General features: G+C 40.7%; 50 protein-coding genes and 1 pseudogene across 78 annotated transcripts; 19 read left to right on the top strand and 32 right to left on the bottom strand.

The window, feature by feature from the left end:
- Nucleotides 1-11,359: 11,359 nt before the first annotated feature.
- Nucleotides 11,360-12,207, top strand: LOC143431852 (small ribosomal subunit protein uS13). The gene is made up of 3 exons (XM_076908824.1): nucleotides 11,360-11,553; nucleotides 11,646-11,747; nucleotides 11,993-12,207. The coding sequence occupies exons 1-3, from the start codon at nucleotides 11,410-11,412 to the stop codon at nucleotides 12,158-12,160; spliced, it is 414 nt and encodes a 137-aa protein (XP_076764939.1). The 5' UTR covers nucleotides 11,360-11,409; the 3' UTR covers nucleotides 12,161-12,207.
- Nucleotides 12,208-12,658: 451 nt separating this feature from the next.
- LOC143431840 (endophilin-B1-like) lies at nucleotides 12,659-17,652 on the bottom strand. 6 transcript variants are annotated; one of them, XM_076908801.1, is made up of 9 exons: nucleotides 17,491-17,650; nucleotides 16,724-16,865; nucleotides 16,526-16,654; nucleotides 16,283-16,445; nucleotides 16,149-16,212; nucleotides 16,018-16,053; nucleotides 15,416-15,606; nucleotides 15,310-15,333; nucleotides 14,831-14,956 (listed from the first exon to the last, which is right to left on the bottom strand). In XM_076908801.1, the coding sequence occupies exons 1-8, from the start codon at nucleotides 17,551-17,553 to the stop codon at nucleotides 15,315-15,317; spliced, it is 807 nt and encodes a 268-aa protein (XP_076764916.1). In that variant the 5' UTR covers nucleotides 17,554-17,650; the 3' UTR covers nucleotides 14,831-14,956; nucleotides 15,310-15,314. The 6 variants fall into 6 exon arrangements, with proteins under 6 accessions (XP_076764917.1, XP_076764911.1, XP_076764913.1 ...); XM_076908802.1 differs by lacking the exons at nucleotides 14,831-14,956; nucleotides 15,310-15,333 and adding an exon at nucleotides 12,659-12,795; XM_076908796.1 differs by lacking the exons at nucleotides 14,831-14,956; nucleotides 15,310-15,333 and adding an exon at nucleotides 13,829-14,055 and having other exon boundaries at nucleotides 17,491-17,649.
- A 381-nt stretch (nucleotides 17,653-18,033) lies between these two features.
- On the top strand, nucleotides 18,034-21,161 carry LOC143431859 (CDP-diacylglycerol--glycerol-3-phosphate 3-phosphatidyltransferase, mitochondrial-like). 3 transcript variants are annotated; one of them, XM_076908836.1, is made up of 8 exons: nucleotides 18,034-18,128; nucleotides 18,681-18,876; nucleotides 18,953-19,075; nucleotides 19,147-19,424; nucleotides 19,860-20,131; nucleotides 20,196-20,432; nucleotides 20,517-20,726; nucleotides 20,798-21,161. In XM_076908836.1, the coding sequence occupies exons 1-8, from the start codon at nucleotides 18,097-18,099 to the stop codon at nucleotides 20,998-21,000; spliced, it is 1,551 nt and encodes a 516-aa protein (XP_076764951.1). In that variant the 5' UTR covers nucleotides 18,034-18,096; the 3' UTR covers nucleotides 21,001-21,161. The 3 variants fall into 3 exon arrangements, with proteins under 3 accessions (XP_076764951.1, XP_076764953.1, XP_076764952.1); XM_076908838.1 differs by lacking the exon at nucleotides 18,034-18,128 and adding an exon at nucleotides 18,138-18,214; XM_076908837.1 differs by lacking the exon at nucleotides 18,034-18,128 and adding an exon at nucleotides 18,300-18,391.
- Nucleotides 21,162-21,270: 109 nt separating this feature from the next.
- On the bottom strand, nucleotides 21,271-24,720 carry LOC143431892 (eukaryotic translation initiation factor 3 subunit B-like). The gene is made up of 11 exons (XM_076908869.1): nucleotides 24,526-24,720; nucleotides 24,103-24,298; nucleotides 23,707-24,019; nucleotides 23,280-23,636; nucleotides 23,069-23,211; nucleotides 22,849-22,984; nucleotides 22,576-22,771; nucleotides 22,306-22,486; nucleotides 21,984-22,224; nucleotides 21,800-21,908; nucleotides 21,271-21,710 (listed from the first exon to the last, which is right to left on the bottom strand). The coding sequence occupies exons 1-11, from the start codon at nucleotides 24,659-24,661 to the stop codon at nucleotides 21,610-21,612; spliced, it is 2,109 nt and encodes a 702-aa protein (XP_076764984.1). The 5' UTR covers nucleotides 24,662-24,720; the 3' UTR covers nucleotides 21,271-21,609.
- A 1,371-nt stretch (nucleotides 24,721-26,091) lies between these two features.
- Nucleotides 26,092-27,869, top strand: LOC143431893 (glutamyl-tRNA(Gln) amidotransferase subunit A, mitochondrial-like). The gene is made up of 2 exons (XM_076908870.1): nucleotides 26,092-26,715; nucleotides 26,786-27,869. The coding sequence occupies exons 1-2, from the start codon at nucleotides 26,187-26,189 to the stop codon at nucleotides 27,814-27,816; spliced, it is 1,560 nt and encodes a 519-aa protein (XP_076764985.1). The 5' UTR covers nucleotides 26,092-26,186; the 3' UTR covers nucleotides 27,817-27,869.
- A 13,285-nt stretch (nucleotides 27,870-41,154) lies between these two features.
- LOC143431888 (zinc transporter foi-like) lies at nucleotides 41,155-135,121 on the bottom strand. Of its 4 annotated transcripts, none has more exons than XM_076908865.1 (12): nucleotides 134,815-135,121; nucleotides 133,146-133,879; nucleotides 132,401-132,465; nucleotides 132,073-132,313; nucleotides 131,837-132,006; nucleotides 131,551-131,751; nucleotides 131,304-131,433; nucleotides 130,915-131,181; nucleotides 130,631-130,807; nucleotides 130,350-130,537; nucleotides 130,099-130,277; nucleotides 41,155-41,167 (listed from the first exon to the last, which is right to left on the bottom strand). In XM_076908865.1, exons 2-11 carry the CDS (start codon nucleotides 133,867-133,869, stop codon nucleotides 130,131-130,133), a joined length of 2,310 nt encoding a protein of 769 aa, XP_076764980.1. In that variant the 5' UTR covers nucleotides 133,870-133,879; nucleotides 134,815-135,121; the 3' UTR covers nucleotides 41,155-41,167; nucleotides 130,099-130,130. The 4 variants fall into 4 exon arrangements, with proteins under 4 accessions (XP_076764980.1, XP_076764979.1, XP_076764982.1 ...); XM_076908864.1 differs by lacking the exon at nucleotides 41,155-41,167 and adding an exon at nucleotides 129,819-129,989; XM_076908867.1 differs by lacking the exons at nucleotides 41,155-41,167; nucleotides 134,815-135,121 and adding exons at nucleotides 129,819-129,989; nucleotides 134,334-134,438.
- Nucleotides 48,996-73,437, top strand: LOC143431887 (uncharacterized). The gene is made up of 17 exons (XM_076908863.1): nucleotides 48,996-49,027; nucleotides 51,742-51,890; nucleotides 53,788-53,900; nucleotides 59,177-59,603; nucleotides 60,387-60,749; nucleotides 60,980-61,359; nucleotides 62,960-63,166; nucleotides 63,937-64,306; nucleotides 65,506-65,595; nucleotides 66,219-66,435; nucleotides 66,660-66,927; nucleotides 67,000-67,347; nucleotides 67,413-67,536; nucleotides 67,612-67,756; nucleotides 70,227-70,416; nucleotides 72,719-72,739; nucleotides 73,197-73,437. Exons 1-17 carry the CDS (start codon nucleotides 49,011-49,013, stop codon nucleotides 73,428-73,430), a joined length of 3,663 nt encoding a protein of 1,220 aa, XP_076764978.1. The 5' UTR covers nucleotides 48,996-49,010; the 3' UTR covers nucleotides 73,431-73,437.
- On the top strand, nucleotides 73,431-149,752 carry LOC143431891 (uncharacterized; the record flags this gene model as incomplete). Its single annotated transcript, XM_076908868.1, has 2 exons — nucleotides 73,431-73,752; nucleotides 149,738-149,752. A coding segment is annotated over one exon (309 nt), but the record flags the coding sequence as incomplete, so codon positions are not given.
- Nucleotides 76,496-78,575, bottom strand: LOC143431751 (uncharacterized). Its single transcript, XM_076908694.1, has 3 exons — nucleotides 78,544-78,575; nucleotides 77,768-78,479; nucleotides 76,496-77,679 (listed from the first exon to the last, which is right to left on the bottom strand). Exons 1-3 carry the CDS (start codon nucleotides 78,565-78,567, stop codon nucleotides 76,496-76,498), a joined length of 1,920 nt encoding a protein of 639 aa, XP_076764809.1. The 5' UTR covers nucleotides 78,568-78,575.
- LOC143431854 (uncharacterized) lies at nucleotides 87,689-90,668 on the bottom strand. The gene is made up of 3 exons (XM_076908830.1): nucleotides 90,521-90,668; nucleotides 89,434-89,633; nucleotides 87,689-88,441 (listed from the first exon to the last, which is right to left on the bottom strand). Exons 1-3 carry the CDS (start codon nucleotides 90,666-90,668, stop codon nucleotides 87,689-87,691), a joined length of 1,101 nt encoding a protein of 366 aa, XP_076764945.1.
- On the bottom strand, nucleotides 103,568-105,164 carry LOC143431811 (coatomer subunit zeta-1-like). Of its 3 annotated transcripts, XM_076908751.1 has the most exons (6): nucleotides 105,050-105,104; nucleotides 104,819-104,928; nucleotides 104,330-104,575; nucleotides 104,115-104,248; nucleotides 103,934-104,024; nucleotides 103,568-103,701 (listed from the first exon to the last, which is right to left on the bottom strand). In XM_076908751.1, exons 2-6 carry the CDS (start codon nucleotides 104,903-104,905, stop codon nucleotides 103,654-103,656), a joined length of 606 nt encoding a protein of 201 aa, XP_076764866.1. In that variant the 5' UTR covers nucleotides 104,906-104,928; nucleotides 105,050-105,104; the 3' UTR covers nucleotides 103,568-103,653. The 3 variants fall into 3 exon arrangements, with proteins under 3 accessions (XP_076764866.1, XP_076764867.1, XP_076764865.1); XM_076908752.1 differs by lacking the exon at nucleotides 104,819-104,928 and having other exon boundaries at nucleotides 105,050-105,164; XM_076908750.1 differs by lacking the exon at nucleotides 105,050-105,104 and having other exon boundaries at nucleotides 104,819-104,999.
- Nucleotides 105,359-107,206, bottom strand: LOC143431810 (sulfide:quinone oxidoreductase, mitochondrial-like). Its single transcript, XM_076908749.1, has 7 exons — nucleotides 107,092-107,206; nucleotides 106,883-106,991; nucleotides 106,584-106,808; nucleotides 106,100-106,510; nucleotides 105,851-106,037; nucleotides 105,536-105,782; nucleotides 105,359-105,453 (listed from the first exon to the last, which is right to left on the bottom strand). The coding sequence occupies exons 1-7, from the start codon at nucleotides 107,202-107,204 to the stop codon at nucleotides 105,387-105,389; spliced, it is 1,359 nt and encodes a 452-aa protein (XP_076764864.1). The 5' UTR covers nucleotides 107,205-107,206; the 3' UTR covers nucleotides 105,359-105,386.
- LOC143431714 (uncharacterized) lies at nucleotides 111,420-124,494 on the bottom strand. 2 transcript variants are annotated; one of them, XM_076908654.1, is made up of 8 exons: nucleotides 124,200-124,494; nucleotides 122,678-122,888; nucleotides 122,454-122,577; nucleotides 122,216-122,261; nucleotides 120,678-120,768; nucleotides 120,369-120,566; nucleotides 116,743-120,279; nucleotides 111,420-111,670 (listed from the first exon to the last, which is right to left on the bottom strand). In XM_076908654.1, exons 1-7 carry the CDS (start codon nucleotides 124,343-124,345, stop codon nucleotides 116,782-116,784), a joined length of 4,314 nt encoding a protein of 1,437 aa, XP_076764769.1. In that variant the 5' UTR covers nucleotides 124,346-124,494; the 3' UTR covers nucleotides 111,420-111,670; nucleotides 116,743-116,781. The 2 variants fall into 2 exon arrangements, with proteins under 2 accessions (XP_076764769.1, XP_076764770.1); XM_076908655.1 differs by having other exon boundaries at nucleotides 117,307-120,279; nucleotides 124,200-124,493.
- On the top strand, nucleotides 125,421-128,652 carry LOC143431860 (KAT8 regulatory NSL complex subunit 2-like). 2 transcript variants are annotated; one of them, XM_076908839.1, is made up of 8 exons: nucleotides 125,421-125,839; nucleotides 126,303-126,554; nucleotides 126,640-126,821; nucleotides 126,896-127,064; nucleotides 127,268-127,583; nucleotides 127,665-127,787; nucleotides 127,867-128,007; nucleotides 128,103-128,652. In XM_076908839.1, exons 2-8 carry the CDS (start codon nucleotides 126,310-126,312, stop codon nucleotides 128,349-128,351), a joined length of 1,425 nt encoding a protein of 474 aa, XP_076764954.1. In that variant the 5' UTR covers nucleotides 125,421-125,839; nucleotides 126,303-126,309; the 3' UTR covers nucleotides 128,352-128,652. The 2 variants fall into 2 exon arrangements, with proteins under 2 accessions (XP_076764954.1, XP_076764955.1); XM_076908840.1 differs by having other exon boundaries at nucleotides 125,425-125,839; nucleotides 127,283-127,583.
- Nucleotides 135,734-137,510, bottom strand: LOC143431847 (small ribosomal subunit protein uS4). Of its 3 annotated transcripts, XR_013102740.1 has the most exons (5): nucleotides 137,448-137,510; nucleotides 136,895-137,133; nucleotides 136,521-136,707; nucleotides 136,081-136,300; nucleotides 135,799-135,966 (listed from the first exon to the last, which is right to left on the bottom strand). XR_013102740.1 is itself a non-coding variant. In XM_076908813.1 (4 exons), the coding sequence occupies exons 2-4, from the start codon at nucleotides 137,115-137,117 to the stop codon at nucleotides 135,795-135,797; spliced, it is 582 nt and encodes a 193-aa protein (XP_076764928.1). In that variant the 5' UTR covers nucleotides 137,118-137,133; nucleotides 137,448-137,510; the 3' UTR covers nucleotides 135,734-135,794. The 3 variants fall into 3 exon arrangements, 2 of the variants coding, with proteins under 2 accessions (XP_076764928.1, XP_076764929.1); XM_076908813.1 differs by lacking the exon at nucleotides 136,081-136,300 and having other exon boundaries at nucleotides 135,734-135,966; XM_076908814.1 differs by lacking the exon at nucleotides 135,799-135,966 and having other exon boundaries at nucleotides 136,112-136,283.
- Nucleotides 138,401-140,910, top strand: LOC143431672 (mitochondrial glycine transporter-like). Of its 3 annotated transcripts, none has more exons than XM_076908591.1 (7): nucleotides 138,402-138,558; nucleotides 139,268-139,386; nucleotides 139,486-139,570; nucleotides 139,643-139,822; nucleotides 139,986-140,157; nucleotides 140,245-140,504; nucleotides 140,593-140,910. In XM_076908591.1, the coding sequence occupies exons 1-7, from the start codon at nucleotides 138,505-138,507 to the stop codon at nucleotides 140,617-140,619; spliced, it is 897 nt and encodes a 298-aa protein (XP_076764706.1). In that variant the 5' UTR covers nucleotides 138,402-138,504; the 3' UTR covers nucleotides 140,620-140,910. The 3 variants fall into 3 exon arrangements, with proteins under 3 accessions (XP_076764705.1, XP_076764706.1, XP_076764707.1); XM_076908592.1 differs by lacking the exon at nucleotides 138,402-138,558 and adding an exon at nucleotides 138,586-138,737; XM_076908590.1 differs by lacking the exon at nucleotides 140,593-140,910 and having other exon boundaries at nucleotides 138,401-138,558; nucleotides 140,245-140,543.
- LOC143431670 (luc7-like protein 3) lies at nucleotides 141,129-145,263 on the bottom strand. Of its 2 annotated transcripts, none has more exons than XM_076908588.1 (8): nucleotides 144,717-145,263; nucleotides 144,352-144,600; nucleotides 144,048-144,254; nucleotides 143,813-143,974; nucleotides 143,547-143,734; nucleotides 143,390-143,490; nucleotides 142,624-143,299; nucleotides 141,129-141,390 (listed from the first exon to the last, which is right to left on the bottom strand). In XM_076908588.1, exons 1-7 carry the CDS (start codon nucleotides 144,819-144,821, stop codon nucleotides 143,226-143,228), a joined length of 1,086 nt encoding a protein of 361 aa, XP_076764703.1. In that variant the 5' UTR covers nucleotides 144,822-145,263; the 3' UTR covers nucleotides 141,129-141,390; nucleotides 142,624-143,225. The 2 variants fall into 2 exon arrangements, with proteins under 2 accessions (XP_076764703.1, XP_076764704.1); XM_076908589.1 differs by having other exon boundaries at nucleotides 141,139-141,390; nucleotides 143,390-143,478; nucleotides 144,717-145,259.
- LOC143431889 (uncharacterized) lies at nucleotides 145,658-150,885 on the bottom strand (annotated as a pseudogene). The gene is made up of 6 exons (XR_013102743.1): nucleotides 150,663-150,885; nucleotides 147,760-147,988; nucleotides 147,333-147,425; nucleotides 146,790-146,981; nucleotides 146,141-146,377; nucleotides 145,658-146,053 (listed from the first exon to the last, which is right to left on the bottom strand). The product of XR_013102743.1 is annotated as an uncharacterized LOC143431889 (transcript).
- A 3,280-nt stretch (nucleotides 150,886-154,165) lies between these two features.
- On the bottom strand, nucleotides 154,166-156,442 carry LOC143431710 (DNA-directed RNA polymerase III subunit RPC5-like). The gene is made up of 8 exons (XM_076908649.1): nucleotides 156,324-156,442; nucleotides 155,908-156,164; nucleotides 155,655-155,848; nucleotides 155,409-155,581; nucleotides 155,132-155,336; nucleotides 154,868-155,070; nucleotides 154,635-154,798; nucleotides 154,166-154,563 (listed from the first exon to the last, which is right to left on the bottom strand). The coding sequence occupies exons 1-8, from the start codon at nucleotides 156,366-156,368 to the stop codon at nucleotides 154,296-154,298; spliced, it is 1,509 nt and encodes a 502-aa protein (XP_076764764.1). The 5' UTR covers nucleotides 156,369-156,442; the 3' UTR covers nucleotides 154,166-154,295.
- A 490-nt stretch (nucleotides 156,443-156,932) lies between these two features.
- LOC143431734 (vacuolar protein sorting-associated protein 18 homolog) lies at nucleotides 156,933-161,779 on the top strand. 2 transcript variants are annotated; one of them, XM_076908678.1, is made up of 19 exons: nucleotides 156,933-157,038; nucleotides 157,100-157,283; nucleotides 157,350-157,513; nucleotides 157,597-157,773; nucleotides 157,881-157,928; nucleotides 158,177-158,366; nucleotides 158,441-158,562; nucleotides 158,639-158,851; nucleotides 158,924-159,040; nucleotides 159,107-159,219; nucleotides 159,297-159,408; nucleotides 159,479-159,661; nucleotides 159,726-160,043; nucleotides 160,110-160,245; nucleotides 160,314-160,535; nucleotides 160,604-160,755; nucleotides 160,834-160,931; nucleotides 160,991-161,305; nucleotides 161,522-161,779. In XM_076908678.1, the coding sequence occupies exons 1-19, from the start codon at nucleotides 156,958-156,960 to the stop codon at nucleotides 161,583-161,585; spliced, it is 3,009 nt and encodes a 1,002-aa protein (XP_076764793.1). In that variant the 5' UTR covers nucleotides 156,933-156,957; the 3' UTR covers nucleotides 161,586-161,779. The 2 variants fall into 2 exon arrangements, with proteins under 2 accessions (XP_076764793.1, XP_076764794.1); XM_076908679.1 differs by lacking the exon at nucleotides 157,881-157,928.
- Nucleotides 161,780-161,876: 97 nt separating this feature from the next.
- LOC143431752 (putative 3-methyladenine DNA glycosylase) lies at nucleotides 161,877-163,743 on the bottom strand. Its single transcript, XM_076908695.1, has 5 exons — nucleotides 163,651-163,743; nucleotides 163,340-163,481; nucleotides 163,059-163,268; nucleotides 162,784-162,993; nucleotides 161,877-162,265 (listed from the first exon to the last, which is right to left on the bottom strand). The coding sequence occupies exons 1-5, from the start codon at nucleotides 163,741-163,743 to the stop codon at nucleotides 161,877-161,879; spliced, it is 1,044 nt and encodes a 347-aa protein (XP_076764810.1).
- A 607-nt stretch (nucleotides 163,744-164,350) lies between these two features.
- LOC143431753 (odorant receptor 82a-like) lies at nucleotides 164,351-171,219 on the bottom strand. The gene is made up of 6 exons (XM_076908696.1): nucleotides 171,142-171,219; nucleotides 170,646-170,949; nucleotides 170,266-170,572; nucleotides 164,969-165,229; nucleotides 164,486-164,849; nucleotides 164,351-164,401 (listed from the first exon to the last, which is right to left on the bottom strand). The coding sequence occupies exons 1-6, from the start codon at nucleotides 171,217-171,219 to the stop codon at nucleotides 164,351-164,353; spliced, it is 1,365 nt and encodes a 454-aa protein (XP_076764811.1).
- Nucleotides 171,220-171,365: 146 nt separating this feature from the next.
- Nucleotides 171,366-523,563, bottom strand: LOC143431826 (facilitated trehalose transporter Tret1-like). 2 transcript variants are annotated; one of them, XM_076908778.1, is made up of 6 exons: nucleotides 523,555-523,563; nucleotides 173,837-173,948; nucleotides 173,402-173,581; nucleotides 172,500-172,696; nucleotides 172,102-172,408; nucleotides 171,366-172,028 (listed from the first exon to the last, which is right to left on the bottom strand). In XM_076908778.1, exons 2-6 carry the CDS (start codon nucleotides 173,910-173,912, stop codon nucleotides 171,403-171,405), a joined length of 1,386 nt encoding a protein of 461 aa, XP_076764893.1. In that variant the 5' UTR covers nucleotides 173,913-173,948; nucleotides 523,555-523,563; the 3' UTR covers nucleotides 171,366-171,402. The 2 variants fall into 2 exon arrangements, with proteins under 2 accessions (XP_076764893.1, XP_076764892.1); XM_076908777.1 differs by lacking the exon at nucleotides 523,555-523,563 and having other exon boundaries at nucleotides 173,837-174,159.
- LOC143431853 (uncharacterized) lies at nucleotides 176,434-261,984 on the top strand. Of its 4 annotated transcripts, none has more exons than XM_076908826.1 (16): nucleotides 176,434-176,635; nucleotides 185,884-186,120; nucleotides 216,045-218,897; nucleotides 251,871-252,209; nucleotides 252,326-252,512; nucleotides 252,817-252,906; nucleotides 258,957-259,270; nucleotides 259,346-259,432; nucleotides 259,586-259,777; nucleotides 259,842-260,025; nucleotides 260,115-260,349; nucleotides 260,470-260,498; nucleotides 260,609-260,799; nucleotides 260,922-261,218; nucleotides 261,285-261,438; nucleotides 261,514-261,984. In XM_076908826.1, the coding sequence occupies exons 3-16, from the start codon at nucleotides 216,076-216,078 to the stop codon at nucleotides 261,943-261,945; spliced, it is 5,553 nt and encodes a 1,850-aa protein (XP_076764941.1). In that variant the 5' UTR covers nucleotides 176,434-176,635; nucleotides 185,884-186,120; nucleotides 216,045-216,075; the 3' UTR covers nucleotides 261,946-261,984. The 4 variants fall into 4 exon arrangements, with proteins under 4 accessions (XP_076764941.1, XP_076764942.1, XP_076764943.1 ...); XM_076908827.1 differs by having other exon boundaries at nucleotides 260,925-261,218; XM_076908828.1 differs by having other exon boundaries at nucleotides 259,604-259,777.
- On the top strand, nucleotides 285,402-350,509 carry Irsp53 (Insulin receptor substrate 53 kDa). The gene is made up of 13 exons (XM_076908769.1): nucleotides 285,402-285,570; nucleotides 303,883-303,958; nucleotides 319,945-320,037; nucleotides 333,146-333,207; nucleotides 343,800-343,871; nucleotides 343,939-344,142; nucleotides 344,210-344,401; nucleotides 344,479-344,713; nucleotides 345,547-345,750; nucleotides 346,194-346,296; nucleotides 346,712-346,964; nucleotides 347,156-347,334; nucleotides 348,218-350,509. Exons 1-13 carry the CDS (start codon nucleotides 285,526-285,528, stop codon nucleotides 350,400-350,402), a joined length of 3,903 nt encoding a protein of 1,300 aa, XP_076764884.1. The 5' UTR covers nucleotides 285,402-285,525; the 3' UTR covers nucleotides 350,403-350,509.
- LOC143431732 (uncharacterized) lies at nucleotides 380,146-441,904 on the top strand. Its single transcript, XM_076908676.1, has 6 exons — nucleotides 380,146-380,388; nucleotides 406,057-406,171; nucleotides 422,885-423,009; nucleotides 440,510-440,751; nucleotides 440,811-440,943; nucleotides 441,011-441,904. Exons 1-6 carry the CDS (start codon nucleotides 380,151-380,153, stop codon nucleotides 441,784-441,786), a joined length of 1,629 nt encoding a protein of 542 aa, XP_076764791.1. The 5' UTR covers nucleotides 380,146-380,150; the 3' UTR covers nucleotides 441,787-441,904.
- Nucleotides 476,402-511,932, bottom strand: LOC143431825 (uncharacterized). Its single transcript, XM_076908776.1, has 4 exons — nucleotides 511,523-511,932; nucleotides 484,189-484,361; nucleotides 477,297-477,500; nucleotides 476,402-477,121 (listed from the first exon to the last, which is right to left on the bottom strand). Exons 1-4 carry the CDS (start codon nucleotides 511,893-511,895, stop codon nucleotides 476,402-476,404), a joined length of 1,470 nt encoding a protein of 489 aa, XP_076764891.1. The 5' UTR covers nucleotides 511,896-511,932.
- A 67,945-nt stretch (nucleotides 523,564-591,508) lies between the features above and the next one.
- Nucleotides 591,509-631,895, top strand: LOC143431832 (unconventional myosin-XV-like). Its single transcript, XM_076908786.1, has 33 exons — nucleotides 591,509-593,140; nucleotides 593,241-593,351; nucleotides 596,897-596,985; nucleotides 597,066-597,129; nucleotides 597,448-597,557; nucleotides 598,124-598,408; nucleotides 598,563-598,740; nucleotides 598,990-599,268; nucleotides 599,536-599,865; nucleotides 599,934-600,221; nucleotides 600,293-600,450; nucleotides 600,612-600,989; nucleotides 601,069-601,412; nucleotides 601,808-602,479; nucleotides 602,534-602,805; nucleotides 602,965-603,141; nucleotides 603,212-603,659; nucleotides 603,725-604,506; nucleotides 605,329-605,433; nucleotides 605,821-606,293; nucleotides 606,545-606,829; nucleotides 606,902-607,113; nucleotides 607,176-607,371; nucleotides 607,453-608,440; nucleotides 608,717-608,959; nucleotides 627,527-627,897; nucleotides 629,115-629,418; nucleotides 629,791-630,186; nucleotides 630,422-630,606; nucleotides 630,690-630,822; nucleotides 630,901-631,105; nucleotides 631,165-631,301; nucleotides 631,372-631,895. The coding sequence occupies exons 1-33, from the start codon at nucleotides 591,509-591,511 to the stop codon at nucleotides 631,600-631,602; spliced, it is 11,061 nt and encodes a 3,686-aa protein (XP_076764901.1). The 3' UTR covers nucleotides 631,603-631,895.
- A 983-nt stretch (nucleotides 631,896-632,878) lies between these two features.
- Nucleotides 632,879-637,694, bottom strand: LOC143431857 (uncharacterized). The gene is made up of 6 exons (XM_076908834.1): nucleotides 637,638-637,694; nucleotides 637,106-637,232; nucleotides 635,983-636,080; nucleotides 633,885-634,104; nucleotides 633,295-633,784; nucleotides 632,879-633,188 (listed from the first exon to the last, which is right to left on the bottom strand). The coding sequence occupies exons 1-6, from the start codon at nucleotides 637,674-637,676 to the stop codon at nucleotides 632,879-632,881; spliced, it is 1,284 nt and encodes a 427-aa protein (XP_076764949.1). The 5' UTR covers nucleotides 637,677-637,694.
- A 3,072-nt stretch (nucleotides 637,695-640,766) lies between these two features.
- LOC143431754 (putative RNA-binding protein 46) lies at nucleotides 640,767-641,828 on the top strand. Its single transcript, XM_076908697.1, has 4 exons — nucleotides 640,767-641,198; nucleotides 641,275-641,325; nucleotides 641,379-641,444; nucleotides 641,583-641,828. Exons 1-4 carry the CDS (start codon nucleotides 640,767-640,769, stop codon nucleotides 641,826-641,828), a joined length of 795 nt encoding a protein of 264 aa, XP_076764812.1.
- A 1,544-nt stretch (nucleotides 641,829-643,372) lies between these two features.
- On the top strand, nucleotides 643,373-666,777 carry LOC143431835 (adenylosuccinate lyase-like). The gene is made up of 6 exons (XM_076908788.1): nucleotides 643,373-643,528; nucleotides 664,625-664,828; nucleotides 664,894-665,176; nucleotides 665,706-665,857; nucleotides 665,986-666,384; nucleotides 666,468-666,777. Exons 1-6 carry the CDS (start codon nucleotides 643,373-643,375, stop codon nucleotides 666,729-666,731), a joined length of 1,458 nt encoding a protein of 485 aa, XP_076764903.1. The 3' UTR covers nucleotides 666,732-666,777.
- On the bottom strand, nucleotides 653,477-655,672 carry LOC143431850 (uncharacterized). The gene is made up of 3 exons (XM_076908822.1): nucleotides 655,468-655,672; nucleotides 654,799-654,984; nucleotides 653,477-653,704 (listed from the first exon to the last, which is right to left on the bottom strand). Exons 1-3 carry the CDS (start codon nucleotides 655,555-655,557, stop codon nucleotides 653,477-653,479), a joined length of 504 nt encoding a protein of 167 aa, XP_076764937.1. The 5' UTR covers nucleotides 655,558-655,672.
- On the bottom strand, nucleotides 662,393-663,921 carry Ssk (smooth septate junction protein snakeskin). Its single transcript, XM_076908677.1, has 4 exons — nucleotides 663,786-663,921; nucleotides 662,862-663,068; nucleotides 662,654-662,773; nucleotides 662,393-662,503 (listed from the first exon to the last, which is right to left on the bottom strand). The coding sequence occupies exons 1-4, from the start codon at nucleotides 663,834-663,836 to the stop codon at nucleotides 662,393-662,395; spliced, it is 489 nt and encodes a 162-aa protein (XP_076764792.1). The 5' UTR covers nucleotides 663,837-663,921.
- A 1,838-nt stretch (nucleotides 666,778-668,615) lies between the features above and the next one.
- LOC143431816 (uncharacterized) lies at nucleotides 668,616-672,797 on the bottom strand. Of its 2 annotated transcripts, XM_076908757.1 has the most exons (3): nucleotides 672,722-672,797; nucleotides 669,499-669,658; nucleotides 668,617-669,102 (listed from the first exon to the last, which is right to left on the bottom strand). In XM_076908757.1, coding segments are annotated over exons 1-3 (483 nt in total). In that variant the 5' UTR covers nucleotides 672,724-672,797; the 3' UTR covers nucleotides 668,617-668,781. The 2 variants fall into 2 exon arrangements, with proteins under 2 accessions (XP_076764873.1, XP_076764872.1); XM_076908758.1 differs by lacking the exon at nucleotides 672,722-672,797 and having other exon boundaries at nucleotides 668,616-669,102; nucleotides 669,499-669,672.
- A 3,211-nt stretch (nucleotides 672,798-676,008) lies between these two features.
- Nucleotides 676,009-688,175, bottom strand: LOC143431755 (uncharacterized). The gene is made up of 14 exons (XM_076908698.1): nucleotides 688,044-688,175; nucleotides 687,970-687,985; nucleotides 687,377-687,520; nucleotides 683,577-683,722; nucleotides 683,326-683,498; nucleotides 682,418-682,688; nucleotides 682,238-682,360; nucleotides 681,994-682,164; nucleotides 681,597-681,757; nucleotides 681,281-681,534; nucleotides 678,815-681,208; nucleotides 677,280-678,748; nucleotides 677,138-677,218; nucleotides 676,009-677,064 (listed from the first exon to the last, which is right to left on the bottom strand). Exons 1-14 carry the CDS (start codon nucleotides 688,173-688,175, stop codon nucleotides 676,009-676,011), a joined length of 6,591 nt encoding a protein of 2,196 aa, XP_076764813.1.
- A 15,592-nt stretch (nucleotides 688,176-703,767) lies between these two features.
- Nucleotides 703,768-709,807, top strand: LOC143431820 (putative aconitate hydratase, mitochondrial). The gene is made up of 9 exons (XM_076908771.1): nucleotides 703,768-703,917; nucleotides 705,571-705,725; nucleotides 705,812-705,978; nucleotides 706,349-707,104; nucleotides 707,206-707,408; nucleotides 707,864-708,152; nucleotides 708,847-709,120; nucleotides 709,200-709,548; nucleotides 709,628-709,807. The coding sequence occupies exons 1-9, from the start codon at nucleotides 703,885-703,887 to the stop codon at nucleotides 709,766-709,768; spliced, it is 2,367 nt and encodes a 788-aa protein (XP_076764886.1). The 5' UTR covers nucleotides 703,768-703,884; the 3' UTR covers nucleotides 709,769-709,807.
- A 2,231-nt stretch (nucleotides 709,808-712,038) lies between these two features.
- On the top strand, nucleotides 712,039-714,005 carry LOC143431866 (B9 domain-containing protein 1). The gene is made up of 5 exons (XM_076908847.1): nucleotides 712,039-712,164; nucleotides 712,236-712,347; nucleotides 712,601-712,709; nucleotides 713,362-713,480; nucleotides 713,891-714,005. Exons 1-5 carry the CDS (start codon nucleotides 712,039-712,041, stop codon nucleotides 713,992-713,994), a joined length of 570 nt encoding a protein of 189 aa, XP_076764962.1. The 3' UTR covers nucleotides 713,995-714,005.
- Nucleotides 714,006-715,787: 1,782 nt separating this feature from the next.
- LOC143431823 (trehalase) lies at nucleotides 715,788-735,842 on the bottom strand. Its single transcript, XM_076908774.1, has 10 exons — nucleotides 735,760-735,842; nucleotides 727,287-727,403; nucleotides 726,750-727,051; nucleotides 722,527-722,705; nucleotides 720,709-720,890; nucleotides 719,909-720,155; nucleotides 719,218-719,458; nucleotides 717,423-717,622; nucleotides 716,575-716,738; nucleotides 715,788-716,378 (listed from the first exon to the last, which is right to left on the bottom strand). Coding segments are annotated over exons 1-10 (1,716 nt in total). The 3' UTR covers nucleotides 715,788-716,377.
- Nucleotides 735,843-779,524: 43,682 nt separating this feature from the next.
- On the bottom strand, nucleotides 779,525-783,495 carry LOC143431838 (allatostatin-A receptor-like). The gene is made up of 4 exons (XM_076908792.1): nucleotides 783,178-783,495; nucleotides 782,543-782,672; nucleotides 780,115-780,375; nucleotides 779,525-779,773 (listed from the first exon to the last, which is right to left on the bottom strand). Exons 1-4 carry the CDS (start codon nucleotides 783,444-783,446, stop codon nucleotides 779,525-779,527), a joined length of 909 nt encoding a protein of 302 aa, XP_076764907.1. The 5' UTR covers nucleotides 783,447-783,495.
- Nucleotides 783,496-788,294: 4,799 nt separating this feature from the next.
- LOC143431726 (uncharacterized) lies at nucleotides 788,295-796,457 on the bottom strand. The gene is made up of 5 exons (XM_076908669.1): nucleotides 796,394-796,457; nucleotides 795,505-795,589; nucleotides 794,239-794,370; nucleotides 793,714-793,806; nucleotides 788,295-789,250 (listed from the first exon to the last, which is right to left on the bottom strand). The coding sequence occupies exons 2-5, from the start codon at nucleotides 795,584-795,586 to the stop codon at nucleotides 788,310-788,312; spliced, it is 1,248 nt and encodes a 415-aa protein (XP_076764784.1). The 5' UTR covers nucleotides 795,587-795,589; nucleotides 796,394-796,457; the 3' UTR covers nucleotides 788,295-788,309.
- A 12,460-nt stretch (nucleotides 796,458-808,917) lies between these two features.
- Nucleotides 808,918-823,126, top strand: LOC143431725 (uncharacterized). Its single transcript, XM_076908668.1, has 8 exons — nucleotides 808,918-809,345; nucleotides 816,498-816,590; nucleotides 817,076-817,219; nucleotides 819,963-820,051; nucleotides 820,301-820,456; nucleotides 821,104-821,316; nucleotides 822,762-822,937; nucleotides 823,033-823,126. The coding sequence occupies exons 1-7, from the start codon at nucleotides 808,979-808,981 to the stop codon at nucleotides 822,924-822,926; spliced, it is 1,227 nt and encodes a 408-aa protein (XP_076764783.1). The 5' UTR covers nucleotides 808,918-808,978; the 3' UTR covers nucleotides 822,927-822,937; nucleotides 823,033-823,126.
- A 5,320-nt stretch (nucleotides 823,127-828,446) lies between these two features.
- On the bottom strand, nucleotides 828,447-832,557 carry LOC143431719 (uncharacterized). Its single transcript, XM_076908659.1, has 5 exons — nucleotides 832,415-832,557; nucleotides 830,869-831,118; nucleotides 829,009-829,083; nucleotides 828,797-828,934; nucleotides 828,447-828,712 (listed from the first exon to the last, which is right to left on the bottom strand). Exons 1-5 carry the CDS (start codon nucleotides 832,445-832,447, stop codon nucleotides 828,462-828,464), a joined length of 747 nt encoding a protein of 248 aa, XP_076764774.1. The 5' UTR covers nucleotides 832,448-832,557; the 3' UTR covers nucleotides 828,447-828,461.
- Nucleotides 832,558-849,144: 16,587 nt separating this feature from the next.
- LOC143431715 (multiple inositol polyphosphate phosphatase 1-like) lies at nucleotides 849,145-854,345 on the bottom strand. The gene is made up of 9 exons (XM_076908656.1): nucleotides 854,223-854,345; nucleotides 851,797-851,981; nucleotides 851,570-851,701; nucleotides 850,984-851,177; nucleotides 850,793-850,903; nucleotides 850,310-850,454; nucleotides 850,042-850,252; nucleotides 849,755-849,964; nucleotides 849,145-849,382 (listed from the first exon to the last, which is right to left on the bottom strand). Exons 2-9 carry the CDS (start codon nucleotides 851,957-851,959, stop codon nucleotides 849,145-849,147), a joined length of 1,404 nt encoding a protein of 467 aa, XP_076764771.1. The 5' UTR covers nucleotides 851,960-851,981; nucleotides 854,223-854,345.
- Nucleotides 854,346-856,754: 2,409 nt separating this feature from the next.
- On the bottom strand, nucleotides 856,755-858,803 carry LOC143431757 (multiple inositol polyphosphate phosphatase 1-like). The gene is made up of 8 exons (XM_076908699.1): nucleotides 858,629-858,803; nucleotides 858,191-858,322; nucleotides 857,933-858,126; nucleotides 857,739-857,861; nucleotides 857,531-857,666; nucleotides 857,247-857,457; nucleotides 856,968-857,177; nucleotides 856,755-856,905 (listed from the first exon to the last, which is right to left on the bottom strand). The coding sequence occupies exons 1-8, from the start codon at nucleotides 858,801-858,803 to the stop codon at nucleotides 856,755-856,757; spliced, it is 1,332 nt and encodes a 443-aa protein (XP_076764814.1).
- Nucleotides 858,804-861,919: 3,116 nt separating this feature from the next.
- LOC143431758 (dynein light chain Tctex-type 5-like) lies at nucleotides 861,920-863,510 on the bottom strand. The gene is made up of 3 exons (XM_076908700.1): nucleotides 863,364-863,510; nucleotides 863,061-863,254; nucleotides 861,920-862,085 (listed from the first exon to the last, which is right to left on the bottom strand). Exons 1-3 carry the CDS (start codon nucleotides 863,508-863,510, stop codon nucleotides 861,920-861,922), a joined length of 507 nt encoding a protein of 168 aa, XP_076764815.1.
- Nucleotides 863,511-865,554: 2,044 nt separating this feature from the next.
- LOC143431839 (uncharacterized) lies at nucleotides 865,555-866,884 on the bottom strand. 3 transcript variants are annotated; one of them, XM_076908793.1, is made up of 5 exons: nucleotides 866,838-866,884; nucleotides 866,360-866,580; nucleotides 866,202-866,289; nucleotides 865,897-866,127; nucleotides 865,555-865,706 (listed from the first exon to the last, which is right to left on the bottom strand). In XM_076908793.1, exons 2-5 carry the CDS (start codon nucleotides 866,572-866,574, stop codon nucleotides 865,593-865,595), a joined length of 648 nt encoding a protein of 215 aa, XP_076764908.1. In that variant the 5' UTR covers nucleotides 866,575-866,580; nucleotides 866,838-866,884; the 3' UTR covers nucleotides 865,555-865,592. The 3 variants fall into 3 exon arrangements, with proteins under 3 accessions (XP_076764908.1, XP_076764909.1, XP_076764910.1); XM_076908794.1 differs by having other exon boundaries at nucleotides 866,807-866,881; XM_076908795.1 differs by lacking the exon at nucleotides 866,838-866,884 and adding an exon at nucleotides 866,736-866,752.
- Nucleotides 866,885-869,042: 2,158 nt separating this feature from the next.
- On the top strand, nucleotides 869,043-872,990 carry LOC143431759 (GPI ethanolamine phosphate transferase 2, catalytic subunit-like). Its single transcript, XM_076908701.1, has 16 exons — nucleotides 869,043-869,099; nucleotides 869,163-869,320; nucleotides 869,387-869,582; nucleotides 869,650-869,859; nucleotides 869,920-870,111; nucleotides 870,195-870,537; nucleotides 870,604-870,800; nucleotides 870,870-871,109; nucleotides 871,187-871,353; nucleotides 871,427-871,611; nucleotides 871,669-871,822; nucleotides 871,887-872,181; nucleotides 872,248-872,414; nucleotides 872,476-872,668; nucleotides 872,731-872,847; nucleotides 872,892-872,990. Exons 1-16 carry the CDS (start codon nucleotides 869,043-869,045, stop codon nucleotides 872,988-872,990), a joined length of 2,970 nt encoding a protein of 989 aa, XP_076764816.1.
- A 697-nt stretch (nucleotides 872,991-873,687) lies between these two features.
- LOC143431834 (transmembrane protein 94-like) lies at nucleotides 873,688-882,060 on the bottom strand. Its single transcript, XM_076908787.1, has 27 exons — nucleotides 881,911-882,060; nucleotides 881,305-881,518; nucleotides 881,098-881,232; nucleotides 880,825-880,961; nucleotides 880,557-880,750; nucleotides 880,031-880,501; nucleotides 879,792-879,953; nucleotides 879,615-879,718; nucleotides 879,441-879,535; nucleotides 879,139-879,376; nucleotides 878,833-878,943; nucleotides 878,565-878,658; nucleotides 878,270-878,487; nucleotides 877,969-878,204; nucleotides 877,773-877,897; nucleotides 877,564-877,712; nucleotides 877,258-877,305; nucleotides 876,751-876,885; nucleotides 876,378-876,521; nucleotides 876,166-876,310; nucleotides 875,898-876,106; nucleotides 874,887-875,061; nucleotides 874,544-874,789; nucleotides 874,238-874,475; nucleotides 874,061-874,154; nucleotides 873,826-873,987; nucleotides 873,688-873,767 (listed from the first exon to the last, which is right to left on the bottom strand). The coding sequence occupies exons 2-27, from the start codon at nucleotides 881,466-881,468 to the stop codon at nucleotides 873,695-873,697; spliced, it is 4,302 nt and encodes a 1,433-aa protein (XP_076764902.1). The 5' UTR covers nucleotides 881,469-881,518; nucleotides 881,911-882,060; the 3' UTR covers nucleotides 873,688-873,694.
- A 731-nt stretch (nucleotides 882,061-882,791) lies between these two features.
- LOC143431724 (mediator of RNA polymerase II transcription subunit 16-like) lies at nucleotides 882,792-887,999 on the top strand. Its single transcript, XM_076908667.1, is given in 13 exon segments — nucleotides 882,792-882,863; nucleotides 883,082-883,228; nucleotides 883,347-883,545; nucleotides 883,604-883,850; nucleotides 883,922-884,325; nucleotides 884,390-884,717; nucleotides 884,782-884,989; nucleotides 885,061-885,235; nucleotides 885,296-885,442; nucleotides 885,507-885,720; nucleotides 887,500-887,609; nucleotides 887,667-887,812; nucleotides 887,876-887,999. Coding segments are annotated over 13 exon segments (2,511 nt in total). The 5' UTR covers nucleotides 882,792-882,801.
- Nucleotides 888,000-888,321: 322 nt separating this feature from the next.
- Nucleotides 888,322-890,033, bottom strand: LOC143431705 (thioredoxin-like protein 1). The gene is made up of 4 exons (XM_076908645.1): nucleotides 889,880-890,033; nucleotides 889,294-889,561; nucleotides 888,620-888,903; nucleotides 888,322-888,557 (listed from the first exon to the last, which is right to left on the bottom strand). Exons 1-4 carry the CDS (start codon nucleotides 889,975-889,977, stop codon nucleotides 888,344-888,346), a joined length of 864 nt encoding a protein of 287 aa, XP_076764760.1. The 5' UTR covers nucleotides 889,978-890,033; the 3' UTR covers nucleotides 888,322-888,343.
- Nucleotides 890,034-891,831: 1,798 nt separating this feature from the next.
- LOC143431760 (uncharacterized) lies at nucleotides 891,832-892,419 on the bottom strand. Its single transcript, XM_076908703.1, has 3 exons — nucleotides 892,293-892,419; nucleotides 892,045-892,174; nucleotides 891,832-891,961 (listed from the first exon to the last, which is right to left on the bottom strand). Exons 1-3 carry the CDS (start codon nucleotides 892,417-892,419, stop codon nucleotides 891,832-891,834), a joined length of 387 nt encoding a protein of 128 aa, XP_076764818.1.
- Nucleotides 892,420-925,000: the final 32,581 nt, after the last annotated feature.

The raw sequence follows: 925,000 nt of genomic DNA on the forward strand, positions 1-925,000 counted from the left end.
TAACCTAACCTAACCTAACCTAACCTAACCTAACCTAACCTAACCTAACCTAACCTAACCTAACCTAACCTAACCTAACCTAACCTAACCTAACCTAACCTAACCTAACCTAACCTAACCTAACCTAACCTAACCTAACCTAACCTAACCTAACCTAACCTAACCTAACCTAACCTAACCTAACCTAACCTAACCTAACCTAACCTAACCTAACCTAACCTAACCTAACCTAACCTAACCTAACCTAACCTAACCTAACCTAACCTAACCTAACCTAACCTAACCTAACCTAACCTAACCTAACCTAACCTAACCTAACCTAACCTAACCTAACCTAACCTAACCTAACCTAACCTAACCTAACCTAACCTAACCTAACCTAACCTAACCTAACCTAACCTAACCTAACCTAACCTAACCTAACCTAACCTAACCTAACCTAACCTAACCTAACCTAACCTAACCTAACCTAACCTAACCTAACCTAACCTAACCTAACCTAACCTAACCTAACCTAACCTAACCTAACCTAACCTAACCTAACCTAACCTAACCTAACCTAACCTAACCTAACCTAACCTAACCTAACCTAACCTAACCTAACCTAACCTAACCTAACCTAACCTAACCTAACCTAACCTAACCTAACCTAACCTAACCTAACCTAACCTAACCTAACCTAACCTAACCTAACCTAACCTAACCTAACCTAACCTAACCTAACCTAACCTAACCTAACCTAACCTAACCTAACCTAACCTAACCTAACCTAACCTAACCTAACCTAACCTAACCTAACCTAACCTAACCTAACCTAACCTAACCTAACCTAACCTAACCTAACCTAACCTAACCTAACCTAACCTAACCTAACCTAACCTAACCTAACCTAACCTAACCTAACCTAACCTAACCTAACCTAACCTAACCTAACCTAACCTAACCTAACCTAACCTAACCTAACCTAACCTAACCTAACCTAACCTAACCTAACCTAACCTAACCTAACCTAACCTAACCTAACCTAACCTAACCTAACCTAACCTAACCTAACCTAACCTAACCTAACCTAACCTAACCTAACCTAACCTAACCTAACCTAACCTAACCTAACCTAACCTAACCTAACCTAACCTAACCTAACCTAACCTAACCTAACCTAACCTAACCTAACCTAACCTAACCTAACCTAACCTAACCTAACCTAACCTAACCTAACCTAACCTAACCTAACCTAACCTAACCTAACCTAACCTAACCTAACCTAACCTAACCTAACCTAACCTAACCTAACCTAACCTAACCTAACCTAACCTAACCTAACCTAACCTAACCTAACCTAACCTAACCTAACCTAACCTAACCTAACCTAACCTAACCTAACCTAACCTAACCTAACCTAACCTAACCTAACCTAACCTAACCTAACCTAACCTAACCTAACCTAACCTAACCTAACCTAACCTAACCTAACCTAACCTAACCTAACCTAACCTAACCTAACCTAACCTAACCTAACCTAACCTAACCTAACCTAACCTAACCTAACCTAACCTAACCTAACCTAACCTAACCTAACCTAACCTAACCTAACCTAACCTAACCTAACCTAACCTAACCTAACCTAACCTAACCTAACCTAACCTAACCTAACCTAACCTAACCTAACCTAACCTAACCTAACCTAACCTAACCTAACCTAACCTAACCTAACCTAACCTAACCTAACCTAACCTAACCTAACCTAACCTAACCTAACCTAACCTAACCTAACCTAACCTAACCTAACCTAACCTAACCTAACCTAACCTAACCTAACCTAACCTAACCTAACCTAACCTAACCTAACCTAACCTAACCTAACCTAACCTAACCTAACCTAACCTAACCTAACCTAACCTAACCTAACCTAACCTAACCTAACCTAACCTAACCTAACCTAACCTAACCTAACCTAACCTAACCTAACCTAACCTAACCTAACCTAACCTAACCTAACCTAACCTAACCTAACCTAACCTAACCTAACCTAACCTAACCTAACCTAACCTAACCTAACCTAACCTAACCTAACCTAACCTAACCTAACCTAACCTAACCTAACCTAACCTAACCTAACCTAACCTAACCTAACCTAACCTAACCTAACCTAACCTAACCTAACCTAACCTAACCTAACCTAACCTAACCTAACCTAACCTAACCTAACCTAACCTAACCTAACCTAACCTAACCTAACCTAACCTAACCTAACCTAACCTAACCTAACCTAACCTAACCTAACCTAACCTAACCTAACCTAACCTAACCTAACCTAACCTAACCTAACCTAACCTAACCTAACCTAACCTAACCTAACCTAACCTAACCTAACCTAACCTAACCTAACCTAACCTAACCTAACCTAACCTAACCTAACCTAACCTAACCTAACCTAACCTAACCTAACCTAACCTAACCTAACCTAACCTAACCTAACCTAACCTAACCTAACCTAACCTAACCTAACCTAACCTAACCTAACCTAACCTAACCTAACCTAACCTAACCTAACCTAACCTAACCTAACCTAACCTAACCTAACCTAACCTAACCTAACCTAACCTAACCTAACCTAACCTAACCTAACCTAACCTAACCTAACCTAACCTAACCTAACCTAACCTAACCTAACCTAACCTAACCTAACCTAACCTAACCTAACCTAACCTAACCTAACCTAACCTAACCTAACCTAACCTAACCTAACCTAACCTAACCTAACCTAACCTAACCTAACCTAACCTAACCTAACCTAACCTAACCTAACCTAACCTAACCTAACCTAACCTAACCTAACCTAACCTAACCTAACCTAACCTAACCTAACCTAACCTAACCTAACCTAACCTAACCTAACCTAACCTAACCTAACCTAACCTAACCTAACCTAACCTAACCTAACCTAACCTAACCTAACCTAACCTAACCTAACCTAACCTAACCTAACCTAACCTAACCTAACCTAACCTAACCTAACCTAACCTAACCTAACCTAACCTAACCTAACCTAACCTAACCTAACCTAACCTAACCTAACCTAACCTAACCTAACCTAACCTAACCTAACCTAACCTAACCTAACCTAACCTAACCTAACCTAACCTAACCTAACCTAACCTAACCTAACCTAACCTAACCTAACCTAACCTAACCTAACCTAACCTAACCTAACCTAAACAAAAACAAAAAAAAAAAAAAAAAAAAAAAAAAAAAGATGACGTCACTTCCGGTGTTGCCCGAGAGGGGTGACGTCACTTCCGGTGTTGCCCGAGCGTGATGACGTCACTTCCGGTGGTCCCCGAGACGGATGACGTCACTTCCGGTGGTCCCCGAGCGTGATGACATCATTTCCGGTGTTGTCCGAGTGGGGTGACGTCACTTCCGGTGGTCCCCGAGTGAGGTGACGTCATTTCCGGTGGCCCCTAGAAGGATGACGTCACTTCCGGTTGCGCAGGCGCCGAGGGATGACGTCACTTCCGGTTGCGCAGGCGCCGAGGGATGACGTCACTTCCGGTTGCGCAGGCGCCGAGGGATGACGTCACTTCCGGCTGCGCAGGCGCCGAGGGATGACGTCACTTCCGGCTGCGCATGCGCGGGGGATGACGTCACTTCCGGTTGCGCAGGCGCGAGGAGATGCTGTCACTTCCGGCTGCGCATGCGCGGGGGATGACGTCACTTCCGGTTGCGCAGGCGCGAGGAGGTGCTGTCACTTCCGGCTGCACATGCGCGAGGGATGACGTCACTTCCAGCTACGCATGCGCGAGGGATGACGTCACTTCCGGTTTGCGCAGGCGCCGTGGAATGGCGTCACTTCCGGTTTGCGCACGCGCGAGGGGTGACGTCACTTGCGTTTTGCGCAGGCGCGAAGGGATGACGGGATGACGTCACTTCCGGTTAGGTTAGGTTAGATTGTATTAAGTTACTTACAAAAGGGTTTCGGTTAGGTTAGGATAGATTATAATACTTGCCGGAGGGTCTAGGGTTATCTAAGTTACTTCCGTAGGGGTTGGGTTAGTGTTAGGATAAGTTAGGTTAGGTTAGGAATGGTCCGAAGGGGTGAAGGTTAGGTTAGGGTAGGTTTGGTTACATCGGGGGAGGTACAGGTTGGTTTAGGATAGGTAAGGTTAGGTTAGCTTACTTCCGGTTGCGTTTGGCGAGCGGTTAAGGCACTCCTACTTGTATTTTGTGTCATTGGTAGGGCCAATTTCATTGATGGATAGATCATTTCTTACCGTGGGCGTACAACGCCTTTCTTTACTTAAGAATCATTACATAATTTCATGATTAATTAATAATTTCATAATTATAATTCAATTTTGGCGCCATTGTGGCGCCATCTCTTCGATAATTTTCGAAACAAAGTTGCGTACAGTTTAAGCAGTTTCACGAGAGATGGCGCCACCTGTCAGTCAACAGTACTTGCTTGTACATTTCGATTAAAGTTAATAATTATGAAATATGCCTTGTAATAGCTGTTAGTTACTTAAAATTTAAACAGTTCCTTCATTGTTAATGTAAAGAATATGTTATTGTGCAGTGATTCCATGTTTTATCCCGTTCCAAACAATTATTGAATGCACGTGCTTATAGTTGTAACATGTGCATTATATTTTAGATCTGTACCTCTACATTTATATTCAATTCTGCTGGTTTCTGTGTTCTGCAAGTAATCTCCGTAATGATCAACGTATTCCTAAGTAATCTGCATACGCGTTGTCCAAAGCGATTCGTTAATTTCTTTCAGAAAGTGCATTTTACAAGATGTTTCGTGTTTCAGGATTGAAATGGGTCATTCTTGGTTATTTACAAATGTTATTAACGATTAATTGGTGATAATAGAACATTTATTTCAGACGCTTGACAATTAAAGAATACAAAAAGTGTCCGTACCTGCGTACGCTTATAAATTAAATTTATAAATGCACGTATACATAGTATATTATTAAAATTTTGTTGGTAAGGCTTACCAAGTACATTTTACGCATAGTCTTTGTAAACAAGTGTAAGATACATCCCACGTGACTAAAAGCGATGCCAATTTATAATAAGAACCTGTAGATTAACAATTTCTCTTGCTTCTTCTTCGTCGTTGATCCAACAGTTGTTTGTAACTGCTTTAAGACATACAAACTCTTCTTCTAACTGTGATGAGGGGCTTACCATTAATCTCTTCTACCTGGTTATTGTAGTTCTTGCACCGTTACTCTCAGCTGAACACATGTAATTGTTAGTCGTAAGTCCTTGGAGATGCTTCGCCAGACATTTGTACAAGCAATTAAAAGCATACGCATGTGCACAATTGATTGAGATACCATACTAAACAATAGAAAAGTCATAAAAAAAAAAGGATTACAAGTGTCAGAATGTTACTAACTATCATCGTTTAATGAAACAAATCCTTTCCATTATTTATTATTCATCACTTACAACATACTCTCGTAGTAGAAAAGCATTTTTTAATGATTATACGTATTCTATTATCGTTAGAGTTCTAACATTGCTGATTAAATTATTAATTATTATCATTAATTTATTTACGATATGGTGGCGCCATCTCTAGTGGAATGGCTGAACCCTGAACGGGGAACAGTTTCAGCACTTATTGCAGAGATGGCGGTACAAGTCTTACTAAGTATCGAAATATGTGAACAAACATAAAACATTCCTTGTTGTGGCTATTAATTAATTAATACTCAGTTTCCCTCGTCACGTAATTAACGAGGAAGGAGCAGTAGCTTCATAGTTCATGTAAATAAAATGTTATTGAAAAATGATTCGTTGCTTTATTCCCTTCCAGTCATTACTCGCGTGCTTGCAGTGATTGCAACGTATCTGTGTAATATTTGTATAGATTTATACTCATTCTCGTATATCTACTTTTATTAGTTTCCCTGTCCTGTGCTTATTTTTCTGAATATATCCATTAGTAGAAAGTACAAACGATCTGCCCATACAATCGAACTCACTCCCAACTAATTTCTACACACGTGGTCGCAAGCAATTCATTTATTTGTGTTTGGTAGAGCATTATACTATTTTTTCGCCTCAGACATTAAAATAGATCATTCCAGGATCGTTGTGGAGGTGATTGAATAATTAAACCGATCATTAAAGATAACAAAACGTTTATTGCAACTTTTTGACAATTCACAGAATACAAAAGTCTTAGCTTACAAAGTACCTTAATAAATACGCATACGCATAGTATATTACTAAAATTTAAATGATAAGCTAGAGTAGATGCATTTTATAAAGGTTTTTATGAAGCCAGTGTACGACACATCCACGGTTAACACTGATGTCAATTTGTAAGGAGGTAACGTAGATCAGCCATTTCTGCAGTTTCTTCTTTATCGTTCATTAAACAGTCCATTGCTACTACTTCAGGACTTTGTGACTCTTGTCTGAATAGTTATAATAAGCCAAACGCTAGTCTTCGTTGCATGGATATTATAGTTTCTTCTCTGTCATTCTTATCCGACGTAGACGTGTAGTTGCTTGATTAATAAAGTCCTTTGGGATGCATCACCAGATATCTGTGCATAAGATCAAAAACATACACATGTTCACAATTGATTGAGGTACCATACTAAACAAGAGAAAAGTCAGAAAAAGGGATTATTATAAGTGTCAGAACATTATTAACTTTGACCGTTTAATCAAAGAAATCCATTCAATTGTTTTGAAGCCTTCACCACTTGGAACATTTTTAATTATTATAAGCATTCTATTGTCGTTATAGTTCTAATATTGCTGATTAATTTATTAATTAGAATCGTCATTAATTTATTTACGGCATGGTGGCGCCATCTCTCATAGAACGGCTGAATCCTGAACGGCGAACAGTTTCAGCACTTTTTACAGAGATGACGCTACCAGTCTTCCCGCCATGTTTTCTGACGTAGTGTCGAAAAATGTGAACAAACATAAAACATTCCTTGTTGTGGCTACTAATTAATTAACACTCAGTGTCTTTCGTCACGTAATTAACGAGGAAAGAGCAGTAGCTTCATAGTTCATTGAAATAAAATGTTATTGAAATATGATTCGTCGTTTTATTCCCTTCCAGACATTACTCTTGTGCTTGCAGTGATTACAACGTATCTGTGTAATATTTGTATATTTATGCCCATTCTCTTATAACTATTTTTATTAGTTTCTCCGTTTCTGTGGTTACTTCTCTGATTATACGCATTAACAGAAAGTATAAGCAATCTGTCCATGCAATTGAACGCATTCCTTACTAATTTCTAGACACGTGGTCGCATGCAATTCATTTATTTGTGTTTGGTACAATATTGTACTATTATTTCGCATCAGACATTGAAATAGGTTATTCCAGGATCGTTGCGAAGGTGGTTGAGTAATTAAACAGATCATTAAAGGTAGCAAAACGTTTATTGCAACTTCTTATCAATTCACAGAATACAAAAGTTTTATCTTATAAATTACCTTTACAAATTCTCATACGCATAGTATGTTACTAAAATTTAAGTGGTAAGACTTAGTAGGTGCATTTTATAAAAGATCTTAGGAAACCAGTGTACGACACATCTAAGACCAACACAGATGTCAATTTGTAAGGAGATAACATAGATTAGCCATTTATGCAGCTTCTTCTTTGTCGTTGATTAAATAATCCATTATAACTGCTTCAGGACTCTGCGATTTTTGTCTGAATAGTAATAACAGGCCAGCTATTAGTCTTTGTTGCATGGATATTATAATTTCATTTCTGTGATTCTTATCCAATGTAGACATGTAATTCCTTGAATAATAAAGTCCTTTCAGATGAATCGTCAGACATCTGTGGATAAAATTAGAAGCATACACATGTAAGCAATCGTTTGATGTAGCATGCTAAATAAAGGAAAGGTCAGGAAAAGGAATTATTACAAATGTCAGTACATTATTAACTTTGATCATTTAATCGAAGAAATCCTTTCAATTATTTTGATGCATCTACCACTTGGAACATATTCTCGTAATAGAAACGCGTTTTTAACGATTATATCTATTCTATTACCATTATAGTTTTAATATTGCTGATCAATTTATTAATTAATATCACCATTAATTTTTTACGACACAGTGGCGCCATCTCTCGTGGAACGGCTGAACCGTGAACGGCGAACAGTTTCATCATTTTTCACAGAGATGGCGCCACCAGTCTTCCCACCATGTTTTCTGACGTAGTGTCGAAAAAATGTGAACAAACATAAAACATTCCTTGTTGTGGCTACTAATTATTTAACACTCAGTGTCTTTCGTCACGTAATTAACGAGGAAAGAGTAGTGGCTTCATAGTTCGTGTAAATAAAATGTTATTGAGAAATGATTCGTTGCTTTATTCCCTTCCAGTCATTACTCTCGTGCTTGCAGTGATTACAACGTATCTGTGTAATATTTGTATATTTATGCCCATTCTCTTATAACTATGTTTATTAGTTTCTCTGTTTCTGTGCTTGTTTCTCTGATTATACGCATTAACAGACAGTATAAGCAATCTGTCCATGCAATTGAACGCATTCCCTACTAATTTCTAGACACGTGGTCGCATGCAATTCATTTATTTGTGTTTGGTACAGTATTGTACTATTATTTCGCCTCAGGCATTGAAATAGATCATTCTAGGATTGTTGCGGGGGTGGTTGAGTAATTAAATCTATCAATAAGGGTAAGGGAACGTTTATTCTACGAATATAAAAGTCTTAGATTATAAATTACCTTTATAATTGCACATACGCATAATATATTACTAGGGCTTAGATGGTAATACGCCTAAAATTGTCATTATAATACCCAACATCTTTGATTAATTAATTAATTCATATAAATTTATTTTGTGGCGTTATCGACTTCCACATCTTAGCAGACTCGTTCACTGCCACCTACTTCCGCCCCTCGGAAGATACAATTTCCTACAAACAATAAGTCTTTAACAAATAAGGTAAACTGAAGTAGAAGCTTAGAAAAATCGCATATATGCGTCCATAGAGCTCTAAGGGTTAAACACAGCTAACGTAGCCGCGCGAATCTGTTATGTCAATTGCATGTCCAGCGGCCTTGCAGTCTTCGTTACTGGCTTCGGTTATTAGCTGCGGTAACAAAAAAAAAACTTATCCGCGAACCGTACAATCACTGCCTGTCGCCGTGTACGTAATTAGTTTTGTTTCGACTTTATTGACAGAGATATTTGCACTGTTTGAACGTGGACTCGAAAGAACGTTCCTGGAACATGGTGCTGGTTCTCAGTTGATAATCGTGATACAGAATTAAACGTCGCGTAAAAAGTAACTTCTTATATTTTTATGTTTCTTATAGAAAGCTTAGAAATATAAGCTAAATATAAATCTAGATTTTGTAAAGGAAAATTATCATGTGATGTCTTTGATGGCGCAGAAATAAGTGAATAATAAATTTGAAAGACGTAGCAAACGAGAGTCTCTTTTTTTATAGATGGCACGAATTAATTTTGAAATAATTTCCTAACGAAAATGTACCTTCCGAGGGGCGGAAGTAGATGGCAGTGAACGAGTCTGCTGAGATGTGGCAGTCGATAACGTTCCTCGGAAGTAGATGGCAGCGAACGAGTTTGCTGAGGTGTGGCAGTCGATAATGCCACAATTTACGTCGTAGTGACGCCGTATCTTTAAAAACGACTGAATCTTGAACAGCGAACAGTTTCAGCACTTTCCACAGAAATGGCACCACCAGTCTTCCCGCCATATTTTGTGACGTAATATCGAAAAATGTGAATGCGCATAAAATATTCCTCGTTGCAGCTATTAATTAATTAGCACGCAATTCCTTTTGTCACGTAATGATCGAGGGAGGAGCAGTGAATTCATAGTTAATGTAAATAAGATGTTATTGAAAAATGATTCGTTGTTCTATTCCCTCCCAGTCATTACTCTCGTGCTTGCAGTGATTGCAACGTATCTGTGTAATATTTGTATAGATTTATACCCATTCTCGTATATCTACTTCTAATGGTTTCCCTGTTCTATGCTTGTTTCTCTAAATATGCGCATTAGTAGAAAGTACAAACGATCTATCCATACAATTGAACGCACTCGCAACTAATTTCTACACACGTGGTCGCAAGCAATTCATTTATTTGTGTTTAGTACAGCATTCTAACATTTCTTCGCCTCAGACATTAAAATAGATCATTCCAGGATCGTTGTGGTGGTGATTGAATAATTAAACCGATCATTAAAGATAACAAAACGTTTATTGCAAAAAGTCTTGTTTTATAAATTACCTTATAAATGCACATGATTGTTTAATCAAAGAAATCCTTTCAATCGTTTTGAAGTATCCACCATTTGGAACATAGTCTCGCTATAGAAACGCATTCTATTATCGCTGCAATCCTCGCATTGCCGATTAACTCATTAATTATTATCGTCGTTAATTTATTTACGACATACTAGCGCCATCTCTCGTGGAACGGCTGAACCCTCAACGGCGAACAGTTTCAGCATTTTCCACAGAGAGGGCGCCACAAGTCTGACAATTATTCTTTATCGTATGAAACTCGATAAAAGTGAATAATTATAAAATATTCCTTGTAACAGCTGTTATTTGCGTAATATGCAGTTAGTTTTGTCATGTTATTAATGAAGGAGATGCAATATATTTTTGAAATTAATTTAAGCAAGGTGGTGTTATTGAAGATCAATTCATTCTTTTGTTCTTTTGCAAGTAACTGTTAGTCATGTGTTTGCAGTGATTTCAACAAGTCTGTATAAAGTTTGTATATTTTAAATTTAAATGTTTCTACACAGAAAATTAGAAAGATAAAGTATCCCAGAACTTTTCTTCTTGTTTAAATTTTTTTACCTTGGTTAATCAGTCGATCATTTATGCCCTCTGTAGGAAGAAAATTGTAATTCTGATTCTGCCTCTTTGCGTGACAGACGAACGGCAAGATGGTGAGTTTTATATATCGTATTTTTAAATCTCTAATTATTTATGGAATCCTATAGAGGAAACCCTAATAATTCGTGTCAAATTGTACAACTTTTATTCTTTTAGGCGTATGTAAAAGTATTTCAGCAATGTTAGGAGAAAATTGTACAATTACATGTGGTCTGTGTATCATATGTTTTGTTCGTAATATTCTATTTCAAAGTCGTAACGAAATATTGAAGTCTAGTTTTAACTGTTTCTTAGTATTAAACTTTTTATATTTGAACATTATTTTCTGTTGAATATATAAATACCAGTTTCCGAGTAGTTAACGTTAATATATCTGTGTGGAGGTTAAACCGCGTGTTAACCTTGTTGATCTGTATATATCGATCCTTTCTGTTTCAGTCGCTTGTAATTCCGGAGAAATTTCAGCATATTCTTCGTGTCATGGGCACGAATATCGATGGTAATAGGAAAGTCATGTTTGCTATGACAGCGATCAAAGGTGTCGGTCGCCGTTATGCCAACATTGTTTTGAAAAAAGCCGACATTGATTTAGACAAACGTGCTGGAGAATGTTCGGAAGAGGAAGTAAGTATTAAACTTTTAACAATTTGTTATACGTAACATATAACATGTTAACTGTTTGTGTTAACAAATATATATGTTTTTTTTGTTGCGAGGTTGAAAAAATTGTCACAATTATGGCTAATCCCAGGCAATACAAAATCCCTGATTGGTTTTTGAACAGACAAAAGGATATTGTGGATGGGAAATATTCGCAGGTACACAAGAGATTGGTTATTTAGTTATTAGCACGACTTCACGACTTACCGTATAAACTTGATATGGATTGGTTGGTAGTTCGTGCTAGAAAAACTGCACGATAGATTGCTATTTAACGTTGTAAAGTTAAAAAGTATAATCTAATATTAATTTGAATCGTGCAACATATAATAATTTATTTTATATACCATTTTCTACGATATCTCTAAGATATAGATGTTTGAGATATTTTATCATTTTATAGCTCACTAGTTCGTACTTGGACTCGAAACTACGCGAAGACTTGGAAAGGATGAAGAAAATTCGTGCTCACAGAGGCTTGCGTCACTATTGGGGTCTCCGTGTTCGTGGACAGCACACAAAGACCACGGGTCGTCGTGGACGTACAGTGGGTGTATCGAAAAAGAAATAATTTTTACATTTCCTTGTTTATCCAATAAATTAATACGGTAAGATTTCTGAAGTTTGATTCTTAAAATGAATGACATTTTCCTTTAACTTGTATATATTTTATTTATTTATAGATAATAACATATAACGTGGTTTTAATATCTTTAGAACAGAGTTTTCTTTCTTGTTCTCTTTATGCAACAGCTGATTTACAATTACAGATAAATTATCCGAATAGTTTTTGCATTTTCAAAATTGACTTTACGCGATATACATTGTGCTGATTTCTGGTTTTTAAATTGTTTTTGTACAATATTTTGCATCAATTAGATAGAGTTGATAAAAACGAAAATGCATACTCGGAAATTGTGATTCATGGTTAATCACATTCACAATGAAGTATACATTTCTAAAATTTATTGCGCGAATTGGAAGAAATCTGTTTGGACAATATAATTTCATATAAAGTTAGGATCAGAAGGAAACATTCGTAATAAGCAATGGAATGTGCTGTGCACCAAAGAATAGTTATTGACTGAATTTTCGGTGACTGGCATCGATCAATTCTAAATACACAGCTGGTACTTTTCCTCGTCTCATCCCACTGATGCCAATTACGTAGTCTTCATCACCGGGAATCTCAATAACGGTAATTACCTAAAAGATAATTCAACTTTGTCAAATTTCGAAATATATCATTTAATCTGTTCGAAGTAATTGCGTGGACGTGACTTTGGCAAGAAAAGTCAAAGAAATTAAAAGGTTGTAAAAGCTGAAATATATTTAAGGTTGTTGAAAAATAATGAACATTTAACAGAAAGAATGACAATTTATTTAAAACATGCAAGGGTTTGAATAAATGTACATGTGTTTCTGATATGCATACACGTAACGATAACGTTTTTATATCTAAACAAATATACAAACGAAATTAGGATGGACGTGTGTATATAAAACACCAAGAATCAATTTAACAAAACTAGGAAAACTAATATACATCTATAAAACTTATGCACTATAAAAGATACAGATATGCACGATTCTAAAAAGATCAATGCCTGAAAGGTATAAAAATGTTAATTTCAAAATAGAGACTTAAGCTTATCGAGTATCATCTGTAATTCCAATCTGAATAGCACGGGAATTAGGGATGCGGATCATCAACGTAATTATAAAAATCCACCCGCCATGAAAAGAACATACATATACGTATGTCTTTATCATTTTACCAACGTAATTGTAGAAATTTATTTACACTACTTTCCGCCAGCATCCAATTACTATTTTACATATTATGGGAATGAAACGCTTTAAACTACGTATACGTATTTAAACTATATGATAATGTACCAAAAAAAAAAAAAAAACAAAAAAAATTTATACGAGTAGCATAAGATATTTTCTACGCGTATTCTATTATGTTCGTAATAGATAGAAAAGCATTACATTCCATTGAATACAAAGCCTATGAAATGCACAACAATGAATTCTTCTATGTATTTATATATACGTATGTCTAAGAAATGCATCAATCGGTACCCCTAATTACTAATGGAATTTCGTAATTTCAGAATTTGTCATATTAATTAAATTAAATTAAATTAAATTAAATTAAATTAAATTAAGTTAAATTATACAATCTCCCGTATACAAAATTGCCAAAATTTTTATATGTAATAGAACTTATAAATAAAACTCACTTTTTTAATAACGATTCATGCCATTTTGCACCATTACACTGCGAACACGATTCTTTTGATCTAAATCACAAATTTTGTTACCTCATTTTTCACGACGCTTAATTCCTCAGAATTGCTCGCAGAAAAATCACATAACACCCTTGCAAGTTGCTCATCGTCGTTCCCTGATACACTGGATGTTGGTGGGGTAGTCGGATGATAAGGACCCCCAGATAAGCTGGGTAGGATAAATTATAATTTGGATAAGTTTGGTAAATATGCCTTTTAAAGCGAGTCAACTATATTTGTGCAAAGATTGTGAAACATTTTTCGTGACATATTTCAGATTTTTACTCTATCGATCGTAATTTGGTATTTCAAGGTATCGAAAGCGTTGTAATTTTTTTACCAAAAAGCCTTAGAAAGATATGCATAAAGTCTCATTAGTTGCACTCATTAGGATAGATTTCGTACCATCTACATGCTAGATAAAAGTAAATATTAATTGAACTTATATATGAATTTGAAAATAATAATATAGTACACATATAAAGGTACAAGCAATTTAGTGGATTGGGAAAGAAACATAGCAACAGATTTGTGGATGGTGTAAAAAATTGGCAACCATGCATAAAAGACGAATGTTAATCGATCGTAGGACGTAGATATTTGAGGGTACTTTGTTATCATGTTATTCGCGTAAAAATATGATACGATCTATTCAATAATTTCTCATTTTCTACTTGATGAAACGTGTAAAAACAGCAATTAAACACTTGCACGAAGATAATTTATTCACTAATTTCTAACGGTTACAAGTATGACAGCAGCGTTCTAAATCAAGAGCTGTCCAACGTATCTTATGTATATCAGAGAGGAAATGCGTGTACCCTAAACTGTTTTTATTAGTTTAAATCACAGGTATATACGGAGTAGAATTACTGCCCTTCTTTTTAAATAGCGCCATTAACAATTCTTGTAGCTAAACTTTCGATATATCGGTATCAAAGGTAGCGGTAATGTAGGTAGAACCAGCTAATGGTGGATTTATAGAGGAATTTTGGGACTCCGAGAGGGAAGGTGTTAACTCGATCACGTCTTCGCTGTTGACTCGCAGCAAAGGACTCGGCTGACGCGCCCTGCAATCCCAATCATGCAAGCAAAGATAGAGAATAGAAAGTACACGTCGAAAGAAGAAATGAATACAAAATAAGCAAGGGGCTAAAGCGAACACGAAGACACCGCTTTCATAGTGAAGCTTATTAGAATCCAGATGAAATGCACAGTTGTTACTTGAGAAAAAGAAAATAAATAAATATCCACGTATACCACGTTTATAGAAATAAGCAGTTCTAGATAGCGAAACTTAAAATCGTCTACATAGATATGATGATCTCTGCGAATGAGTAATGATTCTATAAGCTCGTTCTAAATAGTTTTACATGTCATACATGACGACGTAGCATCCAATAATTTCTTAAACATTACTCACTCGGATCACCAGAGAGTAGGATAGCTGTACAAGGGTAGTGCAGGATAAATGAACAATAGTTGAGAACAAAAAGGAATTTTGAAAAAGAAACTCGTTAATAGCTTACCCAGCGAGTTCGCGTTGCAAATCTTGCATCGCAGCATGGCACTGAGCATAATAACGTGCTTGTGCTTCGACAAATTCATGCAAGCAACGCAGGTGTCCAGCCTGAGAGCTCGATACTCCTTCCAACAATAGTTTTACAATCTCCGCTTGACGATCGAACTCTGATTGTGCTACTCTCAACTCCCTCTCTGCCTGAGTAGAGTAATAAACAGTTGTACTCCTTCTTTCCGATTAAAAGACATAGATAATGTTTTGTTTTGTTCATTAAAAATGACTGAAAATAGGGGTAATGTATGAAGTAAACGTGTTACAATTGGAGATATTTATGATTATCATCCAAAACGTCACTGTACCAAAAATAACTGAAAAGAAGAAGAAGAAGAAAGAAAATTTTTGTTTCTTTCTTTTTGCGGGCATAAAGTATCTACGAACGTATGGCTAAATGTATGTTAAATATGTATTCACTCGATAAAATGACGTGACGTGAGTGAATAAGTTGAAAAGCCTCGTCCAAATTACGAAAATGTTAAACGCTTATTAAAACAGAATGTATAGAAGAAGCTAGAAATTTTGAACCATTAAAGGTATCGACTTCATTAATACCTGATCGAGTAACACTTCAGGTGATACTCCGGACTCCTATTAAGTGCAGCAATGTACAGGATAAACGCACATAGTAAACGTATAGAGCACGTAATAAAAAGAGAGAGAGAGTAATAAATAATAGAACTTACACTCTGCTGGCCCAACATACTTCTTGCTTTCCTTACTCTATTTTTACATGCATCCAAGTCCAATCTGAAAGTAAAAAATAATTGTACTAGCATTGGATACTTGATCTTAAATATAGGAGAAATGAAATACATACCTCTTGTTTTCCAATATTGACATCTCTTTGGTAACAGTTTTCATTTCACCTTCCAAAAATTTTCTTAACGGTTGTATGTAACAATTAGCTGCATCTTTAATGAAATTTCTTTCAATTTGTCCTAACTTTTGCTGACACTGTCCAACCTTGTTCAATGCACTGCCTGGAAGGAAAATTTAAAATTATGACGTAAAAGTAACATAATCGAGTTCCCATGATCGGGGAAAAGATTTCTGTACGAACCGTAAGCAATCCCTGGGCCGAAATCGTTTCCAGCTTCTATCATATCCATGCCTACGTATTCAAGATTGCTTAATCTGTTAGGTTTCTTCTTATCGATCTTTTCGTAAAAAAAGTCTTCGATTCTGTTGCCTATAACACAATGCATCGTATAATAAATATTTTAAATAATCATTGTATAATTAATTTTCTAAATGTTACCTGGATTCGGAGTAAGTACCGCCTCCATGTTTCTGAGGATTTTTTCCGTCCACGTTTTGGTTGCATTTGCCCTATCTGCGAGATGCTCCAAGTGTGCATCTAATTCAGTTTTTTCTGACGTTCCCAATGTTTCCTCTGTTAACTAAGGAAATATTAAGTAAAGTGAAATAAAAGACTTTCAACAGAAATTTATTTTTACTTGGATTTTAGATTCTATTTTGCAGAGCGAAAATGAAAAATAAACAACGGTCTTAGTCATCTTAGCTTATTTCATGCGTTCTGACTCATCGAATGGTTAATTATTATTTAGTTCAGGAATATTATATATTTGTATTCGACAATTGACCAAGAACGTCGAACTTTATAAATAGTGATACTAAATAGTGAACGTAAAACAAAATATGACAAATAGCACAGTATAAAGTATATAAACAATCATCGAAATTCGATATTATTTACTAACCTTAGATCTCGATAATTAAAGCTTTCGACGTACAGACGAAAGTCGTACGAGCAAAAGTTTGACGTATAAAAAAATATCTTGGACAAGAATTATTAGAAAATGTCGATGTGATTTTATGCGGTGAAAATAAAGAACTAACTGTCGACTGACAATTATTGAATTTTATTTAAACGATCTCCTTGGAGTGGAAAAAAAGTAGAAAATGTCAGAAATGACAGCGCCCGCCTTCGGTTGCAAGTGCCTTAACAAGTACAGTTTTTTGTCAACGAAAATCTGTTGAATTATTACAAGGAGTATTTCTTACCTGCACTACCCTGCTAAGTGCGGCACCGGCATCTTTTACCAATTTTTTAACATTGATATCCATTTCTACGTCTGTTTCGCGATACGAATTTTCCGCAATCACCCTCTACAGCTTTTTATTTTCTATCGACCACTAACTCCAACTTTCTCCGTACAGAGGCGCTTCGTTTATCATTGTTTGTACGTACGTAAATATTATATAGATGGGAAAGATATAAAAAATATTTAAGGAAAGGTTTTTATTAAGCCGAAAGAGTAAAACGAAATATGATATTTTTCCATGCATATTACATATATTACATTATCCTCCGAATATCCCCTCTTTACTCGTGCATTTCGTGACGACGTAAAAAGAGTTGAGGAAAAATGTTACGAAATTTGAGAAAGAAAGGAAAGTACACAGATCTACAGGAATGATGCAAATATTGTTCTTATTAAGAACAGAAGAAGTTAAGAAACAAAAAAAATGCGTACGCAGATGTTTATATGCACGGATAGTACTATGTAAACAACCCAAAAGATTACGTGCGCTGTAGTTTTCAGTCAGGTTTATAATTTAAGGTCGCATTGTTATCGCATTAATGTTTAATTATTTAAAGGTCTACTCATGCTTAGCTTCATTTTAAAAACCGCAAAGCGGTGAGTAGAGTCGAAATGATCAATGCAGTGCGCGTGTCTTGTCAAATTTAATTCTTGCTAAAGCAACTAAAGATAGATTAACCTATGTATGTACACTAATTTGACATAGAAACGTTGATCGGACAATGTATCGTGAACTTGACAACCGTTTATATATATATATTCGGCCCTTAAAAAAGTTTCGAATGAAATTTGTACTTAATAACGATAATACCACTTTTCCACAAATAAATCATGCGTATACGTACGCACGTGTTACTAATGTTTGTGAACTTTTATTTAGATTATTTGATTTGATGTTTTATGAATGAAATTAATATAATCTTGATTATTTTATTACGAATATTATATTGCCTCGTTCGTTTCTACGAATTTACCACGACTTGTCGATCAATGTTATGCAATCTCAGTATTAAACGCTGATAAAGCTAATGCATTTTACCTGCTGAACTGTTTTATATTTTTTATTTTTCTACATTTAAAACCTATATGTGCAAATATTTAAGCACCCATAGTTTGTCAATGAGGATGACGGGTTTGAAAAAATTGTAGGTTCTACACAAGGAAGACGTTAGCATCCAGCCAGACGGAATTAAAATTTTCTAGTTCGTGCGTTGCAAAAGATATTATACCGGTTACAATGACAGCCGAGGAGAAAGATTTAGATCTTGAAATAGCACATCCAGAACATCATACGTTAACATGGTTACACAAAAGTGCTCCTTGCTTTGCTACAAACGGATCTAAGGTAGACGTGGAAAACATTCGAATCAAAAGTAATATATATATACAGACGACAAACCAACAAAATTTGTTATGTTCAGATTAAAATAATTTATGAACCGAGCACATTCTATTCTACGCTTGTAGAAAAATGTAAAAACGCAAAGAAAAGGATAACATTTGCGTCGTTATATTTAGGCACAGGAAAATTAGAATCTAATTTAGTAAGTGAAATGTAAGATTTAAGCAGTTAAAGATTTGATATTATAATTAATAATATTTTCATTGTACACAGGTAAATGCTATAGACCAGGCTTTAACCGCCAGTAACGGTAGCGTCGAAGTTAAAATTTTATTAGATTTTATGAGAGGCTCCAGAGGTAAATTGAATTCTCGTAAAATGTTGGAACCATTACTTAACGGAAAGTACAGTCACTGTTGCCAAATTTTCTTATATCATACACCTAAACTTCGTGGACTCTTAAAAATGATTATACCAGATCGCTTCAATGAATTGGTAGGACTTCAGCATATGAAATTGTACATGGTAGATAACGATATAATTATTAGCGGGTAACTATCTATATTTGAGTTCGGAAGCTGAAAAACTTCAAAATTTTATACAGCTAACTCTCGTACAACGTGATTTCACTTGAATCACTTGAATCAATTCACTTGAAAAAATATATTTTTGTTTGTCGCGTGGCTGTTACGTCTATATATAGTCTAGAAAAATTCTATAAATTTCTTATACATATTTATATTATGCCACATATAACGACTTACATAATGTAACATTTTTACGAAATGGAATGTTTGCGTCGTACGAGAGTTACGTGCATCTTGTAAATTTCTCAAATTTAATATTAGATCAGTGCACAATTTTACTAGATGAACTAGATGATTAACTTCTATAGCGTTATCAATCTGGATTCTGGATGGCTTATTTCAATTTTATATAAAATTATTTCTTGAAAATGATCGTAAAATCTCTATCTTATTTTCTAGAGCTAATCTTAGTAATGATTATTTTACGAACCGACAAGATCGTTACTTTATAATCGAGGATTGTAAAGAGCTTTGTGATTTTTATGATAAATTAGTTGAAAAAGTGGGAGAATTTAGTTTTGTGCTTCGACCAGATGGAACTACAGTACTGCATTCTTCTATGAAAGTCCATCCATTTAAAGAGCCAACAAAATTCATCGAAGCAGCTGCGCGCAGCGTGAAAACTTTGTTTCAGAGGGAAATAGAAGAGCGTTCTGACCTTAAAAAAATAGGTATACATATTTTTATGAAAAATGAAGATAAACTGAAATCAAAGTGAATTGTTTATTTTTGTAGAACGAAATTCGGACATAGATACATGGATATATCCTTTGATACAAATGGGCCAACTAAACATTCATCATGATAGTCTGGTAACGTTGAAACTTTTGCGAACAGCTCCACCAGGTGCAACGCTAAAACTAGCCACTGGTTATTTTAATTTAACTTCGGAGTACAGCGAAGCAGTACTTAGACACTGCCGAGGAACCTGTCATCTTTTAACAGCGCATCCAACTGCGAACGGTTTCTTTTGTAAGTTTGTACTTTAAAAGGGAATGAAGATTATTTTGTGGCCGTAACGTACAAACGTGTGTTGTAACGTAAAATTATATTTAGCTGCAAAAGGCGTTGCCGGGGGTATTCCAGCAGCCTATACAAAAATAGAAGAATCATTTTTTAAATACTGTGACAATTTAGGACAGCAGAATAGGGTAACTTTATGGGAATTTATTAGACCAGGGTGGACGTATCACGCGAAAGGACTTTGGTATTCTTTACCGGATCAAGAAAAACCTTGTCTTACACTTATTGGATCTCCTAATTTTGGTAAAACTTGAACGTAACGTAACGTTAAAACGGTAAACAAATGGTGAACGAAACAAAAAAATTCATTACAGGTTACAGATCGGTGAAAAAAGATTTAGAAACCCAAATTGCTATTATGACTAGAAACATACAGTTACAAAATGAACTGCAAAAAGAATACGAACGGCTATTTTCGTGCGCGAAACGTGTAACGAAAAAAACATTTTCCGAACAGGATAGAATCCCTCCTGCTTGGGTATGTGCTATCGTTGTTTTATTTCGATACTATTTTTAATGTTATAATGCCTATTGAATATCTATCGTACATAATTGAAGTAATAATTTATAAATAAATAAAATTCATTCGTGCTAATTCGTGCTTCTAACGGAAATCATTGTATGAAGTAAAAGTGACAAGAAAAATTGAACGATTAACTTATAATCTCTTGATTTATCATTTATCTTAGTGAAATCTGAATAAAAAGATCCTTTTCCATTAATAAATTTTCCATTAATAATTTATTGCATAAATGAAAGCTATGTGGGTTTAATGAATAAAAAAGTATACGTTGTATGTGTTTATACTGACAATAATTATTTGTTGATTGACATACTATTCTGTATGGGACGTGGTAAAACTTTACGGTATTATGTTTGTGGCGTTTCATACGTAACGTCGGGAAGGTGGAAGAAGCAATTCCAATTAGAGTGCAGAAATAGTACAAAAGAAATTGTTCATAACCACTCGGAGTAGTCATTTCAAGTTCACTATTAGGAGCCACAATTAACGTGACTCTGGAAGATAATTACTTCGATGACACCTTTCACAAATGATTGAATCGGTTTTGCACTAGAGATTTCCAAAAATGGCAGAAAGTACAGTAATAACTTCCTCCACAAAGTTTTATTTCTCGTCGATGACAAATGTTTCTTCTTTGACGAAAAATTCTATTACTTCCTCTTCTACGTTCTTTGAATCAGAATCTAATTCGTCGGTATCGATACCTAAGGAATGATTTTCAATTGTATAATAGCGTTGAATAGTCGATTTTTAAATATCGGGAAAGGAAGATACTCATTATTAGAATACAAACCATTGCGTAATTCTAATCGCCGCTTCTTCTGATTATTCCATTCTTGTATACGTTTCGAACGATACTCTTCGAACGCTTTCATCGCTGCGCAGCGTTTCTCAATTAATTCCTACAAAATAATGGTATATTAATAGCTGCATAATTTATATAATGCGTAACGATTTAACTCGAAGCGTATGTATACCTTCGAAGCACGTGTTAATCGCATACGGTCTTTGCTTTCGAATTGTGCAGAATATTTCTTTAAATTTTTCTTAATTTCTTTGATTTGTTCTGCCGTGAGTAACGTCGGTGGCCTAGGTCGCCATAATAACTGATTAAATTGATTAAGATTGACTCTCTTTAAAATACGTCCTTGGAACGTCCATATCCAATATCCGTTATCCACGCTAGTTTTCCAACTAGAAACAGCTGTTACCACGTACCTATGATCAAATAAAGTATTTATAAACAATATCCGTGATGCGAAACATTTTGTGGATAGACGCAGAGAAAGAAATTTTTACCGTCCGGTAGGATCCCATTCTACATCGGATGTTTGATAATGGTCAGTCGAGTTCATGATGGTAAAATCATTAGTATCGATAAATTCTAAAGCTCCTGCCATGGTCGTCAACCCAGCGAGGACAATGAATTGTCCCGATGGCGACCAAAATAGATGATTGCAAGCCTTTTTTTCTAACTTCTCTGTTAGGTAAGATAAATATTTAGCACACGCGATGTTAAAATGGTATTAATACGATTGGCACGATTCGTACGTATACGTTACGACTTACTCAGAAGAGCTGGTTGATGACCATATCGTACTTCGTAAAAACTAACGTTAACACTTGGAATTTCTCCATGAATAATGGCAAACTTGCTTCCAACGGGTTCCCATGCGAATGCGTGGATTGGTTCCTTTATCTCAACGCTATCGACTGGAATTTGTTTCTCTCTCATATGAAAGATTTCAAAGTTGTACGACATACCCTGTAAACAAACATATGTATCCGATCATAGATACGAAAGGAACACATCTCAGTACGGTCGCTATTTCGTTTAAGTACCGTGTATTTCTGTTCTGTCTTCTCTTTACGCTTGGCAAAACGATCGACTTTCACACAGAGATAATCCCCCGATTTCTGCCAGTAAATTTTACAATCAGCGACGTTAAACAAATTCTTGTTACGAGTTTCATTTCGGCTGAAATCAATACGTTATAATCAGTAACGCGAGTGATTTATGAAACAACAACAATATACGTATAACATAGTGTAAGTGAATTACTTTGGAATTTCAAGAAGTGTAACCCTAGCTGGTACATCTTTATCCTCTGGCACCCAATAAGCGAGAATATTATCCGTAGGGGACCAACTAAAGTCTCTGATACCCGGAATTTTGATACTTTTCTTATCCAATAATCCAAATGACTGTAACATTGATTTCTGACGTTAGTAGATGATTACAATTTCATTTATAATATTAGAAAGAAACGTACAGGTGTTTCGTAAACGCTCAAAACATCCTCTCCCATGCGAGCAAGATATTTATCGTCATGTGACCAGCGGAAAATGGGCCAAACCGAAGAACCATCTGCATAAAATTCACGTTTTTCTTGACCAGTAAGAATGTCCCAAATTACAAGACGTTTTTGATCGGAACCAAGATCAGCTCGTGGAGTATACGTTACTAAATAACGTTCCTCCGGTGAGAAATCGATACATTCGACTCCCTTCTGGCTAAATCTAGCTTGCTGCACGAATTGTGGTCCACCCCATAATGCAACACCCAATTTGTGGAATGTCGCCAAATACGTACCTAATGGAGACCATTTAACGTACGTCTCCGTCCAGCGCTGTTGAAAATAACGAAATTTTACATTAAATAAATAATAACCACAATTTATATAATAAATGACAACGTACGGCACGTTCTTCGAGTAATGTTGGTTCAGGAGCAGAGTTTTGCCAAACTTGCACAGTGACGGAGGGACCGTTACCGGAAAGTACACAAAATTGATCGTAAGCATCCGGTTCTAAAAGATAATAGTGCAAATCGGTTGCAGCTTTAAACTCTTGCGGTTTCGGAGGTTCCCAATCATCTGGAATCTCTTCAAACTTCTTAAAGTCGGTGAATAAATTTACTTTGAAAGTATGTTGCTTGTCAATTTTGTAATTATTTACAGATTTAGCAGTTGCTAAGGCATTAAGGGGATTATTGTACTCTAGAAATATGTACCTGAAATGAAATGCAAATTCTACATGATATCTAAAATAAAAGGATACTCCGGATAGTATAATATGATTGGTAAATGTATCTACCCCTTTGTGTAACCATTTTCATTTGTGGGATAATATTGATTTACTATCGTGCCAAATCTGGCTAGAACTTTGCTAATGACCGATTGAAGTCGTTCTATTCTATGTGGTTCGACCTCGGGAACTCCATCAATGACAATTACCGATTCCACTCCATCTGTCTCTGACGGTTTTTGTTTCAAGATATCACCGAGAAGTTCTGAAAATAATAAGAAAGCCTAAGCACGTATGTTTCATTTCCGCGAGAGTTTTTCGTTTCGAACAAGTATTACAGAGCAATAGTTAATAGAAAGTTTGTTTAATACAAGTACTCGTGGGTTTCTTTAGGTTAGGTATGCATGCCACATTTGCGACTACACGTAGCCATGCTTTCACTCATCATCGGATAGGTTTTGTTGACTATCATTGAAGAAAATTTATGCTTACCTTCGTCAGTAATATCATCGACAAATCCTTCGGGATCGCTGAAATTTGGTTCCTCATCGTCGTTAATAATATCGTCGTTATTTTTAACATTATCCTCATTTTGAGGCGTTTTATCCGCTAACGTTTTCTTCGCCATCTTGGAAACCTCTGAACTAGCGCATAATGAATCACGTGAAAATGGCAGCGAGTTTTCTGCATTCAGTGTAATCTTAACGAGGTCAAAGTAATCAATAATTCTTCTGTATTTTAACGCGTTACACGTTTATTGCACCTAATAATTGTGTTTATTGAAATTTTTTAATAGATTACACACACCCACGCACGATTAAGAAATGTAGAATAATATAAAATATTTTACAGATACTTGGACAGTCTAGAGATAACAGAAATTAAAAGTGTGCAATTCGTATAATTAAGAATAAGCAAGACCTTTATGAATTGAATTGATAAACGACTTACTAACAAAGTTTCTTACCATACAATTTATAAATCGATAACGTTTATGATAACAAGGGAACATACTTACTTTTCGCAGTACGCTGAAATCCTACGTTATTAGCAACAGTTCATAGATTTTAGCTCTTTTCGGTTGGATATTCCTGTATGTTTATGTTTCAAATACCGGTTAACTTGACCATTGATTGCCGTCAGTCGTACAACTTTTTATACAGACTTCTATTTGTAGTATTCCATTTATCTACGGTAGGAATTTCTGTACGCGCGTGGTCATTCGGAAATTATAATTGATTCGCTGTAATTTTTTTACTTCGAATCGAACATTTGCAGGTTCGTCAATGTAATATTAAGAATATCTATTGTTTTGCCAATAATGCGTTTAGAGAGTTGAAAAGGTTTTCTTCGCTCAATTGAAGTTTAAATACTTAATTTTACCGTTTTAGGAGGTAAGAGAGAGAGAGAGAGAGAGAGAGAGAGAGAGAGAAAGATATATAAGAAAGCTATAAGAGAGAGAGCGGGACAGATGATGGTGATCCTACTCTAGAACCCGTGGCGCCATCTCTGTAAAAAGTGCTCAAACTGGTCGCACGGCGTTATCGACAGCGAAGTGAACTACTCAAGAACCGCTGGCGCCATCTTTCCGGATAGTACTGAAACTAATGACCGACCGGTTTCAGCGCCTCTCCAAGAGACGGCGCTAATTCTCGAGTGGTTCACTTCGCTGTTGATAATTATGTGCGACCAGTTTGAGCGCATTTCACAGAGATGGCGCCACGGGTTCGAAAGCAGAGTCTCCATCATCTGTCCCGCTCTCTCTCTTATAGCTTTCTTATATACCTTTCTCTCTCTTATCTCTAAAGCGGGAAATATACAAAAAATTGCAATGAAATCAGTGACAAGTATACAAGAAAATACAAATAAAACTATTGAAATATATAATGTGGATGGAAATATGTTTCCCTACGTCGCTGCTAACAATATTTATGAATGAAAGGCTTCGGCAGGCGTGCATATTCTGGTGCATTTCGATACGTGTAATTCTGGTGATACCTCTGTGGCGTTGCAGAATCTGGGGACGCCATCGGATGATACGCTGGTGCTTTTCGATGTGTTATGTGATTTGCTGTGTTGTCTGGGTAGTTTTCAAACAGCAATATCATGCTTCGTGTAATAATTCGGGTTAAAATACTTATTTCTTGAAAATAATGAATAAGTTATTAACTTCATCGATTAAAGAAGTTAGTGAAAGGATAAGCATCGGCAATGTGCTGCCTTCAGATATTACAAAAGCAGCTATTAAAGTAGTAGCAGCTATTAAACCCTTAAATGCTTATATCACCGTTACCGGTGAAACGGCGAAAGAACATGCTGAAAATTCAGATTCACGGTTGAAAAATTGTGGTTCACTGGGAGATCTCGATGGAATCCCCATTGCTATTAAAGATAATTATTGCACAAAGGGTCATCGAACGACATGCGGGTCAAGAATGCTTTCAAATTTTGTTCCCACCTACGATGCCACCGTGTATCAACGTTTAAAGAATGCTGGAGCAATATTAATTGGCAAAACTAACCTCGATGAATTTGCTATGGGTTCGGGTACTATTGACTCTTATTATGGGCCAACGAAAAACTTATGGAATTCGGATGTATTAAGAAAATTCTATTTTTGCAACAGTTGTAAAGGAGAACTTACCGGGCAGTCTGTAGATGCAAATTCATGGCATATAACTGGTAGATTTTGTTAAATATTTTTTCTTTTTTTTTGTTACATCTCTTTCGTTCATTTTATTATATGTTTCAGGTGGTAGCAGCGGCGGTTCTGCTATAGCTGTCGCTAGTGGTAGCTGCTATGCTGCGATAGGTTCAGACACAGGAGGTTCGACTAGAAATCCAGCATCTTATTGCGGTTTAGTGGGATTGAAGCCTACGTACGGCTTGGTGTCGCGTTACGGACTTATTCCTCTTGTAAATTCAATGGACGTACCCGGCGTTTTAACAAGGAATGTCGACGATGCTGTATTAATTTTAAATAGCATAGCTGGTCCAGATGAAATGGATTCTACTTGTACGCGAGAAGAATATGTACCAATCGATACATCGAACGTAACGGATATTAGTAATCTTAGGATTGGAATACCTAAAGAGTACAAAGAGAGAAACTTGAGTCCAGAAGTGGAAGAATGTTGGAATAGAGTTTCTCAGTATTTGGAAGAAGCTGGAGCATCAGTTTCGATAGTGTCGTTGCCGCATACTAATTATTCTATAATATGTTATGCAGTTTTAAATCGTTGCGATGTTGCTAGTAATCTTGCTTGCTACGATGGTATGCAATATGGTTATAGGGCAGAAGAATGGAATTCCGTACACGAGATGTATAAAAAGACTAGAGCCGACGGATTTGGAAAAGTAGTTAAAGAACGTATATTAGTTGGAAATTATTTTTTATTGGAAGAAAATTATGAAGAATATTATGTTAAAGCAATGAGAATAAGGCGATTAATTTCGGAAGATTTCGAGGCTGTATGGGATAATAACATCGATCTTCTGCTCACTCCTACCACTTTAACAGAAGCTCCAAGGTACAATGATTTTATTTCTATGGATAATCAGACGCAATGTTCAATCCAAGATTATTGTACTCAACCTGCTAATATGGCAGGTATACCAGCTATTAATGTGCCAATTAAGCTTTCTAAATATAATTTACCATTATCTTTACAACTTATGGCACCTCCCTTCAAGGAGCAAAATCTCCTTACTGTAGCAAAATGGATCGAACAAAGAGTACAATTTCCTAAACTAGAACTGAAAGATATGTCTCTATTAGAATAAAATATTTATATATCGGTGTTATATGATTTTCTATACTTAACGCACGCATAACGTGTCTCACTTTACTTTACTTAATCAATAAATAACTGTTTATCCACTGTTTATCGAAGAATTAACTTTCGTTTACACGTGTTTACATATCGTGATTATTGTTCCTAAGGTATTTCGAGGATACTAAGTAGCATAGACAGTCTGCAACAACGACAATGTTTTGACATTTCGAAACCTATTGTCCCCGAGAGATTTGACGGAGAGAATTAACAAAGATCTGAAATATTTCAAATAGTAAGTTTATTTTATTATTCAGAGTACGGATAGAGAAAATAAAGGCTCGGGTTCGTATCATTTGATACTGCTCTAATACGAATCGAATCGATCGCGGTGTTATCGAGAGCAGCCCTTAGATAATGATGCTGTTGGGAAATGTTTGAGAAATGAATATTATATTCATTCTTCTATGAAGAAGTCGTGGTATTATGTCGGGTTGCATTAAAAAGCTTTTCGATGTATTCAAAGAAATGGGAAGTGAAAAATTGGAGGATAGGTATTTGAAAATGTAAGGGTAACGTAAGGGTGGTCTCTGGAAAACAGGGTTGGGCACAGGGTGTAAAGAGCGCATGCGTTGACCCGGCCGAGGGCTGTCGTGTCGCTCTCTGCCGACAATTCAGTCAGTCGACGCGACGACCTCGAACCGTCAATGTCGCGGGTCATGAATTTCCTTGAATTGGTTCATCTTCGTTTTCTACGTTAGTTAATCTCTCTTTATTTTTGTTATCCGTCGGCCGGCTACTCGACGTGTCGACACTCGGTGTGTCGTGTACGTGGAACAATGCCGAAGTGGCGCGGTTTAAATCGCGGCCGAATTCGCGCCGCGATCGGCAGTGTCGTAGTTTGTACGTAAAGAAATATTCCTGTGCCATTAGTGTCGAAGATCGAGCTTCCGTATTCTTGCAATTGTCGTGTCGAATAGTGTAGGCGCGTTTTTGTTGCGCAGAACACGAACGATTGGGAATTAAAACAGGTGTGTGCGAGAGCCGGGGGTATTTCAGTCGAACGTGAAAGATTTCGAGGTAAATATTCAGCGAACAGACGAATACATTTGTTTATTTGTTATGTGTAATTATTGATTGGTGTAAAAGATGATTTCGATTGTATAATGCTAATCGAGCGAGCAAGATAATTAAACGCGAGTTTTACTATTTACGATTTCTAATGTGTAATGTATTTTGAAGATGGCGCGGGTCAATTCTTCGATTAATAATGATTAATACAAAGATTTGAGCGTAAGAGATACGTTTAGTAAGATTTGAATTATGGAAATATTTTTTCTGATTATCTGCTCGCATTGCACTCTGTTAGATACAATTAAGCTTTATTAATTTTCATATAACGTTCAATTACCGTTGCATATCTTTTTCATTTTACTTTCTGCTTTCGCTAATTCAATGCCAATACTCTCTACCGTACGTGTCGTGAACGTAAAGTTTCGAATTCTAGAAGATGCATTAGAACAATATAATAGTTATATATCTGCGTGCACAATGATGCAGCGGACATACTAATTACTGAAATGAACCAGTTCATATTTCGAGAGATTTTATTGCACAATTTAGAGGTTCAATAGAAACACCGTAATTGTACCGTATCGAATGATTTTACAATTATTACTTTAAATCATGTAACTTTGACGAGTAATTTCTGTTCATCTAAAAATAGTCTAAAATAGTGTTTGAATGTGTGGACAGCGTCGAAAATTTTGAGCAAGATATCGAGAGCTCGTGATGCGCACCCTTGTTTTCATTCGTATATTCGTGACTCGACGGAGCCAATAATGGGCTCCGTCAATATTAGGGTGTACGGAGGGTCGGAAAATGTTGCTTTTCCACACATCCACTCTCTTTCTGTTTCTCTTTGTACGACATGAAGCGTGTACTCATTCGTTCTATTTTGAGGCTATTGATCGGCTTTCATGCCATATGAGAATATAAGGTTTCGAGGGAAAGTTACATCGCGTTGCCTTTACGCTCGACCTTAATATCTTTAATCATGATCGCTATAAACTTTCCCAAGGATCTATACGTTCTCATCTCGCCTACTCGTGCATCGCCGTGTACGCGATCACCATTTTCTTTGGGTCCGTTTACCCGTCGCGGTAAAAGTCGACAAATTCGTTCGTATCGTTCGGAAAATGAGAAAGGAACGCTCGGAATGCGCGTATGTACGTTTCCCGCGGCGCAGATGATCCATTCGTGGTTCAATTGGAATACAAAAGGCACGTTTACGGACAATACGTATCGTCGTGGCTCGGAACGGGTACGCCCTTTTGATACGAGTCTCGCGACCAAGTACTTACCTAAACTCACTGTCACTGATATCTTTCTCTGGTTACAATGGACACCCTCCACTCAGCAGCTTGAATTACGACGTTGCGAATGGGTAGACCGAATAAATGCCACCCTATCTTTCATCCCCTTTTCGCGTATCCCGGTAAAAATCTTGGCGAATTCCAGAATCATGCAAGGTGATTTATTTTTGCAATATCGGTCCTTTACTTTGACCAAGAATATAAATTGCAAAGATCGCGCGATTTTTGCCAACTTCCGACAGTGTGTAACAGCGTTTTGTATTTACGCCAACTTCATGAGCTACACCAATATCTCTCTCTCTCTCTCTCTCTCTCTCTCTCTCTCTCTCTCTCCTCTCTGTTCGCTGACAATGGCAGCCCTCGAAGCGGTTTGAATTACAGTATCGCCAACCGGTTGGAGTGGATAAATGGTACCTGATCCCACTCGGTTTGGCACGTGATGCAAAGTAGGGTCAAGGAGCTCGGTATCTAGACAAAACTAAGACGTACAGAGTTAATAGTGCAACGACCCTCCTCGAGGTAACACTGGTACACATCAGTGGGAAGAGATCATCCGTCGCAGGGAGGAGAGAGATAGTTACAGATGCAGAAAGAAAGGAAATTGGAGCAGCAGTTTCTCGAGTGTTCTTCGATTGATTTACCGTGTGCTTTTTCCAATACGTATCTTTTAAGACTAATACGTAAAAAATCTGTTAAAAATTTCCAATCGTTCATAGGAGTCTCTGTTTTATAGGAACTTTACGAATAATTACAAAACTAGTCACTCGAGATATTTTTGCAGGCTTTGCATAGACCTTACAATTAATAGTAACAACTGACGATGTATCTCTTTTTCAGGAAGGAAGAAACCACTTTTGAAATCGATGGGCAGTGTAGTTGTGAATCGCAGTGTCTCGTTTCGCGGTTGTGAACTCGGCACCACGCGGAGAAATCGTCCGAAGAAGTAATCGTCGTGAGCTGTATTCTGCAAATTAGCGAGTAGGTAAGTACCACGACGACATCGTGTTTTCGACAATTTTCTCAACGACCTGTCGGAATGTCGACATTTTTACTGAGATTTTGTGCAACAAGAACCGGAAAGATGGAATTATAATGCCCGGTATTTTTGAAAGTCTCAAAAAATGATCCAAGCGGTGTTTTATATGAAATGCCAATACTGTATCGCGATAGTCACGATGGAGTGTCAGCGTGGAAACTATAAATTTGTTAAGCAAGATCTTGAGATTGGTGAAAACCGAGCTAGGACCAACCGATCTTCGGCTCAGACCACAAGTCTAGTATTACTTGTTCGCTAAATACAATTCCATCCGCTCATAAAATTCCTTCCGGCTATATCGCGTTTCGAGCATGGATTGCCGTCTTGTCGTAATCGCAAATTATATCGTACCTTCGTATAGATAGGAAGAAGGTTGTCCGAACGAAGGAAAAATAAAGTCGTCACATCGTTCGATCTTCATCATTTTCTTCTTATTATACACAGCGAAGAGGGTCGAGGTAGAAGATGGCATTCGAAACAGGTGAATCGCGAATCCGTACGTGGTGGAAAGGCCACGCAGATTGAATCCCGAGAAATTCAATGATATACAGCAACGAACTGTAATTGACTGAAGTATCCATTCTATTTGAACCGAATTCTTGTTTTAAAACGAATTAGCATTCCATTGGTGTAGACCGCCGACGCGCGTGGGTTATCGCGAAAGCGTACAGATATTCGCGATGTAAAGGACCAATCGTTTGAAAGCCGACTCCCACACACGTGAGTACACCCTCGCGTTCAAGTCGAAAATCACGGGCGTCATTGTGGCCTGTAGTTAGACGATGGACCATGTAATTGATCAACCCCTGATTCGTCGAAGGCCAACCAGGCCAATCAACTTCCATTGATTCACTTTGGACTCGTCTCTCTCGTGGCAACGATTCTCTGAAAGTTACCCTCGGATAGAAACCGGGGCTAATTTTGGCCGGCATGAATCGGTGTGTTTACAAACCACGTCAGGGAAAATATTTTCTCGTCATCGGGGTAGTCGAATGGCTTAACGGGGTTGCTCGGGTCCGTGGGATTAAAAAATCGAAATCTTCTTTTCTTCGACCCACTCTGGCAAGGGGTGCAGTGGAGTGAGACATTTTTCGTCGTTAATCGATTAAGAGTACAGGTAATACGCGTGTAATGTAAATGAACGAAATTCCATAAACGATAAACGACAATTTGTGCACCCTCGCTCGATATATCCCGTCCCACCCTTTTTAACATGGAGCTACGATAATTACTGGGTTGCCAGCAGATTGAACGGTTCCTTTGCCCCTTGAACCGCATTTACACGGATCGCGTTCATTTCACGAACGAACCCCTGAAATCGAGTCTATGCCGGCGTGCGTCGAAAATAACCACCCTCCCCGTTGGTAACTTCGCTCGATCGAGCTCTTGACTAAGGGATTTTCGCGGCTTCTATCGCTGCGAGTAATTTCGATTCCTCTCGCTCGAGTAGTCTTCGAATTGTGTCCAATTGTTTTCCTATCGTTGTAAACGTATACCTCGTCGGTGTTTCGTGCAGTCCGGTAATCGCGCGTTAAGCGTGGGCTTGTAAATCAAAAGGGCATCGGACCGTGCTCGACCCGTTTGTTTCGCGAACACCGTAGTCATTAGTAGCTGCGAATTTGGGCAATCAGTTAATTATAACGTCCAGTTGTTTGCTTTGATACGAGCTGTTCTTTTGCTGTTCTCTGTTTCCCACTTGTGTCGAGTAATCTATCGATTTTCATATTTTTTTGTACAGAATTCGATCCTTGCTGTCGTGTCTCATGATTTAGGCATAAAATGCCATTGTGTCATGTATGCCGTAATCGTTTACTTTTTAAGAACGGAAGTGAACGGGGTGAAGGGTCGCGATTACGCCCGGCAGAAACAACGCTGATAGATCGTACGTCCCAAGGGTGTAAAACACTCCCTCTCGAGAGGAGTGCCAGTATATACCTCGAACGAGTGAACAAGCATGATGCTGAAGCGAGCCTGTAGCGTTATCTAGATACACCATCCCTTTAATTATACCCTCCACGGAAGCCGGTTCAAGGTGGCCTTTTTATTATTTCCCCGTAAAGGGGGTTGGGATGTTATAGCCTAAATTTCTACATACCGATCGCGTGATTTTATTCAAGATAGATTTATATGAAATTCATCGTACAGAAGGTTGTCAATGTTGGAAATAACCGCCGGATATTGTAAAACGGAAGCTGGATCGACGAGGGGGGTTAAAGTTTATTGGTAGCGTGCTCGCATATCGAAACACGTCCCGGGGCTGACTTAATCGTGGGAAAGATGGATGGTGGATTTTTGTGTCTGGATAGAACACGCTGTAATTCCATTGACCGAGCCGGGAGATGGACGGGACGCGTTTTCGGTGGTTTTTGATCGGCGACCGTAAACCAATACGCGGGTCGATTCGTGGTCGCCGGCAAAAAAGTAATTAATTTCTTGCTCGTTGATCCGTTTCCGCTCCACGCACGCAAGATATGTGGGTGTACGTCTGTCTGGCGAATGGTAATTTCACGTCGAAACGCAACCAAGTTCTGGGGTTTGCTTCATTTATTCACTATTTATGAGTTAGATGGATTTTTTTATTTTCTCCATCACGCATTTACAGTGCTATGCATTGATGTCGCTCGCGAAGGATGCCATAAATTGCGAATAATTGAGTCTGTCGGCTCTTTTAGGAGACCTCGAGTTTTTAGACTCGCTGTCGCTTCGTCGCTGACTTTATCAACTGATTGTTCAACTGTAAAACAGTAAAAACTGAATCAGTCGATTCACGAATTAAATGAAAAAACTGGGAAAAGAATATAGAATTTTTGCGTGTATCGTAAAGCTAATTAATGAGGGTAGGATCGATAATTCTATCGTTAAATGCACACGATACAGTGGCTTTCTCCACGATCGAACTTGTCCGTAGCGGGATGTCGGAGAAAGAATGCAACTGTGTCACCATTAAAACTTCACAAGTCCGAGAAGAAGAATAACGAACACGTCCCGCTATGGAACTTTTCGTTCTCATCGCAGAACCGTATTAATAATTCAACGACGATAGGAATTCTGTCTTCTTCGTCGGTCGAAGATTCGCTGGAAAATAGTGTACCTACTAGTACCAGTTTCCCATTAACTTGGACTATCTTTCAGATTTATTCGTCAGAGTTTCTTCCTCGTTAGGGTTCTCGCGCATTAAGATTCTTCGTATCTACGTTGACACGTAACAAACACGTAACGAAAATGTAACGAAATAGTTTCTTCTTTATTAGTTTCTACAAGGTTTATGTAAAGTATTCGCATGTAAGTTTATGTAAAGTATTCTTTCCCTTTCTCGTTCGCTTTTTCATTTGTTTCGTTTTGTTACGAGAGTTTAAATAACTTTACATCCACGGGTATCGATAAAATAAATTCTCACAAAGTGCGAGCTTAATGAAATTTCTGTGCAACTTTCCTTAAAGGTTTCTTCATCAAGCATCCCCCAGATTGACACAAGCGTAATCTAGCTCGATTAAAACTTGGGAGTTCCACGTAAGACGATACGCCTTTGTGCTTATGTGAATATTCAGTTCGAGACTCGGTTCTTTCTTATTTCCCGATTCGCGTAACTCTTCTCTTCTTACTCGACGTCATCGTAATTTGTTTCTACTCACTTTGGAACCTCGAAATTTGGGTCACGTGAGAATCACGATTATGAAAATTGACTTAAGATTTAAGTACTTAATAGGAAGTAATTACTTTCTTGAGAAGGATCGACGTTAATAGACGGCGTACGCATAGAATTTGCACAAAGCCCACGTAAATCATACATTCGCCTACGCTCGACGCAAAAACGGAGCCTAAATTTTCCCTTCTTGGTTGTCATCTTTTATAACGAGTTCTCATTTGGAATATACATTTCTTAATAAACGAAACCATAAGTGTTAGATGCCTAAATAATTGAAAAGCTAAAAGGAAAAGATCATAAAAAGAAAAAAAGAAAAAATGGCGAGTGGCATGGTCGGGTGGGCCTCCATGTGCCCCGGGCCAACGAAAACTCGTTATCAGTAGCCGAATCTGTGGTCGATATCCACGATAATGCTTGCGTCGACTGGTATGACGCCGGGGAAAAGGTAAAAAGAGTAGCGGGTGGAATGAGGAATAAAAGGGAATGGAAAAGGGAGGGTGGACAAAGGGAGAGGAGTGGAAAAAAAAGGATCGCTGCGATAGTCGTATGGAGCCACAGGTATCCGAGGACCGTGCGATCCCCATTCTACCAGCACCCTACAGGTCGTTTCAGGCGTTCACCCTCCCTTCTTGTTCCATTCGAGGTGTTCCCCTTTTGGTACCGCGTTACTGTCGAATCGCGCTCGCCCTCTGTCCCGCCCGTTGCCTATCCCATTCTGTTCATCTCTGTCGGTCGGTCGTAAAGCGGCTTAGGGCTAATACCCATGGATCAGCCCGGCACCGGAGAAAGAAGCTACAACCGTAATCGTATGGCCACGATTTTATGGCCACCTGAATCGTGCTCGTGGCGTGTCGAGGCGGACGCGAGTTTTAATATTTTCTCTCCCTTCTGCCTTATTCGCGTTCGCCTTTGTTTAAGGGCGAGCAGTGGGGATGGTTCTTTCATGTTGGAGTTGTTGATTGGTTCGATGTGTACTTTAGTTATATACATATTCAGGTTGTGCGTACGCTTAATCGGTGGGTGTAAGGAACGAGACTGTGTTTCAACCGAGGGAGGGAGCTAGGGTGAAATGAAAGGTGTTTGAGAGGAAGATTCTTATAAATTCCAAGGGTGCATAATACTTATTGAAACGAGTGGGGGGACGATCGGCAAGCTTTGATCGAGAAACCTTGTTTTATTGACCGTTTTAACAGTTAAATGTATTTATCATCGCTCGTATTGTAATAGCAGGAACGTGCAGAGGTGCGATCGATCTCAAATTGAAGAGTCTGCTTTCGCGACAAGTCGCGGTACTATTTCGGTTTGATAAACAATGGGGAACGGTTGTTATTATTGTTTTGTTTGTAATGTACTTTAGAGTTGGAGGGAATTTGAGTTGGACTGTAACAAACTTTGTTATTGCGTCTGCCATAGAATGCGTATTGTTCCTGAGACATCATGGCACGTACGTCTAACAAGCTCATTCGCATTGCATTTACATTTACGAATACAAATAATAAAGGCATAGGCTAAATCGAATTTAATGTTTCATCGTTTGTTGGCGTACTTTTGTTGTGTATTAAAATTGCGGAAGTATTGTAGAATATAGCACGAGAAGGAAAATTGAGGTAAATAGAAGAAGAATGTTCCCGTTTAAAGGGAAGACGTGTCTGTTGATACTGACAAGGGTACGCCGCGCTTCTTTTTATGCCCTGCCCGGCTAAAGGGCACATGTCTCATTACACACGAACGTTCTTTTGAATGGCCTCGCCCTAACAAGAATACGCCTCGATGTTTCAGAAATTTACGTCGACAGGCACTTTTTATTTATTTTACCACTTTCGAAAAAGCGGCCGTGATGGATCATTTTCAATGTACAGTTGTTATTATATTATATTATAAGAAAATATCGTAGATACGTGTCTCCAGAATTGAAGCAAAAACGGAAAAGTTAGCAAAGTGTCAAAAAGCGTAGATCAGCGGCGTTGAACCATAACCCATAATCTGTTTTCGATAGCATTGTGGCAGTGCCAGGCACTAGCGACTTCGTAGGTGGTTTCGTTCTGCACGCGAGCGTAACCCCCATTCACTCGGTCCTTAATAAACTAGCGAAATCGCTTTAAAACCCAACAGTATTTCTAGCGAATCAACAGTTCCACTCTTGCTCGGTCCTCCTTTCTCTCTCTCTCTCTCTCTCTCTCTCCCTCTCTCTACTTAACCAGGCAACCGGTTATCGGTGTCCTCGTTACTCTGGTGGAATAGCAGCGTATGCGCGTGCCACACCACGTAGCAACCCCTGTACGCCCTGCAACCCGCCATGGTATTGATCCACGAGCAGAGTAACCCCCATCCCCCGTAGTCTATCGAGTTCCGCCCCTGCGGGAGTAGGATTGTGGCGATGGTAGGAACGGTGGTGCTGGCTGATATGGTGGTAGTGCAGCTGGAGGGACTCGAACCCGAACCAAGAGCTCAAGCTAAACTGAACTATCCCTACCTGGCTGGTTGGTTGCGAGCCAGTCTACCCCCGTCGTACTGCTGACCGTTTCGCCTCCGTTCCTCCCTTAGCTTCTCACGTTCATCCGTGCACACCCATGATGCGTATAGATGTGGAATAACGTTTACGTGGGAGTCGCTTTATGGACACGCGTTTGTCCGATGGTGGACGCCGTTGCGTGCCGGTGTTTGCTTGTATGTAATATGCAGAACCAGCCACGCAGAGCTGGCCGGAGGGAAGCTTGGTTGTAGTGGTTCAGGTCTAGATGAGTACGTGTGAATAGTTTTGTATGCGCCTCTTTTATTTTTTTCTCTTTGCGCGCGTGTCCAGCGAAAGCACCATCGTCAGCCTCGTTCCTCTGTACTCAACCGTCTCTACTTTTCCGAATGCGGTCGTACATACGCGGCGAACGGGAGATCGCCGATATGCAATATCGGCGGTTAACCGACTCGTCCAAGGGTGGAATTGTGCCTCGAATAACAAATGGCCGGTATGTTTGGAGGAATTTCACCGGGACGTGGTAATTGATTGGCATTAGTTGGGACGACTGCTCTGCTTTGATCCGGTCAATTTGTGGACTTGGTAAAACACGATATCGGCCGGGTTCCGTATCAGTTTTGTTCCAAATATGTATCTAGGTGATGGACAGCCTCTGATAGTTTGCAGCAGACAGCTCCCTGTGGTTGCTCCGAGTTTACCCCGGGCTTGTACCGGTAGTTTCCGTCACGTTAAACTCGAGCACTCGGACTTTCGTTACTCGGAGAAGAAACGTATACCTGTAGCTTCTATCCGATCTTCTATTTCGTAATGCAAAGTGTTTAGTTGATCCGCTAGCTCTCGCATACTTGTCTCGCAACAAGTACATTTGGATGCAACGATTTTCGTTTGTGCGTTTCCAATCGTCCGAACTGATCGATCGCTCGGTAAAAACCACTCGATTCGCAGTACCACCCCAGTCAAACGCCAGTGAAGAGACGCGAGAAACCATCCGATACCGAAACCGTCCATCGCTTCTCCTCTCATTTTCATTCGTTTACACGCCTTTCATTCGCGGAATGTAAAAGAGGGGTGGAAGTCAGGGCCGTGGCGCTTGAGCAAGGCTTCCTTGTCATCCCTTTATCGCGCGGTCGAATTCTCTGCGACTCTCTTCCTCCTCGTGCCATCCCCACGTTAGAGTAAACAGTACTCAAGCCTTTTGTATTACCTTTCATGCCCCCGCTCCGTTCCCCGCGTCCCTTGTTCTCTAAGAGTGGATTCACGAGGAATTTTTTTTCGGGGGTTAAACGCATGCCAGAGGACACATCCGAGCTTCTCTCCTTTCATTTTTTTCCCCCTGTCCTGCTCTCACCGGGGTCTCCCGTTCTTCCTCTTCTTCGGACAGTATGACAACGTGAAACGGTTTCCCGTAGGGCACACGAGCAACGGGTAACCGCAACGGTACTCCCTACGTGTCGGAATTATATTCATCCGTCGACTCGCCCGTGAACCCAATTAACTCCCTTGCGGCCAGATATCCGTGGTTCACGAAAAAGTGCCGGTAAAGAACGCGGCTGTTCGTACCGTTCCAGGGTACCGGGATTAGTTCTCTTTTTCACTGGACGCAAGGGTTGAAGGTACCGGTCCGTTGAGAGGTCCGCAGGTTAAACCGGGCAGCGCTATTACTCGTGTCTAATCGCGAGCACGAATGCTCGTCATAAAGGTTGTCGACATCGTCTGGCCGAACCAGTTTCAGCAATATGCCCGCGTATCGAAAGAAAAGTTAAATGGAAGCGGAGATAAAGCGAATCCGTGGTGGTGATCGAAGCGCAGTCCGGTTTCGATCGATAACTACCGGGAGTAAAATTGGAACGACGGATAACGGACGTTCGGCCTGGTTACACCGCGGATGGAGAATAACGGGTGTCCCGTAGCTAATAAATCGGCTTCTTCGTCTTCGATATGTTCCTCGCGTGGGAGATAAACCCCCGTGGATCGTGGTAATATGGATCCCAAAGTCGCCGCTTTCGAAATGTTTCGTCGCGTGTCAAAACGATTCGTCTTCCGGTCGAATTAACTAATTCTACCCTCGCCTCGTGTCGCGCTGAAAAATGTAAGAGGATTTCGCCGCGCTCGTCGCGTCCCGGGTATTTTCGTGTTTCGTTTCGACGTGCAACCTGGAAATATTTTTGGACGCTGAAACATCTTGACTCGTCGCAATAATTTAGAGGACTATGTCTGCGTGTCTGCGAGGAACAGGCGGAGGAACTCGAATAATCGATTTTTGATCTGTTATTGGATTTCCACTTGGTTGAAGCCTCGCCTGTTTTCTCACCGAGAGTGATTCGAAAAGGGAGTCCCTTAAATGCACACCGACGAAAATACTCTTGGACAGCTCGTAAAAATCTGAGGGGAGCAATTTAGATCGAACGAGAAAGATTTTAGAAGAATATTAGATGGAACATTGCGTCGGCTACATTAATCGGGAAACAGAAATGATTGATCGAGAAATGGATTAGATTTGATGAATGCATTTAAAGGATTGCAAATTATGGAACTATGGAGCATCGTTGAAATCTTCTGGAAAGTTGAATAAACGATTTGCGCCACCAGAGGTGGTAATCCGTCGATTAGGATTATCCAAGGATTATCTTCCTTTCCCATCTGCTTCTGTTCTTGCGTTCCAAGGAATAAACGTGATTGCCACTCGAGTCGTTTCGTTCTCTTCCGCTTCTCAACTGCAAATTTCGTTTTATTTCGCAGAACTCGCTACCCTAGTTTTCTTTCGACGCTCTTGCGAAGCTGCACGAATAGATGCGTTTATGATACAGGAGGAAGATGACTTGTGTTAGGAAATAAATCTGAGCTCACGTTTACCTCCTATTTTCAGATTTCATCGATGGCTAGAAGAAGTTTCGGATTCGAATTTATTTTGAGATTTCAATTTTATAAATTCCATGGAGAAGAAACACCTCCAATTATCCTTGGCGAGCTGTTCGATTCTACTTTTAGTCGATGGGAGCCGTCGTAGTCGAGGCAAAGATCGCCCAGGGAAATAATGGTGTTGAGTCAACAGAGGCGTGATCAAATTCACGGACACTATTACCGGCTGAAATGAAAATGCGTTCGTGCGCGGAAATCCATACCGCGAAGCTCTCTCAGTTGGAAGGATAAAAGAAAAAAGACAAAAATGCGAGACACGTCCGCGATATGTCAACAAAATGCGAAGCCGAATACAAATTGCATTCCTAAAATGGCTCATCGGTGAACTCTGGCTTCTCTGACGTTTCGCGTTTACACGACATTTGAATCGGTTTTAATCGGTTCTGTGCTCGAAGACTGGCAAATTTGCTGATTAAATTTGAAATGAATCGCTTGGAATCATAGAGGATTGAATGAACGCGCGACAATATTAAATAAATTGTTTCTTTTATTACATTGATTTTATATAGAATAACAGTTGGAAGGAAATAATAAACTGGCCCTGGTCTCCCCTCTGGATCATCCAAACATACGCCGTTGTCCAAATATTTTCGTTACCAGCCATATGTAACGTCAATCTTGGTATTATACCTTTGGTAAATTGAATCTCCGGCACGATCGAGCAAGTTCTCGATGGTTTCCCGACGAATTCGTCTGGAAACCGGCTCGATGTGCTCTTTCTTCTTTGCGGTAAAAGTCCATTGTTTCAAAGGGTGGAATCAGTTGGCGATATGGCGCGATCTGTCGTTTTCGTGACCGAACAGATACGCGCATTGTCGATTATTTTTATCGTTATTGCCACGTTCTTCCTTCGAGTTACACGTATCCCGATGGCTGCGACGTACTCGAATAGAAATTGAATGAAATTTTACGGTGCTCGAACGGTCCTCCGTTCGATAGGACGGTAACGTCGCGGCACTTTCCACCGGTAAATGAAAAAAGAATCTTTCGTGTGCAATTTACATCATATCCTGGTAGAAAAATAGTTAGGCGCGAAATCGAGAATGAACGCACGTTCAAGACGAATGTTAGGTACGAACGCGAAGAAAAAGATAGAAAGGACACGGACGGCGAAAGCGGTTGTCCGGAAATAAGCCTGCGAACACGTGCCATTGTGATCGTAGCAAGCTTTGTCGAATTCGTTTTCGAAAAAGCAACGAACGCGGCAGCTGAATGCGAGAAACGAGACCGACAGAATGGTTCTGTCGTAGAGTGGAGAACCTCTCTCTCTCTCTCTCTCTCTCTCTCTCTCTCGTAATACTAAATCAATATCTGACGGTGGGGTAGCTTGGCATATAGGGTGTTTCGAAAGCAACCAGCAAGCCAGATATCGAACGGTCATTGACATCCTTTTACGTACGCGGTACAAAAATTGAAATATCAAAGACGTCACGCAGTGTCTGTAAAAAAGTATTGAAATTCCCGCGTTTCTATCGCGTTACAGTTTCAGGATTGAATGAAATTTATGAGAATGGAATCTAATATTCGTCACAGTTTTGAAAAGTAGAATTTCTATGGGAAACGGGTGGCGGGGTGAGTCATGAAACTGTCGGTTGCGTCACGTTGTTAACGGTGAGGTCGATTTTTGCAAAGTAACGGAAGGAATTAACGAGGTTGCTCATCAGTTTCTGTCTAATAAATCAATTTCACCCGATCGCAAAGGGAAGAATGCGAAATGACATGCTGTAAATGATGAATATTCGTGAATATCGATCGATTAATTTTTAATTAGTTATACACGAACGTATCTCTATCGACTATATTCCGTTCGTTTTGAAAATAATCGGTGTTTCGTTTCACCGCAAACAGCTACCCGTAATTGCAACACCTAATGGATTGCTAAGAATTGTTCCGATCGCGCACGACAGGGACAACGTACGTTTCCATCAGCGTTATTAAAAAGTCCCGTATCGCATCGTCGTCGATGCGAACGCAAACATAGCTGTAGAGCGGTAATAGAATAACGGAAAGGTATCCGGAACTGGAGAGGAAACTGATAAGTTTCTGGGACGAACGAGGAGGAGGGAGCCGTCGACGAGGGTAGAGGGTAGGTAGAATGGCGTAGGTTGTAAGGGCAGTGTGTTCGTCACGTGCCGAGTGTTACGTGGCTCCATTCAGCAGCGTTGATATATACGCCCCTTATGGATCTTGCCTGAGAATCATATTGTTGGACGTTCAATCGTGATTCGTAACTGAGAAATAAATGCGCGGCAACTTACGTGGTTTGCGCATTGGGATTTTCTTAAACCGAGCTTGCAAGGAGAAGACCGAAACACGCGAGCATTAAAAATATTAGCGACGAAGGGGTGAGTTCGCGGTATTGCTAGTGGGACACCCTGTATCGGAGACACTTGGTATTCGTAGCAAGTACACTTGGCCACCCTTCTCATGCTCGTGCAGTTAGTCACCCTGTTCTACCCTCGATTTTCCAACCACCCTCGTCGCTTACTATAGGGTGACACGGAAACACGAACGAAACGAGCGCACTGCCGGAAATTCAACGGTGATTGTGTCACGATTGGGAAAACGGGTCGAGAAAATAAGAAAGCGCGATCGTACCTGTTCGTAGCCACGAATCCGATTTTTCAGCTGTCCTTTCGAATCCGTCGTTTTACGTTGCGAACATAAAGTTGGAATAAATAATCGATTTGCGCTTGATTTGTGGTGGCTCCTTCGTCTATCGCCATTGTTCTCCATCCTTCCGCGCACAGTTTCTCCTTCTGCATCGGAAGGAACGAGGTTAAACGAGTCTTAGGGAAATTCAGGAAAGCCCGATTTCACCCTTCGATCCTCTCTTCGCATGACCCACCCTTGGCGCACTTAGGCGCATTCTCCCCTAACCCCGTTTCCACTCGTGCTGTACGTACACAGGCCGTTTCAAAAGGCCGTCTCCGCGAGAGACAATGAGAAAAAGAGAAAGGGAGAAAGGTAAGGTGATACGAGAAGAGAGTTGGTGTCTGGTGTAATATATTGGTAGAAAATCTGATATCCAGGAAGTTCTCTTCGAGAATTACGCAGAACTGGCTTTTGCGCAGCTAGTAATTTTTCAAAGACATTCGCGAGCGCAAAGCGATCGCATCTTTTCATTCCGCGAGCAGTTGTGATATTTGCCAAGCAATTTTCGGCGTGCAGGTGTTCGACGCCCGAAACGAGGGTTCGGGGCAGTTTTTCACGAATCTTGGACAAGGGACCCACGTGGCTTACGTATCGGGCTCACGATGGCCCCGAAGGCAGCAGGTGATGCCTGTAGGTTCACCTGGACCTTTCGGATTTCAGGCGTTTCCGACTTCATAAATAACGAGTTTCCCCCCGCGGCCTCCCTCTCGACGCGACGTTTCCCTGCTCCTATCCAAAACGATATCGGCATTAATCCATTCGCTGTACCTACGCACTCGAATTTATCCAACTCTGTCCGATCCTTGAATCGACGGAATGAGAATTAACGATGCGTTTCTATGAGAATCAGAATTAACTACTTTCGACTCCGTTGGGATATCGTTACTTTCTCGTCGTCCGCAACGAGAACTGTTTTCCTCCACGTTCTTTTCCCTTCTCTCTATTCAGTTTCAAATCGAATCTCATGGTTTTCCACTTAATCTCTTCCAGAAGGATTTAACGAAATAGGAATCGAATGTTCCCGGTATCTTATTTCCCTCCCCGTTTCCTCCGCAATACGGAACGATTCATTTGGACAAATAACCAATTATCTACGAGGAGAAATCTTTTTTACCAGCGATTTCTATTCGATTTCTAACGATTTCTATTCAGCGTGGAATCGCTGGACGCATTCGTTCGATCGCATTTCACTTTTCAAACTGTCTTACAATACCCAGTGCCTTCGGCTCACGTTCGAGTCATACGGTTCTTAGACGTATCGCGCGTACACGAGCTCCTGTTATCTTTTAGCCAGACAAGGGTGTCGGGCGCGGGTACGTGAAACGTGTCAGGTCTCGCTAAACGGATCGGTGTTGTTCATACGTGGCGAGGTTCCTTCCATGTTGTTGCCGTTGCGTCGATACGTCGTTCGCGTATGGTCTTGCGGAGGAACGCGAGCACAGGCCCAGTCTTCTTGGCCTATGCAGATGCGCAGGAACGCTCGCGTATTGCTCGCCACCCGGTTTTTACCGTGCAACGACAGCTGCTCTTCGGGGCCGCGTTGCGTTCGCCACGGAGACGAGGGGTCCAGTTTGTTTTCCGTGGACTATGCTTAACGAGCCCATCTGGAGATCACCAGGCTACTCTCGAAGAGGAGAGAGGAGCCACGTTCCAATGCACACTGATAGCCTTTGAGAATAATATCGGTGTCCCTTTCCATTTTAAGGAAAGGTGGTGGGTGTGCGCTAATGATGGAAAATAACCACTCTTTCGTTTTCGACCATTCGAATCCCCCCACCTCCCTGCTTTCGTACAGAATTTCATCGACTTATCGGAAATGCATCATCCGCGCCGGCAGCGCGCTTTCTCGCCACTCTCCACTCGAGATAAGGGTTGAAGAGGAGGCCGAGGAGGTCGAGAGGGCTCGAGCAGCTTAAGAATTAGCAAAGAGCCTTGCGGTACCGATAACGCGAAACGTATCCGCGGTGGAATCGGTTGAAGACGTTAAGAAGAAATGACCATTCCTTTGTTGAAAATAAAAGGTTGCATTATCGGATATTTTTATGATTTCTGATAACCGTGACGAAGGACTTTATTTGCACGGAACGGCATAAAAAATGCATGTACGAGCTTTTTTTTTACATTTTCTCCTCCCTGTATTCTTTCTTCTCGTCAGCAGACATTCAACTTTGATCACGTTTTAAAACCGAAACATCTGCTCCTCAAAGAGGGAGACGAGTACGACTCGGTTTAATTAAAATCCGCGAGGATTCATTGCGGCTTTTATATTAAAGATACCTCCTAGGCTCTCTAATTGGACGCCAACGTCGTTAATCAAATATATACTTTTCTGCCCGTATAGTCGTTGACGCGAGTACACGCCGCTGTGCTTCCTGTAAATAGTGTTTCGTTGGTTCCTTTTTCCCGTCGTTAGAATGGGAAATTTAGGTCGAGATGAGAGAAAAGTGAGAGTTGGGTCGGAAGGAAAATGTTCGCACTCGTACCGATTCGATACCATTAGTGTCTTTTTAGGTGAACCGAGGAATCGAGGTCAACCGAGGTGGAGAAACATTTACCGCGTCGGCTTGGTAAACTTCGACGAGAGATAAAGAAGTCGATCACGTCAAATACCAAATGCAACAATTACCATTTATTTAGGCTACCCTTAATATCTCATTTTAATAGGAGCAGCTAAAATAAATAATATAACTTTGTGGGTCCCAGTCGTTTCTAACCCGATCTGACGTCGGCAGGCGGCAGTAACCCTGCTAGAATCGAATCCTACCTTGAGGACTCTTGAAACGAGGGGACTGCCCCCACCACAGAGGGCCCGGCGCAGGGCCCGGTCAGGTCTGCCGACATCGTTCCAGTCTCGCCTCCTCTGTTCTCAGTTGTCGGCGAACCGGTGCTGGGACTACGCGTGTTTCTTGCGTCGGTTCTGTTATTTATCAGTGAGTGTTATTTACACGTTCTAATCTCGCAGCGAGTGCATCTATCTGTGTTGGATACGAACAAAGGTGAGGTACGTGCGGCGCAATAAAGAAGAAGAACAGATCGAGACGAAAACGCAGAAACTGATGAAAGTTCGAGAGCTTTAGAAAGACCTCCGTTCGTCGCGATATAAAGCGTGTATTTTAGCAGGGAGATAGAGGATTCCAATTAATCTTTTCAACGGAACTTGGCCCGTAGTAACGATGTCGTGTTGTTGCCTACACAGGATTTTTCCATGGTTCGTTTGCTCGAATTCTTCGTCGAAATTGCCGTCCTACGTGAACGCCGCGTATCGGGCAGATACAAAATGTTGTTTGCCGTTTGTCAGTGGATTCCTCGAACCGTGTATCGCTTTAGACCGGTTCGCCGGTGTATTCCCCTGGCTTCGTTCTTTCTTCTTTTTAATTTCGCTCGGAAGTCCGTATCGCGCGCGCGCGCCCGCGCGCGCGTGTTCCTGGATTCGATTGACGCGGGTAGATAACGAGAGTGCGCTTTTGCACGCTATTTGGATACACCTCTGTTCTACATCGAACGTGGATCATTGAGATTGTCTATTAAGGAAACTTTGGAAATGACGAACTTCGAAACAGAGAATAGATTCGTTTGATGTCAGTTTTTTGAAAATGTAAGCTGTAATCGTGGTAGAATCTCATCGAAATTGGCTCGAGGATTCGGTTACGCCCGGATGCGTCCAACACCGTGCGCTCGGAGCATGTTCGCCGGTGAAACGCTATTATTCACGGTCCACTTCAAGGTAGAAATCTTCTTCTAGGAACAGCAGTCTGCATCTGCCGGATGACAAACTAAAAGATGCTAGAATCGTAGCATTTTCATCCTGTTGTTTCTTGCTTGCACGCGCACACGCACGCACATTCGCACGAATGTACCACAAGTCCGGTGTTATTCTTTCTCTCCCCTCTGTCGTTTCATCGTTATCATTTGCGTATCTCCATGACAGGATTCGTGTCTCCCCCGATTCGTTCGCTGAGAGATTCTCTCTCTCTCTCTCTCCCCCTTTCTGTTATACAGAATTATCCCAATGGGGGCACACACGAGTGGACGACACGAAACGGAAGCGAGCAAATAGCAGCGGGACATTTTCTTTTTCATTTAATATTCCCTTTTCTACGGCAATATCCGTCGTGGGATCCCTTGCTTTTTTACATTCCGACTCCAACGTAATATCCAGCTAATTGAAAATTACTGGCCGCAAGATTATCGGATCGTCGCGGATAAAAAGAAAGACAGTCATCTTGAACGAAATCAACGACAGAATCGCTAGCCGTGAATTAATAAAGAACGATCGCCTTCGCAGGCTAAACGGTTTACGGTCTAATCCGTTCCATCCCTCCATGCAGCGAACGGCCGTTCGCCGAGAACGGGGTGGACGGAAAGTGTCGCGCTTTTAAATTGTGTTTCCGCATCGGCAGTCGTGTTTCAATGAATAATTGCTAAGGAACGGACGGGCGAACGGAAGTGGAGAGGAAACACGATTGGAGAGGAGCGGCGTGCCGGCTCGGTGTTTCGAGCGGATTCGCGTACCGTGGGAACGATTCCGCTCTGGATGAGCCGAGCCTTCGCGAAGTCGAGGGCCGTGGAATGTTCACCGGCAACTTCTTCCCTCAGCCTCGTCTCTCTCGTTCTTTTAATACTCCCTTTTCTCTTGCTCCGCCCTTCTCTGTCTCTCGTTAGATCACGTCGCCAGGTCCAAGCTGATAAACGTCGCGAAACATCCTCCTTTGCTCTTTATTGGAATACTTTGCGTCACTTTCTTCGTCCGGGTGTCGTGGTTGTCGTTGTTCGTTTCTTCCTGATTACGCGTAGCCTCGTCGATTCGATATGGGAGTATCGAAACTGTCGGTTAATCGAATACGTCATCTTCGCTTCAGCGAAGGCGAGTTCGAGTGGAAGTTTAACAACGTTGACGCATCTCTTAACGTAATTTCACGATTTATCGCGGTCGATACGTGCCGTATGTGCTGCGAGACGCGAACAGGGGGTTCGAACAAGATGGTATCTACTTATTTAATCGGGAATTAAATAATCGAAACGGAGGGAGCGGATGCCGAACATACTCGACGAGACAAGTTGTCGAACGTTCGGATAACTGAGAGGAAGCTGACGCGCGTTTCGATAATCGAGATTCAGCCGCGTGTCCACGTATTTGCATGCCGCTTTATAGGGCAATAAATATTTATTAGAATTTACCGCTGCCTCAGCGATGCACCTACGTGTTCTGGGATACGCGCTACCGAAAAATCGATATGTACCCGAGTGGAATCCGGCCGAGACTTTCTGCGCAGTAAGAAGCACCATTACACTCGTTCCTTTTTTCCTCTTCTCTTCTTTTCTTTTTTACTTTGTCTTACTACTCTTGGACGTATTACCGAGTGAGGGTAGACTACGCGACTATAACAGTACCTACGAAGCTTTCACTGTTGATACTTGTACTCTTTCCGAGCAGCGAACGAATAATGTTTATTACCTAAGATACAATCCAATGTATTATATCGTTACATGTCACAATCAATCGTGATTACGATATACATGTATGACAAGGCAAGGTCTTAAATCGTGTCGCGTACGTTCGTTCACCCGGGAAGGAACTATTGGTTGGTGTGAGGGTGGTGAAGCAATCTTTAGAGTAGAACGGGAACGCGAGAAGACAAGTACCTTAAATGGCCCACGGTACTTTTGCTTCGTTTCAATGCCGCGATGAGAATGTGACGCAACCGGCGCGTTATCCATTACCCTGGTATCCTTCAATTTTAGCTCGGTAACATCGCGTTGCTTTTAGTCGTACGTCCCGACGTTTGTCCATTTGCATTTACGTCTCCCTTTCTCTCTCCACTTTGAATAGCTGAATTCCGTTAAATACCTTCTGTCCGCGTCATGGACGAACGAGAAACGTCGCGTGTGCAATTAACTTGGCTACGCGACGCTTTCGAAGGCACCGATGTTTCGAATACCGAAACGAGAAGACATTTTTAGTGAAATTTTCTGTAAATTCTGGCATATTGTATTCGAGAAGTTACTGTAAGGAAAAGAAAGAAATCGGTCCGCGGTTTTGGCCATTCGGTTTCGACGAAACGGTAAAAAAGATTGAAACTCGGATTGGTATGACAGCGTGATGAACTCGTACAACAGGTTCGTACAATATTCACATTCAGCGAAGGTAGTACCACTCGACGCGAACTATATCGCACGTCATTGTGCGTCACGTGCACCGCTTCCTGCAATCACGGTGCACGTCTGTGCAGTTTAACATCCCCCGATGGACACTAATCTTCCGTTTTGAATTTACGGTCTCCGGAAATCGTTCGTGTCACATCGTGCATCGACCGAGCCGCAGGTGACATTTAATATTAGCATCTAGGTACATCTGTTTCGATCATGTATCCGCTTAGATTGGCTGGTGATGTTAAAAGTAAGATGGTTGTAGAGAGGCTTTCGAACTATCAGTATTAGCTGCTGCGAAGAAGGAAGAGGTTTGGGCACCGTTCTCATTGTCGTGCCAGTGGTCACGGATCGTCGATCCTTCCGGTCCGGTTTTCACCGTTAAGACTCATCCTGAATGCTCTTTCGTGCGAGACAGATTGTTCAAACGCTTATTGTTCTCGTGCGACATAAATCAAGCAGGTTGATCAAGAACAACACTCTGATCGTGAATTCGATCGAGCTCGAGTCCACTCTCGAAACGAATTCGCAATAGTGTACGATAACGATTGTGTAGCAGTAGGCGTAGAAACAGTCGTCGAGATGTAACCGGATGGAGAAGGTTGAGCAAACAGTCGCTTTAACCATCGTCGACAAAACGGCGAGGTATTTTCTCCCGTTTCTTCTGCTTTCACGTTAATTAGCCTACCCAGCCGCCTAATTATTATTACGTTACGTTTGTATCTGGCGGCACCCGCGGTCGCGAGTTTCTCGCACGCCCCGCGTTCCTTTCCGGTTCATTCTCTCTGGCTGCGGCGTAACGTTTTCGCGGAGACGGGAACAGTCGCATAGAGAACTGAAAACTCTTCAGGGTGTATAAAGGAAACCCCGTCGAAAGAATCGGCACCGCTTTTTCTTCTTTCAACTGGCGGAGCTTAAGAGTTATCTTTGTGACTTTTATACATTTCTTTTAGTACGTTTCGAATTATCAAATTATTAAGCTCGTTTTCCATAGGTTCGTTTTACTTGTCACTTATAGCTGAAAAAGCAGCTGGATCTGCTTTCTATGTACTAATCCGTTTAGCAGCAAGTGGCTGCTCGTCACTCGATTAAATTACTAGACGCGTCTAAACGAGCCTTAAGTAGGGATGGACGCGCACCATCTTCCAATGACTCTAATTTATAATACTTGTGTTGTATCTATGCATTAAAATCTACATGAACGTTGTACACCTCGTCGCGCGTAATAATAATGCACCTGTAACGAAGAATAAGGAAACTCTATAAATTTTCCAGGGTATCTCGGTACACGCTACTTAATGTTAGAGTACGCGATTAGCTTCGCTGAACTTTGGCAATAAGGCAGTGGAATTTCGATGCGATCGATTTTCCTTTGCATCCGAGTATCGCAACGGGAACACTCTACATAAAAGATCGAACTTCCGTAGCTGGGTCATAAAGAGGGTGTACGGAAAGTTTCCTTTGTACGGTCTGCCCTATTTCCACGACTGTACAATGTGGAAATATACATATATAGGTCGGTAATTAATTGTTAATGGTGTACTGGGAATAAGTTGGTGAACTCGGCTATTTCCAAAGTTCGGAATGTGTTTCGTTCCTCGTTGCCGAGCTTTTGTAGGCACGTATCGGTATCGCGAAGAATCCTGGCCGCCCCGTTTCTTCGGGAGTAGCTTTGCTCTGGTGTTCGATCGATGCGTCTTTTAAGGGATGTTCGCTGTCCATCGAGTAGGATACCGTAGAATGGTCCTGCGGTGGCTCGTAAATACAAATTACACTGGCTTTATCCTCCGGTCCTATCCTGAGGTGATAGCCACCTACGAACGCAACGGGGCAATCTCGGTGCCGGTCGGTATTCTGCACACGGATTCAGCACCTCGACGTGGATGATTTCAGGATTAATGGCCTCGCGACATTCGTAATTTATCATCGTCCTCGGTAGATTCGCGTAACCGGCCGCCCTCTTAATGAATGCATTTACTCGAAGAGAACGATGCCGTAATGGTCTCGTTGTCACGATGGATTTAGAATGTCCACCGTGGTGACAAACTTATATCCACCGAAGCGTTAAATGTTTCCAATAATTACGAAGATGTAGTAATTAACAGAGCAGATATAACGCTGCGTAATTCAGAGTGCATAAAGGGAAAGCCTCCGATGCAGTGTTGCGCAGGATTTCACCCTTTGTTGTTTTTAATCTTTCGCCGTGCCACTGTACCGTGCGCGGTAATTTCGTCTTTGTCATCTCTCCTCCATAATCAGATAATCTACGGTTAATTAAAAAGTGACTCTAATTTAATCGTAGCATATTATGTATGTTTTGACGTAACGCGAGAATATCGTTGGGTGACTGGGAGGGTGATTCATTCGGAGCGATAACGAAGATCACGCGAAACGTCAGGTGTGAGAGAAAGAGTGACGCGTGTGGGAAAAAGTGTTGCAGATGTTCTTGTCGTAGATCGTACGGTTCGATGAAAATGTAGAAATCATGGAAAACTTTACTTTCTCACTGTTATCTCTACGATCTGTACGAAAACGAGAAATGAATAATTTATTATCAAGTGTACAGTTGTAGAATCGTGCGAAGAAGTAAACGGAAGGTTACAGAATCGAACACCGAACGGAGATTCCTAGTAAAGCTCTCGCGACTGTTTAAGCAAAGATGTAGAGTGTAACGTAAATTTCAGATGGTCCCTTCACTCATCCCGGCGATACAAGCTCCGTGAAGGACCACTCGGAAAAATGAGCGCGGCCGTAGAAAACGGCGTGGAGGCCTCGAAGCCGGCTGGCGTTTTCTCGAGGGCGTTCGCTAAACGGGCGCAGCCCTTCGAGGAAGGTGAGTCTTGCGGGAAACGAATGGTACGGGGATTGCCGTGGTGCACACGGGGCTTCTTTTGGTGATTGGTCGTTGGTACTTTGTAAAGCACAATAACCTAGTGGATGCGGGAGAACCGGCTTCGAAAATACCCTCCAGTCCGCTAACAAATGGCTTCTAAACACATTGGTATCGTCTCTAGTTCCCCCATACTTTTCTCTGCTTTATTCGCGTTTCATTTTAACCTTTGATGCTGAATTAACCTCCTGTCTCTAAAAATCATCTCCACCTTTTCATTTAGAAATTGTACAAAACTACTGCCTCGACTTTACTTTGTGCTCCCGACGTATCGAATAGGTTTCATTTCCCGCGGAAGATCGTAAAGAATAGTCGACTGTGTCTGTATGGCCGCGTAATATCGGACTATCCCGTATGTCAGAGTAACCCGTTCGCGGTTTCGTGCTGGTCTCATAGCGACCTCGTGCTGGAAGCGCACTCGACGCGCTCGCGTGTTTGCACATAGACCTACATACATACCAGCTGAAGGGGTCGCCGTAAGTTCACGCAAGTCCCTCGTGTGCTTTAATGCGCATACCTCGGTCGTAACCCGATCCTTTTCATGGGCACCTTACCTACGCAGAAACGAGAAATTTACGATCCTCGGATCGATCTCTTTTGCGTTGATACCAGTTTACTCTGTTTCATCTATTCAAGTCCGAACGAAACTCGATTCAATCGATTACCCCGTAACTTCCTTAATTAAAATAGATTTAATAGACGTCTCGTAAATTTTTATCCCGTGGAAATTGCCAAGTCCCTTCGAGCCAAGTTAGTCCTCGGACGCCCGGACGAACGTTCACGGTGGTTTCATTTCGCTCCTCGGTCGGCGAAACAAATAATTCACCGGGTTAATCGCGTTAAGTTCACCCTGCTCGCGTCTCGGACGACGCGCGCGTTACACCTTTCGTCGAGATGTTGCGCGCAGTCTGGCAATTAAACGACTAGATAAGAAGTTCTGATTTAATTAATTTTCAAATTCGAGCAATTACAGCGCGGAGGGGTTGGAGATGGGGGGGAAGATTGGTGATGAACGCAAACACCAGCAATTGCTGGACTAACAAAGTTGCGAGGGATCTTTGCCGCTAGTTTAGTTTTCGTTTTCGAACGGTCATAAAATCGCAGGTAGGACGATCGTTAGAAATCCATTTGAACGAGTCAATGGTTCTATATCAAAGCACACTCGAAAGTCCAAACGCGATCTATCAACGACGGAGAAGGGGGAGAAGGGTGGTGGACGTGGAACGGCGTGCTCTCGTATCTGCTCTTGTACCCGAAACGAGCTGCTCTCGCGAACTTGTCGATAACAGTTTGCCGGCACCCCTCGGGCCTTTCCACCTTCGCGCCACGAGACCCGTGCTCACAGAATTCAATTACAATCCCGTCGCAGCGACGAGTTCGACGAAGGTAATGCTAGATGAACGAGTCAGAATCCGTCGGCCATCTTGTCGACTCGGATCGAGCTGGGCATCCCATGAATCCTGACCGGGATAGTAATTTCGGGAGAGACGCGCCATCGGGGGTCGAAGTTACGAGCGTCGCGCAGCGTTGCATCACAGGTGAAAAACCAGCAGCATCCGAGAAAACGGTTGTTTTTATCCGAGGGAGTGACCGAATCTTTTGGATCGAAATGATTCGATACTTGTACACGTTACAGTACTACACAACTACTATATACTACAGAAAGGAAACATTGATTGTATATTTAGTTTAGGGTACCTACGTAATAGGTAGAAATGAACCCTACAAGTGTATTCTATGTTAAATAAAGAATTATGGATTGTGGAAGCGAAGCTTGTATTTTACATTGTATTAATATTTATTCCAACGGCTACTTCTCACCACGCGTTTTCTGTTTCAGCTCTCAACACATTAAATCGCTTGAACAAAGAAGGCGAAGCACTTGCTCTCCAGGATGACCTCACAACGCACCCCACCTTGGCTTTGATGCGACGCATCCTTGCAGATGCACAGGTGAGGCTCTATAAACTAACATAGAAACGCTGCAGAAGGGAAAGGTGAAGCTGGAAAGAACGAGAATTGAATGCGAAAATATGGGATTAAAAATTGGGATCGTCGGTCGTTATCAGTCGCATTCAGACGACACTCGGGCCGTGCGAACAGACAAAAGAATTAAACCAACGGGGTGCGATCGCGAGATTCGATTTTTCACGCACGTGAACCAACGCGCGACGCGGGTATTATGCGTGCCTCAACACCGATCATAATGGATTAATCCCCTTTTGACCACGGAGCCTTCCACAGCCAGATACGTATTCCCAGTGGGACACTCTGTCGCGCGGAAGAGAATGTCATCCATCACGAGGTCGTTCCGAGGCTGGCAGACGAACGAATTGTCAGATTCGTGTTCGACATAAGCCGATTCGAAAGGGATAAGATAAGATCTGTTAAGAAACGCGAGACTTACCGTAGCGCGTGTTCTCTTCGAAGGCAGCTCCAAGTAGTATTGAACAGTCACTGATCAGACGACGCGACGACTCTACTTTGAAAGAGAGAACGAATGATTCATCGGCAAAATATAGAAGAAAAGGGGACAGTAAGGGATGGTAGGGAAGGATCATGCCCTCCTGATGTTGCATTTTTCGTCTAACCCTCGTCCGCTTCGGTAAGTGGGCGCATGAATCAGAATGAAATCTATACAGATTTTACCAGTTCGCACAGCGAGAGAAATATTCTAAACAACAATGCAAACAGCGTTTACGCGCGTGGATATGCGTAAGCACGAGCACAGAAACCGTATACGGGAGAGTGGGCTCTTTATTCGTGGGAGCATCGTGCATTTAAATTTTTATACTCCATTTGCACTCTAGGATGCATCCTGTGCATCGCAGCCACTTCTGAACCGCTGACTCTGGCGGAAACCACTTCCCTCCTACACGGAGAACCCCTATTTTCCCTGGTTAATATTTATTACTATGTTCTACGGGTGTGTACCTAAGAAACAAGCGTCGTGCACAAGTATATGGGTTATGATGCGCTACAAGAGCATAAATTCTCGACTTTCAAAGATTAGAAAGAAATTTCACGTAGCGAAAAATGAACGGGGTAATTAAATCGGCGTTCGGCGCGCGGAAAACCAAAGCGCGCTAAAACGCGCTAATTTATCCAGTTATGGGTCCGGCCGTCGCTTCAATTGGCGTGAATCACTTTGGCTTTTTGTTCGGCGTAATGCCACTTGTAATAACGTTACACGAGCATGGTGACGAAATTAATTTCAACTAAAATTCGCGAAACGTCACCGGCCCTGTACGCGCTCGTGAAACATATCCACGACGAGTCCGCCGACGCGCGGAACACTCCGCGGAAATGAAATTTGCATTCCCTTATTTTTCCAACGGTGAAGCGAGTCGAATCAGGCCACGAAGAGAAAAAAAAACCACTCGCGGCTCTCCTACTCCCTCTATATATTCCTCCCTCGTGAATTGCTACAGGGAATCAAATGCGATACAAGCACCTCCACTTTGCGTTCCACGCTGCGCTACTAATTGTATTTCGATTGTTAGTTGCAGTTATTAGTGCAATGGTAGTCGTGACATTTATTTTTGTAAAATCTACGTTCACTTTTGACCCCCGCTGTATATGGCAGTCCTCCTATACTCGTTGCTATGTACAATGAAGAGATCACACCATAAATAGTTTCTCGCAAGTCCTCGCTCAAGCTGGATAATAACTTTCTAGCCTGCCTTTACTACCCCCACACCCAAAGTACATGCCAGCCAAGTAGGTAACCTCGCTAAAACGAGTCCACTATCAGGCCCAGGATGGAGTGTCCTTCCTTTCCTTTTTGTCTCCCTCCTCTCCGTCTCCTCTTTACTTTCCTTCAAGCCCTGTATACGCAAGATGTTTCAGGAAGTTGGCGCGTTGCACTCGTCGAAAGAAGCAAATAGTGTTTCGTTCTTTCATAAGTTCCGAGGTCTCTCAAAATCAGTTGAAAATAAAACTATTTCTCCAACGAACATTACGCCTCGCGCGAGAAGGTTCAAGCGTGCACTCAAAAGCGGACCGTTATCGGAAATTTACTACACAGTCTGCCTCCCCGGCCGCAGTTGCCCCGGAAAATTCTAGTAAAGCGTGAAATTTACGTATAGTTTGGGCTTCGCCAGTAATTTGTAGCCTGGCTTTTCTTTCCGTTCACGAGGCGCCGCGTTGCGGTCGGCCAAATTGCTTTCCCACTCTTTATCGAACGCGAAAGTTGCACAACCGCTTCCGAAAAGTGCCAACCTCGCTACCAATCGGTGGTTCTATTGCATTCAAAATACGCGGTCCTATCCAAGTATTCGATCGACTATTTTTTTTTTTTTTTTTTCCATTCATTTATATTTATCTGTTAATTAATAGTTAAATAGGAGGGAAACGTACAGCCAGCTAGGTTGCTGTCATAACTCGCCCCCGGTTAAAGGGTTGAGCGAGGAGAGGCGAGGAGATCAAAGAGGACGGCGCCGTTCGCAGGGCAAAGGCTCCGCGCGAGGAGAGTCACGACCGGCGAAACATTTAATTGCGTATTCGCGAAACGTACCGTATCAGCCGGTGCCGTAGCGTAGCCGGGTGCAGTGAACCTTTTCAGAGCGTGACAGATGAATGTAAACTCAACGCGGCCGAAATTATGCGCCCGTGTCTATAATTAACAACCGGCCGGCGGCGACCCTCGGCTTTCCACGTCGAATGCTGGTTCAGATGCGTCGCATTCCTACGAAAGTGGCACGCTCCTGTTCGCAGCTTCCACCAAACGTTCCCGAGCCCTTTGGCTCGGTGCAACCGCGGTGTAATCGGTGGATCACGCGAGAACGAGGTCAGTAGTATTTTCGGATCTAATTGGCATTGTCGCACGCGATAAACGTATAGAATATTTTATGCAACTGGATAGGGGGGAGGGTGGAGGGGATGAGAAAAGATCCCTGCGAATCGAAAAGAGGGAAGAACCGCCGAACAACCCCAACCCGGAAGAATGAGGGTAAAACGAAAGCGACGCCGAAGAGGCACGCGTGAATGGAGGTGAAGGTGAGAAAGAACGAAAGCTCGACAGAAATAACTGTAAGACAGAAGTGCAGGCGCCGCTCCGTAACCGCTATAACGTCCCAGTAATGAATGCACTCGTCGCGGCCGTTGGTTGGACGACCCCTAAAAACGTTCGCTTGAAAGAGGAGCTCGAGATTTAATTGTTTTCGCGATGCACGGCCGGGCGTCGTTTAATGCTACGCTTGCACGGAGTTACGCGCGTTAATTTGGAATCGCTTTTTAATTGCGACTCGTGAGGATTGGAAATGGCGGCGGCGACGATGGCACAGGGGTCTGGAAGCGCAAGTAATTTTCAGCATTTTTACAAGAAAGCCTTTGACGATGGCTAGCGTCAGAGATCAAGTCGGTACTAATTAATTGGATTAATCGCGACAGTCGCTATTACGCGCGTAGAGTTTTCGTTCAAGTTTTTCCTTTGTCCAACATTTCTGGATGGCATACTTGAAGCGCCGTGCAATGTTGATTGTGGGAAATGCAGTAGATGGGGTTCCTGGTCGTGTGTAATTTCAGTTTGACCTACATCGGGGCCTCCAGAAGAGACGTATGATTTAAATAGAATGGCGGTCCACGTTTCCTGTTGTTTCGTGTCACGCAGCCACGTCGCTGTTAATTCTGTGAGCTCCCTGCGGTTATGAATGGCCATAAATTCGTTCGTACTTTATATGTACAACCGTGCTCTTCGCGTGTTCTGGCTGGAATTATCGAGAAGGAAAGAACAGTGAAACGATATCGGAGAGCAACCCGAAGCGTTCCGATAACGTCGATCTCATCGACCGCACCACCGGCTCACCCCCAACTCCCGAACGCCCCTTTTATTCCCCATGAAGGATGTAATCTCTGAAACGTTGACCTATATGTCGAAGCAAACTGGCTGTGTATATACGACCGGCAGCTAGACTACACTCTACGTGCTCGTGCAACGACGCACATACGTACCTCGGATAGATAAAGCGTCCATTGTGATGAAGTTGCAGCGAGCTAAGCAAGCTAGGTTTGTCTGGTTGCTCCTCCGGTGTTTGCGCCTTGCACGGTTTTGTTTGACACCGACAGCTTGCTTAGTCGACGTCATTAGCTCCACCCTAACTTGATTAAGCAATTTTTCAGCAAACACATTTGCTTTGCCTTTAACATAAATACGTACGTAGAAGTTACGATGGAAGTTTCAGTAGCTGTTATAGCATGGAACGTGCATGCGTACGCATATAGGAGCCGTGATAAGGAGAGACAACACCATCAGCAGCAGCAGCAGCAGCAGCAGCAGCAGCAGCGTAATTCAATATGAGTGAAAAATCGCAGATGCTTCAAGTAATGCATATTTCATGGCGGGTTTCACCGCGAGATGAGAATAGTATCTCGTAAAAGTCAGATCCATCACCCCACCTGACTCCAACGCCCACGTTCTCCGATTGTAATTATTATGCTAAGGATTTTCCCGATATTCTCAAAATCGCAGAGATACCGTACAGGCCCACTCGAACAGAAATGTATCGACGATCGAGCGATCGACGGGTGTGAAAGGGGCGCGAGTAAGGGTCGTCGATGTGGTTGCGCGATGAAGGGAAAACGGAAGGCGCCTCTGGGAACGCAACAAGTTCGCGATGCCTTTATCCTCTCACCGGCTATCCTTTTGTGTCTCTGGAACTTGGCCAACGTGGTCCTCTCCCCTTTCCTCCACTTGACTCTTCGTTCATCCCTTTCTCTCCCGTGTCCTCGGTTCTCTTATCCAAGCGAAAGTGCGATCGATCGTTCCGTTGATCGGTACATCGCGATGTTTACGACTCCCCGTCTGACGCGAACAGCTTTTGAAAGAGCCATGTAGAACGGAGGGCTTACAATGAGATTCGTGTCCCGCGGCCGCCGCGGCGAGCTTATTAATATCGCACGGTTCTCGTCGGGGCGAACTTTTTATCTCCGGCCAGTGTTTGTTCGTTTTACCGCGGGCCGCATTAACGTTTGTAACTTGGCGAAACGTCGGTGCATAACTTGGCCGGAACTTTCAATACTTACCCCCTTATCCCCTTCCACGGATTCCATCAGCGGGGGAGTTTCTCGAGCAAATAAGGGGTTGCGTTCATTATTTCATTTCACCGGGATAAAAATTCGCTGGAAACTTTTGATTAACGTTCGCCAAAATTTACCCAGGAAACCTGCGATCGGTTTCACCGGCCTCTACGAAAATTTGTTCAAACGTCCACTGGCTCTTCTGTTTCCAGGCAAAATTTCGCGTGATGGTGGAGGAGAACGCAGCGACTGGCGCCCGGCTTGACGGGGAGCTAGAACGTGCCAGGGGCGAGTGTGCCACGCTTCGCGGTGAGTTAAGGGATGTACGCGGCGCATTGCCGGCGGTGTTGAACAATAACAACGGGGCGGTGGGCAGCAACAACACGGCCGTCGCTGGTAACAGTAACAACAACGCGACCGGAAGCGCGACGAGCAATGCTGGTAGCCCCGGACAAGAGTCGGCCGAGTCGCAGCAGCAACAGTCACAGGAGGAGGGAAAGAGACTCAGCGCCGGAAGCAGCCCGGTGGAGAAGAGGAGCTCCGCGAGCGACAAATCTGCCAGCCCCATCGATAAAAGGACCAGCCCCGTCGACAGGAAGGAGAGGACCAGTCCCATCGATCGGAAAGCCAGTCCCATAGGTTACTTACTTTTAAACTTGCATAGAGGTATATGGGAATGGGATATAAATTGAAGATACACGTCCAACTGTACGAACGAAAATGTTGAAAATGCTATACGTACACGTATCGATTCTGCCGCGGGCTATACGGAATGAGAGAATGTCATGTAAAAGCTTTCATTTGTTGGCGCAATATTACACGAAACTATTCGTGCGTGATGTCCAAGTTACCCCATAAATGTTAGCGACACACGTAACTCTTCGTATGAAAGTCTTACCAAGTACAAGGTAATTCAAAAGTTTGACTCGTGTATAGTTCATACTTTAAATAAGTTAAAACTTTATCTCGATTTACCGAAACATATATTTCATATGTCTCGTAGTTGTAATATCTAATCCCGCTTTTACGAGTATCCATGAGTCACCATTTTCTCTGCAACTTGTAAAACAGGTTGGGACTGCTACCGAACCATTCGCCATTATTTCTGGAAACAATACTTTTCCAACACGCTTCCATGCAATGTTTCGTGCAATGTACGAAACTAATTGATCCCAAGATCGATTATCATAAGGAAAGAAAATAATCTAAGAATTTCAAAGATCCATCTTCAGAGAAGTGGAAAATTTTAATGATCAAATTATACGTCACATTATATACACAGTTATGATCGTTATCACAACATTATCATTATTTAATGTTACTAATCAAATAATTCGAAAACACTTTCCACCGTAATTATTCGAAGCGTCGACTTTCACGCGTGGCCTCACTCTACGTCTTACACGAAACGTTCGCTTGCAGAAAAACGGAATGGCTCTCCAAGCCGCAGCCCGAGCGAGAAAGCACGACGGCCGTTCGCAGCAGCCCTCGAGAAAACACGGCTCGGCGGTTCGGGCGGTAGCGTGGACTCCCGTTCCGGAAGTGCCAGCCCCGATCGTGGTACCGGCAACAGAGGCTTCTTCCATCGCGGCGGCGCCGACCGATCCAGCGTAGAACGACTTCGCATATCGACCGCGAATTCCTTGCGATCCGGCAAGGAAATGAACGACCACGACAAGGACATCGACAAGAATCTGGTGGACGGCGAGGTGAGAGTCGACGAGGACAATGAACCACCTGGACCGGCCCCAGGCAGCAGACCCTCGTCGCCGACTAATTCCCTGGGTGGGTAACCCGGCATTTAATTATAAAAGCCCTTCCCTTTCAAACCCTTCTCTCCCTCCGCCTCACACCGGCCCTCGCCGTAAATTCAACGTTCGCGCGATTCTCCCCGATTCTCAACGACTTGGCTACATTTCTGACGATTCCACGGAACTGAACGGGGCTGAACTCGAGATAAATGCTCTCTGGTCGAGCGACGGTGTAACGCAACGTAGATTGTGTTTCCTTCGCAGGGATCGGTGATCCGTTGGTAGCGTCCAGGCTATCAAACATTCACGGTGGCACCGGATCGGTGGAGTTGGCCAGCACGCGACGACTCCGGCTGGAGAACGAACGTCTGGTGGCGGAAGTGGCGAGATTGAGACGATTGCTAGTCACCGGAGCGGCACGGGGCGAAGTTGGCTCGGAGGATGCCGCGCAAGAGGAGGAGGCGCGATTCGTTGCCCTCGAGGTGGAACTGCAACACGCCAAAGAAACTCTACAGGCCCTTAAGGCCGATCGCAAAAGGCTCAAGGCCGAAAAGTTCGATCTCCTCAATCAGATGAAGGCACTTTACGGCACCCTCGAGGATAAGGAAAAGGAGCTACGAGACTTTATTAGAAACTACGAACGGGTAATTATCTTCTTCAGGCTATTCGAACGTTTCTACAAATCTTCTCGCGGATCGAAAAGAGTTCCCTTCTTTTCCACCCCGTCCATCCTAAAAGCCAACAGGATTTAACTTTCCCCGGTAATTATGCTAAGAGATGGAATTAAATCCAACCGAAACACGTTCAACGTTTGAAACAATTCCCTCCCTTTACTCTTTCTTAAATAGATTAATGCTGGTACAACGTGGCGTTATTAGTCGAAGGGGAAATAACTCGTAAAGTCGGAGGAAAAAATTTATTTAACGAACACCGGACGAAATGCGTTTCAATTTTCTCGTTGCCTGCGTCACCTCGCGTTCGCAGACCGGGACAAGGCCCTGGTACGCGAGACAGCAATTTTCCCTGTTAAATACTTTCATTAAACTTGCTGGAATTTCTCATTTTCCCGACACCGTTATCGCTGCAACGGCGACACCGGTGCGAACGACCCGACGCAACGTTGGTCATTCCAATTCCGGTAAATGAACAACGCGCGTCGATCCCCCTTCGTAAATAATCACGGATCGCCTGGAACGGAGCCACCGTTTCCGGTACCAGTACGGTGTTTTATCGATACTGTAAGATCGTGTTAAATGAGAATCGCGTGTGCGTGTCGCGAATATTATATGCACTTGTGTAGAATGAATCGCATAACGCGCGCATTGCCTATAAAAAAAATTGCCTATAGCACGCGGTCGATAAACTGGCTAAAACTCGACGAGATTTTGGACAGAAACGCGAGGCGAAACTTTTCACGGTGCATCTTCACACGTGCACGCACACGATTTTCCACGCGACAGCGGTCCGGGCCGTGCAATCATCGATGCATCGATAGTTTTTTAACTCGAATACGTTGACCTGCCAACGGGCAACACCTGACCGACCCGTTCGAGTGGCAGTAATCGCGTTGTCCCAAAGTTTAACCGATCTGTTACATGGTCTGAACAGCAACGGCTGTTATACGTAGCGTGAACTTCCTTGCGCCCGAGGGAGAGATAAGTGGATTAAGTTCTCCGTAGCTGATATCCTACCGGCTAATAGGTGAAGGTACATGACACCTGTACGTGGAACGACAAGTTGCACACCTGTATCGCGTTACCACATTGTCGATCGGGTAACAACACGGAGTCTTAAAAGCAAAAAGAAAGGGAGTCAGAAGAAACCCTTGGGAAAATCGGTTGTTACGATTATCCAGCAGATTCTTGAGGATGTTTGCAAATATTTTTGAAGTTGTAATCGTGTCGATAAAAGAATCCCTCCTCCTCGAATAAACCTACCCACCCCGAACCACCCTTGTACCCAAATCTCCACGAAATACCAGAGAACGCAGAGAAATGGTAAACCATCCCCCCGATCAATCGAAACACTCCGTGGAACGATTCCATCGCGACCTCCCCACAGCCTAATTACGCTCTCTTCTACTTCACGTTTTAATCACCGTTCCGCGGTGGACGCGTTGCTCCCCCGGTTTCAAAGGAGGCTCTTTGACACTTTTGCGCGCGTGTGTTGCATGCATTGTTAAACGGTGGTGGTCTCGGGTGGAATTACTGCCCGGATATGGGTCTCTTTGACCGTTGATTACAGCGGATGCGAGAGAACGAGGCGAACTTGGGACGCCTTCAGCAACAAGGAGTCGGTATACCTTCGGAGGAACGCGAACGCGAGCGTGAAAGGGAACGCTGGAGTCTTTTAAGGGCTGCCAGGGACGAGGCCGATCGAAGCCTCAGCCTCGCGGCTAGTTTGGCCGACAAAGAGGCCGCTCTCTCGCACGCACACGCGACTATAAAAGAGGTGAGCCCCTTTTCTTTCTTTCTCTCTCAGTTCCACCCTCTGCTTTTCGCCCCTATCTGTCAGCGGCGCTGTCTCCAACGCGCGTACATTATCGTGCACGACGGGGAGTCGAGTTGATGAATTTAATCTCCTCACCAGGACGGAGTTGAAGTGTTTTGTCAAGAGAGTAGCGCAGTTCCCCCCCCCCCCCCCCCCCCCTCCCAAAAAAAAGGGAACAGAAGAACGCACCTCGCTTAACTTTCCGGACTAGTTTGCTCGATTCGTTGACTCGGCTTCCTGGAGAACCGGGCGGCACCGCGTATCACTTCCGTCAAAGTTTAGCCCTCGAGGCCTTGTTACCTGGATTTTTGCTCTTGATTTTGCGAGGTGATATGGGTAATAATTAAATTGCATACTTTGTCTCTACGATCAGAAATGTACAGAATTGAACTTGAAAACATCGCGCAAACAGAGTGCAACGACGTAACGTTATTACGAGCGGTTAGATAAGGAGCGCCTCTTTGCGCGCACATGCAATTACGCGGAGGGTAGGTTCGCTTTGAGCCCTGAAATTGTCCTCAGCGCCGTGCATAAACGAGCCGCTGCTAACGAGTTTAAAACTGATGGCTCGAGGGCTACCTCGATAAGTCGACCGGGAGTCACGTACGTCCCAAAATTTCCACTCCTACGTAGTTTCTCGTTGACGATCCATTAACTGATACCGCTGTGATCGTTATTCGGAATCTCCATTGCACTTGTTTGCTCATTTTCTGCCGATTTGTGATTTTCAGTTACAACGTCAATTGGCCGAAAGAGGTGGCGGTGGTGGTATCTGCTTGAGCGACCAGGAATCCTTAGTCTCGTTCCCGCGGGGTAGCGTGAACGGGGCAGCGACGCCGGGCGCCGGAAGTAGCAGCGGCGGTGGCGGCGGCGGTGGTTGCGGTATCATACCCCATATGAACTCTCAACCGCCGTTAGGCAGCACAGAGTTAGGGGTGACTGTTGGGAACGTCGGGAATGCAGCAGGTGTGGGCTCTTCCGGTGGACAGGCAGGCGATCGCGGAAGTTGCAGCGCGGACAGCGGTGTTCGAGGATCCAGCGACAGGGAGAGCGGCGGTGCCACCAGCGTGGGTGGGAATCTTTCGGATTCCACCACGGACGGTAAGAAACGCGAATATTTCAGATTGCTATTCGTCTCGTTTGTTCGCGCGCGGTACAAAAGATATAAAGTATTTGTGGTACGATCGACAAGGGGTGATTGTGCATAAAACAGTGAATCGAGAATCTCTCGTTGATTGCACCACTCGTATTATACATTCATTTGTCAATTAGCCAAGTGCTCTTCTAAAATTTTAAAAACGTCATTTACTCGAAAACAGAGCTTCCTGTGAAAACGTTTCATCGTATATTTTCGATTTATTTTTTCATGTAGAGTCATTCTCTCGTCGGGTTGTGTCCCACAGCTTTTCACGGGAAAATTTTCGATTCGCGCACTTAATTAAACGATGACACGTCACGTGTTCGACGACGCAAAGAGTACAGCGGCAAGCTCTAGTACACTGTCAAATTTACACCTGATAATGTTTTACATTATTCAACGCGATCACGGAGAAATCTTTCCATTGTGATTCACCCACGGGAAATAAAGTAGCTTCCTGGCCGCAAATTTATCTCTCGTATAATACAATCGCCATTATTATTCATCGGAGTGTCGAGTGGACAGAACGCGATGATTCTTGCGCTTAGGTGCAACGGGCGGCGAGATTAATCGGCTAGTTAAAGTACATTACAGCGCATCCGTTGGTAGGAGGGGGAAGAAAAAAGGAAAGACGAAAAGAAAACGGCACGATAAGTTCCATCAGCCAGGAATGTTAGTCGAACGTAGGCGACTCGTTAAACCGATGCCCGTGGCCGCGCATCTCGAAGCCGATTGATCGATTCGGTTTAGGGCAAACACCACGTACGTGCCAATGATCGCGATGCGTGATCACGAAACCTGAATTAGCTGTTACAGAAAATATTCAAGCTTGTTGGATACGTGCAGAATTTTGGAAACGTTCTAAACTCTATTAGAATTGCACGCATACGTATATCTGTTACCTTATGCAAAATCGGTGCGTGTATGATAATGCACTGATTGCAATTGCGATGTGCAACATAAAGAACAAACAGGTAGCTCGAGAAGCGTTACTAGCGTTTTGAAAGCGTTTTAAAGAATTCAAGCAACGTTCCCATCTACACGCATTTTCTCGTTTCTTTTCTCTCCCTCCACCCTCTACAAGTAAATACACACGAAAAAGTAAGGTCGCGCATACTTTTTTTTTTCTTTTTTTTTCTTTCACTTATATATTTCCGCGCAGGCACACCGACAATCGCAGTCGAGGGAGGCGTTCTCGACATGGACAGCATCTCCGTGGTTTCCTCCATTGCACCATCCCACATGTATCAGTGTAAGTGTCCAAACATAAGTCGTCGATCGTCGTCTCCTTTCCGTTTCGATAAGTTCTCTAAAGTAATTTTGTAATTCGTGTAATTCGTGCGTTTGTATGCATAATCGTTCCCTTATTCGGGTGGTTGCTTCGCGAATAATCAGCCGTCATTGATCGCGGGAATCGCTACTCTGCCTGTGCGTTATTCGTTTATTTGTCCATTCGACTGGACGAACAGTAATTAGTATAAAGTAAAGCTCCATTATGCCGTGATTTCGTCCCGACAATCGGTTAATTGTCTATTGTGTGGCCGATGCATGCGCATGCACGTGTTGGAGCGGTCAAAACTATTTTACATCAGGGTACAACGTCCGTGTACGCGAGACGAGCGAGAATGTACGTTCGCGGTTTGTGATCTAACATTACTAACATGGCATTGCGCGTATCATCCGATTTCTAGGTGATCCAGCAAATTCGGAAATATAGCCAACGGTACGATGTATGTTCTTTATGTTGCATCGAATGTTGCAAAGTATACCGGATGGGGTGTGTATCGGGTCGATCACCACTAATCTACCATCGAAAGGAACACAACCTGGTGAACTTGCTCAACTGACCGTCGCGTTATCATTGATATTTTTCAGCTGCGACAACGCCGAAAGACTGTAGCCCGACACTGTCACCTCTGAACGCATTCTCCAGGTCGATGGACAATTCCTCTTTGTCGAGATCGGTCGAGCAATTGTCCAGCCCGTTGGAGTCCGAGCCGAGGAGGAACAAGCAGAATCCGCCTGTCGCGGCACCAGCTGCGCATTCGCGATCCTCCGCGACACGCGGCGGCACTTGGGGTTCCATTTCTAGGTGAAGACGGCATTCGTTACGCATTGAGAATCGATCAGAGCAGTGGCTCTTAAAATCGTACCGGCGCATTGAAATTTCCTTATTTTTAGATAGATTATTTTCGATAGACGAGTAACAAGATCAACTGCTCGAAAGAAATGTTTAGTTTGGAACCTTGCTGCTTCCCCACAGCGGTGTATAACATCTTCTTAGCTCAAAGACAGTTTGTTCGCGTCGATTTACAGAGTGTTTGCCCGTACGCGGCATCGAAAGGCAGCAAACAACTCGAGCGGCGGAAGCGGAAGCAACGAGGGCTCCGACGGCTTCGATCCCTATAGGTCATGGTCGCCGCTTACGGAGGAAGGCTACGCTGAGAAGCTCCGTTTACTCAGGGAAGCCGCATCCGTGCCTATGGAACGATGGAGGGCACCGACGGTTTTAGCGTGGCTGGAGGTTGCCCTTGGCATGCCGCAGTACGGTCCACGGTGCGCTGAGAACGTAAAGTCTGGAAAAGTGAGTGACTCGGCGATGCGAATTTCGCATTTAGTTTCTCGTAGCAAAAGCATATTTACGATGCACGGTTAGGTTTTGCTGGAGCTAAGCGACGCCGAGTTGGAAGCTGGACTCGGGGTGACGCACCCTCTCCACAGGAAAAAGCTTCGTTTAGCCATCGAGGAGCATCGACATCCGAGTCTCGTTCGATATCCGTGTATCGCTCAATTGGGTCACACTTGGGTCAGCTCTGAATGGTTGCCTGATCTTGGACTCGCGCAATACTCGGAGAGTTTCGCAACCAACATGGTAGACGCGCGGATGCTCGATCATCTTAGTAAAAAGGAACTCGAGAAGCTGCTCGGCGTGACCAGGAAATTTCATCAGGCTAGCATCGTTCACGGAATTCATCTCCTGCGAATGTTAAACTACGATCGTCAGGTAAACATTTCTACAGCATATTATTATATCGTGTAGATGTACGAAACACTGAAATATTGTAATAGGCACTAGCAATTAGAAGACACCAGTGCGAACAAGTGGATACGGATCCTCTGGTTTGGACGAATCAGAGGTTTATTCGGTGGGCGAAGAATATCGATCTGACCGAATACGCGGAGAACTTGAAAGGTATTCTATTAGATCATAAAATGTTACTTATGACGCTTTGACGAGCCACAACGTTTAATCTATTGTATAATACAGATTCCGGTGTGCACGGTGCGCTGGTCGTGTTAGAGCCTTCCTTCACCGGGGACACCATGGCCACAGCTCTGGGTATACCACCAGCTAAACACATGATCAGACGGCATCTCACCGCCGAATTGGAAACACTCGTCGTTCCAGCAAGGTACTCAGTCTACTATCATCCAGAGGCACCATTGGACAACGCTCACTAATCGACACAAACGTCGTTTCCCGTTCGGCAAAACGGGATCGATGTCTATATAACACGGTTCATCCTTCGTCTTCGAGTTCTCATTTTAATAATTCTTTCCACGACCGACGCGAAAGAAACGAAAAATATTTAACTGCCGGTATTCACAGTATTCACAGATTATTAGTCGGCTCGCACTCGATTTTAAGCCGAGCAGACGTTTCGAATCAGTACAGTTTAGAGATACGCCGCTTGGTAGCGATAAACGCATCGATTTCGCTTACATAAAAAAAAGAAACGGTAGAGTATTTTCAGAAATTATCACTGAAATATTGTCAATTATCTACGCGAAGGGATACGTAACTATTACACACGTTTGCACGCATAAGAATCAAAACGCGAGTACGCGGCAAATTTCTCTAATCCTGAACAATTTTGTAGTAATTATCAGTGAAGAAACGTTCGTAAATATTTAGCTTTATAGGGACGTTGTTGTTGTTACATATTATTATACAGAATCGACTCGATGAGTCTCCCTTTTTCAGGATTTCTACCTGTCGGTCTATTCGTTGATACGCACATTCGAGAAATGATATTAGAATTTAACCGATATGATATACATACATCCGATTTCTCGAGGATTGTACATAATAACGGCAAATTTAAAAAATTAATGTGCATCGATACCATACGCTAAGGTAGATGTGAAAATTTTCCGCTTCTCTCGAACCATTTTTTAATAGGGGTTATTTATTAGGGAAATTGTAAATAGTCCAATTTACGATTCAGTCGTGGTAATAATGCGATTAACAATATATAAAGCGGGGAAAAAGTAGAAAGCATAACCAGTAAATTTCAATTTCTCGGAACGGTTGGCTACTTGTATGAATCTAAGTTTACTCGTTTCGATTACATCAAATTAACCTCTTTCTTAATCTCGATTTAAAATTAACCGCAAGTAGCAGTTCGTTTCGACAAACTCCAACACATTTGAACGTCGTACGCATCGCAAAGACCTTTACGAAATCCGAATAGGAGACGAGAACGACAGACATTACGATGCCGTGAGATAAGATGAAAGACAGAGAGAGAGAGAGAGAGAGAGAGAGAGAGAGAGAGAGAGAGAGAGAGAAAAGGGATAATACGTGCGCGTACTGGTCCGAGCAATCTCGACTGGACGAAACGACCCGTTTAAGGAACGGAGCAGGGTAGTCGAGATCGCTTACGGCTAGTGTGTACGACTAGTATGTAAGTACTCATCCGTGATACACACGCCATACTTGGATATATCGGGAATACACACACGTATATACAGTACAGTACAGTACAGTCTCGACATAATGTACATATACAAACATATGCAGTATACTCGATGGAATTATTCTTATTGATAACATTGTTCTCGGCACCGCAGCGATACGCTGGGTCTGCAGTCCACTCGATCGCGGATCCATCGGTAATGCCTCTCATAGCTGAGCCGTAGCCCACAGCTGCTGCCTGCACTGCACTGCGCTATGTACAGCACACGTTAATATTAGTAACTCTGGTGTAATCCATGACCAAAGTATATTCGCCCCTTTTATCGAATTAGATCTTCTTAAAGATTCCGTCTGGTTCAATCGAGTATCGTCTTTCGTATCATGGATTATACCAGTATGCATTATGGTTCCTTTTATCTTTTTCTGATTTGCCAACTTTGATATTTACATTTATTACTGTTCGGTGTTTATTCCAATCGACTGACCAGCCTCTGACGATGCGCCTCGGTCGATCCCCCGTGAACGACCCCTGCGCATTTTGGCGTCCAGTAAACGTATACATTCTCTCTCTATTATCGATGGTGCACAAAATGCTTGTGTATGTATATTTATGTTGTAACTAGATATTCATTATGATGATACATATATCATTCTCTATTGTCGAGCACCTGCAGCGAGCCACTGTTCAATTTGCCAAGTACTATAGTAATCGTGGTGTGCTAAAACGAGGTCGAACCAATTTCAATTGTACCCCCGAACACTCCATCCAATCGGTGTACTCTGCCGTTCAAACTTGTGTTACGATCACCTTGTGTAGAAATTACTTGTATGATTTAGCAACATTTTCAAATTCTACGATTTGCAATCAGTCCCCGATCAGTGATTAGCACCTCCTGCTCTCGAGAAAAGAATGTTAAACCAGAAACTCGCAAACAAACACATCCGCTAGCCCATAGAGAACCCCCCCATGAACTCTAGCCTCGCATCTGTTCGGTGTTGGCAGTGGAAAACGAAAATGATGAAAATTGAGAAAATTGGAGAAAGGTAAAAGCGGGAGAGAGGTTCGCTGCAATACGTGCCGAACGTGTGTGTGTCCGCGGTGTCACCAAGTCGTGTGCGTATAAGCGGGTGAGGACGCGTGTACGCGGAAAAGCGTGCATGAAGCGTGGTGTGCGTGTGCGTAGAAGTCAGCTGGAGGTGGTCCCGAGGAACAGCACCGGCGGAGGTCGTCCGATGAGCACAGTGAGCGCAGGCGGTAGCCTCGGTCGTGGAAGCAGGGCGTTGCATCTCCAGCACCACCAGAGCTCCCTGTCCGCGCTGCATATGACGGCCAATCACTCGGGCACGGTCGATAGACGCAGATCCAGCCTCAGGGTAACGTACCGTATAGATTCAAAGACACCTTGGTCTTCCATCGGTGGTCCATTCACCACCCGCACCGGGAACTCGGTGATAATTCTCTTTCTTTTCTTCCGTCCTTTGCTCCATTTTCTGAGCTTTTTCAAATTGCGATATGTTTCAAAGAGTAACAAGAGAGAGTCTTTCTTATTATTATTTATTATTTTTCCATCCTATTTCGCATCGTAATATCTCATAATCTCTCTCTAAATCTTACACGAGACCCATCTAACATTATTCGTACATAACACATTCGAAAGTATCAGTCATCGATGACGATTCTTCGACACGAAGCAATTCGAGCTTCCGCTGGCCACAAGTTTACACTGGCACATTACTAAAATATCGTCACGTGTTAATTTCTCGTTACTTCTCTTGTACATATTCGCTTTATTTTGTTTCTTTTTCTTTTTTGTTTTTTTATTTATTTCATTTCTCATTTGCACGACTGCATGGCATCGCTTGGGTAAGGACGCTCGCGCAGTATTTTCATCGAGAGAAACAGGATTCTCCATTTAAATGTATAATTATATATATACATATATATATATATATATATATATAGATATATTCCCGATAAATTTAATCCTTATCGAAAGGTAGCGTACACTTTGTAGATATAGATGAAATGTTTGAAACGACAACGAATCAAATAGGATCCAGTGGGGAAACGGATTAAACGAGGGAGGCAGAAAGTAAAGTGGTTATTCTATAACTACACAAGTGTGACTGAATCTTAACGCGATAAGGGTTAAAAGCTGTGAGCTATGCGCCCGACCTAACGTTAATCATTATCCTTGCATCCTGTGGATCGTCGCAGACCTGCAGTCTTCTTTACTTGAAAAAGGTTCGGTATATATGTATATATTTATATATACGTATAGGTATCTAGATTTGTATCGATCAACTGATCGTTTCTTCCGCCACATTTGTACACCTCTCTATCGCCGTAGGAGCCCCCGGAGACGACGAGTCTCGTCTCTCCTCCGAAATTTCCTCTATGGATCTCGTTGGAATCACGGGAATGAATTCTTGCACGCGGAGATCGTTCCGCTTGGAAACAGTCGATTCGATGTCCTCGAGGAAATTGGAGGAAATTCGAGGAACGTATAATAGTTGTCTCGAAGGAACGTGTAAAGGGAACGACGGTTGCTCTTACACGTTCTCTAAATTCAACGAGAGGAGCATATTATAGTTAGATATTCATCGCTCGGAGGCATCCTCTAGGTACTCGAACGCTCGGACGGATGTCCTCTCGTCGACCTCGGATATCTAGATTTTAGCGAAGTGCCTCGAAATAATCAAACCTATATAATATCTAACCTGTGTAATCTGTACGATTAGAAGAATCGTTTGGTGGACACTCCGCTGAAATGTAGACGATTCTCATGGATCTCGACCTCGATCGTACGGACTTCGAAAATAGGGGGGAAAAAAGAGTCGCGACAGATTTTCGTCGTCGGTCCGACGAGCACGAGAAACAACGTTATTTTTTCCACTTGGCACACGAAAATTGTCGAGAGTTTCTTGCAAAACAAACTACCGTAGGAAAGAAAAATAACAAAGACTGAGATTATAATTATACTACCATGTAGGAATTAGAGAAACAGTCACGAAATCCTCTTCCTCTGCTTGATGATCATCTACTCGTGAAACTTGATTAATTATCATTATTCGCGACGTTCGCAGAAAATGCGTATATTTTACTTTCGTAATTCATCGAACTGCGAATAAAACAAATCTGTGTCTATCGTACGTTTCGATGCTAGAGCAGCAGGTCCCTCCTTTGCTTCTTTACTCCCCTATGGCTCGCTCCCTCCCTCCATTGTATCGTTCGTTGAAAATATTCGTCGCTCGTTCAGTTTTTATTTGAAATAATTATTCCAATTTCATTCGGTGAAAAGCTCGATGAACTACGATTAAAAAATATCGCGATTCCTAAACGCTATCCTCGGCTGTCGAGCACCAAATTCCTTTCGCGAGGCCGATTGTATCGCCGTTGCACTGTAAACACTGTACATAAAAAGCATCGATCGTTTATCACGCTCTCCTTTTTTCGCGTACGTTAACTTTCGCGGATTATTCGCATAATAAAAAGTAAAAACAGAGTTGATAATAATATAAAAAGTAGAGTGTGAAAACGCTCGATTTTTAGCAACCCGGCTATATATATATTGATTATAACAGTAACGAGCCATTGTTGTAAATATAAACCGATGATTTCAATGTGGAATTCACAATGTGGGTTCTTAATCCGCCTTGTTTCATCCCTTACTAGTTGTCGTGGAAGAGCTCACAGGTATGCGATCATGTCTATTTGGGTATACTTTTGTTTCCTTGCATCACACTTTACGTAGCCACGATTATTCACTACTTTTCTGTTGGACTCCTCCTCTTAGCCATAGTTTAGGTAGTAGTTGTTCCTCCCCGTTAGCCAATCTTTCGTTTCTACCTAGTTTAGTTTCCACTGCTTTTGTTGGAAATGCGATCGCGTCGTGTAATTAGTGTGTTGCGTTGGCTAGAAACGATGTTCGAACGGAAGTGTTTCGAAAGTGTACGCGATAGAAAGTTCACAGACCCCGTTTCACCCGGCATCTTGGACACACCCCGGTAGCTAATAATTTGCTCGTAGCATCGTCCTCTCGAAGAAGTCGAGATCCACAGATTAGAAATACCGTCGAATGATACTAAAAGAGAGAGAGAGAGAGAGAGAGAGAGAGGCGATTAATCGAATAAAAAATTCCACCCCTCGACAGGGATCGTTGAGCAGAGCGTTCGGCCTACGACCGAGGAGCGAGAAGGCCTCGCCATCGTCGTCGTCGGATACCGGAAGTCTGGCCAGCCAGTACATGAGCAGCGCGCGCAGCAATTCACCGCCACCGCCGCAGTTACCTCCAAGACCCATCACCGGGAACAAGAGACACCGTAGGGTGAAAAGCATAGGCGACATCGATTACGTAACGAGCGCAGCGGTAAGCACGCCCGTTTGACAAGAGGGTAGGCCCCAACATCCGGGGCCTTATCGGAGCCTCAGCGAGCGGGGATACTCCTCGTCGTACTCTTCTTCGCAGTACGGCTCCTATTCCGGGTACAGCAACGTTCTACCGGGCGAACAGTATCAATACCAGCAAACTGGTAATTACTATCAGCTGAAGGGCGGTTATTACTCGCCGCAGAGCACCGGGCCGCCGTTTCCGGGTGTTCAGAGGTACGGTAGCCTGGCCGAGGAAGCGTGGTCGTCTACCACCAAAGACGACGCCGGCAATCCAAAGACGAGCCCTAGGACTTATCTAGCTTAATCGGTTCGAACGCGTTTCTTACGCGACTAACTATTTTCTTTGATAATAGTCGCCGCAAAAGTGGCCAGCGTAATTAGACAGACGTTACGGTACGGTATCGGAGGAAGGAACTGTGATTTAGCTTGGAACGCGAGTTGACTAGAAACGATTTTTAACCCTTTCACCGATCAATCGTCGTTTTCTATCATAAAAATATTTTCTTTCCGATATACTACTAACTTTCCACTCGGTGTTTACCTATACGAAGATTAAAATTCACGTGTCTAGTGGTACCAGTTGATGAAAGGGTTAACACGCATCGTTTCGTAGCAAAGATTACGGCCGAAATAATTCCACTACGATTGGAGAACCTGGACGAGGGAACCTGCTGTGCCTATGGGGACATATAAGAGTAGAAAGCACCTATTCCGAACGTTCACTTTGTGATATAATCAAGGAGAAATTGAATGTATCGCATGAAAATTACTTTACACCAAGTAGTCCTGGACATTGTCTGCTCGTGTTGGCGTTAAAACACTCGGTGTGTTTTAAACCCAACGACAACGAGACCGTTAATCTCGTTTCGATTCATCATTTTTAATCCCACGAAACGATCCAAAGTGAATCGCAATCGCATCATATCCAGGACCAGTTTTTTATAGCGCTTAAACGACATCGTGAACATAATAATAATAATAATAATAATAATAATAATAATAATAATAGTAAGAATAATAATAATAATAATAATAATAATAATAGTAATAATAATAATAATATTAATAATAATAAAGTTATTCTTGCGATTTCCGCCAGTAGTATCAACGGCAACAAATTTGAGAATCGTTGGAGAAGTCTATAACTTGGTTAATTGAATTGTTCCTTGATTATGAAATAAGCTTGGAGTTACAGTCCCTCGGATATAGTTAATTTTTCATCATTGTGGAAGGTATGATAATACTTGATCGCGTGTAAAAAGTACAGAATCTATATAATAGGAAAGTAATACGCGATGTATAAAGGATAAATTACACTATTCGTCAATGAGATATACACATTTGTGATTGGGAACAGTACAATCAACTCTGCTGATGATACTACTGCGAGTACAAAGCGAATCGCCTAAATTATTACGGAGACGATCCGTATAAACGAGACACTGTTTTGCCCTCGGTTCGTAAAAGAATTTGCTGCCAAACCCAAAATTTCAAAACTCTTTCTATCGTACCTCTGTCCACTGCATCGAGAATTTCGACGAAGAGAACTAAGAAAGTGAATACTTTGAACTTGATTGTAAAGACTGTTGTTCGAATTTGGAGGCTCACCGCGTGTAATCTTCCGGAAGGAGGAAATTCTTTTTTCGAGCAATGGGATACACGGTTGATTAAGTGATAATAGTAAAGGACTAGCTGATGATATCGGTATTAAATTCGAAGCTAGGGGCTTCCATCGAGTTCTACGTGCATACATTCCACTCGCTGTTTCTCGAGAGAAATCACAAGGCGCAAGATAGGTAAAGACCTATTTTATTTATCGACGAAAGAGCCGTAGTCTAGCATAGTTAGGGGAATGAAATGACGACGACCAAGATGCGGTTAGTTTCTCCATCCACCTTTGGATCCTTGATTCTATTTTCTCTGCACTTTCGTTATCATTTTCTACGTTGGCGATACTTGTATATACATTAAACGTTTGCAAAGTCGAGGAGATTGTTTTTTCGTTTCTTCCAACGCACATAGCGAAACGATGCGAATTGCGAATGGTGTTTCGATGTAAAGAAAAAAAAAAAAAAAGAAAAAAAAAAAAGAGCGAAAGCTTATCATTTATAGAAACATGCAACAACACCAGAGTTCGAGTTTGATCATCGTTAAAACAAAGTACGTGTTATGATGTAATTAATTGTATAACTGTTGAGAAAAAGAAGAAAAGAAAAGAAAAGAGAAAAGAAAAGAAAAAAAAGAAAAACCACGTGCATGTGCCGATGTTATAGTCAACGATGTATTTATGCAGCCTTGTACGCGATATTAATTATTATGACGGTTTATAATAATTAATATCAAGGAACACCGGGTGTTCCGTATCAGGTTCAAGAGCTCCAGAATTGAATTGAATCGAATCGAATCTTAATTACGCTTGCGTAACGGGACGATATATTTTGTAGATAAATATCACGATATTAATATTTATATTTATTCGTAGAATTTCTTATTGTATTTATGCTCGATGGTAAATTATTGTATACTTGAGTTGATAACTTGAGTTGCGAAAATAGCAGAAAATTCGTTAAACTCGTGGACCAGTATTATCGTCGTTTATCGTTCGATAAACGACGAGTCAATACTATTCGGATGTGATCTATTCACTCGTCGCATACCTAAGTAATTTATTCGGATAAATTAGTTTAGGTTTTTAATTTATCGTTAGGTCGCTCGGCCACACGCGCGGTTACAACAATTGTAACATTTGCTTTATGAATGTCTCTTCAAGTTAACGATAATCGCGACCAATGATCAGATGAATTGTAAATGTGCTCGGTATCATCTGTATATATTTGTGTGGGTTGTACCTAAATATTAATTGAAAGAATCGAAAATAAACGAATGCCTTCACTTCTGTGCTAAAGTAATAATAGGATCTTTATTTGTTCGCAGGTATATTCGATATTTGGAAATGTTTAGAAAAAGATGTACAAAATTTAAATACATGATTTAACTTTAAACGATAAACATAAAATTATACATACACGCGCTATACAATGGAAGATATAAATTATCCGGTTAATTATTAACAAAGTTGAGAGCTTTTGTCTGAGTATTTGTGATGTAGGTATAAAAAGCAGCGAATAGTTCGTACTCTAACTCATCGATACATTCGTACAAAAAGTTGACGATATTTGTCAACGTATCGTACATTTTCGTTTTATTAGCAGAGTTTGCATCGTACTCTTTCAAGTTTGCTTTGCAATACGTCCACAAGAAATAAATAGCTTCGAACAAAAACTGGCGAGGATCATTACAATGTTTCACTACGATCAGGGTAATCTTAAAAATTTTCGTTAATACGTCTGCTGCGTTGTTTGTATATCTTATTTCTTGGAATATATTATTCAAATAACGAACGTCGGGTAAGTTTACGTACGGAAATCCTTCTTTCGCGTAGTAATCTTTTAATAATCCTTTGAGTAAAACTTTCAACGGAACGATAACATCGTTTACTACGAGAGATGAATTTGGCTGCATTAATTTGTATCCAACCAAACCCACTGTTAACAGGTGTCCCGTAAACGTGATAGGATCCAAAAATATTCGGTTATTTATAACGATATTACCATCGGAGTATTTCATAGAAAATTGTTCGGTCCATCTAGTCGTACCGAAACCGTTCAAGAAATCTTCCTTGTTTACAACATTCACTATCTTATATACAATACCACCAGATTCATTTTGTACACTGTCACCGTTATATATTCTATTAAATTCCTTACTCAGACGATTGAAACGTAAAGTATTCTGAAATCTTTCGAATATACTACCTCTGGACGTGTTCAAAAGCTCGCCAGCTAATTTTACACTTATTACCGCGTTACCGAAGAATAAAACGTGAGAAGTGAAAATGACCAGATCGAAGATGCCAACTTCTTTTTCCGCTTGATACTTGTCGAACAAACGGTAACCCTGATAGGCTATACCAATACCGTTCACCGTCAGGTTACTTACTACCATGGAATTATAAGCTATTTTCGCCCCGGTACCTACGGAGCTACCTTCCTTGACCGCTTTGGACAAAAGTACGGTACCTCCGTTCGCTCCCAGCGCCAAAACTGTACTACCTATTCCAAGCCAGGCAGGGAGGGCGTCTTTATTTATAGGAGCAATCGATTGTTCGTGCGTGGCGAGATCTACCAATTTCTGCGTGCTTCTACCAATGATCCACGATCCGCTTACACCGCCGTACACGAGACCTATAATAAATAATAATAAATAAGCTTTTTACCGTACTATACATGTAATCGATGTACCCAAACCACATTTATGTATCGCTATTTATACCTGCTGTAAGAGCAAGCGGTCCTACGGGTGTGAAAAAGCTAGCGACGCTTAAACCAATCGTACCACAAATAGATACCGCACTCGCAGCGATATCGACTCCTCTGAGAACTTTGCTTTTAGTAGCGCAAGTAGGCGAATCCTCTACTTCTATCCATACCGTTGAACAACATTTGGTGATTTTATAGGTTGGATCGCACTGATATAAACCAGATTTTGGTAAGATCATGGTACACTCGGGCAACGTATTATTCTTTACGTAATCTTCCCAACTTTTATATATTCTACCCTCATTGTCGATGTACCATACGCCACGTTTTTTCTTCAATTTAAATATCGGTAATGTACATATATCGTTAACTTGATTGGAATCGCTGTTGTTCAATTTCTTTGGAACTCGATGAAGGAATATTACATTGAATATAATAGCGATATAGATGGAATCGTTTTGATCCTCTCTTCCGTATTTGATTATTTTTTGATATATCTTATCTATAATTTTGCACATCTTCTTGTCGTATATTACTTTATCGAATATTTCTTGCGGATTAATGTCTAACGTAGGAAGATCTTTGTCAGTTTTCGGAGGACCAAACAGGGCATATCCAATCCTGTGTCTGATAAGTTCATAATCCTTGGAACGATATTCAAACCAATCTGGCAAAAGTTCGTAATACTGTTGCTGGTATCCCCTTGCAAGTTTTATGACTTTCTCCTAATACGAATAAAAGATACATTATACTTGTATACAATAAGGTATGTAAAACTAACAGACGTACCTTTTCTTCCTTGAAATGAGCCATATTCGTTTCTAAAACCACAAGAGCGTATTCCAAACAAAGTTATGGAAACAAAGTTACCGCAATTATGTTAAATTAATAATCACTGCGTAAAGGAAACTATTTATATTACAAAATAATAGAGAAATCTAATATTTTTCAAACAGGTAACGGTTCTAATGTCGTAACGTTAGCCACGTATCGCTTTTGCTCGCACGCTGCAACGTTCATTGTTTTCATTTCGCATACTGGACGCGGTTAGATTGTGTGGTCGCGTTTCAAATATCGTAACATCGCACGGACAACCGTCAATGTCATATATAAAACGTTGTGACACTATACGTTAACCATAGTTGACGAAAGGTATAAAATAATTACTTTTCTATAAACATTTAATATAAAGCAATGTCCTCTCTAATATGAAAATAATGTATTGCTAATAAATTGATTACTCATCGATAACGCCGCTCTTTTCGCATTGACTTAAGTATCAGTTTTTTTATTATTACTAATAAAAACAGATCTAAATGTTTTCCAATTATTGACTTTTGTCGTATTTAAATTTGAAAAAAATTACCGAAAAACTGGTGGCGCCATCTCTGTGAAAAGTGCTCAAACTGGTCGCTCAGCGTTATCGACAGCGAAGTGAACTACTCAAAAACTGGCGTCATCCGATGGAGAAGAGCTGAAACTAGTCGGGCATTAGTTTCAGTACTTTCCGCAGGGATGGCGCCATCAATCTGTCGATGTTGCGTTTGCGCGATGCTAATTAAAGTGGGTGATTAATATGATAATTGGCAAGAAAATTGTGGATTTATTTATTTTATGTGCAAATTGGACAAGTTATTCTAATAACTCTCTTTCGCGATAATAGCGTACGAATGTAAAAAGTAAATTCGTTTAATTCGAATTGTCGCAGGCTCGACGCGCGGTGAAATCCCTTGTTCGATTCCCGGGTTCTTCGCGAGGGTGGAGCGAAAACGATCGTCGAGAGGGGAATCGAGAGAAGATACGTCCCGAGGTATGATACTTTTCCGATTCGTTTTACGACGGTCGTTTCCTCGAATTAGGACGGAATAAGAAAGTATCGGTGATTTCGAGCAATCTCCGTTCGAAATGAAACCGAGAAATTGGAGAGTCGGGAACGGTACGTGACACGGTGATGTTTGGGAGGAATAAATGGGCAAGGACGGTGCGCGTAGCGACATATGGGGTTTAGGGGCTTTCTCTGGGTGTCCAGCGGTCTCTTTGCGGGGGTGGTAAATGGGATGTCATCGTGTTAAATGGTCCTGATGCCCGCGAACCCATTCAAGACGCGCCCTCGCCAAGACTCGAAACCAATTCTTGCGGCTAATTTCCGCCGTTTATACGTTTAATTGCCTTGCCGAGCCACCTGGACCGTCACGAGCGAACCGATAGAAATTTCACCTTCTCCCTATCGATTTCAATTGGTCGTCGTGGACACGGCCAGATTGTTTGTCGTACGCGTAATCCGTACCGCCAAAAGAAACTATATATAAACGAACAAAATTATTTGTCAGAAATTGTGTACAAGAATGTCTATCGGCAGAACTTTCTACTCTCGATGGAAGCATGATCGGCAATAATGCAGAGTAGGATCGCGCAGAGAAACGGTGACCGTGACGAATGCCGATTCCTCAGGAGCCTCTTCGGCTTCGCCAGAGCCACCCGCAATCTTTGTCGGCAAACAGGGGCTCGTAAATTACGGTAGGAACGTCTCAATGTTGGCAGGACCCTCGCTCGGCATTGTCTACGAGGTAGCAACGCGTTAGACACGCACCCCGATGCGGACAATTTGGTAGGAAAGATTTTCTTGGTCCCCGTTTCCACCGTCTGAGCCAGACGGTGCGCGTTGCGCGCGATAACGTTCGCGTATCGCGTCTATAGATACATCTGTATAGATACGTCTATATATACACGTATACGTATCTTGAACGTAGAGGCACGTAAGTAAAGGCTGTGCCGTGCGGGGCCGCAGGTGGCGGCGTTCAAAGCCAATTATGCGAACGCGGCCCCGACGTCGGCGTTGTTCTCGCAAATCCCTATCCTCGGGTTTAAACGCGCGGCTGCCGCCGGGGGAGAGAGAAGTTTAACTTGTCTACGCTATAACGGATTAACGGGCGCGATTTATTCGCGAGTAATTGCTTCCGCCCTTTAATTAACTTGCATTTATTTCAGGTAATGGTGACCGCTTGCCAGCCGTACACGGACGTTCCCCGGCGAAAGAAACGCTATTTTCCTTTCAACTATCATCGAAGCGGAATTCGAATCCTGACTGGAGAGACTGACGGTCGCCATTTCAACAACGATAAAACATCTCTGGGGTTCGCTCTTATCTTTCCTATTATCGATAGTTGGCGCAGGGCCAATATGGCCGCAAGACGGTTGCCATGCTCGCTTCGGGAACATCATCCGTCCCATTATCGTGCTTTTCCTCTAAATAAGAGCAACCTGCTCTCCTCCTCAATCGTGTTGCTCCGCTTCCGCGAGAGTTTTTCCGACGAGAGTCCATCAGTCATGAACCGGGATAAATCTCGTTTCTACGAGGATTCGGCCATCGCTGTAGCGGATCGATCGAGGGTGCTGTTTCAGAAAATGGAAAGGCCGGAGGGCGATGATATCGCTGACGAGAGCCGCCGTATTGGCTGCCACCCAATCCAATTGGGTTGGCATACCGCTCCCTCTGAACGAGTGATAACAGTCTACGCCGCCATCTTGGCTATTACGCGACCCTTCGTTTCACCCACCCTCCTGCGAGATAAGAAACCTTTGCTGGCGTCTACTTTTTCCTTAAACGATACGCAAAGACTCTTTCTTAGTAATTTCTTATTAATTTGTTATTCATTCATTCGTTCGATTTTAGGTAGTTGCCAGTCCAGTGGAGAGGATAAACGAAGACAAATTGGCTTTCTACTTGTTCTCTGGTCGTCGCGACGCATCGTCGTTCGTGCACCACGCGTCCAGCTCGGTACACCACTCTGCGCAATGGTTCAGGTGTCCTTGACACAATATTTTCATCTCCTCACAGGATAACGAGTATCCTCGCCCAGGAGGTGGGCCGTGGCTAATCCTGAAACGAGAGAATCTTAACGGCGTGACGCTAGTCCCGGTGAAAGGTCTCCTGGGAATAGTCTACCAGCAGCTCCTTTTCACGTCTCCCGGGGAGATTGTTGTGACTTTTCCATTTCACTGTTTTGTCAACGAATATCCTCCCACTGTTGGCCAATCCACGAGGCGAACCACTTTTCGACTTTGATCGAACACTTTCCATTCCATCGGCTTCTACTTAATACATTTTTCGCAGCGCGACGAGACGAGTAAGTAGCATGAGGCGAGCAGTGCTCGTCCTTGGAACGATCTGTTACCTCGCGAAGGAAGAGCGAACTGGAGGAACTGGGTTGGTGGGTCGAGATAGCCCAGAGACGGCATAAATCTTCTTTTCGTCTGCAGATCCAGGGGACTCGGTCAATATTTCCAAAATATTTAACGGGCTCCCCGTGGCGCAGGCACGCGCCACTTTCGATCCAGCATCCACCCTTCTTTCTCTTTTGCCGGCTGGGAACAGGAATCTCAACTTTGAACGCGGCCTACGCGACGACCTTGACCGAAACCAGGAAGAAGAAAGTTTTATTGGGGCATAAATACGTCGTTGCCCAGTCCAAGGAACATTTACGACCCTTTCACGTTGCCCTTTTGTCGCGCGTTGCTCGCTACTTACCGGGCTTCCGAATTTTTATTGGACGATCTGGAAGAGGATCCGGAAGAGGAGCCGTCTGTCTGTCGATTAATTAAGCATCCGCCACCGATACGTCGAATTTCGAATCGAACTCGAATCGAACTCGAATCGAACTGGAATCTCGAATAGAGCCAGTGATGCGAAAAGGTAGGGAGTCTGAAAAATTGCAATTTCGGAGATTGATTCGTAGAGGCGAGAAATAACTTTTGCCGAACGGGTGTGACTGACTGTAAAGCATGCCTTCGAGAACGTCTGCTCGTAAATCTTGGAGTTGCACTTTCGATTTTAGTGCCGGCTCGTTCGCTCGCTGTATCCGTCGCTTTCGTGCCTCGATTTTTGACCAGTAACCAACGTTTTTTCGAATCGCGACTACAATGTGTTACTCGTGTAATGTGTATTCGTGTTTTACAATGGTAAATTTCGAATCGTTTTGCGTAAACTCGGAGCAATTTCGTCAAGGTCAAGTCTCGCCTCATCGAAAGAGTAGGACGCAAAGTAAGCGAGAGGCGAGGGTTGGTTTGCGTGAGAGCTACCGTGCGTCCAACTTTTCGATGATTTACGGAAGCTAGGCACAAAGCACAGGGTAGCCTCATAAAATAATAAACCTTCTATTAGGGCTGGCTCGTTTCCTCTGTCGAAACACCGTGGCGAGCGGTCCACTGTTACGGTTATATGCACCGTGCGCTCACTCGGATGCGAGCAATAAGCCAGCTTCACGGTTTCCTGTTATTTATAACGGCCGAAACTAATTCTTCGATCTGGTAAAACCTCGCGGTGATCTTCCTGTCGTGTACGTGTGTATATATTAGATTAGATTAGATTAGATTAGATTAGATTAGATTGGTAAACCCTCTCGCACGGGCTCTCTCGACCAAGAATTCATCGGGGACCGCAATTAGCGTCCGTAGCGAGAGATGTAAGGGCGCGAACGTACGTCGTTTCAGCGACGTATAAAAAGGTAAACTTCCATAAAGCCGCAGATCTCGTCAGGACGTAGGTCGATCGTAAAACAAGGCGAAGGGCTTCCGCGCGTTATCCCGTGGAAGCTAATAAAGGTTAGAGGAAGGAGAGAGGGCTATAGGTGAGTTAATTCCATCAAGGGAGACCTGATTCATTATCCAATATCGGACCTCGTAAATCCTGGCTAGGCCAAATAAATTATCGCCCTGAAACCGTCACGCTGACCACCTCCCTCGCTTTCCACGATTTCTCTTGTCTTTCTCTCGATCTTTGCTATTATTTCTACGAATCTTTTTAATAATCGCCAAGCACCCCGTTGGTTTCTCCAATTTTTCGGAGATACTGCGTCCCTGGCATATTCCAGACCATACGACAATGGAGCTCCCAGGGTAGGTTTTGGTAGAAATTACTGCGTTTTGCAGTCAACTAAGAAAGGCCCGCACCGGATGGCCGTAGAGTGACGAAAAGACGGCGGAGCAGTAAATCTTTGGATGGTTTTATTTTGGTTTATTATCTACCGTACCTCCTCCGTTCTCTCTTTCCTGGCGATTTCCCCGGGACTAGTGACACCGTAATGTTCCCGGTGCCTCGTAAGAGGTAAACGAAAACAAGGAGGACAGATCACAGTCGCTTTTCCCCGTTTATACGTGTTCACAACCCGCCTCTGGAAACTCGTTTTCCAAGTTTCGGTACAACTTCATCGCTTTACGACCTTCTTCTCTGTGCTCGACGAACGCTTCCTCTTTGGGGGATGATTTTCTTTTTTTTTTCGAAACGGAACATTTTAGTCGAATTAATTCCCACAGTCGGCCGCTCTGTCGGCGTCGATGATCGATCGACAAAGGGACAGCGGTTCATCGAAAAGATTCGTCGCGGTTCGCATCGAGATCAGCTCGAAACTAATATGGCGAATGTTATTTATTGGCACCCGCCACGCATCAGGATTCGGCATGCGTGCCGTTTACGAGGGAAATATTATGCCACCAGAGATCGAACCATCGATTCGAATCGAGAATCTCTCGCGTGAAATTCATCCTATCAGGCTATCGTTATTTATCGCTTTCCACGGATTCGACACAGATTCTCCGATTCCCTCGTTCGATAGATAGCAAGGGAACATCTGTTTTGTATTTTGAAATTTCAGCAGGACGTCGCGTCGCGTGGGTCTTGGCCAGAGTCCACCCTTTCCATGATTACTCGTTGCAATATTTACTCGAGGCGAGTATCGCAAAAAGGGAAACGAACTTTTTTACTAGGAAAAAACAGACTCGTAAAATCGAACGAATATCTTCCTCTGCTCCTCGAAATACTCGCGACCCGCAGCGGTACTCTTCCCCCGTTTTTTTTTTTAGGTCAAAAAACTGTGCATAGCGGCAGCTCTGTTCGAAAAAAAAAACGGTACAAAAACTGGGGCAAAAACTGGACCCCTCTGCAAAAGTATGACCACGTGGAAAAAAAATTCACGGTAGAAAGGGTTAACTTCTTCGAACGAACGCTAACTGGATGCTTCATGGGTCTCGTAAACGCGCCACGTTTTTTTCTCCTTTTCCTTTCCTCCTCCGTTGAGGAAAAACCGACGGTGCACCCAAATCGTTCGGTTTGTACCATTTATGACTAGAACCGGCAGTATAACGCGGACCATGGCTCCTGTTGCCTAACAGACTTTTGCGGGGATCTTCTCGCACCCCCAATTTCGGTAGTTTTATTTCGCGATAGCGCGGAATCTAACGCGCTCGCTGTTTAGATAATTTAACAACGTTTCTTCGGATGCGAAGCGGATGTTTGTAAGAAAAGGTGCGCGTCTCGTCATGGTTCGATCACAGTCGGAGGGCCAAACATCCCCCTTTTTGTGAGAGACGCCGCAGGACATCCCGTGGGGTGCTACGCCTCCACGCTTTCACGGCTAACAGGGTGCTCTTTTCAGCAGTTTTGACTTTTCAATTAGCCACAGGTTCGCCTTCACCCAAATATTGTGCCTAATGTCCCTTCGTCGCGTACCACCCTCTGAATTTCCAAAAGGAATTTCCTACCCGAATCGAACGAGTTTTTACGCCTCGAATGGGTGATACCCTTTTACGTGAATCTGTAAACTTGGCGAATTCCTCTTTCGGATTCCGCTGTGTAGAAACGATATTAGAGTTTACGCTAAATTAAACGCAAGTAAATGTTTTTAACAAAAGTATCTCGCATCTCTTTCGACGACACCCTCTGTTTGGCAAACAAACCAGACTGCGACGACGTTTCAGCGAACAAACTGTTTCCGAGGATTTTTTCCCCTGGCTGGGCGCGTGAAATTCGAAATTCGATTCGCAACGGATACGTTCCTTTACGTAGCTCGTGCGGACATGTAACTTTGCAGTTCGCAGCTACGGGAGGTCTATGGAGACGTGACCAAAAGCTGTCAACATTTCTTTACGCCTGCGAGATAAACTCGATCACGGTTTAAATCCGCTTTTGGCCTTCCTTTCCTTCCGGCGGGGCAAAAAAAGGATCCGACCCGTGAAAAACGCTTCTTGCGGTCGTAACAAGGCCCATCGAAGCCACTTGCGATTACGAAAAATCCTCTCGATCGCGAAAGCAAATTCTACCGTACTCGACGACTCGTCGCGATCCACCCTCCGAACGATACGGAGAAAAGATTGTTGGAAAACAGTCGTCTAAACGATATCTAATGGCTCGTCAGATAAGATAATGCAATTACACGGTCGACGGTGATTCCTCCATCGAGAGATGGCCACCATCTAAATCAAGAGGGTGACGCGACCCAGTGAATCGAGGGTTCTCCAAGGGTGGGACTCGTGTATCGAGGGGATGATTTTTCTATCGGAGGTATAAATTGGATATTAATATTTGATAAAGTTGCCTGCCGCGTTAAAACTTGAGCGGGGGAGGAGAACGGTTACCTCCGTGACTACTTGACCGTTTAAAAAGGCTAAACGCTTTACGACGATAGGTTTCCGGTCAGATAATATAACGCTTAAACATTTTATAATTCTCTGACGAGCCCTCGTACCTCGACTCGGCTGATAATCTTTTCCCGAAAATTTTTTCGATGATTTTTTTACGGGCCACCAACAAAACGGCTCGTTTTATATTTATGGCGGTAGATCAGCGTAGCGATTTTTTTCTTCCTTCCACCCTCCGTGGTGCCGGGGAAACTTTAGATTTTATGTCTTTACGAGTGTACAGGTAACTGCTATATTCCGCGCTCGTTGCAGCTGCATAACAGAATCTTCCATCGAGTCGCAATGAATTTCTATCGATTGTCCGTCTACTCGAGGACGTGTTTGCGCACCCCACCGCAGTGTCGAATAACACAGTGGCGCGTGTGGGTGGCGATAGAACTCGGAGTTAAACCTCAATGGGTTGTTAAGCCGACAGCGTTTATACGGAATTATCTCGTTTCGTTGTCAGAATCGTTCCAAGAGTTAATTGCCTGCGGCATCCCCTCGAGTAGGGGTGCGCTCGACACCCTGAGATCGGCACGATTCCTAGTTTCGGCTATTTATATCTATCGCGCGTGTGTTTAGCCTCGCGAATGGCTTGTAAGAGCCACCCTCGCTACCAGTCATTGGTCATTTTCTTACGAGAATTAGCTCCACCCTATCCGTTAATCGTGCAGGGGTCTTTCAAATTCGATATCACGACCGAGAGTTAGTTACCCTTTATTGCTAGTGGCATAATATAGAATTTCGTTACGGATAGTACTACTGATCGTAAGCTGCGACGTAAACTTTTATTTACAAAATCTGTAGAAATTATAGTATAGTATGATAGTCGACGATTGGAAGGGGAGAATAAAATTCTGATCGATCGTTTGATTTGTATCGTAAGCGGGCTGAATGTGTGGAAGATTCATCTATGATTTCATACCACGATTCGACGCCAGATTTATTGTATATATATATATATATAATATTTATTCTGTTCCTATCTTTCTTTCTCTCGTTCATCCGCGTCTCTATACGTTAACACGTACGTACTTAAGCATATTGTATATCGACAGCGCGCCGTCGTACGCTAATAAAACTGATATCCGTTGGTTTTCTCGCGTTTCCTACTAAACTCGTAGATAATGATCATAATAAATTACTTAAAACTCGATACTGTACACGCGCTACACGCTAAGTCCCTAATCACACTCAAGCACATTTTATCTCTTTTACATTACAGACTCCACTATACAAAGGTCGCACAGCGATTCATTAACGTAATTAACAGGTACAAGTTCTTTACAATCAGTCGACGTATTATTTACACGGAACGCGATCAGTCTCTCGATCCCATTGGCAGTTCGACCGATCCCCTCTAACATCTGCTATATGTATATATAATACAATGTACACGAGTTTGTACAAAAACCAGGGAGGAAATATTTCCAGTGAACACACTCGTCTCGCGGGAAAGTGGGGAGTAGTTTTGGTGGGTTTACGCTCTCTCGGAGATATCGTTCTTGTACGGTTGAAACAATTTCGGTGGTTCGATCTTGCTGGTCTGCACGCTCGGCGTGGACGCGATGCCGTTGTACGAGTTCTTCCCCTCGAACCCTGCGATCGTCTGGATGGTGGTCGGTAATCCTGCGAGGCTGATACCGGTAGGGAGCTTGATCTGCGAGGACGGGTGATTGTTGGGCGGCGGACTGGTCTTGTTGGCTGGTAGATGCGGATGATGCGGCTGCGTCCCGACGCAGTCGCAGTCGCTCGAGGCGTCCGAGTGCACCGGACTGAGCTCGGGTAGCAAGGTCGGCCTGTAGGTGGTCGCGGTGGTCGTGGGTGGGTTGTTCACCTGGAAGGCGGTATTCCCGACGGTAGGAACGCCCAGGCTGGCCAAGTGTAGGGGTGGCAGCGAAGGGTGAGGCTGAAGGAGGTGAGGATGCGCGGGGTAAGCGGCGGCGGTGCGCGGATGCGGCCGATGAAGGGAGGACGCGCTGGTGGTGGGCACCGCTCCTGGATACGGCGTGTATCTGGCCGCGTAGTAAGCCGCGGCTGCAGCTGCGGGGTAGGTTGGCGCCAGATGGGTCGGTGGTAGACCCGGAGCACCGTGGTACGGGGGTGGCGGAAGCGTGGCCGTCGCCGCGGCCAGCAGGGTGGCCGCGAGCGTCGGATCCGTGTACATCGCGTACGGCCAGGCCATCGCCATCCTCTGACGCTTGTCCTTCATGCGACGATTTTGAAACCAGACCTGCAAACGATACCGAGATTAGATTCGAGCGTTGGAACGCGGCGCGTTTTCTCGCGTTTCGTAACGCGTACGAGATAGACGGGAGGACTTCAAAGTCAAGGGACACGGACGGGAGGGATCGGTGCCTAACGTTTCTACCATTTAACACCTCGATCATTTCCATCGGTTCAAGTTTTATAGCCATTGTGCGGCCGAGCCAGCGCGAGATGAGAAATTAAGGGATCCATTAAAGTCAAAGGTAACCCGGGAAAACTGCTAATTAAAATGCTTAACACCTCGAACCGGATCGACCGGTCGTGGTCGAAAGAAATTAAGAAGTCACGGAAAAAGGATCAGGGAGATCGAAGCGAACCGAAAGAGTAAGAAGCTGCTGTTTGCCCTTCGTGATTGACTGTTTGCGCGGCCGTCGGAACCGAAGAAGAAGAAGAAGAAGAAGAGAAGGAAAAAAAAGAAAAGAATCGGCAGCGGATTCTGGCGAGCCTTCTCCTTCCCTTCTTCTTCGTCGTCTCTTACCGAGCTATAATCGCCAATCAAACATGGCGGTCCGTGTAAAAACGAGCAACGTTCTCGTTCATGGCGCGCGAGCAAAAACTCTTAATCGACTCGATTAAGCGTACGTCGTGTCGGGCCCCCTAATTCGTACGGAATATCGATCGATTTAATCGAGTTCTGTTCGGAGCGAGCCGAGAGAGAGAGAGAAATTTCGCCGTCGTAAACGAAGGTTTGTTTGATGAAATTGCGTAATGAACCGCGATCCTCAAGGCTTTTCCCTGTGTACCTTCGTGACTGTCGATTACCGACATTAATTAAACAAACCGAGGTGTTAATAGAACACTTTTCTACGCGCAGGAGGGAAGATGAGCTCATCGTTTACTGAACTTTATTGCGATACGTTTACTTATCCTCGATAAATATTCAGCCGTTAATGGTGCGAGGAGAGAGACGAAACGATTTTTCTAATTGCTCGTTTGATAATTTACGTCTTTGCACACCTTGATCGTTGATTCCGGCAGATGTAATTGTGCGGCCAGTTCGCATCTTCTCGGCCTGCTCACGTAATTCTCTCTGTGAAACTCTTTCTCTAATCGCGACAGTTGTTCCCTCGTGAAAGCCGTTCTGTATCGTCTGATGTTCGGATCCATCGAGGACAACGGTTGTTGTTGTTGTTGTTGTTGCTGCGTTGGCGACGAATCTGCAAATGAAAAATTAAATTTTCCCGTTATGTTTCATCGAGCAGTTTCACGACTTTTTAGGACGATTCGTTACGCGAGCATTGTACCTTCTTGTTTGGTATCAATGTTCAAAGTCACCACAATTTCTCCGAGGAAACACGGAGTAGTTGTAGTAAACGGCGGTTACACAGTGTCGCCTTCGAAAGCAGCGGGTGGTCGCGTTTCGAATCGTGTAAACCAGAAAGGAAGGGACGACGGTTCGAGAAGCTGAAAAGATCTCGGATGGCAACTTTCTTTGGCGACTTTTTCGACACCGGTTTTTCGCGTAATCGTTCGCGACGAGCGCGAATCTAAAAAATGAACCTTATAGGAAGAATATACCGGTGGAGGTGGCATTTGTCATCTTTTCGAAAGAGAAACAAAAGCAAGGGGTACCGAGGGGAAATTTCGCGAAGCCCTCGGCAATAAACTGATCTTCCGGAACGAGCTTTCGAGAATCAGGGAGCGACCATAAAATAATTACCGCAATAAACCGCGAGGACCGATTCCAACCAAGGACTTGGACGATCTTTGCTAAGCCTTATTTATTTTCACGGCCGTGCTATGCAGAATGGACAGTGTTCCGTTGGAGCCTCGGCAAACTAGTCCTAATGTATATTGTCCCAGCTAACAACGGACAATCAATTGGATTAACCTTTCGAGTAATTAACGCCCTAAGTAATATTCCCGCTTGTTAGTTATTGCCTGGGCATTGTGCACGAGTACGCGAGTCCGTCACGATTTTTATGTACGAGAACCCGTTCCGTTCACGATACTACGCGTACCTCATTTCTGGCGGCAAAACCCAACTTGAAATTTTCAAACAAATGGAAACTCGAATATAGCGGAAGCTTGTTTGAAAATTCACCTTTTTCCGGTGTCTTCGGCATGTTCCCCGGCGGAGGACTGTGCGGAGGGCTCAACTGATATTGCGGCGGTACAAGATCCACGACTATCGTCTCCTCCTCCCTTTGATCCCTCTGTTGATCATCGAAATTCCTCTGATAGCCCTGCATTCTGTCCACTGTCGCGTCCACTATTGGCCTGTGATTCGTTCCAGTATATATGTATAACGTTCACTCGTCCCGCAGGTTCTCGAAACAGCACTGTTCACACCGATCGTCCGAATAAATTCGTCCAGTTTGCACGACACCAGCGCATCAAGGGTTACTCCGTTTACCCTACGAACCGATCGTTGGCTTGGCTACTGGTACGCAGCGCCGACGAGAAATGCTAACGTATAACTGAAAGGACCAACCAGCGAACCAACAATTTATACAACCTTGCCAATCCACCCGGCGACCATCGTTCGCTCGCGTAGCCCGATTGGCCGCCGCCTTTTGCATCGCCGTTCCATTGGCTCTGCCCAGCCTTGGCTCTGCCTATTTCCTCCCGTTCTCCGCTCCGCTTCGCCCCACCACCACCGCGAGAGGAAGATGCATTTTTCCCGAGATGCGCCAACAGCATCAGCTTATGCACGCGAGCTCGCGGAAATTATCTCTCGTTATTTCCTCGAGAGCAAATTCACCCGAATTGGCCCTCCGTGAACTTCCGCGCACTGATGAACTTCAATTTTCCAACGGGAGCATCTTTCCGGTTAGAGTATCCCCCGCTCGAGCGGCGAATGCGTTTCATATTCGACGAACGAGTCTCCTCCGTTCAGGGATGAAAAGAGTTTGCCGACAAATATTTCGACAATTAACTCGCTAATAATGTTAGTTTCTCCAGCGGAACGGACTTAATAGGAAGAATAGACTTAATAAGAAAGGAAGAGGGGAAATATTTCTCCAGGAGACCCGCCGCGCAATAACGCCATAAAAAGTAAGGAATTCCGCTTGCTACCACTATTACGGCGTTTTCGTCAGCCGAGACTGTCGCGTCGTAAAAACTTTGCTCTATTTTAAACGACCGTGCGATTGTAAAAATTGCATCGTCCCGTTTCTTCTCTTACCTTGCGCTCTTCTTCGCCGAGACTATACAAACAATTTGAAACTTTTGTGGACCGTTCCCTTCTTTTTACCAAGTTCGAATTACTAACCGCGGGTGGATATTTCGAACGAGATCAACCGCGATGATAACAATTTTACGATATAATATTTGTGTAAACACTAGACAAAGTATATAACTGGCAATGATTCTGTCTTACTCGTTTCGACGAGCGGCAGACTGATCGCGTATTGCCAATAAATCATCGACAAAAATTCCAACCAATTCAGAGATAGCGCGGCAATTTCTACGGAACGAACGGCATGCTCAAAATTGGATCAGAGATTGCTAATTATTTTTGCACGACGCGGACCGTTCGACGTTTACGACGACACCGAAATTTTCTACTCCGCGTTAATCTTTGATCGGGTCTCTTTCACCGACGAACGGACCCCGGAAACGTGCTTTGATTCGGCTTTAATTTACCCGCGACTTGAAAAAAGAAAAAAAAAAAAAAAAAAAAATGAAAAATATGCGATCAAGTTTGAAACAATTCCAGATTAATATTCACGCGAAACGTATCTACGCTGCGCGACCACCGTGATTCCGTTTTAAATTTCTCATTCGACTATCAAAACCAGCATCGCGGCTCTAAATATCGATCGATTGATCTCCGTTAACGAGAAAAGAAAGCTGGAACGAGTGTCTATGGGTACCTGGTGGCAGGAGGAGGTGTAAAAAGTTTATTTCGTGTAATTTCGACCTCAAACCGAAACTGGAGCAACGGTACCATTCGGGACCATAATTCATCCTCTGGGACAGCCGAACTTATCGGTTTTTATTAGGCCCCATCGATAGGCAAAACGGTATCGATCTTTTTCCCAAACTTGCCTTTTTTTTTCTCCCTAAAACGAGCATCATCCCGGTGCTTCTTTTACGGGGGTGCAGTAACTCGGATTTTCCTTGAAATACAGCCAGCAGTTAAATCTGGAGCATTTTTTGTTTCGCTCGCGCCGTTCCCCTGAGAGCGCGCAGAAAGAAAACGCGTTCGGCCCTCACTTTCGCCGAAATTTAAAATGCACCAACGCCCGTTATACGCCCGTTATACGCCCGTGGAACCCAATGAGAAACGGAGCTCGCCATTACGAGGGCTTATTGCGCTCTATACCTTGCGCAATTTTTATTCATTCGCAACGATACTGCGAGGCTACTCGAAAATCAAGTTAAAAGAAAACATCGAAGCGTCGAATCGTTTACCTGCACAAACGGCGCAAACTGCATGCGTGTCCCCTCGAAAAGTCAAAGGGTTAATTCGTAAACTGAAAAGCTACGTAGCTGAGCAAGTATTCGTCTGCATAAAAATTCATTATATCGTAAACGCTCCAACTTTTGTACGAACCCTTTCGATTTTTTGTTCCATTTGTAATCCGCTTACGAGAACTGTAGAAATGAGAATTCTGACCTGAAGATTTCTTTATGACCACGAGAACGCGGCGCAAACTTTCACCCTAACCGAGATCTACAGACGATTGTCTTGCTCTTTCTTCTCGTTATTAAAATTATCGTCGAAAGGACGAAACCCTTTAAGGGTTTTGCTTCTACGCGCCATGAAAATACGGCACTGTCTTCCTTTTTTTTTTTTTCGTAGAAAAATGTTAAAAAATCGGTACAATAAAAAGTGGAAGAATCCTTGCCATTAACATTTTAAATGGTTAATCGGAGGAATGAGAAAGTAAAGGAGATTCGAATTGGGTGGAAATTGCGGAAATTCGAGAGTGACCGCTTAGGTTAGCAAATCCAAGGGACATAATTCCGCGCGAACAGCCGGTACAGATGCGGTCGCAATCATGCCGCTGATTAAACGGTTTGATTAAGCGTCTAATTTAGTCGCGTGTACGGTGTAACGTGTTGGTTTATGCGAAATCTATAAAGCCACCCCGTGCGGGCGTCACTCGCGTGAAAATTACGTCCATCGAGAGCCACCGACGGCCACCGACCAGCTCGTTTTACGTATTTTATGCTCGACCACCCCTATCGTCGATCTATTCCGATCATCGCACGCGGAATCGATAAAAGACGTCGTTTTTCCATTTCGAACGCGAGCGGAAAAACTTTGTAGCGTAATAATGACGTAACTATGTCCAAGGTTTATGTTTGTACCAATAAGCGACGTTGATGATATATGATAATTACCAGCGATTTCATCGATTTGCATTGCAAAACGACTCGTCGCGAGCATGCATAAAAGATTTTTAACTCGTAACAATTCTAAAAGAGACCAGTTTGCAAAGGTTTCACCTGCCGGCAAGGTAGGTTGTGTTCTTAGGTAAGGTCAAGGCTCGAATACTACTACAACTACTAATAATAATAAGTCGATAGCGCCAATAAAATTGGGCAAGCCATCTTTAACAGTCCGTAGGGCCTTTTGTACTGAAAATCGGATTAGCGAGCGTCCGGTTTACAAACACCGTCGAAACCAATTGAAAGGAAGCTCCACATGCGTTCCCTATTTGCTCGGGCTTTCAATGTTTAACAGGATTAGCGCGGCAATGATCATTGGATAAAAACGACCGATGACACCCTACCGATAAACGACCACGGATCGGTAGAATACTCCATTTTTCTACGCTCATTGTCTGTGGAGTTTTACGGGCCATTGATTAACGAGGGTGGTCGAAGAACGAAACGTGTTACGAGATTATTGGCGGAATACGCGGTGCAGAGTTGAATTAAACCAATTATCAGCGAATATCCGGAAATTAGTGTATCAGGCGGCGGAAAGGGTTTATTGGGCCAACAAAATGCAGCTTTATGAGCATGCTAATGGGTTTGTAACTGTCGGATGGAGGAGGTACGGAACGGGCGCAGGTCAGCTTTTTACCCGGTAAACGCTCGAATTAACAGCTTCACGCGCAATCGGCGTACATTCCACCCGGAACTCTTTTTCCCCCCCCGTTCGAATGGCCTCTCCCTATTTACGCGATCGCATAAGCGTATCTGGCTGCCTGTTGCTCTATTTAAACTGCCGCGTCTCGTTAATTCGCTTCTTTAATAAGGTGATTTACGATCGATCGACTCGCGGTTCGATCGGCGACTCGTCCGGTTCGCTCTCGTCCTGGTGTTGCGCGGTGGGCATTAGGAATTGCCCAAATTTCGGAAGTGGCCCTTTGTGCAGTTGGCCAGGATGCTTAACGATGCAACGGTTGCGTTTAATGACTTTATGGGTATATTGCGTGCCGTCGACTAACTGTAAACTAAACAACCCCCAGGGCGTAGTCCTTGGATCGTTCGAGAGATGGTAAGCGAATTCGAAAGGGATGAGGTACATTCCCAAGACGGCGCTCTTGAATCGGTCGACTCTGAATAAAGCGATGGAAAAAATTCCCGGGCCCGTTCGACAAACATTTGGGCGGCCACTTATTGGTGAGCGGCTTATCGCGTTGATAAAGGGAAAAAATCGAAAGAAATACACTCGCATATGGATATACTTGAAAAGAGTTTCGTCTTGTTCGTATTCTCGCCTCTCTCTCACGGTTCACGACTACTCGAAACTCTCGAGTCGATCGCCCCCGGGAAAAAACCGGGAGTAAAGGGTGAAAAGAGGAACGGAAAGGTACCGTTTTATACAGTTGAAGAGGCGTTGCAACACACGCGGAGCGATAACCGTGGAAGGAATCGGTTCGGTAAGAAAAATTCGCCTCGAGTCACCTTGATCTTCAAATTAGCGGAGCGAAGCTGTAACGAGAAAAAATTGTTAAAACGCGCGTACGCTCGTTCTTGGAGGAAACAAAACGGGAAAGGTGGCAGAGTGTAAGCGGCGAGATGAAAGGGACCACTCGTTCTGCGTTTTTCAGCCGCACGCTTACGAGATCTCATCTGTGACGTATACGTGTGTCACGTCCACGCGAAGGTTGGACGTATTTAGTGCATCGGCGCTAATTGGTAGACGCCACAAGAGGCTGAAACTGGAGAATATACCCGGTAGCAGAGGGGGACCAGGGCGCGTACGGATTTCGTTTTATCCGGATGTCCGCTTTTACTCGACGCTGCTCGCTGATCCTCCCGGATAGCGCGACTGACGCTCGATCGGATACAGTTTGCGATTGGATAATTGGATGTTTTTCAGAAAAAAAAAATTGAGTGGAAAACGATTCCGTGAAATGATACAGGAAGAAGAGAGGAGAGGAGACGAAATTAGAACGAAATTGGACAACCCACTTAGGCATCGGCACTCAATCGAGGAGCAGCACTTCTGGATCAAGGTGTTTCTCTTTCAAGGACCGAATATCCTGCTTCCCTACTTCCTGTTCTTCCCTTCTTTTTTTCTTCTCTATTCGTTCGAGTGCGTGAACGCGGGAAAAAAAAAGTTTCTTCTCGGCTGGGCTACGATGCGCTAGTCGAGTCGCTGTCGTCGTGTAAGCAATCTCTGTCTCGCTTATCGCGCCAAGCAGATGCATCGGAGAGTGCATCCGCGAGGCGCATCATGAGGGAAACGACCTCCTAAGATGACACGGAATCTCACTTTCGTGTCTCCTTTCGAAATGACGCTCCATTTTATTTGTCTGTGAAAAAAAGAGAAAAGAGAAAAGAGAAAGAAATTGGTCGAGCCGTCGCTCGTTCTCATTGGAAAACGTTACGTTCGAAGGGATAGCGCGCCGTATCTCCTCATGGCGGCCATCATAGTCAACCGTGGAGTGGCGGATGGAGAGGAACCAGCAAAAGGGGGAATTTATTCCCGGGCATAATACCGAGTTTATAACCGAGTTAGCGAAATCGGGTTCGCGCCCCGGAAATAACGACGGTGTAAAGATCTGGGGAGGGGAGGGCGGAGGATGAACGGGGCTTTGATTAAATTAGGGGATGATCGCGCGAAATTAGAGACATTAAATTCTATACCGGGTACGGTCGGTTGCGATCGCGTTCTACGCGGTGGTGGACCTTCCGTCGAGTTTTCATCGAACGCGAGGGGAATCGCTCGAACCGAGAACCGTTTCACACAGTTGGACGCGATGATTATGAAAATAAATCGCATCGAGGTAAAAAGTAGCACGAGTGGAGGCTGCATCTGGTCGAAAGGGATAATGCGAATCTCGAGGCTCGAGATAGTCGTCGTGTCGTCGAGGAATGAAACGGGTGAAGAGGCTGCGATCGGCTGCTAAAATCGTGAAAGGTTTACGACATACCGACAGGGAGATTGACAGACTGTTTACTGTCAGACAGAGCTACGAGATCGCAGTACAGGCTCGTTAATGGTACTTGGTCGCTTATTGCGCGTTTGCCTTTCCACTCGAACGACTTCGTTCCCCGATAACCTTATCCAATCTGCCCTGGGAACTATCTCTTCGAACATGCGAATATTTTTTGGTAAACGCATCGAATATAACGCGCCATCGAACGGGGAAATTAATAAAAGTTTTGTACGTTTGCAGCTGTTGGAAGGAACACTTTGACGAGTCCTTGGAACTACGAGGCGATATCCTTCCGCAAGCCGACCGTGTTACGCTTCCACGACGGTAAAGCCTTGCCGACTAATAAGTTTCATCCCCCGCGTAGTGAGCACCAATTATCAACTTGCTCCGGCTATAATTAAAAAATGTAATTTCACCGGCACCAGACCTCCTCGATCTTCCGCGTTAACGATCTGCTCCCTGCTATACCTCTGCTTAAAGCGGAGAGGGATTTTCGCAACGAAACGGTGTGGAAATGATTTCTCGAATCCGCGACAAAGCGTCGCGCCCGATGCCCACGTGTTTGTCCAGCGGAGAAACTGGTTTTCAAATCAAATCGTTGCTTTCCTTCTTAAATATTAAACACGCGAGGCGTTAATTTTACTGATTAACGCTAGCCGACTTAGTGGCATAGAAAAGTTCTTTGTGCGCGTTCGAGAAGTCACGAAGACAATCATTCCGATGTTAACGCTTTAAAATATTTCCTACGGCTTAAACAGTTTTATTGCCTCGCAACCACGCTGACTCGACTGCCAACGTTTCGAGTTAAACGATATTTTCGGGAAAAGCGTATCACGTTCCTGTCCCTCCTCCCTCGTACTTCGTTTACCGAGAGAGTTATAAAGGTAAAAAAGAAAAAGAAGAAATTCTTTATTCCGCGCGGTATTTCCTTTTCCTCTCTCATCTTCGCAGCCAGCGAAGGGTAAGGATGGGGTTGAGTCTCGTTACGGCGGCATCCGACGCGTGTTGGTGGCTTGGATACACGAACGAGTAAATAGACAGGTGGTACGCGTAGCACGTACACAAAGATATGGCTGGTGAGAGATTCACAGGGGTCGAAGGGGTGGTAAGGTGGTAGGTAGCAATAAGGTGCTGGGCACCGCGCTGTTACGACCCCTGATCTAGTGATATCATGTATGAGAGAACAGCTTCGCGTACTTCCACCCTGAAAATTATGTGAAACACTTGCTACCCGTTTCATCCAACGCTCTCGCGAGCTTCCTTAATACTTGAACATTTTTGTAAAATGTAAAACGCATCGCGCCAAACTGAGACTTCTTTTTTTTTTTTTTTTTTTTTTTAATCAAATTAACGATTAAAGTTTAAGCTGGTACCGCGGTTCGCGCTGCAGAGTACCGAATTTAATTATACGCACGGTAGAGGCGAAACTATCGCGTAACCCTGGTCCTAATTGCCCCGTTGCTTACTAATTAACTAGAGCTCGCAGGCCGGATCATTACGTCGGTCACCGTGCTCTAAACGCTACGTTTCTCCATCCAAGCTCCTATTTTGGACGGTACGAAACAATAGAGAATGAATATTATCCGGTGAAACGAAGAGTCGAAGAGAAAAGTTGAAGAAATTTGCAGGAAATCTCGAAAGGAGCGTCAGGTAAAAGGTAAAAGGAACAGCCGCCGGGGGCCATGATGGCTCTGACCTTTCTCGCTTATCTGCGAGGTCAGAGTGAAAAAGAGAGAGAAAGAGAGGGATAGAACGGGAGATGCGCCGGGTCAATACTTCTCGGGAGGGTTTCCACGAGGAAAGAGGGGATCGTTTTGCCACCCCTCGTTTCTCTGCTCGCCGACGATTGGCGGTGGCAGGAGACGGGGTGGTGGTTCCACGGGGGTGGAAACACAACAGACAGATATTTGATTGTGACGGAACAACTTTACTGGACGATCAGGCTACGCTTACGTTTCCATTCGACAAACTGCCGAATAATATCGTTCTTAAGCGAGTCAATTTTCAACGTTACTCTATTCCAGTGTAAAATAATTGCTATATTAGAGTCGCTGTATGGAAACGTTCGAGCCTTATGGTCGCGTGAAGATCAACCGTCAAGGGAAATTTATCACTCGAACCGAGTTCTCCTATTAAAGCTGACCAATTCGCCCCGTAAAGATGCAGCAAACCTCAAACTTACCGTTCCTCTCGTACAACGAAATATAAAGGAATATTCCAATTCGTTTAAACTGCAGCTCCGCCGGTGAATATGAAATTTAATTTCAATGATCGTGATTTATCTTTTCTCGGCTTAGCTTGTAAGAGGGAAGGAGCGAGAGAGAGAGAGAGAGAGAGAAAGGGAAGAAGAACTCACCACACCTCGTTTCAGCGCTCGACGACGATTGGTCCTGGCAGATCCCGGAGGATGGAGATGGAGAAGGTAGCGCGGAGATGAACGCGCGAGGGACCGGAAAGGGTGGCGGTGAACGAGCGACAAGGACAAAGGTTCGCCCTTGAGACCTCGAGGGGGGTGGAGGGATGAGGGCGGCTCGTGAAACGCCATCATCAACCATTCATAAGGTGTAGCGGCCTGTTTATCAAAAGAATACTTTGCAGTTGACTCCCTGGGAATAACTAACGCGCGCGAGCGAGCTGCATAAAGAATATTTTAAGATCAATCCTTTGGATGATCCTTTCGAACGGCCTTTCTATTCTTACGTCTCAGCAACAGTTGCCGTTTGCATTTCTCTCGCCAAACGCTGCAATTCTCTTCGATTTCTTCTATAAATTAGAATTTTTCCAGCGAAAGCTATTCAGCTGTTCCTGTCTATAAAATTGATGGTTCTGCGAGACGACTCTTTTATCCTCTCCTTCGGCAACTAATGATGTGGGCTGAACGGTGCTCCATCCTACGGACACGAAGAAATGATCGTCATCCATCAACATCGTATCGACACTGTGACACCCCTCGATTTTTCTCCGCGAGGGGATCTAATCCCGACGCGATTAAAAAAATATATTATTTTCGCCCATAGAAAATCCACATTGCAAATTGAATTCGCGCGTTCGCTTTACGATCATCGACGGTCCGTATTAATTTCAGTTTCGAGAATCCACGGCTCGAATTAATTGTTTCGCCACGGCGAATGGTCCTATCGATAAAGATACGGGTGTCGTTCGTTTAAAAAGCGAACAAGCGAGGAAATATCGAGCCGCTCGCGGAATGATTAATCCCAGGGACGAACGATGATTTCGATCAAGTTTAATCGCGTTTCACTTACAGCCCCGTGCCGCGATCACCTACGGGTGACGGCAATTTCGGGATCCCTGGCTCGCATAAAACTGCGCGCAGCGTCAACTGCGAACGAGGCAGCATATGTGGATGTAACTGCCACCCCATTCTACGACAGGGAGAATATGGGCACCGCCGGTAGCTGTGTGTCCGTTTTGTCATTGGAATTTGATGATCCACCATCCCGTTGGGGTCGGCTACATAAATATTTGCCCTGTAATCCCTTCGTGGATCCACTTGCCGACTCGACGGTATAATCCCCTTTGTTCCAACTTCTACACCGCACCCTTTCGCTTTATCGCGCACCTCGTCACCGATGCTTTACGATCCGCGTTTCTCCAGTTTGCTGCCCGATGCGCTTAACGAGAGGCGCGTCTTCTTTCTTCGCTAATGCTATTACAATTAGCAGTAACCATTAGACAATCGTAAATGAGTGTTCAAAGGTTTCGTCACGGATAATAAAGTCTGGAACAGGGATTCACCGATTTCACGCTCGATTAATTTCATTAACAGGGTTGAACCCTTTCCGCGCCCATGTTTCTCGGACGACAGCAGGTACGGATTACCCTTCCGACAAGTGCAATTGATCCCCGCAAAGTTACAAACAGTACCGTTACCATATGTAAAGAATTAAGATAACGTCGCGATGACAATTGAAATGATCCCTCTGCTGACAACTTTTGCCCATCGATTTGTCAATCCAATGTCCATTACAGCATCGAATTATTATATATATATATATATACTTAACTTTAATTCAGATCGATTAAATTCGTATGTATCGCTTATTTTCTATTTTACGCTATTTTATATTTTTTTTCTTCTTCTAATAATTGAGATGGTAGTAGTAGCGTAGTATGGCATAGTATAGGAAGATAACATATGTCACTGAATTCTATAAATCCCCATCTAATCCCATTTAAAGCTATGATCATGTATAATGCAGTGACTTCGTCACTGTGTCGTGTTGCGACAGAGAATCAACGAGACATGATTAATGGCTTTCGTGTTTCTAGTCTTCCGCCGTCGCTACCTACTCCTATACGAGAATTATTTCGTCCAACTCGGTGTTGCGCATCGAGTTTCGAGGGCGAAACTTTAGGCTGAACGTGCCGACCAGCATATTTTTCCTGCAACAAATCCGAAAAAGTCGCGGAATTAATTTAGTCGGGAGACCGGTGCACGGCGATGCCCCACGTCAAAGTGTCGTCGTTATCAACGTCCTGCTCACCTCTCAGCTGACGTACCATAAATCGTGGATCGACGTGCTGCCGCAAAAAAATCGCGCCAGAGCGAGAGAGACTGCGACCGTCCTCTCCTGCAATCTCCAGGAAAATGAACGCCATAAATAAGCACGGCCGGCCAATAATTCCGTCGCGATCGAGCAACAAGAGTTTTTCATCGGTGCAGGCAGAACGGGGTGGCGGCGCGGTTCAAACTAGCGATGGACACGACTGGATGCATCCTTCAGCATTCCTGCTGGGACACTTTCACGCCCCTATCAAAGCCTTACATTAAAATTGTGTACATATTTCTGCATTTACCTTGAATAACATTGCGCAAACTATTCGTTTAAATGTTTGTTACCTGTTTGCGACTGGCCCCCCCGACGTGCCCCCGAAGTATGCAGACCCGCTGTGCGAGTGTGTGCGAAGGGTTATCGGCTGTAGGCGTTACTGGCACGAGAAATCCATCAGTTCGTTGCGCTCAATTTCCTGCTCGATTTAATAGTATCGCGAGGACGAAAGACATCGCGCGATTCCATCTGGAAAACGAAAGATGATCAATGAGTTTGATGTGAAAGCAAAACACGTGTGGGTGTTGATCCCATCGCTAGAAACAAGAGCGAAAGCACAATTGTAGCGGAGGTGGAGGAGACGACGCCGATGGCAGGAGGGTAGTACGACGTGTTTTGTAATCAAATCTAAAATTCCCAGCGCGGAGGAATCCGATGAAAGAGTAACCAACGGACACAATCGAATCGTGCTACAAGCTTGTCACCTGACTTCAAATAAGCGACCACTGTCCTGCGCTCTCTACGCGCTGTTATCTGCACACCTTTAGCCTTCTTTCAGCTCCGACTCGGCCTCAGATTTCCCTCGGGACCGAAAAAACTGTCCTACCCCTTTTCCGCGTAGAAAGCCTGGGAGCAGTGCTGACCCTCTTAAAATCTGAAACTTTTACCAAAATTTCTTCCTTTAATCATTGACGAATGATATCTTTTCGAAACTGATTCAATCTATCTTTCGATCGGTTATTCGTTTACTTATTTCTTAAATTACTATTATTTTAATACATCCTATCGAATATTGTAATTTAAAACATTCAAGAACATCGATAAGTGTTATTCTTTTAATCATCTATCAGTAATTAGTACTTTTATCTGCAGTAGAACTAATAAGTGGACAGTGGTGATATCTGTTGGCATTCACTTTCTTTAGTGGCTCCTTGCTTGTCCTATGATCCTAGTATACAGCCGAACTTTTCATTAGGATTATAGGATAAGCAAAGAAGTCGTTGACTGAAGCGCTAATGGCTCTTTGCTTGTCCTATGATCCTATTAAAAAGTCTAACTCAGCATTAGGATCATAGGATAAGCAAAGAAGTCGTTGACTGAAGCGCTAATGGCTCTTTGCTTGTCCTATGATCCTATTAAAAAGTCTAACTCAGCATTAGGATCATAGGATAAGTAAAGAAGTCGTCGACTGAGGCGCTAATGGCTCTTTGCTTATCCTATGATCCTAGTAAAAGTCAAACTCAGCATTAGGATCATAGAACAAGCAAAGAAGTCGTTGATAGAGATGCTAATGGCTCCTTGCTTATCCTATGATCCTAATGCAGAATGTTACTAGGATCATAGGATAAGCAAAGAAGTCGTCGACTAAGGTGCTAATGGCTCCTTGCTTATTCTATGATCCTAATGCAGAATGTTACTAGGATCATAGGATAAGCAAAGAAGTCGTTGACTAAGGTGCTAATGGCTCCTTGCTTATTCTATGATCCTAATGCAGAATGTTACTAGGATCATAGGACAAGTAAGGAGCCTCTAGGCTTCAGTCAACGACTTCTTTGCTTGTCCTATGATCCTAATACAGAGTTAGACACTTACTAGGATCATAGGACAAGCAAAGAGCAATTAGAATTTCAGTCAACGACTTCTTTGCTTGTCCTATGATCCTAATGCTGAGTTAGACTTTTTAATAGGATCATAGAACAAGCAAAGAGCCATTAGCGCCTCAGACAACTTCTTTGCGTATCCTATGATCCTAATGCGGAGTTGGACTTTCTAATAGGATCATAGGACAAGCAAGGAGCCACTTGACATAAAATAAATATTTAATTTCATTATAATTAATGCAAATTAATCGATGTAAATATTAAACACACACAAGTAAATGCCACAATTTTTTAATTTATTATAAAACATTAAAAAATTCTCAAACAAACACAATTACTTTTGAGAACATTACAGATTATTGGGAAATATAAATCTTGTACTTAAAATTATACGAAACTTACAAAACACTTATAGTAGGTATTTGTTGCTCTTTTATATTTGAAAATATTCATTTTATACATTCGTGTACGTAATACAATTTTCAGTGTAACCGCTTATTTCAGCAAAGACCACTTCAGCTGCTCCTTTGCGGATTGCAAAACCTAGAACAAAAACAAAATATTTAATGACACAAATGAAAATCCTATGAAACGTTGTTGACAATTCTGCCGTCTAGGATCACAAAAACTTACAATCAGAGACTGTGCGAAGAATGTAGAATGATGCATGAACACAAAATAAAAAAATCGAAAATGTTTCTATATGGTAAATGGACATAAACTTTGCTATGCCATTAAGTCAATTAAATATGCTACACTTAATACTAATCATTACCTGAGCGACTGTTTGTTCACCAAGCGGAATGTCATCTGTTCTTAAAGCTACCCTCTGAACAACACTAGAAGCATCGGCATCAAGAATAATTCTAAAAAGCGTTACACAATTTTTAATCTTTCCATGTACTCTACTTTTAATTAGCATCATCATCTATATGTATTTAACTTGTTTTATTTACCCTCCATCGCAGATTTCATCCATAGCTAACATAACTATATCTAGGCTGTCCAGAACAGCTCTTTTTTCAACATTCTTCCTCAAAATTTGGCTCACAGAATCGTATAGGCAATTCAACACGCTCATCAAAATAAGCTGAAGCAAAAGAAAAAGCTTGTAATTTTCCAAGTAGAGTAAAAGTTTATTAAGTGCTCGATTAACCCAGCTAGAGCATACCTCATTTTCGTGAGAACTTCCCATAACGTAAAAGAATAAATCTACGTTACTTCTATAAACGCACGTTAAACCATCGAGCATAATAATTTCTGCGTTTGCTCTGTGAGTTTTATTGAAAAGGTTTTTCTCAAATGTTTTCTGTTCTTTGGAGGTAGGAAAAACATTTTTGTCGTAATATTTGGCCAATATTCTATTACCGTCGTTGTCCAGGATGGCCATACCTTTGACGGTATAAAGCGTTGGTTCCTACGGACATATATATTCACATTATATGCATACGTATGCAGTTAATATTAAAACATAATTGGCGTTAGAAAATTTTTCCCATATATTTCCCATGTAGCAGTCAAACACAATTTCTAATCACCAAACATGCTACACTGGTTTAAAAGAGGTTAGGAAACATTTTCGTTTGGTCATTTGTTTTAATAAACGATAATAAATGGAAATAAATATGAAAAGCAAACTTAAAATCAATGGAAATCATACGCGTTGCCGAAAATCGCGATCCTGGTCACTCTGAGGCATTGAAGAGAGGTTATGTTGGACAACTTTTGATGATCCACCACGATTCATGATTAGAATTGCACGAGACAATACTTACATCAAGAATATATTATTAAGCGCGGAACTAAACTATGAAATCTATATATATATGTATCTATATATACGTATGCATGTATAAAAAAAAAACTGAAGGCCGACAATTTGAAAACCTACCAATAGCTGACCATCCATATTTACGTCAAACTTGACGTGTCAATGTCGACTGCGATACGCGAATCGATCTCCACGCTCGACGACGATTAATTCGATTAGTCGATAGATCAAACTAGTCGCGATTCAATTTAAATTGTGTAATGTTTGCAAAGGAGGTATATTTAATAAATTCATTATTTACAACATCCAGTGTTACAAAATAATACAAAACGTATATGAATATTTCATTAAATAAATACGTTGAACAATCATATACACGTATAATGTATTTCGTGTGGATTCTGCGTCAGATATGATTAGTTTAAGCGGTCCAAGTGATCAAGCCTTGTTTGAATTGTTAAGTCTCCTTCTTTTTTATCATATTTGAATATTTTCGAAAAAATTCTGGTCCGTCCCATTTACCGCTGGAAATAATAAAAATATAAAATTCCATGTCCTTTCCCGTGCAAGAATTCGATAGCTGTTTTATAATTACAATGAATTTACCGAGTCATTAAGGTCCAGTATAACATTGGAAACGCATAAGTCTTGAGTAGAAAGGTGAAAAAGTATTCTCGACCTTGATTAACTGGAAATGTTTCCAATGGTTGTAAATTATAATCGAATTCAGCCAGAATACATGTTTTGTAGCCAGTAACCAAAGGACAAGAAGAGTAACCATTATAAGCCATGACCATTGGTTTTCCAGCCAAGTCATCCATAATGTTCTTATACAACACCTTTCCTTGAGCAGCTAAAATGGATGAATTTAAATGAAACTTTATTCGTATCTACGACGTAAATTGCTAAATCTTAATATACCTATGGCTGCCATCGTTTTAGAATTCGGAGTACTCATACAGTCTCCGATTCCATATATGTTCGAGTATTTCGTATGACGAAGAGTTTTAGGATCCACAGATAAAAATCCCACTTCGTTCGTCAACGAAGGGTGTTTTTTTAAAACATCAGGAGGACCCATCGGTGGACACACGTGAAGCAACGAATACTAAACAAAAATATATTCAAAATTATAATAAACGGAAGAATCTTCATATATATTAAGATTACCTTTTCGACGATCGTCTCGTTCGAGCCATCCAATTTCTCAAATGTAGCTTCTTGTTTAACCGGGTCTATTTTTACGAGATTAGTTTGAACATTTACAGTAATGTCTCTTCGTTTGCAAACGTCCCAAAGTGCGTCGGCATATTTTTTAACTCCAAATATAACTGGCAAAGCTGTGTTGTACACAACCTTCACGTTATCTCGTACCTTGTGCTTACGAAAGTATTCCTCCGCGATGTATGCAATTTTCTGAGGTGCCCCGGGACATTTTACAGGACTGTTTGGGAAGGTGAATATTGCTGTGCCGCTCGTAGTTCTTGCAATTTTTGGGAATACATTCACGACAGTATCAGACCCATAGATAGAACAAACTTGCGACATACCATCTTTAAGAGTTTCCACTAAACCTGGTATCTAGATGAAAGGTGGAATAACGTCAAGTCTCGTTCGTTGGATAAGAGAAATAACATATTTAGTAGAACCTCACTTTTTCCCAATACAATTGCAAACCCATTGCCACGATCATGATTTCATATTGAACAACATCTCCATTGCTCGTAGTCACTTGATTCTGAGTTGGTTCGAAGCTCATTACATTCTCTTGTAACCATTTACCATTCTTTGGTAAAGTATCTTTCATGGGCTTCTTTGAATCCTCAAAAGATCTTATACCACCGCCGATTAAGGTGAACATTGGTTGATAATAATGCATCTGAAAAGTATAATTCTAATTAGTACGACGAAAAGGCTTTGTTTATATTTAGAAAAAAAAAAAAGAATGTTTACATCATTTGGTTCTATTATAACAACTTGATTTGGATCTTTGAATGTATTGGCAAATTTTGCAGCTATGCTGCAACCTCCGGTACCACCACCCACCACTAATACTTTGCACCTGAAATGTTTTGTTTCATTAGCATTAATACTCACGTAGATGCGAAGTTCTTAACACGCGAGTTTTAATAAATTTTTTCATGTAATATAACATCACTTACGAATGATGAACATCTCTATATCCAATTTTAATTAATATATGTCTTTTAAGAGATTGCAAACTGCAAATACTCAAGCAGGACCTAGTACGACACAAACTGTTGATGTGACTCATTTCTAGAACCAATAAAGCATATATTCATCAGATTAAATATTTGAAAAGTATAAGCATAACATGTATCATTAGATTAGTTCAATTGATACAAGTACAATTGGTACTTAAATATAGCTCTCAGAGTACATGGAATAAAAAATAATTGTAATAATTGCGAGCGCAATTATATAAAGGGCGGATAAATGTTGAAAGAGTTAATTAAGGGTAATAAATTTACCTGATTACGCTTTTATAAGGTTATCACTCAAGGAGGAAATGTATTCTGAACCGGAATTTGTGTAGATAGAGGTTTCCAAAGATTTTTGATTAAATATCCGTTAATCGCAAAGATAAACGATACGTAGATGAAATCTAAACTGTGATGTTCGCGGTCGCACACCGCAAAGTGTACCTGGAACCGATATCTATGACACATTTTTAACCTTAGATCTCTGTCGAGACGCACGCGCAATTTTAGCTTCAAATAAGAATTAACCTATACCTACATACTATTTTTACAGACGAATTTGATACAATACTTTTGCATATTTTCGAATAATAATTTCCAGATTGTATATACTTTTCTGAATGGACACATGTACACTCTCCGAGAGGAGATAAAAAAGAGGTGTTGTCTTCTTCTTTTCGCAGAACTCGTACGCGTACACGTACGCATGTTTAAGTTTGAAAGAAGGCGGAAAACTTTTAAACGAAGAACATTTAATGCGAGGACAGTACACAAACTACAGAAAAGTATGCAGCTTGAGAGTAAAAAAGGTGAAATAACGAAGATTAGATGAATGGTTGTTTTAATCATTCTCTTGTTTCTCTCTTTATTGAGGATAACTTTTTTTAACTCGGCTCCTGAAAATCATCAGTCATGAGAGAGAAAATAAAAGTATTTATTTATTAAACATTCATTCCTTCGTTTCTATATATATAAGAACTAAACGCGTATTGTATTAAGAGTAATAATAAGTCTTTGTAAAGAAAAAAAAAGAAACGGTACCAACAGACTTTGATCGGAGTGTAATCTCTTTTAAAAAGAACAAAATACTTGAACGTACAGCAGTATATAAAATAAGCTTCGCAAGGTTCATCATTTGTGGCTTTTAATATAAAATTACTTATGATTTTTTACAAAGAGTATTCCCACGACTAACGACTTCCGGATCGAGCGTGTATCCACGTTACGCAGGCTTCGTGGTATACGCGTGAAATACAAATGCAAGATTTGCAAACGATAATAATAATTAATAATAATAATAATAATAATAATAATAATAATAATAATAATAATAATAATAATAATAAGTATACACTCTCCACGTATCGTCGCTTCTGTTTAAGTCCTTAAGAATAAATTTATTTACAACGCGGACACGGCATTTTTCGGCAATCTCCTGTTGGACCTTGTTTTAAAAAAAACCTGATTCCATTCTCCATCTCGATTAAACACTCGAGCTCGTTTATAATCTCCGAAGAAAGAAACGAAATCGCTCTCTAAAAGCAGAGTTTTTTTTCCAGTCTGAATCGAGAATTTCTATCTAAATTTGATCTAACGATTCGAAGCGGCGTCCCCGTTTCGACGTTGGAAGAATCGCCTCGGGGCAACAAGCTTCTATAATCGAAATATTTTCTTTGATTAATAATTTCCTCTCTTTCTTTCTCCCTCCGCGTGTCACCGAACTCGCGGTAAATGGTGAAACCTGCTGCGTTACGGTTACTTTAGGAAAATAATTAGCAATAAACGTCGTTTGTACCGCAGAGCCAAGAGAATAAATTGGAGAGGAAAAAAAGAAAAAGGTGTAAATAACACTCTCGGCTACGGGACATACGAGAAAACACGACATGATAGTGTCGACACGATAAAATAAAATAGGCTCGGCATAATTATTGTATATCGGCAATCGTAATAAGAATGAGCTGGATGATTGATATTTTATCGCGCCGAGGAGCGTCGAAACATTTATTGCTAACATACCTTTTGCTCGCATCCCCCTCCCGATTTTGTCGTTTCGTTGAACAAACCCATCAAAGGCATTAGTAGATAATTGTATACGAGAACCACGAATCTAAGTTACATTCGATCGGTTTAGAGTTAATAATCAATAAATACATGTTTGTCGCCGTACAACTCGGTAGAACGAGATCCGATATGCACAGGAAAGAAGAATTCGTTTATCAAAGTTCACAAACGATAGAGGCGTTCACCGTATTTCGTTCTTATTGTTACCATTATTTAATGTTGGTGTTATTATAATTACCGTTATTTAATGTTAATTCATATTAATATTAATATTATCAATATAGCTGCTCGGTTTAAGATAAGAGAACGCAACAAATGCTCGTACGAAATATGCGTGAAAACCAGTGTGTGTGTGTGATACAGTACGCTCGTCCATGTATATCGGTTCGAATAATTCTATTTAATCGGTTCCTCTTAAAAAATAACACCTACGGATACAATAGAATCGAGTCGAGTATTAACCGTGTTTTCCCTATCGTTCGAAACGAGTGAACATAATTAATTAATTAATTAATGTGGAATCTCTCTCGCTTATATATTTGCGCCATTGCGCGCGTACTGTAACTTAGACAATTCTCTGTTCTTTTAAATACGAACGTTCTGTGCTGTCTAACGCGATTCTGTAACCGTTGTGTATCGAGTCATTCATTTGGTTTATTTTGGCATACAAAATAATTTTATTTACAGTTTGACAATAATATTAATCGTTTATCTATAGTCCTTTATACTAAGTGGCGGTAGTGTATAACTCGAATTACTTACTATATTATGCGGTCTTTCGGCTATGTACATAACAAAACGGCACGAATAAATATCATTGGACATGGACCAAGTTTTTTTTTCCTTCATTGCTTCGCAACAAACGATTCGTTCGTTAGGGACTGTAGAATCTGTAGAAAATTCATCTCTAAACAACAATTGGTAAGGTGGCCCATTAAGATATTTGATACAACTTGTACGAGTAACAGCTATGGAGAGCTATATATTCTATACTTTGATTAAAATGGATCAATCGTTAATAAACGTACCTATTCAATTTCTGTATGATTTTCGTTTGCTTGACAAACCCGAATGAAACTTTGTTGTAAATGCATCATCGTCAGTGTCTCGACAAATAAAATGATCTAGATCTTAGTGTATAATTAAAGTGATTGTATCCTTTCGCTTCATCGGTAAGAACATCGCACGATATATTTGTACTCCTCTCAATCGCACTCTATAACATAGTAAAACTTCTCTCCTACCTACAACTTATCGGCTATTCTTCTATGCGCGACTCGTCGAACTTTCAATCCGTTTTCTAACGTCCCTCGCTAACGAACCGATCGACGATCAATTTAACAGTTGTGAAATTATCGATCTCATTGTCTCGTGCTCTTCGATTCCAAAGAAAGTTCTGGCAGTTTAATGGAATACCAAATAAAAAGACGAGAGAACAGAATATTAGCCCTCGAGACGATACCAAAAGTTCGACGTACGGTTTCATTATGGAAAGGAAGGTATCATTATTATAGTACTAACTCTTAAAAATTAAAATTATCGCATCTTCTATCGCGCTTCGACAAACGACACAGAGAGGTTTCAACGATAATCGTCGAAGAAACGAAGCTAATCGTAATAAATAACAACGTTCAAACGTTGTACTCGATATACCACTCGTTCTTGCGTAAATGGCATAGAATATCGTACAAGTAGAACTTTCAAGTTATTCTTGAGGGCCAGACCGTATCGATGCAAGGGGAATTCTTTCGATCGTTCCCACTTGGTGGAAGAAAAGAATTCTTCTTACATCTTAATCTAAGATATTTCAATAAAAAAAAAAAAAAAAAAAAAAAGAAAAAAACGGCAACTTGTACATGTCGCAGGTAGAGTGAAAGTCAGTCGCGTAATCCAATGACCAAGGACGAAGTGAATTTCCTTTCTTCTTAACTTATCGCGTATCTAATTTCACCTGAGTAAGAATATTAATTTCCTTTCTTCTCTCTCTCTCTCTCTTTACTTTTTCCCTAGTCGAAAGCATTTACTGATAATTGCTTTACGTTAAACTTTGGCTAACGTAAGGCGCCAAGCTTGCGTCTTTTTTTTTTGGAATTGTGTAATCTTCGAAGCAAGACTGTTCCTCCCGCGCCGTGAACTTTGAGGGAGCGTTACTTGCGATAAACGGCTACGAAGATTCGTTTAGTTTTCCTCTTCATCATTTAGGACGATTATGAGAAACGAGGAGAACGACGAAAGCTTGCGTTCCTTCGAGTCTCGATAAGGACGAAGAAGAAGCAAAACGAGACGAACTTCCTCCTTTCGGGTGGATCTCGATCAGGTCACTTCGGAGGGCTCCCTGAAGGCTTTTTTGTTTTTATCGATATCTTCTTTTATCGATGTCCTGATACTACGATGCGTGTGACTGCTGAGACTGCGATAACTTGCTGGAACTTTTGTGGTGGCTAGACGTGTGTTTCTCCTGAAAATACAAATACAATTGTGGGTACTCGATATTTTCAACGCCTCTCAGAAGAAGAAGAAGAAGAAGAAGTAGAAGTAGAAGTAGAAGTAGAAGAAGAAGAATATATGAAGAATCGATAAAAAGGAAATCGCTCTCTATGTAAACCATATACGGAATATTGAAACTTGTTCTCCATTTCTAACGGTGGTGTTTTCTTTTCTTCTACGGTATCTGTTATGAGAGAAACCGAAAAGGAGGAACGTTTTAGGTCGATCTGTTGTGAAATGTGACATTAATGAGATGTTAATCGGTCGTGCCAGAATCAAGTGGTGGCAAGTACACAATTGTACGAATGGATTTGCAGGTATTCAGTTGAATATATAGTAAAAAAAAAAAAAAAAAAAAAAAACGCTCTGGTGAGAGAAGAATCGCAATGGCAACTGAATAAAAGAAAGATGGAAAGAGGTTTGCTAATCGCGGTTAATTCTCCTTTAATCGTGGTCTCCCTCGAGGTCGAAGGGACGCTGGCAAAGGATGAAATGAAACGCAAATTGAAGCAGAATCCTTAAAAACTGAATACATGCATACAACAGGAAAAGCTTGCTACCGCGCGCATGCTCATGCAAAATTACACGCACACAATACACTCGTGACAAACAACAATAGCATCGACGTTTTCATAGACGATACAACATGGGCAAACTTCATGGTACCCTCCACCAAGCGAATAAAATCAAACAACAACATGTGTGCCTCCCGTACTGGAAACTGTTCGCTTCCATCTATGATGCGCGTATAAATGAAGACTTTTACACATATGATAATAATCTTATTACATACTGATAGCTATGATATATAATGTTAGTACACAAAAAGATGCGGCGAGATGGTGTGCGATATTATATCTGAAATATATGCATATATATACGTCTATACACGCACAGCTGATGATATTCGTATATGCATACATATATTTATTGTATGGTGTGTTAAGAAAGAGACAAAATAATCACTAAGGTACTTTTCGTTTCCACAGAACGTTTATTTCCGATGCTTAATTCTTTTCTTGGTCGAACACGTGACGCGTACGATCCCTGATTTAATATCTAATCAGTAACCATAACTGTGGCCTGTAACACAGTTTCATTTTAGAATAGTACGACGTAAGCACCTGCGTTTTCTAATAAATCAACAGCTCCGTTTTATCTCTTGGTGCACTTGAAACGCGTTACGCATATATATATATCTGTACAATGATAAAGATCCATCCAGTGAACAGTAGTGTATCATACAATGATAACAAAATAAGCGACAGTGATTCATAATGAATGAAAGTTTCGCAAGTTTCATCTAAGAATTCTACGTTCGACAACATCCGTAAACGCAGGTGTTTATCGTAAGTGAAAAAAAAAGAAAAAAAAAAAAAAAAAAAAACAGGTAACGTACGCGACAAGTGGGAAATATACATTGTGTACAGTATTGATGCAGTGTTCGCAATGTTACACATCTCCTGTTTCTCTTCTATATATAGCTGATCGATTCGTAAATTTTATATTATTTATGATCGCTGGTCACATGCGTGGGCTCGTGTATTATTATCACTATTATATTTAATATAAATATATATAAGTATGTATGTATATATATATATTTATATTTATATTTATATTTATGTATATATAACTCTCTTTGAATTGTTCACTATCGGAGAGTACAAAAACCTATATAATTTACCTTAGCAATTATTTTGTCTTCGTACGACTTGTACAATTGCACAATTTTAACTAGGCCGATCCTGTTGATTTCTCGTAGCCTCTTCTTTTCTTTAACGAATCACAATCCGATGCTGCTACGAATCCTGTCCTACGAATCTTCCTTCCGTTTTACAATGCCATTTTCGATTACATAATTATTATCGTTCGAATAAGGCTAGGACTAAGAGGTTCTCGTTCCGAACTGATTCAGGAAGAAGAAAGCATGCATCGAGCGATCGTTCCAATCCAATCCAAGTACAACGTAAAGACAGGTTTCTTAAAATAAAAAAAAAAGGTTAACTTTCGATAAAATCTAGATCGAAGCGCAGATTCTTCCTGAATGTTCTCTTCTTCTCGTCTCGATCTTCGGTTACGTACAAATCTTAAGGCCCACGACGAACTCGAATGATTACGCATGTGCCTTTGAAAAATAATCTCTTCTGCCGTGCAAATTTCTATGTACAATGCGCATCGTTTTATACGCGAGCTGACCTCGCGTGGAGGAATCGAACAGAGAGAGAATTTTGCACTGAGAAGCCTGAAAGGAGGCAACGGTCATAGCAATCGCACAGTACACACGTAACGGTCCAACTTGAAAATACTAGATACTAATTGCGACAATAGTTAGAACAATAACAACAATTACATCAACGCGCCGTAACGCTAGCGGCATGATTAAATTCCTGTCTTGTCACAATGGCAAATCACAATGCACGCGCGTACGCGTCCGATTTGTGGGTGTATGGGTGTGTGTGTGTGTGTGTGTGTGTCTATGTATTTTATGTAAATATATAAACGCATTCTTAATAGATCCTATACTTTGTAATATATTAATCACACTTTCTCTCGCTCTCTTTTGACACGTTCCTGAGATAATATCTATTTTATATCAATCATTACTCTTACTTTGCGTTGCATATTTACACACGTGTATATATGCATCATACAAGACGTAAATGATGTACTGATAAGAATTAAAAGAAAAGGAAAGAAAAAAAAAAAAAAGAGAAACTATGCGGGCCGCGGTATTCCAAATAAATAAAAAAACAATCTACGTACACTAAAGACAATCGAGCTCGAAGCATTGTACAAGAGAATGTAAAAAATAAAATCTTAGGTAGGAAAATCCTTAACTCTATTAATCGCCGAATCCTCCTCGATTCGACGCGCTCAATGAAAAAAAGTGATCGTCTTTTCGTCGAAATGTTAGAAACTCAACGAGTCGTCTCTTCAAAACTCGATAAAAGTTGTCTGAAATTTCCGTACGGATACGTCGAAATTCACAGAGAAAAGAACAAAAATGCCTAAAATACACTTTCCAGTGTAACAGCGTTCTAATTCGGATACGAGAGACAAATGGAACCACAAAAAAAAAAGAAGAAAAAAGATAAAAAGATAACGCAAAATTAACATGTCTACAATCATCGTATACTAACAGTGAGAGAAGATTCTATACAGTTTGTCGTTTCACGATGATCCTAATTGTAATCCGTCTCTTTCGATAGGTCGGGTTCTCTTTTGCGTCACGTTACAGGAACGTGGAGCAAACGTGTCGACATTGTTAAAGAGAAAGACGTATAAATAGGATATCACGAAACAATTAAAGACAGCCGTGGCAGAAGTAAGACCTTCCGTGTCGTCGCGCCAACAATTTTTCGTTGTTGCAAAACTATTTTACACTCTGATGCAACTTTGTTCGTTCGCGAAGAAGCCCACCGCGTTCTAATAACCCTTTGCGTTCCTTGCAGTAGTAAGTCTCGCGACAATTTAATGTTATCTCTTAACTTATCGCGTACTCCGTTTAAAGATCGCGATTTCGGTACCGGAATAAGAAAAGGGATTACAGTAGTGAACGTAAAGAAAGCGTAGTAAAAAATTGGCCAGCCTCGACTGGTTCGCATGATAGAGCGAGAAAATAAAATAGGACTGCAAAGGGTTAGTCGGAAAGAATCCTGTTAATATATTCATCCGCGTATAAAAACAATGACAATGCGATACAATGTGTTAGTTCCAACAAAATTATGTATAGTACTTTTACAAAAACGTACACTTCCAAATTCGTATTAATATTACACTTATATTCTCCGAGCCACTCTCACCACTTTTCCACTGCATACGATACATTGTTCTGTTTTTTTTTTCCTTTTTCCTTTAAGTAACTTTTTAAGTTTTCCCTAGAGCCATTTACACCCGTTTTCAAATACGACAATTTGATTACGCGAACGCAACATTCCGCATACCACCCTTTCTTCGGAACCCTTTGCCAGCAAAGGAAGTTTTCATCGACTACTCCACCCAACTTGTTCGCTCGTCAAAGTAGCTTTTTAAATATTCACTCCTCGTTATCGTGATATATATATATACGTATATTATATATATTTATAAAGGAGAGGAACAAAAAGAATAAAAAAAGAATATTCTCCTTTTCTCGATCTCTACAATTGAGCATTTGTTAATTAAAATCTATCAACCGTTTGACCCTCAACGCAAAACATAGTAGTTACCCCTTCATCTTTGATCTGGCAGTGTTTCGTCCACGAATCTTCGCGACAACGTTTTCTTCCTTCCCTTGTACCCGTTTTTTCTTTTTAGCCAAGAAACGCCGAAAGAAAATTTTGTCGTCTCAAGAAAAAGAACAACTATTTACGTTTGAAAAAAAAAAAAAAAAAAAAAATAGAGAAAAGTAGCCGCCTCGAAGTTACATTACTTTTTCAAAATCCAAGGAGACCTTACCTTGTACGTATCTCTCGAAATAGAATCGAATAAATAGTCAATTCGTTCGACAAGGAACACGAAACAAGGCTATCTACGCGTAGCGCGTGATCGACGTCTTCCCGATGCAGTTACTTGCGGTTTCTGTTCTTTTAATTCCTCGAACGAGGGGATGGGAGGCTCTCACACTCATTAACTACTGTAAGGAGATGCGCTACAGGTACAAAGGTGGAAAGATCAAAGTGGTAATTTGTAACACTAGATGGAATAGAGATCGTACGATACCATGCTGCTACTTCTACCATTCACAAACTGGAAAGGAGAAGAAGAGAGGATAGAGGCAAGGTGAAAAAAGTGTACATCTCTTCAAGATCGAAGATCGATTCTACCGGAATCTCCAGCCACTTCTTTTTCTCGTTTCCTCTTCGAGAGGGAGAGCGCAAAAGATGCTCGAGTCCGAGTGTTGAACAGCCCCCCGCGAGGCAATCGAATAGGCGAAGGGGAAAAGAGAGAAGGCTAAAAGAAAAGAAAAGAAAAGAAAAGAAAAGAAAAGAAAAGAGAAGAAAAGAAAAAAAAGAGAGAGAAAAAGTGGCTGGAGTCGGCTATCGCTACTATGAAAAGTACCTCTCAAGTCCACTACAAGACAGGATTTCCGTACGAACGTTATTCCGGAGGTGGAGGCGGAGGTGGCGAGGAACTAGGAGGAGGACCGCTCGGCAACGGTGGTGGTGTGTTGGATTCCTGCCGGGCAGACGCAACCGGGATGATGCTCTGATTTTGTCGCATGTTCGGCGGTAAGGACGGTGGCGGCACGGACGTGTCGATGGCACCGTCTGACGTCATAATGACGTTACCCGCCGGATACATTGGGTATTGTTGCTGATACTGGGAATAGTACATGACGGTATCGAAAATGTATCCGGCGTGGTTGTATATCGAGGGTGGCGGGTAATTGGGAAAGAAATAAGAATCCGGTTGCGATTGATTAACGTGGGCGGCCCTCGGGTAGCCTGGATCGCCGCGAGCGGACGGGGGATGGGAATGATGGGGATTACGGGGATTGTTACTGTAGGTGTCTTGTTGATAGTAGCCGTCGCGCTGCCCGGGAGCACTGTAATGGCCCGCCGATCCTGCTGGTGGTGGACCACGCCCGATATACTGGCGGCCGCCTCTACCGCCTCCACGTACCTTGTTATTGCTGCCCGAGTTATAGTGTCTGCCGTTCTGCCGTTCGCCTGGCCGGTGTTGTCCGTAACCCGCCGACGAAACCTGCGATTGCTTCTTCGTTGGTGGGACAGAAGTCGTTAGCCACTCCTTTATTTCGGTACGCTCGCGTTTACGGCTCTCCGCGTTGGCCGCTGCGAACTCTGGAACGATACTGCTCGAGCTGCTCGTCTGCGACGGTGCCCCCGTACTCCTCGAGATGATATCCGTGCGGATTTTTATCTTCAACGGAGCCTGGACGACGGACTGGGCCGGCGAACTCGACACACTGTTCGTCCCCTTCAGTCTCTCCTTCGCGATAATTATCTTGATGTTCTGCGGCGATTTATTCTTATCGGCTGCCACCGCGCTCCCACCGATGCTCCCTGTCGACTCTGTGCTTAGATTTAATTTATCTTTAGGAATAGTAATTCTGATAGGTACCGCGGCTACAGCCTCCTCTCCTCCCTTCTCCTTATCCTTCTCTCGATGTTTCTCTTTGTCTTTGTCTTTATGCTTGTGTTTGTGTTTGTCCTTGCTCTTCTCTCTGTCTTTGTGTTTGTGTTTGTCCTTCTTCTTCTTCTTCTCGCTCTTGTGGTGCTCCGATCGCTTCTCCTCCGCGGGCGGTACGACGGTGGTCAACGTCGTCGACGTCGGTATGGAAAGGATCGATTCTGTACTGGTTTGTATAGGACCGGAAATGGCGCTTATATCGACGGTCGAAGCGATCATAGGCTCGCTGTTAACAGACGACAGAGGCAGGCATTGAGTTTGAACAGGGTCTTGATGCGTGAGCGACATCGAATGAGATATAGGTGGCTGATGGTGGTGTTGTTGTTGTTGTTGTTGTTGTTGTTGTTGCTGTTGCGGTGGTTGCTGTTGCTGCAATTGCTGCTGCTGCTGCTGCTGCTGAAACTGCTCCTGATGGACTTGCGACGGTATTTGACTAAATTGTTGGATATTCTGAAGTAACGATGGCATCGGCGCTAAAGGTTCCTGAAGCAAAGCGCTTATGCTTTGAGCGGACTTCATTGGCGATAAATATTCACCTTTTACCTGCGAGTGCTCAGCCCTTATCGGTATGTCCGTCTTGAAGGGTTCCTTTTTGCTCTGAAACTCCTGAGGCTCTTGTTTCGTTAAACCAATATCTATACCGTTTGTCAAGCCCTGCTGATTCGACGATACCTGTTGCTGCACTGGTGCAGTTCCGTAACGCGATATCGTTGGCTCAGAGTCGAACGGTTTGATAAGTTCCGGTGGTTTCATGTCATTCGCGATTTGAGTGGCTCTGCCATTTGCCGATGGATTGTCTCTGATGGGTTGTATGAGCTCTGGTACCCTACCAAGCATTTTAGCGGCCTCGAAACTGGACGTATCCTCCATTTTTGCCTTCACCTGTTGCTGTCCACCCTCGCTGGTACTGCCGGTACGATGCCTTTTATGGGACGCCGCAGAAGCATCGCTGGCCGTTCGTTTGTTCGATTGTGTCTCGTGCTGTTGCAGGCCTGGCGGACTCGCGAAAGGTGATACTAAATTAAAGCCTATCGACGTATCCGATACGCGTTCTTGTTGTTTAGGAACTTTTGCAGCCGATGGCGGCGTCTTTTGTTTAGTCTTAGGCCTCTGCGAATGAGTTTCTCGAGGCGTTGGTACTTTTTCCGGACTGAACAGCGATTTGGGCTTGCTAGGAGGGGTTTGTAATACGCACTGTTGGGCGTCGGATGAACTTTTCTCCATGTCGTCGTGCCGTAGTCGCCTTTCAGTTTTCGGATCGTCCACGTTGTTTAAAGACGGTAAACTCGACGATTGAGAGCTACCATTTTTAATCGTATCCTTCAATATCTGGGACACACCGTGAGCCGTATGCTGGCTCGACATCGTCTTCGAAGTCAACGATTTCTGATTAAGCAATAAAGTCGAACCGGAGCTGGTCGGCGATTTTTCCTGCGCGAGCGAACTCTGGCTACTACTACTCGCAAGTTTCGCATCGGTCAGGACTGCGCCGGTGCTGGCCTGGATTTTTTCCGACTGATTGTACTTCGTATGATGCGACGGTTTCTGCGTACTCGAAGAATACGGTACGTCGAGCGTCGGCTTAGGCGGAGGTAAGGGTTTCTCGATAAGCTTCCTGACTTCTTCGCACCTCTGCTCCAACGTATCCGACTTTCTTTGTCGATCGATTCTCGTTGGATCCTGATATTTGTATGGCTTTTGGTCGTTATCTTTTCTATGCTCTACCGGCTTGTGCCTCGGATCGTACATCCTTTTGTCGTGTCCTTGGTGTTTACTTTCCGCTCCACTTGATCTGTATACACTATGATTATTATTACTAAGTTTCTCCTGGATATTCCCGTGAGACATCGGGTCCTGCAACGTTCCAACCTCCGGTCTGTGAGTAGTGGAATCCGTCAAAGAATTATCCAAAATCGGTTCCTTCGGTATCACGTGACTATGAGAATGAAGAGTGCTACTACTACTACTACTATTACTGCTGGTACTTGTACCAGTGTTCGAATTGTACTCTCTTGGTAACCTCGACCTGTTGGGATCACGATTTGGTTCCCTAGCTTGAGTACTACTCGAATGTCTTTGAGGCACCGGTTGTCCAACTTTGATATCTGGTCTGTGATGATGATTGTGATGAAGCGTCTTCTGCCCAAGAGACAACGGATGTTTGTTCAGCACGTTTGTACTAGACGTAGGTTTATGATGATGCGAATGATGCTTAATGTCTGACGCGTGACCCTGCGCGGCTATCGTCGGTGCTTTTTCTCTTTCCATACGCTCGCGTTCCTTCTTCTCTCGATATTCCCGGTAATCTACAGGAGGTCTTGCAGGTGCAGGAACATTTTGTTTCTTTTCGTCTTGTTTCTCCGTTTGATGAGGTCGATTTGTATGGAATGTCAGTCCACCATCGGCCGTCGTCGCCGGAGACTGTACCTTGCGAGGTTCCGCATCCTATCCGAGCAAAGGTTGAATAGAATTATCGAACAAAGTTTAGTTTACTACGATGCAAAGTATTTACTATCGATAAACCAAATACTTACGAAAGGTGAATTCGGTAAACTAGGATGGTTAATGCTTGGACTTTGATTAGCGGATATGCTCATTATCTTTCTTTTCAATCTTGACGGGCACTTATCGAATATATGAAGGAATTCTGCGGTAAGCTCTTGTAAAAGTTCAGACGTTACACTCCTGTCGACGTACCAGAACCAGTGTTTCCCTTCTGTACTTTGAGGTATCTAAAAATATATAATTACAGTTATATCTGCGCATAAGAAGAAAAAGATGAAAGGAATGAAACATTTCTCAACTGGTAATCTATTAAGGAATATAATATTAATGACATTCACCTCCCAATTCGACCATTTACAAGCAAGATGTATGCAGAAACAGGCAACTACAGTTGGCTTGTACTGCAGACACATGGTTGTTAAATGCAAACTGAAAATAAAAAATTATCTCATAAATTGGCGCGTGAATAACAACATTTGTTTAGTTAACACTTTTTTACAAAATATAACCCAGGGCGTGTAAAAAGAACTGTACCATAAAAACGGAAGTACTAGTTCCATGAAACATGGGTAATATCGGGATAAAACCAGGACGAATTTCTTACGATTCGTTGAAGATAATCAACTGCAATATTCCCAATTATCACTTCCATAAACGGAATTTAATTCCAAAGAGTACGTTTCCAAAACAGTTAAAAAAATAGAACATGTTAATGTAATACTTTTTCGCGATGAGCTCTAGATAAAAATTTCTATATAGACATTATTTCTATAGCTAAAATCAATATACGCGTGTAACATTTTACTGTGTATTAACAATTATAAATATAAGCCCTACAATACTCTGTTGTATCGTAACAAATTTACCAAAGTTTGCCCCAACATAATCCCATGATAGAATCAATTTTATTTTAATTAACTTTGATACTGGAAACAGACATGGAATCGAGAACTAAAACTGTAAGAAACGTTAAGATTTCATGTATTTGAGAGAGAGAGAGAGAGAGAGAGAGAGAGAGAGAGAGAGAAAGAGAGAGACGACGACGTTCAAATTACTTTGTAACACAACAGAGGTAGGCTAAGGCTTGATTTACTAATTACTAATTATTCGGTCGCGGTTATTATTTGTTCAAATATTACTCATCGCATAATACATGAACGAATTCTAACCAGAGTATGCTCGTACCACATTCATCTAATTATATGCCTCTAATCATTTAGTTTGAGTTGATTATTAAATATTTGTTAACATTCACTCGTCGTCATTGACGCTACTTCCGCATTCGTATCACTCATTCTTAATTCGTTTTGTGCATCTACCGCTTAAAAATAAGTGTATATAAATATAAAAATAAAAACTGGACAATATATACCGTAATGTAAGAGAAAACGATCAGTCCTTAAGAATATTTCATTTACCTTCAATTAAGCAATCCTCATCGTGAACTTAGTTTACGAAATAAACTTCGTTTCGCTTTGGCATACGTTCTCTTTAGAATCAGACATTACCGCGACTGCAACGCAACATTCCTCCCCAAAAGTTACTGTTGACATTTAAACATTCGCATTAGAATTCAGTGAAAGTATGAAATCAAAGTAAACTTTTCTATATACTAAACTTTCCTTATTAATTACATGCATGCTCTTAGAAATATCCAACTTAAAAACGAATCGATTCGCGCGAGCTCCAAATGCGAGACAAGTTTCAGGTGATTTTCATTTCGCGTTTACTTTGCTTTCGAAGAAGAAAATAGGTCAGAATGTTGCGCCAGTGGCTATTGCCTGACAGTCTTAGCTTGGAAATATGCTCCAGCTGGCATCTATTTGACCAGAAGACTGCTAAGAGTAAGAGATACTAGGAAATAATGTGTAGCCACCTGTTAGATGCCATGAAGTATGAAGTCTGGGCTAAGTCCTTGCTCGCTGTAAACAAATTTACAATACGTCGGTTAAATTCTTCTTTCAATTTTTATCTTGAGAAGTTTACAATTTTTTATTGTTCGTCGTTTCATTTAAAGTAATAACGATAAACTTGTGACGATATCTTCTCGAGGAAACACACGCGCGGGAGAAGGTGAAAGAAAATAAACATCCCGTCGGACGTAATTTATATACCTTTAACCAGTTGACAACATCTAACAACATGCGTGTGGGGATGATCAATGGCGACATCAAACCCCAATGTTTGTAGTAGGACATTTTCGTTAAAAACCAGATCCTGAGCTTGCTCGAGGTATTGCTGAAAGAGGAAAGAAAAGCCAAACGCGTTAAAACTATTAGAATTCATTATTTATGGGTAGAAATGTATAGTGTTTTCCCCTTAATTCCCTTAATTTTACCTCGGATCTGACATCAGGTGGGGGCTGATCTCTGTGGAGACACATGTGTGCCATTTTGATAACATGTTCTAACTTGCGCGGTTGTTCTTCGACTTTTGCTGCCAAAAATAGTGCTGCTGCTGCAATTGCATTCCTGTGGAAATGTGATAGCGAGTGGAATACGTAGAACCTGTGCATATATACTATTGCTGTGTTGATACATAATTGTGACCTATATTTCTTTAGTTAAGGAAAACGTTAAGTAAACACCAATGTATGAACTACCATGTTACATTTATCTTACTCCGGAGATATATCTTTAAATCATTTTTAGCGTTTCTAAAATTATGAATACAACTTTCTAAAATTATGCTATACAAATAAACAATAGAAACATAAAAGAAACGTTGAAGCAACAAACATAATTGAGATGCGCTACTTGTTGTTTGATTATCTTTAAATTATATGGTAAGATTAAAAAATAGAGAGCACAATAGATTATATGTAAATAATTTTATTTAATCCGTATATTACATGAATGTAAAAATATTTGATTTAAGTCAAGATCTTCTTCATTTATATTCTCTACTGTATTAATGTTCGTTTCTGAGACAATTTGTTATCTAATTAGAAGGAAAATATTTAAAAATTCAGACGTTAAAAATGAGACGTTTTTCAATGACAACATTGTACCGATAAAAAATGACACAAAGGCTAGGTTGAGGTTCTCATTTTTGGTAAGAGAGATAACTAAGACATTTATGTACGACTTTCAAATACGTATCTGAAACATAAAAATATTATAGAAAATACAAACATTTTCTACATGCTAGGCAAAGTATCGTATTTGTATTATTAACTATTGTACGAAGAATCTGAAGAAAGTTTAGCGATAAAGATTCGACGAATTACTTAGCCGAGAAGCAAGCCTGCGAGATACGAGACCGTAATCGAAGATTAGATTAGATTAATAATCTATGGTATCGAAATAAATCAAATAAACAATTAGAGATATAATTAAGAAGAATGGTAAAGTTGCATAAAGAATATGAACGGAAATTGTGATTTCAGTATTGGTAGTACTGTCAAACTTGGCAAACAATGTTGTCTTTCCATGACCCTATTTTCTTTGGCCTCGTTTTGGATAAGAAATTTCTGGATGGCGGTTCGATTAACTCACGATTATTTAGAGCTGACCGTGGATATACCGGGGACAGGAGAATAATATGAAAACTGATGGCACGCTACAGCTAACATAACGAAGTTCAATATGGAGAATCGTAATCATGACGCGTGACCTCTTCTTTCGCACGTCACTCATGTTTACAACACGTTATGCATCTGACGGGTTGGTTCGAAATTCGTACTGTTTGAGAATGGTTACGTAAAGGGAGGAGAGAAATAGGTGAACGTGGAGAGCAGTACGGGACTGTTCGAACGGGTGGTAAAAGTAAAAAGCGAGCAGAGAGAAAATGATTACAGGGACAAGGGGAAAGGGAGGTTGAGAAACACGCAAGTGAACATGCATTTGTTAAAAGGATACACCACGAGCCGCTGGCCCATATCCTGAATGAAATTTGCTGCCTGCTGCCTGTAGCTCAGTTCCTTATCCGCGTCGATGCCGCATCTTCTGCTCGGCGTGTTTGTAAGCTGTTCTTTCGTAAAGTACCATTTTTCGTCAGCCGCCATTTATATGTACACACAACTCGGTACTAACGATGCGCACTTCACGGCGAACGCAACGCACAACAGCAACACGTTGACAACTTCACGTCACTATGCTGACCGGAAACTCCACTCCAAGTTCATATTCGGTGAAATTTTCGCACTCGAACATAATCACGCGTCTCAATTGTCGTCGAATCTATTTTCGAAGAACATTTACACTTTACCAGCTTCGATAGCTGTCGCTCTTCCTCCATCGATTGGCTTCCATTTATTCTTTACTCGGCTCGCACTTTGTTCGGACGTGCCATTTCAAATTCCGGAAATGCTATTTCCTTTCTCGAGTCGCTTGGTATGCGCGTCCAACTTCACGGTGCTGCTTTGGAATCGTGGAGTAGATTAAAAAAATGAACTTTAGAAATTCCTCGAACGCTTCGTTCTACCTCCGTTCGTCATATCATGCGTATGACGTTAGATTGTCGTAGTTTACAGGTTGATACGAAACTTTACGATACCGTTAAAGTTATTTTTATGGACGTTTTATTTGTTGAATATTTTACAAAATGTTTTGCCGCATGGTAATCATAATCATAACGAATAGAGTGAACTTTTCGTTAGTACATCACAGCGACGATTGATAATTTCGATAGATAGTTTTCACAGGTTTAAATAAATGCATCGTAATTCAGAGCACGACGTTGTATGTACGTGATCGTACACCACGTTTAGAGAACTTGATTTACCAATTATTTTGGCAAGTTACGAGGTTGGTTATAAAAAGGAGTGTACCACTCTTCCATCGTTAGAATTCGGTGGGTTCGATTGCAATAATAAAATAAACAATTGTACGATATCTTATATAATGAGGTATTAAGGTTATTTGGTGTCCAACGATCGTGTATACGCCCTCCTAAAGTTTACCCCATTTCATTTGGAAATTATTTAACGATACGTGTCACAGTGTTGCACAAGAAGCAGTAATTTCCTCGACACAATTAGATACCATAAGTCTCTGCCGTTCAATTCGAAGTAACTATCAAAGTTTTTCCCCCGAGGAGCACGTTGCATCGGTGGTTAACGGAGCAAACACGCGTGCGTACGTAACGTAAATCTGACTTTGCTAATATTTTACGACCAACGTCATAACCTACCTGAACTTTTTCAGTCTACGATAGGTATGAATCACGTAGTTTATCAATTACAATTTTGAGCTTTAAAGTCCCGGAAGTGACGCAACCGACGTTGAGCTAGTTGTATGTGCACGCAGCCAATGTTACCCCTGTAGAGTACCGTCCCCCGTTATCTTGGTCCTATCGAAGGACTCGGTGTTCTCTCTCGACCATTTATTATTTATTCTGACACAACTTCAGACTTACTGCACAATCGTCAATATTTTACGTTTCACCGTTACCATCTATTTTTCCCTTCGAATATCCAACAGTGCTGCGTCGACGGTGACAAGCGTGAATCGGTTGGCACTGTCTTTCCTTCTCAGAGGATTTTATGTAAGGAATCACAGTAAGTCTCTAAATAAATTACGCTCCGCGGCTCTCTCAAGTCCCGCTTGTTTCCCTTCATTCCAATTTTCACAAAAACCAATCACATATCCGCCTCATTCTTTTCAAATACGAACATACATCAATGAGAGACTTCATTCAACATCTCACATACAAAATGGCGGCGAGCTACCACTTGTTACAAATCCACCTTACGCGTCTTACAATTTTATTTTACATGATAAATACAAATATTTTCATCTATACTATACACTACGTTTTCTCTTGAATTTTACAATTAAAATATCCTTTGATTTTCTATTTATTTCGAACCATTGAAACTAATGAATTTATTTTGATTTCCGATACAAATTATCGCGCTAAATTTGAAATTACCATTTAAACGTATTCCATGAAATGTACACAAGTCAACAACAATGTCAACAAGTTCTTCTTCTATATCGTACTTTATACTTGTTTTTTAGGCAAGTTATGTTCCGTATCCCAAAAACAACAATGCCTGTGACTACTGTCGCCACGAAGAAGCTAAAACAGACGCAAACTTGTTCGTATTCGTCTTACGAATGTACGCAAACTTGCCTCGAGGGATACAGTTATTGCGCCAAGCATATTCTTGAGGATCCGACTGCGCCTTTCAAACAGTGCAGCTTCTTGTACAATACTAACGGTAGAAAATGCCAAAATCCTGCGCCAAAGTTGGATAGAAGAGACATTTCGTGTGTAGTTGATCTAAAGTATTGTTTCGACTTTATTTATTACGATATGCCTTAAATTAATTTGAAAAATTAATTTCTTCAACAGTTATTGTACCGATCATGCCAGGAAAGCTCAAGTAGCACGCATAAAGTCCACAGCCAGACATTCTTTACCGCAAACACCCGAGATGCTGTTACTTAATTTGAGTCACTATGCTAGGAAAGCAAATTCAGGTAACGATGATGCTGAAGACGAGGAAGGGAAAGTGAGAGCGTTAGATCCTTTCGGTAAGTCTTCATAAATTGAATTAATTATTTCAAACTATGAGACAATCAATCTGTTATTACAAATATTCTTTCAGCTGAAATCGATGCGCCTAAAGTAAACGCGAGTGGATGTAGTATCTTAGACTATGCAAGTTCTTCGGATAGCGACGTTGAACCTGTAACAGTGAACGACACTTTAAGGGGAAACTATCTCGATGATAGCGATAATGAAAGTTTATACAGTGCTCAAGAAGACCCTTTAAAGTAAGAAATATCTTTACATATAAATATATGCTTAAACTACTTCAGCTTTCACTCCTTTCCGTAGAATGTCAGCTAGCTTGCTTTGGCTTGAGCAAATTTAAACGATGAAATTATTTCAAACTCCTTCCTTTGTTCTTACTTACTTGCCTTTTGGTAGTTGCTTTTCGCAAACGATGAAACAGTAATTTCTATTGAATCATTAGTATTAATTTTTTAAGGCATGCTGGAATTTTTACTGCCGAGGAAGTGATCTACATTGCAAGAGAGAAACTTATTAGGCTACAGTCACTGTACATAGATCAATTTAGAAGATTAAAATATATATTACGAGAGAAAAGACGAAAGTATCTACACGCACTTAAAAAGGAAAAGGAAACGTTATGCAGCATACACGATCAACCAAAAGAAACTGCGAAAGAAAAAAAGATTTACGAGAAATTGAAAGCCTTAAATCGTTATCATAGGCGAAGCGGTGTCGAAGGTATACTGTACAGGAAATCGTTAGAACGTAGAGCACAGGTAAACGAGTTATAAATTTTATACCAGAAATGTAACATATGATGCTAACGTCGAAACATAAAAGTCGCATATTCGTTACAGGCAACTGAAGGACCTACGCAAAAAATACCAAGCATATCAAAATGTATCTTCACAGAAGGTGGAGTAAAATGTGGGGAAAGGACCCTTCCTGCTGCAAAACATTGCCGCAAACATATCCTAAAAGTAAAATGATTTTATTATAGGTAAAATTATATCGTAATAAGCAGTGATTTTATAAAAACCGTCTTTATGATATTAACAGGATCAACATCAAGTTTTGTTTAAAGCGTGTGGAGCGGTTCGAGCAGATATCGAATGCCACGAGCCTGTACCTGTAATTTTCGATACCAATTGCGTCTTTCACATGAATCTTCCACCTGAATGCAAATTAGAATCCATGAAAGTAAGTTTTTATATTTACTTTTTGTACCAATATGCAGAGAGGGTAATCAGAGTGTTGCAACAATAGTAATTCCATTATTATTTTACGATTACTAGTTTAAAGAATCAAAACCCGAAGTTCAAGAGGTATTAGCAACGGATAATCAATCTATGGAAATTGACGTGGTAGGTGAAATTCAAGAAATTGACCCGGACGATGATATAGCGGGATTAATGAGGGAGATGCGCGATGCAGCACATATGAAGCCAGCATTTAATGAAAGTTTAAATAGCGAAGCTAGCACGGACACAGCAGTCAGTTTATCAGCGCAGATGAGTGACAGAGACGATGTCGTTTCTGTGTGACAAACTATCTTTCTGTGACTTCAGATAGTAAGATCCTAATATATTCGTTATCAATTAGCTATATAAAAATAGCACAATTCAAGAGCCATGTGATACTTAAAAATTTCCTTCGGCTACATTACATACTAATAATTGTACATTAAGTGCCTGAACGTTAAAAGAAATATGTGAACTTGAAAGTATTATTCCGCGTAACAAAGTACCGAATATACTAATGTAATTAGGTTACCCGTTTGTGTGTATATACAATCGCCAATCATCGCTTTCATTTGTAAATATATAATTTTCATTTTTCCATTGTGTAACCCTCAAAGAAATGAAAGAAAAATTCATCTTCTATATGATTCTCAATAAAGACACGTAACAATATATAAACACCAGTTTCTGGAAACTAACGTTTATACTTGGCTGTTTAATTTTTACAAAAAGCACAACTCATTTAGGCAAATACATCGATATTAATAATACAAGATATAATTTAAGAAAGTATTTTCGCTTACAAGAATAGAACGCTTTTTTCAATTTTTACATTTTCTGTAAAAAAATACATCATTATTGAACAAGACATTTAATTATTAACATACAAACAAAATGAATGTCATAAGTAACTTACAATGATAAGTAGATGAGGTTCTTTTTCGTTCGATTCTTTAAACTGTACACTCGTTAAGTAGTGAAAAGAAAACGTGCACGATACTTTTACAAATATAAAAAGGACACATATTTTAAAGAGGAATCTTTCAGTTCACCAGAGTAATCACCACGCGCTAAATGCAGCTAGTTCAAATAATATCATACAACATTGAAAAGATTTTACTTAGTATATTATTTTAGAGAATCGAAGACGTTTCAACTTTTTCATAAGTACAACTAAAAATATTTAGCTTGCAAGTTTTAATCGTGTATTATTTTACGACATGCAGATATGTACATACAATTGTAGGTTACACCAATTGAATAATTGCTGTGGCAGTATGAGGGTACTTTAACATTTCAATATATCCAATCACTATAAATTGTGATTTACCGCCTCTGTTTATCTGCATTCATACATCGTGAAATTACTTTGTGCACAAGCGTATCTATAATTACATAAAACTAGAATATGCTGTGGCATTATCAGTAATCATCTTATTTGGTAGCTTAGTTACTGAAACACAAACTTGTCATATATATATATATATATATATGTACTTTCTTTGTAGTATAATATTCAGGACACTGTGCAAATGCAGAGCAATTATTATAATATAAAACTATTTCGAGAGTAATAAGCACCAAAGTTTTAAAAATAAAAGTAATTTAACTATTTAATTAAACACAGCAATTCTCAAAAGCTGTTGAAAAGATGAAAGAATGATTAGTATGAGAGTTGTTTAATATACGAAAGTACACCACATATAGAGCAATTCTTAATGAAATGCTGTATACCATACGATGAGAACAGATTAGAATTGATTAAACGCAATAAGTATACTTCAAATATTGTCGTTGTGTTTGAATTATCTAACATCCTTCGAGTTGGCTAGCTCATCTGTTCTTGTGCACGGAATACTCTTAATATCGTAAAACATTTAGCATTTACTCCATCTTCTTAAGTTTTTAACAACAAACTATGTTGTTACACGAAATCTTACGCTAAACGTACGAAAAATATCGGGTCAGGATACGCACATCAAATTTTATTAACTCACAGATCGACTTTAAATATATATATATATCTATAGAAAGTACTGTAAAAGCTTACCATCGTTCAAAAAGTTGTCAGTCTTTGTAAGTTTAATCACTGAACATATTCTTAAGATCGTGTTCGTAGAGCGCTATAATTAACATTATTCCAAGGCCACATAATAGCCCTAACGCCTGCAAAATACACTGCCATTGGGAGCTACGCTCGACAGAGTGACTCGAGGATAACTCTGGAATCTGAGCGAAACATTTGCTAGTTCATTTATACTTTCCATTAATTATATCAATGAAAAGATATAAATTACGTACCATATCAACTAATGCTATATATATAAACATTCCTGCAGCAGCAGCAAACATCCAGCTGCTTACAGCAGGAGTACTCCCTAATAATACACCAAATATCATACCGAACAAACAAAGTACAGAGGATAACAGATTATAAAATACTGCTTGCTTTGCGCTCATCCCGGCTTTTAACAAAACTGCAAAATCTCCTATTTAAAACAAAAAAGATAATATTCAGATACAAATTGTAAACAATTTCATCGGCAGTAGCAAGGATATTCGAGGAACTATTTAATCGATACCTATTTCGTGAGGTAATTCGTGACAAAACACAGCTATTGCCGTCGAAAAACCACCCGCTATATTCGCTGAAAAAGCAGCACCTATGGCCATTCCATCTGTAAAGTTGTGCAAACCATCACCCATTACTACCATCCAAGCAACACTCGACATGGACTCGGGTGCAGAATGAACGTGACCTAAATAAAAAATGTTTAAATCGCATCATCGATTATAGTGAAATATATATATATAGATATATAGTAGAAATAAAATGATACGTATCGTATCGACAATTAAATAGTACCATGCGAATGGGTATGACCATGATGTTTTGTTTCATGCTCGCGTATAATAACGGTATAACTTTCCGATTCATTTAATGGTACATCGGCACCATCGACATTTTTCTTGGTATTTACAATTGAATCGTCTAGTCTCCAATCTTCGTTTGGTTTCTTTTCTACATCGTTCATGATTTTCGCAACAGAGTTGCAGTTCGACGTCAACGGTTTTTCCTCTTCGATCACAGGAGGCCTTTCATGATTATTATGCTGACGATTATGATGATTATCTAGACAATAAATATCCTTTTTACGACACAGTAATTATCACTTTCGATACTGCTCAAAACGTGCAATTTTAAAAGACATTAAATGGCTAATTAAAAGTTTCGATTAAACCAAAGAATTCTACCTTGAATTTCTGAGTTAATTTCTCCATAACAATATGGATAAGATGAATATTTGTGTTTACAAAGTTTTTCTCCAACAACATTACTGTTTGGTCCATCGGTTTCTCTCATTACTCTAACACGCGAAGGAAGCTAACATAATGAATACTTTTTCGTTATTTAGGAATATATATAAATATATTCCACAAATATGTCATGACTAATAAACATGGTTTTATTTGTTAATTTCTTTTTCTAAGCGTGAGTTACCTTATTACGCCGTTGTCGAATTTTCCTCCATTCTGCTACTAAGGTCAGAGCTTTTTCCGTAAAAAAAAATAGTGCGAGACCCATCATCGCAACTAGTCCTTTCCACATATTCATATTATGCTGTTCTTTATGATCTGATTCGGCATGATCGTTAACATCGACATGAATACGTTCATGAGCATGATCATGCGATACCATTGCCTGAAAGTAAAATAATTCTTTCTCATATAATAATATAATTTAATGTTTTATGTTAAAGAATTACGCTTGTAGTGTAACATCTTACGTGTGGTAACAGATGAATAAGAGCATCGCCGCACAATGTCCCTACAGCAAGAGCTACTAAAAACTGTAATAACTGATGATAATAAACTTTACCCATAAAAGGTATAACAGCTACACCAAGTAAACCACAGAGGCTGATTATTAAAATACTGATCGTTGAATAGGCCCACACTAAATGAAGAAAGTACATATGTGAAACTGTACAATTTGCATTCGCGTCACATTACGATCGTATACCTTGAATCATATTACGAGTAGTATCTTCTCTAAGATACTTATTAACCGTTATTGGCTTATAATTCTCTGGAACACGAATACATCCATTTCTCTCTGAGCTTGATTCACCTGCTAGTTGATAAACAAGAGCTGGACACACCCGTTCGAAAAGCCAACTTGGTAATGTCGAATTACTATTAGTAATCAAATTGTATGGCATATCTCTTGCAACAGTATTTAATAATTCTTTACTATTTAAGCACTGAAATCAAGTCTCAGTTATTTATTATACGAGTATGAGACTTAAATATACTATTAACAAATTTATGTACTGCACAATCTATCTTACCCGTTCTTTTTTAATTCCATTTTCATATTCCGGTAGGCCATTATTTTGCAGGCTTTTCGACTTATCTGCAACAAAAATTAGTACGTCAATACGTGTACTACATTAAAGAGAGAAGTATGCATATATTAAAAAAACAGTATTGTTGAGAGTGCATTACATCTTGATATATAATTTCATCATTCGGATATAGTTGTTTCAACTGTGTAACAAATACCGTTACTGATAAAAGGATGTTGGTTATCCACGCAAAGTATAATATTACATAAGATATCATCATATAACCGCTGTTATCTCATATAAATGAACAAAGGTAGCATCAAATTTTGTTTACTCATTGATAAAAATAGATGCCTGCTGATGTTATATATTTCTAGCAAATTTCAGCTATACCCCTTACCACTTCTTTTATGCCTTACTGTCGCTGCTTAATGAAGTCAATAATTGGAAAGGAATTTGATCTGTCGAGTTATTAAGAGAATTCTCATATTGATCCAAATCAAAATATTATCAGCTTATATGTGTACAGAGCAGATGTAGCTTCACCTTTATTATGATTGATAGGTCATAATTGGTAATTAAAATTCGTGTATGAGCATTTAACTACGCAAGATAATACTTAGGACAGCCTTGATAGACGTATTATCTCTTAAATATAAATCCTTCCATAAGTTAATTCAAATAAATAAATTTATTTAAAAAAAGAAGTTTCGAGCAATAATTAAAATCAATAAATTAAAAAACTTACCCAATGGATTTTCATGCTGACTAGTAATAATATTATGATTTTCTAATCTTGATATATCTGTTATTAATCTTAATAATCCTAATTTTTTTAACAACTTCTCAAAACCTTCCATTGTTATGCTCGTACCATCCCCGTAAGCTTCGAAAATTTTTCTCATGAAATACTTGTCATCTATAACATCTACATTTCTTTTCGATCTGATTCTATTAAGAGGATATTGATCTCTTTCTAATCTTGCTGTGTTCAATATATTATTCTGCATAATCTCGATTTGACCTAATCTTTCTAGTATTTCTATATCTCTCAAAGTTATGGAATCTTCCTTTGTTATCGGTACAAGGTTCTCTTGGATGTTTTCGTGAGCCTTTACATTTTTTGAGCTTGCCTTTTTAGTGTAGGTTTCATTTATGGCAACTGGCACCAACAAAGTAGGAATTCTGTATCCATTATTATTATCTAACGCTTTAGAAAGTTTAACAGCACCATTGTTACGAGTGCTTAGATTATTTAAATGTAATTTTCTCACATCCTTCTCCTGTGTTTCTTTGGACTTCATTAGTAACAAAGTTGGCTGTAATTGTTCATTAGAATCTGGCAGCTTTTCTGAATTAATAGAATTAGGATCTGTTTGTCCAGTTGTCGAGAAGTCAGCATGAGCTGAACACGGAGTATGTGCGGCGCATAAAACACAAACCACGCAAACTGTGACAAAATGATGCGACATATTTTAAATCCTGTGAAATGAAATAATAAATTTTAGTTCAAACAAATTAAAAAATAATTACATCAAAGGACTAGTAAGGCAATATTGCATCGTGTAGGAAGTAGTTATCATCTATGCAACATTCATAATGATAATAAATACGATTATACTTGGTCGTTAAGTTACATTCTAATTTGTATAATTATTGCAATCGATCATATAAAATGAAATCAAACATTTTACCTTTAATTCTTGTTAAACACCTACTTGCGAACCTTGTATTTAGATTTCAGATACATGTCATTAATTTTTATCACACATTTAAATTTGTAACAGCAGCAGAGTTAAAGAATACATTTAAAAATATTTATGCGTCTTGTCAACCTATCCTATCAACGGTGATAGACAAAAGATAAAAAAAGGTTTACAGCGTATCGTTTCTCATTTAAAGTATATATTAATATTCATGGTAAATTGGCTGTTACCATTTAAGTGCAAGGCAAAAGAGTCGCGAATGCATAACAACAATTATATGGATGGCTTTCGCTTGATATGGAAGTTTTGGACAGCCGATACAATCATAATAGCAGCCCGCACGATACAGCGAGAAGCTAAAGAGCGCGTATTTTATGAGAATAAGCTAGACAAATGATTTAGGATGCGCGTAGAGTGTATCGTGTCCGAAATAGTCAAGGTGTTCGATGTTGCGGCCGCTTAGTCAAAAACCGTATTTTTAGCTGTCAAAAAGAGAAGGAGATCCGTGGTTGTCGCCCTCCTTACCCTGCCCCGCCGTTACGGATCCCCGACAGAATTTAGAATTTAGGTTAGAAAGGCGGCCTCCCGCTTTAATATAAAAAAAAAGACGTGTCAGGTTTTGGCTCGGGACCCGGTTGTTTCTCGTCACCGTACGACATCCAACGATCGCCTGGTTAATTAAACTACGATAAGACGCTGTCATATAATTACCTTTATTCGATCGGTGAAACAAAATTCCCGCTAGGAAGTGGCATATGCTAATTGATCGAGACGCGCTCACCAGCTTGCGGAAAGCTCGCGAAGTCCCACGTTAACGTAAGAGAAACTCTTCGATACTCTTTTGCTGTCCCCTTTCTTCCCTCCACAGCCGACCGCCGAACACCAACACCACCGCGTGCAACAAGTATGCTCTGAACATAGCCGACTGTTCTCCTACAGGACGGACAAGCTTTAAGGAATCTCCTAATATTACGCAATAATGCCTGGAGGCAGCACTGTCGCAACTCGCTGGATCTCAAATTTCAACACGTCGTATTGTCGACACTGTTACCATGTTATACTGCATTAAAACATTTCGGATACCTCTTGCTCCTTTTCAATAATTTACAACTCTTCCAAATTTGATTCTCAGTCAATATCCACACAACTATGCTACTCTTATTTCTGTTCTTCTAATTCGTCTATTACAGTGCACGGTGTCCTGTAATTTCCTTTTCTTCCCAAGCATCCCAGTCAGCTTACTTGTAAATAAATATATCTTTAAGCACATTTCCCAAATATCTATACACACTTTGTCAACATAGCTCCAGATCGAGTACAGGTTCTGCTATATCTGTATCATACAATAAATAAAGTTGCAATTTCACAAGAACTCAACAATTAGAATTGTAAATGACTGTATCAATTTTACAAATGAATTTAATATATTACCAGTATGATTAGTACTCGTTTAGCTAGTGGTATGAATACCAAACAGATATGAAATACAAATAATTACTACGAATTAAATGATGCATCAAATGCAGTAGTTTATAACAGTAAAATGAATAATAAATTTATTTCTCCTTAAATAATACTATGTTGGAAATATATTAACTAATAGGTAACGATGGAATAAAAATCTAAAAGCTTTTAAAACACGTGTAGTAAGGTATACTTTTATTACATAAAAGTATTATAAAAAAAAATGTTTAATCTTCTTCTTCCTCTGGAGCTGCTCCTCCGCTTCCCTTACGCAGATTCTTCCTCTTGACGCGTCCTGGTCTACCACCACCAAATGGAGATTTCAGTGAGAAATCAATGTGCTTTTGTGAATCCAATCGTACGATAAAAGATGGAATATTCACGACCTGTTTGCGCACTCTGGAAAAGAACGATTCCTTCAAATTCGCAGACCTTTTCTCCCTGGTATTATATATATTGCTAACACCTCAACATAGTTACTTTAAGAGGCTACTGTATATATTAAGAATATACCGATATTTTAAGAATGAACGTATGCTCATTATTACGACAGACGTTAAGCGCCAGTCTTTTGGCGCTTAAGTGGCCTGCCTGAAAGAAAACAGTAATACGGAGTGCTGTGCGTCTTAAACATCATAGCTGCCCAGCCAAACATTTAAAGTCACATTTTTCTATCATTCGGAAGCGACAATCAATCGGGAAAACTGTTTGAATACCTGCAGTAGCCAAAAGACTATTACTTTCATATTTTATAGAACTAAGAGGTAATAAGAGTAATTGGAAAAACTAAAAAATGTCTCCAGGTATGAAGCCAGACAAACATAAAACCTTATCCGGTGATTAACCAGGAGTTACTATAGCCTTAAAGATTAGAAACAATCTGTTGTGTGTAATCAGATCTTTCTTGCCCAGTTTTCAAGGCATACACAGGTTACGTATCTCACGAAATTTACCTAATGTGACGTTGACGAATAAGCACACGAGCATGATGGATAGACTTGGCAAGTCCCAATTTAAATACTTGAGTTTGAAGTCGTCTTTCCAAGAAATCTTCTATCTTCAAACCAAGAACGTAATCGAGCTTCATACGGCTTTCGTCTAGCACTCCTATTCTTACCAATCGACGCAATAGAGCATTTCCTGATAAATAGAAATGCTCGATAAGTATAAGCTTACGTAACGTTGAAAAATACTAATCGTATAGTTTGTTCAGAGCAAATAATGTGTCTTCAAAGTTATCAGACAAGAGGTATCACTTAAATCATCATATCTATAAATCTATCGCTATCGAACAAAGATAGTATCCTCATTAAAATTAGTTTAATACCTTCAAACAAACGTTTAGGGTCCTTTTCTTCCAAAGTAAGCAACTCACGAGCCGCTTTCCGGATGTTTGCTAGAGTATACTTAACTCTCCATACTTCGCGTTTGTTACGAAGACCATATTCACCAATAATTCGTAATTCTTGATCTAAACGTGCCTTTTCGTAAGGCCTTCTCGGAGTAACATAAGTTTTCGAGAAAACTGACGGTATCCTCCCGTTCACCATCTTGTAATGTCGTTATCTACATTTATGAACAACAAATATATATTTAATTAACAAAATCTTAGCTCGTCTATTAAATATATATAATATACGCAGTTTTAAACAGATTAATTTATAATAATATCGTAACGTCGAACATTTTTATGCAAGATTATGATTCTATGTAGCATCCGTTACCACGTGTTCGAAGAGCATTGGTAAATGCAATAAATGCGAAAAGAAATTCAGTTTCATGTAATACAATTTTATGTCACGTATTTATTTGCATTCTAGAATTTGAGATTGTGTGATTTAAAATGTAACGTTAAACAAATTTTACGTTAAATATCATACCTTACTCGATCGTGTAAGAATAACGGCCTCACCGCACCGTGAAAGAGGGACAAATGGCCGAGTTTGCGTGCCAAGTTACAATTCTAAAACGGATACAGCGCTCAAACAGGAAATGCGGCGTATTATACGAGTGGTGGGCTTTTCAAAATACAGAAAATAGAATGTAGTATAGTATAATACACATATACGTAACTCATAACCCGTTTTGTAATTTATTATAACAATAAGTTGAAAGACGTTTCTTGCAAATTGAAACAGAAATGCACGACAAAACAATAATGATGAAATTCTCTTCATCTTTAGTTGTGAAATACAGAATTGGAATAAACAACACGTCATCGATTGCATACATATGTAAAATATGTAACATATGAACGCAACAACATAATAATCTCATTATGTTGTAGTTTGCGAATTTTATCATTTTTTGCCCTCTATGTATCAATTTCGAAACACAATGAATTGGCAGATAAGAATGTATTTTATCAATTTCGTGATAAAATTTTAGCTCTTATTATTACCTCTGATCTATTTGTTAATCTGCATGCATTAAACACAAAGTACGTATACGCGCGTCTGTTACATATAATGATTATAATATAATAATTCTTGTTACATAGCAAGTTATACATATATATATTACATATATGTATATGTAATAATTCTAACCTAATCACTTATTATCTTAACAGTTAACTTTGAGACTTTTATAGCTACAAATTCTTCAATAAACTATAAATACATCACACTTGATATTATGATCATCTAACACTATGATGAAGATAAAGTATTCTATTTATATGCATAAATAATTACATAAAAAAGTTTCTTACGTAATAGAGAAATGCATTTTTTAAAGAATCAAACAAAATTTTAAGTATACATGTTATAATATCAACGAAAAAATGTATGTATAGGCATGGAATATATTTTAACGTTTCTCTATCTCTTTAGATTAAGCATGCATGGAAGAAGTCACGTTTAATATTAAGTCACGTTTAATTCACGTTTCAGATTGATATTTTTATTTTTTTTCTTTACTGGAGCATACGCTGATATGCAAGGTTATTCTATTGACCCAGAACATAATCAAACAGAGATAAAGGAAGATGTAAGTAGGAGTCACGCTTTCAGCATAATTAGTATCTCTGTAACACTAAAGGAAGCATTAAGAAAACATTTCTGCTCGGTATCGCGCTATATTGAGAAATACTTTAAGTTTCTGCAATTTTTAATTTATTCATTTTTCAAGCTTTCAATCAAATTTATGTTATGGAGGTTTTGGGACCTGTAAGTACCCCAGCCTTATTATTTTGAATTATGTATATATATTTTTGCATAATCTTTCAATTAATATTATTCTTTGTTACTTTTAACTAAAGTTGCTAAAATTATTTAGAAAATATAAAAATACTGGAATAAAAGAAAAATTACCTATTAAATTATAGAAAGGAAAAGTAATATTAATACGTTTGAATAAAAAAATACCTCTACTTAGAAAAAGAGGTGCACTGCACGGGAGACGAGTTATACGGAACAGTGTCTACCACTCAATATCTCATGTGTTCATTTTCTTTATAAGTTTTCTAGTTCGACGTCCCAAATTTACAAGTATAAGCTGAAAAAGAAAATCAAATATTATCTATTCTACGATTATAATAGAAAAATTAAACAATTACATGATTAAATATGAAAAATATGCCTAGAATTACTATTATCATTTATATATTTTAAATTGTAAATATATAATAATTGATACATTATAATATTTTAAATGTTTAGTTGGGAGTATATAATTTATTTAAAACTATTTGTTTTAGTATCCTATTTTGAAGTCTTTTCTCGCGGGATCATTATCTGGCACGTTTTCAACTATTTTATTTCAACCTTTGGATCTGGTTAAAACCAGACTTCAAAGTAAAGTAAATCTACATATTGGGTAAGTATATAATATCTTTGCAAGCACTATATATTCATAAATTTTTTATATAGAATTCCTCCCTCGTTTACTCTGTTTTACAATTTATTTTTCTTTTAGTGCTTCAAAGAGTGATATCTTTGGGATAGTAGTTCATATAATTAAAAACGAAAATGTGCTTGGACTTTGGAGGGGTATGACTCCGGTAAGAATTTTACAATTATTGAGTTTTAGCACCTTAAGCACCTTGGAGATGCTAAACGATAATTTGTTTCAGTCCATTACTAGAGTTGTACCTGGCGTTGGGCTGTATTTTTCATCATTACACTGGTTAAAACATACATTGCATCTTAATGATCCACTCACACCTAAAGAAGCTTTGTTGTTAGGGATTACAGCAAGATCTATGTCTGGTGCTTTATTAATTCCAATAACGGTAGTAAAGACGCGTTTTGAGGTATGTATGTATGTACCTAATATATATATTATAAATTACCGTATCGTGTATTATTAAAAGTTATAAAATTTATTATAAAAAAAATATTTCACTTGGTACACACACATACACGCACACAGGTTCTCTAAAATTATGAAATTTAATGTTGGTTTTGTTTCAACAGAGTGAAGTTTATAAATATAACAGTGTAAGAGAAGCACTGAAATTAATATACAAACAGGAGGGAGTAAGAGGTCTTTCGAGCGGATTAGTACCAACATTATTAAGAGATGCTCCATATAGTGGTCTTTACCTTACATTTTACACTCAGCTAAAAAACATCGTTATCGAAGCAGGTAAATCTCCACGAAAATAAGAAAACAAATTGTTTCCCCTGTGTCTCCGTGATATAATTTTATCTTTCTAATGCGTATTATCTCTAGACTTGCCCTACGTCAAACCATCCGCTCCAATTCATTTTAGTTGTGGAGTGCTAGCAGGAATATTTGCTTCTATCGTAACGCAACCTGCCGATGTAATTAAGACGAAAATGCAATTATATCCTAATGAATTTAAGAGTGTATATAACGCAGTTTTTACAGTTTATAACAAATATGGTGTATTAGGATATTTTAAAGGCATTGTCCCGCGAATGTTGAGGAGAACATTAATGACTGCGATGGCTTGGACCATATACGAAGAGGTAGCAAAATTTCTTAATCATTTAACTTTTTATTATTAAGACAATTTTAGAAGAAATCACACGAATTAAGCAATGTGTTATTTTCCAGGTTACAAAAAGTATAGGGCTTAAATAGCATTGTTTCTGTTTAGTGATAAATTTTTGGTGTTTGGCGACATAAGATTAAAAAAAAATGAAATAATATACGCACAGTGGAATCAAGACCATTCAGGCAATACAGATATTTACATTTGATGTACAGTATTTTAGTTTGTACAAAGATATAATTTGATTGTTGCAGACAATTATATTATAGGAAATATTTTAGTACTATGTACAGTATTTGGATAGAATATCCTATCTCGCTCAATAATGTATTATTTAGTGTATATACTTATTTAGTAAATTTTATAATTTGTTAAAAAGATTGTACAGTATTCGTTATTTTGTTTATAATTCCAGCTATTTCAATGTTTTGCATGCTTTTTAAAATAACCCGATACTCTCATTGCAGTACTGTTTTATTATTTTTAATTAACAATCTTATGAGTATTACAATGCAAATTATAGACAATTTATCTTGATGTTTTTTCATATGTAGCTAGCCTAATGTAACATTTGCATCAAATACGATTAAAATGCTAGTAAAATCTGTTTTCAAATTTCCGACCGACTTTACAACATAATGTTGACAACGATTAATTATGTATTCAATTTAAAGAGGCTTTATTGTTTTGTATAACCAACTTTAAGGAAACACAATGCGATAAAAATGAACTCAAACGCAAGTGTATAAAATTTATGATTGGAATTTTTAGATTATGCAAAATCTTTACCTTAATATTATATTAAGCAGTGTGCAAGTGAGCCTGTTGCATCGATTACATCCCCATGGCATGTCTTCTGTCTGAAAGTAGACAATACAGTTTTTAAAAGTTGTGATTTATATCATTTTTCTTCTTGTATTTTAATTTCGATCGTTACCAAACAACAGGCTAACGTATCTGTACATTATTTGTTAACCTTGTCTTAATATGCGACATAGTTTTAAAAATATCATACTTCTGTCGGCTACATGTGTGAAAAGCATCTTACACGATTGTAACTGATCGTCTATGCTTGTGACATTGAAGATAAAATAATATCGAAAGTTGCAGACTATTTAACAATAAATATTAATCGTTCTTATACGTGTGTATGTATGTATATATATGTATATATATGTATATATATATATATATATATTTATCACGAAATTTAATAGTACTCGATAATTTAACAGCGTCTCGATACAACAATGCAAGACGATTGTTTACTTAAAGCTATTACTTTTGTGGTCTGTCTTCTTTCGCAAGACTATTTGGTTCAGAAAGCAGATTATTAAATATATGAATGATTTATCATGAGTAAATATGAGTTACACAAATGTAGTACGCGTATAAAGTATGAGTTTTCTATAAGCCGAAATGAAGGAAGGGCGCGACAAAAAGAATAAGATAAGATATGATTAAGGGGGATGTCCTCGGAGCGCGCCGTAAGACACGCATTCCTTGTGACCTGTCATTAACCTTCTAATCGCTGTATACCATAACTAGAAAATTACGACTTTCTGATTGATAGGAAAATTTGACCGAGCATTGCCATGTCCTGTCTTTCAGAACTAAAAATAACGGAGAAAAATGCATGCAAAGGGAACAATATGTATCATACAAATGTATATGACACATGTTCTCGAACTTTTTACAAATAAAGTTGGAAAGACGACGACACGATCCCAAGTTATTTACTGATCGTCAACTATAGTCGTATAGCTGTTAAGTATAATTGATATTTGCGAACTCTCTCTCCCTCTCTTTCTCTCTTTCTATACACAGAAATTCATGTTAAAATTGTCCCACTTTGGCTCCTGCTCCCCAGAGTAGAAACGTTTCCTGACTAACTGGTAAAACACACACTGTTTCACTTTAAATTGAATACGCTACGATAATTACAATCAGGAAGTAAGGAAAGTAAGAGCAGGAATTTGTTATCATAATTTTAAGCACTCAAATATCGCTCGAAAATAAAGATCACCATTTTGAAAATATCTATCTTTCCTAATAAAAGGACATGTTTGGTATTATCATTCCGATATAAATACCTCAGAAATGCGTAGTAGAAGCTAGGATTGTATAGTCACAGTCACACAGGGCACTGTTGTAGCAGGTCTACGGAAGTAGGCACTGTGTCCTCCACTAAACCACTAATTTCTTTTCGACAAAAAAGCTATGCAATCGTTGAAATTATATAATTGATTTACCCTATGAAGACATTATACCGATCAAAGCAAGCATAGGTATACCTTCTCCTATCTTGCTCTGTAGACAATATCTATAATACTACATGATAAAAATACCTTTCGTATGGGAACAACTTTACTACTCCTTGCTCGACATTACCTCGATGCACCGTTTTTCAGTAATACGTTACATAGAGCAAACTCGTCACTTTGAAAATTAAACGCTGTACAAACAGGTCCATATGAAATTTAATAAGAGTGTTTCTCCGATTAATAGGCAGGACCAGAGACTGGTACGCTGTGACTATGCCGTTCTTCAAAATTACAGATAATTATCATGTATATATTATGTGCATCTAATGAAACTCACCTGGTAAAGAACCTGTACAGTAATTGAGACGAATATGGTATATTGTTTAGTGCATACCTGGCTTACTTCTCACTCACTAACCAATCAAGAGTAGTTACTTGTGACTTCGACTTCTAGATCGATGGCGGCGTCGATTATGATGACTCGAGCTTCGATGATCACGACTCCCTAAGTTTCGTATACTCTTTTTAGTCTTTTTAGTCTTTGTAGTCTTTTTAGTAGACTAATAACTTTTACAATTACACGTTTCATACTCACCTTTATCCCGAGCATGACGTCGATGATCATCATCTCGATGTCTATCATGTTTATCTCTTGATCTGCTCCTACTTCTGTGCCCCGAGTTTCTAAACACGATACTGTACATTTATTGAATCTTCTGTCTAACGATAACGTACAAATTTCACTAATTTACCTGTGACTGCTCGAATCGTGTCTGCCTTTATCGTCGTCGCGTCTGCGGCGCTTGTCTCTCTCTCTATCCCTATCCCTATCCCTATCGTCTCTTCTTCGTCTATCAAGTTCTTCGTTAGCACGTGCTCTTTGCTTTCTATCTTCTTCCCTTCTTTGTTCTTTCTCGTCTCTAGCTTTTTCACGTTTACTCTACGGAATTACTCTTCATGTAGTAATTGTCGGTTGAAATTATTAGAGAGAAGTTTAATGCTAAAGACTAGAAATTACCATAATTTCTTGAAGCGCGCTCTTCAACCTAGCATAGCCGACGTGTTGTTTACCCATTAAATGATCGTCGATTCGTTGTTGAGCATCTCCGACGATAAGAAACGCGCCACATACGTCGCATACTTCCATTTGCTTTTCTTGTGCAGCAGCTAGTTCAGCAGTCTACAATAAATTAGAGCTTAAGTTTTAATATCCTTTTACTATCGTATTGTGTAATACGTAGAATAATATTTACTTGATTATAGTGACTATTATCATTAGATTTCCGTAGGGTTTCTCGCTCTTCCTTTAACTGATCGCATAGTCTCATTAGTCCTTGAGCCTGTTCCACGTTGCCTTGTATACCGCTTTGTTCTGCTTCTTCCACTAACTTGTTAATTTTTTCAGTTAAAAGAGCAATTTGTTCTTCGTTTCTTTGAGTTTGCGCCGGTGTCAGAGTGGGCTAAACAAACATAACGATCGATTAGTCTTTTTTATTGTCCTTTTCTCTCATAGAACTGTACATAGCTAAACTACTACAAAGTGTAAAGGCAGAGTACCGCTTCTGTTCTTCCAATAAGGGCTAACCGTTGTTTCCCCTTAATTATTTTCCTTTCGACTTCGTTCAACATGCTTTGACAAAATCTAATAAATTCATCCTCGTATTGTTGCTTTCGATACGAGTAAGGTGCCTTTTCGAATAATTCTCTAGCTTCGTCGTCGTGTACCCGCGAACACGCACCCAGATCTGCCCTCGTATTAACGAATAAATCATGAGGGCAGAATTTAACTAAATACAATTTACAGAACTGGAATGAAAATAAGAATATGCAACGGCTATTATGATGAAATAATAGTAATTCTGAATGCGATGTACTCGTCGAGATCCGTGTCGTCGAGACATTAGCATTTTGCGTGAACTCACTTCTGGATCTTCCCAATTAAGTTCTTTGGGTTTCTCATTGGGAAGTACATTCCTGTTTCTTCCCATAAGCTCGTCGAGAAGAGCAGCAGCAGCAGCAGCAGCCATATTTCGAAATTCTTGATCGAGTATCGTTTATCACGTCTATAAGAGAATACACCGCACGCAGATGGTTTTTGGATAGACACCACGGAAATTCGGTAGCTGGTAGACGTTTTACAGAAATTGTGCGATAGATGTATACATGGATCGGATATTAGATGGATAGATTTATTCCAAAACAATGTACGCACACACTGGGATCGTAAGAGACACAAACGAAGTGATAATACTTTGATTCTAACCCTGAACTTTTCTACTTCAGAAGGCGGTAGTGTAGCAAACAATATGGCGAAACTCGTCGAAAGTAAATACCTATAGATGCGAAAGAAACAAAAGAAAATCTATACTCGTACGCGTTCAATTCGATAAACAATGCATACCAAGCGAATTTCGACTTGTTTTATTTACTCGTCAGCTGTTCCTTTTCTGCGTATTGCGCCGCAATACCTTGGGAAATTAGAAAACGCACTATGCTACAACAGAACGCAACACGAATTGCGCTATGACCTTTCCTTACTACGTGATACAACATAAGATACCGTCTCTGTTTTTTAAAAGCACATATATATACATTTATCTAATTTTCTCTCTAGAAGAATGAATATGCACTCGTATTGTATAATTATATTTAATACATGTATGTACACGAACTAAACTTTTTATATATTTCATATCACACGTAACATATTCATGTAGTGAGTTGACTGTTTCTCCGCGAACAGAAATTTAAACGTTTGACACTCCAATCGTGTGTTGTTGCATCTTCTCGGGATATTTCTGACAAACGTTCCTCGTGGACTACGTACGCACGTATAGCAGGCACTTTTACGAATAACGTAATGATTTATAAAACTATAACTATATACTTTATTCGAATAAATATAGCAAGCATTCCAAAGTAATGTTTTCTCTGTAATTTCAGCGTAAGACGTATGATGACACCATTGTGATATAATTAACGACGGAAATGCGACTGTGAGCGTGACGATGAATGATTATTATCAAACGAGAGTGGACCAAACTTATTCATATTCTTCGTCATCGGGTCGTACTTGAGGGTATCTTCTCGCAGGTTGATTTTGCGGCTGTGGCCGTCTGTTTTGAAGAGGGATATTCACTTCTTCAGGGCTACGGAAGACTTGGTTCACGGGTAAACGAAACTGTGGATGACCTGTTGGTTGTGGACGAGCCGACGGAGGAATGCTATTCAGCGCAGCTGGTTGAGGGTTTGCGTATACCTGCACGCGTAATACGGAGATGCGTATCGCATTTATCTGTTCACGTTTCGCGCTTTGAAAAAGTGTTACAGTTTAATATAGTCTTACCGGTACCGTGGGACGGCGAGCAGGTGCCGAAGGAGTAATCTGATAGTCACCAACCTCGCGCTCGTCCGGGTGAATGTCTGCGGGGAAATATCTATCGCTGTATCTCAAGGTTACATTGGGTTTGGTCTCAGCTTCGTCCAAGTTCAATGGTTTGTACAGGTATTCGTTGATAAAGTGATACTGAGAGCTCTTTTTGCAGTTTATGTCCCCGCTTGGTGGCATACAAATCAAATGGACCTGCAATATAATCGCGTATCACTGCTGATGGCGAGAACGTTGACGGCCTCGAAGTTTGCGGAGAGAAAGGAGTTTCAGCTACGACAGCTATTTGCATCTCTGCTACCGAGCGAAACGAGAAGCGAGTCGAATACCCCGGAAACACGCATATTAACGTATCAGCATCGGACGACTGATCGTACGATTTACGATTGGCTTTGCTTACCTGCTTGTTAGATGTACAAAACCGGAAATGGGTGGGTGAAAACGTACGTTAAACCATGGGAGAAGTGAAATTTCGATATCAGCGGTATTCGAACTAGATTGCTTGCACGATTATCCTTTAATTACGGAACTGAGCAGGTATCGAAAGTGTTGCGTACTCTTGCGAAATGCAGAATAATTCGCTTAGAGATCTATTATTGGGCATTACCTGGTGGAATGTAAATCCTTCCGGGCAAATCCACGAATGTTTCGCATTGTCTTGACAATAATGGAAGACTTCGCAATTAAGATCCTCATCGGCGTAATAGCCCGTTTGTTTGTTCACACAATCAAATTTACTTTGGGGCAAAAGGAGGGTCAAACGATCGGGCTCTTCTTTCTCTTCCAATTCTTCAGGTTCCTTTAATTTGAAAATACGATTATAGAAAAACCGTCTTCCACTCTGAATGTTCCGTTAGAATTATCATTAGAGTCGGTCGGATATCGATATATAAATATTGGAAATCGCGCGCAAAAAGTAAAACAGTTTATTTCTTTCTTCTCGCCGTAACGATTGGCTGTTACATAAGTTTATTGTATGGGACTGCAAACAATGGATGCAAGAATTTCTTACGCTACTTTCACTTATTGTGAGATACAAAGCGTAACAATTCCAACTCCATCGATCGCAGCTCTCAAAATTGTATGAGAAGTAACCCTGTACCTTGTTCTGAATAGGTATCCAAAGATGAAGGATTTAAAAGATAGTTACCCGGCCATTCTGCGGTTGTCCACCACGAAGGATAGCGCGCGATGGTCCGTTTACCCTGATGGCTCCTTGATCGAGAGCTGGTTTACGATAAAGCTACGAAAAAAGGTAGTTGGACTTACATTCATCGAGTTCTTTTTGTACGCCCGAGATCATTCAAGGAAGTACACGCACTTTTTATACGATCACGCACGGTAATAAATACATCTGAGTCGATGCATTCAACTGACTGAAAGTAATTTATTTTTACGTAAGTTGTTACATAATATGTAACGACACACGCAATACCACATGATGCAACTGCTTTCATCGCAGCTAACAATTTAAGTGAATATATTACAGATACGAGTCTGCGTATACCTAATTAGATAAGAAGGTAACAATCGTGAGTGTAAGAAGATGGTTTATCAGGCATAATTTAATTTCTTACAGGCTGCTGACTGCTGGGATTCCTGTAGGCAGGGGTTGGAGAAGGTGTGGGCGTCACGATGTTATCCTCGTAACTGTTATCGCGAAAGCCTTGACCAGCGCTAAGGCCAGACGAGTAAAGTGGTCCCAAGCTGGACGATTTGCTCTGGAAGGGCCCTCTTGGTTCCAGATCGTAAGAACCCTGCGCCGTTGCTGTCGCAACTAATGCCACCAGACACAGCCAATACATTCTGTAAATGGAAAAACAGAGAGTTGCTCTCTAGAATGACGTGACCGACGTGATTTTCTGTATGTAGTACACGGAGAAAATTGGTTACATTTGTGTCAGACGTGTGCAAGGGAAAGTGACCTTGGTTCTTAATGCCCTTTGCGAAGCATCAGTCGTTAAGTCGGAATGCAAGGAAACATTTCGCGAAATTTACCGTAAAACGATGTTTATCCTGCATGAAATACGAGCGCTTCAAAATTAACTGACCACATTTATTATCAAGCAAACGTACTACGTGCGATCGATAGTGATCAGCAGCCAAGCACGAGGTCTTGGAGATGAGAGAGTTATAAAAACGTAAATCATCATTTAGAGAAATGATAGACGGTAATTTTTAGCGAAATCATTTGCAGCTGACTGTGTGCAAATGAACTGAAAGCGCACGTGTCGATGACCTAGAATATTCGCGAAAAAGAGGGCTGGGGAGAAATGCGGTGAAACAGCCTAATCGATATACTCGTTCAAATGAAGCAAAGCTAATTAACTCGGCCGTAAATGTACATTAGTGAAACTGCGCCTTTCTATCGAGCACACCTGCGTGCGAAAAGTTTAAAAAACCCGTCGAATTTTCGGTGACAGCTTAAGGAAAACGTCCGTTTGCACCTTTTTACTGATAATGCTCGTGGAAAGCACCCTGCTTTCTAAACGCGTAAAACACGGACGATGGTTTCACGATTCGTTGGAAACATCTCATTCGTAACGGTGATGATGATGTATCGCGAGAGATCCGGTGCTTTCGATAAATTCGAAAGGCTCGACTTACGAAAGTGAACCTCCGGCATCTCGGTGGTACAAATCTCTCGCTTGTTAAGAGAAATTTCATGCAAACGTGACAAATGTGAGAAACGTTGGGAAAGATATCGCACGAATCAACAAGCGAAGACATAAAACGAGTCTAACGTTTATCTTCCAAGTAGTGGCGGGTAAACTGTAGAGGCACGTCGCGGAAAGAAATCGTAATAAATGTTTCTTTATGCCACGACCACTTATCCCTCTTATAGATAAAAATGAATTTTTACATTTAGGTGAAAGTGATCCCAAGTTTATAAAGTTGATAAAGAAAATAAAAAAACAGAAATGATATAACCGAAAACGGTTTCCTGAACGCGTTACAAAGGTCGTGCGTAACCACTTTTATGCAACCCGTTCCATGAACGGGAGTTACTCGAGTCATCGTGTAATTCCGATGCCGATTTACCTGATTAACCAGTCCGTTTAAAGAAACAAAGTGGCGAATAAGTGGCACCGACACCAAGACGCGGAAAAAATGTAGTTAATGAGAATCCAGTCTTTACTAGGCGTAAGCCTGAAAACCGGCCGATCGTTAAGAAGTGGCAGCAAACTTGGCTCGATCGGTAGCTGGAGTGAAAGTGAGAGGGTTTGCGTATAAAAATGGTACTACCCGAGAAAAATGGGAACGTATCTGTCTCGGGTATTACAAATTAAGTTATGGTGTAAGAGTATATAGATCGTGAAATAATATCGTCCAAGGTTCGCACCTAGAAAGGACACACCGTTTCGATAGAAGTTTAGGTACCGTCAGGAATCCGATCGCCTCGACGGTATTGCTTTTTCGTGCTCTGTTTCGGTTTCAGTTTCTCCGATATCACTGGTCAACAAAAATTGTCGAAACTTTCTCTGCGAGCTACGTGCACAAGTATATATTTTAAGTACATTAACGGACGGAGCAATTTTGAGTAATTGCATGGAGCGCGAATGCGACCACTATATTTATGATTTCTAATGAAACGTAGCTTTATGGTAACTTTAATCTGTTGTAAATCGAGAGATTTTCGAAATGTACCGAAAAAGAAAGCAATTGCGTAATGAAAAAAGTGATAGTTGTCGGACCACTACAAATGAGAGGACCACGACGGTATAATATAATCAGTGGAGGGTACACGTAACTGGTCGGCCAGTTGTCAGGCTTGGACATGTTTTTATAGAAATCTGGAGCAGGCTTTATATTTGTGGTGAAACTTTTTGCTTCCATAGATCAAAGGCTGTGGTCTCTCAAGTATTAACCCTCTGCTCTCGTTTATCGGACCACTTGGGATTACATGATTCTTGGTTAATAATTTTAGAGAGAAATCTGCAAAATATAGAGTTAAAATGTGATTATCGGAGGTAACATAAACTGGAGAATTTCGTTAGAAACGCAACACTTTGGACGTTTAGATTCATAAAGTGATTTCATATGTGGTAACATCAATCTACTAGCACCAACTACTAAAATTTTTCATAAATTCCTAGCTGCAGTTCCTGATCGCCCTCGCACAACCGGTTTGCTTTCCCGTTTCTAAGGCACGTGCCATAATCCCTGCTCCACCATGCATAACGAGGATAATTTCGCAAATTTTTCATAATATTGCTTTCGACCTATCTGCTATAGCATGTACATTGGTATTCAGATTTATCGTGTCGATCGAGTTTCACCCGTATTTCTTTAAACATATTCCGAATGATTCGTTCACATATTTAAAAAGGGGAGAACACCAATGGTACACATGCGAGAAGCGAGAAGATAATCATCGAATTCCCAGGGGAAACACTTGCACTGCTCAGTTTTCATCACTAGTCCCACGTTCCTTTTTTCCTGTTTCTCTTTGTGAAAACGTACTTTTTACCCCACTTACCTGTCAATGACGGAGGTAGAGGAGTAACAGCACGATGAATGGATTGACAACACACGAGCTTTATCTTGACCGGCCGGTTCTTCATTCTCTTATATAGCGTGTCTCGCTGAAAGTTACCACTACCAAGTAATATCTGGATTTGCTTTGAGGCAGTGGGAGGCATCGACCAGTGCACATTGTAAAAGTAGGTATTCCCCGAAATTTTTGGTCCACCAACTGTGATCTGAAACAACGAAAATGTATCTGTCGTATCGCTTCAATTGGCAAAGAAGATTCCAATCGCGGGATGCTCTGCTGTTACATCGATCATATTAATCTATTTAAGCTCGAGGTGTTGCGTGCTGATAAATGTTTGATATAAGTGCGATATATGATCGAAGTCGTAGTAGTGCACACGAATAGAAAAATAAAGGAGCGAGCAATTATCGCCTATGTACGAGGAATGTCTTATCATGGATAATGAGACTTTGAGAATCGAGCGTTGGAGGGAAAAGATCGAAATTATTGCACGGTTGAATGCAATACTTACGTCACCGATAGCTGCGGCTTTTCAATACTTTTTATCTCCATACATACGAGACTTCACACCGGATCATTTCCGCAAAGTACTTTCAATACCAATGGGATCCCAACGAAATCAGGTGAAGTGGCTTTCTACCACGCACCACATGAAAATTTCCTTTTAATAGTAGGTCGGCGTATTTCGACGTCAAAGTTTACGTTGTTGCTAAGACTCTATTTGCATTGAACGAACGTGACTTTAATTTACATGCGTTTCGATGAACTTTTATTTTGATTTTAGAAACAGGAAGAACAAGAGGGAGCACAGTGACTTCTTTCTATTCATTTCTATTCGCTACGTGTTCCTAGAGCCCACTTTTTCTTTCTATTTCGCGTTTAGACGGATTCCTCGCCACATGTTACGGCTAATTTTAATTGCTTTTCATCGAAATCTTAAGATATATATTGTGCCATTGAAATGTCGAAAGTAGGTTGCTTTATCTGCGCTTAATTCAAACGCCTTTCACGCAGAATGCATACATACCTTGACTGCATCCACAACACATCTCGTATTTGTCTATTTCTCTTTACATATACTTGTATCCTACTTTATTCCTAAAAGAAGTTTCTTTCTTTTACCATTTAAAGTACAGTAGTGTAACACAATGATTGTATAAGTAAATTAAATCGACGTGGTAAGTGAATGAAATCACCTTGACAGTTTAAAATGAATGAATAGTGTCCAAATTCACCTTCGTTGTAAAACTTTCGATGTTTGTTGTTTTATTTGTTGATCTTCGGGAGCGTGAATCGTCGCTTCCCCTCGGCGAATTCAACGCACTGCTTAACGTGTAATTTATTGAAATAATATGGAAATAGATCGTCCTGTCGTAGACTTTCTTTCTTGTTCAGACGCCTATCGAAGGTCATTGTTTTCACTTGACGGAAATCGAGGAGCGATTCCTTGAGCGATCGATGCGATCAACCAAGATCCCTCCAAGATTCGGCCGTCATTCACTTTCTGTGCCTTCCTTCGAACTGTAACAGAACTTTTCCTTTTCTTGTCAACGGACCGTGTCGATCTTTGTACCGTTAGCACAACGTCTTTCGATGCCAGTCGACGATTCGACACAATTTTAGATTTCATTTAAATTATTTTTACGCAAGTGGCAATTTACATAAGTAAATCAGTCGATGAAAGTTTCGTCTTTTTCTTGGCCAAATTCTAGTGCAAGTGTCGCAACAGTTCGTTCGATCGAGCAATTAGCGTGAAAACTATCTTGCGGATGAAACGAGTTCCGTCCAGGCAAAGTACGAAACTTTGATTCATCGACTATGTATCTTAAATTCTAACGCATTCGTTGCGCGGAAAATTGACCTCGTCGAACAGAATTGACTTTTTCCAGATATCAAACCGGTTTCTACTAACTCCAATTGAATCCAGATCGCCAAGTTAAAGAATGAAATGCAGTCTTGGAAAAACTGGAGGTACACATTCCTTCGTTACAATATATCCTCGTACTTTAGTCTTTTGCATCGTTGTAATTAAAAAAAGGCTATATGGAAAATACTAATAAATGCGAGTATACCTACTTAGTAATCGTGGTACAGACCTGTGATTAATCTTAATTGGAATCTTTGCGGTAAATAATTACATCGCACACACGACGATATACGTTTAGCATTATGTCACACGATTCCTGAGAGAAAAAAATCAATCTCATCGTCTCTCGGAAGGCGTGGTTTTGATAGAGATGTCGATATTTGGGTGCTCCGGACGTACGTACCATATACACATATAAAGGTGTAAGAAATACTTTCACCAGTTGTCAGACCTATAGGAGAAAGTGCGTTCGCCCTCCGTTGCGCCCCTGTAACACGTAAATGGACCATTAAACCGGAGAACGAAGAAAAAACACGATGAAAATGGTAATTAAACGTAAAACGAACTATAACGCGACTATTAAGACTGTTAATTTCGTCGCATTCAGCGATCACGATCACTTTTTTGGACACCTAATAAAGTAATAAAGTGAAGTAAATATGACAATAATTGGTCGCAGTTCGGGTGAATGACCGTTACCTTTATCCATCGACTGAGAATTCCTTTCATTCACAAGATTGACTTACATTTACGGTGTAATCGGTACAAATGTAGAGAGCTGCAATCAATTGTGTGTTATTTTATACACGTATACTAATTAAAACACGAATAAACGTGATTTCAACGAAATAAGTAATACTGACCAACACAGTGACCGCAGGAATCAGGTTATCGCATATATTATTGTTTGTATGCATAGTATACAAAAAAACGTATTTACGATTACATCATACTCAGTCGTTACGTCATGTTCAGTTTAAATTTGAAATCGCAAAAGGAATCTTGTAAACGAGATTAGTAAGGAATGCGAGGAATTTTGTATTGTATAATTAATATGTACATATTGAATGTATAATAACAAATAGATTACATATCCGATTTGATATCTCCAGTTAATATCGATCATAAATTCATATCGTATTCTCTTTATTCGTAAAAATATTTTTAATAAGATAAAAAACATCAGTCATTTTTCAGTCGGCGCTTGAAATACATCATCGATCAACGATGTGCAGGAAGTAACTATTAGAAACAATAAATGAATGCTTTTTACAATTTTGTTAGTATACATACTGTTCATTCACCGTCGACAGTGTGACATTTGCAAATACTATTTTACAATTACAATTCTTGTATATCCTTCTATAAACAATATTGGTTAAGTTGAAGTTAACGCTAAATAATTGAAATTAAATTCATTATCCGTTATATACAAAACCTATAAATATATACATGTATAATTAATAAATAACTTAAGTAATAAAATATACAATTTCCCTATACGTGCTGTTTATATGGTCTGTTTCAGAGTCTGTATTTTCGTTTTCTCGAACTTATCACTTGAGACTAGAAGATATTTCGTTTAAATAATAAATTTAAACGTAAAAGAATGTCGTGCAAAGTGTTGGCAGTGCATCTAAACAGACACGTTATAGTAACATGATCTATGTAGATAGATTTTTTGCAACTTCTAATACATCAACAGTATATAGCAATATCATTCAGTTTTAATCACGCATCAACTTTGGTCACGTAGTCTCGGATACTTTGCGAGAACGAACCGTCTTTTTATGTTTTATTGGCTCTGCCACACTGTCGTTATCGGACATCGAAGAATCTCTTAGAGTTTTTCTTCCACGTCCCACGTTTCTTTCTTCGTTCTCAGACCCGACGGATTCTCTATTCGACTTTCGTCTTTGACGTTGCGGAATTTGATTCTGCGCTTCCATAGCTTCGCGAAGATGCTTTCGTTTCGCTTCCCAAAACATTTCTTGCCTTTGGGTAATCTCAGGATATCTATCGAATAAAATGTTTACGCTCGTTTTTATAGCAAAAGAAAGAGAGAAAGGAAAAATAAATGACACCACCTTTCCGTAAATTCTTTAGTAGACGGGATAATTAGGTGCCAGCCTTTTTTAGGTTCGTGCACTGCCAAGTTTGTGAAAATTTCTTTAATTTCATCAGGAGGCAGTTTAATAACAGACGAAACTGTTTTCCGATCCAAGTATTCGTGTTCTGTGAACGCTAGTAGCTGAAATTGTGTAACTTTAGTAAAGCAGTAATTGTCTTTCATAAATTATTTAACAAATGCAACGCTCACGACGTAATCCCTAGCTCTGCACATAAGTTCCGCAGGAATGCCGTTATGCGATGATATCGTGTCTTTCGGATATAAAAGTTCACTGTTTACGATCCAATTTCCCTGTACTAAAACTGCTACTTGTTGTAAATACTTTAGAATAGCTCCTGTTTCTTGTTCAGGTGACAATATTGATCTTAATTGTGAAAAAGATATTACCCTGGCTGAAAAGATTTGTGTAATTAGTTAAAATAATCTCGAGTTTGTACTGATCTAATCGCTCACCATCTTTCATGAGTGTTCTAACTTGATCGAGAAGAGGTAACGTTCGAATGTAATTGAGGGATGTAACGTGATTGGAAACGTCTGGTTTTAAATATTCCTCTTCTTTTACCCGCGGTGCTAACAGTTCTAAATATTGTTGATTCGATAAATTCAGTGTATTCACTGTTTCGTCTGTAGCAGAGCAAAACATCTCTAAACGCGTAAGCTGAAAACATATTTTTCCAATAACTATTAGATATGTACGTAGATATAACATGCTGAATAAAACAATGTTTACTTCTGCTGGAGTACTGTTTGCTGGGACATAGTTTGTATAAATCCATCTTTCTTCTAAACTCTTTTTAGTATGATGTTGAAACGATTGTTCTTGCATTTTTTTCATGAATTCCGGCTTTTGTCTAGCAAAGGTCACGTTAACTTGTTTCGGACCTTCTTCCTCTTCGTCGCCCTCTACGTAACACAGATTATTATTACCAAAAGACAACTTGACAATTAGCTAAATTGGCATAAATTTAGATAATACCTTCGCCCATATTTTTAGCTTCGTCTCTAACACGTTTATCAGTTTTGTCAAGATAATTGAACTGGGGACGCATTTGTATGATTCCTCTCAACGGTGTTATATGAAATTCGCCTTCTTGAAATACACCAACTGCGTAATTGGAGCAGTCTGGCAACGCTCGAGACGATTGCAAAACCGTTTTGTTCATAAGAGTACTACAATATAAAATTATTTAAATAGTTATATTAAAATTATATTTAAATCTTTTGAATACCTGTCAAACGCCCTTTCTTCGTCTTCTTGCTCAGCATTCGCATCGCCGTCCGCGTTTATGGCGATTTGTTCACCTTTACTTTGATCGTAATTGACACTGTGCGTATCTATCGCCACTTCTAAAAGAACTTCCTGGTTCTCTGGTTTTATACAACTTTTTAGGAATATTGCGTTATCATAACCTTCCCCCGAAGGACGAACAGGATATTGGAAAATAAATAACTTGTCTGCGAGTGATTTTGAAAGGAAGACTGGTATCTAAAATAAATGCAAATACTTTTCTGTACATTAAGTTTGAAAAACTTTAAAAATTATCTTATCGAGCAAAATGCGATTTAAATGCACATAACCTGTACGCGTGAAGTATTACTTAAAGCTATTATGTTAGGAATTAAATAAAATTAGGGAGTTATAAACCTCTTTAACCACTGGATCATTTTCATTTTCCATTGCATTAGACATTTGTACGGTAATTACTTCTCATCTATCGGACATTTGATGCAAACACTGACTTTTATGCACCACGTTTTGAAACAGCCAGTCGAGATGAAAATAGAGATAAAATTCGCCGGGCATCCGTTGGAAAACAAAGTCACCACCGCGACCTGTTCGTAACCTTCTTCAAAACATTACGCAGTAAAGTCACTAAGGCTCGAAATTGACCAAGTAAAAGTAAGCACGCACAGAACGTTTCCATCGAATAATTTCGCGATTCTAGAACTTAATCACTGCTGCCAATACGATTAAATTTTACTACGTTCGTAGGTGATCGCTGTCAAAATACATTGGGAACCAATTCGATATATACTTGCAGATTTAAATAAAATAACAATGAAGTAACACAGTGTCATGCAACGATGTGCAATTACGTTCACGATCGACGATACAAATGTTTAAATTAATTGATACATTGTTTCAGAAGCTTGAGTTTAACATGAAAGTCTAATGTACATGTTAATGACTATTTTGCTTCCAAACTAATTGGCTTAAGCAGAACGAATACATTTATTTTCGATCACAGCGAAGTAAAATAGTAAAATAAATTAATAAAATGACGTCGATGTTTGATCAGTACGAACAAGCATCTCAAAGATCGAAACAAGTGTACGCGCCACTGATTCGACCTGATATTGTAAGTTTATGTTTAAGCTCGTACATGTATCAGAGAAGAAAATTTCTGACTCAATTTTTAGAGTACGACTGGATTTATTCAAATGAAGTTTCAAGACGACGGGCCAATCTTTATAAAACAAAAAGTTAATTTTCTACCACCGGATAAGATCTTGCACCTTGTTGTTAACAATAATATCATTGTCATCGCTATGGCTAATAATATCCTTTTACGTATCGATATGAAACATCCAGATTCGCCAGAGGGTAATATTCGTCTGTAAAACAGTACTACGTAACAATATAAGGCATAAACCGAGATATTTATTTCAGAAATTGATATATCCAAGTATGTGGTGAATATGAAAATGTCAGGACTGTTCCTCGATCCCTTGGGCAATCATTTATTGATAGTTCTAACTCCAAAGTTCGCTTATTCGGAGAATATTCCACCAGAGGTATTTTACTTACACAAAAAAACGACGAAACTGAAACAGGTAAATGCGATGGATAGGTAGAAGAAGCTGCGCTCTATGTGTTATTTAAAAAAATAACTAATCTTCAAGATTTGTTTACGTAGGCAAGTAAGTTCAAAGGACACGAGATTACTGCCGTCGGATGGAACTTTTCGAATTCTTCTGAAACTACCACAGGTCCAATTCTCTTAGGAACTTCGAAAGGTCTTATCTTTGAGACGGAAATTGGTTTGGATGGGGACAAAATATTTAATACTAGCTTGGAGCAATACTGGCGTCAGGTATAAACGAAATATAGGAATTAGTTCTTAGTATCATTGTCAGTAAACATTATCATTCCATAATAATAGATACATGTCCCTTATATCACTATTCATTATGTCCAAAGCTTCCTAACTATTTACCTCTTTATGGTGCTAAAGAGGTAGAGGGATTGGTGAGTTAGAAATTATACTTTTTGCATGTATAACTCACTTGTACGCTAGCAAATACACGTATCAATTTCTGAACTTTCAGCAATGTAATAGGATAATACAATAATAATAATTTCCTCATTTTATGATACATATGCTTATCGATATTGCGCTGTTCTCATATCATACCTAGTCATACCATTTATCATAATCTAACGCAGTATTGTATAACATTATTATACGGCCAAGATTTAATTATCCTTTATTTTAGGTATTTGACATAGGAAAGAATAGTAAACCACCCATTACTGGCTTAGAGTTTCATAGAATACCAAATTCCGATAGATACGTGATCATCGTTACAACTTTAATGCGAATTTATCAGTACATTGGGGTAGTTCAAAATCCGGATGAGAAACCTTTGCTGCAACAAGTTTTCAATAAATATTTAAACGAACAGGGTAAAGTTTGTACTATATACATTTTTCGTTAAATCATGTTTCTGTGATAATTATCAAAGAGATATTTTTTACAGAAAGCTTTAACGAAGTCATAAGTAATTTGCCTTATTCTAAAATGCAGTTCCATTACCCAGCACTTGGTGCTTTGCCAAAATCTTTCGGTTGGTTAACCGAAACTGGCATTCAGTATGCTCAGGTATAATCAATATTTAATATATTTTCCATATACAAAGCTTACTACATTTACTTTTAAATAATGTGGGTTCGTTCAGTTTGATCCAAAGGTAGATCCAAAAAATGTGTTAATAAATCAGCAAATGTTAAATTATCCTGAAGCAAGTCTGATGGCGAGCGTCTCCAAAACAACTACTGCACCACTGTCCTTTGTTTTAACAGAATTTCATGCATTATTACTTTATACGGATCGTGTGAAAGGCATATCACTGTTGAATCAGGACTTGATATTTGAAGACATTTACAACGATGTATGTACAATAGTATCGATGTATCTTTTACACTCGAGTAACATTATTAAATAGAAATTTTTATTTTTATAGACTGTTGGGAAATTGCTTAATATTACTAAAGATTATGTAACACGTTCTATATGGGCTTACAGTGAAAGAGCAGTGTTCAAATATAAAGTTAACAAAGAAGATAGAAATGTTTGGCAGGTAATATTAATACAGTTAATGTAATTGTTCTATATATTGACGAGTACATTTATTTTATTTAAAAAGGTTTACGTTGATAAAGGAGAATTTGAACTTGCGAAACAATATTGCAATGATAATCCTGCTCATATAGATCAAGTGCTTGTAAAACAAGCAGAAATGCTTTTTAAAAATAAGGAGTAAGTTAAATGTGTACAAATTTGTAATTTACTGTTCCAAACAGTTATAGCATTCATTTTTGCATGCCACTTTATAGATATGAAAAAAGTGCTCTCATCTATGCAGACACTCATTCATCGTTTGAAGAGATTTCCTTAAAATTTCTTCAAGAATGGCAGATAGAAGCTTTAAAAACATTTTTGAAAAAGGTATTGTACCAGATACTCTAAGATATACTGTAAAATGTTTAAAACATTTTTATCTCTCTTGTCTGTTTAGAAACTTGAAGGATTAAAAATGCAAGACAAAACGCAAATAACTATGATCGTTGTATGGGTAGTCGAATTATTTATGACCCAAATGGGAGCATTACGGAGTAGAAACACATCATATTTGCACGATCCGCAATACTTAGAACTACAGAAACAATTTGATAGTTTTCTCGCGATACCAAAAGTTGAGGTACAAAAATACAGTATACTTAAACGAAACTTGTTGTGCGGTACAGAAGAGATTATAATTTTAGGAGTGCATAACAAGAAATCGTAGCACCATATACGATTTAATGGCAAGTCATGGAGATAAAGACAATCTCATTCGATTGACTATAATGCATTACAATTACGAAGAAGTGATACGCCAGCATTTATATAAAAATAATTATTTAGAAGCTCTGGAAGTCTTAAAAAGTCAAAACAATAAGGAGTTGTTTTATCAGTTTGCTGGTATCCTCTTGCAAGAGTTACCACGCCCTGCAGTGACTGCACTAATATCGCAAGGTTCTTCGTTAGCACCTTCTAAACTTCTTCCAGCTTTAGTATCTTGCAATAGTGATGAAAAACATGTAAGACGTCTGCTTTACTTCTTCTTCAGATTTTAGAGCCAATAATTTACGAATGGTTGGTTACAGGCAAAAGAAATAATCAGATACTTGGAATTTTGCATTTATAAATTAAGTTGCCAAGAACAAGCAATCCATAATTTTCTATTGTCTTTATACGCTCGTTATAAACAAGATGAAGTAATGCGGTATATTAGTTCTCAAGGTAATGTTCAAAATCTACATATTTTTATAGTTTCCCCTAATGAAATAATATTTACAATGAAAATTTAGGGCAAGATATAAATATGGTACATTACGATGTACACTATGCGTTACGATTGTGCCAAGAACTTAATTTAACAGAAGCTTGCGTACAGTTGTCAGCTTTACTCGGACTCTGGACGACAGCTGTTGATTTAGCTTTAACAATTAGCGTCGATCTTGCAAAACAAATAGCTGCGATGCCTTCGGATCATGACGATGAATTAAGGAAAAAGTTATGGTTAAAAATTGGTATTTATCGGTATAAAATAAAAATTGTACACCTTGTGCTCAGAGTAATACTTATGTTATAATTTTAGCTGAACATGTGGTCAAAGAAAAAGATGATATACAACAAGCAATGAAATTTTTAGAACACTGCGATATAATCAGAATAGAGGATATACTACCCTTCTTTTCAGATTTCGTTACGATAGATCACTTTAAAGATGCCATTTGCAATTCACTGCAGGTGAAATAATTCTACGGATAGTACATAGCTATTAAATATATATATACGCGTATTACTTACTTCAATTGTAATTGGCAGGAATATAATCAACATATCCAAGATTTAAAGGAAGAAATGCAAGAAGCAACAAAAGCAGCTGAACTTATTAGAAAAGATATACAAGAGTTCAGGACGAGGTACGCGAATAAATAAGCAATGATAAATCTTATTGTAATATTATCAAATCTTCTTTTAGATGTACATTTGTGTACGCAAAAGATACGTGCAACAGCTGTGATGTTAAACTATTACTACGTCCTTTTTACGTATTTCCTTGTGGACACAGATTTCACAGCGATTGCCTTGTAGCTGCATTGACACCAATGTTGTCAATGGATCAAAGAACGAAACTGGTTAATCTTCAGCGTCAACTCACCGCTATTTCTAATACCAGACCCGAGGATACTGCATCGGTCGCATCCGTATCTTTATCCACGAAGGATCAAATTAAGGCTGACATTGATGAATTAGTAGCCTCCGAATGTTTATATTGTGGGGAACTTATGATAGAGTTAGTTCTTTTTACATTGTTCTCTCAGATTAGACACTTATCCGCTACATCCTCATCTGGCATCCTTATCATACATGCATATTGATTCAGTATAATTTCTTGGACCCAAATGCCATTGCACTAAACTGGAAAAGGCTGTACTAACTTATACTTTAACTATAACAATTAACAGTTTCACAAAGTGAGATATATTAAAGGCTGGTAATCATATTGCAGGTCTATAGATAAACCATTTATTGAAGAAGAAGATTACGAGAGAGTAATGAAGGAATGGGCATAAGTATTGTTTGTTTTTAAAATACTCTTAAACATATGTACATTTACTCTATACACTATATATATACTTTATTACATTTATCATTTGTAACAAATAGAGAGTATACATCATATTTCCTTAAATGTGAGAAATATTTATTTTATACATGCAATGTAAGTACTTGCAGCTCTAAAAATAAAAAGCCCGTACAAATTTTAGATAGTACAAAAGGTTCAGTTCACGATTTTACATGTGTAAGTAATTTCTGCAATATTTAGAAAATGTAGATTCAATATATGTTACACCATTAATAATTTAATTCAATTTCAATTGTAGCTCAGCCTCTTTATTTCGTTTGCTCACGGCTTTATTGCCGTAAATATAATAACGTAATGGTTTATTCGTCCATTCTTCGCCATAATTGTCTATTCCTATCCTACGGCATTTGACTACGTTCAAGTCCTCTACCTCATCATCTTCGATCCATAAACCTTTCCAAGAGCACAAGGAGTATTTGCTATGGTTTTTAGTGAGTTGAAAAGCTATACATAATTTTGATGGACCATTGCACAATTCATATGTTTTTAAATTCTTCAATAGTTTTTTAGGCGCACTCGATGATCCCTTCCATGTTCGTTGACTGGTCATACATTCAGTACCTTCTAAGGGTTCAACTGCTCTTATTAAAACGGCACACCCCTCACCTAAAATCTTACCAGGTGATTTTTTAATCAGAGAATACTGTATACAAAGGATTGAAAGTTATCAAATATCATAAGCATATTCTTCAGATTTAATATCTCTATCAATAACACTAGAACTTCCTAGCACATAATATCTCCACACGTTTTTTTTGCTATTGTCATCAGAATTTACTGCTACAATAGTAGTTGATTTTATATAAGGGTCACACTCTATCCACAAATCATTACAATTGTAAATTTTTTTCTGATTGAAGCTTTCTTCTTGAATAACAAAAGCTGTACAAATTTTGGTCGGACTGTTACAAAGTTCGTATCTTTTAAAGCTTTGAATATTCTTTACAATTTTCATTTGTCTTTTTTTTTGGTCCGATTGCATGTTTCTTAATAATTCCATATAATCAAGACCGAGCATAGGTTCCACTGCTTTAATCAGTACGTATGCTCCTGATTCTAAATATTTTTTAATGAAGTACCAATACATGGGCTTTTACCATAATGTGTACTCATTTTCTACTCACCTTGGCTAGATATGTTGAAACAATGGTACATTCCGTACGTCATGTACACATATATAGTGCCTGGTGGCATGTACATGGGTATGTTACGTGGTGTGACTTTCTTCTGATATGTATGGGATGCTTTATCAATTATTCCAAGATACCCTTCTGTTTCAACGATTCTACCCTTCAGAACAGTTCCATTCTCTAAGCAACGGACCAATATCTTTCCTGAATTAGTAGTAAAGAAGTTTTAAAGATACATTTTAGTACTCTGCAGCAATGAAGAATATTACCTAATAAATTTTGTGCTAATTCTTCGCAGGGACAATCAAAAAACGAATACGGTAGTCTATTCGAGCTTATTTCTTTCTCCCATGCAGTTAACGGTGGATCTTCCAACTGTTTCAATTCCTCTTCCATCATTTTAAGATCCACCACTGCTCTGGGTTTGTTTTTTGGAGGAGGTGTGTTCGGTTCGAGTACTTCATCAATCTTTTTGTTTCCTATACATAAATAAATCAGGTAAAAATATGCCTCAAATACTATATGCTGATGTTATTTGAAACAAACTTACTGTCTCTCAAACTTTTTAAGTTAAGTTTAGGTTTTTGCTTCTGGTTGTTATTTTGAATACTTTCTGATGGCAGTTCCAATGTCTCTACTGTATCGTTTAGTTCTTGTAGATTTTTACTCTGGACCAGTGAACGTGGCTCATCCTAATAACAATTTCTCATTAGATTTATGAAGAATTTAATTAGAAGAGATGCGCGCGAAAACATTCACATTATTGAAAAACGAAGTAACATTTTATTTAACATTATTAGTTAATGAGTAAGTACAAAAACCGAATAGTCTATTTTGTAAAAACTTTTTTAATATATAAACCTTTGATTTTGTTGTGTCTTCGTTTGTATCACAGTCATCGCTCCTTCTTTTTCCAGCAGAGTGTGCCTTCGAAGTGGATCGCGTTCTCTTCATTAATGAAATACAAGTTGCGAAACGGTACAGTACAAAATTGTCAAGTATTCGTCGACCAATATTCTCTACGAGAAATACAACTGTTATCGAATTGCATAGGTTAGACTACCACACGAAAATCTAACAAACATTTCAAATGGAATGAAGTCTCCCGGCAAAAACGCAAATGTAAACTATCAGTGGAGCCACTACGTGAGAAAGCAATTCGAATAATTCTTATTCAAACTGTGTATCGCTTTTGTGGTTCGAGATGCGTTGAACGAGAGAAAAAGAAGCCGCTTGTATGGTAAATAATAAGATGAATCGCTTGTAAACGAAATTTGGCTACAGAAAATTCATTAATACGTACGATTGTTTAGCGTTCCACGATTGAGAGGTTTTAAACTGGATAGTAGTACGGGCAACATCTACGTTCGATTGAAGAACAGTGCTAGGTATAACAGAAAATCAAAATTTACTTCTTTTATCTCAACTACAATCTAATCTTCGAGCTATTTAACGAAGCTACTACGCGATTATGAATGTATATTCGACTATCTTCGATGGGAATTGTTTTTAATGCGAGCGAGATCGTAGATTGCGTTCATCGTCCCACTGAAGTTTCCTTTTATTGCATTTGTCGTAACAGAGTAAAGTACGAGGCGGCTGTATTGAATACCTGAAATCAAATTTGTATATTTCTCATCGTTTACTCTGCAAATACCACGTTGCTCGTCGCAGAAAGGAGCAACGAGTTACTTACGGTCGTTAACGTGTGAATCGACAACGTTTGGAATGTTAAAGCAGTGATACTGCAATTTCGTTGCGCTCTAACGATCATGATGCAAAGTTGCCGTCGATAAATGGGCGGTAAATTGTACCACGGTATATTAATATAGATTATGTGTCCAATTTCCAGGCTTTCCTGGACGAGAATCTCGCCTGGCCAACACCACAACAAGAGCTGCACCCCCATCGAAACTAAATACGATATAAACTTGAGTAGATCGGCGCCTGCTGTTTCGTTTTCGAGCACTGCGTACCCGCTCAGACAAAGTTCTATTCCGCTCGTCAGAATTTGCATGAAAATAATGGGTGTTAATAAATTATTCACGTCGTTCACCACGCTGTGTAACAAAAGGAGAGCAACAGAGAAGGTATATAGAGATATTGCACATAAATTCTAACGGATAGGGCGAGAAAGTAGTCGAGGGAATAACGAAAAGAGAACGGAGAGGAGAATTACTTGATCACGCGTTGGTGATGACGAATGCATTTGATCAGATCCGCCTCTAATTTCTGCAGATAATTAGGCTTGTAATTTATTTCAGTCCCGATGTTGCGAATCCATGTGTTGATCAATTTGAATTGACCAGACACGTGCAAAATCGTGGTCATAAAGGAGGCATCCAGACCAGAAATCGTAGCGGCGCAAATCATGGCTGATATCACTTGATAAATGAATGCGATCTCGAAACTAGGAGATGCTGAAACGTCTGTTCCGTACCTGGATATTGTAGGATGTAGGCAAAAGTTAAATATTTTATATATTCGCATACGGTAAAGAATAGAATGATACGATTATTGGTTTCCCTATGTTTATGCTATTATTTTAATTCTTTAGTTACGGCAGAGGCGGTAATAAATGACCAGTTTGAGCACTTTTCACAGAGATGGCACCAAGGTTGGTACCATCTGTCTCACTTTTTCTTATAGCTTTCTCATATATCTTTCTCTCTCTTACCTTTACAGCGGGAAATATACAATAAATTACAACATTACTGAAATGTACAAGAAACTACAATAAAACTAGTAAAATATACAAGAAATTACATTGAAACCTTATAATAAAATATATGAGAAATGACACTAAAATTATATATATTATATATTGACATCATATAAATAATATTCCTTTATGCAATTAATATGTAAGGTATAGGAAAATTTTATTGGTACATATTTTATTACAATATTTTATTGTTATATATATATTTTTATTACAATATTTTATTGATATACATATTACACTCCTTAATACTGGCAATACTTCTTACAACACTTCTCATAACACTTGTTGTGCTTCTTACTCACTTGTTAAATGCATGAAAACACTTTCTCTTCAACTTCAAGCACTGCACTTCACTTCTTCGCTATGATGTATCTTCCTTATGTTGATCTTCGCTATGATGTATCCCTCGATGAATTCTTCTTTCTTCACCTGTAGAATCTTCATTGTTGTCCCTAGCTGAAAGGAAAAAATTTCATTGTGTCGCCAGATTAATTATGAGCCAAGCAGGGATTTCGCAAGCGCCAGGGTAGGGTCGCCAAAGGGTTGCAAGGGTAGGCTGGGGGACACAGCCACGGTGAGGGGCAGGGCAGGGTACAAAAATTGGGTAACATTCGTCTAAGCAGGTGATTCAACCTGTCATAGACGCATATCCAAGAAGAGACGAGCAGAATCGTCTAATTTCACCCTCGAATTTTTTTCCTTATATGCAATCAGGTGTCAATTTTTCTTGCGAGAAAGATCAATTGTTTTAGCCACCTGGCGATCGCGAGATTAATTACATTAACTAGTATAATAGCTGCTATTGTATGCGCATACTATTATACGCTACTATACTATTATTTGCGCTATACGCTGGACCCCTGCAGCGTAGCTGCATCCACCCGAGTTAGGTTAAAAGATAATGAATACTAATCAGATTCTTTCATTTCGATACACAATGTCTTCATTATACATATTAAATAAAACGAGTATTTATTATGTACGAAATCATAAATTAACGTATCGAGTGCATAGTATTTCTCTTTCAATAAGTTGCATGTCTGGTTAACAGAATAAGAATAGTATGCTATTAATGAAATATATTTTCATAATTTTATTGCAATTTATTGCATATTTCAGTAATTTTATTCTAATTTCTCGTATGCTTGACGCTTAGCGTAAGAGAGAGAAAGGTATGTAAGAAAGCTATAAGAAAGAGTGAGACAGATGATTTTATTTCCATTGTAGAACCCCTGGCGCCATCTTTGAGGATAATAATGACCAATCAGTTTGAGCGCTTTTCATAAGATGGCGCCAAAGGTCGACACTATCTGTCTCACTCTTTCTCATAGCTTTTTTATATACCTTTCTCTCTCTCTCTAACCCCTAAGCGGGAAGCATACAATAAATTACAATAAAATTGCTAAAATATACAACAAATTACAATAAAACTATTGAAATATACAATAAATTACATTACTGAAATATAATAGACTTAACTTAGCCTTTCGTTTCATTTTATTATAATAAGAACTGTGTTCTCTTTCGTATTAGAATATTTTATTAATGAAAAGTGCAATATTTTATTGATAGAAATTAAAATATTTTATTAATAACATACTGTTTTTATTCTGGTAATTAATTTTCGATCTGAAATGTAATTTAGATAGACATGCAACTTATTGAAAGAGTTATACTATGCACCTGGTATGCTAATTTATGATTTCGTAAATAATAGATACACGCTTCATTTAATATGAATAATGAAGACATTCTGTATCGAAATGAAAGAATCTAATTAGTATTCATTATCTTTTAACCTAACTCGAGTGTATACAGCGCTGCAGGGGTCCAGCGTGTAGCGTAAATAATAGTATAATAGCATATAATAGTATGCGCACACAATAGCAGCTATTATACTAGTTAATATAATTAATCTCGCGATCGCCAGGTGGCTAAAACAATTGATCTTTCTCGCAAGAAAAATTGACACCAGAAGGTATATAAGAGAAAAATTTCGAGGATGAAATTAGACGATTCCCCTCGTCTCTTTTTGGAAATGCGTCTATGACGGGTTGATTTCGTTCTGTCGAAATCCCTTGATTAGACGGAAGTAACCCAATTTTATACCCTGGCCCAGCCCATACCCCATACCCTGTACCCTGGCCATGGCTGTGATCCCCAGCCTCTGATTTTTGCGACCCTTTGGCGACCCATACCTTGCGATACCCTGGCGCTTGCGATTCCCCAGCTCTACTAATAATGAAATTTCTTCCTTTCAGCTAGGAATAACAGTGAAGATTCTTCAGATCAAGAAAGAAGATTTCGTCGAGGGATACATCATAGCGAAGACCATCATAACGAAGATCAACATAACGAAGATACATCATGAAGAGAAATGCAGTGCAGTGCATTGCAATGAAGTGAAGTGAAGTGAAAATATATCATAGCGAAGAAGAGAAGTGAAATGAAAGTGGAGTGCAGTGAAAAGTGAAGTGACAGTGAAGAGTGGAGTGCAGTGCAGTGAAGAGTGGAGTGCAGTGCAGTGAAGAGTGGAGTGCAGTGCAGTGCAGTGCAGTGCAGTTCAGTGAAGAGTGAAGTGAAGTGAAAAAATACATCATAGCGAAGACACATCATATTGAAGACCATCATAGCGAAGATACATCATAGAGAAGACCATCATAGCGAAGAATTAAAGTCGAGTGTGTGAAATAAAGTGAAGTGTTTTCGTCCATTTAACAAGTGGGTAAGAAGTGCAACAGGTGTGAGAAGTGTAAGAAGTATTGCCACTGTTAAGGGGTATAGTAACTGTATCAATAAAATGTTATAATAAAAATATATGTAACAATAATAAAATGTTGTAAATAGAATATGTACCAATAAAATGTTGCAATAAATAAAATATGTATTCATAAAATGTTTCAGTAACATCAGTGAATAACACGAAGTAGATTCTACTTGATCTTCAGAGCTGAAAAGGAGTACACACAGAACAGAAACGCGCACACACATGTATTATACACATTTGAATATAAAAATGACATAGAAGAATATAATTGTAATTGAAAATATACGTACCATTTATATACAAGTAATACTTAATCATATCAATTAGTTTTATACATACATCTTCATGCAAAACACATATAATATATGTAATATTCCACTCTACACATTATTTTATTATCTATACAATGTTAATTGTGAATATTATACTACATTATATACTGAAATACTTGAATTCTTGTCATAAGAACGACATTATTGCATAAATCTCTTTCTTTCGAAGCAAAATTAAACTATCACAAGAGAGAAGTATTATTTATATGATATAATATAAATAAGATATATAATTTTAGTGTCATTTTTTCATATATATTTTATTATAAGATTTCAATGTAATTTCTTGTATATTTTACTAGTATTAATGTAATTTCTTGCATATTTTACTAGTTTTAATGTAATTTCTTGTATATTTTACTAATTTTAATGTAATTTCTTGTATATTTTGCTAGTTTTAATGTAATTTCTTGTATATTTCTCGCTGTAAAGGTAAGAGAGAGAAAGATATATACAAAAAACTATAAGAAAGAGTGAGACAGATAATACCATCTCTATTGCAGAACCCGTGGCGCCATCTCTGTGAAAAGTGCTCAAACTGTTCGCTCAGCAGTATCGACAGTGAAGTGAACTACTCAAGAACTACTGGCGCCATCTCTGTGGATAGAATAGAAACTACTTCTTGAGAAGTTTCAGCGTTTCTCCAACAGATGGCGCCAGTTTTTGCCTTGTTCACTTCGCTGTCGATATCGCTGAGCGAACAGTTTGAGCACTTTTCGCAGAGATGGCGATACGTGTTCTCGAGCAGGTGGGTAACATCTGTCTCACTCTTTCTCATAGCCTTTTTATATATCTTTCTCTCTCTTACCTCTACAATTGAAGTTATAGAATAAATTCTAATAAAACTACTGATATATTCAATAAATTAGAATGAAACTACTGAAATATAGAAGAAAGTACAATGAAATTACTAAAATATACAATAAATTACAATAAAAATACTAAAATATACAATGAATTATAGTGAAAATATTGAAATATACATTTTGAAAGCAACTTTGTCACTGTAAGTGCACTGTGGTGTTAATTGCACCGTGTGACATTATATATTTATGTTATTTATTAATAATAAGTACTACATATTCTGCAATTTTAATAGAAAAAGAGTTTTTAAACTTTTATTGTACATCATCATATTATATATTATTTTCATGACAATTTAAACAATTTTATATGTAATTGTTGGCTAGGAACAACTAAAATATCTGTCAATACTCAATATATTAAACATCTATTGAGTTCTGACGGTTTTAATTAGTACAAAAACGCAGTAATCCTGTATCACTGCTTAAAAAAATTCATAATAACTCACATATAACACAAATAGCTATGAAAAATGATGTCACAGGGTGCAAGTAACATCATAGTGCCCTTACTGCGACAAAATTGCTTTCGAGATGTATATTTCAATAGTTTTTCTGCAATTTATTGTATATTTTAGTATTTTTATTGTAATTTGCGACCAATGCGACAAAATTGCGCATCACAGCATCGTCTACGCAAAAAATTCAGCCACAGAGTACGTGTAAACGAAAAAACCGTGTACTGGCGTTAATTGAAGGCTACTGCGGTTGCTTTTGCGGTAACTAAAGGGTTAAATAATCGGACAATCCGTGGGAAAATGTGTTTAAGTAGATAAATACGAGTTTTACCAGACATCGAAAGGCAAATGTCGATTCGCGAGAGCGTTGCTAGCATTATAGTCAATTCTGAAATAATCGATAGCCGCAGCAATTGAGAAGCTGATTACATTGCACATGCAGGATATATAAAAAACAATCGTACAGATTCGCGCTTTATATGCGAGCTCCTCGTAGGACTGCCTTTCTTTAGGATCATCCGACGAGTCCCACAGGCTACGTATCTCGTTATAAAGCTTGTACGTTTCCTCCCTTCTCGCTATCAGATAAACGATTTTGAACAACAACTGTCCCAAAGTAGTCAGAACGCATCCCACTCCTGGTCAGGGACGAAAATTAACTGGTTTCGTTGATAAAAACGCGAAACTCAAAGGAATTCTGCTCGAACTTACCGGCTAGGACTCTGATGTCGCCCCAATTCGACGCTATCGCCATTATTTCCGGTACGGACACGCTATTAATCGCTGTCAATCCGAATATCAGGCGGGAGTACGCGAATGCTTTGCTGCACGTCGAACTTTCCTCGTCGATAGGCCACATCCCAGCCACGCTACAGAAAATCTTATTCGGTAGTATGTAATAATCGATCGACGACTTGTGCATCTCTCTCTCTGCTCGCGACAAAACCGGATGCGTGTCTGTAAATGAAGTCACTCCCGCCAGTGAATTCTTTATAACCGTATTATAGACTAGATACTAAAACACGAGGTTTTATTCGCGTTACCCCTTTGACAGGAACAACCTGCAATATTAATGTCATCGTACCGCGTACAGTCCTCTATATTTCATCCGTTTTTTGATTTATAGCTTGACGAATAATGATCTAAGTACAGGGAGAAAAATGCAAATTGATGGGGTAACATTGAAATTTTTATGAACCCAACATACATCGAATCGAGGCAGTATGAAAGAGTCTGTGGTCTTTATTTCTTGTTCTTCGATAAAACCAAGTTTCACGACGTTCATGTACAAAAGATACAATTGATAACAATATCGTGTGGTACAATTAGTAATTAACGTAACAAGTATCGCGTGAAGGAAAGTAAAAATTGGCCAAGAATGAACGAACCTTCGAGTGGCACTGTTGCTATTGACAAACTTACTTTTAAGACTAAAACTGTTGAGAAGTTGAAAGACTCTAAAGTGATATTACTTTTTTATAGAGTGTTGAATTTCTAAGAGGCTCTTGCCAGCCGTTTCTGGGATCAGAAAATAGACGTATGGCACGCAAAACAGTACGCCTACGCTGTAAGTCCAGTAGACAAATTTATCACCGACCAAGTCTAAGAAAGGCTGATAAGACTTAGCGCTGGCGAAAGACAATAACGCGTTGGTGGAGCTCACAAACAGCGACGCTATGTTTTTCATATTTGCAGTGAACATTTCGCCTAGAAGTGTGCTTGGGATTGGCTGCAATCCTGAGCAGGTGGACAGATTGAACATCAGTAAAGCGATAATGGGTAGCCACGTGAGACTTATGGGGTCGTACTCGAGCGAAAGAAGATGGAAATGCAGTCCCAACAGTGCTAAGGACATCGACGTCCCTGTCGCAGATATTATTAACAGACACTTCCTACCGATCTTATCAATGAGATAAACTGCAGTAGAACCAGCGACGATCATCGAAACTCCAAGTACCATCACCACCAGGCTGGGTTGCACGCTAATTTTACCTTTAGTTAGAATAATCTCCGAGTAAGAGTTCATGGCGCTGTATCCACTGACGTAGGAGAACGCGTAGACGCCAATCACGACCAGGGGTTTCTTGAAATTACCTGGAATAGAGTAAAAGGACAAATCGATGGTCTTAATTCTCGCGAGACGGTTTAGAATGGGACTCGTGAGTACTTGGCATGAGAAACTCCTTCAGTTTTAGGAAAATGTTAGTTTCAGCGCCCTCGATGAATTCCTGGAGGTCCTGCATCTCTGCTTTAACGTCAGGCTTCCGCCTGAACCACCTCAAGGACGCCTCTGCCTTCTCAATATCCCCGTGCAGGAGGTGGTGGTAGGGCGATTCGGGTATCCAACTGAAGAGGATCATGAAGAGGATATTCGGGACGAGGCTCACGTAGCCGAACATCTCGATGGACAGATAAGGACCCATTACATTGCCCAAGAACATACCAATGGAAGACGCGTTCACGTTCATGGATATCTGAGGACGTGACCACATGTACGACTTTTTGCAGGATCGAATTTCGCATTCTTCCGCAGGGTCTACGAGTGTGAGTTAACTAAAAATTTACCAGCGAGCCACGAATTCTCGGATCAGCGATCTCGCTTAGGTACAGAGACAACGAACACCAGATCATTCCAGATCCGATTCCAGAGCTGAATCTAGAGGTGTAAAGCCACGTGACCGACGTGGCGCAAATGCAGCACACCCAACTGATCACCAACGGCAGCCCACCGAGCAGAAGCACCCTCTTTCGTCCAATCCAGTCTGAAGATGACGTTGTCACATGTTAAAGTCACATTTACCTGAGAACAAGATCACCACAACTCAGGACCAATGATCGTTCTAACAAGTTCTCTCGAGGCGAGTCGTGGCTGGCTTGTTCTTATTCGATTCTCGATCGACAATTGTCGATCGTCATTGTCTCTCTGGCATGCTCGTGGCTGCATCGTGCGCTGTAAGAGAGGATCGTTCGGGTCAGTTAAACAAATTCCACGATTACGTACAGACGAATCGAGTCGAGCATTTTTAACCTTTTTTTCGCTTTGCGGACGAGGCAGTTTCGGATTAAAAGCATTCTGCGACCTGGGGTTCGCTACCAGCGGTAGTCATCGAAACGGGCAGAGCACTTTCCTGCGCATTACGCACCGAACGGAGATACCGCTTAATTATTCACTGGCTCCGGTTATGTGCCTCCTCTGCATCGAGCGCGCGCTATGCGCTTCGCCACCACGTGCGGATGTTTTAAGCAGATTTGTGGTAATGTAGCGTAACGATGATATGCGACCGCGTTGCAATTAAATCGACGCGAACGAACGCTGCTTTTTGTATAATCAAGCTGGACGATACTTTTGTTCAAACAAATCACTTTCAAACGCGAAACAGTATGTGCGTGTGTGGTTTGTTTCAGAGGGGATGCAAAATGAATGGACATGACGAGGTGAGGTCTCGATGACAAAGAAACAACTTTACCTTGACACAGTGCGCTGAGCAAAGCCCCGACGAGCCGACCGAAATTTAAAAGGGACGCCACCCAGGACGCCTCGGTGTCTGTCAGTCTCAAAGGCACGCTCGCTTCCGTTGACGTGAGTTGAGCCAAGTACGGCGATGCCCAACCATTCGCGAGACCACTTCCGATAACAGCTAAGCTGACTGTCACAAACGGCCATGAAACAGTTGTGTTAACGGACGCGAGAGTAATTTCATTAGCCCATTCATAGACATAGCTCTAGAGGCGGCTTGATATACTGGCTACGGCGCATTCTGCTGCGCCAGAGATTATATTAGAGCGTCTTGATCAAGTTTCACGTTTAACTATACAGACCGTGCACTTGAACTCTCGCGAATGCACAGGGTGTGCAACAATGCTCGTATCGAAAGTGGCATTAAAATGGCAATTGTACTCACGCGTGCAGGTGGCTAGCCACTGGGGCCAGATTTTAATCCTTTCATCTTCGTCCTTCTTCAGATTCTCCGTAGACATCTGGATCCTCAGGGTTGAACGAGATGCGATGCCTGCCTCGTCTGATCGGATGAAGTTTTCCCAACTGACTCATGTAATTCGCGAAACTTCTAGCGCGAAGACATCCGTCGAGATCGGATGATTTGCATTCCGATAAGATTCGCGATCGTGATGTATTTATGGCCCACGTGTAAGAGTTTGATCACCATGTATGTCGCGTGTGTTTGTCTTTCGAACGCGGTGGGTAAAAAGTCATTATCTCGGCGGTTTCCATCGTCTGATTTTTCTTATCATCGGCTATTCCTTCCAGGTTATAGTCAGATTGCAGTGCGAGATGTCTGAAAAACATCGGGCTTGATAAATATTCCCTTAGCCGTGATTGACACTGTTTTGCACCGTTATCGCGAAACCACGTCACAAATAGCTAATGAAGACTAGCGAGAGTTGGGTCGAAATTTATTACACTTCGCCTGGAAGATTGACGTGTTAAGGTGGAGACCCGTCGTGGTGGTAGTAGACGAGTCGAGGGCATTACTTTAATTATAATGCGATTATTTCGTGTGCAATCTCGTTCCGTGGCAAATTCGTGACAGATTCTAACTAAGTCCACGATAGTGCTAATAATATACATTCTCTGCTTTTCAGAATGGAAAGAACGGTCAGTGTCGAGCTCTACGAGCATTCCAGATCCACGTTCACGAAGACAAGAGGTAAGATACATTCAGTCCAGAGCAAAAATTCGTTAAATCGCGTTGTACATTTGTTTGATGCGAATTTTCTTGTTAGTAGGTCGCTGCATTACCATACGACCGCATTCATCCCTTAAAATGAGGGATGGTTTGGCAAAAGTTGCGAAGAACCGCTGGCAGATGTCGCGACGCTCGACGAGACGGTACAGGAAGCCGTTCTCGCGTGGTCTCGGGCATTTCCGTCGTCGGGTCGCGGCTCCCATGCGAAGCTGCGCTCAGTTCGAATCGCGCAGCCGCCCCTATAGTTTGGTGCGCGGTTAATCGAAAGCGTAGGTAGCCGCGAGTTTGCACGAAACGGAAACGGTCTCGAACGAGCGGGGCTGGTATCAATAATCTTCGATATGAGAAGGAGCGGCGAACTGGAGAATGAGGAGGCTGCTCTGTCGCGGTGCGAACGGTGCAGCTGGTCACGCGTCGCGTGCATTTCGATTGTTATTGACGCGAGGGTTGGTTGCGCGGCCATGGCGGTCGTCGGGTCAACAGCTTAGTCGCCAGATGACGTTGCGTTCGTTTCGGTCCACCCTGCCTGCGCTGGAATGCCCTCACCGAGGAGCCTGTCGACGCTGCCGTCTTTCGTGGAGCTTTTTTCCATGCCACGATCAGGTGACCGGGCCAAGGCCCTTCTCAGACCCTTAAAGCCGTTCCCTACCTTCTAACGGACTACCCTCGAGCGGACGTAGAACCGTGGGAACGGATGCGGGACCGCACCAGCCGGGTGGTCCACTTTACGCGTACGGAGGTGCTGTGTTGTGTTGTGCACCAGAAGGCGGTTCCAGTGTCGTTCTGCTCGATCGTATCTCGTCGTTCTGCCTGCTGACAGTGGAATTTCGTAGGGGAACCCGTGTTGCTGGTGCGAATTCGGTGAACCGTGCCGCGTTCGACGATCACCAGCGGTGGGACGAGGAGAAGGACGCGGCGGGCGACCGAGTTAAAGCGGAACACGGGAGTGTCGTCCACCATTTTGGCTGCGCGAGGTTATTCGATGTGTGCATCATTCTCGTCGCACGTCCGCCGTTTCCCGTGTCCCGCAACGCGGTGGATCGTTCGCGATGCGCACGGAGCTGTCGCCCGTCTCGCCGATGGACGATCGAAAACAACGCCTGGGAAGGTAAACGGATAAGATGACCCCATAGAATTCGGAGCAAGGCGAGGGCTGTTTTGCTCGTCGCGATCCGGAGTCGCTGTCAGCTGGTCGTTCTCGAGCGGCAGCGCAGCGAATTCGCTGCGTGCGTGGATTCTGTTTCGAAACCGGACGTAACCAGAGGCTCGAGGATATCGCGGAGGACGATGCCGTTGGAAAGTGGGTTACTGTAAGTGTCGTGTCCCTGGTGTTTACGAGGAACCGACGATCGCTGGTGTCTCGCCATGATTCCGTGCCATTTTCCGTGGGCAACGACGAATCTGCGAGCAATTCGCAGCTGATCGGGTACGACGTGTGCGACAGACAGCCTGTGGGGTGCATCTCGAGTACCATTAACCTCGTTTCGTGGCCACCTCGCGGCGGACCAGCCTCGTACCGCGATTTTTCCACGGACTACCGTTTTAATCGCGGTGGACGCCCGCGAAGGGGCGAGTCCGCACGCTAATTCACGCGTGAACCGTGTCCCCTGTGTCGGAACGCGGGAAACGATGAGGGCATTCGCGGAGGATCGAACTGCGCGCGTTTTATCCTAGACGGACAAGAGGAAGGACGCTCCACGTCGATGCTCGATCAGAACGGCGGTAGTATTATGCGTGGTGAACCGTTCTCCAGGCAGAGGAGGAAAGGATGAACCGAAACGGCACGCCGCGATGAAGGCCAAGTGACTCTATGCTACTCTCCTCGCCTCCTGGATGGGATCCTCCGGAGTAGTTGCTGATGTTTCGTGCGATTATTCGGCTGGTGTGAACTGGTTTGGTGTGCTCGAATCAGTGCTGCGAGTGTGTGCCGTTTTTGTCGCCGTTCCGACGAGGATTAGGCGTGCTGCGCACGTTACAACGACCCATCGAGGACATGTGAGTAACGTTATCAGCGGCTCTTTCTTTCCTCGTTCCAAACTGATACGCGATGCTAAATATAATCGCGACTATTTCAATGTCCCTTATCGCTGCGGTAAATATGCAACGCGTATCGCGACGCGTTGAGCAAATACGAATTGGTTGACAGAGAAAGAGAGAGAGAGAGAGAGAGAGAGAGAGAGAGATACAGAGCGTCTAAGGGGAAATGGTTCGTCTACGGTTAGACACATTCCAGAGCCTGTAAAAAAGTGAATCGCGTTCGAGAGTTTCTCGAAACTCGTTCAACCCCCAATTACGAGGCATCGAAACGTTCGTAGGAAAAAGTTTGGCGGCAGTGGCCGTCCATGTGGGGGCAACAACGGCTTCCATAGAGCGTTCCTCAGTTCCTCGAGAGTTGACGCAGTTGCTACTCCTTTATGGACTCGAACGGCTTTTATAGAACAACTTCCGCGTTACCGTCTTCTCCATAATGCAACGATGGACGCGCACCCTCGGATAGAAACGGCGGTTCTTCGTCGTCGCTTCGCTAAATAGTTCGCTCCTCGCGGTGGCCACCGTCGCGGGGGGCACGTTGAAAGTTTAATGCGAAATCATCGAACATGGAAAGCTGGCGGCATTCCAGTTTCGCCTGCCGTCTCTCAAATCCGTCCCCCTGCGAGCCTTTATACGATCCTGGCTCATGTAACACGTGTTCGGCTGTGTACGTGACATACGTTGCGGGCGCAGGTAGCTGCGCAACTGTTCGCGGGATTGAATTATTGGAAATGTAAATTGAAAGTCAACGTTATTTAGGAAGTTACTTGCTCGCCCTGGGGAAGATCGATGGAACAGTTTCTTAGACCAGTTACATTTGTTGCTGCATCGAAGAAGCATCCGATTTTGTTGGACGATGGCGCGGAAAGTTGGACACAAGTATCGCGAGCTTTGCATTATTGACAACGAGTCGAGGAAGGGTTCGTTACTTTAGAAGAGTAATTAGAGAAAGAGTAACATCGGGGCACTTAAATTTACATTAACGGTAGATCTCTCGACGAGGTAAATGTCTTCGTAAAACTCGCCTCAAGGTTCCTGTTATTCAGAAAGTATTAAGTGTAAGGAAGCGGTGCAGAAACTTCGCTACAGATTCGCGTTATTTTATTTCATTTTTTTCAGACTGCAGATTAAGGCTAAAGTATCAAACTTCTGGATTTAATATAAAAGTGTTGATGCGTACAACTTTCTTAAAAAATGTGTTAAAACAGCCATGAATGGAGTTAAGAAGGAATTCTCCTACAGCGTCTTTCCTTTGGGCGACGTATTTGTAGGAAGTTAATTTTAATCAATGTCCTTTTAACTGGACCTTGCTTTCTAAGGAATCTCTGTCCACTTGCAAATTTAATCACGTTCCATGATGTTGTCTAATCTTCTCGTTCGATCCGTTGCCAGAAAAAGTCAGTTAACCCCATTGGCCGACCTATTTCGCTGTCAACTACTGCGGTGCCATTTATCGCGTGGCTCGCTCGATATTAACAATCGACTCTTCGTTCGTCATCGACGATATCCATGGATTTCTCTGCCTCGAGGTGGTCGCAGAAAAATTAGCTTAGAATCGCAGGCCTCGATACAATTGGAGGCGCTTGACCCCCAATTCCCGAAGCGACGAACTTCGTACTAGAGTTATAGATCGGTGAATCGAGTCAGTTGCTGAATGGGTGGCACTTTAATTCTTGGGACGATAGACTTCAAAGAAAGTTCGCAGCTGAATTGGCTCGCTCGACTTGTTCTATTCCAGATATTGTGCTCCTCGTAGCTGCGACGATTGTCTGCCGCATTTCGAACCCCCGTGCATCGCGTCGTCGAATAAAACAAGTCCATTTGGTCCCTTTACGCGTAATTCTGCAGACGCTGTTCAATCGCGGTACAAAAAACGGGTAGTTCGGTAGCCTGGGATGTTTAATTAGCCAATAGCCAGCCGCCATCGCGTTTTTTCCCCCCTCAGCCTTTGCATGATCGCGGCAAATTGAATAGTCCTCCTTTCGTTCCGCTCGAGGCATTCGTAACGCGAGCACTCCTCGTCTTTTCGTTCATTTTCCTCTCTTTTAATCGAGCCCGCGAATCTGAACAGCCCCGCCCGGGCTATTCGAGTTCGCCCGGCAATTTCGTTTGTCTTTAAATGCAATTTCGAGCCGCCCACCCCCTCTCGCCGCCCTTTGTTTATTACTTTTTAAACTAGCTTATTCTCCGTACACGTTTCAATGCGTGGGCTATATATACACTTCTTGAGAATTTAATATCGAAGTTGGAAAATATCGACGACACTCGAGGGACGCGAGTAGTGTCTTCGACGACGGAGTCTGTTTTAATTCGAGAGACGAATAGGTTTTGCATAGACGTAATTTGTTTGTCGCAGACGTTGCTTCATGGTCGAGGCGTGTTTCGATCAATTTCAGTGACGCATCGACACGCGATGTTATTCAGGAGCATGTCGTATATCGATGATAAGGAGCGTAACACGTGCTGCTCCTGCCAGATTGATTACTTACCCAAGCAATCCCGACTTTGCGCAGTCCCTACATTTATGTACACAACCCACCAGCCCGTCCTTCGTTAGCAGCGTTTGTCTACGGATTAATAATACCCGTGTCCCAGCGAAGTCTTTGCCAGAGTTGCATTCGACTGTTTACCGATTGTAAATACACCGATATGCACCAGGGCGAAACGGATTATCCTCGACGTTTCTTTCCGTAGAAAATGAATCGTCGCCTCTCTCGTTCTTTCAGAGCACACATCCATCGATTTACGATGCAAATATCGGAGACACCATCGCGCCATAAAAGATAGAAATTTCTGCGAGCACTACGACTCGCTGGATCGAACGGGCAGGGGGCGCGTTATCCAATTTCTGAAATAATCCCTGGTCGTAAGGGGGCGCGGTGAGACAAGTTTGTCGTAAAACACGTGGAATTTTAATGAACAAGTCGAGGAATTTCCGCGTGGAATAAAGTAGGTGCACGTACGCTCGGAAGAAATGTCTGTCGCGCGCTCGTGGATGCTCTGAAATTATATAGCGCGATGGTCCCGCGAGAGGAACTCGTGGAAGCGATGCCAGATGGGAAAGACGGTATTTTACTTTATTAGGAATAGGTACAGTTTTCTCTTGTCTTCTCTGTTCTAAACAATGGTACGTCCTCCCTCCTCCTTTAATATTTCGTCCCAGCCAACTAGGTTCGAGTAAATCTTTTCCTCCTTTGGGCTTTCCTCGACTGCAGTCCCGAGAAATTTTGATTGCGAAGTTATGACTCGCTCGGTTCCGCTGCGGATCCTTCTCAGCTCCTTTGGGAATATTTTATCTGACAAAATTGAACCAGCTACGCGATCTTTCACGCGTGGTCCTCGATAATTGCGCGGTTAACGCGACGAACGTTGAATTTCTGCTGTCCGCTTTCTAAATCGGGAGTTCAGAGGATTCTTAGAATATTTAGACGCGCTAGAGTTTAATTAAGAAGCGAGAGCAGACGGGATACGCGTATCGTCGACGCAAACGACATCTCGTTTGGGGGCGGACGATTCTAAAGGAGCTAAAAATTTGAGCATCACGTTGCGAATAGTTGACAAAGTCATTAAGGAACTCCGGGCCAAGTATCTCGCGTAGTACAGAGTTATTTTTCCATCCGCCATTATTAGATTCTTCAAGTGTTTCCTTGACCTGTTTGCGCCGGCAGTTTAACAGCAGTACGAGGCACGCTCGTGGCAATGCAGCCAGGCAACACGAAACTATTTCGCACAGTTATCGCCGTACGTAGCGGTTCCTCGAACATTGCGGAACAAGCGCACAGTGTTCCATATCATTTCGCGTTCTTAAATTCACCCTCTAACGCCCGTGCGGAACTTTCTCGCGGTGGCGTTCTTGTGAAACACGCGCGCCACCGTCGTCGCCGGAACTATTCCATTGAATTCCTTCTTCAGATCGCGAACGTCCATCTGCGATAATCTCCTCTTCAACAGGTTGACAAACGTCCGCGAATTTCCTTGAATATTTCGTCGAAACCCTTGTTCCACGTTCTCATCGATGATATTGCACGATCGAGCGATGGAGCGAGAGAAGAAGCGGCGATTTTTAGGTAACCTCGCGTGTCTCGCGCGTCGCAGACGGCGCGAAATTATTTTCCATGGGTTTAACGACCCCGATGGGTGATTTCCAATTCAAATATTTGCCTGCGCCTGATCCACGGGCTTGATTGACACACGTCGGGCACGGAATATCGCACGCTTCAAATACTATTATCGGGCGAATCTAACGCATCGTTGCATCGGCTATATTCTGCGATGAGTGTCGTTCCTGCCCAGAGCGTGTCTCGGTCTCGTTAGCTTTATGTAATCACGCTCGTCCGTATTGTAATCCGACAGCAATCTGCGGCCGCGCTAGAATTACCGTACGCTTCATTATCGCTCGATAACTGATCATTCCTCGATGGGACTTGGATTATCGCGTTAGAGCAGGAAGAACTCCGTCACGAGCGACTTTTTCACCAAATGATCGCATATGGGGGTGCAGTATTCTGACAAAGTTGAACGAACTTGAATAAATACTCTTCGAGCAGTAGAAGAGAGTCGTTTGGGGAGATGAAAAGTTGTCGAAGGTCAACAGTTTTCAAGATTCTTTCGCGAATATCAAGTTAATTAGCGGGATTAAAGGAAACAAGCTTCTTAAACTGTTCAGCATCGGCTGCGATTTCGAACACCGGCTTAACTCCATCTGCAAATATACATATAAATCGCGATGGATACCGTGGTCGTCTACGGGGCGGAGTTTCGTTCGCAGTTAACTTGAAAATTTAGTTATAACTCGTCGAAAGCCTCGGTCGCGAACTAAGCCGATTCCACCGTCGACTGTAAGATTTAACCGTAATTAGAAAACTTCCGCGTAAGAGAATGTTCCCTGCCCCCCCCCCCCCTGTTTATTACTAATATCCGCGGGACCCTCTACGTTCTTCTCGAGAACTTTTAACGTCGGCGAATTATCAGGCTGGCCGCCCTTGGAGCGTGGAGAAACCGAAGCTTCTCGATTTTAGAGCTCGCGAAATGGTTCCTGCTCGAACTTTTACGCTCTCGCAGGCAGTTAAGCGGAGCGGAACCGTGGAAAGATGGCTTCGATCTTTAGAAATCGGTAAAAATTGCTTCTCCCCTTCCTCTCGCGACTGAAATTGAAATACTTTCCAAATATGAGAGCAGCGTGGAGTTAGAGAATTTCTAGATGGCCACTCTTTCCGCTTACTTTAGTCGTAACGCGAATTAGCAGGAAATAGTAGGCTTCGTGCCTAGCAGTGATGCTATTCAGTGGCATTCATGGCGGCTGGCGGATGTAGGACGCATAGTTCCGCGGTCCACGGATCCTGTTGGGCCAGGCTTGGTTGGATGGTCGCGAGAACTCGATAGGACATTAGGATATTGCGAACGAACGAACTGCAACCGTTATTCAACGGGGAATCGAACGGCGCCCGTTGCACCCCTGCGACCTTCCTCGTGGCACTCGTTCCAATAATTCATCTCGAGGGCGCGCAATGGCCGCGTGTTGCGAGGATGCTCAGAGCAAACGAGCCGGCTCTGTCTTCAATGGAACCACCGATGATTCGAGGATACACAGGGCTACCAACGTTCAGAAGCACGTTAATCATTCGAAAAAGCGAAAGAACGAAAGATGATTTCTTGTTTAAGTCACTCGTATTTATTAAATGTGAACAATTAGTCTCTTGTTTGGCTATTTGAATGCGATACTCTGCATTACAGTCTGGCTAGAATGAAAATACCCTTTTTTACCTTGCATCATGTATTTTGTAGGACTCCTGTTATCTCGAATCGGTTAATTAAGCCGAAGGAAAAATTTGAACGGCAGCGAAGCAATTTGTGGTTGGTTACTTCGCAACAATGGGGGTTCGTGGTTTTCGTAACAGGAGCATCGGCATTGTTTGTCACGTTTACGTTCCCTTAGGGAACTTAATTGAATATTCCGACGGAAATTACGTATTTTTATATGCCGTTGAATGGCTCGTTGCTAATGAATTTCCTTGCGGTGCAACTCTGTATAAACAATTTCCACGTGTTATTAAATCTTGAATTCGGTTCGAGAACCAATTTCTTCGAGCAAGTTAATTAAACAAAATTAGTGGGAATATTTTCTTCACAATTGTCAAGCCTTAGAAATTTTTTTACGGAAATTTCGCGAATCGATATCATTTCTGTTCTGGCGGCAGAACTTTTTTTACGAGAGTGATTTCTACGTACGTTTCGCGTGTACGTCGGGACGATTTCGATGTGCGCTAGGAAAGTGGTATCACTGGCCCCTTTTTCGCGAAATCGATACACGTATCGTTGCACACGTGTATTTTATACGGATCCGCTATGGGGGTGTGCCCTCGCCTAGCCGGATCGAAGAATGCTTTACTATTTCAACAATACCGCGCCATTTCGCGTTGACTTTCGTCGTTTTTCTTTCCACGATCTGCTTCTTCTTGCCCACGTATCGGTATACACGTCTACGTCCGACCTATATACCTTTCCTCCCTCGAATCGTCCCTGGATGTCAGAATTTAAAAGGCACAACAACTCGTAACCATTGCCTCGCATTTTTTAACCAAGTCTCTCCTTTTTAAGCTCGAGCGTGAGTTTTAGAAAGACAATCGCATCCTTGGTAAACACGAGAATCCCATCGAATCCTCTCTCGTTCGTAATATCCAGGACGAATGTGGGGGATGCTCGCGTAACGGGTTGGCAATTAGCGCAGGCGAACGGACGAGTGCATACCTGTCGTAATCCGAATAAAAGCCCCGAGAAATGCGATGATAAATTATTGGTCCGAGCCGGAATGGGAGATTTGAAACGGCTACGTGGCTCGCTGGTTCATAGTCCAATCCTCATCTGACATTCCGACGTCGCGGTATCTCCTCTCGTACGTCTTCGAACGGAATGACAAACTTCTCGTCGTCGATGGGGGCCAGTGATCCGCGGATCGAATCTTTTGCATCGAAGAAAACGTCCACACGGCTGGGAATTATTTCACGGGAAATGACATCCGGAGTTTTCCATCCACTTTACTTGACCTCGTCTCGAACGCGTTGCAGGAGGGGATGATTTACATCGTTGGAAGGCGTCACGGGAAAACCAGGAATATTACCGGTTCCACAGGATGTGGTCATGAATTATCCTGGCCCGCGTGAAATATCTCCAGACAGGTCTAGGACGTGCCTGTAAGACCTTAATGCCATTAGAAATTTCGCTGTGCATGTAACAGGGTTGAATTAAGCTTAAAGAAATATTTTCGTCATCCAGTCGGTTCGTTTTCTGGGATTGTTCGTCGCGTTAAGCTGGATATTATCCGTGTTCTAATTCCAGGGTGGTGAAGGCGCTTGTATAAATTTGGTTGGACGTGCTGACGATAGTTGGGCGATTCGAGAATGATTATTGAATAATATTTTCGGCGGATAAGTGGTCCGGCGACATTCGTGATAATCAAAGGGTGGCATTCGACGTAATTACAAGCGACGCGTTTCCACAATTATGAGCCGGCGCTAAATGATCTTTGAACAGCGCCGCGTTGTTGCAAACATTGAATATACGTTCGATAAAATACTAAACCTTGTTATCGCGCGTTTACCTATCACTGAATTGATCAATTTTAACGGGCCACCGCGGCTTCTCGCGCATAACGACCTATTTCACATCAATTACAGTCCGTCCCGCTCTAATTGTGCGTCTATAAAATACTATTGGTCATCCCAATGTTCACCAATTCCGCGAGCCTATTTACTCTACATTAATTCCCATGTAGTCGTCGTTGTATCTTCACGGTTCTCATCGTTGGAATCTCTCGTGCTCCAATTAAGAATAATTGACACGTAATACTTGTCCTAGAAGAATATCTTTCAGCATTGCATCCGATATTGACGACAAAAATAATTGGAATCTGATGAAAATCACTAGAAACTCTGTCAAGCGTGTGCAGTACTCGATTGCTTTCCTATTTGCATCGATATGCACTCTGCATATGGTTTAATAAGAAGTGCACACCCGACAAGAACGTCCAAGGCTGATCATCCCCTGCCAAGACACTTTCTACACCAGAAGCAATTATAATAAGGTAGCCAAAGCCAGCGCAGTTTCGTTTACACGGAGGAGAAGGCGCGTGAACGTCTCGCAGAGGGGATGAATGCATTCGAACCCTCTGCTGCCGCTTTATTTTTCCCTGGAACGACGCTGGGGGCAATTCGGTGTAAGTGGCGCCGGGCGTCAAACCCTCGTGGAAGTTTAAACGACTTCGAACCTCTCATCAGACGACGCCGTGGCGCACCCCTTGTAACAACTCGGTTCGCGAAGTCGAGCTGCTGGCCGATAAAAGTTACGCCCTTTAGCGAGCACGTTCTTGGTCGCCGCGTGTCCTGACCCGAAGATGGGACTCGATGGCTTCTCAGTCCCACGGAGAGCACGCGAGACGAGATAACGGGATGGTTTCACGATGATATTTCCTCTGACACTCTCTTTTAATCGCGCGTTTAGAGTCGCACGCACCCTCTTGGGCGTACGCAACCCCCGTCACGATTCTGCGCGGGTAACGAAACAAATCTTCCTCTCGAAACTGGCGACCGGTGTTGCTTTCGCAAGCTGCTGGTAATTACGTCCCGACACCTGACAGTTATTACAGCACAGCGCCGATGCTTGCACGGTAGAACCCGCGGTGGAATCCTTGGATATTAATGAGAAGGACATTAACGTGCGGGAGGGCTGCGAAACGGGGGACAAAGGAGGGGTTAATAATTGTTATTATGTGACGGGCTCCCTTGTTCCTGGATATGCCGATGATAAAAGGAATAATGAAGGTGTTACGGAACAGCCATTGAAGTGTCCGATGTGTCTGCTTAATTTATTCAACGTGGACGTAATTATCGAGGCAACGGAGGGTGGGGAGGGTGAAGACGTCTGCTCGTTAACGGGAACACTGGTTTTTATTGTAAATTTTAGAATACACTATGGCAGATTCGCAGACAGCTGTTATCATTAATTAATTGTAAACGGTTGTCAGAGACTGCTCTGACGAATTACGCGAACGGGAAAGAATTTATTCGGGATTTCCCATTGACTTTTACACAGTTGGGAACACGTTGCAGGGCCAGCAGCCATTCACGATTCCCGTTGAATAAATTTGTCGCGTTTCAGGGTAGACCCGCTTGGTTTCACGTTTTCACGTAACCCCGGTGTGTCTGTGGTGCTTTCAGAATTCTTGGCATGCGTAGGCCGAAGGAGGAGGCAGGGGGTGAATTGAACAGGACCGAGGAGCATGGCGTAGTGCTCGTTTCGGGGGTTGCTGGCAGATCAAAGGACGCGAAAGAGGGTCTGGCCGCTCTCGAGCGGTTCGAGGGCCGGTGAGCATCGCGACGGGGCGAGCAACCCCGTTGCCTCGGCCAACGTCTAACAACCCTCCCGTCTGTCACTGTCGACGAACAACAGAACAGGTAGGGCTGCAGTTTCCTATTCGCTCAAAAGAATTCCCTCTCGTTCGCCGCATTAGCCTTTCGTAGATAAATGAACCCGGGGAAACTGAGAGGGATCGCGTTCGCGGACGATGAGCCTTCGACAATTAACCCTCCTGCTTTTCCTTTACCCATTCGTCAACAAATTTCCACGGGGAAGCAAATTACGCGCGCATTCGTGGGATTTAAAGCGTCTCTACGAGGGACTAATTAAACGGATGATCGTTACATTTATTTGCAAGATTAAATTTTAGTGTCGTGTCTCGTTCGTGTCTCGCGTTCGCCTCGATTTCTTTGGGGGTGCGTAAGGGATCAGCGTTCGAGACAATTGCGGTGTTACGTTCTCAAGTACGGGAATCGTGGTTCAGAGAGTGAATCTTGCGGTTTAGCATGTCGACCTGACATACCGCCATGGAACGTTTGGCGACGTGGAAACCGCAATTGCGGCTGTGTCATCCTAACACCTTTGGTAAAAGCTGTGTTATCTATGCGTTAATAAGGGACCCAGGGGGAGGAAAACGTAGAGCTGCTGCTCGACGAGCTTCTAGCGAGGGTAAAAATGGTCAGAGAGAAATCAGAAGGGGTGGACGACTTAACAAACCTTAAGTCCATACATATTCAATTTTATTTCACGACTTAATTGCGCTACAACAAAGTACACGTGAGCCAATCCATTTGTTGTTATGAATTAAAATTCGTGGAAGAGGTCCACGTTGCACGGCATGTTTGAAAACGAAACTTTTCATGGAATCGAGCAATCCGTGCAAGGGTAATCGCGGTTCAAGGTGAATACGAGGCTCAGTCGTCCCTTGGACGTTTCGCGATCTCGATCGTGGTGTACTTCGAGCGAAGTTTCGTATTTAAAGAGTGGTGAATTATTAGCGTAACACGCGAGTGTGTGCGTGTGTGTGTGGCGGTGGTGTTGGTGCACGCTGGGGGATCGATACTGCGACGACGATAGCGTTCCATTTACAGTGTGACGCGAGAAAAACGAGGGAACGTGGTTGGGAGCAAATTAATTTCCGTTTCTATCGAATAATGGATGGATTATTCGATAATCGTTCCGAGGCGACGCTCCGTAATAGAAACAACGTCTTTGATACGCGCGTGTGTATGCGGCTCGTAAACACGGGTGATTGATCGAAGAATGCATCGTTGGCGCGAGAAAATGCAAATGGATTTTAATGGGAAATAAATATGAAAAATCTGTTCGTGTGTACGGTTACTTCTATGTACATTATAAAATGGGATTTAATTGTTTGCACACGGTGTTATACGCACACTCAGCGAACAATGCGGCCGATTCATTTGCATTTATAATAAGCGCGCTCCGGATTCTGCTCTGGTGAGTGATAAACACTTTATAATAAATAGAATAACATAATGGACGGCTGTAATTAGTCGTTACGTGCCAGTTTATTTACTCCTGGTTGTAACGAGATCGACGATCGTTAATCGGATGTTTGACGTCGATTTAAACGAACAAGTTTCTCTCTTTCTTCTAACAGAATTCTTCTAGCACCAGTGACAATCGACTCTTTAATGAAGTACGAAAATAACCGAACTTCCAACCTTCGAGCTTAGCGATATTCCATCGATAATTCGTTGAACCGTGATGTTTCGTACACGCTTCTTAGATTACGCCTTCGTCGATTATCCGGAAAGTTTTCGATCGAATTAAAAGGTTGGATAGGGAAAAAAAGAAGGAGTATTTAGGTTCGCCCTTTTGAACGGCTTTTATGCCAGCGACAATGGCTCGACTCACCGTGAGAGTCTTGTTTCAGCTGCTATTCTATTAAAACCCATTTACCCATGATCTTTTGTCACGCGACAACGAATGGGATGCGGGGGTTGGAGGAATTAATCTCTGCCGATTGCACAGCGCTCTGTTAATATCCGCCAGCCTTCCGCAGCCATTCGACGGGTGCTCGAGGAGCCTCTGAAGGGTGCTGGCTATTGCTATTTATTTCCTACTATCTACGATCGATGTGTTATCATTTAGCAACGCGATAGAAAACAGCAAGGCGACTCTCTATCAACGCCATCGCGTCCCACGGACGAGATATCTCGCTGGCAGAAATTCGAGCCATTTCACGCGGTGAACGAGAACGAGATATATCGCGTTCCAGTAAAAAGGGTATGCCAGGTATCTCTTTGAGAGTGTCAGCTGAATGGCATCGAGTTGCGAGACGTCTAGCGCGGAAAAGTGGGACGGCCGGGAATTTGTTTGCCGTGTAACCCTTCCGTCGATGCGAGGGGGATGAAAATACGAATGGCGTTCGATTATTCCTCGACGCGGTGGATAAACAGGATTTACAGCCTGGTTTTTAACACGGTTCAGGGGGTTTTAAAACGCGTCGAGACAGTTGCGACGGGGACGAGAAAACACGGGGGGTGTTAAAACGATCGACGTAAGATCCGACGGATTGAATCGTATCCCTCGCTGGTGCATTACACGTCGATACCAGGAAGACTTATATTCCCGGTAAATTGCATCCTAAAGGTGAAGTCCCGCGATTCACGATAGTAATTTACCAGGAAAGTGGGTACCCCCGCCCCAGCGTAATGTTCTTTCATCCGCAGAAGACAATTTAAATTGTCTGAAATCCGTAGCGGAATTACTCGCCGCCGGTAAATTGCACGAGCGTTCTGCATGGCTCATTCAATCTTCCGTGAACCCAGGGTTCGTGACGTTTTCATGTTTCGAGTCGAGGTTCGAATGGAATTTAAGGCGACCGACGAAATTGTCACACGCGCCCCTAACCTGAGCGTCGCGGATAGCTACTTAGACGGTTGTCTTCGTGGATTATATTCCTGAATATTCCCCGTGGGAGCTGAGGAACAGGCGAAGATCGTTCCAGGGAGTGGCGTTATTTTTTTCTCTCGAAACGCGAGCTATTTCGCGGGAGACTGCACCCGAATTTAACCCTTCGCTCTTGTTTATTAGCCACGTAACTCTCCTTTGGGCCAAGCAAACGCGAATGCTTCTTGGGTACGTGCTAAGCTTCCGGTTATCTGTAGCCAGTCGATTTAACAGTGGTCCCTATCGACCTGGTTCGCTCTTTCAAATGAACAGAACAGAAAGTTCCTCCTTCTTTCGCTGGCTCGCTTTTCTTAGGAGACGGCTGGAATTTCTCGCGATCCGATAGTTACAGAAGTCCACTTGTCTTTCACTCCCTTAATTGCTATTGAAGTTTCCCATCGGATATCGAGGAGGAAGCCACGCGTATCGTCCTGTCGACTGCGTTCGCTTGCTTTGAATTATCGTTTCTGAAATAATACGCGGTTGCAGCGTCTTTCGTTGCTAACGCGAACAAGTTGATTGCCTCGCGAACGCAAGGCAATGAGATTTTATGAGATCCCATCCCATCTTTCGGTGCTTTAAACCGATTAGACGCGACGGAACATTTTTGTTGCTCTTCTCGAAGAACTCTCCTTCGCAGGAACGAGAATCGAGGAAAGTTCCCGGAAACTGGATCAGCTGGTTGTTCACCAACGACTTGAAAAACTCGTTGAGGCGTCGAGATCGACGGAACCAGCTCGCGGGTCATCGCGATCGAATCTCGCGGCGTTCTTCCCCCAAGCACGCGTTCCGCGAGCCTCGCTAACGATCTTTTCCACCCTTCTCGAGAGAGCAAAGTGATTCACCGTTTCAGTGATAAAAATTCCTAGTCAACAGGGGGGACTATAAATATTTATCCGCGCTTCTTTTATTTCCGCGCATTCATTAAACGGACCTGCGAATTCCTTCAACGACTATTTTGCCTTTCATGAAATCGTTCCATCTGCAGAACGATTCGTCCTCCTCCTCGAGAGAAAGAGAGAGAGAAAGGTGCTCTCGATCAATCTATATCAATCGCAACCGCGTGATAAAACTGAACGCAATTTCTTCCTCGAGAGATAACTGCTTCCACCTTCCCCTATTTTCCGTCGTTACGTCTGATTCCACGGCAAATGGCGGCCATCCTTGCAGACGTAATACTTTTCCTGCATTATTCTCTCTATCGCGTTCCCTCGCTGTTTGTCACGAACATCTTCGCTGCTCACCTACGAGGAAGCGTCTCGTTCGATCGTGATAATTGCTAATGAAGTCGTTTAAAGTATTTAGAGAGGGTCTCTGTTGTTTATTTTAGTCGAATCGATACGGTTCGCGGTTACTCGCGGGTTTTTTGTTCGACGAACGTTGGGATATTGGGATTGTCTGGTCAAATACGCAGCCGCGGGTCGCAGGAATTAAAATCGTGCCGGATTTAATGAACTCTATAAATTTTAATGAGTTCGCCGCGCTGATCGGTCGGCCGAATATTGTTCGATCTCGAGCGGAAAAATCGCGCGGGTGATTAAAATTGATCCGCGAGCGGCGTCGAAACAGTTTTCGGACCGGCGGGATTGCTTTTAATCTTTAAAAAAATAAATAAACCTGAATATTCGATGTTTCGCTAGAAATGAATTTGTAATCTGGCGTGCCGTTTCCAAACGCGATCGAAATTCATGGAATTGGAACACGGGCATCTTGATTCAACGGGTATCCATTCAATTAGTTCGCGAAACTCCAGGTTCGCACGGTCGAAAAGTATCCACGAAAAACCAGAAAAAATATTAGTTACACTCGCGAGAGTTCCCAGCAAAATTCCCCGGAAATTGCCTGCCTAAAAGTCGATCTCCGTGGCGGTGCAGCCGTGGGGGGATGGAAAACGGAGAAGGATGAGTCCACAGGGGTGGACGAGGGTTGTTTAGTTGTCGGCGTCGTTAGACGCGATATTCCTTCCTCCATTAGGGAAATGAATTTCACTCCCACTCCTTTCGATCGTTCCCCTCGCTGAAGAAAAACTCGTCACCCACCAGACGAGCCCTTTCACCCTCCCCAACCCTTTCCTCGTTCAACGTCCACCAGCAGTGGAACGAAGCTGCTGCTTCTTCTTCGTCTCCCGCTCTTTTCGAGTCGTCTCGAATCCTTATCTCGAGGCCAGACAACCCCTAACTGTCTGCCTCGACCGGCCAGCCAATTATTTTCCGTAATTAACGAGCTTCCGCGGGACGGGGACGATTGTGTTGCGTGTTCTCTCGTGCTCGTGGATCTGATACCGAGAACCACGACCGATCGATACGTTCTCGCGGACAATGCGATAATTGTTCGCCACTCTTGCACGGGTAAATTTCAAGGGATCAGCAGCGACGCGGACACAACCGTGGAGGGTGTGTTAGTAGGGCAGGGTAATTGCGCGCGAGGGGTGAAGGTAAAAATCAGACGAGTCGCTGGGAAGCGTACGTGACTCGACTGGAATTTCCCTCGAATTTTTAGGAGCATCCCAGCCACCTGGGATCGAGTTAATTTCGATCCCTCAGCGATACGATAATCGAAACAATTTTCTTTCTCTCTACAATGGAATATCGCGTCTTGTTTTACTTAAAAAATCAATTAGTCCGCGTGGGTCTCGCGTTAAACGTTCAATTATTGCTTCCAGGAATGCGAATGCAATTTTCGAGCGCAATTTCAATCGCGTGGCCATTTCTTTCGTTCTTCGGTTGTTTCGGGAGGCGGGAACTTTTCGAGAACCGATACGAAAGTCAGAGCGAGACTAATTGGGTGTCGTAAAGTTGGAACATCCAGGTAGAGAAAGAGAGAGAGAGAGAGAGAGAGAGAGAGAGAGAGAGAGACAGAGAGGCGTCGATACGTTATAGGCCGCGACGTGCAGCAATTTTTTCTCAACTTCCTGCCAAGTTGCTTGTTCTATTAGTTTTGCCAGAAAGTTTTTATGGGTCACAATTCCGGAACGTCTGCCGTCTCTTCCTTTCGTTTTTATTTCCCTCCTCGCTGTAATCATGAGGGGCTCTTCCAAATTGCGTCCCGCGTTTATACGCTCGTAACTTACTTTCTTTTATTTTCATTAAAACGCGGACGGATGTCGGCTCTATCTCATCCGTTATCAGATAAACTGGTAATCGACGTGGAAATTTCAGTCAGAAATAGCCTTTGCAATATTTATCGAAATCGCGCAGCGCCATTCTGTGATCCTCGTCCGCGAAACGTTTCGAAAATTAATTATTAACCGTATCCCTGATTACCACGGACCGTTCAATCTCTCGTTTCGAGAGTTCGCCCCGTTCCATTTTCATATTTCGACTTCGCCAGGTTCCACTAGTTTTGAGGTCACTTCGTATCGACGTTTCAAGTCTCGTTACTTCCTCCGCGTTGGGCTTTCGAGTTCGTCGTGTTTTAGGATTCATATCGCGGTCGGATGATACGTACAATCCCGAGGACGTATAAAGTATTCGTTTCTGACAATTAAACGAATGCCATGTCCTCCATATATTCTTGTATTCCCGCCATTTATTCGGCTTCCTCGATTTTTTAGACGACGCGACAGTCAAACAGGTTAACCCGGATCATGTGTCCGTGTCACGAATAAAAATTACTCCCCCGTATCGGTCCAACATAATTGAAGTCGTTATAAATAGCGAAACGAAACAAATTCGCGCGAAATACGAGCAGATATAAATACATCCTCCAATTTGTCTTCGTGTATCTTTTGATTCGCGTATTTACTGCTCGCGAAAGGATTAATCTGAAGCAGTTATAACGTTATACAAACAAACTACCCTCCCCGCCTAGGCGATGCACTTCGCCACTAAAATAGAAAACGATCTCATTCACTTAATGGGCTTCTTTCTTAATAGTCACACGGCGATACTTGTATCGATCATCCCCTGCTCGTTCCGCTCGTAATGTCGTGCATTAACGATCGCAATTAATCCAGGAGAATTAATGCGAGCGACAGCCGTCACGGAATCGCGTTCAATGCACCAACGAGAGAAACACACAGCTCGTGTCCCGCCCACCCTTTAACGCGATATTATTTATTACCGCGGCTACTGTGTTATATTTCGCGGGGGCCACCCGTTAGACCGCCGTCGCAGGAAGTGCCTTTTGCATTTCCCGGTTTGGACGTTGCATTTAATTGCATTCCCCCGTCAGGTATGTCGCCTGCGAGGACCCTTATTTTACGCCGTTATTACGACCCTGCTACCTTCCGGTTGCGGACAGGAATTTCTCGTTTTGATATCATAATAGTCGCAAGATTCGTTCCGACCCTTCTCGTTCCCTTCTTTTTTTCTACGCTCTTTCGTTCCCTCTCGCTGAGAGGCTCGTTGATTCGCGGCACGAATCAGGCCAGGCTCGCTGATATCGGTTTGAAAAATGCAGAAGAGCGAACGCGAGTGGATCGCGTCGAGTTGAAATGTTCAATTATCGGGTTTTAATTCGACCGGCGCGCCAAGCGAAAATTGTTGTTTGACTCGAGCGAACTCCTCTCTATATTTTTCTCCCTCTTTTTTTTTGCCCCGCCGCCGTTTTGTATTTCGCTTTTGTCGTTCTGTGGCGGCTGCTGTTGTCGATCGATCGAGGGAACAACGCGCGAACGTTGATATAAACTCTGCAGGAGACGCTTGCACGCGTTCCAAGCTTCGTTCTCCGTGAGTTAAAAGCGTTTCTCTTCGCTGGCGCGTCGAGTGGAACCGGATGGACGCCTGTGTGTTCTTCGTCCGCTTGATTTGGGGCGTGGTTTCCGGCGTTTCATCGCGAGGTACTCGTAATATGCGCGACGCGTCGCGCGATACGAATTAATCTCGTCTGATCAATCCTGAAATGGCCACTCGTTACTTAAATCGACGTCGTTTCGAGCGCACACGCGTGCACGGGCATTTAAAATCGATCCTGCGCTGCCACAATTAGAAACGAATCCTCGATCGAGACATTCGCGTGATGGGACGACGACGCGGATATAGAATTTGGTTTCATTAAACGTACAAATTGGCTGGTCGTACGGCAGAGCAGAGGCGAATAATTGCGCGGAAAGAATAGAATGGCCGTGGTTATTCTGTATGAAATATCGCGTTATTATGCCTGGGATGGCTCGCTTTAAATTGAACGGAGATTTGACAGAGACGATGACAACTCCATTGTGCCCGCGCACGCGTTGCACTTCCGGTGCTGGCCAGAATAATACAGGAAACAAGAGCAAGACAAAAGCCCGTCCAGAAGGCAGTGGATGAAAGTGTCTCATAAACGCGCATCGCGTCGTGGCTTCTGCCGGAAGTCCCGGAAGGCGAGGATGCTTGTTCCTCGCTCTAAACCATCCACGACTATAACCTCGAATTTACGTGAAATTTGAAGCGATTACCAGTCGATATCTCGAAAAAAATGGCATCGAATCGCAGAGCAGAGGCATCGTCAACCCTTTTCGCAGATGTCGTATGGTTCGTTTCTACCTACGCGCGTGTTAAAAGCAAAGCTTTTAAGAACAACGTTCTCGCAGCCGACGTAAGGCGTCATTATGTTACCTTGACTAAAAGTTCGCCTTTTGTCCGGGCCGGAACTTCGGTCTGAGTAGCCGGTTAACTTTGTTACGAGCTTTTGTAAATGTACAGGAAGGTGTAAAACGAGATTTTACATGAGACGCCATCGCGCGAGGACCGCGTTACGGAAGAACGCCACGGCTAATGGGATGTAATTTAGCAAAAATGTTCGATCTCGCTACTTAATACTCATCGCATTGTTTGAGTCTCTTTTCAGACCTCCCTCGATAACAACCATCGCGATATCATATCAGTATCCACCCCAAAGGAACTTCGCGTGCAGCAAAGGGTTGATTTATGGCTGGATCGAGTAAAAAGAGTCAGTCGAGAGATTTGTCGGGGAAATAGAAATGGGAATAAATAACGACAGACGAAATGGGGATGGAACAAAGACGTTCGGTTAAAAAGGGGGCGCTGCAACGAGGGGTGGCTCGGACAAAGAGCTGGAATCGACGAGTGGTTCAATTCTTTCCGCGATCGTTCCAATACAGTCCACCAGGAGAGATACATACATACGTACACGAATCGCTCGTAAGTAACTAGGAGCCAGACAGAGCCCTTCGAAAACTACCTTCTCAGCAGGATGGCTCGAAGGTTTTTCCATCGAGTCATATACGAACGTGGAAGACGCACGGTGCCAACTATACGTCTCGAACGCGAAGGAAATCCGCCAGCTCCTTCGATCGTAAATTGTCCTTTCCGTATCTTCCCTCGACGATATGGCTGTCGTCTAACTACCGCCAGACTCCATAAGGAAATCTGCTTCCACCAGTTCCACCCTTCGGCTATTCTTTCCTTAATGGTCCGCCACGAAGACTACGTTCTGTCCTTCTTTTATTTTTTCTCTTCCTGCATCAACCAGTTGGTTCCACCGACGCGTCCACCACTTTCTCCAGCCGTCTCTCACCGGTTTCCATTATTTTCGAATCGTTAGTTCGATTGGTATGGAGGATGTTCCACCGGCTCGTGCTAATAGCTGGTATTTGTTTCTTGACTACGATTATTGGAGTTTGGATATCCGACTAATAGGATACGTAAATATCGGAATTGGTGGGCAAGAGGTCTGTTTGCGCATCCCAGATGTACCTCCGTTTGGATTACATTCGAAAGGAAATGTTATCTCGGATGCCCTGCTGTGCAGATAATATTACTTTGGGAATAAAATGGGGAATCTGATTAGGATGCGATGGTACTCTGCCTCGCGAGTCGTGTAATCCTTCAAATCAACTTTACCAGAAATTTTCTATGAAAATACTTGCAATAACTTTTGGGAATATCGATAAATCAGTATTGGGTTTGCTTTTTGTTGCAGGTACGTGTCCGAGAAAATGGTGAAACGTTGGGATATCCTCTAAATGTAAGTTGAAAGATACGCAGAACGGAGGCGAAATGTGGGCCGCCATTTATTGGCCGTAATTAAAAGGCGAATCAGCGTCGGTGGTTGAACGCGTGGAATTAATCAGCGTGGCTGCAGCGACGGTTCGCAGGACAAATTGTTCCCCGTTTGTGTTCTGATCACCGGTGAACTTTGTTTCTTCGGTCGGCCAGTTTACGCGTGGCGATTCGATTTCGTCGGTAATCGAGTTCATTCCGCGGAAATATCCCCGTGATATACGACAGTGATTTGGTTAGTAATGCAGTTGTTGCGTGTCCCGATGAATTGATATCCCGCGTGAGTCCGGACTCTATTCCTGAACTCGTAAACTCCCACAATTAGTGCGTTCTCATTACGACGCTTGTCACGAACGCGCGTATCCCTGCTCCTTACTGTTCTCCGCTTGTCTGACTCTATTTCGTCCAGAATTTTTCTACAGCTGCCAGAAACTCAATCACCCTCGCCTTTTCCGTAATTCGGCGAGCAGGTCAAATATTTGCCGCGCTAATCGATTTCATTGGAAAGTTCCGCGCGTGTGTTTGCAGTCCTTTTGTCAGGTCGACGAACCGTTTACCTCGTGGCGCGGTTGAAGGCGACTCGAACGCGATTGAAAGAGGAAGACACGAGTAGCGATATTTGCGAGGAAACGTCGAGGACAATTTGGTCGCGGTACCGTGGCGATCAGCATAATGGCGAACTCGCGGGGAAGAACAGCGTCGAATATTCATAAGCGGTCAGAGAAGGTCTGGGGAAGTTTCTCTCGAAGAGGGCACCGCAGACGTCGCGTCATTGGGAAAGTAATCCCCGTGGAATACAAAAACCGCGCGTCCACCAAGGCGAGAGGGGCCATAATAGCCATTACGGCTGGCGGAAACTCTCGTCCGTCTCGTACGAGGGATGACACAGTGAAATTTCCCGTATCTCCATCCCTCCTGGCGGCGGCGAACCGCGCTCGAGATAAAAGGCGGCGGAGAAAGAGGTACGATTCGGGTTTCATCAAACTTTTCTAACTCGTCCCATCGCGAGCGTTTCCACCGGCAACTTTTCTTGATTACACGAAATTAGAGAGAGAGAGGGACCTCTACTCTGGTCCGCGTGTCCTCTCGGCGAAATCCATTCGTCCGGAGGACCGCGACCCGCCCGGCGACGTGTCGTTCCACAGGAGCGAGAGAGAGAGAGAGGGGAAGGGTGGGAGAGAACGCTTAGCTTGATATTGATCGACCTTCTCCCTCCGAGAGGGAGGCCTCCACCCTTTTCCACGCTTCCTCGCTCTTTCTCTGTCCCGCTCTCGCGTACAGGCTGCTCCATTTCCGTCGATCAACCTGGCTGTTTCTTTTCACGCCTATTCCTTTCTGAAAATACCCCCAGCGGGCTGCAGCAGAGCTCTCTGACGTTCTCCGCCTCGGTTGTTGTTGCAGCGCCTCGGTTTTCCAACCGTGGATGCGCTCTGTGTTGCGTTTGACCAGAATTGCTGGGAGTAGGATATTTAATTATGGCCCCATTTTGTTTAATATGGAATGTACGCGAATCATGTTTGCGAGACAATTTCCTAGGCAAGTACGTCAAAGGACGGGGTTGGTCTTCCTCCTTGCGAGCTGAAATTTCCTTATCTCGAGCGCATAGAGCGTCCCGTAGAGTTTTATGACACGCCACTGTCTGGACCTTTTTCATGGCGGTACAAGCGCGCTTTCGCCCCCTTTCCAGGCTCCTTTCTCTTTATTCATGAAGTCACGGCGCCCACCTTTGTTCGACAGATAGCACGAATCGCTTCGATTCCCTTCCGCGTGGCGTGACGTACACCTTCGCCTCTATCGGATTCCGGCAAAGAAGTCTCGACGCAATAATTTAACGTCACCCCGCGCGTCCGTCTGATATCGTGTCCCTTCTCTCGCTCAGAAAGTGATTTATGCCACGAAATAGAGTCCCGCGAAATTAATTTTATTACTCGCCGCTGTAACTCTATACTCGATCGAATTTAACTCCCGCTGCACTCGAAACTTTGCATTCCCCGCGTGCACGCGATGTTGTGCGATGCGCACGATTGTACGCCGTGCGACCCCTTCCTCGAAACGATTCGCAGGCACGAACCAAACTTGCGAGAGATTGGTCCAACGAAAAGTCGAGAAGCGAACGAAAAACCCACGCTACAATTACAAGAGCAGCGTAAGGGACAATTTTCCGTGAGCAAGCATTGCCGCGCGTTGCATTAACTTCGACATTAGTCAGCAGTCGCGTCAGAGCGTCCCAATAGGGGGTTGGTCGGATACTTTCCGCGATTGTCTCGAAGCGAATTTGCATAGTGGGCCGAATTGTGATCGCGATACCGCGCATTCTCGCAGGGATATGCATTCTCGTAGGTATACACGGGCATTATAGCGCGCGGGGAGACTAATGGCTGGCACGCCGATTAATTGACAACTGTCCCGTGCACGTCAGTGGGAGCTTTTGGGGCGCATAGCGCGGGAGTAACTCGGTGTGTCGAGTATCGAAATCAATTCGATCGCCGGCAAATTAATTGGCAACAGACCGTGTCCCGGCTGTGTAGCCGTTGGAGAGATTGCCTTGCTGAGGACTGACGCGTCCCTTCTCGCAGGTACCAGCAGCTACCCTGATTATCTCGAGATCGACCAATCCACCGCGAAAATTTCGTGGCATCGTCGATCTTCCATCTTCGTAAATATCGTTTCATGTTGTTTGGAATCAGAGGTTGTCTGCAGGCCCATCGATTCTTGGCGAGTAGATGTAAATAAGCAAAAAGAGGAATTCCTGTCCCTCTTACGATGACTGCACTTTTATCTGTGAGGGTGGAGGGGGACAACAATTTCACTCGAGCCAACTTTCCCTTAGCTACGAGTCGGCGGGTTCATCGCGGACGTGGATGCACTCACGGATGCATGGAATTTTTCAGCGTACGCAGAAGAAAGTATCCCATTTACCTTTCGCCAGCGATGCCAGCTCGCATCGCGACGGTCTAGTTGCCCGCTTGGGGTTACGACGATTATGACGATATAAATTTCCTTGGCCCGCCATAATTGCGGGAGATTCCACTCGCAGCTATTCTTTACGGGATATTTTCATTTTCCTCCAACAACAGTGCAGCGTGCTTGAAATTCCTTGCAGTTTCAACTCCTGCTCGATGGTTTTTGGTACTCTTTCCTCAGCGAGAAGACGTTTCGTCAATTAACACCGCGTTCGTACCAGCGATGCATTAAAAGCGCATTGCGAGTGCGCGTCAAAATCCCGAATCCATACTTTCGCAGTTTCCAAGGCGCGCGACCCGGAGAACTGGGTCGTTTAAACCGCGTCGCGACCGTGGATCGAAACGAGGACTCGCGCGGCACCGCCATTTCCGTCGCGTCGATAATTATTAACAACGACGATCGCTGTGCCATCGTTGGCGTGTCGCGAACGAAAACCACCGCCTCTGCTTTCGAAAGAGCACCCTTTCTTAGGCTGGCGATGCCTCGAAACAGAAATTACTTATTTTCCCCTGAAAAACGAGCCGCATTGTGGTCGAAGCTGGTCTGTTTGCGCTGTTAATTCCATGTCGCTTTGTCCAGTCAGGACATCTCGCGTCCATCGTGGGCAGAGAAAATGAATTTTCCGCGCGATGGTCGGTCGCTGGGGAAAATTTCAACCCTGGCTGACGCGAGCGCCTTCGTTTCCTCTCGGATGGAAGTAATCGGAATTCGATCCTGGGCTGGATCAGAAACGAAGGGAGCTGTTATCGGGTTCTTTGGTTGGAACGCGAGGGCGGTGAACGATTGGAAACCGAGGGTGAAAGTAATTCAATTTTGCTGTTTCGAACATATTGGATGATTGGAGGGAAATTTATGTGATTCTGCTCCGCTCTCGTGCCGGAGTTCCGACTTTGTTCGACTGGGGGAGTTTAGAAACGCGGTTGGACCAAGGGGTGAAGCGAACTGAGAAATCGCATTCCCCTCCCTCGCTACCTTGTCTCGCTTCCTAATCCGTTCGTCGAGTCGAGAGAATTTCGTGGATTCGTACGTTCCTCGATATTTCTCGTCCTGACTTGACGGCTTGTTCCTCTCGCGGTGTAACATTCTTTTACGCCGATATTGGAAGTTGCAACTTGGTCCACGTTGGGACTGGTTAACGTCGAAACGGACGCGAGCATCTGGTTTAATCTTCGATCAACGATCTAGTCGCGAGATAGCAAAAGGAGACTCGTCACTCAATTTCGAAGGTGGGAAGCGAACCGTTTGCGCGAGTGCTCAAACATCGTCGAACTCGGTTGTACAAGCATAAACACGGGGACGACGTGGCTCACACTCGAGAAAGATGTCAGTGACAAGCGGATCCAGACGTGGATTTCAGGGTACAACGGCACACGCCGTGTTGTCCCTTGAGAATTCTAAATAGCACGAAAGAGAGGATGGAGCCGAGGGGGGTGGCCTGGCTAGGTTGGAAACCACCTCGTGCTGCATCGCGGCACTCGAGCACGTTTGTTAATTAACGTTAATTAATTAAGGAGCCTCGGTGTCCGACTGCAGGCACTTCCTCTCGCAATGTATAACCACCAACGGGATTACAACGTCCTTGCATAACCACTAAATCGTTTCTGAAGTTTCTGCGAGCCGCGTCGAGGCATCGAGGTAGCTGCTTCTCGAAATAAGTTCGCCTTTCGCGAGATGGCCTTAAAGATTCTCGAATATTATCCGAGATAAGATTAATCGAGCCCTTTGATCTGCCTAAATTAACCACCCCTCTTTCGGATAGTCGCACTTGGTGTATCATCAAGGGTTGTCGTTGTTTGCATTAAGCACGCTTGGGGATTATGACGGTATCTGGTGCAATCAGAGATGGTGGTACAAACGGAAGCTGAGTTTGCTCGAGACGTATCGTAATCAACGGAGTTTCATTTTTTATCAGAAATTTCCGACCTCGTCTCGAGGAATTCGGCTCGGAAGAGATACAGCGGGGGTGCACGCACGCGGAAACGCGACTGTACGTTCCCTGGTCGGATAAGAATCTCACCCGCGAGGCTAGATGAATGCGAGGCCCTTAAACCCAGCAGAAAAGGCCTGCCTTCGGGATTCTCGCGGCACGTCTGCGAAATTAGTTCGGGGCCAACAACCAACCAGCGAGTCGGAACGGATCTCTTAATTAAAGAGTCACGCGGATGAATTGGTCGACGGGGCGGCGAACATCCACTGAATTCTCCTCGAGTTCTCCTTGATATCGTTTATCGAACGATCTTGTGGTTTTATTTAACGAATTCCCTGATTTTGTCGCAAATTCTTGGCTCTCGTTCGTCTCGCAGGTCTGCCAAGGGATCGTTGTAATTGGGGTTGGAGGGGTAACGTGGATACCAGTGGGAAATTCGTAATGCGCGAGATTTAAGGGGCGCGATTGCAGGCTGATATCTCGTGGGCAGAGGGCGGATAAGACACGAGACGGAGGGCGAAGAAAAATGGGCGAAATTGGGGGTTGCCCGGCTGGTCACGCGAAGCACCCTTTAACTTGCTGGAAGACAAATCTGTAGTCGTTGGACTTTCAACGAATACCACCGCGGTGCTTTCTTTTTCAGCCGTGCGCGCACGATACGGGAGCCGTCCAATCTCGAAGGAAACGGGTGTTAAGATTAGAAAGAAATTGGGGGTGTTGTATCAAGTCGACTGTGAGACGGGTCATTTTTGTATCACCGTGGAGAATAAAAAACGAGGGGGGTTGTACGGTTTAATTTCTGTATCGTTGGATTACTTCACTGCTGAAGAGGAGAATTTAATAGAGGGTTGGAATGCAGCTCTTGGAGATTACTTTAGATTTTAATTGTATTAGAAGCAAGTGGCCAACCACCCCTGGTTTCTGCGTGTACTTTCGAACGTCGTGATTTCCTCTAAATGCGAGGTTATTAGGCGTAACAGTATCGTCACGTACCGCCTCAGAGTCCATACATTATTTCGATAAAATCGTCGCATTAGTAACAGAGTTGATGGTATAGGAAGGGCGGTGGGGAAAGAAGGGTGGCGGAGGATGGACTCGTGCGAGAGTTGTTATCGCGACTTTTCGCGATTTATAGCACAGCCGTGAGGTATACGCAAAAACCACGGACCCGTAAACTTTGCCAGGCTAGAAACGAACCGAAAAAAATGGAAACTAACAAAAAAAAGGGGGTAGTTAGAGGGTGGCGTAGATAGAATCGTCGTGTTCGATGGGAATTATTTGCGAACGCTTCGTGAATCCTTCTCAGAAAGAGAGACTTGTTTGTTAACAAGCATTTAATTTGTTCTTTACAATTAATATCTTTTTTATTTTTCCACAAAGTTAACGCGATCAGAATGTTCCTTTGTCCCATCTTATTCCACTCGCACCCCCTTCCCGTAAGAGACATTAATTTCTCTTTTCACTCTTAGTCATATTTAGGTTAATCCTCTCCGGTGAGAGGTAATTCCAGAAAAATCAAAAGTTCATTTGTTAAAGAGACACCGTGTCATCCCATTTCGAGAGCATGGTTTCGTGGTAATCGCATTAACGGTTTTACACCGCGAATGTTATCGTTCTAGTTCCGTTTAAAGGTCCGTAACTCAGCTAATTTTTCAACTACCTGATAATCCTTTCGTCGAGGGTAATCAGTGCGTTCGAAAAATCGTAAGAAGTCGCCAGAACGTAGGAATCGAGTCGTTTTCAACCCCCATCGCGGCCGACAAAGTCCGCGGCTCTTTAAATCGTCCGGCTATTGTTTGCTCGCGCAAGTGCACACAATTAACGCGGACCAATTAGCGACAATCGGTAGCTGCAATTAGTTCGACTGTTTTACATTCGTTCGTCGGCCATTGTGAATTTAATGAACCGACGCGCGAGTTTCGCGTAAAAAAAGGGGGCGAGCCGAGGGTTGGACGGAAATTGGTAGGCAGCGGTGCCATTTTCGTACCAAATAGCGTGGGATCGTTTAAACTAGAATGGCAATACGAGATATCTCCAACTTTCTAATAATAATATTAACAAATACGATGCTTGAAGCAGCGATTTCGTTGGAATTAATAACCAATGGAAAAAAGGCCCGTCTGTATAGATATCTGGCGCATTGGACGTGTTTTTAGACGAAGGGTCACTCGAGCTGCGGCACGATTGCCCTGGCAAGTCTGTATTTCGACGGCAAAGTGCTGTGTAAATTCCCGAACATCTAGATTCGTCGAGATTAATGATTGCGTAGCTGGAAATGAAAGCTTCGTTTGCACGGAGCGTGTTCCGGGACGATTGATAAAGCCAGATATCGTCGAAATGGTTAAATTTGTTGTCCAGGCATGCGTGACTGGCGTTTTCGCCCAGCCTGAGGGAAGATCGCTTCCGCCGTCCCTGGTTCGACGATCGATCGACGCGTGCACGAAAAACACGCGCGTCTTCGATGGAAATTCGCTGAGAATGCGGCGCAATAAATTTAACGAAAAATTCGACCAGAAACGCGGGTTCCATCGCGTGCAACACGCATCGGATTAAAGTTTCACGTGCATATTCTGCGCGGAAGAGTGCCCCGTCGCTTTCAGAATGTAATGAAAGAACCAGCCACTCTGTATTCCGTTTATTAGACATCCATATCCTGCCGCGTTACATATTTTAAATTCACCACCAGCCATATCCGGAAAGTCCTTTTTTCCTCTCTTTTTTCAACCAGTTTGAAGCCCGCCTTCGCGCTAGCTGCGCTCGACGAGATTGCAATCCGGGCAGAGAACGCGTAATGCGAAATTGCGTGAATTTCCGTGGCTGCGAACGCGATACGCGGTGGTTCGCGTTGTAAATCACTCGATACGCACCCATTGCAGCTGTTATTGTAGTAATGTCGACGATTGCTATCGAACTCGATTTGAGCAAGCAGCTTTTCAACGCTTTTTCGAGTAAACATCGATTCACGTAGCTGGTTGACTAAAATATTTGTTCGTAAGTGTAGAGAATTTTATGAAACGCGTAACGATTGAGTTTGGTCGAAAAATTCGAGGCACGAGGGGATATTAAAGGGAGAGGAACGGTCTCTTTGAGCTGCGCGCTTCGATGTTCGTTTGAATGTTAAACGATCGCTCGTTTACGCGCTCGACGCGACTGGTAAACAGATATTTCAACTGGCGAGGAACCAAAAGAATTGGGTGGCGAAGATCGATTAATTTCGCGGAGTCGAATTCCGATTCCATTTCGGTGAAATGATAGAGACTCTGCGTGCATCGGGCATATCAATCGGCGCTGTCACTGACCGTGATGCACCCAGGCGTCCCTTTCACGTACTTTTTTCCTGTCTCGATGGTTTTATCGATCCCATCGGCGTGGCAAAAGCATTCCGCGCGTCCTCTGAAAGTTGACACATTTTTATTTCAAAAGGGAACTCGATTTGTAGCACTTCGCCGGCTGACAATGGAATTACCAAAGATTTTTCGAAATCGAGAAAATGTGCCATTTTATCGATTCCGTTTCGCGCGTTTCCCACGAAACGAGAGAAGAGGGAGAAAAAAAAAAATAGAAGCGAGCGTCGAACACGAAAAAACGAAGTCTGCGACCGATGGACGACAACGCGAAGTCTGCTGCTAATGAAGCGTTAATAAACCCTTTCACCCAGCGGGCAGGCTGCTTTTCCAAAGAATAAAATTCCAAAGGCAACGCGCGCGTTTTCATTCTGAAATGCGTCCGCGGCTGAACGAATGGCTTCCTCTGTGCATTTTCTATTTCGTCGCATTGAAACAGCGCGGTGTGATGCGCGCTGTCGGAACTTTCGTGATAACGCGCTCGTAACGCGGAGGTGTAACTTTCAGCGTGATTGTTCGCGAACTATACGCTCGTCTGATTACCCAGCTACGTGTACAGCCCTGTTACACGTGTGTGGTCGCATAAAGGGTACGTCCTGGTGGCTCTCCGCCACGTGTGCGCCACTTCCACACCCCCTTCGCCGTCGTACGCGATGCAGCTCGCGCGTGGAAGTCGACGCTGCTGTATGGGGTGTACAATATCACGTGGCGAACGGCTAACGAGGCTGCTGCGGCTACAGGAAGCACGATCTTACCGACAGAATGCAGCTTCCGTTTTGTAATTAGAGGAAGGCGCGAGGTTCGCCCCCTCCAGGCAAGGGCGCGCCACCCACGGCTGCCTGCGCGCCGATTAATCCTGTAGATAATTAAAACGGAAGCGGCTTACGCGTTATTCCTCCGCCACCCTCTTCGCCTCCACTTTTATCGTTCGTTTGATTTACTGGGACAACGGCGTGGACCACCCACCGAACCCTTCGTTACTGCACCCTGAATCCACACCGTATACGAGTGCTTATGGCGGCTGTAGAAATTTTACGTCCTTTTTACCTTCTCACGGCAGCCGTGCGAAGCTGTTCCGCGGTCGTTCTGGAAATTTAGGATGACCAGCGACTTTAGAGCGCCTCGTTCTCCCTTTTTTTCTCTCCTCTCGACCGTTGTTGTTCCTCCTCTGCCTCTCTCTGGGGTGCTTCGCGGCTTTGATGGGCTTTGCGAACTGTCGTCGCCATTGATCGCGTAAGTTACGGTTACTCGAGCCACTATCCGGTACAAAAACTTGTCAAAAGTATGATACAGGGGCTGAGGAAATATTTCTTTTCCATCGCAGGGAGCTACGACGGCGGAGCCTGAAATTGCGAATATCAGAGACAATTTTCCACGCTCGCAAGGAACGAACGCGTGCATAAATAGTGGGTCACACGTAGAACCCAGAGTCGCGCGTTCTCCCGTCTTTCTTTCGACGATAAGGATCGTGGTCGATCTATCAATGCCGCGTTTAGACCCGGACAAACCGCGGGGACGATATTAATAGCCGTTCTAAATACCAGCGAGTGTTTATCGAGGAATTAACTGGTCCGTTCCCGCGGTATTCGAGATTTAAACGCGGGAATGAAACCTTCTGCCGTGGATTATCGACTACGGTGGGTATTCGCTGGGTAATTCCCGCGAGCTCGCTGGGGATGTTCCCGTCTCTGTATCGCGAGGATTCCCACCCCCGTCTGGCGCTGCTTCGCGTCGTTGTCGATGCGCGATCGAATTGTAACGGCGGTGGAAAGAATTCTGGATTATCATAATTCCACGTTTGAAACGCGGAACTTGGCGCGAGTTAATCCTCAGAGCTGAGAACGTGCATGGTATTATCCCTCGAACGATGACGTAATATTGTCTTAACTAACGATGAGTTATTTATTCGTACGTGCTTCGTTAAAGCCGGATGCTTCTGTTGGTTTGGCGAGAAATGATTAACGCAGTTGGAGAGGGACTCTGGACTACCCTGGGGGATGAAAAGCGTCCGGCAGCCACCGCGATGGAAGAAAAATGATATATTTACGAGATATCGGGGTCGTTTCCGCTCCATGCAAACGAGAGGAGCTGTTTTTCGAGAACGCGGGCCCTTCGCGGAGTAATAACTGCCAGGCTGAAAAGTGGGTCGTTTGGAGACGCGAGGAGGCCATAACATTTTATTTGTTGGCCATGTTACGTCTATACCGAGGCGTCGATCCAGCATCGCGCATTATCCCAAGCCTGGACAAGCATTCTTCCCCCCCCCCCCCCCCCCCGTCTTCAGGGAAACTGGGCCACCCGCCATTGTTCGATATTATTTATCGCGTTCATTAATTCTTCCACCCCCGTTCACGACCTTCGACGATTCTTTTCGATTGACCCGCACCCCTTTCATTCTTCGAATCTCGATCAATTAAGTTGGAGAATGCGACGCGTGGACCTCGCGACGAAAACAACCCCCTGTTTTTTCTTTTTATTTACATCTTGGGGTTGATATCGAGCTTCGTATTTAATTTGTGCAATATTAACATACAATTTGGAATTTTCTTTCTCTTATTCGTGGATATATATTTTTAGAGACCGATAAGGGGGTATTTGAAAAAAGGTGAACGAAACTCGCTTGGTTGTTTTATTGTGTGTACGCATCACCGGTGAAACAAATTTCTGTTGCGTCTGTAAATACCAGCATGCTGAAATATCCCTGGACGGTCTCTTTCCGCGTCCGCGAGTGACTCGCTGGTTGGAATTTGTATTTTTCGATAAATAAAACTGTTATCATCGAGTTCGAATCTTTTCCCTCTCGGATGAATATTTATTGTCGCCAGCTTTATATCGATCCCTCCGCGTTCTCGTTAAAAATCAGTAGTCATTACATATTCTTCCTTTGCAAGTATAAAAACCCACTTCCCTGAAACTGTAAGTCCATCTCCTCGTTCATTACCTCGAACAAGAATTCAGCGACCCTCCACTCAATTTAGAATCCCCAGACGCGCACGAACAATCTCATTTCTAACTCCATTAAAGGAGTAAGTCGATTTGAGCAACGCGGATGAGAGTTTCCCCCACGATATTTTTATTCTCGCATGCATAATACCACAGTTGCGAGGGCATTTCAGGTACCCAAATGTTCTTACCCATCTTTGATACTCTATCCATCTTCTTTCGAATGCAACACCTGGTTTACTTAGTCGAGATGGGGTTGGTCGAGTGTCTCAACGATATCCAATGACTTAGAGTCTCAAGAAACCTTAAACATCGAATTAAACACCTTTTGTGTTCAATTATCTAAAAATCAGATGATCAGAACTCTTCGTTCTCGACAAAAGACGTTCGACCAGTGCCTCGATGGGATCGATCGAGAGGGTAGGGGCGTGAAAAGCCACGGGGTTGGATCGAGATGTATGGTGGCGTTGGTTGAACGATCCGAATCGTCGAATGCCGTTTTGAAAAGGGACGTGAATTTATCGCGGCCCGTGGCAGAGGAGACTGCGAGTCGTGGAGGCGATCCAGAGGGTGAGGGGGTGGCCCAGCGAGGGCGTGTCGCTTATTATACTTTCTTATTATTTATCGACTCCCATAAATACCGTCTCCACGGCGGCGGTGGCTGCTAGCTGGGCGAGATTTACGAGGCTCTTGAATTAGCGTCACCCGGCCCGGTATTTTTCATCGGCGTATTAATTCGGACACGCTTTACCCCCTCGATCGAGCCGAGGAATCCATTAACGGCGATCGAACCGCCAGCCCAGCGCTGGCTAACGCGAAAAGAAGTCGCCACGATGATTACCAGCCGTTTTATCGAGTTCCACGGAGATAACTGAATAGTTGGGGGTTAGAAGGGTGTTATTTGGAGGGCCACGGGAAGACCAAGAGCGATGTCGTCGGGAACCTTGTAATTTACCTCCTTCCGGGGCTTAAGAGTTGTACTTCGCGATGAATTGGATTTTTCCTACGGCTATTAGAGCCTTTATGCTTCCGCTTGGTGGCTTTGAAGAATCTTACGCTTCATTCGCACGTGCCAATAACGAAGAAACTCGTTTCTTGGGTTGAGAAATAATGAAAATCTATCCAGAACGATTGATTTGGTGTTCCACGATCAGGATCGCCCAAAATGGCGCGATTCTTTCTCGATGCCCCTCGCTAATGACGGCCATTTAGTTGCACAGCAGACTCGCGGCACGGTTATACCGAAACTTAGATCGTTTCGCGAGGCTGGAATAAATGGCGGCCTCCCACGGCATTGATTTAATACCAGCCAGTTATTATTATGCGAGCGTGGTCCGCGAAGGAAGCGTGGAGTAAATCTATCAGCGGGAATTATCCTCCCTCGGATTTGGACTCGCTGTTATTTTCGCGAGGTGAAATACGAGGCCAGACGATGCTCTACGTCACGCTCCAAGGCGTTTAAATAATCGCGCGGTTCGCAAAAAAATCCATTCCCTTTAAAAATCGTTAGAAGCGAACTTTTCGAAGATCCGTTCAGGAAGAATAAAATTCCAGCGACAGAGCATCGAGTGAAATTCATATTCAGCTTGACGCCAGGTCGCGGATAAAAAGGTGGAGAGGTTATCGTATTTGCATCAGGGGTGAACGCGTTACACCCGTGGACGAGCACGCGTGAATTTACAGCGTGTCGACGTTTGTTCTTGTAAAAACTGTCCCGCGTCTCTGCATTTCGCCTGCCCTCGCCCTCGTCGCGCGACTTTACGAGGGAATTCACGCGATTTCCAATACAAAACTCGTTCCCGTTTTATCGCAGCGGCGTCTGCGGTCGCGAAAATCTCCGCGTGGATCAATCGTCGATTCGAAATTACCTCCTCTCCCTCCAGTTTCCTCGAAATCCTCCAGCAAATGGGAACCTTGGTCGCGTAAGTACGAATTCCCCTCGTCCTGGTTAGAATTTTTAGTTGGTCCCGCGTTGAAACGATTTCTTCGCCCAGCTGCAGTCTCGAATGAATCATTGTCTGGCCCCATACAGGAAGTATAGGGGGCTGACATGCTCGGAAGATAAATTATAATTAAACGTCCAGAAGGAAACGAGCGAAACCACTCGTGGCAGTGGCAAGAACTGTGATTGATCTGTCGCGAAACGACCCTTCGCGAGCAACTATTTCGCGATTTAATGCTGCTGTGTACGTAAATAATTAAACGATTCGTATGCAGATGTCGATGGAGAGTCCATCAGAGGGTCGAGGAGCTCTCGAGGGAGGGATTGAAAGGCGAGGCGTCGCGTGAGATTTTTCAATTCCGCGGGAACGTCGACCCGATTCGATTCGAGAGAGGGTAGTTGGTCGCGGAATGGCCTTTTCCGGTATGAGATGCTTTCAACGCGGCCCCCGATGGAGTTCCGCCGTCCCACGGGATTCTCGTGGTATTTCAAGGCCACGATCGGCGGAAAATCCGTTTAACGCGACTTTCCGCCGATAAATCTGGTGAACGTGTTTCCGCTCGCGGTGGACTGTGAAACTGGACCCTTTGGCTTGCTTTTTTCTCTCGTTTCGTTGACGGGTCATTGGCCGTCCGCTGCTTGAATTATTCAGGCCTGTCGAGCCTTTAATTTCGCGCTCTCAGGCTTGTCAGTGGGTCCAGGATTAATCGAGAGGCGAAACGGTTAATTGATCGAACGATGGCTGTGCTTGTTTATCATAATTTGGTGCTAATAAAACGAACGAAAATTAATTCGCAGCAGGGAAATTAAATCCGCGTGATGTTTTTAAATGTTAGGGGATTAAACGGGACCGGAATTTTCTGTATCACTTGAATTTAATTACCTGGGATCTGCGAATGTTAAAACAAACCAGAACGATGTATAGAAATTTTTTACAGCCGCACTGTACTTTGCTCTCGCGGTCTTTTTTCGTATATCCGTGAAATTGTTCGCGAAATTCCAACGTTTCCACGGGTATCGTTTTAAAAATTAAATCAGCGCGTAGAGAAGTAATAATATTTAACGTGAATTTAATATTTCCGACGAGCACGACGGCGAGATCGACTCGTCAGCGATGTTTCGCGTCGACGTGATCCTGCAAGATGATCCTCGCAGCCATGCTACCACTCTTTGTTAGGCGTGGAACGAGGACGCTCGCGGTGGACGACGGTAAAACGGCCCTATTTCTCGACAATCGCCTCCCCTTCCTGTATCTCATCCGTAAGGTTGCCTTTTTCCTATCTCTCGAGGTCTTTCCACCCTCGTCCTATATTCCAGAGCCGCCATTTCCGCGTTCCTCCGGTTCTCCACGAGCAGTGCTAGGCGATAAGAGGACGTGTACCTCTCGAAAGGGGTGATGAATACGCGGTGGCTCTTTTAAAACTTGGTCTCTCGACTAACTTTTGATTTCTGACCAGTTAATGGCTACCATCAGCTTCTGTGGATTTACTTTGGCCACTGTAATTCTCTGGATGAGGTTAGAGGGAGGGTCCAAGGGTGCATCGACGACGACAGAGGGAAAAAAGGCAGTTACGCATAGTGTTTCACTAAGGACTTTTAATGATCGAAGGGGCTCCTATAAAATCGGGAATTAAAGGGTGCCAGAGGGCAAGGAGACTGAGTATTTAAATGGATTCAATTTGGAACCGAGCCAGGAGTCGTCCGACACGCCGTGCCAGCCGACGAAGGATAGACGCTCGTAAAAGATGCAACTCGGTTCGTTGAACGAATTAATAGCGATCTCGAGGGATCGGACGGCTATTCGACTGTTCGAATACGATTTCCTTGATTGATCGCTGGCTTTGTGCTGGCCACGGTGTCCCTCGGACGGTTCGAGGGCCTACGATCAGCTGAATGGGCGTCTTGGAATTTATTATTATCGCTATCAACGCGTACTCCATCTACCTTGCCATAAAACGAAATTATCCTACGTACTTAAACCGCCATTCCTCCAAATCTACACGGTGGAGCGAAATACGCGAGTTTCTCCTGATCCTGGTTAATGTTTCTCCGGCAAAGCGGTTCAAAATCGGTATTAAACGATATTGGTAAGGGCTGGTACACATCTCTGGGCTAGACGCATGGCTGCACGCATCGAAACATCGATCGCGGTACTAATTTCGTTTACAAGCAGTTCGCGGCAGAGCTGCCCGTGCAGCTGGCGCAGCTTCACGGCCAGCACCGCCATCGCTAAAGGGTGAAAAGCAACTATTACCCTCTCAGTGGTACCATAAAGCGGATTCCACCGTCTGTTTCAGATACGGCGCGCTTGAACGTTCAAATGTTTGCACAGCGTTTCGCTACGGTCAGAACCATTGATGGTAACCGGTTCGCTTTCGCTTTACCTTAATTAAGACAACAAGACGTTACGATATAACTCCATGGTTAGGTCGTTTCCACGATTTTTACCATTTTTATGGAACCCCAACACCTGTCGAATAATTTATGTTTCGTCCCTTTGGTCCTGCTTTGTGGAACAGCATAATTATTACAACGGGTAATTGACTAATTTTATATCCTGGGTAATTAATTAATGTATCGAAATGGTAACGCGAACGTTATTGTACCGTGGCGTTGTCCTGGGAGTCCGTGTTTGCTTTCCAACGAAAGACCGGATTAATAACTAAAATTAACGCAAAATGTGTCGAACCGTTTCGGTTGTTTCCAATCATTTTCATACCCCACCGCTAACGCGGCGTGCTCTCTAATTCGTTATTCGAATTTTTCGAACGGGGCTGGTTAAATTAACGAGTCGAACGCGTAAATTTATTCAACATTTTAACGAACGTCGCTGCGTTTCAATTATTCCAATCCTGGCGGACTTCGAGCTGGATCTTCGGCTCCGATGAATATATACGATAAGAAAGTAAAGCCACAATTTACTAATTAGTAACGATATACCCGGAGAACATTTAATTACAACCGTTTATTAAGGCCACGGCGAGAGGGAAATCCAATAAGCGTCTTATTAAATATTCACGAGTGTTATAGTCCGGTGACTTCTGAACAGCAAACACGGTTCTGTCCACACGCTCGTCGAGGATAATGTATTCACCTAAAATCCGCACTTGGTTCGTATTATTTATCGTCAATGTGAATTCCCAACGCTCCGCATTTCGATCCTGCTCCCAGCAATTTTTCGTGACGAACGAGAGATGGTTTTATCGCGAAGATAACTCCTGGTATTATACAGAATCAGCCCAGCGGATCGAGGGAAATTCTATCTTGGAACGACATCTGGATTCGGTCCGCGCCATTACTCGCGACGAGGCGATTGAATCGCGTTCGAGCCAGCGTCGGAACCGGACGCGCATCGATCCCCCTCTCGCTGCTTGACACGTCCCAGACATATTTATACATTCGACAGGTCGATTCGCTGATAACGGCACGTCGCAGCCTCTGGCTCCGCTCCATTTGCCGGAAACTTTCGGGGACGAGGCTCGTCCGGTGTCTCGAGGCATCCACCTCGCGTTGACAGCGTGGCTGAAGCCATTTACTTTTGTCACGTCAACGGATAAGCTTCTCAGGTTCCAGCCGGGACCAACGCGTCTGCCTGCCGCCATTTTGGTGCACGCGCGACCGTTCCTCGAGCTGCGATTCGCCGTGTAAAATCGCTGAGTGGTTAAATTACGGTCGCGTCGGTCGCGCGAAATTCGTGTTCGACTGGGAACGGTTTACGGGCAACATCAACGCCCGTTATTGGATAATACTTGAGTTACACGTGTTTCGACCCCACTCGATGTCTGTTTCGCGTATATACGGCTTAATTAATTCGTCATCGAGCGTAAGTGGCTCGAAACGAGCGTTTGTTCGAGCGCACGGAAAATGGGCGGACGGGAATTTCGATTGTTATCGCGGGGACTTGATTTTCAAGTCGACGATCCGACGATTGATTTTCGTGCCCCCCGTGTTATTTCTTTGTTTCGCGTCCGCTTGTTACTAGCCATTGTTCCTCCGTTGACCCAGTTCCGGGACCGGAAATTATCAGTTTGTCATTAAAGAATGACCCATATTGGATTTTTCACGGTTATTGTTCACTGCGAATTCGATTATTCGACCGTAGCAATTTCACGCGGGCATCAAACGTTCCCAGCCTCGAGGATCCTTCGTGTTTTTGGTTATCGTGATACCACTCTCGAAATTTTAGGCTCCGCTATTTTTTTATCCATCCCTCCATCGATTCTCTACGCGAGTATTTCATGCTTCCTTTTTAGTGCCTTGCAATTATTATTTCTCGCGATATTTAGTGGAACCAAAATGGCGTATCCGCGTCGTTCCTTCGTATCGATAAGAATCTGAAGGGGAATTTCGACAATAGCGATGGAAATTTTGGAATTCGTCAATTTCCCGAGTTTCAATATTAAAAGCCAGTTTCCCAGCGGGGTTTTATGGCGTCGTAAACCTCGTTTCCAAAGAAACGCCGAAACAGGGAACGGAGAGCACCGCAGGAATAATCAAGAAAAGTTACGACGCGCCGTTGGCGAGAACCATCAACGTGTATCTTGCCAGGGTAGCAATGATCTCGCGAGGCTAAGACTCGAAATGAAACCGAGTTTCTGCTCGTTCGACTGTTATTCTCGCGGACGCGGTTACTCGGAAAATTTGCATCTTTTTCTGCTCGTTCTTTTCTCCTCGTCCACGGAACGAGTTGGTCGAACCCAAGTACAGAGCTGCCAGATACCGTCGTGGAAAATTTCACGGCGAGTCTTATCGCGAACCGTGGAAATATGCGCGTCCACCCGTTCGAAGACGATGCGCCACCCCTAAATTGGCCCACCCTCGCTTTTTACCGGCTGCTAACACTTCTTGTCGCCAGCTCAACCTTTTTCCTATGCGTCACCATGGTTAGGGTTTTTGCGTTTACTCATTTATTATGCACACCAGTTAAAATATATTATATTTAAGGTTTGCTGCACTTGGAGTGCACCCAGAGCAATGTCAAGCTTTGCATCCCAGTTGCAGAACGAGTCTTCTGTATTATTATAAATTATATGGCACTACTAATTAAAGAATGGTTGGTTATTCTCTGGAAAACTGACTTTTCCACCCTTAAACGAAAGGAAACGGACTTCCACCACAGTTTGGCATTCCAGTGTCTAAAATATTCGAAGAACGTTGATCCATTTGGGGTTGTTTTCCCCGCCCTTTCGAATAGCGTCGAAGATTTGCCGAAGAAATCCGCGGCATCCCATGGAAGGAGATTTGACAAATGGTTTTATGCGGCAGTTGACGCCCCCGGTTGATGCGCGTACGTGCGCGTGACACGTGTCGCGTGTGTGTCGTCTCGCGTGACCCCAACGGGAACCTGAGAATATGTCATTCCTCGACGTTCGTGAAATGGATGGCGGCGGGTTGACGGCCGCCCTCGATGCTGAAATTTCGGACGGAGAGACCGCGCGACGGAATAATGCGTCGACGAGCCGACCCCTCCCCCCCCAGGATTACTGATTGAACGAGCATCGAGCTGGATTCCATTCGAACGGAATTACTTTCCGCGTCGCATGGCACACTGGCCAATTTCGACGATCTCGAACCGGTGTTTTCCAATCTTTCACCTTTTGCAATATTCAGATAATCCTCTGGCGTCGTTGCTCGATGGCAACGTAATTCAGGCTCGATGGTGTTTAATGCTCGACTTAATCGAAACGATAGAACTGTTGGAAAAAGTCGCTGGACTATGCAAAATGTGTCCTAGCGTTATGTAACCGAGCGGAAACGGCTCGCAAGAGGACCATCCGGTGGTAATGTTCAGCGTGCACTCTGGGAAAGGGGTAGTAATCGGGGTGCAAGGCGATCAGGAACGAGACGGGAACACGTTGAGCTCGCTAATTGCAAAAACTGCCCGCAGCGTCCACCCAAGAAAAGAGAGGGTGGGACCACGTTTCTTCGTTTACGTTCAACGTAGCCGTTCAATTTCATTTCGCACGCGATTTCGACTTTGTTACTTAACTTCCTGCAGAGAATCGTCTTCGTGTTCGAACACGCGAGACGAAATGTTTAAACGTTGCGCTCGTATATAAAATAGGGGTTGTTTCGTTCCTTCGATATTATACGAGCTGTGGAAAATGTAAAGAAAGAAATATATTTATAGCCCTGTACGCGGGGCATGTGAATCGTTCTCTCTTTTGTGGAACGCCGGCTGTGTTTTATCTTTACGACACCGTGCCATTTCCACGTTTCGTAAAGTTTTTCCAGCTACTCCCATAATGGACGTACACGCGGTGGAACATCTTGTTTCGTGTATGCTCGTGTTTAATCGCGTCGCGGAATAAAGATCGAGGGTTGTGGCCACGTTTTACGAATTTCCGTTGCTTCGTCTTCCTGCACTGGTAGTTTTTTACAAGTGCAAAATAAAGAATTGGGATTTAAGGAAGTGGGTGGACACAAATGGCAGGTTTCGCGAATGATAGGGACGAAGGAGTTAATGTTTACGACCAAGAGAAATGTCCCGATCGATTACACGTTCCGTTCTGCTCGCGAATGATTGCAGGTTCTGCTCTCTCTCTTCTTATATACGGCCAATTACGCCCTCTGCACATACACCCTCGCGTCGCTGAGATACGTTCGTGTTACGAGTCGCGTTGCGTTTCAACTTCGTGGCTGGAATTCCTTGCTCGATGTTTTAAGGGAAATTATTTTCCAGTAAGCGAGCCAAGGAGGCGAGGGACATCCATCAATTTATAATTACCACATTGTCCAACCGTCCTTTAATTAAGCCCCGTTCGAAAGAGTGCTTAGTTAAATGGAAGAGTAATTAAGTAACTTAAGCTGTTCGCTGCGAGGAAGCTTCGAATAATTATGCCACTGGGAGTTTCAATATTGTCCCCTAATTTATTCGATGGCGTGCATCTCGTAAATTTCGTCATTACTTTAGTTTAACACGTAGCATCGTACGTCTGACCATTCGTAGTCGCCCATACTCCACGCGCCATTTAATTCCACCAGCGCACTCTGGACAGAATAAGTTCGAACTAACGTCGAAATGGTCCACGTGTTTCAGATGTCCTGACAGCGGGCCCCGGGCCACCAGGATGCCGACAGACGACGACTATGGCCGAAGAGAACGTCTCCTACTGCACCAACATCCGATCACTCAGTACGGGTCCTCGTCGTCTCTGGTCCCAGGATCGAGTACTGGAACGTCTGGAAGCGTCGGTTCCCAGATCGATCCCACTAGCTCCACGGAGTGTTACAAGTCCCAGCAGCGACAGCAGCAAGCAATCGACCCGCGATCGAGCGCTGCTAACCAAGATCGTTACCAAACCGATCAGCCAGGGCAAGGAAACGAGCACCTCGATTATGGAGCCCGGGAGCGGATGCCTGGCATCGAGAGGCACGACAAGTCAACGGACAAGCCGACTATCGACGATTTCCCAAAGTCCTGCGCGGAGACGCGCTCGATGCAATCGAATTGCGAGCGATTCGGTCACTACCAGAGCCAAGAGAGGTTCTCTCAGTCCACCCTGCAGACGCACCATCAGTTCGCCGCGGGTAGAGCCAGTGGGACAGGGCAAACGTTGCCCCAGAACGTCCTCGCGGATCGTTTCCCGCGGTTCAACGAGCTCGCCAGTCTACACGGTGAACAGAGGCTGTCGTTGGCCCCGAGCGAGCCCTTTCAGCCGATCAGCAGCGGCGAGCTTCGGTTCCATCATCCGGGTAACGAGCTGGTGTCGAACGGGAACGAGTACGCGAACAGCAACATCCTGGTGTCGTCCAATTGCGCGACCAGTCCGTTCTCCTCTGAAACGTTCCCCTCCCCGCCATCGCCGGCGCCAGCGAACGACCGTTTCGTCCCACCACCGCCACTCTCGCCCAGCCCAAGCGAGAAGTATGCCTCGACCCAGAGCCTGGCTGGTTATCCTGCTGCTGATAGGATTCTGCCCCCAGGTTCTCCAAGCGCCAGATATGGCGGGGGCACAGCACCGGCATCCCCGATGCCAGCAGAGGAACGATTCTCATCGGCGGAGCGACTACTGGCCAGCCAGCAATCGACGCCAGGTGTGCACGAGCCCAAGGACCAGCAACGATACAGCGGAGCCAGCGATCGTCTGCTGTCAGGCTCCTCACCAGTGCTGGGAAGCTTGCAAGCCAGTCTACAAGGCGACAGGTCAGGTGTATACATCCCAGGGAAAGATGCCACCGGGTCCAGGTACACAGCCATCTCCACGGACAGGCTGCTTTCCTCATCGCCTATACACGCACCAGTCCCAGAGAGGTTCGCCAGCAAGTCGACCGAGCGGTACATCGGCGGTTCGCCAGTCCACGACAGGTACCATCGCCAGGAAACGTCGTCAGCCAACGTCCACCACGATCGTTACTCGTCGATATCGTCGAGCGCTGAAAGATTCCTCGCGAACTCGCCTAACCCCGAGGCCGCTCACCAACGATACTCGTCGACGGAGAGGTCTCTGCAAGTCTCGTCGAGCGGCAGCGAGCAGAGACGCCTGTACGCGGACAGAGGCGTCGAGACGGTCTGCCAGAAGTACGCGGACAGATCGAACGGATCCCCAGCGCCCACGGATTTCAACAAGTACTCCAGCTTCCAGGACGCAGGAAACGGTCAGTCCAGATACGTCGGCAGTGGCGATCGCTTCAACGACCTCGCGATACAACGGTGCGGTCAATCGCGAGGCAACGATCGATTCTGCGTGTCCACCGATCGTTATCTCGCTAGTTCGTCGCCAGGACACGACGGAAGACTTGGAACTAGCGACGCATCCAGATACGTCGTCGCGGGATCGTCGACGGAACGGCTGCTCTCCGCGACGTCCTCCTCGTCCTCCTCCTCGACCGACACCACCGCCAGATATCACTCCTCTTACACGAACGCGACAGCCACGCAGTCCTCCTCATCGAACGATCGTTTCACCTCCATCTCGCCCACCCCTGAATCAACCAACACCAATCTGCGATCGGGAACCAGCGTCGTGGGCAGTTCCAACTACCAAACCGCTACCAAGACCAGCGTCGACAAGTATCTTCAGGTCTCAAAGTCCGTGCAGAGCTACGCCAGCGATCGCTATAACGTCGCGAACTCGAGCGACCAATTCGACAGGCTCAGTCAAGACCGTTACGACAGATTCGCGAACCCTGTCGCCACCACGGATCGATTCACACCCTCCACAGGTACTCCCGATCGTTTCCACTCAGCGACCGATCGATACTCGCCTGTACGAGCCGCGGACAAGTATCTGTCCTTACCAAAACCAAAGGATCGATACACTGGTCGCATAACGCCGATCTCGTCCTGCGGCACTTCCGTGGCCGCGACGTCGACCGATCGCGCTTACGGGTCGAGCAGCGCCACCGGAAGCTACGTCCCTCCGACCGCGCACACGCCAGTCGAACGCTACGTGCCTCAACCACCTCCAGAGGTGCTCTATCCGGACAGATACGTCGACAGATACGTTCCACCCTCCGTGCACACGCCTACCGATCGTTACGTGCCCACCAACGATCCCGCTGATCCGTACATGAGGCGGGATCTCGGATTCCATCATCATTATCGGCTACCACCGCCCGCTGGCTACCCGTACCACCAGCACTTCCGGCTACGCGGCTTCGCGTACGCGTCGCCAGGTCGCCTAGGCGGCAGCCCAGGCTCGAGCAGCTCCAGCAGCTCCGCGTCTAATCAGAGGGATGGCTTCTCGATGTCCCCGTTGCTGCGGCCCAAGGTGCGCGCCTCTGCGGTCGAGTTCCCGACCACCTCCACCGGCGTCGTCACGCGGCACGCGTGCACCAATCCACCCTCCTGTTGCAACGAGGCCTCGAGCAGCGGGAGATCCTGTTGCCAGGCTATTAGGCGATCTCTGCCACCAGGCGCGCTGCCATCGATACCCACTCAGTCTTCCTGGTAAGTCATCCTCTACATCGCGTCTTCGACTCAATTTTTCTTATGCAATTCTGAAGATGGGCGTTGTCAACAGCAAAACAGATCTTCGTTAGCAGGGAAAGTTGGCTTGCTCGAGGTCAGCCAGCTGCAAAGGGATTCCCAAACACCGTGCATCGCGTTAATCTCTGTAACGGGGTCGAAGTTGCCAGTGGAAAAAATGAATTGCGGTACAAATGGAAGTGGAGAGGCGCGCGCGGATTGTCTGGTCGTGGGATTAAGGAACACAGGAGCGCGGATAATATACGCGTGCCCCGTAATCATACGCCCTTATAATAAAGCTCGCGAATTAGAATGGAAGAGCCTTAATTGCGGGATGAAGGTTATTTAGTGGGGGAAGAGGGGGCGAGACTTGCCAGGCGCACTCTCCTGACTCAATTTCCAGCTCGCCTCGATATTAAAGCTCGAGATTACGCGGCGCACGGTTTAACTTTCGACGGCAGCACGGTGTGCAGGTTGTGCGTGGATTCATGGCGCCCTTAATATTCCGATACTGACCACGCGCTAAATCGTTAACGCGGAAGTTCACGGCATATTGGACGCCGGATGAAATTGATTAAATTTCGGGCCGTTGGACTTTAAATTGAAACATATTACCCGCCGGATGGAAGTTTCGTTCCCCAGCGATATTTTTCCATCAATTGGCTATTGTGCCCGGGTCGGATAACGAATTTCGTCGGGGCAGGAAAAGTTATCGCGCGGTTTTTTAAGGCAGATCACACGCTGACTCGACAGGGGTTTGAAAATCGCGGCTGGTGTCCTCGCAGGACTTTGTCTCGCGGTTTCGCGATCCTCCGTTGTGTAAAACGAACCGAAATGTAGGCCGTGTCCACATTTAGCAGTTGCGCGGAAGCCGCGAGCATAAAAAGGGTCGTTACTTTCGTGGCAGTAATCAGGTTAATGGAGTATCGTGGCCCACTTTATTTTTTTCATCTTCATCGGACCCGCCAGCCTCCGTTTCAAAGTCAATGATGCGTTACCACGTCGAAGATCTCGCTCGTCCTTCGAGAAGCTCCTCGACTTTCTTATTTCTCGAAAACTAGACTCGCCTGTCGACATAAAGCAATTCTTCTCGTCGAGACACCGCTGGCGATTTCAATGGCAGCTCGTTAAGGATCGTTTCCTGTTAATCGCGGGCTGGCGCGTAATTAGAATCGAGCGGTGTCAGCGAGTCTCGTGTACGGGAAAACACGGATCCCTGACTGTGGGCGAAAGTCGAGGGCACAATGGTCGGACAAGCAGTTTCCTGAAAACTGAATCAGTGGAAGGTCCACTCCTTCCCTCTGAAAGGGTGGAAGCTTGTTCCGCTGAGTGTTCAGTTTGCTCTGCGCTGGTCAAGTCGATGGCGACGCGTCCACGAACCGAAGACACCAGGAAGAACCACGACCACGCATTTTGGCACTGCCAAATATGGACTTAACGAATGGGACTCGAGTTGGTGGGTGTCGCTGCAGCAATGGGCGAAACTGCAAACTGCTTTAATCCGAGACCTCGTTACGTACCCCCTGTACGCTCCCTTTAGAGGCGAGCAGTGCTCTCTGCAACGGTTCTCCGTGACTCTGGCGAAATTTTTTGCCAGCGCGACCGTAACGCGAGCACGTTATCGTCCCTGGGGAGTTTACGAGCGCGGTGGAATTTTTCCAACGAGCGTAACTGGGAGCGGTTTAACCGGGAGGAGGTGCAGAAGTTGGTGGACCCAACGGTGGTTGAAACGGGACGGAAGTCATAAGGGGAACAGAGGGTTAGCGTTGTCTTCCGGCGGCGGGTCGGTTCCACGTGCTGTTGGCAAGTTGGGTAATTATGTCGTGCGACTTTAACTGGCCCCGTCACACGAAACTGCAACCTGACACCGGTCGTTCTCTCACCCCTGCGCAACAACCCTTGCTCGTTGCTTTCAATTAGAGACTCTGGGATAAATGGCGTGGGTGGATTCTTATTTTTTGGGTTAGGCAACTTGGTTTGTTTGAAATATACAATAAAGAGAGGTTCGTTTAATCTCTAATTATACGCGTGTTCGAGGGATAGAAGGAATTTAAAGAAAGCTGGCCGATTGTTTCAATTCTCCGTGGCCTGAACCCCGCTTTTAAGCTTTTTATCCCACGGCCAGGAAAGAAAATTGCAACTCGTGAGTCGCGTACGAACGGTCCGCGTTTTGGAAACAGGACGATTATGGTTATTAAATGGCCGTCCTCTTTTTGCGTCCCCAGCGCGCATTTAGATGTTATTAAAATCCTCCCTCGAAACGAAAGGCGAGGAATTCTCCTACGTGAAAATGGGACTCGATTAACGAGATTAGACGACGACGACTACGCAGCTGCTGTTAATAAGTCACCTTAATCGCTCTTCTGGAATATTGACACCTGCTGGTTGAAACTTCAATGGGGGGACATTTGTCGGGACCGTTTCGCTCGAATTCGAGAAAAATCGCCACGATTATTCCGCAGCTGTGAATCGAGAGCGATTATGACTCGAAAAAAACGCGCTCCATCTCGTTCAGAGATTATTTCACTCTTAGATTTCTGTTCTGAACCGTGTCGCTTGGTTTCGTGCCGCGAGATCTCATTGTCAAGATGGCGGAACCATTCTCCATCGACCAATCGCGTCAAGTATCAAAGCGCGAGTCGCGTTTCGCTTTTTCCTGGCGACCCAGCGATTTCCTCTCCCCAAAGGAGCAATCGAGTTAATCGTTGCTCAATTTCGAGGCCCTAATTACGTGTTCTGGAGAGGAATTCAGTCGGCGAGTTTAATTACTCCCGATAATCGAGTGGATCCTTCCTAACCTCCTTTGAGAAGGATCTGCGGAACTGATTGCAGCGACTGGGGGGGTTCCATCACGGACATCGAGCCGGAAATCAGGGAATATAAATGAAAGGCATCTTCGACGTTAATCCGCTGCTTGTTGCCGCGATGGTTCCTGCCACGATCTCCAAATTACGCGATGCAATTCAAAGGAAAAGCTTCTCGCGGACGAATTTCATTTCTGGCAGGGCCATTAAGGGTTGACCATAAATGCGACGTCAGAAATCACGCGCAGCATCAAGCTATTGTCATGGTAACAGCATGACGGGCTCTCTGCGGTCGCTACATAAACTAAACCGGACGGTTTCTGGCGTGGGGGGCGCGCAAACAGTGACCAGGGGGTGGTTTTACTACTCCATAAATCGCAAGGCATCGGGCTAGCCCTGTGCTCGTGACGTAACCGAATTCAGAACGGCCACAGATATTTATCGCACCTGGAATAATTTACGATGTTGCCCCGTAAATTTCTTATTGGAAAACTTTTCTGTCCCGCGACTGCAGCGCCGCGCGCGGAACGACTTACAAATTCTCGCCCTCCTCCTCCCTTTTCTACAACTTGGTGGCTGCGAAATTTATCGCTGAGCAGAAGTTTCGAGCCTCTGCGAGATGTTTCGCGGAACAGGATAATAATTATATTTTTACGTTTACAGTTGGCGCTGCTCTAACAGCGAACAGTGTAGCTAAGTCTAGATAAAGGGGACTTGTCATCCCTCGTTAGTTTGTCGTTGATTGAGCCAGGCTCGTTGTTCGAGGAGGCGAAACTTTTAATTAGTTACTGATCCCACGGACAAAATAATTCCTTGACAGGAGAGGAGCATGACGGGAATAAATTGAAATTGCTCCATTCTACGGTTTAATATGCTTTCAGCCAACTTCTTGGTTTAACGGACGAGAAAAATTGCTCGAACCGATCGGTTCTCCCCAGATCGGCTAACCAGGAGAACTTTTACACTCTTTTTCGATGATCCTCGAATTTTTATTATCCGATTACAGTGTAAATTGCTTAACGTTGTCCCCCTGGCCTTTGTTCATTTGTCTGGACAGATGGCTGCGAGCACACTCGAGCCTCGCGCGGATTCACAGAGAGGGCTAAGGAGAAATAAAATGAATGAAATATCGAGTATTATCCAGTGGAACGTTTATTCGTTGGCTGATATAACATCTCTTATTGACAGTTCCATTAATTCGTTTCTCTGCGCCTTTGAGTTTTCTACATTTCATTATTTAGCTCGAGAGACTCCCCTTTGGGCCTTTGCCTCGACTGTTTCGAACGCGTATCAGTTTCTATTTGACTCTTTCTTACAATTCATCCTCTCTGAAGTTTCGAGTAATTCCAGTTGTTCGAATTTCAATCGCACATTTATATCGTTGGAAGAAATTCGAACCCCTTCGCGTAAGGGCTGAAATTCTCCCTGTTCAGTTACGAAACGCGTGGCAGATCAAAATGACGATTGTTCGAGTTGCGAAGTAATTACAAGACTCGCCTGGAATCCACGCTGCGCCTTCCTACACGAGAGATAATTTCGCATTTATCCCTTGATAGCCATCTCTCGAGCGGAAGGAAATTCGTCGTTAGCAGTTATAACAGATCCTTCCTACGGTTCATCCTCCGCTCGCAGGATCAAGGCCTTTGATTGCGTGCAGAGTTCCTCGACGTCTTGCTTAATCGTCGAGTCTTTATTCCAAAGCCTTCGCTCGTTACTTTTTCAGCAAAAATTCATTTCTTACTAATATTCCTCTAATTTCAAAAATTGCAGTATAGCGGTTCTCAAATGTAAGACGATTTAAACGGCTGTTAAATGGCTGTCATAAATTTGTTTCACCCCCTTTTACTGCCTGTTACGATTCTAAAATGGCTGGTAAACTTTTGGAAATTTCAGACAGTTCACACTCTTACCTTTGATTTCTTTCTTCCAGTCCCCTGGCTGATTAGTTTTCCAACTTTCCTTTTCAACTTCGCGCGGCGGAAGCGGCTGGTCGTATTTGCTTTTCGGATCCGCTCGAACCGTAAATCTGTACGTACACATATAAAACGTCCCCCTCGTAAAAACGGGCAGATGTAGCCGGGGAAAAAAGTTTGAGAAGATTATTCGGATAGCGGAGATTTAATGTCTCGATCCACCTGGGTATTCCTGCGGCAAGTTTTTCAACGTTGCACGCAGGATACGTAAATTTCGCGAACGAGTTCCTCGAAGATAATCTCTCTGAGAGAGATCGTTTAATTACGTTTCGAGTAAATTTTTTTACAGCCTTTCGTCTACGAACGAACAGACGAGCCACGTATCGTAGATCCCCACTGAAACGCTGCTTGCTGCCTTTCACCTGGAAACGGATCGCGCAAAAGGCTCGCCTCTCTCTTTCTCCTTGTCCTACCATCGTGGAATACAGATGTCAGCTGTCTTCGTTGCACCGTGTAATCGTGACTCGTATCTTTATCCTTGACTCCTATCTCTTTTCTTCCCTGCCTCGCTTGAATGGCCACTCCCATCGCTACACGTTTCTACCTAACGACTACTCACTTCCAGAGAACCTGGGAAACTTCGAGTGTTTTTCATTCCATTCTACTTAACCACTATTGCTCTCGAAACAAATTTTAATAAAATTTGAATCTCCGCTACAAAATGCAGAATAAAACAGAGCAAATGTAGGTGACAATTTCTCTTATTTAAACAATTTAAGTAATTTTTCCTTAACTAATGTCGATAGAATTTCGAGGTAGAGGAAGCATCGACTTTATTTGCTCACAGTATTGTGTACACTGGAAAAGATTACGTCTTGCGAGGCGGACAAGTGTCGCAGAGGAACACGTGTACCGTTTTGCCGCGCAACGGGTTCGCGCAGTTCGCCACGAGCCGTGGTCAGCGACACAGCGCGTCGATCGCTCGCGCAAATTTTTTCCGATTATTCCCAGTGATTATCGCGTGTAATTAGTCGAGCAGCTCGTGAATGGGGGTTGAAACGGGCGAGTTCAAAGGATACGACGCTCCCTCTGCCTTCGAGTCCTTTAATAATGCCGCATCGACTGAAAATACCCAGTGACGCATCGTTTGGCACAAAGTGAGAGACTCGACGAGCCTCCAGGACTTTGTACAGGTAAACACGAGTGTTTTTATTCTAGTATTGGACGAGCTTTTACTCGATACGTCTAATTAGCATCGTTTATTAATTTATGCTCGCGTTATTTTGCCTTCTGCGTAGAGTTTAAAGTTTCAAATTGAATTAAATGCAGCGGTCGTATTTAGGAGAGGGAAAGTTAGCGATGGCGGACTAGGAAAGCTGCTAATAAGTATTTATCGTATTATTTGTATTCGTTCCTTTTAATCGATAGAATATAATAAAATAGAAATTGAACCAAGTTTTTAGTACTAAAAATAAGAGTGGAATTTTATCTCTGATAACATCCTCGAAGGAAACGTTTCGCAGCTCATATCTGACGATAAGAAGAAAGAATATCGCACTCGAGGAAGATTAACGTGCGTTCTATACCTTTTTTGCGATAAACGTGAGTCAGAGATTATGTCACCTATGCGATGTTTGTTTCTATGACGCAGCGTTCACTTGCAATAGCAAATTGCAATAGCATTTAATAAGTAGTATCTGAGAGACGTTAAAAATTATGAAAATTGTATGCTTCGTACGAATTTTGTTCACGAGTCACTGTGTATAATATTGGTTAAATTTGAAGAAAGAAATTTAGATTTTACTTGACTCTGGTGCTCCTGAAGCGCTATTAAAGAAATATTTGCTTAGATTAAAGCATCGCTGAGAGTTCTTTAAAGCGAAAAAATATTTACCCACGCGAAATTGCATTTTTTTTCACGCAGACAAGTATTTACTTGGTTCGAGAAGATTACGTGGTCCTGGCGTAAGCAAACGTTCCTTTAATTCACTTAAACGTCGAGACTCGAAGTCGACGCGAGAATTGTAGAAGCATTCCTGCACAGATGTAATTCCTGTTGACTTTTAATTGCGAGAATTACGCGAACTTGAAGTATCGCCCATTCGCCAGCTGTTCGAACGAGACGAAAAATTGAAAGGAAAATTTGTAACGTAGATTTTCAAGAAACATAATTGCCCGCGAGCACGATGCGAAGCAGAGACGAGACAGGTGCCGAGCGTTCGACGAAACGAGTTACCCTCCCGACGATTACCTTTGCTGAACCCGATGACGTGTCCTTAGCTCCCTCCCGCCTTGCTCTGGCAACGACAATGTGAGTAGAAGAAACAATAAAAATTCTCTTTCTACAAACTCATCGCGTTACATCTTGCGATTAAGTGACACTTGACAGCGAAATTTTTGAAAAGCGCGCCATTTTTCAGCGATTGTCCTCGCGTCCATCAACTTCAAGAGTAGCGTTGAAAATCAAGTTATATTTGTTTATTAACTAACTCAACAGTGAGAACCTTTAACTTTTGAAAAACTCGCGTGGTGCCATTTTTCAGGGATTGTCTTCGCGTCCATCAAGTTCTCGCAGGGCTTTAAGGATTCTGTATTCGAAGAAGTGATTCTGTATTCCGTTACACGTTCGAGTTCTCGTCTGGTTTCTTTTTTAATTGACGGGGATTGCAGAGTGCAAACGCGGAGACCGATAAAAAGGGTACGGTGCACGGTCGATGGTGCAGGCAGGCGCGCAGCACGCTCGACCGCTTCCTCTGATAGACTCGACAAATGCACACGCGCTCTTTGTAGGATAAGCGATATTATTGAGGCTGTACAATTGCGAGTAATTATATAACAACATCCGTTGGACGGGTTCCTGGCAATCGCTAATGAAATTTTTCCTTAATTCGCTATTTATTACGCGGATTGTCGAAGTTTGTTAAACCGTTCGACGTGGTTAAGCGCAATTAGAAGGGTATATACACTCGAGTGAAACGAGAAACGTCGCGCTTTTACCCCCTTCAATTCTGTTATATAAGTTCATTGCGTAATAACTCGTATCGAGTTTTATAAAATTCACTTGAAAAACCGTCGCGCTCGAGGCGGACCGAATTCTAAATTGCAATGAAAACCTGCAGGAGGTACGAGCTTATATAATGACAATATCGATAACATTTTGCAGGCACGATCGACGAGACTTAGAGTCGATCCATTTTTTGCCATCTCGTCGATGGCTGAGCCTCGAATAAGAAACTTAAGCCGCAGGGTGCGACTGATTTCGCCTCGAAGTTGCGTCCTCGCGAATGCAAAGCGGAAAAGCGAGCGCGATGTGAACGACTGGCCTGGGAATTAGGCGCGCAGCTGCAGCTGTCTCCTTTGAAAGTGGCTGTTGCTAACTTTGACGAGTATTTGTAGTTCTCGTGACTGGCAAGTTGAAGCGTTCGTTGGTTTTTAATGCACGCCGCATGAAGCCCTTCTCCTTTTTTTTTGTTCAACCGCGACCAGATGTGAACGCCCTCGGATATCTCTGCGCGCGTGTGTCGAGTGGAGCCTTTCTTATCTCGCGATTTTAATAAAGTGTGTGCTGTTTGAATTACGAGGGCGATTATGTTCATCGTTTATCGCATCTCTGCGAGATCTTCAGAACTGGTAAAAAGCGTGTTTATCTGGTTCTGTCGTGTGATTCCCTAACGAGGCGAGTTTCAGAAGACTCAGAGACCGTCTCTTCGTTATTTATTCCCCTGATTTGAATAAAGAGCCACCGGAAATGTCAGCCGCGCGTGCACTTTCCCAACTTTGGCATCGACTGTATAATGTAGCGGTCGCGAGTCTCGTTCGTACGCGATGCTTCTTCGTAATCCTTCGCGCAGAGTTCGACTTCGTTGTCGATATTCGTCTCGAGACGATACAGCTCTGCAGCAGATGGAATGCTGAATTAAACCACGCAAAGTCTGGAAAATTTTCGAAAATGTCCAGAGAACGTCGCAACAATTAGGTGACAACGTTAATCGCAGGTGAAATTGTACTATTCTTGGAGTCACGCGAACCAGCCCTTAACCCAGGGCTAATCGTTGGCAAAAAAACGTCTGAAAATCCGTGCGCGGTGTTATCGCAGGGTTTAAAACGGAATTATTCAAGAAAAATGCCCGCCACTGCTCGCAGCGTGGAAGATTGTTATCGCAGAGAAGCCTGGGCTACGTTTTATACATATTTACCACGCTAATTACACATTACGCTGCTGAGACGAGGCATAAAAGATGCACGCGGAGGGTGGCTGCAAAGGGTGGAACAGAACGACGCGAAATTATGCGACAGCTTCTTTCACTCGTGGCAGGCTATCGTTCGAAGAGTTATCGATACACAGCTAGACACGTATGAAATATTCATGGAGTCACCCGTTACGTTAAAGCGAATCGAAGCTTTTGGACAGCCAGCTGGTTGTTTTCGAGGGTGGGGGGATGCAAATCGCGAGATCGAATTTCGGATAAACTCTTGTAAACCGTGGGTGCTCGCGACGGTTCGAGAATAAGTCACGAGGGCGTCACAATAAACATAAAAGTCCCCCGTTTTGTAATTTTTCGCTAGGAATTCTCGAAAAGTCTCGCATGAATATCGAAGCAGAGGGAGAGACTCACAATCCTCTCTCTCTTTGGACACTGAAAGATAAATCTGCTGGTCGCAAAGCGGAACATATTGCGCGAGGATTTTTTGCAGTAGCGAGGGTTAATTAATTATTGTCAGCGTGGAGATAACAGGACGGCGGTGTCCCCCATCGTTACGCGTTGAAAAATGCCTGCGCGCCTCGTGGACGGCTAAACGAGGTAAACCCCATAAGCAAGAGAGGGGGTTGAGCCTGGCTGACCTGGCCAGCAAATAAATGCGAACTGCCGTGGGACAATGAACGTGTCTGACGGTAATCTCGAGCGAAATAAGTCTGGGATTTCTTCTCGTACGAAAAAATCCGACCCGCTTTGTTGCATGCACGGCTGCGGAGGCCAGCTGACGCGTGTAATTACTCGCGCGGCCGCGATCGAAGCGCCGGAACGAGATGGAAAAGAGGCCGCCTCGTGGAGGGGGTTGAAACGTCCTAAACGTTCGCCACTGTTCCCTGCGACGAGATGAAAATCCGTTACTCTGTCGTCTGCGTATCGACCAGTCCCCTCGATGAAACAGAAACGCGAGACTCTCGAAATTTCATAGACAGAGCGGCATCTTTTATTAAAGCGTCGAGGGAAGGCGAGTGCTAATTTAACGATGGAATCGTTGGAGCGTTATGCATTGGATCCACGTCGAATCTATCACACTTTGGCATTCCTGCGCGTAGGAAAACGTGGGTCCAAGAGAGAGAGAATTTTATCGCGTAGGAAGTGTCGTGGCCGTGGGATGGCAGCATAGTAAATCGATAATGCAGCGTCGACGTGTGTCTCGGCTCTCCTCTCGCATACCTGCATCCGCTCTGCCAGTTTCTCAGTCACTTTCTCCCCCCAGGCTCGCCGTTTCGCCCGAAAGGCACCCGTGCGAGGCGCATCCTCGGATTCCATAGACGTTGGAAACATTCTTCGCTGCAGAATGGTTGCTCAAGTATTAAAACGAAAGGGGCGGGGGCGAACAAGGCGAGCGACCTTTTCATAGGCTTCCTTGACTTCTCTCTGTCGCGTCTCAAAGGATTCAAAGGACGCGAGAGGGTGGATCGCTGACAGTATTCAGAAATTGCCCATTTACCGCTCTCCACTCGAACCCATCCCTTTTTTTTCTACTCCTTCGCTGAGCTCATTAAGAATTTCAGTTTGCGATCGCGGTTCTGAATTATTTATCGCGACTTCCTGTCCGTTTTGCCTCGCGGCACTGGCACAGATTGCTGCCATTCTTCCTCTGGAAAACAGTTTCTCTCAGAGAGAGAAAATAAAAAACAGAACTCTCGACAAATTTCACGTATTCGAATTCAGCGCCCATTCCAGGGATATTCGTTAGTTTCCGCGCGAGAAAACACGGGAGCGTGGAACTCGAGGAGGAAGACGGTTCTTCGTCTATCGATCGGTGCCGTCCATGATTTTCTCTGGCGAGTTTCGCGCGGCTGAACAAAAATTCGCCGCTGCCATTATCCGTGGGGTGCGTCATTATCTCGCTGGCTATCTTAAGCGGCGGTTCTCGTAGTTAGCGCTTATTGATTTTAGCTTTAAAGAGCACGACGATAGAGGAAGGTTCCAGGCAGCTATACAGAGTTGGGGGTCGATGGAAGTGGAGAACGACGATGGGCTCTAATTGGATTAAAATTTCATCGACACTGGCGCAGTTTTACCGGGCTTCGAACTTTCGTGGGTTCGAGTTTGGCCTCGACTTTCACGTTGGATTACGAAATAATAGCCAGCGAACGGTACCTGGCAAGTGTATCACGCGAGTAATGCCTTGTACATAGGGTGTCCCTTGTAGACAGCACCAGGGGGATGATTTCTTACGCACCACCTCGTTTCTGTTTAAAAATCGAACCACACAAACGTTCTTCCTTTGCTTAAAAAAAAATTAATAAAACTTGCAAAGGGATTGTTGTTGTTGTGCTAGAAGAAAATGGAAAAGGGTTACTAACTCGACACCTTGTACTTCGAGGAGGGAAAAATCAATGTCTTTGAAACGAGAACCTACCGTCACACACGAGCCTCTAATTTTTCGCTGAATTGGACAATCTGTTTGGGACTCGTTCCTTTCGACGGTCGATCGACCGCGTAACGTAATGAGGCTGCACTTGAGCGCCCGTGAAAATGTCACCCTCGCCAATGGCGGGCGAAATTTTAAGGCGCGTGCAAAGTTTCGAGGGCTCGCGAGAATGTTTCGATACTCGTCGACTCCATTTTTCCTCTGCTATCTCGAAATTAACTCGCGGAAACAATTTCAACTACTCTGAAAGGCATCGAGAAAGAAAATGGCAATGCATTTGGACTTGGTTGCCCTTTTCGCGAATCCCAGCGAATTTTAGTCAGTCATGGCACGTCCCAAGCCTTCTTTAAACACGCTTCGACCAACATCTCGCGTCTTTTCACCAAAATCCACGATTAGTCGGTATTTTGACCACTTTTTACGAACCCAATAGGGTAAAGACCAACTCATAAGTGACAGACAGTCCTTCGATAGCAACTTTTCTCAAATTTTACTTATTCTTTCTGCTTTTTCGTGCTACTGGAAGGTCTTCTGCTATTATTTCTCCCTTATTCCAGCCAGAGAAGTTTCGTGGCGCGTTCTGGGACTCGTATGAAAATATTACGACCGAACTTCCTATTTCCGAAGTGGCTTTGGAATTTTTACGAAGGATGGACCGTGGCTGGTCGCTTTGCTGGATTTCGTGGGTTCGAAATTTGGGTCGTACCATTGTGAGGCTCGATGGAGAACAAACGAACATCGCGTGCACATTAATTTTCCCTTTTCCACTGCCATTAATCGCTCCTTCGTCCCTCGATTTCCACGGTAATTTTGCAAAGAGGTAAGAATCTGATTTTTTCAAATCGAATAAACGACTTTACTTTGTACTCGAGGCGAGCTTATACATTTTCCATTTCCTGGAAATTTATAATACACCAAAGACGCTGTTAGTTCGCTTCGAGGGATGGTAATTTATTTAAATTACACGGTAAATATTGTAAAATCAAGGCGGACAACGGGGCTGAAGTCGATCCTCGAGTTATTACCCGTAGCTTTACACGTATTTGCGATAAAACGAAGCGAAATTTCAGCCGCGCAGAAATTACTCGCCATAAATTACCGCTGGGCTTCCCGCGTTCGTCGTCGCGCCGCTACGAGCAGTTTCCTTTCGACGCAAAAGAGAAATGGATGATTCCAATTTCGTAGTCGATAATGTATAGACAGCCGAACGGTATTACAGACCATTACTCTCTGTTCCTACGAAAATCTTGGTACTCCACTTGCGAGCTATACCGATCAGCAGAATCTCGGCTAAGAATGTTCTTTTCATGTTCTTCCATTCGCCCTTTTTTTTCTCTCTTTCTTCAACCTCGAACCAGAGTTGCCTTCTTTCTCCTTGGTTCGATCGCGTCCGCACTTTTCTCTCTCCGAATTCCATTTCAATGAATCGCCTGGAAAGGGCGGGCCAGTAGTCGCTCGAGCGATGATATACTTTCCTAGTAGTTATGGGGGACAATCGAACGAGCGACATCGCGCGGAAGATCGCGACAAACGATTCTATCGCAGTCGAACGAGCAAACGCTGGATTCACCTTCGTTAGACCGTGGAAAACAAAGCTCTCGATCGCGATACTCCTTCACACGCGTCTCTCTAATCTTTTTTCTGTGCCACGTTGCTGGTTTCGTTTCAGAAGTTTGGGGGTGTCTTTTAGGGGATGATTTCTGCGATTAGAAAAATAATAAAATAGAATAAACACTGGGTTTACCTTTGTTAGACCGTGAAAAGCAAAATTCTCGATTGCAATACTCCTTTACATGCGTTCCTCCACTTTTTTTCCTGTGCCACGTTGTTAGTTGCGTTAGTTGCGAAAAATAATAAAGTAGTAATTTCAAAGGACTAATTTATTACAAAAAATTGTATTTTACCAGTTTGTAAGTTGTAGGAAGTTCGATGGTGAGGATATTTCGTTCGGAACAGACATTTTGGGGGTGGAAAAGGGGGAGTAAAAGACGAGCTGCGGGAGCGCAAAGATCCTCATGGGAGAGGGTTAATACCTCCCAACGAGCAATCTTTTGTATGGCGCCCTATCTTCCAGATCTTAATGGATCGGCGTGGCTGGTTTTACGCTGCGCTGAAGGGGTTCTTTCTCTCTCTTTCTCTCTCTTTCCTTCTTGCGACCACATCACAAATCCTCCACAGCGTTTCAGCCACTTTTTCTCTTGGCAATTTAGTAGAATAACCAAATGCAGTGGCAGCAATAATAATTTATATCTTCCTATCAACTGATAATTCGCAGAGGTCGCTTGTGCAGCCGCGTAGATTCGAAATGGCGGCGGAATCGGCTGGTTTTCAGAGCGAACGTCCGGCACGGATTGTATCGGTGGCTGATGGCCGAGGACAGGCTGTCGATACCATCGATCCTCTCGACTTGGTGGTTCCTTCCGCGGCGAAATGGCTCGCGCGGACCCTGTCGCGGAAATCCGGTCCGAGGATCCATTTTCTTCCGGGATAAACGTCACGAACCGGTGTTCCTGCCAGTGGAAATTTCGACTGGCTGCCTCGTAGAGCGTTTGTTTATTTTAAACGGCGGGGATTACGCGGCCATCGTACGTTCGCGTTTACCGGATGCGAAGCCAGCCTGCGGATAAAAGTCGCCTCTGCCACCTCGAAATGGTGGCTGAAACAAATATTCGCTCGATTATTCGATAAATAATCCTGACAGCCGCGAAACGAGGAAATAATGCTCGTCTCTTTTGCAATTAATAAAAATTGCTGCGATGAAACGATCGTTAACAGCTGACGAGCACGTGTCCAGTGCATCGCCTCGTTTTTGAATAATAAAACGCATTATACACGTCCCTGTTGGCGAGATGGAAAATATTATGATTATTTGTTCGTGTAATTAATTTGAAATTACATTCGCGATGTTAAAAGTTAAATCAGGCCACGAGCAATTATGCGAAGCGTTCGTGATTAACGACAGAACGACTCGCGTGAAAGAAATTTCGTAATAATCCTCGATTTTAGCCTGGAAGTTGGTTCCTTCGCATCGCACACAAATTAAAACTTCCAATGCAAAGCTTCGACGACGATCGACGCAAGAACGCCATCCCAATTTCCGTTTCTTCGACCACAGATAGGACTCCTCGAAAGCGTCGTTCGCTAGAGGGCGGTCCTCCACTCTTCCAGCCGATTTTCGCGTGTGGCGCGACGCTGCGAGAGTGAATTATGAAGTTCAGAACTCTGGCGAGGGACAAAGGGAGGGCTTTGCGAGCAGAGTCCTATAGGGTCCCAAAGAGGGACCCGCTAAGACGGTTCTATCCGGCGAGGCTGTCTCGAGGGTCTTCTGCGGGGCTGGATCGAGCTTAAATATGGCAGGGACGATGAATCTTTAAGAACCGTCTACCTTCCCAGGCTCCTTTCCATCCAGCCTCGCCGCAAGATTCTGTCCCGCTCGCCTATTATTGAAATCGCTTCCCAGATTTTGGCCTCGAGAGATCCTTCTTCGCGTTACCAACGATTAACTCTTTCGCTCGACTCTCCCTAGATGGAACCACCTACTTTTCTCCTACCAACATCGCTTCCTAGGCTCTCGCATGAATACGTAACGCGTGGCTGACGATTTGTAAGGTTTCACGTCGGTTCGAATCATTTTTAGAGATCGATTTGGTGTTTGATAATTTTTCTTTTGAATTGTTCGTCTTCATGTTCGATTGGAAGCCATCCAGGGGACCAGCAGCGTGAAATGGCCGTGGTTTTAGGGGGGAAATATTCAAGGATACCTAAACTTTTGGTAGGTCCCAGAAGTTTGTTGTTCCTCTTACTTTATTGCGCCTGCAAGTTTATTAGAGTTCTATCTTTTTACTGCCTTATAACCAACCGTATCAACATCCACTTTTATTACTGTCTCGAGGTGAATTTCGCGCGATAAACTTCTCCTACAATTCAGTCGACGAGACATTAAGAAATTATCGAGCTCTGCTATCTTCCACGGTGGTTAAAATGCACGCGCGCGCAGCTAAGAGTAAGAAATACGAGGTATTACTTAATGAAACAATTTCATTTGTCGAATGAAAACGCGATTGTAATGATATTTGACCCTCTCAGCCCTCTCAGCATCCATTCGAAGCGATCTCGACGAGATTGAGGGAAAAATGGAGGCCAGAACACGCTGGTGGACCTAACCTAGTCGTAGCTTGTAACCGGAAGTGGTCGTGGCTGGTAATAACCAGACAGCGCGCTTTTAGAGCCAGCATTTACGACGTACATAGCCACCCTATACTTTGCTTACGCGCATCAACAACACTGAAACCACTTTTGTCTTTTTGCCACGGATGCGCTGGCCAGCTAAGACAGAGTTCATCCGCGCCAGGATCGTAAATCTGCTGCTGGGATTCCTGCTCCCACGAATTTTCCAGGCAATCGTTGGCGTTTCCCTCCAAACCCCCTTGATTTCCGTTTTTTTCGTTCGCTACATTTTTCAGAGCGTTTACTCTGGCAAAGCTTTTCCTCGTTGGAGATATTTTCACGAGGATCGCGTTACGCAATTAGGAAGGACGAATCAGAGCGTTTTTTTCCTGTCGTCGAATCACGACTGAATATTCGCGGTCCTTTTGCTTGTTTCCTGAAAATTTCTCTCGCTGTGGGTCCACGACGACATCCCCTCGACTTGCTCGCGCTTGCGTCGAGGTTGCGTCGCCATGCGTCACTGGCGACGCGTCCACTTCCATCCAGGAAAACACCAGACGTCCCTCCAGCTAGCTGTTATTGTTTATGCGTCGTTTGGGAAACTGTTCGTCGTTGTAACGCACAGTTTTCCATCGAGGTTCGTCGACGAACGAGAAACAAACGTGGATCACGATAAGCTTGTGAAAATTGCAAGAGGATTGGAAAAAATTGCACAGAAACTGCGTCAATGGGGGTTGTTTTACTCTGAGAAGCTCTTGACAGGAATGTTTGATATTATTCGAAGCACGAGCACGGACAGAGGGCTGTTTCGTAAACCATTAGGCAAAGGGTTAGGTTAGCGGGTAACCCAGTTAATTCTCAGCTTCCGACGTTGACTAGGGCCTTACCGTTTCGCGCTAATTGGATCGCCACGATGACGCAATGAATATTAACGTTCTAGTCATTTACCCTGCTCTGCGAGCCCATTCAAGCTCGTCGAAAGATGGATCAGAGACAGAGATTTGTTTCGTTGTTCTTTTTAAATAAAGTTGCTGCGAGAGCAGAGTGCAAAGCAGGGCAAGAATGAAGGACGAACAGGGCTGGCTGGGTTGGAACGAAGGATACGACTTGGCACGAGTGGCTGGCGTGACGGTTGGTAATTATACGACGAAATCTGCAAATGCATGAACACACGTCTGACAAATTAGCCGGCCGAAACGACCTCGTTGGCGCATCTCAGAACTGCTTTCTAGGTCGAAGAACAGACCTGTACCATTGTTGCTTTCAATTATAAAATGCAAACCGTGCGAGCGAGCTGAGATTGAACTAAGGGCATGCATGTGTCGATGGAACGCTGAGAAAACTGGAAAATATTTTGTCATCCGCGTTATTTATTCACGTGGGGTGCAGTTTATTAGTTAGTGAACGCAGCGACCTCTACGTGGCTTAGAAAAACATGGCCAGATTCTTGTTGCTCGTCAAGCAGCTTCTCTGAAACAACAATTCACGACGAATCACAAAGCTCTGATTTTATTACAGCAACGAGAATGCAATCTTTACTTAAGAAAACAAGTGTTTTTTCTAAATTCAGCAGGATTAACTTGTCTCACGATTGGAAAGGGGTAACCAACCCCTCCATTGCCTCGACTAAACTCATCTCTCGCGTTGTTAGACGATATTATTATTCCAGAACGGTTCTATGGCTGGTAACAAGAGAAGAGTTAGCAATGAAGTCACGTAAGTTTTCTCAATGCAAATGCGGAGGAATATCGAGGGTGGATAAATTGTCCTGGGCCCCGTTTGACGGTGGTAATGCACGTCAATAGGGGGATATCGATATCAGGGATAATTCGCGCGTGAAACGTACCGTGAAATTATTCTCGTCTTCTCCTTCGATCGTTTTTATTTCGCGACCATCCCCTCCTCTCATCCATTCGCGTCCCGTGCAATTGACACACGAGGCTGACTCCCAAAGCCAGGCAGAATGGAAAGAGTAAACGACTCGAACAGTGTCTTACCTCAGGGTACTTTGAAACGGATCAAGCAACGACTTTTTTCGTTACAAGGACGCTGTCAAAGACTCTTACACTGTTTTCAGAATTTTCTCCACGTCCACTGACCCGGTTGGTATCGAAATGACACATGCGCGATGTTACTCATCGCTGGTACATTGGCTCGCGTTCCAGTTTCCTCTAGCAATATGGACGGTACCATTTTCTGGACAACTAACCGTCCCATCGATCTTCATTTGTCCAGTCACCGCAGTTAGAAGCGATAGTTACCGTCGATGGTGTAGAAAAACACGATCTGTTCGCCGTTGCAATACCACCTTGATCTCCAGCTTGGTCTTTAAACGCGTGTACGTATCGAGTGAGCAGGCACGCGCGATCAGGATTGGCGATTTTGCGGAACAAAGGGGCGTTGGAACCGCAGAGAGAGAGAGCTTTATCCTTATCGTGTGTCACGAGTGCACGGAACGATTCGAATGGCCAATAACGTCTGACCCGTTGCCCGTCGATAGTCAAATAATAGCCGACGATGCGGAGAGGGAGAGAGAGCGGAATCGATTGGTTCTAATCTCTAATCCGGAGCCACAATCTCGCGAGAATATGGTTTCGGTGGCGGGACTGCGGCCCCGTCCGGGAATTCCACGAACGGCTGGCATAGTTTTGGACGGCGGTATTTAGTAATTAGTCTGCTGCCATCGAGGCGACGTGCCTCCCGTGCTTGCACGCCCCAGAAACCCGCTCTTTCTTCCGAAACGGTCGAGCCGCGATATTGCCGCGTCCACGAGGACGAGACCTACCATACCAACCTTCTTTTCTTCTCGAAGATCGCTGCTCGCGCTTAAGAAAAAATGCAGAGTACACGCGTGTTGAACAGCCACGAACGAGCAAATTCGATGAATCACGGGGGTTAAACGTGAACAGACACGAAAGTGTAATCGGATAACGTTCGAGCATTATTTCGACGCTAATATTTACTTCAGAATCCGATTTAACTGCGGAACACTGTGTTAGCGTTCCACCGCAAAATCGGAGGCTGGAAATGGAGTGCGTACCATTTTGCTCGACGAGTGGATCTCGCGTGAACGGTTCGATTTTAATGAACGAGGTTTACGCGTATTCTTTCCGCGGATTTACTGGTTTCCAGGAAGTTCGAGGGTTCAGAGATCGACGAGGTAACTTGTGGCGGAGTTTTCCCACGACTTCATCGAACTCGCGCGTATCTTGGTCGCCCGCCAAATTCCTTCTGCAGCCTGCTTGGACTTGCAGTCGATACGAGCGATACGTCTTCGAGAATTCTCGTAGGACTTGTTTTCCTTACTCGAACAATTACACCGTCAACAAGGAAATTCTTGGTCCAGATTCAACGAGGTTTCTCTTCTTTTTTCCTGGCTCGCGCTCCAGAAAACTCCGTCGTCGCGCAGCTTCCGTCGACGCTGCATTATTCTGCTGGACTTCCGGATTCTACTAAGAATGGCATCGAGCGAGGTCGACTCGATTCCTCGTTCGATTCGCGCGTCGTTTCGATCTGATTGCACGAACGTTGCTCGAAGACGACAGAAAAAAAGCGTGGACGTATGAAATGTTGTTTGAGAAGGTAAATGGTTTTGGAAGTTGAAATTGGAGGCTTTTATTTCGACAGGAGTGGGCGAATTTAGTGGTTAGACGCGAGAGTACAGTTCCGCTGGTCTAATTGCTGGAGGAAATATCGATTCGCCGATGAATTATTCATACAGGCTGATATTCTTTGATTAACCACCTTTTAGTGGTTTAGGTTAGGTCAGGATGGTCGATTGAAAAATTAATGGCCGAAAGTGGATCCTCTCTGACGATCGATACTCGAATACGAAGCTTAGCGAATGGAAATCCATTTTCGCGGATTCTTTTCTCTACTCTGATTTATTTATTGTTTAAATATATACGAAGTAGTATTAACTGCGTAGTGAGAGAAGGAGAATTTGTTGCATAAACCATTCTATCGTGGAACACTGTGCGATTTAATATTCCAAAAGAAAATGGAACGAAGTTTCGATTATTTTTTATGTTGGACATTTTATAACCCTTCTCAATCTCTCATTCGACGTTCACAATAACCAACACAATTATTACAAGACATATTTGCCCAAAATTACACAATTTTTCATTAATTCATTTCGAAATCTATCAACAATATGGATTAAAATTGAAAAAACTTTGGAGAGCCATTACTCCCGCGTTTCGAACGATATGTTAACGAATCTGAGCTTGTAGACAGCGCTGATCCTTCCCCTGTAAAACGCTTTTTGTTTCACGTCGATAGCATTTCCGGTTCCTGAGATATCGTCGTGTAAAGACAATGGTAATTTTTAATAGTTTTCTATCGCTGTCCTTGTCGCATACTCGGAAGTCTCGCTCGCACGTTCAGCGATGTCTTATCTAAGCGATCAGCTGTGCGCTAACGAGTTACGTAATATGTTACATCACTAATTATTATGCAACACTAAGAAGGGGTGGGGGGTCACTGCTGGCCGCGCAGACCGCTCGATCTTTAAACGCTCATATCTCAGGAACCGTTTGAGATATCGAGACGAAACAAAGCGCGTTATAATCTGTATACTTCCTGCTATCTTTCGAGCCATTGTTTGTAAAAATATTCGCAGGCCTTCTGAGTGTAATCTTCGATGAAAGTTTACTATTGCTATTATTGAGAGATGTAAGAACGTCTAAGGGATTGGCATTGAATTTAAAGTATAATACAGACTTTCTCTGGTTCTTAATGTTAATTGGTAGACTTCTGCGATCAATTTTGTTCAATTTTTATAGCTTTAAATTGTAGGTTATTTAGTTTATTCTGATGCTGTTTGTAGTTATTAAACGGTGTTCGCGAATTGTACGATTCGCAAACATCCTTTAAACGCTCATATCTTAGGAACGGTTTGAGATATCGAGACGAAACAAAGCGCGTTGTAATCTGGAGACCTTCCACTATCTCGTACCGACATCGATTCGGTTATTTGCATAATTTTGTCCTCTCATCGCGAGGAAATTAGTCTCACTTCTCTTGGCGATCACTTTCCACTCATGTCGACCCGTACAATGCTCGCTATTTCTTGCCGTTAATTTCTGAAGAGATTTCTTGCGCAACTTTCCGTTCCCTTTCGCGTTGCGTAGCGGAGAAAAGGGTACCGGCTCTGATAATTGGAACTTACGTCGGAAGTTGGAGTAATTTTGAGGCGGTGGAAAGCAGAGCCAGCTCGCGTTCCCAACTTTTTAACTGGATCCCTTTTTCCGCGATCTCCGCTGCGAGATATCCCTCCGCGGGAGCATTTTGTTTCCCCTGAAGCGCTGAAAATTGTATTTATCGGCGAGATTTAAACGAACAGGGAGCGGAGAAACGAAATTGCGAACGCGTCCAAATTTAATTACGAGAACAGTTTCGCAGGATCGGCATTGTAAGCTGGTTGTTTAAGAACTCGAAGTGCTCGCCGTCTTAGAACGTGGCTCGAACTTCCGTTCGTAAATCCGTCCCGATACAGCCGTGCTCTCGATTCCACCAGCAGATCCTCGATCGATATCCTCAGCTACATCGAATTCTTCATCGCAAACTCGAACCTGGGTTCTCTTTCTCGGTGTCTGCTAGTCCCAGACTCTTACGCTAATGCGTACTTATTATGACCAGGACGGAAACGGGTGAAAACTTCCCTCGTAACGCCAGACCATCCTCCTCTGCCAAACTTCTCGCGAACTAAACTTGGAAATTAGCGTCCGGGTGGGTAAGACGTGGGAACGGGTTGACAACGATCAGAAACTAGACGTTCTCTACTAGAATTTTCCGACACTGGCGCAGGTGCGAATGGAATCCACGAGTGTATCGAAGGAAAAATTGATTCTCGAAAGTGGGACATCGCAAGCGACGAATAATGCGGTCCACCGTTCGATGGTTGTTGATACGCGTTCCTGCGATTTATTTAACGACGCCTTTCGAGCGTATGCGTTGTCGAGATGGAGGATGGGAATGAAATTTGATTCGAGCTTAAAAATTCGCTGGTTCGTGCGAACTCGTGGCAAGTTGGGATCGTTTTAACGAAGCGCAGCTGCAGGATAGAGGTGGCAGTGAATGATAGTTTATCGTGCCCGCCGTGGGCCAACTTATCGCCGATTCGGAAATTGGCGAAGCACGCCGCGCGGCACTAATTGCATCGCAAACTCGTTAATTATGCACGCGAGCCGCATCATGGAAATTTGTAATAATTCAGCCGAAGTCTGAAGTTCCTGACGGATTCAATCGCCGATGGAAATTCGGTCACCGATCGAACTCGCCCACCTGGACAGCCTCGCGAATTCACGCTCACGAGATTCTTTTCGCCTCTCAGGCTCCTTAAAACCTTCTCTCGATTAATTATGCATCGGATCGAGACACTTAATGTAAGCAAAGGAACTGTAAAAAAACGTAGAACCTCATCTTCTCTCGAGGGGTCAACTTCTCTTTAGATTCATCTGCATAGTCGTTAATCTCCTCGCGTTCAATATGGCGGCTAGTTGGGTATCCATTTGAAAACAATCGAAAAACCATCGCTCGAGCTGTCATCGCGCTATCGCTGTTTTATTCTGAGAATTTATCTGGCGAGAATACTAAACAAAAAATTGAAACCACCGCAGCGAGCAGTCGAGTCGTGACTAAATCGCAATCGCATTGGCATTTTCGCGCTGAACGAATTCGAAAAATAGAATTATCTCATTTGTTTGCAAGAATCAACCGAGGCGAATCGAAACGGATAAAAAAATGGATTAAGGGCAGCGTTTCCATTTTTGTAGCTCTGTCAAAGCTACAAAATCATGAAAACAATTGATCGATCCCTTGCCGTGCGATCAGACACTATCAGAACGATTTCTGATCGATCCTATCAAGCGACTGGAAGTCTGTCCTGTCAGAAATTGTGCTCGATGGATCTATTCGCGACGCAACAAGGCATCGATTAATTACGCGACGCGTAATCGCACACAGTCTCGCATTATCAGAGCTCTCGCGCACAAATCTGTCAGGCTGTCGGACGCGTGCGTCTTCCATTGAACTGCTGTGCGGTCGCTACGGTTCATTCCGTCGAATGTTGTCTGGGCACAAAACCAGGTAGTTGCTCGTTAATCTCCGTGGAATCTTAATCTCAGTCGCTCGAGATCGATATTATGCAAACGCAGACCAATAAATCGCAGGCTGATTGTGGCCCGTTCGCTCAGGGTGCCCCTCAGCAGAGGGTGCACCAGTTGCACTCGACTGCTCGCCTCTTTGGTTGTTGTTAATCGTTATGGCGTCGTAAAGCTGGCATTAAAGTCGCGTTATCGTCGATTTGAGCTGTGTCTGGTTCATCGAACGATCTGTCTGCAGTTCCAATTGAAATGCTCTTATTGGGTTTCCGTAATTCGTTCTTTTCTGCACGAAAAATGTAAGTTTAACGCACGGGTGCATGAATGTTGGAACAGAATTCGTGTCACAGTGATGTGTACACACTGTTGGCTCTCAGTGGGAGTCGATAACTTCTCTTGCTTCATATTTCGCAGTCCCGTCCCGTTCGCAATGAATTATACAGCGACGCGTCCAACGTTGAACCCGCGTCTCGTGTAACTCGAAAAGGTTGTTGGTGGCGCTCTCGTGGCTCTCTCGAGAGGGTGTGACGGACACCCAGCGGAAGATGGAGGAGCTCCAGATTCTCTGGAGTTTGTAGTTTTGCGCTGCGCCGCCACTCCTCCGCGTTACTTCGATCTGAAAGTTTCTTAAATCTATGTCAAGTAGCAAGTTCCACGCCCCGCGAGGATGTCGAAATTTCACTGAAAAATTCTACGTCGCTGCTGTCTCCGCGTAATTAGCTCTTCTGTAAGAGAAAAAAAGGGAGAACAACGCCGGAAGAATTACCATTTTCATTCATAAATTAAGAGAAGAGCAAAAGTTCTTATCGTGGGAGTTTGAGGAGAAACTTTCGCTTGAAAAAAAAGGAGCCAACTGTCGTTAATAGATTATAACTGAACAACTCTGATTAATATTCATTCTGCAGATATAGCGAAGTATTATTGCCAACGTGAAAACAGAAGCTGTTTCGCGAACGAAAATATTTTGAGGAGCTCGATAAGTCGCTCGACTCCTCCAACGATAGCCACGCAGGGTCCAGGATGAAGTTGTTTTCCGTTTCGAAACCTTTGCTGAACTTCTCTGGGGGCTGAACTTTGCACGCGAGCTAATTTCCATAATTAAACTGCTTCTACTGTCTATTATGTAAAAACTCTGCTGGGCCAGTAGCTAACCTTATCGTCCTGCTGCTCTTTCATTTCTATTCCTTTATTTAAGCTTCTTTTCAAAATTGCTCAGGTGCAGATTGGAATTTTCCTTTACTCGAAGCGTTCGTTGTTTGCACTGGCGAAACCAGAGTGGTGTACGCGTCCAACCGTCGTCCATTCCTTGTGGCGGCTGGCTGGTGGTCCGACGTTTCCCCAGGAGACATAAATATTTCATTGAAAGTCAAAAGCATCCTTAATCCAACAGTTTTGTCGCTAAATTTATCCCCTGGTATAAAGAGCTTATCCTCGAGGCTATCTATCTTGCCTATCGACGTTGCCAGGGGGCTCCACCGCCACCCCCAAGGGCTGTCACGTCCGTTGGCCTCGTTCTTTCATCCACCCTGCCAGGAAGGATGAAACGTCGTTGTCCTAAACCTTGTCCATCCGTGGCTCGATCGACTAGTCCCCCTCTGGACGATTAACCAGCCTTCTGGAAACGCGATAATCAGTTCCTCGACACGTCTTACCGCGTAATGCACAAAGGGGGAGCCCCTGCAGTGCATTCCGTTTTATCGAGGCTACCTTTCAGCCCTCGTACCCTTCTAATCTGACCACGATCGGGGATTGCTCTTTCCAGAGAGAATGGATATCGATCTGCGACCATGGAGGATCTTCAATGGCGGGCAGATTGAATTGTATTTGAAATTCGGTTCTTGGACTAAGATTAGTGGTGTTTTTTAGCTGATGGATTGGAGTGATTCGTTTAATGGTCTTTGGTGTTCAGTAGAAGGTGTGTGGAAGATTTTCGGATGAAATACTATTTGTTGTCACGCTTTACTTAAATAAAATGCGATATTAGTGGATGCAAGACTCACTATTGTGGACCAAAGTATTCTAATTGGGGTGGTTTAGTGTCGTTGCAAGAGGTGAGTCGCGTTTAAAGGATATTTGCTTATTCGAAGTTGTGTTTAAGATCCTCTGATCACATACTATTCGTTAATATCACATGGAGAATAGAATCCATCGCTAACTTAAGTAAAACTAGATATTAGTCGATACAAGGCGCACTATTGTGGAGCAAAGTATTCGAATTGTGGGTCGTTTAGTCTCGTTGCAACGGATGAGTCGCGTTTAAAGGATATTTGCTCGCGTTGATTGGACGCAGAATAATCGTATTTCGTGCGGGAGTTGGATTTCGTTCCCCAGCCAATTAGGGGTGGCTCGACGGAAAGAGAAGTAGTAGCAGCAGTCCTGATAACCGGATAGTCGGATATCCAGATAAGCAGGCTTTCAGGGCCGGCGGTGTCGTGTTGGATTTATAGAGTGAAGGTATTCTCGAGTCGTAAATTCAGGTGTACAAGTTGATAGGCAAAGTCACGTGGAAGCAAGCCTTCCACTTCCGTTTACAATCGTTCAGCAACGGGATAGCCGCAATCACGCGCGTCGTTATCTCGGTTTGTTGTTTTAGCCGCGCTATTTCCCTCTGGCTGTAATTACAAAACTACTCGTAGCATTTGTTTTTTAAATTCTCTCACTGTTAAACTAACTTTTTCTCGATTCTTAATGCTAGCTTTTTAATTTCTGTCTGAGCTGTGAGAGGACTTAAAAGTCCACAGTGTCGCGTTATCCTGGTTAGTTGAGAGTTAAGGCTCGCCAGGGTCCGCTCGTCCAGCCTCAGGGCATTCCCGTCACTCGATTTCTTCCGCACAAACAGCGTAATTCCGCGACGCGGCAAATCCACGAACGGCACCCGTAAACATCGCGCTGAAAGGCAACGAAAGGCGCTCTAAATCAAACGTAATTCCCAGTGCGACCAGCGAGAACGAGAGAAACAGAAAGAAAAGGTGGAAATAAAAGTCCAGCGTGGTCCGTTGGGTGAAACAAAGGGGCGGAGAAAAATTGCACCGACGCTGGGGCCTGGCAAACATGTAACTCCGTGGAAATTGCGTTAACCCACGAGTCAATAAAAGCTTTCCTAAGCGCGACTACGCGGAAGGCGCGAGTTGGGTTTAATTGACGGGTTCCTCGAGCAGAGCTTATCAATTTTATCGATCTGCCACTACTCTGTTGCTCTCTTTCTGTGACGAGCCTTGGTGCAAACATAGGGAGTTGTTAACTTTCGCGAAATTTATTAATCAGTGGAACGATTTTTTGCTCTCGATTGCTGCTCGTTTCTTAAGCGAATTTACTCGTCGTTGGAAACAGGAGAATCGAGCTCTGGTTACTGTTACAGTTCGTTCCGTTATGCCCTGTAAATCGATACAGTGTATCGTTCGAAGCTGGCATCGTCGCATCCAGTTACAATTGCAGACTGCATCGCGATACGCTCGTGTCTGTCACTATTATCTGTTTCCATTGCGGCGCGCATCTTTGTCGATCGAAACAAATGCTCGCGGTTGCATCCGCTGTGTTCCCAGCCTCGTCCCTAGATCGCTATCAGTAATAATAATAATATCGTAACAGCTGCATAGCGCGAGAATAACGCGTGTCCCACACAGAGAGAGAAACATCGAGCGATATTTCGCGTGCAATTTAAATTGCATCAAAGTATTAATTATCCCTCCGTGGAACAATTTCCGATATTGCAAAAAGGAGCACGAAGACACGCTGTACACGTGCACTCTTGCACAGATGAAAAGAGACGCGAGCGACTACTTCCGACACACTTTGGCCAACCCTTTTTCCATTTTTTCTTTCTCTTTTCTACGTTATGACACACTTTCCAAGGGACTCGAGAAGCAAGGAAGCATCGAGCTGAATAAAATCGTTAAAGACCGCGCGTGGCACTAAAAAATTCATTCCATATTCAGCTCGCGGCGTTCCTGGATTCAATGGACGACGATTTATATATAAACATCGCTCGCGCGTGCACGCTTCATTATTTCGCGCGTATCTGCTCCTCTGCTCTTGCGAACGCGTCCCCTCTGGTGGAGGAGGCCAGATCGATCTGTTTCGAGGGAAACACGCTCGAAATGTCGTCGCGCATCGGAACCGCCTCGCTCGAGAGTGGAGTAAGCACTGGTGGTGGCGCCGTCCGCGGGAATATCGAGCGGTTTCTGCTCACTTCGGGGGCTGACGCGGATCCGCGCGAGCAGTGCCGGTTTCGCCCGATCTCGGGGCCAACTCTGACCCAAGCGACTCTGGGTCAGGTCAGCAGGGTCAATCGCCTCGCCAGTTCGCGTACGAGAGAGACTCTGCTGCCTGCGATCAGCTTTCGACGCGAGGAACCAACAAGCTGTCTTCCCTTGGAGACAACCGTTTGAGGCAGCAACCCTCTTGCAACACGGTTCTGCTTACAAAAACGACGAAATTTAGCTGTTCGCGTACGAAAGAGACTCTGCTGTCTGCGATCAGCTTTCGACGCGAGGAACCAACGAGCTTTCGACCCTTGGAGACAACCCTTTAAGGCAGCAACCCTCGTGCAACGCGAAATTTAGCAAATTCGATCTTACATCTTGGTTACTTGCTTCCACTGAGTCGCTAAATGCAGTTACTTCGTCGAGTTATTGGCCAGACTCGAAGCAGACCAGTTGCAAGAGTTATAGGCGTTCGTAATTGTTTCCCAGGCATTCGTTACAATTAAGCAAGCGCCGCGATACTTTTCGACCCGGCTCTGTACAACCGTTTATTAGTCGAACGCTATAAATCGCGGGAGTTTTTCCAGTTTTACAGACCCGTATTAATAACGGGAATAAACGGTAAAAATGTATCGGATTGCTCGAATTTATTTATTGCCCTCGCGGTTCTAATACATTACGCTCTTGGATCGACAAACTTCTGCAAACGTTTGCGATTTTTGTCGAGACTAAATTGGAATTTCTTTGAAAGGTGTAACGCTCTTCTTAGAGGACTGTTCTGCGTCTGTCGTGCACCAAAATGGCGTCGACAAAGGCAGTGGACGTAGACGATTAGCAAAATGTGGACGGATAAAATATGACCAGTTTGACAGGGGCACGGTTTATCTGGCGACGGTGTAACGGTGGAACAAAACAGTTTCTGGAACACTTTAACCGGTCTAAAACGAGCGTGACTTTCGAAGTCACGCAATATCCACACGCAACCTACATCTCGCGAGTTGTTGCGGATTATCCGCGCAGAGGCGGAGCTGGGCGCAGTAATTTCTGCTTTTCCACTCAACTCAGCCTCGAATTTGTCCCTCCTCTGGTTTTCTAAACTCCAGGATACACGATTATCAGCTAGATTAATCTCTTCTGTCGCAATATCCACTGCCTGATCGAGATTACCTTTTTCCATCAACAGAGCCTGCTCTGCTCTCGAGGAACCTGAAAATTGCCCGAAAATAAAGTCTACCAACGAAACGTAGTGTAAAAAGTGTAACATCCGATTATAATCCGGTTATAAACCCTAGTAATTAATAGACAATCGATATGTTCCGTGGATCGTTAAACAATCCATCGTTGGCGTGCAAATTCCTCTTAGCCGCCCTTTAATTTCATTACTTCTCGATCAATCCGAAAATCCGTCCGCCAGATGGACATTATCGGGCAAATATTGGAAAACTTATTAACGGGGATTGATACGCGTCGATGGACGCTCGATCGATCGAGCCTTCCGTGTCGCCTCTGTTTTTCGTGCGCTTTAAAAGACGATCGCTGGTTTGCGTTTCGCGTGGAACGTTCCAGAGAGCCGGAGACACCATTTTTAATAACGCGAAACTGTGTTAAGTGGTAATATCGAGCTGGAAAATCACTCTGGTCCCGAGTAGATGGTCCCAGCGTCCTCCTCGAGCGAGATCGCTCGGCTCTGATAAGTTTGAGCCACCCATCATTCGAAATAAGATCGTACTTTCATGAGGTATCCATCAGACAAATCGAAGCTCCATCCGAAGGTGCATATCGCGATTAATATCGCGTCGGAAATGAACTATCGCGACGGAACGGAACCGTCCGCCTCCTAGACAATGTCTTATGGGCTGATCCACTTCCTCGAATGATACCGTCGAATGATTTACGAGCCACTAAGCTCGATCTCCTCCATCTGATGCCACTTATCCAGAGTAGCATCCGTATAAACACTACGAGAGGGTTGACCACCTTCTCGAGCCTTTGCACCTCTGATTTTCTTAGCCAAAGTGATGTCAATCTTGGTTTCGAGTCTTATCCGATCTCTGAAACTTTGTCTAGGGACTTTAAGAAGTGACTTGATGTAGTAAATTAGGGTCTGGTGATTAAAATGGCTTAACGTATTACCATTTTGGATCGTCTTCCTTAGAAAAAAGCAAGGTATTCAAGAGTAACTTTGGAAACAATACGATTCTCGAGCAACGTTTAAGGGTGGCAATCAAGGATAGCGAACGAGTGCATTTGCAGTGCACGCTGGCACCTGTGGCGTCCAAGGAGCCCCGTAAACCCACATGGTTTACGTACTCGGTGGATCCGTGGGCTATTTCGCGCCCAAGCGATAAAACTTACCTGCGCTGACGCTGGAGCATCGTGCAGTGCGCCTACTTACCTGCACCACGACTTACAATACCATCTCCACCCTCTGGATTTATCTATCCAAGCTTCTCGCGCTCCAGTTAACTCGTGCGAGCGAATTTATCGCTCGAAATTCAGCTTCTGCGCTAATTAAACGTGTCTTTATTTATTCGTCGATCCACGACGAGTGTTCGAGATAAATCGAACGTACACAGAGGCGGTTCCTCGAGTTATTCGGCTGTCGCAAAGCAAACGCGAGCGAAGTTTGCGTTAGTTTTCCGATGACACGGTGGAAATCGAGAAGAGGGTCAGAGGCAGTCGAATCACGACGCGCGTGTCTCGAGTCCTTGTCTGTTTGATCCTGCGAGGGGTTTCTGCCATTGGCTCGATGATAAAGACAGATCGTGAAAGGGATCAGTCGTGACGGAAATTTTCAACGCTGCTCGACGACATTTCGAATTCTTCTTGATACACGTGCTTGTAACTTGTATCAGCTACGAATTCGTAAGGAGGACTCTTAAACGTACTTGAATTTCGATGTACTTTGACGATAGAATTCTTTGCCAGTCACTTCTGCTCGCTGATGCACTCGAAGAACGAAATACATCGCGTTAAAACTTCTTTATTTTTATTACAACTCTGCTACAATTTTAAAACAAGCCAGAATTTCAATAAGCACCCACCAAGGGCCTCTAAATAAACGAGAATTGCATGAAACGAGGAACGAATGGCTCGAGCAGAGATACGAAGACACGATAGCATAGGTATTTTCTATTTCGAAGACATCAGCAATATTGTATCGCATTCGATGGCCACTCGAAGGTATCCTCTGTTCTCTCGGATATTTTGAGGGGTGGAGGAGGGCCAGGCAATCCTCGTTGTCGAACATATCGAGCTTAACCTGGTCCCTCGTTGGCTTTGACAATGTTATCACGTTTAATCCGCGTGCTATCTCCTTTTTCTCAACTACCAAACATCCACCAAAGACTACTGCTTCTCCTTCCACGAATAAATTCCAGTTACAGTGGTGTTCAAATAAAAAAATAAAAAACACTCGCTGAAGGAAGAATCGATTACGTCAGTGGTTTTGGCAGGTTAATCGCGTTATCATCGACGCGATTGATAGGACGGTTAAGGCACGCTGCGGGCATCCAGGAACCGCAAATAATAATTACGATCGCGTGCGAGCAGGTTATTAGCAGGAGTGCCAGCAACTGCTTCCGTTACTAATGATTATGTTCGTTATTCAAGTATCACCCGCTAATGGCGGCCACTTAATCAGCGCCACTTCGCGAACGCCATCTGGCGAGCGCAGGACAGCTACTGGCCACGACGGAAGTGGCGGATTCGGTTTTATTACGACGATCATTCGAGTTTCGTTCGACGAGAGACATTCCTGAGGGATTTTTAGACACCCTGAGACAGTTTATGGCGTCGTAATCTCCGTTATTACGTCCGCGAGGCGGATCGACGGGCATCGAAAGGATTAAACGCCATCCATCAGCGAGTTAAAATTCACGCGAGGAGATAAACGAGGCAGTTTCGCCAGGAGTTAAGGAGAATTGATCGCTGGTTAATTAGAGCGATCCAAGTGAGTTCAGAGACACTCGCCAGGCGAGCAATGGCGGCGTGAAAATGCTCGAACGTCGAAATATCTCAGTTCTTACAGCGTCTTCGTTGAAAACCTGCTGCTTTCAGCGAAATCAGGCTCAATAACTGTCGTGGCAATTAAAAGCCACAATTTTGGAGTCTTTTCTTTTATTTCTCACGCGTGGTGTAGAATCGAGGGTGCGTCCAACTGTTGGGTGAGAGCATTTTTATGTTTGGTCTAGGTTTGAACAAAATATTGGACGAGTGGCTTCGTCGTGGACGAAAGCAAGACTCGCGTGCCTCTGGTTATTAATTGTATCGATTTATCGTCGCGACGACGGGGTGGTTAGCGAGGAACACCGAAAATGATAACATCCTCACGATAAATCCTGGCGACGCGGGCATCCACGCCAATATGTATGCAAATTTAAAAAGGCGGTGCTGCTGTTTTAATATAGAATTCTCTGGGGGGGGGGGGGGGGGGGAGAAAAAAAGGAGGCCTTGAAACAGGACACGCGAAACGAGTTTCCACCGCTGCGCATTAAAAGGACTCTGAAAAATCGAGCAACCTGCGTAATCACGATCGACAGACGTTGTTCGCGATTCTTTTCCTTGGACGATGTCGTGCAGAGTGGACGCCATGTTTAGACTCGAATTTCCTTCGTTCGTATTGGATCGTACAAGTGATCAGCATTGGACAATAATTCGTTCGAGTTTAGCACTCGATAACTTTGGTAATTAATTCAGCGTGCTATTAATTGATTGGCCGGTTAATTATTCCTCTGAAATTGCGTTCAAGTAAAATTTCATCGAATCACTGAGAGGCTCGCCCTGCAATTGTGTACGAATTTGATTAATTAATCGCACTGATTGGCCATGTCGTTACAGAGGCGAAAAAAAGGAGTTACACGTGTAAACTTGGGTCAGAACTGTCGAAAGAAATATGAAGCGCAAGGTTGGGCTGGGTTTTCCAGCGAGAGAGGGGGAATTTAGCAGGAAACTCGACGACCAACCGCCAATTTCCTTCCGCTTTTTGCTCCCAGCTCGCACGTCCCACATTCTCGGTGGCAAAAGTGCGCGCCGCGTTCTCATCCTCGGATATTACAGTTTTATTGTCGCGAGACACAATTACGCGAGCCTTTGTCTGTCGTTTCTCCGGTTTACACGGCCCTCGTTCAGCCGCCAGGAATCTGCATACCCTTTCGCGAGGCGTCACTGATTTCGTTTTCAATTAATCTATTTGACGACTGCCGGAAGAAGAAAGGGAGTCGAAGAGAATTGAATGGTCCTTCTTTATTCATTTATTAATGGAATCTTTTGTTTATCGAGGTCAGTTGAATATTCAAAAGACGCTGCGTGCGCTGGCCAAGACGATAGGCAGTCACTCTGGTCTTTTTTAGGCGCACCAGGTGCCTCGTTCATTTTTCTTACTCTTTTTTAACAATTAGAATTCTTCTGTTGCTTTTACTGCTCCAGTTTTGCGAGCGTTTCTGTACTCGTGTTACACGAGCACTGTCTAATTTATACCATCTCGAGAGTCGAAGGTGGGAAGGGAAATACATTTCGATGATTGGATGGCTTAATTGTAAACTAACCTGGCAGAATGGCCATGGAGAGGTTTGGCGAAGTACGCTGCGAAGGGATGAGAGGATCGGATGTTGAGAGAAGTGAGCTGTAGTTGAGCTCTGCGGTGGCTCATTGTCCCGAGAATCAAGGGAAACGACGTTATGGCTATGCTTCGAGCAGAACGTTTCTAATTAACTTCGTTGCCAGCGCCATCTACGTCAGACGAAGCTGCTAAAAAAGAATAAATCAACCAGTTTCTCGATTGTTCTCAAGCGACACTTTATTCCCTCGCACTCTGGCGGTCGATTGTTCTCGTAGCGAAAGAATGTACGAACGCGAAACCGCCTAGTCATGAATAGATGAGAGCCAGATAAAATTGAAAGTTGCTCGGGTCCTGTACACAGGCTGCGCCGCCATTTTGGACGCTGCGCCACTCTGGACAGAGTTCGTGGCCTCTTCATCCCCTTTGCAGCAGCTCGTAAACGTTGGACATTCAACTCTCTCTCTCGTGTTTTTAATCTCCACTGAAAGACGCGAGATACCAGCAGCGTTTTCGCGAACCGTCCAATTTATAGCCACCAGGAATTAAATGTCTCGTTTATTGTTTTTTCAGGCAACCATCGCCAGTGTCAGGTGGCACAGGCACGACCACAGTGCCCACCACCGCCACAGACGCAGAAAATGGCCAGAGCATCAGTATGTACCCCGTGGGCAGCGTGGGACCATCGACAACGGACCCAACGACAGCCACACCGATCACGACCACAGCAACGATCTCTCTGGCCACTGCTGGGCCTGTTGCTGGCACTGCTTCCGGTCCCAGCATCACCAGGAGCGTGTCAGCGCCCAGTGCACCAAGACCCATCATCCAAGTGCCCAGTTCTGCCAGTAATCCCGGAAGTCAGAAGCCCAGGCTGAGGAGGAACGTCAGTCGCAGCGAGGCCATCAGGAAGTGAGTTGATTTTGCGAATTGTAGTCTCGAAAATGGCGCAGAGAGGGTGTCAACCCTTGTTTCTAGCTGTCTGATCCCTCGATGAGGCTTCAACGAAGGTTCGTTGACGGTTTCAGCTACATCAGACGCGAAACAGCGCAGTTCTTTGGGGTGGACGAGGAGTCTGAGGCTGTGGAGAGGAAAATATGGCTCGATCGGAGGCGGAGGATGGCGTCAAGGAAGTATGGCGCCCTTGTCGCGGAACACAGACCACCTGATCCTGATATTACGAGGGACGTGCCGGATATTACGGATGTGCCAGAGGTAAGTAACGTTTCTGTAATAATTGCTTCGTAATTTCTTTGCTTTCTCCTTTTCGAGACTCTGGCAATTTATGATTTTTGGGGAAGATTGAAAATGCTTATTGGCAATTTGCGATGCTAAAATATTGTTTAACGTACACACCAGCGGGGATATCGATTGTCCTCTTTAACGAGCGATTTCGTGCGCGTACGGTTTTCATTAACGAATTCGTTTAGTCGCATTCAATTCTCTTGATCAGAATTTTAACGAGCGCACTTTCAATACTTCCCTTGGCGTTCTGTGTAAAAAGGTTGGTTTTGTTCAGGGTGTCACATTGAGAAGATGGCAGCAACCAGTGAGACGAAAAGATTCTGTCGCGAGGATGACGCTTTCTGGTCTCCACTACGTCGTCGAGGTGAGTAAATCCCATCTTCTCATCTATTTCAAGTCATCATCAACAAAACTAAATAATCCGATTTTTTGGTGAAACGCGTTTCGTCCCTCTGTTACTCTCAGTTAATCAGTTAATCAGCGTCTCGTCTAACGCACTCGAGCAAGTAGCGAGGGGTAAGTTTCGTTCGAGTTAAGTTGTACGTCTCGACGGAAATCTGTACGATCATTAAGCTAACGAGCTGGCGGTAACCCCTTCCGGTCCCCTGGCATCGTCGCGTCTCGAATTGGCTTTGATATCTGTTCGACTCACCCTGGTGGCTTGCTAATTACTATTCATCGAGCGATTCTTCGTTAAACAAATAAAACCAGCATACCAAATCTAAAAAACTGGGATCAGTTGTGAGCGTTAATCGAAGAAGCGCAGCTAGCAACGTTTCCAGAGCTCTTCAACAGCATCGATCCTTTTTTTCCGCGTCTCTTCAGCCAGCTCGAAAGTTTGCCATCCGCCTCGCAGATCTCACGTGCGACTCGCGAGGCGGAATGACACTTGTGTCGCTTTAGATCGAGCTGTGAACATAAGCTGCTGTGTACGAACGGCGCGCGCGAGAAGTTTGCCAAGAATGAGCGGGCAAAGAAAGTAGATTTAAACTAGAGACGACGACAGCATGTAAACCCTCTTCGACACTTTACTTCGCTCGCAGAGTGTCCGCGCTTTTTCCCGTCGCTTTGCTCCGCTGCGACTTAGCAGGAGCGGCGCGTGGGGGAGGCACAATCGACACGGAGGGCGAGGAGGGGGCGAAAGAAACTGGCGAACGGATACGGAAGTTTCTCGCCCTCGCGAAACTGCCAATTCTTTGCTCAAACAGGAGTTTATTTGCCCCGAAGGCTCTAACTGGATTGCTGTTTTAACGTAATTGCCAAGTTTCGTTATTACAACAGCGCGAGCGAGCTCTTTATTTGCTCGTGCGCCAATTCTGACGCGAAGTCTTTGCTGTTAATTATCCACGCGTCTCTGTTCTTCCAAAAAAAGGCGTGAAACGTTACTGAAAATGTTGTCGATCCTTAGAAATCGATTGAATCCAGTAGATTTCAGAGAATTCTCGATGGTATCTCGTCGAAATAAGTCGAATCGTCGAGCTATCGATGCCACAGAGGGTCATCAGTGTACATCCGTTTAAACTGAATGGAAATCCACGGTTAATGGGCCGCGATGCCTCAGGAATTCTGTTAGGTCCACGCAACCACCGATTACCTCAGCTAATTGTGACCTCCGCTCGATTCTGCAGCATTTAACGATCTCTTTCGTCTGCAATCACCACAATTCGAGATTTTCACCAAAAAAAGTAACCAAAGAGTGCTCGAAGAAATTCGAAGACTCTACGATTAATTAAAAAAAGCAATATCTCACCAGTTGGTACAATTTCTGATATAAAACAAACGTCACAGCAGTGCTGCTCGTGTCTGATCCATCCTGTCGGATCATTCGTGTTTAATCGCAAATATCGCGGAAATTGGAATTATAATTGGATCGAGGGGGACAATAATTGTCAGTGCCGTTCATAAACTCGATACCTCGTCCCCAATTGGTCCTCGATTTTCTGTACACCTGTGCTTTGGAACGATCACTGTTTTATTTCAATTTCCATATCAGAGATTGGTCAAAAATCATTTCTAAGAATCTGCGTTGGTGAGTGGACGCCTGAAATCGAAGAATCGACGCTATCGCGATAATAATCGCTGGTCGTAACGATCGCCATCGTCCACGAACGCGTTCTAGCGGTAATGAAAATATAAATATTCAGAGAGAAACGTGGCAGCGAATCGATACGATTCATTTACGGTATCTCACGTCGATCCAGCTCGATGCCACGCACGTAATGCGTAGACGCTCGAGATATCGGCTCTGTCTATCGAGTCGCATGCGCATGCATTTAAATTGCCGAAATTATAGCATCGAACGGGGACGCGATACCGACTGATTGCTCTGATCTTACCAAAGAGGGCTGAAACCACCGCTGGAAACGTTTTTCGAGAACGAATTTCGAAATGCTCCGCATCCAAGTGTTTACGATTAATTTTTTGCTCGTACAATGGAATATTCGAACGATTCATGGCGGCCATATTGCGAATTGCGATCAATGGAGGATGGAAATCGATCTCGAGAAAAGTTGGAAGCATCGTCGTCTCCCAGCGGCGACGATAAATCAATATCAGTGGAACAAAAGTGTACGAGGCGTCCCGTAGGATGCGCTGAACAATGGAGGCAAGCACAAAAGTGGCATGCGAAAATTGATATAAATATATGCGCCAGGTGACTCGCATTACTTTCCATATTACGTGAACAAAATATTGAGAAACTCTGTCTGATCGTGTTTAATTAGTTTGCAATTTTTCTCAATTACCACGCCTGACTTTTCGTTGACTCTGTTCAGTAGTGTAGCTCAGTGATAGCTCAGACAATGCAGTACTCTTCAGAAGTTGGCACTATTGGCATGTTGAAGTGTCGAAAATAAAGAAAAACCAATATATTTATTTTTTAAAATTCCAATCACTCAGAAAAAAAACGAAACAGCTGAGAATCTTAAGGAATGGCAGTTCGAAGTGACAAAAATATATTGGAGATGGTTTCAGGGTGTATAATGGCGCACAGTGGTGCCAAAAGAGAAAATGCAGTCTCTCAGAGGGGTGACACGAGGGTGGTCGCTAAAAACCAGCGAAATTCCTCTCGCCACGGTGTGTTCTGATTAAAGTAACGCCGATGTTAGTTAATAACGGGTTTATTAGGTTCCTGCTAATAAATGGCCCGCGGTCTTCTTATTACGTCGTGGCGTGTGATGTAAATTTTAATAAAAACTCGAGCAGAGCAGCCACCCTTGGCTCTGTGCGTGTATTTGCACACCCCTGGACCTGTCTTACGCGTAAACTCATGGAAAGAACATTGCTGGCTGCCAAGTTACTCCATTTTCAGTTCTGAGGCTGTTAATTGATTCGATTCGAACTTGCCTTGCGATAAATCATTCACTTTTACCACTAAAAAAAATTAAAATTTTAAGTAGAGAGTCGAAAAGGGGATGACAAATTCAGTCAACATGGCTCTATTGCTTTACAAATAAAAACGAAGCTACAAATGCAGCAGAACGTTGATTCAACAGCGTCCAGTCGCCATTTTTACTTTATACAACCCAGAATTTAGTCTCGAAGGAGGGTGTTGGTCATCTGAAGCCTTGTACGATAAGAAATAGCTTCAAAAAGTCACGTAGAACGCAAAGAACTAAATGTAAATCGAATTTAACGAACCACAATAGCATCCACCGACATTACTTAAGGAAACTGAAGAGAGGGTGCCTCGAAAGAGACGAATAACGTGTCTGAAAGCCTCGAGACGTGGTCGTATTCAGGCCAGCCTAATTTTTCGGCTCATACCCAGCTGCCTGAGCCATCTGGATTTATCTCCGCGAAAGTTGCGACGAAAGATGCGCTACTTACCCTCAGCAAACTTTATTCGAAACTTTCGTGAAAAAACACTGGTCGTTTAAATAACGTGGGGGATATTTCTCATGGAATAACGACTCCTGAGGGATCGAAGAATGGCTGAGATATCGTCTGTGCGCGCGTAATCACTTTGCACTGGTTAAGCTGCTCCATCTGGCAGCGTCGCGCTGTAATTAGCCTCATGGTCAATCCGTTTTTTCTAATATGGCGTCACTCTATGTGGTTACAGCGTCTCGTGATTGGCCAGGTTGAAAAATCACTCGTTCACAATGGAATGCATCGATTGGAACGCTGTCGCAGGCGCGTTGTTATAAAACAAATGTTTTCGCGTGCAGATATATGGGTAACATGTGGGTTAAACAGAGTTTAACAATAGACCTAGCCAGTGGTATCTGCGAGGCGGTGTTGTATAATTGAAAGCAAACACGAGCGAGCGATCAATAGAGTAATTAAACTTCGAAATGAATAATTAGCTGGGGGTGGTGGCTGCTCTGGGCGTTTCGATGTTTGTAAAACCGATCGACGTCAAGAAACGCGATTTTTATGATTAAATAATGAAATTTTTCGGCGTTTATTGGTACGCCTTAATTTTTATTTCAGAATTAACGCGAGTCGCTGTTTGCAGCAACAATTACGCGAGTATAATGAAATCGCAGCAGTGTATTATTTGCAAGGTTGCAAAGCATTTGTTAAAAAAGGTTCTTTTTTTTTTACACAGCTGTTCTTTTTGAGTGAAAGTGGTAGATCGCAGAAAAGGGTTGAAAAGTAATGATTTCGTCCGCGAGATTAAACTGGGAGTCGCAACTCGCGAGGATAATACATCACCATAAACAAGGATTTGCATCAAAGCGCGATCGGTTCATCCGCGACAAATTCCGAAAGACTTACTGCACTGCGATTTGTCCGACGATTTTACTAGCTGAATATGATATAACTTCCGTGTACGCGTTCACTTTTAATCCGTTACAGGAGACACCGATGGAAATACATCTGAATCGCCATACTCGTAAATTTTACGACCCTTGTGATAATTTATACAATACAATATTTATCCAGTTGACTGTCAGACATCATTCAGACATCTGAAACTACAATTCTGGAATGAAATTCTGTTAATTAAATTAGTAGAAGAGAAATTATTTGAGATTTGGCAAAATTGATCATTCATGAAACCTAGCTGGGATATTTAAAAATTTAGAAAAAAGCGATTCCAAGCAGATATTTATTTCAACCACCGAATTAGGCTAATAAATGAAGCTCGTTTTTTTTTACGAAGGGCAGGAGAGTTTGTGTGTCCCTTGGATATACGACACTGCTTAATTGCGAGCAAGAACCAGTCGATAGGGCAATTAACGGGTCGGGGACAGCCGGGGTCACGACAATATAAAATCCCATCAGATGGGCTCGATACGGTGCAATAAACATGGAGAATGTTAATTCCGGCATGTCGGGCGCGAAATTAAATTCCATTCGATTTTACAGCCTTTCCATTCGACCAGAGTCCACTGTTGCCCCGCGTTTGTCGTTGTTTCGTAAATTGCGACTCCTTTCGAGCCTCTCTCTCACTCTCTCGCCACTGTCTCTATTTTTTTTTTAACCTCCACCACTCTCGTATTAGTTCGTCCACGCGAACGTATTCGTTTGTCGCTCAAGTTCACCCTCTGCGCGCAGGAACAGCTGACTTCGTCAGTATTTGGAAACCATCCCTTAACTTTTCTCCACACCCTTCGTGGAACCAAAAAAACGCGATGAGGAAAAGAATTACCAGCTATAATCCAGCGATCGATTATTAATCCTGCTTAACGGAAGAGGGCGCCACGAAGAAACTCGGAATAACTTGTTAGTTCCTCGTTCGATCGAGCTCGACGGTGAAATCCGATTAACTTTTCCTCGTTCGAAGGCATGCATAACTACGAGGGATTATCGACGAGCCAGGGGCGATGAAAAACGAACTGGAGGGTCGCGATGGTATTGAAAAACGCGATCACAATTTGTAACGCATCAGTAAAAATTATAATGCAACACAATACAAAATAAAATAGTATCGAATACCAAAGTTGGATGATTTACTCTGTGGATATCCATGAAAACAGCAGGAGCAGTGTGGAAAGCAATTGAACCCTAATTAATTACCGCATTTACGACGATTGTTGCACAGAGAAAAAACAATCTCTGATCTTACAGCTTCATCCCCTGCGCTGCAAGAAGAAGGCGCATTTCCTGTAAAATCTCGCATTAAATCATAAAATACGCGAGGCAACTACCGGTTAGAAATACGAGGCCACTAAGCCATTAAGCGGGGCAATATGTGCGCCATGGAAACGCTTGGTTGCTCGATATTTTATAAACAACATGAAAAATGCAATATTGGAACGAGGAATTGTTCCATTTAATTAACGTCTGCTTTAGAAACTATATAAAAATCAATATTCTACACTTTTTGTAAATGGAAATGCAGATGTGCTTAAGGATTGCTCGAAAGAACGAAACTGAGCAGTAGAAATCGATCTTGTGATTAATTGATAGCAGATTGAGGAACTCTTGGAGCGATATTGGTGACGAATCGTTGTTTGATTGCAGTCACTGACGAGACAACGTCCTCGAGAGAGATCGCAGACCAGGCCAGAGTCGCGAAGCTTCCCACCAAGTGTAATCCGTTATGCATCGCGGTCAGAGACGACCACGTCCGCTGACAGTGGCCAGGACGAAGAGGAGTCCTTCTTCGAGAGGCCTCCGCCACCTCCACCACCGCCACCACCACCACCTTCGCAGCAATCGCAGTCGAAGATCGATCAGAGCATCAGTGGTTTAGCAAAGGACGAAGAGGAGACCGCGAAGGTCGCTGATCTGCTCGATTCCACGACTGACAGGGAGACTTCCGAGGAATTGGTCAGGTACAGACCTCGACAACCTTAACAGCACTTTAAAAAACCCATATCAACTGTTAAAACATTGTCAACGTCTCGCAGATTCGCTGCACAGAAAGATGACAGGACGACGATCGATGGACAGGTCAGAAGACCTCGTCTCATCTCGAGGGACCATTACATTTCAAGGTAAAGATCTCTCCATTCGCTGCCTTGATTCTGTTAGACGCTAAATTCGCGATTAGCTTGTTGGGCTCTTCAGACTCGACTTTGGATCGAACGTAGATGCATCCAACGTCGAGTGCAGAAGTGTTACGATTCACAACGAGAAAGAGATTACAGAAAAACGAGTTGGGGCAGGTCGAGGTATACAGATGGACCCATGGCAGAGGAGGTCAGAGTGCAGCCAAGCGAGAGGGTGATTCCTGCGAGGGAAACTGGCGCCACGAGGATCTCCCCAAGCACCATCGATCGGATATTCGACAACAGCAACAGGAGGCAGTATGGCATGGGCATCGTTGGAAGATTCTTGGGGTGAGTTGTCTGACAAATGAAAATAAATAAGTTACAACGTCAAATTACGAGAACACTCTTGCAGGAGGTCATTTCGTAAGAGCGTGTCTCAGAAACCAGATGTCAGGAAGCAGCTGGACGACTTCGAGGATCATCGTCCATATTTCACTTACTGGATCACCACAGTTCAAGTCCTCATTTTGATAATATCGCTAGCGTGCTACGGTTTGGGACCTGTGGGCATGGATCTTAGTCATAGATCAGGATTGGTGAGTCATTTATACTCCAAAATTCTTTTAATAATTTTACATGAACAAAGAAATGTGTGAGTGCAACAGAAAGTAAAATGGCGTTGCAGGTTTTGGTGACCAGTCTGTCCTTGCAACAAGTGGACTACCAAGAGCCAGCGAACTTCTGGTTTGGCCCAAGAGCAGCTGATTTGATTCATCTGGGCGCGAAGTTCGCGCCGTGTATGCGTCGCGACATAAAAATCCTGAAGGAGATCGACGTCTGGCGAGAGAGGGAACGGGACACAGCGTGCTGCATCAGGAACGACGACTCTGGATGCGTGCAGTCCAGCAAGGCTGATTGCTCTGTGAGTTTTTCGATCAAGCTCTTTGCTAAACGTTTAAACAGTCACACAATCATTTTCATGACAGACGATGGTATTTTACTTTGTGTTTATAATATAATCTTCTCTTTTGCGAACCAACTGGTCCGGGGACTGAGATCTACTGCCACGGTAAATTTCCACGCTGCCAATTGTCATTATAGATCATTTTTCGCATTATGCATAAGATAGAGTTGTAATGAAATGTTTATCTCGCTTAAAAATGGAATTTTCTCCTTTAGAATACGATATCGACGTGGAAAAAGTGGGGACCTGGGGACAGTGGGCCAGGGGGACGCATAAGTGGATCAGTCTGCGGACTGGACCCAAAGTTCTGCGACGCTCCAGCAAGCATAGCACCTTACGAATGGCCAGACGACATCACCAAGTGGCCAATTTGCAGGAAGACCAACCCCTTCAACCAGCGTTTCAGGTAAATTCGTCATCCAAAACTGCATTAACCTTCATTTCATCCTCTGAAAGAGGTCCAGAGATCCCTTGCCCGTGATTTGTTCGCGAATAATATGAAGGAACTCGCGTTGCCTTGCTCAACAGTAGAAACGGGAGCCAACGGAGCAACGGGAACTTCCCAGTGGGTCGTTACAAGGACAAGATGGCGGAGCACATGGTGTGCGAGGTGATTGGTCATCCGTGCTGCATTGGTATCCACGGGATGTGTCGCATCACGACGAAGGAGTACTGCGACTTCGTGCATGGCTACTTCCACGAGGAAGCGTCCCTGTGTTCCCAGGTGGAATGCTTGCACGACGTCTGCGGGATGATACCTTTTCTCCATCCTGAATGGCCTGATCAGTTCTACAGACTGTTCACCACCATGTTTCTCCACGCTGGGTACGACTCATTAAAAAAAAGCACAACTCCATTGAACCAAGCATAACTTCTAAACTTCATTTACAGAATCCTTCATCTGTCGATCACGCTGCTGATCCAATACTTCCTGATGCGCGATTTAGAGAAGTTGACAGGGTCACTGCGCATTGCGTTGATCTACTTTATCGGCGCGCTAGCAGGGAACCTGGCCAGCGCCATATTTGTTCCTTACAGAGCAGAGGTACGCGTCTTAGCACAAACCTAGCAACTCCAATAGCACATAGAACTGTTTGCACGTGGAACAAACGACTTACAGGTGGGACCAGCAGGGGCACACTTCGCCCTTCTCGCGACTCTAATCGTCGAGGTGCTCCACTGCTGGCAAATGTTGAAGCACCCACGACGAGCGTTGTCCAAACTGATCTCGATCCTTGTTGGACTGCTGGCATTGGGCGTTCTGCCATGGGTGGACAACTACGCCCATCTATTTGGCTTCATATTCGGATTCCTCGCAGCGTACGCTCTTCTGCCGTTCATCTCTTTCGGTGACTACGATCGTCGTCGCAAGATCTGGCTGATCTGGATCTGCATAGTCCTGATCGTGGTGCTGTTCGCGCTGCTGCTGGCCTTGTTCTACAACGTGCCAGTGTACGAGTGCGAGGCGTGCAAGCTGTTCAACTGCATCCCCTTCACGCGCGACTTCTGCGCCTCTCAGAACATCAACTTCAAACGCGAGGAGCCCGTATGACACACGGGGCCGTGTTACGAAATCGTGTTCGAACTGTCGGTGAGCGCCTGGCCCAGGTGGCGCTTCGTCGTGCTGGCCCACCGCCGCCGTCTGATCGACGACACCAAGTCGACGCGATCCAGGGACTGACACGAGCCAGCCGTAAACCAGTCGTGGACGATGACGAAGCTGACGCTCGTCCGCGACGAAACGACACACTGCCTTAAAAAAAAAGTTAACAAAAGTAACTCCACCGGCTCGGTGAACCGGACGCTGCGCTCCACGGTGGGATTGTAAATAGTAGAGACTCGCGGGAGTTGAGAAAAACGCGCCTTTAAACGTAACACGTGCATCGAGGGTGAGGCAAAATGGTGGCGTGTACATAGAGGGTGGGCACGAGGGGGTAGAATTTTAGAGGAGGCGCGAAAGTGTTCAAGCAGCCCCGTATTTCTTCGATGCTGGAACGATCTGTGATGGGCCACGCGGACTGTCTTCTTTGAGAGTATTTTTCATAACGCCACTGAAGGGGAGGATAGGTGCAGCAACATCCAGACGAGGAGGAGTCGCCGACACGCCTGTCACGCGATTCGTACGAGCTTAAACTCTGCGCGGAGATCGTTTTAAGTAGGGAAAACGAGGATGGCTGAGGCGGTGGCATCGAGATGGAAAGTGCTAACGATAAGAGCGTATACATAGGCGAAACAAACGTGATGGAGGGGATGAATGGAGGGGCGAATCAATTTTTTATAACGACTTGCGAGAGTGGTGGGTGAAAGTGAGGACGGCGCGCGATTATCAGAGGACAATTTAATCAATTTCTACGTTGTAAATAAAAGTTTAGAGGACCCGCGAGGGGGCTGCGAGGGGGGTGGGCGGAGGTAATCGCGTTTAAGCTAAACAAACGAGACGAAGAGGAAACGAACAAAAATAAAAGCAGCACTGTGACACACTCGCGAATGTGTATTTTATTATTACGGATCTGTAAACGTAAGGAACAAAACCGATGACGCCTGAAAGGGTGCGCGAGCGGCGGGGTGAACGTGATTGGATGACGAAAGGGTGAATGGAGAGAGAGAAAGAGAGAAAATAAGATAGCAATAGCGAACGTGATGTGCCACAGCGTGGAGAGTGATTTCGAGGAACAGATTCTCGACGTCGTGTCGCGATCTCTCATTCGTTCAAACGTAGCATGCTCGACGAGGAAGTCAATTAGGTTTCGTCGACGCGGCTACGTCGATTGGTTTCGCATAGAATCGTAGAAGTGTCTGAAAGAGACCAAGCTTTCTCTGTCTCAGACTTTACACGTTCGTTTCTTCATCTTGATTTGAAAAAAAGCGTATCGTTTTAAAGGACTAGCGTGGTAGAGTCTTAGCGTTCCTTTGGGGGTGTTCGAAAAATGCGAAGGCATGGTTTTCCATCCTCGTACGTGTTGAGCATGCCACGAGCACGGTGATCACGAAATTTACACTTGTAATCGTTCGCGAGCGAAATTCGTATTGTAAACGCACGTGAGAACGGCGATATAATTGTAAACGCATGTAACTTTAATCAATTACTCTTCATATAATCGACGAACGATTTTTATATACCGCTAGAGCGCTTGAGGTTTCCAAATTTCCAGCGAGAAAGTACAATGAGTGTCGAGTACAATTAAATTGGGTTACGGCGAACGCGACAATTACGATAATCGAAAACCATGCTCGATGAAACGAGGAGATCCGCGTGTTTTTTTCGATTTAAGATCGCAAACCTTCGTACTTCCTTGTCGACTGTTTTTTTTAACCGTTTGCCCAGGCTACGCACAAGTTTCCATCACACATGCCCTCGACTATCGAAATTCTTCGTTCTCTCCTCTTTCGTGGAAATTCGAGCTTTATTAATTAATCGAGAATTGAACTGAAAATCGAGAAGCACAACTTTCGAAATCTAAGACAGTTTTCATTGAAGAATTTTGTTAAATAATTTCTACGAAAGAGGAAGATTTCTGAGTGAAGCGCACACGCGTGGCGCGACAGCTGACAGTTCGTAAACGCATCAATGACAGACACGCATGATTTTCTACACCGTCGTTAATTCTCCCCAGTAGAAGAACTTTCGCTGCGCGAATTCTTGCCTTGAATTTGATTTCGAATCGTGCCGGGGAAAGTCGAGGCACGGCGCACGCGCGCGTTCAAAATGGCGTCGATCGTTCGACGGACTCGCCGCTTTCTCAAACGAATGGAAGACGACACGTGCTGCTGGAGTAGAAAGCGTCTGAGCGTTCTTTTCTTTCCACGATAGCAGAATTCGTAGCGTAAATAGCTAAAAAAAAGATCTACCACCACTTTAAATAGAAATGGCATCCAGCAGGCGATCGTGTCGTTTTCCATCGTTAAAATCGCACGATGTCGACGACGAATCGCGATCAGAAGGCGTGTCATTCGAGGAACTTTGTGATAAACGATCGAGCAAAACGCGAGGACAAGAGATTTGGGTGGTGGCGTTGGGCGAGGGTGAAGGGGGTCCAGGACCTTTTCTCAGACACAAACAGACACACACACACAGACACAGACACGGGGCAGAGACTACCACACTCGATTTTTCTCGGATTATATAAATATATAAATATATAAATATGAGTATATAAATATAACACGTATACATAAATGAAATTGTACGAATTAAGGGATGACGAGAGAGGGATGGACGATTGTCGACGAGTACCGTATTGTTATTATTGTAAATGTGTCATATACGAGGTAATAGCATGCCATACGAGAGAGAGAGTGAGAGAGTGAACGAAACACTGTGAAATACCTTCGATATTTCCATACCGATCACGGCGAGGTGGAATGCCGTCTTGTCTACCCTTGAGGAGAGGCGACAGAAAGGGGTTACGAGGGTTCAAGGATTAGGGCAAAGCTCAAAAAATACCAACTCTCTCAAGCTCGACTCTTTCGTTTCGATCTCACTTTAAAAAAAAAAAATTCGCAAATTATTTTCTTGCTCGCTGGTTTATAAGTTCTGGTGTAAATAGCAAACGCGAGAAGTCACTTCTTCTTTGCCACGTTCAGAATAGCGGAAACACACAGCCAAGGCTCTCGTAGTCCGCCATTGCCAGACGAGTTTGTCTCTTCTCCGCAAGGCCCCAGGCGTCGTCCAAAGTGCTTGAGAACGTTTCATTCGACGAACAACCATCCGACGCGTAGATTGTATTCGTTTGATGTACTCGTTTCAACTACTTCGAACTAAATAGCCCCTCGACGAACAGAAAAAAGCAAGCAAAACAAAAAAAATATATATATATAAGACAGAAGGACACGCGAGTTTTTCCCGATCTACTTGTCGACGATTTATATACACACGGAAGTCCTCTCGACGATTCGCTCTCGATCCGTCGCGAGGTGGATCATCGCGCGTACAAACCGTGTAATTAAAAGAAAAAAAAAAGAAAGCATGGGGGAGAGAGAGAGAGAGTAACGTTGCGTTGGTTTACGCACGCACCAAAGAGTAATAATGTTCTTGTAAATAAAACGTATGCGTCGAAAATGGACCAAGGACCTAAATAGTGCAGCTCGTGTTTAAAAAAATCGATATCCCGATCTCGCTGATCACGTAGACGAGCTCGGCTGGTAGGATCGTTAAGTAAAGCTACAATTTATCCTAAACGTTTAGAGAAAACAAAATGGCGTCGCTGTACGCGATCCTGATCGTCCTGACCGTGCGTCGATCCTCGTTTTCATCGAATCGTCGATCTTTTTTTTGATTATCGCCACGGTTATTGGAAATTTTCTGCTTTTTATTCGCTGCAAACACAGAAAACGAGGTTCTCGATTTAATTGGGTGTCATTTTGGGGATAATTGCGAGTCGACGAGGAGATTCGCACGGTGGACGATGGGATCGCGGTTGAGACTCGACAGAGGAGACAGAGCGGATCCGTACGAGAGCAAATTTATTCTAATGAACAGTCCTCGATCCCCTTTTATATATATACATATAAATATAAATATATATATATATATATATATATACATATACTTTAAGAAGATTCCACCACAGCCGCGCGGTATTATTTTTCTGTATCCCTGTATCTATAACGAGTGATATAAGCATTAAAAGAAAAAAAAGAGAGGCGAGAAAGAGAAGAAGAAAAAAAAAGAAACACACAAAAACACAACAAGAGAGAAACGATGGACTCTTAAGAGTTACGAGTAATAACGACTATACTAATTAAACGATTAATTATTATGATTACTTCGCCAAGTATTTTCGTTTCATCTAGTAATCGGTAAGGTTTTCGATTACGATTATTATTACTGATCATAAACGATGCATTGTAATTGTCGCTGTTATATACAAATACATACATACGTGCGTATATAGGCGTATACGATATGTGCACGCGCGCGCCAATCAGCGCCAGTTCACTTTACACGCCTGTGCACATATGTGTACGTGTATAAAATCCTTGAACAACATATTAATTTAATAACAATAAAGAAAAACGTGAAACTCATCCGCTGGGATGCGTCTTCTGCCTCTCGCGTCGTTTAAATACCCTCTCATCCATTATTTTCAATTAAATTTCGCTATAATTGATGACAAAAATAACAATACGATTAAAAAAATAATTCTAATGCATGAAATTAATCAGATAATATATAATTTTATTTTTTTCTTGTATACAATTTGTTAGAAGCTTTTTAAGTTCTTTAGAATTGCGATTTTTTGAATAATATTTGGTTTATTTCTATCGATTAATTTTGAGAAGTTTAAAATCATATTCTAGTTAATTTTTGCGATTACCAAAGCATGATATTTGTGTGAATATTTGAAAAAATTGTGGGTTAGGAAGATAACGCTGCAGCCATCTATCAATGCAAGGACGAAGCTCACAGCTGTTATAAATGTTCGTGAATTTTGTAAGTTAAAAAAATTCAGCATTTGTAAGTTAAAAAAATTCATAAACTATGATTTCGTTAATAATTACTTAATAGACTTGACGATACGTTAGAGCATTGCTTAAATCACAGATTGAGGTACTAATTAAATGTAAACACATGGTCTATTTCAATATTGACAGCAGAAATGTGCTCTATATATACCTCATTACAAGCTGTGTACTGTCAATTAATTTGCCTCGCGAAATAAGGTAATTAAAGAACTCTGAACAAACAAATGCCTCTGTTGCGCGTTGTGAAATGGACTTAAGTGTAGAAGGCGATATTTGCGACGCGAAAAGGTGATAAGATGGAAAGAAAGAGGAGTAGATAGGGTGCAATTAAATCCATCTAATTCCAAGACATTAAAGCATAATATTCCGCCTGGTTGCGCACTGTTAGATGAGAGGAGCCATAAATTATCATACGAAATGTCTCGTGTTTTATTTAAACATTTAGTCACAATAAAGATTTAATTGGCACGTCGTGCGATCTCTAAAAAAAAAAACATTGAGGCGCGTACCATTAAAGTAATTAAGATATGGCGGTACGGTTCATCAAGCTAATTAAGAAGAATTATTTCGCGTATCTCTCTCTTTCTCTCCTACCAGAGACGAAGCTTTGGGAACCACTTCCTTTTTCACGCGGAAGATAATTCATCCGCCTTGTTCTTCCCTCGCAAATGGAGCATGCTTGTTGACACGGTTACCAGTTACGAGGGACCATGCATTAAAGATGAGCGAACGAGAATGCATAACCGATTTTTCGTCAAGGAAATAAGCCAGTGTGTTTCTAGCGCGAAATTAATGCCATTGACGAGGCACTGTTGCTCTTTGCGTTAGAAAGAAAACGATTTCTAACTCGAAATGTATAAAATGCTCAGTTCACCCCTTTTTCTTGCACCCCTATCTATACTTCTTTCACGTGACAGTGTCTTTAGCGCGAAATTAATACCACTGACGAAACACTATTGCTCTTTGCAATAGAAAGAACACAATTTCTAACTCAAAATTCATAAAAATCCCAAACCACCCCTATCTACATTTCCTGCACGCAGCAATGAAAACGAAGCTCGTGTACAAACGCAATCGAAATACGTATCCAGATACCGCTTAGGTGCATCTCTGTGCAGGAACAATACGAATTCGGCGAGGGGTGGGAGCAGAGGGTGGCTCAGGGTGGCAAAGGGTGGCGCGTGGGGGATCGAAAGCGAAGAGGGTGCACGCACAGCGTGGATCCAGCCTTTGTGCCAACCGAGATCCTCTAGATGGAACATTGAGCCGACAATATGTCTGCTAAACCTTACGTAACGCGATCTCCTTGTCCCCATCCGTGACTGGGCGCGTCTGCGTGGCGAACGGAAGTCGAAAGTACGTATCCCGATTGAGCCTGGCATCGATTTCCTTCTGCACGCGCTCGAATTCGTTTTCTGTGGCGGTTTCGAAAAATAAAAGCGATTCTCTGACTGGTTCGAGGCGCCTCGAGCGAGTCGACTGGTTCTTTAAGGATCCGCTCACCTTGGGCTATTTGCAGTGCGAAATTTCCGCAAATTGGTGACGCACGCGCTCAGTTCTAACAAAGTTACGTTAGCGTGGACACTGTCAGTGAACTGGTTCCGTCGTCAAGCGAGGACGCACTTACATTCCCAACTGACGTGTGCAAACAGAGCTTAAGGCGGCGATGCAATTTATTCAGCTCGCGGCACGGGTCTACAATCGTGGCTATTTCTAAGCGTGACCTGATTCCACTGATACCATCTTCGAGTCCCTCTGCAATTATAATCCAACACGTTTTTTTATTCCAAACTGAGAAACAGAAATTTTCATTTGCAATAAAGGGTAGATCGTTCTCTGAGATAATAATTTTTTTAAAATCGTGGCATCGTACGAAATTGAATTCGTCTGGGAACGCAGAAGCGTTGCCATCCTGAAAATTAATAGAATTCATTAGAAATTACGATCGAGCCCTTAAATTTTCAAACCAATTTACCGCTCGCAGCGAAAATTGCGGTTCCTCCGCTGTTTCACTGGGATTTATTAAACCAAATATGGTTGAATTCAAGCAATTTCGATATTCGAGCAGGATTTCACAGACGTTTGCGAGCTCCTCGAATTTTCGCGGGACGCATCATCCCTCAGAACCCCGATTATCCATCCTGTTCAACAAAATCTCTCGTCTCAGAGTAAAAAGCTTATCCACCTGTCTCTGCAGCTAATTCAAAGCACACTTTACGACCTTTCGATCGTCAGATTAATTATAAATGACAAAATAGGAACTTTGAGAAAGAGAAAGGAGATGAGATAATCAACGAAGCAAAACAAAGGCGCGATCATCGTCGAGGAACTCGAGGAATGCAGTCGTCCTTCTAGTTTCCCGATTCTTTCGCAAGCACACGTTCCACAGCCGCGTTCTACGTTCTAAACGACGACGTCGCGTCGAACGTTTCCGAATTCCGTCCACGACTGGTCGACTAAGACAGAGACGAACGAGCTAGATCATCGTGGCGAGTCGTCCCTCTATCATGCATTATGCAGAATAACGTATTAATAACAGGCGGTTTCCGCAAGGATTTTCAAACGTATGCTAATCGACGAAAATATTTTATGCGAGAAACGTTGCGTCGAGCAATGCCTCGTGGGAAGGTATGCGAGCCTCGCGAAATGTCATTTTTCTGCTGGCTGCATCGAAGATGGATGCTGGGTTGCGCGCTCGAGACGCCATTTTGGTGCACAGCGTCCGTTCGAGGGACAATTCTTGCTAGAATCAAGAGTACAATAGTTTCTCTTTAAATCGTGGTCCATTTTTCTACGATGGAAGTCTGTGTTTGCAGTGCTGTCTCGAGTACTCAAATTGCTGTCTCGTGTTTTATTGTGCCAGCAGCTCGAGATTGCGACGTTTCTAATGGCGATATTTCGCGAGGCCTTAAAACGTTCCACTGGCGAGAGAAAAATAGTTGATAATTACAAAAAACGCGTTGGCAGATCAGCAGACTACGATTCGCATGTATTTTCGTTTCAGTTAAAAGCTTTCGCTGATCCCGCGAGTTTTATTTACCGCGACAAGAGCTTTAAATAATTTAGGGGATGGTTTCGTCGACAAGTTTTAATCGCGCACTTTTAACTCTGCTGGTTGGGGGTGGTTGCGCTCGCGTAGGGTGCATCAGAGTGAAAAAGCTTTCGATTCGACCATCTCGTCTCGTTTTTATCTTCTCACGCGATAAAGACTGTTATCTAAACGCGTGCATACGTCTCGCGACGAGCGCCACCCCTTTTGTCCTGAACGTTTTCTTTCTTCGAGCACAGCCAAGCGTAGAAATTCGAAAATGAATTCTACAGAAAGAATATTTCCAAGCAAGACGAGGAGAAGTTGAAAGAGCTTACGAAAATAGTGCACTGTGGCGGAAATCGAATCGGAACGACTCACCCCTGCCTCGAGGAGACCCACCCCCGAGTGATTCCTCGCGGCGGTGAATACGTTCCTCCTCGACTTTGGGCGTGCGTTTCGAGGCTCGCAACGAAAACACGGGAACAAGCTTTGTTCGAGAGGAAAGTTTCAATAACGTTAGCCCCAGGCCACGTCTCTCCGTTCAGGCGCGAATAAATTTCTCCGTCCAACAACTGTATCCATTACTTTCCTCTTATCGACGTGTACTTTTCCGCGTGGCGAAAGAGCGAGGCCTGGCTGGGCCTAGCGAAAAGTAAATAAGCCGTAAAATATCGCGAGAGGGGTGGAGACACCATCGCAGAACTGGATTCTCCCTTCGCGAGGGTCGAGCATTCGCTTTTGGGGCTGTTTCTTGGTGTATCCATCACGCGAGATGTCAAATCCAGTGGAATAAATGCTGCTCGTAAGACGTTCAACGTTTTGCAGGGGTGCTGTTAATATTGGATACGTGATTGGTGCTAACGACGTGGCGATATTAGTTCTGCGTTTGGGGTAGTTTCTGTTGCTTTCATTTTATTGAATCATTAGCAATCTATTATGACTGAGATTAGATATTCTACGAGATCAGCTGATAAAATCGACAACCTCGATTAATTACTTTGTAAGTTGAAGAGAAATACTTTCGCGATAAATCCAATGTGCTCCACTTTTTCATTGACTCAGAAGTGTATTTAACTGGCTCCATAAAAGGCATCCCTGATTAACGCTGGGAATAATTTTCGCGCTGATAAGATACAACGCGCCGATAAGAAAGAGATTACACTGGCAACGGATATGATTCACAAACGTATCGCGGATCTACGCGATCGCGTTATTCCATTTGCATTTTACACGCGTCTCATTTTATTCGCTGTTCAGATGAACGTTAAATTGGTTTAATTAGCGTGTAATAAAATTTCGAATGGAAACCTCTGAATGCTGCGGTTCCACGTGGACTTTTCTATAGACACCATCGATCTCGTTCGCAAATAAAAGGCAGGGTTCATTAAAAAAATGCGACAAGCTTCGCTTAAAAATTTCAGCTCGACTCGAAAACCGTAGTTTACTTCTCTGTGCATTATTCAGCTCGTTTGGTGAATACTTAATGACTCGAATGCGAGAAGCCATCCAGCCTGGGCACTTTTTAATTAATATAAGCGCGAGTCTCTCTGTTTGTAAATTTAATCACCAACAGCATCGTGGAAAGACTCTCGTTCGCTTGAACCGTTCCAATTAATTCGTTTGCATTGAAAAACCTGCGCCCAATTATCTCTGTCAGTGAAATAAACTGTAGCTTAAACGCGTCACACCAAAACTCTATCGGACAGCTCTGAAAGTTCGAAGTATTACACGAACGTGAACTTAAGCAACGCGTCTTATTGCTCAAGTTACAGTCTTAAGTGCCTACGTGTCTCTCAGCTCCAACGAATCGCAGGTAGCTCAGTTGTGTGAGATATGGTGTCTCTTAAACACAAGAGAGTTGGACCTCAGCACTTGCAATTTGACCCATCTCTGTGAAACATGTTCCTGCGATCGCAGCGCCACTCCACAGTCACTTAACTCTGTAAAGGGTTCAAAAATTCCACCACGAATCGCTCTCGTTCGTCTCTGCATCGCTGGCGCATGCATCACCAGTGTATTCCATCGAGTAACATAATCAATTCCAGCGATATCGTCGCGTACGAACGATATATGTTAGGCGTGCCTGGCAAACAATCGCCTGCTGCTGCGAGTCTGCGTGAAAAATGAAAATGTCAAGCGTAACGGCCGATCCCAGCAAATCCTTGTATCCTGGCTAACGATTATAAAGTGTGAGTCAATACGAACGCGCTCGACAAATTGTAACGCTGTGCACCACTGCGTTGCTGCTGGAAAGTAACGGAAGGGGCATCGATGGACTGATATGGTTTATGCTGATTGCGATACGAGCACGGTTTACAGGCAATTCGTGGGTGACGAAAAGGATGTTCGAAATTACTGCACTGTGAGAGGGAAAAATGGCTAATATAAGTTAAAAGGAAGTTGTGAATTCCAAGGATCTCAGGTTATAAAAGGGGAATTACTAATCTGAGGCGATGTAACGACTCCCCCACTTAATGACGACGAAGTTGCGAGAACTTGTGTCAACGCTTGCGGCTATACTTAGCGAGTCGAGGCGTCGCGTGCTTCTGAAGACGCTGCAAATTGCTGGTGTCAATTACGGCATATTTGATTAACTATGCGAACGTCCTCGCGTCTACTGGATTACACTCGCGACTCGAACGCTGTGCCTCTAAAAAAACCATTCGACTCCTCTCGTTTCACCTCGATACTGTACAGTTTCCAATTTACAGTTTAATGGACGAATGCTGTAATGAATTAAGGATCAGCGCCTCCTCGCGGAGCGTGCAAAGTTTCAGACGATGCGGCGGCCAATTTATCACGAACGAAGCATCGTTAAGCGGGCGCAGAATACAACCGAGTTTAATCAAGCCTGATCAGATGAAATCACGGTTAACTCGCGTCGTTGCCTAGACAATTAATTCGGCTGATCGCGTTCGATGACTGTGTACATTCTCTTCAGTTTCGCGTGACACGCGATTAATCGAGCCGTCTCATAAAGCAACTGCGTTCACTCGAACGAGCAAACTTCACGCCTTGCAGGAATTTTCATGTGCTATTTGGTTTGCTTTCGTCGACTTGGTCGTCGATTGACAGAGGAAAGTGCAAAATACCTTGTTGCAAGCAAAAAGTGACGTGTCAGTTCAGATCAGTTCGAAAAACTAAATTTTGCATGAGCTCTGGCGATTTAAGTCCCTGGGGTGGGTGCATGTAGTGTCACTCGTGTACTGGTTTGGATGTAATCATGGTTGTAATTAGGTTTGCGTGTGTTTTAACTGTGTGGTGTCTGTGCAAACTGCAATCGATCGCCAAATTTCAATTACTCTACTGTCTTCCCCTTTTTTTCGACTATAAGTAAAGCACTGGTGCTTCCACTGTACAAAGAATTGTAAAACGTCACATTCAGTGTTAAGCTATCATTCTCCATCTTAATCCCTAAATTTCAATCATTCCACCATCTCTCTTTTTCCAAATATAAGAAAAGCACTGGTGCTTCGACTGTACAGAGGATTGCAAAACGTCACATTGGTAGTTCAGCAATTTCGCTCAGCGTCGCGCTTGCGATGGCAGAAGAAGAATGGTCGCAAATTAAAACAGATTCGCGCTGGCGTTGGACGCGTGGACAATCGAAGAATCGGAATAAGTCTCGATTAACGCGTACAAGCGTGCGAGGGGCGTGTGGTAAACGCGCGCGTAAATTGTAGCCGGATCCGGTGCGTAACGAACCGATGTAGCCAGGGCCTACGACTTGTTCGAAACGTTGTACGCGCACACGTCCCGTGCGTATAATTAGGGGCCATACGTGCCTCGCTTGACAGTTCGTTCTGTTCGAGCAAGTGTTTTCAGGCTGATTCGCTAGGGAGATTCCAATTCGAGCCGACCCTGCGAAACCTTCTCCTCGTTTGCATAACAAATCGGCTCGAGCGCGGTTTTTTACAGCGCCAGCCCGCTGGGGCCATTTTTTCTCTCATTTTCAACGATCCTCTTTGATAATAATCCTTCCAAACCTACGTTACGAGCTCTAATTCCTTAGTTGAAAGGTTTGAAGCTATTAATTAGTGTTGTATCGTGTTGTTGGGCATTTTGCAATAATGGCGTTGCCAATGCAAATAAGTGCGCCACTGGCGAGACGCTAATAAATTGGCCCTTGATTTCTACATCTGGATAGCGGTGAAACTTTCGTTTAAAAGTTGTAATCACGTTTTCTCGCTGGTGTCTCAACAATGTAGCAAAGTTCCAGCGTTAAAGACACTCTGACGGGTTCTCTCTCGAGGTAAAAAACCGATAATCGCCTGAAAAAGTTTCCTTTGACGAGTATTAAAAAAAAAAGAAAAACAGAAGAAACTTGACGCAGCATCGTCGCAATTAATAAATTCTTAATAAAGAGACTATACGTTCTCGAGCCAGGGACGGAAGTTTCGCGAAGTTCAATTTAAGTATTTAAGTTACATCGACATGTAACAGTGGGCTGGCGAGCAAACTTGAATTCCTGTTAATTTCGCAAGCGAAAACATTAATAATTATTCGAGAAGACAGCAATCCTATTACGCAATCGCGAGATAAATTATCTGAAACGCTCAGAAGAGGAAAGACGCGTTAATTTATTTCGAATTTTCGTGCATGTCCTCCACTGTTTTGAATAATTTATTTTACAGCCGACACGTTCGCTAATGTCGCGAGGTGGGGCTGAATTTAAACGCGTTTAACTCTCTTCCTCTTTCTAAGGAATTCTTCTCACGATTTTATTCAAATTCGTCGCCACTTTAAAATACAGCCAGGAGCATTTGCATTTATTTACCAGCTCTATTAGAGGCTGGCAACACGGCTAGCTGGAGATTGTGACGACCGGTTGACAGACTTATTCGACCTTCGTTCTAAGCCTTTACCACATTCCACAGCGAGAGAACACGAATTCCATCGTAGTCCTCCTTTCGACGCGACCCCATAAACTTGAGGACACCTGCGGTAATTTAACAGCCTGTTAAATAATTACTCGAGGATAATCACCCTGACCTGAGCATGGAAAAAAATAGCGACAGCCTCGAGTGATCCTCGATGGAAACTGATTTCTCTCTGGCGATCGGGAAATTCGCATTTTTTTATTTTTTTCCCATACGCAGGTCGATGACAGCCGTGAATACGTTCCGCGTTTAACGAACGTGTTTTCGAATACAGAACGCGCCACGATATTTTTAAAATGTACATACCAGACAAATTTGAAAACGAGTGCCACGCAGTTACCAGTTATCGCTCGTGTTCGATTTAATATTTCATCCGCAAACTGTTATCACCCCCGTGCGTGGCTGCTTATTGCGTTTTACTTTTGCCCATCGATAGCCGTGAATTAATATCACGCAACTATTTGAATAAATGCTGGAGAAAAATTCGTTCGAGTCAATGAAACTCCATATTCAAGAACCAGGTTACTTTATTATGTAATATTATTTAATTAATCGCTAAAAAAATGTATAAAACGTGGTAATTACTTTGATTAAATTTACCACTCTTAGATAAATAATTCTTCTAGTACCAAATGTCTTTTATTAAATTATTTAATTACAATTGGCAAGGCAAGCTCGTGGACCATAAACCATGCTTAACGAAAAATCCTTAATCCACTCAGGGACCAAAACTTCGCACCTCTGCATGACGTTTAAAACTTGCCACTTACGTCTAATTACAGTAGACAACTAAGCAAGTTTACACAACGAGAGACAGCAGAGAATGTCTCGTCCAATTCCACTGCAGCAAAACTACCTCCACGTGTAAAGAAAAATATGTAAAATGTAATTCGAATGTCCTGTAGAACACCACTGCCGCCATATTGAATGGAAAAAGTCCGCGTGTGGTCGAAACAACGAAGGATACTGCTCTGACGTGGCGCCAATTACGTCGCAGCTCGCATTTAAACAGCCTGATCGGCTCAGCTGGAGTCACGCAGAGCAGTGTTGACTGGCGAGCGTCGTTGTCGCGATTATTTCGCGGGCTCGTAAAGCAACGTGGATGGGTCACGATCTCGCACGAGTGGTCCTGCTCGTCGCTGCTCGGCTCTGCTCGGGTTTACTGCAGCGGCTCCTTCGCTCGAGTCGGTTTCAGTCGCTTCGCGCGCTTCGTGCCGTGTGTTTCTGCTGTTCGTCGCTGTCGCTGCTTCGATCGTCGCCGCAAACGACTCCCGCCTTCGTCTCGTGCGTCGTTCGTGTTCTGCGTGCAGACAATTCTCAAGTTACGACGAGCAAACGTGATACAGTACTTCTGGTTTTGGTTCAATCGACTGGTGTGCGAGTTGGAACGCTCAGCTTGTTCAGTTCCAGTTTCGAAAGTTCCCGGCCCGGCTGATTGGCTGAGGTGAGTTGCGTTGCTTTAGCGCGCTTTTTCGAACGTTCTTCGAGTAGATTCTTAAGTTTCGCGCGAGTTTAAATCGTTCTATCAACGTCGAAACGATGTGCAAACTGTGTAAGACTTCGTTCATGTTTGTCTGCGAGGTGTGAACGATTGTAGAAGAGTTTTGGGTAGGAATAATTATTATGTTTTATCCCAGATACCTTTGTATTAATCCTTGTGTCGTGGTCTGCGATATCAGCGCGGTTTTTCGTGGCCAGGCGACACGTCTCGTAAATTATTTGTCATTTCGTGCGGACATAAATTCTGTTTTGCGAGCTGATGTTTGGTAGCGTTCGATATGCGTTTGGTCAGTTAGTTCTCCTCCTCTGGTCCAATAATTTGGGGCTGCGTGACGGGTCTCGCGGAGAAAAATGGAGCAGACTTTTTTGCTCGACGCATCGATGGGCGATTTTCCTTTTTTTCGCATTTTTGCTTATGACTCGAACCAGAAAAAAAGAAAAACGGTGTATAAACCTGTGAATGAAAATGAAATGTTTATAACGCTCGATGGAGTGCTCGTGTCTCTCCTCTCTGTTGAAACAAATATTTACTCGCGTTATTTCGTTGCTACGTGAAATATCTGCCACAATTTACAGTAAAGAAATTGCTGTTTTTCAGTGTGATTATTTGTAGACACCTTAATTAGTTTCTTTATCGCTCGATCGCGATTAAGAGCGTCTAATGCAGAGATAAAGCGACTCTATCTGGGCTGGAATGATAAATGTGTTTCTTAAGGGGTGCCACGCACGTCCCGCGTTGCCCAACTTCGCAAATCTCGTGTTTACTGGCGCAAAAGTTGGAAAACTTCCGAGAAATCCGCCTCGAGCGTTCAGAAAGTAAACGTTTGGTTATCATCTCTGCTCGTGTTCGCGTAGGACACGCGCAAGTTTCGTAGAAATGATTGATAGCTTCTTATTTAGAGACTCAGAATCGACGCAAAACAAAAACCAACAGCGTACGAATTTAAATGGCAGAAATAGTGCTCGAGCATCGCAGCAAACAAATTGTAAAGCATTGAATTTTGGTTATTCGCGAAAAAATGATTTGTCGAGAGGGACGGTGGTGTTCGAATTTTTCGAAGCATATTTTCGTTGCTCGTTGCGCATTTATTTAACGCACACGCGTGAATAGCAGCTCAGTGATCATATACGCGGTGATCGTGTGCGTTATTGAACGTTCATCGCGTCCAGTCGCGATTTATTAGAAGATCATTGCGAGTTATCTGCGTTCCTCGAGGCTGCCACTGCTTTATCGCGAACAAACGACTCGTTTCCGCGTTATCGACGCGTTCTATTTGTCGTGGATAAATAAATAATGTTGAAAAAGAGCCTCGACGAGGGCTGATATTTGTTTCATCGACAATTAAAAAAATTTAGAAGTTGACAATCACCATTTCAACCTTCGAAGCAATTCATGCAAATCCTCGACAAGATTTCTCAAAGAACGTCGTTTTAGTATTTATTATGAAATACAGTGACGTTGGTTATTGGATGTTAATTTTTGATCGATGGAACTGGTAATCTCTAGCAGATGAGCCAGCTGTCAGTGCATTTCACATTAAACGACGGCTGCTCGTTGTATTTCCAAACGCCAAAGAACAATTTCCACCCCAAGTCGTTCTCACCCCTCGTAATTTCCTTTCTTAATCAGACTTCGCGTTTCTGCTGGCCTGCTTTTGTTTCTAATCGACGAATAAGAGGGAGAATCGATCGTAGACGTTCTTCTATCAATCTTACCCTTATTTTCATACATCACAACCAAAACAACCCCTATTTGGAGTGTTCAGAACGAGGCACCTTAATTCCTCTGTCGTTGCATCAAACCAAACGAGCATTCGCAAAGACAGAAACGAAGGATGGAAGGTTTCAAAGGAGCATTAATCGAAAAATGTTCTCCTCTTTTAAGCGGATATCGGACGTATCGCACGGATCAGTTGTGAATTTATTTCATACGTCCGCGGACATAAATCAAATCGCGTTTGCCGTTATGCTCACGTTCAAATCACCGCTCTTTTTACGCAGATATATCGCAGTGTTCTGCAGGCGGATCTGCAGCGAGGGAAAAAAAAAGAAAAAAAAGAAAAATGTTATCCCAGTCGCGCGCAGTAAGCCGATGAAAAATTCTCATCGACCCCCTCGCCGTTGGCGGGGAAAACGGGTTAAAAATTTCACGCAGCCTCGATTCCACGTCGAGAAGATTCCTCGGATTCCACGGAAACTTTCCAGCGTTTCGCGAGCGAAAGGCGCGCAGGCGTTCGTTAAAAATTGGGAAAGACTGACGTGGCCAGCGACGGAAAGGGGCTGAATTATTCAGATCGTAAGCGCGTTCGTGTTCGAAATGAACTCGAAACGGTTTTATTTCGAGGCAGTTTCCCTGCCAACCACCACTCGGCTACCCAACTGTCCGTGTTCCAGGTAATGGCTAATCCTAATTGAAAGATTTCGAGGGACTTTACAACGTTCACCACTTACCGCTGGTTTCTTCTGCTCGATGGCTGAGATCCTCTCGAAATTTGTTAACCCTTTTGCACTTGGATGTCTCCTCTGAGGGGACATTAGCAATGATTAGAAATGTGAAGGAGAAACTTATTGCATTGCAAGTTTTTCAAAAATACTTGCGTTGCTAAAATATTGCTAAACTGTTGCTCAAATGTCACTCGAAGATTACTAAAACATTACTAAAATATTTCTAAAACATTGCTCAAATATTTCTCAAAGATTGCCTAAAAATTCTTCAAATATTGCTAAAATATTGCTAAACTAACTTTAGAAATAGTTTCAATCGCTAAAATCTAGAAAAACACATACTGCAAAGTGTTAAACCTAATTTTACAGAGCTACATCCTCCACTTACCATTAAAATAACCCAATTTTACAGTAAATTTTGCAAGAACTTAATCTCATCAAAATTTCGTGTCAATTGAACAATGCAAATGCGCCATTTTTTATTACTGGAACTGCGTGTACCATTTTCACGTGGATCGATCCACAGAAATATTTTTCCACATATATAAAATAAAAAAAAAAATGCAACCTTGATTGAATTAATAGTTCGTCGAATTGAATTTTTGATGATTTCGATACCATTTAATTTATTCGGTGAAATATTCCATTGCTTTGGGGATAACTGAATCTGTTATTCGCGATAGAATGGACGAGGCAACGAGATAATAAAAAAAGGACAATTTGTATATTTTTGAAAGAATTCAAGGAAGCAGAAAATGATTTGTACATATTTCCACTGCACATTTGGCAGAAGAAACGAGCGAAAGAATTGAAGGAAGCGCAAACTGGAAGCAGGTTGCAGAGTGCATCGACGTAAAACAACGCGAATCGATAAACGTGTCATCACGAAACCTGTTTACTTCAATCAGGAAAGAACGCAATCCGCTCAGATATTCGCGTCGCGTATCGACGATAATTCCTAGTCCAACATAACTGTCACGTATTATAATATATTCTCGCGCATTATGGACGCGCATACACTGCACGATACCGTTTCTACGGCGATATCGCGACGATAACCCTCTTCATCCCCCCTGGCACACCCCCTCAAATTGAAACAAACAGAATAAAGGACAAACCCCAGGCAAGAATCTCGTAACTTTATTGTTTCCACCAGAAGGAACTCTCTTTTCCAGTTTACCTTTTCCCTCGAACCACCCTTTCGCCACCCCCTCTTCTGATCTTCCCTCCCGTCCGCGAGAATAATGCACCCTCTAAATGAAACCGCGTTATCGATCCTTCTTTACGAACAGAGACAAGGCATTTGATTGCGGTCGACAACATTCTTTTGTGCCATGTGTCACCAACTGTTCTGTGTGTCCTCTCTCTGGAGCATTCACGTCACTGGAGCTCGTAATTTATTACGGGAAAAGGGGGTTGAAGCATCTTTTGTTGCCTCTCGACATTATTATGCAATCATTTTTCTATATAAATTATTTTATTTGCGAGTAACCAGTTTGTTAATGACGAAAAGGACCTTGGATATACCCAAAAGTGTAATACCAACTGTTCTGTGTGTCCTTTCTCTAGCATTTACGTCACTGGAGTTCATAATTTATCACAGCAAGAGGGGTGAAAGATTTTTCAGACATTATTATGCAATCATTTTTCTATATAAATTATTTTATTTGCGAGTAACTGGTTTGTTAATGACGAAAAGGACCTTGGATATGCCCAAAGTGTAATATAATTACCCATAATCGATCGATACCCCTGAAGGTTCCTAGGAAAACGCGTTGGAGTCGAAACGAGACGCCCACACAGGGGCTGCTGGCGTTGCAGGTGCACGCGTATCGGTGAAATCGTACGCGTTGTGTGCGTTACTGCCTGCAGGATATCAGGACCGTTTTATAACTGTTACGACAGAAGAGGCAGAACGACATTCCAACGTCGACTCGATTTGAATGCGACCTCACGAACAAATCCCGATAACTCTCCAGACAGGCGCGGCTTCCACCATTTTTTTCTTCTTTTTTCACATCCATCGAATTCTTCCGTTTTTCTATCCTGCAACAAAAAAAAAAAAAAAATTCACCAGAGTTCGTTCGATAATTATTTCTTTTTCGCACCCCCACCTCGAGTTCTGAGAAAAGAGGAAGTTGATAGCAACCATATTTTTATACTGTAAAAAAATTCACCAGAGTTTGTTTCATTTTTTTCTACGATAATTTTAATTATTTCTTTTTCGCACCCCCACCTCGAGTTCTGAAGGGAGAGGAAGCTGGTAGCAACGTGCCAGGCTGAGGAATTTGTCCTGAATTCCAGCAGCTACGCCTCTGCTACGGAAAAGAAGTGTTTTATCGCGGATCCAACGGAAAGTATCGCCCAGCTACGCATTGATACCACGGAAATCGCTTTCCACCGGTTGGAAATTTATTGGACGTTCCTCTTCCGCGTCACGATCCTCCTTTTCCGTCCTCTTTGGCCAAATTGCTGGCGCTATTTATTAATGCAGCCATTCGTCTTCTCGAAAATTTCTCAGACTCCGCTTGGCCGCCATTTTTCTTGCTGCCACGGATCGATTATAACCGCGAAACTGGTAATTGTTCTCGTATTTCAATTCGAGGCTGGGAATTTCCATATAATTAATAGAGAGAAACGGATACGCGCACGTCGAGGCACGTCTCGTTTCGACGTTGGACTCTGCGCGTTTTATTTGTATCCTTCAATCAACGGGAAAGAGTTTCACTTCCGCGCGTTAATTCGCTCGTCGAGGAATTCATGCGAAACAGCCTCGAAACTGCACTTGCCCGTCGATTCCTCTGATTGCGAGTCAAATTTTGCCTGCCCCTCGAACTCTGACCCCGCGAACTCCACTCGTCCGTCGAAATCCTCCATGTTTTTTTTGCTGTAAGTCACGAGCGCACACCCTTGGGCACAGGTGAATGCGAGCCAGCAGGTTAGGTTCGCATTCTGCTGGAGCGAACGCGAGGAATGCACGGGATACAAGATCCAACCGATGTCATTTCGATTCCACGCTGTGCTCGTCTCCTCCATTGTCTTCGCGAGTGGTATAGTAATCGCTGCCATTGCGTAAGTCCTTTCACCAGTCTCGAATTTCCTACGCTCAGAGTCAATCTTCCAACTTTTAAGTAATTCCTCAATTTTTTAAATTGCTCTACAACAGAGAATGGTGGATACAGTTTCTACTCTAGAGTTATTGTTTAATCTTACAAGTCCTCTCACCAGCCTCCTGCGCTCAGAGTCAGTCCTGCAACTTTTAAGTATTTCCATTCTAGAGTTTTGTTTAATCTTACAAGTCCTTTCACCAGCCTCGAACTTCCTGCACTCAAAATCGATGCTTCAACATTTAAGTAATTCCTTAATTCTTAAAACTGCTCTGCAACAGCTAATGGCGTGCACAGTTTCCGTTCTAGCGCTTAATTTAATCTCGTGGCGTAGGAAATATGTTAGATCAGAATCGCAGGAAAGGGCAGCTCGGCTTGATTCACGCATTTCCATAAAATTCCACAGGCTGTACGTGTAATTGCTGTCCAGGCGGTTGGGTTTAATTCGACTCGAGCAGCTGTTCGCGCGCAGCGCTGGAGGGGGGGGGGGGGGGTCAGGGTAGGTGGCGTGGCGCGCACTTTCCTCTCGCGACTGCATTCTTGCGCTCGCCTATGCGAGACCGTGCGAGGAGAAAGATATTAGTTATTTAACATTATGAAACGACGCGAGGTGAAATTTATCCTGTCGTGGCGAGCCTGGTGGGGCGCAGGCCTGGAAAAGTGAGAGCAGACCGCTGATTTGAGAAGATACAGGTTATCGACCGCTCTAATAAATATCTGTGCGCTCTCTGGCAACGCAACGACGATGCGTTTCGTCGCTAGAAGACTCTAAAAATTTCTTTTCCCCCTTCGAACTTTGTTCTACCTCGAAACTCCATCAATTTCTTAGGCTTCATTCGATATCCGCTTGTATCTTCGATTTCCGCTGCTGGTGGGGGGATCTGCATTTAAATGCACGCGACAATGTTCCCAAATTTATGGCTGCGGGTGACTATAAAACCGTGGAGATTCATTGCAGTAGTAAATCTTTAGAGTTCCCTTTTTTTTTTCACTTTTTTATTTTATCACGCATAAAATCGAGGAAAAGCATTTCTCCAGCGAGTTTTACAACGAGATCGCGTCCGCGCCGGTTAAATTGATCGGGCGGATTTCATTTTAGCCGAATAAATCGCGAACGAGAAATTACGGATTGAATATCGTTCTGTTCGACTGGTCTGGGCAGCGTTCGAGACAAGGAACGAGCGATCGCGTCGAATGAAATTCACGAAGTTTGTACCCGCGACTCGAACAAGCCTAGCACATGTGTGATTAGAGAGATTAAAGGGAAACATTTTATCGTAAACGTTTCGAGAGAATTTAATTCACCTGAAAGCTTTTAGAGGGTATCGCAGCGTTTCGAAAGTTACTGCAAAATTCACTTTACCAGTGGCCAGTCCCTGCGATTGCAATATTTCCGGTTAGTACGACTCGATACGACCAGAATTGGACAAGATGTCTTCCTTTTCACGTCTGCTGTTGGGTTGGAAAAAAATGTCTGAATTTTCGAAAGCGAGTTAGAAAAAGTAAATCGCACACGCGAGCGTACTCGTCAGACCGTGATACGTATTTCGATTGGTTAGAGAAATTAGTTTGAGTGATGCAACAACTGCCAGCAACACCGATCGATTCCATTCTTTGCTCGCACCTGTGTGAGTGGACGTGAAAAATGAAGCATAGCACAGTCGCCATAGTCGAAGAACGCTTCTCTCTCTCTCTCTAGTCGCGAATAAAAGAGAAAGGAATTCCATAACCTCGAAATCGTTGCGAGAGATTCGAAATCGAGTCGATTTCAGAGGCTTTGCTTTATTACTTATCCCGTCGAGGTCTTCCTGTTTCACTAATCTCCGTTTCGTCTTCGCTCGCGCGAGAAATCGCCGCGCCAGTTAGCGAAAGAGACGGACGAAGAAGAAGAGGAGGAGAAAAAAAATGGAAAGAGATCGTTAAAGTCTGCTTCGACGAACGGTCGTGTGCTTTCACGATTTCTCGCTGCTCTCGAATCAGGTTGAAAACCGAGCGAGTGACTCCCGATCGTCGATCCATGACACCTTAAGCGTGCCTATGTAGACACACGCTCCGTGTCGAGGAATAAAACGGCCAAGTTATGCCACTTTTTCCGCTCTGCTCTCCCTCTGGCGCGTTTACGGCGGCGCACATACCGGGTGTCCTTGCGGGATGAAAGTACAGCGTGGAAAACGTGACCTCTCTCTCTCCTCGACCGCCTCGTGAGTAACGCCAAACCGCAGCACAAGTTGCAGTGCTGGCGAGAACCGCTGACGGATCGTCGAGCATGCAACGAGCCTTCCATTCTATGCTTTCACGAGTGGAACGGTCTGTCGATCTTCTAAAACGAATTTTAGAAGCAAAAAGTACTTATTTATGTTGTGCAGATCGAGTTGGGCGAGGCTTTTATTTGGGCGCACTTGTCATAACCGCCCGCCATTTGTAATTCCGTGGCGCGAGTCGTGGAAACCGTTCCTTACGTTGGCCAGTTTATTCGCGTACGTTTTCACGCTATGAATTGCTAATTTGTAAAAGTTCGTCGGTGAAATTTAGTTGCGGAATTATGGATATTAATCGCTCGCTTGGGAACTTTCTACGAAAAAATTGTGGCTTCTCTTTGCCAACTTTGTATTTCAGAAAATATTTATTAACCATTAAAAATTGTGCAATGAAGGTACCAATTATTTTTCTAACCTCTGAGAAAACGAGAAAAAGAAGAAAATTGAGGCGCTGGATGACATTCTTTAACTCTACATCTCACAAAATATTAATTAACCCTGCACTGAAGGTGTCAATAATTTTTCTGACCTCTTCCATAAAACGCTTAAAAAAAAATGGAGGCGCTGGATGACATTCTTGGCGTTCGTTCTCATTAAAACGCTGAGAGTCGTTGTACGTCGCGCGATGTGAATTTCGATACGTCCGAATTAACATAAAAGCATCGTTGAGCAGGGTGTTTCGGATTTTGTAAATTATCATTCTAAATGCGACGGTTACCTCTGAATTATTACAGCCTGTGCCAGAGATAATTCGTACAATTTTCCCAGCGAATTCGTACGAACTTTCCCAACGAATAGCAGTTAAATTCACTTACCGCTGTATCAGCATGATGCATTAGCGTGCTGGCTGACTGTTTGGACTCTGCACAGCCTCCTTGTATTCATTTCTACAATCTTCTCCAACGACTCGTCATTTCATTAGCCTCGAGAATGAAACTGTACCAATCTTAAAACACAAGAAGACTCTGCTTCATTACTCGTTAGCAATTCTCCGCACTAGGAAGCTTCTGAAGCTAAACAAGTGCCTTTTTACACTGCTCACGCATCGAGGGTGCAATTAAAATGCAAATCTCGTTCGTGTTACAAATTAACGCGATCAACTTTTTCTCTGTCTGTTTACAAAATGTTTGTGCATCGTTGATAGACAAAATGGACCCACTCGAATTGTTGTTGCCATTTGTATCGAGTTCAAAGCACTCGTCTCATGAGTGAAGCTGTAAATAGTTTGTATTGTATTGAAAAGTGTGTTTTATTTGTTGGTAAATTTTGGTTTTGTCACGTTTCAGGTCTGGAGGACGATCGAGGACGAATTAGGTGATCCTGAACGATCTGCTGGCGAAAGTGGAGCGGCTACACGCGAGATCCGGTTTCGGGGGGACGGAAAAATATGAGCATCTCGTGAAGTCGGTTTAAAGTGCAGCTTTCAGACACCAGAAGGGGTACACGATGGAGACTGAGGAACTCACTAGACTCGTAGATGAGATCTACAAGGTAAACTGTCGGATTTCTCTCGCTAGAAACCAGCCGCGTCGCGAAAACGGGAAAGTTCTGCTATACTTTCGATTCAGACGGATTAATTGCGTAATTAGAGAACGGCGGCGCTGTCGTCGATTAACGCTTTTCACTCGATTAACTACAAAAAGTGAAATTCGCCAATTAATCGACCCACGACGAATTTTCTATCAATGCATCGCAGACTTTTGGTCATTTTTTTAGCAGAAAAGTATGGCTGGTAAAAGTTGGAGCGATAATTTAACGTGTACTGATCGATTCTGATGAAATCTGGGTAGAAAACGCGAGTACACCAGCGCTGATGGTAAAAGTCAGTAAAACACCGGTGTGCGTGACGAAATTGTATGCAGCTGTGCACAGATATCCGTGTTGCGCTGGTTTATTGTCCGCCAGTGGAGTTACTTTTACTTATGCGCTCGCTGGCGGTTCTAATTTCTGCACTCTCGAGTCCAGTGACCATTCGTACTGCTAAAATCCATCAGCGATCTGTTGGTTAATGGAAAAGTGCGGAGAAGCATCGCGAAAGTCAAACGAGAAGAAGTTTTCCTGCAGAAAAATCATCCGCTATCGGAAACGACGTTAACTTCTCCCTCCACGATGTTTGCGAATGTACAACGAACTTCCACAGCCGCCGTTTACCTTATCTGCAGCACTTTCCTCGAGAATATTAGCTCGAGACGTCATCCACGGCTAGTCGATATAATAACTTTCTAGACATTCAACTGGCTGGCCACGATTGCTCAGTCTTCCTCTTGGGCTGCGATTCGTTTGACCTGCAGCGACTGTTGGGGTAGGAAAAAACGTGGAGAAACAGTGTCGCCATCTTTCGACGCGAGCATCGTCGAGAGGCCAGGTTTCTATGGGGCTTATTATATTCCGTAACATAATAAACAGTTGGACGCAATCTCGTTTGCGGGACCTTTTCCCGTCTTCCTGAATTATTCTCCAGCGGTATTTAATTCGCCACAGGAACGAAATTATCATCTCGTTTAACGAAATCCTTTGGTTTCGCCTCGAAGTTGGGTTTAAGATCGACGAGGCTGGGAATAATGCGTGATTGTATTACTGGCTTCAGTGAAACTGTATTTGTGAGTACTCTGTGGCTTTTGATCACTGAAATTTTGTAGAAGTTGACTATTGAAAGTGTGCACACACATATATATAGCTGACAATGAGAAATTGCTGCGACTCACAGCACTTAAGAGACCCACAAATAATTACAAAAGTATTTAAATTGATTTTTTGGTAATTATCTGAGAATAGATAAAACGTTCGCTTATTTAACGCTAGAAGAAGCTGCGTAAATGCCCCAGGGTGGTCTCAGCCAATACAATTACGAGCTCCAACGAGCCGGACGACCAGCTCCGTCACTTGAACCCTCGAATTGGGAAGTCGTTAGTAAAACGTGACAAATTGGACGAATCCGCGTGGACCGTCCAATTAAATATGACCGAGGGAATTAATATTACCCGCAAATGGGTTCGTTAAGACGGCGTCCTTAACGAATTAGTGGCACGCCAGCACCCCTGGTTCCCCCCAGAGAAAGAAGGACGCCTCGTCCTCGCCCTTTAAATTCGCCTGGCGGAGTTATTAACGTAATTAATTACCGTTGAAAAGCTTAAGAGGGGCTGTAAACTCGGTTCTTCGCACCCACCCCCCAGGTAAATTGATCCAACGTTCGTTTTCGCGGGGCTCGCCATGTTTCGACGCGTGCGAATTAAACCAGCAGGATCGCATAATCCCACGCGATAATCCTTTTATTTTCGCGGGTTCGATTTTACAGCACCGCTTGAACTCGCGCAAAGACGCATACATTACTCATAGAGAGGGTAGTTGGTATGTGCGTGTGCTCGATACGCGGATCGAGATGCGCGTTGCGCCCCGCTGGCCATCGATCCGCCGCGCAACAACCCCTTCTTGCGCGCCCGGATATTTATTGGTCTACTTACGAACCCGGTTGCGCATCGATTTGTTTCGATATCGTTCCAGGCCCAAGAATTGACCGTTACGAGCGCGTAACGAATGGGCTTTCGTTAATTAACTACCGACACGTAGGGCTAACTGCAGTTCCATCAACCCCCAATAGTCATTTTCCATTCTTCCGTCTTGGTTCTGATTCTATGGCTTTTGTAAACTGTTTTCTATTGCTTTCTGCTGTTGTGAAGCATCAAGTTGGTGCTTTGGTTAGGTTAAAGTAGATTTTGCACCCCTATGGGGTTAATAAATAGAAAAGTTCACTGGTAAGCTCATTAATTATTTAATTTAAGATCAACCCCCAATAATCATTTTCGATTTTTACATCTTAACCACTGTAAGTTGTTTTCTATTGTTTTCTGCTGTTGTAAAGCATCGAATTGATGCTTTGGTTCTAAATTAGACTGTGCACCCCTATGGAATTAATAAATAGAAAACCAGTACTCAGCTAAAAGAAATTTTCATCAAATTTAGTCCACTAATTATTTAATCCTCCGTTAAGGGTAGTTGGCCCACATCTAATCGATTAGATGATCACATTTCCCAGGTAAATTGCAGGCACACAGATGGGTGCTCGCTTAAACTCACACGAGCGCTGTGCTGGCACGGGTTTTGACGCCTCGCGGGTATCCGAGAGGGGTGTATCGCGATGGTTTGGCGTTCGCGATGCAGATCGGAAGCCAATTAATATCCACGGTATGGCGAACCGCCGGAATACACCCCCGTTGAAACATAACTGCGCGTGCCGTGATATACTCGCGCCATGGGGCTCGCTTGTCCGCGATGGGACCCCATAAACCCTGTCACGCGATAACGGCGTTAACCTGTAGTTACCTCGTTATTTTCTAACGGCCCACCGTCTGAAGGAGATCGAGATCGTAACGAGACTAGAAAACGCCGCTTGTCCCTCTTCCACCCCCTCGCGTCTTCTTTTCTTTCTCGAATCTTTCGTGTGATTTACTCCAGCCTGATTTACCACCGCGATTTCCACGGGAATTTATTAGCGCCAGAGGAGACTGGCTTCGCTTATTTCGTCTTATCGCGGCGATTTCGATGTATGGCGCGCCCTGCACCCTGCGATTTATTAGTCGAATTTCTTTGGTCGAGCCAGCTATTGCGGTCGTTCGATCGCTCCGTCTGTCATTTGAATTTTAAAGCAGCTAAATTGCTCTTCGAAGACTGCAGGGTGTGTTTCACCCCCTCAAAGTAAAATTGCAGTGAAATGAGTAAGCGAAACACGTGTCCTAACTAAGGGTTGTTTAATTACCGCTTGAACGGTTCAAAGAATCCATTTTTTCATATTCCAAAGCGTGGTGGAAAGAAAGTCCACCCTCGACTTGGTCCTCCTCGATCGATGAACTCCCTTCGTTTTCTCGCGTTCTGTCCACGCGGTGGGAAAAAAATTCATTATCCTGCTTACAGGACTCTGGGGTTACAATAAAAGGGTGTAATTTCCCGTGAATCGCGTTCCATTTTTAATAAAGTCGCTCCCTCGATTTAACTCCACCCTCGCTGACAGCGATAAGAAACGTTTAGTCGATTCATTTATCATCCACGCGGAATTTCGAGGTCCCTGATGCTTTCTGGGACTTGTGAAGGCTGTACAGAGAACCATCCAAGGAATTTTCGTTCACAAAATTAGCAAATGGACGATGCAGAAGACTTTGTACGGAAGGGTTGGTTGGTGGCGCGCGTTTGCGTCCAATTGTGGGGGTGGCTGCAGTTAATAAACGAAATCTGGATGCAATTCCGATAAAATATCGTTCTTGCGCCGGCAGGCAAGTTCGTTTGGAGGAAACCGCGATTAATATCGAGGGTGGATAATTTTTATCCGTTATCTGCGAACTCGCGACGCTGTTGGTTAGTTAGCGGGTCCAATTAACGAGGCGCAGGGGTAGTTCTCGAGGGGCGCGTCTCGATAGACGCGGTCGTTAATGAGATAGAAATAGTAACGAACAGCCTGGGCTCTCTGAACGATGAAAAGTATCGCGTGAATGAACATGGAGCCGTGTGCACAGCTTTCTTCCGCTCTTTCTCCCTCGCGACACTTGTCGAGCTTCCTTTGCGTCCTTTGGCGCCACGCACCGGGTGCTTCGTTAGGATTCTTCGAGCACAGAAGCCTCTCGTCTGCTGGCTTCGCGCCCCAAGCGACTGCCGCTGGTTTGTCGATGAATTTCAGCTTAGATTAATATTTACACTGGTCATTGTCCCGCGATTAATTGCGTTATCAACGTCTACGAACGCGTCGCGCGTGAATTATTTAACTGGGATTATAAATGTGGGAACGAAAATTCGCTCACGCGGCTGTGGTGCTCGTTGAATAATGTAACAATAGTCGAACTCGTATAAATCGCTCGTCGTGGCCGTCGATGATGGCGTTCCTTCGCGAGAATGGCGAACAGGAAAATATTCATCGTGCATTTTTTTATTTTATCACGTTGTATCGTGAATTTACATCGTCGAGGATTTGTCTTTTAAATATCTGTGGCTGCTGCAGGCGCCATTGTTCCACTGCTCGCTCCTTCGAGCAAGGACGCTCGATTTTTCCGGAAATCCGTGAATCGCGCGGATTCCATCGAGCGACTGTCCCTTAAACGGTTGTCCCACGAGCGATGCAGGAGGAGGGCAGCTTAAAATCGATGCGCATACCGTGGGTTATCGTGTCGAGGCACATTGTCGTCAGTCGAGAAGGATGTGGATAGAGAAAGGAACTAGAACCAGCCAATTAAGGGCGAGGATACCGAGTTCTGACTGCATACCTCGCGGTCGGACACGAACAAATTCTACGACGATGTTTGCCGTCATTTTTTTGCCAACTGCGACGCGAACGCCCATAAATCGCTCCAACTTCGAGGTCGTCGATAATTACCATATGCTCGCACGAGAATCTTCGAATTCTCTGCATAAATGAACGAATGCCAGCATTTTTTAAAGAACCATCCGTCAAACTCGACAAAAACTGAATTCCTTTTTGCAGAAAAAGGATTCAGCTGTTTTGTAGGTGAAACATGGTTGAAACACTCGCGAGTTGCGAACATTTATGATACTTCTGTATACCAGTCGCAGACGCGAGCATTTTGGGCTCGCAGGCTATTAATTGTCAAACTAGTCAGCTATTCCAAGCCACTTCCAACTGACGCGGCCACACACGCGTCCCAGCACGCCCTGCGAGCAAGCAGAGTTTGAAAAAAACGGGTGCACAGCCCTCCATTTCGCCTGGAACACCACCAGACAAACTAGAAGCAAAAAAGCAAAAAAAAAAGGCTGAAACGACTAATTCCATTTTTTACTTTATGGTTTTCCTGGTACACAAACTAGTTAATAAATCTGTATCTTATCTCTTAAGTCCACGTCTTAAAATGGCGATATATTGCTCAACAGAAGGCGAGAAACTTTCCAAGTGGCTACAGATTTGGAGAACTGGCCACCCCAAGCGGAATAATTCCCTCGCAGGCTGATTGAAATCAAAATTCGCGATCGAACAGGAGAAGCGTCGCAGACGTTGGCTCGTGGCCAATTATAAATTCGCCTTTATGCAAAATGTGACCCCTCTTTATGGAAATTTCTGAGCGCGATGCCAAGCTAACATAGCCACTGAGAAATCGTTGTCCAGCCACTGTTGGGGGTGGAAAAAGGAAAGAAAAAAGGGTGGTTCGTTCGTGTCCGCAAGATTTGCCTCCACGTGCCAATTTTAATTCGCACAGCTGACCAAACAGAGCCAGGATTGCCCAAATAGTTTTCAATTTCCAGTTAGAATCGAAAGTCTCGTCTCGAGATGCATTTTTTTTCTGCCTCAGTGGTTTTAGCGGAACACGTTCGACCAGTCGCCATTACAGCCGATCAGAAATTGGCCTATGGTAATTCCTCTTCGTGGTACGCTGGTCCAGAGCCTGGCGTTCTTTTTTCGTTTGACTAAATTGCCGAATGCACGTGCGCTCCTGCAGGAATGGATGTTTTCCTGGCTTCAGGAATTCCGTATGAATATTTATGAGCGACCATCTCGACCTGGCGGTGGATGGAACCTCTGCTTCCGCCCCACCTCGTCCGCCACTTCCTGCTGAACGCGTCCACCCCCTCCAGCGCTGTCCTCCATCCGTCGCGAAGTCTTACGCGTCCCTCTGCCTTCTCGATCGTTTCGAAATCATAGTTCGCCTCTGTAAACATCGTTAAACCAGCGATGCTGGAATTAACGGCGCAACGATCTCGAGTGCTTCATCTAAACGATTTTTTTTTCTCCCTCGTTCGAGTCACTTAACTTCCCTGGCGAATTAAAACCACAGCCAGGATGGATGCTCTTTAGTTTCCGTGCCAATGCAGCCTGCGTCATTAATTATCGTCGATGCTTCAGTGGTTGTGGCTGATCGAGACTTGAAATCATTGCAGAAAATGGTTGTCGTATTTATAACGCTGGTATTTTTAATTATGGAATTTTTAGAAAATCTTTATATCTTCTTAAGTCAAATAATGCAATTTTGGGTGATTGAGACTTAGAAATAATTGCAGAAAATATATCTCAAATTTATGACTCTGATATTTTCAATTATATAATTTTTAGAAAATGTTTACTGCTTTTTATATTTGAGACAAATAATGCAATTTCCTCTCTGAAATCCGTACGTGAGTTATACGTGGAGCAGATATAAACCGCTCGAGGGGTAGTTCGGAACAGAAGCATTAGGGCCTTGTTTCCGGCGAGGAAAAACTTTGCTCGAAACTTATTTCGAGATATCGATCAAATTTTTTCTTCTCTTTCCCTCTTCTTGCTCGATCTCGTTCGATTTCAACGGAAGTAGCGATATGGCAGTTTTTACTGCTTACTTCGAAAGTTCCATATAAAATATGTCTCTGCAGCTTTCTATTTTCGAAACGAGCCTTCTATCCTCAAACAATTTCCTATTTTTCTTCAATACACAAAGTGGAAATTATTTTATTAATTGTTAAAATACAACTTAAGTTTTTAATCGTTGGAAAGTCGAGTTCTGTCGTTGAATTCAGAGCAGAATGTTCCTCCAGCTTCCATTTTGGAAGGACGAACTCTGGAAATTGCCAAGCGTTGCCTCGTAATTCGTGGTCTGACGCCTGATCGCCCTAATTTCGTTCTCACGTAGAGCAACGCTCGAAGATCGTCGATAATCCACGACGATGTAAACTTCCTCCAATTTACAGCTGTTTCCGTGATCCTGACCGATTAGCTGCTCGCTCGACAAGGTAGACCACGACTTTCACCATCCACCAGCTCGAATTTATCGCATGGATGTCTCTTGGAACTCTCTTCCACGATAAAAGTAATCAAATCAACGTTCTAAATAAATAAAATTTATTTTCAGTAGCTTCAATATTTTCTTCGTCGTTTTATGGCACCTGAGAGAGATTCTGAAGACATCAGCATTGAGTAATAAAATAATAGAGCTAAAATTCATTTGCAATAGTTTAAGTCTTCGATTGGTCGTTTAAGAAATGTTTAAAGTCGAAATAGAGGCGAGTGTCGCTTAGATATCGCCGTCCCTGGCTTAGCTCGTTTTAATGGCGACGAGAAGTGGCCGATCTCCTCTCGAAGAGTCGAGCGAAAGCAACTTTCTCGACGTGCCTCGTGATCTTTCGTTCCGCGAGCGACAATCCTAGGCGATTTTCCATTCGACGAACGGATCGACTTCCTACACCAGTTCTCATCGTTCAAGTAGAATTAATTACGCCTTATCCGCATGGTAACTCGCGTCGATTACGTCCAGCAATTGGCACGCGAGGAATTCCTCGAATCAGGTGGCTACATCGAATTTAATAACCTCAAATTATCCAACGTGGTGTCATTAAGCGTATGAGTAATCCTGGTTGGATCGTGACTCTTTCGATGCTCAGCACTGGCGGAATTGTGCAACCAATGGGCGCACCGCTGCGTTACGAGAAGGTCGTAGGTGCTCTCAGGTAGGTTAGTCGCCCAACAGGTTTCCATCGTGACCAACAATCTCCTGGAAGCCGCGTGGAAAGTCCTCTCCGCTCGCCACACTCGAGGATACGCGTAGAATGTCTTCCGGAAAAGACGAGCTCGCATACATTTCCATTCGTTAGTCACTCGAGCGGTTACGCGAGGGTTTTAAACCAGTCTAACTGTCTCTTAATAACCCTCGAGAGAGGCGATAAAAAACGGATATCGTCTTTCACCTTCGTCCACGTGGAAGTGGAACGAGCCTAGATAAGACCCACCAGTCGCGATTGCCATGGAAAAGGTTAAAGGTGGCCCAGTCGTTCGACTGGTTTTCACGAGAACACCATTCGCGTGGTTTCTCCGCGATAGAACAATTGCTGCGCGTTCCTAAACCAACACTAACGCGTTGACTCTCTTCAGAACAATAATCAAAACCCTCCACAAGGGTTTTGCAGCTTGTTCCACGTGTAAAGTCATTATAAAATGACTAAATATTTGTTTATTAAGACAATTTTGACGATAAGTCTGTGAACAGAGGCGATGGTAAGCTCGTGTTGCTCTGACGCTTGTTTCGACATTGTCTGGACAGTTTAGGGGGCGCTCACAGCTTGTCCACGGTGTGACAGGCTCTCTCGCACAATGTCGTGGATTCAAAGGATCGTATAGATCGCGGTCCCGCCACGGGCAAACGCAATTAAGGATTACGCGGGCGAGCGTAATCGTTGGAACAATGCCGGACTTTTACTCGCGATGGTATCGCGCGCCATTGTGCCATTGTATCCGCAGCGATACTAAATCGAGAGATAAAGGTAAAGGTTGAATGAAATCGTGCGCGCTGGTTTTAGCGGATTACGCGTTGATACACCAAAAACTTTTCTCTGTCCACGTTCAGAAACCCCTTCTCTCTCTCTCTCTCTCTGTCTCTCTGCCCCTCCTGGTTCGTTTGACGATTATCAGAGGAGAGGATAATATTTTCGATCGAAGTTAGAGAAGTGTTATTGGCGGAACACGAGTTAGACTGAAACGGATGGTGGAAAGAGAAGGGTATATCCCTTTCTCGAGCGATAGTAAAGTCTGTTTGCTCCAGGCCACGCGGTTGCGTAACTCCGCTCGAGCATTCCGCTGTTAGCGATCTGTCTGACTATCCGGATCATGACTGACCGATCGACAAACACGATAGACACCGGCTATTCGCTTTGTCCCTTTGGTCTCGCCAGTTTCTCGCAGCTGAATTTTAACAATAATCCTGCTCCACCTCTCTGTGCTGTGTTTTTTTTTTTTTCATCGCATGACCCGGTAAACTGCGAAACTGAAGCCGCGAGAGGTTACAAATGCGTGAAATTCCTCTTTCGAACTCGCTCCAGCGCCGACAGTCGATATTTATTCGCTGGTTTGAAATTGATGCAATATTTCTCGCCTGCAGATTTCCGCGAAAAATACAATTACACGTTTCTGGTTCCATTGAAAATTGCTGGCTTTGTGGACGCTGTTATGTTAATAGAGGGCGTGACGAGAGTCCTCGAATCTCTCGCTCAGAAAGTTTCCACGATTTTCGGGATTTCGAACAGCAGCATCGGTTTAGGAGTTCCCATTGGCTGTAAGACTCGTCCAATTGGAAGTTCGCGAACTTCGAGGAAGGTTCTCTCTGGTGTCGAGGCAACTTTTCAGCGCGTGACAAGCTTAGAACGCGAACAAATGTACGTTTTTTCGTTAGCATTAAACGGAGCCTTGGCGAGTGACCGTGGACGAGGCAGAGCCGCGCGATTTCGTGCTAATTAAGCAACCACTTGTGCGCCTCGCGAAAGAAGTCGACGGTAATTAACCTGGCGCGCTGGTTTGGGATTCGCTTGGTCAGCCAGTGAATTCGAGTGCGAAACTCTGCGTGCTTGATGTCTCGTCTGAAGTATTCATTGATCTGCTTCTCAAAACTTCATAGAACAATATTTCTTTGACAAATCAAAAACAATACAGTTGCAAAGACTTTATTTTCGAAACGTTTCAAGATCTCTTAACGAAGTTTCCAGGTGGCGACACTGTCGTTTCACCATCTTGGTTCGAGAAGACTCTGAAGCAATCTTCAGTCAATGCATATGCATTGTGACATTAGTTTTGCCTTAACAAAAACAGAAACGATGCCAGTGCTGGCAAAACACAGAGGCTTTTCATTAATCGAAACCCTTTGCAAGGGTTGCTCGCCTCACTCGCGACAAAGGGTCGTTCCCAAGGGTCTGTGCTGCCCCCAGCAATCTCATTTTCGACTACTGACGTTCTCCTCGTCGTGGTTACTAGAAATTTCGCGAGGTATCTTCGATGGAAGCGCAGGAAGTAGTTACAGCAGTCTTTACCTGACGCAGTCGAAGGAAATTAAAGCTGTCAGGAGTGGAGACACAGAGCCACTTCCAATCATACGCATGGGTGGCAGTGTGGAGCAAAGATGAGCACTTTGAACGTGTGAAACTCAGGTGTCTCTTTAACGTAACCGCGACTGGCATGATTACAAGATATGCTACGAGGTATTGATCCAGAAATATGAAGAACAGCGTTAATAAAAGAGGCGCAGAGTGGACGACAGAGGCCAACAGAGGATTCACTGAAGAGCAAGTCGCTTGAGCAAACGTCGCGTGTAAATTCAAAGGACGAAACGTCAAAGCACGCCAGCAAAGTGTTCGTTATTTCAAGCGACAAGGAAGATATGGTCCTGCGGCACTTCCGTGGCTCTCCACCGGAAGAGCGTCCAATGGCGAGGCAAGGGAAGAAGCTGAAGAACCACGAGACGATAGAATAACAGCTACCACAGAGAAGCAGAGGCAACAAGATGGCGCACAAAGTGGCAACAACAACAGGAAGGTCCAAATAGTCCTGCGAAGCCAACAATATCCTCTCAAGAGGGTGTACCATTTTTTAAAACGTCTATCAGTGGAATTTTCGTGAGTTGAAGGCTTCACTATTCGTTTATGGTGTTAATTACCAAGTTGCCATCCTGTTAGCGAACTTTACCCACGTCTATAACTTCGAAAAGGGCTGCCAGTTATGTACGATGACGAAACGTGCATCGATGAATCGAGAAGCAGTCAGAGGCTCGCATAAGAGATGCGAGTGATGTTACGTAAGAAGAAATATGGTAAAACGAGAGAAAGAATTCGTAGCGTCAGCTGTGTAGCATCCACCAGCACCCATCGCGCGCGTTCACGCATGGCGAACATACGCGCGGCACTTCCGGGACATTGGCGACGCGCCAGATTAATATTGACTGGTCGAATGAAATATTCGAGTGTTACACGAGTTTCTACAAAAAAAAATCGAGCGATTCTTCGTCTTTGAGGAAGTCGAGGCCCTTTAAAACTTTCCTTTAAATCCTCTGAGCGTCTCTGTTCGTTGGAAAAAATAATAACGACCCATCGAAGCTTTCGAAAAGTTATAATGGCGTCTCTTTCAAGTTCTGAAGCGAAGATGGTGCGTGGTGCGATCTTTCTTTGAATGAGCAGTGGCGAGAGAGGGTCAGCTGGGTTTGACACTGTCGCCTTTTCAAAGGACACGCGATTTTCAAGCAGAATGAAATAAATATGAAGTCGTAAAATGGAATTCAATTGACAAACAGTGCGATTGGTTGATCGATGGGCGTTGTACTTCGTTTCTGGACGCGCTGAGTTGGTGTTTCATCCCTTTGGAACAATTGAGGTTGCAAAATAACTGCCAAAAGTGTACTTAAACCTAGAACAGCCTCAATTCCTATTTTATTCTTTGGTAAAATTATTTTTTTCTTTCTTTAAAGACTCACGAAGCTGTGAGAATTAAATGTTAAAGCTGTAATTTATCATTCATAGGTTTCTATCGATTGATTCGAAAATTTGCCGCTACGCTGCTTCTAATTAAGCGCCACGCGTGCCACGTAGCTCTCGCAGTGCCCCAACTTGCTCCTGACAGATTCATTACAGCCTATTTATTGCCAGCGAGAACGTTGACATTTTTGTTATTCCATCGTGGCATCAATCATCCGCTCGATATTCCCAAATAACCGAGATGATTCAATAATTTTACGATTATTCCTGACTGCTGGATAATTAGACTTTCTAATGGGCCGATTTCGAGCGATTTGTAATTCCAATTCGAGGACCAAACGCGAATGTTAACAATTAATATCGATGCAAATAATGTTCAATTTGCACAATAAAAAAACACGATGGAGTTCGAGTTTATAAGTTTCATTCCACCCAGTGGTTGTCACTTTTTTACCATCCAACATATTTATCTGAAAATAGCAATCACCAATACGAAAACCATACATTTCTTCTAAAAAATGCCCCAATGTCTACTCAATGAACTCTCAATGAAATTCGAGCATTTTCATTTAAGAAAACTGGTGTGCCTTGGACTCGATAAGTTCCAGATTAGATCGTCAGATCCATCGACGGACGCGTGTTTGCCTCGAACTCGGGGTTTATTTAAACTTGGCGTGGATTCGTGGCAGATGTTTCAAGATCTGAACACAGCCGCGCGATTGTGTACGTTCCCCAGGGAAGCTAAGTCCTGCAGCTTAGTCTAAAGCGTTAACAGAGTTTGGCCGCGAGGTCCTTGCGCATTAAACGAAGTTTAACCGGCTGGGGGTGGCTCTGATTGGCTGGGACGTCAGTTAAACTTCTCTCTCGCGGCGCCACCGTCGCGAATGCCATCGATACCAGCGAAATTCTAGCAAGTAATTGATTCGAGACGAACAGTCGAACTTGTGGCCTCCTTTGACAACTTTATTTCGATTTTCTTGCAATTTCAGGCAGTTGCATTGCTTCAAAGGGTTAAAATAACAGCAGAGAATTTGTGTAGCGTTAATGAGGCACATTTGGTGAACGATTAAGATCAGCAAACGGGAGTTTAAAGAGATTTACTTGGCGCAGAAGGTGTAGACGACAATCGCGAGGCTGTTAACGAGGAAGGGTCACGAGGTCGTGCCCAAGAGACCCACATTTCTCTCCTCACCTCTTTACCTCTTTTTCACCCTGTCATCTGACATTTTCAGCTCCTCGTTGAGACCAAATCCGCTTGGCTTATCTCTCGTCCTCCACCAGACTGCATAAACGTGGGCTTATCAAATATTCGACGCGTTCGACTGAGAAATTTGGCGACGATGGCTGTGTTAAGTGGAATCCTGTGTTCTTAACAGCAGATGCAATCGAAAAGTCGTGTAGAACTAATGGAAGTCAGATTCTTCGTACCAAAAATCGTCATTTTAGGTATTTTTGCAACAACCTTGCAGTGATATTTTATTGTCGACCTTAATTAAAGATAAATTAGCGATGCCAAGGAAGGAAAACGCGGTTACAGCCTTTGACTCTGGTCGTTGGCTACTTTTTTTCCACCCTCTGACAAAAAAAATGGCGCTCCATCGAGAGAGGGACGCGTCGTTTAAAACTCCGTGGTCCTTCCGTTTTTCGAGCGGATCCTCTGGAAACCTGGCGCGTCATTATTTAATTTCATCGTCGATCGGAATTTGTCTGACGAGCAGCAGAGAGGAAATTTCACGAACGCTCGAAACCGGTGCCATTTCATACGGATCAGCGAGTCGATGAAATTGAAGAGGATAATTAGCCGCGCGGAGCTTTTCCTACCGAAATTTCCGCCAATTTCGCTGGAATTCGTCGAAATCATCGCTCTCGAAAAAAAAATAAAAACGATTATCGCACGCTGACTCGATTTGGGTTAACTTTGACCGTCGCGTAGATTCTCTGCTCGCGCAGACATTCCTCAGAGCCGATTTAACGGCACCTTGGCTATCGCCAGATGCAATTTCCGCATCAGGAAATGTAAATTCCAAAGCAGCTACTTACAACGCCGCTTATTGCAACTTTGCGCGAGCCTGATTTAAATGTGCATAATTTCGACGTTCCAGTTGAACCAGGGCTCGCATCTTCGCTGCCATTTTTCTCTCTGCCACCTCCTTTCACCTGGTAAATAGGAATCAGACGCGTGTACCTTTTTTCTCGCCTTATACATTCCCTTGTTCAGATATTTACGAACGCCTCGTTCATTTCTCCTGCACTGTCGAAGATTTTTCCGCGGCTGAAAGCATTCGTGCGTTTCACAAAGGCAGGGATCGTTGTAACGTGAAACTTCGTTACTGGGTTGGGACAATGGCGAACGCTTTTTAAAATTCCCGCCTTTCGTCGAGCTGGCGAATAATTGGTGCTTGATAAAGGTTAGAAATTTTCGATTCGAGCTAATTGACTCTTTCGTACTTTATCTCTGCTTTTCTGTCGAACAAAAATCGGGTTATCCTCGAAGAAACTGCAGTTTCCATCCTGCGCTGTATCAGGGCAGACGTAATCCTCGCAGAGTTTACGAGAACGGATGAATTTCTATGGGACGTCGAGGCGAATCGAGCGTCGTGGATCAACGACTTGACGGATCGTTTCTACGGTGGCTCTATCTGGGACGCGGGTAATTGAAACGCATTCGTTTCGACTCTAATCCGGATTTTGTTCTCGCGAACGCCTTTATCACGCCTCGAATTCTTTCCAAATGCACGAGTAGAAAGTTCGCGTTACGCAAACGGTTGACAATTTTCGTGAAAACACGCGTTACATCACGAATTACGAAACTCATTAGTAACGGAAGAGTTATGGGCATTAATTGTGATTGCACGATTGTCATTGCATAAACCAGGCGATGTCGCAATAGAACGCATCGTGAGAAAAATTTGTTTACCCTTAATGAAGGAGGACAAATGTTTACACGATTTATACACGGTGGCCAGAAACGGACAACTGTCGTCTACCAAAAATCCCATTCCTCGCTGGCTGCAGCGCTGACAGAGTCCCTGGCGTTACTCGCCAAGGCACATCCGCGCGGAATCTGAAATTCAGATCAGTCGATGGCGTTCGCAGATAGTCAGGATGAATTCACGGATAGACAAACAGAGATTCGAAGAGCCTGAGGGGCGGTAGAAGCCAGGTAGACGTACGTACGTACGTACGTATCAACGATTCGTATGCTCAGGCTCGGTTTAACGATATTTTGCCCCGTTTCAGACTGAAAACTCGCCAGGCGATAAAGGGTGGGGGTGGTTTCCAAGCGGATCAAATGTATGCAGCGATTCAATGCTGGTATTTCCACGTCCCTCGACTTCCTGCACGCGATTTAAATCCGTGTACGCAACTTTCGCGAAAGCAGCAGTGCGCATTGACAAAATTCTGACTTTGCCACGGATGGATGATGCAGCGGTTGTAAACGAGACGCAGGCAGGGCTTCGAGGCGATGAGTCACGCGTCGATCGACCTCTCGATCCGCTTTGGTATTCACCATGGACTGCTCAGAGATAACGGTGTTGCGACGTGGAGACGCGAGAATATCCAGGCGGGTTTTGGGTGTCGTTGGCCCGTCCCTGGGCACACTTTAAACGCCGCTATCCACCGTGGATGCAGACGAAATTCATGCAACGCGTACCGTTAGTCGACATTCATTGGCTTCTGCTTCATCTCCGCCTTCAGCCGCGGTTCTACCTCGCGTTCTCTTCCCACCGTCTCCTTTCCTTCTGCGCGCGACCCTCCTCGCCCCGCTTCCGCCATCGCTGACTGGGTTTTTATCCGCGCGGGGACCAACTGGTTGCCAATAAGAGAAACCTTCTCGAGCGCTGCGCTCGTGTTGCTTCCATTTTCTTGCTCAGCGCCGGTTACCCAGCCTGGCCAGTTATGTGGACTATAACGGAATCGGTACCGGGTTAAATTTAACCTTGCCAAGCTCCACGCTGACCTTGTTTCGCATCCTGCACCCTTCCTGGTATCCTTGAACACGAGTGGAATTTTTCAGCGCTCGGACTGTCGGTGGAATCTGGCTTTTGGGACATTAACTGTTGATTAGGATTTTTTAAAAATTTTATTTTTAATTTGAATGATGTACAGGGTGATTTGAATTGAATTGTTGGAGAAATAAGAAACTTTTTTAAATGGAAATTTTCTATAGATACTTACAAGCCAAAAAATATTACAATTCCTATTCTGAATAATGTACAGTATAATTTAAATTTAATTACTGGAAAAAGAAGGAAGTTTCTGAAATGTAAATTTTTTATAGACACTTTGTTATACGTTCGCCAAAAAATATTACTCTCCGTTCAGTCAATGGAATTTCTATGGACGAGAGGAGGGGAAAGGTTTTCAATCGAGACGATCGCAGCTCAGACTGCGGCAGCCATAACGGTATCGCTTGAAATCGAAGTACTCCCCACCGTGCCCTTTCTCGATCCATCGAGTTGCGTCAAAACTGTTCCAACAAGACTCCAACTATTTTTCCAACTTAATACTACATCGTATAATTGTCGAACTAATTAATTTCCCTGTGCAGCGCATATTCCTTTATTAACCGCAATTTTTAACTAATGTTTATCCTGCTAAAAAAGAAAAAAAAATGGAAAAGAACAGGATCGCGTTGCGACTATCCGGTGAGATATTGCGTCGTTACTCTTCCGTTCCATTTATTACGGAAACGGGATGTAATATGGCATAAAATAAGTCCCCTCCACAACGAAATGATAGCTCGCGCGACACACGCGAAAGTAAGATTTATACGCTGGAATGATCGTGAAGGTAGAGAGAGAACATTATCGCGTGTATCAAGCATAAAATATTCTAATTAACGTTGTTACCAAACATCGAATTCCTAATAAATTTGCTGTCCAATGTGAGAACGCTTGGAACCTTCCGTGGCTGTCGAGGCGAGAGAAATGGCTCCATAAGTTACCATTGCCAAACGTCGAGGCGCTTAACATTGACGTACGGTACTCGACGACATTTTTACCAGCGAGGTCAAGAATGATATGCTTTTTAGAGAACCGGTTGCCAGAGAGAGGATCGCGGATGAATTTGTCGACTCGCGTGACGATCGATGGTACACTGGGTATATACGTGACCTGAAATTGTTCGCAAGTCATCGTCGACACTTTGTTGCTTCAAATCTGTCAGCAACTAAGGGGTTGTTTCAGAAGTAATTTGAACTCTTTCTGACAAACTCACTCTTTTCAGCCACCAGATGGAGAGGATCGTTTCTAACCTAACTTTTTCTCTAGAAAATGCTCGTAGTGAAGTGTCAGTGAGATTTGAAAAACGTGAGAGCAAAGCAGGCAGCTACTGTGCATTTATTCAGCGGTTGAAACAGGTTCAACGAGCTGAATAATTCCATCTTTCATAGAAAAATTCGTTTTCTCGCGGCGAGCCAGCGAACTGACCACTCGCAGAGCTGGCAACCAATTCCCTCTCGACATTTTTCCAGCCTGATTGCCGCGGATTGTTCCTCGAGGACGAGCGTGCGATCTCTGCTCGGCTGTTAAACGTCGCGAGCGATATCGCCAACAGGAATATTCCCCGCTGGCAGTTTGCGAAACGTCCCGCTGCTCGTCCGTCGGCTAATGGAGCTTAATATCGGCGGGCAAACAGGTCGTTTCTTGAATAGCGGAAGACCGCGCGGATCTCCATCGTTCGTTCACCTCGCGCGCGTTCCTCGCCTGGCCTCGAGCTGTGTTTCGACCGTTTCGAATCGCAATCGCGCGGATTAAACGGTCGTCCCATCGTGGAATTGTGCGAAACCTCGAGCAACGCTGGTCCACGCGACGTTTGCTGGGCAGTCGAGGATTAGTGCTGGTTTCATTAGCCCAATTGGGGAGTCGAATAGCGTCGTTCGAGATCGGACGATGAGGCATTTTTGTGTTTTGTTGAACGAAGGTGGTTGTAATTAGATGGCTGGCTGCGTTCGACACGTTTAATTAGTCGAATACTAATGAATACACTGACATTATCGATGGAACATTGATTTAGGGTTCGAGTCAAGGTGCAGCAGTGGGATCAACTGTTGCAGTTGGTCCTTTGACCACGTTTCTGATAAGCAGAGACACTTTCTGTCGCTTTGCCTGAGGACACTCGCCTTTATCCCGTTCAAGTTCCACAGGAACTCTCGATCTGATTCGAACTTTCACGTGGCAACTGTTTCATTCTTGATTGAACGTTCATTTTAAGGGAATCTTTACTGTAGAATTGCTTCATTTTTTGAAGATCGTAGAGGAGATTACTTGTGAGGTTTTGCAGACGTTTAGCAAGCCAATTTGTCTGGTGAATCGTGTGCAGCTTATTGGAGCTGGAATCGCTAGAATTCCGTCGTTTTGGGGGGTTAATCGCGCCCCTTCTGTCTCTGACGAGCGCAAAACGGGCTCTCGCGGTCTCAAAGACATCAAGACGCGAGTGTGGAGGAGTGGGGGGTGAGATAAACGCAGGAACCCACCTAACCTAACCACCAAGCTCCCTTTCACATCGTCTCGCTTCACTTTCTCATACAAATTGTTCTCTGACTTTAAAAAAAATTCAAAAATTGCTGACTGCAAAACAATGAAGAAGGGTGATTTGTGTTTCTGATTGCAGAATATCCTGGACAAGTTCAACCCAGGAGCCAGGCAGCTGATCAACGCTGGCAAGACATATTTGAAAGCTCTTCACGGTGAGTGAATCGAATTGAATCTTCCCAAGGGTGGGAGTCGAGTGAAAAGGTGGCGGTGGCTCGCGAGACAAATAACGACAGACGGACACGATCGTGGAGCGTTCGAGGGGTGGGTTGAAATGAAGAAAGAAAGGACAAACGAGCGTCGAGTGAGCTTTATGCCGTCTCCTGGGTCCTGTTTCAGGATCGAATTGCCAGCTCGTCAGAATCGCGCGCTACAGGGGGTGTCAGGGTTCTATTTCGCTCCTTCTCAGCCGTCCCACGTGTTCCTGTTGTCGACGTGCCTTTTTACCACCCCATCGATCGATTTTCCATCGCACACTCTCACGTCACTGCTTTTTCTAACAAATTGTCTCTTCATTTGCTTGGAGTTTTGAGAATTCAGTGGATCGTTTCGAGAAATTCGAAGCAACGACAGCACTGAGACCCACTGACCTCGAAAGGAAGCCTCGTGCTAAGAGAAATCCACGCGTAAACTGGATTCCCGCATTATCGCGAGGCAAATTAATCCAGATGCAGGTGCAGTCGGAATGTCTGTCGCTAACGGAACACGGAAATTGTTACGTTCAAGAATCACCAAGAGCTGGAAGGTGCTCGTTGCTGCCCGTTAATTGTACGCGACAAAGTCACTTCACCCCACCTCCTCGAAGCGTACAATTTTCCGCTCCTCCAGCCTTTTACCTTTGCCGTTAATCCATGCACCAGCCTTAATTAACAACGACTCGAAGTTGAAATCCTCTCAGACGCGGAAAATTATTATTAATAAATTTGGCCAACTGTCGCAGCCCCAAAACTTCAAATCCCCGCCACTGTCACTGATCCAAAGTTTCTGTAAGAGCAAGAGTCGCGTGCCTGCTTGGTCGCGAGGAGGAGACGTTTGGCAAGCGGACCAGCTGCTGCCCTGCCCCGTGCAAAGCACGCATCCATCTCTTTTTCTCTGCTCGTTCTCTCTAAATCTCACTTCTCTATTACGGGTGATAACAAAACGTTGGGCACGAGTGGGTGGCGTGGCGAGTCGCGATGCAGCGGAGCCAGCTGGAAAGCTGCGACTACTCGTAAGCAGAGCTTAAATCTGGCTTTGTCATGGCGGAAACGCGCGCGTGGAATCGCTCACGACACTTGCACCCTGGCTTGGGTGCTCGAGTGGGGGGCAGGCGGGTGTCCCACTGGGTGGGGGTCGCGAAACGGTCGCAATGGGACGCCAGACAGACACTGCAGCGAGATAAAGGGTTGAAATGGATTCGAGTGGAGATAAGGGCGTGGGAGAGATCAATGTTGGTAAAGGTGGACAAATTTTCATTAATTATTTACATACAGTGTGACAAAATCGTCTTAGAGGCGAGTGCAGTAGCCTGTGCCCGCATTTCAGACCATCTCCTCAGGTTAATTAGTAGAAAAACCGACCGTTTTTCGTCTCATTTATATCCTACTTACTGTAAGGAATTCGAAGCAATTAAAAGAAACGTAATTTATCTTCCTGGCGGACGAGACAACAATTTTACACTTTTTACAGTGATTAAAAAATTGAGATACGTGTATAAATGACCCTTTTTAATGCTGAAAGCTGACGTTTCTGAACGCAAAAGAGGGCAAAGCGAAAATAATTAGATGGTCGAAGGAATAGGTTGGTCGCGATTTTATTGCGCGACCGTCGAGGAAATATGAAGCCCCAAAGTAAATGAGAAGCTCGTGTAGAAAATAAGAACTGATGAGGCGAAATGAAAGGAGGATCGATGCGGGCCATTTATGCGCTGTTTACGGTCCTCTCGGGTGCCTTAAACGCGAGACTCTGAATAAATGTAAAACGCGAGCTACGAAAATGTCGACGAGCGCCTTTAAATCGACGTTAGAAGCAATTTTCGAAAGGAAACGGAACAACAGTACGACGTGCACGCATCGAGTGACAAACAGCTTTTTAAATAGGCAACAAGGGCTGCTCCTCAATAATTACCATTCTTTTGTCAGAGCTTCAAAGGGTGGCATAATCTGGTCGCTTTTAAAAGAACAATTTCAAGTTGCATTTTAATGAGCCTGATACTTTTGCAGAAACACGTGTCCTGCAACAATGGCGTCTCTGTTGGCTCTTGGTATTAATCCAACGACACTTTCCACCTTTTTTTATCCAGCTCGTAAATATCTTTCTTAGCGCGCTCGTAAATATCCCCCTTAAACGCTTCCTTTTCTCTGTTTGCTCTGCAAACACACATAATAAATTCTCGTTGCCAGTCATCATACTCGCGCAAACACCAGTTCCGTCCTCAACAGATGTCTGCGCCATCTATGAATGCAGAGCATACGTTTCATTGGCCCAACTTTGAGAAATACGAAAACAATTGTACACAAGCGATCGAGCTTGCAGAGAAGTGTAATTAATGACGCTAATAAGTCGAAAATTTTTCGAAAATCGTTCAATTTTTGAGAGAACCACGCGAGAAAAGGAATTCAAGGCACACCAGCGAGCATTTTACTTATTCAACGCAGCAGTCTATCCCCTCCTCGAAGTTCCCCAACTCGGCTTCTTACTCGAAACGTATTCCTCGCGATTGCCATAAATTATGCGCGAGCAGGGTTGCAGCGTTGTTTCGCGAGCTTTAAATCGAGATTTTCGTGAGAAACAGAAAAGAAGAGGCAGAGTCTGATCGATTCGTTCGAAGAGGCGGTTGGTTCTTCGTGGATCCAATTAAGTTCTTCGCACAGTGGCCGTTTTTTCGCTCGCCTCGCCACTGAATTCGATTACGTCGCGGGTCGTAGCCGAGGAAATCGTCGGACGCTTCTTGCGTTTCGACGATATTTCAACGGATGGCTGTAATTAGCTGGCATTTCCTCGCTGGCTCGCAAGAAGGGGTTGACAAATTGTTTACCTTGCGTAAGAAACTGAATTTCTCGCTATGAATCAAATTTGTAAGTTTGTGGTCGAAGAATTTGGGATTTTCGAACGAAAAAAGAGGGCCAAGGGGGTGGAAGGGGCTCGACAGTGTATCAGAGGAGGGGTGAAGAGACGAATCGAATCCAATTGCGCCCTTTGAAGCCAGCGTCTCGTCTTTGTCCTCGAGTTTTCGCCCCTACGGAATTAATTCGTTCCGTTCGTTCCTTTGCAGGCCCAAGGAAGTTCGCGATAGTGGCGAGCGCCCTCTCCATCCGCGCGCCATTACGCTGCGGAAGCTCGAGCAGTCGACGACAATTTCTAACGAGCCGTTCAGCTACTTTGATGGCTCTGTTCTGCCTCGAATCACTGCTGCAACTCGTATCAACCGTCTGATCCTCGCCAAAACGATGGTTATCGCTCATTTTTCCTCTCGATGGGGTTGCAACCACCCTCGTGCGTCACTCGAGCGGGAAATTCGCTTAACAAGCCCCTTTTTTGGAACAAAAAATCGTTCTGTCTTATCGAAGTTGAGAGAGAGAGACTGGTTAAACGGTGCCTAGTATGCGAGTGGTATCGCGAATTTCCATGAGAACACCCTGTAGAACCTATACCCCTCTTTCTCACTTACACCGCCATTATCGTAACAGGAAAGAACGCCGTTAAAAGTCTGAAACACCGTCGCACAATGCCCCGTGTGCACGTCGAATGGCAATTAAGGTTCTAACGATGCACTCGCGCGGCCCTTAGCATTTTTGCATCGAAAGCGTGAAAGAGCTACCCCTCGCAAAGGGGGTGAGGGGGTGCGAGAACGCCTCGCCCTTACACGCTCGATGTTTACAGCGGAATATTTCGTCGTTGAATATGCAACGCTTTCCGCCAAGTCGAAATAAAACCGGTAGCTACGACACCTGTATTCAACCGTCGTGCATGAGGGGATGGATATAGTTCGCGTTAATTACACGCGCTGTGGGTTTTTAATCGACGAGAGGGATTAAGTACATCCAACTTGTCTTTTCAACAGTTTTTTTGTAAACATGAATCCACTTTTTACTCGTTTTCCAAACTCAACAGTTTTGGTGCTATTTAATTTGTGCAATTGATACGCGAGGGGGTGGAAATAGTTGGCGTTAATTGCACTTGCTGTGGATTTTTAATTGATGAGAGAGATTAAGTAGATCTACCTTGTCTTTTAACATTTTTTCACAAACATAAATCCATTTTTACTAGCATTTCAAACTCACCAATAGTTTTTATTTCGTTTGGTACACGAGGGGGTGGAAATGGTTGGCGTAAATTACACGTGCTATGGTTTTTTAATCGAAGAGAGAAATTGAGTAGATCCACCTTGCTTTTCAAAATTTCTTCACAAACATAAATCCACTTTCACCAGTATTTCAAACACACCAGTTTTGGTACAATTAAATCATCCAAGTTCCACACGAGTAGGATAAATATTACCCTTTTTCTGGTTGTAACCGAGCCATATTTATTTGGCGAAAGAGTGGAGAGAAAATGGAGACAATAGACAGCCAGGAAACGGGTGGCAAGCTTTATATTCCGGGATTGGAAAACTGCGTGGACTGCGAGGGCAGTAGTCGTAAGGAGGGTGGAACGTGGAGAGGGTCAGGTAGATGTCAGGGCCAGATACAACTGTTAACACCGGAAAACACCGAAACCGTAATTACTACGGCTCGTAAAGCCTCCTTTCCTACCCTTCTTCAACCCCTCACATCTCGTCCAGCCTGCTCGATGTCGCTTTCATACGCGTCTCCTTTTTCCCTCCGCTTCGTCCTTTTTTCCTGGAACCAACCATCGCGTCCGCGTTGACGACGCTGTCGTTTCGAATTCGTGGAATTAAATGGCCACCCTCCACCCTTGCGAGAGACGATCAAGTGTGGATAATTAGAGAACGATCCTGCAGCATTTTTATCCCAGCATTTCTCTACAATTACGAATAACTCTGGCGTATCGCAGAATTTCCACCCCCGTTCGTTACGCAGGATGGAAAAAGGGCTGGGGTGGCTCGCTGGGCACCGCGTTTGTTATTCGACGAGCACTGGCGAGATCGTAATTCGACATTCGTCGATATTTTCCTCGAGTCGAGTGGAAATCGATCGCGGGGCGCGACGAAAGCGCGAGGGGTGGCTCGCTGGAGGGTCCCAGGCGAAATTGCAGGTCCTGGCGGGATCAAAAAGAGGGCTACGAGGGAAAATTGACCGTTTTACCTGCGAGGATTCCATAATTAAAATCAGTTGCGCTGCTGTCATTGTCCTCGACGCGGTCCTCCTCTGTCCGCGGACATCCTGCCAGTCCTGCGGCCGCGTTTCGCGCAATTTAACGAGAAAACTTTTCAAATTACATTCCACGGGACTTTTTCACCCCCTTTTCGTCCTCCTTCGCTGGTTGTTATCTCCTCTGGTTTCTTTATTACCGCCTCGCGAGGACGTCTCTCGTTCTCGCTTGCAAGAGATTTATCCGCGAAGTTGGCTGCTTATGATAAATCTCGTTTGTGCCTCGATACAAGTTGGAGGGGGAGCCTGTCGAGCGTTCTCGAGGGCAGCAGCGGAAGTGGAAGCGCCTCGAGTGGGGATGAAGACCGATCTCTGCTTGTTAGTAACCACCGATCGAGTGTCTGTCCTAGTTTTTTGCGCGATCCAACGCACGTACCTCGCGATTTTTCGTCCTCGAGTGCCAGGGAACAAGGAAATGGCGTAATTCAGTACGACTAACTTCGATCTCGTGTTATTCGCATGGAGAGAAGAAAAATGGCACCTCGAGAGCCTCTGTTCTGCTGACTTTTGGAGCTCTCCAGTTCTCAGAAGTGACTAGTTCGTGTTTACACGCGATTTTAATTTCGAGATCAGTCGCAGAGTTAATTAAAATCGCCAGTGGCGCGAGATACGCTGATTAATCGCGAGCAATCGATCTACGCGAGCGAAATCGGTTGGCTAATGGTTCCATCAGCACATCCGGTATTTGCTACGCGTAAGGCATTCGCGATTAACCGAAATTTCGCTGGATTTTAATTAGAATTCCTGAATGGCAACGTTTAGCGATTAGCCAGCGAAGGACTTAATCAAAGATGGCGTTGGTCGAGCAATTATTGAGTCGTTTTCAATCAGAGGGTTTCCAGATATTTTTTTTACCTGAAAGCGGAGACGAAATCTTGGCGATAATCGAATCCATCGAAGGCTCGAAGGGTCCCTCGATTTTATTCTCGCGTCGTTTCCTCGAAAGTGTCGGCTACCACTTTCGTCGAAGGTATTTATTCGAACGGTGGGGCAGAGAGCGAAATGTAAAAGCAATCAGTCACCCTAAAAGATTCAAGAACGTCCAAAGGGGCTGTCGAGACGCGCCATTTTATAGATTCTATTGTGCACGATGTTAAACAGCCTGAATAATTCTGTCATGCATGCAAAAAAAAATTTTTAACACCTTCTTTCGTTACTCAAATAAAAATTTCGTTACTAATTTATTTTTTTTTTTACCAAAATCGACCATCGAATCACTTTTATCAATGGCCAGTTTGATGACAGAATTCTCAGCTTCTCTTTTTTGTTTTTAAATATAAAAATATATTATTTTTTTTTCTATCACTGAAGATCAACCAAGTCCTTTAATCGAGACTGTTGTCTCCTTTGAAGAATTCTGTGAACGCAATCTTTTAACTCTGTAAGTAAATTGATACCTGGTGATCGAGAATAATTCGCAGAGACGCTGACAAATAATTAAGAGCAATTCTATCGGTTCTTTTTCGTCTCGAAACGGCTCGTTGAACGTTTCAATCAGAAAGAAAGGGAATTTTCAATCGCACTGCCTTTGTGTCAGTCAAGATCGATTTCATTCGCGTCTGTTTGCAGTTAATTGGTACATCGAGGACACCGGGTAGATTCAATTGAACGAAGGAGCAACGGACGTCCGACGAATTAACATTTAATTACCAAGCACCGAGGCATTTCTCGCTCCTTTCCTTTCGAACCTATTCTATTCCGCTTCTTGACCGAGAAAAAAAGTGTGGCGCGCGATTAAATGCTAATTAGTTATTCATTTAGACGCTAGAAGTGCGCAACCAGGGTAACTAATCTGATTTCTCGACTCCGTTCTTCTTATTACTGTGCCATGCGTTGAACTTATATTGTAATTTACAAATATAGCACTGAAAAAAATTGAATACCAATTTAAGTAGTTCATACGAAAAATATCGCATCTTAAGAATTAAAATGTAAAAATTTGGCTGTTTGGAATAATTCAAAATCGTTTCGAAGCGTTCTTCTTCCTGTAACTTATCAAGGACGCGAGTGAACAAGCATCCTCGCGGCAATGGCTCGGTTGAACGACGCGAAAGGTGGCGAAATGGCCCTTTGTCCGCTCGTTGAACGACTTCTTCCACCGCGTATTTATTAAACGCGCAAGCTCTTTTTAGGGACGCCCTCGACGCTGTTTTCCTTTCACCGAGCGAAAGCTGCATTATGATAAAGCCTAGGAGGAAGGTATCTCCGGTCCTTTGTCCGCTCAATGAGACGAAAATTTGTTTAACTCGAGTAATTGTTGTTCCTCCCTCTTCTCGCCAGCAGCCGTGGCTCTTATTAAGTCCGTTCTGTCTGCGCTCTGATGCCCTTTGTCACGCGCAGCTAAACGACGTTAAGCAAATTGAACGTTGGAGGGGCCGTTTAACCGGCTGTGATTCTATTTTCCTCCAAATATCCAAAAGAGAACCTCGACAGAAGAAAGAAAACCACCATCGATCGTTCTACTGCTCAAACTTGACTCTTACATCCACTTGCATTCTCAATTAATTGCAATTGAAGCTATGTACAATGCAATTGCTTCAATTACTGACTGCCTTGATACACTTTAGGTATCTTGGTTTGCTCTCATTCACAGCAACCATCTTGCCATAACCAATAAAAGACTGCAGATGGCGCAACGATGCTTAAAAATGTCTGCCAGAACAACAGCTGATTCTAATTCCTCTCACATCACGCGAATCTTCGTCTCGTATCAAAGCAGAGTACAAAGTATTTCTATTTTCGAAGAACTGGAGGACACGACGCGTCTGAGAGAACCCCTCTAAGGGCATAAAATCGTTAAGAGTCGAGCACGTAATTCGTAAAACCGATTAAACTGATTTGTCGATCGCGATTGCCTTGGAGACGCGACGCGCCAGGAGGGAAGGCACGAATCGCGGGAAAAAGACGAAGGAATAACGAAATTAAAAGCGTCGAGGGGCGGCTGGGCTCCTCCCTGGTGAAAATAATAGAACTGTACAACGACAGTCTCCCATTGTCCGGAATAAAGTTTACGTCTGCTCCTTTCTCGTCTTCTCGCGATACTTTCCCGCTGTTTCGAAGCGAGCTGCTCGAGACTGACGACTTTCGAAGCCTCTGCCCTCGCAGCGTGTCTCATATTTCCATTCTCAGCCTGCTCTGCAGCGACTCCCGCGGGAATAATGGAAGGAATGACTTTGAGCCGCGTTTAATTACGAAACCCCGCTGTTTTCGACGAAACACTTACTTATTTAACTCAAAAAATTTTCTCTGCAGACAAAAATAAACGTACCACGAAAGAATTCGCTTGACGCGTTTGTTGTTCGAAAGCAGATCGAGAGGGGGTCGTGCAAATTAATTGCACGACAGCGTCGACGGAAAAAGGGGATGATTCATCGAAACTATGCGACGCTCGCGAGTGTAACGATATTACTACGAACTCCACAATTGCGGTATTGTTAAGCTCTTGGGGTCCAATGAGTAGACGCGCAAATAATGGGGAGGAACGCTCGTCTCTGGGGTGGGTGCGCAAAGGGTGTACGTTGCGAGGGGTGGAAAAGTACGAGTCCGTCGTATATCTTGAAACGGTAGACACTCGACACGGTGACGGAAGGTCATGGGGGCGCAAAGTGATTCGAAATGGCGAAAGAATGGCTGGCATTTCGACGCAGCGTGTGTAAGCGTGATACTGATGGCGTCAGACGAGGCTTTTGGGTGCTGGTTCGACTGCCACTAAAGGGGTGGGGGTTTGCATGGATCAAAGCCAAGGAATTGATTTTGTCCCACGCGTTTCATGTGTTTAACCCTCCACTTCACTCTCGCCAATTCGTAATTCTAGCTTTTTTTTTGCGCTTAATTAGTTACCAGTGTTTGTGTTTTTGTTGAAAATTCACCCACGATTTAATCGAATGTACTCTTAATTGAGTTTGGGAGCTCGCTAAAAGCTCAATTCTCAATTTTTTTTTATTTTTACAACAGTGGAATATTATTTTCAAATTTATTTCGTCGAAATTGGTTGAAAAATCGCCTTTATTGCCTCGAAATTGTACCCCAATTGTCGATATCCGTGCACTTCAGTGCTGCTGCAAAAGAGATGATAGAAAATTATCCAGAATTATGGTCGTTATTGTAAAAAGTTTTTGAATGGCGAATTGGCTTGCGATTTATTCATATCGTTTCGCGAGTTATCGCTGCATCGACGCAGAAGTAACTGTTTCAGGGCCAGGAATACAACTCCCGGAAGTGTCTGCTGGCGCGAGGGTCGAATATTAATTGGTCTTAATTACACGCGGCGGAGGGCTCGTTTTAACGCTGGCGAAAGTTTTTCGCGACCACGCCCCGCCCCTTTCACCTTCTTTTATGAACCCTCTCGGTTGATGCAAGAGTACACGACTGCTTTAAAAGGAAGTTACGCGGCGCGGAACGAAAATGGTCCCCCGACACGAGCGCCGCCATTGTGGTCTATCGAATTTCCTCTTCTTCCGCGGCAAGTTTCGAGTGCCAGACACATTTCAATTAACGCGAGCTCTCCTTTCGAGATCCCTGATTAACTTTGCGCTCGTTAATGCGTCAGAGTCGACCAAAAAGAAATTTTCGAACCCCGTTCAAGGTTCTTCTCGAGCAACCAAATTTTTTTTCTGATGAAAAAGGGTTGTTTAGCAAGGTTACGATGCAAATACAACAAGGGTTACACAAGTGGCCCTTCAGAAAGATCAAAAAGGAATTTTCAGACTTCGTTGGTGGTTTCTTTTCGAGCAATAATATTTTTTTTTTGAAGAAAAAGGGTTGTTTGCGATGTTACGATGGAAATACAACAGGGGTTGCGGAAGTGGCCCTACAGAAAGTTCGAATCTGCCCCCAGGGGCGAGAAGGAATGCGATTAAGCGTTGATGGCTTCCTAAATGCAAACAACCCCCGAAATCGTAATCACAGGAGACAATCACGCCTCGACAACGGGTAGACGGTGTTTCACCGTGGAAGAATAAACGACGGAAGCACTCAGGGTGGATGTCAATTAAGCGACACCTCTTAATTCGCGAGCTGCCTGTAAAAACAGCTCACCCTTCTGCCCTTCTTCGTTCTGGTCCAAAGTTACACTTGTTTCGATCGAAATTCGATAACGGATACTCTCATTGCAACTTTACAATTTTTGACACCTGTCCACGTATTTTTTTTCTTTAGTTGTACGATCAAAAAATAATTATGGAAATAGCAAGAGCTTTTTAATGTTATTGGAGGGGTGGATGGAGTAAAACTGATGCATTTCACGTGGCTGAGTGCAAACTAATATTAGCCGAGGAATAGAAGAAAGCTTCGCCCATCTTGGGCGCCGCTTCTGTTTGCCATCTTGTTCACACATAATGTTCCTCGCGTTTTTCCTCCAAGCGGAAGCTCTTTGACTAAGAGGGAAACCTGTAAATATTACAGAATATCCGGGACACTGGAGGCGGACATCTCTCTGTCTCAGAGTTCAGACCTGGCTGTATTGCTCTTTGCAACACATTTTCATTTTTTAATAAATTAAACAAAATTCTTTCTTCAACTCTAACTCTCTTAATTTTCAATTTTCTGACTTTTGGAGAAGAACAGAGCACTCTCATTGACACTTGGAATATTTAGCTGTATTGCTCTGTCACATATTCATTTTTGTAAAACATTCTTGCCCCAACTCTGAGGTTAATTTTCAATTTTCTGACTTTTAGAGAAGAGCAGAGTTTCTCTTTGGCAATTGGAATATTCAAGTGGGACACGTGTGACCCACTGTGTGAAACCTGAACGCAAAACTTTTCGAAACGGGTCTAATTTGGCGGCTGGGGATCAGAGTGCGCAACGTCGTACGAGCCCAGCGAGATAACAATAACGCTCGCGAAGTTAGACGATATTTCGTGGAGCGAAAATAGCGATAGTTAGCAAAGTAATAGGAAAACTTTCCGGTATCGAGCATTTCCATTAATCTGCATTAATTTTGGGCAGCGCCAGAGCCATCCACCTGCTCGTGGCCGCTCGAAAAATGTTTAACCAGTTCTCAGAGGCTCGCGATTGCTCAGAAAACATTGCTTAACGCAGAACGCATCTCCTCGTTTGCACGGAACTATTTTTCACCCGTTCGAGAAGTTTAATGGGCGCTCATTGATATTCTCGAGACTGGTGAGGAGTTAAAACGTTCTCGAGCGAAACTTTGTTAATCAATCCAGTTGTATTTATTATTATTAGATCCTGGAGGGAGCTCGAGATGTTTTCGTTGGAATTTTTCGCAGGCAACCGAGCGAGAAACTAACTTCAACGAAGTTCTCAGTCGAGAAACAGTCGTCTCTTAGTTTTACTCTTTTATTTTGTTAAAGAGTTGAAAAAGCTTGTTTTACACCGCTGTTTCTTATTTCTAGACGCGTACTAAAATTTATAGCGTTGTGGGACACTTCCTGCTGGTCATCTTCTTGCTTTTTACTGCCTCTGCTGCCCTCTACAATGGCAGACACTAGAAACGCTCTAGGATTCTCTTGCGAGCTTCATTAAATCGAGAAAAATGTATTTTTTCACGAAACAGCTCTGAATATAGCAATTCTAGAACATTTTCAAGTCTCAGTGCCCGTTAGTGAATGAAAATTCGTGAGAATTATTGTAAAATGATGAGAGTTTAATTTGAATAAAGTTCCTCGACTCAATATCGAAACGTCTGCTGGTGTGGGATGGTCGGTTGCGATTCGAGGTTGATCCATCAGCCCAGGACACGTCCATTCCACCAGCGAGAAGTTTGTCGATAGTTGAGGACAGACGAGTGGAGAGGAAGGATGATTGGTTGGCTTTTGGGGACAACTTGGAGACAGGCTCGAAGACAGTGTCCACGGACCTTAACTTCGATCGTTGATGCGTCTCTGCGGCCACCCTTTGCGAGCCCACAAACAAGGGGCGGGCGATTTTCCGGTTGCTCAGCGTTTCCGCTTGGCTCGTCCATTTCAGCGCACGCGATTCCTCGTGTGCCCTCCTTTTCTCTGATTGTACGAGTTAAAAAATTTCGTCGACCACTCACACGTTTCCTTTTACAGTAAAACATGGAGAAAAGGGAATTCAGCGAGTGTAGATCTCAGTGAATTTAATGAAGCAAAAGAAAAGGTAATCTGCGGTTCTAATGAATAAAGAACAGCGAGACTTGGTGAATTTGAACTGTGGCTAATAAATTCCCCCACAAACCGCGTATTACATAAAAAGTGGGACGTAACGTAGCCTTAAAACTGGGATGTTTATCGTCATCCAGGATAACCCCTCGAAACGTATCACGCTGGTGGTTTTCTGGGATAAATAACGCGTCTTAGAGCGTGGTGAAAAATGGCCAAACCCACGCGAGAACCAGATAAATCTGCCCTTTTGCTTATCCCAATAAATGAAATTTATCAGTGGAATTCTCGCGTTCGTCATTAGCGAGGTTGTAATTCGCGACTGAAACCAGCTGTGGAAGCATCGAAACGACGGAAGGGTCGATTCTGGCTACCCCAACAGCCCTCGCTTAACCCTTCATCCGCTCCATTCGCCACGGTTTGTCTTTCTCTGCTCCGCGAGAGCCGTCCGCGGGCTTTCGCGCTGCTAAACGTTAAGCTTCCTGTTCAAAACCGTGGAAGACGTGAAAAGAGACGGCGGAAGGGTCGAAGGCGCGGCTCTGAATTTATGCTTCATTCGTACACGCCGTGGCGGAGCGTAAATTATGGTACTCTTGAACGCGAGCTTCGACCCCAGCGCGCTTTCTTGTCGGGCCTGTTGCTGCTCTTTTATTTATTGTTTCAGACGCGAGGAGCGAGTCTACGCGAGGAAAACCGCCCCTTGCCTCTTCAGGGTAGCGAGAAATTTCATTTAAAAAAAATACTCGCACTCCAGTTCGCACTCCGCTGGGAATTCGTCTTCGTTTCGACTTATTTCGCTGCAGAGACGAATCTACGGTTACGTAACCGTTTTTTCTGCGTCCCTGGTTCGCTTTGTCTCTTAAATCCTCGCTGCAAAGCGTTCTGGTAGGCTGGACGAGAGAGAGAGAGGGAGAGAGTGGTTGAACGAGGCTCACTGTCCACGCGCGTCACGCTTACAGCTTTGTAGCGGATTAACGCGCCTGTGGCGCTAGTTGTCCAAGCGTAACGCGATTCATTTGCACTCTTTCTCGCAGATTTTGCTAGAATCCACGGTTTCGCGAAATTTCTCACGTTAGTGTTTCGATTTTTACTGCAATGAAACACTTCTTGGTTGCACAAATGCTTTACTGTAAGTGCTGCACTTGCCACAGTCATTGTGGTCGATTGTAGAGACACTTCTTGGTTGCACAGAGGTTATAATCATTTAAAACAACTCAGACGAGGAGTACAATAATGCTTCTCCACTGGAAGCGTTAATTAACTGGCTCAGACGACGAATGCTGTTTACAGCGCGATTTTTCGAATCCATATCTCGTTAGGAGGGTGACTGCGTTGAGGGGTTTTTTGTTAAGCCATCGGGAATTGGAGTTAATTCGCCTGGCGACGGGACGAGCGCATGCTTAATTAGCTTGCCATCAAGCGTGCGATTTAACGCGGCTTGCCTAGCAGAAAGCGTTTCGATTGCGCGTGTGGCGTTCTTTGAACCCTTCGTGGTCCGTTTTTGCTGTGTCCAGGGCTGCTGATCCTCGTCGATGAAGAGTAAATTCTTTGTCACCCCTTCTGCAATTCCTGAACAATTTCTGAAGCTTTTTAATCAGTTAATTCTGTGGAATATCGATCTTCAATGTAAATACTCTGATCGATTCTCGAAGGCACCTCGTGTTTGCATCGACGAATTTTATTCCGCTGGACGTCGTTTCGACGCTTAATCCCCAATTATCAGCCGATAATTGAACGAGACTCCTCGATAGACGTTATCAGATTTACCTCGAAGCAAATCGAGAGCTCGCACGCGATTATATCCGCCAGTGGCCCAGACGCGGTTCCACGAGAGGGTGAGAACGTTGGTGAAAGGAAGTCTGAGGGTGCTGCGCTCGCGTAAGGTCAGAATCCGCGTCGCTGTCATAAAAGACGCGTGGCGCTGTCGGAGGGGTCGCTAATACCCTGGAAATCCGCACCCTCGCGTCGCAGACCTCTTCGAAATTCCGTGTCGACATCCGGTTGATTACACGCGTCTCGCTTCCGCTTCATTTCCGCGCTGGGGCTGAGGGTTTCTTTCCGCAGACCTTCTCGATGATTTCGCTTAAACGATCCCTCTTCACCACTGGTCTGTCGCTGCATTTCTTCAAGGTTAACGCACTCTACTCGAGAAAAACGAACATTTATTTCAAATAAGACAGTGCTGTTGTGTTTTGGAGAAAATTGGACGGATGGTTGGAAACAAAGGGGACCAGCCAAGGGGGATGAAAGTTATATCGTGCCATCGAGCTCTGGCTTCAATTCTGGGCGCAATTGAAACCGTTAGCGAGCTGCAGAAACCCTGGGTGTCGTGCTTGTGAAACGCGGTGTAATTACGGGTAACAACCGAGAATAACAATTAACACCATAACTGGGCGAGGGGTGGGCCTCCTTGTCGAGCTGGGGACCAGTTCGGGAACTTAACTCCGTAATAACGCTTATCAGCGCCGTTTCAATTCTCGCGCGCACAAGTGCCGCGATTTTCAAAAGCAGGCTAATTGCAATTAACGCATTCTGCGTGGAAGAAAAATAGAGGGGATCTGGAAATTTTTTCACCAGTTTCGAGGGATGAAATGCGATTATCGAGGGTGTTCATAATTAACGCGATTCTCTAGGGACGAAGAGGAAGCTTCTTAGTTGCTTAACGCGTTGGTGTTCGCGTGTAATGCCTTGCTTTTGTCTCTACAAGCGATTTTCTTTGAGAAGGACAGGGTAACGGGTGAGTCCTTGGCCAGGATTTCACGAGCGTGGAGGGATAAAACGAAATAAAGGATGATTCTGAGCTAATCAGTTCGAATTCCTTAAAATTCTTTTGCTAAAGTTTCGCGTTAGTTTTGCTTGCACAATTAAATCCAGCAGAGAGAGGGAGAGGGTGGTCTTGAGAGAACAACGAAGGGATAATCCGCCGTAAAACAACCCCACCACGCTTTTGTACAAGTTCTTACAGAGACACAGCACGCTTCTTGTCCAAGCTTTCCTTTTTCCTGCACTGTAGTAGCCGGCTACGAACCCTTGTATTTATGAGGGATCCTTCGTTGGTGGAAACAGGGTGCACACATCCACCCTCTTGGCCAAACGTAGCTCGTACAACGTTACGTACCGTGTTCCACCCAGCGACGTCCCAATTTTTCCACCCCATAGGTTTTAACGAGCAGCCTCCGCTGGAAAATGATCGTTCTTTATTGATAACCGGAGTAGTTCTAACAGCGTTTTTATTCGACCACCCTTGGGGGCCTCTCTGTTACTAGAATGAGAGTTAATTGAACGTTTATGGTGGTTTTCGTCGTTCTACCCCTTAGAGGACACTGAACGAGTGCGATATGGATTCATTTGTGGTCTTACTAGAAACCAGTCATGTATACTCTCTAGTAGATTACTTAGTTGGTGTTTCTTGGCATTTAAAAAATAGCAAAAAGGGAGGTAATGTTGAAGGGTTGATGTTTATGGTGGTTCTGGGTTGTTCAACCCCTTTGAGTACACTGAATGAGTGTGATATGGATTCATTTGTGGTCTTACTAGCAGCCAGTCCTGTATACTCTAATGGATTACTCTGTTGATGCTTCTTGGCATTTACAAAACAGCAGAAAGGCAAATAATGTTGAAGAATATACAGCAGTGGTTGCTCTGAAGACCACAACCTCTTCGCAATAGCTTTAATTAAATAAAATTGCAATCCAGCTGGTGTAAAATCGTTACATGCACACCCCATTGGTTATTTTCCAGGTGCCGCAGCAGCATCTCGCGGCTACGTGGACGCGTTGTCTCGACTGGCACGTCAGGCGCAACTGGGGACGTGGGGTGGTTCCAAGGATGTCGGTAAGTCTTCGCCATTTTCTAATCTCTCGCCACAGAGCAGTCGTAACCGCGTCGAGTTAATTAAAATTCATCGACGCGCGTGTTTCTTAAACGCGTGTCGCGACGTTAATTAATTAACGTGGCACGTGTCATTAGACGAGCAAGTGAATCTGTTCCGCCCTCTCTCGTCCGTTCGTTATGGACCTTGTCTTAATTACCAGATCGTCCCGCGATAATTATTTCAATTACGCGCTGGAATATTTATTGTAAATTAATAGACGTCCAGCTCGCAATTAAAATCGAACGTTCCCGCGATTGATACACAGGTAGAGCCGCTTTTTAATTGTTTTCGACGGTTTTAATGGCTGGCGTGGAGCGAGCGCGTCCCCCACCCGCGGATTAATAAGAATTTAATTTCGATTCGATTTATCTCGCCTAAAACGCTCGATATTAACTTCTCCACGAGGTATCACATTTATTATTACTCGTAATCGTTGTATACTTCGCGACGATAAATTAATGATAATAACAAGGGATGATCGCGCTACGATTGACGGAATAAATCACGGTTTATTATCGCATTAAAATTAATGCCCAATAATATAACAAGGAATGCATTGTAACGCAATTACCAAGTAATTGCTTAATAACGGATTGATGCCTCCCGTGGATACAGCCAGCCAATCAATATTTCGATATTATTACCCGAATCAACACGTTGATTGCGCCCCAGCCAGGCCAGGAATATTCTTCATTTAAATTCAAAGCTTCGAACTTAAAGATGGCGACACCTGAGCAGACGACACGCTTCGTTTCGAGCGAATTAACGCTCGCGACGACGAGTTAGTCAATTTCGAGCGTGGCGTCTGCTCGCGACTCGCGCTCTTTTTCACCAGCCAGGCTTCCAGGAAAGTTTTCGCGCGCGTTACAGGAACACTCTCGTGGCTTCCAAAGCCAATAAAGGCTCACAGTCTCCCCCACTCTTTTTCTCGTCCCTTATGAGGGGGTGGAAAGTTGCTAACAGGATCATTGCAGCGTGATAAGTGTACGTATTAAGTCCAGGTCGCTAACCCCCTTGGCTGGTGGTCTGGAGGGGGTGCAGGGCTTAGAAAACTTGCGACAGAAGTTTTATTTGTTTTCCAGCGTCGACAGAGAAATTTTGATCGATACCAAACACTTACTTCGTACCTCAGTGCTGTACTCTTATTGCTGTAAGCATAATTAGCATTGCAATTGGATGTAGAGCGATTTGGGTTGTTTGAAAAATAGCATGGGATATGTTAGATAGTCTCTTTTGAATGGCAACCGAGTTTGCTGCAATTGCTGGTCGTGTAGAATATATCTGAGCCTTGGATGTAACCCCTGTTAACTGCACAGGGACGCCCTCAGGCAACTTCCAATTTAAACTCCTGCCTGTGCGCGCCACCTCGAAATAGGGTTATCGTATTATTATTTGTCGTTCGAGCTGAGAGGATAAAACGGATAAATTGTTGCTGGGAATTTCGAGAGACTGTCCTCGCGTCAATTAAAATTAGCATATCGCGTGTAGCTTGCAAAAGAATCGAAATTGAGTCTCGTGAAGTGTCGCGTTTGGAAGACAATCGATGGTTAGTCGAGTGGAATATCTTATTACCTCTGTTTGGCCGTTTGGCGGCGTTCCAGTGTACGCCAATTTGCACTCGTTAGGGGCGACGGTTTTGGAACTTTCCGCGCGCCCACTGCGGGACTTAATTTTCATTAAACGCGGCTAACTTCGACCCGTACCGCTGGCATTCCTAATTCACGCGTTGGGTATCGCTGAATATTTTTTCACTTCGTAACGAATGGCACCCAAGCGTCTGAAAGGCATTAATATTTACAACAGCGTCTCTGGTGTGTTCTCTGATTTTTTACAGAATTATTCGTTCACTATTTCACGCTTTTCTGTCACATAATCAATTCCCAATAAAGAGTGGAAGCAGTAGGGAGAGAGAAATTGATTGGCGGGACTTAGAGTGCTTCTCAAAGGGACCGTTTCGGGTCGCTGCTGAGGACCTTTCGAACTTGTTCGTCGAGGAATCCACTGGCTCAAGTTTAAATCGACGGACTTTTGTCAACTGCGAAACGACACACGCCCAGGGTCGAGAGACAAACTCGTTCAACTTAGCCATGCAATCCTCCGCTTTCAGGCGCGCTCGAACTGAATCAAACTTTTAATTATTTGAACTGACGCGGGAAAAGAACGGGTTGTGTTACTCTTGCGCTGTAATTGCTTGTACTTTGCTCCACTTAAATTGTATTACGCGAACGAGACCCATTGCCAGGTTAATTACGAGTTTTTGAGAACTGACGTTGTTCCAGCAATCCTCATAATAGCTGACACAGCTCCTATTCAGTGTTCTGATTAACCTCGTCGACCATTTAAGCTCGCACGACGTAAGATCTCGATCGTAACAAATGTTTGCACAGAATTGGATCGATGCAGAAATACCAGAAGCGATTGAAACGGTTTCGTGTGGCCCCCACAGTGGGTCACTCGATTCAATCGAGCCACTTTCATCAGTGAGATTTATCGATGCGCCCTCTGCTGTCAGCGCCCATCGTTCTCATCTGATAATCCTTTCTAATTCTAACCTGCAAATTTCCTGCCGCTGACCTCTTTCAGACACCTCTCTAGAAAATTGAAAAGTAATATTCGATAAAAATTCATCGTTGTAATTGAATAAAACGTGAAAATGACTTTAAATATGAAATTAAATTAAGTTTCTCGATTGGTTTTGCATTCTTTGAACAGCACCAATGAAATGGTTGCACAAAGAATCGATGGAACGACTATTTCACCAGCTCCAGGTTTATTTACACGATATTAAGATTTATCGAAACGCGGTTCCAATTTGCGAGTTTATGTTACAAATTACGCGAGCGTGGCCCCCCCTTTTGGTCATCTGCCTGGCAAAATACAAACGCTCGCCGCATTTGTCCCAATTTTACTTAATTATACGCGGCTCGAATTATTTGTTGCGGAAATATTTATTATCCCGTGCATAATTTGCGCGCAGCGTGTTACACGGGCTCTGAGCGTGGTCGTCGATGCTTTATCCGCTCTGTAATTTTATCCTAATGAAACCAGACTCATCGATTAATCCGTAACAATGGATCATCTCGTCGAGCGAGCGTGGCGCGCGGATATTAAAATCGCATCTCGTTATCAATACTGAAATTGTTTTACTCCGCGGAGAAAAAGAAAACAAACATGGTGGACGTCTTTTACGCGCGATTACCATAAAATAACGCGTTTACGTAACGCGTGTCGCGAGGAAAATTCGTTTCCACCCTTGCCAGGGCGCAGCAGACGCGGGCGAGCGAAAATTCGATGCTCACGACGTTAGCGCGAGGGTGGCACCGAAATGAAAGCGTGATAGCGAAATTGGCAATATCGCGGACTTCTTCCCACCCGTTCTTCCTTAAAATCGATCGCGTTTCCTGTGCGCCACCCTCCTCTTCCAGGAGCTACGAATTTCCTTTCCACCTAACTAAGTTTGCCACCCAAGATTTCGCATTAATTCCTGACAGGAGTATCCAACTCCCTCGACTCAAAAAACCCCAATTGCAAAGTCTCAAGTAAAAGCAACAGTCATTCGTAGATGAAAATGGTTGGAGTGGTGAAAAATTGCTGGAGTTATTGGGTTTTGTCTTGTCCACGTTTGTGTGAGAACAGCTTAATGAAAAGAGAAGAATTGGCGGGCAGACATTCAGTCGAGGGCTGTTTGAACGAAGGCGAGGAAGGTCGCGACGTAATCAGCGCTCGTCCGATAATTTGGCCTCGGGTAATTTTATGCAATTATGCATATTACCTCTGGCATGCTGGGTTTGTACGTTTGTGCGTGGACGAGGGGGGTTTGCGAACGCAGCTGGAATTTCGGGGCCGGATTTTCGGTGTCCTCCGCCACCCTCCGCGCTCTTTCAACCCCCGTCCGTGACCGTCGCCTCGTTTCACGGTAAAGTGACCGCGCGTTAACTCCTATTCGTTACCCGTTTACATTATTATTAAAGCGCATTTACACGGCCGTTGGCGCGAGCGCCTCGTGGAATTTTAATTCCATCGCGTTTCCTGCGCCCAGACAAGGGGGTGGGAGTGCAGGATTAAAAATCGTCGAGGGGGAATTTTTATTCGCCTCTCTTGGCCACTATTTTCTTCGTCTGGTGCCTTCTTCGATGAGTCTGAATTGTGTTGCCTTGGTTTTGCTCAAGATGAAAGGAAAAGAATGTTTTGGGTCTGATAGTGGGCTTCTTAGCAAGGCTACTTAGTAGACACAGTCTTAGATGTTAGGGATAGGTCAAGAAGTGATACTATTTAGTCGTGTCTTTGAGAAACTATGAGTGTCAATGTCCCTCTAATGCCTAGTGGAGAACCACCATGGTTCCAAGGTAAATGTTAGTGACAGATCAAGAACTTGATGCTTAATGCTTTCGACAAACTATGAGTGTCAATGTCCTTCTAAAGCCTAGTAGAGAACCACCATAGTTCCAAGGGTTGTTCGACAACGCAACCCTTCAAAACTCCACAGAAAATCACTATGCCCTTGTAGTTAATCAGAAAATCGTAACTGCAATTGAATGGTGCCGATGTATCGTGGCTGTGCGTCCTTTATCGCGGATCAATCGGATCGCGCGTGGGTTGGCCGTTTAAATCAAAGCCACGGCTGGTCAGCACGTTGGAAATAAAGTCCGCTGGTAGGTGGCGCGCGTTCTCAGCGTCGCTCCTGGCTCAGGTTTCGCGCAGAGCTGAATAGTCACGCCGCAATTAACTCGTATTCACCACTTTGATGTAGCTGGCCCCGCATTATACGCGTTGTCTCAATTGTACCGGCGATCTGAGCCGATGAAAGGATCCGCCGGCTGCGCCAGGCTACAGAGACAGGGGCAATGTTTATCGAACGCGGCTGGATAGCTGCACTTCGGCTGGATATTGGCTTCCAGGCAGTGTGAATCGATGTGCAGCTGCACGTTGCGCCTGGGATTCGACGCTGTTGGTTATCCGGGGTCTCTGTTCTTCGTTGTTTGACTGTCAATAGGGGCACGATCAGATGTTTGCCAACCACAGTCTACGTCAGTTGCTCTAAGTACGATCGAACTTTTTTCCTGGTAACCAGATTCAACTTTGCAGGCCTTCAGTGTCGCGACAATCGTGCCAGGTCTTTGTACAGGGGTTTTGCAGGATATACGACGAGCAGAGCGATGGCAAGTGGCAATTTATTCGCTGGTAACGAGGGACGATCCCAACAATTCCATTGCTGTCTGTCCAAGCGTGTAGAAATTACTGTCGAGTAGCTCGACGCGACGATCTGAAGTAGGAGTGCACTCTGTGGGCATTGGTTACACTGAAAAATCCAGGGCCACGGGATACCTTTATGGCTGGTGACAACTCTCGATCCTCTTCTGATTTTACCGTGCCACTTTTCAATTAGCAACTCCTTTCACGGTTGAAAGAGTGGCGGATCGAACTCTCGATTGTTTTTTTAAGTAGTACAACTCTGTGCATAGTCAGACAGTAATCAATAGCGTTCTGAACGTATTCTTAAATTAAAGTATCGATAATTAGGATCAGTATCGACCAGAAATAACACGTTTACTTAAAGATTCATGAGAAATTAACGTCACTACTGTTGGTTTAAGTAGTACGAGTCTATACATAGTCAGACATTCAGCAGAATCTCAATGCATTTCTAATTTTTCTAAAATCTATTGACAATTTAAATACTAAAAAGTGGTACCTCGTTAGAGACCTGCGTTTTTAATTAATGCAGCTCGTTACTGCTTTACCTTTCGCGTCTCTATTTAAGCATGAACTCTAGAAAGCTCCAAATGGTCAGTAAATGAATCGCATATCATTTCTGCACGCCCTCTGCACAACTCAGTATCTCTAAGAACCATTGCAAATCAATCTGCAATCCTAAATTCCTCGCTCCACCCAAGACAACCCCCCCCCCCCCCCCCTCCATCGTCGTTAACACTCGTTGGTCGATGCAAAGCGTGCGCAAACTAATCAAGAAACTTAGCAGCGATACCGTTGACCAGCCATGGTTAACGTAGCCCCCAGTTAGCCATCGTGGAGGATCCGCTTGACGCGTCAGAAGCAGCAGTGGGGGTGGCTCAGTTGGAGGAGGAACGGAGACGAACCGTGTCCTTGCTCCTGGCACGTTCCTCGAGCAACCAGCTCGAGATCCTTCTCGTGGAACACGACGAGAATGCTATCTGCTGGTAGCGGGAGGCTCGCTTAATTGCGTCTGGCCGGCATCGCACGTATAATGGGCCAGCCGTGCAGAGAACTCCACTGCCTTCGCAGATAAGGCTGCTAGAATGGCCACGTGGAGGGGTTGGGACAACCTGGTACGTTCGTTCGTTACTTAGTTCGTTCGTTCCGCGAGGCAATCCTCTTGGTCGCCGCAAATCGGACATTGGGCACGGACAAAGCCATCCCAGACTGGCCCACTGGTCAGCTGACTTTGGATTACTGCTCTACGAACACTGTCAAACGGTTTTCAGACAGCAAGAAGGACTCTGTGGTGTGAAAAATTGTTGCAGGGAGTATCGTTGGATGGTTTTAAAGGAACGAACAATCGATATGGTTAATGCCCAGCCGCTTTCTGCGAACAACACGTCCACAGCGGTGGAGGGCGTAGGAATTGCTCAGGCGTGTGACCGGATTGTGGCCAAAGCCCTCGAAACCATCCCTCTCTAGCGTCCCACGGGGTGCTCCAGGCCTCCCTCGCGGGTTGTTTTAATCCACGTAAATGACTGGACTATCCCACTGCCACTGAGCGTTGTTTAATGCCTCGATTTCGCGCTTGTGCGTTCGTCCATCGAAAAATGTCAGTCTTCGAAACGTCGAAGGGTGGAGAGTGGGTATGGGGTTAACAAAAGCAGTCGTTAAAGTGATTAACGAGCTAGAGTGAGACGATACGGAGCTATGGACGCTATTACCAGCTTTATTAATTGCTATCCTCGAGTAATTTGCCTCTCGCGTACGAATGGAGGAACCCTGGAGATGGTTTACTGCAGAGTCAGCTGACAGATCCCAATGTTTGGACCCAGCCAAAGATTTCAGACACTGGATATTTGCCTTCGCATCGATCCTGCTAATTCAGAGCGCGTTTAATGGATTTCAGAAGCGACTTTCTCGCGTCATTAGTCAGACATGTTTTCTCTGGTGGCGCACTCGCGCGAGTGGCCTCGATTTTTAAATTCGACCCGTCGACAAAGGATTATTTTGTCGCGCGATTGATGAAAGCGGACTCGTCAAACTCACCGCCGTGTTATCGTAATACTCTGGATTCTCATTCGCGTTGTAAATTCCCCTCGCAGCGGGTATCGTTGCGCTTTGATCAAATGTCACAAAAATTTGCTCCGCCGACGAGCTCGTTCGAGGACCGCTTTGATACCAGCGCGGCTTTCCACGGCTGGTTCAAATTGATTTCGATATTTGTGTAACTGGAGAACGTAGGGGACTGGTTGATATTTCTTTCCGTTCGAATCTTCCGCCAATACGATTGACGAGGAGCATCAAAGGCGCTGCAGAACGCGGATGGGGTGGAAAGAAATTATTCCAGATTAATTATGCGCGAATCGAGACATTGTAAACACGCTCGCGAGCTACGAATCCTCTTTCGAATCGACCCGTTTTCTCGCTCGAGCTTCGAGCTCGTCTTCTCGCTTTTCTGCAGATATGAGAGAATATCACGAGGGTGGAAATTTAATTTGCTCTGCTGCTGATCACGATAGAGCATTTTCGCGATTTTATAAAAATGGCTCCCGTTTCCCTCAAGTAAATTTCATGGTTTTCTTTTTTTAATATCCTAAACTTATTTTTATTTATTATTCAAAGCATTGAAGCGTCGATTTGCACTCCAAGTGGCAGGTTTATGGCTCTCGTTGAATGCAGAATGAGTGCAGATCGATTCTGAGAGTACACAGAGTAGATGGTGATCGCAAAAAAATGTTGGCCAGCGGAAAAAGGAAGGATTGAACTCACAGTCCGATAATTGCAGCGAAACCGTCTGTTCCACGGCGCGAGAACCTTAGTTTCCGAAACGAGATAGAGGCCAGAGGTGGCCAGGATGTTGCTGGAGGGTTGTACACCGCGGGGGCGTGCTGCTTCGGAATTTAATCTAAAGTAGAATCGCTCTCCGCCACTGTGGGAGTGGGTGGCTCGCTTACATTTTATTTTACTCCCCTTTTATACCTTTTCGCGTGCGTTGCGCGGTAGTTTCTCTGTATAATATCCGGTTGGCGCCCTCCGCGGGTATCTGCTCGCCAGTATTTACGAGCTGGTGTCTACGAATCCGCGTGAAACGCGATTAACAAGAGTTCCAGTTCTCCTTCGACGATACAAAGCGGTGGCAATTTTGCGCGGTGAAATGGTGGACCTGAAAAAAAAATCGCGCGCGCCGTGTTTGTCGCGGGTAACGAAAATACGAGGCACGAGAGGCATTTGCATGAAACAAAAATGCATAGCTGCGAGGGGAACAACGTATGCGTCGACACGTATGTGCGCGCAAACACGCGAAGACGGAAGTTTCGGGGCGAAACGGAACCATGGACAAAGAGAGCGACGGTGAACGCGCGTTACACGCCGTTGAATAACGAAACACGCGAGGGAGACGGCACGCGCGCGTTCCATTCCTCACTCTGACAGCTCTATCTTGCGTTTATCCGGCGAATCTACCTTCAGTCTTCCAGGAGGACGCATTCGCGACCTCTACTCTTACGTAACTGACGCTGAATACTGAAATCTTGCTGGGTCCTCGAGTTTCGACGATCCACGCCACGAAGAAAAATTCCTCCACCCCCTATAAAGGGGATGAGAAACGTAACGAGTCATAATCTCGACTGTTTTGATGAATTTCTCGAACACAACCTTAATAAATATCTCTATGAATCGTTTGACCATGATTATTGTGATTTTTCTTTGCTTCAACCCTTAAAAAGGGGTGGTTTCAAAGTTTGGTTAGCGAGGAATATTTAATTCTGAAGCAATGGCAGACATCGTTAGCTATTTCAATTTTCCAGAAGACACGAGTTCAAGCTCGAAGTGTAATCGTCAGGTTATTTTATCTGCAGTACTGCCTCGCCTCCCCAGGCATTCGCCAATTAGGAGAGGTAACTTTCTCGAGTCTCTCTCGTTTATCGTCGGAATCTTATCTTCGCGCAATAAAATGGAGTATGGTCGTTTCCAATTGAGGCCCCATCCCCTTGAATTTCTCTAACGAGATAAGAAATCCGCACTCGTAACTCTGTTCTGTATTTTTCCCTTCAACCAGTGCACCTGTTTCTCGTAAAATGTTGCAAATTAATGGCGGATGATTCGAAGACGCATCGAGTCAGAAGACGAAAGCCACCCTTTCGTATCTCGATTCGGAATCTCAATTTCGAGTGGCACTTTGGACGCAACCCTCGACTGGTGCCCACTCTGCGGACACTCGATGAATTATCGAGCCCCTAATAGCCCTCGAGATCAATTATTTGCGACGGCGAGAGTCCCATCCGAATACCTGTCCTCTTCGACGCCCCTTTCCATCTGGTAACGCGACACTCGCAACGTTTCTTCGTCGAGAACCCGCGACAAAGGGTCTCGCGAGCGGAAGGTGTAAGGAAGAGCGCGAGAAGAGGCAAGATGGCGCCACTGAGGCGAGTTATGAAACAAAAGGGTGGCGACGGCTCGCCTCACTCTCCGCATTTCCATTTCAAATGCGCTGATACGACGGGACACCCACTCGCGTTGCTATTTACTCGCTAAGAATCTTCTCGCCTGCCACCCTTCCTCTACGTTGCAGTCGAAGGAAGTGCGGTTCAACGTAATGAAATGCTGCCGCATCGAGGCCAACTTGGACCTGCACAGTCTTCTGAAACCCCTCAGTGGCTACGTGGCTGATTAGAAAGACGTGCGACCCGTTCGTGTCAGCCTCAGAGCAACTGCAACGCAAAAAATGTCTGGCTAAATGTGGCAGAACGCTTGCTGACGGCATCAAGGTACCCGTGGCGACATTAACCAAGGCAGACGTCGAAGGAGCGCGACAAATTATAGACGCAATTCCATTACCAAGATTATACCATCCACTCGTGGCAAAGGGGTGGCCTCCCCAGACGATCGACGCTGGTCTGTCTGTTCGCGCTGCTACACTCGTTCCCCCCAGTTTTCGCTGCGCGGCTTTCATTCAGCCATGTGCGACTCTGTGCTCGTGTCCCACGTTAATTAGTTCGAGACGGACGAGTCGGTTGAAAAACTGTTTGCTTTGCCCTTCTTCCTGCGCGCTGGGCTAGTTTGCAGGGGGACGACTCGTCTGTTGCTTCTGCCTTTCGATGAGAGTCGATGGGGTTCCGTCGTGCCATTGTGCACTACTTTTTCACCTCTCTCTGTCTAATCGAGGGGTGCAGGTGGACGTTACTGTGATTTAAGCAGAACCCAATAACTGCCAGATGGACTGGCGTTACTACTTGGTTGATAGTTGCAACTATTTCGAGGCAGCACTGCAAAATGTAAATCCCTCGATCAATGTTTAGAGTAGCAATGATAGTGGAAGTAATAAAGAGATTCGATTTCGATTAGTGGGGGAACTAATGAACGAGCCCGCCTCGTTTTGATCCCCACCACGACGATTAATCGACGCGAGTGATGGGCGCTGACTGCGTCGATTAACGAACAATTCGATTAAGCGTAATCCCAGAGCTGCGTTTAAAATTCCTGACAGAGGCGTTGCTTTTCCCGCTGCATCGACTGTGACAGGATAACACCTTCGTCAAGTTTATCGGCTTACCTTGCTGGTGTGTTTCAGCTCGTCTAACTTTATCGTTAAATCTGACACGGAATAACGAACCGTCCAACCGAGAGCGCAGCACAGTTTGTAATTACTTTCGTCGACGCGGATCTATTATGCCTGGTTTGAAAGGGCTCGTTAAAAATGATTTTTCAATCGAGCAAGGCGGCGCAATTTCCTCCCCCGTTGTTCAAAAATTTCTAAAACCTCGCCTGGCAATTTGTCGCCCACTGGCAGTCAATTAAAACTATCGCTCGCTCGCCAGCAGCGCACACATTGTGCTCGATTCGTTAATTAAGTGTTCCACGAGACGTTTCGTGTTTACGCGCTGTTCTGACCCACCCCCTCGAGCAACCCCCTCCTCGACAGACGTCCGCGTAATTTTGTTTGTCTTCGTCTTCAGTTTTCGCCTGGCTCCCCTACGAATTCGATCTTAATTAGTAGTGGCAGGGACCACATCAAAGGAGAGGGAGAAAAAAAGTGTTTGACTTCGCAACCCCCCACTTTGGGCGTTCTTACCCCCCCTCGAGCGAATGCAAAAGATGACCTCGCGGTATACTCTCGAGGCAGACAATAGTTTGCCTCTAATTTACGCGGGATTACGTTAATTAAATTCGACGCTGCTAAGAGGATACCCAAGCGGGACTCCTTTCGAGATTAATTACTAATCCTCTTAAATAGTTGCTGTACCGCGCGCAGTCGAGCATTGTAAGTCAACTGGAACGCGAGGTGGCATTGCTCAGAGAATGCGCCTCTTCAGCTGCTCGCATCGAGGAACGAGGGGATCCAATTTCGAATTCTTTCCGACGAACGGATATCGAATTGGTAAGCGGAAGAGATGGCGCGATAGTCGGACAAGGGGCGAGCGATATCGAGACGCACTGGATAAGCAGAATTTCGTTCCAATTCCTCGAGAATACCCCACGGGAGGAGTGGAATTTGTTTGCGACGAGATTCCTCGCGGTTTCGTCGTTATCGTGCCAGAGTCTTCCAGAATGACGAGCACAGAGTCCGCTAAACTTTCTTCAGGGACCCTCGAGTCGAGTTTCGGCTGGCCAACGCGAAGATCGACACGGACGCTCCTGGGACATCAAATATTCAGCCTTGCTCCTCCATTTTATAGGCCTCCATCCTTTACAGCGTCTTAAATTCTTCTCGCAAGCTTCTGTTTCTTTTGCACAAGACTCCAAGTCACGTGCAGTGCTGTGTTTCACGTCTGGCCATCGAATGGCCCTTTGGAAGCCACACTTTCGTGACTTGCTCTTAAGTTCGTCAACCTTTTGCGACCACTGCTAAAGGGTTGCGAGTTATTAGTCGAGGACGCTGGTAAATAATAAAAATCTGCTCGCACGACGAGCCAATTTCCTGCGAAAGGATACGCGTCACGTCATAAAGGATTACGAGGCAGTTCGATAGCGTCAGTCATCAATTCTGTACACTTAACGTTGCGCGCACAATGGCAAAACTGGACCAGCGCAGGCTCAACGAAGCAGCTGGAAATATTGCCCGTCCTGTGGATTTAGTTGAGTCACGCTCTCGTATTTATGCGAGCTGGGATCCTATCTGCAGTGCATTAAACTTGACGCGAGAAGAATTAACGCGACAGGGATCTCATCTCATTATGCCTCGTCGAAAGTAATATCCAACGATTACAATAAGCCATCAGGCTCGAAAAACTTCTCCAATTTTATTGCAAATGCCTTAATAATCCAATCTAAAGTTGTGCCTGATCGACGTTCATTGAACTTAATTAAAACTTTAATTAGTTAATCAAACTGAGGAACATTCGAGGCTTGTCCTGTGCCTTTCGCGGAGACAGACAGAAGAATACTTTGCGCCAAGCTACCCTTTCTTTTTTTTCTCTCTCTCGAAAGCTGTTCGAAATATATTCGCGGTGGCGAAACTCGTGATCACATTCTCCCTCGACGCATGCATATGCAGCACAGGACGTTATTACAGCGGGGAGTCGGTTTTCGAAAGAAGGAACGGGCCAGGAAACTTGCTGGGCCGAGAGAAAGTTTCTGCATTCGAGCATCGACGTTGGAACTCTCGCAAAGCGTCGCGATCGCGACTCCATCCCCTCTTTTTTCCTCCTCACCCCCTCTTTTGTCGCGCGAGGACTCGAGTGCTGAGGCAACCGCTGGAACGCGAGACGCCCTCTCGCGGTTTCTCGCCAGGCCACCCTCTTCTTTCTCGCAGGATTAACGTATCGACGACACCAGCCAGCCGCGTCTGAATAATTCAAGGCGAAAGTTTTAACCGCGATCGAAGGGTGGTACGTGCTGTCCTGCTCGCTGCATCGCTCGATTACGATCGAACCTCGCTTTCTGTTGCAGGATTCGCGCTGATGAGGATCGTCGAGGTGTACAAGCAGATCCAGGAGCAGGAAATGAATATCGTGAGTACATTGGATGATACATTTTGTCGAAGGTATGCTGGAGCTTTGGTTATCTTTCGAACTCTCGTAACCCAAAATCAGTGCTGATGTCACTGAGAACACTCTCGTGCACATTCGTAACGAGCTTAGACGCCGTTCTGAGCGAGTAACGTGACCCTCGCGAATCGCACGGTTGATGCAATTAAAACCAGAGGAAGATTTATGCTGGGAACGGAAAACGCACGGTGGAGAAGTTCCAGGCATGCTGGAATATTAATTGGAAAGTTAAAAGAGAGTTTTGGTCATTTAACGTGGCTTCTTCCTTCTCACAATCCCATCTCGCTGCTTCCTCGAACATTCCCCTTCTTCTTCGTCCCTATCCGTCCGTTCGAAAACGCATGGAGATCTCTTTGATCCTCCAGACTGCCATTGGGGTGAGATCGCACACCTGCGCGTCCCTTTTGAGGGTGAAAATTCGTGTAACGACGTGTTATTACGATTTCGCGTTGCAGACAACGATGCAGCTCGATGGAACCTCTCAGACGACATCTTGCGAGATGCCAGGATTAATTGCAAAGCGTATGCATCGTTTGCTCGACGCTTACAGGACATTAGCAATGATTGGGGATGGCAAAAATGTTGGCAAATCTCTATTTTAATGGTCAACAAAGATCTTAGAGGCACGATGCAAAGCTCAATTGTTATTTCACTGACAATACACCAAAAATATCGCACCCCTATACAGTCTAACAACCCCTGCCATAAATGCAGTCTCAGTGCTGTAGCGCAGCGAATGATTCTCAGGCCATTATGAGCGATTCTCGTCTTCGCTGAAATCGTTTCGTGGCACGAAGATCTTCGAACAACGCACCCTGCAATAACCAGTGGCCGTTATCGCGAGATTTCGCGGAATTGCGATCCGTTGAGCTCGAGGAACGATGGTCAGACGCGGAAACCGCAGTGTTCAGAGCAGAAACCTGCTCTGCGTTCCTCGAGTTGAGCTAATTGTTTGCTACGTGACCGTTCTCGATAACTTCTGTCCAGAAAGCGATCGTCGAACCACAGCTCTGTGTCTCTTCCGCGTTTTACAGTTCTGATATCGTCACTCGATTCATGGCTTGGTTTTTTCAAAATTGTCGCGTCGCTTGAAAGGACACGAGGGAATAGTTTGCTGGAGCCTCGATGGCACGCAGAAACTTTGTTACTGCATGGAAATAGTTCGCAGAGGCGTGGAAATAGTTCGTCGAAGCATTCTTCTTCGTTTGTGTATCGCACAGGCTTTAAAAGGCACAGAATTGGGTGCTGCCATGGGTGTTAAGAAACCCAATTGACCGCTTTTCTAGTCTTAAGGACTGCAAATGTTGCTCTCGCGTTCTCTTTTAATATTTCCGTCTCGCGTCTCGTCCATATGTCTCTCCTTTATCTGAATTCACCACGCTGCGTTATAGGAAACGCATATCCGAAGCCATTCACGCACGGAAGGTCGTTGTCTCAGGCGAACGCGCGTCACCCTAACCCTCGTTGACAGAGATTACGTCTCGTCTCGTCTGGCGGCGCTCGCGAGGACGAGAAACCCGCTCGAGAGAGCTGCCAAGCCTAATCGCGCGGAAATATACAGAGAGAGGAGGAACAATTTCGTCCAGCCGTTGAATCAGTTTTATGGGTTTAAAGATGAACGACGAGGGGGCGTTTAGAGTAACGAGATCAGTGTTGCGGTCGTCGAGAGTTAGCGGGAGACTCTTCCTGCGAGGACCATAAAGTTCTCGACCTTTCGTCTGTCGTGGCCTGTGGTCTCGTTTCGATCACTATTTGTTAAAAGCTGGTAGAATTTTATCGAAAAGCCCACTCGAGCAACGGGATCGAAATTTCATCTGCCCTTTTTCCATCGAATTTTTCAGCTAGACAGGCTTCGAATTGTTCCAGTTTAATTCAGCGGAAGAGGAGAATGTAAAAAATCCTCGAACAATGGCGGACGTTTTAAACTCACCGTTTCGATACTCGCGAACGAGCTCCTTTGTTGCTTTCGAGCATTATGATGATTTAATTAAATTTCGTTCCGCTCCTGGCGAAGGAGGAACGGTTTTACTTTTGTTTGATACGTCGATTCGACGCCTGCGCGATTTTTCTCGTCATCGATATCAACGATGGCGCAGAGGTAGCTGCCTAACAAGATAAACGACGCCGATTCCTCACTCTTGGTCGAGGAGACTAATTTAATTTCGCTGGGTAATACCTGGAACGCGTCGCAGACATTATCGCGTTTTTCTTCGCGAATGAAAAACGACTGCGATACCAGAGGAAGTGGAGAGTCATATTGGCATTCGATCATCCTGGCTATGGACAGATAAGATATCCTTGGTATTAATGGAGCAGATTTTTCTTGAAACAGTCGATTTCCCGTCGAATTATGTCCAATGGAACGTTTTTCTATGGTCAATCTAACTCGAAAACTGGTGAATACTTCTCAAAATAGCTCTGAAAAGAAGAAAAAATTTGATGACCAAAACGATCAAATGGATAGAGGATATAGCGGAAATGACGCCAGTTTCTGTTTCATCTCGATATCTCAATCCGTTGTTGAGATATAAGCGATCAAAGTTTCAATGGCTTTCAAGATGGCGGCGGTGGGTGCGAATAACTTGACCCACATTCGTCCAGGAACGTGTAGACCACGTGACAGTTTATCCTGTGGGTCAGTGTGTCAAGGTGCGAGCGAGAGATTCGAGTACTTTCGACAAGGACAGACCTAACCGATTAAAAATTACCCTTCTCTTTAGACGACAATATCTCCGGAAATGGAAGTGGTATCGACATGATTCGTACGTCATTTTTAAAAGGAAAGTCCGTGCCTTCTAACGCGCCCAATTGCATTATCCTACCCTTTGTATCTTTCGAGATACGGCGTCTCAAATTTTTGCTAACTCTAATAGGGGTTATTTAAGGTTTTGCTTGAAACGAAGGAAAGTTCTTCGTAGAAATCTCCGAAACCGGAAGGGGCATCAAGATGATTCGAACGTCATTTTCAAGAGGAAGGTCCGTACTTTCTAACGTGCCCAATTGCATTATCCTGCCCTTTGTATCTTTCGAGATACGGCGTCTCAAACTTTTGCTAACTTTAATAGGGGTTATTTAAGGTTTTGCATGAAACGAAGGAAAGTGTTTCGATGAAATCTCCGAAACCGGAAGGGGCATCAAGATGATTCGAACGTCATTTTCAAGGGGAAAGTCCGCTCTTTCTAACGTGCCCAATTGCATTATCGTGCCCTTTGTATCTTTCGAGATACGGCGTCTCAAACTTTTGCTAACTCTAATAGGGGTTATTTAAGGTTTTGCTTGAAACGAAGGAAAGTTCTTCGAAGAAATCTCCGAAACCGGAAGGGGCATCAAAATGATTCGAACGTCATTTTCAAGAGGAAGGTCCGTACTTTCTAACGTGCCCAATTGCATTATCCTGCCCTTTGTATCTTTCGAGATACGGCGTCTCAAACTTTTGCTAACTCTAATAGGGGTTATTTAAGGTTTTGCTTGAAACGAAGGAAAGTTCTTCGAAGAAATCTCCGAAACCGGAAGGGGCATCAAGATGATTCGAACGTCATTTTCAAGAGGAAGGTCCGTACTTTCTAACGTGCCCAATTGCATTATCCTGCCCTTTGTATCTTTCGACTTACGGCGTCTCAAACTTTTGCTAACTCTAATAGGGGTTATTTAAGGTTTTGCTTGAAACGAAGGAAAGTTCTTCGAAGAAATCTCCGAAACCGGAAGGGGCATCAAGATGATTCGAACGTCATTTTCAAGAGGAAGGTCCGTACTTTCTAACGTGCCCAATTGCATTATCCTGCCCTTTGTATCTTTCGAGATACGGCGTCTCAAACTTTTGCTAACTTTAATAGGGGTTATTTAAGGTTTTGCATGAAACGAAGGAAAGTGTTTCGATGAAATCTCCGAAACCGGAAGGGGCATCAAGATCATTCGAACGTCATTTTCAAGGGGAAAGTCCGCTCTTTCTAACGTGCCCAATTGCATTATCGTGCCCTTTGTATCTTTCGAGATACGGCGTCTCAAATTTTTGCTAACTCTAATAGGGGTTATTTAAGGTTTTGCTTGAAACGAAGGAAAGTTCTTCGTAGAAATCTCCGAAACCGGAAGGGGCATCAAGATGATTCGAACGTCATTTTCAAGAGGAAGGTCCGTACTTTCTAACGTGCCCAATTGCATTATCCTGCCCTTTGTATCTTTCGAGATACGGCGTCTCAAACTTTTGCTAACTTTAATAGGGGTTATTTAAGGTTTTGCATGAAACGAAGGAAAGTGTTTCGATGAAATCTCCGAAACCGGAAGGGGCATCAAGATGATTCGAACGTCATTTTCAAGGGGAAAGTCCGCTCTTTCTAACGTGCCCAATTGCATTATCGTGCCCTTTGTATCTTTCGAGATACGGCGTCTCAAACTTTTGCTAACTCTAATAGGGGTTATTTAAGGTTTTGCATGAAACGAAGGAAAGTTTTTCGAAGAAATCTCCGTAACCGGAAGGGGCATCAAGATGATTCGAACGTCATTTTCAAGGGGAAAGTCCGCTCTTTCTAACGTGCCCAATTGCATTATCGTGCCCTTTGTATCTTTCGAGGTACGGCGTCTCAAACTTTTGCTAACTCTAATAGGGGTTATTTAAGGTTTTGCTTGAAACGAAGGAAAGTTCTTCGAAGAAATCTCCGAAACCGGAAGGGGCATCAAGATGATTCGAACGTCATTTTCAAGAGGAAGGTCCGTACTTTCTAACGTGCCCAATTGCATTATCCTGCCCTTTGTATCTTTCGAGATACGGCGTCTCAAACTTTTGCTAACTCTAATAGGGGTTATTTAAGGTTTTGCTTGAAACGAAGGAAAGTTCTTCGAAGAAATCTCCGAAACCGGAAGGGGCATCAAGATGATTCGAACGTCATTTTCAAGAGGAAGGTCCGTACTTTCTAACGTGCCCAATTGCATTATCCTACCCTTTGTATCTGTCGAGATATGGCGTCTCAAACTTTTGCTAACTCTAATAGGGGTTATTTATGGTTTTGCTTGAAACGAAGGAAAGTTCTTCGAAGAAATCTCCGAAACCGGAAGGGGCATCAAGATGATTCGAACGTCATTTTCAAGAGGAAGGTCCGTACTTTCTAACGTGCCCAATTGCATTATCCTGCCCTTTGTATCTTTCGAGATACGACGTCTCAAACTTTTGCTAACTTTAATAGGGGTTATTTAAGGTTTTGCATGAAACGAAGGAAAGTGTTTCGATGAAATCTCCGAAACCGGAAGGGGCATCAAGATGATTCGAACGTCATTTTCAAGGGGAAAGTCCGCTCTTTCTAACGTGCCCAATTGCATTATCGTGCCCTTTGTATCTTTCGAGATACGGCGTCTCAAACTTTTGCTAACTCTAATAGGGGTTATTTAAGGTTTTGCATGAAACGAAGGAAAGTTTTTCGAAGAAATCTCCGTAACCGGAAGGGGCATCAAGATGATTCGAACGTCATTTTCAAGGGGAAAGTCCGCTCTTTCTAACGTGCCCAATTGCATTATCGTGCCCTTTGTATCTTTCGAGATACGGCGTCTCAAACTTTTGCTAACTTTAATAGGGGTTATTTAAGGTTTTGCATGAAACGAAGGAAAGTGTTTCGATGAAATCTCCGAAACCGGAAGGGGCATCAAGATCATTCGAACGTCATTTTCAAGGGGAAAGTCCGCTCTTTCTAACGTGCCCAATTGCATTATCGTGCCCTTTGTATCTTTCGAGATACGGCGTCTCAAACTTTTGCTAACTCTAATAGGGGTTATTTAAGGTTTTGCATGGAACGAAGGAAAGTTTTTCGAAGAAATCTCCGAAACCGGAAGGGGCATCAAGATGATTCGAACGTCATTTTCAAGGGGAAAGTCCGCTCTTTCTAACGTGCCCAATTGCATTATCGTGCCCTTTGTATCTTTCGAGATACGGCGTCTCAAACTTTTGCTAACTCTAATAGGGGTTATTTAAGGTTTCGCATGAATCGAAGGAAAGTTTTTCGATGAAATCTCCGAAACCGGAAGGGGCATCAAGATGATTCGGACGTCATTTTCAAGGGGAAAGTCCGTACTTTCTAACGTGCCCAATTGCATTATCCTGCCCTTTGTATCTATCGAGATACGGCGTCTCAAACTTTTGCTAACTCTAATTGGGGTTATTTAAGGTTTTGCTTGAAACGAAGGAAAGTTCTTCGAAGAAATCTCCGAAACCGGAAGGGGCATCAAGATGATTCGAACGTCATTTTCAAGAGGAAGGTCCGTACTTTCTAACGTGCCCAATTGCATTATCGTGCCCTTTGTATCTTTCGAGATACGGCGTCTCAAACTTTTGCTAACTCTAATAGGGGTTATTTAAGGTTTTGCATGAAACGAAGGAAAGTTTTTCGAAGAAATCTCCGTAACCGGAAGGGGCATCAAGATGATTCGAACGTCATTTTCAAGGGGAAAGTCCGCTCTTTCTAACGTGCCCAATTGCATTATCGTGCCCTTTGTATCTTTCGAGATACGGCGTCTCAAACTTTTGCTAACTCTAATAGGGGTTATTTAAGGTTTTGCTTGAAACGAAGGAAAGTTCTTCGAAGAAATCTCCGAAACCGGAAGGGGCATCAAGATGATTCGAACGTCATTTTCAAGAGGAAGGTCCGTACTTTCTAACGTGCCCAATTGCATTATCCTGCCCTTTGTATCTTTCGAGATACGGCGTCTCAAACTTTTGCTAACTCTAATAGGGGTTATTTAAGGTTTTGCTTGAAACGAAGGAAAGTTCTTCGAAGAAATCTCCGAAACCGGAAGGGGCATCAAGATGATTCGAACGTCATTTTCAAGAGGAAGGTCCGTACTTTCTAACGTGCCCAATTGCATTATCCTGCCCTTTGTATCTTTCGAGATACGGCGTCTCAAACTTTTGCTAACTCTAATAGGGGTTATTTAAGGTTTTGCTTGAAACGAAGGAAAGTTCTTCGAAGAAATCTCCGAAACCGGAAGGGGCATCAAGATGATTCGAACGTCATTTTCAAGAGGAATGTCCGTACTTTCTAACGTGCCCAATTGCATTATCCTGCCCCTTGTATCTTTCGAGATACGGCGTCTCAAACTTTTGCTAACTTTAATAGGGGTTATTTAAGATTTTGCATGAAACGAAGGAAAGTGTTTCGATGAAATCTCCGAAACCGGAAGGGGCATCAAGATCATTCGAACGTCATTTTCAAGGGGAAAGTCCGCTCTTTCTAACGTGCCCAATTGCATTATCGTGCCCTTTGTATCTTTCGAGATACGGCGTCTCAAACTTTTGCTAACTCTAATAGGGGTTATTTAAGGTTTTGCATGAAACGAAAGAAAGTTTTTCGAAGAAATCTCCGTAACCGGAAGGGGCATCAAGATGATTCGAACGTCATTTTCAAGGGGAAAGTCCGCTCTTTCCAACGTGCCCAATTGCATTATCGTGCCCTTTGTATCTTTCGAGATACGGCGTCTCAAACTTTTGCTAACTCTAATAGGGGTTATTTAAGGTTTTGCATGAAACGAAGGAAAGTTTTTCGAAGAAATCTCCGTAACCGGAAGGGGCATCAAGATGATTCGAACGTCATTTTCAAGGGGAAAGTCCGCTCTTTCTAACGTGCCCAATTGCATTATCGTGCCCTTTGTATCTTTCGAAATACGGCGTCTCAAACTTTTGCTAACTCTAATAGGGGTTATTTAAGGTTTTGCTTGAAACGAAGGAAAGTTCTTCGAAGAAATCTTCGAAACCGGAAGGGGCATCAAGATGATTCGAACGTCATTTTCAAGAGGAAGGTCCGTACTTTCTAACGTGCCCAATTGCATTATCCTACCCTTTGTATCTGTCGAGATATGGCGTCTCAAACTTTTGCTAACTCTAATAGGGGTTATTTATGGTTTTGCTTGAAACGAAGGAAAATTTCTCAAAAAGAATTCGAAAAATTGCGAGAAAAATTAGTCGTAGTGGTCGTCCATCGAACGAGAAACCCTTTAGCCTGTTTCCAATTCGAGAAGCCGTATCGTTGTAAAGAAAACATTCATCCGCTGAACAGCTTTACATTCTTTAAGTGGATTGGCGAAAGGGGTGAGGGGAAGGGTTCCGTGGGAGGGTGAAAAAATGGAGGGAGCAAAGATGAATCCTTGGAGTTGTCTGGCTCAAATTCGAGCAGCTCGCATTACCTTTTGAGCCTTTTGAAGCGCGTCGCGTCCCGCTGGAGGGGCAGACGGACCCTCTCGCGCGGATTACCGAAGAACCCAATGGTCCATGGGTGGAAGCTCGCGACTCGCTCGGTTCTCTATGGTGTCCATCGATGGTTATTCAACGCAACCCTTTGCAGCACCGTTCGAACCCTCGTCAGACGCTGAAAAAAGCGCGCATTCTTTGGCCTCTCGAAAAGCAGGAGATCGTGATTCATCCGATGAGGCGAATGAATTTTCATGAGCCCCAGTTAATCGTTTCCTGGACGAAGGGAGTGCTCGAAGATGTGAATCAGCGGAAACGCAGCGTCGATATATTAGCGTGCCCCCCCCCCCCCCCCCAGCTAGTTTCACTGCCAAGGAAACGTATGATAGGGCTGCCTTTTTGTACCCCTGTTTCGCGAAGCCGTCTCCACCCGTTGGATGCGAGCCAATCGACCAGCAGCCCTATTTTCCCTTTTTATTGCCAGGCGTTCTGAGATGTGGCAATCTAATCGAAAGTGTTGACGGAAACGTCAATGCTCGAGAGCAGGGCATCGAGTAAACCGGAACCATGAGATTTCCATGAGAATTCAATCGCGGACGTCGATAAATTCTTAATTTCGAGCATTTGGCTGCGAGTCCAGACCCATGCTTGTTCTTTCCTCTATTGGAGCAGTTGTATTCTACATTAAACGCTCACAGGGACGCACGAATGCTCTGAAATTTAATTAGAGTCGACGATACGTAGCAATTTTCCGTCTGCCATAGCCAGAACTGTACTACTTTGCAGTCCACAGCCCAGTGATCGGTTATCAGCACGTGCCGTCTCGTTTGCAGCGATGAAGAAGACTTGATGACCAAAAGGACTGCAATTTTCGCGGGAACCAGCGATAAATATTAAAATGGGGACGCGAGATTTGTATCGAGCGATGTTAGACGCTCCATTGACGGACGCAGCCGGAAGTGGCGGGGTTCGTGCGAGCCCAGACTCAATGGACGTCGAGCAGTGGGTGGGGGTGGGCGTCAGAGGGCGCTGACACGAGTTTCCAGCCGTTCAAATTTGCACACACCGTTGGAGTGGGACGGAGATATTTGCCTGAGGCTGGTCCACGACTTCGCTCGCTTTTTGCCACGGATTTTCACATCTGTCTTGCGAAGCTTGCGTGTCTCGCGAGCAGAGGAGAATGAAAAATGATAGAGAGAGGCCTCTCAACGCTCGCGCGTTTAACCAAGGCGTTATTTTCCTTTGCCCAGGGGAAATTGCAGCGCTCTGGCGCGATCATATTTTGAATTTTACAATTTGCATTCCATTTTGCCAAAAATTACGACAGAAATTTCTTTTTAAGTTTTGTGAGCAATGAAACAAGTAACTCGGGACTTCGATACGCTTCGACTGTCGCTGAATTTCGTCGCGAACTCCACGGGCGAGTTCACTTTTGATCGACTCGCGCGAAATACGTATGGGAAAAAGAGGAAAAGAACTGCTCTGGCAAATAAATAACGCCGTATACTTGCGCGCAGCGAGAAAGCCGAACGTAAACCTGTCAAACGTTTAAATAAAATCGACCGTGCGTGCAGTCGCGTCGGTTCAAGAAGAGTCGCGACGGGGAAATAATATTTCTTTGGAGCTGTTCGTGCGTCGACGTCCACCAACCCTCCTTTTTCCACCCCTTATCGCTTTAAAAACCCTAATTTCTCTCTAATTCGACCATTCTTGCTCATCCAACTTCATTTTTAATCACTTTGGAGCTTCTAGAATTTGTAATTTATGGAAGACCCACTTTGTGGTGACAATCGATAGCTCCATCCCATTCGTGACGCTAATCAACGTCCATTAAGTCTCAGAGGGAGCGAGAAAAAAATTTTTTTCGACCAACCCCGCGGATTTCGCATCGACGAGGATGGATTTTCTGATTTTTATTTCGACGTGCACCCGACAGATTGCCTTGTCCACCGTGCACGCGCAATCCCGATTGTTGCTTGGGGCGTCGATATTCCCAGTGTCCCTGAAAAAGTTCGACGCGATGGCAATTCTGGCCAGGGTTATTAATTCCCTCTGAAACGTGGCGTTAATGGTGGATCTGGTTCGAGGACGAAGAAGCCACGGCTGGTAAATCGCGTGCAAAAGGGTCTGGCAGGCCTCGAGAAGCAGAAAGGACAACATTTGTAGGTGAAACTTTTACGAGACCGTGTCGAAGTGGTTGGCAAGCGTTTCTGGTTGAGAAACGGGTCGGACAACGGGACGCGAACTCGCGAGGGACGTCTGGAACGCGGCTGGAGACGTTTAAAGTCCCTCATTACCTAAGCTCGTTTCGAATTCAGTCTTGGCGTTCGACGTGCATTAAAATTTTCCAGTGTCTTGAACCCGACTAGCCCAGCCGTTCGCTTGCTTTCAGTTGAAAGCGTTCTACGTCGACCTGCTGGTGCCCCTCGAGACGAACCTGGAGAAAGACACCAAGGTCGTCCAGGTGAGCTTTGCGCCCTCTCGCGGTAATCGAGCGTCCCCTGCAACTAACTTAAACGATTCTTCCCCAGAGCGAGCAGAAGAAGTTCCTGCAGCAGCACAAGACCAGGTCAGAGACGTATAGCAAGGCAGCAGCGACGATGAAGAAGCAGAGGAAGAAGTCCAGAGGCGCCAGCAAGAGTGGCCTGGCCATGGACAAGGAACTGAAGAACATGCAGATCCTCGAAGAAGAGAAATCCAAGTTGGACGCGTTCTGCGAGCAGAGCTTGAAGAACGTACGTACCCCAACTGTGTAGACTGCTCTCTGAGGTTGGTCAGAGCTTCAAGGACAGCTTGTTCCAGGCTATGACTCAGGAACGAAGGAGGTACGGGTTCGTTCTCGAGCGACAGTGCTCATTGGCGAAGCATTACGCAAGTTTTCACGAAGTGGCACTGGCTGCGTTGCATCCGTCAGTTGACAAATGGCGCGAGGTGGCTGCTACCAGGGAATACTTGCCTCAATCTGTCGAGGATATGTTCGCATCTAGGCTCAGAGTGAGTGGCACCTGTTTGGTGTCTTCTAAAACTGCTTTAGAGGATACTTGACGCGTTTAGTTTGGTTGTGTGCTTAGCAAGTTTCGTTCTGGCCTGAGGACGAGGACAATGGCGGGTCTGAGCTGACCATGAGCTCGCAGTTGAGGAAGACTAGGAGTATGGACAGCTCTTGCTTGGAGCTTCGGCCTGGACCACCTTCTGGGAACGTCCAGAGCAGCGCTTATCAGGGTCCAAGCTCGCATCTATCGTCTGCTCTGTCCAGAGCCAGGTCTGAGGCTAATCTGCACGCGTCGACGCTGTCGCTGGGCCCAGGTAGGTCCAATTTATTGTCTGCTAGTGTCATTAACACGAGTTTCCACTGTTCCACCAATTGCAGCCTCTATTTTTCGTCGAAATTGATACAATTTGCTAAACAATTAATTTTCTTTTAGTATAGTGTTCAAGTTTTCTTAAATTGATGTTATTATTTCGAGGAAAATAGCTCCATAGAGTCGTTAATACTTAAAAGAAAACTTCTAGAGCCCCTCGCATAAATTTCCCGCCATACATAATGCGGAAGCAAAATGTAATACGTGGTGGAGTAAGCAGAAAAAAGAAAAACGAACGTTCAAACAAGCACTTTGTTTCGAATGTGATAGCTTCTGGCGGAGAGCCATTCCGCGTGCCAGAACGGGGTATATATAAGGCGAGCAAAAGGAAAAGTAGCAACGAGCTCGTGAAACACGAGTTACACGGCTGAGTCCGCGTATCCGGCGTGATTAATTAATTGCCAGCTCATATTCTGCTGTTAAATGCAGTGGTTACTGTTCCTAATGTTTAACGAGGCAGCCTGGAGTGGCTGAAAGAAACAGTGCCACTCAAAAAATATGTATTTTGCCAGCTTTATATATTTTACGAATCCTCGAGGATGGTGGAAAAGCAATGGGACGCTATTTTCGCGGAATTGTTCGTAACTCGTGCTCGCAGCTCGTCGAAATTATTCGCAAAGGTGCAGCAGAGCCACGAGCACGAGTGGACAGGTCCGAAAACCCATTTACAGGGATCCTTCCGGTAGAAACGGGCCGACATCCTAATACCCTCGCGGCACGTGCGAGTTACAGCGCAGCAGAGCCGGGTTAATCGTTGCCCTCCTCGTATTTTCGCAGAGGTACCGGAAACTCCGCCAAGGCCGCGGTCCATGGCGCCTCCGGCATCGCGCAACAGCGGTAGCGGAGGTGGCGGTGGAAGTGGAACGGGGGTGAGCTCTGGTGGATGGGGAGACGCACCCCTCGCGAGGGCTCTCTTCGCCTATTTGAGCTCCGGAGAAAATCAGCTCAGCTTCCTGGAGGGAGATCTCATCGCGTTGATGGGTGAGTGTTGGGTGCTTTTCTAAGCTTGGGTGCTCTTAAAACTTGGGTGCTTTCTTTAAAGTTGGGTGCTTTCTTTAAAACTTGGGTGCTTTCTTTAAAACTTGAGTGCTGCTAAAACTTGAGTGCTTCCAGAACTTGGGTGCTACCGAAGCCTGAGTGCTTCTAGAACTTGAGTTCTTCCAGAATTTGAATGCTTTTAAAACTTGGGTGCTGCTAAATCTTTGGTGCTTCCAAGACTTCGGTGCATTCAAGACATGGGTGCTTCCAAGACTTGAGTGCTTCCAAAGCTTAAGTGTTCTCAAAGCTTGGGCGTTTTCAAAACTTGAATGCCTCCAACATTTTTATGCTTCCAAAGCATAAAAGATAAAAGCTTGAGCTCAAATTATACTTGACTTATTACTGTCCACTACTGTTATTTACAATCCACGAAACTATGTTCTCAGGGGATCGTCAGAAAGGCTGGCAATTCGGTGAGAACCTGCGCACCCAAAGCTCCGGCTGGTTCCCGCTGGCGTACACGGAAATTATTATCGACGATAGTTTGGGGTAAGTTAACAGAGGCAGGAAAATCTCCGGTTTTCGCGCTATCAGAACAGATCTAGTTACGGCGTTCGTTGGCTAACAATTGTACGGGTCGAACGCAATTACGCTAATCTGGAACGATAACGTGCACTGGCCGATATCGATGCAGCTAGTCCCATTAAACGTACTCGTCTTGGTGTTATTGTTCCATCCACTACCCTCGAAATCCCATTATTCCGCTGGTCGATTTACGATACACCACCTCTGGAACTTTTCCACCCCTTCGAACCCTCGAACCACCCCTTTGATCCCTGATTTTCAACAAAAATGCGACGACTTTGACCAAAAAAAGGCGGATTATCGCACGCGAAATCCGTCCCTCTCGATCGATGTCGTCAACGTTATCACTGAAATCAAATTGCACGGTTATCGCGCGAAGATCGCCCAGCCACGGGACAAACAATGGTCGCGCGACGGAGCCACAAGCAGTGCCACCCTGCAAACCGCCACCCTCTCGACCGCCAGTGACACCCAGCGGTATTGATGAAGTTCCCAGCGGATTCCACAGGGTGGGAAACAACAACTCCAACAGCAGCAACAACAATAACAGCAACATAGGCACACCCACCAACGTGCCCAACAGCAACAGTTCACACAATTTGGCCACGCCAACTGCGCGGCAAAATAAACCAGTAAGAACCATTCTTTCTTTTTTCTCACTCGTTCATATTTCTACATGTGTGTCTCTTTAAAATTCCACTGTGCAGCTTCTAATGCTTTTGACAGATTTGTGTCACTAGTTAGAGGGTTTCTAAGTTCTGAGCTATTGCAAAGTGTAATGAATCGAATTTTAGTGATCCAGATCAGTTAAATTATCCCTCAGATCCGTCCATCGGGCACTCTGCCCACTGTGCTGGCTGGTGGTCGCAGGATACAGCCACCAGCCCCTCCAGTGCCGCCTCCTCAAGTTGTCACGTCGCTTCACAGCAGCAACGACAGTGGTTTCTCGAACGAGGCACCAGCTCAGCCAGACATCGACTACAGCGACGACGAGGCCATGAGGTAAGCGTTCGCTAAGGAATCGCATCAGGAATGATACCTTCGAGACTCTTAATCGAGCCCCGTTGGAAGTAGCTGATGATTGTTGGCAAAATCCCTGTAGAAACGCTTCTCTGCCTGTGACTCGTGACTCTTCGAGCTTTGTATTTTATCCCCGCTCGCAGTAATTAGGTTACGTTGGCTAACGAAGTGTACAGAGTAGAGCTGAGTATCGTAGAACCGTGGCTTGTCATTTTATTTTATTTCTCTTTGGATCTAACGACCTCCTTCCATTAAAAGTTCACCTAAAAAGTGTCCAAATTGGGTCACTTTTGAGGACGAACTGTCGTACCAACTGTGCCGTGTTGCATGCGTAGAAACGAGCGCTCTCTACTGATTAATAAATCCCCTGCGCTGGAGTTACTCGTATATTTCCCTTCTAAGCGTCTCTCTAATCGCGCGTCGCGTCGAGAAAAGGACAGAGAATGATAGAACAGAAAGACAGAGACACAGACGATAGCCAGACGAGTCCCCAATAGCCTACTTGCTCTGTCAGCAGAGTGACGATGTTGTTTTCTCTCCTGATTTGTAGATTCCGCATGCGTTATCGTGGTCGATGGAAATAAAATAGGACGTGGTGGTGGCTCATTCACATCTCCGAGCTCCTGCGATGCCAGAGCAGTCATACATACCCCTCGAAATCCCCGCATATCGCAATACTCCGCGACAGTAATGCTCGACAGACCGCCTAACTAATCCTGTACTTGGCTCATGGTTTCTCTCTCTCTCTCTCTCTCCGTTACGCTGCACTGTCACTTCGTCCTTTCGTTTCTTCTCTCTCTCTCTCTCTCTCTTTTCTCTTCTCTTCTCTTCTTTTTACTCACCCCGAGCCCGAACGCAAACGCAGACAACGGCGAAGAAAGCCGCGAGCCGATAGAATAACCGAGGCTGCCAGGCAGCAGCAGCAACAGCAGCACCAGAAGGACGAGAAACCGAAGGATTGGGAGAATGACTCGTGGAAGACGATACCGCGGGACGAGAAGAGCTGGCACCTCTACAGAACCGCGATGGACATCTGGGTGGAGTCGAATGCGAGCCAGGAGAACGAGAACGCTGAGGGAAGGTACGCCAACAGACGCTACGACAGCCAGGACCGCAAGAGCGGCAGGGACTTCTCCAGTCGCGGTACAATGGAGAACGGACAGGCCAGAAAATCTGCGAAGAAAACGCAAGAAAGATCGCAGAAGAACGAGTACGAGACTCGCAGCCACGCCAATTCGAACCACAAGAGCAAACCCTTGAGCAACGAAGAGCAGTCCAGGAAGTCTACCAGGAGGAACAACGAGCACTCGCAGGATCGTCGCGAGTCAAAGAAGCCCAAGGAGCAGGAAGAGACAGAGGAAGACGAATTAGAGTTAGAGGAAGAGGAAGAGGATGCATACAGCGCCAGAATGGAGTACCAGAAGAAGTACTACACAGAGAGATCAGACGCACAGGAGCGTAACTCTCGACGAGGTTACCATCAAGTGGCGCAAAAGGAGTCCAAGTACGAGAACGAGAAGACGTCCTCAGCTTCGTCCTCTGGCACTGACGACGAGAGTACGATTACGATCCCAGAGACTGGGAGGAAAGTGGAGCACATAGCCCAGAAGTTGGAGCAGACTGCTCAGAAGTACGCCAGGGAGCACAGCCCACCAAAGCTGATGGAGCGCAGGAACGAGTACAGAAGCTTAGAGCGCAGAGAGGAGAAGCAGCCACCCCCACCATATGAAAGATACAACGACTGCGAGAGGAACCACGCGCCTCAGAGGTTCGAGCGTGAGAGGGATCGGTATTTAGAGAAGTCCCCCACCACAGTGCAGAAGAGTTCTACGTACGAGCGTGAGAGGACGTTCGAGAAGAACCCTGACAGGAACAGGAACACTGAACGAGCGTCGAATCGACGGTTCGAGAGACCTCGTCCGCCATCTGAAGAGGCTCCTGAGAGGCCAACTGAACCGCGTACCGCGTACAGAGAGCGCAGGTTCTCTGACAAAGAGGAGGCCATCTATGGAGAGACGAAGTTCGTCAGAGAAAACGTGTCAGTTGACAAGGAACGTGGATACGAGTCCAACTTCGAGACGAAATTAGAGAGAACCAAGGTGATTGAGAGGCATGGTTACCAGAATCTAGGTCAGAGCAATCTGCAGAAGTTCCAGAGGAATGGATTAGAAGGTTTAGAGAAGAACGACACCAATAACAACACTTTGAAAGATGAGACGAGGAAACCACTGCTGCCAAGACAGACAACAGCTGTTGGACATCTGATACAAACTGGCAGAGCCTTCGACGTGGACTCAAAGAGTCCAAAGCTGGTAAAACGGACCAAGTCCTTCTGGAGATTCAGGCGAGACTCAGATGTCCTCGAAGGCATGGCTCTCTGGCAGCACAGATCCTTAGTGGACATCCCAAAGATGATCAAGAAAGAAGTGCAAGAGGACGCGAATTCTGAAGAAACCAGCAAGCAGAGCCCAGAAGGCAGTCCCAACTCGCGACAGAACTTGGAGAAGAGGAACAGCGACGTGACGATCACGAATGACTCTCATCACGACGAGCCCAAGCCAGCAGAGAGGATGCACGTTCCAGAGAAGTCTGACTACTTCGAGGACTTTCCTACCCCAGCAGAGAGACCAAAGACAGTAGAAAGGTCTGATTACAGGATGCACCAGGAGGAGAGGTCCTACTTCATGGGCAACGTTTCGAGGAAGGCCATTATCGAGAAGGAACGGAAGCGCAGCTTGGAGGCTAAGCGGAACATGATCGTGGCTGAGCTGAAGGAGAACAACGAGGCAAAGAGGAACGAGAGGAGGAAGAAGTACACTGACGACGAGGATGGACTGACGCAGAACTTCAGCGAGACTGAGGCCTCTGACGAGGAGTCCACGTACAGCTGCATCGTTGTCAAGGACCAAACAGTCGCTGAGAAGACGCTGTTGCCTAGGACGAAGCTGCGCAGGGACTCTGACAGAGATAAGAATACTTGTGGGCCGTGGTACGATCTCTGGGGAGTGGACGCGTCCGTGAACAAGAAGAAGAAGAAGAAACAGCAATGAATCTGTGGAGACTCGAGTCACTGAAGGTTCGAGTCAGCTTGTTGGACAGGATCGCGAAAACGCGACGTCTTGGAAGATACGAAAGAGGGAGATGTTGGAGATTCTGATTTAGCAGTTATTTTCATTTTGTCCGCTAGATTTTGTTCGCTTGTTAAGTTGATCGTGTAAAGCCAGCCCCCTGATCGAGTCGACGCCAGGAATGACCGATGATCAGCTTTCCACGTAGCGCAGCATCCCATTGCTTCCTCGAGTTTGTTCGTTTTCTTTTTGTTTTTTTTTTCTTTTTGCAAGCGTAGTTACCGTTTGCGCTTTCGTCGACGCTTGTGTATCGCGAGATCGACGTGTTGACGTTAAGCGTGCGCGCATTTCGGTGCACGTGTCGAGAAGCTGCCCGCCATTGCGATGGAGAAGACAACGTTATGGATGATGGTTCAATCGTAACTCTTGTTCGATCTGTCGTTGCTGAATGCTACGGTAATTCGAAGGTGTTTTAGCACCCAAGTGTTTTAGCACCCAAGTGCTTTGATACTCAAGTGTTTTAGCATCCAAGTGCTTTGATACTCAAGTGTTTTAGCACCCAAGTTAAAGCACTGGGGTGCTAAAACACTCGAGTATTTTAGCACTCAAGTGTCTTAGCACCCAAGTGCTAGCACCCAAATGTCTTAGCACCCAAGTGCTTTAACACTCGAGTGCCTTAGCACCCAAGTGTGTGGCCTGCCACTGCTAAATCTCGAAACGTTCCATAAAAGAAATCGTTTGAAATTCATTGCACGCTCGAACGATCGAAATTAATCGACCCTGTCGCGATTAAATCCAGCGAGATAAAATGCATCGCGTTCAAGTGCGACCTGCAAACTGGTTTCTGCATTAATAACAAGTCGATTCGAGAGCTCGATACTGTACGCGGTCCGTTCGATATCCATAGAAGCTAGCTTCCGGTTCTGCTTGAAACGACTGCCAGTTTATTTGAATACAGCGCGTGTGGGCGTCGCGAGGAATTAAATTTCGTTCCCACGGCATTTCGATACATTACGTAAGACATTTCTCGCGTTGGAATTCGCATTTTTTTCGAGAAAACTCAATCCTTCGACGAGATTCGAAAAGAAAGCACTGTACTGTTTTGTGTTTGCGCTTCGCATGAAATGTCGTGTAAATGTTTGAGACTTGCTTGTCCACGTTAAGTTCCACCGATTCGTGTGTGCTCTGTCGACTGTCCCCTCGAGACGCCATCTTGCAAGTGACTCTCGTTACCCAATCCTCGTCAAGTAGCTTCGACTCTCTACTTAGAGGAACTGCATGGAACGTTTTCGTTCTGATAACAGTCAGCGCTTCTTTCTAGCGACTGATCAAGCTCGATTCTTGCAGGACGAACATATTCGCAACTGTAAAGCTTCGGAAAACGAAGACGAACGATCGCTCGGCGCCTGCGTTGTCATGAGATAAGCTCTTCATCTAGATTACCCTCCTCGTGCGATCTTAGACGCGCCTCTCCGTTTCGAGAGAACAGTTCCTCCTCAGAGAACGCCTGACGCGACAGGCACGCCAATCAAAACGCGCGGATGTCCGTCCAACTAACACGTCCGACTTTGATCCTCTATGACGAACTCCTTCTCTCTCGTTTCGATTTATGGCGTTGGACCACTTTTGGACCAACGATTCTAGAATTATTAGGGACCATTGCGAGCACGAACTGATTTTTAACCACGTCATAGAGGATTGAAGAGTCCACAGAAAAAGTAAAATTCCAATTGTTGGGTCGCGATTTTTTAAATGGCGGTCAGAAGCCACGATGCTCGATCACAGATCAACATCTGACACGCTTGGCGGTTTATTTCCCAGCAAGTTTGTTAACTGGCGCCTTCGACGACTCTGTCGCGCCGTCACAGAATGGAACTTTCGTTCGAGACGTCGTAAAAGCGGCTTTACGCTCGTAAAATTGCACCTACAATTTTTTTTTTCGACTCCCAACCAGTCCAAGTCTCGCGCTTCCGTGTCGCGAAGCTTTTTCCCTCGACGACCGTCGCCCGTTTCTTTCCTCCGCTCGAACGTAAAAGTGGCGAGCGTGTTCTTCCACCGCGCGGAAATTTCTCTGCCACGCGATTTATGTTAATTCGTCGCTGCGATTCCTCGACGACGCGACAGCTCTTCTGCGGCGTTCGAGCGTTCAGCTGGTGACGGACCACTTTGTCTCGCAGAGACTCTAAAAATTATTTTAGAAACGCAAGAAGTGCTTCATCGTTTTACATTTACAATATTCTAATTTTTTGGGTGAACGTGATTTTTATTGGTGGTCCGTCTCGTCAGCTGCGAGCTCGTCAGGACTAAATACTTAGCGACATTAATGCACTAATGGGTTTTGTATATTTGTAGCTCTGACACATTCCATCGCATGTTTTCTTGCGAAAATGTTTGTATTATTTTCCGTCGAGGTTTTTGAAGAACGCGATACATCGAGCTTAGTCCAGTGATACAGAGTGACCTGTAAATACGTACTCGTTTGCGAGTTAGCAAGCCAAATTTTAAGTTAATGAACGGATCATCGCCACAGAACAGAAAGAAGACACCAAGTTATTTCGCGACGAACTGCTAAACATTCCACCACTTTTCTGCTCTCTCAGAGATTGTTCAGGGAGTAGAAAAATACCCACGAGATGTATAAGGTGGGCTATGAATTCGATCGATTTCGCAGAGACACTCGAAACGCGTCGACAAGCCAGCAGTGGGTAACCTGAGTGATAATTCTCCGGTCATTCATTAGGTGCACTGATTCCACGTGGTAATTGTACATATTATATCACCTCTCCTCGGACATACTTATTATCGTTCTTCCACTTTGATACACATTGTTACGCTCTGCCGTTTGGGCGCAGAGAAGTAGAACTGGGATCTCTGAATCGGATACTTGGACCCTGAATCGCGTTGCAACCAACTGTTTAGTATTCAAATGTTAGCATTCGAGTGCTTTGGCACTCAAGTGTTTAGCATTCAATGTTGGAACCCAAGTACTTTGGCACTAAAGTGCTTTGGCACCCAAGTTTCTTGGCATTCAATGCTGGAACTCAAGTACTTTGGCACTAAAGTGTTGTGGCACCCAAGTGTTTAGCATTCAAATGTTAGCACTCAAATGCTTTGGCACCCAAGTGCTTTGTCACCCAAGTGTCTTAGCATTGAAATGTCAGCACCCAAGTGCTTCAACACCCAAATACTTTAGCACCCAACTGTCTTAGCATTGAAATGCTAGTACCCAAGTGTCCCACCACAGTTTTCTCTATTCCCTGTCGATCAAGTTCCCACATTTAAACGTATTTCACCAACAAACAACGCAACTTCGAGGCTACAACGTTCCATTAGGGCCTCCAACAAACCGATTCAGTGATCCCCAATGTATCTCTTATATAGCTACCGATGGAAACCTAGGATATAAGTAAGAAAAAAATGGTTTAGGGCAATTTCTTTTGTAACCGCGTTAGATAAGCGACGCGAGCACCAGCGAATGGAAGATGTTAATATATTATAAATACACGTATACTGCCGTGAGGTTAGAGGAAAATTAATCAGTTCACGGCGGAAGTGGACCCGACTAGCCACTTCCAGCGACAGTTTTTTGGGTAGCCTAGTGAAAAACGAGACGATGAAATTGTTAATAAGAACCATGTATACATGCATATACGTTATATATATTATTGTTATTATATTAACGTTTTTTGTGCAACCCTCGTGTACGGTTAATTACTCGAACACTCACCCAAAAACTATTATTTCACCCTGCGATTCTTTTCAAAAACAGACATTTCTCGTTCAGATATTTATGGTTCCCACGTTTTTATTTTATCTCGTTTCTACATCAGCCACGTCATCCAAGAAAAGAAGACCGCCAGTGATCCTCAGGACCCGCTAATCTCACGGACAGGATCAACAGGTAAGTATTTTATGGCCGCAATATTGCCAGTTAAGACTATAAAACGTAATCCAGTTTCACGTGAACGACACGCGACGAAGATTGCCAGCCACGACTTATATCGCGCTAAGAACCTGTCCACTAAATTAATTTCGAACAGAAACGAAGATTTGGCTCAGAGAGTAATTGAGTTTTACTGTGGTGCGGTTAGAGAAATGGAAAGTTGGGCGATTCTCTGCTGCTGTCCCTCGAGAGATCGATAAACCGTTGACAAACAATTCTTTAAAGAGTGAAGGGGTTGGATTCGACCATGCACCACGCAAAACTAGCCCAATTTGCTCGTTTCCTTTTCTCCTCGATCTCTGGGGAGCAGCAGCGATTAAGCCTGCAGCTCGATGGACGCTGACGTTGTGAAGTGGTAGACAATGGGGCAGATGATTAAACACGGGGGATACGTTTGTTTCGCTTTCGCCCGGAGGAATCGGCAAACACGCGAAATTGTACCCTGGAGCGAGTTGATTGGTTCCGGTATCGCGAAAAATTTCGTTAACACTCTGGAGTGAATTGTGGAGGTCGTGCGTTTCTGAAATTCGATGCTAAATTTGGTCTTGAAACGAGGGTTTGGGTTTTAGTGTGTTTGTTGAGTGTTTTGGCACCCATGTGTCTTTGCACCCAAGTGCCTTAGCATCAAAGTTCCTTAGCACCTAAGTGTCTTAGCATCAAAGTTGCTTAGCACTCAAGTTGCTTTGCACTCAAGTTGCTTAGCACTCAAGTTGCTTAGCACCCAAGTTTCTTAGCATCAAAGTTGCTTTAGCATTCGAGTGTCTTAGCACCCAATTGCTTTAACACACAACTGTCTCAGCACCCAAATCCTTCAGCAGTCACTAATATACTAGTGTTGCTACATTTTCTCAGAGTGTGCATCCAAAATCGACTTAAATAGCAATTAACCATTAAATTCAAGAGTCACTGCACCCACTACAGATCTGATTACGCTGACCAACAAAAGGAGAAAGGCATGGAGCAACGGAAAATGGTTGATTGGCGTCCCGTCGTATTAATCGGCGCAGTTCCGTAATCGATACATCCACGTTCTCTCCTGGCGCGTTCATTACGCTTGGTACACGCGAATTCTCTTACCGCGGATGCTGTTTGCTCTGCTTTGAACCGTCGAATTCTGTATCCAGGTTTTTGGCTTATGGAATGCGCTGAGCGTGTTTGCGAGCCGGTTAATTATCGCCCCATTCCTGTTCCGTTTTATTCGCAGGCTCTGTGCGATCGATGACTCGCCTCTGGGTCATTATCGACCACTGTGGCTCGATTTTTCAAGCCAGACATCGCTCTGAGTCACCAGAAGGCATTCGTTCGCATTTTTCAAAGCCACCAGCTCTCGATTCTCCGAATAACTTCTCGCAGAGTGTTTTGTCGAGCCTCTGCTCGCGTGTAGGCGCACGTGTCGCGTTGGTCCACGCTCCAAGAGTGTTTGGACAGTGCCATAAACTTTTGATAGATAGCACGGTTGATGGAAACGCGCGTGCCACCGCCAGCTATGAATATGCTAACAGAGCAGGCTGGATATGTCAGTCTGCATGCTGGTTTTTCAATGAAAATTTTCAAATACACGTATATCTGCTACTAAACTATAGCTTTAAGGCTTCAACTATTACACAACAGAATTCAGAAAAAAATAAATAACTTTTGCGAACTTGGAGCTCTAAAAAAATAGTTTTGTGACTTAAAAATCGGTATTTCTTCACGATTTCTCTCACGTTTGACAGAAGGAATAAAACTAAGGTTCCCAGGCACCAATCCCCGATTAGCGAGGGAACCGACAGAGCCGTTAAAAAGCGCAGCTCGTAAAAGCCGCCATAAAGTGGCGCGTAAAAAAAGGAGGGGGCTGAAATCGCATCACGAGCCGAGCGTTCTCTCGCTAACATATTCAATATCGCGATTTATCGCGGGTAACCTCTAAAACGCGAGAGATCTACTCTTTGTGGCGCGTGTGTCGCCCTCTGGCATTAAAAAAAGGGCGCAACGCGGATTTTATTGGGCCAGGGAGTTCTCGTTTTTCGTTCGTACCACCGCAAGTGGGGCTTGTAAAACGTGCACACCAGGCGAGATAGCGCACGTTCGCGCAAACAGCCAGTCCCGTAAACAAAAAGGGTTAACGTGGCCTCCACGGGTCTAATATAGGAACCGTAAAAGTTGCGCGCGTAGTAAAGCGTCGCTGGTTGGCCACGCCATTTTACATTCAATCGCCAAAAGGGATTACCAGGATTTTTGCCACGTTTACAACGCGCCAGAGAGTGCTGGCAACCCGTGACACGTGTTTGGGGTATTGACTTTGTGTAAACCTCGCTGTTTTTTGTCAGTCCAGGCACAAATAGGCTGCACAACCGTGCATTTGCATCTTGCGATCAATTTAAGTTCTAATTACGAGCTTCTCTGAGCTTCTTAAGTCCAGCAGGCTCTGCTCAGAGGCAGCACAGTTTTAAAACAATCATTGGACTGCTTTAAGAGCAGGAGGAGACGCGTTCAGTCTTACGAATTGTAATTCCAACTAGCTCGAGGCGTTTTCTTGGTCGAGATCTCGCATTAATTCGATAATTTCCCTTACAAAGCGAGGGGGTCACGAAAAAATTTAATTAAATCCAAGGAAAACGCAGTTGCGAAAATTTCTCGTCCCCGTGGTCCGCTTGGAATTTCATTACGCCCCTTCTCTCCCGTTCTACGAATTTATATCGCAGCGTTATGAAAAACAGTCGGTGTACAAAAGGAATGGTCGAACGATTCGACAAATTTTGCGAGCACTCCTTAAAAAAAAGTTCTCCTGGACAATAATTGTTCGTTCAGAGGGCTTTTAATAGCCATTCGTCGAATTTATTTCGCCTGGAAAATTATCCAACGCGAGCTCATCGTCCTGGCAAATCGAATTGGCGAGGACACGAATTTCATTTCACCAGGACGAAAGTTGACCCTGGTTTTATTAAACGCAGCAACTTTCGTGGAGCGAATTTCACGCTGGAAATAATAATTATGCGACAGAGCTAGAAAATTATGCTTGCAGTGCGTCAAAGATGAAGACACAAGGACGTCTCTTCATTAGTCGAATTAATTGAATACTTTTCGCACCCCAGAATCGCTTCGAACGATACCCAAGCCCTTTCATTAGTGGTATTGAATTCCTGCTACGCGTTTTGGCTGCTCCTCGTGGTCAGACATTCCAGCAGAGCGTCGTTTCCGGCTAACCAGATCCGCTGAGACACGATTCTGGTGGCAGTGCCGCAGGACTATTTTCAATTCGGTGTCGAATAGGAAATTCGATCGCCAAGGGGGTGGCTGGCGTGTTTAATCAATTGATACCAGAGGGACAAGCTATCTTCACTCCACTGCTTTTATTTTCTTTTGTTCCATTTTGCACCACAGAAAGCAGTAGCTGTAAGTTTGACAAGAAAAAATGAAGCTTATTGGGTTCAAGAAAAGTTCATTTTCTAAGATTTCTACAGTTTTTTTTTTAAATTCAGTGAGTGTAACTACTCCTCCACTCCACTGCTTTTATTTTCTGCTCCTGTTCTATCTTGCATCGCAGAGGGCAGTAACTGTACGTTAGCCAAGAAAAAATGAAGCTTATTGGGGTCAAGAGAAATCCATTTTCTTCTTAGATTTCTGCAGTCGTTTCTTTAAGATTCAGTAAGTGACACTACTTTAATCAATTGACATCAGAGAGACAAGCTACCTCCACACCACTGCTTTTATTTTCTTCTCTTCTCGCCTCCTGCATTGCAGAGAGCAGTAGTTGCACGTTAGCCAAGGCAAAATGATGCTTATTGGGTTCAGCAAAACTCTATTTTTTCTTAGATTTTTGCACTCTTTTTTTATATTCAGTGGATCTAATTACTCAATAGACTTGCGATAAAGGACGAAAAGGTAGCTCGCGCGTGAAGCATGCAGGATCGCGAAAGAGACAGGTGAGTGGCGTGGCAGACTAAGGGCGCGATTCGAGGAAAGTGATTAGCCGTGGCGCTGTCAAACGCACGCGTAGCCTTGGTACGCGTCGCCTTTGTAACAATCCACGCCTGGGAATTAATTGAAAACCGATGTACCTGCGGATAGCTCAATTAACTCTCGACACCCTGCCGTGCTCCTTCAGCAAGCGTAACTGATACATCCAACCACCAATCTGAGCACAAAAATTCCTCGAAAAAAGTATCAAAGGCACCACCAATGAGGGTTCGCAATTTTTAGTCGAATCACGACGAGTCTGGCGAAATAATTCCATGGTAAAGTGATACACAATGGTAATTACTTGGTAATTATTGTCGAGCGCTAAATGGCGTTTGTAACGTAGGAAAGTTGGTCGATGTACGAATTAAACGTTTCCTCTTTATTTATTTACGTGCACGCAATTTGGCTCGCGCATCAAACACAAACTAATTAGCCCAGCGAACGGCGCGCGTAATCGAATTAACTCTCTTTAGTTATAATTTAGAGATTGAATGGCAATTGACTTCTGGCGAATCGCGCTGTCGCTGGAAAGTCGCGAAACGACGGGATAATTCAGCGAGATATTAAATTCCATTATTTATCACCAATGGCCACGGTTGATATTTATATTTCGCGTTTAATCGAATTCAATCGTTGAATATTTTGAGAAAAGTTGAGCTGGAGAAACTGTTGGACTGGGCACGTAAGAACACCGTTTGCAAATAACGCTTTGGGTGGTAAATGGCTCGGAAGTTTCGCTGGGCGATAGCCCAAGTAACTCGAGCGAGAAAGGGCAGCTGTTACTGAACACCGCATACGTGAAATGGCCCTTTAAACTTCAGATTTTCCTAAAAGATGATCCTCGAGTGTTTGCAGATCCTCTAAGAATCCTAAATTCCACTTTTACCTTCTAAACTAAGAGTAATTCCTAATAAAAAAGGAGAAAATCAATTTACAATTGCATAACCAGATTAAAGCAATAGTAACTGCAAAAATGTAGCAAATAGATGGCAAAAAATGAGACAGAAGGTTCTTAATTCGAGCAGTTGCCATTAGTAGCGACACTCGATTAGGTTAGGTTAAGTAAACGATGGTTGATTGGCGTTGAACGACTTTGGGGCACCCTGGGTGCCACCCAGAGCCTCTGCCAGCGCAGATACTTCCATCGAAATAAATGTAACGCCCATGATTAAGCCTGGCAACGGTGAAAACGATCTCGAATTGGTATCCGCGTGTTTATTCGACGGCAGCAAATAAACGCGAGCCTGTTATTATGCGAAGCGATATTCCGTCGTCCGTTCGATCGTGAAACGGGCAGCCACCGATGATTTATCGTCGCACAGTGTCAGCAGTCTTTGAAGTCACACACTGGGGCTTGTTTAGTCGCCGCAGATTGATTAATTGTAAATTGAGGGGTGTGCATCGACGCGATTGCTGGTTTTTGCGAGGGTAATGGCAGGACCAACAACGTTCGCTTTCGAAACGGCACGCGTGCACCACGTTTGTTGAAAAATTGCTCTGACCTGGCTCGTGACACAGTAAAACACCCTCGTCCCTCCACTTAAATCGTGCAACGTCGTTTTGTTGCACAGACGCGTTGATATTCGACAGGTTGCTCTGTGCAATAAGCACAACGCGAGGTGGGAATAATTCAGGGCACAGGGTAGATACAAATTTCTGAAAATCCCAAGCAGCAGCGTGTAACACAGCGAGCCATACGTGACGCAGCATCGAAACAGCCGCGTTGCATTTTTTATCGCCCCTTAATAACGTGAACCCACCGCCCCAATTGCTGGACGTGATTCCTGGAGGGATGCAGGGTGGTTCTGGAAGCAGCTGGAGCGAAAGAAGCGAAGAAGACACTCGCTGAGGCATCCAAGTCGTGGATTATTCCGGAAACGTTCGAATCCTCCGGTTTTCCCGTTCAAATTGAGCATTACAATGCTATCTGCGTTACCGACGAACGTGGAGGGTCACGTGGCTATCGACGGGTGTCGTTCGAGTACCAACTGGTACCAACACAGGCGTGCATAAATATTTATCAACCCGTTACGTGAGCACAGAACTTCTTCTTCCAATTTCAGCTCGAAGTCTGACATTTTTAGGCAAATAAACATGTGTAAAATTAAAAAAATATTTCAATTTAAAGAAAAAATGGTAAGTTGTGGATTTTGGACTGGTTATTGCGATGCTGTCGAAGAGCAGCTGCAAATCTAGGATTATCCGGAAGACCAGGACGCGCAGAGGATGTCGCGTTTATATCACGAGTGGTGACAGTAAGAGAAAAATGAAAACGAGGCAATAAATGCGAGGAATCGGTCTGAAACACGGTTGCTGGCTTCGATATTAGAGAATCTCGATGGTATATGCGGTTATCCGTGTTTCATTTATCATCTCGTGCGAGCAGGATAGCAACTGCAAAAGATGCAACAGAAATAAGTAATATTGGAATCTTTTCTTTTGCGATAAAAACGAAAATTAGCAACATAGAATATTTATTCTTCAGTTTTTTTATTCAGATTCGTTCTTCATTCACATTTATTGTATTAATATATTAATTACTGCTCTGTCCCTTAATTGGACCAATTGATTCATCTGTAGAGACCTGCATAACCGATATTTTAAAGCATGAAATACAAAATGATGATCCTGTCCTGTAATATTAATTACCATCACTCCAGTCTTCGAAATTACAGTTTTCTAGCTTCATAAAAAATCTACTTTGTGTCTTATCTTGATGATAAGTGTCGGTAGTGCCTTTTACCACCAAGGAAACTTATCGATCAGAGAGTGCTGTACTATTCACTACCATTTCTACAGATGGTCCATTTCTTCGTTTCCAAATTCATTTTAAGTAAATTCTACACACAGTTTGCTGCAATTCTTCGTGTAAAAAATTTCAAAAACATAAATTTTATTCTAAATGCAAAGAAAGTGTTCTTATTTGCTGTAGATCACAAAGTAGAGACTCATTTTTTGCTCAGTTGATAAGATATCTACAGAAGATACTCATTTATCGATCCATACTAAATTTTTTTAAATTTGCAAGACGATATTTTCTAAAATTTGCTGTCTGAGAACAACAATTCACCTTTTATACAACCACAAAAAAAAATTTAGCGTGAGAAATGCAAATGCAATGATCTGCAGCCTGAAAACGCAACTTGTAAAAGACTTTAGCAAAAGAGACACGTTTTTTTAGTGGCAGACAAAAGTGGTGGCCCGCAGGTAAGCCCAGCATGCATAATTCACGAGACGACACGTAAAAGATATCGAGGTTGGCCAGAAACGGTGGATCCTGGGCATTTTTATCATTCACCCCTTAAAAGGGTGAGAAACGAAGAGCGTGGAGGAAGTTGGCAAGTTCTGCAGTCCTCTGTTCTCAACTGAACGACTGCTACCTTCTTCTAGGTCGATTTACACTTGCTTCAACCCAAATTAAAGCAGTCATTGCACATCATTTTCAATCTAACGATGTCTGAATTAATTTGAAGATATTTGCAGTGACATTAAAGCTAAGAATTAAAGCTCTGAATTAATTTGAAAATATTTGTAGTGACATTCAGGCTTAGAATTTGAAAGGAACGAACTTTTGGCGATTTTTAGAAGACCAAATTGTCAGCAGTTCCCAGACAATTTCACACATTCCACGAGATTTATTCAATGGACCAACAACGCTCGATGGACTGGCTGAAAAGCGTGAATATGAAGAATAAGAGGAAGAAAGGGGGACGCGGTTTAAATAAGGATAGATGGCTCTCCCTTATGGCCACCCTTGGACCTCCATTGTGTGCTGGCCAGCTTTGACCACTAAAGGCGGTTTCCATATTCCCCACCGCCTTCTTCCACTGCTCTAACCTCGCGTCTGCAAACTTTCTCCAGTCATCCTCTGCTTTATTCTCGTCGAGACCTTAAACGAAAGATTTTCTCACAGAACCACCCCATTTTGCATCCTTTAATTGTCCAATAATTTTATTAAACGACAATAAGAAGTTAGCAAGCGTTTTTCTGCTTTCAAATAATTTTCAAAGGATAGTAGTGTGTGTGAAAATTGTTAGAGGGTGAGAGAAAAGTAGTGGGGTTCATCGATGAAGGGTTCAGGGGTTCGCAGAATAAAGAAACTCGAGAATAATGGCGTAACAAGTGTCTGACTGCCTCAGGACAGAATCGAAAATGGTTCTCCGATATCTGCTGTCAAGCGAGTACCACGCGAGCCGAAATTCATCCCTAGAGATCCTAGCCAACGCCTCGAGTAATTTTCGCGAGGACTGTTCCTCGAGTGGCTCTGAATTCGAAGATGATGCCTTGTCGTGGTGAGAAATTTGGGGGTGCAGAGGCTACGTGACGATTTTAGGTTGAAAGGGGTGTGATTTACACCCCTTGTTGGGGTGAACCTCTTTGAAATAAATTACTACTTTAATATTAGCGTTAGAAAATTAATTGATCTTCATAAAAAGAAAAAATTTAGCTTCTTTTGGTGAAGAAATTGAAACTACTGTGTTTGATAGATTTTTCAAAGGGCACTGCTTGGTTCCTGGTGCCCATTTTTATCCAGAATAGTCTCACAGAGCAAAGAAATGCTTTCGCGTGCAATTAGAGGGAAGCTGTTACCCGCGGCGTTCACCCAGAGCGAGTTAACGCGTGGAACAGTTCCGCGGACTCGGCAATTTACCCGCGGAAAGATTCACCGTGTAGGTACGCCACGCAAAACGTTATACACGGCCCTGGGAGCATTGTTGACGTATAATATCTTTCTTCCTAGGTCGCCCAAGGGAGCTCTGCATCCTGCAGGACGATAAATAATTTAGCCCAGGAAATGTTGCGAGTTATTACACTCCTGACTCAGATATCCACCTACTTGACTAACTAGAAAAAAATCTTATGTCGCCACAGATTTATTTAAGACATTTTCAAAGAAATAAAATTATAATTTTCAAATTTGAGTATCGATGCTGGTCTAAGTTCAGCCAATAGTTGGAGCCAAAGGATAGGACAGATTTTGGCTAGCAAAAAAAAATCTTATATCACTAAAAATTTATTTAAGACATTCTTGAAGAAATAAAAAAAGATCTTATATAATCACAAATTTATTTAAGACATTTTCAAAGAAATGAAATAATAATTTCTAAATTTGAGTATCGACGCAGGTCTAACTCGAGCCAATGGTAGGAACCAAACGATAAGACAGATTGTCCAGGTTAAACAGCAGGTACTTGGCGACGGAGGATTTGACGAGGGTCCGAGGGTGAGACAAAAGAAACGGGTATTTATATAGGAGCAGTTGTCCCGAAACGATAAAAGCCCTCTGCTGGGTCCAGTTCTCAGTGTTAGCTCTCAGTCTCTCTTTGTCCTCGACCCCTCGTTCACTGGTGACCAGTCGAACGTGTCAAAAGGGACGTACTTTTCACCTTCGTTCTCTGATTTCAGAAATATGAATCAGTCAAACAAAACTCTATCGATTTCTTCATCGAACTTTCGAATTTTCGCGCTTCGTTAATTAAAGATTTGAAGGCATTTAAATTGTAAAGAGGCTAGGACAGAGGGCACTGTGATATTTAGTAGACGAGGATTACCTATGGCGAATTGCACTCTGATGCATTCTGACGTTGCATCGACGCCAATACACTCGACGTTAACGTTAATTACTATTAAATTACACGTTGGTCCTGGTTATTGCAACACTGCCCAGTCGTCTAACCGCTATCGACTGTTTCTCGAACAAAATCGTCCATCTTGGGTCTCTAAAATAAATTACAAGCAGCATAAAAATTTATTTTACACTCTCAAAATTTATTTTTCTCTTTAAACTTTCGTTTGACATTTTTATTAAATTCACAATCAACGATTTTAATTTGTAACAGCTGTTCAGAGTTGCAATGAATGCTCGTCGACAGCTGTTTTGGGTTCGAATAATTCGTAAGCGAAATAAAGAACGTTGGAGCTTCCATTTTATTCAATCTGTCTGGAATATAAGAAAATACCCAGTAAATTGAAATCTATTTTCTCATTAGTGTTCACGGTTCGCGAGACGGATAAATCCTTCGCGTCAACTTGACCGTATATCAACCAGCCCCTCTGCTTTTCTGCTCACGTGCAGAGCGTCCTGGTAAATCCTGAAAGAGATTTTGACGATCTCACTGACGCAATAACAATAAAATATCGACTGACTCTGAAACTTCAACCCTTAATACGCTACGCCATCTTTGAACCAAGATTCCTTCTCACATTATTAAAATATAAATCGAGCTAAATAAGTCTGTCATCTCTAAAAAAAATCGCAGAAGAAAATGTTAAAAGGAAAGAAAATGTTTTTGAAAAGGAAAACAATGAGAAAACAGCCACAGAGGATTTTATCGGCTGGTCTGTCGTTAAGATTAGAGCTCTCACCCCCTCCCCACCTGGTTCGTTCCTTTTTGGCCGCCTTTGAGTTAAGCATCGACCAGGAGCAAAGAGCCAGGAGCAGAGAGCCTTTTTATTGACGGTGATAAACATTTTTATGGACCCCACGCGAATTACTACTTTTTACAAGCCCCGTTGCTCGATCCACGCCGCTGGCGTTCCACTTCCGCTTCTTCTCCACCGCCCTTTCCGCCAGCCGACCGTTTAATTCCAGAGAAATATGGTGAACACTGAATTTGTCTTGTTTTTCGATGCTTTTGAAATTTTATTTCTACTTAAAAATTACCAAAATTGTGAAAATTAATTCGTAATCGTTTTGTATTTGGATCTCTACTGTTTAAATCGCCATAGTTGCGATTTGGGAGCTTCTTGAAAATTTTTTTTCTACTAAAAAATGACTAAAATTGAATTTTTACAGTTTCAATCGCAGGAGTTGCGATTTTTCTTTGCTAAATGATAGAGTGAGCTACCATGGGACCAATTATGGGGTTGAGAATAACGCAGACGAGAAGATCGCGCGATTGGAGGACGCTGCAGAGCCACGAGTGGAACTTAACAGCAAACAGCTCTCATCTCAGATATGATATTGATACATCGAAAAGCTTGTTCGACTAGCGATCCACGTCCATCGAGCAGAGCAGATCGCATCGATACGTCACGTCTCGTCCTCTCGCTCGACAGATTTCAGTCTTGAGAACCTGCGAAGCAGCCTTTCGAACGCGAATATTCCCCAGCGCCTGTGCTGCGTTTCACGCCATACGCGTGAAATCCCAATTTCCATGCATTTATTCGCCAACACTTCGCTCGTCGCGCGCAATGAATATTTTCCGCGGGCAACAAGCCCGCGAGGAGATCAATTCGACGTCCCACGACCGTTTAAAGCCTCTGTTCCTCTCGATATTCCCGTTGACGAGCGGCAAAACGCGAGCCAACAGCCAGCAGAACTCTTGCGGAGCACGAAATCACGCCACTGGGTATATACGTAGTCGCGAGCACAATTTTCAGACGTAGTTGGTATCTCTGGTTCAACAGCCATAAAGGTTATCGCCATTACGACACACGACCCACGCGATACGACAGCCCCTCGCGTCCCTGCCCCACGATGGGACTCCAGGGAATTAGACGTTGGATTCCAGGGAATGCAGAAGCCTCTGTCTTCGAAGGACGCGCGACTGGATCGTCCTCGAATCCTTGTTCAAGTTCTGCTTGCAGTATTCCGTCGAGTGTGGCTTCACAGCGCTTTTGATTGACTGAGAAACTTCAACGTTAAGTGGATGAACAGAGTAGTTAATTAAAGTTGTTTAGGGATATATATTTTTGCTGTTGTGTTGATCGATAGTTTAATATCGAGGATGGAAACGAATGCGTCAGGATGCATTGAATTGGCTGCTATCGAACGCGAATAACAGCTGAGCTTGTACCTGTTGGTGGGCAGAAGCGTTTCGCAATATGGAATATCGAATGCAGTGACTTGGCTGTTACGGACAGACACCTAGACACGAACCTACCGGATGCATCAAATGCACCAAATGCACCGTGATAACGTCACTCACAGGATGTAGGGTTGATAATTCCGTGCTCTCCAAAGGCGTGCTGCAGCCAGCTGTCCTGTTTCTACAGCCAATGCACTGCAACGAGCAATTCCAGAAATTGCTCTCTTCGAGACTTACAAAAATTCTCAGCTTTCAGCTTAAAATAATTTAACTTAACCAATCGTCGATTCAGTGGCACTCTGTCTTTTTGTGACTTAAAAAAGTTCTTATTTTTCAGTTCAACATAATCTGAACTAACTTAAAAGCAATATGCAAGAATTGCTCTCTTGGAGACTTAGAAAAATGCTCAGTTTTCAGCCTAACCTAACCAAACCTAACCTAAAACCAAAAGAAAAGAGTTCTGCCGCATTGGTCCCGCGATTCTTCTCGTTTGTCCATAAAAGTGTGCCTTAACGGCACTTGGCAAATAAAGTTTCGAGAGTCAGCGTCGTTCTCGCGGAACGGAACGCGGCATTACGTGGATGCATGCACAGTAGTAACCGTGTAAACGAATTTCCACATCGCGTGCAATTCGTTCGCAGCGACCCCGCCCAGCGTCCTGTTCTCGCGTCTCCTTTCCACCTGGTCCAGAGAGGAGTAAAACGTTCGAGCAGAAGCGAGAAGCTTCACTTTCGCGCGTCCACCTCTCTCGTATCGAACCAGAGTTTATTTTCATCCGACTCCCCAGAGCTAATTTCATTTCACGTTGTGGAGGACGCTCTTTGAATAAACGTCGAACGGTTTTCGCGCAGAATTCCTGGCTACGATGGGTGCCCCGTCACCCACAGCTGCACCCTCTCGATCGCTGACCTTTGATCTTTCCTGGCGATAGATTTCGTCCTGGCTCTCGTTTAAAGAGAAACGGCTGGGTGGTAAATCAAGCGGCCCGTTTTATGTGCCTGGGTACGATTTATTTTACAACTGCTCAGGAAAAAAAGAAGAGTCCAGAGTATTAGACACATACGTTACATCATTTCTTCCTTTTTCTATTAAAAAATCGAAGAGAATGTCATCTGGGATCGTCCATATCGACGCTACCATTTTTTTAAAGCGACGATAACTACCGTTCGAGCTTTTTTCAGTGACAGGAAGACTGTTTTGCGTTGCTCTCTTAATTAGCTGGACGTACCTGAGGGCTTTTCCAGCTGATGCACCTGTAATGCAGTCCACGAGTAATTAGGCTTGGCAGCCATGTCTGACGCGCTTTTGTCCGCCTCCAAAAACCGTCCTCGCACTGCTACCTGGAATTCTGTCTCTCTCTCTCGTCCTGCAGGTCCTGACGAAACGCAGAAACCGCTCTGGCAAATGGAAACTCGGTTCTGCTAAGTATTATCCGGTTGTGCGTCCGTTGGAGCGAGTTTTGTTGCTCAGAGACCGCGTCACGGCTAATTAATTAATACCAAAGGGGTCGCAACGAGTCCTCAGCTTCTGCAGAATCTTCTTGCTTTAATCGCAGAAATTTATCCTGGTTGATTTGGTATTAGTTTTCGATTTTCTGAGAAAGTTTTCAGGCAAAAAGTTCCCTCGTGCTGGCAACTGATGCGAGCACTGTACACGGATATTACTATGCGAAGAATAGTCGAGCGTGGAGAAAGGGCGAGGCAGCCAAAGCTCTCTCAGTAAACTCAGGGCTTTCCTTTCGACGAGCTTTCGGCATTGTGCCTGGCCCAGCACCGCGGAGGTTAGCCTGTGCACGTAAATACCATGATTGATGGGCTAGAAATAGCTCTCGAGTCTCCTCCACCCCTCGCCCCACCTTCTGTTGCTCCTCGCTATCCTTCATTCACGTCGTGGTTCGATCTATTTGGTACCAAGAGCGAAGTTTACAAGGAGCACACAATGGAACCTGATTTCCTGCGCCCTCTCGCGTTTGCCCACTTAACACCCCCCACTCTCTTCGCCGCTGAAACAAGCGTATGGCCAATCTTGTGATTTATGACTGTGTCGAGTTCGAACCAGCTCGCGAGATTGTTTCGTTTCGCAGTCAAATGCGTTCTTTGAACAGTGGAGTCTCTCGAAGGATCGCTTTTTAAAGATCCTTGACGTTGCAAAGGGCTTGAATACCTGGCTGAATAATTCCAGCAAGTTGTTAGCATCGCATTGGAACGTTCGAGCGTGGTATCGATCGAGGCCAATGGCATAAATCTATCAAATTCCTTCGTAAAGCACTTCATCGACGTTATCCCACCACCGCGTATATAATTTTCGAGCCATTTGATCCCAATCGTGGCTATTCGAACGATGCGCTCGGTTAACAGGGCTCGATGAATCGGATTTGCTCGAAAATAATTTGACAATCATTCAGGTTTTTCTGGTCCACAGTTTGAACTGAGCAATTTGAAAGACTGTGGACCAATGGCAGATCGTAGACGACCACGAATCATCGCGTCAGCTGGTTACTGCCTCGAATTAGGGCTCACAAAAATTAAACCAAGGCAGATCAAAGGGTTACGAAGTGGCACATGTTGTGGTGGAAGGTTCATTCATTTCAGAAGCTCAGAATTATTTTTAAAAATTTGCCAATTGGCGAATAGCAGTTCCAGATAGTGGCCACAGAGTTTGACCATTTCCTTGGTCCCATAGTGGTTGTCTGACGCGTATATCTTGACCAACCCAGTGGCACATTCGTATCTGTCGCAGCCTTCGACCCTAGCGTGTGACCTCTCGCGTCCACCCCCTGAAAACCACCCCAAATCGTGCTCAGCCACCCCAGTTCGCGTTGATAACTTCGCCAGGCGAATTGTGGGTTAGGTGGATCGAGAAAAAATGAGTTGGTCGTGATGAACGTGGCAGAGGTCGCTCTGCTTTACAATTGCACACGCATAATGCAGTTCTCGACTGTTTCTTATGAATTATTGCGACGTTACGTGGCGAAGTTAGATTGGATTAAATTCTATTCCGCAGGCATTCAATAAACTCGAGCGACGCAAGGGGTGTAACGAGAAAATTTACAAGCCAGACCTGTATGAATTCGAACCGATTCGCTATGCATTTTCCATGGCGCATGCAGTCTGCTGCAGGATTCACAATACGCTCGTTGTATATAATTGTGTTATAATAGCTATCGCAGATGGCGGCTCGTTAAATTGTTAATGCATTGCTGCACGGGAAATTCCACCGATTAATGCTACACCATCGCGTTGCTACTACCTTTCCTATTACACTTTCATTCCGCCATGCTGCGGGAATTAACGTTCTGCAACACCTCATCGGGAATTAATCGACCAAACAATCGCTTCATGAATTTTTCCAGCAATTATAGGAATGCAATAAAGATATTCAAACACAGAAACATTAATTTTAATAATTATTTTTCTCTTAAGAATTGTTACCATTGATTCAGTAACTTTCTATACAATAATTACATAGTAAAAATATATATGTACCTCTAATTTACATATACCAATGTACAATTTCATGTACTGCTAAGTTACATACCTGCATTACTAAGTTAAATACCCAAGAACACTGCATAGTATGCTACTACTAATTTAAATACCCAAGAACATTGCACAGTAAACCACTACTAACGTATATACCTAAGAACAATACATGGTAGAAATATATATGTACCTCTAATTTACATATACATATGTACAAACCCTGCTACTAAGTTGCATACCTGCACTATTAAGTTATATATCCAAGAACATTGCATTATAAACCACTACTAAGTTATATACCTAAGAACAACACATAGTAAAAATATATATGTATCTTCAATTTACATGTACATATGTACAATTTCATGTACTACTAAGTTACATACCCAAAAGCACGTATATAATACAAGAAATATGGAAAATAGTGAATTAAGAGGGGCAGTGACGCATGGATGCACTTACAGTGGAAGGGATGATGTCAATCACTCATGGTGGTAGGGGTAATTGGTCAACCTCATCGAGACCACCTGGAGCATCTTCAGTTCTCGCGTGGTCGCGGAAGTGATCAGTCATGGATGGGACCTTCCGGGGGGGGGGGGGGGGGGGGGGGGGGGTGGTGGCGATCATTGGTCTTGGACTGGGTGGAGGGTCTCAGCTGTTGGTGGAGGACCTTGGACCATGGTGGAGGACCATCCAGCTGCTCTTGATCTTTGCGATGGTGCATGTCTGCGCAGTGGGTGCTGATGAGTGCTGGTGGAGGGCCTCAGCTGTTGGTGGAGGACCTTGGACCATGGTGGAGGACCATGCAGCTGTTCTTGATCTTTGCGATGGTGCATGTCTGCGCAGTGGGTGCTGATGGGTGCTGGTGGAGGGTGCACTGGTTGTTGATGACGTCAGCTGTTTTATGAGTGGTGAGTTATTATTTAAATTTATTATATAAATTATTATATATAATTATTATTATATAAATTATAATATACTATATTAATATATAGTATATTATAGTACGTAATACAACAGTAATATAATACTAAATTTAAATAATAATTTATATAATATATATTATATATTATTATTATTATTATTATTATTATTATTATTATTATTATTATTATTATTATTATTATTTATTATATTACTATATTATATTATAAATTCTTATTATAATTTTACAATTTTTTTATGCTATTTAAATGGAGTTTTTACACATTTTGTACTGTGTGATTGTATATGTGTGATGAATTGTGGATGAGTTTGTGCTTGTAAAAAATGGGTCCCTGCGTAGTCACCTCCATGTGGTGGGCCTGGGTACTTGATAACGTTTTCGATAGATTTAATTTTCATTAATTAATTTCTATTTTAATTACTTAATTTTTCTAAATTAATTTCTATTTCTAATAATTAATTCTTCTGAATTAATTTCAATTTTTATTAAGTAATTTTTCTGAATTAATTTCTATTTTTAATTATTCATTTTTCCGAATTAATTTCTAAGTAATTTTTCTGAATTAATTTCTACTTCAATTAAGTAATTTTTCTGAATTAATTTCTACTTCAATTAAGTAATTTTCATTAATTTATTGCTCGAAAACGATATCATGCTAAGGACTACGTGCTAGATTTAAGGCGTTTGTAAGCCAACTGGAATTTTCCAAGTCCTTTTCAGGGCTTTGAAACTTTCAATTGGTACTGCGAATATTGTAACTAATTAATATCTAGTTTAAGTTAGATTAAGTATAGATTTTCGCCGATGGAACGCCGCTGGAACGCCGCTGGAACGCCGCTGGATGCGTTTTAAATTTTCTTTTTCATTATTTCTGTATCAAATTTGTAATGTACCCTATCTCCCTTCTTCATCCTCCCAATAATAAAATTGTAAAGAAATACACACTCTCATCCAAAGTGAAACACATCTAATTCAACAATCGCGATTAGTCAGTGCCAATAAACACCCGTTACATTCTCCCTTGAGCATTCTGAGTCTCCACTACGTGAAATCGCTTCTTTTTTATCTGTTAGAGACGTCGTTTTTCATTGCCACGCAGCGAAATAGTGGATGTTCAATCAAACTGATGTGGTTTTCGGTGCCCATCGAGGTTTCGCAGCCCTTGTCGATTGGTACGCCCGTTGGGTACTCGACTTGGGTATAGGCTTAGCACATTGGACGCGCTCATCGCGGTTCGTTCCGAGTAGCTCCTACCCCGTGCCGCTGGGGCCCTGGGCCTGCTGTAAGACGGTTTGGGGCGGTCTACGGAGTTCGTTCTCGTCGGTGGGCAATGCGTCCTACTGCTAAGCCTCGCTGAGATCTCGATGGTACCCGCATTCACCATTGGGGAGAGCGTGGCATCGACTGTTTCGTTGTAAGACGTGGCATTACTTTGCTCGCGACTTGTGTCGGGTCTTTGGTCCACTCAGTGCTGGACCAACGCGTTCAGAATGCTCTCGCGAGAGTCTGACGAGGGTTTGTTTGGCACTTGTTCGTTTTGCTCGCGTCGCGAATTTTTTCTTAATTTTTGTCTCCTTTATTTTCTCAATTTTTGTCTAATTTTCTTGAGTATCGCATCGAGAGACACTGGAATTTTTGTACAGTGTCAGTAGAGTCACTTTACTGAGTTTCACTTTGCCTGAGAGAGTGGCATTTCTTGTCATCCTCTTCGTAATGACCACACTGCGATCTCTGAAGTCTGTGATAGGTGGACTTTGGAGATTGTATTGTGGATTTCGGTTTTATAGTCTGAAGTAGAGTCAGTTCTTGGTACCTTCTGTACCAAGGACACATGGTTGTAATGGTGGGTGGATGGGATTAGGGACTTAGGGGTGGGTCCCTGCGTAGTCACCTCCAAGTGGTGGACCTGGGTACTTGATAACGTTTTCGATAGATTTAATTTTCATTAATTAATTTCTATTTTTATTAAGTAATTTTTCTGAATTAATTTCTACTTCAATTAAGTAATTTTCATTAATTTATTGCTCGAAAACGATATCATGCTAAGGACTACGTGCTAGATTTAAGTCATTTGTGAGCCAACTGGAATTTTCCAAGTCCTTTTCAGGGCTTTGAAACTTTCAATTGGTACTGCGAATATTGTAACTAATTAATATCTAGTTTAAGTTAGATTAAGTATAGATTTTCGCCGATGGAACGCCGCTGGAACGCCGCTGGAACGCCGCTGGATGCGTTTTAAATTTTCTTTTTCATTATTTTTCTGTATCAAATTTGTAATGTACCCTATCTCCCTTCTTCATCCTCCCAATAATAAAATTGTAAAGAAATACACACTCTCATCCAAAGTGAAACACATCTAATTCAACAATCGCGATTAGTCAGTGCCAATAAACACCCGTTACATTCTCCCTTGAGCATTCTGAGTCTCCACTACGTGAAATCGCTTCTTTTTTATCTGTTAGAGACGTCGTTTTCCATTGCCACGCAGCGAAATAGTGGATGTTCAATCAAACTGATGTGGTTTTCGGTGCCCATCGAGGTTTCGCAGCCCTTGTCGATTGGTACGCCCGTTGGGTACTCGACTTGGGTATAGGCTTAGCACATTGGACGCGCTCATCGCGGTTCGTTCCGAGTAGCTCCTACCCCGTGCCGCTGGGGCCCTGGGCCTGCTGTAAGACGGTTTGGGGCGGTCTACGGAGTTCGTTCTCGTCGGTGGGCAATGCGTCCTACTGCTAAGCCTCGCTGAGATCTCGATGGTACCCGCATTCACCATTGGGGAGAGCGTGGCATCGACTGTTTCGTTGTAAGACGTGGCATTACTTTGCTCGCGACTTGTGTCGGGTCTTTGGTCCACTCAGTGCTGGACCAACGCGTTCAGAATGCTCTCGCGAGAGTCTGACGAGGGTTTGTTTGGCACTTGTTCGTTTTGTTCGCGTCGCGAATTTTTTCTTAATTTTTGTCTCCTTTATTTTCTCAATTTTTGTCTAATTTTCTTGAGTATCGCATCGAGAGACACTCGAATTTTTGTACAGTGTCAGTAGAGTCACTTTACTGAGTTTCACTTTGCCTAAGAGAGTGGCATTTCTTGTCATCCTCTTCGTAATGACCACACTGCGATCTCTGAAGTCTGTGATAGGTGGACTTTGGAGATTGTATTGTGGATTTCGGTTTTATAGTCTGAAGTAGAGTCAGTTCTTGGTACCTTCTGTACCAAGGACACATGGTTGTAATGGTGGGTGGATGGGATTAGGGACTTAGGGGTGGGTCCCTGCGTAGTCACCTCCAAGTGGTGGACCTGGGTACTTGATAACGTTTTCGATAGATTTAATTTTCATTAATTAATTTCTATTTTTATTAAGTAATTTTTCTGAATTAATTTCTACTTCAATTAAGTAATTTTCATTAATTTATTGCTCGAAAACGATATCATGCTAAGGACTACGTGCTAGATTTAAGTCGTTTGTGAGCTAACTGGAATTTTCAAAGTCCTTTTCAGGGCTTTGAAACTTCCAATTGGTACTGCGAATATTGTAACTAATTAATATCTAGTTTAAGTTAGATTAAGTATAGATTTTCGCCGATGGAACGCCGCTGGAACGCCGCTGGAACGCCGCTGGATGCGTTTTAAATTTTCTTTTTCATTATTTCTGTATCAAATTTGTAATGTACCCTATCTCCCTTCTTCATCCTCCCAATAATAAAATTGTAAAGAAATACACACTCTCATCCAAAGTGAAACACATCTAATTCAACAATCGCGATTAGTCAGTGCCAATAAACACCCGTTACATTCTCCCTTGAGCATTCTGAGTCTCCACTACGTGAAATCGCTTCTTTTTTATCTGTTAGAGACGTCGTTTTCCATTGCCACGCAGCGAAATAGTGGATGTTCAATCAAACTGATGTGGTTTTCGGTGCCCATCGAGGTTTCGCAGCCCTTGTCGATTGGTACGCCCGTTGGGTACTCGACTTGGGTATAGGCTTAGCACATTGGACGCGCTCATCGCGGTTCGTTCCGAGTAGCTCCTACCCCGTGCCGCTGGGGCCCTGGGCCTGCTGTAAGACGGTTTGGGGCGGTCTACGGAGTTCGTTCTCGTCGGTGGGCAATGCGTCCTACTGCTAAGCCTCGCTGAGATCTCGATGGTACCCGCATTCACCATTGGGGAGAGCGTGGCATCGACTGTTTCGTTGTAAGACGTGGCATTACTTTGCTCGCGACTTGTGTCGGGTCTTTGGTCCACTCAGTGCTGGACCAACGCGTTCAGAATGCTCTCGCGAGAGTCTGACGAGGGTTTGTTTGGCACTTGTTCGTTTTGCTCGCGTCGCGAATTTTTTCTTAATTCTTGTCTCCTTTATTTTCTCAATTTTTGTCTAATTTTCTTGAGTATCGCATCGAGAGACACTCGAATTTTTGTACAGTGTCAGTAGAGTCACTTTACTGAGTTTCACTTTGCCTGAGAGAGTGGCATTTCTTGTCATCCTCTTCGTAATGACCACACTGCGATCTCTGAAGTCTGTGATAGGTGGACTTTGGAGATTGTATTGTGGATTTCGGTTTTATAGTCTGAAGTAGAGTCAGTTCTTGGTACCTTCTGTACCAAGGACACATGGTTGTAATGGTGGGTGGATGGGATTAGGGACTTAGGGGTGGGTCCCTGCGTAGTCACCTCCAAGTGGTGGACCTGGGTACTTGGTAACGTTTTTGAAATATTAATTAATATCTTGAAAACGTTATCATGCTAAGGACTACGTGTGTAGATTTAAGTATAATTGTTGATTTAACGCTGGAACCATTAAGTTACTTGCATTTTGTGGATTAGAGGGTTTTTTGAAATGAAAGAATTAAATCAGAAAGTATAAAGATACTTGAAAAAATTCTTCGAAAATATAATTTATACTTCTGAGGACTTTAATAAATAAATAACCACCTTAAATGAAACTTTCCATTTCTTAATACTTACTTTTCCACATTTACCATTTTTATAAACTAAAATATTCAATTACAACAAATAAAAAGAATTTCAAAGCGAAAACATTACATTTCTAATTACAAGTTGCTCATTAATACTTCATAATTACATACGAAACACACTAAAGCACACATACACAAGCATACTTCTTCACATTTACCATTTTCAAAAACTAAAATATTCATCTACAACTACCAAAAAGGATTTCAAACCAAAACCTATACATTTTTAATTACAAGTTCTTAATAATACTTCATAATTACACACGAAACACAGGAAAGCACACGAACACAAGCATCCACATCGAAGGCAAGCTTCGTGCACTTCCGTGGAATCTTCGTTGGCTTCCGACGCCACGCTTGGGGGTTCGCGAGCGCGCTGCGAAGGGTAGTTCGCCTCTGGCCGTCGTGCGCAACGCGTCGTTTTCGTCTGTCAACGCGTTTCTACGTCGTCTGTGTGCAATTCCAGTGATAATTCAGTGTTCAAAACCTTCTTCTAACCATCCACGACCACCAAAACTGTCCATTTCACACGATCTGCCCATCTGCCATGGATATTAGCTGAACAACCACCCACCAGTGGATTTAAATGCCTCGTCTCGAGCACAGGTACGTTCCAGCCCCAATAAAATACTTTCTTCGCGAAGAACAAGCGTTTTCACCTAATCTTTTCGTCACTGAACTCTTTTTCAAGCTTCTAAATATTTTTCTGACATTTGTGTAAAAGTTTAACTGCGACAATTGGAATTTTAATTATTGAGAGTGTATTTTGAGTCCAGTTTGATTGATTTTCGTGATTGATCGTGAGTGGTGGAGGAATTACACGTGTCTGATGACCATGAGAGTGAAATCTACCCTTAATAGTGATTTCTGCACTGTTTTAGTATCGATTTTTAGTCAGAAAAGTCAATTGACGCGGTTTTCATCAAGTTTTCGAGTTTACTCGTGCAAGAAGTCGATGGCTGGCTTTTTAAATAAATTTTTGCCATTTTCACCACCATGTTGATTCGATTTAACACTGGCGAAGCGGAATATTCATTTTTCTATCAACACTGTGGAATAAAATAAATTTTGTCACGAGTGACAATTGTTCTCTGAATGAATTTGTTAAAATTTGTGTCTCTTGCGATGGTAACTGTTTTCTTCGAATTCTGTTTCAAAGTGACTGGCACTGCGTGTTTCGTCAACACGTGAGTCGATTCTGCGAAACGTGGACTCGCGAAAATCGTAAACATTCGACTTGTCGTGCGATAATAAATTCTGAGAATTAATTACGATAATAGCTGCGAGCATTCTTCGTCTTTCTTCGTATTCGATGACCAAGAAAATCGCATTTCTTATTTAGAAATTATTTTAAGACAGATTCGTAATTTTTAAGTAATCGCAGTCGCCTCCAGAAACGAATCGCTTGGTAATTAATGAGTTTCGAGACACTTAATCGCTCACAGAATTTGACGTGCACTTAATTACTTTATGATTAACGAGATTTCCAGCTAGATCCAATTAATCTCGCCTAATTAATGCCGTTTAAAGTAATCGAAACGCGAGTCCCTCGTTCACGGTTTGATGTTTAACATTGTGATCGCTGAATGCGATTAAACTGTCAAAATAATTATTAGAGCGTCGATAATCGAGTCTGAAGACACTTCAGATAGTTAATTACAAATTTTAGTAATAATTTTGTATTTTAAATGTCTCAAAACTTTTCTTCTTTACAAAGTTTTCGTGTTTAAATTTACAATAAAATTTTATTCGTTTATTTTAATTCCATTATTTAATATCGTTATTTTTCTCGAAAAGTGTTAAATGTTTGGAAGAAAAATTGTATTGGACAAAATGAACGAGAAAAAATGCGATTTAAGAGTTTAATTATTAACAAATAATGTCTTCTGATTCGACAAAGTGAGAAGTAATTTTCGCTAAATAAAATTGTTGGCGAAACGCGTTCAAGTTGGCGGCCATAAATCATAACTTGTGTACTTACGCTGTAAAAAAGTGTGGGATCGATAAAAAACTGCTGGCTAACGCGTACCAACTTGCGATTGAAACGTGCAATTTTTATTGCCACGTAAAATCGTGTCGAAGTTCGAAGAAAAAGCTGTTCGATCTCGATTTAATAAAATATTCGAAGGTTCTTATTAATCGCCACAAGTGAGAGTCTGAGGAGGTGGCAGCACCCTCGAATCGTTCGATTACTGCTCAGTTATCGATCGAAGATTTAAATTAAGCGATGCTGAGTAAACATGTCTGCTGAGCTGAACGTTTCAATTGGAATAAGTGGCGAGTAATTTATTTAAGCTCGAGTCGACGAGTCTCGTCGAGATCGACCAATCTCTCTGGGGAAATTACGATTTTTAATTAAATGTATCTCGTCAGTATCGAAAGAATGTTAAGATCGAATGATTTATGAGGCTTAGCAGCAATTTTCTGTAAAATTTTAGTGTCATTTTAGTGCTCGTAACACGAAGAGCAATTAGGCGCACAGTTGGTTGATCAGCTCGCGCTGGTTTGCTCGAGAAACGTTAATCTTCCATTGTAAAGCGAGTTTCATTCTTTCTGAGGACAGAGCGATGATCGATCGACCAGTTTATTGAATTTGTCCACGAATGGATTGCCATTTCGTTACTCTTGGGGGTTGCGAACGCTGCGTCGCGTCACAAATCGGTCCCACCTTTAATTTAACTCGTGTAATGACTCGTTGCCAGCGTAAAACTTTGGATTTTCTGCGTTAAAAAAGAGAAAATCGATTATTAATTACGAGCGAACAATCAGTCGCAAAAATCGTTAATTAAAAATCGATTTCTGACTCGGAAGATTCTCCTTTTCGTCAGAAAGCAGTTTTGTAAGTCAGTTTCGCCCTCACCAGCGCCATCTTCCACGCAAACCTTCATATTTTATTTAAAAAAGAAGAAAAAATGAATATTAATTACTAGTGAATTTATTTTATTAATAGAGCTGAGCAATCACTGGTGAAAATGATTAATTAGAATCCCAACTAATTGCTTTCTGTCTGTGCACTGGAATTTTTCCAGCAACACGTCAACAGCATCGAAGAAAAAAGGAATAAAATCGATATCTGACTGGAAAGATTCTGGTTCTTGTCAGAAAGCAGTTTCGAGTGGTTGCTTAAGTCTGTTCGATCCCTCCACGCGCTCTTCCACCCTTTCTTAAGTGCTGGGTAATTAAAAGTTCGAACCAACCACGATTCGCGCCAGCAAGGATCAGCAGCAGTCCGACTCTCGCCATTTCTTCTCCACCCACTGTGTTTTCCTTTCTCGAACCTTCCTTTTTCTCTCTCGAGAAGGAAGTTTCAGCAGCCACGCGACAGCTTCGATGAGAAAAGTTGAAGAATGCTTTCTGGCTGAGATATAAGAAAAAAAGGAATTCTTCTCGATATAGCTCGCTCGTTGGAGTTTAAAGTTATTCACTCCTCGAATCGTCAGCGTTTGCACGACAAGATTTCTAATTGCGATTGGCTGTGTTGCCTCTGAGGACGCTGCAATGGCGGCGGAAGTTGAAGAGGGCGCGAGGTAAACGCTCTCGAGTACGTGACTAAGGAATGATACCTGGCCAGGTAGAAAAGGAGCGATTAACGATGCCTGCTAATGGGTTTCGAGTAAACCTGGGGGTCCTTAAAATATTCGATGAAAGTGAATGCGATTTTTGCCTTGAAAGAAACCAAGAATTCTTTTTTCTAGCATATGATCGCATTATTATGAGACTATCAGGTGCTATAAAACTCTGAATTTCTGAAAACAGAAGAGAATAAATCATTCTTTTATCCTTTTTCTTATTAATTACGCTCGATTGTAACAGAGAATTATTTTTATGATCGATTATAAACGTTCGTTTTTATAAATGGTTAAAAATAGAGAAGAATCGAGCTGGAAAATGAGCAGAGACACGGTACAAGCTCTTTGTTCCACGAGGCAGTAATTTTTCCGTGTTTCACGCTATCCTTCGATCGATAGGATCGCTCCTCTAAGTCTTTAATATCCCTGATACCTCCTCTACGAGATAAAAATCCATCTCTCTCTCTCTCTACTGACCCAGTTAAAATCGTCCTCTAAGAAAAGCTCATTAAAACGCTCTTGATAAATCAGCGCGCCCTGCTAATGAAGCTACAGCTGTCTCGTATTGTAAATAAAACGAGGAAATAGGGTTGAACAGGCTCGAAACCTTTTCGAAGTCCTTCTCTGTTTTACAGCAAGTGACGAAACCTGTTCAAATATCGCTAATTGAGTCGCAGTTTTCTCAATTTTTCACGAAATTAAGACGAAACAATTTCAAGAATTGTTCACTCTCGATACTAGTTTCTACCCATCTCGACTCACTCTTGTTCATTCGCAAATTCACACACAATTAACACATTTCAACAGAAGTTTTTATGAAAAATCACGCATATTAAAGCAATATTTTTCTCTGCACAGGATGCTCAACAGCTGGAGCGACGAAGTAGCCCTCGAGAGACGCGATCTGACGATGGATACGTGAAACACCTTCGTTCAAGAACCAGCACAGTGTGGATTAATCGCGAAACGATGCGTCGAAGTTCGCGGAAGGGCGCGTCGAAATCTGCGAGGTGATTTCTTGCTGGAGATGTCCTGAAGAAGAGCCAGTGAACCTCGTAGACGAAGATGTGCTGCACAGGTGGCCTTGGAGGCGTCGCGTTGACCAGATGTGGGGTAGTTTGTGGCATCGCAGCCCTCGCTGCTCTCAGCACAGCTTTATTGGGTCCAGCTTGGCTGCACACAGAAGAAAAGCTGAATCTTCCATATCTACCACGCAATTCTGCAAACGTGGTCAGCGTGCGGTTCAAATTGGGCCTCTTCAGGGTCTGTCCAAGGATCGTGAGGCCTGCGAACTTGACTGATCGTGAGTAACCCTCTTCCTTAGTTGCTGCACCAATTCTCGAAGCTCTCAGCTGATTCACAGCTCTTTCTCGTCGAACCATCGCATTTGTCGAGAGAAAAATATGTTCTGCAAATAGTGGGGGGTGGAATCATTTAATTCTCGCGCGAGAACTTGTCAAAATGTCCGTCTGACGTCCTCGCAAAGTCAATACTCAGTCGAGTTAATCCCAGCTGAGATCCCCTCGGTTGATCTTCGAGCCAGAGCAGAATTTCATCCGCGAAGTTCGCGCAGACAGGTTCAACAAATACAGAAAACATCGAGGAAAGTTGAGAGCAGTGGCTGGTGGGACTTGGAAATTTTCTGTCAGCCTGCGCCAGGCGAGAATCTCGCCGGATTCTCGTAAAAACAAATGACAGTGGCTGTAAAGTGGGGTCGTGGATGACAATCTCTTTTTATTCTCCTCTCTGTCGTCTCTCGTTCCCACTGCTGCCATCTTGGACCCCCCACTTGCTCCTCTGCTGTGTTTCTTCGCGTTGTTGTCGCTTCTTCTCGTTTCTTCATTGCAACAGCGATTTTTCTAGCCGTGGACCAAAGACAATTGAGAGAAATGGAGGAGAATCGATTCGAGTGCTCGTTAAAAATGGAAATTACTGTCATTTTAAACAGCTGAGGCTGCAAACGAGCGTCATTCGACTGCAAGAGAAAAAGTTTGAGGGATCTCGCTAACGATGGGCTACATTGATCACTAATTTTCTGTTTTATTGTACTGAAATGTTGTCTAAATTAATTTGCAGCGTACAATTATTTTTTGAGTGCAAATATTGCAATTGTGATTTGTTGAACGTGGTAATTTCGAGGACGAGGATCGAATAAAATGTCCAAAGGATCGTTTCGAGATCGAGAGCGAGATGTTAGTCCAGTTTTTCGTCTGACCAAGCGCGTGCCGCTACTGCTGATCCGCTGGCGGAAACTGGAACGACGTAATTGCAGCCACCATCCGAGGGGATACGTGTCGCCGTGATTTAATGCTCGAGAGATCGGTAATCGCGTAACCTGATGGCCTCGAACATCGTAGATTCTATCAATTCAACTGTAATCTTATTCATCCATTTTTCTTTTTTTTTATTTGGTGCTTTAAAGGTGGCCATTTTGAATGATTGAAGTCAGAACTTAGCTCTGTCGAGTGTGACTCGACATTAATAAATAGAGGAAAAGAAGCAAATATAAATTATAATAAATTTTCAGAGCTGTATTTAACATAATTAGTACAGAAAATTAGTTAAAAAATAGCAATTGTCGAATTATCCCTCAAATAAATAAATTTCACATAAACCAAGGAGTAATTGGCATCAAAAATAATTTGCGTGCGAGGAGTTAATGATTGGCATTACTGCTATTGATCAGAATCAATGCGTTCGCAAATTTGCAAACGATTGGACCACGGCTATTGACCGATCACCGCAATTTCGTGTCGACTAACGCTGTGGCAGTCTTTAAACTACTCCAGCCACGTCATGAGCGAGTGATTTGGTATTTCGATGGCAATTTGGTCAAACATTAGTCACATTTCAAACTCAAAAGCTAATAAAAATAAGAAGCAATTTATTAACATACAATTTTTGTCTTTTTACTTTTATAAAATCATTCCATCGAGTTCTAACTAACATAAAAAACAAAATTGAGGTTTTACATGGTGGCAGAGTACAAAAGATAACCGCGATATCGCGAAACAATTGATAAATGACGCTATAACCAAAGAATAGCGCTCTTAATCTCGTCTCTCCGTCCTTTCTCTTCATTTTCGCCTGACGCTACCTTCCTTATCGACTGAGCCCTCTTCTTGCGCGTATCGCGAGCAGTGCACCCTCGACGATGAAGACAAATCGTTATCCCGCTCGTTCTGCGATGGGTAATTAATTGTCGCGAGCGTAACGACCCGCCAGCCCTCGAAGAACACTCGAACGTGTCGCTGATACGAGGAATCGATCATTTAATTAACTTCGTTACAGCGTTTGACGACGAGAACGCGTGTCTCTTGAAAAAAATGTCTGCTTTAATTGCCAACCATCTTCCATTTGCCTCTTTAACTCCTTTCCAGGCAGCAAGAGAAACGCTTGGGCGCTGCGAGGTTCTTCGAGCTCGATTTAAATCGTCTGACGAGCAATATAAATCGAGACTGCGTCGCGACGCGGCCTCTGGCGTCACCACAATGACGAGGTTATTTGTAATTCCACCGTCGACTGATCAGATCTTCCTAATTTCCTGGATCCACTCGCTTAAAATTCCGCCAGCGAATTTTGGAGACGTAACTCGAGTTGTTTCAGTTGACAGCTGATCGATCGAGACTCGAGACTCTCGAATATTTAAAAAAACAGTCGTTTTGATTCGAAAATTCGTGAGAAAATTTGTAGAAATGACTGAATTCTCAGCTGATTTCTTGAAATGCAAAACATGGGGGGGTTCTTTGAGCAACAAATGCAGAAAACAGTGAATTATGGCCAGAATAATCTTGTAATTTTGCACTCTGTGGGAGGTTAGGTTAATTCAGAGCATACCATCTGGAATATTAATGAACCTTTGTTTTTAGCTCGTTTGGAGGGCAATTTAAACGTGAAGATTGCTCCAAAGCGTTTTTACTTATAATTTAAAGAAGAAAAGCAATTAAGAATATTGCAATTTGTAGTTTGAGAGGCAAATAATGGTCCAAATTAAGATTTAAGGCAATTTTAACCTCTCGTTTGTGCTTTTCTGTGTTGCAAATAGTTGAAAGAGTTACTTTGCTGATTTGGATGCGTCTGAGTTTAAAAATTGCCAAACGAGAGGATCGATCGTTAATTAAGAGTGGAGAGGAGAGCAATTTACGAAATGGCGTCGATTCTCTGTTTTTTCATTCACGAGATTACGCGCTGGCCAGGATTAAGTAAAGCAATACAACTGAAAGCTTTCTCAGAGCTTTCTTAAAAGCTCCCCAAAGGTCTCGTTCGATATTATTTCAAACAACATCGCTGTCATTCATTTTTACAAATTTTATTCATCTAATTTCCTTCTCGCGACCATATTTCCATATTTTTCAATTGCAATTGTTGCAAAATCGAATCGAATCGAGTTTAACGCCAGTTGAGGCCCCAGTTTTTGCTGATCTTGGATCCAAAAGGATCGAAAAACAGGAAGAACGTGACAGAAGGGCGCCAGTGTGGTCCTCGATCCTGAAATCTATTTTCATTTGATTTACATGCATTTACTTTCGCGAGGCTTTTAGCACAATGGCCTCGATGCTCGTCGAGGGCAGATCCCTGAAAGCTTTCGCTGTTGGTTTAACGCTTTGCTAAAAATCGATGGGACCAAATTATTTTCGACTCCATCCACCAGACGTTCACTTCGAAAGCAGCCATTTAAACTCTAATTGGAGTGCTTGAAAGTTCGAAATAAATAGAAAAATTGAAAGTACATCGTTTGCTCGATATCCACTGCGAAAGATTTACCCAGCAGCACTGCTTGGAGAACTTCGAAATGGATGTAAAATACAGAGCCAAGTGCGAACCGTTGTAAAGCATTACTCGCGAACTGGCCAAGTTCTGGTTAGAAGATACGGTCAACATGAATCACTTTGTTCATCGCCAGCAGGAACATCGCAAATCCAGAAGTTCTCTCGTTAATTAAGTCTAGCTTCTCTCTTAATTAAAATTCCCAAAAGTGAAAGAAAAATCGATTTTCTCTTTAAAAAAAGTACCAAAGTCCACGGTTCTCAGAAAAAAGATCTGAACGACTTTCATTCGCGTGAAAGAGATCGAGGATTAAGGACACCCTGTATAGATTTTCCATAAGCGTTTTCTGATTGCTGTTTGAACAGCGAATGCAGCTTCTGTCCACGGATTTTTCGCGAACACGTTTCTGCTGGATTCGAAATATCGGACGCGAGATATTCGACGGAAGTTTCTATACCTGCTCTCCAAATATTGGCGCAGGGAATCAGTGCAGTGCCCGTGACCGAATCGTAAGTTTTCATCCGCTGGTGAACAGGATCGTGCAGTCGCCAGTCGAATTAACCACGGTTATTAAAATGAAATTAATTGGACATTGGTTAAGGAGAAATATCGTGCGATTTAAATCTTCTGGCTGTTTGTCGCGAGTCGTTCCTCGTTTCATTGAAAACTCAAACTGTTTGGAGTCGTTCTTTCGTCGTTTAACAAAATAATTCGCGAGATATCGACTCAAAGGGTGTAATATCGATTTTGTAGGTGGTTTTAGCGAAGCACGTGCACAGTAAATAGAGAAGAAAACGTCTCGCGATGAGGCTACGTTAGATTCATTAGAATGGACACGAAACGTCTACGTCAGACTTGGTAAACATTCATTTGCAACGTTTACTTAGCCGACTTGGCTCTCAGTTTATATTATGCATCCTGAAACGAAGATAACCGGGCACTTGCTAGCTGGGTAGCGGATTAAATTTATCCGCTAACTGTTTAACTTATGAGGTAGACCCATTTCGCGATCCTTTGATTCAGCTTGCGCTTACGCAGTCCCGTTTCCACTTGCCAACTTGTTAAACCTTGATCGTTCCATTTCGCAGCGAATTTGCAACGTTTTCTTCAACTAGAAGTCATTTTACTGGACATTACAAGCATGTTCCATCTTCTACAACCCTTTCAATCCTTTTATTTAACATTATTAATAATTATTATAAAATATATTAACCTAAGATTACACAATTTTCCATTAATTCATTTTAAAACTGTCAATAATATGGATTAAATTTGACGAAACTTTGGAGAGCCATTACTCCCACGTTTCAAACGATATTTTAACGTATCTGGGCTTATAGGCGACGCTGATCCTTCCCCTGTAAAATGCTTTTTGTTTCACGTCGATATCACTTCCGGTTCCTGAGATATCGTCGTGTAAAGACAATGGTAATTTTTAATAGTTTTCTATCGCTGTCCTTGTCGCACTCTCGGAAGTCTCACTCGCACGTTCAGCGATGTCTTATCTAAGCGATCAGCTGTGCGCTAACGAGTTACGTATTATGTTACATCACTAATTATTATGCAACACTAAAAAGTGGAGGGGGTCACTGCTGGCCGCGCAGACCTCTCGATCTTTAAACGCTCATATCTCAGGAACCGTTTGAGATATCGAGATGAAACGAAGCGCATTATAATCTGTATGCTTCCTTCTATTTTTTGAGCCATTGCTTGTAAAAATATTCGCAAGCCTTCTGGGTGTAATTCTCGATGAAACTTCACTATTACTGTTTTTGAGAAATTTCAATTCATGCTCGTTATGGATATACACGTTTGCATACAGAGATGCTTCTTGTTCGAACGAATCGTACCGTTTCGCGAGTACAAAGCTATCGTATGCCAAGCTCCCATCGTTTATTGGCACTGTGATCGTTCGACAGTCACCTATCGTCGACAGTTATTTGTTTCGAGATGGTTGAACGAGAAATAACGCTGCACTTTTTTTGCTTTTTTTTTTTAGTTCTACTCGAATCGTTTTGGTTATGAGGATTGCACGAATTTAGTCGTGGAAATAAATTTGTGTGGATAGTAACGAGGGGAAGGGTGCTTCCAAATTGCTGTTCTGTGTTACTTTCGTTGTGTCAGAGTAGTTTTTAAATATCCCACTCGTTCTCTAACATTCTTTAGTAGCCGCTTTTTTTACTTCTTTGAAAAGTCGATCTGTACTTCAGAGAATCGTCAACTGATGGCCTTTTTTGTCTTTTTTTTGGCATTCCTGCTGTAATTTTCGAACGCGTTCCAGTGGAATCATATTTTAAACATTCGCTAGTAGCTGCTTTTTTTCTTCTTTGAAAAGTCGATCTGTACTTCAGAGAATCGTCAACTGATGGTCTTTTTTTTGGCATGCTTGCTGTAATTTTCGAACGCGTTCCAGTGAAATGATAGTTTCGCCGACACTATCGATCGAGCAGCGAGTTTCAATGTTGCGAGAGATCGCAATCCGTGGGGGCGAGGTACAAACAGACACTTTTTCCATCGATCCGCCGGTGAATTCGAGCGCGAAGTGATAAAACGGATCCGCTATCAGGCACGATATCTTCACTCGTAATCAAGTTCGAACCTTCCGGTCGCGCCACGCTTCCGGCTAGCTAGTTTCCTATTAAACAACGCAATCCGCGATTCCACTCGACCGATAAATTAATTTTCCGGGTTCGTTAGCCGCATAATAAGCTCGTCAACTGTAATTCTACGTCGAAGCTTCTCGAGGGAAATGACGTTGCGATAACGATAAGCCCTGGTGATTCGATAGCCTCGAGGAACCTCGATTCTCGTGGCTTTTTAAATGCCCAATATTTTCCTCAATTTTTGCTTTCTCGAGATTTACACTATGGAGTTTCAAAGCATAAACAATCTACTTTTTTCTTAATAAAAATGCAGCATTAAATTAGTAGAATTGTATTAATCAGAGATTTTTAAATTTACTCGTAACTCGTTGGTATTTAAAAATTGATTCAACACGTTGATTAACCATCGATACAATAATTGATCAAGTAGTATACCTTTTCGATATTCTGGACAGCGTCAACAGCCTGTAATGCCACTGCTGATTGGGCGCATGCATAATTAATTCCTCAGGATCGGTGAGCGCCGTTGTAATCAGGGGAATTGTAATGAGGCATGGCTCATTTTTTACACGCATATTGGACGCGAATTTGAGCATGTTTCGCTGTACAAATTACGTTCACTTTAATCTGAAAAATACTTAATTTTTATTTTTAACTTCCTCCACAGAGAAACCATTTTATGGACCCTGTGTTATTTATTTCGTTCGAGTAACAACTGGACGAGCTGTCGATCAATAAAAACTGACCGTCAGTTGACTGCAACGAATTAATATTTTATATTTACATAGTTAAAAGTTTTTTTCATGCCTGGTGCATCGATACGAATTAAAAATCGTCGATTTACCGCGCGCCAATCTCTGTCTCGCCATTTAATTTCACTTTTACACAGTGTTGGAGCAGGAATTTTCAAAGTCAAGCTTCACTGGCTCTTTAAACGCTACTTGTTCGATCGAAAAAGGCATCAGAAACCTCGATCTGAGCGAGTTCGTGGCGCGTAGATCAAAGGGGCCATGTAATTTACTATACGAGTGTTCCATTCGTGACACGTTCGTGTCTTCGAAGAAAAATATATTAACCTAAAACTATACAATTTTCCATTAATTCCAATTCACAACAAGAAGTCATTTTATTGGACAATAGAAGCATTTTCCACATTCTACAACCCTTTAAATCCTTTTATTCAACATTATTAATACTTATTATAAAATATATTAACCTAAGATTACACAATTTTCCATTAATTCATTTTAAAACTGTCAATAATATGGATTAAATTTGACAAAACTTTGGAGAGCCACTACTCCCACGTTTCAAACGATATTTTAACGAATCTGAGCTTGTAGGCGGCGCTAATCCTTCCCCTGTAAAACGCTTTTTGTTTCACGTCGATAGCACTTCCGGTTCCTGAGATATCGTCGTGTGAAGACAATGGTAATTTTTAATAGTTTTCTATCACTGTCCTTGTCGCACTCTCGGAAGTCTCACTCGCACGTTCAGCGATGTCTTATCTAAGCGATCAGCTGTGCGCTAACGAGTTACGTATTATGTTACATCACTAATTATTATGCAACACTAAAAAGTGGAGGGGGTCACTGCTGGCCCTGCAGACCTCTCGATCTTTAAACGCTCATATCTCAGGAACCGTTTGAGATATCGAGATGAAACAAAGCGCGTTATAATCTGTATACTTCCTGCTATCTTTTGAGCCATCATTTGTTAAAATATTCGCAAGTCTTCTGGGTGTAATTCTCGATGAAACTTCACTATTACTGTTTTTGAGAAATTTCAATTTATGTTCTTTATGTATATACACGTATGCATGCAGAGATGCTTCTTTTTCGAACCAATCGCGTACAAAGTTATCTTATGCCAAGCTCTGATCGTTCAGACAACTATATAGAAAAATCTTTCATTCTTCTTAATAATTGCTAACTGTTTCTCGATACGAAATCGAGGCTTGTGTGAGAGAAATCGTGGAAATGAATTTTCGTGGACGTGAAAAATGTTAGGGCGCCACGTGGCACCGCGTTTTGGCGTCAGGCTTGTAAAGAACGAGCTCTGGAAATTGATCGTCCTTCTCGAACGAAAGTTTGGGAACCGTGCGTCATTTTAATTGGCTTAATGCCGACAAGTTACAGCGGCGTGGTCAAACAGCCGACCCGCTCTTATTGTTCCCTCTGCCTCCGTCTCTGTTTTCATTAACGAGCGCCAGCCAGCAACCGCGAGCGTCCCACCAGGGAAATGGAATCATCTGGAAGTTGTTCACGTGCTGGCATAGCTGGCGGCAATTTTTACGAGCCAGTGGAACGAGAACGATCTCTCGTCGCGCTTGTAAGCGAATGTCAGAGGTAGAAAACCACCGCCAGACTACTGTTCAACGTGCGTGTGCACGCCAGCCCCTCTTTTGCTGCTCTTTTGTTGGCGAAACACTGCCACTGGGTAAGTTGTTTCTAAGTACACGCATTCTGCTCGACGTCTGCGATTTTTTAACTGCCAATGCGTCGCGTTTTCTTTCAAAAATCGTCAGAAAGAGGAGAAGCTAGTTTCGAGATCGATCACTGCATTTTTTGAAGAGAAACCCTCTAATTGGAATTAATTTCTACGGTTTGGTAGAGTCAAAAGGCTATCCAGAATTTAATTTCCGTGGCACAACATCGCCAATAGAATCGAACAGGTCAGAACTCGAATCGACAGACGCTCGCACGTTGAAATTCCTGCAGAGAGCGTTAAAAGGGTTGAATAGACGACAGATACTGCCAAAAAGACCGTCTAGCGTCCGATTAAAACGGCAACAGCGCCGTCTCCTCGATTTCATTCGCGCAGCGTTCAACTCGCCTATCTACGCGTCGCTTCCGGTTAGTTAACCTCGTTCAATCGAGTTCGATTTCGCGATACGCTGCAGGAATGCGCGTTTCATTTCCTGCCCTCGCGCAAGATGGCTGTCGTCGATGAAGACGCAGCCTCCAAGTCTCACGAAATAAATTTTCAAACGCGATACTTGCGAGAACGGTCGACGAAGTTTTCGATCTAAGCCGAGTATGCCACGCGAATTTAATGAACGCTCGTATATTCCTCGCGAGAGGACGCGATTTAATTAACGACGCGAAATATTAAGAACCAGCCAAGTAATTTTGCGGTCGAAGTTCGCCAACTTGAAAAATGTTGATATAATTAATTTTTCAAAAATCAAACTAGAACTCCAATAACAGAAAGAAATAATCAGTCATTTTTTAAAGATCTTGCTTCAACCATTATTTTTTAAAAATCGAACTAGAACTGTAATAATAGAAAAATGCACTCAGCAATTTTTTTAAATTGTTTTTTGTGCACTGAACAATGACCAGAGCCTCGAATTTAGCAATTAGCGAAACGGTGCTCGTCGAGTCGAATTAATATGGTTTCTGGATGGAGGCGCACCGCGACCAGGAATTGGCCTGGGTAAGAATTTATGCTCGACGGCAATTAAGCTCGAACGAACGGATTGCGATCGATTCGACGCTCGATGAACACCTCCGTTCGTATTTCCGGCAATTGGATTCCATCAAACTTAGATTTGTCGCACGTGCGGCAGGTATTTGCGTCCCGTAACGAGCCGAGCGTTGACGATCGATGGATCGAGGTGAACCGGAAGCTGGGTAAACATCGATGCGATGGCGACGGTGGAAAGAATCGCGCGTTGATCGCGAGGGGACGGCCATTTTATTCTTGCGTTTGGAATCTTCTCACGTTTCGGTTAAATAAATTCGATCGACTCGGTTTTTTCTGTCTCTTGGCTAATGGAGTTTCTTGTAATGTTCTCCAGCGAATATCTCGGAAACCAGAAGAGATACATGATCACATGTACAGAAGAAACTTGTACAGTATAGTGCAGTCTATAGCATATTAAAAATTCATCGAGATCGCATAGAGGGTGGCTGAAATAAATTCGATCAACTCGGTTTTTCTGTCTGTTGGCTAATGGTCCACGCGTTGGAGTTTCTCGTAATGTTCTCCAGCGAATATCTCGAGAACCAGAAGAGATAGGTGGTTACATATATAGAAGAAACTTATGCAGAATAGTGTAGTATATAATATATTAAAAATTCGTAAAGATTGGATACAGAATGGCTGAGTTATCCGTGATGAAAGTTTGCGGAACGTCATTTTAACGCTCCGTCAGATTGATCTGGAATAGTTCCAGCAACGGAAGCGAGATAGAACGCTCGTCAGTGTGTTAACGTCACTGACACGGATCGCTGCGAATCTAAGAGAAAAGTTTCCCACCCCCATCACGGCTTAACTTCTTCTCGTGGTCGCGAGAACTTTTCCTCCACCGACCTTCCATTCTGATTCTTTCCTCTTTCACCCCAACCCTCCACTCGCGTCGCGTTTCATCCTCGTTCGCTGGCAAATTCGTCTTTACGACCCGCTGAGACAGAAAAATAGCTGGTCTCCCAAAGAATTTGATTTAAGAATTAATAACAGCACTCACTATTAATCTCAATTCTCAGCCACCACGTGCCATTTAATCGAGAAGTGAAAACACAACCTTTTAGCGTCTGTTCGAGCAGAAAAAAATGGTGGACTGCGAACAAAATCCTGCGACGAGAACTCAGTGAAACCACGGACGACGTTCCTTCAAGTTTTCTGTCCTCTCGCGGACGAAAATCGCACGGAATCCGCATTACGTATTCCGGAAGTTTGCACGCGGACCACGGTTTATGGGTCGCCCATGTCCGGCGCGGAATCAGGGCCGCACACAAAGTAAAAGCCGCCAGAGTACTGCAGATAGTGCGAGCAAACAGAACCGCGGTTAACTCTCGCTAAATAGACGTCATACCCGATCATACGCGGTCGATGGTTAATTAGAAGACGGTGTGCCAGGGCGGGTATTAATTGTTCTTCTTGTTGGCAGTGCTGTCTGTCTGTGTTGCACAATTAAATAGCGTCTACTGCTTCTAAAAATCGCCTTAGAAGTAATTATTTAATTAGAAGTCAAAATTAAATATTAATCTAAATATTAGAAGTAATAAATTAATTTTTTGCGACCATTTGGCTTCGACTTTTTACTTTTTTTATACAATATTGTAGTGACGAATAAATTAAAAATTTCTGACGATTTATTTGAAAATGTCTGCGTTAAAAATTGCACCAATAATAAGAATAATAATTGAGAGAATTTGGATTCGTCGAAGTCGTAGAAAACCCAGAATTTTTAAGTAATTCCAGCGACTATCGCAGTAAAAATTGCACCAATAATAAGAATAATAGTTGAGAGAATTTGGATTCGTCGAAGTCGTAGAAAAGCCAACATTTTTAAGTAATTCCAGCGGAAATCGCAGAGACACGTATTAGCATCTTGAAAATAGTCGACAAAAAGAAGGAAGCCACGAGCTGAAAGGGGTGGCACGCTCGTAAATTGTAGCGTTATCGAAGCTTCGAAACCCTCTGGTAACGAGGGTAGATACGCAGCGTTGGATCCTGAACAGGGTCCAGAAAGAAGATGTATCTATCGACCAGCAATTGATCTGAAGGAAAAACGAGAGAGAGAAGCTTCTCTCCTCTGAGAGAGAGCAGAAAATTCTGCTCTGAAGCACGTTGAGTCACTGGTAAATTAGAAAATGGCGAGGAGTACGTGGAAACTGTTACACCTGTTTCTCGAATTTCTTCCAAAACTCAACGATCGATTCTTTGGGCGAGAAAATAATTTCTGAGCGTTTATTCTGAGCACTTCTGAAATTTCTTCGCGAGAAAAGGTTAGAAGCGCACTCGTAAACTCATTCATAAATTCAACAGGCGCCCTCTCGAGGTGTCATCTGGAATTATGGCGCTAGCTGTGGTTGTCATTCTCTGAATGTCCACTTCGTGGCGACGATTTACCGCGTTCTTCGAAATTCTTTGCGATTTTTCAGCCTTTTCTTCTGCTTTATTCTAATTAACAGAGAAATCTGGTGTATTTGAGTTAGAATTTCTGGTCTGACGATCGATCTTCGAAGCATCCTCGTGTTGTGTCGACGATAAATCAAACGCCAGAGAGCCTTCGTGAGTTATCGTCCTGGCCAGGATTAACTGGCGATTCTGGAAAACGCCAAGACTGACGATTTGTAATTTTTATTACGTGAGTTGCTCTTAAAAATCGAGGAATTCTTTCAGTTTGAATCTGTCAGTCGTTAGTTTAGTCGTAGATAATTATTCGTGACAAAGTTAAGCTGTGTAATACGTTTGAAAGTTCCTTTATAGCAGTCGCACCTGCAACATGGCTCCATTGTACGAGAATATGGGATTTGAACACGCTCGAACTCGGCTCGAACTTGTCGCTAAGTTACGATCAAAGTGTCTGAGCTGAAGATGGAGCTTGAATCGATTGTAGATACTTTAGAAAATTATTTTTGCAGTGGACATTAAGAAAGAATTATTTTAAATAGAGTAATAAATTATTTGGAATTTTTAAAGAGCTCAAATAAAAATTACATGGCATTAGAATAACTAATATCGCGAATAATCCAAGCAAAGTCGCAGAGATCAAAAATTCCAGGCAGAATTTCCACGAGAAGGAATGGCACTGCTACATTATTCCATTTACCCGTGACGCGTACCTCGATTCGATTCCATCTGAACAGTATCGAAAAAAGTGGAGCGAATAAGCGCACAGTAAGGCGTTAGGCGAATATAGGAAACAGGAAAACGTCCCTGGGGACTGCAGGGGGATTCTGATCAGGTAGTCGCGTTATACTTCTCAGAGAAAGTCGAGAAAACCTTTGAAGCGTGTCGCTGTGCGAATGCAAATCCAATTCTCGAGCGCGTCGTCAGCTGATCGGCGTTGCGAGCGCGTTGGGATCGAATTCTGACGCGTGGCACTTCGAAAAGGAATTAAAACAGCCTGACTTGTAATTAAATGGCTCTCGTGGGGACACGACGAACGTGTTTTCAAGTTTCATCGAGTCGAACACGCGATTCGAGGCTTCTCAGCTTCTTCGACTGACAAGATGTCGGCTACCAGGTCAACAGGTTCTGCTCGTCGAAACAGGAAGTGGGTTAAGTGATCGCTGACTCGAGTCCCGCCGCGTGACTGACAATCAACCTTTTGTTAGATGCTGAATTTGTTTTGCAAATTGCTGGGGCTTCTTCGACTTCCATCGAGACACCAAAATGGCGCAACACTGAGAATTTGTTGCTTCATGGTTTTCATTGAATGCTATTTTTTAATAAAAATACACTCAAATTCTGATGACTAATTTATGTCAAACACATTATAGCATCTCAAACTTAATTTCAAGCTAAAACAACCGCGTCAATAAATAAAGAGTCGACTAATTTTCCTCTGCAATTGTTAATTGTTGAACAGTTGCACCTGTGAAAACTGTTACTGTGGAATGCAGGAAATGAATAATACCTTCTGGCGAACATTGGCCCTCGAATTTGTCTGCGATGGTGCATCGCGAGAGAAAAAAGGGGATGGCTGATAAATTGCTGGAATAGTTGAAGGCGTTTCACCCGCGAGCGGTTGGTATTCCGCGTAAATTTCAGTTACCGCGGAGTTTTTAATTATCTTGATATAATTTCATTAAAAAATTCCAGAATGGCCGCGGCAGTTTACCGTGGCAGCCGTTCCTCGCGAAAGTTCGCAGCTAATTCCGCCCTGTCGTCCCCAGTTCCATTTAAAATGGCCCCAATCGTTCGTCCCTCATCGCTCGAGATCCACATTGGATGGTTTAACGAATTTGCTGCCAACAATGCGACGAAAAAGTATCGTTGGCAGGGCAGAAGGTGGCGCTTCGAATGTGGCCTTCTGTTCGCCAGCGTTTTTTTAGCTAATCGAATAAAAATTCCACTTTTTGGGGGGTGAAAACTCGAAGCTTGAATGTTCACTTTAAAATTTTCATTTGGGATGAGTTTTGGTTAATTATTAATACGATTAAAAATTATTTTTGGTGTTAAAAGTTTGAGTAGAGGAAAGGGTGGAGTTTGCTTCGATAGGGGATGAAATCTGGTCACACAAAGCTTTCTAATTTCTTTTATAAATCAAATTTGCTTCGATTTGCAATGCATTTCACTTAATTATCGCTACAATAAAAAATTACTTACAATATTAGAACTTTGATTACAGAAAAGGGGTGGATTTTGGTCACACAAAGCTTCCTAATTTTTTCTCTTTGTAAGGTTAGAGCTTTAAGCTTCTCTATTGTCATCTAACATCCATTAAAGCTTCTTCCACAAAAGCGTACGTCCATCTCCCCCTAAAAGCAGAAGAAATATCAACAGAGCCAGTACAAAGTCTTCTAAAAAGCGAACGAAAGAAGGCGTACGAGTAACACAATAACCAGAGGCCATCGAAAGTTTATTAGTAATTCGTTTTACCGGTGAAATCCAATCGGGTCGCGGAAGATAGGAGGCGAACGAAGTCAGAAGAGACAAGACGAAGGGGATGACGAACAACCGCGCTCGAATTGGCCGCTGTCTGAACTTTTTACGAGACCGATAGCGGCTACTTGGACCCTCAACTAATGCAGTTTTCTTGTCAACGACAGACGGATGGTCACTGTCGATTTTTTCCACCCCTTTTCGAGGGTCCACTCAGGCCCAAATTCCTTGTCTGCCTCCTCTTCCCTCTCGCGAACTTTCTGGAGCAATATGGACGCCATTTTTCTTTAATTCTTGCTCTAATTATATTTTTAAGTACTCAGAATTGGAAGTAAAAGTGCAGTGCAAAATTAGAAAATAGTTGAAGAGAAGAATTCTGTGATTTGAATGACTTTGCGCGGGAAATTTGAATGTCTGAGATTTGATAAAAATCACGAAGGATATTTAAAAAATGGCAGATATTTTTTCATATAAATTTCGAAATTGGTGGCTTCTTTTTTTCGAGTCCCTCAGTCAGAGAAACGAAAATGGAACGCAGAAAAGTCGCCAGCGCCAGTAATGAAAAGCAGACAAATTGGTATTGGCAAAAAGTGGAAGAGTCGAGCGGATGAAAAAGGGAAATAGATTGTAGAAATAAATTGGACGCGTGGTATGCAAACCTTTAAACATCAAAACCACCCCCGTGGCGTTGTATACGCGTGCACATCCCCTTTCACTGGCTCTCTCACTGGCAACTCTGATAAATGGCGTCTGTAACAGCTCTGGGAATCAGATATGGGACTAAAAAATGAAGCTCTTAAGGAGATTCAAAGCAGCGAGGTAAAACCGTCTCGATGAGCATCAATGATTTGTTTCTCGTGTAATAAAACGTGGTCGTAGATGGTTTCGATCGTAGCTGAGCTATTCTCAGCGCCATCTTTTATCTAAGCGAGCGTGCGTTGCTAAATGCATCGAAATTCTCCGCTACAGGCGTTAATATTTGCAAGCACGAACGAGAGGCTCCGTTTCGATGGTCTCAGCTGCGAAACCTCCTCCAGCATCGAATATTTTAATCAGCCAAGAAGTGTCATTAAATTAAGCCGCGTCTCGTTGATTAATTCGACTACAATTGGCGACTAAGCACTCTCACAGCTACCAACGCGTGGTGTAATTAAATTTCCACAGATCACGCGTACCCCACTCGTCACTGGGTTGCTCTCAGAGGCTTCTACATTTCCTACGACACACATACAGTGTCTCGTTACGATTTAATTGCACGATGGATATTTTTTTTTTTTTTAAGCAGTCGAGGAGGCACGAAGTGAATAACAGGAAGGGCGACGAGGAAGAGAAAGGGTTGGGCTGGCGGATATTGATTTCGCAGCAACAAACCAGCGGTCGTATCTCACGCGGCTAGCAAAACAGCAGAAGTTGGCGAAAAGTTTGGGAATTTCTGGTGATAAATGCAACGCAGCCAGCTGCGCCAAGCGCGAGTCGCGCGTATCGATTGCGCGCGCGCGCGCGAGCCGCCACCCTGCGCTTTCTTTTCACCCTTAATCGATTTATTTCCCGGTGTTGCGACGGCACAGGATGTCTCTGGCGATCGTTCGATGCCTCGAGACTCGACCACTGCCGCGAAATCCTGAATTTTAGTTCAATTCAACACCTCTGACGAGTCTTCTTGTTCTTTTACAGTGACTCTACAACTTGCTGAGGACTTATTGGGGGTTAGAAATGTTAATAATTTAAAAAAGTGCAATTAGAAGTAGTAGTAATATAAAAAGACTGGAGATTTAGAATTTTCTTTCAGTTCACGACTACTAACGAGTCTTCTTGCCCTTTTACAGCGACTCTACAACTCTCTAAAGCTTATTGGGGTCCACAAATATTAATAATACAGCAAAACTCGATTACAAACTGGTCTTTAAATTTGTACAAACAAAAAAGGAGATACATTCTCGACTTAAAATAGTGTGTATAAGACGAAGAGTGAAGTTAGAAGAGAAAATGGCGTGTACAAGCTCTGTGGATTGCTCAGAGCAGTGCAGCAGGACACCCTCGCAGTTAGTTGCTCGCGAAATTTTTCTAAAATTCCCACGGCTAATTTAATCCAGCGCGTTAATAGCCAGGCATAGGAAAATCGAAGCTAGACTCGGCAACAGCCGTAATCTGGGTTAAGCAGTCGGTGGTTGGGGGTGGGTGGTGGATAGGTAGCTGGCAGAGGGATTACATTAAGCGAGATTTCCGAGTCGAATACCGAAATTATTAGCATTAACACGGAACGTCTAACCGGATTAACTGCTCTCTGATTTCGCGTCCTCTCCACAACCGCCAGCCGATTTTATCCCCCTCTGTGGATGTTCACTTTGATCTATGCGCGCTCTTCAATCGATGTTCGAGCCTCCAAAAAGCTTCGTTCATTTTTAATAACCCCGCTAAGTGGCTCAGTAGCAGAGCACGTTGCAAGAATGTCAATGGTTTTGCTTAAATGCTTCAGAAAATCTTTACAATTTTGTAAATTGCTTGGTTTTAGCGGTATTTTGGGTCGATGGACAGCTACAACCCCTGTCGAAATAATAAATAGACCAGAGAAAGGATATTTTGACAATTGCCAGTGTCAAATCTCCAAACTCCAACTTTGCTACTTAAAACAGCTTGGTTCTTGGTTTTGTAATTGGAAGATTGTACCTTTGGTCTCGTACTTTGCCTTTAATAATATTTATTAATAACAATACAGCCATGAGACTCGATATTCCACGCGTGTCCTTCGATAAAGAACAAACGAGCATCGCAATGCAGCAATGGCTGACAGCTGAGGCTGTAGTCGTTAACGGGATCCGGAAATCGATGGAGCTGGTGTCCGCTGGCTAATGTCTGCTTGCCTATCCATCGATTCACTCTTAATGAACCTTCTCTGATCATTATCCGCGTCGTCGCTGTCTCCATCCGTTTCCGTTCGCCTCGACCATCGCTCGAGGACGTTCGCAGAGGAATCTCGCGCCCTCTGCGCTCGCGCTAGTGATTCGTCGACGTGGAGGGCGCTGATTGGACGCTCGAGAGCCAATGCGTGAGCGTCTCCAACGCTCAGCATTGAATCTGCGAAAATACAGTCAGAGAAAGTTAGAAACGCGTCGTCAGATTTTGACGAGGACCTGGCCAGTTCCTGATGGATGTCTCAATTAAAATCGCGAGCAGAAAAAGGGACACGCACGCGAGTTTCCTTTGATGCTTCCTCCATTGTAGCGTGCGAGCATTAATCTTGCATTACCAGCGACGCTTTGAAACCGAGAGCGTATTTTAAAACACAAAGGGACTGACTCGAGAGGGCCGTCTCCTCCTCTGCCAGTCAAAGGACCAACGTTTTTATCCCCCGCGCCAGCTTATTCAGCGTAAATTCGTCCTGTTAATTTGCCGCGGCGGTGTTTTCCGGTGGCAAACGTTATTTGACGTGCGAAATTGCTGTTTCCCTTCTACGAGGCCGAGGTAACGCTATCCGCTCGAGGAACTCGATTCTACCGACGTCAAACGAAGTCAATTAACATGCTAAATATTACCTGGCGATCAGCCGGACTCGCTGCTCCAACTGACTCTTCATATTTTTGTTTCTGAATATAATAACAGCTGTCTCTCGTTTTTGGACAGATGTTGCGAGCGTGTTGCTCTATCTTTTTGTCGGAGCACAGATGAAATTTTGAAGCAGATGTGTTTATTGATCTGAATTTGAAATTTTACTAAAGCAGGGATAGGAATTAGGAGGTATATAGTCTAAGTGAAATCTAAGGCACTAGTAGATGGCACTCTGGGCAGAGAAGGCATTTTATGCAAAGAATGTACTCTTAGTAGAAGGCACCTTTAGCATAGAGCACCCTTAGCATAGAGCACCCTTACCATAGAGCATCCTTAGCAGAAGGAACCCTTAGCATAAAGCATTTTTTAGCATAGAAAACTCTTAGCATAGAAATCTCTTAGCATAGAGCACCCATAGCATAGAGCACCCATAGCACAAAGCACCCTTAGCATACAGCACCCATAGCATAAAACACCCTTAGCAGAAGGCACCCAGAGCAATCAGAACCCTTTCTAGAAGGTATCCACAGCATAAAACATGCCTAGCAGAGGGCACCCTAAGCAGAGAGGACACCCTAAGCGGAGAAGACACCCAGAGCAAAGAGCACCCTTAGCAAAAATGGCACCCTGAGTAGAAAAGGCAGCCTGCAAAGTTCCTAACCATCGTCTCGATACTCCTTTTCTCGTAGTAACCCAGTTGTAATCCTTTTGTCGAGGCATTAGGAGGCATCAACAACTCACCCGAGACGCTCGTGTTCGATCTTTGGCGCCCATCCAGCGCTTCCGCTCCGTTGCCTTCACGACTCATCGGCTCGCGCGATTCCTCGACTATTTCCCTGTTTTACTTTAATCGGCTTTCCCCGCGGGAAATCCTCGCGTTTGTTAGCCGAACACTTCAACCAATGCAACACCGCGTCGCGTGGAATTACCACTGTCACTCTTGTTTCGTTTCAAACAAATTCTAAGATATTTATTAATTATGAACAATCACAAGATTTTATACATAATTTAACAGTAGTTTGAAGATGAGCTAGTCTGAAGATGGCTGACAAACAACTGCTTCGTCATTTTTGCGAAAAACTCGTAGATGAACGTCAGTTCGCGCGACAAATTAGAATTCTTACAAATCAATTCGTTTCTGCTTGTAAAATTTTAATTATAATTTTCAGAAGCTGCATTATGTGTGGTAGAATAAATGACAAAGTTAAAGTTTATGATTTTATTGGTTTTTGTCTGATTTTCGTGGAAATAAGCTTGCTCCTCCGTGAATTACGCTGTCGTCGCAGACATCGAGCAAATCTGCGGAAATCTAGCGACGTCGTCCCGATCGAAAGCTACAGCAGGAGTTCTGACATCGAGCAAAGAAGAGTTAATCCAAAAACGAATCAGTGTCAGCGTCGGATTAGCCAAACGCGCTGGAGGTAGCTGAGTAATCCCCTTCCATTCTCTCGTCGTTGAACCAGACGGTTCTCCGCGTCGCGCACTTTGAATTTGCCGCGCAACGCGGCTAATATTATCCGTCATTGGTCGACAGAACACGCGTAACTTGTGATTCTCTGCCTCTTCAACATTCTCTGCTATGACAGACCTATTTAATTGCTCTGACCATCAATATTTAACCCAATTTTGAGACACTCCTCGTTAAAGCATGAATCACTAACAGAAAGCAGTGCAAATTTCCAAAATTGATAAAGCAGAGCTCTTCTTGTGCTTTGATTTGATGATGAAGACTGATTTTTAGAGTTGACAAAAGACAGCAAGAGTGCCACTGTTCGACTGGCAGGAAGGCGGATGAACGCGTCAGAAGTTTTCCAATTGGACGCGAGGCTGTCGTGGAAAAAATCGAATTAGCGATCGAGTCTGAATTTATCGGCCTGTCAGGCGGGCGACTCGCCAGATTCGATGTCTCCATCGTTCCGTGTCGGTCGTCATCAATCACGCGGATGACGAACAAACACATCGATACCACTACTTGTTTGCCAGCCTGGCTGCTGTTATTGAGTTATTGACTTCCCTGAACGGGGTCAGCTCGTGTCAAGGATAAAATCTGGACCGCGAGCCGGATGATGGGTTCAACTATCTCGACGAATGTCACTGGAATTCTATATCAACCCCAGAGAATCGAATGCTGTTGAGAAAATTTGCAATTGTACGCTTTGAAAGTGGGATATGGAGATTGTATTCTGAGCAGAGAGCATTATGAGAAGAAGGCATCTTTAGTAGAAGGCCTTCTGAGTAGAAGGCATTCTGAGTAGAAGGCACTCTGAGCAAAGAAGGCACCCTTGGCAGAAGGCATTCTGAGTAGAGCACATCCTAAGCAGTGGACATTCTAAGCAAAGAATGCACCCTTAGCAGAGGACATCCCTAGCAGAAGGCATCTTAGTAGAAGGCACCTTTAACAAAAGACACCCTGAACAGAAATGTTATCCTAAAGAAAGAAGGCACCCTTCCCTTCCAATATGCAAAGAAACCAATGGTGTCGCAGGCTTCTGATTAATCCGCGCTCATAAATTCCCCGATCGAGACTGATAATAATCCTGGCATAGCGTAATTTAATTTGCATTGCGTTACGGACAAAGGACAGCGGCACGCAACGATGGTTAATAAATCCTGGTTCAACGGAGGAGACTTAATTCCAGCTATTTATAATTACCGTGCCGCGAGGGGCGAGTTTTATTAATACACACCGTGCGCTAATAACACAGAGAGCATTGTCGCGAAGTTATTGTTCCTTTTTAATCAAGACACCCTGCACACCCCTCTCAGGACGCCAGTTACCGATAATAACGTCGAGCAGCGACACGGACGGCTCGCGTCGGAATTAATTACCACGTGACACTGGCATTACGTCACAGCTAACGAAAAATGGCGGCCAGGCGGAAGCTTCAGCGGAACAATTAAAAATTCGAACGAGAAAAAACGCGAAACGCGCACGCAATTATGACCACGTCGATGGTTTCCGGTCCCAGCATCGATTGGCCGGTTTAACAAGATTTAATTAATGCTTTCCTGACTGGTCGACCCGCCTCGCGGGTGTTGGGGCGGGGGTAGCGAAAAAATTGGCGAATTTTCTCGTCTTTAATGGCGAATGGAAACGTAGTCGACTGCTGGCTCAATGGGAGCTTAATTTCACGTCCGCGTGATTGCAGAGCGGAAGTGGAACGCTTTTTATCAAAACCAGGGGCGTATTAGCGGGCGCCACACGGTCGTTCAGAATTGTTCGACGAGTGGACGACTTGTGGATTGCTATCCATTGTCCTGGCGAAATTACTGGAAATTTTACGCTTTACTGGAACCCCTGCCAGCCTCCTCGCGCGTAGACGCCATTTTACTGTCGCTGTCGAACGCAATCGCGCTGGATTTGAACGGTGGAGGCTCAAAGTTTAATTAAAACTTGACTTGAACACATATATTTCTCAATAAACTGTGGTACTATTAATTAAGATGATTACTCGATCTTCAAAATGAGAAATTGATGGAATTTGCTTTTTGTTTTAACAGAATTTGTTTTTTTTTTGCATTTGATAGAAGAGCAGCGCAGCAAAGTAGATAAGAGCCAGTCGAGTGCTCGACGAATAATTCACGCGGATGTTTAAATGCCCCTATTAATCCGCAAGTTTTACAATTTGTTCGCATCAGCCTTATGAATACGTGGAACGAGCGCGGCGGGTGAATTTTTATGCGGCATTTAAATGCCGCGGCTCGCTACCGCGCCATTAATTTCCACGATCGTTCCGCTTCGAGGCCCCAGGGGGGGAAAAAGAGCCTCGAAGACTCGACGCGAATTAAAAACGGTGAAATATCTTGCATGGAACTCGAGTGACACGTTCTGCTCGTTCGATCGATCGATTTCCACATTCTCTTTTCAATCTCACCTGAAAATATCTTAAACTCCCTTTAAAAAGCACTTCAGAATCCTCTGATACGAAATATCTAAAGAAATTTTAAATTTACCTTCGTAAAACTGACACAAATTCATTATTCGTGGTACCAAAATGGCGGTGACGCGTGGATGTTGACAGAAAACTGAACTGCAAATGCTGTAATTGCAATAGCAACGAAGTAATCACGTTTTACAATTAAGTGAAGGCATAGAAATTGGCAGAAGCGTGAGTTTATTAAAGAAAAAGCTATAATATTGATTGAAATAAGTAGATAGTGTTTTTAATTGGTTCGAAATGCTCTCCTTTAAGCACCAGTTGCAGCCCCACCCTCAAACATCTGCTTTATCGCAGAGCATTTCGCAAACAGTCACATCGTGCTTTTTAATCCGTTCCAATAAAACAATCGAGCAGCTCTTTTTTCAGCCTCTGTCTGTCTTCGAGTCGATGAGTTCAGAGGAATCCTCACCCCCGTTCCTTTTATCCTCCTGAGGGTGCTGTAACTCTGCCAGAGGTCCTCCCTCGCCCCTTCACGCCCCTCTCGCGGGACTAGCTGTAAGCAACGACGCTACGAGCGGCCATCTTGCTGCCTCTGAGATAGAATAATTGAATATCGCGGACGCCATGCTTGGGACAATTACAAAGCTGTCTGTTTCGTCCTTTTGCACTCTTTTCATACTGTTTTTCAAGAACTACCACGCTCGAGCTTGCAACCAAGTGGTTCTTCACTTTAAAGCTGTGTTTTTGACCAAAAGCAATGTTAAGGGTTTTGCAAAAGGGAAGAGGAAAGTGGGTAGATGTCTCGTTTTGGTGAAATTAAGTTTGGAATGGGGTTGTTGATGGTCAGAAGCAATGAAATTGCAGAAGCAACGATTTTAATTTGGCGAAATTAATTGTGCAATGCGATTATTGATCGTCAGAAGCAACAAACGCTGGCAGATGCTCCTCTTGACACAGAGGCTTCCTTCTGACGGCACTTGGCAGGCCAGCAATTTCGTTTCCGCAATCCATTTCGCGGTGGAAGCTTCCAGGCACCACCTACCGCCCATTCTTCCTTTCTCGCGTAAAAAGCCACGGAATCCTATGAAGCTCCTCGTAAGAGTAGGCAGCGGAACGGAAGCTCTTAGCATGTCCGCTGGAATCCAGACCACTGGCAAATGGACTGCACAATTATTTGTTACTGTTATAAACTCTGTGCTTGGAATTCTCAACGCGTTTTTCATTTTATCCTCGACTCTGAGTCGAGTGTCAATTTTATGGCGAAAGAATTCGAGCTATTCGAAGATGAGTACCTTGGGGTTGTGTCGAAGGGTGGATAATGGCGGTTATGGCGTCTCGAACGCGTGACGAATACGTAACACACTTGGTGTCCCTGAAGAAGCATCCTTTTCTTGAAAATAGAGGAGTTAGCCACGTTACAATCTCACATTTTGTCATTGTGACGCTCTGAAAACTTTGAAAAACTCCAAATTTGTGATTAAAGAGGCTCGAAGAAATCTGTGAAGCGATTTTTGAAAGAAAATTCGAAGGTTGGAGAGGAACAACAGGCACGCCACAGTGGAACAGCGATGGCTGACGCTGAGCTCTAATGGCACCACTCAAGACGCAATATCGCCGCGTGAATATTGCACGAGACATCTCTCGCGTGCTCGCAGCCATCTTGGATCGTCGCAGTTTGGCAGCCGTCAGGGTTACAACCGTCCCCCATAGCCACGTTTCCTCCTGCACAGACGTATGCCAGGGACCTACTCGCTTAGCTGCGAGAGCTATGATTATTTCAAGGTGCACTTACAAAAATTGGCTGGCTGCTGCGTGTTCAGTGCCCACCCCGTGGCGTGTTTCACCTTTTCCAAACGTCGATCCTGAAAGCCTTTTGCTCGAGGCAAGAGCATTCAGACTTGGGTGCTTATTTATGGCTGCTCTTTAGTCTACAATCTATGAACACTGTTTTTTACAATTTCAGGGGTTAATCAAAGCCTTTTGTGTCTCTAGAATTATTTTTCAAAGATCCAAAGTCGATATTTTAAGCTCGTGCATCGACACTTGGGTGCTTGGGTGCTTATTTATGGCTGCCATCTGTTTTACAATTTATAGACATTGTTTTCTAAAAATTCAGAGGTTAATTAGACCCTGTTGCGTCCCCAAAATAATTTTTAAAATTCCAAAGATCAATATTTGGTGAGAAAAAAATTGATTTACAACGCGAAGACAGAAAGTTTTCAATCTGAGCGCGAAAACGAAGGATCGCAGAGTGACTTGGCAAATTTCTGCGAGATTTACAAGCAACGCTGGATTACCAGCCATCCCGCGGGACATCCGTGTTTTAAATTACGCCGGATGACGCAGCTGTCACCAGAGTCCAGCTAATTTGGATTTCCAAAAGAGCTTCATGAACATCCAGCCTCGCGTCACGTTGCAGCCACGCGCGTGTAACGCGTTACACGCTTCGAATACTCTGGGCAAAATTTCGCGAACGCGTTCAATTAATCGCTGATCACGAGACCGGAAGTTGAAGTCCATTCTCAGTCAATTAAAAAAAAAAAGCCACACCAAATTTGTTCGCGCTCGATAAGAAGCGTTTAGATCGAGTTAATCTCGCGATTTAAATCGACTGACAGGCGTATCCGGTTCTGGCGATTGTTTGCGCCGGAAAATGCAGCCAAATTAATTCCCTCTGGCTCGTTCACGCGTTTTCACGCTCGACGCGGGAATATTAAGTTGCCAGATGAAATTTATCAGCCATTAAACCTGGCTGCCTCGCGTTGTAATTTCACTGGCGTTTTTCGTCGAAAAAAAGCGACAAATAATTTGAAAAAAATCGAGAGAGAGAGAGAGAGCGCAGAAAAAATAGTTTCGTAATTTGCGAGCAGCCTCAATTTACGCGAGATAACTGCGCTGGCTCCGTTCTCGCCTCATTAACCGCGAATCAGCAGTGCTGGATAAAAGAAGCGTCGAACGAGGAAGCTGAGGAGCGAAAAAAGTAGGAGACACGCGCGAGACAGGAAGAAGAGAATGGTAGAGGGAATTTTTGGGCGCCAGAGTTATCAGAGAAAGGTAATAGCCTGTGAAGAGTACGAGTGAGAGGAGATTGTAAAATCGATGCGTCGTTTTTCGTCAGCTCAGCTTAAAAACACGACAAATCCGCTCCTTACTTCAGCTCTGGGTGTATCAGCGCTCTAAAATGAGAGCAGCGTCGCCATTTTGGTCCCACGCGAGGCTGCGACCGCTGTCGAGCGCCCCACAAACCGGAAGTTCGCGTCTTTTCTTCGTTCACGATGTTTTCTCTCCAACCTCGACTGATTTTTGTTGTTTTCTTAGCAAAAGTTGGATCGCGCGAGCAGAATGTTTAGGTTGTAATGAATTTTGGAACGCGATACTCGTCCACGAGGGGCTCTCGCGGATATTCATATTTATTTATGAGGAACGTACGCGACTCTATTGATTTTTCAACGTCGTCTCGTTATTCGAGCGCCACCCTTTCAGCCTTTCACTGGCGAACAAAACCGGCCCAGCGTACCCCAGGCAGAGGTCCAAAACCAGAGGTGATCGATCCTCTCGTTGCTGGGACGTAATTCAAACACGAAATTACCGCGAATCAATGGGGATAAATAAATCAGGGGGTGGTCACGTATTCTTGAACGTATCTGCTCGAATCAGTCTGTTAAATCACTCGATTCTGGGCTTTTAGTGCCATTATTTTGCTAACAATGACAGCTAACGTTGAAAAAAAAATAAAATAAAATATAGCAGATATACTAAGCTTCTGTATATATTAATATTGCCATTATTTGACCAAAACTGTCAGCTAACACTAAACAAAAATTCTCTTTTCAGCTGTGCCCCCAGTGCACTGCACCTACATAAGATACAGCAGTCTGGAGGACGTGAGACCACAGGAGTTAGGATTCTCTCAGCTGGAATTCACGCCAACTGTCGTATCGAAGATAAGGTAAGAGTTTAAAGCTCCACATCGCATCTATTATTACTTTATCGACACAAAGCGACTATTATAGACCTGTTTGCGTCAACGATGCACTTTTACCGCCACGCCACGCGACGAACCCTTCGTCGACGAGGGTCTACGCGCCTTTCTGGGACGACAGCAGTCCGCTAACGCGTGAAACAATTATCCTGGATGTCGTATATAAATTTCTGCACAAAACGAAAGAAAATCGTGACTTACTAACCGTTCGAACTGGACGCAAACAGAGCAGAACAGAGCCGCGGTTTAACGCGATAATTAATTCGAAACGACGGGAATTAACAGACAGCTGGGTCTCGCTCCAGTTACGTCGCTTAATAAACGCGAGGATACTTGGTGAACTCGTAATAACAGCCAGACAAAACGCGTGCTCGTTCGATGCGACGTTGCCAGCCAGTTCTTCCCCCACTCTCGTCTAAGCGAGCCTTAATCGAGTCGTCGAGACAGTTGGATATTAAAACTTGGAACCGACTTCGCCTCGCCTTTTGTTCGCCAACGCTGAATGGCCACGATGGGTCGATACAGGGCGACGAAAACACGAAGAACTTCTGTTTCAACCTGGCCACAGGGTTTGCAGTCACTTTCTCGCGCCTAGAAAAATAGCTGATATTTTTATTCGAACGTTTCGCCATTTTTTAAGCGGAAAAATTGACAGAAAAAATTATACATCGTGTTCAGAATATTACGTAACCGTAAATCAGTATCAGAGGACGAGATCAGCTGAGAACATCGTCGCAAAAATAGAAATCCTATTTTCCTGGATCGAGTTGGGGTCACTGTTGGTGGTCGAAGCGAAATTGCAAAAGGGATGACGATTTTCTGACTGAAAATTCGCTTCGAAAATCGAGTCAGAGAATGTATATACACAATAATTAATTAACAGTGACGTTTTGTAATATTGGTGGCAGGATTTGCCTCGAATCCTTGAGTGCAATTTATATTTTACCAGCAGGATTTATTAAGCCACCAATCAAGGGACTCTGGGGCTAATCTGGCTCTTAGTCTGTAATTTATAGGATGAACCAGAAATATTTATTCGACTCGTAAAAATGAAATACAATGAGTTACATCAGTGGTGTTATTTTTTAATTAAAAAAAGGATATTTGCTACGTGAAAAATTTGACATACTCGCATCGACTCGACAGTTTAAGGTGGATCGATTTTATTATTCCACAGGGTATTAACGACGCGATGATCGTGGCGGTTACAACCCCATAAACCCCTAGGATGATACATATATCTTGTAATCTCTTTTCCACGAGGAATAACAGAGTTTCTGCACAGCCTCAGGCCACAATCTATTTCTTTCTTACATCTTTGGGTGGCTGTCGCCCCTCTCTCTCTTTTAGCCACCCTTTACTGACTTCTTCGCAGCTGAACCCACCCCCCAGGATCTTCATCCTCCCCAGGGAGGTTTATTCTCACTGGATTAAAACCAGAGAAATTGTGCCAGCCGAAACAGTGGTTATTTTCCAGCTTCTGGCTGCGCCCTCTGGAATTATCGAAGGTATTTTTAATCGAATCGCCAGGAGGGGTGGTCGTTTCGAGCGAGAATAAACTTGCGTGGGTCACGTTCTCTTAATGGAGAGGATTCTTATGTTTTCTTCTACTTTTTTTACTGGAATTTAATTATAAATTATCTCATATGCCTTTTTAACAAAATTACTCTGTAATTTTATTTTTTATTTCTCAAATTATTTTTAGTTTGTAATTTTAGAAACCACGAGGATCCTTACATTGTCTTTTCAATGCTATTTCACTAAAATTTTGCAAAAAATAATATTCTTAATCTCACAAGCCTTCATCAAAATTACTTTTCAACTCCAACGATCTTAATTTTTCATTTCTCAAATTATTTTTATGGCATGCAATTATATAACAGTTTGAAATTTCGAAAAACCATAGGAGAATGATTTATTTTTCCACGAGAATAATTCAGAAAGTCGTTTTTCGACTCCTCTGGCTCCACCAACCCCCATCGTGGCAACACTGCAGTCACTCCGCGAGGGAGATCGGTATTAAGGGATAAACGGATTTCGTTTCGACGTATTTTGCCTGTAATCGAGACTCTCCACTTCTTTCGAGGCAGAGGGAAGTTCTGAAGCCTCTTCTCGCGAGGATCAAGCACGATTTTCGGTCACCAGGATCAGAGATCGCGAGGTTCGTTATTCCACCCCCTTGAACGTAGTCGAAGAACCCTGAAACGCGACCATTGGTCCTTAAAAAGTGGACTTGAGAGTCTCTCGATCGAATAAAGCCAAGATACTTCACTTGAGTTTGTCTCGTTTTTTAAAAAAGATTTTGACTTTTGATAAACTAAAGGGTTCTTATCTATTTTTAATCAAAAAGCTTCTAACTTCGAGATTAGGTAAGAAGAGATTTCCAATTTACAAGTTTTGCGAGGAAACAACGATTCGTCTTTATTACTGGCTTCGACGTGGGTTTATCGAGCGAGGGTTGTTCATCCATTTTGAAAGTCCCGCCAGGAAGCATCCTCCATGTCCTGGGAGATAAGATTCTTGTAAAATTTGTCTGAAAGTTGGAAGATTCATCGTAGAAAGGAAATTGGGGCAGATTTATTGAAAATATTGTGTTAAAAATTGAAATTTGTGTCTTTTTTGCTTTGTGGCACTTCAATAGCTGAAGAAAGCATTTAGAAACATTAATATAATTTTAAAAAATTTTTTGCGATACTATTGAGTTAAAAATTCAGGTCAATCTTTCTTCCAGCTTCTCTTCTTTAAATTATTTACAAGCAAGGATATAATAATTGAAGCTAGCATTTGTTTATGTAAATTTCAACGAATCTCGTTCGAATCTCTCGCAGGATGTGAATTACGAAAAGGAATGAAACGTCGTTCGTCGCAGGAATCCGATAAACTTGGCTGAGGCGATACACACGTATGGCAGCGTACGATTCGAGATCCTCGTTTCACGTCAGATGACAGCCAATTTTTATTCCAATGATTGCGTTCGAAATTCCCGCGCGAACCACCCCTTCTTGTCGCCATTCACGCGTCTGCGATGCGAATTCTTCCGTGAAACGTCCAACCTTTTCGCCCCTCGTCGCTTTTTCCTGCCGCGATAATTGCAGAAAACGCGGCTGATGGATTGCTGTGGTATTCATGTTGATAAGGGACGGAATTTAATTAAGGATCGCGCTCGCGACAGCCATCTTGCGATCCAATGAAAAACCACTGCTCTGACGTGCAATTCCATCGACAAATTCAACTCACATCGCTGTAATCCTTCAAAGAACAGCATTTTTCTGTTCCTCCACTCGTCTCACTGACAATTGCCATTTTATTGAAGCAGAAACTAAATTAGTCTTCTCTGAAACAAGATGGAGGACTAATTTGGCGCTAGTTTTGCTGAAAACAAGCATTGGAGGAGGAAGAGAAGAGAAATTGTAAGGAAGCGAGGTGTGGCTCCTGAAAACATAATTCCAGTTCCTTAAGAAGCAATTAATTCCGTCCTCGAAGGGACGATAAAGGACAGGGGGTGGCGCTGGGCATTTAAATTAAGTGGCTTCCTTCGAAATTAGATCAGGGAGGATGTTCTCCGTTGTCCTGTGCCTTTGCGGTTGGCCAGTAATTCGTTCCTGCCCGTTTTCTCATGGAAAATTCCCTAACACACAACTATCCATCGATCCAAAAGTTCAATGCACTCAACAACCACAAAATTACATCAATTTTGAGCCAATCAAGAGGCAAAAAACAATATCCAACACCATGTTTGCTACTGGCGCGTTCAAATGGTCCCCAACGAGCAGTTCGTTGGGTTCAATTAAAAGAAGACTCGAGTTTTCCATCAAAGAGACCCTGTCAACGAGACTAGGCAGCGTTTGGCTGAAACCAATCTCGAATTGTGGAGCCCAGGCCCTCGATAATGACTTTCAGTGGGCGAGTGAAGCATCCTGGCGAAGAAATGAAGGGGCGAGCTGCTTCGTGGAGACGAGAGAACGCGGTGGGGGTGGAATTGAAGAGGAGACAAGCTGCCAGACGCAGGTACACGGTTTATTTCAGCGTTCCGCGTCGTTAGCGCACCCGTTTCGACGCGGACCAACGAGGCATCCGGGAATTACGCGCAGCCTGCTCGTACGCGCCGCTGGTATCGCCGATATTCCCTTGAATAGGCTGATACAAAGGGATCTCAACCATATGACGTGTAGCCGACTGGATACGCGCAACCGCCCCATTCGTGTCTCGTCCGCCTCTGAAACGATAACTCACTTATTGACCCGGTGTGTTGTTGTTGGAGAGCCTTAATTCGAGTCTTTGGTTGCGGAGAGGAACTTGCGTTTGGGATACTGTGGGGTCTTAGAAAGCTTGTGATTTCAAAGGTTGAGATGAGAAAGATTGTGCATTGGAGGCTTGCGATGAGAAAGATTGTGCTTTGGATGCTTGCGATTTGGAAGCTTGTGCCTTGGATGCTTGTGCTTTGAAAGCTCGCAACTCCAATGCTCGCAATTTGGAAGCTCGCGATTAGAAATCTTACACATGGAAGCCCCACATTGAGAAATCTCATACTTAGGAAATTCTTGATGCTGTACGACCTAAGAAAGCTCGCAATTCCAAAGCTGGTGCTTAGAAAACTCGTGTTTTAAAAGCTCGTGATTAAGAATCTTGTGCTTTGGAGTTTCACGCTTAGAAATCTCGCGCTTAGAAAGTTCACGCTTAGAGATCTTGCGCTTAGAAAGCTCTGGCCTTCAAAATTTGCTGATATAGAAACCTTTTACCCCCAAATTTCACATATAAAAACCTTATACCCTGAAAACTTACATTTCTAACACTATAATCGCCCAAATCCGCATATTCCAACAAAAATTCGACCACAAACCTCCCAGGAACAGCAAGAATTAAGCTCGACGCACACCTCCACAGCACTTTTCTCCAACTAACGACCATATTTACAAAATTGCATCTGCTCTCTCACAAAGAACGCGGCTGCACAGAGAACCAGGCAGCAGGCGGATTTTTCAAGGATAATTGAATTTCATTTAACGATCCTGCGCCTGACAGTAAAGGCATTAACCGTGGGCGGCTAGTTCGACGCAGAGTAACCTAATTAATCGACAAAGTCTTTAGTATAGAAAGGTCTTATTCCCTTTGGTTGTTTTAGTTCATTATACGCGAAGGGTTTCTCCTGGCTCTTTGTTTCCATTGGCTGAATGTGGGAACCAACTTGCTCGAAGGGTTATTACTTGCCAGCACGTTTACGAATGAAACTCCAGCGACTGAGTTGCCAAGTAATCGTATTACCAAATTGGGGTAATAATTAACAGTCCACTCAATTAGAACAGCACGCTATTTCCATTCCAAAAATGATAAAATTTTCGATTAATATTTGCATCAATTTTATTTAAAATTTTTAATTTATTGTAATTACAGGGTGTATAGTAAACTCAGTAACGCTCGTGTCTTTAGCTTTTACACTGGCTTGTTTTTAGTAGAAACAGGTGTAAGTAGAAATTGTGAAGTTTGGTCAGACAGCAGACGAAAGCTCTTGTTTCTCAGTTAAGTAAACGAGCAGGTACTTCTTGCATTTGAGAAATTTGCGATACTGTGCGACTTTAGAAAGCTTGTGATTCCAAAGCTGAATTTTCGTACTTTGAAAGCTCACGATTAAGAATCTTGCGCTTTGAAGCTTCTCGCTTAGAATTCTTGCGCTTTGAAGTCTTACACTTCGAAATCTCGCGCTTAGAAGGTTCACGCATAGAAAAATTGTGCTGGCGATATTGTGGGACCTTAGAAAGCTTGTGCTTTGGAAGCTTGCGATTAGAAAGCTCGTGCTTTGGAAGCTTGCGATTAGAAAGCTCGTGCTTTGGCAACTCGTGATTAGAAGTCTTACACATAGAAACCTTTTGCTCTGAAATCGTTTGCTTAGAAAACTCGCGACTAGAATTCTTGCGTTCTGAAGTCAGGCACATCAAAAACTGTGCTATCTCGACCACAATTAGCATCCATTTCCCTCGTCCCACACTTGTAATAATCTCCCACCCGTTGTGCAACTCGTTCACTCGCAAAAGACGCCTCGAGTTCCAGTTGGAACGCTCGCAGCAACGCTCGAGACTTAGATTTATGAACAAAGTTCTCTGTCAACGTCGCTGCTGGTCCAACGCAGGCTATCAGCTGATCAAGATTAATGACGATATCCCCGCGACCAAGTAATTTCAGCCATCGAGTCAAGTTGACGCTCGCTCTTGTTTCGCTTACGCTACATTTATTCGACATTAGCGATACACGATTTAACTCGATCTCGTCTATCGCGACCCCAGCGCCACGTAGATCCAGTTTCACCTGTGATTTATGGCAACACTGTCGTCAGTGAGGAGTTACGACGTTGCATCGATCATCAGGGACGCTGATTTCGAGACGCGAAACACTTTCGAGCGATGTTTGCTCGTCGAGAAAAATGGAAACTCGATTATTGCGCTTTCGAAACTCGCACAACTCATCTTCCAATGGCCAGGAAGTCGTTTCTGGCGCGCGCGAGCGCAGTCACGTTTCAAATGGCCGCATAAACTTTTGCTTATCGCTAAACAGGACCAAGATAACAGCCACGATCTATGGAATAGAAAAAAACGAACGTGCCACGAGTGTCTGTGGCGAGATTTCAAAGTCCATTTTCAAACAAAAAGCTTTGTATTGTAATAAATTTGGTTTTTAGATTCTTATTTAAAGGGTGGTTATTTTGAGACGAATTTGCAGGCGAAAAATTATTGTTTTACTGATCGAACAGAGTTTGTAAAAGGTTTCGATTGTTCCAGTGGACAACCAGAGATTTATTGCGTTTGTTTTCGTATGATGGCGCTTCGAAAATGGCGGACAGTTCCACTGCATTAGCGCGGCGACAGAAGTTTTATGGGGCTGTGTTTTTTTTTTCTCGTCGCGTTCTGTTACAGCTGCGGTAAATTTGTTATGTAAAATGGGCGAGGGGATTTGTGGGTTTTACGAGGAGCAGTATGAAATTGTGGAAAGTAGAGTTCTTGCAATTTTGCAATAACTTTCTTTCTTTGAAAGCAACAAATTTGTCTGTGCCTCGTTTTTTCTTCAAATCCTGTCATTTCTTCAAATTTGGATCGATGAAGCCCAGAATTATCTTGGTACAATCTTATGCAAAGGTTTCACAATTTTTCAGACACCTTTAATTACAGAAAACTGAGTCAGCATTAGAAAGCTTCTGCTTTGATAGCTCGTGATTTTAATGCTCGCAATTTGAAAGCTCGTGCTCTGAAAGCTTGCAATTAGAAATCTCGCGCTTAGAAATCTTACGCGTAGAGATTTCACGCTCAGAAATCTAACGCATAGAGATCTCACGCTTAGTAATCTTACGCCTAAGAAACTTGCGATAGAGTGGAACCTTGGGAAACTAGAGATTTCAAAGCTTGTGTTTTGAAAACTCGCGATTAGAAAGCTTGTGCTTTGATAGCTCGTGATTGCAATGCTCGCGATTAGAATGCTTGTGCCTTGATAGCTTGTGCTTTGATAGCTCGCGATTGCAATGCTCGCGATTAGAAAGCTTCTTGTTCTGAAAGCTTGCAATTAGAAATCTCACGCTTAGGAAGTCCCATGCTTCGAAATCTTGCGCTTTTAAGTCCCACGCGTAGAATTCTTGCCCTTAGAAAATTTGCGATACTGTAAACGCTTGAAAAGCTCACGCATAGAAAGCTCTTGCTTAAAAAGCTCACTTTTACACACCCCACACCACATTTCATCTCTCATACAGCAAACTTCCCCAAACTACTGCCCACGACTTTCAAAATTACACGTCACGCAAAGTGTTAAATCGATAAAATTTCAAATCGTTCGGAAGAAGAGACATCTTGAAACTTTTAATGGCTCTCGAAACTCCTCTGCGCGTCCCCAAGGATTTTAATGTCCCGTAAAATGATTATGCGCTTCGCGAAACTATTCGAGAGACGTCGATAACAATAATTAATACTTTAACAGCTCAGCTGATAGAACTCGAAGCTCTATCGACTGATCAATTGCCACGATGTAGCAGAAGAACCCTCGAAGTCATCTCTGAACAAGCTCGACGAATATTTATTCGATGGTTCGCACGTGAGATCGCGTTTCCACATTCCAATTAATCCGCTGTGGTGATCGAGGATCGATCCTGGTAATAATCGTGGAAGCCAAACCCTTTGAACTTGAATTCCTAGACGGTGTCCCAACTTCTCGCGGCTCGTCTAACTTTCTATCTCATTTGCCACGGATCCAAGATGGCTTCGACACCTCAAACGTGTGCCACGAACTTCGAGCAACATAGATGCGACCACGATGCAACTTGTGTTTTCGATTCTGACGAAGAATCTCGACTTTTTTTTGACGAGTGATAGACAATAAAACGTAGCTGGCGATTTAATCAGAAGTGAGTGCGCTGGTGGCAGTAAAATTTCGCAGAGACGAGGAAGTAATCAGGAAGCAACGTTTCGCGAGATCAAACGCGTTAAGAGTCGGCCATAACCGTTGGGATAAGTTCAGAACTGGCGCTGGTAGCGGCTTCTGGCGGCGAAATAATTATTGCTGGAAACTTCCGGGGAAACTTGAATCTATCCACGAGGTGGCTGCGAAGTCTCGTAACCTGCGACCCTCGCTCGTTACGTAACGTCGTGCTGTAATGGAAAATGAAGTTTTATGCGTTGATATTTATTGCTGTTGCGTAATCACGTTGCGTTTTGTGTTTCGTGGGCTTATGTGATGCTGGGAGCATTGTTTGAGTATTTTTCTATGATTTTGACGGTCTTGAGTGCGAGGAATCTTCTTTTTTGGGAGCAGCAAGTTTGTTTGTGCCTCGATTTTTCTTGAAATCCTTTCATTTCTTCAAATTTGGATCGATGAAAGTCTCAAGTACAGAATTATTTTGGTACCAACTCATGCAAAGGCCTTAGAATTTTTTAAACACCCTCTAATTACTAAAAACTGAGTCAGACGTTGAAAATTGAGGCAAGCACCGTCAGAAATGGCGAAGGCTAAGTAAGGTGACCGGAAATCGCCTCGCAGAGGGCGCTCGCTCGGACGATTTCCGCGTGCCACGTTAATTGGCGAATCACGGGCAAATGAAATTGTCGTGGGCGTTTGATCTAATTAGGCTGGGACCTGGCGATGCGCCTGCGGCCCACGCAGAACCATAATTAAAGGGCAGACTCGAATTAGCCGCGTCGTTCGATTTTCAACCGCTCGCGAATTTTGGCTCGCCTCCTCAAACCCTTTGCAACGAGGATCAAATTATCAGCCAGCTCTGACGCTCTTCGCTGATTTATCCTGCGTTTGTTAATCAGAATCGAAATGAAAATTCATCCCAATTCTTCAGCACACGTTAATTAATTTTAATTGCATTTTTCATCTCCCAGAAAAGGTCGGATTCGAAATTACAGAAGACAGAATTAGAAATTAATTTTAATCGACGAGCCAACAAGTCCAGCGTTCAAACCAGTCGTCAGATTTGCAATTGGGAGTCGCTGGAGGGTGCGATTTAACGCAGTATGATCGAACAGGCGCGTTTCAGGGCTGTCCTCGATAGAAAATAAAGAAAACAGAAGGGGCTGAAAACAATTGGAAACATAAATCCCACAGAACGGTCCTCAGTTTCATTCAACGCTGTGCTCGCCGCGTTATTTATGCAAATACCCGCTGGAATTTCCATTTTAATCGCTGGCGTCGCGTCAGTGAGAAAAATTTACAGCCACCCCTAATCGTTGACAAAATATCCCTGCAATTGGTCGCCATCGAATTATCCGCGAGCAATCAATTCAAGAATAAAAAAAAAAAATTTCTGGCGACCCAAAAACACCAGTTTCCATTGTCAATTAAGGGCTAATTTCTAACATAACGCTTCTATCAATTAATCATTAATTTCTCACTCAATTTCAAATCAAATTTAAATTAATTTGTATTCGATTCTCTGGAAGATAAATTAAATATCCCCTAATTTATTGCAATTAAAGAAAAAAGCGATTGATTGGTGATTTAATTGCAAATGCAAGGATTATTAATAATTGCAAGAGTGCACGATAAAGTTTCAAATTTATTTCACTCGCAATGAACCCCCCCTCGTCGTGGTTTGAAAAAAATGGAGCCGCGTGCGTGTCGCTGTATTAATAAATAAATCACGAAGTCAGAGCGGCTCGCACGAACTGGTACAAGGAAACTGAAATTTATAACGCACTTCATTACGCAATCCGTGGCTGGGATGATTTATACCTTGATTTATGCCTTGAACATACTTCTCGCGTAAACGTGCTCGATGTTCCATGTCGCGTGACCCCCAACTTTGGTAATCGTCTCGTTATGTGTGCGCTACGGGGTTCACTTCCACGGGAAGTTGGTCCATTTCATCGCTGGGTCTTAAAGGATTGCTCTAAATTCAAATAATTGCAGACTCACTTAACACAGAATATATAAAAAAATAATTTTCTTTCAATAAACTGCTCATGAAGGAAGCTTTGAACGAAAACTAGAACACAAGAAGTAAATTCTCGCTGAATAAGTCACAAATTAGTTACACAGTAAAGAGAGAATCTAATTGATCTCGCAATAAAGAAAAAAGTCACTGCATTTGGACAGAATATTACAAAATAATTATTTCTAGAACTCCACTTTCATTTACAATTAATGAAACACCCCAACAGTAGGTCAGTCTGGACAGCAGTCGATCAGAGCACCAACCAGCAGCGCTGCAACTGAGCTTGGACCCTGTCCATGGCCATCGAGACCATAGAAAGAGTGTCAAAACTCAGGGGATGCCCATGAAGGACCTCGACGACTCTTTCTCCTACGTTTGGTTATTCAGTCGCACGTTAAATGGCGGCGCAGCGTACACCTGCGTCGTTTCAAGGAGGCTGGGCTCGTCATTTGTCCCTTTTCACGTGCCCAGCTATCTTTCCACCCCCCGTGGCCATTGTTGCCCAGCTTGCATTGTCTCTGCGTGGCGTTATCGTTCGTCGACGAGGCTGGAGAACGTGCCTCTGACCTGGTCGACGAGGTGGGGATGGCCGCGAGCGTTTCATTCCCTCTGGTCGGTTCATTCAGCCATAGAATGAATGGCGAACGAAAGGTGCCGTCGAGAATAACGGAGATTGGACGAGGGACGACGGTGGCCAGCAGTTCCAATGGGTCCAGACGTCGATTGAAAGACCATGGAACCGACCACCGCTAATGGAAAGTGACGCTGCACGCGATGGACTCGCTTCTTTCTTAGATCACAGATGGCAGGACCAATTGTCCATTTAGTTGCTTCTTTCGTTTAGTTAATCCTCTGATTTGTATGTAGACACTGAGAATCGTTTCTGAGGCTTCCCTTCAGCATCGATTAAACCTCTCGCAGCGAATTTAATCAATAATTAACAGCAACCAAGTAAACTTAAGAAGCACTTAAGAAACATTCGTGTGTAGCAACGTTTGGAGTCGCAATTCTCGTGAATAATAAATGCAAGCATCGAAACATCTAACTCAAAGTGTACTTTACGCGAGTGTTTCAAAATTCCCGCGCGTTGAGACGCGAGCTGATTTGCTCGCGACTCTCGTCGCCCCAAACTAACGAAAATTCAATAAAATGACAATTATTTGTCATTTGGAGCTCGAATTGGAGCAGATATATTCGAAAATATAACAAAAATGACAGAGTGACATAATAAGAGCAATTGCACAGCGTTTTTTCATCTCTCAGTTCATTTTTAAACGCGAGAAACGTCGCTGGACTTGATCGTCAGAGATCGCAGCCAGTTTTCGGCTGACTAAACGCGTAAATTATTTGATGCCCCTTTTCAACGGCCTCTAATGGCCCACCATGAAGTCCCTGGCTATTATTAACGACGGACGGTTTGTCGTCGAGCCGTCAGAAACGCCATGAACGCTCCAAAACTTCCATTTCACCCGAGAAAGTTCGCGCGCGACGAGCTTTTAAGTGTCATCCGCCGGCGCGTCCATCGAAATGCGCGCGGTTTAGTTTACGATCCGCGAAATGGGGACGCCATATTGCCACGGTGAGTGAGAGAGATGAAAAACAGAGGGGGTAATTCACTTGGTCGCTCGTGAAAGGAGCGTAAAAAAATGATCGTTCGTATTTGACTCGCGAAATCTCCTTTTGAACTCGGGAGAAAAATGGGGATGGATTCTTGGTAGTTTGGGGAAATTTATTTGGGAGTGGAATGTGTTTCAGTGATTCTAAAGTTAATGTTTTCGAAGTTAATGCTTTTATAGTTGGTGCTTTCAAAGTTGACGCTTGCAAAGTTGATGCTTCCAAAGTTAGCGCCTTGAAAGTTAGAGTTTTCAAAGTTAGCAATTGCGAAGTTAATGCCTTGAAAGCTAGTACTTCCAAAGTTAATGCCTTGTAAGTTAGAACTTCCAAAGTTGATGCTTCTAATGCTGGCGCTTTCAAAGTTAATGCTTCCAAAGTTGCCGCTTCAAAGTTGATGCTTCCAAAGTTGACGCTTCCAAAGTTAATGCATCCAAAGTGCAAGCTTCCAAAGTTGATGTCTCCAACTTTGACGCTTCCAAAGTTGAAGCCTCCAAAGTTGAAGCCTCCAAAGTTGTCGCTTCCAAAGTGAATGCTTCCAAAGTGAATGCTTCCAAAGTGAATGCTTCCAAAGTGAATGCTTCCTAACCGAATGCTTCCAAAGTTAAAGCTTCCAAAGCTTAGCGCTTCCAAAGCGTAGTGCTTGAAAAACTTAGAGCTCCCAAAGCTCATCACTTCCAAATCTCAGTGCATCCAAAACTTAACCCTTGCACCAAACAACCTTAAAAAAATTCCAGAAAAGAAAGTTTCACTTCGAATAGAATTCCTTTAAGGAGAGCATTTTAACCTGAAAGCGACACCGTTTAATTGGCACTCGTGTCATCCGTAGTCCAAGAAAGCGTGTCCAGAATCGCTTGAAAATCGCGGAGGGAAGCCAGCCAAGGCTCCCAGCAGAAAAGGGGGTCTAATTTCGAAACGTTTAAATTATACACGCCGCCCACTTTCCGGTAATTAAGATGCGACGCGCTCAAGAATTTCGTATCGCGGAATAATTCGCATGGAAGGACGTTTTCTCAATAAAACTCTTTAAGGCCACCAATTACGTATTCGCATTCAGCGAGATCGTGGCTTCGCGAGGCTTTCAAACGAACCGCCATTTCTCATTTTCGTACACTTCCTATGAAATCTATTTCTACGATAATTATTTAAATATATCGCATACAAACTCGTATCTCAAAATTTATTATTGCATCGTTTAAATTGTATATTTTCTGACAAAATAAATTATACAAAATACTTTTAATAATAATGTCATTGTTTTGCAAATCAAAGCATTTTATGAATATATATAAATTTGTATGTGTATATTTAATTAATAAATGTTGACGTTATTATGAAAAGTATTTGGTATTCAATTTGCAGTCATTAAGCAACAATTTGTATCGCACAAACTATGCGGCTCTCGTAACAAGGTATGCATATGTACGTATCTACGTATTTCAACAGCCATTAGCTGTGGCTGCACTGGGGTAGTCGATAAATTGGTTGACCACGATATTTTAGTTGGTCCTGGTATAACTCGCAGATTGTATCTACGTGGACCAGATACCAACTAAATTAATACTGGAGCGAATAATCAACGCGATACAGGAATTTTTAGACAAGTACTTTTTCTCGAGTACATATAGTAGAGCACTATGGTTTGGTGGTCATTTTTTTTATATTAATTAATTGCATTTTTTGGTGTGATTTTGAAGTCAAAGTTAAGGTTTGTAATGTTAAGGGTTGACAAGTTGGAGATTCTGGAGATTGAGATTTTGAAGCTGGTGATTGCAAAGCTTGTGATTTCAAAGGTAGTGCCTTTAAAGTTAACGATTGCAAAAGCTTGCGCTTTCAAAGTTGACGCTTCCAAAGTTTACGCCTTCAAACTTGACGTTCCCAAAGTTGACGCTTCCAAGTTTGACGCTTCCAAAGTTGACGCATCCAAGTTTGGCGCTTCCAAAGTTGACGCATCCAAAGTTGACGCATCCAAAGTGAATGCTTACAAAGTTGACCCTTCCAGAGCTCACAATTAAGAACCTTGTGCTTAGAAAGCTCACGCTTAGAAAGCTCGCGCTTAGAAAACTCGCGTTTATAAAAGCTCGTGCTTAGAAATCTCACTTCTACAAAGCTCATGCTTAAAAAAGCTCACGCTTAGATCCAAAAACCTCAGTCAATCTTTCCTCTCCTCTTCAAAAAGTTCGAACCTTCCTCTACGTCTGCAAAAGAAACAAAAGCAACAAGAAGCAGCTTAAATGCAGCGAGTTGTACTTGCACACGGTTTCATTTGGCCACGAACAATTGAACGCGCCCAGAAGCTGAACTTTTTCGAGACTTCATGGACGTTCATCCTTTTACAAACGTTGGTCGAACTTCCTCCCAGCGACGCGCAACAGTTTTTCATTTTCCCGCACGCGAGACGCTTTGATATCGTCGCATTCGATTCAGGGCAGTCGCAAGTCCGCGTCTAAGAGGCTTTCACTTCGAAACGAACTTTTAACAAGCTGATGGAAAAACTCCCGCGAACTTTAACAATCTTATTAAGCGGAGTTTTCTTTCTTCGAAATTCCTGCACGCTGGTCAGACGTTATTTATCCCCTTTCAATTATTCCTCCAGTTTTACGCTCCATTATTTACTGCATTAAACGTTCAATTTTCAATATCTGTTCTTTTTTAAAAACAATCACAATCATACACATATATGCATATCAGTGTGTGCAAAAAATAGTTCAGAAATTCGAGGAACCCTTAAGGAACCATTATTTATCATATCATAACTTAAACTGTAAGTTTCGACCCAAAATGGCGTCCTGAAACGAGACCAAACGTAATCTTCTCTCACTAATTGTTGCGTTCTGCAAAAAAATTCTATTTCTACGACAGAAAAGAGTTTAAGAAGCTTGTAAGCATCTCGATTCCACGTGTTTCACGAGCATGTAGCTCATCCTCGTGCGATTCCCAGGGGAAGGACTATTCCAGCGTGCAATACTGCATAACGTACGGCTGTTGAGGTATGCTGGTTGCAACAACAGCAGCTGGATTCGAGGCTGGCTCAGGGTGAATAGCCGTGCTGGTATGTCCCTGGCACTGAGCCAGACACAGCTACCAGTCCTGCCACCGCATTAATAGAGTTTTATTGTTATTTACTGTGACAACGAGCCGTTATTAACGAGGACCAGGCTGAGTCGTCGCTCTGTTGTTGGTCATCTTTGGGCTGTAATGGAGCAAGCTGGGTTCGAGGATGTTGCTCGTGCGTTTTGTAGATGATAAGTGGCGGTAATTCTTTGATTATTGCGAGCCTTTGAATGCTTGAAAGTTTAAAGCTTGTGCTTTCAATGCTAGAAGCTTTAAAGGATGTGTTTATAAGGCTCTCCACTTTAAATCTTGCGATTACAAAGCTTGGAACTTTTCTTTCAAGCTTTCTTTCAAAGCTAGTACTTGAAAAATGAATGCTTCCAAAGCTATATTTTTCAAGTTTAATGCCTTCAAAACTTAGGACTTTAAAACTTGCGCTTCTAGAGCTCGCAAGAGAAGTTAGAACTTGAGCTCCCAAAGCTTGTAACTTCAAAGCTTGAGCCTCTGTATTCTGCAACTTTGAAGATTCAGCCTCCAAAGCCTGCAACTTTGAAGCTTCAGCCTCCAAAGCCTGCAACTTTGAAGCTTGAGCCTCTAAAGCCTGCAACTTTAAAACTTGAGCCTCCAAAGCCTGCAACTTTGAAGTTTGAGTCTCTTTTAGAAGCAGCAGTCTTAAACTTTCGAGCTTTGTAAACGCAAACTTTGAAGCTTCCAGCTTCATAATCGCAAGTTTAAAGCTTCGAGCATGCAAAACTTTTCTGCTCGTGAGCATTTAAATCCCAGAGAGCCACGTCTGGACGTATCGACAGTAGCTATTCGAGATTTCAGAGCGACACGTGCCGCTGACGGCCAATCACACGCGTTCATCGAGGCATCCATTATGGAGCTACTTGTTTCGCGCGACGTTTCAATGTCCATTGTGCCAGCTACGTGCACGAAGGCTGTTCGAATTCGCTAATCGAACGTCGAGGCAAAAAGCTCGCCATGAGAGACTAATGTTTAACCAGAAACGTGGCAGGCTTTCTGCGTGATCTCGTTCGATGGACATTTTCTGGTCTTTATCCTTCAAAAGTGGTGCCCAGAATTACACTTTTCCATCAAAAATAAAGAAGAATTGCGAAGAATAATTTAGCCTTCACAAATTTAAATAAATTCTAATTTTATAGGATTTATTGTAAATGAGTTTACACAAATAGTTTATGAGAATTTGCTGATAAGTCTTATTGTGTCTAAAAATTGGACTTAGTATCCTGAAAATTCCTTGAATTTCTACGATTCCAGGATGTGACTTCGTTTGCCGGGAATTCCTGCACGAAGGAACCGGAATTCAAACTTCCAACTACTTTAATTGGGTTCAGAACTGCTTTTTACTAGGTTTTTCTTGTCCAAGAATTGGAATTGGTCTTTGCAGAAGTGCTGCACAGGTCTTCAATTGATCAAGCAATTGATTATCAAGAATTATAGCAATTATTGTAACTTTTTAATAGCTAAGAAGCACAATAAATTTTATGCAAGTACCAAGACTCATCAGCAAATTTTTATAGTCCATTTGCATACAAATTCATGCGCAATACATCTAAAAAAATACTAAAAATCTGTTTCAGAATCTCAGCACCGTTTCAAGTGGCCGCAGTGGCTCTCGTTTTGGCCGCCACAGTCTCAGCAATAATAGGCCACTGCTATTCGGACCATAGAACGCTAATCGCCTGTGGATTATTCCTCCTCAGCGGTGAGCATTCAACTGTGATCCCCTCGATTAACAATCGCGTAATTAGCGACACTTAACCGCGCAGCCAAGAAACCAAATTCACTCGTGGCGATGGAAGCTTTTCCAAGGTGGAGAAGTGCATTTCTCACTTGACAATGTCTCTGGGTTTGTAAAGGGAGACATCAGTCAGGGCTGGTAAATGGCAATGCTTCCAAAGCTAGTGCTTCCAAAAATTGTGCTTCTAAAGTCAATGCTTCCAAAGTCAATGCTTCCAAAGTCAATGCCTCCAAAGTCAATGCTTCCAAAGTTCCTGCTAACAAATCTCGAGCTTCCAAACTAACTCTTCCGAAGCTCAACCTTTCAAACCACCCACATACAATATTCCTCCATCCTTCCTAACTCCTTCTAATTAGCGATAATACTGTAAAAAATCGAAGAGCAAGCACACCAGAGGCAGAGGACACGTGGTCGATTAAAGCAACGGACATATTCCTCTACTCCTTTAGAAGAGACTGGGTGGAGAAGGGCGATCTTTCCTTGAAAGGTGACGAACGTTAGCTCGCTGGTCACGTATCGCTTTTTTCGTTACCCTCTGATCCCAGAGGACTGCTGCCACTGTATCCACCAACGGTCTCTCCGCACGTTGGGGAACTAACAATATGATCCTTCTGAGCTCTCCTGGCACGGGGTTCACGCGAACGGTACATAGATCATCTTGGAATCACGTATAACAGCGCTCCTTCTCTGTCTGACGATGGAAACTTATGTTCCTTGCAGCTGGTTCTGCCAACCAACGACATACTTCGCTTCTGTGATACGGTTTTTGTTTTAGGTGTTGATATTTGGAAGATTAAGTCGTTGATTCTTGTCTTTTATGTTGGAAATATCAGCTGAAGATCGTGATTGTAGAGTTCGGGATTTTAGAGATTGAGATTTCGAAGCTGGTGGTGTCAAAGCTTGAGATTGCAAAGTTGAAGCTTCGAAAATTGACGCTTTTAAAGCTGGCGCTATGAAAGTTAATGCTTCCAATTCTCAAGCTTCCAAATCTCTCACTTCCAATTCTCATGCTTCCAAAGCTCATGCTTCCAATTATCATGCCTCCAAAGCTCAAGCTTCCAATTCTCATGCTTCCAATTCTCATGCTTCCAATTTTCATGCTTCCAATTCTCATGCTTCCAATTTTCATGCTTCCAATGCTCATGCTTTCAATTCTCATGCTTCCAATGCTCATGCTTTCAAAGCTCAAGCTTTCAATTCTCATCCTTCCAAATCTCTCACTTTCAAAACAAGATCTTCCAAATCTCACACAGTATCAAAAACCCCAAAAAACCGAACTCAATCCCAGAGTACACACCTGCACTACCCTTTCCTTAATTCAGACGACACTAAAATTAGCTTATGAAGTATCAATTCGCGAGCAAAAGGAAAAAATGAGGAAACCTACACGCGTGAGCGCAGTTAGGGGGAAATGAAATTCTTTCTGGTAAAGTAATCAGTAACCAACGAGGTGCACGAGCCTGGTTGCTACACGGCTGGCGCCTGCGAAACTGTTGCTGAGTTCTGCGAACGTGCATCGAATCAGAAGTCCATGAAAACACGGCTGTATCATTTCATAGCGAGGGGAGGAGGTAGCTGGGATCTGGAACAGCGTCAGGAGAAATCGTGGACCCAGCCAGAGACCAGAAATTCCATTCCGCAGCTACGAGACATAACGTAGTTGCGCCCCCTCTGAAAATGAACTCCAGGAATTCCTGGAGAATTCTTATTTCGATCTTGGAGGGTGCATATCGAGTGTTATACAACGTATAATTAATGAGAATCTGCTGAAAAATATTTAATTATATATTTGGGTCTTGGTCATTTTCAATCAGCTGACTGCTGTGTCCTTAAAGATTGGGGTCCAGCTTTAGAAAATCGTAACTCCTTTGTTTCTTGAGATGGACTTGCAAAATTTTTTTCTGTCATAGATGAGAGATGAAGTTTTAATTAGCAGTTAAAGATTTTGATTTTACTTCAACGCACTATTTATTAAAAAAAATAAGAGAAAAATCTGAATTATTTAAAATTCAAAGTAATTCCAATATTTTATGAGTTCTGATTCATCTAATTAGATAGAATTACAATTAATCTCGTGGTTCCAATGTTCGTGCTTCCAAAGTCAATGATTTCAAAGTTAATGCTTCCAAAGTCAATGCTTCCAAAGTCAATGCTTCCAACTTCAATGCTTCCAAACTTAATGCTTCCAAAGTCAATACTTCCAAAGTTAATGCTTCCAATTTCAATGCTTCCAAAGTCAATGCTTCCAAATCTGGCACTTTCAATTCTCATGCTTCCAAAGCTCATGCTTATCACTCAAAACTCCAAAACTCCTCAAAATCTCACAATAACTCTTCGATATCTCAAAAAATTGTTGAACCACAGTAAAAAACAAAAGTGTAACAGCATACATGCAATCGTGAGAATTGTAGAGAACAGAAAAATGGCGACGAGAACTGGTGTCCCCCGTTTTCATTTCGCGCGTTCCTCTCCTGGTGGATCGCCAGGATAAAAGCGACGGAAGCAGGGCGGTCCTCTGGGGCGAGGGCTTGTAATCACGTGTCGAGGGACCAGTCGACTGTGGGAAGAAAAAGATGGACACGAAAGATACCCGAAGGCGGAGAGGCGAAATTCGAACGCGTACGTCTGATTTATATCGAGCTTTACCACTGGACTGGACCTCGATCTCCTCTCCCTGTTTGGGGCGGCTCTCGAGGGTGCGCGAACCTTCCGCAGCTCATGGAATCTGGATCAGGAATTTCTTTGGAATCCTCGCGGATTCTACGGCTGATAGATGCCTCTTGCACTGCGCTGAGAATTCTGATTCATGTCCTCTTAACAGACGTCGCGGGTTTATTACTCAATTTTCGGGTAGAAATGTTGGGAAATTTGAGTTTGGAGTCATTGTTGTTGGCAATGTGTAAAGAAGTGCATTTAACAATTAATAATGACTCTAAATTTGTAAGTTAGCGACGATACTATATAAAATTTGGCTTCTGAAGCTTAGGATTCGAAAGTTAGTGATTGCAATGCTCGAGATTCCAAAGTTGGTGCTTCTAAAGCTCGCATTTCCAAAAGAAGGGCTTTCGAAGCTCGCGATTTCAAAGCTAGCACTTCTAAAGCTTGCAATTCCAAACCTAGCGCTTCCAAAGCTCGCAATTCTAAAGTTTGAGATACCAAAGCTCACGATTCTAAAGCTAGCACTTCCAAAGCCAATGCTTCTAAAATTAAGGCTTCTAAAGTCAACGCTTCCAATGTTCGCGATTCCAAAGCTGGTGCTTCCAAAGTTCGTGCTTAGAAAGCTCGTGCTTACAAAAGCTCTTACTTCCAAAGCGCTTGCTTCCAAAGCTCATGCTTGCAAAGCTCGAACTTCCAAAGCTCATGCTTTGCATTCTAGAGTCCAAAAATCCTCAAAATCTCACAATAACCCTTCGATATCGCAAAAAATTGTTGAACTACATTAAAAAATAAGAGTGTACACAGATACAATCGACTTGTTCGAACGTCTTTCGATTCGAATAGCGATAAAAACCGGCTCATCAATTTTTCAGTGGCCATTGTGAGACGTGAGCTTCGGCTGGAGAACAAACAGACCGAGGAAAAGTTCCGCAGAGCCGTTTTAATTTATAAAACTTTCTCGAATAGTATTCGAGCTCGCTTTCTCGCTTCGTTTCAGCTTGAAACGACTTTAAAAAAAAATTCAATTCACGAATGAAAGAGTCATTTTCAATTTGTTGCGGATTTTGACTTTTGAAAGCTCGCAGAATTTTTATCCCAATCGAGTGAAATCCGCTTTCGCGTTTAATAATTGTTTAGACCGTATTCATGAAACGTAAACAATTAAATCGTCCCTCCATGCGGCAATTGGATTAACTTATTAGCGTGGCGATGAATGATTCGCGCAGAGAGTTCATTAAAACCAGCGAGCAATTAGTTAAATTGCTCTGGCGGTGTTCAGCAGTTGTTACAAAGTGTTACGTCCAATGATTAACGATTAACACGATGAAAAGTCTCGCGATTCATCGATAATTAGCGCCAGAACGTCCAATGGTTATATTAAAATCGAAGTAATTCACTGTTGTTACGCATCGACAGCCTGAACAATTGTTCTGCCAAAATTCGACGCTTCAAACAGCTGTGAAACTCGAACCAGACACACTTGCACACCCTGTATATCATCAATTAAAAATAAAAAAAATATTAAATAGAGTTATTTGTAGATTTCCACAACTTTTCATATATTTCTTTCAGTGGCTGTTAAATTAGTTGTAAATAATTATTTCTGACGAATTCTTGTTTCTGAGGACGCACAGATGTTTCAATTAGACCACAAGAACGTTACTTGCGGCTTCACACATCCTGTGGGATCGGTGGCCAAGGTAATAAGCGAGTTTCGACCGCTCAGGGATCCCAGGACTTAATAAACCAAAGGCCAGCCTCTCGACGACGCCTTCAAACGCTACTTAAGAGTTAGCTCGGTCGATATTAGTGGTTCAATGATCGCCAGAACGATCCCCCCTTTTCTTAGGACCAGTTCGCAACCCAGAATTGCCTCCTGGTAACCTGAGAGAATTATCTGGCTCGTCTGACCATTCTCTGGTCGTGCTACTTGAGTGCTTGTCGACGCCATCGAGCTCCTTCGTGTCATTAAAAAGTCCACAGCTCGCTTATTAATTGCTCTCACTCAGAATTATTTTTCTGCTTCATTGACAGTGGCTTTAAATTAATTTGGGACGAAAGAAAATGATTGTAAATCGAGAAAGCTCTGATATTTGGTGTATAATTGAGTGTTAAGGGTTGAAGAAAGGTTAAATGCGCCATTTTGAATTTTTTTTTAATTTGTTTCTTTGTTGAGTTGAATTTTTGTGGTTTCTTTTTTGATTTTCGAGCAGAACAGCCAGCAACAAGTTGCCGTTTGCGTATGCCTCGACGGCGTTTCGAGAGCGATGGAAATTCTCGATTAAACGCCCTCTGATGCTCGACGAAGCCTTTCCGGCGAGCCAAACAACTTCCGATTCCCAGAGGCGAGAAAGAAACTGGCAAGGCGTGGTCTGTTACTCGACACTGTTTGAGGAACAGTGTCAAAGCCTTCGTCAGACTGTACACAGCCATTAGCATAAAAGCTTCATGCTTGTTGGTGCTGGCACTGCCATTTTGGACGAGCTGGGTTTAGCAATTATTGCTAGAAAAAAGAAGTTTGTGGTTTCAAAGTTAGAGACTTTGAAGTTTGGGGTTTTGAGGCACGAAATTTGAAAGTTTGAGCTTGTAAAGGTTGGAACCTTAAAGTTTGTGCTTCCAGAGCTTGAAACTTTAATGTTAGCGCTCCAAAACTCGCGATTCCAAAGCTGGCGCTTCCAAAATTAATGCTTTCAACGCTGGAGTTTCCAAAATTAATGCCTCCAACGGTAGAGCTCTCAAATTTAATGCTTCCAAAGCTAGTACTTCCAAAATTAATGCTATTAAAGCCCAGAACTTTAAAGCTAGCACTTCCAAAGCTCGTAACTTTGGAGCTAATGCTTCCAAAGCTCCTAACTTTGAAGTTAGCACTTCCAAAGTTCGCGATTCCAAAGCTGACGCTTCCAAAATTAATGCTTCCAAGGCTAGAGCTTCCAAAATTAATGCTTTCAAGGCTAGCGCTTCCAAAACAAAAACCTCCAAAGCTATCGTTTCCAAAATTAACGCTTCCAAAGCCAGAGCTTCCAAATTTAATGCTTCCAAAGCTGGAGTTTCCAAACTTAACGCTTCCAAAGCTAGCGTTTCCACAAGAAAAACATCCAAAACTACCGCTTCCAATACAAAAAACTTCCAACTGTAAAGCTTGTGCTTCCAAAACCCAAAACTAACGCTTCCAAAAGAAAAGCTTCCAACTTCAAAACATGTACTTTCAAATCTCTCACCTCTAAAATTCCCAATACACCATGTACACTTAAAAATAAACCAATAACCCAATCCTTTAAAACCTCAACCAAAGCTTCCACTAAAAAAAATAGAAAATTACTTCGAAAACCTAAAACCAACCCCTGTGGACATCCAAATGCCACCCTTAAAGAAACTCTCCACCCTTCAGATAGCAAAAGGTCAACCCAACAGAATAAATATCCACGAAGACACGCAGAGGCACGGCTAATCGTCGAAGGAAGCAGTATTTCTCGAAAAGAATGTCCGCAGTCGCTGGTAGGGGGTTGAACGGACCTCGTGGAAGACCTGGTGGGACGTGAATCGAAAGCGGATGTCGCCCATCGCGGTGGTCGTGACCCAAGCGCCGCCAGAGGGAACGGGTTGGGATCGCTAAAAGGAACGCGCAGTCGAGCGAAAGAGGCCTCTGAGGCCTGCTAAAAAGGGAGATAAAATAATGTAGGAGGAAGTTTAAAAAGCCCCGCTGCGAATCTCGATTTTTTCTTTTCCCTTTCGTCGAACCAGCAGCACCCTTCGCTGTTATCGATCGAGGAGCGTCTGCGACGCGTCGCGAACCGTCGACGACGATTCCTTCCGACCCCCTCCGCTCGCCAATCTACGTTCGCAGGTTGAAAATCGCCGCTGGGAACCAGCGAATGCATTATGCATGACGAAAGTTTTGTCTTCGGTGCTGTCAGTCGCTCGTGCTGGATATTCTGTTACAGAGACTTTGCTCTGGCTTCGAATTGCAGTCCTTGGACGTCAGGCAAGTGTCTTTAACCTTTTGCTCTCTGTGGAAAAAGTTAAAGGGCTTTGGAATTGTCGACGTGAAACAAGGAATGGAATAGCAAATTTTTAAGTGTCAATTGAATTTTATACTTTGTGAGAATTGCTCGATTAGTAGCACTTTTGTGTACCACAAAGAGTTGAAAAAATGGCATAGTGGAAGATCTGAAAGTGGCTCAACTAAGAGCACAGTAAAATATTTAAAGGGCTCAAATAAATTTTACTAACCTCTGCCACTTGTAGTAACAAAAATTGCAAAATACAAAGCCACTTAATAACAAAATAATGTCCCTGTTCAGCTTAAGGAGTGCAAAATTCTGGCGACAAGTAAAGCAGAAGATTATGAGCAGAATTATGCGACGAGACCAAAATCCATCTCAGTTATGGCTCTCGCGAACGAGAAACGAGGATCGTGAAATAAAGATAGCTTCCTCTTCGCTCACAGGATATATCGACTCGCAATACGGCTCGAAGTGTAAAGACCTGGCGGAATGGAAGTCAATTTACGAATACATCTCAGCCAGAGAGGAACGAGGAGGAGCTGGAGGATTACCACTCGATTCCAGAGCACACTTCGATATCTTTCCATTCGTTCTTCTATTTCTTAACACTGCCACAACCACATCATTCGAAATTCCAGCTGTTTCTTTTTGTTATTTGCACAGAATAATTTTCTCTGGCACTGAACAATGCCCCAACATCGCACGATTGATGGCAATTCTAGCTGGAAACGAGAGTCGTTTATACCCTTCGCTACAGCCCTGTAACTAATATCGATATTTCCCCGCGATAACGCATTAATAAAGTCGAAATTTGCATGCCTGCAAAGGAAACTTTGCTGAGAAAAATCGTCTCTGGGATATCAGGGCGTGGAATTTGCATAATACCACGCGCCATTGCATATTCCATACACAGTGGTCTTCTAATAACATCGAACACTTCGATATTCCTCAATCTCTAATTAATATCTCGCGTTATGGCGATTGCAAACGTTTTCTGAAGAGCAGAAGAGTCAGAGCAGCTCGAAAATTCGAAGATCCACTGGGTGGCCTCGCAAATGAAACGCATTGGAATTTATGTCGAACGGAATTAGTTTTCTAGGGGGTGGCGAAACCGCAACCGCGCTCGTAAATCGTGAATTCTCTGTCGCGGGTTATTAGACCGAAAGTTCGCGAGTTAATCACAACTCTCGCGTGCCGAGACGCAGTTTCGAAAGAAGTTTGTCGCCTGTAACTAATAACGAAACCGACGTCGCCAGCGCTGGCAACTTAAACAACTTGTCTCGCCCTGTTACGATGTAAATCCCTCTGTAGCGCCAAAACCACCCCCTTGCGTCGCCAATTTCGCCCTCCTCCATTCATCCCCCTTCACCCTTCACCCTCGTTCCAATCGAATATTTATACAAAATTCCACGGTTCAGAAAATCCCAATTTAACGGCTGAAAATTGTTCTTTGACGGGTCACGTTGTGTGCAGAAGGCTTTTCAGCTTCGCAGCTGCTCTCTGAACGGCATTCGATCGTGCAAAGTGTTCGCATTTCGCTGAATGTTTAAATAAAATAAATTTTATCGTTCTGTAAATGAAAATTATTCGTTGATCTCGCGTTTCGACTGGCAAATTCTATGGAAAGGGCGATTTTTTGCTTGGAAAAAGCAGCGGGACAGACGCAGCGATTGGAAACCGTTTTTACGAACGATTGATGAAAGTAACAAGAGGATCCATTAGCCCCAACACTGGGTCCAGTTCGAAATAAATCATGATTCGAGTGTGTGGTGGCTGTTGGCGAAAGCTGGGATCGATTAAAACGCGAGTCGAAGGGGTTGGATCGCGTCGAAAAGGAAAACTTGCACAGTGGACGAAATATTAATCGAATTCGAGTGGGGCGCCTGTTTTTTTCTGAACCCCTCTCGATCTGCGACCCGGTTTCGAGTGCGAGCAGGTTTTTCAGGTGGCCTCGACAATGGATCCTGTCGAACAAGCGAGTAGCAAGCTTTATTTCAACCGCGTCAATATTTGACGAAGATTTCGATATTTCATTACACGCGTGCTCACACCTCTCTCTCTCTCTCTCTCTCTCTCTCTCTCTCTCTCTCTCTCTCTCTCTCTGTTGTTCTGTAAACGAAATATCCGCGAGGGGAGTCTTTACTTTAACACGCTCGCTGGTACAGATTACCAGCCCGTTTGTTTTATTTCCACGGCTGGAATTCGAGTCAATTTTAGAGGAACGCAGGTAATTCGTAAACGAGGGAGCTTTCCGTTTTCATTTTCGTCTATTCCACCGTGTACCTACTGGATGTTTGCGAATTGTACAATTCGCTGGCTCCAAGCACGAACACCCTTTAATAACTATAAACAGCGTCAGAATAAAATAAATAACCCACAATTTGAAACTAGAAAAACTGACCAAAATTGATCTCAGAACTTTACCAATTAACATTATCAACCAAAGAAAGTCTGTATTATACTTTAAATACAATGCCAATCCCTCAAACTTTCTAAATAGTAAACTTTTAACGAAGATTACACCCAGAAAGCATGCGAATATTTTTACAAACAATGGCTCGAAAGATTGCAGGAAGTATACAGATTATAACGCGCTTTGTTTCGTCTCGATATCTCAAACGGTTCCTGAGATATGAGCATTTAAAGATCGAGCGGTCTGCGCGCCCTGCAGTGACCCCCCACCCCTTCTTAGTGTTGCATAATAATTAGTGATGTAACATATTACGTAACTCGTTAGCGCACAGCTGATCGCTTAGATAAGACATCGCTGAACGTGCGAGTGAGACTTCCGAGAGTGCGACAAGGACAGCGATAGAAAACTATTAAAAATTACCATTGTCTTCACACGACGATATCTCCGGAACCGGAAGTGCTATCGACGTGAAACAAAAAGCATTTTACAGGGGAAGGATCAGCGCCGCCTACAAGTCCAGATTCGTTAAAATATCGTTTGAAACGTGGGAGTAATGGCTCTCCAAAGTTTCGTCAAATTTAATCCATATTACCGACAGTTTCAAAACGAATTAATGGAAAATTGTATAGCTTTAGGTGAATATATTTTATAGTAATTACGTTGGATACTATTAACGTTCAAATGAGACAGTAATGAGGGCCATAAAATTTGTTATACATTTTTTAGAATTATTTTTGCTGTGCATAAAGAGAGTTTTGTGTACGCTGCTTTTGAAAATCAGTCAAACGAAGTGGAATGTCCTTAATGAAATTCGATTTTTTACGATTTTGAGGTACTGAAAGGGTTTTGAAGTGACACAATCGTTTTTGGAATAATTTTAACCGTTTTATGTTCACGTTGCAGACATTTTAATTAACCGTGCGATTAATAATTAACGTGTCGACGAGTGGGTGAAAAATTTCGCGGGGAATTAAATGTAATCAGCGTAGACGGTCGACTACTGCTCGGATCGGCTAATTTGCGCCGGAAACGTGCGGCTGCAAATTAACCAAACATCTATGGCGGCTTAATGAACGTCAGGGTTTAACGAACGCGATTGGTCGCTGGCCACGTCCGATGTGCTACTACAGCAATTTCAACCGCGTCTCTATGATACGATTACTTTCATAATCACGATCCCAGCCCCGATATTGCGTTCGCGCACAGAATTTTAATTGAAATCGCTCGATCGTCCCACGCGGTTCCCAAAAATCCCAACTGCGACGCTGCTGTCGTTTAGATTCGCTGCATTTATGGCTTCGCCATCTTTTTAGCCAGTTTATTGCAGGTTCAATAATTAATTCGAGTTTTTACTTGAAGATTTTTCATGAATCTCTGAATTAAGCCTTGAATTCTCTAATTTTTTTTTATAGTATTTAATTTATTGGGTGCAACTATAAATTTGCAGGATTTAAAATGCGTTTGACTTTGAAATTTTCAATTCGATGCAAAATATTATCTGCAAATTTGTTTAAGAAATTTCTTATTGAAAAATTCATAAGACTGAGTCGAAATTTTGCAATTATTGTAACAAATAATGAAAATGTTGGTGCATTGAGGCTCAAGTAAAATTAATTAGTTGACGTTTCTACGATTTACAGTCTAAACCCCATGAGAAAACTCAGATCCCCGTCGAACACGCGGAATAATTCCTCCGCGTTAATTATTAGCATTAATTAGCGTGGCGTGTAGCTGTTTGTCCCGGAGGCACATTAAATTTGCACTTCATTAGTGCAGTTACATATTAATTCGGAAACTTGGGCGCAGGCTGGCTATAATTTTCATAAATCAGAGTCGAATCGCTCTTAACTCGATCGGAAACAATTCCCTCTCCAACGCTAGCTGATTCAGGCGCTTCGATCGCGATCTGACTTCCGTCTCCGTGGCGATTTCCGTTCGAGCATCGACTCGACCTGGACAACCATCGTCGAGCAATTTCAATGGCTTTTTCTGCTACCAAAGACCACATTTTGCTTATGATATCTTTTCTCAATTATCGTTCTTATTATTTTTCAATTTTTTTCCGTTAATATCACACAAAATTTAACTTAGTTTATTTAAAAAAAAATGAAGTTTGATCATTTATGAAGAATATTTAAATGAATTTTGTGATTGTACTTTGTTGTTGACAAAAGGAGAATAATTTCGAAACACTGTCACCAATAACGCGTCGCGATGGAACGTCTAAATGTCCATGAATCCCTCAGCGAGCCTTTCCCCCAAGAATCTAGGTCTTTCCTCTCCAACGGGCGGCTATTCTCGCGAGTCGAGAGTTGTAACGTCGAGTGTGTCGTCGAGTAGCACTGGGAAGTACATTTCCCGTTATAATAACGACGTCGTTAGATGAAACTTTTCTCTCTCGAGCGCGACTACCACGAGCGTCCACTTTCTCGTCGAGCATCGATCGCTTTCACGGATCTGCCTCACTTTCCACGATCGCTGACTCCTCGTTCAATCTCGTCAAATCGAACAGACTGGCTCAGAATTGGAAAGCAAACAAGTCAAACCAAGAACAAGTATCTAATTAAGAAAACAATGACTCCACCTCAAAAAAATTCTGAAGCTTTGAAGCAGAAGAAAGTGTGTTTAATCCAAATAGTGTCCATTCTGGAGATAAATTGTGAAATTTCAATTTTTTTAAGCAGAGAAATGGAATTTTTTGAGGCGAGGAGTGAAAGTAAGGTTAGAGCCACGCGTGGACCAAAATGGAGGGCGGTTCAAGCATCCCAACAGCGTGCATCCTCCTTAAAACTTCTCTAAATGTATTTAATCAAGTCCAACAACATTGTAGCGCCCAAAATAATTAAGCTAGCAATAATTACCACATTATTTCGCATCCACAGACAGAGTTCTGTACCGAAAGAAGCCACTCAGTCAATAATTTCGCGTTGACACCTTCGCAGCGTGCTTTGGTTGGCGTATCGAAAGAAAAATCGATAGTCGATGCTGTGAAAGCTCGCAGGAGAGGCAGCATGATTTATCCGACACCTCGAGCGTGTCCCAATTTATCATAGATCCCCAGGAATTAATTCCAGATAGGATTGCGGTATTGACGGGTAGATTTGTACGATGGCCAGTGCATCGGCTGTGCAATTTGTATTCAGGCGGTGGCAACATCGAGCCAGGGACGCTCAAAGATGTCCCAGATAACATTCCAGAACCGAGCGTGGTTTCTCGTTATCCAAACGCCTTTTTAGGTCCCATCCAGCACTAATGGGACACTGCTCTGCAATCATGGAGAACGATTTGGCTTCTCAACTGAAATTTCAGCTACAAATTCTTGTAGAAAGTAAGTTCTTCTTTTTGGTACACTGGATATAAGTAAAAATGACGAATAATCGTGTTTAAATTGTATTGATTGTGTACTTTTATTGTAGTAATTGTAGAAGTTTGGTCACAGATCTTCAAGTGAAATGCATGTGCTCGTAGTCACCCTTTAATAACTATAAACAGCATCAGAATAAAATAAATACCCACAATTTAAAAGAAGAAAAACTGAACAAAGTTGACCTCAGAAGTCTACCAATTAACATTAAGAACCAGAGAAAGTCTGTATTATACTTCAAATTCAGTAACCAACTCTTAAACGTTCTTACATCTCTCAATAATAGCAATAGTAAACTTTCATCGAAGATTACACCCAGAAAGCATGCGAATATTTGTACAAACAATGGCTCAAAAGATTGCAGGAAGTATACAGATTATAGCGCGCTTTGTTTCATCTTGATATCTCAAACGGTTCCTGAGATATGAGCGTTTAAAGATCGAGCGGTCTGCGCGGCCAGCAGGGACCCCCACCCCTTCTTAGTATTGCATAATAATTAGTGATGTAACATATTACGTAACTCGTTAGCGCACAGCTGATCGCTTAGATAAGACATCGCTGAACGTGCGAGTGAGACTTCCGAGAGTGCGACAAGGACAGCGATAGAAAACTATTAAAAATTACCATTGTCTTCACACGACGATATCTCCGGAACCGGAAGTGCTATCGACGTGAAACAAAAAGCGTTTTAGAGGGGAAGGATCAGCGCCGCCTACAAGCCCAGATTCGTTAAAATATCGTTTGAAACGCGGGAGTAATGGCTCTCCAAAGTTTCGTCAAATTTAATCCATATTACCGACAGTTTCAAAACGAATTAATGGAAAATTGTATAGCTTTAGGTGAATATATTTTATAGTAATTACGTTGGATACTATTAACGTTCAAATGAGACAGTAATGAGGGCCATAAAATTTATTATACATTTTTTAGAATTATTTTTACTCTGTATAAATAGAGTTTTGTGAAATTCTCAAGCCTCCATCTTGGTGAATACGTTCATTAGCGTTTCTCAGAATTTTTACTATTTTACGACACTGTTTTTTCGTCATATTGACCACGTTTCTATATACACAGTGCTCCATTAATATTTCAGATCCTCAACTAAAATTCGCACGCTCGTAGCCAAACCTTCATTTTGGTGAACAAGTTCATTAATGTTTCTCAGACTGTTTTAATATTTTACAAAGCTGTTTCTTGACCATATTGGCCAAGTTTCTATATACACAGTGGTCCATTGGTATTTATACTCACAAATGAAAGTGGTGTATGAAAACGTGAGTCGAGAACGCTTCTGGAGTGGAAGAAGGCTCGTCCAAAGCTCGTTTAAGAGTCGTTCGGTTAACGATTCGGATCAGAGAGGGGGATGCTTGGACGCTGGCGAATATTTCGGGCAACCATACACCCCGTCGAGTATTCCAGCACGGTTTCGAGCATAAATTTCGAGCGTGCCAGCGATGCTTTACGCCGACAGGATTAAATAACTTGACTCGGTCGCAACATATCACGCCCCGTGGAGCGTCTCGGTTGCACCCTCGCCTCGCACACCCCCTGTTTCTGATTATCGTTGCACCCCTACTTTGTCTCTGCTCTTCGATCTTCCTATTTACCCTCTTTCGAGCTGCGCTGGTCGTTGGTTCACGCATATTTGTAGACTGGTACTCTGGTCTTTTGAATTCTTTAGGGTAATTTCATTTTTTTTTTTTGAAAGTGTTGGACAGGGTTTTTGGGATTTTTTTAGTGGAGTAGTTGTGAAAATACTGTATTTGTTTTTCTTTTTAAGCGGGGTTTTATGGTGAGGAGTTGAAATTTCAGTGATATTAATATTTTAGGAGAAATATTCTACCTTTCTGTTCTAGAATTTGCATCCCTTAATTTCAATATTTTGATTTAGCACTCATTTTCTTTGCAAATTAGAAAAATAAGATTTTGGAAACCTTCACTGTCAAATAAATAGAGTTTTAGAAGAAAGATTCATCTTAGAGCAATAATAAGCAAGCCTTCTACCCCACAATTCCACTTTTCAACCCTTTTAATACCTTTTTACCATCAATTCTTAACAAATTAAAGAACTACTTGCAGACCATCATAATAAAGAAAAATAAACTTTCAGAAGGAACATTCCTCTAAAACTAACAACAATCAACCCTTCAATACCAGAATTCCACTCTACAACCCTTCCACAATATCCCACCCACCCCAAACTCCAACAACTGCCTCCAAATCCAAAGCAACTCACCCAAGACCTTGTCCATCGAGCATAAGAACCTCGAAACCTCCCCTGGAAGAGGGTTGAAGGGGTGGCAGTCGCATTCCTCGAGGGTGCAGCGCGCCCTCTAAACCGATCCGCAGCCACGGTCGTCGTCGTCGTCGTGGAAATTGGATCGGTCACTCGATATCGCGGTATTCTCGAAATTCGAGGAGGCTCGCAACCCCCGACGAGCCACCCCTGCTCGTATTAATATTAAATTCCGGGTGGATGCCCTCTGGCCGTGCACGCGGACAAGAATTATATAACCGGATGCCTCGTACTTCTCCTGTTGGACGTACGATGAATCCGCGTTTTGGTCGCTGCTGGCAAATTCCGCGAGGGATGATGGTTTTGTGGGTGCTGGGTGATTAAGGGATGATTTTGGCAAATTTTGAACACCTCATACTTAATGTTTTCTTGCGAAGTTCAAATGTTAGTTTTGTTTTGGGTAATATTGGTTTAATTTCAAGAATTGTGTTTGTTGGGGTGGTTTGTGCAATATGGCGTCATCCATGGATGCAACTGAAGAGATTCTTGCTCTCTTTTTTATTTTTTTTGTAACTTTATTGCAATCTTGTATGCTGAGTACTTAATGTGATCTGTAAATTTGCAATTTTATCATTATTTTGTGCAATTAATTGTGGAGATACATCCAATATGGCGTCAAAAATTATTCTACGAGATATTTAAAGCTTTCTATTCTTATTACTCAAAGCAAAACCTTCATTTCTCCCAAAACCTTAAATTAAATTACTTTTCTCCAAATACTTTAATCTCAAAGAACCCTGAGACAATTAACTATGACTAATTTTTTGATTTTTGAAGCAACAAGTGCAACAAAATTCCACTCGAACGCGACGAAAGTACATAAATATTAGACGAAGGAGCTCGCAACACTCGAGAAGCACTGCTCGATGTTGTCCCTTGGAAGAAAATCATTTGCTCCAGCGGAAATAAGATCCAACGTAATCAGAAGTTTCGCGAGCACCCGTGGGAATCTTATTTCCCTGTTTTATGCACGACAACGGCGATATTTCTGAAGAAATGACTCGAGAGACCAACTTCCGCTTCTCGACTAACATCTAACTACTTTCGTTTCTTCTGTAAGCGTTTTCGAATTGCTCATCCGTCGCAACTTCATTGTTGTACACTCGAGTCCATCACTCTGACATTTTTTTATTTAGTAAACATTTTTTTTATTAATAACAGAGGAGTTCAGGATTGAGAAATTCATTTTACAATATTTTTTAGTGCATTGTGTACACATAAAAAATTTTTTCAAAGAAAATTGAAGCTCATTAGAGATCTGTCGGATTTCTTTGGACGCGCAGAGACGAAGAACGCGTAATTGGGTCGCATCGAGTAACTAGAGCTAATTGATAAACAGCTTTTGGGGGCGCTGCGCGCTCGCAAATGAAATCGAGGCGGGGTTGGGGGCGGCTGATAAGCCGCGGCGCTAATTAAACCACTCTGAGCATAGAAATTCGATTCGTCGATACGTTCGCAGGTTTTGTTCCGCGTTGTCTCAGCAGAAATACGCGTTCGATTTTTGCTGCTTTCCTTTTCTAATAAAAAATTGCTCGAACGCTGCTTAAAAATTGCAACCACGTCTCGAAATGCAAATCTCATTGATTCTCGAAAAATTAGCTGCGTTTCGAAACGCGTGGCCAGAATCGAAACGAGCTACGTTAATTGAAATTCGACTGCGTTTTCAGTCTGCTCTATTTAACTAATCCAAGTGGCAATCAATTATTGAAATTCAACCTTGAAAAAAGAAATTACTGATCCCTTTGAAAATACGAAATTTTTAAAAAATTCTCACATTTTAATTTTTCAAAATTAACATTAATTTTCAAATAAATTAAATGCAAAATGTGTCTCAGTACAGAAATTTTCCAGCAGATTGCTTCGAGAATAACGTTGAAAGGGACCTTAAAAGATGGCTGAAAGAAGACGAGGTCTCAGAAAAAAGTCGACTCGCATCGAGGTCGACGTGAGTCGTTAAGAACGTAATAATGAAAGGGCTTAGTCCGCCATAACAGCTGGGATTGAATCGACCGTGGCGAAGACGACAGAGCGTCGCTTTTACGCGTATGCAAATTTTCGCGCGGCTCGCTTTGTCCACGTGGCGGATAAAAGAGGCGAACGGGGGCAGATGGGCCATCTCGTCGAAGGAAAAATAAGGCTAGCTTCAGAAAAGAAACGAGGTCGAGCTTGGCAGGATTTTTGAAAAATTTCGAACCCAAACGAGGTCTTCATAAATATACCCCAATCACTTTTCAAATATCCCAAGAACAGTTCATTTTCAGCCAAAAATAAAACTAACAGAGGGTATTTTATCAAAGAGTTCTTGGTGTGTCAGAAATGCACGACTGTATCGAAAAATATCCCACGAATATTAATTGAAAAAACGACTTCTCAGAACTTGTAACAGCTCCATACTCTTGGCATTACAGCAATAAGTCATCGCAATTACACAAAAGCAATAGAAATAGTCTGTTGTGGGACTTAAAAAGCTCTGAGCGATCGAATAATAATAAAATGGTGGCTTAAAACTCCGCAAGATGGCTCAGTAGAATCCCCTCCACCCCTTTATGGACTCCCAAGAAGCATTAACCTCGAAGAATCGCTTGGAGCAGGTCGATTTAATGTTCAGACACGAAAGAGGCAGCCCAAAGTTGGCCCCTGCCTCGATAAATCACTGCTTCCACTGGGTGGACCATAAATAACGGCGACATTAGGAAGCTCGCCAAGTAATAATTTCATTTGCGTTGCAGGGCTATCGTTAGGGGGTGGCCTGATAGTCTTAGCGTCTGCTTTGTCAGACGCATCGTTGGAACTGCCAGGAAAATACAGCCTGCCCTCCACATCGAGCATGCAAACTGACGACAACGGTCTGCCACAGTACCAGTACGGTTGGTGCCTTCAACTGTCAGGATTGGCACTGATCTTGGCAGAAGTGGCTGCAGTTTTGACCATGTCTGGCTACATGGCTCGTTTCTCAACCGTCGAGGAAATGGTACGACCAGTTCTTTGTTGTTTTAACGGCAAGAGACTAGAATATCTTCATTTTTGCAGGTGAGAGTGATGGTGCCAGGCGCAGAGAGGAAACTGAGAGAGCAGAGAGGGCTGAGTTCAGAGTACCTGGTCAGAGCCCACCAGAAGTCTCCTGGCCCTCCACAGGTTCGAGGATTTGGACAGCCCTCGAAAAGTAATGCCACTCGTCTCTTAAAACCGCGTCGAACGGGCCGATTATTCTAAATCGATCGATCTTTCAGCGTCCCAAAGAGCTCCTGAAGAGGGCACGTCTCTGTTGTGCAAATCAGCACCGGACATCTGCGCCTCGAACCCGCAGGCGATCAGCTACGTCGATAAAGCAGACCTCTCTCACGTTCTTCCAGCGTATCCAGACTCAAAAACGACTGATCCAAGGTACACCTTCGTCGACAAGTCAGAAGCCAGCGTTATCGACTCTCGACTGAGTGGATTCGCTGATAAGGAAGGATTGATCGACTCCAGGATCCTCTCTGACTCTCGACAGAACATGATCGCGTTTACTGAGAGCAAAGAGCACACAGTTGGACAAGAACCGCGTTACACAGAGTTCTCTCCAAGAACCACAGAGCAAAATGTCGTAGACTCGAGGCTAAGTGGGTTTACAGATAAGGAAGGTCTCCTCGACTCGAGACTGAGCGGGTTCGCAGAGAAAACAGAGTCCCTGCTGGACACTCCGTTCGGTTACGACACGAGGTACAACAGTTTGGCAGGGCAAACAGTGCCAATCACTTTGAAGAACCAAAACACGTCTGTCTCAGCGATTCAGTCGCAGTATATCTATCAGAACTTTGGCACGATACACTCAGGGATCCTCAGGGTGTCAGAGCCAGGCACCAGCTCGAGCTCGAACTCCAGTCAGAGGAGCATGACGTTGCAGAACCCGAAGAGGAAGTCTCAGATCGCTCAGAACACTTTCAGCACGCTCGAGTGCGAGAAGAGGAAACGAGGCAGTGGATTGGCTGGCAAGACAGGTTTCTACACAGGCAGCGCAGTATGACCGCCACCTCCTCCTCCGACGCCCAGGTAACTGCAAGAGGAGGAAACGCCGCTCTAATCCTGTCGAGCAGGATGCGAAGTCGACCAAGTGGCGTGCGACCTGAATCGTTGGAGGAGAGCACTTTAACTCGACGATGGTCGTCGAAAAAATTCCGTGTCGGTAACAGATATTGGCGGATCCCTGTCGTACCATCGTCGATAAAGCAGAGATCTCGCGATAAACTCGATGTTATCCATTAAAGATCGCGTAGATCTTGGTGAGATCGAGGTGGATCGTCCGTTTGGACCGGAAATAGCAGCTTTTCCTGTGACTATCGACTCATTAACGATAGAAACGAACTTGTACATACGATTATTGATAATTTAAGGTTAGAATTGAGACTTTTACGAGCGGTTTTTTAGCGTTTCGCAGCTACCCAAGCGAAGTCTCGCGTAGTCAGTAATAAGAACCGATGTATGTTAATCGATAAGAGATAAGGAGAGAGCAGGATTGGCGGTAGCGTTAATTAGGCGTAGCGTTAAGTGGCATAAGCAGACGTATCTTACAGGCCAGACTTTGCAGGAGTGTTTCACACCTGTCCACGATCTCCTCAGCTATTTTTAAGAGCTACTCGACCTTAATTCGCGCTGTCGATGGACAGAAAATGGCGGCGAATCGATCCTCCACCTGAAGTCCTTCCCACTTGCGTTCGATTTTCTCGTTATTGTAAATAGGAAACGTGGGTGTTCGTGACTCGAAACTGGATCGATGCGAGATTCATTTGAAAGAGTCGTCACGCTGCAACGCGTGCTCGATGGTCGCTCAAGCAGTCACGCGACAGTGTCATGTCTGACCATTTTCGGGTGCGAGAGAACGCGGTTTCGCGGATCGCAGGTCGAATCAACGGATCGCAGAGTACAAAGTGCAGTTTTCTTGCTTTATTTTCGTGCGAACTGCTCTCAGACGCCTCCGCGTTCTCCAATCTTGCGACATATCAAGCGTATGACATACGTGGGCGTTTTTTTGAAACCCAATTGACAGCAGAACCGCAAAGCTGCTGGGGTTCGAGCATGCGTCGAGCTCCTCGTTGTTGTGTGCGTAACATTTGCGACTCGCGTATATCGTCGTGTCGGTTCGTAGGTGAATGTAATTAAAAGATCGTTCTTTTTTCTAGAACCACAGTTGTCTCCTTCTCCATTGCTGTGAATAATAAAGTTGTACGAATTTTTGCCATCATCAGAGTATTCGTGACGAAGCTTGTCCCTCCAGTTTACAGTCATTTCTCCTTTCTGTCTTTGATATATGTCGAAAAGCTCGAGATTTTTAAGTGTTTACAGTGTCAGAAGATTTCTAAGCTTCTGCAGTGTCACAAGAGTGAGTTTTTCAAGCGCAAACTTTCTAAATGCAAGGTTTTTGAGCTTTTACAGTATAACAAGTTTAAGTTTTCTGAGCATGAGCTTTCTGAGCGTCTATAGAATCACAAAAGTGAGCTTTCTATGCACTTACAGTGTCAAAAGTGCAAGATTTCTAAGCTTAAACTTCCTGAGCACCTACAATATCACAAGCATGAGTTCTCTAAGCTTCTACAACGTCACAACCGCAAGTTTTCTAAGCTTTTACAGTACCACAAGCATAAATTTTTAATCTATTTTAATTCCAATCTTATTGCAAAAGCTCTCAAATATGCAATATCAGAATTCAAGTGAAATTGGGGGTCGATAAAATAGATTTTGGACCATTTACCCTTAATTTCGAGGGTAATTGCCCTTTCTCAGCTGGCATTGCTCGCGAACAAGTGCTTCGAGGGTGTCTAAGCGTCTAAAATATCATTTGTTCAAGCTTTCTGAGCATTTACAGTGTCAAAAGCGCAAGATTTCTAAGCATAAACTTTCTGAACGCCTACAACAACACTAATGCAAGCTTTCTACGCCTTTACAGTTGAAATTGGGAGTCGATAAAATAGTTTTTGGACCATTTACCCTTAATTTCGACGAGTTCTCGCCCTTCGAGGGTGGCTAAGCGTTCGCCAGATGGCGATTACGTGGCGAGAAGGTCGCGCGGAGGCCAACCCCGGCTTCTAATGTTTAATTAACGACGCATAATTGCCCGGCCAATTAGCCGGGGCCGTTTAATATTAATCTGCAATTTGAATTCATTTCGATGCGTTTAAAATTTATTGAATACATAATTAATGCCGCGTGTGGCAGCGAATGCAGAGCGCGATGCACGGATGCCGCCCCCAGGCACTTTGCGCTCGCGCGCGCGCGCGCGCAAATGATTTATTCCGACAGTCCTCCGAAAGTTCCCGCGCGCGAGAATAAAAAACGAAGGGAAAAGAAACGAAAAAAACCACGCAAGGGCCAAAAGTGCCAGGCGAAAAACGGCTAAATCGTTCCTGAGGGAGGCGAAGAGCGTCCAACGCTTCGAATCGCGCGGAAACTGGCGCGTGCACGCTTCGTGGAGCACTTAAATATGGCGGATGAGGCTTGGATCTTTTGTTTTTGGGGCATTTTAGATTGAAATGAAGGTTTTCTCGTGAAGAATTGAGAGATTTATGGTTGCGAGGTTGGATCAAGGGTTGTAGTTGTTAGTGGATTGGAAAAGGGGGTTTTTAGTTATTGGGGTGCAGGTTTTGGGGGTTGACGAGGTTCTTTAGAGTAATTACGAGGTTTTTAAGGAAATGCAGTGTGAGAAGAGCGAGTTTTCTGAGAATTAGCTTTCAGAGGGACTGTAGAATCGCAAGGAAGTACTTTTCTAGCGTCAACTTTGTAAGTACGAGCTTTGTAAGCTTGCAACGCTTCGAATCGCGCGGAAACTGGCGCGTATACGCTTCGTAGAGCACTTAAATATGGTGGACCAGGCTTGGATCTCTTGTTTTTGGGGTTTTTTAAATTGCAATGAAAGTTTTTTTGTGAGAAATTGAGAGATTTATGGTTGTGAGATTGGATTAAGGGTTGTTCTCCATTAAATGCCAAAAATAGTCAAAATCTTAAGACCATTTCTCTTTTTCTTGCACTCTATTTTATATATAATTGTTTTCTCAAATTATTGGAGGAAAATTGGCAAAATAAATAACTTATTTGCTCGTACAAATTGTCAACAGTCGCTGAAAGCAATTTTCCTCGAAGTTTACAAGCAGTTACTCAATCTAAGCTGACGCAGTTAGGAAATCAGAGATAATTAAATTTTTAACGATTCCGTTTGGAAATAGTGAACGTTTCCTGTTCGATAAATTATAATGCTTCCAGACAGAGCGCTATTAAACTGAAACTCGTAAAATTCGTTCCTCACTGTGGGACTTTATTGCCTTTTCAAATACCAGTCGACAGATAGCACCTTCTTCTTCCTTCGAAAGACGCTATTTTACTTCAACTTTGTTTTAAACAGAGACACGCGAGGAAATACAGAACGTAATACGAATTATTTATCACTGAAATGTCCATGAAAAATTTAAATAACTTCAATTGTTCGTGGTTTCGAATTTAAGTGGAGAATCTTTGACTATTGCTCGAGAATGTGCGAAAGAGAGTAGGATCTACTCGTTAGTAGTTCTGAGCATTGTTTCACATAACCTCTGAAAGCAAATTTTTTCTCAAATTGGAAGAAAAAGCCCAGAGAATTTCTAGTATTCACATTTTTTAATTTGAGTGAAGAATTTTTGATATGTGATGTAGAATCTGCGAAGAATGTACGATCTACTTGAGTCTAGTTCCAAGTGCTGTCTCACATAACCTCCAAAAACAAATCAGTCTCAAAATTGAAAGAAAAAACTCAAAGAATCCCAAATTTTCATATTCTTAAACTGAACTAGAGAGTTTCTGACAATTGCACAAGAATCTCCCAAGAAACCACGATCCACTCGACCAAAGTTCCACCATCCCCTCCCACACAACCATCAGAAATCTCAAATCTGACAGAAAATAAAAACGGGAACCGCTCCTGGCGCGTGGTATCTCTAATTTCCCCGACATTTGCCTAGCCAACGGGAGCACGCGAATCGATACTCACCCCTGGTCCCATACGAGGCGAGCACGGTGGTTGGGGGCGGTGGTTGGGGGCGACTAGATTGTCTCTGTCATTTATACCCGCGCCTTCCAACCCTTTTCCAGTAACCTGGCGGCCACGACACGCCAGCAGCCACCCCGACGCTCTGCGCAGCCCGTCTCGCTCTAATCCAATTAAAAACGGCGGGCGATCGCACACGAAACAGCGGCTCATCGACCGCTGGAATTTTAATTGATGTTACAGGTACGAGAGGGTGCCTGTTCCGTGGGGTACAGAGGACAGCTGGAGGGGGTGATTTTCGACGAGAGACCACGATTGTCCGTCAGAGAGTCTGCTATATCGTGGACAATCTTTTGCATTGAAAATAATTTTTAGAAATTTTTGGACAAAGGTGTTACCATTTTTCTTTAGTGCTGAGGGCTGAGAAGACTCCTCACTTGGTCTCTGAAATTAATTTAGACTGTTAAGACAAGAAAAAAGTTCAATCTTCTAATTATGTTTCCAACCCTTTACATTGAAAATAATTTTTAGAAATTTTTAGAGAAGGTTCCTGCCATTTTTTTCGAGTATAGAGGGTTGACCATCAATGAAAGCTTGCGTAGGGGGATGAAAGGCTCCGCAGTTGACGTTGCTAATAATTTGTAGCAATTTTGAGAGAAAAATTTCCTCTGTTGGCGTGAAAAAAGTTATTGCCATTTTTTTTAGTGCAGAGGGTTGAGCATTGATGAAAGCTCGCTTGGGGGATGGAAGACTCCTTAGATGGCCTCTGTAATAAATTTTAACTGTTTAGAACAAGAAAAACATTATTTTTCTAATCAAGTTCTCAACCCTTTGCATCGAAAATAATTTTTAGAGAAGGTTGTTGCCATTTTTTTCGAGTGCAGAGAGTTGTCCATCAATGAAAGCTTGCTTAGGGGTTGAAACACTCCTCAGTTGGCGTTGCAAATAATTTTTAACAATTTTAAAAGAAAGTTATTGCAATTTTTTCGAATGCAAAGGGTTGACTGCTCTCCAAATAAATTTTAACTATATAAAACAAGAAAAAGAACCAAATCTCTAATTAAGTTTCCATAAAAATGTATCCATTTTTCAATAACAATTTGAAACAAGCAATTGTCTAATAAAGACTCGTTCAATATCGGCTAGGATAATTGCTCAATTGGCTGGCACTGATAAATTTAATATGCAACAGGCTTAATTATTATTAATAATGGGGTAATTTCGGTTTGAATGTGGAGAAGGAAACTATTAGCTGAGACCAGGCTGGGCTTGATCCGCTCTATTAATTTCTAATTTCTAACGATCTGGTCCACGATCGAGATATCGCCGTTCGAAACGATCTTTCCACGTTCGAGCAGAATAATTCGTACAGTCAAGGCCAATATCAAGTGGACAGCATTTTTTCTCGCCAATACATCACGGCTAATTCGATACTTTTCTAAACTCAAACTGATAAAAACGCGCGGCACCTTTGTATAAATTTGCATGAGTAAATACAGCGGTTATTTAATCTGGTAAACGAGAAATGCGCGCTGGTATTTATCGACTGGATTAAAGGATTTAAATAATTCAACGATATCAGCAGCGAGAGCGGAATTTCTCAGTTTTTCTCGCTCGAGGAAATCACCGTCGAGGGGGTAATGAGTGCCACCACGATGGCTCTTAAATCCTCGACATTAACTAGTTTCTATGATAAATTGTCAATCAGAGTCTCGATAAAGTGTGAAATTGTATTTAATTTATTATTTAACTTTCAATATTTTAAATTACACTTTTCTAATTTTGTCAGAGAAGGGGTTGTTTGTGTCACTGATGTCACAATATACAATATAAGCTCTTTTAAGTCGAACAATACAAATTTTAATAAAATATGAAGGAATATTTGCTTTATCGAGCTTTCAATTTGCTTTTCAGCATTTCTCAAAGAGTAAGAGTGAAAATAAGGGGGTGGTTGAGCCATCTTCTTCTAACTTTCTCTGAGGAGGGGTTGCAAGTGTCACTGAGGTTGCAAAGTAACCTTTTTTCAAGTCGAACAAGCTAAATTTCAATTTTAGTAAAATACAAACCGACATTTACTTTATCGAGCTTTCAATTTCTCTCAGCCACTCTTCTGAGCAAGAATAAAAAAAAAGCGTGGTGGTTGATTGGAGGGCAGGTTGGTCGTGTTAATCAACGAGGAGACGAAATTATTTTCCACTAATTTACCCCAGCATTATCTCAGCGACGCTTATCGTGCTCGTTCTCGCAATCGCAAGGAATCCCCGAGGTAGGAAGCGGCAAGGATGCCTTAATCCTCGCGGTCATCTATCATCGCGGAGCGTACTGGTTAGCCGATTCTATCTCGCAGCTTTTTTTTCGCGCGCCCTCTAGTCACCCAGGCCCTTTTGTTGGCTTGTTTAATAACTCGTGATGAATGTACCTTCGCGCTCCCAGCCTGGTGTCCCGAGATATCCTCTTTTCTTTACGTCGCCTGGGACCCGTCAGAAATTAAAACGATAAATCCTGAGAGACGCAGACCCAAGGTTTGCGACGACCAGCTCTCTGGCTTCGAGTTATATTCCTGGATGGTAACGCGAGCTTTTATGTTTTGAAATGGGTTTAGATTGAGAGGTTTTCTTTTAATTAAGTAGAAGTGGGGGTTGAGGATGAGGGAAAGGGTAGTTTCTGGGATTTGAGGAGGATTTTGAGGCTTTTGATGGGGTGGAGTATGAAGGAGTGGGGGATTTTTGGAATTTGGGGTGGATTTTGGGGTTTTTGATGGAGTGGAGGATGAAGGAGTGGCGGATTTTTTAAAGTTTGGGTTTGAGGTGAGAGATTTGTAATGAAAGGGAATTTTGAGAGCGGGATTTTGAAGCGAGAGCTTTCTAATCGCAAGATTTTGAGGCGAGGGCTTTTTAGGAGCGAGACTTCGAAGCTAGAGCTTTCTAAGCACGAAGTTTCGAAGCCAGAGCTTTCTAAACGCGAGATTTCGTGGCGAGAGACTTCTAAGCGCAAGATTTCAAAGTGTGAGCTTTGGAATCGTAAGCTTTGGGATCGCTAGCTCTGGAATCACGAACTTTGGGAGCTCTAACTTTGGAATTGCGAGCTTTGAGAGCTGTAACTTTAGAATTGCGAACTTTGAGAGCTCTAAAACTTTAGAATCGCGAGCTTTGAGAGCTCTAATTTTAGAATTGCGAGCTTTGAGAGCACTAGCTTTGGAATTGCAAGCCTTAAAATCGCCACTTTTGCAATCACAAGCCTTAAAATGATCATCTTCGCAATCACAATTTTGCAACCACAACCTTCACAATCCCAATCTCTAAAATCCATCCCTCTCAAAACACAAACACAAGCACAAACACTGTTCCACCACAACCACAACCCTTAAAACTTCGTTTATCCACCAATCCAACCCCAAAAGCGCCTCGCAGAATAGAAAACCAGAAATCCTCCGATCCCCTTAACGATCCAATTCGTAACCATTCCAACGAACCAACCAATTAAATCCTCCTCGCGATTCTCTCCTCTCCTCCTCTTTCATCGACGAAAAAGACCAACAACCTTTCACGAGCTCTCGCGCGAGCTCGTTGTCCAAACATCCCCCACAAGAGGAGCAGAGAAAATTGCGTATCTTGGCGAACGAAGAAAAAAGAAGGTTCTGAAGGAAGATGGAGAGAGAAGAGGAGAAAAAAGGGGTGGAGGAGGGGGAGGAGGCGGTATCGGAAGGCGCACTGGCCGCGGGCAGAATGGACCGTGGTCCGCGTTAGCCAGGAGCCGCTGCCAAATGAAATTATCCCTCGAAAGCACCGACGATCTCGGGGTTAATTCCGCGACGGAGTTCGTTACTGGCCAACATTGGTATCACCGTTGCCCCTGGGCTGGCTATAATTTAATACCACCCGCTAATACGTCCCTGCTTGCTTCTGACCCCTCACCCTTTCCTAGATAAGAGTTCGCCCTCTGGTGAACGAGGGTGAGGAGGGTGCGGTTGTTGCTGTTGCTGGGATTTTTGCCAAAAGATGATTTTTTATTGGTTGAGTAGGGATACGAGGGTGTAAGGGGGTTTGCAAAGGAGTGATTGTGGTGGTGATTGTGAATTGGGGTGGTTTGGGGTTTGGTTAGGGTGTTGGGGGGCTGTGGTGTTGGTTGTGCGTGGGTTTTGAGGTGTGCAAGGTTTCTAAGTGATAATTTTGCATAGTATTTTTGCCAAAAGATGATTTTTTATCGTTTGAATAGGGATATAAGGGTGTAACAGGGTTTGTAAAGGAGTGATTGTGGTGGTGATTGGGAATTGGGGTGGTTTGGGGTTTGGGTGGGGGGTTGGGCACTGTGGTGTTGGTTGTGCCTGGTTTTTAAGGGAGAAATTTAGGTGTGCAAGGCTCCTAAGTGACAATTTTGGAGGCACAGGGTTTCTAAGCAATTCTTAGAAATCTCTCAGCTCGAAATTTTGCGCTTAGAAATCTCACGCTTAGAAATTTCTCGCCTCGAAATCTCACTTTTAGAAATCTTCGCCCCAAAATCTGGCTCTCAAAAATCTCTCATTACAAATCTCTCACCTCACACACACAAAATAAACAACGAATAAATATAAATCGATCGTCCAAACGCCTTTTAAAATCGCCACGACAAGTGTCATGGCAGCTCGATGATGGAACAGCTGATCCCGTAACGCGGTTGCAATTACTTCGAACTAATCGTGGACGCACGCGAGTTGAGGCTATCTTTATCAGCGTGTATTAAAAGAGCCCACGTGGGTTTTATTTCCAACGAGGAGCCTCTCCAAGGGTAATTTCATTTGGCCCAATCTCGAACGAACGAGCAGCACCGCCCACAGCCGCGGGCAGTTTCTATCTATGAAGCATTTTTGCGATCTTCTCTCGTTTTGTTTTCACTACTGGGCTGTGTACGTGGCTCTTATCGTTGGATCGTTTACCAAGCCACCCTCTTGCGACGATTCACGGTCATTAAAGAGCCGCGTTTCGTGGTAACGCGTTGCGTTCAGAGCACGGCTGGCTGCAGATGTTCTTTATTCTTCTCTAAATCGCTTCGCCGTTCGCGCAATAATTTTATTGTAAGTGGTTTTCATGGTTATCCGTGGGCTTTGGTTGGCAATTGGGTTAAGGTTGCGTTGAGAAAGTTTGCGTTGTGGAAATCTTACGCTTGGAAATTTCTTGCTTTGAAATCTCACGCAAGATTGAGCTTCGAAAGTTTGGGATTTGAAAGAGGTTGAGTTGAGAAAAGATGCTGTGGAAATGTTTGCGTTGTGAAAGATTATGATTGGAAGAATTGAGCTTCGAAAGTTTACGATTGGAACTTTGAGAGTTGTAATTTTGAAATTGCGAGCTTTGAGGACTCTAACTTTCGAATCGCGAACTTTGAGAGCTCCAGAACTTTAGAATTGCATGCTTTGAGAGCTCTAACTTTGGAATTGCGAGCTTTGAGAGCACTAGCTTTGGAATTGCAAGCTTTAGAATCGCTAGCTTTGCAATCACAAGCTTTTTAATCGCAAAATTTGCAATTACAAGCTTTAGAATCGCTAGCTTTGCAATCACAAGTTTTAAACTCCCACTCTCACGATCTGAGCTTTGGAATCGCGAGTTTTGGGCTCGCCAGCATCAGAATCACTCACTTTGGTATCAGTTCGCAAACACCCCGCAAAGAAATCAAAAGAGCCCAAGATTAATTCCCCACGTCGCGTAACATTGAAACCCACCGTGTACAGATAAATCACGATCAATGATCGCGGAATTAATTAGCCGGCAGTGGCGCTAGCTGCGTGTTCTCGACACGCAACAAAGTGCACAGCAAACGTGCTCCACGTCGAAAAAGTGGCTCGAAAAAGAGGCGAAGCTGCTAAGAAAAAAGAGAATTCGACTGAATCAGAAACCGATACTGGCTCTAATGAAGTGGCCATTAAATTAATAGCACGCGATTTAATTCAACGGTATTTTTCTCCGCTGAAAGTGGTTTCCACGGAGGTCGAGGCGATTTATATTCAACGTGGCGGCTGCTCGTTCGTCTCTGGCCAAGTTTCACGACTTTTTTCTCAGCCAAAGCAGCTCGAGGCGCGAGGAGGGCGGGGGAAATCGCCTGTTCCGGTGATACGTTTCCCGACAGAGCTGGCGTTGAAACAATGAACCGACCAACCAACGCGGTCCCTGCAAATCTCCAGGCTTAGCGCGCCCATTGTCGTCCCCTGGCAGAGGCGCTGAGCACCCAACCACCCCCAAAGGGTGCTCCGCGGATTTAGACGGCTCCTGTCGCCATAGCAACTGCACCCACCGCCAATCTCTCCGACTTGTTCTACGTACGACCAGGACACGCGATCCTGAATCGAGCCACCGCGATTACTTTGATCTATCGCTGGCTGACTTCAGTTCTTCCTGCGCTCTGCCTTTGTTTCAGGGGTTTACGCTTGCACGCGTGGCTATGGACGTTTAAGTTTGATGGTTTTATGATTTTTACGTCGAGCTTTTGTGAGCTAAAGGGTTATTGGTATTTTTTTGGGAGAAGAATGCTTGATGGAGGGTTTTAATGAGGCTATTCTTGGTTTTGGGTGCTTTGGTTTTGGCGATTACTGGGGATCTGGGCGAGGTGTGATTCTGAGATTTTGCAGAGTTATTCTACGTGAGAAACTAAGTTGAAAATGTAGAGTAAATATTTTTTACTGGAGGTTTCGTTTTCGAGATAATCGACTGTGAATTTTTCATGGGTATGAGTCATTATAATAGATCTCACTGTAATTAATTGCATAGATCTCACGAGTTTTAATGCATGAAAGGCTTCAATAAGCTTCTCTTTCAATTCTTCACAACTTGTCATTTCTTTAGAATACACAATTAATTTAATATAACTGCTTAAGTAAAAGTAAAGTGGACTTAAGTTTTGAAAAACCAAAAAACGATGAATCCAACTTTGATAATGTGGGTTTAAAAAATCTCTCACTGCTAGAAAAACGTTTTCGTGATGTTGAAAGTGTTTAACAACATCATTTCAATTGAAACAATGATCTACAATAAAATTCACTATGTCCAGACAAGATCAAGTGCACCCAAACCCAACCAAAATTGAAAATCGATTTTCTCAAAAACAAAGCTTCAAATGAAAATTTGTTATTCCATATTTTCGATTCATTTTATCATGTAGAATTACTCTCCTTTTGGTCGTATTTTAATTGTCACTTCCGTAAGAAATAAGAAGGAGAAAAGACATCGACACCTGAAAACAGAAAGAGGAGGGGCAGACAAGATTTAGAGGGTTAAAATAGGGTCGACAGACATCGAAAAAGAGCAACTCTTTGCCCAGCAAATGGAGACGTTCCAAAGCAATTCTTATCCTCATCCGTCGGACTTCCTCCCCGCAAAGGGAAAAAGTGGACCTTATTTTTTCGCCACCCTCTGTCCAGCCTTTGACCCTCGCTCTCCATCCTAGTCGAGTTGATCTTCCTCACTTCTTCGATCCCTTTGGGGTGAATTCTCGATTTGACCGCGTTTTTTCGAGCCCAAAGGGACAGCCAATCGAATTACCAAGAAAATAAAACTGCTCCAGCATGCATCTCGCAAATATGGACACCTGCACCACAAAACTGACGCCATTGCAATGGCCACTGACGCCATTTTTCATTGACGACTAAGAAAAGTTGAAAAATGTCACTCGACTGCAAACAGAGCTGTTAATTGTTCGTAAAATAAGGCGAATCAGTGGTTTGGCCGTTTTTTGGCGGTTCTTTTTGAGGCAGAGACGATATTTATGACGTCGATACACACAATGGCGGCTCGATCTCGTCCGTCGCGCGATGGAATTCGAGTCGTGGAAAGCAACGTTCGGCTGTAATAGCTAGATTTATGGGGGGATAAACGCAGCGCTGTAAATGGAATTGCGGTACTTGAACGTTGCGGATCGGCCAGATAAATGGCACTTTGCGTACCAGCTGCCTTCGAAGCGCCTCCACGCGGTTTCTACCCGGTCATCTCGCGTCTCCCGCGAACAACAGCTTTTATTTTCGTATTTCTCGCTGTTTAAGTGCGAGTTGCTGAGCGAAAAAGTCGTTTTTAGTGCCAGAAAATGGAAAAATGGAATTTTTTTGTAATAAGAGTCCTTTTTTTGGAAATTCTGTGCCTTGAAGAGTTGAATTGCTCTGCTTTCCAGCACTCGAGAGTGCAAAGCTTTACTTGAAAGCTCCATCTTAGCTCAATTTTGCTAAAATAGAATTTCTCAGCAATATGAATCTGTCTTTGAAAATTTTGGCTCCATTCTGAAGCCCTCCAACGCAAAAAAAAATATTTTTCGATATTCACACGCGTGGCATCTCAATTATTTATCATAGGCTCAAATAAAAAGGAATTCTAAACAATAATCCCCCATTCGAGGCCTTCCAAAGGACCCAACGCGGCATTACTTAGTGTCAACTAATTGCTGCCCGCTTCAGTGAATTCCCAGCTGTCATGGCGGATATTTATGCTTAGCCTTCGCTGAAATACAACTCCGCGATAATTAATGGACTGACGATAGGAGTATAAATATCCAGAAACTGGTCGCGGTTCAATACTCGTGCTCTATGCAGCCTTTCTGCCTAATCGCTCAAAATGATTAACAACTTTGCCTCTAAATTTTCTCCATCAACGAAATTTTGCAAGCACAACGCAAGAGTAAAGAAGCGTCCGCCATCTTTATCTCGACAATAATTCCTTAGGATCGTGCTCGTAAATACGACGATTATCGCTCGCGCTTATTAAATCCAGCGGTGGACGCCATGGAAACCCCTCTTCCTCCTCTGCCACTAAAAAAAACTCTCTTTCGCGTGTTTCTCTCGCTCTTGCGAGCATCCTCCAATCCGTGGGCAGCACTTGCGATCCTTTTCCAGTGCTTGGCATCCTTTACGATCAGCCGATGCTAATTTAACGGGTCTGTATCGCTGCAGCCTCGTCTCTCGCCCCACCACAGAGGCTGATGATGACGAGATGATCACTTAATTTGGCGAACAGCTGCAGCCACCTCCTTCTCCTTTGTCCTGTGGCCCAGCCTCCTCTGAATCTCGTCCATTTCGTCCTTCGTCTGCTCCTCGAGAGCTGCTCTCAGCCAACGACACTGCGAAAAGATGTCCAACACTGCTCGCGACTGCAAAGATCGATCGACTTTGGTCCATTCGGTTGATTAGATGGTCGAGTCTCAGCTCGTTAACGCGTTCGACGGTTCCATCTGGCGGTGGATGCCTCGCAACAGAGATTTGGGATTCCAAAGATCCACTGGGATGGAATTAAGTGCTCGTTCAGGCGGCTCTGGCGAGGTTTTCAGGGGTTCCAGGCTGGATTTCGACCACTGGCGGCGAAATTTAGAGCTAATACGAGGTGGATACCTGGTTTTTAATCCCAGAATGATTATTTATGGCCGTAAGAGGACAGCGCGCTGCCTAACCGTCGCTTAAAGAAGGCGCTGCGCCCGCTCGCAGACGCTTCGAGAATCCGTTATTAAATTATTATACGAGCAGCAGATTTATGAGCTTCCTCCTCGCGTCACTGCGGGATCGACGACCCTCGATGCTTATTTTTTCTCGAACGGTTCATTAGAGTTGACCACAGCTGGGACCAAAATTCGAACGAGTTACTTGCGCGCCATTTTGGACTTAAAAAGCGATAATTCACTGTAAAACTTCGAGAAAAGAGGAAATTGTGCCTCGACTGCTTTGAATTGAAGAAATCATGGTTTTCTTTTGAGATTAAATTGAAATGCGTTGAGAGAAGCGTCGATCGTCTTCCGACGGAAGACGCCAGGCGTCGTCCAAGCGCACAGGTCGACATCTGGCGTCGCGTTTCAAAGAAACGAGAACGTTTAACGGAATTATCGTCGGATAGAGAAGTGGCGAAAACGATACAGAACTGGGACCGCTATTTATGATGGAATTATGGAAATTTGGCTGGCGTGAAATACGAGTCGCGTTTGGTGGAGTCCAGTGGCGGGTTTGAACGAACCGTTCCTTTCACTGGGATTATTTTTAAACGTTTGTAATTAGTATTTTATGATGTCTGTGCTAGTTTCTGGTGAAATTTTGGGGAATAGTTGGACTGTTTCTGATGGTTCTTCGAATTTTTTGGTTAAAAGAAGAAGTGGTAGTTTGGTACTGTTTGTAGAGTAATTGCAAATAAATGTAATGTTGTGGAATAGTTGGAGCGTTGATGGTTCTTCGAATCCTTTGATTAAAAGACGAAAATTAAGAAAGAAGAAGCAGTAGTTTAGTTAATACACTCTTTTCTATCAAAAGCAGAACAGTAACTGCAACAGTTTCCATGAAAATAAGAAAAAGAAGAACCCACAAACCAAGTTCAAGTCCTCAAACAATTCACCACATCCTCTCAAGCACCCAAACTCACCCAAAACCCAAAGAAGAAGCACTAGTTTAGTTAATACCCTCTTTTCTATCAAAAGCAGAACAATACCTGCAACAGTTTTCACAAAAATAAGAAAAAACGAATCCCCAAACCAAGTCTAAGTCCTCAAACAGCCCACCACATCCTCTCAAGCACCCAAACTCACCCATTTCCACCTGTAATTCCCCAAGAACCGCTAAATTCCAGATCATCTACATCCCAGGTGGCCAAACGCACCACCAAAATCCACCCAAAACGCAGCACCGCGACGGTGGTTCCCTCTGATCGCAAGAATCCTCTGCTACGCGTCTCATAAATATCTCTGATGCTGTCGCCGTGGCGATGCGCTATTTTCGTGGTCCAACCTCCTCTGCCTCTCGTGGGCGTAATTCAAAAAATTCAAATTACGTATTCTATTAGGTGCGAGCGGCGTCCGAGCGTCGAGAAAACAACCGCGAGGAGGAGGAATTGGAAGAAAAAGAGGAGCGCGAGGAGGACTCGGATGTTCGATCGCCTCGACGAGGAGGGAACGAGCCGGTCTTTCGTTACAAAACGAAGGAAGGCCAGCTCTGGTAGGTGCGCCTGCTCTGCCACGTCCGCGGCGGGGAGGAGCAGGCAGAAATGAGAAAGAGTGTAATAAATTGGCGGTGAGATTATTCCCGACGTGCATTAAGACGTCAAGCGGCGACGGACGACCTGGAAAGTATTGCCCGACACCTTCTACGCCACTATTCAACCCTTCCACCTGGCCCCCACCGCTCCACCCTCTTCCCCACCTTACACAACTTCCCCTGCCACTGCTCGAGGCACTGCAATGGGAGTTGGGATCGCGTACGTCCCTTTTTTCCGGGACAGTCAAGCATTTTCTGCTTTTCCACGAGGTCTACGATAAGATCCCTCAGTTCTGCTTCGTTTTTTCAGGCATATTGGGTTTGCATTGCTGTCATTTGGGCACAAAATGGGTTTGCATTGCAGTCATTTGGGCACAAATTGGGTTTGTATTGCTGCCATTTGGGCACGAAGTGAGAGAGTGTTTTGCACTGCTTTTTCCAGCTTCTGTTGCTGTCATTTGGGCACAAATTGGGTTTGCATTGCAGTCATTTAGGCACAAAATACAAGAATGTCTTCTTGGTTGAGAAAAAGAGCAATGGCAAGCACTGCTCTGGAGGATTTTCTGCTTTTCCACAGGGTTTACAATAAGATCCTTCACCTCTGCTTCGTTTTTTCAGTCATATTGGGTTTGCATTGCAGTCATTTGGTCACAAAATGCGAGAATGTCCTTCACTGCTTTTCCTAGCTTCTGTTGCTGACGATCAGCATCGTTCGATTGAAAAACACTGGCTAATAGGTCGGTTCTGTTGCAGAGGTTCAGGGCAGAAAAAGAGCAATGGCGAGCACTGCCCTGGGCGTCGAGTAATTCCAAGTCTGGCGTCGAAGTCCAGCAAGTCTCGAAATTACCGGTTTCGTTGAAACGCGAGCTAATTTCAGGGGCGTAGTTTCGCATCAGGTGTGCGAGAGTCTCGAGATGCAAATTTCGTTGTGCTCTGCGTCCAGACTGCTCCAGATTTCTTCTTGGCTAGCTCGAAGAATTCTATTTCCGTCCTAAATGGCAGAAGTTGCTTCGTAACGCTCACGAAATTTAGTGCCACGATCCTCGAGGATCTCTGTGTCTCGTCTCCTCCTTTTTTGGGAGTTGAAAGGCGATTCAGCCGGATGGATTAGGCCCCCCCGTGGCCTCGCGGGCCCCTTTTCGACGGTGTTAAGTAATACATTATGTGGCCAACACCTGGTCGAGCGGAAACCTCGTCCTTTAGGTTGGGTGTTAACACTCCTGGAAACAGCGTCGTCAGCCACCGGACAAATGTCCTATTTAGTAGCCTGGGGATCGATAAGGGTACCTTTCGATATCAGAGAACTTTAAAACAAAAAAGTGCCATAGTAGAGCTTTATGATATTCTTAGTTTAGGCAATTGTCTTCAGAATTTATTTAGCTAGCTTATTTTGAAAAATATGGATTATTTTCAAGTTCCAAATTATTAACGTCAAGTGAGGTTCTTTAAAAAAATAAAATTTCGATGCCATAGGACTTGGAACCTCCAAATTCTTAAAGAAAAACAAAATACAATACTCATTTCAGTCACTCATCTTCAGAATTTCCCAGTTCCCTCATTTTCCAAAACAAGACTGACTTTAAAGTATCAAATCCTTAATATCAACAGCAAAAAAAAGAAAATTGTAATTAAACGTCGAAGCTCAAAAGTAGTGGCTCGTTAACATCGTCAGCCATTGGTAACAGAAGCGCTAATAACCGAAGCGATGGTGGTATCTATGAACGAAGTGAATTCCAATCAACACGTTAAATTACACCAGGCCATTAGCTACCAAAACTTCCACCCACCGCTGCGAATGACTTGTCAAGTATCGGGGCATTGGTTTCGGTGCAACGCGAGAGCCCAGAGGGGCCTCTGTTTTACCTGTCCAGCTGCGTCCCTCGTTCCCTGCCTGCCACGAGGGAGCGAGAAGGACGCAGAAAGGACGATGAAGACGTTGTAAAACGACTGTACGGTCCGTGTCTTGGTTCTCACACCTCGAAGACGAAGCGGCGCACGGTCAAAGGCCCGCGGGGGGTAAGCCCCTCGGACCGTGAAGCTAATTGATACGTAAGATTACGTTCCTTGGCCTGCTTCGCCTCCCCTTCTCGAGATGATTGGTTGTCGGACCCAAGACTAGTCTCTAAATTCCTTCGCCAGGCTTGGAAACCGCTCGACTGGGGCCAGCAGACAACAGGGACTGACCAGCGGTACCCCATCGCGTTCCTTTCTTTCCTCCAAACGAGTTTTAATCATTTTGTTAACCCCTGGACCCGATCCTGGCAACGTAACAGGCATAAACATCGAAATTCCTCATGCAACGCGTATTTAAAGGGTGTGCAATAACATTTATGCGACCCCAATAGCGACAGACAGTGTCCATCAGAGTCCTGCAATTGTGCTTCCTCTATTTTGTGCTTGCCAAGTCAAAAGGAATGCGAAAATGTTGAGGCAAAGGTATTGTTCGACTGTAACAAGCATAAACATCGAAATTCCTCGTGCAACGCGTGCTTAACGGGTGTGCAATAACTTTTGCACGACCCCAATAGTGATTGACAGTGTCCATAAGAGTCCTGCAATTGTTCTTCCTCTATTTTGTGCCTGCAAAGTCAAAAGGAATGCGAAAATGGCGAGGCAAAGGTATTGTTCGACTGCAAAGAGGTTATCTGAGGCTCGAGACGAGGCATTTTCCCCCACCTGGGCCTGACTGGTCGTCTTCGGGGGACGAAAAAGCAGGGGAACACGCGGCGTTCATAAAACGCTCGTAAAACACTAAACGGCTGTAAAGCTGCCGCCCCAAAACGCGCGAGGCACCGTTGTTTAGCCGTCTGTTGTTGCTGTTGCGGTGCCTATCGGTTTCTCCTTTTGCGGCTGGGCCCAGAATAAAGACACGGACCCCCGTTAAATCATCCGACGGGGCCACGCCCTCTGTGTCCTTTCTCGTCTTCTTTTCTCTGGCCGCCTCGCCTCGCCTCGAATCGCCCCGCGTAGAGCGGTTCCTCTTTTAATGGGCCCGCAGATTGATTTAGAAGTGAATTTATGCCGCGGAATATTCGAACTCGACTCTCAGATTACGTGAAAAGCAGCTTTTCGTGGATAATTGATAGTTATTTTTCATTCGAAAGGGGGTAGGGGAATTATTGTAATTACTTTAGTAGTAATTCTTGGCTTAAGAGTTCGACTGCCGCCATATTGGTACCATTTACAGTGATATTCGTCAACTGGAGCCACGATTTTCTTCATTTACAACCCCCTTGTGACTCCATTGACATTTATTCCCAATTTCAAAGATGGTAAAAGAATTATTGTAATTACTTTAGTAGCAATTCTTTGCTTAAGGGTTCGACTACCGCTATTTTGGTACCATTTACAGTGATATTCGTCAACTGGAGCCACGATTTTCTTCCTTTACAACCCTCTGATGACTCCACAGAAACTTATTTCCAATTCCAAAGGCAGTACAAGAATTATTGCAATTGCTTCAGAATGAAGAGTTCGACTGCCGCCATATTGGTACCATTTACTCTGATACTCGTCAATTGTAACCACGATTTTCCTCACCTACGACCCCCCCACGACTCCATTCATCATTTAACTGTCCGCCATCAATCGTCCCTCAACAGTTGGAGGCCATTACGTTGGACAGCGCCAGCAATAATCCCCGTCGAATTAATAACAACGGTTGACGTTTTATATCTCGAGCGGGAATCGAGCTGGAGCATCGCAACGCGAGATTTACGATCGCTCGAGGACGATCCAAGACGATCACGACTCGGCTAGAGGTCGGCTCTGTTAACTTTGATGACTCCGTGATAAAGACGGCTTCGTGAAATTATCAGCCGGAAATTACTGGAGCCAACCACGTTCGAGGAACGAGGAGGGGGGCAGGCGCACCAGCGCAGCCTGTCGGAAGTCGTCCTCGTAATTAGGATCTCGTTAGCCCTTCTAGGATAGATCTGCCTCCATTCGTGATCCACGTCGATTCGCGACGGCTGAAGATTCAATATCGCAAGGATCTGCATCTGTGGCCACTCGTTTCCGGTTTCTGTGGTGCCTGGTTTCTATGGCAGGTCGAGGAGACGGTGGTTTTTCATTTTCTGATTGGGGTTTTGAGCTTTTGCACTTTGCAATTGGGGTTTTCGCGGTTTTTCACTTTACAATTGTGGTTTTTGCAGTTCTTCACTTTACAATTTGGGTTTTTGCAATCTTTCATACAATAAATATAAGGATATATATTATATCCAGTGTTAATAATTAAAGAACAGGCCAAATTTAATTCCTCTTTCACTTTGAGCAATCAGAATTTTATTATTCTAAATTTACAACAATACTTTTTCTTCCTCTGTGCATGAAATAAGAAAACTGGCGAAAAAGAGTGTATCAAGCTACCATCAAAAACCAAAGAAAATTCCTGAAGACGACTACAAACGTCGTTTGACAGAAATCATGGACGTCGATCGAGAATTGATGAACGCAGGCCGATTCCGCGGGGCCAAACGATAACGAGGTATTAACGATCGTGGCTGGGGCCAGTTCGAGAGTGGGCAGTGCCGCGAGGGGCCTCTGGGCACCTCCCCACGCGGCGAGACACCCATCTGGGGCCCGCGATCCGATCCTTTTGTTTCGAATCATCCGTGCTTTTCGATTATCGTCCCGGCGTGCACCGCAACGATCGCCTAACTCACTGGCCCCGCCCACTCAGCGAACCGCCGCTGCCCCACCCCCTCCCCAGCCACCGCTGGGCCCCACTTTTTGCGTTTCAATTAATTTGCCGCGATTAATTTTTAATTAAACCAAGGCGCAAGGACGGCAGGCGCGAGACTAGGATCGACAAGTCTGCGTTTCGCGTCGAACTGTGAGAGCAGCCTTCGTTGAGGTAGGAGTGGACTTCTGTGGTCTATTAGGCCTGATTTGGGCCCTCGACTATTTGTTAATTGGTACTGAAGACGCTTTCGAGTTGAAAATTAGGGATTCTGTGAAGAAAAAGCTTTCGAAGGGTGAAGAATTTATTTTTAATTCTTATTAAAGAGCTTCAATTTTGCCAAATATTAGTAGCTGAAGCATAAATATCGCTGTATTAATTTTCTTTTAATTTGCATTTATTTATTATGCTTTAAAAGGTAGTAAAAAAAGTAGTAAAATATTATGCAAAAATTCTTCTAATTTATGGCGAAACTCTGAAGTTTCAATTATGCTGATACTCAGAAGCAGAGCGTCCGTTCCAACCGATTACGTAATCAACTGGGAATAAAATAAACCCATCGAAGACCAGTCCACTGAAGTATACTGTAGAATTTCGTATGCAAATTCAGTTAGATATTACTTCCGTGAACGATTCTAACATATTAGAAATTTATTCTATCTTGGAATAAATGATCGAGTCTATTTTAAAATTCCTTTTTACAGGATGGCGACCATAAACGTACGCGTCGTTGGAGCCTCGACTTATTACATAATCGCGATTAAAGATTAGTCGAAAACAGGAAATTCGATTCGTTACTTTGTAATTTCAAGAGTGATTGAATATTTTAGAATTTCAAGCTAATTTCGAAGTCTCGAGGCGAAATGAAGGTTTTTAGAGCCACTCAGGCGATTAATTTCGAATTTTCTGGGGCATTTTCAGGTTCTAACGATATTTTTCGCTGGACAGATGAAAAGGTTGATTATTGTTCGCTCGAAATTCCCGCGCAGACGATTGCTTACGTTGATTGCGCCAAGAGGAACGAGCCAGTATATCGAAATGTGATCTCGTTTAATTATGAATCCTTCTGGGAACGATCACGACGCGAGTCGTACGCGTTGTTCCACGAACTCGCCCACCTACGATCACGAACCCACACATCTTCGCGAAAATACTCTTAATTTGAATGTGCTAATAATTGGGGGCCACCGTGGTATCGCTAATTCCCATCTGTTCTGCGATTCTCTTCGTATGTGACAAATTCTAGGGGTTTTTTAAGTCATATTTTTGGATATTTCACTATTTATAGAAAAGAAGAAATAAAATTAAGTTTTAATGAAGAAACATCCAAGAAGGGTGTCTAGCCCTTTAAATTTTAGCAAAGGTTGCAAACAGTCTTCCAACTTATTCCATCTGTTCTACGATTTTCTTTGTATATATAGAGTTGTAGGGCTTTTTTTATTGACATTTTTGGATGGAAAATTTTTTTTTAAGCAAATCTTAATAAAGCAGCACCCAAGAAGGGTGCCCACCCCTGTAAATCTTAGAAAAGAGTCTTGCAACTTCAGTTGAAAGTGAATAATTTGTAAAAAATCACTATTGCTTTTCGAAAATAGCAATGTTAATCATTTATTATCGACCAAAAATTAATTTGACCAACAAACGTCGAACCCAACAGCACCCAAAAGGATGCTCAGCGCAGCGCGAACCGCTGCACTCGATCGAGCACTGCGCTCGACCGGAAGCCCGCGCTTTTCCACCGTCCTCGTACACTGGTTTCGCAGTTTGTTGCTCGTTTAACCGCGGACGGCTCTCGAAAAGAGAAGCAGACGAGAGAGGCGAGAGCCGTGGAACGGCGGCACGGATCCACGCCTACCCATAACGATATTTTAATTAAACCAAGGTGGCTGCTCGGGCCGAGGAGAAATTCAATCTCGAGATAATAAATGATCGTGGCCCAACACCTTCCTGACTGCTGACGACCCGACACCTCGGTTTTAAACAGCTCGCACCTCGCCTCTTCCGTGTGCCCCAACAAAACTTGGCCAACGATACGCTCCTCTTTATTATTTCTTTGATAAATTCGATCGAACTCACCCTTGTCATTTGTCTCGGCTCTGTACGAGCCCTTTTTCTCGACCCTCGCTGCAGATCACTGTAAATAGCTACCTTGAAACTGGTCAAAATAGATCAGAGAATTTTTTTTTTCAATAATTGTGATTATTTTTAATTTTTTTTTTAGCTTCTACGATTTAAATATATAAAATATATTAGGTGAAAAATTAAGAAGACTACTGAAGCGATCAGAGAAATTTTTTTCTTACAATTTCAATTGTTTTTAGTAATTTAAGTATATGAAATATCCACGTAAAAAAATGTAGAAGAGCAATGAAGCGATTTTAGCGATCGTTACCAACCATAATTGCTCGATGATTACCTACTGGAGTGTATCAATGAGTTCCAGTAATTTACAGCCTGGTTCCCGTTGGTTTCAGCTGGATAGTCGGTCGTATTTAGCATCGACTGGCAACCACAGCGTCCAGTAATTATTATCGCGTTATAAATCGAGCCATTACGATCGTTAGTTTACAGTTAGCGAGGCGCTGAACAAACCAGCGCGAACTAATAACAGGTGGAGGCACTTTCAGGTTAATCTCGAATTTTTTTTTCAAACTTCCCGCCAGTCTCGAACGCCAGCCGCCATTGTTTTTCGTCGAAATCCTCTGGCAATTATTGCCAGACATTTTTTGCCTATTAGTTAAAGGGACTCTGCAGCTTCGCAGAGAATCAGCTGGTCGTTAGTTCTTCTAAAACTGAATTTCTGAGTTGCCAGAGTTGCGAGGAGGCCTCATTCAATTTTTGATCGACTTAATGGTCACCCATTAGACTCGTCCTGCGTTTCGTAGCAAGGCTTAATGGGATTTCGTAACTCGTCTCACCGTTTATGCATAATACAAGTGCAATGGTCGGTTACAGACGTGTTATTACGTTGTTTGATTACTTATTGGCACGGCTCCTGGTGCCATTAAAAGGTTACAAGGGATTTCATTACTCAATTAATCAGTGGGATGATTGTGGACACCGTCGATCGATTCGATCCGATTCGTGGACTTAAATTAGTCACACTGTAGATGATAATTTGAGATTCTAGGAGGATGATTTTTTTTGGGTTTAAGATGTTTTTTTATAAATAAATTGTGGATGTATTTTAATTTTTTTTATGAAAATTTGTGAAGCAAACTTGTGGCATAATTTTCTGAATATCTGAATTTTTGAATTTTCTGATCTTTCTATATAATAATTAATATTTTTCTTAATTTCTATCCTTTAAAATCATCTCATTGGCGAACAATAGACTTCCTCATAATTACCATCGCAATTAAATTCATTACGAATCAGCCTTTCAATTAATGTACCCGTTTTGCTGAAATTACGGTTCTCATTATAATTTCCCCATTAACCACTGGTTATATTTGCAATTAATAACGAGACTCATTGATAATTAATTTGCAAACCTGCCACACGCTCGTCAACAAATTAAATCGCAATCAGACATAAACGTCAACATCAATTTAATAATTTCCATCAAACTTCCTTCAATTCTTCTCTCAAAAAAAAAAGAAATTAATTTTTACACATCAATTTCCTCATTATTATAAAAAATAAAATCACAGACAAGAAATCTCGTCAGAAATATGAATATAAATGGCCACATTAATTCCAGCCTGTCGATGGAGGCCTCAGAAAAACCAGTTAACTCTCTAAACCGACAGTGATGCTACAAACTGCTTATATATCGCTAATTAGTATCAATGTCTTCTCTCATTTACGCACGTATCTATTTATATCCAGGCACACAGACTTCTCAGTGACTTGAAACGACGTTTCCTCTCGAATTGCAAAAGAAATCCATTTTTACGTCGATTTCCAAGTAACAGCGAAACCAGGCATTTAAATCTCGCGCGTAAACTACGAATTAATAGTTGCTCGATCGCCATTGGTTGACCCAATCTGCGAGCACTTCCGTCAGAGCAACGAAAAAGATTCAATCGCGTTCGAATTTAATTAATCGAAAATTGGGACGCGACGTGAAAAATCATGGCGATAAAACGTGAGTGGAGAAGGTCGATTAAAATGTTCGAAGGTGAAATTATGGCGTTTTTGTGGACGCGAGATGCGAAGAGCGATGGCGACAGCGGTGCTCGTGTGACGCTTGATGAGTCTATTATAAAATTAATAACTATAAATCTCGCTTATCCCAGAGATAGCACGTGGCTGGCCGTTTTTCATGCTCCAGTTAATTATACACGGCTGTAAATTGACCCTGCCGCGGTTAACTGGTCTCTCTTTTGCTCCAGTGACGGCCTTCGACGTCTCCTACCGCGTTGGCTACCGATCCTGTCCTCAAACAAAGTGTATCCCCCCCTTTTCTTCCAACTGTGATCGTTCTAGCGCGAAATTCCCACGTTAATTACTGCCATGCGTCTTATTTCGAGCATATTCAGAGTTTTACAGCATCTACTGGTATTTTGGGGAATTATTAGTGGATTAACAGTAGAGATATCACATTCTTTTACTTGGATACCATAAAAGGAAGGATAATAGATCGTTCAACCGCGAAATTCCCACTTTAATTGCTCTTACACTTCTTCTTTCGACCATATTTACACTTTTACAACATCGCAGAACATCCACCGCCACATTGGCAAATTGCAAATGGACCAACAATAGTGATACTACGTCTTCTTGCTTGGATATCACAAAAGAAAGGATAATAGATCGTTCAACCCCAAAATTCCCACTTTAATTACTCAAATACATCTTCTTTCAACCATATTCACACTTTTACAACATCGTACAACATCCACCGCCACACTGAGAAACTGCAAATGCACCAACAACAGAGCAACTCCGTCCTCCAACTTGCATACCCCAAAAAACTCATTCAACCCCAAAATTCCCACATAAATTCCTCCCACAAATCTTCCCGCAACAATATCCCCACTTTTCACAAAATCCACCACCACTTTCTCGACCAATAAACAACCCAACAGCAAAAAGAAACCACCTCTCTCGACTCGTACATCACAATAGAGCAGTCGAAAGTCGATTACGCTTTCCGTGGCGAGGCTGGCAGCGAGATACCGTGACGGATCGGTTTATTTACGTGTCTGCTCGCTAGTTGCGACCGTCAGAGTGCGTTGCTCGAAGCGAGAGGGGCAGAAGGAATCGAAGAAAGGTGGCTGCTTAGCCGCTCGCGTGTCTCGGGGGCATTAAAGCGAGGAACGCTCGACGGCAGCCAGTTTGAATTTCGAACCGTCGAGGGGGGAGGGGTAATTCCATCGACGGGGTGTTCTAATTGACCTCTCATTACCGATGCTCGGCTCGTTTCGCGCTAGCGCGAACCAGTCGGGGCCGAAAGGGGTCCCCCAACGGCGGCGCGGACGTAACCGGTGGCCACGGCCCGATTATTGCCAGTTATTATCTGCCGCGGGACCGTTCGATTTAATGGCCAATTGTTTCGAACGCCGTGCGCCGTTAATAGAAATTTACTGGCCGCGATCCTGCTGACCGCGTCCTGCTTCGAGTGACGCTATCGACTCTGCGCGACGAGACTCCTGCTTTTGCGATTACTCTTTAGCGATCTTGATTTGCAGTATTGGTTTTTGAGCATCGTTTTCAGAACGTTCAGGAGTCCTTCAGATCAGTTGGATCTACATGTCCAGCATCGTTTCTGGAAGGTTCAGCGATTTTTGTTGGTAGAGCAGATCAGTTGGGTTTGCAGTTTTTGGTTAAATGAGCTACTATGACTGTAGAAGAGTGCATTCAATAGTGGAAATATTTTGCAAAAGGTAACAATTAGGGTTTTGGCAATATTGGTTTCAGAATTGTTTCTGTAAGACAAGCTTCGTGAGTAAGTAAAGGAGTCTCAAAAGCTGCAGAAAAAAATCCTATAAGCGTCTACAATTTTTAATTGACCAATCCTTGCTACGTAGACACTAAAGAAGTCTCAAAAGCTACTGAAAAAAATTCTATAAGCGTCTACAATCTTTAATTGACCATCTCTTGCCGTAAAAACACTAAAGGAGTCTCAAAACCCCCCCAAAAAAATCCTACAATCCTCTAAAATTTTCAACTGCCCATCTTTCCCAACATAAACCCTAAAGAAATGTCAAAAAAATTCAGCAACACAACAGAATCCAACAAAACACCACACTGCATAGATACACAGCATCGAAGCATCGCGAATACCTTTAACGAGGCCCCAATTTGACGAAGCAGGAGAAGCGAAACCGGGGTTCCCTGGCGGACAGCTGTCAGACGCAAGTCCAAGGGGCATTTTAATTGAAAAAAGTCGCCCTGGCGGAGGCTGGAGCTCCAATTTGTTCGATTATCCGACGCAGCTACGATAAGTCGAGGCAGGAACGATGGAGGGGAGGGCAGGTACATCGCTGCGATGCCTGTCGAGGCTGTTGGGGTGGGGCGAAAGGTGGGGTTGGCAGCAGAGTCCTCTGGCCTGGACAGAAAACCTACTATAGATTACCAGGCCTGTTATTACCGGCAACAGCGCAGCTTTTTTCGGGACCAAAAATTGGTTTTTAATGCGGGGTTCGTCGCTTTCTTCTGGCCAGAGGGGGCCTCTGTCAGTAATAACTATATTATCGAGCCCTATGACCACACGCTTCAACCGGCTATGCACGATCCGCAACAGCGTCGGCTCTCTGGGTTTCACGAGACGCCCTGTAGATCGCTACAATGTGTATTGAGGCTGCAATTTCGTGGAAACGTCCCGCGACCTACATCCGCCTCGTCACTTTCCATTCAGCTTCGACTCTGTGCCGCAAAGAGGAAATTTCGAGCCTGCAATAAAGCTGAAACAATCGCAAAACGATGGATGGACGTCCTGTCGAAGCGTGCGAGCACTTGTGGCTTCTAAGGAGACTTGAAAAATTTGTTTTCGAGGATTTGGTCGATCCCAACTCGAGCAGCAATGCAGAGTCGAGCTCCAGAAATTGATGGACCGTTGCTTCGCGATTGTTTCGCCAGGATCCTCCTTTCGAGGTCGTCGATTCCTTTTGTGCAAGCGGTGCATCAGTTGCAGCGGACGATTTATTAGGAGAATTACGAAGGCAGCCATGCAACGAGCGAAACTCTCGCTTTTTCTTTCTTTCTTTTGCGCAGAACTTTGGGGAGCGCTCGAGGAGGCGCTAGTAAGAGGCGGTACTGCCTCGTAAACCTTAGATTTACTTCTGGCTGGCCGCCATCAAAGCACCACATACCACTACGTAGATCATAGCTCATGGCTCCGGGTGAGCCGTCTTGAGATACTTATCGGCGATATTGCTGCGAACAGAGCCGATTGTTTAAGAACGTTGACCGAGGGAGAAAGAATCGGGCCTTCGAACGATCCTACTCGACTCGAAACACACTTACATCTCGTCTTTTGCCGAACCAAGACTCTTCTTCCGAAGTTTACCATCAACTGACAACCGATAGAATTTTACTCTGTATGCAGGGTTATTCTACGTGAAAAAATGAAGCGTCAAATAAAAAATTGTTATTCTACATTTTATCATCTACAATGACCCCTCTTTCGATTACACCATCAATCGTTACGATACACCCAGTATAGACCCCAGAAGACTCAATTTACGAAAATTGCGAAGCAGCGGGATTCTGATCTGCTCGTCTCACGAAACAACGAAAATTTCCGCAAAACTGCTTCGATGCCAGGGGTTATTAACAATCCGCGACGGTCAGCGGAAGTGGGCCTCGTCCGCCATTAGCGGGACCGTTCGACCAGTAGCAGAGTTCCTCGAAGCGGTCGCGAATTAGTAGGTGTCGAGTAAAATTGGGATCCCGTTGGGGTCCACGTTCGCGAGGATCCTCGAACTTATGGCATGCGCATGCATAATGCAGAGTAGACGCGTCGCTGGGCGTCGTCGCAGTATTGAAAAGCCAGCTCGCGCGTCTGGAGGGGGTCAGATCAGAGATAAAAAATTAATAGCCGCTTTTGGCAACGGGCTTAACTGGCGGGAACAAATTTTATTAGGAAACTTTCGTGAGAGATGCCAAGATACCCTGGTGCCAGAGCTGGATCCGCTGGCTCTCGTCTGGCGAGCAGGACCCCACAGGCGGCTCGTTTCAATTCACTTTTCTGCCAAATCGATTCTCGATCGCGGCACCGTCTTTATACACGGCGGCGATAATATCTGCCGCGGTATTTCGCGATTGTCTTCGGGTACAGATTGTATCTGTTCGCAAAAATTCCACACGGTTGGGCCAATCCTTTTAAATAAAGAGAAAAGTAAAACTGCAGTCGATTCGTGAATTCAAGAAACTTAGAGTAATTTTAAGGCAGGATATAGTGAAATAAAATCAGAGAGAGAGAGAGAGAGAGAGAGAGAGAGAGAGAGAGAGAGACAGATCTCCCAGTCTCAAAAACCCTTAAATCTGTTTCGCAAGTAGGCGTAGTCACCCAAGCCTCGTCCCAGGATGCACCTCTTGGCGTATACGGAAAAAGAACGCGAGGGCCCTGTCGAGCCTTAAAAGATCGACCGCTCAGATAGCCCGCGATACACCTTTGGGAAATATCCGTATCGCAGCTCGATCGAGGGCTAAATGGTTTATGCGAGCGATCGACCTTCGACCCGTTGTAATAACCGGCAAGGAATCTGCCGCCTGATCTATTGGATCGTTCTCGATCGACTTACACCTTGTCTGCGACCCTCTTCGCAGCCGCATCCTCTTCTTGCGGATACCAGCGCAGATAACGAGCCCTCGCAGAGATTCCGTGTGGTCGATCCCACTCCCAGCAGCCCCCACCGTCGCCTCGAACCGTTCGATTCGAGGATCGAGGATCGAAACCAGCCGGACAGGGGATTAGACTGTCGCGAAGATTGAATTATAACGCTTTGGGGTGGGGGCAGATGATTATTGGGTGCCCTGGACGATGCTTTTGGATCGCGGAAGTGCTTTCAAACTGATCTGGGTTGGTAATCTAGCTGTGCATGGATTTCTTACGTTTTAAGTCTTTGTTGTGCGAATTTTGTTTCTCGTTTTTATGAGTTTTGTTTTGTGGTTGGTGTGAGAATTGGTAGGCAGTTTCTGAGCAGTTCACTAAGTGGTCATTGAGACGTTGCAGGTGTGTAATTTGGGGTTTAAGTATAGTTAGATAATATTGAATTATTCTTAAAATTCTTTGCAATACTAAATCCAAATCTGGACATAAAAATGACTGTAATGTCGAGTATAAAAATTACTATTTTGTAAAATAAATGTCAAGTATGTTTCTCAAATCGTATGCTTAATTAAGCTAAGCAGTTACTACTCTCAAGCATTGGAAAATGGCGGACCATCAACCCCTTTGATCAGACCAAAACCTCCCCAAATGTAAAACAAGAGAGTGCCTCCAAATAAAGCAGACCAGAACCCCCTCAAATTCAAAATAACAAAGTATCTCACCCCAAAATCGATTCCATTAAGCGCTGTTCGAGAGGTTCCTCGCAATTGAGCCATTCTAATTAAAAATCACAGATAGTATCGCCCCAAGTTCCGTCACCTGGCGCGTCCTCTCATCTCCTCAAAGAGAGTAAACCTCGCGAAAGTCGTTAACGATTCCAATGGCTTCTGAAGCGGTGCGAGTGTAAATTATTCCCGGATCGCGATTAGAGGGCCCAGCGAGCCACCTGCCGGATTCACGCACCGAGACTGCCAGGTATTAATAATCCCAGGATTTATGGGATCCTTGATCGCTTCGTTAGCAGAGACGCCTTCATCGTCGATATCGCATCGCAGCCACGCTGATCCTCGTCATTATTTCAATAACATAAACCGTATCGACATTAAAGCAGCTCTCGCGCCTCGCCTTGGGCTGTTCCTCGACAGACTTCGATATAAATCGATAATCGCGCCCTCTGTCGATCACCAAACGACATACAACGCTCGATAATTGCTGTGTTGCGAGATGGCGTTCGTAAAAGCGACAAACAGGGACGAATAACCTCGCGTATGCTCATTTACAGTAAAAGCAATAGTGTCATATCGAGAGAATGAGCCTCGTCTTGGGCTGTTCCTCGACAGACTTCGATATAAATCGATAGTCGCGCCCTCTGTCGATCACCAAACAACGTGCAACGCTCGATAATTGCCGCGTTGCGAGATGGCGTTCGCAAAAGCGACAAATAGGGACGACTAACCTCGCGTATGCTCGTTTACAGTAAAAGCAATAGTGTTGCATTGAGAGAATGCTCGACTGTAATTGATATTCTTAATCAGAAGCCAATCAGTCAGTGTTTTTAGAGATGGTATCGAGCGATTCAGGAAAACGTAGTCACTTTGCACGTGTTCTTGGTTAACGTTCCGTGTACTACATTGAAATTAGCGAATTGCTCGCCACGGGGTACGTTAATTACGTTCGTGACTGTGGACAATTATTCGTAACACGATCAGCGGCGTGATAAGCGTTTTAGATTGTTTAAAAACAATTTCTAATCGCTGCGTGGCCATCGACGGGGGTTCAAGAAAGTTGCTGCTCGTCCTCGACAGGTTGCTGCTTCCTTTCTGCCTCGCGTTAATTAAGAAATCGCGCTTCAACGTCCCATTAAACGCAGAAATTGCTGGCTTTGTGCCAGGCTACGTGGAATTACGCGTACTCAGGGACCTTGAAAACTGGCGAACCAGTCGTAAAAAGAGCAACCAGGCAAGGAGGCATCGCTTAATCAACGTGAACAGAGCGTTCGATCGCTCTGGCGGCCAGTTTTTGAATTTCAAACGACGCCAGAACGCCAGAGCAAATGAGAGGTTAAAGACTGGATCGAGGCGATCGAACTTTTCGGGGCATAAATTAACAGTAGACGTAATTACACGAGCGGCACTTGAAAGGGAACAACTGGCCACGATCGTGCCACGGCGTTAAATAGAGCAACAGGCGTAATGAATAAAAGATAGTTACCAGGAAGGCTCGAGTGTAACTGACTAGAGCCACGTGAGCCGTGTATGGAGCCATAAATCTTGCTGCATTCGTTCTTCACTTCGTTTTGAATTTATTTGCGAGACCAATTCGTGTTTGCGTTGATGATGAACTGTGGTCGATTGTGACCAGTGTAGCATCGTTCGAGTTTAGCTGTTTTTTGTTATGTGCTATGTGCAATGGACGCCATTTGCATAATCCTACTTACAAGGTTGAAAGTTGGGATCTTGTAAAGTAATAAGCTTGGACAATAAATTTCAACATTTAAAATGCGATTTTTGGAACATTCAGAGGAGACTTAAAATTTACAAAATTTACAAAATTTTAAAGAGAGGAGAAGAAAATCAATACCAATTAAATTTCTACTCACGCCATTTGCACAAACAACAGTTCTCCAGTTTGGAAGCAACTTCCAACCTATAAAATTGAGTTCCTACAAAGCAATAAGCTTGAACAATAAATCTCGCAGCTCAAACACAATGATTCGAGCGTGGCGAAAAGAACAAACACCAACGAAACGTAATGCAATGTTTCTCTGAGCTTCGAGGGGCGTCCTTGCTCGCAAGGGGAACGTATTAATCGCGAGTGTACGAAACGAGCCCGGATATTTTCGCGCGCACCGTTGCGCGATAATAACACACGTGACCCAGCCGCGACCACAGCCCTCTGTGATTTACGTGGCAGTCATTGTTCGCCAAGCGACGACGACAGCACGCGCGTCGAGACGCTGTCGTTATTATTCAACCGCCACCCCCTCGCGTGCTGTTTTAACGAACGATCCAACAAGTGTCCACAGAGATCGCTGGCGGACCCTTTCGAGTGCTATTCGAGCCGCTGGTGGGGGTGTCTTCAGAGAGGGACCAAGAATTGGGGACGCCATGTTGGTACCACGTTGTTACGCAAGGTGCTTTGGGCTTTTGTGCAATGTGCGACTGCTTTTTGGTAAGTTTTCGTCGATTTTATTGTGTTTTGTCGGTTTATTGTTGATTTTTTTGATTGTTGGAGTTATTTGTGTTGAGATTGGGCTATTGGTGTGCTGGATTTGAATGATATGAAGATAATACTAGTTGTATTAATATAATTAAGTATTAATAAATTACAAACATTTTTCTTATTTTTACACAAGTCTTAAGTCAAATCCAGCATACAAAGTTTATAATTTCCCATAATTCAACACCATACCCAATATGGCCTCCACCCACCCACATCACCAACTCCAGAACCACAAAATAAACGCTCAAAAAATTCCATCGTCCATAATTAAACTCTGAAAAACCGTATCTTGATCAATTACCACGATTCAAGTCTCGATCGATCTCGCGACACGATCTCGTCTCAATCTCAGGCTCATAATCGACCACTAATTATTCCTCGACCTCGACTCACCTTCCGCCATCGCCAAAGGAACCAACTTCAATCAACCACGCGTGGAGAACAATCGTTTCGATAATTGTTTCGCTCACAAAGCCCATCAGCTTTGTTTGTTGGGCCATTTCATGAATTACAATGATACAATTATGGTCATCTCAACAGAGGAGACAGAAGAATGACCAATTTTAACCCTTTTGTACTTTTTTAAACGCCTGATAAATCAAAATCAGCAGTGCATTACTCGAAAAACTTAAAAACTTAAGAAAATAAATAAGTTTGCTATAAAATGAATTTAAAAATTATTCCTCGATCTGTTCGCGATCATTTTCAATCTCGATCGAAAATCCAGCGAAACGAAGTGAAATTCATAAATATTTATTCCAAAAATTCGACGCAGGGGCGGTTAAACAAATCTGCTCGTGAATAATAATTGCTTTCGCTGGACATTTTCTGCTAGAACGAACCCCAAAAAAAAGAGAAACGTGGGAAACAAAAATTGCCAGAAAGTAATCTAAAGTAAAGCGCCATATATAAAATTAACAGATCGCGGTTTGTATGTAAATTTGATCTACGACGACGTGAGGCTGACGTTTGCATATTCATACGGCGGTATTTGCGGCAGCAGCCGCCATTATTCTTCCAATTCCGCGAATTTACGAACGACCAGCGAGCGTCGCATTTATCGCCACGTTTTTTCGCCATTTCTCGTGCGCCAGTTTTCGAATAAACGCCTGTGAATATAAAATGGCGGCTAAACGTGCGCCAGTAAAAATTGCAACGGTTTTTAAGGGTCGATTGGAGGGGGTAATGAGACGAGGACACGTGATTTATCTTTCAGGACGAATTTTCCAGGTTTTTTGGTCCTTTTTTGAGGCTCCTTTCTCGCGTTTCTCGTTTAGATACCGCTCGAGTTATGTTAATTAAGTTATCAGGATTCATCCACGCTAATTCGCACGGTTTTGTCCAACGCGATGAATGTTTGAACGAGATTTAATATAATTCCACGCGCGATGGCCGCCAGCCGCCATTGTGGCTGTGCGTTGCTGCGTTTTATAAGCTTGAGGATTTAGAGTGTTATCAATCTGGCGTAAGTGCGATGGCATCGTATTACTGGCTCGTTTAATTAGCTTACATTGATTAATTTTGTTGGGCGATGTTTGAGCGTTATCTCGTTTGACCTTGCTTATTTTTTGTGGCAGTCATTTTGATTCACTGATCGAAGAGTTTTGAGAGTTTTTGGTTGCTGAAAATTTTAGTTCTTCGTCTTTGTCAACAGCTGATTGGATTATATTAATTATTGTATTTAGTCTGCAGGATGCATGTGAATTATTAATGATTGATTGTACAGTTTTCATGAGTTATCTGGTTTGATCTTGCTTATTTTTTGTGATAGTTATTTCGATTCGATGATTGAGGATTTTTTAGTGTTTTAGGTTGCTTGAAAATTTAATATTTCATATGAAATTTTGTTTTATCCACAGCTGATTGAATAATTAATGATTAATTGTAAGGTTTTGAGTGTTTCTTTATTTAATTTTTGGATTTTTTTAATATTCATCTTCAAGTTGCAATAATTGAGAATTCATAAAGTTTATTTATTTATTTTTATTTAGTTTTTGCATCAAGCAGTGAAATTTTGCAATAATTGCTGACCTTAATTGAGTATTTCTTTTATTTTTGGTTTTTTTAATATTCTTATTCAAATTGCAATAATTAAGAATCCATAAAGTTTATTTATTTATTTATTTTTAATTAGTTTTCGCATTAAGCAGTGAAATGTTCTAACAATTAGTGGTGTTAATTGAATATACTTACCCTTTAAGCCCAAAACGCCACCAACAGCAAAGGAAAAGGAATTAAAGGGCCACACCAATGAACCACAAAATCAATGCAAATAGTGTTGAGAATAAATTAATATATTTGAAATGAATATACGGTAGATACTGTCTCGCATCCCAGATTTTATGGCATCTCATAACTCACCCCTCTCTCTCTCTCTCTCTCTCTCTCTCACTCTCCCATAACAGATGAACGCACGCTCTAACGACATAAAAAAAGGGTCGATATATCCCGTAATTCAGCTTTGTACCGCGTCTTTATTCTCAGCATCCACCACTCGTCGCCTGAACAACCTGCCCCCCCCCCTTTCCCCCCCTCTTTAACCTCTAAGTACTATATACACGCGTGCAGGCGAGCTCTCTATTGCTTTAAATAATATCCGCGACTCGAACACTGGGGTATCGGCAAGGACCAATTAAATAAACCGCAATCGTCCATAATCATAGCTATTTACATTAAATACACTCGCAGTCAGTCGCTCTGGCGCCCACGTGGCTTCAGCCGCCCCTGAACGCCCTCTCCAGGGGCTCAGCAATTGCACAATCCTCGAACACGACGCACACGTCGCTCAGATATGTCGTAAACTGATACATCAGCACCTCATCGCACTCTTTTACCCTTGCACCACACGCAAATCTAAAAAAAACCCCTTCACAATCATCAATTCCCCCCTCGAAGACCAAAAACCGACGATCCTACTCTAAAGCGTCCTCTATTGCCTCATTTTTTTAGTCCTCGACTCTTAATGTCCTGCAAAACACGACTTCGTTGTCTAACACCAGGGCAATTCGCACTTATTGGCCCACCAAGGGACCCAGAAGGGACCCTTGGGTCACTACGTGGTGGAGGGCGAAGTGGGGACAGAAATGGGCGACGTGGAGCTGCAGGACTCCCTGCCATTGGACAGTGTTGGCGTCGATGCTCTGTACTCGTGCACACCAGTGCTGCTTCTGTTATTGCCCAAGAGACTGTCGATGGAGAACGGGTTCAGCCTCTTCCTGTCCTCCCTGCCTTTCACTGACAAGTCTATGCTGCTGTTCTGGACCTCTTCCTCACTGGACTGCTGCCTGACAGTCCTTCCCGCATTGCTGTTCGTCGTTTGACGTGGCACAGCTGATCCGTTGACGGCCACCAGCTCTCGTCTTCTCTCGAGCAGGCTCAGACCCCAGTGATGGATGCCTTGTTGCTGGTTCAGGTGGTCCAGGTTCAAACTGGGGCTTTGTAGACTGCTGGAGACCTGGTTCACAGGTCTTCGTGGGTCAGGTTGGTCGTTGGTCACGCTGGATAGCCTTGGATAGCACTCTCCGTCGATGGAACCGTCCGCAGCAGAGTCTACTCTCTCGCTGCCGCTCTCGCTGCAGGAATCCAAGCCTCCAACCACGTCGATCTCTTCGTTCGCGTCGTTGCCAGAGCCTGACACGCTGCTGCTCTCGTTGTTGTTCGTCAGATGGTTGAAGGAACCGCCAAGACTCCCGTTTAGAGAGTTCCCGCTGGATGCAGCCGCGCTGCGGGACTCCCACTCTGCGCGCAGCGTCGAAAGGTCCACTGTGATCCCCTGGAACGAGAACATTGCGTTTTCCGGGTCTGACGTGTCTTCTGGTATCTGGATTTGAAGGTTTCAGAGGGATTAGACGGCTTACACGCTCGATCTCGAGCGTGTGCACTGCTTTTGAGCACTTTTGCTGCTGTTGGGGTACTGTTTTTTGGGTTTTCGAGGGGCTGCTAGTTACCTTCGCTGCTAGCTTCCTCTGCTGACGTTCCAGGGCCTTCAGAAGCTTCTTCTGCCGCCTCTCTCGCTCCTTTCGCCTCAGTTCTTCAGGTGGTATTGGCTCTCCGCTGCAGCTCTGAGGGTGCGCGTTGTGCGCTGGCCTGCCTGGACCCTTCTTCGTGTGCTCCTTCTTCCTCCACTTCGCTCTTCTGTTCTGGAACCACACCTGGGAACAGGCACAATCGTTCCAAGTCAATACTCACCCACAATTGCCTCGCGAGTGCCTTTTTCTCTCACAAACACCGCATTTACTCTTAACTTACTCTACTGCTCAGACTTTGAGACGATGCATGATCTTCAAAAGCAGTTCTTTGGTTTTTAGAGGCTCACAGAGACTGAATTTGCTTTGTCGCGAGTAATTGAAGGCACGTTGAAGACATGTTGGTCAATTTCATGGTCGAATATCGCGAGAAAGAACCAGAAGGAAGCAATGCACTCCCTGCAGTGCCTTGATTCATGGCTGGACGAAGCCATTCGCGCTCGCGTGCTCGCTCGCGAGTTTAAACGCTGCGTGAATTTCACCACAGAAGGGGAGGAGGTCAGATGGGGTTGAAAAGGTGGCTCAAAAGGATGAAGACATTAGTTGTTGCCGCCAGCCAGCGTGGCGCTGTTATCACGCGAACCACAGATCAATACAACCCCATGCTACGTCACGTGTCTTAAGTTTTCGTCTTGGGGCACCCTTCGTGACTGATTGGGTCGAGGGGACCTGAGAATCGACCAATAGAAACGACACGAGGGCTTTTAATGGACTTAAATCGCGTGAAACTTACGATTGGACCATCTTATTTCAATTGTTGCTATCATTTTTATGGAAATTGTATGGAAAAGTGTGATTTATGACGAGTCTATAACTAATTAATCAGTTATTAATAGAAATTGTTTACAGATATTTTTTTTTACTTATTCTGCAATATTTTAAAGAATTTTTGAGAGAAGTTGGCGTTCGATTAATACGCGCAATCGAGTCGTTGTTAATTGTGTACGGGGCTCGATAAAGTATCGCACGATTACGCATGTCGTATGTCGCAGTAACGAGTTGATCGCCGGCTGGAAACAAGCGATATTAATTGGCGAGCATCATTCAATTTCATTCGCTATTACATAACCCCAGATAAAGTATTGTCTAAGAGTTAAATATATTATGGATGTTGCACGGAACGATAAACAGAACTGGATATGACGCATATGTGGGGACGATAAGCAGTCATTTTTCTGCCTTCAATTAGTCTCTGACAGACGAGAGCTTAACAAAAATTACTTATTTCAAAAATGGCACCTTGGATCCCTCAAATTTCTCAATTAAATTTCTAAAAAAAAAATGATAAAAATTCTAGAACCAATTTGGAAGCTTCTAAATTTATTTGTTACTTAAAAAAAGTCATTTAAACAATATTTATCCAATTAATGATCTTTAGAGCAGAGAAAATTAAAAATGGCGCCTCTTATTCACAATTTTCCGTCGTCAAAAGCAGCACAAACAAGGAAAAAGACTGAATAGTAGCCACTCGATGTCACAGCTGGTCGATCTTTCTTTTTATCAAGGAGGAAACACAGCTTACAGCTGCACAGTATTAAAATTGACAAGCAGGAAACGTCGCATCGTGATTATTACCGCTGTTGGAAATTATCGTCGACTGATAACGACTAACAAGCTTACCACGTGCTTTCACTAAACGTGTAACACCCGTTTTTTCTAGTCGTGGGTTTACAAGCGCCATAAAAGAGCATCAGTGGGATAAGAATCAGTGGTGTACGTTTCGAAAACATCTCGAAGTCTGATAGTAATTAGCTCAGAACAGTTTCAGCGTGATTTATGGCGATAACGTTATCGTCAGACGTGTTCTATTATCGATGAGGATCGATTTGGATACTTTTTTCTAATTTCACAGCAATTAGGCAGTTGAATAGTCGAATTTAGGGTGAATTATTGGTGGTTGACTCTGAGAGTCTTAATTTAAAGATGGCTGACGATAATGGATTTGCAATTTATCCTTTTTTAAGTTAAGTTTCGTAGATTATTTTTTATATTTAATTATGGCTGCTTTGATTAAGATGCCTGACGATATTAAATTAGTAATTAATTCCTTTTTAGTTTAATAAAATTAGCCAAATTAATTAATTCTTTTTTTAGTTTTAAGTTTCTTAAATTCTTTTTTAGTTTAGTAAAATTGGTATTTAATTATGGCTGACGATACCTTTTTAGTTTACTAAAATTATCAAAATTAATTAATTCTTTCTTCAGTTTTAAGTTTCTCAAACTGTTTTTTAGTTTAGTGAAATAGGTATTTACGAGAAAAGACCATAAACGGAGATCGAAATCCGTGGCAAACCACGCAAACGACCGCCAATCATCGATGGACGCCTAACGAACTGCATCGAGGAGGACCAGTCCTGACAGAGCAGGTTGTAAAGAAGCAGAGAGCGAGAAACTTGTCAGCCATTCGTAGCGCGATTGATTTTTAACCAGTCTTCTTGGTCTGCCTCTGCTTCTGTTCAGGTTGCTCCAACGGTTTTCCAATAAATATGATAATGATCGACGTTTAACTGGTGTACAAACGAAACCCCATCCAATTTGAATACCTTCGAGTCTCGAGCCTGTTTATGTCGAATTTATTGCGATCGATATGTGTACGGTTCAGTTTTGGTCAATTTTCATTCGCCATCTTTTTTAAATACCAAAACTTTGGTACTTAAAACTTTGGTAATTATGTTTTGTAAATATTTAGTAACATTCGTGGAAACTTAGAACTTAAAAAAATGGTAAGATTGTAAATCATGATAACTTAAAGCTTTGGTGACCATATTTCACCCATATTCGTGGAAACTTAGAACTTAAAAAAATGGTAAGATTGTAAACCATGACTACCCAAAAGATTGCTGACCATATTTAGTAACATTCTACTATTCTATTAGTAATATTCCAGTAATATTCTGCTATTCTATTAGTAACATTCTAGTAATATTCTAATATATACTGCATAGTAACATATAGTAACACGGAACTAAAGAAAATGGTAAGATTGTAAATGAAGAGCATTCGAAGCAGACCTTCCCACGCGTCCCTTTAACAGGCTCCAGCCGAAGCAAGAGAAGCTGAAAGCCGCTGGAACGAGACTAATGAATTCGTAGCGAGCAGAGAAGATACGGATCGCCCTTTACGAAAACCGACGCCCCGCTTGTAAAGCGCGGCGGCAGTCGCTCGTGCTGAACCGTGTCATCGGTTTATCAGCTCGTGACAATATTTTTTTCAGGGCTGCTGCACCCGCAGGGACTAATCTCGCATTGGGGATCGGTTATCTAATCTGTGAACGGTCCCTCAGAGAAGACGCACCGGCTGCGACGTGACCTGATGTCAGCACTGGCTTCGAATTGCGCACGAATCGCCGCTGTCATCGTCGCTTTGGGTCTTGCGAAGGCACTGACGCGACGAGAGCGGTGATTTCGACGCCTGGTTTCGCGTGTCGCGTCTGCGAGTCACGCGTGGGCTGCTAAGCGGCTTTTTCGCGGGTTTCATACAGCGGAATTGTTGGAATTGAAGGTTTTATGGGCTTAGAATGCTTTGGAGGTTCGGTGCAATGGTTTAGCAAAGTTTAAATACAAAGTAGAACAGATTTGGGGCATAATTGGGGTGTCTGAATTAATTCTGCGCCATGCGTGGGTCATTTACAGTGCTTTTTGGGGGAGACGCGGTTGTTTTATATAGCGGAATTTGGTGGATTTGGGGTTTTATGGGCTTAGAGTGCTTTGAAGGTTTAGTGCAATGGTTTAGCAAAGTTTGAAATAAATTAGAATAGATTTGGAGCATAATTGGGGTGTCTGAATTAATTCTGCGCCATGCGTGGGTCATTTACAGTGCTTTTTGGAGGAGACGCGGTGGTTTTATATAGCGGAATTGCTAGAATTGGAGGTTTTATGGGCTTAGAGTACTTTGGAAGTTTAATACAACAGTTTAACAAAGTTTAAAACAAATTATTATAAATTTAGAGCACAATTGTGCTGTACTGTCAACATTAGAAATTGTAAAATTGAGTTAGCGTCATTTGGGCTTTAATTATTGCGAAATTTAGAACTGAAAAAATTTAATATTCTTTGCTATACCTAATACATCAATTTTAAAAGACTTTACATTGAAAATTTTGCATTTTAACTATCAAACAAATTTTAAAATGAAAAGATTTAGCATTTCTTGCTATATTTTAATGAAAAATAATTCAAAAGCTCTGATGTAACATTAAACAGAGTCCGTAATACAATTTTAAATGCTCTAATAATTCTCTAAACTTAGAAATACAAAGCTTTAAAAATTATTAAACTTCTTTTCATAAAAAATTGCAAAATGAAAGCACAGTTTCTATCATAGAAACAGCTTTGGAATACCAAAAAGAGAATTATTTCCATATTGGAGCACAATATTTCGACAGAACACGATATTCAATTAATTATTGAAACGTACAGAACAATTTTATCAACGAAGCGTATCTATGCGCATAAATATAACCGTCTTATCAACTCAGGGAGATACAAGAGCGGTTTCGTATCCGATGGGCCGTGAAATTGAGGGACCACCCTTCGCTGGTTCCATCGATGGCCACCAGCAGGTCATGCTCTCGAGTTTCACCAGCATCGAAAGGGTATCGCGATCCTTTTCGTACTTTCTCAATAAATTTTGCAAAATCTGAAGTAGAAACTTTGCAACAAAAATATAAAAAAAGTCTATTCTTCATGGCAAAGGTTTTGCTTAGCAAATTTGGCAAAATCTGAAGTAGAAACTTTGCAATAAAAAAATAAAGAAGTTCTATTATTCATGGCAAAGGTTTTGCACCAATTATTTAGCAAAAAAAGAAGATATTGACAGAAATTCTGATTTCAATTGCAAAGTAAAAAGATCGATGTTCAAGTCAGAAGTTTTGCACAAATTATGCAACAATGAGAAAAAAAAAATAGTGATTTCAATTGCAAAGAAGAAAAATCAATTTTTATGTCAGAAATTTAGTTCGAATTATGCAGCAATGAGAAAAAAAATAGTGATTTCAATTGCAAAGGGGAAAAATGTGCGTGAAAAGTAGGCGCAGCTCGCAGCTGCGTGGAATCACCGTGGATGGTTTCGAGAATTATGGGCCCGTCAATTAACCTGCGCTAATTATTTGAGAAACGGCTGGCAGTCATGTAAAAAGTGGTAAAGCGTATTGCGTTTCGAGTTCCGTGGTTCGCAGGGACTTCCACGGAAACTGATTCGCGTGGTTCTGCGATTTATCCGGCGATCGTGCTTCCGGAAGAATAAATTAAGAGGGCGATGCGATATCATTCGCTTTTATTCAGCCGCGCGATATACCAGGCGGCCCGTTTAAACGGAGAAAAGAGAGGCGCCACTGGCATTAAAAAACGCTTTCCCACGAAATCGATTTCCTGCCGCTGACAAATCACTTCTGCGCATGGAAGGTGTGTTCCACTCTGCGCCAATGGAAGTTGCTTCACGAATTCTTTGCTTGAATTCGAAAAGATATTCATTTTGAGAAATTTAAGAGGTTCAAAAAAAATTCTGGAAGGTTAATTTAACCCTTTATACAATTTACAGGAACTAAGAAATGCTCTAAAAGTTGCTCCAAGGAACAAGATAAGAATTCTACTCTCAAATTTAATAATTGTTCGATATTGAGAAGTGCAGGGAGTTAAAAAATTCTACAAGAGGGGTTAAAAAATTCTACAACATCGATCAGCCATTCTACCCTTTATATACAGTGACAGAAAACAAAAAATGTACTTAAAAATTGTTCCAAGAGACAAAACAAGAATTCTTCTCTAAAATTCAAAAAAACATGAATATTGAGAAGTGCAGGGACCTAAAAAAATTCCACAAGCTCAACCAACCCCTCTACACAGTGAACAAAAATAAAAAATGGACCTCTGAAGCCAAGAAGCCCATAGATTCGGTTCATTATTCAAATAGACACTGTCGAGATAGGTCCTGCAGACCCGCACGGGACAGTCCTTGGCCTCTGTCGAGGTAACCGCAACTCAGAATCGAGCAGATGGACTAACTGCCCCCGTGAGACCTGCTCAAGGGCCGAAGGCAACGCGATCAAACCACCCCCGCCGTCTGTCGGGCATCAACCCTCGAAAAATGACGGCGAACTCGCCATAAATTCTCGACTATCTGAACAGGCGATCTGGGACCGTGGATAATGCTAGACGAAACGTGAAATCAGCTCGCAATAAAAGAGCACAGCTTTAGTTTTACTGCTTCGTCACTCATCTCGCAGTTAAACTTCAATTATTATTGGTTAATTGGTAATTGTTATTTTGTTGGGTTTTTTTCTAGAGTAATGTGGGATTTAAGTTCGTTTTGATAGTTGAAAATTGTTTATATATATTTTTAATAAATAAAATTGTGGGAGAATTCTTTAGTTGAAGAACTTTTTTTAGTATTGTTGATCGTTTTGGTTTTGAGTCATTTGGTTGGAGAAAGATGTTTATGTGGGATTAAAATTTGTGTGATTAATAAATATTTGAGTCTATGCAATTAGTTAAAAAATTGTAGAATAATTCTCCAATTGAATTCTCAATTTTTTCATTTAATCACTCGTTTCCATTCGTCTCAATTTCTTTGGAGAAAATCGTCCACGTGGAATTTGGATTCCTACATAAATTAGAAATAATTAAAAAAAATCGTACAAAAATTGCCCAATTGAATCCTGAATTTTAAAATTCAGTTACTGGTTTCGGTTTCACTGGATTCGTTTGGTGAAAGGCGTCCACGCGACGCGGCTCGACGCGGCTCGACGCTCGTATCTCACGCGAGGGATAATCCGGGTGGTGTTGAGTTGTTAATAATGCAAACGGATTCTACTCACGGCCACGCGGCTCTCTTTCAGCTCGAGTCTCACAGCCAGCGCCTCTCGCATAAACACATCGGGATAATGACTCGACAGAAATGCCCGTTCCAATTCCTCCAATTGCCAGCTATTGAAGTTGGTCCTGCTCCTCCGTCTTTTGCTGCCACCCTCGTCCGATTCTCCGTCGCAACCTGAAACAACCAACGCGTACACGCTTGGGAAACAGTCTAAATAATCAACCGTAAGTTCTATCGATTTTAAAATTACCTGAAAAATAGCTGAAAGTGTCGGACAATTGCGATTAAATGTCTCTTTATAAGATATTAAAGAGGAAAGCAATATATAATTAATTTTAAACGAAGGTGGACACTTGAGAGACAACCTTTATCAATTTTAAATTTAGCTGAAAAATTGCAAAAGTGTCGTACAATTGCAATTAAAATATATATGATTTTTCTGTAAGATATTAAAGTGGTTAGCAATACAATTAATTTTGATATAATATAATTATTGATTTTGATTCTCAAAAGCCAATGTACAATTTTTCTATTCGACTCTTCTCGCAGAAGAGACAGTTCACTCGCTTATCAGATAATTCCATACAGTAAAAAGATGCGAATCTCTTCCACGCGAGATTGTTCGACCAATCGCATCAGTTCCACATTCTGGATAAGAACTGGGGACCAAACTCGAGGCATATTGAATAAACATGGAATCTCAGTGATTTTACGACCACTCTCTCTCTCTCTCTCTCTCTCTCTCTCTTTCTCTCTCTTTGGCTACCCCAGACACGATATCTGATGCCAGCCGTCCATTTTCTAGCAATTGTTTTGGCAGACCTCGCTATTCGCGTTGATACGTATGCTAATGTGCACTGTAGCTGAAATTGAAAGAAGATCGGCTATGGTGATTGACTCTACAGCGAAACGATCCTCCTATCTGGCATCAGAAGATGACATTTTTTGGGATTGTCGAGCAAGTCCACGAATTTGGTGATTTTTTCTAGCATTACAAACATTATAGTCTTTTAATTTTACCATTTAAAAATATTAAAAATGGAACACAACGTCTGAGAAAAATATAATAAAGCAGCAGATTAACTTAATTAATTAATTTGCTTGCAAAATCTCAGTACTCAAGTCGCATAAAAATTTATCCAGCATCCAAAAATCTCAAATTCGTGTTCGAAAGCATAAAAAACGTTCTCCAGCCGCTGGCAACCGGAAACGAGCGTCGAACTTGATGGACGACACGGCTGGCCCGTTAAATAATTAATGAGCGAGTGGATTAAACAATTTCCGCGTCCTGCACGATCCTCTGAATCCATTTTCCGTCCTTCGTCCTCGATAATACAGCCACGTCGCATAATGAACCTGACACGATGATAATGATTCGCTTAATTCCCTGCCAACTTGTGTGACACAATGATCAGCCATCTCGTGATCCTCTGACACCTTCCATCTTCTATGGATGTTGCTTTCCTCTTCAATATTTTATAGAAAATTTATGTAAAGATGAACTCAAAGTATATTCCTTTTTTTTTTTCCTTTTTTACCTTCGCGCATTTTTACCTTCATTGCAAGCATTTTCTTTCCCCAAAAGCCCCAAAATTGCAATTTTAATGACACATAATAGCATTAAAAGTGAATTTATGAGAGATATTTATTAAAAATATTAAAATTTTTGTTCACAGGGTCAAGAGGACCATAAATGACCTTGAAAAATCGTTTCACCTACATTGCAAGCATCTTCTTTTCTTAAAAACCTCAAAAATTGCAATTTCAATGACACATAATAGCATTAAAAGTGAATTTATGAGAGATATTTATTAAAAATATTAAAATTTCTGTTCACAGCGTCAAGAGGACCATAAATGACCTTGAAAAATCGTTTCACCTACATTGCAAGCATCTTCTTTTCTTAAAAACCTCAAAAATTGCAATTTCAATGACACATAATAGCATTAAAAGTGAATTTATGAGAGATATTTATTAAAAAATATTAATATTTCTGTTCACAGCTTGAAGAGGATCACAAATGACCTTGAAAAATCGTTTCACCTACATTGCAAGCATCTTCTTTTCTTAAAAACCTCAAAAATTGCAATTTTAATGACACACAATAACGTCAAAAGTAAACTTCTTCAAGATATTTTTCTAAAATATTAAAATTCCTGTTCACAGATTCGAGAGAACCCCAGATGACCTTGAAATTAACGATTCACCTTCATTGCAAGCATTTTTCTCGCCTAAAAGCCTCAAATTGCAACTTTCATGGCGCATAAGAACACCAAAAATGAACTTATTCAAGACATTTATTAAAAATATGAAAATTTCTGTTCACAGCATCGAGAGAAACCCAGATGGCCTCGAAAAATCATTTCACCTCGATCGTAAACGATGCCTCGATCGTCCCTCGTGGCGTTAAAAACAAAGAAAACATTGCAAATAACCTCCTTCGAGCCCAGTACGCGTATATAATTCCCTAGTTACACGTTTGTGGGCAAGGCTTGTACCAGAACCGTTAAAAAATCAGAACGAACCGCTTGGTAATGCGTACGTTTGTCGCAGGAAGCGGCTCCACCATTTAATGACGAGTTTGCGAACCCCTCTGACGGATTATGAATACAAATCGCGCGGCGGCGCCAACATCGCTTTAATGCGCGGGTAATTTATTAAGATTGCCTCGAATCCGTTTCGTATTTTGCCTCCATTCAATGTGATTCGTTATAAAAAACTATTTTAATAATAATAATTGTCTTTTTGAACAAAATGGAGGACCATTGATACTATAAAAAATGAGATTTACGCTAAATAAAAATATTTTCTCTCTTTTACAATTTCTTGGGCAATTAGTTTCGCCACAAAAGACAATTTAAACGATATTTACAATTTAAACAATTTAAATCGCCCTTCTGAACAAAATGGAGGACCCTCAACACCAAAAAACCCAATATTTCCCCACCAAAAAAATATCTCCACCCTTTACAATCTCTTCTGCGATAAGTTTCGCAAACATCGAGCAAGAAAAGCAGCTGGAACAATCGAATTACAAAGGAAGACGAGTTCGACGACGAACAATGGCGTCATCCACGCGAGGAGGGTCCTCTGGATCGATTAAACCGCGACGTGTCGCTCGATCGGGTGGATCATCGCGATCTCCTCGGTTCTCTCTCAATTAAGACTCGCCAAACCGTCGACAACGAGTCGTACGACTCGTGTGCACAGCCAGAGAGAGAGTTTGGGTGGAGAAAAATCATCCGACCAGGCATTAATCAACGTAATTAGACGCCATTTATAAGCTGGCTGCCTCTGTCCAGGCCTCTCGCGAGTCAATCAACCGAGGCCAGGACGGATATCGATCGCCACGCTCATTATTGATAATCTATAGTCGGTAATAAACGAGCGAGCAGCGCAGCTGTGGACGGTGGCAGCTTGAATGATCGTCAAGCCCTCCTCCTTGCGCGAGTTCCTCGACTCTGAGCCCTCGAATTTTCGAAACAGACGAGTCAATCCGTGCTCCACGACACGCCTTCTCGGTTTCGTCGATTAATCGAGTCATTTTTTAGGCGAACGCGTCGTTTTTTAGGCGAACGTCGCGAGAATTTTGAGGAAAAAGTGGGTTAAATGGTGGAACTGCTGTGGCAGAGTGCGCTGCGATTAGTTAGCTAAGGAATGAGGGATGTGGAGGACACTTTGGGGTGGTTCTGAGCTTTATTTGATTTGAGGAAGCAGAAATTTGTGAGCTTTTGTGGTGGATCGACAGGTGGCATTGGTAGGTGGATCAAATGGTGGCAGTGTGGCGGTTGAGGTTAATTAATGGCAGAGGGATGTGGAGGAGTCTTTTGGGGTGGTTCAGAGTTTAATTTGGTTTCAGAAAATAGAAATTTGTGAGGGATGAAGCAATGGTTTTTTGTACGCCACGCCTTGGCATCATTTTTTGTCGCATAATAAGTTCCAAAGGAACTCCAAACCAAGAAACAAGCCATCCTGGTCCTCCACAAAAAATTCTAGCCTGATAGAGTCGCGTAATAAGTTCCAAAGGAACTCTAAACCATCCTCATCGTCCACAAAAAATTCAAGCCTGATAGAGTCGCGTAATAAGTTCGAAAGGGGCTCTAAACCAAGAAACAAGCCATCCTCGTCGTCCATACAATGCGAGAGAAGCCCAGAAAAGGGAAGAAAAGTAAAAAAATGCAAGCGTGGTAGGGTCGCGTGTGTCGTTAGTGCTCCAACATGGCCGTAACGTATCATCATGCAATTACGCCACGCTAAGAACGCGGCTGGTCATCGTGTACACACCATGGCCCGCCATAAACGCCGCACGAAACGCGCCTTGGCTCCCTCTCCATTAATAATCGACTCCTCGAGAGCTGCCTCTCGCTCTCTCTCTCAGCCTCTCTCTCGATCGTTTCTTCGTAATTTCCCGTAATTGCGACAACAAGATCGCTGATAGAAAACTTACCCTCGATAACTGCTCTCGCTGGTGATCTCTTTCTCTTTCAGCTCTGCTTGGCTGTGTTTCCAAATTAATAAGTGAGAAGAGCAAGATGAAGGCTTCAGGGTTTCTTAGAACTCTGATTCGATGCAAAGAAGTTAAAAAAATAGCGTTTTATTGGTCACTCAGTATATTAAGAGACCAACTATCAATTTTGGCTCTTTTTTTCAGCTCTGCTTGGCTCAGTTTCTAAATTAATAAGTTCTTCAGTTTTGGGTCGAGTGAGAAGAGCAAGATGGCGGCTTCAGAGTTCCTTAAAACTCTGATTCGAAGGGAAAGAAGTTCAAAAAGTAGTGTCACGTTGATCACTTAATTTATTAGAAGGACAAATACCAATTTTTGGCCCTTTTTTCCAATTCTTCTGGGCTCAGTTTCTAAATTAATAAGTTCTGCAAGTAGCGTCCTCTCTTCGCGAAATTGAGGAGAACATCTTCTTGAGAAGATGTTCTTCAAATCTTGGTGAAATTGAGGAGAACAGTTTCCAGCAGAATTATGGTTGAACGCGTTTAATAATTGCTGGGGTCCTAGCAGAGGATGAGAGATCGAAATGACCAGCAATTAAATTGAAATTATACTGATATTCGAGAGTGTGATGTTGGAGGGTTGGTTTTGGTGGTTTTGTGAACTTCTTGGGGTCATTTGGGCAGTTTAACGTGAAGAAAGTTGGTTTTTTATTTGGAGATGTGATTTTTAAGTAAAAGTAGCTGATTTTGGTCTCATAATTTTCTTTCTTTAGTTTAGAAGCAAGTTACAAACTGCAAAAGTCACAATTTCTCTCCAAATATGAAAATTTCAATATTTAAATTTCTCAAGATCTAAAAAAAAAAAACTGAATACTCAAACCTTAAAAAATGAACAAAATTTTTGAATCACACAATTCTTATCACATACAAATTACAAAAAATAAATTTCAGAACCTTCAAATAAATAAACGAAACACCTAAAGCTTTTTTCGCAGCAACGAAATTTCGCGTCCACAAGAAACAGTTTAAAATTCACTGTCCACGATTTCACTGGCCATCTCGAGCGATTGCGGTATCTCAGTCGATCGCCATTAAAGTCCCATACTTAGCTGGTCTTAATCGCTTGGTCACGGTGCGAGACGATACTTAATCCTCTCTCGCGTGACGTCAGAATCGCGTAGCGTCCATAATGCTCCGTTTCATTGGTCGAAACTGGCAGCCAGCAGAGGAAATTACAATGATTACGCGGCTCGCATTTCAGTCGGACACATTAAGCGTAATAACAGCGGCGTGGACGTGGTCCACGCGTGTGGCCAGTCGCTCGAGATCATCAGCATCAACGAGCAACGAGATCGTTGCGTTTCGAACGAGAAATCATGGCTAGTCGCGTGTTCGAATTGAATTTCGCGCGCTTTAGCGCCGCCATTTTGGTCTCTGCACGCGCCATCATCTTTGGAAATCGAAAAAATTATTTAGTAATAATTTATAATGATGGATTTGGCATTAGAAAAGTGAATATTGCCAAAATCTCAACGAGTTGCGAGATATTAATCGCGCACGATGGTTTGGAATGAATTTCGCGCGCTTGAACGCCGCCATTTTGGTCCCTGCGCGCCTCCATATTTGAAAATCGAAAGAATTCTTTAATAATCATTTACAAAGCTGAAATTAGCATCAGAAAAATGAATATTGTATTTCTTTTTTTATTAAAATTTTAAATGAAATGCGATCTTGCGAAATTTGGGTCGAAAACACGATCCTTGACAGAGTTCTCGATCAACAACGTCTCGAGCAGTAATTAAGTCGTAATTAACCAGCCACTGAGCACAGGAATACTATATTTTCTTGTCGACGTGACACTTTGGTCGTAACATTATTAAACTTAACACTTTGTCTCTCGTTTCTCGAACCATGTGTCATAAATTAACTCTACCTTATTTTATTTAAAATATTGCAGTCAATTTTCTGTTAAACTTCTCAAATTTTTTTTATTTTCATTGCTCCCAAAATCGACCAAAAAGTACCACAAACTTTCTTCTTAAACCTCTCAAAATCCTTTTCATTTACTTAATCCCAAACTGACTCAAATCGAAGCCAAGTATTAAATTTCTAATGCAAGAAAATCCATCCCTTAACTGAGAACAACGTTAAAGGTGTCCTCAACGAAGGGTTGGCGTCGATTTCTCTCGAAATTCGCGGTGAAACTTGCGTCCATTGTCCAACAAGGTGCGCACACAGTCGCGCACAGTTTAACAGCGCTTACGAGGGGCGTAATTTCGCTTGGAATTCGAGTTTCGTAATCACCATGGCGAGAGGATGCGAGGCAGGACGCAACCCTCCATTTAGAGGGTGGTCTCTTGTTAAGTGAGAGTCAACGACGTCATTAGCGTTAGAAACGAGGCTCTGGCACCCGTGAGACTGTCGCTTTCTGCTGAAAAAAGGGGATGCCACGCGAAACTAGCTTTGGCGAGCCTCTGGCAACCCCCACGACTGATTTATCGTGATTAATTAGTGGCACCAGGAAGTACACGCGGTTTTAATTGTGTTTCAGTGGTGCTTTTTCTAATTTATGGTGTTTTTGAGAAAGTTTCAGGGTGGTAGAAATTAATTTCAGGGTTGTTTTTGTGATTTATGGTGCTTTTGAGCAAGTTCCAGGGTGGTAAATATTAATTTCAGGGTTGTTTTTGTAATTTATGGTGCTTTTGAGCTAGTTTTAGGGTGGTAGAAATTAATTTTTGGGTGGGTTTAAAAGAAATAATGTGGAGGATGTTTGTACAAAGTCATTTTGGGGTGGGTTTAAGAAAAAGGTAGATTTGAAGGAACTGATGAGAAGAATATTTGCAGGAATTAATTTTGGGGTGGATTTAAGAGAAATAATATGGAATCTGGTTAAGAAATAGTGGAATTATGATAGAAATTAGTTTTTTAAAGTAATTATTTTTTTATTAAAAGTCATTGGCAACGAGTAACGGATCTCTTCTTCGCTTTCGTACGCTGTTCAATTATGAGAATCATGCGAGCTTCCCGGACGGGGACATCCGAGGAAAAGGGAGCTAATAAAGCAATTTAACCGACTCTAAAGAGAGAAAGAGAGAGAGAAAGAGAGAGATGGAGACTGGTTTAAGTGTGCTAGAAGAAGAAGAACAGGAAAAGAGTGAGATGCGAAACGGATGCGTTCAGCGTGGGGATGAAAGTCGACTTAAAGAAAGGGTTGCGATTCTGCGAGAGGAAATTAGAACTGCAGGTGTCGATTTTTTAATTTAATCCAACGTTCGAAACATCATTTAAGGAAACCAGTTTGGGGATGAAAAAGTCGAGTTGAAGAAGGGGTTGCGATTCTACGAGAGGAAATTGGAACCGCAGGTGTCGTTTTTTCATTTCATCCAATGATTGTCAACTGACATTTAACAGAAGAGGAATTCAAAAATTTTTTAAAAGAAGAAGAAATAAGAAAGTTGGAAAAATTGCTAAGCAAAGCTTTGATAAATTTATTAAGAAGTAAAAGAAGAGATTAAACAGAGAAGAATTTTAGAAATCAAAGAAGGGAACCCAATAAGAAGGGAAGAAACCAGTAAAATCACTGCAAAGGAACGAAGAGGAAGTGCTCGAAAAGCAATGTGGGGTAGGAAAAGACAAAAAGAATGGAAGCAAAAGGAGGGAGGACAACGGACAAGATTATTAAGCTGTAAGGCGTTAACTGGCATAAGGCGTCGGTAGGTGGATACGTTACTTGCGTGCCAGACTGACTGCATTTGCATCGAGACGCCATCAATCCTCCTGACGCCCGGTTACACTGCTCCTCCCTGCTTCGAACCCTTCTTCCACTCTCTCCCTCTCTCTCTCTTTCTCTCTCTCTCTCTCTCTCTCTCTTTCTCTATCTCTTTCATTCTTTCTCCTTCTCTCTCTTTCTCTACCCCAACGCCATTCTTCTTGGCGTGGCATCGACGATCTCGAATTAAATATCAAAAATAATACAAAAAAAAAGAAGAAAAAGGAACCATTTTCACTGTCTCTTTCCTTATGAATTTTTCAAAGGGACAGACAAACTTTTATCGAGGCGATGAGAACATCAATAGTGCTTTCTTCAATTCCAGATCATTTTTTTTCTATTTTTGTACGACTTCTTCTCGAATTAAGTATCAAGAATGAAAATAAAAAAAAATCATTTTCACTGTCCCTTTTCTTATGAATTTTTCAAATAGACAGACAAACTTTTATTGAGGCGATGAGAATATCAAAGGTGTTTTCTTCAGTTCCAGTTCATTAATTTTTCTCATACAACTTCTTCTCGAATTAAATACCAAAAATAATTAAAAAAGACCACAACCACTGTTGCAACTTTCTCTCACGAATTTTTCAACGAGCCATCCAAACTCTTATCTGCAAAATTATTAAGAAAGAACATGAAAAGCGTTTTCTTCAGCCACGAATTCCCCTCTTTTTATTCGCGCACGACTTCTCAGAGATCACGCAAAGCGAGCAGGGACGTTCCACAGCTACCACAGCAGTGTGATTTAAGGTATCCGTGGGCTTATCGAGCATCGCGCGACAAGGTATATAATCTAGACACGGGACACGTAACACGTCGGTGATGTCTCGTACTAAAGGAAGCTAATTAAAAAGAGCGTAGAACGAGAGGCGAGGCGGCGCTGTTGCACGCGACGAAACTATCCGAGACAGGTGCGCCAAGTCCCGGTTTATTCCTTCGGAAACAGCGCCACGATCGGCCCAGTTTCGTTCACCGTAATGGCTGCTCGAGATTAACAGTTAACTGGAGGCTTCCTTCGTAAACAGGATGCTGGTCATTCTAATTACAATTAATAATATCCGTAGTTGAAGGGGTATTTTTCACAAGAGCTTTGTATTTTTTATGAAAGCTTCGAATTTGCCTTGAAAAGTAGATTGGAGAGTAATAAAAAAATATTTTCAGAGCTTGTGAAGAACGTATCTTCCATGAAACCTTCGAATTTGCCTTGAAAAGTAGATTGAAGAGTAATAAAAAAATATTTTCAGAGCTTGTGAAGAACGTGTCTTCCATGAAATCTCCAAATTTGACTTGAAAAGTAGACTGCAGAGTAATAAAAAAATATTTTCAGAGCTTGTGAAGGACGTATCTTTCGTGACAGCTTCGAATTTGACTTAAAAGGTAGATTGGAGGGTAATAAAAAAATGGTAGATGGTTCTGTGATGAGTAGAACGTTGAGTAAACTTAAAATAAATAAGCTTCCGTTTGTTATGCGCCGTGAGAATCGTGAAACGGGACATTAACTCTGTAACTTAATTAGTTAACACTGCTGGTAATCAATGAGTCAGCTATACTCTCGAGAATTTATGAATCACTATAAAAAATAATAGAAGAAATTTTTGAAAAATGAATTACAGGGAGAATAATTCATTTTTTTGAGAGAAAATATAATAGTGAGGGGTTGGAAATTAGTATAACATTTGTAGCATCTAATGACTCATCCACAGCCTCGAAAATTTAAGAATCACTGTAAATAATAATAGCAGAAATTTTTAAAAATAGATTGCAAGAAGAATAATTAATTTTTTGAGAAAAATTAAGATCGAGAGGGGTTGAAAATTAGTAGAACACTCTTGGCAACCAATGACTCATCCACACCCTCGAGAATTATGCAAAAGAGTATAAAAAATTTTTAAAAATGGATTCTTAATATTTTCTTATAAATTCTGAATATTTTCCAAATAATTTCTCAGATTAAAAATTCTTCAAATTTCGCTTGAAAAAAATTCTTAATATTTCCCAAATAATTTCTGAGATTAAAAATTCTTCAAATTTCGCGAGAAAAAAATTTTTAAAAATTTCCGAATAAATTCAAATTAGTAATATGTTAGAGTAAGAATCGATGGCACATCCGGTTCTCGTTCCTCAGACGCATCACGTCTCGTCAGCCACCCCCTCGAGAGGCTGCTCGTTCCTTAATGTCCGCCATACGCAGCGAAGGATTGCACGCGAAGGTATTAATATATAATTAACCAGCCAGCTCGTAGATCGTATCAGAAAAGCTCCTTATCGGCCAGCAGGCCGCCGATACGAGGCTACCCATATTATGCGAAGACCCTTTACGTGGCTGGCCAGCTCGCTCGACGAGCTGCTGCTGCTGCAGCCGTTTATTTTTCTTCCTGGCCCCTCGTTTCGTGCCTTTCCGCGGCCAGACGAGACTTTTTTCTCCTCTCTCGTTGCTCTCGTTGCTTCGAGCACCGTGGAAACTTCGAATTTCCAACCCCTCTTTATTTTAATCTCCAAAGAAAAAAAGCTAATTGTGACTCTTGTGATTTGTTTTCATGGTTTTGTTACAGGTTTTTATGGGGAGTTGTTTAATTTTGGGCGCAAGGAGTGTTATACTGATTTGTAATCCTTTTTGAGAGAAGATTAATTGTGCTTGTTGTAATCTATTTTTTAAATTTTTGGTATTGGTTTTTAATAGTGATTTGTGTAATTTTCGAGGGTGTGGATGAGTTGTTGGTTGACAGAAGTGTTCATACTAATTTTCAACCCCTCTCGATTTTAACGTCTCGTGCAGAAATTTTTAACACTAAAAAGAGAAAATTTGAACGAGAGTTTTTGATTCTTTTTCCATGCATCAAAATTCCATCTTTTCAGAAAAAAAAAAACTAAAAATTCTTAGCTTCAATCACTAATTATATTAACACAAAAAAACTAAGCTAGAATTTATTTTTAATTTAATTAAATTCTGAATAAAATTAGCCAAATAAAACAAGTCCAAAGAATTCAGTCCAATAAAAATTCCCCAGCAATTGCTACAATTTGCCAATTACCTTGCTCGATTTTCCAAACAAGTTTCTCTGCAATGTGCCAACTAAAAAAAAAAAAAAAGTTGCGCCACGCGAAGAACGCGAAAAAAAAGGCCAATCAATTTGTGGCTGGCCATTGTCGACTAAAATGGCGAACAAGACACTGGCAACATTAGAGTGGACGTGGAAATCGTAAACGAGGCAGCAACAGCGATCAGTTTAACCTCTGATCGATCCGCGATTACGAACGATCGAGCGATTTTATAATATCCTGCGGCAGAAATTAGTTTTCCAGGCGAAACTCGAGCTGAGAGCAGGTCCCGATTAATCGCGATAACGTCTATACGAAGTGCTAATTTAAAAATCGATAATTAACATGTTCGAGATCGACGACGATCGCTCGAGAGATCGATTTAATAACAGAGAGTACCTGTGGTCTAATGGAAATAGAATTATTTTGCCTCTCTGACAGTGCTGATAGACAAAGAGTTGATAAAAATTGCTGCTATTTAAGCAATTAAATATTATTATTCAGTTTAATTAATTTAAAAATCGGTGTACTTATTTTTAGACGATTTTTTGTGTCAGAAGATTCGATATTCATGTTAATATAATTAGAAATCAATTTTTGACAAATAAAGTCGTTTTTCTAGCAAAACGATCGACGATCCTCGATTTTAAGGAGCCAAAAATTTGTAGGAGCCAGAAATTAAAAAATTTCCATAACTTCAAAATTCCACACCAATAATAAACTTCAATATCGACTCCAGATCGGTATCTTTAATTAAACATGTGCAGAGCGACAAGATAAAGTCGTTTTTCTAGCAAAACGATCGTCGATCCTTGATTCTCGAGGAGCCAAAAATTTAAAAATTTCCATAACCTCGAAAAATTGCGATGCACAGGCAGGCCGTTTCAATTAAACCGTCGATTTATTCCGCCATGCCGGATGGCGCACGCACGTGTGCAATTACGAGGCCTCGAACAGCGTCGGTGGGCCATAATTTACAAAAATTGAGGAACCAACGGGACGAGAGGGGGCGAGGAGGGCGAAGAAGGGAGGAGGAGGGAAAGGTTTGAACGTCGATCGGCAATAAATCAATAAGGAACGCTCTCGAGACGCGGTGTTCGGCTAATTAAAATATCCCCTGCTCGATTTCGCGTCGCTTTGCCGGCGAAACTGTAACGGTTCGCGCCAATTAAATCGACTGGGAGATCGTGGTTCGATTAGGAGAACACCGGCTCTCGTGGACGTGGCGATCTTCCGTTCGAGGGAAGCGGAAGCTTCCGGTTGACGCGCGGGAATTGGTCGTTGGAAGTCGAGGAATCGGATTCGAAGAATTAGAATGTGTTTTGGTGATCCCTTTTTGGGTGAAATTAATTTGTGATTAATTTTTGTTAGGCAGATTCAGTTAGAGTTTGTTTTTGTGTGTTTTTGTGATCTCTCTTTGAGTTAAATTGGTTTGTAATTGATTTTTGCTAGTTAGAGTTTGTTTCTTTGGGTTTTAGAGAAATTTAATGCTTGAGAATTTTGGAAAATTAACAAATTTGAAGCTTACAATTATTTCTAGCAACTTCTTTTCAAATATTACTTCTCAGATATGAAAATTTGGGTATTTAAAATTTATTTTTCTAGGTTTTAAAGAGTCTGAGTGCTTAAACCTTGCACAATTAACAAATTTGAAGCTTACAATTATTATATAAAATTATATAGTAACTCGTTTGCATTAAAAACGTTAAGAATTTCCTATAACTAATTTATTAAAAAAAAACCCACAATTTACAACTAACACATAATCTCAGATCCCAATTTCAGATTTCCATGTTTATCATCTAAGTGAAAAGCGAGCCAACACGTCTCTCATTTGAAACGCAAAGCTCATCACACAAGCCCTAATTGAACAATTATAATTACAGAGATTTCAGCTCGATTAGCCGACTGTATCTCAACCAATCTCTCTCTCTCTCTCTCTCTCTCATCAGTTCACAAAAATAAATGTAAAATAAACTCGACTGAGCTGCTTCTTTCTTTTTTTTTTCAAGAAGAAGAAGCCTCGCGATCGATCGAAGAACTTTGATAATCGCTTGGTGAAGAAATTATATCCCGCAGAGAGCGTTCTTTAATGGCCAACCGAGCTGAGCAACCTTGTTTTCCGTTCTAACGATGCCAGACAGCCGTGTAAACAAATTAAGAAGCACCGCGGCGAGCTCGAGGGATCGCGATAACCAGCTCGATGGGCATGTTCAGGCTTATCGCGGATCGTGATCGAGATCTTTCGCCAATATTGAAATCGTACAGCGTCGAAGAGCCTGGATAAGTTTTCACTTTGTTGTGAGGTTTGCCAGGATTCAGAGGATTGAGAGCAGTTTCGTTGGTTCTTCTTTTGGGACTAGTGTGAGTGCAGGTTTGCGAATTTGGTGGGCTTTTTCATTTATTGTTGCATTTAAATTGTTATTTAGAAGGGTTATTTATGGTATATGATGTCATAATGGAAATGAATGCAGTGTTAACGATTTTTGCTAATTTATTTTTTTTTTAAATGCCTGGAACTGACACGACTGCATGTTTGCAAATGCAGTGGGTTTTGTGGGTCATAGCAATGTTTAAATTGTTATTTAGAGCAATTATTTAAACAATATAATGTCAATGAAGGAAATAAATTCAGTATTAAAAATTTTTGCTAATTTATTTTTTAAAAAAGTGCTCAGAACTGACACAACTGGAGATTTGCAAACATAGTGGATTTCTCGAATTACAATCACGTTCAAATTGTTATTTAGGACGATTATTTAAAAGCTATAGTGTCAACAATGAAAATGAGTACATCGTTAAAAATTTTTGCTAATTTGTTTCTCAAAAAAGTGCTTAGAACTGACACAACTCGACATTAACAAACGTAGTGGATTATTTAAAGCCTCCACTGTCAATAATGCAAACCAGTTAGCTACTCGCTGTTATTGAAAATTTGATTCGAATGGATACTGCGACAAGCAGCAATTAGAAATTTTCTTCGATAATTTAAATCAATTCTCTGTTCGTAGCTTTCTGACCGCATCTCCCGCAATTCCTCAAGCTCGTTTTGCCACGAGCGCGATAAGGGCGCGCTGTACGCGAAGGGGTTGATAATAAGTATGCCACGTCCGCGTATTAAATTATATAATCAGCGGCCATAAATAACCAGACGCTGAGATAGAATTATTATTATACGTTTATTGTAATTGTCCGCGATATCGCTGGAAAAATTCGAGAAATTGATAAGGCGAATAAATTGCGAGTTCCGTTTCCAACACGAGTAACAATACACTTTCTATAAAATGCATTTTTTCCCTATAAAACGCACACACTGTATATGAATTTTTCTCGCGATTATTAAATAGCAGAAAATCAGAATTTAATGATAATAAATTCTACTTAGATTGTATTTAAATTAGGTAGAATTCTGTTTAGATTAAGAGATCCAATAAATACCAAAAATCAAAATTTAATAATAATAAATTATGCACAAATTTTTTAAAGACCCATTTAAATTGCACAAAGTTATGAAAATTGAAGAAAATAGATTTCCAAATGAATCTCGACATTTTCTGCCCGATTTATTATTCACTCGACCAACATCGTTAGTTAACAACGACCATTCTTTAACCAAAGAAAACTGTTAACAATGGTCCAACTGTTGCCACAATCTTCCCTCGTTCTTAAGCGACGCACGCCGCCATTGTGCCTCAATCTAATCGTCCCAAGCATTTTAATTTAATTACCACGAAAACAATGTTCCTCCACGGATAGATAAAAAGAGTTTACACTCGCACGACAGGAAATAATCATTTTCACTGACTTTACGACGCGCAAAACGGATTCTGCTTAACTGTCGATGCGGAGGACACCGGAAGTGGCCTCAAAGAAATAGAAAACAACAGTTTTTCGTGCTTTTTTTCACTTTTCTCGTGCAAAACCGTGTTTTTCTTGAGTGAACGACAGGAAATAACCATTTTCACTGACTTTACGACGCGAAAAATGGATTCTGCTTAACTGTCGATGCGGAGGACACAGGAAGTGGCCTTAAAAAAATAGGAAATAAGAGTTTTTCATAGTTTTTTTTTACTTTTCTCGTGAAAAACCGTGTTTTTCTTAGGTAAACCACAGAAAATAATCATTTTCACTGACTTTACGAAGCGAAAAATGGATTCTGCTTAACTGTCGATGCGGAGGACACAGGAAGTGGCCTTAAAAAAATAGAAAATAAGAGTTTAAAAATTTTTTTTTATTTTTCTTGTGCAAAATCGTGTTCTTCTTAAGTGAGAAGTGTTTGTCGCAGTTTTGTGAACACCAGGAAATCAGAATTTAATAAACGAACGTAGATGGCGTCTCGCCTACTTGCGCAGCGATTTAGAAGGGGCTTGATAAACGATTGGTGATTCACATCCGCTCGATACCGTGATAAACAACTGCGCTATTAGATCTCGCATGCAGCACAGCACAATTACGCGAAAATTATGCGGTATGATCGCGAGAAAAGTGCTCGAGGAGTAAACCAGCCACGAGAAAGTGGCTTCCACAGCGGCGATGGTCGAGGCTGAGAGGTCGATACCTTCTTTCATTGAAATTTTACTGAATTTTGACGATCAAATCGCTTTGTCGCTTCGAAATTTAGTGGTATTGTTATTTTTAGGGATTTTTGAAGCTTTTTTTTATTTTTTTCAGATTTTTTTTGTTAGTTTTTGGTGGGGTAATTTGGTAAATTTTTGGAAGATTTTGGTTTTAATTTTTGGTAGGTTGATTTGGTATTTTTTTCTTTAATTTTTGGTGAGTTAATTTGGTAGATTTTTTGAGATTTCTGTTTTTACTTTCTTCTCAGATTTCTCCAGATTTTTCTCTTAATTTTATTTAGGCTATTTTCTTCTATTTTAGGAGTTTCTTTTTTCAATTTTAATTTTGCAATTTTCAGAGATTTCTTCAAGCCTCCAAAAGGCAGTTCTAGACTTAACCAATAACTGAAGAACAATCAGCAACAGGTTACTTTGCATGCGAAGCTAAATCGGAAACGTAAAACACGATTTTTCCCTTCGCAGTCCTCGTCTCGAACTAAATCGAACGTGCACGCAATCGAGCGGCTTAAATCACAGCTTCAGCTCGACTTATTTCGCTGTTTATGTCCGCCATGCTGCTCGCATCTCGTATTTCACTCTCGAACCGAAGGAATTCAAATTGACGCGGGAAATTTCAATGCGATCGTCCCAGACGCCTCGTTTTTTGCGGCACGCAACCTCAAACGCTTGTTTCGCGTTCATTTTGAGCTGTTCTTTTAGAATTTCTGTCACCATAAACGTTCCACTGCGATGAGAGGACGTTTTATTCATTTGAAGCTATGGTTCGTTCGACTAGAGTTTCTAACACATAACTTCAAAACCAAGAACCAAACTGACTGTCAAAATTGATCAGAAATATCAAGAAACATCTTTTTAGATAATCAAACACGACAATTTCTCATCGACGTTCCTTATGATCATCTTATTTGCTTCATTTGAAGCTAAGGTTCGTTCACCAAGAGTTCCTCACACAACCCTCAAAAGCAAAAACCAAACTGCTTCCCAAAATCAATCAAAGCCACCATAAAACACATTTTCGTACAATCAACCACGACAACAAATTAATTTTCCAATAAAAAAACCAATTTATCTGACAAAATTCAAACCCCACACTCTAGTGACTTCAAGAGTATGCAAAACAAGAAGACCAGAGACTTCTTATTGAGTAATTCGATCGCAACAATCATTATTTTATCCTCAACTCGATCCTTCTCTGCCCTTTCTTTGGTATTTAAATCGCCAACACTGCATTTGCAACATTCGATGCAATGTCGCAACTCTTCAGAGTTGCGAAACTCAGTTATTGTTGCATCTCGTCCAATTAATATTCTAAGACGCGGTTATTATTCGCTGGAGGGATTCAATTAATCGCGAGCACGAAACGTGACGATCGAGAGGAGGTTAGAAGACGCTCTGCGCGTGCGCACGCGCGGCAGCATCGACTTCGAAGCAATTTGAACGTCGCGCGGGCAATTACGCTCTTCGAAGCCCCTTTTCGAAGCCGCGTTTCTTCGTGAGCGAAACAATTCCGTTCTGATATCTTTATCGACGCGACAGCCGCGTGCTGGCCTTCCCAGAAACGATCGTTAATACTTCGCACTTAATTTAGATTTATGGCTGGACGGCTGGAAAAGGTGGACTTGGCTGTTATTAATTTCTGCGATTGCTATTCCAACCAGGAAGCCAACATCGCGCAGTACTGCCGCTTTTTCCACTCATTTTTCATCCATTTACAGTCCTACAAACTCTTGGCGCCTCAACTCTCATCGAGCAGACTTTGCACAGTTTCAGAAAATTCGATTTTTCGTCGAAACCAGCTTGCAATCCTCATTTCTGTCGACTGTAATTGTGAAGTATGGTTAAGTGTGTCAATTTTAGTGAGATTTGAGGGCAAAATGGAAACCCAATAGCGACCAAATTCGACGTGGACGCAATGTAAATGCAGTAACTCGTTTCTGACGAAAACCAGAGCTTTTTTGAGCACGATAGGGGTATTTGGGACACGTTTGGAGTTGGACACGATGGTCTCGAAGGAAATGAGACGAAGGAGGGGGTCGTGGGAGGGGCAGCTTCAAGGAAGCCAGCAAGGGAAGTAATAGAAGGGAGATCCTTATCGTCAGAGACAATTAGCGAGGCAAATAAATACGTGGCGCATTTATGGTCTGTCAGCCGTATCGTTCCCAGTAAGTACTTACTTCTTCTACACTCGTTACTGCCCAGAAGGTACCAGCTATTTAATCGCAAGCTGAGGATCGCCGCACGACAACGGCCAAATTGTGCTCGATTAGGCCAGGGGGTGATTACTTTTTTCTCTGCCCCCACGATTACTGGGGCCCCCCGTTTTTGCTTTAATTAATCGCCTTTTTCGATTATTTGCGGTACTTGTGTGTTGTATTATGTTGATATTAAGACTGATAATTAGTGGATATGTGCAAATATTGGAACACTTGCAAGTTGTGGAAATTTGAAAATCTTTGGAAATTGCAAGCTTTGAAATTTTGCAAATTTTAGAAAATTACTAGCTCTGAAAATTTGCAAAGATTAGAAAATTGTGAACACTGAAAATTTGCAAATCTTAGAAAATTGCAAGATCTGAAAATTATCAAACCTTAGAGAATTGCAAGCATTGAAAAATTGCAAATCTTAGAAAATTGGAGGCTCTGAAAAATTTGCAAAGCTTAGAAAATTGAAAGCTCTGAAAATTTGAAAATCTTAGGAAATTGTCAAACCTTCCAACATTCTTTTTATTTAACCAATCAACATAAAAAATCAAATCCACGATCCACAAAATAAACAAACAAAAAAAAAGTCAAATTTCATTACACAAGAAGCGATGTCCAATTTGCGCTGGCAATAAAGGTAAAACGAGCTACCACGTTATTGGTGGGTTATTAATATAACGAGACTCTATGATAAGGTCTTGCGTAACGCGCTGATATCGTTAATCGAACAGTTGAAAGCGACAGTCGATGAATGTCGTGATTCCAATTTCAGAACAACATCGAGCAGCCCATAAGCTTTTATCTTATCTCCCTGAAAACATGCGAAGCTTTCAGATCCTGAGCGTAAACTTTAACTACACTAATTTAATATTCGTGTTCTTTATCTAAAAATCCTGTTCTCCAATCAAATCAACTGTGGACCCTGATATTTGATGGCAAAGTAAAAAAAAAGAAGCAGAGAACACTTTAAACCTACTCAACCCTCTGAAAACCATCATTCAGTCACTAAATGTCACTTAGTTATTCAATAATCAAAACCCAATAAGAAACCAAATTGCAAATCGGCTGTCATAAGTCGTGAAAATGTGCAAATTGACGAAAAAAATTGCAAATGCAGCGAAATATCGTCTTGCACAGGTGTTTTAAGGATATGTCTCGAACCCAACATGAGATCAATTTGCAAATCTGCTGTCATAAGTCGTAAAAATGTGCAAATTGACGAAAAAAATTGCAAATGCAGCGAAATATCGTGTTGCACATGTATTTTAAGGATGTTTCATGAACCCAACATCGTTGTCTCTCATCGAGAAATGCCCAATATGAGACCAATTTGCAAATCTGCTGTCATAAGCCATAAAAATGTCCAAATTGACAAAAAACACTATAATTGCTGCAAAAAATTCTTGTGTAGGTATTTCAAGGACGTTTCTCGAACCCAACATCGTTGTTTCGCGGTTTCTCATCGAGAAATGGGGAACAGCCGCGAGAAACTGTCAGACAGCAACTCGATACCCACAGGAGGTTAAGAAAATCAGGCAAGATGGATGCTGCAAGCAGCCAAGGCTCTCATATCTTGTGCAGGGGTTGGTGTCGAGGGGTCACAGTCGTGTAGAAAAGCGTCCAAACAAAACTGGACGGCGCATCGGGTAATAACTTAATTTAAACTAAACTACAGTTTAATAATTCTCGGCTGCGTCGGTTGTGGAGGATGCAGCGGGCAAACCAGCAATTTCAGAGCCGTCGTTAACTGCCGGTCGTTAGTCCCTTTTCAAAACTCCTCTCTTTCTCGAGTCCCCCTCTCGAAGCGGTCCGTGGGTCCCGAAGGGACCGACCATCTTCCTCTCGAGCGTATTCAGACGCCTCTTTCGTCTCGCGCTCACCTGCATCGGTAACACCGGTCACGGCGTTACCACCGCTCGCGCGACTGCCACAATTTTCGTGCGTTTGCGTGCGCTCTCTGGCAAATTGAATCGACATCGTGTTCTTTCGTTCACAGAGGAACTATTTTATTCAATTTTTCAGTTTGGAAGGTTGCAGTGCGATTTTTAAGCCTCCAAAACGTGATTACAAGTCTTTAGTAGTTGGTAATGTCTGAAGTATTTTCATTTAAAATTTGTCAAATCGAACACAATGGGGATTGGAGGTTATTTTTGGGTTGAACAATATTTAGATTGAATCGTCCCCGTCTTTTTGCGTCCACAGACGAAATATTACATGAAAATTTTCTGTTTTAAAGATTGCAGCGCGATTTTTAAGGCTCCAAAACGTGATTATATGACTTTAATATTCTAAGTAATTTTATTCAAAATTTGTAAAATCGAACACAGTAAAATTTGAAGGTTATTATTGGTTTAAGATTATTTTCAAAGCCTCCAACACGATTTTAAGCCTCCAAAATGTAATTGCAAGCCTCCAATACTCGTGATGATATTTACAGTGTTTTCATTTAAAATCTGTAAAATCAAACACAACGCGAATTAATTAAATAAAAATTTCCAAAACAAATATAGATTATGTAAACCTAAAGAATTGAACATTATTCTTGTTCCAACAATAATAGTTCATTTGTTGTGGAATTAAAAAGAAAAGAGGTTCTTGTTTCGAGGCATCCAAATGACGCTCGCGTTCTTTGTCGAGGCATCCTGTCATTATTTTCGGATTAGAAGGAACGAGCAGGCATTAGTTGACAGAAAAAGCACTGATTTGTCGAGCTAGATGAAAGCGATGGACAAGATGAATCGATGGGAGCTGGGGTGTAAAAACGAGTGGTTAACGATCCCCACTTGCTATCGCTTTACGGAAGCTCGAATAAATCATATTATCAACGTTTCTTTGAGTTACGTCTCAATCTGCGATCGCGAGATCCATCATCGTCGCTGAGACGCCGCGTTTTCAACAAACAGACGCTTCTCGCCAGTTGCGAGACAGCGCGATTGACTCGTCTCGTCGTTTACGCGCAGATTGGGCTCGGTTCTTGTTTCGTTTGAAAATTGTTCCAAGCGAAATTACGGACGATCCGTGGAAGTTTTGCGTGGAGAACTTGAGTTTACTGTCTGGTGAAGATATGTCTCGAGTTTTGGCTCAATAGAAGTTATAGAAACGTCGCTATGAATTTTTAAAGTTCACGCGTGGCTTTGCTCAGATTGGAAATTTTGCTTTTTTCGGTTTTGAATTTTTTTGAAGCGAAATAATGGGTGATCTGTGGACGTTTTGTGAGGAAAAGTTGAGAGTAGTATCTGGTGAAGGTATTTCTCAAGTTTTGGCTCAATAGAAGTTATAGAAACGTCGCTATGAATTTTTGAAGTTGGCTTATAGGTTACGCTTAGACTGGGCTCGGTTCTTGTTTCGTTTGAAAATTGTTCCAAGCGAAATTACGAGCGATCTGTGAAAGTTTTGCGAGGAGAAGTTAAGAGTAGTATCTGGTGAAGGTATTTCTTGAGTTTCGGCTCAAAAGAAATTATAGAAACGTCGCTAAGAATTTTTGAAACTCACTTATCACTCACATTCACATTAAACTTCATTTATCCTCCTTCAAAAATTTTTTTAAGCAAAATCACTAAAGATTAGTACAAATTCCACTCAAAGAACTTAAGAATACTATCCGTTAAACACAATTTTCAACATTTCCCTCGAAGAAAACCACACACAAATTATTAAGAATTTTTAAAACACACTCACTCAATTTTCTTCTCAATTTCTCTGAAAAATTTGCTAATTAAATTAAAAAAAAAAAATGTCGAGAAGAGAAAATTATTCGAGAATTCGATTTTACAGAAGCCTTCGCGAGTCTCGCGTTGGAACCGACGCGATTCGACTCGAGCGGAGCGTCGGATCGCGTCGTTTCTCGCGAAGCGTTTCGACCACTTTCTCGCGAGTTTATTTGGATTTAATCCCCGAGCGGAATATTAATTAGCGGCTGTCGCTGATCGAGCGTCACCGCTCCTTCGATCGTTAATTCCCAATAACGTATTTGCTGTAATTAGCGCAGCTAATAAAGAGAGAATCACTGAATTCCGTCGCTCAACGCGGATAAACAATCGACGGATCGCTTCATTAAGAGCCCTGATAACTCTGCGCACAATAGTCGTTTCTCTTTCGAGCAGATGATAACACGTTTGTGCTTAAGAGAAATTTTACTGTGCTCTTTGAAGATTTTAATTTGGGTTTTGGGGTTTTGGGACTTTTGGGTTTGTATTTATGGGGTTTTCAATTTGCTTTTGTAGTTATTAATATTGGGATGAAGAATGGTGGAGCACTCAATTTTGTAGCATACAAATTTGTAGCACTCAGTTTTGTAGCACACAAATTTGCAACACTCAACTTTGCAGCACCCAATTTTGCAGCATCCAAAGCTGTAGCATCAAATTTTTGAGCATCCAAAGTTGCTGCAACCAATATTATAACTTCTAAAGTTGCAGCACCAAATTTTCCAGCACCCAATGTTACTGCACCCAATATTGCAGCACCCAATGTTACTATATCCAATAGTGCAGCACCCAATGCCACAGCACCCAATGTTACTGCATCCAATATTGCAGCATCCAATGTTACAGCACCCAATATTGTAGCACCCAATGTTAAAGCATCCAACATTGTAGCACCCCATGTTAAAGCATCCAACGTTGTAGCACCCTATGTTGTAGCACCCAATGTTAAAGCACCCAATGTTAAAGCATCCAACATTGTAGCACCCAATATTAAAGCATCCAATGTTGTAGCACCCAATTTTAAAGCATCCAACGTTGTAGCACCCAATATTGCAGCACCCAATGTTAAAGCATCCAACATTGCAGCACCCAATTTTAAAGCATCCAACATTGTAGCATCCAATATTTCAGCACCCAATGTTAAAGCATCCAACATTGTAGCACCCAATATTCCTACATCCAACACTGCAATACCCAACATTTCTACAGCCAATATTACAAATCCAGAGTTAACTAAATTACACAGGCTGCACACCAAGTGTCGCAAGAGTCATCAGCAACGCAGGAAACAATTCTCGCAATTTTCCACGCGTTCAATTGTGTAATTACACAATTTGTTGATTAAATAATATCGTCTGGAGGTCTTAATTGCAATCACGCTGATTTCAGCCTACAATTAGCGACGCTAGATCGTAACAGTCGTAAGTGCTCGTAAACGTGGAACTGGCAGGGAAAAATGCGACCAACCAGGAATGGTATTTTGATTAAACTGAATTCGGTGGAAGATTGTTGAGAAAAAGGGTAAACTGTGGGATAATCATTTCGCGAGAGCCAATCAATTTCCTGAAACTATCCTTATTACTGAAATAACTCAATAACCCTCGTGGACTATAATCAGTTCACAATAATTACTCGACGTGAACAGTCCCTTGGAATTAATTGCTCGCGCAGGATCGAATACGAAATTTCGCGTAATTTGCCAAGCAGAGTCGAAAGCAACGATTATGAAAAATGAAAACCACGCTCAATTATCGATCAGCCGATTTCGATTGCTCCCACGATTATTCTCGAACAAAAAAATTCTTGGAAAACAATTTTAAAAATTGCCAAGCAGAATACAACAAAAAGAAGAGAATATCAATTGCTTCAAAAATCGAACCTAACTTAACTTAACCTTCATTTAAGGAATTCTCAAGCACAATTAGAAACCAATTTGCACAATTTCTCGAGTGACAGAGCACCCTTTGGTGCACCCACTGCTCAGCCAACGCAGAGAAAAAACAAATAAGAATATTAATTTCTTCAAAAATCAAAGCTAACTTTACCCAACTTTCTTTTAAAAAATTCCTAAGCCCAATTAGAAACTAATTTCCCCAATATCTCAAACGACAGAGCACCCATGGGTGCACCCACAGGTCATTGACCGCCAAAAAGCACTACAAAAAACATCAATTGCTCCAAAAATCGAAGTTCTCAATAACAACCTTTTTTAAAAACTTCCTAAGCCCAAGTAGAAACCAAATTGCCCAATACCTTAAATTCCAGAGCACCCATGGGTGCACCCACAGCTCAGCCAACGCAGAGAAAAAATAAAAAAGGATATCAATTTCTCCAAAAATCGAAGCTAACCTAACTCAACCTTCTTTTAAAAAATTCCTAAGCCCAATCAGACACCAAATTGTCCAATATCTCAGATGACAGAGCACCCATGGGTGCACCCACGGCTCAGCCAGCACAAACGAAAGCCTCGTCGAAACGCGCGCTCGCGAAACACTTGGTGTGGCAGATCTCTCACGGCTGTCAGACATGACACGTTTATCTTAAACACTCTTGGAGCTCATTAGTTAACTTGCTCATATGCAGTCTCGCCCACGCGCGCCATTAGCGGAATTAGAAAGAGAATCGTCGCTGAAACAGTGTCGAGGCTCGCCAGTCTCGCCTCGTGCGCGAGTCTGCTCTCTGTTTCTCTGTTTCAGCGACGAACGACTCGCAACTCGACGCTGAATCGCACGATTTCTCGCGAGAAATCGCGAAGGGTGAACCAGTTAAGTGGACGCCCCCCTTTCGAGGCATAAACAAGCGTTAGGGACGTGAATGGGATCACGTAAAAAACAGATTTCCACCCTCGATTTCGCGCACACGAAACGTGATTCCTGTCGAGGAGGGTGGAAAAAGGGCGTTGCGGATTGGGGATAACCGTGTAAGCGATCCCTGGGGCTCGTCAGCAACGATCTTATGATTGACCGTGTTACGACACTCCCTGTAGACCATTTCCCGATCGTTCGTTCGAAATTGTCGAGCACAGAATCGTCTCAGACGTAAATGTTGCAAATGCACTGTGCATTCGATGCTGAGACTGATGATGCGTCAATGTTTGATGCTATTTCTGCAGAGAATGTTGCAGTGTATGATGCGTCGATGATCGATGCATTTGGTGCAACGAATGTTGCAGTGAATGATGCGTCGATGTTTGATGCAATTGGTGCAACGAATGTTGCAGCGAATGATGCGTCCATGTTTGATGCATTTAGTGCAGCAAATGTTGCAGTGTATGATGTATGGAATTGGGTAGCAATTTTTTAATTTTGTACGAGTTTGGGCAATGTTTATGCATGTAGAATTGTTGTATTTGATGTTACTGCACTTAAGGTTGTTGTAAGGAATATTTTGGCATTCGAAGTTGTTGCATCTAATATTGCAACACTCGAAGTTGCTGCATTTAATATTGCAGTATCAATATTTCAGTATTGAAAGTTGCTGCACTAATATTGCAGCACCCAAAGTTGATGCAACCAATTTTGTAGCACCCAAAATATTGAAGTAGTTAATTTTTCTGCATTCAAAGTTGCTGCAAGCAATATTTCAGCACCCAAAGCTGCTGCACCCAATATTTCAGCACCCAAAGTCGTTGCACCCAATTTTTCAACACTCAAAGCTTCTGCACCCAATATTGCAATTGCAGCACCCAAAGTTGATGCATTCAATATTATATCACCCAATATTTAAGCACTCGATTTTTCAGCATTAAAAGTTGCTGCAACCAATATTTCAGCACCCAAAGTTGTTGCACCCAATTTTTCAGCATCTAAAGTTGCTGCACCCAATTTTGCAGTTTCTGCATCCAATATTACAGCACCCAAAGTTGTTGCCTTCAATATTACAGCATCCAAAGTTGTTGCACCCAATATTACAGCACCCAAAGTTGTTGCATTTAATATTACAGCACCCAAAGTTGTTGCACCCAATATTACAGCACCCAAAGTTGTTGCATTCAATATTACAGCACCCAAATTTGCTGCACCCAATATTGCAGCGCCCAAAATTGTTGCACCCAATATTACAGCACCCAAAGAAGTTGTTGCACCCAATATTGCAGCACCAAAAGTTGTTGCACCCAATATTGCAGCACCCAAAGTTGTTGCACCCAATATTCTACCCTCTAATCAAAGTATTCCACCGTTTCTCATAACATACGACAATTTCTTCGATCCATGTAACAAATTACAGAGTAATTGCAAATAAATTTGCAAATTAACACTGATTTACATTTAATTATCTAGTATCTCAGTTAAAGGGACATTTTCAGTCACAATCGATAGAGCAGAAATGAAATTAAGATTGTAATGCTAGTTCTTGTTATCATTTGCATTTTCTCTGATTTTAAGCGGCTCTCACACTGGAGACTTAGAAAAAATTGCTGCGTTGTTAAACAAATGAAACGTCAGCAATTCTATATTTACAATTCTAAAAACGATATCTCTTCTCTGTTTAAATTATTTTTCAGTGCTTAATAAACAACTGCAACAATTTTAATAGATAATATTAAACTAGATAAACAACCAATCAATTCTTATCTGCTTTCTCTAATTTAAAATGACAGAAACCTTCTCGAAATGGACTTTAAATTAACTCACGAGCAATAATAAAAATTTCACTATGAGATGGAATAAATGAACTGTAAATTAACTTACAATCAAATTATAAAAATTCTACCACAGAATTGTGAAATTAGATAAACAAGCAACCACTTCTTATCTCACTTTTTGCAATTTAACGTGACAGAAATTTACTCGAAATGGACTTAAAATTAACTTGTAACCAAATTATAAAAATTTCAGTGTAAAATGGAATTATTGCTCTATTAAATCTCTCGACAGACTTAAATTACAAAAATTGTACTACGAGATGGAATAATCGCGATATTTGTGATTCCATTAATTTCTCGACGAAACCAACCGTCGCCACGGGTACCAAAAGATCAGATTATCGTGACTGCATTAATTTAAAAAAGAGCCAAAACTCTTAAATCTGGCCATAGAAAAATCAGTGCAACGAGACCAAACTCTTGTGACTGCATTAATTTAAAAAACCGCCAAAACTCTTAAATTTGTCGATAGAAAAATCAGTGCAACGAGATCAGATTTTCATGATTGCATTAATTAGAAAACCGCCAAAACTCTTAAGTGCTTCCATAAAGAAATCAATGCCACGAGAGCAGAATTTCGTGACTGCATTAAACAGAAAAACCGCCAAAACTTTTAAATCCCTCCATAGAAAAACCATCGCAACGAGACCAAACTTTCGTGACTCCACTAATTTAAAAAACCGCCAAAACTCTTAAATCTGTCGATAGAAAAACCAACGGCACGAGACCAAACTCTTGTGACTCCTACTGCTTTAAAAAACCGCCAAAACTCTTAAATCGCCCTATAGAAAAAACCATCGCGACGAGACCAAACTTTCGTGACTCCACTAATTTAAAAAGCCGCCAAAACTCTTAAGTCCCGCAGATTATCGTGACTTTATTAATTAAAAAACCGCGAAAACCCTGCGCGGTTCGACTGGTCCAACAACAAAAATTCTCTCTTTCACGACTTACCTTTCTTCTCGTCGTCCTCGTCAACATGATCGCCAGCATGATGAAGATGATGCGCGCTGGGATGATGGCTGCTTATCGCGGGCACGAGGGAGTGGCTGCCAAGCGCAGGATGCGGATGATGCGGATGATGATGGCTGAGGAACCTGACGGCGGCAGCAGCCGCCTGATGCTGCGCCTGCATCGTCTGCTGCACCTGGCTCTGGACCTGGCCAAGAACCGGATGATGTGGTGGCCATCCCGTCAAATGGAACGGAAACACGGGTGTCGCCCTCTGGAAGAGCCTGGCAGGGGTCAGCAGGGACCCACCTGAGCCAGCGGAGCCGCTACCAGGAGGCAGTGGGAAGGACAGACCGCCTCCTGGTTCCAGGACCATGTTTGGTACCAACTCGACGACTCTCAGCCTCTCCGTCGGAGAGAGTCACATCCAATGGCACCGTCTCTCCTCTCTCTTACTCGCTGCTCTCCTCTGGACACGTCTAGAAAGCTTTATCGAGGCCACAAACAGAGTCAGTCCACATCCTAGCTAAGGGTAAATGGTCGAAAAGGACTCTTGTACAGTCCTGAGCACTCTGGTCTCTTAATCCTTGGTGGAACACCGTCTCTGGATGCTATCGACATCACTCGAACCTCGAACGCATCGTTCGCAAAGTCACCAGGGCACTTAAGGAACAAACCACTGTACGAAACACCTGGCGAGCAACACTGATCAGCTGTTCGCGAGGGCAGCGCGGATTAGCCGCTGCCAGGACGGATCTCGCGATGGTCCCAGGGATTCCACGGGACCTGTTAGTGTTGGGGAACCCACTACGGCACGAGCCAACGGCACAGCACTATCTGGCAGGCGAGCAAAGTCAACGTCTCCCCTCTGTCAGCGAAGGCCAAACTGGTTTCGAGCCGCCACCCAGTGGCAGCCCCATTGGCTGCCCACCCAGCAGGTCCACGGGTGCCACCGCGTTCTCCGCCAATGAGAACAGATGGTCCCCGCACGGGACTCCGCCTGGAGTGGCGTTTTTTTCACCCTGGAATTGAATCGACGCCCCTTCCTTCGAGCAAACCGAGCGTCCGCGCTCTGGTGGGGGCGAATCAATTGGCGGCTGGCCTGGAACCAGCCGCAAGATGGCTCCTCCCTTCCATCCAGAGGGAAACCACCCCTGTACGAGGCAGGAACCAGAGCCTCGTCTCCTGAATTTTTCCTGGACCAGCGCTGAGGAGATTATCGACGGCGCGCAGCGACTCTCTCTCGAGCAGTACGTCTTTCTCAGGGACGGTGTAGCAACGACAACAGTGTGGCCCTTTCCTAGTGATCGTTGCGACTCGAATCCACCACTCCTTCGACGTCTGCCCCACCAGGGGGCCGCGTCACACCCCTCCAGCCCTCGAGGGCACGATCCTCTTTTAATAAGAGCCTGCCAGGCGTTAAGTAATTACATCTATTCTCTTCTAGGGTGGAAATTAGCTGCTCTGGGGGGTGGCAAAAAATTAGGAAATTAAAATTAACCCCCGCCAGCGAGCTCTGCTGGTCCCCACCGCGTTTCGCGACGCTCTCTCGCGCTCCTCCGCCTCCTGACGCGTCCCTGGCGAATTTAGGAGGAGCTGGCGGCCATTACCGCTTACGTAATCTTTTTACAGCGGCGGCGGCACCTTGTTAAGCGAAGTTATTTAGCGAGCAGGCTGCGATGGCCGCCAGAGGACGCGTCTGACCTTCGATCCAACCCCTGCGAGGATTTCAATCGACCAACCAACCCTCTTTTCGAAAAGTTCGCGGAGCAGACTGGCGGGGTTGTAATTTAGAGACGAGATGGTGGCTCTAGAAACTTCGTCGACGATTAAAACGCTTTAGTAATTAACCAGCTTCTCCTCACCTGGGGGACGAGGCTGTCGAGCAGTTCTTCCTGCCACTTCTCTGGCCAGAGAATATTTAGGGGAGACGGTTTGAGGTTGCCTGGGCAACCACCGTCGAGAGAAACCCTCTGTCGTTGCCTGGCAACCTTCTCTTGCTCCTTCGTCTTGCGATCTGACGAGAGTGGATGCGAGAGAGAGAGAGAGAGAGTGAGAGAGGGGGAGAGTGAAATGGGTGACGGTTTCCGTTCGCCAGGGGTGCCACTGCGGTTATGTTACATGCGTGGGTGCTGCAGGATGGTTCGAGGGGTTGATTAAAAGAGAATTGCGTCGCGAGATCTCGTATCGCTTGCGAGGGATTGATTTGGTTGATGAGTTTGAGTGGTGGTGGGTGGTGGAGGCACTTGGAAAGATTTTGGGACGGTTAGAATTTTATTTTGAGGTCGAGACATTTGGTAACAGTATTGGTTTGCAATTTTCGAGGTGATCAGCGATTTTTGGGAGATTATTTGAGATTTTTTTTTTGAGGTATTTGGTACCAATATTGGTCCACAATTTTGAAGATTCTCAGCGTTTTTTCCAAGTTTTCTAAGCTTTCTACAAAGCACATTTGGACATCAATAATATTAGCAGAATTAATTGTGCTTCTTAGTTTCTTAGTTCCACAAAAGCATTAAGCTTCTCACTATTATTGACACTTGAAAAACTGTTAAAAAAGTTTCTTAGAAAATTTAGAAAAATACTGAAACCTCTACAATTCTAAATTTTGAAGTAATTGACCCTTTAACTGCTCTTGTTGTCTGAAAATTAGCTTAAAAAAATTAAAAAAAAATTCTGGACACAGAAAGCAAGCTTAAAAAATTAAAAAAAAAAATGCTGAACCCTCTGAACTTCCAATCACACTCGATCATTTCCTCCAAACTAAAAACTGTCTCAAATTAAAAGCTACAAAAGCAACATCAAAGTAGACAATGCCTCCACAAGTCGAAGAAGTCGAAGAAGGCGAAGAAGACGAAGAAGAAGAAGAAGAAGAAGAAGCAGAAGAAGAAGAAGAAGAATTGCCCCAAACCAAAAGCTCTATCGAATTAAAAGCTACAAAAGCAACATCAAAGTAGACAGTGCCTCTGCAAGTCGATGAAGAAGAAGCAGAAGAAGAAGCAGAAGAAGCAGAAGAAGAAGAGCCTCCACAAGTCGAAGAAGAAAAAGCAGAAGAAGAAAAAGGCAGAAGAAGAAAAAGAAGCAGAAGAAGAAGAAGAAAAAGGGCAGAATCGTCGTCGCGACGACACAAAAGCAAGGCGAATCCCCTCGACGTCGCCTCGCGGAAATTCGAGCGCCGCTGGCGCGGACGCGGGTTTATGAAAAATTGATCGAGCGCCATATCTTACGTTTAGGCGAGCCATGGAGGGAATCAGGACACGCGCCGCTCGTTCATCAAAAGGCTCGCCAACGGCGGCGCGCTTTAATATAAAACTTAAATAACGATACAGCCGCGTCATGACGAAAATGGGAAATAATCTTATGAATAAGCTGCTCCCCAGAGCGTGCTCGTCTCCACCAGTCGCTTGCTCGATGCGAGATCCACGGATCTTCGTCCTTGCGCTGTTTAACAAGCGAAATTAGCTGCAAGCAAGTGAAATTTCATAGGAAATTGAGTAATTGGCTTGTTATTCTGGCAGAGGAATTAGTGATGAGATGCTGAAAGGATAGAAGAGAATTGTTAACAATTGTTGAGGAATTTTGCTTAGATTTCTTCGCAGCAATTTGCAAATTTTCTTTTTTTTCAGGCTGCAATTGATGAGAAAAAATTTCAAAAATTTTACTGAGCTTTCTTTACTTTAATTTATAAATTTTTTTTTTTCAAAACTGTAACTCACGCGAGCAAAATTTTGGGGATTTTTTTTCGAAGCTGTAACTCACGTGAACCAAATTTTGGGTATTTTATTTAGTTTTCTTCGCTTCAAGCTCAATATTTTAAATGGTGCTGTCCAACGACAGAGGAAACGCGTGCTAATTGCCAGCTAATTGATTAATTAGAATCTCGACACGCACTCGCGTCAACGCTTGTTTCTATAATAACACGATTCATTCAATTCGAGGCAATTCAATGATTACAGCAGACATAATTGTCGCTGGTGTCGTGACTTAACTTGCTTAGTGCATTTCAAACAATTTAACGAGGAAATTTAATTAATTTCTCAGGTATATTTCGAATTTTTGCTCTATAAAAATGCATTTTCATATTTTTATTAATATTCTACAATTTTTTCACTAAATTTCTACGCAATTTTGATGTAAACACATTTTTTGATCTTGAGTAACTGCAATGGCGAGACATAGGGACTTAAGTCCATCAAAATACCGAAAAATATCTAAAATTAACTCACGATAGTCTCAAATAAAGCAAAATAATTAATTACCAACATTTATCACGATTTTTCAGCTTTGTAGAATTTTTTAAAAAATAACAAGTACTTGCAAGAACTGCAATGGCCATATATAGGGACTTAAGTCCATGAAAATACTGAAAAATATCTTAAATTGAGTCATGAAAGTCTCAAATAAAGCAAAATAATTAATTAATAAGAGGTTTGACGATTTTTCATCTGACTAGAATTTTCTAAAAACGAACGAGTGTTTGGAAAAATGCAAAGAAGAGTGAAATGCACTTTCGTGGAGAAGTTGGCAAGATGGCGACGGTTGGGACGAGGGTGTCGCCGCTTACTGAGAGCCAGGAGGACTAATTATGTGCGCCGTAAGTTAATTGAGCGGCGTGGTGGGAAGGAAAGATACGAGGGAAACGTTAAACTGTGTAAACATCGGGCTAATTACTTGGAGACTTTATCGCGCGCACAGCCACTCCGCGATCGCGCCAAGATTCTGCTCCAATAATATTCTTGGGAAATAGCGTAAACGTCGCCATGTAAATGGTGGATCGAAAATTACCTGCGATCGTCCAACGAAAATCGAACAAATTCTCATTAAACTTCGATTTTCTTCAATTAAAAAAATTTTTTATATAAAATTTGTAAGCTCTAGAATTATTTTTATATACATGGTGGTCCTCTCCTTCATTTATTTCCAAAAATTTGCAAAAATCCTGCATGGTTAATTAATAATATTAAATTTTCTTCTCTAGTAAGCAAAATTGCCTAAAATGCACTTCTCCAAGAAAAAAACCAAAGTAAATTCTAAAATCTCAAAATGTCCAACACACCCATATCCTCCTAAAAAAATTCAAAAACATCAACGAATCACTCAAAAGATTCCTCAACTCCAAAATTCCCAAATCACACACACAGCAATTTTAAAAAAGCAAAAGCAAAAATTGACGAGCTTCAATTTTTAACTTCAACCCACAAATACACACAAATCGCATAATTTTCAAGAGAAAACAGAGGAGCTTTCACTTATCTGCTCGCCAAGCGAAAACGAGGAAATCGGCTCAGCGAGCGGAAATTGAACGGGGACAAAGGAGCGCCACGATGACGTGTCGCGATTTAATGAACGGCGTTTCGAGCGGCGCTCTTAACCCGACGCCACGTCTAATCTGACGTTCTTCTTTCGTTTTCCTTTTTTTTTCGCCAGTTCCCTCCGCAATCGCGCGCGATAAATCCCGTCGAACGTCACTCGCCTGGCCACGGGGTCGCGACCGTGCTCGCATTGAGAAATTTCAATTCATAAACTCTCAGCTGCCCATTGATCTGCTCTCGACTCGCTTCCGCGGTTACGTATTGTCTTCTGAAGGGGGGAGATAGAGGCTATCGACTTCCGCTCGGCTAATCGGCTGCTAGACGAACCTACTTACGAAATACGCGACGTTGCTCCTCTTATTTTACTGACACTATGCTCTACAGTTCCATTTACTGGATTGTAGAAGTGGGATCTTCGATTGTGGCGGGGAAAACCAGTGGACTTCCGGTTTGGAGTCACGTAAACACTCGTCAGACGTTAGATTTGGATGTGTGAAGGTTTATGGGGGCTTGGAATTAAAATTTGAAGCGTGGTGGGGGTGCTGTTGTTGGCAGTTGAGGGACAGTGACATTTGGTTTTAGTGCTCCACTGTTTTAATGTGGTAGATCACTTCTTAATGTAGCTCTAATGTCTCCAAATCTAGGTAATAGCATTCTATGGACCACAGAGAACTAATACACTTCATTTGATACTCCTAATTAATAATTAAGACCAAATACCTTAACTAGAAACTGTCCACTAAAGGGACAATGACACCTGGTTAGTGCTCTACTGTTTTAATGTAGTAAACCACTACTTAAACTGTCTCTAATGAGCTCATATTTGAGTACTAGCATGTTCAGGACCACAGAGAACTAATGTGCTTCATTTGGTGCTTCTAATTAATAATAAACTTCGAATACCTTAACTAGAAACTTTCCATTAGAGGGACAGTAACACCTGTTTAGTGCTCCACTGTTTCAATATAGTAGACACCAACTTATTCTCTCTCTAACCTCGCCAAACCTCAATATTATAATTCTCTGGACCAATGAGAAGCAACACCCTCAATTTTGCAATTCCAATCAATAAAATTCCACTACTTTTGCCACAAATTGCAAATCCATCTACATCTACATTACGTACAATTAAATATTACAGTTTGCAATCCTCCACGAGGCTCCATCCCCCAATCAGAAGCTTCGAAACCACCTCAAAAACCTTGCGCCACCTCTCCCGGAAGTGGAGGATCCCGATAAGCATCTCGCAGCTCGCTCAGCGAGTCTAATTGCCCGCAATTGCTCGCGCGAGGCGTTCGCTCGCGGACGGCCATGCCAGAAGCGGAAAAATGGGGTGGCTGGTGAAAGGGAGAGACGCGAAAGATGGCTGCTCCCGCGATCCTCGCCATCCCCCTCGTCTTCCGCCCGGTCCCGTCGCGGTTTTCCAACTCGTTCCTCCTTCACGATCGACCGATATTCCGGTCACGCGTCGGCGGTTAGTTCTGATTAGCGACAGGGCGAATGACGTACCACTCGGCTCCGCTGCTTCGTGGCTCGCATACGGGAGCAGCGCGCGCGCGCGCGCAACCTGGCTAGCCCAATAATGTTGCTTTATGGGAATTTATTTGGGGGAACAGACGCGACTGCGAGAACAGCGGCTCTTCGTACGAGATGCGAGTTTTCTTAGGTGCAATCGTTGCGAGTGTGGACTCTATTAAGGGCTCGTACTTACTGGCTATCTTGTAGAACCCTTCAAGGTTTTAAAAATGTAATTCTTCGTAGTTGATACGCGTTTTCTTGGTTGCAATCGTTGCTGTGCTGAGTTAATGGCAACTGTTGGGTTTTAATAAAATATTGCTTGAGCCTCCTGTGAACTGTATTAAGGGTTCGTATTTACTGGCTACCTTGTAGAACCTTTCAACGTTTTAGAAATGTAGTTCTTGGTAGTCGATACGCATGTACTTGGTTGGAATCGTTGTTGTGCTTTTCTTGGCTGCAATTGTTGCTGTGCTGAGTTAATGCCACAACTGTTGGGTTTTAATAAAAAATTGCTTGAGCCTCCTGTGAACTGTATTAAGGGTTCGTATTTTCTGGCTACCATGTAGAACCTTCCACGGTACTAAAAATATAGAGAAAGGGTATTGAAAGTGCCTGTAATTAATTTAAAAATTATTATTAAGAGTTTACATTTTTATTGTGGAAGTAGAATAAGGTTTGGGGTGTGTTTTTGGAGAAATGAGTTTGTAATTAGATTATATGACTTTTGAAAAAGGTGAATAATAGTTTCCCAAGTAAATTGAGCCCCTTTTTGACCAATAAAAAGCTTCAGAACACCAATTATCGTAAGTGGAACGTTACTCAACAGTGAAACACTGAAGTTTCCAGTTCCAACGTCGATCTCAGTAATTAAATTAATTAACCAGCGTGTATTCATCGCGAGACATTAAAACGTATCTTTTACACGGTATATTCCAATTAAATATCGCCACGTGTCGATACAAATGATCGAGTTTAACGCGGATCTGTGGCGAGCGATAACTAACGATCAGCTGGCGAGCTAGTAAAAGCGCCGTGTGTACAAATGATTTTATTTTTCATTGAATAATACGCGAACAGAGCTCCATGGAGCGACTCAGCGATTTATCGTCTTCGTATCTTCCAATTTCGAGTCGAAAAGCATCAATTTCAAAGGAATGGACTGGCAATTTTGCTCTCGAAGTGCACTTTTCACGCCCAAAAACACAATTTTTAATTAAAGAAACTCTCAAATATTCGCTATTTTCGAAGCTGAACCTTAAAAATAATAATATTGGTTTTTGAAATTTATTTGGATTATTTATGACTTGAAAACAAGATCATTAAGTCCAGTCGTGCTTTTAAGAAGAGGTGCAAATCGACGAAATAGTGCTGCAAGGTTCGAAATTTGACCAATGAGAAGCCTCCATCGCGTTCAGAGCGTGATTAGCATTATTTACGACCTATTAGCCCATAAATCAAGAGCCAGCTGGCGTGTTGGTGCGTGTTTGCTTCCTCCACAGCTCGAGTTCGAGGAAAATAGCATCGCAGATCGCTGGAACGATAACAGACTGAGGTTAGATCGGGGTGGAAAAAGAGCTGGCCATCTTCTTCGTGATTTACGTGGACTGGGTTACCCCCCCTCTTGTCTTCGCTCGATCTTTCGCGCGAGTTTCGAACGGATTACGCGAATCAGCCTCGAGTTAGTATCTCACGAACTCTATCGCAGTTTTGTGAACTCAAACTGGGGTGCTTTTGCTCGATTTTGGGTCTGAGAAGTGTTGCTTCAAAAAATCAAGCGCTATGTTGAAGTAATCACAATATTTGAATTTGAATTTCGCGGGTGAACAAAGTTGAGATTTGAAAATTGCGAATGTTTGAGAGTTGTTTAATTAAAGATCGCGTTTTTGGCGTGAAAAGTGCACTTTGAAAGCAAAAAATAGTCTTCAAATTGTCCCAAATAAATATTGCAGCTCTCGAAAATAATTTTAGAGCAACAATTTTGCCAAATTAGACGTCTTTTTGAAAGCTCGAGTGGACTTAATCTTCTTTTTAAGTTCATAACATTCTTCTGGCGCGAAATTTAAATATTTAAAATTCTTTTTGGAACTTTTTAGACACAACGATGGTTCTTGAAGGTTCTCATTGATTTTTTGATTAAATTTATGGGAAATTTCACGCAGTAAAATCGTTTGCAATCGACCAGATCGAATTTTCCAGCAGTTCTGCTCGAGTTCGAGCGTTCTTTTTTCGAGGGCGACCCCAAGGACGATGAAACGAGGGTTTTCGGGGTGGAAATCACCGAGTCAGCACGTTGTTCGCAAGGAACACGTCTGGTCAAATAAAATGTATCGGCTATCTCGCTGGAAGTCCTCGTATTGGTCGAGCAATACGCAAGACACTGCTCTCGACCATTTTATTTCGCACACAGCATTCAATATTCTTCGCATCGACCAAAAAACTTGCTCTGCCAACTCTTAGAAACTGCTCAAAACAATTTTTAAGCGAAAATGTCACAAAAGATTAAAACAATTTGAAATAAGAAATAAGAAAGTGCAGTGCAATGTGTCTCGAGCCTTAAAACAGCAATATCTGTCCGCCATTTTAACACAGAACATGAATTTTAATTTTGAATGCAGAATAAAGCACGTAGCCTTCGAAATAAACGTAAACCAGCTGTTTTTTTAGATTCTGGTCCATCTGGAATGCAAATTAAATTACCCAGAACCGCGTACGAGTCGCATTCCACTTTGCATCGCAGCGCATGTCAACAAATCTGCAAAATCTATCAAGCTGTACGAGGAATTAGCATAATTTGACACTCTCGCAGAATGGTGAGGGCATTGCAGCCTCTCTCGTGGTCTGTCGGGGCCCCAACAAGTCCACCTCGACTCGCATCTCCAGGAACAACGTCGTTCCATCGAGCAGATTGACCACCTTCGATGGTAATGGGTGGCTGATTACAAAGCACGCTCCAGCTCGGGCCAGCCCCCTGTTTATATCAATATCTCTGTCCAGCGTGCTCGCACACAGGCCCAGGGAGCACGTGAGGCCCTCTGGTGCCCTCTCAAACCACGAACACTCGTCTGCGACTCGACAAATGCACTCCAATAAGCTAAAAACTGTCTTATACAACTGGTTTCTGACTATAGTTCGCCATTTTGGACTTGTTTATTGACGAGACATTTCTCAGGGCCCCTCATAGGACCCATAGGTCCTTCGGTGCACTGTAGAACCACAATTACTCGTCTATGAATCGTAAAACCGACTCCAATAAGCTAAAAACTGTCTCACGTAAGTGCTTTTTGGTTAAACTTTGCAATTTTGAGTCTGTCTATCAAGTTTTCCACGCGAGACATTTCTCAGGGCCCTCTATAGGACCCAGAGGCCCTCTAGTGCCCTCTCAAACCACAATTACTCATCTATCACTCGTCTAACCCACTGCAATACGCTAAAAACAGTCTTACACAACTGCTTTTTGGTCAAACTTTGCTATTTTGAGTCTGTCTATCAACTTTTCCGTGCAAGACATTTCCCAAGGCCCTCAATAGGACCCATAGCACCGCTCAACCAAGATTACCCATCGTCGTCCGCGTTTCCAAGAACCCAACAAGAGAAGAGGGTCGCCTTAAATTCTGTAGAATTTTCAATATGTGGCATAATGCTGGGTACGAGGCAGAAATAAAGGGCCGCAGAGGGGCCCAGCAATTGCCATCCTCGATAAGATGGCTCCCTCGATCGCCGCGGCTACGCCAATGGCCGATGATGAAGTTATCCAGCGATAATGGCTCCATTACGTTGCCCAGTCTCTGATAGGGCCCCGTGTGGACCCCGTGCGATTCCACGATCGCATGGTTCAGCCTCTACGAGCGACGAAGAGGCTCGATTATGCTCGAGAAGAGGACGAAGAGGCTCGATTGTGCTCGAGAAGAGGACGCAGAGGGTATCGTCGCAACGTATACTTACCAGGGCGATTGTTTATGTTGGCTGATGGCCACTTATGCTGCACACACATCGCATTACTGGGCCCGTTCTCGAGGCTCGCGAGCCGTTACTTAGCCCGTGGCTAAGGCGTCGTAGAGTAATGGCGAACACGTTACGGGTAAAATGTATACTTAGTGGGCTCGAACGATGCCACAGACGAGATTACGCCTAGTCGATGCTCGTCTTCCTCTGAGAAGCCACCGTGGCCACCCTTATGGGCCCCCCTCGCCCCCCTCCTTGCTCGTTCTGGCTTGGTTCGAGGAAGTGTGCATTGAGGGGACGAATAGGTGACCAGGGTGCTTGGGTGAGGGGCATCTTTTGGTGCTGATGGGAGTTGAGGGGAAGTTGTGGAGGTGTTTTTGAGGATTTGAGAGGGTTTTTGGAGCTTGTATTTTTTTTTATTATTTTTTGCAAGATTTAGTGTGCTTTTGGGATCGTGTTTGGTAGATCAGGCATTTTTCTGAGCCTCCAAAATTATTTTTGAGGTAATGCAATATTTATTTGGGATCATATTTAACGGCTCAGAGGCTTTGGTCTTCTTTTTGAGTATCTGAAAATTATTTTCACAATCTTTAATATCAGTTTACAATCACATTTAACAACTCAGACCCACACCCAATGCATCACAGAAAAACTACCCCTCAACCAACCAAATACCCCATCCAGATATACCCAGTGACCAATCTGTAACTCGTATTAGCCAAGACCAACCGGAAATCACCTACGAATTTGTTCAGAATCCGTATTACAATGAACTGATGACGAAAAAACGTAGAAAAAGCGAGGTTGAGAGGTTAAATACCGCGTTAGCGATACCCCATCGAGTTGCTAACCTCGAACTAATCAGCTGATTGCGCAACCAGCGAAAGTAGAATTCCGTGAAGAGGAGAAGAACAGTCGGTTTTAATCGATCCACGTCGATTACAGCGACTCATCGTCCATAAACAGTCGCCCACGCGACTTCCTTGGGCAACTTCCACCCGCTGGCCCCCACCTCGACCCGCCATTTTGCTTTTATTGCCCTGAGATAAAGGCGGGATTCAATAGTTATTCATTAAACGCGAATTCAGTCGAGCAGGATGCCCGGGTCACCAGCAACGCTGACCTTGCGGCTACGTTCAAACGTTTTATCTGCACGAGAGACTCTCTCGTGCTCTCTTTCTCAGAGAATTCTTTATTTCTCTCGTCGAGCTTTCGATTTGCGCGCTCGACACGCTCTCGAGACCCCCTTTTCTGGTCCACCACGCTTCCTGCCTCGTCGTTTCCGGTTTACTCGACTTCTGACGCGAGAAGTCGATGGTTGCCTCGTTTCAGAGAATTTTTGGGTTTTTTTTTTGAATATGGAAGATTTTGAATATTGTTTTAGGGACTTGGAAGGGGAGTAGAGTCATTGAGGGCGACAAATGGATGTTGAAGGTAGTAGAAATTATTTTTGGGGGTGTGAGAAATTTTTTAGGAAGAGATCAGAGCCTCTGAGCTGTTGAATATGGTCCCAAATAAATATTAAAGCTGTAGAAAATAATTTTAGGGACTCTGAAGAAAACCAAAGTCTCTGAGTTACTAAAAATGGTCCCAGATAAATATTACATTATCTCAAAAATCATTTTTGAGCCCCAAAAGAAGATTAAAGTCCACGATCTACCAAATATTCAAACTTAAATCGCCAAAATATTAAATTTCATGAAAAATTGAGTTGCGAGAAATAAGAGTGCGTTAAAGTAGAAATGATTGCATGAAACAATGCGAGAAAATTGTAGAAAGTCCCAGAAATGGGACTCAGCCATCTTGCAAAGCAACCGCGTCGAATCTTGGGCACACACGATTAAATCCAGCTCGTTTCTACGAGCTGGTCATGGGAACGCGCCCTGATTCCGATCGCCGTGAAAAATCGCTCGGGAAAAAGGGTGTTCCCGATCAGCCACGGCTAATTAAAACAGTATTTAGAAACGAGCCGCCTAACAGCTCATTTAACGCTCTGGGACGCTGGTCTATGAGAAAACTGACCCTCGTTCCAGGTCTTGCTTTCGTAAAGTCACTGAAAATTCACTTGACGGAAATATTTAAGTGCAGAATTCATTTTTTTCGTTGAATCGAAGCTTCGAGGCTCCAAAATTACATATTAAGTTCGCAAAATCACTGAAAATTAACGTTCAAAAAATTCTCAGCCCTACTTCTTCCTTTTTAAGAACAAAAAACAGCCAAACACTCAACACATTACAAAGGATTTCCACGTAACAAAGCCCCAGACGAAATTCTAGACCCCAAAATTATATATTGCGTTCGCAAAGCTACTAAAAATTAACACAACAATTTAAAAAAAATTCTCAGCTTTCCTTCTTCTCATCCAAGAACAAAAAACAGTCAAAAACTCGACGCATAGCGAAGAATTCGCTCTCAACAAAGTCCCAGCCGAAATCTCGCGATCCTGTGGGATCGTTCGCGCAGCAAAAAGCGGCGATCAGATAGTCCCTGGCAGCCGCGATCTTCCCCGCCCGCGCCTCCTTGAAAAGAGCAACAAATCCAGTGGCATTATCGCCCATCGCCGTTGGTAATCCTATAGGTGCTTAGCGTGAAATCCCATAATCGATAGTTTGCTGAACGCGGGGTCTGAGGCACGTGGCGCCACGCGCGTCCCTCCATTAGGCCATCCGAAAGTACACGGGACAACGGTGGCCTCGTAACACCGTATCTCTATGTTAATATGGGAATGCGCGTCGACTGTGGCCCATGGGGGAATCCGACACGCCTCGCGCGACACATCTGCCCCCTTCCAGTCGAGCACTGCCACGATTTTCCTATCGCAGGTACGCCAAAAGATCCCACAGTGTAGCTGTGCGGCTGGCAATTATCGAAATTAGATGCGATCACGCGTTATCTTGGCGAAATGCGATGCCAGTGCGATTTGCAGGGGCGCTGAGGTGGCTCCAACTAGCGTCGAACCTCCTAAAAGAAGCTCAGAGCAGCTGATGCAGTAAGTGCAAATGGTTCAAAGTGTCTGGTAAGAGCACTGCCACGATTTTCCTGTCGCAGGTACGCCAAAAGATCCCACAGTGTGGCTGTATGGCTTGCAATTATCGAAATTAGATGCGATCACGCGTTATCTTGGCAAATGCGATGCCAGTGCGATTTGCAGGGGCGCTGAGGTGGCTCCAACTAGTGTCGAACCTGTTATATTGCCCTACAATGCTTACTTACGCGTGAAACTGCATGACATCTTAGGGAAATGCTCTGATTTGGCAAGTCTTCGCTTCTCTTTCGATGTAATTGGTCAGTGAGAGTCAATATCAGAGGTTTCCACTCAATTTTGCCAAAGTAATTCATTGCATATTGCATTCTACCCTTAAAAGAAGCTCAGTGCAGCTGATGCAGTAAATGCAAATGCTTCAAAGTGTCTGGTGCAGAGGTTTCTACCTAATTTTGCCAAAATAATTAATTGCATGTTGCATTCTAACCCTAAAAGAAGCTCAGAAGAGCTGATGCAGTAAGTGCAAATGCTCCAAAGTGTCTGATGCAGAGGTTACAGTGTAATTTTGCTATTGTCAGTGCTGCACTGCTACTTTTCATTGAGTTAAAACACAATTGACGCTTAAAGGAGTGCACAAAAGTGGCCCAAAGTTGACTTAGCAGCTACAAATGTCTAATTAGAGAGGCTTATCGAGTTGGCCATTCATAAATCGAGCGTTCTCGCGATGTCAGAGCAGGCTGGGTGGATCCGTTACCAAATAATCGTCGCCAGATTACGATGGAAACGGTTCGACGCGATAACCCTTTCGAAGAGGAGCGTGGAATAAGTAACTGGGCCAATTATATCATGGTCCAGTCGAGATTTATGGAAGATTCCCGCTGCTGGCGGCGTCAACCTCAAACAGGCCGACCGATTATCGTTGTTTTGAACACGAAAATTGATGTAGCCGTGGATCCACAATCGTGGAAAGGCTGTCCCACGCCAGGCGGGCCATTAACCATCCCAGGGGTCGACCTCACTTCCTTTGATAGCGGCGTCTAAAAGTCTACCACGGTCGAAACAGCTGCAACAGTCCTCCCCCCCCCCCCCCCCCCCTCTCTGGTTCTCTCTGACTCTCTCTGACCCTCTCTGGCTCTCTCTGACTCTCTCTCTCTCTCTGACCCTCTCTCTCCGCTCGACGATCATCACGCGTTCCGCTTCGTATGGGATATTAATTATGCTGCGTTGATAATGGCGCTGGTGCAACGAATCCATTAATTGGCCGCGCAGATACGTCCACCCTGTTAGGGGAGTCGATAACTACAGAAATAGCGTTCGTAAATCCGTCAAGACGGGGCCATTGATTCCGTGAAGCGTTCAACGGGTCATCGTCTCGTTCATTCAACGCCTTCGTGCTCATTCAGCTCTCTGCTGCTCGCTAATTGCGGTTTTTGGGCAGCTATTGTTATTGGGGTGCGGGTTTTCTTATTTGCAGACTTCTGGGTTTATGTTTGGATCGAGGTTTTCGTTAAATAAGGGGTGTCTATGCTTTCGAAAACTCTGAAAGTCGTGTTACTTTGTTTTATGCAAACATTAGGGTAAATGGTGGAATTTAAGGGACAGTAATTGTTATTGGGGTGGGGGTTTTCTTCTTTGGAGACTTCTGGTTTTAAGTTTAGCGAGAGTTTTCTATTGCACAAGGTTTAGAAACCTCTGAAAATGGTATTACTTAATTATATGCAAAAATTCTCGTTAACTGTTTGCACAATTGCATTTGAGGGACACCAACAGTTATTGGGGTGAGGGTTTCCTTGTTCCACGACTTCTGCTTTCAAATTTGCCTCGAATTTTCCATTGAACAAGCACTGTCAATGCTTCAGAAAACCCTCAAAACCACAATACTCCACAAAAAACAAAAACCTCGTATACAGTGTGCCCAATAATCCATCCTCCCTCGCAGACACTGCATCTCAACGCACCGAAGCATCGATCAACCAACGACTCAGACGACTTTCTTCAGCCCAGCAGAGCTTCTGTAATTAACCACTCGCTGGACACCGACTACTGGGCTTAATACAATAATAAGGCGATGGTAGCAGCCGCGAATAAATTAGCAGCGGAGGGTTCTATGGCTCCCACGTGCGTTGTATTTACGTGGCGCGAATGCACGTCGGGGACGGCCGCTAATTACGAGGATGAACGAGCCGCGAATGGATGTCGTTCATCTTACTGAAAACGCAGCTTCCTCTTCCGGGGGCGGCGCGAATCTCGCCCCAACCGCCCCCACCCCAAACTCCCGCGACTTAAGCCCAATTTGCATCTGTCGCGCGACTCGCTACAGACGCAATTAGATCGGAATTATCGCCGTCCGTTTGCCAGCGAATAATTGCTGTTAATCGTTATTGCCACGCGGAGACGGCCGCTTCGTTCAACTGCCGCTGCGATCGTCCCTCGACCCATGAATTTCGCCTCTGTGGGCCACCTCCGATTATTTAGAACGAAAAATATATTTTTTTTTAGGACTAATGAGATCATTTGAAACCTTGAATATTTTTTTTAAGGACTAATGAGATTACTTGGAAGCTCGAATATTTTTTTTTAGTGACTAATAAGATTATTTAGAACCTCAAATATTTTTTTTTAAGACTAACGAGATTATTTGGAAGCTCGAAAAATTTTTTTAACACTGATCAGATTATTTAGAAACTCGAAAATATTTTTTGAAGACTGCTGGAATTATTTTGAAGCTCGAAAATATTTTTTAAAAATAAATGAGACCTTCTAATGTACATCTCGAGCGCAATGAAGGGAATAAAGTATATTTCTCTAAGCATAGACACTCTTTACAGATTAAAAAAAAATATTTGAAGGCGTTGAAGAGCTCCTTCTACACTGCACTATCTTTTTTTTTCTTTTTTTTTCTGTAAAAGGGGTTGTAAAATTTCTGGTTGACACACAGGTAGAATCTTCTTATCGCTGTCTTTTAGATGGACGATGTCGTATGCATTTTTAAGCTCAGCTAAATATTACAGCTGCGAGGAGCTTTGACCACTTTGAGGCTTTAAATATTCATCGATGGCCCCGTGGAAAAATGCAGCCACTGCTTTCAGCTCGAGCGGAATATAAAGTCCCGGAAAACTGCTCGTTCCTTTCTCAGCTCGCGTAAACATATTCACAGCCAATCCCAGCAACTTTTAAAAATCACACGAGCAACAATTAACCCACTAAAAAAATTCAAAAAAATATTTGTAAAATATGTAGACTCACTTTTAGCAACTTTGAGTGAAATAATAAGTTGTTATGGGAAAAATGCAGGATTTTTCAGGTGGTTCGAAGCAAGAGGGGTTGGTTCAGATGGTTTTTGGGGTTTGGAGAAATCAGAAATGGTCGCAGAAACGCTCTGGCGGTGATTTAAAATGACAAGCGCTCGAGGCTGGGGTTATCCCAAGAGTGCTGTGTCTCACAGCTGACTGCCTCTGCCAGACGACGCGATTAAAAAACTTCCACCCCCAGTGCTGTGGATCTCGCGAATTTATTAGTTCCGCCCTCTTCGTGCACTGTGGGTGATTTTGAGGACGCTAACTGAGCAGCCATTGCTCTCAGATTTTTCTTCAATTTTTGAGGATAATTTTTGGTTTTAATAGAAAATGTTTGATAATGAATTTTGTTGATTTTTAAGGGTGGTGATTGTGAGCCTTTGATTTCGGATTTGGAAAATTTTTAAGGGTGGCAATTCTGAGCTCTTGATTTGGAATTTTAAAAATTTCTAAGCATAGCAATTTTATGATTTCAATTTGGAATTTTTCAATATTTCTATGCATAGCAATTCTAAGCTTTTGATTTGGGATTTTTCAATATTTCTAAGCATAGCAATTCTAAGCTTTAAATTGGGAATTTTTCACTACTTTTAAGCAAAGAAATTCTGAGATTCCAATTTGGAATTTTTAAATTTCTGAGTGTTCAATTTCGTATTTTCCATATTTCTAGGCGTAGCAATTCTGAGCCTTTGACTTGAAATTTTCCAGATTTCTAGGCATAGCAATTCTGAGCCTTTGACTCGAAAGGCTCAAGATTTCTAGGCGTAGCAATTCTACCAGAAATTATCCAATATTTCTAAGCATAGCAATTCTCAGTCTTCAATTTGGAATTTTTCAAATTTCTGAGCGTGGCAATTCTGAGCCTTCGACTTGAAATTTTCCTATACTTCTAAGCATAGCAATTCAAAGCTACAACAATTTCATAAAAAAAACCCATTTAACACAGTAAAAGACAGAAATACCAAACCAATTAATAAACCAGCAGCAGTCGCAGTGAAAATAAGCCACGTTGCAAATAAAACATTCAGTCTTTTCTCCTATTCCTTCTTTTTTTTTTCTCTCTCTCTCGCAGCGAATAAAGTAGCAGCGGATCAGAAACAAATTGAAACGGTCGACGAATTTCCCTGAGAATATTGGTTTAACGTCCACTCGAGGCAGCGCAAAGCCTCGCGAATTTATTAGCTCTGGGATTGGTGGTAGCTGCACGTTTCCTCTTCCACGGGGCCGCCGTTCAACCGCTAATGGATGTCCTGCTGGTATCTTCCAACCACGGTTCTTGAATGAGCTTGTAATGCAGCGCGCAGAGCCGAGCCTTTGTCCGGCTGCGTTGGATGGCGAATTTCTTGCCACTGAAATGGAACGTTTCTTCGCCACTTTCTGCCTTTCTGCCGTGGAATTAACCAGCCGACTGATAACAGCCTCAGTGAATAATAAACCAGAGAAATGGCGGATTGGCTGATGTAATTGTATCCTTGTTTAAATTGTACACCGCAGAGAGAATATGTTGAGGATTGGGGTTTTGGAGATCGTGAAAATGGGGTTTTCGAGGTTTTGGGGGAAGAATTGTTGAAATATGGCTGGTAAATAAATATGGTAGTTTGTTGAGATAATTTTGAAGGCTTAAGAGAGGTCTTAAGCACACATACATCTGAAAAAAAATTCAAAAATAAAAGTATTGAAGCTTACAAAAATTAATTTTGAAGTTTCAGAGGAAGAATTATTGTAATATGGCTGACAAGAAAATATATTATAGTAGTGTGTTAAGATAATTTTAAAGGGTCGAGAGAGACCTTAAGCACACATATCTCTAAAAAAAATTTCAAAAATACATGTACTGAAGCTTACAAAAATTAATTTTGAAGCTTTAGAGGAAGAACTATTAAAATATCGCTAAAATAATTTTAAAAAAACCCTGAATATCATAACTTAAGCCTCAAAAAACCAGTTCAAATCAAATAATTATTACACAATTTACTCAAAAATAACTTTCAACTTAAAAAAAAACAAATACAACAACTCTAACTCTCCTGAAATCGGCCAAATCTCGCGTAATAACAATTCTAGCCCTGAAAGAACCGATCGATCACGTGGAACGCTCGAAGGGGTGGGGGTTGGCGAGTGGGTTACGCAACAGAAGAAAGGGCGCGCGTTCGTTTAAATCGTCGAACGGATGCCTCGTTCATCTACCAGCACGTGGCTACGTGAACGTTTTGACAGCGTTTAGCAGGCTGAAACGTTTAGTCCTGGCAGGATTCTTGGCGGCCCTTTAAAGGGATGATGGATTCCCTCGACACGCGACCAACACGCCCACCAGCTCCGCTCGCCACGATCCTCTGCGACAATTTATCCATCGAACGGCTATTAACAACGATATCAAACAATTCATATATCTCCTGCGCGACGTTCTGAGAATAATAGGGAAATGAATTCGCGCGAATGATGGAAATCGGGACTTTCGAGGGGCTGGCGGCAGGTTCGAGTCATCAGTCATCAGAGGGCATCAACGCCTCGCTAAATGGATTTACCAAGCCAGATTTCTTTCTTCTGTTTGCGATTAAAAGGTGGCTGTAAATTAGTGCAGTTGGAGCTGATTCATTGAGCATTGATGTTGACTGGGTTTTTTTTTTTAATTATTTTAGTGGTGTCTTAATATGTCTATTGGGTTTTTTAAAAATTATTTTAGTGGTGTTTTAATATGTCTACTGGGGTTTTTTTTTAATTTAACAGGTCTTCTTCTGAAAATTGCTTGAATTTTGTATTAATTATTTGGATCTGATTGACTGGGGAGAATTGTTTCATTTGGAGTTGGAAGAATTTATATTTTTGGGTGGATGTTGTGGAATGATTGAGATTTTTTAATTGCTGACGATTTTTGGAGTTCAGAATTATTTTATAAATAATTATTCTTGCATAGATATCGTAAAATAATCAAAGTTCTTAAATTACTATGAATTTTTTAAGTCCACAATTATTCCACAAAAATGACTAAAATAATTTTTCAACTCAAAGAAATAATAATTACATCTACACGAGTATAAAAAAAAGGGAAAAAACGAAGTTCTAGATTCCTCGACGACTTTCCATACGCAAACTTCGCCACATTCCCTGAGCCTGGAACAGAACGAGGTATAAATCATGCGCTCGCAGCCAGGTGAACGTAAATGATGCGAGAGCCGATGCAAATGACTCGAAATAAATGGCAAAGCGAATTAAATACAGAAGACATGATTAGAACCAGCGCTGGAGGACGTTGCGCAACCATGATTAATGGCATCAGATGTGTTGCTCGAAATTTAAAAACTGAGACGCCTAATTAGCTTCGACTTGCTAATCAAAAATCGTGGGTGGAGCAAGAATTAATTTAAAAAATAAATAAACATTCTGTGCTATATTTTTCCGTGTCTAATTAGCTTCGAATTGCTAATAAAAAATCGTGGGTGAAGCAAAAATTAATGTAAAAAATAAATAAATAAATATTTTGTGCGAAATTTAAAAACTGAGACGTCTAATTAGCTTCGACTTGCTAATCAAAAATCGTGGCTGGAGCAAGAATTAATTACAAAAATAAATAAATTTTCTACGCTACATTTTTTCGTGTAAATTGAAACACGATAGTCAAACTATTTCGCTGTTCTTCGCTTTCTCGAGTTACATAATTGTAGAGGGTCTTGTATTCTGGGTCTTGTATGAGTAATTAAAATTCGAAAATTAGATTTATACGATCGTTGAATAGAGAAGGTGATTTTAGTGTAAGAAATTGATTTATGGTTTTGAGAAATATGTGGAGAAAACCTTTAGAATTATTATTAAAAGTTGAAGAAGAATTCTTTTGGGTTCTATGTAATATACTAAATTAATTAATTTAGTTCTTAGCAATTCTAATTTTTTTATAGCACTGTACAAATTAATCCATTCACTGTCAAGTAAATTTAGAGCATTTCACATTGTGTAAAAGAATTTTCTTTTGTAATTTTGCAAGGTACATATATGTTTTTAGCAATTCTAATATTTTATGGCACTGTACAAATTAATTAATTTATTACTAATTTTTATTAGTTACGAATTTTTTTAAATAATTTTACATGGTAAAATAGAATTCTGTTAAATTTTATTCTATTAAATAAAATTCTATTAAATTTTATTTTCATGGTCCTTACACATTTACATGGTTGACACTATCGAGTGAGTTAACAAAAGGATTGACAACCAATGAAAACCACCCTCTTAACCCAATAAACCCACCAACAACTCCACTCTGAAACCATAGAATGCAACACAGCAGAGTCGAAGGATCGTCGACTTGGCGTTAACTTGGGGTGGCGCAAGGGTTGTTTGCGGTGGGCAAACACAGGGGCTGAGGACCAGCAGCAACGGAATGGTGGCTTCGTTCCATACATTCCGGATGACTCGAACGCCCCAACTCGACGGGGGTCGCTCGCCCCTTCGACAAGAATTATATTTGGATTACAAGCATTATCGCGAGGGAATGAAGTTGACTTTTATGGCGGCGGAATTGCTCGGGGCTCGCGTTTATTCATCCCCACCAGGGGTCAGAAATTAGGCCAGCTATCGCTTCTCACCCTCGCGACACTGGTTTCCCTTAAACTCGACGCTGAGAGACTTCGAGAAATTTTATTCGTGCTGTGTAAGTTTGCTACAAAGCTTCAGAGATGTACTTTAGAATTTTTTTTAAGAACTGTGCTTCAAATAAAAAATTTTGAAGGGTGGAATTTCAAAATAGTAGCTTCAAATTTTATTTAATCGTCACTGGTAATCACAAAAATTTAATTGGTGCAGTGTAAATTTACTGCAAAGCTTCTGAGATGTGCTTACAAATTTTTTTTAAGAACTGTACCACAAATAGAAAATTTTAAACAGTAGAATTTCAAAATGCAGAGGGTTCTAAACAATGAAAATGATCGAAATAGCCTGATTTTGCAAGGTTTTCAGTCAAATAACGGTCCATGGCGATGATTTAAGTCCGTTTCGACTGCACCAAACACAAATATGCCACTCGAATCGCTTAAAAGAAGACGCTGAAGCAGTCTACGCCACTGGTGGACGTCTGGCGGCGTGGCTGACAGCCAAATAAAGGACAAATAAATTAAGTTAATGCTCTCGAGCGCTCTCTGAACGCGATCTCCCACCAAGAGTGAGCCATCGACGCCTTCCAAGCCTATTGTTCGCTGGAATTTCTAATTTAGATTGATACCAACCTTTCGTCGGCTTCGTTTGCCACGGAAAAATCTTGCTGTTCACCAAAACCAGCCACTGACGTTACTTTGTCATGTCATTTTCAACAGTAATGACAGATTACACCTTTATTTTCATTAAATATTGAAAATATTAATGTATGGTTCGTGTATTCTTATGTAATGACCAATTAGAAGACCCCAATAGTAGGTTCTGATTGATGTAAAGTCGCTGTGGACCAAAAGCAGTAACTGACATTACTTTGTCAAGTCATTTTCAGGATTAATAAACTATTACACCGTCATTTTATTAAATACTAAAGATTTAGAACGTATTCTTATGTAATGAAGGTTAGAATACACTTACAGTAGTCTCTGATTGACGTAACTGTCGTTGGTGGGGGTAACCAGCCACTGCAGTTACGTAATCGAAGCATTTTCACCAATAATGACCAATTACACCTTCATTTCACTAAATATTAAGAATACAAACCATGTCACGTGTATTTTTATGCAATCACTAATTAGAATACACCAATAGTAGTCTCTGATTGGCATAAAATGGGTCAGAAAAGGATCGACGAAGGCACAAAGGGCAGTAATGAATTTCAATTGCGAGAAGCGGAGCAAAACAACGAGTCGAAGCCTCGCATAATTTTTTCTCTCGACATTTACGAATCACAGTTCGCGAATATCGCGGCAGAGGTTCCGCTCTGCTGTCTCGTTTGTTCTTTTTTCCTTTTTCTTCCAACGCCAGTTTCGCACCTTGCCGCTACTTTCCCCGCGATGCTTGAAAAGTGGCGGCCATAAATCAGCGCGTTGAGTGAAATTCAGAGCAGAAGTTTGAATTAGAACCGTAATTACCCGCCTGGCGGCCTGGCACCCGCGAATATAAAGCTTTCACGGTGCACTCGTGCCCATTTCCGTGGAAAATGGCCGCTCTCGAATTCTGCATCGACGCGCGTTTAATTGAACGGCTCTCGAAACCTCCACTCGCGGACTTTTACGCCACTTTTTTTACTCGAAAATTTATAATTCGAGCGGAATAAATATGTGCTCCCTCTGTGCTTTGAAAATAAACGCGTACAATTTTTATTTTTTCATTTGAAAAATTCCAACTTGCAAAATAAGTGAAATTTCTAGGTTTTCGTTTCGTTAATTGAAGCATTTTTTTTAATTGAGACACGAATTTGAAGAGCAATCACGTTGATTCAGTGTCTTTTTAAGGGATGAAAAAAATAACCTCGTTCGAAAAATTCCAACTTGTAAAACAAACGAGATATTCGAAATTTTCTAGTTTTTGGTTTCGTTAATTAATGTATTTTTTAGTTCATTCACCCAAATTCGATAAAAAAACTCACATTAACTCACTGTTTATTTAAACAGCAGCGTGTTTTCAAGAGAACTCGATTCTAACCGCGGATAAGTAATGACTCAATCAGCTCGAGGAATTATCTCGCCTGTACTGAACGAGAACTGCGCTCTTAGCAGTTTCTTCGTTTGCTACCTGCTTGTTGCTTGTCACATTTACACCCGTGCGATGTCTCACGGCTGAACAGGATAATATTCTTTCCTCGTTCAAATTTAATCGCCAGCATCCCCTTCATTTACATTCTCGAACGCGTATTAGCGTTCGAGCTCGAATAATCACGTCAACTAATCACTAACTTGTTACATTTTAGTATCGAATTATTTGCTTGATCGTTGCTGAAAGTTCGTCAAAAATGGAATTCTTTATTTTGTTTTTTTTTTGTGTTTTGGTGCTTTAAATTTTCTGTGCGAATTTTGCTTTTTCTGGTCTTGATTGAAGGTGAGATTAATTTTGAGTATTGATTTGGTTTCGTTTAATGAGTTCTCAACTTCATTTGGAATTTTTCAAATTTCTAAGCGTGGAAATTCTGAGCCTTCAACTTTGAATTCTTCAAATTTCTAAGCATATCAATTCTGAGCTTTCAATTTGGAATTTTCCAAATTTCTAAGCACAGCAATTCTGAACTATCAATTTGAAAGTTTCCTAGATTTCAAAGCGCATCAATTCTAAGCCTCTAATCTGGAATTTTTCAAATTTCCAGGCGTAGCAATTCTAAGCTTTCAATTTGAAATTTTCCAAACTTCTAAGTTTGCTTAAAAATTAAGAAAATTCCAAATTGAAGGCTCAAAACTGCCACACCCAAAGCCCACAAATAAAACCAGCATCCCCTGAATCACCTCTACTTCCAAACAACCACTCGAAACCTTACCACTTTTTGCATAATTACAGAAAATCCAGTAATCCTAATCGAATAAGTAACGCTGGCGCGTCGTTCCGGTCGAACAGCTGATTAATGGCCGCGCGCTCGCAGCGTCAGCTGTTCTGAGAGGAGGGGGGGGATAAGGAAACGCGTCTGTCGGCGCGAGAAAAAGTGTCTTCGCCGCTATAAAACCACACTCGCTGGAATAAACCAACAATAATTAATGAGCGTAATTTATTGAAGTATAATTAGAAGAATGATTTATAGAAACTCTAATTTGCTGGAGGCAGTCGACGATAATTTGCGCCGGTGGAAACGCGCGTAGCCGGTTTGAATGTTTAACAAAACGAGAAAGAAAGGGGAAAAAAGGGGAGGGATGAGAGGGACGAGCAGTCGAGCGAGGGAAAAATAAATGTTCCACTTAATTTCGCGTGTTTGCAGGCATGCCTTCAGCTTAATATTCATCGCGCAACGGGTTACGACTCTATCATCTAAACGTGCTAATTACTCATTGTCCCGCTGTGTTTTTGCTTATTTAAACGACGAATGCGAAGCATTCATTTGTTAACGAAAAGATGGGAAAGTGAAAAAAGAGGGATGCGTTTTGTTGCGATTTTGCTGAGCGTTTGTTGGTCAGCTGATGTGGTTTGGATGTGACGTGACTGCAGAAAATTTGGATTTAATGATTAGAATTGATATGCTTGGAAATTTGGAGAAAATGTGTGTTAAGTTTTTTGAATTTGCATGCCTGGAAATTTGGAAAATTTCAAATTGATAATTTAGAGTTGATGTGCTTGGAAAATTGGAAAATTCTAAATTGATAATTTGGAGTTGATATGCTTGGAAATTTGGGGAAATTTGTATTGAATTTTTTGAATTTGCATGCTTGGAAATTTGGAGAATTTTTAAATTAAGAGCTCAGGATTGCTACGCTTGGAAATTTGGAAGTTTTCGAAATTTCTAAACGTAGAAATTCTCAGCCTTCGATTTGGAATTTTCCAACTTTCTAAGCATAGCAATTATAAGCTTTAAAATTGGAATTTTCCAACTTTCTAAGCATAGCAATTCTAAGCTTTAAATTTGGAATCTTACAAATTTTCAAGTGTATCAATTCTGAGCTTTCAATTTGGAAGTTTTCCAACTTTCTAGGCTTTCAAATTGGAATTTTCCACATTTTTAAGCGTAGCAATTCTGAGCCTCCGATTTGAAATTTTCCAAATTTCCAAGCGTATCAATTCTGAGCTTACAAACTAAAATTTTTCAAATTTCCAAGCGTAGAAATTCTAAGCTTCCAATTTGAAATTTTTAAAATTTTCAGATGTGTCAATTCTGAACATTCACCACAGATTTCCTCCAAATTTCCATTTACTAATCGCAAATATGAAAAATAAATTAGTAATTGGAATGGCAGAGTGCAAATCAGTTTCTGATCGTCGACGAAGCTGTTTCGCCGTTTTCAATCTCGAAAGGTAATGAATGGAGGGTGGGTCGATTCCTTGGCTCGATAATGGCGGCTCTGGGAGACCGAGAATTAGTCGAGCCGAAGGGGCAGCCTGAAAATGGTAAGAGGAATGCCGAAAGTCGGAGGGTTGGTTCTAGTTAGCCACTACTATCAGTTACACTATTATCTCGAGCTGCTCTGAGGGGAATCCTTGATTGTATTCCTTGCGTTTATCACGTACAAGGTGGTCCGCAAGTATTCGATCCTCTGAATGGCACCAAACAAATTTCAAATACCTGCAGTCACTCAAACTAAAACTATTTGCAATGAAAAATTATTTTATAAAATACTGTTCTCTATTGGTTGAAGAAAATGGCATTTTATGGTGGTCCAATAATCACTGAAACTAAAATAATTTACAATAAAATTATTTTGTAAGGCATTATTCTTTGTTGGTTGAAGAAAATGGCATTTTCTGGTGGTCCTTCGGTATTCGATCCTCTAAATGGCCCAAAACAAATGTCAATAACCCCATAATCGCTGAAACTAAAATTACTTTACAAGGCATTATTCTTAATTAATTGAAAAAAAATGGCATTTTGCAGTGGTCTCGAAAGAAAATTATTTGCAATAAAATAATTCTCTATTGGTCAAAGGAAATGTGATTTTCTGGTGGTCCACAGACGGGACAACGACTCGCAGTGGGTCCAGAACGGAAATCGTGTCCTGGAATGCGGCTGGAATTCGTACAGGTCGCCATATTTCAGTTAAAGCGCGCGGGGGTGGCGTTCAATGCCTCCGCTTCCCGTTGCCATGGCAATTAATTACCTTCATCCCTTCCAGCGGCATAGGTACGCCTATAACGGGTGTACTGATCGCGTTCGAAAGATATCCGAATCTGTCTCGGCTCGAGAGGGTGAGGGCCACCCTGCAAATACGTTAATTACTCTGCTGCGCTTCTACGGCCGCTCGCTAATGAGATTTTCGCCTCCACTAAGAAATCTCGTTATTCGTCGATGAATTTAGAGGTTGCCTCCAGCCATTTTTATTGTTGGTCACTGTTGGTGCATCGCTTCCTGTTTAGTTCGTTGATTTTTTGGGAAATTGTTGATTTAGAGGCTGGTTTCATGGTTTTTTAATTTTTTTTCATTTTCAGAAGGATGATTTTGGGTTTTGTTCGATCGTTTTTCGCAAAATTGTTGATGTAAAGGGTGGTTTCTATTTTTTCTCAATTTGTTTTTTAATTTTTAGGAGACTAAGAGGAACATTTGCACTTCCAGTTCCTGCAAATCTATTATTTTTATTGTAATTCATTATTAGAGGATGACTTTCGGTTCAGATTGACGATTTTCCACTGAATTCTAATGAATTGTGTATGAATTCAATGAATTTGTAACAATTTGTATCTTTAAAAGTTTGCAAAATTAGTTAATCAATGGACTTAATTTTTCCAGAGGTTTTTGCATCTCGAAAATCACAAATTAAAATCCCCAAAAGCTTTGAAAAACTCATGAAAAAATTCTTCGCAATTCCACAACACAAATATTATCCTTATTTCTATTGTATACAATTTTTCATGAACTCAACCACTTATTTCTAATAAACGCAAAGAGAAATGAATTTTCCAGCGACCCAAACTCCCAAACTCAACCACTAACACTAACATTCCATTTACAACAAACCGAAAAATAAATATTTACCATTATTTGAGTCGATTTAAACAATTACAGATTAGCGAAATAAGTGAATCAGTGGACTCGCATCGAGTTGAATGAAAAAAAGGATCGATTGAAGCACGTGGAGATCAGAGTTTCCGGTCGATCCTCCTCGTGAACCGCCATTACAGTGCCCTCTGCATCTGCTGGCTGGCCCCAGCAAGAGACACTCAGTGGTTTCGAGCGTGTAAAAGAAAACGAAGGACGAAACACGCCTCCTCTACCCTTTTTTTCTCTCCTTTTACGACTCTTTCTGCCCACTCGTCCCACTCGTTCTCTCTCTCTCTCTCCTCTCGTTCGTACGCGCTGGTGAACGCAAAGTGGACGCGCTCGCGCGTACACGCTCGGTGCGGTGGAAATAACAAGGATGCTGGCCGTAATGAAGACCTCAAGGCGCCGCGCCACGGCGATAATTACAGGCCAACCTTACAACCTTCTAAAGGCTTAAATGTTAAACGTTATACGTCCCGACACGGTAGCTTATACGGCTCGTTCGCCGCTCTGTTCCCGGTTACACCCCTCCCTGCTCGTGTTCATCCCTCGCTGGACGATCCAGGAAACTGCTCTCTTCATGGTGTGACTTTGGGTTGATGGAAAATTTATTTGTCGTTGCGTTTATTGTAAATAAATGGTTGAGTCTGTGATGAGTCTTTGGGATTTTAATTTGTGATTTTCAAGGTGCAAAATCCAAGATTGTGCAAAATTGAGGGCAATATTTATGTTGTGGAATTGTGAAGAGCTTTTTAGAGTCTTTGGGATTTTAATTTGTGATTTTCAAGGTGCAATATTGAGGGCTATATTTATGTTGTGGAATTGTGAAGAGTTTTTTAGAGTCTTTGGGATTTTAATTTGTGATTTTTAAGATACAGAAACCTCTGAAAAATGTAAGTCCCCTGATTCACTAATTTTACAAACATTTACAGTTAAAAATCGTTCGAAATCCATTGCAATCATAGCAAACGGTATTAAAAGGAAAGTTTGTTTATCAGAAATGACTAAAACCACAATCCAAACTGCTTCGCATATGCGACAGCACCCATGAAAACAACAAAACACCCAATAAACCCTGTCACAAATACCCATAACGCCTTGAAACAGTACCACTCGACAAGCCTGCGTCGCGAGCGGTCATCCTTGTCGGTGGAAAGGGTTTAAATGGCGCGATAAAATTCGCAGAGCCCGTCAGAGGGAAGAGAAGCCTTTCTCGCCGCCGTTTATTTTAATTTCGCGCGATTCTTTGTTCTTACCGCGCTGCCACGTCCCTTCTCCTCCTCCTCGACCGCGTTGCCACGACTCTTCGTCCTTTTTCCACGGGTTCAGCACACTCGAGCACAACAGTCGCTCTGGCAGATGTTATTTTAAGAACACGCGCGATCATTCATTGGCCAATTCGCGGCAATTGCCTCGACTGGCCAAAATGGCCGCCGTGGAAGAGGATTCTTCGATAGTTTGGCGATTAACGTCCGCAAAGTTGGTCCACGATGAATTTTTATTATTTAATGTCACGTTTTGAGCAATTGCAACTAAATTAGCAGCATGAGAGAAGATTTAATGGTCAGTTTCAGTCACTGAAGCTTCGCTTGATAATAATTAACCTCCATAAGTTACTTAGTAGTACCACAAAATTGGTCCACGTCAAGTGTTTTACTACAAAGTCAAATTTCTCTAACTTAATCCCACATTTTGAGTAATTACAACAAAATTAGCAACACAATAGAAGGTTGAATGACCAGTTCCAGTGACTGAAAGTTATCTCGATAATAACCTCCCCACGGAGGACAGATTCTATTCTCGAAGAAGGGGGTAGCTCACGCTGTAAATTCGGTCGTTGGTCTTTTTTCGAGGTTAAGGAAGATTCACTGGCGGGAACGAGCCGAGAGAGCCAGCGTGGAGCCTTGGAGGGGGGGTTCAAGGGTGGAATGAAAGGATGCTCGTAACAAATGGTCGTTTCCTCGAGGGGTGCCATGCTCGACTCGTCTAACAAGGTGTCGGACGCCCCGGGACGCTGTGCTTTCATCTCTCCCGACCTGGAATCGACTTTATCTTCATCTCGATGCCAGGAATCACGCGGTGAGCCCCGAGTCGCGTACACCAATTGATATTACCGCCGGATTTCGTCTTCTTTGTCGCGTCAGGTGTCCACCAGACGCTAAATAACGTCCTGCTCGTCGTGAATAACCTGATTTATTCCCTGGATTAACTCCTTAATACTGCCACGGGATCTGGTAAACACTTTTCAGGCGTTGGTCATTAGTGCTTTTCAAGTTGGGACCAAATAGCGAGGATGTAGTAAGTTTATTTCATTGGGTTTCGTTTCCAGCTGCTAAATAATATCGTTCTCGATGATTCCTCCCAGTTTATCCCGTGGATTAACTGCTTAATATTGTCACCAACTCTTGTAAACACTTCTGAAACCTTGGTCATTAATACTTTTCAAGTTTTGACCAAGATATCGACAATACAGTAAGTCCTGCTTATTGGGTTTTGCTTCCAGCTGCTAAATAACATCTTTCTCGATCATTTAACCTAATTTATTCCATGAATTAACTCCTTACCACTGCCGCAAACTCTTGTAAACACTTTTGAAGCGTTGCTTGTTAATACTTTTCAAGTTGTGACCAAATATCAACGATGCAAGTCTCGCTCATTGTGGTTGCTGTTCAGGCTAGCAGTTTGGGCCACTGCAAAGGGGCATTCTACAGGGTAGCACGACTGTTTCGAGGGTAGACGTCGGCTCAAACGGAGCAGCGGCACGCTGGTAAGTAACCTCGAGTAAATCAGTACCCAAGGCGGCTGTAAATCTGCTCCCCGTTCAGAAAGCAGGAACGCAACGCGTATTACTCGCAGCCCCATGCGAGAGTCCCATAACGGCCGGCGGACAAGTGTTATGGTATGGCTTATAAGTGAATGCCACCCTCTAATCGGGAAATACGAGCTCGATTGTCGCGCGAGGGTGGAAACTCTTCTCGCTGTCTGCTCGAGCGCGTTGTGGCTCCTGATTTTTTTTTAACCGTCTCCATTACGATCCTCTGCCCCGTCCCCCCCACTTTCTGCGCCCCACTCTTTCTCTATGGTGCCTGTGGAGGGGTCTGAGACCCACTCCTGCTCGTTTCTTTTCTAAACCGCGCGCGTGACCCATCCGCTTCGACGCTGCGCTCCTTTTATGGTCGAATTTGTTACTTTAAATTGCTGCCCTCGCGCGCACCGCTCAGAAGGTTTCCGCACCGTGAAATTTCGTGGCTTCTTTGCTTTTTTTCCTTTTCTCTGCTGCTTGATTTACTGGATCGCAGCGGAGTCACTCTCGAACGCTGCGATTTTTCGTCGATTTATGGCTCGACCGCTTGATGACCTCCAGGGTTATTAATACGAGGCCCATGGGGTGGTTTATGGGGTTTCTCTTTTTTTTTTTTGGAGCGTCTGGTTATGTTTTTTACAAGATCAGGGGGAATAGGATGGATTTAAGTGGGGGATGTGGATTTGTTTGAGAAGTGCGAGTTTTGGGGGTTTTTTGAGGTGATAGGGGTGGGTTTTGGGGAGAAGATACATTGATGTAATTGTTTTGCGATTTTTTTATGGTTATTTGAAAGCATTCTGACTATAATACAGACTTTTGGAATAATAAAACTTGCAACAGCAAAGCTTCCAATTTTTTTTTAAATTACAATAGTTGAATCTTAAGAGAAAAAAAGTTTGTAGGGGTTGAGAATTTGAAAGCAGCAGTGCATCCACCCTCAATATAGACTTCTACAGTAACAAAGCTTGCAACAGCAAAGCTTCTGATTTTTTTCTGCTGCTTTCAAGTTCAAAATTTTCAAATTCAACCCCTCCAATTTAGAAAATATTGCAAGCTTTGCCACTGCAAGCTTAATTACTCGAAAATTCTATATTAAGGTGAAAATGCATTGCTGCTTCCAAATTACCATTTTTAAGGCCCTCATAAATTCAAAAACTCACCTCTTTCAATGAAAAAAAAAGTAGAAAAGTCCCTTTTCTCAGACAAATTCATAAGCACACAATTTGATCATCTTGAAAATAACTGAATAAACAAAATATTGTTAAAATATTCCTTGTAAACAGTGTTTTAAGACAGTTGACTCTACTTTATAAGTGACTCTCGACTCAGCATAATGCGATACAATGGCCATCCTCGTCGAATGGTGACTTTTGGTGGCGCTGATCCGCGTGTAATTCGTCGCGTATCGCCCAGGGGTTGCCGTTGTGGTTGTTCAAGGGTGTTACAGGCGTCTGCCAGGGCTTGAACGCCGCCATCTATCCTTCTATTTGTTAGCGGGCTTAGCAAATCATCCCAACGAGCTTACCGTCGCCTCGAACGAGGGTGCTAAGCCGTGCCTTTTGCGGTTCGTTTGCGACACCCTCGACTCTCCTTCGACGAGACCCGCGATTATTTCGACTCCAGCCGCTGATCTCGATCACGCGTTCCTGATCGACTTGATTGGTGTTGTAATTTCTGATTTGTGCGCGTTTTTACGTGCGATCTCGTCCTTTTTCATTAAGGGTAGGGTGTGCTGATGCTTTCAAATTTTAATCTCTGAGTTTACTGTGACTTCTTTTTTTTTATCATTAAGGGTTGACTGCATCGTTGGTTTCAAATTTAAAATTTCATTACTTTTAATTTACTAATTTTCTAATTTAGTTTCACTACTTTTAATTTATTATTTTTAATTTAGAAACAATTGGAAGCTTTGCTATGGCAAGCTTTGTTACTGAAAAAGTCTACATTCAGGGTGGGGGGATGCATTGTTGCTTTCAAGTTAAAAATATTCAGATTCAAGCCCTTCAATTTAAAAAATATATTAAGAAATTTTGTAGAGAAATTTTTTTGTAATTGATTTTAAGTTCGAATTTTTTTCATTAAATACAGACACTATTTAACCAATCAGAAGCAACTAATCTAGTTCAGACTAAATATCTTCCCAAAATATCGCCAGAGAAATTAATGACGACACGATCCGTGTCCAGTGGCAATTAGCGATAGAATTAATTAACCAGTTATCTGGTAACAAGATGGAGTCGAGGGGGCGACAGTGTTCCTCTTAGATTACCAAGAAATATTTGTCGACCCCAATTTTTTTCCAGCGATAAGCTCATGAAAATACGATTCGTTCGTCGATCTTTCTCGTTTTTTCTGGCGACTCAAAAAAATGATATCTCGACAAAGTGATAAGGATGGACACACTGAACTTATTTACTATCGTTACGATAACCAATAAAAATATTTGAACCATTTATTTTAAAAATAGTGCAAGTCGATTTTATTTTATTTCGAGAAAGTTGATCTGAAAAAAATATTAAAAAATTTGGGCTGATTATGCGAAGTCTCAGAACGTTTCTATTAATTTATTAATATGTAATTTGATTATATAATTTTTTTAAGCGAGTTTAACTAAAATAATTTACTTACACCACTTCCAAAATAAAAAAAAAAGCCCATACATGTGTATTTCTTCACGTGGAGAGTTTGTAGTGGCCATTTTGTAAGTTTTCTTTGATTATAAAATATTTCTAAGCTTCCTCGATTTTCTTACATAGGGTGATTCAGTTAAAAAAGGTACATCGTACCTCATTTTTATTTTTTTTAAAGCACTTACACCACTTTTAGAATAAAAATCGATTTAATTCTCAGCGTGGCTTGGAATGATTGAATTGTGAGCCCAAAAAATCGAGGTTAAGAAAGCAATATGGCGAAGATTTGCAGATCGAAGTGTTCTATTTTCATGGAGAGAGAGAAAAAAATAGGAACGCGATTATGGTTAAGTTTCGACACGCCCAGGGCATGCCGACCAAGCGAATTCAACTTGTGGAAATCCCAACAGATTGCCACGGGGTTTGTCGCCTGGCGGCTGGTCCCTTTTCATGGTGGTTTCCTCATAAATAAAAATAACCATCGCAACCCCCGAGGGATACGTATACGCGATATCGCTTTCGTGTCTCCTCACCCTGCTGCGAGGGATCAGCAAGAATCGTCGCGGATTCCTTTTCTCCCACTCTGATGCTTTGTACTAGGAAATTCTAGTCATTTTTGGGGCTCTTTTTAGTCGAAATTGATTATTGATGAAGTCTGTTTAATTATTAGTAAAAAAGAAAAGAATTTTATTCAGGAAGATTGCCCCAGTCATGTTGGTTTCGATAACTATTTACACAAACACAATAACAGCAAAATAATTTAATTTAGCAGAAATTGAATATTGATGAAGTCTGTCTAATTATTAACAAAAGGAAAAGAATTTTATTCTAAAAAAAATTGTCCCACTAACTCTTCACAGAGCCACAAAATTAAAACCCAAGGAACACCATCGAACCTTTATTAAAAATAAAGATTCCCCAGTCCTGTCAATTTCAATAACACTTTGCACTGCAAAAATGTACTCCAACCATAAGCTCACAAAATTCAAAAAAGCTCTCTCAAGCATCTGAAAAAAATTCTAATAATTCCTCCACTCGTATCACCTCCAACAAAAAACAAAAAACTCCAAATGAGGACCCACAGAAGACAAAAAGACTCGATCAATTTTTACTCTTCCATCAACTAAAATTATGTCAAACAACATTCCACTCATATCACCTCCACCAAAAAACGAAAAAACAGAAACCCCCCCCAAAATCGTTTAAAAAACCGCTCTCAGCCCTGCACGCAGGGGTCGTCTTTAACGCGTATGCACTTGTCCATATGGTCCCGTGGCTCGCACGCGATAACAGCGAAGGGGCAGTGGTTATTCCCGTGTCAGGAGGGTGGAGACGCCCCGTTATGGCACCCACGGGAGTTCAGCCGCGGGCTACGACCCAGGACCCTCTCCACGGCGATGTAGATACACGTATTACCAGCTTTCGCGTCCTGATCCTGCACGTGGACTGCTCTCCATCGTCCCCCACTCCAGGGGACGATCTTTCGTTGGCGAAACTGTCCGTCTCGCTGCATCTCACGGCCTTTTTCTTCGAATCCGCTCGAAACGCGTTCGCTCGCGGGTCGAAACCCAGTCGAGGACCGCGAGGATGGCGTCCCTTGGGATGCGAGGGCCTGGCGAGGGGGCTGGCAGCGGTCAGCCGCTGATACCGCACGCGAAAAGCCGGGGAATTTGCCAACCCGGCGGAAATGTATTTGGGATCGCGTTGCAATCTCTGGACACGAGCTTCCACGCTGCTTTACGAGTCGATTGATCGAACCGTTTTCCGCTGCTCGAGCTGACCTCGCTTTTCTTGGATGCCTGGACGATATTGGGTTGCTCCTGAAGGTTTGCTGCGCGTTTGCTGGGCAGTTTTTCGGGGTATTATTCAGCGACATCGCTTTTCTTGGCTTCCTCGATGATTTTGGAGTGTTTGAGAAGGTTTGCAGGGGAGTTTTAATGGTAATTATTCATTAACATTGCTTTTCTTGGCTCCTAGACGATCTTGGGTTGCTCCAGAAGGTTTGCAGGGCGTTTGCAGGGCATTTTTAGGGGGAATTATTCACTGATATCGCTTTTCTTGACTTCCTCGATGATTTTGGAGTGTTTGAGAAGGTTTGCAGGCGATTTTTAGTGAGAATTATTCACTGACATTGCTTTTCTTGGCTCCTGGACGATATTGGGTTGTTCCAAATGGTTTGCAGGGCGTTTGCAGGGCACTTTTAGGGGGAATTATTCACTGACATCGCTTTTTTTGGCTTCCTGGATGATTTTGGGTTGTTTGAAAAAGTTTGCAGGCGATTTTTAGTGGGAATTGTTCACTGACATCGCTTTTCTTGGCTTTCTGGATGATCTTGGAATGCTTGAGAAGGTTTGCAGGGCATTTTTAGTGGGAATTATTCACGTGGATTCGTTGATTCGCGTGGATTAAGTGGTCGACATGGAACTGCAGAGGCATCTCGATGGCGCTGGCGGCGGGGAGCGTAGGCGAGGCAATTTAAAAGGCTAATTTCCTGACGGAAGCCCATGGGAACCTCCTCCGCGCTCCCTTTTGTCGCCCTTCTTCGTTTACGGAGGAAACTCGAGGCCAGACGGCGGGCTACGCTCAAAAGTAAACCAATTTCGTGGCTTGTTTAAAGCCAGGGATAGAGCGAGGGGCAACGGTCCCCCGAGTTATTTCGCGTAGGTAACGCGCCGTGAAATTACGATGATACGCGAATCAATGCCCTTGCCGCCCTTTTCCTGCGCGTGAGAATGCCTCTGCGCTGTGCCACGATGATCGATAGATGGATGTGGACACACATTTCTTGGTTTGCTGGGTTCTAATGTACGATATGAAGCTTTTTACCATTTTTTGCCACGTTGTTGCACGTTTAGAAGTGGTCAGTATTGAGGACAATTGTCAATTAAGGATGTGCAATGCCTCTGCAAGTCTCAATGGTCGATATGAAGATGCACAACCAAAATTGGACAGTGTGAGTATCCTTAAAAATTTGTTTGCACGTTGCTGCACCTTTAGAAGTGGCTGAAAATGGTGCCCAATAGTCAATTAAGGACCTATAATGCCTCTGCAATTCTCCACTACTCTTAGAAAATTAGTTGTCACGTTGTCGCGCGTTCAGAAGTGGTCGACAACGGCGTCGAATGGTCACAAAGGATGTGTGCTTGATAATGCAGGAAATTGTGGATAGGATAGGAGCAATTTCTGTTCAGAACGGAGGGTCGAGAGTGGCACTCGACTTTTCCATTTCCTCGACAAACGAGAGGAGCTGTCAGGGACGCGGCCCACTTTCGACGGCCACGCGCCGCCGGAAGTCGAGGCTAATGTGTTTGATCAGGACGACCCGCAGGAACCGGCGGCCTCGTTAGCGGGAACTCGATATCCGCTTAGCCACGCGGTTTCTCGCGTTCAGAGAGCGTTTATTATCAGGCGAACAGCTGATCGATAACAGTCGCTTTGTTGTGGAACTGCTCGATGACTGAGAGTCCTCTGGTGGTTTGGTGTGGCTAATTGCTTTGACTTTTAATTTTGAGCTTCCAGAAGATTTTTTTGAAGCTTTTTAGAGTTGCTTTGGTACAATTGGTTGCATTGGTCAATATGGTTACATTGCTTTATAGTGGAGTAGTTCAATAGCAGAGAGCATCTGGTAATTGTAAATGAAGGTTTTTGTGGTTTGGTGTGGGTAATTGCTTTGACATTTAATTCTGTGCTGCCAGAAGATTTTTTGAAGCTTTTTAGAGTTGCTCTGGTAACATTCAATATGATTTTGTTGCTTTATAGTGCTTTATAGAAGAACAACTTACAATCCTAACCAATTTTGGTCCAAAAAGCAGCCACCTTGTAGCGCCAAAAAATCCCTGAAAAGGGTGAAAGAAGCACTCTATGCTTACACAAAAAATTTAATTAGTAGAACAACCTACAATTCCAACCAATTTTGGCCCAAAAGCCATCCACCCAGAAGCCTTAAGAAAAAAAAGAAAAATCTGGATCGCCCTCAACCATACCCGGTGACTCCTTATATTTATCCCCGTCTAAAATCTCATTCCGCGTGAAATATCCGGGCTGTACCGTGCGGTACGCGCATTCGCCGTATGATTTTTCATTAAAGTGTCTCTCGCAGCTGAGAAATGGCCGGCACATTGAATGTGGCTTGGCGCGAGCGAGAGGGCGCCGCGCGCGAGGGAAAACGACGTGGTGGGACGCGCGCAGGGGGTGCTTGGGTTCACGTTTTGCACAATATTGCGCGTGATCTACGAGCAGCGGCGTTCCCACGAGTGCGATAAAGATGGTGGGGCCATGCAAAGTTATGCACCGCGAAGAGGAATGGTCGAATTGCTCGCGGATTTTCTTGCGGGATTCGTTTCGCCATTGCTGCTCGCCTCTGGTTTCGTTACTTTTGCTGCGCTTCGACAGCTGATGGGTCAGTCGCCTTCCTCTTTGCGAAGAGAGTCTGGTTCGATTGTGCAGCAGTTGATTTTTATTGCACCAGGGGTTTTTATTGGTTTTGAACTCAGGTTTTGGGGGGTTGGTTTTAAAGCAGTGAGTTTTATTGGTATTGAATTTGGTTTTTGGGGAGGGTTGGTTGGGTTGGTTGTTGGGTGGGCTGGCACTATGCTGAGGAATGTAATTGGTTTACAAGATTGTGGGTCAGAGGACTCTTAAAGCAGTATTAGTTCAGTAGTGGCAGTTCTAGTGACTCTTGAGGCTGTTTCTTGCAGTTACCATCAAAAATAGTGCTCCAAAAGACTCTATCGTCAGTTATACAGTTCTAGTGACTCTTGGCACAGTCTCTTCCAAATTTCCTCGACTTAACATCCACCAAACCGAAAGATTGCCCGCTAACATCAACTCCAACAACTCCTCGACAGATTACAATCGTCATTACCGCAACATCGACATGGTCCACGAGTTTTCTAGGCCCAGCAAGCAAAAATTAGCCTATCGCGGACGATAATCCGTGTTCCCACGGGACCCTGGGCGTGCGCCTCGCGGATTAGGGAACATATTTCGATGGATAGAGAGCAAAGCCTCGGCTAACCCCATCGTGGGGTGCGCAGCACGAATTATTATCAAGCAAGATATCCTCGCGTACCAAACTGACGCATCGCTTCGCACGGGACTTAAGGCTTAATGGCCCACCACCCCTCCTTTGCACGCCTTCCCCCTCCCTCTTTCTCCTGCGTCTGAGGAGAAAAACGGACGGGACGCGTGAAATGCGTGAAATCGTGGTAATTCCGCGGCCAACAGGGCACTCGTGGACCTGACGTCGGGGTTGGTAACGAGATTTCTGGCTGACGTGATTGTGTTGTGGGCTTTTTTTGGTGGATGATGGCTTTAGAAGTCTTGTGGGATACTATTGAGAAGGGAGAAAGTCAAATTCTTCTTTATTGGACTTATTCTTTCTTATTTTTCTTCTTTTTCTTGAGAAAAAGTTTGGTGCAATTGTTGCTTGTGGACCATTGGTCACTTGATTGTCCACTTAAGAAAGTTCTTGAACTTAACAAACTTCTTTTGAAAGGCACATAAAAATATCAAAGCGTTAACAAAGTTCTTCAGAGAAGTCCATAAAAATGTCGAGGCATTTTCTTTCGCGTGCGTCTGAAGGAATTCGAAAGAGAAGCAATTAGCTCGAGGGTTAAACACTAACCCCCTTTAGCCTGGCGCAGGTTCACGGTGAGATAGATTAGACTCGTAATAAAGTGATGGGGGTGTAGTCAGGTTGGAAACGGTCCACGGGGGAGCCACTAAGGCACCGCTCGTTGGGAACTGCTCTGAAACAGATTTAAACTCGTTTCCTCGGGGCTGCCGCGGAACTTTCTCGCGCGTTTTAATTAGCGGACGGCTGCGAGCCAGAGTTCAACGCCGCGCGGAAGTGTTTTGCCATCTCTGATCTTCCACAACTATTTAATCAGCCGCGATTCTTCACAACTCTCGTCGATATTCGACGATTCTATCCTCCAGGTATTTTAATCAGCCATCATCTTCCAGAATTTCCTTTCATTAGTGTCAGCTGCCAATCTTGAAAAGATGAAGAAATAGAATAATTACAGAGGATGGCAATTTTGAAGGAATAAGAAGGAATTTTGAAAAGAAGAAGAAATGGAATAATGAATTCCTTCAGAACTTTCCTTCAGAACTCTCATCGATATTCGATTATTCTATTCTCCAGGTATTTTAATCGTCCACCATCTTAAGTGGTGAACAAATTTTGCCTAATTCAACACAATTCACCAAAGACTAAAAAAAAAAATACCACTAACATATCTCAATTCTCAAGTAAATTGATCTTGAAAAGCAATCTATTTCAAAAAATCCAAATAAATCTATTCACAAAAATCTACATGAATCAATCCTTAAAAAATTTTGCCAAATTTGTTCGAAAGCAATTTTTTTTCTCTGCATTTAATTCGAGTTAGACGTCGAAGAGGCACTCGAGGCTTCGAACCAGCAATGGCATTCGAGGCATAGAAGGAGAAACGTTCGAAAGAGAGAGAGAGAGAGAGAGAGTTTGGTGTGATCGAAGGGGTCCAGCGTGGAGGAACAGGAAGCCCAGGGAATATTTATGACGGCTCCATATGCCGCCACCGAAAACGGGTCCGTTCGACCCCATCTGGCCGAAGTGGCGATCGTAATGTCCCGTCGGTTATCTACCTATAATTTGAGGTAATATATTACCTGTTAATTCGTTGCTCATTGGTGTAAGATGCAATTACGCGGAGCGTAACCGTGGAACACGTCCGCCACATGTTCCGCAGCCCCCACCCCACGGCTATTCTCGATCCGATCTAACCGCCCGCCATCTTACTTCACTCGTAAGGCCAGCTGAACTTAAACTGAGCCTCCTTTTCTGCGATCCTCTCTATTCAATTGCAAATTTCGAGGCGATTCGCGATTTCATTTATCGTCTTCTGGGTTTTAGGATGGATTTTGAATTTTATATGCGGTTGGAGGGGTTGTTTGGTATATTATTGATGCATCGAATTGCCTGATACTTTAATTTTTAGTGCCAATGGTAAGGCTGAAAGTTGTGTTAATACTTTGTAGTTGGTCATTTTCAGAATTAGAAGATTTTTATTTTAATTGATGGCATTGCTTTCTCGAAAAATTGCTGTAGAGTAAGCTTAGAGTACAATAATCGATAATTAATTCGTTTAGAGGGGTAGTAATTTTTTTTTATTGTCACTCGCACTTAACTTTTGCAAAATATTGCAATTGGCAAGACGATTCCTTTGATTAATCGTTTTATACGTTTTCCTATGGATTTTAAATTCAAAATGGGGTTGGAGGGGTAGTTGAGGAGTGCTGCGAGGGCCTTTTGGTCATATTCTTGATGTATTGATTGATAGTTTTCTGATATTTTAATTGTAAATGCTAGTGGAAAGGCTGAAAGTTGTGTTAACTCCTTGAAGTTGGTGATTTTCGGAAATAGAAGATTTTCTATTTTAATTAATAGCATTTGATTCTCGAAAAATTGCTACAGAGTAAGTTTAGACTACAACAACCACTAATTAATTTCTTAATCATCCCCAGCACTGAACTTTAGCAAACCCAACAAATCAGGCGAAAAATGAAAAAGCAAGAGAGCAGGAAAAATAAGAATGCTGAGCACTAGAAAAGGCTGAAAAACGATCGAATAGCTCTGCAGTTATTAATCCTGGCGCTAGTCGAAGGAATCCACGAGCGAGGGCTTAATTAACGAAATTTTTTAAACGCGACGGCAATTTCAATCCAGCCAGGCTAACTTCAGCTCGGTGGGTAATTCTATTAGGCAGTGGCGTAGCATCGTAAAGGGTTGAGAGGTGGTATAGAGTCAGAGAGAGAGGGTGGGAGCAGCTGACGGTGGTTCGAGGATGAAACGACGCGGTGGCAGGGGTGTACTGCCCCCTGGGGCACCCTCACGCTAACTGGCTGCGACTGTGCCGCGGACCCTTTACGATTCAGACTTAATTTATGTATCATCCGAGAGTTAAGTAATTTCTCCTCACGAATTACCTTCGTCCCGCTGACTGAACGAATTTCTTCTTCGTTCTCTGCTCTTCTTGCTCCCTGCACCCACCCTTACGCTTCTGACAATTGCTAGAATTCCTCTGCTCTCAATGTTTATAGTTGACTAGTTTTAATGGTGGTCTACTGTTGTACAATTATTTTGGTTTTCTTCTTCGTTCTCTACTCTTCTTGGTCCATACACCCACCCTTACACTTTGTATTTTCTTCTGACAATTGCTAGAATACTTCTGGTTTCACTGTTTGTGGTTGAGTGACTTTTAGGAAGTAATTTCTGTCTTGGAATTTTGTTTTTCTACTGTTGTGCAATTATATTGGGTTGCACAAGTGGTTTTCTTCTCTTTCTGTCAATGGCTAGAATATTTTTTATTTCAATGTTCGTAGTTCAGGATTTTGGAAACTAATTGCAATCTCGGATTTTTGTTCAGTATACTCTTGATGCACCCCCTCTGCATTCTATTGGGTTTTCTTTTTCTTCTGATAATGTCTAGAATTTTTCTGTTTTCAGTGTTTGCGATTGAGTAACTTTTAGCACCAATAATACTAATGAAAACCCAAAACTTGCCATTTCTATTTACCACAAAACAATACCAACCCTTCCACAAACTCAGCCAGCAAATCTCCACAAACTCCATCAGAACACTTAACCAGATTAATCCCAAGCTGACAGAAACAGAAACAGAAACACACACACCACAAGCAGGTGGACAACTATCGCATCCTCCATAAACCAGAGCGTCGAATCACGAAACGAGGTAGCCACGCGAGGGGTGAGAAGCGAGGGGTTGGACGCGATGCAGAGGGTAAACGGCGCCAGGGTAGAAAGTGTTGCTGCTGGTGCCCGTACAGGCGCCACCAGGGTGCCGTTACTTTGCCGCGCGTAGCGCCGGAAAATTGTTTACTGGATTGTTTAAACGAAATTTACTAAAGCTTACTGATTTTATATCACGGCTACGCAGCCCCGGGGAGCCACCCCGGATTATACATTAACGAAGTTCGCGAATGGCGGACGTAGGAGGCCCTGCACCGCACAGTCTGCCCTGGAAAATTAGCCACCAGCTGTAATCGGTCTGCGAGGCAAGTCGTGGTGCACCCTGCGATTCTCTATTCGCTGTTGTGACTAATTTGTGTGCTGCAATTATTTTATTTTATTTAATTGGTGAAATGGTATTTGCTTTTTTTTTGGTGATGTTGGACACTGTTTTCAGATTAACTTTGCTGCTTTTCTGATTTAGTGGCAAGGGTGCAGCACACTGAATTTTGGGAACAAAATACAATGATCATTTTTCAATAGTCCTCTGCGATATTTGGAATAATTCTTAAGATTACAATTTCTTTTCTTACTCAGCAAAATTGCTCGAATTGAAAATCCAAAATCACTGAATTTTGGTAAAAAATTGCAATAATAATTCCCCAATCTTCTAAATCGCGAATTTTCTTTTCCTGTTCATCAAAATTTCTGCATTTGCGACGCACGATCCACCCTCGCGTGGGGGAATCGACGCGGTCGACAGTCCTTCCGCGGTATTTCCGTGAAATTTCCGGTAAAATATCGGCGCGTCATCGATAGTTGGGGCCAGGCAACCCAGATACAACTCGCTGATGCATTTTCGTCATAAATAACGAGCGGCAGGGCGAATAAATAAATGGCTGGCCCCGCGTGATCACCGTAACTCACAATTATGTGCACGCCGGCCCGGTTTGAAACGGGGTACCCGTTATATATGCAACCGGTGCACCGCGCAATACGTGCCGTTCGCCCGTCACTTTTAATTTCGCGGCCAGCCCGTTTGACACGTTTTGATTTGCGATTTATGACCGCGTTCGATATCGCCCAGCGAGAGACCAGCGTCCAACCACCCCTCAAACCACCCCTCCACCTCCATCGATGATTTGTGCGCGCCTCTTTCTACCTGGAATTTTTTTTTTTTATCTATAGATACTTTTATTACCAACTGCGGTCAGCTATGCTCGATGCTGCTTCGCGAAAAGTGCGCTATGGATGGATGGTTTTTCGTCATTTGGAGGGTTTTAAGGGGTGGTTTTGTTTTTGAGGATGTTTAAGGGACTGCCATGGGTGGATGGTCATTCTGCAAGTTTTTAGGGTTGGTTTTTTAGTCTGACGCTACTGGTTGCGCTACTTGGCCGTGGTTTTTGGTTTTTAGGAAGTTTAAAGGACTACCATAGATGGATGGAAGTTCTGCGAGTTTTGAGGGTTGGTTTTTGCTCACGTTGTGTTTGGTCGAGCTTTGCGTTTTTTTGAGGGTGTTTAAGGGACTCCCATGAATGGATGATAATTCTGGGAGCTTTAAGGGTTGGTTTTTGGTTTGACACTGTGTTTGGTCACGTTCTTCGGACGAGATTTTGGTCCTTTGAGAAAGTTTAAGGGACTGCAATGGATGGATGATAATTCTGGCAGTTTTAAGGGTTGGTTTTTGGTTTGACACTGTGTTTGGTCACGTTCTTTGGTCGAGGTTTTTGGTCTTTGCAGGAAGTTTAAAGGACTGCATGCTATGGATGGATGGTAATTTAGGGAGTTTTGAGGGGTGGTTTTTGGTTTGACACTGTGTTTGGTCGCGTTCTTAATCGAAATTTTTGGTGTTTTGCGATCATTGAGAAAGTTCGAGGAACTGTAAGTCTTGTTGAATGGATCTTTCAGTGGAATTTGAGAAGGTAGATTTAGAATTGATGAACCAGAATAAACCAGAATATTTATCTCCGGTTTAAAGTAATTTTTTCCACGTTTCCGCGATTATTAATGTTGCTTGCATATAATTTTTTTCCCTTTTGCAACCAGCAACTTCAGAGACGTGTACTGATGGCCTCGTGCAAAATAAATAGCCCACCTTTGGCTCTCGAAATGAAATATCTCTGTTTTAGCCGGACTTTTTGCAAGTGTTTAAAGCAAATGTGCAAATTTGAACGCTGGACGTTCGAATTATTCGAAAATGGAATCAACTCGCTCTGGAATGAACTCTGCAGCCATACATGCAGTCTCGATTGCGTTCGATTTTTTTTTCTCTTCTGATTATGTTAAAAATTATTAGCAAAAAAAATTATCTCTCATTTTAAAATTACAGACTCCATAAATTATATTGAAAAATTTCCGTCAATCCCAAAATCGACTCTCCAGTCAAACAACCAACAGCAATATTGAAAAACCCAATCTTTCATCAAATCAACCCTTAAAACAACCACCCAACTAATTTATTTCAAAAAAGAGCTTTCCAAAAAAAATTCTATCAACCCCAATAGCCTCATAAACCAAACTCCCACCAAAAATAATTCCAAAGGCATCAACAAACCACCCCTTAAGACACTTCTGATAGATCCATCGACTTCCAAAAGCGATGATTATCAAAAGCAGTCCACGAAAAACCATTAAACTGAAAGAAACTTGCTAAAGAAACGCATTTCCATAGCTCGTATCAGTTCGAAAGAGGAGTTGGCGGGGGCAGCACTCGAACGCAGCCGCCATGACAGTTCTAATTTAACGCTAGCTAACGACGAAAAAGGGGGAAGGTGTTAGCTGCGTCCCTCGAACGATGCACTGTCCCGGGACGAGGGATAAACAAAAAACAGCGATTCTCCATCAACTTGATTGGCAGCGTGTCGGTGGATTTACGAGCGAGCTCGATTTTTCCGCGAGCGAAAAACCTGGAACGCTTTCAATGGGTTGGCGAACGCGAGCGAGCGAGTGGGCGAGCGCGTTTAGGACGCTGAAATAATTTAAATTAGCCAGTGGAAATTGTAATTAGCAACACGGCAGGCGTAATCGGGCGTGCAGAAAATTGCGAGCCGGAAGGAACGTTAATTATGCGGCCACTGACGCGTAATGGCCGCGCACAGGAAATGAGAGACGCGTGGCGTCTCTGTGCCTCTGCCTGCGATTGTTTTTTAAACGATCCTACATTTCGTCTGATTTATGTGGCGTTTGGTTAAGCCAAATTTGGACGAATTACAGAAGTTCTGGTATTTTTTTATTTTTTTTATTCTTTAGAGTGCAATGATTTTTTTTTAATAATTGTTGATTAACTTTGAGAATTTTTCGAAGGAATTCAGAGCGGAATATTATAACTAGCAATTTTAAATCTCTTGAGAGTAGATATAAGGGTGGAAGTGGTGATTTTCTTTTAAGTACAGAGGAATTTTTAATAACAAATGATTTAGTAGTGTAATTATGTGATAAAATATCTTTATGATGTTTTCTTGTAGCAAACACAGTAATAACTACTTGATACCTCCAATATTGGGGGTTGATTTCACCCCTTAGACTTCAGTTGCCAAGTTCTAAAGTATAATTAGTTCTGAAATATAAAAATGACTTCAACATTAAATACAATAACAATTTCTTGATATTTCCAACATTGGGGGTTGGTTTCATCCCTTAAATTTCACTTATTACTAAAAATTCCTGTAGTATTTAAAAAAATCGCAATCTCTGCGTCACTTTCACTTCATTTACTCTTTCAAGAGCTTTTTTTCTACTTTCAAAGCCACAGAATTCCTTCTTAAAGGCTTCCATAGCAATCAACCCCCAAAATTCCACTTCTTCTCTCTCTCTCGCATCAAAAAAAATTCTATGAGCCTCGAACCTTCTTGAAAAAATTATGCTAATTATTAATGCTCTGAAATATAAAATTCCAGAGATTTTTTTCGACTTTCAAAGCCACAAAATTCCTTCTTAAAAGCCTTCATAGCAATCAACCCCCAAAAATTCCACTTCTTCTCTCTCTCTCGCATGAAAAAAAATTCTATGGGTCTTAAACCTTCTTAACAAAATTATGCTAATTATTAAAGCTCTGAAATATAAAATTCCAGAGATGTTTTTCTACTTTCAAAGCCACAGAATTCCTTCTTAAAGGCTTCCATAGCAATCAACCCCCAAAATCCACTTCCTTCTCTCTCTCTCTTGCTTGAAAAAAATTCCACAAGCCTCGAACGTTCGCCCAAAAATGTCCACTTGTAAATTTCACGAACTACACCCATATCGCGAGATGCCCCCCTCGTTCCTCTGGCAATAAAATCGGTTGATTGCTCGCGTAGCACAGCCGCGATCGAAGGGTGCGCTCTCTTCCTCCTCTGCAAAAGGGATTCAGGGCGATTGTAAACGGCGACGAATGGCGTGCGCGGGCCTGCGGATAATCGAGCGTGAAATTTGAAAATTTTCATTACTCTCGTACGCGCGCGCTGGCTGAAATGGAATTTCGAATCTTGTATAATGCGCTCGTGAAGAGGTGGTTAATGTCGACGTCCACGCGTCGCCGCGTTCTGCTCGTTACTCGATGATGGACCGCTGTTATTGGTTCGCGATACTGTCAGCAGATTCGACATTAAGCCTCCTCGTTTCGTTTCGAACATCTGTGCAAATTAATATCTCTGCAATTAATAGAACAATTCTAATAAAAAAATATAGAGACTGTGATGGGTACGATAAGTATTGTCAATTTTTTTTTTATTTAAGAAATAACGCAAGAATTGTCTTTTCAAGTATGCAGACTAAGTAAATGCTTATCTAGAATGTGAACAAATAATTCATGCATCTGTATACGTTATTAAACGACCCTAATCCACTTAGAAGCACCATGCATGGAACCCAAATCGCACGAGACACAAATGAAGCGAGCGCCATTTCTGAATTCCTTCTTGAAAATTCTCCATTGCACCAGCTTCCATCTGCAACATTAATAAATTTTATTTCCCCTCTGTAACGCATGAAAAAGTCCCTTTTTACAATTTGAAACAGTTTAAACCCTCCTAATCCATTTAGAAACGCCGCACGTGGTACCCAAATCACACTAGACGATCCTCAACACGTGAGAAAGCTAGAGACACCTCTAAATTCCTTCTAAAAATTCTTCATTGCACCAACTTCCATCTACAACCCTAAAAAATTCCCTTCTCTCCTCTGTAACTCTTGAAAAAAATCCCTTTCTACATTCTTAAGTGCTTTAACCCACCCCAAGCCACCTAGAACCGCCTAAACTAAAACCAAAGCACCAAGCATCAACCCTGAACCATCAACTCTCACTTATGTTCCACCTGATCGTCCACCTTGAAAACGAATCTCTCTCTGAAAACAAACTGCTCTTCAAACTCTTCGACCAGAATCAGCCACTGGTGCGTTGTACAGAAAGATGGCATCCACGACACCCCCTGTAGTAGTGCATTGTGGCCTAAAAGACTACGCAAAAGCTACTCTTCGACCAGAATCAGCCACAAACCACGAAATCTCGCGTTATACTTGAATAATCGATAATACGATTCAGTTTGGTACGTCTTAAATTCGCTAAAGCCACTATAGTGGCGCGTCGTACAGAAAGATTGCACCCACGAAAGCCACTGTAGTGACGCACAGTGCCTGAAAGGCTACGCAAAAAGTACTCTTCGACCAGAATCAGCCACGAACCACGAAATCTCGCGTTATCCTCGCAAGTGCATCACCCAGTTGAACGCATCCTCGACCAATGGACAGATGGTGCGAGTGTCTCGAGCCTATATGACAGGTTGGCACCCGCGCGGCATTTCGTGGTTCATTTGCGGCACCCAAGGGTGCCATCTATTATCGAGGGGTCAGCGACGCCACTGAAAGTCGCTCTGGCAAACCTCTCTCTCTCTCTCTCACTCTCTCACTCTCTCACTCTCTCTCTCACACACTCTCTCACACACTCTCTCTCTCTCTCAGTCGTTATATCCCCCTTTTCGAAAATCTATACGCGCTCAGCTCGGTTGTTTACACGGTGGGGAAAGGCGACTCGATTTAATTCGGTGATGATTTTTTAACGAGCTCTATCGCGCTCCGCCTGTGACGGCACTCTAGATTGCCTTTCTGCTCCGCTGTCCCCGGGCTTTTTTTCCATTTGCACGCGGAACGAGCCAGCTCGTTCATTGAAGACCGGAATTGCTTTTGGAAAAGCATCAACCCGAAACAATCAACGTCGAATATGAACGCTGTTGGGTTTTCCCTTTTTTTTTTTTTATTCTGTGTCTCTCTATCTTTCTAGCTGGGTTGGGGACGTTTTTAATTGGATTCGTGTTGGTCACGTTTGTGTTGGTTAACTTAGAAATATTATAAATTCTGATACTTTTTTTTCTTTTTTTTTGAATTGTTGGTATATAACTGGGCATAATGAAAGATGGAAGAATTGCTCTTCTCTCTCTCTCTTTCTGTTTGTGAAATTTTTTATTGGATTCGCTGTTGACGTTTGAGTTGCTTGGCTTAGAAATATTATAAAATAATATTATAAAAAAACCAACTTAAGAAAGAGACAGGCTTGAAACCAGCACGATCCTTCGACCATGATAAGCAAGTGCTAATTAAAAACGAGTAAATTAGACTAACCAGTCGCAGAAACTGGCTACGCAATAATTCCTTCACTGTCTCTGTCTCTGCCTCTGTCTCTCTCTCTCTCTCTCTCACTCACTCACTCTCTCATTCACTCACTTACTCACTCACTCACTCTTTCACTCACTCACTCACTCATTCTCTCTCTCACTCACTCACTTACTCACTCACTCACTCACTCTCTCACTCTCTCACTCACTCACTCACTCTCTCACTCACTCACTCACTCACTCACTCACTCACTCACTCACTCACTCTTTCATTTACTCACTTACTCACTCACTCACTGACTTACTCACTCACTCACTCACTCACTCACTCTCTCTCTCACTCACTCACTCACTCTCCCACTCACTCATTCTCTCTCTCTCTCTCTCACTCACACAGTTCCTCGACGGTCGCGTTTCAGAGCGCGCGTTCCTTTCGAGCTCGCCGCCGCCTACGGGCGTTTCATTAATCTCGCGTTTCTCAATTTATTTCCTACGTCTTGTTAGGTGCCCGACCGGTTACGTCTCACTCAAAAGAGAAGAGAGAGAGAGAGAGAGAGAGAAGGAGCACTCGTGCTGGGGTGATAATGAAAAGCTGGACGCCTGCCTGGACAGGAGGAAGTCCTCGCGGAGAGAAAGGAGACCACGAGGCGGCGTGGAGAACAGAAAAAAGAGAGAAAAGAGAGAGAGAGAGAGAGAGAGAGGGTTCGCGAGAAGCGTTCGAGCACGATCTTCCAGCTCGCCAGGGCTGGTGAGTCATGGATTCGTTCGAATCAGGCTGACGCTCGTCTAAATTATCGTGTCTGCCTTCTTTTCGCGTTAGAAATCGCCGATGATTACCAGAGAGGCCGCCATTCTGTGTGGTGCGCCTGGTTTTTCTGTGGATCGCGATTTTTCGCACGCCATTCGTGATTTATGATTTCTGTGGAGAAGGTTTGGAGCTCTGTTGCTTGGGATGTATTGGTTTTTGGTGCTTTGGGTGCTGCATTGGGTGCTTTAACGTTTTGATGCATTTTTCATTTAGAATGCTTTGGTTTTGGATGCTTTGGGTGCTGCATTGGGTGCTGCTTTGGGTCCTGCATTGGGTGCTTTAACGTTTTCATGCATTTTTCATTTAGAATGCTTTGGTTTTGGATGCTTTGGGTGCTGCATTGGGTGCTGCTTTGGGTGCTACTTTGGATGCTGAAGATAAACAAGGTTTGTGTGAGCAATAAATGATGGTTTTGGGTGCTGTGGGTGCTGCATTGGGTGCTTTAGAGTTTTGTGTCGACTGTGATAACTTTTTCTTTTTTTAGAATGTGTTGATTTTTAAAAGTTCTGAAAAATTAAAATCGAGGGACGAGACGCGCTCGCAAAACTCAAAAAAAAACAGAAAAAACAATATTAACGATTAGAAAATGGCGTGCTCCTCGGGAAATCTCGATGGACGCGATTAAAATCGAGGAACAACGCGTGGGCCACGCGCGCGCGCGCGCGCGCGAAGTTCTCGCGCGGCTCGAGGAGGAAACACACGGCTGTGTCTATTCCGCGGCGGGTCCCTTGGCAGCAGGAAAATTAGGTACGGATTCCTCTAGTCCCGATCGGAGATGCCCGTCACGAATTAGCATTTATATCACCGCGGTAGCGTGCAACGAGCTGGAAATGGAATATCCCAGGAACCAGTGATAGAGCCCGCCCAACCCGCCGCGAATTAATACGTCTCTGACTCCCACTACTGAGGGGGGAGGGGGGGGGCATCGATCGTCTTGTAAAGAAGGTTAATTAACGGCCACCTTTTAAATACTTCGTCCACGTTTGATTCGCGTGGATTGTCAACTCTTGCCTTCTTGCTTTTTCATGGAGCAATCTGAGACCAATATGGCAGTCTCCAGAGTTATTGGGTTCTATTAATTTTAGTAGAACTTGAGAATTAGTTGGAATTTTTGTTCTTTTCTTGTTGTTTGAGGGTTATTGGCTGTGTAACTAAATATAAAACACAATTTTTTTTTTTTTAATGGTATTTGAGGATCCTTGGGGCGTATAATGGACTTTTGGCCAATGGTGCGCTTTTAATTAACAACGTACAATTTTTTAAATTATTCTTCGACATACAAAACACTTTTAAAACAAACGAAAAATAAGTTTGTAGGCATTTAAAGAACCCCAGACAACTTCTATTCGCTGTTTTTCAAAAATAATACACTTTTTTTTATGATAAATCGATTGGATTCGATCGTTGACGAGGTTCGCAAAGGCGACTGGCTAATTTCGAGGAGTCAGCTGATCGCTCAGAAACTCGCTCGAACCACGAAAACACGCTCGCGGAGAGTAAAAAGCGATCGATTTCGCGTATCATTCCCAAGGGAACTCAGGGAATCGAGTAACGCCTCGTCTGTTGCAACAGACAGCCAAGCAAGAAAAATGAATCGCTAATTACGCGCATCAGAGTACTTACGTAAAAACACAAGGTGCTAGGGAATTTGCGTAACCATGATTAATGGATTCAGCGTACGTCTAATTGACGTACGCAAATCACTCTTTTCTATACTTATTACAAACACTGCTTCCATTGATCTACAAAAATCGATTATTCCTTAATAAATTTCGCGAAATTTCAGCAAAAGTCACATCCCAATAGCCTCAACCAGGCTTAGAACTCTCTCAGAGCACGCCAGAGCCCTCTGTCCGCCATGTTGGTCCCCTCAGCGCGATCTAACGCGACTCTAAGTGACTCCAGCTCGATTATCTCCCACTTTTTCGATTATTCCTTAATAAATTTCGCAAAATTTCAGCAAAAGTCACATCCAAATAGCCTCAACCAGGCTTAGAACTCTCTCAGAGCACGCCAGAGCCCTCTGTCCGCCATGTTGGTCCCCTCAGCACGATCTAACGCGACTCTAAGTGACTCCAGCCCGATTATCTCCCACTTTTTCGATTATTCCTTAATAAATTTCGCAAAATTTCAGCAAAAGTCACATCCCAATAGCCTCAACCAGGCTTAGAACTCTCTCAGAGCACGCCAGAGCCCTCTGTCCGCCATGTTGGTCCCCTCAGCGCGTTCTAACGCGACTCTAAGTGACTCCAGCTCGATTATCTCCCACTTTTTCGATTATTCCTTAATAAATTTCGCAAAATTTCAGCAAAAGTCACATCCCAATAGCCTCAACCAGGCTTAGAACTCTCTCAGAGCACGCCAGAGCCCTCTGTCCGCCATGTTGGTCCCCTCAGCGCGTTCTAACGCGACTCTAAGTGACTCCAGCTCGATTATCTCCCACTTTTTCGATTATTCATCGCGTAAACACGAGACAAGGCAGTCGACAAGGCAATGATTCCGCAGTGTGCCAGCCTGGAACGTCCCTGCGGTGGCTCGTCAAAGCAGGACACGTCAGCAGAGTCCCCTTTCGAGGTCCTGTGGGACGCACGCGGTGAAGAGATCGATGGGGACGATAAGGAGAACGTTTTTGATCGCACGCCATGTCGCGTTAAGAGATGATCACGATGATCAGACACGTTAATTACGCGAGTCCACCCTCGACAGGGACTGACGGACCTTCTGGACCTTTGTTCCCCGTGATTTCTCGGGAATCTCGTCTGTAAATAAGGAACAGGGTCCAGAAACGCGAGTACGCTCGTCGTTCGTCGTCCAGCAATTTTTTTGGATCAGTTTGACATTTTTTTCGATGAGTTTGACATTTTTTTCAGGTGAAATTCCTTTATGCGTCTGATGATTTTTGATTTGTGGTCACGTGTTTGGTATTTTTGGAGTTTGGAGGTTATGATATGCTGGATGATGTGCTCTCGAGCAGTCCAGTTCGCGTTTAAGTCTTATTGACCTTATTGGTCCCCCATTTTTCTTCAATTACACCACTCCAATAGCCTTCTACTTCAAAATTCTTCTTTCTATCCTTTAAAACAATCGAAATGAGCAGTCCAGTTCGAGTTTGAGTCTTAATGGACTTATTGTTCCCCCTTTTTTCTTCAATTACACCACCCCAATAACCTCCCACGCCTCAAATTTCCTTTCTATCCTCTAAAACAATCAAATTCCATTGCTCAAATCCCCAGAAACCCTCGTTAAAAGTCCTTCAAAGCACTTCTCAAGGAACTTTTCTTCTCTAACTCTTATTATCCTCATTGGTCCCCCATTTTTCCTCAAGTGCACAACTCCGATAACCTCTCACGCCTCAAATTTCCCTTTCTACACCCCAAAACAATCAAATTTCATTGCTCAAATCGCAAAAACCCTCCTTAAGAGTCCCTCAAAGTGCTTCAAAGTGCTTCTCGAGGAATTTGAAGAAACTCGACAGTCCCTTCGTCCCTTTTTAATCGCGTTTCACCAGCTAGTGTCTTCTCGCGCATCCACGACGCCATCGTTCACGAGTGCTGCGATAGGATGGCGCGATTAACACGCGCATGTGCCCAGTAGGCATATATCGACATTTATTGCCCTGCTCGTTGGTCGATAGCGCGACATACGACGCTGGTTTATCCGCTGCGTTCGAGGCTAATAATCGCCACGGTTAATCGCTCGCTCGAATTGAAAGGCTCTGCGAGTGGTCGCTTTCTGCCCAGTTCGCGCTCTGAACTTCGTGTGTGTGTGTGGAGTTCTTGTTCAATGAGAACTTGAGAATGTCTGAAGGCTGTTTTCAGGAGAGTTGCAGCTTTTTTCAGAATTGCAAAAAATTATTTTCATTGTTTGCTGATAAAAAAAATGGTAAGAATTTTTAAGTTGAAAGTAAGACGCTCAATTAATTTCTATGCGATTGTTTGCAATTATTCTCAAAAATAAGAGAGAGAACGAGATGTATCTTCTTTCAAAGTTGCAATAAACAATCTTCATACGTGTCTAATAAAAAAAGGTAAAAATTTTCGAGTTGAAAGTAAGAAGCTTAATTAATTTCCATGAATAAGTTCGAAGCATTCGAGCAGAGAATTCCTCGCGAGACGATCCTGATGTATATATTCCTCCTCCAGAGTTCCATCTGTCTTCGTTCCACCTCTGCCCACGTGTTTTCGATTCGTCGAAACTGAATAGCTCTCGTGTGATTCTTTTCGAACACCCTTTGCATCAAAAATAACAAATATATTTTGCTTTATGTACTATAATATGGATATTGACTGGTTTCTTTTTTAACACCCAGTATATTAATAAATGAACATTGCTGGAGACAATGATTAATGAGAATTGTTCAATTAAACATAAAATATTTATATAAAATGCATCAATTAATATGTTAATATATTATTGTGATCCAAATTGTGATTTTAGGAACCATTGGTGTTCCTGAAAGCATCACTAAACGTTCTAAAAAATTATGAAAGTGACAGAACACTATTTGGTTTATTAAAAAATTAATTTAATGTTTCTAATTACATATATAAAATACAATAATTAATTAGTATACTTCATAGTGACCTAAACTGTGATTTAGAAAATATTGGTGTTCCTCAAACGATCACTAAGTGTTCAAAAAAAATTCTGAAAGCAACAAAACACTGTTTGCTTTATTAAAAAATAAATCTAATGTATCTAACATTACATAAAAAATAAATTAATTAATTACTATATATTATAGTGACCTAAATTATGATATAAAAAATATTGGTGTTCCTCAACCGATCATGATGTGCTCAAAAAAAATTCTGTAATTTCAAAAATGTGTGTGAAACTCAGTTGACTGCTTAAAACAGCAATGTTTAAAGTGAAAAATGTGTGTGAACCTCAGTTAACTGATTAAACCAGCAGTAATCAGAGTGCAAACAGATCTTAGTATCGTCCAACAAGCTTCTTACAGTGCCAAACGAGAGCAAACTCGCAAGACTCGGTGTCTTGTCGACAGAAAAATGAAGAAAGCCCCGTGGTCGCGCGCCCAGCAGTCTCTGGTGGGGATAATAACGTGAAATTAGGAGCTAATGCGGATCGATGTGCCCCGCTGACGTCGTGGCTCGACTGTTTTAAGAGCGATAATAAAAACGAGACGCTCTCGCGGCGCTCAGAAGCCTGTGCGTGAGGAGAAAGAGGCGTAGCCAATGAGCGAGCGCGTTTCTTCTGCGTTCAACGGTCGCCCCGCCCACGCAGCCGCGTTGAACCGCTGCTGCCCCCACCACTGGTGAACGAGGCGAGCGTTGGGGAGTGGGGGTGAACCCCCCACGCGCTGTTCGATCGCCAAGCGACGCGTTCGCCTGGCGCAAGTTGCCATGGCAACCGACGAAAAGCGTCGCGAGGGATTGTTCGAAACAATTAGATCGCTGCTCAATTCTGCTCGCGTTGGGTTCGACGGATTCTCTGGTGATTTCTTGCTCTCTCTTTTCGTTTGTTGCTCTCTATCGCTCTTTTGCTTGCTCTCTCGCGCCTCTTTCTTGCTTTCTTCCTATTTCTATCGTGCTTTCTTGCTATCTCTCTCGTGTTTTCTCGCTCTCTCTTGCTTTCTTGCTATCTCTCTCGTGCTTTCTCACGCCTTTCTCGTGCTTTCTTGCTTTCTCTCTTGCTTTCTGTCATTCTCTTCAGTTCAATCAGAAATGGAAGAAAATTCGAAGACAGCTTTAACTATTTTTTTTTTAATTATTTCAGTTGCAAAAGATTGATCTTCCACCCTTGAATACTCGAAACAACCCCTAAAATATCGAAAACCTTTAACTTGTTCACAAGAATGAAGCTGATTTATTTTCAAAGCAGAAATTGCACAAACTTTTGCTATTTCAAGCAGAAAAATAGAAGAAAATTCCAAGACAATTTCAATTATTTTTTTTAATATTTCCAGTGCAAGAGATCAATCTTTAACTTGTTCATGAAAATCAAGGAACTGCAATGTTCAGCCAGAGTGCCAAAGAAGTTAAAGAAAATTCGAAGAGAATTGCAGACGAATTGCAGACGAATTGCAGAAGTATTGCAGAAGTATTGCAGAAGAATTGCAGACGAATTGCAGGCGAATTGCAGACGAATTGCAGAAGAATTGCAGAATTGCAGAATTGCAGAATTGCAATTATTATTTTTTTTAAATGATTGCAGTGCGAGAAATCGATCTTCCACCCTTGAATTCTCGAGGCAACCCCTCGAAGTAAGCGTCTCGCGAACGTTCGCCGGAAGTTGCTCGAACAGTGGCCACGTATTCCGCTTAAACTGAAGAGGAGCGAGAGAAGTTGCGTGGTTAAAGGTACGCGTGGATTCGAGCAAATATGTTTCACGCTCCGCTAACCGACGGCTCGATCGAGCATCGCCAAGACGTACCACCACGCTATCACTGCCTTCTGCGAATATAAAATCGAGTCGAATGAAACATTCTGTACACTCGCGACTAAGAAATTTGCGAAGAAAGATCGACAATTTTTTTTTTTTTTTTTATTGTTTTTTGATGATTTTTCATTCTTATTTTCTTTTTGTAAGATTCTGTACACTCGTGACGAAGAAATTTGCGAAGATTGTTTGACAATTTTTCTTTTTTTATTGTTTTATGATAATTTTCCATTGATAATTTTCAATATTACTTTGAAAAAATCTCCAAATCTCTAAAATTCTACAATGACCAAGTCTTCAGTCTTCAGTCTTACAATTTTAATTCGCAAAACTTGAATATAATTTTTTAAGTTCCATAAATTTTGCAATAACCAAGTTCTCAGTCTTCAGTCCTCAAAAAGCTTGAATATAATTTAAATAAAAAATTTTTGACACAACTGTGGACACAATTCTGAGAAAAATGACCAGCAAAATAACAATATTTCAAAAATCGAAGGCAATAAAGTTCCAGAAATTCTGTAAGGACCAAGTTTTCAGTCTTCAGTCTTCAGTTTCACAATTTTAATTCACGAAACTTGAATACAATTTTTTAAAAAAATTTTGACTCAATTGTGGACACAATTCTGAGAAAAATGTCCAGCAAAATAACAATATTTCAAAAATCGAAGGCAATAAAGTTCCAAAAATTCTGTAATGACCAAGTTTTCAGTCTTCAGTCTTCAGTTTCACAATTTTAATTCACAAAACTTGAATACAATTTTTTTAAAAAATTTTGACTCAATTGTGGACACAATTCTGAGAAAAATGACCAGCAAAATAACAATATTTCAAAAATCGAAGGCAATAAAGTTCCAGAAATTCTGTAATGACCAGGTTTTCAGTCTTCAGTCTTCAGTTTCACAATTTTAATTCACAAAACTTGAATACAATTTTTTTAAAAAATTTTGACTCAATTGTGGACACAATTCTGAGAAAAATGTCCAGCAAAATAAGGAGATTTCGAAAATCGAAGGCGATAGCACGCGAAGCGACGGCCAGCGACTTTCCACGTTGACTGTATACGAGAGTCCCTCGTTATTTTCGCGTTTTCGCATCACGTCTCGGCTATTCGCCTCGGTTCACCTGGAAATAAATACGTTTCCTTTATCGTCCCCACTGCTCGATCAAGAAAACACCCTTTTCTCTCAGGCGACGAATGGAACTGCGAAAAACTCTTATTGGAAACCCTAACTGAATGTTCAAAAACAACTCTTCAATTCAACATTTTATTTGTAAACAACAAAACTCTTCTTTCATCATGTTGACACTTTTTTTTAGTGAACAATTCATAATTGTTTTTAAAAAAAATTAATTGGAGCAGATTTCAACTCTTCTTCATCATTTCTTATTTTTTATAATAATTAAGAAGGTCATTTCATTCGTTCATATTTTTTTTTTAATGAATAAGTCATAATTGTTTTTAGAAAAATAAATTGAACCAAATTTCAACCTTGTTGTTCTTCATATATTTTTTTTTAAATAATTAAGGAAGTCTTGTTTCACCACATTGAAATTTTTTTTAGTGAATAATTCATAATTGTTTTTAGAAAAAAAAATTGGAGCAAATTTCAACTGTTTTTTTATGTATATTTTTTTTTTCTAATAATTGAGAAACTCGAGTGAATGTTGTGAATGTTATTTCGTTCTTCTCTTCGTCGAGGTTGGTTAACGATTCAAGGAAAAGATCGATCACGAGGAGAGATTGCATCGTTATTAATTACACATCTTCTCGTTTGTCTCAATTAATGTTCATTCAGATAAATACTGTTAGTCAGGAATTCTGATTCGAGGAGACGTCGAACATCCATCAATCTTTTGTTTTTTTTTTACAAAGGGCAGAAGTAGTTTAGTGGCCTTAGTAGTTCTTCAAATATGATAAATCTATTAATTAAACTTTATTAAGAAACAGAAAATAATTGTTAAATGTTCAAAATGCTATGTTCATAAGAAACTCTAAAAAAACAATCTTAAAATCCTGTCTCTTCTTTAAAAAAAATGTACCACCATGTATTACATTAAAAAAAAAAAATAATAATGTTGTTTTACACTTAAAAAGTTAGTAAATGAACTGATACACACGTGGTTGACAGTGATTAGATCAAAGTCTGGCTACTTTGCATCAGTTGTAAGAGACATTGATGACCAAGTGTGCAGAGAATTGACTGAAATTATGTTGGATAGGTAAAAAATGGAAAAAATAATCGAGAGTAAATTTTAAGTAATTCTAAAACTCTTCTTTCCACACATCTATTGCAAAAAATCCCCAAAAAATTCCACCAGAAGTATTACAAATTTTTAAAAACCCATAACCCATAAACATAGCATTTCTTAACTTCTCAAAATCGTCTAAAGTTATCCTGAGCAGGTAAAAAGTAGAAAACTAGTCGACAGTAAATTCTAAATAATTCTAAAACTCTTCTTTGCATACATCACTTGCAAAAAATTCCTCAAAAAAGTCCACCAGAAGTATCAGAAATTTTTAAAAACCCATAACCCACAAACATAGCATTTCTTAACCTCTCCAAATTACCACAAAGCAAAAGTACTTTAAAAGAAACCTAACACATCATAATAAGACAGACACATTCAAACAGCAGCAACAGCACCTAAAAAAAAAAAGAAGAAAAGTAACACACCATAAGACAGCAACATTCAAACAGCACCTAAAAAAAAAAGAAGAAAGGTAACGCATCATAAAACAGCAACTAAAAAAAAAAGCAAAAGAACTTAAAAATAAACGTGACACATCATAATAAGACAGCCACATTCAAACAGCAACTAAAAAAAAAAAAGCAAAAGAACTTTAAAACAAAACCTAACACATCATAATAAGACAGCCACATTCAAACAGCAACTAAAAAAAAAAAGAAAAAGTACTTTAAAAGAAATCTAACACATCATAATAAGACAGACACATTCAAACAGCAACTAAAAAAAAAAAGCAAAAGAACTTTAAAATAAACGTGACACATCATAATAAGACAGACACATTCAAACAGCAGCAACAGCACCTAAAAAAAAAAGAAGAAAAGTAACGCATCATAAGACAGCCACATTCAAACAGCAACCAAAAAAAAGAAGAAAAGTAACGCATCATAAGACAGCCACATTGAAACAGCAACCAAAAAAAAAAAAGAAGAAAAGGAAGAGGAACAGTGAAGCGTGGAACAAGCCAGGAAGGGTTAACGGTAATTCCTGTGGATGATTCAGGTGGATGATTCAGACGTGGCAAAGCGGTACCGTTCGAGGCATCGCATCAATAACGTCTAATCACCCTGAGCGTTGGTCCCGCGGTGCAATTCCGTCCTCTAAGCGTCCCGCCACAAATCACACGCCGCCACGTTTCGGTGCTGCCCCGCACGGGCATTTAAACTCGACTCTCGCTAGGATTATGCGCCGCGCAGCCTCTCTCTCTCTCTCTCTCTCGAGATAATTAATAGCCCCGCGATCTGTTTTACGATCGCCTCCAATCACGACCTGCTCGTTTCAAAGTGTTTCGAGAGGCTGCGCCCTGCTACGTGGCGGCATCTTTCGACGATTCTTGGTTTGCAACGGTTTGAAGCGGTTTGAATTTGTTTTCAGAGCGGTTTGATATCGATAGTGGCGGTTTTTGGGTTGATATTTGAGGGTCGAGGATGGATTTTGACGGCATCTTTCGACGATTGTTGGTTTGGAGCGGTTTGAAGCGGTTTGAATTTGTTTTTGGAGCGATTTGGATTTGTTTTTGGACGAGTTTTGAGTTGAAATTGCAGGGTGGAGGATGGAGAAGATGGTCAGTGTTGGGATTACATTTTTGTTTTGTCCTTTGGCGGCATCTTTCGACGATTGTTGGTTTGAAGTGGTTTGGAGCGGTTTGAATTTGTTTTTGGAGCGATTTGGATTTGTTTTTGGGACAGTTTTGAGTTGAAATTGCAGGGTGGAGGATGGAGAAGATGGTCAGTGTTGGAATTACATTTTTGTTTTGGGATTTTGGCGGCATCTTTGGACGATTGTTGGTTTGGAGCTGTTTGGAGCGGTTTGAATTTGTTTTTGGAGCGATTTGGATTTGTTTTTGGGAGAGTTTTGGGTTGATATTAGAGGGTGGAGGATGGAAAAGGTGGTTATTGTTGGAATTACATTTTTGTTTTGGGATTTTGGCGGCCTCTTTCGACAATTGTTGGTTTGGAGCGGTTTGGATTTGTTTTTGAGAGAGTTTGCTTTTGATGATGGTGGGTTTTGGGTTCATATTTAAGGATGGAGGGTGAGGAAGGAGTTTGTGGTGAGATTTCATTCTGTTTTGGGGTTTTAGCGTGAATTTTCCAGGTTTCTTCTTTTTTAACTTTACTTTTGTCGATGGCGATTCTGTACTATTTTATATTTCTTAAAATCCAAAACTGAAGGTTGAAGAAGACCCTTCAATCGAGATTTAATTTTTATTCTATTATTCAATCCTGCATCCTTAAAATTTCTTCTTCTCCAATTTTACCGCTATCGATAGCAATTCTCCATTAATTTCTTCAAATCCAAGTAGTAAGATCACGGGATGAGAACTTCCAATCAACAAATTAATCATTATTTGCTCAACAAAATTTTACTATTAAATTTATATTTATTTCACTATTAAATTTCTTTCACCTTCTACTTCTTCTCTTTCAAAGTCTATTCCCATAAAGCACAACTTTTCACCAGAAAATCCACCAACGAATCTCAGCCAACACTCGAACAAATTTCCCTTTTTATTTATTTCATATTTTGGATTAAATCCATCGAGTTAAAGAGAGAAACAGCGAACGAGGACCCTCGATCTCCGTTCGAAATCCATTGCCAGCAGCGGCAGTTCGATCCTCGAGAGCAGCTCTCGGATTCCGCGGCGGCCATTAGTAACCGAATTAATTAGGCAAATCGGTAGCCACGGCGCAGTTACAATTAATCTGCAGAGGCGATACTCCCGGTTTGTTCCGCGGCGTGTAATTGCCGGATGGTCCCGCGACCATCGACCAGCTCGATAACAAAACAGCAGCCGAACTTCCGCCTCGTTCAGGCGCGCGCGTTGTTTTTGTTAATTACGGCCGACGGGGGTAATCGAGATACGTCCCGAAAATCCGCTTGGACCCTCTGTGTATATCTCGTGGAGCCACCGTTTGCGAGCTACTGCTTTATCGAGCCTCGAACCGCGTTCTTTTTATTTTTTTTTCTTTTTTTTTTAACTCTTTTCGAGCATCCACAATCGCGTTCTTCTTTTTTTTCTGTTTTGGCTTCTTTTCGAGCATCGAACCGCGTTCTTCTTTTTTTTTAGACTGTTTTTGAGCATCGAATCGTGTTCTTCTTTTTTTTTTAGACTCTTTTCGAGCATCGAACCGCGGCCTTTTTTTCTTCTTTTTTTTTGCTTCATTTTCGAGCTTTGTACCGCGTTCTTCTTTTCTTCTTGGCTTCCTTTCAAGCCTCGAACTGTGTTCTTCTTCTTTTTCTTTTTTTTTTTGGCCTCCTTTCAAGCCTCGAACTGTGTTCTCCTTCTTTTTCTTCTTTTTTTGGCTTCCTTTCAAACCTCGAACTGCGTTTTTCTTGGACCCTGTGTATATCTTGTGGAGCAACCGTTTGCTTGCTACTGCTTTACTTTATCGAGCCTCGAACCGCGATCTTCCCTTTTTTTAGACTGTTTTCGAGCCTCGAATCGTGTTCTTCTTTTTTCTTCTTTTTTGGCTTCTTTTCTTGTTTTAACCAGCTCCTCTGATGGAGACGAGGCTGCGATGAGCGAACTCTCAGCCCTGTCCATCGAGTTCTGTGGACAGGAAAAAGGAAGAAGAAATACTTTGGTTCCTTTTTATTTATTTGTTTATTTGGGAATTTTTCCTTTTTTTTTAGAGTGGATACGTGTGTGTCCATAGAATTTTGTGAGCAGTATTTTAGTACAATTTCTGATGATTATTTTTGAGAATTTTTAAAATTTGTAGATTTGTACAAGGATATTAGAATTTTGTTGATTAAATTAAGAGAAATTTTTTTTTTTTTTTTGAGAGGGAGGATGTGGGTCTACGGAATTTTGGTTGCAATATTTTAATACAATCTCTGTGTTTTTGCAGATAATTATTTTGAGAATTTTTAAAATTTGTAGATTTGTAGAAGAAATATTAGAATTTTGCTGATTAAATTAAGAGAAATGTAGAAGTTTATGATTGAGCGGGGTTAGATGGTTGGAGAGACGCGTAGGAATAAGAAAATGGCCACTGGCCAGTGTTAAACGAACGCATTAAGCGGATATTAATCTCGCGTTACCGTGGACGTCGTTTCCGTCGTTATTTCATCGTTATTTCCGGCACACGGTTAAACCAGAATTATTGCCATCGTTCCTGGTATCGGACCAGCGACGTCACCCTCCTCTCCATTCGCGTGCCATCGAAATTAACACGATTAACCACGTGTCTTCTCTTTCTTTACAAATATTCCAAATTCTATGCCATCTTTTTTGCTTTTGCTTGGCAATTTTAAGAAATTTCAATGATGTTTTGAGAAAGCTCTCTAATTTCAAAATTTAATGATCACTGAGCTACCATTTTTTCTGCTTTTGCTTTGCAATTTCAAGAAATTTCAATATTGCCTTGAGAAAGTTCTCAAATTTCGAAATTCAGCTTTGAAAAATTCGTGAATCTAAAGAATTTAAATAAGAAAGGTTTAAAATTTCAAACTTTCAAAGTTTAACAACCACTGATCCGCCATAATGGTCCCATAACAATTCCAATAATCCCAATTTCACAAAATCTGAACATCACTCATAAAAAACTCTGCAAATCTCAATATTGAAACTTTCAAAATTAATAAAAACCAAATCAAACATTCTCAAAAGACCCAGAGAAACATTTGAACACTCCATGGACCCCCACAAAAGATTTTCCCCCTCAAAAACCCAACCCCAACAACCGTCAACTTGTTTGCCCAGCGGAGAAGCAACGAAGACGTGACTAAAACGACTGAATCAGGTGAAAAAAACTTGGAACGCTAACAATCGAGGCCTGTCTGGCTTGGTATCGACAACGACTAAGCCCAGAAGCCACGATGAGGCATCAGATAGGACCCTTTTTCTCCTCTCGATTGGACCCACGATTTCACGTGACGAACGCTCGAGGCTCGACTCATCCTCGCGAAACAATTGCAAACCACGATGGTGAAAGCTATCCATTTTCAATGTCTCGTCGTGGTCCAAGGCCCAATCGATTCGTTCTGAACCGCGTTGCCACTGTGGTTCTCCATAATGGCCGCTGCGTCGCGTTTTGAACGTCTTAAAAGTCAGCTGACTCGAATTGCAAATAATTCTATGCTCAGATATAAAAGTTTGACGGCTAGACATTAAAAGAGACGATTTTTTATGCTTTGTGGAGGCAATTTTCGTTGTTACCACCTACCTTATCGACGATAGCGTCTACTGAAGAATCAGCTGACTCGAATTGTAAATAATTCTATGCTCAGATATGAAAGTTTGAGGGCTAGAAATTGAAAGAGACGACTTTTTATGCTTTGTGGAGGCAATTTTTGTTGTTACCACCTACCTTATCGACCACAGCGTCTACTGAAGAATCAGCTGACTCGAATTGTAAATAATTCTATGCTCAAATATAAAAGATTGAGGGCTAGAAATTGAAAGAGACGACTTTTTATGCTTTGTGGAGGCAATTTTTGTTGTTACCACCTACCTTATCGACCACAGCGTCTACTGAAGAATCAGCTGACTCAAATTGTAAATTTTTTCCACGCTTAAATACAAAAGTCTGAGGTCAGAAATTAAAATAGACAAATTGAAGGTTAAGAATACGAGGTTGGAAATTAAAAGAGACGACTCTCGACACCTCAGTAGGAATTTTCATTATCAGCTGACGCAAATTGCAACTAATTCCACGCTCAGACACAAAAGTCTGAGGGTTAGAAATTAAAAGAGACGACTCTCGACATGTCTTGGTGGAAATTTATCGTCGTTGATTTATCGTCCAGAGTTCCCACGGTCGAAAAAAAGAAAAAAAAAGGGAAAAAAAGTTCTCATCGTCGAAAAGAGAATCCGCTGTCCGTCGAACTTTCTTTATTCAAAGTTGTAATAACGTTCGCCGGATGTTGCTGATATAGTGGCCGCTTTATTCCGCGGAACTTTTATCGAGCCAATTTAAGTTGCCGTCCCCTTCCTCTTTTCTCGGCTGGCGAGGCTTTTCTTTTCGAGCTGCGAGTATTCATTGTCCCTGCCAGGCTGCGCGTTTCTTCGCGCGGATAGATTTCCGTCCGCCACGCGGAACTTTTGAATTAGTTCGACGAAGGGTGCGGAGTTCTTCCGTCGAGTTCTGCTGTCGAGCGTGCTGCTCGTTTCGACTGCGCTATTGGCTTCCACAATTTCCTCCTTTTCGCAAGATTAATTAAGGCGAACGTGTCGACACATGGTTGGTTGGTTATTGTTTTGCATTGGGTTAAAGGGATGAAGTGATTTTTGGTCAGATTTTTGTTTACATTAATACAGAATTTCATTTTGAAGCTATTGGGTTCCACAGTTTGCTCGTTTTCGCAAGATTAATTAAGGCAAACGTGTCGACACATGGTTGGTTGGTTATTGTTTTGCATTGGGTTAAAGGGATGAAGTGATTTTTGGTCAGATTTTTGTTTACATTAATACAGAATTTCATTTTGAAGCTATTGGGTTCCACAGTTTGCTCGTTTTCGCAAGATTAATTAAGGCGAACACAGGAACTGATGGTTGGTTGGTTATTGGTTTGCACTGGGTTAAAGGGATGGATTGATTTTTGTTTAAATCAGTGAAGAATTGGGATTAATTGGGTTTTCAGTGATTTGTGCTTGAGGAAAGGTCGCTTGATTTTTCGACAACGCTATTAGGTTCCACAGATTGCTTGTTTTTTTAAAGTTGATCAACGTGAACGTATGAACAGCTGATTGCACTGACTATCAACATTGAAACTTCGATATTCAACCAATTTTTTCCATTTCTTTTTTTTTCAAAATCTCGCATTCTATTTCGAGTAGTGGAATAATAGTTCGCGTAGAATAAAAATTGAAATTATGAGAAGCCAAAATTGAAATTGGGAGATCCTAAATTAAATCTGCAACCTTCAAATATTAAAATTGCAAAAATTTAAATTATTATGAAAATAAAAATTGCAAGAATTCAAAATAAAAATTGCAAGATTCCAAAATAAAAATTGCAACTATTAACATTAAAACCCCAAAATTCAAGATTAAAGTCGCAAAACGACAGAAAGCAACCAAATTTTTTCGTTTCTTTTCCCCCAAAATCTCGCATTCCATTTTGAACAGTGGAATAAAAATAATACCAGCGACGGATCGGTTATTAATTTGATGCACATCGAATACAGGTTGGCTGGTGGCGTAACAAGCGCGATATAAATTCCTGCACACGTATCGCTGGCAAACTGGCATCGATACGTAGGGCCAGGCTAATATACAGCGGCTTAAACCACCGATGGAACTTTATTTCAGCTCACGTGCGAATCGAATCCGGGCATGATTTTCCATTTGAAATCGAGCGTATATCAAAACTCGGCCCGCCTCATCCATATCAATCGGTGGTGGGATCTGGAAGGAAGGAGTATCGCCTCGCCTCGTCTTTCGCGGTCGTTGCTCGAGGAATTACAATAATTCTTTCGTTCGACGGAACGGATCGTCTTGCTTCGAGAAATTCGTCGACGAACATCCATTTCTGATCGAAAGAGAGAGAGAGAGAGACAGAGAGAGAGACAGAAAGACAGACAGGCAGACAGACACAGAGAGACAGAAAGAGAAAGACAGATATTGTATTAAAAGTAATTTGAATAATTGCAAAATTTCTGATAAAGTGGCAGACAGTGACAGACAGACAGACAGAGAGTGAGAGAGAGAGAGAGAGACAAAGATAGAGACAGATATTGTCTTAAAAGTGATTTAAAGCATTGAAAAGTTTCTAATAAGGTGAGAGAGAGAGAATGAGAGAGTGTGTGAGGGTGAGAGAGAGACAGACAGACAGTCAGAGAGAGACAGACAGACAGACAGACAGAGAGAGAGAGAGAGAGAGACAGAGAGAAGACTGAGAAACTTAGAGAAACAGAGAAAAAGTCAGATAGAGGGACAGATATTGTCTTAAAAGTAGTTTGAAGAATTGAACAATTTCTAATAAAGTGGGAGAGAGAGACAGACAGGCAGGCAGAAAGACAGACAGAGAGAGAGAGAGAGACAGACAGACAGACAGAGAGACAGACGGAGGGAGAGAGACAAATATTGCCTTAAAAGTGATTTAAACAATTGAAAAATTTCTAATAAGGTGAGAGAAAGAAAGAAAGAGAGTAAGAGAGTGTGTGAGAGTGAGAGAGAGAGAGAGAGAGAAAGAGAGAGAGAGAGAGGCAGACAGACAGACAGACAGATATTGTCTTAAAAGTGATTTAAACCATTGAAAAATTTCTAATAAGATGAGAAAGAGAAAGAGAGAGAGAGTGAGAGAGTGAGAGTGAGAGTGAGAATGAAAGAAAGAGAGACAGATCTTCTTAAAATTAATTAGAACAATTGGAAAATAATTTTTTCTTTAATTTTAATAAAGAATTTAAGTCCATCTTCGATGCTGAATTACTTTTCTTCTTTCAAAGAGAAATTCATTTCTTGTCAAGAGAGAGATTGAAAGAGAAAGAGAGAGAAAGAGAGAGAGAGATCTTCTTAAAAATTAAAAAATACTTTACCTTTTAATTTTCTAAAAAAATTTAATTCCACCTTGCCTTCTAAATTATCTTTTTTCTTCCTTCAAAGAGAAATTCATTTCTAATCGAGCTGTATAGCAATCGAGTCTTCTTAAAAGTAATTAATTGGAACAATTAGAAAATATAATTTCTCTCATAATTTTGCTAATCAATTTCGAATTTGATTCCATCTCGCCTTCCAAATTAATACTTTTCTTCGTTCAGAAAGAAATTCTCTTTCAATGAAGCTGTATAGCGATAGAGACTGTTAAAAAATAATTTAAAAAATTGCAAAATAACTTTCAATAATTGGTAATTAATGTACGAGAAAGTAGAGATTGAGAGAAACCGTGGTTCAGAGTAATTCGATGTCGTTTTATCGCAAATCGTTTATCCACGTGTGCAAATGTTTGCACGTCACTGATAAAACTGCTTGACGTGGCTTATCACCAAGGAAGTGTCCTCGAATTTACTCTGGTTAAATTATCTTCTGTTGATTTAATCGAATATCGCGCGATAAAGCAGAGAAAAAGTGCAAATGCTCGCAAATTTCGCAGAACAGTTGAGAATCTCAAATCAGAACGATGTTGCCATCCACTAATCGTTGTTGGAATCACATTTTATGCTGTGTTGGTAATGTAGATCACGATAATTCAGTGGTAAAACGTGTATCACACATTTGGGATCCAAATTGATAATTTATCTTGCAAAAAATTGCTTTCGTTTAAGAAAAAAAGACCAGAGGAGGCTTTGAACTTCACAAAAGTGTAAAAAATTGCTTGAAAATTGTAGATTTTTATTACAAATCCTTTTTGAAAATTTTAAATGAAGATTTAGATCAAATTGAAGAACTTATAAACTTTTTATGCGGTTTTTGTTCCCATTTTATTGCGAATTTCTTTCTTTTCCACAGTCAGTAACGAAATTTTCTTCTTTATCAGCAGTCAAAATGAAACTAAGGGTTGAAGATAATAAGAATTTCTACTATTTCGACTGTTGACTCAATCAAAATTATTATTATTAATAAGAATATTATTAAATTAATTTTATTTTAGATGCAGTTTTGCAGATATTATGAAAATTGTTTTTTTTTAAATAATAGAAAAAATGAAATACAAAGGTGAAATATATTTATTATAATAAAATGTAATTAATATATTTTTTTCGCAAGTGGAAAATTTCAACAAATGCCTCGTTTGAAAAATTATCAAAACTGTGAAGGTCTGAGTAAAAATCTGAAAAACATTACTCACAAACCAAAGTAAAATTGCCACAGATGTTCACATAAAAAATAACCAACCAAATCGAGAAAAGCAATATCAATAACTCCTTAAAAAAACATTTCAAAAATTAAACCAACAATGTAAACCACTCACCAAACTTCTCCACAAACCAAAACCCAAAAGCCCCCAAAACAATGCCCAACCCAACGAACCATTAAACCAGTGCCTCAAATCAGCTACTTTTCAAAAAAAAGGTAGAAAATGTCAGAAAAATGCCCATTCGTGGCCATTTTCACTGGCAATTTTCCCAATTGGGTAGCCTGAAACCGCCCTGAGGAGCACGTGGCAGCAGGAAAAGTGAAAATCGTCGTGGCCCGCGGGTCTCAGGTACAATGGCCGCCGATTAGATGACCTGTTTGTGTTGTCCCTTTCTCGAGGCACGTCTCTTGCACTCGTGCCACCAGGTAGACACGGTATGCAGCTGCCACGCACGATTACAGGCGTTCTCGATGGCAGAAACGAAGGGACAGTGGCATAGAACGTGGACGAGGACGTTGGAGAGGCGAAGAGAGGGCCCAGAAGCCACCTGTGACTCTCGTAACGGTACAGCCCCGCGTGCAGTGGCGCCACGTGTCTGAATGTCGAACTAAACGGGTCTTAGGCGAGGTCGAGTCGCATACCGCTCGCAGAAATCGCGAGGAGGACGCAGTCGGTGCTCGATCGCCCGGGAACGATCGAGAGACGCCCTTCGAGGGCCTTTTTGCGGTCCCAAATACCAAGTGACAGGCTCGAAACGTCGCGATTCTGCGTTTAAACCGTGTCTGCTTTCGTTTGGTGCGCAGTGGACGTCGAATGGGTCCTCGTGGGCCCTCTCGAGGGCTGTTGCAGTGAGAGAAACTGACGCTGGAGTCGCGTGTGGACCCAAAAGGACCCTCTGAAAGTGAGTACTCGCGTATGCGAGCGTATGGAGCGGTTTGCGAGCGTGTAGAGGCGTGTTTTGGGACTTCAGACGCGATTTACACGGTTTGAGGGCTGTTTTTTTTGTGTGGAGCGTGGCACTGTGAGGCAATGCAGCGCTCCTGGAGGCTGTGGGCCCTCGAATGCGATTGGACGAGGCGAATGTCGCATCCTTTCGCTGGAATAAACATGGACGCGATACGTGCGCCGCGTTATCGATCGAGTAGGACCAGTTCTGAGGCGCAGGGCACGATGGAATTCTCACGAGCGCGGTGGGACTGTTAAAACAGGGCCCTGTTGGGGGGGATGTGGCAACATGGAGGGAGGCAGGAGCGTTCTGGAGATTGTGCGGAGAGTTTTCAAGGATCTGTGGTTTGGAGTTGGCGTTTGAGGAGGATTTGATTGTTTGAGACGTGGTTTTAGGGAGATGTCGTTGCAGAAATGGCTTTGTGCCCTTGGAAAAATGTATTGGGATTTAGGTTTTTGGTGCTGAAAGGCAGAAATGTGGATTTTGTGGGGTTTTTCAGGCATTTTTATTATTCTTTCGATATTAAAAAAAAGCTATGACTGTTGTGGGACGTGGTATTAACTGGAATTCGTTGTAGTAATGGCTTTGTGCTCTTGGAAACATGTATTGGGATTCAGTTTTTTGTTGTTCAAAGGCACAAATGTGGATTTTATGATTGTTTTCAAGCATTTTTATTGTTCTTTCGATATTAAAAAAGCTCTGATTGTCGTGAGATATTGCTTTAGCGAGAATTTGATGTAGAAACGGCTAAATGCCTTTAGTCACGTATGTGGGTTTTGGTTTTTTGTTGCTCAGAGGAACAAATGTGAATTTTATGGATTTTTTTTAACACTGTCTTCATAACTTCTCGAATTTTCAATATTATTTTGTGGATTTTCAGAAATTAGTGTTAGAAATGATCAAAATAGGATTCTCTTTATTACGAGCCATACTTTTCACAGGACATAACTTAAAAAATTGTGGAAAAACCTCGCGAAATTCTATTTTAAAATTTTTTAATCTCGTTTTTCGAGCAGAATTCGAAGAACTTTTCGAATTTTCAATATCATTTCGTGAATTTTCAGGATTTTCATAGCTTTTACAGGACTTAACGTAAAAAAAATTCGCAAAAAATTGCCAAAACTCCACTTTTCCCAATTTTCCAAACTTTTGGTCTCGTTTTTCGAGCAGAATCGACGCTCTCCTGACAAGATCGAGATACAGTTCGATCCAGATGCCCGATTAGGCGAAAGTATTCAAGGACAGTGAATCGTGTGACCTCTCGCCGTCTCTGGAGAAAGATACCGTCCCGTTATTAACATTCATTCATGTCACGCGATCGTTCGAACGCGTCGGAGGAATATTAGCATCGAGCCAGTTAATGAACTGCTATTCGACGCGATAGAAATTCACTTTAAGCCCTCCTCTCTGTCTCGACGTCGTTCAACTTCCACTCTGAGCTGTCTATCGGACGCCATTATGGTCCCCACGCGCTTCGTTTAATTAAAAACCTAGCAGTCTCTTGGTAAATTTATTATTTAAGTATTGTCATTCGTTAAGTATTTTATTTCGAAGAATTTTAGTATTTTTTTTTTTTTTTATTTAATGGCAAGTTTTAGCCAGACAGCTCGGTTTATGTGGAAATTAACGTCGTACTTTCTTAATAAATTAATTATAAAGCATTTAGCAGTCGTAGAATTTTAGTATTTTTTTTTTTTTTTTTTATTTAATGACGAGTATTAGTTGGACATCTCAATTTATGTGACAATCAATGTTGTGGACTTCTAATAAATTAATTAAGGAAGAATTATAAGTTATAGGAGTTTTTTTTTGCAAAGTTGAAGGGTTTGATAATTTTCTTTTGCAAAGTTGAGGGATTTGAGAATTTTTTTTTTGCAAAGTTGAATGATTTGAGAATCCTTTTTTGCAAAGTTGAGGGATTTGAGAATTTTCTTTTGCAAAGTTGAATGATTTGAGAATCCTTTTTTGCAAAGTTGAAGGATTTGAGAATTTTCTTTTGCAAAGTTGAATGATTTGAGAATCCTTTTTTGCAAAGTTGAAGAATTTGAGAATTTTCTTTTGCAAAGTTGAAGGATTTGACAATTTTTTGCAAAGTTGAGGGATTTGAGAATTTTCTTTTGCAAAGTTGAGGGATTTGAGAATCTTTTTTTTGCAAAGTTGAAGGATTTGACAATTTTTTTCTTATGTAATTGCAAGTATTCGTCAGAAAGGTTGATTTTAAAGCTTCCACAAACGCGCAGACGCATTGATCAGCCTTTAGCAAGCACTTTCACCACGAATTTCAACTCTTCTCGCGTGTTTCGAACTTCGAACTTGTTTGGTAGAGTCAAATTTCCAACGAGCATCGTTTCAATTCATCCAACGGAACATCGATCTAATTGGGATCGTAATTTCATGGAAATCGTCAGGTGATCGTCGTTCTTTTTGTTACAAGCGATACTTTCTCGAGAGGTTCGCCAATCTAACTCCATTTTTTTCCCAAATTTAACACTTCTACCTGAACATTCTCCAAATTATCCAAAATCTCATTCAAAAAGGTTCAAATAATTGTTGAAAATTAATTATAACTCTGAATCCACCCTTTTAGGACTTAAAAACCAATTTACAACACCTTCTTGTAAATTTAAAACACTTGTATTCAAATATTTATGAAATTTTCAAAAATCTTGACACAACATTGCCATTATTTTTTCCAAATTAGAAACTTTTACATAAATATTCTTCAAATTATTCAAAATCTCATTCAGAAAGGTTCAAATATTTATTTAAAATTAATTCTAACTCTGAATCCACCCTTTTGGGACTTAAAAATCCGCCATCTTATAAATTGGACATTTCTATTCAAATATTTATGAAATTTTCAAAAATTTTGTTGAGAATATTCAGAAGAAAATTGTTGCTAGCAAATATTAAGTTGTAAACGAGAAAATAAATGCGAAAGAGTTCGCAAAAGAGTAAAAAATGGCGGTTCTCAGCTGAGACGGTCGATCACTCGCGTGCCTTTTGTTTCGATTAACCAGAGCCGCGAATTACATAAGATCCTTGTATCAACTACAGCCAAGCAGCTGCTTTCTCTGTCTGACCTCGATTCTCCTCGATGTTAGACTCAGTTTCGTCCCACAGTTTCAATAAAAGTCAGTTCATTCTCAAAAAAAAAAAAAAAGAGCAAAAGTCCCCACATTTGGTTCAATTTTTATTTCTCACAATTTTATGTCCTCCATATTTTGTATCCAAGTCTTATAAATTTAATTTTCACTCCAGTGACCAGTATTTCTAGTTTGCAGACTTGTACAATAAGGAAGTTGGGGTTTAGCTTTGACTCTGAAGCAGGAAGTGTCTTCTGAGTTATTAATTGTGCATTTAAGTTGACATTTTTTAAACTTTTTCAGAGTTATTAACGAAGCACTCAAAATTAAAATTTTTCAAGTTTCTTCAAAGTTATTAACAAAACATTCAAATTGAAATTTTCCAAATTTCTTCAAAGTTATTAACAAAGCATTTAAATTGAAATATTTTAAATTTCTCCAGAGTTATTAGCAAAGCATTTAAATTGAAATATTTTAAATTTCTTCAGAATTATTAATAAAGCATTAACAATTGAAATTTTCCAAATTTCTTCAAAGTTATTAGCAAAGCATTTAAATTGAATTATTCAAAGTTCCTCAGCATCAAAAATCGAAGAAGATTTTGCAATTTCTTTTCTATTTATTATTCTAAAAATTTGATTTCTTTTCTATTTCATAATTTTAATCAAGATGTGTTAAAAAAATTAATTAAAAATCGGATTTAAAGCAAGAAGGAGCAATTTCTCAATTACGAAATGGAAGCAACGAGGGATGATTAATTTAAAGTGGCAGAAAAGGGGTAATTAAGAATCGAGAACATATTTTATTCGAAAACAACACATTATTTGAACAATTTCTAAGTCTCAACTGACTTTATTGCTTTGTTAATAATTTTTAAGTAATTTAGAAATTTTTAATTTCAATGATTTGTTATTTAGTTTGAGGGGATTTGGAGATATCTTGATTTAAAAAATTTGCTGATCACTTTTGTACCGTTGAACGAATCGACAGCAGCGAATTATCAATTTCAACGAAGTGGAAGACAATTTATTCCGTGCCCCGGAAACTTATTTCACCGTGTCGTAGCCTGGAACGATTTGTCGCTGTAATTTCGTGGCATTTTGTCAGCCATTTTGTCAGCAACTCGCGAGGATAATAAATTTCGAACCAAAGAACAAAACGAAATTCGTGAACGATGGAAATATTCATTAATTATTCGAAATGGAACATTCTTGCTGCCAGTTTTTTAACTTTCAACATATTTGGAAGATTTTAGTTTAAATGGTTTTTTAATAACTTTGAAGATATTTGAAAAATTTTAATTTTAATGCTTTGCTAATAACTCTGAAGATATTTGGAAGATTACAACTTAAATGCTTTGTTAATAACTTTGAAGAAATTTAAAATATTTCAATTTTTAATGCTTTGTTAATAACTCTGAAGAAATTTAAAATATTTCAATTTTTAATGCTTTGTTAATAACTTTGAAGAAATTTGAAAAATTTTAATTTCAATGCTTTGTTAATAATTCTGAAGATATTTGGAAAATTTTAATTTAAATGCTTTGTTTCTAACTCTGAAGAAATTTGAAAAATTTTAATTTCAATGCTTTGTTAATAATTCTGAAGATATTTGGAAAATTTTAATTTAAATGCTTTGTTTCTAACTCTGAAGAAATTTGAAAAATTTCAATTTAAATGTTTTGCCAATAACTCTGAAAAAACTTCTAATATTTCAATTTAAATCCCCAAAGAAACAAATTTCCAATACCCATCTTCTCTAACTGATTCAAAAAAGCACCATTTCCATCACCATAAACCACAATAATCAATCTAAAAAATTATTTTTATCACAAATTAGAGATTTAAAAATATTATAAATAATATTAAAAAAAATAATTTGGAGTAAACTGAAAAGCTTAAAGATTAAAAATATGAAGAATATTGTAAATGATAATTTTAATTAAGAAAATTTAGTGTTGTTATTATGAGAATTTCGAGGAGATACAAGTTCATTTAACGTTCGAATCAGAGACAGATGTTGCTCTCGAATGCTTGCACAAAATATTTGTTTAACGATTAAGTGAAAGACAATAAACATGGAAGATAACGTGGCCTTGCGTTGGACCAAAATGGATGACATTATAGTTTTGCCATTTCTTCGATTCTTCTCTTTTATTCAGCTGATCTGGACAAATTATTATTATTATTTTTTCCTTTCAAATCTTGCTGAAATTATTAACAAATTAGTACATTAAGATTTTTCTGGATTTGGTTAAAATTGTTAGCAAATTTTTTAAATTCAAATAGTTCTAAATTTTGTTGGAGAAAATTTGTTATTAAGAAATCTTTTCAATTGAAAATTTTCCAATCGAAATGCCCAAAAAACCCAAAACCAATCATCCTCATCACAATGACATCACCTCAAAATCCAAACTCTAACTCATGAAGGCCCCACAGAACCAACTAAACCAGAAAGCAGTGAATTCATCGTTAATAACTCTAAAAATATTTTAAAAAATTGCAAATTAAATCAAACCAACTCGATCTGAATCGCCAAAAAAACCCCAAAACCCATCATAAATTATTAATAACTCTAAAAATAATAAAAAAATTGCAATTTAAACCAAATCGACTCCATCCAAATCTCAAAAAACCCAAAACCAATCGTCCTCATCGCCTAAAAATCCCAAATTCCAACTCGCGAAGTCTCTCAGAACCAACTCAACTCTCTGAACGAAACAGTAAAGGACGAATGATTCATCAGCGAGCACAAAGCAAGCTCGCACACGTTGGCAAAGCATCGATCACTCGATCATGCGAACAAATCGTCGAGTAAAAGTACAAAAGTCCCTCCTGGCGTCCTTCTGCGGTACTCGCGTTGGAATGCGTTTCGCAATCCTATGCTAATTCGGTTTAGTCACCCTGTGTGGCTGGCTCGAGCCTCGCGGGCACCTCGAGCAACAGGAAACGGAAGGAACAATGGCGACCAGCTGTAATTTGCCCTTTCGACGCCTATCGATTGTTCATTGTCCTCTGAAATACGACTTAAGAGGCTTTTAAAGAGCCGTTTACTGAAATTGGCTGAGCAAATTCTTCTAATTTTTTGAAATTTGAGTTTTCTGGGAGCTTGGGAATTTTTTTTAAGGTAATTTGTTGTTAATCCTCTGCTTTCTTCAAGAAATGAAAACCACGACGCTTTTAAAGAGGCATTTACTGAAAATATCTGATTAATTTGAGAAATTTTACATTTTTGAGAGCTCAGGAATTTTTCTTTGAGGATGTCTGACGAATTTGTGAAATTTCAGATTTCTCAGAGTTTGGGAATTTTTTTCAAGATAATTTGTTGTTAATTGTCCTCTGCTTTTTTTCAAGAAACGGCCTAAGAGGCTTTTAAAGAGGAATTTATTGGAAATTTCTGACTAATTTGAGAAATTTGAGATTTTTGTGAGCTTAGGAATTTTTTGAGGATAATTTGTTGTTAAAATATTGTCCACTTACTAGAAATGTCTGACTAATTTTTTAAATTTGATATTTTTGTGAACTTAGAAATTTTCTTTGAGAATATCTGAGTGATTTGAGAAATTTGAGATTTCTGAGAGCTTGGGAATTTTTTTCAGGATAATTTTTTGTTAATTATCCGCTGCTTTCTTCAAGAAACGACCCAAGAGACTTTTAAAGAGGCATTTACTGAAATTGGCTGAGTAATTTGGGAAATTTGAGATTTCTGGCAGCTTAGGAATTTTTTTTGAGGATACTTTGCTGTTAAAATGTTGTTTAACTTTGTTATTTCAATTAGAATTGCTTAATAATGACGTGAATAATTTTTAATAATTTTTTTTCAACCATTTCTTCTTCTTTCGTTCTATAAATTTAATTTACAGAAGAAGAGACCTACATCAGAAAAAAAATTAATTCCACTTGCAGAGGACTTTTAATTTGTAGGAGAGCAAGCTTCTTTCAGCAAAAAAAAAAAAAAATTAATTTGGCTTGCAAAAATGCAAGTTTAACTTGCAAAGGTCTAAATTTAATGTACAGAAGAGCAAGCTTGATTTACAGAAAGTTAAATTTAATTTACAGAAGAGCAAGCTTGATTTGCAAACAGCTAAGTTTAATTTATAAAAGAGCAAGCTTATTTTGGAAAAAAAATTAATTTCATTTGCAATAGAGCAAGTTTAACTTGCAAAAGGCAAAATTTAATTTACAAAAGAGCAAATTTCATTCGCAAAGAACTAAATTTAATTTACAGAAAAGCAAACTTAAATTTGCGAATAATTAATTTCATCGATTCCCAGTAAATCAATCAATAACGAGGAGCAATGAATCGCGCATTCTCCTCGTTTCTAACCGTTTCCAAAAGAATCGATCAGTTCTGATCGATAGAATACAGCTGAAGGTCGACATGACCAGACCACCGTGAAAAATCGCCTGAAAAACACGCTGTCGAACGATCAGCGAATCGTTTCAGACTCGCGTCACGTCTCAGAGTGGAAAGGCGCGAGCTGCGTGCGCGATCGATCGACTCATCGCATCTCGTCGCGAGAGTAGCAGTCGCGCTGTCATTGCTACCGGAAGTCGAATGGTAATCAGCGCGATGCACGGCGCTTCCGGTTCACGCGGCTCTTCTCAGCATTCTGAGCACGCATGCGCACGCACTCAGCTGATTTTTATGCGATTACTGTTTTAATCGATCGATTTTATGAGCCAAAGTGCAGGAATATGAAGTGCGATTGTCTTCTTTTGAAAATGGTATTTTTATTTTGGTAGATTTATGCGTAATTGCCATATAATTTTATTTATGTTAATTGTAGTTTTGTTCCTTTTTTTTAAATCAAATTAATTGTATTTTTGTTCTTTTTTTTTAAATCATATTAATTGTATTTTTTTTTTTTTTTAAATCAAATTCATAAAACAGCTATGCAACTCCAAAAAAATATTATAAATCCATCAAAGACAGTAACAAATTAATAATCGACGAATTCGAGGCAATTTTAGTATTAATTAAATCCCCCCACTTAAATTCCACTTCATACCCGCTTGATTTTAATTACCCACGCGTTATATGGTTGAGTGGGCGAAAAATTAAAGCGATTTCTTCCCTCGAACATAAATCTTGCCAATTAAATTTCCAATCCGGCTCGTTAATAATTGAAACAGATATTTCGTCGCGCTTTGGTTGCTCATTAATCGCGATTAATCATTTCTCGCGTTTCGCGAGTAGCGAAAAAAATCTCTCTTCTTTTTTTTTCTTTGAATTTCTTCATGAAATTTTTTGTTTACAGCGAACAGAGTCGAACGAGCTCGACAGTGCGTGCAAAATGAGGGCAGCTGGTTCATTTTCGACTGTTCATTAACGCTTTGAAGAGATGTACACCGAGTGGCAAAAGGTGAGTCAATATTGACAGAATTTTTTTGTTCGACCATACAAATTGCCAGAGAAAATTTTATCTAGTCGAAGAAGAATTAAAGAATGTAATGTGGTGTTGAGAATTATTTTTATGCTTGAGATTGGGTGGAAAAAAAATTATTTAAGGCACGAGGTTGTCGAGAATATTTAAAAAAAAATTGTTTAAGGCACAAGAACGTCGAGAATATTTTTAAAAAAATTATTTAAGGACAGGAGATCGTCGAGAATATTTTAAAAAAATTATTTAGGACATGAGATATGTGTTGGCAAGAAAGTAATTTGGGTTTGCCCTTTATATTTTTTTCTTCTTCTTCTGGTAATGTTAGAGTTTTCTTCTTTTCAGATATGGTAGTAGATACTTTTAAGTTGCTATAGAAAAAATTTCAATTTTGTTTGCAGTTTTCTTCCTATATTTTTGCCACCTCCAATCTGTACTCTATTAGATCGAAAGTAATTTGGGTTTGCTTTTATATTTTTTTTCTTCTTTTCCTGACAATGTTAGAATTTTGTTCTTTTCACAGTTAGTAGTAGACACCTTTGAGTTAATGTAGAAAAAATTTCAATGCAAAAATTAAATAAACGCCTGAGAAACAATAAGAAAAAGCAGAAACAAATTGCAAAGAGCATAGTCGTCGCATGGTTGCACAATGTTTACGTGTCCAAGCTAGAGTCTAAGCAGAAATAGTTGCGTGGTCGGAGTCAATGATCTGGGCACACGCAATTGCGTCGCCTTTGAAGCCAAACCAGCCACTTTCGAATGACTTCTCGACCCAATCACAGCTCTTCCACCACTGCCTTCAAACATTCCCCAAAAGGGTCCACAAAAATCGCGAAAAACCCAATAACCAACCATAAAACTGACGATTCTCGCGTAACCACAGCTTGCGCAACTCATAACTTTCAATTAGACGCCCATTGTTCAACGATTCTCGCGTCAGAGCAATTATTAGACTTCTCGACAGCCTTGCAGCAGTCGCAAGAGTCGACGAATCGCACGTGGCGCCACGGCGAGGCTGCGAAACGAGTCGCCAATTGGGCGCTGGCGAACCGCGCGTTTCTCAAAATCCAGTTTCGAAAGGTGGCATTAATTAGAAAGCCATTTTGGTGAAAGATCCATCAGAATGGCGATATTCAGCGAGCTGAAAAGGAAATGCGGCTGCATTAATTATCGAGGCTCGCTTGCATTACTCAATTTCCTATAGCGTCGGTTACGCCGCTCCAAGGCACTGTCTTCCTCAATTATCCACCTCGCCTCGTTTATTGGACACGCGTAATACCGGCTTCGGTAAAAGTGAGAACGAATTCTGACAGAAATTCCGCTCGATTCGGTCGGTTGTGGATCCTGCTGTCGAAGAGAAAGAATCTCCGGTGGTTTTGCATTTTTTGAGTTGAGGGTTTTGTTTTTTTCTTCTTTTGGATGGTTTTCTGTTGGTACACAGCTTTTTGACTGTTTTTCTTTGGATACTTTTGGTGTTCTTCTTATTGTATTATGTTGGGTTGGTGAGAAGGTTGTTTGGGTTTGATTTTTATTTTTTTATTCTTCTTCTGGTAATGTTAGAGTTTTGTTTTTTTCAGAGTTGGTAGTAGATACCTTTTAGTTAATGTAGAAAAAATTTCGATTTTGTTTGCAGCTTTCTTCCTACATTTTGCCCACATTGGGCTTTGACAAGAGAACAGAAATACAAAGACAAAATTGGTACGAGAAAAAAATATTCCACTTACAACAAATATCAATCAAAACCCTAACAAATATTATAAAAAAATTGCAACGCCTCAATCTATACCCAGTGACCAAGAAAACCAAATCAGAACATATCCTCCTCCCCCATAGTGCTCCCAAAAGAACAAAAAAGCAAGCACATAATTGCTGCAAGAGAAAAATGTGCTTCCAAAGAACGAAAAAAAGACAAAACAGACACAAAAAAAAACAAGAATCGCGCCAACAGATCGCGATCAGGTCGCACAGCACCAGGTCTCTCGCAATCCTCCTCCACCACAGTACCTTCTGCAACTCGCCACGGTGTCTAGTCAGCTCGCTTCCCGTTCTCGCAGGCTGTGTGCCCTGCACGCTTGCACGTACGCGTATTTAGCGCGTAATTTATATAAGAAGAAGAGGCACGCTTGGTTCCACCCGAAAGCGCTTCGATCCATTGGCGTCAGTGCAGTGGAAAGCGAGCAGCAGCAGCGTTCCACTGAAAACCTGCTATTGGATTTGCAAAAAGTGGCGGCATACGCCATTGAGACGAGCTCGAGCCTCAATTGTTGCGGAGGAGAGTCAGTAGAAGCCAGCAGTGCACCGTCGAGCATCCTCGCGATCGGATCTGGGCTGCACTCCTGCAGGAAGCACCCTTTTGCCACCCCTCTGCGCTCCCCAAACGCGCCAGCAGCGTCCACAGCGCTGGTAGCGCCTCATTTCCGGTGGTAGCCGCGTTTCCACGAGTGCTTCTCAGACGTGGGTGAAACCAGGTTGCGAAACTGGTCGAAGGACAGCCAGAACGATCAGTGAGACGCGTGTGAGTCAATGGCTGACAGTGATCGGCTAACTGTACTGCTTTTAGTGGGTCTTGGAGTGACACAGCCAGTGTAAACTAAATACGTGGTCGCGTTTTGGAAATGCCAGGTCGTTCACGCATTCTACGCGAGTAGCAGTGACCCAATGCGCCCAATAATGGCCGCCACGTTGGCCTGCTGACTCGTTTCCCGTCGAATTTCGAACCGCTGCGTGCCCAGACTGCCAATTGGGCTCGAGATAATCGAGCAATAGAGAGATTCCGTGGGTGATGGAGTGTCGCGGGTCGACCTTGGAGCTTCTCTGAGGCCCAACGGACCCGTGCCCTCGATTCGAAGCGAGATAATGGTCCCAGTGACCACACAGACTGCTGTAGGACAGTTGTAAAGTGGAAAGTGGGAGGGTTGGGCAAGAAAATGGCGGGCAGTAACGTCGCGAGGCACGAAGAAAGTCCCTGATGTCGATTAAAATCGAACGCTGACGGCGCGCGCAGCGATGGAGCCCGCGAGGAGGGCCCAGCAGAGGCCTGGTCGATCGTCGACCTCGAGGAGTCGGTTTCCGTCACGAGACACGCGCTCAGAGGCTTTCTACGCCGGCGCTGAACCGTTATCCGCTCGACGCGCGTTGCATAATTCCACTGGCCCAGACCCAGATACGAATTCCGCTCCAAATTCCAGCGGGTCGGCGGAACGCGCCAGGAGGCATCGCGCTTCCGGTCGCGTGGACCCAGCAGCGGCCCCTGCGAGGCTGCCTGGCCCTGCGCAAGGCCACAACACGGTCCCACGGGACGTTGCAGTGTCCAGACGCGAGATTCTGCGACGCTGCGTCCAAGAAACTGACTGCCAAGAGCAGAGACCGCGAACACTGCCCTCGATCGTGAGGAAAACGCAGAGGGACATCGTCAGGGTGGTCCAGGGTGCCAAGAAGGTCTCCAGACAGGACATACTGCGCAGAAGGACCAGCGTGGACGCTCTGGTCCCGCGCAGACGAGGCAAAGAGGAGAGGCTAGAAAGTTCAGAGGCGAAAGGTGGCACCGCGAGGCCCTCCACCACGAAGCAGAGGGGCCCCAGGTGGGGCAAGGAGGACGCTCGAGAGTCCAGGTCCGTCTGCGACTTCCTGGCAGTCACCAGCAAGCTGCAGGACATCACTCGAGGCCTTGTCCCAAGACCGTCGACCTTGCCAAAGATCGTGCACGTGGCGAGGATCAGCGAGGACTGGGCCAGCAGGCTGGCCAAGGATGCTGTGAGGAAGGAGCCGCCTGTTTATGGCAGAATTCGCAGACGAAAGAGCTCGTTGCCCTCGAATACAGCCACTCTGAGGGGTTCTTTTCTGTCTTTGGCCAAACCAGGCAGCCTTCGCGTCCGCGAGAGGGCAGTGGACGTTGAATTCAGGCCCAGCAGGCATCTGCGAGACCCTGTGCCAGACCCTGGGCCCTATTGCTCAGCCACTCTGCCCTTGATCGAGATGAGAACCAACCCTCAAAGGCCTGCGATCTACGCGAAGGTGTCGCGCAAGGCGTTGAAGACCGCGCAGAGGGCAGAATCGAAGGATGCAGCGTTGGAGGGCAGGACGATGTCGCGCAGGAGGATCATTGGGAACACGCAGGACCCAGAAACGGACCAGTCGAGACCCGAGGAAGACTCTGGCGAAATTCAGCGAGAATTTGCGTCAGAAAGTCAGACAAATCCGGGCAGAGAGGTGGAGCTGGTTGTCAGGAGAGGCTCGAGGGCGACTGGGTCCACTGTTGGGCCCAACGAGCCGACAAGATCGAAGTCCCAGGGCAGGTCGATGGAGAACTTTCGCTCGACGAGGCGGGAGATCGACGCTGCTGGCAGAATGGCGACCACTCTTCCGAGTTATGTGAAAAGTTCGAGAAAGTGCTCGACGGAAGGCTCGTCAGGGAAGTGCTCGTCGAAGCAGATCAAGGAGAGATCGAACCACGCACGGAAGTCGGCCAGTGGCCATGCCAGAGCTTACAGCGACGCGAACAGCGCCCGTTCCAATTCCCCTTTGACCACGTCCTCCATTTTTGGCTTCTGCACTGGCAAACGAAAGGTGCAGCCGTCGTGCGCCAATGCGGCGAGGTCTGAGCTGATTTCCAGCTGTCCCACGTGGAATTTGGAAACGGTTAGCAGCGCACACGATCCTCGAGACTGCCACCGCTCGTTTAAAACAGTTTTCACGTGGTTTTTCGCCTTATCTCACATATTACTTCTCTGTTTTCCAGGGAGAGCTGGTGTGGTTCGACCCAGGAGTGGGCCACGTGCTGCCAGGCGAGGTGTTGGAGTACCACAGAGCTGCGAACGTTCTCTCAGTGCAAGCAGTGATCGCTGGAAAGGTACAGACTTCATTTCTCTGGCTAACGACCATAATTAAGAGCAGAATGAGCTTCGAAAGCGCTGGTCAGCGTTGCTGCTCGACACTGCAACGCTGCCTACGCTGCTTGGACGCCTGACAGGGAACAATACGAGCGTCTACGTCGAGGCCAAGTGGCAACCGGTTATTCCACGTCTCCTTTAAAGCTAAACTCGACTCTGGACGCTCTTACAAAGTGTCCCATCGACTTTTTGGAGCGTCTATTAACGCGTTTATCTGGGTCGCGAGTCTCGAGAGATGCAGAGAGCATTGTCGATGCGGTTCTGCCAGTTTTAGCGGCTCGTTTGGTCGTGCAGATCGTTCAGACGTTTCCTGAAACGCGTGTAGAAAGTCGAAGGAGCTGACGAATGCCAGGCGTGCCTGAAGGAATTCCTCAGAATCGCTTCCGCGAAAGTGACCCGCGGAAAATCGAGCCAGGATCGCGAAAGTGCAGTTCGAGAACGGGCCACAACTTGCGACACCCTCTGCTGGCACTTTCAAGCGCCAAGGACACTGCCTTGCGCCCCCTGTCTTTCACTTTCGCGAATTAGGGCAGTCATTGAGCTGATGACAGCAGGGTATTGCTCTCTGTCGATCGAACAGTTTGTTATCGAGATCGATCGACTAATTTCTGGCACTAATTAAGGATTGATGAGAAAAGACATTTTTTTAGAGTAGTTTAAGTCAGTTTTCTGGGGTTTTTTTAGCTTTGGTTCGAGAATACACTTTTTGGAGTCATTTTTTGAGCATTTTTTTTAGTTTAGGTTCGAGAATAAGTTTTTGGAAAGAGTTTCAGTCATTTTTTTCATCTTAACTTCAAAAATAATTGTTTAAAAATAGTTTCACTCATTTCTCGTCTACTTTTTTTTAGATTAGGTCCGATTAATTGTCCTAAAAACTGAAAATTAGTGTTGTTTTGGTCCCAAGCGAGGTTTATGGGTAATAATTCATGTAATATCTGGTCGCGTGTCGCAGAGATGCCTCGAAAGCCGCGTTATGCGATGCGTTCACCGCAAAAAAGGTATAATGTCAGCGTAATTCGACGTGGCGAGTTAAACTGCGATTAGATTCGCTTGCAGTTTCGTTTCTGCGAGCAGAGATCGCGATCACTGGTTTTTTTCTGGTCAGTCGACGTTTTAATTCATCGCGATTGGAATTGTTTCGAGAAAATTTGGGATGCAGAGTTCTTTTGGCGATTTCAATTTTGGTTTTTGAGCTGAGCTTGTTATTTGGCATTTTTTAGAGCAATTATGAGGAAAAATTGGGTTTTACAGGAGAAGAAATGAAGAAATTGAAGGGCTGTGTTTTTGGTCTTGGAAAATTAAGTTCTTGCTTATATTTTGCTGAATATTTGCTCTATATTTGCAGCTGAACTTATAAATTAGAGCTATTATTTGTCATTTTAGATTAATGATGAATAAAAATTATAAAAATCTCTGAGCTTCAAATAGAACCCAAATTGAACTCTCTGAACTTCAAATGGAACAAGAAAATTGGTCTCTGAACTTCAAATAGAACCCAAATTGGTCTCGCAAATCACTGAAAAAGCCTCGAACACGCTTCCGCGAAGCTCGCGTGCAGACGTCAGATTCGAGAGTCGAGTTAAAAACCAGTAACGGGATCGATTTCTGTTTACTACGTAGACCATGTCAGCAGAACGTTGCTTCCTTTGGTTCCTCGAACCGTGGCATAGTAATCGTAACGCGTCTGCGCGATGCCAGCGCCGCGTAAAATGCTGTAAGCTGATTTAAAAAAAGAATGCTCGCTCGACTCTTCATCTAACATTTCAAATACAAAGTGTAATTTCGCGACGACTCTTAATGAGCAATTACTCGATCGACTTTTCATTTAATGCTTGAAATACAAAGTGTAATGTCGCGACGACTCTTAATGAGCAATTGTTCACTCGACTCTTCATTTAATATTTGAAATACAAAGTGTAATGTCGCGACGACTCTTAATGAGCAATAATTGCTAGCTCGTTTCTTTATTTAATGCTTGAAATATGAAGTTTAGCACAATATTAAGATTTTTTATATATATTATATGTTAATTAAGACTGAAGCCTGGACAATTCACAGGTCTCTTCACAATCTTATTTGTTGGGAATAAAGTATCAACAGCATGACTCTTAGTGTCAGTAAGGTGTTTACTCTAATTTTGTTGATTGAGAATATTTGTTGAGAATAAAGTGCTTGTTTGAAAGCATGTGCCTTGGAATGGCAAAGTTCCAAAGCGTCAACTTTGAAAGTGTGTGCTTTGGAGCCGCGAACATTCGAAGCACGAGCTTTCCACTGCAAGTTTTCAAAGCGTGTGCTTTGGAATCGCAAAGTTTCAAAGCATATGTCTTGGAATTGAGAACTTTCAGAGCATCAACTTTAAACGCGTGTGCTTTAGAGTCGCAAACTTTCAAAGCGTGTGCTTTGGATTCGCAAAGTTTCAAAGCATGTGCTTTGGAATCGCAAACTTTCGAAGCATCAAATTTCAAAGCATGTGCTTTGAAATCGCAAAGTTTCAAGGCGTCAACTTTCAAAGCGTGTGCTTTGGAATCACAAAGCTTCAAAGCATATGTCTTGGAATTGAGAACTTTCAGAGCATCAACTTTAAACGCGTGTGCTTTAGAGTCGCAAACTTTCAAAGCGTGTGCTTTGGATTCGCAAACTTTCAAAGCATTTGCATTGGAATCGCAAACTTTCGAAGCATCAAATTTCAAAGCATGCGCTTTGAAATCGCAAAGTTTCAAGGCGTCAACTTTCAAACCGTGTGCTTTAATATTTGTTGCGAATAAAGTGTCAACAAGATGACTCTTAGTGTCAGTAAGGTGACAACTCCTAATGCCAGTAAGGTGATGACTCTAGTCTTATTGATTGGCAATATTTCTTGGGAATAAAGTATCAACAGTAAGGTGTGACGCTAGTCTATTTGTTGAGAATGTATTTGACATCACAGCAGCGCGACTGGCGGGCTCAGAGGAGCATTGCCACATCCGGTTGCGTCTCACGCGAGCAGCTTTCGCGTCTTGCGTGAATTCGCGTCGATCTTCCTTTTCTGTCGAGAGATCTGAGAGAAAAAGCTGGTTCTAAGTGGCAGACGATGCTGGGAGCTTTTAATGTCCATCGAGATTTCTTAACGTTCTTTCTTTTCATTTTTTTAATTGTCAGAGAGCGAGATGTTTGGCTTGAAAGTCGAGAAAAAATTAAATTCTTATTAAATAAGCTTTAAAAGAATTATTATTGCTTCTCAAATTTTTTTTTCTATTTTTATATTTAATCTAAAGGAAAATCAAAATTTTTATTAAGCAATCTTTTAACAATTTTTTGCTTTTCCAAGTCGAGGAAGACCATTTTTTAAATAATCAAGGTTGCTCGGTTCTGTGTTGCTTTTTTATTTATGAATAATATTGTTAGAATTGAATGAGTTACATTGAAAATTTTGAGGACAATTTTTGCTGGAGAAATGTAGTTTATTTTAATTTTTTTAACTCAATTGTTTAAATTGAAGTTTGACTTGTGTTTGGGAACATTACAGCCCCAAATCTTCACCCTGACCAACCTGAGTGGAGTGAAACCAAGGCAGGATCTTGGACAAAATGGAGTGGAAGACATGATTCAATTAACGTGAGTTCTAAAATTAAGAAATTAAAATTTGATTCTTAATATTAAAATTATATATTCTCAAAAATTGGTTAAAATTTCAGAGACTTGAACGAAGCCTCCCTATTATGGAACCTGAAGATTCGATACGACAAGGAATTGATATACGTAAGCCCTCCAAATTTTTATAAATACCAAAGAACATTTTTTTTTTTTTTAATTTTCTCAAACAAATTTCATTTATTTCTAACAAAATAAATATTGAAAGTTATTAATTAAAAATGACTAGCATTGTCTTCTGGAGTTACCAGACCAAGCTTAAACTGTCTCTATAAATCACTGGCCAAAGATCTAATTTATTGCCAATTTTGAATAGCATCAATCAGAAGTTCTCAAATACTCAAGGGCTTCAGAATTTCCTCAAATAACTCAGATAACAAACAGTTTCTTTGCTCAAATAATGCAATAAATATTTTTAATTAACAGACTTACACTGGGAGCATCCTGGTCGCAGTGAACCCCTACAAAATGTTCGACATTTATGGCCTGGACCAGGTGAAGCTGTACGAGGGTCGAATACTTGGTACACTGCCTCCGTGAGTACCAAAATATCTTCAATTGTTCCATGTGCTTTGGAATCGCAAGGTTACAAAGCGCCAACTTCGAAAGCATGATCTTTGAAAGCGTGTGCTTTGGAATTTCAAAGCTCTAAAGCGTATGCTTTGGAATGGCAAACTTTCAAACCGTCAGCTTTCAAAACGTGTGCTTTGGAGGCGCAAACTTTCAAGACATGAGCTTTCAAAGCGTCTGCTTTGGAATCTCAAAGCTTTAAAGCGTATGCTTTGGAGTCACAAACTTTAAAAGCGTGTGCTTTGGAACCGCAAAGTTTCAAAGCGTGTGCTTTGGAATTGCAAAGTTTCAAAGCATCAACTTTGAATGCGTGTGCTTTGGAATTGCAAAGTTTCAAAGCATAAGCAACCTCATTGCGATCTTCCAAACCATGTGCTTCCAAATCACAAACTTCCAACGCGTCAATTTTCAAAGCACAACCTTCTCCATCGCAAACTTCCAAACCAAATGCATCTCCAATCTTTCTACTATTCCTCTATAATTTAATCACCAATAATTCCATCACTAATTGCTCTAAAAATTCGAATTGCAGTCACCTGTTCGCGGTGGGTTCCTCAGCGTACAGCCAAGTGACAGCAGCGAACAACGCCAGCGCGAATCAGGTGGTGGTCATATCCGGTGAATCTGGTTCAGGAAAAACGGAATCGACCAAACTGGTGATGCAATATCTCGCAGCAGTGAATCGAGCCCCAAATAACCTTGTCACAGAACAAATTCTCGAGGCAACGCCATTGCTCGAAAGCTTTGGCAATGCGAAGACGCCAAGGAACGACAACAGCAGCAGATTTGGCAAATACTTGGAGGTTTTCTTTAGAGAGTAAGTAAAGAACAGAGAAGATTCTGTGCTGGTTAGAAGCATCAGCTTTCAAAACGTGTGCTTTGGAGTCGCAAACTCTCAAAGCGTCAACTTTCAAAGTAATCACAATCACAACTTCCCCAACAAAAGCACTTAATCGACCAATAATTTCCAGTGGAGTGATCGTAGGAGGAAGAATAACTCAATACCTGCTGGAAAAAAGCAGAATAGTAACCCAAGCCTCAGAAGAACGAAATTACCACGTCTTCTACGAGCTTTTGGCAGGCCTGGACCAACAACTCAGAGACAAATATGGCCTTCTGACACCAGACAAATACTTTTATCTGAACCAGGTACTTAGAACCACTCAATTACCTCAACTCCACCCTAAATATAAAAAAATACAACTCCAAAAACCAACTTTTATTAAGAATTTTCATATTCCTTAAATTAGAGTCCTCTAAAACGCGTCAAAGTAATTAAAAATCAACTGTTTAGGGTGGAAACTGCAAGATAAACTCATCAAATTAATTAAAAGTCAATTGATGAGGCTGGCAACTGCCAAATGAACGCATAATGTTAATTAAAAATGAATTGTTTAGGGTGGCAACTGCGAGATCGATGGAAAAAGCGACACACAGGACTTCAAAGCGCTGCTGTCCGCCATGCAAGTCTTGGGTTTCACGTCAGAGGAGCAGGACACGATATTCAAGATCCTTGCGAGTGTTTTGCACCTTGGCAATGTCTATTTTCATCGAAAACAGATGAGACACGGCCAAGAAGGCGTGGAAGTCGGTTCTGACGCTGAGATCCGCTGGGCTGCTCATCTTCTGCAGGTCAACTCTGACGGCATCATCAGAGCACTCACCACTAAGACCACTGTACGTGAAATCTCGAAAATACCTGCCTTAACTAGCCTAGCACACCTAATTTTCAACTTAAGTAACTCGAAAATTCGACTGTTCTGCTTAAAAAACCCAAAAACAGCTGATTTTTGCCACTAACGAGCTGCTCTTGCCTGCTCTGTGCTGCAAACTCTTAGAAACAGCTGATTTCCATCGATTAATTTGAATGTAACTTGAACTTTTCAACGTAAGGAACTCAAAAACAGCAGATTTTCATCAACTAATGCAATTGTCTGCTCGCAGGAGGCGAGAAACGAGAAAGTCTTCACTGCACTGAACATTGACCAAGCACTGGACGCCAGAGACGCGTTCGCAAAGGCACTGTACAACTCCCTGTTCTCCTGGCTGGTGGCACGCGTCAACCACATCGTCTACAAAGGCACCAAACAGACAGCAGCCATTTCTATCCTCGACATATTCGGATTCGAGAACTTCGCTGAGAACAGCCTCGAGCAATTGTGCATCAACTATGCCAACGAGAACCTGCATTTCTACTTCAACAAGCACATATTCAAGTTGGAGCAACAAGAATACGCTAAAGAGAAGATCGACTGGACCACGATTAATTACACCGTAAGTGATCAGTCGTTTTGGTGCTCTGCCTTTGGTTTGTCCTGCAAAAAGTCTGTTTTTGCCTGCAGGACAACCTGCCAGTGATTCATCTGATCGCCAAGAAGCCAGTTGGGATTCTTCATCTTCTCGATGACGAGAGTAATTTTCCAAAAGCCACGGATCTTTCGTTTCTGGAGAAGTGCCACTACAATCATGCTTTGAGCGAGCTGTATTCGAGGCCAAGGATGAATTCTGCTGAGTTTGCGATCAAACACTATGCTGGGCAGGTTTGGTACAACGTTGAAGGGTTTTTGGATAAGAACAGGGACACTTTGAGACCTGATGTGGTGGAATTGCTGATAAGCAGCAAAATATCTGTGAGTTTTTGTAAGATTGTGAGTGCAAATGCTGCTATTGGGTTTGCTGATTGTTGTTGGTTTGCTTGCAGATGGTCAGCAAGATGTTTCAGCACGTGAGGACAACCCACGAAGCCAACAAGACGATGAACAAGCCCAATGGAAGATTTGTAACTATGAAGCCAAGGACTCCAACTGTGTCTGCCAGATTTCACGACAGTCTGCAGTTGCTACTTGATTCCATGTCTCAGTGAGTGTTGCCTGTGTTAAACGCAAATTCTACTGATTATTTTAGTTGCAAACTTTGGTGGCAAAGTTCATGACAGTTTGAAGCTTCCAAAGTATTTAAATTTCTGTGGTTTTGCTCGAAAATGCCAGAGCAATAAGCACCAATTCCATTTGCAATTTCAGATGCAATCCATGGTTCGTACGATGCATAAAGCCAAACACAGAGAAAGCACCAATGAAATTCGACATGCCTTGTGTGCTCGAGCAATTACGCTACACAGGAATGCTCGAAACCATTCGCATTCGAAAGACAGGCTACCCAGTGCGCCTTTTGTTTGGGCACTTCGTGGACAGGTACAGATACCTGGTATCGACACATCTGCCCAGAGGAGCGCCCAACAAGGAATTAGCTCGCATAATTTTGGACAAAGCAGCTCCAAAGGAGGCTCAATCGCAATACCAACTTGGTCTGACCAGGGTGTTCCTCAGAGAATCATTAGAGAGGACTTTGGAGTACAACAGAGCACTGATTTTGGAAAGAGCTGCCATCACAGTTCAGAGGTGAGGCACCAAGTGTCCACCAAGTGTCCAACTAAAGGTTTTTGATGATCTTTAACGATTTTTCCTTAATTGGACGCAGATACACCAGAGGATTCCTCGCCAGAAGGCGGTTCCTCAACATCTCTCGCAGCACAGTGCTGATCCAGGCTGTCTATCGTGGCTATCGTGAAAGAAAGAAGTTCCACGCGTTGAAGAGGGGCGTTTTGATGGCTCAGAAGATGTACAGAGGCAAAAAGCAGCGCGAGAGGTTCGCAGTGTTGAAAGAGGAGATGGCGAAGAGGGCAGAGATCGAACGTGCGAGCAAGGAGAGGGCCAAGGCGAAGCAGCAGAGAGAGGAGCAGGAGAGGACCTCCAGAGCTGTTGCTGGGGTCAACCATTTGGAAATCCCTGCTGAACTCGCCTTTATTTACAGCAAACTCGATGGTAAATGCTTGAAAACTGCTTGTCAGCACTGTAACTGTGCTTTATCCCTTATTGCTTTTGCTGTAAAACCATTTTTTGTGCCATAGTCATTGGCTACTAACGTGTAGCAGTCTCTAGAGCTGTAACTATGCTGAACTCGCCTTTATTTACAGCAAACTTGATGGTAAATGCTTGGAACTGCTTGTCAACACTGTTTCTGTGCTTAATCCCTTATTGCTTTTGTTGTAAAACCATTTTAATGCCATAGTCACTGCCTGTTCAATGTGCAGCAGTCTCTAGAGCTGTAATTACCAATCTAGAAGCCTTCAAACCTTGCAAAATGAAGTTTCTTTAGCCACTAGAGTCAAAAAATCGAATTCCAAGTGTAACTCTGCCTCCAATGCTTCTGTCGACAGATTGGCAGCCCACACACACAGAAAGAAACCTGCTAAAGGTCGTAGGGCAAGTAATACCAATGCACCACAGCTACAACCTGCCAAACGACATCGACCAGCACCAATTCTCGAAGTTCACCAACATCTACTTCAAAAGCCACATCTTTGGCATGAAGAGGGAGCCAATAAAGACGCCATTCCTGGCCAAAGCCAGGGACCAGGACTACACAGACTCGTTGATGATCTTCAAGATGATCCTGCGGTTCATGAACGAGAACAATTTGAGTGGCAAAAGGGAGCAGGCACTGGGTGACTATATTGTAAACAAGGGAATCGTCAATGAGAAGCTCAGAGACGAGATTCTGTGCCAATTAGCCAACCAAACGTGGAAGAACGAAAACGATGCGAATAAAGAAAGAGGCTGGCTGTTGCTGTCCAACTGCCTCTCAGCATTTCAACCCAGTTCCACCCTCTTCAAGTACCTTCTCAAATACGTCTCTGACCACGCGTACGATGGATACAAGGCTTACTGCCAGAGAAAGCTTCTTCAGGGCGAGAGAACCATCTTCAGAGTAACGAACAACAACCAGCAAGTGGTCCACCACGTTCCTAGGAATTATCCACCGTGTGTTTTGGAGTGGAGAGCCAATAGAAACCGTGTCAACATGGCTCTGAGCGTTGGCTTCTACGATGGTAGGTTTTTAATGCAGTAATCAAGGAATTGCTTTAGAAATGGAGCGTTTTTAGGGGAAACTGTCACTTGTGCTGTGGATTCTTGGACGACTTGCGAGGAATTGGCTAACCTGGCTGTCCACAATCATGGCGTGGACAATTCTGGATGGACTATTACTCTGTGGAACCAATTGGATGGTCCTGATGCAATCGTGACTGAGACAAATGGGTTTGATTATGTTCTGGACTTGATTTCTGAGATGGAACTGGCGCCAGCGTTCCCTGCTGCCAAGCACATGTTCCTGGAGCAGAGGAAGAACAGTTTTCCTCCAATCAAGAAACGAGAAGTGAGTAGTTCGTTAATTGCAGGCCCTAATGCTTGTCATTAGCTAGTTTTGGGCAGTAACTGGGCTGGATAAACGTATTCTCGCCTTGTTTTCGTCATTATCGTTGGTCATAGAGTACACAGCACTTCTGGATGAGCTTTTAACGCAAAATTCCTTCAGCATGCGCAGATAATTCGAGAACTAGAGCAGGAAATAGAGCCACCAGTCCTAAAAACCTTCCAACCACTCGAGAGGAAGCCAGTGGCCAAAGTGATGGACAAACCAGTGGAAGCAGAGATCCAATCGCCAAGGAGACCAGCTGTTCCACCTCCACAGCCACCAGTCACGAAGCCATCAGTGAGTAAACCAACGTCTACAGTCGTTAAAGCAAGAGTTCTTTGGTTAATCAAGGAAACTGACGCAGCAGGTCAGAAAGCAGTCCCACGAGGCGATCTTGGAGAGCACGATGGAGACTGGTTTGTCGAGGAAATCGGCTCTGAACGACAGGTACTTCGAGAAGGAGAAGCAACGCAGTCGCAGCTTGGACAATCTGCTGCAACCTGAAGTGGTGACGCCTCCAGTGAAGCTGGCGAACCTTGGTTTGTCCTCGTCCAAGCTGAACGAGCGTTACCACAGCCTCGAGAGGATTGGCGAGACCCCTGCTGTCAGCAACGTCGAGTACATGACGAGAAACGAGATTGCTCAGGAGAGGAAGTACAGCAGGATCAGAACAGAGCCCAATATCGAAGAGGAAGACCTGACAATCGACTTCGAGTACCCTGATATTCAGTCAGTGAGCCAGACTGGAAGGTCTGAGGACGACAAAGGCAGCTACATCAGGTCGCAGACAAGGTTTATCAAGTCTCAATACTCTGGTGAGTCTCTCTGAACCTTCTGAACCCTTCAATTGCAAAATTCTAACGAATCTTCCAATTTAAAGGCAAAAGAGCGCTTCCAGGCAGTCAATCAAGTCGTGCCTACATCGAAAAGAGCGAATATGGCGTGAAATCCTCTGCCATGTCAGACACAAGCGAGGCTCCATCATTGGCATCGCATGTCAGACGAGTTCGAGTGCCAAGTCAGGCGTCAGACGTCGATCAATTCTTGGACGAGCTGTTTATGCCAGTTCTGGATGGCAATCTCGACGAACTCTCTGACGCCAGAAGCTTGGCAGCTTCTATTAAGGGCACCAAGGACAGCAGGTACCAAAATGGCGTGGTGGTGCTTGGAGGACGCGAAGAAGAGCTGAAACTCGACACTGTGGAGAGTTTCATCGAGACTATGATGAAGAGCACTGAGAACGAGACGATAACAGCTCGAGAACTGTCAGAGAAGATCAAAGGGGGTGGAAACATGGATATACCCAATCCGAACGCGAGTTTCAACTTTGGAGGGATGACACAGGGCATGATGTCGCCTCCAATGATGATGCCAATGTTTAATACTCAGCAAGTGCCTCCAGCACAGAGCACAAGCTTGAATATGGGCCCTGGGTTCATGCCAATACCCATTTACAGCATGCAGGGACTCAGTTTGCCTCAGTATCCTAATTCACCGCCTAGTCAGAGCAACGACATGATGGCGTATCAGCAGAATCTGCAAAGAGCGTTCCTGCAGAGCGCAATGGCCCAGAATATTCAGATACAACAGCAGTTGCTGGCGCAGAATCAAGCTCTGCAACAGCTGCTGGTGCAGAGCCCTCAGAATTCGTCGCAGCAACCGGTGAGAATGTTATTCAGCGATGATTGGTTGAGTTTTAGGCCATTGAGCTTGAACGGTTCTTTGTTTGGATCAATTGAGACACTTTTATGTTGGTTGTTGGCGAAATTACCTCGAATTTAGTTGCAGTTCATCTTGCTGATCATGTTTTTGGGCAAAGTGTGTCAATTTTCATGGACTCTGAGTTCCAAATTTTGAACAGCACTACTTGGAGTAGTAAAGAAGCAGTTGGCAGTGTTATTTGAGGGATTTCAGCAATAGTTTCATTTCTACGACCATAAAACTCAAACCAATGTTAGAAACGCAATCAGAGTATGCAATAAATGGCGTTAGAAGCCACTCAGAGTGTCCAAAGGACTCCACTCAAGCTCAAAGGCCTACCCAAGTCCTCGTTCTCTCTAAACAACATATTCATCACGTTTCATCGTCTCGTCGCGAAGCCAGCGGCCATTTATTACGCGCGTACGACGAACATAACTCGACAGAGCTTCAAAATAGCGACGACGAGCCTAAAAACCGTACTTGAACCGCGAAATTCGAGTCTTTGTGCTCTAAACTTTGTCTGCTCGTCGTTTCGATCGTTTTGTCACGTAACTGTCAGCCATTTTTGGCGCTCGAGCCACGAATCGCGTCTCGAGAGTCATCCTGGACGCTGTAAAAACGTAAAACGCGCTCGAATCCCGCGAAATTCGTGGCGAATGCATGTTTAAATGTGATCACAGCGTGTTCTCGTTCACGAATCACGTAACTGGTACTAACACGAGCCGGTATTTTGGACGATTCTGGGCTTCTGAGCCGCATCGCGGCGTGGGTATGTGTTTCCAGGGCACGGCGTTGTCCGCAGGCCCCTCCAGTATGAATCTTGTCCCCCCAGCCCCTCAAAACGGTGCCCAAATTGGGCCCAATGATTCCATTGGACGCTACTCGAAGGTACTGATTTCATCTAACGACTCAAATTCACTAGCAATGTGTCTAAACGTTACTGTAACATCTGTCAGAGAGCATTAACTGGTTGTGGGAGGGTTTTTTCAAAAAACTAGTGGCACAGTGGTGTGAACGAAAGCAAGGTCTCATTGATGGACCCTTTAAAGAGACACATACGAAGTTTCGAGAGCTAATATCGAGAATTGCAGCAGTTGAAGGCTAAAGTGTAAATCCCAATAGAGCAGTTTTTGGTCTGCAATGGTTCACAGCACTGTGCACAGCAGCACAAATAAGATCTAGAAGCTAGTATAAAGTCTGTAGAGAGTTGTAACATAGTAGATACTCGAAATTGGTGAATTGGAGGGGAATACAGCAGTTGCAATTGGAATTTAGGTGTCCTTCAGAGAGCCAGAGGATGGAGAACTGTGGTCAACGGAGAAGCAAGGAACGCCAGCTCAGTCTTCGAACAATCAGCGTCAGGAATTGACGGTGAAGGCTCAGATTCATCGATCCCAAAGTCCACCACGAAAGAACTGCGAGATTGTGAGGAAGACCAGTGTGGAATATGCTGTGAGGAAGGTCAGCGTTGAGAGAAAGATGGGGGATAAGAAGACTTCTGGGCCCACAGACCAGAAGAGAGCTGGTTCTAATAAGAGTAATGTGCAGAGCAACTTTACGAACGTGTTGAGCGAGCTGAAGAACCGCAAGAGCAGTGTGGACAGCAATTTGTCCAGCTCGAGTAATAATAAGGGTGTGCCTCCACCGCCACCTATGCCACCGCCTTTGGAGTCCCACGATCCATCTGAGTCGAGGCCCTTTCTTGATCCCTATGGGAGAGCCAAGACTGTTCGCATTGGCAAATGGAGGTGAATATACCATTTACATGATTTTACCTTAATTTTAATTGCTTGAGTGAAGGCAAAGTTGTCAGCAAAGTTAGAATTCTCAGCCTTTTTGAGGTGAAGTGGGTTAAATGTTGGTCACTGAGTATGTAGCACTTCCTGATATAGTAGTTAAGCACTTGGACACTTTCAAAACCTGCAAAATAATATTTTTTAAGCCCAATAGAGTGAAAACCCTCATCAAAAGTTCATCTAACTGGTTTATCTTGCTTCAGATGGCCTCCACCGAGTGACATGAACGAAAGTCAAAGCCAGGACAGCTTCATAGAGTTCAAGCTACGCCAACAGCAACAGCAACGCAAGATCACACCTCAGTACCAAGAGTACAACCAAGGAGAAGGTGAACCAAGCACAGAGGGTGGCGTCGAATGGGAGGAATTCGAGATAGAAAACATCGTTGGCACAGAAGACAGCACAGCAGTGACTCTAGCACCAGCACCAGTCACCAAACACGAGAATGGCTACAAAGAAGAAGGCGAAAAGAAGAAGAAGAAATCAAAGTAAACCACCTAAAACTACCTAAAACAACTTCCAACTCCATCTTACCTGTCCTAACTCACTTGTTCTGCTAGATCTGGCCTAGAAGTGGGTGCACAGAGGCCATCACCAGGCAGTATAGGCAAACTTAAGCTCAGTTCAGAGATGAGACAGAGACTAGAGAAGGTAACAGCGAACCACAGCGTCAGATCCACGAAAACCACTGAAAAACCTGCTCTGCCACGCGAGGATGGCAAAGTGAAACGCTTGGAGGACAACAGAAAGCTGCTTTTGGAGCAGCAATTAGGTATTTCATTGCAAAAATTGGTGTTTTATAGGTTCAGAGGCTAATTGTGGTCTCTAAAACAGGTGGACGATGGGATGACTATGCTTCAACAGCAGACGACACCCAAAGCGTCACTTCCAAGGGCACCACAGACCTGATGACCCAAGCACAAGTGGTCAGGACTCAAATAGAGAGGATGGAGAGGCCTGTGCCACCTCCACTGCCTGTTACACCTCCTCAACCACCTAGTCCTAGAGGTGGAAGCATGTACAGCAACAGGTACAACCATTATGACCATTATTGCTCAACAAAACAGCATTTTCACAAGAGATTAGACACTAAACAACTGTATTCTTGCAGCCAATCAAGCGTACCTCAGCCAAGATCACCACCAGCGCCAGTAGAACCCAAATCTCGCGACTCTTTTCGCAATTCACCAGACTCAGAGTCCTTCGAGCACTTCTCGAAGACCCAACGCGACATGTTCAGCCAAAGCAGAGATATATTCGCGTCCCAGCAGCACCTTCGCGAGAGCCACGAGTACCGTGGCGACTTCGACAAGCCTCGTCCTGAGCAAAAGCCCAAAGACTTCTACAGCAAAGACAGCACAGACATGGCAAGCTCTGCAAGAGACAGAAGCTCAGATTTCGACTCTCGTCGCGACTTCAGCTCGGACATCTTCGATCCAAAGTACGTTCGCGACATCTTCGAGAACTCCTCGTCCAAGAGGGACCCTTTTGGCATGGCCAGGGACGTCTCACCAAAGTCCAGGGACAGCTTTGGCATGCCCTCGCCCAGGGATTTTGGTTTGATGCCAAACACGAGGGAGTCTTTCGCTGCTGCTCGTCAGAGTTTCAAGAAATTGGACGTCGACAGAAGGTCCAGCGTTGCTTCCACTCATCGCACTGACAAAATGGAGAGGATTGAGATCGAGGAGTGGCCTGAATTCCTGCGACCTGTGCTGCCTCCTGCTGAGAAGCCTGAGATCGAGAAGGTCCAGGAAGTGGTCAATACAAAGCTGTATCCGCAGACTTCCACTGCTCATTTCACTTACAATAGAGTCACGTGGACCCTCAGGGTCAAGAAGGAAGTGTTCGCACCCAATGAGACTCTTAACAGCCCTCTGGCACTGCATTTGGTCTTCTGCCAAGTGGCTTATGATGTCCTAGCCACGTCCAGTATTAGGATTACCAAGGAGGATAGACAGAATATGCTCAAAATGTTGGATAATTATGGGATTACCTTGGATAACCTCCAGAGTACGCAACATAAGATCACCATTAAGAAGAATGTCGTGGATATGGCCAAGCAGTGGCCTCTGTACTTTGCCAGGATTTTTCCTGTGTCGGTGGGTGTTTGATTCTTTTGGGTTCTGTTTTGGATTGGAGAAGAGTGGGGTTGGAGAGGTTTTGGGTGTGATTTGGGCAGGGTTTTGGGGTTTTTTGGAGGCTTTGATCTTGGGTTTTGGGTTTCGAGGTATGGTTTTTGGGGTTTTTGATTTGATATGGAGGGTGTTGTGGTGAATTTGGAGTTTGGTGGAAGTTGGAATTCTTTTTTGCTATTTCTTGTTTTAGGAATTGCAATTCTTCGAATTTTTCAAAGAATCCTCCATGTTTGCCCTCAGATCGGTCCTCAGCATCCAGAAACCCAGCACGTAGCAGTGTCCCACCACGGACTTCGACTGATAAAACGCACTCCAAACGGCGATCTGGTCATCCTGGAAACATTACCATTGGAAGACATCGTCTCAGTCAGTTCTCCACGCGTTGGTGTCTGCGTGATGCAGATCGCTTCCGGTGTGCGGCTGCCATTGCACACGAACCGAGCGCCACAGCTGACGGAGATGATCGGAACTTACATCAGACTGGTGAGCGCCATTTTTATTTCCATCTGAGCAATTCCAACCAATTTTGCGAACTGTAAATCGATGAAAATGACGGAAAACTTCGATTTTGAAGCTCTCGAATGATGAAAAAGACGGGAAAATTCGATTCTGAAGCTTTTCGAACGTGGAAAAGGGGGGAAAATTCGTCTTTGAAGCTTCTCGAACGTGGTAAAGGCGAGGAAATTCGATTTTGAAGCTTCTCCAACAGGGCAAAGGCGGGAAAACTCAATTCTGAAGCTTCTCGAACGTGGTAAAGGCGGGGAAATTCGATTTTGAAGCTTCTCCAACGGAGCAAAGGCGGGAAAACTCAATTTTGAAGCTTCTCGAACGTGGTAAAGGCGGGGAAATTCGATTTTGAAGCTTCTCGAACGTGACAAAGCCAGGAAAATTCGATTTTGAAGCTTCTCGAACGTGACAAAGTAGGGAAAATTCGATTTTGAAGCTTCTCGAACGTGGCAAAGTAGGGAAAATTCGATTTTGAAGCTTCTCGAGTGTAGAAAAGGCGGCAAAATTCGATTTTGAAGCTTCTCGAACGTGGCAAAGGCGGAAAATTCGATTTTTAAGCTTTTCGAACATGGCAAAGGCAGGAAAATTCGATTTTGAAGCTTTTCGAACGTGACAAAGGCGGGAAAATTCGATTTCAAAACTTCTTGAACGTTCCAAAAGCCAGAAAGTTCGATTTTGAAGCTCCTTGAACGTTCCAAAAGCCAGAAAATTCGATTTTGAAGCTTCTCGAACGCTGCAAAGTAATTTAAAGCGTTCTGTGTGGATCGTGATCGAGCAATTTCGCGATTTCTCGATCGATCCCCGCAAGAGAGCTCGAGGAACGCGTCTCGCGTCAGGAATGCAATTTTAATGGAAGCAAATAGCGACGAGTGACCCAAATCTCCAGTAATTACGGTTTTATTTCATCGTTTTACTGGCTGCGCGCGTTTCTTCAGCGTTTCTTTCGACGGATGTGGGTTAATATTATTTCAATGGATCAAAACGCGATTCAATCTGGTTTTAATTAGCAGTGGAAACGGGGCTCTGGCTCTGCGCCATTCTGAGCTCGCGTTCGATTCAAGAATTAATCAATGAGCCAATTATTTTAGAGGTTTCAGCTGAATTAGCTCCATTCATCCGTTGTAGAGTTAATTAAAGACTGTTCTGGCGAAGAGAAAACGTTTCATTTTATTAATTAATAATTATGCATCCTGTGAATACACTTCTTAATTATTTTAAATGATTTTTTAATTTATGTTATCTCAAAAGTTCATCAAAATATTTTTTTTAATCTTTTTCGAATTCTTTATTCTATTTAATTTGAAAAAAAAATTAATTATTTTCAACAGATTTCACTTATAAATTTTAAGAGAAAAGAAAAAAAATAAGCAACGCCACTCAGTCGAGGATTTTCCAATTTTCATACAAGCCACGCGTAAATTAATAAATAATAAATAGGAAACGGGGTTACGCGATTTCTAACGCGTGTCATCGCAAGATGATAAATCACTGGTCAATTATGAAGTCATCCTGTCTGCTTAACAGCTGTTGCACGTAACAAATGGTCCTCGTTGACCATTCTCAAACACACAACATCAAGAAAAATATTAATTCCAACCTCGAAACCTCTCCAATAATCACACTTCCGCTTGTAGATCATGCACAGTGCTTCCATCTGCTCGAAAAAAATCGAAAACACCAAAATCAAATTCAAAAATCGAACACAAGTGACATTTTTTCTAAATTACGTGCAAAATTCAATTTAAATTCCATTCCAAGCTCGAAATCTCTCCAATAATCACATTTCCGCTCTCAAAGCATGCACAGTGCTTCCATCTGCCCCAAAAAAATCGAAAACACGAAATTCAAATTCAAAAATGGAACATAAACGACATTTTTTCTGAGTTACGTGTAAAATTCCAATTTAAAAGGCTCGATCGTCTGATTGGCGATTATCGAGGAGGAGGCAGTTGGTATTCGCTGTTGTAGGAGTCGAAGACACCAACCACTTCCGGTCAGACGATCGTGCGCAGCGTCGCGCGATGTCGTCACCTTCGTTCGTGACAAAAGTGGCAGCGATTCGCTACCGGTTTTGCGCCTTTCGAATGGCCTGCGGTGCAGCGCGTTTACCGGAAAACTTTCACTGTGATTCCATGTTCATCGTTCCACTTGTGTCGTAATTTCGAGACTTTATTGGCCAGACGGTTGCTCGAGGCGAGGAATCCGCGGTTAATTCGATCGCGTTCTCGTTTCTTACGAGCTGTGCCTCGTTTTGCATAAATATGCGACCAACAGACGTTCTATCGTGTTCGTTGATGCCAAGATGGATTTAATGAGCTGTTGGTCGGCTACACTTGTGCAAATATTAGCGCTTTGCAAATGTAAAAGGAAAATATGAAGAGGATAGATTTATTTGAGAGTTTTAAGGTGCTATTGGAAACATTCGAGGCGATTTATCTTCGGAAAGAAATGGTATTAGCAGATCAAACTTGGCTCATTAGAAGGTGGAATCTTCCTCTCCAAAATGTGTTTTGGATCATCTGGATACGACTTCCGGTTTCAGAGATATCGTCGTTTAAACCTGATTGACCTGTATTGAGATTATATAAAAATTCAAAGCCCCATATCTCCAAAAATAAAAATAATTCTTTAACAATATTGGACTCGTTAGAAGCTGAGAACCTTCCTTTTGAGAATCAGTTCTGGATCAAATCGATACGACTTCCGGTTCTGGAGATATCGTTGTTCAAACCTGATTGACCCGTATTGAAATTAGAAAATTCAAAGGGCCACATCTTTGAAAATAAAAATAATAATTTAACAATATTTAACTCATTAAAAGCTGAGAACCTTCTTCTTGAAAATGAGTCTAGGATCATCTGGATACGACTTCCGGTTCCAAAGATATCGTTTAAAAAAGAAAGTAATCTTTACTCGGTTACTACGACTCGGACCTCTCACTCACACCCATTAATTTCCCTATCTAACCCGCATTAAAATTATAAAAACTTCAAACCGCAATATCTTCGAAAATAAAAATAATTATTTACCAATGTTGGACTCGTTAGAAGCTGCAAACCTTCCTCTTTAAAACGACTTCCGAATCATCTTGATGCGACTTCCGGTTCCGCAGATATCATCGTCTAAAGAGAAGGGTAATTTTTCCTCCTCGGACCTCTCTCTCGCACCAATTGATTACCCCATATAAAACCACCGATCGACCCGTATTAAAATTAAAAAAACTTCAAATCGTCATATCTCCAAGAATAAAAATAATTATTTACCAATGTTGGGCTCATTAGAAGCTGCGAACCTTCCTCTTGAAAATGACTCGCGAATGATCTCGATACGACTTCCGGTTCCTGAGATATCATCGTGTGAACGGAGGGGTAATTTTTAATCGATTACCATCTCTGTCCTTGTCGCACGACTCGGACCTCTCACTCGCACTCGCGCGCATTGACCCATATCAATGGACGGTCACGTGACCTGGCCAGACACGCGCCAGACAGAATTTTACTATTCGCGCGTACGCACTTCCGGTAAAACAGCTGATCGAGTTCATTCACGACCACCCCCACCACCTCGCTCGCCATTCAAACTTTGAACCGCCATATCTCAGCAACGGATAGAGATATCGAGACGAAACAAAAACTGGCGTCATCTCCGTTAAATCCTCTATCTTCTCAGGTACTTCAAATAACCTCATTCCTCATTCTCTCTTCGTAGCTGCGTTATAACGTAACATATGGAAAATGTATGTTTTAAAGTGTCTAAATTCGTGCATTTCGTGCAGATATCGAGTCGATTTCGATGAAAAATGTTCTTTAATGGTGTTTGAATGGAATGGAATGGTTTGATGGTTGTTTTTGTGGTTTTGTGGAGGATTTGGGATGCGATTTTATGTTTGAATGAAGGTTTTCTGGTGGTAGAGAAGAGATTTGGTGGATTCTTGGGGCAATTGTGCTTTTAAAATTGCGTTTATTAGTCAGAACAGGTGCACTCGTTGCGAGAAATCCAATCTCTCCGTTTCTGAGGTTTCTCCGTGCTGTGAGAAAAAATATCGACTGTCGACCAGAGTAATTACTCGACGAGGAAAGGCAAGATCGAACCGGTTAGGGTCAAACGATTCGAGAGAGGAAAGCTGTGCTTTTAATCGAGCAACTCTCTGAATTATTTTTTTTTTTAATTCCATTGCCAATTCTTTGCTACTTTGCTCGACATTTACTTCAGAAAATTGCAAGACAATTTTATCTAATTTATTTTCTTTTTTATTTGCCAACTTTAAACTTGATGTTGGCCAATCAGAAGGTCAGAATCTTCGCCTGGAAACCTAAAAACGTCGAATTTCTTCGCATTTGTGAAAGATGTCGAGTCGTTAGCAGTCGAAGTGGTCGTCAATTAAGGCGCTGGATATTCGAGAGAACGAAAATTTGAATTCCCCTTTTTTTTTCTGGCATAATTGCGAGCTCGATGCACATCGTTGGTCGGCTGGCAGCTCGCCGGATACGCACGCATTCGCCAGCTGAGGCTTGGCTTCTTCTCTCGAGCGATTCAGGGTTCAAGCAACTCGTGTTTACTGGAGAACCGGAAGTTGTTTGAATTGCTAATGGTTCTGGCAACGATCCTTCGCTGCAGGCGTTTTCTGGCCTAAATTCTATCGATTGTGTCCTTCGAGAACGCATTGCTGTGTCGCGTTGCGTGGAGCACCCACTGGGGCACCCATTGGAGCACCCTAAGAGGGTGCTGCGAGCACTAGTCGAGAGATATTGTGTTTTATTGTGTTTGGTGCTTTTAATTTGGGTGTTTTCTAAGCTAAATCGTACTTTTGGAAGTTAAATTTGTGCTTTTAATTTTGATTAAATGGTTTTCGAGTTTTTCAAGAATTTGTAATGCAGACTTGCAATGCAGATTGTTCTTTTGCTAGGCAAATTCGTACTTTTGGGAGTTAAATTCATGGTTTTACTTCTGCTTAAGTATTTTTTGAGTTTTTCAAGAATTTTGAATGCAGATATTAATTCAAAATTAATTCGTACTTTGATTAACAAATTTTTTTGAAATAACGCAAGTAAAAAATTTTCAAAAGGATGAATCTAATTCTCAAAACGATAAATGTGCTTTGCAAAAAAATGAATCTAATTTACAGAATGTTGAATTTAATATTTACAATAGAAGCACGAATTTAAAGGTCGACCAAAAAAAAAAAAAATCTTGGCAAAAATACTGGAAACACATTTATTTGACCAAATACGTGCAAATCGAGAAAAACATCGCCTGATTGGCCGTTAGAAATGGAAAATGTGTGCCCCTCGAGTTTTCCAAGAGAGTCGACTGGTCTTTCCGGTCACGATGGACGCGTCGTACAAGGAAACCGATTTCGCCTCGATTGCGTTCTCCTCGCGAAGCAAAAAAAAAAAGAAAAAACACACGCACACACGGTAGAATCGCGAGTCGTTAGAAAATTGCGAACAGGAAGAACGGCAGGCGAGAAAGCGTTGAAAACGTTTCGCGATGAGTCGAACGGAAATTGGATCGAGCTTCCTCAAAATGGAAGCCACTCGAGCAGCCGCTGTTTCATCAAAAGTGAGGGAAGCCACGAGAAACTTCGCCTTGCACAGTGTGTAATTTCATAACCAAGATCGTTTTGCCATACGTGCGCCGTTTTTTGTTAAACTGACTCTATTTGACACCAAATTAAAAAAAAAAAAAAATTTATTTAACATTAAAATCAACGTGAAAAATATTTTTATTTAATTTAGTTGATGATTTTTAATAGACTTACTGCTTCTTAAAAAGTTTTTAACTCAACCAGACACTAAATAAAAAAATAAATAAATTTACTTATTGACATTAAAATGAACATAAAAATTTTTCTATTTAATTTAAAGTTGTTAAGTTTTGATAGACTGTTCTTTTAAAAAATTCTTTTGTGGGGATATGAATTGAAATTCCTGCTGGGAACTGGTCATGAAAAGAAGCTGCACAAAAGAGACGTGATTCACGTGTGTTCGTGTAACATCAGCCGCACCTGTCGTTAACGGAAACCAACGATTTACGCTTGGCTCCATTTTCAAAGAGGGGCCAAGAGATCGAGGCCCATTATTGGCCCCAAAAACTCGCCATCGTTATTTTCTTGCTTTACTTTCTCTCTTTAATTATCGAACGGACTCAAAACCCAGAAAAAAAATTTTTTTTTTAATATTTCTTACATCTGAACAACTTGAAAAAAATTGCATATATTTTTTATTCCCTCTCAGAATTTGGAATAATTTTTTTTTTAATTTAATTTGAAGGTTCTCTTCTTCTTTGTAGTCTTCATATTTTTTTTATTAATAACTTGAACAAATTATTTATTTTCTACTCTCTTTTACAATTTAGAATAATTTTTTTCTTTTTAACTTAATAGTTTGGAATTTTTCTTCTTCTTTGTAGTTCTTCTTCATATTTTTTTATTCACAAATTATTAATGTTAATGATTGTGTTTTTATTAAGAAACAAATTTAATTCGACCAACACGGTGTCCCAATTTATTTATAAAAAAAAGAAGAGCACTTTATCAGTGATCGAGCTGGTGTTTCGTGGAGAAAGCGTTTTTCCTCGGTTCATTATGCGCATTTCGATCGACTGACGGAATGAAAACTGAAAAATGGAGAGAGGCTGGCCGGAAGGCGGACACGAAACAGGTCGACGGCACCGCGATGCTCTCGAATGAATGCATGTGGGAATCGATAGTGGGGATCAGACACACTTCGAGGCGTTCCATCTTCTTGCACGAAACTTCATCTTCGAACTTAAAAAAAAAGTTGAACTTTCAACAATTCCCTTGCGATTAAAAAAAAATTCTAAAGAACACTACAAAAAGAAGTCTAAAAATTATTTAAAATTGTAAGGGACAGAGTACCACAAAAAAAGACTAAAAATTATTTAAAATTGTAAGGGACAGAGGAACCAAAAAAATTTAACCACTGACCATAGCTTTTCGATTGAGAAATTACAAACAAAAATCCTAAATAAGAACATTATTATTTACACAAATATTTTGTAAAGAACAGAGCAAAAAAATGGAACCACTAACAATAGTCTTTTAATTAAAAACAAATTCTGAAGAGTACCAAAAAAATTCTGAAGGGCAACAAAAAAATTCTGAAAAGCACTAAAAACATTCTGAAGACTACCAGAAAAAGAAAAGAGAAGAACACATTCTTCAAAGTACAAAACAATCTGGTGTCTGATCTTACAAAAAAAATTCCTTCTCCCTCAATTTCCACAATTAACAACCAAAAACAACTCCAAACTAAAACCAGGGCCATCACGAATCATAATTATTCCCTTCTGTCGAAACGTAAATTCTGAAAAATTCTGAAAAGTACCACAAAAAAAGAGTCTGGAAAAGAACATTATTATTTACATAAATATTTTTTAAAGAACAGAGCAAGCAAAAAAATGGACCTTCAACAATTCTTTCTATTAAAAAAAATTCTGAGGAGCAACAAAAAAATTCTGAAAAGCGCTAAAAACATTCTGAAGACTACCAAAAAAAAAAAAAAGAGAAGAACACATTCTTCAAAGCACAAAACAATCTGGTGTCTGATCTTACAAAAAAAAATTCCTTCTCCCTCGATTTCCACAATTAAGAACCAAAAACAAGCTAAAACCATGGCCATCACGAATCATAATTATTCCCTACTGTCGAAACGTCCCATCGAGCGAGAATCCATCCAGAGTCAGAGTAGTTCCCTCGTCGATTCGCCTGGAAACGAAACGAAACCGTGTATCGAATGGCCATCGCCAGGCGGAACAGAGTCAGGTAGACGTCGATGGAAAGGCTCGACCCAGATATCGCTGGTGCCAGCGGCGAGGAACGGAGTGCGCGATCGGAAATCCGCGCGGCGAGTCGAAGAGGAACGCGCGCGCTCCTCAGTTCATCGACTGTCGTCGCGCGGCGCGCAACGAGCGTTCTCCAAACGCGCTCCTCCGCTTCCGCGTGCGTTCGCCAGCTGCGTCGAGCGCCTCGCGAGCACTGTGAGTGGATTCAGTGACATGTGATACGCGAGTTAGGCCTCTGTCGATGCCAAATCGTGCCAAGTCGACGCGTACGACGTGTATCGTGCACTTTGGTGCGACTCCTCGAGGTGGTTTGTGGTTTATTGCTTTTGGGGAGGTCGTTCGAGATGAATTAATACGGCTTTGGATCGCAGAATTTTTTTTTTTTTTGGAAGAAGCAGAGCGTTTTTTAATGATGAATTAGAAACGTTACACGTTACACAATCGCAATATTGTATGTGAATATTCATTTGTGAATTCTCTTTTTGCTGGAACTTGATCGCTTTTTTCACTTGAGAATTTTTTTTTTTTTTTGAGGAAGTAGATCGTTTTTAATGATAAATTAGAAACATTGCACAATCACGTTGTGTGGATTAAAAAAGGTTTTTTAGAACGATTTTTACCAAATTGCAGAGAATTAATTATAAAAATAGTGGAAGTTAAAAAATATTCATTTGTGAATTCTTCTAAGGAAGTAAATGATTTTTATTAACGAATCGTAAATGTTTATTGGTAAATTAAAGAACGTTCTTATTGAACAATTTTCCTGAGCAAGCAAATATGATTTTTAACAAATCGTAATTATTCAACTCTTTGAGCTTTGGTCATTTAAATACAGCTGACTGGATAATACCCTGAAAGATACAACTTTAAAAAATCATAACTCATTTATTTCTTGCAATAAACCACCAAAACTTTTTTATACCATAAACAAAATATTAATCTTCAATTGCATACTAAATTTTTTACTTTTACTTCAAAACAATTCTCTCCAGAATTATTAGAAAAAAAAGAGAGAGAGACAATCAGTACCAATAATTGAATAAAATAAATATTATGCAATTAATTTAGTTATAAAATAATGCTTTTATGCTTTGATATGAACTAATAAATAACTCTGCAAAAATTGATCCAAAATTTAGTGCAAAAGAAGTGTTTTTTTTATAAAAATAAAAATTATCATTTTGGTATGTTCAAGTACGTTTGACTTAAAATCATTTTCGATTAAAATGACCATAAAATTCTCATTCTGGCGGCAATTTTGAATCTCAAAGACATCAAAGAACACTCATAGAATACTTAAAAAAAATTCTGCAAGCCTGGAATGACTCAAATATCTTCCAAAATGTCGAAAATAAACAAATTAAAGAAATAAAAATATCTCAAAGCAAAATTGCAATTCTACACATAAAATTCTTTAAAAAATACCAAAAAAAACTTCACATCACAATTAAATCAACACAAGTTAAAACACTCACAATTTCTCACAAACTTTGCATCTGAGCAAACCAAAATCTGCTCTCAACTCAACTGAAAAGCCTTACAAATCGACTATTAAGTTCCTCAGCGTCTTATCGCGAGCAGAAAAGAGCGTGTTACGTAATTAACGACAGAATTAATCATTCACGCAGCCCATTGCGACGTCTGAAAAAAAACGACCAACCAGAAATCATTTCTTCAGCATCAGAAAAAATATTTTGCATGAATCCAACGAATTATCGATGAAAAAAAAATAGAAAAATATTGCTGGTCGCTCGTCTATGTTCTTCTTTTTCTATGGCTGAAGGTGTTAATTAAAGCAGGCCTTTTTTCGTCTAATTAGCCTCGAAGCTGATTATTTCAGTGGAAGACGCTCGATTCGTACGATTCTCACGCGGTTGGCAATTAGAGAATGACAGAACGTGTATTGTTTGATCGTGTTTGTGGTCGAGAAGAGAGAGAGAGGCTCGTTAAGAGGCCGCCTCGGTCGATAATTATCGCGATCGTGCGTGCATCATCATCTGGGCTCGTAACTGTATGCTCGAAGGGGTCTGCTAGTTAAATGGCGCGTGACTTGGATCGAGAAAACCACGCGAACAGCTGTTCTTTCGATTTTTCAGACGAATATCTACTGTTTCGTGGTTTTACAAATTTTTTTTTGGCGAGTTTTGCATCGAGAAAACGATCAGAAGATTTTTTCATCGAGTTTTGGATCGAAAAAATGACGCCACGAACAGCTGTTCTTTCAATTTTTATGTGTTTCGCGTCCTAAAAATTTTTTTATCGATTTTTGGATCGAGAAAACGATGCGACAACCAGCTGTTCTTCGATTTTAGAAACGTAGCTCGGTTTTTCGCGTTTTGGAAATTTTTTTTACTGAGTTAAAGAAGGCTGACGCTAGGGTGAGCTAAGGGTGCTCGTTACTATCAAGCAAATATTTTTAAAAAATTGATTTCAAGCAAATTCGTTCTTTTGGAAATTAAATTCACTCTTTTGCAAATTCTTCTTCTGCTTAAATCAAAAATCTGCTTAAGTAATACAAGATAGTAGAAGACTGACAGAGCTCAGGGTGACGCTAGGGTGAGCTAAGGGTGCTCGTTACTATCAAGCAAATATTTTTAAAAAATTGATTTCAAGCAAATTCGTACTTTTGGAAATTAAATTCACTCTTTTGCAAATTCTTCTTCTGCTTAAATCAAAAATCTGCTCAAGTAATATAAGATAATAAAAGACTGACAGAGCTCAGGGTGACGCTAGGGTGAGCTAAGGGTGCTCGTTACTATCAAGCAAATATTTTAAAAAAATTGATTTCAAGCAAATTCGTACTTTTGGAAATTAAATTCACTCTTTCGCAAATTCTTCTTCTGCTTAAATCAAAAATCTGCTTAAGTAATACAAGATAATAGAAGACTGACAGAGCTCAGGGTGACGCTAGGGTGAGCTAAGGGTGCTCACTGCTTCCAAGCACACTCGCAGAACCGATTAAAGCGCATACTCGATCCACGATTGGTGTCGTAACGAATCGGTTTCGCTGTGCCCAGTGTCATGGCGAAATCGCGGTATTCGTGTCGCGAGGGCTCCATTACAGAGCTGGTGGACGTTGTTTACCTCGACGTGCTTCTCGTCATTCCCCACCAATCGAGCGTTCCTCGAATGCATCAGCCACGCGCTTGCGCAATCGATCCAGGCGTGTCCTGCTCGAATATCGATTACGCGCCTGCGCAAAGCTGTTCTACGAGATTACCTTCGAGCAGAGGAGCGTCAGTGATCCATCGATCGTCCTTGGGGATCGAGAGCTTCGTAATGCATCCTGCAAATAGAGCGTTGCAATTTTTTTCTGTACGAATGGTTTTTCAAAAAATTCTGTACTCGTTTGTTATAAAATTGGGAGTCTGAAATTTTATTATTGGGGTGTTATCGAGGTTTTTAAACGGTTTTTGAGTTTTATTGTACTCGTTATTTATTAAAATATTGAGAATTTGGAATTTTATTATTTTCATGATGAGTGAATGCTATGGAATTTTTTTAATTCGTTGAAGTAATCATTTTGAAGCTAAATATCTAATAATTTTCATGATTTTAATTACAGTGAAATATAAATTTTAAATTTGTAACAATTATAGTAAAAAATAATGGTTAGAAATATTATTTATTAATTACTGAGTTCAACGATATTAAAATATTCACAAAATTGTTTTCATAATCAAACAACTATAAATAACGTCAACGCAGATTAATTAATTATCGCACTTTTCTAACTGACAATTTTCCTAATTAATTTCAAATAACATTCAGCACTGTTTTCATATGCAATTTAATTGTTAAAACAGCTTCCACTTGAGATAGCCATCTTTGAACGAGCTGAGAAGAATAGCCATTGATTAGTCATCAAGTTTCAACAGCGTGCAATTTGCATGCGATGCAAATTAACAGTCAGCCAGCGAGTAAAAAGTTGTGCATTAAAAAATTGTTTGTCGAATCGAGGATCGACCATGCGAATCGCGTTTTTTAGAAAAGGAAGTCGAATTTTAAACATTCATCGTTACTTGAACTAATTAACAATTTTTTTATTCGCATAAGAAGACCAATAAAAAAGTAGTTTCTCAAAATTCTGATACTAAAAACCTTCCATTTGCAATATAAAAATTTAAAATGAAAGAAATCTTCAATTTGGCTTTTTTCTGACTAAATTTTGCTAAAATTCTTTTTTCATTTAATATTCTCAAAAATAATATAAAAAAAGTTGAAACTAAAATCTTGCAAACCCTTAAAATTTTATTTTCTGATCACCATCAACTCTTCAAACTATAATTTTCACTTAAAAACACCAAATTAGAGCTAAGCAAAGCTAATTAGTCACGTTTTTTTCATTTTTACATTTTTTACAAAGAAAAATACATCTTCATCTTCGACTGGTTACGCAAACGAACGTAAATAGCTAAAAAACGAGCGTAAAAATAGAGAGACTGGCTACTCAAGGCTGAAATTATAATTTCAAATCCATCAGGTGCAAAGTCACAGTGCAAACGACGTTCGCAAACTCATCTCGCTTGTCCGCGAGTCGACTCGCGAGCAAAACGAGATGTTTTGTGGGTCAGAGGGCGCTGGTTTCGTTTTATTGTGACACACTGACTGGATTCAGCTTCCTGCATCTCCAATCTAGTGGTTTTCACTTAATTCTGGGTTTGTTTCAGTCAGAACAAGCGAGATTTACTTCAAAATGCAATTGAACAAACTTAATCTATAAGAAATTGAATAGTGAAGAAACTCTGTTAAATATTTTAACCAATTTCGTTTGGTTTCGTTTTATTGTGACACACTGACTGGATTCAGCTTCCTACATCTCCAATCTAGTGGTTTTCACTTAATTCTGGGTTTGTTTCAGTCAGAACAAGCGAGATTTACTTCAAAATGCAATTGAACAAATTTAATCTATGAAAAATTGAATAGTGAAGAAATTTTATTAAAAATTTTGACCAATTTCGTGTTTTCTATTCAATTTTAACTTAAGTAAGCTTTATGTGATATAAAATATGAATTATTAAAGTAATTTCCTGAAATATAACTAAAATTTTCATTTACAATTAGTTAGAATTGAGATTTTGGTTGAAATGGGGCAGACAACTATGTTGGAGCCATTTTGTAATAAGAACAGAGCAATCCAATATTGCCAATTAAAATATTTGAATAATGAAATAAGAGATATTAAAGCAATTCTCTCAAACATCACCAAAAATCTAAAATAGAACCATTTTACAATAAAAACAGAGCAATCCAATATTGTCAACGAGAAGTATTCGATTAATTTAACGAATAATCGAATAATTTAGCAGAGTATTCGACTGGTTCTCCAGAAGGCGATGGAAAGAGTGAATTTTTAATTAAAAGCGAGGATACACCTTTGTTCGATACCGAACGTGCGAGTTTCCATGAAAGCGGAGGCCTTTCTCATTCGCTCGATGGCACGCAGGAGAGTTTGTTAGCGCGAGATAATTGCAATGAAAAGTGTGCATTGTTCCATGCTCCCACGACGAAGCTTCTTCCTACATTTTCTCACGAGCGCCCCCTCTTCTCTGATCCATTTAAATCGCGCGCACTCTCGCGAGGGAGGCTCTCGAACGACATCCATTTTGGTACCCAAAAGAATCATATTTGAACGTAGAAAGACGTAAATTATATTTTTTATTATTGTTGCAGGCTAAAAATTAGCCAATTCTCTTCGAAAAACGATAGTTTTGACCTTAAACTTGCCCTGAAATTTTTTAAATTATGCAAATATATGTATTTTTTTTTTTGTAAATTCATTTTTACAGTGTCAAATACTTAATTAACTAAAAATACTCGCAGTTTGGTAATTTTAAATATCCTCAGACCTATATTAAAGCAAAAACTGCTTGTGCTCCAAAAGTAATTGCATCGAAGCCACTAATTTTCCTCTCCGATTAGTCAGAAATTTTCGTCCACAGAATTCCTCCACCTCTCTCTAATCCTCTACAAAGTATAATTAATCAAGTTTCACCGCTGAGTTCCCTCTGTTTCTTTTCATTTTAATTAGTATCGAAGCGCCAAGCCAATTGGTAGCCAAGGAAAGTCTGGTTGGATCTTTGGTTGAGGGAATCAGGGTCAATTATATTCCACGATTCGTAATTTCATGCGTGTTCGTCGTGCTCGATGGGTTGTATTATTCAGAGCTTCGAGTCCCGTAACTTGAGCCACGCGTCGCCATTTCTTCGAAGCCACTTATTTCAGTCGCCAGACGTCTCTGGGGTCGTTAAAACCACGAATTGCCACTGTTTCGCGTCTCTTTTCTGCTCGACAATAGTCCAAACCAAGTGCACGGTACGATAGAACCACAAAAACCACAAAACTCGACCCCAAACTCGCAATTGTAGGTCAATATTTGGTGCACAACAGCAGAATGACCATTGCAATTGCATTGGGGTCGCTAAAAACACGATTTACCACTGTTTCGCGTCTCTTTTCTGCTCGACAATAGTCCAAACCAAGTGCACGGTACGATAGAACCATAAAAACCACAAAACTCGACCCCAAACTCGCAATTGTAGGTCAATTTTTGATGCACAACAGCAGAATGACCACCCCAATAGCAATGACAGCGACAATTTAAGTGCTAACGAGCATCAGACGACTGCAAATCATGGAACGAGAGGTCTCAGACACTGAGGGAGTCTTTTCGAGAAGACTGTCGAGCAATTGGGCAGAACTGCCCACGACACTGCGCAAAAAGACGAAGCACAGGCCAGAAATCTTGTCGCAATTCGTGGACCCTGCAGAGACATCTGAGAACGAGTCGAGGAAGCTCGAGCCAAGGCCCTTCAACAACGTCCAGAGGATCGTCAGAAGGTCAGAGTTCCTTCGAAAGTTCGAAAACAACGATTTGACGACCTGCAAAAGGTCAGAGCAAGCCTTCTGTCGCGTTGACGAGGACTACAGAAGGCACTACGAGGACCAGGAGCCTAAAATCGATCGCAGAAGGAGTCTGAGCAACCTGGCAGGCAAGTTCGAGCACAGAAGCTTCTCAGACGACGATCGCAAAACGAATTCCCCTGACAGTCTTCTAGTAAAATCCTCAGAGTCTGACCTGAGCAGTGACGAGTATGGCCAGACTGACGACTCTGGAGCCTTCTTGGAGAAGGCTTCCAGTCGCGAAAAGGCTCCAAAGAGCGAGCAGAAGAACAGGTTCATCAAGTTCTTCGCCAAGGACGATGGCAAACGCAAGAAGAAGGAGGAGAAGAAGGTTTGCAGCGACTCTGGCCACTTGGACGTGAACAAGAACAATGTGAAGCTGCTCTGCAGGGCCACAGAGTCTGCTAAAAAGGAGACCAAGCTGCTCAGCCAACAGAAATTCGAGTACGAGAATATACCAAGGATCGATGTGTCCAAATTGGACCAAAAGCCTTTTCTAAGTGCGATGAGCAGCTCGTTGAGCCAGACCCAATTGGAGAGACCCCAAATGCAGGCTGCAGATGCAAATGCAGAGCAGTTGAGGCAGGAGGAGTCTCTGAGAGCTGAAAGCAAGCTCAGAGCCCAGTCGCCAGGCAGGTGCAAGCAAAATGCCAGGGATTTGGCTGTTAATGACCTGATACAGGACTTCTACGACTGCGAGCAGATCTCTAACGAACGAAAGGTGTCCAAAATGGAGACCATTGCTGAGGAAAATGGAGATGGCAGTAAACTGAGTGTCAGGGAGATTTTGAAGAGGTTCGAGGAGCTCAGGACGCAGAACGAGACGCAGGTCGAGGAGAAGGCGAACGACAAGACTCTCACCACTATTCAGGAGACCTTGAAGAAACTCGACGAGAAGGTCAAGAATTACCAGGTCAACATTCTGTTCTTGTCCTCGATTTATTCAATCCTATCTGACTCTGCTTGCCAGATGTAGCCGCGTAGTTATTTTTGAGGCAGTTTCGTGTCCATTGGGTTTGTTTTAATTGAGTTAAAAAATTTTGAGAACCAATTTAAGTCTTGCAATGACTTTTTTTTAGATTTTGTAATTGTTTTTATGTAACCAAACTGCTTAAAAAAATTGAGCAACGTGGGAAATTTGGTTGTATAACGCTTGATATCTGAGATCTGCGATTTTTATTCAGTTTTTCCAATTAGAAAGGCTGCAACTGTGATCTAACCTCAAATTATAATCATTTAAAGCTCCATACACAACAGTTGCTAAGAGAAAACGGAATTTGACAAACACAAATGCAATTCTTCTTCTGTCGAAGTCGTCAAATATAGTTTTAGGATCGATAACAGTTGAATTTTCCAATTAGAAAGGCTGTAACTATGATCTAACCATAAACTATAGTCAACTAAAGGTCTATACACAACAGTTACTAACAAAAAATGGAATTTGACGAACCCAAATGCAGTTCTTCTTCAGTCAAGAGTCACAAAATATCGTTTTACGATCGATAACAGTTGAATTTCGCATCGATTGTCCTCGATATCGTCGGAACAGGTCTCGTACGACCTCGAGAGATCGATTTCGAGACGAATTTCCAGCGTTGTGAAATCCTCTCGGCGTGAGGAGGGCTTTACCGTTAACCGGATGATACGAGTTATCGAGAAGGAATGCGAGAGTCCTGCATAGTCTCGCGTAATCGACCTTGTTCGCCTCTGAGCACTGTGTCGAGGTATTAGCGAAACGTTAGCGATGATAAAGGTACCGTAATGGCGGCTTCCGTCGAGCGTGACGAGCGCTGCGCGTCGAAACGGAGGGAAAATTGAATTATGCCTCTGCGACACTTGATTTTATCGAAGTATTCTTTTTTTTTCTGGTTGTATTTATGCGTTTCAGTGCTTTTAAACTTATTTTGATGCTTTTCTTGGGGTGTTGGGTAGCTTTAGAATTTTTTTTGAAGAAGGAATATTGCAATTTCTACAATTTTTCTTCAAATTTTCTCAATTGCTCCCATTTTTCATCAACTTTTGCCAGTTTCTTCGATTTTTCTTCAGATTGGTCTCTCAATTTTGCCGTCAAATTTTTTGTTTCCAACTTGAAACTTAAAATACCATCAAGTTCATCAATAGCAGTTTAACTTAACAAATTAGCACTAATCAACAAGAAAGTACATTCTCTACATAAGAAGATCTAAATATCCCAACCAGAACTTTCATAATTTCATCAGGAAACAGATCTAGATCAACGGAAATAGTTTCACTTTCAAAGAAATAAGAAACCATTTAGATTACTACTAAATAATAAAAGAAAAAATAAAAACCCAACAAAAGCACTGCTAAATAACGAAAAAAAATTAAAAGACCACCAAAACCATTAGCAACTAACAAGAAAAAAATAAAAACCCACCTAAATCACTACTAACTAAGAAAAAAAAAATAAAAAGGCCACTAAATTGCTAATAACTAACAAAAAAAAGAATAAAAACCCACCAAAATCACCTGCAACTACCAAAAAACCAGTAAAACCCACCTAAGTCCCCAACCACAGCACCCAACCCAACGCATTTCGATTTCTCGATCCACTTCCGCTCATTTCCCTAAACCCACGTGGGCGCCAGCTCGTCCTGGTTCACGCCAAGCCTTTTCTACCATTCATTTTCTCTTTCCACTCGCGTTTCCTGCTTTTCACCAGCCTCGTATCGCGTCCATCTCTCAAATCAGCAAACAGATTCCACTGCAAACGATTCAAGGCTTCAGAAAAGTCATTTTGAGTCTCCAAATCGTTCTCAAAAGGTTTAACAATCGTCGAACGATGAAACAAATTTCGCTGAAGGCGATTCGAGGCTTCAGAAAAGTGCTTTTGAGTCTCAAAATTGTTCTCAAAAAGTTTGATAACCGTCGAACGACCCGTGACAGAGATTTTCCATTTTTTGTCGAACCCAATTCGCGTTGCAAACGCGAAACTGCCGCTGCAGAGACGGTTTCAAGCTCTTCTGGATGAGAATTCGTGGCATATGCACCCGTGAAAGTCGATTTGTGGACACAAATCGTCGTTTCTTTCGTCCACGAGCGCAATCTTCCTCATTGCTCAGATGATATTGCAGTTATCTGCAATTTTCTGTTATTTACCGAGTAATGAGCTGTCGTTTGGCCTGGGAATAAAAGCAAACGCTGTTGGGTTCTCGTTTCATGGATTATTAGATGGGTTTTTGTGAGGTTGAAATCCGAAAAATGATAATTTGTATGCGTTGTTCATTGAAATTTTAAAATAACAAATTTTTGGAATTATTACTTTGCTACTCTGCATTTGCATGTCTTTTTTGAGACTTTTAAGTCCCTCAGATCGAGTAGAATTCCCTTAGCACACCCGTTACACCGATAAACCAGACCCAGAGAGTGTGCCCAAGCTCGCGAGATAAGCAGCTGCTGACCCTGGCCCACATAATCGTTAATGCATCGAGATACAACTCACGAGTTACCCTAATGGCCGTTTTATACCATTCACTCGATTCTCTTCGTCCTATTTATCAAACAAATTACTCGAACGTTTCCGTCTTTCGAGTACCACTTCGAGCCGTCGCCTACTTTATCGACACGCGACTCTCGCGTCGCAATTAATGCATTATTCATTCTAAAAATGGTGCAATTTCGTTTCTTTTTTTTGTCTCAGAGGTTTGAGAATGTTTGTTTTAATTTATCAATGTGTAATTTGATTATATAAATTTGTTTAACTAAAATAATTTACTATTTCTGCTGCTTTTTATCAGTTTTTTCTCGTCAAAACGCTGAAATTGGGCTTTCTAAGAGTGCAATTTTTTAAATAAACGACTGGTTGGGTTCCAGGTGGACCAAAAACCACAGCACAAGCAGAATCACCACGAGAACCACGTGTCGCAGATCACGAAATCGATCCAATCGCAGACCAACCATGCCAGCACCAATCACGTTCAGACTCAGGCCAACCACGTGGTCGTGAACCACGAGAATCACGTGACTGTGAACCGCGTGGCCAATCACGTGTCGGTTACCAATCAGACGAACCATCAGAAGAACCAACAGAACCAACGACTGAGCCCCAATCAGGAATGGAGGCAGCCTGAGGACAATGGCAGGCAGCAAGAAGATGGCATTTATGAGAGTGGACCTGTGGTCAATGATGGCAAACATTCTTTGTTGCAGTACGCCATGCTGAATTTCAGACAGAGCACTGAGAAGTTGGTTTTCCTTTTTTTTTTTTTCGTTGTTGTTTAGGATTTTATTAAGGGTTTTTTGGGTTTTGATTGGTGTTTGTTTTGGTGGTGGATGGTTATTGGGGTGTTTGAGGGTTTGTTGGATGGCTGTGGAATTCTTTTTCCAAAGGATTTGTGGTTTCTTCTTTTTTTTTTTTAATATTTGTTGATGGATGGCAATTGTGAAGTTTGAGAAGCTCTTGTTGGATGGCTCTGTGGTTCTTTTCTGGAAGCTTTGTGATTTCTTCTTTTTCTCAATACTCTTGATGAGGCCCAATTGCAAAGTTTGAGAAGCTCTGCTTTCGTTTTTGCCCTTTAAATAATTTTGCAATCTTCTCTAAAAGCTTCATAATTTCTTCTTTTCTTCAACATTCACAATTACAAAATTTAAAAAACTGTTCTTCAAAAAAAATCGTCAAATAAACAAAACCATTTCTCTGCATTTATTTCTCGCAAAGCCCCAAAAAAAGACACCAATTAAATTACAAACGCAAGCAGCACAGTCCTCTAAGTCCACTGAAAGTGAAGAAATTAAGGAAACCACTTTTCCCAAAACAAGACCGCACGAAAGAGAGAAATAAAAGACCAAAGACCACAAAGTAAAAGAGAAATTAGCGTTAAAAACTAATTAGCGACTGTTACGCAAGAAACACAAGCCAGGTCGTGTTGAGAAAGCATAACGCACTTGTTAAACTCTCAAAGTGCCTTCGACCATCTTGGTGAACGCTTCTCAACCAGTTCCTCCTCTTCTTTCTTCTTTACAACACGAGTTTTTTCCTTAAAAGTGCTAAAAAAAATTCTACAAACATCTTTGCACCCTCCAAAAAGACTATGCCAAAGAAGAATCCAATAAACCACCAATGAACAGGTTTTTAAAATCCTTGTGCGTCCTCAAAACATTAAACTTTAAATTATTTACTAAAAATTCTAAGATGTGGAGTATTCAAGGCTAATTACAGCTAATTGGACCAGTTTTTAGTGCCATAATTCACAATAAAAAGTGACTTTTTTAGACCCCAATTTAAATGGCCAGCTTCAACTTTTTCTTATTTGCAGTCACATTTTTTAGTGTAAATGGTTTTATCCTTTTTGGAGTGCAATTAATAAGCATTTAGACTAATTAAATGGTTTAAATAGGTCCTGCAGTGTGTTTAGAAATTTTCTAGGACCATAATTTAATGTTGAAATGTCCTGTTTTGCAGATTTGAGATGCTGAAGACAGCTGACGGGTCAATAAGTGGGTCACTGAAGGTGATCGAGTCGCTGAAAAGCAAGAAGAAGAGCAAGAAGAGCAAAGGACAGCAGGATGGAGCTGAGTGGACTTGGAAGGAGCAAGTGGACCTTGTAAAATACTCTCCAGTGCCTATCGAGCAGAGTTTGCTGAGGCTCGATGCTGATTTAAGTGCCTTGGCTGTGGAGTGCTTCTTGTGTTTGATGAGATACATGGGGGATCAGCCTTTGCCACCTGATACCAGTGAAGTTAAATGTGTTTACACCATTCTGATGGTTAGTTATTGCATTTACCCTTAACTAATTACATTTTTTGCCTTTCTGGTCTGCACAAGTTGGATTTACAATTGTTGTGACTGCTATGTCCTCTATTGGAGTGTCAGTAGTGGATGGAACTCTTAGTAATCCCTCTAATTAATCGTGTTCCTGGTTTTTCTGGTCTGCACAAGTTGGATTTGTGGTTGGTCAGGCTACTATGTTGCATTTACTCTTAATTAATTGCATTTCTGACTTTTCTGCTCTGCACAAGATGGATTTGAAGTTGTGTCAGTGGTGGTGAAATGCGTTTACGCTATTCTGATGGTTAAAATTACAGAGTGTCCTTAAAAATTGTTGCTCAAAGCATTAACATTGCAATTTTTGTTTCAGCATTGTCACAAATACGAATTATTACGGGACGAAGTCTACTGTCAGCTGATGAAACAGACAACAAACAACAAAAGTCCAAATCCTGACAGCTGCCAACGTGGTTGGAGGATTTTCAGCATCGTCGCGGCCTACTTTACCTGCAGCGACGGTTTAAGGCCATATCTGACCAAATATTTGGAAACTGCAGCGTACGACAAGAGAAGAGCTTATCACGGAACGGCTACAGTGTGTCTACAAAATCTTAGAAAGACAGTTAAATACGGAGGAAGGAAGAATGTGCCAAGTGTGGACGAAATTATGGCAATTAGCGCAGGAAGAAATGCCAAGAGGCAGATCTATAGATTGCCAGGCGGAACTGAGAGAGTTATTAATACGAAGTGCACCACTGTTGTACAGGTAAATTTGGTTTTTTTTAATTAATTATTAGAAATTAGAAGAAAAATGAGAAAACTGAAGAGACAAAAAATTCAATCACAAACTAGATATCAATTAAATTGATTACAAAAGCTTCTTAGAAATTAGAAGGCAACAATTGAAACGCAATTCTTTCATTAAAAATTATTTAAACACACTTGCAACTTTTAATAAAATAAAAAAATTAAAAAATTGTCAAATTATTATTGTCAAACAGGACGTAATCGAAGAAATGTGCAATATAATATCAGTAAGAAACCCTCACGAGATGGACGAGTTCTCTTTATACTGCATAGTCGATGGAGACGCGTTTACTATGCCCCTAGCTAGGGACGAGTACGTCCTGGACGTCACCACAGAGCTCCACAAGAACCACCAAGTCTTCTACTTAATATTCTGCAGGTACAAAGAACCCAAAAAACCTCTAAAAAATATTTCTACAAACTCAGACCAAGAACTAACAATTTCTCTCTTCAAATTTGCAGATCTGTGTGGTATTATCCTCTCAGACTGGACGCACCACTGTACATAGAAGTTGTGTTCAACCAGATCGCGCCAGACTACTTGGAGGGTCTGTTATTGGTCCTACCAGGCGAGCATTTACCTCAAGAAGTCATAGTGAGCCTTATTTTTACGAATATCCTGCCTTGCAAGCATTTCAAAGCTTCCAAAAACTCATTTTTGCCTTTTTTCCAGTACGACATGGCCCAAATAGCAGCGCTTTTGCACAGAGCAGCAGACATGGCCCACGAGCCATCTACGAAGGAGATCAAATATTTGTTACCAAAACCTGTGCTCAGTCTCAGAGAGCCACGACCGCAGCAATGGTCGAACATGGTCCAACAAGCGTGGAACAACGTGCAGCACAACACGGTAGCAGTTTGCAAAGCGCAAGTGCTTGGTAAGTTTCGCAATTCTGAGTCGATTCTCCTTGAAATTCACCTCTGAATTAACTTTCAGAGATCCTGTGGAAGTGGCCACTGTTTGGCTCCAGTTTCTTCGCGGTGAAACGAGTGCCGGAAGGCAAAGAGAAGGGTGGAGACCACATTTTAGCGCTCAACAGACACGGAGTGCACTTCATCGACCTGATTACACACGTAAGTAGCTCAATACCTAATTCTCTGCCTCTGCAAGCGAGAAAGAGACGTTTGCACCTTGCATTTCCAGGAAACGCTGTACCATTACCCTTACTCTGAGGTGATCTCCACGAGGAAGGTGAAATCCGAGGAGGGCACCCTGTATTTGGACATGAAATGCGGCAATCTGATGCAGCAACGCATCACAAGACTCCAGACAGAGCAGGCACATGAAATTTCACGATTAATCAGGCAGTACATCACCATGGAGCAAAGAGCAACGAACTCGCAAGGCGCTGCCGTTGGGTTTGGCATGAGATAAGCTGCGCCACTGATTTTAAGTCCAGAACCACGTACACTTCTTCGCCATCGCTTGATTAAATAAGAACGCAGCTCCAAAGATGCTCAGTTTCACTCTAGAGGATGTGTCACTCGTTACAAACACATATTTCAAAGACAAAATGCTCTCAAGCGGTTCTTGTTTGGTCAAGGGACGATAGAATGCAATTGTACAGGACTTGGAGGCCTTCGATTTTGTACATAGACCTAGTTAGGGACGAGAAACAGATTGAACGTACGAGAGAACAGTTTTGTTTTCGATCAAGAGTCTCCTCGAGCCTCGTCGAGTGCACCAAAATATATGAAATTTATGAGATAAGTCAAAAACCGATACCTCTTGCTAGAGGAGACCAACTGGATGCTTTTGTAACACCAATAAGCAACGTTTTTCGTTAATTAATATTGTATGTAACGTCGAGAGAAACTGGAGGAGTGGGTGGGGACAAGGAACGAATGCTCAAGTATCTAAGCAATTACTCTCAGTTCTGTAAATACGCGTTTAGAGACGTTTAGAGGCGACGAGAAGCTGAATTTGGGCTCTGCGAAGCTAGAGAAACGTGGAACGTGGCGATGCAAGTCGACAATTCTCGATGGTCACCGCGTTTTCCTCCTCTCCAGCGCTCGAACCGCGATTACCGCGCCACCTCCGCTTAATTAGCGAGGTCGTTAATCACTGGAACAGCGAGCAAACGTGTAGCAGCGTCAGGTAGAGTCGATTTATTTATATGAAAACAAAATGGAAAGAACACGTTGGTAACAGTTTATGGAAATCTGACTAAAGACTAACATCTTTAACGAGTACGCCCAGATGGAGACTAACAAACTGCAGTTACATGTTTATCACAACGAGGATATTATTATTAATAATTGTACGTATGAGTTATCGATGTGTGAAAACTTAATTATTAAAAGGAAAGAAAAAAACTTGGGGTCTCTGCGTGAACTTAAATCCTGCCTGCGCTGTCCTTCGTTGTTGCAATTTCCTCAGGATTTACTCTGCGAATGGCGGCACAGTTCTTGCATTTGCTCCAACGAGAAGCACTGGCCTTGAAAACATGTGTACACACTTATTTGCAACTGCAACAAGCAGTGCGCGAGAGAAAAGAGGGTAAACGTGTTGTACGATAAGCAGTACGAGGCTGAAAAATGGTACTTATGGTGAGTTTCTTCCAACTATTTGCTGTTTTTTGGGTTCTAAGATGTTTGTAGGAGGATTGAAGATGGTTGACACGAAAAAGTTCATTTAAATTCTGACTTTTTCAGCTCGTAGTGCGATTTTGACCAAACCCAATAGTCTTCGCCTTCGATTCTTGGGGCCAATTGCTGGCAGTGTGTCTAACGAAGCCAGGATCATTTGGCGAGGAGGGTGTTCTAACGTTTGGAGTCTGTGTGCCAGTTGTCACTGTTCGAAAGGACCGGAAACAGTCCTCTAACATCTCTATTTCACTTCTAGTCTTCGAAGGCGGAGGTGGAATATTGAAAGACACGTCTCTGTCCTTCTTCTGAGCCTTTGGCGATGTCCCTCTCATTCGTACAGGTACGTTATCGTACTGACTGGTATCAGAGTATCTGTCGCCACAAAAAATAAGTCAAATTTGGCCCAATTTTCAAAGTCTCGAGGACTTAAACTGGGAATTGATGAAAATCAAGGGTACTTCTCGTTAGAGAGACTTGCCTGTAGTCTTCAGAGGTGCTTCCTGCGTCCCTGTCGACCTTCATAATCTTTACACCAGGGTGCAGAGCCTTGGCGAACGCTGTTGTGTCTTTAGTGCTCGTTTCAAGTGGAAAACGAGGCGTGTCGACCTCGTCAACTGGACGTTGGTAAATCTCCTGACTTTTGTAGATCACTGAAGGCAGTTCCTTCCTGTGAGAGTCGTCATTCGCTGATCTCTGCAGCTCTGAGTCTCTCAGAGCTCTTCTGTTCTCGAAATTCTGCGCGTACTCCTTTAATTCTCTGTTTTCTTGGTCCCTGAATTTTTCTTTCAATTGGTAGTCCTGGTTCCACTTTTCAGGGTCCTCAGAAGAGCTCTTCTGCTGCTGCTCGTCCACTTTCTCGAAAGCATCGTTTATGTTGCCATTGTCGTCCTTTTTGGGCAACTTTGAGTCGATTTTCTTTGCAGATTTTGGTTCTTTCTCGCTGGTTAGGCTTGTTGTCTGCTGTTTGGCTAAAATAATTGCCAAAATGATGTATGAAGGATTTTAGAAACTATTTTGAAAGTCTGTATTTGAAAATATAAATGTTTTTTAATTTGTTTTTGAAGTTACCTTGTTTCTCAGGCAAACGACCAGTGGTAATTTGCTTGTCTTTGATTTTTGGAATGCTCATCAATAGATCAGCGATGAAAACCAGTGCTGTGAGCAAACAGAGGGAACCAAAGACTGCTGCGTTGTCTACGAGGTCCTCAGGGACGTTCTCGATGGACGCCAAGGATAAAGCGCCAACTATGCCAAACAGGATCACACCTAGTCCTAGGAAGAATATTTCCTGAAATAAAAGACAATTCGTGCATATAAAAAAATTATTAATAACTTCAGAATAATTATAATAATTACAATTAATCTTCAGAATAATAATTTTTTAAATCTCTCACATTCTTTTAAATAACGCATAAAATTCCAACATTAGTAATTAAAAAATATGACGACTAACTCAGACTAACTTATGATTCATTAAGTAAGCCACGAGCATTACGTGGCACAATAAATTATTGGTCTCGCATCAAGGATGCTGTTACGTGCCTCTTCTTGCAACTACTCGCGCGAAGGATACCTTCGACCTTGCCCAGCCACGATGACGTTAACTGAGCAAAGTTTTCCCACGATATCATTGAAAACATGCTCTATATTTAACACTTTTACTTAAATGACGTCTGTAGCCGTCTGATCCTTGGCGGTATGCAGGCAAATGACGGCTATAGCCGTCGCGCATATTTTAATTAATAAACTGTGGCAAAATGTGATCATTTTCACTTCGAAATATATGACTTACTCTCGAGTTTATCTGATAGTCGTAAACAATTGAAAAAAAAATGTGTAGAGTCAAAAATGTGCGTCAAATTGTTAATTTTTCTGCTTCTTCTTTGCAATTACGCAGGCTGTCACAGTTCTTTAATAGTCTCATTGTCCAGGATCCTCAAGGTTCAATCCCTTCCTTTTCTGAATCGCAGTGTCCTTCGATGGAGCTGATTTTATCGCAATTTTTCTGTGCAAAAGTTTAACTACTCTTGTATTGTATAATTAAATATTAATTATCGTGGGAACGTGCGACTTGAGATTGTTCTTTGACGCTATCAGATCTGTGGTTGTAGACTCACTTCAATTGAGACTGTTGGTTTTTAAGTTGAGAGCCTTTTTTTAAAGAAAAAGACCCTTTTTTGGAATGAAACTATGAAATTTGGAGAGTTAAAGCTAACTTTGAGTGTTCGAGGTAAGGATTCTGAAATTCTGAGAGGTAAAGCTTCAGATCTTAGAGCTTCAGAAGTGAAAATTTCAGACCTCGTAGCTTCAATTGTCAAAGCTTAAAATTTCAGAGTTCAGAGTTTCAACTCTCAGAATTACAGAATTCTTAGCTTCAACTCTCAAAGCCTTCTGAACTTTGAAACTTTGGGAATTGAAGCTATGAGATTTTAAGTTCTGAGAGTTGAAGCTAAAAATTCTGAAATTTTGAAAATTGAGGCTACGAACTCTGAAATCTTCAGAGTTAAAGCTCTGAGAGTTGAAGCCAAGAATTCTGAGCTTTGAAGCTTTGAGAATTGAAGCTATGAGATTTGAAGTCTTCAGATCTGAAGCTCTGAGATCTGAAGCTTTGAAAGCTAAAGTTTTCAGTTTTTCAAGAGCTGAGACTGAGAGTTGAAGCTAAGAATTCTGAAATTCTGAGAGTTAAAGCTTCAGATCTCAGAGCTTCAGAACTGAAAGCCTCAAATCTCATAGTTTCAATTCTCAAAGTTTCAATACACTTAGACTGTACAACATTTACCTTACTAATTCATCGTATTCACTTAATTCACGAAAAAATACAGAATAATCGGTTCGTCTTCGCAGAATCACCTTTCGACGGTTATAGCAGTCATTCGTCTCTGGAGATACCCAAATGTTTCAAAGCGAAAAAAACCAACTAATACGCTGTCTGGCGTGCTGTCACTTTTTTTCCAGATGCGTTACTCTATAATCTAACAAGTGCACGCGTTAGTACAGCTCGCACTAACGCTGTTCTTTTTTTATTAATTAAAATTCGCGCGACGGCTATAACCGTCATTTGTTTATACAAGGATCTGACGTCTATAACCGTCATTTGCGTCACAGTGTCGACTAATTGAAAAAATTGAATTTTTCGCAGTGAAAAAAGAAAAAAAGAAAATCGAACCGTCTTTCGTCCTCTAAGTTCTCCAGTCGCAGCGGCTACGAGCAGACCAGTCGTGATGATTACGTAACCGCCACAGGTCGCAGTTGCGAGAGCAGCGCCTGGATTGACAAAAGAAATATTGCGTGTCTTGCGTTCATTTTTTTTTTTCTCCACGTAATAAAGTTCCACGAAGCGTGAAAGATATGCGCATGCGAAAGTTTAGTCGTTGGATTGTTTTAATTGAGTTTTAAGAGGAAGGTTGGATGATGAGGAACGTTGGAGTTGGATGTTTCAGTGGAAATTGCTGTGAAATTTGGGCTATTGGGTTGACGAGAAAGGAATTTTGGGTTTTAATTGCTTGGACTTTGGTTTTGGAATTTTTAGTAATTTTGAGATTGATATTGTTGCTTTTTATTTTGATTGCAAATATTCAGGTTTTGAAGCTTTAAGTCTGGGAGCTTTGAAGCTTAGAGTTTTAAGTCCAAAAGTTTCAAAATTCAGGGCTTTAAGTCTCAAAGTTTCAGAATTCTTAGCTCAAACTCTTAGAATTTCAATTCTCAAAGCTTCATAACTCAAAGCTTTAAGTCTGAGAGCTTCAGAACTGAAAATTTCAGATCTCAGAGCTTCAATTGTCAAAGCTTTAAAGCTTAGAGCTTTAACTCTTAGGATTTCAGAGTTCTTAGCTTCAAAATTCTGAGCTTCAACTCTCAGAATTTCAAAGTTCTTAGCTTCAACTCTCAAAGCTTCAGAACTCAGAGCTTCAACTCTCAAAATTTCAGAATTCTTAGCTTCAACTCTCAGAGCTTCAGTTCTCAAAGCTTCAAAGCCCAGAACTTTAACTCTAAAAGCTGCAGATCTCAAGGCTTCAACTGTCAAAGCTTCAGAGCTCAGAGCTTTAACTCTCAAAATTTCAGAATTCTTAGCTTCAGCTCTTAGAACTCAAACTTTCAGAATTTCAACTCTCAAAATTTCAGAATTCTTAGCTTCAACTCCCAGAGCTTCAGAACTCTGAACTTCGACTCTCAGAACTTAAAATCTCAGAGCCTCAGAACTCTGAACTTCAAGAAGAAACAGTTGAAAATCACAGTTCCAAGCTACTGCAATGAATTTTTAAATACAATATCAAAATTAAACGCGTTCAAACCTATGGCACCCCATGTGATGTTGTTCAAAAGGGACCATTCTCTGCTACGACTCCTCAGATAATGGAAAACCCTTCTGCTTTCGTCGTTGGTCACCCTCAAAGCCACCACGCACGCGATGCAAATCAACTGTGCAACAAATAAATAAATAAATAATTCCATTCTGAAACTGTGCAACAAATAATTCCATTCTGCAATTGTGCAACAAATAATTCTATTCTGCAACTGTGCAACAAATAAATAAATAATTCCATTCTGCAATTGTGCAACAAATAATTCCATTCTGCAACTGTGGAACAAATAAACAAATTAAATAATTCCATTCTGCAACTGTGCAGCGAATAAATAAACAAATAATTCTATTCTGTTGCGCAAGGACGATTTATAAATAATTATCTCGTTTCCTGGCAATACTGATTATCAAATCAATTCGTAGCAGATAATAATTCTCACACAAATTCCGCTGGAAGAAACCAAACATAGTGCAACATTTTTTCAATTTTTTTAACTACAAATTTTTTCGATTTTACTTACCACTTCGATGATCCTGATGAACACTTTGCGATTCCACATGTTTAACTGATAATTATTAACAATTCTTCATCTCATAATACTCATTTTGCTATCAAATGTGTATTAAAAAAAAATTTTTTCAGTCACTTGCAATGTTTACAAAATCACAATAATTATTTTATCACTTACTGGAGTCCATGAAATAAATTAAAAATTATTTATGCGAAGTATAAACGTTTGTAATATTTTAGAAATAATAATTGAACCCATTTTGGCAACTCGCATGGGATAAATTAAATCAATTAATTAATTGAATAATTATTTTCTCACTTACTGGAGTCCCTGAAATAAATTAAAAATTATTTATGCAAAGTATAAACGTTTGTAATATTTTAGAAATAATAATTGAACCCATTTTGGCAACTCGCATGGGATAAATTAAATCAATTAATTAACTAAATAATTATTTTCTCACTTACTGGATGTCATGAAATAAATTAAAAATTATTTATGCAAAGTATAGAAGTCTGTGGTATTTTACAAATAATAATTGGACCCATTTTGCAACTGATATGGAACAAATAAAATCAATTAATTAACTAAATAATTATTTTCTCACTTACTGGAGTCCATAAAATAAATTAAAAATTATTTATGCGAAGTATAGAAGTCTGTGGTATTTTACAAATAATAATTGGACCCATTTTGCAACCGATGTGTGACAAATGAAAGGAATAAACCGAGTTACGTTGGCAGGACTCGCGCGAGGAGGACGCGACGCTCGACAGAAGACAACTGAAGAGATGGACGCGGCTCGATTTCCACGTTCTGTCGTGGAAGAAGGTCGACAACAATAATGCTGTATTATCGTTCTGTGCATTGGCGCAGAGCTGTGTGAATTTTCGCAATAAATAGCTAGCATAGAAATGGCTAACAAACTGCTGGCGCCTTGAACCGGTTCGATAACGATGGAAATTACTGGCGAACGCCTCGAATCGCTCCCATAAACGTTCAAATATATAAAACTCAATTAAGAATTATGAAATAAAATTATGCACTTTTATAGAAATAATTTCATTCTTTCATTTTGCTTAAAATTAAATATTTCAATACGATTATCAATTAGTGAACGCTGAAATCGCTTCCAGATATGTTTAAACAAATAAAACTCGATTAAAAATTAGCAAATAAAATTATCTATTGCGAGAAATAATTTTAATTTTCAGTAACGCAAATTATTTTTCTTATAATTAAATATTTCAATATAATTAGGATTGCAGTTGTTAGTGGTAGTTAAATTGTTATAAGTTAAACGTTTAAGTAAAGAAATTTAAGTTCAATCGAAGATTATAAAATAAAAGTATGCACTGTGAAAAATAATTTTAGTGGGAGTTTAGTGGTAATTAAATTAATTAAATTTAAAGTGCAGTAAGAAATTCAAGGATACAGAAAAAGTTGATTGGATGCACAAATTCAATTACTATATGCAATGTAATTTTTTTTATTGACTCATAGTATGAATCACAAGCTGACTCTTCGTTTGACCGGAAGTGCAAGGATAATTGGTTTAATATGCAGGTATACGTCGTAAAACGCTGTTCTTACTAAATTCCAAGCCAATTCTAAAACAAAAATCGAAAATTTAATCGAAGAACCAAATCTGAAAGTTTGAAAGACCAACTGAAGATTTTAAAATTATTTCTAATTATAATTAAAGAAATAAGTTAGAACTTAAGAGTAATTAAAGCTAGAATAACTTAATTCTAGAACAAAAATCGAGAACTCAAACGAGAAACCAGAAGAACCAAATTTGAGGAGTTAAATGACCACCTGACGCCTTCAAAAACCTCACTAATTACAATAAAAAAAAGTTAACAGAAAATCTAATTACACAAAGCCACACATATTACATAAGACCAAACAATTGACTATCAAAACGGTATACAAAGATAACAGAACCCTCAGAACCCCCACTCCAACAACCCACGACGATGCTTTGTTTCAGTTCGACGAAATTCCTCCAGCTCCACACAATTGTGGCCCAGAAAAAATGCGATGCGTGTTTGACACGTGGTCTGAAGTTCGTCGAATCCTGTCCAATAATACGATCGACGATTTTACGTGACAAAGGTCTCCCCACTTAATTCCAAATGGAAAATAAACGCGCCCAATGGCAGCCATCTGAAATAAGCGCCATCTGATCCCATGCACTTGACCCATGGCGTAATCGCGTTTACAGTGCATCAGTCACCTCCAAACTGTGCTGTTGTGTTTGTTTCATCATCGAAAATCAGTATCTCGTTTAATTCGAATCGATTCGAGTCTTCTTTCGCGTCTGAGAATTTTTTTTTTCGATAAATTCGAAGTTACTCGGGTCTTCTTTGGCGTTTGAGAATTTTTTTTCTGTGAAATGGTCGCTAAATAAATTTTTAAAAAATTTATTTGTTCACTTCGAATCTTCTTTGATGTTTGAGAATTTTTTTTTCTATAAAATGGCCGCTGCATAAATTCAAAAAAAATATATTTCTTCATTTCGAGACTGTTTGATTCTTCTTTGGTGTTTGAGAATTTTTTTTCTATAAAATGGTCGCTGGATAAATTAAAAAAAAATTAATTCGTTCACTTCGAGTCTTCTTTGACGTTTGAAAATTTTTTTTTCGATAAAATGGTCGCTGCATAAATTAAAAAAAAATAAAAACAATTAATAGAGCAAGTGGAGACGATGGTGCCTCAACAATTGGAGTCTTTGAACGATGCTCAAAAAAGAAGCGATATAAGAAGAAAATTGGGTGAGTTATGTTAATAATTAATCTTCATTTATCCTTGATTATGCTCATTTTTTTTTATTATTGTAAAAATAAAATATTCTCATATTTTCTTGTGATCGTTTTTTGTTACAATAATAAAAGATGAAGCTTTATTAGCCAAAAATAATTTTGTTCATTTTTTTTACAAATAATTGACGCTCTTCTGTGTTCACCAATTTTCATCCACAACGTTTAACTAAATTCTCTTAAAATAAAATAAATAATAAATTACTGGAGCTAAATTATTCGCTCTTTTTTTTTGTTAAATTAATTTATTTAATTTCATTTAGCATATCTTGAGAGTCGAAAAGCAGCAACCGAACCACAGACAAAAGTGCCAAACATGAAGGACCAAATCGAGGCAAGTTTGAAATTACTGAAATTCGTGGCTGACTCTCAGCTGACTCTGACTCAAATCAATGGTCAGAGGAGGCTTGGTCCTCCTCCAGGATGGACTGGGCCCCCACCAGGACCCAAATGCGAGATATTCGTTGGCAGCATCCCCAGAAATTACTACGAGCCTGAAATCGTGCTGATTTTTGGCACTGTGGGCAAGATTTATGAGCTTCGTTTGATGATGGAGTTCTCTGGTGCAAACAGGGGCTACTGTTTCATTATGTACACCACTGAAGACGAAGCTGCACGTGCCATTCGAGAGTTGGATCAGTACGAAATTTATCCTGGGAAAAGGATTGGTGTGGTTGCCAGTGCGAACAATCGAAGGCTTTACATCAACCAATTGCCACGAGCCATCGATTCTGCGATCATTATCAAAGTTTGTTACTCAGTATTCTTTTTTTGAGCAAGTAATTTTCGTGCTTTGCTTGAAGAATTTTTTTTTTTTTTTTTAGGAATTTCGTGTTTTGCTTGAGGAACATTATTTTTTTGAGGAATTAATTTTCGTATTTTGCTTGAAGAAAATTTTGAGGAATTAATTTTTCTGTTCTGCTTGAAGAAACTATTTTTTTCAGTAATTAATTGTCGTGTTTTGCTCGAAGAAAATTTTGAGGAATTAATTTTCGTGTTTTGCTTGAAGAAAAATTTTTTCTTCAGTAATTGATTATTTATTTTTGCTCTAAGAAAATTTTGAGTAATTAATTTTCATGTTCTGCTGAAAGAAAATTTTTTAAACTAATAAATTACTTCTTTTTTCTTAAAGAAAATTTACGAAATCACTGACGACGTCGACAAGGTGGCTGTCTATCGATATTTAGACGGATTGGTCTGTTATGTGCTGGTTTCCTACAAAACTCATCGAGGAGCTGCAATGGCAAGAAGACGATTGGTCCCAGAGACAAATACATTATTCGAGGGCTCTGAAATTAACGTCGAATGGGCCCATCCCCATATAACTCCTTCAAATGTGGTACGTCAGGCCCTTACAATTTTTAAAAATTTTTTGTAGCCTTTTTTAGAAATGAAAATGGTCAATTAGTGACTTTTTATGGAAGAATTGAGGGTTTGACGAAGAGAAAGGTCAGTGTTCGCCAAAGATCCTGGTCCCACGAGAAAATGGGACCAACTTTCATTTTTTTTTTTTTTTGTAATTTCGTGTTTTGCTTGGAAGAAAATTTTGAGGAATTAATTTTCGTGTTTTGCTTGAAAAAAATATTTGTTTCTTGAGTAATTAATTTTCTGCTCGAAGAACATTTTTTTCTTCAGTAATTTCGTGTTTTGCTCGATGAAAATTTCTTTTTTGAGGGATTAATTTTCGTGTTCTGCTCGAAGAAAAATTGGAGAAATTAATATTCGTGTTTTGCTCGAAGAAAATTCTTTTCTTGAGTGGTTAATTATTTATTTCTGCTTGAGAGAAAGGTCAGTGTTCACCAAAGAGGCGATTACGTAACTTCGATGGTGGTCCCACGAGAAAATGGGACGCGACCAACTTTCATTTTCCTAAGTCGTTTCTACGAATCACGTCGCGATTGTCTGTCGTTCGTTTTTCTCTCGAATCCACGATTCGATCTGCGTTTTAACGAGAGAATTGACTGTCGTTGCTCTTTGTTAAATAATTGCCATGGCAACGAGGCAATTTGATTATGTAATTCCTGTTTTGGGACTTTTCGTGGACGTAATTAATGCAATAATAATATTCTATTTAAAAATAACATAATTATATGCTTGAGAGCGTTTAATAATTGAAAAAATGTAATGTAAATATTGAAAATGAAGAGATTTTAAATTGTAGAATAGAAAAGATAGGTTTTTTGGTTTATTTAAGTTTATTTGAGTTTATTAAGTTTATCTATTTAAGAAAAATTGATTTTTTTGTTGTCGAGAGTAAAATTATATATTTCAGTCAGCTTTGTAAACTAAAAAAAATTTTTTTTCATGGTTGTAATTGGTTTTTTTTATTATTTATTGCAAATTAACAATTTTTTCACAAATAATCGACGCTCTTTTGGGTTTACACATTTTTTTTCAGTGTTTAATCGTTCTTTTCTATCATTTCCATTCGAAAAATTAATTACAGTGCTATAATAATTTACAATTAGACAAAAACAACCAAAAGAACCAACATTTTCACAAATAATCGACTCTCTTCAGTTCTCACAGATTTCTTTCACTATTCAATGAAAATTCTCAACTTTAACTTCAATTTTATTCGTTCTTTCGTATAATTTCGTCTCACAAAATAAATTCCAGTTCTAAAATAATTTACAATTAGACAAAAACATCCAAGAATAATTTATAATCAGTCGAGAACACCCAAAAGAGCTAAAATTTCCATCTAAAATCAATTACTCCAGAAATTCTCATAAATATTCGTAATAAATCATTAAAGTAATTCAAACGCAGTTCTTATGCCCGCCAGTAGACGCGCTGCGCGCGCACCCGCCAGTAATGGCCGCCGCGCAGCAGTCGCGTCAGTCAGTGCTCTCTCGTTCGACCTCGAATATCGTCCTAAAAATCACCCGTAAATCGCGTAAATTGTGAATCAGTGCCAAGATGAGTGCTTTTCAACAACAAAACGGCAAACACTGGGACTACCAAAGCCCATTGGCGACGAGGTACGCGTCGAAGGAGATGCGCTTCAACTTCAGCGACCAACGCAAGTTCAGCACATGGCGGAAGCTGTGGGTTTTTTTGGCCACAGCCGAGATGGTTCGTAATCGTTCGTCGAGATCGCACTAACCAGAACCCTCTCCTCTGTTTCACGTCGTTCTTCACTAATTTCTGCTCTGTTCCTTGTATTTGTTGTAATTTCTTACTGACAATAAAGAGAAACGAACCACCACACTTTTGGGGGGGGTCAAACCGCAATTCTACGACAAATATAACCAAATAAGATCATTGTCGAGCACAATGCGAAGCTGTACTCCGTTTCTAATGCGAACGCCATCTCTCTTCGTCAAAGCTTCGATCAGCGAACTCAGATTCTCTTTTAACCCATTTTTCTCGATTATCAACTTTAGTTCGAAGAATGCGGAGTCTGCGACGACCAAGGGAACTTAAGGATAACCAAAACCTTCGTCGAGCCACTGAAAAGTAAGAAAGTAGTGGCTCGATCCAGGCAGAGGTCAGCTGATACGCGAGTAACTGCTCAGCGTGCGACTAAATTGGCTAGCGGAGTTCATCAAAGAGAAAGACCGATAACAGGCGCAGTAGAAAGGTCTTTGAAGACTTTAGATAGCTCGAAACACCCGTTGGACAATGTACAGTGTCCCAATTGTTCGTTAATGAAACTCGTAGCTAGCGATCGCGAAAGCAAAGAGAATTTCAGTCGGTTTTTAGTCTACGAGGATTTCAAGCGCAGTCTTCCTCAGCAAGATCGTTTGAACCTGATACTTCCTTCTATTAGTACATATTTGAACAAGAAAAAAAGATATTCGAAGAATATTTTTAGTAATAAATGTTCTTCGGATTGTTCTTGTCGATGCAAATTGCACACGGATGATTGTAATGTTCGTTGGAACCCAACAGACGATCTTGCGAAGAACTTCTCTGGATCCGTGAAGATTACGGATGAAATTGAGAGCTCGAATCTCAACGTTTGCAAGAATAAACAGATTCTTGTGGAGAATATTTCTTCGAACGAAACTAATCGTCAGTTAGCAAATTTTGGGTCTGATATCGTTGCACAGAGTAACAGAATAGCGTCCGTGCGATCTTCAGATCAGAATCAGGGATACAAAATTCTAGAGCCGTTATTGTTGCACCAGCAACATTTCTGGCAGAGATTTCCAACGAACAATGTTCAGCCTTCGATGACAATTCAGAACTCGAATTGGTTCTCCTCTGCAGCTTATCCCAATCAGATCCACCGCGAATTTCCTGCAATTGCTTACAGTGATGCGCACAATCTCGAATACGCGAATAATTATCAAACGATTGGGAATTGCCTGCAGCAGAATTACAATTCCACTTATGAGAATAGAATAAATTCAGAGAACGCTTTGGTTTATTCGAAAGGCACTGTATTCGGTGAAAATGAGCCACGGTTCTACTAAAATCTTGCGAAGCTTGAAACGAAGAGATTTTGCCTGTTTTGTGATATTTTAATCTCTCGATTGCTTCATTTAATGCCATTACGTAATACACAGTTGAGAGAGTACGTAATTGGCAGTCGTGCGAATGTTTTCTTGAGTTTGATATCTTTATCTCTGCAAACAGAGGCTTGTACGAAGAATAACTGCCTTTTTTCTTTTTTTTAAGTTCTACGATCGAATACGTTTTTGCTAATCAGTATTTAAAAGAGGATGATAGCTGATTTTTTTTTCTCGCAATCAATGTTCTGGATCTTGTAGCTGTTTTGTTTGTACAAGCTTACTCGTTTCTTACTGATTGTAATCGCACAGATTTTTATCTACCTTTACACACATCATTTTATTTTCTAATTGTGCTTACGAGGCTGGTGATCTTTTTTTTTTTTTATTCGATCCTCAAGAATTCTTCATCGCAAGATCCCTTGTTTTTTTTTTTTTTCTGCTGTCGTTCGCTGCACTTTAAGCTTTTGAAGAAGATAAAGAAGAGCATGAAGTTCAAACGAAGATTAGAAACAATGTTAAAATGGATACAATACTGTTTTATTATATTTATATACATACAACTACGTATAAAAAGAATTTTGCCTTGTAATCGACGATCTCTCAATCTTTTGGAGAAATAAATACATCAAAACACTGAGAAGTGTTTCTACGTAATTAATAATTGGTTCGCTGTAACAATCTAAGTTACAAGTTAGTTATTTATGTACAACGATGCTGTTTTAAGCAGACACAGGCATTTGAGTGCGCATCTGCTTTTGACCGCAGTTTGGACAATTATCAGACTTGTTTCGAAAGTTCTGAAAAGGAAAATCTAGTAAACAAATTATTACCAAGGGATATAATTGGATTTCTTACATGCTGGGCCTTCGTACGCAAAGAATTGCCACAAGCAGCACATTTCAGCCAGCGTTTCTGGTCAACGTTCTTGTACAGCACCTAACGTAATCAGTTAAATCAATTATCAAGCGTAGAAATTTCTCAGTACGATCAATTTTGTACCTTGACTGCATTCGAGGGTGCACAGTGTTCGCAGAACACCCTTCCACGTTTGTCTTTGCAAACGCTGTAATACTGACTTGGTACCTGAAAGCGAAACTCCTTTGATTATGCAAATTACGCTTTGTAATCGCATTAAAATTACCTGCAACATTTTGCAAGCAGGACAAACCTTCCCAGACCTTCCATCAGAGGTATCGAGCTCATCCGCAAGCATTTCCTACAAAACAATAACAATATCTTTGCAAAATACCACAAAAAGTGATTTACAATAAGCACTTTTTAAGTTTGCTTGCATGCAATTACCTCAGCCTCTGTTTTATTAGGAGATACGGGGATTTCGTGGGAATCTGAGGTTTGAGCGTCAGTATTAGCGTGTCTGAAGCAAATTGCAATTATATTTAACGCTTTAATTAATTGATGTCTATAGCCGCCGTGTTTTTTGCTATCTGTACGCAAATGACGGCTATAGCCGTCGTGCACATTTTAATTAATAAAAAAAAAACAGCGTTAGTACGAACTGTACTAACGCGTGCATTTATTTAATTATAGAGTAACGCATCTAGAAAAAAAATAGCAGCATGCAAAACAGCGTATTAGTTGGTTTTTTTTCACTTTGAAACATTTGGGTATTCAGAGACAAATGACGGTTATAGCCGTTGAAAATTTTTTTTTTTTTTAAAATTGTGGCAAAATATGATAATTTTCAGTTCGAAACGTACAATTTGCACCTAAGAAAGAGCCACAGAAAAGCAATTTGTAATTTTCTACCACTTTTCTTCTTCTAATTTTCACGTAGTGGCAGTAATTTGTTTAATTAAAATGTTTTAAGGAACGTTTAAATTGCTCACGCGATAGGTTCGACCCGGTTCTTCTTCCGGAAGCCGTAAATCTTTTTAGTTCTGCCGCTGGAAGCGGTTTCCTCTCTGAAAACGAGTTACTGCGTTAGATAACGAAGGGGGACGAGTCTCGAGTCGACAAGAAGTCGAGCAATAAGCGATTTCCGGTGTGCAATCAGCTTTAACAGTGTTGGTATTTGCTTCGAGGTCGAGTTAGATAAGAAATGCACCAGTTGTGCCTTGCGAAAAACTGTGTTAAGTCTTGCAAAAGGTTTTTTAAGTTTAAGGTAGTCTTGTTGGTCGATAATGTAGGTATTGTCCTTTAGAAGACTAGTTTTTGGGCTTTAATTTGCAAAGTGTTCGCGAAAATTAGCAGAATTTGTGGTAAATCGATGCAAGGACTCTTTTTGAATTAAAAAATTGCACATTTTGGGTTTCAATATTGAAAAACAAAGCTACTGACAACATTTAACCCAAATTAAGAGAACTTAAAAGAAAATTTCTGCTGCATATCGCTGAAATCTAAATTTTCTGAACACCTCAAGCTTGCAATTGCTATTATTTAACACAATTCCTTACGTTTGCGTTTCCATGCGAGGATTCAACGCAGATTCAGCCTCTTCTGACTCCTCTAAACCTTCCAAACCTGTCCCTTTCAAACCTGAACACTTATTTCCACACTCTTTGTCATCCACCACCTTTTTCTGAGCAGTCAGGACCTTATTAGGGTCAGCACTTTCATTGTTAAGTGCCTCCTCCTCCTCTTCATCCCTCTGTGCCTGCTCATTTTCAATTCTCGAGTCACCAGTCGCCTTCTCCACTTTGCTGCCTTCGATTTCCTGCAGTCTTTCAATTATATCCGCCATTTGCCTTGGCGGGGAGATCAGTTTTGTCGGTTTTATCTGCCCCAGCGTCTCGTGGATGCAGTCTATCGATTTCACTGGCGATTCCATCGCATTTTCTGTCCCAACATCCTCAGTTTCAGTCACAGAACGTTTCACTGCTTCTTTCACAGGAATTTCCTGTTCCTCCACCTTTGCAGACTCAATTGCTGCGTTGGTTTCTGCTGCTTTCTTCGCAGAAGCCTTAATTGTGCCCAATTTCTTGCCAGCATTGCTCGTCACCTTAGTTTTCTCCTTCTCAGCTGGTGAAACATCGTTTTTCTTCTTTGCATCCACTTTTTCTCGCTCTTTCTCCCTTTTTGCTGTGGTTATTCTCACTTTTTTGGACTCTTCTGGCTCAGTACTCTTCTTACTGTCGATTAAAGGCAAGATTGTTACTTTATTTTGGGTTTTATGGTTCTCTGAGGCAATTGACTCACATGGTTGACCCCAAATCGTTAACAGCTGTCTGAGTCGACTCGTGAGCCCTCTTTGGAGTCACACAATAAGACGCCAGAGTCAGTTTTGTGATCGTTCCACCGGTTAATTCAGTGTCAGTCGACTGACGTTGATTGCCTTTGCCAAAGAAACACGATTGGGATTAAAAACCTGCGATTTTTCTGGTTTATTCGTCGAACAATTGCAGTAAACAGTCACTGCAGCCACGTTTTACTTCGCTGCTGTCGAAAACCAAGTGTTTGCTTTCGATTTGACGTGTTTGCAGTTGCAATTCGAGGGTCTGAAGCTTTCTCACCAGTTGTTGCATCGTTTGTTGCCTCGTCCACAGCTTGCACCCAGTGTTTCTGCTCTTTGAAGGCCTCTTTGTCCTGTTTCAACTGCTCTTGTCGCTGAGTCTGCTGTTGCTGACTCTGCTGAAGCACTTGGATTATTCCTGTGACGCATCTGCAACTGTTCAGAGCAAGAAAATGGCTTTTAAGTCCACAATTCTGTCGATTTTATCGCTTTTGGGGTATTAAAGTCTGTCTAACCCTGGGCAACAAGCTGTTCCTCTGGTAAATTGCACAAGTGCAGGGCAAGGCGAGCATGCAGGATGTTGGACAGCCTGAATCGTAGCTGATGGACTCGAAGAGAGCTGCATTTTGCGATTGCACAGCTCGCATCTGCTCACTGTTTGCACTGGCGCCTCTTTCACTTGCTGTTGAGTCTAATCAGGCAGTAAATCATCAAAAACGTTAATCACAAGAGCAGCAAAACTCGATTCCAGCCTGTCTGAAGCCTTTGGAACCTCGCAAACTCTTAGTGCTGGCTACAAATTCGACTTTTCTCGAGTTGGACGTTATTGCTTTTGGTTCAAATGGCACTCACTTGGCTTTGTATGTCCGTGGTTGGCCTCTGATCCGTTTGCACGTCGACCACGTCGACCTGGGCCAGATTTCTGGCACTTGTGGGGCAGTCCACGTACTCTCGTCGACGTCCATATCGACATTTCCTGCAACTGTGGTCAGGGTACGCGTTTTCGTCGTCTGAGGGCAGTTTCACGCCACTCACGCTGGTCGTCAGGTCGCATTTTACCGTCTAGATTGTAGAGAGACACCTTGAAAGGAACGTGGCGATCCAGAGCATGGATTACTCGCTACTGGTCTCGTTAAAATTGCGCAGAAGCTTTTTAGTGGCTGATTTTATCGACTACAACTTAGAATTTCACTACTTTCTTTGTATTTGCATATTTTGGTGTTCTACAATTGGCAATTGCTTAGAGGAATGCTTGTTTTAGCACTCTGAGAGGTCAATTTTTAATATTTGAGGCGGAATTTGGGTTCAAAGTTTGCTGAGGGACTCTTTTTATTGGAAAATTATTTTTTAATTGAAAAGAAAAATTTAATATGGCGTTGTGATAGAGTAGATTCGAAAAAGTAGACTTTTTTTTAGGTAATGTTGTAGAAAATTGGTTGGTTTTTTATTGTTTGATCATAACTGCTCAAGTTGTGCAAGATTTTTGAAGAAAAATGGAATTAAATGTCCAGCAGACCAATAAAAATTTTATAATAATAATATGGACAATTTAATTATTTTTTGACTTAAAAAAAAGAAGAAAAAAATGTAATTAAATGTCCAGCAAACTAATAAAAATTTTATTATAGTAATTTGGGCAACTTAATTATTTTTCACGTGAAATAATTAAATTTGAGCTTACTTCTGTGCACACTGGGTGACGTTTTTGAAACAACAGTTCAGTTTGGTTCGAATGGCAGCACTGATGGCACAAATTGCAAGTATGTTTCCAAAATCTGAAGATAAAGGATACAGAGAACTTTAGTAGCGAATAAATTAGTGGAGAAGAGGTCAACTTACGCTAGAATTAATGAGACGTCGATTAGAAACAGAATGAACGCCAGAATCGAAAGGCATGCTATTGTTAATGTGTACCACACAGTGGTGTATGAGAATAATAACATTGCTCCAATAATTGCGAAGGATATTGTGCCTAGGAAGGAGAAGAGAAACATCTGCAAGGATAATTAGATAATTAATTAAATTTAATTTAATATTCTCTTCAAATAAAATGAAATAAAAGATTATTTATTCAAATTTTCACTTCTGAAAATTATTAGAGGCAAAATTAGCAATTTTTCCAGCTTTGAACGATGAATAAATGATTTTAAAAATCGTCCAGCTTTTTATTAAAATTATTAAGTTCTCTTGAAAAATATTCAAGTGAATAATTGGATAGAAAAATTAAGAAAAACATTATTTTTAAGCTTTTAACACAAACGTTTGAGGGGAATTACATATTTATGAGTCTTTTACTGTGCTGTATATCACGTCAGCTTACTTCCCCCTGTATTGATCTCTGCCATAGCGAGACCGGAAGTCGAGGTGCACAGAGCGACGCTGGCAGACCTCGAACGCCCAACACGAGCGAACTTTAGCCATATTTATTCTTATTACCTTCATTCGTTTGTATTTTGTAATTAAATGTGAGAAGAAATAATTATTTAAATTTCAAGAAATGAAGAAAGAAACTTTTTCTTCATAGCAAAATTAATTATTAAAAAATGCAATATTCTGGAGAATATAATGGAAAAAAATTAGTGGAGGATAAGATATAAATTAGTGCAGAATAAAATATAAAAGAATAATATTTCGTTCGTATTTTAAAATTAAATATGAGAAGAAATAATTATTTAAATTCCAAGAAAGAAAGAAAGAAACTTTTTTCGTAGCAAAATTAATTATTAAAAAATACAATATCCTCGAATAATTTTCAAGATATAAAATTAAATATTTGCAACACCAGTTCAACTTTAAAAATGATTTTCACGTTCTCCAGATTGCCAATGGCAAATAAAAAGGATACTTGTTAGTTAAAATAATTACAGGCATAGTGTGCAATTCTCCTCCAGCAAATTGACTAATTACATCGATCGCCAGGACGAACACGTACACTCCAGAGAATACAATTAACACTATACACATCACAGACGACATCCCATAATCAGCCACCATTATCATGTAAATAATTATCGCGAACATCAGCAACACTGCCATCTAATTAAATAAAACAACCATCAACTTTCACATTACTTCAAATCTAAAAATATTTCATATTTTAATTCATCAAATTTGACAAATTAATTGGAGTATTATTTAGATTTAAAAATATTTCCAACTTTAATTCTTCAACAAATCTGACAAATTAATTCTGCAATTTGTTACTCACAAATTGGAGTGTTATTTAAATTTTAAAATATTTCAAATTTGACAAATTAATTCTGCAATTTGCTACTCACGAATTGGAGTGTTATTTAAATTTAAAAATATTTCAAATTTTAATCAATTGGAGTGTTATTTAAATTTAAAAGTATTTCCAATTTTAATTAATTGAAGTGTTATTTAAATTTAAAAGTATTTCCAATTTGAATTCTTCAACAAATCAGACAAATTAATTCTGCAATTTGTTACTCACAAATTGGAGTATTTTGTAAATTAAAAATTCTTCAAATTTGACAAATAAATCCTGCAATTAGTTACTCACAAATTGGAATATCCTGAGTGGTCTTACGACCAATCGAACGCATTTGTTTATTTTATTTTTCTCTATTTCCTGTCCAGCTTTCGAGGTCCGTTTGAAGGGGCATATTTTTTGGTACCACCTGTCCGAGTCTAAAACGGAGAAATCGCAAAGATCTGAACAGCAGGGGGGGGATAGAAATTAGGGGGGCGATTTGTCGATGGAATTAACGGAACCTTCGTCCTGCATGGTCACTCGATCGCGACGAGTTCCATCGGAAGTGGTCTTCGAGGAACGAACCTCCAAATCGTTCGCCAAGTTTCACGTTTTCTGTTTTTGTTTGGCTTCGTATTTTGATTGATGCGTCGAGTATCGATTGGTTTGCGATTGCGTTCAGTTCGAATGAGATTTTGTTAATTACTTGAATTTAGTAATTTCGTTACCACTTAAATCTGATAAGTTAATTATAATATTTTTCTAGCGAAAATTAAGCAACAAAGCACACAGTTAATACACAATTTATTACATCTTTAATGTACACACGGTATATGGCATATGTTAAACGTAAAATTCCATTTTCTTAATTTAATAAATAAATGCAAAATTTAATTAGTCTCAAAAACGACTCGAAAGTCATTTCGAGACCATCCTTTCATTGGACGGAATGTATTTTGATAAAGACACATCAATTTCCGGTTTATTTAAATATCTAACAAATTTTTCTACTCGAAAATGTCTACAAAAAATTGTCATTATTCTTTAATTATTTATTATAATTAGAATCAGCTGTAAAAATGTACAGAAAAATATTCATGGCAATTCTGAGATTGTTTACATTTATGCTATTAATTGTACAAATTGAGTAATTAATTATACAAAATTATTCTTATAATTCGGTGGCTGGGCTTGAGAAGTATAAAATAAAAAATCTTTGGACCACAAACGTTTCTAATTACTAGCTAATTAATTAAACAATTACTAATAATTATTTCACTACTGTTAATTAAAGCTATGCTCTGTTTTTAACCTAAAATTCTGTGACACAGGTTGAGTCATCCAAATATCTTCTTATTTTTTCAGAAATTTCTTTGCAAAATTTAGAAAAACTTTTTATTTCTTTTTTTTTAGATTTAAAAAACTCTGAAATATTTTTTTAAAAATTGTGAATAAGTTTGAGATGAAAAAATGTTATTAAAAAATTATTTTAATTGGAAAAACTTGTTTTTTGAAGCAGTGGATGATCAAAAAAGACAGTCAGCTGACTCAGCCTGTGCAATTTAATTTGTACATTCATTAAAAATGCTTCTACCCTTAATTAATTAATAAAAAAGGTCTGAACTATGTTATTTAATGGAAAATTGGACGGAACTGTGACTTAGAACTAAGTTTTGAATATTTGGCTCTTGAATTGGGCTCGTTTTGGGACTCAAAATTCATTTTGTTTAAAATCTAGAACACATTTGGTGGAGCTATTTTTTTTTTTTTTAATTTCAACTGTTATTCTATTAAAAAATTGCTTTTGAAATAGTTCAGAAAATTTATTTAACTATTTTTTAGTCTGTTATTATTGTAATTTCTTTTTTCTTCGACATTTTTCATTCTATTTTTTTTTTTTTTAATGTAGAAAGTCAATTTTTGATGAGATTAGTTGCCAAAAAAAATTTGTTGGACCCCAAAAGTCGTGTATTTTAATTTTTTATGAGATGAATTGCCAAAAAAAATTTTGTTCGACCCCAAAAGTGGTGTATTTTAATTTTTTACGAGCTTAATTGCCAGAAAAAAATTTGCTTGACCCTAAAAATCGTGTATTTTAATTTTTTACGAGATTAATTGTCAGAAAAAAATTCGTTTGACCCGAAAAAATGAGTATTTTCTCATTCTTGAGTCTTGTTGGAGGATTTGACGATGAAGAAGATCTCCAAAATGAAGACGAAAGCGTCTAAAAACGTGAACACTGCTCCAGAAATGAACATGTCCATGTATTGTTTACTTGGGTACAATTCGTTACTGAAATAAGGGTCGAGGATCTTCTTCCAATCGTAGACGATTACACTTCCAGCGACGACGTGCAGCAGCGCCCCCAACGCAGAAAACATGGCCAACTGCAATCAGAGCAGATCCATTTTAATTACGAATGCATCCAGATCGATGCTCCACTTTTACTTCGTTTTTTCTTCAGAAACAAGCACAGACATTCATTAAATATTAGATTTGCAAACATAAGTAGCTTTTTCTTCTCTGCAACTTGAAAGAAATTAGTGTAAATAAGAAGAAGAATTGATTTTGCAAGGACTTAAAAGGCACGCCATCTTGTTTCTGATTTATTGAGAACTTTGGTTTTATTCTAATTCAGCTTTTCATTTTCTCAAAGTTAATTCAGAAACTTTTAATTTTTTCTAAATTAATTTAGAAGGCTTCGAATATTTTCTAAATTAATTTAGAAAGCTTTTCATCTTCTCTAACTTAATTTGGAAAGCTTCGATTTTTTTCTAAATTAATTTAGAAAGCTTTTCATCTTCTCTAACTTAATTTGGAAAGCTTCGAATTTTTTCTAAATTAAAAATATGCATTCATTAACATCATCGAACTGTTAAAACCAACTTAGAGCACTTGGATAGCTTTCTAAAGCCACCATTAAAATCTGAAATCGCATTTCACTGATTAGCATCGATACGATAATTTAATAGTCGTTTACCAGCAAATTACATCGTTCATTCGCTAAGAAAACAGAAAGTGCTCGATCATTACTTATCCTTGACTACTTAACGATCATCACAGACATTTTTTGCCACCCTGTACATCAATTTTCCACTAAATCAGCGAAAAATTCCATCGAGAAGGCGTTATTTCTTCTCTGACGTCGGTAAGGAAGGTATTCGCCCAAATTTAAGTCCAGTTTGGACCAAATTGCGCTAATTTAAGTTGCATTGACTTGATTTGAGCTTAAAAAATGGCAGAAATGTCGAAAAAAACAGTTAAAAATATCGAAAAGATCGTTAAATGTCGCTGATTCGCGATCGTCACGCGATCTATCGATCTTTCATGTCACTTTTTCGATTTATTTGCGTCGACTGCGTTCGTGCGAGTCAATTTCCGGTTTAGAAGATTTGTTTTGAGGCGTAGAAACGTTTATGCTTCATTTTTGAGTTGAAATTTGAGGCAGAAGAGAGTTTTGGATGATTTTATGGAGACTTACTGTTCGTTTTGGTATTCTGTCGCCCATTATTTGGCAAATGACGAACATCGTGTTGATTATTACGTAACCGCCCAGAGAGATGTAGATTATGGCTGCGTCGTCCAGTTTGAAGTGCGTTCTGATCAGGATTTTTTGGAACGAGTTCAGAGGGTCGACGATTAGGCCAATCGCGAACACTGCCAAGATCTGTGGAGTATTATTTTAATTGGCAAATGATATTTTAATATTGCTGATAAAATAAAAAATTTTTTTTTTAAATTAATTTAGGAAGCTTTGAATTTGTTCTAAATTTATTTAGAAGGCTTCGAATATTTTTTAACTTGGTTTACAAGGCTTTTAGATTTTTCTAAATTTATTTAGAAGGCTTTTGGATTTTTCTAAATTAATTTAGAAGGCTTGCAATATTTTTTAAATTAATTTAGAAACTTCTAATTCTCTCTAAATTAATTTAGAAAAAATTGGAAGCCTTCTAAATTAATTTTGAAACTTTTAATTCTCTCTAAATTTATTTAGAAAAAATTGAGAGCCTCCTAAATTAATTTGAAAAGCTTTGAATTTTTTCCAAATTAATTTAGAAGGTTTGCAATTTTTTCTAGAAATTTTTGAATTATTCTAAACTAATTTAGAAGGCTTCTAATTATTTCTAAATTATCCAACTTTCCAACTTACAATTTCAAGAACCTTCATCACCATAGGCAAATAACCAATCAATTTCCGTTCTCCACGAACAGTCTCAGCCTGCTGATCCTCGTCTGCCATTCTAACCCTTCGATGTCTTCCTCTGTTGTCATCCAGTTTGACCAATTTCAATGATTTCAAATCACCAGAACTCTCAACTTTATCCGCACCTGGTTTTCAATCCTCTCACCTCGACTTTTTCAATCTACAACGCGATAAGACAACAGTTCTCATAAATAAACCACCAACTCACGCCCTCTGCTACTTCAAAACACTTCAACCAGTCTCTCCTCTCGATTTCCAGCCAGTAATAATGTCCACCTTGTATAGATCGATATATTTTCCACGCGCAGCAGTCAACTGGCCTCGCACTGACTCATTGTAAGCGTCGCACGATCGCAAAACAGATGATGTAACTCGATCGAAGGTGGTCAAAAGATTGCTTGCATCGCGTAGAACCTGTGACTGCAATTTCAAGCTTTAATCTCGCTCCATAGCCGAGTAAATCGAGAAAATGTCGAACCCAATAGCGCTAAGTGCCGCGTTGGACTTACTGCTTTTGTGCATTTGCAGTGTTTGAGCTTAACAGTGCGTGTCAGTCGATGTTTATCATTGTTATGACGATGGAACAAGCTTGAAATCGTGAAAAATGGCAGCACAAAGTCGTAAACGAGCGAAATTCACGCAGAAACAGCGCAGATCCGCTCCGCGCGGCGGGCAAACTTAAACTGGAACGCGAAGCGTGACACACTGAGGGGCGATGGAGTGCGGAAAAGTCGCGCAGGCGGTCTGGCGACTTTGTTCAGCCTTGTTCACAATTGCCAGCTGCTTGGCAGGTCTTTTCAGTGCGAAAAACGACCTTTTCGTGCTTTTCAGCTACTCCAATTAGCGCATTTCTGCGAAATTAAGTCTTCTATGAGCTTCTTTCTCTCATTTTTGTTCAAAACTTGCTAATTTTGTAACAATTTCTCTTGTTTTTCTCTGTGGAAACTGCTATTGTTGTCTTTTAACTCATTATTTGATGAATTATGCTTCCTTTTTTTTAAGTTTGCTGCTTCGAAGGAGCTTTTTATGGCTTAAAAAGTGCAGAGATCGATAAAAAAGAGGTTCAGCACTTGAATTTTGTATTTAGTGCCTTTTTTTATTAGTATTTTGTTTCTGAGTGAAGTAGAAGTCAGCTTGGTTAAACAATTTTTGAAATTAGTGGTGGTCGGTACTGTAGGTGGCCACTGTCGGTATTTGTGAAGCTAAATCAGTTATAAAGTTCAAAAAATCGTAAAAATTGCTTCTTTAGCGATGCTTTACTGCAATAATTGTAAAAAAAAGTGATTTTTGGGTTTCATAAATTACTTTAAGCCAGTAGAATTTTAATTAGTGAAGGTTCTATTTTGCATGCGAGTTTTTTAATTAATTTAAGAACGTCTAAGCAGTTGATTTTGGACTTTTACGCGAAATTCTTTTGGTAATTAGAGTCTGTGGCATTTAATTTCGACGCGCATGCGCAGACAGGGCGATTTGAACGAAATCTGGCGCGAAAATTGCCATTTTCACGTGGTTTTGCGTTAACCTTGCGCCTCAGATTACACTTTGGCAGCGTTGCAAGATTGTTTCAGTCATTTTTCTCGATTTCACGCGATGTATCGTCTTTCAAGACACATTTCGTCGACTCAGCTGGCTCAATTAATGTCGTTTTACAATTAATTTTACAATTTTGGTCTTCTCTTAAGGGACTGGAACTTATTTGAGGCTCATTTAAGTCGTTTATGACTCGTCGATTGCACAAGAAACTGATAAAGAACGTTTCTACGAGCTTTCGACCATGACACGACACATACACAGTGCAAATATTGAAATGGATAACTGCGAGCTGGTAATTTTAAGCAAATATGAATCGAGCACAGCAGTCAAACACGTGGACTATTTTTGTATGCATAATATCGATCATGAATTTGTGATTGAGCACCACAATCTCGAGTTTTGCAAGTGGAACAGGCTTAAGTGAATGGATTATTGTTTGTGACACACTTTGAGTGGAATTATTTAAGGAATTTCAATAAAAGACTCGTTTTTTATTGTGTAAGGAGCCTTAAGTGATGTTTTATGCAAACAATTGATCGTTTGTTTAGGTGTGAACGTTAGAAGACACTCTTGAGTGCATTTTGGAACGCTGACAGGGGTGTATCGAGGCAAATGAGTGCCCTTATTCTAAAAAAATTCAGAATTTTGGGTAAAATAATTAAATTGCAGGGTTTTTTTAGTCACAGATCTTTGTTTGCAAGATTTTGATAATATTTTTGAGTGGAATTTTTTTATTTGTGTCCCTTTTTAAGCTTCTATTTTAATTGAACTCAAAAAGAAAGACCAAAATGGTCAGAAGTGACTTTTATTTTGTTTTTTAAACAAATTTTGGTTTTGCTTTGGGTGCGATAAACAAATTGCAGGGTTTCTTTATCTACAGACCTTCCTCTACAAGATTATAACAAGATTTTTGAGTGTTTCATTCAGAAAATTAATTTATTTTGCTTGGAAAATGAGTGATGTTAAGGTTTTTTTGAATTATAGTTTTTTGAGTGTAATTAGCGAGGTAATTAGTTTAAAATTTTTATTCTTCGACAGGTTTCTGAAGAATAATGAGTTACATCTAAAACTTGCAAAAAAATTCAAAAAAATCCAAAATTTTGCTGATAATGCAATTTTTTTCTGCTGAAGAAACTCAAAACTTGTTCTTTTTGTATCATCGACAGATTCCTACCTTTTCGACATTTTCTCTTCAACATTTCAGCTTAAATAATTTTTGCTACAACGTTAATAATCTCATTCAAAACAATCTCATTCGAAATTTCATTCATTAAAAATTTTCAAGGCTGAGTGATGATTAATAAAAGCTTCAAAGTGGAAAATTGACAAATTAGAGGCCACAAATTTTTTTCATACTTTTTAATTAGTTTTTAAGATGGGTTTGACCTTACATATTAGGCTATTAAGGTCGTTCAACACCATATATCATTTCTTGGTCCACTTTATGGGGCAATTATGCGTTCACTGGGTCAGCAGGTGTGGTCTCAACCTTTATTTACCATCACATAATTTTTCTACCATTCTCAAACCACACAAATTTCACATTTTTATTTTTGAGCAATCCAAAAAAAAGCGATTTTCACAATAAAATAATTTTTTTCTATTATTTAAATCCACATTTCTTTCTGTGCTTCGTTTAAAGGGCCAGCTTCTCGTCTCACAACGCAGCTAATTAACACGATTATGTGCCCAGATCGTAGGCGTGCGATTGTACCCGGTGATTCATAATGATTACCAGGTCAAGTGGGCTAATTGATGCATATCGTGGACCTGGTTCAAGCCCTCCTTTAATTTCACTCACAAACGCTCGCTGTCTTCGTTCATCTTCATCTTAATTAATTCCTCTGAGCAACAATTTTCAATTTTTTGGACGCCAAAAATATGGCTTTGGCCTCTTTAAAGTGTAGCTTACTTTTAGAATTTTTTTCTTTTAATTTCGGAGTTGATTTCGATTTTTTTTCTAATTATATTTAATTTTGGAGTTGACTGTCGATTTAGCTAAAACAAAGCTTCTTTTTACAATTTTTTCGTCAACTTTTCCTTAATTTTGGGTTTGATTTTGGTTCGACAATTCTCGAACTTGGATTGCACGATGAATCAGCACAGCAATTAAAAAAATGGCGTGCGATAGCAGCGCAAGAGCCAATATTAACTCAGGAACACTGAAAGCAATTTTCAAAACCAATTTAATCAACTTTTAAGTAAAAAATTCCATAAATTAGGTTTCTAAAGAAATATTTTTTCAAATTTACTCGTAATCCTCGTCGTCAGAGTCGTAAGAGTCATCGATTATCCAAAGAATCCACTTTTGGAGCTGGTAAATTCCGCAAATTAGGCTGCCAACAGCGCCAGTCGAAACGAAACACGTCTCCTTCGCGATTTTCACATCGTTACTTCGTATTTTGAGGTTAGATTCGATGGTTCACTTACTCACGAGGAATATGTGCTCCTTTTTCATCAGCAAAAGCAAAATGTCTGATGAATGGACGAGGATGTAGCCAGTCGTGAACGTTGGGACCAAAATTCCAAATATTGGGGCCTCAAAGTAGGGCTCCAATGGTCGTAGGTACACTACTGTGCCTACTATGCAAGCAGACTGCAAAAATATGTGATTTTGAGTTAGAAAAAAATTTATTTTATAGTCAAATTTATTATTGGGAATTTTAAATAATTTTTTTTTTAATTTATTTGGTGGATAAATTGATTGAAAAAATATGATTAGAAAAATACATGATTTTAAGTTAGAAAAAAAATTAATTTAATGGTCAAATTTATGACTGCAAAAATATATAATTTTGAGTTAGAAAAAAGATTAATTTAATTGCAAAATTTGTGACTGAAAAAGCACATGATTTTGAGTGAGAAAAAAAATTAATTTAATCGCCAAATTTATTATTATAAATTTAAAAAAAATTTTTTATTACCATAGACAATGTTCTCCAAATTAACAATTTTTTTTCAAGGCTCCATTTGTTTATGTTTAATCCAAAATTGCGAAAATTTATTGGAATGTTACCCATTTCTTATAGAAATGAGATTTGTGAAGCTTGAAGCGATCTGAAATTGAAGAAATTGACTCGAATCGAAGTATAGTTTGTTGTGGCTGCTGAAACCGGAAGTTGGAGCGCTCCAAGAATCGATCTTTCTGTGTTATGCAGTGAATAACGTAATTATAGAAGATTTTTGGGTAAAAATTGAATTTAAAAAAAAAAGAAGGAAATTTATTTTCTTGTAAACTATATTTTATTAATTTTTAGGTATTGAAATTTTTATATTTGATTAATAATACAGAGAAAGTGAAGAATTCCAAAACTTAAAAATTTTTCAAATATTGTTGCACAATTAAGCTTGACAATTTTTCAAAAATTGTGGCTTAGTTGAACTTGAAATATTTCTCGAAATTTTTATTCTTCGAAATTCCTCTTCTCGAGTTTAACGTTAGAGGATTAAAAAAAGAATTACACAAAATATAAACACAGAGTATATTTCAATTCTAAGTTTGGACATTGCTGGCCACTAAAGCAGACTTCACTTGCTCATATTCCATATAAAGGGTGTGAGCAGATTCGCAGAACAGCACAATTAGATTTGCTAAAAAACAGAGAAAAACCCTCAGAATTTTTAAACAACAAAATCTTGAATAATAAAAAAAATATACTCACCCAATAAGAGCAAACCAATTTTCAATTCGCTTCGAGGGACCTCAGAATCGTCTGGCTCTTCATAATGAGCCCTTATAATTCCAGAAATGGCGCCAATTAAATGAAAAACCACTCCAATTGAAAAATACGTGAGCTCCTGCAAATTAAATTTTTTTTTAAAATTAAATTAAATTTTTTTTTAATACCAGTCTTCATCAATATTTTAATTATTTTAATTATTATAATAATTGCTGAAAGAATTATTTATAATAATTGTTTTTTTATAAACCAATTTCCATCAATTTTAATTTTTTATATCTCAGTCCATTATTAATAAAATAAATAATAAAAATGGCTGCATAATAAAAATTATGCAGTGTTTAATAAAAAACTAAATATACAGCTTAGTAATAAAAATTGTTATATAATTTTATAATAATTATTAAAGGTGTGAGACCAACTGAAAGACTGCGAGGCTTTTCAAACACGTGCGCAGCGGCCATGAAAAGGTAGACAAGGAAGAACATGGCTGTATCGACGCAGTAAATGAGCCACAGCCATCTTGGAATCGTGTATTCATTGTATTTCGCCAATTCGTGGATGCAAACACTGCATATTATCTATTTAATCGATAAATGTCCATTAATTGCTCGTTCTTCGACTTCTAAATTCAAATTCTCTGTTACCAGCTCGTATACTTTCAGTAGAAAGCTGAAATCTTTGAGCATGCGACGTATTTGATGGAACACGGCCATTAAACTGGTCCTCGATCGCTTTGAAGTTCGTCGAAAAAAAAGAAACCACCCTGAACATTGAAATTTTTGCTTGGTCGAACTTATTTTCGATTTTCAATTTTATTTCGAAGTTTCTATCATTCGAAATTAATTTCAGTCGAAGAATATTGTATTCTTTATTAATAGAAAAATGATTTATTGGGTTTCCATGTATACAGAGTGCTCAAAAAAAAAAAATTATTCGATGTTCGTATAACACATACAAAAAATTGCTCTCAGCGCTACAACCATTTTAGTTTCAGGGTTGAAATTTGGTATACTTTTAGTACTTTTAATGTACCAAGTGTTAAAAAAAAATCGTTCGATTCTATGGCTTCAATTTCATAATTTTTAATTAAACTGTTTTTTGATCGAATGATTTTTTTTAACACCCTGTACATGGATATATCATGCAATTATAGTATGTTTACAGTATAAATGTCCTTACAAACACGTAGCATAATTTTCTTTTATACAAAAATTAAATATTTCTTAAGTTATACAGTTTCAGTGCTTCAAGTACAAAATGATTTTTTATTAATTAATGCGAAAGTTTCGATGGGACAGCAATAATTATCTTGAAAAGTCTTCTTCAACAGCGTTTCGTTGAAAAATCTCGTCAATTTTCTGTTAAACAATTGTTCGATTTTTTTTAAAAAACGAAATCCTTCGAGTTCTCACGAATTTCTGAATTGTTGAATGAAAATTTGACGCCATCTTGTGACTGAGGTGTTTAAATCTTGTGTGAACCTTTATTCTAATAATTGATCTGAAAAATCTCGAGAAATTTTGTGAATTGTCAGAGAAACAATTGTTTGATCTTTTTTTAAAACGAGATCCTTCGAGTTCTCACGAATTTCTGAATTGTTGAATGAAAATTGGACGCCATCTTGTGACTGAGGTGTTCAAATCTTGCGTGAACCTTTAATCTAAGAATTGGTCCTGGTTTTTCGCGAAGTGGAGGAAGCTCAAGATCAAATCGATGAGATAAGCTGCGCCCTCGATGACGCATAGCGCGCCCACAGCCAAACCCACCTAAAAAATTCAAATTCCATTTAAATACCTCAAAAATCAACGCAAGAGTAAAAATCAACGATCAAAATATTTTTTTGATAATTTCTTTTTTTATTTTAATTTTTTTTTTTTAATTTACTCGTCAAAAAATATAATTTTCAACATTTTTACCTGTCTTTCTTGCACAATAGTGTCGTATTTATTTTCTGGCTGATATCCATGCCAATAATGAAGAGCTGTGCCACCAACAGCAACAAACATAAAGGTGCCCACAAAGTTCATAATAATTTCCTGTAGAATTAATTTAATAAGTGATTTTAATTGCTCAGTAGCCTCAAATTACTCTGTGTTCAATAAAAACCGTGCAAAGTGAGCTTACAACGAGAGTTTTCTTGTGATTCGTGCTGCCAAAGCAATAAGTGATGAGAACGACACCTGTGTAGATGAAAAATCCGACTAAAACACCAGAAGCAACTATTTCTGCGTCTGGATTTTTGTCTTCGTTCAAATTCCACGTCCCACCAACGCCAAGGAACTCTCCTTTGTATCCTGTTCGATACAGGATCAGAATTATGAGGTTGATTACCTGCAAACACCACCTACTTTATCGACAGCATATAATATTTGACAAAAAATTGAGTAAAATCGAATAATTCGTGAAGATTCGTGCATAAGACGATTTTGCAATATAAAATAACATTTTTTACGTTTTTTAAGTCATAAATGGAGGCAGATTTGTAATTAAAAAAATTGATTTATTATTGTATTTTGGTGTTTTGATGTCTTAAAAGTGGTTTTTTGGGTGTTTGCTATTTTTCTAAGCAGAAAGTACAATTCTCTATCGCCACATTGTATATCTAAAAGGCAAATGGTATCATACTGCAAACAAGGCGCCTTATCGTGCACAGATAAGGACCCAAATGAATCATAGAACTATGTATAAACATTTTTTCAACGATTCTAGCTGCCACGATCGATCAACGTAACATTGCGTCAATCTAAAGTTGTTACAACTTAAACTATTACAAAATATCGAACACTTTTTTTACAAATACCAAGAAAAAAATTTTTCTGCACTCAAATAATTATTTTTAAAAAATGTTATCGCGAATATTTGATAACAATTCACTGTCGAGGGCAAAGTTAAGGTTCTTCTGGTGATTTTGCAGTGAAAATTGCGAGTTCACAGAACGTCGATCAGCGCGATTCCTACTTTTCCATCGCGTCGTAAGTCCAGCTTAAGTTCCACGAATTATCGATTCGTTTTGCTCGTTTTTTATGCAAATTGAGGGTCGATTCTCACCAACTTTAGCACTTTTATCACTATACCCGCGATGCTTTCCAACGACACCATGTTTACTGTTTCTGCACGAACTTCTCGCGTTGAGAACAGGTGAACCAATTGCGTGGCGGCTGCCTTCGATCCAGCACCAAGCCCTGCTTATCTAATCAGATGATACAACGTCGAAAGAGGGATAAGACGTGTGGAAACCACCTGCACAATTACACCAACCGTATTATCGCCAACGATAACTGAGCGTTATCAGAATCCACCATTTATTGTTATTTTTTCTCCCAATGCTCGATATTTTTCGATCTGCGATGGTGGATCGTGTGTAGAACAATAAAAAGAAGGGGTGGAATTTTTTATTGCACCCCTTTAAAGCCTCCATTTTAATTAAACCAAAAAAGAAAAGGGAAAATGGTCAGAAGTGACTTTTATTTTGTTTTTAAACATATTTCTGTTTTGCGTTGGGTGCGATAAATAAATTGTGGGGTTTCTTTATCTACAAACCTTCCTCTACAAGATTCTGACAAGAGTTTTGAGGGTTTCAGTCAGAAAATGAATTTATTTGCCTTGGAAAGTGGGTGATGTCGAGGTTTCTTTGAGTTATCGTTTTTCGAGTGTAATTAGTGAAATAATGAGTTTAGAATTTTAATTTTTTGACAGATTTCTGAAGAATAATGGGTTGCATCTGAAACTTGCAAAAAAAATTTAAAAGAATTTAAAATTTGCTTGTAATTCAATTTTCTTCTGCTGAAGAAACTCAAAGCCCATTCCAACAAATTCCTACTTTTCCAACACTTTCTCTGCAATATTCTCGCTTAAATAACGTTAACAATGTTTAATTGTTGCCACAGGAACTGGGTTTGGACATAACAGCAGAGCAAATCGCAGAAATGGAGTCGCACGTGGATGAAATCGACTTCGAGGCAGCTGCAAAAGAAGAGAAGGCCACGAGACACGACGTGATGGCCCACGTCCACGTATTTGGCAACCAGTGCCCCAAAGCAGCTCCCATAATCCACTTAGGAGCCACCAGTTGCTACGTTGGCGACAATACGGTAAAAACAACGCAAAAAACTGCCTCCATCGAGCATCAACAAAGCATAAAAAATGCTTTTTGCAGGATTTAATTGTTCTTCGCGAGGGGTTCAACATTTTGCTGCCAAAGTTAGCCAATGTGCTGTCGAATTTATCGAAATTCGCGATGGAACATCGAGATTTGCCAACGTTGGGCTTCACTCATCTTCAGCCAGCCCAACTGACAACTGTTGGCAAACGAGCGACGTTGTGGCTTCAGGATCTTCTGATGGACGAGAGAGCACTTCGTCGAGCCAGAGACGACCTCAAATTTCGAGGTGTCAAAGGCACTACAGGCACTCAAGCTTCGTTTCTTCAATTGTTCAATGGTAATTCCCTTTAAGAACCCTCTAAAGCAGCAAATTTGCACTATTGGGTTCCCCAAAAGTGGGTTTTCTTCGCTAAAACCTCTGCTAGAGCATTACTTTAAGCACCAACTGCATTTACAACTCTTAAAGCAGCAAATTTGCACTATTGGGATCCCCAAAAGTGGGTTTTCTTCGCTAAAACCTTTGCTAAGACATTACTTTAAGCACCAACTGCATTTAAAGCCCTTAAAGCAGCAAATCTGCACTATTGGGTTCCTCAAAAGTGGGTTTTCTTCACTAAAACCTCTGCTAAGGCATTAATTTAAGCACAAACTGCACTTACAACCCTCAAAGCAGCAAATCTGCACTATTGGGTTCCCCAAAAGTGGGTTTTCTTCGCTAAAACCTCTGCTAAGGCATTACTTTAAGCACCAACTGCATTTAAAGCCCTCAAAGCAGCAAATGTGCACTATTGGGTTCCCCAAAAGTGGATATTCTTTGCTAAAACCTCTGCTAAGGCATTACTTTAAGTACCAATTGCATTTTATAGGCGATGGAGAGAAAGTGAAGCAGTTGGACAACCTGGTGACCAAAATGGCTGGCTTCGAGAGGCACTATGGCGTCACTGGACAGACTTACAGTAGAAAAGTTGACGTAGAATGCTTGAACGCTTTGAGTTCCCTTGGCTCCACCGTGCACAAGGCAAGATAATCTAAAAAACCACTGCTTTTAATGCTTCTCAACCGATTCTAATCGCATCTACTCTGAGCGCAGTCATTCGTGCTTCATCGCACAGCAGCAATTGCTCATTAATTGCATTCTACTCTTAGATATGCAGTGACATTCGTCTGCTGGCAAGCATGAAAGAGATCGAGGAGCCTTTCGAGGCTACTCAGATAGGCTCAAGCGCAATGCCATACAAGAGGAACCCAATGCGATCAGAAAGGTGCTGCAGCATTGCCAGACACTTGATGACACTGGTCAACAACTGTTTGCAAACAGCTGCTGTGCAGTGGATGGAGAGAACTCTGGACGACTCTGCGAACAGAAGAATCACCTTGTCAGAGGCATTTTTATCAGCTGACGTGATTTTAATGACCCTTCAGAACGTCACTGAGGGTCTTGTGGTGTACCCCAAAGTGATCCACAAGCATTTGGCCCAGGAACTGCCTTTCATGACCTCCGAGAACGTGATCATGGCTATGGTGAAGGCTGGTGGCGATAGACAAGTAATATTTTGGTCAAACGATGTCTCTTCTTCTAGATTTCATGTAAAGTGACTTGGACTAACGTTTCTTGTGCTTTTAAACAGGTTTGCCACGAGAAAATTCGAGTGCTGTCGCAAGAAGCCAGTGCAGAAGTGAAGCAACAAGGAAAAGACAATGATTTGGTGGAGAGGATTCAAAGAGACCCTTATTTTGCGCCTATTTGTGACCAGTTGAGCCAATTGATGGACCCCAAAACGTTCATTGGCAGAGCACCTCAGCAAGTTCTTGAATTCATAACTGAGGAAGTGTCTCCTATTTTAAAAAATTATGAACAAGTGCTTGGCCAGTCTGTGGAACTGAATGTCTGACCAGACAATTGAACGTCCTCTTCTTCGCAATTCCACTTAATTTGTACAAAAAACAACGCGTTGCATGGAAGATTGTTATTATTAAACAAAAAGTTTACAAAAATCAGAATTGGGTTCAGAATGGATGGAATTTTTCCGCGTGCGACGTGTTTTTCTTCTCGTGAAAGCTGTTTGCATCGTTCTCTACAACTAATTGATGTGATAGCTAATTAATTTCTGGAAAATTACACTCCAAGTGTCGTGCAGACTCTGATCTCTTCGTTTGGCGAGTCTGCGCCACATTTGGAGCTGTTGCATCCTCCAAAAAAATTAAGAAGAGACGTAATACCATCGTGTCTCTTCTTCAGATCGTAGAGATTAATTTCAGCGTGTTTATTTAGGCGAAAGTGGCAAAAGAAGAGACAGAAAGGTGTGGAGAACGCAGAAGAGAAGAGCGGGTAGAGTAGAGCTCATAAAAAGAGAGACAGAGGTACAAAAGCTGATCGTTTATTGCAAACAGATTGTGCAGACATGGCAGGTAACAGTCACTTAATCGTCGACCAATATTTTCTACTTTTTCATTCATGTTTTTTCATTTTTAAGCGACTGTTACGGTTCACAGCGCGACTTCACTTCAGTCGCGGTTTATAGCACTTGAGAATCACAGTTTCAGGTGAATCGCGTGTTTTTATTCAGTTCAGGTGAGAAGACTAGACCAGAAGTGAGAGAAGAGAAGAAAAAATCAATGAAAAGCACACATTTTTCATTTTTTAACGCGTGCTTTTCACTGTCGTCTTCAAATCTCTCTTCCAGACAGGCAAAACAGCATTTGTAAGGCAAAAAGAGAGAAAAACAGAGAAGAAGAAGAGGAAAAAGAAGATTTAGAAGAGAATGGAAGATCATAGAGCAAGAAACTGAGACAGAAATCGAGTTTTGAAGAAGAAAAGCACGTTTTGCAGTGCAAAATGCCAATTTTTACAGCAAGACTAGAGAAGACGTCGCGTTTCAGCGACAGATTCGAAGAAAATCCGCGAATTAAGCTCGAGAGAGGATAAAAGAAGAAGAAAAGAAGAGAATAAAGCTATTATATACACAGTAGAACAAAAAAAAGCACCACAATAGTGAAAAAAGAGAGGAAACTTGAAAAATAGAGTTAGAAATTGAAGAAATATAAATAAAATTTACATAAAAATACAGTATTTATGTGCAGAAGAGAGATTTGTACGAGTTTCATTGAAGAAAACAATTTTAATATCACAACAGCTGACTATAAATAAAAATAGCGTAAGAAGAAGAGGAAGAACAGCGAAAAGACTAGAAAAAAGGATCTTTAAAGGTCTGAAAGAGAAGACATATTGCTCAGAGCTTGTTGTAGAAGAAGAATACAAGCAGAGGAAGAAGAAATGTGCTTTAAAGCATTTATTTAGAAGAAGAATAAGAAGAAAAGCTTTGTAATCTCAGGTACTTCAGTATTTTCGAGTTTACTTTGAAAGAAAAATGGCAAATTGGAGCAGAAAATGCAGAAGAAAATGAAGAAAGACCAGAGAAAATTATAGAATTAATTATAATTACATAATTGTAGAAGAAAGTGAAGTATAAAAGGCAGAAAAAGTACAGTTCTGTGTCGTTAAAAATTAGAAGAAAATAGTTTACAGCAAGTTTAACAAAGCTTGAGACAGATATTCAAGAAAAGTGTGCAGAAAATGAAGAAATGCAGAAGAAAACAGACTTGGAAGGTGGACAGAACAATTATCAAAGAAGAAAGTAAATTATTGCTAAGTGTTTGCTTGCACAAAGCAGAGGAAGAAGAAAAAAAGTAGAATTCACAATTTCAAGAGCCATTTCAAGCATCAGAGAGCAAAACCAAAGAAATTCTGAAGCAATAAAAGAAGAAACAATTACAAAAAAGAAGCTATCACAAAGAATGAAGTTTGTAGAGAAGATTGAAGCCTCTCAAGAAAATTTCTCAAGTCAATTAAAAACTGTGCAGTGCCAATTTGGCATCTGCTCGCACCAAAATGCTTTCAAACAGCTGTTTTTCTTAAAATGTTGATCTTCGAGTCTTCTTAAATTAATTTGCAATAATTCTGTAGCCAGAGAAGGTGACACTGTCGGCTATTTTTCCAGAATCGACGAAGAGAGCCAGCTGATCGCCAGTTTTCATGTCCAACAGGACCAAATTGGCGCCTCCTGCAGGACCAGCGCTGACTTCAGATCTCCAAATATCTGTGTTGCCCAATTTCCGCTTCAAAGTCAGTCGAAGATTGCTGTTTCCGTATCCAGCGAAGCTGAATTGGTACAGTCCTGGACATTGAGTGACAAAAGTCCCTGTTTGAGCGTCGTAACCCACGCCTTCGTCGACCAGCGTCCTCGAGAACTTCACTTTGGCGTGCTGGTCAGTGAAAAAGCAATTAATTCGTTAAAATCTTTGCTCCTCTCTTTATTTAGCCTAAAAAATACGCTATTGAAACGTGAATTGTATCGACAATTAATATTCCACTCTGTTTTAAGTAGTTCTGCGACTTTTTGTCGCGTCGATAAAGTAGGTATTCTCCAATAAGAAATAATAAAACCTTCTAAATCCCCCAAAATCCTTTCTGCAAGCTCTGTTTTCACATGAAATGAAGTTATTAGCTAACTTTTAATTAAATTAAGTGCAGTACAACGTCAGAAATGCAGTAAATTGCCCAAATTTGTGCTTTTAAGTTCTCGCGCGATGTTGTAACTTTGCAAGCTGGTTTTAAAGGTGTTTTCTAATTCACAGTTGAAGAAAAATGAGTGAACTTACGTCGACAGAAGCCTGAGTCGCTGAAAATGCGATGACACCAGAGCAATCAGCTGTTGTGGCCCATTTTAAGGAGTTTGTTGTTGTGTCAGTCGATGGAGGGTCAGGAATGGCAGCTTTTGTCGAAATAATTACTGCAAACAACAGCACTGGCCACACCATCCTGAAGAAATAGCCAAAACGTAAGTTTTTACACGATTTTCAACGGTTTTTGTGGAATTTTTGCGGAGCAAATCGCGATGTTCTGCCTTTGTGCAGGCGTGGATAATCACGAGTGACTCAGTTTCGTTTATCGCATCGCATATTTAAATTATCGTGGCCTCGACTAATAAAAATGAACGAGAAGAAGACCAGACGAGCTGTTTGAACAGGAAAATTCCTTTCTCGACGCAGTTGCGCAACCGCTGACGCGATTTTTGCGCTGCACTCGATGCGTTTGCGGACGTCATCAGAGAAGAAACTGGTTCTTTCTTCTTATGTAAGAGTTGGGATGACGCAAATGACTCGATCGAGGCATTTTAGTGCGCTTTTGGTGAACAAATGTGACGCTAATTGGCGATGAAAGGCAATTTTGAGTCTCTTGTCAGAAGAAATGAAGTAAATTTTGGATGAGGATTTTTATTTATGCTTTTTGGGGTTTTTTTAAGGCGAAGAAGAAGAAGAAGTTTGGGATTTGATTGTAGTCGAGTCATTTTTAGCAAAGTTTTCTGCTTTTTTTAAGAAGAAGATAAAGAAATTGAGGATTGTGTGAGCATTCTACTAATTTTTATCAAAGTTTTTCTATTTTATTTTGAAGAAATTGAGGATTGGATTGCATTCGAGTCATTTTTAGCAAAGTTTTCTTCTTTTTTTCGAAGAGACTCAAGACTGAATTCAATCCAACTCGCATTTATCCTTTCATCCCATCCATTTTAATCGTTCGAACGGCGTTAAATCATCAGGTTGACCATTCTCGATAAAGTTCAGCACAGTTCAAGACTTTCACCGCTCGCGGCTACTTCTCTGCTCGCTTTAACTCTTTCTTCTGCTTCTACGCTTCTTTTTCCTTTTTTTTCTTCTTTTTTATCTCGAACCACTTTCGTTTTCGAACGGACCAGTTTCGACTGGTGAAATCGCAGCTTTCTGTTCTGAACCAGATATCGCTGAAGCGAGTGAAATCTTTGCTGCAGATGTAACCAGATGGAAATTGAAGTCATTCTCAGAAGTTATTCAAGTTTCAGATTAAGAGATGCTGTAATATTGCACGTAAACGTTGCATGCGAGGAGATATGCAATTGTAATTGTTGTTATGTTGGTTAATTTTTAGTTTTGATTGTTTTTATTTTGATGGATTTCAGTTTTGTCATTTTAAGTTTGTAGGATTTAATTTTCTGAATTTTAGTATTGAAATTTTAATTTAGTACATTTTTATTTTGTTAGCATTAACTTTGCAAATTTTAACTTTGCTAGCTTTAATTTTGTAAATTTTAATCTAACAAACTTTAATTTGTTCAGCTTTAACTTTGCAAGATTTAATTTTGCAACCTTTAATTCTGTGATGTCTCTCGCGCGTCGATAAAGTAGGTATTGTCCAATAAGATATAATAAAACCTTTTAAGTCCCCAAAAATCCTTTCTGCAAACACTATTTTTACATAAAAATGAAGTTATTTGTTAAATTTGGTGCAGTAAAACAAACTGTAACTTTGCAAACCTTAATTTTTCCAGCTTTAACTTTGCAAATTTTAACTTTTCAAACCTTAACTTTGCAAAATCAATTTTAAGACCTCATTAAACTAAAATAACACTCTATAACCAACAAAAACAACAAGATCCATCAATTAACTCAAGCATCATCAACCACAGCAACCAACCTAAACTTTCTACTCTCTTGCCTCTACTGACAATCTCATTTCAAGCCTTCTTTACACAGTTACACTTAATTTCCTTCACATAATCATCATCATACGCGTTCTAGAAACCTACTTTACCCTCCACACCAACTACAGAATCTCACTTTCCAACAAAACAACCACAAAACCCAAATTTCTTCTCACAGAAGAAGAATGATCCAATTTTTGACTTAAAAAAATAATTCTGAAGTAGATTAACCAATACTGACTTAAAAAATGACTAAATTGAACCTCAAAAAGTTCCTCAAAAATAAAAAAAAATAAATTAGCAACATCCAATATTATTGAAACTGCTTTCAGTCGTGTTTCTCGTTTAGTACACCCTGTATAAGAGGATAAGAATAAAAGTAAGCAGTGCAGTGGACTGTTTGCCTCCTAATAGCGATAAAATCAGAAACCCTTTCACTTCCAGAGACCTCAAGGCGAGGATCTCACGTGTGCTGCACGTTTTCTGCTGCCCACGACTTATTGGGTTTGCAAAAAACGCGATTATTTCTTCCACAAGTGACTTTTTTCGTCAAAAACTGCGTAAATCTATTCAATTTGCCATTTTGCATCGATTGTTATTAATCAAATTTGTCGAGAACATACATTAATATGGGGTGTCCAATAAGCAGTCACTCATTTTTACATTTTACGAGCAATTATTGCAAATTTGTCGATCTAGAATTGTGATTTTTCGTCTGTTTTACTGTATTGGGTGTTCTAAAGGAATTATGCAATGTTTGTGCAAAATTTGAGACTTTAAGTGCATTTGGAGTGAATTAAGTTAATTGAAAATTGATTTACAGTGTCGGATATTTTTGTTGAGGTTGTTTAGTGGTTTGAAATGATTTGTTTTTGTTGTCTTTTTTTTAGTGGATGTGTTAATTGAGAGAGAAAATAATTGCCAATAGTATTCGACTTTGAACTGTCGATGCAAACGATGTTTTGTGATTATTCGCGTACGTCATCTGAGATCATGCGATGTGAATATTTTAACTTGGTTATTTCTCCGTTTTGCGATGCAGATGCGCTTTGCAAAGTGGATTTTTAAGGCAATACTCAACTTTATTACATAAAAAAATTAAAATTCATATTTTATTTTGCACTTCGTAATTTAATTTACTTTTATATTTTTAAAGAAATTTTAAGAATGATTTGAAAAAAAAACAATAAAAAAATCGTCGAAAAACGCAGAAGAAAATTTAAAGGGACTCAAAAACAATAAAAAAATCGTCGAAAAGCGCAGAAAACGTTCTTTGAAAAGCGTGATAAGACAATAACTCGACGATATGACGAAAAACAAACAAAAAAATAGTTAAAATTGGCAGAAAAAAGTTTAAAGGGACTCACATGATGTTGTTATGTGGTGTGGCAGTGGCGAACAGCCGCAGTCCTTTTGGTTCGACCAGCTATTCGTTCTTCCAGGTATGTCCGACCAGGTGAAGTCGACGTACGCCTTTATATTACCTTGAAGAGCAGACTGCTTGGTCTTGAAGCCACTTCCAACAGCTTGGCAAAGTTCCTTTCCTTTTCTCGTGTCAAGTGCCAGCCCCCACTATTCGTCCATTTGCATTCGTTTTGCAGAAGTGAGATATGCTCAGGTAGTTGCTGGTGGAGTCTGGATTTTGTATTTTTTTTAATTTATTATTAGCTTTGTGAAACTGTCGTCGATAGTTGAATTTATCAATGATGTGTAGAGTTTCAATTTTTTTTAATTTTTGTTGTCAAAGTTTAATTTTTAAAAAATTAATTTTCTAATTTTGCAAGCTTTGAGTTTGTAAAATTTAATTTTGGAGGCTTTAACTTTGCAAAATTTAACTTTACTAATTTTAACTTTGCTAGCTTTAACTTTGCAAATTTTAATATTTCAACTTTAATTTTGTAAATTTTAACTTTCTGGCTTTAACTTTGCTAGCTTCAAGTTTCTAGCTTTAACTTTGGAAATTTTAACTTTGCAAGTATTAAATTTGCAAATTTTAACTTTGCAAACCTTAATTTTGCGAGCTTTAACTTTGCAAATTTTAGCTTTGCTAGTTTTAATTTTGCAAATTTTAATATTGCAAATTTAACTCAGCAAACCTTAATTTTGCAAACTTTAACATTGCAAATTTTAATATTGCAAATTTTAACTCAGAAAACTTTAACTTTGTAAATTTTAACTTTTCAAGCTTTAACGTTGCAAATTTTTATTTTTCAAGCTTCAGCTTTACAGGCTTTAAATTTGCAAGCTTTGACTTTGAAGGTTTTAACTTTGCACTATAATTTTCAAAATTTTTATTTTTACTTTGACTTATCAAGTTTTCACTTAACAAACTATGATTTAAAAAATCTGAATTTTTGCTTTAACTTGGTGAACTATAATTTAAAAAGTTCTAATTTTTGCTTTAGCTTTGCAGACTTTAACTTTCACAAATGCAATAAATTTATTGCTCAGTTCCACTTACATAATTATGATAGTATTATTCTCTATTCCTGCTGACCAAAATACACCGGTTATGCTAATTAATTGATGTTACGTGACGGAACAAGTATCGTGAGAGAAGAGTATGCTATCTCGTCGAGCAACTGCTCTTTCTCTGGGGCCAATGCACGAGAGAAATTTTTGCGCAACCCTCGAATTGCAACTAGAAAGGGCCTGAAGCAAAGTATGAAAATTTGAACGAACTCATAATTGAATGATTATGGTACAGTCAGTAATGTGAAAGTCTAGGTTTGAATGAAATTTTCCAAATTGGTAAAAAGCTGCTTCGTGGTTTCCTCTTTTCTTCGTGTCTCTGTCCTTGGTTTGCTTCTTTTTGGGATTAATCATTTTTAGTTTAGGCTTGGAAGTTTTAAGTTTTCGAATTTTAACTTTGCAGGCTTTAACGTTGCAAATTTTAATTTTTCAAGGTTCAACTTTGCAAATTTTAATTTTGCAAATTTTAACTTTGCAAGCTTTAACGTTGCAAATTTTAATTTTGCAAGCTTTAACTTTGCAAATTTTAACTTTGCAAGCTTTAACGTTGCAAATTTTAATTTTGCAAGGTTCAACTTTGCAAATTTTAATATTGCAACATTCAACTTTGCAAATTTTTACTTTGCTAGCTCTAACATTGGAAATTTTAACTTTGCTAGCTTTAACACCGCAAATTTTAATTTTGCAAGCTTTAACTTTTCAAATTTTAATTTTGCAAGCTTTAACTTTGCAAATTTCAATATTGAAACTTTAACTTAGCAAAGTTTAACTTTGCTAGCTTTAACTTTGCAAATTTTTACTTTGCAAGCTTTAACATTGCGAATTTTAATTTTGCAAGCTTTAACTTTTCAAATTTTAATTTTGAAAATTTGAATGTTGCAACTTTAACTTAGAAAACTTCAGTTTCACAAGCTTTAACTCTGCAAACCCTAACTTAACAAACTTCAACTCAGCAAATTGGGTTCGAAAGTAACAAAAAAAAGCTCATTTCTCGTACAATAATCATATTTATTCTAAATTCGTAACGTTACATTAGATAACCACGATAAAATGGCACGATTATCGAAGCTTCGACTTACAGAATGCTGCAAAAGTAGACAAGTATTTTCATATTTTTAACGTAAACCTTAAAATCTATTCGCGACAAGCTGAAAATAAATAATAATCGCGTCGATTTGAAGCGTGAGAGTAATTTAAGGGGAGGGATAGGAACGAGATGAACACAGAAACGCTAACTGCCCGCCATTGGCAGAAAGCGCGCGAAATTTCGAACTGTCCGGTCGTTAAAAATCTCTCTGGAAGTATTTACAAAATTAAAAACAGCCAATTAAGTGTAAAAATCACAAGAAATAGACGCTGAGTCGATTTAGACCAATAAAGACGTAGTTAATAGTTAAAATGATAGTTTTTTTTTAGGTTTTTAGGATAAATTGTCCTTGTTTCGAAGAGCAAAGGGGTTATTTACAATGATTCGTGCGAGAATCAAGCGTAAAAAGTGCTTTTCTCTCGCCAGCTGGGTCGACGAGCACGGTTTTTCACTTTCACTCGAGATAGAGCGAACCTCGATCGCCTTGGATGTTTTTTCTTTGACACCAGGTAGGTGTGTGGCTGTTCTTGGGCCACGTGGCTCTCTGGTATGCGATTTAAGTCCCTGGGTTAACTGTTATCGTGTTATAATTAGACTTGTCTCATTTCTTGCGATCCCAAGTCATTGAAATTGCTTTGTTTTTTTATTTTTGGACAGAAGTTGTTAATTTTGAGGATTCAAATTAGTAAATTTTATGTTTGCAAGATTTAGTTTCTCAAATTTTAACTTTGCAAATTTTATCACTGCAACTTTAACGTTAGCAAACTCTAACTTTGCAAGTTTTAACTTTGCAAGCTTCAACTTTCCAAATTTTAATTTTTTTTCATTAGCCCTATCTTATAACTTTGCCAAAACTACCATTCAATCTTTGAATAAAGTGACATTAAGCTATTTCTCACAAATATTTGCAATTCTGTGCAAACAGAAGTCACCACAACGTGCAATTGCCCAAACCCAACAGAAACATTCATATTGGGATCGCAAAACCTTACGGAAAGTCCAGAAATCTTAGTAATTAGACCTCCAAACTGCTTCTCCACATTGCATTTACGCTTCTCGAGGCCAACCAATGTCTCGTCGACTTTCAAACGCCACCTAAACCAACAAATTGTTGTCTTGGCAGGCAGGACCCATGCTGGGCCAGTTGCACGCACTGGCGCCATTGTCGAAAGTGAGATGCACAGGACAACTGAACACATGCAACGAGAATTTCTTCTTCTGCTCGTCCCAATGGCAGCCATAGAACTTATTACAGAAGTTAGGATGTCTGAACAAGCCAGGTCTGGCGCAATTCGTGGCTCCATCGATGGTTTCCTCGAAATCATCCTCAGAACGATTTACAGAGAAGCTTTCATCCCTCAAAACAGCAGCAGCAGTCGAAGATTCAACGTTCCTCAGACTTTTCCCTGCTCTGTAACTCGTAGAGACAGTAGAACTGGGCAAATAAGTGTTCGACGGTTTCTCTTCGACCTGGTAATTGAGTGCACTCAACTCTTCGTTCCAGATCTTCACTGGTCCCACAGAAGAGGAGTCCTGGTTGGTCACAAACTCGTCATTTTCTGAAGAATCGTCTTTTTCTAGGTCCACGTAGATGTCTGACTCGTCGTAGCTCGCCAAATCGACTTTACCCTTCGAGGAGTTGATCAGTTTGGACCCAGGGCCTCTGAGATTGGCGAACGGGTCTCCTCTGCAGGTGCATTCTGCCCCCAATTTGCCAAGCAACAGTGGATGCAGGTCACTCCACTTGACGATCACTTTGCCTTTGCCCACAGCTGTGCTTTTGCCAGTGCTTTGATACGTAACGCTCGAAGAAGGCCTTGAGAAGGTTCCTGAGTAGGTTGTCACTGCTGCAGACGATGGAATCCTGCCAGCAGAGGCTGGAGTCGTCGAAATGTAACCTGGACGCAGTGAAGAGGACTGCGTTCTCGAGTAATCTGCTCCTGTCGAGTAAATGTCGTACTGGTTTGGCACGTATTTAGTGCTGCCTCTGTTGTAGTTCGTTACGAGCTTGCCAACTTCTTCTCGAGGGATCTCCACGTTCGTTGGAGATCCACCAGCACCAATTGTGGTCGATTCTGTGCTGTAGGGTCTTGAAAATCCACTTGGAATTACTGTCGATTGATATGTTCGACCACCAGGTAGATATTGAGGCTACAAAATAAGTAATTGTGTTTGTTTACTCTATTTTCAAGACTTAATAACCTTCAGAGTTGTGTAAACTTACCTCAGAAGCTCCAGAAGTCACGTGTGCAAATGCAGTCTTCGATGGAAGTCCAGAAGATGCTGTTGGGGACTCGTAATAGTACTGAAAAGCAGCACAGTAATTACAGAAGAGCTTAAATAGGGTGGTTAATGAAGAATCTTACTTGTGGAGTGGTCGATGGTGCTTGGTACGTCCCTGTGTAGCCACGTTGCTGAGAAGTTCTGGTCCCAAAGTCGAACTGGGACTCAGTTTGACTGCCATATTTGCTTTGAGTGAAGGTTGCTGGCGTTGAAGAGCCAACAGAGCCAGTAGCAATGCCTGTAGAGACTGTAAATGGTCTTTTGGGTCCTCCAAAGTCGAATTGGGACTCAGTTTGAGTGCCATATTTGCTCTGAGTGAAGGTTGCTGGCGTTGAAGACCCAACAGAGCCAGTAGCAATGCCTGTAGAGACTGTAAATGGACTTTTGGGTGCCCCAAAGTCAGTTTCCGAGCCTGCAATAGTACTGTACACCCCTGGTGCCCCAGTTGGAGCACCACTGAAGCCAGCAGACGTTTTGTAAACGCCTGTATCGCCAGTAATCGACGCGAAATCGCTGATTCCTGGGGTATTGTGCACTTCTACAGTCAGGAAGGGTCTGGTTAGACCAATTGGAGACTCTGTGGTCACTGCAGTCTCGAAAGGAATGCTGGGAGTGACGTACGAGTACCCAGTGGACTTCGTAGGACCTGAGACACCTGATTCGTACGAAGGAGTCACTGAATATGCACCATCGCTGACTTCAGTAGACGATTTGGTGTACCCAACAACATTGCCTTCGAATGCTTTTGCTCCAATCTTGTCAGAACTCACTGTTGGACGTGGTTTTCCAGTGAAACCTGTTTTAGTGAACCCACTGGGAGTCGAAGACCCACTGACAAAGCTTCCAGGAAGAACAGTGCCTCCTGTGGGTCTGTAATCTGGGATATCGTTCTCAGTGTACTTCGTAGTGACGCCTCCATTGTTGAACTTGATTGTACCGCGTCCTCCATTGTCGTGGTACTCGTTAGTCTCGTAACTGGTGCCATAAGGTGGTGGAACTGTCCCAATCTTGGTTCCATAGGCAGATCCTGGACCTGTGCCTCCAGTTTGGTACCCTGTTCCTTGATCAATTGTTACTGCAGGCGCTGTTTGGCCTGGCAAGACGAATCCTGGACTGCTTTGTCCTTTTATTACAGTTCCAGTTATTGGTGGTCCAGTTACTGTGACTCCAGGAGCAGATGTTCCATAAATTGTCGTTCCAGGACTGGCTGAGCCACTTATGACGTAACCAGGCGTGCCTGCACCAGTCTTGACGTATCCTGGATGGCCACTTCCTGTTGTTATGCTTGCTTGGCCAGTGGAACCAGCGATTACAGTGCCTGAAGTGCCTCCATAAGTAAGCAGAGTCCCTGGAGTTGAGCCTCCTTGTATATCCTGGACTGTGACGATCCCTGGTCTTCTTCTGACTCCATAGCCAGTAGGTATTGGGCTTTTGGGGAGCGAAGAAAGTCCTGGAGAGCCTGTGTAGCCTGTTGCGTTCAATCCAGGAGAGCTTCCATAGCAATTGGCGATGCAAAGTGGTTGTTTAGGCTTCTCCACGATAATTGGACCGACTAAAGAGAAGAAAAAAGTCAACTAAATGCAGAATGAACGTTAAATGATATTGCAAATGAACTTACAAGGTTGTCCATGTGTGCCAGTGACTGTAGCAGTGTCCAAACCAGTCCCAATTGTGCCGGAAGAGGCATAAATCGGTGTCTGCGTTGGCTGAATACCTAATTTAACTGTTTGCCCAGGTAGCAGGGATCCTGTTTCAGCTCCAATACCAGGTGCACTGCTTTCTGGTTGCTCTGGATAGCCGTAACCAGTTGTTACTATAATAGGAGCTCTTGGTGTGCTTGATCCTGGGTATTGAGTAACAGAGAGGCCAGGATAGGCTGTTTTGACTCCTGATTCTATGGTAGATCCTCGTGTGTATCCTCCAGATCCTACAGAGCCTGTGTACTGCACTCCTGTGGGTATTGTGTGGCCTCCTGCTGCTCCTGTTGTGGATCCTGCAAAGCTTGTTCCAGTTGGGACAGTGTAAATTGTTCCAGGTCCTGAATATCCTCCTGAAATTGGTCCTACGTGGGCACCAATGGTTCCTGTGTATCCTCCAACAGTAGATCCTGCTTGAGCACCACTTGTTTCATCTGTGTATCCTTTTATGTGAACACCACTGGGTCTTGTGTAGCCTCCAACAGTAGATCCTGCTTGAGCACCACTTGTTTCATCTGCGTATCCTTTTATGTGGACACCACTGGGTCCTGTGTATCCTCCAGCAGTGGATCCTGCTTGAGCACCATCTGATCCTGCAGAGGATCCTGTTTGGACACCACTTGTAGCTTTGTATCCTCCAATTGTGGATCCTACGTGGGTGCCAGTGATTCCTGTGTATCCTCCTGCTGTAGAGCCTGTTTGAGCACCATGTGATCCTGCAGAGGATCCTATGTGGGTACCAGTTGGTCCTGTGTATCCTCCAATAGTGTATCCTCCTGCAGTGGAACCTGTATGGACACCACTGCTTCCTGTAAATCCTCCAATAGTTGATCCTACGTGTGCACCACTTGTTTCTCCTGTGTATCCTCCTGCAATTGGTCCTACGTGGGTGCCAGTGATTCCTGTGTATCCTCCAGCAGTAGATCCTGCGTGAGAACCACCTGCTCCTGTGTATCCTTCAATAGTAGACCCTATGTGGGCACCACTGCTTCCTGTAAATGCTCCAACAGTGGATCCTACGTGAGCACCACTTGTTTCTCCTGTGTATCCTCCTGTAATTGGTCCTACGTGGGCTCCACTGGTCCCTGTGTATCCTCCAACAGTGGATCCTGCGTGAAAACCACTTGTTCCAGTGTATCCACCAACAGTAGATCCTCCACGAGCACCACCAGCGCCTGTATATCCCCCAGGAAGCGTTCCATAAGCGCCACCAGCTGTTTCTGAGTATCCTGCACCAGTAGAACCAGAGTACTTCGACCCAGAATCGAATCCAGTAACTTCTTGTCCAGAATAGCCGTGATCTGTGGCTTTGTAGCCTGTTGCACTGGTCACTCTGTAGGTTCCAGTCGCTCCTGTTCCTGTTCCTGCATATCCAGTGGATGTTTGACCTGCTCCTGAATATTCTTTACCTTTGGATCCTGTGTAGACTCCACTTGTTGACCCATAATCAATTGCTCCAGTGTAAACTGAGCCACCAGAGCTTGTGTAACCTGGTGCTGCAGCTTTTGCAGTGGATCCACCGTGGATTCCTGCACCTGCTTGCGAGTAACCACGTCCAGCTCCTGTTTGAGACGTTACTGACCCAGAATATCCACTGCTGGTTGTTTTAGTTCCTTGGTCGAAGGATATTCCATGGTCTACTGTCAATCCACTTCCTGGATAAGCACTTATTGTCGTTCCTGAGTACCCAACTTGGCCACCACGATCAGCTCCAGAATATCCACTTGCAGTTGTTCCAGAGTATCCACCAGACACCTGACCCCCACCAACACCTCCTCCAAAGTGTCCAGTAGCTCCTTGGACACCAGAATATCCTCCACCAACTGTTGCAGAACCAGAACCAAGGTGTCCACCAGCTACAGTGGCGCCAGAAGCACCACTTCCACTGTAAGAAGACGATCCATAGCCTCCAGCACTCGTCTGAGTGTATCCAGTGGACCCTTGAGCAGCTCCATACCCAACTCCAGCTGGTCCAGAGTGTCCTGCGCCAATTGTGGACCCCAAATACCCTTTTCCGGCAGTGCCAGAGTATCCTGCGCCAATTGTGGACCCCAAATACCCTTTTCCAGCAGTGCCAGAGTATCCTGCGCCAATTGTGGACCCCAAATACCCTTTTCCAGCAGTGCCAGAGTATCCATGAGGCAGTGCTCCAGTGTAGTAGCCACCAGTGCCCACAGTGGACCCAGTGGCGTACCCTGAACTGGTGTAACCAGAGTAACCAACCACCAGCCAGGGCCACTCGCAAATTAGCTTCTGCTCGTCGAAGATCAGACCAAATGGGCAGCGAAACTCGTACGCCATCAGCTCTGGCACACCTGTTATTGCATTTTTTGGGTTAAATTGACGTTTTTAGGGGGTAAATGGTTCGTTTGAAGGGGAATACAGACCAAGATCGATGCAAGCGAAGAACCAACGAGGGTTTTGGGGGTCCGCATAGTAGCCTGGCTTGGAGGGGCACTCGAACCTCACTCGAGCAACAGGTGCAATTTCACTGCTGCCAGGACATGGAGAGCCTTCTGGCATGGATCCTGGCCACACGCACACCTCTGTGCGCTCGTCGAAGGACAGACCTGCTGGACAATCGAACTCGAACACGGAGTAGTCCTCTACTTCCTGGTTGAACTTCACGCATCGATAGAATCTGTGCAAGAGCAGGCAGTTTTTGTTGTAAAGTGACAATAAGCAGAAATTAGTTGAATTTACCTGTTGCAACTCTTTGGATGCACGAAGTAGCCTTGTCTGGAGCAGGTGAACTCGATTTGAGTGTTCTCTCGAACCGCTCGAATGTGCCCTTCCGTGTCCACCACGCGCACAACTCGAAAGTTCGACGATTTTACCTTCGTCGGGTACTCCAATTGGGTTTGCTGAAATGTGAGATCAGTCTGTAGCTCTAAGCACTGGTTTTTCGAAATTTTGGACAGCAATTGCCATCAATCGACGCGAATTCTGTGGCTCAAAGCTTGTCCAAAAGGTGGAGCACAATTTGAATTCTAAGAGTAGATCATACGCAGGTAGATAAAATGGAGAGCCTGTCTTATCGACAGACGCTAACTCTACAGTGAATTGAAACACATTCGTCACCAAAATCATTTTTATTTACATGCAATTCGTCTTCCAAAGCGTTCAAAACTGCAGCTCTCGATTTCCTCTTCAAACTCGAGAACGATCGATGAATTTCATGCGTCAGTGGTTTATTGCAATCCGTTTTCGAGTCATTTTCCACTTCATGGACTGCCAATCCTGGTAAATCTCGAATCAGCGCGTATTTTCCCTAGAAAATGATTGAAAAAACCAATTTTACATCACAAAAGGCAAAATGCAACTTAAGTGACAGTCATTTTTACCTTTATCGCGACAGATATTTTATCCTCGAAGGCAATCCACATATTGTCCTTGAAAGCGTAAGGAGCAGTGAGGTCCTCGTCCCTCTCCACAGTCCATCCTTCCTTATTCATCAAATCGCACAGCTGAAACGAGATCAATTAACGCACAATTGCTCAGCATTTGCACATTTACATTTATACCTGTTTCTGGTCGATGCTGATTGGCAGAGCATCCACAGTGGGTGCAGCAGGTGCATTGTCATCCTGATCGACCAATGAGAACCTGAAAGCACTGGCTGGCAGCGACATAAGTATCTTTCTCTTAGGTGCACCCAATCCGCTGATCAAATCGATCAAACTGTCCGCGTTGAACATGTCGAAGAGGCCCATAAGTCGCGATGGATGGAAAGTTCGATGAGTTTCTTCGTCCTCGACCAAATAGTGGGTTGGTATGGCGAATAAATCCACATATCTGCTCAAAAAACACTCGAATTAGTACACTTTTGCCACTAAAAACCGAAAACCAAGGCAGTAGCAGCTGTAAGCAGGATTTATCGAGACGTGACCTATTTTACCGACGCACGCTAAGGTTTTCGAAGCTACAGCGTCGCAATATCGCAAATATCGTTCGTACTCTTTGTTTATTGGCGTTTTGCAGTCGACTGCTCATCCATATTCAACGAAAGAGCAACAAGAAAGAGAAAATCGTGCAGCAATTGCATTGCACGCGTGTTTAGCGTCTCGCAATTGGCACAAGGTTACTCAGACGAGCTAAACATGGCTAGTTTTCACTCTCAGCGTCAGTCAATAATTCATGGCAGCTTTTAACGCGTCTGTCTGGAGTCTGCGTTGGGTTTTGCGCGCCACAAATGGCTGCTGCAGCTGGTCAAAGTTTAAATACTGCGATTATTAGTCCATCTATGGACTTGCGAGCTGCTCGTTAGTTGCAATGGCGCTGTTTGCTTGTTCTTAGCAGCATTCTTACACTTTTGTGGCTGTTTTTGGACTTTTGCTGGGCTCTTTAGTCGAAAACTGCTTTTGGGTTTGCAATTTTCTTGGACACTGAGTACAATTGGTGGTTTTATTAAGCAAAAATGAAGGAATCTTACTTGGACAGCTCCTTCAGATCGAATTGCTTCGCCAGATCCTCTGATTTCGTTGGCAGGACCAAGAAAATCCTCTTCTCGTACGATTTCCTCAGCAGTTCGTCCCTCAAACCTTTCACAAAGTGCAGTAAACGTTCCTTGGAGCCTGCAGTCACGTTTAATTCGACTCCATCGACCTATAAATGTTCAAAAAATGTTAGAAGAAGGTTTTTGGAAGGTTTTTGTGCAATTGTGATGGAAAAAAGTGGAATTGCCTCGCTTAAAACGCCCATCAAACGTGCTGTGAACTCCTGGCGGACTCCACCGGAAGTCCTCAGCGTCTTCTCAGGGTCGTCGATGGAAATCACGAATTGCAGGGGTGGATTTAGCTCCTTCAGTGATTTCTGAAAGTCCCTGAATTCTGAAAACGAGCAAAAGTTAGAGAAATTATTTTTTTTTTATTAGTTTCTTATTTTTAGAAAATTTATTTTCAGCAATTATTGAATTATTTTTAAATATTCTTCTTAATTACTGCAATTTGAAATATTTGAAAAATTTATTGGTCAACTATTTTCAAATTTACAGAACTTTTTTCGTGAGTCGATTTTAAAGTAAAAAAGGTATTTAAATTTGAGTTTGTTTGTAAAGTTCTTTTTTTTTTTTTGCTGGTTTGAGAAATTTGGAAAAAGATTGTGGCGTGGATTGTTGCAGAAAAAAGTGAATGGTGAGATTCGAAACGAGATTCAGTCGAGTATGAGGGAAAGTGATATTTGTTACATCTTGATCGTCTATAAGAACCACTTTCAACGCCACTGTCCTCGCGTTTCATTAGCCACACCCATGTACGAATTTGGGACTGGCACGTGATATTTCTCGTAACTGATGCAAACATTTCTTTCTCGTTTTTTTTAAAAACCAGTCTGGCCTTTCAATCTCATTTTTAAGTCCAAATTTCGTTACTTAAAATGGAAAACGACAAACCCAATAGTGGTGGCTTCGAGCAGAAAAACAGCAATTTAAGGATAAAATCGAAGAAACTATTTTTGAAAAATTGAAAATGGATGTCACTAAATTCTCCCCTTTCGTTTTTTAGAAAATCGGTGTAACTTTTATTTTTAACTTCAAATTTCGTTACATAAAGTGGAAAACAAAAAACCCAATAGTGGCTTCGAGGAAAGTAACTGCAATTTAAAACTAAAATCGAAGGAGCTACTTTCTAAAAATAGAAAATAGCTGTCACTAAATATTCGCACGTGACATTGAACTCATTTTCGACTCGTCCTTGCCATTCGATTTTTATTAACGCAGTGACTCGTTCGTTATCAGAGATACGTTTTTGCCTTTGCAGATCTGGTCTTCGAGCTGAGACCATTCATGGCGAGATACGAGCTCGTTTTCGCGCGATTATGTCAGAAACGCGTCTCTCTCTCTCTCTCTCTCTCTCTCTCTCTCTCTCTCTCTCTCTCTCTCTCTCTCTCTCTCTCTCTCTCACTCACTCACTCTCTCTCTCTCTCGATTTTTCTTCATCTCGCGATCGAATTACACGCGTGACGAATCGATTTCCCCGGAATTTCGAAATTCCCGCTCTTTTTTTTCGTCTCCTTCGCCTTTCGTGCGTTGCGCAATCGATCAGATTTGGCGCCACTTCGACGTTTGGGGAACGCTGACCAGATTTATGGGAACTGATACAGCCAGACACTTTTTTTCAGTGATATAACGGGTGGTCTGACAGGTCTGACTTCGAAAAAAGAAAAAAATTCATTAAAATCCAAACGTTTTGCCAAAAATGACTAATTGGGTTTAAGAAAGTGCTTAAAAAATTTTTATTAAGAAAATATTCAATGCAAAATGTGTGCAAGAATAATGCAAGGACAAAAATAGATATAAAGGGTGTCAAAAACAAATTTACAACTGCATAAATTTACAATAAATAGCACAGTATCCTCTTTTTGCTGTAAAAGGCGACTAATTGGGTTTAAAAAAATGCTCAAAAAATTTTTATTAAGAAAATATTAAATACAAAATGTGTGCAAAAATAATGCAGGGACAAATATGGATATAATGGGTGTCCAAAATTAATTTACAACTGTATAAATTTACAATAAGTAACCACAATGTCCTCTTTTTGATCATAAAAGCCAACTAAAGGGGTTAAAAAAATACTTAAAAAATTTTAATTAACAAAAATGAAACACTAAATATAAAATGTGTGCAAGAATAATGCATTGCAGAATAACTACGATTTTATACGGACACTTGCACACCATTTTATGGCAAAGTTCCAAGGTTTTCTAAGTCCACAGAAGACCATCACAGTTGGTTGACGACCAACCAAGCCATTTAACTCGAGAAATTTAATTAAAAATTTCAATTACCGCCATCTGGCAAGCGTGCGTTTTAAAAAGACAATGTAACCTCTCGTTAAGCAGTAAACACACTGAGATTACGCAATGTAATCCATCTTGTGCGGTTTCTTTGATACGCACGTGCGAACTGATCGCAGATTAGGGCAGCCATCTTTAAATAATTGTTTCTGTGGTCGAGCATTGTGTCTTACGAAGGTTATGTCACGATTCGAGAATACTTTCTTCGTTTTTAACCTTCTAATCTGACTGTTTCGAAGGCCATCTTGGACTTAAGAAATCCGTCGACTTTATTTTTAATTAATTTAGAAAATAAATACTTTTTCTTAAGTTTGAAGCTTCAAATTTGGCAGTTTTGAAGGCTATTTTGGTTTGAGTAATCTGTGGTCTTCATTTTTAATTAATTAAGAAAATTTAACCTTCTAATTTGGGACTTTTGAAGGCCATTTTGGTTCAAGAAATTTATGGTCTATCATTTTTAATTAATTAAGAAAATTTAACTTTGCAATTTGGGACTTTTAAAGGCCATTTTGGTTAAAAAAATCCATGAACTGCATTTTTGATTATTAATACAGCAATAATTAAGATAAATACGATTTACAACGTGTGTTTGTCTACTGAAAAAGGCACAACAGTGACACAGTGCTGTTGGTTCTATAAATTGCACGATTGCTAATTAAAGGATGCAGGAAATATATTTTCTGCGAGTGATTTAGAGTCGTGGATGTTCAGATTCGAGGCGTAATCCTCATAAATAATGCATAGTCAGAAGTTCGATGACGGAAACTGAGAATCAGTGCCTCGAGGCTGTAAAAGTAGACGTCCCCTGTGGTTTGATGTTGCTGCGCCTTGGCCAAGTGCAAGGATGTTGCATTCGTGCCACCACAAATATGTAATCTTGTCAATTGTGACGTAATATTTAATATTTTTTGAAAAATTTGACACCAACAGTGGTGAATGTGTGTTGTTATTATTTCTATACTAAAAAATTGCTAAATTGTCAGGCAATATTCAGTATTTTTTGAAAAAACAGAAACCCAATAGTGGAGCAGGAATGTTGGTCATTTTCATATACTAAAAAGTTACTAAATTACGAGGAAATATTCAAAATTTTGGGAAAAATTGGACACCAATAGTCGAGCACGAATGTTGATAATGTTTATAAAGTAAAAAATTGCTAAATTATTGGACAATATTCGATATTTTGCGAAAAACAGAAACCCAATACTGAATCACGACTATTGGTTTCACAAAAACTCCCAAAAACCCCTCAAAAAATAAATGTTAATTCAAAAAACTCGGGAACTTCAATCAAAACCAGCAATACCAACAAATTAACTCCTTAAATGACTCATAAATACTCATTCACGCATCTACCATCAAACGACCATAATCCTGCTGCTTTCATAATACAAAATCCTTCGAGAAATCGCCACTCTAACGATTCTACGATTTTTATTTATTAACAAAACGACTCAGCACGATCGATGCGAAGAAAAATCGACTTCCAAGAAACCTGTTCGCGAGTTTTCCCAGATGTGACATTATTATTTTCAGCGATTCAAGGACGAGCGTAATCGCCTGGCGATTGTCGCGAATCAAAAAGGATCTTTGCTTCGAACGATCGTCGTCTCGCGTTGAAATTAAAATCAGTTATTGCGTTTGCATGCGATTGTTTGGCAATTAGAAGGAATTACGCGTGTTGGACTTACCGGAAGTGGAGACGTTTCGCGCGTCGTGGCCTTGGTGGACCAACGTGGTGCATTTGCAGATGGCTTCCGTCAGTTGGTCGATGTCACTGGCGGAAGTGTAGCAGACTACTTCTCTTCCTGGCGATGTTGTTTGTTTTGGGCATTCTGAAGTCAAATTTTGGGTTTTTTGAACAATTAAATTATTTTTTTTGCGTAAAATTCAAAATATTGTTAATTAGTAATATTTTAAGTTGAAAATTGAAGGTTATTTTAGGGTAATTAAATTATTTAATTGCATAAAATTCAAAGCATTACCAATTATTAATATTTTTAATTGAAAGTTTGAGATTTTGGCAATTAAAAAAAATATTTAAGGGAAATTTTGGGGCAATTAAATTATTTAATCGCCTAAAATTCAAAGCATTACCAATTATTAATATTTTTAATTGAAAGTTTGAGGTTTTGTTAGTCCAATAAATTAACCAATAACGTTAATAATTAATAACACTCAGTTCTCTTGCTTTTTGAGTATTTTGAAGAAATTTATAAAAATTTGAGGTTATTTTAGGGTAATTAAATAATTTAATCGCATAAAAATATTAAAATTAAAAAACTTGAATTTGAATTTTGCTAATATTCGAATGTTATGAATGGGAAGACTGGAAACGATTGACAGTCGAGAACGAACGGAACGAAGCAGTGATTTTCCGTGGCCGTGAGAGGATAAGAAACTTAAAAGCCAAAAATTAGTAACTCCTCGAGATCCGCGTCTGTTGCGTACATCGAACGCAAGGTTGACATCATCCTTCACGTTCTCCATTTCTATAATAGTCGTTTACATAGCCGCACAGCCTTGCAGCTCGACAACAACCGCGAGAACCGAGTAAAGGATGTCTCAACAATTATTTATGCGACTTTATTATTCAATTAAACCGTATTCTTCTTTTTTTACGCGTACTCCATCTTGAAAGTAATTAAAACGAGCTTAGAGATTAAAATATTGATAAACTAATAAATAATTCTCGAATTTTTAGTCACTTTATGCTTTTTCAGCTACTTAAATAAATTTTCAGCTAATTTAATAAATTAAAGCGTCAGTCATTTTGTTTGTAAGCATTCATGAATGAAAATGTCTTTTTTAAGTTTGAATTTCGCGCGAGAACTGCTAAAAGGATGTCTTAATAATTATCTCTGCGACGTTATTATTCAATTGAACTGCATTCTTCTTTTTTTACGCGTACTCCATCTTGAAAATGACCAACGCAAGCTTAGAAACTAAAAGATTGCTAAACCAATAAGTAATTTTCGAATTTTTACGCGTACTCCATCTTGAAAATAATTAAAACGAGATTAGAAACTAAAAGATTGCTAAACTAATAAATAATTTTCGAATTTTTAGTAACTTTATGCTAAGTAACTTTAAGTTTGAGCAAATTTGATGAATTGGAGCGTCAGACATTTTGTTCTTAAACATTCATGAATGAAAATGTCTTCTTTAATTTCAAATTTCGCGTGAAAATTGTTCTAAATTTAACAAAGTAATTATTTCTGCGATTTTATTATTCAATTAGTCCATATTTGCCTTTTAAACGCGTACTTCATTTTGAAAATAATTAATACGAGCTTAGAAACAAGAAGATTGTTAAATTAATAAATAATTGTCGAATTTTTACGCGTACTCCATCTTGAAAATGATTAATACGAGCTTAGAAACTAGAAGATTACTAAATTAATAAAGAATTGTCCAATTTTTAGTAACTTTATGCCTTTCGAGCAAATTTGATGAATTAGAGCGTCAGACATTTTGTTTTTTAAACATTCATGAATGAAAATGTCTTTTTTAAGCTTGAATTTTGGGCGAGAATTATTCTACACTTAACACCCTCTCGAATGCACCACCTAACCATGGAATTCGTTAATTTCTGCACGTGTCGCGAGCAGGTTTAATGGCGGAGGCCTTGTACGGATCGTTGCTCCAGTTGTTGATGGCGTAATATAACCTTAGAGGACAACGTGTTCTCGATATTATGAGACGAAGATGAGGATGTGGGGGTGTGGCAATGGACTGTGGTTAATTCGCGAAATTTACCTCCAAAAATCCTCAAATTTCACTTAAAAAAGAAAGAAAAGAAGAATTCTAATTCTAAATTGAACTCTGAAAATATCTCAACTTCATTAACCTCAAAAACCAGTAGCAAAACCTAATTATACAACCCAAATCCCAAAATACCCCAACCAAACTCAAATCAGAACCCAAAAAACTCAAAAACCAGTACCAAAACCTATTTATACAAGCCAAATCCCAAAATACCCCAACCAAACTCAAACCAGAACTCAAAAACTCAAACAACAGTACCAAAACCTAATATTATGTAAGTCAAATCGCAAAATACCCCAACCAAACTCAAACAAAAACCAAAAAAACTCACGCAATGCGAAAGCAGCTCCAAAGAGCGCCAAAAGCACCCCAGCGCACGTCCTGTCGATCATCTCGACTGCAGCAACGCCTCTTCAGCTCGATCCAAAATCCTCAGGATCAACGATAATAACCTCTGATCAACCAAAAACCGCTCATTGATCTTCAAAGCAAAACTGCTGCTCTGTCACTGGTTCAAAAAACCGCCAATCGAGATCGTCGAAGAAAACTGTTTCTGTTTCGTTCTTTTTAAAAAAAAACCGCCAAAGAAGACTGTTTCGAAGAAAACTGGATCGTTTTTTTTTTTAAAAACCCGCCAATCGAAGAAAACTGTTTCGTTCTTTTTAAAAAACGCGCCAAACGAGATCGTCGAGGAAAACTGTTTGGTTCTGTTTAAAAAAACCCGCGAATCGAAGAAAACTGTTTCGTTTTTTTTAAAAAAACGCGCCAAACGAGCTCGTCGTCGAAGAAGACAGTTTCGTTCTCTTTTCGAGAGAGGATCGAAATGGAACCTTCGAGTTGGAGAGCGCGTGTCGCACTGAACCCTCCGAGGACTGGTTGGCTCTTAGTAAAGTTCGTAGGATCGGTTCGAAGAGCAGTCGAGGGACGCGCGTCGATGGAGATGGAACCGCGAGGAGCCCAGGCGGCGCACCGGATGCTGGGTGGGGTGACGCGGACTGGCCCAGATCCGGACACTTTCCGTGTTACGTACACCCGCTCTGCTCGGTTAAAAATAGGACTGCCCGCGATTTCTGACGTTAGGATCGAGGATTTTTTGCGACGATCGGCCATTGGTTGCGTTGCTATGCGTACACTACAATGGATGGTGGGTTTTTGCAATTTTAATCAATAGAAATTGAAAGTATAATGAAAATAATGAAAATCATTGGATCGATTTTTCACGATTCTGCTATTAGGATTGCGATTTTTGGCTCTGTGGCGATTGGTTATGCTGTCACGCGAACTCAAAAATAGATGTTAGTTTTTGTTATTAAATATATAATAATGAGAATAGAAATTTTGTTAAAGGAAGAAGCTTGAATTTGTATTGGTAGATCGCGATTTTACTACTCAGATCACGAGGATCTACTAAGATCCTTCCCTCTTTAGTAATTGTTTGTGCCGCTATGAATCCCCAAAAATGGATATTAGTTTTTTGTTATTGCATTTTGTTAGAATAATGAGAATTTTATTAAAGAAACGAAACGAAAAGTGCAATTAAATTAATTTGTATCGATAGTTCACGATTCTACCATTAAAATCGCCATTCTTCTCTGAATTTTCCTAATTTCTGCCACAACACCACTCCAAAAGCACAAATTACTTTCCTCCAACCAAATTTAACATAAAAAATAAAAACTTTCATTAAAAAAAAGAAAAAGAAAGACTCCAATTGGACCAATTTTCGTATCTCCAATAATGCAAACAGCTGTTCTCATCGACCACAACTAAATCCAACATAAACCAGCCAATTCCATCAATTTTACGAACACAATTACATTGAAATATCTCTTCTCAAGACAAAACAAGAAACACAGAAGCAACAATCACGTTTTTACGAACGCTGGCTCTCAACGTGGCAATCGCGAGTGCGTTTAGGAACGCACTTCGAAATTCAGAACTGCACAAAATTAAGAAAAGCTCGAGTGCTACTAAATGAATTATTTCTCGCGTTATTTCCGGTTAAGATCGACTTTGGACCCAGCCAATCAAGGTGAAGCCATCAGTGCACCGTTTTAGAGTGTTTTTAGGATCGTCTGATGAGCAACCTGGGAATTTTTTCGAACAACTGTTTACTGTTCTGATTGGGACAGTTAGAGCGATTTCTGAGAACCGTTTTTTCGACTGTCAATGCTCCTCGCATGTTTTAAATCGCGATTATGCAACAGCAAACCACTCGAAGTGAAAATAAAAACAGAAATTCCGTGATTTTGTTATTGCTATTAGCGAGAAAAATGGTTTTTAGTGGAAATTTGGTACCGTTCTTGGTTTGAGGGATAATGTGAAATCCTGGGGGAAATTATGTATTGAATTTTGTTCAGTTGGAGCTTTCTTGGGCTAATTTTTTATTTTAGAAATATTATTTTGCGATGAGTATGCAAGGTTTGCTTTTGACTGAGGAATTAAATTGTGAGATGGATGGTAGAATTGTTAATTAAACGGAGAATTAATTTAATATCAATTATTTATTAATAATCTAGTTTTACAATTTTTTTTATAATATTGCTGATCTAATTTATCCTTAATAATTTAATTCTACAATTTTTCTTTGTAATGTTGTTCATCTAATTTAACCAAACAAAATCTAGTAATTTTTTCCTAATAATATTACTAATTTAAGTTAACCTTTCTAAGTTCGTTTCTTGACCTAGCCTAACCCATTTCAACGGAATAAATTATTGCTCTGCGTGGGACTAAAGTTTGATTAGCGATTGAGCAATTCTACTTCTGCGTTTTAACCGTCAATCAACGCTTTTATCGTCACTATGTTTACATCGTCATTGGGTAATCCCCAGAGATCCTCGAAGGACCATTTTCAGTTCTTAAATACTCACGTTTAAGAACGCATCTTAATACATAAAAATTCGAAATTAATTACAATAATTGCTTGAAATATTTTTATAATAAAAATATCAATTGTTGTGTCTAAAAATGAAGAACAAGTACAGATTCTCAAAGGACCATTTTCAGCTCTAAAATACTGGCGTTCCTAAACGCATCTTAATACATAAAAATTCGAAATTAATTATAATAATGACTTAAAGTACCATTATAATAATAATACCAACTGTTATGGCTAAAAATGAAGAAAAATCGACGCGTTGGTTTCACGTATTCTTGTCTGCTTTCGAGAGGGGGCGATTCGAATCGCGTGTTTGAATCACAGCTGACTTACGCGAATGCTTTACGACCGTCTGGCTCGAGTAATTTCAATTATTATCCTTCTGATCGCCTGTGCACGCATTTACCGGTTTGCGAAGTCCGTTGGATTAATCAGCGACGCATGCTAATCACCGTTGCGAGTAATAGTGTTACGTCATCGAGAGAATCGCCTGTTATTCTCGCGTTCCGTTAAAAGCCATTACGAATTCACGTGCCTCTTTTTTAATAACAAATATTTCTTCTTGCTAGCAATTTTCAATTTTTATTATTATTATTTTATTTTTAATAACAAATATTTCTCTTGCTAGCAATTTTCAATTTTTCTCGTTGTTATTTATTTTTATTAATATATTTATTTTTATATTATTCTTTTATTTTTATTGATATATTTATTTTTGTATTATTATATTATTTTTATTACACATATTAGTATTATTATTTTTCTGGTTTATGGCCACGTTTGACATAAGGTTCGAGCGTGTTCCACAATGCAGCAGAAATTTTTCTAAATCGCACGATCGAGGGGATTACCTAAAAAGGATCGACATTTTTGTAACTGAATCGAGTCGTGAGAACAGAAGGTTGTACAATCATTGCTGGCTCGATTTTCTGATAACTGAATCGATTACTATTATTTCTAGCTAACCTAGAAAATGCATAGAACGTTCCAAAAGCGATCCATTGTGCTACAAAAATTGTACAGTATTTTTTATTGCATGAAATTCGAGTTTAATCGATCTTAAATGTCTAAAATATTTTTACAAAAAAATTCTTAGAAAATTCTATGGTCTCCATAGATGAAAAAAAATAGGTAGTAAAAATAGGTTCTTAGTTTCTCCAACTATGGAGAACGTTCTCTCGAAAATTGACCAACAAAAACTGTCTCCAAATTTCAAATTCTCGCAGACCAAAACTCTCAGAAGGCTCTCACAGGTTTCACACATGAAAAAATAGAAAATTGTCGAAGCTTTGCGCAATTATTTCCTATTCATAAAATTGTGCAATTATTTCCTAACAAACCTTCCTCAAAAACTGTCTCCAATTTTCAAATTCTCGCAGATCAAAACTCTCAGAAGGCTCTCACAGGTTTCACACATGAAAAAATAGACAATCGTCGAGGCTTTGCGCAATTATGAAACGCGCTACCGGTGCGTCAGCCAGCACAGCTCGAGTTTTTGTAAAAGGCGTCCAGCTAGACGCCCACTAGGAGGTGGCTGTCTCCTTTTCAAGCCTTTTTACGGCCTCGACGGTTTTCCAGAAAGGCACCTTTCCCTCGCAGACCACCGTTGGGCACGTCAGAAACGCTCGCAGCGCCACGAATGATGGACGCCAGTTATGCTTTCCTCTTTAAATCTCTCCAAAGTCGCCAGAAGCATTGAACGAGTCGCGAGACAGCCTTTTTTTTTATATAAACGCTCTGATCGATGGAAATATTTATCTTGAAAGTTGTGCAAGCCCATTTTCTTCCGTTTCAACAATTATCAATGTGTAATTTGATATTTTATAAATTGCTTTTAGAAGAATTAGGGGACAATTGATCTGACAATTAAAAAATTTTGGCCAATTATGCGAAGTCTGAGAATGTTTGTATCAATTTATCAATGTGTAATTTGATTATATAAATTTCTTTTATTTTAATTTTAATTTTACTTTTACTTTTATTTTAATTTTAATTTTATTTTTATTTTTTTTCTATTTTAATTTTTATTTTATTTTTATTCCTTTTTGTTTCAATTTTAATTTTACTTCTTTTATTTATAATTTATTTTAATTTTATTTGTTGAATATTTTCTAATGGGTTGTACGTTCTGAGAAACTTTTTTTTTTCTAATGCATGGGATTGTTGGGACACGCATGATTAATAGAAATAATGAATGACACGGAGCTGCAGCACCCTGAACGAACCTGCATTGCCAAGGTCTTCAATGATGCAATCAGCTGGGAATTTCACAGGATAATTCATGCCACGTCCATTCTGTTCTATTATTATGTATGCACAATTCTAATTTTCCTGATGGAAAATTAATTTTCCATAGAACATGAATCTCATTGGCAAAAAAAATAAATATAAAAAATTTTAAATATTAAATATGTAATATAATACAAAATAAAAATATGTGTATATATTGAACACACAGTGGATTTAGAATAAATAGAAATTGAATAAATATTTTTATTCAAATTTAATTAAATTTAAACTGAATTATTTTCTTCAAGCTTTCACTAATTTTTGTTCAAGTCTAAATAAATTGAAAATTAATATTATTTCTTCTTGCAATTTTTCCAATATTATTCCATCATTTTTATGCACAAATTGCTATCAAAAAAATTGCAAAAACGTTAAAAGAAAATTCTGAAGAAATAACAAACTCAGAAAAATTTTTTCCAACATTATTCCATCATTTTTATGCACAAAAAGCAATAAAAAAAATTGCAAAAATGACTCTAAAGCAACAATGAAGATCCAAGTATGATAAAAATGATCGTATCGAGCTCTAAACATTTTTGTCGACTAACATCCGCACGGAAATGACAAAAGCAGAGGTCGCCACGGCATTCTGCGACGATGAGGCCCAACAATTTCGCAACAGCGTCCTTCGTGGCTCTTCACAAGCGTTCTGAAGAGAAAAAAAGAAGAAAAGAACGACTTATTAAAAGACCTTCCACCTCGAATTAAATTACTTCCGTCTAAACACACAGTCGACCTCGCGTTCGTGAAATTACGACCAATTTTTCCACCAACTGCCACTAATTGCACAGATGTGCCTTTTTGCAAATTTTCTTAAGTCCATTGCTGCGTGCTCGTCCTTGTTGGTCGATAAATTCATTTCTAATCGACGATGGATAAGAAAAATCGTGCCACGCACGTGTTGTTTGCTGAGACTTCAAAGGATTCCTTCTCACCTTTCTCTAGCGGACGCAATTAAGGAATACAAGCGTTCCTTAATGGGGTACGTAATGGCTGACATTTCAGATAATTTTCCATATTCGATTATTTAGTTTCTGGTTTGTTTTATTTGAAGAAATGTTAGTCGATAATTGAGAATTATTTATTTTCTGGTTAGTTTTATTTAAAGAAATGCTAGTGGATAATTGAGAATTATTTATTTTCTATTTATTTTGAATTGAGGAAATGTTAGAAAATAAAATGTTTGAAAATAATTCATTTTCTGTATATTTTTATTTGAAGAAGAAATTAGTGAATGCTTGAGAATTATTTATTTTTTATTTATTTTGATTTGAAGAATTATTAGTGAATGCTTGAGAATGCTTTAGAATTTTGAAAATTCGAAGGAACTGAAACTGAGATAAAATCGATTATATCAGCATCTTAACGAGGAGTTAGCGAAAGTAATCTGATTAAAGTCGCCAGCGAACGTTGGTCCCTTTGGCCAAAGTATTTCAGCGAGTCGTGTCCGTTTTCGTTGGCGCATAACTCGGTCTTATTAAATCGTCGATGGGTATAACGGTTGGCTGAAATCGTTTTACGTAATCGATTCGTGATCCACCTTCGAACGCATTTCGCTTTTTCGCATTCCGTGGCACCCGAGATGTCCGCCTGTTGCTCTCGAGACTTTCTCCGCGCGGTTACGTAAGCCACGTGCGCGCCCAGCACCCCATTTTCAGTGGCCACGGGTTGCTTTCGGCCACGACAGACCTGCGAAAATCGTTTCTTCTTTCAATAATTCCCTTAAAGTTAAATTTAACTAGTGTTACGAACCCTGTTTTCTTCTTTTTCTAATAATATTTAGAGTTTCTTAAATAAAAAAGTTATTTAAAGTTATTTAAATAAAAAATAAAAACTATATAAAATTAATTATTAGCTTTTCAATGAAAATTGCCTTATCAATGTGAAATAAAAAAAATATATTCATTTATATATAATAAATATATTTTACGTTTAATTTAAAAAAGTCACAATCAATAAAAATACAATTAAATACCTAGAATTCTTAAGAGCAATTATATTCTTCAAAAATTAAATTTTTCAAGAAAAGATATAACACAATTTGGGTCATATCAAGAATAATTACATTTCTCAAAAATTCAATTTTCACAATTAAATTTTGCAATTGAAGATAGAACAAAGTTGAGTCACATCCATCAACTATTTAAATGACTATAACTCGTTCAATTCAAATCTCTGAGATCGCGATCACAATCGCCAACACCACTCAACAGCCTCCACGACTTCATTCCACCTGGTCGTTAATTTCATTTCCATCGCGACGCCAGTGTTACATCACTGGCTGCTCAATTAATCGTAAAATTATTCTCTGGAAAGTTGAGTCGATCGAGGGTACGTCAAGTTCTCGATCCACATCCGTTTAGATCAGCTGCAAAACGAAAGGAGAGCGAAAAGTTTCACTGTCGATGCTTCACAGATGACTAACCACTCAAACTTCAGCTTAGAAATGATTTCACGATCGAATGACGATCCTAATCGTTCTCAGAAGTCATTAAAAATTATTCTACAATCAATTTCTCGTATCCATTAACATTAATTTGTCACCAGAACGTGTCAGAGATTATTTGTTCTCAGAAAACTTGACATCAAAAGAGCAATTAATCATTTTTAAACAAATAGAAAGCATTAAAATGATCGTAAACAAGAATTTTTCATTATTTTAGACTGTTTTGATTGATACACGACTGTTTTTAGTGCGCAGAATATATAAATTTGTTTTTTTTCTGACAGTCGGTTCATACGTAACCTACTTTACCTTCAATGAACGAATGACGATCCTAATCGTCTTCAGAAGTCATTAAAAATTATTCTACAATCAAGTTCTCGTATCCATTAACATTAATTTGTCACCAAAACGTGTCAGAGATTATTTATTCTTAAAATAAAGATTTGTCATGGAAAAATTTAAGTCCAGACAAGAGCAATTAATCATTTTTAAGCATTAAAATGATCGTGAATGAGAATTTTTCGTTATTTTAGGCTGTTTTGATTGATATGCGACTGTTTTTAGTGCGCAGAGTATGTAAATTTGTTTTTTTTCTGACAGTCGGTCCATACGTGACCTACTTTACCATCGATTAGCCAGAGGCGCGCGAATGTCCACTGAAATTGACGTAAGCTGAAAAAAAAGTGAACGAGAGCGAAGGAATCCAGTTTTCGATGGTCGAGAAAGAAAGTCGTTGCGAATTGGGCGTGTCGTGGCTTCGTCCCGTTTAGAAATCGGGAAAGGAGGATCTAGGGACGACAAGGAAGCTGCGTCCAGTGCTTCACATCCGGCTATTTCGTCTGCTGATCTAAGCGGTGAGTTGTTTTGTTTTGAGAAAGTGTGTACTCGAGAAAGTAAAAGTGTTACAGTTTTTTTTTATTTCTTTTTTTTGGGTTGGACGTTCTGATTTGGATTTGTGAGTTGAATGATTAATTTCAAGCTTTGAAATTCAAATTTAAATAAATTGTAAATTAACTATTTTCAAGCTTTAGCGAGAACTCAGACAAATATAAATTTTCAGAGCAGAAAAGAGTAAAAATAATAAACCCAAGACTATTTAAAGAAGTTTCAACACTTTTAATATAATAAAGAAGCTCAGAAATGACTGAAATCGCGCGCCAAATTTAAACCAAGAGCCCAGTGGACCATAAAAAACGCGAGAAGTACAAAAATTCCAACTTCATTTAGATACGAGCGAGTCGCCTTGGGTTTTATTCGATCGGTTCTGTCCTCGATCACCTCGATAAAACGGTATTATAGCGTTTACGCTATTGCTGGGCATATTTCAGAGCTTAATTGGTCCATCAAGGGTGTCAAGGCGAAATTGTACCCCAGTGAAAGTGTCACCGTGCCTCTTACTTCGATTTCTTCTCTCTCTTTTCAAATCGGACAGCAAACAAGCCTGTACTTCCATCGAATCGCGATAAAATCCACTTTTCTCTAACGCAAATCGCTTAATCGCCACGCTCGATCATCACGCTTGGCTGAGCACCACTGCCAACGAGCTTCTGAGAACCTTGACTCGAGGCAGTCGCACGATTTCAACGATTAAGGCCATTGAATCGCGTTTAGACGCGATTTTGCAGCAACTTGCGTGCGATAATTCGAAAATAATTGGTGGGTCACTGTGATGCAAATGACGGTTATAGCCGTCGAAATTTTTATTTTGAAAAATTGTGGCAAAATTTGAGAATTTTCACTTGCAAACGTACAATTTACACTCGATTTCGTCTGACAGTCATAAACAATCGAAAGAAAATGTTTCTGAGGGCGATCGTGAAGTGAAAAATGTGCGTCAAAGTAAGAAATGGCAATTGTGTTTGAAAATTGGTGAAAATATGGCACCTCTGTTTTTTAAATTGCTTGAAAAAGTGGTTCATATCGAAGATCAGGGTGGAATTATTCGTAGACCAGCCCTGCTGCACCAAAATGACTCATACAAAGTGAACTGAAAGCAAAAATGCGATTCCAATGAGCAACAGTGAAACGTTTTCCTGAGAATCGAGCAGTTAGAAAGAAGAAATACTGTCGACTGCAGTTCCTGCTCGCTGATTCATCAAATGCACAGAGAAATTCGCCATAAACTACGTCTGATAGGCGGGTCACCCACCAGGACTTAAATTCCATCGACCACGCGAGTCGTAAATTCTTCAGACACGCTTTACGTCGAATAGCAGCGAGAAAAGAAGCGAACAGGAAGCTCTGCTTCGAAATACTTTTGCATCGAACGATCGTGGAGAATGGTTTCTCGTTTGAGCGACCAATGCCGTCGTTTTCAGCGTTTTTTTCGCCAACTATCGAGAGCAGTGCTCGAGGCAGTCGTATGCGGCCATTGCCTGCAGCGCCATCGAGCGACAGCCATGAAAAGTGGTCCACTAAATTCTAAAAAATTAGAGTAATCCAATTTTACTGATGTTACGGACCATTAAATCGCGTTTAGACGCGATTTCGTAGCACCTTGCCTGCGTTAATTCGAAAATAATCGATTACAATTGGCAACAATTGTCAGCCACTGACAGCGTCCACAATTGTGCTCGTAATTATGAAATTTGGATTATTTTAATTATGAATTTCGTACGAAAATGGTGTTTTTTAAGTTTGAGTTGACTTGGAGTGACTCTGCAGTCGACTGTAGCTTTGTCACTGTCACTGTTGCTTATTGGAATCACATTTTTGCTTTGAGATCACATTGCATGAGTCATTTTGGAGCAGCAGGGCTGGTCTACGAACAATTCCACTCTGATCTTCGATATGAACCACTTTTCAAGCAATTTAAAAAACAGAGGTGCCATTTTTTCACCAATTTTCAAACACAATTTCGACGGCTATGACCGTCATTTGCGTATTCAAAGATCTGACGGCTATAACTGATTTGTTGCGATCGTTTTTTGGGCGTATTTGAGGCAGAATCGAAAGTAAATCGAAAGCATTCCACACGAGTTTATCTGACGAAGGTCTGGGTTAACCGTCCGCCAGCCTTGTCGATTTGACAATGGCCGTATCGAGTCGCGAACCAGGCGCCAGGGTGGATTACGTAATCTCTTTGGATAGAACGCGCTCTAACTCGACAGCCACGCTCGTCAATCCTCGTTTACACGCGATGAACGATTGCTTAATTGCGCTGCGTGAATTATTCAGCTCCTCTATTCAGAGAGCACTAAACAATGCAGTGATTTCAGTGTTGCGTTGCGTAATTCGCGAATTTATGCGATATTGAAGCTGAAAAGTCTTCGAATTTTCTTGTGCAGGGTGCTTGCAAGTCTTGGTACGACCCTGGACAATTTTTATGCAGATTTTTTGGTTATTTTGATACATTTTTGGGACATTTTTTAAGTGCAGGGCTCTCACAAGTCTTGATACGATTTTAGAAAATTTTAATTAACTAAAAACCACTCACTTGTGTCCTTTAAAAATGATAAGAAGAAGAAATCGAGAAGTGTTCTGCAATGAGAAAATTTATGAACAACGATTTAGTAAGAAAAATTGAAGATTTGCCTTTTTTTTGCTATTTTTATGTGAAAAACTGTTTTTTTCTCTTTAATAAAATATTTTGTACTCAAAGACAAACATAGCAATCAAAATGGTGAATTATTATGCGAGTTTAAAGTAATATTTGGATAATTAAGTATGAGTGTTGGTAATGTAGGTATCCAAATTACCATTACTCTGTTTTTTCGACTTTAACGTTAGAAATTTCTTTTTTTTCCTACACGTGGACTTTATTAGCAATTGTTATTTGGTTTTTGAGCTATTTTTGAGTTCAGAATTTCCAGAATTGGAGTAAAATGTAACTTTTTCTTCTTTCAACAATTTTTTATTCATATTTTGTTAGAAATTTCTACTGTAAACATGTTTAGTGATTGATTGAGTGGTTTCAAGACTATTTTCTGTTTCAAAAAACGATGAAAATGTTGAGGAAGGGTAAGAAAAACGTATTTTAACTAAGATTTAGGAAGAAAGATTGAAGATTTGTGTGTGCAAAGCTTTCTAATTTCTAAAGAAAAAGAAGAAGAAGTTGAAGAAGAAAAAATTGCTTTCTTGATACTTTTGTTGAATTTATCTTTCACCAAAATTAGAAGAAACAATTTTGTTCCTTTCTTTTTGAACAGAACTTAATTTAACCTACGAGAAAGTAGCTTTGTTGATATTTTTATTGCGTTTAGAGAGCACCAATGGCTCGTTAACGCGTTGGACGTTGGCACGCGCAGGAGCACATCGATCCTTTTTGTCACGAAATGAGTAATCGAACGGAATTGATTCATTCGTACGCACGTAGGGTTAAGAGGGTATTATAACGAGATTACACGAACCAGAGAGAAGGCTGAATGGGTCCTTGACATGATTAACTCTTGTTGTAGGTGGACCAACGCTTTCGACACGCTCGCGTTGATCCTGCTTGTCCTTTCCTTTTCATTCCGCGAACAAATTCGCGAGCACAGCAAATTAGCCTGTTTAAGATTAACATACTTTCGAAGCTGGTCCCGTTGTCCACTCGATTCGAAACGAACTACTAATTCTTTTTTACGAATTTAGATTAAGGCTGAACTTAAGTTAATTTAATCTGAAGAAAAAAAACTGGTTTCTTAGTTTGTTGGGGGTTTATTGGGGGGCTATTGATCGCAATGAAAATCGAAATAAAAAAGAATATTTTCAGGTTAAATAACGCAGACGCCATTAAAAATGTCCATTTTCGCATCAATTTAATTTTTAAAAATTCTCGTGAAATGTTTTGCCTCAAAAATGTCGACAAATTTCATATTTTTTATGAAAAATATTTGTTTAAAATTTATTTGAGGTTACGCAGAGTCGATGTCGACTCGTAACGAACCGAAAATCGCTGGTTTAACCTCGGATTAACCTGTTCAGAGACTGTTGGGGCGCATAAATTTTCTCAGGACAGGTTTATTCGATTTTCGTTGCGAATTTTCGTGTCACCTGGTGGATCGCGCCAGGTTTCTGATTAACCATTGTTCCTACGCATTCTGAGAAGCGCGTTGCGTCCGCAGATCGAAATGGGACATTGGTAACGCTCGCGCGGAATACGAAATGGCCATTTAGATCATCTTCTATGATCCAAGATGGCTGAGCGAATTCTGGAACGATGCGAGGCTTGTCATCTGTCTCTGAACAATCGATGACAGAATCTTTAGCAATCTTTAATTACTAGCAGCAATAAAACATTGTTTATTGCAGGTTAAACATTTAAAAGTAATTGTCCATCTTGTACGTCCTTGTAGAAACACAATTAGTGCCTTTTTATTACAACTAAGCTGCTTGTGATTGCTTTTTCTGTCCACGAAGGTGTTTAGTGGACGATTTCAATCGAAATGCGTTCCGCAAGTCATCAGAAAATGCTCGAGAGGTTGTCTGCCATCTAGTGTCTAACAAAACTTACAAAAGTACTCGTTTAGGGTTTTTAAAAATTGTAAAAAAAACTCAAAAAGTATTCTACAATAACAAAATTTGTCATTTTTCAATTGTGAATCGCAAAAAGCTTTCTAAATTGGTCACAGAGATAAAAAAAAATTGCAGAAAAACGCAAAAACTGTTCTACAAGGACAAAATTTGGGAAAAAAAATTTAATAAGAAAGATTGAAGATTTAGAAAATTTTTTCTTTGCATTTACAAATCACAAAGCCTTCAAATTAGTCACAAAATTAAAATGAAACCCTCAATGATGACAAAAATATTTCTCAAATCGAAATAACAACAAATGGAATCCAAAGAATTGCGAAAACTGATTCCTCAGAGGCCATTGTCGTCGCCCAAACGACTCGACTTTCGTTTTCGTTCCTTTATTCTCCATATTGGACATGGCTGTGCCCATTTCGTGACTTACTTCAGTTATGAAATCGAAATTAAGCGGATTTTTCGTGTCTATCGCGGTTTCGATCTTGTCAGATTAGATTTAGCACGTCTGCCATTGTGTACGCCTCCAAATAAGGCGTCACCAGGCCAATGACAGCAGTCACGTGGCCTATAAGTGACATAATAGATGCCATATTTGATTTCGAGATCAAATTAACCTAATCAAAGTTTGCTGAAATTGTTATCAGGTCGAATTATCGAAAAAGGTTGTTGCACAACTGCTTTGGTCTTCTTTACTTATCTTACTTATCTCTACTTTACATACCACAATGCTATAATTCTCTATTTTACATACCACAATACTGTAAAATTTTCAAAAACAATGCTCAAAAATCGAATTACCCCAATCTGTACCATACCACGAAACTGTACTTCTTTAGTTTACACACCATAATACAGCAGTTCTCTGCTTTACTCATCACGATACAGTAGTCCTCTACTATACCAAACGAGAACCCTACAATACCAAAAGGAGACCCTTTTTACCTACCTCAGAGGACACCACCATGTTCATATCTTCTGCCATGGACCGATATCTCATCTGACGACAAAAACGGATGCGCAAAACCTCTTTACACGGTCACAAAGTACCAAAACCGAGCAGTAACCCTCTACAATACCAAAAGAGTGCTTTTTTATCGACCTCAGAGGACGCTACCGTCTTCTCGCGTTCTTCCACGAACTGATATCGCATTTGACAATAAAAGCGCATGCGCAAGACCCTTCTACGCGGTCACAAAGCCCCAAAACCGAGCAGTACTCCTCAGTTCTCTGGTGGCCGGTTTGAGAAGGACTGCCACGAGAGAAGAAGCGATCCGCAATTAATCCAACTCGCGCCTGCGTCCCTTTAAACGTGAACCAACACCACAAATCGAGCCTGGAGACTTAAAAAACTACCATTCTCGACGATGTCCTACTGCGTTCGAGTCCTTCAGGGCCAGGTACGACCATTTTCGCCAACCACTTCGACCTTAAAAAATAACCATCTTCATTTTGACCTTATTGCCAAGGTCAATCGTATCGTTTTGGAGCTGCAGACAATATCGATCGCTTTTAGAACACCCAAAAATGCGATTGCCTTGCTTGAAATTGCTTTATTTGTGGGCAGTTTTGCATTTGTTGACGTGTTTTTTGGAAATTTTGAGGTTTGAACGCTATCAGTGACATTGTTTGAGAGAAATTGCGCATTTTGAAGGTCTCAGATGATTTAGTAACGCAGATAAGACACGAAGATAAGAATGAGAGATAATTTCGCGTGTTATGTAATTCGTCTCGAGGTGGTAGATATGGTTTGCTAGCTTTTTGCGAGTTGATTTTAGGTTAGGTTGACTGACATCGCGATGGGACTTAATAAATGGCAGATGGAATTGGAGAGATGATTGCTGTGTGTGTGGATGTTAAGTTGTGATTGTGTTTTAATTTTTTTTTGCAGGTTTTTACCTGAAAATTGTGATGCAATGCGAGAAAAATTTTGATGATGATCCAGTATCAATTTTTTTTATTTTTTTTAAGATTCTAATCCAAAAATTATGCTCCAATCTGACCAAAATTTTCACTGACGATCGATTTTCAATTTTTTTCTTTTTTTTTTTTATTGAACATTCTAACCTAAAAGTTATGATCGAACGTGACGAAAATTAGGTTCATGCACAAATTACATAACTGATAGACGAGCCATTTAAACGCATACTAAAATGCAACTATAACATAGTTATTCCTCTATCGCATTCTCGAGTCGTTATTTTTACTGAGTTGTAGTCAACGATACGTTCAAACAGCGTTTAAACAAGAATAGAATGGCGGGTGGAAATATTTATAGCCTCTGCTTATCTCTAATTAAATTCTACTGTCAATAAACGTTCCACGCGCTCGTTATGTGCCTTCTAATTACGCAAACCGTGTCAATTAACTTTCTTTCACGATGTTTCGCAATTTATTTACGAGACTCGTTCGTTTCCTTAAAGAAAAAAAAACGCGGCTACGATTCAATTTGAATATTTGAATAATCAATCAATCAATTAGTTAATTAATTGTTTATCAATTCTCGCGATTTGATCGCGAGATTCGTTGTTTTTCTTCAATCAGACGCCACTTTGTATTAATTGGAATTTTTACACGTTAATTAAGTAATTGTTTAACTTTATTTTACGATGTTTTGTAATTTATTTACAAGATACATGTTTTTTTCTTTTTTTTCTGGTAAAAAGCAAGTTTGAATCAATTCGAATTTTTCTATATTAATTTACTAATTAGTTTAGCAATATACTAATTGGTCAACATTTTTTTTACGTTGTTTTGTAATTTATTTACAAGATACATCGTTTTTCTTTCTTTTTTTTAAGTAAAAAGCGACAATGAATTAATTTCAATTTGTCCATATTAATTAATTAAATAATTAATTGTTTATTGTACAGATTGGTAGTATTTGCAGTTGAATAAATTAATTGTTTAATTTTCTTTTACTATATTTCATAATTCATTTGCAAAATCCATTATTTTATTTTGTTTTATTTTTTTTTTTTAGATAAAAAGTGGCTTCAAATTAATTCGAATTTGTGTTTATTAATTATTAATAAATTAATTGTTTATTGCAGAGATTGGCTGTTTTCACAGCAGACCTCCAGCAACGATGTTTCAGCGCGAGCGCTTTGAATTTTGCCGCCCAAAAGGTGGCCATGTCGAAATTCGACTCGAACAATTATCTTCCGTACAACCAATTGGAGGAGAACCTGAAAGTCGTCAAAAGAAGGTATTTTAGAGTACTTTTTAAGTCTCAAATTAAAGTTAAGTCCACTCGTCACTCGAGCGGGAAATTTGAAATTTGAATTGTTGCAGATTGGATCGACCATTGACTTTATCAGAGAAAGTGTTGTACTCTCATCTGGATGAACCAGAGAAACAGGACATCGTTCGTGGCACAAGTTACCTCAGATTGCGACCTGATCGCGTGGCAATGCAGGACGCCACTGCTCAGATGGCAATGTTGCAATTTATCAGCTCTGGTAATTGAAAATTTGAAGAAATTTGGACGTACAAACTTTATAAATCCTATAATTTGGACTTTACACTGCAATTGTCCTCAAATTTCGCAATCTGCAACTTAGAATCCTGCACAATTAACCCTATAACCCCTACCCACATCAGAAGATTCCTTATTGGGGTCACAAAACTGCCTTAAAAGGAAGATAGAGTAGAAATTTGGACGCACAAACCTTACCATCCTGGTGATTTCGATATTACACTGCAATTGGACTCAAATTTTCCAATCTGCAACTTAGAATCCTGTAAAATTCCCTCTGCAACCCTTGTCCACACCAGAAGAGTCCTTATTGGCATCAAAAGCAGCCCTAAAAAGTGTTCTACGTCCCACAGGACTGCCAAAAGTGGCAGTGCCCTCAACAATCCACTGCGACCATCTAATCGAAGCCCAAATCGGCGGTGACCAGGACTTAAAACGCGCCAAGGACATCAACAAAGAAGTGTACAACTTCCTGAAGACAGCTGGCGCGAAATACGGCGTTGGTTTCTGGAATCCTGGCTCTGGGATCATCCACCAGATCATTTTGGAGAACTACGCGTTCCCTGGCTTACTGATGATCGGCACTGACTCTCACACGCCCAATGGCGGCGGTTTAGGCTGTCTTTGCATCGGCGTAGGTGGCGCAGACGCTGTGGACGTGATGGCGAACATACCATGGGAGTTAAAATGCCCCAAAGTGATTGGAGTGAAGCTGACAGGCAGTCTGAAGGGCTGGACCAGCCCCAAAGACATCATCCTAAAGGTTGCTGGCATCCTGACAGTGAAAGGAGGCACTGGAGCTATCGTAGAGTACTTTGGACCAGGCGTGGACAGCATCAGCTGCACAGGGATGGCTACGATATGCAACATGGGGGCAGAAATTGGTGCCACCACCTCGATCTTCCCCTACAACCGTCGAATGCAGGACTATCTGAAGGCCACTGGTCGTGCTGACATTGCAAACACTGCTAATCAGCACAAAGACACCCTTTTGACTGCTGACCATAACGCTAAGTACGATCAGGTCATCGAATTGGACCTAAACACCTTGGAACCGCATGTGAATGGACCTTTCACACCTGACCTGGCTCATCCCATCTCTAAACTGGGTGAGTGCAGGCATTGCTGACCAGTTGGACTGCTTGGAATTGCAGGAATCGATGAATCAGTGGCGACACAGTGTACATTGTTTCTAATTATTGTTGATCAGGTGAAACTGCCAAGAAGAACGGCTGGCCAAACGAGATCAAGGTTGGGCTGATTGGGTCCTGCACGAACAGCTCTTACGAGGACATGGGTCGATGCGCGAACATCGCGAAACAGGCTCTGGACAACGGTTTGAAGGCGAAGTCCACGTTCAATGTCACGCCAGGCTCTGAGCAGATTCGCGCCACCATCGAACGCGATGGGATCGTAAGTTTGCTTCGAAAATAGTGGTGCGATAAGAAATTCCGCGGCTGAGGTTGCATAGTTTCCTTGGAGCAGCGCCAAGCATTGGTACACAACAAGAGACGCCTGCCCACGCCAGTTCTTAATTTGGTTTTCGATATATTTCCACTGTGGGTGGGAAAAAATAGCTAATTGGCGTGGGAATCTTTGACATACCTTATCGTGCAATAGTTCAATAGTTTAGAGTGCTTAAAACATATTTTACTATGCCAAAAGCTAAAAAAATGGCAATCCCAATAAGAGCAGTAAAAATTCAGAGCAGGCATTACTTAAAACTGTCAGAATCCTTTTTTCTCTTGAGTTTACGGTTAAAAAAAAATTCCAAAAGCACAGTGCAACCCAGCCAACCATACAGTAAGCTAGAAAATATCTTTTTAAGTTCTACAGGGTGTTAAAACTGAAATTGACGTATGTCACAGGCGAAAATCTTGCGAGACTTCGGTGGCGTCGTCCTGGCGAACGCTTGCGGGCCCTGCATCGGCCAATGGGATCGCAGGGACATCAAGAAAGGCGACAAGAACACAATAGTCACCTCGTACAATCGAAATTTCACGGGTCGAAACGATGCCAACCCGGCTACGCACGCTTTCGTCACCAGCCCTGAACTTGTCACTGCCCTTTCGATCGCTGGCAGGCTAGACTTTAACCCAGTGACCGATAAACTGAAGGCCAAGGACGGAAAAGAGTTTCTTTTGAAAGATCCGTACGGTTAGTGCCAGTCATTCGCGTCTAACTAATTACAACATCGATTGCAATGCACTCAGACCACAAAATGACTTCTAATTTACCCTTAAACAACGTCAATTTGCTTCTGACCATTTGCATTTCGATGCAGAATGGCAAAACCTCAAAATTGACCACCCAATTAACGCGACAGAGTCTCAATTTGTTTCAAATTCTAATGAGTTGTCTACTTTTGCAACTCAGTCAGTTGAAATATGCATGTTAGCAACAAAAGGCACCAAGATGGCTGCCAGTTAGGCGGTAATTAAACGCAGACGTTTCACAATGCACCAGAAAGGTCTGCGTTCAGAATAATCGCGGCTGACATTGGCTGTTTACAGTATTAAAAATACTGTGGACCGCCTCGTGCCAAATTACACATCGCGTTGTGTAAATATTCGTCAAACTGATTACTTTATCTGGCTCGTTAATTGCTCAATCGCAGCAGATCGCTCGTACGACCATCAAAATGAAATTGCTTTTCTGTAAAACGACCAAAGTCCTTCGTTAAACTTTCGCAAGATGTTTTGTGGCAGCGAACTTTGCTCGCGACGAATCAAAAGAGCAGTAATTAAGAGCACAGACACCAAAGTGACATCTGAAGTGCTTGGATCAACAAATTTAGCTGCTTATCTGATAAAAATCGCTCGAGAATTGATTACAAATCGTGTTTTTCCAGGTGACGAGCTGCCAAATCGCGGTTTCGACCCTGGCATGGAGACCTACGACGCTCCACCAGCCGATGGAAGCAAAGTGAAGGTCGACGTGAGCCCAAAAAGCGAGCGACTGCAACTGCTGGAGCCGTTCGACAAGTGGGACAAGAAGGACCTGACAGACATGACGATTCTGATCAAAGTGAAAGGCAAATGCACGACAGACCACATCTCAGCGGCTGGTCCATGGCTGAAATATCGTGGCCACTTGGACAACATCTCGAACAACATGTTCATAGGGTAACTGCAGTCAAACCCTGCCCAAAACCACCGTAAAAGCACTCCAACTGACCCCAAATGCATTTGCACAACCTTTCAGAGCTGTAAATGCAGAGAACGGCGAGATGAACAAGGTGAAGAACCAATTAACTGGCGAATGGGGCAAGGTACCAGACGTGGCAAGGCACTACAAGAAGAATGGCGTCAAATGGGTGGCAGTTGGTGACGAGAACTACGGAGAAGGTTCGTCCAGGGAGCACGCAGCTTTAGAGCCAAGACATCTTGGTGGCAGAGCCATAATCGTGAAGAGTTTCGCTCGTATCCACGAAACGAACCTGAAGAAACAAGGTCTGCTGCCTCTGACCTTCGCCAATCCCAGTGACTACGACAAAATCGAGCCCACTGACAAGATCAGCCTGTTGGGGTTGAAGGATTTGGCTCCTGGCAAGGTATTCCTTGATTTTAACCACCAGATTGGTTGAAATGAATGTTGTAAACGCTGATCTGACCCATTTTGACCATTTTCAGCCAGTGAAAGCAGAGATCAAGCACAAGGATGGCAAGGTGGACAGCATCACACTGAACCACACGATGAACGAGCAGCAGATATCCTGGTTCAAGGCTGGCTCTGCCCTGAATCGCATGAAGGAGATCGCCAGTGGCCAGTAAACGTGTTCGATTCGATCAAGAAGACGCTGAACAAGCGGCCACCACTCGAGGAACCATAAACGATCTCGTAGTTTAATCGTCGTGCGTGCCCAAACGTGGCGATCGAGGGCCACGACTAATTTTCCAGGTAGATTTGCGTTACGTGACCGTGGAACGTGGAACATGACGTTCCAGGACGAGAGAAGGGTTGCTTAGAAATAGAAAAACCACGAAAACTGAGTAAAAACAGGATCGTCGACGCGTTTTCATCGTCTCGACGGATGTGTTGGGCTGGCAGTAGAGGCAAAAGGCGAGCAATTTGGGCTTTTCGAGCCAGCTGAAGGGTTTCTGAGGACTGTAAGAGGTTCTTCAGGACCACGTGGCGCATTATCGCCTGTTGGTAACGCAGGAAACTTCCACGTGTCGATAGAGAAGGCTGTCGCAGCTCGCGCACGCCAGCGTGTTCATTTTTAAATCGTGTACAGAGTCGTGGAAATTGGTGTGTCGTGGTTGCACGCTTCTCTGTCGGGACTGAGCCTTCTGTACATAATGCATCGTTCACAATGTAGGACACAACCGTAATTGTATAGCTTTTTTAGATACCACTAATTACGATCGTACGTTATCATTTCCTGTTAATTATACGAGGAATAAATAAAATGTTTAAAGACAGCCGTGCTTGGTCCCCTTTTTTCAGTCATTTCTCGACTTTTATGCATCGATTTGTCATGAAAATGCACAGAAAATGTCGATTTTTGCTTTATAATTGAATAACAATAATTCATTTTTCAACTTTTATGCATCGATTTATCATGAAAATGCATAGAAAATGTCCATTTTTGCTTTATAATTGAATAACAAATACTTCTGGCTCGAAATGAAAATAATTAAATCGAAAAAACGATAAATTTCAATTCCCAAAACCCATTAAAAGTGATTTATTGTGCTTTTATGTGATGCTTCTTGCTGAAATTTATAGTTTCAACGCTTTCTACTTTTGGTTTCATTCATAAAACACAGTTAATGTCTGCAATAAATTTAGATTTGTCGTTTATGGCCAATTTTATCCTTCATTGGTGTCGATAATGTAGGTAATCGCAATTTTTCTGAGGCTTGCAGAGTTATTGAAAGAAAATAGCAATCAATTACTTTGATTCTGGTCTGAAAATGCACAGAAAATATCTACTTTTGCTTTATAATTGAATAACAAACAATTCTGGCACGAAATCAAATTAATTAAATCGAAGAAACGACAAATTTTGTTTAACAAAATACATTAAGAGTGATTTATCGTGTTTTGTTAGTAAACAAGCTTGGTTTCATTCATAAAACACAGTTAATGTCTGCAATAAATTTAGATTTGTCGTTTATGGTCACTTTAGTCTTTTATTGGTGTCGATAATGTAGGTATTCGCAACTTTTTTGATGTTTTTAGAATTATCCACAGAAGAAACCAGTTAATTAAGAAAATTCATGTCGCAAACCTCTATTTAATCTCAAAATTATCATAAAAATTAACGTCTCAGCCTTTATAATTTAAAAAAATCATGAAATTATGTACAGATGAGGATAATTTTAAGGTAAATGACCGATAAAGGAAGATTTTCTGTCAAAATCAGCAGAGAATTGCTCAATAAAGATGTAGAATTTTATTTTCTATTACCAGCTGATGGAAAAATGATGGTAGTTTCATGTCACCCAATATAAAACTCATTTTTCTCTTCTTACAAACTCATTAATTGCTTTTTCTCATCAGAAACTCAATCTACAACAAAATTTTCTCTACAAATTACATTTTTAATTGTTTGTAGAGGACAGCAGAGCCTTGGGTGCAGCAATGGGTGCCCCAACCCACCTCCCAGCGTCACATATGTCAAAAGTATCGACTTTTTAATTGAAAAAGACGACTCTTTCTGCACTCCAACTGCATGAAATTTAATTAAACGAGTTTTGCCAGTCGAAATTTCGATCGCTAATTGCCTGCAATGTTTAATGTCGCGTCAGAAAACGAGACAATGCGACACGTCGGGTAATTAGCTCGCTTAACTGACGTCCTCTGACAGGGAAAATTCGAGCCACCCGTTGTCTTTTGTCCTGAAACTGGCGACGCGTGCCAGAAAATCGTGGCGCATGCTTCGTTGCTACGACAACCGATTCTCACAACAAATAATCACGTAAACCGTTTCTACGATCGTGTCAGTGACTTTGTGGCACGTTCAACGGCGATTTTTTCGTTTTGAAGCTGAAGTTTTAAGGTTTGAGACGAGTAGAATCGTTGTAGAGGGTTTAGAATGGCAGTTGAGGGTGAATTCTTTTTGTCGATCGTTGGATCGATCGAGCATGCCGAGTTCTACGATACCAACAATGCTTACTGCAAGTATGGCTTCCATTTTGGTCCTGAATGGAGCGTCGTTGCTGTGAGTAAATGAAGTCTAATTATTTTTTTTATTTTTTTTGGGTGATAATATCGACTGTATCGATCGATCAGGGTATCGAAGAGGGTCTGACACAGATGTGTAGATGCAGCAGTGATCCACGAAATTTGGCTGTTTGGAATTTTCCCATAGATGTCACGTTTAAGAGTAGCAACCCTTATGGATGTGAGTAAAGTTGATTATATTTAATTTTAATTACTTCTTTTTTAATTCATGGAATTTTTTTTTATTTTTGTGGATGCAAATATAAATTAAAATCGAACATTTTTGCTATTTTTGATCCTTTCTGGGTGCCATTTAGTGTTGGCACAGAAAATGTTAATTATTAAACGAAAATTGTAATTTCACTGGTGAATATTTTCTCGAATATTAAATAACAAATGTGACGAGTTTTCTCTGAAATTAAATTACGTCGCAGGGCCTCAGTTAATAATGTCGATCTACGGGTTGGACACTTTTGGTCATGACGTTATCAGGGGATATGGAGTATGTCATTTGCCACTGAAAGCGGGTCACCACGTGAAAAGGTATTATATTGTAACCGGATGATCGTTTGGTATTCCAGCATTTTTTTCAACCTAATTACGTCACACTGTGTAATTAAGTTTATCAGTGGAAAGCCGGTTTATCCTTTGTGCGAAGAAGGCGATCAGAAAAATTCGTTTGCCATCGCAATTTTTATTCTGGGCTTAAAATTAAGATCAGGGATTTTTTTAGAATTTTATCAGAAAAAAAATTCGTTTGCCTTCGCAATTTCTTTTGCAATAAAGTAGACATTTTTATTTTGGGTTTAAAATTAAAATCAGGAATTTTTTTAGAATTTTATGAGAAGAATTTGATCAGAAAAAATTTGTTTCCTATCGAAATTTCTTTTGCAATGAAGTAGGAATTTTTTTAAAATTTTATCAGAATAAATTCGTTTGCTATCGAACTTTGTTTTACCATAAAGTAGAAATTTTTATTCTGGCCTTAACTTTTTTAGAATTTTGTCAGAAAGTTTATAATAAATTTCGAGAAATATTGTATATTGTGTCAAGAATTTTACTAGGAATTTTGAACAATTTTAATTTTATATAATTGTATTTATAATTGTATTTTATATAATTGTAATTTTACCAAAAATTTGCAAGAAATTTCTACTAAAAAAACAATTACACATAGCACGATAAAATTCTACAGGGTGTCAATATACACACCAGAGTCCTCCTCAACGCTGCAACGATTAACAGCCTGGTTAACCGGAAGAAGGCCAGAGTTAATTGATCCAACGATATTAGCCACTGGTGGTGGAAGAGAACGTAAGTAAATATTCCAAAAAATTTCACTTAAAACTTCAAAACCAACATATACAAGACCAAAAAGAAAATTACAATAGTGTGCAATATTTTAAGTTCCAAGATTCTATTTTCAGAAATAATAATTAATTATTATTTTCATCGAGTAGATGTCAAACCAAAATAATCTATCGATCCATCTCCCTGAAAAAAACCCAACGACCATAATTAATCATGAATACCAACAGTCCAACAGTTAAATAACGACGCAGAGAGGACTCCATTGAGCGACGACCTTAAATTCCCAGGGGTGTAACGCGAAATAAAACGGTGCGAACCTCCGTAGACGCGGTTCATTCTCTCCCCAGGGCTCTGCTGGAACCGTCGTCGAAGTTATGCGCAGCTCCCAGTAATAACTTCCTTTCTAATTGCAGTGACGCGCATGAGGGTGGAGGGCATTGTTACGGTTACGTTCGACGCTGTGCTGAAAGATTTCTTCGAGTTGGGCTACAGCAACGACCAGCGACAGAGGAAGTAATGAGATTCGACGTGAACGCCTCGATTACCACCACCTCCAAGCTCCTGAAGGGATAAAAGAGGGACGCCATGGAACTTATAACGCGCTCTGCGATGGCTCGAGGAACTAACTGTCGATTTTATGGATAAATAATCATCTGAGACTGATATGTGGACTGAAATGTTCATGATTTTGTGATGAATAAATAAATATTCAATTTTAAAAAACTATATAATTTAAAGAGTTTCTATATTTTTTTTAGAAGTTTCTGTGGCCCCAAATGTCATAATTAAGCACTCCATATTTTAATATCCTTGCATAACTGACATTCTTTTCATAATTAAACCTTCCTCGACCCTTTAACTCTCCTCTTACAACAAATAAACAATTTCTGCTCTCCTCAAAACCATTCGTTCGTTCATTTCCAACTAGTTTAATTCCGCGAGAAAGCAATGAATATTTTTCTTTTTTTTTTTTTTTTACCAAACAATTGAACAATTCCATCGAAGCAATAATAATTCCATCAGGAGCCAATCCAACAAGTTATCGATCGATCAGAACAGTTAGATATTGTAAACACAGTAACTAGCTGAAGAATTTAATAAAAAAACGCTTGGTCCAAATCGAACAAACCAGTTGCCCTTCATTAATCGAGCCAGCGTAATTGGATCTGCGCGATTCTGTAGCTTCATCCTCTTCAGCTCTTCATCATCTACACAGCTACACGATTTTCTAAGGCTCTCTTCATTCTTATTGATTTAGCACACTCTGTGTTAAACACAAACTTAACGAGACACTGTGTATATGTCAAGACTCTTGTATGAAGTCTCTACAAGGCACAGAAGTGGATTAGAAACTTTAAAAACCACTGTGTATGTGTTTATTCCTCAATGATTAAGCACCAATAGCGTCATATTTGGATTTTTGAGAGAAACTACTGACTGAAACAATTTTAACGAGCTTCAAATAATTAACACGACCATGCTCAAGTGTTATATACCTGGTGTGTCAATAATTGTGGCGCGAAAATGGCGGAAAAACGTTTTGAATCGAGTGGTCACCCATCTTAATCCGTGACGCGACGATCCAAATTTAACCTCGTTCATTGCAAAGTCACTGCAACTTCGTTTCTGCCAAATCTTGAATTAAAAAACACTAGTTTGTATCTTATTGACATGGTACTTGCTACTAAATCGATTTAATGTTTTTCAAAGTGAAGAAACGTTGAAGAAAAATAGCAACACAGAGTTGTAAACTCGTTTTAAGCAGAAAATTTCGAAAAATCTGATCGTTTTTTAAAATTTAATTGGTCTCTGATTAAGTCGAGAGATCAATGAGAAGATTAACAAGCGTGCTCGCGACATTTCCACCATTTTTCATCACCCATTTACTGCTTTCTGCAAGAGTAAGCGAACGCACTCGTGTTTGGTGGAGCATGAACGCTCATACAGGGTAATCGAATCGAAATCAATGGCGCATTTCATTCCATTCCCTTCACGACACGATAAAATCCCGTTGAACGTTTCGCAAAGTGCTGTTGAGCGAATTTACGACGAGTCAGCAGCGTTTTGCAGTGACCAGGCGCTATTGGGGTCGACCAAACTGCAATTAAATTAGTGTTTCATGCAAATTAATGCAATTTTTCATTGCATACGTGTCTGTCTCTTCATTTCAAACGATTCACACGAAAAAACACGATTACAATAGCCAAATCTGTACACAAAACGCGTCTTCTTGGTCAGAGTAAGAAGCACAAAGTCAGAGCAAGTGCCTCACAGCAACTACGTGGGTGTTTCATGCAAATGGATGCGATTATTTCATTGCAGACGTGTCTGTCTCTTTATTTCGAACGATTCACACGAAAAAACACGATTACAATAGCCAAATCTGAACACAAAACGCGTCTTCTTGGTCAGAGTCAGAAGCACAAAGTCAGCGCCAGCGCCATCTCTCAGAGGAAGACACTCGCAGGCTCGAATTTCGTTTCGAACGCGATCTTCTTCACTTAAATTACAATACTGACGAGCTGCACAATTTTTGGGCTACTTCGTGCACGCGAGACGCTGGAATCGCCATTTTGTGCCGCTCCTTTAGATGGTTAGTCGCTATTGGGTTTGCTCTGCGAGCAAATTTCACTGCTCTCAGCTAATAAGTACTAATAACTACTTTCGCGATAAAGTTAGGGGTTAATGTACAAACGTTTCGCGTGAAAATCCATCGCCTGTGCTCCTCTTCGCGAAGTATTTCAGCCATCATCGATGCAGACGTGATTAATGGCGCGTGGTTCAGGAGAAGAAGTGCCTCACTCGCGTCGAGGGAACGGTGGGTTCTCGAAAACGCTGCCCTGTTTCCCGTGGTAGACTAGATTCGTTGGAGGGTGCGCCAGTGGTGCCTGAAACCGCCATCTTTAATTTCAAAATTAGCTTTTGGTTATTATGCAATTAGGAAAGGTAAAATGTAACCGATTTATGGTAGAAATTGGTTGAATTAGGCTCTTTTACAGCAAAAAACTTTGCCAAAAACGTGAAACTTTGGTTGTTTTCTACTTAAACGACCCAATAGGTTAATAAATCGTTCCAAAATACAATTAATTCGACTCACTATTGTCTCGTCACGTTGTTGTTGGTGTCATAGTCGACGTCCCAGAGGCTGACGTTCGAGAATGCGTTTAGGAACTCGAAGACGACGCCGTTGGTCCATCCGAAGCCAGTTTGAACTGTGTATTCCCCTCCACCGCCGCCAAGACCAGGCACGACCGAGTCGTACTGCAATTAAAACGCTAATTACAGCGGGTAATCAGGAGTTCTTGTTTCTCAAAGGCGATCGCCGTCGCCTTGGTTAATTAAGGCACGCGACGAAGCTGGCACTTGTTAACTTTTCTTCTTTTGGGGCTGGCGATGTTTGCGCGTTACTTGCGATGGCCACGAGTTTCAGTTGTGTCGTGTTCGAAGTCGTCAGCGATGGGTTTGAGGGGTAAGAAAGGTCGAGGAAGAGGATGAACAGGTTGAAAACGAGACTGAAGAAGAAGAAGAAGACGTTGCAGACGAGAAAGAAGAGGAAGAAGACGTTGCAGAAGGTAAATGAGACTTTGCAAAAGGTGAAGAATTAGAAGAAGACGATGCAGACGAGGAAGAACAGGGAAAAGACGGCGCAGACGAGAAAGAACATGAAGAAGAAGTATTTGCAGGTGAGAAGAACGAAGAAGAAGTAGTTGCAGACGAGAAAGAAGAAGAAATTATTGAAAAGTACGAAGCAAACGACAAAGAAGATGAAGTAGAAGAAGAAACAGTCAAGAAAGAAGAGCAATAAGGCATTGCAGACGGAGAAGAAGAACAAATCTCGACACAAAAAGAAGAGACAGCATAATAAAAAATTGGGGTCGTTCTCCAAAAAAATTTACTAAGAATTTTTATTGGTCAACCATAATTTTTTGATGTTTTTGAGCTAACCTTTTCAAACATTTGTCCAGTTTCCACATAGCCAAGATAATTAGCACTGAGCCATCTGGTCGCCAATTCTCGACCAACTTCCATCGCTTCTTTAACTCCAGTCCAGTGGAGACCCATCACTATAAACGACTGCAATGGTGGCCATGCATTGGGGAAATCCCATTGCTCTCCAGTGTGGTTCAAGGACGTTGGCGTTCCTCCTAAAAAACAAGAACAAATCGATTTTAATTAACAATAAACACCAGAAAAAAAACAAAAAAAAAATTAATTTACATCAAAATATTGGCCACCAATGCCAAAATAATTTTTATAACCCAATGAAACAACAGAAAAAACAAAAAAAAAATTATTTTACATCAAAATATTAATTACCAATGCCAAAATAATTTTTATAACTCAACCAAACAACAGAAAAATGAAACAAAAATTATTTTACATCAAAATATTGATCACCAATGTCAGAATAATTTTTGTAACTCAATCGAACAACAGAAAAAACAAAGCAAAAATTAATTTAGGCCAAAATATTGATCACCAATGGTAAAATAATTTTTGTAATTTAATTAACTTATTTCAGAAGTCACAAAGTATCTTCTGCAATTTACCATAATTTTTATATTTAATATTCCCTGCTCAGTGTCGGTTAATTAGCTCGACGTAATAGCAGCAAACAATTTTCGAGACTTATTTAATTAAACGTTTTTAATTATTCACCAGTGATACATCTTTTATCTCTGACCCCGCAGAAGCGTGTTCGAGCGAGTGATAAAACCGAGGGACGATTGTGCGGGTAGAACTGAATAAAAAAAAAAAACGAAAAATAGAGAACAGAGGGATGTTTTTTCGCTTGAGGTCACGTTTTTCGAGAAAAACGAGCTTCCAAGTCCGCTTTGCTAACTGACGAACGAATGGAACGTGGAAACGGTGGAATCGACAGTCGATCCACGTTAAAAACGGAACTGAAAATGCAAAGTGCAGTCTCGCGTGGGACGCAGAGTTTCTGGAAAAATTTAATTATTCTATTTAGTGGAAAATGAAGTTCCACGTGGAGCATATTCTGCATTGCAATCTGAGATCTGTTTTACGCTATTATTTCATATTTTATATTGCTTTATAGAGGAACCAGGATGACCATTGTCGATACTGCGCTCTTCGAGTAACAAAAAGCTTCTTATTTCGTGTATAAAGAAGAATAGCATTCGTCTCTTATCACGATTCCATTCGATTGCATTTTCATAGGAATAACCTTCGCAGATATCAAATTCTTTAGAAGCACCTTCTCTTTTGTACCCTCCTCTGTCTACACAGGGTGGTGAAAAAGAAATAAATCGATACGTTGAATACACTGCACTGTCTGAAAAGGTTTTAGTTAAAAAAGAGGAATCGTTTGAGATGCGAACAACTTAATTTTTTTTCGAGCTCAAAGAATTCTTCGCATTGAAACGATAATCTATATACAGTGTGTTCCCTGTAGTTTATAAAAATTCATGGTGTTTTATTTTGGACACCCTGTAGATTAAAATACATTGTTCTTGAACTGTGAAACTGAAATACCTTTGTAGTATATGAATATTGATTGGTTTTTTTTGGACATGATTTAAATAATCATTATTGAGCCACGAAACTAAATCACAAGATTTTTCTTTTTTTAAAAGCTCCTTTTTTCATTTTTATTATTATTATTATTATTATAAGATATTTAAGATATTTAAGATTTATGTTTATATATCTTTAAAATTCGTTATGATATATTTTTAAGATTTATTATTACAAAATTTATTACTGTGAGACTCACCAAAAAAGCTGTCGATATTCTGCGAAACCAGATACTTAACAGCAGAAAGCGCGTACTGTTCACGTCGATGACGCTGGTAACTCCTAGTGTACAATGGCGCCAAATTAGAAGGATAAAACATATTCCTCGACTTCTGGTTCTTCATATCATAATCGAGCCATATCCCCACCTCTTCGTTCCACAAAACACTATCAATCGCTGTTTGCAGCTGTCCAGCCACCTTCGCATAATACTGAGACTTCTGAAAAATCCCAACAAAACCAAAAAAAAAACCATTAAACACTTCACAATTTCTATTTCATTACACTCAAACTCTTTAAACACTCATTTACGTAAAAACTAAAAAGTGAAATGCACAAATGCATCCATCGAACGTTTCAAATTCGAGCATTTAAATTTAAAATTAGAGGAAGTTCTTATTGAATTAGGAAGAGCAAATTGCAGAAATTTGCTTAAGAAACGATCGATGCAATAATTCCATAATCCCCTGTAAAATCGTGTTACAACATCGTTATTATTCCCTCTCGAAAGCACACAGCTGGAGAGCCCAGCAATTCCCGTTGGAGCGTTCCATCGTGTTACACGATCGATCAGCCACTGTTTGGCCAGCCAATTAACGAATTGAGACGATCGTACGCTGTTGAACAGGGTTCGACTTCGACTGTCTGTCGTCGAGCGTTCCGCAACTCACCCAATTGTTGCCCAGCAGGGTGTGAAATTCGCTGAGGAGCCGCGCGTTTTGTTGCAGAATCGCGTTCAGGTCGACTGGAACGATGTGCTGGGTGGAAATGTTCAGCAGGCTGAGCATTCCATCTTTTTTGTCGCCAATGCACCACCTGTTGGAGAAGTCCCAGCCACTTTCTGCGCCAGCCTTTATGTTGTTGTAGAAGAAGTCCTGCGAGCCTGGGTCCAAGTTCTGAGCCATATTGTAGTCTTCTCTGAGAATTGAACGAGGGATATGTCGATTAATGCAAGTTGAGGTAGTGAAAAATTGGTGAAGGGGGTGGAATAAGGGGATTTTGGGGTGTTATTGAGTTTCTTGTGTTTAAGGAACATTGGTAGTTGATTATTGTAATGTTAGAATGAGGATATATGTGTTTGTTGAAGGCAAAAGTGCTTAAGAGCAGTATGACAGCATTTTCTTTATTGTATTGTAGAAAATATTGAGTAACTTTTAGAATAGCCACCATTATCTCTCAAAAATTGGACTGAACAATGCTAAAACATGGAGAAATATATGTGCGAAATTTGGAAAGTCAGGGTCGTCCCCAAAAATTACTATTAAATAAAGAAGATCATACTTGTTGCTTTGGAACAGTATAACATTACCCTTTTAATGTATCATAGAAAATATCGAATAACTTTTACGATAGCCATCTTAATCTCTCAAAAATTTAACTGTACGATCTTAGAACATTGATAAATACATGTGCAAAGTTTGACTTCTCAAACTCTACCCAAAAAATTGCTATTAAATAAAGAAGATCATACTTGTAGCTCTCTGGTCGAGGCCTAGGACTGTCCACAACATAATGCCCCATCTTGTACATCCTCCCGTTCTTCCTGACATTGATCATCCTCCTCTGCTGCCAGAACGCGAACTCCTTGTCCAGCATAGGAATGATCCTGCGAAGGTAATTGTAGTCCCTGGTGAAATCCAGGTACTTGGAGACCTGTCGAATAGAATAGGCACGTGCAGACATATTGGACAGCTAAAGAGCAGTTGCTAACTACTATATCCGCGGCATAGCGTTCTCCAAGCTGCATTCTTTGATCTGATTGCGAAAAAGGCATTCTTTGGTGCTTTCAACCTAATCCAATGTCAAATAAATGTTACACAAAGCTAAAAATAGGAATTATAGGCTCTAATGCTCTTTACTGTAGGCTGTAGACATTGCAAAGTGTTGTGCAATAAGGAGTTTACTGCTCTAGGAGGATGCACTGCTCTGTGATTCGAAAAAGAGGTGACTGCGAGCTGCAGAAGACTCTCAGTGAATTTTGGAGGACGTCGTCTGACGTGAAAGCCAGGAATTTACATGGCAACGAGCACCAGAACTGCGATGGCCTCCTTGCTTTATTCAAACGGGACCGTCGACAGCGATTTTTCTCTTTTCTCGTGAAAGGCGACGCTTATTTAACGGAAATGTAAAGCAGACTTGAAGTCGCGCGTTGCAATTCAAATGTTGCTCTCTGGAGAGCAGTCAAGAGTTTCTCGTAGACTTTATAAAAATGGAATTAGATGTTTCTAGGATGATGAGAGATGGAAAATCAATATAGCGGTTGGTGGGAGGGAATTTTCGTTGATTGTCAGGGGTGTGGCAAGAGTGGTGAATAGATTTTTAAATACTACTCCACTATTTTTAAAATAAATTCTGAAAAATCCTATATTATTATTCAGCACCATAATTCTCTCTGAAACAAATTAAATTCTTTAAAATTTCTTCAATTTCTAATTTTGAATGAAATCCAACTTAATCGACAGCAACGCCCCCAACTTCCTCAGCACACGCCATCGCGTGTCAGGGTCAACTGGCTCCAACCTCGACGGAATATATCCCGATGGAATTGGAGAACTGACACGAGCATACGTGCGACCAATGAAATTGTAATTGACATTGTAATTAACGCGATTATTAGAAAGACACCGCCCCCCACGTCTCAGCAGCGGCTCGTCAAACTTCCTGTCGTAATTCTCGCTTATTAGTTTGCGCTGCTTCTCGTTTATCGCCCAACTTTCCTTCGAACTTAATGCTTTGGGCTTCGAACAGAGTTTCGTGGCCTTGGATCAGTCGAGATCTTCGAAACGAGATTAAATCCGTGATGAAAATTCTTTCAGGCTAGTTTAGTGTGATTGTATTTTGTTTTGGTTGTTTTTTGTTTAATTTGCGAGATTTGAAATTTTTATGCAATAAAAATAAAATAATAGAAGAAGAAAAATTTCCCAATTTATCTGCTCTATGTCATAAATTTTCTAATTTTTCTGCTCTCTATGACAAGTTTTTCAATTTTTCTACTCTCTATCACAAATTTTTCAATTTTTCTGCTCTCTATTACAAATTTTTCAACTTTTCTGCTCTCTATTACAAATTTTTCAACTTTTCTGCTCTCTATTACAAATTTTTCAATTTTTCAGCTCTATGTCATAAATTTTCCAATTTTTCTGCTCTTCATCACAAGTTTTCCACTTTAAGAAAAATAAAAAATTAAAAACCCAAACACTTTCTCCCTCCCAGAGCCACGACAAATTTATTTCTATGTTTGCAAAGGAAAATGATATATGAAATCAATAGGAAAAGTCATAAAACGTACCATAAGATGCAACAGGGGTGGCTGGCTCCTCATGAGGTAATAAATCCTCCCACCATTCGGCACGAACCCATATCTATCCACCATGTACACAAAATTGTCAATCATCCCTTTGGCAGTTTCATACATGTCGCATAAAAGCAGCCCTTCGATCACCCAATAACTGTCCCAATAATAAAACTCTGTTGCAAAAGGAAAAAAGAAAAAAAGGAAAAACAAAATCATCAATAATAAAATAAAAAAAAAGTAGAAAAAATTTCAGTGCAAAAAGAAAAGTTTAAAACGAAAGAAGAAGTTTTTAATAAAAGAAAAAGAAAAAGAAAAATGTGGATAAGAGAAATTTGTTATTTTAATTTCAAATAACATTAATACAATTGCTTTGTGATTTTTATTACAAAATACATAGTCAATTGATAATGAAAAATAGAAGAAGAAATTGCAATGCAAGATTTATAAATATTAATGCAGTAATAACTAAAAATAAAAGAAGAAAATTCTATGCAAGATTTACAAATTTCAATACAGTAATAATTAAAAATAGAAGAAGGAATTGTAGTGCAAGGTTTGCAAATTTTAGTGGAATAAATTATTTTAAATTTACTAATTTTTCTGGTCTATATTACAAATTTCTCAATTTTTCTGTCCTTAATTCTAAATTTTTCAACTTTTCTCCTCTCTATCATAAATTTTCCAATTTTTTAACTCCCTGTTACAAATTTCCCAATATTTCAGCTCTGTATTACAAATTTTTCAATTTGTTTACTCTCTGTTACAAATTTTTCAATTTGTTTACTCTCTATTACAAATTTTTCAAAATTACTGCTCACTATTAGATTATTAAAATGTTAAACATGTTTCTACCCTCTGTCATAAATTTATCAATTTTCCTACTCTCTAACATAAATTTTTTAATTTTTCTACTCTCTATCATAAATTTTCCAATTTTTTAACTCTCTATTACATATTTCCCAATATTCCAGCTCTCTATTACAAATTTTTCAATTTTATTACTCTCTGTTACAAATTTTTCAATTTGTTTACTCTCTATTACAAATTTTTCAAAATTACTGCTCACTATTAGATTATTAAAATGTTAAACATGTTTCTACCCTCTGTCATAAATTTATCAATTTTCCTACTCTCTAACATAAATTTTTTAATTTTTCTACTCTCTATCATAAATTTTCCAATTTTTTAACTCCCTATTACAAATTTCCCAATATTCCAGCTCTCTGTTACAAATTTTTCAATTTGTTTACTCTCTATTACAAATTTTTCAATTTGTTTACTCTCTATTACAAATTTTTCGATATTACTGCTTACTATTAGATTATTAAAATGTTAAACATCTTTCTACCCTCTGTCATAAATTTCTCAATTTTCCTACTCTCTAACATAAATTTTTCAATTTTCCTACTCTCCAACATAAATTTTGCAATTTTTCTACTCTCGATCATAAATTTTCCAATTTTTTAACTCTCTATTACATATTTCCCATTATTCCAGCCCTCTGTTACAAATTTTTCAATTTGTTTACTCTCTGTTACAAATTTTTCAATTTGTTTACTCTCTATTACAAATTTTTCAATATTACTGCTAACTATTAGATTATCAAAATGTTAAACATCTTTCTGCTCTCTGTCATAAATTTTTCAATTTTACTACTCTCTAACATAAATTTTGCAATTTTTCTACTTTCGATCATAAATTTTCCAATTTTTTAACTCTCTATTACAAATTTCCCAATATTCCAGCTCTCTGTTACAAATTTTTCAATTTGTTTACTCTCTGTTACAAATTTTTCAATTTGTTTACTCTCTATTACAAATTTTTCAATATTACTGCTCACTATTAGATTATCAAAATGTTAAACATCTTTCTGCTCTCTGTCATAAATTTTTCAATTTTTCTACTCTCCAACATAAATTTTGCAATTTTTCTACTCTCGATCATAAATTTTCCAATTTTTTAACTCTCTATTACATATTTCCCAATATTCCAGCTCTCTATTACAAATTTTTCAATTTTATTACTCTCTGTTACAAATTTTTCAATTTGTTTACTCTCTATTACAAATTTTTCAAAATTACTGCTCACTATTAGATTATTAAAATGTTAAACATGTTTCTACCCTCTGTCATAAATTTATCAATTTTCCTACTCTCTAACATAAATTTTTTAATTTTTCTACTCTCTATCATAAATTTTCCAATTTTTTAACTCCCTATTACAAATTTCCCAATATTCCAGCTCTCTGTTACAAATTTTTCAATTTGTTTACTCTCTATTACAAATTTTTCGATATTACTGCTCACTATTAGATTATTAAAATGTTAAACATCTTTTTACCCTCTGTCATAAATTTTTCAATTTTTCTACTCTCTAACATAAATTTTTCAATTTTTTAACTCCCTATTACAAATTTCCCAATATTTCAGCTCTGTATTACAAATTTTTCAATTTCTTTACTCTCTATTACAAATTTTTCAATATTACTGCTTACTATTAGATTATCAAAATGTTGAACATCTTTCTGCTCTCTGTCATAAATTTTTCAATTTTCCTACTCTCTAACATAAATTTTTTAATTTTCCTACTCTCTAACATAAATTTTTCAATTTTCCTACTCTCTAACATAAATTTTGCAATTTTTCTACTCTCGATCATAAATTTTCCAATTTTTTAACTCTCTATTACATATTTCCCATTATTCCAGCCCTCTGTTACAAATTTTTCAATTTGTTTACTCTCTATTACAAATTTTTCAATATTACTGCTAACTATTACATTATCAAAATGTTAAACATCTTTCTGCTCTCTGTCATAAATTTTTCAATTTTCCTACTCTCTAACATAAATTTTGCAATTTTTCTACTCTCGATCATAAATTTTCCAATTTTTTAACTCCCTAATACAAATTTCCCAATATTCGAGCTCTCTGTTACAAATTTTTCAATTTGTTTACTCTCTGTTACAAATTTTTCAATTTGTTTACTCTCTATTACAAATTTTTCAATATTACTGCTAACTATTAGATTATCAAAATGTTAAACATCTTTTTGCTCTCTGTCATAAATTTTTTAATTTTCCTACTCTCTAACATAAATTTTGCAATTTTTCTACTCTCGATCATAAATTTTCCAATTTTTTAACTCTCTATTACAAATTTCCCAATATTCCAGCTCTCTGTTACAAATTTTTCAATTTGTTTACTCCCTATTACAAATTTTTCAATTTGTTTACTCTCTATTACAAATTTTTCAATATTACTGCTAACTATTAGATTATCAAAATGTTAAACATCTTTCTGCTCTCTGTCATAAATTTTTCAATTTTCCTACTCTCTAACATAAATTTTGCAATTTTTCTACTCTCGATCATAAATTTTCCAATTTTTTAACTCCCTATTACAAATTTTCCAATATTCCAGCTCTCTGTTACAAATTTTTCAATTTGTTTACTCTCTATTACAAATTTTTCAATATTACTTCTCACTATTAGACTATCAAAATGTTAAACATCTTTCTGCTCTCTGTCATAAATTTTTCAATTTTTCTACTGTCTAACATAAATTTTGCAATTTTTCTACTCTCGATCATAAATTTTCCAATTTTTTAACTCTCTATTACAAATTTCCCAATATTCCAGCTCCCTGTTACAAATTTTTCAAATTGTTTACTCTCTGTTACAAATTTTTCAATTTGTTTACTCTCTATTACAAATTTTTCAATATTAATGCTCACTATTAGATTATCAAAATGTTAAACATCTTTCTGCTCTCTGTCATAAATTTTTCAATTTTTCTACTGTCTAACATAAATTTTGCAATTTTTTAACTCCCTATTTCAAATTTCCCAATATTCCAGCTCTCTGTTACAAATTTTTCAATTTTATTACACTCTGTTACAAATTTTTCCATTTGTTTACTCTCTATTACAAATTTTTCAATATTACTGCTCACTATTAGATTATTATATTGTTAAATATCTTTCTCCTCTCTGTCATAAATTTTGCAATTTTTCTACTCTCTAACATAAATTTTGCAATTTTTCTGCTCTCTATTAGAAATTTAACAATTTTTCTGCTCTCTGTCACAAATTTTTGAATTTTTCTACTCTCTATTACAAATTTTTCAATTTTGATTTAAGAAGAAAGTTATTTAAATTGAACGAGAAAATTATCTAGATTTAAGAAAAAAACTCAAACCAAGTTAAAAATTAATTTACCTTTAAATCGACCGCCAGGAACGATGAACCCATTGTCCACGTAAATCAGACTGTGCCTTTCTGGATTTTGCGCCACGTCGCTGCTTATTTTCCTGGCGAGCTCCTTCCAGATGGCATTCAGATATCTGGCCCACTCGCGGAATTTCGAGTCGCTGATTCGTTTCAGTATCGAGGGACTGTCCGTCCAGTCTGGCAGCGTCCAATTCACCAGCTCGTTCGAGGAGACGAAGTTCTCGTTTACAAACTGGACCAGCTGACTCTGGCTGGGTTTGTTGTCTGTCGCGTTCATCAGCTTGTCGAAACTGGAATTTAAATGGGAAAGAATTGTTCAGAAGAAATTGCAATGCAATATTTCCAAATTTTAATGCAATAAAAATCGAAAAATAGAAATAGAAATTGCTATGTAAGTTTTCCAAATTTTCAATGCAGTAATAATAAAAAAATAGAAGGAGAAGTTCCAATGCAACACAAGTAAAAAAACAAAAGAACAAATTTCAATACAACAAAAATAAAAAAAACAAAAGTTCTCAAACTTACTTCGAAATAGTCACATCTGGGTCGTGTATTTGATGAAGATCAACAAACGTTTTGCTGTCCCTGTAGATCCCAGAAAGCTGTATCGTCTTCAGCAATTCTCCAGTACAATAAATTTCACTGAAACAAAATAACAAAAAAATCTTAATTATTCATCTAACTGAAATTATTCAAATTATTTTCAACTCTCGTGCGAGTCTTTTCAAATTTATTAGAAGCATCCCATAAAATATAGCACGAATCGATAATCTGGTTACATACAATTCAACCAACTCCAAAAACGGATTATCCAATAATCCGATTTTGCATCGAAAAGTCACTCGACGAGGAATAAACTGCCACAGATTGCACAAATTCCATTAAACTGATCGTTAAATCAATCCACGCATGAATACAAAATTGTTTCAACATTTGCAGGCACAAGATTAAAATTTATTTGGATGCCATTTAATTATTATTACAATTATAAAATAAAAAAAAAGATAGTAGGTATAATTAAACATCCATTAAACTGATCATTCTTATTATCGTTTCAGAAGTTCAAACAAGTCGATTTGCAACTTAAAAAACTGCTATTTTAATTTATTTTTGCTTAAAACACTATTTAAAGATTAATTTAAGTCCAATTTCCATCTTCAAAATTCATTTCTCTCATTTTTATTTACATAAATTTAGCTTTAAACTCTTCTACAGTTCCATTTTTATAGATTTTATGCTTCGAAGTGGTCATTAAAAATAATAATTGCAAACTACAGCTAATAATATTAATTATACATAGTAAATTTAATAATAATAACAGTGTATTGCATCATAAATACCTAAAATAATCGAAATATTTGTGCAGAAGATGAGAGAAATGATGTTTTTAACGAAAATTTTGGAGCTCGAAGAAGCACAACCTTCCTCTGAGACGCCTGAGCGGACACTGCGCGAGCGGCAGTGCTCGCGCTGGCTCGCAGCGTCGCGCGCAGCTTCCAACGCGCGCATGCGCGCGCGGTCAGGCGCCACCCGCGAGGCTCGCGACGCGCAGTCTTCGCTCGCACTTGCAGCGTTGCGGTTGTCGATGAGATTTGTCAATAAAAAACGTTCTAATCTAAACGAACATTGAACTTTTAGTACTTTAATATGTGATTTATCATATTATTAATTAGTTATAGTCTATTGAACTATTCTTTCTCATTGATAAGTCAGTTTATTCGTTGTAGAAGGCTAGTAAAGAAATTTAGTTTACGTTGCCTCTTTTAGTCATTTTTTTTTTTAATGTAAAATGGAATTATCCATTATTTATTGATTTTTAAAAATTGTATTTTAATAGAAACACAGTTTTCACAAATTTATTCAATTAAAAAGCTGAGCAAGTTCACTTAGCATTTGTTTATTCTGTCTTTCAGCCATTTAAAAAACAAAAATGAACTATCTATTGTTAATTGCTTTTGAAAATTGTGTTTTTGCACAGATTTAGTTAATTAAAAAGCTGATTTGAGAGCAACGTTGCCAACAATCTCTTGTTCAACAGACTTGGTCGCATCCAAAGTGAACGAAAATACGTGGTTTGCGTCTTAGCTGAAATCTGCTCTTCCACTTTCGCGTGGATCACCGTGTTTGCGATCAGATCTTTCGCAACTCGAAGTTTTGCGACCAAACAAGCGTTCCCAAAGTTACTCAAACTGCGCTAAGACTTTCGAACGTTGGTCGCTGATGCTTCTTGCGAATTGGATTAATTAAATTAATTGAAAACTCGCGTGAGAGATCGAAATTGCGATTATTTTGTTCCAACGTACCTTTGGGTTCACAAAATTCCCTTTTCGAGCAGTAAATCTCTGATCAAAGTAATTCGAACTTTCCACTTTGAAGTATTTTCAAGTTTTATGGACCAATCCATCGATTTTCGTCCTTTCTTGAGCCTCGTAAATTAAATTTGAGTAATAAAAAAATTTGTACATCGAAATTTAAAGCAGCTGACAATTATTTTTGCTAGAAAAATTAATTATGAAATTATTGCAATCAGAAATGGCACAATAAAATAAATAGCACTTTTTAAATAATAAAATAGCACTTTTTTAATAACATTTGCATTGAAATTTGTTTTGGTCGTTCGAAGCAATTTTTTTTTCTGTTCCACTCGATTTCTGCGGTTTCTATTTTGTCTCAGAGATTTTCTAAGTCCTTATCACGTTCCTCTCGAACGTTCCTTCGTTTTGGAACGCGGCTATTTCGAGGAATTGCCGCGAATCTCGCTCGATCGTCTCTGATTCCCAGATTCCTATTACATCGACTTCCTGGCTCTGCTCGAGGAGAACCAACACGACTCTCTGTGATCAAACCTTGAGATACCTCTGTGCAATTTGTTTCTTTCAAAAAAAAAAAAAAGAAAAGAAAAAATATTCTGGAATCAACAAGGATCACAAGTTGTACCATTTTTTAAAATTCAAAGCTGGCTTATTATTATCTCAAGATTGAAGATTTTAAAGCAGTTAAGAATTTTTCTGCAATTTATTTCTTGAAAAAAAAAAATATTCTCAAATTAACAAGGACCACAGATTGTACCATTAAAGAAAAAAAATTCTCAGACCAACAAGGACCATAAATTGCACCATTAAGATTAAATATTCCCTTGAAAACTCTGAGTAGAAAATATTTAATATAAAAATATTTCATTTCTGCGAAGAAATTGTTTCGTGGCGCGTCTCGAATGCTTCGAATCTCCATTAAAATTGATATTAGGTGTCGGCGAAAGTAAGGCTCGCCTCCTGTAAACACGACGAGAGATTTATCGGTCGGTAAATTGGCGACCTCCCACCATCGACCAACGACTCGCTCGCGTACAACGAATCGCGTTACGTAATGCATATTCATTCAGATAGCGGGTGATTTATGCGACGCATCTAGCGGTAATTGATGTAAATTCTCTTCTCCAGCTGAATCGTTACCCGTTATATAAAGAACAGCCGCTTTTACGATACAGTCGTGGGCATAGCGTTGGATAAACTCGCGTCTTAGTCTCGTGGGCGAGGGAGAAATGAAATTGCTCTGCGAAATGGCCAAATTTTAGTGCAATGATAGCAGAAAATTAAAGAAGAAATATCGATGCAATAATAATAGAAATTGCAATGCAAGATTCCAAATTTCAATGCAATAATTATAAAAAATAGAAGAAGAAATAGTACCAATAGTAATTTTTCAATTTTCCTACTCTCTATTACAAATTTTTCAATTTTTCTACTCTCTGTTACAAATTTCCCAATTTTTCTACTCTCTATTACAAATTTCCCAATTTTTATGCTCTCTATCATAAATTTTTCAACTTTTCTGCTCTCTATTACAATTTTCTCAATTTTTCTGCTCTCGATCATAAATTTTTCAATTTCTCTGCAAGATTTCCAAATTTCAATGCAATAATAATAAAAATATAAGAAGAACCTTTAAAAATCAAATTAATCAATTGTGCCATTTACTTAACTTAATTAATTTTTTTTAACAAACAAATCCATGCGTTTTCAATCTTAAAAAAAAAATAAAAACAGACCCAAAAACTCTTCTGAAGCATCGACTACTCCAAACTATCGATTCTCATATGCAAATTGGGAGAAACTGCCGATAAGAGAAGTCGACATAACCATTCGAACTTTCGACAGAGGAAAAATAAGGCAGTTTCGAGGGTAAAAAAGGAGGCAAAGAGGAAAGTTGGCTAAAATATTCGCAGAAAAAACTGTTTTCTCCTTTCGCGCGATGGAGTCGCGTCTAATGAAAGCCAGGGTCGCATCGATCTGACGTGAAATCCTCGTAAACGGCGATTTTACGATCTGCACGAATGGCGTCTCGTCGATTTCCCATAAATCCTGGCAAACTGGCCAATGATAACGTCGCGGATCGGATTCTAATCGAAGTGCTCGTAGAAATCGCGTTTAATTCGGGAAAATGGCTCGTCGCGACGATGAGGATATTAAATTGTATGCGTGCAACGTTTTGCGCGGGAAATTCAAATTTACTGTGCAGTAAATTGTTATATTATTGTAATAGAATTTTTTAGATAAATTTAATGTTAATAGTTTGCTGAATTTTTGCTGAATTTGCTGAAGTGGTTTTAGATTAGGTTAACCAACTTTCAAGATGGATGTGGCGAACAACAGCTCGCCATTTTGGATATTCTAAGCTCAGTGCTTAGCAGTTTCCACCATTCCATTTTCAAAACTTCAAAATTCTAAAAACCCAAAACAACATCCACAAAAGCCAAAAAAAAAAAAAAAAAAATACCAGCTAAAAATCCACGAAAATCATTAATTCGAAGAAAACGATATCTCTGACGATGACCAGAAACCAAAATCGACGAATTTTGCAACGAACAAAATCAAATTGCTTTCGAATTTTTTTTATTTATTTACAAAACATTTTCTGTGCTTTATCAACTGAATTATTATGATGAACGAGAGTGGAGCGTGGAAACGAGCATTATTTATAACCGTTTATGCAAAGGGAAATTCTGGTCGTTATTAAACTTTCCTCGTTGCATTGATTAATGGCGTCGCGTCGCTGATAAACTCGATAAACAGCGAACGTCTCAGAATTAACGCGATAACTCGCGTTTCATTTTCTACAAACTCGCATCAGCACTCGTTTTGAGCAACAAACACTTCAGAGAAAATTAATATCTTCATCTCTGCGAGATATTTCATTATCGACGATCGATAACAAAGAAGAGATAAAAATATTAAGTCCATCATTGATGTGAGCAAATATTTTTTAAAAGTGAGTCAAGGGATTTTAAATTACTGAAAATATTTTATAAAATAGCAGCAGTTGTTGAAGTATAAAATAAAAATTTAAGTCCATCATTTGATGTAAGCAAATATTTTTTAAAAATGAGTTTAAGAATTTTAAATTACTGAAAATATTTTATAAAATAGCAGCAGTTGTTGAAGTAAAAAATAAAAATTTAAGTCCATCATTTGGTGTAAGCAAATATTTTTTAAAAGGTGAGTCAAGAAATTTTAAATTATTGGAAATATTTTACAAAACATGGACGATAATTATAATTGCAGCAGTAATTACAATTGTTGAAGTATAAAATAGCTATAGTATTTTTAAAAAAATTTAAGTCCACCATTTAATGTAAGTAAATATTTTTTAAAAATGAGTTTAAGAATTTTAAATTATTGGAAATATTTTACAAAATATGGACAATAATTATAATTGCAGCAGTAATTACAATTGTTGAAGTATAAAATAGCTATAGTATTTTTAAAAAAATTTAAGTCCATCATTTGATGCAAGCAAATATTTTTTAAAAAGTGAGTCAAGGAATTTTAAATTATTGGAAATATTTTATAAAATAGAGACAATAATTATAGTGCTCGTATAAAAATTTAAATCCATCGTCATCTGATGCAAGCAAACATTTTTCAAAAGTGAGTTAAAAAATTTTAAATAACTGGAAATATTATATAAAATAGAGACAATAATTCTGATCACAGCAGTGATGATAATTGTTGAAGTATAAAATAGCTATCGTCTTCGTTTTAATCAAGAAAATCCATTTGATTTACGCAACCTCCAATCAAGCAAATCGTGTGTTACGTAACCTCGAATTTTCTCAGTGTGGACGTAGCCAGCTGATTCGACAATCGACTGTTCCATGGGAACTGGCATAATGTAATGTTCTGCAAGGCTGTTCTATCGTTGTTGATAGCCTTATCGAGCGGAGTTTCATTTCTTTTGATAAGAAGACTGAGTTGTTTCAACGATATTATATTCATATTTAATTCTTTTGTGTATTTATATATAACACATCATTTATTTGAATTTTTATATAACATTAATTAATATAATTTTATATAAAATTAATATATAATTTATTTGAGAATTGTTGTATCTTAGAATATAAAATATATTTATTGGGGAATTTATAATTAATTTTTAAAAATATAAATTATAATAATATTAATTTTTAATTAACCATCGTAACTTTATTCTTGTTCGTGCTTGGCGACGCTCGAACCCTTCACTCGAGAACCATTTCTCCTTCAGAAAAACCCATTTCGTAACGCGAGATTGCTCCACGTAAGATTCTGAAGAGAGAAACCTTCTTTTACGCCCCTTTCTTACTCTCAACAGAGCAAATATTCTAGCGAAGGGTTGGTGAACGCGAATTTCAAACAAATAAATCTCCACTCCCCTCTCAATTCGAAGAATTAAAATCGATGCGCAGTATTTTCGATAAGAATATTCTGTTCTGCATCGAAACGCGAGTTATCAGCAGAGAATTGCGGGAAAAAAGTCTGAGAAACCTTTGATGAACTTACGGTTGTGGATGAACGAAGAAAAAGCGATAACGCCGTTTCGTAAGAATGCAGGAAGCGTTTAAGTAGAATCGAGTTAATCATTTAGAAATTCAACATTCCAGAGTCGAGAAAAAGCAACGATTTTGAGCTAAATTTATTTTATCAGCTTTTCAAAAACTCGAAGAACGTTAAAAAAAATTTGTGCTGTTACAAACTATTTAAAAATTGAATTTTAAATTAATTTCTGAGGAATTCAAAATTTTAGAATTGAGGAAAAGCAACGATTTTGCGATAGAAATGTTCGTTTTTGCGATTTTGCTGTTCAGTCGAGTTTCAGAATAAATTGCCACTTCCTGTACAAGTCGTTATCTCGCGCAATTAATTGCAACTCTGAGAACAATCAGACAGATACCAGTTTCCTACTGTTTGTTTACGATTCGCTTGTTGTACTCGTTTTGGAAGCTTTTTTTTTTTATTCTACTGTGCCATATCTATCTTGAAAGTTGGTTAACTTGACCTAAAAGCACTAATCTAGTGAAGTACTATCTTTAGTGGAATTACTTTATTATTATTAAAATTACTGCATTAAAATATATTATATTAAATTAAATATATAATATTATATCAAAATTTACTATAATAAATTTGAATTGAACTTCAGCAAAATTACTATACTATGTCATTATTTGCTATAATAAATTTGAATTGAACTTCAGCAAAATTTCTATATTATTATTAAAATATATTATATTAAAATTACTATATTACATCATAATTTACTATAATAAATTTGAATTAAACTTCAGCAAAATTGCTATATTATACCATAAAATTTGCAATAATAAATTTGAATTTAGCTTCAGTAAAATTGCTATATTATTATTAAAATACATTATATTATATTAAAATTACTAGATTATTATTACCATATTATATCATAATTTACCATAGTAAATTTGAATTTTCTGCACGAATATTGCACGAGTAGCAAAGAATTTTTAAATAATTTATATTTATGTATATTTAAATAATAATAAATAATATAAAAATTATCACCATGTTTAAAAAATATGCGAAGCTCCTACTTGAAGTTGAGTAAACACCAATTGTCAAAAAACATAATTATTTTCTTTAAAAAGGTACGTCAAGAAAGTTCAATTTTTCATGATAAACAAATTAAGTGATGGGTATTTAAATATAAATGACGAGAATGTTTATAAAAAATTTGTGAAACCTCTACTAGAAGCTAAGTAAATATTAATTGTCCAAAAAGATAATCATTTTTGCTAAAAAAGTACAACAAGATGGTTCAATCTTCCATGGTAAACAAATTACCATCATTGTGTGTCACTTAAAGTACCAAACAAGAACCATTTCTCAACTTACAAAAATCAATACTAAAAAAAAAAAAATGAAAATGGTCAGTTTGGTTTACATCAATTAATGAAAGCAAAAGAAGCACAGTACAAAACCAATATCCATGCTAAATCAAGAAACAATGAAACTTCACTCAGATCGTCGTGCCATTTAAATAACCAATCACAGCAGCAAGACACAGTCTCCCATAACAGAAACCAGAATAACATTTAAAGTACCAAACAAGAAATTTCTCAACTTCCAATAATCAATACTAAACAAAAAAAGATTATAATTTCATACGAATTGGTGTGTCATTTAAAGTACCAAACAATAACTCATTTCTCAACTTACAGTAGTCACTACCAAAAAAAAAAAAAAAAATGGTAAGTTTAGTTTCTTATATTAATTACAGCAAAAAGCAGCAGGTACAAAAGGTACAAAACCAATGATCCATTCTAAATCGACAGGCAATTAGATATCCGACTGGTTGGTGTGTTATTTAAATTTAAAGTACCAAACAAGAACCATTCATCGTAACCAATAACCAAATGAAAAATCAGTACCATTACAATAATCAATAGCGACAAAAATAAAAATGGTCAGTTTGTTTTATGGAAATTAATAGAAGGAAGGAAGAAGCGCAGTACGAATTGGTGTGTCATTTGAATAACCAAACGAGAACCGTGTATCAACTTTAAATTGTAATTGAACTTCACTCAGATCGTTGTACCATTTAAATGGCTAAGCAGCAAGCAGGCACAGTTTCCCAGAACGGAAACCCCGATAACATAACAGTGACCCAAACGCGCGGCTGGCGCGTCGTTTTCCCTTTCACTCACCTATCGCAGTCCATGGCCTTGAAAGTGGCGCGTTCGATGGAAGCAGCGCCGGTCAAGGCGAGCAGAGCCACTGCAACGACCATCAGACGTGCACCTGCCATCGCGTGCTCTCCTAAATGAGCCCTGGGGGACGCGCGAAAAGCCTCCTCGGGACGAGCTGAACCGCGTTCGCGGACGAATCGCGGCCGACTGATTCGCGGCGCGCGAGTTACGAACGTCCGCGCATGCGCGCTCGCAGGCTTATTGGCCTTCTTTTCGCCTGTCGAGCGTTCGAAAAAAACGTCCACCAAGGAATCTCGCTCTCGAATCCCTTTGTGCGACGCGGACGAGACTCGCGACCGGTTTTATACGAGCCTCGCGGCTGATAACAGCCGTGTTCTCATTGGTCGCTCGTGAAGACACTCCCCTGGCGAATTCAAGTGATTTTAGGAACGCCAGTCGTGACGCCAGATCAGGTTTTAGGAATACGAGCGATGACGTCTGTTGAGGAGAACGTTTTTTCGTGGGTGAGTGCAAGGTTTTACTGTGAGAGGGGTTTTCAGGGGGTGTGAGAGGGGGAGGTTGGGTGTGGGTGGGGTGGGGACACCGGAAGTGGGCTTCGAGTTGAGAAAAATGGGCCAATTTGGTGAATTAGTTCTTGGTTTTGGACTGTTTTTAGTGGGATTTGAATTTAGTTTTTTGGTTGGTGATTTTTTGGCAAAATTGTCAACAGAAAGATGTAATTTGGCAGTGGTTTTTTTTAGTTTATTGTAGTTCTTATTGGGAATTAAATCTGGTCTTTTGGTTGGCGGTTTTTTGGCAAAATGGTCCGGAGAATTAATTTTGGGCTTTGAGTTTTAGGTTTAGGATTGTTTTTAGTGGGATTTAAATCTAGTCTTTTGGTTGGTGATTTTTTGGCAAAATTGGTCAACTCTGGTGAATTAATTGGGTATTGGGTTCTTGGTTTGGAATTGTTTTTAGTGGGATTTAATTTTGCTTTTTGGTTGAATCTGGTGAAGTAATTGGGCATTGTTTTTTTTTTAAATTTATTGTAGTTTTTAATGGGAATTAAATCTAGACTTTTGGTTGGTGGATTGTTTTTAGTGGTATTTTAATTTTGTTTTTGGTTGGTGGTTTTTTGGCAAAATTGTCAACAGGAAAGTGCAATTGGGTATTGATTTGTTTTTATTTTATTGTAGTTTTTAATGGGAATTGAATCTAGTTTTTTGGTTGGTATTTTTTTAAATGGATCCTCAGGAAGTGTTCTATGGTTTGAGTTAAATGGTTAACTCTGTTGAATTAATTGGTCATTATTTTTTAATTTATTCTACTTTCCATTGGGCCTTAAACCTACCTTTGCTGGCCATTTTTTTAGCAAAAGGTCAATAGAAAAATTCTGTACAGTTAGTTAATGGTCAGTATGGAATTAATTACTAATTATTGCACCTTTATACTTGATATCTGTCGCATACAATTATTTTTTAATTACATGGACTTAATAGTCAACTATGTTCATTCAATTGGTCATTTACTTTGGTATTTATTTTATTGTATTGAGACTTAAATCTACCTTTTGGTCACCATTTTTTTACTAAAAAGGTCAACAAAAAAATGCTATACAGTCAGTTTAACTAAAAAATGATCAATATACAATTAATTACTGATTATAGCGTCTTTGTAGTCGACAAAAAGCAGAGGAAAGACCCTGCAAGCATTCTCACACGCGGCTTAAACTTTAATTCCTCGAAACGTGTCCATTTCTCGTGGAATATCGTCGAAGCCGCAATTTGCTCAATTTAAATAAACTGCCCCTGCGAGAGCAGTCGTTCCGCGACTCGTCGCGTTTACTCTTTATGGAAATATGTTTAAATGAATAATTCAGAGCATCTCGCGCAATGTCGCGACGCGGATGCACCGGATGTCGCAATAAGGACGCTGGAGAAATCGTATTTAAGTGTATTTATTTAACGCGGACGCGGCTTTTTCTTGCGAATTCTCTGCTCCAAATTTGAAAAACTACGCGAGCCAGAAAGTCTATTTGTCGAATCGTTTCCTATTTTATTTTCCATTAATTAATAATTGCAATTTTCTTAAGCACTTACTCTTATTTTATTTTCTACCAATTAACAGAATTTTTATTAATAATTGCAATATTTTTAAGCAATTACTCTTATTTTATTTTCTATTAATTAACAGAATTTTGATTAATAATTGCAATATAATTAAGTACAAAAATTACTCTTCTTTTTTTTAAATAATTGAAAAATTGCAAAAGTGAAGATTAAATATTAAAAATTAATTTTCTATGCACAGTCAAAGTTCCTTAAAATAAAACCAGAGAAACTGAAAGTTTTTCTAATCTAAAATCAATTTTATTTGCAATAAATATAATTCACGAGTAAAAGCTTTAAGTCACAACAGATCCAAACAATTACCACTCACAATATCCCAAAATTACTCATCTAATTTGCAATAAAAAACTCATTTCTCAATTTTAAATTCACAAAACAGAATAAAAGTTCGAATAATTCTACAAAGCACATAAACACATTTATCTTCGCTATTTTCACGACAAAAATATCAGAAACACTCGATAACAACTCACCTTGTCCCCCTTAAACTAAACACATCGTTCAAAACGGGCAATTATTAAATCGTGCTGGCAAAATCGCCAACGACAACGTTTTAAATTGATCAACGACTCGAAACGCACTCAAATATACTTCTTCTTTACATAATTCAGCTGGTGAAACACGCGATGGCTTCAAAACTCGTTTATCGTTTCCTCAAATCACGGTGAACGTTCAAATCGCAGCGCGCGAAATTCAAATAGTCTCGACACGTCCGCGCGAGCGATAAAACGCGTTCAAAAATACTCAAATTTAGGTCAAGAATCCCTCAAATTCCATTTTTACGCAGATCAAAGCCATTTGAATCGACCAGAAAAAAATTAATCGATTTGCAACGAATTCCAGGCGCGTTCGACGTTCGATTTTTTTGAAATTCTCTGCGATTGCGCAATCATAAATAGATATTTATCGAGGACATTCTCAGCGTTTTATCAGCTCACGTAGCTCGACTAATCACTTTCCTGTTTAGATTGCATTAATTGCTGGCCCAGTTTAGAATGTTTATTTATTATTTGTCTGTCCACTCAAGAAATATTTTTTTTATTTCAAATAAAATTGATTTTCGATTCGAAAAACATTCAGTTCTGGTTTTATTTTATTGCTGCGAGCACTTAAAGTGTGTCTCGATTTGAGGTTATGTCACCTAAATACAAAGACGCATCGAAATGCAATTTAAATTTGCATTTCGAGTCGCCTGGGGCGTTCGATTGACGTCGAAATCGCAACATTGTGACGAGAATGACTGGCAGAGGATTTCTGGGATCGATTCTCGATTATTTCTCGAGGATAATTCGAGTTGGTTACGTAAAAACGCGAGTCAGGTGATTTATTGGTTGGAATACATCGTTCGAACGCGTCTCTCTCAGTCATTGGTTTTCAAATGGTTCTGAAAAAAATGGCTGACGCCACTGAAATTAAGTGTGAAAAACAATGAAAAGCAAAGTCGGTTGTTACTGTTTTAAAAGGGACGAGGAAATTGGCCAATTGCGTTTCTCTTTTGTGGTCGACGCTTGGACTTAAAACTGGCGTCCCAGTTGCAATTAGAAATTAAGAACCGCGTGATTGTGCTCGTTTCTTTGTCACAAAATGCTGAAACGACTTCGAACGTGGTTGGTGGAAAAGTCTGAATGGGACGCGTGATCGAGTCATTAATAAAATCGTCGATACTGCCAGCAGGAATTGGCGATTCATTGCTGGCAGCTTCATTCTGCAGGAGGAAAGTGAGTTTGCAGTTATTCGTGGGTAATTAATCATGCCAGGCGGGTAATAATAAAGTTACTGTAACGAGAGGATGATAGTGAAGAAAGATTTCTGTGGAAAATGGCGAGGCAGTGACGAATACTGCATTTGCAGTGTGCTATTGGGATGGCATTTTTCTTGGTTCTTGTTGTAATTGGTCATTCATGTTGAAAGTAATGATGTTCACGCGTTATATGGAAGCATTAGAGCTATTGTAGTGCCACTGAACAAAGATTTCAGTGGAAAATATCAAAATTCGTGGTGGATACTGCATTTACAGTATGTTATTGGGGTGGCATACCTGCATTTTTCTGGTAATTGGCATGGTTCTTCTTCTAATTGCTAATTCACGTTGAAACTAATGTTGTTCACGCGTTACATGGAAGTATTAGAACTATTGCAGTGCCATTGAACAAAGATTTCAGTGGAAAATGTTTAAATTCGTGGTGGATACTGCATTTACAGTACGTTATTGGGGTGGTTCTTCTTGGTTCTTATTGTAATTGGTAATTTACACCAAAACCAATGTTGTCCACGTATTACATGGAACTGTTGGAACTATTGTAGTGCCACTGAACAAAGATTTCAATGGAAAATATCGAAATTCATGATAGAAACCTCATTACAGTATGTTGTTGGGATGGCCCACTGCAGGGTATTTCTTGTAATTGCCAATTCACGTCGAAAACAATGTTGTCTATGTATCATATGGATCCATTACAGTCCCACAGAATAAAGAATGCAGTGGAAAATATCGAAACAGTGACGGATAGTGCATTTACAGTATGTTGATGGGGTGCCCTCCTTGGTTCCTCCTGTAATTGCTCGGTTCTTCTTGTAATTGCTAATTTACATCAAAACTAATGTTGTCTACGACTCGTATGAGACTATTGCAGTGCCACTGAACAAAGATTTCAGTGGAAAGTATTTAAATTCGTGGTGGACACTGCATTTACAGTACGTTATTGGGGTGGTTCTTCCTGGTTTTTATTGTAATTGGTAATTTACACCAAAACCAATGTTGTCCACGTGTTATATGGATCTGTTGGAACTATTGTAGTGCCACTGATGAAAAATTTCAGTGGAAAATATCGAAATTCATGATGAATTCCACATTACAGTATTGTTGGTGGGGTGGTTCTCATTGGTTTCTCTTGTAATTGCTAATTGACGTCGAAACCAATGTGGTCCACGAATTATAGGCGACTGTTACAGTGGCATTGCACACTCGCAACGGGATTACATCGTTCCACAATTAAGATTTGCGACTGGGAGGACCAGTATCGATCCCCTCTCTCTGCTTTACGTCTAAATCTGCACGCAATACTGTTAATGAAACCGTGTATTAGGTGTTTGCGAGATTACGCGACGCAATCTCAGCTCTCGCTATTCAAGACGCCAACTCAAGTAGTTCGCAGAAAATTCCCAACTTATTAGATCGAGCGTAATATCGTCACTCACCAACAAGACTGACACTATTACATTTTCTTCCTTTGAGAGAACTAGAAAATTCACCACCAAATTATTCTTCCAAACGTACATAATTAATCCTTTTTTTTTTTATTTTATCATCTCTGGTTGAAGAAACTTTATTTTACAAATTTCTGAAATATTCGCAAATTAATCAAACATGGCTGCCAGGCACTCATCTTGATTGGTAACACAATTATTTTTTTTTTTTTAGAAGAATTCACACCACGAAATTAATATTTCGAAATTATATTAATTCATGCTTTTTTGATTTTATTTTTATGGCTGAAGAAATTTTATTTTACAAATTTCGAACATGGCTGCCACTCATCCTAACTTTGATAACACAAATTCACCACGAAATTAATATTTCAGAAATAAATGGCGAACCAAATATAATTTTCACACCTTTTTAAATTTTATTTCTTTTTTTTTCTCGATGGTCACCCATCTTAATTGGTGACGCAACGACAGAATCTTAACCTGGTTGATCTCAAGTCCACTGCACTTCTTCGTGGACCAATAAAGCTTCCTCAAAATCTTTATTAATTACTGATATACATGTTTCAGTGTTTACAAATTAAAAAAGTGATTTTTTGACAAACCAGTTGATTCTTATCAGTTAAAAATCGAATATTTCGGTTTAAATTGAATCTAGTCGAGCGAGAAGTCTGCGATTTTCACTGAATATCGAAGAAATCCTCCGTTTCCGGTGGAAGAAGCAGTAAAAAACAGACGCCTTGATTCGCGAGCATCCGTGCGTCGCGAAATGCGATTCGATTTCGAAAGAACACCCGTAATAATCGACGTTACATCCATTTCGAGTAATCTCGCGACGCTTTCACGTTTTATAAAAAAAAAAAAAAAAAAAAAAATAGAAACTTGCTTGGTTTTTATTCACGCTCTAAATATTTCTTGCACATCGTGACTAAGCAGATTATTTTGTTTTGAAGTTTTGTGAAAATTATAGTTATTTTAGTATTTGTTAAAAATAAATTAGTTAATTTATATAAATAAGGAGAAGAATAAATAATTAATTATGGGACAAGCTGCAAATTAAAATTTAATTAAAGTGACATAATCATAGAATTTGATATTGCAAATAAAAATTTTGTAACAACAATGAGGTTAATTATAATTGCTCAATAAATGAGTGTTAATTAAAATTTAATTGCAGCTTTTATTCAGATTTCGAGTTCGATCGAGCACTTTTGACGATTGTCGATGCAAAATGGCAGCCTCGTCGATTTCGATTTCATTGAAACGTGCGAGGATGGCGCAGAATAAGCGATCGTCGAGGTCGTCGCCACGAACCGTTCGCCAGGAAGCGTCTCGACCGGAAAATCGCTGAGGATGCTTCGTGGAAGGCACGTGACACACTTCGCAAGGACGTGCAACTTCCTCTTCCGAGCGCGCGACGACCTTCGAGCGGCCATTTCTTCCGTTGCCTGAGAAAACGACGCTCGAAACCGCTTCAGTTGAAACGGAAGCCTCTGAACGTCGATTCATGGCTCGTCACGTCCCATTGAAAATTATGATTCACCCTCGTCCATCGATCGAGCACAGAATTATCATTTTGAAACGCGTTCGTGAATGAAATACAATTTTCAATTAGCATAATCGAGCAATGAAGGTGAGAATGGTGAATTTTAATAATTGGAGAAGTGGTTTTAGTGGCCAGAAAATATTGTTTCCAGTTAAAAAAAATTAAATAGTAATAAATATTAAGTATTAAACACTGTGGTAGATCCATGTAAATTAGAATTAGCAATTACAAGAGAAACCAATGAAAACCACCCCAAAAGCAATACTGTAATGTGGTGTTTATCAGGAATTTCGATATTTTCCACTGAAATTTTTCTTCAGTGGCACTACAATTGTTCCAACAGACCCATATAATACGTGGACAACATTGGTTTTGATGTAAATTACCAATTACAATAAAAACCAGGAAGAACCACCCCAATAACGTACTGTAAATGCAGTATCCACCACGAATTTAAATATTTTCCACTGAAATCTTTATTCAGTGGCAGTGCAATAGTCTCATACGAGTCGTAGACAACATTAGTTTTGATGTAAATTAGCAATTACAAGAAGAACCGAGCAATTACAGGAGGAACCAAGGAGAGCAGCCCACCAACATACTGTAAATGCACTATCCGTCACTGTTTCGATATTTTCCACTGCATTCTTTATTCTGTGGGACTGTAATGGATCCATATGATACATAGACAACATTGTTTTCGACGTGAATTGGCAATTACAAAAAATACCCTGCAGTGGGCCACCCCAATAACATACTGTAATGAGGTTTCTGTCATGAATTTCGATATTTTCCATTGAAATCTTTGTTCAGTGACACTACAATAGTTCCAATACTTCCATATAAGTCGTAGACAATATTAGTTTCGACATAAATTAACAATTACAAGAAGAACCAAGCAATTACCAGAAAAACCAAGGAGTGAACCACCCCAATAACATACTGTAATGTGTTCTGCATCACAAAATTCGCTATTTTCCATTGAAATCTTTAATCAGTGGCACTGCAATAGTTCCAGCATTTTCATTCAAATTACTAGATTTTCTGACAATTTTTTTCAATTTAAATTACTAGATTTTTCTGAGAATTTTTTAAAATTTAAATTACTAGATTTTCAAAATTTAAATTGCTATATATTTTTGCCATTTCTTAACATTTAAATTACCAAATATTGTGCAATTTTTGAAGCAGTCAGTACATTCTGCAGACGTCGAATGATTCACCGTCAGTTTCGGTTCTAATTGCGGAATTACAATCAATCCCCCAGCGCCATTAATGGCTGTAGCCTCGACAAACAAGTTCTAACGCTCGTGCTCGCCTGAAACTTACCTAAATACTTTCGCGAGCCGTGCAAACGTAATTGCACAATAATCACCAGCGATTATCAGTCGCGAATTCGAAACGATTACAACTGTTGTCATCGAAATCACGATAACGACAGAATTATCGTAATCACGGACAAATAATTAATCGTAATCATCGAGATAAAACGAGAAAATTATCTTGCAAATCCATCAGAAAATTACACGATAAATAAAACAATTTTAAATAGGCTCTTTCAATTTTTACAGCTGTTCAAGCAGCTGATTTCTGCAGATAAATATTTTTAAATATTTTTATACAGTCAAAACAGCTGTTTTAATTTTTATTTAATTTTTAAAGCAGTCAAAACAGCTGGTTCAATTTTTATTTAATTTTTCAAGCAGTCAAATCAGCTGTTTTAATTTTCATTTAATTTTTAAACCGTTGAAACAGCTGATTTTAGCAGTCAAACATTTTTAAATATTTTTATACAGTCAAAATAGCTGTTTTAATTTTTATTTAATTTTTAAAGCAGTCAAAACAGCTGGTTCAATTTTTATTTAATTTTTAAAGCAGTCAAAGCAGCCGTTTGAATTTTTATTTTATTTTTAAACAATCAAAACAGCTGATTTAAGCAGTCAAACGAGTCTGATTTTGCCAGAAATTAGTGTATCCTTCAAATAATTGTATTTAATGGTCTGCTTGGTCGAGAAGAACCGATACAAACCGAATGGACAGCGCAAAATTGCTTCCTCGACTCGTTTCGAATGGAAATGAGATCCTTCGTCGATCAGGACGAGTGTCTGTCGAACGGAAACCAACATCGCAGGCGGATACGACAAGCAGTGGTAATTAACAGATGTCTCGAGCGCGAGCAGAGAATTCTGCACGTGGAACTGAGAATTCTGCGCGTGGAATGGCAATTTTGGACGCAGAATGGCAATTCTGGACGTAGAATGGCAATTTTGCGTGCAGAATGGCAATTATGTGGATGCAGAATAGCAATTTTGCACGTGGAACAGAAAATCCTGCACGTGGAATGGCAATTTTGGACGCAGAATGGCAATTTTGGACGCAGAATGGCAATTTTGGACGCTGAATGGCAATTTTGGACACAGAATGGCAATTTTGGACGCGAGAGGGCGTTTGAGGATTTCGACTATTGGGTTTCGTATCAGAATTTTATGTTTTTGTTGAGGTGGAATTTAAGTTTTTCGTGTAGCTATTTTAATGTTTCTTTAGGAATTTTTATTTTTTTCATTACTTGCTTTGCAATCTTGGACAAGGAAATTGGCAGAAATTGGAATTTAAATATTTAAAATTGCTATTTTGATGCCTCTCAATTATTTACTCTGTAATCTTAGACAAGGAAATTGGCAGAAATTGGAGTTTAAATATTTAAAATGGCTATTTTTAGAAAGTGGAATTTAAGTATTTAAAATAGCTATTTAATATTTAATAAGCATTTTTATCCTTCCAATCATTTCTCCTGTTTTAAATATTCACTTTGCAATCTTGATACCATAATTAAGAGCACGTTCGACTTAAGGTTTAACCTCGTTTAACTTATTAAGTCCCAGGATGAAGAGCACCATTTTTCACTGCAAAAAGATGGATGATCGATTATTTCTCGAGTAAAATAAACCTTGCTCGTGCTTCCTCGTATCAAACAAGTGGATCGCATATTAAGTTCGCCCATCAAGGGAGCCTGTTACGTATCCGAATAATGCAAATTAGCCGTGGCTCTGCACGCGCGGATGGCGATGTCCATCGCGTTTGATGGCCACCAAGTCGCTAACGCTAATTAACCAGAATGTTTATTCGAGGAAACACGAATTCTTCGCGTGCGAACCGCGCAGCCACACGGAAACTTTCGCAATTAGTGGAAAGTGGGGGCCATTCTGATGATTATCTGTTACTTCGAAGGCGTTCGCAACTTCGCCTCGAATCGATGGCGGCAGATTACGAAATTCGAATCTGTACGAATGTTAAATTCGAAATTGTTGCTCAGAAGTTAAGAGAAATTGAGATTAATCAATGTTGTTCGACTGTTTTATCTTTGAATTGATTTTTTCTGTCAAGAAAACAATATCATTCATTCAGTTGTAACATTTTTAGGTTAAAAAAGAGCACAGATGTGCTCTGCGTGAAGTCTAAACACAGACTGAACGTCAGTTACTGCTTTCACAGAGTGCAAGTTAATTTTATGAATGATTGTAGAGGAAGTATTGTAATCAGAAGTTCGCGTAGCATTAATTAAATAACTTTCTGTTGATCTACGCTTCGTTATTCGTTCCAGCGCTGGACAACAATGGTCCATTGTAGTTTTCCATTTCTTCATATTTCAGAGCCCATTTCGTTCCATTGTGCAGCGAGTTTAATAAACCTTTTCTGCTATCTTTTTTAATATTCTCGATCAATTTGCATTTTAATCGCAATTTTTATCATTTTCATATTTTACGAATTAATTTGTAAAAGAATTGAAATTGAAGAATTAAGTAGAATCGATTTTCTATGCATTGAAATTTAATAAAAATTAAGAAAAGGTACTTTTATTAATTAACTAATATTTATTAAGTAACTTTTTGCTGCTCAAAAAATTTCACAAATACTTAAAAATGACAAATATAATTTAAGAATCTCAAAATTAGAATTTTTTTTCAGTTATTGTTGCGGTTTAGGCTCGATTAATTATTATTTTACGAACAGCTGTCTAACAAATCGAGAGCCAATTGTGGAAATATAGTTTTCGAACGTTTCGAGCGTGGCAACAATTGATATTGTTCAATTTACTGAGTGAAACGCACGGTTGTACGTCTGGTCGACGAGTGCCAGTGTTGTGGACCGTTTCCATCGTTACAGAAACTAATCAAGTCGCGAACAAAGTGTCTGCTTACGACAGGGTGCTCTCAGGCGTTCCACGAATGGAAATTAAGACCCCTCAGTCGGGGATTACGAAACTGCCAGCGGTCAGATGCAAACGACTGCGAGACGTCGTCTAAGAGGGACACGTTTAATTCACGATTTTTATTTCCGTCTTCGAGTTGGAGATTGTTGCGATCGAACGAACGGCAGCCATGTTTGGACGTGGGCCAAACGATATTGACGATATAATTGAAAGTAGCCAAGTAACGAATAAAGTTGCTCCACTTCGCGCGTTAGAGGAATATTCGAGCGATCCTCTATGGATACGGTTAACCGTGGCTGCGATTAAAGTTAACTGAGGTTATACGAAGCTTCGTGAAGCGTGTCAGCTCATGGCTAATTCGTGTTTTCGTTAGACGATGCCTTTGCTCTGCAGCGCCACAGTGGTCGTCGCGGACATCGACCGCTAGTAATTGAAAAAGATGAATGAAAGTTAACGAGTACCGATGGATCGATATGATAGGTAGTTAGAGGATGCTTCGAACTAAAGTAAACGCTATGGCGCGGTTAAATATTTTCATAGTTAGTCCATGTTTCTCCTCTGCAACGTCACATAGTGGTCGTCGCGGACATCGACCGCTAGTAATTGAAAAAGATGAATGAAAGTTAACGAGTAACGATTGTACGATGTGATAGGTAGTTAGAGGATGCTTCGAACTAAAGTAAACGCTATGGCGCGGTTAAATATTTTCATAGTTAGTCCATGCATCTGCTCTGCAACGCCACTTAGTAGTCGTCGCGGACATCGACCGCTAGTAATTGAAAAAGATGAATGAAAGTTAACGGGTAACGATTGTACGATGCGATAGGTAGTTAGAGGATGCTTCGAACTAAAGTAAACGCCATGGCGCGGTTATTTATTTCCATTGGATCGGGAATGAGAAATTAATTACTCGCAGCGTTCTGGCGTGGCGCTCGACGAAGCGTGTTGCTGCGTGTAAACTGTTTATGTACACAGTGAATATGGGGAATACGATCAGTTTTATTCGTGCGTCGTACTGTTACAGCAGTCAAATGTTTATTTCATCCTTTGCACTCGATATCAGCGAACTAAAATGAAAGAAACGAATAAAAATTGTAATAAAGTTCGAGAACTACATTGAACTCGTTTCTTCTTTTTTCTGAGCACAGAATAAGTTGTATTTATGACTGTCGCGAGGGCTGTAATCTTGCATTTACCTTACAAGTCCTAAAAAATTACTTTTATAAAGAAAAGAATTATTATTGTAGCTAAAAAATGTAATAAAAGTGGCTTTAATTGTAATTTTCTTGCTTGTATGACGCTTTGTACATAAAATAAAGCAGTGTGGAAGAAATTTGAGGGGCAAAGTCTTGCAAAATTTGCAGAAATCGAACCTCGAATGGAGAAAATGAGAACGCACAGCAGTGATTCATGTTCGTGTTTGAAAAAAAGGAATAATTTGGGGTAAGAGTAGAATATTGGACAGAGAAACGTAGTCTGATGTGAAACAATGGCGCAGCCGCGGGTTCCACGTAGAAATGGCAACGTTTCAGGAATTGGCAAACCGCCTGGCGATGCATCGCCTTGGTCCATTGTTTCTGGCTCATTAGAGATAAGCAAAAATACACGAGAAGGTGAATAGAAAACCTCTTTGGAGCGTCGTGAAAAATACACGCGTTTGAATAAAGGAATTATCGAAATACGTAAATTTATTGTATGCCATTTTGACCACTTTGACTTTGAATTAAATAATTCTTCGTTTGGTTTTCGATTTTTTATTTTTATTTACGTGAACAAAGTTTTTTAGAAAAATGTAAAATTGTGAGATTCGGATTATTGAGAAATCGAGATGTTTCGACGTCACGCATGATGTGCCATCGAGAGTGGTCATCAGAGCGTGTAGAACCAACCTTGTCCCACTATCCTACTCGTGGCTGGGCAATCATTGTTTACACTTTGCAAAAAAAGCGATGCAATAAAGAAAAAATCTAAAGAATTCTAAAATATTAAATTTTTCTCTAAACTTTAGAAGCATACATTGTCAGTACGACGCACGATTAACACTGATCGTATTCCTCATATTCACTGTGTATATAAACAGTTTACACGCAGCAACACGCTTCGTCGAGCGCAACGCCAGAACTCTGCGAGTAATTAATTTCTCATTCTCGATCCAATAGAAATATTTAACCGCGCCATGACGTTTACTTTAGTTCGAAGCATTCTCTAACTACCTATCACATCGTACAATCGTTAGTCGTTAACTTTCATTCATCTTTTTCAATTACTAGCGGTCGATGTCCGCGACGACCACTGTGTGGCGTTGCAGAGCAGATGCATGGACTAACTATGAAAATATTTAACCGCGCCATAGCGTCTACTTTAGTTCGAAGCATCCTCTAACTACCTATCACATCGTGCAATCGTTACTCGTTAACTTTCATTCATCTTTTTCAATTACTAGCGGTCGATGTCCGCGACGACCACTGTGTGGCGTTGCAGAGCAGATACATGGACTAACTATGAAAATATTTAACCGCGCCATAGCGTCTACTTTAGTTGGAAGCATCCTCTAACTACCTATCACATCGTGCAATCGTTACTCGTTAACTTTCATTCATCTTTTTCAATTACTAGCGGTCGATGTCCGCGACGACCACTGTGGCGCTGCAGAGAAAAGGCATCGTCTAACGAAAATACAAATTAGCCATGAGTTGACACGCTTCACGAAGCTTCGTATAACCTCAGTTAACTTTAATCGCAGCCACGGTTAACCGTATCCATAGAGGGTCGCTCGAAGATTCCTCTAACGCGCGAAGTCGAGCAACTTTATTCGTTACTTGGCTAGTTTAAATTCAGCTCGCCTCTGTATTTAAAACAAGCCGAGGTTTACGTCGATGAGGCAAGGCTGGATGAATATCAAGCGTGCTCGCGATCCCTCGAAAACGAAACTGACGCATTCACACTCTGCGATGGAAACCTGAGACCTCGCAGAGCCATAGAATAGTTCAGAACTAGATGGACTCATCCATTTCCTCTTATTAGCATTTTTATGCCCACAAGTTTCGTTTAATCAGATGGAAGAGTTCGTGACAATAGGTTTTATTAGCATAAGCACCTCTCCTACATCCTTGCAGAATAATTTTCCATACTTAAAACATTATTCTTCTCAATATTTTGCTCTAAATTTAAAAAAAAGCTAGAAATTGTACTTTTAATATCCTCACAAAAATTAAAATCATACAAACTTACGTTTAATAATTATTTTATGGACAAGTCAGTCCTCTGCAACTTCTCAGAGGGAGCTCAGCCCCTTAATTCCTCTTCAACCAACCCAAAATGAACTTAAACACTGCCTTACAACTCTCAACTAGCAAAATTTACAAAATAACAGGATCTCAAGTAAATCTTCACCCACAATCGCCTCAATTGTCACAGAAAATGCCTTCAAAAGCATCATAGCGCCCTTAATTGCTGCTTTTCAAAAGCATTTACCAAAAATTCCTAAAAAAAACCTTTCAATAGTGGATTACATCAGTTTTTCTCGTCGTTTGGCGCAAAAAAAAAAGGTTAAAACGAGGCGTTGAAGGGTGAATTATGAAAATTCAGCTCAGTAATAATCCTCTGGAGTTTGGTATTTGAAAAAAGGAAGAAAACACCTCGTCAGGGGTGGCTGCTTAAAATTCTTAGCGAGTAATGCAGATTCGAGGCTCCTCAGCTGCTCAGCTTCTTACGTGGCTTCCGTTTTAAAAATTACAGGCTGCAACTTTCATCCACGACCCAACTGCGATAAGTCACAGCGACTGGAACGACTCTGGCTGGTAATAACAATAAATTCCTGCCAGTCATGGTTTAAGTGGGGATAGCAAGAGTGCCACTCTGTTCGCGGTTCATTTGAAACCCATTCGGGAGTCGAGTGAGCTTTTAGAAGCGGAGGAATTGGACTGGCAGGGGTTATTTGAGGGGTTTGAATACTTTTGGGGACCATGGAATAGAGTTTTGACTGTTTTATGGAGAAGTTTGTGAATTTTCAACCGTTTTTGATATTTCTTTGTGTAATTATGGCTTAATAAAATTTTCTAACCTCTAATAAGTGTTCTATAAGGCATATAAAAATCCTTTTAAAGGTTTCATTACAAAAAAAATATATTTGAAGCGTGATTTGCATAAAACTCAAGGAAATATCCTTTGAAAAATTACTTTCGCACATTTATTCACCTAGAAATAAGAAGCTAATGGTAACTGCGGTCAATAACTCGTAAATCGTTCAGCTTGTGATAAACGATATTAAAGTTCGCGCGGATGGAACCAAAATGGCTGACGCTAAGGAACGATCTTACTATCTGAGGCAGCTGATCTTCTTCTATCTCATCGAATGAATTTTTAAATGAAATACAATTTTGCAGAACACAATAAACATTTTCTAGTATTTTGCAATATTTTTTAATATTATCTAAGATGTTTAATGTTGTCTAAAATTTGTAAATTTTAATTGAAAAATGAATTTTTAAATGAAATAAAATTTTTCAGAGCACATTAAACATTTTCTAATATTTTGCAAAATTTTTAAATATTATCTCAGATATATAAAATATTATTTAAAATAACAATTTAATATTTTCATTGAAAAAACAGAAAGCACCATTCTGGTCTCGCGAGAAAAGCGCAATAAATATTTATCACTCGCAGGACGCTGCATTTGAATCGCTTGAATTTGTTTTACACGGTTGGAGGAGGAGGAAGTCTCGTATTTACGAAGTAATAAATTCGAAATTTTATTAGAACTTCGTAACGAACGCTTTTAACGCCGGATATTTGATATACGAGAGCGTGAAACGCACGTGTCCCAGTTACCAAACCGGATACGGTTATTTACTGCGATCTTTCGCTCTTGATTTTATTGGCGAAGTAATAACAACGATTTCTTCCGTTTAAACGAACCAGCAAACAAAACAGCAACTCTCTCGCAGCCATTTTGCATTTAAAACCAACAATATCATCGATTAAACACGTTTCTTAACTTTAACTTACGATATTTCTAATAAATATTCTACTGTACTTATTTAACGAGACACCCTGTATGCATGAAATTTTGGATTTAACTCTGTCTCTTCGTACTAAACAACTTTTGTATTAACACTTTTTTTCTAACACCAATATCTCACGAAATATTCCACTGTACTCATTTACAAAAGCAGTCTTTTATTGTATTTTGAAAATTGAGCGAATCCATTTTGATTTTGACTGAAAATTATCGAAAACCAGCAAGATAAGTTGTCCACAGACAAGAAGACTATATTAAATTTCAAATTCAAAGATTGACTGTCTCACATTCGAAGAAAACTGATTTACAGTAATTTTCTTCTACTGCTCTTATTGGGGTGAAGAAAAAGGAAGATGGAGGACGAAATAGCGACGCATAAAGGCGGATATATGAAAATGTGGACACGTGGATACACGTATCAAAGGCGGAAGTAGCGTACGCAACGAAATCAGCGATTAATTCGCGCAATATGCATAGAGCAGTCCACCACTGCCCACTAATGCAAACAGCCCCTGCAACCCCTCGCTGTGCACGCGATCAGAGACCAAGCGACTGTCTTGCCCTAAAGCGATTGTTGCCATAAGCCTTTGATCGCGTTTGGACGTGGAATCACCCTGCTTCCTATTTGATTTCACAGCTGAGAGGTGTCCATTAGAGTCGCATCGAAACGTGGCACGCTGGACACTGCTGTTGGACCAAGTTTATTACTTTCTAGTCACCCAGTAACGCTTGCTGGGGCTTCAAAACTTTGTGATAAGTCATTGCGATATTGTTTGCCACTGATTTAATGTTGGTACAGTCAAATTTGGCCCAATTTACTTATGTTTTTGCCCTCTAATCGCTCAGTAACACTTGCTGAGACTCCAAAGCTGTATTTACAGCAGTTGTGACATGAAATGCCACTGATTTAATGTTGTTACACTCAAATTCGACCAAATTTGCTAACATTGCTAGAGAATTAAGCCTTGAAACTTACACAAAACAATAATATTCGTCTCTACAGACCATTTAACTCACTGTTACGTAATGTGCTCGTCTCATAGGTTAGAAATCACCAACAAAACCCAACTTATCACAAGAATGCATCTCGCTCGACTGATCGACAGGGAAGTGGCGAATCGTGTTCCTCGATATCGTCGCCATTTACAAGCCCAGCAGGCTGATCTCGCCAAATTCCCTCGATTATTGTAATTTATGAACCAGCTCTGTTCAACGCAGACCCAGCATTTTTCTTATCAAACGAAATTCATTCCCTGCAAAGAGTTTCAATCTATCCGCGGATTGAAATTTCCCAGATTTCGTCGTATTTCACTTTCCATCGACGTTGATCGAGAACGCAATCAACGTATGGCATCAAAGCTTCCTTTGCTGGCGTGTTTTTGACGTCGATAAAATATTTTATCGAGAAATCTGCTCGAGAAACCATTAAACTGCACGAAAATAATTATTGCAAATTTTAGTTAGCAAATTGAGCAATGTTTCGCTAAGTTTTTTGTACAGCAATTGCAATTTTGGAAGGCAAATGGACGAAATAAGAAAGTTTGCGGATAAATTTGGCACTGTCGATAATAAATGAACCAGTGAGGAGTTTTGAGAAGCATTTTGAAAACTGTGGAGAGGAAAACAGATGAAAACGGAGGAATAATTGAGAACCAACTCAGCAGAAAGTTTGCATCGCGGTTCGAATATCAACAGAGATCGCGAAACTAACCTAACCTACTGAACGAGGCTGTAAAACTCGATCAAAGTTGTGCACTGTCTCTCTCTGGTCGCTTTTCTGTGATACAGTGAAGCATTCTGTAATTATTGCAAATCCAACACAGCTGCAAACTTGGATTAATGTTGTGTACTGTCTCTCCCTTAGTTTTCTCTGTAATGCATCGAAATATTTTGTAATAATTGCGTACATACTATAGATGTAGAGTTCAGGCAACGTATACACAGTGTCTCCATAACTTTTTGCTGTATTGCCCTCCCTAAATTTTTACTGCAACACATTGAAATAATTGCAAGCATATGCAACCCAACAAAGTAAATATTTAACCGCGCCATAGCGTTTACTTTAGTTCGAAGCATCCTCTAACTACCTATCATATCGATCAATCGTTACTCGTTAACTTTCATTCATCTTTTTCAATCGCAAGCGGTCGATATCCGCGACGACCACTGTGTGGCATTGCAGAGCAGTTGCATGGACTAACTATGAAAATATTTAACCGCGCCATAGCGTTTACTTTAGTTCGAAGCATCCTCTAACTACCTATCATATCGATCAATCGTTACTCGTTAACTTTCATTCATCTTTTTCAATTACAAGCGGTCGATGTCCGCGACGACTATTGTGGCGCTGTAGAGCAGAAACATGGATTAACTATGAAAATATTTAACTGCGCCATAGCGTTTACTTTAGTTCGAAGCATCCTCTAACTACCTATCACATCGATCAATCGTTACTCGTTAACTTTCATTCATCTTTTTCAATCGCAAGCGGTCGATATCCGCGACGACCACTGTGTGGCATTGCAGAGCAGTTGCATGGACTAACTATGAAAATATTTAACTGCGCCATAGCGTTTACTTTAGTTCGAAGCATCCTCTAACTACCTATCACATCGTACAATCGTTACTCGTTAACTTTCATTCATCTTTTTCAATTACAAATATAAAATCTCATTATACAAATATTGTGACTACCAAACACTGCAACATTGTGTTATGCTTTGCAATTACTGCTTTATTAAGTCTAATCAGACTGTCTACCACCATTCCTGCATCTCCAGCCTCATCATCCCTCCTCTACGAACGCACCACAGCCATTGGTGGGGATGACGAGGCTTAGCATCGCAGACAGAAGCCCCAAGACCATAGCAACAGCGAATTACATAATCCAGGAGCACAGAGAATATAACCAGAGCCAACTGCAATATTTCTCATACCTCCACAGAGATTCAAGCTCCTAACCATTCGAAATGGTTTCACTAAAATTCCAAAGTGTTCGTAGAAACCGCACGATTAGATCTCGAGATTATTCGACGTTACTTAGGACACTTTAAGAAACACAATTCCCATAGCATCGTCCATGCCTCACCAAGAGTTATCGCACGACTCTGCGCATACAGAATAAGCTTAGCACTCCCCAGAGTTTTTGCCAGCTGACTTGTACAACAGATGGCCTCTTAGAGGGTCGTTAATAATCCAAGGAATTAACTAAACCCATACATTATTCTGACCAAAGTTGCGAGGCAAAATCCCATGAAAAACCAGAAAATATCTTCTCGATTATTTACTGCAGTTGTTAAGCTCCAGGTGTGAGCCAAAGAAAGCACAGCATCTGCCATAAAACAGTCACCAAACGTGTACGTACGAAGTCTCCATCGATCGCACGTTATTGGGTTCCAAGAACAATCCTCATTCACGGCTAATTAAATTTCGTCGTCCCTGGAAACTCGATCAGACTCTTCGAGGGCTCGAAATGTAAATCTCTGGCTCTTAGACGCGATTAAATATTTCTGCTTTAGCCACCCTCGAGCTCGAGTTATCTCAACTCCTTCGTCCTGCTTTTTCTGCTTTTTTCTCGAGCCATTGATCTCTCTGAAACGCCCAGATGAATCCTTTTGACCCCTGCGTCAGTGCAAATTAGACTTCCCTGCTTTTCTCAGCTGACAGAGTCGATTTGTGTCTTCAGTCAAAGTCCTTTTCCATCACAAGAATAAAAAGCAATGCCAAAAGTGCCAAAACTCAGTGTTGACTTTGCTCTGAACTGTTGTAAAATTGCTTTTTCACGAAATTTTGGGCAATAGTTGAGATGTTATGTTGCAAGTCACTTGTAAGAGCTTTATTAGCACCATTTTTTAAAATTCAAGTAGTCTGAAGGGGTTAATAAATGCATCCAAATATTTGCAATATAGAAATAGCAAAAACTAAGGTTTGTATGCGATTATAATTGCCACAAAGTCCCTAAAAACATAAAATTACAATAAATAACTGCTGCAAATGAACTTAAAAAATAATTTTTTACTGCTTTGCGTTCTTAAACTCAGCAAAAGGTGTACAAATTGCAAAAAAAAAAGTTGTAGAGTTGTGAAATTACGATTTGCAGAGTGCAAATGCTCGTAGAGGAGTGTGCGTTCGCAAAGGCATCAGAATCGAGCTGTGTTCAGGTCGCGATCGGGTCCAATTAAAATCGTACGTTGCTCATTTTCGCTTGTCGGCCCTGGCGACGATAAATTTCGTTGCCACTCGAATTCGAGCCACGTAGATGGTACAATTGCTGGAACGAACGATACAGAAAGGGGCAGAGGTGAGCAATTGCGAGTGTACGAGCGAGGTCTCGATGATAAGTAGAAAAATTTCATCGCGTCCCTGCAATATCACGGTTCTAGATTGTTTCATTACATTTAACGGGGCCAGCGTTGCGCCCTGAATTTATGGGACTTGTTCGAGTCGACGTGCAATTTCTACTTTGTCGTTGTGTCTTCCTAAAAATTAATGAAAAAGAGGCTTGCTTTGAATAACTTAATTTATGAAAAATTAAAAAAAAATAGTGTGCAAAAAATTATTAGAATTTGGAAATTGTGGGACTTATTCGAGTCGACGTGCAATTTCTGCTTTGTTGTAAATTCAATAAAAGGTTGTAAAATTCAAAGAAATTTTACTAACACCATATTAAGTCCCAAATAAATGCCTAATTAGTTATCCCAAGTAATCCACAATAACAAAAACCACGGCACGTCTTCGTAGTTGTGTCACACAGAGCTCGATATTGGATCGAAGCAAACCTGGTCACCCAGTAAACACATTAACACGGTTATTTACTTCCTCGAGCCTGCTGTGGACGCAGTGTAAGTCCACAAGTGTCCGTTTCGAGGCGATCACACGAGAACCAGAGCCAAAGGGTGGCCAAAGCGACGCTGTTGTTGCCAAGTGTGATCGAAGATCAACTATTGTGCCTCGTGAATAAAAGAACTGAACGCTTGTGCGACGAAAAAAGGCTGTTCTAGAAGTTTGCTGGGTTGTTCGAACGCTTTTGTAACTAGTTTCAGTGTTCTGCAGCTCTGAAAAATATCTTTAAACCCAAACTCTGTGATTAATGCAGTTACTGCCTATTGGGTTTTACAATTTCCTCAATATTGTCAACAAATACAGAGTTTTTTTTGCAATGAAGGTTTAAATAGCTTCAATGTGTACTTTTTAACGAGTTGAACTCGATTTTTGACTATTATTAACAAGTTTCAATGTTCTGTGGCTCTAAACAGTACCTTTAATGTAGTTACTGCCTATTGGGTTTTACAATTTCTGCAATATTGTCAACAAATGCAGACTTCTTTTTGCAATGAAGGTTTAAATAGCTTCCATTTGTACTTTTTAACGAGTTGACATCGATTTTTGGTTATTATTATTATTGTTTACACGTCGAACAGAGGAAATGCAGAAGTGCAAGTGCAAAGAAAGCTTCGAGAAAAGGACGAGAGAGGAGTCAATGTTCATCATCGAGAGAGATAGAGAGAAGCAATAGCCAAGTAAGTACTTTATTATCGCCAACGACGTCGCCACGGAAATTGTAATTACGATTTTAATGAGATTTCCACACTGGCGTCCTTTTTCTCGCCAGTCGCGCGCGTTTAATCTTTTAAAGGGAACGTTGGCATCGAAGATGGCTGACGAATCGCGACTCTGGTTAAGTCTTATCGCTCGTAAGTCTCAGCAGTTCACTTTTACTCGTGATATATCGAAATAATCGACCGTTTATTGTGGAATTGGCGCAAGTACACTGTCTTTTGTCTCGAGAGAGTCAAATATTGACAAATCTTGCGATTAAAAAATGGAGGTTAATTATTCGAAGTCTGAGAATGTTTGCACCAATTTGTTTGGAGCAGAAAAATCTGCAATTAACTGTAACAAGGAACTTTTGAACGGTTCGCGGGCCAATTTCACGGTCTGATAGCCAATATCGTTGTAACTAAAGCGGAAGTTAATATTCTCGTCGAATTAAAAGCGATTTGCCAGTCGTTTGTACAAAAAAATAATTTGTTTGTCACAAAAAAATCTGACAATAATTCATTGTGTTTTTGAACAATTTTTTTTTAATGTTTAATGTTTTTTTTCAAAAATTTCTTCAATTTCCATCGAATTTGATCACAAATTGCGTAAGATTTCGTTTCTCAGTGGAATAAAACGGTTCTTATAAAGTCAAGAGTGTCATTTTTAGTCACCAGATGGCCTAATTGAAGACACCAACGAAGTTTCGACTTGGATTTCTTAAAAATCGATGAACCAGGGCCAAACCAGTCGAGCAATTATCGAGGAATGTCAACGATTCGATTCTGGTGTCGAAGAATGGCAATTTAGATCGTTGGATTCCTCAAGTTTGAAGCCTATTCAGGAAGTTGAACGAATTAATCTGAGAAAATGAAGGCCACGGATTTTATATTTCAGCTCTGACCTTCGACAGCTCGAAAACATTTTAATTTCAGTCGTCGTCACCTAATTTCTAATTAAAATTCATCCACTTACTAAATAAGTCTCAAATTTTTTATTAAATTTTGTCAAATATTTAAGTATTTTTTGTGCACCACAATCAGCTGATTTTTAAAGAGCATTGAGCATTAAAAAATTTTTCTGAGCCTTGCAAAACCCAGCATTGCTTTAAAAACTCCGCATAGACGCAAAACAAATTTTTTCAAACATCCAAACATCTTTTTTCACCCCAAACAGCTGATTTTTAAAGAGCATTGACCATTAAAAAATTTTTCTGAGCCTCGCGAAACCCAGAATCGCTTTAAAAGTCCCGCATAGACGCAAAAAGCATTGCAGAATCGATAAGAAAAATAGCAGTCTCTGAACAACAGGAAACTTTGCCTCAGGATTGTGTTTTCCAGCGAATTTGTACTCCCCATAACCCTCTTACGACCCCACCACCCCCTTGACTTCCTCTTCCTGCGACTGTTTGGACGCTGGTTCATGAATTTCGCATCGACCAGCGACGCAGCTCGAACAGAATGGCCAGAGAACTCTCTGGATCGGTTCCAACTGGTTGTTCTTCCAAATCTGGGTCCACAGATCCTCAATCTTGATTTAGTAGATCGCTAATCCCCTAATCTGACAGTGTAGACGATTACTGGAACGCTTGACGAGTTGCGCGCCTCGAATTCTCGAGTTTTGTCGCTGGCGTCGACGAGAGGCGGTCATTCGACACCAGAGATCGGATTTCACGCGTTTTTTCGCCAGCCACGAAATTGGATTTCGTTGTATGCAAAGCAGAGGCTCGTTTCTGTCGTTAACGAAGCTGGAGAAAAATTGGGAAGCCTCCGTTGGGGCTCCTGGCGCCTTTAAACGCGTGCAGATGGAAGTTGATACGCCCCTTTAGTGGGCTTGCGTTTCTTCTGGTGGATATCATGGAGAAAAAAGGATGCTTGAGAAGTTTGCTGGGTCGTTCGAATGTTTTTGTAACAAGTTTCAGTGTTTTGTAGCTTTGGAAAATACCTTTAGAGCCAAACTCTGTGATTATTGCAGTTACTGCCTATTGGGTTTTACAATTTCCTCAATATTGTCAACAAATGCAGAGTTTCTTTTGCAATGAGGGTTTAAATAGCTTCTATTTGTACTTTTTAACGAGTTGACATCGATTTTTGACTGTTATTAACAAGTTTCACTGTTCTGTGGCTCTAAACAATACCTTTAATGCAGTTACTGCCTATTGGGTTTTACAATTTCTTCAATATTGTCAACAAATACAGACTTCTTTTTGCAATGAGGGTTTAAATAGCTTCCTTTTGTACTTCTTAATAACTTGAAATCAATTTTTGATTCTTATCATTGTTTATACCATCTACAACTATATTGGTTTGCTAAGAGTCACATTGCCTGATCAAAAACAGCAGCGAATTATTAATAACAAACATGAAAAATATAATTATTTTTGGCAAATCTATTGGCAAATGATTGTATCTAAGAAACAAAACCAATAGAAGCTCTTATATTCAACGATTTAATTATATTTCCTCTGTTTAGTGAAATACAGTAAGAACAGCTGATTTCTGACGAAGCTGCTTTTGCTTTCTGCGACGCCATTTTCTGCTACAATTCAAATCTCGAACAAATCAGTTTATCTACTTAATTTTCAATCATTTTTCGCGTAATTCTAGCAATTAATTTGCAAATGAAAAAAGTTTCTCTGATAAAATAAAGGTCGAATCGAGTTTCCAACCGCCTCGCTTCGACGCAGTCGTTCTGTAATTAGCAATTATGTCACTGATGATGCGATTAATGATTATACAGCGAATAATATCGATTCGCCAGGCTTGAATGCGAGCAAACCGAGATTTCAAGCGGTATCGAACGCGTGGCAGTGAAAAATAATAAATTAAAGCTTCGAAACGAGAGACCAGGCTGAATAAAAATATATTTTCCATTTGCTCCAAAGTAAACTTCCGTCCATTATGTGTTTTTCGATTTTTAAATACGATATTTCAATTGACAGGAATATTTAGAAATTTTTAATGAGATTTTTTATTGACACATTCGAAGTAAAACTTTTGTTATTTCTGGTGAAATTGCCTCGATTGCAGAAAAATTATTAATTTCAGTGTTTTTATGATAAACGTGGCTTTGAATTTGAAATTGGACATTTTTATTTTGAATATTTATTAATTTTTGAGATATTATTAATTAAATAATTTTATTTGGGGGACAGTTAGAGTCCATAGAATTTTCTTTGGCAAGTATAAAATTGAACTAAAGTTCTTGTTAATTAATTGTGAGAAAATTGGAGTCCACAGAATTTTTTTCTTTAGCAAATAAAAAAATAACAAAGTCATTTATAATATTATAAATATAAAAAACACAAAAACAATAACCACAAAAATTTTACCAAACACATACAGTGTGCTAATAAGTCCCAATAAATTCAACTTTAATTCCATAGCAAATAAAAAAAAAAATATAACCCTATTTCAGCTTCTAAAAAAGAGATTGAAATGATTAAAAAGTAATTTTCGATTAATCCGCTCGCACAAAATTCAGCAGCAATTTCAGTGACATTTGAAGAGCGTCCATGTTTGAAAACGGATTCGCTAAATGGCTGACTGTTGCAGCCTGCGATGGATCGAACGAAATAGATGGACTGATACACTTTAATAAGCGCGACGCGTTCGCATGGTTGAACAGCCACGAAATGAATGATTCGAGGACGAATATCGATCCCACTGGCGTAGTTTTCGTTGGCCATCGGAAACACGCATTATCAGCCATCCTGGCATCGAAAAAATAACATTTCCTGAATTTTCGAAACCCTCTTTAATAGTTAAAATACTTTGATAATTATTTATGAGCTATTTTTGGGGTTCAGTGGAATTTTTTAATTGGACAAAATGCTTGGAAATTTTTAGAATTTCAATTTTTAAAAGAATCTAAATTATTAGAAAAGAATTTTTCAAATTTGCTTCTACGAGATGGAAAATTTCAATTTGAGAACTTCCATCTATGAAAATAATTAAAATTAGTAGGAAAATAATTTTCTTGCATAAGATGGATATAATTGCACAATCACATTAATATATATCCATCAACCTTAAGAATTAATAATCATTACAAAAGCATATATATATATAATTTTATTTCACTTATACATATGTACAATCTTACATATTACTCAAATAATTACCCAAGATCACGTAATTACTACATAAATGCAAGGATTAGTAAGTAAAGGGCAATAGTATACATTAGATACTCCAATTAAGAATAAAGAATCATTATAAAAGCATATATATATTATATACACCTTTAAAATCTCATATACTACTTATATACACTTAAAAACACCTAATTACCACATAAATGCAGTTGCAGGCAATTAATAACTAAGGAGCAATGGTTACGCAAGGATCGAATAGAAAGTGGTGGGGATGACCACTCAGAGTGGTGGGGATGACCACTCAGCTGAGTCCAAGTCCCACTGACGGACCCCTTCAGTCGACGCGCGGTCGCGGAAGCGATCGGACGCGAATGAGACCCTCGAAATCGACCTCGATCATTGGTCTTCGACTCAGTGGGGGACCTCAACTATTGGTGGAGGGCATTGACCAATGACAGAGCACCAATAGATGCAGCTGTTCTTCGTCTTCACGATGGTGAATAATGGATGTCTACACATGGGTGCTGATGGGTGCAGTAATTACTGATGACGTCAGCTGTTTAACGAATGGTGAGTTGTTGTTTTAACTATCTTTTTATACTGTTTAAATACAGTCTTTGTAACTTTTGTACTGAGTGGTGGATTGTGGATGGGTTTGGGGTTGCAGATGTCCAAGCAGTGGGTGCTGATGGGTGCTCATAGAGGGTGCATTAATTACTGATGATGTCAGCTCTTTTATGAGCTGTGAGTTATTATTTTAACTGTTTTCTTATGCTGTTTAAACGCAATTTTTGTTACTCTTATACTGAGTTTTGGATTGTGGATTTGGAAATTGTAGATATCGTAGCAGTGGGTGCTGATGGGTGCTGATGGAGGGTGCACTAACTACTGTCTTATGAGTGATGAGTTATTATTTAAACTATTTTTTTATGCTGTTTAAATGCAGTTTTTGCAACTTCTATACTGAGAAATCGTGTATTGATGGATGTCTGTGCTTTCAATGGGTGCTGATGGGTGCTGATGGGTACTCGTAGAGGGTATATTAATTACTGAAGACGTCAGCTGTTTTATAAGTGGTAAGTTATTATTTTAACTATTTTTTTATGCTGTTTAAATGGAATTTTGGTAACTTTTGTACTGAGTGGTGGACTGTAAATGGGTTTAGGGTTGTACAGATGGGTCCCTGCGTAGTCACCTCCAAGTGGTGGACCTGAGTACTCGATAGCGTTTTCGAGATAATTAATTTTTGTTACTTAATTTTTATTTTTATTAAGTCATTTTTATTAATAATTGCTCGAAAACGATATCATGCTAAGGACTACGCACGTAGATTTAAGTATAGTTGCAAACTTGACACTAGAACTGCTAAATAATTCACTAAAATTTTCAAAAATTCTATTCAAACAGTTCCAATTTATTTATACTATTTTTACAATTTTTTTTCATCCACCAATCGTTCGATTAAAATACTTTAACCTAATGTCAAGTCATTTGCAAGCAAATAGAATTTTTCTAAGTCCTTTTGGAAGCTTGAAAACCCCAAATTGCCTCTCAAAAAATTTTATAATTAGAAATATTGCGCTAAAACAAATTACAAGTGTCTGAATGTTGCTGTAAAATTTTTTTCTGAGTGTAAAATAAAGAAAAAACACGAGAATGAGCCATTTGACAGTAATGAAGTGAGAAAATTGCGAGTTTTAAGAGGAATTTCAGTGGAATCTGTGGTCGTGGCTCTTTAAAAATGGCAGATATGAACCAGCTGGGCCTCGTTTCCTTTAAACGACACCAGGTCGCGTTATTATGGCAGTCGACCATAACCTTTCACTGCAACGCTCAGCTCTTAAGCGTTTTACTTCCTTTTTTTACTGTCCACGTTTCTTCATCTCTCGCAAAATGGCCACCATGTATATAACCAGTGTCCATCTGAAGCTTGAGACATTTTTTTGGACTTCAGAATTGGTTCTTTCAATTTTTTATTCAAGATCGTAGATAACTATTTCTAAATTTTTCATATATAGGGTATTAATTAAAAAGAGAGCTCAAAATCGTGGACCATTATTTCTAAATTTCATGTATAGGGTATTAATTAAAGAATTGTGAGCAGACGTTCTTAAAGTGGCGTTTTCTTAATTTTATAAATTTTATATGTTGGTTATTAATTAAATAAAGGGCTCAAGATCGTTAAATACTCTTTCTAAATTTCATATACAGGGTAACTAAATAAAAATGTCAAAATTATAAAACACAAAACAATATTTTATTAATTTTTTAAGTTTCATATTAAGAATATTGCTCAAATTATACCACTTTCTAATTAACATTTATAGAAGAAACGTTCATTAAATCGCACCCAGAGTGGCGATTAGTCCCTTTGAACCAGCAATAAGGACAAGGTTCATCGATCTGTCGACGAAGCGGAGAAAAAAAAAAAAAAAAGAGAAATCCCACCGCGACGGGGTGGCGTGTTTCGACTCTTTCACGAGGGTCGACGCTTCCGGGTATTTCAACAGTCATCTCCGCCTCTTTTTCCCTTTTTTTCTCTCTCGCAACACGCGTTATTATTGCCCAGCTTTCTCCTTCCCCTTCGACTCTTTCGTTAGCTGCGCTGCGTTGGAACTTTTCGATCCATCAGTCGAACCGGAAGCTATGCGAGTCTTCTGCGACTTCTGCTCGATGGTGCGAGAGTTGTCTGGATTTTTTGGTGCATGCTTGTTTTTTTTGTGTTATGAATTTGGCAATTTTTGGGGTTGTTTTATTCATTTTAGAGGAGGTTTTGGAATTAAAAGGAAATTGTTTAGAAGGCTATAGAATTTAGAAGATATTATTTGGAAGATTAAAGAATTGAAAAAGAAATTATTTAGGAAGTCACAGAATTTAGAAAAAATTATTTGGAGGATTACAAAATTAAATAGAAAATTTTTTAGAAGGTCACAGAATTAAATAGAAAATTATTTGGAAGGTTACAGAATTAGTAATTTTCTAAATTCAGTGAATTAATAATTAAGAATATACAACAAATTTGAGTCCAAAAGAAAAAGATTTCATAATAAAAAAAAAGCAAAAGAAATTAAACAAAATTTATTTTCCAAATTTATTACAAAAACATTTCAACTTTTAATTATTTCCCCAGAATTTTCCTATAATTACTTCCAAGAAGGTTATTTGTACCTGTAACTCTATAATTATGCCAAGTATTAAAAAACTTTTTCACGACGAGATTTATCCCAACAAAAAAAAAAAAAAGAAAAATCCTGATACCCAGTTCCCTTTAAAAGTGGGAGGAGATTAATCTCCCTTTTATCCTTAAGAAACTTCTTCTCCAAGTTTCTGCATCAAATGATTGGCTCAGATAAAAAAAAAAAATAATAAAAAAATGTGGAGCATTTCGATATTTGCAACAAAATTTGACAAATCTTCTGCTCAACAAAAAAAAAAAAATTCACTTTGCTTTGAAAAATAAAAAGGAAAGAGAAAATTTATTTCAAGCTTGCAAAAATAAAATAAATAATTCATATATAAAACAAATGCAATTTTTAATAATTATTCCAAGCTGAACAAAGATTGCTCGTCACTTAAAAATATAAATAAATTTATATTTAAGATGAAAACAATTTTTAATAAAAAAAAGACACAAAGAAAAGAAAAAAACAATTTTTTGTATTCACAAGATGCACCATCGCTTTATTAAAAAAAAAAGCAATGAACCAAAATAAAAAACAGTTTCTCGTATTACACCATCTCTTTATTGACACAGTATATATATATATAATACTTTACAATCTTTACCAGGACAATATTACGCGAAGTCTCGAGTGCACTTAAACCTAAAACCTTAAATCTACGTCTGCACCAGAAAGGAACCAGCATCGACCTTCGTCATAAATAAAATTACTTTCAGAACGCGTGTTTTCACCTCCCATCGACTTCCATGGACAGAGCAGAGGCTTATCCAGCTCTGTCCACGAATTTTCCACGCTCAAATACAAAAAGAACCAACAAAATTAATGAAAAACGCGTTCGAACGTTTGAAATTCGCGCCAGAATTTTGTGAGCCATCTCTGACTGTTCGAAATTTAAATTAGCGTTGTTATTGGTCGCCAGTTTGTGATTAGAACGTTTTTACTGCTTTTTTGAGGCGCAAAAGTGTGCAAAAGTCGACGAATGATGAGAAAAAGAATTTTGGCGCGTGAAAGTCGATGGCGTTCGAATTTGCGCGGTTTGAATTTAAGAAAACGCCGTGTTTGATCCAAGAAACGTCGATTGGTGGGTAATGAGGGGTGCGAATTCGGCTGCGAGGTGTTTTGCGAACCTGAAACAATAAAAATTTGCCTGTCAAAGGGTGGTGGAGCAGATTTGAGCAAATTTGAGAAGATTTGAGCAGATTTGGGAAATTTGTAGCTGATATCGAGTTAATTTTGTTAATTGTTGGCGATAAATTGGGATGTTTCTGTTGTAGTCGAGGTTTATCTTAAGCTGAAGTTTGATATTAGTCGAAAACTACATTTTTAAAAATTGAAATTCGAAGTATTTGAACTGAGAGTAATTAAAAATGGAGTATTACATTTAAAAGAGGCTATTTTTTAAATTAAAAAGGGATATTTAAATTCTATATGCTATTATTTTTAATTGAAATATGTGACAATTACAGAGAAATTAAATATTAATCGAAGACTATTTTTTAAATTGAAATTCGAACTGTTACATTTGAATTAAGAATAATTAAAAAATTAGAACACCAATTACAGCACAGATATAAATTAGTTTTAGTCTCTGTAACCTCTTTTAAGCAAATCTTAATATACAATTAATTTATATCACTGCTATAATCATAATTAGTACAAATTACAGACTAAAAAAAATAATATCTGCATTAATGACGACCCCATCAGCCTCAGAATGAAACGTCCTCCCTCCCCTCCCGCCCCTCCCTCCCCTCCTCCTCCATTGCGCAACAAATACTCTCGAAAATATTTCAAATCGTTGCGTTCGAAATTTTCCTGCATGCAGAACACGAATTAAAACCAGAATACCAGAAAGAACGATCCAACAGCCACGAATTCCAATTGTTCGCTGAGAAATATGAAAACCAAAATCCTCAAATTCCCAAATGCAGCTTCGAATAATCGAAAATCGATCATGAAATGCTCGAAGAGTCTCTGCGAGAACAAAACACGATTAGAAAAACCAATTTTCTGAGAAAAGTAGAGAAAGTGGGGTCTAAAAATTAAAATCAACAACCAGAAACTCCATTTTTTCAATTATTCCTTGAAAAATGTGAAAAGAAAAATTCGCAAATTCACAAAATGCTCGAAAATCGATCACAAAATGTTCAAAAATCGATCGCAAAACGCTGCAACCACAAATGCACGAAAATCGATCATAAAATGCTCAAAAATCGACCACAAAACACTGGAAAAAAGAAAGTGTGAGCTAAAAACCACCCAAAAAGAGGCTAGTTTGAACGAGAAACGAGGAGAGCCGCTGAGAAGATCGAAATTTCAAAGCATCGACACGAGCTCTGGTCGAGCAGATCGTGAGAGCAGTCGAGAAAAGTGGACAGGCTCGATGATGGGCACGCAGATCGATGATGAGAGAACGCGAGAGAGACGAGAGAGACAACTGTTGGGCGTGGATGGCTGAAGACGCGAGAGGAGGTGGAAATAAGAACGAGAAGAGGAGAGAGAGAGAGAGAGAGAGAGAGTCAGAGGCACGCGTAAACCCTCTCGCGATGTTGGCTGAAGTTTTCCGCTCGTTTTACAGCGTTGCCTACATCTCAGAGCTTTCTAACCTAAAATTGCAGAGTTCGAATGTCGATCGAACGATGAAAAAGGCGTCAAAAAATGGCTGAATGTTAATTGCGAGCGTTTGATGGGATTTTTTGGTGTTTATGTGTTGCTTTTTGTGTTTTTTTGAGGATACAATGTTGGTTTACACTAAATTCAAGCTTGCTTTAGCTAATTTCATCATTAAATTGCAATTCTACTGGGTTTTGAGGAAGTTTTAGGTGATCGAAAGCTCGAGGTGGGAGATATTGACAGCCATCTTGGGAAAATAATAGGTTTATAGCTTCTATGGGGCTTCTCATCGTCTACGAGCTGTTCTCTATCTTTTTTAAGAACCCAATGTTGGTCTGAACTAAATTCAACTCTGTTTTAGCTAATTTCATCGTTGAAATGCATTTCTAGTGGGTTTTGAAGAAGTTCTAGGCGATTGAAAGCTCGAGATGGACGAGATTGACAGCCATCTTGACAGAATAATGGGATTATATTGTTTATGGATCGTTTAATTAGTGTTTGAAGAGGATGAAGTACATTTTCAACGATTTTTAATTGGTTTTGACGAAGGATTGATGGAAAGCAATGATGTTAGAGCTTAGAAATTGGACTTTCTCGTCGTCTACGTGTTGCTTTCTCTGTGTTTTACGGACCCAGTATTGGTTTTAATCTAAATTCAACTCTACTTTAACTAATTTTACCGTTAAAATGCATTTCTAGCGGGTTTTGAAGAAGTTCTAGGCGATTGAAAGCTCGAAGTGGACGAGATTGACAGCCATCTTGACAATATAATGGGATTATATTGTTTATGGCTCGTTTAATTAGTATTTGAAGAGGATGAAGTACATTCTCGACGATTTTTAATTGGTTTTAGTAAAATAGAAATAGATTGGTAAAGGGTCGATGGAAAGAAAATTGCAAACTTAAAGCTTGAAACTTAACAAACATTTGCGATCGAATTATCGCGCTTAACTTTTTCCTTTTGCCCACCGGATGTGTCGTTCTTAATAGGAATTCGACAAATATGTTCAGAGTACTCGAACGAGAGCAGAATAAATCACGCTGGCGTCGATGTACCGCGATATCCGCGCAAATATTTTATGGTAAATAGATCCCTTTGTCGAACGTGGCTCGTTGGATAATCAATCAGGCTTTGACAAGTATATTGGGGATTTAAACGACGCCATCGATCTCTCTCTCTCTCTCTCTCTCTCACCTCGTCTCTCGCGTTGCTTAGATAGCTCGCTGTAATTACTTCTTACACCCTATAGGCCATGGGGAATAAAATTGACCTGCGTTGCACAGCAAATTTATTACATTTATTGTTAAATAAAATTTTCTCTGTCCCTGTTAAAAATTATAATAATTTAATTGAATTCAATTTGCCATAGGGTGAGTCTCAGAAAATAATTTTATTCCATTTTGTATTAAATAAAATTGCTATATCCTCATTAAAAAAAATATTATAATAATTCAATTGTATTTAAACCAATAATTTTTTTCCATTTTTTGTTAAATAAAATTTGCTGTATACTTGTTAACATATAATACATATAGAGAGTAAACAAATTGAAAAATTTGTAACAGAGAGTAATAAAATTGAAAAATTTGTAATAGAGAGCTGGAATATTGGGAAATATGTAATAGAGAGTTAGAAAATTAGAAAATTTATGATAGAGAGTAGAAAAATTGAAAAATTTATGACAGACAACAGAAAGTTGTTTAACATTTTAATAATCTAATAGTGAGCAGTAATATTGAAAAATTTGTAATAGAGAGTAAACAAATTGAAAAATTTGTAAGAGAGCGCTGGAATATTGGGAAATTTGTAATAGAGAGTTAAAAAATTGGAAAATTTATGATAGAGAGTAGAAAAATTGAAAAATTTATGTTAGAGAGTAGAAAAATTGAAAAATTTATGACAGAGAGCAGAAAGATATTTAACATTTTAATAATCTAATAGTGAGCAGTAATATTGAAAAATTTGTAATAGAGAGTAAATAAATCGAAAAATTTGTAACTGAGAGCTGGAATATTGGGAAATTTGTAATAGAGAGTTAAAAAATTGGAAAATTTATGATAGAGAGTAGAAAAATTGAAAAATTTATGACAGACAACAGAAAGATGTTTAACATTTTAATAATCTAATAGTAAGCAGTAATATTGAAAAATTTGTAATAGAGAGTAAATAAATTGAAAAATTTGTAATAGAGAGTAAATAAATTGAAAAATTTGTAATAGAGAGCTGGAATATTGGGAAATTTGTAATAGAGAGTTAAGAAATTGGAAAATTTATGATCGAGGGTAGAAAAATTGCAAAATTTATGTTAGAGAGTAGAAAAATTGAAAAATTTATGACAGAGAGCAGAAAGATGTTTAACATTTTGGTAATCTAATAGTGAGCAGTAATATTGAAAAATTTGTAATAGAGAGTAAACAAATTGAAAAATTTGTAAGAGAGCGCTGGAATATTGGGAAATTTGTAATAGAGAGTTAAGAAATTGGAAAATTTATGATCGAGGGTAGAAAAATTGCAAAATTTATGTTAGAGAGTAGAAAAATTGAAAAATTTATGACAGACAACAGAAAGTTGTTTAACATTTTAATAATCTAATAGTGAGCAGTAATATTGAAAAATTTGTAATAGAGAGTAAACAAATTGAAAAATTTGTAAGAGAGCGCTGGAATATTGGGAAATTTGTAATAGAGAGTTAAAAAATTGGAAAATTTATGATAGAGAGTAGAAAAATTGAAAAATTTATGTTAGAGAGTAGAAAAATTGAAAAATTTATGACAGAGAGCAGAAAGATGTTTAACATTTTGATAATCTAATAGTGAGCAGTAATATTGAAAAATTTGTAATAGAGAGTAAACAAATTGAAAAATTTGTAACAGAGAGCTGGAATATTGGGAAATTTGTAATAGAGAGTTAAAAAATTGGAAAATTTATAATAGAGAGTAGAAAAATTGCAAAATTTATATTAGAGAGTAGGAAAATTGAAAAATTTTTGACAGAGAGCAGAAAGATATTTAACATTTTAATAATCTAATAGTGAGCAGTAATATTGAAAAATTTGTAATAGAGAGTAAATAAATCGAAAAATTTGTAACTGAGAGCTGGAATATTGGGAAATTTGTAATAGAGAGTTAAAAAATTGGAAAATTTGTGATAGAGAGTAGAAAAATTGAAAAATTTATGTTAGAGAGTAGAAAAATTGAAAAATTTATGACAAAGGGCAGAAAGATGTTTAACAATTTGATAATCTAATAGTGAGCAGTAATATTGAAAAATTTGTAATAGAGAGTAAACAAATTGAAAAATTTGTAACAGAGAGCTGGAATATTGGGAAATTTGTAATAGAGAGTTAAAAAATTGGAAAATTTATAATAGAGAGTAGAAAAATTGCAAAATTTATGTTAGAGAGTAGGAAAATTGAAAAATTTGTAATAGAGAGTAAATAAATTGAAAAATTTTTATTATATATTAACATTGTTAATATATAATAACAATAATAATAATAATAATAATAATTTGCTATATCCTCATTAAAAAAATATTATAATAATTCAATAGAACTTAATCTAATAATTTTATTCTATTTTATATTAGACAAAATTGCTATATCCTCGTTAAAAAAAAATATAATAATAATTCAATTGAATTTAATTTGTTATAGGGTGGGTCTCAGAAAATAATTTTATTCCATTTTGTATTAAACAAAGTTGTTATATTCTTGTTAGAAAAATAATTTTATTCCATCATAAATTAACCAAAATTGCCAAATAATAATAAATAAAGGAATAACAATTTAAATACTCGGCTGTGAGACATTTTCTGATCCAAAAGGGATCAGAAAATCCTAAAAAAAAGATCTAAAAAATCCCCAAAAGATCCCCCAAAACTCCCACCAAGGACCCCACAAATTGAAATCGTCCAGCTGTAACCTCCGCCGGAAGCAGAAATGGTAAATCGAACATTCTCGCTATTTTTAGCCACCGTACGATGACTCATTCCACTGGCCAGCTAAGTACAAGCACCTTCCATTAGACGTCGCCTTATTTTTCCACCCTCGACTCACACGTGAATTCATTTGCCGCGTTTGTGAACACGGCCAACCGCGGCGCGTCCCATTCTGAATGCTTTTACGAACGAAATCTTGCGATTACCACTCTGACGCAAACGACGTCTATAGCCGTCAGAATTTTGGCGATATTCGCGTACGCAAATGACGGCTACAGCCGTCGTGAATATTTTAATCAATAAAAAAAGAACAGCGTATTTATTTTTTTTTTTAATTAACTCGTTTGAAAGTTAGACTCTGTTTATATATTATTAATATTTATATTAACATACATATACATTCTTTATTTATATATTTTAGATAATTATTTATTTTATACTGATTTTTTATATATTTCCACTAAGAAGAAGAACAAGTTTTTTTTTTAATTAATTCGTTTGGAAGTTAGTCTCTCGTTTACCAACAATTTAATATGTATTAAACGAGGGTGGATACAAAGGAGTTTCTTCATTAGAAATTCCAATATGCTCGCTGTAATTATCTTGCGAAGAAAATTTGTTTGATCCTCGAAGGAACTGGATGCTTGCTTTGGAAGCTTGAAAATTAGTTTGAAGCTTACTGGAAGAGTGTAAATTTCTTTTATGTTGGGGGTTGTAATATACTTGCGTTGATTATGCGATTGTTAAAATTGTTAGATAAATTAAATATAATTTACAATTGGTAAATTGTTAGAATTATTAAATATACTGAGTATATTTTAAAAATTATTAAATACATTGAAAAAATTATTAGATGTATTTTAAAAAATATTAAGCATGTTTTAAAAATTATTCAACATATCTTAAAATTATTAAGTACATTTAAAAAATTATTAAATGTATTTTAAAAATTACTAAGCATATTTTAAAAATTATTAAACATGCTAAATATATTTTTTAAACATATTTAACGTATACAGAGTGTCGATTTTCATCTTCTAAAAAATTCTGAGCAAACATAGAACAATTTCTCATCCCATTCCACAGCATGATCGATCCTGAACACCGAACGACGGCGTTTTTCTTCGAAATTGCAGGCATTACTGGTCGACGTAAGAAAACGGCTCATGATCGATTTTAATCTGACGTCTGTTTTCATTAATAAAGCCAGAGAGAGGCAGAAAGAGAGCCAAGAAGTCCACAGAGTGGATTATTTCAGCCATTTTTTAACTCGAACTAACCCTCGACTGTTAAACGTCGAAGCAGCGCCAGTTATAGGCGATTAATCCCTTTTTGTCCCATCGAAACTTGCCAGTTTAATGAAACTTCATCGATTGTGAATGAACAGACTCAAAAGTGAATTTTGGAAGCTTAATTTTTTTTTTTTTTTAGTAGTAAAATTTTTTTTTCTTCTATTTTTTTTTCTCAATCTTTTTCTCCATTTCTTCTCTCGATTTCGACATAGAACAGTGGAAGACAAAGGCTAGAAGCATCCCAGACACTCAGAAATGAAATCTCGAAGCTTGATTTTTTTTTAAAAATCAGTTTATGAGTGAAATTATTTTTTTTTCTCGACATTTTTCTTCACTTCCTTCCCAAATTTCGACAAAGAACGTCGACCATCGAAATCCGCAAACCTCGACCAGACAACAGACGCATTCTCGACGAAAGTTTATTATCTCAGCCACGTCCAGCGAAGCGTTTCGCGCTCGCAGTCGAAATAAACCATAAAAAGCGTTAGACGTTTGTTTTCGAAGGCGCAGCTCTCGCTGTTGCTGCGTAAAACGCTCGAGGATGCCTCGAAAGCATCATCGAACGCCAATTCGCGGACAGAATTCGCGATGATCGATCGAAGTTTGATTAAAACCAGCGCCGCTGCCTCGTAAAATTCGAACTTGCCGCTTTCTGAGCCGATTCGAAGAGCAGCGACGACGCCACAGCTCGAAACGAGCCTTTTAAACTGTCTATGAAACGTTTATCGAAGGTTTACTCGCCATTATTTCTGCGTTTATCGCGCATGAAACGTTTAACGCGCCTTGAAATGAAAAATGACTGAGAAAAGATGCAATTATGGCAGTTTAACAGTTAAATGGTCGTGAAATTGGTTACTGCGAGAGAAGATGAGGTGGTTTTTGGGGTTTTTGGGCGGTTTTGAGGTTAGGTTTGGAGTTAATTGAGAGGTTAGAGTTCGAGTTAAGCTCTGAAATTGAATTGTTATGAATTATTTGATGAATATTGAAACTTGAGACTCGAAACTTCAACTTTCAAGCTTCAGATTTGAAATTTGAAACTTTAAGCTTGTGATTTGAAGCTTCGAATTTGAAATTTCAAACTTGAAGCCTTCGACTCTCAAGCTTGAAACTTTAAGCTTGAGATTTCAAGCTTCAATCTTAAAATTTCGAGCTCAAGGCTTCAACTTTCAAGCTTGAACCTTGAAACTTCAAACTTGAAGCCTTCGACTCTCAAGCTTAAGATTTGAATCTTCAAATTTGAAATTTCAAACTTGAAGCCTTCGACTCTCAAGCTTGAAACTTTAAGCTTGAGATTTGAAGCTTCAAACTTAAAATTTCGAACTTAAAGCTTCAACTTTCAAGTTTGAAACTTGAGGCTTCGATATTGAAACTTGAGACTCGAAACTTCAACTTTCAAGCTTGAGATTTGAAGCTTGAAACTTTAAGTTTGAGATTTGAAGCTTCGAACTTGAAATTTGAAACTTGAAGCCTTCAACTCTCAAGCTTGAAGAAATTTTCTAATAATTCATTTTGAACTTTCAAATTATTTGAAATCGCAATTAAAATAAATTTTAAATTCCAAAAAATTCTCTAACAATTCTCTTTTAATTTGCAGAAATAGTTTAAAGTCGCAACAGAAACAAATTTCTGACTAATCGAAGCAAGTCTTCGAAAATTCGACTTCGACAAATCGCTCGAACGATCGCTCACAGACCTTTTCCCCCTTTTTTCTTAGCAGCTCGTGGACAGAGGGTGTTGTTTCTATGTTCAGTCGCTCAGGGTGAAATTTGTCACCGCGTGACAGAACAGATTTGGCTGTGGACTTTGTTACGTGACTCTAAAAGAAGGTTCCTCGGTTTCTTTCACGCGAGCCACGCGAGTTGACAATTATTTTTAGCCCTTTAAATACTTTCTCCTTTTCTACCTTCGAGAACAGCTGCGAAAGGTTTGTAAAATGTTTCGAAGAGTCAGAGAAAATGCGATGCGAAATTGTTGCACGTCGCATTTTAAGATTTTAATGATCCTCGAGTGGACCTTTCGTCCATTTTGGTCCACGTTTTATAAACAAAATGACTTTAACTGTGCATTCTTTTCAGCTTAGAATTGTTATCATTATTTATGTAGCTGAAATTTAAAAGTTATGTTATTTTAATTATAATTATAATAATATGTAATATAAAATAATAATATAATATTCTAAAAACTTGTAGAAACCTAAACTAACTTATCACAGTGCAAATTTAGATAAAATGAAGAAGAAGAAAGACTGAATGAAGAACTTAAAAAAAACCTCTGTCAATGCATAAAATAAAAAGTATAGAAAAAAGAAGAAAGACTAAATAAAAAAATTGATAAAAAATATTCCCCAGCCCAAAATACACCTGAACACCCATCAACCCACAAACCCACAAGAAACAGCTGTTCAGACCTGTTCTAGATGACTCTCGCGAGGCACAAAACAGATAAGACACTCGTACAGTCAGATTCTCTTTCTTTTCGAGGCTTCTGCTTCTAAAATTAGTGCCATTCTCCCAGAGCTTCATCCCTCTTCACGAGGCCTTATTATCCCCTACCCGTGGATTCAAAAGTGGGATCGCAGAAGCTGACCTGGTATCCCTCGCCATGTTTCAGAGAACCAACCAGCAGCATTCGCATTCCGTTCGCATCTCGCGCGATCAATCACGAAGATTCGACGAGGCTCACAGTTTTGGTCCTCGTGTTCCTCGTCAATGATATACGAGACGTCCCATCGATCCTGCTCTCGAAATCAAAAATATCGTCCATTTATAATATGGACACCATATATCTTGCCAAGAGACGCCTGTATATTTTTCACAGCTGAGTGGGTTCCATTTCTTCCATAGTTTTGGATAAATTTATTTTTTAATATTTATTTCAAATTGTAATTTTCATTCTCCAATCTTTCTTCGCATAAATTACAATAATAGCTCAATCAAGCTTTCAATAAATTTTTCAAAATTCTCGAACGACTCTTTCCCTTCATTTTTCAATTCTCCTTCATTTAAGTTGCTATAGAAGGTCGACTAAGCTTCCAATTATTTTTTTAAAATTCTCAATTCACCCTTTCTCTTCATTTTTCAATCTTCTTTCATATAAATTGCTATAAAAGCTTCAAGCAAGCTTGCAATAATTTTTAAAAAAATTTTTTATTCACTCTTCCTCTTCTTTTTTCAATTTTTCTTCACATAAATTACAATAAAAACTCAACCAAGCTTCCAATAAATTTTTAAAAATCCTCAATTCACTTTTCCTTCATATAAATTACAATAAAAGCTCAACCAACCTTCAATAAATTTTTAAAAATTCTCAATCCACTCTTCTTCTTCATTCTTCAACTTTTCTTCATTTAAATTGCTATAGAAGGTCAACCAGGCTTGCAATAATTTTTTAAAAATCCTCAATTCACTCTTTCTTCACACAAATTATAATAGAAGCCTAATCAAGCTTCCAATAATTTTTTAAAAATTCTCAAATCACTCTTCCTCTTCATTCTTCAATTTTTCTTCACATAAATTAGAATAAAAGCTCAACCAAGCTTCCAATAATTTTTTTTGAATCCTCAAATCACTCTTTCGTCATATAAATTGCTATAGAAAGTCAACCAAGCTTCCAATAATTTTTTTTAAATCCCCAATTCACTCTTTCTCCACATAAATAGCTAAAGAAAAAAAAACCAAGCTTCCAATCAATTTTTAAAAATCCTCAAACCACTTTTTCTTGCTCGAAAAAAAGCTGAATACAGTTCATAAAGTCTATTTATATTTATAGAGGTCGAGATTAGGCGTATTTCTAGGTTATGATGCGACCATGGCGTCGATGGAATCGCTGGTCGCCTAAATTCAGGGGATTTGGAAGTTTTTTCATCAGAACGTAGAAGATTGTTTATGATGGACAGAAAGGAGGCTCGAAACAGTTCTGACCCAATTTTCACGTCCACCAAGACGCACCCTGCATGCCAAAATGGCTGCTTATTGAAGAGTCAACGATAAAAACGAAAAACAAAACAATTTGAGCTTTGAATTTACTCAATAAACTAAAATTTCTCCTTTTCTGCTTCAATTTTTCCAATTTTTGCCTTCAAATGCCTTCGATTTGACGAGAAATGAGCTCTGAATCCTTTTTTGACTCTTTTGTGCTTCGATTTTTCCAATTTATTGGATTGTTTCAGTTTGCAAATGTTTGGACATCGAGTTTTGTCGTAAAACTCGAAATGTGCTTCTGATAATCGACCTGACAATTCATTCTCTACGTTATTCAACAGATTTATCCTCCATTTTCTCAATTTCCTTCAAATATTGCACGTTTTTGTAAAGCAAAACTGTTTTGCTTTGGGATTTTTAAGTTCAGAGGCTGAAGATATTGAAAAAATGAGACACAGAGTGGATACTGAAAAGCTGAGGTCTTCTTTTATAAGAAAAACTATGTCACAAAGTCTACAATGTGTCTTTTTTCCTATTCATTTAGATAAAAACACTTGGTGGCCCACTAAAGTCGATATAAGCATTTCTTCACTGTTTATATCCAGGATAGAGGTTCCTGAGGGATACATGAATATTCTAGTCAGTATAAAGGAAGCTTTAGACCCTCTAGAATAAGAAAAACTACATTGCAAAGTCTGAAACATGTTTCTTTCCTTTTTAGATAGATAAAAAGAGTTGATGCAACAATAAGATCGATGTAGGTTTCACTGTTTATATGCGGAATATGCATTCCTGAGGGATACAGAAATATTCTGGTCAGTATAAAGGAAGCTTGAGGTCCTCTAGCATAGGAAAAACCACATCACAAAGTTTGTACGCGTTTTTTTTTGGTAGTTTCAGAGGTAAAAGCACTTAGAGGACTACTAATGGGTTTGTTTTACTGTTTATGTCCAGGATAGACGTTCCTGAGGGATACATAAATATTCTAGACACTATGAAGGAGGCTTAAGGTCCTTTCACATAGGAAAAACCACATCACAAAGTTTGTACGCGTTTTTTTTGGTAGTTTCAGAGGTAAAAGCACTTAGAGGCCTACTAAGAGGGTTTCTTTTACTGTTTATATCCAGGATAGACGTCCCTGAAGGATACATAAATATTCTAATCACCATATAGCAACCCTGAGATCCTCTCGCATAAGAAAAACCTGGTCACAAAGTCTGCAACAAGCTTTTTTACCTATTCACCAAGGTAAAAGCACTTGGAGGCTCACTAAAATTCTTATAGGCTTCTCTAACTGTTCATATCCAGGATAGACGTTCCTGAGGGATACGTTAATATTCTAGTCACTATAAAAGAAGCTTTAGATCCTCTCACATAAGAAAAACCACATACCAAAGTCTGCAACAAGCTTTTTTACCCATTTACAAAGGTAAAAGCACTTAGTAGCCCCCAAAAATCGCTATTGGGTTTGCTCTAAAGTCCACATCCAAGCTTCCACGCCTCTCCAAACAAGTTTCTCTTTACTTTCTACATTAATACACCTCAAACTAATCCAAAAACATAAAAAAGTGTACAAAAAATCATTACTGTCGACAGAATATGAAGATTTACAAGTCCAACAGTTGTCGTCCAAGGCAATCCTCTTTCTTTAACCCTCGCACACAGGTCAAAGCTTCCCTGAACCACAAAACCTGAGGGAACAGCTCACTCTGGAACGCTTTACACGCTCCTCTGATTTATTCTCAGCCATTTCTCTTATCGCATCGCCTGCTATCAGCGAGAAAATGAAGATCGCGAAGGGAACGAAGCTGAGAAAGGAAAAGAGAGAAGCAGTCGTCCCAGTTTATTCGACCAGCGAACGAAACACGACTGCACTGTTTCGAGTGCCTCACTGCGAGGGGGATCGATATTTTAAAGGGCGAGTTGGACCAACTTTTCCACGCGAAACAGAAGAGTTGCTTCACGGATGAAGTAATGGCTTCTTCTGTTCTCCTCTGAATGGTTTTAGGGATATTAAATGGCGCCATATTTGCACGAATTAATGTTTTAAAGGGTCAAGCTCAATTTGAAAATGATTGCAGAGGATCTGAAGATTTAAAATAGCAACAATGAAGCGAAATGCGCTAATTCTGAGCTAACTACTGGTTGATATACTGGGTGGTCGCGAAGTAACGTGCGTCGAACAGAAGATTGCGGTTGCAATGAAATGAAAAGTGCAATTTGCAACAGCCAATGAGGGCATTGTAGGCTCGTGTGTTGGCCTCGATGGCCTCGCATTCTCGTCTCGAGCTGGACACAAGTGGCGCCTGAAGAAGAAGCAAAAAAAGAGAGAAAAAAAAGAAGGAAATGTGTTTTCAAAGAGCTTGAGAATTCGTCTACGCAAACAAAGCAGTTCAAAGTTTTCCTGGAGGTCGAGAAGAGACCAAGGCGAGAGATTCGTTTCAGTGACTTCGCTATTGTAAACAGTTAATTGTCAGTTAAATAATTAAGGCAAAATATTCTGAATTTTTTTTTTTTTTTTTTTAAGTACACGTACAAATTTTTTTCTAAGGTGTAATTTATTAGTAACTTCATTTACAATGTGTTGAAAATATTTCTCCACCATTGGTTTCACGTGTAACAAATTCTTTTTGCTTCATAGTTGTCTGTTTGCTCCTTTTTTTTTTTAATACACGCGTTATATGAGAGAAAATTTTTTTCTAACGCGTAATTTATTAGCAACCCCTTCTACAATGTGTTAAAAATATTTTACCATCATTGGTCTCATGTATAATAAATAATAACGATTAACAAATTTCTTTACTTTATAGTTACCTGTTGTTTTTTTTTTGTACACGCGTTATATGAGAGAAAATTTTTTTCTAAAGCGTAATTTATTAGCAACCCCTTCTACAATGTGTTAAAAATATTTTTCCATCACTGCTCTCGCATACAACAAATAATTATGATTATAAAATGTTTTTACTCCACAGTCGTCTGTTTTTTTTTCTTTTTAAGTTAACACGCGTTATATGAGAAAAAATGTCATTCTAACGCGTGATTAATTAACGAGGGACCATTAAGCACAGAAAGAAAATGGCGACTCACCTAAAGGATGTCCCCGGAACTGGCAGCCCTCGTAGTTCTCGTCAGTGGTCCCAATTGTCTGTTCTGCTCCGTTCGAGGCCTGCAGTAGATGATTTTTCGAAACGCTTTTCGAAAACTGTCGCTGAGGAACGCGTACAGGATTGGATTCACACAGCTGTTCATGTACGCCAAAATGTGGCTGGCTATTTGCACGACTATCGTCACGGAAGTCGTTGGATACGCCTTCAACGACTTTATCACTAGGATTACCTGTTTTTAACAAAAAAAAAAAGACGTGCAAAAAATATTTCGTTAATTTTGAAAACCACTGACGCATATATAAATCACGAATTTTTGAAAAATTTTGGGACCAATTAATTGGAATAATTACAATTAATTAATTGGAATAAATACACCATTTTCAAAATAAATCTGTCTAATTACAGTTGAACAATTCACCAGCCTTAATCTACTGGGTGGCGAAAAATGACTACCCTGACATTTAAAGATTGCAACAGCTGTTTTACAAATTGTTGCATTTCTTTTTTTTTAAAGGACTTAAATTACTTTCAAAATAATTTTCTTGAATTACAATTGAAGAATTGACGAACCTGTATGGGACACCAGCAAAAAGCAAAGACGCTGACGACGACCAGCACCAAACTGGTGACTCTTCGTCTTCCTCGTCGACTCTCAGCGCTGACGCGGTCGCCTCGCCACAGTCTGATCAGCATGCAAATGTAGAAGAAGCAGATCAGCATCAGAGGCACCAGGTAGCTGACCAGGAAGAACCAAATTTGGAACATTGGCCAGTTGTACTGCGGCAGGATGCGACATGTCGTTTGGTTGTCTGATCTTGAGCTGCTCGCTTCCTGAAACTGAGAAAAAACCAAAAACTAGATCAAAATTTCAGAGGATGTTCCTGAAACTAAGAAAAAAGCAAAAGCAAAAAGTAGAGCAAAATTTCAGAGGATGTTCCTGAAACTGCCAGAAAAGCAAAAGCAAAAAGTAGAGCAAAATTTCAGAGGATGTTCCTGAAACTGCCAGAAGAGCAAAAGCAAAAAGTAGAGCAAAATTTCAGAGGATGAGAAGTGTTTTTTGACAAAAAATTTTTTTTGGTTTGCTGACTGTACTGACTTCAATATGAACTCGATAAAGGTATATTATACTTGAATCTACTAATTATAACTTTGTTAGTGTGTTTTGCGAACTTTTTTAAAAGGCAGCTTCTAAGAAAGGTGAGAAATTGCGAGAAGATGAATGAAATTTGAATTTTCGCGCCAAGTAGTTGTGTGTAAAACACCATATACCCTTCATGAAGCTGCATTTCCCATAAAATTGCTCGATTTCCAAATTTGCTGAGTCATTTTCCACCTTTTTTCCTAATCAACATCCAAAAAATAGGAAAAATTGCAAAAAAATTAAATAAATTTGTATTTTTGCGACATGCACTAATTATAAAGTCCCATACACCCCCCATGAACCTACATTCCTCATAAAACAGCTTTAATTCCATCGTCTCTAACCAGAAACCCCAAAAAACCAAACCCAATAACCGCAATATCGCTTGCATTCCCCCACTAACTGACCGTATTATTAATCTGTCGCAACAAACACTATCTATAAATCCCCATACACCTCCCATGAAGCTGCATTTCCCATAAAATTGCTCGATTTCCAAATTTGCTGAGTCATTTTCCACCTTTTTTCCTAATCAACATCCAAAGAATAGGAAAAATTGCAAAAAAATGAAAGAAATTTAAATTTTCGTGCCAAATAGTGGCTATAAAATCCCATATACACCCCATGAAACTTCGTATTACATAAAATAGCTAAATTCCATCATCTCTACCCGGAAACCCCAAAAAACCAAACCCAATAACCGCAATATCGCTTGCATTCCTCCGCATAAACGGCTCTGAAATTAATGTGTCGCGTGCAACTGGTTCGAAACTTCTCTGACCGAATCGAGCGCTGCACTTGACGCGCGCAGAAACCGAAACGCGATGATTTACACGCGCACGTCCCGTTAAATGGCACGTGTTATACACGCCGTGCTGAAATACGAGCTGAGAGCCAGAATAATCGCAATCTCACTGGGAGAAAACGTTTATTTCCGTTATTTCCGCTGAGCAGTACTCGCGTTCGAATAATTCGAACGCGCAGCGATCAGCTGTTCGCGTTCGACGATGGAATTTCGCGCGCTCTCAAATCGAGACGCGTTGTTATCGATCGCTCTGTGGTTCGAAAATAATTCTCGCGAATTGTGCTCGCCTCGAACGAAATAGATTTAGCGGAAATCACACGCGTACGCGTTATTTTAAGTCGTCCTCTATTTTCGAGCACCAACTTTGCTGCTGGTTTTGCATTCAAATCGACGATGGCGGTGGAAGTTGCGCTGATTGGCGGGATTTCGAAATCGAGATTCGAACGTGTTGGTTCGATTTATTTGGGCAATGGCTAACCTAATTTATTCGCGAACAGCTGATTGTGCATCTGCAAAGGATGTGGAATTCTCGAATGTCGAACGATGAGATTTTCTATACCGTGTGCCACACAAATTTTGAACTAATCCAATATTACATAATCCAGCCATTTTTGAAAAAAATCGAAATAAAAAATTGTAAGACAAATTTCATTATTCAGATTTTAAGATAATCTTTGTAATCAGTGGAATTCTTGAGTGTAAAAACGATGAGCTTTTGTATACTGGGTGCTACAAAAATTGTAAGATGGAACTTATAAGTTTCAAGATTGCATAAGTTTCAAAATTCGAGGACAAAACACATTAACAGAAGCGAAAAAAAAGAAAATAGTAAGAAATTAACTAGAGAACTAATAGAGTGGTAACGTGCCACTAATTTATATACCTGGTGACACGAAAGCAACGGAAAAAGGATTGTAATTCAAGGACAAAACGTATAAAAAAAATTTTTTTAAATAGCCAGAAATTAACTAGAAAATTAATATAGCCCTAACATGCCATTTAGATGCGCTCCACTACTTTATATACCTGGTGACACAAAAAAATCATCTTACCTCGCCATGAACAACGAAAGCTGGCGACGATATCGCAAGAATAATCGCCCAGGCGATGCAAATGGCAACGATCGCGTAATTCTCTGTCCTCCATGTAATTGAAACTATAGGGTGGACCACTGCCAAATATCTGTAACAATCAAAACACAATCATTCGTTAAAAAAAATTATTTAACATTTTTTTATTACTTTTTGCTTTTTTTTCGAGACACCCTATACATACATATACACACAAAGCATTTAAACATGATCTTTTGAATCAAAAAGCTTCAATAAAACAATTCAAAATCCTCATTTTTAATAAAAAACTATCTACCAGGTGTCCAAATAGAAACAGTCGAATATCTCGCAAACTATTGAAGTTAGAAAAAAAAAGTTGATACAAAAGTTACTCGATACGAAGATTCACATCATCTGACATCAATTTTATCTCAATATCTGCATAACCAACAGAGATTCGACGATCAAATTCTTCTTATAAAACGAAATCATATTTTTGATTCTATAGTCTAGTAGAGAATTTCAAGACGAATCCAACGACATGCAACACGGCACGATTCCCGCAACTAAATTCCATATAATCGAGACTCAAAAATATAACATAACCTAAAAAAAAAATCAAAATTTGGGCTCACCTGTCAAGGCTCATGAGAACCAAAGTGTACACACTGGCGCAAGCAGTGACGATGATCAGATACTGCACCATTTTGCACCAGAAATTGCCAAAAGGCCAAAATGGCAGCGCGAAATCGGTCGTCGTGAATGGAATACAAAAAATGACGAACAGCAGATCAGCCACGGCCAGATTGATGATCAAAATGTTGGTCGTCGATCGCATGCTGGGATTCGCAGCGACGACAATCACGACTAACGAGTTGCCAATTAGCCCAAGAATGCCAATCATGCCAAAGAAAATTGGCACCACAATGGCCACGATCTTCTCCAAATTCCTCTCCTGCTCGAAATTTTCATCCTCGACAATCTCGTAGCTTTCGTTGCCAAAAGTCACGTTCATCGCCTCGTCCATCTTTCAAATCGTCATTAATTAATTAATTTCGACGAAATTTAGTGAAACAGCATTTTTTCACGTGTTTTGATGACGTCAGTTTCGTTTTTGGTTCGAAAACTTTGTCATCGACGAGTGAGTTTTCGTTCTTTTTAAGTCCAGCCAGCGCATGTCGATAAAGAAGGTGGTCGCGCTATCGACGAAGTTTAATTCAAAATTCTTCAATTTGACGTCGCATATTTTTTTTTTTAGAAGGTTCTGAGGATTCTTTGAGGTTTGATGAGACGATTTTTCATTTTTTGACGTTATTTTGCTTGAAATTAATTTTTTTTGCTGCGATTTTCGATGAAGTCTGAAAAAGAAATTGGTTTTTTTAGTTAAATTTTGGTCTCAAATGCAGTTATTTATTATTTATTGTTAATATATTATATAATATTGGTAAATATATTCTTTTTTGAAAAATTCAGTGCTATTTTTAAATTTTGCAAGAGTTTTATTCGAAATTTTGGCGCGAATTTAAGTTTTTTTAAGCAGAAAAATTATTTTTTGCAAGATTGACAGAGTTTAAATTGTTGTAAACACAGTTGGATTGTGAAAAAGTAGATTTTCTGACGGCCAATGGGATTATTTGGCGTTTATCGAGCTCCAATCGAATTATTTTAGGCGGGTAATGCAATTTACGTGGTCGAGCGATGGTTGACCAATAATTCATTGAAAACAGTGGTTAATTAGCGATATTATGAGAAGAGATCGAAGTAATAATATTTTCTGTGATTTTCGAAATTGAAAATGTAGTTTTTTCAACGAAAAATTTAGAGAAAAATATACTTTTCTCAATTAATATCGATATCAGATGAAATTTTACAACAAAATAATTAAAATAAATTATAGTTGAAAGAGAGAAATTTTCGAATACAATTCTTCTTGCATTTTTTAAATTTTCAAAGTGGAAAATATAAATTTTTGAACGAAAGACTTAAAGAAAAATATATTTTATACATTTCAATTAATATCGATTAATTTTCGCGTGAAAATGGCGTGTAATTATTTGGAGACTTTATTGTAAGTGAAATTGCTCGATTCTAAATTTTCTGATTAACTTTTCACCACTTTTTTCAAATCAGTTTTGAAAAAATAAGAAAAATTGCAAGAAAATGAATGAAATTTTAATTTTGTCGCCAATTACATCCCTCAAACCCCCATATAAAACCCCCAAAACAACATTAAACATAAATCTACCCATCTCACCCTCTTTTCTACCCTCTTTACTAATAAAAATGCAAGAAATAAGAAAAATTGCAAGGAAATTAAAGAAATTTGAATTTCAGCGGCAATTGCAACCCTCAAACCATCGCCAAAAAAAGAAAAAACAGCAAACCAACACCCAAAACAAATTTATCCCACCCCATAAAGAAGGATACCACCAAAAGACACCATTTTCCACCCTTTTTTCAAATCAGCTTCTAAAAATCCAAGAAAATGTGTATTTTGTCGCCAACTACATCCCTCAAACCCCCATACAAACCCCCCAAAACAACATTACACACAAATCTCCCAATGCAATCTTTGTTGACCCCTTTTCCACCCTTTTTGCCATTCAAAATCCAAGAAATAAGAAAGATTGCAAGAAAATTAAAAAGAAATTTGTATTTTGACGCCAAGTAGTGTCTCTAGAACACCATATACCCTCCATAAAACTACATTTCGCATAAAATTGCACAATTCATAAATTTTCTGAGTTATTTTCCACCCTTTTTCGCAATCAACATCCACCAAACCACCATCAAAAAAAGAAAAAACACGCAAAACTAATTTATCCCACCCCATAAAAAGGAAATACCAGCAAAAGACAACGAATGGCGCACGTGACACGCTTGCGACAGAGCCCAACCATCGCCTGGACCAACCCCTAATGAAATTCACCACGGTTTTCATTTAATTACCTCGCCACCACGGGTAACCCTCGGTGTTTAACGACCCCTCCTTTCACAGGATTAAGCCTGATAAGGCGTAACTGATGCAGCTGGATCGATTCATGATTGCTGGCCAGGTTGCTCTGCCAACGCTCGAATCATCGCCATCGAACGCTTGCTGTGTTTTGCGTTTCCTCAGAAGAAGACCAACCGGAAGTGCGCGATGGTCGCCAACGAGGACACTCGATTATGCGAATCCATCATGGAATTGTTTTTATTGTGCTTTGGTGTGTTTTTAATTTTGCGGAATTATTTGTTGTAAACAATGGGGTTGTGAGTTTTTTTTTTTAGTCTTTTACTGTTTAATAAATTAGTTGGAATTAATTGAACCACAATTTCGTACTTTTCTTTTTTTTTTCTAAGAAGAAAAAGGTTTTGAGAATGATTGAATTGCAATTTTGTATTTGTTTTTCAGCTCTTTTTTAAGGTTTCTAATTTAATGTGATTTTGTCAAATTAGCTTTGAAATTAAGTGAACTACAATCTTATATTTTTATTTTTACTTTGTTTTTTAATAAAGATTTTGAGATTAGTTAAATTGCAATTTTTTCTATTTTTAATGCACCTTTTGAGATTACTTAAATTGCAATTTTTTCTTTTTTTAATGCACCTTTTGAGATTACTTAAATTGCAATTTTGTATTTTTAATAAATTATGTAATTAATTAAACCACAATTTTGTATTTATTTAATGCACCTTTTAACATTACTTAAACTGCAATTTGGTATCTTTTTTTCATCAATTTTAAGTAATTTCGTCACAGAAATAATTCTTACTTCTTCTCGTTCGAAACCAAACGTTCATTAATCAAGAAGTTCGATTTAATGAGGTCGTCGAATGCAACCCTCGCACTTTTCTAGGTCACAATTCACCCTCCTCGCGTTGCCAACAACAAACACAAACAAAAAAACCGCAAAAACTAAGAAAACAACTCCTCGCACTGGTCACACAAATCCTTTCTCTTCTGACCACCCTTTAAGTAACTCTTAATCGTCTCAAACGCTCACAAAATTACCCTCATCCTTCAATTTACGTTTAAATTTCGTAAAAACCATTTTTTTCAACTCTCTGCTGCCATAAATTCTCAAAAAAACGCACCAACACGCGCGAAACTGCTTTCAAAAAAATCCAAAAAATCAAAAAACGCACCAACACGTGTTCAACTGCTCTAAAAAAAATTAAGAAAATTAAGAAACGCACCAACACGTGTTTAACTGCTTTGAAAAGAATCAAAAAATGCAATTTTTCTACAAAAAGAAATAAGGAAAATTAAAAAATGCACCAACACGTGCGTAAATGCTTGAAAAAAATCAAGAAATTGCAGTTTTTCGTCGAAACACTTCACTAAAATTCGTGTTCAGTTGAGAAGAAAGTCGTTTGCGCGAGAATTGACGACGAAAAGCGTTTTGCTCGAGGTTTTTCGGGTGTTTTTGAGGCCTGCGATGGCGGAAGACGCGCATCCGGCGGCGGACGCGGCACGACTGTGCTCGAAGGAAACAGAGCTGAAGAAATATCGTGTTTGGGGATGGTTGGTTGGGTTAGAAATGTTGGATTGTGGGGAGGGTGTGCGTGAGAGGCGCACAGCAGCACCCCATAAAGAGCTGAGATGTGTCGTTGGCTGGTAAGGTAGGTCGCGGATTTACCTTCGCGTAGTAACTCGATGGACCAACGATTTTAGGATTGGCTGATGGAAAATTCGAGTTACGAGCAACTAAATCGAGTCTAAGTCCAGGTGTGAGCATAAAACGAATTATTTTTATGCAGCAGAAAATTGCGAGCAATTAAATCGAATCCAATTGTAGGTACGTGTATAAAACAAATTATTCTAATGCAGATAATGAAGAAACAATACATTAGATTTTAGTGATTGGGCATTTAAATTGATACTAAGATCAGAAAAGTTGTTGGTAATATTTTTTAAATTATTTGAGAGCTGAATTTTAGTGAACAAAAAAAAAGATAAAATATTATTTCAGCTAGGAGAGTAACACTAAGTGTTGGAATTTAATAAATGAAATTAATTTTCAGTGGTAGATTTAGGTTTGTTGGTTTATATTATCGACCTGTTCCGTTAGTTGGTAATGCAGGTCGCGGATTTACCTTCGCGTAGTAACTCGATGGACCAACGATTTTAGGATTGACTGATGGAAAATTCGAGTTACCAGCAACTAAATCGAGTCCAACTCCGAGTAAGCATATAAAATAAATTTTTTTAATACAGATAATGAAAGAAAAATATATTAGTTTTTAGTGATTAGAGATTTAAGTTGATATCAAGATCAGAAAAATTTGTGGAATTGTTATTTGTTGAATTGTGGATATTTGTAGAATTTCTGGAATTTGTGGAATTATGGAATTTGGAGAATTTGTAGAATTTGTGGAATTTTGTAGGATTTGTAGAATTTGTAGAATTTGGTGTTTAAGTTGATGTCGAGATCAGAAAAATTATTGGAATTTAGTAAATCAACAACCAAACAGAAACCAGCAATTTTATTGAAAAACACCACTCCAAAACCACAAGCATTACAACAAAAAATCCATCCAATCAACCCCAAACTCCACTCCAAATTAAAAATAAAATCAAACTCACACAAATTAAAAATTAAATTTTACCTACACAAATTAAAATTTTTATCAAACCCAAACAAATTAAAAATTAATTCAAACCCACGCGAATTAAAAATTAAGTCAAACCTGCACAAATTAAAAATTTTAATCGAATCCATCCAAACTCAAAATTAAATCTCCCAATAAAAAAAAAAAAAAAAAACCACCACCCAAATAACAATTTAATGCTTCCCAGCAACCCTATCCAAAATAGTCTGAGTCAAATACTTCCCAGCCAGATCCTTCGCAATATTAGTCAGCTGATCCCCAAAATTGGGCTTCCTAGTGGTAGGTGGCTGCTGATAGTACCCTCCAGGATACGCAGGATAGCTCTGCTGATATCCACCTTGAGGATACCCTTGCTGATACCCCTGAGGATACGATCCTTGCCCAGGATATCCACCATAATACCCTCCAGGATACTGCGAAGGATAACCAGCGCTCTGACCAGGATAACTGGACCTACCAGGAGGTCCTTGACCAGAAAATCCAGGACGACCAGCGTTCACGGAATTAGCATCGACTCTCTGCACAGTTTGCTCGTCCATTGCTCCTGCAGGATAGCCAGAACTGGAAGGATAACGCGAACCACTGCTGCCAGGATATCCACTGGACCCTGAAGGATAATTAGAGCCACTGCTCGAAGGATAACCACGAGAATTGCTGCTGCTTGGGTAGCCAGTTGCTCCTGAGGAGCTGCTCGAAGGATAACCACGAGAATTGCTACTGCTTGGGTAGCCAATTGATCCTGAAGGATAGTTAGAGCCACTGCTCGAAGGATAACCAGGATATCCTGAGGAACTCGACGGAATTGGGTAGCCAGAGGAGCTCGAAGGGTAGCCAGGATAGCCTGAAGAGCTGCTTTGGCCAGGATAACTCGAAGAACTGGAAGGATACGAAGGATAATTGGAGGAACCTGGACTTCTTGGGTTGTTTGAAGGATAACCTGAGGGTCCTGCGTCAGATGAGGGCCTTGTGCCTTTCGTGGAGCCTGAATTGGGGTAGCCACTGCCTGTTGGGTAGCCTGAAGAACTGGTTTTGGTGGACTGCTGGTCTTCGAGTTCAGTTTGGCGACGAACTAGGGTCTTCTCAGGGTCCTCGAACTCTGCGAACAATTCGTTATCTACCTCCTAAGTGGATGGACACTGTATACTTCCGGTTTGAGGCGCATGCCATGCAGAGTCCAACTTCTGTGCTGCTCTCGTGCGGTTCTCAAGCGTTTTGTGTGCTTCCTTTTTATTTTTTTTTAATTGTTGTTAGATTTTTAATTGCGTTGAGTGCTCGAATATAAAACGAGACGTTTTGGCATGCATTTTGAGGAGATTTTGGATTTTGCTTTTTCGTCGAAATGCTGGGTTTTGGCTGGATTTTGTTAAGTCCTGAATTTTTGTTAGATTTTTAATTGCGTTGAGTGATTGAGTATAGAAAGAGGAGTTTTGGCATGCATTTTGGGGATTTTTGGGTTTTGGTTTTTGGTCGAAATTGTGGGCTTTGGGTGGAGTGGAGTTTGTTAAGTCCTGAGTGGAGGATGTGAAGAATTGAGGTGGATGATTGAAGGCTTGTGCTTTGCATATTTTTTTTTTATATTTGGTTTTTACATATTTCTGGGTATATATTATATGTATGTATATATATAGAAAAAGATTGTAAGTACTATGTGTGATTTTTTTTTTTTTTTTTTTTTTTGAGGATTGTATGGCAATTGAGAAAGTGTGGCAATGGTTGTTGGTAAAGTGGAATTAAGGGGATTGAGTTGGGTTTTTGCGTTCCTCATTAACTCTTAGAGCCCTGGACTAAGGACGCACATTTACGTTCGTCGATTTTGTCACTCGATATGCAATCATTTCCATCTAAAATTAATACAGAGCCACTCATCAGTGCTTTGCCATTTTTAGCTATCAATTGGACAATATTGGGATCACAAAAATCCCGTTTCACGTCTCACTTTCTAACCAATTAGACTCGAAACTTATTAATTCCTGTTGCAACTAATAAACATAAAATTATGCACAATTTTAATTCTGAAAAAATAGCAGTTTTTAATTGTACAACATTTTGCAGAAAAACCAGCAGCTCTAAGAGTTAACCAGAGAACTTCCACACCCTGTTTCCCTGGCGATCAGTGGACGTGTGAGTGTCGTAATATCCGCTGGCAGCCTGTTGGCCACGACTTTTGGGTGTCGTGGCTGACGCCTGATCGCGATCGTTGCCAAACAAACGATTAAAAATCGAGCCAGTGCCGATACTGTTCCTCGAGCCAGAGTTGCCACTGGCTCTGCCTCCAATTCTGCTCGAAGGCGTGGCTGGCGCTGGCCTCTTCTTCCCTGGTCTTCTCGTGGGATACGCTGTCGAATTGGAGATTGCTGGTCAGACGACTCGTCCAGTGGGTAAATCGACCAATCTCGAGGGCAATTACGCGATTGTTTTTTTTTTTAAATTGTTAAAAACGAGATATCCTGATTTAAGTGGGTTTCACTTAGGGAAAATGGTTTTGGAGGGTTGATGTTGTTGTTGGGGATGGGTTAGTTGGTTAGGGTTGTTTTTGAAGCGTGCTTATGCGTAATTCATTGGTCACACTGTTAATATTGAAGTGTTGAGAAGAGATCTTTTTTCAGAAATCTTGAAATCCTCAAAAAATTAAAAGAAAAAAAGATTTCAAGATTTCTGAAATCCTCAAACTAGATGCAATAAATTCTCAGAGGAGATTTCTAATTTCGAAAGAAGAAGTCCTCGAAGAAGGAAATTTTCTACCCCAAGAAATTAAAATTTTCAAAGAATTTTTTCTAATCTTGAAAGAAGAAGTCCTCAAAGAAGGAAAGCTCAAAGATTTCTAATCTTTAAAGAAGAAATCTTCTCTGAGAATTTCAGAAATCTTGAAATCCTCAAAAAATGAAAAGAAAAAAATTCTCAAAGAATTAAATTTGGAAGGAACTAATCAGAGGAGTTCAGGATTTCTGGGATCCTCAAAGAATATTTCTAATTTTGAAAAAAGAAATACCAAAGATTGCTTTGAGAATTTCTAAATTTCTAAAATCCTCAAAAAAGCTTCCTAATCTTAAAAGAAAAAATAACGAAGACAGCTTTGAGGCTTTAAAAATTTCTAAAATCCTCAAAAAAGCTTCCTAATCTTAAAAGAAGAAATAAGATGGTCTTGATGAACTAATATAATAGTTGATACAGGCTGTTAATTGCTTAATATCGCCTTTCAAGCATGCAAATGCATAATTAAGGGTCACACTGTTAATATTCCAGCGTTATTGCACTTTCTCTGGCACTTTGGTCATTTACTCTTCAATTCTGACCTTTATTTGCTTATTGCACTTAACAGAAAAGCATAAAATTATGAAAAAACAAGCAAATTATATACAAAAAAAAAATTAAAAAATGGTACAATTCTGCTTAAAGCTATAATTAATAAAGAAAATTGCTCATTGGCTAACTACTGTGACTCGCAAAAAAATTAATACAATTTTTATGCACTCATTGCATCAACTTCTGTTCGTTGTAATCGCGTAACAGTTCGATATTATCATTTTTAATTGACATTAATTGCTCTAATTCTCATTTCTGTTCGTGTCAGTGCCAAGAGAGTGCAGATAACAAGTGTCAGAGTTCAATAATGCAAATGAGAGCTGATAACGAGACCAGCAGCCTCGCAACGACTCCAATAAATGACTTCCGAAGTTTTACAATGACAAATGAGAAATTTATTTGATTAATTCTCTATTTCTGCTGTTAATTTACAGGATTCGTGAGAGAGAAAATTGCTCCTCGGACGGAAGAAGTGTCTGGTAAAAAATAAATAATAGAAAACCAGTGGTCTCCTCTCGCAATTGAACAGCTGATTGCTCAGGTACTGTTTTATCGACCGCGTGGTTGCTTAAAAAAATAGAAGCACCTCGTGTCCCCCTCTATTTAACCCTCTACTCGTCAATTACAAACAGTTTCTCCAAAAAGCACAACCTCAGCGCTCGAAAGACACGTTTAAAAGGCTCGTCATGGCGTTATCGAAAATACAAATCTCATGAAAATTCGTTACACAGAATATCTGTTGGACTAGCAGGTCGCAGAGGTCCAGGAGGACCCAACAGTGCCCTCAGAACCCGGACAGAGACCCAACAACAGCAGAAAAACCGACCCCTTCAGCCCAACAATTCACTTAACGCACTGCTGTTGCTCAAAATCTCGACTCTGAGCGCCCCAATCTCGACTCTCTAAAGCTACAAAGGTGTCCTCGACATCAGAAGTCCCCAAAGTCACAGCTGGTTCGCGCAAACGGCCAGTAAGATGGTCGCAAGGCAAGGTGCGAGCGCAACAGCAGCGCTTCTGCGGCCAGAATAGACGTTGTTGTGCAAACGATTCTGATTAGGGTAGTTTGCGTAGGGGTATTGGTATCCTGGGTACTGCTGTGGGTACCCTGGAGGCGCTGGATAACTCGGATAGCCAGGATAATTGGGTGGACCAGGCGCAGGCATCCTGTTGTTGGTCGGATAAGGCGGGTATCCCAAGTCAGACTGGCGATTTCCTTGGTTCGAAGCTTGTCCAGGGTTGCTGGGGTACGGTGGGTAGCCCAGGTTGGTCCCAGCGTTCGTCTGGTGGTATCCTCCAGCGGGTTCAGCCGGATATGGCGGCGCATTCGCGTTCGCGTACGGATTTGCATTGCTGGCAGCGTTGCTGGTCCTGTCGTTGGGCTTGTCGTCGACGCCTGTCCGCTGTCCGTTCACGTAGGACACGCCAGCTGACTCGTATCCTGAAAAGATCGTCCCCCTTCTGCGTCTGGTCAGAAAACACGAGCGCTCGAGACGAACGGGAAACGACACTCAACGGATTTCTACAACACTGGTTACAGTTAGAGCTTACTGTGCTGGCTAAGATGTACCATCCGAGGGTCTCTACTGGTGATTCGTCTTAGTGGTGTTAGTCGCAGGGATTCTGAAGCCTCTTACGAGTGCTTGAAGCAGTTACACCTGGATCGCATGCATTTTCGCTGCTGCTTTGCAGGAATACTCTTATTGGGTTTCATTTTTATGGTGGTAGCAGGGAATTCTAAGGTAATTATGTGTGTGGCGACTCGATGCTTTCATCAGAAGGGTTGAATAGACACTAAAACCACTACAGTGACCCTTGTTCCCCACTTTTTCCTATCGTTACAGTGCCAGCGACACAAAAAGTGCTCGTATGTTGCTAAATAATTTTCTACGGTGTCATTAATGGGGTTGGATCGACACTGAGGGCCCCACAGTGACCCCTGACCCTTGTCGTGTCCTGTAATTACAGTTACAGCGATGTAATTTCTGTTTGGGTGTTGATAAATCATTTTTTGTGGCAGCGTTTCCAGTGATTTCTGCTACGAGTCGCCACTGGTCCTTCGTAGAGCATCAGAGCACACTTTGGGGGCTCTGCGAGCACCATACGAAGTGGTCAGACCATCTGATAATATTTTCTGGGGTATTCGTTTAGATACACTGGTTATTTAAATGCCCGTGTATGGTTTTCATGCATTTGTGCGCCCCTCAAGTACCCTCGACTCTCATGCTGGCCAACCATCGTGCAGAAAATGGTGGATGAAAGGGTGTAAACACTCACCAATTGCGTCTGACTTCCTCACACACTTTGGCATGCCATTCTCTGTCTTGCAGTACTCGTTGTCGCCACACACAGTGCTTGCGCAACTGGCCCCTAAAAATAAAAATCACTATCCTTATTAATTCACACCTTCATCGCTTGCTTTTTACAGTTATTGGAATTTAAGAAAGCAAGAAAAATAGAGAACTAAAATAAAAATATCGAAAATGTTGTAACGCCCTCGTTTGTGCTGCTGAAAATTAATTTTGGTGATGAAGCATGTCTAAGTGTGTAAAAAAATTAAATTTTCATTTAATGGAGTCGCAATAAATTTTTCAATTAATAGAAATTGTAATTTAATTTTTTTTATTTATTTTTTTTTATATCTGCTTCGATTTTGGAGCTTTTATTTTTTTTTTGTGGCTGTTGAGGCTCAAAATCATTGGTCTTCCAGAATCCATGTCCAGTTAATTTTTTTTTTTTTTACTAAGATGAAATTTGAATTCAACAAACGAGTATATTCGAAAAGGTCAACAACATTCTTACCTCCTGGACGAGATTTAGTGCAAGTTGGATAACGACCACAGTTGTCTCGTTGGTAGATTGAACAAGGATCCTCAGCCATCACGCAGACCTCGTCGCTCCTGCAGCCGATGTCCTTGCATGTTCTTCCGTACTCTGCAACCAGGATAAAGCAGATAATTAAATTTTTAGAAATAAAAATTGGAACAATTCAGAAATTAATGATTGGATAGTTCAGAGATTTGTTTTACAAAGAGATTTTAATTTTTCGGGGGATTTTGGGATTTCTGAAATCGTTGAAGAAGATTAATTTTGAGTGAACAATTCTTTCTTGAGGATTATTTATTTGGGAACTTTTTCTCTTAAAATTAGGAATATTTTTTTAGGATTTTTTCTTTGGAGATTTCTTCTTTTAAAATTGGAAATCTTATTTGAGGATTTCTTCTTTCAAAATTAGGAATCTTTTTTGAGGATTTCAGATTTTTTCAATAGCCATCATTACTCCTATTTCTCAATATTTTTTTTAATAGTCATCATTACTTTTACTTCTCAATATTTTTTTCTTCTGACAACAAACACTTGAGAAGTAAGTTTTTTCTTAAACAATCGTCGTTGGACATTACTTTACTTCGCAATATTATTTTTAATGACTATTATTGCTTTTACTTATCAATATTTTTTTTTCTTACAACAAAAACACTTGACAATTAAACTTTTTATTAAATAATCATCGTTGGACGTTACTCTACTTCCCAATATTTTTTTTAATAGCCATCATTGCCTTTACTTATCAATATTATTTTTTTTCTGACAACAAACGCTTGACAATTAAGATTCTTTTTTTAAATAACCATCATTAAATGATAAGACTATGATATAATTATCCATTTCCCTATTTAACCAGATCAGGAAGAGGAAGAGGGTAAAATCCGCGATTGGGACGAAGGTCGACGTAATCGCGTCCGCTCGAGTCAGAGATTAAAAGCGATCATTTGTTTGCATTAAGTCCGTTTAAATCCCAGTCGAATGGAACGATTCGATGCGGTAATTGAAACCCAACGCGGCTGTTTAACCCACGATTATACTCTAATTACTGTCAGAAGAATGTAAAATCCAACAGTGTCCCTTAAAAGTGAATAATAAAAATTTCTACGTTATTGAAAAAATTTTTTACGCATAAAATAATATTTAAATAAATTTTAATTCATTAAAAATAACAATTAAAAAATTTGTTACGTATAAAAAAACGTTTAAAGGGTTTGTAAAATGTGAGAATGATTTTCTGCTTACTGGAATACGAAGCAACGTCGGGTATCGAAGAGATAAGCAAGACTGTCCCAAGTAGGACACCCAGTGTGTAACTGGAGAACATTTTCTGGAACAAAGATACGAGTTTGTTAGTTATATTCTCGTTAAATAAATGATAATATTATTATTAATAATTATTGTGTTCCAATAGAAATTATTCTTTCGTGTTTTCTATTAAATTATAAAAATTTAAAGCTGCAAAGGTATTATTTAATTCTTTGAGGATTTCAAGATTTCTGATCTTAAAATAGAGATTTTTCATTTTGAGAGAAGAAACCTTCTTCAAAAATTTCAAAAATCTTGCAAACCTCAAAAAATAAAAATCTTTTCTTGAACCAAATCTTTCAATCATCCAATTATTTACTTCTATTATTTCTTCTTTCAATATTAGAACTCTTCATTAAAAATTATAATTCCTTGAAATAAATTATGAATATAAGTGCATCAACAAATTTATTACAAAGCAAATTAAAAGATACTTGAAAAAACCGGAGTCAAAGCAAAAGCTACTTCAAATTCTCGCGCCAATTACACGTGTCCTTCGCCCCACATTCTAACCTCGCACATCACCCACAAACCCAACCAGGTATAACCTAAAACGCCTAGAAACTCGACTAAAACAAACCTTAGACACAGTTCAGTCAGCGATAGGATTACCAAGACCGTAAACTCGACAGAATTGGAGTCAATCTTCCAATCAAACGACCTTGAAACCGTCAACGCATCGAACCGCGTCGTAAAACTGCGTCGTAACAAGTTTCACCATCGCTCGTCTGATTGCCTCGCAATAATCGTTGCGTGCGAATAAACGAGTGTACGAAGTCTCGAAGAGCAGCAGAATAATTATTTTATGGTAATAATGGAAGCTCACCTCGAATTAATCACTCGTTGCAGCACGCGAAGCGATACACGTCCTCCTCCACGCGCAGTCGGTGCGACACTGAACGCTCGATGGACTGCGGTAGCGACGTGACGTCAGCGCGCACCAGACGAGGACAGACTGCGAGGCTGCGCGCGCACGACGAGGGCAGACTGCGAGGCTGCGCGCGCACGACGAGGACAGCGCGCGCGTCAGACGAGGACCGACTGCGAGGCTGCGCGCGCGTCAGACGAGGACAGACTGCGTGGCTGCGCGCGCATACGAAGAACAGCAGACGTGACCGCCACCGAACAGGAAGCTATGTTGACCATAAATGATCGCTTTCGCAATGGGAAAAATATCGATTGGTTCCAGGAAAACTTTACTTTTGGCTGTTAACCTCTTCAGGGATCAGTTTTCCTTTTATGGAGAGGAAAAAGGTGGGAGTTAATCGTTTGTTTAAGGAATTTAGTTAATTCTTTGTTTGAAGGAGTGGTTGGAGTTCGAGATCGAGTGGAATTTGAATTTATGGGGATTGGTTGGTGCTTCGTTTTGTTGGATAAAAAGATTTTGGGGAGTTAGTTTTTGTTATTAAGTGAAAATTGTATTTGGTGATCAATTTTAAATACATAAAAATTGTTATTTGATGGTTTTTCAAGCTTTAAAGTCGAAAAGTAAGAAGATTGGTCGAATCTTTTATTATTGAAGCTTCATTTATTAAAATTATCTTTTGCAATTAAATAAAAATTGCATTTAGTGATCAATTTGAAATAAATAATTGTAATTTAAAGGTTTAATTAAAATTGCGATTATTTGTTGCAAATTAATTACTGTGCAATTTTTATTCGATTGCAAAGACCAACTTTAATTCCATAAATTATAATTTCATTTGTTTGCTACGCAAAAAATGTAAAATAATTAAAAATATATTTAGATTAACAGAGAATAAAGAAACTTAATAATTATACTAATATTAATATAATTATACTAATAAATTAAATTATACTAATTATAAAATTTCTCCAGATTTATTTATAATATAATTAAGAATTTCAAGCTTCAAAAAACCCAAAATTGCAAATATTTATCGCAAATTGATCCCAATTTTGATTCGATTACATTAACAAATAATTTCCAAAGATCTTTCAAAGAATTTTCGAGCACTGTAATATTATTCTGCATCTTGTTTTGGAGCAATAAAATCGCCTATCGAAACGTAAACACGTTTTATCTGTTCCAGTGATAAAAACCCAAGTCGAAAGAGAAAAAATGAAAATGATATACGTGGTAGTCGTTGAATCACGGATCTATGCATGGCAATTCCATGATGTCATCATCTGACGTTCAGATTAACAAATTATCAAGGAGGAAACTGCTTTCGTTTAAAAATATTATTCAATATTTGCTGAACGCGATCAAGAAAAGAAAAAAAAGAAAAATAATCCACTATTTTTCATTTTCAATATTACTGCAAACAACACACAATTACAATTTTCAATATATACTCTTGAATAACAAAAAAACAAGCTAATAATTTAATTTTGAACGTTTTACAGGGCACGTTGAACAATTTGTGGCATAAATGATGAATAATAAACATATAAAAAAATATTGTAAAACATGATTTTAAATCAATAAAATAACATAATTGTAGGTAATTATTGCTCTTGAATAACAAGAAACAAGCTAATAAATTAATGCTAAACGTTGCATAGACTATGTTGAATAATATGTGGCTTAAAAAATAATAATAAATAAATAAAATTATAATATTTAGTATTTAGATTATAAAGAATGATTACAAACAAATTAAATTATAAAATTTAGTATTATTATGTATAATGAATTAGTGAAGATTATTAGTGGAAATGTTAAATATTTATTAGTGAAAATTATTAGTGAAAATATTAAATATTAGTTAGAATATTTAATATTTAAATTGTAAACAATGATAACAAACAAATGAAATTATAATATTTACTATTATTATTGTATGTTATTTATTAGTGAAAATTATTGGTGAAAATATTAAATATTAATTATAATATTTATGTGTATTAGTATGTTAGTATTATATATTAGTAATAATATTTAATTTTTAAATTACAATATTTTAGAATACAGTTAATTACGCGTAAAACTCTATTACACTCAATTAAAGTGTTAATAGTAGTTATTATTATCAGCAGTACTTAATTGCTCCTTTTATTATGCGCATTGCAACGTACGCTCTATGCTTCGATTATGCAATCTATGGCAGCAGAAACAGATACACATGTTTCGTTTAAAATTGTTTTATCTTGGCGTTAAACAAGATTAAACGTGGATCAAAGTCTGGTTGCTTAATTCGTGGCGCACTCGTCTGTTATTAAATTATTCATTCGTTATTTATTCGCTTATATTTTTATGTTAATTTATTATTCATTTTTTTATTTTTTATTGGATTATTTCATTGGAATTTTTGCTAATTTTTATCTTTATCTTATCAATCTATTATTCGTTCAGGAATGAATTTATTAAATTATGTATTCGTTATTTATTCTCTTATTTATTTATGTTAATTTATTATTTATTTTTTTAATTTTTATTGGATTATTTCAGTGGAATTTTTGCTAATTTTTATCTTCATTCGTCGATCTGTTATTCCTTTAAAGACGTGATCGTCTTCAGAGTGATTTCATATAGATGAATGCAAAGAGGGGCCTTGTGAACGAGTACACGTAACAAGTTCTATGCCAAGCATACTTATGTCTACTGAAGACGATAAGAGTTTGATTGATGATGTGAAAAGTTGTTTTTTGTTTCTTATAAATGTAGCAATTTTTTTTTTTTTTTTGTGAAGTAAATGCAGTAAATTTTTTTTTATGTAGTAGAATATGTTTCTTGAAATGTGTGGTGTTTTAAAGTTTTGAGGTTTAATTTTTAGAGCTTCAAAGCTCAGAGCTTCAGAGTTCTGAGTTTCAACTTTCAGAGCTTTAACTCTCAAAGTTTCAAAGCTCAAAGCTTCTGATCTCAGAACTTCAACTCTGAAAGCTTCAAAGCTCAGAACTTCAGGGTTCTGAGCTTCAACTTTCAGAACTTCAATTCTCAGGGCTTCAATGCTGAAAGTTTCAAAGTTCAGAGTTTCAACTCTCAGAACTTCACAGCTCAGAGCCTCAATTCTCAAAGTTTCAAAGCTCAGAGCTTCAAAGTTCTTAGCTTCAACTCTCAGAGCTTGAATTTTCGAAGTTTCAAAGCTCAGAGCTTCAAAGTTCTCAGAACTTTTAAGCTCAGAACTATAACTTTCAAAACTTCAGAGCTCTAAACCTCAGATCTCAAAGCTTCTAAGTTCAGAACCACAACTCTCAGAATTTCAAAGCTCCAAGCCTCAGATCTCAAAGTTTCAATTTTTTAAAGCTTCAAAGCTCGGAACTTCAGATCTCAAAAGTTCAATTCTCAGAGCTTAAAGGCTCAGAACTAATAAAAATAAAACAAAAACCTACATTAAAGCAGCAAAAATGCTGCAGCACTTTCAAAAATACCAAATGCATATTCAATAAGCATACAACCACAAACCAAAAGTGAATCCCCACGAAACACCTCAAAAAACAAAAAAAAACCAACATAAACTCAACAAGACCGCTGCAACACTTTCGAAAGGACTTAAGGTGTCCTAAAATGTCATATAAAGTTAATCTATGCAAAATTATTTAATAAATAAAGAGAAAACCTACATTGAATCAATAAAAACACTACGATACTTTTAAAAAAGGTTCAGTGCGTTTTAAATAGATATACAATCGCAAAACGCAAGTAAATCCACACAGAACAACTTAAAGATAAATAGAAAGCCTACATTAAATCTACAAGAACACTACGATACTTTCAAAAGGACTGAACAAGTCTTAAATAGACGTTCAACTACAGAATACAAGTGAATCCACGCAAAACTACTTAAAAAACAGAAGAAAAACCAAGAAAACCGCTGAAACGCATTCAAAAGAGCCAACAGCGCCGCGTATCTCCCGCGCGGCTGCGCGCGCATCCCGCGGCGGGTCACGAGTGGTGTCTGCGCGTAGGACGGGCGTCGTCCGTCAGTCGAATTCGTGGCCCCGTCCAAAGCAGGTGTGTGTTTCGCTCTGGCGCGCTTCTACGCGTTCAAAGACTCGAAAGTGCTCGACGAGACGAACGAGAGAGAAAGAGAGGGGACAGACGTGTGTGTTTCCTCCTCGATCGAGCCGTCAGTGTTGCCTCGCGAGTTCCGGTTAACGATCGCGAAAGCGCGGCACTGGCGAGTGCCGCAGCGCAGCTCGCGAGCTCTGCTGCAGTCGCTGAAGAGGACCAATCGCGGACTCAGGGGGCATCGAAAGGCCTCGCTTCCTGTCCCAGCAGCTGTGACCAGCTTTTGGTACGTTCGAAACACGCATTTCACGCTCGACACGCGCGCACGTACAGGTTGGAATTTACGTACACTCGACGACGCGTGCTTCGACGCTTCAACTGCTTTGGTTTTCAGTCTCGTCGAGTAAATACCGCCTCGTCTCTCTTGTTACGCGAGTTTCTGATGCGAGGTCGCGTTCGTTGAGGTTATTGCACGGACGAACGAAGAGAGAATGGTTTTCTGTTGTCTAGCGATCGCTGCGAGTGTACTGCGATCCTGGAACACTTTGGTGCAATGCAAATTAGCTCTGATGTCAATGTAAGAATATCAGAATCTTTGAACTTAATCATTTCTATGCTTTACTTAGAACGACAATATTTAAATCACGATACAAATGGGTTCCAGAACGAATATTATACCTTGAGAACTTAAAAATTTGAACATTTTACTTGGTTTCTCGTTCTAAGTATTCTAAAAGGCTTTGTACTTGAATTTTGTCGAATATTTCTGATGGATATCGGTTCTCTCGAGTACAGCTGGCATTGTAGCAGTGCAGAAGGTGTTTCTCGCAGTCAGTGTTCGCAAAAACACGCCAGGGAACGGAACAACAGACCCATAACTCGATATCGAACTTCGATTTCGAATGGAATTAATTACTGGACTCCCTCGATCGAGAGAATCACTTTTCGTTTTCAGAAGAATTTGATAAATTATTTTTTTCCAGCCAAATAAAATAACCAAAGTCCATTTCTGATAATAATTAAAATCAATTAAACGATCGAGTAAATTTTAATCTGTTTTTTATGGCGATTTGTGAATATTTTTGTTTATCAGTTGTTTTTTGAGCAAAGTGGTTCGCTCGAGAGTTCGAGCGGCAAATTTGAATTTTGTACGAGGCCATCTCGCTTGATAAGTTTCCTGGCTGGTTATTTAGCTCTGACTCGAAACTTTTTGGCTCGTTTCGAGCCAGTTCCCTTCTCGAGCACGGTTTTCATCCCAGGCTCGATTCGCGTTTTAAGAAGAACCGTGACGGCGAACAAAAGCGAACGATCGTCCACTTCTCGATAAACGATTCGATCGAGATAGAATGGCGGACTCTGCTGAGCTCGTTAAAATGGCCACTGCATTGAACAGATGGCTGAAATCGAAATTTTTAAAGGAGTATAATTTTAGAAAAATTTCAAAGTTGGAAATAAAAATAATTGTAGGACTAAGAAGACTTCTATGTGCATTGTAAATGTGAATTAATTACAGTTATTAGTCAGTCTTTATTGTGGAGGTCCACATTTGAAATTTTATGGCGGATGAATAATTTTTTTTCTACATTTTAGGAAGCTCGACTTTTATAAAATTCTTCAAATTCTGTAAATTGAAATTTCTAGTATTTAGAAATATAAAAAATCCTATTTAGAAATTTTAGAAATATAGAAATATTAAAATTACTATTTAGAAATTTTTAGAATACAGAAATTTCTATTTAGAAATTTTTACAATACAGAAATTTCTATTTAGAAATTTTTACAATACAGAAATTTCTATTTAGAAATTTTTAGAATACAGAAATTTCTATTTAGAAATTTTTAGAATATAAAAATTTGCAATTTAGAGTTTCTATATTTATAAATTCTAGAATTTAGATTTCTTTAATTTAGAAACACAGAAATATAAAAATTGCTATTTAGAAATTTTTAGAATACAGAAGTTTATAATTTACAATTCATAATTTCTATATTTCCAATTGCTACAATTTAAAAATTTGAAAATCTATAATAATTTCTACAATTTACAAATTTTTATATTTTTATATCCAAAACGCAAATTTCCTTCTGATTTATTTCTTTATTTTCTTATTTACTTTCTTGTTTATTTTCTTTTATTATCATTCAACTATTTTTTCAGCCCCACCTATTAATTACAAGAAGAGCATGGAATCTAGGGTAATGTCCTGATCGAGTACAGAGGGTGGAATCATCTGGGCGCTCGTACAACCTCGTCAACCCTCGAATCTTTCTAATTTCGTTACTTCGACCCAAACAATTCCAACACCTCCTCAATAATCAAAATAAAAAAAAAACACTAAATGAACCAACAAAATTAAATTTTTATCAGTGAAAAGAAAGAACAATCAGTCCAAAAAATCCATCCAAAAAGAACAAAATTTTGTTACTTCGACTCCAATAATTGCAACACCTCCTCAATAATCAAATTAAAAAAAAAAACACTAAATGAACCAACAAAATTAAATTTTTATCAGTGAAAAGAAAGAACAATCAGTCCAAAAAATCCATCCAAAAAGAACAAAATTTTGTTACTTCGACTCCAATAATTCCAACACCTCCTCAATAATCAAATAAAACAATAATTAAATAAAAAGATTGAAATAAATTAAACAAAATTTTTACAAAATACAATTTATTTCTTTATTTCTAAGTTCTAAAAATTTGTAAATAGAAATTTATATATTTCTAAATTCTCAAAATTTCTGAATAGGAATTTCTATATTTCTAAATTCTAGGAAGTTCTTAGTTTTAAAAATTTCTATATTTCTATATCTCTAAATAGAAATTTCTATATTTCTATATTTCTAAATGGAAATTTCTACATTTCTATATTTCTAAATGGAAATTTCTATATTTCTAAATTCTAAAAATTTCTAAGTAGAAATTTCTATATTTCTATATTTCTAAATTCTAAAAATTTCTAAATAAAAAAATCTCTGAATAGTAATCCCTATATTTCTATATTTCTAAATGCAAAAAATATCTAAACAGAATTTTCTATATTTTCATATACGATTATTTTATATTTCTATATTCTAAGAATTTCCAAATAAAAAAATTCCTAACTAGAAAAATCTCCAATCCAAAGCAACAGAACTACGAATATCGACAATTCTAAGCTTGTGAACTTAAATCACACAACTAAATCAAATTTCAAAAATGGCGACCAAAATAATTCCTCTAAAAAAACATGGATTCTTAAAATTACAGAATAACCATTTATTTAACCAATTCAAAGCAACACAGCTGCAAATATCGACTATTTTAATCTTGAGAAATTAAATCACGCGTACGATTCAAATTTCAAAGATGGCTGCCAATTTGAATTCTTCAGAGGAACTTATTAAATCCCAACATTCTTTTATTTTAAGAATTCCATGAAAACACGCGATGTGAACACCTTTAATATGAGTTTGCCACTTGTTCAACCCTTCTCTGGTCCATCGAAATTGATACTGTTGGAAATTGGAGACCAGAGAAGGCAGAACTTAAGAAATACGACGCCATTGCTCGTCTGCAGCCATTTTAAACCAACCATAATCGCTTTTAATATTAATTTAGAGAAGAAATTCGATGGAAATGGCTCATAAAACGAATAAAACAAATTGTAATACAAATTTCTACAACATAAAATTGATTTTTCTGTATAAATTTTCGAAATTGAGGACTTTTTGATGACCAAATGAGATAATTGGACTGAAATTGTAATTTTTCGAGGCATAAATTGCTTGAACATTGCATTTCTCCTCGAAATTGATTCTAAATTTTACATTTTTCATGTACAAATGCGTTGTAACGCGAAACGAACGATGATGGAGAATGCGCAGTGCCTTTGGGAACGCTCGCGATGCATCATTGTCTCTGCTGTATTTCAGAACAGAAATTCTGCGCCAGGAGCGACTTACTCTAATGAATTCTTGATGAACACTTCTTCTGCCCTTTTTTTTTTCGTGGCCAAATTGAAAATTGTCAAACTCGAGGGACTGCAAACAAATAAAAATAGAAAAAATAGAAAAATAGGCAGAAAAATTGAGAGAATAATTTTATTGTTTCACTTTTGTTGCTCAGATAAAACTACAAAATATCATGGCTTCAATTTCAAATATTCTCTTTTATTTGAATTCAAAATTGGCGGTAAAAATGTTTAACAAAATGGCGTCTGATAATCTCGCGTTTCTCTCTGGTAAATCAATCGCAATTAGTCTTCTGCAAAGTATAATGGCGTTGCTTTCAAATTCTTTTCTATTTGAATTCAAAATTGGCGGTAAAAAAATTTGAAAAAATGGCGTTCCTTTCTGGTAAATCAATCGCAATTAGTCTTCTACAAAGTATCGTGGCTTCATTTTCAAATATTCTCTTTTATTTGAATTCAAAATAGTCCTCTACAAAGTATCGTGGCTTCATTTTCAAGTATTCTCTATTATTTGAATTCAAAATTGGCGGTAAAAATGTTTAACAAAATGGCGTCTGATAATCTCGCGTTTCTCTCTGGTAAATCAATCGCAATTAGTCTTCTGCAAAGTATAATGGCGTTGCTTTCAAATTCTTTTCTATTTGAATTCAAAATTGGCGGTAAAAAGATTTGAAAAAATGGCGCTCCTTTCTGGTAAATCAATCGCAATTAGTCTTCTACAAAGTATCGTGGCTTCATTTTCAAACATTCTCTTTTATTTGAATTCAAAATAGTCCTCTACAAAGTATCGTGGCTTCATTTTCAAGTATTCTCTATTATTTGAATTCAAAATTGGCGGTAAAAATGTTTAACAAAATGGCGTCTGATAATCTCGCGTTTCTCTCTGGTAAATCAATCGCAATTAGTCTTCTGCAAAGTATAACGGCGTTGCTTTCAAATTCTTTTCTATTTGAATTCAAAATTGGCGGTAAAAAAATTTGAAAAAATGGCGTTCCTTTCTGGTAAATCAATCGCAATTAGTCTTCTACAAAGTATCGTGGCTTCATTTTCAAATATTCTCTTTTATTTGAATTCAAAATAGTCTTCTACAAAGTATCGTGGCTTCATTTTCAAGTATTCTCTATTATTTGAATTCAAAATTGGCGGTAAAAATGTTTAACAAAATGGCGTCTGATAATCTCGCGTTTCTCTCTGGTAAATCAACCGCAATTAGTCTTCTGCAAAGTATAACGGCGTTGCTTTCAAATTCTTTTCTATTTGAATTCAAAATTGGCGGTAAAAAAATTTGAAAAAATGGCGTTTCTTTCTGGTAAATCAATCGCAATTAGTCTTGAGCGATCGCTTGCGCGATTACTCGTTCTTAGACTCGCAAAGCGAGCAACCCTGCGTCTACTTGGCGCGGTTCCGCCTCATCGTCGCTTCATTATCCGTACTTAACGAAGCTTTTTTTGCAAAGCACCACGATCGATTCGTGCCAGTTCCTGGAAAAATAGACCATCCAACGAACGCTCCATTTCGCCTGGCAGAAACTTCGCTGATAAAATCGCGAGATTCGAGATATTTGAATTTTCAAATCATTTGCGCGCGAATTTTGAACGATTCAAATTCAAATGAGCGAAAATATTGAGTAAATGTTTTTCTTTTGTTTCTGATTATTTGTAAGGCTTGTCAATTTTTAAATTCGATGCTTCTTAGGTTTAAGTCGAATAATTTGCGCGCGAATTTTGAACGATTTGAATTCAAATAAGCGAGAATGTTAAGTAAATGGCTTCTTTTTTGTTTGCAAGGCTTGTTAATTTTGAAATTCGATACTTTTTAGGTTTATATCACGAATGAAGGCGCGTTTGCATCGCAAACAGCCGAGATTAAGAAGTTGAATCGTTTCCACAAAGCGTTATGAAGTCAAATGTTTTCATAAAGTAGCTCGACGCGAAACTTGCACAGTTTCGACTGAACTTTTTTCTGAGAGCCTCGCGAATTCTGATAGCAACTCTTTTTAACGCCACACGATTGCCTCCTTCAATTTATCACAACCAGAAAAGCAGACATTCAAAGTAGACTCGTTCTTAATTCAAATATTTTTAGCGCCAATTTTGAACGTTCCATATTTAAAAGAGAAGAAATTGTAAAATAAGAAGAAGAAGTGGATTTAAACTGCTGTTCGCGATGAAGTGAGAAACTGAACATGAGTTTCAGATCACTCGATGAAGATGTGTACAAGTTTCATTTTGAGTGACTTTTGGAACAACATTCGTCCCTTCGTACACAAGAAACTTTGTTTTTCGTGGATGCAGACACTCATCTTTTATTATATTTGTCGCGCAGCGTGGGTTTTTGTCGTAGTTCAAGTTTAGAGGTTTTGCTAGTGATGGATATGAACGAACGTAGAGAAATAGAAACAGTTAAAAAATATCAATTTTTCATTCACAATTTCCAATTGCAACGAATTGTACATTGTAAGATTATTGTTTCATTCATTCATGATTTTCACGATTTTTCATGATTCATTTTAGCAATGGCTATAAACGAACGCAGAGAAATAGAAACAGTTAAAATATCAAATATCAACCTTCCTTTCACAATTTTTAATTACAATGACTTGTACATTGTACAATTCATTTTTCGATAGCAATGGCTATGAACAAACGCAAAGTAATAGAAACAAATGAAATATCAAATACCAAGTTTCCTTTCACAAATTTTCAATTGCAACAAGTTGTAAACATTGTACGATTATTGTTTCATTTATTCATGATTTGCACGATTTTTCATGATTTATTAGTAGTGATGGCTACGAACGAACGCAGAGAAAAAAGGAACAGAAGAATAAAATATCAAATATCAAGTTTCCAATTGCAACGAGTCGTGCATTATGCTATTCGTGTTTTGCTAGTGATGGCTATGAACGAATACAGAGAAATATCAAACACCAAGTTTCTTTTCACAGTTTTCAATTGCAATGAGTTGTACACTGATTCACGTTTCATGATTTTTCATCACTTATTTATGATTGAATTTTCATGGTTCATTTAAGCAATGACTCTGTCATTAGTTTCTGCGTCAGTTTCGATGAAAAAGACTCGAACGCATCCAGTCTGGGCTTCGATGTAATCCCTTCTAAGAGCCTCGCAGGTTAAAAACCAGGCGTCGCGTTAACGGCTGATGAAAAGTCGTGACCCGCAGCCGCCCTCCGTGGCGAGTTCACGGATTACGCTAATAGGAACCCCATAGAATTTATACCAGCCCAAGGATTAAGGGTTCAATTTCTGTTCGTGGCCCTGGCTGGACCGAAACGTCGATTCAATTACGATTAAGGGATTAAAAAGATACGTAACTGAGACCACTCTCTCTCTCTTTCTCTGGCTCCTCTTACTGATCCTTGGCTAAAGGTTGGATCACAGTCAACGAGGATTTCGAGCTCGACTTATGCTGAGAGCTCGACTTCTGTGTCGTTTTTTTTTTTTAAGTTCATATCTTTGGTGCAATTCTTTAGAATTAGAGATTGCTTTTTTATTGCTGAGAAAATGCATGGTATTCCTTCTGAAGTAGTTAAAGTAATTAGAAATTGTTCTTTATTGCTGAGAATTTTCTTTGTAAAGTACCCAAATTTCTCTTAATCCACCTCAGAAAGTCCTCAAAATCCACCTCTCATCCTCCAAAACCTCAAAGCCAACGTCAAACAACCAACATCCATCAAATCGTCGCACGATTTCTGCCTCCCATCGAGCTCGTCCCTTTAAATTCCAGCAGAAATGTTTAATCGAACAGCTTGGCTCGATCGCTTCGCCCATAAATCTCCACCAGAACGCTTTCTGTTGCAGAGCTCGACGAGGCGAGGCGAGGCGGAGCAGGAAGGACCGCTGATGAACCGAGAAACCGGAAACGACGAGTCGCGAGACGCGGAGGAAGCTCGAAGATTTCGTTATCGAGGGATTGCGAGTCGGCTGTGATAAATGAGAAACGCCCCTCGACTGCTCCAAACGAAACATTCAGACCCAATCCACGACTGGGGACAGCAGAAAGTCACGTTCTTCCTTAAAAACAAACTCTCTCTCTCCAAGTTCATTCAATTTTTCAGCATTGCAATTTTTAAATGCCACATCTGGCCTACAAATCTCACTTCTGACTGCGTCAGAACCCTTTCATGGACTCCAGGAAGTTTGTACACCCTTTAATAAGAAGAGGAGGTAACTTAAATTGGTCGAAATCTGCAAAACAAGTTCTCAAAGTGATTGCAATTATTTCTGCCATTTTAGTCTCAGTGCATCGACTTTTTTTCTTACTCTGAAGGCAATTATCAATAGTAGAGGGTTATGACGAGCAGAAGAGTCCTTTTGTATCAAGAATTTGGTCCAGAAGAAGTGAACATTTCTCTATTTTCTATGAAGACCAACTGCTAAGTAAAATAATAAAGCAATTATAGCAAGAAAAAATATGAATTGGTTGAGAAGATTCGTGTGGAGCTTGAAGAAAGTGTTCGAGTTGGATGTGAGAGAAGATATGGGGTTTTAGAGGAAGAGAAGAGGCGTTGGATTGGTCGTTGCATGCGCTGGGATGCCCCCATGACAAAAGGGAGGCACGTGGTGATGTCTTGTTGTTGTTGGTGCTGCGACAACCTCAGCGGTGCCGGTTCTTCGAGTGCTGGTGCTCGAGGTGTTGTTACTGGTGCGTCTGGTGGCAGTGTTATAGTTGGCGGCGACCCCAATAACGCCGCTGCCAGTGGTGGTGGTGGTCTTGGCATCGCTTCCGGTCTATCAGCGATGCTGTCGCTGGTCGTCGTCACTGTCGCTATTAGCACTGGCGAGTGGCTTCTCACGGAGGAGAAACTGCCGAAAACTTCGTCGAATGCTTCTGCGGAGCCTGACAGCAAAGTTACTTACAGCGGTCTGTGGCGTGTCTGCGTTGCTATAAGTAAGTACCTTGAAGTATGCTGTTTTCTGAATTGCGGGCGAGGGCATTTGTGGGATAGTGTAGCTACATCTATCCTTAATCTATTTCATAAAAATCATAGGAAAATGCGAACATTTTCATTCATGTTTTCACCAAAATCTATATATCATCATAACTCATACTATTGCGACTTTAATTGCAGTTTGTGGATTCTATAAAGCTCAGAGAGCGAGGGCATTCATAGAATAGTGTAGCTACATCCATCCTTAATCTATTTCATAAAAATCATAGGAAAATGCCAACATTTTCATTCATGTTTTTATTAAAGTCTAAATTATAATATCGTAATTGTAATTGCAATTTATAAATCTTATAAAGTTTAGAGAACGAGGGCATTTGTGGAATAGTGTAGCTACATATGTGTTTAATCTATTTCATAAAAATTGTAAGAAAATTCGAACTTTTTCATTCATGTTTTCACCAAAATCTAAATTATACTATTGTGATTGTAATTGCAACTTATGAATTTTATAAACTTTAGAGACTGAAGGCATTTATGGCATCCTGTAGCTACATATGTACTTAGTCTATTTTATAGAAATTGTAAGAATATACGAACTTTTTCATTCATGTTTTCACCAAACTCTATACACTATCATAACTCATACTATCGTGACTTTAACTGCAATTTGTGAATTTTATAAAGCTTGAAATGCGGGGGCATTCATGAAATAGTGTAGCTACACCTATGCTTAATCTATTGCATAAAAATGGTATGAAAATACGAACTTTTTCATTCATGTTTTCAATGTAACTCAGAACCTGACAACAAAGTAACTTACAGTGGACTGTGACGAATCTGCATTGCTATAAGTATCTTTAAATCTGCCATTTTCTGTCTCATAATAACAGAAAAAACTTTCATTAATTCCATTTCCACTAAACTGTTCCTTATATGCCCAAAAAAGGACACTTACTATATTATCTTAAATGGCACAGCAGGTAAGGTAGTTGACTACCACACCAACTATCCTAAAAGATTCAACTTTAATACTCACGATGTTAGACACGCACTTTCATCAATCATTTTTATTATTGCGATTGATTTTTATGTCTGTTCGTCGATTTACAATCGTGTTTGCAAGGTTAGACGGAAGTAGACACGAGCAATGGCAAGCGATAACGGAAATTGGTAAAATGGGCGGTCGTAAAACCGAAAAATTCTTTGAGAATGGACCAAAGTAGTTTAACGGACGAAATCCCGTTTAAGAGAACCCACTCTGGCGTCGTTCGAGCTTTCTGCTGTGCAACCCTTTTCGTGACCATCGGGGCATATACTGGGGGTGATAATAGAAAGGGGTTTATAACTTCCAGGGTGAATGGCACTCTCAAGCTGCTAATAAACATGTCTCATAAATTTCATATTTTCTAAGTTATTTTCTACGCTATTCTACTCTTTATCCTCTCCAACTTCTTCTAAAATTAACAAACACGATACTAAAATCCAAAATATAAGTCAATCTGTACTACTATTTAGTTAACGATATTTGTCATTAACATTCTTAATTGACATTACATATTTAATTCATTTCATACAATAATAATTAAAACAAAAAACAAATCAATTCGTACACTGACAGAAGACTTATCTAATAACATGCAGAATAAGTGTCGATAAAACAGGCCACGTCGATACCAACAAAGCTCAAATAATTCTATGCAATGAAATTTTTATTTCTATCGTTCTGTTTTCTGTTCTTTCGTCTTGTTTTGTTGTTGCTTGTGATTAATTAAATTAATGCGAGAGTGTGGAATATTTTTAACGAAAGAAGACGAATGTTCGTTTCTTATTTCGTCGAGCAGAGGATTTTCTCTTCGATGAAAACGAGGGCAGAAAACGTTTAAACGGTAATATTCGCGAGGCGTCCCGTGATTCCGGTCTATCGATGGGAATGACGGGAAGGGATGGAGTCTGGACTGAAGGAGGACGAGTACAGCGAGTCGGAAATGACTCGTTACCGAGGGCGCCGGAAACTGCCTCTCCTCCGCCATCTCTGGGCCTCTAAGTAGCTCCACGCCTACTTGGACGATGCCCACCTTGCTAAAAGGAAAAGAACTGAATCTTCTTTCTGCCAGACGTCTTATGAGTCTTCAATTTCTCTGTTCAGACTAAAAAAAAAAGAAGAATTTTTTATAAAATCGTAGAAGGCTCAAGAAGAATAATTTTAGTAAACTTTTGAGTCTTCAATTTTTCTGTTCAGATCAAGAAGAGGAAGAATTTTTTTTTATAAAATTGTAGATAACTGGAGACAAATAATTTTAGTAATATATGACACGAGTTTAGTTACTGGAGTTGGTTTAATTCATGAACGATTTCTGAGTCTTGAATTTCGTGGATCAGACTAAGAAAAAGAAAAATTCTTTTATAAAATTGTAGAAGACCTTTGAAAATTCATTTTGGTAATAAACAACGCATCGAGTTTAGTTTAATTGACGAGAGCGTCGAAAATCACCAAAGATAAATTGGATACCTTTATTATCGACACAGTAGCCGCGATGTGGAATATCGTGGCCTGTGACAAATGCTTCTGGGTACTTAATAGAGTAATCGTGCTGGCTTGAAACTGGCACTCATGGAATAGTGTAGCTACACATATACTTAATGTATTTCATAAAAATTATAAGAAAATACGAACTTTTTCATTCATGTTTTCATCAAAGTCTAAATTATACTATCGTGATTGTAATTACAATTTATGAATTTTATAAAGTTTAGAGAGCGAGGGCATTCATGGAATAGTGTAGCTACACATATTCTTAATCTATTCCATAAAAATTGTAAGGAAATACAAACTTTTTCATTCATGTTTTCACAAAACTCTCTATACTATCATAACTCATACTATGGTGACTTTAATTGCAATTTGTGAATTTTATAAAGCTCAAAACGCGAGGGCACTCATGGAATAGTGTAGCTACACATATTCTTAATCTACTTCATAAAAATTGTATGAAAATACAAACTTTTTCATTCATGTTTTCACCAAACTCTATATACTATCATAATTCATACTATCGTGATTTTAATTGCAATTTATAGATTTCTTAAAGCTGTCAGATCGGGGGCATTCATGGAATAGTGTAGCTACACGTATCCTTAATCTATTTCATAAAACTTATAAAAAAATATGTACTTTTTCATTCATGTTTTCACCAAACTCTATATACTATCGTAACTCATACTATCGTGACTTTAATTACAGTTTATGAATTTTAAAAAACTTTGAGATCGAGGGCATTTATGGAATAGTGTAGCTACATATGTCCTTAATCTATTTCATAAAAATTGTAAGGAAATTCGAACTTTTTCATTCATGTTTTCACCAAACTCTATATACTATCATAACTCATACTATCTTGATTTTAATTGCAATTTATAGATTTTATAAAGCTCAGAGAGCGAGGGCATTCATGGAATAGTGTAGCTACACATGTACTTAATCCATTTCATAAAAATGGTAAGAAAATACGAACCTTTTCATTCATGTTTTCACCGTGATAGTAATTATAATATTTAAGTGGCGAGAGCAACGAGAATAGCCAAAGATAAATTGGATACCTTTATTATCGACACAGTAGCCGCGTCGTGGAGTCTCGTGCCCCGTGACAAATGCTTCTGGGCATTTAATAGAGTAATCGTGCTGGGCTTGGTGTCTTCGCAACGTGTCCAGGTAGCCCGACCCGTTTGTACCAATTAGCCACGGTGATGTTAAATAATGCCACGCCTGGGAAACCGGCCGTGTAACGTATCCCAGTTGTAAATTGGATGATCCTATTTCATTGTAAACTTCATCTCGAGTCGAGGTCTCGCGTGGCTCGCTGCGAATTTTACCTTCCCCAACTACCTTCAACTGTGAGCAGAAAATCGAGTGGAAGGTACCTTTAAAACTTACTTCCTTTTAACGAACGTTTCCATTTTGTCTGATTATTATTTTATCATTTTTTGTATTTTGATTTATAATTGTCCCTTCTTGCTAAAATAAATTTAGAATCGTAATTGTGAACGAAAGATTAGAACTGGATGATTTTATGAACGCTATTCGGTGGTTCTGTACGAGATTAAATAAAAAGTATTTATTTTTTGCTGTGCAAAGAGCAATTTCGAAAATCCATGTGTAAATAAAGTTCCTGCGAATGGCAATCTACGATATAAAAAAAAAAAAAAACAGAGTGTATGAATTAGAGGATTGGAAATCTGCGTTCAGAAACGCATCGAAATTTGTTTCTGCAAATAGCAATCCACAGCATAAAAAAAAAATAGCAGAGTATACGAATATATAAAAAATCAGCAAAGTATACAAATTAGAGGATTGAAAATCTGCATATTAAAAATCACATAATTTCCTTTTTATTATTAATTTCGTTTGTATTAAAAATTATATAATCTCCCTTTTATTATTCCTTTTTTTAAGTTCCTAACAATTGGTTCTAATCAAACCAAGGACCCAGCATGCCAATGTCGAACCCACAACACACACAGTCCAGAAAGGAAGCCAGAACCAGGAAAATGAAAAATGATCGAGGAAGAATCGCAGACTTCCGGGTTTCTGAGTCACGCTCGAGCAACGCTGGCAGCGCAGGCCAACCAGTTATTATTTCTGTTATACTTCTGTCAATGGAGCCAGCAGCGAGCCAGGAATATCGATTCCGAGCTGTCGAACGGAGGCAATACGGCCAACTTCCGGCGCGAACCGGAAATGACTGTTCCACGCCTGCCAACCCAATTCTCTGCCCCCCTTTTCGCCCACCAACCCAAATAATCCCTGTGGCGAGCCGCGTCACTATAAAAGCCAACGCTTTGCGTTCCCTCGTGGATCATTTTGCGAACGCTTTGACGGTTAATCCACGTTATTTCGATCAGATCAATTATTTGCGTTACTGTTCAGCGAAGTAATAATATTTGACGGAATATTAATTGCCAAACGCAAACGTGATCTCGTTTTCGTTATTGGTTTCTGCTTACAATCAGTTCTGAGGTCGTGAAACTGGAACATTCTGCGATTTGCATGCAGTAATTACCGACAGATGGGTCTCTGTAATTACTCAAGCGATCTCGTGGACGAGACCTTTCTTATCGACCCTGGGTAATCGTCTGAATGAGATACATTGGACCTAACGAGTTGTTGTTGTTTGGGGAGTTTGTGAGTTGAGTATGAATTTAGTTTTTAAGGTTGGGTTGGAATGTATTGGGTGGAGAATAAGTAGGTATATTGAAGTATTGTTTACGTTGCAGTTGGCGTTTCTATTTCTGAAATTTATTACTTGTATTTGTTCTAACGATTTTTGTTAACTTTTCATCCAGTTTTTGCAATGTCGATACAGTTTATGAATTTTATGAAGTTTGGAGCGCAAGGGCATTTATGGAATAGTGTAACTACATGTGTGCTTAATCTATTTCATAAAAATTGTAAGAAAATATGAACATTTTCATTCATGTTTTCACTAAAGTCTAAATTATACTATCGTAATTGTAATTGCAATTTATGGATTTTGTAAAACTTAGAGAGAGGAGGCATTTATGGAATAGTGTAGCTACACATGTGCTTAATCTATTTTATAAAACTTATAAGAAAATGCAAACTTTTTCATTCATGTTTTCACCAAACTCTATATACTATCATAACTCATACTATCGTGACTTTAATTGCAATTTGTGAATTTTATAAAGCTTAAAATGCGAGGGCACTCATGGAATAGTGTAGCTACATATGTGCTTAATCTATTTCACCAAAATTGTAAGAAAATACGACCTTTTTCATTCATGTTTTCACCAAACTCTACATATTATCATAACTCATACTATCGTGACTTTAATTGCAATTTATGGATGTTGTAAAACTTAACGAGAGGGGGCATTTATGGAATAGTGTAGCTACACATATCCTTAATCTATTTTATAAAACTTATAAGAAAATACAAACTTTTTCATTCATGTTTTCACAAAACTCTATATACTATCATAACTCATACTATCTTGATTTTAATGGCAAATTATAGATTTTATAAAGGTCAGATAGCAAGGGCATTTATGGAATAGTGTAGCTACATATATCCTTAATCTATTCTATAAAAATGATAAGAAAGTACGAACTTTTTCATTCATGTTTTCACATAACTCAAAACCTGACAGCAAAGTTACTTACAGTGGTCATTCAGTGATTTGCATCTAGTAATTACCAACAGGGCGGTACTCTATAATTACTTGCTCGATTTCACGCATGCGACCTTTCTTATCGACCCTGGATAATTGTTTAACTGAGATAAATTAGATTTCGCGAGTTTTTATCGCTATTGAAGTTTCTAAGTTGAGTATGAATTAAGTTTTTGCTTGTATTGGCAGATATTGAGTGGAGAATAAGTGCGTACATTGAAGTATCTTCTAAATTGCAGTTGAGGTTTCAATTTCTGAAATTCATTACTTCTCGAAACTCTCATCCTCGATATTATTTCAAACGATTTTCGTTCCCTTTTCAACCCAGTTTCTACAATATCGAAAGAGCGAGCGTTCATTAAAACAGTCTCTAAGCGAGGCGCTATATTTTTACTGTAATTAAAGCCAGCTAGATTGTATAGCAGAGATATCGCTGTTTGATGTGAATTGTGGGATTCGATAACACCTTCTGGCCTTGTATCGATCAAATATTATTATCTCGACGTACAATCGAGTTTGCGAGCGATGCAGGAATTATATCTTCTGTGGAAAATGAAGAAAATGATGATTTTAATTTAAGAAATTAAAATTACAACGCCAAATATTTATTAAATATTAAATATTAATTTATATAAAAAGTTGAGAGATCAAAGACGCGGATTATTTTACAGTCCACACAGCTCTGTCAAGAATCAAACCATTTTCAGACATTTCATAGACTGTAATCACAATTTTCTGGTTTTGATGGTCTGCAGTCATAGTTTTCTGGTTTTAATCTTGGTTTTCATGGACTCTGATCCCAATCTTCCATTTGCAACAAACTAAAACGACAAAAACCATACTTTACCAACCAATACTTGACCAATAACCCCTAAAACAGAGATCAAGAGAAAGAATGAACGTGGTTTAAGTAGAATCGAGTAAACACGTTGCCATACAAATCATTCTTCCCTACTTTTCAGGCTCTCGCATGGAGTACGAGTGCACGAGCATTGATTACTTCCCAAACGAGGAGTACAGCCCAGATCCGAGTGACTCGACGATGGCAATACCATGTGAGTACCACGAGAAACGCCCACGTGAGACAGATGGAGTGGCCAGCCAGTGCCTTTGAAAACGAGGCTTGATTAGGTGTCCTCCTGTCTGCCAGCTGGAGAGCCCCTCGTTAAATATTCGGCAGGGAAAATGCTTTCAAATAGAACGCAGCACCGTCCACGAGTGATTCGAGCCGACAATTTGTCCATCCTGATTGTCTCGCCCCGTCCAAGCACTCTGAAAAAGAAAAAAACCAAGTCAACAGCGTCTGATTCGAGAAAAATCCTGCAGAATACTATTCTTTAACATAAGAGACGTATTTGTCGCTGAAAAAATTGTTTAATAGAGTCACTGCGTGTATTTGGAGCACTCTGTGAGGTCGAGAATGTAGGAATTTGCAAATTGCAAGAAGCATTCAGAGAAATCTCTGATCGAAGAGGGACGCGAGGGGAAAAAGGAAGTTTTCTATTCGCCTGGAGTTTCATGCTGGCTATTTTTTATGCAGATGCAGTTACCAGGTCGGCGATGTTCTTCTTCGCAGCGACATCGCTGCTGGTCGCGGCTGAAGTTTGTTACTTCACTGCTCACGTTACTCACCCGAGGCACAGACTCTGCGTCTTCGTCGCTGGAGTGGTTTTCATAGTCTCTGGTGAGTAGCAAAGTAGGTCCCGCGTTTCTGCGATAAAATTTGTCGTGCATAGAGGAACGAGAAGAAGAAGGGACGTGTGCTGAGACTTGTAAATCTGATTAGAACATCTGTTTAAGGAAGAGAAGAGAGTTTATTATGCTAGAATAAAAGAGGGGAATTCAATTGTCTCATTGGCACTATTTCAATTTTTCAGATCGCTTGACACTTTCTTAAGAAAAGTATTGTATGTGCTGTTGGATAGTAGCGTTATATTTCGTTTATTGCAGCAGGGTAAACCAAAATGGCTTCCCTCTACGAAGGAGAACAGTTTAGTATATTAACGTGACTTTAATTGCAATTTATGGGTTTTGTAAAAGTTAGAGAGAGGGTGCATTTATGGAATAGTATAGATACGTATGTGCACAATCTATTTTATAAAAATTGTAGGGAAATACGAACTTTTTCATTCATGTTTTCACCAAAATCTATATACCATCATAACTCATACTATCCTGACTTTAATTGCATTTTATAAATTTTATGAAGTTCAAAGATCGAGGGCATTTATGGAATAGTGTAGCTACACATGTTCTTAATCTATTCCATAAAAATTGTAAGAAAATACGAACTTTTTCATTCATGTTTTGACCAAACTCTATATACCATCATAACTCATACTACCATGACTTTAATTGCAATTTATGGATTTTATAAAGCTTAGTGAGAGGGGGCATTCATGGAATAGTGTAGCTACACATATATTTAATCTATTACATAGAAATTATAAGAAAATTCGAACTTTTTCATTCATGTTTTCACAAAACTCTATATACCATAATAACTCATACTATCATGACTTTAATTGCAATTTGTGAATTCTATAAAGCTTAAAACGCGAGGGCACTCATGGAATAATGTAGCTACATATGTCCTCAATCTATTTCATAAAATTTATAAGAAAATACAAACATTTTCATTCATGTTTTCACCAAACTCTAAATTATACTATCGTCATTGTATATTTTAGTTATTTCATTGCATTTTCTTGTGTATTTCAGTAGTTTCATTGCAATTTATTGTATATTTCCCGATTTAGAGGTAAGAGAGAGAAAGATATATAAGAAAGCTATAAGAAAGAGTGAGAGAGATGATGATGGCTTTGCTGGAGAACACGTGGCGCCATCTCTGTGAAAAGTGCTCAAACTGGTCGCACACAGTTATCAACAGCGAAGTGAACTACTGAACAACTATCGCCATCTGTTGGAGAAATGCTGAAACTTCTCAAGCATTAGTTTCAATATCTTTTGTAGAGATGGCGCTAGTAGTTCTTCAGTAGTTCACTTCGCTGTTGATAATTGTGTGCGAACAGTTTGAGCGCTTTTCACAGAGATGGCGACACGTGTTCTAAAGTAGTGTTTGTAGCAACTGTCTCACTCTTTCTTATAGCTTTCTTACATATCTTTCTCTCTCTCTTTTACCTCTAAAGCGCAAAATATACAAGAAATTGAAATAAAACTAATAAAACACACAATAAATTGCAAATTTATTTTATTGATGTTAGTTATGAGTCGTGACATTATATATTTACTACATATTGTGCAATATTAATAGGAAAAGAGCTTTTAACCTCTATTGTATGTCATCATATTATTTATCATTTTTATGATGGCTTAAAAGGTAATATATACATATGGCTTTCAGTAACTATAATTGTTAGTTAATAATAACCAAAATATCTGACAATACTTAATATGTTAAACATCTGCTGAGGTCTGACGGTTTTAATTTGTACCGCAAGAGAAGTTTACACATTAACAAATGTCATCCTACGCCACAGGTTAAAAAAGTTAATGTAACTGCAATTTATGGATTTTATAAAGCTCAGAGAGTAAGGGCATTCATGGAATAGTGTAGCTACATATGTATACAATCTATTTCATAAAAATTATAAGAAGATACGAACATTTTCATTCATCTTTTCATCAAAGTCTAAATCATACTATCATGATTGTAATTGCAATTTATTAATTTTATAAACGTTAAAGACAGAGGGCATTCATGGCATTGTGTAGCTACATATATACCTAGTTTATTCTATAGAAATTATAAGAAACTATGAACTTTTTCATTCATGTTTTCATCAAAGTCTAAATTATACTACTGTGATTGTAATTGCAGTTTATGAATTTTATAAACGTTAAAGACCGAGGGCATTCGTGGCATTGTGTAGCTACATATATACTCAATCTATTTCATAGAAATTATAAGAAAATTCCAACTTTTTCATTCATGTTTCCACTAAAATCTAAATTATACTATCATGATTATAAATGCAATTTATGAATGTTATAAACTTTAGAGGCCAGGGGCATTTATGCAATAGTGTAGCTACATATGTACTTAATCTATTCCATAAAAATTGTAAGAAAATATGAACTTTTTCATTCATGTTTTCACCAAACTCTATATACTATCATAATTCATACTATCCTGACTTTAATTGCAATTTATAGATTTTATAAAGCTCAGAGATCGAGGGCATTCATGGAATAGTGTAGCTACACGTATCCTTAATCTATTTCATAAAACTTATAGAAAAATATGTACTTTTTCATTCATGTTTTCACAAAACTCTAAACATTAAACTCCATATTACAAATAATCCATAATCTCTCCGATCCATTAAACTCTTCAGTTTTAAATGACCTTATTACATCTCCTAATAGTTCTCGAATAAATCACGCTAAATAATTTTCCATTTCAGGTTTGTTAATGCTCGTTGGCATGGTGATGTACATATCGGTGTTCAAAGCTGAAGTAGGCAGCAAGCTTAGACCAAGGTCGTCGTTTCAGGTCAGTGGAACGCAGCTCTGTTTTCCACATCCCTCCAAACCCGAACCGCTCCTCCAATGATCCTCTTCGCAGCAGATATCCTGCAACAAATGAGTCTCGTTCAAAGATTTAAATGGCACGATAGAATGTCTGCGAGTCCTGCGATTTTCGGTTTTCACGTTCCATTCGCCACCTCTCAGATTACTTCCTCGTCTGTACTCGTCGCCACACTGAATGAACACGTCTTCGTCGCAATCTTGCGATTTCCAGGGACCGCCGTTCACCTACAGGTACGGATTCTCATTTTTGCTGTACGTGAGTGGCTTCATCACGACCGAGGTCGCTGGCACTTACGCTATTTTCTTGTATATTTCTTGGCACCAAAAAGAACTGGTACGGAGAGACTCGAGGCGAAAAAATTACGGGGTTGGTAGTATCTGCTTCTTCTCCACCGCTTCGTAGGCTCTTAAAACTTGGACAGAATTGTCTGACCTCCGCTTGGTAACTTTTTTTTTATTGCACTCGACCATCGTTTGGCAGAGCGTCCACGTAACTTCCATTTGAATCGCCTAGCTTTCTATTCAAACGATCCTTTTTATTGCCTTGCTTTGTGGTCTGAAATTAACATAATGGTCGAAAATTAATTAATGTTACTCGTTTTGTTTCTGTTTTAGCACAGTTTTTATTCTGTGGACGCTTTTTGGTGAAACATTGATTTTTTTCTTTAAATTGAAGATTCATATTATTATTATTATTGTGGAAGTTTTGTCTTTTTAAAGAATTAATTTTTGTGATGTTTCACTGATTTTTAAAAATAGTTTCCACGATATTCAGCGATTATCATTTTTTTTTTTAATTGTATTCTTCATTATTTGTTTTTTTTCCAAATAGCAAGAAATTAAATATGACTGCACTGAAATATATTTTATTTAAGTATTCAATTATTAAGATTGGAGATAATATTCTGTCCAAGTTAGCAGCAAATCTGTGTATGTGATTTTACAAAACCCCAATTTGCAAGAAATTTAGTTATTTTAGAAACCCTGTCCCCGTTTTACAACCTTCGATTTCAGGGCGTGTACCACTTAGACAATCACCACGTGCACCACGCGAACCACGCGAGCACGGGGCACACGGGGTTCCTCTGCGAGAGGCATCAGAAGAGATACTTCTTTGGGAGGGATTCGGTGGACCACGTCGACATCGACGAATTCCTGCCACCACCGCCCAATCTGGACTACCACGATTATTCCAGACAATTTCCTAGAGACATCACCACGCAGACGGTAAATAAAATCTTAGTAAAACCTTATCAATTAAAAGTTATTATCCTTTTACTTTAAAGATTAACCAGCTGAAACCTTTCTTTAAGTCTAAGCTATTTTCTTCTTCTTTCCTAATTTTAATTTCGTTTTTTTCTATTTTAGGAACATGAATGAACTTCGATAAAGGAAATTCCAGAGAATCCTTATGAATTAAGTTATTCTTTTACACTGAAGATTAATTAGTTGAAACCCTTCTCTAACTTTATGCCATCTCCTTCTTCAATCCTAACTTTAATTTTTTTTTCCAAGGGCATTCATGGAATTATGTAGCTACATATATACTGAATCTATTTCATAAATATTGTAAGAAAATAAGAACTTTTTCATTCATGTTTTTACTAAAATCTAAATTATACTACTGTGATTGTAATTGCAATTTATGAATGTTATAAACGTTAGAGTCGGGGGGCATTTATGGAATTGTGTAGCTACATATATACTGAATCTATTTCATAAAAATTGTAAGGAAATACGAACTTTTTCATTCATGTTTTCACCAAACTCTATATACTATCATAACTCATACTATCGTGATTGTAATTGCAATTTATACATTTTATGACGTTTAAAGATCGAGGGCATTTATGGAATAGTGTAGCTACATATATACTCAACCTATTTCATAGAAATTATAAGAAAATTCCAACTTTTTCATTCATGTTTTCACTAAAGTCTAAATTATACTATCATAACTGTAATTGCAATTTATAAATTTTATAAAGAATAGAGAGCGAGGGCATTCATGGAATTATGTAGCTACATATGTACTTAATCTATTTCATAAAAATCATAAGAAAATACGGACTTTTTCATTCATGTTTTCACTAAAGTCTATATACTATCATCACTCTTATTATCGTAACTTTAACTGCAAATTATGGATTTTATAAAGGTCAGAGAGCGAGGGCATTCTGGAATAGTGTAGCTACATATATACTCAATCTATTTCATAGAAATTATAAGAAAATTCCAACTTTTTCATTCATGTTTTCACTAAAGTCTAAATTATACTATCATAACTGTAATTGCAATTTATAAATTTTATAAAGAATAGAGAGCGAGGGCATTCATGGAATTATGTAGCTACATATGTACTTAATCTATTTCATAAAAATCATAAGAAAATACGGACTTTTTCATTCATGTTTTCACTAAAGTCTATATACTATCATCACTCTTATTATCGTAACTTTAACTGCAAATTATGGATTTTATAAAGGTCAGAGAGCGAGGGCATTCTGGAATAGTGTAGCTACACATGTCTTTAATCTATTTCATAAAAATTATAAGGAAATAAGAACTTTTTCATTCATGTTTTCCCTAACTTTAAATCATCTTCTTCTCGTTTTCTAATCAAATACAATAACTTTGAGAGGACTTTTTAAGAAACATGAATGAACTTTCAGGTCAGTACAACAGCAGACGTCCTCCAAGAAGAGGAGGAAGAGTACAGTTCAAGTGTTCAACACGAGTTCGTCACCTTCGACTTAGACGAGCCTCTGCCACCGCCACCTCCAGTCAGAGGCAGCGAATGGATCTTTGATACATTAAGAAAGACTACTCCTGTCTGATACACCGTCAGGTACATCAAAAAACGATATTAAAATCAAGTTAGTGACTACAATCTTTTATTACAAATTTAAGTTCCACTAAAGCAATTTTTTATTTTTTAAATAGATACGCCAAGCTGGTGCAAAGCGTGGAAACAGATGAAGAGGACGAAGAGGGCCACGAGAGGGCCAGTGACTAAGCAGATCTACTTGGATCTTTAATAAACCACTCAGCAAGAAGCTGAAGAATTTTTAGAAGAAAGATTGCAAGGATCAGAGAAAGTGAACTATTTCTTCTATCGAGAAGACTGTGAGGACATTTAGAGAGTACAATTGGTGCGACCAGACCTAGTTGAACTTAGTAGAGGAGGTGAGAAGCTCTGTGAATGACTTTTTCAGCTAAATCTACTGCCAGCCTCCAATTTGGACCGCCATTTCAGTATCAACTTTGTCAAAATGAACCGTCCCTTCGTTGAGAGAGAAATGAAAGCAAGTTAGAGAAGAAAGAAGCTTAAAATTCTACTCTACGTCTCTACGAGAGTCTCATCTGAGGATTTAAACGTAAACAGATGTTGTGAGAAGAATAATTAGCGAAAGAACGAGTTCAGTCGTTTTGTATCCTGGTTATTAACCAGATAATAGCTCGTTAGAGCCGTTTATATTAATTTATTAACTAGAAACTTTGGTAAAAAGAAGACTGTAAGGTATATCTGCCATATTGAAACTGCAATTCGATTCAATTATCATTAAATAACGCTAGAATAATTATTGTAACCCAAAATCAACTACAGAAAATTTTTACTTTAATTCTGAATCATTATTGTGCAATTTAAATTCAATTATTAAGCTTTAATTCTAATTATTACGTAATTTAAGTTCAGAAATTAAAGGTCTACGCTTTGGTACTGATTATTACGTAACTTTAATTCAGAAATCCATATTAATTTCTGTTTATACCAAATATGAAGACTGCTTTTAAGTTTTAAGTTTCAGAATTTTTTAATTGCCTTTTAATTATTCTCTGAACCTTAATATTTGTAAATATTTAGTTTAGAAGGTTCCTTTAAGATTCTTGAATGAGAATTTCTACCAAAGACTGTGCAAACGCGTTAATAAAAATGTTTTTTCACGAAAGCATTGAAAGTTGGTCATTGAGAGACGAGAATGAAGGAATTGCAGACTTCGTTCGCGATTAATCGTTGTAATTCAATGCGTCAAGTTGAATTAAGTAGTTCATAAGTTTTTTATACGCTAGTCGAGAATTTTTAACCAGATTTATCGACTGAAACAGAGAAAAGTCTGTCTTGCCTGGTAAAATTCTACCAAAATCTGATTCAAATTTAATTTGCAGTGTCCAACTGTGCCAGAAACGACTGAAATTGCATGAGAAAGAAGAATTACACGTGAACTACTTGCAGAACAGTGAATTGCTCATTTCTGAGTGAAAACAATAAAAAAAAAACAAAGTTTAAAGTTAGTCAATGAAGAGGTATCACAAAAAAAATTTTTTCTTTCAATTATAAAACGAATTACGAGTTAAAAATACTGTTAAACAAAATACTCGACACTTGTTTAAATTTTCTAACGACTATTTGTACATAAAAATCGAATGCTCGCAACGCAGCGTCGTTTTTTTCATTTTTACACAAAATTTCAGGAAAATATGCGAAAAATAAGCGATGTAATTTGTTCTAAATTTTGTTCAGTGTCTAAACAAATTAAAAATGCAATTAAACATCGTTTTAGTTCGAAAATAAATTCATTCGAAGCTCTGATATCGAGCAAAACGAAATCAGTCGATTGTGCGTGAAATCTTTTGAGTTTAAAATTAAATTTAAGTTTGTATTGCGTGTTCGATTAGGTTTGCTTGTAAAAAAGGCGTCTGCGAGCGTGAAAGTTGAGAGAAAAAATTGTTAAGCGTAAGAGTAAACGATTTTTGGCGGCGATCTTCGCGAGAAGAGCAAGAAAACGCTGTAATTAAGTCCCATTTGGACTGATGGATGCGATTGTTCCGCTAAAATGTAACGTTTGGCCTCGTAAAATGACGGAGAACAACGTTTCATAAAATAATTTGTTCAGAAATTAAGGTAATCCATGTTAGATAGGGGTTTTCTGTGTCTCGTGGTGTTAATCTTGTCTAAACTTTGCAATTTGTATGATAAAGTGTCGCAGTGTACGATATACGATTCTACATTAATTAATAAACGGTTAACATATCTTTCACAAGCGAGTCTGGAATGTTTATTCGTTTAATTCTCGTCGAGTGAGATGCAATTCAGGTAAATGTTGGCTTTTGCAGGGATTTCGAGATGGAATTGCTTTTCTTTTCATGCTGACGAGTTCAGATTTTGGTTTCTAAGAAGCAATGGATTTATATTTCAGTGTTTTCTATGAGAGAACATTGCAAGCTTAATTTTTTTCAGTTGTAATTTGGATATTCGATTTGAGAGAGCATCGAGAGTCTAATTGTGAAGCAAGTTATTGTAATTTCTTGTATATTTTATTAGTTTTATTGCAATTTCGATATTATTATTGATGTTAATTCCGTTTAGAACCCGTCTGATATTATTATTATTCCATTTAGAATTTTTTCTGTACTATTATTGCTATTAATTTCATTTAGAATCCTTCTAATGCTATTATTATTCCTATTAATTCCCTTTCAATATTATTATTACCGTCAATCCCTTTCTAAATCCTTCCAAAATTAATTCACAATACAAAAGACACCTTAATTCACGAAACAACAGCCACAATCAACCATTAAATCGCATAACAACGGACAAATAAATAAATAAACAGACATTGCTCGACTTAAACGAGACCAAAGCGCTCCAAATAAAAATCCATCGTACTTGCCAAACAGTTTTAACTGTAAACACGACCACGTGCTCTCGTTTGAACCGTGAAACAGAGCAATATTTTATTATCCATCCTCATAATCATGTACACGTGTATAAAGTAGATGTCTTTTATCAGAACCCGTGGGGCAGTTTGCTTACAATATTCTCGAATCGACGTTCATCGATCGACAAACGAGCATCTTTTCGCAGCAAAAAAATTTCTGTACACCTCGTAGAACCTTCACCAACGATTAAATCTCAATTTAGAAGCGAATTAACGCCATTCGATCGGCGAACGTCGACCCCAATAAACTCTTAACAGAAAGAAACTCTTACAGAAGAACTCAAAAACTCACACAATCACAAATTATTATACAGTTTGCATGGCGACGAGTCTACGTTTAACATCCAACGAATCGCGAGAACAGAGAATTGCAACGAGAACAACGCAAGAGTTTAAGTTTACTCGAAAAGAACGCATTTTATGCGTCCTGTGCTTGCATTTTTCTCTTAAAATGGACGTATTATTTGCACAGAGTCGTTTTACACGCGACAATTCGTGTCTTTGGACTGTCGTCGAAGTCGAAACCTTCAAAACGACTCGAAATGATCTTGTTTTACATTAAGTGGAGCATCCTTGTCGACTAGAATCGTACAACAGTTACGTGGGACAGTGAAATACCTTAGAATTAGTAGAAAAAGAGTTTCACTTTGTCACTGTACAATTAGTAATATCATTCGTGACTAGAATAAAGTGTGTACGTTCATTTGAATCATCACTTTCGTCTTGCTAAGGCGTCTGTTTCATTTTTTTAAGTTGTAAGAAATTGTTTCTAGCCTCAGCAGAGTTCAGTGATGGTCCTTACACTCTTAAGTACGACCTTAACATCGCAAAATTGTACGCATTGTTAACATTTAGCAACAATCAATCATTGTTAATGGACACTTGACTCGTTTCAAGTGTCTGACTCCCCCAAAAGATGAAGTTAAAAGAGATTGAAAGCTTTTTCTCAACCCATTTGGTGCAACAAGTGTTGTATAAAGTACAATGTGGTCTTTGAACTTGATTAATTACATCCAGAATTAATATCAAGGTCTTATCATTAATTATTCCATTCTAAAACCGCGTGGCACGCAAAGTTTTGCTTCAGATAGGAAAATATTTTTTGTCTCGACATTTACAAGTGGACGAATCATCGTCAGAGGTAGAAAAATACGTGGTTCTTGTGTACTGCAAAGATTTAGCCTCGATTTCTTATTTTAAGGATCAGAAATATCCTGATATCGATACGTACGTCTATTTCTAACGAGTTGTAAATAATTTTAGAGTTCTCGTTTGTTTAATAGTAATTGCAATTGCACCTGTTTTCAGTGCAAGCTTCAGACGATTATGTTCAATGGTCCCAACGAATGTGATTCGATGCAGTACTAAAGCATTTACTTTAGTAAAACATCTTCTGTGTTTCATTTTTAAGTTGTATAATATACTGTTTGGGGGATGCGAACGATTAGTGGGATCGTGTGCCACTTTCTAATGACTCCAGCTTACATAAAAAGTAGTTAATCGGACAACAACGGCTTGCAGAAAGCGGCGAAGCAAATGCACCGAAACTTGGTTTCAGTTTTGTTGAATGTTTGCAGGATATACATCTCTCTTGACGAAAACGAACATTCTTCTAGCATTGTACAATCCTTCAACGATTGTACGATTAACGAATATTTCTGTTTTATGACAGAGAAGCTTTGATAAAGACTTCCATGTTTATAAATAAAATTCTTCTATTTCATGACAGAAAAGTTTTCAAAAAGACTTCCAAAATCACTAAAAGAATATTTCTACTTCATGATAGACAAGCTTCTATAAAAATTTCTGTACTTCGAAAAGAAATATTTCTGTTTCATGACAAAGAAGCTTTCATAAAGAGTTCAATGTTTATAAATAGAATTTTTCTATTTCATGACAGAAAAGTTTTCAAAAAGACTTCCAAAATCACTAAAAGAATATTTCTACTTCATGATAGACAAGCTTCTATAAAAATTTCCATACTTCTAAAAGAAATATTTCTGTTTCATGACAGAGAAGCTCTCATAAAGAGTCCCATGTTTATAAAAAGAATTTTTTTAATTTCATGACAGAAAAGTTTTCAAAAAGACTTCCAAAATCACAAAAAGAATATTTCTACTTCATGATAGACAAGCTTCTATAAAAATTTCTGTACTTCTAAAAGAAATATTTCTGTTTCATGACAAAGAAGCTTTCATAAAGAGTTCCATGTTTACAAAAGGAATTTTTTCAATTTCATGACAGAAAAGTTTTCAAAAAGACTTCCAAAATCACAAAACGAATATTTCTACTTCATGATAGACAAGCTTCTATAAAAATTTCCATACTTCTAAAAGAAATATTTCTGTTTCATGACAAAGAAGCTTTCACAAAGACCTCCAAAATCACAAACAGAATATTTCCACTCGATGATAGACAAACATTCTTCTACCATTGTACAATCCTCCAACAATTGTCTCTCATGTTTTCATGGTCAAATAAATCTGAATCTTCATCCACAAAGACAACGCAGTCCACCAACGAGAAACGATCCACCCAAATAGACCAGCTTCTCGTTGGAGGCTCAACAACAGTCTGTACGTCTTTTACAAACGATCTTCCTTTCATACAGGCTCTCTAAGAGCGTAAATCGAACGTCTGAACGTGAAATCAACGACCAATGATGGTTGGTTCATCAGCCATCGCTATTTCCTCCGTTGGAGCCTTGTCCCTCTTCCTCTTCCTCGAGAACAGCATGAAGGCGCATCCTGCGAGCAGATTGCACAGGAAAACTATCCAGGCGAGGATCAACGAGAAGTCGTAGTTCTTGATCGCATCTTTTGGGAACGTTGTTGGTATGTGTTTGCTCTCGAACTCCATCGAGGACAGCAGCACTTGTATCACCACCATGTTGCATGCAGCTGTAACGAAGAAGAAAAAATTAAAAATCGTGCTATTCTGTTTAAAACTGATATTTGTAAGTAATTAAATTCCTGTAAGATTACCACTGATGAAGTGTATTCCACCAGCCAGCCTCTTGAACATGTATCGTGGATTACGAAAGGTGTATATCGAAAAAAAGAAGCTCATTATCATCACGAACAAGCTGATTATAGCGAAGGATACTTGGGTCCTCGAATAATCTGCAAACATTTAATTCATCATTACAATCGATGTTAGAAATTCTTATGTGAAACTTAATGGTTCTTTTACTCACTGACGACGGTGTTCAGACCAGGGTTCAGCTTGAACTGCTTCTCAGTGGGGAACATGTCTTGGTTCTTGCATTCCTCTGGAACAGAATACGAGTCGAAGTTAATCGATGCCAGGCAAAAGTGCTCTACCCGTTCTCGTTTCTCCCCTCGCATCCGTTCGTTCGCTATCTCCTCATCCCTGGTTATCTCAGCTCGCCTGGAGAACACGCCTCGTTTGTGTCTCTCGCGTCACGGGTAAGTTATTTTTACGCGCAGCCTTTTAAACGGGGTTGGTGAGACAATAAGACCGTGATCGATATTTATACCGCGTGATATTTACCCGTTCGATTGTAAAAGATTATTTACAACGCGATCCTCGAGGCCAGCAACGAACGCGTCTGTCGACGAGAACGGAGATTCGAGTCAGTCTCGTATTAATCAATTACTGGCCAATTAATGACACTGCATTTGTCTAATTTGGCGACTCTGATGCGTATGTATGTGCGTGACGAAGCAAATGTGGTCTGAATTACAGATGATGGAGTCGAAGAGATGGTCAGGGGCGGATTAAGCGGTGAGGGGCCCCAGAATCGCAAAAGGCCCCAAATTTTAACAGAATTTCACTGAATTTTCGAAATTACTTGCGAAGGTTCCAAAATGAACTCGAACGAATCCAAAAAACAAAATTTGAAATCTTTCGTCTCCAAATTACATTTTTTTGAAAGGAGGGGTCTCAATCCACTTGTCTCAATACGCTCCTGAGAACTCAAAAATTTTGAAAGCGTGGGGCCCCAGTTTGTCTTGATACGGCCCTGAGGACCCAAAAATTTCTTAAGCGTAGGGTCCTCATTTTTCTTGATACGGCCCTGAGGACCCAAAAATTTTTAAAGCACAGGGCTCTCACTTCTCTCGATACGCCCCTGAGTGGACCCAGTAATTTTATTTTTGTCGTTCAGAGCTCACTTTCTCTCGATACGGCCCTGGTTACTTCAAAATAATAATTATTATACTTTAAATAGCAAGATATGGTTAATTAATACCAATTAATCAGTTATTTGCATGCTACTGAATTATTTTCGGCCTTTAAAATACGAAATGTTAGTAAATACGATGCGAATAACAGTTTTGCAAAAGAACAGAAGGCGATAGATCCTCGTTTCGAGATTCGTCAGAGCAGAGTATTGAAATTCACGAACGCAAACGCATAAATCGTGCGTCAATCGGAAGTTTATAATCACGTCCAAGTTATTGAGGTATGGTAAATCTCTTAATGACATATTGGGTGAATCTCCCTGTTCTTTAAACACCAGCGTAATAAATCAACGTCCGTTATGGAGCAGTGCGTATTGGTTTTAGCATTCAGCGAACGATGAAAACTGTGTACGAAATAGAACAACTCTAATCTGCTCCATTAAAACTCTACAGTTCGAGTACTCTCTTTCTAAAATAATTGTACTGTTAAATTACAATTGAACGTACGTATTATACTCCTTAAACGAATAAAAAAAGCTATTCTCTTTAACTATTGTCGATCACAGAGGCGTGTTTCGAAACCGCTTTTTATTCACGGAACTCAGTGCCGTTAAAATTTGATGAAGATGTAAAATGGTTTAACGGACGTCTTAAACAGCGCGTAATACAGCGTCCGTTTCGAGCGTCACGTGTAATTATTACATCAGCATGGCGAGGGTAATTCGTGCCAACGGTGGTACAAATTGTTGGCTGCAGTGATTTTCTCCTCTTTTTATTAGCAGCCACCAACAAAGTTAAACTTGATGCAATTTCTCGCTCGAACGTCGCAGTTAACGCAGATATAATGTAAATCACGATTTTCCATGATTTGTTGCAGGCAGAACTAATTAATGTTAATTGTAAATACTTACTGTACTCGACCACTTCTGTGGAGTTGTCTGCCTTAGTTATGGGTTTAGTCCCATAAACGCAGCCCCTCCAGAGCCCCATATGTTTGTAAACCAATCTTCTACCTTTAGACGGGTCGCCAACAGGTAAACCTTCCTTAGTTGGCGACTCGACTGTGAACCAATGGTTGGTCCCAATGGCAATCGACCATAGACACACAGACAGCCCCACGAGAACAGTGCAACCAAATAGAATTCGCCTTTCGAAGACAACCTATGCAACGAACGCACACACAGAAGAATATTAATAAAAAATGCTGTTTAAAGTCGTAGTCAATTAATAAAGATTTACACTAAGATTAGATTGGCTTTCGATAATATTGCAAACAACTTTCTAGCATTTATTTGTAATTTAGTTGAAAGGGAGGGAAGTTTTTCTACTTTAAACATGGAAATGTTTATGAACAGAATTTTTCTATTTCATGACAGAAAAGTTTTCACAAAAACTTCCATAATGGTAAAAAGAATATTTGTATTACATGATTGAAAGGTTTTCATAAAAATTTCCATATTTATAAAAAGAATATTCCTGTTTCATGACAGAGAAGCTTTCATAAACAGTTCCATGTTTATAAAAAGAATTTTTTTAATTTCATGACAGAAAAGTTTCCACAAATGCTTTCAAAGCAATAAAAAGAATATTTCTACTTGATGATAGATAAGCTTTCATAAAAATTCCCAGACTTAAATAAGAAATATTGCTGTTTCATGACAGAGAAGCTTTCACAAAGACACCCATGTTTATAAAAAGAATTTTTTCAATTTCATGACAGAAAAGTTTCCAGAAAGACTTTCAAAGCAATAAAAAGAATATTTCTATTTGATGATAGATAAGCTTTCATAAAAATTCCCAGACTTAAATAAGAAATATTGCTGTTTCATGACAGAGAAGCTTTCATAAAGACTCCCATGTTTATAAAAAGAACTTTTTCAATTTCATGACAGAAAAGTTTTCAATTAGCTTTCCAAAATTACAAAAAGAATATTTCTACTTGATAATAGATAAGCTTTCATAAAAATTTCCATGCTTATAAAAGAAATATTTCTGATTTATGGCAAAGAAGCTTTCATAAAGGCTTCCATGTTTATAAAAAGAATTCTTCTATTTCATGACAGAAAAGTTTTCAAAATAACTTTCAAAATAGCAAAAAGAATATTTCTACTTCATGATAGACAAGCTTCTATAAAAATTTCCAGACTTAAATAAGAAATATTTCTGTTTTATGACAGAGAAACTTATACTAAGACTTCCATGTTTATAAAAAGAATTCTTCTATTTCATGACAGAAAAGTATTCACAAAAACTTCCACAATGATAAAAAGAATATTTCTATTTCATGGTTGAAAAGTTTTCATAAAGATTTCCATATTTATAAAAAGAATATTTCTATTTTATGACAAAAAAGTTTTCACAAAGATTTCCCCAATAAAAAAAAATGATATCTATTTCCTACTGAGAATATAAAATCGCCATTACTTTTTAACCAACCAAAAACACATAATTTCGTACCTGGTTGTATAAAGCTTTCATTCGGTTAGCCATTTCATGTAGTTCTCAGGATAAATCGAATTCCTTCTTGGAAGACTCGACGACGCCTGTCCCTTGTCGCTTAATCTCTTCACGAAGTTAGTACATCACCATGTACAGTAATTAAAGGGTACTTAAACTTAATGCATTCGACTTCGAAATGAAATCAGCTTTCGTTACTTCACGGAGAAACTGTTAATATTTGATTAAGCTTCAATTTTGTCTGCGAAAGTGTAAACTCTTCTGTGGTTTTTTAATTTCAAAATGATCAAATTTCTCGTTTGAAGCTCTCTGAGGTTTTCAAGTTTAAAAAAATATTCACAGGTTTCTCCTTAAATATTTGAGAGGGGGAAAACTGAAGAACTTCGCGAGGCTTCTTAGCTTCTTTGCTCCTCTGCTATTTTAGTTGCCAAGCATCCTCATTATTCCTCTCTGGCATTCATTTCTGTAATTCTTATCGCTTCTTTCAGCAGTGATCCATTCGGTGGCTTCCATTTCCTTCCTCCTCAAAGTTTCACCTCGAAAATCACTTCCTCCGCTCACGGTCCACTGTTCTCTGATTTATTTATTGGCTGCACCTGCGAACATTCAATTTTACTTAATAAAAAAATTCAGTTTCTACAATTTTACTTAATAAAAAAAATCAGTTTCTCTAAGTAACGTGTCTTTTAATTAATTAATCGAATATGTCTTGCAAAATTGAAGTAAAAATTAATAAAATTGAGAAATATTCTAAAAAAATACGAGCAGCAACTCTCTTAAAAGAAAAAAAAACGGTACCAAAAAGGTACGACGCTAGATTTGGCGAACCATCGCGTTATTTCACAGATGATACGTCGTAGCCTTGTAGTAAAGACGGGTGGCATGAAATTATAACACGTTTCGACAGAAGGATTCCCGTCCAGCTGCCAAATTATTTCAGCCAGATATTTATATATCATTGTTCTTCTACGCGAGCATCTTTGTTGGTCTCATCCAAACAGAGAAAAAGAGAGAGAGAGAGAGAGATTCACCCCTTTGTTCATTCTCTCGAGCAATTTTTAACTTTCTGCGTTGCGAGTTGGATAATAATTTGAATAATTAAGAATAATAAAAAATTGTAGAATAATAAGAATATTGAATAATTAAGAGTAATAAGAATAATTAGAAATTGAAGAATAATGAGAATATGAAATAATTAAGAATAATAAGAAATTGTGATATATATATGGTTGTGAATAAAAAATTGAAAAATAATAAAAATATTGGATAATAAAAAATAATAAGAAATTGTAATATACATGATTGTGAATAATAAGAAAGAATAATTAAAGAAATTGTAGAATTGTTATTTAGTTGATTAAATTTGTCGAGTACTTTATTTATAATTCAGAGATCTATGTTGACTCTGTCTTTTTTTTTTTTTAGTGCTTTGGATATCTTTAGAAAGAAAAAAAAACCTTATATTTTTGAGAAAAGCCAAAATTGCATCCTAGAAATTGCTTCAAAAAGTTATCATACAGTTAAAAATTTCGAAATCAACAATAGCGCGAGTAAAATTGGTCCTTTCTTCGATTATTCATTCAAATTGCCATATTTAGTAGTTAAAAGTAAATTTCAAATGAAAGATAATTAAAAACGTTGATAGTTACTGGCAAAGAAATTGAAAGCAAAGGATTAAGGCCAACAATGCTAAGGAAAGACACGTAGAACTCTGCTGGCGTGTCTGTTTACCATCATCAGCTGATTGCAGTCCTCGCAAGCTATTTCCTTAAAGTAGAAAGTGTTTTAAAATCCTCAACAAGAAACAAACGACTCTAAAGTGTGTGAAATAAATAAAATCGATTTTTGAGTTGGTTTTCTTTAATAAAAAAATTCCACAGCAAAATATTCCTAAGAAATTCATTATTTCAGTCTTATTTACTTCAACAGCTGATTTTTAATTATCTACAGTAAATATGTATTTAATAAACGACTCTAAAGTGTGTTAAATAAATAAAATCGACTTTTGAGTTGGTTTTCTTTAATAAAAAAATTCCACAGTGAAATATTCCTGAGAAATTTGTTATTTAAGTTTTGTTTACTTGAACAGCTGATCTCTAACTGTCCACAGTGTTTCACGATTTCCTTCTATTTTTAATATACATTTTAATAAGTATTTTTAATTTATTATACGTCTTTTAATAAGCATTTTATAAATATATAAACTAACTTTTATAAAGTAAAAAATTATAGTTAGCTTTTTTTAAGTAAAAAGTAAAGTAGTAAAATCTGTTTAACTTTTATAAATGTGTAAATAAGTTTAATAAGCAATTTTAATTTATTAACAAAAATTCTGACATTATTTTTTGCATTTATCTAAATAAAATTAAGTTCACTGTTGATATCTCAAAATGAAAGAATGCAAATATGGAAAAGCACAAATAAAAATGAAATTGATTCGTAGAACGTCCCATTTCCTGTCTGCAATTGCATCCACGTTAATACTCAATTAAAAAGCACTCAATGTAATTATCATTTTACATGATAAAAGGACTGCAACGGACATTATTAAAACATTCCTTTCAGCTGTTCGCGAGAGAGATAAATAATTGTATTAACCGTGCGGACAAAAAGGGCCATAAAAGGTTCCATTAAGCTCGAGAATTATCGCTATTTGCCCCAGTTTTAGCGAAACACGACCCCCTTTTTTTCTCCTCGCCAGCTGCATTAACCGACGCGCCTTTTCTCGCTGAAACAAAAGCCAAGACAACTCCGTTTTTTACCTTTTTTCTGACAGAAACACTGCAATCTCTTTTTTTCTTGTCAAACTAGAGGCATTAAGCTAGCTTTAGAGGCAAATTGGAACCGTTTTTGTTTACACTCTTAAAAATAGGACAATGTTTTTCGACGCTCCACTCGTCGCCATATTTATTGCACGAAATATATTGCGTACGAGTTTGTTTTAATTTAATTCGTTGTGGATGTGGTAAATAAATTAGTTTTCCATTTTTTTGGCAGTAATTTTCAACTATTTTAATTTAGTTTTCTATGTGAATTATTTTTCTATTTTATTTTAATTTAATTTCTTTTGTGAATTATTTTTCTATTTTCTTGGCAATAATTTTCAGTTATTTTAATTTTATTTAATCTGTGAATTATTTTTCTATTTTATTTTAATTTAATTTTTCAACTATTTTAATTTAATTTTCTCTGTGAATTATTTTTCAATTTTCTTGCCAACAATTCTTGGTTATTTCAAGTGTTTTTGTTCAACAAAGAAGTACAAAGTTCTACGACCGCAATTTGTACACAATTTTGTTAATTAAATGCAGATTTTGAGCTCAAGTTTTGGATATCTTAGATTTTTTTTTTTTTTTTTTTTTCAATAGAACAGAATTAGAATAAACAGTCTCGAGGCTGTCACCAAAATCAGAACGACAGACACTAGCGTTATTTATTTATAGAGTACCACTGTGTACAAAGTGGAGCACATTAATGTCTCTGCCATTCGCCCTAGTTTAAGCAACCATCCACAACTGCATCGCAAAACTTTTTAATTATAGTACAACCGACCACTTTGCGTTAATAATTTGCCAAACATCAAACTGGGCCACTAAACTTGCCTTTCTAAGCTTTTACATCGATAAAACTACTCGTCAGCTTTGATTTTTATCATTTTACAGCAAATTATGTCTTATTGGGTTGCTGCATTTCATTGAAAAAGGTGGGAAAAAGGTTTTAATGGACGAAAAAAGTTGCTAGATATTAAATTGGGCCATTAAACTAGCCTTTCTAAGCTTTTGCATCGATAAAACTAGTTATTTTTACTACTAGATTGATTTTTACGGTTTTACAGCAAATTGTGTCTTATTGGGTTGCTGCATTTCGTTGAAAAAGGTGGAAAAAGGGTGTTTATAGGCCAAGAAAGTTACTAAACGTTGCACTGAGGCACTAAACTAAGCTTCTAAGCTTTTACATCGATAAAACTACTCCTCAGCATTGATTTTTACGGTTTTACAGCAAATGACGCGCTATTTGGTTGCTGCATTTCATTGAAAAGGGTGGAAAAAGGGTGTTTATAGGCCAAGAAAGTTACTAAACGTTGCACTGAGGCGCTAAACTAAGCTTCTAAGCTTTTACATCGATAAAACTACTGCTCAGCATTGATTTTTACGGTTTTACAGCAAATGACGCGCTATTTGGTTGCTGCATTTCGTAGGAAAGGGTGGAAAAAGGGTGTTTTATGAGTGAAATAAGGTGGTGCAGCCTAGAAAACTCGAGAGTCATCGATGCTCGTGCCGTTTTTCATTGCACAATGACGTCAATGCAGTTGGTATTGTTTTATTCGTCGAGGAGCGCAGAGCACGGCGCTGCACAAGGTTTATTTAACCGCAGCCGCAGCTGCACCCACTGCGCACGGAGTTATAAATGCTGACAAAACCAACGTGCGCACTCGCTAAGCCTGGTTTCTAACTGTGGACGATCGTAGTTTTCACCATTTCCTACAGTTTCTCTTTTTTATTCTTCGATTCAGCTTGTACGATCGTCTGTTCTCTTGTTTCTTACAAAAATATTAGCTTTTAACCGAGAGTTTCTTAATGATGCTTTGTTGTTTGGTTTTGGTATTTTCTATTATTTACAAATAGCAAAAAATTTTTAACACTTTGCAACTTGTTTATTCGAGAAAAAATAATTCAACTGCGACAAATACCCATCACTACTTCCAAATTTCACCAAAACTCAACCAATTACACTCTTACCAATTATTTAAAACAAATTTCATCCTCAACAACCACTTAAAAAAAAAAAATAGCAGGTATAAAAAAATATTTAATTCAATAAAAAACATACTTGTTGTCTTAAAAACCAGAACTATGAAAATTAGCGCAACAATGCCTCAAAGAGCAATAAAAAAAAAAATATTTGGCCTACTTTCAGAAGCTATTGTAGTCGCAAAACCTCTCCAAACCGTCGCATTGTCAGCCAAATTCTCAGAAACGAATTAATCAGCCCCAACCTGGCCTTTGAAACCCAGAAAAAATTCATTGAGTCGCCAGAGATTTGTTTTTTCGAGCAAAATGAACGTCTGAAAGCCTCCACAATTTTTTTCGAGAGATATTAAAAAAGATGACGAGTTTTTCGAGATGATTTGCGATTTTTTTGCGATCAAAACCGCTGAGGAGTTGAACGAACTTAAAAAGAGCGCTCGAAAAGAAACGTCCGTCGATTTATCAACAAAATAACACTTTCGTCTTATTTCTCACCCAATCGCGTTTCTTTATTGCTCTTCAGCCCCTCCCACTGGCGCTGATTGGTCGTCGAGCGTGACGCGAGGCTCACGTGACTTCTAACCTCGAAATAGCTCGAAATTCGTTTGAAAATGGGTTTCAAATGACCACTGACGGACAACGTCATTGTTGCTGGGGCTAAATGCATCGCAATTATCAACGATCGATTTATTATTGGCCCACGGTGTGATAGAAAAGTCAACAGGCGGACCAAACAGCGAGTCTGGTTACAAAGCTCGCGCGTGCTTTAAGTTCTAAATGGATCTGCTGTTGGGCTAATGGAAAATCGACTTGGAGATGAAGAATAAAAAAAATAGAAGGTTTTTATCAAGCTTAAATATTTTTTTTATGCACAGATTTTCATATAAATTTAATAAAAAAGAATGCACGAATTTTATTTTTATAAAATCGACTTGCAGATGAAGAATAAAAAAATAGAAGATTTTTATCAAGCTCAAATATTTTTTTTTTGTGTAGAAATTTTCACTAAATAATTGCATTGTAATTATTGTAAATTTAATAAAGAAGAATGTACAAATTTTATTTTTATAAATTTTTACAGTGGTTTTCTATAGTATATATTTTACTTTGATTAATAATTAATTTTATACAATTTTATAGCAAGAAATTAAAATAATTTTTATCAAAAATTAAATAGTGCTATAATTAACAGCATCCATATTTAAATTTGTAGCTTTGTAAATAATAATAATAATAATAATAAAATCAATATAAATAATTTTGCGAAGAACTTAGAAGAACTCAGAGTTAATTAATCTAAATAAAATAATAAAATAATGATAAAATTGATTTAATAAATAATAAATGGTGGAAGACACAGTATTGTAAAAATGAATACTATTTACAAGGATGGTTCAACCATTAATTGAACTAAATAAAAATTCTAAAAATTGCTGACTAAATGAAAATTCATAAAAATTCCAAATTTTAACTTCTTCAATTCTAAATTGAGTTTCTATTAAAAATTGTTCTAATAATGACTTAAACTATGAGAAATGACAGCATACTAATTCAGTAAAATGGTTTAACCATCAATTGAACTAAATAAAAATTCTAAAAATTGCTAATTAAATGAAAATTCCAAATTCGAACTTCTTTTATTCTAAATTGGGTTTTTATTAAAAATTGATATAATAATGACTTAAACTATCAGAAATGACAGCATTCTAATTCAGTAAAATGGTTTAACCATCAATTGAACTAAATAAAAATTCTAAAAATTGCTAATTAAATGAAAATTCGAAATTCGAACTTCTTTGATTCTAAATTGGGTTTTTATTAAAAATTGATATAATAATGACTTAAACTATCAGAAATAACATCAATTTAATTCAATAGAGTGGTTTAACCATTAATTGAACTAAACAAAAATTCTAAAAATTGCTAACTAAATGAAAATTCCAAATTCAAACTTCTTTAATTCTAAATTGAGTTTCTAATAAAAATTGATCTAATAATGACTTAAACTACTAAAAATAACATCGTTTTAATCCACTACAATGGTGGAAGATGCAAATAAGTCCAACAGCACAGAAATTCTTGCAAGTACAAACAAGAAATCTTCTTTAATTCTAAATTTGATTTCTATTAAAAATTGATCTAATAATGACTTAAAATAGCTTTTTATTTCAGTAAAATAGTGGAAGATGCAGTATTGCAATAATAAATCCTCAAAACAGAGTCACTTAATTTAAATCTATTGTTCAATCGATGAAATAGAATTACTTGAAACTCGATAAGGTTTTCAAGAATCGAAGAGGTTCGATAATACTTAAAATCGAGTCGATTTTCAGATGAAACGCGAGTCCAAGAGATAAATAGCGGTATCTGTTATCAGATAGCCATACGAGAGATCGATTCGCTGGTAAATCGAGAAGACGAGGAGGTAACGCGCGATTGACACCGAGTGGAGCGTCGACACGTGTCGACGCGGCTCGCGTGCGCAGACGAGGGCCAATCAGACGCGAGCGTGCGCGGATTCGAACGTTTCGCTGGCCAGTCTCCGCCAGAAATAAGTTTCTCTGGCTGTTATATTTTTAAAGAATTTCTCGACGACCTACGACAATTGCACGCCACGCTGCGCGTATTCCTCAGATCAGACGAGCGATTATAATTGTACTTGAGCGATTAAACTAGATGTTACAATTAATTATTAATCATTTGTAATGATTTATAATTTTTTTTTTTTTGGTTTATAATGATTTGGTAAATTGAGACTGTTTTTACAATTGTATTTCAGTAATTACAGTAAATATTGTGATTAATTATTATTCGATTGCGTTAATTAATGATTTGGTAATTTAAAGGTGTTTTTGAAGGAGCTTTTATTTGGCGATGAGTGAATATTAAGTTCTAAGTTTATTCTATTTTTTTTGTTGAATTTGCTATGTATTTTTGACTTGATGATAGTTTTAATTATGTTTTTATGTATTTTTAAGTTGACGCCATTTTTTATAAAATTTTTATACATTTTTAATTGAATTTTTATGTTTCTCTAAGCTCTACTAACCTGACGCCATCTTTAATCACATTTTTATATATTTTTAATTTGACGCCATTTTTAACCAAATTTCTACATATTTTTAGATTAACGCCATCTTTAAATGAATTTTTATATACTTTTAGTTGAAATTTTTATGTACATTTAACTTCTAACTTGACGCCATCTTTAATTAAATTTCTGCATATCTTTAACTTAACGCCATTTTTAATCGAATTTCTTCTATATTTTTAATCGAAATTTTTATGAATCTAACCTCTAACTTGACGCCATCTTTAATTAGATTTTTGTGTTCTCCATTTTCTAACTTGACGCCATCTTTAATCGAATTTCTATGTTCTCCATTTTCTAATTTGACGCCATCTTTAACTCAACATAATCTACTTACATTTAAACATTTCTCAAACAACATTATCTAATAAACGAACTACAACCAATTACAATATTGACATATATAATCCCAGCCAATAAGATCCCTCAATACCCTCAACTCTCAAAACCACCAATCACATTTATCGTTCAATACCCTCAACTCTCAGAACCGCCAATCACATTTATCTAACGATCCCAACCACCCACAATTTTAAATTTTATAATTAATTATATAAATAATATAATTAATAATAATAGTAATAATAATATAAATAATATAATTATTAATAATAAGTATTATTATATAAATAATTGAATTAATATATAAATAATTAATAATATAATTTATAGCAAATAAATTCTAATAAAAATCCAAGCCACCCAAAATTTTAAATCCCCGCCAAAAGTACACTTTCGAATAATTTGAAACAGGGGCGAAGTAAAAATACGCGTCTACTCCAAACGTTTCGATTCCAACTCTAGAATTATTATAGTTGTACGTTATCTATGAAGCAAACTGTGAAGAGCAAAAAAAAAAGAAAAATAACCCCTCGTCTGTCGATAAATAAAGAAAAGAAAAAAAAAAGGAGCAACCTACGCCACGTTTGAACTGGCTTACGCGTTCTTGCTGGGACTTTTCGGTTCCCATGCCTTTCGTCAGCCCCTAATTGCATCGAATTAATCGTCGTCTGGGCTAACATTGACCAGACCCATTCTCGATCCCCTGTTTTCCAAAGCAGCGTGTTTAAATGGCTGATGTATGCAGTCCGTCTGTTTTGGTTGGACGGTATAAATACAATGGGCGAAAGCCTCGAATAAACACAGACGTTCCCCAGCTTCGTGGCCTGATCGCCTTCGTGAGAAATCTCGAAATGCGACGCGAATTCGCATTTCAATTTCTCTTCTCAAAGATAAGAAACGAGTTTCGACGAACAACCAAAAAATCGCGACTGTCGATAAAGTAGGTGACGTTCGTTGTTGGAAATCTAATAATCGAAGGCTAACTTTGTTATTGCGTGCAGATGGTCATTTTAAGGGCGAATTGAATGTTTCTCAAGATGTTGTCGAGAAGTATTGCTGTTGGTTTCTTAAAGATTGCCGTGCTGTTATGTAATTACTCATAACGAGGGAGGGGAGGCATGGTGTTGCGTAACGATGGATCTTTTTCAGTATTGTAGACATAAATGCTGGTTATAAAGATGTTTAGAAAGATTTCAGCTATTAATTGAACTAAATAAAAATTCTAAAAATTGCCAACTAAATGAAGATTCATGAAAATTCTAACTTTGAACTTTTTAAATTCTAAATTCGGTTTCTATTAAAAATTGATCTAATAATGACTTAAACTATCAGAAATAACATCATTTTAATTCAATAGAGTGGTTTAACCATTAATTGAACTAAACAAAAATTCTAAAAATTGCTAATTAAATGAAAATTCCAAATTTGAACTTCTTTAATTGTAAATTGAGTTTTTATTAAAAATTGATATAATAATGACTTAAACTATCAGAAATAACATCATTTTAATTCAATAGAGTGGTTTAACCATTAATTGAACTAAAGAAAAATTCTAAAAATTGCTAATTAAATGAAAATTCCAAATTTGAACTTCTTTGATTCTAAACTTGGTTTCTATTAAAAATTAATTTAATAATGACTTAAACTACTGAAAATTACATCGTTTTAATTCACTACAATGGTAGAAGATGCAAATAAGTCCAACAGCAGAGAAATTGTTGCAAGTGCAAACAAGAAAATGGCGTGCACATGTGAAGAGTGTTGTGAGTGATGTTTTGAGACGCTCGAGGTGTTAATAATTTAAGAAACGACAACAAGATCGCATAACGATTAACAGAGGCATTCTCTTTGGCTACGAAAACATTTCGTTGCATTTCGAGCGTCGAAACGGTCGCTGGTTCCTAGTTCCCCCTCGAGAATAAACGCGTAATGACCAGAAAACTTTTTGGATAATTTACAGCGGCTCTAAATAAATACTTCACAGCGTGTACCAAAGATAAAACGGGCAAAATGCGTGAAATTCTTGCGTAGAAATCGACGCGTCTATAGAGATATACCTGGTGCCAAAATTTGTTACGACGCGTTTAATAGACGGTCGAATATTTTTGAACGAATGGTACAGAAAAATAATTAACAATAAATTAAAATAATAAATTAAAAAAAAAAGAAAAATAATAAATATGAAATTGAAAAAAATAAATAATAAATTAAAAGAAAAAAAAAATAATAAATTGAAAGAAATATAATAAATAATTTAAAAAAAAATAAATTAGGAGAAAAATAATAAATTAAAGGAAAAAAATAAATTAAAAGAAAAAAAATTAATGGAAAGAAAAATAATAAATAATAGATTAAAAAATAATGAACTAATAAACAGAATTTTCGTCTGAATATTGCAAATTATTGCAAGTGTAAAAATGCAATATTAATTAATAAATTGACCATTGTTATTTAATTTTATACGAATAAAAGGCTGTTAAATATAAATTAATAATTTGTATTTATTTATTATTTTAATTATTGTACTTTGAAGTCGTCTATTGCAAACGCAACGCTTGTTATGGATAAATAAAAAAACCAGGTATGTATAATTTTAAGGGGAATACATAAAGTGCAGCGAGAAACGTGTGTAGGACGTGTAATAACGGATTTATGGTTTTTGCTCGACACTCGTTTTCGTTATGGACATAAAGTGTGGAATAAAGGGGATTTAAAGTGCGTGCGATTCTTTGATGCTCGCAAAAAAAAAAAGAAAAATGACAAAAGAGAATATTATGAAATATTTTCAAGATTCTTTCATTTGAAACAGAAGCTTGCGTTAACATAACATAAACTTAATAATATTTATCCATTGTAAGAAGCTGGTAACATTTAATAAAAATTATTTGAATGAAACTTATTTTATAGCAATTATTATTAATCTTAAATATTATACTAATTTATATTCCTCAATTACAATTTTATTTTCTAACTAATTAATTACATTCAATAGTGGATCGTATATAGACACTGTAGAGGCTGCAGCACCCCCTATTTCTCCTTTAAATCTCTCTTTATACTTGCACAACACATAATTATTAATCTTAAACATTAATAATCCCTCAGTTTATGAAAAATAAAATAATCTTAATAAATATTAAAATTAATTAATAAATATCCCCATTAATTACAGCCACGAGCCACCATTGACTATATTTCATATATAAAAAAGAAAAAAAAAAAGAAAACCAAGAGCAAAGAAATATTTTTAATTAAATAAATTGCAATAATATTGAGAAACCTTTCTTTTGTTAATTATGAGAAATACCCTCTGGCGATTAGTAGCGATGGTTCTATATATAGAACGCAGGCTGGTGGAAGTGCATAAAGCGAAACTCACGTAGAGGGTCGGAGGCGTGGGGTGATCAGGTATTGAAACAGCAACTGGGGTGTCCACGTTTACCACGCGATCAATTTACAAGTAGCTAGAAACGATACAACACCAGACTGTTGGTTGAAACGTGACGAGGCTATTGATTATCATAAATGGAACTAAACTACGCATCCTTCATACTTAAAAAAAATAAAAACTCACCAATGTAATTCAATTAAAAAAAAATATCTTAATAAAAAAAAAACTTAGCAGTGTAATTTGACTAAAAAAGAATATTTTAAGTCCTGAATATAAATTAAATCAAAAAGAATATAATATAATATGAATTTATAGCTTAGATATAGTTGCAAAGGAGAAAATGAATAATGGCGTCGAAATAACGAAGGGCAACAGATTTTCACATGAGATTATTACAAAACTCGATCAAATGAACCGAAATATTCGCAAATCTTGTTAACTTTCATTCATGAAATTAATATTTGCGACGTATAACTGAGCGAGACGTTCGAACTTAAATAACAAGTTCCACGTTTAAGTAACAAAATTAATTCTCTGTTTGTAAACAGAATACAATGTTTTACATAATATTCAATCAAAAAAGCAGTAGAAAAACGTGTGAAAAACCATCAATACATGTATACAACACACGCAACCAGTTATATTTTTCTTTCACTCGCTCTAAGTCCAAACGCTGAGTCCACCATTTTGTTTATACCCACAACTCCACCAATAACGATTAAACGACCACTATTCAAATAAACGTAACGATTATAAACACAGAATGTACGTAAGAAAATTAAGAAAATAATTAAAAAACAATTCTTAGATTTAAGTTCGCCAAATTCTAAGGTTTAAATTCTTAGACTTAAGTTCGTTCGACCAATAACGACGAAACGATGATAATTCAAATAAACGTAACAAAATTAAGAAAGTGATTTTCACTGAATAACAAGAAATTTAAGTTCGTTCTGATTAAATAGAACGATCTCTCGCGACAGCCACGATGCTCGATGCTCGCAGCATTAAAAATAAAGCGAAAACAGCGTCGACGGTGGCTGGTGCGAGCTTACGTGGGCGCTGACTGCTGGATTGAATGACACGAGGGAAGGAAATAACAATAAACGGACGGCGAGTCGACGCGAGACATCGTTACACGTGCCTGCCGTTCTTTTGTTAGAGAAATTTAATGCAGACCTCGCTCACCTCGATCGTTTTCTGGCTGCGATGTCGTTCGATGGAATTCCGTTCGACGATCATCCGGTTTTGCCTCGTGGGAACTGAGATCGCTGAGAAATCAACTGATAAATGAGGAACGCGAACTCGTAACCCGCGCGCGTCGCCGGTCGGTTCGACACTGAGCGCTCGTCGACTACTTGCGCGACTTCGTAGCGAGAATTGAGGGTTGGAGTGGGGGTAAGTTGAAGCAGCGCTGGCGGGGTAGTGGCGAGCGAGGGGACAGAGACGAAAGTGTTTAGATGCATACGTGAATATAATAAATATAAAATATTCTTTTAATTATTCTACAACTTTGGAATGTTAGTTTTTCTGCAGAATTTATTGTTTTGTTTTATGATACTGATATCTCTACGAACTAGACTATTTAATATTTATGTAAACCAATTTACTGGAACTGGTAAGTGGTGGTCAGAAATGTGTACAAATATAAAATATAAATTATTGTGCAACTATAGAATTTATCATTTTGTTTTATACTATTAATAATTCTTCAACTATGATTTTGTATATATTATTATATCTTTTTTATGCTAGAAATTGGATTATTTAATATTTAATTAAAAATACTCATTTTTCAAATATATAAATTTAATTTGCAAGAGAATGAAGAAAAAGACGAATTTAAGGACCAAACATTGCAAAAAAGAAAGATATGTTCAAATAGCATTTTTAAAAATATTAAAAATACCTAAAATATAACTACAACATTTAAAATTACTAAAATTCCTCTCTCTCTCTTTTTCTCTTAATAGAAACTAAAAAACTCTACACCAAAGCTTACTTAACAGCTGTATTAAGAATCGCAAGAACACAATCATCTCTTTTTGCACTTAGAAAAATGTTTAAACAGAACATTACTAATTCTTAATATTATTATTACATTAATATCATTATTGTTATTATACTGATGATGATTTTGCAGTATTGAGTATTGCACAATAATTAATTTGACATACAAACACTGTACTACTATCCTTATACAATTTGATGACTGAAAAGGTGTAGCAGTCTTGCTGCAAACAAATTGAATCCAACGTTGCAGTCATTAATATTTAATGTTTAATTTCCCAGGATTGTGCAGCTTCGTAGTCGAATTTTACAGCAGTGCAATGCGGTCAAACATGCTGAAAATAAGTTGGCATTTCAAGACACAGCTAAACTACAGGTTCATTAAGTTCTCTCTGACCGTAATATTAGATTGTTTAAATATCCTCAGACAGTAAAAACAAAAAAAAAATTGAGATTTCTGCAGTGAAACTGGTCCACCAGAAGAAAACGTGATGATTTACAATTTTTTTTATGGTAATCTGCACCATTGCAGCTGAGAAACTGCTTATTGTGTGCAAACACCAGCGCCAAACACGTAACAATATCTGCAAACCCAATATCTCTCAAGTAGAACTCTTGCTGCTCGGATATCCAGGTACTCGAAATACTCGTTAGGTCTCGAACCACGTTTTAAGAACCGCAGGTACTTGAAGACGAGCACCAGTGCCAGTACTCGACTGTCCAAAGTCGAGTTTATCTGTTGCAGCCTCTAAAACGTGACGATTCTCTTCTACACTGACATTCAGACCAAAAGAAACGTTTGTACTCTTATAAGAGTACTAATTCTAGGGCTTAAATGAATTAATTTAGCTTCATAGAGTTTGTACCCTTATAAGAGTACATTTCTTAGAGTTTGTGCTCTTGTAAGAGTAGTTGAAGTTAAATTAATTAATTTGGCTTCTTGGAATTAGTGGAAAGCTGGTGACTGATTAGAGACAGAGACTAATCGAAGCGACAGAGACTTAATTTTTGCAGCCCAGAGGCAAGGTAAATTTAAACATTGAACGCACGTAGCGTCGTCTAGAAATATCACGGCACTATATCAACTTTTTCATGTATTAAATTCTCAGGAAAATTCGTTACTATTAGAAGTCGACGCGAACGAACGCTTTTCTCATTTTTGTAGCTGAATTTTGGACTCTGTGGCCAGCTTAGAGAAGATCTACTGAAACCACTGGGCGAGATCGTTGCTCGTAAATATCCACGAGTGGATTTTACTGATGAACCTTTACAGTTATTGCTTCTGATATACTCTGGACCATCGTATTTCCTTTAAAAGTGGCCAGAAATTGGAACTGCATCGCTTGTCGATCAAATCTCTCACTGTACCTTGAAATTTTCCATATTCTCTGCTTTCTAAGTGCTCGAACGGTTCTCTGAAATGCAAAATATGGCTGTCAATCATGTATTCTTGCACAGATCTTCTTCTGACGTTTGAACGTACCAAATTAACGTTCTCTGGGATGCACAGAGAGGCGACAATTTCCCAGGAATTGAACAGTTCAAAGAAATATGAGCAGCTGGCACGGTTTCAGGCATCCAGCATTGTAGATCTCGTCAATTATTTCAGAGCTGCCTCGAGTGAATCCTCCACCGTCTGAAAAGTATCTTAAATTAGTTAATTAACGACTGCTGCAGTTTATAAGTAAATTCTGGGAGAGTAAAAGAATTATGCAATCAAATCTCCCAGCTGTAATTAAGAAACGTTCACTGCTGGTCGTGCAGAAATGATTTCAACAGCGTCGAAGGCTCTTTTAGTTGATGGTTTTCAGCTGTGCAGGCGGAATACTCAATTAACTCTAACATTGTCGTCCACTTATCGGTAATTTGCACGCCCAATGCAAATTTTATTGACCATAGCCCAGAAACGTGTAAATCATCCTTGACAATGCATTACTCTCTGCAGTAATTCTGATCTTATTGACCACAATCATTGCAGTCCAAGCTGATGCACCGACCAACGTGTTCACATTTTTAAATTGCCTCTAATTAGCCAAAGAACAATCATTAAGTACAATAACAGACCAAGCAGTTAACAATTTCAATCGTTTCTGGCCTTAAAAACAGAATCAGTCATCGATGAAATAAATTTATAATCAAATTAAGAAGCTCTGAAGCAGAACAGTCGCTCGAGATTCCTATTTCTAATAACAATTACAACAATAATTAGTCTCTGAACCGTTTCATAATTTATTCGAGTACGAGTTACACAAGTGAATGAAGAGAGAACCCGCCACGTGGTTCGTACCTTATAATTAAGCGTACAGAGAGCACGTTAGAACCGCGAAAATGACGACGATCGTGCGTTAACACTTTGACTAAAAATGACGTCTATAGCCGTCAGGTCGTTGTGTACGCAAATGACGGTTATAGCCGTCGTGAATATTTTAATTAATAAAAAAAAAACAGCGTTAGCACGAAGCGTACTAACGCGTACATTTATTAAATTAGTGAGTAACGCATCTAGGAAAAAAGTTACAGCGTGCCAGACGACGTATTAGTTGTCTTTTTTTAGCTTTGAAACATTTGAGTGTCCAGAGACAAATGACTGCTATAACCGTCGAAAGATGATTCTGTATTTCTCCATGAATAATTAAGTGAATACAATGAATTAGTGAAGCAAATGTCGTGTAACCATCTCGACGGTTATAGCCGTCATTTGTTTCTGGAATAGAAGAATGACGTGCTGAGCAAATGACGGTCATAGCCGTCGAAAGTTTTTTTTTTGGCAAAAACAGTGGCTAAATGTGATAATTTTCAGCTCGAAACGTACAATTTATACTCGATTTTATCCGGCAGTTGTGAAAGATTGAAAAAAAAAAATGTGTTTCTTAGGGTGAAGTCGAAAATGTGCGTCAAAGTGTTAAATATGTGGCTGTCTACTACATCACGAGTCGGACGGACGTAATTGGGATAGCATTTGCTATATCTGCGATGCGTAAACGACCAGGAGACGAGCGATAAACGACAACGAGGCGCGTATTAATTACGTTACGCGATAACCAGTAGAGGAGTAGAGGAAATAAATATGCGTGTTCGACGATGGACTCGAAATGCACGGTGCTCGATGCTGTCGATCATCGATTCGTTGGTTTCTTTCTGTTATCTATATCTATTTCTGCGCGAAGACTAGAGAGAAGCATGAGAGGAGGAGGAGGAGCAGCAGATTTGGCGCAGAGACGACGCCGTTTCCGCTCCAGCAGACGTTGAGATTGCAATGCTTGAGGACTGGATTGAACTTCTGCTTCAGGTATTCCCAATCGCACAGGCCCACGTCGCATCCGTCGAGCAGGACCAGCTTCTCAGCCAAGTAAAACATCACTTTGTTTGGTTCGCTGCTGCTGTCGCATCTGTTAATGAAAATAGCGGAATCAGCTCTCTGATTTGAGTCCAATTTGTTTAATCTGAGCTCAGAGAATTTTGCAAACATCCAGTTTAAAGACCAGTCCTCTGACTTGAGAGCAATTTATTTAATCTAAGCTCAGAGAATTTTGCAAACATCCTGTTTCAAGATTAAGTTAAGACCAGTCCTCTGACTTGAGAGCAATTTATTTAATCTAAGCTCAGAGAATTTTGCAAATATCCAGTTTAAAGACCAGTCCTCTGACTTGAGAGCAATTTATTTACAATAATTTGGGCTCAGAGAATTTTGCAAGCAAAAGTCCAGTTAAAAATGAAGTTCTTTTAGTTTGTTGAGCTTAATAATTAAATCCAAGCTGTACCTGTAAAACACAGCGATAAGGTTCGCTGAGAAAGAGGACATGAACGACGTCCTCCACTGTCGTTTCGCCATATCCTTGTAATTGTAAGCGGTTAACTGCGTCTGATCCTTGTTGATGTTCAACGTGGTTAGCAGATTTTGCAGGCTTATGATATCGCTGAAGTAAAACACTGCTTTGGGTTCGCTCGAGTCCTTGTCCAGCTCGACTTTCCTGGAATTAACGAGTTAACGAGTCGTATTAGTGCGATAGCAGATGGAAACTCGATCGAAGGAAGCGGATGGACTTACCAGAAGTGATTCATCATATCTTGCAAAAGAGTGCAGCCCAGCAGCGCGTTGATTTCACGTCCGTATCCGGCTTTGTAGTAATAATAGAGATCCTCGCGATATTCCAGCACACGAAGCTCCTCCTTGCTGAAAGCGGCGCACCAGGCTGAGAGTTGCACCACTGCCCAAGCCTTCTCGTAGCGACACATATTGTACATTGTCAGAATCGACTCTGAAAGGTAAAAATTGCCAATGAAGCTGAGAAGAACAGCAGAAAAATTATAATTACCTTTGGAGATGTTGTACAGAAAGCCAAGGCGTCTGCTGACGTTTTGTATCAGGCTCTGAAACTCTGGACCCTCTTCGAACCTGGTCACCTCCTCCATCGAGATGTTGCTTCCTCTGTTGTCCCATGTGTCGCATGATTTGTGCATCTGATGGAAGAATTCATCATTTTTATTATTTTAGTACTATTACCATTAATATTATTATCTTAGCATTAAAAAGTGAGGAGGAGATTGCATTTTTGCTGAGCACAGATCTGCTATTTTTTATTCTTTCACTCTGCAAACTATTTTCTAGCATTTCTGCTTTTTTTATTGTACAAACTATTATTTATTCTTTATTAATTTCAGAGCCAAATAAATAATACCAGCTCCTCTAAAAAGATTTTTGATATCTTCTGAGTTGTACAGTAGACATTATTAATTATTGTCACTGCATTTATGCTGTGATTTATAATTAATTAATGTCTGTTGGATAAGTAACTTACTGTAAGCAAAGTATCATTCAAAGAAACTTGTTCTGCCTCTATAGCGTGTCTATCACCAAACAATTTGTTCATAAAGTCTTCCATACCGCCACGAGCGTCTGTGGTTTTAAACTGAAAGCAATTTTTTCATTTTAAGTAATCCAATAAACAAAGTAATTGTAAAAATCTGATATATTGTGAAAGATATTTACTACATATTCTTTAGACGTTCTGTTCTCGCTGCTAGATTGCAGAAGCTGTGGAAAATTGCTTAACAAACGTCCAGCGAGCAGTTTCATGTCCTCGACGCCTTGTGGCGTCAGATCTTCAGCTCTCTCGGTTACGAGGTACTCGTTTGGCTTCCATTTCTTCAGATACTCCAAATCGCTGTTGCACATGCGACCATCTGAAAAAAAAAAGAGGACTCTGAGGGACTTGGTTCGAAATCGACGAGGCAGGCTCGCGCGACGAATCAATAAATCTGAAGTCAACCACTGGAAATATGACTATTGATCAACATGTAAAACTACGCGTGGCCAAGATCGATACAGAAAGGTGTCAATGACCTGAATTACCTGCTTGCGTTCTCTTCTACCAAAGTAGTTCTCCTAACGAAACTTAAATCGAGACCAACAATCTTTAGTTTATTAACTTCTGCTTTTATTATTTGGTGAAAAAATCTACTCACTGTTGAAACTTAAATGTAGTTAAATTCTGTTGTTAGTTGGAACTTAAGAGACCAACAATTCTTAATTTATTAACTTCTGTTTTTATAATTTTGGGAAGAAATGTACTTACTGTTCCGTGCTTCGTGATTGTTAATGATTTGAGTCTGAAGTTCTGTTAGAGTGAGCATTTCTGTAATTTCTGCTTCTGTTGGACACTGTGTGCCATGTGTAGCGAACATCCAAATTTGTTCTGCACGGCAGTCTATAACGTGATTCAAATTTTAATGATTTCTCAGTAAACATTTGACAAACTGTGCATAAGCGTGTGTTTATTAGCTAGATTTATTGTTTGCTTACTAGGTACATCTTGGAATCGAGTTTTTCCCGCGTGAACAAAATGGTAGGCAGTTTTGGTGGCCATGTACAGGTACGAATCCTTCTCGTCCGTGAAACAGAAGTCATGGTCGCGTGTGTAAACGTGATTTATTAAAAAAATCAGCAGTAGCACTGGTGCATTCATTTTAATACGTCGCTAACTAGATCTGCAAGAGGAGATGGGAATTTTTAAGTTAAGTTGAAAATCGTGACACAAGCAAATACAAGTCGAATGAAAGAAATAACTTTTTTTACTTAAAACTTTGTTCTCGGTAAAGGAGAATTTAAAAATTCGTCTGGTTTCATTAGATAAACGTCTTTTCTTGTTTTTGAGACGTCCTTTGCTATTTGTTTCAGTCAGAAAAACTAATTTCGAACTCGTTCTGTTCGAAAACGAAGCTTTCAGTAAAAAAATATTAAACATATTTTTAGATGCAAAATTATTATTATATCAGTTGCAATATGATTCTTGGAACACCCTATATTATATATTTCAGTTAGAAGAACTACGTTTCAGTCAGAAAAACTGTTTTTGAACTCATTTCTTTGAAGAACGAAGCTTTCAGTAAAAAAATATTAAACTTATTTTTAAATGCAAACTTATTATTAAATCAGTTGCAATACAATTCTTAGAACACCTAATATTATAAATTTAAATAGAAAAAGCTACGTTTCAGTCAGAAAAACCATTTTTGAACTCATTTCTTTTAAAAACAAAGCTTTCAATAAAAAAATGTTAAACTTACCTTTAGATGCAAACTTATTATTAAATCAATTGCAATATGATTCTTGGAACACTCTATATTATATATTTCAGTTAGAAGAACAACGTTTCAGTCAGAAAAACTAATTTCAAATTCATTTCTTTCAAAAACAAAACTTTCAGTAAAAAAATATTAAACTTATTTTTAAATGCAAAATTATCATCAAATCAGTCGCGATACAATTTTTTAAACACCCTATATTGTCTACCTGAGTCAGAAAAAATTAGTAACAACGACCCAGGCCCGTTTGATAAATTCTCAGAATTCATAAAACGCTTTGTTTCGTCGGCGCACAGCGAGCAGTAAACCTACCTTTTCCTGCGCTGATGTCACATGTTACTTTACTGCCGGATTTATAAATTGCAACTAACTACACGTAAAATAGATCTTATGCAACCAATCGCATATTTATCCTTGTTCAATTTTTCAAACAACAGGTAATTACAGCTGTTTACATAATCCATAAATCTTTGTGCATTAAAACGCTACAACTGACCATTGAATAACAGATATTTCCAGCGTGAATGTACACATTTTTTTTGCCCAACGACTTAAACACCTGCGTGAAATAGATATTCGCGCGTGAAGGTTAACGATAGACGCAGAATATACTTGTGAAACGTGAAAGCCAAGAGCCTCAGTGTACACAAACCGTTCGCGAGCAGAATAGGAATCGAATTTCCTAGAAACTGTCCACTGGCTCGTATTTAGACAAAAAAAAAATTACCATCCGTTGGTGGACAGTGTTTGTTTGCTGTAGTCGATGACGAACGAGCAGCTGTGTTGCATAAGAAAACAGGTTGCAGCGAGATCTCGAGTTCTGCTGCGCAACTCCTTAACTTCTCAAGCGATTTTCAAGTGTAACTGTAACAATGTAAGCTGCTAATTTCCCTGTTAACATCGTCTCGCGAACGACAAACGCGGCAATGGTCGATTTTCTGTTTCAGGCTGGCTGAGAATCATTAAGAACCTATGCGCGAGGGCGGGAGAGGCTGTTAAAAGGCCAATTCAGGGATAAGTAACGTTCACGATAACGTAATTGGCTGAGGCTTGATTAGCGAAGCCTTCCCTCAGTCTAATAAGTCTACTTGTCCTACTTATTGTTAATGTCTTGTGTCCGCAAGTGCAGAAGCGTCGCGCAAGCCTGGCACAGATCTGATTCTTCCGGATAAACCTCGACAACGTTACGCTATTATTCTAAAAAATATAACGAGCATCGAATAACGGACAGTAAATTTCGATTTGACAATGAAGAACAGAAGTAGGACGCGAACGTCATGCTCGACGACCGCCACAACAGCCATCGAAGCCGATTTAATTGTCCACAGAGCAGTCTATTTATTCAAATTGAGTCCCTGGTGAACTGCATGCCATTCCTGGCTCGAATGGAACCGATTTTGTCGCCCTGTTTCATCCGCGTCTCGCTTTCACGACTTTTCTTGACGCTACACCAACGATTTCACTTTTTCCCTGTACTTGTCGTTGCAAAATTCGCAGCTGTAATTGCTGTAACGACGCAGAATCGTGCAGAATGGTTTCTTAAAGGTAAGATACTGTCAGAGAATCGACGATTGCTGTTTTAGTGCGTTAAGTGGAGCGGCTAGCGTTAGAAAAAGCCAGAAAGAGAGAGAGAGAGAGTAATACTTTTCACTTGTTCCGGATCGCTGGAGTGCCTTGCCCTCTTCGACGCTCGAACGGGATTCTGTCAATGTTTCATAGCAGACACGATCGATCTTCCTCGCTGGGACTTAAAAACAGGATCATTACGTTGGTCCCACCCTCGAACTGGAACCAGATCAGAGTTCAGAGCTCCGTTTCAGACCATTTAAGCTTCCATTTAAAAGGCACGACGAGAGTAGATGGTTTTTTTATCTTTTACAATTTTAGATTGGTCGTTTTCGAGTCACTGAGGGCCACAGTCTCACCGCAGCGAATGGAAACGAGTCGTCGAACAGCCTCGAATGCACATAATCGTCTGCGAGACGATCGCGAAACACCTTTCCTGACAGCAGCCTGTGCGGCACTGCCATAAGGTCGTCGAGCTTCGTTGATCCCGACGGTGTATACTCTGGAAAAGTATAGTTTCAGCGATAAACACCGTGGACTGTGCTTGTGTTACCGTTTTGCGAGCCGCTCGTCTCTTGCACGGTACCACAGTGCTCCTATAAAATCGTCAGGCTCGTTACTTTCTGCTACGACGATCGATAAAGGGTTTTAGAAGTCGCAACTGAGAGTTGCTCACCTGTTGTAATTAATATTCTGGGTTTCGTTGTGGTAGTAGTCATTTGGTAACAGAAATTTGAAGTACTTTGGAGATTAAGAACTTGAGGAATTGAGGAATTAAGGGAGATTTGATTTTAGATTTATTAAGTTCTCTTGTAATATATATTCTTTTCTTTTTTTTATTGATAAGAGAGTTTTAATATTCTCTTAAAAATCTTTATTTTATTTTATACCTCAAGTTCTTTTTTTTTATTAATAAGAAAGCATTAATATTCTCTTAAAGATCTTTAATTTTATTTAAAATAAAAAATTGAAATACTTTGGAGATTAAGTTGAGAATTTGAGGAATTAAGGAAGATTTGATTTTAGGTTTCTCAAGTTTTTTTATAATAAATATTCTATTTTTTTTTTATTGGTAACTAAGCTTTAATATTCTCTTAAAGGTCTATAATTTTATTTGAAATACTTTGGAGATAACAATCTTTTTTTTTTAATTAAATTAAGAACTAGAGGAATTAAGGAATTTTTGATTTTTGAATATGACAAATATTCTGCTCTTTTTCATTAATAACTAAACACTAAAGTTTTTCAAGATTAATTTAAGAATTCGAATAACAAAAGAAGTGTTTTAGACCAATTTTCAAGTTAACATTTCAAGTACGAGATTATTACTCGTTGCATCATTTAAATAGAAATTTCTATTATGTTCGCGATTCGTCATGGTAATTCAGTTACCACTGACATAAGCTTGCTAAGCCTCGTTGACTCCTACATACATGGGACATACATTTTAAACCTCAATAAAAACACACAACAGCGGAACTGCAATAAAAACGAACGCTGTACTACAAAATTTAACAAAGAAAAAATTAAAAAAAATACAACAAACGTAAAATTAACGATAATTCAGCACCACAGCAATTACTAACACATCAATCTTAATATTTCAGCTGTAAAACATCATATTCACACGCTCTGACGAACCAAAAACAGAAAACTTAATAAATAAAAATGTTAAAAACAGCAAAAAGTAAGTTTCAACTATTCTCGCTATTTATGAATGAAACAATAAGAAAAAAAGGTACGTAGCGATGCGTAAACGTTTATAGAATACTTTGCGTCTATAAAAACAAATATAAAATTGCTTTTTGACGTTATTTCAGTCGTTTTAGGACTATGCGCGTCACAGTTCCAACGCTGTGTAGTTCAGCTCTTCTGCGCATGCGCGCGACGCTGCGAGCCAGCGCGATCGCTGCCGCTCGCGCAGTGCAGCCTCAGGCGTGCTAGAGGAAGGACGTAACTTTTTTACGCTCCTTTTAAAAACGTCTAAACACGTAAATAACTAAAATTTAATCGATTTCTGAATAAAACCACGTCTGTTCTCTCTCAAAACGAAGACTAATCATTTTTTGCAGCGAGCAGCGCCATTAATTTTGGGTATTCGTCGACAATGTTGAAATTGCCACGAGAATTTAGCCTTTTCTTAGCCAATGGTAACTATAATCACTCGATACTCGATATTTGGTGGTTTTATCCACTCTTTTAACCCTATTTAACATTTGTAGAATAAAATGGAAGAGATTGGTTGGGAACCTCTGCTCCACGTAACACTGTGTACTCTTTTGTTCAGCGTACGAGCATCGAAGAAGCTGGTTATTAATTCTAATTTCTTTTCACCGCTCTCGCAATCGACTCTGCTTGTACAACTCGAAGATAGGCGGACGAGGATCAGAGGGAGAGATAATATCTGTTAAACGCAGTGAAACCTCCAAGGTGGTATAATTGCACGAGCACGTATTTCGTCACGCTAGCTTGTGCGTTGTCCAAGATCGTTCAGCTTCGTTGCCTCTGCGATCTCTGACGAAAGCAAATCTGATATGCCTCGCAATCACTCGGACAGGATCGTTCTTACTGTTATCGTGTTATTCCATCGAGTCTGAAGCTGTTACAGAATCATTTGAAACAAAAGTCTATGTTACAATTCAATAAGCTCGGCTCCAGCCTCTTCTTCAGGTATTCCCAATCGCAGACGCCGTCCTCGCAGCCCTCGAAGTCCAGAGGCTTCTCGTTCAAGTAAAATCGAACTTTGCTCGACGAGTCGCATCTGAAACAGAGAACAAGCGTTGCAACTAATTGAAACCGAATTTAGAGTAACCGCAGGCTTACTTGTAAAAAATGGCAGCGATGTTTGTAGCGAATGGCACGATATGAGAGGTATCCCACTTTCTGTCCCTCATGCTTTCAAAATTGGAGGCTTTCAAAGGCGCAGAGTCCTTAGCGATGCCCATGGCAGTGAAAAACAGCTGTAGAGCTGAACTGTGGCTGAAGTAGAAGATACCCTGAGGTTCTGCGCTCGATTCGCCCCTCTCGACTTCCCTAAATATCATTTTTAATCAAATAAACTGAAACATTATTTTTACTCGTGATAATTTTAGTAACAATTACGTGAAATGCTTGAACATGTCCTGCACCAGAGGGCATCCGATAATATTGCTCAGGTTTCGCCCATAGCTGGCGTAATAATAGTAATGCAGGTCTCTCTCGTACTCGAATACCTTCAGCTGGTCTTTCATAAATGCTGCGCACCAGGGAGACCGTTCTTTGATGTTCCAAGCGCTCTCATAAGCGCATGCAATGTGCATAACTCGAACATCGTCTAGATTGAATTGATTAGTCCAGTTAAAGTGCTGATACGGGTTTAAAAGTGCTCGTTCAGGATTATCGCATACCATGTGAAAGGCTTCGCGAAAATCCAAGCCGTTGACTAATGTCGGCGAGTACTTGGCCATATATTGGACTGCTCGCGAACTTATCAGCTTCAGAGTTATTTCCTTGGTCCAACCATGGCTTGCAAATTTTGTACAGCTGAAAGAACATCTCTACTCATCGTACGACCAAATTGAAAATTAATTTCGCTGAGTAATTGCTCTTGCGAACCTTCAACAGAACATCCTCAGCAGTTGGCACTACCACCGTGTTATTGACAGTAATATTACCGAAGAGACCACTGATAAAGTTCTTCATGCTAGCTATCGTTCTCTGTGTATCCGTGGATCTGAACTGTGCAGAAGAAAATAAGCATCGAGTAATCAATTAAGCGAGAATAGAAATCTTACGTATCGCTTAATTACTTTGTATTTATCTTCTAAGACATCGGGTGGATAAGATTGCAGGAGATCAGGGAAATAATGCTTGAAACGCCTGCCGAGCTGCAACAGATCCTCTTCTCCCTGCTTCGTTAGGAACTTTCTATTATTTTTATTAACATTCGAGTCCAGTTTCCATGATTTCAGCTTCTCCAGGTCTTTCTGACACAAACTGCCATCTACAACAAATTACGCAAGAGTGAGAATTAGTTACGAGTCATTGAATATATTTTCTCTCCTTACTTCCTGCTTCTGAGTTTTCTAAGATACTGCGCTGAATCTCTGGCAAATTATGCTTCATACTGTGAATCTCATCTTTGGTGGGATAACGAGTGCCGTGTCTGGCAAGCATCCAAATTTGTATCGGCTTGCAATCTGTTTGAGGATAAAATGGAAGGTATAAACTTGAGAATTCGTTATTGCATAAAATATAATGTCTTGTGCTGAGTGTTCGGTTACAGATGGAGCGAAATGAAAGAGTTCTGACTCTAACAGCTGAGATTAAAATAAGAACCAGGAAGAGAGAGTCTTAAATGGTTTTTAATCCTTCTGTTAATGGCTGAGAGGATCCGTTGGACTCATAAGCTTCCATCATTAGTGCACGCTGACTTAAAATGGTTTTTAAATCCTTCTTTCATTTCACCTTGTGCGATTGTAAATTAAATGGATATTATTATTTACTTGGCAGAGTGGTATTCGCGATTAAACCATGCTCGACCTCGTAAGCTGTGGTCGTTGAATGAAGGAGATAAGGATTCTTGTCATCAGCGTAGCAGTAATTGGCTTCAGCATCGCTTAAAGCTGATCGAGTGAAGCAAAGGGTGATTAGTACGACTGTGACCTTCGTATCGAACATTCTCTTGAATCTATGCTGTATCTGAAATTTAAAACAGAAGAGGAATTCATTTATTTGTGAAATTACAGTATTAATAATTTTAATTTCAATTTTTTACAAATTAAACTCACTCTTTTGGGACTTAAATTCGCTCTCTCGCGAGGAACGCAACTAATAAATTGAATTTAACTTTGCAGAGAGTGAATTTCGTTTGCAAAAGGGTGAATTCAATTTGCAAAAGTGTGAATTTAATTTATAAAAATACGATTTTGATCTACAAATGAATAAATTTTTTTTCAGGGGGAAAAATGTGAATTTAATTTGTTAAAGTATGAATTATTTCTTTGCAAAAGGGTGAATATAAATTGTTTAAACTGTGTAGAATCGTTAGAGAAAAATTTGCTGAAAAATACTGAGAATTGATGAAATTATCGAGCAAAAAGTAATTAAAAAAATGCGTTAAATGGCACAAGTGGTACTCACGTGCGATGCTCTCCACAGATGTTTAAAGACTAATCATTGACGTGCCACGATTCAGCGATAACAATATAATAAACTCAATGTTTCCTTGTATTTATGAGGAAACTATCAAGCCTGGATCCTATTAATAGCCCCAAATTGATGATTAATTGGATTCCATTATACATACTTGAATGTAAATTCGAATGGCTAATGAACAGCTCGGTAATTCAAGGTGGGCACGTGTGCTAATGAGAAGAATCAACTGATGTGCGATATCTTTATTTATTGCTATTGTTAATATTGTTTAATATAATTGCTTATTGCTATTATCTCAATATTGCTATTGCTATTACTTCAATATTGCTATTGTATTTATTGTTATTCCTATTATAGCTAATGCTATTTGTTATTAATTAACTCTGATTTATATTTATATCAAATTGAAGACATCAAAATTTATAAAAAAAAATAGTGTACAATGCTTAAAAAATTTGAGAGCAATTTAGAAAATTCATGAAAGCAAACAACGAAGGACAAACTTTAAATATTATAAATTAAATTAGTAAAGTTTAGTACTATAAATATTATAAATTAAACTAGTAAAGTTTAATATTATAAATATTATAAATTAAATTAAATTAAACCAGAATATATTATAAATATTATAAATTAAATCACACAATTTTCTACAAATACCAAAGATGAAAGTGCAAATCGAGAACAGTGATTTATTAATTAAAATTCCAGCAATTTTATCAACAATAAACGAAGGTCCTCTGAATTCAATCCTTGGCTACAATTGCGTCAATATCCACGTGCGTTTTTACTGTCACGTTTGCATTATTTCTCTGCTTATCAGAGCAACGTCCTCGTTATCTCGAGGCACGAGGCACACGTAGTCGAGTTCTTTGAAAATCGATATCATCGATAAACTGATAAATCAGCTCTAAAATTTTTCACAGATTTCTTCAGAGAAATCTTGGATCTTAAAAGCACGGCGCAATCTTACCAATCTGGCGTGAAACTCTTGTTTGTATCCGACTCGACGAGCAGACTCGAGATATCGCTTGGAGAACAGCTGATGAATCAGAATCCACTTGGTGAACGTTTCTTCGCGTTGCTCGAAGGAAAGTAGGACTTGCGAATTGTCCTCTGTTGCTCAGCCTCGAAGGATCCCCTTTTATAGTCCTCGTTTTAGCCGCGTAGGTATATTTTTGTACTCCTACACGAGTAATATACAGAGAAGTTTACAGTAATCCCAGAACCTGTTCCATCTGTATGTATTTGTATCGCTCAAGCACTTATTTTCACGAAGGAACTGGTTCAGAAGGATCAACCAGATTTTTTCTTTTCTGTACTTAACTAAATTTTTTTTATCGTTTACCTGGTATTTTGTGCAGGTTGATGGTATGTGTGAGATGAGTTTGTGTGTTGAATATTGAGGAGTATTTGCTATATTAATTTAGGAAATAATAGGAAGGTTTTAATTATTAATGATGATATTATTTCTTTTTTATGTGGTTTTTAATTGGGAATATTTAGTATATTGTTAGGAAATGTTATTAGTGTTATTCGTAGCAGAGTTTTCTTATTGTTGGTGTTATCGTTACTGTTGCTGGTATTACTATTACTATTTGTAGTATTATTACTGTTACTATTTGCGCTAGTATTACTATCATTATTTGTATTATTATTACTATTATTATTTGTACTATTATTACTGCTATTATTATTATTCTTATTATTCTTATTATTATTACTGTTATTATTATTATTCTTATTATTCTTATTAATATTACTGTTAGTATTATTATTATTATTATTATTGATATTACTGCTACTGCTATTATTGTTATTTCTTTTATTCTTATTGCTGTTATTGTTATTTCAATTATTCTAATATTGCTTCCGCTACTATTACTTTTGCTATTATTCCATATTGTTATTTTTGCTTTTGCTATTATACCAATATTGCTACTGCTTTTATTCCAATACTGCTCTTGCTATTATTCCAATATTGCCACTGCTTTTATTCCAATATAGCTATTGCTATCCTTACAACACTGCTATTGCTTTTATTAAAATATTGCAATTGCTTTTATGAAAATATTGCCATTGTTATTATTCCAATATTTTTATTGCTATTATTCCAATAGTGCTACTGCTTTTCTTTCAATATTGCTACTGCTTTTATTCCAATACTGCTATTGCTATTATTCCAATATTGCTACTGCTTTTCCTATATGGCTATTGCTTTTATTCCAATATTGCTACTGCTATTATCACAATATTTCTTTTGCTGCTATTATTATTAATAATTCGTAATATTCATTATATCATATTATCACTAATGTTACTTACAAATAGTTACTCGCAAATCACCAAGCGGTGTCTGCTCTCCGTTACTTCTTTACACTTACATTCTAATCTTCATCTAGCGGTTGTATAATGAACAGGTTCTCAAAAGAGAAAAAAGAGGAAAAAATCTTGTCTTCCTGCCGCTTCACTGAATTCAATCAAGTATGCAAATGACACGTACATATTTTTAATATCTGCTTCGTCGATTTCGCATCGTGATCCGATTAAAATCCGGATGGACTTATGTTTATTCATCAGCTCCAATTTATACGTGCAATTGGACTCGAATCACGATCTAACGGGTGGCTATTTTCAATTTACTCGTAGTACAAACCGAGTACGCAACAACTGGCGTGAAATGTTCGAGCTTCGTACGCGAACGTCGAATAATTGTCCCGTTTCGCGTCCCAAAGGAATCCCATCGACGACTGCAACGATTGACTCGCCTTCTCAGCGATCGTCACGATCACCACGATCTTGTATCTGAAAACGAAACGTACCACCCGGTATATTAATGTCGTCGTACGCTTTACTCGATTCAGTTTCGAGGAAAATTGACTGCAGCGACTGCGACTACGAAAATAACGGTGATACAATGATCAATGAGGATAATTACGTGCTCGAACGTACAGGGTGTCCAAATAATTCGTATCGAGGGCTCTTCTGGTTATTCGTCGATCAGAAACAGCTTTTTAATCTTCATTGTTTAATTGTGAAGATGTAAATGGTGTATGCATTATTTAGCAACAAAATATGGAGGATTTAGAAATTTTTTTTTGACACCCTGTATATTAAAAATTACGAAGATAGTTCGATTGTTCTTAAGCAACAAAACTAAAATACTTTTTTATTTGGTACAGTTTATTTTGTGTTCAATATAAAAATTGAGTGGTTTTTTTTGGACACCCTGTATATTAAAAATAACGAAAATATGTTATTCTTAAGCGACAAAACTAAAATACTTTTTTATTTGGTACAGTTTATTCTATGTTCCATATAAAAGTTGAGTGGTTTTTTTGGACACCCTGTATATTAAAAATAACGAAAATATGTTATTCTTAAGCGACAAAACTAAAATACTTTTTTATTTGGTACAGTGTATCCTATGTTTCATATAAAAGTTGAGTGGTTTTTTTTGGACACCCTGTATATTAAAAATAACGAAGACATGCTATTATTAAGCAACAAAACTAAAATACTTTTTTACTTGGTACAGTGTAGTTTTTGTATCATATAAAAGTTGAGTGGGTTTTTTTGGACACCCTGTATATCAAGAAAGAAACAAAAAAATGTCATTCTTGAACCACTAAATTAAAATTCTTTTTTATATGGTATATGAATATTAAGTGGTTTTTTGTGTAACACTCTGTATGTGAAGAACAGCTGATCGTGCTTGAATATTCCAGCCAACATAACTCTGAACACTGTCAGCATAATAACATCAATTAATTAATTCACCTGTCGAAATTGAGCTTCCTTATCTTCTCTCTAATATCCACTGCTATGGATTCACAAATTTTTGGACAGTTCACAGGATCGTAAGAGATATCCTCCAGATTGGTAATCATCGTCGTTTTCACGATTTTATCCACAGGATCTACCTTGAAAGGATTGTAAGCTGTTAATCGGTAAGCGTTCTGGTATTTGAGCACCTGAAAAAATTAGAAAGCGTTGAGGATAGAAGTAATTATCGATTTGTTCAACTGCTTTGTAATCTAAGAACAAGAGTCTTTTTTTACTTTTTTTCTTTCAACAAATTGCTTTAAAGTTCAGTCTAAAAATTTCTAAAATATATCTTTCAAATGTGAGTAACATTAACTTTAAGTTATTAATCGTAGAATATAACAGATTTATGTAATAGAATATTATCACCTCGTTATCACAATTTATTAAATGATTTTCCTCCATAATTGGAATTATGAAGATTAAATAACGAATATGATTAAAAATCTCAGATGAAAACAGGTAGAATTAAAAATACAGCTGTGTGCACCACTTGGTAAAATTTATATGTTAATTATTCACAACTATAGTGATTATTATAGGTAAACTTATGTTAGAAATGTTTCTTTGGCTCGTAACTACACAGACAATATTGTCTTAGATGGTTACTTAGAAACCAGACTAAATAGAGGTGATTGATCAATTCCATGAAAGCGTAATCGATACTTTCTAGTTATACTAACATTAATATTAATATTTTCATCGTCTTTTGTATATATTACACGTGTCTTCCTTTCCAAAGTTAAAATTTTAGAAAAAGAGAATTCGAATCTACAAATAGCCATCAATTTCAGTAATTAACTTCTAATTGGTTTCGAAATAGAGGAGTACAGGCATAAGAACCATTCAAATCTATATCGATATATATCGTATTGAACTATTTCAAATAATCGAATTAATACGCACGCATGCGCAGAAACTGTGCGCATAAGAACCATTCAAATTCAAAGTATCGTTCTATATCGATATATATCGTATCGAACTATTTTAAATAATCGAACTAGTGCGCAGTGCGCACGCATGCGCAGAAGCTGCGCGCACAAGAATCATTCAAATTCAAAGTATTGATCTATATCGATATATATCGTATCGAGCTATTTTAAATAATCGAACTAGTGCGCAGTGCGCGCGCATGCGCAGAAGCTGCGCGCAGAAGAACCATTCAAATTCAAAGTATCGAACTATTTCAAATAATCGAACTAGTGCGCAGTGCGCACGCATGCGCAGAAACTGTGCGCAGAAGAACCATTCAAATTCAAAATATCGATATATATCGTATCGAGCTATTTTAAATAATCGAATGAATGCGCGTTATAAAATTGCGCGCTTCGCAGTTCCAACATGGCGTTTGACTGTTCTGCGCATGCGCGTATAATGCTGCAAGGGTGGGGAGGTCTGTCGCTCCCGCAGTACCGCCTCTGGCTCGCTAAAGGAAGGATGTTTTCATTTTGCGCTGCACTTAAAAAATGAAAAAAATAAAGATTTTATCAAATTTCTGAATGAAACATGTTTGCTTTCTTTTACAGAATTTTAAAACAGAGACTAACAATTATCTTAACCAAGCTCCACCACTATAAACCGCCATTAGTTACGTGTATTACATTTTTAGGTTAAATTGGGTTAGGTTAAACAGAAAATTTAGGTTACATTGCTTACTTAAATTAATAAACAGACGATATAAAGCTGAAATAACACAGTATTGAATCTATTTTATTATAAATTCGTTACAAGTCGAAATAATTGCGTTCAATTAAAGAGATAGAAGCCTAAAATAATGTATAAATATTCCTATTATTTTGTATATCTCACAGCATATTCGTCAATTTGATTAGTTATCGAGAATAAATGATGTAAATGATACGTCAACAATTTTTCTAGCTTCATTTGCATCGATTGTTTCGCATCTGAAAGTGACTGATATTTAATACGATGCGACAACATTTAAAATCAGTCGAATAACATAGAAATTCCTTAACACCTTTCGCAATTATCGTATAAGACAATTCATATTGTTAGTACAAGAATCTGACCAAATGGAATTGCACATTTTATTCTCCGAATGGAAACACGTTACAGAAAAAAAGTAAACCGATAAACGAATGTGGAAATGTTAAAACAGAGCCACAGTAGCGTACAAATATACATTCGTGTCGTTGACTCAACAGCAGAAGGTCTGCCTTCGCAATTTCTCTCGTTACGAGAACTCCAACGCTGCTCGAACAGTTTTAATGCTAAACGTGGGACACGGATGTACCTGATACCTAACGATATATTACATTTCTGTGCGACGTTGTCATCGCAGTGGATGCTAATACAGAAAATATACATTCGTGCTACCTTCACTCTACGTGGTGACCAAAGTCTACGGTAAAAGAGTTTGGTGGTACTCGAAAATCGTTCTCCCATTTAATCATTAAATAATAAACATATCTGACAACAAGGATACATCCGTCGCTCCATAAAATTCCTTAATTAGTCATTAATTTATTAAGACAACAATTCAACTTCGGCTTGGATGTTCTGTCGGGCTTGCTCCTCATATTTCTCACGGAACTCCTTCGTGGCGAAGATATTTGGGATCTGCACGAAGTTCTGCAACACCTGATATACAATTAAAAACTAATTAGAAAACAATGTACAAGACGCACCAGAAAATACTGTAGAAATAAGTCTACGTCCCTTCTATTTTAAATTTGATGTTTCAGTTTTATTCTCAGCTTAATAAAGGGTGCGCAGTTTACGTTTTAGCATAAATCTTCAGCGCATCGTAATTAATAGAGGCTGGCGTTACCTTTAAACGCAACGCAGTGTACATTGGCTCGCTAAGGAAAGAATACTCTCCCCGTATCTTCTCCTTGTAATCAGCGTAAGCTTCCGGAGAGGAGCCCAGCACAGCCATGTCCAAATCCAGAAAGTAATGAGCATCTTCACCACCGAAGGCGCCTCCGATTTTGTGTGCATCCGTGCTGTGCGTTGCAGCCACTTTCAGAAGCTCGCAGGTCTCTTCTCTCAGCTGCGCATCCTGCGTGTACAGAAAATAACGTACATTTCTCTGATCATCATCAAGCAAGCGTCGAAGGAAAACAGAATAATTACAGCAGGGATCTCAGCCTCGTCGGCGAACGCGTTGAAGTGCTCTAAATTCTTGTTCTCGCCATCTAAAGCTTTGGGATCATATTCAAAGCTATAACACAATTGCAGTTTACTCGACACAGTCTCTGGATCCTCCTCGCGGTGCTCTCGACGTTACTTACTTCTGGAAAAATAAGGCAAGGAGCACAGCTTGCGGGTTCTTCAGGTTGTCCTTAATCTCGTAGTAACAATTGAACTTGTCGCGCAGCGAATCTAAATTGTGGTAGGTGCGCTTCTCCTCCGAGTAAGCCTCTTGCAGCTTCGCCAGCCACGTATCACAGACACCGCTGTCCAACCCATCGGTTGCCTCCTTCCAGCTCTCGTCTAACGTTACCATTTTTCTCTGAAAGGATCGCAGCACTTTGTGAGTATTATTCTGAATATTTTCAGCCGCAAACTAATTGTTTAATCAATTTATGTGTTATTTGTGTTCGCAGGTTCAAGATTTAGGTGGAAAGAAATTTTTTCTCTGGAATTAAGTTTACTGATGGTACTCACGGTTTGTTAAATTAGTTAAATAAGAGGACTGATTAAATTAGAGACGAAAACGAAGAAACTGCGTTGATTACCGAAACATAATGCGTCGCTGAGGATGCTTACTGACTGAGTGGACTCTGCTAGGTAAAATAAAGCCCGCGTCCACTTATTGATCGACTCTTGGGCTCGAGTTTCGTCAACGAAACACGCGCATCGAGATCTGTAATTAATATTATTTTCATGAAAGTCGAGGTTTTAATTTGTGGATTGATTTTAGGGATCAAAAAGGAGGAGATTGTGGGACGGAATGTGAGGATTAACAGAAAATGTTTAATGCTTTAGGGTAAGTTAAGGGCACTAGTTCGAGTGGACCAAAGTTGCTGCTGGTTGGTAGCATTGAAGTTTGTGGTGGACTTCCCCGAAATTAGAAATAATTAGTTTGGAAATTTGTAAAATGATAGTTAGAAATTTGCTAAATAATTGTTTGGAAATTTGCTAAATAATAGTTTGGAAATTTGTTAAATGATAGTTTGGAAATTTGCAAAATTATACTTTAGAAATTTGTAAAAGAATACTTTAGAAATTTGTAAAATAATAGTTTAGAAAGTTGCAAAATAATACTTTAGAAATTTACAAATTAATATTTTAGAAATTTGCAAAATAATACATTAGAAATTTGCAAAATAACACATTAGAAATTTGTAAAAGAATACTTTAGAAATTTGCAAAAGAATACTTTAGAAATTTACAAATTAATATTTTAGAAATTTGCAAAATAATACATTAGAAATTTGCAAAATAACACATTAGAAATTTGTAAAAGAATACTTTAGAAATTTGCAAAAGAATATTTTAGAAATTTACAAATTAATATTTTAGAAATTTGCAAAATAATACATTAGAAATTTGCAAAATAACACATTAGAAATTTGTAAAAGAATACTTTAGAAATTTGCAAAATAATGCTTTAAAAATTTGCAAAATAATATTTTAGAAATTTGCAAAATAGTACTTTAGAAAATGATAGTTTAGAAATATTTATTTCAGAAATTTGCAAACTAATACTTTAGGAAATAATGATTTAGAAAGATTTGCTTTGGAAGTTTGCAAAAGTAATACCTTAGAAATTAATAAAATAATATTTTAGAAACATTTACTTTGGAAATTTGCAAAATAGTACTTTAGAAACTAATAAAATAATACTTTAGAAACATTTGCTTTGGAAATTTGCAGAATAATACATTAAAAATGAATAAAATAATATTTTAGAAACATTTATACTTTGGAAATTTGCAAAATAATATTTTAGAAAATAGTACTTTTAGTAACATTTATAATTTTACTGTAATTTCTTGCATATTTCAATGGTTTTATTGTAATTCATTGTATATTTCAATAATTTTATTCTACTTTCTTGTATATTTCTCACTTTAAAGGTAAGAGAGAGAAAGATATATACGAAAGCTGTAAGAAAGAGTGAGAGAGAAGATGATGGCTCTATTGGAGAACACGTGGCGCCATCTCTGTGAAAACTGCTCAAACTGCTCGCACATTATTATCGACAGCGAAGTGAACTACTTAAGAACTACTAGCGCCATCTCTGAGCAAAATAGTGAAACTAATTATCGACCAGTTTCAGTGTTTTTCGCAAAGATGGCGCCAGTGTTTGCCCAGTTCACTTCACTGTCGATAAAAATGTGCGACCAATCCGAGCACTCTTCGCAAAAGATGGCGCCACGTGTTGTCCAATAGAGACGTCATCATCTCTCTCACTCTTTCTTACAGCTTTCGCGTATATCTCTCTCTCTCTAACCTTTAAAGCGGGAAATATAAAAGAAATTAGAATAAAACTACTGAAATACACAAGAAAATGCAATAAAATTACTAAAATATACAAGAAATTGTAAGAAAAATACTGAAATGTACTATAAATTACAATAAAGCTATCGAAATATACAAAAACTTAATAATTACTGTAGAATTAAGTAAAACAGCTGCGATGGGGAAGAACGCGAGCTTTGACTGCAGAAAAGTAAAAATTCATCGCGTGAAAATTATTTGCTCGCAAAATTCGACTGCATTTTCACTAAATAATTCCACGTAAAATATAAAATGAGAATTAAAATAGCCAAAAATAAAAAAATCAGCGAATTCTGTTCTTGCTTTTAGGTTAGCTTCGAAATCTTAGGTTATATGAAGAGTAAGTACTCATTTATCTCAAAAAACTAACATTTTCTTCAACAAAATTACACTAATTAATTTTTGTAAAATAAATTACTATTTCTAAATTAAAACAGTAATTCACAAAATAAAAAATAATCAATCATCATGAAAATTATACTAATTTATTTCTGCAAAATAAATTACAATTTCAAAATTAAAACAGTAATTTCCAAACTAAAAACATTCTTCAAAACCATCCTCTAATCTCCATCTCTTCGCTTTCAGAAAAAGAAAATGGACAAAAACACAATTACGCTATTCTACGTTGCCTTAATTGGACCTTTTTCCATCTCGTTATTCCTATACGGCTTCTTTCCCTTGGTAAACCTCGATAACAGCGTATCGACTCAAGACGATATACCAACAACGATAGAAAATGCCAGGTGAGTTCTCAATTCCACGAAAAATGCCTCAAATCTCCAACGATCACTTAACGTTTCATTTTTCAGGATAAAATTAGAAACGTTGTACCAACCGATGGTCAAAAGACTGGTTTTAATGATAATCGATGCTCTGCGATGGGATTTTATTGTGGGACCAACAGGAATAGCTTCGATGCCAGTAACGAGTGCTCTACTAAACTCGTCTGCTTGTTTATTGCGAACCAGAGTGCAGCCACCGACTGTGACGATGCCCAGAATCAAGGTCAGACATCATCGCTGAACCTGCAGCACAATTTTCCAATTTTTAACTCAGATTCTTCGCAATCCAGGCGATTACCACTGGAACGATACCAAGTTTCATCGATGTGGTCTTAAACTTTGGTGCGAAGCCAGTTTCTGGGGACAGCGTGCTTCTGCAGGCGAAGAGAGCTGGTCACGAGGCTGTATTCTACGGAGACGACACATGGATCACCTTATTCCCCTCAATCTTCGCTCGTTACGATGGTACAACATCATTCGTAGTCACAGACTTTACGCAGGTACTCGAAACTCCTTCGTTTCAGTTTACGATTGAGATACAAAGTGGTTCTTCGATTCAGGTGGACGACAATGTGACCAGACACTTGGACAATGAGCTGTACGACAGAACAGATTGGTCCGTAATGGTGTTGCATTACTTAGGACTTGATCACATCGGTCATGTGCAAGGACCGTTCAGTCCTCTGATCGAAACGAAGCTTGCAGAAATGGATGCAGTGATTGGAAGAATTCAGTCGAGGGTCCACGAATGGGTAAATGCGAAGCGAAGCATCTAAACAATCCTCAATACAAGCTACGCCTTGTTTTCTATGCTTTTTGAACTTGTTATTCGCAGAATCAGAGAAACGAGTCAACGCTGTTCATTATCTGCGGAGATCATGGGATGAAGGACTCAGGTGGTCATGGCGGTTCGACAATATCTGAGACCACAGTGCCTTTAATTGCTATCGGTGGCGATTGTGCTCAAATCGAAGATCATTTCGTTGAGATATCTCAAATAGACATTGCGCCTACCTTGGCCATGGCTCTTGGGCTTCCGATACCACATTCCAACGTGGGAACAGCCTTTCTGGACACCTTGTACGATCTGCCTGCATCGAAGAAGCTGTTTCTCCTTTATTACAACTCGAAACAGCTGTTCGAGCAGTTTAAAAGGCTCGCTGGCTACGAATCTGAATGTGAGCAGCTCGATTGGACTTCTAACTCATCGTACGAGTCTATAATAAGTTTATTGATGATTTCAGATGCGTACGAGAAGTATTTGGAAGCGATGAGGCTTCATATCGCTTGGTTGAACTCCAGAGACCATCCGAATGACACGATCAATGATATTGTGCTCTCGTACAGACTCGCATTGCAGAATATGAAAGAACTGCTCATAAATAGCACAATAAAGTATGATTTTCAGATAATAATGATGGCTACGCTGTTTCTGTGCCACGTAAGAGTCAGAATCGAAGTCAACGGTCAATTATAAGAAGCTGTTACTGCATACGACTCGCTCTTTCAGATTACTTGCATCTCGATGGGCAGAATGTCCTCTGCGCCAGCTAAATTAAGGAACGTTGGATGTTTTCTGCTCTCAAATTTGATTCTTTGGACGCTGGTGAATTTTCTGTGGCAATCTGAGGACGTATCACTGCTACGATCAACAAATTCAATCGCTTTCATGATTCTACTGCCTGTAATATTGATCGCAAACTCTTTTCTACTCGCTGGCATCGAAAGCTACAATTTTTTATCGTTCGAGGTAAAAAGAAAGCAACGCAAGACTTCGAATGAAAGATTGCTGAACGTATTACGAATCGATTGCTTCTTATGAACCAGAAAATGGACAATCGCAGAGAAATATGGCTCTTTTCGCTGGGGTCTTTGATACATGCGATCAGCCTTGGCGGAAGCAGCTTCGTAGAGGAGGAACATCAGACTTGGTACTTCTATTGGGCCACGATCCTTGCGCTGCTGCTCTACGACTCCATCGCAACACTTTTTCTGCACCTGCAATCGTAAGAAACCCCATCGAGCCTTGAATCACCGAACGCACCCAACGTTGACTTAAAATTCCAGCTCTAAGGATTGCCAGCGGTGCTCGTGTGCCCAGAATTGCCTGAAGCTTGCGCTGCTGCTCGCAGCACACAGGATACTCAGGAAATTGAACAGTACGGGGGACAAGTACGCCAATCTTCCTGATATTGCTGCGTTTCTGATCGAACAGGAGAGTTCGCTGGCTATGACCATCGTTCTCGTCTCTGGTAATCAATTAAATGACTAGACGCAGCCATGGATCGCTCTGAAAACAATTCTTTTAGGTCTTGCGCTTTTAATGTCCATCGATTTCAATTGTGGCGACGAAGAGTACAAATATCAATCGTTAATCCTAAATTTTGTCGCCAGTATCTGTATTTACCTTCGCCACATGGAAAACAACAGCGTCTTGGAAGCACCAATCAACCAGCACTCCGTGTAAGCTCTCCGACCTCATGCTGCAAGTTTAACGTACATTTAAAGACCCTACGCTTTGTTACAGGGGATCGTACGGAGCGAAGATCTTCTGGCTGGTGCTTGCGATGCACTTTGTGAACTACGCTCACTCTCTGGTGAGGAGAAAGCGCAGCGCAGCAGACTTTCTGAGGCCTACGCTGTACTTTATTCTACGTATGTGGATTACGATGGCTGCTATGCTGCATCAGCCACAGAACGTGGCGCTTTTGCCTCTTCAAGTGATCCTCAGCAGCGTTGCAAGTGGGATAACTCAAGACGCAGAGCATCGAGTGGCTACGTTCCTGTACAATTGGCTTGGAAATGTGTTCTACTTCTATCAGGTAGCAATCGAATGTCCAACGATGGAAAATAATCTAAAATTTCAAGGGAAAACCAATGTTTCGCAGGGTAACTCGAATAGTCTGGCGACTATTGACGTAGCTGCTGGCTACGTTGGCGTACAGTCTTACGTGCCATTAATTAATGGCTCGCTGTTGATCATCAACACCTACGCTGCTCCAGTTTTAGCTTATCTACTGCTCGTTTACCACATCGTACAGAATGAGCCTTACGAGTGAGTAATTCAAGCTTCGCTCAAGCTTTCATCTCATTAACGCTTTCGTTTCTCTTTTTAGCTTCAAGAAAGCTTGCGTACGAGTCAGTAGAGCTTATATCGCCTGCAGATTGCTGCCGTTAACTCTGTACACTGTTATAATCAGCATACAGCGGCATCATTTGTTCGTCTGGTCAGTATTCTCACCAAAATTGCTGTACGAGACTGCGCATTCCATTATTATTTGTTTTACCACATTGATTGTGCTGTTTCTGGTATCGTTGGACAAGGCGATAGGCAATCTTAAGGATTAATCCTAATTTTCTTCCCTTCGAAGCTTGTAAAGTCGCTTCGACGGAACAGTAAAAGCAAGTTTCGAAGAGAAAGATTTATTTCGATGTCAATTACCATTTTTTACAATCGTGTCCCTATAAAAAAATCAAACATACAAAAGGTTGTACAGAAAACAGCGTACGCAGTTGGGTTTCCTCTTCGCAGTCGAACATCCTAACTGAGAACTGCGAACGTTCGAAGAAAGGGCAGCCGCGCAAAGTTGTTTCAGCTTTGATCATCGAAACGAAACAGTGGCGAAGCTGAGAATTGCTGGTACAAGTCCACCGGACGCCTTCGAACCCTAACGTCTCTGTACATGCAGACTATCGCCTAACAGCTAGCTAATTACAGATCGTAACAGCTATCCGTTGCGCAGGATGATGCTTCGAGCTGGCATCCTTGCGTACGGATGTCTACGAGCTGAGCCAGGCTTCTAAAATTGAAATACTATCTATAGGAACGCAAGAAAATGTTTATTACGAATAATACTAAGACCGTCCCATCGAAAGAGCTGTGGCTCCTCGTTCAGTGGTTCGCCACCACTTTTTCTCCAATTCGCAGGGCTCTTTCATTGCGAAACAGATCTCGATTCGAACGGAGAGGAGAATATTCCTTAAACGAGTCCCTAAATCCCAATCGTCCATGAAATCAGTGGCTACGATTGGAACGTAGCTCACATTACCATTCGTATTTGTACAGGAGATTACAGCGTTCGCCATTCTGTCCAAAAATAATATACGCACACCGAATAATAGACGTATACTATTTCTCTAATAAATACGCTAAACATTCTGGCCATTCGTAGAGTCTAGCTCAAGACGATGGTGCTATTATGCGAAACATGAGTGTCTCAGTCCTCTACGATCCATCGTTAGCCCATCGTACGTATGTACACACCCACGCAGTGTCCTTCGATCAAGTTCAACTCCGTATCACCCTTCGATCAGTTTGTTCGAGAGAGAAATCGCTCAGAACGGTGAGTTCATCCCAAGTTTGGTGCCAAACTCCAGTCGTGCCCTCTTCTGGTACCTTACGTTTATCCTGAAAGGTGGCGAAGGATTAACACAAGCTTCTTAATACCAAAACGCAGCCAACGTACTTGATTTCTTGCCACTTGATCAGCTCGTTGATCAGAAAGATCAACGGCAGCGAAGTCAGGAAGAACAGGGGTAGGTGGAGAGGAAAATCCTGCATACTTTGCCCCTCGTCTCGCCAGAATTTGCAGAACACTGTGCCAGAGAACGCTGCTTGTGCGCATAATCTGAAAAGCGCAACTCCAATGGAAACGCTGGTACGACAGAGGTTTTCAGAGGGTCCACGGTTTCTTAACTTACGCTATAAATGCACTTAGAAACCATACGAAGTTGTTAAAGGGCTGCTTCTTCCAGATCGAGTACTCTCTGTGTACGAACCCTATGGATATCGTAACTGCACCAAGAACAGAGCTCAGAGTCATTGAACGCAGTCGATTCCATTTCAGAATGAAACGCAGGGTGCGACAGAGGATTTACCTAAATGTAAGACCAACAGCGACAAGGCGAAGTGCTGTATCACCAGGATGATGTTGGGCTTGTCGCCCCAGCCACCCCAGGAGACTTCGCCTTGGGCGTCAGGGTAGACGTACAGGCATTTCGAGTCCGCAGTGTAAGTTGGGCACAGCGTCAGCAGCGAAATGCATTGGGAGAGGACAATCGTCACAACAGTTGGCAGGAATTTGCTGCCGTAGCACCAGAGGACGAACAGTGCCACCTGCGTAGAGCAAAACGTACCCTAAAATTGGTGTTCTGAGCGAAGCGAGGCAAGATTTGTGCTGTTACCTGGCCACTGACGGTGCACTGGTTCTTGCCAGTCGCTCGCTGCATGATTGTTGGGTCCATGGGGGTGGCGATCATGGATATGGACAGCATTGGAATGATTAAGCAGCACAGCCAGAGGATCTGATCGACTGAGAACAGAGGCGGCAGCAGTAGAAAGCAAGACGCAGCCTGAGCGAAGGAGAGAGTCACCGTACAGCAGAGCCAGAACTGTACGCAGTTCCAGAGGCAGGTCATGTAGTGTCGAGCCTGGATTTGCATTCGATATCATTGATTAAGCCTGGGCGATGCATTATTCCTGCGGTTTATTCCCAATCGTAGACCTTTAAAGGGAATCGCAGCTCACCTCCATGATCAGATGGAATATTGCGATTGGGTCCTCTCGTCTGACACTCAGGGAGCAGGCGATGGAGTTCAGAGCTCTGCTGAGGTCCACCGGGGACAGACCTTGGTCCTCGGTTGTTGGCGTCAGCACTGGAACCCTCTGGCAGACTTGTGGGTACAGTGGCTCCACCGCAACTCTGAAAGAGCAGATCAGTCTGTTTACGCTTGAACGTTGCAGGAAATAGTTGAACGTTGCCTGACGTTCCTTTTGATTTTGGAAGATCCAGCTCCGAGCGAAGCTAAATTGCTACGATTATGTCCAGACAACTTGAAACCGCATCAAAAATTCAGCGACAAGTTAAACGGAGGCCTTGCAAGAAGGCAACTCCTGAAATTGAGACCAAAACCACATACAGCTCATCGTACATGAAGCTCGATGGCCCTCCTAGACCCAGAATTAGTTACGAGCCAAGAACAGCTGGTAAAACTGGAAAATTCTGCTTCGAAACCATGCACAAGCTCTCTTATCAACCTTCGACTGGCATCGTACGAGAACCATTCGTTCCAAGACCACAATTGTCCATCAATGGGAGCCACGATATGGTAACTGTCTACGAAACATCCTATTCGAACCCTGGATACGTTAAGACAGCATCCTACAAGCCTTGCGCCAAGAAAATCCCTTGTTCGAGACCAATGAATTGCAACTCGGTGATGAAACAGTCTTACAAGAAACTCGAAGCGCTTGGTGCTCGTAGAGCCCAAAGATGTGGGTTTTGGAGGACCAAATTCAAGACAGACTATCGTACGACAAGTCAGATGTCGTATCAGCACGTAGAGCCAGTTTCGAAGGGGATACGACTGCTCTGTCGCCCAATAATCTCTGCTCCGCTTCAGAGTGACACTGTGTACAGTACAAGCTATCGAACCCCTGTATCTAAGAAAAACTGTAATCGCTGAATGATCTTTTATATTTAATACATTTTTCGAAAGCTTCGCTCGCAGTCGGTTCTTTAAAAAATGAGAAAATTACCCAGCGTCAGCCTGCATGAAGATGGGCATGTTCTCAGCGTTTGCTGAGGAGCCAAGCACGCATACAACTTCTCCGTAGTCCTGCATGATGTGCAACATCTCTCTGGTGACAGTGGTGTTGCAGTCGGTGAACAGAGAGACCAGCAGAGGCACGTTGTCTATCAACTCGATATGGGGTCTGATCTTGTCGATGCCTCTGGGCAGCTTCGCCTAGGAATAAATGAGGATACAAGTCTTCTGCGGAGCAGAATAAGTGGTAACGAGCTTACTCTGTTCGATAGATCAAAGTTCACAGGTGCGCTCTGCTCAGTACTGTCCGTAAGGCAGCTCAGAGACCTCCACGCCTCCTGTCCTGAGCCCAGGTCCACGCTTTGCACCAGAACACTGTCTTCGCTCCTCATCGTATCCTGTTCCCTGCGAATCGATCACCAGAGTCACCAGAAACTGGCCAACGCTGGGCAAAATCCTTGAGACAACAAACCTGTGGCTAACTGCGCTCTTCACTTGAGACGTTCCAGTGTCGTTCCACTCAGTGGTCTCATCATCGAACTTCACCGTAGAGAAGTCAGTGTTTATTGCGCTGGGCGCAGACATGCTCATGGCACGACTGTTGTCCAGATTGGTGCTGGAATGCGTAAGAGATTGAGTCGTTGGGTGGAGCACCTGCTGTACGGCTCATCGCTCATGCAGGACAGAGTCGTTGGGGGGCCACAGACACAGCGCAGCAGAGATCTGCATCGCATGCTCTTTAAATTGCCTCTGGCATTCGTACGACTAAGCGAAAGCGTATCAACTCTGAATCGCAGGCAGCGCAAGCGTTTACGTCTGATAAAAGTTGGTATTAAGTAACATACCGAAGAGAGACACGATTAAGCAAGTGGCTGGCCTCGTCCATGCAGGAGCAATTATGCTGATGAGATTGGGCGGAGGGTGTGGGTGAGGACATGGCTGCCGCCTGGCTCACCCACCAACCCACTGGACTCTCCGACCTAACATTGGCGTGTTAGTTACATACATTTAATTAATGCAGCTCGTATAATATTAACAGAGGTGTGCGCAGGGTGTGATCGATGGTGTACGAGGGACCAATCTTGGGGTCTAGCCATGAGAAAGCTATCGGACAATCAGCGTAACACCATTCATTCGTAACTACCAACTCAACTTTGGCTAAACGTTAACTCGTACGGAGGCTGGTGGATGAAACGCATGGCTCGACAGGGGCTACGGAGTTCAGAATTGATCAGAACCAAAGGCGCAGGGGTCAGAAAGTGGCATTCGATGGTGGGCGTACTGAGGAATGGTCAAGTAAAGCGCATGCGAGTCAGTCGAACAAGTAACGAAAGAAGTAGGTATAGACAAACATATACGATGGGGTCATGTGTGGGTATCTCTCCAGCCATCGCTGTCTCCTGCAACGTACATGCACAGTTTACATTCGCAGTCAGTCTGAACCGGTCGAATAGAGTGAATTTATTCTGTCCGTTCGCCAGCGTTTACTTTAAGACAGTGAGCGAACATTGAGAGACGACACAGATTAATGACGAGGGACTCGGTTTATATTCTCCGCAGCGAGGACATGCCTCGAACTCTTTCGAATAGTCCCAAAGCGAAGGAAAGCGAAGCGAAGTAATTGATTGAGAATCGATGGAGAGAAACTGGTACGATACCTGGCTCTTTCGCTGAGCAATGATATGTGGCAGTTCCAGCCGCTCTCCAGGCCCATCTTCTCTGAGAACACCCTTGAGCGTAGCTCGTTCTCCTTGCTGAAGTGGACGAAGCGAATACAGGCTCTGTCCAGCTGCTCGATTAGCTGTACCTGGCGAAAGATTGGCATTACTCTTGCGATGGCTCAATAAAACAGCTGAGAGGCTCTCACCATATCCGTCTGCGCTTGGTACTGCATGGTGACCATACCGATGAACACCTGGTTGCACTGGACCTCGAAGCAGCTGTCCACATCGCTCACATTGTCATCCTTGTTCTCATTGCACAGCAACGAGTCTGCGAGGAAGCAGACGAGCAATATTGGTGGCTGATGTAGCAGACGAGGCTCTATCGTAGCTGATAATTACCAGTCGAGTGAAACTGTCCTAGTATCCCTTTAATTCTTGGATCGAGCACATTTTTGAAGTCCCACGGCAGAGGCGTAGGACTTCTGTGGGGGGCGTACAGGTGTTTGCTGTCCGCTGGAAGCTCCAAGTAGATCCTGGACATCTTGTTGCTGATGCCACGAGTCAGTGGCCTGTATGCGAACGCAGTGCAGTACGATGTCAGGCTGGTCCTCTGATAGAAGTCCTGCACCTTTTTCCTGAAAGGTACGCAGGCGGTGAGCTTAAGTGAGCAAACGCAGAGGAAGATTGCTGCGTTGGGTACCTGTCGGAGGCAGAAAGGGGGCAGAGGTCATGGCCATCCCAGAATTCGATGCACGAGTCCAGAATGATGTCAGCTGTGCCCTGCGTCAGCAACTGGAGGCCACCACCTGTGCGCTCTCTGACCACCACAGCGACCATGTGAGGAAAGGGGAATTTGAGCTTCGTGGCGATGCTCAAGGACCTTGCGAACTTTATGTCCCTTCGCACCATCTCTGGTTGCTGCAACAGGGCGCAGAGAAGTTCAGACGCACCTCTCAGAGGCTGACGGAGGCATAAATGGTTGGAACGATGCTTACAACGTGCCTGAATGTGGACAACTGCTGCTCCAGCTGGAATATGTTCTGCGCCTGGTCCTGGAAGCCTATCTGCTTCGCTAGCTCACACAAACACCTAGACGAATCACACGCGTAAGCTTCAACGGGGCTGCTGGCGAATGGCAGAGGTGAGCGGAACAGAAAAGAGTGAGATCAGAGTCCCACGAGTTGGGTGGCACGGTCACCCCCAATACGAATCGATTAAACTCTAAGTAAACGCAGGATTAAGAGTAACTATGGTTGGACTGACCACGTATGACCAAGGCTCCCTGACTCGTCCACTAAATACCCCTGTCTTCGACTTTGCACCGTACCATTCGCTCGACACCCACTCTTATCCTCTACGCTGTGATCCTGGTTGCTGACAAATGTGTATGATCAACGTTACTGGTGATTGGACTGGCGTTACCTTACGGACTGTCTTGGGATTACGCAGTGACAACAACACTGGGGCGCAGTTAGCTACTTGGGACGATTAGTGCGCAGTTGAGGATCAGGGTGAGAGATGATATGCGAAATGACCAAGACGCGCAAGAAACAGAGCCAGAGGACATACCGTCTGTTGGTAACTGGCACAAGGTTCTCATTGTACAAAGCTTCGCAGGTAACGTGGCTGCAGAACTGCATGTAATGCTCCTGCGTGTCCATGTTGCAGGTGTTTAAGAGGATCGCCAAGCCCAGAGGCTTCAACGAGTTCAAGTGCTGCCTCCAGGAATGGTCATCGAATTGCAGACGGAAGGGCAACGCATGGTCATGGGTCAGATCCAGGACCTCAGCGGTCGAATGGGATATATCTGAAGCCATTCGACTGGTTAGAACCAGCAGCGTTTCAACAATTATGCTGCGCTTTCTTCTTACCATGAGTCACGTATGATGTTTTATTGGAATCCTGTTTCGAGTCTTCCGTTTGGGTCTGGCATTGGGGCTCGGAGGTCCTGTCTAGACTGCCAGTGCTGTAAAAGTGATCGCAGAAGTCGATTGAGCCTCCGCAGGCTTCGTAACTGAGTAATATCATAGGAATCAGCTGTTTACCTTGACGATGGGGACAAAGTGCTGGCGTTCCTCAGGAAGAACACCTTCTCCGCAGTGGGATTTGGCCACGAGAGGATCCCTTTCTTGTCTACGCAGCACAGCGCCTGGAAATGGTCCCAATTACACATCCCAATTTCAACGTCTGCTTAGCTAAATCGTTATTGTGGCTTGAAGTACCGTGACTGATCCTAAAACATGCAGTATATTCGCGGATCTCGACATCATGTGTTCTTTACCAAGTAGGATATTAAAGAAGTAACGCTTCAGCTCCAGCCAATTGTAGACCACCTCCGGATGGCTGGGCCCAGAGATGTCTGCGTCTTCGAATGGGTCCACGAACTGAAAGTTTAACGCAGCTCTGAGTTCGTGGAAGCCAGATCTAGCTCTGCGATCCTTCAAATCCAAGGCGCACTCACCTGAAGCTTCTTCGACGACTGGTAGAGCTTGAACAGGGCTTTGAAACGAGCCATGCCAAAGCAATTGAGAAATATCCAGCAAGTTGGGAACACTAGAGGGAGCAAAGGTATACTGATAGCAATCGGTTGCAGCAGGAACATCTCGTTCCAGTATCCGACACCAAAATACTCAGACACATACAGGTATCGGAACAGATTTACAATCAGTACAATGATCAGTAGCACCGGATAAGCCAACTGTTCGATGCAGCAGATCATCAGCAGGTGTCTCTTGCGATTGTGATAGGTGACAGGCCTGTCCAGGGCCTGGTCGAGCGCCATCCTCAGGTTCATCAGGTACGGAGTCTCCTGGAGCTTGTAGATCTTGTTCTTCAGCGGTGTTCTTGCCTGTGGCGTTGAGAAGATCTCATTCGCACTGTGGACCTGTGGGCTGTATATCTCCCTCGCATGCAGCACCGGTGCCTCAGAATCCTGAGAATACTCTACGTTAGCCTCCGTTTGAAGCGGATGAGGCCATGGAACTCACATCGTAAGGCGCAGAGTAGCCAGGAGCCTGCTGTCCAGGCTTGATCACAATAATGTCGCCAGCGACCAGCAATGCCCAGGGTAAATTGACTATGTGGCCATCTCGGAAGGTCCACTGCAGAGTCAAGCAAGGGGACAGCGGACTGCACAAGTGTGGGTAGTTCTTCGGCTCCCACTGGCAAGTATTCTTAGCGACTGCAATGGGTGAGATGTGTTCCAACGGAAGTGGTTTTTATGGCAATTAACAGGCTGTTTGGGTGATTTTGTACCTTCCAGCTGATCGAGAAGCACTCGTATCCTGTATGGGATCTCCTCGTGGCGTAATTTGTTGTCCGATACAACCAGAATGAAGTTCAACGCCACCAAACAGCAAACGGTCAGTCCTTCGTAAGGCAGTGTAGGGTACCTGCGTTTATGGAAAATCATGAATGAAAAGTATCGAAGTATGCTGTTAAAATGTTATCAGTGCGTAGTAGAGGCTTCGATCTACTTGTATCATACCAGATTCTTTCATTCGTTAAGTAGAAACGATTATTTCATACCACATATCGTTTATCGTAAAGAATGCAATGATAAGGATAATCGCATTGATCAAAAGAGCGATCGCTGAGGTCCAACAGAGAGTCGTGTACTGGCTACGATGGTGCAGGGTGTCCTTCAGCCAAGCTTTGTACTTTCTGCGCGCAATCCAAAAGAATATAAAACTTGTTTTTTAATAGAAAGAGCATCAATAGCGATGATAATATTACTTATTCTTCTTGAAGTCCTCTTCGTATTCTTCCAAGACCCTTCTAATGTCTCGTTGCAAGGTTTCGAGTGCAGTTTTTGTGCTTAATCCTAGCGGTTCCTCAGATCTGTTGCTCGCATTCTCTCGTAGCTTGGAAGCACAGTCTTTTTCCTGGTTACCATCCATTTTTCTCGTATTGCGGGGTCATCAAATTGGTCTGTGTTTCATAGATTCACCTGCGCAGTGGATATAAAAATTAAATTGCCAGTTTCGACTGTTCAATGCACTCGAGATAACTCGAACATACAAATTAAAGGATTTAAACGTAATACAATACAAAATATCAACGTTCAAATCAAACAACAACAACATACGCACCAACACATCACAAAACCTATAAAAAAACCAAAACAAAAAATACGTAAACAAAAAAAACTCATTTCAGACAATCCATCCATAAACCACGAAACATAACCTAAAACAAGCAAGAATTAAAAATTAATAGATATAGGAAACACGATTCATTAAAGCAATCAGTTTCAAATACACTCGAAGCAAAATGAAAACAAACGAAGTGAGGTTAGGTTGCGTTGACAGTTGCACAAGTCGCTGGAAAAATTCGACGTACCGTTTCTATTTGTTCAAATCGATACGCGATTGGTTGTTTCAGAGTGTCCACGTGTTTCGCGCGATCAACAGCGATCCGCGAAGCTTCATAATTGAGTGACCTGGATCAGAGCAGCGAGCGTTGTGTACTCGAGCGAGCCGCCATCTTGAACGCGCTCGACTCGTGACGTATCGACTCGGCGAGTGACGTAATCGCGTGATGCGCAAGATGTCTGCGCACGTCGCGCGCGTCGATCAGTCGCCATCTTGCATCGCCATCTTCTCTCGTCGTCGCGTATAAACAAAGTTGTTTTTACTTTCACAGTTCAAATTCTCGCGTGTTAAATAAAATATTCGCGAGATAAATGGAAAAATTTGTATTTTCGTGATGCAGGGTAAATGTAACTGGAAGATGAATGCGATTGGAGACTAAAGTGTACGTATAACCTAAAAATCGAGTGAATCGAATTTTCTTGTTATTTTGAGACAATTTTTTAGTTTTTGGGGTTGGAATTGGTGTGTGTGAATATTCGTGAGTGTTAAGTAAGTAATTCTTGATTTTGAGATGTGTTTGACTGTAATTGGTGACTGAGTAACAACCTAACCTAAAAATCGAAAAACTGTATTTTCTCAATACATCGCAAAAATTTTTAAATTTTACGATTGGAATTCTTGTTTAAATTGTTATAATAAAGTAATTTTCAATTTTCAGATGGATGCGACTTTAATTTGTGATTGAAATGTAAGTATAACCTAAAAATCGAAAAAATTGAATTTTCTTACTCCATTGAAAATAATTTTTTTATTTTCACAGCTGAGATTCTCTCGTAAGAAGATATGCCAGTATTAATAAAATAATTTTTACCTTCGAGATGAATATTAATATGTAATTGAGGAGTAACCTAACCTAGAAATGGATTTGTTGTACACTGTGAATAGAAGAGTGAGTGCGAAGCCGTTTATTAATCAAGAAAGGTATGTTATTGTATATGATTTCTATGCTTTAATTTCTATTCTTTTGATTTTTATTGCTTTAAATTCTATTCTTGTGCTTTTTATTGCTTCAATTTCCTCCGCTATAATTTCTATCGCTTCAGCTTGCATCGCCACGATTTCTATCGCTCTAATCCCTACCGCATCAATTTCTAATTACCAAAAAACCATCGCCAACCCCTGAGTAATCAAATTTTTAGCCTGTACGATGGCCAATCGCTCTGCACGCTGTCCAGCCGCAACATAGCTGCCTTCGCCACCACCACAGAGCTGGACGACAACAGCGGAAAGACATGGGGCTTCCACGTTTACGTCTGCGACTTGAACATGCCCTGGCACGCTCACAAGTACGAATACTCTCGAACAACAACTTAATGCCTCAAACTCAATTAATCTCTGCGACTCTCCGAAACCAAATACCATTTTTATAACTCAACGTCGCTTAATTTCATTGCGCGCCATCAGAGTGCTGTCGAACAGGAACACGATCACAGCTCTGGAGTGGGATTTGCCAGGCGACAAACTGGTGGTCGCTGACTCCACAGGCAACGTCCAATTGTGGATGCTGAAGGACCACGTACTCAACGACTGGGCACTGATCGGCTCCACTTGCTTCGTTGGTGAGCACATACTGGGCGCAGCTTGGTTCCACAATGGAAAGAAGGTACGCAGAGCCAAAAACCAGCTGACGAGTGAACCGTAGAACAAATCTGCCCTTTCAGACTGGACTCGTCACAGAGAAAAGGGACAGCATACACTACAGCGAGAAGTTCAATCATCTGCCCTTCGCTCCGTCTGTGAGGCAATTCGGTGGCAGAGCTGCGGAGGGTGTTCTGGTGGTGTCGACTACGAGCATGGTGGGCGCTGTGATGATAACGAGGGACTTTCAGAACCCCGTCTGCTCCTCTACGGAGAGTCTGGGCAGTACGAGGCACAGAATAACAGCCGTAGACCTGTGCTATGGCAAAAGTAAGCAGATATTGGTCCATCGATGAATTAAAACCTGCTGCAAACTCTGTAACGACTTAGTTTTCCTTCAGACGGTCACATATTGGTCGCAGTGAGCAGCGGAAACATTTGTCTGCCCATCAGATGTTACAGAGTGCTGGTTCGTAAGAACGATGACAAGTGTTCGATCACTTCGCAGGCGCTTCCCAGCTTTTTTCTGCAGGACGGAGCACCAAAGGACAACACGTGTAAGCTGGAACAACTTCTTCGTAGCTTAATCGAAGGCTCTACGTGTTTAATATAAAAGATTTCTGCTCTCGTAGACACCAATGTGACCCATTTGAAGTTCGTAGTACGAGAGGACGCAGACTCCTTGGTAATTGCTGTGAACAGCGACAGTGGGGGCATCGTAGAGGTCTGGGAGCTCAGAGAGAAGTCGCAGCCGGTCCACAAGCTGTTTCAACCCAAGACGTTGGAACCGTTCAAGACTGTAGTGGTTCGTACTCCAATTAGAGTCAGTTTCGCTGGCTTTCGATGGTCTAATTGGGCCCATTCGCCAGGTATGGCAGCACCAGTCCCAGTATCGCTGCCAGTCACCCGTTACAGCAATAGCAACCACAAGACTGTCCATCGTTACCACTCTGCCACCTCCAAGCTACGTAGTGGTGGCCTTAACGGACTCCTCTGTGTACTGTCTGAGCAGAGATTGCCTGAAAGAGCTGTCGTTCTCCTCCTTGAACATGGCTTGGAGGCCCGAAGAGCCCAACAGCAAGTACTTCAAGTCCTCCGTCTCCATAACGAGCATAGATCTCTCCTGGCTGGGCTGCGTACTCCTTGCCTGCGACACTCGTGGCAATTTGTATCTGTACAAACTGCTGCCTGACGGAGGTAAATTGGGTGCACAGGGGATCAGAGGGCGCAGAGACGCAGCGTAAGACCCTGGACTTTTCAGGCTCATCCCTGACGTTGAACTACGCCTGTACGTTGCTGGAGTACTGCCTCGTAACAGGATTAGACTGGCTGGATATACTGCTGTGCCTGAAGTCTTCGATGATCGAGCCACTCTGCGAGAGGCTGGACGTCTCCTTCAACAGGCAGCTCCAGTCGATCCAGCAGTACCACTACATCCAGTTCCTGTGCATCAAGACATCGCTGTACAGGTTTCGTAGCTTGCAAAAAGGGTGCTGCGCCTTTGAGAGTGCCAGAGGGACCGACTGAGGTTTGCTTTCAGGATGCTGGTCTCCGGACAAAGCAAAGCAGCTGATCTGTCTTCGTTGCTGATGATACATTCTGTGGCGACTGCCTTCAAGTCCTTGCTGCGTCCCTCAGACCTGATTTCTCATGACAAGGGTCCAGCGGAGAGTTTAGCGACTGTGATCAATGATGCGATCACTGATGTGGACAAGGTAGAAGCGAAATTGACCCCTGCGTAGGACTTAATAAGCGACTGTCCCTTTAATCGCCAGGTACTCCTGCATCTGGACCCGAAGGAGTTCACCGTAGAGCCAAGTACCCTTCAGTCGCTGCAGCAGCTGATCCAGTGGGTCGCTGACCTGGCTCTGAACCTCCTGGCTCGTCTTCCGGAGCAGCGCTTGCAGATGAAGTCTGGCGGAGTCAGTATTCTAAGTCGCACGACTGATCTTTGGTTCCATTGATTACAATTTCTATTAATCGCAGTATGAGCTGCTGAAGGATCACAAGGCGTTGAACACGCTGAGGGAGCTGCTGGTGATCATTCGAATCTGGGGACTGCTGCGCCCATCCTGTCTGCCAGTGTTCCTTCGCAGCGCTGACAATCTGGATGTGCTGGCGCTGCTGTTTCGTCTGTTATCTAAATTGGTGCTGCCCAACGGTGATGGCCAGGCTCAGCAGGTGGACGATGGCTTGATCGGTGAGCTTCCTCTTGTTCGCTGCTTATCAGCCTTGCTCTAATCAGTCGAACAACACGTACGAACCTATTCGTGTGTGAATCGTATGAGTAAGTTTGGATCTTATCGCATTCCGTTGACTAGTAGGAAGTGAGATAAAATACCACATCCTGGGCTGTTCGAAAGGAGCAGCAGATTTTTTTTCCCCTTCGTTAGTGGCAAATCTGCATTCGAAGAGATACGTGGGATGCTCAAGCGCTCTGGAATAATTTGAATAAATTTATTTTGGGACTGAGAGACTCGCTGAGGAGCAGGCGTAGTGGTGTCGAGTAAAAACACGCTGCGCTGTTGATTGGTAGGAAGTGAGATAAAATACCACTTCCTGGACTGATCGAAAGGAGCGCCAGGCCTTGTTCATTCACCAACGGTGAGCTTATGCTGAAGGGGACACATGTTCGAGAGCAGATTCTGTACATAGCTGCAAGAAATTGATTTCGAGATGAGCGAAAGGCTCGCAGCGAAGCATACAAACTCAGTGGCACTGAAGAAGACTGTGCTGCTGGCGAAGGACAGTAAACCAAGAGGGTGCTGTCCGTACCCCAGACCCTACAGACTAACCATATTCTGCGTAATAGCTTGCGGCATCTTTCTGCTGTATTGGTTCCTTCTGACGCCTCCTTTGATGAGCGTAGTCATTGCTCGTCCTTCGCAGAGGACTGGTTGGCTGGTTCTGTACTGGTCCATCGCCTTTTTAGTCTGGATTCTCATCATGTTGTGTCTCTTCTTAATTTGGAAGTGCTCGAAGACCAAGTCCACCGATGACCCAATATTGCAGTCGTACGGGACCAACGACTCGCAGAAGCTTCTGACCTTGGCCAGCAGGAGCCACGACCAGCCTGACAACCTGAGATCGAAGGACACGAGGCAGACTGGGCCTCAGAGCGAGCCAACTTCTGATAAACCTGCTCCATCGAGCACGAACACCCTGGACAAGCCTACGTTGGGCAAAGTTGGGAGGCACAAGGATCTTCCTCCCCTTGTGATCCATCGTCGCAGCTCTGGCAATGATGTGGAACACGTTGGCAGGGTCAACGTCAAGGAAGACAGCTCTGAGAACGAAGAAGAGAGGCGTACGCAGGAACCAGGAGGAAATAATGGAAATCATGACAGAGAATCGATGAAGGACTACTTGAAACTGGTGGAGATCACTCCGCAGAGTGCCAACGATGCCAAATCACCCAAGGAATCTCTGTCTCCGAGGGAGCTGTTCTTCATCGACTTGATCAAAGAGGCTGAGAAGGCGGAGAGGAACAGAAGAAGCAATCCTGAAGGCGCAAGACACTTTTTCCCACACGATTTCTCACCAACGAAGAAGAGCGCAGAGGAGAACCCTCAGAAGAACCCGAACGAAGCCAGCGATGAGCCTGAGACGACTTACTTCATCGCTGACGTAGGAAGTCCGAAGGAGGAGAAGTCAGAAGTGTTTTTACAGATCACTCCCACCGCTGAGCCAGTTAAGGAGTGGTCAGTGGACTTGACCAGCGAGAAGCCTATCCTGGTGCTGAAGAACAGCTCCTGCGATGAGGAGAGCAAAACTGCGGAGGAGAAAGTTGTTCTGTTCGAGATTTAGCCAAACGCTCTTCGATTCCACGAAACAATTACTAACACATATACGCATATTTTTTAAATTAAGTATTAGAATTAGAGATACTGTTAAGCGCAAGCGAGAGACCTTATAGTAAGAGTTTACGGATGAAGAGGTGGATTTAAAGAGACGCTGAGACAGAGAATCATTTTTCTAGATGACTGTTGCTTGTTACCAAATCAGATAATGATACCGCAGCTGCACCAGGGCAACTGCGTAACTGCCATAGCTACGCCAGTGCTTTTCTACCAGAGCTTTCCGTTGCAGGTAAAGACGCAGAGAGAAATATCCTCTCGCACCATGCTAAATCTCTGTAAATTTCAGTTAGAGTACGGCATAGAGCCAGAACAGCTGTTGTTCGTGCCAGAATTGAATCCAGTCGAGGGCTGCATGCACAGCGGACAGATTGTGGACGGCATCAGGCATCTGTACCTTGGCAAGCAGCCGCTGCTGGTCAAACAGTGCACGAGGTAACATTTTCCCCTCCGAATGGCCAGCGTTGGTTCTAGCGAGCTACGTGTGGATGGTTTCAGGTGTGGCGGAAAGGCTCAGGTCCAGAACATGACCAGGACAGCTGCGATCAGGGCCTGGGACCAACGGTGGGCCAGAGCCTGTCGCTGCGGTGGCATCTGGAGGATTCACAAGACTTGTCCGTAGATTTAGCAGCGTTGCAGTGTGTTGTACATAACAGCGGATGGAATTAAACAGCTTTATTTCTGATATATAATACCATCGAATCATTTTGTATTTCAGGCTCTCGCTCGAACAACTGCGCTCAGTTTCTGAACTATACAAACAAAACGATAATTTCTCAGATCAACTCGTTCGATTCGATCTCACAATTACAGATATACATATATTATTTTTGTTTCGTAACTGGTGATCGCATAAAAAATAATACCAAGCCCCTTCGAACAAGAGCGATCAGTTCGAAGGTAGCCATTGAGAGTTTATTCGAAGTAACATCCAGCATTTGGTGATCTGTTCGCAGTTAAACGCTGCTAATGGCTCTCTCCTTTCTTACCGATCACTCTCTTGAAGTCTCCCATGTTTGTGATCAGAACCGGAGAGCCAAACACAGCCAGATGGTCGATTCTTGTCGTCTCACTGCCACTTTGATTATCCTTCACGAATATCTGTAAGTTCTGCACGTACTGGAACTTTACGTAGCGCAGAGGCACTGGGTTGCCCTCTTCGATGTCCTCCGCTGACAGTCTACGCAGAAAACAAATCATTAAGCTAACACTCAACGCAGTGGCAATAATTGAGAGTCTTACGTTAGATCTTGAACGCTTGTGTTCGAGTCAGCCATATCGAAGTCGATTGTCCTCGGTTGGTTGATGTACAGCCTGATGTTCTTCGGCCCCTTGTCCTTGGGCGCTTTGATCTTCAGCGAGTGGACTTTAACAGCCTGCAGGAATGCTATGGACAGGATCAGCTGTTCATCGCAGTCGCTCTCCAAGTATCCATCGTCTGCGCTTAAACACTGCTGGAGATTGTGGTCATCCGATTCGTTCAGGCATTCGCACTTCGTTTTGCAGATGTACGTAGTCAAGTCCATCTGTAACGAGAGATCGAGCTTACGTTCTGGTGGTATCGTGTGAGACGAAGTTGGGTACAGACGTTCAGGGGAATATATATATGTATATATGCTCCTTCTACATATATATATAAACGAATGAGCTTTTATTGAGAGCAGAATTGTCCAAATGCGATACAAGTCTTCTGTGTTTTATAATAATGAGTTAATTCGATTCTACGCTGGGGTATTTAAAGTGTACATGCAAGCGATGAGACGTCCAATTCGAATCGTTCTCCTGTTGTTAACGTCTGCTGAAGGAGGGTCACCGCAAGTTCTCTGCTTTTATTGGTACTTATTCCAGAAGTACAGAACAGCGACAATTAATAGCATTCCGAAGATATGATAGTAAGCGTTATCACTATTTCGTACATGTCCGGACACAGGACTCTCAGAGTCGTCCGACTCTCCGCTGCTGTAGAACTGTTGGATCTTGGACTCGAGCCCGACAGGGTCGGCGCCTTGGCACAGGCCCAGCTTGGTCTGGTTCCGGTAGAATATGAACGTCGGCATCGCGCTCACCCCCTGCATCGCAGCTGTGTCCGCGCATTTGTCCACGTCCACCTTCAGGAACACTGCGTTCGGGTATTTCAGGGACAGCTGCTCGAACACCGGTGCGATTCTCTGGCAAGGTCCGCACCTGTGAATTACAACGACATTAAGAAACTTACTCGTTGATGCATTAAATACATTGTTTTGCTCGACGATTGTGAAATGCGAGATTGTACAGTGGACGAGTGTCTCGCAGAGGGTGTAATCAAGGTGTAAATAACGTACCAATGGACAGAGTCGTGTAAACATTGAAGTCAAGCTTGATTCTACAAGGAAATTGTTGTCGTTTAACAAAGTTTCAGGGTTAAATGTGTGAAACGAGAGATACGAGAGTTAGTGAGAGTAAGAAATGATGGAATTGTTTGAGTTTGTGTTTGGATAGATTCTAACCTCGAAAATAGCTTACCATGTCGCTGTGAAATCGACTACGACTAATTTCGCGCCAGCGCTGGCAATTTCTCCGAAAAACTGGCTGTCCTCTTTGATCACGCGTACGGCTCCCATTGTAGTCTCTAATTGGTTTAATACAACATTAGTGAAGGCAGCTACGATTTGTGTGAGATGTTGAATGACTGGCACTTTGAATATTCACGAACATTCAACGTTCAACTTTATGGCTGTTTCGCGTTGAGAGACAGCTCTGGGGACGTCCTGCGCAGCTCACATGAGAACGCGCACTGATGTGGCACGTGAGACACGTGAAACTGTCAATGCGCATGCGCGAGTTGAAAATTCACGTGATAGGTTGACGCTCGCGAAGAATTATTACTGCGCATGCGCGAGCTTAGAACTCGCGCGATTGGTTGATGCTCGCGAAGAATTATTACTGCGCATGCGCGAGTTGAGAATTGTCGCGATTGGTTGACGCTCGCGAAGAATTATTACTGCGCATGCGCGAGCTTAGAACTCACGCGATTGGTTGACGCTCGCGAGAAATTATTACTGCGCATGCGCGCGTTGGACTCTCGCGATAGGTCACGTGCGAAGAATTATCAGTGCGCATGCGCAAGTTGAAAACTTACGCCATTGGTAGAGACGCTTGCGAAGAATTGTTACTGCGCATGCGCGAGCTGAGGACTCACGCGATTGGTAGATTCGTTTGCGAAGAATTATTGCTGCGCATGCGCGAGCTGAGAACTCACGCGATTGGAAGATACGCGTGCGAAGAATTATCAGTGCGCATGCGCGAGCTGAGAACTCTCGCGATTGGTAGAGACGCTCGCGAAGAATCACCAGTGCGCATTCGCGAGCTGAGAACTCACGCGATTGGTAGACGCTCGCGAAGAATCGTCAGTGCGCATGCGCGCGTTGAACACTCGCGATGCGTACGCGTGCAGAGGATCGTGAGTGCGCATGCGCACGAAGAAATGACGCGATGGTAAATAGTTTAGAACATGCGACTCTCTAATGACATAAAAACGTGCAAACCAGTATTATATTATTCTTTTTATGTGTTCGTTGACCTATTTTGTGATTTATTATAAGCAAGTGTGTATTTTTACGAAAATGCTGTCGTTAACCTCGAAGACAACCAGCTTTCTATCGAATGCCACAGGTGATCGAGATTGTTTGCCTTGCGATTAGAAATCTCTCGCGCAGGTTACGTAGAAAACTGGTATTAAAATGCAGATGTAAGTCATGTTTTCGATACAGTTCGTTCGACGAGGCGATATCGTAAGTTATTTGTTTACGAGAGAATGTTTTAAGAGATAACCTAAAAATGTAGGTAACAGGAAGCTCTGCGTTACTTGTGGTGGTATTGTTTGCTTGTATTTTGTATTTCAGACTCTGTTAGAGTTCAAATATACTGTTTATAATCTTTATTACTCTTTTACAGAGGAAGTTAGGTTATAATCTTGTTGGTTAGGATGTTTGTGAGGTTTCGGTGGTAACAGTTCACGTTGGTCTCTGTTTAAGTTGAGTACGACAGATTTAAGTCCACTCGTTCACTGTCAACTTTGATATTTCTCGTAGCAAGCATCTGGGACTATGAGAAAACTCGTACTTTGCTGCGCAGTAAGTATAAACTTAAAATAGAGCATCGACAAGTCACAACATAAAACGTTTTCAGTTTGTCTAGCATCGAATGGGTCGTACGCTAAATATTAACGTACTTCGATCAATTATTTTGATGAAACAGGGGCTTCGGACATCGATGTGTTAGTTCGATCGCAAGCGAACCAATACTTTGATGCGTGACAACATAATTACAAAAATAACTTCACCGTATCGAAACAGTGAAACAATATATCTGTATATAAGACTCAGTTCTCTTTTAATTCGATTTGTAATTCAATTTTCTATTTTTTTTTACTTTTCTACAGCATTAACGCTGAGAATATCCATGTCTCAGGGTTTCTAGTTCGTAGCGCAAAGGAAAAAAATATTTCTTCCTTTCCCGTAGTTGGTACCCAAGTAAATCTTGCATCTGGGACAATAATGCGCCGTATTTTTGTATTCGTTCGAGCAGTACGGTATCATACACAAACTGCGAAGAGAAAAACCTTATTACTCATAAATAACTCAGTTTTTGATGCGAAGAAACTTTCGTTGAGCGATGCGAGTGCTTACCAAACAGGAATTAAACTTGCAGCTATCGCGTGAGTCACGCCAGTATTAAAATGGTAAATTTTGGTCTCTATATAGCTCAAGCAATTCGGACAGGTCGTTTCGTACGGATATTTGTCGAATTCAGTGTGCTCTGTAAGTGAAATATTTTTTGTAATGCAACGAACACATCGCTGTGCTATTTAATGTATAGTTTGACAATCAAGGATGCAATATAGCAAGCGAAAGATTTTTATTTCAATTTCATTCACCTCGAGTTGAACGAGGAAATTTTCTTTTATACGCTGGCTTCTTTAGAATGCGTTTTATATTGAATTTTGATATCAAACGATGTTTGTTATTTTGTTTAAAGCTGCGTAATGCGCTATACTTTTCCATATTAAAAATAAAAGATTCGCATACTTTAGAAATTCATTTAGAACGAAAATAATTCTAGGTAACTGGAGTTTATAAATCGAAAGCAGTTTCAAAGATGTAAATTAAATAATTGAGAAACTTAAAACTGAGCGCTGGCATTCTAAACGGTCTTCGTTGGTAACGAAACGTTTGTAATCTCGCAAGTTTGAAGTTTGATCTCTCTCGAAAGTTTGCAGCGCAACAATTTAGCAATTCTTATTAGATTATTCCTCGATTGATGCGTCAGTTTATTAATTCATTGAAATATTGCCAGTAAACTGCATCTGGAAGATTGGTTATACGTTAGCGTTAATTATTAGCTGGTTATATAATAACAAATATTCATCGAGTGATGCAATGTTTTTAATTAATTATCACATACAATTGTGTAATCCTTTTGAGTGTTGTGTTATAGGTTATATTCTTGTTTCGTTGCAATTTTTTTGAGGTTAGATTATTTTACACTTTTTGAACAGTCAAAAGTTAATTTATATATAATGTTGAGGATCAAATTTCATTAGTTAGAACAGAAAATTTTAATTATTATGTAATAATTAGTTGACGTCAATATTTAAAGTTCGATGTATCGATAGTTTGAAAACAATTATATTTCTTATCGATATATCGAAATTCAAAGTTCGATGTATCGATAGTTTGAAAATGATTATTTTTCTTATCAATATATCGATATTTGAATCTTGATATATTAATTTTTTCGACAATAGTTGTTTGTTATCGATATATCGAAATTCAAAGTTCGATGTATCGATAGTTTGAAAATAATTATATTTCTGATCGATATATCGATATTTAAATCTCAATACATCAATTTTTTGAAAATAATTGTTTCTTATCGATATATCGAAATTTAAATATCGATATATCGATAGTTTGGAAACATTTATATTTCTTATCGATATATCGATATTGAAATCTTGATGTATCAATTTTTTGAAAATTATTGTTTTTTATTGATATATCGAAATTTAAATATCGATATATCGATAGTTTGGAAACATTTATATTTCTTATCGATATATCGATATTTAAATCTTGATGTATCAATTTTTTGAAAATAATTGTTTCTTATCGATATATCGAAATTTAAATATCGATATATCGATAGTTTGGAAACATTTATATTTCTTATCGATATATCGATATTTAAATCTTGATGTATCAATTTTTTGAAAATTATTGTTTCTTATCGATATATCGAAATTTAAATATCGATATATCGATAGTTTGGAAACATTTATATTTCTTATCGATATATCGATAATTAAATCTTGATGTATCAATTTTTTGAAAATTATTGTTTCTTATCGATATATCGATGTTTGAAGTTCGATATATCGAAACCATCAATTTTCAAAATTTCAAATATCGAACGTCGAATTGCAAGACGCGTTTTTTACCCACATGACAACCCTAATTGCTGGTACACGTTAGCAATAGAAATTATTGCTATAGTTTCTATTGCTATAATTTCTATTGCTATAATTTCTATTGCTACAGTTTCCATTACTACAATTTTTATTACCATAATTTCTATCACTATAATTTCTACTACAAACATTCTAAAAAGCACCAAATACAAAATCTCAAAAAGCACAATACTCAAGAACCCAGACTACCCTTCGAAGCATCAAATTCTATTTCACAATGTCGCTATCACGATCAGATCTATCATTCGCAAAGCGAGCCACTTCTCCACGTGTCCGCCTATACGCATCGCTGTCAGCCTGGAAGACACGTATTATAAATCAGCAGACAGGAAGCGACGTCGCGAGAGCGCAAAATCCTGTGAATAGGAAAGGAAGCTTGGTCAGAGAGGGCAGAATCAGAATGGACGAACGATGAAACGGCGCCATTGTCCCAGGAATCCAATTGTCGAACCCAGGGGCGAGCGACAACGCTGTTTTCAAAGGAGCCTCGACACTTGACCCAGTAATGATCAATGCTCGACTCAGCCAGCGGTTTAATTTTGCCAACACTCGTCGAGATTGCCTGCGCGAATCAATTAGGCAGAGAATCGTCGTCGATCAGACGGTTCTGCGTCCACAAAACCGGATCAATATCGCCACAGGGTGGATTTTAAACGAGAACTCCTCTGCTTTCCTTAAAAATATTCTAATTTCGTTCAGGAATTTAATTGGCGTCGAATTTTCATCTTAAAAGCTGCCTACAGGTTTAATTTGAGCTGTACAGTGGATACAATGCATGTTTTCGCGATTGTTCTGACCGATAAGCAGTATTGTTTGAGTCCAATTGCTCTGTCGGTTATGTCTGGACTCTGTTTTCGATGGTACAGCTGATTGACAGAGCAATTATCGACTTGTCCTTGGGTTTGGCTGATGAACAGTGATAAAGGGAAGGGTTGGGTCGCGTACTTACCGACGGAGGTGCTGTTTGTCAAGAAACAGGCGCCATTGCGCGGAATACTTGGGAGTAAGCGCGGTTATCGCGATTGTATGAAGGTTTAACTGTAATAATAACGCCTCTAATTTAATTTTGATGAAGTCTAGGCATCTCTGGGACTCCACAGTAGCTCCAAATTAATTTATAATGAAAGAAATATTAGTTTACTTGAAAAAAAGTTGAATGCAATAAGAGAAACTTGAAAAAGTTCACTGTTGGAGTAAGAAAAAGTCGTGTATCTTAGGAATGGATGGACCAATCGCGTTGAAATTTGGTACAGTTTTGTATTGGGAGCTTCTTTATCCATAGACGCCAGTTGTTTTAGGTTTTTTCAAAATTTGAGGGAGTTAGAGGGGGGAGAGTGCGAGCAGGGTCAGAATACAATTTTCTCTGCTTCTAATGGGTGTATTAGTTCCAAATTTGGTATTTACATTCTGTATCTACAGAAATTACGATTGAGCATCTTAAAGTGGTAAAATAATTTAATATTTGCCAGAAAAGACTGGTTTTAGCAGGGACAGTAACTAAGGCCACTGTTGGTTACTTAAATGGTAGATGTTGGACTTAAAAAGGGGCCAATCGGTACCAAATTTGGTATGTACACCCTGTATATATTGAAATTACGATTGAGCATCATAAAATGGTAAAATAATTTAATATTTGCAAGAAAAGTCTGGTTTTTTAGGGACAATAGGTAAGGTCACTGTTGGTCATTTAAATGGTAGATATTGGACTTAAAAAGGGGCCTATCTTTACCAAATTTGGTACATATATTCCATATTTACTGAAATTACGATTGAGCATCTTTAAATGGTGAAATAATTGAATATCTACGAGAAAAGTCAGGTTTTCCAGGACCACTGTTGGTCACTTAAATGGTAGACGTTGGACTTAAAAAGGCACAAGTAAATGATTGGTCGTAAAAGAATGAAGAACAGCGTTGGTGCATCGAATGGAGACGACGAGAGAAAACCATTGTCTGGGGAACGTGAACACTATTTGTTGGTAAAGTAGATTAGATCCGGTGTATTGATAGAGAGAAAGCGAAAGATAGCTCAGAAAGGGGAGGGAACGCGTGGAAATAAGACGGGCAGAGTGGATGCTCGATGAAACGGAGGAGGAGGACGGGATGAGGGGGCAATATAGACCCTCGAGATGGGATATAGCAATAGAATTTCGCTTACGAGGTATAACCGCGTTAGACGATGCCCTTTGTTGTATCAGTGCGCAATTGCCTTAAGTTCTGATCTTGTTCGATATCGATGTTCGAAGGCCTGGCGAAACCTCCGATACGATGCTAAAAGTTTCTTACCCGCCCTCGTCGATCGTGAAACGATCGTGTCCGGTTTAGTTACCAACTTTTTCCCCTCCGCCGTTTCGCAAATTCGCAGTAAATCAAATTTTATCTACCTCCGAGTTGCCATGGGCTTTCTTCGTTACCTCCATGAAATCTTTTCTATCGAATAACTGCGCTCCACAATTTTTCACGTGTCTTCTCTGCCGCTCGTCGAGTCGTTCGAGTCTTGCTTGGGTAATTAGAAAAATCGTAGAGAGTTTTTTCTTGACATCTTGTTAGACGAGATGGAATTTAACGAGCAACGAATGAATTTATGTTTTTAAAACAGTGCTTTGTTTTTTTGCTGGCTTTTGGATTGCAGGATTACGCGAAGTTCTGTGCATGAAAAGCAAAGGCGAGACGAGGAGGGAATTGTGCGAATCGTTCTGCAATGACACCTAATTAAATTCAGCATTATGCTCGAATATCGAACTGTCTGGCGGTGTCTTCTATTCCAATCCCTAATTCAGCCTTAAATTATCGGATAGTTCAAAGTGAATAATTAGACGAACACTTTTATTAATCGTCCTGAAAATAGATGATTATGTAATGTGTTCTATTCAGTGGTTCTCGGTATGTTTATTCGAGATTAAATCGCGATTAATGCGATCGTTCACTCGACTTATGCCACGTTCGTTATGTTCATTAATTAACAAAAGCACGTTGGGACGTTATCTCAGTGGTTCTCGATTTATCGATTGACAAAATTTTGCTTGAAACGAGGAGATGTTATTAAATAGCAATTATTATTGTTACTGTTGTTAATAAAATTGTTTTTTTTTTTTTTTAACACTATCTCAGTGGTTCTCAACTTGTCGATTTACAAGTTTGTTTGAAACGAAGAGATATTATTAAATAGTAATTATTATTATTATTGTTATTATTATTATTGTTAGCAAATTGTTTTTTTGAACACTCTCAGTGGTTCTCAACTTATTGATTTTTTAAATTCTGAAATAAGCAGATACTATCAAACAGTAATTATTATTATTATTATTGTTAGTAAAACTGTTTTTCGGACACTATCTCAGTGGTTCTCAACTTATCGATTTACAATCTTCTTTAAAACGAAGAGTTTACGACTTAAATCATTTTCGAAAAAACGACACGTGTCATTTTCAAATTTAATTTCTATTGAACAAACATTTCAGTGGTTCTCAACTTTTCAATTTACAAGTTTGTTTAAAACGAATTGATCCCATTTTAAATCGCCATTTTCGAAAAAGGAAATTCGTGTCATTTTCAAAGTTCGTTTCTGTCAAGCAATTTCTCAGTGGTTCTCAACTTATCGATGTACAATTTTGTTTAAAATGGAAAGTTATCATTTAAATCGTTATTTTCTTTCGATATTGGTTTTCGATTCGTGTCATTTTCAAATTTAATTTCGTTCGTCGAACAAACATCTCAGTGGTTCTCAACTTATTGATTTACAAATTTCTTTAAAACGAAGAGATTTCATTGAAACTGTCATTTTCGAAAAACTCGTGTCATTTTCAAATCTACTAATTACTAATTAAAATCTCAGTGGTTCTCAACTTATCAATTTACAACTTTGTTTAAAACGAGGAAATACTATTTAAATCTTCATTTTCAAAAAAGTGGCTTGCACAATTTTCAAATTTAATTTCTGTCGAGCAACATCTCAGTGGTTCTCAACTGATCGATTAACAAGTTTCTATAAAAACGAAAAGATACGACTAGAATCGTCATTTTCGAAGAAGCGACTTGTATCGCTTTAAAATTCAATTTCCATCGAACAAACATCTCAGTGGTTCCCAAACGCATCAACTCGATATTGGTACAAAACCAGAAAGAACAACGCAGCATTGTTTTTCAGACACGAACGAGAGTTATGACGTTCCACGGATAAATGGAAGAAACTCAGTGCGCGCAGGAATTATTGTCGTGTCCCCGTTGACTCGAGGACGGTTCTTAAATGTTGCACGCGGCGTTTCGCCCGCAGACACGAGCCGGATCGCGGAAAACAAACAGGCGGGACTGGTGGGCGGCGGTTGTTTTATACGCTATCGGCGATTCGCGGTTGAAACGCGTCCCTCTCCCATAGAGCCGTGTTGTGGGCGTAATTTAGTAATGAATACGTGAAGCGCACGTGAAGCGGTGCGCGCTGATATGTAGGTATGTAACATCTGGCGGCCTATGAAATGCACGGGCCAGCCAGTCTGCAGCTGAACGTTACGACTGCCAAGAATTATGATCCCCGACTCAATCTCCGACTAAACCCTGCGCGCCTCGATATATAATCGCGACACTAAAATCCCCGAAACTTTGGAAATACATCAAATCCTCTACCCCTTTACTTCTCTTCGTTCCTTGATTTACTTTGCTCCCGTTGTGTTCACTCGAAACATTTTACTCGATTATCGTGGCCCTCTCAAACCTTTCTCTTGAACTGTTTGCGAATTTTTTTTGTCTATTGCTTTCGCGATACTTCTGTTTCTTAGCGGTTCTCAATTAAAGTGGGAGTTCGTGGAGCTAATCTGGAAATTGAACAATGTCTCAGTGGTTTTTGAGTTGGTTCTTGATTTGGTACGATGAAAGTGGATTTGGTATCAGATCTTGAAGTAATTTCTTTGAGCTGGAGTTGTTTAATGGTTTTTGAGTAATTTTGGGAGATTGTGTACACTTCAGCGGTTCTCAATTTCATGTGCAATGGAATTGAAAGTTATTGGATTTATTTTGAAATAATTCTTTTCGCTAGAATTGTTAAAAAATTTTTATTATTAAGTTTAGAAAAAGGTGGTTTTTAACTTGCAATGCAAATAAAATTTCTTCAGTGGTTCTCAACTTGCATTGCAAATAAAATTTAAAGTTGAGTTCATCTTAAAATAATTCTTTTCACTGGAATTGTTTAAAAATTCTTGATTAATTTTAGTCGAAGGTGGTTCTCAACTTGCAATGCAAATAAAATTTCTTCAGTGGTTCTCAACTTGCAATGCAACTAAAATTTAAAGTTATTGCGTTAATTTTTGATTTAATTCTCTTCAGTGAAATTGTTTACAAATTTTTGGTAAATTTGAGGAAAATGCGCACCTCAGTGGTTCTCAACTTGCAATGCAAATAAAATTGAAATCTCTTATTGACTCCATCTTGAAATAATTCTTTCACTAGAATCGAAATTTTTTTGAATTCATCAAAAATTTGTTATTAATTCCAGAAAAACGCATTTCAGTGGTTCTCAACTTAATATGTAATAAAATTGAAGATTTATTAAGTCCATTTTGAAACAATTTTTTTCACTGAATTTGTTTAATAATTTTCGATTAATTTCGAGGAAAACTCGATTGTATCTCAGTGGTTCTCAATTTGCAATGCAAATGAAACTAAAATTTATTGACTCCAACTTGAAATAATCCTTTTCACTGGAATGATTAAAAAATTTTTGAATTCGTCAAAAATTGTTTGATTCCAGAAAAACGTGCTTCAGTGGTTCTCAACTTAACATGCAATGAAATTAAAGATTTATTAAGTCCATCTCGAAACAATTCTTTTCACTGAAATTGTTAAAAAAATTTCTCCTAATTTAAAGAAAAAATCTGTATCTCAGTGGTTCTCAACTTACAATGCAAATAAAACAAAAATTTATTGACTCCATCTTGAAACAATTCTTTTCGCTAGAATTGTTAAAAAAATTTCTCCTAATTTAAAAAAATCTGTATCTCAGTGGTTCTCAACTTACAATGCAAATAAAACAAAAATTTATTGACTCCATCTTGAAACAATTCTCTTCAGTGAAATTGTTAAAAAATGTTCTCTTAATTTCGAAGAAACCTACATCTAAGTGGTTCTCAACTCGACGCACCGAAATCAACTAAAACCAAAGGTATCTGCTTAACGCAGAATAACTAAAGCTCTCTTCGTTCGATACAAGCGTTTCACTCAGACAGCGAAATGTTTCAGCGGTTTAAAAAGGTCTGCGAGCCGTTCTTCCACGACATATTTTTAAATACGTCTCAGTCTCGCATTCAATGACTAATTAAATAGCCGACTGAATGAACGACGGGCAGGTTGGATGGCGGCACTTATCCAGCAGCAAAGTAAATTTAGTATGCCACCAGCTCTTGGCATTCGTCGAATGAGAAAGAAGTTCTGCTCGCGCGATATCGCATGAAAATCTCTGCGAGCCCTTTTTTTTTCTTTTCTCTTCCACGAGCTCGTCGACATCGCGAAGAGATTTCCGCGTTTCGGCTATCCCAGCCAGTGCGTCGCGTTTTAAATCCGATTTGCGCGTCTCGTCGACGTACAAACGCGCGTTTTAATTAGGAATCGTTCGTATTGATGTAACACCGTTAAATTTAATTGGCGCAATCTTGGGCGGCCAGCAACGCGATACAGAAATCCGTTCTCCGCTTCCAAATCATTTCCACTGTATCGTGTGTCCGCGATACTTTTCATTATACGCGCCAGGGTTTAAATACAAAAGGGTTCTCCGTTCTCCGCGCTGTTAATATTTAATTCTGCAATTAATAGAATGATGTAAATAAATTCGCGAGCGCACGCGCGCGCTGGTTAACGAGTTTACTTTTTCTCGCGTTGCTTAGCGAGGGGGATCGCGAATTAATTAGAGATTGTTCGTTTATTTAGTCCCATTAGCCGGGTCGTAGTTATAATTATACAGACCACTGGTTATATTTGAAGGTTATAATTCTGTATTTGAGATAAACCGAAATATTAACGGGAATTTATCGCTGGTGCCGCAGAAATTAATAATAGTGTTATGAAACGTTAACGTAAACGATGTTGTACAACTATAGAACGCGATGGGGGTGAATTGATCAGGAATATGTATATATTTGTGGTTAGGAAATTAAATTTGTAATATCCGCTCGAGCTGAATTAACTTGTTCCATTTTTAAACGTTTATTCGTTTTTTTTAAAAGAGAAGTATCTGTTACGGATTTAATTCGATCGTTCAATTAGCTATTCTCGTGATTGTAACGTAGTATTGCTGACATAACCTAATTGTGTATTGTACCTAACCTAACTTTTATTTATAGCACGGTTAATCTCCAAGTTTGAGAAGCATCTGTTACGGATTTAATTGAATTATTTAATTAGCTATTTTTGTGATATAAATATTATCTATTATTAGTAATCTAATTACTAAAAATTGTCGTTGTAGTAACATAACCTAATTATATATGAAACATAACCTAGCTACGATTACTATCGATTACTATCGATAACTATCGATAACTATCGATTACTATCGATAATTATCGATAACTTAGCTACGATTACTATCGATTACTGTCAATAACTATCGATTATTGTCGATTACTATCGATAACTATCGATAACTTAGCTACGATTACTATCGATAACTTAGCTACGATTACTATCGATTACTGTCGATAACTATCGATTACTATCGATTACTATCGATAACTATCGATTACTATCGATAACTATCGATTACTGTCGATTACTGTCGATTACTATCGATAACTATCGATTACTATCGATAACTACCGATTACTATCGATAACTATCGATTACTATCGATAACTATCGATTACTATCGATAACTATCGATTACTGTCGATTACTATCGATAACAATCGATTACTATCGATAACTATCGATTACTATCGATAACTATCGATTACTATCGATAACTATCGATTACTATCGATAACTATCGATTACTGTCGATTACTATCGATAACTATCGATCACTTAGCTACGATTACTATCGATTACTATCAATAACTATCGAGAACTATCGATTACCTATTATTCAATTACTAAAAATTGTCGTGGTAGTAACATGACCTATCTACTATCGATTATCAATCATCTAATTACTAAAAATTGTGATGGTACTAACATAACCTAAATACATATCGCACCTAACCTAACTATTATCTATTATCAATCATCTAATTACTAAAAATTGTCATAGTAGTAACATATCCTAAATATATACGAAACATAACCTATCTACCATCGATTATTAATCATTCAATTGTTAGATATCTTCGTAATACTAACCTAACCTATATATGCCATAATTTTAACTTAACTTTTAGAAATATCTACTATCGACTATCAATAGTTCAATTATTAGAAATGTCTGTGCTACTAACATAACCTCAATATATATCTCAATAAAAGCTTGTGTTACTAACCTAACCAAACTTAACCTAACTTTTAGAAATATCTCCAATCTTTAATTAATAGTTCAATTATTAAAACTGTTTAAATTACTAACATAATCTCTCTAACTCTGACAAATATCTGCCAACAATTACCAATCTTTCGAATATAAAAACTCATGGTGATACAAACATAACCTAAATATAACCACCCTAAACTTAGCATGGCGAAACATCAGGGATCGATAATCCATCAGCCAATGATCATCAATTTTCGAGACAGTAACGAAACCCAGATGTACCCCACAATTGCCTTAGCATCGAGAAATATCAGTTATCGATTATCAGTCAAGCGATAATTAGAAATTTTCGCTGGCTCCGTACGACTGGCCTAAATATACACCTAACCCGGAGCTCTGAGAAATATCGATTATCAATCATCCAATTATTGGCAATTTTCGTGGTACACGTCTATGATTACTGTGCACGATGGTGTACGACTCGATGATCGCAGTCAGGGGTTAAATGGCCGTGGAAGTGCGAGGTGTATCGACTGGATGAAAGAACGAGGTTCCCTTCCTCGTAGCACGCTTTATTACTCGCTGGATTAATTGATATTGATGTGACATTCCTTTCAAGATAGCTGATCGATATTAATGCGGCGCGCCTTTTCGAGGAAGCGTTGATGGAGACGGCAAGGACAGGCTCTTTTATTGTTCACCTCCGCTGCTTCAGTTAAATCAGCCATAACTAATGCATCAATCACGTTAAAAAACGTATAAATTAAATCTCGAACGCGAGACAGAATCAGAGTCTTCTCTGCTGAAATAAACAACAGCTTGTCGGATGTTCCAAACGGAAGTGCCTTCGTCTAAAAAGAACCTTGCAGAGAGATACAATGCTCTTCCTGAATCCGTGCTGTGATCGTTGATGCATCTGGCACGAAAGAACAGAAGGTTCATCGAGGAATTCTGCAGGAAAGTATGGGTTTATGCGAGAATTGGAGTCGACTTTAAGGAAGAGCGATGCGTTGGCCCGTTAAGGGGCTCGCGAATTAGTTTACGTCCAACGAATAGCGATTAAAGTGCATATTAACCAGCGCAGAGGTTAATCAAGGCTGAATAGCCGTGGAAGGAATCGAAGACGAAGAGGGACTGGCGCCACAGGCACTCGTCTTGGCTGCTTTTCTACTTCGCTGGCTCCTCGACCAGCTGACCATTTATCAAAAACGCGTAACACCTATGCAAGAAAAATCGACAATGTTTTAGCTGTAGGCGAGCGGAGGAACGCTGGCCTGCTTATGACACGGGAGATGGATGTACGAAACCGAAACCTTGTACGCTCTATGGAACGGGCAAGAAACATTATGTATTATACGCTCTCTCGCGTTGTACGCCGATGTTGCGCGCTTGCAGACAGGATACCTGCGCCTGCTGCTGGGGCTTTAAAGGGTGAAACTGTTTCTGAGGAGGCTGAGAGGCTTCTGATCGACCAAAGTGTGGGTTTTGTCTGTTGCATCGTCTTGTTATCAATGTATTTAAAAAGTGAAATTGCCTGAGAAGTGTCTGAGAGGCTTCTGATCGACCAAAGTGTGGGTTTTGTCTGTTGCATCTTCCTTTTAACAATATAATAATATGCCACTGTGGGCGATCGAATGATTTCTATTGGAGAATGTAGAATGCACAGAAAGAACTTGGCGTTTTGTTTTTTTTTTTTTTATTTAATGTAAGTCTATGCGAGAGGTTGTTTAAATTGGTTTTTATACTGTTAAGTAATTGAGTCTTTGATTTGTTGAATTAGAATACACCTGCAGTATTTCCTGCTTGTCGTAAGAGGCGACTAATAGGGTAGCGATGTGTCGACATTTAATGTTCGATGTATCGATAGTTTGAAGATAATTATCTTTCTTATCAATATGTCGATATTTTATTTAAATTTTGATGTATCGATTTTTTGAAAACAATTCTTTGTTATCGATATATCGACATTTGAAGTTCGATATACCGATATTTAAAGCTCGATATACCGATATTTAAAGTTCGATATATCGGTATTTGAAATTCGATATATCGATATTTTGAAAACGATTATGTTTCTTATCGATATATCGATATTTGAAGTTCGATATACCGATATTTAAAGTTCGATATTTGAAGTTCGATATATCGATATTTAAAGTTCGATATTTGAAGTTCGATATATCGATATTTAAAGTTCGATATTTGAAGTTCGATATATCGATATTTAAAGTTCGATATTTGAAGTTCGATATATCGATATTTAAAGTTCGATATTTGAAGTTCGATATATCGATATTTAAAGTTCGATATTTGAAGTTCGATATATCGATATTTAAAGTTCGATATATCGATATTTAAAGTTCGATATTTGAAGTTCGATATATCGATATTTAAAGTTCGATATTTGAAGTTCGATATATCGATATTTAAAGTTCGATATTTGAAGTTCGATATATCGATATTTAAAGTTCGATATATCGATATTTAAAGTTCGATATTTGAAGTTCGATATATCGATATTTAAAGTTCGATATTTGAAGTTCGATATATCGATATTTAAAGTTCGATATATCGAAACTATCAACGTTCAAAATTTTAAATATCGAACGTCAAAGCGAAAGGCGCGTTTCATCCACGTGGCGACCTTGCAAGAGTCCACTAATAGGAGAAAGAAAGAGTTAACGAAGGTGCAGAGGGAAGGGTAACGAGTTTTAGTTAAAGAAAATGAAAGATGCTTGCAAAGAGAAGAAAGAAAGATTGTTTAAAACAGTATAAGGGGGAAAGTTTTCTGTTGAACGAAATAAGAGCATTATACTCTTTCAAACACGATCATACTGGCATTAAAAAAATCCAGTAGAAGATATTAAACCGTAAAAAGCAATATCTTGTTTTCTCTTGGCGAATTTAATATTTGTTTTTTAACTGCAAACGATTTCCAATTCAAGAAAAAGGTAGATTATGTTTGACTTGTTAACACATCGATCATCATATAGAATAATACATATTTCTCATGATTAATATCGTCTAATTTCATTTTTTGTTCGACTTATTCCGTACACGTTCTACGTAGAACAGCCACATTAATATCAGCCGATTGAGTCGCAGGAGTTGCGTTCGCAGAAGTTCACGTTAGTTGCGAAACAACTATCTTCTCGCTATGCAAGATTGGGTTTCGAGTCGTCGTTGGTATAGACTCTGAATATTTATTTCCCCAGCGTTCATTTTATATCCCAATGAACATCTGTCGTTTATTTGTTATATCCTCAACAAAATTCGAATTTCAAATTTCAAATTTCGAATGCTACGTACCAACACGCAGCTCCATTTTCTCTTTTGAAATTCTGATTTTCTTCAACAATTACTTTTTATATCCCAATAAACAAATCTATCGTTTACTATAGCCTCCACAAATTTAAATTTCAAATTTCGAATGCTATATACAAACATAAAGACCTTTAAATGTCGATATATCGATAACAAACTATAGTTTTCAAAAAATCGATACATCGAACTTCAAATATCGATATATCGACCTTTAAATATCGATATATCGAACTTTAAATATCGATATATCGAACTTTAAATATCGATACATCGAACTTCAAATATTGATATATCGATAAGAAACATAATCGTTTTCAAAATATCGATATATCGAACTTTAAATATCGATATATCGAACTTTAAATATCGATATAAAAAATACGAAACACGTACCAAAACCTTGCCAAAAGTGTCTTTAATTACTGCACTGCCCAAAAGCTACCAAAACATGCCTCTAAAAAATACAAATCATCAAGGATCATTCTCTATCCAAATTAATTCCCAATCAGACCAAAATGAAACTAAACGTTGGCAAATGGCAACCATAATTTGTCTATAAAAATTTCAAATAATTCTAGAAATTTTGGTGACCGTTTCAGCGAGCAAACAAGTCGTTGACCCTGGTATTTTTAACCAGAGTGACTGGTCGAAATGGAGTCGGTTATTAATTCGTAGATCGATAATGGCTGAGCCTGCAAGGAAGTTATTAGACTCGAACGATAGATTACGCGTTGTAGCATTGTGTATTGGGCGTGGTTGAACCGAGTTGGTCGTCCATGGCCGCTGGTTCTAATAAAATGCACCCACATACTGATGGATCGCAATACCCTGGCGCATTAGCAGCTGGCAGTAAAGGTTAATGTTGATTGCGCGGAGTTTCGGGCCCGTAAAAATTCTGATTAACCTGCCAGACGTGACAGTATGCTCCTCTCTGCGTTGCTGATAAAAAAAAAAGGGAAGAACGTTCTTGTAAAGAGCGAAATATAAAACGCGCGACGACGCCACTCCGCCTGGCGGACGTTTATGGCGACGTTAAAAGATGCATGCGAGAACGCCTGGGATTCTCTGATCCGACGGTGGTTTATTTAACTCATAAATAAGACAGATTTAGAGGCTGTCCAACTCTGAATACTCCTGGATCAGGTTTTATAGATAAGATGCCGATTTAATTGGATATCGAGAAAAAATTGCTTTTTATATCATTGCTAAGATGAAAATTTACCAACAATTTTTCATTATATTTACAAAAATACAAATTGATTAAATTAGATATTTCACACCCTATATAGAGTATTTTTCTATTTTCTGTGACATTCAATGCTTTTATATTACAGGTCATCGAACTCTTTTTAAAATGCTCTATCGTATCGCAGAAGAAAAAACACTGATTCATTTAAAAAAGAAAAATTTATTTATTAATTTTATTAAATTTAAATACAATATTTTTCGTTGCATTAAAATTATTAGATATCTAGTTTTTAATTAAATGAATTTAATTCAGATGAATATAAATTTATTATAAATAAGTTGCATAATTTCATAATTTATAAATAAATACTTTGTAATTTAATAGATAAAAATGTAAAAATTTAAATAATTAATATAAAATTCTAATAAAAATATATTACAAATTTTGTTATTATTATATAATGATCTCCTCGTACTGTGCAATCATGTAACAAACAATCCATTTTTCTTTCTGTTCCAATCAACGATCAGCTGATTCGCGATTACGTTAAAGAAATACGTGTTTTCTTAACGATTTTAACTGGTCGTTGAATAAAAAGAATCATAAAGAGATCCATTTGTTTCTGTTCGAATCGACGATCAGCTGATTCACGATTGCGTAAAATAAATACATAAAGAAGAGAACTTTCATTGGAGAATTATTGTTAAGGAAATGCGTGTTTTTCTTTTTTACGACGTTAAGTATCGTGGTTGTATAAAAAAAAAAAGAAAGAAAGAAAGTGGTTGGAAGCGAAGAAATATGGCCTGGCGACCACGGAGGAAAACAACTCGTGAACGGTGGCCCGTAATTTTGAGCTATCAGGACCATCTGCGTGGCATCTGTACGAGCGATCCGCGTACCTGCAATTGACAAATTTCCGATGGGCCACTGCTCGAGTGCGCCCGTCCACCTTCACAACAATTAGTCGCGATGAAGTTTTGGGGGAACGCGCGGCTGGTGACACTGATCGGGACTTAACGAGCCAAACGCGGAGACGCTAAGGTGTAGCTAATGTCTAATACGGTCAAACAACTTTAACCCCGCGGTTCTAATGGCCGTTAAATTACTGGGCGAGTTCGTTATCTACACTACACTATCTAGCGTTCAACACGTTCCAATAACGTGCTCGAAGTGCGTTTTATTCTCCATTTCGACATTTCTGCAACGTGCTCGAAGTGGAATTTCTGCTCATCTCATTTTCACTTCGATATTTGTATTAATGGAATTATTAGTGTAGAGGCATTTTATCTGTCAATCCTTTCTCTAACTTTCTTTAATTTGTACGGTGCGTAATCGTAAAGATTAACGCTTGCAAGTTTGTGAAAAAGGATTGACAAATTTTTTTAAGGAATCTACCTAACGCACATGCGCATACTTGTCGCTTTCTCACTCGTTCTCTATTTTTTCGCCCTGCAATTATTAGTATAGCGTCATTTTATCATTCAATCCTTACTTTACGCTTCTGCGATGTGTAATCTTAAAGATTAATGCCAGTAATTGTTTATAAGTTTATAAAAAAGGATTGAAAAGTTTCTGTAAAGTACTGTGCGTTTCATAATTTGTAGACTACGCGCGTTTTGCTGTTCTGCGCATGCGCGTACCTGTTGCTTTCTCATTTGCTCTCTGTTATTAGTGTAGAGTCATTATATTATCTTTCAATCCTTACTTTACACTTGTGCGATGTCTAATCTTAAAGATCAACGCTTATAAGTTTATGAAAAAGGATCGACAGATTTTTGTAAGAAACTGTGCGATTCGTAATTGCAGGATACGCGCGCATGCGCGTGAGAAACTGAGAGAGTGACGAGGTAGAATATACAGTATCCTTGCTTTCTCACTTTCTGCTCTTCGATTATTAATATAGAATCATTATATTATCCTTCAATCCTTTCTTTATACTCGTGTGATGTGTAATCTTGAACATTAACGCTTATAAGTGTATGAAAAAGGATTGAAACGGAAAATAGATGAAGAATCGTGCGTTTTATAATCGCAGGCTACGCGCGTTTGGTTCTTGCGCGCATGCGCGTGGCAGCTGTGAGAGCGACGAATGTATCTCTCTCTAACGCGCATGTGCGTACTTGTTGCTTTCTCACTCACTCTTCAATTATTAGCATAGATTCATTGTATTATCTTTCAATCCTTTCTATATACTTGTACGATGTCTAATCTTAAAGATTAATGTCAGTAATTGTTTATAAGTTTATGAAAAAGGATTGAAAAGTCTTTGCAAAGAATCGTGCGTTTCATAATTGCAGGCTACGCGTGTTTGACTGTTGCGCGCATGCGCGTGAGAAGCTTAGAGAGTGACGAAGTAGCGTATACAATAACAAATCTCTTTCTATCCAACGCGCATGCGCGTACTTGTTGCTTTCTCGCTCACTCTCTATCTCTTCGCTCTTTTTAATATTTAATATTATTTCTGATGCTCTGAAAAATAAGAAAAAAAGCAGAACTCGAGAAAAATGTAAAATAGATATGTTATGTAATATAAATATTGTATTACAAATACATACATATGATTATAAAAATATGAGAACGTTGAAAAATGTTATGCAAGAGAAACAAAGTATAATGAGAAATACAAAATACATATTATACTCGTTACGTTCGAGAAAATAATTACGGAATAATTTTATTATTCAACGATTGCACTCATTTTTTAATTAATTTAATTAGTAGATCAAAATGCATTGAAATATTGTAAAATTTAATTTAAATTCGTGTCTGAATTAAAATATTCAAACAAACCAACAATTCTCTGCAATTATTCACAAAAATATTTAAATAAGCCATTAATCCTCTTAAATCGATCATATCCTTCAAATATTCTCATCCAAAAACACTGAAACGATCTCAAATAATTTTTCCAATAAATATTAGATTCTCCTAGATTTCATTTTCAAACATGGCTGGATATTTAACGTCTCTTCAATAGTTCTATAAGAAAGAGCGAGAAAGCGACAAGAAGAGAGCAAGCGAGAGCAACGCTTGAAGCGCTCACGCGACGAACTGCTTCGCGCATGCGCAGTGATTAATCGCCAACGAAACCAGAAGAATTTCTGCGTTAAACACTGCGTTTCGAGGCTAACGAATCAGAAACGAGAAATATGTTTAAGAATTGTTTTTTGTTTTACGAAAATTGGAATAAAATACGCGAAACTGTGCGGTTCGCAGTTTCGATAGCGCGACGCTCCACTCGCTGGCGCATGCGCGCGACGCTGCGAGAGAGAGCGCACTGCCCCCCCAACAGTGCCCGCCACGGCGTTCTCGCGAGCGGTCGCGCGTATTTTTTTTTATTTCGCGAGTGCTTTCTTGTTAATTAATTATTCAGGTGCCCAATTGAGGATTACGAGAAGAATTATTGTGTGCCTCCTTTTTGTGGATTACGAGAAGAGTTTGCAGCCACTTTTGGATTACGAGAAGAGTTCGCAGCCATTTTGTGGATTACGAGAAGAGTTCGCAGCCATTTTGTGGATTACGAGAAGAATCGTTGTGTGCCTCCTTTTTGTGGATTACGAGAAGAATTTGGAGCCTTTTGTGGATTACGAGAAGAGTTCGCAGCCATTTTGTGGATTACGAGAAGAAATTAGTGACCAAGGAGCCATTTTGTGGATTACGAGAAGAAATTAGTGACGCAAGCAGCCATTTTGTGGATTACGAGAAGAAATTAGTGACCAAGGAGCCATTTTGTGGATTACGAGAAGAATTCAAGATTTTTATTTTCAGCTGTTCAGGCTCGAGGCGCGACTGTTCAACGTAAGTGAAAAACGTTCGATTTTGTTACAATAATTTTAAAATATATCATATAGCGTTGATTACAGTTAAGAGTCGTATTTTATTAAATTCGAAACTGATTATCGATCATAGTTTTATTCTGATACGGTGGATTATTTTTTTAATACGGTGATTTTATGCATTTGAGTCTGAAATGGAGCGATGGCGCTGTTTAGAGTTTGCGTTGTGGGGATTTCGTGTATTTGAACGCCATTGATGAGTGTAGATTTCTTGAAAAGCCGCCATGTTGACAGGCGTTACGTAACTGCTTTCTTTAAAGAGAGTAGATATGTTACGTAACTGCTTGATTCAGTTCAAAGCATTTTATTATCTTTTCAATTATTTTTTTTTTTTTTTTTTTTTGAATGAAACTTGAAATATTTGTAAATGAATAGTACCATATATATTGTAAATAATAATATTATATACAATATTAGAATAAATGTGTTTTATAGAATAGTGAATTGTAAATGAAAGATTGACGGCCATATTGACTGACACTTGTTCGTTACGTAACTGCTTTCTTTAAAGAGCGCTGATGTGTTACGTAACTGCTTGACTTAACGAAAATGAAAATAATGCAGTTCAAAGCATTTTATTATCTTTTCAATTTTTTTTTTTTTTTAATGAAACGTGAAATATTTGTAAATGAATATATAATAATATTAGAATAAATGTGTTTTATAAAATAGTGAATTTTGAGTGGAAATTTGGTGGCCATATTGAGTGACAGTAGTTCGTTACGTAACTGCTTTCTTTAAAGGGAGCAGATATATTGCGTAACACTATGCCTGATTTAGTGAAAATAATGGAGTTCAAACCCGTTTTGCGATCTTTTCAATTTTTTTTTTTTTTTAATGAAACTTGAAGTATTTATAAATGAACAGTAGTTATGTATAATAATATTAATATAAATGTGTGTGTAAGATAGTAAGTGTTTTATAAAATAGTGAATTATGAATTGAAGATTGACGGCCATATTGACTGACACTTGTTCGTTACGTAACTGCTTGATTTAACGAAAATGAAAATAATGCAGTTCAAACACATTTTATTATTTTTCCAATTTTTTTTTTTTAGTGAGACTCGAAATAATTGAAAATGAAAATAGTTATATTTAATAATATTAATACAAATGTATTTTATAAAATGGTGAATATTACTATAACTGCTTCGTAAAAGCTCAAATTTGAGTTTCTAAGAAGAATAACAGTTTTTCCTTATAATTTCATACGAATAAAACTGATTCGTGCAAGCTCAAATTTGAGTTTCTAAGAGCACAATATTAATTTTTATATTCCATACGAATCAAACTGATTCGTGCAAGCTCAAATTTAAGTTTCTAAGAGCACAATTTTCATTTTTTTACGCCATACGAATCAAACTATTCGTGCAAGCTCAAATTTGAGTTTCTAAGAGCACAATATTAATTTTTATATTCCATACGAATCAAACTGATTCGTGCAAGCTCAAATTTAAGTTTCTAAGAGCACAATTTTCATTTTTTTACGCCATACGAATCAAACTATTCGTGCAAACTCAAATTTGAGTTTCTAAGAGCACAATATTAATTTTTATATTCCATACGAATCAAACTGATTCGTGCAAGCTCAAATTTAAGTTTCTAAGAGCACAATTTTCATTTTTTTACGCCATACGAATCAAACTATTCGTGCAAGCTCAAATTTGAGTTTCTAAGAGCACAATATTAATTTTTATATTCCATACGAATCAAACTGATTCGTGCAAGCTCAAATTTAAGTTTCTAAGAGCACAATTTTCATTTTTTTACGCCATACGAATCAAACTATTCGTGCAAACTCAAATTTGAGTTTCTAAGAGCACAATATTAATTTTTATATTCCATACGAATCAAACTGATTCGTGCAAGCTCAAATTTAAGTTTCTAAGAGCACAATTTTCATTTTTTTACGCCATACGAATCAAACTATTCGTGCAAGCTCAAATTTAAGTTTCTAACAGCACAATTTTCATTTTTTTACGCCATACGTATCAAACTATTCGTGCAAACTCAAATTTGAGTTTCTAAGAGCACAATTTTCATTTTTTTACGCCATACGAATCAAACTATTCGTGCAAGCTCAAATTTGAGTTTCTAAGAGCACAATTTTGCCTTATAATGCCATACGAATGAAACTGATTCGCGAAGAAACTCAAATCTGAGTTTCTAAGAAGAATAACAGAGTTCTTCAGTTAGAACTCGACACGACTGAAAATAACAATTCTTCAGTCAGATCTCGACACGACTCAAGCATATCAACTCGCACGTATCCTCAACTCGATGCGAGAGGGTCAATTAAGACCAACTTTCACAGAGTGAGAACTGATTTGTGAAGAAACTCAAATCTGAGTTTCTAAAAAGAATAACAAAATTCTTCAGTTAGAACTCGACACGACTCAAAATAACAATTCTTCAGTCAGATCTCGACACGACTCAAAATAACAATTCTTCAGTTAGAATTCGATACGACTCAAAATAACAATTCTTCAGTCAGATCTCGACGCGACTCAAAATAACAATTTTTCAGTCAGATCTCGACACGACTCAAAATAACAATTCTTCAGTTAGAACTCGACTCAAAATAACAATTCTTCAGTCAGATCTCGACACGACTCAAAATAACAATTCTTCAGTCAAATCTCGACACGACTCAAAATAACAATTTTTCAGTCAGATCTCGACACGACTCAAAATAACAATTTTTCAGTCAGATCTCGACACGACTCAAAATAACAATTCTTCAGTTAGAACTCGACTCAAAATAACAATTCTTCAGTCAGATCTCGACACGACTCAAAATAACAATTCTTCAGTCAAATCTCGACACGACTCAAAATAACAATTTTTCAGTCAGATCTCGACACGACTCAAAATAACAATTTTTCAGTCAGATCTCGACACGAGTCAAAATAACAATTCTTCAGTTAGAACTCGACTCAAAATAACAATTTTTCAGTCAAAACTCGACACGACTCAAAATAACAATTTTTCAGTCAGATCTCTACGCGACTCAAAATAACAATTCTTCAGTCAGATCTCGACACGACTCAAAATAACAATTCTTCAGTCAGATCTCGTCACGACTCAAAATAACAATTTTTCAGTCAGATTTCGACACGACTCAAAATAACAATTTTTCAGTCAGATCTCGACACGACTCAAAATAACAATTCTTCAGTCAAATCTCGACACGACTCAAAATAACAATTTTTCAGTCAGATCTCGACACGACTCAAAATAACAATTCTTCAGTCAGATCTCTACGTGACTCAAAATAACAATTCTTCAGTCAAATCTCGACACGACTCAAAATAACAATTCTTCAGTCAGATCTCGACGCGACTCAAGCATATCAACTCGCACGTATCCTCAACTCGACGCGAGAGGGTCAATTAAGACCAACTTTCGCAGAGTTGGGACGGAAGGAGAGAATCTTAACCGGAAAATCTCGCGGCAGGATTGTTTCCAGGTTTGCCCTGGCGCGATTTTCATCCGCGTAACTACCTGCCGGATTATTCACGCGGCTGTAATGTAATCCAGCTCGTACACAGCCAGCCAGCCAGGAGGTAGTTTGGGTTAGGAATTGGCGGCAGTTTCTACGCGAAATAGCTGCTCTATTCTTCAGTCTGCGGCCGCGTACTGTGAATATCTTGCGGATAGATATCTGGGACCGTGTAATCCTGGCTCGATCCTCGAGGGGCGCAGGGGGGGCCAGTAATTTGGATTAGCTATTGACGGGGCATATATCACCTGACAATTCAAGGTGCTCACGCGTTTAACCACCGTTTCGAACGTGGCCACTGATAGCAGCATATCAAGACGAGCTGTTATTCTTCTTCTGATAGTTATATTATTTGTTGTTCTTGTTTTGGTATCTGTGAGTTGTTGTGGTGTTTGAAGTGTATCATTTTTTTTTTTTTTTTGTTCGTATTCTGGTTGAAGAATTGATTTATTCTTTGGTAGTAGACAGATTTGAGTCTCCATATTTTTCTAAATTAGATTTGTTATTCTATTCTAAATAAATTAAGTCAGATGCTTTGGTAGTTTGAGATTTTGTGGTGTTTGAAGTGTATCATTTTTTTTTTTTGTTCGTATTCTGGTTGAAGAATTTATTTATTCTTTGGTAGTAGACAGATTTAAGTCTCCATATTTTTCTAAATTAGATTTGTTATTCTATTCTAAATAAATTAAGTCAGATGCTTTGGTAGTTTGAGATTTTGTGGTGTTTGAAGTGTATCATTTTTTTTTTTTTTTTGCTCGTATTCTGGTTAAAGAATTTATTTATTCTTTGGTAGTAGACAGATTTAAGTCTCCATATTTTTCTAAATTAGATTTGTTATTCTATTCTAAATAAATTAAGTCAGATGCTTTGGTAGTTTGAGATTTTGTGGTGTTTGAAGTGTATCATTTTGTTTTTTTTTTTGTTCGTATTCTGGTTGAAGAATTGATTTATTCTTTGGCAGTAGACAGATTTAAGTCTCCATATTTTTCTAAATTAGATTTGTTCATTTAATTATCACCTGGCAATTCAAGGTGCTCACGCATTTAACCACCGTTTCGAACGTGGCCACTGATAGCAGCATATCAAGACGAGCTGTTATTCTTCTTCTGATGGTTATATTATTTGTTGTTGTTGTGGTGTTTGAAGAGTACCATTTTGTTTTTTTTTTTTGCTCGTATTCTGGTTGAAGAATTTATTTATTCTTTGGTAGTAGACAGATTTGAGTCTCCATATTTTTCTAAATTAGATTTGTTATTCTATTCTAAATAAATTAAGTCAGATGCTTTGGTAGTTTGAGATTTTGTGGTGTTTGAAGTGTATCATTTTTTTTTTTTTGTTCGTATTCTGGTTGAAGAATTTATTTATTCTTTGGCAGTAGACAGATTTAAGTCTCCATATTTTTCTAAACTAGATTTGTTCATTTAATTGTAAATTAAGTCAGATGCTTTTTAAGCAGCAGACAATTGAACATACCAGCTGGAGAGAAAATACTGCGAATTCAGAATCGATAATGGGGAATATGGAAATAGTTACGAAAATAGATGAGAGAAAGTGTTTTGCGCGTGCAAACAAGACCGTCCAATTCGACACGAATGTTCATCCTTTTTTTAGTGGACGGTTGTGGCCACCAGTTTATATTTGTTAGCCCAGAATTGTCCACATTCGTACTATCAATCTATATTTCGTTACACGTGGATTAATTTGCCTGGAAATGTAGCTGTCGACTGTTGCATACTGGGTGTCCACTCGAACTTCATCACAGTTCTTATTTTAACTCATTTAAGGACCAACGTTAACAAGAGACATTTAAATTTACACACTTGTTGAATTAAGTTTTATTAAATAAATTACTTTGGTCGTTAATGAGTTAATTTGTGGCTATGGTGTTTTTAGTCTTTTGTGTGTTAAGTTTATGTGTGCCATGTGTTTGTTTAAATAGCCTTAAAAAAGTAGAGTTTTTAGCTGGTCATTGATAGCTGAGTGGGCAGAGCAGTTGACTTGTAAGCAAATGGGTCCCATGTTCGAATCTCTGTCAGGACAAAAAATAAAAGAATGGTTTTTTCTGCTAGAAATTTTATTGTACATCAATTAAGAAGATCATTACTTATGATACAAGGTTTTAGTTGTAGTTTAATGAAGAATTTGAAGTTTAAATTAAAGAGAAAGTTAGACTATTTCATGTGTACATACAATTTAAGTTTAAAAAATTTGGCTCTTAATCAAGAATGGTTTTCCTGCTAGAAATTTATTGTATATTAATTAATAAGATCATTACGAAGTATTATTCGGTTTTAGTTTGTAGTTTAATGAAGAACTTAAAATTTAAATTAAATAGAAAGTATAATTACACGTGCATGTGTACACATAATTTAAGTTTAACAAATTTGGCTCTGAAAATCGCGTTGCATTGTTCACATTTGGCTCTGGTGGCTAATAAATTTGCCAAATCACTCTTTTAAATTATATAAATATATTGCGTGTAAACGAATGTTGCATCCAATTTATTTAAATCTAATAGCTAAGATAAATTTCTCTAAAAATATCTAAGAACAAGACAGTGTTGTTTTAAAGCAAATAAAATTGACAAAAATTGTTCTAAAGCAACCAAAATCGACAAAACTTTTTCTAAGGCAAACAAAATTGGCAATGATTGTTCTAAAGCAAACAAAATTAATAAAGATTTTCCCAAAGCAACCAAAATCGATAAAGGTTGCTCTCAAAATTGACAAAGGTTTTGGTATGAGAAGACGAGTTAACTCGTCACTGGTCAGTAACGATTTGGTATAAAAAGACGAGTTAACTCGTCACTGGTCAGTAACGTCTGGGTTTCATAAGACGAGTTAACTCGTCATATTTGGTTTCGAAAGGACGAGTTAACTCGTCATGTTTGGTTTTTGGAAGGACGAGTTAACTCGTCATGTTTGGTTTTTGGAAGGACGAGTTAACTCGTCATGCTTGGTTTTAAAAAGACGAGTTAACTCGTCACGTTTGGTTTTGAAAAGACGAGTTAACTCGTCACAGGTCAGCAACGTATGAGACGACGAGTTAACTCGTCACTGGTCAGCAAAGCGTTAAATAGCCTCAGAGACGAATACCATGCACGCCAAGGCGCATCTAACTTCCTAATTAGTTGAAACGCCCTGTAGATAGTAGAACAAAGGCGCTCATTACTCTTACACGCTCGTTTCGACCCCCACCCACTCATATTGATCGCCTCACACCCGTGTAAGCAGCTCTCGCACAATCAGTTGATTACGCGAACTTCGAAAACCTGTGTCGCACGTTTCTACGCGTGTGTCTAATCGACTGTTCTTTGTCGAGGCGCGTCGTGGCCCCAGGTGCTATTACGATGCATTAACGAGCACGACTCATTTACAAATCGCGCCCAGGGGACTGGAACGGACGTTAGCTCGCTTTGTCCGCTGATTTTTTTCGATAATTCGTGCGTAGATTTTATCCACTCGTCAGAGACGACTCTCGCCTCTCGCGAGAGGGCTTTAACGAGCTCGCACGATATTTTCAGCTCTCATTTATTTTCTTCGACTGTATCAATTACCCTGCAGCAGGGTTCGCGATAATGCGCGTGCAGAAAATGTCGAGCGCTGAAAAGCCATTCGCGTGGGCTGGCAACAATAATAACAATAATCGCGCAGAAGTTTCCTATCTGGCGTATCACGCGCGCCAGTGGACGTGTGCGTAACGCTCGCCCAGGGGTTGCTGGGTCGAACGGCAGAAATTCCCACGAGGAGCATAAAAGCCGTGGACAGCCGCGCCAACCCTCTTCTCGCTCGCGTTCTGACGCAAGGCTGCGTTTACGTGCGACCAGCAACCGGTTGCATCCGTCGCCCTTTTCACTTGTCTCGTCCCGCGAAGAAAAATTGCTTCGCAAGACTGCGCTTCGAGGCTTTCGTTAAACGATGCTAACGCAATAACCGCGACGCGGCTCCTCGATGCATCCTGCATCGAGGACACTTCGTAATTGGGAATAAAACCGTTCGTTTTCTGGGGCTCGTTGAAACGGATCGCTGCCAGATATCAATCTTCGAATAATGATGCACTTGTTTCGTCGTTCGATTCTGCAGGGAAATTGAAAGCCGTTTGTGTAGACGGTGGTTTAATAGTAATGAATATAAGACTGCGAATATATTTTATTATTGCTATTCAGAGACGTATCTAGACAAGGGGTGGGCTTTAAATTTTTTTTAATTTTGGAATCTTCAAGATTGTATCAAGACAACTCATTGAGTATTCAAAAATTGTAGAACTATTCAGGAGGGAGTTAAGACAACCAGGGACCCCAAGGCTTATAAATTTTGGGACTTTTAGGGGTGTATCGAGATAATTAAGGGTTCTGGGTATTAAAAATTTTATTGGACCCTTCAGGTTCGAATCAAAATAATTAGGTGCTCCAAGCTTGATTAATTTTGGAATTCTCAGAGGCGTGTCAAAATAATTAGGTGCCCCAAGCTTTATTAATTTTGGATTCCTCAGAGGCGTATCAAGATAATTAAAGGTTCTGGGTATTAAAATTTTTGGAACCCTTCAGGTTCGAATCAAAATAATTAGGTGCCCCAAGCTTTATAAATTTTCGAACTTTCAGAGGCGTATCAAGATAACTAAGACCCCTGAGTATTATAAAATTTTTTTGAACCCTCCAAATTCGAATCAAGTGAAATAAAAACCCTAAGTTTTATAAATTTTGCGACCCTCAGGGGCGTGACAAGACAACTAAGAGCCCTGAGCATAAAAAATTTTTTGAACTCTCCAGATTTTGGTTAAGATAACTAAATGCCCCAAAATTTTAAAATATTTGAGACCCTCAGGGGCGTATCAAAATAACTGAGAGCCCTGAGCATTAAAAATTTTTTGAACTTTCCAGATTTGGGTTAAGATAACTAAATGCTCCAAGATTTAAAAATTTTGAAACCCTCAGGGGCGTATCAAAATAATTAGGGGCCCTGAGAATAAAAAATTTTTTGAACTTTCCAGATTTGGGTTAAGATAACTAAATGCTCCAAGATTTAAAAATTTTGAAACCCTCAGGGGCGTATCAAAATAACTAGGGGCCCTGAGAATAAAAAATTTTTAGAACCCTTCAGAAGTGAATGAAGAGAACTTGAAACTTCAGGTTTAAAAAATTTTTGAACTCTCAGGGGCGTACGAAGACAACTAGGGACCCTAAGAAAATGTTTCTCAAATGTTGTCTCTAAATTTGTTTCGACTATTTTATGGGGTGAGTTTCGAAGCTACGCTCGTTTCGACGATTTGTATTTAAGCGGTTCGAAACGCGAGCTTTCAGAGAGCATTTCAGCTGCGAACGTTGGAAACGAACGACTCTCGCGCCTCGTCTACCTTTTGTCCAGTTTTCCATACGCGATATTGAAAACCAAATACCCTCTTTCGCCGCCTCTTTGTCTTTCATCTCTTTACCAGCGGGTGTCGCGGCGCGGGGACGTGTGCAGCGTCGCGACGTCAACATCCTCGAGTACAGGCGCCATTTGACACTGATATTATCGACTGAACAACTCTGTCCCATTGTTGTTTTTGAACGGCAGCGTTTCTCATTCGTTTCATCTGCCACTCGAGCGTTTGAAAAAAGATCGAATGAACGAAGGGGTGGGTGAGGGTGGAAAAGTGTTGAATCGACGCTCGACGGTTTCAACAATTCCATTGAAAGGTGAAATTAAATAGTTTCTCGATGCCTCGCGTCGCGTCGTAAAAATCCGCTCCCTCGCGAAATAAAAGCGCGGATAAATTTGCCCCGCGAAAGTATCCGTGCTGGAAAAATTCTTCGAGGCGATTGCCAGTATATAAGCAATCTGAATACGCGCGGAAAATTCCGTGGCGTTCGTTGTAAGTTTTTGAAAGATTCAGAACGCTGTTATATTCGACCCTCGTTTATTTCTGTATCAGTGCGTCCGTATTTCCTCCCTCGAAAAAGGTAGCTTCAGCAGCGCGCCAGGCAGCAGAGCTTTTTAGAATTATTTCGACCGTAGTTGTTCCACAAGTTTTTCCAGAAAGCTCCGTTGTAAACCACCGTGCAAAAAGTCCCCAGCGTTCTAGCGTGCATCGCTATCATTTTTAAAAGCTCGATGCTTTTTTCTGTTTTTTTGGCTACTCTCTTCTCACTGGCTGAAGGAATTTTATTTCGAACACACGGTGTATGCGATTAAACATGCTTGCACGATCGATGAGAGGAACGTGGGCGAGTTAAAACGTTAAACACTCAGTGGTCAGCTATTATAATCGATATTGAAATTTTCTAAGCTTCTGATTTGTTTTTATTCTACTTTTACATTCATTTATGTTTCTATTAAACCATTTAGTAACTTATATTTAATAAAAAAAGCAAATAGCTCGATGGTATCTGCGATAGTTCTGTGATTTATCAGGTTAAGATTCTGTCGTCGCGTTAAGAAATAAGATGGGTGACCGTCTCATCAGTAATCAGCGTTTTTTCTCCCTCATTTGTGGCATAATCATTGGTTATCGAGTATGTTGTATCATTCCACGAGTCTCAATCATTGTTGATCGCAAAACCCTACACATTGTTTGAAATTTTCTAGGCTTTGAGAATGTTTGTTATCATAATATGTGTTGCATGATTAGAAAAGAAAAATATATAATATAAAATCTTTAGACGCTTATAAATTGCTTCTATTCTACTGTTATACATTGATCTATGTTTCTACTACTCCATTTAGTAACATATATTTAACAAAAAGAGCAAATAGCTCGATGATACCTGCACCAGCCTTTCGATCACCAGGTTAAGATTCTCTCGTCGCGTCACGAAATAAGATGGGTGACCGTCTCATCAGTAATTACCGTTTTTCTCCCTTATTTGTGTACCATAATCATTGGTTATCGAGTGTGTATCACTCTTGAGTCTCAGTCAACGTTGACAGCAATACTGATTCAAATATCCAAACACACTGTTTGAAATTTTCAGAGCTTGAGGATGTTTGTCATCCGTATTGCATGATTAGAAAAGAAAATGTGTAATAAAAAGAAAATCTAAACGCTTATAATTTGTTTCTATTCTTCTGTTACATTGATCTATGTTTCTATTACCCCATTAAGTAACATATATTTAATAAAAAAAGCAAATAGCTACATGGTACCTGCACTAGTCCAACGAACCATCAGGTTAAGTTTCTTTCGTCGCGTCACGAATTAAGATGGGTGACCGTCCCTCAGTAATTACCGTTTTTCTCGCTCATTTGTACGATAATCGTCGACATATCGACTGCACATCGCTCTTACGACGCGGAATAAAATTCCACAGGGGGCGTGAAGCCGTGAAAATCAGATTCGAAACGCAAAGATAGCAGCAATCGTCCGGCAAGTCGGGCATGAAAAAGGGTCTCCCCTTAGCGCGCCGCGTTCTGTTACGTAACATGCTATACTGGAGAGAGATTCGCAACTGTTGCATTCATCTTTGTTCATTTTTCCAGGCTTGTTCCACAACCAACGGAGGGGTGGAGCGAGGAGGAGGGTTGCGCGACGCGAGGAGGGGTGCGTCTCGACGGACAGACCGTGCGCGTCGAAGAATCGCGAGAAAAGGCGAGGGGCGGAAAGCCACGGAAACGCGAAACAGCACCGCGGACGGCTGTGAGCGCCCTCGACGAGCGACGTCGGGACGTTGTTGAACGGCGAAGCGCGCCGCGCCGTGAAAACCGAGGCTCGACGCCGTCCGAGCCAGTCCGCGTCCGTCAGTCGTCGCGACGTCCTCGTATTCAGTGGTTCGCGTCGTTCCGTCGCTCGTACGAGGACCAGACGTGAACGTACGTCTCGCGTCGCGAGCTTTCGCGAAAGTGTTGGGATCGGTTCGACGATTCACGGTTCGTCGCGTGCAGAATCTGTGTCGTTCGAAGCTACGCGAAGCTTCTTCGTGATCAGAGTGCGTTTTTGTGCCGTGTTTGTTTCGCATCGACCTTGCTCTGTGCTGGAAGGCCAGCTGTGGAACAGCCAGGAGACTGCTGCTGCTCTTCAGTCGCCCACGAGATTCTGTGTGTGCAGCTTTCACTGGATGGATCGTCGACTTTGACGCTCGACGAGACCCTCGACTGTCGGTGAGTGATCTTTTTAAGCACACGTACGACTCGCGTGACCGATCGCGCGCAGCGATTAACGAGATTTCGTTTCGATTCGTGCACGACGCACGCTGAAAGGCGTGAAGCGATTAAAAATCGCGGTGTTCTGTGTGTTCGCTGTTTATCGCTCTCGACACGCGATTGAAGTAATGGACTTTGGTTATTGAAGAGTTTAATCGAGCGATTCGTGTCCTTTTTTGGAAGAAATTCGAGTTGAAACGAGTGCGACGTTGCTCGAGGCGAGTGAATTTTCGTAGAAACGCGACTCGTCGCGTTGAACAAGTGCGATTAAATTCTTTGCGAACGATGTTTAGAGTCATATTTACTTGTGTATGGAATAAGTGTATTTACGTGAGGATTGAGTGACTTTCTGAACGTACAAATAATATTTACGTTTTCAGACTGTATTTCTGTATTTCTGTTGTTTCGTGTTGCGAGAATAGTCGACACGATGCTATTTTAGCAAAATATTCTGATAAAGACGAGAAAGATTGTGTGACTTTAGGAACGCATCAATAATTATTCACGTCATTCGTTCTTCTTTTTACGTCTTTCGTTGTTAAAAAATTTCGTTTCTATCTGTTTTAAAAAAACATTTAATCTAAAGAAGTGAAATATTGTGTGACTTTAGGAACGCATTAATAATTATTCACGTCATTCGTTCTTCTTTTTACGTCTTTCGTTGTTAAATAGTGAACAGAATCGTTTCTATCTGTTTTAAAAAAACATTTCGTTAAAGAAGTGAAAGATTGTGTGACTTTCTGAACACATCAACTATTTGCGTTCTCCGTTTGTATTACTGAATAATCAATGCACATATTTTTATATATTTGCAATGCAATATATTTCAATATATATATTAACAAAATATTCTTTTAACGTAATGAAAGATTGTGTGACTTTTGGAACGCATCAATAATTCTATTTACGTTGTCCAACTTTCTTTTTATGCTGCATTCATTACTAAATAGCCATAGCAGTCATTTAACATCTTCTTTTAACGAAATGAAAAATTGTGTGACTTTAGGAACGCATCAATAATTTTACTTATGTTGTCCAACTTTCTTTTTATGATTTTATTACTAAATAGCCAAAGCAAATATTAAAAAACATCTTCTTTTAACGAAATGAAAAATTGTGTGACTTTAGGAACACATCAATAATTATTTACGCTCTCCATCTTTGTTTTTATGCTTTTATTACTAAATAGCCAAAGCAATTATTTAAAAACATCTGCTTTGAACAAAAGGAAAGATTGTGTGACTTTAGGAACGCATCAATAATTATTTACGTTGTCCAATTTTCTTTTTGTGCTTTTACTACTAAATAGCCAAAGGAATTATTTAAAAACATCTTCTTTTAACGAAATGAAAAATTGTGTGACTTTAGGAACGCATCAATAATTATTTACGTTGTCCAATTTTCTTTTTGTGCTTTTACTACTAAATAGCCAAAGGAATTATTTAAAAACATCTTCTTTTAACGAAATGAAAAATTGTGTGACTTTAGGAACGCATCAATAATTATTTACGTTGTCCAATTTTCTTTTTGTGCTTTTACTACTAAATAGCCAAAGGAATTATTTAAAAACATCTTCTTTTAACGAAATGAAAAATTGTGTGACTTTAGGAACGCATCAATAATTACTTACACTTCTTCATTTTCCTTTTTACGCTTTTATTGCCAAATAATCAACGCGATCATTTCTATAAATTTTACCAAAATATTTTTTAAACGCAATGAAAAATTGTGTGGCTTTAGGAACGCATCAATAATTATTAACTCTTCTTCATTTTCCTTTTTACGCTTTTATTGCCAAATAATCAACGCGATCGTTTCCACATATTTCACCAAAATATTCTTCAAACGCAATGAAACATTGTTGCGTGACTTTGAGAACGCATCGATAACAATAATTATCTCCCCGTAATTTACGTCCACCATTTTCCTTGCCACGTTGCCAAATAACATATTCTTCGATACTCTGACATCCGAGCAGAACGATGAAAAATAGATGCAACAAAATCCAATATCGAAAGCTGATTTCGAATTAAAGCAAATTAATAAAAACGGCGCCTCTCGCGAGGGGAAATATTCATTGCGTAGCAAGAAACAAGCTTGACAAGAGTTCCAATAATTATTTACGAATCCATCCATCCCTCTATCAATCACAGATAATTATTTACTCGAGCAATCTATCAGAGAAGAGACGAAAACCGCGAAATTTTTATGATCTCGAAACGAACGTAAAACCAAGGCGAGTTTCATACGCTGAACGTGTTAATAACGAACAAATGAAATGGAAAATCGACGAGCTGGTTGGTCGTGCTCGAAACAGATCTATCGAGAAGCGAATAAAAAAAATAAAAAAAATCAATGTCAGCACCGCGACGGTAATTTAAACGAAGAAAAGTAATTATGTGTCATCGAAATACTGGCGCGGATATTTTTTTCATTTCGTTTCTGTTTCTCTCTTTTTTTTTTTTCGATTTTTTTTTTATGGTCGCCAGGCGAAACACAATGAAAATGATTTCATATTTTCCCATCGTCGCGTTCCTCGCGTCACTGGCGCATCCAAACATTTGATTCCCCCTCTTGTTTTTTCCACGACTCGTTTTTTTCCCCTTTTTTTCTTTTTATTTCTATTTCCGATGAGCGCGTTGTGTTCGAAAATGAAGCTGCGTACGACTGGCTAAAATTAAATTACTTCTACTTTCTAAT

This window comes from Xylocopa sonorina, unplaced genomic scaffold (genome assembly GCF_050948175.1).
Source record: "Xylocopa sonorina isolate GNS202 unplaced genomic scaffold, iyXylSono1_principal scaffold0014, whole genome shotgun sequence".
Classification (NCBI taxonomy): Eukaryota; Metazoa; Arthropoda; class Insecta; order Hymenoptera; family Apidae; genus Xylocopa; species Xylocopa sonorina.

Coding starts and splice junctions, on each gene's coding strand:
- LOC143431852 (XM_076908824.1), top strand. CDS start 11,410: ATGGGCACGAATATCGATGGTAATAGGAAAGTCATGTTTGCTATGACA. Junction 11,554..11,645: donor GAGAATGTTCGGAAGAGGAA/GTAAGTATTAAA, acceptor TTTTGTTGCGAG/GTTGAAAAAATTGTCACAAT. Junction 11,748..11,992: donor TGGATGGGAAATATTCGCAG/GTACACAAGAGA, acceptor ATCATTTTATAG/CTCACTAGTTCGTACTTGGA.
- LOC143431840 (XM_076908796.1), bottom strand. CDS start 17,553: ATGGATATCAATGTTAAAAAATTGGTAAAAGATGCCGGTGCCGCACTT. Junction 16,866..17,490: donor CACTTAGCAGGGTAGTGCAG/GTAAGAAATACT, acceptor ATATTTCCTTAG/TTAACAGAGGAAACATTGGG. Junction 15,607..16,017: donor CTGAAGTGTTACTCGATCAG/GTATTAATGAAG, acceptor TACTCTACTCAG/GCAGAGAGGGAGTTGAGAGT.
- LOC143431859 (XM_076908836.1), top strand. CDS start 18,097: ATGCTTAGCTTCATTTTAAAAACCGCAAAGCG. Junction 19,076..19,146: donor GAAAATTAGAATCTAATTTA/GTAAGTGAAATG, acceptor CATTGTACACAG/GTAAATGCTATAGACCAGGC. Junction 19,425..19,859: donor AACGATATAATTATTAGCGG/GTAACTATCTAT, acceptor CTTATTTTCTAG/AGCTAATCTTAGTAATGATT.
- LOC143431892 (XM_076908869.1), bottom strand. CDS start 24,661: ATGGCGAAGAAAACGTTAGCGGATAAAACGCCTCAAAATGAGGATAAT. Junction 22,772..22,848: donor AGACAGAACAGAAATACACG/GTACTTAAACGA, acceptor GTTTGTTTACAG/GGTATGTCGTACAACTTTGA. Junction 21,711..21,799: donor GCGATTAGAATTACGCAATG/GTTTGTATTCTA, acceptor ATCATTCCTTAG/GTATCGATACCGACGAATTA.
- LOC143431893 (XM_076908870.1), top strand. CDS start 26,187: ATGAATAAGTTATTAACTTCATCGATTAAAGAAGTTAGTGAAAGGATA. Junction 26,716..26,785: donor AAATTCATGGCATATAACTG/GTAGATTTTGTT, acceptor TATATGTTTCAG/GTGGTAGCAGCGGCGGTTCT.
- LOC143431887 (XM_076908863.1), top strand. Junction 53,901..59,176: donor GCATCCTTGCAGATGCACAG/GTGAGGCTCTAT, acceptor TTCTGTTTCCAG/GCAAAATTTCGCGTGATGGT. Junction 67,537..67,611: donor ATACGCGGAGAACTTGAAAG/GTATTCTATTAG, acceptor TGTATAATACAG/ATTCCGGTGTGCACGGTGCG.
- LOC143431751 (XM_076908694.1), bottom strand. CDS start 78,567: ATGGCTCATTTCAAGGAAGAAAAG. Junction 78,480..78,543: donor CTCATTTCAAGGAAGAAAAG/GTACGTCTGTTA, acceptor TATTCGTATTAG/GAGAAAGTCATAAAACTTGC. Junction 77,680..77,767: donor ACCGCTTGCTCTTACAGCAG/GTATAAATAGCG, acceptor TATTTATTATAG/GTCTCGTGTACGGCGGTGTA.
- LOC143431854 (XM_076908830.1), bottom strand. CDS start 90,668: ATGCAGGGCTATCAGAGGAATTTCGATGATCAACAGAGGGATCAAAGG. Junction 89,634..90,520: donor GCCGAAGACACCGGAAAAAG/GTGAATTTTCAA, acceptor TTTCATTTGCAG/ATTCGTCGCCAACGCAGCAA. Junction 88,442..89,433: donor TGCCGGAATCAACGATCAAG/GTGTGCAAAGAC, acceptor TATCGTTTGCAG/GTCTGGTTTCAAAATCGTCG.
- LOC143431811 (XM_076908751.1), bottom strand. CDS start 104,905: ATGAATCGTGGTGGATCATCAAAAGTTGTCCAACATAACCTCTCTTCA. Junction 104,576..104,818: donor ATCGCGATTTTCGGCAACGC/GTATGATTTCCA, acceptor ATATGTCCGTAG/GAACCAACGCTTTATACCGT. Junction 103,702..103,933: donor GTGAACAAACAGTCGCTCAG/GTAATGATTAGT, acceptor TTTTTGTTCTAG/GTTTTGCAATCCGCAAAGGA.
- LOC143431810 (XM_076908749.1), bottom strand. CDS start 107,204: ATGAGTCACATCAACAGTTTGTGTCGTACTAGGTCCTGCTTGAGTATT. Junction 106,992..107,091: donor TATAGAGATGTTCATCATTC/GTAAGTGATGTT, acceptor AAAACATTTCAG/GTGCAAAGTATTAGTGGTGG. Junction 106,511..106,583: donor TGCAATTGTATTGGGAAAAA/GTGAGGTTCTAC, acceptor CCTTTCATCTAG/ATACCAGGTTTAGTGGAAAC.
- LOC143431714 (XM_076908654.1), bottom strand. CDS start 124,345: ATGGCGGCTGACGAAAAATGGTACTTTACGAAAGAACAGCTTACAAAC. Junction 122,889..124,199: donor ATGGGCCAGCGGCTCGTGGT/GTATCCTTTTAA, acceptor AAAGAAATATAG/GTCACAATTATGTATCAACA. Junction 122,262..122,453: donor ATGTTGTCAACTGGTTAAAG/GTATATAAATTA, acceptor ATTTGTTTACAG/CGAGCAAGGACTTAGCCCAG.
- LOC143431860 (XM_076908839.1), top strand. CDS start 126,310: ATGTTCCGTATCCCAAAAACAACAATGCCTGTGACTACTGTCGCCACG. Junction 127,065..127,267: donor GCTCAAGAAGACCCTTTAAA/GTAAGAAATATC, acceptor TTGAATCATTAG/TATTAATTTTTTAAGGCATG. Junction 127,584..127,664: donor CGTTAGAACGTAGAGCACAG/GTAAACGAGTTA, acceptor TATTCGTTACAG/GCAACTGAAGGACCTACGCA.
- LOC143431888 (XM_076908865.1), bottom strand. CDS start 133,869: ATGTCGCATCATTTTGTCACAGTTTGCGTGGTTTGTGTTTTATGCGCC. Junction 132,314..132,400: donor ATGGAATTAAAAAAGAACGG/GTAAGATAGATT, acceptor ACTTGATTTCAG/TGCTTAAATAGTAAAGAATT. Junction 131,752..131,836: donor TTATTCATCTGTTACCACAC/GTAAGATGTTAC, acceptor TTTTACTTTCAG/GCAATGGTATCGCATGATCA.
- LOC143431847 (XM_076908813.1), bottom strand. CDS start 137,117: ATGGTGAACGGGAGGATACCGTCAGTTTTCTCGAAAACTTATGTTACT. Junction 136,708..136,894: donor CCCTAAACGTTTGTTTGAAG/GTATTAAACTAA, acceptor TCTATTTATCAG/GAAATGCTCTATTGCGTCGA. Junction 135,967..136,520: donor ATTCGTCAACGTCACATTAG/GTAAATTTCGTG, acceptor GTTCTTTTCCAG/AGTGCGCAAACAGGTCGTGA.
- LOC143431672 (XM_076908590.1), top strand. CDS start 138,505: ATGCAAGGTTATTCTATTGACCCAGAACATAATCAAACAGAGATAAAG. Junction 139,571..139,642: donor TTTGGAGGGGTATGACTCCG/GTAAGAATTTTA, acceptor AATTTGTTTCAG/TCCATTACTAGAGTTGTACC. Junction 139,823..139,985: donor TAGTAAAGACGCGTTTTGAG/GTATGTATGTAT, acceptor TTGTTTCAACAG/AGTGAAGTTTATAAATATAA.
- LOC143431670 (XM_076908588.1), bottom strand. CDS start 144,821: ATGGCTGCTGCTGCTGCTGCTGCTCTTCTCGACGAGCTTATGGGAAGA. Junction 143,735..143,812: donor GCGCGCTTCAAGAAATTATG/GTAATTTCTAGT, acceptor GTAATTCCGTAG/AGTAAACGTGAAAAAGCTAG. Junction 143,491..143,546: donor CACGATTCGAGCAGTCACAG/GTAAATTAGTGA, acceptor ATAAATGTACAG/TATCGTGTTTAGAAACTCGG.
- LOC143431710 (XM_076908649.1), bottom strand. CDS start 156,368: ATGTCTAATGCAATGGAAAATGAAAATGATCCAGTGGTTAAAGAG. Junction 156,165..156,323: donor ATGATCCAGTGGTTAAAGAG/GTTTATAACTCC, acceptor CATTTATTTTAG/ATACCAGTCTTCCTTTCAAA. Junction 155,582..155,654: donor AGCTAAAAATATGGGCGAAG/GTATTATCTAAA, acceptor TGTGTTACGTAG/AGGGCGACGAAGAGGAAGAA.
- LOC143431734 (XM_076908678.1), top strand. CDS start 156,958: ATGACGTCGATGTTTGATCAGTACGAACAAGCATCTCAAAGATCGAAA. Junction 157,284..157,349: donor ACATCCAGATTCGCCAGAGG/GTAATATTCGTC, acceptor TATTTATTTCAG/AAATTGATATATCCAAGTAT. Junction 158,367..158,440: donor TAAATATTTAAACGAACAGG/GTAAAGTTTGTA, acceptor TATTTTTTACAG/AAAGCTTTAACGAAGTCATA.
- LOC143431752 (XM_076908695.1), bottom strand. CDS start 163,743: ATGAAGAGAACGCGATCCACTTCGAAGGCACACTCTGCTGGAAAAAGA. Junction 163,482..163,650: donor AAGACACAACAAAATCAAAG/GTTTATATATTA, acceptor AATTGTTATTAG/GATGAGCCACGTTCACTGGT. Junction 162,266..162,783: donor TTTCAACATATCTAGCCAAG/GTGAGTAGAAAA, acceptor GTAAGATTTTAG/GTGAGGGGTGTGCCGTTTTA.
- LOC143431753 (XM_076908696.1), bottom strand. CDS start 171,219: ATGAACGTCGTGAAACTTGGTTTTATCGAAGAACAAGAAATAAAGACC. Junction 170,573..170,645: donor CGACATCAGAGTCCTAGCCG/GTAAGTTCGAGC, acceptor GTCCCTGACCAG/GAGTGGGATGCGTTCTGACT. Junction 164,850..164,968: donor CATCACCAACGCGTGATCAA/GTAATTCTCCTC, acceptor TTTGTTACACAG/CGTGGTGAACGACGTGAATA.
- LOC143431826 (XM_076908778.1), bottom strand. CDS start 173,912: ATGTCTACGGAGAATCTGAAGAAGGACGAAGATGAAAGGATTAAAATC. Junction 173,582..173,836: donor GTGGCTAGCCACCTGCACGC/GTGAGTACAATT, acceptor CGTTTGTGACAG/TCAGCTTAGCTGTTATCGGA. Junction 172,029..172,101: donor GAAGGAGTTTCTCATGCCAA/GTACTCACGAGT, acceptor ACTCTATTCCAG/GTAATTTCAAGAAACCCCTG.
- LOC143431853 (XM_076908826.1), top strand. CDS start 216,076: ATGCCGACAGACGACGACTATGGCCGAAGAGAACGTCTCCTACTGCAC. Junction 218,898..251,870: donor ATACCCACTCAGTCTTCCTG/GTAAGTCATCCT, acceptor TTGTTTTTTCAG/GCAACCATCGCCAGTGTCAG. Junction 260,350..260,469: donor GTCCAGCAAGGCTGATTGCT/CTGTGAGTTTTT, acceptor TTGCGAACCAAC/TGGTCCGGGGACTGAGATCT.
- Irsp53 (XM_076908769.1), top strand. CDS start 285,526: ATGGAGACTGAGGAACTCACTAGACTCGTAGATGAGATCTACAAG. Junction 285,571..303,882: donor TCGTAGATGAGATCTACAAG/GTAAACTGTCGG, acceptor TTCTGATTGCAG/AATATCCTGGACAAGTTCAA. Junction 333,208..343,799: donor AGGAGCAGGAAATGAATATC/GTGAGTACATTG, acceptor GCTTGCTTTCAG/TTGAAAGCGTTCTACGTCGA.
- LOC143431732 (XM_076908676.1), top strand. CDS start 380,151: ATGTGCTGCACAGGTGGCCTTGGAGGCGTCGCGTTGACCAGATGTGGG. Junction 380,389..406,056: donor GCCTGCGAACTTGACTGATC/GTGAGTAACCCT, acceptor TTCTCTTTTCAG/CTGTGCCCCCAGTGCACTGC. Junction 423,010..440,509: donor TGGATTATTCCTCCTCAGCG/GTGAGCATTCAA, acceptor TTTGCGTTGCAG/GGCTATCGTTAGGGGGTGGC.
- LOC143431825 (XM_076908776.1), bottom strand. CDS start 511,895: ATGGTCCTGGAACCAGGAGGCGGTCTGTCCTTCCCACTGCCTCCTGGT. Junction 484,362..511,522: donor CGAGGACGACGAGAAGAAAG/GTAAGTCGTGAA, acceptor TGGTTGTTTCAG/GTTGCGACGGAGAATCGGAC. Junction 477,122..477,296: donor AGAGGAAGCTAGCAGCGAAG/GTAACTAGCAGC, acceptor TTCTCGTTCCAG/GGGATCACAGTGGACCTTTC.
- LOC143431832 (XM_076908786.1), top strand. CDS start 591,509: ATGGAGCCCGCGAGGAGGGCCCAGCAGAGGCCTGGTCGATCGTCGACC. Junction 600,451..600,611: donor CTACTTGATTCCATGTCTCA/GTGAGTGTTGCC, acceptor TTGCAATTTCAG/ATGCAATCCATGGTTCGTAC. Junction 630,187..630,421: donor AGTGCACCACTGTTGTACAG/GTAAATTTGGTT, acceptor ATTGTCAAACAG/GACGTAATCGAAGAAATGTG.
- LOC143431857 (XM_076908834.1), bottom strand. CDS start 637,676: ATGTGGAATCGCAAAGTGTTCATCAGGATCATCGAAGTG. Junction 637,233..637,637: donor TCATCAGGATCATCGAAGTG/GTAAGTAAAATC, acceptor TTTGTTGCACAG/TTGATTTGCATCGCGTGCGT. Junction 636,081..637,105: donor CATCACATGGGGTGCCATAG/GTTTGAACGCGT, acceptor TTGTCAATCCAG/GCGCTGCTCTCGCAACTGCG.
- LOC143431754 (XM_076908697.1), top strand. CDS start 640,767: ATGAAGGACCAAATCGAGGCAAGTTTGAAATTACTGAAATTCGTGGCT. Junction 641,199..641,274: donor ATTCTGCGATCATTATCAAA/GTTTGTTACTCA, acceptor TTTTTTTTTTAG/GAATTTCGTGTTTTGCTTGA. Junction 641,326..641,378: donor TTTTTGAGGAATTAATTTTC/GTATTTTGCTTG, acceptor TTCTGCTTGAAG/AAACTATTTTTTTCAGTAAT.
- LOC143431835 (XM_076908788.1), top strand. CDS start 643,373: ATGAGTGCTTTTCAACAACAAAACGGCAAACACTGGGACTACCAAAGC. Junction 643,529..664,624: donor TTTTGGCCACAGCCGAGATG/GTTCGTAATCGT, acceptor TTGTTGCCACAG/GAACTGGGTTTGGACATAAC. Junction 666,385..666,467: donor AGGCTGGTGGCGATAGACAA/GTAATATTTTGG, acceptor GCTTTTAAACAG/GTTTGCCACGAGAAAATTCG.
- LOC143431850 (XM_076908822.1), bottom strand. CDS start 655,557: ATGGCAGACGAGGATCAGCAGGCTGAGACTGTTCGTGGAGAACGGAAA. Junction 654,985..655,467: donor TGATGAAGGTTCTTGAAATT/GTAAGTTGGAAA, acceptor AATACTCCACAG/ATCTTGGCAGTGTTCGCGAT. Junction 653,705..654,798: donor ACAGAATACCAAAACGAACA/GTAAGTCTCCAT, acceptor CTCTGATTGCAG/TTGGCCATGTTTTCTGCGTT.
- Ssk (XM_076908677.1), bottom strand. CDS start 663,836: ATGGTGTCGTTGGAAAGCATCGCGGGTATAGTGATAAAAGTGCTAAAG. Junction 663,069..663,785: donor TGATAAAAGTGCTAAAGTTG/GTGAGAATCGAC, acceptor TGGTGTTTGCAG/GTAATCAACCTCATAATTCT. Junction 662,504..662,653: donor CTATTGTGCAAGAAAGACAG/GTAAAAATGTTG, acceptor TGAATTTTTTAG/GTGGGTTTGGCTGTGGGCGC.
- LOC143431816 (XM_076908757.1), bottom strand. Junction 669,103..669,498: donor CGACTCAGGCTTCTGTCGAC/GTAAGTTCACTC, acceptor TTCACTGACCAG/CACGCCAAAGTGAAGTTCTC.
- LOC143431755 (XM_076908698.1), bottom strand. CDS start 688,175: ATGGAGAACGTGAAGGATGATGTCAACCTTGCGTTCGATGTACGCAAC. Junction 682,165..682,237: donor AAATATCTGTCGCGATAAAG/GTAAAAATGACT, acceptor ATCATTTTCTAG/GGAAAATACGCGCTGATTCG. Junction 677,219..677,279: donor CACCATCGACCACTCCACAA/GTAAGATTCTTC, acceptor GCTGCTTTTCAG/TACTATTACGAGTCCCCAAC.
- LOC143431820 (XM_076908771.1), top strand. CDS start 703,885: ATGTCCTACTGCGTTCGAGTCCTTCAGGGCCAG. Junction 705,979..706,348: donor GTTGCAATTTATCAGCTCTG/GTAATTGAAAAT, acceptor TACGTCCCACAG/GACTGCCAAAAGTGGCAGTG. Junction 707,409..707,863: donor CCATCGAACGCGATGGGATC/GTAAGTTTGCTT, acceptor CGTATGTCACAG/GCGAAAATCTTGCGAGACTT.
- LOC143431866 (XM_076908847.1), top strand. CDS start 712,039: ATGGCAGTTGAGGGTGAATTCTTTTTGTCGATCGTTGGATCGATCGAG. Junction 712,165..712,235: donor CTGAATGGAGCGTCGTTGCT/GTGAGTAAATGA, acceptor TCGATCGATCAG/GGTATCGAAGAGGGTCTGAC. Junction 713,481..713,890: donor CACTGGTGGTGGAAGAGAAC/GTAAGTAAATAT, acceptor TTCTAATTGCAG/TGACGCGCATGAGGGTGGAG.
- LOC143431823 (XM_076908774.1), bottom strand. CDS start 735,842: ATGGTCGTTGCAGTGGCTCTGCTCGCCTTGACCGGCGCTGCTTCCATC. Junction 727,404..735,759: donor AAGGCCATGGACTGCGATAG/GTGAGTGAAAGG, acceptor ATTTTGTTTCAG/TGAAATTTATTGTACTGGAG. Junction 720,156..720,708: donor CCTCGACCAGAGAGCTACAA/GTATGATCTTCT, acceptor TTCAATTCTCAG/AGAAGACTACAATATGGCTC.
- LOC143431838 (XM_076908792.1), bottom strand. CDS start 783,446: ATGATTGGCATTCTTGGGCTAATTGGCAACTCGTTAGTCGTGATTGTC. Junction 782,673..783,177: donor GTTCTCATGAGCCTTGACAG/GTGAGCCCAAAT, acceptor TGATTGTTACAG/ATATTTGGCAGTGGTCCACC. Junction 779,774..780,114: donor TTTGCTGGTGTCCCATACAG/GTTCGTCAATTC, acceptor TGTTAAAAACAG/GTAATCCTAGTGATAAAGTC.
- LOC143431726 (XM_076908669.1), bottom strand. CDS start 795,586: ATGTTCTCCAGTTACACACTGGGTGTCCTACTTGGGACAGTCTTGCTT. Junction 793,807..794,238: donor CACTAAATCTCGTCCAGGAG/GTAAGAATGTTG, acceptor TTTTATTTTTAG/GGGCCAGTTGCGCAAGCACT. Junction 789,251..793,713: donor GAGGAAGTCAGACGCAATTG/GTGAGTGTTTAC, acceptor CTTAGGAGGTAG/ATAACGAATTGTTCGCAGAG.
- LOC143431725 (XM_076908668.1), top strand. CDS start 808,979: ATGCGCTGGGATGCCCCCATGACAAAAGGGAGGCACGTGGTGATGTCT. Junction 816,591..817,075: donor CTCGACGATGGCAATACCAT/GTGAGTACCACG, acceptor TTTTTTATGCAG/ATGCAGTTACCAGGTCGGCG. Junction 821,317..822,761: donor GAGACATCACCACGCAGACG/GTAAATAAAATC, acceptor ATGAACTTTCAG/GTCAGTACAACAGCAGACGT.
- LOC143431719 (XM_076908659.1), bottom strand. CDS start 832,447: ATGGCTAACCGAATGAAAGCTTTATACAACCAG. Junction 831,119..832,414: donor TGAAAGCTTTATACAACCAG/GTACGAAATTAT, acceptor TTCGTTGCATAG/GTTGTCTTCGAAAGGCGAAT. Junction 829,084..830,868: donor CACAGAAGTGGTCGAGTACA/GTAAGTATTTAC, acceptor ATTCTGTTCCAG/AGGAATGCAAGAACCAAGAC.
- LOC143431715 (XM_076908656.1), bottom strand. CDS start 851,959: ATGAATGCACCAGTGCTACTGCTGATTTTTTTAATAAATCACGTTTAC. Junction 851,702..851,796: donor TCGATTCCAAGATGTACCTA/GTAAGCAAACAA, acceptor ATCACGTTATAG/ACTGCCGTGCAGAACAAATT. Junction 850,455..850,792: donor TGAATGATACTTTGCTTACA/GTAAGTTACTTA, acceptor TTCTTCCATCAG/ATGCACAAATCATGCGACAC.
- LOC143431757 (XM_076908699.1), bottom strand. CDS start 858,803: ATGTTCGATACGAAGGTCACAGTCGTACTAATCACCCTTTGCTTCACT. Junction 858,127..858,190: donor AGAAAACTCAGAAGCAGGAA/GTAAGGAGAGAA, acceptor AATTTGTTGTAG/ATGGCAGTTTGTGTCAGAAA. Junction 857,862..857,932: donor TCTTAGAAGATAAATACAAA/GTAATTAAGCGA, acceptor TCTTCTGCACAG/TTCAGATCCACGGATACACA.
- LOC143431758 (XM_076908700.1), bottom strand. CDS start 863,510: ATGGAGGAAAATCATTTAATAAATTGTGATAACGAGGTGATAATATTC. Junction 863,255..863,363: donor TTTTTAGACTGAACTTTAAA/GCAATTTGTTGA, acceptor TAATTTTTTCAG/GTGCTCAAATACCAGAACGC. Junction 862,086..863,060: donor AGGAAGCTCAATTTCGACAG/GTGAATTAATTA, acceptor TTTCGTTTTCAG/ATACAAGATCGTGGTGATCG.
- LOC143431839 (XM_076908793.1), bottom strand. CDS start 866,574: ATGGTAACGTTAGACGAGAGCTGGAAGGAGGCAACCGATGGGTTGGAC. Junction 866,290..866,359: donor CTTGCCTTATTTTTCCAGAA/GTAAGTAACGTC, acceptor ATTGTGTTATAG/CTTTGAATATGATCCCAAAG. Junction 866,128..866,201: donor ACGAGGCTGAGATCCCTGCT/GTAATTATTCTG, acceptor CTGTACACGCAG/GATGCGCAGCTGAGAGAAGA.
- LOC143431759 (XM_076908701.1), top strand. CDS start 869,043: ATGAAAATTATACTAATTTATTTCTGCAAAATAAATTACAATTTCAAA. Junction 871,110..871,186: donor ACAATTTTTTATCGTTCGAG/GTAAAAAGAAAG, acceptor CTTATGAACCAG/AAAATGGACAATCGCAGAGA. Junction 872,182..872,247: donor ATGTGTTCTACTTCTATCAG/GTAGCAATCGAA, acceptor AATGTTTCGCAG/GGTAACTCGAATAGTCTGGC.
- LOC143431834 (XM_076908787.1), bottom strand. CDS start 881,468: ATGGATGGTAACCAGGAAAAAGACTGTGCTTCCAAGCTACGAGAGAAT. Junction 878,944..879,138: donor GTGCCAGTTACCAACAGACG/GTATGTCCTCTG, acceptor CACATTTGTCAG/CAACCAGGATCACAGCGTAG. Junction 878,659..878,832: donor GGGAGCCTTGGTCATACGTG/GTCAGTCCAACC, acceptor TGATTCGTCTAG/GTGTTTGTGTGAGCTAGCGA.
- LOC143431705 (XM_076908645.1), bottom strand. CDS start 889,977: ATGGGAGCCGTACGCGTGATCAAAGAGGACAGCCAGTTTTTCGGAGAA. Junction 888,904..889,293: donor AGAGTCCTGTGTCCGGACAT/GTACGAAATAGT, acceptor CTCTCGTTACAG/ATGGACTTGACTACGTACAT. Junction 888,558..888,619: donor ACAAGCGTTCAAGATCTAAC/GTAAGACTCTCA, acceptor TTTTCTGCGTAG/ACTGTCAGCGGAGGACATCG.
- LOC143431760 (XM_076908703.1), bottom strand. CDS start 892,419: ATGGAAAAGTATAGCGCATTACGCAGCTTTAAACAAAATAACAAACAT. Junction 892,175..892,292: donor ATTTCCTCGTTCAACTCGAG/GTGAATGAAATT, acceptor TTTCACTTACAG/AGCACACTGAATTCGACAAA. Junction 891,962..892,044: donor GCAAGTTTAATTCCTGTTTG/GTAAGCACTCGC, acceptor TTCTCTTCGCAG/TTTGTGTATGATACCGTACT.